The sequence below is a fragment of the Lacerta agilis genome, chromosome 1 (genome assembly GCF_009819535.1).
Source record: "Lacerta agilis isolate rLacAgi1 chromosome 1, rLacAgi1.pri, whole genome shotgun sequence".
Classification (NCBI taxonomy): domain Eukaryota; kingdom Metazoa; phylum Chordata; class Lepidosauria; order Squamata; family Lacertidae; genus Lacerta; species Lacerta agilis.
Window position 1 is genome coordinate 51,761,751 of NC_046312.1, and position 1,153,433 is coordinate 52,915,183.

At 41.4% G+C, this 1,153,433-nt stretch overlaps 1 protein-coding gene and 2 long non-coding RNA genes across 7 annotated transcripts; 1 reads left to right on the forward strand and 2 right to left on the reverse strand.

Annotated features, from left to right (window-relative positions):
• The first annotated feature begins 362,372 nt into the window (after positions 1 to 362,372).
• On the forward strand, positions 362,373 to 956,315 carry LRRC4C (leucine rich repeat containing 4C). 5 transcript variants are annotated; one of them, XM_033149590.1, is made up of 7 exons: positions 362,373 to 362,817; positions 362,966 to 363,095; positions 594,406 to 594,495; positions 670,937 to 671,107; positions 803,707 to 803,793; positions 865,515 to 865,687; positions 953,651 to 956,315. In XM_033149590.1, the coding sequence occupies exon 7, from the start codon at positions 953,693 to 953,695 to the stop codon at positions 955,601 to 955,603; it is 1,911 nt and encodes a 636-aa protein (XP_033005481.1). In that variant the 5' UTR covers positions 362,373 to 362,817; positions 362,966 to 363,095; positions 594,406 to 594,495; positions 670,937 to 671,107; positions 803,707 to 803,793; positions 865,515 to 865,687; positions 953,651 to 953,692; the 3' UTR covers positions 955,604 to 956,315. The 5 variants fall into 5 exon arrangements, with proteins under 5 accessions (XP_033005481.1, XP_033005470.1, XP_033005503.1 ...); XM_033149579.1 differs by having other exon boundaries at positions 362,373 to 363,095; XM_033149612.1 differs by lacking the exon at positions 865,515 to 865,687 and having other exon boundaries at positions 362,373 to 363,095.
• Positions 896,754 to 901,703, reverse strand: LOC117046992. The gene is made up of 2 exons (XR_004426645.1): positions 901,655 to 901,703; positions 896,754 to 897,187 (listed from the first exon to the last, which is right to left on the reverse strand). It is a non-coding gene; the product is annotated as an uncharacterized LOC117046992 (long non-coding RNA).
• Positions 956,316 to 1,090,694: 134,379 nt separating the features above from the next.
• LOC117060724 lies at positions 1,090,695 to 1,091,828 on the reverse strand. Its single transcript, XR_004428025.1, has 2 exons — positions 1,091,708 to 1,091,828; positions 1,090,695 to 1,090,861 (listed from the first exon to the last, which is right to left on the reverse strand). It is a non-coding gene; the product is annotated as an uncharacterized LOC117060724 (long non-coding RNA).
• Between the last annotated feature and the right edge of the window lie 61,605 nt (positions 1,091,829 to 1,153,433).

Here is a 1,153,433-nt window from a genome sequence, read left to right on the forward strand (position 1 = left end):
GTAGTGGCACCTGATCAATAGCTAATTTGTTTAGAATGCCAAGGATCATTAGTGGTCTAATTCTGGCATATGAGAGTATGAGTGTTCTCTGCTTGAAGCAAAGAAGATGGGGGGATTCTGTTTGTAAATATGAAGGACACTCTTATACGTTAGGAGGAGTGATGGTAGTTATCAAGCTCACATTATAGTGCCATTAACACAAAAGTATGACTTTAACAATTCAAGAACTCAGTGACAGCTTGAATCATAGCTAGGGCATGTGGCACCATCAGCTAATCTCAATCCACAGATCTAAGTGACTGAGTTAGGATGTAGGGGGAGAGGCGACACCCACCAGCCATGATGGTTATGTTCTACCTACATTGTCAAAGGCAGTATGTCACAAATAGGGAGAGTATTATTGCACTTGTGTCCTGCTTGTGGGTTTCCCATTGACAACTGGTTGGCCACTGTGAGACCAGAATGCTGGACGTGATATTCCTTTTGTCTGGTCCAGCAGGCCTCTTCCTATGTTCTTATGCCACCCTCATGATTCACTCAAGGGTGGATGAATGACATACACAGCCCCCTTAATCTGAATAGAAGACCTGACTCTTTTCATAGAGAATGTACTGATCTTTTTAACCTTGTAGAGGAGGGTGAGAAACAACCTATTGCCAAGGGAAAAAGGAGCTAAGACAGCTGCTACCTGTCTGTAAACTATTTCAAAGGAAGGGTCACTCAATGCTTTTGAGGTTAAAAAGAGATAAACTCTTTCCGCGTGATAGCATCATTGTTCATCTCTCTGGGGACAGGCTCTAGATAAGCTGGTTTAATTTTTGTGTGTGTATGTTTAAGATTGTCATTGTGTGTCCTGGGCAGATTGCCCTCCAAGATACATGTGACCTGTAAATGTTAGTTTATGTTTGCGCCAAGAAAGGGGATGAGTGAGAAGCAGTTATTTGCAAATAAAAAAAAATTCTAAAGAAAGTAATGACTTATGACAAGGTCTGCTATTCCCTGGAAGGAAGTGCACGGCAGTAGCATTTGGGGCTGGGGGGCTGGGGTGGGGGTGGGGAGATGTCTTTAAGCTCCTACAAAACCTAAATCATTGCATCTGACAACTCTGACTGAAGCTCTGACTGAAGAATGAGGCAGTGATTGCTGAGACAATCCATCCATCATGTTGCAAAGGTATTAGCAAATATAAATATGGCAGTGATGAAGCACACGGCCCCTAGGACAACCTCAAGCACAGAAAATAGTCGGAGAGGTCTCCCTTTCTGTTGATTACATTGTCATGTTTCAGAGCAATGCTGGAAGTGTAATGCTCTGAATACTCTGCCTTACAGTGTAGTAAGCTAAGACACAATTCTGTGTTGATATTTTCTTGATGCAACTTGAAAGGAGTGTCTGATCACCCCTCAAGGTTGATGTGCCAAAGGACAATGCAGGGCAATTTCCTCAACTGATATTAAGATTGTGTCACTTTAGCCACGATCAGGCACAAAAATGCAAAAGAAAATTCCAGCACATGGATGTACAATAAATGCACTTATAGTGCCATCCAATGCATATCTACTCAGAAATAAAACTCATTGATTTCAATGGTGCTTTATCAGAGGTGTGAGTATAATTGCAGCCTTAGTGGGACAATGTCAGCTGAAAGAGGCCCTGTGGAAAGCTGTGGTGAAACTTTGTAGAAAAAGATATAGACATGCAGAGGAAGGGAAAGGAAACAGTTACCTAGTTCTTAAAGGTATCCTTTCAAAAAGCAATCAAGCCACACATAGGAGCCATACACCTGCCAGAAAATCCCCGCTATCCAGCACTAGACAAAGGAATAAAAAGGCACATGTCAGGAGGATGCAGGAGTTACAGTGACCTTTCATGCTGCTGCTCTTTCTGCTAACTCAAAGACAAAAGTGAGCCAGAGATAACATGATGAAATGACAGTAGCTGTGGAGCTTTACCCAGATGCTTCCAGCAACTGCAGAAAAGGCAGGATGCTGGAACATCAGGAAGAGGTCCCTGTGATAGATATGGATATAGCAATAGCTATGGATATAGATGATATAGATATAGCACCAGGGAGGAGATAAATAGCAAGGGACTAAGCAGATATTTCAAGGATTTAAAGACCACGGACAGCTACAAAGCAAGGAAAGTGAAACAGAGAAACTAGGAGAGAAATTTGACTATGGAAGTGAAACAGAGAAACTAGGAGAGAAGTTTTACTATGGCAGACCAACACGGCTACCTACCTGTAACTAGGAGAGAAAGAGTTGGATTATGTGGAGAAGGGAAGGGAAGGGTTAAGGAGCAGGGTTAGTAAGGCCAGTGGAGAGACCTTGGAGGGAGAAGGGGGGAAATGCAGGGGTAGTGAAATATACTCGGACTCCAGTGTGAATTTCATTTCACGAAATGGCAAGCTGGACACAGAATTGTTTCTTCGTGTTCACGCACATTTGTTTGGTTACATGTGTTCTAGAGGCAAAGTGGATTGATCCTCCCACTCATAGATTTAGCATCTAGAGAAACTGGAGAAGGAAGGTGAACCCTGAAGAATGACAGCACTGGCACCACACTCTAAATTTGGACAAGGCATCTCCAAAAGGTAAAAATAAGGACAGTGAATGACCATCAAGCAGGCAATCTTCCTGGTTAATAGGACAGTTGCTGCATTTGGAAAACAGATAATGAAGTTGCCACTGTTGATCTTTGATGAATTTTGTAGTGCTCTTCACCATAATATCCAAGAGAAGGTTACAATGATAGAAAAACACAATAATAAGACTAGAGTAGGTCTGTATCTATTATTTGTCAAAGCCCAGGGTCAATTTGTTATTGGAGGAGGGGAATGTAGGGATGGATGGATCAGTCACTTTCTCATCTGTGTTACTTCCACATGCAGTCAATGCAAAGTTAGTTTTATATGTCCATCAGCACATATTCTCTACCCCAGCCTTCCCCAGCATGGTGCCCTTCAAAAGTTGTTGGACTACAGCTTCCTTCATCCTTGACCATTGAACTGCTGGCTGAGGTTGATGACTGCTGGAATCCAACAACCTGGAGGACTCCACATTGGGGGAATGCTGAGGAATGCTACTAATATCCCAGTAGTAAAACAACACACATTTGTGCACCTCCTTTAGCAAATCATTCCTAAGCCTAGGAATAGCAGTAGGGAGATAGGGTCAGCCCTATAACTCTCCAACAACTTGAGTTCTAGTCCTCTGGATTAATATGAACATGGGTAGTTTTTATTGGAGATCTGACTTTTTTGCATTCCATATGTGGTTTTGTGTGTGTGTGTAATAGAAAGAAACCATAACATGCTATCTCTAAAAGCGTTAAAATAGCAATAAACTGTGAATATATATATATATATATATATATAGGCATGAAAGTATCATGCTACCTTAGGGTGACTTAGCAGAACTACTTCTGTCTTGATAACCCATGGAATTTGATTCACAGAGACATGCATTTCACTTTCCCCTGCATATGTGGTCAAATGAATATATGTACCTCGTAGGTAAAAAAGATATACACAGATGACATTCTGAACCAACAAATGAATGATGGATAAGACAGAAAGATGATCATGCCTGGTGAGAGACTGAAGACTGACAAATAGCATGTGCACTGTATAATATAAATCCTATACATAGAGTCAGAGGCAAAAGAAAAGGGAGGGGGTGTTATAGATATGTTTGCACATCTTAAAACAACAAACACTTCAATATGATTTATTTAGTCAGGATAGGCTAAAAACTCAGTGGCATAATAACAGGACCATTTGTCTTAGCAAGTATCTTGTTATTGGTGATCAATAATGTAGCTAAGATGATTGATTGCTTTGTTTTCTTGTGGTGCCTCAGCCACTCTAAATTATTTATTTGACATGGTGCCTCCTGGTAAATTCAAGGAACCAGTTGTGTTGTGTAATACTAATATGCTTTAGTAGATACAGGGCCTTTTCCAGATTGAGATATACATAGAGGCATAATATAAGATAAGGATTAGCTAATTATCCATGGCATATTTTGCTCAATTGGAAAGAACAGCGTAATGCTGTTTTAAACTACCTTCATTTGTCTCTTATGACTAGTGGCAGGATACACGGGTGAACATGAGAAACACGGTGGCAATCACTGCTAGCATTGATGGCTTTAAAAGTTAATAGACAAATCCATGGGAAATAGAAATACCTTAGTCATGACAGTGAAGAATGAAACTAGCACATTCAGAAACACTATAGTCCTGCCCATTTCTACTGCCATTGCCTAGGGGTGTCTTCTTCTATGGAATAAAATAGTTCCGTACTGCTTTTCAGGACACAAATGCCTTGTCAATGTAGTGTACAAAATTCCAGAATTAAAACTTAATGATATATGACATCATAAAACTAAAAGCACATTAGACCCCCCTTGCTACTATTACTTACTGGTACTTTTGATGATGATGGAGATAGTTTGGTTGTTGGACCGGGATAAGTTGAAGAATCTGTGGCTCTTTAGATGTTGCTGGACTCCAGCTTTAATCAGCCCCAGCCAGCATGGTCATCTTCAGCAAGTCCTTATTTCCATTGTTCCCACATAAATGTTGCCATTCACTAATGGCCATCGACCAGCAAGTGCTTTCAGGTTTTTTAGCATTGCAAACATAGACCAGCTTCCATATTTTATGATTTGTTTAATGCTAATCTGCAGGACAGAATGGAAACATCCATGCATGTCACTACTAATATAGTTAATCACAATTGCTTGATACTGAGCCATACTAATCCATTTAAATCCATTAAATTTTATAAAATGAAATAAATAATATTAGTCATATGTATATAAAAGAAGGCCTAGCTGTGATTCATGCTGTTGATCAGACCTAAACATGCTATTGAATGAAAAGTTCAACTAATACTGGCATATCAGAATTCAGAACTTGAATTCCTCGGTCTTTTCCAACTTGGTCATTAGAAATTTCACTAGAAATCAAAACAGGAGAGTATTGTAAATTGAAAACTCTTCTTGTATTTTCAATGGATAATTTCAATGTGCTAATGGAGTTGTTTAACTCATCACTAAACAAAGGAAAAGTCTGTTCACATGCCACTTGTAACAGCTGTTAAATATTAGGAAGTGTCTCAAGTAAATAAAGGCAGCTTTCTCAGAATATGTTCATCCCTGGAACACAGGTAAAGCAGAAATCCTTTAATTATGCCAGCTATAAGCCCTGCTAAATTCACACTTATTTACTGTAATGGAACCACTATAGCTTCTTTCCCCCTGGGGTGATACATTTGACAGTGGTAGCTGGCATTAAGTACTATGCAAACCCCTTCTCTCTATAGCTCTGTCAAAGCACCTTGCATTTGAGCTACATCAAGAGATCATTAATTCCTAGCTCCCATAAAGCTCTCATTTCTAATACAACTTGGATCCTTTCCACACTAAGGCCCTTGAGCTTTGTTGAGGCATTGCTGTTTTGTAATTTGCAGGAGGCAGAAATTAAAGCTCTGATTCCACACAACATTTACCAGGAGGGAAAGTCTGTTTCTGTGGAAGTCACATCAAGTTCTAAAAAAGTGTACTCATGACTGCATTTGGTGTGTTTTAAAGTGAGTCCTGTATTTCCCTGCTTCAATGAAATGGAACTTTAATTAGCCATTTCTTCTTCTTTCCTGGCAGATTAATCCCTAATTAATCTTTCCTTTTTGCAGCCAGAGCAATCACATTATTTTCTTATTTATTTTTAATTTTACTTCTATTAGTGCAACTGCACATCAGTGAAAAAAAATGAACCAAAAATAACTGGTTGGTTTTCTTTTTCTTTGCTTTTTTAAAAAATAGTGGATTTACAAATCTTCTAAATGGTAGATTTCAATTTATGTGGTGATTTAGTACAGTACTGTTTTAGCTCCATGGATTCTCCCCCCCCCTTATATTGTGTTTCTAATGCTGCTGAGTTGTGAAATTCTGCTTTTGTTTTGACCCCGAAGTTGCCTTTTAAGCATGGCATTTTCCTGTGTTTTAATTGAAATTGTGATATATATATATATATTTACCTTGCTCTTTCTTCTTCTTCTTCTTCTTCTTCTTCTTCTTCTTCTTCTTCTTCTTCTTCTTCTTCTTCTTCTTGTAAGCTGTCCAGAGGACCTCTGTGAGAAGGCAGCCTATAAAAATAGTATAAAACAATTTGACAGATGTATGGATTGAGAAGAGAGACAGAAAAAAGGCAAAATCCCTTTCTGTGAGAGAAGTAGTGGTACAGACAACAAATGACTTATTTTCTTATCTCTGTGGCTGCAATCTCCTAGGTGACATGGATGCTGTTATGCAGCTTAATGCACAGGCACACTCCATCAGTTTCCCTCCCACCCCTCTCCAAGTGGCCCTGTGCACTGGCAACCCACGCTGCACCACTGTGGCAGGGGCAGCTCCAGATGTTGTTCAACTCCAGCTCCCATTAGTCCCAGCCAGCATGACAAATGGTCAGGGATGCTGGGAGTTGTAGTCCAGCAACATCTGAAGGTTCTCTGCTCCTGGTGTAAGGACATACATAGTTCTGGGAGAAATTCTATTACAGTACGACATATGGAAGTTTAAGGTGCTCAAGGCTGTCTTGATTTGTACTTTTCAATAGCACCGAGAGATAAAGCAGGATGTGCTGTAAAACACATCCGTGTCTCAGATGCCAACGCTCATTGTCCCCTTGCGTTGAGCAACTTTTGTTTAAATTTCCTATTCACATTGAATGACTGTGCGTAGCAAAGGTGAGGCAGACTGGACAATTACTGTGGAAACTGAGAACAATTAGTTCTTATTTGCTTAACACAGTTTCCTAATGTGTAGCTGTAAAACTTTTCACAGGATCTTTTAAATACAATTGATTTTCCTGAGCCGTTTCCTAATATTTCAAAGCGAATGCAGGACCTGACAATTGCAATCAAGCTAATGCAGGTCGATAGCCATTTTCTCTTAGTTAAATAGGAACAATCAGGAATACAAGCCGAGACTTCACTGAGAGTGATTGTATATGTCTGTTTGATGAGCTGGTGCATCATATGTACAAAGGCATGGTGGAACATGTTGAATTTTGGGAGAATGCATTTCAGAAAGTTCAGCAAGGTAGAAATGCTCCACCGCTTTATGCAACAATTCTCTGAAGTTAGCTCTCTTCCACTTCCTGGATTTTCCCTTGCTTTTATGTTATTCTTCTGGACAGAGGTCTCATCCTGTTGCGCTCCCCCCCTTCTTTCCATTGGCATGGGTGTATGATGTTGTTGACATCCATCTGTCTTGAAGCACAATGGAGCGTGCTTCCAGGGGTGAAGTCAAACTGATCATGGGTGTAAATTTTATTCTTGTCTACGTACATTCGGTAGAAGGTCTGAAAAGAGTCTGTGAATCTAGAACTGTACATAGAGTATGCAGACATTCACCCACCCAACACCTGGCAAGAGATCAGAATCATGCCTATTTGGCCAACAGCTCATATCCAGAGAACCAGGATTGGTGTAAAAGGAACATGTGCATGTACACCTTTTCTATGCACTCAGGAATCCTGATTGCTCCAAGATTGCCTGGGGGAGCTCTACACTCACAGACCCCTTTCACACTAATGCTTAAATGCATGGGAGATTCCCCAACCAGTGGGCATACCAATATCAGTGGCACTGTCCTGCTCCCCTCTGCACATTTAGTGAATGTGTGTGTGGATATTTGTACAGAACAGATGTGATTTGGAACACAGATGGCTTCACTGAGATCCTTGTGCACCATGTCATGGCTGATGGGTCATATTCAGCTTGGTGGGCCACAAGTTGTGCAAGTGTAGTTTAAACAAAGCAGCACTACAGCAGTTGCTGGGAATTATAAGAACTGCAGTAGTGCATGAATAAGTGAAGCCAAGGAACATGGCTTTTTGAAATCTGTGAAGTTCCAGTGGTAGAAACAAATGCAAACTACATCACATTTCTTGTTGTTGAAGGCGGGAGTGAAAAGATTGCCCTAGTCATTTCTTTCTATTTCTGTATGTACCACTAATATTGAAAATTCCCCAACATTTTTAGTGTTTTAGTATTTGTGGTTGTGCACATGGCTCTTTCTTGTGACAGGAATCATGGAATCTCCAATACGCATAAGTGGTTTAGAATTTGGTTTTATGTCTCATCATTGAGATGCCATTGACCCGGATCACTATATAACAAGTGATTCATGTTTAAAGGGTGACATTTATTAGACCAATTAAGTGTCTGTGTTCAGCCTATCATAAAGCTGTAGCAGAATTGATGGATTATGATAACATTATTGCTCGTGCTGCTAATGCAATCCTGGTAGAGGTGTCATTAAATCAGAAATTAGGAGTAGATAAAAATACTTGTAGATTCCTCTTTCCTCTGCCTAAAGTCGGCCTTAGTGGTGAAACCACCTTTCCAGCCCTCACTAATGCCTTAACTGGCATGGGTATACCCTTCTCCCTCAACACAGATCTTCATCTATGGTACTCTTTTTGATTCTCCTGTTTTCTGTCTCCATCTCTCTGTGACTGCTTTGTCCTGATTTGGACTGTGTGTGGGTGATTTGGCTTCTTGCATCTTCCTGATATAGACATTTAGGACAGGCAGTGAACTAACTTGGCTATAAGCTAAGCATCTTGAGGCCCCTTGGGTAAAGGGTGTCTGACCAACCATCTCACATTGTTGTCCACTCCAATGCGTTGCTTGGTCTGATGTTCTTTTGACCTGAAGGAATTGCTCTGCTGAACTCTGGACAATAGTAACTGAGGAGGAAAACAACCCTTTCTCCCAGCACATGTTTATGGTGAGTTGGCAATGAGAGCCTTACCTCAGGTGATTGGGTTTCAGCTGAGGTGGTGTTGCATAGCCTTTATTCACCCACTGTTATGAACTTTACACCAAATATATGTGTTGAGAATATTCACTCTGAGTGTGTGTGTGTGTGAAATATTTGTTTTCTTTATACCGTGTTTTATAACCATTGTGAGCTGTTCTGGGAACTTTGAAACAGAAGAGTAACGTCGAAATGGATTAAATAAATAAAAAAGTTCCAAAAAACATTATTGTTTCTGCACATAATAAATGCACAGCTGTGACTCACTTTAATGCAGGATGCAGATGTCTTCTCTTGAGAAAGCTTTCCCACTGTTAGGGTATCACAGTTCCATAGCATTCAATCAAAATCTTCTGTTACTAGGATAAAGGGGGTACTTCCCTCAGTTTGTTGACTAGAATAATGGCAGAAAGTGGAATGTCATAGCCATCTGCCATGAAGGGCACAATTTTTTTCTCATCATTAAAACAGATTTCATTCTTATTGTTTTATTTGGATAGTTTCTTTTGTGGAACACGAACTGCAGTGGAATGGAAACACTGTTCACTCAATGAATACAGCGCAGAATGGAAAACAATGCCTTTTTAAATACCTACCCATAACTTAGGGCTCATATTCAATGGTTATTTAAAAATAGACGCAAAAGGTACTAATTTCCTGTTCAGGATTGTGCTAGTGAAGGAGAGAAAGAAAAGAGTTGCCAACCTCATTATTATTAGCTTGGCAAAGCCTCTATGTTTTTAACACTGGGAGAAGTTAGCAGCTGAATCTTTTCTTGATATGGAGCTTCAGAGATGGCAAAACCTCAAACTGTAACGCAGTTGTCCTTGCCATTTTTTTTTTAAAAAAAATATGGCAACATTAACAAAGCAAACAAAAATATATTGCTTTACATTCCCTCCCACTATCATTTTGCCTACTAATTGCAATAATATTACATAACCATTGTGATGCTTTATATAGGTAAGTTCTGTCCCCCCCTATTTTGTAAGCAACAGAGGCTTTCATGTTTTGTACCTTTAAACATATGATTATCATTTGAAAACAAATTTGAAAAAATATATTCAGAGAACATTGCTTTTGATTTCTCTCTCATGAACGACCGCTGCCCTCTGTAGCCCTTTGTCTGCCTACCCATCTATCTTTCTGCACTTTCCTTCCATGCTTTTTGTGTAATATAATTTGCACAGACAACAGAGAGAAAGAGAGAGAGAGAGAGAGAAAGAGAGAGAGGGAGAGAGAGAAAGTGACTGTCACTGGCAGTTTCGGTGATCTGAGGGATAATGTCTGTTGAAAGCGCTGAGTGACATTTACCCAAAGAAAAAATGAGGGGAGAAAGCTTAAAGAGTTTAGTGAAAATTGTATTGCTAAAGGTGACTTGTTAGCTCTGGTGATAACTGGAGTGTTAATGTGGTTACAGAGGCTACATCAATTGATTTGGTAAGTTGTTCCCAATTATGGCAGCCAGAATTCATGAGAGGCAGCAACAGAGTTTGAGAAATTGATGGAAGCTTTACTAGAGGCTAATCAGCTGCCATAAGGTTTCTTTGTCATCGTTAAATATTCCAAACAAGTTCCACAAGTGCCAATCTGAGGATGAAAGATTCAGGTGTTTTTTTTTTTTTTTTTTGAGCCCCCAGGAGTTTCCGCAAACAGCTGAAGGAAGGGAAATATATAATATTTTACTGGTTTAAATTCCCACCCCTGGTTCAGTTTACTCCACATTTCAGTGAGTGACATAAATCTCTATGGTCAGGGAAAACTCCCTGCACAAAAGTAGTATTGGTCCCGAAAGAGGATGGAGATTTATATAGGTGAAGATTTATAGGATGGGTGAAGCATCGTTAGCCTCTCACGGGTTTCTCTTGACTATAGACCTGTTTCTCATTGAGGTGCTAAATCTGTGAATGGGTGTATTTATTTATTTCATAAAATTTTCATACCACTTGATTGTAAAACAAACAAACAAACAAACAAACAAACAAGCCACCCTCAGCGGGGTTTACAAAAGATAAAACAAGAAAATCAAGAAAAATTTACAGCATATTTTTTATACAGTTATATGCATTGTTTTATGCATTGTATCTGTTTACATTCTGGTTACTTTAGGAAATCTGAAGTACATTCACATATAAATGGTATACTGGTATATGTAGAATACTTTGTAGAATAATGCTGATAATATGTGAAAATTGTTCATATTTGTAGTGGAAGCAGGGGACTACAGCTCATTTTTAGTTCAGATTGAAAAGCAGGATGGGAATCAGAAAAGATCCATCTAGATAAGCTTGTCATTGAGATTTTCAGACAATTACACCCCAGTAGCAAGACTAAGGAGCCTGACATGCTCTGGTCCATGGGGTCCCGAAGGGTCAGACACGACTAAATGACTAAACAACAACAATCAAGACTCATCATTTTAGAAGGACTTTTCAAACATGGCACCACCATATATAGTGTAGCTGCTAATTGCTTTTAAATTGTTGTTTTAGGAATTTATTGCACCTTTCACATACTATGTTTTATTCTCTACTAAAAAAAAGTAGTTTTGTTGTTGCTGGAAATATGTTTGCTAGGTGCCTAAAGTGCAAGAAAGAGTGGATGGAAATAATAAAATGAAACCGTGTGACTTGTGTACTATTGGGGGATCTCTGCTTTCAGAGTAGCATCAGGGCTCTCACACGCATGCTGCTGCTCCAGTTTGACAATGTTTTAGCAAAGCTTCTCAGAACGCAGAGCATTCTCTTTCCTTCTTCAAATGCTTTCCTTATAAAACAGGGCACATTCATTCTGAATCTTTCAAATCAATACCCAGGCAGTTGGATGATCTGCATACCAATTGGCTCACAAATTTATACCCTGCCTGACTCTGCCAAAAGGATTAAAAATCACTCACGAAACAACAGCTCCTTGTAATCACATCAAGCCAGACTTCAATAATAATTCAGGCATATAAAAGCCTTTCATTTCTGGATGCGCTAAAAAATAGTTTCTTTTCATTTTCCAAATTCCAGTTTAGATGCTAACTTTCCATTTTTGAAAATGTTTCTTGCTCACTATTAGCTGATTCTCCTCTCCTCGGGGAATCCCACCTTTCTATTGACTACAAGCATTTTCCCTTTATTAACAGAAAGAGAAGGTGGCAGGGTAGCTCGAATGATTGATAAGGGGCATTACAGAGGAGAACCTTTTCACCTCGAGACCATCATTTCAGATCAACCTCTTATGAATTGTGACTGAAAGTCATTACCTTCAAATTTCAGTCCAAGATATTACACCGGATGGGCCTGATCATTCTGGCGCCATGTCCTTAGGAGAAAAACATTCCAAGCTGCAACAGTGACATGCACACACATGAACCATGGGGGAAGAGGTGAGGAGCTCCTATCAGGGAGTTAAATCTAGCATCACATAAGCACTCTCACAACACTTCAGGGGCTAATAATACTACCTGTAGGCTAACAGTGAAATGGGTGCATGACTGTGCTCTACAAAGCCTTTAGTCAGACAGATTCTTGCTGCTGATTCCTGCAGGTTGAGGGGGTTGCATGCAGAGAGAGACCCACCCAATTCAACTAGAGCCCCAATTAATTGTGTGGTATGCTGTATGCCCTCTGTCTCTGTCCTCCTTGCATATGTCGGACACTGCTGAGGGTGTGTGCAGAACAAACCAGAGGGCTTTCTTTCTTTTTTAATTGGCCATGCTCCCATGGCTAAAATGATGTTTGCATAGCCGGCATTGGGCCAGACACCTTCAACAGGCACGTACACATAAAATCAATAAACAGAAAATTTGAGCTGATATGAAAATAAGGATGCAATGGATCCTAAATATCACCTGCCTTTGTTTCTCATATCTGCTTTTAAAATGCCAGGTAAACAGGGCTTTTTTTCAGCTGGAACTCACTGGAACTCAATTGCGGCACCTTTCAGGTGGGCGCCATTACCATTCTAAGAGAATGAGGGAGACATTCATGATGAGTTCCGGCTCCTCTTTTTCTAGAAAAATAGCACTGCAGGTAAATATGCCACATGTTTGATGTTTGATTTCTTCTACACGAGGATATAAGAAGGCATCCTTTCTGCCCTGCATTTTTTTTTTACATGCAGCCCTGTTTCCATTCTGCTCAAGTCTATCTTCTGCCAAAAATAATGTTATTCATCTTGCTGCCTGATGCAGTTTATTTAATTTCACTTTGCTCTGTTTGTTGTTTTCCCCATATGGAGCACAGGTTACTGAAACTTGCATTTAAACACCAATACGTTAGGCTCAGAAAAAATGAACTATATGAATGCAATGAGCTAATATGATCAGTTCTATGTTCTACTGTCCCTAATAATCTGCTTTGAAATGGCAATGCCTGTGTTATGCTTTAGCTGGTAAGCATTGCATAATGAAACTGAGATCACTATGTATCATTTCAGCCACCCACACAGCCCATATTTACCCAGCATTTGGACAACCCTTGTGCTCTTCTGTTACTAATAGCAACAACAAATGGGACCTTCAACAAAATGTTGCAATGCGGAGTGCACCTGTTCAGTGTTCAAGCTAGCCAAGCCATACCTTCTTCCAGGATGTTCCATGTAATTTCCCCTTTTCTGTCTCCTTCAATATTCCATGCCCACTGAACAAGCTTAATCCTTAGCAGGCTGTTTTGGGCTTTTTTTGCCCACTTAGGTCCCCTCTGCACTATATGTGTGTGTGTGTTTGTATCTTACTATATAATAAAAATGTAAGGATGTCATCACACTAGTGCTCTTGCTAACAATGTGCATGAGCACAGCCGGCTCTAATTGAACATTTTCCCTGCATGCACACACAACGTGGTGAGGGAGGGAGGGGAAAACTTGGGCGGGGGTGTATGTGAGTCACTGAGAGAGGAGAACAAAGGAGCCAAAGTGGCCTGGGGGAAGAGAAGTTCTTGCCAAGCTCAACCTGCACCTACATAAGTGGGACTGCACCAGGTCTCTGTTCACTCTGGTGATTTCGAAATGAGTTGGGGTAGGAAAGAGGGTGAAGAAAACCTACTGTTTCACACCCACTAAGGCGTTAGTAGGAAAACCACCAGCATGTTCTCCTCCTGTGGAGCAAGTGAGTGCACCATGTGCAGGGACTCAGTGCTGCCCAGCTGCCTTATCTAGGCGGAGACTCCAGCTTCGTCTTTGCTTGAGCCAGCACTGCCCCCCCCCAAGCCATGGTTCATATATACATATTTCCACAAACTTAGGTGACCTGCTGAGTCTTCTCACTTTTATCTGGGTGATGTCAACCACCAGTTTTCTCTAAACCTTGCTAACTAACATCCTTCACCTCCAAGTGCAGTTGTCCATGACTCAATCTATCCTTTCCAATGGAGAGGGGTATTGGTTAAACCAGCTCTAGGTTGGCATGGGTGGTGGTGGTAGAAGCTGTGAGCCTCCCCATCAAATGAAGATGCTTGGATCTAGTAGTTCTATGAGTGAGTTTCTCTATCCTATGCTCTTATGCTTCTAGAATGCCAATGGAAACACCATCAGTGGTAGATCTATGCCAGTGGTGCTTTTGTGGTGATAGTGGGAACTCCCCCCCCCCCCCGTCTTGAATGCTGAGCTTTTTTCAGCTGCTGGAGGAGCAGTTCTGCACAATCCTAACCAGCCTGAGCAGATCACGGGGTTAGGATTGTTCACAAGCCAATAACCTCCCATGCTACATTGACAACACTACCCTGAATAGGTCATGTTCCTTTCTTATATGTAATATCCAAAGTAAACTTGCCAAATTTCTGTTTCTGCTCAGCAGGACAACACGCTATACTTTTAGTTGTTAAAGATTTATGTGAAGGCCGTTCTGTGTTTTTCTTTGCATTATAATTCAATTAGTATATTTACAAACTCTTCATTGGTAATTCCCACCCAGTTCATCAGTCAGATATGATAGGACCTAATGCATAATTACAGAACAATCTGATCCCATTCAGTTGCTTTGGCAGCTGATGGAGGTAGTTGCCAGTGTTGGCTTGGCAACAGTTTATCAGAAATCTTAGCCTGACAGCCAACATAGAGCTGAGGCAAAGCATTCTTAGTCTATACTGTAAGGAAAAGGCCGTGACAGATATAGGCTGGCATCATGGCTTCTGTTCGGAAGGCAGACAATTCCGATGTGCTTCAACTTTTTGTTTCAAATTCTGCCTGGTTCCAGAAAATAAAGACTTGGTCTGGCTTTCATAAAGACATAAGAAGACCCTGTTGGATTGGGCCAGTGCTATTAGTTCACCACTCCGTTCTCATAGTGGCCAGCCAAATGCCTATGGGAAGTTTGCAAGCAGGACCTGGGTGCAACAGCACTCTCCCCTCTGGCAGTTTCCAGCAGCTGGTATTCAGAAACCACCACATATTGTGCGAGCAAATTGCAAAGTTGGACTGTGTGCTGTGTGAAGACAGTCCTGAATCTTCCAAAATTCAGCTTCATTGGATGCCCCCAAATTCTAGCATTATTAGAGAGGGGGAGAAAAAACCTTTCTTTCTCCACACCATCATAATTTGAAACACTTATATTATGTGACCTCTCACTCACCTTTTCTCTAAACGAAAAAGCCGCAAATGCTGTAACCTTTCCTTAGAGGGGAGTTGCTTCATCCTCCTCAACATTTTGGTCGACCTTTTCTGAAACTTTTCCATCTCTACAATATTCTTTTTCAGGTGAGGTGACCAGAACTGTACACGGTATTGCAAGTGAGGTTGCACCATCAATCTATACAACTGCATGATGATATCAACAGTTTAATTTTCAATTCCTTCCCTAATGATTCCAAGCATAAAATTTGCCCTTTTCACAATTGCCGCAGTTTAGCACAACACAAGGAAACCTGAGTCAACAACCAGATCAAATCTTTGTTTCCCCTTAACTAGAGTAACCTAAACCAGTTTGATCCTGCTGTTTTCAATAAAAGTTTCTCAAGATGCCATCTAAAGAAATAAGACTTTCTTACCTGGGCTATCTCCACTTTCTGTCCTGAAGTATATAATTCTCAACTAGGGTCCATTCCAACTACCTGTACTGACAAATTATAAATCAGGCTGTACAGACAAATATTTGAGCCGAATGCTAGATGTTAATTGTTTTTCATGAGATACCCAATATAATTTTGAATGGCTGTTGGATCTCAATCTAATTCCACCTCCCCCTAAACACAAAGGATTCAAATAACTTGCAAATGATATCAAATTTGTCCTTGGAGTAGATATCATAGATAAGAAGACCAAAAAAATCCACCAGATTGGATGCAGATTCATGTTGTTCACCTAGTCACTTACTTAGGAGGTTAAGTGCATCAGAAATTCAGAATACATTGGCTACATATGGTATTAAGAAGCACTCATGAATAATTCCAGGAAGGACTGAAATGAAGTCAACAAGCTTCTATTGTTCTCCCTTCCTCCCCCAGTTCAAGGCACATCATATAACAGAAATTTTACTTCAATTTCTCTACAAAAGAAAGGTGGGCCGATAGTGCATGTTCCTCTTTTGTAAATGGCTTTCAAGTATAGAAGTACAACTTCCTCTCATGTTACCTCCTCATTAAAGTTCATGCAGCCACATTTTTGCCTTTGCCAGTTTGCATCTGTAACAAATGAGTGGATCATGATTAATTTTACAAGAAGCAATGTGTAAGCAATAAAACATGACAGAGCGTAGGCTATAATGTGTTCATTAATGACAGTATCCAAATGTAAATGGCACATAAGTTTCAGATCTGTGAGCCTGTATCTCCAAAGAGGCAATCATGCCATCATTATAAATTTGCATGGGTATATCCTAGCGGATTTGTAAAAATACAATTATTTTGATGTTTGTGACAAGGAAAGCTGATTGTAGGCAATATACCTCAACTTTTAAGAACGAATGATTAGAGCAGGGCTAGACAATGTAGGGCCCTTCAACTCCCATCAGCTTCAGGCAGTATTATCAATAGCCAGGGATGATGGAAGTTATATTTCATAGCATTTGGAGGGATCATGTTAGCTACTCCTGGATTAGGTAATGCGATGTAGACCAGTGCTTTCCAAATATCTAATTACTGAGGACCCCTTATTTTTCAAAAGCCAAGCCACAACCCCAAACTTTTGAAAATTTTGTTAATTCTGTGGTAGTTACATATGCAAAACAATTTTTTTTTGAAGAAAATGGGGGGTGGCCCCTAATAAGCAAAAGATTTTAGGTATACTAAAAAACAGATCATAAAATTTGTGATATTACCCAGCGGCATCGCAAAGGGGAGGCAATGGGGGCGAGCCACCCTGTGTTCCAGGGGAGGGGGGGACACTTGGGCCGGCCCCACCCCGCTGACGGGCCCTGAGCAAGCCACGGAGCGAGGCAGCCTCGCCTTGCAGCCTGCTTGCAAACCTGCTCCATGGCTTACGAGCAAGCTGTGGAGCGAGGCCGCTCCGTCCCAGGGGCCGCCCACCAGTGCCGCTATGGGGCTGCGGCTCATGGGGCTGTCCCACCCCTGCTGCCTTTCGCTCTGCGACTCGCAAGGTCGCTGAGGAAGCAGCAGCGCCGACCCTGACATTTCGCGCATGCGCAGTCCGTCGTGACGTCACAACGTGACATCACGATGCCCCGCCCCCAGGGGGAGCCTCCGTTCGTCGCCCCGGGTAGCTAGGAGGCTTCCTCCGTGCCTGATATTACCACAAATTGCCTTTCCCCAGACAATAGGAAAAACCTTTCTCCATTGCTCTGAATCTGAGATGGTACATCTTATAAAATTTTGCAGCGTATGGTTCTGCAAACTGAGGCACCTGGCACCTTCATGACATAGGTGAAGGTTTGGTCAGGGCTTGATAAAGTATTGGTGAAGACTGAGTAGAAAACAGCTGGAATTTTGTTATGTTGGTGCTAGTAGTAGTAATAGTAGTAATTTATAATCATTATTATTTAGTCCTCCTGTGTCCATGTTTCTTCACTGGCTTAAAGAGATTAATTAGTTAAATACAGTACTTATTTGAAGTGAGGTTTTTATTCTTGCTGATTACCCAGTAGGAACAATCAACCTTTGAATTTATTAGGCTTCTGCCATACATTTGTTTCCTCCTACCCCAAAATGTAGCCACATACATGTGGGAGCTCATTTATTCGAAAGTATGGAAGGGGTACTATGTCATGCTCCTTCTGTGATAATTTTCCCACCCTTGGTCCCCCACTCAGCTCTCACCTGTGGCTCCTAGAAGCTGTCAGCATGCAACAGCAGCCACATCCCAAGAACAGCTTCGACAGGCCAGCTAAACCAGGTGAGGGTTTAGTAATTTAGGGACTTTCCCTGCATATGAAGACAGGTTCCGGTGGATTCAATGGATGAGACCAAGAGTATGTCCAACAGTCAAGAAGGTGGTTTCTGCCTGTGCTGTAGAGGGAAGTAAGGAGCAAGTGAGTCTCACCAACCTGGAAAGGTAGCCTGTCTAGGAGAAGGAAAACTCTGATCCTAAACCTCTGCTGCCTTGGGGGATATCTTCAGGAGAAAAGACTAAGGAGCCATCCCTACACAAATCTGGAGTGCAGTCCCTAAGGTGGTTGGATGGCACCTTCTACGCCTTCTTCCGGCAACTCCTGCAGCTAAGCTGGTGCCAAATGTATTGCTCTGCTTCCCTTTAGACCACCACACCAGTGAGGCTGAGCAGGGGGGTCTTGTCATCTTGGCAGCCCAGGACCTCCATACATATTGCCTAGGCTTGCACCCTGTGGAGATCACTTCAGTGCTGCTAACGCAGCAGTTTGACTTCACCCCTGGAGGCACATTTCATTGTCTCTCAAGACAAGTGCCAACAACCCAACTTCCATGTTATAATGTCTGTGTGCAAAGTTCTATAGGTGTGTATGTTCCAGCTGGGTCCAGGAGGTTGCACAAGGCTGTGGTATCAACTACTTTAACAGAGGCAGTATCTGTACAGCTCTTGAAGAAACCTAACTTGGACTTGGAAGATGTAAACAAATAAAGGCTAATTGCTAGCATCTATTTCCTGGTGGTTGCAAGTCAGCTCCAGACTCTTTTGTATTGAACTGCTTTCCTAGATTCATTGCATTGGGTTTGGGGTCTGGTTTTGGAATGGAAACTCTTAGTTGACCTGTGGGACAACTTTTGCCAAGAGACAAACAGGCAGGAGTGTGGTCACATTAATTTTTTCCAGCAAGTTTTGATCCTGTCAACCTCTGTAGTCTTCTGGACAGGCTATCAGAGTTGAGGGTTGTACCACAGTGGATCCACTCTTGATTTGAGGGTTAATTCCAGAAGATGGTGCATGGAGATTATTGCGCTGCCTCTTGCAGTTAAGTTGTGAGGTTTTATCCCCAATGCTGCTCAACATAAACTTGAAACTACTAGGTGAGGACACCCAGAGTTATGGACTGAGGAGTGTGAATCAATATGCGGCTGACACCCAGCTCTACCTCTCCTTTTAATGAAGTCCCAGGGAGGCAAGGGGTGTTCTGATATGGTGCTTGACTTTGTAATGGATTGGAGGGTCAATAAACAGAGATGCAGTTGAAGGCTTACATCTCAACGTTCAACCTTTTCTGGATCAGCTTCATGGTTTAGGGGCTGGATCTAGCACTGTGCCTTGAGATACAGATGGCCTCAGTGGCTTTTGCTGATATACCAACTGCAGCTTTATCTGGACAGAGACAGTCTTGCTACAGTTATCTACACTTTGGTAACCACCCATTTAAATTCCGGCAATACAATTCTATCTTGGGTTGGCTTTGCAAATGGTCTGGAAACTTCAATTAGTCCAAAATAAGGCAGCAAAGCTGTTTACTGGGACTGGCCATTATGATGACATTATGCCAATGCTTTGCCATCTGCACTGGTTCCTAGTCCATTTCTGAGCTCAATTCAAAGGCTGGTATTAACCTTTAAAAGCCCAAAACAGCTTGGGGCATTGCAGTGAGCCAGCACTATGGACATTCTGCCAAGAATTGCCAGGGAGGGACAGAAGGAATTAAAGGCCTCTCTTTTGCTTACGGGTGTCCCTTCCTACACAGCTCTGTGAGCCATCTGTGCATTCACGGATCATACCCAGAATCAGAGAGGAAATTATGTACACATTGTCATGGAAGTGGGAAATGTTCACAATTCTTGATGTGCATCCTATCTGGTGAAAACTGTATTTGTGTCAAGCAAAGTTGATGAAAATTAATTCAGATGTTTAAACTGGAGCAGCATCTCTAAGCAATTTCCCCTCAAACACAGCCATTTGGCAAATAATAATTGAATTTTATCCATCTGAAAGAAGAATTGAAACCTTTCTCGCTGTAAATGATATTTTACCGAATCCATTTCTATTTGCTTTTGATGAAGTTCATTTCAATTTCCTTTGAACCACTGCCCTGTATTTATGTGCATATGTGCATGTTTATTACAGAATTGTCAGGAAATAGAGACTCTTTTGTCAAAGCACTGAGTAATTTATAGTAATTGCTGGCACTTTTATAGTTCCTTTCTCTGAGATGTGCATTGGATGTCCAATCGGACACAGCAAAACCATGTTATTGTCAGGAGATGTCCTACTCACAAGTAGAACCTTGGCAGAGACACATGCCCAACTGGCATGTTCCCTCTCTCCTGGGCGATCGTTTGGGAGCTTCACAAGCATTCTTGAGCCTGAACATCACAGCGACAAATGCCAGAAGACATTAGCACACTAACGGATCCACAGAGTGTGCACAGTTGCATAACAGACCTCAGCAACACAGCATTGTGGCTAATCTACTTTATTTACATATAAACACACACAGAGCACTGCAACATGGCTCCTCCCCCTCTCTCTAGCATCAGACAGCAAAGAGAAAGAACAAAGGACAATAGTCCCACATCACGGAACACAGTAAGACAAACATTCTGTCTTCATCACTTCCCATTCTGTGGAATCAAAACACATACCCAGTCATGTGATAGACAACAAACCCATGACTGCCCACGGGGAATGAATCTCCAACATTTATATTGTGGTTTGATTTGTAAAAAAGAAAAGAAAAGTCAAAATATCCAGTCAGTATAGCAACTGGAATTCATGAAGAGAATGCTACATTTCACACACCTTGAATGCAGTAAGGGTAGCACTCTGTACTGATAGGGGAGGGAGATTCCATTTTCATAGTACAGCCTTCTTGTTCCATATATACAATCTAGAACCATCAATGGCATATTTTCATCAATATAAGGCATCCAGCTTGTTTCTGGTTAGTGATAGGTATGCCTGGGCCTAGTCAACTAGATAGGCTTGTGGTTGCACACCAAACCCTTCATTAGCTAAGATGGCTAATAATTATAACACTTTTTCTCCAGGGTTAGAACACTCTACATGCATTAAAATAATAGAATTGTAGCATTAGAAGGAACCCTGAGGGTTATCTAGTCCAATCCCCTGCAATGCAGGAATATGCAGGTGTCCTGCAACCTTGGTGGTATCAGCACATGTTAACCAACTGAGCTATCTAGGCTCTTTGTCTTGCCCCCCCCCCCCCCACATATAAGATATTCACCCAACAGATATCATTTATTTATTAATACTCTCAAAGCTACCAACATGAGTCTGACCAAACTGTGGGAGGCAGTGGGGGACAGGAGTGCCTGGCGTGCTCTGGTCCATGGGGTCACGAAGAGTCGGACACGACTAAACGACTAAACAACAATTAATACTCCACTTTTCTGTAACAAGTTACACCCAAAGTGCCTTACAAAATACAAACCCAACAATCAGTTATGAACACAATCTACAAAAATGGTTAACAGTATTTTAGTAAAGCAGAAAAATTGTTTCAAATTTCCAAAGATGGAGATAAATGGATATGTAAAACTGCAAACAGGAGTATTTGAATAAAATGCCACCAGCCAGACATTACACACTCCATGACCATGGGAGAACCCCTAATGTATGAATCTTAAAGCATAATCTCTTCCTCATCTTCACCAGTAGCTAGAGGCATAATGTAGCAGGAGGGCAGGAGACCCACACAAGTGACTAATTCTCTATCAAACCTCACACAAAATCCTAGTGCTTTCTCTCTCTCCCCCTCCCCTGGATGCTTATGAAAAGAAACTTCTACATTTGGCAATATCCAGCAGAGCATTGATCCAGGCCTCTGAACAAAGAGCTGATTTGCATTTCTAGCTCCTGAGAATTAATTCTGTAACCACTCTTTTGCCCCTTGGGGGACACTTCTCATTTATTCAGAGACCGAGAGAGGCTAATATTCCTCTACAAAAGCCAAATACATATTGAAGTCGAGATAATTCTTCTAATAAAATCTATCCAGAAAGGGGCTGTTAATGGGATCAACTCATGCTGCCTCATGCCCAGTACCTCTCCTAGTCCCATTTGGTCCATTTTTAAGTTCTTCTCTTTGTAGCAAAGCCAAAGAGCTAGAGTTTCATTTCTTGTTAACCAAAGGAAATATGTCAGTTCATTGGCTCATTTCAACTTGCCATATCAGGAATGGGCAACCTTCTGGGCACCACATAGCAGTGGTGATTGGGGCTAGAGGCGAAAGTGGGTGGAGCATCATATTTCCCCTTGGTACCATTGGCTGTTTTCAACACACACACACACACACACACACACACTTTTTCTCTGTCCTCCATCAAGACAAGCAATGCTGGTTAATTTGGTTTGAGGAAAAATAGATATGGGAAAATAAAAAGGAGACTTCCCTGGATGACTAAGATCCAGATTTGGGGCATGTGCTTTATGGTGAGAGAGCCTCAGCAGAGAATTAAAATTATAAAATCTGCAGCAAAGTAAAGTGTGGAAATACAGGTTGTTAAAAGGGGTATTTTAAAGGTCTAAGTTGCTTTCAAAGTTCCCCACTTCCCTTGGTATAGAAAAAAGTCCATATGTTTGGTAAGTTAAAAATGATTTACTTCCAAACTCTTCTAAGGTCAAATTCATGTGCTTTCCCATACAGCATTCAGAAAAGACAGGCTGTATAACTTTGTCTCGCAAACGGTAAATGTTTCTAAATTATTTGTATTGAAACAAAGATGGCTGGCTTAAGCCATGTGGCCAAACTTGGAGCATCCAGCTTAGATCTCCTTACTGGTAGGGATCACATGGTGGAACAAAGAGTTTGGTAACTCTTCCTCCCACGGTAAAGGCAAGGAAGCTAGCTAGCTAAGCCTGGCAGAACAGCTTACTCTGTGATCTTAACTCCTTTCATGCATTAAATAGAGTTAAGCATGCTGGTTTTATGAGGCTGATTATCCCATAAACAAGAGACATTATCAGGGTTCAAGGACACATTCCACCCAGGCAAAAACACTAAGGGTGTGAAGCCGGGCCAGTGAGTGGTGTGGCCTGGGAAGAGTTGCAAGGGCCAAACGGAGTGGTCTGAAGGGCCATATTTAGTCCTTGGGCCTGAAGTTCCCCACCACTGTTCTATGTTGACCATACCAAGAGATCTTACTAACAGAAAACTTCCCAGCTTACCGGTATATTTCTCATCAACCTTATACACAATTGTCAGAGTAGCTCCTTTATTACAGGTGCACTACTTAATTTCCAGCAGTGATTCCCCAGATAGGAAATGTGCTCCTTAAAGAGGATTAGAAGGAGAAGCATATAGATGTGTTATCAAGGTCCTTGTGAGCTACCCTATGTCATTAGCATGCTGTGTTGAATTTGGCTTGGTGGGTCACAAATTGTGCTGGATGCCTTTGTGTAGTTTAAAATGGCCTTAATTTAAATGACAAAAAAATGCTACAGTGGGGCAAGTGAAGTGATATATTCAGTGACACAATGGTATATCCTCACTTCCTAGTGGCTTTGTAGTCATTAAGAGGGCTGGATCTCTGTCCCTGGAAATTTGACACTAAATATTTATTCCACATGCTCAACTATCATGCCTCTAGTGTCTAATAACAAATCTAGTTGTTTAAATTTCAGAGCCCCAGTTGGCAGATATTTGAACCACAAAAAACAAAGAGGGAAGCCAGGGGCTGTTCTCCAAACTTTTGATGTGCTAATCTGTTTAGACAGTGAGCTACTATAAGCAAATGAGGTGCCATTTGGAGCCTCAGCTGCAGTAAGGTGGTGGCTGCAGATGCTCAGTGCCTAGGAGTACCAGGCAGTGGGCTCCATCCAATAGCAACAGAGAACAGGTGCAATGTGCCCCTGCCAACAAAAATAAAGTCATCCAAATGACAACATTGGCAGTTGAACTGATAATCAATGAGCATTTGCACAGGGTTTTCACAACCCAAGATCTCTCTATCCCATTGTCCAACCAAAGCAGAGGGCCAAGATGGCAGCCACAAGTGAGGCAAAATCTTCCGGCTTTTCTGCCTGCTGAATGATAGCAGATGGTAAACTACACAAGAATGGCTCTTCCATTGCTTTGGGCTCTTGTGTTATAATCAATCTGGGACTAGGCAGCTGGGTTAGACTTAGATGTTCATGAAGTCACTTGGCACCATGGCATATCTTAAGTTCAGTGTTCTAAACGTGATGAGAGAAGAGACCAAGACAAATGACAGTGTTGCCATATGGCACCTCCAACTTTAGCCTCACCATTTGACTGGGCAATAGAAAATGGCAATCTTCTGGCACTGCAGACTGGAGATCAATGGTGACCAAGATCTTAGTCAACACAAATTTATTCATTTATTATTATTTTTTAAATATACCCCATTTCCAATACATGTCTGAAAGTGGGTTATAGTAAGAGTTAAACAAAAGAGTTATACAAAATTTAGAATGTTTTTTTTTTTTTAAATTTAAATTTAAAACTCCTAGAAGGGAGTTCCACAGAGTTGGGTCCATTATGCTGAAGGTACTTCTCCCTGTGGACAAAAGTCATGCCTCTAACAGTGCTCCCCCATATCATGGGACATAAACGGTGATGCAGCAAAAATGGATTAGAATAACTGGTAGAGCCCTGCAGTGGTAGGATGCACTAAATCGCTGCAGACTTCAGGAATAGAAATGACATTTTTTTTTAAATGATTCTCTAACTTAGAATGACAACAACCCCACAGCAAGCAGAAAGCCAACACACAAAAGAGTGGGCTGGACTAGAGAGTCTCTCTCTCTCTTTCTTGAAGACCTTTCTCTGACTTTCCCCTATATCCTTCTAATGCCAGTGCTCGGATTTGTGAACATGTCTGGATGACATGCATTTTGCAGAGCAAAATTATTCGAGAGATTTCATTAAGAACCAATATTCTTCACTGCTGTTTCACTTCAAATTGTAGTGGGGTTATATTGTCTGCCATTAAAAGAGTTGGCGTGTGCCATCCCAGAGAGATTACCCTTCCTCTAGAGACCCAGTAGAAAGTGTTCTGAGAATTTTGGGGTTGAAATATGCGATAACAAGTGTCATTTCCTTTCACTACAAAGTTCTGTCTCATCATGAAACAGCAAGGCAGAGATGCACAGAAGGGCCATGTTTTTCTACAAAAGTTCCTCCGAAGCTTGAAAGCAGAAGGGTTTTCTATCTTTCCCTCTGTTGTCATTTTTGTTTTAAGATAGTTGGTTTCAAGTAAGTTCAGAACATTAGTCGCCATTGTGTTTCATTCTGCAATGACAGCACCGGAAGCCCTATGTAGAATGTCTTGGCTTCTTTCCTTCTCCTACATATGTAGCACTGGCTGCCTAGAAATCTGTACAGGAAAAAGTGCCATCAAATTTTGAGTAATTGGAACAAGGGAGGAGGGTAGCGTACAGGAGGATTTGACATGTCTTTTGTACTGTAAAGCAGTAATGGGCTCATTCATTACTCATGGAGCGCTATGACAGGGCAAAGGGCCAGGAACAATGCTTTAAGGTCACTTGTGCGGGTGACCTGCCAAATAGCAAAAATGAAAAAGAAGTCTGAGATAGTGGCCCATTACCGAGGAAGAGTTCCCACTCTATGAAAAAGAAAGGAGATTGGGAATATGGTGCTAATTAGTACAATATCTTCATTTAGTTAGATTTTAAGTCCATCCTGTCATGCAAAGATAGGTAACAATATTGTGGAAATGAAATTCAGCCACTGCAAATGAAAAAAAGAACCATTTCCCCATCCTCTCTCACAATACGTAGACTCATAGAACTGTAGAGTTGGAAGGGGCCCTAAGGGTCATCAAATCTAACCTCCTGCAATGCAGAAATCTCAACTAAAGCATCCATGGCGGATGACCACCCAACTCTGCTTACAAACCTCCAAGGAAGGAGAGTCCACCACCTCTCATGGGAGTCTCTGTTTCACTGTTGAACATTTCTTGCTGTCAGAAAGTTTTTCCTGATGTTTAGTCAGAATCTCCTTTCTTGTAGCTTGAATCCACACTGGTAGAGCCAATGTATTTGCAGCACACTGATCTCGCCACCATCTTGCCTCCCTCCTTCTACCTCCCAGTAACTAGCAGCGGTGTGACTGACTGAAGGTCAGGTGAGTGGCACTGCCTCACTATACCTTCCTCAACTGGTGACTGAGGTTCTTTTTCTGTGAAACAATGCTACATCATGCCAAAAGCATTGTGGAGGAATATGGTGTTCCAGTGGGACACCAAGAAGAAGCAGAATAAAAACAAAACACCATTGCCGCTGCTGCCGCCGCCACCACTGGTCATGGTAATCCTTCTCCAGGTCTGTTGGTCTGTGTGTCTTTTTTTCCTTTCCTTTTGCCCATACCATTTCCTGGACAAATAGCTGTAGATAGAAGTTTCTTCTCAGCTCTAGTTTAGATAATATCCAAAGCTCCTTGAAAGTCTTTGGCCTGCCATTCTCTGTTTTTTAAGTTACAGGATTTGAAACTCCTCATTTCCAGTTGCTACTCATTTATCATAGAAAGTATACTTAAAAAACAAAAACAAAAACCCACCCCTGACAAACTATTACAGGTAGGTAAGATGGTCATTCTCATTATTTTGCAGTATATAAAGGAGGGGAAATGGGGACTGAGTTTGGGGGGGAAATTCAAGGTAAAAAGTTCACTGAGAGAGAAAAAAAGCAGAGCATTGAATTGCTGAACTCTCTCTCCTCATATATATATCTCTTCTAGGCAGCAGAAGTGCTACATATGTCTTCGCATTATGAAAGGAACTGTTCTCATGAAGAATGATGGTTCTTCCACATTCCAGCCCTAAATCTAAGCCACATGTTCCCATTCTGTTGTGACTGGCAGAGATTCTCTGTGGCTGGAGGTAAGCTTGGAGCTGGTCCCAGGAATCCACTTTTGGCTGGCAAGAGAATGCAAGTCGGCACTGGCTAAGTGTTTGCTGTACAGGCTGGCTGTACAGTTGGTGCTAGGCCCAATTGTTTCCCTTGTAGCGTAGTCACACTGCATACATAATTGCACACTGCACTTCATTAGCCTCTCTGTATCAGGAAGCTGGCCCATTTCCCTGCTTAACATTTAATCAGAGGTTTTACTGCTCACGAACATTTTAAACAGGAGCAGATAGAGCTCAGAACTTTGCACATTTTGATTTAATTACCACTAACAGACAGATGTCAGTTTCAGCTATTTTCACTCCTCTGTGTAGCCAAGTTTATGACAGTTTCCCCCCCCCCTTTTTAAATAAAAAAGAAGAAAGTCTGGAGAACAAACTCTTTAGATACATAGGCTGCAAGTGAAAACAGTTTGCAGAGCTTGTTAGAAAGGCATCGTCGCCCTTGTTTCCTGCCAGACCGATCAAAAACGGAAAATAGGCCATCCTCTCTCAATTTCTATCTTATGCCCCAAAGTGAAGTTCCTCCACTAGATACCTTAGAAGCTGTGTTATGTACTGAGTTGAATAGGATTCAAACTGCAGCAGTCTGATTGGTTCTAGAACAATAGGATTGAGATTGCAGCAGTCTGACTGGTCCCAGAACAATAGGATTGAGATTGCAGCAGTTTGATTGGTCCCAGAACAATAGGATTGAGATTGCAGCAGTCTGATTGGTCTGCAGGAGCCACCCAATCCAGCTCCAGGTGGAAGTGAATCCACACTCTGATTGGCATACAGGGGTATCCCGGAATTAGCCAATCACGTGGGGCCCATTGTGTAAATAGTGTATATAAAGCAAACGTTTTGGGGGAACTACATTCCTCACTACTATGAGCTGAATAAAGAGCATGAAAGTCACACTGGACTCCAAGTATCTTTCAAGCTGGTTAGTGCAGTTCACAATATTGTGAAATCAAAACACCTGGCTCTAAGTCACTTTTAACTTCATGGACTTTCAGTGATCAAAATTGGCTCACATCAAATAATGTCAATGCCTGATTCTTAAAACTGCTGTATCATGGGACATACAGAGCCTCAGTTATAAAGCAGCTGAGGTTACGTTAGAGTTGCGAGGATGTTAATCTGCCATGGCAGACAGATAGGTCAGTATGTGTGTTAGGATCATGCTGTTCAGTGGGTTGTATATTGAGCTGCGAGGAAAGAGAAGAGGCCTCCAGTTCACCCTTCTCTCTCTAATTTACAAATGTGTTTGCCTCGTGTTTCAGAAGGGCGTCACATTCCTGAAAGCTTTTCATAGCTGTGAGAATCAAATTGCAAAAAGGCATAGCCTGAACCCAAGAAATTCCTTCCTGAAATTCTCGCATATCATCGATCAATACTGCCCTTCCCTTTTCCTCAGCACTTTTATGAAGCTTGAGAAAACGAGAGAGAAATATCTGCTCAGTGCCACTAAGTTTGAAAATGTTATTTTGTTTATGTTAATTAACTTCAGCTTATGTTAATTAACTCACAGAGGATTTAGTGCACAGTGCACCACTTGATGGAAAGCAATCTGGTGGTGCTTGTGGTAAGTAGAATGTTTAAAGCACACTGCAATTGGCACTTTAAGCTCTTTCTAGTGCATCAGAACAATAGGAATCCAAGCATTTTCTTTCTACGCGTGATAAATTCTACTGTAACATAAAGTCCAAGCTGCAAAGTTGGGAGCAAGAAAACATCATAGGGAAATCACCTCCAAAGGGTTGCTGTGGAAACACCAGAATTATTAAGTAGTGGGTGGACATTGCAGATGGCACAGTGATTCTCCAAGCAGCTCTCCTTATTCTCAGGGTGGAACAGAACTGAACTGAAGGGCTGAGCCAGCCTGCTTATATAGTACTCAGTAACATGCAACAGTAACAACTCTCTCTAGCTACCCAATCCGTGAACGGCACTCTCAATCCTTCATTTGCATGTGCGGACCTGAGTGAGAACTGCAGCCACGGTGGGCAGAGTGAAACTATATACACAACACCCCTAGTGGCCTAGGGTGAGAACTTCAATACATATCAAGAATTAAATATGGGAAGCAGGAATAGAAGAAGCAAACCCTGGTAGGGTGGGGCAGGCAAAAGCATGTTCAGAATGCCTTTCACAAGGATCCAGCATGGAATGAATTTGGGAAGATGAACTACAATAAATGAATGAAAAAAGCAAGAGTAGGGAACATGCACTTACAACAACCACTTCAGTACCCCTCAGTCCAAATTGGAATGCTGGTCTGACTGCTCAGGTTTACAGCACAAGGCAGAGAAGCAGGACTTTCTCTTTCGACTTGGAGAAAACAGACCTACTAAGGTAAAGGTAAAGGTAAAGGACTCGTGGGCGGTTATGGCCAGACTATGGAGTTGTGGCGCCCGTCTCATTTTAGGCAGAGAGAGCCTGTGTTTGTCTGGATCATGTGGCCAGCATGACTAAACCACTTCTGGTGCAATGGGACATGGTGACGGAAACCAGAGTGCACGGAAATGCCATTTAGCTTCCTGCCGCAGCGGTACTTATTTATCTACTCATGCTAGTATGCTTTCAAACTGCTAGGTTGGCAGGAGGTGGGACAAAGCAATGGGATTAAAACTGATGATCTTATGATCAGCAAGCCCAAGAGGCATGGTGGTTTAGACCACAGCGCCGCCCGCGTCCCACAGACCCACTATAGCCCTATTCAGTGTGGAATAGGGAGCAGGAACAGATCAAGTAGCCCCACCCCTAGTCTTAGTGCGAGGAATATGCATATCTGCAGTGATGGAGCACGTGTAAGACATAGTTGGTGTTCTAGGTTGGAAGAGAGCCTTAGTGCACACTGCTGTTAGTGCAAATGCTCTGCTGCTACAGATGGTCACTCTCTTCATGTGAAAAATAGGGGATGTGGCACTTTGGCACTTCCCTACCGCTGCTATTTCTCAATGAATACCAGAGAAGAAAAATGCCCAAATAGGACTTTGCTGGCTATATTCTGAAGATAGACAAGGCAGGTGAATCGTTTTGTGTCTTTCTCTACAGGCTTCTTTACCCACTACCTGATGGCCCACTTGTTTTTAGCTGAGATTGGTTTGAAGACCTAGCAACAACAAATTAGGTGATGTAGTTCCTTTTAAATGTATAGCTGTCCTCCTTTGATGAAGTAGGGCTCTGCCATTCATTCCATAATACAGTGGTACCTCGGGTTAAGAACTTAATTCGTTCCGGAGGTCCGTTCTTAACCTGAAACTGTTCTTAACCTGAAGCACCACTTTAGCTAATGGGGCCTCCCACTGCTGCTGCGCCGCCAGAGCACGATTTCTGTTCTTATCCTGAAACAAAGTTCTTAACCTGAAGCATTATTTCTGGGTTAACAGTGTATGTAACCTGAAGCGTATGTAACCTGAGGTACCACTGTTCTAGAGCCACCACTACAAATGTACAAATGACATTGGAGAGATACTAAGTTTAAATAAAAACTGAATGAAAGGACAAACGTAAATCCCAAGATTTCAAGAACAAGGTGACATTCCAGATTCTTGCTCAACTGCTAATATTTCATCTTCAGAACACTCAATTTGTAAAAGCAACAGCATTTGCTGATGTTCCTGTGGTTACCTTATTTCCTCTGTAAAAATGTTCTTCATTTTTATATTTATAAAATGACTCTGTATTTACCTTTGTTGTTTCCTTGCTTGGTGAGTAATGAAATGCTAACACCGTGAAAGGCGACAGGAAATAAATACCTCTATTGACTGTACCAAGCTATTGCCAGATATTCTCACGAACACATTGTCTATGCCTTAAGCACAGCAAACAACACCAGTAAGTGGCATGAAGGGGAAAAGAGAAATGAAATGAATATAAAGTAATTTATCTGGGAAGAATGAAGCTCTGTCAGCCAAAGAGGAGAAGTCTCTAAACAGTTGTCATTAAGTACATTTGAGTTTCAGATACTGGCTTTTTGTTTTTTTTTACTAGCTATATGGAAAAGATAGTACAGCAGAGTATCAGAGAACCAAATATTTTGGGTAGCATATGTATGTATTATCAAGTTTATAGTCTGTGCATAAAAAAATATCTAAGGTGGGTCAGGACTTCATGGCTGCCATGATAACCATGGGACACAGATCACTAACCCAACACACACACTGGGCCTCGTTTTCTCAACTGGGTGGAAAAAAGGTGATAATGACATTGGCCCCTTGTCATCGTCAGATCACTTCCTGCAGAAATTTAAGCTTTCAGTTGTGGAAATTTTGCACCTTGCCTTGGGACACTGTTTACTTTGCTCCTCCTTTTTTCCAGCTTTGATGACAACCTCTTGCTCATCTGCCTTCGACCTCACATTTACTTCTGGTCCCTCCAGGCCTGTGTTGCTACCTTGAAACAAAACTTTTTGCACACTTGCCTTTGGCCCTTTTGCTCCTTGTCTCAGTCTCACCCGGTACCTGACTCCAGCATGTTTGTGACAAATGTCAGTTGCCCTTCATATCCTCATCCAGCTTAGACCCCAGCTGCAGCCAATTTTAAAACTAAGCCTGGCAAGAGTCAGCGGAGAAACATAATAAATATCAATCAGTGAATGATTGATTGACATTAATAAATTACATAAAGTCTTGCAACATTCCCTATTTACTAAATAGGTAAAGAAATTAAAAAAGCAAGCAAGGCAGGTGTGTTTAGCAACCTAATCATGGTGGCTCATTTTAGAAGAAAAAATAATGCAGAGCTGAAATCTCATGAGAACCAAGAATGGAAAGGCAAAAGCACTGTAGATTTGTCTGGAAGGGCAAATGAACGGGTGTTGCCAAAAAGTGAATGTATGATCACCTGGCTTAGAAAGGGAACATAATAGAATTGGCAAATCCAGTGATTAAAGGGAACCTTTCACAGACACGGAAGTGATTACTGCTATCAATTTGCCTTTGGGCTGGCACAGTTTAGTCCTTGCCTAAAATGGATGTGACTTCTTAAAATGGCTGTCCATTTGTTTCCAGAGAACCACACACATCAATTAGTGTAAGACAATTTTTTGTCACAATAGGAAATACACATTGCTTCTGTTGTGGTTCTAGTTCGGGAAGCAATAAGCTAATGAATTTGTTTAAAGAAAGCCCAAGTTAAATGACATGATGTTGACTCCTCTGTTTTGTGTGTGTATGCATTTTGGGCCCTTCCTTTGGAGCATCCAGATTTACAAATTGGCAGATCCATCTAAGGTGGTCGCAGGTATTGCTTTCCATCAGGGTGGAAAACGCAGAAAGGAAGGATGGTGTTGCTTTTGCTATTTGCACTTTGGCTTTCCTGCCTTCTGTTGGTTGTTAGATTGTCACCAGGTGGCTCTCAGTTGCAAATGCATTCATTTGTACAAATAAATGAACAGTAACAATTAATTACACACTCTGTGAGCGCAACTCAGTGGGAAGGCAGGGACTGTGCAGACTTGCACTGTCTTTCTTGTCCCAAAGGCGTGATCAGGAACTTCATTATCAGGCTGTACAACCTTTTGATATTCCCACCAGGTTTCTTGCATTCTTATTTATTTTAAAGCAACAATTCCATAACTTTAAATCTGATAGCTAGAAATATGCATGCACAAAACGTGTTTTTGTTTTTTGTGGGGGAGAAAGCGGAGGAAGAAGATGGCGCTGCTGCTAAAGTCTGCCCTTGGAGAATAAAAAATTCTTTTCAGTAGCACCTGAAACACAGTGTATCTGAAGAAGTGTGCATGCACACGAAAGCTCATACCAAGAACAAACACAGTTGGTCTCTAAGGTGCTACTGAAAAGAATTTTCTATTTTGTTTCGACTATGGCAGACCAACACGGCTACCCACCTGTAACTGGAACTTGGAGAATAAATTATTACCACATGAAATGTGTAGATCCTTATAAACTACCATGCAGGCTTGTTGATGTAAGAGTAGGTCATTATTTGGATTGCTTCAACCAATAGCACTGACATGGCAGTGTGGGCAAACAAAGCTGTCGACTGTGAAGGTAAGGAAAAAGAATGAAAATGATGCAGAGGACAGGATTGAAAAAAATATATGAAATATAGAGCTACGTGCAAATGGCTTCTTGAAATTCTCCATCCTATGTATGGACACAGAATTATTATTATGCTGTGCTCTAGGCCTAGAATCTTTCTAGGGCATGGGAGGTGTGTTGTGAGAACTGCAGCCAGCACAAAATTATGGCTGAGAATATCCAGGAGAGCAAGTGCCACTCAGAGGCTGCCTCTCCTCTCTGCCTTTCAGGAAAAAAAATATCATGGCAAAAGGAGACCAGCCTGTGTCCCTGCCCCCCCCCCATTGGCCAGTGAAGGAGCAGTTGCTTCAATGCTTGCTTTCCTCTTCCCAATATTGGCCCTGCCATTCAACAGAGGGATGTAGCTGCCTCAGGTGGCAGGAGCAGGAGTGGCAACAGTGGCAGCAGCCCCCTGGCCATCCTTTCAGAGCCTTCTGTCCTCTGTGAGAGGACAGAGTTGTGTATAAAAAAATAAAAAATAAAATAAAAAATTCTTCTTAGAGACCAACTAAGTTTGTTCTTGGTATGAGCTTTCCAAGAACAAACTTAGTTGGTCTCTAAGGTGCTACTGGATGGAATTTTTTGTTTTGTTTTGTTTTGACTATGGCAGACCAACATGGCTACCTACCTGTAACAAGAGTTGTGTATGCAATGCATCCAACATTCCCCAGTCTGGTGTAGTGGTTAAGAGTGGTAGACTCGTAATCTCGGGAACAGGGTTCGCGTCTCCGCTCCTCCACATGCAGCTGCTGGGTGACCTTGGGCTAGTCACACTTCTTTGAAGTCTCTCAGCCCCACTCACCTCACAGCGTGTTTGTTGTGGGGGAGGAAGGGAAAGGAGAATGTTAGCCACTTTGAGACTCCTCAGGGTAGTGATAAAGCAGGATATCAAATCCAAACTCTTCCTCTTCTTCTTCTTCTTCTTCTTCTTCTTCTTCTTCTTCTTCTTCTTCTTCTTCTTCTTCTTCTTCTTCTTCCTGGCCTGCTGACCTCTTGTGCGGTAGATGATGTAGTACCAGGCCAGCGAAGTAAGATTCAGCTGCCAGTCCATTCAGCTTCTGTACTGGGGTGGGGGGTGGGTTCAGGCAGCAAAATGTCATGGGGCAGCTCATCTTCCCTCCTCATTCCTTATCCCTTTTGTATCCTATCTATTGGATTAGGAGTTGAAAGGCATGGGCTGTCTTTTCTTTTTATATGTTTAGAAAATGTCATATGCCTTATACAAGTTAAATAATAAATAATACTTAAGTATTTCTACTGTAGTAGTAGCAGGAACTTTAGTGGGATGCATTACCTGCATCATGAAGGCATACAGATCTTGTGGTGCTCTCCAGCTTCTGTTTCAAAACATGCATGAAGCATTCTGAGGAACAAGGGACTTTCTCTGACATCTAATTTTCTTCCACCCTTGTGTGATAACTGGTAAAATTGCCACCAGCAATCTCAGACAATATCAATTGGCAGAGTATGAGACCACCAGAAAACGAAGGGAGCTGCAGGTAGGGATGGACAAATATGTCAACAACTGTTTTGTTCCAGTTTCCTATTTTTTTCTGATCTTATTTCAGTTCTCCACATTTCCACATCAGTTGTTAATAGAGCAATGTATGTTAAAAAAAGAACGCATCCAGGAAGATGTGGAATTTGTGATATCTTCCACTGGACAGCAATGCAAAATTTAGAAACTACTCAATAATCTCTCTCCCTCATTTCCATTGAGTAATCCATTAGAACTGTTTAAAGATCAAAGCACACATATTTCTAAGTAGTTGTCCAGAAACATTTGTAAACATTTTAAAAAATAATTTGAGAAATATCAAGAAACTCTCATTAGTTTTTGGTGAATCCATAGGGCTGTATGGAACAACTATCAAATTGTTTACAGATTATTATATGTGAAAATTATGGAAACCAGATTCTCTTGATATAATTTTTACACTGGCATGCTGAATGCAACACTGTCTGTGTCTGCTTAGTTATCAATGTATTGCTTTTCTACTGTTTTGTTGTTTGTTATTACCCTCTGGTGTGTTTCTGGGCTGTGTTGTGCCTTGATGACAGCACATATGCACTCATCCTGATTGCTGGCTCTGTTGAAATGGTACCAAATGCAATATTATTTGCACCTTGACAGCTTTGCTTGGGTGAGTAAAATTGGACAAAAGAGGAAAATCCTTTGACACAAATATCTGCAGTGCATTGAGAAATAACTTAGTGTTCAGAATTAGAAAATAAATCAATAAGGGCTTCCTGATTAGCAAACATCAATGAAAACTGAATGGTTCAACATCAAGGATGAATCTGTCCAGAGGTCAAATGATGGACTACCTCAGACAGCAAATCTTAAAGGATGAGAAATTCTTTTTTAATGATTATTTTATTTTATTTTTAATCTGAGTTCAAAAAGATGACCTTCTGTGTGTGCTTTTATATTATTCTGTAAAGTAAAATAATCCTTATTTACAAAACTGATTTTGTAGGGTCTTGTGAAGGAGATGGAGAGTAAACAAATTCCTTTAGTAATGTGCACCATCTCATAGTTATTAGCAGCAGATACCCTACCAATTTTGGGCTGCATATCATGGGTCTTAGCATGGGCATGCCTTGATTTGCAAGCTCAGCTGACTGACCCTGACATCTATTTCAGCTAAAAAAGAAAAAAGAAAATAATTAAAGAAAGAAAGAAATGGTAGCTATCTATTGAAACTTGCTGCCTTGTGGGACATCTTCAAGAGAAGAAAAGGCTAAGGAGTAAACCCTACACAAATCCGGAGTGGAGTCCCTAAGATGGTTGGATGGCACCTTGTACGCCTCCTTCCAGCAACTCCTGCAGCCAAGCTGGTGCCAAACATATTGCTCTGCTTTCCTTTGGACCACGTTTAGCGAGGCTGAGAGGGGCAGCCCAGGACCTCCATACACACTGCCCTGGGGAGGACACTTGGTTGCTGCTAATGCAGCAAAAACAACTTGGGAGGCAGCACTTATGAGTTGCCAGTCTCTGCAGCCACAGCAGGCGCCGTGATTCTCCGGCGGTTTGACTTCATCCCCGGAGGTGCATTCCATCCCCTCTTGAGACAGAGAGATGCGAGCAAAAATGGAAGTGGTGATAATAGCTGGAATGATTTCTTTTACATTGCAGGGTTTTAAGCAGAAGGATTGTGTAGTAGTGGATTTTCAGGAGTTTGGACTAAATGACCTCCAAGGTCCTATTAGACTCTACAGTCACATCTGCACCCTACATTGAAAACATGGACCACTTAAACAGTCATGACTATCCCCAAAGCATCATGAGAATTATAGTTTGTTAAGGGTGCTGAGAAATGTTAGGAGGCCTTCTCCTTCCCCCAGAGCTACAGTTCCCAGAGATCCCAGTGGGAAGAGACATGGATTGTCAAGCCACTCTGATTTAACAGTAGCAGTGAATATAAACAGCTACAGCTACTGAACAGCTCCTGTTCATTGTTTCTTTCTCCTCCTCCAGGGATCTCTGTGTCCCACCCCCAAACTTTTAAAGTGTCTCTAGATTATGATAGTTACAATAGATCTTCTTGCTGGATTTTGTTTAGGTTAACAAAAACACAGTGCTGGTGTCTGAATGAAGCTTCCCTTCCGAACTGTTGTTAAGTAACTGTACCAGCTTTCTGTTTGGCGGATACATGCACCCACTGTTGCATGTGGCGATCTGTGAATGTGAGCCAATATGTTTCTTGTTCAACCTAATTGGAGTTATTTTCTCATAGCATACCCCACAGCTTATGTATTCTTTGTTTAATGGTTTATCCCCACCCCCAACCCCCTGAGATAGATGGCATTTGTTTTCATATGAAGCATCCCCCGGCATCATTACACAATGTAAAAGTAATACAACTGCCTCTTTTATTATGACTTTCCATTGATTGCGGCTTATTTATAGCATGTGAAAGTAAAAGGCTGTCAAGTGTGTACTGTATGTAATTACTTCCCAAGGCTTTTATTGGTTTTAAAGGATGTAACCATTAGAGAAATCACAAGTACGCTTCCTATTTGTTGATCATTTCAATTTATGTTGAGGATTTAGTCAAAGTCTAAGGTTTAACGTGGAATAGTTATTATTGTTTACCCCAGGTAAACAATAATAACTATTTATTCCATTATGAACCTTAGTCTTGAACTAAACATAAATGGCCAGCAAATATGATCGGGGATGTGGTTTCAACAGCTGCCAAACACCATCCAGCAGTAGCTGGTTTTCTGGAACAGGAAGGCTAAAGCCATTACAAACCCACATAGCTTGAACAGAGAAGAATTCTCCTCAAGTAAGGAGAAAACAGATCCCACTGTAGCTGCCATGGTGCCCAAACACCCTGAATGTGCAATAACAACTGAGACAGTCATAGATTGGGTGTTGTTTCGGAATAGATTATGTTCTCACTGCCAGCCCCCTGTTTCCAGTAATTTGTATAAAGCGTGTGTGTGTTTGTGGAGGAGGGTAGGAATGACCCTGTCCTTGCTGAAAGTGGTTCAAGACTTCAGAAGATTTCTATGCTTCCTTTCCTGATGCATCAGGTGCATGATAGGATCAAGAAACTCCATTTATGCAATATTGATACACTTTAAAATGGATCAATTTGGGGCATCCAATAGATGACTTCAAATTATTATTCTAAGTTTAACAGAACCCATTCCAAATAGGTTGCAGGGTTCTTTTTCATCACTAGGCCGAATATATGATATTGACAATATTGATTAAGTGGGTCACTATGCAGCAGGAATGGAGAATCTGTAGTCCTTCAGGTGTTGCTGGACTGCAGCTCCCATCACACCTGACCATTGGCCATCTTGGATTGGGTTGATGGGAGCTGGAGTCCAACAACATTAGGAGGGCCACGGGTTCCCTGCTGTACAGGAAGTAGTCGCAGTGGCCTAGGAAGTATATTTATTTATTTAATCAATCAAGAAATTCAGCATAATAAAATCAGCTATCCAAACAAATGTTGCAGAATGTGAGTCATTTTATTGCCTTGTGAGATTGCGTTTCCAGTTACGATTCAGGGATGGCAAATGCAAGCATGTTATAGGAGCTCACCTCACCCGAATGTATCCCTCCAAAATGAGCGCTACAGAATCAATGAGCACCTCCCACTGCCTTGGTGACTGACATATACGAGAGATGGCAATCAAGTGTGCAAACCAGCACTATGGTGTGTATCTCTTGTGGCTCGCTTACACTGCTGTGTTAAGTTTCTTCTTTGCTTCTTTTATGTGACAGCCTAAGTCTCCAAGCTGACTTTATAGTTTGAGGATAGAAGCAGAGCTGGCTTTCATACCATTTAGCTCTTGATATGCATGTCATTTGATGAACTTAACCAGTGAACTGTGATACACAGAATAAGTGCACAGCGGATAGCCAAGAATATTTGCAGTATGATCTTGGCTTTGATGCAAATTCCCAAACCAGCTGCCCAATCCTGAAATGTCTGGACTGCTGTGACCCTCAGAGGAAAACACAGGGGCATGCACCAGGGCAGCAGTTTGAGGATTATGCCACTTCATTATTCAGGCAAAGTTAGAAACCTTTGGCTTGCAAATTAGGCAAATAAAGCCTGGACCACAGGAAGCAAATAATGCAGCCCTGATATTTATTCTTCCCCATTGTGAAGACATTGAAGCACATGAGGAAGTGACAATATTTTTTTTAGTTAAAAATAAAATGTATTTTTGCACACCACCCCCATCTCTGAGCAGGGCAAAAGTCCAGGGGTTCCAGGCACCCAGGGCTTGTTTTTCCTTTTGGAAAATGAGGCACAGCTGAGACTCTGGAGTCTTTATGATATATGGGTTATTTACACATGCATATATATACAACCTGAGACTATATGGAAGAGTTAACAGTATTAATACCCCAAGAAATTCCGGCTTCTCCCATAGCCACAGCAGCCTTGGACATAAGCAGACACCAACCATTGCTCTCAAACATTGCTCTCTGGCTGTCCAGCCTGCTTCATTCTTCCCCAACTGCAATCCTCAACTCTAACTTAAAACACTGGCATTATCTTTTAAAATTGATTCTCAGTTGAGGGACAGAGGGAAGGATTTGCCCTTGATCCTTTCTTGTCCTAATCATTTATTCAGGCTAGTCCTGACTTAATTAGCTTTTGATACATGTTGATTGCAGAGGGTCTAGTACACAGCTCAAATACTGGGTCTAGCACAGTTTTAACACTCAATGCCTTAATTCAATTGTAATACCAGATTGATCTGGAATCTAGAGTGCCTTGCACATAAGAAGAGATAATACTACCTCGGGTTACATACGCTTCAGGTTACATACTCCGCTAACCCAGAAATAACGCTTCAGGTTAAGAACTTTGTTTCAGGATAATGACAGAAATCGTGCTCTGGCGGTGCAGCGGCAGCGGGAGGCCCCCATTAGCTAAAGTGGTGCTTCACGTTAAGAACAATTTCAGGTTAAGAACAGACCTCCGGAATGAATTAAGTACTTAACCAGAGGTAGCACTGTATCTTAGAATGTCTATAGAGGACCCACTGAATGTAGGAGAATCCAGATTGTGCACAAAGTCCATCAAACCACTTGTGCACGACTGATGCATCTACGGCAGGCATAGGCAAACTCCGGCCCTCCAGATGTTTGGGACTACAGTTCCCATCATCCCTGACTACTGGCCCTGTTAGCTAGGGATGATGGGAATTGTAGTTTGCCTATGCCTGATCTAGGGTCACATGACAATATGGGGAGGTGGCATGAGCTGGAACATTGTCCCCAAAATGGCCAGGCTAGGACTGTGTATGGCCGTACCTGAGTATACATCCGAGTGCCTTGTTTTCCTGCTCAGGGTCCCTGAGGTCAACAACTGGAGCTGAGAACACTGAAGGCCAACTAAATCGGGGTAGAAGTACTGTTTCATTGACCATGGAAAGCCAGAATGCCAGGCTCCCAGTGTTTATACAATGGTTGGCCAGTCCTGATCCTCATACTATGTATTCACCAATAGCAGGGGCTGATAATGCACACCCCTTTTCCTTTGCACACATGAAGAGCACTCTACAGCCCAGCTAGGTTTTAGCTAGCTCATCATTTAGGTCCCACTGTCAGACCATGTGCTAACCATTTTAAACCCCGGAATTCCTGGTGGACAGCAGTACATCTATATAGGACAAAGTACAGATGCCAATAGACATTCAGTGAAGGACCATAGCTGAGTGATCAAGCGACTGCTTTGCACACAGAAGGTTCGATTCCTTGTAGGGCTGGGAATATTCCATATCTGAAACCCTACAGAGATGCTTCCAGTCAGTGTAGATCAGTGGTGGACCTTGGCATCAAAAATTTCAGTGGTGCCCTATGTGATGCCAAGATCCATCCCCCTGCCTTCCTCTTTGATATGTAGATGAACTCATAAAATATTAGCCTATTCTGATTTTTGCATCAAATCAGAGCCAAATATATATATATTTAAAAAGCCACCAAGAAATCCCACAAACCTTAGCTACAGGCTTCTTATAGTTAGCAGAATCATTTTTCCTTATACGTAGATAATTCCACATTGGCTTTTCACAAATCCCATTTGAAGCATTGATGTCTCTTTTATTTGTCCTCCAAGCTTTGCAGTTCCGATCAGCAAAATTGCTATTTCACTGATTTTGTTTATTAAATGAATTAATGAGTGTGGAATATTGAAGAGTCTCTTCTTTTATTGCTTTCAGGTACTTAACCTCAGTGATCCTTGTGATCCGTTGAGCCTTTTAAATTACAATAACTAACAAATACCAGCAGGAGGGAACTAAATACCCTCTGCCTTGACAGCTGACATCAGAATCAATTCCTGTCTACAAGCCTGCTTTGATTGCAAGCTACTCCTGTTTCATAAGTCAGTAGTCTTCGTAGAGAGGCTGTTCAGTTGCAGCTTGAAGCTTCTGGCGGAGTATGGTTTCACATGATGTAATAATAATAATAATAATAATAATAATAATAATAATAATAATAATAACAACAACAACAACAATAATACATTTATACCCTGCCCATCTGGCTGGGTTTCCCCAGCCACTCTGGGCGGCTTCAAACAAAATATTAAAATACAATAGTCTATTAAACATTAAAAACTTCCCTAAACAGGGCTGCCTTCAGATGTCTTCAAAAAGTCTGGTAGTTGTTTTTATTTTTGACATCTGGTGGGAGGGCATTCCACAGGGCGGGTGCCACTACCGAGAAGGCCCTCTGCCTGGTTCCCTGTAACATGGCTTCTCGCAATGAGGGAACCACCAGAAGGCCCTCGGTGCTGGACCTCAGTGTCCAGGCAGAAAGATGGAAGTAAAATGTATCCTCATTTTACTAAAACTTGTATTTTGTATTCATACTTTGCAGTAGGTGTACAGGATGAGATGGGTGCGTACTAAGGGTTACAGGGTTATTATAATGCTATGAGTTATCATTGATAGGGAAATCCATTTTAACTGGATTCAAACATCACCACTGCAAATAATAGTTGGCCTATCTACAATGCCTTGCTCCTAGGCCTATGCAGAACCACAAGAACATTCTCTGTGTAGTGTGAGAAAGGGAGCAATGGCGACTGCACCCCACATTGAAGACTGAGATTTATTTCTTCCTAATTCTTGGCCTCTGTTGCAACAGGGCACACTTAGGACCAAGTGGGAGATCATCCTGAAAGCAAATGGAACAAAGAAACTGGGTAAGAACATTAATGTTATTGTGTATCTTGAGAGTTAGCAGTATCTTGTGGACAGAGATAATGAACCTGGAAAGCTAGATTTTATGATGTTGTGCATGTTAATGATGTAACCATACAACCCTGTTGTAAGGAGTGGTCCAAAAGCTACACAGTGATCTGGAAGGCAATTAAAATAATTGACTAGGCCAGTCAGATATCATCAACTGTAGAGTGAAGACACAAAAAGGCAAAAGGGAGAACCTATGTACTTTTTATATTCTACATCATGGGGGGAACTCCCTGGTTGGACAGAGTTGCACAAGAAACTAAAGTAACATCCCAGCCCAACGATTTCTTCAGTGTGAATCCTGGTGGAACATCACATGGGATGAAAATACAAAGTTTTGAAGGATCCTACCTTCTGAAACTCCTTGTGTGTGCTCAGATATATCTGAAACATCACCACCACAAAATATAACCATCAGCATGGCAAATGTGATCTCCTGAGCTTAGGAAAGGGTGCCTTTTGATGGGTTTGTGTGACTAGGACTTGTCATGCTTTCTATGTGAGAACTCCTTAAGGTGCTGAAGGAAGAACTAGACATTACATTTGAGGCCGGTGGTACTGCAAAGAGATTGTTCTTCTCCCTCTGTAATTTTCAGGCATGCTAGCCCATGTTGTGATGGCATCATGTACCTACCGACAGTGTCCAGTGATGTGGGATGCAGAATTGCACAATCTGATAATGTAACAACACAGGTAAGTGGACCTGTTACTTATATTAGATGATACCCAACAAAGTGTTTTCTCAAGCACCAGGACTCTCCTCCTCCTGTGAACTCCTTGAATCTGTTCTGGGCGTTCATGGAGAGTACGACCCACCCCTTGGCAGGCCATGCAACCCAGCCATTGGCTGGATCACCACCGTGGTCCAGCCACAACACTGCCAACTGTAGAAGGTGAATGGACTTAGTTGTACCAACTGCTTTAATAATCCGTTAGTAGTACTGAGGTTCTATACAAATCATCTGGCTATATATTTTATCATACCAATTACTCATTACTACAAAGCTTGAATCTTTTTACAAGCTTACCAACACAAGGACTACAGTCTGCTAATGATTTTCTTGTTTGTACCCATGTAGTTTATTTAATCATATATTGGCTCCAACTTATTATGATGTATCTTCCAGAATTTTAAAAAGCCTACTACTATATTCTCAATTTGCACATATAATATGCAATCCCATACATATTCAGAAGTACCGGTAAGTTGAATCAGCCTTGCTCCAATATGCAGTAAGTATGTGCTGGATTGCAACCACAGTTTCTTTTCTTCCTCCCTCATTTAGAATTTCAATAAGAAAAAACACACCTATATCTCCAATTTTTTCTTACATTATGTGCATTAGATTTTCATCACTATGGGGGTTCCTTTTAAAGAAAAAAAATATAGTCAGTTCTTTAGTACACTAGTTTATGTTCTGTTACAAGCAGAAAATATCATAAAACAAACAGTAGAGAAATTTCCCTCTGCTTTAGCATACAGTATATGAAAATAAATATAAAAAGACCATTAAAATAAAAAGCAATGCTAAAGCAATATATTTAAGCAACTTGCTCCTTTTTGCTTTAGTATGAATATCAAATGTCACTAAGAGCATTTCTTGGTGTGGCGGATGGTGATTTTGAAGAATGTGAATAATTGTCTCGTTGGTTTCATCTGATATGAAGGCCAGTACTTATTTCTTTTCAGAATCCCTTTGGGATAGCATTACCCTTCTCCAAAAGGACAGTAATTCAGAGCTATTAGAAAGAATTCCTCAGCAGTGCTGTTGAGCTGTGCATTCAGATGCAGGGAAATTGGCTAGATCGAAAATAGGAAAATGATTAATTTATCTTTTATAGTATACAATTTATACAGTTCCCCCCTATCTCACAGCATTCACACATACATGCAGACCATCATACACTTCCAGTCCAACTATGGGCTATTTGAATGTGAAATCATCTGAATCCCTAAATGGCTTTGGCCCAGTATACCTGAAGGAGCATCTCCACCCCCATCGCTCAGCCCGGACACTGAGGTCTTCCTCCAAGGGTCTTCTGCTGGTTCCCTCACTGTGAGAAGCAAAGTTACAGGCAACCAGGCAGAGGGTAGTGAAGCCCTCCCTGTGGAACGCCTTCCCTTCAGATGTCAAGGAGATAAAGAATTATACAACTTTTAGGAGACATCTGAAGGCAGCCCTGTTTTGGGAGGTTTTTAATACTTGGTGTTTTTATTTTGTTTTTAGATGTGCTGTGGGCTGCCCAGAGTGGCTGGGGAGGCCCAGCCAGATGGCTGGGGTATAAATGATAAAATTATTATTATTAACCTGATGAAATACCATGTGCACTGAAATATACTCGGAGTCAAGTGTGAATTTCATGCTCTTTATTCAGCTCATAGTAGTGAGGAATGCAGTTCCCCCAAAACGTTTGCTTTATATACACTATTTACACACTGGGCCCCACGTGATTGGCTAATTCCGGGATACTCCTGTATGCCAATCGGAGTGCGGATTCACTTCCACCTGGAGCTGGATTGGGTGGCTCCTGCGGACCAATTAGACTGCTGCAATCTCAATCCTATTGTTCTGGGACCAGTCAGACTGCTGCAATCTCAATCCTATTGTTCTGGGACCAGTCAGACTGCTGCAATCTCAATCTTATTGTTCTAGGACCAATCAGACTGCTGCATTTTGGATGCTATTCAACTCAGTACATAACATGCACAAATGGGTACTGTATGTGTTGGTTGCAGGGCTGCACATGCATTGTTGTGTGTGTTTGTTTACATGGTGATCACTGCAATTAGCTGTTGGGGACACTGAATGTAAACCTCTCTTTCCCCCTTACTGACCAAAGTTAGAAAGGACCCAAGATTATCAATATTTCTCTAAACAAATCCATGAAAATAGTAAACAATTTCACTTTTTCCTCTATAGGAAAAAAAAATCTCTTCCCACATAAGCTTCCACACATCTGATACTGTACTGTGTAATGGTACTGTTCTGTCTCCAGTGCTTTTTCCTATGGACAGAAAATGAAGGTACACTTAACCTGTGTCCTTACTCCTTGGTGAGCTCTGGTGATTCTTACAGCACAGATAATGCTTTTAAGTAACATTTAACTGGATTTAAACAGCAAGGAAGCATCCTATTTGCAGCAGTGTAATGCTCTCCCAAGCTACACTTCAGAATGAAGTTAAATTGAGGGTAAAAACACATCCCCTGCTAATTAAAAATTGATTAAAGCTTTCCAAACAATTTAAATATGAATGCTACTTATTTCCAAGGTTTCCCTTCTTAAACAGTCGTGCTGGGCCTTTACGCTGAAGTACACGGCTGTAATTTGATAGCACAAAATGTAACAGGAGGCTGGAAACTAGGTACTAGGTACATTCCAGCAAACATTAGAGTTATTTTATACTATGTGACACACTGAAGGGGCAGGCTGAGGAAACAGAATTCTGGACATGCTCCTGGTGTAGGTCTGCTATATTTCCAATTCTTCCCCACTCCATCTTTTGTTCCTTATCTTATTAAAAATGTATATATACATACTGTACATCGTTCAGCCCGGACACTGAGATCAAGCTCCAAGGGTCTTGTGGTGGTTCCCTCACTGCAAGAAGTGAGGTTACAGGGAACCAGACAGAGAGCCTTCTCGGTAGTGGCACCCGCTCTACGGAATACCCTCCCATCAGATGTCAAGGAAATAAGCAGCTATCCCATTTTTTAAAGGCATCTGAAGGCAGCCCTCTTTAGGGAAGTTTTTAATATTTAATGCTGTATTGTTTTTAACACTCGATTGGAAGCCGCCAAGAGTGGCTGGGGAAACTGAGCCAGATGGGTGGGGGTATAAATTGTTGTTGTTGTTGTTGTTGTTGTTGTTGTTGTTGTTATGCATTTTTGAATAATATCCACATTCTGTTGAGCATCTGGTTTATGTTCATGATTCTTGATCCAGAAATGATTCCATACATGATTCAGATATGATTCCTGATCATGCATGAGGAAGCCTCCTTCATTTTATTGGATCATGTGCAGATGTAAATAATATTCTACATCCAATTCAATTTGACTGAGTTGTGCACAGGATTAAACAATTACACACATAAACACTGTTTTTACGTGATAGTAACAAACACTAATCAGCATAGACACATAATTTATTTTGAAATTTTATGCCCCTTTTATGGATGAGTGGATTTCATGGAATCATAGTTCCATTATCACGCAATCACATTGATTTATTTTTCTGTTGCTATTGAATCAATGTGCATATGTACAGTTGCACATTGCCAACCTGTAAGAAAGGGAGAAAGGAGGCAGGGGCGAGAGATGGATGTGGAAAACTGCAGCAGACTGCACATGTGAGTGGTCTTTGTATTGAAAAGGAATAGTTTTTGCTTTTCTTTTAGAAAGAGAAAAAGTATAAAGGTTTAAAACTGTGGTATAAAAAGATAATAGTGAGTATACCATTCTTCCTGCCCTATATTGACATGTTTGTAGGGTTGCCATGTGAATAGCTGTCAACTTTCCCTTTTTTGTGGGAAATTCCCTTATTCCAGTGCCATTTCCCATTGCAAAAAAAAGGGAAAGTTGACGGCTCTGGCCATGTGTCCTTTTTTTCCAGGACATGTCCTCTTTTTCATGGGTAGAGTCGTCATAGCGATCCATAATTAAAGTAGAAGTTGGTAAATAAATGTGTCCTCTTTTTTGCTCTTCAAAATATGGCAGCCCTAGTAGGCAGACAAAATAGTCAGCCATTAGCTACGAGGAAATTGCTTAATGAATGCATATATTTCAAACCATAGGAGCCAAAATCTTGCCTCCAAAATTCCATATCTGTTCCTTGACATAGATGGATTTGATTCTCATTTACAGCCCTGTATTGAATGATGTGTTCTGCATGCTGCTATCAGGCTTCCTACTGCCTCAAAGGCAAGTTGTAGTTCAGGCATTTCACTGAAAGCCCATCCTTCACCGTAATATTGATTGGAACCTTGTTCAGTATTACCGCATGCCAGACAAGCTACTTAGGGAATGTCCTGACAGAAGATGGAAAATCAACATTTTGTGCTGAGGGTTCTTTGTTTGCAATTCAGACTAAACACAATAACACACTCATCATAATTTCCTCTAAGCGTTTGCTCAGGCACTTAGATCTTGCAAGTTGAAACCATCATTGTGCACTATTGTTTCCTGAAGCAGCATGACTCCTATGTGATGGTATTCCATTCATCCATTGTATCATTCATCTATTTGTAAGGGTAAGATTATTATAGGAGTCTGTACCAGCCATTACTTTACCTTGGATCTCCGTTGCCTGGGCTCCTTTCATTCTTTTTATCATTCCTTTCATTCTTTTAAATATCTCACACATTGCTTCAATCTGACATTTCACATCTCCCTTTACTGTTTCCCCACATGGGGGTTGATTACGTAACACATCCAGTAACATTTTAAGCCTTGGGAATTCTAGGACAACACCAAAGAGTTGTTGCCACACATCAACTTTAAGGGTGTAGCTTCATCTCGAGATGCATTTGTCCCAGGAATATGGCTGGGCTCCTGAGAGCAGCCAGAAAACTGGTTTAAATTTTTTTGTGGGGTGGGCAAGAGTTTTTAAAAAAGGAATGAATGAAAAGTCATTAAAAAATTCAGCCACTTCATATTAAAGATTTAAAGAAATTCTTCAATTTTGCCTGCTCTCTGAAGATTATAAAATATCCACCCTCCACACTTTTCCAGGGGGTGAACCTGCAGAAATGGAGCTTTCATTTTAAAGAAAGTTATATATAATTCTGGTGCATTGTGGGTCACTAACATGGTCCTCTTAGGTATACAGTATATGTGCCCTCAGTGGCCCTCACCGGCACCAGCAAGGTCCTCCCATCATGAGTTGAAAAAAGGCTTGAAAGAAGTTTTCTTTATCTAATAAGAGGCTTTTAAAAACCCCAAATTGCAAATAAAAACAGGGGGAGGCAAGGTTGAGGAGGGTTGTAGTTGGGGACATATGTGGTGCTCATGATAGAGTGTCCATTTTGGAAATGTGATCACAGGCCTAAAATGCTTGGCAACCCATATGTATCTTCAATAAGGGCCATACATATTGTAAGTCTAACTAATATGCAAGGAAATAACACTCATTCTCCTTCTGTCCTTCTTCATTCAGGTCTATAACTAACCTGAGGGACTGACAAAGTAATTTCTTATCAATCATTGTAAAATTTCTTTTTCTTTCCGACTTATTTCTCTGCCAACTCCCGTACTGAATGGGAGAGGGAGGTACATGAGTTTCGCTAATGCATTCTGATCTTCTCTCTCTACACTCTTCTCTCAAAAGCTGGATGTAAAGCATAATAAACGTGCTTTGGTTTGCTCCATTGTGCACAGTTAAATGTAGGGACACTTGAAACACTTGAGGTCAGAAATACAACTAATATTAAGTTCCAGAGATTGGAATGAGATGTATGAATGAATGTAGTTGTGATGACGACGACAATGATTTCAAACCCTGCCTTGCACCATAAAGTTCCAAGGTGGATTACAACAATGTAACTCACAAGGATCCATTTCAAACCACTATCTCATGAACTTATAAAAGAAGTGTTATCTATGGGCTCTACTCAATATTGGCTTTTAAGGGATTGACTACAGTATTGATCATTATTATGAAAACTGGTATATGTGCAATATTTTTTCCTAGAAACTAATTGCTATATATAAAAAGTGAATTATGCGTTTTATAGATTTTGGGGGAATTAACCACAATACAAGGATTTAAGGAAAGGTGTAATATTTGATAAGTATAATTACAGCAGGAACCTTTCTATAAAGAGGAAAGTATAAATTACAGAAGAAAAGGAGAGAGGAAACACTTGGCTTTATTGCAATGGTTTTTAAGAAATTAAGCTACCCTATGGATGCAAGAAGTGCAAAGAACCAAAGAATCAAAACCCAGACAATCTAAGAGGTATTGAATTCATAAAAGTATTGAGAGATGAACTAATAAGTTTCAAAAATGAAATCAATGAAATATTTGGTGCTGGTGAAAGAAAGAGAATATAGTCAGAGAGAGAAAGGGTGAGTCAACGAGTATGAGAGCGCTAGCAATTACAAAGGATTTAAAAAATATGTAATGGGCATACTAAAAACAGTTAAAAGGAGCAGATGAATTTTGAAGCTGTTGTAAGAAAACCCAAAGATGTAAATGAAAGAGAATAAGAAATGAGACGAAAATCGAGGGTAATGGAAAGGAGATCATAATGAAAACCCAGATGATGCATTAAGCTAAAAGGTTGGTGATAACAATCCCTTCCAGCTTGCTCTGCTTATGGGGTGGGAAGTTGAAACTACTTTCCCCCCCCCCTATACTGATGGTGGTTCATAGGTGGCAACTATGGTCATTCTCTCACAAAGAAACTTGCCTAATTAGTTCAACAATGGGCCCCTCCCTTAGATTCTAACCTTTGTTGGATCCAGGACCCTAGGAATTACAAAGGACTCAGGCATCGTACAGATTGATCCTGCACCAAACTCACAAGGGTATATTATATATGTAGATATGTATAAATATAACACCATATATAGACTTACAGTGAGTGTAACATGTTGTTCAGCTCTAAGAGGAGGGATCCTGCTCTTACTGATGTATTCTGGTCCTGTCCTTTGCTCCATCTGTATGTGCTCATTGCCACTGTTATAATTACATCTCCTTTCTGTCTTGGAAAGCTGACCTAGGTAGCCTCTAGATTGTAAGTATTTTGCTGGAGGGATTCAAGTGCATACCACAGCTTTAAAGGTAAAGGGACCCCGGCCATTAGGTCCAGTCGCAGATGACTCTGGGGTTGTGGCGCTCATCTCACATTACTGGCCGAGGGACCCAGTGTACAGCTTCTGGGTCATATGGCCAGCATGACAAAGCCGCTTCTGGTGAACCAGAGCACCACACGGAAACACTGTTTACCTTCCCACCAGAGCAGTACCTATTTATCTACTTGTACTTTGACGTGCTTTTGAACTGCTAGGTTGGCAGGAGCTAGGACCGAGCAACGAGCGCTCACCCCGTCGTGGGGATTCAAACCGCCGACCTTCTGATTGGCAAGCCCTAGGCTCTGTGGTTTAACCCACAGCGCCACCCGCGTCCCATACCACAGCTTTAGGTTTGCATAATTAAAGGGGGATTAATGCTCTGTCACCAGGGAACAACAAATCAACTTTTTAAAAAAGTGATTAGGAAAGTAATGGGGAATTGCACTGAAAAAGTGTGGGGTGAATGAATGACCAATGGGAAGATGCATAAACATTGCACAAGCAAATCAGGATGAATGTTCATTGTTGTATAACTTCCCTCCAAGCAAATCAGAACAAATGCTCAATAAAGACCAGGTGTAGTCTAAATGCCGTCTCAGCTTTGTGTAAGCAAATATGGATGAATGCTCAATAAACAGGTTATCTGAAGGACCCCTAATACTGAAAGAGGTTATTTATGCTCTGGAAAGCCTTTATTCAGGGTGTAAACAAGAGAAGACCACCAGTTCTTACCTAAAACAGCTAACAGTGATGGAAAAATAACCCTGTGCTGGGTTCACTTCAGTTGCCAGTCCCATTTGTTAAGTTATCAGTAGCAACTGGGTGCCTTGCACTTTGCACTCCTTCTGAAGGCCTAGGGCATTTTATTTTGGGGGAAAAAAACAACCCTTTGTAGGCTGAGAGCTACTCCTTATAATGTTTCATTATCCCACTAGTCGTGACAGTATTTATTTAAGGAGTCTCACAGTTTTCGCTAAGAAGGAAAGCTGTCAACTTGTGTGGGAGGGAGCTGGTGTCAATCCCATCTTCTCATTCTTCATCTTTCTGCTGATGAAAACAATATTTTTTGGGGGTATCTTCAAGGCACAATAAAGCCATTTTAGAGCCTAGTCTGTTCCCTGACACGGGAGGAATATTCCTTAAAACTATCCCCTCCCCCACCCCTGTTAAAAATAAACATTTTGGCACAAATATTGCCCTCAAGGACTTTGTCTAGCAGCTCATTTTTCTTTTGAAGGGGTCTCTATTTTATGCTTCACTCCTTTTGGTCTTTGTAAGCCTGTGGGCAGGTTTTTATAGGTCTTATGTAAGCCTTTTTGGCTGAAGAATGTAGTTAAAAATGCCTTTGATAGATAGATAGATAAATAGATAGATAGATAGATAGATAGATAGATAGATAGATAGATAAATGCACACACTTCAGGCAACCAAAATTTCCCAAGGCTTTCATAAGGCTCTACCCACAACATCTCCTCATTTGAATATGACCCATAAAGGGTAATAACTGCTTCATCATTTCGCTTTCCCCCACTACCAAATGCCCACAGTGTTTGCTTGTGCATTTTGGATTCTTTCTGCCACACAGAATTAATGTGGCCGACAACTTAAAATCTCAAAAGGGACCCTGCTGTAAATTGTCCGGTTTGTCATGTGAGGGAATTGTGGTTGTAAATGAGCAATGAATAACTAAAGGGGCAAGCATCACTTTTTTGTGGGTTCGTATACTACACTATAAAAAGATGTAGTTTCCCTGTCATAAAATCCATCAAAGTTTCTCAGCAGCTCCATATTTTTATATGTCTTCACAACTGTGAGCAGATGCCTCTGCATATGTTCCTTGATTTTATGCCTACATTACAATTGTATCAAAGCACTTCTAGCTGTGCGGGCACATTTTTTATCCACCTCCAACCTTCTGTTGCTGGAAGAGTCAGTGCAGCTGATGGAAGAGAGATCGGATAATGGGGGTAATTTAGAGAATGTGTGGCCCAAGCCTCTCCCAGAAGCACAAAGCTGTCTGCCCTGTTATATATTGTGGCAGCCAAGATCTGCTTCCCAAGGCCATTGTAGAGAGAGAATTTCATGCAACTCGTTTCTGCCAAAGATCTTGTGAAATGCTTGAACTAGTTTTACAGAAGCACCGGTTGTTTATTCCTCTGCAGAAATGAAACCTCAACTAGGAAGCACAGCACATTAGCTATTTAACCACAATAAAGAAGCACTCAGTCACAGTCTCAAGGTCAATTCAGTTGTCACATTCAGTTGTCACATTTATCTGGTACAGCAGATGTACGAATCATTTCTAGCTCTGTGTGCTCATTAATAAGGCAATGCTTGAACTGTTGATACACGAATCTCACCCACAGTCAGATCCATGTCATCCATTCCTGGCTCATCTGTGCAAGAATGTGACTTGTTGTGTCTCTACTTAATGTGCATTATTTTGCAATCAACCACATTAGGTATGTTAGTACTGCATTTTTATGTGGAAGACTGAACATGAAAGCTGTGATTTGCCCTGACCAGCTGGTTATAGCATGATTCGGAAGGATTTGAAGTTGAACATTGCACAGCTCAGTGAAATTTAAGCCTAGATCCAATTCCAATGCTCTGTCTGCTGGTTTTGACCAACAAAAGAATATACCGTATTGGCCTGAATATAAGCATCCCTTTTTTTCCCAAATTCTGACTGTGAAAAGTTAAAGTGCGGCTTAAATTCGCGACCTTACAAAAATTGGCTTTTACGATATCACTGCTGAAACAGACATACGATAAAACGGAACGGGTGTGAGTGCCTGAGGAATTTTAAGGGAGCAGCTTATATTTGAGTATTGTCTTTCCCCCCTTTTTTCTCCTTGAATTTTAAAGGTGCAGCTTATATTTGGGTGCGGCTAATATTCGGGCCAGTATGGTACTGGTTGTGAAATGCTCTGTGGACATCTGCAGATATTGAACTGTGATAGGATTCACCATTCCAAAATGATAGATGCTAATGACGAGTGGAAAATCCCATTATATTGATATGCCTATTATCGTTCAAACATTGGATATGATACCTAGTTCAAACTAGAATGAGAACAAACATTTTCACAAATGTAAGATATGGGAAATCTAGCAGAGTTACAATTTTCTTCCTGATGTAATTTTTTTAATGCAAATTAGAACAATGAGAATATATAACAGTAGTAGATCACATTTAAAAATCAAATATCATTCTTCCTCATCAGGAAGCAAGGTTAAACATTCATGTACTACCCATGGATATTTGTTGTTTAACGTGAATTTTAAAATGTGGCATTTGTACTTCAAAAACCCCTTCTTGTTTCCCACCCAGAGCTTTGAAAATCACATGCAGCATATACTAGAAGCTGATTGTGACACCCACATATGAGATTCCCTTTGAACTTAAATTCAGATATAACTGAATTATTGGCTGGCTCAAAAACCAAGAATTAGAACAAGAACATTGACTTTAAAATAAGAATCCGATTGAGCATGGTTCCCATCCCATTCATTTCAGTTTCTTTGGAAAATGTTTTGGTCTTCTGTTTTTTACACACATGGGCGAAAAATACACTCATACCCTAACAGGCCCATTGCTTTAGGGTGGACAACGGGCATGTACCCCGATTTAGAGAAGGAAAGTCTTCCCTTTGAAGGGCAGTCCCATAAAAATCCAGTTTAAATATATATATACTTAAGAAGGAAGAGTGGGCACTTGAAATTTACCACCAACAGATAGTCCCTGGGTAGCAGACTGAGCAGGCACATGGGGCCACTTGTTTAGGGAGGCTTTTAATGTTTAATAGATTATTACATTTTAATGTTCTGTTGGAAGCCGCCCAGAGTGGCTGGGGAAACCCAGCCAGATGGGCGGGGTATAAATAATAAATTGTTGTTGTTGTTGTTATTGTTGTTGTATGCGTTTTCCCCACAATCCAGAAATGTAAAGGGTAAAGGGGACCCCTGACCATCAGGTCCAGTCGTGTCCGACTCTGGGGTTGCGGCGCTCATCTCGCTCTATAGGCCGAGGGAGCCGGCGTTTGTCCGTAGACAGCTTCCGGGTCATGTGGCCAGCATGACAAAGCTGCTTCTGGCGAACCAGGGCAGCGCACGGAAACGCCGTTTACCTTCCCGCCGGAGCGGTCCCTATTTATCTACTTGCACTTTGACATGCTTTCGAACTGCTAGGTGGGCAGGATATCTGCTAGGTACTGCATATCTATTAAAATTATATTAGTTATTTCTGAATTTGTATATATACATCTAAATTAGCTTATGCAAATTATTGTGTCATCTTTTTTTGGCGATGCGTTTCCTCTCTCTCATTTGATGATGCTTAGGAGGCCACCGCAAACCACTTCCTTCTCCAGCACCCCTTCAAAACAAAACAAAACAAAACAACCCTCACATTTTTGATGCAGCAGAATCTATCTGGCAGTGTTGATACTCAATAGAGACAAGGCAGGTCTTTTTTTTTTAGCCTTCTTTCTTGGTCTCTAATGAGCCTGCTCTGTGTCCTCTTCTCTGCCAGTCATGAAGCACCATCGATCAGTTACTTTAGGTGTCTTGTAGAGAAATGTCAATTAGTCCAGGCTTGGAACCTGTTACTGAATTCCCATATTTGTTTGCATTTATAATACCGCTTTATTGGTTTTTATGATCTTGCTTTACTGTTCTTAATCTATGTGTGTTTTGATAAAGAGGTTTCTTTCACTAGAGGAGAAAAACTTACAGCAGCGGGCTGCTAGGGCTGCCGTACGGCTGGTAAAAAATCTCAACAACTTTTACTTCTAGAAATATGGCAACCCTAGTTGGAACTGAGCCCTTTTTCAACGTAGACCCTCATTCAAAGGTGCCCTGCCCTGACTTGAAGTATGATGAGGCTTTTCAAACTCGGGGAGTTCGTATTCTACTAACTCACTTCCTGCTCTTTAAAGTGAATGTTGGGTGCCAATGCTGAAGTGCGAACATTTTTAAGGTAGTAGAACCCTCTTGATATAAGCTGGACTTTGTCAGGCTCCAAAGATCTGGATTGCACCCATTTGAGTGCTTGTTTCCCTATGCTTCGCTGTGAAAAAGAATATGGGGTATCATGATGTTAATAACTCATTATGGCTTTTGGCTGAAAGAGGCATAAAGGGAACTCACATGGGAAATCCCACTAATGAGGACTTAAAACATGTCAGTATTCTCGGCTAGTTTTTATTCTTCTCATGCATCTGTTGTTCAGAGTTAAGGGGGGGGGGAGTTGCTGCTCTTGAAACCCATTAAGCTCTAGCTATCAAGTCCCATCTCTTGAGTTAAGTGGTACAGTAATTAAAGCAGTATTTACAATGCAATAAAGGTGAGGCTAATTACTGGCAAATGAGAGCAGGATGATGCTCTGTCCATGAGGAAACTCATCCTGGATCAGGCCAGAACAATAAATCTTTTAGCTGCCTCATTTGTTAATTATTATCTTCATAATCCCTTTGCAAGTAACGATGATCTAATTTATTACCTCCAAACTGCGAAGCACTGTTTGACGGTGAAGAAATCAGAACACAAACAAATCAGAATTAGCAGCAGTAACCTGCAACCTCTCCTAGCATTTCATTAGCTCACAGTCATCCCTTGCTACCCTTGCCTCTCACTCCCTCAGTTCTTCTTCTTCCCTCTCTTTTTTTTTAACAGAATTTATTAGCGTTTTCATAATATAACACAATCCCAAACCCACACCTACAAATACAAAAACAAATACAAATACACATAATGCCAGGATTCTTCTTCTTGTTTATATACCTTATATAAAAAAAAATTTCTAGTTCTGAATCTTGACTTTTGACTTCCCCCGCCTTTTCACCTTCGGTTTTAAATCGATATACTACTTTCCTAACATCTTTTCTCTATATATAAAAAAAGAAACTTTAACTTTAATTAAAGATAACACCATTATCTTGATCTTTCTATTATAACAAAAATCTTAACCAAATATTCTTATAAAGACTGAACTTATTTCTTCTATCCTTTATCATGCTGCTTTTAACTTAAAATTCAATATCTCCCTACTTGTTTAAAATAAACTTATAATTAACAGACTTCACTCTCCGATTTCAGATACCATGACAGACCATTTGGAATATACATTTAATACTTCAGCCCACTCCCCCTCTGTCCATTGTATTTCTCTGTCTTTTACCAGAACTGGATCTCCAATTCTCTTCTTCTAAATGTCCACAGATCCAGGCAGCATTCACAGCAAACCTTGCACCAGGCTTCAGGGTGTCCATCACTTCTTTTTTGGGCTCCTCCGTTTCTTTGTACCATACTTCTTCTTCTTGTAGAAATCTTAATTCCATGTCCCTTGCCCCCGAGCTCCCACCTCGGGGTCTGGATATTGTAAATTTTCCCGTTCCGGGGCTGCCACCCCCAGGAATCGGTTCCTTTTCCCGGAGTTGCCCAGCCATTTCAAACCATCCTTCAAGCACCCCTCCCAGCTCTTTGCCAAGGTTCGATTCCATTGTGTAAAACTTTTGAAAAGCCTCCTCTGTGGAAGTTAAGTCCATTTTCTTTAAAATCCCACACAAGACTTGTAGTTTCCGATTAAGTAGTTCCAGCTTCAAGACATTGAGCATTTCCTCATCTTTTAAACCGGAGTTCAATACAAGTGCGAGCACAAAGTCCAGCATTTTGAAAGGGAGGGTGGGTATCAAATTTCAGCTCCTGTCTCTTCCTTCCTTTGTTTCAATTTTTTCCCACGACAGTCCAAATCGTCGCCATTTTTCCGAAGCCGGAGTGTAAAGACCAAAACTTCAAATGGAGATATTTTTTCCCCAATTAATCCCCAAAGGGAAATCTCAGCAGTCTCAGTTTTCAAATTCCAGATACTTTCTATCGATTATTGTAGCAGCAGTCACTTAAACTGGTTAGTTTCTTTCATCTCCCGAAGGGAAGGGAGGCGGGCTGCCTTTCCTCTTTCCCCCAGATCGTTCCAAGATTAAAAAAAGTCAGTCAAGTACTCACAACCACTGGGTTCTTATCAGACAGGTAGAACTTAGACGCTCATCACAGGCTTTGTCGCCGCATTTACATCCCGGTTGGGGCATGTCCCCTATAGCCCGGCTCCGTCGTCCCTTCACCCCCACTCCCCCTTTACAGGGGGAGCGGGGGAAGGGTTCAGAGCCACAACGGGCACAGCCGGGGAGCCCAGGGTGCGGGACGCTCTTCCCGCACCCCAACCGGAGCCCCGCTTTGCGGTGGCGGGGCTCCTAACCCCCGGGATGGACTGGGCGCTTCGCAGCCGAAGCAGCCCATGACCACCCGCAATGGCGTCGCCACCGGAAGTCCCTTCTTCTTCCCTCTCATCCAGTCTAAATTTAGTTTGCAAGCTCCTCAGGGCCAACACCAGCCTTTTAGTTTGTGTTGCGCTATGTATGCTGATAGCACCATAAAATAAAACAAAACAACTACAATGCCCGTATGTGATTAAAATGGTTTTGTTCAAACCAACTGTAATGCAGAAAATTCAGTTCAATGTAAAGGCAAAATCTCCAAAACTGCAAATCTAAGCACACTGGGTAGACTTGCCAGGCATCAGGAAAATTCCTGACACGTCCTGGTTTTTGGGAGTAAAAATGGTGTTAGTGGGGAATTTTGCCGAATCAGCAAAGTGTAGGGAAAACCCGGATGTAGGACAACAGTTTGGGTGGTTTCCTAACAATTTTGCAGGTCTCAGGAATTTTACTTTTTGAAATATGGAAACCCTAACACTAGGGAGCTAGACAGCATCTTAAAAAGCAGAGACATCACCTTGCTGACAAAGGTCCATATAGTTAAAGCTATGGTTTTCCCAGTAGTGATATATGGAAGTGAGAGCAGGACCATAAGGAAGGCTGATCATCAAAAAATTGATGCTTTTGAATTATGGTGCTGGAGGAGACTCTTGAGAGTCCCATGGACTGCAAGAAGATCAAACCTATCCATTCTGAAGAAAATCAGCCCTGAGTGCTCACTGGAAGGACAGATCCTGACACTGAGGCTCCAATACTTTGGCCACCTCATGAGAAGAGAAGACTCCGTAGAAAAGACCCTGATGTTGGGAAAGATGGAGGGCACAAGGAGAAGGGGACAACAGAGGATGAGATGGTTGGACAGTGTTCTCGAAGCTACCAACATAAGTTTGACCAAACTGCGGGAAGCAGTGGAAGACAGGAGTGCCTGACGTGCTCTGGTCCATGGGGTCATGAAGAGTCAGACATGACTAAACGACTAAAGAACAACAACAACACTAGGGAGTGCACCCCATTGGATACAGTGTGTTATACACAAATAATTGCACTGTAATAATGCCCCATGAGTGCTTTTGGGTGGCTAGGATGTGTGCTTGAAATGTGATAATGCCTCTTGTTTGTCTGGATGGAGGATGAAGATGTGTGTGTATGTGTGCGCGCACAGAAAAACATTTGACTTTTGCCTGGCTGCAGTGTAACCTGATGTATAAAGATAAGAGTCACATCCATTGCTCTCTCCATTTTTGCATCCTGTCCCACCCACCACCACCAGTACTGGTGCTGTAAAGTTGCTAAGAGGTGGTGACTCTTGGGCTGAAAAAGTTCCTCGTCCCAGTTATATGGCTTGGAGGGAATAATTATAAAAAACAACCTTCCTCTGTAGACTCCAAACCACAGCTCACTCTCCTATGGGGCCCATTGGTCTCTCGTTCTGTTTCTGTGTATGGCTCACGGCTTACAAAAGGGCTCGATGCCTCTTCCCCATGGCTTCAGAATTGCCCTTTCCAATTAGCTCTGCTTTCTGCTGTGATGTTGAATAAGGTCTGAAGAGCAGCAATGGTGTTCAAAGAGAGGACAAGCAGCCAGGTGTTAAGAGTGTGAGGCAATTAGGCAGCTAATTATTTGGAAGATACTGTCATGTGGAAGTCTGAGCTAAATACTATGTCCTTCATGTGATTGTCATGCTGGTCATGAGTGTTTAACAAGGAGCATGTGATGATGTTTCCGAAAACATTCATGTGAGATATGGGTAGCTTTGAGTCAAACTCTAGAATAATCGCACCCATGGCTTAGAATTTCTGGTTTGGAAAAAGGACCGTTTTTCTTTTGCTTGCTCTGTATCCTTTGAACCAGTGGCACATATTGCTATCATGGTTGCAAGTTCACCTCCACATCTATGAGGGCTAGGATGTTGGTGACTTCTAATGATAGACCTGTTTTCACAAACAATACTTCGGAGGCTGAATATAGCCCAAGACCATATCCTAGGAGTCATGCAAGACTCACATATTGCTTTATCTATTACCTATTCCACCAATGTCATGATTATCTTTCATCATTCCCCCTCTTTGCTTCTAGCAATAATGTAAAATAAAATGCATAACGCTGTTACACTTAGATCAATAGAAATTAAGGATAAAGATAACTTTACTATGACACGTTATAATGATCTGTGAGACAATTTAGGCTTAACTTTTGTCCATTGGTGACAACAGTTAGTGAGTAGCTGAAGCAGGAATGGCAAAGAAGGGCCTGGCTTTGTCCTCTCCCTCCGCTAAGGCAATTACTGATAGAAACTGCTCACTATCAATCTGCCACCTCTCCCCTATTCCCTTTTTTATTTTTGTATGTCTGTTATTGTAGACTGTAAGCCCTCTGGACATCAACCAACACAACTACTTAGATCTAAAATAGTGCATAGCATAAAACCTACAGGCAGGCCATGTTGCACTCCTGGCATGCAATGCTCTCTCACCTCATCTCTGCTCCCTTACCACCATGGGAGAAGATTTGTAGGCACAGAGGGGACATTTGCAAATGCACACTGTGGTGAGTAGAGCCTGTTAATCACAGATGGAAGCCGAGCACAATGTGGGGGGAATTAACATTCTTTTTTACAGGTCTGCGTGCTGGAATGAGTGATGCCTTCCCTGAGCTGCGGAGCCACACCAGGGCAATAAAACATATTTTTCAGGGATGACATACCCAGCCGTGAATCACCAACTGTGATGGCTATTTTATTCTTTTCTACTTTCCCAGCTCCACAACATTATTACCCTTTTGCACTGTCAGATATTAAAATCATATTAACGATCAGGAACTGTATTAAACTGTCAAAAAGTGAAATAATATAGTACCACCACTGAAGGTTAGAGACAGCCCTTGGGTGTAATTCACTAAACTCCAATCTACCTGCTTGATACTCTGGAGATTAAATAGATTGCATTGTTTTCTGGGAGATCAATTGCCATTAAGGTACAGGAGCAGCACACCCCAAATTATGCACAGAGCCCGGCTTATTTTGCTTGGCGCGTCTCTCAGGCAATTGTTACAGGTAGGCAGTATGCCTGCTTTCACATGTCAAGTAAAAGACCGTGCCACGACAGGTTTGCATGATAAGAAAAGCAGGGCAGCTTGGTAAAGGGTAGAATCTCAGCCACTTTCCTGGAAGTGTCCATTCACTGCTAGTAAAACAGAGCTTCGGTGGAAGCTCAGGAAGGGCCATAATGCTCAGTGGTAGAGCAGCTGCTTTGCATATAGAAGATATCAGGTCCCCAGCATCTGTAAGTAAGGCTGGGAATGACCCATATCTGAAACTTCAGAGAGCTGCTACCAGCCAGCATAGGCATTACTGGGTTACACGGGCCGATTTTCTGACTCAGTGTAAGGCAGCTTCCTACTGTATGTTCCTATGGAAGTATTCATCCTGATTTGATTGTAGAGAGGGTATTTTGGGAGGAAGGGGGCAGGTTTCTTGGGCAAGAGGCTAAATCGACTACAATTGTGCAACCTGAATTTTCAGGTATGCGACTGAATTCCATCCACAGAACAGGGACAGTCAGAAAGTGACTTTTGTAAAGAAGAAAGAGGTGAAAAGGAAGTGTTTTTTTTTTTAAAAAAAAAACATTTTAAATTTGTTTAGAAGAACCTGTGAGCTACTTGCTCTTCCAGAATACAAAAAAACCTATCACCCACCTGAATTGCCATTGTCAATACTAATACTAATTTCATTTGTGAAGTGCCCAAAATAATAAACATACAATTCACAGAATTTTTGAAAAGACAAGTCCCCGCCACTCCCAACATTTACCACACTGGCAGAAATTAAACATTTCTGTTTTAATGGGGGAAATGTAAGGATGTTTGTAAATGTCCTAGATAAATTAACCACACTTTGCCTGGTTTGTGTCTTAAGTAATGACAAGTTGTACAAGGCCGAAGGTGGCTGAAAGGACTTTTTTAAAAAAAGGAGATAAGAATTGGACCATTTCCCTGTATCAGGACACAGGCAAGAGTCAGTCTGCATAACGGAAGAGCAGACATGCAGCAATATTTTGGTCTGGTGAATGTCTTCGTGAATTGCTGTACTAAGTAATACCCATCAGCCTAATCTTATAAGATGCTGCACCATGGCAAATGGGCTTTAAAGGACTGCACCGCAAATGAAGTCAGAAAAGGGTTGATAATTCTCGACTTCTCTATTTACCTATCACTACTATCTACTGAACCAGCTCGGTGCCTTCTCAGTCTGTGAGCAGCATATGAAAATACCTCTGTAGTAAAAAGATGGTCTTCTCAGCTGCTGCTTCCAGCAGGAGGCAAAGGTTAGTATCTCATAACAGCCTTGGCTTACAGCCATTGTTTGTTTTCAGTGCTGCAGGTAGACCTTTGCGATGCTCAAGATGGCAAGGAAAGTTTTATGCTTCCCACAATGAAGGTTTCTGTTCTTTGTACTGTGTTCACCATCCTGGAATTCCACAGTGCAAGCCTATACACAACTGCTCATAAATAAGTCCCAATGGACCTTGCTCTCAGGGAAATGGAAATGGGATAGCATCTTATGGGATTATCCAGTGCTATTTTTCTAGAAAAAGAGGTGCTGGAGCTCACCATGAACACCTCCCTTGTTCTCTTATAATGTCAATGAGAGGTGCTGGAACTAGTTCCAGTGAGTTCTGGCTGAAAAAAATGCCCTGGCTCTATCCAAAATTAGTCATACTCCGTATAGTCCCATTGAAATTAATGAATCTGGTAAAGTGCCATTGGTTCCAAAGGATCAGCATTGAATATGTAATGATTATCCACTTGCAGGCTACAAGGAGCCATTCATGAGCAGTGGATCAACATGGGGTCTGGGTAGCCCAAAATGAGTTTGCAAGTGGGCGGATAGGTAGGCAAACATAAAGTTATAGTTTTTCCAGACAAAAAATGTAGACTTGGAATATTCAACTCCAATTACCCCAAGGGTCATTTTTACATTCTTTCAGTGGGGCGGCCATGTTAGACACTTGCAACAAAAAACAAGAAGGAGCTTTGTGGCAGCTTAAAAACAAACAAATTTATTACGGCACAAGCTTTTATGGACTACATTTTCTCTACTTCACAAGTCTCTCTCTGTGGCCATACCCTTTCCCTCTATGGACCTCAGAACTGTCTCTTTCCCCCATCCACCTTGTACCACTCTTTTCTTCACTGCATCCCCTAACTTCCTCATGTGTATCAAGCGAACAGAAGAGCAATTGTCATGTAGACATAATGTTTGTGCCAGACTGGAGCTCAGTGTTGGTAAATGCAGCTAAGCTTTTAATAAAAGTTAAGAACATTATTTTATTTACTGATGTTATTGTTAAGGGGAAAAAAACTTTTTTAAAAAAATATACATAAGAATAGAGTTGGCGGAAGTTCAAACAAACAAGCAATGGTTTCCTCACTACACAATACTGGGTCAAAAAGCTGAAGTTTCAGATTAAGGGGCATCTGTTACAGATCTCTCACTTTGGAATAAAGGAGGGGGCTTTAAATGAAATAAAAAAGGCATCTGGCAACCCTTAACTTGACTGATGAGCAAACAGCCACAGATGGTCAAGGCTCAGGGCATTTGTTCTACATTTCATGCCAGGAGAACAGATTGCCCTCAACTGCCACAAAGGGATGTGGATTAAGAAGTGACTAAAGGCAAGAGTCACCAGCATTGTGTGAACGGCTGGTCTTGATTGTAGCATAAACAGAAGGACTCCCAGGATTTTATTTATTTATTTATTTATTTGCCAAATTCTTTAAGCAGAGATCTGTGCCCCCTGCAGTTTCCTATTTGCTTCTGGGGGATGCTGCTGTATAGCTGCAAAAGTCCATCCTGGATATATGGCATTTTGTTTTGTGATGTGGAGCACTGCACATAGCCAGGAGGGCTACTTTCTTGTCATTCCCAGAGTTACGGGGGCATTATTGAAACCCAAGAATTATGTGATGGGATTTTAGGTTATTCGGAACAGTCTAGCTTATGTTTGAGTATTTCATTGCTCTTAGGTTTTTTTTATTATTATGTGCAAGTTTTTTTTCCCACATCACAAGAGACTAACCTATCAGTAAATGCCCACAATTTCTTCCATGCTCTCCTGACACCAGTGGCCGTTTCCTCTCTGCAGACATGACATTCTGGGAATTTAAAAAGATGCGGATTGTTAGATCTTTCTGGTTTGAAAGATAAGAAGAATAGAGCTGTCTCAGAACAAATCAGAGAAGGTCTCATGGCTCAGTGTCTGGTTTTGGATGGTGATGTTTTAAATGCTAAAAAGCTCAAGGAGCTCTTCAGGCAGAATACTTGAATCCAAGGCCCACCTTTAATTTAAATCACTCTGCCTCTGCTCCCTAGTGATTATATTTATAGGCTAGAAATGCTGCGCAAACCAACTTGTTTTGTCACTGTCAAGAGCCAGTGTCTCAGTTAATAGAGCATGATAGAAAAAAGAAATTATAATTCTATCCTTAGTCTTCACGTACTGGAGACAGAAACTGGTACCGCATGATGCCAGTCTGCATTACTCCGATATCCAGTGATGTAGGCCAAGTACAAGAAATTCCAGGGCTCTTGGGGAGTGCAGATCCAGCCCCTGGGTTGTGAGTAACCCACCTCTTCTCTCAACACTTCAGTTATTAGTACCGCTGTTGAAACACCTTGAGTATTAGAAGACTATTAAGACCCCCCCCCCTTCACACACACACAAAAAAGCTTCATATTAGCTCAGGGCCTGCCAAAGACATTTTGGCACCTGAGGGGAACCACCCCCACCAGATAAATGCCTCCTCCACCAAGGAAGAAGGGGTGAGTGAAAGGGGGAAATAAAGATCTACATTGGGAACAAAAGTGGAAGGAGAACCACAGTGCCTCCTATTCACCAAGAGGCTGCTGTAGAGGAGGCATGGAGGGGCTGCTAAAGAGGCAGAAAATCAGGCCTCCAAGGAGTGTGGCAGCGGCAGCAGCAGGCAATGGGATTCCTTGGAGGCTAGATCTGCTGCCCCTGTGGATTCTGCCTCCTGAGGGTGGGCTTCATGGGTGGGCTGGGTCCTGTAGTAGCTCCAAAAAAGAAGCTCCAAGTTCATCTGAGACTCCCTTCTAAAGTGTAATGCTTCAGCTACAAGCTGCAACCAGGACCTGCTTTCCTCTTCCCTAAATGGCTTATACTCAGAGTCTGAACTAGAAAATTGACATCTGGAACCAGCCAGTCCTTGCAGAGATCCCAAGGTAGCCCCTTAATGAGCTAGCATCATAAAGAGGGAGTATATACCACAGCTCTGTAGAAATGCTTTGGGTGAAATTCAGTGTTGCACTATGGCAAAAGTTCTGTCTGTGCAAGCACTGCAGCTTGCTGGATCAAACTATCCCAAACCTACCAGGGAGCATGGGGTGTGGCAGAGTGGGGAGCTGAAGAGGCATGCCAGGTGAATCCCGCCCGTAGAATATGTCTTGAAGTTCTTTTCCCTAAACAACATAAAAAACTCTGATGCACTGCAGAGACTATGGATTATTATTCTCATTATTACATTTGATTTATGTCCTGCCCTGCTTTCTGAAGGAGCTCAGGATGGCAGACACAGCAGTGATTAAACATTAGAAAACAACAACAGTATGAACTGCAATGAAGCAGAATAAAACATGGACATGAACACACACACACACACACACACACACACACGGATTGAAGTATGTAATAAGTTTAAGCAAATGAAATGGTGAACTCTAAAGGTTGATGGAATATAATGCAAAAGATACATCCTGACTATTTGAGTGTAAACTCAACACATAATCCAAGCATATGCTGATGCGTTGAACAGAATTGCTGAATGATTGCTGGAACGCCCAACATGAAAACAATGTATAACCAATGACCCATAATGACAGAATGGTCCATACCCTTCTTGGGACCTGTTCAGTCTATGTACCATATATTTACTCAGACAAAAGTGTCACTTGATTCAGTGGGACTTGTTTTTTCTTGCTCCAGAAGCTGGGACCCAAACCAATGGATTCAAGATACAATAAAGATTCAGAAAGAACTTTCTGACAGTAAGAGATGTTTGACGATGGAACAGACTCCCTCGAGAGGTGGTGGATCTCCTTCCTTGGAGATTTTTAAGCAGAGGTTGGAGGGCCATCTGTCATGTATGATCTAGTTGAGATTCCTGCATTGCAGGTGGTTTGTCAGTAGACAAACTCCAGGCTCCCTTGATATCCTCAGAAAGAAATCCCACATGGTAATGAAAGCCAATTTTGCCATTCTATATCTCACAACTGGCCTTCTCCCATGTGGCCCAAAAGCATCTGTTCCTTTGCCATTTGGACCATTTCTTTCTGATAAATTAAAAACTGGTCTAATTAAACACTATAATGGAACTATCAATCTGTGTTAGTGAGCTGGAACTGGGATGTAATTAGTTATTGATACAAAAAGATTTGTTTAGACTAGAGCTTCAGTGCTGTCAGATGCTACAAACTCTAGTCAGCCTTAATGCGCTTGCAAAAAGGCACAGCCCTTTTGTATTTCTCCTTGTACAACAATGATGAATTCAGAAGTACAGTTTCTTTATCTCTGTATTTAGAATGTACTCAATACAGTGTTATCTGAAGGTGCTGTTTTTCCTCAAAGCAGTTATTCCTATGGAATATATTCCCCATCCTCTCTTTCCCATCTAGTTATTCCCCCACTTGCATTTATCATACTCTTGCCCAGGGTATTTGTTAATCGTACAATGGAATAAGTTCTTTCAAGTATAGTCTAGATTCCATGGTATAATACTTGAATAGCATCCCTGCGTAAAATCACTAAGTGATCTAAGGTCGATGTCAGGGCTTGTAGAAATGGATGTGTTGCTCAGAAAAACATAAGGGCCTAAAATTGTTTTCTCCTCCTGCTCGTTCAGATCACCTAATCCAAACACAGTGGGTTGCTAGGTGGTCCTCACATGGACCAAAATTATCTGAAGTTTCAGGGGTGGTTAATGCTAACATTCCTCTACACAGTAGTCACATCTAGTCTCCTCCACTTCCTCTGCTGTGGCTCTAGCAGGAGTCTATTTTGGTCCCACAACAGGAGGATATTGGGCAGTTGTACTGCTTCTGTTTTTTGGTGCTCTGTGTGACACACAGAAGTCATGATGTCATTATAGATGGCAAAAATGACACAGTGCAGAGATCCATTAATCCCATTTCCAGCACAGTTTGCACAGTAGCTAAAAAGACTGATGTATAAACCAGAAAGTCCCTCACCTGCCCTAAACTTACTGGCTTGTCTTAAGCAAGCCGCTCTCTTTCAGCCTCAGCCCCTCCATCCGCAATAGGTAGGATAGTAATATTGAATTAGCTTTCTGGATCGTACAGTTGGATAATGCATCTGAAGTTCTTTGAATACTTGAAAGCATTACACAAGTGTTGTACTTATCATGCTCTGAGACTCTACTCAAACAGTCAGCTGATGTGATGTAGTCTTCTCATTCAAAGAAACCAGCTAAGATTTCACCTGGGAATATTGCTTCTTTGATAGCACACTTTCAAACTGGTGCTCTTTTCATATCAGAGGCAAGGCTTCCAACTATATGTGTTAGCAAAATCTGTTGTCTCCTTTCATCACTGGTGCATGGGGTGGGTGAGCAGGGTGGAGAGTTGGTCTCACCCAGCTATGCTCACCTGGGTACTCGGTGCAGCATCAGGCCAGGGTTGAGGGTCGCAGATGGGAAGTTGCTGTGGTCTATAGAGATTCTCTTCCTATCTCCAGGCTCTCTGCTCAGTCAGGGGGGATCTAGAGTGTGTGTTCCTGGCCTTGGGCGATTGGGGCAGATTAGGGATTAGGCTGGTATTCCACCTGCCTCGCTGCCTAGCAGTCTCCCTGCCAGAGCTGACAGAGTTGGTCTCGGAGGCGTCGTTGAGGATCCCCAGACTCTGGGGTGGTTCAGGACTCCATGGCTTCCATGACAACCATGGGGCCATCCCAGCATGTCATTGGCCCAACGCATGTGGCAGGCCACACTCTGGACCTTGTTTTCTCAACTGAGATGGAATAGGGTGATCTGAAAGTGGGGGGTATTGACACCAGTGCCTTGTCATTGTCTGCTCACTTCATGCTGAGATTTGGGCTTTCAGAACCTTTCCCCCTCTGCAGAAGTGGGGGACCTGTGAGAATGCTCCTCCCTCAGAGGGTGATGGATCCAATAGGTTTCCAGATGGCTCTGGTGGATTTTCCAGCCGATATGACTGGCATTTCTGTCAAAGCCATGGCCAAACTCTAGAATAGGGGTCAGCAACCTTTTTCAGCTGTGGGCCGGTCCATCGTGCCTCAGACCATGTGGTGGCCGGACTATATTTTTTGGGGGGTGGGGTGGGGGGTGGGAATGAATGAATTCCAATGCTCCACAAATAACCCAGAGATGCATTTTAAATAAAAGGATACATTATACTCATGTAAAAAACATGCTGATTTCTGGACCGTCCACGGGCTGGATTGAGAAGGCAATTGGGCTGCATCCGGCCCATGGGCCTTAGGTTGCCTACCCCTGCTCTAGAACATCCAAATGGCTTGGGCTGTTCACACAATTGCCGTTGAGCACCCTCTCTTGTTTCATGGAGCCCACTTGGCTCCCTGAGCTTAGGGCAAAGAAACAAGGTGGGAGATGGCAGGAACAGAGGTTGAGGAAAACTCACTGGTGAGGATGAGAGAATGTGTACTTTGCTGTCTCCATTACATCCTTATTGTGCCATCCAGCAACTTTCCGGGTAGTGCAGCCTGGCCTTTGGTTGCAGAACTGTAGCTTGCTGAGACTGGCTTGCAAAGCACTTTGAGGATAAAATCATTTGCATCCACAGATCTTGAGTTCACTGTTATAGCAGAGGAATCTCAAGGGGTGTCCAGAGCACTGTCTAGTCCTGTGCTAGATGAAGAAGAATCGTTGTGAATGAGAGAAAATGTGTAAAACCTGAACAGATTGATCTCTGGATGAGGAAAAGGTTGGGGGTAAGAGGCACTTCCTGGGAAGCCCTGTGAACAGTACCAGTCTTGAGAAAGTCAGGTTGTGTGGATCCATCTAGTTAAATCCATCTTTGGTTAGGTTTTTTAAAAAGGCATCCATTTAATAAAAGTGGTTAATCTCTTTTCATCAATGTCTTCAGGATGAAATTCAGTTCTCAAACCAGCTGTGACACTGGGAGCAAAGGAAGTTGAAGAATAATGAACTTTCTGCAACTACAATTTAGTCTGCACAGATGCCAACCCAGGTGCAAGGATTACAGGCATAAAATTGCAAGAGACTCCATGAAATAAAAGCAATAAAAAGCTAAGTCCTAAAGAAATCTGTGGGGAAGAAATGCAGATGTCTTACTTTTATCCAACAACACGAGAATGCTATTTTTATATTATTATTCAGCTTTGTTATCTAACCAACATGGTTGCTACTTATGGGAAGTAGATACCACTAAGCAGTAGCTATCGCTAATAAAATTCCTATTTAAGACACGCATTTTGCCTCCAGAAACATATATACTGTATGTGTGGTTCATAATGAATAGGTACAAGCATTTGGATGATTCTCTGAAGAAAGCCCCCCTTTTTTGCACTTCAAGGTCTGAGGGTCTATACCCTCAGGTACTCTTCATTTACAGGAACAGCAACTGTTGGTATATAAAACAATATGCCTTTGTATGTGATTTCTTTGCTGGTCAGCTAAAGTGGAGTTTTCACAACAATAAATGTCAATAGTACTGTGGGGTTCTATTTTTTATTTTTTTTTGCACAGTAGTACCACTTTAATATAAAAATTAAATCAATTAATTTTAATGTAAAATTAAATCTGATCTTTAAAAGCTGGCTTATCCATGAGATTTAAGGTTTGTGTTTTTGTTAAATTTATACCTAGATTAGATTTCAAACTACGTTCATATAATATATCACCATTTTAAAAAAAACACCAGGCCAGCAAATGACCATCCCTGTGTGTGCAGGTCAGGCCAGATTGAAGACTTTGTGCACTGTTGTTTATAATCCTCACCTAGGGATAGATGCCTGTTTCCTTTCCAGAATTTTCTAGAACTTTTTTTCTAGATTATTTTAAAATTAGTTTGGTGCTAGCTAATGTAGACTAGCTTCTACTGATAGGGCATTTATATATGTGCTATAAAGCTACCCTATTGTTGTTGTTGTTGTTGTTCAGTCGTTCAGTCGTGTCCGACTCTTCGTGACCCCATGGACCAAAGCACGCCAGGCACACCTATCCTCCACTGCCTCCCGCAGTTTCGCCAAACTCATGCCAGTCGCTTCGAGAACACTGTCCAACCATCTCATCCTCTGTCATCCCCTTCTCCTTGTGCCCTCCATCTTTCCCAACATCAGAGTCTTTTCCAGGGAGTCTTCTCTTCTCATGAGGTGGCCAAAGTACTGGAGCCTCAACTTCAGGATCTACCCTATAGTTAAGAACAGATTAAGGGGAGGATCCACAATGCACATCCTGTCAAGCAGCACCCCCTAATGTGGCTGGGGAAGAATGATTCTGGAGGCATAACATTGAAAGTGCTCATGTACAGATGAAGGCACATAAACACATAGACAGAAACAGTGACCCACATACAAATGAAAGCCAATACTGTGGACCCAGCCTTCCAGTCATTTTTGAGGCCTAACATCTTTCATTTTGTAAATGAAGCATAAATGAAGACCTTGGAACTCCAGGTGATATCTTAGAGTTCTGCTTCAAGGACAACTAGATGCTGTGATTTCACTTCTCATTTTTCAAATGTTCATTTATTTATAGTCTTTATTGTTCTGGTTTTACTGGGGTGATGGATGGAGCAGATGTTTGGGTACCCATGCCTAGATCTATAAATAGATGCTTCTTTGTGCAGAAAATGGTCTTCCTCTAAATTCCTGGTAAAGATTTTCTATGAAAGGGCAAAAGACTTAAACTTTCATATAGCAGTGTGATCGAAACCAAGAAGTAAATCAAAAGGGGAGAGTGAAGAGCTAATGTTTTCTTTCTCAGACATGAGGGCCAAACCCTGTCTCCTGATTAACACCTAGTGCACATCAAAACTGTTCGGCACCCAGGTTCATCTGTGAGGGTCAAGCTCCTGCTAGCTTGCAAAAGCTGTGGGAAGCTCACATCACCTTGAGGTCAAAATTTGCATTGTCAGGACAATGCTTCTTTCCTGCTGTCGGATAATGAAGCATTTGAGTCACATTTCTACAAAACCTAGAAATGTTTTTACAGAAGGCAGGCTAACATCAAAATGGAACCATATATGCCATCCCAAATTAAAGGAATGTGATCAAGAATGTACTATTTATTATAAGAGTATATATACACACCATGTTAGAGCCAGGAACAGTCACAAAAGTTTGTTTGCCTTATTTGGCGGGCGATTTTGTGGACGTGTCCTGTGCCTCTCCGGTGAACTGGCTGCCTGTCACCAAATCAGCCAATGGCGGCAGGACTTTGTGGGTGTTTCCTGGGCACGGGACCAACCACCCAATGGTGGTACTTGGCCCCCACATCCAGGGCTAGCATATACTTCATTCCATTTGGCCTCTTGGCTCTGTACTGAACAATAAAAAGCTTGTAGTTGTAACACTCCCCTCTGAGATGCATCATGTGTCAACACCACTGATATTTCAGCAACAAGTGAAGGTACGCTTCTTTGCTTGGGATTTTGAGAGGGGTGAAGTTTAATGCTGATTGGTAGAATTTCTTGATGCTGCCATCTCGATTTTTATTGATGCTTTATGTATGTTTTTAATGCTGTATATCAGTGATGATAAATTTGTGGCTCTCTGAATCTTGCTGGACTACAACTCCCATCATCCCTCACTATTGGCCATGCTAACTGGGCCTGGTGGAAGTTGGAGTCAAACACCATTTGGAGAGCCATAGGTTCCCCATCCCTGTTGTCTGTGTTCTAGCTTGTGAAAAACAGTTTTAATGTGATTCTACCTTGGAACCTTTTGGTAAAGGTCAAGTTATAAATACAATACAGAAATCAATGTTCACTATACGACATCAAAGAGACTTGAGGAAATGCCTCTGTGGCATCAGGATTCAGGGATAAGCTAGAAGTGGCCAGGATTTCCCACAGTATGATTTTCTCTTCAAGGCAGGTATTTGTTGTTCAGTCGTTCAGTCGTGTTCGACTCTTTGTGACCCCATGGACCAGAGCACGCCAGGCACGCCTATCCTTCACTGCCTCTCGCAGTTTGGCCAAACTCATGTTAGTAGCTTTGAGAACACTGTCCAACCATCTCATCCTCTGTCGTCCCCTTCTCCTTGTGCCCTCCATCTTTCCCAACATCAGGGTTTTCTCTTTCTTTTTCTATTCTCTTTCTTTTTCTTTTTCCCCCTTACCTTCTTTTTTGGGGAAAAAATCAATAAAACAAACAAATAAATAAATAAATAAACGGAGTATTCACTAAAGGTCTAAATGGAGCTAAAGATTCTTACTTGGAACACCAATGGTTTGAACGAGAAAAAAAAAAGAAATAAGGTAGAGCATATACTCAGCAAATATAAATTAGATTTGATTTGCCTGCAGGAGACTCATATACAAAAACAACATACCAGGGTACTATCTAGTCAAAAACTGGGACTTGATTTCGTGTCTTCAGATAATTCTAAGAGGAATGGAGTAGTAATTTACGCAAAACCATATTTGGAACCTAAGTTGATATATACAGATTCGCAAGGGAGGGTGGTGATTGTAGAAATATCAGTAAGGGGGGAGAAAATTAAAGTCATTGGTTTCTATGCGCCAAACGAGAAAAAAAATGAATTCTATCAAAAATTAGGCAAGGAATTGGAAAGTTATATAGGGGGAAAAATAATCTTCCTAGGAGACCAGAATGGGGTGGTGAGTCCGGAAATAGATAGATCAGGAAAGATAACAAAAAAAAGCAAAGGAAGCTACCAACAACTTTTTTCCAATTAATAGATATACTAACACTTGAAGATGCATGGAGACTTAAAAATCCGTTAACTAAAGATTATACTTTTTTCTCCTACCCTAACAATTCAGCAGGGAGGATCGATGCTATCTGGTTAACAAAAGATCTGACAACTAAGATACGCAAAACAGAAATACACCCCAGAACAATATCGGACCACAACGCTGTACAAGTAAATCTCAGTTGGGGAGGAAAAAGAGTGAAAAGGTGGAGACTAAATGAATCATTAATCAGGGATGAAAAAATAATTGAAAAGGCAAAACAGACTTTAAAAGAATTTTTTGAATTTAATTTGGATAAGGGCACAGACTTAAATATAGTTTGGGACACCAGTAAAGCCGTTTTGAGAGGTTTTTTCATCCAACAAAGCATAGTTCAAAAGAAATTAAAAGACAAAAAACAGCAAGAGCTTTTAGAGAGCATTAGGAACAAAGAGAAACAACTATGTAAGACGCCAGACAATGCAGAGATCAAGAGGGATATCAAAATTCTACATTCACAATACGCAATGATAGTTAATGAAGAGATGGAGTGGAAACTAAGATATTTAAAGCAAAAGTTTTTTGAACAAGCCAACAAACCAGGGAAGCTACTCGCCTGGCAATTAAAAAAAAGAGAGGCAGAGAAAATTATAAATAGAATCAAAGTAGATGGGGAAATAATAACCGACCCAAAGGAGATAGAAAAAAGATTTGAAAATTTTTACAGAAAATTGTACAGTGAGGGAAGTGAGACTAGAAGGGAAATAAAGGATTATTTAAAACAGAACTGCCTCCCAAAGCTTACCAAAGAACAAAGAGAGAGGTTAAACACTCCTATAACATCTCACGAACTCCAAGTTGCGATTAAAGAAGCAAAACCAGGGAAGTCTCCTGGACCTGACGGCCTTTCGGCATTATATTATAAAAAACTGGAGGACATCCTTTCGGAACCCCTAAAAAATGTTATGAATAAGATATTGAGAGAGGGAGTAATGCCAGAATCGTGGAGACATAGCTACATAACTCTTATCCCCAAGCAAGGAGGTGATCTGGAAATGATGAATAATTATAGACCGATAGCCCTGTTGAACAATGATTATAAATTGTTTGCTAAGATCTTGGCAGAAAGATCAAAAAAAATACTCCAGTCAATAATTCATGAGAACCAAGCTGGTTTTTTACCAGGGAGGCATATCTATTCTAACACAAGAAACATCATAAATTTATTGGAATATTTGGAGTTAAGGACGGAGAAACAGGCAGCCTTCATGGCTGTTGATGCCGAAAAAGCTTTCGATAGGGTGTCGTGGAGGTTTATGCTGGAAGTGTTAGATCACATGGATTTTGGAGAAAGATATATAAAGGGGATTGAGGCAATATATTCTAAACAGAGGGCAAAAATTATAATAAATGGCAATACGTCCCAAGAATGCGAGATTAAAAAGGGAGTCAGGCAAGGTTGCCCGCTATCCCCATTATTATTTATTTTAACACTAGAAATTCTGTCTAAAAGAATAAGGGAAGAAAAGGATATAAAAGGTATAATGCTGGGGAAGAGAAGCTTTAAGCTTAGGGCTTTCGCGGATGACTTAATTATAACTACGGAGCAACCATGTGAAAGCCTAAGAAAAACCTTGGAAATAATCCAAGAATATGGCAGGGTTTCAGGTTTCAGGCTTAACCTGGAAAAAACTAAATTACTTGTCAAAAACTTATCTAAGATTCAGAGAGAAGAATTGGAAAGGTCAACACAAATTAAAATCTATCCTAGGATAAAATATTTAGGATTATATATAACACCAAAGAATATAAATTTATATAAGGATAATTACTCCAAGTGCTGGGACGAAATTAAAAGACAAATGGAGACATGGAACAGGTTAAATCTCTCTTTCCTAGGTCGTATTGCGGTCATAAAGATGAATGTCTTGCCAAAGCTACTGTTCTTGTTCCAGACGATGCCAATTATGGGTAAAACCAGTAATATCGATAAATGGCAAAAAGAGATATCAAAATTTGTGTGGGGAGGTAAAAGGCCTAGAATTAAACATAAGATATTAATAAAAACAACAGAGGAAGGTGGCTTTGGTTTACCAGATATTAAGTTATATTATGAAGCCGCCTGCTGTTTATGGTTAAGAGATTGGTGCTTGCTACGCAATTGGGAAACTTTAGAGTTAGAAGGATACGACTTACGTTTCGGCTGGCATGCATATTTATACTATGGCAAAACTAAAGTACACAGAGGCTTTACCAATCACATAATAAGGAATGCAATCTATAACGTCTGGAACAAATATAAGAGATATTTCGAAGCGAAAACTCCTAGATGGATTTCCCCCTTGGAGGCTATAGCATTCAAAAGGAAAAACAACGAAATGGGTCAGTGGATTACATATAACATATTGCTAAAGGAGAGAGAAGGGAACCTGGAGTTGAAAAGTTATGAGGAAATCAAAACATACCTCCCAACTTGGTTGGATTACTTCCAGATTAAAGAAAGGTTCAAACAAGATAGGACCACGGGGTTTAGTAAAGAAAGCTCAAGATTTGAAAAAGAAGTCTTAAACAATAAGAACAAGTTGATTTCAAGTTTGTATAAGATATTGTTGAACTGTGAAGTGATGGACGAAATGATAACAGATTCCATGACTAAATGGGCGCAGGATCTGGGGTATCCAATTAACATAGAAGAGTGGGAAAAACTATGGCAGGTTACTCTGGGAGGTCTACAAAAGATATATGTTGAAATATAATAAGAGTTTTTCTACCATGCCAGCATTCGAGGGATGAAGGGTACAGAAAGAGGTCGTTGAAAGAATGAGGAGCAAGGATATATTTAAGAATGTAGTTGAGAAGTGGTATAAGGGATAGTAAGGGTTTGTAAGCATTCATATTAACCTTTGTTTAAGCTAAAGGGTTTGTCAGGAAGTCGGAAATCATGTCTGGAAAGTTTTTTAGTTTTTTAGGTCTTTTTTTTTTCTTTTTTGGAATTTTTAATTTTGTATTAACTTTTTTCTTTTTTCCTTTTTTTTTTCTTCCTTCCTTATTTTTCAATATCAATATTAATATCGTTATTATTAATATTGTTGTTATTATAACTCAGATTATGTATTACTTTACGATCTTGGTAGTGTTTAATAGGCGATATACCAATAAGATACAGTGTAAAAATAAGACATGGACAAATATAACTTCATTGTAAATAACTTTATTTTTATTGAAGGGTCGGGGTCTTTCTTTTTTCTTTTCTTCTTTCTTTTTGACTGTTGTTTGTCGTATTTGAGTTGTTGGAATTGTGTGTGGAAACCTTAAAGTATGCAAATAAAAATCATTATAAAAAAAAAAAAAGTACTGGAGCCTTATTTTATGGGAATGTTTCTAAGCCCTCCCACTGAAACTACTATTAGCGTCACATGGGCTGTGCCTCTGTGCCCAAATGATGCAAAGTGCACCACAGCATTGCCCCCTCAGTAAGTGGCAGTGATATATGGCATTGGGAAGACAGGAGAGCAATGCAGCTCCTCTCTCAGTAACCATAGAATCATAGAATCATAGAGTTGGAAGAGACCACAAGGGCCATCCAGTCCAACCCCCTGCCAAGCAGGAAACACCATCAAAGCATTCCTGACAGATGGCTGTCAAGCCTCTGCTTAATGACCTCCAAAGAAGGAGACTCCACCACACTCCTTGGCAGCAAATTCCACTTTAACACATTAACACATGGCACTGAAAGACAGAAGAGCAATGCAGCCACCTCTGCCCTGCCTTGCTGGCCACTCCTGTGCATATGGAACTGTATCCAAATGCTTATTTCCTTCAACATTCTAGCACAACTAGCTATGAGTTTGATTAGGGCCATGTTTTTCCACCACCATCACAATACAGTGGACCCTCCGGATACAAACTTAATTCGTTCCGGGGGTCCGTCTGCAACCTGAAAAGTCCATTTCTGGAGGTGCCACTTCTGCGCACACACGCAGCGTGCAGAGCGCATGCGCGTGTGGCAAAACCCAGAAGTATACACTTCCGAGTTTGCCGTGTTCGCAAGCCAAAGTTTACATATCCGGAGGGATACGTAAGTAGAGGTACAACAGTATACTAATATTGATAGTCCAGTTTTAATAAAATAATTAGTGAAAATATAACATTGCCATTTGCTTTGTAGGTTATATTAGTTTTTCCACTTTGTCTTTTAAGGTCACAAAAAATCTCCTGAAAAACATGATGATCAGTAAGTCTTTTTTATGACCTCCAGTGTGTATCAAAGTATGTCAGTAATTTTATTTTGGTGCTGGCATTGTGGAAGATTTTGTTGTTGTTGTTTCTAAAAAGAAGGACAAGTCACACGCCACTTCTTTGAGTACTGAGAAAAACAAATCTTTGTTTTTTTCAGTCTGATTACTTCTGACATCTCAGCAGTAAATATGGATCAGATCGCCTCATTGTTGTGGACAGGGCACTAAATTTCCCATAATTCTGACCTTGTAAAGGAATAGGCGAAGTGTTTGTGTGAAATGGGTTTGCTCTGCAATAGATGGAAGAACAGAAAACATTTTAGTCTGTAAATGCACAAGGAGCTCCTCTTTAGGGAATACAGCTCTGAAATATAAGTTGCATCCTTATGGAGTTTAGCACTAAAGCCTTGCAAACAGAATTTATATCAATGCAGTGATTGCCTTTGGTTGGTAGAAGAATATATATGAGGAAATTAACATTGAAACAATTATTATTATTTCACACAGAGAAGGCCTAACTATAAAACAGATGGACAACTTCTTCAGCACCCTGGGCTCTCCCTGGAAGCATATTTATTCTTTTATTCATCCATAATTATATTTTCTGCCAGATCTTGTTTGAGGTGGCTCACATAAGTATGAGGCAGAAGAACCTCATAAAATATTAATACATCTAAAAACAAACCATTAAAACCATCCCAGTCCAGAGAACTAAAACAGCAGCAAAGAACACCGGCAATTAAACTGTTCTAATGCAAGCAATACTAGACTAGGCATGTGTGATCAGAGGAATCTGATAATAGCAGCTGGAAAGCCTGGGGTCTTTAACCATTTCCATTCAAAATGCTTTTTTAAAAATGTCCGCTTACTGTGTTGCCGGTGAGTGGTGGTTGCGGCCTGACACACCGCCTCACCTGGATGCATGGCCCCATTTTATGATGTTTTCCCATACCCTCTGGCCGCCTTGGAAGCTCATAGGTTCCCGTCAAACCCGTCCTTCAAACGAGCCTATCTGTGGTGGCCCTTAGGGGTGGGGGTGGGGCATGGCCAACTACTTAGCCCAACCAACAACTCTGCACAGCACCCATTCGGCTGGGAGTGTCATCCACCCACCCACCCACCATTCCCTTCCCTTCATTATTAGTTGATTACTGTTCTTACCATTTCCATTTCAGCTAGGAGACCTTTGCTGTGGACTTTGGACTGTTGCCATATTCGGGACCAGGAAGGAATTTCCCCTGCTCTGCAGGTTTCGTCTTTCCCATAGCACTAGTCACAACTTTGGCAGTTTAGACCTTGGGCAGAATCCTATAGTCTTTCATCCAGTTGGGTGTGGTAAAATGGTGACTCACCCATCCCCTGTTCCCTGTGGTGGCGATAACAGGGTACCCTGTTAGAGGGGTCTGGAGAGAAGTCTCTGTCCAAAGAGCCAAGTGCGTAAGGCTAGTGGGCCATTGAAGCATTTGGGGAACAACCCTGCATTTTGTGATGGATCCACCCCTGAATAGACCCTGTCATGCTTCAGTCTTCCAGCGGGGAGGGGGGCGGGGCTGAGAAGGATACATGCCCAATGCCTATGCCAGGGATCAGCAACCTTTTTCAGCCATGGGCCGGTCCGCCATCCCTCAGACCATGTGGTGGGCTAGACTATATATATATATATATATATATATATATATATATATATATATATATATATATATATATATATATATATATATTGGGGGGATGAATGAATTCCTATGCCCCACAAATAACCCAGAGATGCATTTTAAACAAAAGGACACATTCTATTCATGTAAAAACACGCTGATTCCCGGACCATCCATGGGCTGGATTGAGAAGGCGATTGGGCTGCATCTGGCCCATGGGCTTTAGGTTGCCTACCCCTGGCCTATGCCAAAGCTTCCTACACCTGAAATAAATGAAGTTGTGGCTGTTTAAATCCCAGACAGTTGATGTGTCCATTCATTTTATCACTCAGCAGTTAGCCGTGCCGGTGGGGGGGGGGACTCTGCAGCTGGACACGCAATAAGCATGTGTCCCATGGTTGGGAAAGCAAACTGGAAGGCAGGGTAAACAGGGCTAGCCCTGTGGTAAGGCAGAATGAGGTGATTACCTCAGCTGATGGATGCTGGGGCAAAGCATTAGTGTGGAAACCTAATGTTGCATAATGCCTCAGAGACCAAGTTGTATACCGTGAAGTCCATGATTCAAATATATCATCCCTGCCATTAATGCACTAGGCAACCCTCCTACTTCTTAGCTATTCATTGCAACAAGTGGACAATAATATTGGCATAATTGCAGAACTGCTGTCAGGATTTCAATGATAATGAACGTGCAGCACTTTGAGCACTCAAATAAATGATTGCACATAAACACTATGATTACTGATGTGTCTGTGAAGTTTTTCTTTGCTGGCACAGAATCCATGTATCATTTGTTCTCTTCCTTTATAAAACAAAAACAACCCCCCCACCAATAATATTGTTATTGTTTTTACGTGTTACAGATCTTCAAAGAACAGTAAATTGGAGGGGTGGGGGGAGACACACCACCCTGCTCTCATTACAGTGATGCAAGCAGCCCTTAGAACAACACAATTCTAGTCACTTATCCAAATGAATAAGCAAATCACTGTTTAAGATTACACTAGCTAGAGAATTTTGTAGTGCGAGGGAAATTCCATCAGTTCTTCTTTAGCTGTGTAGATAAGAAAGGCCTACTAATCTGTTGTAAAGGTGTCCTTTCATTTCAAGCCTCAAATGAAAATAGGTGATATTGCCTATTTGAAATGCATGCAAATCTACAACATAAATCTGAACAGCAGCAGGATACTGCAAAATCAAGGTGATTAGAATAAAAGTGCCTTATGTGGGAAAGTAAAAATGTTTTTTGGGGGGCCGGGGTTAGCTTCAAAACTATAGTGAGCATAGAATCCATTTCTATACTGTAATCAAAGTATGAATACATAACATTTTTAGTAGAATTTATGTTGAAATGGCAACCAGAGCCTGTTCATTTGCACCACTGATATGCTCTGCATTTAAAAGGTTATTAAAGAGTTGTCAGAAAGTCAGTATAGTGTTGGCAATTTACATCCTTTACTGGAGAAGTAGGAAGCAGTATTTGTGACTCTGGTAATTTTCTGCAGTGCACATAATGCTCATATTTTAGAACTCCGTATGCACAGCATTCATTTTCAATTAATTAATTTAAAAATGTATTTGGTTGTAGTCTTACACCCACTTTCTTGGGAGTAAGCCCATTGAACTTAGTGGGTCTTACTTCTAAGTAGAAATGCATAGGCAGCACAGCCTAAGTAGGAATGCAAAGCAGCACAGCCAAGAACACAGTGCAGAAATGCCTTACTTATTTGCTTCAGTTGGAGAAGGTAACTCACTAATATAAATAGGTTTAGTTACAGGTAGGTAGCCGTGTTGGTCTGCCATAGTCAAAACAAAAATAAAAAAATAAAAAATAAAAAAAATCCTTCCAGTAGCACCTTAAAGACCAACTAAGAAGTGTGCATGCACACAAAAGCTCATACCAAGAACAAACTTAGTTGGTCTCTAAGGTGCTACCGGAAGGATTTTTTTATTTTTTATTTTGTTTTGATAAATAGGTTTGTGCACTGGAGATTTCCAACAGTTATTCCATATGCACAGTTTTCCCTCCAGTACATGGAAATTATTGGCAAGACTTGTAATCATCATCATCATTATGGATACTGATGAAGAAGAAGACTGTGCATTACAACAAGATATTGGGCAAATCTCCAGCTTCGTGGCTGAGTGGGAGAAAGTCCCACTGAATTCATTGCTGCTTACTTCTGAGTAGATATGCTTAGGACTGCCGTACAATAGACTATTGCTGAAAAGAAGAAACTCCCAATAACATTCAACAATTCTTTCAAGAAGCTAAGCGGAAGAGAGGCCACAGATGGCTAGACTCTTTCTAAAGGTATGCAATGGAGATTTGGTGATGGACTTTATCTAGGTAAGTAAATCAATGTTAATGTTACTACCAGACTCCTAATGCTTTGAGCTGGAGTCAAAACACTATTGTCAAATGAAATCGCCAAGCCTGGAGCTCTGCCCGGTAGACACTTTGAACCTATTACTAAAATATTAGTTTTGTTCTGATTTAATTATCTACTCTAAATACACATGACCAAATGGTTATTCATTCTGGACGTTTATTCTTTTATGAATCAATTATGGGAGGAATACATCATCACTGTCATTAAATGTGAACAGATACACTAACCAAGATGCACTTATTACTTAAACATCAGCAATTCAGTCCCAGCGGCCTATCAGATGTGTCACTTACTCCAAATATGATTGTGGGCCGTTGCCTCATATAGAATTATTCTTAAAAGTGCCTCTTATAAAGTTATTTTAGAATGTGTTCCTAGGAAGGAAAGGGAATGGAAATGAAAAGTTTTATTGGTCACAGGACTCAGTTTGAGCCAGGAAACAAACATGGAACCCGTTTCTGCTTCCTAAAGCTCTATCTGTGACTTTGTGAGCTGTAATATTAGCATGTCTAGATTTAACCTTCAAACACCTTTTCTGACACTGTTGATCTTATTTTACACAGAGAAAAAGGAAGACAGCATAGAACCTATCTATCCTAAAGTTGCTTCTCATTCAACAAATGAATGTACCATAACCTTCTTGCTAGATCTATGTCCACTACTTTTTCACAATATGCAGTGCAATCCATGTTTACTCAGGAATAAATCCCCTTGAGTTCAATGGGACTTACTTCCAGGTAACTGAGTATATGGATTACAACCTTAATCTTAAATATATCCAAGAGTTCTGCAAGTTCAGTACCTACCTACCACCCACTGCAATGGGCCCTTCCCTTTGATTCCAGCTTGTGTCATTCTTCTTTAGAGTCTTCCATGTTGTCTATAACCTGGAAGTGATATTCATGCATTTGGGGGTGAGGTTTAAAAAGTAGTAGCTGTGATTTTCTGGCAGTCTTAGTTGATTTGCCAGTTTCTATGTAAAAAATAAAAATCTGTATATACATGCACTTGTGAAATCTGGGCCAACCAGGCTTCCAAGATGGGTGTAGACATAGATTGTCAAGGATGTATGTGTTTGCTGCAGAAAACACCAGCGTAACACTGGAGTCACGACAACTATAATGTGTGGTGCTGCACTTCCTTATTTGCTACTGAAAATCAGTGGGCAAGTGCACATTTTAAAGCATTTCAGCTACACCAGAAATTATCTTGAATAAACAGGCAAAAAGGGAAAAAATAACTGTCACTGAAATGTGATGAAACAACACAGTGTAAAAATTTAAGGGTAGAGATTAAACAGATGTAAATCACAGTGAATATCATATTCCAAACTCCCATATGTTCACGGCTTCCAGGGAAACAGTTCTTCAAAGTCCCTGCCTTATCTGTTAAATTAAAGGTGATCCTTTCTTACTTGCTTTCATTATGCATCCCTGGAAGGATGACAAGCAGAGTTTTGTAGTGCTATCCTAGGCAGAAGTAAGTCTAGCTGAGTGCAACAAGGCTTACTCAGAGGTAAGTGTAGATTGGATTTCAGTACGAATGACCTTTTTGAATTTAAATTGTTGATGACTTTTGTAATTGTCTTTTTATTTCATATCTTTTCACAATTACTAAGTAATAAAACATTAATCTTTTGCTTCACGTTTAGATGGTTCATTATGCATAAGGCTGGAAAGGAGCAAAACTGGCAACTCTCAAACACAGTATAATATTTCTGTTCAACTTCCTTGCTCAGACAGGGCTGACTGAACACTAATTAAATAATCCCCTGTGTGAAGGGTTTAAGGCATCCAGCCGCATTAAAGTTTGATGCTAGAATTTGATTATTATTATATATGGAATAAGAATACTCCAATATATAGAAACTTCCAGTATATCAACCATCTTGGACCCTATGCACAGCAGGAGAGGCCTTTTTGGTGGTGCTGGCCCTGGAGACTGATTGATGTTTCCCCATGATAGGGCCTTTTCAGTGGTGGTTCCCCATGTGTGCAATCCCCTCCTCTCTGAGATGCACCTGTCTCCCTTATTATTGACTTGCAGAAATTTTTAAAAAACAAAACAAAACATTTCAGGGAAATGGCTGAAAGACACTGTTCCTAGCAGCTCTGAGATCACAAGTTGAGAATGTTTTCCCCTGTTATTTGGAATGCTTTTACAGTGGTACCTTGGTTGTCGAACTTAATCCATTCTGGGAGTCCGTTCAACTCCTGGAACTGTTCGAAAACCAAGGCACGGCTTCCAATTGGCTGCAGGAGCTTCCTGCACTCAATCAGAAGCCGCGTAAGCTGGAGCAGATGTTCGGCTTCTGAAAAACGTTCGCAAACCAGAACACTCACTTCCGGGTTTGCAGTGTCCGGGAGCCGATGAGTTTGGGAGCCAAGCTGTTCGACAACCAAGGTACCACTGTACTGTTTTTAATAACGTTTTATTTTGTTTTTTAGTATATAAATATTTTTTATAAATAAACAAACACTGTCAATCTTTTGTGATCAAGTCAAAGCAAAATGTGTCAACCATTGTCTTCTTGCCAGCTTCAGGGAGAGTAAAATTGCAACATGAGATTTAGAGAAACTGCTACATGTTAGGACCTCATGCTGGGAACACAATTGGTTACACTGGTGAAAGGAAACACCATATATAATAGCTGGTTTACAAGATGCAGACTTTTCAGGATTTCTTCTACACTTTGGAACAAATGAGACATTTTTATTTAGATAGGTCTTTGGCTTCCTAAGCTGACGAATTATTGCCATTGCACATTTAATGAAATGATTTAAATTTGTTTCATTGTTACGTTTTTCCTAACTGGTTTATATGTTTTCATTGGCTATTGTGTATTGTATTGTTGTTTAGCCACATTTACATTTGGTGGTAAGGTGGGATACAAATGTTACAAAAAAGTGAATAAATAGGAAAAAGGAACAATACTTTCCAGAACCATAGATCAGCTGAAGCCATTGCAAGTCACAACATATGACAGGGAGGATCAAGATGTCATTATTGCACTGAACAATGACTGCCACACATTACGATTTTGTTTTCTTTCTTTTAAAAATATCTGTAGCTGAAAGATTCATCTGGCTTGTGGTTTAGTCAATTTTATCTTGGTGTCTTAGAAACTTACGTGTTTCCATATTTATATTTAGACACTCTTTTCTCAGGAGGCAGAATACGAAGTGTCAGTACAGAAAAAGTGAGAGGCTGACAGATATTTCTGAAAGAGTGTATCAAAACAATTCCCCCCCCCCCAAATACGGCAAACCAAAACTTAGTCTTACTGATTTTAAATAACACACTCTCCCCACCAGCCACCTTGGGGGATTTCAGAAACCCACAAGAGAATCTGGCCGTTTCCTTTATTAACAGCAAATAGCAAACCACAGGGATAGGGAAAGTATTTTTGGTATAAGAAAAGAGAGCGTCACAGAGATGGATACAATGAAATGAAGAGACAAACACTGGAATGAACATTGTTATTTGAAGCTTGTTCTGTGGACAGTCAGAGATATTGATGGATGAAAACACATCAGTATTTCAGTATATTTCCATACAATATCTGCAGGTGAGGTTATTCCCAGCATCTTCACTTTGGAAAGTGACAACTAATTTATTCATATGGCCGAGCCTACTCCAGTGCTGCAGAACCAGGGTGGACCAATGATAGCACAGGAGGGCTGCCAACTTATTGTAAGCTTTGGGATGTTACAAGGCAAGGGCAGATGATCAAAAGCAACTGCAAAAGTGTGTCAACTCATGCTGGCCCGCACAAAAAAGAAATCTTCTGGGATAGGAGGTAGTCAAATGGTGTTTGTGAATTCCTTCTGCAAATGATCTATCCAGGGGTCTGCATCCTATGTGTGTCCAGAGAGACCGCCTACCATATGCTTGCCATGTCATAGAATCACAGAATTGTAGAGCTGGAAGGTACCCAAGGGTCATCTAGTCCAACCCCCTGCAATGCAGGAATCTCAGCTAAAGCATCCATGTGTCTGATAGCTGTTTGCTATTTTTAAAAGTGAAATCCCCTTTTGCTTTTAAAGAAAGATGAATAGCAAGACTGTAGATTTTAAAAAGGAAAGGGGAGGACTTTCTTTAAAAACAACACCAGTGAGCATACAAATTTCCAGCACTCAATAGCCAGCCTTCCTGAGCTTCCATTAAAGCTCAGAGGAAGATATCATGAGATAAACCCTCCAATGGGGCTTTTCCATAGCAGGATTTTCAGGATGTAGAGAGCCGGAGAAATGTTTAATGGACTACCTTTGGCCACCTAGGCCAAAATTCAGCCTTGCACCCACTGAAATTCTATAGAAATGTTGAAGCATTCTGAAAATGATGCAGAAAACAGAAACCTCTTTCAGGAAATTGTAGGATAAATTTCAGCACAGTGCTCCTAGCAACGTTCAACTTCTGAGCCCTCCAAAGGCATCTTTGCAGTATGCTGTCCTTTTCTTACAGAAAAGGGAGAGTCTGGAAAAGAGAAAAGCTTTTTTTAATTATTATTTTTTGCCAAGTCACATTGCTAGCTACTGCTATATAAAGGTCATATTCTGCACTTACTGCTACACACTGCATTTACCGGTATTTATTACCAACAAATAAACGTATCAATACGTGAGAAATTAATTCAAGGTCAATGGCGAAACACTTATTGACTAGGATTATCCAGCTGCTAACAAGGTAGGCTGCAATATTGTCTTTGTTGTCAATATAAACATTGTTTTTCTACCACCATCACATCAACATCGAATGCCAACACTGGGATATGCAACCTAAAATAATTCACACAAATAAAATAAAAGGAGAAAAAGCTGGATAACATACCATGAAGATGGTTTGTGGCATTTGATGCACTTTTATAGGTTTTGCTGGAGTGGGATGGAGGCAGTGATTGATTGATTGATTGATTGATGATTGATTGATTCAAAAAATCAAAGAATAGCCACTCAAGCAGTGGAACCATAAGCTGTGCTCCCACCTTCACCAGAATAGGTACAAATGGCCATATGAATGCTCAATTGTTCAAAGCTGTCACTTTGTGACGCCACCAAGCTCGTTTTTTTCTATCTCAAGCTATTGATTCCTCCAGGGTTGATACTGGCCGTGATCTTTAAAGTGCCCTTTATTGCATGCCAGGAAAGCACTTTCATGTGCTGCAGCACTGACTTAATATTTAAAGCAAGGGGAGTCAATGTGATGCCCTCCAGTTGGTGTTGAACTACAACTCTCATCAGTCCCATTGAGCATGGCCAATGATCAGGGATTTTGGGAGCTGTAATTCAACAATAATGATATGGGAAAGACCCACACAATTGCCCTATGAAGAAAAACAATCTCCTTTAATGCTGATACGTCCAAAAGGCTACCAAAGCCCTGCAGTTTCTAGCTCAGAGATAGCAGCTGCATAGAAAACAACAACCAGATTCTATCTATTCGTCGCCCTTTCCTAACCTCTACACTTAATCTTATGGTTCTTTGGAGCACCCAAATAGCCTGCTCTGTTTTTCCAAGATGTGAAAGTGCTACAGAACATGGTTGATTCCAATTCCAGCTCCAAATACTCCCAGTCTAAACTTATCTTTAGAAAATTTATCCACCCAGCACTTTTTTTATAGAAAAAAGAAATATCTTTATATTAAGCTGTGTATATATATATATGGAAGACTCTCTATGTACCAATATTAATTACAAGCCAATTAAAATTGTAATTGCAACGCAGAGATTAGATAAAGGCCAGACTGCTCTCAAACAACAGAAATCAATTGCTATAGAGAATGTTGTATACCCTGCAAGGTTGGAGCCAGAAATAATACGGTATCATAAAAAATGCTGGTAGCCTACATAATACTACTCATTTTGTTTAAACTTATAAATCCATTCCCCACTTCCCACAATCAGGTTGCCCTACCTATAGTTCAGAAGAGCCCTAAAACATGTATTAGGAACATAACAGAAAGTAAAAGAATTCCAGTTATGACAGAATATTGGACAGTCACCTTTTCAGATAAATCAGTCTGTAACAATGGCTTTCCTTGTCTGATTCCTATGGCAATGTTAGTAGATAGCCAGGTGGTCCAAGACTTGAACCATTTGTGGTGAACCATGATTGCTTACCTTTTCCCCTTTAATTTTATTTATTGTATTTACTTTGCTTATAGGGTGGCTGGCTGTGTTGCTAAGTCCATTATAGGCCCTAGACAGTTCTGTGGGACAAATTTTAGGATAACTGATCACGATCAAAACTGTAGGGTTTACTGAGCTAAGGAACTTTTTGCAAATTATCTCCTTACTCCTCCAGCTGGTCTCCTTGAATGTGGCCTTTTGTGAGGGGAATCTTGAGTTTCCAGGCCTAAGGGCCTACTCACACAGCAATTCCAGCACAAGGCAACTGGAGAGCAGCACTCTACTCCTAGCTCTGATTGTTCCTTTCTAACACTTGAAATTTTTTGACAGCATTAATTGAATTGAAAAGGTCAATAACTAGCTACATCCAGATGTGTTTTCTCCCACTGAAGAACCATGAATAACACTGCCTTTGTTAATAATTTATATACAACTACTTTCTGAAAACGGTACACACACTTCCCTTTTAATTAAAGAAATGCTTGTTTCCAGGAAACAATACTTGATTTCTCTAAATGTTATCTTTCAGAACAATTTCTGTGAAGCACAAAAACTAGAGAGGTTCACATGACGTCAACAGCAAAGTGCTCTAAAGAGGAGAGGCACACCCCTATTGTGGCAGACATTCTCCATACAGGCACACTCCATTTGCTTTGAAAAATAGCCCAATTATACTCCATTTCAGCGTGCAGAAAAATGATCTATCCACATAACCGCAAACAATAAATCTAACACTTAGGAAAGGACCCCCATGCAATTAGTTGCAAGAGTGAAGCAATTTAGTTCAGAAGAAAACAAATACTTACTTCTATCACTCACAAAGGACATACATAAAGTCCTACTATTATATGAGAATCCTGCAATTTATTGCTGATACGCTTTGTTAAAAAGTTGCAGCCCTTTTTTCTGTCAAGACTTCCATATGTGGATCAGAACTTTATGTAAGTGTTCTTGAGATATGTTCAGTGTTTTTTTCTGGGGGGATGCAGGGGTATGCATACCCCTAAACATTTTGTGAATCTAAGTTTGGCCTCATTGAGGGGCAGTATTTCAATATGAGTAGGAAAATGAGAGTACTGTACCCCTAAACATTTTTTAAAGGAAAAAAGCCCTGGGTGTGTTGCATCATGTAGCTTGGCCACCAAATTTTATGCCAGTGCAAGAGAGTTATATTGCAGAGGCGCAATACAGTGGTTGCTATGCACAGTAGACAGGGGCGTCGCTAGGGGGTGCGGTGGGGGCGGTACGCCCCGGGTGACAGGGGAGGGTGGGGGTGACAAGCGGCAGCCCCTCCTGCCATTCCCACGCGCTGCCGCTCCCTCCGTCACCCCAGGAGCAACAGCGCACGGCTGAGCGAGCACCCCATCCGTGCAGCGCTGCTGCTCCCGGGGTGACCGGCCGTGCATGGGGAATGGTGGGAGGGGCTGCCGCTTGTCACCCCATGCGCCGCCGCTGGCTCCGTCCCCCCGGGAGCAGCAGCAAGGCTGTTCACAAATGTGTATTTTGCAATTTTCAGACCCTAACAACACAACATGAAATAGTGTTAACTTTCGTTTTTGTAAAAAAGAAAAGAAAAAAGAATTTGTATGATTCATAATGCTGATTCTTTCCCCACCACAATAATCTGATGAAGTATTAGTTTTCTCATTATTTATATGGCATTTGATGACAGAATAGGCACCTAAGTGGTTTACAAGTATAAGGATCAATTATACAAGGATTAAAATATAAACATCCATAATTAAAACATACAATTAAAATACTCAGTAAAACAATCTCAGTGAAAACTGCACAATAATTAATACAGAAGAGTCAGGCTGAGAGATCAAAGGAATGTGTAGACAGGTGCCTCTTTAAAAATCGGCAGAATGCCAATGCAGATGGGGCTTCTATGATTTGAGTAGGAAGTGCATTCCACTATACTGCTGCCGCCATTCCATCCATTTGAAAGCTTGGGAAGAGAAACCGAAACACATCAAGCTATATAGGACCACTAGAAACTCAGGGGTTCTATCCTTCCCCTTTTTGCTTAAGGCAGTATTGATGCCTTACAATATACAATTAACTCTGCCGCTGTCCATTTTTTCCTGACAAACATTTGAAAGGAGACGTTCGCATAGCCCCTCAAGACTTTCATCTTTGTTTTAGATTACATTAAAGTGCTTTTGTCACCATTGGACTAAGAAGAATTGATGGTTCCAACATGATTTTTATCTCCAAACACTTTCTTCATGATTAGGCATTGGTGGCGGACAGTTCACATTAAAAACAATCTGTCATTAGTTTTAACTCTAGAAGTGATTCTGCTGACCTTTAAAAACTTCCTGAGGTTAGTGTAATGTTTTCTATTTGATGTTTCATTTCTTAATTGGTTCATGATACTCTTGTCCCAAAAGATGCTTGCCATTTGAAGTTGCTCAAGATTTTTTGCAGCGTTTTTAAATGGTATTCAGTCCAGGATTTTGACTGGATATGTTTAAGAGGGAGCCATATTTTGGATCAAAGCAGAGGCGGCAAACCTCAGACCTGTGACCCTCCAGGTCTCTCTCTCCTCTCTCTCTGGCTGTCATGACTCTCTCCAGACCACACCCACTTCCCAGCCACACCCCTTCTCCCCAGGTCACACCCCTCACCAGCCTTGCTTTGCACCTTCCTTGAGTGTTTTAGCCTGGCTAGAATGTGTCCATGAACTATAATAATGCTTCTTGCTTACCCATATGGAGGCTAGATGTGTGTGTGTGTAGAAACTAGACTACTGTACAAGGGCAAGATAAGCATCTGTTGTACTGCCCTCTTTTGCTTATTCCTCTGCTTCCCCCTCTGCCCAGCACATGGCCCCCCAGAAGGTTGCCTAATGGGAATGTGGCTTTTGGGCTGAAAACGTTCCCTACTCCTGTGCTAAACGGACAACAGTTCACCTACTGACAACTGCCTCAGCTGGGCCACATAGTCAACATCTTTCTCAACTCCTCAACTATGTATTCCTATTCATTTGCTTGATCAGCAGTTCCTGTGCACTGAAGGGTTATAGCTCAGTGGTAGAGAATCTGATTTGCATATGGAAGATATCAAGTTCAACACCTGCCATCTTCAAATAGGGTTGGGAATGTTTCCTTTCTGAAACCCTGTGAGGAGCTACTGTCAGTCAGTGTAGACAATCTTGAACTAGATGAGCCATTATTCTCACTCTGTATAAGGTAGCTTCCTAAGTTCCTAACTCTGTTCATGGCATACTCCAACTGGAGGAAGGGAGTGGTTTCCACCAACACCTTCTTCCCATCTTGCAGCCTTTGGTTCTTCTTGAAAAGTTGCTCCAGAAGGTTGGGAGACCCTCAGGAACAGTGTTTGAAGGTAGCACAGGGGACTGCAGGGGGATCAAGTGAAAGCTGGCCTTCCCCGCTTCTTCCAGTGGGAGCCTCCACGGGATCTCAGTCCCTTTCACGAACAGAAGGAGCCCTTCCATTCATGGAAGGTAAACTCTGGACACAACTCACGGTCTCTTGCTTCCAGCTAGAAGTCAATAGCTGAGGCACCAAAGTTGAAAACCCTGCCAAATCCTCTGTTGCTGAAAACACTCTTTGGAGATGGAGTTAAAAACCCCTTTTGCTTGCCTTGGTTCATGAATAGATCCAACATCAGTATAGAAGGCTACCATTGCAAGTGACCACTGCTGATCTGAATCTCTGAAAGTATATCAACAATGCTGGACCTGTCAGGTGATGATGATGATGATGATGATGATGATAATAATAATAATTTTATTTATACCCTGCCCTTCCCAGCCAAAAACCGGGCTCAGGGCGGCTAACACTAATTACAACCACAGCAAAAACATAAAAACAATCCATTTAAAATACAGATTAAAATACAAATTCAAAATTCAAAATTAAAACTGCAGTCTCATTTTCAAATAGCCCACCAATAAAAGAATGAAGCATAAGTATCAAATAGAAACCAACCCAAAGGCCAGGTGGAACAGCTCTGTCTTGCAGGCCCTGCGGAAAGATGCCAAATCCCACAGGGCCCTGGTCTCTTTTGATAGACTGTTCCACCAAGTCGGGGCCAATACTGGAAAGCCCTGGCCCTTGTTGAGGCCAACCTAGCATCTTTGTTGCTCGGGACCTCCAAAAGATTATTATTTGAGGACCTTAAGGTCCTACACGGGACATACCAGGAGAAGCGGTCCCTTAGGTACGAGGGTCCTAAGCCACATAGGGCTTTAAAGGTCAAAACCAGCACCTTAAACCTGACCCTGTACTCCACCAGGAGCCAGTGCAGCTGGTAGAGCACTGGATAAATGTGGTCCTGCGGCAAAGACCCGGTAAGGAACCTCGCCGCGGCATTCTGCACCCGCTGGAGTTTCTGGGTCAGCTTCAGGCACAGCCCCGCGTAGAGCGAGTTACAATAATCAAGTCTGGAGGTGACCGTCACATCCCAAGCCTCTTCATCTGCTAAAGACGGCCCTGCTCCCGGTCATTGTCCTTCTGCTCCCTGGGCTGCCTTCTCGGGTGTCCTGATGCCAGAGAGCATGTCCGCCAGCATGTTTTCCTGCTTGATCACCGCCACCATGCCGGGGATCGGGGCAGAGGACATTTCCCTTGTTTTGGAGTTGCCGGGGGGGGGGGCGTGTGCCGGAGGGGTCTTTGCATCATGGCGCCGGATATGCTTAAGATGGCCCTGTCTCTCCCTATGCCCTATGCTTTGCAGGGAGTGATTCATGAGGATTTATGACTGATTTATGAGCAACAGCACTGCTACTCAACACTGCAGCAGAGCTGGGATAGCCGTGACACATGGATTTCCCTCCTTCACCCCAACAATGTCTCTGCTCCTGATAGAGCAGAGGAGTCAGTCAGGCCCACTCTGGTGTGAAAAGGAAAAATTGAAGAAGTAGCATGGGTATGGATGTGTGAACTCCAACCTGCAGTCACCCTGCAGATCTCCTTCCAGTATGGACATAAATCAGGAGCTCACACAATTAAGGTGCATAATCTGGGTGGATCCCAAGAATTTGGGGGTTATGCTAAGATCTGGATTAAGAGCCCAGGAAGACAGTTGCCTGCCACTAATCTATGATATATAACAGGTTTCGGAGAGAGGCCAGAAACGATAGGATATGTTCATTGTGCTGAAGGCCTGGGGTTTACCAAAATCATCAAAACAAGCATCCTGAAAGCAACCAGGAGATATGTGGCATTCAGTGAGTGATCTATGCCTACTTAAAATATTTTGTATATAACACTCTATATATCGGAGGCAAATCACCAGAGGAAATACCTTTTTAATTTGAAATTTAATCTGAATTTCCACCCATTTCAATTTTTACATGGATCAAGATAGAACTGTTTATAGCAATCTTTTCCCAGCTGTGTTCATTCTTGTTACTTTTCTCTTCCCTGATATTTTTCCCTGGGTGGGGCCTTCCTCCCCCACCTCCCTAAGTGATTCCAACAAAACAATGACATTGTAGTGATCATGATGATGCCATAATGCTATGCAGCCAATCAGATTTGGCTACAGAATTACATCACTTAGTACAAAAGGAGCCAATTGAGAGGGAGGACAATGCTTTCTGCATTAGTCACATGAATGACCCCAGCCAATCAAAATACTGATTGCTTTTCCTTGGCTTGTGTGAAAAATTCTGCCCCCTTTCTATGAAAACCTTGCCCAGGTTTATGCGTGTTTGAAGGCTTTTTCATGCTTGCAAAGATGCTTGCAAAAAGGCACCCTGCTTTTCAGCTCAATTAATTCCTGCAAAATGTTACTTTCCATTGAATTAATTCCCTTTCCTTTTTGAAGACAAAGCTAAACACCTATTTCATAAGCATGAAAAGTCAAACTATCTGTTCTGTCTGGATTTTCAGCAGGAGGCTTGAAATAGTTTCTCCCCTCCCCACCCAATGACAGCTGGAATACCTGAAATGTAGCAGATGTACAAATGATTTTCCCACTAGAATTGAACAGCTTTAAAAATTAAACTTTTGTTGTGGCAGTTTTTGAAATCAACTGAACAAAATGTGCTGTTCCTTTTTTCCCTTAGAATACTTTCAAATATCTTTCATTTTCTGGTGGGCTTTGCTTTAGAGGCAGCTCAGATGCTTCATTACTTTTTAATTTTTTTATTTTATGTGATCTGTGATCACTGAGGTTGTTTGTCTTGAAGTAAATCTCAGAGGGGCATGATCAGAAATGCCCTGGAAGTTAGAAAAAGGACCAGAAAAACAAGGCGATATGTATGTGTGTGTGAAAACAGAACATGAACAGCTGCAGAAAATGCCAAGTACAGAAATGAGTTATCATGGATCACAGGCCATGACTCCTTCTTGTCTGGCCATAAGCTTTTCCTTTCAAAAAAATAACCTGTCACACGTAGAGATGGGTGAATCTGTCAATTTCGGTTTCTTTCAGTTTCATTTTTCCAATCCTAAATTCAGTTCCCTACATTTCCACATCAGTTGAATATCTATCTATCAATCTGTCATCTATCTATCTATCTCCTCATGAAAATTCATTAACAATGGTGCAAATCTTTCCAAATTGAATGTTTTTCTATGCAATTGTGATTGATATACACATTGTTGCAAACAATTTCCTAATAATAATAATAATAATAATAATAATAAATTTATTTATACCCCGCCCAGCTGGTGGGTTTTACCAGCCACTCTGGGCAGCTTCCAACAAAATATTAAAATACAATAATTCATATACAATGCATGTACTGTTATTTTCACGCTTTACACTAATATACACATTATTTGGTCAAAGTACTGCATCACAACATAAAGAGAAGTGTGAATTTCAAAGGGTAGGAGTGTTTCCATTCACATAGTGTTTTGGGAAATGTGAATTAGGTAGGCTTCCATCAAAATCTGAACTTAATAAAAATTTCTCTTCCCATCCCCAAGGAAGACCCTTTCCATACACAGATATCCATTTTAGAATCATCATCATCATCATTTATTAAATTTCTACACCACCCTTCACCAGAGGATCACAGGGCTGTTTACAATGTGAAAACACAAAAATACAGACCACCGTAACAAACAAAAACAACAACCCCCCAGTTTAAAAGGCCAGAGATAGTTTAATTAGACGAAGGGCTGGGAGAAGAGGAATGTTTTTGCCTGGTGCCTACAGTTATGTAATGAAGACGCCTGGTGAGCCTCTCTGGAGACAGCATCCACAAGCGAGGAGCAACTGCAAAAAAGGCCTGTCCTTGTGTTGCCACCCTCTGGACATCTCGTGGAGGAGGCACCAAAAGAAGGGCTTCAGGTGGTTATTGCAGGGCCTGGGTCTGTTCATATGGGGAGAGGCAGTCCTTGAGGTATTGTGGTCCTGAGTCATTTAAAGTTTTATAGGTCAAAACCAACACTCTGAACTGGGCTCTGAAACTAATTGGTAGCTAGTGCAGTCAGGCTAGGATTGGCATCATACGCTTGAACAATCTTGCCACATTTGAGCGAGCTGGCTGCCGAATTCGGCACCAGCTGAAGTTTCTGAACCATCTTCAGAGGCAGCCTCTGTTAGCATTTCACTCCTCCGTTGCTGGATGTGTGATTGTTACATCACACGTCTGTGTTTACTTTCTAGGCTTGGAAAGCCTGAGAACGGAAGTTAGCCTTATCTCTTCCGCTCTCTTGTGTTTTTGTACTTTTTACTTTCTGTTCTCTCTCGGAGCTGAAGTGAGAGAACGCCATGATCGCTTTGTCCTGTATATACTACTTAATAAAAGCTTAGAAGGAGCACACCAATCTCCACTTTGTTTCTGCTAAACTCTGCTGAGTGTGCGCACAGCAGATTTATGGACGTCCCGGAGCTACACAACTTCAGGAAGACACCTGGAGAGGTTTGTCTCATCTCGGGGGCTGCGTGGGCCCCCCAGCATATTCCAACATCCTCATGTATTGTTGTTAGTCATGTCTGACTATTCGTGACCCCATAGACCAGAGCACGCCAGACACTCCTGTTTTCCACTGCCTCCTGCAATTTGGTCAGATTCATTTAGCCTAGAGGGTGCCAGAACACAGACAACCGAAGTTAGGTCATCCCTGCCCGTTCAGAATTTGATGACAAGCACTGAGGCCTTGCTGCCGCACCAACACAGATGAGGCTGCCCAACACCCTCTCTGATGGAGACATGGGGGGGGGGAAACATTCAATAATGGGGCCACCCAATATGGGTTTATTGAGAGCAGTACTTGAACAGGAAGAACCATGTGTTTGGCCCCTTACTCTACTGACACAAATATTCATAATTTATCTATCGGAACAGCAAATCTCAAATTCACTAAACCTCAGGGGATTATTATTATTTTTTAATCATGTGCCTATGATACAGTGATTTTCCTTTCTTTTCCTAAAACCACAAAACAATCTCTGAATCACAGGTGCCAGGCTACAGTGAGGAAAGGAATAAAATATCTTCTATTTTCTAGGACCCAGTGGGGAAATATCAGGAGTGAATGCACTTGCTGTGTGATGAAACGGAGTGTTTTCAGCTTGGACAAAGACTAAGGGAATGCATGGCGTGGTCTTGTCTTTTACTTTCTCAAGCTTGAAAGCCAGAGTGCAATGGACATTGCTGCAACCTACACAAAATTCTGGTAACAAGCAACTATGGAGTGACAGTTTTATACTGCATAATCCTTTTATTCCTGGAACAATTAAAGCTTATCTCAGCTGACATCTGACAGTCTTTGCACTTTTTAGCTCCCTTTGTGATCACCGGTCTCCTGTCTTTACAAGATCTCAAGGTGCTTTCATGTTATGTTATGGAGTATACACAACTATTTTTTCCCCACTTTCTCCCAGAGAGTGGATTTAGATGGCTGAGATCCATGTGGTTGTTGCTTAAAAGATTACTTGTGCACTAGTTCCTGTAACCATGTATGGAAATGGGATCCTGTATCTTTTCAGCATTATCATCCTTTCATGCCACTTAACTAGGTGGTCAGAGGCTACAATTGAATGACTTCTCCTGTGGTTAAGCTCAGGGTGTTTGAGATCCTTATTACAGTGTTGTTCATAGAATCAAAGAATCATAGAGTTGGAAGGGACCCCAAGGGCCACCTAGTCCAAACTCCTGCAATGCAGGAATCTCAACTAAAGCATCCAAGACAGATGGCCACCCAACCTCTGCTTAAAATGTTGTTCCACTTTGGGATAAGGAAACAGTAAATCAGAGTAGAGGGAAACGATTCTTTTCGCACCCATTGTTTTTGTGCTCTAAATATTCCCAGGGGGCTTCCTCCTCCTTGCAGGGTTCCAGTAACACATTTATCATTGCAAACACGTAACCAGAAGTCTGTGGGGTCACGTCATTTGGGGGAGGGGATGATTTAGTGTGCAGAAATCATGGCAGTGGAAAAATCTAAGCACATCCACCATTTCACTATCAATCCCTCTGCCCCCAAGCAACTTCATTAAACAAACAAAAGCAGCGTCACTACAACCAGTGAACGCCATTTGTCAGAATGGAAGTGATTGCAGAGAAATCATGGTTGGAAAATGTTTGTGTGTAGAGAGAGGGAAGGGGAAAAAAAAAACATGAGGAGAAGAAGAGCTGGTGGCAGCAGATGCAAAGGAGGCCGCAGTTCGAATTGTTGGCCATCAGATTTTCCCTCTTCATTTCAGACTCCAAAAACGTAACAGTAAATGAAAATGAACAACCAACAGTTCAGAGAACTTGGTGTCATGTCATTCACTCCCTCAAGAAGCCCCTTCCCTTTTTCAAAAAAGTTAAGAGTCAAAATATACTTAAACTCCACTTTTTCAGTGGTTGGTTAGTACACAGTTCCAGTCGGACTCCTTCCTTGCTCATCAGTGATCTCAAAGACCACTGCTATGGTTCTCTGGACCACAGATCCAAGGAATGGATGAGAGACCTCTGTTGCCTTGCTGGCATAGTATTTGGAAGGGGAAATCTTAACTCTTGCAGAATGCACAGATCTATGTTACCTGACTTTGCACTCTGCATACTCCATACTCCTTCCCTTCCTTATTTTCTTTACTGTGTGTACTGCGGCACACTTCTATTCTCACTTTCCCTAGGCTTTGGGTGGTTAGGAATTCTTTTACTCTTCAGGATTAAGGTGTGTGAATCAGATTTGCTAGTAGTTCAGGGCCACAGATCTTATATGATTAGTATCTTAACTGCCTGTAGATGGCACTGCTGCACTAAGAACATTGGAGGCTGGTGAAAGGGTGACTGACATATTAGTTAGCGTGACCTGCTAATGATAAATTTGCAGCTGTGACTTGTAGATGGAGGGCTGTTTATCCCCACCCCACTTTAATAATTCTTCAGTAAATATCTTCCTCAGCACCTTCATGACAACAAGAAAGCAAAGGGGCACTCTTCGCGTGGTTTCATCCCCATCCCCTGTACTTGATTCTGCTCGTTGTCATTGCCGTCTTCGTTTGCTGATGATTAATACTGCACCACAAGTAACAAGGAAGGAGAAAAGTTACTTGTGAAGGTGTTGCTGTAATTGAGCAGCAGCCTTGATGAAATGCTGCATGGTGCTGAGCCTCGCTAATGAGAGCATTTACTTGAATTTGCTTCCCTCTCCTCCTGGGTGCCTGTGTTTTCACGCTGCTAGAAAGACTCCATTAATCAATAGGTTTTTGCAGGGGACTATGTATTTTAACAGTAAATTGTCAGGCGCAATCCTTTGCCACTCCGCTTGTCCCTCAGCGCTGCTTTTTCATTGTTCCCCTATTAATCAAACGCGCAAAGGTGAGGGTGGCAGATGGGGGAAAAACTTCCATAGGTTTTTGTTGCTGTTAAACATTTCTCATCCTCAGACATTTACTCAAGGAAGCCTCTTCCTAACACCAGTCTCACAATTACTTGAGATGAGCTCTAAAGTTTTTATTTTGTTTTAGTCTAAAGAGAACATGCTTGTGCATTTACGGTAAGTTATCGTCACTCCATTACTAAGGTTCCATCTGCACTATACATTCAAAGCAGTATCATGCCACTTTAAACAATTGTGGCATCCCTCAATAAATCCTGGGAACTTTAGTTTGTTAAAGATGGTGGGAGCTCTCAGGAGACCACTATTCCCCTCATTGAGATATAATTCTCAGTGTGGTTTAACAGTCATATCCTCTTCTCAGGGCATGCTGGGAATTGTAGGTCTGTGAGAGATACAGGGACCTCTTAACAATTCTCAGCATCCTTAATAAACTTATTTGGGGATTATTTGGGGAAAGCTCTTTCTCCTTTCCTATGTTCTTTATGAGCCCCAGGTTGGAGAAGGCTGGTGTCTGCATTGCTGAACTAGAAAAACCAATAGTCTGACATTCTTATGGGTTGGCATCTACATGGTCGCCTCCATCCCCCCCAATCCTATAAGAACAGTTCTTCTATCCGTACATAAGCAGGGACTTGCCATGTGATTGCAAATGTGTTTACTCAGAAGTAAGTGGGATTTTTCCTCTGACATGTGGCTGCAGCTTAAATGAAGTTTGTGTGCTTAAATCACATTAATGCCACAAGGTGGTCACAAGTAATTTGACTTGGACTTAAGGACATGACTGACTTTCTCCAGATTGGGGGCAGTGTGTTCAGGAATGCAGCCTAAGCTAAGCCATTAGCTCATAAATTGCCTGTTTTATTATTACCTACATTGGGCTGAAGATGCAGATCAGCCTGATTGAACATGGCCTTTTCATCTAAGCCTCACTGGCTCTTCTGTTGTACTTGCTGCAAATCAGGCCAGCCATACACCTTTTATTCTTCCTTTCGGTTTAGCATTTAGCACAATACATTTGCAAGAAAATGGAAGGTGACTCACAGTTATTGGATGATAAATGGCGGTGATCATTGACAACCAAGATGTCAACCCCAAATATCTGCTGAAGCATGAAATGATATCTATCAAAATCTCTTTATTCGAACATGAGTTGAGAGTGCCAGAGCCCCTTTTGCACAGCATATTTCTCACTTTCAATACACGTAATGCTAATGAAGAATAAGCTTTTATTCCTCAAAAAGGCTATTGATCCCAGAGGATATAATATTACTTCGAAATGCACACTCTTACTTACCATGAGAGAGGTGCCTCCTGTGGCGACAACATACAAGCCCTGGGTGCCCATAAACTGGATTGGGACCTGATGCTTGTGGTTGAGCATCTTGAAGCTTGCCTCTGCCTCTTCCTTAAAACATATAGCATTGATGTTGAAACTGACCCACCCATAAGAAACTGGGGAAGAGCAGTCAAGCAAAATATAAGTTTTTGTTTGGTTTCTCTCCATTTGGTGGTGGTGACATGGAGCAGGAGAAGGAAGATGATTGTCAGTTTCGAATGAGAGTCAGGAGATGTGATCAGTCCCAGATTTGAGGGAGGGTGCAATCTCAGCCTCTCTTTTCTTTCCCTTCTCCCACTGTAAGATCTAGATTATGGGACAGCAGAAATTGCTGCCCCACATTTGAATTATTTTGGGATATTTATGAGTTCATATTGAACTGCATTGTTTAATAGAATTGGGTTTCCTGCCCCTTGGGAAAGCAGCATACAAGTATTTAATCACAGCTGCTCCATGTGGTGAGCTACCAGGGCCGGGGAGGGCGAGATATAAATAATGTATTATTATTATTATTATTATTATTATTATTATTACTTGTTATTATTCCTTTGTAAGAAAATATGAAATGACGCCAAACCATTTTTGCAAAGGGGGGTGACAAGAAATTTTCCGCACCGGGTACCACCTGACCTTCCTAAGATGGCAATTTATACTTCCTTAATTGCACTTAGGGACATGGGTAGTGCTGTGGTCTAAACCACAGAGCCTAAGGCTTGCCAATCGGAAGGTCGGTGGTTCGAATCCCCATGACAGGGTGAGCTCCCGTTGTTTGGTCCCAGCTTCTGCCAACCTAGCAGTTCGAAAGCACATCAAAGTGAAGTAGATAAATAGGTACCGCACCAGCGGGAAGGTAAACGACATTTCCGTGTGCTGCTCTGGTTCATCAGAAGCAGCTTAGTCATGCTGGCCACATGACCCGGGTGCTGTCTGTGGACAAATGCCGGCTCCCTCAGCCTATAGAGCAAGATGAGCGCCACAACCCCAGAGTCGTCCATGACTGGACCTAATGGTCAGGGGTACCTTTACCTTTACCTTTAATTGCACTTAATCACCAGTTGTGTAACCTGCATATTACCTCCTTTCCCTACCTTATGAGGAACGGCTTAGTGATGCTGGGTATGTTTAGCCTTATGCGGAGCGGCTTAGGGAGCTGGGTATGTTTAGCCTGGAGAAGAGAAGGTTAAGGGGTGATATGATAGCCATGTTCAAATATATAAAGGGTTGTCATATAGAGGAGGGAGAAAGGTTGTTTTCTGTTGCTCCAGAGAAGCGGACACGGAGCAATGGATTCAAACTACAAGAAAGAAGATTCCACCTAAACATTAGGAAGAACTTCCTGACAGTAAGAGTTGTTCGACAGTGGAATTTGCTGCCAAGGAGTGTGGTGGAGTCTCCTTCTTTGGAGGTCTTTAAGCGGAGGCTTGACAGCCATCTGTCAGATCTCTTTAATGGGAAACCATATTTCTGGAGGGAAAGCGAGGGTACAACCACCAGGGCTAAGGTTACCCAATGCCTAAACCACCAAAGTTATCATGATTGCTATGAGGTAGGCTAAACCTCCAGGTCTTAGCCAATTTGCCTGATCGGCAAATTCCCACTTGGCTCCAAAAATACAGCAACCACCGCAGCCACAGCAAGATCAATTCAATGAGTAAATGCCCACTTACTGGAGTGGGTGGGTAGGTTAATCCGATGAAGAAGAACTGGGTGTTGGGGGCTGGTGCGGGCTGTTTTAAATCCCCAGGGATTTAAGCCTGATTGTTCCCTCGGGCCTGCCTCTGGAGAGCACAGTCCTCATGTGCAGCTCATGCTCCGGCAAGGACAGACCTCGACACACAGCCAGCTCTGCATTGTCAGCGGGGGGGGGGGGGGGGAGGTGCTGCCCATCCTGCAAAGGCACCCATAAAAGGGGGTAAGTGGACTTCCTGAGGGGAAAATATGCTAAGGGGTTCAATTTCTCTTTGCGGAAAGGTCTTTTCCCATCAGCTGTTGAAGAATATTGAGTCCACGTATGCTTGAAAGAAGCCTGTTGTGCAACACATCTTGCTATGGCTGCGAGGCAGCTGATGTGTCCATGACAATAGAGAAATTTGATGTTATCATTAGTGGTGAACCTTGATGGGTGGAGTTTAAATGACACCACCTGCAAATTTGTTTTGACACGTGGAGATCTGCCTGAGCTCTATCAGCAGAATTTGCTGTTCTTGGTTTTCAAGATCAGCCAACTGCAAATGTCAATTTGTATTTGAATTTTAGATTTCAGAAATACATCACATTTTAATGCAGATATTTATATATTTAGAGACTAGTCTTTACATAACCTATGCACTAACTACATTGGGATAAAGATTCATTATGTTACAGATTTAATATTTCAACCAATTCAGTCTCCTTTCAGGTAGTTCCATCAATTCATAATATTGATAATTATTCTCTACAAGAAATATATTTTTTTAAAACAGTTATTAGAATTGGACAGAGTGAGGGAAGTTTAAGGGTGTCCCCACAAATTGCTCATTCCATTTTTTTCAGCTTCAATATAGGATTTCGTTTCACAAGTCCCAGCAATACGGATCAGTGACTTGAGTAATCCTCCTTATCTTTTGTGTCCTGTAGGGAAGAGGACTTGAACAAAATTGGAGAACTCATTCAAAAAGACACACAAGTCAGTCTTCTGCAAAAATCTTTTCTGCAGTTCTTGCTTAGCTCTAAACCTTTGACTGTTTGAAGACAACGAAGGCGAGCAAATGTGAAGCCTATGCCTTTTGACGAGAGAGACTCCTTTTTTACTGCAGGACTTCACTGTTTCTCTTTAAAAGTGAGTTTTAAAATCTCATACATTGTGCTGTTGACTATACCAGCTGTAGAGTACCATTCTACTCAGGAAGATAATCGTTTAAATTGCTGGAAGACTTATCAAAATCTACATCACTTACATTGATCTGCTGCCCATCAGTGGAGTGTTTTCAGCAGCATGATAACTTGCATTTCTGAACCAGTTAGGTCAGATAAAACATATGCATATGCACATGGAGCCTTCATAACCCAAATTACCAGGTCTGAGGAAGGGTGACCTGCAGCCCTCCAGATGTTGGACTGAAATTCCTATTATCTCTTATGATTGATCATGATGGTTGGGGTTGATGGGAGTTAGAGTCCAAAAACATATAGAAGGTAACAGATTGCTTACATCTGGTCTAGATTGTTCAATGGATATTAAACCATCATAGCATAAAATGGAATTTCAGCTTTCAGAGACAGCATATTTCCAATTTCAGCAAGAGATGATTATCCCATTATGTCCTGCTTGGGCACTTCCCAGAGTTCTCTGTTTTCCGCATAGGGGTGGATGAATTTGTAAACTTTGGTTTCAGTTCTTCACTTCAATTTGCTTTAAAAAATGTTTGCATTAAAATGTGTATCCATTTTTGTATCCAACATTCCTTAATGGACATATTTTTGTAATCAATTTCCCATAGTATAATGCATTTTTGTATGTGTTCAGCACTTTTCCTGTATGCAGGAGAACTTCTAGAAACTTCTAGAACTTCAGAGAAGGATAATTTTTGAAGCACAGCTGCTTTTGGGTTTGTGTATTTGTTTGAGAAGTGTGAATTAGGTCATTTGGATTAAAATGCAATCTATGGGTGGTATTCAACTAAGTTTTACTCAAACTAGCCCCAGTCAATTTAATGAACATGACTACGTCAGCATTGTTATTTGCAATGGATCTACTCTGAGTAAAACTTTGTTAACTACCAACCCCAAATTTATTTCTCCCCCTATCCCTAGTTCCACTCCTGCAAAATAGAGTACTAGGTTTTTAATTGGATCTGGGAAAATTCATGTCTTTATTTGTGCTTGTTAGGTGAGAACTTGCTAGCATTTTGGAAAGTTGTGACTTATTTCGCTTGACCTCACACTACCCAGCCATAAATAACAATTTCAAAGGTTGTTGGATGTAGATTGATTACCATATATTAGTACATAAAGCATTGTGCTCCATCTACACAGGGGCCATACAGTTTGGAAATAACTTATTTTGTAGGGGAAGGATATAGTATATCACATTCAGTGAAATTTCTAACAAAAGAAAAAAGTGAATATCAAAATGAAGTATGAAGAACAGTTCTCTAATTGGGAATGGGACAGTTCTTGCAAAGCCTGGTTGTCTACATGGAAAGCTGGTACCTGCATGGTGCCGCTTTCCACTTTCATTCATCCCACCTTATCCAGATTCTTCCAGGTGTCCAGGAGCTTGAGAGCTGGACACATCAACCCTTTAGAAATAACAACTTCTCACATTTTTGCTACTTTTGAAAGTGGCATCCACGAAGCCATAAATGATTCCTTTACAAATAATTCCATCAGTGATGGCATCTGTCTAGCTTATGGTGTAAAGATTCTTCAGGACATTCCAAGTATGATGAGATGCAACTATGCAAATGTATTCATGGGTAGCCACATTGACCTCAGTGATCCTTGCTTACCTGCTCCATCTTCATTGTATGAAAAGGTGTCTGCTGGGTAATTTACTAATGCCCATATGCATACAATTTCCAACTACATCATGCAGCTGGAAGTGAAATGTTTTGGCACTATGCTCCAGCACTAATAAGCAACAGCAATATTTCCAAAGCTTGTTTTCTTCCCTTCAGAAATAAAGATCCACTGTCTGTACCTAATGATAATTATGGGAATACACTAAACAAAACCTGCAGCATTCTCTTCAAATTAAAATCCAGTTTTTAATGCTAGTCTTTCTTTATTACTCATGAAAATTCTCAGAAATGTTTTGTATTCAGTGTGCTTTTGGACCAGATGAGTTCTAGAAGATACTTGTGTTTTGTATAAACTTGTGGTTTTATCAGGCAGAAGCTGCTGATGTAAAGAACTTTGTAATTTCACCCAGGTTGCTACTTTGGCCTCCTGTTCCAAGAACACAACTGGAGCATACTGTCTGCCAACGCAGCAATGCCTGTCATGTCTTATCATTTAATTGTCAACTGAGAGCATCCATGTATTTGTACAGCAATTCTGACACTAAACAACTGTGGGCTTACTGTAAAGCAACCCAAGTTAATGTATTAGAAGTGCAAAACAAGCAATGATATTTATCAGCCTTTTAGACTTAATTACAGGTTTCTAAAAGTGGCACAATAAAAATGGACCAACAGCACAATCCTTTAGATGTTTATTCAGAAGAGACTGGCTGACGAGTGAATGTGGATGTGATTGCAGCCTAAAAACATGATGCCAAGTAGAGGAAATCCTGATGTTTCATCTTCTTTGCTGCAACCACCGATTGTTTTTTTTAATAATGTTTATTAAATTTTTTGACATAAAAAACATAAACAACATAACTACATTAACAACAAACAAAAACACAACAAAAACAACAATTTACTACTTTCTTAAAAATAATGATACTTTCTCACATCTTGGTGGGACTTCCTCCTGTCCCTTCCTCCTGCGTCCCTTATGAATACCTTTTTTGTAACTTCCAAAATCTTCTAATTCTATTCTATTTTCTAACAACAAAAAATCCATTAATATCTCCTACCTCTTAACTTATGTTATATCCTTATCTAATTAATTATATTTATATCTTATCTCAATCCTTATCATCTATTAACTAAATCATCTATCTTCAACTCTACAACCTATCTTATCCTCAGATTATATCTAACTTTCAATCTTACATTGCTCTTTTAAATACAATTAAAAAAATTTCCACTCTTTCTCCACCGCATCGTCTCTCTGGTCACGGAGTTTCCCGGTCATTTCTGCAAGTTCCATATAGTCCATCATTTTCGTCTGCCATTCTTCTATCGTTGGTAATTCTTCTGTCTTCCAGTTCTTAGCTACCAAAACTCTAGCTGCTGTTGTGGCATACAGAAACCAGTTTCTATCACTTTTAGTAATGTCCTGACCTAGGATGCCCAGTAAAAAGGCTTCTGGTTTCTTCTTGAATGTGTTTTTAACACTTTTTAAATTTCATTGTATATCTTTTCCCAGAAGTCTTTTACCTTAGGGCACGTCCACCACATATGGAAGAAGGTTCCTTCTGTTTGTTTACATTTCCAGCATTTATTACTCTGACCATGATATATTTTGGCTAGTTTCACAGGGGTTAAATACCACCTGTACATCATCTTCATAATATTCTCTCTTAATAAACTGCATGCTGAAAATTTTATATTTGTATTCTGCAACAACTGATTGGCTCCTCTGTGTGGGGAATAGGGTTGATCCACCCCTATGAATGTTCCCCACCCTCCGCAAGCCTACCATTTTAGCAAACATAGGTTTGGGAATACCCATTTGCTTAATGCCTTAGCTTTCTCTCAAAACACAATTGAAGATGAAAATGAAACTGTGTTGTGGAATCCTTCTTCCCATATCATTCTAGAGTGTAAAACTTCTTTTAGCCACAACTTGAATATTGCTCCAAGTTTCAGAAACAGCTTTTCCAGAAAGAGAGCGAGAGAGTGTGCACATGAATATTTCATTTTATTCATAACACTTAATCAGTAGTTTTATTAATCAAGGTTCACATTTTCTGCAGTTTCCCTTGGGCTGACAGGTGTGTTCATGGGGATTCTAATGAGGGTCAGATTGCACGTTCCTCATCAGGATGTTCATAAATAATTTTTTCCTGCTCAGCTAAAAACGTTTCCTCTTGATGGCAGGAGAAAGTTGTTGCAAATTTCAAACCTGCTCATCTGGGATCCAATTGTTGCAATTGTTTGTGAATGTTGTTCAACCTCATCCCTCTTTACCAATGTTCAAAAGAGCTGGAAATTATTTCTCTGCAATTTCAATTTATGCAAAGTTAAATAACCATAAACTAAGGTTGCCATATTTCCGCCCAGACACCGCTTCTGACTGCTGTATTGCGGGTATATCCGGGAAATGCTGGACGTTTTGCAACCCTACCATAAACTACTGTTTTATCATGATCTCCACTAGCTTTGATCACAAAATGAGCAATCAGCTGAGACACCCTTTGCATGCATGCCATGTTTGCATGAAACTAGACCTTGGTAATATGGCACCCTGTGTGATTCCAAAATTTGATGCCCCCCTCCAGACCTTGTGCTGCCTTCCCAAAGTGAGGCACCAGGCTTTTGTATAAGATCTAGATGTTTGTCCAATTTCATTTACAAACAATTACAGAAAGCCCTTATAACCCATGTATCTCTAAGGACAGGACTATTTCATCAGTGAACCTATTATGTATGTGCCTTACTGCTTCTTTTTATGAACGATAATCCAATAAAATGCACTCCACGTGTCGTGTTGTTTTTATGCTATGATTATGGTGTTACTGTTGAAAACCAATAAAAAATTAAGTACAGAAGTAATGGTCTGTGAATATATATATATATATATTCTTACTGTACTCGTATTGCAAAAATTCTTACTATACTCGTATTGCAAAATGAGACTATTATGAATTTATGTGTTGATTTTGCACCTGTGCAGTCTGCAGTCATCAGGCCCAGCACTCAAAGCCAGCCAGCCATATTGGCACATGATCAGAATTTGATATTTTAACCCTTCACTCCAGGTATAATTGACTGCTGAAATTGACTAGAGTAAACTTTTTTTAAAAAAATAAAAAAATGGGGATGTAATTTACTGACCAATACTTTTAACATCTGAGCAATCAATTGGCCCAGGTATTTCCAAGTTTGAAAAAGCCAGGGACACCTCAAGGGCATGCAGCATATGAATGTGACCTTTAAAGTAATTCACAAGTCCTGCTGTTGGAGGAAAAGAAAACCTTTGTCTTGTGAACAGCAAACTGATCAATAATAAAGTTCAAAAAAAGTAAAGTTCACATCCTCACGCCAATGAAGCATTCAGGCTGGTACAACATGTGACCGACAACCACCAGTATTGTAAGACAGAGTGAACAACTAAGATTGGAGGGTCTTGCATTCTCTGATTTCTCATTCCTGTGGATGGGCCACATAACTCAGTGGGAGAGCAAATGCTTTGCATGCAGAAGGTCACAATGGTCTGGCTTAGTATAATCTAGCCTCCACCACTACTTTTCACAGTAAGCCTCTAAACATTTCTCAGTTTTCTTCCTGTCTAATTTCTAGATTTCTCCCTCCCTGTTGCCCCAGTGGCCCTGATTCTAATTGCAAAAGTTCATGTCAGAACTTTCTGCTCATTTTAATTATAATCCTCATGGCCACCTCATGAGAAGAGAAGACTCCCTAGAAAAGACCCTGATGTTGGGAAAGATGGAGGGCACAAGGAGAAGGGGACGACAGAAGATGAGATGGTTGGACAGTGTTCTCGAAGCTACTAACATGAGTTTGGCCAAACTGCGAGAGGCAGTGAAGGATAGGCGTGCCTGGCGTGCTCTGGTCCATGGGGTCACGAAGAGTCGGACATGACTGAACAACTGAACAACAACAACAATTATAACCCAGGGTAAAAAAAAAAAACCTCTTGAAAATAAATTGGATAAAATTGGTATTGTTATAATGAGGTTGCTATTGGAACAATATTGGGAAAAAAAATCGACTAAAACTTATTTATTTATTTATTTTTTTAAAAAAACTCTTGAAAATAGTCTCTTTTTTCACCCCTGTGAGGCAATTCCTCAACCCTTTTTCACATCTGCCATATTGACTGAATCACTGCCTTTCGGGCTGAATCACTAGTGCAATTTGAATTTATACACGTTCAAACTGAATGTGGTTTTATGCTTTTAAGAATTCTGATAACAATGGCATTTGTTATCTTGGTTTGCAGCTCCTGAAGGAGTTTTGTGCTCTAAAACATGTAGAGCAACAACAATAAAGATCTTTCTGCAGCAAGCACTGGAAGTTGCCTCCTCTTTCCCTGACACAGACTTTTCCAGATCAGTTGGGGTCTAGTGGAATATTTCTTTTAGTTTATTATTATTTCTTAAATCACCATAACACCAGAATCATAAACTCTTGTAAGTATGTTCAGCACTTCAAAGACTGTAGCACCAGGGATCTGTACCAGCACCAGAAAACTATAGCACACAACAAATAGAGCTTTCATATCTCTTTCACATTATCTAAGAAGACAGTGCTTCTCCATGCAGTCAGATCATAAATTCTTCTTTCACAAATAATGATAAATTCACTCAAGTCATGTATATCCATGTGTGGAGTGGACCAAATGCAACAGGGAGGGGTAGATTAAATGTTTTCCAGGTATAACATCCCAGGTTGAAACTCTGGCCTCTCCAATTAGGAGAGAATTGAGTAACAGGAGATGTGAAATTTTAGTATCACATCTGCAGTGGGCACTGTTTTATCAACAATTCTACTTTAGATCTTTTAATTAGCACCAAAGCACTAAAGCACTTGGGCTCCATGATCACTGCAGATGGTGACAGCGGTCACGAACTTAAAAGAAGCCTGCTTCTTTGGAGAAAAGCAATGACAAACCTAGACAGCATCTTAAAAAGCAGAGACATCACCTTGCCGACAAAGGTCCATAAAGTTAAAGCTATGGTTTTCCCAGTAGTGATGCATGGAAGTGAGAGCTGGACCATAAAGAAGGCTGATCGCCGAAGAATTGATGCTTTTGAATTATGGTGCTGGAGGAGACTCTTGAGAGTCCCATGGACTGCAAGAAGATCAAACCTATCCATTCTGAAGGAAATCAGCCCCGAGTGCTCACCGGAAGGACAGATCCTGAAGCTGAGGCTCCAGTACTTTGGCCACCTCATGAGAAGAGAAGACTCCCTGGAAAAGACCCTGATGTTGGGAAAGATTGAGGGCACAAGGAGAAGGGGATGACAGAGGACAAGATGGTTGGACAGTGTTCTTGAAGCTACCAACATGAGTTTGACCAAATTGCAGGAGGCAGTGGAACACAGGAGTGCCTGGCGTGCTCTGGTCCATGGGGTCATGAAGAGTCGGACTCGACTAAATGACTAAACAACAACAAAAGCACTTTTGTTGGCAATACTTCGAAAATCTAATTTTTCACAGAATAGTGCTAAAATGAGTGTTACGGTGCTTATCTTTGATTTATAATTATTTAAAATTTCAGAAGGATTGTAGCTCAGGGTAAGGGCATCTGTTATGTATGCAGAAGGTTCAAAGTTCAGTCCTCAACATTTCCATGCAGGGCTGGAAGAGACTCTTCCCTGAAACCCCAGAGAGGTGCTGCCACTCAGTTCAGACAAACATTGAGCTAGATGGACCAATAGAGTCCACTTTAAGATGAAGTGGGCAGTAGGCTAGGAAAGTAAACAGCTTGTTCTGGTATAAGGCAGCTTCCCATGTTCCTAATGCGGACTTCATAGAAAAGTGGTCTGCGGATCATTTGTTCAGCTGCCCATCCCTGATGATAGACATAATAATTTAGGAGGCTATTTCTGAACTCCCTTCCCCTCAAGCAGCTGATAATATATCTAGCAAAAGTTTACTTGTTAATGAGTGTCAGGGATATTCATATTTAAATTCCATGACATGTTTCTGCTGTTAAATGAGAAAATTACTTTTAATGCCTCATTTAATGGAAGTGAATCAGTCAGATATACTCAGGATAATACGAGTGCTGCAATTACAAGGCCTGTACCAGGATTTATTTTTTTTAAAAGCACATGCACACACAGAACAACAACAACAGCTTAATTGGAACATCCTTTCCTCAGTGTGGATTTTCAATTACCCAGCATTGATGTGGTATGTCATGCATATACATTTGTACTGAGAATATATTTTCTCCTCCCTCCTCTGGCTGATGAAATGCAGCAGATTGCAGAACTGTCAAATCTGATATGCAAACAGTGATTCTTCAAAGGACTAGGCAAGATGAGCAAAACTGAGGAAGGGCCATAGCTCAATGGTAGAGCATCTGCTTTGTATGCTGAAGGTTCAATCCCTTGTATCGTTAGATAGAATAGAGAGAGTCTCCTGCCTGAAACCTGGGAGAGCTGCTGCCTGTCACTTTAGCCCAGGGTTTCCCAAACTTGGGTCTCCAGATGTTTTTGGACTACAGTTCCTATCATCTTTGACCACTGGTCCTGCTAGCTAGGAATGTTGGGAGTTGCAGTCCAAAAACAGATGGAGACCCAAGTTTGGGAAGCCCTGCTACTGAGCTGAATCGGCCAAGTATAAAACAGCTTCCTATGTCCCTAATTTAGAATCCAAATGAAAATTAAATTTTGTGCAATCCACAAATGTCACAGCCATGCTCCTGTCTTGATGGCTGATCCCCATAGTGCATTTGATGCACTTCTTGGTCCAGGTAAAAGAGAAGGGCTGTGAATACAATGGGCAGATACCTTTCTTCCTTAGCCTCTTCAAAGGCCTCTGGGGTAGAGGATTTCACAGAGGACATCAGATTATTTGAAACAAGCATCCCCCTCCTGTTCCTGACAAATGCAGGCTGATAACCCCAGACTTTAGTCTATTACTCATATACCCCATAGAAGAATTGGGTTCAGTCCCCCACATTAGTATCAGGATGATGGGGCCCACATCTCTGAAAGTCAGGTTGTGACCTATTTTTAGAGGATCTGCAGAGAGGATTTGTTTGAACTCTTGTTTGTTTCTAGTAGGAGGAGGACTAGCTGGTGCTGATCACCTTCAGTGGCCTTTAGTTGGGGCAGCAAAAGTAAATTTGGGGGTAAAAGACCTGCCACATTATTGGGTTAAGGACACTCTTTGGTCACCCCACACTGCATTGCTTTGTGGGTGCTTGCACTGGCAATGTGCATCGGGGTAACAGTGTGCTTGTTAGGTTCACATGGCCAAGGCTCTCTCAGCAAGGAGGAATAATTTCTTCCAATCCTTGCCTTCATCCTTAATGAACTGACATAAGAACAGAGACCAGATGATGTCTGCTGTATGCCTTATCAGAGCCAGAATAAATTTTGTTTCAATATTTTTCCTTTTTTGAGACATGCAAAGTCATAAGGTTTTATTTAGAAATCACCTCCAGTAGAAGATAATGATGCATCATTTCGACAAGCCTTGAATGATGATGTGTGAGTTGACTCTCCTCCATTTTATTGCCAAAGTTGACTTGGTAGCACCAAAAGAGTGCTGCTAAATTTGACTGAAAAACTGGGTGCCAAAAAGAAAGAATGATGGTTGGGGCTCTGTGGAGGAATAGCACAGCTGGTTGGCTATGCAGGAAAAAGCACATTGGTTTCCAGTTGATTGTAGGGGCCACCAGGGCAGTGGATGGAGGTGAAGATGGCTCCATCAGATCCTATGCTAATTCTCATTTGAATGCATGCCAACATCTGTAATGTGTGTATCAATCCCATGCATTTGGGCATGATCTATCAGCAAATTTAATTTTGAGTGAAAAAAAGTCTGCCCATTCTAGACATAAAATGTGTGTTCTTGTTCTGTTCATTTGGCCCAATACAATGGCCCAGCAATCTGCCATGCTTTTCAAAAACCTCCTACCATTCTACATAAATTGCAATGTTGCATTTGATAGGATTAATAAAACAGAAACCCAAACGTATGGATGTTCTTTAATAATTTTTTCCACCTTTGTGAACAAAGATTGCGTTTTTGGCTGAGCCCCCAAAGATACAAAATTGAGGGCTTCAGGATTACTGGAGATCAGAGCACAGTTCATGGGAAGTCTTATTTCCTTACTAAGTCTTCTTGCAATTGCTGTATCTGTCAGATTAAGGAAAATCTGAATTTGGTGTCTGTTGCTGCAGATCGAGAATGCATTCTTAATTAAGGATTTACAAGATAATTGCATTTGATTAAAACACAGTGAGCTCAGTTTCACTTGATTGGTAATTAAAGATTTTTTTCTTGGCTGTTCCACTTTCCATTAGCATTTAGTGGTTAATCACTCTGGAGCATACTGGAACTGGAAAGTTTAAATATAAAATTCAAGGGTGGGTTATCTAGGTACTACACACAATACAGAAATCACATGCTTTCTACCCAGTGTGATTTCAACCTACACAACAACACAGAGCAAAGAATTTGATCAAGAATTGACAGGCATGAGATCAGATCAATTTAAGGAAAGCAAACAGCACAGGGTTTATAAGGCTATAGAGGTCTGTGGCTGGTCTGTGGTAGAAATGGCATTGGAAGCTGTAAAGGATGATGGGGAGAAGATGATATGGACAGAGCAGAGGAGGCTTTTCTAGGTATGTGTAGCTGGGGAAATCAATCAAGACTATTCAACAGAACATATGCAGAATATGATCCTAGCACGCCCATGTGGGAGTACGTCATATTTTGTCCAGTGGGGCTTACTCCTTAACTGTTGTGTTTAGATTTGTAGTCTTACAGGTCTGTACATGTTTACTCAGAAGTAAGCCCCACTGTGTTGAGGTAAGTATGTGCATAGGATCTGGAACAGCTGTTTTCAAAGATAAATGCTGTACCAGTTCCTGGCCATAGGGGGAAATGGACCCAATGTCTAGAGCAGCTGTAGTCAACGTGGTGAATCCAGATATGTTAAACTACAGTTCCCATAGTCCCTGATCATTACCCATGCTGATTCAGGCTGATGGGACTTGGAGTCCAACAACATCTGGAGGGCTCCACATTGGATGTCCCTGGTCTGCAGTGTTCCATATATTGAAGATACACTCCCTGTTTCACACAAGTTCCTTACGTGTTCCATCAACCTTCCATGACCTGCCAAAGTGTATGTATGTTATTTCTTGAGAGCATTTATATTTCAAGCCATTAGTTCTACACACCATTGTTAACAGTAAATGAATGGCCTATACACAATATGCTTACAAAAAAAGGTGTCAGAGGATTCTGTTTGTAATTTGTGCCTGTTCTTAAAACAAGCTGTCATTCTTTAAATAGAGGCTGTCACTGTGAATGCTAAAATTGTAAAAGATACATTTCCAGAAAAAGGAGGGCAAGCACAACTCTTGGCAGGGCAGATTTTCTTGGTTTACAGAAGTGCATGCCTTGTTTCTTCTTTCAGGTTATACAGTCTAAATACTTTATTTACAACATGGTCCACAACAACTCATACCAACCAACCAACCAACCAACCAACCAACCAACCAACCCACAACCATTGACAATTTAATTATCAAAATTAAACTCCTATCCCCTTACACAAAGAAAACATAACATGAAAATAAAAGACTTCCTTTATCCTGTAAATGGCCTCCTTATTTACTTCTTGTATACTGTTTCTTTTATATGTGATTATTACAATTTTTCCTAATTATGACTTTAAAAACCGAAGTCTTTCATACTAATCAGTTACATTTGTTGTGAGACATTAGTGTTGGGTACAGTATTGTACCTTTATCTTTTACATCTTTTTTTCTTATGAAACAAAATATATAAATAAATGTCAGTCATTTAATTTGTCGTTTTCATACTAAATTTTCGGTGAACACAACCTTTACACTGTCTCTGCATGGAGGAGCACTAAGGAGGAAGGTCACTATCCATTATCTTCTCCTTTCCCACCCTGACCCTCACATCATCACCAATGGAGGGGAGCGAGATTTGCTGTTGCTATGTACTTCTGCACAAAAAATGACCATACCTAAAAATGCAGCTGCCCCACCTAAAAAGAAAGGCTAGCTACAGGGCCTGCTTGCAACCAAAACATACCTGACATCCATCCATCCATCCATCCATCCATCCATCCAATGTAATACAGAAAATACACTGTAACAGTCATCATGAGCTTACTGTCATACCAACTCTGTAAGAAAAGAAGTCTATTAATATTTTGATTTCAAAGATGGGTATCAGATTAGGTCATAAACTGAGGTTGCCTAGTCCCCTCTCAAGCACCTCCAAAACCAAAGCCCAGACATCTCCTAGAAGCGTTGTAAACCTTTTTCCATTTGGGTTGGGCTTTGGGAGATGTTAGGAGATGGGGAGAGCGGGTCTGAGTGAGGTGAAAGGGAGGGCCATCTCGGTAGTGGCGCCCGCCCTTTGGAACACCCTCCTATCAGATGTCAAGGAAATTAACAACTATCTGACTTTTAGAAGACATCTGAAGGCAGCCCTGTATAGGGAAGTTTTTAATGTTTGATGTTTTATCTTGTTTTTAATATTCTGTTGGGAGCCACCCAGAGTGGGTGGGGTATAAATAGTAAATTCTTGTGGTGATGATGATGATGAAAGAAAGAAAGAAAGAAAGAAAGATTCAAGAGAATTGGGTTTGTTTCACATTCTCTAAACCAATGACTTTGAAAATGCATGCATAATGAGAAAAGCGCTGGGCATTATACTTTTGGAACAAGGCTTATTTACTCAATGATTCTTGGATAGGATAATATTTTTTTTTTAAAAAAAGAATATCACAATGAGACACCTGTTGGGTCAAACCAAGGGCCCTTCTAGTCCAACATTCTGTCCTCACAGTGGGAAACAATATATCTATGGGAAGCCTGCAAATGGGACCTTAGGGACACAGCACTCTCCCCTCCTGCAATTCCCAGCACCTGTCATTCAGAAGCATAGTGCCTTTGAAAATGGAGATGGAATATTGCCATCATGGCAAGTAGACATTGATGGCTTTATCCTCCATGAATCTGGCAAATCCTCTTTTAAAATTGTCCAAGTTGTCCCCGGGTTAGCTATGTGCTGCATAAAGGAGTATCTTCTCTTGCCTGTCCTGCATGCATAATCTGATATGCTTCATTCCTGTTCCCTTTTACTTGCTAAAAAGCTCCATAGGTTGTAACTTTTCCTTATACAGTGGTACCTCTACTTATGTGCCCCTCTTGTTACGGATCCTTTGGGATATGCACGTGGCAAACCTGGAAGTATATTTTCTTTTTTAAAAATAATGATATTTTTATTGAATTTTCAAATTATAATAACAAATTTTTCACAAATCTTAATTGAACAATTTATATATCCATATTCCCTCCCCCCCCCTTTGGCTTCCCCCATATTTCCGTATTAAACAAATTCTTTACCCTGCTGATTTTACCTTTTATATACTTGTGAAAGTTTAGTCAAAACCTGCCAATGGGTCCAAATCTTTATACTGTCTTTTTATATAGTTTATAAATGGTTCCCACTCCTTTTTGAAATCAATGTTGTCTCTCTCATGTATCCTCTCTGTCAGCTTAGCCAGTTCCGCAAAGTCCATGGTCTATGCGGAAGTATATTTCTGGGTTTTGCCACGTGCACATGCTCAGTAGCGCTCCATCGTGCCGCACACACATGCCAGTAGTGCTCTAACGCACCGCGCGCATGCGCAGAACAGGCACCTCCAGTTGCGGAAACCACGGGATCCGACCGGAGCTCTGGAACGGATCCCATTCGCAACCAGAGGTACCACTGTAGATTGTGGCCAAATCACCAATATATTTTCATGAGAAAAAAGCTTAAACAAGCACCACAAGTTAAAAAAATCACTGGGAACTGGACTGGAAAAGACCTCTCTCCAAATTACTGATGGTTGAAGAGTGGCAGACAAAGATAATGGACTATGCGGAACTGGCAAAGCTGTTGGGGAAAATCCAAAACCAAAGTGACCAAGGGTTCCAGAGAGAGTGGAGTAAATTTATTCAATATATAGGCAATTATTGTAAACACATAAAGACATTAGCAGGACTGAGATAAATCCCACAACGTTCAATAGAAGGAAGCTTCTACATGTGCTTAAAGACTAAAATAATATGGGGAAAGGTAGAATTGAGACGGTATAAATGTGTGGAAATATGATGTAGTTATATAAAAACTCCTCCAAGTGTGCCTATTTTCCAGGGACAGTCCTGGATTTACGGAAGCTGTCCTGGCTTCTGATTTGATCCCATAATGTCCCACTTTTCCTTAGGACGTCCCTATTTTCATCAGAGAAATGTTGGAGGGTATGCAGTAGGAATACTAGTGGGCTGACTCAATTAGAAGAAAGCTCCTTATAGCCTGTTAAGAAACACACTATGCTTGTGTCACTGCGGTAGACTCTACAGATAGGTAATAGGTAACCCAAATTCAAGTGTAATAAAATCAGTGATATTTACTCAGCGATGCTGTTCTTTTTTCCAGGGCGTGCACTTGCTCTGAAGATTGATTATGCTATTTATTGTGCAAGCTTGTAAAATGCAAAGTGATTAGATGTACGGCTACTGCTTAATCCCATCTCTGTCACTCTCTTAGACAACAGTGGCACAGTCCTGGCGGCTTTGCATGTACTTTTACAAAAAGGTCACATTTAGCCATCAGCGCCGAAAAGCAATCTTGAAGGGCAACTTAACTGCATTATAATGAGAGCCAGGAGCACCTTACAACATTCCAACTTCTATATGATACACCAACTTTTCTTTAAAAAGAAATAAATATGGTGGCAGTGGTATCTCTCAAAATGTAGCTAAGTAAATCCAGGGCTTCTCTTCTGCATCCTGACCCCTTTCGAAGAGCGGTTGCGTGAAAAAGCAATAAACCGATATTCCATAGCTTCAACAGATCTGTCATTTTTTTCATCCTTTTAATCAAAATACAATCACACATATGACACTTTCAGTCCTGGAGATGTCTTGGGATGAGAATTGAACTTCCTCAGTGTCAGAATATTATACAGCTCTTTCTATTTAATACAGGGTGTTTATATAACTCATCATTTTTGGCATATCTGTACACATCTAAACATTTCAGGATTTTAAATAATTTAACTGCCATGGCTGCTGTCAAAAGAATCCCAGGCATTCATCTTACCCAACTTCATATCAAGGCACAGAGGGGAACTGTTAATGTTTCCGATTCAAAGATGGTTGAAATATAGGTGAGAATGAGTGACTTGCCCAAGTATAATTTAAACCCAACTTCTTTTTTTAGCTTACACTGTCAAATATACATAACATTCAGCTCACAACATAAAAACACAACACATGCTGCTGCTTTCAAAAGTAGAACAAAGTGCATTCAAGCATTCAGAATGAAAACAAGGCTACAATTTAGTAACCATCTCCTGTTTTCCTGTGTGAAAGATCAGCTATACATAGTATTAAAAACGCCCAAGGAAAGTATAGCAAACATGATTAAATGTGTGGTGTATTTAAACAACAATCACACTGCTCCTCTTACAGATGGCCTAATTCAAGGGTGCCCACACTTTTTTCAAAGAGGGCCAGATTTGATGAAGTGAATATACGTGAGGGCCGACCAAAGTTGTTGAGCCTTTTTTAGGATTTTACCCCAGTACATATACTGCCATGGTGGAACATAACTCCACTGCTTAGGAGCTTGCACTGCCTGTCCATATACTACCAGGTCTAGTTCAGGGTTCTTGTATTTATATACAAAACCCATGAACATTCTTTGTATCCACCTGGAACCATGCATTCAGTATTGTGGGCCTCATTCTGTAGAACTGCCGCCAGCTGAGATCAAACTGATTCCCTTTCTGCTGAACTTCAAGTACTTGACCAAGACCTTTCTATTTTGGCAAGCATCTTAAGTAAGTGGTACTATGCCCATTTATTGAATTTATGTTTTTATCTATGTGGCTTTTTCATTTATTTTAAGCATTGCCTTACTTTGATTAAATTTTTTTTTATAACTAGGAACTGGCAAACTGCCCTTTTTTGGTATTGTTTTTAACCTCCCTTGCAAGCCTGAACTCATTCTGAGCTTTGGCCTGCCTGATCTTCTATCTGCAACTGTTGGCTACTCGTGTATACTCTTTGAGATTTCCCCTTTCTTCCATTTCTGATCTATCATCACCCTGTTTTAAGCAGGACGACCCCACTTTTTTTTAAGGCACCCCAAGCTCTGCCCCAGGGGCCCAATTTCATGCGACAAAGTGCTGCTGCAGGGATTTTGCCCGTAGGATAAATAAATGTGTTTTTTAATTATTGAATTGCACACCATTTTTGAAAAACACCATATTTATTTACAGCTTTCCAACATAACATGTCTCGGTTTTTGACCCAGAGTATGGACTCAGCTACATTAATAAAGAAGCAGCAATTTGAATGCACTATAAACATGCAACCCCAGATGGCTCCAGAGAGCAGGAAATTTTAAAAGGCGATTTTCCATAGAGATTTTTTTCTTTCCTTACAACAATCTAATTTCTGACTTATTTATAGCATTTCCCCCCTGTGTTTAGGTCCATCCTATGTCACTTCTTCCAGCTGTTTTCTTTCTTGGAAGGTAAGATATTGACTTACAAAATATAGGACCTGAGGGACACAGTTGATTATGTCTCTTTTAGACACACGGGTGAAGGGAAATCATAAACTGTTTTTGATCTGAATAGTGAAAACAATGTCTGACAGTAAAGCAAGTGATATCTGTTGAAGTACAATCTGGAAGGAATTTATATTTTGTTTGAAAGAGCATCAAAAGATAAAATCTTGGTCTTTTAAAAATAAAATAAAAATAAATCTCAAGCAAACTTGGAAAACAGAACCATCAGTCTACAGTATCCTCATTATGAGCTGAATTAAATACAAGGCCTGTAACCATTCTATTGATATGTGAAGGAGCTTTCCAAATGGAATTATTTAGGGGGAAACAAACAGCAATTGTACAATTGTGATGAGAACTTAAGCATTTTGCTCAAATGGTATGGCAATTAGCAATGATGACAATGTGATTTATACTAATTGAGATTAAGTCAGACAAAACGGCAACATTAGTAATCATTTGAAGTACTGTATTACTCATTATACTGTGCTTTGTAAACATCTCTCTTGAAATTAAAAAGTAATTAGTAGCATTTTAGTCATTTAATTCACTATAATTAGGATTTTCGAGAAAGTACATCCTGGCTGTTGGAAGCTTTTACTGTTTGATTTGAGAAAGTGGTTTTGTTTGCTGTTGATATTTAAAACTTTAAGTAGTACTTTTTGTACCGATACGTCATTCACAAAGCCAAAAACCAATCATATAATTAGAAGCATTATGTAGGCTTTTATTGGAGACGGTCAAGGATTGACATCTCAATCTATCTTAATACAATAATGAGTTTTGGCTAGCCCAGAAATTAAGGCCTTTCGGAGTTACTGTTTTGGAGTCAAATGAGAGAGATCAGAGAGATAGTATTCTTCAGGTGCACTTAGATAAATTTGCAGTATTTCCATCATTAGCTAAAGCTACCATTGACACAAGGAAAGATGCTGAAGTGCATAGCATTAAATATATCTGTCATTTGCTAAATGAGTATGTGCAGTGGAGGTGCCCAACTTCCCAAATTCCTTGGAAAGAAAACAGGTGAAAATCATTGGACTATTTCAGATTAGATCCCTCCCTCGATCAAGTCCAACTCGTGTGTTGATAGCCCAAAATTAGAAAGAGGAGAAAATTCCAACAGTATATGATTGGCAGATTAAATTAGTAGAATGTATGAGTCTAACAAAGATGACAGCAGTAATTAGAAATACCCCAAAACCAAAAACCAAAGTGGTGTGGAAATATGTGGAAGATTATTTGATTAAAGAAGGTATGAAAACTGAGTTGGTGATATGTTTGGATTGAGAGATACAAGGGATTATATAGAGGTATATTTTTGTGTCGGTCGTATTCTTTGTGAAGAGGAGTAAGGTTTGTTTATAAGTATAGGGAAACGATATATAAACGATGGGAAGTCATTTTTAAGTGTGTTTTTTGTTTTTTGTTTTTCTTTATTGGGGAGATTGTATTTGTATTTTTTCCTTTTTTGTATTTTTCTTTTTTGTATGTTTGTGTTTGGATTGATTGTGTTTGGATTGATTGTATTTTAAAATATGAAATAAATATTTTTTTAAAAAAAATCCAGTCCAACTCATGGAGGAAGTGAGTGACCACAGTTCTTCCTTGCCTACTCTGTCATCCCTGCCTGTATGTGAGGGATAGCCAGATTGGATTATACAAGTGTAGGCATCATTCACACCATTCAGGGGCACATCACAAAAGTGGAGACTTGCCACCAGGTAGGCAGGGGGGAACTTCTTTCATCTGCTTCTCTCCATGCAATGGATAGACTTGGGAGAAGAGTACTGTATGAACTGGCCTATAATCATGCTTCATTATGTATGTTACGCTGGAATCGTCAAGCAATTCCTATGAAAGGGACAAGACATGATTCTGTCCAGTTTTCAAAATTTGTATTTTAGTGGCACTCTTTCCCCTTGTTCCTGCCTGATTCTAATAAGAACCAACAGAATTACCTAGCACAGAGAATGACCCCCCCCCCCAAATCTGTCTGTTCCCACCTCTTTCAAATACTAAAGGATTTGTCTGCATCCAACTTTGCTGATGAATGAGTACACAGCTGGTGGTCAGGAGAGTTTTACATTGGTTCCATTTAATATATCAGCAGCAACATTATTATTATTATTATTCTTTTAAAAAAGAACTAGAGAATAACCTTACTATACAGCCATTCATGCTTTGTAACTTTACAGATCAGCTATTGTAATTGAAATGATTTTGGAAGCTGCAGCTGCAGCAGAACATGGCTGTATTTGGGGATGTAATACATCAGAGTGTTTGGCTTTTCCCTTTTCTCTGCAGTGGCTGCTGTTCCAGTTCTGGTTCAAAGTAAAGATTAAACCAGGCTTGGGCAAGGGTATCCCAGAAAATATATTTTTCATATGAAAATCCTAATTTGTTGAATTCTGCAGATAATGAGAATCTACACCTGGTTCTGATTAGGGTTTTTTCCCAGCTGGAACTCACGCAAACTCAGTTCTGGCACCTCTCAGGTGGACGCCATTGCCAATATAAGAATATTCCACACACCACCCCTAATCTTTTCCAATCTAGGTTCTAGCCCCACATTTGGGGACTGAGGCTGCCTTAGTTGCTCCTATTGTAGAATTGTAAAGGTGGAAGGGATCACAAGGGTAATCTAGTCCAAGCCGCTGTAATGCAGGAATCACAGCTAAATAATCCCTGACAGATGCCCATCCAACTTCTGTTATAAAACATCCAACGAAGGAGAGACCACCACTTTCTGAGGCAGTCCATGCTAGTGTTGAACAGCTCTTACTGTCAGAAAGTTCTTTCTAACATTTCGTTAGAATCTCATTCCTTGTAATTTGAAAATATTGGTTCAGGTTCTACCCTCTAGAGCAGGCATCCTCAAACTTGGCCCTCCAGATGTTTTGGGACTACAATTCCCACCATCCCTGACCACTGGTCCTGTTAGCTAGGGATGATGGGATTTGTAGTCCCAAAACATCTGGAGGGCCGAGTTTGAGGATGCCTGCTCTAGAGCAGCAGTAAACAAGCTTGTTGCATCATCCATGTGACAGTCCTTTAGATATTTGGCTATCATATCACCTCTTAGTCATCTCTTCTTCTAGCTAAATATACCCAGCTCCTTCAACCTTTCCTCATAAGCCTTTGTTTCCAGACTCTTCGTCATCTTGGTTGCCCTCCCTTGCATATGTTCCAAGCTTGTCAACATCCTTCTAAGACTTTGGTGCCCAGAACTGGACACAGTAGTTCAGGTGGGGTCTGACCAAGGCAGAACAGAAGAGTACTATTACTTCTCTTGGTCTGGACACTACTTCTATTGATCCAGCCTAGAATTACACTAGCATTTTATATTTATATTTTTTGCTGTTGCATCACACTGTTGACTCGTGTTAAGCTTGTGGTCTACTAAGACCCCTAGATCCTTTTCACATGTACTACTTATAAGCTAGAGAGTTCCAGAAAAACATCTACTTCTGCTTCATTGACTACGCAAAAGCATTTGACTGTGTTGACCACATCAAACTATGGCAAGTTCTTAAAGAAATGGGAGTGCCGGATCACCTCATTTGTCTCCTGAGAAATCTCTATGTGCGACAAGAAGCTACAGTTAGAACTGGATATGGAACAACTGATTGGTTCAAAATTGGGAAAGGAGTACGACAAGGCTGTATATTGTCTCCCTGCTTATTTAACTTATATGCAGAATTCATCATGCAAAAGGCTGGGCTGGATGAATCCCAAGATGGAATTAAGATTGCCAGAAGAAATATCAACAACCTCAGATATGCTGATGACACAACCTTGATGGCAGAAAGTGAGGAGGAATTAAAGAACCTTTTAATGAGAGTGAAAGAGGAGAGTGCAAAATATGGTCTGAAGCTCAACATCAAAAAAACTAAGATCATGGCCACTGGTCCCATCACCTCCTGGCAAATAGAAGGGGAAGAAATGGAGGCAGTGAGAGATTTGACTTTCTTGGGTTCCATGATCACTGCAGATGGTGACAGCAGTCACGAAATTAGAAGACGCCTGCTTCTTGGGAGAAAAGCAATGACAAACCTAGACAGCATCTTAAAAAGCAGAGACATCACCTTGCCGACAAAGGTCTGTATAGTTAAAGCTATGGTTTTCCCAGTAGTAATGTACGGAAGTGAGAGCTGGACCATAAAGAAGACTGATCGCTGAAGAATTGATGCTTTTGAATTATGGTGCTGGAGGAGACTCTTGAGAGTCCCATGGACTGCAAGAAGATCAAACCTATCCATTCTTAAGGAAATCAGTCCTGTGTGCTCACTGGAAGGACAGATCCTGAAGTTGAGGCTCCAGTACCTCATGAGAAGAGAAGACTCCCTGGAAAAGAACCTGATGTTGGGAAAGATGGAGGGCACAAGGAGAAGGGCATGACAGAGGATGAGATGGTTGGACAGTGTTCTCGAAGCGACTAGCATGAGTTTGGCCACACTGCGGGAGGCAGTGAAAGATAGGCGTGCCTGGCGTGCTCTGGTCCATGGGGTCACGAAGAGTCGGACATGACTGAATGACTGAACTACAACAACTTATAAGCCTGGTGTCTCCCATCTTATATTTGTACACCTGATTATTCCTGCCTAATGGTAGAGACTTGCATCTGCCCCTACTGAAATTCACTTTGTTAGTTTTGGTCCAGTTCTCCAATCTGTTAAGGTCAAGCTGAAGGGGCACTGGTGGTTATTTCACCACTCCTTCCTGTTGTAGCACTTTCCCATCCAAATCAGATCCAGAAGCAAAACTTCTGAAAATGTCCAGACCAAGAGGCCAGGAAAGATCCTGTCACATGGCCGTTCCCTCAGTCATTTTTAATTGTCCAGTTAAAACATCTTAGATGTTCACCTGAAAATGCAAGGCATTCCTTCAGATGTTCTGAAAGATGGTTAAAAAGAAGAAGAAAATACTTTATTTCCCCTTCCATGTGGGCTGGGTAGCCTACAAGCATGCCTTCCAAGATGTCAGTGTTATATTAGCTTAAGCTCATCATGGCATGCTTTGTTGTTTTACCTCACGACATCCTGCTGATTCAAATAATCAGAAGTGACAATCTTGGCTAACTGATTGGGTAGCAATATAATTTGACTGATTATAAAGAATAGTATACACAAGGCAGCAATGATGTACTCCACACTCTTTGCTTCAGCACACCTCAGGAACCCTGGCTGTGAGACTAGCTTGAGACAGACAAACCGTGTTTGGCATCCCTGAGTGAATGCTGCAAGACAACTGAATTTACCCCAGGACTCAAAACTGGCAAAAAAATTCACATCATCCATCGAATTGTAACTGACTTGGGGAGAGAGAATCACACTGTAATGGATGAAATCCATCTTCCCTTCAGTCTGAATCAGAACCTTTAATGAGAGCTTATACTGGTACAGCTTGAGGGCTTTCTTACAGTGACAGAAAGCCAAGAAGGGGGAAAAAATACATTTTGATCCAGCTTGGATAGCATACTTGGTACTTAGCATACAGTTAGCACATTGCAATTAATGCAGCCTGACAAGGCACTTTAATTGACATAATTGGTTCTGCAATAATCAAGTATCCAACTGTCAGGGATCTTGTGACTACCTTGATTACAATTAGGGTTGCATCAAATGTTTTTCTGTTTCATTCAGGGCATCAAAATGATTGCTAGGATGGATGGACCAGGTACCCCAGTATTTATTTCTTCTTTTCATTCCTGTTTACAATTATTTTCCCCCAGCTGTGTTGCTGCCACTCAGCACGCACTACATATTCCTTTTCTTGTGATTAATGAATCTTTTTCCTGGGATAATTTTACAGGCAGTCTCTAGAGAAGCGGGGATGTAACCGATCACAATCTGACTGCAGAGCAGCTTCACTCAGGGCAAACAAAATTAATCCAGAGTAAGGATTTGAAAAATGTTTTCAAACTTCAGCTGGTACAAAATGTCATACATTAAAACGTGTTTAAAGCACGTAGCTCCCTCCAAAGAATTCTGAGAACTGTAGTTTTCCCCTCATGGATTCCCTATAATTTCCAGCACCTTTAACAAACTGCAATTCCCAAGGTTCTTGCTTTCAGTGTATGATGCAGATTCAATGAGTCTTTCATTGGTCAACATTGCTAGCTCTCTGAATAGGCAAATACATCTGCTCCACATCTGCTCCAATTTGAAACTTTGTGGGCAAACAATGTGAATGACACTCAGCTCTGTCTCTTCCCCTCTTTTCCATATGTGTGTTCCAGGGGGGCTGTGGAACCCCTGGAGAATGTTTTGTTTGTGGATGAAGTTGAGCAATCTGAAACAGAATCCAAGCAAGATGGAAGTGAAGTGGGGAGAAGAATCACTGTCTATTGACCAAGTCCACAATCTGGGTGATTGTAGACTTGCCACTTTGGAGGAAAGCTCATGTGGCAGCTTTGGCAAGGAATATTTTTTACTCGCTTTAGCTGGTATTCCAATGTTAACCATGTTGTTGTTGTTTGGTCGTTTAGTTGTGTCCGACTCTTCATGACCCCATGGACCAGAGCATGCAAGGTATGCTAACCATACCTAGAGATATTTAATCTTGCCTTGGTTCTCCTTTCCTTTGTCACATCCAGGCTGGATTACTTTAATATGCTTCATGTGGCACTGTTTATGAAAAGTGTTTTGAAACTTCGGCTGGTACAAAATTCGTTTATTCGCCTTCCTCTTTGGGCTGAGCAATGGAACATATTGTACCTATATTATATGTGCTGGTGATGATAATTACGAGCAGTTTGAGACCAGGTTAATTGATAGACAACCTGCATCCATATTAACCTGCAAGGCAGCTGATTGAACCTGCCCTAAAGATATTTGATACCAAATGGCTTAATGACATTTTCTATGTCATTGAAATCTGGAGCTGTGATTTGAACTCCATTAAAGTTTTGGAAACTGTGCAGAATACCCCCCCCTCCGGGAAGCTGTACGCTCTATGATCTTGAATATCAGCAGCTCTCCTTTGCACAGAATCCAGGTGGCCAACAGTTGAAGCAAGAACTGAACGTGATCTGTTAAAGTATATTAAAATAATTTCTGCTATGCCAGTTGAGCATTTTCCCATGCAGTGCTATATACAATTGGGTGAGAATCAATTGGGCATTTTCCTGTGCTATGCTGTATGAAATTGGACAAGAACCAACTCTGGAAAACAGCTTGTCAATATGTTTTAGACTATTATTATTCTCCAGACCTGAGCTCTGCATTGAGCTTGAATAAGTGTCAACTGGGTTTGGCTGTTCTGGATATAATCTAGAAGGGGCCTGTAACTAATTAGAAACACCAAAATTTCCCCTTAGTATCCACTCCTGAGAACAGAACATTCTTGAGTTGATTATGTCACCAGTTTCCTTAAGAAATGCCTTTATTGAGGTAGTTTTCCAACTGATGCCCACCACAGTCTTGAATGGATGCTATAGGAAGGTGTCATATGCACAGACTTTGTATATGTGGTCAACATCAGATGGAAGGCCTCACTCATTATCTATTATCCTGCCCTTTATATAGAAACCCAAGAGATTGCTTTCTGAAACCTTTGTTCATACAAGCAAGAATGTACAGCCTACCAGAAATGGTTTGGTTTCTTTGAAGGACAGTAATAGCTTTGTAACATATGGAGTGGCCCTTTATGCCCTGGCTGGAAAAAAATCAGGAGAAAGGGGTTAGATAAAATTACTATAAATTGCTTTGGTGTGAAGGTTTAATCTGAAATCAAGCTAGATTTAAGCTTTTTGGTGTCTCTGGTATCTTCTCTTTCTTTCATGGTGTATGTAGGCTTATTTTATGGATGTATGCTCTGTGTTGTTTTATTAATACTATTGCTACAAGTTTGTCATGGCCTTTGGCTAGAACAATAAACTTACAAACTTACTAACCTGCCTGTACCTTGAGGCTTCAACTGGAGGACTTGCTTAAGAGCTATCAGTAAAGACAACCAGACTAATCACAACAGAGTCTTCTCAGCAGTGGCCCCACAACTGTGGAACTCAGTTGCTTCAGAGACTCAGCAGGCCTCACCCCTGCCCATGTGTAAGGGGCCACTGAAGACTTATTTTCCATGCTGAATTTAGTGGGGGGTGTCAACGCATATTGGAGTTTTAGACTGGGCCTTGTATCTATTTATTTTTGCAGGCATTTGGTTTTATTTTTAGAGGAGTCATGGAATCAGTATTTTATTATTATGCATTGAAATCCTCTTGCTGTAAGCTGCTGTGTGAAGCTTTCTCAAAAAGTGAGGCATAAATGCATTAGATAGATATATAGATATACAAGCTTGCCAAAGGGGGCACATTTTGCAAAAGCAAAGTTTTCAGCTCAGCCTTAACTGAAACGATTTATTAATGCTACTCACAATTTTCTTCTCTTCTCCCAGCATTCTTTCACCTGCTTTGGTGTAGAAGATAATAGCCAGTGACAATGTAATATTTAAATAATGAATACCAGGGCAGTGGGGAGGTGGGAAGAGGGCAGATTCATTCAGGATTTTAATGGTCCTTTACATCAGCCTGTCCCTATGCCTCAGGGAAGCAGTGCTTGCTTGTAATTGTCAACACATTCATTAACCAAAGGTTCAACTTTGCTCTGGTGTGTCTAGGTACAAGTGCCAAGCCCATTTAACACCTGCCAGATATGCACAAATGGCCTCATAACAAATAAACACTCAGCCCAATGACTCTGGAGTCTTGGCAACTCACCTGAGGAGCTGGAGATCAATAGCGTCAAAATGAGCTTGGGTTTTGTTTTGTTTGGATAATGTTGTTGCAGAAAAAATGTTGTCACTTTGAATGAAAAGCAATGGAAGCAAGCAGCTGATTTGCAGTTCTGGCGGCATAGAAAGAATCCTAGGATGTCTCCAGACCATCACTATACTGCAGGAGGAACAGAAGCACATGCTGAAAATTCAGGCATCCGCCATTAAAGTGAGTTCATGTGCTCTGTCACTCTAGCCTGACAATTCCACTACCCCTCCCCCCAAAAAAAACCCATCCCTGACTTTTTGTAGTTTAAAGAGTGATGGGAAAATGCACTGAAACATGTGAAATGAACAAATGGTGTCCAGGAAGATGTATAAACCACCTGCACGCAAATCAGGATAAATGTTGTATAATCACCCTGTAACCAAATCAGAACAAATGTTGACTAAAGAAAGACTGGACATAGTCCAACCTCTGCTTAAGCTTTGTGCAAGCAAATCAGGATGAATGTTCAATAAACAGGTCACCTGGAGGACCCTCTAGTGTTAATTATATTCTGTAGGCACCTGCAGCAGCCTACAGACTTTAAAAAAGAAAACCAAAACAAAAAACAAGAAGAGTTGTTACTTCACCTGCAAGAAACTGAATATAAATAGGTCCAGTTTCATCCATGGTTGCCTCTCCATATCCTCACCAGAATGAGAGCCATGTTTGATAGTCCTCATTCTCAATACCTCAAGGACTGCCTCTTCCCATATGAACCATATGATCATCTTCTGAGGCCCTCCTTCGTGTTCCTCCTCCTCGAGAGGCCCGGAGGGTGGCAACATGAGAACGGGCCTTCTCTGCAGTGGCTCTCCGTCTGTGGAATGCTCTCCCCAGGGAAATTCGCCTGCTACCTCAATTATACACCTTTAGGCGCCAGACAAAAACGTTCCTTTTTAACCAGGCCTTTTGTTGATTTCATTGACATCCTTTTAAAATGTGGGGGTTTTTTTGGGGGGGGGGCGCTATTGGATTGCTGTTTTTATTTTTATTAGGTATTTTGTGGTTTTATATCTTGATTTTATTCTGTGAACCGCCCTGAGACCTCCGGGCATAGAGTGGTATATAAATTCTAACAACAACAATTGGAGACAGCATTGCGACTGGCAAGTGGGTTCCTGAGAGACAGCCAAGATGGTCTCTGGCCTCTTCAGTAGCCTCACCTATTATAGCTGGAGTCAACCAGGGCCCCACCCTCCCAGACCAGCTGGAAAAAGGCCTGCCAAGCAGCAAGCAGGTCTTTCCAGAACTCGCAGCCAAGTTAGTTCTAAAGACCAAAAGCTTTCCGTAAATCAGCATGTATTACAAGATTGCCAACCCCCCTGAATTGTTATTCTTTACTGATTGTAAAATAAATAACTACACTTCATGATGCAGGAATGGTAATTACACCATAGTTAAATTACAGTTATGGTGCCATTCTAAAGTGCAATTCGTAGAATTAACCTTCTGTTTTAGCATTTTGCAATAGCTACATGTACCGTACCACATGTGCCAATTCCAGATAATTAGAAGGTAATATATTAAGTATGACATGACTTGGGGTAATTATAAGCAATTCTCTCATTTAGTTAACCTTCTTGTTTCAGGAATTAACTGGCAATTACAGAGAAGAAACAAAAGCAACCACAATAGAAATAATATTGCTCATTTCAGGCCAAAAAAGTCACGTGTCCCAAATGAACTCCACTCAAACTCAAGAAAGGTATGTTAGGATGGCCAGTCATGCCAGAATGGAGGTGGAGAAGCATTTGTATCCACACCTGGAAGGAAGAGGCAAGATGCAGCCTTTACCAACATGCCTGGTGAATAACTGGGATTCCTGGTCACTAACTCCAGAAGGGCAGAGCATCAAATGTTCAGTGGCATAGCATCTGCTTTGTAGGCAGAAGGCCCCAAGTTCAATGTCTAACATTTTCAGGTAAACCTGGAAGCGGTTCCTCTCTGCAATCCTGGAGAGCCACTGCCAGTCCATGTTGACAATCCTGCACTAGATAGACCAGCTGTCTATCTCAGCATAAGACAGCTTCCTAGGTTCCTAACATTAGCATACAAAGTGACCACTTAGGTATTGCCAAAGTCTGTCCACCATTTTGTATCTTCTCATCTAATGATCCATTTTAAGCTTTCATGGAACAGCATAGCAGAAAACACTTGGGAAGAACATGTAAGGCTCTGAATATGTTTATACTGTATTCCTTACTGGTTTATTTGTCCATCCCAATTCCACCAGGCATGCTCTCCATATAAATAGAAATAAATAAATGTGATGAAGTGCCAAAGAAGACTGAAACTTTCTCAAACGTGGGAAAGGGAAACATTCACATAAATGTCAATGTAAGAGTAAATTTCTTCTCAGTGGGGAACCCACTGTTGTTCTTGTTGGGATTTTGTGTGTGTATGTACGTGCATGCACACACACTTCTCTCTGCTTTGTTTATATTGCTTCCAATGAAACCTACTGTGCATAGAACCAACTGGCTGACAGAACTTTCCCCATTGCCCTTCCAAAGATACAGAAACTCTGATGTTATGAGTGATTTTATTTGACTTCGATGCCAGGCCTTCAGAGATGAGAGGTGGTTCATCAGCTAATGGGACATACACTGTGCTTCTCACTTGTTTTCTTGTGTTATATTGATTAGAACAGCAGGAGTAGATTTGCCATTCAGCCTCTTTCAGTCCAACAGCCTAATAGCAACTTGAAATGTACAGAGCAGTACCTAGCAAAACAGATGCAGTGGATGGCAAATGAGAAAGATTTTGTGTTAGCCTCTTCACACACACCCACACACACCCACACACACACCACTCGCCTCAACTTTCTTCTGTTCTCTTATAAGTCACTTTAGAGAGCAGCTTTCATGATATCTGATTAATTTTCAGTTTCTGAATATATTCTCGAACTGAGAGAAGCCCCCCTCCCCCCCATTACTCTATGCAAATATGGTTGTCTTTTACAGAAAAAATAGATTGGACTTTCTAGATTGTAAAACCAAGTAGATCTGTTGCTGTTTACTCACCTCTTCAACAATAACAAAAACAAATCCCAGAAATGATAAAATAAAGAGCATCTTGATATGACTGAGGAATAAAGGAAGCACATTTCACTCCCTACAAAACTCACAAAGCCATGATCCTTGAAATAGGGTAGTAAAGTTATAGGGGTGGGGGGTGGGAGATCAATAGGGAGTGATGAAAATTATGAATAATAAGAAAACTATCTTTCTCGAGACAGGGACGTGGGTGGTGCTGTGGTCTAAACCACAGAGCCTAGGGCTTACCGATCAGAAGGTCGGCGGTTTGAATCCCCGCGCCGGGGTGAGCTCCCGTTGCTCAGTCCCAGCTCCTGCCAACCTAGCAGTTTGAAAGCACATCACAGTGCAAGTAGATAAATAGGTACCACTCTGGTGGGAAGGTAAACGGGCTCTGGTTTCGCTAGAAGCGGCTTAGTTATGCTGACCACATGACCTGGAAGCTGTCTGTGGACAAACACCGGTTCCCTCGGCCAGTAAAGCAAAATGAGTGCCGCAACCCCAGAGTCGTCCATGACTGGATCTAATGGTCAGGGGTACCTTTACCTTTACTTTTTACCTTTTTATCTTTCTCAAAATAGAAATGTACCCACTGGTCTTGGTCAGATGCCATTCCAATCCCCCTTAAATTGGGATGTATGTGTGTGAAATGAGTGGAGGTGTCTCTATGCCCAGCTCCTCCAACTAAGCCAGCTGCCTGCCCATCAGTCAGTGAATGGGCAGGAGAACCACTGGTGTGATCCCCATAACCAGCAGCCAGAAGAAAGAACCAAACTAGGATGTTCTAAGGGTAGGGTAGGACTGAGTGGTTTCAGTGCATTGCGCAACGGCATGGGTCTCTATCTGAGCTGGATTGCTGTACCAGCTCCAGGCTGACACAGTGATCTGGTTGCCTCCACCTTTCAGCTCAGCTACCATATCATAGGCAGTTATCCTCTCGTTCCCTACAGCTGCAACAGCCAGGAGATATGGGTGTAGTGCAGCCTTAAGGAGGAAATACTTCATTTAGTGTATAATTAAACTGTAGAACTCATTGCCCCAGCATTCTTACTAAAGGTGCTCAGGGCACATTTGAAACTTGCTTATTTGTTTCCAGGAAATATGCCTGTCTGGCACACAAATGGTTGGAAACTTAGCTAGGAAGCCCTTCTGCTGGCTTTGTGGAGAACAGGCTGCTGTTTGTCTTGTAGGGCTGGCCCAGACTAGCATGTTTACTATAAAATACAGGAGCACGGCATGTCCAACTCTATGCTGGAATGAATGAATGAATGAAAATCTTCATGGTGAAGAAGGAAGGAAAAGTAGGCTTCCCCAGGCCACAGCAAACCTTTGCTGCTGGAAAGGGTGCAGAGATGGACACCTAAAGCCAGAAGCTCCTGGAATCAGTCAAAATTTATTTACATTTCCATAGAAGCTGTATGACTGCCTACTACCATTCTGCCTTCATTGTACCCAGAGTTTCCTTCTGGCAAGTCACACCCCTGAGACTTGCTTTCGACAGGAGATACAGCAATCTGGCTGTTAAGGGTGTGAGTTGTAAGAACATGCAGGACATTGACCTGGTGTGAATGCATGCACATTTATTATTTTTGGGGGTTTTTAATATTCTTTTCCCAGGAAGTGAGATTGAATTTCATTTGATGAAGATCTCATTTTGTGTGTTCACTCAAGAGGAGGTTTGCTTGGGCTTTGTGGAGGTCTTTTTCCAACAAGAGGTTCAGCCAAAGTAATCAAATCTTGCTTTGGTGCTTGAGATGCAGAGATTGCAGTGAAAAAGTGGTATTTAATGCCCTCTCGAGACAAATCATTATGATAAACTTGGACATGCTGATCCAATTAGAGCAATATTCTGCAAGATATGAGAGGGGAAGGATTGCCTATGCTTGCCCACTCTCATCTGCTATAAAACAAAGGGATGAACAGCCTCATTCTCATAATATCATAATAGCTTCTACTGAAGCAAATAGCATTTGAGCAGACAATACCTTGGCAACATATACCTTAACAGCCTAATCATAAGTTTTGTCTCATGAGCATGTAGGATTCAGTAAGTGAGTGCTTGTACTGGCATCAAGTGGCATATCCTTCACTCATGCTGTGAACTGACCTGGGCCTGGAGGATGCCTTTACCAGGCCAATGTTCCTCTTTGCTGCCCGCTCCAGCATGTACATACCATAGCACACCATTTTAGGCAGGCATTTTATATGGAGTCTTTATGTGTGTACAGTTAGCTTGGTTGAACTACTCCCTTTCCTTAGTTGAGAGGGTGTCAGGGACCATAGTGAGGAGGGCTGCACTGAGGAGGAATGGTGGGAGTCACCCTCTCCCCCTGTTCCTGCTCCTGCATCTTATCAGGAGCAGGAGGGCAGTATAGATTTGGAACAGTGGCTTGCAAAGGGGCTTAGTTCAGAAGGCAGAAGCTGGGAAATACTGGATGGGGAACAGCTAGGAGAAGAAACACTGGGAGAGAGGGTCAACAGATTCACATTCTCTAGAAAGCATTGTTGCGATCTCCCCAAAGTTTTGAAGACTTCAGAAAGTCTCAGAACAGAAAGCTCAGAGGGTACAAGATCAGATTACAAGAAGTAGGAGTGGCATAGATTAATAGGGATGGAGGGGAGTGTGATCTTTCATTGGGAGCACCGCCATTTCTAGGAGATGTGTTCTTTGTTCTCTCACTGTGATTATTAAAGAATTCTAAATGGTAAGATGTTCCTTTGTTTGATCTCCTTATCTACTGCCACGGGAGGAGGAAGCCAATTCCCCAAAGCCTGACAGAGGGGCAGGGAGAATAGTAGCATGGATGCTGCATGAATCATGAGTCCATGAGAAGTACCTACCTCACAAGCAATTTGTCTGGTGAAGGGGAAAGTGAGAAAAGAATCTCTAGTCTGGTAAATATATAAACTATAGAATCTTAGGTCAATGTAGGAGCAGCCTTCAGCTACACTGGTACTTTCCCTACAATCCTGTCAAGGCACTGTAAGCTGCTATGATGTAAGAAAGACACAAAACAGTGATAAAGTCCATCACCCCCAACTTGGAAACCCTCATGCCGAGTTTGGCGACAATATATGGAGAGGCATCTGAACCTATGCCAAAAGAAATGTGAAGTCACACCAAAGTGACATTGTGGTCCACCATCTTGATTCAAAATGGCACCCAGCATCCAAACAGAAACCATGACCACCAACCCCACCTTGGAAATCCTCATGCCAAATTTGGCCATGATACCTTGAGAAGCAACTGAACCTATGGCTATCTTGATTCAAAATGGTGGCCAGTGGCCCAACATTAACAAAAATGGCTTCCCCCACATCAGGAACTTTCATGCTGAGTTTGATGATGATATCTTGAGAGATATTTGAACACTTAGACAACAAAATGAATAGAAAAATAGAAAAACTGTTTCCCAAAATATGTAGTATTTTGCAATCCAGTTGAGAAAAACCTAACAGTCTCGCTGGAAACGCATGATATTTTTTGATATGTTTTCTAAACAAAGATGATAGCAATGAATCACCAGATCACACATGATTTACCTTTCCATGGAATTAACATGAAAGGGTTACCAATGTTGTTACAATATTTTGCAGAATCACATCAAAAATAATTTCTTTAAACTAGGGTAGGTTCCATGCAGATAATTTTATATAACTCTATTTTATAACCATTTCTCCTACAAAAAAAACATTGACTTCTATTATATAATTACATTCAATTATATCTTCAACATTTTACTAAAAATACATCATCATAATAATACCTCATCATAGTTCTTATTCATTAATTCTTAACAGTTTCATCTTATAATCTTCTTGATCCAATAATTTAATCCACTTAGATTCACTTTGCTTATACTCCACCTCATAGATCTTCACAAATCATTCACGTCTAATCTATCTCTTCTATCCTTAAGGTTGCTGCTAATAACATAATAACTTGAAATGTCTCCTTTCATGTTCAAATAAAAATTTTAACGAAATATTGTTGACAGTATTCACCCTCCAATTTCAATTTACCATATCAGGCTACTTAAAGTTTTACTTAATGCTTCACCCCACACCCCCTCTGTCCATTATTCTTCTCCTGGTGGCATCAACGCTGAACTTCCATATCTCTTCCCTCTCCAAACGTCCACAGATCCGGGCACAGTCCAAACCACTCCTTGCCACGAGTTCAGAGGTGTCCATCTCATCATCTCCCAGCTTCTTCGGTTCTTTGTAGCATTCCTTTTCTTCTTGTAAATACCTTAATTCTCTGTCCCTGGCCCCCGAGCTCACACCTCGGGGACTGGATATACAAAATCTTAACATCGCCTTGGGGCTGCCACCCCCAAAAAGCGAATTTCTTCTCCGAAGTAGCTCACTCATTTCTCTCCATCTTTGCAACCATCCTCTCAGCTCATTGGCAAGGCTTTCTTCCAAAGTGTCAAAAGTTTTACAAGCCTCCTCTGTGGGCAATTGGTTCCATTTCAGACCCCCACACAAGACTTTGACTTTTCTATAAAGCAGTTCCACCTTCAAGGCAGTGAGTCTCTGTTCGTCCGTTAGTCCAGAGTTCAATACCAGTTCAAGGACGAAACCCAGCATACTGGCAGAGGAGGAGGAAGCGGGTGTCATATTTCTACTCCCCTCTTTGTTCGTCGCCATTTTCCTGAACTGGAGCACAAATACCGCAACTTTAAAAGGAGATATTTTCCTCTAATTCACTTCCCGAAAAAAGAGTTTGCCAGTCTCATGTGTCAATTTTGAATACATTATAGCCAGTTCTGTAGCAGCAATCACTCAAATTGGTTAGATTCTTAAGCTCGAAGGGAGGGAGGGCAGGCTGCCTTTCTCCTTCCCCCCGGATCGTTCCAAAAGCACGATTTCTGATCAAATTCTTTACTCACGACCACCGGGTTCCTTTGGCTCCATTCTTCAAAGGTAGAACTTGGACGCTCACCGCGGGCTCTGTCGCCGCATTTGCATCCCGGTTGGGGCATGTCCCCGTAAGCCCGGCTCCGTTGTCCCTTCACCCCCACTCCCCCTTTACAGGGGGGGCGAGGGAAGGGTTCAGAGCCTCCGCGGGCGCAGCCGGGGAGCCCAGGGTGCGGGACGCTCTTCCCGCACCCCAACCGGAGCCGCGCGCTGCGGTAGCGCGGCTCCTAACCCCCGGGATGGACAAGGCGCTTCGGACCCGAAGCAGCCTTCGACCACCCGACAATGGCGAACTCGAAGGTGAAAAGGCAGGGGAAGTCAATGGTCAAGATATGGAAATAGAAATTTTTTCTTTTCTAGAAAGATGTAATAAGAAAACTTGACACTGTCTGTATTTGTTTTATCTGTTTTGCATTTGTTTAATTGTAGGTGTGGGTGTGGGTTTATGTTGTTATAGAAAAATGCCAATAAATTCTTATAAAAAAAAAATTTTTATATAACTCAAGACTATAAATTAAATAAACTCTTCATTTTAGAAAGTGCTTTCATTCGATGAGTCACCCTTTCTGTTCCCGTTTTGAACACAATGCCATAATACTATCCTTTAGTTAATTTCTGAGAGGCCCTGACATAAGGGGTCATGCTTTCTGATGTGCATAGGATACAATTAAATTTCATTTTCTAGGCAGTAGGAGGCAGTGGCAGCCTAAAATTGAACCTGCATACTAATGTGCTTTAAACAGACACACCTGTCTCAGAAAATTTCTTTTGGAATTGTGGATCAGAATTCTACAGAAGCCAGCTCTGTGGAATTTCTCCAGCTTGGAATGGTTTGGAACAGTTTGGTCCACCATCTGGATTCAAAATAGTGTCCCACAGCAGTGTTTTTCAACCACTGTTCCGCGGCACACTAGTGTGCCGCGAGATGTTGCCTGGTGTGCCGTGGGAAAAATTGAAAAATTACTTTATATATAGTCAATATAGGCACAGAGTTAAATTTTTAAACATTTTTTAACATTTTCTAATGGTGGTGTGCCTCGTGATTTTTTTCATGAAACAAGTGTGCCTTTGCCCAAAAAAGGTTGAAAAACACTGTCCCACAGAATCAAAAAGTAGGCCCAATCCCCCTTCTCACTCGGGAAAAGTCTCACCAACTTGGACAACTGGCTCTCTGAAGGCATCTGAATCAGTGCAGTTTGGAACATTTTGGTCTAATATCTTGATTTAAAATAGCATCTGACAGACTACAAGTGTAGATAAAAACCAGCTCCTCCATCTTGAGAACAGCCATGTCAAATTGGGTGACAGTAACCCAAGAGGCATCCACATGCATACAGAGCAGACAGACTGACCACTTTCCAAAATATATAGTGGAAGAAAAGAAAGAAAAATAACTTTAAAATGAAGTGTAGTTGGGAAATTCTTCAGCCTCCAGTACCTCATTAAATGGTTATTCATACAATATGTTTCCTCGCCAACAACTTCAGTAAGATACATCACAAATGGTGAGTAATGAATCTCTGTGAATATTTCATGGCTCTCTCTGGTAATTAAGATTTAAATGACATCTTCCATGTACAGCCTATAAAATCAGAATCCAAAGATAATTTCAGGACAGACTAAGAAATATGAACCCTTACAGTATCATTCCAAAAATCCCATTAGATCAAACATGTTCTGGACTTTAGGACATCTTCAATCAGGGGTGGGCAACTGTTTTTGTCCTGAGGGCTACATGTGGTGACAGGTGAGCTGTCAGTTGGCCCCCTTTTTCTCGGACTACAGCTTTGGAGGCCAGACGTTTGCTGATTTTCATCATTAGCTCATGACTCCAGATTCCTTTATCTGCATTTGCATTGTGGTACTCCATCTGGAATGTCACATTTTGAATTCCAAATGAGGATGGAAAAGAAATCAGTTTTAAATGGATTTAAGCACAAAATTTGATGGTTCCAGATTGAGCAGATCACTTCTTGCAGCCACTTATGTCCAAGCTGCTTATGCATTGTCAGACTTTTAAAAGCCTGATTAATTATGTGCAAGATTATACACCAGAATTACAAACATTATACATATTAAAGTGTGGAGCTCCATATAGCACTATACTTCTGATGCATAATTTTATAAGGATAAACGCAGAAGTGTTTTTCTACAGTATTTTGCATTGTTGTATGTCGCTTTTTATGTGCCAATAGCTTTAGGAAATCTAGATTGTGTGTAGGTTTACTATCCATATGTTATACACAGAATAATGCATATAATATGCAATAATTATTTGTATATTTAGTGGAACCAGTACAAAAAACACTATTGCCTTTTATTGACATCAAGGGGCATGATGGGAATTAGAAAAATCCATGCAGATAAGCAAGTCATCAGTATTTTTGGAAAGTTCATTCTCTATCTCAGATTTGAAAATCTGGAAATTAATGTAAGGCCGATCAGAATGATCAAGCATATGTATATGTATCTGTGTTACCATACATTTGTATGCAACCTCCCTTTTCTGATGTCCTACAAGCTCCTTGATCCAATGCCATCAAAATTAGGAATAGTAGCTTTTTTTAAAAGAATGTAACAATGAAACACATACAACTTTACACCTTTATTAAGGAACGTTGCTTAGCCTTTCTCTTTCCATATGCATTTTGGGGAGACAAAAATGCCATATCCATATATCTAACAAAATGTTGGAACATGTCGTGTCATCTATCATGTCCTATTGCATATTGTATGACTGCAAAGTGAAAAGTCCTTTCTAGCTGTACTGTTGATCACACTTCTGTGCTTATAGAGACATTTATATATTTACACTGATCTTGCATATGGTGGCTAGTCTGAGCAGTGAAACAAACTTGTTCCACTTATTCAGGAGCTGGCATGTGTGCAGCTTGATGATTTAGTTATGAATCTGTAGTGTCAGAGTTTCATCTCAAAGCTTCCTAAACGATCTAGTGAGGCATGCAGAAAACAGCTCTTTTCACTTTTCCACCCCTCTCCTTGTGCAGAATGATGAGAAAGGGGGGAAAGGAACACACTGCAGTTCCCATAAACAAGGCTTCTAATCTTTACGGTCTTGTCTCGGGGGGCAGCGAGACACAGTGATAAAGCTAATACATGGTTATGTATCTCGGAAATGCCAGAGATAAATGCGGGACAATGAATTCCCCTCACCGTTGCCTGCATTTTTAAAGCCCAGTTTGGGCGCAAGCCAAATCTCTCGTGAAATAAGATGGGACCCGACATGTTTGTCAACCTCCTTGTGCTGACAAAACACATTGATGCCATAGGGTAGCCTTCCAACCTTCACTTTCACGTGCATGGAAATAAGGTGCCTGGGTCAGACAGTCAAATCCTTACATCCTGCTGGCATGTACCTGAACTGCTTGATGAAATGGAAGGAAGGAATCACAGCATTTTCTAAGCTGCTGTAGAAGCTGCCTTTTCTCTCATCCATATGCAAGAGATCAGTCGCAGGTTCAGCCCTTGGTATCTCCAGTTAAAAGGATCAGGTAGCTGATGTTGGGAAAGGCATCTCTGCCTGAGACCTTGCAGAGCAGTCGCTGCCACCAATCACAGCAGATAAGGCTGGGTAGATGGACAAATTATCTGGCACCTGTTGGCATGCCATGCTCACTTTAGAAACAGATTTCTCCCTCAAAGGCTTACATAAGAAACACCACATTGCAGCTGAAGCAAGATAAAGCGAGTACGGGGGAAAAGCAGATGGGGATAAATAGGTATGCAAGAGCCATCAGATTTATCAAGATGCTTTGCAGAAAAGAATGTTTTCATCAGGAATGTGGCATGGGAGTAAAGGGTTAACCCCCCCTCCGATGATCATCACCAGCCCCCCCCCCCCCAAATTGGCTGCTGTTTGAAGCTATAGGAAAGAAAAAGTGAATCCCATAAGACTTACTCATATTACATTTGCGCTTGTGTGAATGCATAGGTTATTAGGAGGATGTCATAGGACATGTGTTTTTAGACTGTGAGCCTGAGGACAGGGGCCATCTTATAACTGATTTTTGTGAGCCACACCGAGAGCCTTTTTGACTAAAGAGCAGGGAATGGGTGCTGTAAATAAACAACATAATGCTAAATATCCCATGAAGGCTCACTACTTTGAGGGAGGTGGAGCATAAGACTGATTATTAAAGGCATCATCAAAATGTATTTAATATGGTTATATTAAATACATTTTGATGATGCCTTTAATAATCAGTCTTATAAGTGGTCCTTCAAGTGCAGAAGAACAGCCTAAGTTCATAATCTTATTCTGATTTCCTGTAAAGAGATTTTTCAGCATACCATTAAACTAAATGTTTTTTGCCATTAAATGAAATGCTTTCTTACTGGCTGAAAAAATAAAACAATAACGTACAGACAAATGATTGAAGCAGTTATATTTTAGAAAATAACATTCCAAATGTACATTTGTTTTCTATCTGTTGCTTCAGACAGGAATTCCCAGAAGAAACACATTCTATCCATGAGCCTGCTCATTATCTAGAGACTCTTTTCTTCCCATATTTACTATCCAAACTGTTCAGCATTGAAAAGGCCTCAGGCTTCTGCCTTTGATCTCATCAGTTCCCACAAAAGCCTGTTTTCTTTTGTTCCCTGGTAGCAATCAAAATGGTTTTGTACCTGTTTTGAACAGAACCATAGGAGGATTTGCTACTTTGCAAAATATATTTTGCTAATGCGACACTGTGGAAATATGGAATATATGGATTTGTTCAATTAAATGTCCAGCACAAATATGTTGTCACTTCATTCAGTCTCATTTCTGATCTTGGCAGGCATCACATTTCTGTCTTGAACCAGCTGTTTGGAAAACTGCTGCCATGTTGGCTCTGCAATGTGGCAGACTGAAGCAACCCACAGAACCAGGGCTCCTGGCATGATCCCAATACTTCAAGCAGGCATGCTCTTGGTGTCAAGTTAAATATGCAATGCAAACAGAGCACCACTGTGGGGTAGGGGGGAAAGTGTTAGATGAGGATCTGGGAGACAAGGGTTCAAATCCCCAGTCAGTTATAAAGCTCACTGTATAACCTTTGGCTACTTGCTGTCTCTTAGCTTAACCTACTTCACACAGATGTTTTGAGCTCCTAGGAGCTCCTTGGAGAATACATGGATTAAAAAAAATGTAATCATAAGTTTTATCAGCTTTACTATAGTAAAGAACTTGGGATTAATTCCACACAACTAGAAGGTTACCCAATCACACTCTTTATTCCTGTAAGAAAGCTGGGTCCTCCCCAAGGTACAAACAATACAAACATGTAATAAATTGTGGGTTGAATGCCAACTTTGCTGCCACTTAAGTGATGCTCCTACTGTCAGAAGAGGTTAAATGACTTTTGCCAATGCCACCTTCCCCCTCCAACATCTTGTGCCTCTCCAAATCTCAGTGTAAGTTTGGAAGACCTTTCCAGTGGAGGTGGGAAATGGCCACAGTCACCTCCCCACTTCCAGCAGCAGGACCCTAATGGATCAAAAGCCTTACATGGGCAGAAGAAGCTCTTCTGTTCTGGATCTGATGTCTGGTGTCACAGTCCAGGTTACAGGCAGTCAGAGTCCTGGTTCAGTACGTTGGGACCGGGGTAGAGGCCGGGAAGCAGGAATCAGTAATCCAGGGTCAGCAGTCCAGATGTCAGGAAGCCAGGAGTACACAAATCAGGAAGCCAGGAGTCAGGAAGCCAGGGGTCCAAGTGTCAGGATACCAGGAGTCAGGAAGCCAAAGCACAGCTAGGTGGGTAGCGTGTTGCTGTGGCCAAGAGCCAGAGGGAAATGCTGGTCTAATATACCCCTCCCAGCCCTTGCCACCAGGTGCTACAAGTCTTCTGTCAAGCCTCACCTTCCAGGCCAAACTCAGGAAGGCCCCGGTCCTGGGATGCCCTACCAGTCACAGGGCCTGGCTCCTGCACACACTCCTGACATCTGGTTACTCTGGATATCTAAGTGAAAATTGGTGGTTATGTTTGAAATTGGGGTTCGTTGTCATGGACTGGTTGGGTGCAGAGGAATGATGGGAAGAAGCTGCTGGGGAATCACCAAGGGAAGAAGGCTCAGAGCCTGGGGAGTGGTGGTGGGGCAATGATGAATGGTCACAGAAGGAAGAGGGAGCAGACTGGGAAGAGGAAGTGTTGGAAGAGTCTGTGGCAGAGAGAAGTCAAGAATCAGAGGCAAGCGAGTAGGAGGAGGGAAGTCAAGAGGCAGAGATGAGTCAGGCTGATGAAGAGTCATGAGTGTCTCCCAACAAACTTCCATCCCCCGACTCCCAGAACAAGAAGAAGCCTGAAATGGGAGGGACAAAGACAGGTGGCACACAGGAGTAGTTTCTGGTTACTTGGAAGAAGCCCTGGAAGGGAGACATAGCTGGCCATAGGGAGGTGGGGACCTTTAGTTTAAGCAACTGATTTCATGGAGTAAGCCCTACAGGGAATGAACTGCTGTGCTCATTAGGGCTGAAATGCCGTGAGTTAACTCCAACTTTGAATTGTGTGATTTGCTGACTGGCTAACTCTGTGACATTATTGAGATGTCAGTTGTTTTGTAATGTGGGCGGTTGGTGGATCTTCAAATATAGTGCCTGTAAGGGAAAAAAACACACCCAGAGATTGTTTTTTAGAGTGCTTCATTTGAGTTGAAAGAAACTATCCAGCCTGGAATCACTGCAGAGGAAGAAGGATGTGAAAGAACAGCATTTATTTATTTATTTATTTATTTATTTATTTATTTATTTAAATCTGTAGACCGCTTAATGATTAAAACCTTGATGCAGTTTACAAAGAACATAAAATATACTTGAAAGGCAGAAGTTAAAAACAAGTTGACCTTAAAAAGCATGTCAAATGTAGATATCTGGGTAGGCGTGTCTGAAGTTATTTAGCAGGTGCCAATATCTATACAGTGAAGGTGCTTGCCTAATGTCCATAGACAGGGATTTCCAGAGTGTAGGAGTTGCTTCACTGAAAGATGGATTCCTCACCAGTGTGCAATGGACATTGTGTGGCACTTGCAAAATTACTAGTTCTGCAATACATTTACAATACAGCTGAGCATTACCAACTGGGATAAAATGCATAATGAACCAGTTTGGTTCTTCCTGTTTTTCTCTGAAATTTAGTTAATTTCCCATGAAAACTTTGTTTTTTGCAAGTATATTTTTTATTTTCAAAAATAAACAAAACTTAACATACATTTGCCAAAAATAATTTTTACAATATTACAGGAACTCCGCCGAGTTTTGAAAACTTTGGTAGGCACAGAAAGTCCCAACCAAGGTCAACAGAACAAATGAAACAAAATAAAAAATTCTTTCCAGTAGCACCTTAGAGACCAACTGAGTTTGTTCTTGGTATGAGCTTTCGTGTGCATGCGCACTTCTTCAGTTCTGAAGAAGTATCTGAAGAAGGTATCTGAAGAAGTGTGCATGCACACGAAAGCTCATACCAAGAACAAACTCAGTTGGTCTCTAAGGTGCTACTGGAAAGAATTTTTTATTTTGTTTCGACTATGGCAGACCAACACGGTTACCCACCTATAACTGGAAAAAATGAACCATCAGTACTGTGGGAGCCTAAAACCAGCTCTAAGTTTGCTATAATCACCATAAGTATCACAATACCTGCACACCTATATTAAGTATCTGGCTTCTGCTTATTGAACTGGAAGTTCTGGAATGCTCAACTGCCACATTTGATTGGGAGATGAACACTTAAAAATAGCCATTCAGTGTGAAATGAATTGGGCTTGAGCTTGTCCTTCATAAACATACAACTGCTGAGAATACCCAGTGGGCAAAGGGAGGAGAAGAAAGAAAGACATTTTTATTGCAAGATGGAAACTCATCAGTGTATCCATCAGTGCACTTGCATGCCTTTTGAGTATTTGCATAAATTATTTGGTAATTAGTAGCTTTAATTGCTTTCTGACACTAAAAATTAGTTTGGCTACCCTGCTATGCATTCTCAGTCAGAACCATTACCATTCATGTCACTGGAGTTTAATTCAAGGCTATGTTTATCATTTGATTTCTCTTTCATTAAGTAGATTCAGATGATACACAGTGGCCTGCATTATGAATGGCAGCCCCTTCCACAAGTGGAACCAGTTGTCTGATCACGTGGCATCACCTGCCATTCACCCTTTTCAGCCCAGTACTGAATGTGTCATTAACTCATTTGAAACAGTGCATTGCTATTCTTGACCCGTTATGGCCATTCACACATTCAAGTTATCATGTGATGTTGTTGTCTTCCAGTAAGGATTATGCATGTATTGACCAGCCCAACTTTATTTCACTATCGTCATGAAAGAGCAGGTGGGGCTTGTCAACCTGGGAAGATAACTCATCTAGGAGAAGGATTTTTTTTAAAATCCAAAACCTCTACTGCCTTGTGGGATATCTCCAGGACAAGAAAAGCCTAAGAAGTAAATCCTATGGAAATCCAGAGTGGTGTCCCTAAAATGGTTGGATAGCACCTTATATGTCTCCTTTGAGTGACTCCAGCAGTCAAGCTGGTGTCAAACATATTGGTCTGCTTTCCTTTGGACCACATCAGCGAGACGGGGGTGGGGGTGGGTCTTGTCATCTGGACAGCCCAGGACCTCCATACAGACTGCCAAGGCTTGCAACCCAGGGAGGTTACTTCAGTGCTTCTAACAGTGGTTTGACTTCACCCCTGGAGGTGCACTCCATTGTCTGTCAAGGCGGACAAATGCCAACAAATCATGAAACCAATTGAGCAGTGATCTCTCAACTACCTTCATTGATCTCCCCTGTGCTTCCCATGGTGATTGACCCCATGCTTCTATTAAGCTTTTCCCCATGGGATGGGAGGGGATTTCCATCAAAATGGGGAGAGGGATGGTTTAAAACTTTCCTCTCCCTGCAATCCCCTGACCGGGGAACATCTGAGAGTAGTGCAAAAGAGGCTGGACTACAGAAGGAAATTGATCTTCATCTTGAGTTTCCATCATTCTCCCCTGCTGCTTGGCTAATCAATGCTATGGGTCATGAAAGATTAGACAGTGAGCCACTAACAGTTCAGAAGCACAGATTGCAGACTTCTGAACAAGAAATAGAAAAAAATGCATGTTTCTTGGAGTCTATGCATAATGACTGGAGAATGTAGAAAATTGAGTCAACATATGCATGTTACTGGGGACCCAGGTGGTGCTGTGGGTTAAACCACAGAGTCTAGGGCTTGCTGATCAGAAGGTCGGCGGTTCGAATCCCTGCCACGGGGTGAGCTCCCGTTGTTCGGTCCCAGCTCCTGCCCACCTAGCAGTTCAAAAGCACGTCAAAGTGCAAGTAGATAAATAGGTACCGCTCCAGCGGGAAGGTAAACGGTGTTTCCATGCGCTGCTCTGGTTCGCCAGAAGCGGCTTTTTCATGCTGGCCACATGACCCGGAAGCTGTCTGCAGACAAACGCCGGCTCCCTCAGCCCATAGAGCAAGATGAGTGCCGCAACCCCAGAGTCGGACACAACTGGACCTGATGGTCAGGGGTCCCTTTACCTTTACCTATGCATATTACACAACATTTATTGCGTATTACACATAATGGTTGGAGAATGTACATAATTCAGCCCAGATATGCACATTCCTTAAAGCCTGTTGGGGATTATACACAGTGGCCACAGAATGTACAAAATTCAGTCAATATATGGACTTTCCCCAAGGCCAGTTGGAGATTATATATATTGACTAGGGAATGTACACAATTCATGGAAATCATATGTTCACATTTTCCTTGAGGCCTGATGAATGTGCATAATGGCTGGTTGTTAGGGACATTAACTGCTAAACTTATATCCCCTTAACACAGATAACTTAATTGTGCAGGTATAGAGATAAATTTGATGTAACAGCTTGAGTGCTATTAACAAAGCATTTTGACTTTGTTCTCCTGAGTTTATAATGCCATCAGAGCTGTGAGATGCAATTGCAACTTTTTTTTAAAAAAAATGTTCAATTGGCTGCATCATTCTCTTTGTTATTATTCTGATTGTTGTTATTATTATTCATGTCCCATTAGCTTCTTCACCTTGAACTAATATGACATTTCACTGCTATGGGAAATCAATGGGGCAAAAATTTCTCATGCTTCCACAAACAATTACTGTTGATTTAAGTACAAAGACTAAATACCACATAGACAATATAGATAAAGAGATTAGAAAGGGTAAGGAGAAGCCATCCATTATTGGGCAAGTTATTTTTAAAATGTGTGTCTTGTGCAGAAATGAAAAGAAAAGAAAAGAAAAAGTTTCATTATTGAATGACCGTAACTTGACAGAAAGTTGCTTTCAACATAATTCAGTAAGGCCTTGCTCCTGATAATGGTTGCAAACTTCAGATTTAATTAGAGAGTAATTGCTCTTTTAAATTATCCCAGTTTGCTGTCTCTGCACATTCTTCCCAATCCCTTTTTGAATTTATTTGTACAGAAACAATTATTTTCAATATACATCTTAAGTCATTTACCCCTCTTCAATGTATGTTGATTTACAAAATTGCATGATTTTACACTGCTTGTCCAGAGTGTCTGTGACTAATTTGCAGTAGACACTTCAGCAACTCTTGAATGTTCATTGGGTTGTCCATGCTTTAGTTCCATTGAAATCAATGGTAATGAAGTTAGTCATGACAAATTGTCCCCTTGATTTCAACAGGTCTAAAGTATCGATAAGAATAGACTGAGAGGAGATATGATAGCCATCTTCAAAGTTGGGTGGCCATTTGCTTGGATTCCTTAGTTGAGATTCCCACATTACAAGGGATGGGACTAGATGACCCCCCTCCCCAGGGTACCTTCCAGTTCCATGATTCTATGACCAACAGTCTGAAACCAAGCTACTGCATTCTGCACAACATTCTGCCTCAGCCTCTCCCAACCTGTTGCCCTCCCACCATTTTTGTATGCTATTGGCACTGATATATGCATTTTAATGCACACTTCAATGTCTCATCATCCTTGGCCATTGTCTGGGCTCACTTGAGCTGGAGCTGATGGGAGTTGGAATCCAACAACATATGGAGAGCCACAGATTTCCTATCAGGGCAGATTTAGAGCTGTGTGAGCAGTGCACAGGGGATGGGTGTTGAGCTGAGGGGGCGCCATCTCAAAGCCCAGTGAGTGAGTCACTAGGCTTTGGGAAGGAGGTGTAAGGCTCTAACAAGGTGCTAGAGTCCTCCACCCTCCTTCCCAAAGCCTAGTTAGCACTTCCCCAGATTTGGAAAGAAGGAAGGAAGGCTCTAGGATCCTGCCAAAGCCCTTGCACCCCCTTACCAAAGCCAGGCACCTCCTTACCCACCTTTGGGACGGCAGCCTGAAGACTGGTGGGGGAGGTGATAAATTTTGGTCTCACACAAGGCACCATAAAATCCAAGTCTGCTCCTGTTCCTATCCTTGCCTTAGATCAGGCACCCCCAACCTGCGGCCCTCCAGATGTTTTGGCCTACAACTCCCATGATCCCTAGCTAACAGGACCAGTGGTCAGGGATGATGGGAATTGTAGTCCAAAACATCTGGAGGGCCAAAGGTTGGGGATGCCTGCCATAGTTGAATAGGGCAGTCTTGTGTGTTCACACAGGCTCCACCCTTGGTTGTGTGTGATAACGCTATCTCTTCCTCAGCTATGTGGGTGGGCACTCACTATGGAAGAGAAGAGAATGAGTTGGATTAAGAGTTTCAGAGCTGTTCCCTAACCACCAGCTGCTCACGAAAGGCCAGAGCTTTGTGATCTCTGACTCAAATTAACCCCCAGATAGTAAGACCCACTCTTTCTTCTGCAAAGTAATATTTCCAAATTGCTTTAAAGCCTGGCCGCACGCAGGATTAAGGGAGCAGGGCCAGATCTGTCAGTTTGTTTGTGGCTTGCTTTGAAACGCTGCTATTTCTTGAAGGGGAAAATACTTTGTGGCTTTTATAGCCCCCAGAGAAGCAGGCGAGATTCTGTCACCTTTTGATTTATAGAGTGCCTTTTGACTAAGTAATCAAAAAGGGCAAGAGATGTGTATCATGGGATAACAAGATTTATGAAACATGAAATCCGCCCACCCCCTTTTTTTGTTGGTCGTATCAGACTGAGAATTCAGGTGAGGAGGGAGACAGAAGAGCTGGAGGTGGGAATTAAAAGCCGGAACATGATTTACAACTTATCGGGGCTGAATACAGATGTATGTGTGCACAACTCTTTCGCTCTTAATATTGGAGACCTATCTGAGAGCCTGCTGGGAATGTCAGTAATTACCAGCTGGGAGTCTGACATACTGCAGATCTGCAATTACATGCACTGGAGACCAATAGGAGGTTCAAAACAATTAAATATTAAAGGGAAATGAAGGACAGCAAAGGAGGAGGCTGCAGGCTATTTTCTTAGACCCTGCAGCTTTAATAAGGTAGATATTTAAATTGGGAAGACGTCCCCAGGGTAGCAAGGGTGCTTTTCTGTCCCCTAGCTCTGTAAAAGTTTTGGGGAAAGCATCCGTCTTCAGAAATGCAACTTGACATATTTATTTCGAGCTGTTGACACCATGGATTTCCACTCCTCCATCCCTGCATTTGAAAGTGAACCACTGGGTGATTGTGTTAGAATGTCTGTGTGCCTTACTTTACAGAGGCCACTTCTCTGTTTGAAGGTGCCCTCTGTTTGAGTAGGGCATGCTTAAGTACATTCCATGGAGATTAGCTCAGTGATTTAAAAAGGTAATAATTAAAAAATAGGGGTAAAGTAGCCCAGTCCCTCCAGCTCAATGAAATCTTCTTATCGTGTAAGTGAAGAATCCCAGTGCAGTTGTAACATTGGAAGAGAAACAGGAGTAAATTGCCAACTGAAACTAGAATGAGGTAGTTTTTGATCATTGAAAAAGCCAGTCTGCCAGTCAGAAAGATCATTGATGAAGAGAAATGAGAGAGTCCTGGGCATTCTTATTTAGAGGTAAATCTTTGGGCTTATTTTACACTTCCTCCATACTTTCCAGGCATCACCTGCACTTTAAAGCTCCGTGTCCAAACATCCTTTTCTTTTTCTCCTAACATTATTTGTCTCCTTAGTCTGGGATTTTTTTTGCCTTTCCCTCAGTAACTTAAAGCTGAAATTTGTTGGGCACCAGTTGGTACAGTGATACCTCTGGTTACAAACTTAATTCATTCTGGAGGTCCGTTCTTAACCTGAAACATTCTTAACCTGAGGTACCACTTTAGCTAATGGGGCCTTCCACTGTAGCCGCCAAGCCGCCAACGCATGATTTCTGTTCTCATCCTGAGGTAAAGTTCTTAACTTGTGGTACTACTTCCGGGTTAGTGGAGTCTGTAACCCAAAGTGTTTGTAACTTGAGGTGTTTGTAACCCGAGGTACCACTTTATATTGGTGGAAATGGCATTGGGCAGGATCAATACAGTCAGTGATTCTTTTCTAAAAACAATGTTTAGGGGTACTCTCATTTTGACTCAAGAAAATCACCATTTTATAGTTCAAATCAGGAAAAATAAATACAATAAATGGACAAAAGTACAAATAACATGCATTACACCAGGAAAGGAAAGGAAGCCTCCATTGGAGGTGGTAACAACGAAACTGACCAGTCACCATACTAGATTCCAACTCCTGCTTCACACATTAAATGTTCTCTTACGTCTGAGACTCAGGAAACATCGTGACAGGAAATGAGGCGGCCATCATGGGTAGCAATGGAACTGACGATTCACTGTGCTAGAGAAGAAACATTTTTTAAAATTAAAAAATAAAACTTTTAGGTTCTTCTCCCGTTAGATTCACAAAATGTTTAGAGATATGCGTACCCCTGTGAACCCCCAGAAAAAAGCACTGAATATAGTAAAGCCCGCCCCCCATAAGGGGCCTGAGAGAGAATGATTGGCCATGGCATGCTTATGTTAGGGGCCCTGCATAGTTGGAATATCTCATCCTGGTAAGACCAAGCTTGCCTGGCTTGCACCATGCCCTGGCACAATGCTGGGCGATTCCTATGGCGGGAGTTGTGGTATTTCCAGCCCTAACAAAGAACCCTTCCATCAGCAAGGGCTGGTGAAATGTAGAATGGGACCCTTGCCCTACTGCTATGTCAAACCCCACTTCCCACTGTGGTCAATAAAGATATGGCATGATTTTACCCAACCCTGACTCCTGCCTAGTTATTTCACCACCATCACAGGGACCCAATTTTTGCCTGCCAGGACAACCTCCACAGCCAAAAACATGGTGTGTTTGTGTGTCAGCAGAGAGTGCTCAGCTGCCCCTTTCAAATAAGCATAAGGGGCAGAAAAGAGTGGGAGGGAGAAAGGGGAAGGGGGGCAGCATTTCTCAAGCAACATTGTAGCCACAACCAGACTTAGAACCAGAACACTTGTCTATGATAGAAAGGATTTGCTGCAAGTCACGCCAACTTTCCAGAGGGGCAAAAAAGCTGCTGTAAATATGTCCTAAGAAAATCAGTTTCAGTTACCTTAGTATGTAAAGCCAGAAGTTCTAACCAGTTAATTGATATGATTAATTCATTAATCAGATATCAAAAATATGGTATTTTAATTAGATTTTAATTGTAGCTGGCCCATGAGAGCAGGTTTCAGTGGTTATGATGATGTTCTGCATAATACAATACTGGTGTCTTGTAGATGAAATAACCATTTCTTAATTAAATATCTTCTTGGTTTCATCTGTGTTCAGATCCTCGAAAGTATCTTTTACTCACTTAATCAGTTAAATGTACAATAGTTAAACAAAAACATTTAATCAGAAGCCTAATCCTTTAAAAAACCGACCCCAAAACATTCAGAGCAGCAGCCAAATTCAGACACAACTTCTCCTTCAGGCATCATTCCTAATGAAAATATTTATTGTAATTCTTTCCCTCCCCAAATAGCTCATCTTTGCACATTGCATAGAATAACAGTGCGATCCTAACTCAGAATCCCTCTGAATTCAATGGGGCTTACTCCCAGCAGGTAAGTGAGGTTAGGATTGCAGCCTAAGATTGTAGAATTATATACATCTGCAGGTGAGGAGGAAGATGTGGTTGCCCCCCCATGTAAAAATGCAAAACCATGTTATAAATTGGGGGTGAGGTACCTGTGGCTCTGCAGAGCTGGTCCAACTACTACTTCCATCAGCCCTAGCTGGCAAGGGATGATGAGAGCAGTAATCCGACATTATCAGAAGGGTATTAATGGACTGATGAAGTGCAATAGATAACATCTCTTACTCAAATGTCAGCCTCACCTGCCGTCCACACTAGACTCAATATACGCTGTTTACGCAAACGAGGCTCTGACGACTGAAGTGCAGCAAGATAATTTAGCCCCATAATGATGTTGCTTGTAAAGAACAAATTGGCAGCCCTGTAAAGCTTCTTTGAAGTGCTGCATCACATCATGTTTAAAAATGTAAGAGAGGTCTCCCTTTTATTTTTCTATGTGGGGGAAGAATTCAACACTGTCACCTGTCGCTCTCACCTAGAGGCTGTTGTGGTGTAGAGCTCAATCATCCAATGCTACATAATGTGCAGATCAATGGTATAAATGTCTCTGTGATGGACTCAAAAGGAAAGCGTAAGTACCCAGCCCCATGGAAAATGAGTCTGCAATTGCACTGCTATATAAATGTGGAGAAATGCAATTCCTCATTTCGCAGGGAATAGATGCTAGAAGGTTGCACAAGCAATTTCATGTCCTTTTTTCGTCTCCTTTTAGCATTGTCCTTTCAATGATGTCACAATGATCACAGAGGGTCTGGAACCACTGAAAGGATACATTGTTTTTCTTCACATTGCCTTCATGGCAAAGGAAATTTGTGACAACAGAAAGAGAGACCTTGTAAGGGACTTTGCATAGAATTCCACGATCCGACTCCATTTTCTCTTTTGGTGTTCTCAAACCTACTGCTCAAGCTGCAAATCTCAGACATCCACTGCCATCCTAAGGGTGCCCAATGGCAACACACCACTAAGGTGGCATATCTTAAATGGTGGCAGGCACAGTTGGAAGGCAATGAGAGCTTTTTTTTAAAAAAAAATATTGCTCTTTACAAGTAACATCATTGTGGGATTATTTGATCCAGGAGCAAGTTGGTGCTTTGTCATGAAGCAGCACTCATCCAAAACATTATTTAGTCCTAGTTACAGGTGGGTAGCCGTGTTGGTCTGCCATAGTCGAAACAAAATAGGAAATTCTTTCCAGTAGCACCTTAGAGACCAACTGAGTTTGTTCTTGGTATGAGCTTTCGTGTGCATGCACACTTCTTCTGAAGAAGTGTGCATGCACACGAAAGCTCATACCAAGAACAAACTCAGTTGGTCTCTAAGGTGCTACTGGAAAGAATTTCCTATTTTGTTTCGATTATTTAGTCCTGTGCTTTTGGAAGAGAAGCACATAAATGGGAGAAAGTTTTGACTCCCTGCATCACACCAAAGGCCCATTCTATATTAAGAGGTGCCAGCCAATATGTCATTAAACCCTGGAATTCACTGCTGCAAAATGTGGTGGCAGCTACCAAGTGAGATGGGGTGTGTGTGTTAGATAAATTCATGGCATATCAGGCAATAGGTAGCTACTAGTTATGATGGGAATTCACTACCTCCAGGTTCAGAGGCAGCATTCTTCTGATTATCATTTGCTGAACCCTTTAAAAGTTCAGAGTCAGAGATGGTATGCCTTTGAATACCACTTGCCAGAAACCGCAGGAGAGGAGAGTGCTCTTGTGCTCAGGTCCTGCCTCTGGGCTTCCCGTAGGCATCTGGTTGGCCATTGTAAGAACAGGATGCTGGACTCGATAGGCCACTGGTTCCTCTTTGGTTAGTAGAAGTGGGATTTTCAGCAGGTGCAGCTATGCTTGTTAAAATCCCCTTTTCTCCACAGCTATTGGAGCCCTGTACCCCTTTTTACCTGACCACTCTGCTAGCATGCAGTTATGATCTGTTCATTGTGATTCCTCTCTCTAGCTCTCCTTAGGCATTCAGGGGGGGGACATGTTTGGACTTAAAGTGGGAAGGGGAAGGAGATGTGCAAGCAAGTTGCATTCCAATGCTCCCATCAAGCTTGCTTCTCTCTCAAACCTTATGCATTCAGGACAAAGGTAGACATTTCTCCCTGAAAGGAAATCCTGCACAATCCAAGGGATGATTCACTGTTTTCAGCAGAACACGGTTAGAAACTCCCCGAGGAACTTTGCACTGAACACATGGAAGTTGGGAGAGAAGGGATGTTGCATGCATGGGGATATTGGCAGTGGGGTGTGTGTGCACACCCAGTACCATCTATACCAAGAGTGGTGAACCTTTGGCCCTCCAGATGTTGCTGAACTACAGCTGCTAGCAGCCCCAGCTGGAATAGCCAGTGGCTGAGGATGATGGGAGTTGTACAATACAATATCTGGAGAGACCAAAGTTCCAAGCACCAGTTCTGTGCACGTTGAGCCCTGGTGTGTACTTTTGAATGCTTGAAGAAAGCTTCCAATTGACCATGAATTAGCATTCCTTGTTGGAAGCACAATGTGCCACATGTGTGGTTGTATGCATGACAGAGACATCATAATTTTCTCCCTGTGTAAAATATAACTGTAGGAAATTACCAAAGAGAGCAGGGTATCACTTGTCCTCATAACACTTATAGGTTAGAAGGATCCTATTAATGTCTGATTTTAAATAACTTTGCCCTGAGCTCCCTAGTCAAGCAGAGATTTATACCAGAAAGATCTGTAGCCACTCCTCTGGGGTTGGCTGCTATGCTAAGCAGATTGATTAATGCTAGTGGATTTAAGCAAATAGATAAGGTATTTGACAGCATGGCTAATTCCAGGTAGCAGTGAAGAATGGGAATCTCATCCTAGGAGACACTTTCATGGAGATGAGAAATCCCTTAACCTGCTGTGCATCTATCTTAGCGATCAATTCCTTCCCTATATCCTGTCATGGTCCCTGAAAGCCCTGTTTATGTTATCTGTGTGCAGAATTTGTTAGGGATATGCTGACGCTAGAGAGACAAGCAGCAACAACAGCATTCATTGCTTCTTTAGGTTTGCTAGTATTCTAGCGTGAACATATTTCAAATATGTTGGACCAACGATGTGACTTAGCACAACGCAGCTCTCTATGCTTTCTATTTGGGGTAGCCTTTGCTTCTCAAAGCATTTATTTATTTATTATCCTACAGTTAATTAAGATATTATGTCTGTGATGTAGCAACTATTGTGAACCTTCAATGCAAGCAAGGTGTTCAGAACATATTTTTGAATTCAACTACCGGTATATAGCTTTAATTTCTGTCAAAAAAAGAAAGAATATTAATTGGAGACAAATATAGGTAATGTGTTTCCTGGAACAACTTTCCCTCCACCAGGGGTGTGTGGATGTGTGGGTGCAACGATGCTACATGATGACTGAGGGTGGTTCCCAAGGAATAAAATGATGGCTGTCCTTACATTTTTGAAACTCATATCCATTTCAAAACTCATTTTGCCAAGAGGTGCTGCTGTTCAAGACAAGCAAGTCTCACTCGAATCCACAGAACTAATTCCACAGCTGTTTGGAAACTTGCTATTTTCCTCCAGTACGCACACATTTTGCTAAAAACTAAATGTCTGTTTTCTTTTACATTCCCTGTTTGACTCAGGCTTCAGTGACATGCTGAAAAGATGGGAAACAGCTAGACTGGAACAGTAGTATTAAAGTACAGTACTATCTTGACTCTTGGGAGACAAAGGACATGCAGTGCAATCTTGGATGGGCAGAACTAAGCCATAATGAATTCAATGGGAATTCCTCGCTGGTAAGTGTGTATAGGACTGCAGTCACAGGACTATATCAAGGTGCCTTCTACCAAGTTAGTTCATTGGCTCATATAACTCAGCATTACCTATGCTGGCTGACAGAAGTTCTCTGGGGTTTCCATCAGGAGTCTGTTTGAATCCTACTGGGAGATCCCAGGGATTCAACCTGGAAACCTTATCATGCAAAGGATGTGTTCTGTGGCTGAGCTAAACCTCTTCAAGTGTCTTCTCATCACATTTGCATTGACTGAATACTGTCAACAGCCAAGTTGGGATATGTAGTAACAAAATTACAATTTCAACAAGCGACAGCAATGAATTTCGAAAACACTTCACAGATTAGTTTAAAACATTTTATAGCAACAAGTGACAACTATAAAATAGGAACACAAGAAGAGACCTGCTGGACCAGCCCAATGGCTCACCTAGTCCAGCATCTTGTTTTTACAGTAGCCAACCAGATGCCTATGGGTCCTGAGCACAAGAGCACTCTCCCCTCTTGCAACTAGTATTCTGATGACATCTGACTGTGGAGGCAGAGCATAGGCATCGTGACTGCTTCCAAGGCAGTGTGCTTCAGAATACTAGTTGCTGAAAAATTGCTGTACTGTACAAATCTGTAAAGTGTTGGTGAGATTCTTCTTCTTTAAAAAATACACTCCAACATGACTGTTGATAGTCTGCGGTTTTTGTTGTTCAGTTTGATTTCCTTCTGGTTTTCTGCTAAATACTCATACCATGCCGTGTCTGAAATCCGTTCTGGATTAAATCCAGCCCAGCAAGAGACCTTTTCAAGGCCAATTTAGAAGCATGATTTGCTTGTTATCGATCTTATCTAAGCCACTCTCCGAGCCCTTTTTAGATAAAGAGCTGGCTTGAAATACTTAAAAGAAACAATGCGTATTAGTTCTGCAACCCTATGGTCTTTGGCTGTGTCCCATGGACCAGTGGAAGTGTTGGGTCTCTCTCTCCGAAAAAGAAAGGGTGGTCCAATGTCAGATGCCCCTTTGCTGCCACCATGGAAACGTTGGAATGGAAAAGAATGGGTGAAGCTGTGGCTGTGAAAGAATGCTTCTTTGCAGCCGTGGCCTGAATTTGGTGCTGTATAATTTTGACACTTTGTTCTGTTGTGCCGCTTTTGGCAGGGTTTGGATACCCTAGGGAGCAATCAGGAGTTCCCAAGTGCATCTGATCCCTGCCAAAAATGGTGCAACAGGGAAAGGTGCTAAATGTAAGCATCACCAAATATTATGCTGGGACTGCAAAGTGACGATTGGGGCTGCAAAGCTGATAGTGATTGCCGAGTCCTGTTCTAGGCCATCTTTGCCACCAGCCAAGTATTAGTCCGCTGCAGAATTCTTATATTGTTACTGATTAATACATTTGGTAGTACTGCTGCAAAATCTCCCTGTCTGGTATAGGCAAGTGCTATGAAGAGGGACAAAAAATTCAATGGCAGAGAACACATTTTGCACGCATAATTTCCTAGTTTCATCATCTGAATCCCTAATTAAAGAATATACATAGACAAAGAGAAATGTTCCATTGCTTATCTTGACACTAGTACTGAAGTCACCCAGTGGAAATGATCAGCAGTAGGTTCAGGAGAGTCAAAGAAAGTACTTATTCACACAACACATAATGAAATTCAGTGCCACAAGCTGAGGTTATGATCACTAGCTTAAGTGTTTTTTTAAAAAAGTCAAATTCATAGCAAGTAGACTTATTATCAGCTGTTAGCTATGAGAGCTAAACAGGAACCTCAATGTTCTAGATGTAGTATTCCTCTGAATATCAGATACTAGGCTTTGTGGAGGCATTTGGAAATAGAACTTTGGTCTGATCCTAGCTGGGAGCTTCTTATATAGCAGTGAAAGGAAAGGCCTCACTCTAAGTCTTTGCCACATTTTTCCCAATTAGGCAATATTGGGTTTGTTGCTCGAGCCAGCCAGTCTATAAAGAGTAACATACCAAGGAGAACGTGGATAGAGAATCTCTCCAATGTTCTTAAAACCCAACTCAAAGGCATGCTGGCTATCTTCATTTTACAAACATAAAATGGACACTTGCCTTTAAAAAGGTAGCAACTGCAATAGCAACGACGTTGGACACATCTTTAAAAAAAATATCGTAGACGTGCCAGAACGTCAGACCTACTTAATACCCCAATTCGCCTGGAGACACGGATACAAAAAAGTCCTGACAAAACTGCCTGAGCCTGATGTAAATGTTGCTGAGCCGTCCTGATCCTCACATGCCTGGAGGCTGCATTTGACAATAATCGGCTCGATGCTATGCATTAATGTCTGCACTCCATGAACCTGCTGTTGAAAGTGTTGAAAATCTTTGGGATCTGTATTACAGAAGGCTGTAATTTTCTGAGTTGGAGAATCTGGATCCTCGGGTGTCATTTCAAATAAGTCCAGCTGCAGCAATGCTGGTTTAAGCCCAGAAGAGAGATGCAGCTGGCTGTGAGGGATGAGCAATGTGAACCGTAAGTATTGCCCTACCAATGATGCCCAGGGGCACTCTTCACATGATTCAGTCGGTCTTGCAGGTATAGCAAGGGCTTAGAGAAATCCCCTTCTTGGGTCCATTATGTACAAAGATTATCCTATCATTTCAGGCAATGCTTCCTTAGGTTGTACACTGCACCCAAAGCTGGATTGAGATGATTATAGTCAGAGCAGGGAATGCGAGCAGCAGCACTAGTGGCATAACAAGGGAATGGGGGGGGGGGTTCCCACATTTCATCATTATCTATAATGCGAGGGACAGCTTCCTCTTTCTCCAGTTTGTGTTCAGTATGACTGGAATGATCAGAGCAAGAGAATTTTTGCAGCACCTAGCAGATGATTCTGTTAACCATTGAATCATTAGTGTGGGGGAAGAGGGAGGGTGTGCAAAGAAGCATCATTTTAAATACTTGACTTTCCAAACGTTAGCCCCTACTTTCTCTGGGAAGACTTGTTTGAGCAGGCATAAAGTGGTATAATAATAATAATAATAATAATAATAATAATAATAATAATAATAATTTATTTGTACCGCACCCATCTGGCTGGGTCTCCCCAGCCACTCTGGGCGGATTCCGACAAAAGATTAAAAATACATTAAAACATCAGTCATTAAAAACTTCCCTAAACATGGCTGCCTTCAGATGTCTTCTAAAAGTCTGGTAGTTGTTGTTCTCTTTGACATCTGGTGGGAGGGTGTTCCACAGGGCGGGTGCCACTACCGAGAAGGCCCTCTGCCTGGTTCCCTGTAGCTTTGCTTCTTGCAGTGAGGGAACCACCAGAAGGCCCTTGGCGCTGGACTTCAGGGTCCGGGCAGAATGATGGGGGAGGAGACGCTCCTTCAGGTATACTGGACCGAGGCCATTTAGGGCTTTAAAGGTCAGCACCAACACTTTGAATTGTGCTCGGAAACGTACTGGGATACAGTGTTCTACAAATCCATTCAGGAGGAAGGGTTCGTTTAGCATGGATGGGGGTGATTTTGCTTAAGGAAAGCAGTGATTCTGCCAAGAGCAACCACAGCAGAAAGAAAATGAACAGCCAAAATGTTCAAGGGGATGGAGCAAGTCCCCTTTGAGGAAAGGTTCCAGCTTACACAACTTTTTAGTCTAGAGAAAAGGTGAGTTAGAGGGGACGTGATAGAAGTTAGTAAATTTACCGGTATGTGTGGCATGGAGAAAATAGATAGAGAAAAGTTATTCTCCCTCATAATACTAGCACTCCTGGGCATTCATTGAAGCTGGATTGTTGAAGATTCAGGACAGGAAAAAATAGAGTACTTTTCATACAGCACACAGTTAAACTAGGGAACACGCTCTTACAGAGACCACCAACGTGGCTTTAAAAGAGGATTAGACAAATTCACAAAGGATAAAGCTATTAGTGACTACTGTGCTCTTCTTCCATGGCACCAGTTCCAGGCCTAAAGGTGGTAGTCCCCTCAACATTACAATCTTGTCATCTGTGTAGACTCCTTCCACATGTTGTGGCCTATCCCTTTTCATTCTTTTGTGATGATGCCTGGCTGCACACCAATTCAGTCAAAAGCTGTTCCATGTTGGTGTAGCTTGGGGTCACCAAGGCATCACTAGTTCCCACTTTCTGAGGGCTCTACCCAAGACAGTCGCATTAGTGGTTGTGAATAACATCACACCAGCATGGCTGTTTTATCAGCACAACCACTCCTGCTTGCCAAAAGAACAATCTTCGCTCCCTCATATGCTCTTTTGGGGGGGTTCACCTGACTGCCCAGAACCTATCTGGATGTGTTTGGAGAAGGAGAGGGGGGGGGAACCCTGTTGAAATAGTGGAACTTACTGTGGCGGCTGCCACTAGCATACTGTTTAGTTGAATCCTGGTCTAGATCTGGAATGTTTTGGTTATGAAAGAGAAGGATTGTGTTGTGCTATGTAGCCTCACATGTTCCACCTTACCATTGTAAATCCTGAGCAAGATTTTGCCGGTATCTGCAGTAGGTGCTGAACTCGGAGTCATCCCTCTGAGGTTATCATTGTTGAGCAATGTAGAAAACACCTACATTACAGAGATGATACACCACTTTCACTAAATACACACCAGAAGCTAGTGTTATTGCTGGGTTTGATAGAATTCCTTTCAGCTGTTGGTTTTCAAACAACTGATTAGGAAAGACATTTACTATTGCTGAAGGCTTTCCAACTGCTTCTATAAAGGTTAGTAGTAAAGCCATAATATTACTCCTGGCACTTGGGGGAAAAGGTCTTTTGGGGGACTATCACAAGTATATAAATGTTTCATTCGGCTTGCATAAAGCATTATTATCTTGGTACACAAGACTTATTTATAGGGAAGAACTTGACAGCTGAATGCCCCCACCTCCTCATATTTCCCCGTGGCTATAAACTTTCAATACTTTGACAGTCACAGAATGTTTTTATCATATCCTTAACTGGTGTTTCCCCCCTCTCAGTTAGAGCAATTTCCCAGACTCTCCTCCCCAATAAAACCCGCCACAACCAAACAATGAAAGGTGGTGGGTTGCTTTTCTGAGTCCATATAGCCTCAGAAAAGCCTTGTTACCCAGTGTGAGAGACATGGGTGTGCCAAGAAAATCAATGTGCCCTGTATAATCTCCCGGAAGCACCCTACAACAAACCAGGTTGATGCAGTTCCTCCCACCGCTGTCTGTAATGTTCTGGTGGCTGCTAATAAGTGCAGAAGGTGAGAGCACAGACACTGCTGTACTGTGTGCACTTAGAGAGGTGCTCAGCTGGAAGTCAATCTACTTGCTCTTCCGTCCTTGCTTCCCTCTGTTTCTCTGATGCTTACAGAAAACAAGCACTTAACAAGACCCTTCAGAGACTCTCAGCCTCTGACACTGTTAGAAGAGAGACTTTGAGAGTTCCTGCAGGAGGCCTCAAGCCCTGCCCTCTTCACCCCTGTTTCCCGCTGGGTCCGTCACGTACAGAAGGAAATAAAAACTTATTCTCTCTTATGGTTCATTTCTGGAGTCTTTCAACTGTTTAGGAACTTTGTGATTGGTTATAAGTTGAATATGGAAGGCCATACCTTGTTTACTTTTTTAAAAAAATCTTGCTTTTCTTCTCAGATCAAGGTGGATTGCAAAAATCGCACACAAAATGAAAGCCCACCACACATGCATAATTAAAAGCAGTGCAAAAAATAATAATAATTAGCCCAGCTCCCTTTTTAATGACTAGGCGGCAACTACCAGCAAGGTCATTGACTGTAAAGGGTAAAGGCAAAGATTATCTGTTTCAACCACATATATCATAGAGGTATACTTATCAGACAGCTGTAAGAAAGCCAGTGGTGGTGTAGTGGTTGCAGTGTCAGGCTAGGACCTGGGAGACCAGGGTTCAAATCCCCACTCAGCCATTAAACTCCCTGGGTCATGTTGGGCCAGTCACTGCCTCTCAACCTTCCTCACAGGGTTGTTGTGGGGATTAAATGAGGAAGGAAAGAACCATGTATGCCACCTTGAGCTCCTCAGAGGAAAAGGTGAGATATAAATTCAATAAAGAAGTAAGAATAGCCCTGCTGGATCAGGGCAGTGGCCCATCAACTCCAGCATCCAGGTCTTACAGTGGCCAACCAGATGTCTGGGGGAAGCCTGCAAGCAGGGTCTAAGTGCAAGAGCACTCTTCTCTCCTGCAGTTACTGGCAGCTGGCATTCAGAATCATACTGCCTCTTACCATGGTTAGTAGCCACTGATAGTCCTACTGATAGCTAGCATGGCTGAGGTTCCTCACAGAGGATACTCAGTGAGGCTACTCACAATCCCTAGTGCAATGAGTGAGATCTCTTTTGGATTCCAGAAGCTATTTATGCCTAACATGTTGTACTTAGGGTTGCCAACCCCCCAGGACTGACCTGGTATCTAGGTTTGCCTGCTCCCTCCCTCCAGGCGGCAGGGAGAAGAACTGAAAGGTGGTTGAGGGTACCACTCTTACTTAGGCTACCTAAGCAGAGGAGAAGGAATTATCTCCTCATTTCAGTTGGACATGAGAACACCCCCTTTAGCTAATATTTCTATCATAATATCCAACCAATGATACATTTGGTCATTTGTTAGACACCTGGCTATATTTTCTTACAAGTTCCTGCAATTTTCACTAGCAATTTTCAAAGCATATTTTTCTTGCTGCACTTTGCTTTTTTTGATGAAAGTTGGCCATGACTAAAAAAGGTTTTGAAACCTACATTCCAGTTTCCAAACGAACTGTAAATGGGTTGTTGACTATTATTATGCACACATTATGCTCAACATATGCTCAGCATATAGTCAAACATAATGCTGTTAATTGTTTTCTATCCAGTACCAAATGTAGGTTGTCCTGTGTCTATTTTGATTTGGCAGCAAAACTGGATACCTCAAAAATAACATAGTAGTTTCCGGGTACTAGGGAGTTTGTGCATTACAAGAACAATAATTTTCAAACAAAGGTTCAACCTACGAGGACTTACGGGATGTTAGATTCAATTAGTTAGAGAATACTGGTAATATCAGTGTTCATTTATTTTGAAGACAGGAGAATGGTAATAAGGAGGAGAGGTATTAAGCTCATGCAAATGCATTTTGTGAGGTTAAAAATCTCATGCTTACACACACACACACACACAGTTATTTTTTGAAAAAATGTTTAGGGGTACTCTTAATTTTGACTCAAGAAAATCACCATTTTATAGTTAAAATCAGGAAAAATAAATAAAGAAAATGGACAATATCTCCACTCTTTCAGCAATTCACAGGGGCTATGTAAAACAGTGCCCAAATGTTTGTGGGGTGATGGGAAAAATTTACTGTATTTTTCGCTCCATAAGATGCACTTTTTTCCTCCTGAAAAGTAAGAGGAAATGTCTGTGCGTCTTATGGAGCGAATGCATGGTCCCTGGAGCCGAATTGCCTAGGGGCCAAAAGCAGATCCTGCTCTTTTTTTTTCTTTTACAAAGAGTGAAAGGGGTGTTGAAAGGAAGCTGCTTAACAGCTGTTCAGCAAGTGATCAAGAGAGAGATAAGGCTCCCTTTCCAGCCCTGCCCCCTTGCCCAGGCCTCCATTGTTGAATGCAGAGGGAGGCTGTTTGTTTCTCCAGTGACATGTGACTGGCTGATTAGATTATCTGGAAACTGTAGAAATGGCTGTAGGACTAGAAGCTGCAGAACTGTGAGTTGAACCCCATAAAAACAGGGCTTTTCCTCTTTGAAATCAATGGCTACTAGCTATGATGCCCAAGCTCTGCCTCCACAGTTAGAGGCAATAATACTTCTGAATACCAGTTGCTGAAAACCACAGGAAGGAAGAGTGCTCTTGTGCTCATTCCTACTTGTGGACTTCCCATGGGCATCTGGTTGGCCACTGTGAGAACAGGATGCTAGACTAGGTGGCCTGTGGGCTTGATCCAGCAGGATGTTCTTATGAGAGGGGGAAATGCATGTTCTCCTTTACCTTTTCTTGTTCTCCAGAAATCCCATAGGTACATCTGGCTCACATTTGGCCCCAGGGTTGCTGATATCCCCAAACCTGAGACCACCCTCCTGAAGCCACACATACAAACACACACACACACACACACACACACACTTACTTTTATGCCACAAAAAGCACTACATGTGTCTAATTCCATTCTGTTGGAACCCTAAAAGCAGACAGTTGTGGTTTTCTACTTACCGTACTTTTATTAAAAGTAGCATACCACCTGATATTTTCGGGTGCCTTTTGGGATCCAGGAGAAAAGAAAAGAAACCTCAGAAACCTCTCAGATAAAGGGTTTATATACTTAAGTCTCTCTCATGCATCTGCTCACATGGTTGACCATCTTCCTGTTAACTGAACACCACAACAGACTCCAAGAAAACAGCAGAGCAGTAAATTAATTGAACAGAGGATAAACAGGACTAGCTCTGAGGCCAGCTTACACAGATCTGAACTGATAGAGGGCTGAAGCACACACATAAGCAAGCACACACATACACACACACAAAAATCAATCCCGCCCATTGAGTCATAGCAGAAGCAATTGTTGCTGTTCATTTTAACTATTTATATACCATATACCACAAAGGGGGGCATGATACTTCAGTGTGGATAGTTTGCAACCTTCTCCCCTTCGCTAAGGTCATAAAAGACTTTAGGTTTGTACTCCCCTATTAATAGCACACAGACATTACTCAAGGAGTCCTTTTTCATCACAATACCCTCTCCAAGATAGATAGTGCTTAATGAAAATGTATTGCACCTCTTAATGCAGCCTACATCTCAACAGAGAGTCACAAATTTTAATCATTTAAGGATGTCATTTAAATATTATCTATTCTCTATTAATATTTGATGTTCATGAAATATTCCTCAGAAGAGTAAAAATAACACTTGCTTTTGCTAAGGGATTCAACAGTAGGAGTACCCAAAAGGTTATTTCACCTCCAGCGACAGAGTCCATTTCTTCTCTCTGCCCAACAAATTGCATTAGGCAGAAAGGAACAGTTGGTTGTAGAGATCAGATCCATTTCCTGTAATTCTGTGCTGTGCTGCTTTTGTGTACTACACACAAAAAGAGTGGGCACAGGACTATAGAGTTCTTTGGGGACCCATTTCCATTTAGCTTCTCTGTGTCTTCATGCAGGAATATGTTACTATTCAATGAGATGGATTTTCTAATGATTCTACCTATTCTAGTTCTTACTTATAATAGCTTGACATTAAATGGAGAACACTACTCACAACTGCGGGGAATGGCTTTGGGCACTCACAAGCTCCATCTTATACAAAATCTATTAATGGGGAAACATAAAAGGGCACCCTGAAACAGCCCATTAACATACTGTATGGTGGACCTACACTGACGATAGCTTTGTGGTCTGTGGCTATCCAAAGAAAAGCTTTGGATAATCCACCAGCCCACATTTGTCATGCTGGAGGGGAGATTGCATGGGGCAATGGTGTCCCTCCACTAAGACCTGCCTGGTCTTGCTAGCCACCCCCATTGGGGAAGATCTGCCAGCAAGGAGTACCCTAATGCACTTACTTCAATGATGGGCAGGTGAAAGAATCTGCTGGGAACATTCCTGGCAGTGGTAACCAGCAAAATCCTTCAAAGCATGGCTTTGTGGGGGATGCCACAAGCTGCACAGTTGCTGCTGCATCCAATCCTCTTCCCAGGTCCACTGTTCCAAATCCCACATGTCCAGCAAGGAGGCAGGTGTTTTCTTTCTACTGCAGCCACTGTACTACTAGAAGTAGGCTTGGGTGTTTGCCTACAGCTCGAGTGAGCTTGCAAACCATCCAAAGGCAAGAGCTGGCTTAGAGAACCCAGCTCCCCTCATTCCCTTATTGGCCCAAATGGCCTCAAGTGTTCCTGTCACCCCATCCCTCCAGGAACAGCAAACTCTCCAGTCCTTCTTCTGAAGGGTGGGAGGGAAACACACACTCACTTTAAAGATGGGAGTGATAGAATAGTAACCCCGATACCTTCACCCAAATAAAAATGGATCAACCTGTTGCAAAGCATTTCAGTTCAGATAATCACAGCCTCTCTGATTTATCAGTCGTTGCAACTGAGATGACATTTAATTCAATTACACTGGAAACAAGAAAAAAACATCTGGGTCTGTTGACTCAACAGTTTACGAACGCATGGCCTCAACCTAAGAGGAAGAATCTGAATTACTCAGCTGCAGCAAATGCAACACATCTGAATATTCCATCCTTGGTGTCATATAACTTCCAACTTGGTGACACAATCCTTTAATTCACAGCTGAAGAAGGTGGAAGCTGAAAGGTTTTGTTTAAGACTTTAATATCTCAATTTTGTTAGTGTTTAATTACACCCTTCTAGGACCCAGAGCAAATTTGTCTGAAATGCTGTCTTTGAGAGAGTGAGTGTGTGAGAGTTATAGAACAGCCTTGTGAATGTGTATCTCATAATATAAATGCAACCTATGTGGGTTGCACATAAAGAGAGAGTCCCAATTACCTGCCAAGACATAATGTAATTGGGTGCTGCTTTGCCATTAGTTTGGTGGATCGTTATAAGCTATACAAACCTGCTATAGTAGAAGCAAAAAATAAAAATAAAAAATAGGTATGACTTGAACATCCTATATTGAAAGGCAGGATATTTAAATGCATGTAATAAATAAATAGAAATGGTTAAGTTTTACTAGGTAAGCAAGTTTTAGAAGAGTTTCCAATTCAGATTTCTGGTGGAGTATTGGGATTTGGGTGAGGTGGCAAAATTCACACACAGTTCTTGGCCATATTGTCCAAAGATATTGTAATTCCCTGACCATGCTTTAATATCTCCTGTTGAAACCCTTTAATGGGTATTGTGCTTATTAGAGTTGAGTCAAACCTGTTCTACAAGTTCTCAAAACTTCACTTGCAAAATAGGCTTCCATTTGACTGCCTCTTTCATGGGACATTTTAGGATTTTGTTTTGTAACTGAGGGTGTGGAACTGAGCTTCTTTCATAATTGTGAGGTGTAGGGGTGTGTGTGTGTGTGTGTGTGTGTGTGTGTGTGTGTGTGTGTTTCTTCCCATCAAAATTTTATCCAGTGCTTGGTCAACTGGAAATGCCACATAGGAAGAGTTATCTCATGATGTGTTTTCCTGGGTTTTAATTAAGTGCAAGAAACTGGAAAGGGCAGCTATCAAGCACCTTAGGTGACTGCAATTGGCGATTTTGTTTAAGAGAAAGCCTTACTTTATTTAAAAGTCAAAAAAGAAGAAGCTTCATTTTTCAAAAATATCCTCAGGTAATTAGTTGAGGGGACGGCTAATCAGGATTACAGCCCAGATTCACTCAGACTGCAGTTCTCCATTACCTCAAGTGGCTCATTGATCTCATCTGAACTTACTTATAGGCTCAGTTACAGGTAGGTAGCTGTTGGTCTGCCATAGTCAAAAATTAAAAAAAAATCCATCCAGTAGCACCTTAGAGACCAACTAAGTTTGTTCTTGGTATCAGCTTTCGTGTGTATAGGCTGCTATACAAAAGCTTGCTCCCACATGTCACTTATAGCAGGGATGGGGCTGATGGGAGTTCGGAGTCCAGCAACTTCTGGGGGGCCACAGGTTCCCCATTCATCCCTTAAAGTTTCAGCTGCCTATGTAGCTGTGAGGGAACAACAAAACAGTACTTTCTCAAGGGTTTTGATATGACCCTGTTCAAAGGCATGTCTGAATTTGATGGTGATTTATTACGATTTATCACTTGCCCTTCCTCCTAAGAGAGATTGATGAATTGATTGACCAAGTAGTTGGTTTTTTAATTTAATTTTTACTGAAATAAATGAAACAAATCAGTACAAAAAATAGAAGTACATACGATTGACCAAGCAAGAATGTGCTTATATGTATTGGTTTAGTCCTTCATCCAGGACACTGTTACATTAAAAAACAAACAAACAAGCAAAAATCAAATCTGCTTTTTAGCCACTCCTAACTCCATTCCACTAAACCCTTGGCCTCAGCCATATAGCACTGAGAAAACTGTCACAGCCATGGATTAATTTTGTCATAAAAATAACAATAATCTCCCTGAGTCACTCTTTTTTACTAGCTCTGTTTCCCCCCTGCATTGCTATAAAAGAGAATGGATAGGGACATAGGTTGGGTTTTTTTTTAACTTCCCTTTGCTGTGTTGTTCACCCACCTCCCTTTGCCCACAAAAACCAGAAAGATAAGTCAGACATTGGCTGTACAGCTTGCTAAGCTTTGTTTGCAGGTTCTTGCTTTGAAAATTGATAGCTGGTATAAGCCTAGTGGTTGATTGTAAGAGGTGAACCAGGAAGTTGGCAGCTCATCACAACACCAATTCTTTATGGGTTGTATCCAACACTGAGTGAGTGCCATCCCTCTCATTTCCTGTCTTTGCCCCGTGTAGGTCCCAAATCTGCTCCTTGTCTCCCCACCCACCCTCTGGATCAAATTTTAGTACAGGGAGTGTGTTGGACAGTAAGAGGACGTTCCATTGCACAGGTGGAAGTCTATTGTACAAGCAAAATAGCAGTGCTTGTAATTCTGTATGTTTGTCTATTTAATTTCTCTTTTTTTAAAAAAAAAGTTTTATTTTTTTATTTACACTTATCTTTATAGTGTAAGTTATGGTTATTGTACAGAGAAAAGTGAGGTATTATTATTATTATTATTATTATTATTATTATTATTATTATTATTATTATAGCTAAATAGTGTTGGAATGCTATACACATTACCTGAGAGTAAGTTCCACTGAAGTTGATGGGACTTGCTTCTCAGTAGACATGTATAGGACTGCAATGTTAGTTTGCTCCACATTTTAGCAATCAAACAAACCATTTGGGGGAAATCTGGAAACAGTATTGGCACTATAGGAATTTGGATATGGCACCGGGCACAAGGCTTGTGAGGTACAATTCCAGTTACCCCCTAAAGCAGCCTGCAAGAAATGAGGTTACAGGGAACCAGGCTGAGGGCCTTCTCGGTAGTGGGCGCCTGCCCTGTGGAACACCCTCCTGAGATGTTTTAGAAGACATCTGAAGGCAGCCCTCTTTAGGGAAGTTTTATATGTTTGAAGTTGTATTCTGTTTTTAATGTTCTGTTGAAAGCCGCCCAGAGTGGCTGGGGTGGAAATAAATAAATAAATAAATAAAAATCTGGTGCCCTGCAGATATTTTGGACTACAGAGCTCGTTAGTCCCAATCTGTGCAGCCACGCTGGCTGGGGCTGATATGAATTGTAGTGCCAAATGTCAGGAGGACACCAGGTAGATGAAAGCTGCCCTAAATGATGCAGATTGCCTAGCAAAAATACCTGGAGGTTCAAAAGCCTTGAGTGACTAGGTATGTCTTAAGTAAATGGCAAATCTGAACTACTGAGGATACATGATGCACCTCTAGAGGTAGGAAGATGCACACACAAAAGGGTGCTACAACCATGAAGGCCCTGTTTGGGTCACTGTCCATTGGGCATTGCCTAACAGTCAAGCCAGAAAGGCCCCCTCTGCAGATCTCAGTAGCCCAGTTGTTACATACTGGGAGGGCTACTTCTTCCAAAAAGGGGGCCATATAAGTCAACACCGACCCCTTGAATTAAGGTCAATGCAACTAGGCCATCAGTACAGGTTACAAAGAACTCTGATTTGGTGTATAACTCAATAACTGAGCATTCTGCATTGAGCATTTTGATGGTCATTGGTAAGAGGATATATTAATTACATTTCACCCTCTACCGACCCACACGTGTAGGTTAACTAACAGGCAAACACACACACACACACACACACACACACACACACACACAGTTCTTCTATCCTATTTGGATGAAACACATCGGTGTACTTTAGGCTGGGCCCTGGACCGTGATCCAGTTTCATTTCAGTCTTCAGGGCTCAAGTGATGATTCTACCATTTCCCCCGGAAATATACTAGTTCCAGTCTTGCCATGTCCTATAATGAGTTATTTATTCAATCATTTTCTGTTCCACCCTTCATCATAAATATCATCAGGGCCGTTTATACAAGGTTACTGTCCAATCAAGCTGCAGCTTCCAGCCTCTCTTGCCTGTGCTGAGGGGGATTAGTACTGGCATGTGGGATCTGCAATGAAATGTTGCAGTGCATCCCCCATCCAAAAGGAGGGCTCCTGTTCAGAGTTCCAGTCAGTGATTCCCTTTAATAAGGGGCTTCTGTTTCTCCATCCCCCTTACCTCCAAGTTCAAACTTTTCTGTTTCATTTTACAATAGTCACTCAGCTTTCCCTGACTACCAAATAATCCTTACTGGGTTATTTTTGTGTGTGGAGGTTGTTCCTTCCCCCTTTTATTTCTTTTTGTAAAGATTTTACTATTGCAGGATCCCCAAGAGTGTTGATTCTTCCTTCTTTTCTACTGACCATAATTCTGACAGCATTTGAGACTTGAATTTGCTTGTAGAAAGAGTGGGGTAGTCAATACAGAGAGAGTTTATGCTGTGATGCCACCTCCTTCGAGCTATTTCACCCCTTCAATAAATCAAAGTATTCTTCTGTTTGGGGCTACAGACCCAGTGCCATCTGCCAACCCTGAATTTATTTTAAATTAAATGAAGAATATTCTATCTGCCAATAATTGCTAGCCGTGAAGTTAAGAGCATTACCTCAAGGCCATCTCCAAATGACTTTTGAGTGTTAGTAAGATGGGAGTTCAGGACACAGTCGTAACAATAATAGAATTTGAAAACATTAACCCACAGCCAATAACAGACTGTCACTGCAACTCCGTTAAAGGCAATAATTGATAGAAGATCTCTGGTGCCTCAAAGCAAAGTATAAATATTTCAGGAAGCTCTTTGACTGGCTTGTAATGAGAGCCCTCCAGATTTGAAAGTAAAACAAGGGACAATGTGAGTATATATCTTTCTCAACAAGGACAAACATCTTGAGGATCTACAGTATATCTTAAGGAATCTTTGTTGAGGAGGTAATTAAAATAAATGAGAAACAGAACTAAAATATATGGAATAAAGATGAACTCAAACTAGAAAAAGGAAGGAAGTTTTGTGAGTTTCAGTTTAGACATTTCAAGAGTTTTAGTAAGAAAACAACGACTAAGAGAAACATATTTTTAGGGATGAGTTAGAGATGATTTAAACGCTTGTAATGCACCCTTGACATCTCCCACCCCCACTCCTTGGGGGAAAAGGGGTTAGGGGAGGGGTAATATGAAGTGGCAAAGCAGCTTAACCCTTTCCCTCCCGTAACCCTTTCCAGGTGCTACTGGAAAGAATTTTTTATTTTGTCTTTCCATCCCTCTCATTCCAAAAATTCAAAATAAAACTTTTCCTCCCACTCACAGGCAGAATTCCAAATGGTTACTATAGTGAACTAAGGGGTATTCCATACAGAAACATTTTTTTTCTGCAATAACAATGTCTATACTATCATAAATATTACAGATTCTTACCAGGGAAATTGCCTTCAAAAGTATCAACCCTTCACAAGTAGTATTCATTCCTCCTCCTCCTACATACTTTCCACTGTAACCACCACAACCGAGTTCCTACCCCAGTCTCTGCTGTTGGCATCCCTCTGTCTCAAGAAACAATGGAGTGTTCCTCCAGAAGTGAAGTCAAACCATAGTGCCTGCTATGGCTGCAGAGAGCAGTAATTTGTTACTGCTGCCTCCCATGTGTGTTAGTGGCACTGAAGTTACCTCTGTGGCACACAAGCCTGGATAATGTATTTAGAGGTCCTGGACAGTGCAGATGACAGGATCCGCCCCCCTCCCCTCAGCCTCACTGGTATGGTAGAAAGGAAAGCAGAGTAATACATTTGGCACCAGCTTGGCTGCAGGAGTTGCTGAAGGAGGTGTGCAAGATGCCATCCAACCATCTTAGGGACTCCACTCTCAGACGTTTTGGTTCAGAGTATTCCTTCTCCTAGATGGGCTACCTTCCCATGTTGACGAGTCCTATCTGCCCCTTACTTCCCTCTGCAGTGCATGCAGAAACTGCCGTCTTGACCGTTGGATCCACTATTGGTCTTGTCTGCTCAATCCACTGGAGTTTGTCTTCACATGCAAGGGAAGTCTCTAAGACACTGAGGGTTAGCCAACCAGATAAAGCCGTTTCCTGGGGTGTGGCTGCTGTCACAAGCTGACAGCTTCTAGGAGCCACAGGTGAGAGCTGAGTGTAAAGTGGGGACCCAAGGTGGGCAAACTACTCCAGAAGCAGCACAACATGGGCCCACCAGTGGTACTACCCCTCCCCTAACATTCCATACTCCCCAGACTTTGTACACTCTATAACAGGCATAGGCAAACTCGGGCCCTCCAGATGTTTGGGACTACAATTCCCATCATCCCTGACCACTGGTTAGTTAGGGATGATGGGAGTTGTAGTCCCAAACATCTGGAGGGCCCGAGTTTGCCTATGCCTGCTCTATAATTAAGCACAGAGACACCAATAGAGCAAGGAGAGGAAGATGGGAGCAAGATTAAACCATGGAAGTATATACATTTTGCTAAGTTACATGTATTTAGGCTTATTTTCAATAGGAGATTTGGACTGGTGTTTCGTTAAAAAGCCAGGTTTTGATAAGGAACTTGAAGGGAAAGAGAGGCAGAGTCTTGGTCTTGCCTGATACAGGACACCTCTCCTACTCCCCACCCTAATTCCACTAATAATTTAATTGATTTCTACACATTGCATCAATGAAGCCGATCTCAGATGTCATTTGCTTGGGTATCTTTAAGATAGGCAGGGCTAAAAAGGGCATGCGGAAGAAAAATGACACTTCTGCCATTGCTCTCGGGAGCAAGGAGGGAGAAGTCACCAGTGCATTATCCCATCGTTTGTGATAAATTAACCCTGACATGCCGCCAAACTTATGTGTATTAATAAGTTTCTCCTACTGATCCCCAGTGGCAGTCAGATGGGTTCATTGGTAGATTGTGGTGGACACTTAAATGTCTGAGCTGGGCAAGGGGAGATGAGCTGTCATGAATTATTAGCTCTGCTGAAGGAACAGTGCCAGGAAGTATCTGGCTGATGACTTAAGAGACACCTAGTAAGCAAAATCAAAGCCCTGCTTGCTTGGCAAATTGTGGAGCCATGCTAAGAAGTGTCTAAACATCGGGAGTGACCGGTGTAAGATGCTACATCTTCCCTGCAACTGGGGATTAAAAAGCTCTTCATCATTAATGACTTTAGATTAAAGCTCATAAACAAGATGCTTCCAAATTAAAAGACGAACATATTTCCTTCCAGGCAAGTGTGTGCGTGCCCCTCAAGGTAATTGACAGAGCTGATTAACTTCTGGTGGCTGTGAGAAAGACTTCATGATGCTGGCAACCAGCATCTCTTTCAACTGCTGTGTATCTCAGTTTAAAGGGGTGGGGGTGGGGGTGGGATTCTATTGACAATCATCCAGTTCAGTGCTTAACTGCTAAGGGACAGAGTGGAATGGGTGTAAGAAGAGACACTGATGTGGAATGGGGTAATTGATTGATTGCTTTTGCATCTGAGCCCTCTGTTGCAGACTCTTCAGCACAGAGTGATCAGCAGGGTGTTACCCTTGATCTGCCAGTAAATGTAACAGAGGTGCTCTTGGTTCCCCAAGGCTGTACTCCTTCTTTCTTAGGTCCCATCAGCGCTATAAATTTAAAGCAGTATTGTAACACTTTAAACACTCACAGCTTCCCCCCAAGGAGTCCTGGGAAATGTAGTCTGTCAAGAGTACTGAGAATTGTTAGGAGACCTCTGTTCCCCTATTTCCAGAGAGGTTCAAAAATCAATCCTGAATCCCAGAACATTATTGTAGGGTAAACTGATATATGAAGAGTATACTTATGTGCTAAGGAAAAGACACTAAGATCCTAGCCTTGCAAAGCAGAGCTGGCTCACGGAGGGCAGCATGAAATCAACACCACGAGTCCCTCAATCCCAACTTTGCTCTCCCTAAGCAGCTTTGCGAGGCTGGAATCTGATCAGCTAGGGATTGGTGTTGCTTCAATAGCCTTGGTGGTGAGGGCTGGGCTGGCACGCGGTGGGCTCCTTTCACCGTCTTCACCCTATGCCCCCCCGACACATGTGCGCCCCATGCGCCATGGGCACATGCTCCACCACTCCTGTACAGAGAAGACTCAGGGCTTTCCTGATAATAGTTCCAACTCTACAGAAGCCCACCTAACAACAACTTTATATTCTTTCCACTGTCTTGTAAAAACTTGGCTGTTCAAGGTGGGGTGGGGGTGGGAGTGGGGCGTTTACCTGGAATGTCTGAAGTTGGCTAGTAAATATAAATAGAACTAATGAAATACTAGATCTATTTACTACTACTACTACTACTACTAATAATAATAATAATAATAATAATAACAGCAACTACAATGATAAATAATAGTTTCAGTGTGATCACAACTATTTATTCCCGATCAGCCTTATGAAATTAAATAAGACTGTTTCAGAGTAAAGCACTTAACAATGCAGTCTTTCATTATGGAAAGTATTTTGTATGACAGTAGGCTGGGCATTTGGGAACAACTAAGTAATTTTGTTTTGATGTGTATGTTAATGTTTCTGCTTAAAATCAATAATTGCTTAGCACACTTTCTGGCTAAGATTTCCAAAATTGATTTCCAAGGTAAATTTGCATTTCATAATAAATGTGACGCTTCCCCTAACACTATCAGTCATTCTTTTCCCCGGGGGACATCCTACCTACAGTGCAAAGATTTTTTTTGCTACTCTTGATGAGTGAAAGCTTAAATCATCAGTGCTTGGTATGTTTAATCGCTGGTGCATATATTTACAAAATATCAAAATAAGCTGATAATAGTTTGTGCAGTTCTTGGTTAATATTATACTAGGCAAGTTCAACTAATGTTTTATAATGGCATGCAACGTAGCTGATTCCTAAACACATTTTACTGAAAAGTCAATTTTGTGACAGTGCATGACTGATACTATACATGACTGAGGTTTGCTCATAATTCATTCTGTCCATGATCAATGAGTGTCTCTCTGTGTGTGCTTGGGAGTGGGAGACTCTGAAGTAAATTCTCATAGCCATTCTCATAGCCATTTCCAGTGCAAAACAGTTAAAGGACACTTCAAAACTTACGTACTTCAGTGTACGCTTAAGAATCTAAGCAAATAAAGTTTGAATATGACAAACATGTTTGTAAACACTTGTTTTATGGAAATTCACATATCAGATTGCTGTGGTTTGCTGCTAGTCCTTGTTGGGTGTAGACTCTGAGGCAATAGCAAACCTGATGTTTGGAATATGATCCCATGAATATGTACTTGCCCTTTATGCCTTGCATCCTGATCTTAAATATGTTTCTTCCATGGGAGCCCCATCTGTGATTTACTGTTTTTACTAATCAGTAAACTGATTAGGACCAGGATTTCAGGGCTGATCTATGCATGCATGTCCTCAACCCCAAGATACCATTATCATCTATTGACTTATGACATATGATAAGTTGCACTTGAATGTTTGAATTGCCTCATATGAAGATGAAGATGAGAAGATGGCAGTTTCTGCAAGCTCCTCCTCCTCTTCCTCCTCCCCTCAACATATTGATGCTGGACTTTCTCCTGTTTGCCTGCTGTTGTTGTTGTTCAGTCGTTCAGTCGTGTCCGACTCTTCGTGACCCCATGGACCAGAGCACGCCAGGCACGCCTATCCTTCACTGCTTCTCGCAGTTTGGCCAAACTCATGTTAGTAGCTTCGAGAATACTGTCCAACCATCTCATCCTCTGTCGTCCCCTTCTCCTTGTGCCCTCCATCTTTCCCAACATCAGGGTCTTTTCTAGGGAGTCTTCTCTTCTCATGAGGTGGCCAAAGTACTGGAGCCTCAACTTCAGGATCTGTCCTTCTAGTGAGCACTCAGGGCTGATTTCTTTGAGAATGGATAGGTTTGATCTTCTTGCAGTCCATGGGACTCTCAAGAGTCTCCTCCAGCACCATAATTCAAAAGCATCAATTCTTCGGCGATCAGCTTTCTTGATGGTCCAGCTCTCACTTCCGTACATTACTACTGGGAAAACCATAGCTTTAACTATACGGACCTTTGTCGGCAAGGTGATGTCTTTGCTTTTTAAGATGCTGTCTAGGTTTGTCATTGCTTTTCTCCCAAGAAGCAGGCGTCTTCTAATTTCGTGACTGCTGTCACCATCTGCAGTGATCATGGAACCCAAGAAAGTGAAATCTCTCACTGCCTCCATTTCTTCCCCTTCTATTTGCCAGGAGGTGATGGGACCAGTGGCCATGATCTTAGTTTTTTTGATGTTGAGCTTCAGACCATATTTTGCGCTCTCCTCTTTCACCCTCATTAAAAGGTTCTTTAATTCCTCCTCACTTTCTGCCATCAAGGTTGTATCATCAGCATATCTGAGGTTGTTGATATTTTTTCCGGCAATCTTAATTCCGGTTTGGGATTCATCCAGTTTGCCTGCTAGCTGCCAACAAAGTGGTGACAGTAGACCCTTCCTCAGAAAGAGGCATTGAATGTGAGGTCAGCTGGAGAGCACCTGCACCACTTTAAATGTTTTGTGGTTTTTTTGGTCACCTAGAAAAGCAATGTGCTGCCAATGTGCTGGAAGTGCATGTTTTCTCTGAGCAACCTAACTTAACAATGCCTCACATTGAGGAAGGCCCCTTTTTGCAGAGCAATGCATGGAGTGTCCATCACCATCACTGTTGGCAGCAAGTTGAGTAAGTAGGTGGGAAGAGAGGTAGAAGCAGTAGGAAGGAATGTCAGGAAACAGAAGCAGCGGGCCAACAGGTGGGAATGGCAGTGGGCTAGCCAGCTAGCCAGTTTCAATAAGATGGGGGCTAGAGAGTGCATGACCTGAAACCCCTCATAACCGGCCATGTGATTCTTGGTTGGGCTGACCTTTCAAGTATGCTGGGTGGGCATTGAATTTCAGTGTGCTCTCACTCTCCACTATGCACATGCTCTGGATATTATTCGATCAGGTCTAAAAGTTAGGTACACACACAGAGCAACATGTATACATGACTTCTGTTCTGCTCTTATTTTCTTGCTTAGAAATCACCTTTCTCTTCATATCCCCAAATAAATGTCTATAGTCACTAAACACACGCAGAGCATATTGAAAAGAGCTGGAGAAATTGCAAGGCTGTGGTTGGTATAATAATTTTGTGTAGGCTCATCAGAGGTTTTCCTTTCTTCCCTCTCTGCTTGAATTTAGATTCACACTGAATGTGCTTCCCTCTTTCTCTTTGACACGGGCTCTGCCAATGGTGAATTATGACTAAATACCAAAGCATTATTTAATGCAGCCTAGAAAGAAAGTAGTGAATGATAGCCTATTACCACTTTACACCAAAGATCATTCTCTAAGTTCCAAGGCTGTTCTCTTAGCCATGCCAGGAAAATATTACACAGGCACTACTAGTTTTTATAACCCCCTTCGGCAATGTGGGAGCTATAAACATGATGGGAATGAAGTCTCACCATGTGTATCTAATAACACCAAGGAGAGGAACTAGAGTCAGTGCTGACACAGCGTTCGACTTGTATTAAAGATTCAACATGTTACCTCCCTATCTATTGGTGCGTCTTCTGTGGCCTTTATAAAGGAGAAGGAGACATGACTAAACCAAGGCATGTGTGTTGGTCTGTGCCTGGTTTTATCACGCATAACATAAACAGCATATTCATATCTTCCCACCACTACCATCTCAAAAGAAGAAGAAGCAGGCAAAATAGTGGGGGAAAACCAGAATGACAAAGGGAATGTGTAGAAGCTAAAAGTTAAGGAAAGTGTGTTTTCTGACTAAGGTGGGGCATTGGGCTAAAAATGAGGCTACCATATTCTCCACAAATGTGTACTACTGCAGAAAAGTCTAGCTCTCAGTTTGCCTTCAATTTGGAACACATTTGTTGTGCCAGGAAAAAATACCAGGCGGAATAAATAGTTTAAGGACCAGTTTCTAAACCCTCCAACATTCCTCAGATGAAAATAGGGACATTTCTCACCCCCCACAACTGATCCTCTGTGACACCCCTCCCCCCGCAGAGCATTTCCTATCAAAAGAAGAGTGAGTGCTGCCACCACTACAGGACTCAACACACACCCCTCAATCCGGATTTTATTTAATTCTTTGGTAGATTTTTTTTTAAAAAATGCGCGCACATGCGCACATGCACACGCAAAACACACACCAATAAATAAATTTTAGAAAGGGGCAAGATTAGATGTGGAAGGAGGAAGGTTTTCTAAAAAATAAAAAATCAAGAATCCTTGCACTCCACTCCCCCTTTCTTCCCACCCAGGGCAGCCCTGCCCTCTGCCTGCCTCTGAGAGCCAATGCATCTTGCAGGGCTGGGCTGGGCCTCAGTGGTAGCAGCCTCTCCTCTTCCTCCTCACTCGCACTCCAGCAGCTGCTAGCTGCTATGAGCTGCTCAAGGGAGGAGGCTGGTAGCAGCGGCCATGGAGAGGCCATGGAGTTGAGGCAACAGGGTGCTCATTATCCACTGCCGCTCGGGACAAGTGCCAGCTCCTCCTCCTCCCCTGAGGTTGGCAGCGGAAGTACTGTGTGTGTGTGTGGGGGGGGACATTCTGGGATCAAACCAGAAGCTGGGATGACTTTTGTGATTTTGGGATTGTCCCTGGACACTTGGAGCGTATTGGTTTCTGCTATGTATGCCTGTAGCTGAATGCCATTTTCCTGCACAGAACGTATATCCATATAGGAAAACTGTCTTGTGTGAAGAGGTCATTAGAGAGTATTAGAGAGCAAGTAATGCGGTTGTTGTTTCTTTATCAAACCTGCATAGATTGATATTTTGTTTACTCTTCTAGGTATCTGAAACATTAAAGACAACTTAAAAATGAGCTCTTATTTCCCTCCCATAAAAGACACCAAAAGAATATGTTCTTCAGATGCCTGAGTGCATGATTTTATGCCTAATTTGAATGTTCAGTGACTGAAAATAAGTTGATCATATAATTACAAGTGAAAATGGTCCATTACCCTCATAATTTTCCATTATGGAAGCATACCGGCATGACTTGTCTGTACTGTTGGAGAAGCTTTTCAAACATAGTATGGCCACTCAGGCAGTTTTGAAGAGGCTGAAATACACAAATGGATGCATGCCACAAAACTCTGAAGTTCTTATTTATCTTCATAAACAACAACAACAACAACAACAACAGCAACAGCAACAACATAAACTAGCTGGTGCAAACTGTACTCCTTTGAAATCAATGCTGGAAAATGGCTATTGATCCACTATTAACTTTCATTTCAGCAATCAAGTTCTAGAGTAAATTCATTGATCTGTCATGTTTGTAATCTGTCCCTCCTCTCATCTCAGGTAGCATAGGTGCAGCTATCTCATTTTATGTTCACAACAAACCTATTGTTGAGAGAGAGAGAAACAAAGACAAGACAGACACTTGAAACACAAAAGAATTTAATGGATGAATGGAGCTTTGAGCCCACATTCTCCTACCTAGCAATCTACTGGTCTGACTCTATGTATGTTTTATGCATAAAGACTGTATTCACAATGGGTGCCCTATTGGTCTATGGCACCAGCCCAATGCACAATCTTAACCAGTGGGGCACACAATGGCCCTAGTAATGAGCAACAAGACAGGGATGAATCTATCAAATTTTGTTACTCTTGTTTCTCATTTTTCCAATCTTTCCAAGTTCAACCACCTACAAATCCACCTAATATTTACCCCACCAAGCAAACATTTTACAAGCTTATCTGCAAGAATTTCATGGGAGACTTTGTCAAAAGCCACCTAACAGTTATCTTGCCCAGTCCTTCATTTTACCAGAGTTGTGGACACTTTGCACCGACCTGCCTGGAGGTGCAGTGTTTGCTAAACTGGTTCCTAGTAGGGATTGGGGAGACATGTGCTCACATTTTAATGCAAACATAACTGATACATACTTTCTGTATGCAATTATACTTTAGAATGAATATAGCTCCAAATTTTGTAATGAGGTTCTCATACCAAAAATGTGCATATTAGAGGAAAGTTTGCACAAAATGCATATATTATTGAAAATGATGTAGAATGCATTATATTAAGGGAGATGGCTTGAACAATGTTTGTATTAGAAACAAAATGTGTTTAAGTATCAATTTGGATAAATTAGTAAAAAGATAGGTATGAAGTTTCATATGGACAACTTTAAAAATACAAACTGGTACAGAAATGGGTCAATGTTGCTGAAGAGAGAATCAAGATTCAATCACCACAATGGGGAATTAAAAGATGAAGTTGTAAAAGAATCAACAATAAAATGGTCACAGGACCTAGGTAAAGCTATATATTTAGAAAATTGGGAAAGATTATGGACTAAAGATATAAATTTTACGGCTTGCTACCTGATAAGAGAAAATATTATGAAAATGTGCCACCGATGGTATATTACACCTGTGAAACTGGCCAAAATATATAAAAACTATTCAAACAAATGCTGGAGATGTAACACAGAAGTGGGAACCCTAATACACATGTGGTGGGGGTGTAAGCTAATAAAACAATTCTGGATAAGGATTCATGAAGAATTAAAAAAAATATTTAAAACCACAATTTGCAAAAACAAAACAAAAAACAAAAAACAAAAAACCAGAGGCATATCTATTGGGATAACTGACAGATGATATTCCTAAAAATAAGAAAAATGTATTTTTATATGGAACAGCTACAGCAAGACTATTGGTCACAAAAAAATTGGAAAACAACAACAGTACCAGAGATATCGGAATGGAGGGCAAAAATTTGTGAACTTATGATTATGGCAAGAATAACAGTGTCGGTGAGAGGAGGTTCCACTCAGAAATTTAATGGGAATGAGTTGAAATATATATGGAGAAGTTTGGAAAGGTAATGTAAATAGTAGTAAATTTACTAGCTGTATATCACAAGGTGAATGAATAATAATAAGAAGAGAATGAGTTTAGTAAAGGAATTAAAATAACACAGCAGAATAAGATAATATAAGAACAACAAGGTTGTAGGTAGGTGAGGGAAGTTGGGGGGGAGGAAAGGAGGCGGGAGGGGAGAAGAAATATCAAAGAATAAAATCATATAGGACGTAGCATGGGTTTGTTTGATGATCTGCATGTTTTGTTTTGTTTGTATGTTTTGTGATATATTTCAATAAATATTATTTTAAAAATGGGGGGAAAGATTCAATCACCACAATTTAAGGGGTATATTGACAAGCTATGTGTGCAAGGAATGTGTGAGAGCAGAGCAACCAAGATGATCAAGGGTTTGGAAACAAAGCCTTATGGGGAACAGTGAAATGGTTCGGGGAATTTGGCATGCTTAACCTGGTAAAGAGGAGCCTGAGAGGAGATATGATAGCCATCTTCAAATATCTAAAGGGCTGTCACATGGAGCAAGCTTGTTTTTTTCTGCTCCATAGGATAGGACCCAAAGCAATGGATTCAAGTTGCAAGAAAGGAGATTCTTTCTAAGCACCAGGAAGAACTTTCTGACCATAAGAGTTGTTCGATAGTGGAACAAACTCCCATGAGAGGTGATGGACTCTCCTTCCTTAGAAGCTTTTAAGCAGAGGTTGAATGGCCACCTGTCATGGATGCTTTAGTTGAGATTCCTGCATTGAAAGGGGCTCTGAAGGAGATGTGAATGATGTAAGGCATCCTCAACCCTCCTCTTGTCCTCCTAGGTTCTTTCAGCCTACTCCCACACAGGGTGCAGTTGGGCAATTGTAATGCTGACTAAGTAGACCTCTAAATCACAGATGAGATGCTTTCTGTTGTTTTCTTTGAGACAACCTGCATTCCAAACTCAGCTTGTTCTATATTAATGGTAGTATATTAATTAGGTTGTTATCCAGTCAGCAAATTGAATCACCCTGCTATGAAATCTTAATTCCATGTAGTTGTTGTCTGTATTTATTAAGCCTCACTGCAAAGGGAAAAGAGCATGGGGAAATCAGTTTTACTGGTGACATGCTGCACCAAAACAGTCAAAGCTTGTAACCCACTTCACATTCAGAATCATTGCAGGCTGCCTTATATCTTCAGATCTTTCCTCTATCTAGCTCAGTGTTGCTGTGAGTGGCTGGCCAGGGTTTCAGAGGGTAGTGTCTCTCTCTCGGCTCTCCCTGGAGCTTCTGGAGATCAATCCTGGGGCCTTCGGCACACAAAACATGTGTTCTCCTCCTGAGTTATGGCCCAATATTTGGTTTTCATTGTTCCGCTTGTGGATTTGGTGAGGAAATTGAACTGAAACTCAGTGGTGTGCTTTTGTTTCAGCAAGACTTTGTGCAATCTCTTGTACAACATCCAGGATGCAAAATGCACAACCTCTTGCATAAGACCTCATGAAATACGTTGCACATCTCAAGATGTGTGCTAACACAAGAGCTCAATATGCTTGCTTGCATTAAGTCCCATTTTCTGTTGGATCTTTCAATAGCTCCTATTCAACTGTTAGTAGAACAGCACCATCAACAGAATTTATTCCACTACCTTATCGCTGGTACCCACCCATAGTCTAGTTAACTATCCAAAGTTCCCTGGATTGTATATCAATATTTTCCTGCTTAACAATCTTCCTCTTCATTGTTCTATCAAGTCCATGGAGACCACAGTTTGTTCCCTCACTCTGGTCCTACTTGAAGTTGTCCAGGGTGGACTGGATGGACAATTTCTTCCCTTTAGCTGTCCTCAGCCATCAGAAGTAGAGCTGGGTAGGACCAGAAACTGGCCTTTTCAGTAGTGGCACCCTGTCTCTAAAACTCCCTCCCTAGAGAGGTTCCCCTGATGCCGTCATTGTTCTCTTTTTGCTGCTCTTGGCTGTGAGTCCCGGAAGACCTGCTTCCTGCCTTGCAGCCCTTTTTCTACCTTGCTTGGGAGGCTGGGGCCCTGACTGTCTCTAGCTACAAAAACTGAGGCTGCTGAACAGAATCTTGGGCTGAGGTATTGTGGGTTGTTGTTTTTTGGTGGTGAGGGTGGGATTGTTGTTGTTGTTGCTGTTAATTTTTTGTATCTTCATTTTGGATTTTATGATTTATGTGGATTTGTTCATTTTGGTTGTGCACTTTTTGATGTTTAGTTTACTGTTTATGACTACTTTTGTTATGTTTGTAGTTACGTAATGTTTTATATGTTGTAAGCCACCTTGAGCATGGTTTTAACTTTGGAGAGGTGGCTTATAAATAAAATGGATGGATGGATGAATGATTTAAAAAAAAAAAAAACTTTTGCATTTCCCCCTCTTAGATCTATCTGTTTTAAATGAATTAAACTTTGACATTTTTATCTACTCTATTGTATCATATTTTAAATTTTAAACTATTGTGAACATCCTTTGGAACCCTGCTGATGGAAAGTCAGGGTGTTATCTTGCAGACAGGAAGGAAAGAATCCCCACTCCACATGTTTAATGTGCAATGCAAGAATCTTTTGCCCAGCATGGGGCTCAAACCCATGACCCTGAAATTAAGAGTCACATGCTCTACCAACTGAGCTATTATGAGATGCACTTCTTTCTAGTGCTGACTTAAGTTTTAATGGCAGAAAACAGCAACCTTGTATTTTTAAGCCCTGATAAAGATTTGCCACCATTCTTATACATACAGCAGATCATAATACATCAGGGAGAAAAGTTATATAAGTGACAATGTGCAATTTTATATAACAATAATATACCTTAATGTATAAAAGGCAAGTAAACAGTAAGAACTCCCATTTCCCATAAGCTGAAACAAGCACAAAGGTGTGTGTGTGTGTGTGTGTGTGTGCTTGCACACACAGACACGTGCATGTGTTTATCCTGATGTGCCTGGAGACAATTTTTTCAGTGTATTCATGTCAACTGAGCTTCAAGCAGAATCACTGATCAAAACCATCCATCTTGGGTCTTAATTAAATAGCCCTAGAGAATGGAGTACCACAGGGGGCAAAGTCATGGTGAAAACTGTAATTATTTCCTAGAGATATTGATTTTCCACTAATGATTTTAAATGGTGCATAGTTCTGCATCTAATAATCTTGCCTGGGATGTCAGGTGGTGATTTGAAACTTCTGGTCCAAGTGAGACAGGCCTGTTTGAGCAATTTCCCATGTATATATTTCACCTATCAAAAAGTTCAGGGAGAAGTGGTCATCTTGAGTTGAATAAAAAAAGGTTGAATCCTCCTGGGTATCTTAAATGAGGAACCAAAGAAGCCACTGGGTGTGATTTCAGCTATTTTACTGGGGAAGGAATATTTGTACAGTGAATAGCACATTTGGCACTAAATAAATCAGAGCCTTGACGCATTCATACCCCTCAACTGCCCCACATTTGCCAGGACCACTACAGAAAACAATTAACCCATCACAGATTCTTTCTTTGCCCAAATTAAGCTGTTCTTAAAGGGGTAATGGGCTTGTAGCTATCGGTATTTTGCAGTTTTAGCCTAGCTGCAATTTTGCCCATTGCCCTTTTAAGAATCACTTGGCTACCTGTCTTCCCTCCCCATCCAAGGATACAGTATGCAGAGGGGAAGACCCCAGGTGTTTGGAGCCTGCAGCATCCACCAGGATGCTGGGAGGCTGAAAGTGTTGGTGCTTTCTTCCCATCCTTTCCCTACATCTCCCCTTCTCTCTCGCATTCCCCCCTTTCTGCTTTTTGTACCCAAACAACAGCTCCCCTCCCTTGCTAAACAGTTCCCACTCACCCACCAATTCAAAGCTGATGTCATATTTTCACAGGAATCATATAACAATGGGGATGATAAACATTGAGATGTGTAAAACTTGGAGTAACATTTTCCTCGGGAACTTATAGGAAGAAGAGAGAGTTGGCAATTAAAAATCTACTTTATTGAACTTCTCCAGCCCTATGCGACAGGTATGCATGGTGGTTTGGAGTTGGCATCCTGGTGGAACATGAACTTTCTCTGGAAATAGAAACATATTCTATTCCTAACCCAATCTCTGCTGCCTAGTTACTAAAGAAAATTCCTATTTCATTATTTTCTCCGGATATTAGAAATAAGAAATGTTTCCATGTTCAGCTCAGATTCCTTGGAATTTCATTCTCTTTCTGTCTCTTGCTTCTCTCGCTCTCTTTCCCCCTGAAACTCTCTGCATTTAGCTCAAGTTACACCCCTCTGCCATTCTCAGTAATCATCACTACAGATTACTAATGGCACAGGCTCCCTTTGTGCTTTGCCCTTTGTGGCTCGTTACTTTTAATTTGATCTGGAACATCTGCAAAAAAAAGAAATGGCCAATGGCAATTTCACTGCAAACTTGTGTTTCCTCACTTAGAAATGACCCTGATGCCTGTAAAGGTTCTTAAAATGATGGGAAATGCAGTCAAATCTTGGGATCTGAATCCAAAGATTCTGAGTACATTTGGGTATCACACTGGATAGGTGTATTGAAAGGGAACACATGCACATTTTAGTACAGGATATATGTTAGTGTCTGTTGCAGCAAAAACAAAATGTATCTGTTAGTTTATATGGTACCAGAAGACTCCTTGGTTGCTTATAGATTATCGGTTTATTAAGCATTTACCCTGATTTGAAGTTTGTGGGTAGGTCGGAGGAACACACAGAAAAGTGGATTTCCTTCTGTTCATCCATTAGACACGCCCACCCCATTGCAGCATGGCCTCTTACTCTGAAAGCTATTTGCCGTAGTTCTCTACAATGAGTGTTGTTGATTTCTAACATGGACACATTATACATAAATAGAGACATATATTGCTTTACAATATGTACCATTTACATATTTAATGCTGTATGAATAGAACACCTCTTCCCCTTTCTTGTTTCTGGAGTGTTCTTTGTTGCCAAAGGTAGCCGATATGCATGAAGTATACAAACATAACCATATCTATTCAGAAGTAAGTCCCCTTGAATTCAGTGGTGTTGGGATTTCAGCCTTAATCTGCTTCTTATTGTGGTTTTTTTAAAAAAAAATAACAATGGAGTGCATCACTCATGCTTGTTCTTTTCAAATGGAAATAATTTATCTCTTTTGCTACCTATGAATTTTGTCTCTCACCCTCAGTTAACGTACTAATCTTTTTGTCAAATGAGAACCATCTGGATTTGACTGTCCATTTTTGATCACTCAAAATCCTCATTTAAAGGGAGGGTAGAATTCCTATCTTTCCCTCACAAAAAAAGAAGTTTCATTGATATAGCTAAACTGTCCCTCCCTGAGTGAGGGACCTGAGACAGGATAACAAAGTTTTTACTGAATTGAGAAATCAATGTATCCAGAGGGGCTGCAACCCCACTTACCTTGGAGCAAACCCCATTGAATTCAGTAGGACTTACTTCTGAGTATACATGGTTAGATTTGCAACCATACATGTGGTGTTTTTTTATGGGTTTTTTTTAATTGTGAAAGAAAACACAAAGGGAAGGTACCGGTATCACAGAGAAGAGCTGCAGGAGACATGAGACTGAACAGGAGTCCTCCAGCTGTGGAAAAGAAGGAGAGAGGGGGAAAAAAACAGAGAAAAAGAGTGAGCATCAAGAAGTCACTCCAGCAGTCCCTTATAGTCTGGGAAAAGTCATTAATGTGTATATGTGTATTTGCCCTTGTCTACTCTTTGCTATCTCCTGCCCACCTAGCAGTTCGAAAGCATGTCAAAGTGCAAGTAGATAAATAGGTACCGCTCTAGCAGGAAGGTAAATGGCATTTCCGTGCGCTGCTCTGGTTCACCAGAAGCGGCTTAGTCATGCTAGCCACATGATCTGGAAGCTGTACACCGGCTCCCTCGGCCAGTAAAGCGAGATGAGCGTCGCAACCCCAGAGTCGGACACGACTGGGCCTAATGCTCAGGGGTCCCTTTACCTTTACTCTTTGCTATATCCTAATAAAATATAAAGAGTTCTCCTGGACCAGACCAGAGACCCATCTTGTCCAGCATCCTATTTTCACAGTGGCCAACCTGATTCTTTTGAGAAGCCCACAAACAGGACCAGAATGCAACAGTGCTCACCCTGCTTGTGATTCCCAGCACTGGTATTCAGAGACTTCCTGCCTCTGACTAGTAATCACTGATAGTCTATCTTCCATGAATTTGTAAGTCGGTTTTCCCCCAGGTTGACATGACCAGGAACCTGTGTGCCACTGATGCTATGTTCTGGCACTCCTGTGGCCTTAAGCACAGTATGCACTTGTTTTAATATTTGTGGATCCAATCTGATAGTAGTAGCATACTGAAAAGTATATATAAGCATCCCAGAAATGCCCATTTTGTCAACTGTCTTTTTTTTTTTTTTTTTTTTTTTAGATTTCTGCTTGGGCTAACATTTTTTTTTTCCTTTGCCCAAGCTGGGATTTGAAAGTTCTGAGGTGGGTCAAAAGAGATTGCACATATGAAAGGCAACATCATAGACCCCAAAGGCTAATTGTGCATGATACACAAAAGATAATTTCTTCTTTTCCTACTGTTAATGTTTTGAGCTTGTGCATGCGTGGCACTTTCCTTTAAAAAACTAAAATCTCAGTAGACGCATATGAGACACTTCAATATTTCATGGACCATTAACCTTCTCTGTAGTTGCTGGCATAAAGCTGCTAAATACGAATTAGGATCACTGTGGTTTTAACCCATGAATTATTGATTCAAGCAACTCTGGGAGTTTTTCAAACATTTAGAATGTAAGATACTCTGTGTGGATTGTAAGAGCACATCATACAACTATTTCAATCTGAATAACTTGAATGTGTGTGTGTGTGTGTGTGTGTGTGTGTGTGTCAGTGTTGTTTGATGGAAGGAGTCTTCCTGTGATAGAACGAGTATTCCTCTGATGGAGGAAGCCAACAGAAGGAGTCTTCCTGCTTAAGAATTTGATAGATCAGCATGAAGTTATTATTTACTGTGCATTGATCTTCATAATCCTTACAACAGTGGTAGTGAACTTGTACTACTAAGCTGTATAAGCCTGACGCAGGGTTTCTAAAGAACACAACTACAGCAGAACTCAAGGAGCTTCCTGTGGGGACATTGCAGCAGCCTACGTAGCCTTGCCAATGTTTAGGAATTTTAAATTGCTTTTAAATGGCACAATAAGCTCTCTCAAACTTCATATTGTAGTGAAGTTCTCATCTTTACAGAAACGTAAAACCAAAATAATGTTAAGAGGATCATAAAAGGGTGATGTAGGGGCTTGAGCTGTGTTCCTCCCCAAAAGTGACATTGCACACTTTATCCGATAGTTCAGGGGCCATCAAGCTTTTTGGTCCCTTGGTCACATTTGCAAACTTCAGAAACTGTCACGGGTACCACAACATCACACAATGCAACCTAGTCTATTGGCTACAGTAGAATCCTCCATACAAGCCTAATTTCAGTGGGAATCATGGATCCTGTGGACATCAGAGAAGCTTCTGTGAATACATGGGCACCCATGGGCACTATCAGGACCTTTCTTCTAGGGGAAAAAAAGGTGTCGGCACTCACCTTTATTTTTCCCTAGAAGAAACTCATGAAGTTGTTACAGTAAGTGCTACACTTTTAACCAGTGCTTTTCTTGTAGGAAAAAATGGTGCTGGTACTGAATACTTTTGGGTACCCCCAGAAAAAAGCAGAGCAGTTTATAAACATGAGGTCAAAGCCCGCAAAGTCATGTCATTTGTGCAAGGAGCCACATCTTCCCCTGCTCTCCCCAGGCATACCTCAGGCACCCTCCAATCTGACCTGGGGAGAACCCAAAGGACAGATTTGGGAGGCACATGGTGGGTGAAGAAGTTATATTGTACAAGCAGAAGTCCTTGTGCAAATGAGACAACTTCATTGGCTACGCCCCCATGATGAATAAATAAGACAACTGCCCATAGAAGAAGAAGAAGAAGAAACAGCAACGGAAAGTAGAACACAGCCCCCAAAATCCTTGTGCAGAAGGGAAGCCTTAGCCAGCTGCTTTGAATGTCTTTTTGCATTTATGCTCCAGCAGTTTAGTTCAGGAAGGTGATAGCTGACAGGAGTTCAATATCTCACAGTAATAGACAGACTATCCTATATTGAATGGATCAATGCCTTGATTAAATGCTGTAGATGCAAGCCAGTTGGGGTGATCAAACCTGTTTGCTACTATTGATGTTCTTCTGCAACCTGCTGAACCATTTGGTCAACAAAACAGAGCGGTGTGTTACAGCGCGACAATTACAGACAGCACATTTGGTAATGGATTCACCCAGAGAAGCTGGTGTTGCTGTTTTCAAACAGCACAATTGGAACGCTCCACTTCAGTGGCTTCACAGAATCACTTAGGGACTTCGGGACAATTTGGCTTAACATCGAACAGAAGAGACACATTTTCGAGCTCATCCACTTGACTGGTCTTGAAACGGCTTAGATGGAAAATCTGTAGCTTGGATTTTGAATTCTGGTCCCCTCCCCCCAGCAAAGCCCATGCAAGAGATGGAGATATAAGCTTTCTGCAGGGTGGGGTGGGGGTGGAGATTCATAGCTGTCAACTTTTCCTGTTTTTTTAAGGGAAATTCCCTTATTCCGAATAGGATTCCTCGCAAGAAAGGGGAAAAGTTGACAGCTATGGGGGGATTGAAGAAATGAGCCTTCAGTGAAATCCTAAAGAAGGCATACTCAGAAGTAACCCTCATAGAGTAGGCTTCTAGGGAAGCATACATACGATTGCAGCCTTAGTCTCTCCGATCAGAGAAGCATCCCCTCTTTAAAACAAACATTTTTGTTCTACCCATAAAACAGATTGGCCTTAATGTTGTATTGGTTGTTTGGCCTTCTTTAACATTGAATTTAAAAGGGGGGATGGTGCCAGGCATTTCAGTGAGTGTTCACTCATATCTAAAACTGACCATTTCTTAAAATTGCTTTCCATTCCCATTTTCCCCTGCCCACTCCTATTTCAAAACACATTGGGTTGCTCAGTACAGGATGTCTGAAGCTAGTTGCAAAAGTCAAAGCATCATCTACACAGTTAGGAACAGCTGGATTAGCAGGCTGTGAGCATATTACCCCATCTTAAAACAGCAACTTTGGTTTCCCATTGTCTTCTGGGCTCAATACCAGGTGGTTACTTTAATGTTTAACATCATGAACTGTGATGATGCCTCTTGCTTGCCTGAATGAAACAGTGCGAGAGAGAGGTTGTGTGAGAAAGAAACAGAAACCTCAGAATTTTGTATGACTGGAATGAAGTCTGCTATACAAAAGTTATACACCTCTTTGGCCCTGCCAACCCCTGGCCCTTGAAAGGCTGCTGACAAAGGGATATGGCCTTTGGGTTGAAAGAAGTTCCTCATCCCTGATCTAGAGTGCTATTTGGTTCAGGCCCTCTATGTGAAGTCCCATTTTTGTTCAATTCTATCCTTCAAAAGAGAGAGAGATTTAAAAATAAAATAAATGGGTTTAGGATGTCCAAGTGAAAAAAAATGACCACCTCTTTCTAGAAAAAGAGGTGTCATAACTCATCATGAACACCTCCCTCGTTCTCTAAGAATGGCAATGGTGCCCACCTGAGAGGTGCCAAAATTCAGTCCCGGTGAGTTCCAGCTGAACAGAAGCCCTGGGCTCTATTAATAGGTTGTGTAGAAGAGAGGATTCCAGCAGCTTTTATTTTCATGACAAGTATTCAGCACAACTATATTAAGGGTGTGGGATCTATGTCCCCCTTTTCACCAAGGGTTCTTAACTGGGTTGCTGTGCACTTGGACCTCCAAATGGAGTACTTGCTTCTCATAGTATGTTAAGGGAATTATGGAGGTGAAGAGCACATGGCTACTCCTCTGCCATGTGAGTCGGTAAGGATCAGCGGTATTTAACTTAAGTTTTATTCAAAGTGGACCCACTGAAATTAATGAGCAAGACTTAGTTAAATCTATTAATTCCAATAGGTCTACTTTGAGTAAAGTTAGTTGAATAGCGCCCTATGTGTTGGATTCAACTAAGGGAGTAAGTACAAGTGTTCCTGCTGGAAGAATGGGGCTTCCCCCTCCCTCCATGCTCCTCTGCACCCCTTGCCAACTTGCTCCCCCAGAACCGCACCTAGCAACTTCAGCAATCCATTTTTAAACCTCGTTCTGGAATTCTGAGTTAATTGTTGACAGAACTTTAGCTGAGCACAGCTTCACTGGCCTCCAAGTCAGAAACTGGCACCTCCTCCTTTCAGCAAACACTGTCGCTCATTTGCTCCAGGCTTCTGATTTCAGATCTAAATCCTAATATGGACATCAAATTTCCAGATGACACTGAACTGGGAGAGGTAGCTAATGCCTCAGAAGACAGAATCAAGAAGATTCAAGATGACCTTAACGGATTGGAGAAAAAAGTGCCAAAACTAAGAAAATGAATTTCAATAGAGACAAATGTAAAGTTCTATACTTGGGCAAGAAGAATGAAATATAAGATGGGGGATAACCGGCTTGCCTGTAGTATACGTGAAAAGGATCTAGAGGTCTTAGTAAACCACAAGCTTAACATGAGTCAACAGTGTGATGCAGCAGCAAAAAAAGCTAGGCTGCAGCAACAGAAGTATATACAGGAAGAACTTTCTGATGGTAACAGTGAAATGGACCACCTTGGAAGGTGGTAAACTCTTCTTACTTGGAGGTTTTTAAGCAGAGGTTGGATGACCACCTGCCATGGATGATTTAGTCGAAACTCCTGCATTGTAGAGGGTTGGGCTAGAGGACCCTTGGGGTCCCTTCCAACTCTACAATTCTATGATTCTATTGTTGCATAGTGAACCTTTGTAAACAAGTAAGGCAAAAGAATGATCAAATATTTTTTAAAGATTTAGTGAGATGGTACTAAAACAGAAGGGCTTTTTTAAAAAATAAATAAATGCCGGTAACTAATTTATACCACAATCCTATACAAGTTTAGCTAGAAATAAGTCCTATTATGTTCAGTGAGGCTTACTCCTTAGGAAGAGGGTTTAAGATTTTCATCAGAACGTTACTTGGAACTGAAGTTTTAGATGCAAACCTGATCAAAGAGGCCAGCTGCTTCTTTAATTAAAAATATTGAAAGAAGTTTCATTCCATAAAACTCAGGAACTTGAGATTTGTTCTCATTTAAAAAAATATAAAAATAAGAGAACAAATATGCTATTACATGGTTCATATCTCCATAGCTATAGGGATTGCATCCAGTCCTTCTGTTTTAACACAATTAATTAACTTCATTGCACATCTTTAGCTGTGAAAAACCGTATCACAAATTAAATTGCTATAGGCAAATGTTTTTGTTGTGCATGTAGGAAGTTTTGTAAAGCATAAATTATTTGTTAAAAGGATCTTCCTCATTTTTTTTTTTAAAAAAACTTTCTCAAGGTTTTCTTTTGTCTGCTGCTATCACAGTGAGTGGGTGATTGGTCCCCCCCCCCATTGACAAAAAGCTTAAGAGGATTCTTCAGTCTTTGGGGGCAAATGGTTTAATCACTCTGTGTGACCACAGGTCCAAGGGAGCAGAGTCAACATGTTTTGTACAGCATTTTTATAACTCCATAGCTCTAGGCAACAAATGGCACTGAAGGAGCAGGTCAAGTCTATGAATCTTGTGAAAGCAGCTCTCGGAGACTGTGAAACAAAAATAGAGAAGTCACTTATCTGGCACAGATATTTTTTAAAGATCACCAATTCCTGCAGTGTAAGGATTGTTAATTTTCTCAAAAGACAAAAAGGAAATCTCTCTCTCTCTCTCTCTCTCTCTCTCTCTCTCTCTCTGTCACACACACACAGAGAGAGAGAGAGGAGAGAGAGAGAGAGAGGAGAGAGAGGAGGAGAGAGAGAGAGAGAGAGACTTCTCTAGTTTCCACACTGATAGATGTTAAAAAAGGCTTTGTGTGTCATAAACAAACACTTAAAATGGGGGTGGGGGGGCTTGTGTTAGGCACTTCTCTAAAGTAATTGGAAATAGCTAGTTAATTAAGAAGGGAATCCACTTCATATCCTCATTACAGAAATCTGTAACTTCATAAAAATGAAGATTTCTCATTCCAATGTGGAACAAATGCCAGTGAAGAAAATTTTGTAGCTGCTATTCTTTCTTTTAGGGTTTTAATAGCACATATACAGTTTAGTGTATGGTAATTCAAATTTTTGATCCCACCCAAGTTTATTTCATGATGTCATCCTCTGCTAAACGTATTTCTATACCTTAACAACTGTCAAATAACTCGTTGGACTAACGTTGCCAAAAGATGTTGTAATGGCCATTATCATAATTGGCTTTAGAAAAATATTAGATAAATTTATCACAGGCTACTGTGATTATGATAGAATCAAACGTTCCATATTTGGAGGCTGCATACCTCTGCTTTCTGAATACTGGAAAGGAAGATCAGGGGATGCTTTCTGGCTTATGGTCCTTCCTGAGAACCTAGGAAATTGTGTTTCATAGAGGTAAATGCTATCTCTTCTATGGTTTGTTTCCCCCTAAGAATATTCAAAGGTTATCAAAGGTAAAGTTAGAAGCATGCTCTTGAGGCAATAACTGGGGTAATAACTGGGGTATTTTGAATATTGTAGATAATAATCTCTGTTCAGCTGACAAATCAGTTCTTATCCTCTAAAACAAGAAATATCCAGACACAGTCTAGTAGACAAATTTAATTTTAAAGAATAGGAAGACAAAACTCAAATATGGTCAAATTCTCATACTCTTTATTTATGCTGCGAGCTTTTTGCTAAATGGGACTTTTCAGGAAGAAGAGGAAGAATTTATTCACCATGCCACCATTGCCCCATCAATCTTACCTCCTCTTGGGAAACAATCAATGAAGCAGTCATGTTGACTGTAAAAATGCATGTATAAACACATGACCACTGGGAAGTATTAATTTATTTTATGATAAGTCAGAAGCTAGACTGTCATTACATATACTTATCTTGGCTGGCATACCAAAGAGTGCTGGAATGAACTGAACATCAGATACACACCATTGAGGTGTGAAGTTTTAAAAGGAATAAAGAAGCAATTCCATAAAACTGCAAAATGAAAGCTATAGGGTTAAACACAGCAGTATTTACAATATATTATTCATATATACCATGTCACAAGTGAAAACTCAGTACTGGCTCCAACATATGTCTATCATGATTACTAAGAAGTCAATCACTTAGTCCTTCACTACTAAATAAAATAAAAAATTTCTTTCCAGTAGCACCTTAGAGACCAACTAAGTTTGTTCTTGGTATGAGCTTTCTTGTGCATGCACATGAAAGCTCATACCAAGAACAAACTTGGTTGGTCTCTAAGGTGCTACTGGAAGGAATTTTTAATTTTATTTTGTTTTGACTATGGCAGACCAACACGACTACCTACCTGTAACTGATCCTTCACTACTGACAGCTGACCATGTGAGCAACCATCATTGAAAAATATTGAATTCAAGGCAGGGGTGGAGAACTTGCAGCTCTTTGGATGTTGTTGGACTCCAGCTCTCAGCATCTCTGACCATTGTCATGCTGGCTGAGGCTAATAGTACTGGGAGCCCAACAGCATCTGGAGAGTCACAGATCTCTCCTCCCTGGTGTAAGGTGACATTGGACAATATCTGTGATGAGGTCTACAATGGCTTATTCAAATATACAAGTCATAAGAGATGAACAAATTATGTGTAAATCAGTCCCAGTACTCATAGCCCAGTCGCTACACTTGCTTCTGTTGTGTCAGTGTCTTTGGTTTGTTTGGCAGGTCTCTCTGTGTGTACCGCTTTCCTTGGTGGTCATGGCATCTTTCTCCCTTGTCTGGAACCCTTTGATAACCCTTTGAAAATTTGTCAGCACTGTCTTAGTCCTGCTCTTGGAATCTTTTGCTTGGTAATTTTCTCTCTCTCTCTCAGTACTCCATAGCTGCCTACAGTTACATCAACTATGGGGTACCTTTGGCCCTCCAGGTGTTCTTGGACTATAGTTCCCATCAGGTTCTTAAAGCATGGCCAATGACTAGGAAAAATTGGAGTTGTGGTTCAGCAACATCAGCAGCACCAATCTGTAACCTGCTTAATAATAATAATAATAATAATAATAATAATAATAATAATAATTTATTTGTACCCCACCCATCTGGCTGGGTCTCCCCAGCCACTCTGGGTGGCTTCCAACATATATTAAAATACATTAATATATCACAGATTAAAAACTTCCCTAAACAGGGAATTCACTTGACCTTACTTCTGAGTTAAAATGGTGAGGACTGCAGCCTCAGTCACTAAGCTGGGCAGTGGAAGGGATGCTTCAGAGACTGAGAGAGCAAGCAAATAAAAGACAGTCATAAAGGGACATATTTTTTTTTTAAGAAAGTCAATCAGAGGATAACAATGGGACCAGAATATACAGGATCAGATGCTCCAAGTGTCCCTATTTTCCAGGGGCAGTCCTAGATTTACATAAGTCGCCCCAGTTTCTGATTTGATTCTATAATATTCCACTTTTCCTTACGGCGTCCCCATTTTCATTGGAGAAATGATGGAGAGTATGGAGTTATGCATCTCCCGAGCCCAGGAGATAAGTAACTATACAACCTTTAGAAGGCATCTGAAGGCAGCCCTGTATAGGCAAGAGTGGCTGGGGAAACCCAGCCAGATGGGCAGGGTAGAAACAAACAAACAAACAAACAAACAAACAAACAATTATAAATTATTATTAATGTTTAATATTTTACTTTGTTTTTATATATGTTGGAAGCCACCCAGAGTGGCTGGGGCAACCCAGTCAGATGGGTGGGGTATAAATAACAAAGTTGTTATGGTTATTGAATAGGATGTCCCTATTTTCACTGGAGAAATGTTGGAGGTATGCAGGATATACCTGCAAAGTAGGGGAAAATAAATATAATTGTTACTAGGTCTGACCTGAGATTGGCTGGCTCATGATATACCAACATAGTTCGCCAGAAATGAAGATTTCTGGGGAGAAGATGGGCAAATATCCCGCGCCCTTACATAGTTTTAGAAACTTGGACTTCGGCTTTGTTGTGCTTTCTTTTGGTGTAAAGAAGTAATGCCCAGCAAATAACTTTATCCAAGGAAGTGTACGGGGGCTGGTTTTACTCTTTGTACTATTCAGGGAGCTAAAGGAATGATGTCCTATTTCCTATCAACCCAGTCTATGTTGTAATACAGACTTAGGTGGAAATGTAAGTAGGATATGCCTCTGCAATTGGAGTTCCCAATGAAAGAAACAGATTTACAGGTTAATGTTCAGTACAGCGGAGAATCAGGAGAATAGCACAGAAAAAGAGGTTAGGTCAGGCAATCAATGGTTGTACTGACTGTATTGTGATTTAAAGGATTATAGAAATTTCACCTAATAGCCCATTCAGGCTAGGTCTGAAAAGTTTTACAGCACGTGCAGGATTATGTACTGTTTACCTGGTTGCTTGTCACACCATAATTACTTCCAGTTTTGTCTGTTTTGATTATAACCCCTTCTTGGTTCTTTGAGTAATTGTGTTTGCGTGAAATGAGGCAGAGACAAAGAAAGGATCAAGAAGAAATTGTCACCAGTCAATCACAAGGATGGTACAAACTGAGGCAAAGTGTTAAGATCCTTATAGATAGCCAAGTTTATAAACGAGTATGTAGATACTTTGTGATAAAGCATATAATCAATGCCTTTCTTATAGGTGCAAGAAAACTTAAATACAATTCTAATCCTGTTTATTCAGAAGTAAGTTCTATTTAATTCAATAAGGATTACTCCCAGGGGTTATGATTATAGTGGGGTTAGGATTACAGTTAAGGCAATCCTGAAAAAATTGCAATAGAAGGAGTCCAATATTTAAGAGCCAGGCAGCATTATAACTGAGTGTAAATTTACTATGTGAGGGTACAATGGCGACCAGCAGGCTAGCCTACTTGTGAAGCAGGGAGCCTCCTGCACTCATAGAGACTTCCTAAGTGCAGAAGTATAGAAGTATAGAGGGGGAGCACTTTAGACAGTTGCCTTCCATGAGCTGAAGGCTGCCTGGAATGGCAAAAGCAGGGTAGAACTAACACACTTGTCCCCATTGTAGTTACCATTACTTCATGTATCTGAAGAAGTGTGCATGCACACGAAAGCTCATACCAAGAACAAACTCAGTTGGTCTCTAAGGTGCTACTGGAAAGAATTTTCTATTTTGTTTTGACTATGGCAGACCAACATGGCTACCCACCTGTAACTTCATGTGGTAACTTGACTGTAGCTCCACAACAGTTTGACAGTCAAGCAAAGAGGACAAGGCACTCTGCCCCTTCTTTCCTTGACCCAACAATAACCCAAAGTCTTAATAAAGAAACTCAATAAACTACTTAAAGAAGTATGTAGGTAGAATGCAAGCAGGGGTGTGGGGGCTTTCCAATATTTTGCACTGCCTGTCACAAGGACACAACTGAGACCAGGAGAAAAATTCAAGTTAGGGCAGCAAGTAAATCAGGAGGAGGGTCTGTGTGATCTGTGTTCAGTGCTCTGACTTCCAAGTTTGATTTTCCATGCCCTAAACAGTCTCTCCGGCATTATACCAGGCCAGCTTAAGGAATCACAGCCATGTCCTTGTGGTCTTATGATCCAACCTGCATACAGCAAAGGTGAAATACTGACAGTAGAAATGAGAAAAGCTATCTGTTAAAGAGCAAAAAAGGAAAAGAAAAAGAAAAAAAATGTTTCCTGTTCACCAATCAAAGCCAGAATGTTTCTGCCACAGAAGGAGCTCTGTCAGGCGAGTTTCTAGGACATAGCTGCAATAAAACATAGCATCCTAGGTTTTCATCTTGAGTTGAGAATGATAAAGAATCCTATATAGAGTCATAAATCCTCAGCTTCTAGTCTCCATTTAATCTTCAGCAAGGACCTTTGTCTGACAGTGCAAAGAAAATTGAGTTGCCTAAGCACATATTGGTCAATAGTTTCTCACTCAAAAGCCTCATACTTCCCATTAGCAGATTCATTAAGCTGTAGTGTCATCAAAATGTTGGACATTAATTCTCACAGGGACAGGGCAAGGAGATTATTGTTAGATCAGTTTTGTCCTAAGGAAAGCAGAGCTTTCCACCTCCCTCTGTGTTCTCTTAGCCCCAAATATAATCAGCAACATGGAGAAAATATAGTCTATGCTGCAATGATGCCAGGAATCACAAAATTGGCTTTTGTAGCAATTTGTGGCTGACCTACACAGACAAACCAATTGTGTTCACAAGCAATGGTCAAAGCATGAAAATGAGTGACCAATAAATGTGGCATAATTGATTATGTGCATACTTAGCCCAGCATAATTTATTATGTATTATGGTGGTTCATCAAGCCCCTCTTAAACAACAGGGAGGTTCTTATCATCCAGAATATCACTATCTTTTCAACTTATTTTAATTTTTATTTGTTTGCCAATTGAATGATTGTCTTGCTTTAAAGGAACCCAGTTTTTAGTTCAATTGAGGGCCATAGAGAAAAGTTGTCAAATTCCATGCCACTTTCAGTCTCCTTTTTGAGTTCTAGTGCTTCAGCCACTGAGAAAAGTCACTGTGTTCTTTACTTAGGGCTCAACCAATTCATTGAGAGGGTACACAGAAAATGGAAGGCTAGTAAACTTCAAATACTCTGAAGACTTTTTTATCAGTAAGGGACTTACATTTTTAGAAGTTAGAGTGGTGCTAGATTTCTGTTAGCTAACAATGTAGCTTCCTTCATCAGCCATCTATCTGGAATCTGGTATATCATGCTCAATTTCTTTCTTTTTTGCTGTGAAATGTCCCTTTCAGATATCTATAGTAAGTGCCTGTATCTGACCCCTCCTTTGTCTTTTTGAAGAGGTTTGGGGGAGATACTTTTTTTTAAGTGTCATATACTTGGATTGCTGTTCTTCAGGTTTCAGATTCCTCCTGAGTTTTGAGAAATTAAGCCCCTGAGAAGGAAAGTATGAGATGCAGGATTGATTCTGCAGGAAGACTCTGCCTCCCTGCTTCATCTGGTAACCCCTCCATCCCTGCCACCATTCATAGATGCCAAATTTATTTTGCTGTTTCTGCTTTAACTTACAGAATTATCAAACTCTCCATAAAACATTTTTAGCATTCTAGTCTGTGTATTTTAAACTTGCAGATTTTTACCTGTGTCCTAAACTTCAGTTACTTGGAAGCAATTTCTATTGATCTCAGTGTAAATTAGTTCTAAAGGAAGTGTGATGTTAAGGTTCTGCCTTTTATAGCATATTTACTGAAATCAATGCAACTCCAGCCAGGATCAGATGAGGTCTACCCATCCACTAACCCACCCACATTAGCTGGATGCATTTGATACTGTGATCAGCACTGAAGCATGTAACAAGGCTAGTAAAATTTCATTAACAAGCTATTTTCATACCCCCTCTAAAACTGAGGCAGAAAAGTTGATAGAACTTTTTGGATAGTTGGATTTTTGTTTTTTTTGTTTTATTATCGATACAGAGATAGTGATGCATCCTTGCCACATGACCCGGAAAGCTGTCTGTGGACAAACACCAGCTCCCTCGGCCTGAAAGCGAGATGAGCGTTGCACCCCATAGTCTCCTTTGATTGGACTTAACCACCCAGGGGTCCTTTACCTTTTTACCTCACCTAGCAGAGTGAACTTGGGAACTGTCCATGGTACTGACTGCTAAACTAGCCACAGTTCTTATTGCTGCTCACATGAACCTGCTGTGCCACAGGCTGGATCTAGACACATCAAAGAAGCGTTTCAGTTAAACGAGTTGTAAACTTTGTATAAGAAACTCCACAGCGCCATCTGGTGCCACGGTGTTACAATGCCTATAAAGTACCTTTTCTTTGCCAATGTGGCTGAGTCCACAGTGTGACATAGCTAGTGGTGAATTGATTTGACTTGGCCTGGTCAAACTACCTAAACCACCTCAGCTTGACTGTCTTTAATGTGATGACATCACATCATGGTCCCCCCCATAGTACTGTTATGGAAAGGAGAGATGATGAGGGATTTCAACATCCAACCATCCTTTTTAGTTGCATACCGGAGGAAGTATATGAATGCAATTAAGGGAATTCATGTAGGCAAGAAGCTGGAATTTGAGGTGAGATTCCTTCTTCTCTTTTCTAAATTCAAATTTGATTCATACTCAATGAGTGGTAAAGTCACTAATATGAACCCCAATGAAAAACAGGAATTGTGAGAATCAATAAGCATGATAAAATACTTCTACTTATTTGATTAATTACTATGGGGTTTCTTCCCTGCCTTTCCACTTTAAAAACTAAGTATCAGGGTTTGGCTAACTTAAATTTATAAACGATCAATGCAGAAAGAACAGTCATAAGGGATGTATTTAAATGGCTATGACACCACTCATGTATATCATCACTTTTTTGCCACATGGGATACCATGTAATTTTGCTTTAGCATCATGCTCTGTGTGTGATTTTCAAGACACAAAAGAAAGATCCAGTGTTGATCCAGCTGTAATTGGTAGAACAAGCAACTATTCAATACCTTATTTGCTTCATTCTTGATAAAGAAAGTGAGTTGTGATAAGGCAACTAGAAAATTGGCAAGAACAATTGGCAAGAAGAAAGGGCACAGGTCAGGGTAATAAAGGAGTCTGCCAAGGAATACTTGGCAATGTGAGCAAATTCAGGGCATCGGGGTCTACTCACATTCACTTGTGGATCCCAAAGGAACTGGCTGAGCAAATCTCAGAAACATTAACTGTAATATAGGCACACTCATGGAAAATTTAAGTGATCCCAGAAGGCTAGGAATGAGCAATTCTAGTGGCTACATTAAAAAAAAATAATGCTGAATTCTTAAGTACACTTGCCTGGAAGTAAAAATCCTACCAAAATCAGTGGTACTTGTTTCGAAGATCTGCTGGCTGATTCTGGGCTGTTCATTTAAATAGGTCGACCAAAAGAAATTATCAAACATCCTTTGTCCAGACTTTAGATTGGTCTGGGCATTATTTAAAAATGGACTTGTAAAATTCAGCCACATACCATTTCAAAATTCACACCCCTCAGTCAAGCTCCACACAATTACTGTTTTAAAACAAAAGTAAAAAGGACAGGTCTGCACCCTGAGGTACTTACAACCAATTTCTACAATTGGGTAACAACAAAAGGAAAGAAGAAGAAGCAAGAATAAACCATGGATTGATATGAGTAAATGAAGTTACTTGCATTTAAGCACTGCTCCATTTGGAAGCGAGACTGATAGAACCTAACTGTTGTAAGAACTTAACATGAAAATGATTTGACCTAACACTAAATGGAGAGGTCACTGGTGTGTAAGATGGAAGTGTTGTGGACCACAGCAATCCTCACAACTCTCCAGTCTGTGCTGATGGTGCACTGAGGACCTGGGCAGGCATAGCTGGGTAATAGTCTCTCACTCTTGCTATTCCAGGCCAACTGCAGTCTCTCACCCTCGAAGTGGCCCAGAGACAAAAACAAAACAAAACACAACAGCACTCCCCCAGGTGGGGTAACCCAGCACAAGCTTTCAACCACACAGCAGTGCCCAAATAAATACATTAAAGGGGTGTCAGCTCTTGTTCTGATTGCATCCTGAAGAAACCCAAAGAGATAACCACCCTTGTTGTCATCCTCCACCAGCAAACTGGGTTGTCCAATTCTCTACATTTCTGCTGTCATTAAAAGATAAATGCATGAACATGAAGTGAGGTTGGTTGCAATCATTCATGGGATAAAGATCCAGTTCTGCACTTGAAGAGTTTCTCCATGATATATCCTGAGAAATCTAAACTTTTCCCCGTTTTTCTTTTCTTTTTTGGGGGAACTTACGTATGAATAAGCTTAGCACTGGGAAGTTGGGAAGGAATGTATGAATAAACTTAGCATTAAATCTTAGTTTCTACAGACTTGGAAAGTTCATAGCACGATACATAACAAAAATAATTTGGAAGAATCTTTTCAAGAACTGTTTTACGAATACATTCTTGTGAATTACATTTTAACAACTGGAGAGTTGGGTGTAATCTTGTTGACGTCAGTGCAGGTTTTATGAAATGAAATTAATATTAGAGTGGGATGCTCTCATAATGGGTGCCAGGAAGGCAAATTCTATTTATATTACCATGCAAGTCTTCACTTCCAATTACTCAGTACATGCTTCCCTGTGGTCCTTACCATCTATCTTGTGAAAAACAGCATCTCTCTGGGGGAAGGAAATATATTGATCTGTCTCTTGGTAATCCTTGCTGGCAAGTTATTTAAATAAGCAGGGAAAGCCTCTCAGCTGTAAGGCAGGACAACCCAAGGCCTACATCCTACTTACATCTTCTTATCCACCCACCATCCTGAGCTGAGCGCTTATTGGGAAAATAAGTGGCTGTGCTGCTCTTAATCTGCACAGCCTTGAGTAAGGCACTAAATACCACGAGGCAAACAGCTATTATGACAATGAGAACACAACCATTTCTAGATAGTGGTGTGATAAAGTCTATTGGGAAATGCTCTTCTAATTTCTCATTCATGCAAACAAACCAGATAAGATATATTCCACAATTCTCTAGTAGAGGAAGGACCATAGCTCTGTGGTAAATAGTTTGCTTGGTACATGGAAGGTCTTAGATTTAATCCCTGGCATCCCCAGAGCAGTGCAGAAGCTGCTTTTGCATTCCCTAGATCTTCCAATATTCTCTGCCTATTGTAACAATGTAGCCAGAGTGAATGAACTTCCCATGTGAATATTACACAGCTCACAGAATATGTGACCAGATCACAGGGTAGCTGCTCCTATGCTACAACAGGAATATATGAGGTGGATATGAGAGTGTGTAATTGTCTTTATCTCACTCCACTTGTGGGATACAAAAAGAAAGAAATCAGTTTCCCATGGGCCAGAACCCATAAAACATGGTTTGTGTATTGAACAGCCGAAGTTCATGTTTCAGATTCACAAGTATTATCCCTGCTGCCAAAGCCCTAGAGGCATAACTAGGCCTGCTATTATTACAGGTGAGAAGCTGAAAACTAACCTCTTCTTGCATCTTCTTACCTCCTTTTCACTCCAAGCCTGCTAGGAGCGTTAGAAACAAATTTTGCCAAGGCTGATGTGCTGGCAGCTGCTGTCTCACACATTAATAAAGTCTGTTGTGATTACAGGGCAATGTAAATCATCAGCTTCGTTTTTCTCCAGCAGCAAAAATGATGTTGAGCAAACTAGCGTTAACATCAGATTTATGCGAGCATTTATGTCAACAAGTCTGCTGGAATTGGTTAGATATTCAGCCACATACTTTGATTCTTGGCTGGCGCATGTTAGTGCATCGCTTACTGAATGAGATGCAAAGGTTGCCTTTGTCACAAGCTCTATATGCAGCATATGCCATATATCTTAAAGAGTGCTCAGCCACACTGAACATGGTGGCTGCAACCATGCATCTCTTTCTCTAAGCTGTGTCATTTTACTACTGGAACAAGTGACATAAAAGCAGACCAACTTTAGAGCCTCACTAAGTCTAAGCGTTTTTTGAAGTCCAGATACTTGCATTTTACAACGGGTATTCACATGTTGCATTAAACAAGTGAAAGCTTTATACTTGAACACGAATTTTGAAGAATTCAAGGAACAACAGAAACAGGAGCTGATGTCTCACATCCAGAACTGAAATCAACACAGATAATATGAGTATCCCCCCCCCCCATTTATAAATTGTTTACTAGAAACAATAACAATTGCCCACACTGGTAAATAGATACACAAGTAAATAAATTGTACTTGAGAATGATTTTTTATTGTTCCCAATCACACACATATGCTATTAATGACATTTTGGGGCTGAGTAGCGCAGGCCCATTCTTTTTATTAAAAATATATATTTTTATTTGCATTTTTAATACAGAAACAAAAAACACACATCCCACATCCCCTTTCCTCTACCCACCAATTATACAACTTTCATACCAATCACACCATACAACTAAATACCTAGTGACTCCCTTCCCACCCTTTCCCTGGTTTCTTAATTTTTCTACTCAATCACGTATTCCACATTTTTAACCTTCAAATTTATTCCTCTGTTAATTTCTATTAGCTCCTGTTCTGCTGGATTTACTCAAGACCTGCTAGGTTATTTACTTGTTTATACTGGTTCTTAAAATATTCAATAAACATTTTCCAATCCTCCTTGTATTCTTTATCATCCCCTTCTCTTATCCTATTCGTTATACCTGCCAATTCAGCATATTCAAGCATTTTAAACTGCCACTCTTCCTTAATGTGTACCATACTCATTCTCCACCTTTGTGCCAATATGATTCTAGCCAGTGGCATATAATAATAAATTCTTATGTTTTTTAGGGACTTCTATTGTTGCCATTGTTACTTCCAGTCTGCAAATGATGCATAATTGATTGTATTTTCCCGCACATTTGCATTAAGTTTCCTTTACATTGATTATTCCATTGTTAAGGTATAAACAAGGCAATCAGTTTCAGCAAATAATTTACATATATTCAAAGGGTGTGTGTGAGAGAGATTGTGTGTATGTATATTAATGTGTAGAGGGGATGCGGGTGGTGCTGTGGTCTAAACCACTGAGCCCAGGGCTTGCTAGGTCAGCAGTTCGAATCCCTGCAATGGGGTGAGCTCCCGTTGCTCTGTCCCAGCTCCTGCCCACCTAGCAGTTCAAAAGCACGTCAAAGTGCAAGTAGGGAAGATAAACGGCGTTTCCGTGCACTGCTCTGGTTTGCCAGAGGTGGCTTAGTCATGCTGGCCACATGACCCAGAAGCTGTCTGCGGACAAACACCAGCTCCCTCGGCCTATAGAGTGAGATGAGCGCCGCAACCCCAGAGTCATCCGCAACTGGACAACTGTCAGGGGTACCTTTACCTTTATCTATATGAATGTGTCTGTGTGTATATATATATGTACAACAGAGCCTATATATATATATATATATATATATATATATATATATATATATATATATATATATAGGCTCTGTTGTACCTGCCGTTCCTCTTTGAGAATGAACTTTGATCATAGGGTACCTTCCTATTTAGCCACAAAAGACTTGATCAGCTGTAAATGACCACACAATCCTTGCAAATTGCTCCAGTAAACAAACTCTTAAAATTAACAACTGTGTGCATGTGCTTATTGGCAACCACTCCTCCTTCATGTGAGATTTACAGCCCCCCCCCCCTTGAAAAAGTCCCACCAGGGCTTACACCTTAGTAATTTGTTCAACAACAAGGATTGAAGAGCAAAGGTGAGTGAGTTTAGAAAAGAGGCAAGGAAAGATGGTACATGATAGAGGTGTGTAAGATAATGCATGGGGTGGAAAGAGTGGACAGAGGGCTTTTCTCCCTCTCGTAATACTAGATTCTGGGAACAGCCAACGGAACTGAATGTTGGGAGACTGAGGACACTCAAAACAATGTACTTCTTCACACAGCTGATAGTTAAACTCTGGAATCTGCTCCCTCAATGTACAGTGATAGTTACCAACTTGGGTGGCTTTAAAGGAAGAAGAAGAAGAGGAGGAAGAGAAGGAGTTTGGATTTGATATCCCACTTTATCACTACCTGAAGGAGTCTGAAAGCGCCTAACATTCTGCTTTCCCTTCCTCCCCCACAACAAACACTCTTTGAGGCGAGTGGGGCTGAGAGACTTCAAAGAAGTGTGACTAGCCCAAGGTCACCCAGCAGCTGCATGTGGAGGAGCGGAGACGCGAACCCGGTTCACCAGATAGTCTACCACTCTTAACCACTACACCACACTGGCTGGATGAAGCCACTAATGGTTTCTAGCCATGATTGCTCTGTACTACCTCCAGTATCAGAAGTGATATGCTTCTGAGTCTCAATTGCCAAGGGACCACAAGTGAGGAGAGTGCTGTTGTTTTCAGGTTCTGCTTGTGGGTTTCCTATGGGCATCTGGGAGTCACTGTGAGAACACAATGCTGGACTAGATGGGCCTTTGGTCTAATCCAGTTGGGCTGTTGTTTTCATCTCAGTAGTTATTTGTTCCAAATAAGCATGTGAACTTTAAAGGGTTTGCTAGGTTGTGTAGCAAATCCTAAACTCCCTCCCACAGAGGTGTGTCTAATACTGTCACTATTCAGTTTCCACTATATGCCCTTTGATAGTTAAGGTAGTTTTGAGAGACTTACCCATATTTTTTTTCAGGGGGAACTCACCAGAACTCAGTTCTGGGACCTCTCAGGTTGTTTCCAGAACCTCTTAGGTAGGGTTGCCATATTTCAAAAAGTGAAAATCTTTTTTTAAAATAATAATATTTATTAAATTTTCCATTTTAACATTCCAATAAAGACCACATTAAAAATAATCCTAATTACAATGATAAAAACCCAAATTTTATGCCAATTGTTATATCTTTGGGTGACGTCCCATGCTCTGAAGTGAAAATCTAGACACAAAATCTGTTGAGCTTCTTTTTTTAAAAAAATATTTTAAAAAGAAGGAAGGTTTTTTTTTAAGTCTTGCCCAAATTAGAACTTTTTTTCAGAATCTTTTGAGCTATTTTAATTACATTTGCCAAAATTATTATTATTATTATTATTATTATTATTATTATTATTATTATTAATTGAATTTATATACTGCCCTATACCTGGGAGTCTCAGGGCGGTTCACAGAATAAAATACCCCCCCCCACACACACACTTCTGACATGGGTCCAGATTACGATGGCCGAATCCCTGCTTTGTCCAGGAAATTCTGGATGTACAGCAACCCTATCTTTGGTGAGTTCTGGCACCTCTCAGGGAAAGGAGGCATTCATGGTGAGTTCCAGAACCTCTTTTTCTAGAAAAATAGCACTAGACTTATGTCATTTGTTTTGTTTAACTGTCCTGCTTTGGGCTACAAACCTATCCCCATTTTCCTTGGAGTGAGCCCTACTGAATTCATTGAGATTTACTGCTGAGTAGGCAAGTTTAAGATTGCAGCCTTTGTTTAGAATTGTCTTACTTGCTTTTTTATAATTGCATAAACTACTTTACTTGCTTTATTTGTCTGATTATATTATGTAATCATATCATATGCTTATATTACATAAGAACCTTGGGAGCAGGTAATAGACCTTATTAATAGATTATTTATTTATAGAAGTATTTGCGTGTTTAGACCTTTTACCTTTCCCCGAAATAAATTCACACAGGAGTCAGATATTTGGTTTGTTTTTTGGCAAAAATTTAGGCCACAACTAAATTTAGGTCACCCATGCAGGCAGCGCTGTCCCAGAACCACGTTTGTAGGACAGCCATGGATGAACACCAGGGACAGCTGATGGAGGGAACACCAAACAGCCTTCCTGATGTCCCCTGGACTCGGGCACGGGCCAAACCCCTTTCGGGGAATGCCAAACCAGTGAGTCCCTGGATTCCTTTACCGGAATATCCTGTCATTGCATAGGTGTGGCCACAGTCACGTGCCATGCCTATCACCTGAACGAGAGCCTATCCGCAACCTTACAAGTTGTGACGATTTGCTACATGGCAGGCGAAACCCAAATGGCACCAGCCAATCAGCCAAGTGGGGAAAATTCCTACCGTGCCCCTGCCCCAACGGCAGATGACACACGACGGCATAGCAAGTTCAAGCGCAAGCACTAAATATAGGGAGAGGTGGGCGGGTGTTCTGATGCGATAGCCCCAAAGAGGAAGCTCGTAAGGCTCGCATGGGTTTATATAGGTCCCGCGTTGCTGCTTCTTCAAGGCACCCCATTGGACAGATTGCACCCAAACAACGTGGGACCCACCTATCAGGGGTTGTGGCTGTTCCAGGATTACCCACCCACAACATGGGTCAGGTGGCCAGGTCGCACCGCAACACGTGCCCTCTTTAATGGAGGACCCGATTTATATTTCACTATCTCGTAAAACATGCAAGTGCTATACTGCAATAGATACAAATGGGGGAAAAAAACATGAAACACCATAAAAGCAATACAAAACAACCATCAACACGATTGTCTAAATAATAAACTCTGTTAATGACATTAGAACTTCAAACCAAGTGGCGATGTTAAGAAAGAAAGAAAAGTTGAAAGAAAGAGCTGCTATTACACCTGATTGGATTTTCTTCTTTGCAAATTAAAGTACACCTGCTTTGGGAGGAGATGTTTTGTGGAATCCTTCCAATAATTAGAAAGGCAAGGCAGGGCTGTCAAAAACATTTTCCTGCCTGCCACTCTGTTAGCAAGAAGCTTCTGGGGCCCCTCTTTAATGGCTTTGTGCCCAAACACCCCACTTATTGAGCCTTTGCAATGTAGCAAATGAACAATGCCATTTTCTATGCTTACTTTTTTTAAAAAAAATCATTTTATAACGTCACAATTAGAAAATTCAAATAATAAAAACAACATAGAATCATAGAATCATAGAGTTGGAAGAGACCATCCAGTCCAACATGAGCAAACCCAACATACACCATAAATCCAGTGCCATTCAAACATAAAAGGAGGTGGGGAAAGAGGAGGGAAGGAGGAAACAGTCTCCTCCTGGGCCTGCTGATCATGTACTTTGCAAAAACAGGTCCATATATTATTATTATTAGTAGTAGTAGTAGTAGTAGTAGCCCACCCTCCTCTGCCGAAGTCCAAATGTCCAAGCACCTATCTGCTTGTTGTTGCTTTGTATGGATTTTGCAATATCAAGAGACATAACTGATATTACCCTAAAACATTCCAAGTGTTTTATTTATGGATTTACCCACCCATCACTGCAAGGACCCAGGGCAGTTTACAACAATAAAATATATCATTATGAAACAAATAACACAACTCCAAACACAGGAACATAGGAAGCTGCCTTATAGTGAGTCAGGCCATTGGTTTATCAAGCTCAGCATTGTCTACACTGATTGGCAGAGACTCTCTAGGATTTCATACTAGCTGCTCCTCTAATCCTACCTGGAGATGCTGAAGAATGAATCCCAGACCTTCTGCAATGCAATGCAGGTGCTCAACCGCAGTATTGCTTCAGGGAATCCTATTCCTCCCATGGTGGGATGCCAAGAAGCAGAAAAACAAGAGGCGTTCCTATCAAGTAGTTTATTCAGTATTCACAGAAAGAGACGAAGGAATGTGGTCTCTCTTAGATAATGGCACTGTACTATTGAATTTTAGGGATGCGGGTGGCGCTGTGGTCTAACCCACAGAGCCTAGGACTTGCCAATCAGAAGGTTGGTGGTTGAATCCCCTCGACGGGGTGAGCTCCCGTTGCTCGGTCCCAGCTCCTGCTCACCTAGCAGTTTGAAAGCATGTCAAGTGCAAGTAGATAAATAGGTACCGCTCAGGCGGGAAGGTAAACGACATTTCTGTGCGCTGCTCTGGTTCATCCTGGCCACATGACCCAGAAGCTGTATGCTGGCTCCCTCGGCCAATAAAGCGAGATGAGTGCTGCAACCCCAGAGTCGTCCGTGACTGGACCTAATGGTTAGGGGTACCTTTACCTTTACCTTACTATTGAATTTATTACCCATTTGCTAAATTGCCCTATTTCAGTTTGTTGATATGTTTTGTAAACTGTCTTGTTTCCCTAGTGCTTTGGATTTTTTGGTATCTTGAATGCTTGTTGCTGCCACGTTTGGCACTGCTCACTGTGGAAAGGCATTACAGTGGTAGCTCAGGTTACAGACGCTTCAGGTTACAGACTCCGCTAACCCAGAAATAATGCTTCAGGTTAAGAACTTTGCTCTGGTGGCACAACAGCAGCGGGAGGCCCCATTAGCTAAAGTGGTGCTTCAGGTTAAGAACAGTTTCAGGTTAAGAACGGACCTCCAGAACGAATTAAGTTCTTAACCCGAGGTACCACTGTATATAAAATAAACTTAAATCAGCCAATTACTGACAGACAAGGGGAGTGGCCTGATCCTCTGGTCAATACAAGATATCAAAGTGTACTTCTTTTCTGCTCTCCAGTCCTGGGGAGTCTGTTCTATAAAGAAATAGAGCATTCCCTTCTAAAGAATCCAGCCACTGGTACTAGCTGAGTACTTCCATCTTTCTTAGTAACAGCTGATATTCATACTGATAATGGGCATGACATAACAGACATCACTGATTGGTGGCACAATGAGGAGGTGTGGGCTTTCAGAGTTCAGCATGTCTTTGAAAATGATGTAAAACCTAGCAGAGTAAATGAGATACACTCAACAGTGAAGGGCTTGTAATACTTGTCATGATGAATCTTCCACACAAAATTAATGCTTAGAGAGCACTTTGGAATATAAAATGTTTGGTAAAGCAAAACTAAAACCAGCCTAAAATAAATATCCACTAAAAACAAAAACAAAGAGTGGCGATGTAATATAATAATATATAGCTGAAAACCAGTAACAATTCATGACCGGGTGAGAACGTGATCTACAGCCCAAAATAAATGTAAAGGATATTAGGAAGATTAGTGTATGGGACTCTTAACACAAATCAAAATATACAGTAGCAAATTGGATTGCTTGCTATACAAGAACAATGCTACAAATCTAATAGAGTGGATACGCTACAGTATAAAACAGAAGCTGTGCACTTGTGTTTCCAAGAAGCAGATAAATACTCCGTAGTAGCACTATTCATAGCAAGGTACCGAAGGGTGATGAAGATAAATTAAGGAACGGCTGTGAGGATCAGTAAAGACTTTCATTAAATATCTCATTTATTTGTATTTCATCCCACATCATCATAAAGACCCAGGGTGGATACCAATATATTTATAAATAACAACAAAGTAATAAGATCACATATAAACCATCAAGACGAGCCCATACAATCCAGGTTGAATCCCAACACTGCCATATACTCTACGGCAGTTTATGTCTGGTCACTAAAATAAATTTTGTATGGGGCTTCAAGTGAAGCAAACTTAATAGAGAATAAATGCCACTGAACCCTGTGGGATTGATATCTGAGTAGATGTGCTTAGAATCCCACAGTAAAAAAAAAAAAAAAAATCCTTTGGTGCAGTAACTAGATGAAGGTAGTTCTGGAAGTAATTCAGTTCAATTAACATTTGGCACAATGGATGTTTGTAACCAAATTTAGGCTGATTCAGGTGAAGCGAGACGTGTGGCAGATTTCAATAGGCATTGCCTGCACTTGGGAGCTTGGGTTGCGAGTGCTCAAGCAGTGGTGGAGGAAGGGGGGGTGCGGGGAGTGCGAGCCACCCTGGGTGTCATCACTGAGGGGGGGGGGTTTGACATGGACAGCGCACTCTGCCCCCGGTTGCAGGATGTTCGGGGCGCACCCGAGTGTCTAACTATGCTGCTGTGCTCAAGGGGCATCAATCCCAGCTGGGCTTCTGTTTTACACCAAATTTAAAAGGTGCCGAATGCAAGCCCCACTTGTAAAATCACAATGGCTCCTGGTTGTTCCTTTGCAGCTGGACCTTCACCTGTTCCGCACCCATCACCACATACCATAGAATCATCGAGTTGGAAGGGACCCTGACGGTCATCTAGTCCAACCCCCTGCAATGCAGGAATATGCAGCTGCCCCATACAGGGATCGAACCTGCAACCTTGGCATTATCAGCACCATGCTCTAACCCAGTGTTTTTCAACCTTTTTTGGGCAAAGGCACACTTGTTTCATGAAAAAAAAAATCACGAGGCACACCACCATTAGAAAATGTTAAAAAATGTTAAAAAATTTAACTCTGTGCCTATATTGACTATATATAAAGTAATTTTTCAATTTTTCCCACGGCACACCAGGCAACATCTCGCGGCACACTAGTGTGCCGCGGAACAGTGGTTGAAAAACACTGCTCTAACCAACTATGTCTGCTGCAGAGCAGATGGACACAGTTTGTGGAAGACCAAATCAGGACCCCTTCTGGACCTAGTCTGGCTTGTGGGTGAGAGGCTTCCCCATGGCTATCCTAAATGGATTGGCAGTGGGTTTCAGATACATCTCCTTACTTAGCAATGCCAGGGATTGGAGCCAAGGTCTTCTGCAGGCAAAACAGAAGTTCTACCCCTTAGCAAACAACCTTACTCTTAAGAAGGGGAAGCTTTTTAATAAATGCCTCACACATTGTGTGCAGCACATGAAGTCGGACCTAAGGCCCATGGGCAGCCCCAATTCCATTGATCATGATCATCGTGCAATGAGGACTGATGACTTAAATATCAGGTGAGCTATCAGAAGTGCAACACCACAGATATACATTCCACATAACCTCAACTGTTGTGTAATCAATTGGAAGTTTGTGTGAGCAACTCCTCATTTCACCACTTTCAGATTGATAAATGCCAGCGTTGTTTCATTTATTTGTTTGACTATCTGCTCTGAAGCAGACACCCAGGTTCAACAAAGACTTACACTTGCACTGATCAATTAGCCATCGTTCAAATCTAACTATTGTTGCATCAGCTGTCTGTGCTCCCATCAAAATATGGAACTTCACCAAGAGTCAGTGAGCCTCTCCTTTCAGTTTGTTGGCCAAGGCAACTCCTCATATATATCCCTACACAGAAAGTCTGCTCTGATGCAGGCTTCCATACTGCTTATACAGTATTATTCCTTTCCCTGCAGGCATGTTCTGCCCTTCTCAGCAACAAACAAGTGTCACAAAAGTATGCTTGATTGCATTATAAATGTTTCCACAGAAGGCTTATTTGCTGCACTTTTTTTTAGGTCATGGCTGAAGGGAATAGCAAGTTGTTTTCATTTTGCAAGGTGAGACTAATTTCTAAATAAATAAAGCTGAAAAATATCTGTTGCGGCACTGGTGCGCTGTCCCACTCCTGGGTTGAGTGAGGGTTTTTTTTTTTTTTTATAAAAAAAAACTTCCAGTGTGAAATATGTAGCAATATCTTTTGTTTATAATCTCTCATAAAAAATATTAGAACAAGCCTGAGCAGAATAATCGTAAACTAAGTCATATGTAATAATTTCTCCTAGTAGCTCCATTTGCAAACAAGATATTAAAATTCCTTCTGCTAATCACCTTTCAGCAAGCCAGTATGAGAGTAAATGAAGTATGAAAGTAGACTAGGGATGCTGATTTGCCCATTTAAGAACCTCCATAAACAACTTTACCTCAAGGAGAGCTACCAAACTGCTGAGATGCTTTTTCAAATGCAAAAGTTTCTTTCTTTAATGATTTCTACCTTTACTTCTCTAAACAGCTTACAAGAGGACTGACAAACATGAAAGCAATAAATACAACAGTTAAACTAACCATATAAGAGCAGGAGAAGACAATGTTTTAAAAGTAGATAGATAAAAACATTAAACCAAAAGTTTTTTTTTTTTTAATGGCACAATACAAAAGATCATAATTGCATGCCTGAAGAAAGAGAAGAAACTAACCACACTTCTTGAGGGACAGAGCTCCATAATACGGGTGCCACAACAGAAAAGGCTCAAGTTCAATACCAATGAGCTGTATGTGTGGAACATAGGAAGCTGCCTTATACAAAGGCATCCCATTGGTCTGTCTAGCTCAGAAATGTCAACAAGGCCTACCAGTGGCTCTGCAAACAGGAGTCTTTCCAGCTGCACTTGAATCTTTTGCATGCAAAACATATGCTGTGCCCTGACCCACAAGTGGGACACATAGTCTATGATTCTATAGCAGAGCCTCCAATGCTGAACTCAGTGGTGGAGGGATCTAATGGTGGCACCTCGGTAGTAGGAAAAAGACCAAGTCACAGACAGCCAAGTAAGAGTGATGTTGATATAAACATAAGCACAAGATACAAGCCAGAATGACAAGAAAACACCATTTTGTAAAGACCAACACAATTGTTCAATCAACACAGTACACAGAGGACAATACAACAATTCTCCAAACAATACAGATGAGATCTCATTTTGTGCTTCTTCAGAAACCAGTTGAAGATGTATGCTTGGCAGCTATTAACCCCTAATTTCTTCAGTTTTTCTTTTGAGATTTTTTTTCTCTCTTTCATGAGAACATTCTGAGTGTAAATCCCGATTATGTTCTGTTACATCCTCTTGTTCATCCAAGTACAACCAAGAAGGTTGTAACTCTGAACACTGTGGTATGAAAATGAGGAATTTTCCATTCCCAGAGGAGGGGTGAATATATAAAAGCTACTTGAATTGAGTCTGGAAATAAATGAGTAGTCAGTGCAGATATAACAAAACTGGCATAATATTGTCAGCAAAGGGTGTTCCAGAAATCTGGCGCCTGAATTTTCTGCCAGATGAAGTTTCCAAAGCCTTTTCTGAAGAGAGCCCACTTTAGATTGTGCTGATACAGAAGGATTTCAATGACGAAGGGGTCAGACTTGATGTATCCTTGGCATGGACATTTGAGGATACTGTTCAAAAGAAGTAGTTTGGCACTGAGGCAACCCTTGAAGTAACATTAAGAAGCCATGTACTAGGAATACAGGACCAAACCAGTGGTCCATCTAGTTCAGTGTTTCCACAATGACTGCCAGTACCACTCCAAAATTTCAGACAGAGAATCTCCCCTAGCCCTCACTGAGCATGGAATTAAACCTGCGAATCAGATGTTTTACTGCAGAGCCACCACTCTTTCCCCAAACAACTGCAGAAACTACTGACTAAATTTGCACTACTGTGAAATAAATTCTTAGAAGTTAACAGTGTTGTATAGTATGAGAGACTGTTTCATATCCTATAACCTTTGTAATTGGCCCCATATAAGATCTATCTAAGAAGCATGCAAACAGGACAAGAGTGAAGTTGCATGCAGTTGTATTCAGAGGTGGTAGAAAATTAGAACTAGATTAAAAATTAGTCTGCTTGCCCTCTTCCAATATATATATTCACAATAATTATTTAAATTACTGCCATACAAAGAAAAGACGACATTTATAAAAGCCAACTTGGTCTGAGGCCTTATTATTCATGCCTAATTGGCATACCAATTATAACATCCAGCTTGCACATCTAATCATGCCAGGCGACAGTCCTAATTTAGACCATGGCGCTGTTTCCTTAGCCATGCCCTCCTGCCATATGCATTGTCAAGGGTGGAGTTGCAAAGGAACGGTTGTGGGAGTTAGGTATGTTTAGCCTGCAGAAGAGGAGATTTGTGAGCCATCTTCAAATAGCTAAAGGGCTGTCACATGAAAGATGGAACAAGTTTGCTTTCTCCTGCTCCAGAGCGTAGCACCCAAACCAATCACTTCAAGTTACAAGAAAGGAGATTCTGTCTAAACATCAGGAACAACTTTTTGACAGCATGAGCTGTTTGACAGTGGAACAGACCCCTTGGAGGTTTTTAAGCGGAGGTTGGATGGCCATCTGTCTTGGATGCTTTAGTTGAGATTCCTGCATTGCAGGGGGTTGGACTAGATGACCCTCAGGATCCCTTACAACTCTACAATTATGATTCTATGAAGGAAAAAATGGGCTACCTGGTATTGTCTCCCTCCTCTCCCCTCCCTTTCACAGTGTGGGCTTCAGCCCTTACAATCACCCTTTTGAGGCACTTCATTGTTAAAGCTGGAAATTGTTTCACAAAAAGGTGTAGCAGTTGAACTCTTTCTTTTGCCTTACAGTGATAACTCCTGACGCAGTAACCAAACTATTATGTCAGATTTATTCGAAAAATAAAAGATAGATTTCACAAAAAGTGCAATGCATGTGCTTAATTTCTCACACTAACATCAATGGGACTCGTGCGTAAATTTGGATTACACACTTACACACACACACACACACACACACACACTATAGTTAATGAACCTTCCATCTTCTGAAGTTTTTCCTCTGGTTGTTTTCAGTGTCCACTGGGAATAAACCACAGGGGAAAGCCATCACCTTCATGCCCTTGTGAAGCAACTGGCTAACTGCTATTGGAAGCAGAGTGTTGGCTTAGACAGACCTTTGTCTAATCCAGCAAAGCAATTCTCATATACTGTACTCCTTTCAGCCACAGAGAAATGGCAGTGACTCATAGGACTGGATAGCAGCAGGGCCTTGATGCTGTCAGAGGAGAAGCAGCCAAGCAGTGGGAAAAGGAAATAGTTTCACACATTACAACACAATCCATGTGAGCTTCCTTTCAAACTAAATCCAACTTCCTCTTCTTTTCTTTTCCTTTCCTGGTCTTCGACCTAACACAATTAAATTGCTCAGTATCTAGAAGAAGAAAAATAGTACAAATTCTGTGGTTTATTTTTTATTTTTAAGCACCTTGGCAGTTTGCAATCCCTACTCATTTTCTTCTTCTTAACCTCCTTGTCTCTTTAGCCTACGTGATATGCCAGTATTCCCCCACAACTACATTTAAGTCACTAGAAGCCAACTTACATTGTCTTGCTGGAAATAGGGGATTAATTGTTTTTACTCGGCTCTGTAGGTGTTTTAATGGAACCTGTTATATGCTTTATTGAGCCACTTACATCCATTTACTGTCAGAGATGTGCAAGGATGAGAAAAAGCCACTTTGCCAGCTCTCTGCTCTCCACTCAGGGAAGTATGACGGTACCCATTATTCACAGATACATGCTTTTTAGCATGTAATTACCTGCAGTGAATCAGGCATCAAGCATCTCTCTTAGGGAAATCTATTATTTAATCCTTACACCCACCTCCAATGCCTCACTGGGGAGGAGTTTGGTTTTTTTTGGGAAATGCAGTGTTCATTCAGCTTAACCACTCAAATTGTGTTATTTAGACTTAAGGCAATGTCCACTTTTCATTTCACTGGCCTTAAGGAAAGGTTTGCATTTGCATTGGTAACTGTATATGAAGGTGAAATGGCATCTAGGCTCAAGTTCTTCCAGCAAGCTTCCTCTTGGTATCTGGTTAGCCACAGTAAGAATAAAGTGCTGGACTAGATAGACCATTGACCTGGTCCAAAAGGATGTTCTAATTTTTTTTAAGCTATGCTGTTTGTCTCTACCTACTCTCTATTTGTATATTTGTAACAGAAACTTCATAATTCTCTGGTGATATTTACCTCTAAAGGGAAACCTGGTACAAATTACCTTGCGTGTGATTAGCTGTTAATTCCCACATCAGAAAGGGCCATCAATTATAACTGGATACTGGACTGCAGTAAGAGAGATTCTCAGGTAAATCATTTGAACAGGAATGAATTGAATGATTGCCTGATCAATTATCCTTGTAAATGGACTGCCCTCCCCCTTTAAAGCAAATAATGTATTAATTGTTCAAGCCATAAAGCTATAAAAATATCAAACAGAAGGTGCCAGTGAAAACATCACAACATACCAATTATAAGTACTCACACAAAACTATCTCAGCAACCACTAACCATACCATTTATACAGAACCACTGTGGTGTTTTGGGCAGCTGTACAAATCAAGTCGCCATTTGCAGCTGACCACATACAGTATAATCGTTCAAAAATAGATTTTATATTATCATAGAATCATTGTAAGGGACCCAGAGAGGCATCCAGTCCAACCCCCCGCAATGCAGGAATCTCAACTGAAGCATACAGGCAGATGGATTGTAAAGATCAGTAAAATATATGCTTATGAATAAATTCTAGTGGGTTTAAACCTTAAGATAGAAACATTGATAGCTGCCTTAAACTGAGCCAGACCATTGGGTCCATCTAATGCAACATTGTCTACCCAGAATGGCAGTGGCTGTCCATGGTATCATGCAGGGTTGTCTCCCAGCCCTACCTGGAGATTACTGGGGATTGGGCCTACCACCTTCTGCATGCAAAGCACCCCAAGCTACAGCCCTTCCCCAAATGATGGGGCAAATGATTGGCCATTATATGTTCCATACAGAAGCAAACAAGGAAGGGGAAATGGAAACTACCAGTAAGCTCACAACTCCGGGAAAACCACCCAGCCCCTGCTCCCAGACACATTAACCCATTAGTGGCTTTTTCTTCCCGAAACATTGGATATGAATTAAAGGCTGTTGCCTGTTCCAAAAGAAAAGGAAGTCTCACTGTGTTCAGTGTGTGTTAAGATTGCAGCAACCCAATTAGTTTATGCTGGGAAACCAATCTGAAAGTCGTCCTCCCCCCCACATTCTGCTCTAGCCACAGATGTTTTGCTTTCTGATCAGTCCAAAAATTGGTGAAAAGATTTCTGTGCATCTGAGTTGAGCTCCTAGCGATCAGCTCAAAATGTGGGTGGGAGAACCATGGCCTTCAAAAACAACAAGCTAACTAGCTGTGGGGGCTCTGCTTGAAGTATGGGTCACCTTAACCCCAGCTGAGTGTGAAAACACCCTTACCTGCTAATGGATTTCTTTTATATTAAAATGAACTGTTCTTAATAGAGGCAGAGGAAACAGCAGCTTGAGACTATGGACTCTGACTGCTTCTTGGTCCAAATAATTTCTGCAGTGATGGGCTCACTGTGCTTGGAATTATGGTGCTTGGAATATAAGGTGCTTATCTGTGAAAGGTGTGACATCAGTAAATAAACAGATATCTGAACCAGTTATTTATATTTCCTATGTGTTTTTATTCTCCTGCATATATTTATTTTTCCTTCCACCCCACCCCTACTTTCATGGCCACACTATGAACACTTTGCTTTAGTGAGGGTGACCAATTTTTTAACTCCAAGGGAGACAGATCAGGATTAATAATTTTACAGATTTTATTCTTGAGAGAATGAAAAACAAAGGAAGATCAACCTAAGTTTGTTGATGAGTGCAGTATTACTTCTCTTACAACATGGAAGTCTGGCTGCTGTTGTGTTCTTATTATTACACAGAAATGTCTCCCCCACCCCCACCCCCCAAAATAAAAAAATAAGGAGATATCACCTAGATATTTTCCTAATCCAGGAACTGCCCCAGACCCACCACAGTAATTGCTTTAACTGTCAAATTCCAGGTGCGCCACCCCCCCCCAAACATATCGAAACATACGTGGTGTTAATGAACAAAGAATGAAATGAATGTTATTGTTGTGTTCAGGTCTGATGCTGGAACCCACAGAAGGGAAGCTCAAAGTGAGTCACATGCTCCTACAAAGGTTGTGAGCAGTCTGGGCCTTTTTAAACCTCTGTGGGACTACTTCTCACAGGTACTGCTCACTTGTGGCTAACTTTAGATTCTTAAAAGGCCAATCCATTCCCTACTCTCCCACCTAGCATGCTCTTGCTGCTGGACAAGTAAAGTCCTGTTGAAGGCACTTGGTTCAGGGAAAGGAGCCCATAAGGCTCTGGCCCTACAGGTATTAGAAGTTCTTCTGGGGGGGCTCATGTCCATCAGACTTATTGGTCTCCCCATCAGCAGGCTCACAATCCTGCACTTGGTCTGGTTCTTTAGCTGGAGACTTTGCAGCCTCTGACTTTGAGTTCTGATCACTGCTAGACACTGGCAGTCATGGCAGAGATTTTAATGAGTGAATGCTGAAGCACCCAAAGCAAATATAATACTGAACTTTCAAAAATTGAAAATGCATGATAATCACTATTATCTGAAGTGGGAACCTCTTGCTCTGTGATCCTGCATACAATCTTCCCTTCTTCCCCCTAGATGTCTCAACCCTAGCATTCTTGCAGCCACCACACTTGCTGTGCTCAAGCAGCGTCCAGACATTTCTATCTTTCAACTGAGGTTTTGACAGGCCAGTGGGGGTATCTGACAGGCAAAACAACAGGTCTTGGTGGGGCTTTAATAAGGAAGGAAGATCAATCGTAAAAGTTTAAACCTGCCCTACCTTAAAATACTTGACACATTCAACAAACTACCTGTTATTGAACCAAAAGCAATCACACAAAATGGCAATAAAATGCTTGGCATTTGACAATCATTTAAGGCGATACCCAGTGTTAATTATACTGAAAGTCAACCGATTGAAAGAAATTAAAGTAAGTACCTGAGACCATTGCAATGGTCTACTCCTCCTATAATTTGCTTTGATCTTACATAGAAAAAAAACTTCATTGAAGAAAAAGGTTGTTGGGACTTGGGGTACAGTAGTTTTCAGGGGGTTGCATACCAAGATTTAAAACAACAGCAACAACACCCTAAATTATACTAAAACTACAATTAAAAGTTGAGCACATCCTAAAGGCTTCAAGACTGGGGTCAACATCCTAAAGGCTTCAAGACTGGTCATCAACATTAGCACTCTAACAGGCAAAAGCTCCAGTATATAGCCTATTATCAAACTACAAAGTCATCAGTATCAACTTGTTTTTTGATATAGTCACAAACAAGCCAACCAACCCCAACCCCAAGGCTAATGTGGCAGACGGGGTGGGGGGGGGAGTTTAAATTTCATGCTTGCAAAATGTCAGCTTTAAATAAGCCATGCAAGAAGTCTGTCTAAATGAATGAGTCTATCACTGGATATGAGAAGTCAAATGGGAAATGTTATTTGATTGTTAGAATGAAATGCTCGGTGTGGTGAAGAATAGATTAGGGCTTCTCACAGTCACTGAGCAGAGATAATAGGAGATGATATGAATGTAGTAATAGCAATTTGTGATGGGCTTCATAACACTTGTAGCATGTGTGTGAACAGGGAGAGCACAGGGACATTATTTTTGTTTCTCTACTTTAATATATATATATATATATATAAATGAGCCAAACATATTTACTTGAGATATGCAGTGCTACATGTTGCTCACAATATGAAAACACCACAGAATTAACTGGAAATTGTTACAGGTGCTGCAGGAAGGCAAGGCAAGGGGTTCTGCAACCAGCAGCCTTTTTGATACAGTCTGCTTCTGGTCTTGACGGTGTGAAACCAAACACTTTCAAGATGGCAACACAAAGAGAATTTCCCTCTGCCCTCTTCAACTGAAATACCGCCCCGCCTCTCAATTTCAACCAAAAACCCAAGATGAAATGAAGTGAGACCAGCCCTGTTGTTCATATAATAGCGTTGCTAGAGAGAAAAGCTGACAAACAGTGAGAAACAGCAAGCCTGTTTTGCTTCGGTAGCACTGTGGCCATATACACAAGATTCTACAAGGTCAAACATTAATTTTCATAGTATACGAAATTTGAAAATCAAAGCCACAACAACAGCCTGAAGTAAGGAGAAGGGAGCCGCCACTGCCACTCACATGCTCCACTACTGCTGCCACTGCCTCATCTCTGCCCTGCTGGTGCTGCTAGTGGCTGGACCTCTCCCCTCCTCCTTTTTGCTGCCGGTCTCCTTCCCTTCCTCCCTGCTGCACACTGAGAAATGGCAGGGTGGAGGTCCTCCCTCTGAGCAATGTATTTTGGGCAAAGGGGCTGGGAAATTCCTTGTGCCACTGCCACTTTGTTGCACTAGGTAGAAGTTTTACTTTAATTTAAAAAAACAGAAAACAAAACTATAGATACTTTGCCTTGAGGAAGGGCTCCTGTCTCTTTCTCAGAGCAAGGCGAATGGGAGAGGGATAAGGAAACCCCAGCAGAAAGCTCACATAGGTGGTAGCAGAGTGTAGGTTTGAGCCAGCAGCAGGGCAAGCAAGCAGGAGGTCCAGAAGGGGCAGAAATTCACCATGCCGCATCCTCAAGCTGAGACAATTGTCTCACGTCGCCTCAGGACTGGGTAGGCCCTGTTGAAAATGTGGCTCCAAATCACTGTTACTTGTCTTGTCCTCCTATCCTTGTTAGATTTAGATTTTGGATTTACTTAAATGAATATTGATTTACAATGTGGAATCTGTGGAAAGCAACATACATTTTGGTTTTTTGTATTGTGGGGAAAGTCCTCCAAGGCTCCATAGATATCCACTCCGCTTACATGGAAGTAAGTCCAATTGAACTTAATGGAACTTAATTCTGAGTAGACATGCATAGGCATGCACTGTTGTAGTCTTATCTGCAATGGTTAATTACCAGACCATATCATTGGCATAGTGCTGCCAGGAAACCTAAATATTCCATGCATATCACCAAGATAATTTGCTTGTTACATGTTTCTTAGTCTTCTAATTATCCCCTCGGTGTTTGCTAATATGGAGTTACAGTAAGCCCTATAAATAAAACATCCAGCATTTCAGTCCAATTGATCAGCAGTGGACCTCATGAATATGAATATTTTTAAAGGAATAGGGGGCGGAATGAAGAACTGCAGAATCCGGAAAGCAAAAAATGTTGCTTGCAGATAGATAGATAGATAGATAGATAGATAAGAGAAGCTTGTCCTGCAGTTTCCCCAGTTTCTCTATAATGGGGGGGCGGGGAGCAGAAGGTAGACTGAGATCTTACTGGGAGATCTCAGAGTGATTTGCAGTAGATCAGCAAGGATCTGACTCCCAACTGTTTTAAAGATCGCACACCCAAAAAAGTTGTTTTCCCTTCTAAATTAGATTGCCAAGAAGAAGAAAGCTTGTGGGGAACCTAAGAGAGGTTTGTATTTGTGCTGAATGACATTTCCAAAGGAAGGCTTATACATCCTCAGCTGAACATAAATGGATTGTCCGGGGGTGGGGGTGGGAGTGGGAGGAGCTCATTCCTGATTGCACATTCAACCATTTTGCAGATGTCACACTGAAGAGGCAGATGTTGAGGAAGTGGAGCCAGGAGGAGCACATTCCTCCTTCCCATTGGTATACATCCCTTGTACACACGCAGAACATCTGGAAAAGCCATCTTCCATTGTTCAAAAACAAGTTTTGTAAAAGGAGTTACTTTCAAGAGCTGGCGTCATTTTCCTTAGCAACGCAGCCTCTTGAAATCTGTCTGAAAAATGCCGAGGCGAAAAAGAGATATAAAAGAGTTTTCCTGGAGCCGCCCCCCTGCTCATGCTTCCTTTTGCAGTGCAATGGCTTGGAGGGAAATCGGATACAAGGGGAGAAACAAGCCAGATTGCTTCCTTGTAGCCTCCACTCCTCTGAAGAAGGAGCTCAAGAATAATCAGGCATAGTACTGGTCCGACACAGTGGACCCATTGGAATGAATGGATCCAATCATGACCATTAATGTCAATGGGTCTACCCTGAATATTCTAGCATTGGTTACAACCCTCACTGTTGAAAGGTCTGTATCCCCACTTGTCTGTCTTTTTGATGGAGAGAGCAACACAGGTGGGAGCTCTGGAGGCAGTGGCGGCACAGCACACAATGCTTGTTTCTGCTTGAGTATAGGTGAAACAAAATACTTGAGCATGGATGAAAATGGGGGTTGTTGTGCATGCAAATTTATAAAAGAGCTGGTGGTAGCATCATATCTACAGGTCTGTACTCTGGCTGTTATCACACTATTCTTCCTATACAGAGTGATTGATGTATAAGAAACATACTTGTTGGCAGATATTGGTTAAAAAGTAATCACCTCTCTTTCTCTTAATAACAAGTGTTGAGAAGCTACCTCCCATAGGATTACACATTATAGTTACAGTATACAGGACATGTCAGAGGAATTTTCCTCATGATTAATGGTGTGTCAGTGACTAACAAAGCCAGTAATAATTGTTTGCCACTCGTTATCAGGTGTTTCAGCTTTCTTTGTGCAGAATGACAATTTGTCAGGGAGAATCCTGCACGACTCTTCATTACAGGGTTACGGTGCCTTACAAACAAAATTCAGTCAGGATGAATTTTTTCCACCATTTCTTTTTTTTCATTTCATTTCCCCCAAGAGAGTTTGTTCTTATTTTGCACAAAAACAATATTTCATGTTTTGGGACAGGTGTATATGAATGCTGAAATCACAGACGAAACTGTCAGGAAAATCCAAAAATAAATATATGTCCCTCCTTCACTTTTCAGACATTAGCTAGTGAATTCTAACAGTTGTGGTTACATGAAAATCACAAGAACAAAGGAAGCTGCTTTATCTCTAGTCAGACCATTGGCACATCTAGTATAGCATTGTCTAAATTGATGGGCAGTAACTCTCCAGGGTTTCAGACAAAGGGGATATTTCCAGCCCCACCTGGAGATTCCAAGCATTGAATATCATACCTTCTGCATGCAAAGCAAATGGTCTAGCACTGAACTAGATCCTTTCCCATTACATCCCCTTTTTGTTATCAAAAATTAAAATTGCTAAATATGTGGGGCACAATATTGTGTTACAGGATTGGGAGAGGTTATGGAAAGTAGGATTTAAATTTTCCGCATGTACCGCATTGAAAGAGAATATGATGAAAATGATGTACAGATGGTATTTGACACCTGTTTAACTTGCAAGAATGCATCGTTTATCTGATAATAAGTGTTGGAAATGTAATGAGAAAGAAGGAACCTTTTATCATATGTGGTGGACATGCCCAAAAGTAAAAGACTTATGGGAAAGGATTTATAATGAGATGAAAAAAGTGTTGAAAGACACCTTTCTTAAAAAAACAAAAAACAAAAAACAGAAGCCTTTCTACTTGGGATAGTAGGGGGAGAAATCCCCAAGAAGGACATTACATCCTTTCTGTATGCCACAACCACAGCGAGGATCTTATTGGCTAAGAATTGGAAATCACAAGATATGCCTACTATACATGATTGGCAGATCAAGATGATGGACTTGATGAAACTTGCTGAGATGACTGAGAGGACCCGCGAACAGTCAGAAGAGACGGTGGAAGAGGACTGGAAGAAATTTAAACTCTATTTGAAGAAATAATGCAATATTTAATGTACCTTAGGGAAGTTATTATAAGATTTTGGAGTAGATTCAGAATTTAGTTTAAGCTGTATGGTAATTTATCATATGATTATATATATATTCTTTTTTTTCTTTTATAGAACTGTCTTATAGAATGATAAGTAATGAAATTCAGATGGGGGGGGGACCGGGGGGAAGTCACCCAACAATGTTAATGAAGACTGTGATTGTAAGAATCTTTTTGTGTTTTTGTTTGTTTGTTTGTTTATTACTTCTTTTAAAAATTGAATAAAAAGTATTTAAAAATAAAATAAAATTGCCCACATATCATAGAATCGTAGAATCATAGAGTTGGAAGAGACCACAAGGGTCATCCAGTCCAACCCCCTGCCAAGCAGGAAACACCATCAAAGCATTCCTGACAGATGGCTGTCCAAAGAAGGAGACTCCACCACACTCCTTGGTAGCAAATTCCACTGCCGAACAGCTCTCACTGTCAGGAAGTTCTTCCTAATGTTTAGGTGGAATCTTCTTTCTTGCAGTTTGAATCCATTGCCCCGTGTCTGCTTCTCTGGAGCAGCAGAAAACAACCTTTCACCCTCCTCTATATGACATCCTTTTATATATTTGAACATGGCTATCATATCACCCCTTAACCGTCTCTTCTCCAGGCTGAACATACCCAGCTCCCTAAGCCGTTCCTCATAAGGCATCGTTTCCAGGCCTTTGACCATTTTGGTGGCCTTTGACCATTTTGGTTGCCCAAATTTTGGATTAATAAAACTATTATTCACTGTTTATAATCATAGAATTGTGGAGTTGTGGACCCAAGGGTCATCTAAGTCTAACCTGGCAATGCAGAAATCTCAACTAAAGCATCCATGGCAGACGGCCATTCAACCTCTGCATAAAAACCTCCAAGGAAGAAGAGCCCACCACCTTCTATGGGAGCCCATTCTCCTTTTGGACATCTCTTATTGTCAGAAAGTTCTCCCAGATGTTTGGCAAGAATCTCCTTTCCTGTAGCTTGAAGCCATTGGTTTGGGTCCTAGCTTCCACAGCAGGAGAAAACAAGCTTGCTCCATCTTCCATGCGACAGCCCTTTAGCTATTTGAAGATGGCTATCATATCTCTTCTCAATCTCCTCTTATCCAGGCTAAACATACCCTCTTCCCTCTACTATTGCTCATAAGGCTTGTTTTCATAAATGTGTTCTCTAAATTCATGGTGGGAGGAGTGGGACCATGCCAGCTTGCTCCCATGACCCTGTCAATCAGTGGAAGTGGTCCCTACATGTATACCCATCTATACAGATGCTTAGCAGCCCTCTCACATATTCAAGTGAAAACACAGGTGTCAGGGACATGACCAGAAGAAATATGTGAAGGGGAATGAATGAAAGGGGCTAAAGTGGATTCACAATGATTAATCTTGGAGCTTCTTTTCAGCCCAAATTTGCCGGAACTCAGGTCTAGCACCTCTCAGGTAGACACCATTGCAAACCCTCCAAGTGTCCCTATTTTCCAGGGATGTCCCTGATTTAGAGAAGGTTTCCGATTTGATCCTGGAATGTCCCACTTTTCCTTAGGATGTCCCTATTTTCATTGGAGTAATATTGGAGGGTATGGAGTTATCCGACCCCCAAGCCGTGTGAAGGCAATCCTGTATAGGGAAGTTTTGTTAATGTTTAATGTTTTTATTATGTTTAATATATGTTGGAAGCTGCCGAAACCCAGTAAGATGTGTGGGGTATAAATTATCATTATGGAATGAGACGTCCCTATTTTGATTGGAGAAATGTTGGAGAGTATGCCATTGTCATTCTAAAAGAATACAGGTGGCATTCTTGGTGAGTTCCGGCACCTCTTTTTCTAGAAAAATAACACTGGTTAATCTACAGTACTTACATACTAGATGATCAATGATTGGTGAGAAATCTAGAGCCTTGACATTAGGCAAAAAAGAAGGCAAAAGAAGGCAAAATAATCATGAAGGAAGTACTCAGAAGGAAGTACTGTTGAATTCAATGGGTCTTACTCCCATGTAAGTGGGTTTAGGATTGCATCCTTAGTGAGGAAAGCATCCAGGAAATGGAAAGGGCAAAAACAATTGCTGTAAGATTGATGAAGAGTGTGTTCATTCATTTCTGGCATTATTTTAGCAAGAAGAGATCTAACAACAAGTGGAAGTAAGGAAAATGCAATTCTCTTCTAACTCTTGGTCTCTTCCTGCCCTTCTTTCACTCTGCTACAATTGCTCACCATTTGGTTACAATCTCCACCCCCACCCACCTTTAGATCTTTACAGCGGAAAAGTAGATGAACTGCCAGTCAGATGGCCTGCAGAGTCCAGCAGCAAATAAACAAGCACTGTGGTTAATAAAACGAAATGCTGCTTTGCTAATACAAATTGCGTCCACCGGTAAGAGAGAGCAAATAACCTCTGTTTATCAGTGCCTGGAATGCACCCAAATGTTGTTCTTTTGGCTGAAACATTTATCACCCTGAAAGAATCATTCAAAATGAGGTCCCTAAACATGCATAGGTTGGACTTTTCATTGAACTTTGTGTTGTTTATTATTAGGCATGGTAATAAATTCTAATAGATTGGAATGTATTTGTGCTTGGGTGAGATACACACACACACACACACATATATAAAAACCCTACAAGGATATTAATAAACTATTGGTGCTCTCTCTCTCGTTCTCCCTCCCTCTCTCTCTCTCTCTCTCTCTCTGTGTGTGTGTGTGTGTGTGCATGTGTGTGTATATGTAGTCCATATATATATAATATTGAATCTCATATGCAATAAATCACACAATTGTCTAGCTATGTGTTTGTTGAAGTGAACTGAAAATTACGCATTCTGAAAATTTAATGGTTGCTGACATTTCAACGGGGCTACGCTAATGAATCACCAGGTAATTGCAGCTGTGATTACCAGTTGTGATCATGATTAATAAGAGGTATTGATTAATCTCCCAATAACTCTGGCATAGTTTATGGCTAGAAGAATAAGCCACACTTCATGGGATGCAGGAAGCATGATTAACAAAAGCAATAATAAAAACACTTCACTCTCATTACAGAGCTGTCCTTGGGGGACAAGATTTGTGGAGGTGGAAAACATGGATAGATTTGCTAGAGGTGGAAGCCAAGGTAAAACAACATTATGCCAAAGATTGCCTTAATAAAAGAGACTTATAGGGAAACCTAGGTGCATTTTTTATCATGATGAATCGTCCCTTGGTTTGCATTCATTACACATACCCCTCCCCTTCAAATCAGCTTTCATTATAATAGTGCATTACTTTCAGTCTGTCCCTGGCTGCTGCTGCTGCTGCTACTTTCTTAGTCCTTCAGAGAAAATTAATAAATCCGGCAATGTGCTCCATGACAAGCTGTTCACAATCAGTTTCTTCAGCAGAAAATCCTGAACATTTGGGGGAACAACATCAAATGGGAAACAATTTTCCCCTCATTTAAGTCAATGGACATGAAAAGTGCATTAGATGCTGCCACTCTAAGTGCTGGTGAGATTTGCCACTGCTTTAGATGCTGAGTGTGGTGGATATCTAAGTTAAGATATGCAGCAAAAAGTATAGCTTTTAAAAAATTACTTTTTAGTTTATCCAATCTTCAAGCATCCATCCAAAACTAGAACCAAAAAGCCAAGTCAACTGACATTTATTTAAATAGGGCTTGGTCCATGAAAAGCTAGCAGTGGATTATGCAAAAATGCCTTTGTTTTTAACTCATCCTAAACACTAAAATGTAGAATGAAAGCCACCCAGTGCTCCTTGTGTAGTTTTTTGTGGACACAGCTGCACATATGGTTGGGATCCCAATAGGACACAATTTAGCTCTTTCCCTCCTTTTCTCCACAACCATCAGTGAGGCACAAGTACACACAGGTCCTGAATGTACGTACCCAGGAAATCATTCATTAGAGGAGTGTTTGCATAACAACCTGCTAATGTCTATTATTACCTATAGGAACATTTCTAATCTGTGATTTGTCTGATCTCCCTCCCTCCCTGCCTTGTTTCTGCCCAAAGTGGCTGCTGCTGACCAGCAAAACACAAACAAGTAAGGAAGTGGGATACATGAATCAGCTGTTCGTGTATCAGTGTTTGGGTATAATTCTTTGTGCTCAGATAAATGAAATTTCACATAACAAGTGTTGTGGCTGTGGGACCTGAATCTCGTTCTGAATGCACTGCAACATTCCTAGCCATTACTTCCATACAGGAGAGGCCCTTCTCATGGGTAAAGCGGGGCATAGCCCTGCCGAGATTCTGAACCCCCCTAAGCCACATTCAGTCTTTTTCCTGTCACCCACAATCACATTAACACATTTTCAGTAACAGAGGCTTTCTAGAAGCTTCTGTCCTCTTCTTAGCTAGCCATAGAACTCATAAACAAAATACCCCACCCCTATCTCCAAGGAGGGGAAACGCTTGAACAAACAAAAAAACCAAGAAACTATCTCACATAGAAAGAGCTTGGGGTAGGGTGGGGTCAGGGCTTGCCCAGCTTTCGTTTCTCTCAGAAGCAAAAGTAAGACAAGCCTCCAAAACACAAAATATAAGGAGGAGTGCAAGCACAACAACAACAGACAGAAAGATATAGAGTGAGACACTCCTTTGGGTCTCAAGCAGTCTAGTCTTGAAAGGGAAGCACCAACACCTTGAACCGGGACCAGAGGTAAATAGGTAACCAGTGCAACATTTTAGAATCTTTACTAGGATCCATCCTGGCTTTACCTGTCAAAATCTGGCAGCCACATTTTGTACTAATTTCAGTTTCGTAGTTTTCCAAATAGCAGTGTATGTATCACCATGCCCAGGCTAGTGATAATGTGGCTCCAAGCTAAATAACTGCTGTTTTTTTCAGGAAGTGCATCCAACACTATCTAGAATAGAAGGGATGAGAGCCACTTACCCCACATCAACTACCATCCTGGTCTCAAGATTTAGTTTATTTGCTATTATTATTTGCTATTAATCCAGCCCACTGAATCCAGGCACCAGTTAAACACCTGCAGTGTCACACTTGCCTCAGGTGATATGGGGGGTGGGGACTGAGTGTGATCAGCATATTGATGACAACTCACTCCAGTTGTTTTGATGACATCACCCAGATCTAGCTCAGAAGGTAGCTTCCAATAGTCTTATGTATCCATTATCTGCTGACTGTAATTTACCAAACCTTATAGAGTTTTGCTGACTAATTAGTGTGGCATCCAGTTTCCTTCTCTACAGGTCTGTATGTGATTATTGCGTCTTCCTTTTTGTCAAATGGGCCATAACATGCTGTTTAGGGATTATTTATCAGTATAGTGTATCTTTTATTTTGGAGAAGCCATATTAAACTGTACCGATAGTTTGCCTAGTGCTGGGGAAAATCATGAACTGTGGTTAAAGCTATGATGTATTATCATTAGGCACTAAAATGGAAACAAGTACTCCAGGTGTTCACATTTTCAGGAAGCGTTCTGCCTGAGTCCATTTAATGACAGTACCAGTTTGGTATTGATCTAGAAGGAATGAGTGCAAAAGACAAAGAACAACAACATAACCCTCCGGGCATTGATCCAACCCAAGCTAAATACTTTTAAACCCTGTTAATTTCACTGGGGGAAATTTGATCATATTGTTTAATGCTTCTTTTGAAATAAATTGGATTTGAGCGTGCTTAATTTTGCCTGAATCCTGCCTTTTCATCATTAATTGGCAAGGGTGTGTGTGAATTCAGATGAAGTCAACAAGTAGTAGCCATTTGTGTGGAAAGCGCTGATATCATCATAGCTGCCAAGTGGTGAGAACAATGCTGATACAGCCACATTAAAGGAGTTGAGATCCTTATACAAAGCCACAGTCCAAGGATGTTTGAGAAAGTTGATATTTGTGGATCCTGATAGGAACTGACCTGGACTAAAGTATAGATTGCAATGTAGCTATGCATCAAATCTCATAGTTCTCCAAATGGCATTAAAAATAAATGTTCTGACAAGGGCAAAGCATGCCCTTCAGCTCTGACTATAGTCTGACCCTTGCTGACAGGGAATGAACATTCCCAGTTCCCTTGCAACAGTGACAGCAACTTTGCTAGTAAATTCAGAAAATACAAGGATGAAAAGTGACCAAGAAATGGTGGGACTGTTAGGTTTCTTTCCTGATCAATAAATGCAGGACACAATACTCACCGAGCACATGTTTGCCAGATGCACGTTTAGAGTCATTCTCTTCAGTAGGCTATGTTCCAAGTAACTGATTAGGTTTTGCTTTACTAATCTACCAGTTCTCTTGTTCTGACCCCATCATGTGTGTGTCCCATATATCTGGCTTTCTGAGGTAGGCACAGATGCAGCAGCCAATGTCATGCTGCAGCATACCGAGACAGAGAAGGAGTGGGATCAGTGTGGTGCAAAAACATCAATGGAGCCCATCGGGTGCTCCATATGGCACGCTTACACCGTGCTGATCATGTCACTGTCGTGTGTGCGCGTGCACACACACACAGTCCTGGCTGGTACACTGCAGCAGCTCAGCCGCACAGTGGTCAGGTGAGTCCCATAGCCCCACTATTGTGATGATCCCCAGCACCTGCCTCTGGCAGTAGCAAGAAAACAAAGCCACCAGGCCATTGCTCAGGTGAGGCCTTTGGGGCCTCAGCTTTCACCACATTGTACTTGGTGCCGATGGTAGACTTGCCACATACAATAAACCACCACACTTCCAATGTTGTGAGAATAACCTTCAAATGCTTTCTGTTTAAACAGTGTGTCGCTTCACACAGCTGCTATAAACACCATGGTGGGCCCTAGAACACACTGGTTTTACTTCCTGTAGACTTTTCAATTTTGCATTTTTATATGAACAATTTGGCTAATGATGACACCCAGCACCGTTAAGTCATTTCGTTTTTAATTAGCTGTGGAATTAAAGTGGGTTACATTTAGACCTTATTTAATTAAAAATGGATAACCTATATTTCATAGGGAAAGTACAGATCTTCTCTGAACTTTCCCCCTTCTTTTGCCACACCACAGACATAATTAACAGGAAAGGTTCCAATAAATTCTTAACAAGAAAGGGCAGGAATTTTCTTTTCCTTAAAAAAAAAAAAGGAAAGGAAAGGAAAAAAGACAGCAAGCTGCTTCAACACTGTAGACTTTATAAGGGGTTGGCAGGAATGTTTATTATTCAGCTCAATATACCACGCTGACATTTCTTATCATTTCAGCATAACGGGGGCCAGAGGGTCTGTAAATAGTATTTGCCTTCTGGCAATTTTACACAATGATAATGTCCTTTGATGTCTAGGCTGTGCCCAACTGACAGAGACCCTGAGGCTATCTCTGTGCTTCCAAAAGTTGATAAACCCTTTTTTCCCCAGTAGCTAAAATGTAGGGGGAGGGATACCCACCAAGCCCCAAACATAAAGCAATAGAAATGTGTTCAATTATGGAATTCATTTTGCAAGAAGAAAGGCAGGCATGACTAGCTTGAAGGTTACAGGAGAAATCTTAAAAAGGAGAGGACCCCTAGAAATCTGCCTTGGGCGTGTGCATGCAGAACATCTAACATATTGCAACACAGAAAAAGATTCTTCCCATAATGTTGCAGTCAACATTCAAACAGCACATTTGTGCTATGAAATTTCTGTTACGCAAGAAACTTAAGCTATAAACATGGGTTCCATGCTTGACTGCTTGTGGGCATAGAGGTTTCTTGTCACTATCCAAAATCTCAAGTTCCCCACATTTCTATATCTGTTTGCAAGTTTGTTTGATTAAAAAAAAGAATCTCATGAAAATTCATAAGCATTTTGGTGCTATTTTCTCCTATTATTATTATTATTATCATTATTATTAGAAATTATATACCACCCTATACCTCGAGGTCTCAGGGCAGTTCACAGAACAAAATCAAAATACAAAACCACAAAATACATAATCAAAATAAAAACAACAACAACCCAATAACCCCGCCTCCAAACCCCCCCCCCATATTTTAAAAGGGCATAGTATGTAAATCAGATCAACCAAAGGCCTGGTTGAAAAGGAACGTTTTTGCCTGGCACCTAAAGGTGTATAATGAAGGTGCCAGGCAAACTTCCCTGGGGAGAGCATTCCATAGACGGGGAGCCATTGCAGAGAAGGCCAGTTCTCGTGTTGCCACCCTCCTCTCGAGGAGGAGGCACACAAAGAAGGGCCTCAGAAGATGATCTCAGGGTCTGGGTAGGTTCATATGGGAAGAGGCGGTCCTTGAGGTATTGCGGTCCTAAGCCATTTAAGGCTTTATAGGTCAAAAACAGCACTTTGAATTGGGCCCAGAAACTAATTGGTAGCCAATGCAGTTGGACCAGGATTGGTATAATATGCTCAGAACGTCTTGCTCTGGTGAGCAATATGTTTCTATGCAATTTTGCATAATATTGTGCACTATTATATTATATTATATTATATTATATTATATTATATTATATTATATTATATATTATTAACTGGCCCGGCCATGCATTGCTGTGGCTGATTTGGTGAAATGGGAAATGGAGGTGCAGTGCAAAAGTGGAAGTGTATGCTTACCGACACTTTTTCTTGTTGAAGTTGAGGATGCATGGTTTCCTTACCGGCACTGCAGATGCTTTGGGAGATGCCATAAATGGCGGTCATTTCGTTTCTGGGCGTCCAAACTCTCCTCTCAGTGGAGACGGAGTCCCGGAAATGACCGAAGTTTTTTTTGCGGCCGACTCCGCAGGCACTACGGCCATCTTGTTAGTGGAGACGGCGTCAGAAACTGCTTCTTATCCGGCTGGCTCTACAGCCACTACTGCCGCCACCGCAAATGATGGTAAGTTTTGTTTCCGCCTGCCCTGGCTGTTTTGTAAGTGGAGGCAGCGCTTGAAAGGTTTGAGAGTGCTGTTTCCACCCGCCCTGGCTCTGTAGGTGGCTGAGGTAACACCGCAGATGGCGGAAGCGATGTTTCGTCTCGCTTTTCCTCCCCAACCAATGGAGCCATGGCTGCCAACTGCACAAACGGTTGTTCCTGCCTGCGTGGGTCTACAGCTGCCGCTGGAGAGAGCAGCGGTGTTTGTGAGCGGCGTGCCCCTCTATTGGCTGGAGATAGTGACGTAGTAACAGGAGGAGGAGGGGTTTGAGACTTTTTAGTGTGTTATGCTGCATTCCTTCCACTGGACAGCGCTGTGTTTTTTTGGCACATTTTTTACCTGGGTTAGGTGTATTTTTTTGCAATCTAACTACGTAAGATCCTTTCCATATGCCCATGGAACGTTGTGTCCAAATTTGAAGTAAATCGGTCAAGCGGTTACGGAGAAAGGTGGTACAGCACAAACACCCACCTTTTACAATTTTATATATATAGATATTCATGAAAATTCACTGGCAGTGCAAAACTGTTCGATGAAGATATTTCTCTTTCAGCAGGTACTTTAAGTATACTCTGCTATGCCCATTTATTGAATTCATATTTGGTTTTCATTAGCTTTAAACTTATTATTTGGATTGATGGGTTGCCTGATCATTTGTTCTGTAAACTACTTTGTGACCATCTGTGGTAAAAAGTGGTCTATTGCTATTGGAAATAAATAAATATCAGTGATATATAGGCCTGTTTAGAACTGTGTTCCACAGAAGCAATGAGGAAGACTCAAATATACAGGATTTCCATGCACATTGTGATGCATATTTGCAGTAATGGTAATTAGAGATTTAAAAATATTAGCAAAAGGAATGCTATGATTTAATCATTTTTGATTGACATATGAGTTCATGAGATATCCTGTAAAATCTGGAGAATCAAACTATGAATCATAATTGCACATACTTATTTGGGTATATAGCAGTTCCTACTTCAACCAGGTAAACTGAAACTTTCAAGTGCCCTGAAATACATATTTTCCATCTTCAGTATTATCCCGTGTCTCCTAAACTATAATATATAAGCACTTTGGTTTAGTGATCTGTGAGGCTAGAACATAATATAAATGGATTTCCACATTGTAGCAGAATGATTTTGAACAATGATGCTTGAAGTGGTGGAAGAACTGTATAAAGGACATAATATGAATCATGTCTAAGAATCAGAATTATGCACATGACTCAGACTCTAATTTTCATAGAACTTAAACCAGTGATTCTTTTGCCATTGACTTTAATTTTATGCAGCTTCCTTCAATATGTTACCAATATAATGGTAGATTATTAAATAATAAGCTACATTCCCTAGCATTATTTAGGCCAACAAGGATGCTGCATGCAACCCCACCCTCAATTTTTTTTTGCATGATTCCGGCAACCATGGTGCAGTTATGTTCTGGCATAAGAAGGGTGGTAAAGGGAATATATTAGAAGATTTCAGTGGGTCTACACCACACTTGGTTTTAACTGAATCATGCAGATTCACTTATTTCTCAAAAGGTTTCACTTCCCTATGGAGAACCAAGTGTGGTGTCCTACATACCCAGAGTAGACCCACTGAAATGAATAGACATTACTAACTTAGCTCTATTCAGTCCACCGTGTCTGTTCAAAGTAATACTTGGGGTGCATTCAAATGTGTGGTTAAAACAATTAGAACAGAGCCTATGGCCAAATAGTGGGTAGCCTATCAGAACCGCTATGTGAGAGAACAGCCTCTAAATCTTCTCCTCAAATAATCACACTCTCTTCTTTGATTTTGCATTGCAAAAATAGAAATGACGGGAAATAGCATCTGCTGGCATATTCCATTGTAAATAATGTTCCCACCTGGCCGGGGGTGGGGGGCGCGGGGCGGGGCGGAACTAGCTGGACATACTTTTCTACCTTTCACAGAAGTTTAATATAGTTGCCAGTTGAAAAGTTAGCAACCCCATCCGCAAACAAAGTCATTCCTGTAAGCCTTAAAAAAAACCCAGTTGGTTGCAAACATAAAATCATTGTATTTCTTTTAAAAATAGCACTCGCATCTCCCCCGCCCTCATCCTTTGCTTCCTCCCCAATGCACATTAAGTGTCATAAAAACATGAACAAATCAATGCAGTGCCTTCATTTCTTGCCTTTACATTCAGGGCAATGGCAGGTTTGAAGGTGTCTTTTGGGGGCAGCTTCAATGCTTTCTTTCCACTCAGAGAAAAACTGTACGAGATGAAAAAGGGCCTCTGAGATTTAATTATCTTTCTATATTACCTCTTGCCAGAAAGAAAGAAAGTTAGTGTTTGACAGTGTTATTCCAACTTAAGAGTTCAGCTCTGGATGCTCCTTTTATTTTGGGGTGGCATCTATCATTTTAAATAAAGCACTCGTATCTCTTCCCTTTTCTGCCTTTGCCCTCGCTGTTTCTCTCTTGTGCACAAATGTATTCATTTAAAAGTAAAAATGGAACAATTATATTACCACAAGGAGGAACTCGGTGTTCTTATGTTGAAAGTTTCTCAGTTTATTATTGTTCACCCTGAACTCATAACTGAATATTGGGATGGTGATTGGGTGGCACTTAACTCATTTAAGCAACTTCTTTTTCTTGTAAGGAGAAATGTTTTGTACTTTCTCTCTGCCATCTAGGCTTCTGCATTTCCACATAGGTCATACTGTAACAGAAGAAGTTGTCTTATACTTGTCCATCTAGCCCAGTATTGTCTGATTGGTAGCATCTTTCCAAGGTCTCAGGTAGAGAGGTGTTCTCCATCACTTGCTCCCTGAACATTTCAAACAGGTGTGGGGGACCTTTGGCCCTCCAGATGTAGCTGAAGTACAACTTTCCGCATCCCAGGTCATTGGATATGCTTGATTAGGGCTGATGGAATATAAACTGAAATGCATACAATATAATTGTTTTACAGTGGTAGCTCGGTTTTCGAATGTCATGCGTTCCGGAAGACCTATCGAGTTCTGAAACGTTCAAAAACCAAGGCGCCGACAGTCACAAAAATAAATTGGTTGCAAGAAAGCTCCTGAGATTAGCTGAACACAGATTGATCCCGTGGCATGTTCGACTTCTGAGGTGTGTTCAAAAACTGAAGCTTTTACAGCATTCATAAACCGAAACGTTCGTCAACGGAGATGTTTGAAAACCGAGGTACCACTGTATTTGTATAATTGGTGGTTTATGAAATAGATTAAAACATCTTAAGTGAACGACAAATGCAAAAAGTACCGGAGAATTTCTATATTCTACCATATACAATTAACAAATAGAGCAGCTTCTTTAGTATCAAAATAAACATTACATGTAAAGATCAGTTACAAAAATACAAGGACAATTCATAGTAAACACCTAAATATACTATCGTCTAAACATCAGGAATCTAAATGCTGTATTACATATGAAAATCAAGCGAGGGAACCGCCGGAAGGCCCTCGGTGCTGGACCTCAGTGTCTGGGTAGAATGATGGGGGTGGAGACGCTCCTTCAGGTATACTGGACTGAGGCCGTTTAGGGCCTTAAAGGTCAGCACCAACACTTTGAATTGTGCTCGGAAACGTACTGGGAGCCAATGTAGGTCTTTTAAGACCGGTGTTATGTGGTCTCAGCGGCCGCTCCCAGTCAGCAGTCTAGCTGCAGCATTCTGGATTAGTTGTAGTTTCTGGGTCCAGCAAGGTAAATTGGTCCCGGGGGGGGGGGAACATTTTTTGTCACACACACCCCCAAGAGGCGTAAGAAGGTCAGGTGGTACCCAGTGCGGAAAATTTCTTGTCGCCCCTCCCCATTGATTCCCCCCCTGCAAAAATGGTTTTACGTTATTTCATATTTTCTTTAAAAAGGAATAATAACAAGTAATAATAATAATAAAACTTTTATTTATATCCCGCCCTCCCCAGCCAAAGTCGGGTTCAGGGTGGCTAACATCAGATATATAACATTGGTATAAAATCAAACAATAATTAAATTACCTCCTAAAAACATCTCAAAATCAAATTAAAGTCTAATTAGATGGCTTTCCAGAGGGTTAGGGCTGGGAACAATAAGTGCTCCACTGAACTGAAATTTCAGCCTTCACAACAGGAAAACAGCCAAGTAAACAGCTATTTTGGTGGAGGAGGGTCAAGATATTAACCGATATGCATGGAATTTCATATATAGCTATATAATCCCTAGTTTAGTAAGATAGTAAGATAAGACCTTCGGAGCAGGCATTTTTAAAAAGTTTTTTTTTATGAACCACCCTAGTAGGGCAGTAATTGTTCCTTGATAATTTGTCACCCCTCCATTATGGAACTTGGGGTGGACCGCCCCCTACGCCCCCCTTTGCTATGCCTCTGTCTGGGTCACCTTCAAAGGTAGCCCCACATAGAGCGCATTGCAGTAATCCAAGCGAGAGATAACTAGAGCATGCACCACTCTGGCAAGACAGTCTGTGGCCAGGTAGGGTCTCAGCCTGCGTACCAGATGGAGCTGATAAACAGCTGCCCTGGACACAGAATTAACCTGCGCCTCCATGGACAGCTGTGAGTCCAAAATGACTTCCAGCCTGCACACCTGGTCCTTCAGGGGCACAGTTACCCCATTCAGGACCAGAGAGTCCTCCACACCTGTCTGCCTCCTGTCCCCCAAGAAGAACACTTCTGTCTTGTCAGGATTCAACCTCAATCTGGTAGCCGCCATCCATCCTCCAACCGCCCCCAGACACTCACACAGGACCTTCACCGCCTTCACTGGTTCTGATTTAAAAGAGACGTAGAGCTGGGTATCATCTGCATACTGATGAACACCCAGCCCAAACCCCCTGATGATCTTTCCCAGCGGCTGCATGTAATTCTTGAAAAGCATGGGGGAGAGGACAGAACCCTGAGGCACCCCACAAGTGAGAGCCCAGGGGTCTGAACACTCATCTCCCACCACCACTTTCTGAACATGGCCCAGGAGGAAGGAGCGGAACCACTGTATAACAGTGCCCCCAGCTCCCAATCCCTCTAGACGGTCCAGAAGGATGTTATGGTCGATGGTGTCAAAAGTCGCTGAGAGATCCAGCAGAACTAGGAGACAATTCTCACCTTTGTCCCTAGCCCACCGGAGATCATCGACCAGTGCGACCAAGCCAGTTTCAGTCCTAGGTTACATTTGCTTGCAAGTTGCCTCCCATGAATCACATCGTTTAGCTCTTCATTTAGGCTTCAACCAGGGACTCTGTGTTGGGAGTTTCTTCTTCTTCTGGGTAACAGGAGCATTGCTTTAGTCATATGAGGAAAAGGTTTTTATCTTGGGAACAAGATTTACAAGCTTCAAAACCCCCTCAAACCCTGGATATTAAGATTAAATGCATAAACAGAGCCACCAAACACTGTTTGTGACTTCATGGGCTTCACAACAAAAAGGAAGGGAGGCAAGCCAACCAGCTAAACTAGCCGCTCCTCCTTGTGATCGTCTCTGTTCTGTGCTAAAATATAGCTAAAAAGTGGACTGTTTTTCTACCAAGCCAATAATTTTCATGTTCTAGACTGGTTCACTTTCTATTTTCATTTCTTCTATGGCATTCTGCCTGTGCTTTCTAATTTCTAATGGGCGCTCTCTCAAAAGTAGGCACCCCAGCTTGAGTCACAGGTGTCATGATGGACACGGTGAGAAATATCACCCAGTCCTAGCTTGCTACTTGAAAAAGCAAGTGGAGGCCTCCCCTCCCCCAAGTAAAGACACTTACCAACAATAAGTTGGGATACAGAGTCATATGTACATTACTTTAATAAATGACTTTGTGTTTGCTTTTGTCCCTCATCAGTCTTCTAATGCTTTTTGAAGTGTAATGCGCTGCAGTAGAGATTTACTGGTTGGAAGTCATAAGTGGCAGTGGAAAAAGGAAAAGAAGAATACACCACCACCACCATTTTTTGGGGGGGGGGGGCTAGAAAATGTGATTTAGTATACAAAAACATTGTGAAAGCTGGGGCAGTGCAGTGGCTAAGAGTGTGTGCTCTGAACCAGAAAATCCCCAGTCCCTGATTCAGTATAGGCTTCAAACACACTAAGACAAGATCAGTCTGTCTTGCCACTACACTATGATGCTGTACTTATAGGGTTGTTAGAAAAGGTCACTGAGATAATATATATGAAGCATTTTAAGCTCACAAAAACTGCTCTATAGTTATTAAGTACTATGGATTGTCTGATTGACTTGGTGGTACTTGCGTACATTAATGTAGTCTGCAATGTTGGCAGTTTAGATTATTCCAAATGTCACTTTAAAAAAAAGAAAAAGTCTTTTCTCTTCTTCTCCAGCAGCCTGCCAAGTTGTGGGAGATGAATGTGCATTGTGGTTTTAATCCATGTGCCAAGTTAAAGAGAAGGATATTCCGTATAGTCCATGGTGGCTTTATATGAGGAAAGACTCTCTCTGTATATAAAGAATATAGCCTGTGATAACCTCATTCTAGAAGTGCTGCCTGAGTAAAAACTCATAAATAGGGAAGCTGTGGCCATCTAGTTTTTGCTAAACTCCAACTCCCATAGTCCAACAATATCTGAAGGGCCAAAGGTTCCTTGTCTCTGTGATAACATTTCACCAATAATGATCTGGGGACTTCAACACCCATGAATCCCAGCCAGCACAACCAATGGCCAGGAATGATTGGATTTGAACTCCAGCAACATCTGGAAGGGCTACAGGTGAGCCATAAAGAATGACATATATTTATATATTTTAAAAGATGGTTTATTTATTTCCTTTGTTTGATCAACCTTGTGAGGTAGATGCAATGGCTTCTCTAGGCTCACGCACTACAATGGAAGGTTCAGTATGTCACCTTCAGTTTCCCTAACAGAAGGAGACAATATCATGAGGAAAGTCAGTGAAGATTTATGGGCTGTTGAACACCGTATTCCCTCCCTGCCGCCTTTCCCAACAACTAATGTGAGCAATAAAGAACCACAAAACACAAAACCACATAAGTCTTTATGTCAGTTTTGTCACTTGGATTCAATATATCCTGGTATGAGATGACAGTCTGCTATTGTGTGGGTGACTATCCTAAAAAAGGATGTGGCTTGTCCCCTTTACCTTCACCATGAAAAAGAAAAAGAATACTTGAAGAATTTTGCAGATAAATTAATCCATTTGTCTTGTTTATCCCTCCTGATTTTTGAGCTTTGTACTCATTTGAAGTGGCTGTCACACTTACCTCTCCCATGTTCTTTCCTCTTCAGTGTTTTCTTCAGGGGTGGGGGCAGCACTGTGCTATCAGATCATCAATAATTCCTGACAATTTACTCCCTTTTCGGTCAAAAACAACAAAATCTAACCATTGTGTTGAGTGGTTTCTCCCTCCCTCCATTTTCCAAATGTCATAGATAACGGTCCAGAAGAGATTTGTCACCTTCAGAAAATGAAAACTCACTCTGATGCATGTAACTCTAGTTTGAACTTATCACAGTACATTTTTTTTGTCAACACTATCAATAGTGAAAACAGCATTTCAAGCCCCCAGAAATGGATGGCACGGCAGAGCATGTGAGTTCATTGGTTTTTTGGTTGTTGTTGTTGTTGTTGTTTTTGAAGACTTAGAAGAAATCCTGAAAAATATATAATTGTAGCAGAAAGTTTACTTTTGTCTGTCTGAGTGGATGAGATGTGGTCGGGTACCACATACATTCTGAGGAACATATAGTAAATAAAGGTGGAATTCAATATTGCACTATAACAATATCTGCATACATGTATCAGCTTGCCAGATTGAATGACCACTTCCTTCCTCCCCACATGTTTTTCTGGGTCAGAGCCACCACTCTTGCGCAGGGCTTCTGCTGACTGGGTTCATTAGGTAAATCCTACCCTATACAACTGCTGGTGGTACTCTCTCTCTCAAAATGGAGGCCAGTGCTCACATCTTTAACAACATCCATTACTGAAAAGGTTGGTGGGGTTTACTCTACTAGCCTCTAACAACAACAAAAAGACATAGAACAATTCACCTCAATCAGACTAGAGAGCATATAGTCTTCCTTGGACCTCCTAATTTTGTGAGACACTCCATGTACAAACAGATGTACACAAATAGCCCTGTTATAAAATTGATGATGCCATTCAGTCTACTTGAGAGAAGGTGTAAGTCACAGTGATGGCAAAACTTGGCCCTCTAGCTGTTTTGGGACTACAACTCCCATCATCCTTAGCTAACAGGACCAGTGGTCAGGGAAAATGGGAATTGTAGTCCCAAAACAGCCGGAGGGACAAGTTTGGCCATCACTGGGGTAAGGGATAAAATTATCCCCCTTCTTCATACTCTCCAACATGTCCAGGCCAAAAACTGGGCTGCGGTACTGGGCAAGTCACATGACCCATGCGAGATCGCAGTGCTTTTTCAGGGTGAGATTGCAGTGTCCAAAATAGCTGCTGTGCCTTTGCATGAAAAAATGGGATACCCCGGTTTTCTCGGGACAGTCGTAGGGTATGCTCACTTAAGCATCACTTAAAAAGGGGACACATCAAATTTGTATGTTTGAATTTATATTTATAAATGCGAAATATAATTTTATACTTTAAATAGAAATACAATATATCTCACCTAGTATAGTGCTGAAAGATGTCCTTCTAGCTGTCCTTTCTCAGCTTCTCAAAGAGGCTTCTATTTTCCTGCCTCATTCTTGGGGCTTTTTCAAATTGTAGAATTTCTTCAATTTTTTATGAGTGTGGGTTGAGCTTTGTTTATCACTGCAGTGTGACCCTGGGTGGCGTGCATTTGCTTTCTTTCTATTAAACATTTCTCCAAGCTTTGCAAGGTCTCTGACTGCAAGAACTTCGTGATCTGGAGAAAGCCCATAGGAGAAGCTTTAATTGAAGAGAGAGAAGCTGGTCTGAAATCAGTGCATTCACTGCTTTTGTTTTTAAAATAAGTCCTCCATTTTACATTTTGCAAACAAAACTTGTGTTCTTTAAGGGGAGGGGAGATTTTCCTTTGAAACAACAATAAACAACTGCCAGGTACACAATAGACCACCTAAGGATGTTGTGGGGTTATCAAGAAGGATTAGTACCCAGGGAGACTTCAGAGTACATACCATAGGAAAGATTATATGAAAGGATGGCACTTTCAAGCAGCCCTTGGACACAATGAAAGTACATTAAGCACAACAAATTCCTGCACCCCTCTCGTGATAATGTTGCCAATGTTTTCCATTCTCTTTGATGATTCTCAAATGGAGTTTATTGCACTATTGATGGTAAAAATAAAAACAAGACAATTTTGGGCACAACACCAATCTTGTTACAGCGGAGAAGAGTGCGACGAGGTGACCTGTATGCTATGGGCAGTTTCAATGCCTTCCCTCCTTGGGATTTATTATGTTTCACACTTCATATAGAGGACTCCTTCAAATAGAGGACTGTCAGACTTGCAAGTAAAAATGTGCCCTCTGCAGCATCAGACATATGGTGGCTTTACTTTCTGCTCAGCAAGTAGATGATATGCATAGTCGTCTTTGGCTTAGCAGGATTATATTACCTAGGTGGGCTACTGTGATACCTGCTTATTATAAAATAATAATTAATAAGAACAATAATTCTTGCATTGAGGCCTGCTAGCTGCACATTGGAGAAGTCTGCAGCTGAGGCCTACGCTCACGTCACTTTGAGGACTCTTTTACACATTGAAGGTGCACACTAAAGCTTTGCTCAGTCCACGACTTCTTGTAGCACAAGGCAGGGATATTGATGAAATGCCTGTAAGCTTCATTGCTAGCTGCCGAGACTTAAGGGGTGAGGAATGTGTATGAACTGGCTGCAATTGGAACATCCTGCCTTCCACCATCAGCAAATACAATCTGATTGTCAGAGCCATTCCACTCCCCCCTTCTAATTTTGTTTATTCTCGGGTTCTTAGCTATGCCTCATTACTTCACTTCCCCCAAGGCAAGAGTGACATTTTTACAAGGGCAAAATACATGATTGAGATAACAGAAATAGTTTAGTGTCCAAGAAACAACCTCAGACAAGTTAAAGCTGTAAGGGTTTAAATTACAAAAATTAATGTACTCGTTGCTTTTCTAATTATGTTTTGCTATTTCCCCGCTTTGCTGTTTTGCTGTCTAGCCAACGTGCCAGCTGAAACGCTGTTCACTGCTACCTTATTTTGCTTTCTTTATTGAGCATTTGATGCAGAGAGGAAAAAGGGGGAGAAAATTACAGTTATAATAATATTGCTTTCATTCCATTGTTTTTGTTCCCATAATTAATACCATGTTCTGCACTGGAGAAGGATGAAATTATACCCTCATTACAGAAATAATTAAAGTCAGATTAAGCGAATTGATTCATTTTCCCCCTACTACTAAATTTTATTCTCCTTCTGGCACCAAGACAAAAGCCTAAGTCACAAATTGTACCAATAGCAGCAGGGTATTCAGCAGAGATGAAAAGTGGATTACATGTTTTCCCCAAACTCCCATAATGTTAGTCTGGTCCCCAGAAGATTAGTGACAATAGTGGATGAAATATTTTGCTGTCACTTGATCATGTTTTTACCAGCACTCCTCCCTCCCTCTCATTTCCATCCCCTTTTCACTGTTGGCATTCAGAGTCAAAATAACAGCCACGGCTGAGTGGTAGAGCATCTGTTTTGCATGCAGAAAGCCCCTGGTTCAATGCTCAACATCTCCACATAGGACTGAGACTGCAGTCTGAATTCTAGAGAGCCACTGTCAGTCAATATAGACAATTCTTAGCCAGATGAACCAGTGGTCTGACTCAAGGACTTTGAGCTAGTCTGCTGATATCTTTGTCCTTTTTCTTTGAAACTTCAGTTAGTTTCAAAAGATGTCACTGTGAGACATGGTGGAAATGGTGAGCTCATGGTACTTGTTGCAGTGTTCTTTGGATATTACCTATCAATTTTGTGACTACAGGCAGAATTCAATGTCACACTAAGGCAGGGGTGCCAACTTGATTAAAATATTGGGGGAGCCCAGGTAAGCCCCACCCCACATAATATCACAAGATGTGGCACATGCAAACCATTTGAATGGCGATGCTCATTAACGTTTCTGGGGGTGGCATCCCCCTCAAATAATTTATTGTGGGGGCTGAAGGAACCTTGGCCCCTAGGAGTTGGCTTCCTTCCAATCCTCCTATGCTGTTCTCTTGACCGCCCCCCCCCGACAATTTCTATTGGTGTGGGGGCACACAGGGGGAGGATGGACAAAGCTTCATTGTACAAGTGAAAGTCCTTGTGCAGGGCTTCCACTGCTAGGATTCAGTAGCTGAATCCCACTCTATGATCTTTAAGATGGAACCTAAGATGTAGAGATGGAGTCTACCAGCCTAGAAGGCTGTTCATAAGATTCAGTCCCTTGTGTGATTTCCACCTCGGAAAGTACAATGGGTGGATATATTTTCCCAATCCAGGGCAGAGCAAAAATGGCCTCTAAAATTCCTCACTGTTTTTGCAGTGTTGAGCTATACCAGATATTCTCTGGGACCAAGCAGAATTCTCTTGCCATTGGGGGATAGTCCCAAAAGAAAATTCTGGGGAAATTTTCTTCTTTCTTCTTGATTAAGTTTCTGAATGAAACTATATTGTTAATACATAGTGGTGGATAATAGAAGCAATAGACTAAGAGTCCTTTTTTGTTTTTGTTTTTGTTAGCATTGCTGGGTAATAAAACTTGCCCGGGGTGAGGTTGGGAAGCAGGGGGATTCAGATTGAACAGGTCTAAGTTGCTAAGGTAATGCAATCCTACATTAAATTTAAAGGAAAGGGGGAAATGTCCACATTTTAACAAGGTCCAGAAGAGTTTCAGAAAGCAAGACTGAAGCAAACAAAGTATTGCTGATACGCTCAGGTGTATGCACATTTAGCTTTAATTAGAAGATAGCTATTTGCTGTTCCAGCAAAAACAAAATCTTAACAACAAAAATGTGCCACATGACTCCCTTGGCAAATGCAAAGAAGACTTACATTCCTATTAAGCAGAACAGAAAGATCAGCAGAAAGAAGTAAAACAAAGGAGGAAGAGAAAGCCCATGAACTGCTTCCTCAACAAAGTTTGGGACAATGGCAATTGCAAACAAAGAATTAGACGGGAATGGAAGAACTGAGGTGACTGCACTTTGTACTACTTGGAAACTATGAAATTCTTGCTTAAGAAGACAGATGATATTCCATCTTCAAACAGCCCATGCCTATTCTTTTCTGAAGGGAAGAAATCATAGGGAATGGCTACTAGGTTATCCTCCAGACTCTCAATCTAAACATTCAAAGAGAAGGCACACAAGACTCTGAGATCTCCTACAATCCTATTGTATCTGTATTGACCCTTCCTTTCCCCCACATTTCTCAGCTAAAAGCAGTTTTGGATGACATCTTATATTAGAGGAACAGCATGGGGAAATAATTACCCTCCCCACTTCAGCACCGAGGCCTCAATCAGGCCTCCAGTCAAAGAAATCCCATATCATGCCATGGCTGGCTATAGGCAGAACAGCAATTTAAGGAAGTGTCCAAAGAGCAACTTGGTTCCTTAACACGCCAATGCTGAAGTGACAGGTTCAGAAGATGTTGAATCACCACCACCACCACTTATCAAAACAATTGGGGGAGGGAGTGTCTATAAGGTTGATACTGAGATTAGCTGGGTTAAAAGTGATGTGTCAGAGAGGGTGTTCTTACTTAACTTTTTTGCTTACACATGAGTATAATGAACAGCTGAATAGGACTTTTGCTGCAGCTTCTAATACCTATTTGGAAGAAGGAATAACATATTAGTTGAAGAGTGTAATGCAGCTATCCTATAATTGTTTTTTATATTTTTAGATGGCCCTTTAACCAGAGTTCCCATGGCAGTAAACGTACAATTTGAACAATGAAAATGTGAAATTTATCATAAAATACTACTGGTACATCATTTACATTGCCAGTCTCCAAGGGCCATGCATAACAGATATGTCTTCAATAGACATCCGTGAGGAAGAAAAGTGTTTATTCAATGGGAGGGAGTTCCACAACTCGGGTGCCATAACTGAGAAGGTCCTGCGAGGAATTGCTGCAGAGTTTGCCACAGCTATAGGTGGAAATATCAGCAGGATCTCCCCAGAAATCAAAATTAATTATCAATCGCTTGATAGCACCCTATGATCATTAGTAGGATACAGCCAAACTTTCAACCTGCTGATTTTTTTCCTTTTCAAAATACACATAACTACTACTACTTTACAATGTTCCAACAGTGCAGGATATCTGGCCATGAAAACAAGCACCTGGTGAAAAGGGTACATATAACAACAACATTACTCCAATAAAAAGAAAACAACTCTTTGTTTTCTTAGTTACATTTTAATAAAGCGTTATGTTCTCCAATGATGCAAGCAGAGATCCTTCCAAACTGTTCTTACCTATCTTTTCAGGTAATGTTGGAATGTAATTGTTTCACAGGTGATCTATTGCAGAATGCCTAATAAGCCTTCACACAATTCCCTGGGGGGGGGGGGGCATTACCCTTCTAGTCTTTGAAAGGACACTGTAAAATGGAACTATTGGGCTATTCTTTAGAGGTTCCTCACAGAAGATTGATAGCCAACAAAGCAACAGTCTAGGTACAATACCATATTTCATTAGGTGAAAGAAATATTAAAGTTCCCAGCAGGGATAGTATGAACCTGAGGGGAAAACAACAACCAACAGGGGCTTCTTGTGGTCTGTTTTGCTCATTACTGCAATGAACTAAAGTGTGCGTGGGCGGGAGGAGGAGGTAAGAAAAATATTTCTAGTGAGCCCTTCAGGGGAATTTTTCTCTTACCAGAACAGACGGTCCATACAGTAGGGTTGCTGGCTTTTTCACAATCCTGAGTGCCATTGCAGGCATGTGGTCCTGCTTGTATGTACTGGCATCCATCAACATCAGTTTTCTGTATATTATTTGCTCGATTCAAAATGCAGCAAATGAATACACAACTGTTTAGCTGCGGAAAAGTCAAAATTACTATTGGGGATTCTTTGTTGTTACCTTGATTTAACGGCAAGCTGGCACACACAAACTGTAAGAAGCCCTCTGTCACAATGCTGAAACTGTGCTTGATTGCATTATCACACACACACACACAAATACAGGCAAAACAGTAGTAGGAGCTGTAATTCATCAAACCAATTCAGTCTCAGCCAAGATAGGCATGAAAAGCCTAAGACACCACAGAGATGCTGATGGGGAAAGACGCTATGTGCCACCTGCTGGTGGATTATCCTAATGTACCTATCTGTCATCAGAACTCTTGCAGCAAATACTTTAAAAAAAAAAAAAGAGTGACTAACTTCCAAATCCTAGCTCCAACTCTCTTAGCAGAGAAAGAAATGGCACCATAAAAAGTTATAAATAACATGCATTCATCTATTTATTTGCCTTCCTTCCTGGTCTGGAATAGCTTGCTAATCACACTCCAAAGTTTATGTACCATCATATGCCACCATCATTAAAGGGCCAGGCAGGTTAATTGATACAGTAAGTCAGCCACCAGTAAATGCTGCAATAAATAATGTTTCCTAAAGTGACTGTACTGCGTGGCAGTTGTGAACTTTCTGGATATTCTCTCTCTCTCTCTCTCTCTCTCTCTCTCTCTCTCTCTCTCTCTATATATATATATATATATATGTATATGTATATGTATATATTCATATGTAAAGCAAATGTTGATGTGCATTTACATTGTAATTATCAGCCTTCCCCATTCTCTGTAATCATACCTTAACATAAATAGCATGGGGTGATTTAAGGCTCCATACTTAAAAGCATATATAGAATTGCACTCTGAGGCTGCAGTCCTGTGCACACATACCATATTTAAAATAAATTAAGTAATATGGAAGGGACGCAGGTGGCGCTGTGATCTAACCCAAAGAGCCTAGGGCTTGCTCATCAGAAGGTTGGTGGTTCGAATCCCCATGACGGGGTGAGCTCCCGTTGCTCTGTCCCTGCTCCTGCCAACCTAGCAGTTCGAAAGCACGTCAAGTGCAAGTAGATAAATAGGTACCGCTCTGGCGGGAAGGTAAACGGCGTTTCCGTGCACTGCTCTGGTTCGCCAGAACTGGCTTAGTCATGCTAGCCACATGACCCGGAAAAACTGTCTGCGGCCAAATGTCGGCTCCCTCACCCCAGAGTCGTCCGCAGAGTTGTCCCTTTACCTTTAAGTAATATGGAAGTAAACCATATTTAACACAGCAGGGCTTACTTCTGAGTAAAAATGCATGAGATCAGTCTATAAGTGTATTTTCACATTGTGCTGTTAAGGTTTGACTATTGTTCATGAGGCTGAAAAAAGTGAGCAAGAGTAATTTGTGAGACAAATCAGCTTTCTGGCCAATGTATGTTTTACAATGCCAAAAACAGCTTTAAGCATTGTTTGAAAGTGCTAGGAAACAAGCCCAGTTGAGTTCCATAGGTCATAGGTCACTTCACTACATGTACCTAGCATTGCAGGCCAAGATTGTTTTAATTCACCTGGGAGATGAATAGGAGATCCTTGTTCACTCATACAGTAAAAAGAATCATCAGAGGATTTTGCCTGACATATATTTGAAAAGAAGTCTGTTTGTGTGAAACATCTGAAGAATTTCAGGTGAGATGGGGATAGCAGGAGTATCCCTTGGGTGACATTGTAGTGTTGTAGAGCAAACTGTTCTGGTTGGAAAACTACAACCTACCTCTCTCTCCCTCAGGGAACCCAAGAGTGTTTTTAAGGTGAGGAAGAAATATGGCAATGCAATATTAAATCAAACCCCACCCCCTTGTATTGAAAGGACAGTTCATGGACATTCTAGAACAGCAGATGAATGAAAAGCTCAGTTAAGAGTTCGACCTCTTCACTCTCAACCTCAACTCTTATATGACCCTGTATTTTCTGTCTTCTCACATTAGTGCTCCAATCCTCCATCCACAGCAAACTCTGCTCCCAAAACACCACAAGCAAGATGGTAGACTCAGTTGCTGGGTCCTATAAAACAGGCTTCACCTCTCCTTCTTCTTGACTTCCTCTGAATTACACTTAAATGCAACAGCATTTTCTTCCTCTGTCTGGCCAATCTGGGAGGTGGGTGGGATGGGTGTAGTCCCCCCCCCATCCCCATCAAAAGCTCCCGTTCTCTCTGCAAGATGAAAAGAATAATTTACCAGGTGCAGTCTTGGATAAGCTTAGCTGTGCTTGGGAGATGTCTTGGCTGGTGGTCCATGCCTGATGCCCTGGGTATCTCAGTGGGATTGGGATAATGCCTGCAATGGCATTGATAACTGGTTTACTATGCCATTTGTTTGCTAACGTTGCAATCAGTTTGATCCCAGCTATAACCCTCTTTAATTCCTTCCCCCTGCAAGTGCAAGCAGTGTGATACTGTCTGTGTGATGTTTAAGAGCTGATTCAAATGTTTAGCAAAGGCACATGGTACACTAGCTGCTGAGGACCTTGCCACAAGCCTTTGAAAATATTTGAAACAGCTTTCTCTGTCATATATTCAGACTTGGTGGTGATTCTTCTTATTTTAAAACAAACCCTTTTTTTTGTATGTGATGAAATCAGAGTATCAGTTCTTTCTTCCAGAGCTTGTTATGTAATAAAATACTTAGCACCATCCATCAGTGAGCATCATTCTTTGCTAGGCAAGATAATAAATATTAGATTTCTCTTCTGATCCCAAATTTATTCAGTAATGACTTGTGAGTTGTAAAGGTGCCTGTGTGTTGAATGCTCGAACAAATGTTCCCTCCATCCCTTAGTATATACCTTTTTCAAGCATTTTGCTTTTTCCTTGGCTCAATTAGCCTTTATGGCAGTACGTGTTATGTAGCAAATGCAGCTAGCAACAAAGAAAATCCCTTGAGCTCTTGTCATGGGGCAAAACAAAACCTGCATCCAGGAGCTCACAACATCATCTCTTCCAGTAATGAGCAGTTTCAAACTTTATCTTAGAGCATCACAGACTCTCAGTACATTATGCGACTGAGAGCCCAGCACACTTCCATCAATTAAGCACTGTCCCAGAATACACTGGGATGTCCAGAAACAGTTATATCCAGGCCTTGATTTCATATTCTTATAGTTTCTGGGTGCCAGGCTGCCTCAAATTTCTGGAGCCAGTAAGTGTTAGAATTTAATCAAGGCTTGGGGTGTTAAACTGGGTGTCAGACACTGAATCCCAGGATTCAGCAAGTCTTAAAAGATAAGCCGGGCTCATTTCCTGATGAGGTAAGTGCCTTGAGGGATAAGAAAACAATAGAGAGGGGACTCTGTGCCTGACTGCAAATGGGTGGGATCCCTCCTCTAGCTCTTAGATGGTGAGAAGGACAAAAGCCAGAGTTGAGAGTTAATGGTGATGGGACCTAGGAAAAAAAGTTGCACACTGGAAATAACAGAGAAAGCACAATGTTTGATTTCTGCTTGGATCCAAGGCTGCAGCTATTGGAGAATCACGATTCTGGAAACCTCCATCATAGGCTCAGGGTGTGTATATATATAAACCATATGATTTAAAAACACCACAGACTGTCTGAACCCTGGGTAAGGGCCAGGAACCCTGGAATCTTATACCACTTAGAAATTGGTGTGGCATGCAACAGCATGAACCTGGATTATCAAAGCCAGTAAAAAGGCCTTCCCTCGTTTGTTACTTTAGTGCATCACACAGAACATGATTTTGTTTGTTTGTTGTTTCTCTAAGGAAAAGAACCCCACAAACAACTCCAAATTATTTGAGGGACATAAGACTGATGTATTAATAATTTTCAGGGAGACAAATGCTACCTCTCATTTTGTCTCCATATGTGACTTGTCAACCTACCCTTTGTATGCCTGAAGCAAAACTGTGATATTATTCATACTTGTATCTGCCTTTCCTGGTAAAACTCAGTTAATGCATACCAACCAGATGAAAGTTGAACTGAAATCCTATACTTACTTCTCAGCAGGCATGAAACACATTGTAAGTTCACAGGCTCAACTGTGTTTGTCAGCCCCTTCAGAGAACAGTATATCATGTAGTTCCTGAGATTCCTGCACGAGTGACATTTTCCCCTGTTACTACTAACACATAATAAGAATAATATGTTGAGGTGGTGAATGCATTTTTGATGGCATCTTCAAAGAGCCTTGGAATATTGGTGGATATTCATTAGTTTTCCAATGACAATCTATTAACAATACTCCATGTATATGGGAAGGGCTGCAGCTCAGTGTTATAGCACCTGCTTTGCATGCCAAAGGTGCTGGTTTCAATTCCGGACATCTCAAGGTATGGCTGGGAATGTCCGCTGTCTGAAACCCTAGAGAGCCTCTGTCAGTCAGTATAAGGCAACTGTCTTATGTTTCATATTCCAGAAATATCCATTCCTCTTTTAAAATTAAAGAAGTGCATCTGGAAATCCAATGAACAGGACATATTCTCTTCTCAGGGTACAAGAAATGATCAGTGGTACTTCTATTGCAAAAGGTCTACAGTATTTGCCTTCATAGCATATAATGGGACTTATCTGTACCTCTCAAACTTTTCAAAGGAAGTAGTAGATTTAATTGTGGAACACCCTGGCAGCCATGTAAGTCATCCCCTTTGCTGTATGTGGAATAACTCCGAACTCTTAGGCAAGCATTGTTGTACACCTGTAATTTACTTACATTCACTATCAGTGACAAATATGTCATCCTGGAGTCCTTTCAAATCATTGTTCTAAAATAGCTAGGGCAATCTAAGTGCTGCATGCTGGCTGTGTCTAGTGAATTGCAAAGACCAACATTCAAATGTGTCCCTTTCCTCAAGCAAGCACCTTGAGAGATCTACCTGGTCAGTGTTCTCTGCAGGTGACTTGCAGTGTCAGCTTTGCTCATTGTCATCTTGAAGCTTGTTTAGTTTTAGAAACATGAGGAGACCTGTCTGATCCACATCTGGTGTGATAAAAAGATTCTGAGACACTGAATCAGATGGCTACTTAATGTATCAAGTTAAAGACAAAGTGTTTAAACCAAGTGGTTTTCCCCATTTTGGGTTGGGGCCAAGGTGTGGAAGTGCCTTTATGAAACCAAAAGCCTCAATTTTGTATCTCATTATAATAAATTATCTCATTATTCCTCAAAGAAAGAAAACATCTATGGAGGTGTCTCTTTACCTTCACAACAACCCTATGAAATAGATTGGTTTGGATGGTGATTGGCCCAAGTTCACTCACCCAGGGAGCTTCACATATTTCTGCATATCTGAACCAGAGTTTCCCCAATCCAAGTTCCAAATTGTTCTCCATTGACTTTCCAGTCTAGGTGACACTCATGTGTATTTTTGTTCTTTCTAATGGAATATTGAAAGGGCCACGTCTGTTGGAGATGTGAGCAAGAAATAAATGTTCAACGTAAGTTGAATCAGCAAAGCAAATATAGGTTTACGTTCCATTGCATCATTGTTTTAAAACAGAGTATTTCAGGTTTATGGTTTTTGTCCCCCCCCCCTTTTCTTTAACTACATTGATCTCTGTTAAAACACCTGCTCTGTTTCTTATGAATTGGCTCATTTGTCACCATATTTTCTGAAAGAGGATTTCACTTGCTTCCTGAGTAAATGCTATCTTTGTTTCTAAGGTGTTCTGGCCTGCCATACAACTCTGAGAAACCATTACAAAATATATTACATTTGCCATAAGAGCTTTTCCCGTCATACCCACCATATCCAATTAAATTTTCATCCTAAAGCAAAACACTTACAGTTCATGTTTGAAACAAACACTTGTCATTTGTAAAAAGCTCATCCTGAATGTTAATCACGGCTTCCCACTAAATGATTGTGAAGAACGTACATTTAATGTTGACATCTATGTGTCTCTTTCTTCTTTAAAAAAGAATAATAACACTGATTTGTTGAGCGCAATGTAATTACAGTTGAGAGAAGTTCTGAAGACTTCTGTAAAATATGTATATTTTAGTCTAAGAGAAGACAATATGTGTTAGTGATTCAGCTTACAAATGTACCGACTAATGATGCTATTCTTGTTTATTTCTTAAAGTTAAGAGGAGTGTTGTAAGAACATTAATCCTGCTGCTTTTTCGCACTTTTCAAGAATATTTGGAACAATCCATCAGAAACCTCTTCTGTATAAGCCCTTTGAAGTGAAATGTGCAGGAACAGATTTCTGCTATTTTTGAAAAGTACCATTTGTGTAACTGGGATTGTGCAGGAGGCACTCCATATTCCTTCTGTGCATAAGGAAGCTTTCACCTGTTAATGTATCTAAAAGTGTTGAAATTTGATTCCCAATCCTGAATAAGCATGTTCAGTGAGGGGGCAATACTGCATCAGTGCATCATCCATTACAGCTAATGTAACTGCTTTAGTATCTAGGAGAGGGAGTTGCTTTCTTTGTACAGAAGAAAATGACCAGAATGTGTAGCTTGTTAAGAAATGTTGCTCCTCTCTCTTGAATAAAGCTTAACTACAGAGAGGTGTCAATAAGTCACCAGACTGCAAATTTATGGGTTGTAAGAACATTACTGAGGGCTTTTTCTTATAAGAACATTTCTCATACACTCCAAAGTTCTGCCTGAAAATATGTGAAAATATAAAAATGTAATAGGGAAAGCCAGAGTACTCATAGTTGTTGTTGTTGTTACCTTCCACATATATGTATTTAAATGATGTACATAGCATAATGAAAGCAGCTGGGGAAAAACCCTCACACAGTTTAAAACAACACAGAAAAAACAGCAAATTAATTGAAAAACAATAGGAGATGCTCATGACAGAGACCTGTTCATTCAGCTGTTGAAAGCTTGTTTATGTCTTAAATAACATGTTTTAATGCTTATTAATAGCTGTTAACGCATTACACAAATTCCATATGTAATTCCCAGGAGTGAAGACAATACCCTTGTTCAGGCATTCACTTATGTGCGTTCTCAGGATGTGTGAAGGAAGGATGTCTGCTAGATTCACTGCCAATGTCCCTGTTCCTACTGGTCTGCAGCCTCAGACCTTAGTCTGTTGAGCAGAATGTCTGAAGCGCGGTAATCTGAATGCACATGGAATCCCCCAAATGTATGGGAATCTAGCATGGTAGGGGTTCCCACTCACATGGCAGATTCCAACCACATTCAGAAGAATGCATGACAAGTCCTCCTTCAAATCGTCCCAGTTCATTGCAAGGCCAGGGATGAGACCAGCAGGGATGGGGATGTCAGGGGCAGGGTTAGCACCTGCAAGCCTAAGAACATAAAAAGCTCTGGTGGTACATAAAGTCCAGCATTCTCTCCCCACAGGGGTTTAGTTGCCAATGGAAAGCCTACAAGAAGGATCTTGAATGCAGTAACCTACTTCTCCCTTCAAGCATTGTCAGGGAGCACCTGAAAAGAGCTTGAGTGCCCCCACTTAGGAGGGTGAGAAGACCACAAGAGGCAGAAAGGTTAAGAAACCATCTGATAAGTCAAGTATTTCACCATCCCCTGTTCATACTATGCTTGGAGCGATGCTTTGATCTAAGTATGGCTGCTGGTTGAAGGAAACATTGGGAGGAATTCAGTGGCACACTATGCCTATCATTTCAGCTTGCCGACAGAACACCATACTTCCTCCTACTGTGTGCTGCTCTGGGTGTCTTCTGACCCCCTCCAGATCCATTGGGGGACATGGGGGAGGGAGGAAAGCCTTGTTGTGCAATCAGAATCCACTGATGGGACTCATTAGTTGGATCCAGCCCTTTATTGGCAACATGCTTCACATCTTGGCTGGTTGCAGCATAGGGATCAACAAATTTTTCAGTTTTACTTTCTCTCACCTTCTCATTTTTTCAAGTCTTAAATTTGCTTCTCTGCATTTCCACATCAGTTTGCAATTTCCTCATGAAGGTTTATCAGTATTTTAATGTGCATTTCCCCCTTAATATACGTGTTTGTATGCAATTTTGCCTAAAACACAGTTCTTTGCAAAGCAATTTTGCCTAATTTTTGTATATCTTATTTTCACTACTATGTGCATTATGGGCACTTTATTTCACTATGTGCATTTTGTACACATTACTTGACTGGAAAACTGCACTGCAAAATTTGGAGAAGTGTGAATTTCAAAGCATGCTTGTTGTATATTGGTTCTTGTGTGTTTTTGAAAAGGGTGAATTAGATGTGCTTTTAAATGTGAACTGAAATGAATCCTCTCCCATATCACTTCAAGATTAGCCATGGGTGCTTCCTCTGTGTGTGTTTCAAATATTGGCAGGTATGAATAATGTGGGATATAGTCCTCGGATTTTCCATTGAAATTACGGTAGTATCCAATGTGTTGGCAAGAGGGAGAAGCTAGCCAATCTTGAGTTATCATTGAAAATTACCTCATGCTCTTATTTTCTTGTTCAACTAACCGCTACCATCACACTGGGGAATCTTCTCTGTGTGTATTTGTTTTGTTAACTAGCTGCCACAATAAATGACCCACCTTGCAAATCTATTTTCATTAATACATCTATTCGCAAGGCAGGAGAAGGGTTTCTGCACGGACCATTTTCTTTGCTATAGTTGCATTTTTCATTCATCTCTCCCCCCCCCCCCTTAAAGAAATCATGTCAGCATAATGCATTTTATCGTGACTGACAGACCTGTAATGGATTTTTTTGCTATTGTCATCAGATTTTTGAAGAAACTGGGGACAAGTTTCACCATTCTAGCCCCATATAGGCTTGACAGCTCTTAACTTATAAATTATTGCGTACCTTTTTAAGAGGTTGATTACTGTTTTGCGGGGGTGGGACAGAGAGTTAGATATAAATAAAAGTAGACAAGACAAAGCACTAAGATGTCCTGTTTGAGCTGTTCATGTTTCTGAAAAGAATCTATTCTCTTAACTTGGACCTCATTTTCATATTTGTGTGTGTGCCCACACAGGTTTGCATGTGCTAGTTTTTACCTTCAACCCTGTCTAGTATTTGTATCCTTTCTGATTCAGAAAAGATGTGCCTTTTAAATAACACACACACACAGTTGTATACAGTACAATATGTATAATGCATAGTGGAGTGCCAGTGATTTCTGGTATTCTGTGTTGCCTGTCAGCTTAAGTGTGGGCTACATCTGGAAATCCCTCTGAGTCAGGATAATACTTGTGCTTGCACTCTGGTATGGTAGAGGGAAACCGCCTGCCTGAAGCTTCCTTGTCCTAAGTGGCAAATAGTGAATAGAAAGAAGAACCATGGACTGTCAGGGCACAAGTGGAGGAATGGAGAATCTCATAAGGGCAATTCTGAAAGCAGATGAAACCAATCACTGTGAGGAAAAGGGTCCCTGTCCATTGTGGCTAAGCCAAACTAGAAGACAGGGAGTCAGTCTTGTGAGGTCTCACATTTGTGGTGTTTAAGGCTTGTATGTGGTGAAATTGTGGAAGACCAGAATTTTGGGTCTCGGGTCTCATGAGGTTATTCAAAGGGAACTGGGAAGCAGGCCATCAAACTGTCAGGCCATCTGAAAGGGCAAGTAATCAACATGACCCACCTGCCCTCTTGGGAAACAGAGTACAATGGGCTTTTCTTTAGCACTAAGTGTGCGCAGAAGGAAATTTTGATGTTGGGTTCATGGTTAATGCATGTGTTACATTAAACCACCAGAGAAAACTGTTTTTCTAGTGATCTAACCATACCCCCCTGCTTGTAGCCTCTCTGATTTAGTTAAATTCACCCCTAAAAGATGAACAATTTTGTTGATTGTTTGCTCACGACTCGCTGAGACAAAATGCGTGTTGTTTTCTCTTTCTCATCACTTATCCTGTAAATAGTTCCTGCATGAATAAAGCCTTTGAATGCCAGAAACTATAAGTGATTATTCCAGTCTAATCCACCCAAGCTGCAAGGTCTGCTAATACAGGCATGTCATTTGCCTTGCCTAGAGTATTCCATCACTAGTGCAGATTTTAATTGTGATTTAGGATGCAATCCTTTTCCCACTTACCTGGGATAAATTGCATGGAACTTAATCATCTTAATCTATGTTAAAAATGAAATGTCAAAGATTTATTTTAATCTTTTGAAAAAGTTGGATTTTATTTTGGTTTACTTTAAAAAACATGTTTCTGCTGTGACTTATTCATACACTAAATGACAGGGTGGTTTTAGTTATTGTTGTTTTAATCTATTGAATGTACTTACCTCCTCTAGCACTCTTTTGCCAAGATGGCTAATGGAGGGGGTCGCAGGTGGGGGCAAAGAGGGAGAATCATAATAAATGAAACAGGAGTCTCAAGTACCCAGAGGATTCCTTGGAAAATCTTTAAAGTTTCAAACAAACACCACACTCATCCTATTTGCCGTAGCAAAATGCTGCATAACTGAGAAAATTGTCACTTATTATGTCCCTGGGGATGCACTTCAGCAGCAGTAACAACTTAATCCAAAACACCTTGAAATTAATGAAAAGACTTGGGTTGTAAGATTTATTATTTCTGCCAGAAGCTATCAGCCTTTTCATTCGCATCCACTATGACTAGTATACCTAAAGTATATTCATTCTTTGTCTCTGAATAGGTTTTTATTAATTTAGCTGAGCTTAACAATTGATATTTTCTCTCTCTCTCAAACGGAAGCACAATATCATTATAACTAAATTCCAAATGGACATAACTTCTATTAAGACTTAGAGGTGCTTCATCATGTCAGGAGGATTTGCATACAGAAAATAGATTTCCACATCTTTACTTAAGATAAAACCATGCAGTCTCCCCCCCCCCTCCCTCTGCACTGCTGTGGCTGTGGTCATAAACATAGGAAGATGCCTTAGTAAACTGAGTCAGGCCAGTGGTCCATATAGTTCTGCATATTCTACATCAGTGGTGCAGAACCTGTGGCCCTCCAGATGACTCCAACTCCCACCAGTCCCAGACAGCATGATAAAAGGTTGTGGATGATGGGCATTGTAGTCCAGCAACATCTGGAGAGCCACTGCCAGTCACTGTAGACAAGGGACAGAGGTCTTTCCCAACCCTATCAGGGATTAAAACCTTCTCCTAAATGTATAACCTAAGTTTGAGCAGATGTTTTGGCTACATTTTCCATGTTCCTAGGACCCAATCTTGCAGAGTTTCTGATACACCCCCTGTTGATGCTTTTCTATGCCATTTCAAGTAAGTTTTCTATATAGTTTTCTAGCCTTTTTAAAAACCAGAGGAAATAAAGAGTTTAAACAGTGGAGGGGGAGCAAATGTTCACCATAAGCCCCACTATTGCTGATTTGAAACAAAGTATTTTCTACGTATCGTTCTTCCTCTGAAAGATGTGCTCATTTGCTATTTCTGTAGTCTTCCATTCCTCATGAATTGTGGATTTAGAATCGTTCTCGTTTTGCAAGTGAATGCACAATGTCTGACTGCTATACCCTTATAACTTTTGTGGCTTGTTTATTATTGTATTATTGTTGTTGTTATGAAGAAGAAGAAGAAGAAGAAGAAGAAGAAGAAGAAGAAGAAGAAGAAGAAGAAGAAGAAGAATATGAAGAAGAAATGGTAGTTGGATGGTGTTTTAATAGTTAAATACATGTATATGTATGCAATCAAATTTATTGTACAACACTGAACATTTTCATAAAGACAGAGGAGAAGGAACCAGAGACATCACAAACACTTCTGTGCTACCTATAAGGGTACACTTCAGTAGTGCATTTTTATATGATCCTTTGTTGTTGTTGTTCAGTCGTTCAGTCATGTCCAACTCTTCGTGACCCCATGGACCAGAGCACGCCAGGCACGCCTATCCTTCACTGCCTCTCGCAGTTTGGCCAAACTCATGTTAGTAGCTTCGAGAACACTGTCCAACCATCTCATCCTCCGTCGTCCCCTTCTCCTTGTGCCCTCCATCTTTCCCAACATCAGGGTCTTTTCTAGGGAGTCTTCTCTTCTCATGAGGATCCTTACGTACATTCTAAAAAAATCCCTCAAACTATTAAGGAGTGACTGGAGCAGGACATGTCTTGGGTCATATATATTTTTAAGATGTCACCAAATCCATACATTATGGTCTGACTTAGCAAATATCATGTTAGCAAGGGAGGAGAGTTGCAGCAAAATGTTGCAGCACGGAGGGCCCCTGTGCAGGGTTCCAGCCAGGTTCTTTTCCAAGATGCTGTATTCCATTGCACTCTCCCTGTTTTTCCTTTCTCCCTTTTCCAGCTGTGTTGCATGTGATACAGCAATTGCATCCTCCTGTTGGTGGCACTGCGAGGTCAGGGGAAACCCTGTTTGGTGGCTGCAGCCCCATAGTTATGTACACCTGCAGGATGCCATCTTGTCCTGCCCCATCTCTGTCTCAGTAAATACAGCCCTGCCATCACCCCCTCACAAACCACTGCTGGTTTCATGCCACCAGCATCTCCTTCAAACTGGGCCTTGAGAACTAATGCTATAATGAGGTGGGGTGAGAGAAAGAAACTCTGTGCTAATATTATTATTTTTTAAGCATTACACATAACTATGGAATTAGGATTGGCAGTAATCAATTTACATTAAAAATGCAAATGTGAAAATTGGGGACATTCAATGCCATCCGAATCAATTAAAGATAGGTGATGAAGTTACATGTAAAACTTAGGTAAAAAAGCAGTAAAAGTTGTCGTAACCTGAGCAGGGAAAAGACAAATGGAGAAGGTAGCCGAGTTTGTGATCAAATATTTACGAGAGTGATTACTTAACAGGAAAGAGTTGCTGATATGAATATGCTTGTGTTACTTTACTTTCATATATCCCATTGAGTAGATCTACTGTGTTCTGTGAGCTGTACCTAAAGTTACTTAAAAGCTTTTCACTGCTATGTGTTAAAGGAAAAGAGTAATAAATAACTTAGGAGAACAAAGTTTTGACCTTTCTTCCTCGCTATGTTCTTCTAAGCTTTTATTTTTAATTCGGCCCCTGGATTGGGTGAAAAGTTGAAACCAAAGCAACACAAAGTAGTTTGTGGAAGCTGCATATCCAGCTAGTAAAACACCTTTCACTTACTGCAGGGGAGGAGGACAGGGATGTGTCTATAATGGTGGGCTTGTTACATTTCCCATCACATTCTTGTTCTATGATTAGCTGGAGCCAACATGCTAGAAATGAATCCTTGTACCCTCCCCCCAATCCCATTAAAAAGTAATAGTATAGTAATAATATTTTAAGCTTGATTTTTATTTTCTAACAACATCCTATAAAAAACTGGCTTATAGCGGCAAAAGAAATTAAGTGTAATCACTTAGAAACTTTTTTGGTTCAATAAATCTTGGAATGGCCAACTCCCTCTGAAAGTGGTAGTGGCATACCCAATTTCTTTTCTACCTCCATTACATCTAGTAAAGGAAGAGTCAAAACGGTGCCTTTCCAGCTGCTGTGGCCTACAAGTTCCATTATGCTGAGTCAGCATTCTCTGGTTTGGTTGGCATCTGTCTGTCTCGGGAGACAATGGAGGAGTGCGCCTTTGGGGTGAAGTCAAACTGTTGGAAGGTTGCAGTGCGTGCTGTGGCTGTAGAGACCGATACAGGAGAGATAGTTTTTATTGCAGCTGGGGCAGATGAAAGTGTCTGATTGTACTGCTGCAGATGTACCTTGGCACTTTGCTCTCTGTAATCCCCCAGCGGTTATTCCTCCTCTGGTCACTGCTATGGATTCACAACCTGACTGATCGTCTCCAAGCACTGTGGTTGTCTGCAAGGGATCCCCACATGGCGGGGTTGATGTTGCCGGCCTTCACGTCATATGCAGACATAATTCATTTGCCAACAGACCTGGTGCCTGAAGCCAACTCCCCATGGTGTATGACCTTGGGGGTCCTGCCATTTTCCATTCTGTGGATATGACCAAGCTAGCAAGAAGCTGTAGTCAAAAACATCTGGAGGGCACCACATTGACTATCTCTGTTCCAGCACTCATTAACTATGTTCTGATGTTGTAACATTCTGAGCTTCCCTATTCTACACCCCCATCATTATCTGCTTATGACTATTGGGGAAAATGCAGAAAAATTTGGCAGTAAGTTATGAAGGGATATGCGGCAGCCAGATGTGTGGCTGCCATTTTTGAGAAAAGCATCACATTGTCTTAAGCAGGGCTTTTTTCAGATGGAACTCACTGGCACCTCTCAGTTGGGCGCCATTGCTCATGGTGAGTTCCAGCTCCAATTTTTCTAGAAAAATAGCATTGGTGTTAAGTAGTTTTGCCCTTAATGAGCATGGCCACAACAGACTGCACTGTGGGCTTTACATTGTTGCCTCTCCTCATCCTGAAACACCAAAAGAGGCTGTGCAGGATAGATATATGCAAATGAAACCTAAGTGGACAATCTCTCCTACCCCCCCCCCCAAAAAAAACCCCAGACCTATGAGAATTGAGCCTCTTCAGTGGCCACAGACTGCTGAGTGTTGAAAACAGAAAATCTGATAGGAGAATAGAATGGAGTTTCCTAAAGAAGGCATGGTTGTCTGGCTGGAACCCTAAACAAGAACACTGCACAATGCAACATCTGTAGACCTGTAGACTCTCATAATGCACCTCACTTCCTTCTGTGTGAACCAAGACATAGGCAAAGGATTCTTTTGCCTATTTTCTCCCCAACCTGGTGAAATGTTCTTAGAGTTTTTCCCCTTCTGCTCTCCTGTGCATGTCACTTATACATGGGCTAATAGGAAATTGGAGTGAACTTCTGAAGTGTATTAGGAGAGAGTTAGGTTGAACCTTCTCTTGCTGTTCACATGGTGTGAGAATTGGTATTAAAGGGACCTGTTGAGTGAACACTGTTCCAATAAGTTTTTCCCAGAGCCACTGTTACTGCTCCCATCAGAGCTGAAGGGCCTCAAGAGTCATTTACCAGTGTTGCTGGCCTGCCATCCCCTGTTCTGTATATGGAGCGAGTCAAGTTTTCTGAAGTAGGAGTGAGTTTGAGTAAAAGCAGAAGAGATTGTTGGGACATAGGGTGGCAGAAGTGGTGAAACCATGACTTTTAGTTTAGATGCAGATTTTGATGCTGGGGATTAGCATCTCTGGCCGCTTCAGATGACCCAAGAACCTTCTCTGAAATGTTCTCCTCCTTATTCCTTTAACAGTCCAACATCAGCAGCTGCCTGCAAATGCTACACATACTAGTTCATGCTATAGACAGATGAATTGTCCTCTTCCTGTGAGTGGATATCAATCATCATCAAAAAAATATTATAGATCATTTCATTTCAGGCACTCATATGAGGTTCGATATTAATGGTTTGCCCTTTAAATGAATGTGACGGCCTGCGTCTTGTAGAGCTTGAATAGTGGTTGCTTCACACTGTGTTTGTGGTTCTATCAATCCCGGGTAGGGGAAGTACAATGTGCTTGCTCACTTGCTGACAAGTTGATGTCAGTCAGCCGATTATTGATCTCTGGGGACTGTAGTGAGCTGTCTGTCTTCTGAATGTGTGGTTCAGATGAACACTGTGTAGAAAGGGCAAGTGGTATATTTAGTCAGCTCGAGAGCTGCAGAACAGAACAGGAAATACTTCCTTTTAGTCGCTATGAAATCCCTCTCTATGTATTCACTTTGGCACATCTTTTTTTCTCCATGACAAATGACAGAATAGCACATCAGCAGATGCCACCACTCTTAGCAGAAATTAGGTTGTTCTAACAACAGCTACTTTGTGTCAAGTACTATCATTTGCAGTCCAATCATAGCATTTTAGCATTGGCAACGGCTGCTGCAGGAAACCTCTACTTACCCAAGCTCTGCTCTTGTAAGATTGCTTGTGTATTTCTAGGGGCATGGATGTTTTGATGTGCAAACTTCTAGTCTAAGAGACACACAATTATATCTGTCATTAGCCACATCTGATTGTAGCCTAGTGCCTTTATAACAAGGAGCCACCATACAAAAGAAGCTATCATCAATTTTTGCTGGGGTGGGGGAAGAGAACTTCTTCAAAGATATGGTACGCTCAAGTTCTAAAAGGAGAAAGAAAGACTCCATATTGAAAATAACGGTGTTGTAAGGAAGGCACATATATTGACAGAGGTAATAAAGAGAATGGAACAGCTCAGCTTCAAACTAATTTCAGAGGAATAATATTTCTGTCATCCTGAAGCAACACTTGCGACCAAGGAGCACAGTAAAAGTTCACTGATGTTTTTGAAGAAGGCTCTCCCAGCCTGTTCTTCTTTCCCTCTCCATACTCACAGAATCAATGAATTGTAGAGTTAGAAGGAACCCCCAAGGGTTATCTAGTCCAACCCCCTCCAATGCAGGAATCTCAGCCAAAGCACCTATGACAGATGGCCATCTAACCCCTGCTTAGAAACCTCCATGGAAGAAGAGTCCACCACCTCCTGAGGTTCCACTGTTGAACAGCTCTTATGGTCAGAATTTCCCCCCTAATGTTTACCTGGAATCATCAGGGTCCCTAAATCAGAGGGAGGTGTGGTATTGCTATGAGAGCTCCAAGGGCAAATCTTAGCAGTTCTGGTACCTGGGGTGATGATACACACACTAGATAAGTGTGTGGGGTTAGGGGCTTGCAGGGAGTGCTGCTGGCCAGTTAATAGCTGCACACCTGCACAATGTCACTGTCCCTGCTGCAACATTACTTCAGTGTCACAGCCAGCCATGTCTTCTTTCAGGATAGTCTGTTCCATCCACCTGACATGTTGCCACTACACATGCTCCTTGGGAACAGTGAAAAAACTTTAAGTTGTTTTATTTCCACCACCCCTTCCTATTTCATGTAATTTATGAAAGGGGACCAGAGTCTCAAAGTTCTTCCCTTTCCTTTCCCTTCCTTCTCTTAATCACACAATTTCAGCAAGTTTCAACACTGTGGGAACATCATAATATAGTTTATTAAACCTCACGCTGTTTGACTGATGTGAGCACACCATTTAGCTGCCATCAACATTTTGGCTGCAGTTCACAAGATTCCAACGGAATTATGGTTACCCACCCACCCCTTTCCAGGCTTATTATATGAGAACTCAGGGTCATCCCATAAAACTATTGGCAGAAGACTGAGAAAAAGAAAAAGGGAGAAGTATAATTTAATAGAGTACAGGGCTATGATCCCTGTGAGTGTGTTCCAGAAGCCATAGGGTTTTGAGAATCGCCTTCGCTGTGAGTGGAGATGGACACCTGCCATTGGAAGCCCCCCGCAGCCCAGCCTGTGCAGAAAGGGTTGCCCTGGCACCCCAATGGCAGAGTTAGCAAAATGGGAGCCTTCCAGAGTCATGTTGGATGCAGGCCGGAGACCCTCCCCTCCGTTTGACATGTTCCCATGATGGAAGCAGGAGTTCACCAGCCTGGGAGCTGCTGTAGTTCTCCCTCCAGTTGAGTCCCCACCTTCCCCCAGACCAGGTGTGAGACTGATAGGGCTCATGATTTGACAGTTCCACTGCTGTCAATTCTCCCTCTTCCACCCTCATTTGATTGCTCTTCCGCTTATGCAATCCACAGACATAGGATGTGGTGGTGGTCTCTACCATATATAGGTTGAAAAGAGGACTAAGCAAATGCAGGTAGGTCTGTCAACAGCTCACCATGCTGGAGCCTCCATAAATAGAACCTCCATGTTTGGAGGCAGTGTATCTGTGACTAATAGCTGCTGGAAAGTACCTGTGCACTTCCTAGAAGCATCTGACTGGCTACTGGGAAACAGGGTGCTGCCCTAAATGGATATTTCAGCGGTCCAGCAGGATTCTTCTTATAGTTTCATGTGTGAGATAGGGGAAGCGATCACACAATTTTGCAGTCTGTTCCAGATCCCATGCATCAGGTATAGTTAATGTTGAACAGATGTTTTCAATCTTTGCTGTTATAATTAATTCTGCTGCCTAAAAGCAGAAACATGCCGACGTGTACTGTAGCAGTGTCTCCCTTATATGTCATGTGAAACAACTATGGTGATAATAGAAACTACAACGTAAGGGTGCAAAACCCACAGCTTGTCAGGCTACAAAGAGGAAGGAGCAAGGAATGGGTTTGCAAAAGAAAAAGACAGGTACCCCGAGAGACTGTTCACCATTTCAGATGCCGGAGTTCAACTGTTTCCTGAGTCCAAGGTTAAGCTGTATATTTCCAAGAAACTGAGTACAGTGGATCAGCCAGCCGCCTTTTACATGTTGCTGAGAGCTGCAGGATTTAGTCACTGAGCCACACTGCCATCTACAGCCTGCTGCACTAGACAACAATCATCACGGAGGGTTGCTCTGACAACAGCGATGCACCATTTCTATTTTGGGTGGCTATTGCTTTGCTGCTGCAGGATTTCCAGCTTTTCTCGCCGCTTTCGCTGTGGTTGTGACAGAGTGCTTCACTCGCTCACCAAATACGGAATGCTCCTCGGAATGAACTGGTTGCATTACTGACTGTTTGTACTCTGCAGTGGCAAGGAGAGCAACGCCGATAGGGCTAACACAGACTGCTTTCTCCCGTCAGAAACATTCTAGTCAGTCTGCCAATGCCACTTTTCTCACTTTCCCCTTCTCAAAGAAACATACTGAAGACACATGGAGAGGCACACCTCGTTGAAGGCTAAGCTTGGGCATGTATCACAAGCAATGGAAGACCCCCCATCCCACATGACAACACATACAAATCCTTTACAAATAGATTTTAATGTTTGAGGATAGCTGCGGCAGTGTTGCTGTTTCCTTATTTTTCACATGGTCTGGGAGCATAAAAAAACCTTAAAGACAGACCTCCTTGAATTTCTACTCTGCAAAACCATCTGCAAGCTGAAACACAGCCACCCTCTGACATTTCAAGTCTCTGAAATTTGTAGTGCCGTTCTCCAGCCCAGTAATGTGTACAAAAATGCGTATACTTGCATAAAGTGTGCATAGAATAGTGGAAATAACCTACAAAATAACATTCTATTAGGGAAAACTACATTGCAAAATGTGTATATTAGGATAAATGTGTGCTACGATGCTGCAGAATTCTCGTGAGGTTGTTTAAAAATAAGTAACTGAATCAGAAACACTTGTGGCTATTTCCTAGAGCTGACTAGGAAAAATATGAGAGAAACCTGAGAGAAACTAAACTAAGATAAACCAAAGTGACAGCTTTACCCATCCTTAACCAGGATCCAAAGAATAATACATGTACTTACATACAGGTGTATGTGCAAGAGTTGGCAACAGGATTCCTGTCTTTGGTAGACTGTATGTGAATTGGGCTCTCTGCACTAACCACCCAATTGCCAGCAATCTCTTGTCGAGAACTGCTGCTTATATTCATATATTACCAATATGGGCACTTTGAATCCAAAGTCCCGATTTAACATATATTCATTTAACAAATTTCTAACCTGCCTTTCAGAGTTTCTGCCCTCACAAGGCATTTTACAACAGTTATAAATAGTTCAAAACCATAATCATATAACAGATCATAATTCATTAACATTAAAATAACATTTAAATGATAGCAGCAGCTAAAGGAAAGAAAAACCATTTCAAATGGGGAAAATAAAGAGTTTGGGCACCATAATAATTAAAAAGCATTTCAACGTTTAGAAAATTAAAGATACTAGCAGACAAAAAGAATTCAAACAGGTTTCAAACAGAGAAATAAGCAGTCCAAGTTCTTTATGAATAAGAGCAGAATTTAACAACACCCATGGAAAAAGAGCAATATTCACATGGCACAGTAGATCAAATGGCATCAGAAAATGAACAAACTACTTAGAAAGTATTTTTCAGTACCATGTTCTTGTTTTCATTCAGAAAGACTCTAATGATGACCTCTGAGAAATGAATTCCACTCATCTGGCCTCCACTATTTATACCCTGCACTGCCCCCTGCCCAGTGCTGTGTAGGCATGAGAGGCAGGGGTGGAGGAAGAGGTTTGTGGTGGGTGCGGCCCGCCCTGGGTGTCACCACTAAGGGGGGTGACAAAATGCCAGGCGGCACTCACCACAGGGCCTGCAGTGTGCCTGAGCCACACATCTCTCCTGGGTGGTCTCAAAGGGGAAAGCCTCCTAAATGAGCATTGGTTGTTCTTGCGAATGTGCAGAGTTTCATCTCATGGGGACATTCCACACACATTTGGAAGGCTTCCCTCTCTTCAAACCTTTCCCCAACATTTGGGTAGCACTGTGTGAGGGTGGGCTGCTGCAGGGCCTGACAAAGGGGGTGGCACAAGCATGTATAGACCACACAAAATCTGTCCACACAATATCCTACGGCGAGAAACGCCTAAAAGGTGTTTGGAAAAAGAAAGGAAAGTGCCTACCTTGACACTCAGATCTAGGTGTGCGGTTCTTCAGAGCATGGCTTGGATCATGAAAGATGCATCTGGTCCATATTGCAAAAGTGTGCTTTAATTTCAGGATTTATGAAATGTTTGCATGGACAGGCAGAGTCCCCCAAACCCTAGGCAACCCCCGAGCAGAATAATGACACAAGACAACGTGCTATGGGATTAAAATTGGCCACAACTTTATTAAGATTCAGATGTAGGGAGATCTTGGCTCAGGCATTGGGCGTTTATCCTTCCCAACCCTCAGCCGGGGATCTGGGAAACGTCAGGGTTATCCAGAATGTGTGGGGATTTGGCTGGCTCTGGAGAACATATGTTCAAGCAGAGATCCCGCCCCCTGTTTTGCCGCCACTGGTGGGGGAGAGCAATGACAACCTCTCGGTGTATGGACAATGCCTCCCCCAATACCCCTTTAACGGGGAACCCTGTTATCAGCGCCACACTGGGGGGGTGGAGTCACCGCCCCGCGCATTCCTCATTCATTCCATTTTGGCATAAGTGGGGTGGGGGATTTCCTTTAGTACGGTGGTGGCTGCAAGAGCTGCTTTCAATAGCCAAAGTGGCAGTTGTGGCGGCCATTTTATTTGTCTTCGCTGCTGCATTGCAGTGGTACCTTGGTTCTCAAACTTAATCCGTTCTGGAAGTCCGTTCCAAAACCAAAGCGTTCCAAAACCAAGGTGCACTTTCCCATAGAAAGTAATGCAAAACGAATTAATATGTTCCAGACTTTTAAAAACAACTCCTAAAACAGCAATTTAACATGATTTTTCCTATCTAACGAGACCATTGATCCATAAAATGAAAGCAATAATCAATGTACTGTACTATAAGATAAATAAGATATATTGTAGATGATAAAAAATAAAATAATTTTTTTTTCTTACCTGCACTGATGATAGTCATTGTTTGGATTGGGGGGGGGGGCTTTTATCCATTTCTGCAGTCACACAATCAGATAATCAGTAGCTGAAGTGGGTTCCACACAGTTACAAAAACAAATTAATCAAAAAGCCTCAAAAACACTAAATAAATAGCAAAAACAAAAGCGCCAAACTTTATTAGTTCTGGAAGTCCGTTTGACTTCCGAAATGTTCAAAAACCAAGGCACAGCTTCTGATTGATGCAGGTGCCCTGGAAACAATAGCCAAGAGCAGTATTGGATGTTCGGCTTCCGAAAAATGTTCGAAAAGTGGAACACTTACTTTCGGGTTTTCGGAGTTCGAGAACCAAGGCGTTTGAGAACCAAGGTACCACTGTATTATGGAGCATTAGGGTGGGTAGGGGATGTCCAGTGGCTTCTGGAGAGAAACAAAATGGTCACTGCTACGAGGGGCTGCTAATGTTTATTCTGCTGTTGCCACCACCACAGACAAAATAATGATAAAATGGGTCGGGGAAACCCACAACACCCGCAGATAACTGTGAGCTCTGGGATAAGCAGAGTGCTAATGACTGGAATCACAAAAACAAACAATATTTTAACAAATGACACATGAAACAAAGAAAGCTTTCAGTAATTAAGCCTTGTGCATGCAAGCCTAGGCCTGCAATGTTACATTGGTACAGTGATTCAGACACTAAGAAACATTCTTAATGTGTGTAACTGCTACTTATCGAAGTAGAATAGGCTAAAGTCTGGCCACAAAAACAAAACAAAACAAACAAACAAACCCAAGAATACACACGACCCTTTTCTGTCATTGCATTTATGGCAAAGTCAATACTTCAAGCAGAGAAAGAGGCTGTGTTCCCTTCTTAAAATACTTCACTGAGGAAGAAAGTGTAATGCATCCAGCCTCATCAGCAATGCTTAACAGTTTCACAGGCTGAAGGGTCTCATCAGCACTCAAGACTTCTCTAAATATACTATAAAAGTACTCCACTTGTCATTCTTAATGAGTCTCTGCTGCCACTTAAAGTGATTGGAGCTCCATTTATAGGGTTGGTTTCCCCCCTCCCCCAACTGAAACCATTTAGATCTTGGAACAAATTTAACAAATCACCGTTTAAATTTCAAAGTGATGAATAGAAATGTTGGCATGGTGAGGCTTTTAAACACATACGCTCCATTTGTAGGGTTTCCTCAACCTAGTGCCCTCCACATGTGTTAGACTGAAGCCCAAGCAGCAGAGCTGTAGTGGGTTGGATTGGTGGGAGTTGTAGTCCAGAACATCTGGAGAGCACTAGGGTCTGCAAAACTGCCACAAGCCACAAAAAAGCTATTTGCCTCCTTCAGAAGTATTTTTCAGACATTGGATTAGGGTGTGAACTAGAAGCGGGGCCATGCTTCATGCATACAGGCCTCCTTCTCTTGGTGTTCATATTGTACTTCTGAATGGGGTTCTGGGGGTGGTGGCTCAAACTGTAGAGTGCGACATCAGGGCAGTGTTTGCCTGGATGTGAGCAATAAAAAGAGGCTTATTGCATGGCTTCCTTTAAATAAAGGGGTGCCAGCTGGAGAATCCAGGATTTTTTCGCTTGTTTAAATGCTGTATCCGACAATAGAAAATAACAGCCCAATAAAAAGAGTCCCACAAAACCAATCTCCTTTTTGGCACAACATTAACAAGGAACGTTCACCCTTGACCTTCACAGCACAAAGGCATAATGGGATTTTGTATAAAATGAGTACGTTTCTTGAACACTGAGGATTCGGCGATAAGGAGAAAGAAGACAGAAGTTCATGAGAGGAGAGGAGATGAAGATAAATGGTTCAAAGAAGGCCTTTTTAATTTTTTAGACTTTCAAAACCATCCATTGAAAAATGGTTCGCGGGGGGGGGGGTTCAGTGGGGGTGGGGGATATTTTTGTTTGTAGAAAACGTACTTCCTTTTCTATTAGTGCAGGCAAATAGCAGCCTAAATTACTTTCAAACGAAATATTAAAGCTTCCCCAAATTTTGGTCTCTCTGTTGATGCTGCACAGCCTGATCGTGCATATCTTTTACTCAGCAGTGAATCCCACTGACACTCCAACTGCACATTATGGTATTCACACTTTTTTGCGGGGGGGGGGGAGTGAGGGAGTGAGCTTAAATGGGCCACTTTAGTCTGAATGAAAAGCAGCCATGCAGATACAGATAGCAAAGAAATATGATTCAGTTTGCATTTAAGAGTGAGCCTACCTAGTTTACATTTTTCAACACAACACATAAACTGAAATGCAGCCATGCTTTAAAATTCGTACATCTCTGAGTTTTGCAATGGGGTTAACTAGCAAAGTAACATGAATTAGAACAAAAGACCATCTAAGCGGTTTACAGGACAGTCTAAAAGACTCATTTAAAATCCCAGAAAAAACATTAAAAACAGACTTTGTTGTTGTTGTTGTTTAGTCGTGACCCTATGGACCAGAGCATGCCAGGCACTCCCGCAGTTTGGTCAGACTCATGTTGGTAGCTTCGAGAACACTGTCCAACCATCTCGTCCTCTGTCGTCCCATTCTCCTTGTGCCCTCAATCTTTCCCAACATCATGGTCTTTTCCAGGGAGTCTTCTCTTCCCATGATGTGGCCAAAGTATTGGAGCCTCAGCTTCACGATCTGTCCTTCCAATGAGCACTCAGGGCCGATTTCCTTAAGAATGGACAGGTTTGATCTTTTTTAAACCCACTAAAATAAAATCAGTAATTTTAAAACGTACTAAAATTACACATCAAAATCACAAGGTGATACAAAAAAGTTTTTAGCTGGGCTAGGTCTTAGGTCTGATCAAGCAGGGTTTTTCCTTATATTCTTACAATACTTTAGCCCTGATAGTTCCCACAGTTTCCAGGAATCAGCAGGTTCTTCATAGTGGCCTTCTCATGTTTTATCAAGTCTGTGTGTGTGTGTGTGTGTGTGTGTGTGTGTGTGTTTGTAGACACACCTTTCCTTGAGCTGCAACTGTACTTCTGTGTGTGCAGCACAGTGCCAACCAGGATGGGAACAGTTTTGTGGAAGACAAGTCCTGGGAGTCCAGCTGTAGAGCGGTCAGGATGTTAGGAAGCAATTCAGGTTAGCTTTACATAATTTATATATAAAGGGTGCTAAAAAGCTATTGCTCTCCGGGAATGCACACTAACTTACATAACCTTAGATGACATAATAAAGTTCACTCATGTCGTGCCTCATTCCCTTCTAAAATATGAAGGATGATGACAAAAAGAAAAGCCTGCCTGCTAGCTCTGAACACTGGGTTGCTCTCCTTGGCTTTCTGTTTTTCTTCTTATCCCTAGAAACTGAATTCCTTAATAAGGGCAAGTACTGCACAGAGAGAGCCTCTTAAGAAATGGATTTTCCCATTGAACATGCCCAAAAATGGCAAACCTTGAATGAAAAAGCTACACTTAACTCAGTGGGATATTTTAGCTAAAATTGACTTGATCAGGCAATAGTCATTTCTATGCCAGCAAAGCTAAATTTTGTGAGAGTATTATGAATGTCTAGCCAGGATAAAAACGAAGCAGCAAGAAAAATTGTCTTCATTAGGAAGAATAACAACATTGTAACCAGGTATAGGTGTGGACACTCTGTGAGAGTTTGATGACTTAATCTTAGCAGGATTGCATCTGGTTTGACTGTTTTCAAGGAAAGTGGCTGAATAAAAAGCAAGTGAAGAAAAGGATTGCGGTTCTGGATGAAACACATAGCGTGGAAACAGTCTGACTAGTATAGAAAAGGTTGAAGACAGATGTGGGGGGGGGAGTTGCTTGAAGAGCAAAACATAAATATAAGCAGTTAACCACATTGCCCAATGAAGTCAAAGCTGTGTCCCAAATCAGACACAGTTGAATAATGTTATTTTAAAGAGTTGCTTTCGCTGAGTGGAGATTACATATTTAGTTGGATTTGTTTATTAAACGTACGTACTGACTTGGGTCAATAAAAGCTCACAATGCAGATCAATGATATAAGGGAAGCAGGCAGAATATGTGGAACGTGTATACATCAAGGTTCGCTCCAGCCTCAGAGCTGACCAATACCATCTGCCCTGTGGCAAGGGAAAATAGGTAAAAGAGGCAGAAAAAGGAACATCAAGGCCTGCTCCCCACTTCACCACAGGGTCAACTGACACCATTTGCCCTGTAATAAGCTACTGTGGGGCTGGTTCTTTTGTTCTGTATGTTGTTCTTGATGTATTTGTTGTTGTTTTTTAGTGTGTGTGTGTGTGTGTGTATTGCTAGCTGCTTTAAGAACTCTAGATCTTACTACTACTACTACTAGTAGTAATAATAATAATGAAATGGAGGTAGGCAGTATATTCAGTTACTGGTAATAAGCCTATGACTGTAGTCATTGCAAACTGGGAAGTAATTGAATCCACTGCTCCATAAAATAATATATTTCTGGATTAAAGCTTGATAACATCTTAGAAATGGCTCAAGATTGGTTAATTAAGAATAATTCACATTCATATTTTTTTTAATTAGATGATGATGATGATTTATGCTGCAAAGCAGTTGTAGGCTTTGGTTTCTGAAAAACCTCCAAGGCAAACTATACAGTAATATATGACGGTCTTACCTCGGGAGCTGATGCATATGCCAGAGAAGGTGGCCAAGATATCCAATCTACACAGAAGGCAAGCTTTGTTTGCTTTCGGTAACCAGTAGTTATGATCAGCACTTTATATTAAGTGCCCTACTTCATACGGCACTTCATTTAGAGCTAATAAAATAGTGATTGGATGTTGAGTAAATACTGAGCAAGTATTAAGAACATCAATTTATTAAAGTATCACAATTATGCAACACAGCAGTCAGAGTAATTTGTAGCTAATTTGAAAAGTGATCCAAAAATTCATGCAAAAACTCAGCACTTTTTTTGCTCTTTACTAATTTGGCTGAAGCTGCTTTTAAAAACCCAAAAACAAAACAAAAAAAACCCCTGGCACATCCACTTTTCCTCATAAGGCTTAAAAAAGCAACTCTTGCTTTTGTCTTAATTCCCTTTTGAATTTATTACTTAATTTTGGTCACCAAAGTGTTGCTGATTCTTGATAGTGACAATGTCACACAATGGATTGCCCATTCTTTTCACAGCACATATCAAGGGCCTGGAAAGCATAAGCCCTACATACCCTAGAGCAGGGGTCAGCAAACTTTTCCAGCAGGGGGCCGGTCTACTGTCCCTCAGACCTTGTGGGGGGGGGGGGGGCTGGACTATATTTTGAAAAAATATATATGAATGAATTACTATGCCCCACAAATAACCCCGAGATGCATTTTAAATAAAAGCACACATTCTACTCATGTAAAAACACTGATTCCCGGACCATCCGCGGGCCACATTTAGAAGGCGATTGGGCCGCATCCGGCCCCCTGGCCTTAGTTTGGAGACCCCTGCCCTAAAGACTGCCAGCTTTCCTATATACCAGCAAAAGCATTAAGATAAAGTTATATAGGAAACTACTCAGACTATCCAACGATTGGAAGAAGTGGCATATAAATTTAATAATAAATACATCTGTTTTCCTTTCAGGGCAAGAAAGGCCTACTGTGAGATCAAGTACTAATTAAATTAATTTGGTGCCACTTCACCCAGCCCTTCTCCTTTGGGTGTTTCTAGACTGTTGCTATTTACTGGTAGGATTCAGTCCCATAATGAAAATGCAGCTTGCATAATTAAGTTGGCCGGAAAGTATTGAGCAACAAACTCATTTCCTGAAAGACTGGACGTCTTGCAGTAAAGAAAGCGACAGGAAAATGCCCTGAGAAGTGTGAAATAACACTTGCTTTGATGCAAAATCATATAACCTCCTGACAAACAATGCTCTTTAAAAATAGCCAATGTTGTCTAACCTCCCTGCAAACAAAATGGGATGAATGCTTATTGCCCGGATGTGCCCCTTGTCTCTCACAATTGTAGTATTCTGACTGTCTGCCATGCTGGCTATACCATTTAATGGTCAACACTGCAGAAACATGGTGCCATGCATCTTTGTGAAAACTAAATGTAGGCAAAAGGCCCAGAATGACAAGGAAAGAATTGGAGATTTCTTGGGGATGTTCCAAATGGAGAAATCTACCCATTCTGAGAAAGTGAGCCCACATCACAGAAATGAACTGCTGCTCTCGCTGGATAAGAATCAAAGGAAGCAGGTTCTGGAACAATGAAGAAGAAACTGTAGTTTTCGATACTTGCAGAGGAAGGGATAAACTGAGACCTGTAGGCCAGAGGGCACTTTTTGTACCTCTTACAGTCAGGAAAGTGACGTAGAGCAGTGGATTTGCTGCTTGTACAAATGCAAAGCTGTTTTTTCTCCATCTTTACTCAACCGAAATGTTCTGAAACACCATGAGTTTTCATCAGCCTCTCATTCCAGATGAAGCCAAACGTGGATACTTTTGCCCCAGGAACTTCTCCCTGCTCAGGAGAGAGACAACCATAGATATGTTGCTATTTCACAGAGCAATTTGGGGGGGGGGGGGAGGGAGATGTTCCTGCAACCAGAAAAGTCAACGAGGTAGTACTATCATAATAATAAAGAACGTTAGAAGCTTCATTCATTATCTATGGCATCCAAGGATTGCGCCTATGCTATTTGGCCTCCTTTTTGATCAAATAAAGTTTGATCAGGCATTTCCAATATGACTTTGGCTTCCAATGCCTCTGCAGGATCTATTATTCATCCACTTTTCTGGCTTTCTTCCTAAAACATTATGACTCAAATCAATGCATCCTTGGCTATTTCTGTGGCTTTTTTGTTAATGTAAAATATGAAAACTCCTTTTAAAAAATGTGCTTTTGGTAAGAAGCAGTTTTGCATGCAATAGTACAGACAGCAAGGGATGGGGAGAAATTTCATTCAGTTTGCATTTTAATGCAAAACTCCCTAATTCTATTTTTTTTTGGGGGGGGGGATGACAACAGAAACATTGCTGTCCTTTGAAATTTGCACTTCCCAATATTTTGTGATATTCTGCAAGTATTTCTTTGTACAAAAACGTATGCATTAGGGGAATGTATGCATAAAAGGAGTATATTAGTGCAATTTTCTCCTACACATTTTTCTATGCATTAATGTGTAACGTACATTCCTGAAAAGCAATTCCCTCAATATAACACGTTTTATGCTATTTACCCTGATACGCACTTTGCTGCATACTTGGTATCAGCATATGCATTTTGGTACGCATTACTTGGCTGGAGAACCGCACTGCAGTATTCAAAGAAACATACATTTTGAACAAGGGCAATGTTTTGGTTTGCATATCTCCTCCCCCACCCCCGAAAGTGTGGATTTGGTAGATTCATCTTTAAGTGCAAACTGAATTGAATTTCTCCATACCTAGCTATGACAGAAGACAAAAAAGAACTAGCACAATTCTTAAAGCCTTGATCAAAGTGTACTTTCACTAGACAGAGTGTGACAGATCTGCCTCCCCCTCATCACTTATTACAGTTCCGTCACTTCATCAGCTTCTACATACCTGTGATTTACCATATCTCTGTGATAAACCTTTGATTATGAACACCCTATACCTGAGCATCTGTATACAATCCAAAGCTCAGTATTTTTATTTTATATTATTGTTAAATTTATATCTCACCTTTCTCATCTCCAATTTATTCTCAGAACAGCCCATGTGAGATAGGTTAGGCTGAGAGAGACTGGGGCTGGTCTCAGGTTGCCCAGGAATGTCCATAGGTATTTGAACCCTATTCTTCCAGGTCACAGTCCAACACTATAACCTCCACACCATACTAGTGCATGGTGATAGGTAAAGGTACCCCTGACCGTTAGGTCCAGTCGCAGACGACTCTGGGTTTGCGCGCTCATCTCGCTCTATAGGCCGAGGGAGCTGGCGTTTGTCCGCAGACAGCTTCCGGGTCATGTGGCCAGAATGACTAAGCCACTTCTGGCGAACCAGAGCAGCACACGGAAACACCGTTTACCTTCCCGCCGGAGCGGTACCTATTTATCTACTTGCACTTTGAAGTGCTTTCAAACTGCTAGGTTGGCAGGAGCAGGGACTGAGCAATGGGAGCTCACCCCATCATGGGGATTCGAACCGCCAACCTTCTGATCGGCAAGCCCTAGGCAAGCCCTTCTGATCGGCACGCCCCTACTGCATGGTGATGGTTCACCATAAATCACATACAATACACACCTGAATGCAAACCTCCTGAGAAGACAAGAACTTCTCTAGCTCCCATTTGCAAGTCGCGGGGAGCTTAGACCACATAGCTGCTATTTACAGAAAGTAAAGGAGCTTAATGCACAACAGTGGGATGCAGAAGTTTGTGCATTAGTTTCTAATGGACCCGTGAGTGCATTTAGGCCCCTAAACTGCTGAGACAAAAGAAAACCTATTGCCTGGACAGCACTATGGATTCCCTGTGGCTGGGCTGAGTGCAACAAGGGGGAGCCGCAGAAAGGAGTACCATTTTATTAAAGATGACTGTTTCGGTGAAGAAGGAAGAGAGCGCAGGGAGAGATTAGTGGAGCTGCTGACTGTGCAGAGAGGGAACAGATGTTGGAGGTTAATGGAGCATTAGGAAAAAGGAGGGGAAAATCAAAGTTTCCTAATACCTGCCATGGCTTTTCAAGTCACACAAAGTTCTCTGTGGAGAAGCACAAGGCTTACTCTCAGTTGGAAGTTTAGAATGAGGCAGTCTAAGGCCCTAAGTTTCAGCAGTGACTCCCTTTTGAGCTTTGGTGTTGCTCAATGTGAACTTAACGCACCATAAACACTGACTGCTGTCATTTTACTGCCAAGGTTTTTTGTTTTTGTTTTTTTAATAGGCGCCTCCCAACGAAGTGTAATAGATGATAAAATTGCTTTTGCGGAGTCAGGTACATGTGGAGAGAGAGAGAGAGAGAGAGAGAGAGAGAGAGAGAGAGAGAGAAATCCCCATAGGGCACAATAAAACATTCAAATAGTGGCAACTCCACTGGTTGAACTCTACCATGTTAAGCAGAAGTTCCATGTCAGCAGCAGCCATTCAGAATGTGCAGTAGTGTTGTAGAGACTCTCTACATAAAGCAGAAAATGTGCAACAGCTGAAAACTGTGGGAATGCTTAGGAATATGGATGAGGATATATTAATTAAGATATCCCATCCCAGCTTGTGTTAACAAGCTCCAAACTTAGCAGAGTTACATTCCCTTTCTAAATCACAGCAGAAACGGTTGCATAGGCTTGCTAAAGCCTCAGAATAACATATATATTCCTGGTATATTCCCCTTCTTCCCTCTTAAAAGTAAAGACACAACACAGTGCTCTTTAGAAGATATAAAAAGAGTTTACTTACCATCATCCTGAGTTACAGTAGTCTCAGAAGGCAGGCTAGCTTAGATAAATGTATTTACATGTGTGTGAAGCTATCTCCTTAAGGGAACAGGCTTCACTAGGCCTCTCTTGGCTGCAAGCCAAGACAACATCCTGTCCTAAGATGTAGCTTGTTGAAAAGATGAATCCAAAAGAGAGAGATGGCGTCTGGTCTCAAGAGTTTTGTATACAGGTGAGACCACACCCACCTCTAGTTACACAGGAAGCTATCTCAGTCTAGGTAAACAGGAAGCATTGGCTGGAGGACTGAGATACACTTCATGTCCACTCTAGCAATGGTATGTTTTGACTGCTCTGTATTTACATCCCACAAAAACAGGAGTCATCAATGTGCTGTCTTCCAGCTCTTGCTGAACTCCAGCAGCCATCAGCCTCAGCCAACCAACTGCATAGAACTATTTTGGAGCTCTCCAGTAGAGAAAGTGTTCCACTTGGAACAGCCATTTTCCTTGAAAACAATGGCAAAAATTTTCATGTTGGCATTTGAAGTTTCTCCAGGTTTTCACCCCATTTAGCATTCACACTTTCATTTATTTCTATGGAGCCCTGCTAAGTCAATAGGCATTTACAGCTCCTATGATTACCAGTGAGCCTTCATATAGGTTTCCTTTGGATTGTTTTCAATAGGCATACTTGTAATCAATATTTAAAGCGACCCCCTGCCTACATTGTACACATTTTGGAGGGGTTATGTGTGTGAAAGGGACACACTGGGAATGGGGGATTTTGAGTTTACTGAGAAGGGGCACAGTGATGCTGCTCTTTAATATTGCTGCAGCCCCCCTTAAAAACAACAACACACACACCTTAATGGGAGTGATCTCCACTGAACTGGATGAAATGATAGTATTAGTTTATCTTCCTACACTTCTTCTAACCTTTCCCCCAATTTTAATTTTTTTAGGAATGGAACTTTATAATGTGTAAGCACTTAGAGGGAGCTGAAAAAATACTTCACAAAATAAGTGAAAAATATATTTCATGATAGTTGGCTAATCTGATCTGCCTGAAAAATGAATCCACAAAACAAGGCTTAAAATATGAACACCATGCTAAATGCCTTATGTTGCTGGAGAGCCAGTCTCATCAGTAAGGAAATTCCCAGATGTTCTCTCTTTTTCATTTTTGACATCCTCCTTCTGTTTCTTTCAGCCAGCAGTTTCTCATCCTGCTGTCTGAGGTGTGTTTTCTTAAAATGCTGTCATCTCTAGTTAATGATAAATAAAACACTTTTAAAAGAATGCAGAAGGCAAATGTTATTTTCCTTCAGAAATTATCTTCTGAAACAAAACCCTTTGTGTCCCCATGGTTAAGGCAGAGAGAAGCAAACAAAACCCTCTGACGACAAGATGAAAGAGTTTAATAAATTAGATGTTGATGTGAGGTGGAGTGGAGTGATGCTCTACAAGTATTTTAAGGGTGAGTATAAATATGTAGGGAAAGAATGAAAGATTGGCTGATCTCAGCAGGCCTCAGCAGGATTAATAAAAGAAACAATGGAAAATGTGTGTGCTAACTGACAGCAGCTTTTCACGTTAATAGGCTGCTGAAATGGGATTTCTATAGAAGCAGGTATAACTTATTCTCATATCCCATATAAGCATAGGTTTATGTGCTAATACTCTTCCAGAACTGTACTATTTTGGATTGCAGATAGAGGATTTGATATTTGAATGCTTACTTTTCTGAGTGGGAGTTGGGATTAACATATTAGGAAGTCACCAAATACAGGATGCCTCTCTTACTAGAAATTTCCCCCTTTTTCTTTTGATAAATGAATACCTATGTTGAAAGTATTTGGTCATCCCCTACATAAAGTCTGAACTCGTACAAGTCAGGGATATTTTGAAATTATTCTGCTGTTTTAAAATAAGCAGTTTTGGAATTGAATGCATATAAACCTTTCCCTATGCCAAAATATTCTTTTTTTCCAATGAGAGATAACATTCATATTGTTGAAAAAAAGTTTTCTTATATGTTTGCAGTTCCCTGAGAAAAGTCCTGTTGACTTGGAAGCATGCCAAAGGAACATATTGACATACATTTTGATATTTTCTACTTTATTTTGGACAATCTCTTTGGGGTTTTGTTGTTATCCAGTATTTACAGAGCAATCTAAACTCCTGATTGTGCTAAACTGGTGAAGGTGGTGTTTGGACTAGGCGGATGCGTCCCTCCACAAAGCTCTCTCTGCTAAGACTCACTTGATCAATGAAGGACTCTCCCTTCTGCCGACCTTTTAACAAGGAGAAATGTAAAGTACTACACTTGGGCAAAAAAAAATAAAAAAAATGAAAGGCACAAATACAGGATGGGTGACACCTGGCTTGAGAGCAGTACATGTGAAAAGGATCTAGGAGTCTTGGTAGACCACAAACTTGACATGAGTCAACAGTGTGATGCAGCAGCTAAAAAAGCCAATGCAATTCTGGGCTGCATCAATAGGAGTATAGCATCTAGATCAAGGGAAGTAATAGTACCACTATATTCTGCTCTGGTCAGACCTCACCTGGAATACTGTGTCCAGTTCTGGGCACCACAGTTCAAGAAGGATACTGACAAGCTGGAACGTGTCCAGAGGAGGGCAACCAAAATGGTCAAAGGCCTGGAAACAATGCCTTATGAGGAAGGGCTTAGGGAGCTGGGTATGTTTAGCCTGGAGAAGAGAAGGTTAAGGGGTGATATGATAGCCATGTTCACATATATAAAAGGTTGTCATATAGAGGAGGGTGAAAGGTTGTTTTCTGCTGCTCCAGAGAAGCGAACACGGAGCAATGGATTCAAACTACAAGAAAGAAGATTCCACCTAAACATTAGGAAGAACTTCCTGACAGTGAGAGCTGTTCGGCAGTGGAATTTGCTACCAAGGAGTGTGGTGGAGTCTCCTTCTTTGGAGGTCTTTAAACAGAGGCTTGACAGCCATCTGTCAGGAATGCTTTGATGGTGTTTCCTGCTTGGCAGGGGGTTGGACTGGATGGCCCTTGTGGTGTCTTCCAAGTCTATGATTCTATGACCTGCTGAACATATGGGTGGGTGGGAGCACTACCGGTGGGATATCTACTGGCAGTACCCAGTGAAAAACCCAAAAGTGTGAATTCCAGAGGTGGGAGGGGACTGAGCTGGGCTGAGATTGGTTGGATTCCAAACCAGTCTCACAGTGCAATGGCATGGAGACCGACTGTAGGGTCTGATCACTGAAGTAGTTTCAGGCTGATACAACCATCTTACCACCTCCTGCTTCTTGCCCTGGCCACTGTGCACACCTGGACTGCAGATGGCCCCTTTGCTCCATTAAGCCAACCACTGGGTGCGGGTGTTTGGACTGTAGCCTTAGTCATGCCATTCCCAGCCACAGTCTGACAACCAATACGGCCCAAGAAGACGTTATGGTATGAGAACCAACATAATGCAGGCAGGCATCCACTTGCCTAATAGCGCTTCTGCCTCTTCTTCCACCTTCTGCCCTCTCTCCACGTCCTTCAACTCTGTTCCAGAATGTTGGGGGACTCTTGAGAGCAAATTTTGGGGCAGAACCAGAAGTCCTATTGTTCAAGCAGATTTCCATTGTGCAACTGCATGGACATCTTATGATAGAAACTGGGCTTTAAATCAGGCTATTGAGATTGAGCCTTTAGACAACATTTCTGTTACAGAATCCATTGTATTTACGTCAACCATTTGCGCAAGCCTGTATTTTTTCAGCCTATCAAGATTTGTTATCATTCCTTTCATGCTGTTTCCAGGTTGTTATTTTTTATTTTATTTTTTTAAAAAAAGCTCAGTACATGATGACGCACAATTATACAACAAATTTCAGGAGCAAAAAAACCAAGCTATTAATTTGGCTTGTGTAATTCACCTTAGAAAATAACGGGTTATATGTAATTAGTGAGTGAGAAAATGTATTTGTTGCAAGCATTCTTTGGAAACCAAGCCAACATCATTATTTAACTAACAAACGATTTGCATATTCATAATTTTCTCCGTAAGGTTAAACATCTCTCAGAGGTAAATCTTAAGAAAGCAGCAGAAGCAATTTGGGATATTTTTCCTTCTGCTTCTGTATAATCTCCCACATGCTTCTTTAACTTCTCTATTCTTCAGCTGCGTCTTTTCTTAAATTGTTGTGTGGCATTGTTGCAGTCTATTAAACCATTTTTGTTTCCCCCACGTAAACAGTTACACTTCTATAGCAGATAAAGTGATTTCCCCCCCCCCCTTAGTATACATTTGCAGCTCTATCAACAGCAAGTGATAGCCTTGGATGTGCCATGACTTTCGGTCATGACGAAAAGGGCTTTATAAATGGGTGGTATTAATTTATAATTATTTTGCTTTTTTTTTTTAAAAAAAAAAGAAAATTGTTGGGTGTATTTGGGACACCAGAACCAGCTTTGCTAAGGGAAGCATGGCAAGATTAAAAGATGTTATCTTTCTCCTCCTTGGTTGAAAATTACTTCTAGATAAAAACTGCAGATACAGGGGAAAAGTTTAAACTGTTGGTGAGTTTTCTCATATGAGGCCATACATCACCTTTGAAGGAATGGATCTGGCCTGGTAGAGTGTATCAGCCATCTCTCTCCCTTTGTCTCTCTTCACTACACACACTTTTATCAGTGTGCAATGCCTTTCCCCTCCAGTTGTCCCACATTTGCCATATAGGAGCCAATGTGGTACTTACATTCCAAGTAGGAAATAGGTGACTACCCTCAAGTCACTGATATTGAAATGGTCTCATTAACTTCAATTAGATTACTGTTGAATAAGCGATGTGGGGATTATAGCCCAAGAGAGTGACATAGTATAAGGCACATATATATGACTGACAGCCTCACACGATCATTGGAGAATTTATAGCTGCCCAAGACCATTTTTAATTAAAGCAACTGGCCAAGGTAGTTAGCAATGCAAGCAAAATTAGGATCCGATCAGTTGCATATTTTAATACATGCATAAATTATATCATTTCACTTTAGGGAAGTTGGATGCAGCAGAGATAAATATCTGCCTTATCTTGGAATATTAAGAAGCAAGTGCTTTAAAAAACACACACAAAACAGCTGTCTCCTAGACTGATGGTACTGCAACATTTGCCAGTTTAGCTGGTCATTGTAAATGATGTTTTCTCCTTAGTGAGAAACATGCATTTTTTTATTGGCAATGGACTATTATGCTAAGTGAGGCTGCCCTTGGTGATACTTTCAGATGCTGCAAAGTGCCGCAGCTCACCTTCTGACAGAGGTGTGCCATTGCAGGAGGGTTATGTCATGGCTCACCTGTCCTATTATCCTCCATGTAAGCTTCCAGTAATGACTTTATGAACCACTCAATGACTGCTTTGATCAAGTGGAACAGTAATCCACTCACTAGTTTAGCATCAATATGTCTCATGAAGACTGTAAGGGCATTCGAAGAAGCATTATTCATGTATGTTCTTCAGCTGTGGAATACCCAAAGCCCTGGTCTAGCATTCCGACCCCTAACCCTGAAAGCAGTATAAAATGTTTTAGTTGGCCATTGATAGATTAGGATGAGGTGAGAGGATGATGATTTGAATAAGTATAATGGAGCTCTGTGGCTTTAACATTTTTACTTGACCTGAACTTTTGGAATAAGCTATTCTATAAAGCAAATGCATCAATTTCAGTCTACAGCAGATAACGATGGCCAGCAAATCTTGTGATTGTGGAAAAACATTGTCAGTGAGTCCAGCCTCATTTCTTTTAAAGCTCCAGGCTGCAGTGGCAACTAGCCCCAGCATTGAAAAGTGGTCTATGCAGGATTGGTCCTTGATAACTGTTCACTGCTACTGCTAAGCACAGTCTTGCATGAGTTGGTTGGGCAAAACCACTGGTACTGTAGCCTATGCGCTGACTTTATCCAGCCTCGGGTCACATTTGAAGATGCTGCGTTTGGATGTTAAAGCAGATAATGGCCTGGAGCCAACATGCCAGAGAGACTGCTTGTCATATTTTGCGTACAGGTATCTCTAGGATAGATATTTGCACAAGTTGATATAAGGGACTAAGGGTGATCATGTGGGAGAAGGGTCTTCCTTAGAGTTGGCCCTGCATGTAATCCAAGTCATGGGCAACCAGTCAGGCAGCAACTAAAGCCCCTGAATTGAATTCATACCATCAATACCAGGCATAGGCAAACTTGGCCCTCCAGATGTTTTGGGACTACAGTTCCCATCATCCCTGACCACTGGTCCTGTTAGCTAGGGATGGTGGGAGTTGTAGTCCCAAAACATCTGGAGGGCCAAGTTTGCCTATGCCTGATCAATACAATGCTGATCTGCATCTAGCTATATAATTTGGGTCACCACATCTCAAAAAAGATATCGTTGAGTTGGAAAAGATTTAGGAAAGGGCAATCAAAATGATCAAGGAGGTAGAGGAATTCCCTTATGAGGAAAGATTGCAATGTTTGGGCCTTTTTGGGTTTAGAAAAAAGGTAGAGTTGATAGAAGTTTATGAAATGATGCATGCTATGAAAAGGGGGATAATTTCCCCTCTCCCTCTCTCAAAACACTAGAACCCAAGGTATAAATTTAGGCTCTCAGCCTTGACACATGAGATTAAAAAGTAAGTAAGGGGCTGGAGAGGTGTATGTGCTTCTGGCATTTGCACGTATTCAGTGTGAAGGTCTGAAGTGGGCTTCTAAGAACATTCTGCTGAACAAAAAAAAAAAAAATTAAAAAAAAATCCTTCCAGTAGCACCTTAGAGACCAACTAAGTTTGTTCTTGGTATGAGCTTTCGTGTGCATGCACACTTCTTCAGATTCTGCTGAACACATTCTTAAAAGCGTTGAACTGTCTTATCAGGATCGTGAACTGACTTTATTGTTGACTTGATTTTGTTTTAAGAGCTTGTGTTTGGATTGTGTACATCCCTTTGATGGCTTTATGCTGTGAAGTGGTCTATGAATCTGTTTAATGGTGAACAATACCATCATCCTCTCCAATTGTGAGGAGGCTTCTAAGAGCATTCAGGAAAGCCGACATAGAAGTCCCTTTCAGTTTTTCTCACTCAACATGGGAAGGCTAGTTGTGGAGTAGGCACATCCTGTGCACATGAGACACTGAAGGCAGAGGCAGCATGGATTCCTCTTCCCAAACACTTCTTTTTCTTTTCCCTTCAATGTTCAGTCTGAGCACCTGTTGAGTCTGTGGCAGTATCCAATGCTCCTGTTCTGATAGTGCAGAGCAATGGAATTTCCCCCTTCTCTTTTCTCCCCTACGTGCTCTCTAAATCAGCTCTGGAAATTTGGGAGGCTCTCCACAGAAGGTTTTGGAGGAGCCCAGAGGGAGGAGAGGAAACAGAAGTGCTGTTGTGCCAATTGGACTCTACTTGCATGGCCCTGTGTTGTTACCTTTATTATTGCAGTGGTTGATAGGATTCTGTGTGGCACGAAAAGTGTGGAACCATATGGGAATTAAAAGTGAATGGATTGTGGAATGAATTAAATGAATTGTAGTGAGTGAATGAAGGTGAGTGAATGGTAGATGAATGTATATTTTTGAACATATTATTTCAGAAATTATTTAGTGGCAACACCAGATTGCCTAAAAGTAAGTTTACACAACTTGAGAATTATGCCAAAATGAAGCACTTGAGTATTTTATGCAAATAAAAACATTTCCCCCTGCTTCCAAATTTTGAAACCCATACTCTTCTGGGGGGGGGGGGGATCCAGCACATATTTTATCATTTTCACCCCACAGAGTATAGCAAACAAAATGATTTATCAGCAATTTGAAATAACTTTCACATTTAGAGACCAAAAGGATATTGCTTCAAACTGTTTTATCAGAGCTGATAGGAAGGACATTTCTGCTCAGGCAATTTTCAAAGCATTCTGAACATTTCTAACTCTCTGAATAGAAAATTGAAACAGTGACATTCAGTATCCTCTAAAAAGTAGACGGGTGGGAATATTTAACAGCTGGAAGTATGAGTGAGTATAGATATGCAACATTATCTTGGTTGTACCTGCATCGTCTCCAGGTGTTTGATTACTGTGACCACTTGTTCCATGAACCTCCTTTGGTGTTCATTTGGAATATATTTCAAGTAGATGGGTTTCCTCTTCACTGATAAACCAAACTATTTACAATATCAACTATTTGCAAGGCAAACTAAGATGTTTACTTCACAAAGGGGCATAATTCTTTAGACTGAATGTTGCACCAGTTAACATAACAGAACATACTTTTTATATCACTTCATTTGAAGGTGGACAAGTACAGCTTTGAAAAACTCTACAACAGATGTGCTCTTCATTAAATTCAGGTAAATGCAGTGCTATTTTTCTAGAAAAACAGGTGCTGGAACCCACCACGGACGCTTCCCTTGTTCTCTTTATAATGGCAACGGTGCCCACCTGAGAGGTGCCAGAACTGAGTTCCAGTGAGTTCTAGCTGGAAAAAAAGCCCTGGGTAAATGCATGACAAACCTAGACAGCATCTTAAAAAGCAAAGACATCACCTTGCCGACAAAGGTCCGTATAGTTAAAGCTATGGTTTTCCCAGTAGTAATGTACGGTAGTGAGAGCTGGACCATAAAGAAGGCTGATCGCCGAAGAATTGATGCTTTTGAATTATGGTGCTGGAGGAGACTCTTGAGAGTCCCATGGACTGCAAGAAGATCAAACCTATCCATTCTCAAAGAAATCAGCCCTGAGTGCTCACTAGAAGGACAGATCCTGAAGTTGAGGCTCCAGTACTTTGGCCACCTCATGAGAAGAGAAGACTCCCTGGAAAAGACCCTGATGTTGGGAAAGATGGGGGGCACAAGGAGAAGGGGACGACAGAGAATTAGATGGTTGGACAGTGTTCTCGAAGCTACTAACATGAGTTTGGCCAAACTGCGAGAGGCAGTGAAGGATAGGCGTGCCTGGCGTGCTCTGGTCCATGGGGTCACGAAGAGTTGGACACGACTGAACGACTGAACAACAACAACAACAACAACAAATGCATGTTAAGCTATTCACACCTTGTATTAAGAATCTGCTTAACGGATGTGTTAGACTCCGAGATTCCCAGAGTCTAACAAAGGCATTAAATTGTTATGGCTAGATTGACAGATTGAATCAACTCTCTTATCCCACAGAAAGGCTCTCAGGTTTCAAAAACCTCATTCGCATTATCTCTCCTCCCAAATTTGTCTTTCCCTTAGGCATTTCTTGGTGTTACAGTCAACATCTTACAAAGGCTGCCACTAGAGACACAAGGATTGTTCAGTTTTCTGTTTAACTAACACAGCATACATTTATTATGCTAAATGCGCTGGTTAAGTAGATTCTTAATACAAGCTGTGAATAGTTTAACATGCATTTACTTGAACCTTTTCCACCCTCCTCTGCACACATTCCAGCTTGTCAATATCCTTCTTAAATTGTGGCGTCCAGAAATGAACACAGTACTCCAGGTGTGGTCTAACCAAGGCAAAATAGAGTGGTACTATTACCTACCTTGATCTGAACACTATAAATAATAATAATAATAATAATAATAATAATAATAATAATAATTCCAGAGGTTTTTAATCCTCTACAGGAAACGTTTTGGAGAACCTTGAGAAACAAATAACTAAGTTGTAAACCCAACCGGTTAGACTGGTTAAGGGAATCATGGGAGCAATTAAATGTTTTTAATTATCAGTGATGCTTAGAGACAAATTTAGAGACATTATTAATAGATGGAGATCAGTAACTCAATATGTAAAAAGAGAAGCTGGAATTTCTGGACGAGGCATTGATTTTATGATTGGACAAATAATAAGATAAAATAAATGTATCAAATAAAGAAAGAAGAAATGAAGAGACCTTGGAAAACATAGAGCTAAATTGCACAGAGCGACAGAATGACGCTGGGTTTTGTGGGGGACCCTGATGTGACTCAGGGAGGGCATTGCGCGGCCAGGCGAAGTCCCCCCGAACCCCGGGGCAGCCCCTGAGGGAAATAACGACTCATGACAACGTTGTATGGGATTAAATTGGCCACAACTTTATTAATATTTCAGATGTAGGAAGACCTTGGCTCAGGCATTGGGCGTTTATCCTTCCCAGCCCCCCAGCTGGGGTTCTGGGTAACTTCAGGGTTATCCAGCATGATTGGGAAGTGGGCTAGTCTGGAGAACATATGTTCAAGCAGATAGCCCACCCCCCTATGTTCGCTGCCGCTGGAAGGGGAGGGCAGTGACGACCCTGGGCGTTTGGTCAATGCCTCCCCCTGAGACCCCTTTAACGGGAACCCTGTTATCACCACCGCAATGGGGGCGGGGGTCACCGCCCCACGCCCCCCCAATCCTGTAAATGACTAAAGGATTCCGCCCAAGGCCTGCAGCCGCCAAAGTTGTGACGAATTGCTACGGGAAAGGCAAAACCTGCCAATGCAGGGAAATTCCTTTCCGGCCCTTTAACAGCGACCTTGTCATAGCAGCGCTTGCGTGGCTGTGTGGCTGTGGAAAAAGGTGGTTAAACCTGCAAAGTAAACGTCAATTGAGGGAGTGGAGGGTGGGGAAGCTCTGAATCCAAACGGTCACTTCCCAGGTATGACTCAATCTCTATTGTGTGTACAGCATAATCCCTCCTTCTACCTGGCCAATCCCCCTGGCAACACCTCCCCAGCTGGGATTGGGCGGCTGCTAGAGTAGGTGGAGTCCACAGGTATCCCAACCTGGGGAAGGCAAGCCAGACCAACTACCAGGAGCTGCCACCGTGATCCAATGGGTCTCCTCGCGACCTCGCAACATGCGCACCCCATTTTATGTGGGGAACGCTCATTACTGCCATCATACTTGGATGTTTGTAGGGGAAAACTTTACTCCAACTCACTGAGGTACACCATTAGAACAGCCCATGAAGCTTCTAAGCATATAAAGGAAGGGAATGTGTACCTGAGGTTGGATCCCTGGTCCATCACAGTAACGTCTATATAAGAGTGGAAAACCTATATGTGTGCAGTTTTGTTTCAACATTTACTACGAGTCAGTGGTAGTGAAACATGAAATCCTCTACCAGGCCTCCCTAAATTCCAACACAACTTTCCGAGGTGTGGTTTCTCAAGTGCTTTTAGCTGTCCAGAAGCTGTAGATGTATTTGAGCAGATATGAAAGATGACACATTATTTTTGCCCAACTGACAATGTTATTCTTTCTGTGTACAGTATGAGGACCAGGATTTTTGCTTAAAATGATAAGCGGCAAAGCTTTAGCTTTCACAGAGGAGTTCAAAGTTTTATTGAAGTTCCCAGTGAAGTTTATTATGTGAAGGCTTTTTTATTTTAGTTTAGTTTTAATCTGTATATCCACTTCAAATCTCCAGGTAACATTTTGCTACTTTTATCATCACTTCATCCCTATGCCTCCTGGGTTTTGCTGAGACCCCAATCTCTTTCTCTCTCTTTGGAGATATTTTGTTATCACTGAGGCGATAGAATCAGAGACTCCAGTGCATTTTAGCTCCCCTGGAAATGCATTTCCCCCCCCAGTCCCTTGAATATGTGACAGGCAGGAAGAACAACACAATAGGCCTCATTCTATGAGAGGGGAAAATCCTCTGTTAACCTTCTCTGAAAAATATAAGCACCAAATAAATCTTTCTGAAATTGTTCATTAAAAGGAATCCTGGGAACAGCTTTCACAGCTGCAGGGAGTTCCTGTTTCCTCATAGATGGAGACTACCAACTATTAGCACTGATTCAAGACAGTATTTTATTTCGTTGTGCTTTCCCCTGAGTGTGATCTATTTAGAAGAAACATGCAGAAGAAGATGAAAGAGCACCACCTGTTTCATAAACCAGATAAGAGAAAAATGTATTGTGTTAACACATCACTGAGCATCGCTAATCAATACGGTAGTACCTCTAGTTATGAACTTAATTCATTCTGGAGGTCTGTTCTTAACCTGAAACCGTTCTTAACCTGAGGTACCATTTTAGCTAGTGGGGCCTCCTACTGCCGCCGCCACGCGATTTCTTTTCTCACCCTGAGATAAATTTCTTAACCTGAGGTACTTCTTCCGGGTTAGCGGAGTCTGTAATCCAAAGTGTTTGTAACCTGAGGTGTTTGTAACCCGAGGTACCACTGTACATCATATGCTGCTTTTTAGTGGTTCTGAAGATAAGTTCCAGGTTAGGAGGATCGTTGAGCCCAGACTTACACACAGAACTGCTTGTGGAAGGAATATCATAGTTGTACTTAAGAAGGGTAAAAGAGGCAGTTAAAGTAGCATTTTGTACTGTACTGAACAAACTGTATTATGCTTTATTTCTTGCTGTATGTTTTCGTAAATCGCCTTGGTAAAAAAATTGCTTGAAAAGGAATCTACTATATATCTATATCTATATGGTAAGCTTGAGTTTGTTTGAGAATCATGCTTAATTATAGGGAGGAAAGATTAGAATGAAGTATCTTCCTTAGGAGGAGACGGAAAGTTTTGTAGATACTGGATGCAGGACCTAGCTAAAACATATACAATTTTGTTGCCTGAATGTTGCGTGGCTTTTCGTTTTTGAACATACCACATGCTGGAATGGAACGTGAGGATTTCAGAAACAGCTTCAGGAATTATTCCGGAGAGTAATGAACATCTAAATACTGTTCATCAGATCTCTTATCAGAGTACTTCTCAGATAGTTCAAAATGCAGTGTGAATTTTACAACTGCCAGTACATGGAAAGCAACTGAATTGGCAACAGAGCAAAATGGAGCTAGCATGTGATTACTTGCACTGGATTGTAATGCCTGCATAGGGTTGTGCCCTGCCAAACTTTGTTCCTGAACACAAACACCAATTCCAATCCAGGTTGGAAATGAGGATTGTAGTGCAGCCGGGATTGGATAAAAGCCTGCTCCTACCCCACCCCACCCCCAAAGTAGCATCAAAAACAACATTTTTGGCATTAAGTGTCAAACTAATAGATCCATCTACTGGGAGATGATCTAGTCTAGTCTTTTCTTAATTTTATGACCTCAAAGCTGGAAGCTCCCAATTATTGTCAGTTCATTTTGGTATTTCATTTAATTTACAATCCTCTATAGTTCTGCATAAGGAAGTCCCCCAAATAGAAACTACCACCACCTGAGTTCATTATTAGAGGATTCTAGGTTTTAATATGCATGGTACTTGATCTGTTATAATGATGACCTGCTGTTTTCCTTCCTTCCTTCCTCCTTCCTCCTGGCACTCCAATTACTATTTTCTGAAAGAGTCTCGGGATTACCCTATTTTTCTGTGTATAAGACTAGGTTTTTTCCCTAGTAAATTATGTCAAAAATTAGGAGGCGTCTTATACACGGATAGTGCCAATGTCATTTTCTTAAATCTGAGTCCTCCCAAAATAAGGGGCGTCTTATACATGGGGCCGTCTTATACACAGAAAAATACGGTATGTTGTCTTGTCTCCATTTCCAAAACATTATTTCTGTACATATTTAGGGAACTACAGCACAAAATATTTTGTTAGGTAAACTATTTGATTTCAAAGTACATTTTAAAGTATTTGATTTCCCTCAGTGTCCTATAGGCCTTTGGCCCCCAAACTGTGGCATTCGCTCCAAATAAAGCACCCAAAATTGGCATCTTCCACCAGCTACTTAAAACTCACCTGTTTACCTGACCATTAAAGTATAGATTTTTAGTTGCACTCCCTAGAAATAGTGCTATGAGTTGTATCACTTCAGTTGTACTTTTACAGTTTGTTGATTATTCATTATTCATTCCCCCCTCTTTCTTTGTTTATAAAAGCATACACATACACACATATATACTGCCCTCTCACAAAATATCAGGGCAGTAGACAGCAATGTAAAACACTTAAAAAAAACAAAACCACAAGCAGTACAGAACATTAATTAATTGACAGGCTACTCAAGAAAATTCTAAACAACTTCATAGACCTGTTGGCATAAAAAAGGCTTCAAGAGACACCTGAAAGTCAAAAGTGAGGCTGCCTGCCAAATCTCTGCTGGAAGAGTGTTCCACAGCATGGGATGAGTGACCCTAAATGCCCAGCCTATAGCAGAGGCCAGTCAAAGCTCTGTTAACTCACCCTGGGCCCTTAGGATAAAGTATGTGTAAGAAATTCCAGAAATAAATAAATAAGAATTGTAGCTATGTAAGAGTAGTCTGAATCCTGTGTCAGATATCCTTATTTTCCGCTCCTCACAGAACAGAACTACAATTCTTTATATTTCTTGGAGGAATGCCATGAGAGTCAAGATATTTTCTTTCCCGGAAATTACTGCTCAGAAAGCCCTTACTACGTTTAACAGGAAAGCGATGATATAATGACTAGGTAGTTTGAAGAAGGTATATTAAAAAGAAGGCAGATTTTAAAGATATAAGAGACTTTTTTACAGTGCTGTATCATAACTGCAGTTACAGAAAGCTGAGGGAGTTAGAAATGGGAGACTTAGTGGCACTTGTAAATTGGAATCGTGGTACTATGATCAGAGACAAAATGTATTATTGGGAAATGAACTCAGAATCAGTCAAAATTCTGGGGCGGGTGGAATGCAATATTGCAATGCTGCAAGATAAGCCAGACCTAGTGGGCATGCTCTGGTCCATGGGGTCACGAAGAGTCGGACACGACTGAACGACTGAACAACAACAACAAGTGGGCATGGAGAGGACAACAAGATCACAGGTGCATAATGCAGTACAGAGACTACCTAACCCCTTTTACATGGAACATGCCCCCTCAGAGATGTCCACATGTCAATGGACGCCAGGATTGAGCACCCTCCATTTTGAATGGAGAGGGATGCAAAGATCTTCTTCCTGTGAGCAAGGACAGTGGAGGCTAGTATAAGTGCCTTTTCATATTGATGGAGGGCAAGCCCGCACCTTTTTGAGGTTCAGTCTATCTGCTCTTTTAGATGTGGCAGCCATTTTGTGCTATTCCTCATCTCCATGGAAGCCATTTCATAACCGGTAGCCACAGAACCCTCTTAAAATGCCAGATTTGCTTGCTTCCACCCCACCCCCGCTAAATGGCAACCCCTGCTTTACACAATGCTGATGACAGTATTCCTCATTGGAAAGATGTAAGTTCAAAATGAAGCAATGTTTTGCTAGAATCCAGACAAATAATCAAAAATGGCAAATTAGATGCAGGGGCACAAGTTAATATCATACTTAAATTCATTCTTGATGAAATGAAAATTAAGGGTGTGTATTCAGAGAATAAAAAAAAAACGAAGTTCTGAGAATGGAATGAGGATCTCATTCCAACTACGGGCATCTGTGAATTAGAAATTAGACACAAGGGAAATATTATAATAGCTCAGTCTGTAATTCTTCCAGGGGAAGGAAGTATCTGTTATTGGATGAAATGCCTGCAAAACCCAGAATTTAATTCAAACAGTATATGCTGTTGAGCAGCAAGCCGTAAGTACTTTAGAGGGCCAATCCCCTGGTGTATTTCAAGGTATAGGGAAGCTGTCGACTGAAGGCTGATTGAATTTTGTTCTCCCACCACTTAAATTCCACCTCTTGCCTTAAGAGAGAAACTGAAAGAGAAACTAAACAGATTGGTTGCATCAGACTTCAGAGCCACAGCTTCCTGGACAAATTTACAATTCAGTGTAGAGAAAAGATTAATTCCCTAAGGCTATGTGTAAATGCAAAATGTTTACATAATAATAAATAGATACACATATGTTTCAACAGTCCCCATTTCCCTGAGAAAGACATGGTATCTGAAGAAGTGTGCATGCACACGAAAGCTCATATCAAGAACAAACTTATTTGGTCTCTAAGGTGCTACTGGAAGGAATTTTTCATTTCATTTTGTTTTGACTATGGCAGACCAACATGGCTAACCTACCTGTAAATGTTCCAGTTACAGGTGGGTAGCCGTGTTGGTCTGCCATAGTCGAAACAAAATAGGAAATTCTTTCCAGTAGCACCTTAGAGACCAACTGAGTTTGTCACCTGTAAATGGTTTTCCCAGATATGTTTCAGGAATCCAGGTGACTAAATTGCCCAACAATTGTCCTAATTTCTTTTTCCCCCCTTTCAATTTTTCTTTTGTGCAACTGAAATATGTGTGCACTGTGGTTCTATCAGATAACATATCAGTGGGTTTGCCCCAGTTATTGTACACCTGGTATGAATTCAGCAGTGTTGCTCATCACTGAAGACGGGGTTATAGCTTTCCATGCTTCAAGGAATGCATGGACCTCCAGTGTAGCATTGCTGGATCCCAGCCCCCTGCCTCACTACCATCCCATCCTGAGTGGGGTGCTAACTTGTCTAGAGCACTTGAAATCCAACTTTGTTGGAAGATAAGTTATCAGTAGCTGCTAGCCATGATAGCTTTGCTTTGCCTCCACAGCTGGAGGGAGCAATGCTTCTGAATACCACTTGCTTGAAATCATAGAATTGGAGAGTGCTGTTGTGCTTGTCTTGTCAGCAGAGCTTTTTTATATTGCCAGGTATTTATGTCCAGGCAATTTAGATTCTTTCTCCCTCACCCGTTTATACCAGGTAGATACTTCATCAATATGAAAACCCAGCTGGAGGAAGTTTAATCAAACAGTCAGTCAATCTTAAATTAAAAAAATAAGAATGAAACGCCTCTCATTTTAAAAATTACTCCCATTAATCAGCAGCAGGCATAGCCAAGAGAAATAAATGAAACAAGAGCACCTATTGCAAACTAAGGCATTTAGTTCTGGCCTAGAAACTTTTTGCCAGGAACGTAAACAGGGCAGTGGAGTCTGCCTGAATGGAAGTACAAGACAATTGTTGGCATCTTTAGTATAGCCTGACCTTGGTCACAAACAAATTGATTTGCACATGCACAACCCTATTAACTAGAAAATTGTAGAGCAGATGGAGATAATTAATTTGTAATTAAAGAATCAGCACAAACCATACAGACAGCATTTAACTTACGTTCTAGAAAGTGACCTATAAGTGCTCAAGCATCCCTGGAGAACTTTCATAGAGTGATAGATGTCAACGGAGTCAGAGGAATGCCTTCACATATACACAATAGTCCCCTTGGTAACTAGGATTTCCTGAATGGGACAGAAAACATTCCACCATAACAAGCACAATTCAGTATGACTTAGACAGAAACTTCATTAAAATTTTGAAACTTACTGAACACAGGGCTGCATTTTCTGTTGCCTTCAATAGTGTGCATGCACCAGAGCTTTGACTAGAATATGGCTGATAGGGTGAAGACACACACACAGAGAGAGTAATTTTCCAAATACTTCTAGTGTGTTTGAGAATATACAAAGATCTGAATAATCTGCAAAAGATTTTCTTTTCCGTAACTGTGTGTGTGAATATGAAAAACTGGGTTGAAATTAACGCTGGGTGCACTTTTCATTGTAGAATTTACACAGAAGTAGATCTGCAACATAATCCTTCTGAAATATTGTCACCTGCACAGTACTAAACAATGTCTCCAAATTTCAGTCACTTACCATTTTGTTTTATTTCTGTAAACAAACAGCACCTAAGGCAAAAACCATCCCAATAACACCTACTGATTCTAACAAATGGCTGTGGGATTCTTTTAACCTCAAGCAATGTTATCACATTGTAGCGAGAAAATGGCTCATGTGATTTCTCAAGCAACATCTGGCCCACTGATATAGGCAAAGTGTCCTTTTTCTGACACTCCAAACCAGGGGGGGAGGAGAGAGAGAGAGAGAGAGAGAGAGAGAGAGAGAGAGAGGAAGATCATGTTATGCTAACCATGAGGCTGGACTCTGTACCTTGGCAAATACAGTCATCCCTCATGTTGCGAACGCTGCGGGTTACTTTTTTTGTCACTCGCAAATGCACTAAATCGCGCTTCGCGCATGCGCAGAAGAGCCAAATCACGGCCCGTGCATGCGCAGAAGAGGCGCTGCAGGTTGTGAACTCTGCGGGTTGCGAACGTGCCTCCCGCACAGATCACGTTCGCAACCCGAGCATCCACTGTAATTATTTTGTTGCAGCAAAAGCCAAGTGTGGCCTGGGTTCTCTGCCACCAATAGAAGAAACTATACTTTATAGTGCAGAGCTGCCACTTTCCACCCTAGACGCAGCAGGTAGTCTTTAATCAAGGATGCAATTTTCTGTCTGTGTGTCATGCAGTTTGCCTTTCCTGTGTTCATTTTCTAACTATAGGCCTAGCGCATTTGCTGGATGTGACTAAAATGGGATATGTGCAGGTGATGCCAAGGCGATAGTTGAAGTTGAAGCATATTTATTTTGCCAGGGCTGTGTTTGCACATGATTTATTCATTGCTAATAACTTTGCAACACCTTGGTTTAAAAGTATCATTGTCAACATACCATATCCAGAAAATGCATGATCTCTGAGCATTGTCCTCTGGAATTCTGACCTTAGGAGACCAGCAAGCCACCTGGATAGAAATGCAGATGCTTAGTCAATGCAGCCATCCATTCTATAAAACTTTGTTCAACAGCAATGGTCTGTTAAACCCTCTTGACTTCAACACTTAATTTCTTCCTGCTTTAATTAATCAGCCCTTGTGCTGACATCCACAGCACTTAGGTAGTGAACACAAGCTGTCCTGGCAGCAGTTCAAGACTTAAATAATCCTGAAGGATTGTACATGTGGTAGGAGAATTTCAAAGCTAGAAAGTCACATGCATGGAACAGTGTTTCAAAATAAGATATGATTTCTACATGACATCTTAATTTTGCTACACTAATTTGAAGGCAGACATGATATCTAATATCATTACTGTCCTCCAAGCGGTTGAATCTGTGCAATGGGGCTCCCGTTATTCTGTCCCAGCTTCTGCCAACCTACCAGTTCAAAAGCACACCAGTGCAAGTAGATAAATAGGTATCACTGCGGTGGGAAGGTAAACAGCATTTCTGTGTGCTGTGGCTTCCGTTTCGTTGTGCCAGAAGCAGTTTAGTCATGATGGCCATATGACCCAGAAAAGCTGTCTGTGACAAACACCAGCTCCTTCGGCCTGAAGCAAGCCCATAGTCGCCTTTGACTGGACTTAGCCATCTATGGGTCCTTTACCTTTTTACTGTCCTCCAGCTTCTCACTATCTGGCAGGAATTACTGGAAACCAATATGCATGGGGTCACGAAGAGTCGGACACGACTGAACGACTGAACAATATGCTTAGGGGTGCTGCTTTTTGCATACATTGTACAAAAGTGCTGGATTATGCTATAGGTGAAGAACGCATTTGACCTCTGGGGAACATTCATGGTGTTGTAGATAATTAAGGGCTCCTTATGGAGATAATTCAAGGTTTTGTGAAATGGGATATCAGTTCCCATCTATATAACAAATGTCTTCATCTTCAAGTCATACAACCCTCTCTTACTTATTTGACAGGCCTAGAAGCTTTTTCAGGACTCTTCCTCCCAGCCATTCCATATCCTATCAATGTACCGGAACCTGTGAAGCCAGGCTTGTTTGTTTTGTTGTTGTTATAGTAGAATAGATTGTTTGGATTTCTACTTACTTAAACAGATAGTCCTAAGCCCACATCTTAACCAGCTTTGTTGAGAGGTGGAGCCACCACCACATCTGCAGCCTGGCTGTTCATAATGACAATAATAGAGGGTGTGCAAGGGAAGTGGGGGATGAGTGGGAGAATGGGTCCAGATTCCTGAACCACCTCCAAGCTGCCACAGGGATATGGTTTGGATCAGACCTGATGTGGCCAGCTGTGGCAGTGAGACCTGCTTGGCGTCCAAGGAATCTTGGGCCAGCTCAGTCCCACCCACAGAACATCCTTGTTCAGGGCTTCCTGCTGGTGCGGATGGCACCAGTGGGTCTCCCATCCAACTATACATTTAGCAGGTGGAATGGGGTGCCAGTGGCAGTCAATAGGAGGCTAGTTTAGCTGGCAGTGGAGAGACATAATCTCTCAATCCAGCACTCTTTACCGCCAGAGCCTAGCCTAGGGTGGAATTGGATTGCTCTGTTCCTTTCACATTTGGTATGAAAGTGACTATTCATTCAGGTAAAGACATCCTCTTGGATTTTGCAGTTTCACCATTACAAATATTTGGGAGCCTTCCACTTATGTGGCTGCCTGACTGCAGAACTCGGTGAGGTAGGCTGGGCTTCAGCTTGGGCTATAAGAGACTAGCTGGTCAAAGTCTTCTTGGTTGAGCAGGGAACTGAACCCAAGTTGCATGACTGACTAGTACACAACAATTTTAAAAGAAATGCTATCACGATATCCTTTTTCTTGTGTTATTTCAAGAAATGAGGGAGCCTGCAAACAGAGGAACCATGGCAACTTTTTTGTAAATGAGTGAAAACCGATTGTGAAGGACGTCAAGCAAGCCCAATATGACGAGTGCCATTATAAAATGGAACAAACTAGAGAGCAATCAATGAAAAGTGTCCTTCTCTTAAGCTATAAAAGGCCTTCTGACTTAGAGTGGTTGTCAGCTGTGTTCTGGGCACTTGGATGAAAATGTATCAAGTACCCTTAGCTGGTTTGTGACTTCAGGCAAACTCAAGGGTTCTTTGCCATGGAATAAATCTTAAACTACTTGTGACTTGTACCCCCCATCCTGGTTTTTCCCCAAAAACACACATAATTAAAATGAGACAAAAAGTAAAGGTAGCCAGGCTGGACCATAAGGGAAATTGCAAAATAAGGCCATACTTTTATTAGCCCAACTTTTATTAGGAAACATTTTTTCAGAAAAGAAAGGAGACAGAACTGAGTGACAGCTGGTTTTTGTATTTGCAGATATGGGGGGATCAGCCACCAGGTGGTTTTTTTCCTTCCTGGGATGTCTGGGTGCAACTTGAAACTGCCAAAGCATCTGAAAAGTCCTCATTTGAATGTCTGCTGCCTCCCCCCTGCATTCCATCTTTAAGATTCTTACATGGCCAATGGCAGGAGCAGCCAGCAGGGAGGGGCACCACCACAGCCCTGGCCTCCCAACAGCTGCTGTGTACCAGGATTGTGAACTGATCTGTATGGGAGAAGGCATTTTCTTGGTTCCAAGTTGTTTCTGGCAAATTTAACAGTAGCAAGCACTGCTCTGCATATATATATATATATATATATATATATATATATATATATATATATATATATAACACATTTGTGGGGGGCAGTCCCATGATCCATGTGCTCACACTTGAAATTCATGGCAACTTTCAAGCTCCTTTCGGCTCTTCATGGGCGGCTGTGGGTAGATCAAGGCACTCTGCACATGCTTAAGAGAATGAAATGGGCTGCAGCTCATGAAAGCTTATCCCTCACTAAAAACCTGCCCCTGTCTTTAAAGGACTTTTTGTTGATGTTTGTTTGTTTTTAACCACTCTCAAGTCCATCCTTACCTCCAAACTGAGTCCTAATGGTAGTGTCTCCCCCTCCAGCTTTCCCCTCCCACCACCCCAAATCTGAATGAATCCCTCCTCCACCTTTTCCCTTGATGCGGCACCCCTCCCCGTCCCCTGCGTGGGCAGCTTGAGGCTCGCTTGCTGCGCAGGCTTCCTCAGCAGTCCCTCTACTGCTGTGGGGTGGGCAAGAGGGAGAAGGGCGCCGCGTAGCTTTGCGTGCCACCGCTGCCTCCTCTCCCAGGCAGGAAGCGAGAGACCGCGACTGACCGTAGGAAGAGCTGCTGCCGCCGCCACCCAGCATGCCCTCGCAGCTGTTCCCAGTCCTGGACTCCCACTGATGGGCTCCGCTGATGGGCAGACACCCTGGCACAGGGCGCCACTTAACCTAATGGCTAAGATGACCCTGTTGACAGTGACACTCAGTGTTGGAATTATTAATTTGCCCCATCACCATGCAACACCCCCCCAATCCCTCCTGTTATCTATTACCCATCCATTCCCATCCATTCCCATCCATTCCCAAAGCATCTGCTTTGTCCCCTTCTCAAAAGACTGGACAAATATTTGGCTTATATACCTTTGAAAAACAGTAGAGGAGGTTTTGCTTCAATTGAGCTTTAATCAGTTCATCAAAAATGTTTGCTGAAGTGATTAAAATGTAGTATCTTATCCAGATAAGTTCCTTTATTTCCTCTTGTGGTTTCATATCTGGCCTCCAGCCAGGATTGACGATCTGGCATCCAGTCAGGAAATGATGAAGAAATTTGACACGGCAACATTGCTTTCGCCCATAACCCTTCATTTTCACCAATGGATATTTCTCGATATGGGATGCAATGGAGTTGCAGGTATGATCAGACCTGCATTGGATAGGTTTGATTTCTGATCCGGATATTTAGGTTCTGCTGCTGGGCCCTGATATCTTCATCCCTCCTTGGGTATGATTCTGTCAAATTTGAATTCTACTGGGGAAAAAGAAAGGATAAGCAGTTACAGGTGAAAATTCAATCTAGCTGAGGGTTTAAGAGTCATTATGAAATATACATTCAAACGTGTTCCAGATATTCATCCAATTAAAAGCAACCCACGAAAAGTGCAGCAACACTCTGCACCTCCTCGTACTTAAAAGCTGTGGTGTAATATACACAATCACTGCAAATATATTTGTACTTGTTATTTGAGAATTTAAGGCATTTACAGATTCACTGAACTAGGGTTGATTATATATATATATATATATATATATATATATATATATATATATATATATATATATAATCAGTCTGCTGGTGTGAGAAGTAATTAAAAATCCCAGCTTGTTCCACTGCATCCTCACAATTACACAGCTTCAGAAGTGCTATCTATATCTATATCTATATCTATATCTATATCTATATCTATATCATCTATATCTATATCTATTATGTGTCTCTCATATAATTGATACAGCTTTTCCCTCACCCCACCTCTCCCAAACAGAGAAATAAAAAGATAGATTAAGCAGATGACCTGGGATAATTTTTACTTTTATTCGTATCTTCCCTTAAGACCCATTAATGGCTGTTATTTTGAAGAAAATAAAATAAAAACCCTAAATCATGCTAATGAGTAGCAACTCACCCTGCCAGGATAACATCAGTATGTCAGTTCCTGAAGCTCTCAGGCACTTTCTTCTGGTGTTATTCAGAGTGCATCAAATTGCACCCACATTGGAAAACAGCCTTTCCCTCAATTCCACTTGCCATTGACCAACTGCCCACTCCTTGCCAGGTCCAAGGCTAATCCAAGACTAACAAAACAACAGATATTAGGTTGTTCAAGCAAATATCCACATACATATAGAAGATATACAATTCTGACGCTCTATGGCCTTCCTCTTATGCCCTGATTAATATTGTACCCAGGTCCCAAGACTGGACAGGAAGGATTTCCCTGGGGCAAGTCTCTGGTGTCTGCCTACAAGTTTGGACTTTCTTTCCCAGAGAACTAGTTCTTTTCATTACCTATCTACTGCTCAATGACACACACACACACACACCCGGTGAAAATCTGTATTTGGGCTGTTTTTCATGTCCATAATCATGGTTTGTTAAAAAATATGTGCAATATTATATCATAACACAGCATTTTTCCTGCGACAGATATATATGAAGAAGTGTTATTTTGGATGGTTTCATTTGGATAAAACTGCAGTACACACTGAGCCCTATGAGAAGGCCTAGAAATTAAGATAAATCAGACAGAATGTTGAAGCAGCATGCCTTTTTGACTAAATAGCAGGTGTATTTTGCTACAGGGACTGTTTTATTCTATGCCTTTTTGCCCAGGAGAACACATAACAGACAAGGAAGTGCAAAGTCTGAATGCTGTAACTCTCATAAAAACTGTTTAATTAGCTCCCCTTTTTTGTCAACCCCATAAAGAAATATTCTCTCTCTCATCCTTTCCTTCTTTAGCTCTTGGAGAAATGGAAGAGATTGCATCTCCTTTATTGCTGAAATAGATCTTCTTTAATGCCTTGGAATTTCTCCTTGGTGTCTCAAATCAGCAGAATTCAGGAGACATAATGAGAAATAGCGAGGTGAGATTTAAAGAGAAATGCATCAGATATCCGTACATGTAAGGCTGACAGAAGATCTCCCTTCCCCCCCCCCCCACTCCCCACACTACGGCACTGACAGAGTGAGCTTGTAACACCACTGTGGAGATGAACTCTGGGAGATTTTGAGCGATGCTTTAGGCTCTTGAAGAAAATGAGAAAAACCAAGGTTAAAAAAGTGCACAGAGCGAGATAAGGAAGTAGAAAGGGTAGGGAATTATTTTGCCTGAGTAGCAGGAGAGTGGAAGAGAAGCCTGCAGAAGTCAAGCAGAAAAGCGGAGGAGAAGTCAATGTGCTTCATTTTATTTGTCTTAAGGAAAATAAATAAAAGTAAAGTAAACCACCATCAGCTCCCAGTATCATGCATGGGTGGGATATCATTTTATCTCAAGGTAAGCAAACTGCTGTCCTCCAAGTGTTGTTGGTCTCAAACTCCCATCAGCTTCAGCCAAAGTGGAAAATGATGAGAAGGCTGATGGAGTTGTAGTCCAGCAACATTTGGAGGGCAACACATTAGTTAGCCCCTGGATCGAGTGATCCGTTGAGCAGAACTTCTAGCCTCTGCGTACCTCCAGATTTTTTTGTGGGGGTGGGGATCCTTCAAAACAGCATAGGAGTGCTGTGGGAAGTGCAGGTAGATAGGGAAATTGGGGCGAGGAGGTCACTGCTTCAGCCTCTTTCATTGGCAAGAGCCTCTGCTTGATGAAAGACCTTTCTGGAGCTAAGTCAGGGACAGTGCCATAGTTAATGTGTTAGATCAGTGCCTAAGAGACCAGGGTTCAAATCCCACTCAGCCACAAGGCCAATCAGTGCCTCCCAGCCTAACCTACCCCACAGGGTTGCTGTAGAGATTAAATGAGGAAGGGGTGAACCTGCATACAACCTTGAGCTCATTGCAGAAAAAGGTAGAATATAAATACTAGTAAGTAAGTAAGTGAGTGAGTGAGTAAGTAAGTAAGTAATATACAGAGTGCGCCATATCACTATATTTATATTCCACTTTTCCAACTGGCCTTCAAGGAAGCTGACAATAAGTGAAAAGTGAAAGGTTACAAAGGCTTGGAGTGGAGGTGTTAGTGACACCAAATGTCCTCTCTCTGTTTAGATTATGTTTTCACAATATTGTGCTGCTTGATCTTGCAAATTCTTGCAGGAGTTCAAACCTACATGCTGGGGGTACGTGAAGGTGAAATTATATTGTGAGTTGTGCAGATGAGGCTTGAGAGTAAAATTATAGGAGATGGACCCTGAAAAGGAAATAGATCATAAACCGGCACAGACATTTACAATGTGGCCAGACATGGTTAAAGAGGGGGACCTAGAGGCCAGATTTCCGTTCTCTGAAGAAACAGGTTAGGTGCCCAAGACCAGCTTGTTTATTTTTCATCTGCCAAGAGCGCACACACAGTGGGTTTGTTTTGTTTCTACCTAAAGTGGAAGGAGGAGGGGAGATTGAGGAGATCAGGACATGGCAAATGCAGGTGTGAGACAATTATACATTATGTCATAGGCTGCATTATGTGTAAGTTAGCAAGTCCATGCATTATTTCATGACTCCAAAGTCATTTACAGTAAAGTTAAGATTTGAAACAGCTTCTGTGTGCTGGCCCCAAGGGTTTGTCCGTGAAGCGAGGTCCAAGTGCAGTCCTGGGTCTAGGGGTCCAAAGGAGGTCAGTCCGGCGGGGAGCAAGGCAGGGAGCAGGTCGAGGTCCAAGGCAGGTTCAGGCACAAGGTTGCAGGTTGAGCACACGCTTGCAACTAAGTTGCTCACGCAACTTGGGCTGGGTCTGGCTGGCTTTTATCTGACCCTATGCTTAGGGCGGCCCTGATCCTCTGGAGACTCGCCTCTCCTCCGGGCCTGGAGGCGAGCACTCCTCCTGTAGGCACTTAACTTCCTTCGCCTCTCTGCCCTGAGCCTCTGTAGCTCAGGAGAGGCTGGTGGGTTACTGGACCCAGGGGCTGCCTCAGCTTCCTCTGAAGAGGCTGGGAGTGGAGCACCTGCAGGCAATGGGTCCTCCCTCCCATCAGGAGCCAGAGCAGACTCTGCTGATGCCTGCACCTGGGGATCCAGCACAGGTGGGGATCCTTCAGGCTCAAGCCCTGGCCCCGGCTCAGCTGGTTCTGGAGGCGGGGAATCCTGTGCAGGCTGGGATCCCTCAGGTTCAGCATCAGAGTCTGACTCCCAGGCCATCACATTCTGCTTCAAACATTTGGAATTTGTACCAGAAGACATTGCATTCTCCTGGGTCCTCAGAAAGACTGGCAGTGGAGGGTGGGGAAAGCTTTTGTTTCCATTATCTGTTGAACATGCAATGTTTCAGCCTGGTTTCGATATTTCATAGGAAGGTTGTCACTAGAAGCCCCTTGGCAGCTGATTATTTCTGAACTGTTAGCTCATGGCTTTTAAATGCTGGCCATTTACCATTGCAATTGTTCCTTTAAGCTGCTGACCTCAGCAGGCAGCAAGCACTTTGAGGGGCTAATCACACCTCCCAGAGAGCACTCCTCAAAAGGTGTGGAGCTAGCACCTTTACAGTTGTGTGCACAGAGAAGGAAAACCAAAGGGGGACCTTTCCACATTATGCTCTCATTTTTATATACACTTGTTTTGACACACACGTAGTTGTCGACACATCAGAGGCAAATGCATGAAAGCCAAAGTGACTTATGCTTAATTAAAATGATTTCTAAATTATGACTGAGCTTAAAAACAATTTGAAATACATAGGCCCTGGACAAGGATGGTGGGGGGAGTTCCGCAAACTGGGGTCAAAACAGCAAACAAGTTCAGCGGGGAAGGAAAACGACATAATATTCTTTAGCGATTCAAGTTCCAGTTTCACAGATAATTCATGAGACCACTGCAATGCACAAGTGCTGTGAAGGAGCTGTTTGAGGGAGCACCAGGCACAGGACCAGCTCAAGACATTTTGCCACTTGAGGCAAAACATAAAATGGAGCATCTTCTCTGCCACCCACCCGTTGCTGCCTCCTCCACTGCCACTTCCTGAGGTGACTGAATATGGCCTGGGGAAAACTCTGGTGTGCTGAAGGTGGTGAGGGATAAAAAAGGAGGGTGGAGAAGAGATCAGAAAGCAGATTCTAACTAAACATCTGGAAGAACTTTATGATAGCAAATAGCTGTTCAACAGTGGAATGGAGTCCCTCAGAAGGTAGTTTGCTGTCCTTCATTGGAGGTTTCTAAGCAGAAGCTGATTGGCCATCTGTCATGGATGTTTTAGTTGAGATTTCTACATTGCAGGGCATTGGTCTAGATGACCCTTAGAGTTCCATCCAATTCTATGATTCTACGATTTGTTACCCACCCTTCACCGTAATGTCCTGGGATGGATTATAACAATAAAACATGTATTTATTTTTAATCAAACCGTTACAATAATAGAACACACAAAACCATTCTGAGTGGAACATAACACGGGAACACAATGAAGATGCTAGAAGCCCCTCTGTAGAAGTGGAGCTTCACAAGTTATAGGGCTGCCACGGAGAAAGCCTTCTCCCCAGCCGGGGATGGCAAAACTTTGCAGATCTTAACACCTGAGAAGGTTGGTCGGCACAGAGATCATCACAAGGTGAGGGCATTTTGGAAAATTAAAAGGGTGGCTAGATCCAGCCACCTGGCACTGGTTGGAGTGCTAGGATTGTGAGGTCAGAATAAAGTTAAGAGATGCCCGGGTCAGTCATAAACAGTGCATCTGGGGCAGTCACCTGTCAGGCAACAGACTCATTGAGCCCAGAACAGGAGCCATGGAACAAACCAGTAATCAGGGTCATAGGATCAGTCAGAGTCAAAGAAGTAGCCTGAGAAGGGCCTGAGAAGCAAGCCAGAAGCCAGGACAGAAGATCAAGTCAACACGCCATTCTCGGACTCAGGCATGTTGCTTAAAGCAGACTCCAGGCTGAATTCTAGCCCTGTTAGGTAATAGCTCAGAACTCACTTGCCTCACTATCTCACTATAACTATCCCTGTCAGCTCAAAGCAGCAAAAGAAATTGAAGATGGAGGAGGGTGTGCAGAGCTGGTAGACCTGATCAGCAGAACGAGCCATTCTGAGTTTTAGCCCTAGTGAATGAATGTTTTCATAATTAATTCAAGCTCTACAAGAAAGCTACAAGACGGAACACTTTTAGTCAGATTTCATGGATGGGGGAGTTGAGCTTTCAAATAATTACTCTGAAGCAGTTCACAGCTGAGATGGGATTTTAACCAAGACCTTAAACTACATACCCAATGGATTACATGGCCTCTCTTTATTCTGCGACCTGTCCTACATTCGCCAACTACCACGTTGCAGAAGGCCATAGGGGTGTTTAGGCTTGGTGACTTGACTATGCCCACCCTTCTCCCTACTACTAGCATGTATTACATTTGTTGGCAATGCTCTTGAACTTTTAAATACACATTTAAAAGCTTTTTGTTCCTCTTTAAATAGAGCCCCATAAACTAAATCATAATATATTCATTTAAAAGAAATTTTGCTCCAAAGTAAAAATTAAAAGAAGAAGAAATTACTGGCACACATTGCATTTATTCTTTGAACAGGTTTATTATTACAAGACATTTGTCTAAATGGGCTTCAATGTATTATCGATTTTCTATCACATTGCATTTTCTAAAATATGGAATTATCATTTTTTCCATTTTCTCTCTCATCACCTTATCTTGTGTTATAGCGCTCTCATAAATTAATTCTACATTATACTGTATGTTTCCATACTCCTTTATAATGCTGTGCTAGCACATTGTTCCCAATGTACAGCAGGGTCTCCAACCTTTCAGCTATTACAGAGTCATATATAATTGCTCTGGTTCATGCAAAGAGCCAAGCAGCATGATCCAAAAAAGAAGCCAAGGCAAAAGACCAAAAAAGAGACAAAATTAGAAAAGGGAAAGTAAAGTATGGAGTAGAAAGAAAGAGAAGGATAGGCTGAGTGCTGTCGCCAGTGCTCTGGTAGCCTCCAGACTGGATTGCTTTAATGCACTCTATGTGAGCTGACCCTGAATTAGGCTCAGAAGTTGCAGCTAGTGCAAAATGTTCATGAAGTCAGATGATCCAGGGCAGTGACAGAGGAAGGGGAATGTGGTTGGGGCGGGTCACCCTTGGTGTCACCACTGGGGGGGTGTGACAAACTGGAAAAAATAAGTATTTTTTTTTTATAAAAAAAACACAACTCATTGAAGCTCCTCTCCGAGAGGTGGGCGGGGCTTCCTGGGTCCCAGATGCCACCCTCCTTGCCTTGGGACCTTCGCCCCACCCCCAACCCAGCTGGCCAATCGGCTGCAGGCTGGGGGCAGGGCAAAAGCAAAGAAAGAGCTGATGCAGCCGAGGCTGACTTCCTTAGCACCCCGCCAGCAGTGCTAAGAAGGTTGACAACAGTTATATAACAGTTGTATGACAATGCTGCTCAGCCGAGCTCTGGAGTCAGCTAGTGGCTGTTTAAAAAGAGGAAGAAGAAGAAGAAGGGGGACGGGGAAGGGAGCCTCAGCTCTTCGTGCTACTTTGGACGTGGGCACTGAGATTCCTTTTTCTCCTTTGAGAGCAATAGTCAGTTGCTTTGGTGGCAGGCATTCTGGATATAGAGTTCAATAATAAAAAGCCAAAGATTTGTGGCTGATCAGCACAGTGGATCCATCAGTATCGGATGAGAAAAAGGACTAAGAGGAAAGTGGATAACTTTATTCTTGGACATAATTGAGCCTAATTTGCTAGTGAAGCATTTAAAACAGAAATATTAGAAAGCTGGAGGTGTTGGCTTGGTTGGAAGAAAAAAAGTTAACGGGTACAGCTGGGTGTGATCAGTACAAAGGTGGCACAGAAAGCCATGGAATCTGATTTCCTATTGTGTTCAATGGAGCTAACTCACCAGCAAGTTTGTCTAGGATTGCAACTTTGTTGGGATTTCGATATGGGAGATCCATATTCATGGCCAATTTACCAATCGTGTTTCTTGAAATAGTGTAGCTGATTCTCTGCTTTCCTGTTAAGATGCCCCCTCCCATTACATATTGTGATATTTACTGTTAGCTCTATATTTCCTAGTGAGAAAGATTGAGGCAGTGGTTTGTCTTGAGCCCTGAATAATTGGTTTTAGCATTTGAAAGAGTTGGTAATTCATCAGAGTCACTTAAATAGAAACTATGCACCTTGAGTGGCAATAACTGCTTATGGCTTCTGAATCGTTCCAAGCCTGGAGGTGTTCCAGGAGAACTGTACTTTTAATTAGCAGACATATAGGTCTCCTTCAACTTACAATGAAACCAATTCTGATATCAGTCTAGTTATGAAGCATTTCCACTAAAACATTTGACTCTGTACAGTTGAATCAGAAGATCAATAAAGTGTTGAAGGAAAGACAATATATATGGGGTATAATTTTGAGTAACAACTGATGGTAGTAAAAGAAGCTGAGGTCTGTGGCAGGGTCTATAGGCCATTCATTAATTGAATACTACAAATGGTTACATACAATTATGATTTTGAAATATAACATTTCTGTACATAGTACAATTTCAGCATTACATGGTGTTCTGTGAATAATAATAATAATAATAATATTTATACCCCACCCATCTGGCTGTGTTTCTCCAGCCACTCTGGGTGGCTTCCAACATAGATTAAAAATACAATAAAACATCAGCCATTAAAAACTTCCCTAAACAGGGCTGCCTTCAGATGTCATCTAAACGTCCGATAGTTGTTTATCTGTTTGACATCTGTTGGGAAGGCATTCCACAGGGCAGGCGCCACTACCGAAAAGGCCCTTTGCCTGGTTCCCTGTATCCTCACTTCTTGCAGGGAGGGAACTGCCAGAAGGCCCTTGGCGCTGGATCTCAGTGTCCGGGCAGAGCGATGGGAGTGGAGATGCTCCTTCAGGTATACTGGGCCGAGGCCATTTCATAAGACAGTGGTTGATAAGACAGTGTCCTCTTAATTTTGTAGAAGTCACATAGATGCATAGGGGTCTGCCTTATCCTGTGCCAGACTACTAGTCTATCTCACTCAGTATTGACTACAGGGATGGGTAGGGGCTTTCCAGGGTTTCAAGAAGGGGTCTTTTTAATCTGTAACAGAAGATGTCAGGGACTGAAAGCAGTGCTCTACCACTGAACTACCTCCCATCCCTTTATTATATGTTGCAATAGCAAATAGTTAAAGGAGCAATATTAACTGGGAGTAGTGGATCTGAACCAAGCAGCAGAACCACCTACATATCAGAAGCCCTACCATTCATGCTGATCAGTGCATTTTCATCCCATGTTGGGGTACCAGCTCCAAGCTCATGTAGCAGAGTGGCCCAGCAGCTGCATTAGCTTAGGATTCTGCAGACCCTTGGCTGGCCCAGCTCCACCTCTTCTTTGCACCCACCCCACCCCAGAAATACAATCATTGTTATTTGTATGCTGCCTTTCCATAGTTAAAATTATTCTCAAGGCAGCTTGCAATATTGTTACAGGCCACCCCAATCCCTGCTGAGCCGTGCACTGGATTCCGGGGGTCTTCGGCCTTCAACCAGGATTTGTGATCCTTTGGAGAAATGTAGACACGGCAGAGGCTGCTGTAGTTTTAAGGAATATGATTTATTCACATATTTACGCATGAATTTAGATGAAGTTACAGAATGCTCAGCTCAAGAGGGGATTGTTTCCCACAGCAGTATAGAACTGGAGCCCAAGGCATCTCTCGCAGCCTCTTTTCAGCTAGCCTGCTAAAGAAACATCTTTGTCTTTTTCTCTCTCTGCCTTGTTCAAGTCACTCTTTTCCTGTCACCACCACAGAGTTACCTTGGCAACCTTCCAAATCCACAGCCTCTGCTCACGCTTCAAGGCAGGGGGGTGGGGGAAGAATAGTTATTTTGCATTGCCAATGGCCCTCAATGGCCCTGTATTGTTTCTTAATGGCCCAAGCTTGGCCTGATCATTTTGCATAGGAATTCCTCTGCAGCTTGCATATTCCCTTCATATCCCAAATAACCAAAATCCTACCGTTTATTCATTTCTAGGGTTTGGGGAGATCCCCCCTAAAAAACTTACATCACCATGAAAAGATTTACATAAGTAGTAATAAACAATAAATAAAACATGCCAAAAGTATACAACGAAACAGAATTATTTCCACATATATGATTAATACAGTAATAATAATAATAATAATAATAATAATAATAATAATAATAATAATATCAAAAGATACAAAGACTAATATGAAGGAAAAAATACTCCAACAAACCTCCCTAAATAAAATCCCAGCCCAAGAGTTGGACATTAGAAGAAAGTTCTTCTCAGTGATAAGAACAGTTTGATAATGGAAGCAATTCCCTTGCTTGAGGTCTTCATGCAGCATCTGAGCAGCCTGTGTCTGGAATGATGTAGCTGTGGATTTCAGGCCTGGAGCAGGAAACTGGTCTAGATAGCTCACAAGGCCCTTTCCGACTCCTATTCTGTTGGTTGAGATGCTCTATCCCCTTCACTCTCCCCCAATTGCCACTCCATTTCTCCCACCTGACATTTTCCCTTGTCACTCTTGCTCCCTTCTCATTGTCTGCCAGGGAATAATAGTAGTAGTAGTAGTAGTAGTAATAATAATAATAATAATAATAATAATAATAATAATAATAATAATGCCTTATTTGGATATATTTGTCTGGTGTTGTCAACACAGCCCTCCCCATCTGTCCTTACCTAAAAGGGTAAATGGAAGGGTATGTCTTTCAACAAAGGTTTCTGTAAATTTCCAAGTTAAAATTGGGATGAACAGAAAAAGAGAAGAAGAGCTTGTTAGATTAGGCCAAAGTCCAAAGTCCATCTAGTCCGCTATCCTGTTCTCACAGTGGCCAAACAGATGTCCATGGGGGGTCCATAAGGAGGACACAAGTGTGAAAGTGTTCTCCCCACCTGTGTTTCCTAGCAGCTGTCATTTAGAGGCATACTGTGTCCGAAAGAGAACATAATAATTGCAGCTAGTAGTCACTGATAGCCTTATCTTTCATGAATCTGTCTAATCATGTTTTGAAGCCAACTCATGGTATGCTACACGAATGCATAATGAACCACATCATGACATTCCTCTCACTGTCTGGTGTGAGGAATTTGTTTTATTTTTTATTTTTTGCTGCCTCATTAACATTGATTGGAGTACGGTAGGTAATTTTTCAGAATGAATGTGCAGTGCTGTTAAGTTTGAGACCACTGGAGCTAATAGTGTATTTCTGTCATCACCGGCAATTTCCCTATGAACACTTCTGTCCTCCACAGTGATTTGTGTTTGCATATGTCATGACAGCTGCTCAGCTGATGGTGACTCATAAATGCAGAGCCCAAATAAGGTTTATTTATTTATTTGTTTTGTGTTTTGTCCGCTTGTCCAAAGTGATTTTGTTTTGCAAAAAAACCAACAAAAGCACCCTAAGTGTTATTTTATAAATGTTCTTGCTGTCTGTGATGCATAATGCATCATATTGTAGCCAGGGAGAAGTTATGCATGGATGGGTTCTGTTTAATGAAAAGCCCCATTCTGGATTTAGAGAGCTGGAATGTGTTCCATAATCAATCACTATGTGTGTGCACACAAACTGTGGCTGTCAGTCATTAGCCAAGTGCAAGACGTCACTAGGTATACACAGATGCAGGTATACACAGTTGCAGCACATCTCTGGGGACATGATATCATGGGCTGTGGGCTTTGATGGGAATTTGTTCACATATTTAGTGCTTGGCTCAAATCATAGAATCAAAAAATTATAGAGCTGGAAGAGACCATGTGAGCCATATAGTCAAACCCCCTGCATTGCAGGAATCTTTTTGCCCAGCGTGGGGCTCAAAACCACAACCCTGAAATTAAGAATCTTATGTGAGCTATCAAGGAGGTCTGGTGTGTCTGCAAGTACCCCTCAAATAACCTGGAACAGTGTTGAATTCCATTAAATTGTGAGTGGTTAGATTATATCTAGTGCTGTGCTACACTCTACCTACTGATTTCTTTGCAGCAGTAATTCTTCTTCCTTCTTCACAGCATTGGGGAAATTTGGGTGAATTTGAAGGTACCAGGTGGGTTGGGAAGTTGAACACTTACTCTAATGATTAAAGTTATGTTTGCTGAGGAGTGTGCAGATTCTTCTCCTTCTCCTTTGTCCTTAAAGAGAGAGAAAGAATCCTCATTTCATTTGCCAGAACTGTCCCCAGTCAATGCTCTTCCTAAAATGACCATGGGAGGATCTTGCATTATGACATCCTCCTATGGACATTCCAAGGAAGCCTTTGTTTGACTAAAGCTGGTCCATCATCTGTATATGTTTCTAGAGAAAGCCACTTTGTCCATGTTAATACCTAGAACACTGGGCAGATGTATGGGATATAGGGGGTGACAAAAATTTTTTTTTTTGCCCCGGGTACCAATTTACCTTGCTACGCCCCTGTATAAATGACAGAAATGATGTTCTTTGGGTCCAGTCCAAATCTGCTTGCATGCAAGTAGGCAAATATAGCAAATAATGGCCCCAGATGGAGAAGCACTGTGTCACAAATAGTAGCCAGCTGCCCAGATAGTTCAATGAAACTCAGATGAGTATTGTGATGTGGTTATGGATGCACATTGAGACATACATGAGCTGTTTGTATGGATCTCCCTTGATGGCTGGGGTACTTGATACATTCAAGAAACTCAAAATAAAGGCAAACCATGCCAAGAAATCAAAAAGCTACCCACTGCAGGGGACATCATAAACTGTGACCATCAGCAACAACAGCCGATTTGACCTAGTTGTGGTCATAATTCTATTTAAAGGTAGTCATAAGCTTTACCGGCATTAATATGGCAATTTTAAAGAAACTGGCCTTACTATTTCTGGTTACATCTATTCATTAATTGATGATAACTCCAACAAATGGAAATGGACAGCCATTTCCTAGTTGGGAAGAGAATTGTTGTTTTCAGCTACAATTTTTTTAAAGAAACTTATTGAATTATTGTAGGCAGCTCAGCTGTGACTGTTAGTCTTGTAACTATATAGTCCTATAGTTCTGATGCTCATGGTGATGAATTAATATTCTGTTTGGCTTTAATGGTTGAACAAGCATATTTACTGCAGCTTAAAATCCTAATTATTTTTGGAACAGATGCATAAATGGTATTTAAATTATTGGCAAGTGACAAATGTAGACCGTACTTTCAAACAGTAACATTTCTGCATTGTAGATCTGTGGGCTTTCCCCCCCTACTTCTTCTAAAGCCAGTACTTTTTGCTTTAGTAGAATGTGAACAGCTGTTTGTGGCTTTCTCCAGAATGGGAGCTATGGACAAAAAGGAATTGCCACTGGAGAAGCCAGAAGGCACTTCTGGAAAGGCTGTTGCTCCGGTCACATTAAGGCATACTGAAGAACAGTAGTGGCGGCAGCAGCAGCTGGGAAGCCATTCTGTCCTTAATAGTCAGAAGCCTATGAAAAACAACTTTCTACATACTTCCATAAATCTCCAGGACCTTGAGTATGAGGCAGCCTGGGGCTGTGGAAAGAGAGTCAGCCTTGGATTGGAAACTCCAACTTTCAAGTCTTCATGTGGTTAGAAAAACTCATAGAGTGGCCAGCAAGGATGGATAAATATGCCAATGACAGTTTCTCCCTGTTTCTCACCCCACCCCCCAATATTAAATTCAGTTTGCCACATTTCCACATCAGATTCCATTTTTTTTCTTTCTTTATAAAGTCCTCATGAAAACTTTGTTAGCATTTTACTGAGTATTTCTCCCAGTATACAGATTTTTGTATGTTTTTTTGTTTAAAACACATTTCTGTAAGTACTCCCCCCCTCAATTTAATGTGTGATAGTAAATTTTTCCACTGATATATGGAGTTTTGTGCACACATTCTTCAAATACATGCACTTTTCTACACTTTTTGTAGTTGGAAAACTGCACCACAAAACTCAGAGAAGTGTGACTTGAAAAATGCCAAGTAAAGTAGGTTTCTCTGCCACCCTTAGTAGCCAGGCAGCACCAAGGACTAAACACATGTGTTGGATAAATTCACCAAGCAGCACTTTCTCAATTTAAGCAGTTACACAGTATAAAATGGCAATTTCCTGTGTATAATAGCAAGTCATTTCAAAGCATTGGGTTAGGAACTACCCCAGCAATCTGAAAGCCTTGTTAAAGGTCACCATAGCACAAGGAGCTGTTGTTGGGAAGGAGTAAGGTCAGGAAAGGTGAAGCCCTGCATTCTTGCAGATCCATTGAGTAGATTGTTTTTGGAATACTATTGATGTAATGCAAACAAATAATAGATTCATTTCAGCATTTGGAGGATAAGGAGTCAAATAAGGTACAGCAGGCTAGTTTGCCTTGTATTCTTGGGCTCTGTCATAGGATCTGTCAGGCATATCAGGCCGCTGAACTAAATAAAAATGGAAAGGGAGCATTGTTATGCCAATTTGGGCTGAAGTAGTGCTCCTTGCCTCTTCAGTCTCATGAGTTCTGTCCATTTCTGTCTATGATTCTATGATTCTATGATTCATTTCACTCACCATTTCACTCAGTTCCCTTAAATGCAGAAAGGAAATTTATCAAACTGAAGAATGGAGCACATGTACACTCCATTACTTGTGTCCATTTTTAAACAAAATCTCACTACAATGGATCACTTGTTAAGGTTTCCAAGTCATGGCTTTGAGGATGTTAATTCCAAGCATTGTTGTTGTTGTTCAGTCATTCAGTTGTGTACGACTCTTCGTGACCCCATGGACCAGAGCACGCCAGGCACGCGTATCTTTCACTGCCTCCCACAGTTTGGCCAAACTCATGCTAGTTGCTTTGAGAACAATGTCCAACCATCTCATCCTCTGTCATCCCCTTCTCCTTGTGCCCTCCATCTTTCCCAACATCAGGGTCTTTTCCAGGGAGTCTTCTCTTCTCATGAGGTGGCCAAAGTACTGGAGCCTCAACCTCAGGATCTGTCCTTCCAGTGAGCACTCAGGGCTGATTTCTTTAAGGATGGATAAGTTTGATCTTTTTGCAGTCCATGGGACTCTCAAGTCTCCATACTTAGTTCTAACCCATATCAATCACTATTATTATAAATAGTAGCACACTAAAAAATATGTATGCATTAAACACTTTGGTCAGGAGAAATGCTCAACTAGAGCAAAATTAAAGAGAAACAAGTTCACTTCATACAGTGGTCCCAATTACTTGGAAATGCAGGCTCCTCTGAGTCATATGAGCCATACAGATGTGCTGTCCAGGGTGCTGATACTGGAATATTTTCTGCATGCAGACTGATACGGGCTCCTGGACAAATTAAGGCATAGCCTGAAGCAGGGCCCAAGAAAAGCCAGTTGAGGTCTTATCCTGGAATCAGATATAGAAGGAAGGTCTGATTATTTTCATCAATGTGTGATTATGGGTGCTATCATAAGATCCTAGTTCACTGGTGTCTTAGGAACATGATCTGATTTTTTAAAAAGATATAATTTAGGAACAGGAGTATGAATGTGCTCTCATTTTGTAGCTGAAAGAAAAATAAAACAATAGTACCCAATTCAATTTTATATTGAAAATGTATGGAGAAACAAAGATGACTAGGAAAAGCAAAATAAAAATACCAATCCATTTCGTTTTCCTTATTTTTGATAGTTTTTCATTATTGGTGCTTGTTTACATTCAGTATAGTCTGGACTAAATGTACAGCTCACACAAAGATCATAGGGATAAGAAAGACAGAACAATGAAAGTGAAAGCTACAGAAAGATTCCAAGGAGTGTGGAAAGGGGAGCAATGAAAGCTTTATTAGTTTAAAAATGAGTCTGGCTGTGTCAAAGCCCTTTTAAAATTGCTCCTTTGTCCAGTCTTTCTGAAATTTGGAAAGTGTAAAAAAAAAGTTGATGACTGAAAAATTAAATAGCTCTAGTCTATTGCAATGACTGAATAAAGAATATTAATTTGGTTCTTAAATTATTGCAAAATTGAAATGAATAAATTCTTTTGGGTGCATAATTATGGCATTTTGATATTTATATTTGATTATATGTTGGATTGAATTAAGTAAGTCATTAAACAAAAAATAATTTTAAAAACCCTCTTTCAAAAGAAAAATGCTTTTAAGGTGGTTTGCAATAAACACTAGACTACTTTTTTTTTAAGGCAACAGAAAGCATAAGGAACTTTCTCATTGGGTAGCTGGTAGTAGAACAGACCTATAGGGGGAAAGGGAGAGTCCAGCTGGAGTGGGCTTCATATACTGGCTTGGAGAAATGCCATAGCTCACTGGCAGAGTGTCTGCCCTGCAAGACTCAATCCCCACTGGCATTTCCAGGTGGGATTGAGAGAAACTCCTTCCTGAATTCCTGGAGAGCTGCTCCCAGTAACGCCTGAATTCCTGGAGAGCTGCTGCCAGTAACAACAACAACAACAACAACAATGTATTATTTATACCCCGCCCATCTGGCTGGGTTTCCCCAGCCACTCTGGGTGGCTTTCAACCAAATATTAGAAACAATACAGCATCAAACATTAAAAAAAAAAAACTTCCCTAAACAAGGCCACCTTCAGTTATCTTTTAAAAGTAAAATAGTTACTTATTGCCTTGACATCTGCTGGGAGGGCGTTCCACAGGGCAGGCACCACTACCAAGAAGGCCCTCTGCCTGGTTCCCTGTAACCTCACTTCTCGCAGCAAGGGAACTGCCAGAAGGCCCTTGGCGCTGGACCTCAGTGTCTGGGCTGGACAATGGGGGGTGGAGACGCTCCTTCAGGTATACAGGACTGAGGCCATTTAGGGCTTTAAAGGTCAGCACCAACACTTTGAATTGTGCTTGGAAACATACTGGGAGCGAATGAAGATATTTCAGGACCGGTGTTATATGGTCTCGGCGGCCACTCCCAGTCACCAGTCTAGCTACCGCATTCTGGATTAATTGCAGTTTCCAAGTCACCTTCAAAGGTAGCCCCACATAGAGTGCATTGCAGTAGTCCAAGCGGGAGATAACTAGAGCATGCACCACTCTGGCGAGACAGTCTGTGGGCAGGTAGGGTCTCAGCCTGCATACCAGATGGAGCTGGTAGACAGCTGCCCTGGACACAGAATTAACCTGCGCCTCCATGGACAGCTGTGAGTCCAAAATGACTCCCAGGCTGCACACCTGGTCCTTCAGGGCCACCGTTACCCCATTCAGGATCAGGGAATCCTCCATACCAGCCCACTCCCTGCCCCCCCCCCAAGAGCAGTACTTCTGTCTTGTCAGGATTCAACCTCAATCCATTAGCCTCCATCCATCCTCCAACCACCTCCAGACACTCACACAGGACCTTCACCGCCTTCACTGGTTCTGATTTAAAAGAAAGGTAGAGCTGGGTATCATCCACGTACTGATGAACACCCAGCCCAAACCCCCTGATGATCTCTCCCAGTGGCTTCATGTAGATGTTAAAAAGCATGGGGAGAGGACAGAACCCTGAGGCACCCCACAAGTGAGAGCCCAGGGGTCTGAACACTCATCCCCCACCACCACTTTCTGAACATGGCCCAGGAGGAAGGAGTGGAACCACTGTATAACAGTGCCCCCAGCTCCCAACCCCTCTAGGTGGTCCAGAAGGATGTTATAGTCGCTGGTGTCAAAAGCCGCTGAGAGATCCAGCAGAACTAGGAAAGTGAGTATAGATGGACCAATGGTCTGGCTCAGCATAAGGCAGCTTTCTTTGTTCCTATTCAGGCTTCATCCATGCCCCTCTATTTTTATATACATTGTGCCATATATTGTGGTTCTAATTTGGGGGATTATTTTTTGGATAAAATGTACGATTGATAGGGCCTAGTAACAGGAATCCATCCCTATACAGGACTTGTTAAATTCTGTTGTAGTTAGATATATAAAGGGATTAATCTTTGAAATATGCTTGAAAATTTGTGCATATTTTCATGTTAATTTTTCCTAATTTACACATTTTGTATGAAATTCACACACACACACACACACACACACACACACGGGAAGCACTTTTTTAATGTAATGCATTTTTGTTCATCATTCTCACTAATATCTATGTTTTTATGCACTTTTGCCTAACATATCCAGTTTTGGGCTCGAGAACTACATCATAAAATTTGGACAAGTATACATTTTGAAGGAGAACTTCACTTTGGTTTGAGCATTGGTTGGGGATGTTGGGCGAATCAGGTAGATCACATTAAAATGTGAACTGGATGAATTTCTTCCCATCCTCTATTCCCCATATCAAAATGGGATAGAGATGGTCCGGCACATTATTTTGATAACAAGTTCTGGTAAATTAGTTTCCTGGTCTTACTGATATATTTCTATTCAAAATATTTAACACAGTTAAAACAACAATTAACAATTGTATTATAAACACTATAAAAGATCTCCAGGGACAGACACGAGAAGCAGGTGACCTTTTTCCTTATCCCCTCAATCTGTGAGTTTATAGCATTCATGAGGATGGGAGTAGGTTGTGATCAGCAATTTGTGAAATGTCATCTGCATAAACTAAATGACTCATGGAAAGAACCTTAAGGGGGGAGGGGGAGGAAGCATGCATGCAAATTTGCATTGTCGATGTTGACAATAATTTCAGATGTTTTGGATCTGATTTTCTATACTAGGAATTATTCAGGACATATCCCCCACTGTTTATTTGCAGCAGACATCAAATTTTAAAAATGCTTATATATATATATATATATATATATATATATATATATATATATATATACACACACACACACACACACACACATGCACACGCACACGCACACGCACGCACACACACACACACACACACACACACACATATATATAATCTCCCTATTTCAATTCAATGTGCTCATGTTAGTGTTTAAAGCCCCAAACAACTCAGGACACAAATACCTGAAAGGCTATCTCCTCCCTAAAGTCCCTCTCAGATGCTAAGATCAATTGCCCTCAGAAGCTCAAAGATTAGCAGTGGCCCAGGTGAGGGCATTCTCTGTGGCAGCCCCTCAGCAAAGAGCAAGTACACACATTTTTACCAAGGCTTTTGACATGTGAGATGTATATTTTTAGCTGGCTAGGTGATCTCAAAGCTCTGGGAAGAGGTGTGTGATTCCAGAGTAGGCTTAGAACAGGTGACGGTCCCATGCTTCATCAAGCCCCAGATGCTGCAATCAGCAGGCAAAGTATAAAAGGGCAGCATTGCTGAGGTGTTGTGTCTGCTCAACTGCCCATGTTGATGGACCTCAGCTTGGATGTTCCAGGATCTCTGTGGGACTTGTGCTTTGCTTTAGACACATGGATTGACCCTGGACTGGGGACTTGACATACTGGCTTGCTGCCAGGTAGGCCAGGGGTTCAGGACACCTCTCAATCCCACAGTCCTAATCTAGGTTGCCAGCTAAACACCATTCTTTATTTAATGTCACTTTTGCATGTGAATATGAGCTGATCGACCCACTGGCCCGGGTGATTTCCTTAAGCAGGGGTGCAGAAACTGTAGTTATCCAGATGTTTCTGTACTACGAGTCCCACACTTTAAGCATTAAGATCAACATACTCTGTCAATCTGTTTGTTTTGCAGTATGCACCTGAAAACTTCTTTTTGGTGATCAGTCTCATCTTCAGAAAGACCTTTGGACTTTGCACCTTGAATGGTAAAAATAGTGCGCACCATACAAAATATTTGGCCTAACTGACAGAACTCACCTGCCTTAGGAAAATGGTGTTGGAAATAAGCCATTCATGTCAAAAGACTATTGCACCTGACAGGTGGAATGCATAACTTATTAATAATTGAAAATGATTTCTGTGGACTGTTACTGATGGAATATTTAATCACTTCTTCAGTCAATATCAGTGTCCCATTTATTATTCATTAAAGATAAATAATAAGTAATGCATCTGGACTGAAATGTGTTACACAAAGATTATTAAGAGCAACCGGAGTTGATATATTATTTAGAAATCGATTAAACTTTTGTACAGATTTTAAATAGTCCCTCTCCTCTTTCAAGCTGACAGAGTATCCCCCCCCTGCCCCACCCCAGCCACTGCTTTGTTTTGTTTAAGGCGTAGTTGGGAAGCTATCTACAAGAGAGATTTGTTAAAGCAGCACTTGGAAAAGAGCAAGTCTCAGGGAGCTGTTCTCATAGAGACACATGCTGACAATATCAGCCAGACCTGGCTCACATAGCTTCAGCCTCTGATGTGAGAGTTAGTCTTTAGCTTTTAGCACCTGCTGTGCTATGTCAAGGTAACTTTGCCTTATTTTATTCTGGTGCTCTTGAAATCACAAGCCGATTTTTTTCCTCCATTTTCTTTCCAAGTTGTGTTTGCTGACTCTTTTGAAGGGCTTCATGTATCATTCATACAGGCTACTCTTTCCCCCTTCTTTTACTTTGGTTCTTGCATCTGTAGGTAGTGCCAAAGATCAAGAAAGTAGAACTGCGCTGCTCCCCCTGTTCTGTTGTTGGTCTCTCAGCACTGGTGAAGTAGAAGAGGGAAGTTTCCTTCCTTCGCTCTGCCTCTATTAAGCAGCCACCTGGTTGTAAAAATATTATTGTGTAACACAGGACAAGCCAACTTGGTCCCTTCAGAAGTTTTGGACTCCCATTAGCCCCAACCAGTATGGCCAACAGCCAAGGATAATGGAAGCTGCTGTCCAAAACGTCCAGAAGGCACCACTTGGGCTAACCATGGTGTAACAGGTTGACAGAAAGTTAACTAACCACAAAAGTGCTCTTCTCCCAAGCATCTTGATTATACCATCTATTTTTTATCACCTCAGCTTCTTTTGACTGACTTGTGGTTGAGTTTTGGAGGAAAACCAGGATTTGGGGAGTGTTTGAAAGGCCTGAAGTATTATATGGAGTACATAGGTGAAGCCACATCCAAATATTTATTCTACATTTAGCATTTAGGAATGGATGAAACTGCCTTGTATTGAGTTAGACCATTGAGTTGATCTATTTCAGTATTGTCTACAATAATTGACAATGGCCTTCCAGGATTTCAGACATTCCCAGTCCTATTTGGAGATACTAAAGATTGAACCTGGGACGTTCTGCATGAAAACCAATGCTCTATGACTAAGCTATGGCCCTTATTATCTGATAAGGATCTCTGTACACCTGAATCTAAGCACTTTCAAGATAATGGCCCAAGTCCATCTGCAGTCCATCATGACTAAGGCTGCAACGCTCAACGCACTTGACAGAGAGTAAATCCCACTGAACTTTTTGAGCATTAACTGCTGACTGTTGGCCATTAACTGTTGATCACATAGTTGCAGTGTTGAGTTCCATCGAAAGCAATAAGACTTAAGTTAATCATGGCTAGCATGTCCCATCAGTTTCATGGGACATTACTGATTTTGCCTGGCTTGGTACCAAATATTTCAGGCTGGTTTAGTTAAGCAGGCATTTCAGAGGTAGAAGCAAATAAGTCAAATATGACAGTTTCCCATAAATCTGGAGCTGTCAGGACTAGGGAAGCAGAGGAGCTTTCATTTTACCAAAACACCAGGCTGAAGAGAAAATTTTAATACAGAAGAAAGTGTTGCCTTTGGCTGTATTCTAATAAACTAGACAATTTACAGCAGGTGCCCTGCTGTGTAAGTGAGTACCACCTTCTCACCTGTCATGCTGGAGACAGGTGAAAATAACTCCCACTCTGGATGTGTCCACAGAGAATTGTCACAGACTTTGCCCCAGAGCATCTTCTCATTAAAAGTGAAGGGAGAAGACAGAGTGTAAATATCCTCACCTTCATAAAGGATGGTTCACTGATGGTGGTTTTACTGTAATGGCTTACACATATTCAGGGACTGACAAGAAGGTGAGGGAGATGAGGCTGGAAGCTAACAGAGACACTTGTCTCCAAGGTACACCTAAGGGAGAACCCCCTTCAAACATGCCATAATCCCACAAGGAAATGGATTTTAATTATTATGCAAAGTACCTGAGGTTTTGTAAAGAGCTCTGATGCAGCAACTCAGAATTTCCTGTAGTCCGAAGTGTGAGAGCTTGCTTAAGCAACGGGAAAGCATTTTTGAATCATTGCTCTTCTCTGCAAGCTTATTAGTTTTTTTTTCTTTTTTCTTTTACTATAATAATGGTCCAGTTAGCTTCACCTGTACATTAATTTAGCATTAGTTTAGATACTTTCCCACCTCAAAATCCACCAAATCAGAAGCCCATACCTTCCTAACATGTTTTCTGATGGGACTACACTGGAGGTGTAAAGCATAGGTCCGGACTTCCTAACTGACTACAGAAGGATGATTTGCAACGGGGAAGCAGAGAATGGGAGGCAGTGCTTAGATCTTCCTCCACCTGCTCCACAAGCACCAGGGATCAATTTATGTACAAAGATAGTATTTCATTCATTGTGTCATACTGTGTTCCTCTTTTCTTTTACCAGATCTTGGGGGTGGGGGGATTCTGGAATGTTTCTGTTTCTCTTTCATCTCTCTCTCTCTCTCTCTCTCTCTCTCTCTCTCTCTCTCTCTCTCCCCCCCCCCCAACTCCCAATTGTAAAACACCATCCATTAACTGTGTGGGATTTGCAGTAAGGGGACTTCACATTTTTCTTACCTATAACTATATTGATTCTTGTGTAATTCACAGCCCTGCCTTTGACAGTTATAAATTCCACACGAAAGGAGCAAGAGGCTACAGACCAAGCAAAGGCAGAGATGATCAATGTTGGCTTTTTAACCCCTCCCCTGTGCCCTGAGATGAAGCTGCCATTAAATTTGACTGCACAGTGGAGGGAAGTGTAGATTAAGTGGCACAGAGAGGGCTGCTAGCTAAGACTATCCAAGGTGCTTTTGCCTCAGCCACAGTGGACTGTTTTGCACTTCTGAGCTCTCCAGATAGTAGAGAAAATCCGACAGGGAGCTTTACAAGGAAATGGTGTGTGTGTGTGTAAGGAAGGGAGCACTGGAGATTTCTGGTATCTTTGTAGCATCTGTTCATTTGCACTTACGCAAGTAGAACATATGGAAAACAAGCATGGACACCGGAAGCATAGGGGTAACATCTGCTGAGCCCTGAAATAGTGCTGCAAGGTGATGTGGGCTGAGCACTCTGGAGATGCCAGGACTCGATGCACAAATGTGTCAGGGAAATATATCTCCTTACCTATTGGTTTTTTTGTTTTTTTGCACTTTATCAAAGACAGAAACGGATGGGGAAATATATTAATCTGTCAGACAATTTTGTAACGATTGAAGGACTCAAGTCTTTTTCTTCCTGAAACAACAGCAGCAAAAGCATCCGATCTGCAAGAAGGTTAAGTTTCAAGGTTAGGTGTCCATTAATTTAATAACCTTCAAGTGTCATGCCTGGGAATTAAAAATACATAACCCAATCCTACTTGCCTATGGTTGGTATGAGTATCAAAAATGCATAATACAAGGTCTGCTTCATACGGTACATATGCAGATAAGCATCCAAGGGCAGGCAGTGCTTTAAACCTGGAAATCCCTCATCTCCTCCTATGTGACACTGCTTAGATGACTAGATCAGTCATTCAGGCAGTTAACTGTGCACATTAGTCAGTTTAGGAAATGTATAAACCAGATCTAAGGCTAAGGCTTCAGACACTGAGTGAGGGCTTCAGAGCTCTTGGGAGTGGACCCAGGGGCTAGAAAGAGCAGCCCTCCTTCAGTTTCTTCTCCTCCTAGCCAGATGTCAGAATAGGAAGGCTGAAAGCTGGGCTTCTTTTTTCCCCCTTTGTTATTGCACATACATCACAAGAGGGAAATGTCTTCTGGGATATGCAGTTTCCTTTCATGTTCATACCAAGGCAAACTCTAGATGAAGGGACTACAATTCCCAATAGGTCACAGAGCAGTGGTTGCTAGATTTCTAACAAGTTGGCATCTCTAGTTAGCAATCATTCAAACACATGTTCAAAAGGAAGGGTGGGTGGGCTGAATACAAATATTGTGCCAGGCCAAGAAAATCCAGGCAATGTCTCTAATTGCACACACAAGATCAGAGCTCTTCTGTACTCTTAGGGGCTATCAGAGTCCCGGGACAGGAGGCAAAGCATGCTCAAAGACAACCTCTCACTTCAGACACACATTTTATACCCTCTCACATGTTTTGCACTCTCTCACTTCAATTCTACCAATCCACACTTGGTTAATATTGTGTTGAACACCGCAGAACCAATCTGACTGCTTTTGAGTTCAGCACTTTAGAAGACCTATGGATTTGGGTATAGTATGAGTTGCAAGTTACCTTTGTGTTGGTTGTTAGACAGCAGGGGTAAGTTATACATCTGGGAGCTGTTCTTTTGCAGCTGGTCATTGGCAGCCTGATGTCAAATGATATTCAATTGTAACATAGTCCCCCTCCCCTGAGCCAGAGGCAGTGGGGCTTTGTATTTGAGTTTTTACAAACTGATTTCATTTATAAATAAAACAATTGGTACATTGAACTTTGCAAGCATATGTAATACTTTAATCTTCACTGAAAACTATTCTTTAACAACGTGCATACACAGAATTACAAATGTTTGCTTAAGTTACTCGTGCCTAGTGCATTTAGATGTGCTTACCCTCTGTTTGTGGTTTTGCCAGCTAATGTCAACTTCCTCCACAGCATATAGTGAATATTCAGGCATTTAGGCTTAAGCTGTACCGCCATCCACAATTATGAAAATAACAGGATCTTGAGTTGAACTCCAGGCAGGATTCATTTTATTTCATGAACTTGATATACCAACCCTTGCAATCTTAATACATGAAGTACAAATGAATCCTTGTCACACTTTTCATTTTCTTGAGACGCAGAGCAAGAACCAAAAGGGGTGCATTTGGATGTTATGGGAGTATTGGAATGAACTGTCAAGCAGGAGAATCCACAATAAGATGCAAAATAATCCTTAGCAACTGGAGGTGGGGAAGGAAATATTCTTGCTTAACTCTGTAATCTTCTATGGAAACAGTGAAATTAAAAGTTCCAGGCCACATGAGGCAGGCAGTCTTGGTGAAAGTAGGCAGATCTGGGTCAGGTCAGTGTCTTGGATCAGAGGCTACCAGGGAACCCCATGTATGCTGCTTTGGGCTCCATCAAAAACAAAGAAAGTGTACCAATGTGATAAGCAACTATATGTACTTCCCCATTAATAGACCCTGATTAAGAGAATGAGCAAAAAATGGGGGGAGATCAGTGGTAAAGCTGCATGCTCCGGCACCGGTGGCAGAGAGCAGGTGGGGGCATGGCAGGCATGCGTCCCAGGGGCATGGTGCGCATCCTGGGGTGTGGCACATTGCCTGTGGGGGTGTGCCTCCTGGGGGCGTGGCACCCAGCGTGGTAGAGGGTGCGTGGCCTGTGTCCAGGGGCGGCTGCAATGGTACCCCCTTCCCTGATGGTGCCAGGGGTGGGGCATCCCCCCCTCAATCCTCCACCAGTGGGGGAGATACTGGGAGTACTCTGAAATGGTTGCTTTTGAACAATGGTAGGCAGGAGGTGGGGCAGGTTTGTATAAGGCAGCAATGCTATTCAACTGGGAGGTTCACAGAATAACATGGATTTGTTAATCTTATATATACAGCAGGCAAAGACAAGAGACTGGAGCTAGAACATAGGTAAATGTCCAGTTGGAGGCCAAGAAATGTTTATTCCAAAGCACAGATAGCATCAGAAGTACTACATAACTGATGACACCAGATTATATAACTTTGCTTATTTAAAAGCAAAACAAAGACTGTTGAAGGCATAGCCCATATCAACAAGGCTGATGTTAATGTTGAAGAAAACTGCAGGACTGTGGACAAGAGTAGACTCTGACTTAATGAAAATGAATTGCATTGTCACATACTTGTTAATCTTATGTAGTGAGTGTCAGCATATAAACTTGGAGGGCATAGGGTATATCCCTGGAAGAGATTCTGCTTTAATTCCTGTTAGAGTTATATACCGTACCTGGATCGGTGCTCTCTATTATTCTACAAACCATCACTAGGGGTGAGCTCAACTGCTGAACTCTGCTGCATAATGATTTGATGGATCAGAAGGGTTTCCAACCACATGCAATGAAGACAGTGACTCTTAGGGACACCTGCAGGCTATGCTAGTCCAGAAGTGCCACTGGACCAGTAATATTATTTCTCGTGATGTCTGAGTATGCAACAAATAGCCTAATTTGTACATGAACACATTAGGGTTAGAACCTGGTGCAGAATTTGGTCATCCTATCTAGATCTCATGCTGGAAAATGTTATTTATGGTGCCAACTGAAGCTAATAGACATAACGCAAAATTGATAAAGGGGATTGCCAAAGGAGGATAAAAGCCATGAAAGCTGGTGAAGGTTTTTTTGAAGTAACATGCACCCAATGTAACCCAAAGATGGCACACCGTATCTTACAATTCAGAGGCAGCACTGAGCTCTTCCCCCACCCAGAGCATACAAGCAGCACTGAGCTCTTCCCCCACCCAGAGCATCTGCAGAGGCCCACAATCGCATAGTGAAATGGAGCTGTGTTCTTGTACACGACCCACTATAACAAATGGTCATAGTAATGTCACATATAGAAATTGCTGCTAGTGTAAGGCCTGGTGCATTATATATTTACCTTCTCCACAGCAATCCAGTCACAGAGCTGGACTGACTGCATGTAGGAGAAAGTGCTGGTGTGCACAGGATTCTCCTCCCTCCCTCCAAATGCTGAAAACATTTCCCCACTTTAATCACAACCTGCTATTCTTATGGCATCTGCATTTATTTCTGTTTATTCTGCCATTCAGCTCCATTTGCATATACCACTTGATACCATTTCCTGAGGCAGCCCCTTTTTCATTGTCGAAATGCCGAGGTCCAGTGAATACCTTGGCAATGCACCAGCGGGCATGTTTGTTCCGCCAGGTGCGGCAGTGAATAGCAAAAATCCCTAATCAGCTCACTTCACAAATCATCAGCTTCATGCTCTTTAGTGCTTGTAATGCTAGTAGGGTGACTGGTGTAAACCGGACTTAGATGTTCTTTAAATGGCGTTGCCTGCCTCCACTAAGTGGGCACAACAAGGGAGAAGAGGTCACTGGAATCTGCCTCTTTAAGAATAGCCTGCTGATTTCTTTTCCTGCTAATAGCTTATTTAATGTTCCTTCCAGAAAAGGAGGTGCATCCATCAGTGGAATTGCAATGCATAGACACAGGCAACTATGCCCATGTGGACAAAATAAGCCTGATTACAATCTAGATGCAATTATCAATGTTGAGGTGCTGTTGCCAAGTGCATTGTGGCCCAAATACACTCTTATAAATAAGGGGTTTGAGGTTTCCTTCCTCCTACACCAGATGCAAGCTTCCACTTGCCAATGGATGCAGGATCCCATCAAACAGGGGAAGTAAAAGACATGAGCCTAATCTTGTTCCTGCTTGCTTCATTGGGGGGAAGAGCTGGTAAGTCTTAAAAAATATTAGCATAGCGAATCATTAATTAAGGACAGACGGTTGGTTTTTTATGATGTGACAATGATTAATTGCTGATCTTCTATTTTTGAACCAACAAAGGAACAGAATAAATTAACGATGATGCAAATATATCTTGATATCCATAATTTTGTACCAAAAGTAAAAGCAGCCTCCAGTATATGGTTTTCTCTACAAGCAAATATGGATACCTAAGGGTGTCGTGGTGAGTACTTATTCCCAGGCAGCCAGGGATGAAAGAGGAAAATGCTGGAGAGTCAGGTAGATAAATGGTGTATGAGGGAGAAAGAGGGGATGAATAGGCTGTACAAAGAAGCAAAGGAATGAGGAAGGTATAAGGAGGGAAACTCTTAGTATCCTTGCATTTCTTTTGCTCTTTTAGGGTGTTCTCACTAGTGTTGTGCCAAAAAAAAATCCCATTCAATTTACAAGAAAATGATTTGTGTTTGAACATTATGAAGGAGAAGATAAAATGTCACTGAAATTCTGAAGAGTGCAATGTTTTTGTTACGTCAAACATGCAGGAAAAATAGAGCCCCTTTTTCAGGATAAATCTTTCAAAAAATTAGAGAACAGGACTGTCTCTCACACATGGGAATGAACCAGTGGGTCCACTATGGCCAAGATTAAGTGTACAGTTCTCCTACATGCTTTCTGCTCATGAGAGCACTGGGAAGACATTGGCAGGAGGGAAGTAATTCCCACATGTGGGGCAGTGCATATAAGAGAAGGATGCAGTGGGGAATTGATCATGCCCTATTTACTTATTTCCTCTTGTCTGTCATGTGATGCTTGTCCTTATTTCTAAACCTTGTTAAAGTGGGACAAAAGTAAGTGAGAAAGAGCCATTTTCAGATAACTTACATAATCTGGTCAATATAGGTTTTACATCACTTCGTAAGCAGATGTGGTGATTGTCACTGATGTTGATTTCCCCTAAAAATGTCAGCCACATGGGAGTACAGGGGAAAAGTTTTAGATCCAATTTCACTCATGATGGAAAAAAAAAATATGTGTTCTCTTCTTGAATGCTGCATTTCGAATAAGGATAATCCATGCATCCCTGTAATAAATGAAAGTAAAAAGGGAGAGGTGAGAGCATGCTTTGCTTCAGCATAACATGCTGTTTGGCCCTCAGAATATAAGATCCAGAACTGTTGTTGTTTTCATGGTGTATTTTATTATGGGCTGTTATTTATATTTTATGATTGGGTTGGTTGTTTTTATTTTATAGCATGCCACAGAGTTATAAATGTTTTAAATAATAAATATCTAAATGCACAATGTTCTGGCAGTTTCTTTATTTCATACCTTCCAAAATTCTTGTTTTGGTTTGAGACTCAACAGTCTCCCTTCCCTGGCTGTCTGTCCCCTCTCTTATAGGAGGAAACTTTGTTGTGGTTTTCTAAGTAATTAATAGTCAATTAAGGTGTTTTAACAAAGTGATGGGCTGAAGTTGCTGAAAACAGCTCAGCTCTCTGTCAGGTCCTGCAAGCTTTGCAGCATGTTTATGGGTTTATTAAAAGAACTTACCCAGCTTTAAGCAATCCAGCTGCTGATGTTTAACAAAGTTTCTTAATTAGCTGATTTGCCAGCATACAAAGCTGAATATGCCTAGCCAAGTATGCACAGAGTTGGGAAGGAGGGATGGGCGAATCTGTCAGTTCTGATTTCTCTTAATTTCACATTTTTCACCTCACACATTTTTCAGTTCACACATCAGTTTGTGATTTATTTATTTTTAAAGAAGTCACAATGAGAATTAATTTTAGTGTGAATTTCTCCTAATACAGCCTTTGTTTTTTTCTTTGTAATTTTGCCTAGTGCACATAAAAACAAGCCAACAGCCCATCTAGTCCAGCATCCTGTTCTCAGAGCGGCCACCCAGATGCTTGTAGTAAGCCTGCAACCAGGGTCAAAGCTCCAGTGCTCTCGCCCCTCAAACGGATTCCAGCAACTAGTATTCAGAAGCCTATGGCTCCTGACAGTGATGGTAGAACATAGTCATTGTGGCTTGTGGCTCCTGGTAGCCTTCCCCTCCATGAATTTTTTTTTTTTTAAAGATTTTATTATTTTCTACATTAAACAACAAATACATCAAACAAATAAACAAAAACAATTAACAAAAGATAAAACAAAAAAAAAACACATCAAACACATTAAAACAACATAAGAATAACAAAAAGAAAAAAATACATACCTAAACAGGAACACCAGAAAAAAGTCATTGTTTAATTCTAATTTCAATCTTCTTTGGGGGGACTTCCCCCATTCTCTCAACTGCGTTCAATATCAATATACTTTGGTAACTTTGTAACTATTTTCTTAACATTCACCACTATTCTTAATAATCATAAAGATACTAACTAACCGTATATAATTCATTACTTAAACAACATATCCTTAGACATTTCTAGATATTTTAAACCATTCATAACATTGCTTCTTATGTACTATTTTCATCTAACATCAACTAGCTAAAGCCAATTAAACAAGCCAGTTCTGCTTCAAATATCTAACTTTTCACGATTTTTTAAATAGTCCTTAAATTTCTTCCAATCCTGTTGCACCTTCTCCTCCCTCTGGTCTCGGAGTCTCGCAGTCAGTTCAGCGAGTTCCATAAAGTCCATAAGCTTCATCTGCCATTCTTCCACTGTCGGGATCTCTTCACCTTTCCAGTTTCTTGCAAGTAAAATTCTAGCAGCTGTTGTGGCATACATAAAGAACACTCTATCCTGACTGGGTATCTCATGATTGGTCATGCTCAAAAGGCAGGCCTCTGGTTTCTTACTAAAAGTAATTTTCATTACCTTCTTGAGTTCATTGTAAATCTTCTCCCAGAAAGCCTTAACCTTTGGGCATGTCCACCACATGTGATAAAAGGTACCTTCCATATTTTTACATTTCCAACACATATTACTTGTTACATGATATATCTTAGCTAACTTCACTGGTGTCAAATACCATCTATATATCATTTTCATAATATTTTCTTTTAGTACATTACAAGCAGTAAATTTAATACCTTCCTTCCACAACTTCTCCCAGTCATCCATCATAATGTTATGTCCAACATCTTTTGCCCAATGTATCATTGCAGATTTAACCAATTCATCTTTTGTATGCCACTCTAGCAACAAATTGTACATCCTGGAAAGGTTTTTAGAGTTCGGTTCGATTAACTCTGTTTCCAGCTTTGATTTTTCTATTTGAAAACCAATCTTTTTGTCTAATCTAAAAGTTTCATAAATTTGATGATACTGCAGCCAGTCGGTGACCTCTTCTTTCATTTGATCGTAACTTTTCAACTTAAAAGTTTCACCTTCTTGCTGCATTATATCTACATATCTTGGGCATCTTGCAGACGTGTTAGGTCTCTTATAAGCCTTGGCCTCTACAGGTGAAATCCATCTAGGAGTCTTTCTCTCCAACAAATCTTTGTTTCTCATCCAAACCTGATAAAGGGCTTTTCTAACTATATGGTTCTTAAAAGCTTTGTGGGCCTTTACCTTATCATACCAAAGATACGCATGCCATCCAAACACATTGTCAAAACCTTCCAAGTCTAGTACATCAGTATTGTCTAGTTTAAACCAGTCCTTCAACCAGCAAAAGGCCGCTGCTTCAAAATAAATCCTTAAATCTGGCAGGGCGAAGCCTCCTCTCTCCTTGGAGTCCGTTAATACCTTAAATTTAATTCTTGGCTTCTTCCCCTGCCAGATAAACTTCGTCAAGTCCTTTTGCCATGTCTTAAAACAGTCTAGTTTATCTAAAATTGGAATCACTTGGAATAAAAACAGCATCCTTGGTAATACGTTCATTTTAACGGCAGCTATTCTGCCCATCAATGAAAGTTTCAATCTTGTCCATATCTCTAAATCTCTTTTTATCTCGGCCCACACTTTTTCATAATTGTCCTTATACAGGTTTAGATTTTTTACAGTTAAATTAATTCCTAGATATTTTACTTTCTTAACAAAATTAAGGCCAGTACGGTCCTGTAATTTCTGTGTCTGCACAGGATTCAAGTTTTTAGTCAATACTTTGGTCTTCACCTTATTTAATTTAAAGCCGGCTACACGTCCAAAAAGTTCAATTATTTCTAGGGCTTTGGGGACACTGCTTTCAGGTTCTTTTTTTTTTTTAATAATAAATTTTTATTGTTTTCCAAAAAGTAACAAATTACAACAAATAATCATATCTAATAAACAATGCAATACTATAGCTCCGCCGAGCTCTGACTCCCCTCCTCCACGTCAACAGGTTTTCTAGTCCAGTTTTGTCGCGCAGTTCATATTACAACCTTATTAGTCTTTGTCAAAGGTTTATTCCAGTCCTACAAGTGTTTTTAAACTTCCTCTGTTCAATCTTAGATACTCCACAAATTTACTCCAGTCTCTTTGAAACCTCGAGTCATCCTGGTTTCTGACCCTGCCGGTCAGTTTTGCCAATTCAGCATATTCCACCATCTTCGCCTGCCACTCATCAATTGTAGGCAACTCCTGTAATTTCCACTTTTGGGCTAATAGTATTCTTGCAGCAGTTGTCGCATACATGAACAGTCTTTTGTCCTTCTTAGCTATTTCATCTCCCATCAATCCCAACAGAAAGGCTTCAGGTTTTTTTGGGAAAGTATATTTAAACATCTTCTTAAGCTCATTATAGACTGCTTCCCAAAAACCTTTAACCTTATTGCAAGTCCACCACATGTGATAAAAACTACCTTCTTCTTGTCTACACTTCCAACATAGCTTATCATGCATTCTATACATTTTTGACAATTTTACTGGAGTCAAATACCATCTATACATCATCTTATAAACATTCTCTTTCAATGTTTCACATGCAGTGAATTTCAAAGTCTCATTCCATAGTTTAGTCCATGCATCATAATCTATATTGTGCCCAAAGTCCATTGCCCATTTTATCATCACCTCTTTCGTCAACTCATCTTTAGTATACCATTCCAACAACAAATCATACATTTTTGTTAGAAATTTACCTCTACCTTCTAATAGCTCAGTCTGAAATCTAGATTTTTTATCTTCAAAACCAATCTTTCTATCTTCTAAGAGCAAATTATGCACTTGATGATATTGAATCCATCCCGTAAAGAGATCTTCCATCTGGTGGTATGGTTTTAACTTCCAACCTTTTTCTGTTCTCATAAGCAAATCCTCATATGTGGACCTTTTACCTTCCATGTTGACTTTTTTTAAGGTAAGAACTTCAATCGGTGAGATCCACCATGGGGTTTTGCTCTCTAAAAGTCTTTTGTTCCTTTCCCATACTTCGAAGATGGCCCTCCTTATCACATGATTTAAAAAACCTCTATGAGCCTTTATCTTATCATACCAAAGATAGGAGTGCCATCCGAATCTATTATCATATCCTTCTAAATCTAACAGATCAGTATTTTGCAATGTTATCCATTCTTTTAGCCAACACAAACAGGAAGCTTCATAATACAACTTCAAATCTGGTAGGGCGAAACCGCCCCTTTCCTTTTTGTCAATCAATAACTTCAATTTAATCCTTGGTTTCTGTCCCTGCCAGATGAATCTACTCAATGTTTTTTGCCATTCTTTAAACTGTCCTGTTCCCTTAATTATTGGTATTGTCTGAAATAGGAATAACATCCTCGGTAAAACATTCATCTTAATTGCTGCTATTCTTCCACTAAGGGAAAGCTTAAGTCTAGTCCATACTTCCAAATCTTTCTTAATCTCCTTCCAAACAGGTTGATAATTATCTTCAAAAAGATTGATATTTTTTGGAGTTAACCATATTCCCAGATACTTTATTTTCTTTGATACTGCTATACCCGTTTTTTGTTCTATCTCTGAAATTCGCTCTTTTTCCATATTCTTTACCATCATCTTTGTCTTGGTTTTATTCAGTTTAAATCCTGCTAATTGTCCAAAATTCTCCATCTCCTCTAATACTTTCGGGACGCTGTTTTGGGGTTCTTCTAACGTTACTACCAAATCATCTGCAAAGGCCTTTAATTTAAATTCTTTTGCACCGACTTTAATTCCTTTTATTTCCGGACTTTCTCTCAATTTCTTCGTTAAAACCTCCAGGACCGTTATGAACAATAGCGGTGATAGCGGGCAGCCTTGTCTGGTGCCTTTTGTTATTTCAAAACTTTCTGTTATTTCATTGTTCACTATTAATTTTGCTTTCTGATCCGAGTATATCGCGTCAATTCCTTTCAGGAAAGATCCCTCTATTCCCATTCCTTCCAAACTCTTTTTCATAAAATGCCAAGAAATATTATCAAAAGCTTTTTCCGCATCCACAAACATTAATACAGCCGTTTTTTCATTCCTGGTTTCCAGATACTCTATCACATCAACAATATGTCTTACATTATCTTTTAACTGTCTACCAGGAAGAAATCCGGCTTGATCCTTATGTATTATTTCATTCAATATTCTCTTCAATCTTGTTGCTAAAATATCTGCAAAGAGCTTATAGTCATTATTCAATAAAGAAATTGGTCGATAATTCTTGACGTTTAAGCGATCTGTATCTTGTTTGTGAATTAAAGTTATATAGGCTTCTTTCCAAGTGCTTGGGATCTTGCCTCCTTCTAAAATATTATCCATTACTTCTTTCAAAACTGGAATCAGCTGTTCGCTGAGTATTTTGTAATATTTTGCCGAAAGTCCATCCGGTCCTGGAGATTTCCCCAATTTCATTCTTTTTATTGCTTCTTGTATTTCCAACGCCGTAATTTGAGTATTCAGGATATCGGATTTCTCTTTTGATATTTTCTCCAATTTATGTTCTTCCAAGTACTTTTCTATTTTTTTCTTATTCTCCTTCTCCTGCTGGTACAAATCTTTATAGTATCTTTGGAAAGCTCTCTTTATTTCTTTTGGATCCTCTATTACACCGTCTCCAATTTCTAATTTATTAATTATATTTTGATTTTGTCTCTTTCTCAATTGCCAAGCTAGTAGCTTTCCTGTCTTGTTAGCTGATTCAAAACTCTTTTGTCTCATCTGTTTAATTTTCCATTCAATCTCTTGATTCACCAGCGTGGAGAACTGAGTTTGCAATATTTTTATGTTCTGTTTCAATTGGATATCCATTGGTTTCAATATCAATTTCTTTTCACATATCATCAGTTGAGTTAAAATTTCTTCTTTCTTTTTTTCCTTATTTTTTCTTTGATGACTATTCTTTTGTATCAAGAATCCTCGCATTACAGCTTTGCTTGCATCCCAAACCACATCCAGTCCGGTTCCCTTCTGTAAGTTCAAATTGAAATACTCTGTTATTTCTTCTTTAGCTTTGGTTATCACTTCTGGATCATCAAATAGACTATCATTCATTCTCCATCTTGTGGGGGTTTTCTCTTTGTTCTTTAAATCCAAATCAATCGAATTGTGATCCGACAGCGTTCTCGGTGTTATTTCACATCTAGACACCCTCCCTATTAATTCCTTTGTAATCCATACGTGGTCAATTCTTCCAAAACTCTGATTCGGCTCTGAATAAAAAGTAAAGTCTTTTGTAGTAGGGTGTTTCAACCTCCAAATATCCACCAATCCTAAGTTTTCCGTCATATCAAAAAATGATTTTGGTAATTTACCTTCTCTTGCCGTCTTTCTTGTAAAAGATTTATCAAGTTCCGGCATCACTACACCGTTAAAGTCCCCCATCACTATCAATTTCTGATCCATAAATTCCATCAATTTATCTTCCAAATTCTTAAAAAATTCTGCTTTATTTTCATTTGGTGCATAAATTCCGATTACCAGCAGCTTCTCGCCTTGCAGCGTGATTTGTACTATTAAAATTCTGCCTTCCTCATCTTTCGAGATCAGTTTTGGTTCAAATTTTTCCTTTATATATAGTGCAACTCCTCTCTTTTTCGAAGAATCCGAGGAAACAAATTCTCTTCCCAATTTTTTATTAATTAACACATGTCTATGTTTTTTGCAATATGAGTCTCTTGAAGACAAATTATGTCCAAATTTTTCCTATACAACACGTGTCCTATCCTGTTCCTCTTATTTTTATCGTTAAGACCGTTTACGTTCCACGAAGTAATTTTCAAAGCCATGTTTTCCTTTTCTCTTGTTTTTAAGCCTTTTAGGGTTTATTATCCTTATTATCAATATCTTCCGCTTCTTCTTCTTCTTCTTCATCTTCCCCCTCCAATTCTTCTCCTTCTTCTTCTTCTTCTTCTTCTTGTCCTCCGTGTGCTCCTAACTTCTCCAAATTCTCTTCCTCCTCTTTCTTCTTGTCCTTTTTCTTCTTGTCCTGTTCCCTCTTGCCCTCGTCCGGTGCTGGTCCTGGTGCTCCTATCTTCCCTAAATCATCTTCATATCTTCTTGTAAATTTCTTCACCTCCAGTGCGTCTGTCAGTTTAAATCTTTTATCTTTGTAGTAGAAGGAGATCCCCTCCGGATATTCCCATCTATGTTGAATCCCTTTTTTTCTAAGCGATGCCACCAATGGTTTGTACGGGTCTCTCTTTCGCAAGAATCTTGTCGGGATCTCCTTAAACACGATGATTTGCTTCCCATCGATTACCAACTTCTTTGTATAGCTCAGTCTTAAAATAGCATTCCTCATATCCATCGAATTAAACATGACCAGACAATCACCTGGAAATTTCTTTGCCTTTGCTTTTGCCGATCTTACTTTAATTCTGAAAGCATTAGTAATTGAATAGGCCACTTCCTCTTCCTTCAAATCCATCCACTTAGCCAGTTCTTCAATTATTTTCTTCCTTATATCCTCATTTGCCTCTTCTTTCAATCCTCTGAATTTTAAATTCATCTGTTTCTGTCTCATCTCCGTTAGGGCCAAATTATCCCACATCTCTTCCTGTGCTTTATTTATTTGTGTCATCTCCTCTTTCACTTGTTCTGTTTCTTTTTTCGTCGCTCTCACCTCTTTTTGTGTCCTCTTCAATGCTTCTTCCATTGTTTTGGATTTTACTGACAACTCTTGAATTTCTGTTTTTAATTCTCCAACGGCTCCCTCTATTTTTTTATCCAATGTTTCTTGTACATCTTCTAATTTTTTCTCCATTCGCTGTTCATTTTGCCTAAATTCTTCCTTTATTTTTTGCCACAATACTTCTAAATCCTTTACTTCATCTTGTTTAGAGGGCCTTCTTTCTAACGGAGTCGCTGGGACTTTTTTTGATTCTCTTCCTGTCATTTTTCCAAAAAAATTTAATACCTGTAATTACAGAGATTCACCACTAGGGGGAGCGCCTGTTATTTGTTACTTTGGCCACTGGAGGGAGCTTCTATTTACTTTAAATCTTAACCAGTCTGCAATACCACCAGTTGCCACTAGATGTCCTCTATAACTCTAATCACTCTCCAAAAGCACAGGATAAAATGTAGCTATTGTTTTTCCCACACACCGGCAAGGCAAGAGAAAAACAGGAAGAGAATGTATCACAGGGAACTATCACAAAGAAACATTGTCTCTTGCACACGAAGTTACAAAAAGTTACCAAAAGTCAAAAGTTGCACCACACACAAAGCAAAAAGTTCAGTTTCAATATTAAAACTAAATTATATTCCCACCCCGATGGGTTTTGTAATCCTCGCCCCCCGACTGGAGGCAGCGAATTAAAATCAATAATCCCGCCCCGATGGGCTTTGTAATCCACCCCCCCAATTGAGGGATCATTATGTCTCTCTGTCGCTACCAATAATCCGCCCCGATGGGCTTTATAATCCACCCCCCGACTGGGGAAAGCGATCTCCCTTCCCCCCCGATTGGGGGATCTTTTCGCCACCGATCTCTGTCTGATGGGATAGCGCGCCTTCAATGAACCCCCCCTCAGTCGTCCCTTTAAAGCAACACTCGAAACCAAGACTCCAAACCAGGACGGAGTTTAACTAGTCTTTCCGTGCCCACTGGATGGGTTTTACCCCCTCCACAGCACTATTGTCTCTGGCTATTGTCCGGTATGGTTTTAAGTTCTGGGCTGAGGTGCAGACGTATTTCACCCCCCAACCTCTCGGTAGGGACTTCACCAGGGGTTTCCCGAGGTCTCTCCACCACTATTAAGTTCAATGTAATTCCAATTCAAAGTCTAGATGCCTTTCCCTTAATGGTAAAGGTCTTTACTTAGTACTCACTCAGTAGGTTTTTAATGCGAAGATCACTCCTGCGACTTTCTGTTCTGCGCCATTTTCCTCACCGCTGTCGGGCGGACTCCCTTGTTGCGCCCTTCAGCTATCCGAATTCTTTCCAACGTCCAAATTAAATCAATTTACAGGGATCCTTTCCCCTCTTTAAAAGCAGAATCCGATTGTAATTTTAAAGGAAATCCGACGCTTTCATCAGAAGCCAGAGGCTGCGCAGAGTCGGGATAGCGGTGTCTCCCCTTGCGCCAGCAGCTCGATCCCGTCTTGCGGATTTACTGCAAAATCCGCCGATCGGGAGAGCACGCTTGCAGCGCTGCTGGGTGCCACAGCCCACAAGGTACCCCCTCGTGGGTTTAGGGGTCGCAGAGCCTTTGCGAAACCCCTTAAAACTCCCGACTTTGCTCGGAATTCCCCGGAGGGCTATTCCGCGCTTCTTTCCGATGGCCGCGCCGAACCGGAAGTCACTGCTTTCAGGTTCTTGTAGGGATAACATCAAATCGTCCGCATAGGCTCGAAGTTTATATTCCTTCTCCCCCACCTTTATTCCTTTGACCTGTTTCTCTGCTCTTATCATATTTAAAAGGACCTCCAGGACCGTGATAAACAACAAAGGGGAGATAGGGCACCCTTGTCTTGTTTTTTTCCGCCTTGTACCTTAATTTCAATAGCAATGTATCTCCCTTCTTCATCTTTAAATAACTGTCTTGGGCTGTATTTTTGGGCTGTATTACCACGCCTCTCTTCTTGACTTTATCCGATGAAATGAATTCCTGGCCTAACTTTTTATTTTTTAAAATCCTTCTATGTTGTCGGACTACATGGGTCTCCTGTAAACATACAATGTCCAATTTCTTCTTTTCCAAACTATGAAAAACTCTGTGTCTCTTCGGTCTCTGGTTCAATCCCCGAACATTCCATGTCATCAATTTCAAGGCCATCTTTTAGTCTTCTCCTCCAGTCGCCTCTCCTTTCTTATCTTTTTCTGGATCTTCTGGCCTCGGTGCCCCTGGCAGTGGCAATACCCCTGGACGCTGAAACAGAAAGGCTGGGTCTAGTGCTGATCCTTTAAAGTCTTCCAGGTGCTTGTCCAGAAATTTTTGCTTGTCAGCCGGGGATTTTATCCTTACTTTCCTCTCTTTGAATGTAAACGCCAGACCCTCTGGAAACTCCCAACTGTAAGGAATCTTCCTGGCTCTCAATTCCGATGCCAAATCGTTATAAGATACTCTTATGTCAAGGAAATATTTGGGGATGTCCTTAAAAATTATTATTTTCTTCTGTTGAACCACCAGGTTATTCTTGTAATGTAAGTCCAAAATATGGTCTCTTTGATATCTATTCTGTAATACAATCAAACAGTCATTGACCACTTTGGAACCTTTCTTTCCTCTGGATCCAAATCTAAAGGCCTTCACTATGGATGCTGATACATCAGGCTCCTCCAGCTGCCAGAATGTTGAGAATTCATTAACTATAAAGTTCTTCAAGCTGTCCTTTTCCAATTCTGGGAGTCCTCTTAGACGAAGATTCCCTTCTCTCTCTCGGAGTTGCAGAAAGGTGAGAGCTTCTTCTACGTTCTTTTGCTGGGATCCAATTTTTTCAATTTTTTCCACATCAATATTGTCCAATTTCGTCTCCACTATTTTTATTTTCTCCTTAACTTCTTTAAATTCCTCTGTTTCCTTTTTTAAGACTGTCACCTCTTTACCAATTTTATCAATTTCTTCTCTATTTTGCCTGACTCCCTCCTCAATTGCACCAATGGATTTTTCCAGTCTCTGAGTGGAGTCCTTTATTTCAGCTTGTAGTTTTTCTGTTGCTGTATTCACCGCTGTATTCACTGAGGTCTGTGTTTGTTTCACGTCTTCTCCTATTTTTGCCAACCTTTCTGTCAAATCCAAAATATTAGTATTCAGTTTCTCAATAGCAGACGCCATCTGCTCTTGAGTAGTTGCTGATATTGAAGCTTTGCATCCTTCTTTTACTTTTGCTTTTGTACTATCTTGCATCTCCAGTACACTCTGCTGGTATTTCAAGGTCACTTCAGTTGTTGTAATTGTCTCAGACATTCACAGGAATCCAAACCAAAACAATCCCTTAAATCAACACCAGGTGGCCAACATGCAGATTCAGAGAACAAAGGGACAACAGAGCCAGGAGTCCCAAGCAGTTCCAACCAACAGTTCCAGTTTTTAGGCTTGAGTTCCAAAAGTTTAAAACAGTTCCAAAGTTCGTCCAAAGTCAAGAGAAGTTAATCCTTAAAGCAGCCCAGGGCAGTGCTTTTCTATACTTCTTGCAATGTAACCACCAAGTCCAAAAAGATAACTGTAGCCAGCCACAAAGAAGTTAAAATGTCTCCGCCAGTAAACAGTTATAAAATAAACGGCAACAAAATAACACAGCCCGCTACTGACCCAGGATCCTATCCAGAGGGAGAGCGGTGTCTTCTTTTGCCATATTCCTTAATGTTAAGTCTTAAAAAACAGTTTAAATAACTTTTAAACAACTTTTAAAAAGTTCGGCAAAACTCGCAAACTTTTCCCCGCTAGTCACGGCTTAGCTCCTTTGCCTTTACCTTGATCTGTTAAACAGTCCAAGAGAACGGGCTTCCTTTTTACGTTCTCTCTGCAAGTCCAAATCTTTTTCCTTTTAATTTCAAAAGTCAATTAAAATTCACTACTCACAGAGCTTCTTTTGCATAATCCAATTAAGAAGTGCTGGGCGCTCGGATCTGTCAGGATCGCTGCTTTGTTCCTCAGGAGCAGACGTCTCTTCAGCTCCGTGCCAGAGCCTCGCTCGCCCGATTTTCCCCCTTACGAGGGTCAATCGGGAGCGGGGACGACACGTCTGGAGCCCACAAGACCACTGTCCATGGGACGCTCTTCCCGTGGCTTTAAGGGGCCCGTAGCGCGGGTACGGAAGCCCCAAAACCCCCGAGGAACCGGAGCTCTTCAGCTCCCGACTGACATGGCCGGCGCCAAACCGGAAGTCCTTCCCCTCCATGAATTTGTCTAGTTCACTAGAACAGACATGGAATAGGGGTGTGGGTGCTGGAGTCGCATTCACTTCCCATTTCTTTCTTGTTTCTAACCATTTTTCTGCTGCTACCTGCTGGTGGTGACTGAGATGTTTTCACCTAGAGTGGCCACATGAAGAAAAAATAGGAAATGCATCAACAAGAAAAGTAGACCTATATTTGCACAAGATTTGCATATGCTAATTTATATGTATGGATGCAAATGCAGCAATTATTATTCTTTACACAGAAGTACTGTGCATCTCACTAACATGAGTTTGACCAAACTGCGGGAGGCAGTGGAAGACAGGCGTACCTGGCGTGTTCTGGTCTGTGGGGTCACAAAGAGTCAGACACGACTAAACGACTAAACAACACAACATAGTGTGAAAGATGACCTGTGTGCCCACTCAGTCTGCTGTCCTGGTGCCCAATGCTGATGGGCAACCTCAAAGTCTCAGATCACTCATCTGATGACCCAAAGACCCCTTCCAACAGAGGACTCCTCCCAACAGAGAATTGTCCTTTGATATCCCTTTAAAAGGGATGCAGGTGGCGCTGTGGGTTAAACCACAGAGCCTAGTGCTTGGTGATCAGAAGGTTGGTGGTTCGAATCCCCGCGACAGGGTGAGCTCCCGTTGCTCAGTCCCAGCTCCTGCCCACCTAGCAGTTCAAAAGCATGTCAACGTGGAAGTAAATAAATAGGTACCGCTCCAGCGGGAAGGTAAACGGTGTTTCTGTGCACTGCTCTGGTTCGCCAGAAGCGGCTTAGTCATACCTGTCAACTTTTCCCTTTTCTTGCGAGGAATCCTATTCGGAATAAGGGAATTTCCCTTTAAAAAATGGAAAAGTTGACAGCTATGGGCTTTGTCATGCTGGCCACATGACCCAGAAGCTGTATGCCGGCTCCCTCAGCCATTAACATGAGATGAGTGCTGCAACCCCAGAGTCAGACACGACTGGACCTAATGGTCAGTGGTCCCTTTACCTTTACCGTATCCCTTTAAATATAGCAGTAGGGACAAAACCCCAGCTGAGGGGTTTGATCCAGCCCCCTGAAACTACTTCTGATAGCTCTCCAACATTTTTTGGCAGTGACATATTCACTGCAGTTTGGGGGGAGTCTTTGGTGTGGTGACCAGAGCTCTTTTCCTCTTACCAATGCAAGGAGGGGCAAGCCTCCTAATTAGCAGCATGAAAATAAACACCAAAAGAAGAAAGACCCCAGCAGCTGCTGATGCTGCTTCCCACTTTGCCTATGCTGGGCAGTTTCCACCATGCTGAGTGTTCTAGTCAATTTTGTATTGTTGTGTCCTGTGTCAGTATGTGAAATTGGCCACCCACTTTTGGTCACATCCACCACTGGATGTGGTATGGTTGGTGAAGGGTGATTGTTGGCCAAGGATAATGTGACCCTCAGGTCAAAGAAGGTTAGCCACCTCCAAAACAAACCTCTGCAGAGTACATGCTCATTCTACTGTCATTGTGTATAGCAGAGTGAGAGAAACTGAGGAAGGGAGGGAACAGGTCTAGAGGTCATGCTTGTCTTCTATATTTCCGCAGAACCTTTTGGGATCCAGTAGAGTCTTGCCTGTCTCCCCAAAGGCTGCCTTCTTATGGATGACTCTAACATGTTTTGGCCTTGCAACTTCCCAATATAGTGGTACCTCTAGTTACGAACTTAAATCGTTCCAGAGGTCTGTTCTTAACCTGAAACTGTTCTTGACTAGAGGCATGCTTTCACTAATGGGGCCTCTTGCTGCAGCTGTTGCGTCACTGGCACACAATTTCCATTCTCATCCTGGGGCAAAGTTCTCAACTCAAGGTAACTCTTCCAGGTTAGCAGAGTTTGTAACCTGAAGCGTTTGTAACCTCGAGGTACCACTGTATAAAATGGTCTTAAATGCAATTGCTTTTAGTACACGTTTTGAAATATCACTGGAATAAAAGCCTATATTTAAATAGCAAGCATTGTTTCCCTATAATTGTGTGTGTTGTGGATAAAATAAAACTGAGGATGGGGGCTTTCAGGTCAGGGGAGGAGCCTCAGCCACTCTCTTCTGGATTGTTCAAAAGTTGGCATGCATAAGTACTTTCTCTTCATCACACCCTCCATACTCCCCAGCACAAATTAGAACCATTTGCAGCAGGCTGACATCAAGCCCTTACGCTGTTGTTCAAAACAATTTTCTAAAGGGCACTTTTAAGCCCGTCAGCATGTGCAGTGGGGGAGATGACAGTTTAATTTAAATACCACATCTGACAGGTTTGGATCTCAAAGGATGCGTTCCCTGGCTGTGCATATGCATTTTGATACTGTCAGTTTGCCTTTGCTGTCTCTCCGAGGTGATCTGCTGCTGTGCCCTATGTTTTCCTAGCCACTGCTTTCAGGAAAGAGCTGGGAGACAATCAATGGCAACTAATGCAGTGTTAGCTGTGTGATGTGGATCTGTAGGTCATACATGAGTGAGTCGCATTCTAACAGACAGCTTCATTATGGCAAGGCCATCCAGCATCTAACTCAAGCTTTTCTGTCATGGAGTAAAGGAATATAAATAGAAATCCCAGTGTTGTCTAGAGTCCAGCTAAGAGATTCGCTTTCCCACTTGTGAACTATGCCATAATTATGTTGACCTGCATGGAAATCCTGTTGGTCTAGCCACTGAACATATGTCTAGTTCCATTTTGAACTCCTGAATCTGTCTTGGATGGGGTCGGATGTCTGGCTTGAAAAGGCTTAAGGAATGCTTCAGTTACTCTGATACACCCTGTCCTCTAAACATATCTCCTCCTGGGAGGCAACCATTGGTTCCTTAGTGGAACTGTTTTGTTACAAAAGGGCACACTCTGCATTGACAGGAACAAATTGTCAACAAATGAAATATTATCCCCCTCCCTTTCTTTTGTTTTCAACGGTGGCTAGCAAAATGTGGAGACTCGACTCATTGGTCACTTTATACTGATTGGAGAAGAAGAAGAAGAAGAGTTTGGATTTCATATCCCGCTTTTCACTACCCGAAGGAGTCTCAAAGCGGCTAACATTCTCCTTTCCCTTCCTCCCCCACAACAAACACTCTGTGAGGTGAGTGGGGCTGAGAGACTTCAAAGAAGTGTGACTAGCCCAAGGTCACCCAGCAGCTGCATGTAGAGGAGCGGAGACACGAACCCAGTTCCTCAGATTACGAGTTTACTGCTCTTAACCACTACACCACACTGGCTCAAGTTCCACCATTTTTTATATGCAGATTATCCTCCACAAGAAGCAAGGCCTTTTGATTGCTTCCCTGAAACTGCAGATTGCCCTGCCATGGCCTTCATGGCACGGCCCTTTCCTTTTGACATTTTGTAAGCAGTTTAAGGCACCTTATTTTTTCTTTTTAACCTCTGCTGTGGTTGTCGTTCCCCATTCTCCACCTGGTGCATGAGCACTGGCATCATGGGGGTGGGACGCCCATGCAGCCTGGCCCAGCCTGCTGGGTGGGGTCAGGACGTGTCATGTGATGTGTCACATGATGCATTACGTGCAAGTCGGCACCCCTGTCAGGATGGTTCAACTTTACATACCAAGTGGACCGCAAGAGCACTTTAAAATGGAACCTGTGAGCTGCACACTGCCTTGTAGCACAGGGAGAGAAGCGAGGCCAAAATTTGGCACACGTACACTAGCCCTTGTGCTGCCTTCCTGAAGTCCGCTAAGTGAGACACTGGGCTTTGGAATGGAGGCACGAGGCTATGGCAGGTTCTTAGAGCCCTCCCACCTCCTTCCCAAAGCTGGGAAAGCAGTAACTAGGCTTCGGGAAGGAAAAGGGTGGACTCTAGGACCCTGTCACACCTCCTTCCCAAAGCCCTGCACCTTGCTTATCCAGCTTCAGGAAAGCAGGATGAGGGCTGGGTGTATCAAACGTTGCCGGGGGGTTGCCAAAAAAAGGCATCGAGGGCCGCATATTGAACCACCCTGCTTTATGTGAATGATGAAATTGGACTTTCAAATCTTTGCAAATATCTGGTTCAACTCTCTGATTGATTATGCCCACTTTATAATCCTTGTTCTTCCCAGCATGTCTTGCTTTTGATCGATTTATTCCAATTCTGCATCCAACTGTACAGGCCAACTTTGGAGAAATCTGTGCAGGGTTTGAGACTTCAGTGCAAACAAGCTTCTCATATTCTGTTGCTAACTGGTCAGCCACCGGACTGGCCATTTCAGTAGCATGTTAGCACAGGCTGATATAATGACCTTTCTGGTTTCCATGCCTTAATAAAAATCTAGGACGTGTGTGTGTAGAATGGCAGATGTAAGTAACACAGTTGATTATCATCAAAGTTAATTTAGTGGAAAATTGTAGCGAGATAATTAATTCTTTAGTCTGAAACAACAATGTAATAAATTTATGAGAAGGGTTCAAAAGAAATGATGTCGGCCTTGGTACCAGAATTCTTTTAGCATATTTCAGTCAACATTCTGTGGACAGTTAGGTGCCCAGCGTGACTTTAGTATCGTATGTTGGAAGAGCTCTTATTACAGTTTGGATGGGCTTGTTTGCTGAACAGTCTTCTTCATGCTGAACTCATCCAGTAGGTTGAGCATCTGCTAATTAGATGAAGCCTTTCAAAAACGTGATCATGCTGACATATTTCCCACTGCTATTCTCACCCAGTGTTCATACCATCTGCTACGTGTGAGGGTAATTTCTCAGAGAACCCAAGTACCTTCAGCTTGGTTTGCACAACTAGCTTTCCCTGCAGAAACTTTCTGTAGTTTCCGTGGAACATCACAGTGAAGCAGCCATACTTTCAGTTAAAGAAATTAACTGCCTCTGATTGAAAGCCTGGCAGATGTGTAAGTACATCTACATGAGCTGGCTTCCCCCTTCAGTTCAGCAAACAGGGTGTCTTGAAGCTGCAGGGTTTTTGGTTGTGTGAATGGTGCCATGGATTCCCTGGGTGGGTTACATGCAGTGGCGTAGCTAGCCTCTGCGGTGCTGGGGGCGGCGGCAGCGCAGAGGCACCCCCCTGGGGGAGGGGCACGAGGCACCCCCCAGGGGGAGGGGCTTTTTTGGCAGGGGGTGGTGGCCAGAGAGGAGGGGGTGACAAGTTTGACACACCCCCTCGCGGGTCCGACCCCCCCGCCGAAAAAAGCGGCGGAAAGGGGAAAAAGAAGCAGAGCAGGGCTTGAATGTGCCCTGCTCTGCTTCCTCCCCCCCTCCCAGCAGTTTTTTTCGGCGGGGGGTGGTGGCCAGCGGGGAGGGGGTGTCATGCCAGCGTGATACCCCCTCCTCGCTGGCCCCACCCCGCCGAAAAATAGCCGCTGGAAGGGGGAAAAGGCGACATGCCCCCGTTCGGGTCCGCCCGTCGGGGCGGGGTGGGAGAGGCCGGCCAAAGTGTCACCCCCCTCCCCTGGAACTAAGGGCGGCCCCCCGCCCCCCCTTGTGACGCCCCTGGTTACATGGACCCCTTGGAGTCCACAGATCACTATTTGGGAACCACTGTTCTACGTTGTTCATATTACCCTATACACATGGTAGCATTTTTGTATTTTGGGGTTTTTTATTATAAAAAACCCCTTTTTACAATAAGCTGGTATTCATTTATTTTCGAAAGAATCTTAGAACATCAATGGGTCATTCTGAATCACTTGCAGTATGATTAAGTAAATATCTGGATGTTGACACATATATTTGATTTGAATAATGTGCATACAGTCCTACTTCTGGTTGCGAACATGATCCATGTGGGAGGCACGTCCGCAACACTCAGCGTTCGCAGCCTGAAGCGCTGCGTCTGCTCATGCACGGGCACCGAAACCCGGAAGTAACCCGTTCTGGTACTTCTGGGTTCGGTGCGGTCTGCAACCCGAAAATGCGCAACCCGCAGAGTTCGCAACCCAAGGTGTGACTCTATAGAGCACTTACAGAGCAATACTAGGGGTGTCGAAATGTAAGTTCCATTGAGTGCGATGGGACTTGCTCCCAGGGCAGTATTTCTAAGTTAGTAAAACTGTTACAGAGTCTGCATCTCTTAGTGCACTGGGTATTAATTCAGTTAATGCAATTAACATGCATGATTTTTATATGCAAGTATCAGTTCAAATTGGGCTTAAGCACTACTTTGAACACTTCTGTGCAAGTGCTTCCCATAATGTGTGAGGTCTCATGGTCAGTCTCTGTCAAATTGCACAGCAAGGCTGACCAAGACCTCCAAGAGAGAGAATAGAGTAAGCAATGCTGTGCTAGATTGACCATCTTCAGGATAAGGGAACTTGATATGTTCCAGTTTAGCCCTGACATCTGCTGCACTACTGCATTTTCATGTAAAAACCTTCCCATTCCTCCTGTAGATATACTCTGAGAACCCAAAAGGTCGTATGTTATACTGGTGGTGCATGATAGCATAAACAGGAGCAGAGATCACCTTGTATGCATCCTCACCTTGTTTCTTCCAGCATAAGAAACTGGAAATAAAATAAATGGCTTAAAAACAAGGAGCTGGAAAGGAAACATCCCATAATTGCAGTTGTGGCTGCCTTCGGGGCACCTGCTCTGATATATTTCTGTATCAATCCTACAGAAATTTCTTTCAATTCTTGCTCTGATTTATAAGCCATGGACATTTTAATAAATGCACTTGTCACTTTTGCAGGATGGATGGCTTGTTTGGAGCCGTTCCATGTAGTGCTGATCTGATGAAGACTTGCTGCTCTGTCAGTGTGGAAACCCAATCACCTTAACATTAAATTTTAATCAGGACCAAATTACTTTTTTTGTTCGCAGGACTCATACCACATATCCAGTATTTGAACAGAAAGCTGGTTTGTGACTGAACGACAGCGGCGATGAAGGGTCAATAACATCAGTGGGACTTGAGGCAGGAGGATGCAGCTGCTTGCAAAAATTAGAGCTTGAATAAGTGAATAAAAAGGATTTGCATCTTAGCCTCATTCAGCATGGAAATATGAAAAATGCAATAGAATAGAGCAAAGTGTAAGGCAATCTTTCCCAACCGAAGAACAAAAGATGTCCCTGCCAGACTAGGCCAGTGGCCTATCTAGAATTTTGTTTTTACAGTGGCCAACTAAATGCTTATGGGAAGTTCACAAGAAGAACAGTACTTTCCCTTCCTATGTTTCCAGCAACTGATAAAAGCAGGTCTCACAGCTGTGTTGGATGGAGCAGTAGTCTGAGACACCTGGAGATCACCAGGTTGTAGAAGACTGATGTAAGCTGATTGATCAATATCGTCTATCTATTGTACAGAACAAAGTGAGACCACATCATTCTGAAGAAGTGTGCATGCACACGAAAGCTCATACCAAGAACAAACTCAGTTGGTCTCTAAGGTGCTACTGGAAAGATTTTTCTATTTTGTTTCCACATCATTATAGTAAGTGTAAGATACGCATTTATCATTCCAAGAAATGGTTCCCCAACTGCACATCATCAGCTTTCTTCTGAGAGTGAGGGTGTCATGCAAGAGGGATTGAGTCTCTGTGCCATTACACAAGCAGGCCTTGGCCATTTTATTAACAAGAGATGCTCTCAGAGTCCCAAGTCCATTTGGGTTTATCAATACAATAACCACAACTCAATTTGTTGTCCATGTGCATGGCGCTGTTAGATAATTGGGAAAAAAATATACAGTAGAAGCATATAACTTGCAGCAGTTAGTTATACAGTCTGTGTTGCAGTGGAGTTCGTTTTCAGGGTCATTAACAGATGTTGTAAACTAAGATCTCATAAGATGACTATCAGATCCTCCAAATGTCCCTATTTTCCAGGGACAGTCCTGGATTTACAGAAGCTGTCCCAGTTTCAGATTTGAACCTGGAATGTCCCGCTTTTCCTTAGGATGTCCCTATTTTCATTGGAGAAATGTTGGAGGGTATGGAGTGTAATGGCTGAATCCATTGCAAAAATGTAATTATAACAACTTTTTTTTTTAAAGAAAGGGAGGGGCAAAGACATAGAAACTTGATGGCTTGAAGGAATAAAGAGGAAACTTGTATGAAGACGATTCAAATACTATTTGTGATACAGCTGGCATTGTAGACAGTGACACACACACACACACACACACACAAACACACACACACAGAGAGAGAGAGAGAGAGAGAGAGAGAGAGAAACAAAATACTTTCATTCATTCAGCCTTTATTGGCATAATCAGTAACAAAATAAACATAAAACAACATAAAAACTTCATCACAAGAGTAATTTCTAAATAAATGACCTCATTGTTTTTCTTTCAGAAATAAAAAATACTTGATCATATAGTATCTCCAAAATTTGTCATCTCATGAGTTTTTGGTGGTCTCCAGCTGTTGTCTCTCTTGTTCACAAACTCAATAAAAGCATACCATGCACACCATATATTTCATCTCTAGCATTCCACACCTGCAACGCGATTTTCCTTAAAATACTCTAATTCTATAGACATATGTTAACCTGACATCCATCTGTTTGTCACTGCCAAGTGCCCTGCTTATCAATAAGATAAGATAAGGGACATGGGTGGCACTGTGGTCTAAACCACTGAGCCTCTTGGGCTTGACAATCAGAATGTTGGCAGTTCAAATCCAACTTAGCAGTTTGAAAGCATGCCAGTGCAAGTAGATAAATAGGTACCACTGTGGCAGACACTCCGGAAAACACTTCCGGGGGGGGGGGGAGTGCGTATCCTGAATGTAAGCAACACGGATCGTACGCAACACGAGTTATGACTGTATACCAAAAGGTATTTACTATATTACACTCCCACCACATGTGAAAATATGTTTCATTCCTTTTATCACCCCTCCAGCTGTTATAGCTTTATAGGGGTGGCTTACCTTTTGTGCAGTAAGATATCAGCAAAACATTTTTTTAAAAAATAATTCTTATTTTTGCTGACATTCTGCTAAATGTCTTCCATAACTTATCTAAATTTATCTGAAGTCATCAAAAGATATCTATAAATCCTTCTCTCATACAGCTTTAAGTCCCTCCAATGTTTCTGTAGATTCTTCTACCAGTATACTGCTTGTTTGTTTTTAACACCAGGGGTGGGACAGAGTCTTCTAAGAGGCCATATTGCCAGACTCTGGGCTACTGGTATATTAATAAAATGCCAAGTCTTCAATAAATATCGTATCTTTTTCCATGACACCCTCTCATTTTAATGTCTCTACTCCCTTCTGCAGATCATGCAGTTTGTTTACTCCTCTTGCTTTCTAATTTCCATATTGTCTTCAAGTTTTGACAATAGAAAATAATTCATGATACAGAAAATATTTATATTAAATCTGGATTCCTTCCCATGCTTGCTATGGACTCAAAGCTCGGGCACTCTATCTATCCCTTTCTTCACCATCTGTAAGGGCATAGCAAGCTATGTAACATATTAATTGTCTGGCTTACAACTATGTCAGGGGATTATTATTATTATTATTAAGTACTTGGCTTTGGGGTGGTGGAATTCTTTTGGGACCATAGCACATAGGTGAGTAGCTGTAAGCTTTCCCATTCATAATGCGACCCCAATGAAAATCACCCCCGTGCAATTGCAAAAGTAGGGAGCATTCATTGGTGCCGATTGCAGTAAGTGAATTTCAGTGGAAATGCTCATGCCAGGGATTACATTTTTTTTAAGGTTATGACTGAAATTACATTTAGTGGAATATATAGCCAGGTCCTTAAAATATCCTTAACTTTACAGAATCATGCTGATAAAATATACAGGTGATAAAATAACACTGTATGTGGGTATAAACATGTTTTAACATTTTGTAGTCCCTGGTTACTCTCAGAAATTTTCACACAGTTCTGACCTAAAATAGTATTTTGTGACATTGCAATGTTCCGTTAACCAAATGTCCTAAGGTCCTCTGACAGGGTCCAAGTGATGTGTGTTTTTAAAAGCCAAATATTTTAATGTATTTCAAGGAAATGAAAACTCATTCCAGTGTTCTAAGCTACAATCTAAGTGAACAAAGTGGCATGGGGAAATATGGTGCAAACATAATGCTATAAGAATTATGACTGTTAATTAGTTGTGGGCATCTTCTTCTGCTTTATTTGTCTTTGTAAATTCATCAACTTGGAAAATACCTCAGTGTTGTGAAGACAATAAGGGTTTACATAGCTGATACCTTCTCTTTAACACACAAGGTCCTGAATTTGCTAGTTAGAATGGCACTTTTTAGCAGAGAGGGAGTTAGTTGATTGACTCATGAGGGTCCTTTGGGTGAACCCCGATAAAACCATCAGATCAGTGTGACAGTGTGAGATTATACAACACAATACTGAGCAGCATTGTGTATGTTTTCTGTGGTCACAAATCAGCTTTTGTGGATTACTGGCAATATATTATTTATTCAAATAGGGTTGCCATATTTCAAAAAGTAAAAACCAGGACACCCTGAAAATTGTTGAGCCTTTTTTTAAAGGAAACTCCCCAAAAATGTTGAGCTCTTTTATACAAAAATGCCTCACACTCACAATTTTTCGATTGACTTGTCTAAGATCCAGGACAAAGCACCACCTTTCATAAACTCCCCCCAGATATCAATTCTGCCTTTGAAATCCCAGTAATGTCCAGGAAAATCTGGACATATGGCAGCCCTAATTAACACATCTCTCTAGCTAGATATCATTGTGCTGTCCAGCTGTAAATTATGGTGATAATTTTTTTTAGCTATAAGTTGTGTCCAATGACTCAGAGTAAACCCTATGAAATTAAGGGACCTAAGTTGGTGATGTTTATTGTTTTCTACTCTGAGTACAACTACCATTGGATACAACCCTGTGTGGGTATCAGAGAGTGTTGTTAATCAATTGCAGCAGTTCTAGTGCAACTAAGAAGTCGGTCCAGCTGAATGGATACTACTGCTCCCTTGCTTACATTGTCCAGGGAGGGCATCTGGTGAGTGCACAACTACAGGTGAACCATTAGGTGAAGGCTTGCCTCCAGCAAACAGTCCAATTCAGTTCAAGACATAAAGAGCCCATGGATGAAGAAATGGGAGCATGTGACAGGTGCAGAAGAGGATGCACTAACCCTTCCTCAAATCCCTCCCTTGCTTGTCAATCATGCCGAACAGTCAGGGGTGTGTGAGTGTGATAGATAGAGAGATGTGTAAATGCATTAGTAAAAAGGGAGGACACTAGCCCACAGCACCCTAATCACTATGAGGTACAGACCAATATTATTCTTGAGAGGCACCATTACTTACCAGTCTGTTTTAAGAGCTGCATTGTCAAGTTTTGTGATTATGTTCACAGCCACAAGTTAGTGGAGAAAACAAATGCCTCCCATGAAATCACAATCTTGCTCTTGCAGTGGAGAGATTGTTAAAACACTTAAAGATTATCTGTAAGAGGATGATTAAGGACTTTATTGATCAGCACTATCGTGTTGAACTGAGCCCAGGGACTATGCAAACCTGGTGCATACTGGGAAGAATTTGCCCAACCTAGGATGAATCTGAGGTAGACCTGGCAGTGCTTGCCAAACATCCGGGAAAAAGTCACCCATGCTATTTCCCCCATACCTCCAGAAACCTCTGGGGTACACTATGTGGCCCACCCTCAAATTTATTTCTTATACCTCACCCATCTGACTGAGTTGCCCCGGTCACTCTGGTTGGCTTCCAACAAAAATACAAATAAAACAAAGCGAAAAGAAAAGAAAAAGCAAACATTAAAAGCTTCCCCTCTCCCAAAGAATTATGGGAGCTATAATTTGTTAAGGTTGCTGAGAGTTATTAGAAAACCTCTATTCCCCTCACTGAGCTCCCTGGGAAGAGAGATTGTTAAGCAACTCTTAACAAACCATAGCTCCCAGAATTCTTTTGCCATGATTGTTTAAAGTGGTATCATAGTGCTTTAAATATATGATGTGAATTCAGCCTTTGATACAGAATCATTCTCGGGATCCAGCTGTCTGACTCTGTCCTTAATTCCTAAGCATGTTGTTTCTTTTGGCTTAAATATTTTAAATGGATCACTAATTTGGGCAACGTATCATTTTATGGTCCATGCATTAGGAAGAGCAATTATCACACCAGGTGTCCATGAAGCAAGACAAGGAGCCACATTTGAAAGCACAATTAGTATATTAGGCTCAGTGTTTTTTCTATCGGATATTTCTTTTCCCCTACCTCAAAGGGGCATGTATGCTGAGGGTAAATTCATTAAGGAGTTCAGACACCTCGGTAATGAATGCTACGTAAAGGCCAATAAATAAAATAAAATACCAGTCCCGCCAGACACTGGCAATGGATATCTGAGAGTGAGTGTGCCAAATAGCTTTGAGAAGTGGGTAATTTATACGAGACTCACAGGTGATTCATTTTGATTACTAAGCTTTAATGTTCTCTCACCGTTTCACAATACACATATCACATCTCTAGGCTTGACCATGCATAGCCAGGCCTCTCCTGCGCTCTCTCTCTCTCTCTCTCTCTCTCTCTCTCTCTCTCTCTCTGCCAAGCCCATCTCGGTACATAAAAAAATAAAGCTGTGCTTGTTCCCTTCCTTCAGACATGTGTTATTTCCCCCTCATCTGGATAGTTCACTTGCCCATTCACAATTTAAAGCATGGAGTCTCATATGCAAATTGATCCCCACAGTGTAGTGTTTCTCCCCCTCTACTGGATATCTGTAGAACTGCAGGTGTTCCCCAGAGTAGTATTATATGGTAGAAAGGATTCAGTTTTGCCAATATTGCACCTGCAATTCTGTGCTAAGAAGTATGTTGAACGGGACTTACTGCATATGGGATGTAAGTGTGAATAGGATCATTCTGCCAAAAGACAAACAAACTTTTAAGTTCTGTCTCATCCCTCTGCCCCATAGTTGCTGTGCAGTGGTCATTCTGTCTCACTGATATGCCATCTCTCAAAATGTCAAGCTCCAAAAGGAAATGTTTATAGAATACAAATACATCTCTGCCTTCAATGCCTTTTCTTTCATACAACTGACTAGATTATGAACATATCACTAAATAATTCAAATTGTCCAATAAGCATGCAGACAAGAGCAAGAGTGGTGAAACTTAGGCCCATAGGTAGATTGTGGCCCCAGTTTTCTCTATCTGGCCCTTGCAATTCTCCCCAGGCCCCACTGCTCACCAGCTTCACACCCCAAGTATTTTTTTAGCTGGCTGGAATGTTTGCTTAGGGCTGTCACATTTCAGAAAGTGAGGTTTTTTGGGTTTTTTTGCAAAGTTGTTAAGCATTTTCATTTATTTTCTTTTTTGCAAAAATGTTACGGAAATTCGCCAAAATGTTACTGAAATTCCATGCACAGATAATGATGTATTTCATAATATAGTTATTTTAGAGCGGTCTAATTAAATTCTGTTTAGTTGCGAAATATTTTTTTTTTAATGGAAATGAAACTTTGAATGATGTATGGGACAATGTGAGGTGGAGATATATATTTCTGTTTTCTTATGCAGAAGGCTGGCTGTGGAATCCTTCTGAAAGCTTTCCCACACATTCACAAGATCCGCTCAAGCGGTCCTGAAAACTTAAAGATGTTTGGCACTTGCTCTTCTGACATTTTCTGTTTGAGATTCTAAATAACGATGATTGGATGATGACCATGTGGCACTGGGGTTATCAATGAGCAAATAACAGACAACAGGGGCCTGATGGGACAAGGAGTCATGATCCTACTGAGCGGAAGAAAACAGAATGTGGCAAAAACTCTACTTAAGGCCCAGAAACAGGAGAAGATGTGAACTCTCAGGAGGAAGGAAATGGATACATAATGGTAGAAGGGCCATAGCTGAGTGGTAGAACATTAGCTTTCCCAGGTTCAATTCCCAGTATCTTCTGCATAGCAGTGGGAATCTCCTATCTGAAACCCCGGAGAGCTACGGCCACTCACAGTAGACAATACTGAGCTAGATGGACCAAATTGTTCTTCACTACTGGATTTGCTTCCACAGGAGGCACCGATGCCACTAATTTGGATGGCTTTTTAAAAGGGGTTAGATATATTCATGAAAGATAAGGTTATCAGTGGTTACAAATCTTGACCATGTTCTACCTCCAACCACTGGAAACAGTATGCTTCTGAATACCAGTTGCTGGGAAGCCACAGGATATTAGACCAGATGGGCCACAGGCATGAGACAACACAGCTGCTCCTATGCTCTTATTCCAGGTAAGGCTGACTGGCTGGAAGACTGAAAAGAAACTGCAATGTTTTGTTCCAGGCCCTACCTGTAAAACTGGGATCCCCAAGGATTATTGGAGAGAAACAGAACAGTTAAATCCATCCCGGCCCTGCTGACTTCTGCGGTAGCTTGGTTTCTGGTTGCAGAAGAATGAACAGGTGTGACATTTCTCTCCGTGAGTGGCAACGCGTCAGTGCTGAGTGAATTGCTCCCTACCGAAACTGTCATAGGTTAACACACAACTTGATTGGTGTTTAACACTTGTATGTCACTATGAAGGGCACGGTGCTATTATCTATGTCTGAAGAAGCAGCAAGATGAAATGTTTCTCTGGCACTGGAGGCAAAATTTCTTAAAATGACAAGGCTTTTCTTCTTCCTTAGAAGTGGAGAGGAGTATTTATGATATTGAACACTATCAGCTGACAGTACAGTTTATCCCACTATTAGCATACACCGACACTTGGCTCTGCTTTTCCTTTCTTGGTCTGTCACCATTACTAGGATACACCATATCTTCGACCATAGAATGTCATGAGCCTTAATACTAACAGCGTGAGGTGTACGTTTGCAATTGACACATATTGTCGTTTAAAGTTAGAAACTTTACATGACAGTGTGTGACAATATGTGACAATATGGTGGAACTGAACAGCACACTGTGGCGAACATTGCCTTTAAGTTGCACCTTGCCAGACAGACAAGTTCCTCCTCCTCCCCCCCTCCAACATGCTGTTCTGGGAGTTCTCCTGACCCCCTTAGAGCTAATCTCAGGTGTTGTTGAGGGGTGGAAGAGGAGGAAAGCCCCTTTGTGCAAGTGGAAGCCCTTGAGCAGGGCTGCCAGGACTTATTAGGTAAATTCCACCCATAGATAGCCCTCTAAGTCATATTCAGAGTAGATATACACAAATCACTGGGCTTACTCTGGATATGACTAGCACTGGCTATCATGTATATCAGGGATGTCCAACTTCCAAGATCTACTCCCACTATAAAAACACTGGCAGTGATCTAAAGATTTTTTTTAGGGAAGAAGACCCAAAGTTGTTGAGTTTCTTCTGGGGAGGCTTCAGCAAAGTTGTTGAGGTTTTTTTTTTTTGGGGGGGGGTGATATATCAGGATCACAGGATCAACCAGGGACGCTCCGTGGTCAGTTGGTTGATCGCAATCAACCGGTTGGACATCCCTGATGTATGTGATGATTCAGACATGGCATGCAGATAGCTCCAGTAGATTCAGGCAGTGAGCCCAAGCCACATACTTCAAATTAAGACAACTGTTAATGTCACTAACCAAACTTACCAGTATATACCTGCCATTTCTGTCTGGAATAGAAGTGTTACATCACTGGAGGGGGAACTGACTGTGTGACATTCTTTGTGTTGGTGCACCATTTGGCATATCCAACTGTATTATTTTCTGAAGCAGCAAGCTTTTCATCAGGCTGTTAAAGTCATGGAAAGTTCTGCCAGTTCTGAGTTACATTCATTCACTCCTGTTTGCTAGAGCAACAAGCCTTCTGTCAGAGTGTTGAATCTTTGAAAGTTTTATGTTGCATTAATACAGGCCTCTTTTGCCCAGGGAAATCCCATTGGCTTTTATTTCTGCTACAGCCACTTATTTCCATTTTATTTGCATACTCATCTCTCCAAAGTGATGTCAGTGATCTGGATTTGGATCTCTCTGTATCCCAACATTTTATGCTGAAAATAATAAATAAATAAATAAATAAATAAATAAATAAATAAATAAATAGAATAATGCTATGACAGTTTTATTTTCCTTGTTATTTTCCTTGGTTTTCTATGGGGTTTTATGACAATGAGCAGTTACACTTATTTGATTGCAGGGTGTTTATTTGTCTTCCTGTTAATCATTCATTCTTCCCACGATTTTCAGCACATTTCCCTGTCAGTTTACTAACCACAAGAAGTCTGGTGCTTTGTGTTGTTGTTTACTTTTTGAAGTGGATTTGTAGTGTTAGGCCAACAAGAAGCTGTAATCCACTTTAATTGCACAGGTCTAACTTTTCAAGATGTGCATTTCAATATTGCCTCCTGAAAAATAGTGACTGTCACCATCAGTTCTGGGACAGAACGTTTGTATAGCACCATGTTTTACAAGTTTTTCTGATGGGTTATTGCCTCATCATTTTCCTTATCACAAAAAGTCCTTTGCAGAAGTGGCTTTGTTACAGAAAAGCTCAAAAACCAACTGTAACCCGAATTTGCCAATTCGTGATTGAATCCTGCCCCCAAAGACCTAACAATTTAAGATGTGTCCATTAGATGTAATAGGGAATTGAAATTCAGTTCTGTAGCACAGTAAAGTTTGGGCTTAATTTGGGCATGTTCTTAAGATGGCTAAATATTTTGAAACTAATCCTTACAGCTTCCATCAAGGAGCATCTGTTTGAATTGCAGAGAAATTAATAGCATCCATTTTAGAACAGCTTAATGGAACATGTGCATTTCCTTTGATAGCATCACTCAATGTAGGCTGGGAGAGCAAAGTTCTAGTCTCCATTTGGGAGCACAGTTAAACTATAGAACTCAGTCCTGCAGGGGCCAGTGACGGCCACCAACATGGATAAGTTTAAAAGAGGATTACTGTAGACAAATTCATGGAGGAGGAGGATATCAATGGCTACTAGCCACGATGGTTTTACTCTTTCTCTATGGTCAGAGACAGTATCCTTCTAAATACTAGCTGCATGGCAAAAGGACAACTGAGGCATTAGAACTGTTACCTTTTGCTAACAGGGTCCCTTAAAGCAAGCAACTAGGCACAGACGTTTCTGTCATAAATAATGGCTGCCACCCTAATAACCTTATTGTGCAATGCATGCTGGGATATCACTCATTCATGTGGTCCTATCTTAAAGTTGAAAAAGTGTAGGAGTGTCTTCACAATTATGACTGTTAAAATGAGTGCCGGTGGAGCACTTATTATTATTATTATTATTATTATTATTATTATTATTATTATTATTACCCCACCCATTTGGCTGGGTTTCCCCAGCCACTCTGGGTGGCTGCCAACAGAATACTAAAAATACAATAAAATATCCAATATTAAAAACATCCCTAAACAGGGCTGCCTTCAGATGTGAACCCGCCCTAATAATAATATTAACAATAATTAGTCAGGTTGTGTATCCATAGCAGTGACCATAGGAGGAATGATCGCTGGGAGAAGCGCAGACAGAAGAAATGCCATGGTGCATCTGCCCCAGCTGCAACAAAACATGTCTCTCCTCTATCGGTCTCTACAGCCACAGCAAATGCTGTAACTCTCCACCAGTTTGACTTCACCCCTCAAGGTGCCTTCTTCCATTATCTCTTGAAACAGACAGATGCCAGCCAATAATTATTATTCATGTTTTATATCCAGTTTATCAATTCTCTTCATATGGGTGGAACCATCAGTTCTGCTGCCAAATGAAGTGCTCATTTCACACCTAATTTGGATTAACCTTAGAACTGTCAGGTGTTTTGCTTCCAACTTGTCTGAAGCCTAGTAAGAAACAGAATATTTCTGTTTCAAAACATTTCTTCCTAGGGACACAATCGTTAGACATAGCTCCTAATTATGTTTACTACACACCTCTCATTCTCTTTCTGCTGAGTAAGGGGGAAAGGCTCCCCCCCCCGCTTTTTGCTGACCCAAACGATTTTTCTTTTTGCCATGATGCCCAAAGACACTTAAAACACAATTGTTACATGACAATAGGCTGTATGCATTTGCATTTTGAACGTGAGCTGTGAATCCAAATATCCAAGGGGTGAAATAATTAGCTTCACTTCCTTTCTTAGGAAATGTACTACACTCTGTTCACAATCAGGTTGTCAGCTGTCAACCCAGCAATTCCAAAGAAAGAAAAAGTATTCTAGCACCTTGTCCTCTGCCCAATTCTGCCACAGAATCCTTACCATAGAGAATGTGCAGGACAATGTAAGAAGCATATTCTTTCAGATAGGTAAAAGGTAAAGGGACCCCTGACTGTTAGGCCCAGTCATGTCCGACTCTGGGGTTGCGGCGCTCATCTCGTATTACTGGCCGAGGGAGCTGGTGTACAGCTTCCGGGTCATGTGGCCAGCATGACTAAGCCGCTTCTGGCAAACCAGAGCAGTGCACGGAAACGCCGTTTACCTTCCCGCTGGAGCAGTACCTATTTATCTAATTGCACTTGGACATGCTTTCGAACTGCTAGGTGGGCAGGAGCTGGGACCGAGCAACGGGAGCTCACCCTGTTGTGGGGATTCGAACCGCCGACCTTCTGATCAGCAAGCCCTAGGCTCTGTGGTTTAACCTGGTCTTAATTTGCGTAGGAGTTTGGAAACTAATAACAAAACCTTAAACTGGACTCAGCAGCAAGTTGGCAGCCAATGCAATTTCTTTAATTAACTGTTGTTGTTTGTTATTTTGGCTTGGCCCAATCCCAGATTGTTTTCTGAGATCTTGCATGCTGCCTGTCCTTGGTTGCAGCATAATTTCAAATGCAACCTCCAAAAATGTAACGGCTGGGTAGCTTGATCTGAGAATGGCACAGCCTGTATTTTGCAGTGTAAACGTAGCATTACGTTGTATTTGTCATGGAAGGAAAACAACATGACAAAAAAAAAGTATGCCTCTGAATACCAGTTGCTGGGAATTTCAGGTGGGCAGACTACTTTTGTGCTCATGCACTGCTTTGGGGCTTTCTGCAGGTATTTGGTTGGCCACTGTGAGAACAGGATGCTGGGCTAGATGGCCCATTGGCCTGGTTCAGCAGGGACTTCATACGTTCTTGGGGAAGGAGGGGGCAAGTATGGGAAAGGAGAGATGAAGGCTTGATTAATACTGGAAATGAGTATAGCAAGTCAAAATAAAAAAATAAAAAAAATCCTTCCATTAGCACCTTAGAGACCAACTAAGTTTGTTCTTGGTATGAGCTTTCGTGTGCATGCTCACTTCTTCAGATACACTGAAATAGAAGTCACCAGACCCTTATATATAGTGAGAGAGTGAGGAGGGGTATTACTCAGAAGGGTGGTGGGAATGGGTGATTGGCTGATGGGTGTGGAAGAAGAAGAAGAAGAAGAAGAAGAAGAAGAAGAAGAGGAGTTTGGATTTGATATCCTGCTTTATCACTACCCGAAGGAGTCTCAAAGCGGCTAACATTCTCCTTTCCCTTCCTCCCCCACAACAAAGACTCTGTGAGGTGAGTGGGGCTGAGAGACTTCAGAGAAGTGTGACTAGCCCAAGGTCACCCAGCAGCTGCATGTGGAGGAGCAGAGACACGAACCCGGTTCCCCAGATTACGAGTCTACCGCTCTTAACCACTACACCACACTGGCTCTCCTGGAAAACCTGTTGATGACTGTTAACGACTGCAATTGGTCCTAAAGGAAAAAGCAAGGGGTGAGATGGCTAAAGATAGCTTTGTCATGTATAATAAGTCAGTAGAGAGCCACTTTAACCAGTAACCTTAACTAGAATTATCCTATTTAATCACTGACATTTGGTATAACTGAAGTGACTGGTGTGTCTGCAAGCAACATGAAAAACACAAGTGTTTCTTAGTATTTAAACTTGCCTTTTCACACACTTACTAATCACACTTGTATTTCATACTCTCATTTGACTTGACCACATCTTTCTGGAATTTTGTTGGACTGATCTAAGAATAAGTCTACATTGGGTCTAGGTCTTTTTTCATGTGTTCAACTCATAAATCCATTCTGTCCTGTTACTGCATTAATTTGCACAAGAATTTGTATTTATATTTCCATTTAAATATATATATTTGTTAAAAAATATGTTTTCTCAAAATATGCATGGCTGATGCTTCTTTGATTTGAGAATGGGGTTGGAAGACAAAGGAAAGTGGGAAAAGTTGGTAGAAATCTAAGTTTCAATTTGTACATTATTCCAGAAGGTGCCAGACCAGGTCATAGCAGAATTCCCCAAAACTGATTTTCTCAAGCATCCTTCATGTTAGGGTGACCCAGGTCCTTGGCGCTTCTACAAACTATGTCAAAAAAGAACATTTAGTCTTTTCTTTTTGCTACAGCTTTTGAAATCCTGCAGATATTAAGCTTCTTATATCTGGCAATTCATTAGAGTATTCAAGTGTGGCCAAAAAGCTCTGAGTCATTCATTTGCACTTATTATACACTCAACTTTTTATGCAATGATTATTTAAGGTAAATACACATTTAAAAAATCTCTCCTGCATTATCTGTTAAAGGATTTATTTTCACTCCCCTTCCCAAGACAAGATAGTCTGACTTTAAGCTGAATAATGTACTTTGAGTGTCATTGGAAGTAGCCTGGAAGTGCAGGACAAATGAGCATGTTACCTGAAGAATAAAAAATGTATTTTGTGGAGAAATGAGGACAGGTGTGGGAAACCTTTTTCAGCCCAAGGGCCACATTCCCTTTATGCATTCTTCTGAGGGCCACATGGGTCAGAGTCAAAAATGGAGCAACAAATATAAGTTTTACCATTGTGCAGTAGGCTAGTTTCTACACACACTAACATACTCCATCCTCTATTCAGACAAGCAAAATGCATTATCAGAGTAAAGTAAAAATAGCCAGTTTAACATTATCACTTCCCAATAGTTTCCTCATTCCACCAAGACACTGGCCCTTGACATGTTATCAGCCAGCAAGCAGCCTTCTGAAGCTTCTATAGCTTCAGCTTTGAGTTGTAATGTAGAGCCACTGGGGGTCTGCTGTTTTTGTAGCTATCCAGCAGTCCTCAATATGCCAGTGCTGGTTTTTATTCCTGCTGTTTCCGCTTGCAGAACCATGGAGGGTTTGGCTAAAATAGCCACTCCTAGGGTTCAAGGGGAACAGCCTCCACCCAACTCCTGCCAACATTTGCTACTATGGTCTCTACTCAGAGCTTATCAGGCACTGGCAAAGAGCCAATGTTGTTTACATGTAATATGGCCACTTGCCATTATACAAATCTGGCCGCATATAACTAATTATAATTTTACATATGAATCAGATTTCAAAAATTGTTATAAAATCTATACCTCTATAGTAATAGGATCTCCATAGTAATCGTTAGTATGCACTAGTACGTAAGGCTGGTGCAGACTGCCTAACTCTCCAGTGAATCATCTGCTCCATCCAACTTCCTCACTTTCTACCCTGAACAAACATTGTCCTCAATATTATTTCAGCAGTTCTCAGTGCCGGCATTAACTTCCTCCTCCTTAAAGCTTACACTTATTGACACTTCAAATGTTGCTTCAAATCAAAGCTGAATGATGTTTGGAAGCAATTCCCCATCATGGTACCCCAAGCAGGCCACAGGGTTGAACATACTTGTGGAGTACCTATAGAAAGAAAATGTTTAATTAAAGTGGCACCCTAATAGTGCAGATCAGCAAACCGAGATATGCTCTCAAGGGCACAAAATACTGTCTTCTGTCTAGGTTGGTAAACTGAGCTGAACGGGTCATTTTAATGATGTGTGATTCTGTCAGTTTCTCTTTTTCTCAGTTTTTCATTTGTCCAATCTTGAATTCAGTTTATATCACCTTGCATTCTTTTTTTAAGTCTTCATCAGGATTTTACTGTGATTTCCTCCTTACACCCATATTTTGTATGCAATTTTGCCAAATAACCACATTTTAGGGAAACAATTTCCCCAAATATAATGCACTTTTGTATGTGACCCACATATGCATTTTTGTAGACACTACTTGGCTTGGGAACTGCACTGCAAAAATTCAGAGAAGTGCAAATTTCAAAGGATGGCTATATTTTGGTGAATGTGTGGTTTCAGAAAGTGAAAATTAGGTAGGCTTCCCTTTAAATGTGCACTGAATTGATTTTCTTCCCCACCCCTGGTTCCTGTCTAATACAGTCAAACTTCGGTTCTTGAACAGCTCCGTTTTCAAATGTTTCGGCTCCTGAATGCCAAAAACCCAGAAGTAAATGCTCCAGTTTCTGAAGGTTCTTCGGAACTTGAATGTCCAATGTGGCCTCCTCTTGAGTGCAAGAAGCTCTTGCAAGCCGCACCTCGGTTTTGGAAGTAGAACGGTCTTCCGTAATGGATTATGTTCGACAACCAAGGTTTGACCATACCAAATATGTCCATTAGCATGATTGGGGTTCTTTGTGAAGAAAAAAGAAATGTATAAAAGAATCAGATATACGTAGACCAAAAACAGGCCTACTCTACTCATCATCCTATCTCAGTAGTAGCTTCCACTGCCTCAGAGGAAGTAGCCCCGTACAGTCCATGTGAATTTTTTCTTAGAAAATACCTAAACTAGTTTTCAATTTGGCAGGATTTGTATATTTAAGGCAGGGGTGGGAAACCCCTTTTCAGCATTCCTTTCTGAAGTATGGCCAGAGGTAAATGTGTTCGGAGCAACCTTTGTACAGTCAGCTATTTTCTACGCATGCTCACATGCTCTACTCAGTCCTCCATCCAGGCAAGCAAGAAGCATTACTGTAGTTCAAGGTAACATTTCAGCCAGGCAAAAATACTCAGGGTGTATAGCAGGGCCAGGGAGGGATGTGACAGGACTTTGGTCTTTCAAATTTTGCCTTCTGTTCTGCTCAATTCACTGCATCACCATTGTGACACCCTGCAGCGCCCCCTAGGCTTGATGTGCAGAACCGGCTGCACTGCCCCAAATCCACCTCTGGGTGAGACAGTGAGGACTAGGGAGAGGTCTGAGGGTCAGACAGAGAAAGTCACTGTAGACTCCTGGGCCTGGACTTCCTCACTCCTGATCTAAGAACTCCAGCTCTCTCATCCCAGGTATAGTGATACCAGTTAAGCTATGTTGTACAACTGCCTGCCTTCAAAGTCTTGCTGTGTTCCTCCTGAACCAGAACATCTAACACTAGTTCCATTAGACACACCTTACACAAAAAAGCCAGTGTGTTGTGGCAGTGAGAGTATCAGATCGAAATTCCTATTAGGCCATGAGACATACAGGGGGACTTTAGACTAGTCAATATCTCTTAAACTAATCTGTGTCATAGGTTTGTTGGTGATCAAATGGGAGAAACTGAATAGGCCACCTTGAGCTGCCTCTTGGAATGTGGAGAGAAAAATATATGATGTTAAACTGACAAAACAACAACAACAAGTGTCTTCTGGTCAATGTGTTTAATGTGTCACCTTTATTCAGTTAACTAACGTTCAACTTTGGAAGGCCCCATAGCTCCATGGTAGAGCCAGGGCGAGATTTCGGTTTGATGGGGCCCTAAGCTACTGAAAGTAATGGGGCCCTTTATATGTCCAGCTGTCCTTTGTCAACAACAAATTGTTGCTGTTTTTTGTGCCTAATAGGTATCTAAAGCCTAATAGGTATCTAAAGCCAAAACAAAATACGTATTTTATCAAAGTAATTGTTGAACTGAAATACAATTAAGAATAAGTTTATCTTATATTTTGGAAATGTACGTCCAGTTTTTTTCTCCCTTTAATTTTTTTTTGGGGGGGGGGCAAGAGGGTGGAGCCCTAAGCTATAGCTTGTTTAGCTTATACGTAAATCCAGTACTACCGTAGAGCAGAAAGTCCCATGTTCAATCTCCAGCATCTCCAGGAATAGCTGGGAGAGAACTCTGCCTGAAATCCTGGAGAGCTCCTGCCAGTCAGAGAAGACAATACTGAGGCAGATGGACCAATGGTTCAATTCCATATAAGGCAGCTTTCTGTATTCCATGCTCCTAATTTCTATGATTTACAAATAACTTACCTTAGATGTGAATCACTGACCTGCGCTGGGGTATCCTGTCCCACCTTATAGCCTTATAGCTAAACCAGTATGCAGAAACTTCCCTGAAGTATGTGTATGCTTGTTTGTCATAGGTTTCTCCTCTTGTGGCTCTTGACTGAGTCATATCTAGCAGCATCTGCTGGATAGATCTGGGACTGCAGCCAAGAATAATTTACCTGCTCAAACGCCGAGCAAAGCTTGGCACAAGCAGTAGCGGCTTCGATATTCTGAGGGAACAAATTCCGCTGAGTGCAGCTCTACACATGAATTTGTACATGGATGATCAAAGATGAATGCACTTGTGGGGACAGCCACTGCTCAGCCAACCTTTTACTCTCTCCTCTTTGCTCCAAGGCATCTCATTAAAGCCAAGGCATTGTATGAAGAACTTCAAATTTCATTCACATTCCTGGTTTTCTTCTCTTTTATGGAATTGGGGGAGGAAGGAGTAGATGCAAATATCCCATTGACACTGAGGGGAAAGAGCTGAGAATGAATCTGGACTGGGGAAAGAGAGATGGAGGAAACTGCACCAAGTTTTGACTAGTCTTGGTGCAGTTTTTCACTCTTTCGCCAACCCCACACCCCCAGACACCCCCCCAAAAAAACCCATGTGGTATTTCTAATTTCTTTCCTAAGGACATAGCCATTTGGATAGATAGATAGATAGATAGATAGATAGATAGATAGATAGATAGATAGATGATAGATAGATAGATAGATAGATAGATAGATAGATAGATGGATAGATATGATTTCAAGCACAGCACTGAATGGCCATTTCCACGTAGTGCTTCAGGTGTGGAGCCAGCAGACCTTAAAGATTGCCCCCGACTCTTCAGAGCCTTATTTACTTAATTTGTCTATCTTTCAGTGAACATTTCTTTCTCTCTTAACTGCCAAGGCATGGCTGTAGGCTTCCAGGGAATCGAGCGCTCACTCTCCTTCATATCATCTATCAAATAAGATCCCTGCCTCTGATCTTCCTTAAAAGAGGTAATCCAAATAAATTTTTCCTTTGCCAAATGTGGAAGCTGCCTTCATGGAGCAAGTGCAAATGAATTCACAGAGCGCTCCCCCCCTCCCCTAGAAAACATGCAGGCACAGACCTGCTCTCTTCCTCACACACTTGTGCACACACACACACACACACACACACACATACACAGAGGGGGGAGCATACAGACTACGTAGAATGCCTTGAAGAAACTGTAGCTAACCACCTTATTAGTATTCCTCTCTCCACTGTGTTTCACTTGCAGCAAGGGAGGGCTGAGCAAAATGCAGTAGAACAGGGACAGAGACAGAGCTGGCAATCATCTCAATGCAGGCTGCTGGATGTAGGGGGCGGAGGGGGGATGCAGCAAAGCAAGATTAATAACCTTGCCATAATCCCATGCACCCTGGCAGGAGGTGCCTCTGGTGACCAATCCGTCCCTCTCTTGATTAATTAGACAGCGTGAGTGAGTGGCTGGCAGTCCACCTGCCTTTTTTGAGAGGGTGGGGGGGCTGCCTGCATTTGCCGTTCTTTGAAACCTCTACCCATCTGGGAAGGTAACAGTGAGACGTACCATCTGCAGCATACACAGCCGCTATTGGAGGCTTACCACTGACAGTTTTGCTATACAGTTTTGGTGAGCAAGGAGCAAGGTGTATCGTGCAGAGGGGGGATTTCTATCATTGGGACACTGATTCCTCCCCCCCCCCCCACATTGTGTTTGAATTCTGGACTTACTTTTGGCAAAGTCTCTTGGACACCTTTTCTCTCCCTCCCCTCCCCAGGGTTGGATGATCAGGAAATGATGGACCATCTGAAAACTAATTTTTGTGCTCCTGTGTGACTTCGGGTACAGCTGGAGGAATTTTAATTGCCCTTGGAGAAGTTTTATTAACAGGGGGAACTATCAGAAAGGTAAGTCTAGAGGTGTTGCCACCTTTTCCTTCCTTCCTTTTTCTTTCTGTTCTATGAGATTTTTACCATTGTTGAAAAAGAGATTTGGGTATATAGAGACGGTGCCTAATGCCATGCTGGAGTTGCTTCTAGGTTCAAGTGCTTGTCTTTTACAACTCCTTTGCTCTTTCTTTGCTGGGCAGGATAGCACCTTTCAAAGAATCTTGCATACTGCTGATGTGCAATGTTTTGAAAATGTATTTTGAAAGCTTGTTTTAGAGGATTTCTGTGGCTTGTGGAAAAAATAGTGTATAGTATACACTAATAGCCTACCTTCCTATAGCCTACCTCTATTGAAGCATTAACTTGGATTTGAGTCCTTGTGTTTCCTTAGCTGGTATTGGGTCCCCCCCTTCCTCCTCTGTGCATTTCTGCCTGCTCAGCTGAAATGATGGATATCTGGGTTCAGAAAGCTGCTCCTGCTACTCTTGGCTAGCATAGATTGATAGCAAAATAGGAATTAGCCAGGGTTTGTGAGCTGCTGCTTCTTATATAAAGTTTCTCTGTGATGTCTGTGTCACTGGTGGGAATTGGGTGCACAGATTTATCTTCATATGCTGTCTTTCTTTTTCCTGCCTGGTCAGTATGCTAGCCACATCTGATTTTCCTTGCCCCTTTCAATGTTTGTGCAAAGGTGAGATGCATATATACATCTAAAGCAACACTTGGACCACTGAGGTTTACTGTGACAGATTGTTTCCCTGAGTCTGGTGGTTTAGCTTTCATGTGAGCCGAGGTCTGATCCTTGCTTCGTTGTACAGGTGTTGAATTGAAGGATCTGAGATTCTCTTAGCCCTTTCCACCTTGCAATTAGTCTTTCAGAGTGAAATGTGATTGCAGTGGGGTGACACGAAAGGACTCCTTCACCGGAGTATTTTGATTGCCACACTGACATCACATTGGTTTTGCAAGAGGCTGAGGAACCTTCTGTAAATACAGGAGTAACGGTTCCCAAGAGGGCTTGCTGGGAATATCTTGCTCCATCTTAGTGCATACATGTGAATTATTGGATGCAGTTTGAGACACTCATTGGATGTGAGATGTATGTATGCAGTTAGGAACAGGCAGAGGTTGCATCATGTCACGAGCGATCTTTTTATGCAAGTCTATATACACATAATGCTTGAATGGTGATATTTGATACTTAACCTATCAATAAAGGCAAAACTACTTGATTGCCTTTTTATTTAATATGTTCAATAAAGCGAGTTTTATTTCCTTAAAGGCTGTGGTATAGTTAAACTGAAAACTTAATAAAAAGGCTCTGTCACAGCACAAATCAAAGCGCCTAGTGATGCCGTGTGTGTGTGTGTGTGTGTGTGTGTGTGTGTGAGAATGTGAATGTGTGTGTGTGGCTTGCCTGTCACTTTCTCCTTGAAGGTTTAGTGATTGTTTTTTCAGAAAATAGATTGAAGAGGGGGAGGTGTTTAAAGAAGGTAAGGTAAACCCAGATGCATTTTCCTTTTCATCTCCCGAAAGCAATATGCCAGCCTGCCATTCGCGTTGCTGCTCTGGAATATGACATTCCAATCTCTCTCTAGTTAAGATGACATTTACTTTAGATTTGTTTTGCTTTGGCATTTCTTCTACAAACTGCCTGTCCTTCCATTCAACACAAGGATTGCAAATGCTTCGTGACGGTATTCTTTTTCTGGGTTTGAAAACACTTTACATACATCTTTGAAACAGTGTCTTTTGAGATACAAAGATCTAAGGTGATGGAGGAAACTGATGTTGCATAGGATACCCTGAGGATATCAAATCTAAAGGTGCAGAGAGGTAACAAGAGACAGTCTTCTGCTTTTACTTACTGAGGTTGAACTGTCCTCAGCAGGAGTTTGGAAAGACTTTCTACTTGACATGAGGCAATCATTGAGTTGCTAAATAGGTGAATAGATGATGCTGTCATTTGTAGTTGGACCAAATTGTATGAAATTATCATATGAAAGTGAGAAGTATTTCTGTCCTGCAATGTTGTCTGCCCGTTAGTATTTGTTGTGTGCCTCTTAAAAAACAATTTGTAACACTGCATTATTTCCATTTTCAACCTGGATTTCAAATCGGTGTAAGTTATCTGAAAGTCATACTGATAGGATTTCAAATCTAGACATTCATAACTCACTGTCAGTTAGCATCCATATTAACTTGGAAGCAAGGCTTGCTAAGTTCAATGAGACATACTCCAGAGTAATGTGCCAATGAGAATGTAGCATTAAAACCCAACAAATGTATCTTGGTACATTTAAACATTGATGTCTTCGTCCCCACACCTACTCAATTATCCTTTAAAATCCACCAGAGCTAGACTGTATTGCAGAACTACACCTCAGCCAATAAAAAAGGCGGTACTGGCATATTCTGTGGCAAACTAGCTGACTTATGAAAATCCAGGAGCATTTTTGGAAGTAAAATAGAAACTTGTATCTGAAAATAGTATATGGTCTCAGACAGTGTTTCACTTGGTTTATTATAGGTATGGATTTTCTTTTTCAAGTGTTTATGTTTTTCCCATTTTAACAGTGCAGAAGATACCACAGTAGATTGCTTCAAGTATTATGTAAAAGAGCACCTTTCTATATTCTGGTACTTGTCAATGGGTTGCTATGGGAAAGTCTCTGAGATGGCACAAACCAAAGTAAAGTGATACTGCAGTGAACAGTCCTCAGCAAAGATGTAGGCAAAATGGAAATCTGAAAACATATTATGCAAACATTTTAAGAAATGTGGTTAACATTTTTTTAAAAAGTTTGCTTCTTCCTCCTTGAGTAAGGTATGATCACTCAGTTGTTCCTTTTGCTGCTGAAATCATTTAGCCCTCCAGGCCCTATGACTCTTGCTCCACATCCGAAAACCCTAGGCACTTTACACATGAATTCTTCCTTTCCTCTGAAACATGCTGGGATGACAACTGGCAAGGTCATCCTGGAATGCTAAATAGGAAAACAAACAAACATTGATCTACCAAATAGTAGATCACAAATAGTGTGGGCTGAGGATGATGCGTACAGCCAAGTGGTTAGTTACGTCTTCTTAGTATGAAATAGTATGTCCCATGGAAGTGATGGTGGGGGAATTGATGATAAACTGAACAGCTGTGATAGTAGAAGGAGTTACACCTAGTTTTGTAAAATAAGTTCTCTCAACTGTAGCCTGTTCTAAAGTCACTGTGCTCATCTTTTTTTGACAATAAAATTCCCTTGTAGTGAATCAAATTATGGTGTGGTGTGGTTGTCAATGGGAAAAATGGGTGTTAAAATAAGAAGCACTGGGAAATTTTTTTTTATTGCATATAGCATTATTTAATTCCCCTCATAACTTTCTGCTCATTTCAGAACAGCCAACTTATTCATGTTTCTTTCCTTCAGCAGATGCCTAGGATAAAGCTTATTAAAGAGCCTGAATGTAATCTCCCCACTCCTTGAAACAGCAGTCTCATAAGGACACCATCCCGGTTACCTAGGTACCTAGTTAGTTAAACCTCCTTTGAGCTCTCTGAACTTAGAGTACCTTTTTGCTGTTTGTCCTTTATGAAATGTATGTCCGTTTTGCTCCAATTGGCTCCTGAAGAGATTTTGGATGTATGCATTTACACCTTTTAAAACTTTTTTGTGGTCAGTTTTACCAAGAAGCAGTTGCTTGTCAAGCATCAGATTGCAAAAGGAAACCATTATTCTGCATTTTGTATGTCTTAAATCAGTGATGTCTTAGAATCAGTACAGCTCCAATCATCCCTGACTATAGGTCAGGCTGGGTGAAGTTGAAGCAGCTGAAATCCCACAACATCTGAAGAGCCAAAAGTTAGCCACCCCCATCTGAATTTATTAGCTCCTGCCCAAAGCAAAGGGTGTGACCTGGACCTTTCACATCAGGTGTAAAATGCCTAACTCTAGCACTGTTTGTTTCCTCTGCTCTGAAACTGTCTCGTTGACTAGGCCAAGCCATCTTGTCAATGGTAACAACATATCAAGTGTTCAGTCTTTGAGTTCTGAGTTCTCTATGCTAGGGATGGCAGAATGTAAACCACATGAGATATCTAGCAGTTTCTGGTTGCTGGGATTCTTGCAAGGGATGGAAGACAAAGTGGACCATTGCCTGGTTCAGCAAGACACTTCCTTAAGGAATGTGCACATGAAGAATATGTAGCACATACCAGATAAGTTTCTTAAAAGTGAAAAAGGGTCCCAACACTGTTGATTTATAAAATAGAAACAAAACCTTATTTATAATTTGGTGGTAGTTTCACCACTTCTTCATCTACTCATTCTTGGTGTTTTGGGTCATTGCAATATTAGTAGACGGGATTGGTTGCAAGAATACTTTGAAACTCTAAGCTTCTAAAATGGTGTACAGTGAGGAAAATTTATTGAATAGGCTAATAGCTATTCATCAAACAGTATTTCATGAATCTAATGAGTGATGGCAGGGAAGCTGAAACATGGGATGCTCTCATTTGAGTTGTACGCATTCAAATTATGGTTATTTTAGGGAAGTAAAAGCAATCATCCTTGCTCTTGCAGAATTCCATTTTAAGAAAATAATAAATAATGATCATTTAAAACTGATAAAGCACCTACAATTTTCTAACCACCGTACATGCATTAAAAATAAGACAGACCCTGCCTGAAGACTCACAATGTAATAGATGAGCTACAAAATGAAAAGGGGATGGGGAGGAAAGAGAAAAGCAAACATTGGAAAAGCTGCTTCTTTTCTGGCTGATAGATGGGGGCAGACTGGTCGTTACTATGCCCTTATGTTCATTCACACAATGTCGCTTTGCCACCTTCTTGAAAAGTGGGACTGTGGGTTAAACCACATAGCCTAGGGCTTGCTGATCAGAAGGTAGGTGGTTCGAATCCCCACAACAAGGTGAGCTCCTGTTGCTCGGTCCCAGCTCCTGCCCACCTAGCAGTTTGAAAGCACATCGAAGTGCAAGTAGATAAATATGTACCGCTCCAGCATTTCCGTGCGCTGCTATGGTTCACCAGAAGCGGCTTAGTCATGCTGGCCACATGACTCAGAAGCTGTATGCCGGCTCCCTCAGCCAGTAAAGCGAGATGAGCGCCGCAACCCCAGAGTCGGACACTACTGGACCTAATGGTCAGGGGTCCCTTTACCTTACTGTCAAAGCAGAATGTGGGCCCATCCATGACCCATGAATCTGATATGAGGAACAATGAAGAACCTCTGAGGTGTGGTTTAATTACTTAGAAATTACTTACTTAGGTTCTAGATAACGTATGCACAACAGCATTCTGGGTCACTGAGATTTTCAGAGGCCCTGCTGGTGTTGCCACACTCTCCTGAAATTAGACCCGAGGCCACTCGAAGTAGGGCCTTTATTGTGGTGGCATCTGCACTAACTACTATATGTTTTTGGTACACATCAAAGTATTTTTTCTTTGCTGAAGCATTCCCGGATCATTGCTATTGTTTGGTGTGTGTTTTTGTGGATCACCCTGGAAAAATGTATATTACTACCATGTATTGTATCATTTTTATTTGGTTTTTTATTATCATGTGGGGTTTGGGACACTCCTTTGAAATTCTCAAATATTAAGCAGTATACATGTGGCGACCATTTTGCATGGGGGTTCCAATCCTGGCCCCAGTGCGTGTCGGTGGAGTGCATATAAGTGCACCACACCCCATTCTGCCCTGCCCCCATTTTCCCCACCCTGCCCCTGTTCCAACCCATTCTGCCCCCCCACCTCCCTATTCCACCTTCTGGGTCCAAAAGGACCCGCACATTGGCTTCACGTGTCAATTGCACAAGCCTAAAATGGTTGTGGCCTGTATCAGTATGATAGATGCCTAAGGCTGTAACCCTAGACCTATTTGCTTACCTGGCAGTAAGGACCATTAAATCCAACAGTCTTAAATAACAAGGCTGAGTTGGTAATATCAGTAGTTCATTTGAACCAAGTGAAAAAATGAATGTGTTCAATCATCTGTTAACAGTGTTTATGTAATTTGTAAATGTGCTGTTATTGAGGTTGTTTAAACAGAATTCCTTCTTGAAGCCAGGATTTATTTATATATTTTTGAAAAAAGGTTTTTGAATGAAACATTTTAGAGCAGGGGTCAGCAAACTTTTTCAGCAGAGGGCCGGTCCACTGTCCCTCAGACCTTGTGGGGGGTTGAAATATTTTTTTTTGGGGGGGGGAGAGAGAATGAATTCCTATGCCCCACAAATAACCCAGAGATGCATTTTAAATAAAACCGCACATTCTACTCATGTAAAAATACGCTGATTTCCGGACTGTAGCAGAAGTTGTAATCCATACTGGGAGAGGCTGCCTAATCCCTTCCCCATCAATGGTTATGTTGCTAACTCCATCTTCTCACAGCAGTTGCTACAGACTACTTATTTATATCCTAACCTTGTTTTTCTAGGCAAGAGGACCATTCAGTGCAGCCTACAATATCTTAAAATTAAGCAATATTAGAAAATGAGAGGCATACTTAAATAAATAATCAAAAACAACAAAAGCAATGTGAAATTGCAGAAGCTTTAGAACAAAACAGTCAGGCACAGGAAAATTAACTAAAAATACAAGTACTAATGTGCTCCTGAGAACAGGGATGGAGATCCTGTGATCCTCCAGATGTTGTACTTCAAGTCCCATAATTCCCAGCCAGCATGGCCTATGGACAGAGATGATGGAAGTTGGAGTTCAACATTATCTAGAAGGCCACAGGTTCCCCAGCACTGCTGTAGAATGGTGTGCACTTGCCACACATTAGTTATTGATTTGCAGAACATGAATGTTTATCCCCATCATGGAATTATTTTGGGAGCACCATCAAGTAAGTTGAGTGTAGGTCAAAGCCTTCTGGATAAATCTGCTATGCCCAGCTACGAAACAGACCTGCTGGCCTTAGCCTTTGATCACAATCGGTATACGTTCTATTTAGCATGCCATTAAACATCTTCCTCTGAACAAAATTCACCAAGGCTGCAACCCTATGCTGTATGGAAGTAAGCACCACTGAGGTTCATAGGAATTGCTTGAAGACACATACCTAAAATCAGGCTGCATACCCCTTACCTCTTAATCTCTCCAGACCACTGTATTTTGGAAAGACTTGTTCATTATTATGCAGTCAGCCAGAGGACGAAACTAAACACTATAAAGTCTACTTAATCAGAAGCTGAAGGTAGCCCAGGAAAAGTTTTCTGTATTATCAAGCTGTGTTAGAAGAAGCTCAATATGAGGATAAACTGTACTAAATACAGACTTTGGAAACCAGATGGTGAATACTGTGTGTTCTTTGCCTCTTGTGCCAGCTTTTTGGATAGACTATTTTTGTGCTACTTGAATTTCAAGGCTACTTTGCAGGAATCTAACCATAATTGCATCTTTTGTGCCAGTGTTATTCTTTCTCTCTTTTTATACCAAGGAGACACAAGGTCTCTTTCACATATTACATTAACATGCAGATTAGTGGCCGGTGATGGTGGATGGCAGACGCTGGAAAGTTCAGCATAACTTGGGAGGCCCTGCACACACAAGCTCCATGAATGGAAGCCCCCCTCTGCTTACAGAGCAAAAATGTAGTATCCACACCATACAATCTGGGCATGTATAGGCTGAGTCAATGTGGTCTGGAATGCCAGAAAAGGCAGAAACTCAGTGATGCATACCAACCCTACATATGCATAGGTAGGTCAATCCATTACATTTTCATATATATTCTGACATTTATATCAATTTTTTTCCATCATGGAACCCAAGTTATCATACATCTGGTTCCCAAGGAGTCATCTATCCAGGTACTAACTAGATCCAGACTTGCTTAGATTCAACACAGCAGTAGCTTCATGTATATCTAGACCATGTCTTAGGATGGTGCCTGTATCCTTGGTAAGGTGATGTGAAGTACGACAATATGGAAATACCAAAAGCCCAAATACCAATAGTAGGAAGTCAGCCATGACATCTTTACAGCCTTTCCTTGTCCTGCAATTGTCAGTCATATGGTTGGAGAGAAGGGCAACACCTACTGAAGTCCCCAAGTTGGATATAATGCAGAATTCCATCAAAGAACCTTATAACCAACCCAGTACAGAGGTGTGCATGCTTTTATTTTCTCCTTTGCGACTGACATCTATTGGATAACCTTGTGCCCTCATTCTGTAGGAGGTTAGTCCTCAGAAACCATAAAAGTACTCACAAAACCAGGATTCCCTGGCAATCAGCTTTATAGAATAAGCAGCTTTTCCCAGTCCTGAGAACACGACAGAGAAGAAAGGTAACTACCCATCCTCTCCCTTGCTCATAAGAAGTTGGCATTTGCAAGTTCATTTGAAGAGACTTAAGAGTCTCCTTCACTTTGTAAAAAATACAAATTGTTTCCTCCTTTTGGTTGGTTCTGAAGAGGTTGTAAGGTTCCAATGCACAACCCCTATTAAGGTTAATGAGACTTGTACTGCTATTTGTGAATTGCAAGGCAACCCAGTAGGACAGGGTTGTTGCTGCTGCTGCTGTTGTTGTTGTTGTTACCACCACATGAATGCAAAGCAGTGCTGTGTTGCATTTGCCCTCTAGTTACTCCTGTTAAGTTTGTGACTAGGCCAATGATGGGGGGGATGACTGGTGGCTCTCCAGATGTTGCTGGATCAACTCCCATTTCCCCTTATCATTGCCCATGCTGGCTGGTGATTGTCACATGTTCCCCATTATTGTTTTAGCCCTGTGCACTTTGTATATGAATGAATGAAATTTCACTCACAGGCTAAAGCAGCATAAAAAGCATTGTGCCTCTTTTAACAAACTCTGAAACTACTTATTCTCAACCAGCAAAATGCCTGCTGTTATGACAGGTGTGTGTGTATGCATGGAGGGAAGGCTTGTATTTGCGAGGACCGTTGATAATGCTCTGTGCATGGGCATACATTTGTGTTAGTGAAGCCATGCACACATAGTCACATCCTGGGTTCCTTGGCAGTGAAGATGGGGTCATGATTTGGAGGTTGTTGATCTGTTCTTATCCTCAAAATTCCAGTGCACTTGAATATGATGCTTGAATTCTTCTCCATCTCAGTGAATGTCTAACTTTCACTTATGTGGGCTGAGGCATAGGGAATAACTTGAGGAAAGGACCTACTTCCTAGTAATGGAAATTTAGCCATTGAGAACTAGGCCTTCAATTGTGCTTCTTATGCTGCAAATGTGTAACATCTTCCGGTATGTGAATCACATTGAACTCAGTGAGGCTTACTTTTGAGTAGATATGCATTTTGATGCCTAAAGCAGAACAGCAAAAACAATCAAGGTGCATTGTAACCCACGTTTAGTTCTGTCTGTGTGTTCCTCGGGAACAAAATGGAATGCAAAGTCCTCTTTGGCAATGCCTTATTAGATCTCACCCCTTCATTCATCCACATTAGTCAAAGAGTGAAGAAGCGTCTTTTGTTTTCTCTGCTGGCTTTCCTCATACTTTGTTAGGGATTCAGCTCTCAGCTGAAATAGTGCTATGTAGGGCAAAGCCTTTCTCATCAAGGAAACGTTGATGATCTTAACATGTTACTGGCAATATAGTAGCTGCATTTCCCCACCTGTCTGCCAGTGTAGTCTCTTCTATTCACAAAAGAGCCTCTGAGAAAACTGGCAGTGTTCAGCAATACATTAATATGCAGCTCATGCAGCCTGTCATTGACATTGTGCTGGGGAGAGCATCTTTCTTCCAAGTGAAGCACTAAAAGTCCTGGATCGTCTAACCTGAATCCTGAAGACAAATCCTCTTCACTTATTGCATACCTGCAGTTATTCAGGATGGTGCCAAAGTAGAGTATCTAAGTACATTGATGACTAATACTGCATACTTCCCAGACACAGTGAGAGTGTGAGATTCTGGTGTGTGTGTGTGTGTGTGTGTAGGAGAAGATCTCTTATGCAGGAGAATTTAACAATTAAATAGATTGCTTGATCTGAAGTTCGCCTTTTAGACGATTTAATTAAAACACAGAGGAGCTGTATGTTTCACTGCACAGTATTTATTACAAAGTAAATGCAAATATATTCCGATCAATACAAATAACTCACTACTATTCTCTCTCTTTTGCCCCACGTTCAAGGTTTTACTTATTGTTTTCCTTCAATGCACATAGTTTTAAAAAAGAAAAGGCAATTGACCCCTGCACAGTTAAATCCAGTCAAAGGTGACTATGGGGTGCGGCACTCATCTTGCTTTCAAGCCGAGGGAACCGGCATTTGTCCACAAACAGATTTCTGGGTCATGTGGCCAGCATGACTAAACCACTTCTGGCACAACAAAACACCACGATGGAAGTCAGAGCACACAGAAACGCCGTTTACCTTCCCACTGCAGTGGTACCTATTTATCTTCTTGCACTGGCATGCTTTCAAACTGCTAGTTTGGCAGAAGCTGGGACCGAGCAATGGAAGCTCACCCTGGCATGTGGATTCGAACCACTGACCTTCTGATGAGCAAGCCCGAGAGGCTCAGTGGTTTAGACCACAATACCACCCATGTCCCTGGGTGTAACATGATGTTCCAAACCCCTACATAGAGGTGGATGGAATAAGTGGAGCCAGGCAGTCACATTGAGAACAATTCTCAATCTGTTGGAATCCTGTCACCTTAATAAGATGGAATAAGGAAGATATGTGATGATTCAATATAACAAAAAATTAACCATTTGGAAAAGTCACAGTTGCTGCTTTTGATCCTAGCAACAGCTTCACCAGGTGTGATAGTTTCTATCTTTGAATGATTACCAGAAAACAGTGTATCTCTCATGTGTTGACCCAGAGGGAATTTTCCAGACAATAATGTGATAGTCCTGATGTGACAGCTTTAACTATCTAACTCTATGAGAACAAATAGAACTCTAGTTATTATGTGGCTCTGATTGCATTCCTTACACTCCCAACCCCCCCCCCCCCAATTCAGCTGTCTTAAACTGAGTCAGATCCTCGGTTCACTTATCTCAGTATTGTCTACATTGCCTGGAAGAAGCTCTCCAAGGTTTTAGACAAAAGTCTTTCCTAGCTACACCTGGAGAAGGGAAGGATTGAACCTGCTACATTTGCATGCAAAATATGGACTACCCAACTGGGTACTATGAGCTAACATAGACCACATGCACACCATACATTCAAAGCACTATGATACCATTTTAAACATCCATGGCTCCCCCTGCCAAAAAATTCTGGATGCTGTCATTTTTTAAGAGTGCTGAGAGTTGTTATGACTCATGAAGCCCCCCCTTCCTCCCCCCACAGAGCTACAATTCCCAGAGTTCCCTGCAAAGAGAAATTGATTGTTAAACCATTCTGAGAAGCAGCGCTTTTAGCAGGGTGTGTATAGAAAAATCTCTCTCAAAAATGTGATAATAGTCTCCTTTTCTGTAACCCTGTTCAACACTCCTGTTTCACCATCTGCTCCTGTTTCTGTGCCACTTTTAATTATGACTAGATTTGTTTTCCTGGGTTTGACTGTCAGTCTTCCATACACACTTACCTGGGACCAGCACTTTTCTTACGTTGGTACTCTGCTGTACAAAGTGCTATCACCTCTTTTTTGAATGAATGAATCTTTATCGACCAAAGCCATAGGGCACCTCAATTGAAAGTACATATAGAAATACAAAATACATATATTGATAGAAATCAACTTAACATATTTTATCAAGCAACACACAAACAAAAAGGAACAACTAAAGTAATGTACAATAAAAATTCCCCTCCAGAACAAAAGGGACATGGATCCTCTCTATAAATTAGAGCAAAATGCACCTGCCATTCACCCTGCTAGGTTTTGTGACTTATAATTTTCCAGCAGCCAGAGAATTTTTTTCAAACTGAGTAGTAATAAAGACATTGTTGCCTACTAGCAATGTACATATATGTTTTGCGGGCACTTGTGTCGGGGGCAGGGTCTGATTGACACGGAGCAGAGGATACAGGTGAGAAATTGACACCTCGGGGCATCATAGTAAGTAGTGTGAAATATCTTTGACACTGAACTCATAGATACGAAATCTTTGGTGAGTTAGAATGTTGTTTGAATCTCTCATCCAAATAGGAAGAGGGCATACCCTGAAACCCTAAAGCTGTGAATGAGGGTTTATGTTTTTATTTTTAAGGAGCTGCAGTAAGGCTTGTAAAGTATTGCTCCAAACCAAATGTTGTTTTATATAATGGGTACTAGGTAGAGTAGAAAGGATGTGGGTGGCGCTGTGTTCTAAACCACTGAGCCACTTGGGCTTGCCAATCAGAAGGTTGGCGGTTCAAATCCACACAACGGGGTGAGCTCCTGTTGGTCTGTCCCAGCTCCTGCCAACCTAGCAGTTTGAAAGCATGCCAGTGCAAGTAGATAAATAGGTACCGCTGTGGTGGGAAGGTAAACAGTGTTTCCGTGCGCTCTGGTTTCCATCATGGTGTTCCATTGTGCCAGAAGTGGTTTAGTCATGCTGGCCACATAACCCAGAAAGCTGTGGACAAACACTGGCTCCCTCGGCCTGAAAGTGAGATGAGCGCTGCAACCCCATAGTCACCTTTGACTGGACTTAACCATCCAGGGGTCCTTTACCTTTTACCTTTTACTAGGTAGAGTATGACATTTGTGTGATTGAATTGATGTCCCACTGTTTGGAATAAAGATGGATAAAAAACAACAACAACCACATACACACACACAAAAACACTTGTGTAAATCTGATGGAAGAGAAGGTAGATGGAATCACCATATTAATTCCATAAGTCTGCAGAGTACTTCTACCTGAATTTACACAAGAGCTTTTGGCTGAAGTTCACAGCTGTTCTAGGAAGATTTTTTTTTTTGGGGGGGGGGTTAGATGATAATCATTTATACAAACCAATTTCAGTCAATACAGGGCAAGTGCAACATGAACAAAGGTTGCTATGGAAAGTAATCCTGTTTCTAAGAGAGACACAGGTGAGCCATTTTGTGCTGGCACCAACAGCACTTTTATCAAGTTATGAGTACCACCAGCACCTTGTATTTTACACAAAAAAGCACTGTCTGGAACTAAGGTCCATTGAACTCAATGGGCCTTGCTCTGAGTTGCTATGCCTAGGATTGCTATATTTGTTTATACATTTGTTTCTTTAAACATTTATATTCCATTCTTTTAATCCCTATGCATGATTGCGTCCAACGGTTGAAAATCAAAATCACATAAATTAAAAATGCACCGAAAACACAATACTAAAAATACATTAAAATCACAAATGGTAATCACATCAAGATCATATAGGTTTGTCTATGTAATGATGTAATGGGGGAAAACAAAGCACATTAAGACACAAGGAGGCAGAGCAAGATATGATTGTATAAATGAATAGATGAACCTTTACATGGGAATTGTTCCAATTTGTTAAGGGGGTGCTTTTGAACAGTGATGAAAGGTTTGCAGAATACATTATTTGTTAGGACCAAGAGAGGAGGCATACATCTTTAAAATAAATCAATTTAAAATGGTAAGCTGTTTTAGCTCAGCCTTAGCATTGATTGAAATGCTATTTCGTAAGTTTACAAACAGCATTTGGGGCAAAATCTCATAGATATTTTCACAGCACATAAGATAATTCCTACGTGCATGAGTTCCCACTTGCATGCTCTTCACTTGATGACCGTCTCATCAAATGATGCCTTGAATCCGACAAGGCTACTGAATCAGCACTGTTTGAGCCTTCCAACTGAGCGTTGAAACACAACGTTGAAACACTGCATTAAAAACAGTTCTGAACAACTTCCAATTACAGAAATAAGGTCACACACTTCTGTTTGTTGTGGGCTTCTTTGGCTCCAGGGAAAACACCCAATCGCTGATCAAAGCACCAAGTAATGTGATTGTGAGGAGGAGGGGAGAAAGGCTGGTTTCTGGGTTGCACATGAATGATGTTGCTTTACCATAACTCTAAGACCCCATAGGACAGAATCAGCACTCTGGATAGAGCACTGAGCAAGATGTAGAGGGAAATGTGCTTCGGCATGGACCTGTTGCAGCATGGGGGATGAAATGGCAACTAAACAAGGGAGAAGAGACGGGGAGTATAGGGCAGCAGGCAAACAGACTATCCCCTCTGCCTAGCCCCAAGATACAGGTTGTACGGGGCTCCAGAACTCACAACCCTGAGCTCAAAGGAGGCTGCACTGAAAGACACACATAACCAATTTTATATTCAAAAGCAGTGGGACAGTCCCGGTTTAAAACCAAATGATCACCTGTAGGCCGCAGCTCAGTGTCAGCATTATATGCAGAAGATCCTTGATTCAATCCCTGCCATCTGCAGATAGGGTTGAGGATGTTCCCTGTCTGTAACCCTGGAGAACTGTTGCCAATCAGTGTAGACAATGCAGAGTTGTATTTCTTTGAGATTTCATGTATGCTACAGTAGCAGCCAGAAGTTTAATTGCAAGAGGTTGGAAAGGAGAAGCTATGCCATCCAAATTAGACTGGCAAAACAAATTGCGAGAATATGCAGAACTAGCCAGATTATCAGCAAGGTTCTGAGATGTTACCAATGAAAAATTCAATAGAGAGTGGGATGTATACAGAGTTTATTTAAAAGAACATTGCAAAAATATAAATATGTTGGCAGGTCTGGATTGACTTTCTGCATGTAATAGTAGGAGAATCTTGTAAAATTAATGTTATTGAAACAACCTAGAGGAGACAAAGTTCAGTGTGCTGATAAAGAATGTAATCTGGGAACCACCAGAGGTCATGTTGAATCCAACTACAAAATGTTACATATAACAAGCACCAACTATGGAATGAATGAATGTTTGTTTATTTTCATTTTCATTTTCTGTTTATTACTTATGTTATGCTGCTTTTAAAACCAATAAAGCATCTTCGTCTAACTTTGGCAATCACTCGGAGCCGAGTAAGATTGTCTTCCATAAACACGGTTTTAACAATGAATCCGTAAGTGACTGTGGAGGCCAATTCTGGATCCACACGTCCTTCCACAGTGGGGACATTGGTTTCTGGGTGGGAGTTGATCACGATGTGGTTTTGCCAAGCGTGCCTTCCTCTTAGCACGTTTCTCCCTTGCGTCCTGAGTTCGAGTGTCTTCAAAGCCCATGAGACCTTCGGTAAAAGCTGTTCTCCAATTGGAGCACTCACAGGCAAGTGTTTCCCAATTGTTGGTGTTTATAATACATTTTTTTAAATTTGCTTTGAGACAGTCTTTAAACCTCTTTTGTTGACCATCAGCATTACGCTTTCAATTTTTAAGTTCGGAGTAGATTAGCTGCTTTGGAAGACGATAATCAGGCATCCGCACAACATGACCAGTCCAACAAAGTTGATGTTGAAGAATCATTGCTTCAACACAGGTGATCTTTGCTTCTTCCAGTACACTGGTATTAGTTCACCTGTCTTCCCAAGTGATGTGTAAAAATTTTCGGGGACACTAGTGATGGAATCTTTCAAGGAGTTGGAGATGGCGTTTATAAGTTCTCCATGTTTCACAAGCATACAGTAAGGTTGGTAGTACAATAGCTTTGTAAACAAGCATTTTGGTTTCCCTGCAAATGTCCCAAACACTCTGCACTTCAATTGGGAGAAAGCCACACTTGTAGAGCTCAGGCGATGCTGGATTTTGGCATCAATGCCGGCCCTTGTCGAAAGATAACTGCCCAGGTAGGAGAAGTGACCGACATTTTCCAATGTTACACCATGTTCCTATATATAAAGAGACAATGAAGAGCTAGGTGGACCAACATTCTGATTCTGTGGAAGGCAACTTCCTATGTCTCTAGGTGGGGGTGCTTCATTGCTGTTTGGTGGAAGCAAGGGATAAATAACAACCTTAGATCAAGACCAGCTTTCACAAAACTGGTTCCCTGCAATTATTTAGGCTACAACTCCAAGCAGCCACTGCCAGCATGGCCAGTGGAACTTGCAAGCCCAAAACAGCAGGCAGGTATCTGCCCCACATTGTCATTTTTGAAGGGCAACATATAAGAGTGTTGGATAGCAAGGATCCTTAGAAGTTAACCAGTGTTCCTAAAAGAAAAGGGAGGACCCCTTTTTAATTTGAGACATGGGTGCTGGTATGGCAGAAAGTTTGCCATTCCAATCCAAATGAGCATCAGTAACTTTGGTAAAGCTACTGGAGGTGAGGTGAGGAGCTTGGTGAGGTGGATGAGCCTGGTGGTGGTTTTTGAACTAACTAGTGAGCAGAAAGAAACAGCTTTGCTTTTAGCACATCTCTATCCATCCCCCCTGCCTCTTCCTGCAGTATGGGAGAAGGGAACATCTAAAAGGTGCAAAGGAGAAAGATGATTAAAGGACTGCAGCAATATATAAGAACTTGCTACTGTTCCTTTTTACTTCTCAAAGATCCAAGTGATTGCATGGGCTTTCAGTGTCCAATTATGTTGAAACTTGACTTTATTGCCACTATTTCAGCAAAGCTGTATGACTTTGTAACAATTTTATTTGAAAAAGAAAACAGCAACCCACTTTATTTTTATCTCTCCATTCTGTTCTGTGCTTAAATGGCATATAATTGCATTTAATAATCCTTATGATTTCATGTGAGCCACCTCGAGGGCATTTTTGAAGACCAAGGGTGGGCTGGAAATTGACAAAACATATAATGACAATTTAAACCAGGCTATTTCACTGCATACTTTATTACAAAAATGTACATGTGTCTGATACAACCAACTCAAATTCTAAGGGTGCTTTTTTTAGGGGCTGGGAGAATCGGAATGCCTGGTATCCTAAGGCAATGGTAGCAGGGATCCCAGTGCCTTTTACCATCTTATGCAGAGCCTTGCTCAACTTGGCAGGCCTATTTTTTTAAAAAAGCAATTTTGGTCTGTTTCCCCTCCCACTGAAAAATAAAGGGAGGGAAAGTGGTGAGAGAGCCTTAAACATTCTCAGAAGCACATCTGAACCTTTCCCAAGCGTGGCAGAGGTGTCATTGGACCAGGAGAGCTTTGGATTAAACCAAAGTTTGATTAAGGACAAATTAAAAACCTTACCAGATAACATTAACAGCCTGCTGGATTAGGCCAATGAACCACCTTACCCAGCATCCTCTTCTCATGGTGGCCAGCCAAATGCTGGTGGGAAGCCCAAAAACCAACACTGAGCACTGAGTGTAACCCCACTCTTTCGATCTGTGGTTCCTGCCAGCTGGCATTTAGGGGCATACTGCCTCCAGCAGGGGAAGCAGGACATACCATGGTGGCGAGTAGTTATCAATATATTCCATGGCTTTGTCTAATCCTCCTTTAAAGCCAGCCAAGCTTGCTGGCATCAGCGGTGTGGCCTCTCCGCCACCTCCCCCTCAGCTGTGGGGTGGCTGAGGGAGAGGTGGTGGGCAGATATAAGCCCCACGCTGCCATTTCAGGCAGCACAGATCCTGCAGGTGCCCAAGCCACCACGTCACTCCCTGGAGAGACGCATGGCTTGGGCACGCTGCAGTCCCCGAGGTAAGCACCGGCACCCATTTCCAGCCGCATTTCATTACGTTTGTTGACTGAACTAAATAGTTTCATGAGCCCAGGTTTTTTTTTAATATAAAAAAGCCGCTCATGTTTTTGTCATTTTGTCACCCACACCCCAGTGATGACACCCAGGGTGGACTGCACCCCCCCCTCCACACACACCCTTCCTCCACCACTGGTTGGCATGACTGTTCCTTGTGGGAACAGAGTCCATAACTAGGTACTATATAACTTCCTTTCACCTGTCCTGAATCTGTCCTGAAGTTTCAGTTTCATTGGATTTCTCCAAGCTCTAGTCATAACCACAGAAAAAGAAATCCAATAATACAATATATATTTTTAAAAAATTAATCAACCAAAATATTTATTATTTTATTTCATTAAATTAACACACTGCTTGATTGTAACTAACAAACAAAACCTCAAAGATTTACAAAAAAGATGAAATAATTAAAAAAACCCAAAATTACAACCGTGCCTTAAAACATACAGATGTTACAATGCCAAAACAGATTAAGATTATCTCAACTTTCTAAATATCTGTGTAGGCTTGTCCAAACAAGAGTGTAAATATATCTTTACATTAAAATATATGCCAAATAATGATAAGCAAAAGGTAAAAAAAGAAAAGAAAATTAAAATAGAAAAGACTGAAGGAAATAATATAGCAAAATCTTCCCGTTAAATCTTTAAATTAAAGCATCCGATTAAATCTTTGCCATTTGCCACGTTAACCCCAAGCAGGAGTTACGGTACATGAGTTCTAAATGCAACTCAAGCCAGTAGTGTTTGATACATTTTGGATCAGAGGAAGTTTCTCAGTCATCTTCAAGGGCAGCCCCACACAGAACACATTGCTATAATCCAATCTGGAAGACGTCCTGGAGTGACTGAGAGGAAAGTGAAGGTGATAAAGATGATAATCATCCATTGGAAGACTGTGGTTTTATTGAGGATAAAACAGTAAAATCACAAAGTGAATTGCAAATGGTAGTAGTAATGAATGGATGGCAGTAGAAAATGCATGTGCTTATTACAATCTGAATCACTGACGTGACTCATTAGAGCTGGCAACTGTGCCCCCCTGCACAAGCAGATCTCCTAGGCCTTCAGATAGTTACCTCAAATGCAGAAATGTGGCAAGGGATGCTAAATTATTCACTGTTACTTCATCTTTATGCCAGGGAAACACCACGTGCCATGTTTCTCCCTTTCAGGCAGATGTACAAGGCACAGGAACACTGCCAGAAAAAAATTGGCAACAATATTGTCTGGTAAATGACCCTGATGGCATTGAGCAACTCTCACTTTTTCTGTGACCATCATGTCACCCAAGAAGAGCATTCTCTTCTCTCTTTTTCTTCCGTAGGAGAGGAATGGAGTGGAACATTCCAAACCAGTAACAGCATCAGCCAGTAGAAATTCCAAGGTCTGACAAGTAAAAAAAAAAAAAAAAAAAAGATTAATTCAATGTGCAAAAGTACTCAAGGCATTATAATGAATTCTGAAATATCATTAAAGGCATTTGTAACAATAAGAGAGAAGGAAATAAATGAATCATAAGGAGTATGGTTTTTAGAAGGTTGGGGAAGTCTATCGTTTCTTTGAAAGATTATTCTTCATTCTGTTTTAAAAGGAGTGGGAAGCACATTCTTGACCAGTTCAAGTTCTTAAGTGTTCGTGGTGGAATCCATTAAGAAGGAAGAAAGAATGGCGAAGAACCCAGAGGTGGTGGTGGGTTTTTCAGTTATGCCTTTCTTTAAAATAATCCATTGTCCAGCAATACAGTCAACCAAAATGGTTTGATGTAGCTTTCAAGGATAAGTATCAGGATAAGAAGTGATGCATCTTACTATATTTGCTGTTCTAATTGCAGAAGACTGAAGTCTCTCCATCTTGAGGTGTGCCTGTTTTGGAAGATGTACCACATAGTAAACTGAATAGAAATGACATCACTTTCCAAGTGAAAACTGCACACAACTCCTGATGGGAGTCAAAATTTATGACTGTTAATATGCATTTACTTACACCCTGAAGGGTGCCATTAAGAACTTCCACCCTGACTGCTTACAGCCTAACTAAACCTTCACAATTTATGCCTAGAAAACACCTGGTCTCTCTCTCACTCTGTCTTAATGGTGCTCGTGTCATTTCAGGAATCCTAAAATAGAATATTATCTAGAAAATTCATATGTCTCCACTTTGGGCCTTTTTGCAGTTATCATTTATAGTGGTGCAACCAGTATAGTGGTATAACGACTTTGAGGTTTCCTGCAATCAAGCATTATATAAATTTTACGATGTAAATAAATATGACAGCAATCATTAGCCGCATACAAAATTTCATCACAATTACGAGCTTTGCAATGGCTCGGGTAGATGCTTAGTTCCTCTTCTAATCTCATATACTCCCACAAAATGAGAAATCTAGAAAACTAGGCTTTAAATACCCTGCCCTCCAACAAGGCTGTAAAAGAGTAATCCTTGTGCACATGCTCATCACACCAGAATTTACTGGCTAGAGGAGCATGGGGGCAAGGGTTTGTAAGGGTTGGGACTACAGCCATGTAACTTTTTTCAATTCAGGCACATCCCACCATTAGTGTCTCGCCAATTCAAAGTTCACACTTTCTGTTGTATTCTTTTCTGGCTCGTGAGTGATCCTGATCTGCTATTTTTTCTCTCTGTTGTGAACTGTATGTGACATGTTGCTTTCCCAAGGTTTCTTCTCTGCCTGTGCACATCACAAGCCATTATAAAGTTGGGGTTACTAGTGCAACGGTAGCACATGAAGCACCAGCATCATGTCTCTTGCCTAATTTATACTTTCAAGCAGCACAGATGCAGCAAGAGGCCCTTGGAGGGGTATAGGGTGGGGACAAAGAAGGAGGAGACCCCCAGCCACCGAGTGGCATTTCTAAGCAGCATGCCTGATGTGCTGTGTTCCATCGTGACCGCTAGGTGTTGCTCTAGATCTGCATTACATTGTGACTTGGAGAACGTCACCACAGCACAAGCAAATCGTGACTCTTAAAGGATGGTTCCTCCCAAATCAAAGTGCCTCACTTCATTAAATCAGATTTCTTCTGAGCAAACATAAGGCAGTTGTTATAACAACTGATTACTTAATTAGCCGCATGTGCTAATGGGATTTAATTGGCTTGGAGTCGAGAACATCAATCCAATAAACATCAGGGAAACTTTGTCTGTTACTTCAGAGGTGCTTTTCGCTTTAATCTCTTGATGCTTGAAATACCTGGAAGTGTTATCTCAAACTGAAGAACATAACGTGAAATGTATAAGAATGCTGGCCAAGGGGCACATCTTGTTTTACTTGGTTGTGCGCTTTGTCTCAGTCTGTTCTGTTCCAAGAAAGACCCCAACAGTTCTGAGGTGGAACACTCAATAGCAGGGGTCGGCAAAGTTTTTGTGGCTTGGGCCGGTTCACGGTCCCACAGACGCAGGGGTGGGCCAGTGTGCATGCTCACGCGCATGTGCAAACACTATTTCCGGCACTCCTTCCGGTGTGGAGGAGGCGTGCGCAGCTTCCCATTGGCTGCAGGAAGCTGGGCAGCGTCACGGGAGGCGGTCCACGCTCTGCTCCATGCCGGTTTAGCGCGGCACACGGGAGCGAATGAGCGGATGGTGGGGGTCCATGGGCTGGTTAAATGGCCCCCATGGACCGCTTGTGGCCCATGGGCCTTAGGTTGCTGACCCCTGCTCAATAGTCAGCTTAGTCCCTGTTTCATCAGATTCTTAAACTTTAATCAAACATGTGATGAGGAGTCTACACAGACTGCATCTCCTTCTCCCTCTCCCCCCAGCACTAGACTACCACCCCTTTTGACAGCCCCAGATAGCTCCAGGTGGATAGACCAAACCTGGGGCAATTTGGAGCTGCCTCAACCTGCTTAAGCCAAGTCACTGATCTACCTGATTCAGCCTGATTTCTTTTGGGATCCAGGATTCAGTCAGAGCTGGTGCACGGGCCTAACATTAGCAGCTAAACACTACAATTATAGATAAGTACTTTCAGCAGAGAACATGTAATGGCATATGAATATATGTTTGAATCAGGTTTAAGAGGGGGAACTTTTTGTAAGGCAAATGGAACACATTTTTTTTTAAATCATCCCAAGCCTCCCCATTTATTGCAGATCACAAGTAATTCATGCTCGATTTTTGTGCTTGCTTGATTTTTTTTTTAAAAAAACCCTGCTAATTTGCACCCTTAAAAAAAACCCCAACCCTTTCCTTGTATTTTGCAAGGGAAAAGAGGCATTTTATTTTTCTTGTCACTCAAGAAATCTCACTCGACATTTAGTATGGGACATTTGTTAGAATGTCAGGTTGATAAGAGCTATTATTACCCTGAACAGGTTGAAAAGGACAGTTGTCTTGCTATATTTTCCACAATGTACTTTCAGGCTGACAGCTCTGCAACAGGAAAATGTTTTCTATTTTATTTTTTAAAAAATCAGACAGACTTTAATTCAATTAATTAGACAATATTTCTCTCTACTCTTTTTCTCTTCCTTTATTTCTGCAACATATTTCATGAGTATCAGGGTCCTCTGTAAACTGCAGCACAATGAGCCCTAGCTAAGAAATATTTAAAAAAATAAAGGGGATTTTAAAAATCCAAAAATGGAAAAGGATGACTATGTGCAAATGGTTAGGTACTGCTTTGACTTCAGCTGCCCATTATGTTTTTTGTTTGTGTGTTTGTCTGTCTGTCTGTGTACTGTTCTGATATGTGAATAACTTGAAATATAATATTTGTTTTGCTCCAGTGTCACAGAGGTAGTAAACATGTATCTTTAGCTCACAGTTAGGAGATTGTGTTATGAAATGCAGCTCCATATGGATAACCTCACCAGCTGAGGTAAGATGGCTGTTGACCAGCACAAGAGCATTTTGGGTAGCACCTTCAACCCTTCAGAACAGCCTTCTCAGGGGTCCTTGCCTGGTGTCCATCTTGATGCCAGGTAAAGATCATTTTATAATCCAATACAAGTTATTAATCAGTCATACTACTGGTTATTTTCTTTGTTCTCATTTGCTGCTTGGTTGTTTTTTTATATTGATATTGGGTATTATTGTTATTAGTCATCGTCATGGTAAGCCCCTGCTGGGCCCACACCCTGAACAATAATCTGCTCTCTGACTAGGTCAAAGGGATCCAACCTTTGTGGCACTGGAGGCAGAGTTGCAGGGGTGGAAGCCAGCCCAAGTACCTGGGTGTGATCCAGAGTCTCAGCCTTTTGTATCATGGGCTCTTCAGCCAATGACTCCTGAACCAGGATATTCAAGGTCTGTATCTGTGGAGGCACCCAGTCCCTCCATGCCAGGGACCTGCACCCAAATGTTGACTGATCAATGGAGACAGCACACCTGAAGGGAATTGTCAGAAAGGAGGAGGAGGCATTCCTGGTTCCAAGCTGGATGCTTAACCCTTTAAGGAAGAAGAAGAAGAAGAAGAAGAAGAAGAAGAAGAAGAAGAAGAAGAAGAAGAGGAGGAGGAGGAGGAGTTTGGATTTGATATCCCGCTTTATCACTACCCGAAAGAGTCTCAAAGCAGCTAACATTCTCCTTCCCCTTCCTCCCCCACAATAAACACTCTGTGAGGTGAGTGGGGCTGAGAGACTTCAAAGAAGTGTGACTAGCCCAAGGTTCACCCAGCAGCTGCATGTGGAAGAGCGGAGACGCGAACCAGGTTCACCAGATTACGAGTCTACTGCTCTTAACCACTACACCACACTGGCTCCCACTCCTTAAGGAAAAGGGCAGAGTCACGAGAGAGGTTAGTCAGTTGTGTTTAAATGCATTACATATGGTTGAAATGTGTTCCTTTAGCTCTGATAATACTTCTTGCTTGCCTGGATGGAGGATGAAGAGCTTACGATATTTATTTGCAGTGCTGAAATGTAGCGTGGTGAACAGAGAGAGGTAAGAGTCACATCCATTGCCTCACCCAGTTTTTGTCTCTGCCCCTGGCTCATCCATCACTGACATATGACACTCGAAAGGTTGCCCAGGATGGAATGTGGGCCTGGGACCAGGGAAGGTTCTCCACACCTTCTCTAAACAGATATGACTGAAGGTGCTGGTGGGTGAGTGAGCATTTGTGAGTGAGTGAGAGAATTATTTTTATGCTACATTTCTGAGCACCTGTCTTTCTATTTTGCAAGGCTGATCACATGAGCAATTCAGGAAGTGGACAGATGTCAGTGAGCAGTTTATTTTGCATGCTAAAAGCACCTGCTGAATAGCAGCATAGATGTTACAATCAATAATATAAAGAAGTTCATTGAGGAGTGCCTGCTTTATTATTCTTTCCAGAGAATATACTAAAACTTCCTACTCCAGGTTTGTTTGTTTTTAATGTGCATACAATGATAGTGAAGTCAGGAAGTCTTGAAATAGCTATTTGTGTTAATTTACCTGGCTTTTGTGGCTGAAAAGGAATCACATGTCCAAAGTGCCTTTTGTGCCACTTGTACGTTAAGTTGACAGAACATGAAGGAAATGCCTTGAATTTCTCATTATTTTCTCTATAGCTGTTTAGATGAGAATTTAAAAACATAAAAGCATCCAAATTGCAGCTGAACATTTGAGGCGGGAGTGCACCAAATGTTGATTTTCCTTCATAAATAATACACATCTGGCTGGAACCGAACCCAGGTTGGGGGTGACAGACATGAATGGGGTGGGTGAGGAAAGGCCATTGAGGAAATGTCAACTTGCTATGCTAACTTTTCATAAGAATAACAATAACCTGCTAGGACTACATTATGTGCATTTGGATTTGCTTGTAATTTACGACTTCTCATATACGTCTAGCTCCAGTTATAAGTCTACACATTAATTTATTCTTGGGGAATAACAGAGATCTTTGGTAATTAGATAGATGGGAGATGTCTAATGTTTTTATAATGAAGTGTCTGCTTAATTGTATAACAGTCGGTTATACAAGAATTGGCCTGATAGGTTTGTTTGTTTAAATATATTTGACGGTTGTCAGAATTTTAGTATGCTTTAATGGGATGCAATTACATCCCCCCCCCCCGCCTTTTTCTTGGAGACTTTTCAGGTGATAGATATTTCAATTGTTTTCTCCTCAATTTCAGTCCAAGGACTTAATAAAACATCACTGTGGGTTTTATTATCTCTGTTGAATGATCTGGCCCTCTAAAACCATGTCTAGTTTCACTTGCTGTTCAAGGCACTGAATTAACCCCCCCCCCAAAAAAAAAAAATTTTTTTTGACTTTCTAGAATTTGGGAGCTGGTGGTGGCATAAAGAAATGGGAAGGAACCATTTCAGTGGCTATCACTTATCCTGGAGTGATAAGTTAAAGATTTTGGGGAAGCGCAGAAGATTGCAGGAGAAATTTATGGCTCAAGGAGGGACTTAGGAGAACCTGTGTTAGGGAGCGTAAGGTGGTGGTGGAGGAAAATCAAAGTGGAACTTTGATTGCAGATCATAGAATCATAGAGTTGGAAGAGTCCACAAGGGCCATCCGGTCCAACCCCCTGCCAAGCAGGAAACACCATCAAAGCATTCCTGACAGATGGCTGTCAAGCCTCCGCTTAAAGACCTCCAAAGAAGGAGACTCCACCACACTCCTTGGCAGCAAATTCCACTGTCGAGCAGTTCTTACTGTCAGGAAGTTCTTCCTAATGTTTAGGTGGAAGTCTTCTTTCTTGTAGTTTGAATCCATTGCCCTGTCTCCGCTTCTCTGGAGCAGCAGAAAACAACCTTTCTCCCTCCTCTATATGACATCCTTTTATATATTTGAACATGGCTATCATATCACCCCTTAACCTTCTCTTCTCCAGATGTTTGATTTCTTACTGCCAGTGCCTAAAGTAAAACAATTAGGCACCGAGCTTTATTATTTGGAAGGGGATTGTATTGTTTTTTATTTTAAATATGTATCTGGATTAATTAGGGTGACACATCCTATTTCGCTGCTTGAGGCAAAAGAGGAAGTGCCGCTCTGCCCTGCCGCCGCCTGTACCCTGTTGCCTTCATCACCAGTGTCAATTTCCGGTGAGATCTCATGTGCTCAGCATGTGATTTCTCATGTGATTTCGGTGAAATCTCACCAGAAATCAGCACTGGTGTTGGCCCCGCTTCTCTGCCGGCAACATAGTGGGCAGGGTGTTGCCTCAGAGGCTTCCGCGGCCTGAGGCAGTGACATCACCTCACCTAATGACTGGACCGGCCTGGGGATTAATGCAATGTCCTGTAACCTCCATTCCAGTGGGTAGAGTTGCCAGGGCATACCACAAGGCTGCCATCACCACTAGTTCTGAAGGCTCTACAATATCTCCAGGGTCAAAGGCAAAGGACTTTTACCATCGTGACCTATTGGTTGGCTTCACCATCATAGCTGTCAACCTTTTCCTTTTTTGTGGGAAATTCCCTTATTATAGCATTGGGAAACAGCAGGGAGGGTTGACAGCTATGCTTCACATAGGCATTCCCACAGGTTGGCCACTGTGGGAAATAGGATGTTGTCTGGACAAGATTGGTCTGATCCAGCATTGCTCTTCTGTAGGTTTGTCTCAAAATATGCCATGTGAAAATATTTCTAGGGGGCTCAGTGCTTCGTACAGCTAGGCTGCTTTAATCTGTTTGACTTCAATGGGACTCAAGCAACCTAAGTCATCTCCCCTAAGCACCCTATTAGGAAGTAAATACTACTGTAATCAGTGAGATTTAGTTCTGAGCAAACACGCGGAGATGGACATTGTCAGTCTTCTGTGACAAAAGAGTTGCTTATTTCCCCCAGAGCTGCCAAGTCTACACACAACGATCACACCTTCTCTGTCTGAAATAGTGGAGAACCCACTTTGTGGTTTTTCATATAAAACCCTAAAACCCCAAGTATTCTCCTTTGTACATTAGCCTGGGCTGCTTGGATCATATTAGCATCTCTGTTGCACCGTGCAACACTTTGATATCAACACATGGGGGGGGGGGGAACGTGCACAACGCCAGTGTGGTGTAGTGGTTAAGAGCGGTAGACTCATAATGTGGTGAATCGGGTTCGCATCTCCGCTTCTCCACATGCAGCTGCTGGGTGACCTTGGACTAGTCACACTTCTTTGAAGTCTCTCAGCCCCACTCACCTCACAGAGTGTTTGTTGTGGGGGAGGAAGGGAAATGAGAATGTTAGCCGCTTTGAGACTCCTTCGGGTAGTGATAAAGTGGGATATCAAATCCAAACTCCTCCTCCTCCTCCTCCACTTCTTCTTCTTCTTCTTCTTCTTCTTCTTCTTCTTCTTCTTCTTCTTCTTCTTCTTCTTCTTCTATGAAATAACCTTGTTTGAAGAAAATGCCTGGCATACTGCAAGTCCAATTTTCTGTCTCTGCAGAACACAGTGTGTGCTTTTTCATTATTTTTTTCCAGAAGGGCCTTCACCTAAATAGCCAATCCAACTAGATCAATGGCATGATTATTTGTTCCAAAATTAAGTGGATATAGAGGGTGTGGGAGACAGAGATGGGAGGGGGGAAATTGATTCAGTTCACATTTAAAAGGCAAATCTATCACATTTGTACTTTACCAAACAATATGAGAAGCAAGCACAGCCATCTTTCAAAATTCACTGTTATCTGAATTTTTGTTATGTAGTTCTTGGACCAAATAATGTTTAATGCATATACTGGGGGGAAGTGTGCATACAAATGAATACGTTACTGAAATGTAACATAAACACATGCATTATATTGAGGGGAATTGCTTGCAAAAATGGGAACATCAGTCAAAACTGCATACAAAAAAATGTGTTTATTACGAGAAGTCCACACTAAGATACTGATGGATTTTCTTGAGCGTTTTTTTTGAGAGGGGGAGAATGCTGCAAATTGCTGCAGATATGTGAAGAACTGAATTTATAGATAGATAACAATTTATTCGACCGTCAGTCAGAACACAATCATCCATACAAATTTTAAAACCTGAGACAACTCAGAGGGGTTTACACTAGAACATACACTAAAAGTAAATTATACATAAAAACCCATATCGATACCATCGATTTTGACCTGAATTTAAGATTGGAACAATGACGAGCTGAGAGGACCCAAATTTATAGAAGCTTCCATCCCTTGTGGGAGATAAAAGCTGAATTCCCAGTGGCTCCTTGTCTTCCTGTTAATTAACTCCAACAAAATCCTCCTGCTTAGTGTTCCCTCCCCGCTCTAAGCAGCACTCTTGATGCTGCTGCATTGCACGACTTCTGAATGCCTCTTGCGGTTCCACACCGACTCGCCCCACGCTGGCCTGCTGGCTGCCCTGTTGTAGCTTCTTCGTTTGCTCTGTGGCAGTCCTCTTTAACAGGGCCTTGTTTTCTCTGAGCCTGTCAAGTGTCAAGATGCCGAAGGGGGGCTTAAAAAGAGCTCTGGAGTCCCTAGTGGTGACAGAGGAGGAAAACAAATGGGTCTTTCTTTCCCGCTTTCATTCGCCGGGAAGTGTCTGGGAGCGAAGACAGCAGCTGCGCCACAGTGAATGCTAACTAGCGGCTGGGAGGGCATCAAGAGCTTCTTGATGCTGTTTACTAATTCTGACATGGTGGTTTGGCCACTTTAGATTCCAAGCTGCTGTTTTGTGTCACATTTGCAATAAGTTTCCTCAGCAGGGCTCTTTTGTCCTTCAAGCTCCCTGTTAAAAAAAAAGGATAAAGAAATGTCTTTATATTAAAGGAAACAGTTTGACTCGAGAACAATGGGAGTAAACAGGTTGCTTCCCAATGGTTTGTTTGCTTCTTATTCCCCCCCCCCTTTTATCCCCTAACCTTAAGTCTTTTTTGAGCTGAAACGCACTGCAACGCTGGCCTCAGAGTTTGTGGGCTTCGTATGCCGGGCAGGCTAATCCTTGGAAGGGAAGGCTGTTGAGTTCAAGCGAGTTTTCTTTCAAGTAAACGTGCAGAGGAGGATTGCAGCCGCAATTTTGGGATGTCTCAGGGTGTTGTTGTTTAAGTCGAAGGACCCCATCTGCACTATACAGTTAAAAGCATGACCATAGTGCTTTAAACAGTCATGGCTTCTCTCCCAAAGAATCCTGGGAAGCAAAGTTTAAGGGCGTTAAGAATTGTAAGGTGCCCCCTATCCCCCTCACAGACCTTCAGTTCCCCCAAACGGCTTAACAATCTTCCCAGGGAACTCTGGAAATAATAGGCTAAATAGTGGTCACCTGAGAACTCTCAGCACCCTTAACAAACTATAGTTTCTAGGAATCTTTGCGGGAAGCCATGACTGTTTAAAGTGTCATGATACTGCTTTAAATTATCTGCAAGTGAGCCATGAGAGAGAAACTGCCATTAACTCATCCGCACAACTCAGTGGTGTGGAACGTTTGCAACTTGAGGGCAAGGAGCTTTCTGAGGGCCACATGCCTGTGGTGGGTGGAGCCAGAGGCAAAATGTAGGTGGAGTAATGGAAGTGACTCTTACTTTTGCATAGGAAGCTACATTGTATACTTATACTTATCCTTATCCTTCCTCCATCAAAAAGGCATTATAAAAATTTTAAAAACAAGAGTTCAAGGACAAATTTCAGTCAGGCTAAAGCACTTAACCAGGGCTTGCAGCAGAATCAGTGGGGGGTAAAGACCCTCCAGTTGCCTCTATTTTCCAGGGACAGCCCTGGATTTACAGAAGCCATCCCAGTTTCTGATTTGACCCCAGAATGTCCTGCTTTTCCTTAGGACATATTTTCATCTGAGAAATGTTGGAGGGTATGGAATTATCAGACCCCCTAGGCAATCTGTATAGGGAAGTTTTTAAATGTTCAAAGTTTTATGATGTTTTTATATGTGTTGGAAGCCACACAGAGTGACTGGGGCAACCCACTCAGAGAGGCAGGTTATAAATAGTAAAATTATTACTATGGAATAGGACGTCCCTATTTTCATTGGAGAAATGTTGGAGGGTATGTGGGTGTGACCTAGGAAATTGGCCATGCCTGGCCCAGCAGCGTAATTTTAAGCTGTGCAAATTCTTCGGAGGGCCAGATACTGTTCACATGTCTTGCATTGCTGCCTACTGATATAAAGATTTCTTAGCCAATGTGGATGCATCATGATATGAAATAAGTACCCTTACCTACTCTACTGTTCTGCAGTATGAGCTGATCTGTAGCCTGGAGTCTTCTTTGAAACTCTTAAATGTTTGCAGACAGAAAAGAAAAGAAGAAAACACAGTTGGGCTTCTCATATTGTAACACATCCGCAGATTTATTTATTCTTGCAGCTTTCCTTTGAGTAGAAAACAGCTGAAGTAATGGCAATGGAATTTTGCAGGTGTTAAAGAAAAGTGACATGGCCCATCTATATGTATAATAGTTGAAAAAGCATTTTCTGAGCTGCCTCAGCACAAGGTGATTGGCCATCTGTGTCCCCTACTGAAATGACAAGGCAGTGAAGTTCAGTCTTTGGCATTTTCTACATACAAATCTCTTTTCCTTTTCAAAGTTTTTTTTATTTTATTTTTAAAAAACCCTCATTGAAATCAGAAGTGAATGGTAAAAGTCTTAAAATAATGTAGGAGCAAGAACAGGGTTTGAAACTGGAAGAGCAGGAATGGCAGGCAAGATGGAACAAACTCCCCATTTAGGTCCATCTCAGATAGAAATAAAGAGATGGCACTTAAAATGCTTCTTGAGTTGGACTTAAAACCTCGGAGGTTATCCTATATAAATTCGACACTTTCACCATAGGGCCTACTGTTGGAGGGGATGCCAGCAAGTGGGTACCTATAGACATCTCTGGTGGGATTGTGGAAATGTACAAAAGTTATGACTTTTGTATCACCATCACAAATTGTAGCATAACAACCACCTCACAACCGGCACTTCTAAATATATTTGAAGAAAATGATAAAGGGTCATGTTGTAAGGAATTGATGACCCACGTGCTTTTTAGTGGTGGCTCCTTCTTTGTGAAATGCTTTTCCATAAATGTGTTTAGATTATAATGTATTTTTTACTTAAGCTTTTAAATATGGTGTAAGTTACTTGGAGACCATTTTGTGTAACGAGTGACCGACAGCTTCAGTAATATGTTGCTGTTGTTGTTGTTTATTTGAAACCAATGAGAGGGAAATTAATCTCCGGCCAGAACAAGTAGATTTTGGATTCAGTGGACCTAAGGCCATCCCACACACTGCAGAATGCCTTGGATGAGGGCAAAATACAACTATTGTGTGCCTATATAAGCATGGAGCTTTCGGGGGGCAGAAAGCTCCATGCTTTCTAAATGGGCAGAACATCCAGCTGGCAGATATCCTCTCTTCTATTCTAACCTCTCTTTCAACTGGACTTCAGCAGAGGGTAGGAGTGCACTGTAGCAAATGTATTGTGGTATTATTATTTTTTAATGCAACTGCTCCACTGTCCCTTTAAACTGGTGCAACTGTCCTTTGGATGTGTATCATCAAGCCAGGAGCATGAACTGTGCAGGGTGTTCAGAGTAGTGGATATACAGTGCTATCTTTATGGCAGGATATTTATGGCAGGATATCCTTAGATTATATAGCCTTTCGGTGTCTCTCTTATCTCTATAATTCTTGACTGTTAAGGAGGAGGCTTTCTAGATTATCCTTCCATTTAGTTCTGTTAGTCAGCAAACATTTTGCTCCAGGCTGGCGTGCACAAGGCCTAACTCTTTCAAGAAGTACGCACGTGTTGCTAGAGAATGAACAAGCTAAAGGTGTGAGTGATATAAGTGCTCTCCACATCGATAACACTTGTCAAGTTGTTTAAATTAATTAACATCTCATGCTGGATACGTCACCATGACATGTCACCTGACAGGTTCAGCAATTTGCTTCTCAGCTGTGTATCATTTGTCATCTTCACTTCTGGGAGTCGAGCAATATGCATTCAGGTATGCTTAGGGAGTGATTGTTAAACTCACACACACAAAAACCACACACAGAACTTTTCAAAAAAGATGATGATTTTTTTTTTTTTAAGGATCTGACAGGGGTTGCCCGTGAGTGTGCCTCTGCCCACTGAGGCTTCCCCTGGTGCAACCATGGTCTCCCCCCACCACTAAAATTATGTTTGAAAGAAATGTTGTATTGCAGCAGGGTATAATGTGGTGCCCATGACTGGTTCTCCAGTTTGCAAGTAACATATGAACATGCAAAGAGCCTGCTGGATCAGGCCAATGGCCCATCTGGTCCAGCATCCTGTTTTCACAGTGACTGACCAGATGCCTGCAGGAAACCCACAAGCAGGAATAGAACCTGAAGGAGCGTCTCCACCCCCATTGTTCAGCCCGAACACTGACATCCAATGCTGAGGGCCTTCTGGCGGTTCCCTCACTGCGAGAAGCAAAGCTACAGGGAACCAGGCAGAGGGCCTTCTCGGTAGTGGCGCCCGCCCTGTGGAACGCCCTCCCATCAGAGGTCAAAGAAATATGCAACTACTTGACATTCAGAAAATACCTGTTTAGGGAAGTTTTTAATCTGTGACATTTTAATGTATTTAATATTTGTTGGAAGCCGCCCAGAGTGGCTGGGGAGACCCAGCCAGATGGGCAGGGTACAAATAAAATAATAAAATAATAATAATAATAATAATAATAATAATAATAATAATAATAATAATAGAACAAAAGAACACTCTCCCTCTTGTGCTTTATTCAGAAACATTACTGTATTCAGCTGTGAAGGCAGAGCATAGTTATCATGGTGGGTAGCCACTGATAACCCACTCCTTAACTGAATTTGTCTAATCCTCTTTTAAAGACACCTAGAGGCCTGAACTGCCCCCTGTGGGAGCGAGTTCCATAGTTTAACCATTTATTCTTTATTTACTTATTCCATATACTTTATACACCACTTGATTGTAAAACAACAACAAAATTCAAAGCAGTTTAGAAAGAGAATAAAAATAAAATTATCAGTACAAGTGGTTAAACACAACTATTTAAAACATAAAAAAAAATAACTCAGCAATAATCTAAGAACAAATGTAAACCTACATTTACATTTCACATGTCTGGATAGGTGTTATCTAAACAAAAAAATGTTTTCACTAGGTTCTGAAAAGAATACAGAGAATACACCTGCCTGATGTGAATAAGTAGGGAGTTCCAAGGTGTAGGTGCTGCCACACTTAAAGATCTATTTCTACCAATGAGGTGGGGAGGTCATCCAAACGGGCCCGCCCCAGCAACAAGAAGGCAGTTTGGTGATCTCACCGCAACACGTTGAAGCATACTGCATCTAATAAATCATGTCCTCCAAATCATGGGCTCTCCATGATTTGGAGGACATGATTCATTGGATGCAGTATGCTTCAAAAGATTGTGTAGTCTTAATATGGAAAGCTTTCTTTCAGGGCAATCTCTGCTTTCTAACCTTAGCCTAAAGAATACAAGACTACCCTGTTGCTGTACAAAATGGAACCATGTATGGTGGGGTTATTCTATATAATAAAAGATGGATATAGAGGAGGAAAGTTAACCCCTTGCTGTGCTCTGCTGCTTTAAATGGTTTCCTCCCCACCCAGCTCACTTCCCACAACAGCGGGGAAATGTTTTAAGCAAGTTGAGGCAAGAAAGTTATGCTGTGCTCCCTCACCCAGTCCTTTTTGTGTCAAACATAGCATCTGCACAACTCTGTTTCATATGTGGATTAGGCACATTTGCTCATAGCAACCCCATCACTGCTCGTGATGTCACCAATACTCATAATTATTCTAGCCTACAAATCTAGCCTGTTCAGAATTCCTGTATGCATAACAGGGCCTGACTCTGAGCCTCCTAAATTGTAATAGATTAGCAATTAAACCTGAGACTGATTATTATTCATGTGATCTTTTTATGCACCTGTGTAGCCTGCATGGTTGGCATGACTAAACAGCAAAACCCTGCCATCTTTCTGCATGTTCAGATGTTGCTTTCTCCAATATCCAAGGAAATGAAAAGGTCCACTCTTGGCACAGAATAAACATGCTTAAACTCCTCAGTTACTGTTTCTGCAAATCGTGTCCTCCCTAAAAGAGGGCGCGTGTTGTGGTGAGATCTGGAGACTGACCTCTTGGTTGTGGGTGGGTCCATTGGATAGCCACAATACCCGATTGGTAGGTCCCTCGATGCTGTGTTTCAATCTGGCCAATGGGGTTGCAGTCTAAACAGATCGAAGGACCTATATAAACCCATGCACGTGACCCAGAGCTTCCTCTTTTGGCTTGTGCATTGGAACACCCGCCCACCTCTCCCTAATTTTAGGGCCTTTTGCGATTGACCTTGCTATACTGTCGTGTGTAGTCTGTCTTTGGGATAGGGGCACGGCAGGAATTTTCCCAGTTGGCTGATTGGCTGTAGCCATTTGGGTTTTGCCTGCCACGTAGCAATTCATCACAACTTGTAAGTTTGTGGATAGGCGTTGGTTCATGTGATAGGGATGGGAGTACGGTCTCACCATTCCTATGTGAAGGGTATTCCGTTAAAGGAATCCAGGGACTCAACTTGGTTTGGCCAACCCTGGAAAAGGGGTTGTGCCCGTGCCTGAGTCCAGAGGAGCATCTGGGGAGTGAATAGAGTCTGTTCCCAGGCTTTTCACCTACCTCAGGTGTTCACCCTTGGCTGACCTATGATAGAGCTCTAGGTCAGCGCTACCTGCAAGGCTGTAGGGAGCTAGTCGAACCAGAGCCTATGCAACCACTCACTTTTCTGTAATCAATAAAGTTGTGGCCTAAATTCTGCCAAAAACCAAAACTAAAATTTGAGTCAAATGTGTCTTTATTTAGGAGGGAGGTCTCTGGATCTGAACACGCAAAACCAAACTTCTTTAAAAGTTTGCATCTGATACTGTACAATAACTGATCATGTAGAAAGATTCAGATAGGCTAATTTGTCCACCACATTACTTTGTATATTGAGCCATCAGGGAACGGCACATTGTGACACATTACCTCAGTAACCTGTAAAGGGAGACAGGAAGAAACTGTGGTACATTTTGCACACAGATGCAGCATTCTGGTCTGAACAAAGTCCAAAAATCTAAAATGAATGTGTTGGATCATTAACACGTTGAGTGTTGCTCCACAAACAAGATCAGAATGAAGCAGCTCTCTCTCTCTGTATCATGACTTCTTGTCATCCAAAGAAATAGCAGTAAACTGAGGAGAGATAAAAGAGAGTACATTTTCCTACAATGCATAATTAATAGTTGTGGAGCACTGCAAAAAGACATTGTGATAGGTAGTAGATTAGATTTCTTTGCAGCAGATTGGAAAATAATAACGGAAGATGGCTCTGTCAATGGCTATTAGTTAACATGGCTCTATGTGACCTCCAGAGACAATTTGTATCTCATTAGCCATGGTTGGGGTGGGGTGGGGTAGGGTGGGAATCTAGGATGGTGAACTAGATGGGGCCTATGAGTCTGATCCAGCAAGGCACATCTTATTAACCTATACACCATTCCAAAATCTGTAACAAAATTGAAATGGGGGGGGGGGGAATTTTGCAAGTATTTCTAGATACTTCACAATGAACTCAATTTATATAATCTAGAAGAGCTTTGCTTGCTAAATCATGGTTTATGGTATCCCTGCAGGCATACATTATTGGTTTTCTGTTCTCCTTGCAGGATAACCTGTCACTCTGAAAGCAGTTTTTCTTTCTTGTTTCCATGTACTGTAATCTCCATGCATTCATTTCAGTGCATCCACCCACATGCAGTATGTTCAGACTCAACGTACATTATTATTGCCCTTTTAACAAAAGAATGAACCTGTGCTGTATACTGATATTGACTCACATTGGACCACCTGGCCTGGGAAGTTGGGACTGTGGCTGACTCCAGCTACAAATGCTAAAGTGGCTGAACAGACTCTTGGGTTGGGGCATTGTTTAGATTGGTCAGGCTGAAAGAAGTCTAGGCACATGTTACAGTATATGTATTTTTTTGCACACAGGAAAGTGGTATTTGAAATTCTCCAAAATATGTTAGTTTATTACTGGCAAATATCCATCCAACGTAGTAGTAGATAAACAACTGAATGTAACAACAAATGTCTCTGAGGAACTATGAGCTGTATCTTACTAAATCCTATTCAGAGTAGACCCATTGAAATTAATAGACCTAAGTTATGTTCGTTAATTTTAATGAGTCTTTTCTGAGTAAAGCTAACATTCAAGACAGTCCTATTATTGTCATGTAACAGGGAGATCAGATATATATATATAATAAAATTGAATTTTTGCATGCACATCAGAAGATTATTTGTTCATTATCAAAGCACATATGCATTAGCTCAGCAGCTCTCATCCTTATTAACATAATAAACACATTATAATTTCTCAAGTATGTTAATTATTGAATTTATTCCAATAACCTAAAACATTCATGTGTAGGGTTAGTGAGATATTGGTACTGCTGGTCAGTGTTAATTGCAGTAGCGTTGTAAAGCAATACTTGCAATTAGCTGGGTCTCCATCTCTGTAACATTTTTCATGTCTGATTAGTACCTAATGTCCTGACAGCAAATGAATTTCATCATGTGTAATTGGTTTGGAAAATTGGGAATTCATACTGCACAGATCTTCAGATGTGTGCGCCCCATCTATATTTTATTGTGCTCGTTGTTATGAAGTGTGTGACACAGATTGGCTGACCTCCTGTGATGTCATGGAATGTTGTGACTATCAGAGAACAAAACTGTTAGAATGTTTCCAGTTCAACTTCTGGCAAAGTTATTTGTTTGTCTGGGTTTAAAACTTCACACAAGCTCCAGCAACAAGAATAGTTTTGTGGGGCAAGAAGAAAGAGGACCTACACACAGGGAGTATAGGACCTAAATGACAGGGAGCTGAGAGACCAAGTGGCTGAACAAATAATGCAAACAGGCAATAAACTAAGACACCTGACAAAATAAGTAGGTGAAGGAAAATGGGAGTTAAATACAGGGCAGCAGAAAGTATACAGAAATGAGAGGTAGCGCAGAAGAAATATTTGAAGTCGGGGGGGGGAGGAGTGAATGCAGGTGGAATGGATAAACGGGCATGAAACTATGACCAAGAAATAGATTTTAAAAGAAAAACAGATTTGGCAATGATCTGAAAAGCAGGAACTTGGGGAAACAAGAAGTGGCAGAAGCACAATTAAAATAGTCAAGGAGAGTGAAGGGTTCAGAGATAATCCTCCCTGAGTTTGATGTGGGAAAGAAAGGTATACTTTTGACAGAGGCTGGGTTGTGTAGGCTAGGGAGCATATGATGGTGAAGTGTAGAGTCCTCTGGATGCAGACATTCTTATGAACATGCACCTCTCATTGGAAATGTGAAAACCTGGGGGAGGGGGTAAAAAGGGGGGAGAATTCTGGGGTTTGTGGGAGGGGTTCCCCAGAAGCCCCCCTTTTTTTAAGAACATGATTTTTATTATTATGAAATATTTTCTTTTAGGTTGACCAAAATGTTTAAGACAAGGTATCCATAGAGTTATTCCCCGAAATGATTTCTAAAACTGTATAACAAGTATCTGATCAATACAATTTTTGTACACTGAGGACAAGCAAGTCCTGAGTTGTACACGACAACATAACTCTCACAATCAAGAGCAAGATGCATTTCTGCTTCTTGGAGAACACTGCCATTGTCAAAGGAGAGAGAACAAGGGTTCAATGCTTTATTTGCTTGTGACCTTCCTCTTGTCAACATAGTTGGTGGGTTTGTTTGGGAGAAAGTACATAACTTTGTTGCCATACAATTCGTGCTGCTGCAATTCTGTTGGATCCAAGGTTCAAAAGCAGAAATGTAAGTGATGACAACACTATTTCTGCATTTGCCTGGATTACAAATAAAATAGCACACTTATTTTATTGTTGGAAATTAGATGAATGTAATTTGTAATTATTATCTGACTGTACTTTTAATATACCAGACATGATAATTCTATGGTAAACTAAGTTATACATAATGTATGCCATGTTCCTAATGTAACAAATTGATATTTGAGATGTGAAGAATATTTTTTAAAGAAATATTATGTTTTCCTGAACCCCCCCCCCCCCAAAATAATAATAATTTATGGCTTGTATGAAATAACAAAAACCTTTTCTCCATGAATATTGGAATCTTATTTCATATCTGTCATGAGAGCATTGTTTTTCTATAGAGCAAAGAGATGGTTCTCACTATGCACAGCAATGTTTTACTGAAATGTCACAACATTTTGCACCATTTGGACAAATCTGAGCTGTCACAGTGCCAAACCAAACACACCCTTGAGAAAATAAATACCCTTCTTCATGCTCTGAATGATAAAAGGAGATACAATATGTGTTACTTAATCTCTTTGGAAGGGGAGGCATTATCTTTTGGTGAAGTTTTCTTGGACAAGTTGAATGAGAATCACAAAACCCACTGTGTTCTGTTAGTGGCCATCTGTCATGGTAATGCACACTTTGTTGTGTTCATATTAGTTCTCTGGATTCTCTTTGGCTAAGTTTTTTTGTTTGTTTAAATCAATATGTGTCTGTCTAATATCATATAAGTTCTCAGCAGTCTTTTCATCACCGTGTAAGGACATAACTACACAGCAGGTGTCTTCCCTGTGGTACGCCAGTAGCACAGTATGCCCTGTTTACCTTAGTCACTCTCTATGTACATTCCACAGTAGTCAAGAGCATTCCTGCTGAGTGGTGTCTGTCAAGTGTGTGTAAAATGAGTTGAACAGAGAACTGAACACCCCCCCTCCCGCTGAACTACAATTTTAGACTGAATCTGCTTGAAATGCCTGTCACAAAATGGTGCTCCCATCTGTTCACAAGTTCCCTAAATTCACACTCCTTTTTCAAATTTCCCAAATATCCTTGGGAAAGGAAAAGCTCTAAGAAAAGTCTCATCTCCACGGTGAGCTGAGTTGTGTTAGCTCACAGACCATGCCCTTGGATATCACCAGACTTCCGTTTTTCAGTGGCGGGAAAGGATGGTTTAACTTTAAAGCATGCCCTAGAAATGTAGGCTTCTGCATATGAAGTGATCTGTTGCATAGTTTTCCCCGTGAAGAGCGATTGACTGTCAAAGCACTCTGTAGCTCTGTGAGGGGAACAGAAATGACCTCTTGGCCCTCTTGACAAACTGCAATCCCCATGATTCTTTGGGGGAAGCCACAACTGTCTAAAGTGGCATGACACTGCTTTAAATGTATAGTGCAGATTGGTCCGTAGTCTAAGTCTGCATAAGCTTTGTGCAGTAAATCTGGGTGGATGCTCCAAAGGAAAGTTATCTGGAGGAGCTGCTTCTCCCTGTTCATGTGAATGACAACCGTCTCCACATAGCTCCCATACTGTGTTCCTTTATTAAAGTTATGCCTTGCTTTATCCCAATTATTGATGTGTTGTTCCTTCTTCTCCCCACTGCCACCCATGCGGCATAATTTTTCAGTTAATGGAATGAATATTTTTCAATGACAAGCTCAAGCTTTTCAAATGAGAAAGCAAATGTCAGAGGGGCAATGGTAAAAACCAGCTACTTCATCTACCTTAGCAATTAATGTATTTATGAAAATCATATATTGATTTATGTTAACTAGACACAATTTAAGGGTAAACGTCTGGCTAGTGTTGCTAAAGGGCACCAGCTCACTTTTATTTTAAGTCTCCACACTGTTACTTTTTCTCAAAAGTTTCCATTTTGTCAAATGACTTCATTGTGCTTTCCACTAAAACACCATAGAGGGGAAATTGGCTATTTTGATCCCTAGGGTATCAATGTAAAATAATAATAACAACAACAACAATACAAGCTGGTATTCTTTCTGTATAAGTAGCTTTTTTCTTGGAGCTAAACATTTCTCACAAAAGCTAACATTAGGAACAGAAGTGGTGGATATGGTGTAAGGAAAAACAGGCAGTTTTGCCGTAGACTTTCTGCCCTTTCGGGATCAAAACTAATGACAGTGCAATTCATTTTAAGGGGGAGCACAGGATATGGGAAGCCTTTAGTTACTGAGGACAAGAGTTAGTATATCTGCTTTCTTATTAATTAATTAATTAATGGCTGTATGAGACAATGAAATGCAAAACTCTTCACTACATTCTCTCTGAAATCTCAAGTGGCATCCAAACGTATATAGCACAAATAGGCAGATCACTGTCTAAGATACCTTGGAAGTCAAACGGTATCCATTCCAGAAGTCCGTTAGACTTCCAAAATGTTCGGAAACCAAAGTATGGCTTCTGATTTGCTGCAGGAAATTGCCGCAGCCAATCGGAAGCCGCAGAAGCCCCGTCGGACATTCAGCTTCCGAAAGAACGTTTGAAAACTTGAACACTCACTTCTGGGTTTTGATTGTTCGGGAGCTGATTTGTTCAGGAGCCAAGGCGTTCGAGATCAAAGGTACAACTATATATGGTAGGTAGATTAGAGGCAGAGAGACCTGCCTGACTCATTAGCACTGAAAACAAAAGGGAACTCACATTGGGCAGACTTCTGTAAATGTCCTTCCCCAATAGGTCACAAACATTAACTTTGTTGAGGTCAAGTGTAGACACCCCTGACTCCCAGTTATACCCCCACACTGTTAGGAAATCACTGGCTTTAATGTCTAAATACCATCTACAGCAGGGGTCAGCAAACTTTTTCAGCAGGGGGCCAGTCCACTGTCCCTCAGACCTTGTGGGGGGTGGAGGCGGACTATATTTTGAAAAAAAAATGAACGAATTCCTATGCCCCAGAAATAACCCAAAGATGCATTTTAAATAAAAACACACATTCTAATCATGTAAAAACACCAGACAGGCCCCACAAATAACCCAGAGATGCATTTTAAATAAAATGACACATTCTACTCATGTAAAAACACACCGATTCCTGGAACATCAGCGGGCCAGATTTAGAAGGCGATTGGGCCGCATCCGGCCCCCGGGCCTTAGTTTGGGGACCCCTGATCTACAGGATGGAAGAACGCAGCAAATTTCATCCCCTGAGGAGAAAAAAGAATGTAGACAGTGGAAGTGAGTTGCATAGAATATATATATATATATATATATATATATATATATATATATATATATATATATATATATATTGCAACCAGCCCAGAGAATCTCATGCCAGAAGAGTTGCAATTACTTACTAAATGTGTTCTTCTTATCCAGAGGAGATGGATTAGCTATCTAGCCATTTGAAATGCCATCACTATGCCACAGCAGATAGGAATTAAGACTGCCTGCTCATTTAAAGGTGCCTAAGATGATAAGCACCTGTGTGGCTGAGCAGCCATCTAAGAAACTGGACAGATTGGTCTCCTAACATGTTATATTGAGACCACTTAAGAAATAATAGTATCAAATTGAAGCATTATGGGAAGTAGATAGGAATGGCTGTCACAGCTAATATTCTTATTCTGGATAAATACATATGGAAGGCAACATATTTACACACAAGGTTCCTTATTATACCTTATACTTCGCTATGCACAATACATGGGCATGCTGTGAATTTCGATGGTAACTGATCAGATCTGGACCACCTGAACATGTATGCACATCACTAGCTGTCCCCCTGTTTTCACATTTACTGTCCGAGAGATGGAGAGGAATTTCATTTAGTTAAATTTTTAAGCAAACCAACCTAATTTGCACCTCAGAGTAATGCACAGATTGGAATGTAATTATCCTACTGATTTCACACTGCTCTGAATTTTATGGTAAAGTTTTTAGCTTTAAAAAATTACCAAAATGCGTTTTTTTAAAAATCTGTATCCCACTCCCACCCTCATCAAGCTCTGGGAGTTTCCCCTGTCAGCTGGGTATCATTTATCAGAAAAGAAAAAGTGGGATGTGTTGTTGTTGTTTGGGGGGAGGGGGAGAAACAATGATTGTTGTTTAACTTCATGGGAAAACCTGGGCAACAGAGCTACTTGGAAGTTTGGGCACTCTTTGATCCGCCTTAACATTCCTTTTTGATGGTGCAATCTGACTCAGAACAATATCTTTATCCTCAAAAATTTGCCTCATTATTTGGAGTAAAGAAAGAGCCAATACACATCCTTACAGGATATCCAACTCAATCTACTTTCTTTTTTTCAGTGCTTCCTTGTCAATATATTTTAGATCAGGTCAGCCCAACTTTTCATACCACGTGGGATGCAAGAGTACTTCAACACAGAACCTATGGGCCATGCACTGCCTCATTGTGTGGGACAGGGGGGACTGAGGCCAAAATTTGATACACACACCCCCAGCCCTTGCACTGCCAAAGCTGGCTAAGCAAGACACTGGGCTTTGGGAAGGAGGCACAGGGCTCTGGCAGGGACCTAGTACCTTCTTGCCTTCTTCCCAAGGCTTAGAAAGTGCTAACTAGGCTTTGTGAAGGAGGAAGGAGGACTCTAGGACCCTGTCTGAGCCTTCAGGTCTCCTTCCCAAAGCCTAGAACCTCACTTACCTGGCTTGGAGAAAGCAGCAGAAGACCTGGGGGTGTTTGCTTCAAATGTTGCAGAGGACCACCAAAAAAACACCTTGAGGGCTGCATATTGGAGAACTCTGCTTTAGATGATGAATTGATGTAGGTGGAGGAAAGAGGTGGGGCCCATGTCATCAGTGTTCCTTAAGCAGGGAAACATGGCTGTGTACATGGTCATGTATGTTGAATCTATTTGGTCTTTGGTGTAACCATGTTCTTGTATGTGGAACTCCCAAAACGTATAGGACAGGCTGTTTTAGGCATGCAATATTGTTTACTGGAAGAGAGTGATATGAGAATTAATGAAACTGGGATTAAGTTTTGCTGACAGTGGACGGTGGTCATTAATTATGGGTTAGGCTTCTCTCTCCTGCCTCTTCTTATTGGGGATGATGGGAGAAGTATTCCAAATCACTAGAGGGCACCAGGTTGGGGAAGGCTGCTGTCATACTTTAATCCTGTGGCAGAAAATGAATATCCATTCATTGTTATGATGCTTTTGTCCTACAGAGCTTTGTAAAATGTCTGGTTGATCTTCCTCACTAGCTTGTGGAAACTGATATGCAGTCAATGATTTATGAATGGCACTAGAAAATAAACTTGAATGCTTTTATAGGAGATTCATCCTCACAGTTCCTTCTCAATTCCATATTCACTTTTCACACATCTATTCTTTCTAAGTGCCCTAGTTCCATCTGAGATAGAAAAATGGAAGGCTGGTACAGGATTTATAAGGGCACAGTAAGTTTTTTTATTGATAACATTCAGATTACCACAGACTGGCTGGAACAGCAGAGAGGTTTAGTTAGTGCCCATTCTATAGTAATACATCTCATTTGTTACTGGGCAAGCTCAGCAAAGAGTGAGCTAGAAAAGATATGTTATCACTTTGTCCACTCACAGGCAAAAATATTGATGGTTGGCTGCAGGTTTTAAAAGAGCCAAAGTGCATGGAAAACATCAGATAGCAAGCAAGTGAATAGCAGGATAAACCCTCTGTTCATCCGAGGAGCCATTGCCAAGATCAGGCTGTAGGCAGTGCCCATGTGGTTGAAGGGGTTTCAATGTCTTTCCCCTGGCCTAGAAGTACCACTCTAACATCCACTTACTACCACATAAAGCGCTGTGAAGATCAGCTACAGTATAAGAACTTTTTCAATCAGTGTGTTCACTCTTGCTTATGCCCTGTGAATTTTTGTTTGCAAATGGGAAAGGAAGGCTAAAAGAGAGTGATGGGATGTAGGTCTTCCAGGTTGAAATTTATTGCAATCTCCATGTTTAGGCTGCCCTTCAGCAAGTTGCCCTCATTGAGTCTCCATCCTCCTCTTCAATGCACTATTGCCCACTTCCTTGTACGCTCTTTCTCTGCGCCCAATCCATACAACCACCTAGAGGTAGTGCTGCTGTGTCCTGTCACTCTTGACGTTGCTTGCATGCTTGGAGACAGCAAGTGAACACAGATGGAGACCACAGGACTAGAGAGTATCCAGAGGATGGTAGTCCCCTCCCGCCCCCACCCAACAGCGATGTGGACCTTGACAATGCCTGGTCCTGGCACCAGCTCTGTTGCAAGTCAAGCTCTTTACTCACTGGACAATTCTAAAATACTTTCCAAAATACTGTTAGGATTTGAATATTCATATAATACCCTCCTTCTCCCTGCACACCTTTCAAAATATATTTACCCATCTACTGTAATTTCTTATTTCATTTTCCTTTCACACTCAGTATGTACCTTATCTGTCTTTTCACTGCCAGTTTCTTTCATCCCTCCTCCTAGGTCCTTCTGCGTTCACTTCTTCCTCCTATAAACAGTTTCCCACTCTTACTTTATCCTATCTATTCCCAATTTATTTTGTCGTCTCCTCCTCCTCCTCCTCCTCCTCCTCCTCCTCCTCCTCCTCCTCCTATCTGTCTCATTTTCTTCAGCACTTCCTCTAGCCCTTTCTCCTCAGATGAGGGCAAAAAAAAAAAAAATCCTTCCTGCCCGCCCATCTTGTGCTGAGCATCTCTGTTTTCCAACCACCTTTACTCAGCATCCCAGAAGTTGCTGATGCTGACATTGGTCCATCCAAAATGCTATGGCATGTTGTGGGGAGGAGGCGCAGAGGCACTGAACAGGCTGTGGCAGGGAACCACTCCTTGAAAGTAGCACAAGGCCCACAGGAGGGTCCCAGCCCACTTTCTGACACTCATTGACTTATAAACTTCATTTTATCACTCTGTTGAGAAAGCTTCACCTGCCTGTTCATGAGCATGTGTAAGCAGCCTTTGGCACTGCTCCCTGACACTGTAGAAGGACACCCCTCTGTTCAGTGAACCAGTGAATTGCATGAGAGATCAGCGGAGGGGCGACTGCTCTCTTTGTGTTTTTCTCTGTTGGAATCTAGGAAGCCCAGCTGCTTTTAGATGCCAAGAACGGAGGAGAGAACCAGATTTCACACTGAGAATAATTAGGAAGAGATGGGGCTCGTTTAATTATTTGAAGGCATCATTCAAACTATTGCATGGCAACTGCTGTGCCCTCTGGTTCTTCTGAATGCAAAGTGGCCTCCTTTCTTTTTTAAAGCCCCAATGCCAGAACAACCAGGGCAAAAAATACTGTGAGAAATTCATAAGAGTAAAAAGGAAAAAAGGAAAAAAGAAAAAAAGAGGGAAAGCTTTATTTTTACGATCTCCTCTCTGACTTTCTGGCTGGCCCAAATGATTTCCCACTTCGCAGCTTCAAACACCTTGAGTTAATCCATTAAACAAATCCTGCGAATCACCTCCTTGACCTCCTTTCTCAGCAGAGAGCTTTGATTGGAAGACTGATGGCAGAGGAGGTCCCTCTGCAGCCCTTTCCCGAAGCAGCGATGCAAACGTCTGCAAGTGTGTGTGTGGGGGGGAGAAGGGTGAGGAGGGATGGTGAGAAGAACCAAGATTCCTTTTCCACTCATGAAAAGAAATATATGAGGTTGGGCTTTCAGGGGGATGGGGGGGAAGGTGTTGGTAACCATGGCAACTCAGGGTGCATTCTGCATAAATGTAAAAATCCCAGCTGTTTAGAGACATATGCAAGCTATATATAACCACTGCAGAAGTGATGTTAGCTTGAAATTATTAACTCTCTTTTTAAGGAGGTAAGTGTGAGCCCAAATCTTCATATATATTTGCTATCCTGCAACGTGGTAATTGCTTTAGCATTTTATCATTAATCCCCTTCTGGGAAAGGTAGAAGGGTGGCTTGTGTGTCTACGTGTTCTGAGTGCAGGCACCATCTTTTTGATCTAACTCTACAAACCTCCAAGGACTGGCGAGAACCAACTCTCCAGGTGGGATGGAGCCACTATGCTAGCTTCCCAGGAGATGGAGAAGTGGGAAAGGTGAGGCAGTGGGAAGGTTGTTTTGGTCCTGCTAGTGCAGCACATTGACCTTCATCCCACCCAGCGAGCCACTTCTGGGATTGGCTACCCTGCATCAGGGTATCTACAAGTTTCACAAGACATTATACCTAGCATACATACAGTGCCCATTCCAGAATATGCCTCTGGAAATCATAAATTCTGCAAGAAATCGTGGAAACTGAGCTTGACGGGAAAATTGATTTATATCATACAATTTCAATTCTTTCCTATTTTTTTTTTAAAAAATATTGTCTTTTGTGGCTTCGTCAAGGGCGCCTGCATCCTAGTATCATAAGAAATACTACATGGAAGAAAATAAACAGAGCAGACTTGTAAATAATAGCAAGTCTCCTGGCCCCGTATGATAAATAAATATTGTCTCCAAGCAGTCAGGCAGGAAAGCTTTGGTAAACTGGAGAGATAAGTTGATCTTATTTACTTCAATGTGTCACAAGTGGTTAATAGAGATGATATGTGGGGAAGGATGCTAGTTTTTTTTCACCTGGGGGAGTAACATTTTATGGACTGATTTCAATCAAGGTTGTTGTAGAGGAGGAGTCACATCTATTATAACTTATTTTTATTCATTAATTAATTAATTAATATAGCACCCTTCATCCATAGATCTCAGGGCAGTTCACAATATAAAAATGCAATATAATAAAAACAAGAACAAAAAAACCCAATAACCCCCCTCCCTCTCCTACAATCTAATACCAGACCTTATTTTATTTTAAAGATTAAGCACATCTGAAAGAAACTTACAAGTCAATGGTCTGGTTTGCACAAACTGCTAAGTAGTGGTTTAATAACCTTTAGTTTGCTTACAGCCAACAAACCATTGTTTGCTGTTGGTGAATAACATTGGTATGTTTTAACTTTAGCTTTACATGTTAACCCAACATGCTTCCTTAACCATGGTTTGCTGGGCTACCTCATCTGTGAAGCCATGAGATGAGAGCAGCTAGAAAACAAACCAAATTTTAGAGAAACAATCCATGATTTGTTTGGCCATCTGTGGGGACAACTCATGGTTAACTCGGGATTTGCTAAACAAATCATAACTAAACAAACCATAGCTTAACATAAAGTGTGGATTCACGCCAAAGGAAACCTATATACAGGCTTTGCTTGCAAATGTTGTTCGGATCCCACTTTGTCTCAGTCTCAGAGTGAAAGCCCCATATATTTTTATTTTCTAGGTACATGTGGCCCTTTTACTCATCCAGCTACAGCGTTGAGAAAGAACTATCTCATGGGGTTACATTCAATGCTTGTGGAAGCACAGATAGGGTGCATAAGCTTCTCCCCCCCCCCATTTTCCTCCTATACCCTTTAGACCAGGCATGGCCAAACTTGGCCCTCCAGCTGTTTTGGGACTGCAACTCCCATCATCCCTAGCTAACGGGACCAGTGGTCAGGGATGATGGGAATTGTAGTCCCAAAACAGCTGGGGGGCCAAGTTTGGCCATGCCTGCTTTAGACCCTTGAACCTGCAAAAGGTTTTCCAGATGGTTGGAACTGCTGAGCAGAGGGCAGCCACCAGAAATTGAGCAGACTCTTTCATGTAGCAGTACTCCACTGGCTCAAGATTCTTCCATCTAAATTCAGATATCCCTCTCAAGCTGGAGTTTTATGCAACAATGCATATCCTGCTGGTACAAATAATAATAATAATAATAATAATAATAAATGTGCATATTGGGTGTATCCAAGGAAAGTCCTTCACTTTAATGTTTTGCTTTCAAGAATGCAAAACTAAGGTTGTTGTTATTGTTGTTTAAAGTGTGGATCTCTCTCTCTCTCTCTCTCTCTCTCTCTCTCTCTCTCTCTCTCTCTCTCTCTCTCTCTCTCTCTTTGTAGGATCATGAAATGCCTGTAGTGTGAAGGCTGTGTGCTAAGGCCCAGCTAACCTCAGACAAATTTTTGATTTGAATCTTCCATGGCTTGCAAATTGTGAAACAGCTTCTGGCACTGCTGAGAAATGTTGGAAACAGTCATAACACTTCACAGCTAAGAGTTACAAGCTGATGGTGCCTGGTCTCTGGCTCGGAGCAATTGTCATTGCTTCAGCCATTTGCAAGAGTCCCAGCGGTTGTTTCATGGCTGCAGGGTATGCCTGGAAATGGCTAAATATTGCCTACTGTGGACAGCGCTGTGCTAAAAAATAATTGTGTATGTTGTTGTTTTTTACAGCTGTACTCCATTAATTAATGATAAAATAAACTGCATTTGATCATTATCAAAAGGGAGAGAAAATACCCATGAATTTTCATGAATGGGGAGTGGGATTTTTGTTGTGGTTACCTTAATTTCAAGGTGGCTGAACGGTCTGCATTCTGTAGCCTTCAATTATTGTCCAAGTGAATACGACACAAAGTACATTCTTGTAACACTAAACCATGTTTTAGCATTGCATCCTAATGCAGCCCAATTTTACCCAACAAAGGCAATTTTGTTGCTGCTCTTGAGGGTGAATGCTACATGGGGGTGGGGGAGAGAGGGCCTACATGAGGTAAAATACCTCTACAAAGTCTTATTAAACCTGAGTGCTTTGGGGGACTGGTCTCTATATTGGCATCTGCCTGACACATGTATTTTCCTTAAAAATAATAATGTTTGAGTCATATATAAAAGTGCAGCTGTGAGAGCCTGTTCTGAAGAGGTACTTTGTCACTCTTCAGAAGAGATGTCCCTCCCAGCTAATCAAAGCTACAGCATGGTGCCAAGCAAAGTTCCAGTGTTACTTGCAAGAATGACTCAGGCATTTTTATCACGTAATTTCTGATAATAGGCCCATGTAGCAGCAATGCTGTGCATGACTATGGATCATATTATCTAATGAGTGAGGGACGAGGAGGCATTGCACAGCAATGTTGTGATATGTTACTGTGCCGAGCTCAGTGTATTTCCAGTGTAAAAGTTCTACCTTGTCATTTGTAATTTGAACAAAAAAATCAGAGGCTCTAAACATTTGGCAGGAAAGCCTGGAGCTTCTGGCCCTTTTAATATTTCTTTCTTGATAAAAACTATCATGTGAACATTTTTCACCACTCTGAGATCTTGATTTAGCATAAGAACTTTATGCTGAGCAGGCTTTATTAGTGTGTGTGTGTGTGTGTGTTAACACACCAGCTCTACTCCTATTTCCATCCCTCACATCTTCCTTTCCAGGGCTTTGAGTTGTGCAGGTAGCTCATGTGAATAGAACAGGGTCCCTGATTGAATAATCCTCCCTCCTTGCAAGGTAGGGGAAGTAGAGCCAGTGTGGTGTAGTGGTTAAGAGTGGTAGACTTGTAATCTGGGGAACCGGGTTCGTATCTCCACTCCTCCACATGCAGCTGCTGGGTGACCTTGGGCTAGTCACACTTCTTTGAAGTCTCTCAGCCTCACTCACCTCACAGAGTGTTTGTTGTGAGGGAAGAAGGGAAAGGAGAATGTTAGCCGCTTTGAGACTCCTTCGGGTAGCGAAAAGCGGGATATCAAATCCAAACTCTTCTTCTTCTAGATAGTATGATTATCCTCAGCTCCATCTCTTCTCCCCATCCAGCAAAATGTTGGGAAATATGAAATAAGTTTGGAGATGGTCTTCATACTGACTTTGACAAGTGGTAGAAAAGGAATATTCTATTGCTTTTCCTGAATCTGGCTTTTCCCTTTCGTTCTGCTTCATTTTCTCTTTTCTTCCCAACACACTTTGGGAGGAGATGAAACATTATTCAGATAATGTTAGCCTTTTGACACTTCTGCCTTTGCATAAGACTTTTTAAAAAAACACCAGCAAATATTGTATCCTTCAGAGAGATTATTTTGCTGGAGACACAACTTGTATTAATGTTGTGAGGAGCAATGTGGCATAACTTAATGTTAATATACTGTAACCAGCAGGCCTTGAGCTTGTCTAGCAGGGTCTTCAGAAAGGCTGCATGTCCTCACCGGCTCAGCTACATTTTGATATGCTTCTGCAGTTTATTCTTCCTCATAAATATTTATAGCTATTCATGCTTCAGCAGTTTTGGGGGGGAAACCGCTTCATAGCCATCATCTTTGACTTAACAATGCAACCTGAAGGGAATTGCTTTGCTAAAATACTAAAGAAGGTTCAGAGAATCTTGGTCCTTCATGAAACTGAGGCAGCATTTCTGCTCCTACGTAAAGGTCTCTGCCATTGCTTAATGATGTAGAAACAAAGGTTAGGACAGGACCCATACCTGGGATCCATATAGCATTGTGCCAATTTTTCCTTTTGGCTTTACCAAAGAGCTTCCAGGTATTTAGAAATGCGTTTTCAGGGGATAGAAGAGGCTGTGGGGAATAGAGTGGCCACTTCTGCATCACCCCATACAACAGAAATCCATCAGCCACCAACGGAGAAGAAAAGGGCAAAAGAGGACATGGATTTGCATAAAATTTGTTAATGTTAATTAATAAACATTATTTCTAACCTGCGCTTCATTTTTCACAAATCCCAGAGTGAGAAACAACATTATAATACAGTAAAAGCAATGTTTTATTTAAATTCTATGTAATGTAAAACCATCACTACAACAGCCCAACAAAGCACACTGTAGCATCCTTCTTGTTCCAAAATCTACCCCAGATGTATGTCCATGAGTTAATTTTAGCCCCAGAACCTTCTTGCTCTGAGAAGATTCAGAAGAATCAGCAACAGCTTTTTCTAAACAAAGAAGTTGTACTGTATTTTCTATTTTATTGTAACTTTTAAAAAATCAATGCCTACTGTTGTAATAACCTTCTGTAAACTGCTTTGTTAAGGCCATCTGAAAAGCAATATAGAAATAACAGTTTTTAAAAATGCTGAAGTTCATAACCAGCTTTATTAATGAATTCTGGCGACTCTAATGTTTGGTCTGCGGCAGCTAGACTGGTGACTGGGAGCGGCCACCATTACCATAAAACACTGATCCTGAAAGACCAGTATTGGCTCCCAGTATCTTTCTGAACACAATTCAGTGCTGGTGTTGGTGCTGACCTTTAAAGTACTACATAGCCTTGGCCCTGAAGGAGCGTCTCCACCTCTATCATTTAACCTGGACACTGAGGTCCACCTTCAAGGGACTTCTGGCAGTTCCCTCACTGCAAGAAGTGAAGCTACAGGGAACCAGGCAGAGGGCCTTCTCAGTAGTGACACCCACCCTGTGACCCTGTGGAACACCTTCCTATCAGATGTCAAGGTGATGAGTAACTATGTAACTTTTAGAAGACATCTGAAGGCAGACCTGTATAGGGAAGCCTTTTAATGTCTAATGTTTCATTATGTTTTTATATATGTTGGAAGCAGCCCAGAGTGGCTGAGGCTACCCAATGAGATGGGTGGAGTACAATTGTTGTTGTTGTTGTTGTTGTTGTTGTTATTAAATCCATTTCATTTCTCAGGTGTCCTGGTACCAATGGACACTTCCAAAACTGCTCATTTAAAGTGCCCATTGTCCCTGGTTTAGGTAGTGGCAAGTGCTTCTCATTTGAATGGATTGGGCCACAGCACATCCGGAACTGCACATCCCAGGCGCCTTTGTTATGCTGAGCTGCATATGCATTTGCTGTTTATAAGACGAGTGTTTTCCTAGCATATTTCTAATCGAAAGAAAGGACACCACCTTGGCTTTTAGAGGACCGCAAGGCAGGCTGCTGCAGAGTAAAGGAATATGATATACGGGTACTGAAGCACAGCCTTCTGCAATGTGTAATGATGAGGTTGGGAGAGCATCCTGGTGCCAGCCTCAAAAAGGCACCCTGGGGGGGGGGATGATACTGGGAGGCCTCCAACCCTTTAGGTGCCATTGGGCTTTTGCTCAAAATGGGGCTGAGTGTAAATGAGTTCATTTGAGCCTGATGTGAATTGAGTCAAAAATTAACTCAGCTGAGATGAGCCCAGCTGGGGGGAGCTTGCCAATTGAAAGTGGACAATGAAGCTTGCTAATATATATCTATACTGATTGCTTGTAGATATATTAAATGCACCATTTGTGAGGAATAAAATATATGCCACAATGCACAATATAAAATCTTTATTATGCTACAAAACAATGCTTTCTCTTACTGCTTGTGGAAAATATATTCTTAGCAGTAAAATTCAATGACCACTGCCTGGAGCTACCAAAGACAAACGAGGGAGAGACTTTGCTCAAAAACAAGCAAAAGAAACCCTGGCTTGAGTGCTGAAGATTTCATCCAGAATTAAAGTGAAATGAGAATAACTGTTCATGTCGGCTTCCATCTCTCTTCACTTCATTTTTTTTTTAAAAAAAGAAGAGCAATAAAGCAACAAATTTTCTGACTCATAAGACTACAGCCAGCTTCCTTAGGCTACACATTCAAGGAACTAGCCCAAGACATTTTGCTGCCTGAAGTCAAGCTACCCAAGGCCACTTAAGTCAAGGTACCCAGATCAAGGTATCCGTGGCCACAACTTATTTTGGCACCTGCGGCAGAGCATTCAACAAATGCCTCTTCTTCTCCCTGGCAATAACAATAACAACAACAACCAAAAAAAATGAATACCTGTTATTTCATGGCACACAAAATAAGATAACTCCATCAATCTGCCTAATGGTGGGGCCAACCCTGTGATATATTTACAAAGCTATATAGCACAATTGAAGAACTGAAGAATAAGTTCCTGTGTTGTTTATACTCCACATCCATATTCTAGGTTCATACGTTGTGTTGCAGTGAGGGTACTGTTTTAACATAGCTAAGTCCTTTGCTACTCTATGAATGTTTGAATTGGGGGTTCATATTGGATGCAGGATCGTATTATACACAGACTTTGGAAGGCTTATCCTGGATGGATTTGCTGATTGGTTTTTCCTCTGGTTTAGCATTTTATTTAACTTTTGATAATTCAAGCAATTGATCCAAAAGTAGGGAATCAGAGATGAATAATCCATTTGCGTAATGCTAGGTTTTTACCAATGTGCAGAGAGAATATTACAGGTGAGATTGTGTGCACCTTTCCTTCTTTGGCACTTTGCCAGAATCAGTTTGGCAAGCTAGCTTTGTCGTATTAAAATGAAAGACACTGCCTCTAAGGAACCTTGTTAGACAATGATTTAAAAGGGAGGTTCTCTTGATGAATCATTCCTGCTTGATTCATTGTAATTATGTATATAAAAATCAATGACACTAGGCTTGACAAGGAAGAGTCATTTGGTAATGGTTGTGTCATAGGACAGGTTTGCGGTTACAATGTACAGCCTTGAGGGCACATGCTTTGGGATCTCCTAATTATTATAAGGAGTACTGGAAAGCTTCATTTATATCTCTCTGGGGAAAAACACATTCATTTATATATCTCTTACTGTGTAGAGTTGGGTGTGATCTCATGGGTGAGACAATTCACATGACAGTCACCACCAGTTGCAGCTGACACAAGTCCAGTTCCCTAAACCACAGAGCCTGGGGCTTGTTGATTGGAAGGTCAGCGGTTTGAGGCCCCATAATGGGGTGAGCTCCCGTTGCTCGGTCCCAGCTCCTGCCAACCTAGCAGTTCGAAAGCACGTCAAAGTGCAAGTAGATAAATAGGCACCACTCCGGCGGGAAGGTAAACAGCATTTCCGTGTGCTGCTCTGGTTTTGCCAGAAGCGGCTTCATCATGCTGCCCACATGACCTGAAAAAACTGTCTGCGGACAAATGTTGGCTCCCTCAGCCAGTAAAGCGAGATGAGTGCCGCAACCCCGGAGTTGTTTGTGACTGGACTTAATGGTCAGGGGTCCCTTTACCTTTACCTTTTAAGAAACACAAGAGCATAGGACCAGATATGCAAGAACCCAGGAAGGGATCAGTAAGGGCTAGTGTCTAATACACACATATTTATAGGGTAAACCATGGGAAATTTATGGGACCAGAGTTGCCACCTAATGCTGCCTGAAGCAAAATTTAAAGGCAACTGCTCAGAGTAAACAGGGCATGGGAATCCAGTGGAGTCCTAAAGGAGAGGTGCTAGGATGCTTGAAAAATGCACCCAGTGTTGATCATTTCAACACAGATCAGTATGGGGCAGGTTCCCCCCACCCTTCCAAGTTCTGGTTGTGCATGGGAGATTTGGAAATCCCAACCCTGACTGATCCATTTAATCTCTTCTCTCCTCTCATTATAGAGAAACTGAAGCACTTAAGGCCTGGGTGCTGTGGGAGGGATCAGGTTCCTGGCTTCACTGGATCCATTGTCCCAAGTTGGGGTGGGGCACACACACAAACACATACAGCACCAGGCACATTAGCAAGCCTGTGATTTTGCCCCTCTCCAGCCAGGGCCACACGCCCTCTTTTGCTCCTTAGATCCAGCACTCATTTCCTGATACAAATTCTGTCCCCGGGTTATGTGTCTTGTTGTAGGTTGAAGATACACAGATCTTTCCTCTTTCTGTTAACAATTTTCTTAAGAAAAGTCAAAAGGTTTCAGGGAAAGTGCTAATAACCCACACTCTGGTGCTGTTCTTGATTGAGTTTGAAGCCTCTCATCAAAGGTTGTAATGAAGCAAAAACAAAACCACCAGGCAATGCTCCACATGTCTCCTGCAGGCATCAGGTCTTGCTCTGCTTTCATTCTCACCTGGAGTGATTGCAAAGCTTTGGGGGACTGGCTGAAGTCGCCTTCTAGCAAAATGCTCTCATATGACTGTTGCTGTAATAAGTGTGTGTTCTATGCAGGACTGCTTGAGAGCTATGGCTTCAGACTCTGCTGAAGAGGGAATTACTAAATGAGGTTTTTGAATATGGCACAAAATATTGTAATTCAGGGAATAAACTGAGTGCTGCTTTTGATTTATTTGCAGTTGTGGGAGCTCTTCACCTGGTCAAGAAACATAACCTTGCATTTCCTTTGCCAAAGTTTGGATAAAGAAAAAGGGGGGGGGACCACATTCATTTTTTATTTTTTTAAGGGAGGAGAAAATAACCTTAAGAGGTTTTTTCTCAGGTGGCATGAAATTATGCACCCCCTCAGTAAATATGCCAAAAACACACACCCTACAATCTTGAAATCTTATTGCAGATTTTTCATTCTTTCTCACCTTCATATCATTCCATTCCTAGCCTGAGGCTCAGTCTTCAGCTGCCATAGATTGACTTTCTAGTCCCCCACTCCTTCCACTGATTCATGATATTTTGGCTTCTGATCCATATATTTTGAAATTCAAAGCTTTGGTTTCTTATAGGCCCATTTCTAATAAGTGACAGAAAATTACTCTCTATTCATGGGTACATAGACCATTTAGGGAAATGTTGGCATTGATGCTAGTTTCTTCAGAGTGTTTTGACAATCCAGGTTGCAATTCTTTCACTAGCAATTCACAGGTACTTATAATCATGTTTGAGCAATGAGATATTTCACATGCTGGTTATGACCTATAAAGTCCTATATGGGTTGGGATCTCAGTACTTTACAGAGCACTGCCTCTCATATATACCTACCCATACTCTAAGGTCATCTGCAGAGGACCTTCTCTGCGTGCCCCCTCAAACTAAAGCTTAGAGGGTGAGAAAATAGCAAAAATTTCTAAGACGCAATCAATAGATTGTTGGAAGTGCCATGAAAAAATAGGCAGTTATTTTCATTGCTGGTGGAAATGTTCAAAGATTTTTGGTTTTTGGAGTGAAATATACAAAAGATTAAAGAAGATGCTTAAGTGTACATTTGGGAAAAAACCAGAGGTCTTCTTATTAAGTATAACTGCTGAAAATATTCCAGAGGATAGGAAAAATATTCTTTTGTATGCGTGCGCAGCAGCCAGGTTACTTATAGCCCAAAATTGGAAAGGTGAGAAAATTCCGACAATTCAAGAATGGTTGATTAAATTAGTGGAATTCATGAATTTCGCTAAGATGACAGCAGCAATTCGAAATATATTCAAACAAAGATCTAAGGCTGAGTGGAAATATGTGGAAGACTATCTGAAAAAAGAAGGTATAAGAACGGATTTGGTGATTTGCTTAGATTGAGATATATGTGGGGAGATTTATATGAAAATGTGAGCTATTTATTTAGTTATATATTTTTCAATCATTGTATAAGGTATAGCAAGTTTTGTTTCATTATTAAGGGAAGCGATATACAGACAATTGGAAGTCAATTTTTAATTGTTATTTATAATTCTTTGCTTTTTGTGTGTGTTTTGTTTTTTCAAATATTATTTTTTGTGGATTATAATTTTGATATGGTTGTATTTTAGAAGTCAGAAATTAAATAAAGCTATTTTTAAAATTAAAAAAAAGAGGGTGAGCATGAGAAAGATAGTGTTTTTAATGGTGCCTCCTGCATATTTCCAGCTATGGAGTGCAGGCCTGGTGTACATGTCGGTATTTTTCCCCAGTGCCAGACAGAGGCAGATTTAGGGGAGCACGACGGGTTTGGTTGCACTGGACATGCAGCCTTGGGGGGGGGGGGGCCACTGGGAACACTGCAACCAGCATGGTAGACTCGTAAGCTGGTGAACTGGGTTTGCGTCTCCGCTCCTCCACATGCAGCTGCTGGGTGACCTTGGACTAGTCACACTTCTTTGAAGTCTCTCAGCCCCACTCACCTCACAGAGTGTTTGTTGTGGGGGAGGAAGGGAAAGGAGAATGTTAGCTGCTTTGAGACTCCTTCAGGTAGTGATAAAGCGGGATATCAAATCCAACCCCCCCCCCTTCTTCTTCTTAGAATGAGGCAGAGAGAGGCAGAGGGATGTTGAATTCTGGCCACTGAAATTTGAGACCCCAAGATCCACCACTGCTCCAGCTCTTTTAAAATTTGGTTTTAAGTTCCTATATGCATTTGATGTGTCTTTTAGTTCCATGCTATATATAGAAATTCTTTCTTTTGGTTTTATTTTGCTGCTTTGTACCCAGATCTTTATGCTGGTTGTCTCCTTAGGGGTGAGATACAACACGGCGTGAAAGGGGGTGCACCTGTGCAACAAGTCTCCTTCCTCTCTTCCTTCCAGCTACCCACACACATTGGGGAACCCATGGATCAGATTTTAGGGGTGCACGAGGGACTGGGTGAAGATTTCCATTGCACAATTTCATTTAAATTATATATTTAAAGGCACTTCTAAACCACTTAATACTTAAGAAGCTCTAAGCAGTATAGAAAAATACAACATAAAAACAATAAAACAGCCATCATAAAACAGAGCTAGAACATAAAACTCAGTAAAAACAGCATTTTAAAAACAGGAATTCAGTAACAACAGGTCCATTCTTATGGGTCAGCAAAAGCCTGTCATATCATCATTGGATGTCACCCTTATTTTACTGTAGTTTTATTACATTTTTTCTTCTCTTTTTATGGCACCTGGAGAATTGATTTTATGAGTCTTGTGAATATAATAATAACGTATGTTACAATAGTGATATTTAAGGAGCTGGGAGTACTATCTCTGTGTTTCAGATGCGATTATTTAGGAGCACCTTTTTGGTTGTCGTGCTGAGTCACAAATGTATTAAACTAAATGGGCCTGTGCAGACTTTTAGATCAAAAACTGAAACATAGCTAACCTAAATTCACATTTCTCTGAATTTTGTGGTGCAGCTCTCCTATTATTATTATTATTATTATTATTATTATTTCCTTGCCTAAGGGCCAACCAAAACATATGTCCAAAAACGCATGTATTGGGGGACAGTGTGCATATAAATGCATTCATTAGTGAAAATAACATACAATAAAACATTATATTAGGGGGAAATGCTTTCAAAATGGCTATACCGTGCAAATTTGGTGATAAATTTTCATGAGGACTTTTAAAAAGCAACAATAAGAACAACATAAACTGATGTGGAAATGTGGCAAACTGAGCTTAAGATTGGGAAAACGAGAAACTGAAAGATCCCTACATAGAAACAAGATTCCCCTCCCCAATCCTTTGAGAGCAATAAGTTCTAAAGCATAGAGGAAAAGACGGGAATAAATGAAAGCTGGTGATGTATGCTGTAAAACTCTTAAATTGTGAGCTATGGGAATAGGTACTCGCTGGAGATATCTCTCCGGAGAGAAATATGGTGGAAACAGGCAGGCAGCAAAGCATCACAAACATTAGCATTCAGCCTGCATTTGCTGAACTCAGCCAAGAAATATGAATAATGCAGAAAAATGAGGTGATTCAAGGCACTGGATTAGGCCGTTCATCTTCACCTTATAATTATCTCTCTCTTTGTGACTCCAATAATTTTTTTGGGCAAAGGGAGAGAGTTATGAATAAATGCACTGAGCTCCACAGGGACCCCTGATCTGTGATGACACAGGTCCGCTTGTGAGCACCAGTGGATGAAATCTGTGTTTGTGATCGGGAAATTCCAAGCTTATCAGTTTAACACCATTGTCTTGACCAGCTGCAAAGTAAACTTTTCAAAACAAGTTTTATGTCCAAATCAAGTGAATCTGCACATTGCACTGTAAGTTCATTGAGTTAAATTGAATGTTCCAAAAGTGTCAGCTTAAAGGCTACTCAGTCGCCATTTTTTCAACCTATGTCTGTTTGATCATCTGAATTGTTTGAAGTGTCCCGTGAATGGCAAATATAATGCAAAGGTGGGCTTTTTCACCAGGGGCACCAAATGTACTCCCTGCTGAAATACCAGAGGCCCTATCCTTATTGGCATTCTGCCAGCTCTTGATGGTAGACTTGTTCACACAGGCATTCCCTTGATCTCTCAGCCTGAGCCTCCTGTTTTAATTGCTTTATGGCTTTAATGGGATTGTTTTATTCTAAATTTAATTGTAGAACACACACACACACACACACACACACACACACACGTACAGGCAGTTTTTATACATTGTAAATCGCTTAGAAGGCTATTTCTGCATTAAGCAATCTATAAGCAAGCAAACAAGAAGATAAACAATGCTAAATTCTGTGTATTAATCAAAATGGAGTGAAATCAGTCTCCTAGTTGGGTAGGATATAAATTTTATTGCTCTTATTAATAGCAGCAAAACAGGATGCAGCTGTCACTGATTCAAGCTCTTGGAAGATGGAATGAACTGTGGCATATGTTTACTTCATGCTCTCAGGAATATGCTCTTGGTGGGCTTCTTCCCCCCACCCTCCCAGCAGCATTCCAAAACACTTCTCATTTTCCTCAAATGATTATGAGTTTGTGACACACCAGCGTTATGTGGGCCTTGATTCATTTGTTGCCCTTTCCCCACTGGCCATGATGATAAGCATTTTGTCTACAGCACATTAAACATTAAAAACCTTATTTGCCGTATCTCTCTTTTTAATGTGCTTTATTTTGGTACCGGTCCAGACTGTGGAGACAAAAATCCCCTTGGGACCCGAAGTAGAATACAATTTGCTTGGCAGTTTTGGCTGTAAACATGATAATAAATGAGAAGATGAATATTCATTAATACACATACAAGTCCCCATGCCCACCTTCATTTCCTTTCCCCTATCTTCACTCGATAACACCTTTTTAAAAAAATCCTGTAGTAAATGTTAGTTTTCCAGGCTAGAAACGTTCACTCAGTTGCCTCACTGTTTATGAGGCCAGCCTATTTGCTTAAAACCCAACAGAGTCCTTTTTACTTGTCCTCCAATTTGATTTCGTATGCTCTTTTAAAATGGGGTCTTTGGGGGAGGGGGTCTTATTGGGTTGGTGTTTTTATTTTGAACAGAAAGAAGGAGAAGTCAGACAGGAAAAAGGAGAAGCAAGAAACAGGTCTAGGAGGAGAAAACAGGGATCCACTGGGCCTGCTGCATCTTCCCAGAGGAAAGCAAAAATGTTGGGGGGTGCCTTCAGAAGCAGTTGCAGGAAGCTCCTTTGGATGTGGGGTTCAGGGTACTCCTTTGCAAGCAGCTTTCCCATCCAACCTTTCCTTCTTCCTGCCTTATGCCTGCCTACTTCCTGCCCAGTGCCCCAACACCAAATCAGCATGTCACACGACCTAATCCTCTGCTCACCTGCTGTTGGTTCAGTTCTTCAGGGTACAGGGAGCTCCTTCATGAGCACCTTATCTGTAGGGAAGCTACTTGCAAAGCAGCACCCCACAGAATTTAACACCGCTGCTCTTGGTTGGGATAGGAGGATGGAGACACTGCACCTGCTCCCCCTACCCCCATATGTTTAATTCAGTGTTGTTGCCATTAGTTTTTTATCATCAAACATTAACCCCACACCAAAATGGATTTGGTGGGAGGTTAGGTTGCCCTCATCTGGTGCCCCAGGTCAGGTTTGGGCATGGGATGTGCACTGACAATTCTCAGGGCATTCTCAGGGCATACCTGTAATATCTAACCCTAACTGCTTTACACAATGGCAAAAAGACACACAAAAATTTATATGGCAAAAGAAAAAACCAAGGATCAAATATAAAATAATAGATGACAAACAAAGGAGGGGAGGTTGCTCTCCTGGATTTGAAACTTTATTATGAAGCATCCTGCTTAAGCTGGATGAAGGAATGGATAGAACTGAAAGATGCAAATATTTTGGATTTAGAGTGGACTGATCTGATTTATGGGTGGCATGCATATGTATGGTATGAAAAAACAGGGTTCACAAGTGTTTCTTTAACCATGTAATTAGAAGAAGTTTATTTAAGGTTTGGGCACAAAGACATTTTAGAAAGGAAGACCCCTGGTTGGATTTCACCAATAGAAGCAGTTGTAGTAAAAAGGTGCAATATGGATAGGATTTGGGGAAAGTATAAAGATCTCCTTGAATACCAAGAGGGTAATATAAGACTAAGAGACAGGCAGGAGATTTCTAATTGGGTACCTGATTGGTTTCCATATTTCCAAACAAATGAAAAGTTCAAAAAAGATAAAGAGGATTTATTCAAGAAGGTTCAGAATTTGAAAAAGCAATTCTGGGGCCTAATAAACTAATCACTAAAATATATAAGCTATTGCTAGAATGGGAAACTAAAGATGGACTTATAAAGGAGGCAATGATTAAGTGGGCCATTGGCATTGGGCATCATGTTGAAATTGACAAGTGGGGAAAATTATGGAGCCACACAATGAACTTCTCTGCATGTTTCCAAATAAGAGAAAAAATGCAAAAAATGCAATACAGTTTTGCCAAAATGTATTTTAAAAGATGCAAAATTCTGTTGGAAATGTCTAGAAGCTGAAGGTACATTTATTCACTTATGGTGGAAATGCAATTGGGCAAAGGAATTTTGGGAAATGCTGTTCAACGAGTTAAAAAAAATACATTTCCTAAGAAACTGTAAGTGTTCCTTCTTGCCATAATTGGGAATGAGATACTCCCCAAAAAGCCCTTAACTTATTCTTATATGCAACAGCAATTGCAAGGATAATATACACTGGAATGCTGGAAACAAAGTGAGATCCCAGGGAAAGAACAGTGTTCAAATATACAGTACTAATTGAATATGCTTAGCATTCCATATTCTCAAGAGCAGGGGTCTCCAAACTAAGGCCCAATCGCCTTCTAAATGTGGCCCGCAGATGGTCCGGGAATCAGCGTGTTTTTATATGAGTAGAATGTGTGCTTTTATTTAAAATTCATCTCTGGTTTATTTGTGGGGCATAGGAATTCGTTCATTTTTTTTTCTTTCAAAATAAAGAAATAAAACAAGGTCTGAGGGACAGTGGACCAGCCCCCTGCTGAAAAAGTTTGCTGACCCCTGCTCAAGAGTTTGTCCTGAACTTTTCATTCTTTCCTCAATAGCAAATCCTGAATTAAATGTCTGTAATCATGTAGTTTTTATATTTTGAAGAATCCACTATTCCCTTCTTCACTAAGTTATTAATATCATCTTTGAGAGAAGAAAAGGCTAAGCAGTAAACACTACACAAATCCAGAGTGGGGTCCCTAAGACGGTTGGATGGCATCATCTCCTTCCGGCAACTCCGGCAGCCAAGCTGGTGCCAAATGTATTGTTCTGCTTTTCTGTGGACCACATCAGCAAGGCCAAGTGGGGGGGGGGTGAGTCTTGTCTTCTGGCTAGCCCCAAATCTCCATACACACTGCCCAGGCTTGTGCCCTGGGGAGGTCACTTCGGTGCTGCTAACATAGCAAAAACAATGTGGGAGGCAGCAGTTCCGAGTTACCGGTCTCTGCAGCTACAGCAGGTGCTGTGATTCTTCAGTGGTTTTTCACCCTCTGGCATGCACTCCATTACCTCTCATGACAGATGAATGCCATCAACAACATTTCTGGCATGGGGGTCTCAGAGTATGACATTGCCCACTAGTTCATTTCCATGTGGATTCTGCTATCTTTCCATGAGTGCAACATCTCTCATATGGAAAAGCTGCATAGTTAAGATGAGTTGGAAAGCCACAGCAAAAATATTCAGTATCAGAACCAAAACCTGATTTTAACCCATGTAACATGGAGTCCACTTTTATTTTATTTTATTTCAGCATATATTTTGATCCTTGTCCCTCTCTGCCTTCCCCCCCTCTCCCTAGTATCTCTTCTGTCTCCCTCCCCCCCCCACTCCTTCTCCTGCTATAAGCAAACATCCCAAATAGAATGTGGAGCGATGACCCTATTTCAGGTAAGAGTAGGGACCAGTAGTGGTTTTCCTCCCCTGAAAAACAATGAATTGTGGTAGCCAGCTCATCAGGATGGCTTCCCTTCCTGCAGCTTTAATGGCACTTTTAAACAGCTCCATGTGCTTTTAAAAATTGAAATCTGTTTGTCGCCTTGTGTATTTTCACATACAGATGATAACAAAGGCACTCAAGGCAGTGTGGTTATCATGAAGGTAAATTCACCTCCGAGGGATTAGATATACTTGGTTGGTTCTCATTTCTTATCATTCCTTTATCCCTCTAGAGGTATAATAATCTTAGTGTGCCTTTATGTCTTTAGTAAAGCAACGATTTCCCCTTGGAACATGTCCTGTGCCAAGGACCGAGGAACAGAATGGAAGAGACTCCTCTTTTTTTCTGGTAAACAGCATTCCGGTAAAAGGACAATAAAAACAAATAGGAACAACAACACAAACCCAGAAGAACAATGATGAATTCTACAACCAACTGCTACCCCGCCAGAAATATTTTCTAGCTTGCTCATTGTCACACACTGACAAATGAAGCACACATTTCCAATTAGCATTTGCAACTGGTTGCATACCATCAGCTAACAGATAGTAGATTAATGTAGCACTGGGAAAACAAATTATACAGTAAAGTACAGAATGTAAATTGCAGCCTTTCATTTCTGTAAAAGTCAGGAGCAGGGTCAATTCATACTGTGAAATGTCATGAAAACACCTTTTATCATTCCCTTTAACTACTTCACGGCTCTATGTTAGCAAACACAGAGATACAGAATTCTCAATTTATGTCTTGCCGTCAGATGCCTCACCCAGGAAATGTCAGTTTCATATTTCAAAGTTGGTTCTTTGGTTGGTTTCATATCTGGAAGTTGAGAAAAGAACTATTACTGTGTACCAAAAGTAAGATGCTGGGACTGTGGGACTATTTAAGCTCATGGTCTGTCACCTTTTCCAACCCAATTTCCAAAACCCAGTTAAACTTCAGGTGCAGTACACATTTTTACCAGTTGCTTGGGGGCTGTGTAATAATTTTTTTTTCTGGAGAGGGGGACAGGTTCTTTTTCATCTAATCTATGCTGGGTGCTATTGGCTGCCGTTAGGAGGAGGTTGCGGTTAAATAGGTCAAACTCATCATATCTTGGCTGAAATATGTGGGAAATGGCACTGGTAAGGATAAGAACAGTTTGGCAACTTTCTGGGTGATCAGTCTGCCCAGAGGCCAGCTGCTCAGGGCAGTGGAATTCTGTAGGATGTATACTGAACATCTTTGAGGTTGACCTGCCTATCCAGGGCATCAGGCGCTGTTGGTGCAGGAAAGACTTCCTACTGACCTCAATAGTATAGCTCAGGTCCAGGAGACAGGACTAGTCCTGCTTCTTGCCAAGGTAAAGGTAGTTCAAATTTGGAGAGATTCCTGCACTGCTATTTTCCCTCTGAGAAGATCCATGTAAATAATAAAATGTAGTTCAACCCATACTTGGTACTACAAGGTAGCTGGGTCTTGCCTCTTCATTAAGTGGTAGAGAATGGTAGATGTAGAGTGCAAAATAATTATTTGGCACAACATTAAACTGAATTATCACAAAGATTCTGAACAGTACTACTGGCTTGATCCAGATTTCAGATGTTTCCAGGAAGCATCTATTCACAATATTATCATGCATCAGAAATTAGTCAGAGAGACTGTCACCGAACAATCAGAAAGATCGCTTGCTGGTTCTTCTACCTGCCCACCTCATTCCACCAATGAATCCAAGAGGAAGTAAAGGATTACCTTGGTGCTTGTGTTGAGATTTCAAGAAATTTAGAAGAATTGTTATTCTTGATCATGCAAATTGTGCATTGTTTTACAAAACCACCTGATGGTAACTTAAAGCATTTGGCATGTTTTATTCAAGGCTGGCAGGTTTTCCTTTGCAACCCTCTCATTATTTCAAACCCACACAAAGGGAATTAACATTTCATAGGCAAGGTAGTGAGATACATGCACTAAAATTGCCAGTATCTCAGCCTAAGACATATTTCTTATACCACATTTCAGGTTAGAAAACATAAGAATTTCTAATAAGATATAATTAGTCCCATGTGTCTCTGCCATACGATCAAATCTATTCATGTGCCACTCTTGTCTTAAGGAGCACTGAATATAATTGACTTGACCAAAGGTCCTACCCAGCTGATCCCAGAAAGCTGAAGGAGTGAGGTGGTGGTACACAGCCACATGTATTATTTATGTTTGGATATGCCTTCTGGTGTGTGCATATTACATGAAAACAGTCTTCTTTTAGCTATGTGGGACAGGACATGAGCACTGTGGTTTCATTATCCATGCATATGCAAGATGAGTCTGTACAGAAATAAATCTGTTTGATGGCCTGGGCCATTCCTGCTGTTGTTGCTCCATGTAAATTTCTCATTTATTCATTGTTTACTAATAATATAATAGTAACTCTTTTGAGTACTGATTGCCAGTCTTTTCAGCCTACTGCAAAATTGTACTGTATCAGTTCTGATACAGAACATCCGGTAAGATTTAAGAGCCCCATGGTTTAATCTCAGAGGGTAGCGCAAAGCAGGGGCACCTAAACTCCAGTTCATGGGCCTAACTCAGACCCCCAAACATTTTGTTTGTTTGTTTGTTTGTTTAATTTCTATGCTTCCCTATACCCAAAGGTCTCAGGGTGGCTCACATAAAATATCAAATACATAAAATCAAAACAAAATCAACAACCCAATAACCCCCATGCCTATGTTCATACACCCCCCCCAAAAAAAATGTTTGACAGATGGCGAAGAGGCAATAACTTCTCTCCTCAGCTGACTTCCAATAATTAGTTGATGAGGGGAGAACTGTGTGTTTGTCTTCTGTGAGCCCACCTGCACACAAGAGTGTGAAGTGACAGCATCCACTGTGGCCTCCGGATGATTGGCGAAGGGTGTCTATGTTGCTCAGGCCAAAAAAGGTTAGCCACACAGTGGGTTCTCCATCATGGAGAGCATGGGTTGCAGAAGGGTTAACAAGACAACTCCCTTGTTGCTGGGCGGGTTAGTTTGGATGGCCACAGTTGTGATTGGGCTCCTCATGTTGCTGGGAAGAAGTGTATGTTGCAAGTTAATGATTGACAGCCATAGCCATTTAAATTCCTGCACGCAGCTTGAGCTTTCTCTTTCTCTGTGTGCAATGGATCTCCTGCCCACCCTCCCTGTTTTGGGGGCCATTTTGCAATTGACATTGCTATGCCTGTCATGGGGTCGCCTGCTTTAGAGCAGGGGCCTGGTAGGAATTTTGTCCATTTGGCTGATTGGCTGGTGCCATTTGGTTTTTGCCTACTGTGTAGCAAATCATTACAACTTGTAAGGATGTGGTTGGTTAAAATTGGTTGGTGGAGGGGTAAGGAATCAGCTGTGCCTGCCCCTACAAATGCTGCTGCTGCAAGGGTATTCCATTAAAGGAATCCAGGGGCTCAACATGCTTTTGTCCATACCCCCACAAGGGGCTAGGGCCATGCAAGAGCCCCTGGGAACATTTGGGGAGAGGTGAAGGCCTGGCACCCAGCTCTATCCTCTCCCAGGAAGTGTTTACCCTTACTGACTTCACTAGATGGCTAGTGGATGTCAGTTCTGTCCCAGGGCGGGAGACAGATAGTCGGAACCAATGCCTAAGCAACCACTCACATTGGTTGTATTTAAATAAAGTTGTGGCCAAAATAATGACAAAAACCTTAAACTTAAATTGCTGTGTGAAGTATGAATTATTGGGGGGTGTCTTGGGACCTCAACATGCAACTAGTGTAAAAGCATATGCTACATTCTTCTGTTGAAGTGAGGTCGTTTGGCCATGCAAGCTGTCTGGATGAGGGATCATTTTTTAACTGTGCTGTTTGGTACAAAACCAGGATAATCCAATCTAGAAAATTGCTGAGCTGAGTCATTAGGGTTTAGATTTGCCCAGACCTGGAACCCAATCCATTGCTGCCAATGATGTTGAAAAGCCATTGAATCAAAACATCCCTCAGGGCCACAGGAGCAGAGTGGATGGTCAAGCATTAAGGAGATTCAGGGCCACTGCAAAGCAGGAACAAAAATGTGGGCAACAGTCTGCAGCTTCTACTGTGGCATGGACTGGCAGTGCAGTGAAGGCAGGGGACAAGGGAATTGATTCAAGAGAGGTGGCCAGCAGTTTATGGGGGTTAATGCTGCCTACAAGGCAGGAGCCAGGGTAGGGGGAGGAGGGAGAGTCTGGGCAGTCTGAGGCGGAAGAAGGTGTGCAGGATGTGGCAAAAGAAGAATATGCTCTTCAGGCAACAGATGGGTCAACAGACTCCCCACCATCACCTGCTCCACTTTCTCCTACAACCAGGTAGGGTTTGAAGCAGGATGAGCAGCTATGACTTCCATGCAGAAGTCTTGTGTTGCAAACACACGACCCATCAAGGAAGGGTATATAACCTGGAAGAGGGGTGGCAGTCTCATTGTTGCTGCAACTGTTCTGCAGGTCACAGAGCTGTGAGGGACAGTTGCTTAGTGGCTAGAGCGGGTGTGTGTGGGTGTGTGTGTGTGTTCAGAACACCGTGTGAGCTTCTGTAAGTGCTTCTTTTGTCAATAAAGACTTAACTATCAGATGTGTGCCTTCCTTAGCTGGGGTGGGCCAGGACCTACTGCAGGCCAATACTCTAGGGTGGGGTTTTTTTTAAGGTGTTTTTTTTTTAATGGTGACGATATTTTTTAAAGTGTTTTCATTTGGAAAACTAAAGTAATAACTAATCATTCAGGTGACCACCTCCCCACTTTGAAGCTTATTTGAAAATGAAGTGGCTATCTGAATTTATATTTGCTTGTTCTTCGGACTGAACCGGGGTGCAAATTGGTAAAACAAAAACTAATTGTGGCTACATGACCCTAGCTCTTTCTTTCCCTTTCTTTGCTTTTCATTTGCCTGCTTGTCTTCTAAGGACAGCAATTTTTGAGAGAAGTAATTTTAAATGACTGAAATAAGTAATTAAAAATTTATTGTGTTTTTAAGCAGTTCTAGCAAATGGGGCGGCGGGGGTGGGGGCAAGGCATACTTGCCTCCTCATTTCTTCACTTTGTAGCAATAAACCAGAAGCCATCTAATGAACAATTGTGAATGTTTGTTTGTGGGGAGAGAAGAAAATTAGCCTGTGGAGAAGAAAACAAAAACTGAAGATCAGCTTTAATATGCCATGAATATTTCACAAGAAACAAAAATAAAGCCTACTTGTTAAAGCAGTGGATGGATTTTCCCATGGCATCCAGATCTTCTTATTCATTATATTTTGAGAGAAAAGAAGAAATGCCCCTATTATTAACCCCCACTTCTCTTTCTGCTTCTGAGTGACATGTAGCTTGCTCATTTCACTTTGTCCTTGGGGGAATTTGGAGGTCATTCTCCTTCTTTAATTCTGTTCTCTGCTTGTGGCACACCATGGGTCATATACATAATGTTGGTGAAAGATTCCTGTTTGTGCAACAGAATTTGCTTCTGCTCCCCACCCCCCACCCCAAATCTACTCCAGAGGGTGGAGGGGAAACCCCTCCAGATTTAGGGGTTGAGTGAGCATGAGGAGAGTGTGTGAAAGTTTCATTGCACAGCCAGAAGTCCTTGTGCTAATCAAACAACTTTGTTGGATGCTACCCCATGGCTTGAATTATCCAGATAAAATCTGTAAAAATTGGTGTATGAAAAATTCCGTCTTGAGATGTGTGTGAGTTAATGCCATTTTGGTCCTTCCATTTCATTGGGTTTTTATGTAAGAATTTCATGTGGTTGCATGAACTGTCATAGAAAAGAAATTCTCCTCCACAATGTTCAGATATAGGTGTGCGAGAGGATAATGTGTACATGGTTTAATCTGTATTAGAAATTACAGTATCCTGAGAATGCTTGGTGAAAAAGATCGAACTACCTTGTTTGCATGGGCAAATTCTACCCAGTTCATTTTAGAAAAATGAAAAATGATATGAGTTCCTCTAAAAGAATAAATGGAAGATAGGTTTTTTTTCTGTGTCAACTCAAGACTCAGGAAAATGAACTGTCTTTTCAATTCCCGTTAAGTGCCATGTTGCAAGGGATAGTTGTAATAGAGGACTGTTTGTTTTAGTCAAAATAGTAGGAACAGCAACAAAGCATTTCAATGTAGAGTTTGTCTCTTTGAGATTCCATCCAGATATGTCCATTCTTCCAGAATAGTGCACTCCACTCCTTCTCCCCTCCCAATTTTCTGTTTTCCTACAACAATCCTGTTTTGGCTGCAATTATTTTCCACCCAAGTTCACTATTAGAGGGAGTGATTTTTGACCTCTGATATGTTGGAATCCCTCCAGCCAGTTAGTTAAACCTTGAGTGTGATGCAACCTCTAACTAGGTAAATTGCAGTAGGTGAGAGGTGTAACTGGGATGGGTGTATAGCCTGGGGAGAGTTCCATGACCGAGACAGAGAAGGCTGAAGGGCCACATACCAGCACCCCCACTCCCCGTGCTTGAGCGTCTCAATCTCTGTCTTAAGCAATGGCAAGTCTTTGGGATGAGAAACCTACAACTATCCCTAACTTTTATTAATGGTGTTAATAATAAAGGGACACTTTTTAATTAGGAAGACACCCTGAGTCTCTCCCATTCACCCCCAGAATGCATTCTCTTGCAAGTAAAAGCAGGGGGGATATTTAATGAGGTCTTTTGCTTTTGACCTGATTAAGTACTTGCTCTATTTTATCTTCTTCTGCTCTTGGCCTCTGCAGCTCATAAATAGTCCTTGGGATCAGTACACTGACAAGGCCACTGTAGGCAATAGGTTTCCTGCCCTTCTTAGATATGATGATTGACAATGTAATCTGAGAGAATGTTATGGTGCCATGTCTGCTGTGATATATTATGAACATTCTCGATTGGCTACCAGGCCTTTTCTTAATTGTGATGGAGCGCAGCGTTAGATTTATTGATATGCAAAATACAGCCACACTAACCAGATTTCCAGCATCACCTTCATACGTCTTTTGGTTTTACTTAGGGCTGAGCCAAAGGGATTTTTTTTGGGGGGGGGAGGTGGAAAACAGAGAATGATTTAGGAATGACACCCCCCCCAAAAAAAAGTTGGTGGTCCAAAGGGATTTCTGTCACCAACATTTTTCTCCCTGGAAGCCAGCCCACAGCCCCTGTAACGAGTGTCATCACTGAAGTGTGGGGAAAGGAAGTGAAGCAGTTTCCCCTTGCTTGTACTTGAATACTTTTATCTTGTTATTGGTTTTACTCATGGTATGTAATGAAGTGGTTCTTTCTTTTTTAGCAGTTTTGATTTTTTTTTGCAACTGATGTATTTATATAAATTTTATGTTGTAGATCGCTTTACTTAATTTTTCTAAAGAAAAGTGGGATACAAATTTATAAATGAAATAACGAACACTTCAAAAATAAGACTGGGAGTGAAGGTGCTGTCACAATTACCTCACCCCACCCCCCAAAAGAAGTTTGAATCGCTTCAAACTCTCCCTCCTCATATTGATGATTTTCAGGGTTCTATATTATGTGAGGAGATTCCATGGACAATGGACTTCCATGAGATAGAAAGAGACAAACAGCAATAGTGGGTGGTGGAACTAGCATATTTTTAGGGACCCGGCTTCCAAACTGTTTGGTTTCATATGGAAAGCTGATGAGCCTTGCCTAAAACTGGAGCAGGGGATGGTAAGAGAGATAAAACATGACTGAGGACATGCTTTCCATTGCCGCAGCAGAAGCAAGAGGGGGAAATGTTCTGAAATCCTCACAGTAGCACTCAAACACAGTTCAGGGGATAGGTGGTGAATGCAAGGAATAAACCTGAGCTCTGCTCTGCTCCTTCGTTGGACTAATTCACTGTGGAGCTTTTGTAGTACAACTGCTTAGATGTCTATCGACTGGTAAACATGCTATGAGATGCAGCTAGACTATTCCCCTTTTAATATTTCAGTTGCCCCGAGGCAGCAAAAAAAATGTCAAAGAACAGGAAACTAACGAAAGCCTTTTCAGTAATTTCCTCCTGCAGCTTTGAGCCAACTCTTGGGTCAAACCATTTGGTCTAACCTTTTCACCTTTCCAAGCTCAAATGTAATTCAAATGGAGAGAGAAAAAGCTAAGGTAAACAAAAATTGAACCGATATATAGGGATAAGGAAAAATATTAGCTCCTGCTTAACTCTGAATTCTCTTGGACAGAAACAGAATTGGTGCTAGAAATCAAAGCAACTTTATCTAGTTGCCAGAATTTGTTTATTAAATGTTCAGAAATTTAGCTCCCAATATGGATGGGTCCTTCCACACACACCATTTGTAGTGATGTAGCTGCTGTTCATTCTTGGAGTGAAATTGTAGCAGACCGTCCACACCATTGGTTGCAGGTCACTGTTTTTTGGGAGAGTGGTTGCACGGGATATGTTCAGATTAAGAAACCTTCTCTGGCTGTAGTCACATCACTTCTTTTCTTGTGTTCCTCCAACCAAGTAAATGTCAAAGTTATGAGCAGGCACACAGGGTACTGATACCAGCACAGGTCTTGAGACATGCATGAAACTGCAAAAGGTGCAGTAGAGTAGTGATTTAAATTATTCAGGAACAGGTCCAAAGACACAGTTCTGCTCTGAACCATGAGTAGTTTTTACATTGCTGAATGCAAACCCTGTAGTGCTAAAATGTAATAAATTGCATCTCTGTCGCTGATTTCCCCTTAAGAGTAGTGGGGGGAGAGACATGGATCTGCCCCAACCCACATAAGGGTGGTGGGGAAAGGAAAAAGCCTTGCAAGTATCGCAACCTGTGAAGTTATTGATGCAAAATGTCTGCCAGAACTGTCTGACTCACTTAGCAGAAGATGCTGATGGGTGCTGCTTGCATTTTCAAGCTCCAGAGAAGCTTGTTACTTCAGCTGGAATGATTGTTATTGTCTCACTTTATTTGTCGTCAAGGACAAATTCTGGAATAACATGATTTCAGGCAAAAGGGAAAATATGGTTGGTTGAAATCTGATATTTTATGCCCACTTATTACTCAGTAACGGAACTAGCTTTATTCCCTATGAATCACAGGAGTCCTTACTAAAAGATGCACTGACAGATTATGGATTATAACAAAGTTTAAGTGGGAACATGGATAAATACAGCCTCCCTTTCTCTGCCTAATCCTGAAGACACTTCACTGAGCCCACTAACAAATGCTACCTTAATATAACATTCTCTGGGTTTGTTTGTTTTTGTTTGTTTGTTTTTACTTTTCCTTATTGTGAGCATCTCTAGATATTTATGGAATAGAGCATTTTTCTTGCTGTGTGCTTAATAGTCCATGGCTGTTTATTCACAGTCACTTGGGAATCATTTAACAAATTTATTACAGCATAAGCATTCATGGACTAGAGTTCAATCTGTCAGTTGTGTCTGGTGAATTGGACTCTAGCCTGCAGAAACTTACGCCATAATGAACGTGTTATTCTATGATGTTAACAGAGAGCACCATTTCATGTCCATTTTGAGCCCCTTCGTGACCAGCTTGGCAGTTCCACTTATGCAACCTATTGAAAAGGGGTTTACTCAATGGCCCAGTCATAATTTTTTTTTTTTAATTTTAAATTTATATATCTCACTATTAGGATCACAGGGCAGTTTACAGTATAAAATCACAAAAATATATAACATAATAGCAAGCAAAACAATACCCCCCCCCCAGTTCAAAAGGCCTAAGACTGATTAATTCACCAAAGGTCTAGGAGAGAGGAATGTTTTTGCCTGGCACCTAAATATATGCAATGAAGGCACCAGGTGAGCCTCCCTGGGGAGAGCATTCCACAAACAGGGAACCACCAGGGCAAAGATCCATTCCCAGACCTCTTGTGAAGGAGGCACACAAAGAAGGGCCTCAGAGGATGATCACAGCTCTGAGTTGGATGAGAGGCAGTCCTTGGAGTATTGCTGTCCTGAGCTGTTGAAGGCTTTATAGATCAAAACAAGCACTGATGGTATCAGAAGCTGCTAAGAGGTCAAGGAGAATTAACAGGAACACATTTCCTCTCTCTTCCATGACAGAGGTCATAATGCAGGGTGACCAAAGCAGTTTCTGTGCCAAAAACCTGATTGAAATGAATCTAAAAATAAGTTTCCTCAAAGAGCACCTGGATCTGGTCCATGATCACCACCCAATAACTTTGCCCAAGATGGAGCGATTGTTCACCTTCTGCTAATTACTTTGATATTCTGAATCCATGGAGGGTTTCTTAAGAAGTGGTCTTACTACTGCCTAATTAAAGCAGGCATGGAGCACTCATTCTCACAAGGAAACATTAATCACTTCCCTGGCCCAGTCAGCTGTACCTTTCCTGCTAGTTTTTATCAGGCAAGAGGGGCAAGGCTCCAGAGTGCAAGTGGTTGCCCTGATTGATCCAAGCACCTTGTTCACATCATCTAGCCTCACCAACTGAAATGCATCCAACAAAATAGGACTGGACATCGCTCTAGACACCCCTTGAGATTAATCTGCTATAACAGCAGAGTCAAGATCCCAGTGGATGCAAGCAATTTTACCCTCAAAAAAACTTCCCCATTGCTTTTATGGATCATGCCATCTGATGAAATTCGAGGCCTAGAGTTCCGAGTTCTTTCCCCACCATTTTCATGGGTGAACAAAGGTACCTGTTTGCATAAATGGTGATAGCATGTCCAATAATGGTCACTGTTGTGTCGTGCAATGGCCACAGGTGTGAATGAAATTCAGGGAGACATGGCAGTATATTCATCAGAAAGCCACAGTTCCACAATACATCAGGTAATTCAGTGTGAAAGGAACATTAGAAGAAGAGGAGTTTGGATTTGATATCCTGCTTTATCGCTACCCGAAGGAGTCTCAAAGCGGCTAACATTCTCCTTTCCCTTCCTCCCCCACAACAAACACTCTGTGAGGTGAGTGGGGCTGAGAGACTTCAAAGAAATGTGACTAGCCCAAGGTCACCCAGCAGCTGCATGTGGAGGAGCAGGGACACGAACCTGGTTCACCAGATTACGAGTCCACCGCTCTTAACCACTACACCACACTGGCTCTCTAGAACATTAGAAACTAGGAAAGAAGTGCTGGCATTATAACCAGGAAAACGAATGCAAGAATCCCCATATTTTAATGCACCCATAAAATACAATGGTGTATGGATAGTCCAATATAAATCCACCACTAACACACTATTATTTTTGCATCAATGACACACTGCAGAATGCACCTGAGGGAAGAAAAACATGAGTCTGGATAAGGCTAAAGATAGACTATGTTTTTTCCTCACTAGACAAATAGATGCTGTGTGTCTGTCTTAAAAGGTTGAAACAAGAGGACAGTTACTGCTTTGAAAAGCATATCACAAAAGTACTTTGTGGGGTTAAAGCACAGGAGACAGCAGGTAGCAAATGTTACAAATGGCAACAAAACCTTCAGCTGAAAGTGCTGCCTAGTGAATTAATCAGTGCATTCAGTCATAAGGCCAGAAGCAGCAGGACAGAGGAAACAAGGAGGGTAGGCAAGAAAGAGGTTTGGAGAGGAGATATGAAAGATTGTCAGTGAGGCACATGAAAGCACAATGGTCATGCTGCCGTCGTCGTTAAAAATAAAGGAAGAGAACAGAATATTATTGTTTATGGAGCCATCACTTCTGAAAGAGAAATCCGGCTCCAGTGATACTGTTGAGACATCAGCAGCCGTTTTCTTCTTGTTTGATTATTAGTTTGGTTTGTGATGTTGTGCAGCTTTTCATTGCCCAACAAAAGAAAAACTGACAATATTTTCCAGCAGCTGTCATAGGAGGGACCACTCATTTAAGGTGAATATTTGTGTTCTCTACCTTGGCTGCTTCCCCAAGATGCAGCCTGAACACCAAGGAATGCCTGTGCAGGTACATGTGCACCCATAGATGCCCAGTTGATAGCACATGGTCTATAGGCTAGCTTGTCACTGTGTTTGCATTCCCGTGGCTGCCCACATGTTGGAGAATCTGGTTCTCTGAACAGACTATGACTACAATTCTCAACTTAGGGTGGTTTGATGGAAAAGAGAATGCCATTAATATCTGTGTAGAAAGGGGAATTGCATGGCAATTTACATTGGCAATGAGTCCTGATTTGCAGGTGACAGTCCTCAATTTGATGGGCTGCTGGAGGTCAGTCCTGTTTTTAAGGGGCTCTCTGGCCAAGTCTGGCTTAAATATGATAAATCTGAAGAAGGGGAGAATACGAGCCTTGAAGTTTCCCATCAACACTTGACACCTAGGCAGGCACACTGGCCACCTAGTATGGTGAGATGTTTTTGAATTTAATTATTTTAAAAGTCACACCTATACATATAAATTAGCATATACACATTTTACACAATTGTGTGCTCTTTCAAGTTTTTTGGGTGAGGCTTTCCTTCCCCCACCCACAGCCCCAATTTGGCTCTTATTGTCTGTTATTCTGGCTTCAGGCCTGTTCTGGGCCATTGGTATTGGCTTAAATGGAACTGCTCCAAAATGAATTAGCTCTTCCATAACACTGCTTCACAGCCTAAGAGGGAAATCCGGCCTTCATCCAAAGTATCATACTTCAGCAACTACAATGCATTTTTAGTTCTTTCAGCAGTTCTACTGTTACAGATTTTTATGTTTGAAAATAGAAGGAAAGCTCATCTTATGTTGGGTCCTTGCTTTCCTCCTAAACCTCATTAAAGCTACACACAGAGTCCATCAATAATGAGATTGTCCCTCTCAGCAACCCTCATTGTCCATTCATTTTTCTTTCCCACCTGCGCCCACAATGGTGGCTGTTTGCTCCCACATATATTCAACAAGGCATCACTTGTAAGCTGGCCCCCATTCATTTCATTCCATTCCTGTTTGAAAAGCCTGACAAACAGCCCAGTGAAAAGCCTTTCAATGCAAATGTCACTTTAATGACTTGGTTCATTCACTGGAGGGGAATCCATGATAACTTGACTTCTCCCTCCTGCAAATAGAAGAAAATGTTTTCATAAAGCCCCCAACGTGTCCTGTTTGTTAATGAAAATGCCCTGGTTTGAAAACCAAAATCAGCAGCTCCGAGAGTCTTGATAATGCATTCCCCCCTCCCCCACCTCACCAAGCCTCTAGCCTTCTCTCTGTGTGTATCTGACTTTAGAAATTCATCTGTTTTCCATGCCTTTCATTTGATTCATTTTCTCCACAGAGATTTTTCCCTTGAGGATTAGAAAGCCTGATCGGTTTGGTTCCTTCTGAACATGTTTAAATATCAAATTATGGGAGAATTACATATGTAGTTACCCTTGTTAAAGCCAAAGGACAAACAAGCTCAGTCTAATTTTGACAATCTGGGTTTGAGGTTGGTTTTAGAGTCATAAGTTCTTATTTTTTTTTGTTTACTGTCTTGAGAGAGCAGAGATAATAAAAACCACAAGGATTTAACCTTAGAAATCTGTTCTCTAGTCAGTCTTTGTGCACAAACCAAGCACAATGCTATTAAGCAATGGAGATGTGGCATATTGGTATACTTCAGCCATTAGAATTCATTTCAAAATGCAATTTAAAAACACAATATTTGCCTTGTGTGTTTGGTAACCTCTCTAGCATGGATGGGGAACCTGTGGCTCTCCAGCTGTTATTGGATTCGAATTCCCATCAGCTCCAGTGGGGAAGGCAAATGCTTCGGGATGATAAGAGTTGTAATTCAACAACAACTGAAGTGTGACAGGTTTCCAGTTCTTGATCATAGGATCATACATTTGTAGAATTGGAAAGGACCCTAAGGGTCGTCTAGTCCAACATCCTACAATGTAGGAGTTTTGGCTAAAGCATCCAAGACAGATGGCCATCCAACCTCTGTTTAAAAACTTCCAAATGAAGGAGATTCCACCTTCCAAGGGAGTCCACTGTCAAACAGCCCCCATTTGTTCATTCATTTTTATTTGAATAAATGAAAACAAAATTGTGTTCATTCACTTGCTTTTAACTGTTTTGGTCCTGCTTGCTAGTTTCTCATAAGCATCCGATTAGTCAGAATATATGACTAAATGGGTTTTCAGCCTGATCCAGCAGAGCTCTGCTTATGCAGTCATTGTTTTGCATTGAAGAAATAGACAAGAAGTCAAAGAAAGGTCACAGGAAGAGTGAAAGCAAGAGAGCAATGAAACTAATAGAGTGGAAACCTTTATGCAATTTAGTTAGACTGCACATTTTAAAATTTCTCTTTTTAAAAGAAATTGTCCTTGGAAGGTTGGAATGTGTGTAAATATTATGTTGTTTGGATGGAAATAATCAAACGTAGCATAAGACTGGCTTGATCATTTATTGAAATGAGGGGTGAGAAACAGAAATTAATGAATCAATAAAAATGACTGGGAAATGGGACAAAATTGGATTTAAATGCAACTATAAATGGGGAAATGGGGGGAGTTTTGCATGCCCCTAGTTTGAATAGATGGGATGTAACCTCAAAAACAGAGCAGCACTGAAGTTTCTAGAGCTGCCTTATCCAAAGAGATGAGGCTAATGAAAATGGCTCCCAATATAAAGTCACATGTAGTTTGGGCCTCACATCCTTTCCTCATAGAATCCCCTCTTACATAATGAATGTGTTGTTTTGCAATAATAGTGCTAAAGAGCCCTAAGCATCTCTTCCCATTTCAATTTAAGGAACAGCAAGTCCAAGCTGAGTTTTCTGCCTTATCTCAAAGCAATGTGGGCACATTTGCTTCCTTACTTTTGTGACTACCACTTGTTTTCAACATGTTCCTTTTGGAAAGTGTGTTGCATTTGTAAATGTAAGCATTTACACTCTGTAGGCATTTTCGCTGTAAGCATTTTCAGAACTCAAGTACTCTGTGTTTGCCTGTGCCTGAGGTTAATGTTTTGCACAGAAGCTAATATTTTGGTGCATGTCCCTACTATTTCTTTGTAGGTATCAAAAAACCAGCAAACAGTAGGGGAACTGTCCTCAAGTGCTGTTTTCCTCCATTGCCCCTTCTGTTCCTTATATCAGTCTATTGCCTCTGTTAACACCCCCCCCCCACCGCCTCCAAGAACATGAGAAGAGCCTGCTGGATCAGGCCAATCACCCATCTAATCCAGCATCATTTTCTCACAAGGGCCAAGCAGGACCTGAGCACCTCTGATTCAGAGTTTTGTAAATTGTACAAGCCGGTAAATTGTACAGCAATGAAAACAGGTTTTTTTTCTAGAACGTGGCTGTAGCCATAGCAGCCTTGGGAGCAGAACTAGGAGAGTCAGATCTGAGAACCAACATGAACTGGTCTGCATGGGTCCTTTTCTAACATGCATAGATGAAATTGTCTAATGCTGTTTGTGTTTTGCTGTGTTTTAAATCATTGGAAATTGGTGGAAAGGGGGATGCAAGAATAAGCAGGGGAATGTACAGGTGATTTGGTTCATCAGCTCTGAACTTGCAGCTGGAAATGATGCATCTCCATGGCACTAGAGCTGACTATACCAAAGACTGAGCTAGTTATCTGACAAAGCTCCCACTTGCCGTACTAAGAATCACTTTTACAGAATTACGATTCCAATCGATGCCCTTGGCGGTGGTGGGTGGTCGGTACAGCAAACTACAGTACAAGGAGAGACTTTGTCTGTGTGGGCAACCTTGCGTACAGGACCTGTACCACTATTTATTGCAATGCCCACTATATATAGGACCAAGAGACCAATTTATAAAACCCCTGCTTACAAATGGAACACACTCAAACAGGGTGGAAAGGGTGAAATGGCTGCTGAGTGTTACTGATGATTTCGTAACATATAAAGTAGCACTATATCCATTGGCAGCTAAGAAGATCAGGAGAAAAGAACTAGATAAAATAGTGGTCAATTGCAAAGGTGATTCGGACATCTAAGCTGGCATATTCTATCTGAGAATCCCCTGCTATTATATCATATGCAACAAATTATTTCTAGGAGATGTGACTGTGGTTTGTTGTATTTGCAGTGCCTGGTGTTTTTATGGTTATTGTTGTTTTTGTTTTCATTTCCTTTGTGAATGATGCCATGGCCTTTGGCTAGTGCAATAAAGTTGATGATGATGATGACTATGCCAAAGAGGTAATTGGAGAAATGCTTTAATAACAAATAACAGCCCACTAGTAGTAATGATGGTGGGCTGCCTTCAGATGAAGACATTCTGAGTGGTAGCCAGATTGCAGGGTGGTGCAGTTGCTGCCATAGTCAGGGTATGGGCAAGGCCTCTTCCTTCACCAGAGATTTTGTGGGGCTTCCACATCTCACAGGGCTAGGCAGCATAGCAGGACCGGGCAGCATGGTGGGCCCTTTAAATGGGCTGGCAGGCTCCACCATCAGCCTCTGCCTTGCTTCGTGGACTTCAGGGCAGTACATGAGGGCCCCTTTGGACTTGTGAGTGGTGCACCCAGACAAGAATGACTTGGGCATCAGAAAAGACCTGACCCGGAGCTGCCAGTGAAAGTGGATCTCACCAAAACTGTAAATGTGTTTCCAAAAATAAATAAATGTCCAGACAACCAGATTTGAGGGAACAAAGTTTATTTTGATTGGTATCCTACTGTATACCCTGAGGTCTCATGACAAATAAGAACTGGCAATCAGTTAAATAGCTAGAGCGCGTGGAAGGTTCCCTTTATTAGGGGGTAACTTTCTGTCTTTTAAAGTAATTGCAGTGGGGGAAACACTGGTGCAAAGTGATCATTGATTTCTGAGATGCGGAGCCAGCCTCCACATCACTGTATTTCAAGGGCCAGAACTGGATCTAGGGCCATCCTAAGGCAAGCCATAAGTGGGAGTGGGAGTATTTGAATTTCCCAGCAGGAGTTTAAAAACAGAAAACAACAACAGAGAAGAACCCTTGAGTTCAGGCTGCTTGGTACACTTCAGCAGCCTGTTACTGCACCTGCTGCAGATCCTCCACAAGCTGCCAAGGCTGACAGACGACAGCTCTCTGCAAGTGCAGGAAACCTGGCAGTCAGACTGCGCCAGTGCCTACTTATGATATAGCTGCTGCTCTGTCCTTCTGTGCCCCCACTACCTCTGAAAGAAATAGTAGGACATCCTATGATGCTTTGTCAGCAGTTGGAAAATGTTCTGTGTTTAGAGTTCAGAGGAACCAAGATTTTGCATTCTTCGTGTTACATTTTGTTACGTGATGCTATGCATTTTCTTGGAATATTTGGAGGAAAGATGCAAAATTGGAAACAACATCAATTACTACTACTACTACTACTACTACTTCCCCTTTCTCTCTCTCTTTTTAAAACTTCTACTTAATTATCCTAAGAGTGAATTTCACAGGATGTTTAGAAAGCAACGTGGGGTTCCTTCTGTTATACAGTATTTGGTTGGATGTCTGTATACTACTAAGAAATTGACTACATTGTCAGGACATTGATAGATTCTTAATGCAGAAATTCTTTCCCAAGAGTTTCCAATTTGTGAGGCAGAGACTTGTCGGTATCAATTTTTGTCTGCAGCCGAATGAAAAACTGGGGGGGGGGGGAGGTTTGCTAAAAATAAAAAAAATGGTGCCTTTTCTTGTCAAGTGTTGTCATCTATGCTCCCAGTTCGCCTACTCCAAGCAACACTAGTCCAGGTGCCATCTTTCCAATCTGAGGTATGGATGAGTACCCCAGGTATAGGAGAATTAGGAAATTCTGACAAAAATGGAAATGGGAGTGAAAATTGCCGTTGTTCGCTTATTCATCCCATGTTTGGAATGGAAATCAATCCAGTGAATGTGATTGATATTTGCAGTTGTTATTGCTTCCGAACTGTAATTTATTACACCCTGCCCCCCACCCCCCAATATATGCATATTTTCATTTGCATTTAAATGAATAATGTAATGACAACAATATTTACATAATTAACAACCAAAGTTGTGTAATTTCACAGACAGCAGAAAGTGAGAAAAATAACATACTTTTGGGTGCAGGGCAAGGGGAACAATCCCTTCTTATATGCCTACCCAAGTATATAGTATAGTTGGTGGGGGAGGGGTGTTTGAAAGGAAGAGAGATGGATAACAGGACCAAAGAATAAAGTACATCTGCTTGAACTCCCAGTTAGGCAGCAGCATGATTCTCCAAGTAACTTATTATTTAACCATCATTTTCCTGGATAGGCAAACTCGTGTGTAAAGGTAAAGTGATGCTATGTCCTGGGGAAAACAAATTAATCTAGTACAGAGCAACAAGCTAGTCTAGCCTTAGTTCTTCTAACAAGATAAGTCTTTTCTCAAACCATAGGTTTCCTCCTCAACAAAATGGGGAAAATATCTACAGAGAACCTTGAGAAATCCATGATACTGATGATGATTAAAAACACATTTTAGCTTCATACACTGTATGTATTACAGCTCAATTACCCTCGGCCTTGTTAAGTTGCTTCTGTGCTATAGTAATTTTATTAGGATACATTATGAAACATGTCGTACCACAAATAGCCATGGATCATGTCTCATTTTTGTGTCGTGTTGGTTGCTCCTGGAAGATAAAAACAAATGCATGTGAAATGTTCCACATCCTTTAATATTAGAGGAAAATACAAGGGGGAGTATGTCACTTGTGAAAATTTATAATAATAGCCATAATATTTCAAGTTGCAGATGGCAAAAAGAAAAGAAAAGTCTTATCTTAAACTGATTATTAATCTCTATTTAGGTTTCAATTACTCCCAGGTAAGTAGGGTTAGGACTGCAGCTTGATTTGGGTACTCTGCTCAACTATTTTCTCTGTATCTTTATTCACTCTTTTATTGCCATACTACTTTTTCATTCTCTTATATATTTATCTTCAAATACAGCCCTTTTTCATTTGTCAGTAGGCTAATGCCTATTGTCATTTTTAATATTCCACATAGGTCAGGATGCTAATGTTTATTAACGTAGTACTCACAGCTGCAGTCACAATATTATCCCAGTTGGAATAGGTGTGGTGGAAATTCAGTGAGACGTAGTTCACAATTTTGGTTATCTTTCATTCCTAAGGTAAATTCTAAAATGACTTGGACTAACAGACTAACCGAAAGTCAAACCTTTTTATGGAAAGATTCTTCACAATACATATTACAATACATATACAGCTTAAATACATATTAAAACGTACCGAATAAACTATAATTTAATATGAACTTAGAGAAACCAAAGCACAATACAATCTATACAATTCTATTTACAATCAGCCACTGACAGTCATGATGAAAATGTGAGTCTTCAAGGGATTAAAAGTGTTGAGAGATGAAGCTGCTGTTACATATGATTAAATTTCATAACTGCTCAACTACCTCTGTCAATTTTACTGCTCCGCCCCCCCCCTTTGAACTGCACACTATAGTCCAGGCTTAAGGTTGTATTCTAAGCTTTCCATTAATAGCATGGAAGGCTTTAGATGCACCTGAACTATCCTCAGGTGAAAGTGGGGAGAAGAGAGAATATTCGCGAGTTCCTCTCTTCCTTGCAGCCGACCCCAAAGTTCGGGGGGGGGGGGGTGTTCCTCAATTTCTCTGAAACAGATTTTAAGAAGGTGCAAGTGACTGCGGAGGGAAGCATTGGGATCCCCTCCCTTTTGCTGGCAGGATCACATTTGGGATCCAAGCCAATGTACTCAATTCAAAATGGTGCCTCCAGTACAAAGCAATTGAAAGTGAATGGGAAAATGAAACAAATGGGTTTTGCTTGCTTTCCCCCTTAATTTTCATTATAAAAACAAATGGGCTCATTTGTTTTCTTTTAGCTTTAAAAAGAATATCTGCCTATTACAGAGAACATATGGACCCTAAGCTGCATGAATCCATGTTTAAGATTCATGAAGGATGATAAAAGGAGAATGGTCTTCTTGAATATATATATATATATATATAATTTCTTTGTGGTGGTTTCTCAAAGTTTGTATGTTTTGGTTCTCTCTGTACAAGGTGTGAATGGTTAAAATATGATGTGTAACTTGAAAATCAAAAGGTAAAGGACCCCTGATAGTTAAGTCCAGTTGTGAACAACTCTGGGGTTGCGGCGCTTATCTTGCTTTACTGGCTGAGGGAGCTGACGTTTGTCCACAGACATTTTTCTGGGTCATGTGGTCAGCATGACTAAGCCACTTCTGGCGAACCAGAGCAGCACACAGAAATGCCATTTACCTTCCCGCCAGAGCGGTACCTATTAATCTACTTGCACTTTGACTTGCTTTCGAACTGCTAGGTTGGCAGGAACAGGGAATGAGCAATGGGAGCTCATCCTGTCATGGGGATTTGAACCACCAACCTTCTGATCGGCAAGCCCTAGACTCAAGTGGTTTAGACCACAGCGCCAACTGTAGCTGTAATAACAATTTCAATGTCACTTTTTGTTGTTGTTGTTGTTGTAAAGGACCAGCAAAGCCCATAGAATGGCAGTGTTTAGACAGACTGTCCAACACAGCTACTCAAGCAATGCTTATGGTGGATCAATTATTGCTGATGAAGGTTATATAAACATAAGCTGCCTTATTCAGTTACAAGTTCATCAGCTTGATAACCAGGTCCTTGGCCAGTGAAAGAGTTCTGGCTTCCAGTGACAAGCTGGTTCTCCACCTCTGTGAGAAATAATTGGCCTAATAAGTGATAGTAAAAAAACAGGCAGTTTTTCATACTGCTTTTCCGACAAGCCCAAAATTCCTACTTGACCCACAGTGACCAATAACAAACTGGTACTGCATCCAAGTGAGAGGAGATGGATGCCAAATAATGAAGAGGGCAGGGATGGAGGAGCAGCCTTAATTTGTCCTGCAGCCCTCACCCTCACTGGCATCAGCATGGAGTGCACAGCTCCATGTAGCCATGTCCTGTTTCTTTCTCTCCTTGCTCCTAAATTATGTGGTCACTCAATGGGCCTTTGGAACAATGGGGAAATTTGTCAGGTTTTGTTTTCTCATTTTTTCCTCAGTCTCCGGTTCTCCACATTTCCTCAACAATTTGGTGGGGTGTTTTTTGTTTTTAAGTCCTCAAGAAAATTGATCAGTAGTCTAATGTGATTTTCTCCTAATGTACACATTTTGTATGCACTTTTGCCTGATCTAATATACTTTTGTATAATATACTTTTGTATGTTAGTTTCAGTAATACAGGTATATGCACATTTTACCCTAGTTTGCACATTTTTGTGCACATTAGTTGGTCGAAGAACTGCAAAATTCAGAGTAGTGCGAATTTTGAAGGGTGACTGTTTCAGTTTGTGTATTGTTTCAGAAATTTCATATTAGGTAGTTCCACCTTTAAATGCAAACTGGATCAAATTTCTACAGCATTCCAGTGATCTTTGGACAAGATTGTCTTCCCTCCTCCTCCTCCTCCTTTTCCTTCTTCTTCTTCCATTTAAAACATATTTGTGCTTTAGTTTTATGTTGTTCTTGGACCAAACTGAATACACGTCACTGAAAAAGCAACATATATGTTGTTCTCACAAACCCTTTAAAATGTCACAGTCTACAGATTCAAATAGAATCCAGCTGTCTCCCTGAATTCTCAATGAGATAGATGGGAAACATGTATTGACTCTTTTGATTACACCATGAAATTTCACAATCTTCCCCCTGCTTTTCTTGGAGGTGGAGGAAGCTGCCAGCAGAATAACCTCTTCTTACCTACAACAATGAGGGTGAAGGATGGGGGGGGGCTGTCAAAAGGGAGTAAAACACAGAATGTGTTTTCCACTACACATTGCTAATGTAGCCTGTCCTCCCACAACACGGAATAGATTTAAGACCAGGCATTTGGAAGGAAAGGTTTTTTAAAAACAAAAACAAACAAAACAAAACAAAAAACATAGACCTGCAGAGAGGGAGAGCCATGGGAAAAGGAGGTCTTCCCTTGCAAGTGTCCCCATTGAGGGTATGGAACCTTCTGCCACCGTTAGTCTTTGACCATTGGGGAACCAATGGTGGTAATAGAAAAATGGGGCACACCAGGGAAGATTGGGGAATGTGTTGTATGTATTGGATCCAGCATTTTTCCACCCTCCCATTCCCCCCAAACTCATCTGAAAGCAAACATGGAGTATGTCAACCCTGAAGTACTTGGAGGGGGGGGCAAGCACCAGCCCAAAGAGGAAAAACTTGAGAAATGTTGCCTCCCCCCATTGTCTGCCCTGCTGGGAGGGGTATTGGTTAGGCAATTTCTCTGCCTCAGTTTCTTTCTCCTGCCCCCAACTTGCTAGGATTGCTCTGCCCAGGTGTCCTTTAGCATCTTAAAGCTAAACAGATTTATTGCAAACTAAGACTTTGTGGCACTCAATTTGGCTTCATGGCTGTAGTCCATGAAAATGTGTACTATAATAAATCTGTTCATATTTAAACTACCACACGGCACTCCTTTGGGTTTGCTTTTACAGTGAAAGAGGGCTCCGTCTCTCTAGAATTTAGCAAATCAAGCAATGTCTCCTGAACATTAGTTAAAGGGGTTGAAGAACACACATGCACTGGAATGAACACTGTAACTCCCAGAACTCTGAATTCTCAGAAAATATTCTTCTGCTCTCTGTCCATTTTGAAAAATTCCTTCCCCACTGGAAGCATCAGGTCTACTCAGGAATCTCACATTTCAAAAATGGCTCCTTGTGTGAGACAACTCTCTTTTCTAGTGTGAGAACTGGAGGGAGTGCCAGGAGTTTTGACAAAATTCTACTCAGTCCAGTCATGTGGGATCCATACACACGCACACACTTTCCACCCTGTAGATGCTCATTTCTTCATACACAATAGACTGATGTGAGGTGATCAGGGCTGAGCAAAGACATTTTGCTGTTTGAGATGAAGCTGGCAGCTCACCACTCCCACAATTCCATGCACATTAGCCAACTAGACTGGATGATTGGATAGCATCTTTCACCTCACTGAAGAGCAGCAAGCTTGTTTAGGAGGTACACAATAAGTCATGTGGCATACACAGGTCTTTGTCCTTTATCTCACCACGGTCTCCTTCATCACCTGTCTGAGGTGGCCACATCTCTTTACCTAGTAGTAGGGAAGTGATACAAATTCACACACAACCAGCAGAATGACATTCACATGCGAATGGGAAGACTGTTGTGCTTTCAAACTCTTCCCACATCTTCCTCTCATAGTGTACTCCTAAAACAATTTCCTACCTGTGAATATTCTGCTTTGGTATATTCCAGTAACATTGCATTAACAGATCTATTGATCTGGGAGAATATGTTTTACTACTCTGACTACTTCAACACAGTACGAATAATCTTGATTGATTTGTCAAATATGACACCTTGACCTTAGAGATTACAGCAAAATAATTTAATATCATTTCTTCTAATGTGCATAATCATAAAATCATCCAGTTAAAGTTTTAGCTATTCATATCCTTAGTCACACGGCTTGAGAGATCATACTCCTCATTAGTCTTGCTAAACTTTTTTTCCCCTCAGCAAGTTTTACCAGGTTTCCTCTGAGACTTCTTTCTGCTTAATGACTATGTGCTTTAAGAAAAGGCCAAAAGTCTGGGATGGAAAGAAAATGTTTCTTCATCTTCTTTTAAAGGGGAAACAATATAAGCACGCAGCTTTATATTTAATGTTTAGTAGTTGTATTCATGTTTGGAAGTTAGGAAAATTTATCCTTCGTGTTTGTGACACCAAGGAATAGTCTATTTACTATATATCGGTTCAGTGATTATTTGGGTTTTTATATCTGCACATGCTGTGAATGTAAGACTATCCTCAGACCATATGCCTGAAATGAACTTCATCCAGCTGTGACCAAACCATCCTTCACATAGTTTGAAGGCTGTAGAATTAGCATAGTTCAGGGATGGGAACTCTCCAGATGTTGTTTGGCTACAATTCCTGTCATCTCAGACCATTAGCCATGTTGGCTGAGGCTGATGGAAGTTGGAGCCCAACAGCATCTGGTTAGCCACGGTTTCTCCAATTCAGGCATAGATAGTTGAATACAGACTTCCTAAGGAAAGGATTTGTTGCTTGTTTATATTGTTTTAATGTGTCTTGTGTACACTGCTCAGATTTCCTTATGGACGAAGATGAGCAGGCATGTGTCCAATAATTTTCAGAAGGAACAGTATAAACATGGAATAATTTCAGTGCCAATCAAGTCACAACTGTAGTAAAGTTTAATTTCTTGAGTTATGGACCTCAGTATGGCAGCAAGTGTAAAACAATAGGCCCACTGCTTTTGAATATTCTTTTATGATGTGAATAGGATGAGGCTTGCATCTTCTATCAAGCCTGAGATTCTTACTTGGACATCAGAAAGCTTGAGTGAGAGTTCCAATAAGGTATTCAATCTTTGCTTTGTTCTTCATCTCTCGGTGCTGTTTGCTAAAGTTTACACCAGTCCTAGGATTAATTTGCAGGGCAGGGTCTCAATTACCCCATCCCTTTCTTTCTCCTTGAGGGATGGCTGATGTGTATCATTTCCCAGAGTTGCCCATAACCCTATTTCATGTTGTGTTTATTCCTAGCACAAAGAGGGAAAGCTGTATGGTCTATTTTCAGACCTGCCATGAATATTTATATGTTGCCTACATCTTTACAAATTAGAGAGCAGCAAGATGAATGAGGGCACTGAATCAAAGAAGACGTACAGTGTAATGCTGGCAGAAGTTTACTATCTCATTACTATTTAAAACCTGATGACTTGGAGAAGGGAGGCAGTCTGCATCTATTTCAATATATGTCGCTAATGCTCTCAAACATGGAGGGTAAGATTTTTATCATTTAGTTGGAAGGGTGAAAGGTGGGCAAGAGCTGAATACTTCATTTTCAGAAAGAATTTGTTTTCAAAGTGCCAATAACACTTTGTTTTGCTAATCTCTAATTTCCCACCAGTTTAGTTTCTTAAATAATATTCCCTCTGCTGGAGTGATGTGCTCATAATTGTCTTCAGGATTATATATTTTACTGTGCAAATAAAATATACAACATTTTGCCTTAGGTGTTCTGCTAATAACTATTTTGTATTTATTTAAGTTTTTTGTAGACGGTTTAGTATCCACCTTGAAGCACTTTGCCAATATTGCCAAATGTCTATTGCAGTGTATCAGGCATGGGGAACTCACTGAAGTCTGAGGGCCAAATTGCCTTCTGAGCAAGTTTCTGAGGGCCACATGCTCATGGTGGTTGTAGTATTCTCTGCTCCAGTTACCAAAATAAGCCCCCAACTGTACTATGCATTTTTAAAGCGGTATCATACCACTTTAAACAGTCATGGCTTGCCCCAAAGAATGTGGGAACTATAGTTAATTGAGGGTGCTGTGGGCTGTTGTTCCCCTCAGAAAGCTACAATTCCCAGAGCTCCCTGTAGAGAAGGATTTATTGTTAAGTCACTCTGCAAATTGCAGTTCTTTGGGGGGGAATAGGGGTATCCTAACAACTCTCAGCACCCAGAACAAACTACATAATCCCAAAATTCTTTGGATGTAAGCCATTCTTGTTTAAAGTTATATGATAGCACAGATGGGGCCATGATTTCGAGGGAGTAAGTCCCGTTGAATGGGGCTTGCTTTTGAGTAGGCATGCATAGTATTTCACTATAAATTTTGCAAAATACTTGGAACTACAGTTATAGATGACAAAGTAAAATAAATAAAGCTTAATTTCCACCAGGAACTAAAACTTAATAGGCAACGCTTTTCTTCCATTCTTCACTCTAATAACAGCAGCACTGAGGAAAACAGTAACACTCCATCCTCATTTAAAAATCAGCATCAGGTAGTTTTAATCCTTCACTGTCTGACACATCCATAGCACACAAAAAATTCTTGGCTTTTTAATATATATACATTCCCATAGCAACCAGGCACAGTGTATTACAAGTCACTCTATTTTCCACTTTCCTCCTATTAATGTAGAACACAACAGCTGAATCTTCTCTAGAACCATTCTTGTTTTCCTTTTGCAGTGAAAACCTGCATGTTTCTAAGGTTGCAATCCTATACCCAATGAACCCAATAGAACTTGCTTCTGAATAGGCAAGAACACAGTTGTGCTGTGAGTTGGTTTACAGCAGCCATCTCCAACCTGGTAATAGGTTGAGCTGCTGTTACTCTGTACCAGCTTCTGCCAACCTAGCAGTTCAAAACAACACCAGTGCAAGTAGATAAATAGGTACCACAGTGGCAGGAGGATAAATGACATTTCCATGTGCCCTGGCTTCCATCACGGTGTTCCATTGCACCAGAAGTGGTTTAGTCATGTTGGCCACATGACCTGGAAAGCTGTCTGTGGACAAACGCCAGCTCCCTTGGCCTGAAAGCAAGATGAGCACCGCACCCCATGGTCACCTTTGACTGGAGTTAACCGTCCAGGGGTCCTTTACCTTTCTACCTTGTGACTTATTCCCATTTTCTTTAACATGGTGAAAATGCCACTATATATCTGCACTGCTACTTCGATCACCCAGTGAACTTCATAACTGAATAAGGATTCGAACCATGATTTTGTGTATCCAAATTCTAACCTTTAGCCACTGAACAAGTCTAGAAAGGTTCATGCTCAAAATGGATCCAGACTAAGTTAGCTGAACATAGATGCCATTGAAATCAATGGGATAAGTTAGTCATTACCTAATTTAAGTCCCATTGATTTCAGTGGTAACTAAGTGAAACTAATTTAGTTTGGATCCAAGCCCAGAGCTTTTAAATAATTGCTTCCTTTTTCTTTATTTGCTTGTGTTGTTATTAACTAAAGTATCTCATGATAAGCATTAAAATAAATCATTTCTAAAAAAAAAAAAAAAATGTCCCCGTTTCTTACTGAAATTCTCTCTCCCCCCCCACACCAACACATGGACACATGGACAATTAATTTAGAGATGATTGTTAACTGAGGATACATTCTTAGGCATTCTGGATAACTTTTGATGTAAGCCTAGTATTCTGAGGTTCCACAACTTGGCAACCACAAGCTCTCATGCACCTTCGGTTTAGGTCAGGCATGGGGAACCCCAGGACCCAAATGTGGCCCTCCAAGCCTCTGGCCCTTTGGACTCTTTCCAGGCCACACTCCCTCTCTTCAGCCAACACCGCTCAACAGCCCCGCTTCACATTCTTCTTAAGTATTGTTGCCAGGTTGGAATGTGCCATTGAACCCCTGTAATGCTTCTTGCATGGCTGGACAGATGATAGAGAAGGGTGTGAGAGTGTGCTGACTGTGCAAAGCTAACATTTACATTTGGTCCTCCACCACCTTTGGCCCACCGCTAGTATGTGCCCTGCAGAAGGGTGCCCAGAAGAGAGTGAAGCCCTCCTGATAGGACTGTTAACAAGGATTGGGTACCCCAGACAAGGGATTCTTAGCATCCAGGCTTTTGGAAGTTAGTTGTGAAAAGGTGCTGCACTGCAGGTATTATGATGCTTTTATGCTGCTTTTCACCCCTCTGGGAGGGTACAGATCCAATGTAAAAAGTAAGTCAACTCATGTGCAAGAACTCCAGTATGAAAGTGTTCAAGGCAATCAGTTCTCCTGCAGGTTGGGAGGTTTGTATATGACTAAGCAAACATAACAGACATTTTCTGCACACAGGTTAAGAGGAGATGCCCAGAAAGTGTACCCTATTTTATATTATGTTGTGTACTTTCAGTGAAATTATGATACTTTTTTATAATAATATTTATTGTAATTTTCCAAAAATACAACAAAAACATACAAAAAAGAAAATAAAAAATACAAAACTACAAAAATCAAAACATCTAACAGAAATAAAAACAACAATATTCTATTGTTAAAAATCTCAACTATCTTAACATCTTTGGGTGGACTTCCCCCTGTTTCCCCTTATTGCGTCCATTACAAAATATTTTACGTAACTTCCCAATTCAAATCACACACATAAAAACTGATCCTCAACTAAAAAGAAAGACTATTTCAAAATCTAATACTAGATTCTATACTCTCCTAACTTTAAACTCATTTAATTCAACTTATATAGATGACAGCCTATCCTTTTTTCTTCAAAACATCTAATTTTAAATCTTACAATATTCTTTTAAATACAATTTAAATTTTCCCCATTCTTTCTCCACCGCTTCGTCTCTCTGGTCACGGATTCTCCCAGTCATTTCTGCAGGCTCCATGCACTCCAACATCTTCATCTGCCATTGTTCAATAGTAGGTAGTTCTTCCAATTTCCATGAAATTATGATACGTTTAATCCCAGCTATTGGCATTCCTCTCCTTCTTCACCTCATCTAGAAATAGATATTTATCAGTCAGGATGGGACATTCTAAAAATCCTAATTGTGAGCCAATTTGCATGGATTCCCCCCCCCTAATTCCAGTCTCACTCCTTGAACTTGGTTTAGCACAAGGTGCTCTCCCCATCCTCATTGGTTCCAATAAAATGCAAACAATTGCAATAGCATGCTCAATTATTGTACGTATGCAGAAGTGGGGAGGGGCTAAAATGGTCAAACCAATTCCCACAAAGTAAGTGGAGCTAGCAAAAACTGCTATGTATCTCTAGTGCAGTGTTTTTCAACCACTGTTCCGCGGCACACTAGTGTGCCGCGAGATGTTGCCTGGTGTGCCGTGGGAAATTACTTTATATATAGTCTATATAGGCACAGAGTTAATTTTTTTAACATTTTCTAATGGTGGTGTGCCTCGTGATTTTTTTCATGAAACAAGTGTGCCTTTGCCCAAAAAAAGGTTGAAAAACACTGCTCTAGTGGGCCAAGTAGGCGACTAGTTGCCATAGAAACTAATGGCCAAAAGGAGAGCAGGAGATGGCATGACTCCCCAATGCCTTCTCTGGATTCCTTGCAGATACATCCACTCCATTTCTACTTCTCACCCAGTCCCACCTGAATATCTCCCACTGCATTTAGGGTGGAAGGGTTGGTTTTGGATGTTCAGGCTCAGTAAGAAAGCAAAACTGAGTAGGTGACGTTTAGCTCCAAACTTTATACAGTGGTACGTGGGTGGTGCTGTGGTCTAAACCACAGAGCCTAGGGCTTGCCAATCAGAAGGTCAGTGGTTCGAATCCCCGTGATGGGGTGAGCTGCCGTTGTTCGGTCCCAGCTCCCGCCAACCTAGCAGTTCAGAAGCACGTCAAAGTGCAAGTAGATAAATAGGTACCGCTCTGGTGGGAAGGTAAACACCAGAAGCAGCTTAGTCATGCTGGCCACATGACCCGGAAGCTGTACGCTGGCTCCCTCGGCCAGAAAAGCGAGATGAGCGCTGCAACCCCAAAGTTGTCCGCAACTGGACCTAATGCTCAGGGGTCCCTTTACCTTTACCTTTACCTCGGGTTACAGACGCTTCAGGTTACAGATGCTTCAGGTGACAGACTCTGCTAACCCAGAAATAGTACCTTGGGTTAAGAACTTTGCTTGAGGATGAGAACAGAAATCATGCAGCAGTGGCGTGGCGGCAGTGGGAGGCCCCATTAGCTAAAATGGTACTTCAGGTTAAGAACAGTTTCAGGTTAAGAACAGACCTCCGGAACGAATTAAGTTCCTAACCTGAGGTACCACTGTATACTTATTCATTTTTTGCATGAGAGAGAGGGAGAGGGAATGTTTTGAGCTTGGAGATCCTCCTCTGTGATTAACCCACCACTGCCTTCCCTTGTTTGTCCCCAGGCAAAATTATCTCTCAGGCAATGTGTGTAAAATATGTACAATTACAAAAGGTAGGAAAAATACAGTTGCCATTAACATAATACAACATTCCTGAAGGGCTTTATAGGTGGAAACTGGCAACACCAACACAGTAAACACTATTTGTTGTCAAAACAAACAAACAAACAAAATTCCTTCCGGTAGCACCTTTATCCGTAGTCTGCCCTGGAACAACACTAGTTTAGAGAATTTTCATCTCGCACTAAAAAGTAATAGGAGGGGAAGGGATGAAGGTGGTGCTGAGAGTACTTATAAATTATTTGAATGCGGTCTTTGCCAAAGATGTTTTAAAACTCAACAGCAGTGATCGGCACGTTTCTAGTTTAGTGAAATACCTTGTTAGTATACTAAGGATAATAGAAAGTGTCTGACCCCTGAGACTTCCACATCCCGTAGTATAGAAAGTAAATGCAATTCATTAGCAACTATATTTTTAAAATGTGACATTAAAGAGTGGTGCCGCATGTTAAGATAATGGAATTGGGAAAGCAATCAGGCAAGTAAGCCAGTGATGGAATGTGGGTTTATATGTAGGGATGGCTTATTAAGTCCTACAAAATAAATAGGTCGCTTTCTATGAAAGTGAGTTCCGAAAAGCTATGAAGGCCAATGACAGTTACCAGAACATGCTTTAACTCTGTTGATCAAGGTCACTTCCAATATTTATATGCAAGAAAGGGCTAATGAAAAGAGTTGATATACTACTGGGCAGTCAGAGGCTTAATACAACTGGCCAACTATGAAATATAGTATATTTCAGATATAGTGTGCTGCTCAGAAATGAACATGGCTATCCAGCCTTTGATACACAAACTTTGAGAATATATTCGAACCTGACTACAGGTTGATTCCTTTTGTTAGAAGAAGTGGCCTGGGTTCTGCTTTATTTTAGCTCCATCCCAAGCCTCAGTACCATAAGAATGAAGCAACCACATAGGATGGAGGTACCCTGTAAGTTCAACCACACTTTAAAAACACAAGAAGATCCTGCTAGATCAGGCCAATGGGCCGTCTAGTCCAGGATCCAGTAGTTACAGTGGCCAACCTGATGCCTTTGGGAAATCCAGAAGCAGGACCTGAGTTCAACAGCACTCTCCCTTTCTGGAGTTTCCAGAAAGTGATATTCAGAAGCATACTGCTGCTTTGATCGAGCCTCTGATATCAGTGTGGTTCTCCCAGTATTGCCCGCTCCTGCATGATTGAACAGATTTACAGGGTATAATGTTCCTACAGAGGGGGATCCCAGATAGCCAACATATACAAATACCAGAACCACACTTGCTGCAGGAGCTTATTTTAGCAGTTTCTTTTACTTTTAGAGCAGAATGGAATGAAGCCACAAGAAAGTAGGATCTGTGCTGCTCCTGCAATAAAGGAATCAGTTCTTTCTTTGCTACATTTGTCTCAACCATTCCAAATGCTAAAAAGACAAGATTCTGTTCACATTAAATAGCAGTTTATTTCATCAGCAATGGAAGCTGCCACACCCAGAGTCATCAAAGTTCCATATACTTGGACTCTTGCCCAGGCTAAATCTTTTACTGAGTAACTCAAGTAATTCAAGTATGGGTTTTGAGCAGAACCCACACAGTTTATATATCCAGACTTTCTATATACAAACTGTAGATTCCAGATTCCAGACCCTCAAAAGGACAAGAAAAAAGTTTTGATTGAGATAGAATGCTACAGCACAAGGTCATTTTGTTTTGTATCATGGTCTATGGCACTAATTTGTGGATTAGTTTTCAACTGTGTCTGCATCTTCTTCTAACCTTAATGACACAAAAGGGTTCAGTAGTTGTCAGTATATCTCTGATGGAAAAGTATTTGTTAATGGCCTCCATCCAGTTTTGTTAACACAGACCGCTTTCCAGAGCAAGCCCTTGTTAGCTCTCAAGCACAAAGTTACATACCTTCTGTGCAGATTTGTGCTAGGTTACAGTTGAAAATAATGGTGTGAGTTTCAAGTGCTTGGCTGCACTTGTAGTTGGTTAAGTTGTTTGAGGCACATATTTTATCACAGCACAGGAAATGTAAAACACAATGTTGTAAGCAGAGACAGTGTGTACCTAGGAAAACAACAGGGGATCTACTAGCTTTTAAAATTAGAGCTGTGCCAAAACCTGACTTCTCAAAGTGTTCTTCCATTTTTCCACCTCTTTTTCAGGGTGCTTTAGAATTTATTTTAAAGTTCAGTGGATGTGGGATTGTGCTCTCTTTATCATTGTGAGGTAGCCATGGGTGGTGGGTGAGTATGATCTGAAAAACCCCTGCAGAAAGAGCTACCAGATAATGTCTTTTCCAGGGTTTCATTAAAGGTATGGGAAGCTGAGGAGGGTGTCTATTAATTGTCTGAGATTGATATGTGTGGCAATTTTGGTTGTAATAATTTTAAAATATATTTATATAAATAAAATGGTCAACAGTCATGCAGATGTTAGGCAGAATCCCTGCCTTCTTCATTTACAGGAAAGCCTATCTGATAATATCATGGATGTTTTAGCTAGCATGGGCACCTGTGAAGGCTGCAGAGTGCTAACCACCAGAAATATGATTGTCAGAATGAAAGGAGGAACACATTTGCCACCTTTAAAGTAAGCAAAGGCACCACAAAAAACCTGCAACCCACTTATGCGCATTTCTCCAAAATGTTCTGTCCCTTTTGATCTTTTTTCAAATGAAAGTTGTTTTCTCATTCATTGGTGGAGAATGGTTGGGAAAAGATGCAGAATACATTTTTGGGGGGTAATTACACCATTTAAAATGGAAGGAAAAGAGGTGGAATACACTTGATAAAGAACTATTGGACTTCCTGCTGGCATCCTAGGTAATGCTTGTCAATTGATTCTCTGTGATTCTCTGGTGCAGGAGACCTTCATGAATTAATATCACCAATGCAGTACTATGTTCACAAAGCAAAATGACATAGCCTCCCTCTCTGTCACACACACACGCTGCCACAATTCTGGTCTCAGCTTTGGACTAGAAAAGTGAAGTGAATGTAGCTGAAATAGAAAAATTCCTTACATCTCCATGTTGAAAGCTACTAGGGATTCCTTTGCATTTTTTAAAAGCATTTTGGCTTCCTTGATGCTAGTGTTCAGTGTTTGGGATACATTTTTCTCCAGTGCACTGAATGTGCTTGTTAGGGCCTTTAGTACTCCTCCCAGGCTCAGTGTGTCTGAAGGTATGGAAAGAAAGCAGTCCACTGACAAGTGTGTAGGCAACCACATGCAAGTGTCTTGTGTTTTCAGCTTCTTCTTCTATGAGAACCCCAATTAGATAATTTTACATTAGTCTTATTAACTGCATCTATTTTATTTGGTTTCTTCAAGAAATAATTTGTTATCTTGGCAATTGTGACATTTCCAATTATGTGTCTGTGGATGTTTCTGCAGGATTCACATCTTGGGACTTCAAGTCACACTTTGCAGGGGATATAGATATATTTCTTCTAGGTCATACTTGTAGGCCTTCATTTACCTGATGCTCTCTGGATATCTTGCACAACATCTCACATCTGTCCAGGTCAGCATATTTGTCCTAGGGAGAGCAGCATCCAAACAAGGGCCGGATTTAGGTTTGATGAGGCCCTAAGCTACTGAAGGTAATGGGGGCCCTTTATATGTCCAGCTGTCCTTTGTCAACAACAAATTGTCACTGGTTTTGTGTTGAATATATGCTATATGGTAGTTTATGGATCTAATAGGCATATAAAGCCATTGCACATAACAAAATACATATTTTTTCAAATTAATTGTTGAACTTATCTTATATTTTGGAAATGTACATCAAGTTTTTTTCTGTTTAATTTTTTTGGGGGGGCCCAAGAGAGTGGAGCCCTAAGCTATAGCTTGTTTGGCTTATACGTAAATCCAGCACTGATCCAAACCACAATCTATTGTTGCTGGTTAAATAGGATTGTTCATCATATGCGTCCGGTGTCAATGTTTGCATCATCTTTGCTGAAAGAAGATGTCTGAGTATGGATGTCAAATTACCCTTTTTGTAGGACTATCCACCCACAAAAGTAGGTAGGGAATTTTGACTGTTCTCACAGGGAATAATCAGATTTCTAGGATGTGGGGGACAGATGTCATACCTTACATTACAGATGAAGTAGTGAGGGTAGGGTTTTTATTTCATTAACACTTTTTAAAAATCTCACAACCACTGTTTGCAGCTGGCAGGATGCTATGTCTCCACAGCCTTCTGAGTTCCTTCAGTCATGTTTCTCTTCCTGTGCCAGTCAGATTCCCATGGAAAAGGTCCTCTATAGTATTGTTTCCTTAGTGATTGCCAAAGAAAAAGGAACATAGCCTCAGAAGTATCTCAGAAGGCTGTAGAGATGGGCAGTCCCGCTTCATGGTGGGCAAGACTCTTTTTACACAGCCTTCTAAGTTCCTTCTGGCTGTGTTCCTCATTCTGTGCCAGATCACCATGGAAATAACACTATATACCATTGTTACCATGGGAATCTGATTGGCACAGGAAGAGGAACACAGCCAGAAGGAATTCAGAAAACTGCAGTCTCATTGTCCACAATCAGCAGCCTTTGCTTTTAATGTGAAAAACGGGGGGTATAGCTTTCTGTTACCTTGTCTGTAAAGCTGAAATCCTCATTTCAATCTTCATAAATTACTCCTGCCCCCATTCTAATTTCAGGGGAATTTTCTTTTCACCACTCCTTTTTTCTATGAATTCTGTGAACCAGGTCATCAAAAAGGGGGGGGGGGTGCAGTTCTAAGCAAAACACAATCTCTCTAACTTATATATAAGTTCTGTAAAGGAAAAGAACATTAGAATAAACACACCTCATTTCCTACATCGCAGGTGCATAGTGTATCAAGATTTGTGCCAGTGGAAATGTTACTAATATTGCTAGTTTGACTGGAATATGCATTATCTTTCAATGGGGCCTAATCATAGAAATTTATGCCTAAGATTGAAACCTTAATGTGAGAGACAAAGATTTAAAGGTTTTCATAGGATCTAATAGATTGTTGGGGTGAGAGTAGAACTCTGAAACAGTGAAATTACAACACTATTAAAACTTGTTTGGGGGGTTACTTTCATAAAGCTGGGATGGGGAACCTTTAACCCCCCCCCCATATATTGTTAGATTACATTTCCAACAATTCCTGACCATTGGCCATGGTGGCTAGGGCTGATGGGAGTCCATTGGCATCTGAAGGGCCACAGCCTTTACTTGTGTAAAGGCTGCATTCTTATACTTTCTGTTCTATCCTGTAGAGCTCAGTCCTGCTCCAACAAGTAAAAATTGCAACCTCTTAATTTACCCTGTTTGTGTTATCTGAGGTAATAGGTTCCCCTACTTAGCAAGTTATCAGAGAAACCTAAAGCCTGAAAATACTTGAAAGACAGAGATAATCCATGGTAATTTGAGGATTCGGGTGCTCTCTTTGTGTGATAACAGTTTGATCACATGGCATGTGAGTTTCCTTTACTGGCTAGCTTTATAGTCCTATGATGGGACAAAGAGCTAACTTCAAATGGAGAAAATCCAGTGTAATAAGTGCAATTACTATATGAAGAATATAGTCTGAAAATTCTATCAGATTTTCAGTCTATCAGATAGTAAGCGGTGAGCAGGGAAAGAATATTTGTTAATAATTGTTGACAATCTCCTTCCCCTTGCAGTTTCGGCAGTGGTCTGACCTGTCCTAAGCAAGAACCTTTGAGGCAGAGTCTCAGCACCTCGGATAGCTCCATGTGCACAGCTCCTTTTGACAACAGCTGAAAGATGGCTGAGGTCTTACTGTAAATTCCTCCAGCTAGATTACCAGTTCTTAGTTCAAGCCCTTGCCTGAAAGAGTGTGACTTTTTAAAAGGGCAAGCCAATTCTCCTCTGTGGCTTTTTGCCTGTTGCTTGAAGCTCAGGGGAAGTCTTCGGTGGTGGCCCACATCTGAAGCCCACAGGTTCATGACCATCCTTTCAGAATGGAGAACCTGGTCCAATTTCTCAGACAGAAGTAAAGCAGACCTGGACTTCACGGGCTGATCCACCTCTTTCTCTGAGCATTGGCTGTTGTTTGAGACAAAGCATGATTTCAAATTTGCTGAAAGTGTGTGTGTGGAGGGGAATAATAATTAAGTAAAAATGGCCTTTTTTAAAATGAACTATTTATTCAGAAGATATAAATACCACTTAACAAAAATCTGAAGCTGATTTACAGAAAAAAGAATCATCGTACAATAAGATATGCACAAAGTTCAGAATACAATTAATACATTTCGAATGCGTCATTTGAAACAGCCACTAAACAAGGTAGCACTCTCAAACATCTCCAATAGACCTTTTTTTCCCCTCCCCCTCCCCTCCCACCCTCCCCTCTGGACAGACCTTCGTTCTTCAGATCTTTATCCATGTACACAGTCTGTTCATTCGAGCTTGTATGTTTGGGTTGGCTTCACCCCTTTCTATCCAATTCCTGTAAATTGCCCATTTATTTGTAATTCTTTGGCATTTATTTTCCCAACTATCCTCTGCCGCTATCTGTGCAAATATTTCAGATTGTACGTATTCAAAAACATAATCATTCCATTTTCCCATTTCCCATTTAGCCTTTTCTTTCCATCCCAGTGCAATAACTGCCATTCCGGCTAGAATCATAATCTTATACAGCTCTTGCATATTACTTTTTACTTTGTTATTTCCCAGTATTCCCAAAAATAGTAAATCCCTATTCACTTCTATATTTATTTGAAATAATCCAGAAATTACCTTTGTAATCTTTTGCCAATATTCCTTAACCAGACTGCATTCCCACCACATGTGGGAATAAAATCCTTTTTCCTGACCTCAATGCCAACATTTGGGACTAAACCCTTTCACTATATACGCCATTTGTGCCGGAGTTCTATACCATTTTAATAAAAAAATTCTACTTAATTCTTTAAACTTTTCTATTTTAATATTATTTATATTCTTCATCAATTCTTGGACTACACTTTGATGAATAACACCCTCCTGCTCCCATTTACTCTGGATTATTCTTATCATTCTTTCTTTATCCCTCACCATCAATCCATACAACATCCCCGCTATCCCCTTCTCTGGCGTTTGTCTTCTGTTCAACACCATATCCACTTTCATCTCCGTCCTCCTCATCTCCTCCGCTCTTTCTGTTTTTATCAAATCATAAAGTCCTTCCACTTTCAACCAATATTGTTTTCCTATTTTTTCCAAAAAAACATTTTTTTAAATTAAACTCCCTTCATCATCATACATATTCCCCAATATAACAAATCCCCGATCCTCCAATCTCCTCCACCAGCCCGGTTCCCCCTGACTCTCCAGCAAGTATTTTAATGGCATCCATCTTGAAAGAGTTGGCATCCATTTCGTATTCCATTTCTTCCAGATTCCTAGCGCAGATTTTCTTGGTCCTATTGTCTTCTTACAAGCCAAGTTAATATCTCTAATAAATATCCCCTCTCTTCCTATTCCTTCATTTATTTCATTTTCCAGCCTAATCCATTTAGTCCTATCCTTATATCCAATGTCTATTAAATTTTTCAGTTGAAATGTTTCGTAATAAAATTCTAAGTTTGGTATTCCCCATCCCATCTCTTCTTGAGGTGAGTAATTTACTATGTCTGGGGTTCTAACTCTTTTGCTTCAAAAAATCCAATTTTTAAATACCTTATTCCATGTATTGAACCATATTTTCCTAATGGGTAGTGCAATTACTTGAAATAAATATAATAATTTCGGTACCAGAAACATTTTAACTGCTCTAATCCTACCTAGAATAGATAAATTCTTATTTTTCCATGATTTTATATCCTTCTTGATCTTCCTCCATGCTTCTTTGTAATTTACATCTGGAATCCTAGCAATATTTTTAATGATATTTACCCCCAAATATTTAATTTTTTTCATATTAATATCCATCCTTGTCATTTTTGCAATTTCCTTCTTCTCCTCTTTATTTACGTCCCAGAACAGAATTTCAGACTTTTCCAAATTTACTCCCAATCCCGACTCCTCTTTAAAGTCCTTCAGGATTATCCTAAGTTCTCTTATGCCCTCAAGGGGGTTTGTAAATAATAATAGGATATCATCTGCATACATATTCAACTTGATTTCCTCCTTTCCTTTCTTATATCCTTCTATCCTTACTGAATTTCGTATCCTGTCTGCCAAGTACTCCATACCCAACACAAATAGTAGTGGTGAGAGTGAGCATCCTTGTTTAACTCCTCTTTGTATATTAAATTGATCTGAAACCCCCTCGTTCACTCTGACCACAGCCTTCCCTTCTCTATACACTTCTCGGATTGCTTCCACAAAGTTTTCTCCTAATCCTACCTCCCGCATGATATTCCATAAGAACTTATGTCTAATCGTGTCAAAAGCCTTAAACACATCCAATTTTAAGACCACCAGTTTACCTTTTACCCTGCTTGTTAGTACGTTTAATAAGTTTCTTATAGGATGGCCTATGTATCTTCCCTTAACAATTCCATATTGATCTTCCTTAATTATTTTAGGTAGTACCTTTTCCAATCGTCTTGCCAGGATCTTTGTAAATATCTTATAGTCTTGATTTAATAGACTGATTGGTCTGTATGACCCCACCTCTGTAGGGTCCTTTTGTGGTTTTTCAATCACTACTATTTCCGCTAGTTTCCAAGTATCTGGGGCTTTCCCCCCTTCTAGGATATTATTAAATACTTTTTTTAGTTCTGCGCCCAGGATATGAATTGTTTCTTTATAAAAGTCTGCAGTAATTCCATCCAATCCTGGTGATTTCTTGCTCTTAAATGATTTAACTACATTCTCTATTTCTTCCAGAGAGATTTCCTCATTCAGTCTCAATCTGTCACTTTCTTCAATTTTAAACCCTAAGCTTCCCCTGCTGATATTTTTATTTTCTTCTGTATATAAAGATTGATTAAAAAAAAGAGTAAAAATGGCATTTAGATCATAAATTAAATTAAATTATAATGTATGTCAGTGAACAAAATTTTTGCAGGGTACTGACCCAGGGAGTAGGTAGTGACTGTATTTCTTCTATAAGCAATTACAATAGAACATTGAGTCACACCATTGCTCCATCAACCTCAGCATTGTCTGTTCAGACTGGAAGTAGCACTGTGGCATTTCAGGGTAGAGGTCTCTCCCAGCCCTACCAGCGACCTTCTGCGTACATAACAGTTGCTCCACCACTGAGCTATGACCCTTCCCTATCAATTTGTATGTAATTTGTCACATTTGCATCTCCCCCTTTTCATAATGTGTGAACAGTGTGTGTACACTCACACACACACACACACACATTACTAGATTGGTAAAACATTCACAAGCCTTGATTGTGTATAGATAGCTGCCTGTAGCAGCTTTAATATTATTATGTTTGTTAACAAATGTAGCTATCACAATTGAAACATTACTCAGCATGTCATAGACATTTATCTTTTTATTGCAAGGGATTACTAAGGCATTTCATTCAAAAATGTAACAAAGGAAGTCTATTTTAATATAAAAATGTATATTTGCTTCATCTATCTTCTTTTAAGTATATGCAAGTCCATTTGTGCATGCTTGCTGCTTTATATAGCTAAAAATATATTTTCTTTTTAATATTGCTCATATTAATTTTCCTGGAGTGTACAGGGTGTCGGGAGGGGTAGTACCTCTGGTGGGGTACATATAATGCTCCTTTTGGGGTTACACCCCAGGAAACAGCTAAACCAGATGAGGGTCTCAAATCTTTGGTGAGTTAGGGACTTCCCCTGCATACAAAGACAGGCTCTGGTGGATTGAGCAGACAATTTCAATAGTGGGTCACGAAGGTGGTTTCTGCATGTACTGTAGAGGGAAGTGAGGGGAAGATGGGGCTCATCAACCTGGGAAAGTAGTCCATCTAAGAGAATGAAAACTTTGATCCTCAACCTCTGCTACACAAATCCAGACTAGAGTCCCTAAGAGGGTTGAATGGCATCTTGTACACCTCTTTCCTGTAACTCCTGAAGCCAAGCTGGTGACAAACGTATTACTGTGCTTTCCTTCGATCACATCAGCAAGGCGGGGGTATGTGTGTGTCTTGTCTTCTGGGCAGCCCATGACCCCCATACACACAACCCTGGTTTGCGCCCTGAGAGATCACTTTGGTGCTGCTAACACAGTGGTTTGACTTCACTCCTGGAGGCGCACTCCATTGTCTCTCAAGACAGAGGGATACCAACTATTTTTTTACCAAATATATAGCAGTTATACCTCTTGGTGTGTCAGTTTCTTTCTGCCCAGTGAATATGTCTCCTCTAGAATACCAGAAAGAGTGGTGTAAATTCCTACAATGCTTTCATCCTGAGGACTGGTATGCAGGGGAAGCCAGTGACAACTGTGACAACCCAAACGCATACTAGTATCTTAATACTGAAGACCTAGGATACCTTAAGAGCTGGTGTGGTGTAATAGAACTGCCTTCCTGAGGCTGGCATTACTGCATATTAACTGGAAAAGGCAGGGCTGGGAGGTGATGAGGTTGGGTCCATGCAAATAGTTGCACCTCTGGAGCCAACCTCATGCTCCTGCCAGTGCATCTACACAGCCCTGGCCTTGTTGCAGATAATTTGCAGCAACACCAATGTTGGCCAAGCAGGTTTGCTCCACCTGCCAGCCATTACAGGCTACGAGACAGGCTTGTAATATGTTTGTAACTTGCCCAAGGCACTTCTGGCAGGATGGCAAGGCAGTGATCATCTAAGACTACTCATTTATTTGTTTCAGAGGAAAGAAGTTTAAGAATGGGAAGTGGCAAGGCTCTAAACTGGCTGACACTCCCAGATCTCTGTTCGTTGGAATTAACTAACACTAGGCTCACTTTTATGCTTGGTGACTGACTGCTCAAAGACTCAGGGTACTATAATCATTAAGCCAGAAATCTTTAGCATGCTGAACCCATTAGATTAGGATCACATCATACAGATGGCTGCATCACTCCTGCATTTACTTCAACAGGCCTAATCATACTATGGTTTGTAGCAACCTTAGTCATGCATCATGTCAATGATGCAATCAAGGCTGTTGAATAATCTGTTTTGAGGGATTACAACAGATGCACCCCAACAGCATCTCCCTAAATTAATATAATTGTATCAGACTATGTTAAGTATCCTAGCAGATTATTAAGGGGTTATTGACACAGAAGTGATTGCTAATTGAGTGCTATACAGAACATTTGCTACTTTCTTTATTTATACACTGCTTAATTACCAATGTTCCATACACCTTTGAGGTTTTTGTTTTAAAGTAAACTTTCCAGTAAAATATTGTGCTTGTGTTGATCTGAAATTCAGTTCAGGCTTTGGACAAATGTGTTAGTTCTGATAACAGCACTGCTGGAAGATGACTCCACAGCTGATGTCCTCTGTGTCATATAAAACAATATATTTTTAAAGTCCCATCTGTGTCCTTTTCTATGGCTCACAAGCTTAGTTGGGGAAAACTGCTGGAGGTAAACAAAGTAAGCTGTTTCAATAGGCTGGCTAATGATCCCCACTCCACAATGACCCTGTATCTCAACTTTTGGAATATGCCTTTGCTCTGAACAGGAAAATGAATGCATGTAGAAGTCCAGGAGTTCAAAGGCCAATGGATTAGCCTAATCTCAATACGCCTCAATTTGTCTAAACCCTTGATTTATTGCCTTTCATGAAAAGGTCAGAATCAGCTAGGCTTCTCATTGTGGTCCAGCTCTCTGTTCCTGAGCACTTTCAAGCTTCTTTGGTGTAAGCTCCAGCCACAGTGGGCTTATTTTATCAAATGACTGTGACTATTTAAAAACGAGTTATACTCTGTGGAGTGCTCTGACAATGTGGGTAATAAGTAGAGGAAGCTTTTGAAGGTTAAAGGGAAATGTTTGGGGAAAGTTAATCTGGTTAGCAGGGGACAAAGAGCCATCTGCAGCATGCTCTGTTCACAGGAAAGATAGCCAAATATTTTTCCCCCATCAGAGCCTTTCTAGAGGATCATTTTTATAGCACAATTAATGCACACTTTCTGCACACTGTTGGGGGAGATCAAGATATCTTTTCAGAAGGTAGAAGTGCTTCTGTTTATTGTCTTTCTCAGCACTCACAGTACTTTATCTTTCCTGAGCTGGGAAACCATCAAAAGCAATTGTTAGTGCTGTATAGAACAAGCTTGTGCAAACATAATGAACAGTATGTCCATTAAGTAGTCTTTGACACCACAAATGATGAGTGGCACAACCACTGTTACTATGCTTCTTTTTTGCTTCCTTTTTTTTTTTTACTACTTAGAGATTGACATTTCCCCCTATTGTATCTTTACAGCTTTTTTAAAAAAATAAAGCTGTGAAACTGAGCGAGGCTGTCTCCCAATCTGTGGAAGTACCCTACCAGCTGGTGAGCAGTTCCTGCATCCCATTTCTCCAAATTATACATTCTTCAAAGTCTACTTGCTCCTCTGCTTCAGTTCTGAAGCACACAGTAGCCACAGCCCAACACATGTGCTTGGCATCTGAAGCCTGTTGAAATCAGCTGTTTTAAACATGCCCATTGTCATTTTGGATCGTAACTCAAAAATGCCAGCTATAATTAAGTAGCCATCCCTACTTTCTCTTTCTCCATATCACCATCTCTATGTCTTGCCCAGCACAGTTATGCTCAGGGGTCGGCAAGGTTTACCTTACTTGGGCCGGCTCTCTCCAGCGGAGATCCCTCCATGAGCCGGATCACGTGTATGTGAGCACGCGCGCCCACGATTTTCGGTGTCTGCGCAGACGTGATTTTCGGCATCTGGACAGATGTGGTTTTCGGTGCTGCTCTAGCGAGTCCCTACGCTGCGCTGTGCCGGTTTAGCGCAGCACGCAGGGACTTGCCAAGTGGGCGGCTCGGTTCAGGGGCAGCTTGGAGGCCGGTTAAACAGCCCACATGGGCCGCTTGTGGCCCATGGGCCTTAGTTGCAGACCCCTAGCTATGCTCATCCAATATGTGGGGTACACAGTATCACACCACTTATTTGAAATGGGGTTATTTTGAATGTAGCTCTAAAGAAATAAGCCTCAATCCAAAACAAAGTTATGTTGATGGTTTAAGCATGTAGTGCAGTGGATTTTGCTCAAAATGTGAGATTTTGAATTATTTGAATTATTTAATAATCATATTTATTTGTGGCTGGAGTTATTTTCAAGGTAACTCGCACAGTTAAACCAATAACAAAGGGAAGGTTGTTGGTTAGGAGGACAAATATGTGAACTTTGGTTTTCCAAGTTTCTCATTCTCCACTTCTACTTTGGTTTTCCAAGTTTCTCATTCTCCACTTCTACCCATCAATTTGTGATTTTTTTTTTAAGTCCTCATGAAAATTCATTGTCATTTTAGTATGAATTCCTCCTAATACATACCATTTTGAGCACAGTTTTCTGAACAAACACTTTTTGCAAACCATTCTCCCCAAATATAATGCATTTGTGTATGTTATTTTCACTAATACATGCATTTTATGCAAATATTAGTCTAATCTATGCATTTTTATAGGCATTACTTGGCTGCGAACTGCATTGCAAAATTCAGAAAAGTGTACATTTTGAAGAATTTCTTTCTTCCAGTTCACATATTGTTTCAAAAAGTGTGAATTTGGTAGATTAACCATTAAATCTGTACCTAGGCAAGAATTCTGAAGAACTCAATCCTTGATAGAATATTTAATTTTATGAAATAAATAAAATAAGCAAATATTTCCTCCCCAAAGTTTTGAGATTCTATGGAAATGCTGCAGAAATAACAATAGTATAAATCCCTCCCCCCAAAAAGCGTTGAAGTAATTCTGCTGGAAATCTCTCTCTCTCTCCCTCTCACACACACACACACACAAATATTCACACACCACTGCCACCGCTACCACAACCCACATTTTTGCACATATTCACTAATGCACTGTTGCATGCTATTATTATTATTATTATTATTATTATTATTATTTGTACTTTTCTTGAATATACACATTATGCATGGTTTCTGGTTACAGAAGGGTGGCTTTTAAACAACTTCTGTGTTTTGGTCCATATATTGGTTCAGGATGTATGGAGTGGTTAAGTTCTCATTAAAATGATAGCAGACTGGATTTCTGCCCCATCCCTACTGGCAAAAACAAATGTAAAGAGGGAGATTCTAACAGCTCAGTATTTTTCTTATTCTGTCGCCCCAACCTCAGCTATTGCCTTTGTATTCTTCAATACTTCCATCCTTTGGGAAGCTGGACAAATTTGCTATCACTGAGCGGTGAGTCAGCCAAAGTTAAGTATTCCCTAACATTTCTAAAACACTTCAGGTTCCAAAATTTGGAGCCCAAAACCCTTAAGGGGCTGATACCACTGTTAGGCATATTTCAAATAGGATGAAACAGTAATTCTAAATGAATAACATAAATTAATAAAAAAAAATTGTACCGCAGCAGAAGCTTTTTATACTATTTGGGGTAGCTTTCTTATTCTACAAAGCCATTTAAAAATTTCATTGCCTCCCTACGTGACTAATTATTTTTTATTTCCCTGGCTGAAGCCCAGTGTAGTGTACCCATTCAAAGTCTATGTGAAGTACCTAAAGTATGCTATGCAAACTTCTTTGTAATGTTAAACTTCTGCCAAAGGGACTTTAAAATACCTTTTGGGTGCTTTGCAGGTGCCTGTTTTATATGCAAAAATGTCGACTTGCTTAGGTCTGTATATATTTATTTAGAGCATCATTCTGCCAATGTAAGCCCCTTTGCTTTGGCATGTGCTTTGTTATCTCTTGTCAAAGTTAAGAGGATTTAGTGGTGCTTTCTCTAGATCACACCTCCATTCATTCATTCATGTAAAGTAATTATAATAGCTAGCACTGTGTAAATAAAAATAGCATGCAGAGATTTTTAGTTTCCACTTACATTGCACCAATGCCACCCTGGACAGGGCGATATATAAATATTTTAAATAAAGAATGAAAGTCCTGCTGTATCTGGCCAAAGGTTTATCTAGTACAGAATTCCATTCTCCACAATCGCCAACCAGATGTCTGTACTAATTTCACATAAAGACAATAATACTCTCTCTGCACTGCTGTCCAGAGAAGGTATTATCTGCCCTCTCATCTTTGAGGTCATGTATAAACCAGGGTGGGGAGCCTCTGACCCATGCACCTGATGCTTGGAGCTTGCATATACCAGTGCATGACATTTTGCAAGCCCCTGACAATCAGCTGATGCCGTGTTTGCATAGCCCTGTGGCTTTGCCATGTGGTTTGATTTCAAACCACATGGGCAAAATATCATTGTGACATACATCTGTTTCTTGAAAGTGGGTCTAGGGCTGCCATACATCCTGGTTTTCCTAGACATATCTGGGATTCCATCCCTGAAAATGGCATCTGGGAGGAATTTTTGGAACTCGGCAAAATGTCCGGAGAAATCCGGGCATATTGTAACTGGGGGGGGGGGAGATTTCTTGCCAAAATCATTATTTCTTTCACACTGCTTGGCTGTGAAATGTTGCATGCTCTCCCTCTCCCTCCCTCTCCCTCTCCCTCTCTTATTTCAAACAAATTAATCCATACAGCTGAATTGCATGAGCTGGGCACCATCGTATGTGATCTGAAACATAGAATGAGATCTGCCCACTTTCTCCATTCTTCTCGGCAAAAGAAAGTTTACAAGCATAAGGTGTGTGGGGGGGGGGGGTCAGCGTGGGTAGGAGCATCATAAGCATATGTCTGAGGGGAGGAATTACTCAATGGCAATTTATTTGTTTTGATTCCTGGTGGCGGTGTTGGGGAACGTGCAGTAGAATTAGGAAATGGCTTTATATGAAGTCGGGTCATTGGTTCATTTAGTTCAGTATTGTTGACATTGGGGTAGAGACCATCAGGCCTAGGAGCCACATGCCACCCCTCTGGCCTCTCTATGTACCCTCAGACCTCTCCTCAGGCCACACTCATCATTGGCCCTGTGCTGCACCCTCTTTGAGTGCTTTTACCAGGCTAGAATGTTTCAATGGACTCTGATAATACTTTTTGATTGGATGGAGGATGAAGGTGTGTGTGTGTACATAAACCTTTGGCTTTTGTGTGTCTACTGTACAATCATCCATTGCTCCACCCACCTGTCTTTAGCACCACCCACCATTTGCATGTTGTTCCAGAGAGGTTCCCCATCAAGAAATGCTTCCATTGGGCTAAACATGGTTTCCTATCCTTGGTCTACACCATCAGTAACTCTTTTGAGGTTTCAGATGGTGGAGGAATCTATCTCACTGCTTCCAGGAGACACTGGTGAGTGAACCTCAGCCTACAACAGTTTAAATTAGCATTTGGTTTCACTCATACCATTTCCAGGGATGAATGTTCCTTCATAATGGTCGTGCCAGGGCTGGATTTAGGTTTGATGAGGCCCTAAGCTACTGAAGGTAATGGGGCCCTTTATATGTCCAGCTGTCCTTTGTTAACAATAAATTGTCACTGTTTTTTGTGTTGAATATATGCTATATGGTAATTTATGAACCTAAAAGGTATCTAAAGCCATTTGCACATAACAAATAGGAGCCTACACAACACAAAACAAAACAAAACACTGTTGCTGTATGTAGGTTTTATTTTATTTGTTTTTTATCTTAAATTTTGGAACTGTACATCCAGGTTTTTTTTCTTTAATTTTTTTGGGGGCCCCAAGAGAGTGGGGCCCTAAGCTATAACTTGTTTAGATTACCGGTATACATAAATCTGGCACTGGGTCGTGCTGTCGTATGTATCCCTTAAGCTGTTGTGGTAGTATGTCAGACCTTGCTGTAAGAAAATTCTGAAGCAGAGGAGCTTGATCTTTGATAGTATTTTCTGATCTGAAAGGGAGGAGGTGAAGGCACATGACAGCATGTTGTAGAAAAATGGGATTTCCTAATGAAAGAAGCATCAAAGGAAAATATCCATCACTGTTGACTAGGGTAATATAGGTAAGTCATATAACATTTAAAGAAACCTGCTGAATTGTGAGCAGTGACATTTCAGTCATAATACCAGACTTCCTTAAACAAAGTTAATATATTTTGAGCTTGTTCTTCTTGAGACTTAATAAAACCAGGGTACTGAGTGATTGCCCAATTGTAAACAGATTGGTTCACGCTTTAAACAATGTCAGGTTTAATTTAGCTGCTATATTAATTTGTGGGGGGGGGGGGTTAAGGAAAGAAAACAAAATGGGAATTGTTATTGAAGAGGTTTTTTCAGCAATCTTGCAACTGCTGTATTGATGTTCACAAGCACTGCACAGGTTCACAGACACAGGTTCACAGCTAGGCAATTTGCACTGTGTTTGCTTTGCTTTTAGGTCTATAGCCCCAGAGTATTGTGTATTGTTGTGGGAAGTCTTGCATTCCTAGGCCTGCTTTAATCAACAGGCCCTCATGTTAGTCCCACCCCCCACCCCATTATCCAGTTAGTTTCAGCAAGTGACTTCACATGACATTGGCCTTGGCAATAATCAGATGTGATATTTTACAGATAGCTGAGCATTCAGTTCAGTTTTGTGGTACCTTCCTCATCACAAGATCTCTGCTGGTATCCTTTCATTTGATGGCCCCAGGTTTACTTTCCCCGACATTTGAAATGAAGGCACAAGCCAATAACGATGGCAACAATATTATCTAAACGATGGCAACAATATTATCTATCTTCTTAGAGAACCTGCAGCATTTAAAGAGTAATTTAATCATGGCTACCAGCAAACATATTTAAGAAGACTTTCCCTGAGCCATGATCCAGACATTTATCAAATATTAGCTGGACACCTGTAAAAATGGTTTAATTGTATTTTATATAAAATGTGTTTAATTGCTTTAGTTGCACACCACTGTGATGGCTCAAGACTGTGAGGTGGTTTATAAATTTGTAAAATAAATAATAAAATCAGCCCCGAGGAGGAAAAATTTCCAAAATGAACAACACCATCCTGACTCAAGCCTCTGACACCCATATTTTGCCTATCACCACCAATAAGATGGCTTACCCATTGCTAGGGGCCTACCCTACCAGACTGGCACAAGAAATATGTGTCACTCTTGTTGTTGTTATTATTATTATCAATAATAATGTTTATACCAATTGGTGAGATCTAGCCTGGCATATTCCATTTGCTAGGCAAACTAGAAGTGATATGTTGCCATGGAAACTAAATAGTGAATTGCTTCTTGATGCCAAATCTTTATTGAATTTTTCTGAACAGTAAGAATAATCAGAGAAGTGGGCAGATGAACCCTTCTCAACAAAGGTAGGTTGTAATCCAGTTCTGTGTCTAAAAGAAAAGGAGTCTGAGGAGGGAAACTGCAGTTTGAGGTAGTTTGAGGCAGAGACAGGGAACTGAAGCTTTTGGACTCTAGATGCATCTTAGGAAGCTTTCTGTCTTCCTAGAAATCTAATGCGGGATCAATGGATTTTGACCTATCTGTTGGAGTGCTTAAACTCCATCTATGCACAATCTGCACTCAGAGAATTGGGATGTGTGTAGCTATATCTATCTGACATCTATCTAGTTAAATGGCCATTCCCCCGCAAGACCTCTCTTTCTGGGGCCTTTCCTGACACAGCCATGCACAGACCTTAACACCTAGCAGTTCTAGTCTTCACTTTTCCAATCTGCATCCACTCACATCATGCAGGTCACAGCCTTTGCTAGTGGTGGATAAGGAAGCTGTTGAGGTTCTTCTCAGTTGGGGCATATTCCGCGTTTCTCATTTAATTTTTTTTTAAATACTAGATACTTGTGTTTCCCATCCTTCTCTTCATTAGTTTCCTCCTCTTCCAGGTCCATGCCAAACTGGCAAATTGCAGGCTTCCTCTGAATGTGATGATATGGTTGTTCCCTGACTAGTGAACAGGGAGTTCTTATGCAAGCAAGTGCAGCTGGGGAATCCAACCCCCCACTGTCCCCTCTAGGAATGGAGAGTGCTCTCTCTCTGATACATTTGCATGCTGCAGAAGCATGGAGTACAATGAGAACAGTGGCTCTTGCCAACAGAAGAGTCCTCTGTGTTGCAATAGGCAACCTCAGGAGCCTGTATATAGCATTAGTGCTTGATTAACTGAAATTCCTCCCTGCTGCTCATTTTCTGTAAAGCAGTTACTCACCTCCTTTAGCTGAAAGGCTGTGTGACGTACCACAATGGCATGGTTTCACTGTTACTGTTTGATTTACTTCAGCACTTAATTGAAATGAAACCTAGTGAAAACCCTGTTGTTTTTTTAAATAGTAACTTTATTATTTTCCCTCCCTTTCCTTTAAAGAAACAAAAGCACAACTTTTACTGTTGCTTCTGAGGCAATTAAGATAATTAAGCCATTTGAGAACTAACAACCAAGTGACCATAGAACCTCTAATTTTTTTTAGGGGAAAAATGCAATAAAATGGCACAATTGGTAATTGGAATTTTAACGTCCCTTCCCTGCATTTGGAGAATGAAAGAATGTGTTCCTATTAAATCTGTGCCTTTTAAAAGATGTTTTGCTAAGCAAAAGAAAAAGTTAAGTAAATGGATTCTAATTTGCCCCCAGATGGATTAGTCTTTTTAACATTTTCAAAGAGTTAGTGCCTTTCACTTGGAAATACCCAAGAATATGCACTGCACTCTTATATTTAGCATATGGAAACACATTCCCGTTGATTTCAGTGGGATTTGCATAGGTCTTACATTTGGGGTGCTAGCTGAATAAATTGATGAGACCCGTGCTGTTGATGAATAGAGTCATCTACACTGTTTCTGTTCCCATGTTTTCTGTGAAAGCTGTTTATTCCTTTCACATGTGAAAGATTCCATATTTTAAAAAGCCTACAGAAATGTGGGCATGACAATTTTGCCATAAAGACACACTAGAATTGGGGGGGGGGGGGTACCTGTACTTCAACTGTAGCAGAAGTGTGCTGAGTTCTGGGGAGTGCTGGGTAAGTTATGTTATGTTGGAACTCAAAGAGCTAATTGTCTACTGGGAATGTGGTTATATATATATATATATATATATATATATATATATATATATATATATTAGGGAAGGGAGGGGCTTTGAAAAGAACAAGCGTGCCCCTTTCTCACCTTGCCCATCCTAGTGAGTAAATGAATGAAAACTGGCCATCCATTTTGCTTCTCGCTTTCTGTGTGTTTCACTTAACAAAAGGGTGAAATAATTGTGATAATGAGGCATTAACTGGACCTGGCCATCTCTTTGTCTGCCTCCTATACTATCATTAGCTTGAAGGCTTCCATTTAGGAATTTGAATAGCAATTTTATTTTCATGTGTTGAACTTTACATAATTTGAAGTTATTTCCTGAGATGAGGCCAGTATGAGGCTTGCGCCAGGGTCAGGCAGACTCAAGATGGAGAATCTCATGCCATATTTAAGTTACAGGTAGGTAGCCATGTTGGTCTGCCATAGTCGAAACAAAATAATTTTTTCCCCTTCCAGTAGCACCTTAGAGACCAGCTAAGTTTGTTATTGGTATGAGCTTCTGTGTTCATGCACACTTGGTATCTGAAGAAGTGTGCATGCACACGGAAGCTCATACCAGTAACAAACTTAGTTGGTTTCTAAGGTGCTACTGGAAGGATTTTTTTTTTTTTTTTTTTTTATTCATGCCATATTTAAGTTATGTCAATCTTATACTCATGCCATGATCTACAGAAATAAACCATACCATAAGTACAGATTCACACGCAGGCAATTAAGAATACACCTGCCCACAATTGTTTATTATGACAGTCCTTTAAATTTCCTGGTCCAAGAATAAGTCATAAAATTACTTACCACTGTGGCGGTTCGCTCAACCTGCACAGGTCCCCCAGACGTTTAACAGTCCGTTGATACCTGCGCTCACCACTTTGTTAATTAACCGCTGCCACCAACCAGTCTGTCTGGTATTTACTTCACTCAGTTCAGTCAAGGAGAATATTGGAACAAAACTATTCTATTTGAAGTTTAGTACATAAGCATGTGGTTTCTGAATAAACAGTTCTTTCTTGGTTGTGTTCTTGTTAACAACAGTGCCCAACGATTTCTCCCGCCTTTGTTCCTACTCCTTCCTTTGCCACCCTCCTTCCAGCCTCTCAATACCCACAACAGGCCCCCAGACAAAGACCAAGACCCTGACCAAAGACAAAAGACCCAAAAGACCCCCTTCCTTCCCCGGGAGGGGTTTATATAGCCCACATAACTCCACCCCCTAAAGGTTCTTACTGGTTCATCCTTTTAACTCCTTCTATGCCATTCCTAAGTTTGGGTGATCGCCACAACCACAAACAAAAACACCTTAGAATTTGTACTAGAAACTTGTATCATTTTCAGAACTTACTGTGAATGATTCTGGATAACAATGGGTCCATGGTGAGGATCCATACTCTTCAACATAGTCTGTTAATAATAGTTGATGCTTGGTAGAATCCCAATTGAATCATTGAGAGGAATCTAGAATTATATATATATATATATATATATATATATATATATATATATATATATATATATATATATATATATAATTCTCCAACATCAAGAGGATATTGTAGCAGACATTGCATTTAACTTCAAGAAAATGATTTCATATTGAGATCATCGAAATTGCATTAAGAGTCAAGACATTTATCTGTACCATGAAACATCATTTTCCCACTCTTGTTGCTAACAGTTTCAAAAAGAGATCCTTGCTCCTCTTATTTAACAGACATGGAATAATATAGCAATGGATATCCTCTTTTTCATTAGCAAGTGAAGAAAGGCTTTGCTCCTGAAAGTTTGTTATAATGACATTTCCTGAAACAGAAAAGCTATTTCATTTCCACTAAATACATTGAAAACCTTTGTGATGCCAAATACTCATATGATTCAACTAAAATATCATTCGATGGACACCACATATTTGAAGTGTTAATTGTTGCATCTTGTTGGAAGTCAGAAATAGACACTGCTGGGAACAGAGGTCTTGCACACAAGTCAAATGTGATCATGTTTTATTTCATTCCCACTGTAAGTTTCTTTACTAATTGTGTTGTCCTAAAATAGACTATTTTTGACTTCCGGCTGGCGACGCCATAGCGGGTGGTCGGGGCTGCTTCGGCTGCGAGGCGCCCGATCCATCCCGGGGGTTAGGAGCCGCGCTACCGCAGCGCGCGGCTCCGGTTGGGGTGCGGGAAGAGCGTCCCGCACCCTGGGCTCCCCGGCTGTGCCCGCGGAGGCTCCGAACCCTTCCCCTACCCCCCTGTAAAGGGGGAGTGGGGGTGAAGGGACAACGGAGCCGGGCTTACGGGGATATGCCCCAACCGGGATGCAAATGCGGCGGCAAAGCCCGCGGTGAGCGTCCAAGTTCTACCTGTGAAGAATGGAGCTAAAGGAACCCGGTGGTCGTGAGTAAATAATCTTGGCAGAAATCGTGTTTTTGGAACGATCCGGGGGGAAGGAGAAAGGCAGCCTGCCTCCCTCCCTTCGAGCCCAAGAAATTAACCAATTTGAGGGATTGCTGCCACAGAACTGGTTATAAAGTATCTAAAATCGATATATGAGACTGGCAAACTTCTTTCTTGGGAAGCTAACTAGCGGAAAATATCTCTATTTAAAGTTGCGGTGTTTGCGCTCCAGCTTAGGAAAATGGCGACGAACAAAGAGACAGGAGAAGAAATATGATACCCACTTCCTCCTCCTCTGCCAGTATGCTGGGTTTCGTCCTTGAACTGGTATTGAACTCTGGACTAACAGATGAACAAAGGCTCACTGCCTTGAAGGTGGAACTAATTTACAGAAAAGTCAAAGTCTTGTGTGGGGGTCTGAAATGGAACCAACTGCCCACAGAGGAGGCTAACAAAACTTTTGACACTTTGGAAGGAAATCTTGTCAAAGAGCTGAGAGGATGGATGGAAAGATGGGAAGAAATGAATGAGCTACTTCGGAGAAGAAATTCGCTTGTTGGGGGTGGCAGCCCCAAGGCGATGTCAAGATTTGCTATATCCAGTCCCCGAGGTGTGAGCTCGGGGGCCAGGGACAGAGAATTAAGGTATTTACAAGAAGAAAAGGAATGCTACAAAGAACCGGAGAAGCTGAGAGAGGGAGAGTTGGATACCTCGGAGCTCGTGGCAAGGAGAGCTTTGGACTGTGCCTGGATCTGTGGACGTTGGGAGAGGGAAGTTGCATGGAAGTTCAGTGCTGATGCCATCAGGAGAAGAAGAATGGACAGAGGGGGTGTGGGGTGAAGTATTAAGTAAAATCTAAAGCAATCTGTTATGGTATTTTGAAATCGGAGGGTGAACACTGTCAACAATAGTTTGTTTTATTATTTGTTTGAACACGAAAAGAGATATTTCAAGTTTTTATGTTATTAGCAGCAGTTCAAAGGATAGAAGAGATAGATTTGATGAGGATGATTTGTGAGGATTTATGAGGATGTAGTATAAATGAAGTCATTTTAAGTGGTTTAAGTTTATAGATTAAGACGATTAAGACTAAGATGAAGATTAAGATGAATGTTTTACTTTATATATATAATTAAGTTTAATTTTTTTAAATGAAGAGGTTAAAAAGTAGATTATGGATGTAAACTCGAAGGTGAAAAGGCAGGGGAAGTCAACTGTCAAGATTGGAAAAAGAATTTTTTTTTTTGAGATGTCTAATTAAGAAGAAAAATCGTGGCAATTTTTGTATAAGATGTGTAATTGTATTTGTTTTGTATGTGTATAAATGTAGGTGTGGTTAAGGTTGTATGTTGTTATAAGTAAAAATGTCAATAAATTCTTATAAAAAAAAAAAAAATAGACTATTTTTGTTATTCTGTCTCTTAAAGATGCTTGATTGTCCCCTTATGCTGCCGGTACAAACACCTTCCATGAAGGTAGTTAGATCTCTGGCCCACTATTTGAGTGATCTGATAAATCCTATGCTAAGAAGGGCCTTTACACTAGCTCGATTTCATGCCATCCCCACAGCATTCTTATAGGGAGTATTTTCCAATACTCCTCTGGATCTTCGACTCTGCCCATGCAACAAAGGAAAGATGGAGGATTTTATTCACTTTTTCCTCTACTGCCCACTATATGTCTCAATAAGACCTAGGCTTTCCCCTCTAATCCCGCTGACTATCGCCAGGGACGTTGACCACATGAAATACTTACTGGCGGATGCCAACCCCTTGATTTCACCTGGAGCGGCCATCTATACATTACAGGCCCTGAAACTCAGGACCACCTTTTCGGCTAACTTGCCTTAGCCTTAGTCCTATGTATCTTCCTGACATGGACACTGACGTCATGCCCTGCTATTGTTCTCTATTTTATCTGTATTATTCAGCACGATTTTACATCCAATGTTTTAACTGTATCTGTAGTATTCTTTGTATAATCGCGCCTGGCCACTGCCTGGTCTTTTACTATATGCTATGGCCATGTGGCTAATGCAATAAATAAATTGATTGATTGATTGGTCATTTATGAAACTACTAAGGCTTGTCAGAAGATGTACAGGTCCTAAGGGAGCAGAATATATGTCAGTTATTACTTACACTAGTATAAAATTTTGAACTGAGTGAGATTAAATCTCCTTGAGGAACAACTGTCATTCACTTCTGAGGTGTATATATTGAATGAAGCCTTGGATATTAGTTGATATCCAAGTGTTGATATATCATTTTCAGTTGAGATGCTGGTTCTTTCAATAATTGCTACCAGTTACATTTACTATGGGTTTGCATTGACTCTTGTGTGTATCCTGAACTGGGGTGATTTGGGTTGTAATATTATGTTCTAGAGTTGGATTGTGCTATTAATAAGGCATTGCAGGATGGATCAGGGACTTCCTAGGCTTCAGAGTTGTTTTGAGGCCTTCGGTTTTGCAAAAGGTCAAATGAATAACAATGAGTGATTTCTTGTTTCTCCTTTTTTATTTTACTCATCCACCACAAAGAGAATAAACACTGATCCAATGGGAGAAGCACTCCAACTATCTTTCTGAAATGTGGCAGGTTTTGGCCCTTCAGAAGGAGTGAACCATGTTTACAATTTGCATCCAGTTCTGGCCAACTCCCCCTCCCAGACTTATCTGCTTAATTCATTTTGCAGAGGTTTCTTTGCCTGCAAATTTAATCCACATATGTGAAAAGGAAGTGGGGAGATATAGGCATTCTATCATAAATGGGGACAAAACAGAGTTTTTATTTAACAGGTAAGATGTGAACCAAAATAATGAATTAAATTGGAGTAACACAGAGCAGATGTGAAACAGACTGGGTGCTTCCAAATGCTGCAGATGCAAGGTGACTTTTGTGGCCACTGCACAATATTTCATGTATTTTCTGTCACTTGAATGCATCTACTTCTATTTGTTAACCTGAGTTTTCTGAAGACTGATTGTGAATGAGGAACAATAAGTTTATTTTATACCAAGTGACTCAGAACTCAAATTACAGATTAATGCAAAGGGAGTGCAGTGTGACTCAGAAACAGGTTATTAGGATTTTTGTAAAAAATAAAAATGCACAGATACAAGGTGAATGTTGGTCTCCACCCCCTGCCCCAAGTAATAGTGATGGCCTTTGACAAACTACCTTACTTCCAACTTTTCCACCTCATGTGGCAGAAATCCCCATTGTCTCACTTGCAAAAACTAGCATTTTTCACCCCCTATTTGACTTATTTACTTTATATTTTCACAGGGTTCAGTCTATTGCATTGCCTTTTTAATACAGTTTTCTTTGGCATCTCTGTAATCCTGCTCTCCTTATCAAACATCTTTTATTACCATACTTTTAAAAACAGGATGTGATATATTTTGGAAACTTTATTAGTTTCATTTTCTCTCAGCAAGTCCATCTTCTCACTCCTTCATTCTTGTTTAAGTTCCACTCAAGTAAATCCTTATTTGAAGATCATGTAGGAAGTAGGAAGTATGCATATTAAACCTCCTGTCTGCTCAAAAGCTTTTTGCTATCCCCACTTTTGGTATACTCCTAACTCCATTTCCCCCTAAATGTCTGCTAAAATTGAAACTTTCTTCATCAAACATAGATGTGATACCTGATGGTTCACTGTCTAAGATTTGTATATGCTTCCCCCATATTGCTGGATAGATATTTGTTAGATAGCTCTGTCCACTATGGGTAATTTCACCAAAGGTACACTCCTCCATTGTCTTCCAAGACAGACAGATACCAATCCAGCAACAATGGACATCCATAAGACATTTTGAATATTTGGTTTAACTGAAGATTCCTCCATAGGTCTTAAAAGCTTTTCTTTCTCCTAAACCCACTGTACTAGCAACAATAAAACATCCACTCCGTAGTAACTTTCTATATCCAGAATACCAAATTTTTGCTTCCTACTTCCTTAGCCACCCTTGCCTTTTTACCTTAGTCTATTAGCCTTTGCCAGTCCTGTAGAAAATAAACACCCTACTTAGAATTGCCTTTGAATGCAACAATATCATCAGGTGGTCCTAAGACTGCTAGCTAAGGTCCCAATAGTTCCTCTTTCTGAGGATGAAATTCCACAGGTGAAATTGCAAAATCTTAAGGGGAAATATATCATGCTTACTGAGAAAAGTGAACACTATCAACCTATAAAAGTGCTGGGATGAGCAAGCCATGTGTGAGTGCTCAGTAGAGCAGAGTCTAAGTTGGTGGACTAAAATCCCTCCTTGTACTCTTCTTGTCTTTCCACCTGGCTGGGCTGACCATTGCTAGATACAAATCTCACCAAGAGCTTCTGATGAGATCACTGCCCACCCTGAAAACTGATATTTTCATTGTGTTAGTTTTGTTACCATAGAAACATTTTTTTCTGACATACTGACTAACTAAACATGGTTAGCTAATTCTGAAGGGATTGGAATTGGAACGACTGGTCCAGTTTTTAAAGATATTTTCACCCAAGCCCTGAAAGCAAGGTAAAACAGAACTCAGATCAAGATACAGACAATATATTTGAGTAAGCAAAGAAGGTTGTTTGTTACTTGTCAATTTTACATGGCATTTATTTCAAGGATGGGAAAAATGGATGTACTCCAAGAATGAATGGAGACAGCTGATTATGATGGGCACTGTATATTACTAATACATTATATAGAATGTTGTTGTATGGAACACCAAGACGTGTAACTAAACATGTTTCTCTTCATTCATTTGCAATGGCTTTCCTGAAACATCATTTCCTAATTCACATGCTTTTTGTTCCCTTTTGTATGTACTGTACTGAAAAAGCTGTGCAAATAAGCAATCACAAAGAAATGAGGTTATAAGCAGAGTTAATGAAAAATACAACATATCTGATCAATCTAACTCTCTTCTTAGCAAGATTTTGATTAGAGCATATTTTAACAAGTATGACAGAGAAAAGATTGTGGAAGGATTAAATTAATTTAATAAATGAAATATGAGATTTGTAAAGAGGGGAGAGTGTTTACTATTTAATCTCATATCATAGCTATTAAATGCCACAGCAAGAGTCCCCATCCTTACAGCCCAAGACTATGTACATAGACTTGGAAATACATCCCACTGATCTTTATTGGGAACATGGGAATCTCTTTAATTACTCTTGCATTCCTCTAGTATGCTGATGTTGTAACAACTATATTTCTCCATAATATCTGAATCAGGAGAGGCTGTGAAAGCTCCAGATTGGTGTCTGAATGCAGTGGTGGACTGAATGAGAGTCAATAAACCCTCTGAATCCTGGGAAGATGGAGGCTCTTGGGGTGGGTGATTCTGAGAGATTGACCAGTTACCCAATTTGAAGGAGGTTGAACTCCCTCTGAAGATGCAAGTCTATTTAGCCCAAAAATGGAAACAACAAGAAATACCAACAAAAGAAGAGTGGCAGATGAAGATGATGGACTTTGTAGAATTGGTGAAGCTGACCAGAAAAATCCGAAACCAATGTTATCAAACTTTCCAAAAAATACTGGAGTAAAGTTTATACAATACTTGAAAGACTGTTGTAAGCAATTAACAACACTAGCAGGGTTGTAAGAAGACTTGTAATGATAATTGTCACTACCCCTTTATTTTTATTTTAAAATTGTGATATTCTGAATGAGTGAAACATAAAATGGAAAATGTATAAATGCTTTGATATACAAATGAGTTTTGAAAACCATGAGGCGGGAGGGAGGGAAGTCGACGGGCTCATATGAGCAAATGAAATAAAGTGGTTAACGAAGATGTGTTTAAATATTATAAAATGGAAAATTAATTAAAAAAATACAGTGGTACCTTACTTACGAATTTAATCCGTTCCGAATGCACATCCGCAGGTCGAAAAATTCGTAAGTTGAAAAAAGCGATTTCCCCATAGGAATGCATTGGAAATGAAAAATCCGTAAGTCGAGTAAACCGCATCTAAAATTTGTAAGTCGAGTAAACCCCATCTGGAACTGCCAACGGATGTCCTTCGAATGTCGAAAAATTTGTAGGCATGCGGGCACTTTTTTCATTCATAAGTCGAAAAATTCGTATGTCGAGTAATTCGTAAGTCAAGGTACCACTGTATTATAAAAAAGAAGAAAACACAAGTGTATAGCTTGGGGGTATTACTATATTAGGTTCTGTCACTTTGAAGCCCAAGTGTCATTTGTGGCTAGGCCTTTTACCAGCTCTCTCTGCTTTGCTAGCTATAGCCATTCCTAGACAGGGATACTCTGAGCACTGTAATCTATGCATTGGTAACCTTAAGGCTGCCAAATTTCAGAAGAATATCCTCAGTAACTTTTCTGCATGGACAACTTTTACAGTCCTGGGGTGCTTAATAAAGATTCACTTAATCGCCCCTATTGCTTTATATAGAGACTTTTATGAAAACAGGCATATGTGAGAGAGATATACCTGTACATGAGTAAGACACCTGTCAAATTAAGTCTGGTGTCACCTTTAATGTTGTAAGTGAAAGAAGTTTGTCCCCATCCCTGTGGATTTCTGGGCAACAATTTTATCATTAAAATGGCATACATTGCCCCTAGAAAATTAACCAGCAACTTGCCAGAAGAATGTGGAGGTAAGGTAGAGAGTTATGGGGAGAGTGGTGGTTTATGGCTTGTGCTCTGCTCAATTGGCACAAAAACTCACAGAAATAAGTGCAAAGCTGATTCTGTGGGCATGTCACACAGAGGCAGAAGGAACAAGATGTTCAGCATGATCCAAACAAACACCACTAGCAGAACTAGCAAAGACCACAGAACACTCAAGAACAATGTGATACATCATCTCAACATCTCTCCCCACAGCACTGTGATTACAGAACTCTGATAAAAACCATTGCCTCTGATTAGAAGCTCAACCTATCACCAAAATCACCCCACCCAGCCATTTTCCTCATACACCAAGCTTGAGAACAATTCCTCTTCCTCCTCTTCTTGCTCCTCCTCCTCCATTTTGCAAACATTGCAAGGGCAATGTTTTTGGAAAAAGAAGGAGGCCCATCTGATTCTGATGTGGATTGTCTGTAGCACAGTAGTAGTAGAAGAACATCAGCTTTTTATGCAGAAGGTCACAGATTCAATCCCTAACATCTCCAGGTAGAACTTAGAATGTCTTCTGCCTGAAACCCTGAAGAGCCAGTGCCAGTTTGTGTAGTAGACAATTCTGAGCTCAATGGACCAATGGCGTAAGCTGTATATGCAGCTTCCCATGTTCTTATATTCTATATTCTTATGATTGCTAAGGAAGTTGAGCCAAAACAGAGACAAAAATAATTTCCAAGTTAAAGGTAACTGACCTTTGAAGACCACATTGATAAGAGGGATGCCCATATTTTATAGATTGGAACTCGAGCAGAAAAGTGCAAGTGGCTTTTGCCTCCATCAGTTCAACTGCCCTTCCCTGACAAAAAGCGCCATGAATCTTTTTGGCATGCAAAAATGATTTGTACTCTTGTGGAGGGTTAACTTGGTAACTGCCACTAGGTGTCACACTGACATCATTTATTGAGGGTCAGGCCAAGGAATTTCAGAAATACTGAGTGGGGGATGCGATCTGTGTTGGAAGGTTCATTTCTCACTATTTTTCTTTGTTTCCATTGCAATTCATCCAAACAGGCTGATTTTGCAGGCTGTCATCACAGCGGGACAGGTGCCGCGGGTCCAGATTTTTGTTTGTTTTGCTTCTTGTGATCAGCTGTATTTAATACTGTATGGCAACTTGTGAAAGTTCAGAATATTTGGGTTCATATGCAGGGCTCAATGATTGTCCTCTAGAAATTGCCTTTTTTCCATTTAGTAAAAGAGACAGATTCCAAAGGAAAATGTTGCTACTCCCTAAGGTGAAGCTGTGCTCGAAATATATAGGGGGATAAAAATGAATGATGCCTTTATTTGCTTAAGAGGCATATGTCTGAAAATTTTTAAAGCACACCAGACTCTGGAGCTTGTCAAGCTGGAAAACAATGTAAACAGGTTAGACAAAAACACCTGTTTTGTATATTATTTCAGAAGCTGAACATTAGGGTGTGTGTGTGTGTGTGTATTCCTTCCTCTATCTTAGGTATAGCAATTTCATTTTCTCTGTCTACTGGGTCAAGATGCTTAGTTTTTCTCAATTAAATTAGAGTCCATTAAAATAACCTAAAACTACTGGCTGCATCTAATTTTTTTCTATTCCCCCCTTTCTTTCTTTCTTTCTTTCTTTCTTTCTTTTTTTCTTTCTTGGCCAAATGGGCTGCTTCTGAAGAAATAAGAGAGTTTTCATAACCATCCACTATTTTTATTTTATTCTTACTCTGATTGCATTTTGCTTTCTCAGCACCATTCTTTCCATTGTCCTTGATTGGTTGGGATTTTCATGTGGTTAATCAGGGATTGTGGGGTGAATGGGATCATTTTAATCTGCTGTGTAGCCAATCAAGTCTTGTTGTTTGCCAATATCAAGCAAAACAAACAATGCCATTTTAATCAAATTCCCCTTCAGCTTCCTGCACTACCTCCTATGTTGTTCTAGAAGGTTCTCCAGCCCCCTGGAGCAGCTTTTTGGGGAGAGTATAGAGTATTTTATAGTGCAATTGATGTGCAAAGAGGCTAAGCCATATTGCTTGAGAGCCTTTCAACTGGAAATGCCAGTATGTGAAAGGGCTTAGCTCAGGGATAGAGCAGCTGCTTCGCATGCAAAAATAAAAAAATACCCAAGTTCCTCAATCAATCTCTGCCATCATCGGGTCAGACATCTGGGCAAGGTGGACCCAATGATAAGATTGTTTCATTGTAACTTGTGCTCTGTCACAAAACCATGAGCTTCCCTTCCTTATACCTTCACTGTGAAGTACTTGACCCACTGTACTTGCCAAAATTAATAGGTAGATTAATTGATTGTGAAAGGAACTCCATGTGACTAAAGTGACTAAAGTGGATCAGAGCTGCATGCCTCTTCCTGGTTCCACCCTCAAGACCACTATGCACCAAACAAAGATCTGAAGGAGGACCCAGCGTATTTATGGGTTCTGATTGTGAGGACAAGTTTCCAGGAGTGAAGTCGACTTTCCAATCAGCCCTTCACTCAACATATGGAGGTTGGGAAGAAGAAGAAGAACCTGGTGGTTGGGCATGGCAGTGGAGGCCCATCACACAACTAACACACATAAGCCGCTCCAATTCCTCAACCATCTCTACTTCCACTAAATGTGGGTGGCTATGAATTTGCCCTACCTAAATCATTTATATTATTTTATTTTACAGTCTACCTTGGATTCTGAATGTCTTGGTAATTGGACGTTTTGGCTCCCGAATGCTGCAAACCTAGAAGTGAGTGTTTTGGTTTGCGAACGTTCTTTGTAACCCGAACATCCGACAGGGCTTCTGATTGGCTGCAGGAGTTTCCTGCAGCCAATCAGAAGCCGTGCTTTGGTTTCCAAAAGTTTTGGAAGTCAAACGGACTTCCGGAACAGATTCCGTTCGACTTCCAAGGTACAACTGTATTTGTAAACTCAGAACTGTATTGAGCTAAAATTAAAACTTAAAAGAAACTAAATAACATACTCTAGTTCCGTTCTGTAATTCTTGGCAGCTGGATTTTTAAATTTTATTTATTTATTAGTCAGCATCCAAATAGATTAAATCTGTCAAAAAAAAAGTATGAGAAAAAAGAGGAGGCTGGAGGAAAACCATGCTGTCCTTTCATTCTCCTTGTGCCACTGTAAGGTATAGGAGCAGCTTGTCCATCCTAATAACATTTGATATTAGCAGCGTGCTGAAGAGACTTATTTGAAATGTTTAAAAGTCAGGTTTCTCTGCCAGGATTCAAATGGTCAGCAACAACAATTGCAACTCTGAACCTAAGTGTGGGAATGCGGGAGAAGGGATTTCAGAGAGACGGCTGTCAAATGAGATTATATTATTAAAAATGCAACTCTCTGCCTGTCAATTACAGCACATTTTATGGTCTGTAGGAAATGCAGCTGATTATTAACGAGAATGCTAGGTTAATAGTGTTTGCTGAGACTTATTAATCAGGAAACCTGGGAATGCGCAGATAAGGAAACTGAGCATGAGCGGGACACACACACACACACACACACATACATACACACACACAGATTTAATAGACAAGGGGAAACACTGCTGTTATAATACATCAAGGCTCGAAAGGATTTAGTCCTTTAGAGCAATCCTATGCATGTCTACTTAAATTAAGCTCCGCTGAATTTCATCGGACTTGGGGTGTATAAGATTGCAGCCTAAGGAACCTGAGGACATGTTGGCTACAAAAAATTAGCAAAATATGGGTATCCAGTGGCTTAAAAATATCCAAAGCAATGAAGTGAATCATTATAAGATATGATACAAGTATCCCTTGACATATTACAGAGGTCAGTGCTGAATATTGTTATTCTGAACACTGTCATTAATTTATTCTCAAGAATAGCAAACCTTCTTTTTAAAGGTGTATGTCAGTATTATTCTCAGTTCTCTTTTCCCATGTAATGATGAGAAGATAAGTAACCCTTGAGAGCTCTACTGTTTCAACAACGTTTGCTACCTTCTCCAATTCCTTTGGAGAATAATGGTTCATTGGTCTTTGGTTTGACATTAATAATATCTTGCTTTATAGGAACATTTTTTCTTTACATGTCCAGCACAGAGACTGAAAGTTATAGATCATTATGACTTAGCAGCTAAAAGAAAGAAGCAAGTGATCTATAAATTTGAGATACCACCTAGCAACGTGTGAAACTCTCTAAATAAATGTTGTTAGTATTGTCCCAACATTATTTTGCCTTTCCTTGGTGTTCTTTCACTGTTACTCTTCTGAAGGCCCCTCCACCCTGGCAAGCGCTACCAAATATCTTTAGCAATCTTCAGTTGTCCACCCCTATAGTAATGGGACTTCATCAATGCCCCTGTGGTTTTTTGTTTCTTCACTTTCACTGCCTCCATAAGACACTTCCAAGAGAAGGTTTCATTAAAGAATATACCCAGGTAGCTAAATGAGCAAGTTTGTTCTATGGCCTGCTCATCCAAGCACCATCTATACCTAGGACTGTGCTTGCAAAAAATCACAATCTTGGTCTTAGACTAATTTATAAATAGTTGAGTTCCCTCCACCAAGTAAAGTCATCATTAGTATCATGAACCAGCCAAACTGCCCATGCAAAAAACCCTATATGCATGGCTATAGATGTTCATGTTATAATGTTTATTTTAAATGTGTGTTTTCCTAAGCAATTTAAAAGGGTTGTCATTGTTGATTCTGCCAACTGAAGTGAAGTGCAACTCATTGCAATCTAAAGGGAACAGGAGAAGCTTCCAAGACCTTTAATTTCAGCATCCAAAATTGCTCAATGGCACCATTGGACCTGCTCCACCTGTGCACTTATAAGTGATAATTCCAGTTTCAGGCTTGGGACTCAGCTACACAGGTCAATTTATAACATTAAAATGTGTAATTAAAAATGTGACACCAGATGGTGCTGCAGAGCAGAATCCAAAGTCAATGGCAGATTGCATTGGGAGCTTTTTTCCCCTGTAGCATTTCCCCCCCCCCATAGCATTTTTTATATCTGTATAGATCCAGCCTTGGTTTCATTCTGCAAAATAACTGTATACTTTAAGCAAATAATGTCCCCCATTCACAAAATGTAGCACACATGAGAAGGTAAATGCAACCTCCTCACACTTTAACTTGCTTGTGCTTCATTCTTTTGTAAATGCAGTTTTTCCCCATCTCCTGCACTGATCTCACAACGCGGGAGGGTTGTTTACAGTGACACAGTGCAGCAAGGTCATAAAGGGAGTGGGGGGGTACTTCCTCCCCAACACTTCATTTCTGTGCTAAATAGACCCAACCACCACCACCCTCTAAGTTAATGAGGCAACCATGTGTTTAACAAACATGAGAGGGACCTGAATATCTGGTTTGGCTGAAGCTCCTTGCTTTTAGGCTTTATAGGCCATTTCCAAACACAGCCTTTACCTGATAGTCAGATCTAATATCAGACAAATGCTTTCAGTATTAAAAGTTTGTTTGATTGTTCAGCTGTAAAATGGGGAAGGCGCTAGAAGCCTTATATTATCACTGAGCTGTAAAATGAAAATATTGCACCAATTTACAGATCAGCTAACAAAGGTCATGTGTATGAAGTTGCTTTATTCCCCCCCACCCACTAAAATCCATTATTCCGTTTGTTGTTTTCTTCTTACATAGATCCTGAACTTGAAAAGAGCAGAGAGAGAAATGTTGGCAGCCAAATTGAGCACCAGTTCGTTGACTCTCTTTAAAATCTTACTTTAATACGCTTGACCGAAGTGCAACCTCTATTCCCTTCCATTTTAATGTGAGTTCCTGCTATTGTAAGCAACCCAGAATTAAATGTTTAATCTAAAAACACTGTTTCTTTTACATAATAAATGTCGCTGTATAATGTTAGACTACTCATTAGCAAATGTGCTGCATGCCTGACATCACAGAATCAGTTGAGAAGCAGGGATGAAACCATTTTAAATTATTTAAAGCTTCCCATTTATGGATAGAAGGACAACTTCAATTACAAAAACAATGCTTCTTAAAATAGAATTTATTTCTCTTTACAACAATCTGAGATTGCACAGTGATGTGCTGTGATACTAACATTTTTATCAAAACAAAACAAAAATCATTGAAGCCAATGAAGCGTTTACAAAACTCCATTGAGATGGATTATAACTTAGAATTAGAATTTGGAGCCTGATTACAAGGTTACATTAGAAGCCTTCAGAAAACAGTATATTAATGATGACAATAAAGTCGTTACTTGAATGTTCTCAAGCTCTTTTAGGACAAAACTGAACATTGAGGTTTTCATCCATAGGTTAAAGATGGGGGGATCTATAGCATAGGTTAAAGATGGGGGAATCTATAGCATAGATTTAAGGAAGGCTGCAATCCCATGGTCCCTGAAAATGTATTTCATTAGATAATTTACAAAACAGGACACCTTCAACCGCCCCAACTGCAGCAAAACATGTCTCTCCTGTACTGCTCTCTAAAGCCATAGCAGGCACTGTAACTCTCCAACAGTTTGTCTTTACTCCCGATGGTGCACTCTTCCACTGTCTCTCAAGACATACAGATGCCAACAACAAGGAGATGTTTATATGGTTCCCACCTAGTGGCCCCAAGGCAAAAGTGTTTATTTAGAAAAGCTAAAATTGTATTTTCACTAGATTTGTGCTTTGGGGAGAGTTTCCAAGATGGATGCCAGACTGGGAACAATATAAAGAGAAACCAATAAATGAAACCAGTTATTGTTTCGTGTCACTGGGGTAGCATACATATATTATGGTGCATCTCCTTCTCCATGGATGGGTGGGAGAGATACCTGCCCTTAGGGAGGTCTAGTCAAAGAGGTCTCCCTGGAGCAGCAGCAGCAGAAAGGTTTGCTGTTACAGCTTCTCTGCTGTTGCTTCTCCAGTAGCAGAGAGAGTAAAAAGAGGGGTATTCTGTGGGCATGCCAAGGACAAATCAGAGGAAGTGTTGGCTCCACTGGAGACAAAACCTTCCTATCATACCCTCCAACATGCCTCAGAGGAAAATTGGGATGTGTGTCTTTTGGGGCTGTGTGCCCACAGGACACAGGTGACTCATACGAGAGCACATCCTTCCCCCCCAAGCCAAAATGGGACATCCAGGGATTCAGTCAGAAGCCAGGGTGGACTCTGAAATTTGTGGTGTCCTGCTCAGTTTGAGCAGTTGACAGCCACATCCTATTCCCTTATCAAATTCTGGAAGTTAGGATAAAAACATTGCAAAAGGAGGCTTAAAATAGGGTTGCCATACATCCGGAATTTCCTGAACATAGCTGGGATTCAGCTGTCAGAAACAGTGTCTGGGTGGAAATCACTGAAACATTCAGGCAACCCATGTCAGGAGTGTAGATTTTGGTGAATTTCATTAAAAATAGCTCAAAACGTCTTTGGGAAAAAAAAAGCTCAACAACTTGTGTGTCCACATTTCCACTAATTTAAATGTATGTTTCTCCCTCCCTCCCTTGGGCTGAAAGCCAAATGAGCACCACACCCCATAGTCGCCTTTGACTGGACTTAACCGTCCAGGGGCCCTTTACCTTTATAGGTAAAAAAAAGAGAAAGAATACTATAGCCAATGGCATAAAAAACTGTGAAGAGATTAAGGAGAATCTGCTTTCTGATGAGGGGAGATATGGTTTCCATGTCAGAACCAGGCTTAAACTCCAATCGAAATGGATCTAGAAAATTGGTCTCAGCCAGGAGAGCAACCAGGATCTGGTTAGCAACCACTTGTGCCCAAGAAGGGAACATTAGTGACTGATCAGTAGATGTTTACATTTTGTGGGTCCAGGGTGGGCTTCTAAAGGAGTAGTTTTACCACCTCCTCCAGCAGGGATCACTCCCTCTTTTATAGAGGTGCTGATCACCTCTCTGACCCAACCAGTTGTCTCCTCCGCATCCTGGAGCCATGCCACTACACCCTCTTCCCCCACCAGGTAGGATTGCTCTATCCAATGAATAGATGGAAAGGGTGGTTTTTCTCTGCAGTATGGACAAGTCCATAAGAATTAACAATTTAATAGGGTTTTCTGATTTTCAGCATATAATGGAACTTGGCATCTGAGAAAAGTAATTGAAGTTCAAGTGCAGAAGAAAATCATTGGAGTCTTTTTTTCTTTTTTTAAAGCCATTTGTGAGAATTGAAGTAAAGTGTTTCACAGCAGTGCAAAAGAGTCCTGTCATTTCCCCTCTTCTGTGTTGCTAATTTTATTTTTTATTTTTTATACTAAAACTGTCAGTGTTAAACTCTGATGGAGTAGTAGAACAAAGGTGAAAGAAGCATAGTTTTATAAGGATATATATTTTTCCTTTGCAAGAACCTGTCAATCCGGCAGCTTGCCCTCCATGCTATCATTTTCTAAATGGATAGACACTGCAGAGCTTTGAGCTCTCTTCTACAAACTGGAACTGAAATTTTGGTGAAAATAGAGGAAAACTCCAGAGCCCTAGACAAGGCCAATTTTACATAGCAAAATATATGGAGTCTTGCTAATTACCGTAGAACCAGTTTTTCGGTGACAAGTAGCATTTAAAAATGTACATGCACAAACAGGTAAAACAAAGAATCGGTTCTGAACAAACAAATCACTTGCCCTGGCTAATAGTCTGTGTAGTCCAGGTCACAAGCCAAGCATGAAGCTAGTAACTATATTGTTTGTGCATGGCAACTTGAACTGACACTCAGGTTGCTCTGCATATTTCATAGAATCATAGAATCTCAGAGCTGGAAGGGACCCAAGGGTCATCTAGTCCAAGTTCCATTTTTAGTTGTCATGGCTAATATACAATGATACCAGGAGAATCCATGAACTACATCGGTGTATCTAAGAATTGTCCATCACCACATATTTAGCTAGGGCATTCCAAAGTTAATTATGCATTGTGCAAAACTAAATACTTATATAAATAATTTTGTATTTATCAGTCAAAATAAAAGTAGTATTTTTAGGACCTATTTTTAGGTTCATTTAGGCTTCGGATGATCATTTACGAATTTATTTGTTAAATTTGTATTCAGCCCTTCCACCAAACATTAATGGGGCTCACAATAAAAGAGAAAATAAAATAGAATTGCCATAAAATTTAATGTAAAACCAAACAAACAAGTAGGCAGGTAACATATCAACAAAATCAACTAGTTAAAACAAGTTGTGATTTAATTATTTATTTTAGTGGCATATCCCGTGGTGTCTGCTCCTGGCTCCACAGGGTGCAAAGAGTGTTGCACTGATACCAATATAAGGGGCATTTATTTTAAAAGTGGGGATGTCCTTATATGATCCTTATCAGACTACTTCATGAACAAAAGACCTGCCTAAATAATATGCCTTTGCCTGCCAGTGGAAGTTCAATTGTGTCATGGCAAGGAATTTCAGAGCTTCAGAGCAATCAATGAGAAGTCTTCCCCTTGAATACCTACTAAAGATGTTTCAGATGTTGGCAGGACAGAGAGAAGAGAGAGATCTCTTGAGGGTCTTTAGAATCTGGCCAGACTCATATAGAATCTGGCCAGACTTGAAAGAAAATATCAAGATCTGATGTCAGTAATATTTAAGTATCATATTTCAGAAAGTGTGGTCAGATTCCAGCAGTCTTTAGACTGCTGCCTCAAAGCCGCAGCTGTCTTTCTTTATGGGGGGGGGGGGATCCTAAGAAAGTACAAAAGTAAAAGTAAACTAGAACCTGCCACCATGCATTGTTCTTCACCATCAACAACAAGGATCAGTTGGCAGGGCTTTAGTCTTCTTTGTAAGGTTTCGTTTTGAAAACTTTATTCATTTCTGAGACATAAGAAAACAAGTTGCTGTTGACTCACAAAGTCATATTTCCCAAAGAGGTGCAGCGGCTCAGGAAGCATAGCTCAAATCCAGTTTCTGAATGGTCGGCTTGTGCATCAGTGGGTGTTGACCTTGACATGTATAACAAGAGGGCCAGAGTATCACAACTAATATCTACTGCCAGGTATAATTACAGAAACATTACATTTCTTAAACAGGCCAATGGAAGTATTCATTGAATTTTCCATATTCTTGTCTTCTCCTGTTCCTTCCTTACAGGAATATTCAGATTCATTATTCATTACTGACTTTGCAGCTAAGCTATAGTGCTGGAGAATTCTCTCTTCTTCCCCTTAGAAACTCATTGGCTCTGCCACCTTTGTAGATATCCTGCTGAATATTGATATGGCATACTAAATGGTGCATTATGAGCTGCATTCAGATACTGTATTCATAATCCATTGAATTAACTATCTAAAGGTCCCCTCACCAGCATTTCATTCTAATTTACCTGTACTAGCCAATGCACCCATTGGTGACCTTCAGAAATGTGAATCCCTACATAAAGGAGTTTTTTCCTCACTTCATGCCAATATGTTACTTTATGGGTTTTTTAAACTACAATGGTTTCACAAATGTTGGCATTCTTATCTGTGAGGTATTTCTGAGTGAATGACTGTTGACTTGAAAAAAAAAATGCATTTGTTTTGTGTAAGAAGTAAATGGATATATAATGCATTTCCCAACTTGGAGGCAGGAAAGCAGAATAGAAAGAATTGTGTTAAAAAGAACTTCAGGAATAAGCTGTTTTCCACCTGGAGTTTTTGCCCTGGCAATTTGGTCTCCATGTATATTAAGTTTTCATTCCGCCTGATGAGTGACAAGTGTCACCCATATTATTCCATCCTCTTTTGCTGTTGATCATTGGTTGACCAGAAAGTGTCACCATACCTTGTGGATATTTTATTCAACAGCATAGAAAGGTGTTAATTTACAATTGCTAGAACCCCTTTGGACCTTTGGATATGCTTCTGGTCATGGTTTCATGGAAACCTCTAAAGCAGATGTTTTCAACAGGTCCACAGGTCCCTCAAGCAACTACAGTGGTACCTTGGGTTAAGAACTTAATTTGTTCTGGAGGTCTGTTCTTAACCTGAAACTGTTCTTAACCTGAGGTACCACTTTCACTAATGGGGCCTCCTGCCACCGCTGCGCCACCACCACACAATTTCTGTTCTCACCCTGAAGCAAAGTTCTTAACCCAAGGTACTATTTCTGGGTTAGCAGAGTCTGTTACCTGAAGTGTCTGTAACCCGAGGTACCACTGTACATTCTTTCTGTGGCACTCCTGTGGGGCTCAGGAGCCCAATTAGGTCACCCCCTTGCCTGCAGAGCTGGCAGCCTCTAACCCCTTTTTGAAACCCTCCTTTCCTCTCTATCCCCTGGTCTTGAAGGTGCCTCCCAGAGGCACCATTCACTTGCGGAGCTTGTAGCCAGGGCTGCTGCAACAGCTGTGCAAGTCTTGAGTAGGTGGAGACACAAGAGGGCATCAGAGGAGGGAAGGAAGGAAAGAGGGATGGAGGCCAGTGTTGCCCACAGCATCCCTGACCATCATTCAAGGCACCCCAGGATGCCACGGTACACTGGTTGAAAACCACTTCTCTAAATCAAGGAGATGCAACAAGTCTAAGATATAGTTAAAAGCTGTGAATGAGACACGAAGGACTGACTCTGAACTGAGATGCCTGAGAAATTTGGTGTCTTGGCACTCCAGTGCAAACTGACCTCATCTTCTTCTCCAAGACTAATGTGTGGGTTAGACCACAATGAATATTCATTGGATTTTGTGCTTTTCTGAACAATGCGATAGTTTAAAAAAAGCATACCAAAGCTGCATTAATTTAAAACGTATTTTCAGTGACATAATTTGCTGAAAACATCACAATAAGATACATGTTTAAATATATACCTGAAACATATTTTAGAGGCACATTTACATTCATTTTTCATATACATATACATATATATATATATATAGAGAGAGAGAGAGAGAGAGAGAGAGAGTGCACATTTGCCCACTGCTAGGGAAGATGTGGTTGTGACATCAGAACATAATGTGCAAGCTCTGGCCTTCTTTTTACAAGGCTGTCTTAGAATCATAGAATTGTAGAGTTGGAAGGGATACCAAGGGTCACCTTGTCCATCCCCTTGCTATATCAACTAAAGCATCCATGATGACAGATGGCCATCCAACCTTTGTTTAAAAACACCTCTCTCTCTCTCTCTCTCTCTCTCTCTCTCTCTCTGTGTGTGTGTGTGTGTGTTATCCTTAGTTTGAATTTCAGGGAAGCTCAAATTATTATTAAACAAACCTACCTAGCAAAAGATTAGAGAAGTGATTGGTATGTTTCAAGGTTGTCACCAGATTTCCGTCAAATGTTTTGACATTCCAAACAAAATTAATGTACACCACCACAGGCATAAAATCTGATGAATTGTGATGGGATGCTGGAAGTGTTTCATTTCAATTCTTGTGCGTGTATGGAAATACCCACTTCCTACCACTAAACAATTGTTGTGTGCCTGCTTAGTTAGCGAACCTTTATATCACTGAGAACTCCAAAGCTAAGTTCAGTTCCCAGTAGCTGCCCATTTGTGTCCCTTTGATAAATTGGTATAATACAATATATGAAGGCTAATTCTCCTCCCACTGCAATCCTAAATGTTCTGAATAAGAAAACCATCATCACATCAGAGAATGCGCTTGATTTGGCTGCTCATTTATTATTTAAAATAAATGAGAAGCTATATTGCCAATGAAGATGCCCTGAAATAATCAAGTTCTGCTTTATGCAGCCCTTCATAATACTGCAGACCGGGAAAGAGTGATTTGAACGGTTGATTGAAGAAATAGCTTCATTGTTTGGCTACTTTGCATTTCATAACTGAATGTGAAAATGCTAAGTGTGTTCCTCTTGAGCTCCCCAAAGGAGAAAGTTGCGTAGCTCAGTCAAGAGGAATAGCACTTCTTTGATCATTACAGACTCATGGATATTTGAACTGAGGCCTGACTATCATTATTTCTTTCAGCCAATCTGGTTATTAAGCTGGAAACAGATCATTGCTTCATTTTGCAACACTTTTGCCATTTATAGCAATAAATGTTTTCTAATGGCAGCGATAGATGTAGAGCCATCATAATAAAGTGGCGATATAATGAATTTGGGTAGCCTGCCTTGCAGAGAGCTTGACTTTGCACACATCGTGTGATAAAAGGAAAGAGGAGAATTTATAAGTATTTCATGTTCTTTCCTTTTGTGAGCTCCAGAGAAGAATATATTGGGTGTCTTAGGTATTTCTCAAAACTTCTTGTTTCCTTCATTTATTGTCAACACATTCAGACTAAAGTGATTGGCTACTCATGGTATGGTACTGTGCAACAGCACAGGAACTAGTAAGATTTTTGTGTTGATGGAATGTAGAATTTTACTGAAACATATTTTCCATAATGAATGACTACCCTACTTGTTGGTCACCAAAAAAAGGTATATTCACTTTGCCTTGATGCCAGATTGGTCCCCACCACTCGTTCCTGGTCATGATGAAAGTCCATGTTTTCTTCCTTGTACCATCTTTCTGAACCCAGTGGTGTTGGATAAAAGCTTGCATGACTTTAACTGTTAACAATGCTGAAAAGTTGCACCACTTGTTCAAGACAATGTCCAAACTGTATCTAATAAATGGTAGTGTTTTTTAATTTAAAAAAGTCTAAATTGTATTTGTTTATTTAAAACATTTTTACCCTTCTCCTCAAGTGAGAAGTCTCCCACGGCAGCTTACAGAATAAGCTAAAGTTAAAGGTAAAGTCCAGTTGAATTTGACTATGGGGTGTGGCACTCACCACCACTTTCAGGCCGAGGGAGCCAACATTTGTCCACAGACAGCTTTCCAGGTCATGACTAAATTGCTTCTGACACATGGATGACCATGACAAGTGCTAGAGTGCATGGAAACTCTGTTTACCTTTTCACTGAAGTGGTACTTATTTATCTACTTGTACTGGTGTGCTTTCCAACTGCTAGGTTGGCAGGAGCTGGTACAAAGCAACAGGAACTCACCCCATCACACAGATTTGAACTGTCGACCTTACGATCAGCAAGCCCAAGAGCCTTGGTGGTTTAGACCACAGTGCCCTGCTTCCCACACAATGAGACTAATAGCAAACAAGATGCTCCCTTGCTTCTCTGGCCAATTCTTCTCTGCAGATGTGGCAGGGGAAGTGAGAAAACATTTGTGTGCTGAGCTTAACTTATTAATAATATAAATTGGCTAAGGGTCTTAATTGCTCTTTAAACTTTTCTCAGATGCACTTGCAGCCAGGCAGCACTTTCTGGAATGCCCATGGGCCAATGCAGTATTATCTTCAAGGATATTCTGCTGGGCTAGCTTTATTTCTTATCTTTTCTTTAAAAAAAAAAGAGCAACAGAGATTCATTGACCATTTATAAGGTAAACACAACCACCTGGCTCTAACCTCTTGAATGTTCCATCCAAGTTCTTATACTCTTTCAATGAGTTTGGTTTCTCCTCCCCTTGATAATGGTTGAAAAAAGCTTTGATGAAAAGCTTGGTTCAGCATTTTGTCTGCTCCCTTGCTTGCTTAGAGGGAAATGAGCAGGTGGCAATAAGCAGGGAACAAAATCTTATGAAAATGTATACCAAATCATGCCAAAGGACTGTTCTTTTGATGGTGAAAAGAAGGTGGGAGAGCATGGTTTTGGAGTGAGTGACCTTATTAGACACATACATATTTTTTGTTGTTTAGTCGTTTAGTCGTGTCCGACTCTTCGTGACCCCATGGACCAGAGCACACCAGGCACTCCTGTCTTCCACTGCCTCCTGCAGTTTGGTCAGACTGATGTTGGTAGCTTTGAAAACACTGTCCAACCATCTCGTCCTCTGTCGTCCCCTTCTCCTGGTGCCCTCCATCTTTCCCAGCATCAGGGTCTTTTCCAAGGAGTCTTCTCTTCTCATAATTAAGAAACATTCATATATCAACAACATTCTCTTTCAGGAGCTGAAGCAACAAATGCAGGGTATTTGTTTGAGATTTCTTGGATCATTTTTTAAAAAAATACTGTTCATGTTCTCTGGATATGTCTATCAAAACAATCAGCTTTTTGTCCTAGGTGATATTCAGGGAGAGGTGAGGTAAGCTACCTTGCTGAGGCACTGCAACCTACTTAACCTTTTCTCATTAAGATCACCATCTACCAGAATGATGGCCTTTCAAGCATGCTGCCAGCTTGTTATGCTGTGCTAGTTGCCATGGTAACTGATCACCTCCAAGGTATGACAACGTGGGAGCTCTAGGTATAGACAACACTTGTTTTCAGAACAATTAATGTGGGCGATTATCAATGTTTGAATCTGCAGAGTCAAATGACCTGATCTGGGTCATCTGAGCAGACCTATTTTATTCTCATACAGCACTCATCCAGGCAGAAAACTACTTTTTCTAATTTGTGCAGCAAGTAAAAAAATAAATAAATCGCTCACTTAAGAAGTTAGCTTTTATTTTCTCCACCATATATTTTAGATGCTGCTTTCTTGGAAATAACTTGGTCTTTCCTGTAAGTATCACATAAGGACATCAGCATCAAGCACGAAGTATGTCATATTACTCATATGAATATATAAGTAAATCGATCATACTGTGGGGGAAAATATGCTACATAAACAAATGAGCCTGAATGAATGTGGTGGCACTGTTTTCACAAGTAATGGAAAGAGCATATTTTTATCCTTAGTGTGGGCTTTGAATATGATGGATATGCTATGTTAGGTGAGGAATAACCAGTTTTCCATTCACATAATTGTCTCTGGAAATTCAGGTAATTAAAATAGTATGATGGGTGATCATTCTCTTGAGTTCCTACATAAGACTACTTTATCATTCATTATGATAAAATGAAACAGATATGTGGGGAAGTGCTACTTTCCGCTTGACAGGTTGACATAATAGCTGTTCACAAGTATGTGAACACTCTACTCAAGGAAGGAGGTAGAGGACCGTGTGCACTGGCCACACCCAGTGTCCACCAGTCTTCCACCTTCATGCACACCAAGACCCATCCATTCAACAGAACCTACAAGTGTAGGTAGACATGCTCTCCACTTGCTTGGGAACCCTGTGCACTTGGGGATCCCAATCATACAGAAAGTCCATGTGAATATATACACTTGCTGGTGTTCCACTGATCATGCTGATTTTGGGGGCAGGTGAGCGTGGATGTCAGGGACAAAGCTGACATGTTTGGTCTACTACATGTACTGTATACACCATACACATTGTACACCATACACATTGAGGTTTACTAGTCCTGCAGAAAACAAAGTTATGTTAGGGTCAGAGAACTTTGGGTCTTAAAGATATGCATGAACAGTCACCTGCTGCCATATGTGAAACAAGGAAATGCAATATCTTGAGAAAATGAGTTCTCCCCAAATAGAAAATTTTAGAGTAGCATAAGAACACACCAAACACACACACACACACACACACATTTGAAGGTGAACATCAGAAATGCCAGATGGAGCAATATCATCACAGAGATGTGTCAGTTTTTCTTTCTTTCTTTCTTTAATGTATATGTGACTTGGGAAATCACAAAGGTCTTCCTTCACATGACTGTTTTCTTATTATTCTTCCATGTTGTTTTCTGTGCTTCGGCTTTTGATTCACATTCTGGTGAGTCATTAAATGGATAGTTGCCACCAAAACTAAAGCTAAAATTTGTTAACCCTATGCACAATTTAAGAGGCACAGAGGGAACTAGGCAGATGATAAGCAACAACACACAGATGCCTTTGTAACACGTGAAGAGTCAGGCATGATGCTGAGGGGTGTTCAGCAGGCCACTTGCCAGATCTGCTCCTGTCAAACCGAGTGAGGCAAGCCTTAACAATGCATACTAAGAGGTAAGAATCTGTGGTGACTTTTGAAAGCACTTATTTATACATTTTTGAAAGAGTTGTTGTAAACAATTAAAAGATGTGTCCTTGACAAATGGAATTCTAATACTTTCTAGGGATGGATAAATCAACATAATTTCAATTTGTTGCATGTTCATTATTAAGTCTGTTCCATCACATTCCACTTCTGCATTAACATACAGTTGTGTATTTTTTTTAAGCGTGAAAATTATTATCAAATTAGGCACACTGTTATGAGGTGATCTGAGGACATTTAAATGCCCCCACCCCAATGTAAAAACCAACTGATAAGTATGTTCCAATACAAGCAGTTCAGAGGTACAGATTGGGTTAGAATATAAACTGATCAAATTTCTTGAGCATCCCTACTGTTTTTACAATCTCTCTCTCTCTCTCTCTCTCTCTCTCTCTCTCTCTCTCTCACACACACACACACACACACACACACACACATTTAAATAGTTTCAGAATGGGTCTTGAAAGTAATTATATTTCACCACATCGTTTTAACCCCTCATGGATGAAAGTCTAGAAGGGTTGAGATCATAAAACTGTTAATTAGACTTAGTTGCTTGTGTATGCTTTGAAGTTGCACACGGATGAACAGATGGCAAGCCATCCTAAACCCTCTGTGTTAGTGAAGTGCTGTCATTTCAGATCAAGGCTGCAGTTCGTTAGTACAAAGAGACAAAATCCATTTTCTCTATAGTAGGACATTTCAGCAACAGACTTGATCATAATGATTAATGGCAAAGGGAAAAGTTGTAAAAGCTGCTTTGGTTAATCTATGTGCAAATGTGTGTATAATTTAGAAGGCTGGTCTTTGAACTTAGTTGGGCCTAATTATGGACACGACCCAGCCAAAGTTAAGCAGTTTCCAGTTCCATTGATCTAAAAGGAAGAGGGTTAAGCGTATGCGTAACTGCCTCACTGAAATAAAGGTAGCTTAGGCATGCTTTACTTTGGCTGGTTTCCCATGTTTGTTCTATCCTGGTTTTACAAGGAATTAAGGCCCATTTAATTCTGTTATGTGGAATTGATTCAAAATAACTGAGATTTTATGAATTCTTAAAAGGTGTTTGGAGATCCTCAGTACAGCTGTTGCAAAACTGAATAATAGAACGAGTATTTATGTGGTTATGCACCCATAATCTGATTCCGTGACTAACCTATTATAGGCCATCTACCAAATATTTTGTAAAGTATTTGGCAGTCAGTGACAACTATCTGAGCTAGCAGTATATTGAACTCATTCCTTATGGCTAATGACAATGAAGATGCTGTGTATGTTCCCTCCAACTATTTGTTGACTGTTGTCTTAAGTAAATTGTGAAACTCTTTGATTGGGTCCTGATCAGTCCCATGAGGAGAAATCCTGAACAAGAACTTTCACTTGTACAATGCTGCTTCCTCATCTGCCACCTCTGCATGCCCCAAATTGCTGGGGTTGGGGTTAGGAAAATCCCCAGGGCATTGCATGGAGGAGGAGACGGGGGGATTGTTCCATCTGGCAAGCTACAATGCTTGTGCAAACATAATGTGTGGAAGAGCACAACAGTGAATTCTACCCTTTAATTTCTTAATAAACCAGTTTAGCAAACCTTTAGCATTGTCAGAGATTTCATAGTGCAATCCTACGCATACTTACTCAGAAGTAAGTCCACCATTTTCAAATCGGCTTACTTTCTAGTATGTGCGTTTAGAAACAGCCTTAAATTCATATTTATTAAAACGTTCTAAGTACGTTTTTGTGTGTGTGCGCTAGGAAGCATGCAATGCTCACCTCCTTTTTATGTTTAATTGATGTATAGTCAGTGAATCTAAGATTGAAGGTTTGTTCTTCCTCCACTACACATAGAGAGTATAACCTATGGTAATCTATAGGCCAACATGTGTACTACACCTGTAATCACAACCCACGAGAACTGTTCGCCTCCTTTTTGTGGGAATGAGTCCTACGAGTGGACATATGTGCATGTGGCCAGGTACATGGCCTCTTATATTGTGCAGTCTATAAATGATGTGTTGATAGTTTATAAATGATGAAGGAGAAGAATAGGCATCTTAGTTTCACAAATACCATAAAAGAAAGGCAAGGCTTTGGCCCCCACTTTCACCCTCAAGTCTTATAATCTATATTAATAGTGACTTCATTTTTGCAGGTTTGGGGGAACCCGAACAACAACAAAAACAAACTTTACAAAGAACCCTAAAGGGGGTGGAGACACAAAACAGCCCAATGAGGACTGAACATGTTCAGTGGCTACAGAATGTGGGCTGAAAACTGGAAGAGCAAGCAGGAAATTGGGGAGTGGGGAAAAGAATTGAACATCTCAGGAGAGGGCATGGCTAGTTGTCTCTCTGTTTGAAACCCTAAACACTTTGCAATATTTTGTTGCTGGGTCCACTTCCACTGAGACATTGTTATTCTTTGGATACATCAGTTATACTTCTGTTCACTATGAAATATTTCAAAAGGACAAAGTAAATAGATCTCATCATTGCCATCATCACCATCCTGTGGAAATATACCCAATTAGCTTTCTGCAACTTGTCCCCACCAAGCACACACTGACACACGTACTTTACATTCATTGAAGTCGGTCGCCAGTTATCCTGATTAAAATAGGATACTAAGCTTTTGGTGTATTAACAAGGATAAAATGGTGACAATTTCCAATCCTTCTGTTCAGAGGATGATCAGATCACCATCTGTGGTCTGGAATGGGGAAGTGGCATGAGTCATTGTTGTGGTTTACAGATTCCTTTGAGCATCTGGTGTTGGCCTCAGACTTACAGAATATATTTGACTAGAGGAATCTAAGATACTTGGTCTAACAATGGACAAAGGTCTGTAAACTGAATCCTTTTTTATGATTCTCTGGCAATTGTAAAAAATAAGAAAAATCAATATTAATTTCTAAAATATCTTATAATTCTTAATGCTCTTGGTAATTGGTGCCTCCATCTTCATCACGGAATGGCTCCGGCTCTAGATAATTTATGTAATGGTTGCTATTGGGCACATATTTTATCTACAACTGTTTGTATAATCCTATCCACAGAGTCTCATGCAGAGTGACCCCCCCCCCGTGACTTTCTACATTTGTTCCCTCATCTCTCTTTTTGCACATTAGCTTGTAAGCCCTGGTCACTTTATTAGCTTCTGGAAAGCTTTTTGTTTTTTCGTTTTAAATCCCACTGCCCACTGGAAAGTTGTTAGATCAGTTTAAAAGTTGCATTGATTTTGAGCAAATAATTAAACTTCGTTTTGTAACAAATTGATTCGAGCTGAAGAGCCCCTGAACTGCCAAGAATTCAATAAGCAAAAGAGAAGACGCAAATGAGTTTGGAGTTATCAAGTCTTTGTCATTCATCAGCACACTAATCTGACTCATCGTCACTCACAAGATCACAGAGTAATAAATAATTATTTTGTTTCATCATTTGTACTAGTGTACTATTGCTTTTTCTGTTTGCTTTTCTGTAAATCAATTTCATCGAGAAAGGTGGGTGGGTGCTTTTGTGCCTTAAAATGTGCCTTAGAGAAGCTTACAAATAATGCTGTGAGATGTCAAAGGATGAAGGCATTGCTGCTGTGGAGTGCTGTGTGTAATAATGTTCAGGAAAATGAGACATTAAGCGTACATTGTTTCTAGATGATTTAGAAGGTAATTGGCTTCAGGACTTTTGTTCATTCAGGTTCGGGGGCAATATTCGATATCATTCACTTCAAACCTGCTTTTCATTATGATATTCTTCTTAAGGCTCAATACAAGAAAAGAAATTTATTACAATGTTGCTAATTTAGGCTACCAGCATACTTTCACATATTTCCATGGAGATGCACAAGAAAGATTACAATATTTACAGAAAATTCCTATTGGAACCATTTGCCATACTTGTTCCTCAATATAGATCAAGTCTATCGACTTTGGATAATGTGGCAGTAGAAAATTGCTGTACAACCTGATTCTCAAACCAATTGTTCTAATTTGAGCTTTTTATTTTTAATATTACTGCAATCTCTGCAAAGGTGATGGCAAGACCACTTCAGTTTGGAGCTTGTGCATATTGAATCATAGTATGAACATCTCAGGCATGTGTCAATTTTTTAGATATCGCTGATCTTTTAAATTAAGTACACAAGTTGCTTTCATTGTTTTCAAATACTTAATCCTTCCCACTTCGTGATCCTAATCATACAGGTGTTACTAAGAACAACATGGACTCCCTAGCTAACTTGGGTTACATACTGTAAAAGTCTGGTGTTTTATAGCCTCTGAAGGCAGCAGCAGCCTGACAGGATCCCGTCAGAGTAGGGGTATTGGAGAATTCCATCACTAACGGAAATTGGAATGGAAATTGCTGGTGTTTGCTTTTTTGTCCCATATCACGAATGGAAATTCATCCAATGAATATGCTGGGAATTTGCTGTTGTTGCTTTCACCCAACAAACAATATGTAACTGATTACTCTCTGCCCCCGTTCCCCAGATTTGCATTGCTTTTCATTTCCACTGAAATGAATGGGGTGGAATAACATAATGTCATTTATGGAATTTCACCACAACAGATAGCAAGAATATCTTCTTTGAGGGAAGCCATGTACTTTTATTTTTTGTTGTATGCAGCAAGCATTTAGCATTTTTCAGAGGGTGGGTTGGGTTGTACATATTTAAGGCTGTGTATTTTCTGACTGAAATTTAGTTCAAAGTTAGCTCTTCAGCTTCCTGATCTCATTGTTATTTGCTATGCTTTCCATGCCTGTTTGGAACGGGGAAAGTGTTCTCACAGCCTTAGAAGTCTCTCATGAAAAGTTCTTCTTTTGTTTCAATTTCAAAGGAAGTTTAATTACAAAGTATTACTTGAATTCTCCCAGGAAAGGATTGAGGATAGCATTTCCTAGCCATAATACTCCCCCCCAATGTAGCAATCCTCTTAAAAAAAAAAAATCTTCCCTTTATGAATTTAAAAAATATGGACAGTTTAAAGGAGCGGAAAGACACAACAGGGATTTCAGGTTCCCTAGACAGTAATGTTCATGAATACAAGGGAAAATGTTTGCCATGTGCACCTTCTCACATCATTCTCACACAGTGACAGAAGCTCAACTGGCCAGTTTTCAGTCTTTATTTTTTAAAAGAGTATGATTTTATACTTAACCCAGCACTAACCTTTGCTGAGCCATGGCAGAATCTTCCCTTATCAATGTTCTTTGAGAAACAGGATACATTCAGACAAGGCATGTGAATTAGGTTTGGAACCTGCATGTTTCCTCCTTCTTTCCAACACATGCTATAACTAGCTCATTACCTTCCTTGTTAGTGGCAAACCATACTACCTTGTGTCCTCTTAACTGATATACTATTGTTTGTGCTTGCTTGTGTGCAGAATTAAACTGCTTTTTTCCTCCTCCAAGTCACTGTAATCTCCCTTAGAAAAGGAGAAGGGTATCACAGAAGCAGGGCCTCGGGTGTTCTCAGGTAGTATGCGGCTCATGAGTGGGGGAGAAGATTGGCAACTATGCCACTAGGCCATTATCCTGTTATTGTCCTTGTATGTATGACTACCCATTGCCTGTTAAACTTGCTAGGTTAGAAATAGTTGCCTATTACTCTTATCAAATCTGAGAACTCTTAATTTTATGATCAACACAGACATAAAGTTAGGATTTCCTGACAGTGTTTATATGAATATTTCCTCAATGATTTCCAGTATATAATCATTTTATGATCATACACAACCCTGGTTATAAACCCATACTGATTAGACTGTTCAAGACTGCCTGTAATTTAAGAATCATGAACAGAATGATGTTAGGAAAAATAGCCAGCTAGAGTGTTGACAGACATGGTTTCTGTAATATGCAGGGAGAAGCAATTTAGGACAGTAATCAATTATCTTTGCATTTATTTAACAGCTACAAACTAGTCATTGCAGGGGGAAATATATTGGCTTGGGGGGAAATAGAATCATTTGAGCTTCTGCCATATAGTATCAGTAAAGGTAAAGGTAAAGGACCCAAAGACAGTTAAGTCCTCTCAAAGGCATCTATGGGGTGTGGCGCTCATCTTGCTTCAGGCTGAGGGAGCCGTCGTTTGTCCACAGACAGCTTTCTGGGTCATGTGGCCAGCATGACTAAACCACTTCTGGCATAATGGAACACTGTGAGAGAAGCCAGAGTGCAAGGAAACACCATTTATAGTACCTGATGCTGTTGCATATAGGAGTTGAAGGAGAGCTAGAAGTAATATGTTTTGGGCACAAGGGTGATGAAGCAGATACTTTACACATATAAGGTGTATGTGCTAGCAGTGAGCATTGGCTTTGTGCATTGACCATATTATGAGGTGACTTGAGGTGATTTACAGGTCTTCCCTTCCTTCCTGAGTTGAAACATGATGCCTGTCAATCCCCCAAGCCAGATCAGCCCAAAGCCTCTGATGTTTCTTTACTTTTCTGTTCCCCCTGTTTTGCTAGGGCAATGGGCTAGCCAATGAGGCTGTCCAAAATGTTGCCTGTGGAGCACTGACAATTTTTGGCAGATTTGATCCTCTTTGGAAGGACTCCTTTATTTTTAACTTTCATTGAAAAGGAGTAAATGAATATTTTCATTTTTAAATTCCCCATTATAGTGAATGGGAAGAAAAAGAGAGCTTTGGATTTAACAAATCAGATTCATACGTGAATAATGAATTAAATCAAAATAACATAGATCACATGTGAAACAAATTGGACTGCTTTAAAGCACTACAGATACAGGGAGACGGTGAATATCGTGATCACTGCAGATCATATTGGGAATAGTTTCTCTCTATTTTTTGTAGTAGAGCATATGGTAATAACTAGATTTCATTAGTTGTTGGCTTGATACATTCTTTCCGATTTTCTCACACCTCTGATTTTATTTCCTTTCTATTTGTCTTGCATATAACTCCTTGATAATTCGATGAACCTAAGAGAATCAGAGAAGGGTGTACATACATAAACAACACCACAGAAGTTATGAAAAACAATTATTTCCATAATTTAAGGTTCTCAGATACTTCTAACAATAAGGGAATTGCAGATAGTGCCCAACCAAAATGCATTCATTTATTCCTACAAAGCAGTATGCCCTCAGTTTGTCTGATTTTCATTCTAACAGTATGTATTAGGAATTAGCTAGTAGGAACAAGCTGTTAATAGAAGGTTTGTATGGAGATGCCTTAACCTGCTCCTGTTGAGGACATCCTAATTTAAAGGAAGTGGATATCTGTGACTACAGAAAGTGGAGGCAGAAGCTTGTCAGGCACCTTGCAAGTTCAAGGTGTTTGCTGCGGTGACTCCAGCTCTCTGAATTATCTCCTTTTAGCAGCTTCTTGATGCTACCAATTAAGGCCATGTCACACTCCCCATGTGCTTTTGGGAGGCCCTGCTAGACTCTAAATTATAGCAATGTATTTCAGAAAAGGAAGCTATCTTTGCCGTTCCTGTAATTCTACAATGGGGAAAGAAGGAGTCTATTTCAGGAATTCATAACATTTTGTGTGAGGGGTTGGGGGTTGAGACAAAAGTCGGTTTCTTCAAAGAACATAGTATATCTCATCAGAAGTAAACATGACAATGAATGGCAGCATTAAAATAAAAGCACCCTCTGAATTGTTGTTCAACGGCAGAAATGTTTCACACTGGACAGTGTTGAATGTAGACCAGGAAGGATGGTTTTGTTTTGTTTTGATTAAAGTTATGGCTTTCTCTAGAAAATGCAAAAGATCCCAATGATTTCATTGGGGTTGGGCAGCTGGAATTTTGAATGATTTAGGTGGCATAGAATTGAAATATATGTGATTAAAGAACCTTCACACTGGTGGACTTAATTGCTTTATATAACTGTGTTGTATAAGGAATTTATTGATCAGAATATTCAATGAAAGAGCAATAAAAGGGAAGGTACAAAGTCAATGCCAGCCTTAGACAAATTGCTACCAAAATTGGAGAGATACCTCTTTCTCCTATACACACACATACTGCCAAGGCCAACCCTTTTAATAGCTGCACAATTCAGGCATAACTTCCTGCTCTTTGTTTTCTTCCTTCTATATAGTTACTCTAGGGGAGGGTCACATCACCCTATTGTATGAGAAGCCAGCCCTGTACAGGGTGGTAGAGTGTCTTTAAATTAGAAGAAAACTAGGAGTGGAAACTGAATTTCACCTTCATGAAATTTCAAGTGAATGTCAGAAAACCCTGCTTAAGTCAAATGCGTGTTCACATTACCACTTATTCTGCATCCAGTGCACTTCCTCTGCTGAATTATGAAGACGCATTGACATGACATTAGCCACAATCTGCATTTGTTGTTGTTCGGTCTTTCAGTCGTGTCCGACTCTTCGTGACCCCATGGACCAGAGCATGCCAGGCACCCCTATCCTCCACTGCCTCCCGCAGTTTGGCTAAACTCATGCCAGTCGCTTTGAGAACACTGTCTAACAATCTCATCCTCTGTCGTCCCCTTCTCCTTGTGCCCTCTATCTTTCCCAACATCAGGGTCTTTTCCAGGGAGTCTTCTCTTCTCATGAGGTGGCCAAAGCATTGGAGCCTCAACTTCAGAATCTGCCCTTCCAGTGAGCACTCAGGGCTGATTTCTTTAAGGATGGATATGTTTGATCTTTTTGCAGTCCATGGGACTCTCAAGAGTCTCCTCCAGCACCATAATTCAAAAGCATCAATTCTTTGGCGATCAGCCTTCTTTATGGTCCCAAGTCTCTGTTATTTCTCATTAAATACTGTTGTTTCATATGTTTATTTTTCTCAAACTGGTTGGCTTCAAACTGTCTAGTGAACTTAAACCACATTCACTTTGTACTTATGAACGGTGTGATTACAGCTTTTGTGCATGCACTAACGAATGCATACATGCAGATGATGTGCATAGGTGCTCTGGAGTGGTGGAGGAATGGATAAAAGGGTTGTGTTTTTTTGTGAAGACATCACATCCCCTCTCTGGTGTAAACAGTATCATGTTAACCTGTCTCAAAGTGCAGCAGGGGGAAATAGCCTTCCTGCATTTTAAACCGCTAATGCAAAAATACCCTATATGGTGGTCATAGTGATGAATTTATAAAGAAAAGTGGGTGGTATGAAACAAAGGAAACAAGCAAATAGAAAGCAACATAGCATTAAGGAGGGAGAATGGTTCCCCCCACCCCAAGCACACTTTCTGACTTACTCATGCTCTCCTAACTGTCCTGAGGCATATAAACCTGTTACTCAGATACAGCCATTCATCATTACACTGCTGATGTTGTTGTAGCTTCAGTTCTGGGAAATTCCGTCCTTTACTGAAGGGCTTGGAAAGATTCTGAACTCACAAGCCAAGATACCCAGAGCATTTCTGCCTTTCCAACATGATAGCTACTAGTGGTTGATATTGCTTTGATTAAAAGTTGCATATTTCCCTCTCCAGCATCAAATGCATATGCTCGATGCCTCTTGTTCAGCTTACATTCAGGAAAAGAAATTCAGCTTACATTCAGGAAAAGAAAACACAAAGCTCTGCCTTACAGAGTATAACAATGGCCTTCCTCCTGCCCCAACTCATCATTAACTTCATTTCAATCAGCAGCAATCAGTGCCCTTTAACCCGCATAAACCAAGCATAGCAGGTTGTTATCAGTTAAGTGACACATGCTGAGACATGCTGGCTAAGGTTTGATGATAATGTTACTTTCAAAAAGGACAAAGTGAAAGATACATTTCCCTTGTACTAAACTGAGCTAATTTTAATTTGTCTCAGTGAATGCAGAATTAAATATTCTTAAACCTCTTGATTTCAGTGGCAGGTCTAATTCTGATTTGCATCGAAAAGCTAAGTATTTGAAAATATAATATTTAACCTGTTATCTGGGAAATATGCAATCTTCTTTCAGATTTAGGTACATTTTTATCCAGTTAATTAATTTTCATGTTATGGGTAACTTTCCCTCTGGGAGAAAAATCACTGATCTGAGCCCACACACAAAGAGAAAGTTGGCTCTTTCCTTCTCCCACTGGTTTTTCTTTCATATCTAGACTTCTGCAGAGGCTCCCACCCCACCCCACCCCACCCCCCAAAAAGCAATCATGAGATGCAGGGGTGCCAACCTGAATAAAATATTGGGGAGGCAGGTAAGCCCTGCCACACATAACTGAAGAAGAAGAAGAAGAAGAAGAAGAAGAAGAAGAAGAAGAAGAGGAGGAGGAGGAGGAGGAGGAGGAGGAGGAGGAGGAGGAGGAGGAGGAGTTTGGATTTGGTGTCCCACTTTATCACTACCCAAAGGAGTCTCAAAGCGGCTCACATTCTCCTTTCCCTTCCTCCCCCCACAACAAACACTCTGTGAGGTGAGTGAGGCTGAGAGACTTCAAAGAAGTGTGAATAGCCCAAGGTCACCCAGCAGCTGCATGTGGAGGAGCGGGGAAGCGAACCCGGTTCACCAGATTACAAGTCTACCTCTCTTAACACACTGGCTCTCAGCATTTGAATGACAATGCCCATCAACTTGGGAAGGGGGTGGCAATATTTTATGGGTAGGTGAAGGGACCTTGGCCCCTAGGAGCTGACTTCTAAAATGGGACTATAGATAGCTTGTTCCTGAGGTTGCACTTGAATTTAGATATCACAGAGCTATATAAATATTCTACCTACTAAGCCACACTGACAATACAGTGTTCTGATGGTTCACATACTTTAACAAGAAATTATTAAACCCATTTTACAGAAACCAATCCTACAGGGATCAGCCTATAACCCACTAATCCCAAGGGATCTGAATTCCTCAGGTCAATTCATTGCAATTTCATCACAATGAAAGTACTTTTTAAAAAAGCTAACAGATTTTTTAACTGTTGCCGAGAAGATTTGAAAAACAGGTTTAAGATCAACATTATGGGATGTCATCTTCTGTGTACCATTAGCAACGTCCCCTTCAAAAAACAAAAAAGGAAAGCGGGAGAGTGAGAGCTTATTTAAAAACAAACAAACAGGCATTTATGGGAGTGCTCAATGGTAGAGGGTTTGTTGTTTTTTCTTTGTGAAGGTCACATTATTTTTTAGATTACATATGGATTAGATTGAACTGGATTGCCACTAAGTGAGCCAAGAAATGGAATACAAAAAATGTCAATTGCATGAGGAAGCTTTGAACAATGCAAAGTCATCTGATAAATATGAATGAGACTATTTTCTTTACTTATTTTTTTATTTCCACACCAAGGCCATAACTGATGCCTTTGCTGCTGCTGGAAAAGATGACAGACTAATTGTGTCTGCCTAGAACTGGGTTGTAAGTTTACATTATGATGCATGTGTTCTGTCATTATTGCACTGTATGGGAGGATAATGGCTTTGACTGCACTATGCCACAGGCAAAGCTGCTTCTAAAAGTCACTTAGGAATCAACATAGCAGAAGATTAATCTGCATTTTTTTATTTACTGTGCATCTAACTCAGGCTGATTATTATTCACAGGAGGTGCTGCATCTTGCATATTTCCCTGCAGACTCTCATAGCACCGCTCCAGTCCAGGAGTATTTTGGTAATGGATCAGTGGAACAAGCCTCCCGCTTCAAGAATATAGCACATCAGTGCTTTCAGAAGGCATTAAAGTTAAGGGAAATTCACAAATACAGTCACAGCCAATGCCCGCTATTAACAGCTGTGATAGAGATTACTCCTCAGGCACTGTGGCAAAACCTATCCAGAGTGAAGATTGGAGGCTTGTGCAAAATTAGTTCTGACATGGTGACCAGATCAATCTGCATGAAGCTAGGCTTCATTTGAAGTAGCACAGGCACTAGATCCTGACTTGCCTTTAGTGAGGAATTGTACCGGGACCTCGGCCACTGGCCTTTTTTGTTTTCTCAATTGCTTTACAGCAATAGCAAACAGAATAGAACAGCTATGCCGCAGGACAGTAAAGTTCAAGCATAGGTGTGAATGCTCCTGGAGTCAGTGAGACATGGTGGGTATCATTAACATTAAAAGAAAGTGACTTACTGGCACTGTGAAGCCTTTGAGGCAGAGAGAGGGATAGCTGTACTGGGGTTGCTAGCACTTTGAGCAGCCATTCAGTCTGGTTTTCTAGTTTCAGATATTTATGCATTTTGGCAATCAGTTGGGCAGAATGTCATCAAAAACAGCAATAGCCCTTCCCCACTCCTTTCCCTATGGTCGCCTGCTACAGCAAATATTTATGAAGATATGGATGGTGGGCTTGAGGGGGGAAAAGCCCAATTCCAATTAAAACCCACAATCAAGCTTTTTGATTCCTTGCAAAGTGGATTCCTCTGTTGCCCAGATGGTGTGCTTCCTGTGCATAAAGATGGGTGGCATAAAGATGGGATCAGGATTGCACCTGCAGACTCTGTCTCATTATTGTAGCCAGACTCCAGATATCCATGGCCCCATCTGCACAGGTTCGTATTTGTATATATGCCAATATGAATGTAGGCACTGTACACACAAATCTGTACCCTCCGTTTTCCAGAAAACGTATTTGGTATTTGCAGCCTATGTGCACTGAATTCTACACATGCAGCTCCTGTGCAGATATGCATGGAAATTTGGTGTCACGCCATTAAGTACGATCCTACCCTCTGTATGTATATTTGTTCACATGCAGAATATATGCACAGGGCTAACATAGCATCATGCACTTCTCTAGTAATGCATGAAATGCTAAAACAACATAGAAATGACATATGGTGAGGGGAGAGACTCCATCAGGCAAGGCCTTCTTCCACCTGCCTTGCCCCCACCCTCCAGTCTCTGTTCCTCAATTTGTATTGTATTGTTTTATGCGATGTGGCTTGCCATTGTTTTATCGACTGTAGTTTCGAAATTATTTATCGTAATTGTTAAGAGTGGGTTTCTGTTTAATTTTTATATGCTGATATTATTATTCTATACTATTCTAAAGATTGTTGAACATTACTTTATTTGATTGCTTATTTTAAAGCTATGTTTTATTATCACGTTTTTGTATTGCATTAGATTGTTATAAGGTGTACATTCTTTGTTTCTTCAGCTTGAAAACCGCCTTGAGTATTGTAAGAGAGAAAGGCGTTATACAAATTAAAAGTGATGATGATGATGATGTGACTTGTTTGCGGTGACAGGCACCCCAGGAAGTCATTGGTGTCATGGGGTGAAGCATATGTACTGCCTCTCATATGTTTTTCCATAATATTGGAGTGCTGTGGAAAGTATGGTTAACATTATTTAGTCCAAACATTCAAAATTCCAGCTCTCCAAACCTGTAAAGAATATTTTATATATTTATTATATCCACATTGCCTTTCCCTTTGATAAATTCAGAAAAGTACGTTAAGTTCCTGAGAGATTATCTCACTTGGGCATTGCTTGACTAGAGCTAGGTTTCCTTAGCATATAGAACACGTAGACCTGTTCGGAGGTGGCTTTCAAAATGAGCACATCAGTAGTGCTGAAATGTTGCTTTTGTGCAATATTTCTCTTAAATAGCACAGCCTTCCAGGATATGTTTTCTATGACTGTTTACCACAAGGTGCCACTGTTGGCTTTACTACTAAGTGTCACATTTAGATAACACATTGAGTCTCCCGCTTTTTGAATTAATCCCACGACCGTGCCACAGAACACTTGTGGGCAGCAGCATGGCAATAAGTGCCTGAAAAACTACTGCTCTTGAATGAACTTGGCGAACTTGATCTCTTGGAAACCCGGCTCCAAATTTTTGCATTTAATGATGGAGCAAACAGCCCTTTGGTAGGGCTAGTGGGAGCCTTCTGTACTCCTTTGCCTTCCTTCCTGACACTCTCTGCTTGAAGCAAATGTCTACATACACAAGGGGTGACATTTATTTGTCTTACAGTTCAGATAAGTGATAGAGCATTTGCTTTGTATGTAGAAAGTCACAGGTTTGATTCTCAGCATCTCCAGGTAAGAACCCTCTGCCTGAAACCCTAGAATGCCTCTGCTAGCCTGTGTAATTATTTGTGTATTAGTTACAGGTAGGTAGCCATTTTGGTCTGCCATGGTCAAAACAAAATAAAAATAAAAATTCCTTCCAGTAGGACCTTAGAGACCAACTAAGTTTGTTCTTGGTATGAGCTTTTGTGTGTATGCCCACTTCTTCAGATACACTGAAACAGATACACTGAATTCACTTCTTCAGATACACTTCTTCAGATACACTGTAACTAATATTTGTGGATTAGTTACAATATTTATAGTCTGCTTTCCCTTGAATATTTCCTATCCCAGAATAGGGAAGAAAGTAATAAAAATAAACAGAGGGAAACAATTACAAAAAAAATAATGCAAAATCATATAGAGGTCCAGTAAACAGCAAATTACCTTATGACAGCATTGTTAAACAAGCAAAACTACAGTGAGATTTTCCAATTTATCCAAATATCTAGGTAGAGGAAAAGACATTCAAAGAAAAAGAGCCCTGTTCTGTGCCAACAGACTCTCTCACTCAGCAGTTTCTGAGCAACTTAACACCTTTCTCTCCACATTCTTAAACCCTGAATTATTGCCCACAAGCATCCATAACAAGAAAGTCCCCTCTTGTCCATAAAATGCACAGAGGAAAATAACAAGCACAAAAGAAAAGGAGGGTGCTGATAAGCCACAGCCAGAGTTTCTCTCCTCATCCTACTTCTAAGAAAACACAGGGCCTGAACAACAGTAAGGCTGCTTGTGAGACATGTGCAGATGGATTGGCTGACCTCTCTCATGTCTGTTCTCTTTACTAGGTAAAGGGACCCCGACCGTTAGGTTCAGTTGCGGACGACTCTGGGGTTGTGGTGCTCATCTCGCTTTACTGGCCGAGGGAGCTGGCATACAGCTTCTGGGTCATGTGGCCAGCATGACTAAGGCACTTCTGATGAACCAGAGCAGCGCACGGAAACGCTATTTACCTTCCTGCTGGAGTGGTACCTATTTATCTACTTGCACTTTGACGTGCTTTCAAACTGCTAGGTTGGCAGGAGCAGGGTCTGAACAACGGGAGCTCACCCCATCGCGGGAATTCGAACCGCCAACCTTCTGATCAGCAAACCCTAGGCTCTGCAGTGTACTGGGGTAGATGGACCAATGCTCTCACTAACTAAATGCAGCTTCCTATGTTCCTGGCTATACTTGCTTTAAATATGCTCAGTGGAGTATTCCAGAGTTTCCTCGGAGCACAAGTGATGAGTTAATAGATTTTTTGTTTTGTTTTTTAAGTCAAGTCATTTTTTTTTTTGCTAAAGAAGGGGGGGGGGATATTCCGGTGCAGGCCACATTTTGCTTAACTTCAGTGAGCATTTCACTCTGCTGTGTGCTTCGATTCTGTTGAGGTGAAGTGGGGATTTTTTTAAAGGCAGAATGTACCATTAATCACTGTTCCTGGGTCCATTGTATGCTTCTCCAAATGTGCAGTCAACATCCATGAGGTACAGTCTTGCATTACACTGAGACTGGTATGGGTACAGAGTGAAAAGTGCATAAATGGGCCCTCAGAAGCTGACACCCCTCCCCCTTCTCTCCTGGCAGCCCCCTAAAAATGGTTTCTGGGTGGAGAATAGGGAAAGAAGTCATTTTCCACCAGCCCAGTTATGTTTGTGTTTATCTGGTTCAAAACCATGCTGTCTATGAAGATCATCTTATGGCATCCGTGCCATGTAAAGCTCACCTTACAAATCAAACTTTCCTTAAGCTCATAGGGGTTTTTATTTATGAAATCAGACACTGATAAGTGATCTTCTAATAACTGCCTAGATGTTATTTAGAAGCCCACTTATTTTCAGCCAATGAGCCATGATTAGTCTCCTATCTGGAAACTTCCAGGGACTCCCTTGCTTTGATGATATAGTTAGTCCCTTTCATCTGGAAGGCAGTGACTGAGTGAGTTTATCACCCATCTATGCTTGTTGAAGGGAAACAGGTGAATCTGGGTTCTTGGGAAACCAGCAAGATACTTTCCCAGCTCGTAATGGCTGTCTGCCTGACTCCAGTTCACCATTTTCTGATTCCCAGTAGTAATGTCCCTTGAGGTCTTGGAACCTATGTCATCAAAACCTGAGTCTGGATTACTACCTGGACCCAAGAATGTGACAAAATTCTTCAAGTTGAGTGACTCTCTGCTTGGGTCCATGACTTGGCCTTTCTATTATTCTAAGGAATAGTGAATGCTTCGTGTTACATTAACCCCAATGTGTTCCAGATAAACTGATTATTAACCCTCTGATTTGGTGGTGCTATTATTGGCTGCCTGGTCACTCCATAATAAGACCATGCTCATCCACAACTTGATCATGGACCATGTTTTACAGAAACTTGGATGTTTTGAAGCAATTCTATTTCTTCTTAACATCTGACTCAGAAAGGCTTAGGGGGAGAGGAGGATGCATGTCCCTACCTCCTATCCTAATTTATCTTCCCTATTCAGAATAGTTCAATGTAGCAATCCTTAACCATTATTTCTCATTAAATTACATCACTTCAGTGTCCCAGGCTCAGGTGCTTCTGCTGGAAGAGGCTAATGGGAGATGGAGTCTTACAACATCTGGAGGGCCATGGGTTCCCAGCGTTCCCTTGAAATAAAAGCTACACTGACAATACTATTCATTTTTACTTTGAGATGCCTCTGGGCAAATCATGATGGTGGGAACTTTTCAGTGTGATCAGTCACTCAAAGCAAAGCTTATATATATTGTGTTATTCAAACAAAACTGATAACAAACCCGTAGCAATATCATAGTTGTTCTTTGGAAGCCGGGAATAGCCCACCTGTGAGCTAGCAATTGTAGATATACAGTATAATTACTCTAAAATATAGCATGTAAATTTAGTAGGTTTTGCAAAGTAACAAGGTGCCAAAGTATGGAATACTTTGTAACAGCTTCATGCAAGACCTGCTGGGCAACATTGTCTTAAATTTGTTTCTTTTATTTTGCCGTTTTATTGTAGCAAGGAAGAAATTCTCTCTTTCTCACTCTCTGGTCTAACAGGGAAAGCTAAAGATAAACAAGGTTGAGGAATGGCTCAATTGTCCTGTAATGAAACAAATGCTCTCTGCGGACGCTTTCATTTTAAAGCTATTACCCCTAGAATCCTCCTTATTCTCTGAACTGGCTTTTTGTGATGATTAAAGTCTTGACTGATGATTATTCCCTGTGTTGCTTTCATAGAATTTATGTCTTTCTCGTCACCATTATATACGTTCCTTGGTCCTCTCTTCTAAACCCCTCCTGTCACCAAAAGGGGTGGGCTGGACCAGAATGTTATTGGCATTTGAATCATAGCTGCTTTACTAGTCGAAATGTCTAGAGACTCAATTTAATACAGAAGCAAGCAGCAGAAACCCAGGACTGCAAGGTTTTAGATTATCATTCCTGGGCCAGGTTTAATAGTCCCATTTGTGAAAGTCATTTTCCATGTTTTACATTATTGTTCAAGTGACTGGGAGCTTAGAACAAATTTACAATGGTGGTTATATTTCTGTTTTATAGGAGCACAAGAAAGTAAAGATTTTTCACTAGGCAATTGGCTCTCCCCCCCCCCCGATAAATAATGAACTGCATATCAAACACCATGCAATTATTATTTTTAACATTTTCTGATTTTGGGGAAATGAATCTCCTCCAGCATGTATAGACAGCTCCTGACATACAGACCCAGAATGCAATGCACTTTTATATCTGGCTCACCAGTGGTCTTGCAAATTTCCACAAGGTGTAGTAAAAAATAATAATAAAATAAAAACCACCCTATTTCCCTATGTATATATTTCATATAAATTCTCAATGTATTGCTATATCATGTGCACTCAGAAAAACCAAGTGGTGCCAATCTGCCAGAGCAAACACTTGCATTGAGGGTTGTATTCAATGGTGCCCTTCTGATTCAGCTCAAAATTGTGACCTAGCTAGGGAGTCATATATTAAGATCAACAAGGGAGGGCAGTATTCAAGGATGCTATTTGGCAGCATCAAATAAAGATGGCAGTCACAAGGTCAAGATTCTGGTTTCACCCAGAACCTGCTAGAACTTTTGCTGTACAACCCTTTACAGGTCTATTCATATATATGTCCTCTCAAGTTCAATAGGACTCACTTCAATGGGACTCCAACCTTTTAAGGCTATTTGCATATTAGCTTTTTCAGGTAATGGAAACAGCAGAATTTTTTTTCTTTGGTGGTAGCTAACACTGAATTCATTCTTGAGTACTGGTAGAGGTATTGTTCTCCAGATATGTCTAAAGCTGACACCAGATTTGTCTAATATTTCAAGGCAAAACAAATTTGGGGGAGATAAAATGCTTCAAAAAGCGTAGCAAAATATCTTCGGTGTGTACCATGCATCCCTAGATTGCAACTTGGTTTTGCCAAAAGGTGACATTTACTGGCAGATTTGAAGGTATCTGTCCCAAACATAGTACTACCAGCATGCAGACTTTTTGTGGAAAGAAAGAGGGCACGTTTTCACATCCTTCCTAAGGCTGTAAATAGTGAGACATTCTTTCTCCTAACTTGTGTATCATTTTGATCCCAGCTGCAAAACATCATTCTCACTAGAGGACGCTTGCAGGTCAGTGTGCTCCCTTTGATGCAGGAGCAGCAGAATCTTGAGTGGCCCTGTGGTTTGCTTTTTTGTCAAGTTGTTAAATGTGCAACACATTTCACAAGACCCAATTGACTGAAATCAGAGACGGGGAAGTCTAAGAGTGCCGCCATGCTTGACCTCAAAACTGATTGCTTCTGTGACTCAGATGGCTTGACTAAAGCACCAGCTCAGCATCTTGCCCTGGCATGAAAGGCTTGCAAATGCTTTGGATTGACCCTGCGATGCGTTTTCCTCCTGATCCAGTATCTGTGGTTAATATTTTGATAGTTAAAGTGGCAGGGTTCAAGGACAGCGGAGCTGCAGTGAGTGCGAGCTATGAATTTCAATCCAGTGTGTTTACCCTGTGCCCTTGGAGAGATTAGTTTTCTGCTATTGTTTGACAAACACTGAGTACAGAGACACTAAAAAAAGAAATAAAGAAATAATTGGCATGATCTCTCTCTGTGTGTGTGTCTCTTACTTTCTCTTTCTCTCTCCCAAGCAACCAATGTTAACGTTTTTACTTATTTTATTTAAATAATTTCATGGCTAGCATTTTCTCTTGTCACAGCTCTTTCAAGCCTCTCTGAAAGCTTTCCTGGCAGAGATGCTGTTGCCGTTTCGACATGCCGTATTACTAGAAAGAATAAAACAAGCTGCAGCATATGTAGGGAAAGTGAATGACACAGAACCCAGAATGGCAAACTGCCTGTCCATTCACAGGCGGGGAGGAAATGAGTCTGCATTTGGATGTGCTCTATAATCCTTTCTCTCCAGCACATCCAACTTGATGTTTTGTAATGAAATAAAAATATACACATACTGCTCTCGACCAAACAACTGCTGCAGAACTAAGGCCTGCAGAAAATGTTGCTCTTATCTTACCTACATTTTAAGATCTGGATTTTGCATTAATACTTCAGTATAAAGCAGAGCACATTTGTGTTCAAACTCAGCAGCCATTCTTTATGGCAATGGTTGATTCTGGGATAAATAATCTCAGCAGCAGTCTTCGTCATTTGTGTGGGTTTTGTTGGAAGTGAAATAGCGCCACACAGACAAGCCACATTTGGGTGTTTGAAACATGAAACCAATTCATCTACTGTGATGAATGGAAAATAGGACCACTGCCCAAGTTGGGCACTGCCCCATCAACCTCCATTTGCCCTCTGCCAGTTCTCTTCATCCTGCCATCTCACTTGCAACCAATCTAGAGTTGGCTATCTCTAGATTGGCTATCCATTTCCTTCTCCTTCATCATAGTATTGCACCTTGTAGGAAGGAGAGGGCAAAACTACAGCCAGTTGATTGTATTCATTGTTGGCTCTGCCTCCACCTACCATTGGCCTCCTGCCCTACCAGCCCCAAGGCACACTAGTCACCACTGCCCACTGTGCTGTGACTTAGCCATACTAGTTCACAGGAAGCCTCAAAAGTTCTTACACATGGCCAGAAATTTCTGGGTAGCTGCAGCAGCTGTTGGTGGTGGTGTAGTCAGAAAAAGGGATGTTCTGGCCCTGTCTCTATGCATTCTTTTGCTCACATCATCCAGCACTTCTTTTTGTGTCACTGGAAAGGAACTTGATTATCAAAACATTCTGGGAACTCACTTCTTCTGGTACTGATAGAAGAATCTTCTCACTATTAGAAGTTGTGCAGGAGGACCAATAGTGGTACCAAGTGAATGCTGAGAAGGTGCTTTTCAACTGAGTGCGGTACTTGCCAGGAAATAGTTCCTACTGCCAGATGGAAGCTCTAGATAAATAGTCCCTGTGTGAACCAGGAACACATTGCTTTTGGGTGGCGATCAGATGGCGGACATGAAGCTGTCAAGTTCTGTAGCCCAAACTCTGAAGCCAAGATCTGTTCTGGGGAAAATTAGGCAGCTGCTTGTGGGCTTTCTGTGGGCACATGGTTAGGGTGCCCACTTACACTTTGCCAAAAGGAGGAAATGCATTGCACACACACCCTGCCAAGAGGACAAAAAGGGCATGTACTATGCACATCCTAGCTGATGTGCATAGGTCATCTAGAAACTATTCCTTTAGTTTAAATAACAATACAATACATCTTGCTGTGGTGGGAAAAACTGTGATCAGTTGACTCATGTGCCAGCTCAGTTGGCTGTCCAGTGTTTTTTATGGCCAACTTCAAGGCTCTTGATCTCCCTTTTTATAATGTTCTTTATATTTAAAATGCACTTGGATTCCCCCAAATAGAGGGTGCCTTCAAATTGAAGATTCTCCAATTAGAGGACTGCCATCCATATTGCAGGATACATGACCACCATACATAGAATAACAGAATAGTAGAATTAAAAGGGTTGCTGAAGGGATTCATCTAGTCCAATCCCCTGCAATGCAGGAATCTCAACTAAAGCATTCATGGCAGATGACTATCCAACCTCTGCTTCCAAACCTCCAAGAAATGAGAGTTCACCACCTTCCATGAGAGTCCTCTCCACCCCTCAACCATTCCTCATAAGGCTTGACTTCCAGACCCTTGATCATCTTGGTTGCCCCCCTTTGCACACATTCCAGGTTGTCAATATCCTTCTTAAATTGTACTGCCCAGAATTTGACACAGTATTCCAGGTGTGGTCTGACCAAGGAAGAACAGAACAAGTACTATGATTTCCCTTGAACTGGATACTATACTCCAGTTGATGCAGCCTAAAATAGCATTATTTTTGTTTTTGCTGCTGCATCACACTGTTTTCTCATGTTAAGCTTGTGGCCTACTAAGACCCCTACATCCTTTTCACCTGTACTGCTGGCAAGCCAGGTGTCCTCCATCTTATATTTGTGCAGCTGGTTCTTCCTGACAAAGTGTAGAACCTTACATCTGTTCCTGTTGAAATTCATTTTGTTTGGTTCCATATAATTGGCTACTGTGGGAATAGAATGCTGGTATATACTTGGGTCTGATCTAACAAGGTTCTTCCTTTTTAAAATAATAATAATAATGAAATAATATAGTTTAGAGGCACCCTGGACATCTGCTCTGTTCCAGACCCCTATTTAAAGAGGACCAGACATTTCCTCCCTGTGAAAGAAGGAAGTCATTATAGAATAATAACCAAACATTGTTAAATTCAAGCAGACCTCTGTAGAGTAGTCAAAGATGAGCATAATCAGAATAAAAATAGAGAAGGTCCATCCAGTTCAGCATTTTGTCTATTGATTGTGCTCAAGAAGATACAAGCTGTTTCACCAGCAAGAATTGATTGTGATATGTCAACATTCTGTAAATTCTGGAATGTTGATATATCACCATCAATTCTTGCTGGTGAAACAGCTTGTATATATATATTGGTTGTTGTTGTTGTTGTTGTTGTTGTTGTTGTTGTTGTTGTTGTTGTTGTTGTTGTTGTTTTTAACTCTCCTGTCTCTTTATAGTATCTTCCCCCTATGCTAAGCATCCCCAATTGTTCAAGCCTTTTTATGTGGAAAGAAATCTCCTCCTAGATCATTCTAGCTGCATTCCCTGCTCACTGTGTGAGAGACAAAATGAGCTGAATTGCATACAGTACTCTAAATGTGCGTGCATTGTGCACTTAGGTGATGCTGGGATTTGAAAATCATCTTGCAGTTTTGTACCCTATAGTAAATGAAAGTTTCCAGGGATCACATAAACTGGATACCTGCTTTGATTTCCTAAAAACTCTTTCCTTCTTTCCCCTGCCTCCTGGTCATGGTAATTTGTATAACATATTTTACATTCTGACACCTTTCTATTTGGATTCCTCCTTAAAATGCTTTGCACTAAAGCATCTATGCCAGTCAGATTTGAAGGATTAATTCTACATCTGCTCTGATGCAAATCTTGATCCATTCAACCTAAATCTGCAATGCTGTAGTGGCTTTTCATTGGGACATTTAATTACAGACCCTTGAGCCAAGTGTTGCACTTGATTTAGATAAGGAAATGGGTAAACTGAAGCTGCAGACAATTAAATATGCTTGCCCCAACACAGGGACAAAAGTCCCTAATGAGCCAAGGAGAAATGATGGTTTCTTGCATATTGTAGAGTTGAACTGAGAGTCGGCATAAGACAGCATGTGCTGCTCCGAAATATGGGCAATCAATGACATGCTTGTGTAGGATAAACTCTTTTGATGTCACAAGTTTGGCAGCACTTGAACTTAACCCTGCAGGAAACAATGTCCCCAGGAAGCGTGTCGAGTATCATCTGCTTCCAGGATTTCAAAGGAGCTCGCTTGCATTGCTTCTGAACAATATGACAGGATGAATAATAACTGAGATGGGATAGCTCCCTCCACTCATTTTAGTATCTCAATTTGCCCAAGTCTCCAATTATTCAAAAGTGTCGACGCTTGGCACAAAGATATGGAAACAGAGCTATAAAGCAGAATTTGTATCTGCTGCTTCAATGAGGGTGAGAGGTGGCAGCCTTGGTGAAAGAATTTCACAGTGACTTGTCAGCAGAGGCTGTTCTCTAGCAATTTTATTTGAGAATTAAAGTGAAACTTCCTTTGAAATAAGCTTGGGAAAAAATAAAACATGTCCACATTCCTGGAAAGGCTTAGAAACATGGACCTAAAAATAGAAAGCATCGAGAGATGCTGAAATGGGTATATATTTCCTCTTCAGTGATCCTCTCACCACATTTTTGTGTGTCTTGGCTGGACTATGTCTATTCTTTCACAATAATTTCAGGATGCAATCTGACATGTGTTGTATTTCTGATATGGTCATTGATGCAAAATCATTTCATATTATGACATTTTACTCAGGGCATTGTATCAGACCAGTCAGGATATTAGATCAATCACTACTGATGAAAACCTCCACCTAAGATGAACTATATATTGTAAATATACATTAAAAGACAAGGAACTCACCCATTAAAGAAAAAGAAGAAGACCTCAATCCAACCTTAAATTGAGGTACTGTGGTCCTGAGTCATTATAGGTCAAAACTAGCACTTTAAATTGGGTCTGGAAACTAATTGGCAGGCACCGCAGTTGGGCCAGGATTGGTGTAATATGCTCAAACCGTCTAGCCCCAGTGAGCAACTTAATTGCATTAATTTCTCCCAGGTGCTGCAGGCTGCACCTAGATTTCTGTGATAAAGAAGCAATTGCTGACCTCTGTTTTTGATAACCATAAAGGCTAGCAGTTGTGGACCCAAATGCAGTGGGCCTGAGGCCACCAGGGGGAAGGGGGTTGGAAGTATAAAGGTAGTTAAGAAAGAAAGACAAGACCTGATATCATGGGCCAGGAGTCAGCTTCACCTGCTGAACAGCAGCCTGAAGGGGGGATTGTCTCCATCTGCAGCTGATCAGCCTTCAAGGACACAGAGGAGAAGGCACTGGTGAGAATCAGCTGGCTTCAGCCTTCTTAAGCAGAGTAATCTTAAGCCATAATCAGATGCTGGTAGCAATGCTTGTAGCTCTTGGTCCCACCTTGCTGCTTTCTGTTCGTCTTGACACCTGGCCCCATGATCATTGTATTCCCTGACTTTTGGGTTTGTTTGGCTTGGAAGAGCTGCTGCTGTGAGTAAGACCATTTCCTACTTCTCAGCGTCCAGGTGTGAGTAGGCCTCAGAGAAATCATAGTGAGCCATGAAGAGATTTGGGGTGTGAGGCAGAAAGTAAGTTGGGCAGTGGGAATAACTTATTGCTTGGGAAGAGAAGACATGGATTGGAGCTACACAGAAGGCAGAAACACCACCCTCTCACAACTTTTGGTTGTGGGCCTCACTTCCTGTTCAACTGATGCTGTGGGTCAGGATGGAGATAGAATCTCCTCCAGTAGAAGATGAAAGTCTGTTGATCGGGCCAATAATCCATCTAGTCCTGCATCCTGTTCTTACACCTGGCCAACCAGATGCCTGTGAGCAACTGGTAAACAGGACCCAAGCACAAGAGTATCCCCATCCTGTGGCTTCCAGCAACTGGTATGCACAAACATTACTACCTCCATGTCCATCGTAGCAAGGAGCCATTGATAGCTTTGCCCTCCGGGAATTTGTCCAACCTTTTCTTGAAGCCATCCAAGTTGGTGGACATCACTGCCTCTTGTGAGAGCAAGTTCCATAGTTTATGTGCTGCATGACGGAATGGTTTCTTTTACCTATCCTGAATCTTCTAACATTCGGCTCCATTGGATGTCCGCACGTTCTGGCATTATGAGAGGGGGAGAAAAGTTTTTCTCCCCATCTACTTTCTCCAGGCCATACATAATTTTATACCCCCAAAAATGGCATCCTTGTGGTATATACTTCCTCTAACAACGTGTAGCAACACCTCACCTACCCCATGCTGTGATATGATTGCCTTTTGTTTTTCACTCTTCCTGCCAAAGGCAAGACAAGTGCGAAAGAATTCAGATGGTATGAATAACATAAGCAGCACTGCATGTTACAAATAGCATGACTTGGTGGAACAATCTTGGGAGTTAGCACTAGGCCTTTTGAAACATTTACTTCCCTCCCTGTGTGTTTGGTGAAGTCTTCTAGCTTGCAAAAATTAAATTAAAAAAGCATTTCTGCCACTTTCCTATTTCTACACATTATCCATACATTTCATCTTTAATATGTTCTACATCAGTAGCAGCTTCAGCAGGTCTCCTTTGTGTCCTAGAACAGGAACAATTTCACACAGCTCAGTATCATGCTTTCAAAAGCATGTTTTTGAGAGAATAAAGTGGGGTGGTAAATAGCCCTCTTACAAGAAGTCTAGAAATACAGTATGTATAAATAAATATTGCACCAAATAGTCATAAATAAACTTCTTCGTCTTTAATGCATAATTGATGCTGAGTAATAGCTACTAACACATCTGAATAATAATGCTACATTTTAAAGCTATTCTCACCCCCCCCTTTTCCTGCCTGCCTCAGCCACAGTCAGACAGTTAAAATATGGTCAAATCTTCTGAGTCTGGCACAGTAATTTTTAGTTAGAATTCCCAGTGGGCTCTTTAAAAAACTAATTAGTAACAACCATTAGTGTTGGCTTATTCCTCAGCATTAGACAGTAAATAAGCAGCATGGATTGCAAAGTAAACACCCCTCAGCACACTCGGAATACTAACCAGGTTGGTTCTTTGCTTTTATATTTCTGGTTGCCTACAAGAAAGAACAGTGTAATATGCTGTTCTGCAGAGAGATGCTTCTTAAAGATCTGCACTGGCTGCCTATATGTTTCTGGGCCAAATTTGAGGTTTACAGATGATTTATAGAGCCCGGAGTGACTTGGGACCTAAATTCCAGAGGTTGCACTTCTCCCTGTTTGTTGTGAAGATTGTCCAGGAGAGTATCCTCCTTAGGAACCACCAGGAATGGTACATCTGGGGGTGACACAAAGGCGAACCTTTTCTGTTCTGACATTTTTGGAACTTCTTCCTCCTTAAAAATCCAGCTGGCTCCCTGATAGCTTTCAGATGCCTGGTTAAAACCTGGCTGTTTATTCAGCCCCTTTGAGCAATAGTGCTGCTGTTACTGGAGATTGTTTTCACTGTTGTTTCTATTGTACTTTTTATTGTGTTGCTGTGTTTTAGTGGTTTTAGTTTTATTGACTTGGATTAGACAAATCCATGGAAAGCAAGGCTATCAGTGCCTACTAGCCCTGAGAGCTATGTTCTACCTCTGCTTTCTAAGGCAGTTTGCTTTTGAGTATCAATTGCTGGGAACTGCAAGTGGGATGAAGACTCGGGTAGTAATGCACAAAGACATTGCCTTGCAGATTCCTCCAAAAAAACATGTTAGTTGTCTCACTGTCCACTGCAGCAAACTGTGGTTTGTTAAGGGTGCTGAGAGTTATTAGGAGACTCCTATTCCTCTCACAGAGCTATAATTTCCAGGGTAGCTTAATAATCAATTGCTCTTCCCAGGAAACTCTTGAGAATTGTAGCTCTATGAGGCGAATAGGAGTTGTTAAGAGACAACTCCTATCTCAACTGCTTCCCTTCCACCTATATAGATAGTAAATGTTAACTTTTTTTCTGTGTTGCAGCCATTTTACAACCTGTACAACCAGATCTACCATGAGATTAAACGTTCTGTGTAGCATACTTAAGATTTTTAAAAGATTGCGGCTGCACTAGCGTGAAAAGCTACTGCATAAGAGCTGTTGCAGAGTAAAGGAAAACAATTTACAATGTTGTATAAAAGCCTTCCAATTATTTAATGTTAATATTTATACTTGACAATATTCTAGGCATTGTATCAAATAAAATAAAAAGCATCATCCCTGTCTAGTATACGCTGTCTCAGCAAGGGCAAGAAAGACAAATGCTCACTCTCAAACTTATTTGTCTGAATTAAAGGTTACTAGTGACAGCACAACTGAAGCAAGAATAGAGTGGGTAAGGTTTAGAGGTGTTTCGCTTGTGTTGCTTAAGAATTAGACTAGCTGTTTGTTTGTATGTGGAAGTACTTGGGAAATCTAGCTCCTTTTCCCCTATATTTCTCTGATTTACAATGAACTAAACCCATGCCACTGTAGACAGGCTTCTTCTTCTGCATTCTATTGAATGCACTCTATTGAATCTTTCAGAGACATCTTGCAGAACTAGTACTTTTTAGTATCCCTAATTAAAAGGGATCCATCCTTAAAGAAATCAGCCCTGAGTGCTCACTGGAAGGACAGATCCTGAAGTTGAGGCTCCAATACTTTGGCCACCTCATGAGAAGAGAAGACTCCCTGGAAAAGACCCTGATGTTGGGAAAGATGGAGGGCACAAGGAGAAGGGGACGACAGAGGATGAGATGGTTGGACAGTGTTCTTGAAGCGACTAGCATGAGTTTGGCCAAACTGTGGGAGGCAGTGGAGGATATGGGTGCCTGGCGTGCTCTGGTCCATGGGGTCACGAAGAGTCGGACACGACTGAACAACTGAACAACAACAACAACAACAATTAAAAGGGAGGAGCAACAAACGACTCACATTTCATGCTAATGCGTCACACACTTGAAAACATCAAGTCTTACTACCAAAAGTGTGTAATAGTAATCGGCTACTCTGTTGTCATTCAAGTTCAACTTGCTTGCTATGTGGAGAAGGTTTCTTTCTAGACAGTACAGTCTGAAAGTGCTGAATATTACAGGTAAAGGAAGCTTTTTAGAGCCACCTATCTGAATCTGAAAAGAAAAGAGGGGTCAGATAGATAAAGATGAGACCTTTTGAGACAGGGAGCTCGTTTCCAAGGCTTACATTTCCTCTGAGAACTCAAATTATTTCATTGATATTAATTTATCTTCTCCACTACCTCCCACCATATCTGTAATGTGCTTGTAAACCATGCCTGGCTGGAATCCTCACCCTTTTCGCCAAGTGAGACCTGGCCAGCTTGGCTTGCACCACGAAAAGGGCTCAGCACTGGGTGACTTCCATGGAATGGGATTAGTGTGGTCCAACACCAGCAGATCCCATTCCACCAGTAGGGGGTGAGTGGAATAACCCTACTGGCACAGAAACCCATGCCCTGCCTACTGCAGTCTTTTGGTGTAATTTCATCCCAGCACCTGGTGCCCTGACTGTTCATTCGCTGCTCTTCTGGGATTCAGAATATGCCTGCCAGGGCAAAATTGTCTGAACTGAAACACACAAATAAGACTCATTCACAAACCCCATGTGATGGGGTATAGCTAGCCCTCCATAATATATAATTAAGGGCATGCTTGAAGGGCAAGCCTGACAAGTGTTGTGAAACTGGAGATAGTTCTGTGAACTCTTAACTGTAATCGTAAAATGACTCCATCTATATGGTTGAAACAACAAAATAGCCTATTTCCACAGCTTATAGCAAATCGCCTTAGGAGTTCGTTATATTTCATCATGTTGTCTCAACTAAAATTGGGGTTCACATCAAGGGTTTTATCTATACATGAGAGGGGAGAAGCAAAAGCCATGAAAGGTTTTGAAACTAAGGATGAGGAGTTAGTAGTAGATTCAAGAGCACATGGGAAATCACCTTAGTAATTTTTGAGGGCTATTCAAAAAAACAAAAAAGAACTCTTCCAACTACATTGGTACCTCGGGTTACAGATGCTTCAGGTTACAGACTCCTCTAACCCAGAAATAGTACCTCAGGTTAAGAACTTTGCTCAGGATGAGAACAGAAATCACGCCGCGGTGGCATAGCAGCAGTGGGTGGCCCCATTAGCTAAAGTGGTACCTCAGGTTAAGAAAAGTTTCAGGTTAAGAACAGACCTCCAGAACAAATTAAGTTCTTAGCCTGAGGTACCACTGTAGTTAAAAGCATCAGTTGATTTCATTATTTGAACCCTCTAGCACTGATCAGTGGATTCATGCCGCCACGGACTTAACATTCCAGAGTCTAAGAGCCAGGGCCTAATCCAGGTTTCCAATATCCAGAGAAGTTGCAGATAAGCTTCCCGATGCAAGGTGCTCTTCAGCTAAAAGTGGCTTGTCCCTTATGGCTCTTGGAACTGCTACAGCCATAAATAAATAACTCAGACAGTCCCAGCCTCTTGTATGGTTCACTTCTCACTCATAGGCATATGATGGATTCTTTGGATCACAGCCCAGGTCTAGATCATCACAAAAAATGGGCAATGTTTCAACTCTTCAAAACATCCAGTTCCGAGCTGAAGTTGCAATCTGGCTAACTTTTTTTAACAGTTTTCCTCTTTAGGATTAATAGAACACTCCACAATTTAGCTTTAATCTCCTTAAGTTGGATGGCATTCCATAAACATAACATGTATCAGAAGAATGCGAAATGCATTAGCTCCTTATCATTGATGTTCCAGTTGTTTAATTCTTTCTTCTACACATACTTTGTGACATACACAACTCTTAGGAGCCTGTGCAAAGGATACTTGACTACCTGCAAATGTCTTCAGGATTCCAGGAAGGAGTGGAGCTCATTGATAGAGTACGTGCTTTGCATCCAAGAGGTTCTGTGTTCAATAACTTGCATTCCAGTCTAAAACCATAGATAACCATGGCCAGTCAGCATAGATCAGAAGTAGCTAATGTGGTGCACTCTGGATGTGCCCTCCACATAGTCTTCTCTTTACATCCCTGAATGTTGGGAAGCAGACAGGGGCTGATGGCAGATGGAGTCAAACAGCATCGGGAGGGTATTGTGTTGTCTACCTTTGATGAGCAAGGTGGACCAATGATCAGACTTGGTAATTGTTTAGAAATTCCAGGATACAAGCATTTCAAGGAAGGAATCCACCTTTGTATTTAGGCATCTGCTGGTAAACTTTCTTATTAAGAAGTAGTTGGCTCAGTGCATTGAATAGGGCTTCTGGGTCTGTATTTTACCTTTTGTGTTTTAAAGCAGGGTTGTATTTTTTTCTTGGTTTTACAGTTTTATATTTTGTAAATTGCTTTGAGGTTATGTTATGTTATGTTATGTTATGTTATGTTATGTCATGTTATTTATTTATTTATTTATTTACAATCAAGCGGCGAATGAATTTTATGAAATACATAATAACAAAAGCAATCAAACTTGAGTGCTAGTTGGAAAACTGCAACTAAATTTTGAATCCATCTCAGAATTGGCCTCTGGTGAAAGAACTACTGTTGGGGAGCGGGGGAACGAAAATCCAAACTTCATTTACGGTTGGGTGTTAAGGCTGCGTTCCCATTGGCACTTACTCTGGAGTAAGTCCCACTGCGCTTAGCTAGCTTTGCTTCCAGGTAAACATGTATCCCCATCCCTGGTTTGCTGGAGGTTATCAAGCACTTGGCATTACAAAGAAATAAAGATTTCAGCTGGAATAATATCCATTCTTACCTGAGTGAATTTGATGAAACTTACTTCCGTGTTTCCATAGGATTTGTCACTTATCTCTTCTTCAACAGAATTAAGTCCTTAAGCAATGGCATTTCTCATCATAACTTGCATGTAACATAGTCAAAGGGGGGAAGTTAGCTTGACTCCCATGGTGACCACCCAAAGGCACCAACATGGGGAGTGGGATTGTTCAGCCGTCACATTATTACTGACCAGCCTAAATGGTGAGTGAAAGCGAGCATACCTTGGGCATTGGCAGGAGCATCCCTCTGAATGCTAGACAGTGTGTGTTTGTTGTTAGGAGCGTCCTACTCTCGTGTAGGACCCTGGCAGAGAACATGCCTGACTGGCATGTTCCCTCCACCTGGTCAATCGGGAGCTTCAAAAGCTTTCTCCAACCCAAACATCACAGGGACTGATGCCTTGGAGACATCAGCACACCTGGGGACCCGCAGATTTTTCACAGTTTGCATTACAGAACTCAGTAGCCCAGCATTTTGGCTAATTTATGTTTATTTACATATAATACACTCAGAGCATTCTGACTTAGCTCCTTCCTCTTTCTCATCAGACAGAAAGAGAAAAAGAACAAAGGACAATAGTCCCACTTCACGGAACACAGTAACACAAACATCCTGTCTCCGTCACTTCCCACACTGTGGAATGAAAACGTACACCATCATGTGATAACAATCCCAAGACTTCATACATGGGGAATGAATCTCCTTTGGCATGCTTCCATGCTTTGTTTAAGCAAGCTGGCTATGGAGAGGAATGCACAGCTGACAACCTGATCAGTACCTCTGAGCCCAGGTTTCATCCTTCACTATTCCTCTCCCCCCCCCCCCGGCTTTGCAAGTTTCCGATTTTAATAATGTTTTGGCTTTTAATTCCAAATGTTTTGTGTCCTCATTTCTGTTGCAATCTAAATTTTCTATTTCTGTATTAGTTATGTAAAGTACTCTCTCTCTCTCTCTCTCTCTCTCTCTCTCTCTCTCTCTCTCTCTCTCTGTGTGTGTGTGTGTGTACAAGCATAAAATCTTACCAACTGCAATACTGGTCTTAAAAACAAGCTCCAAAACACATATAGCTATTTGTGTCTTAGTAAATGAAGTAGATGCATGTTTCAACTATACAAAGTGGCTCACTGTTATTAGCTGATTCTACACTAAGAATTGCACATTGTCTGAGCCTGTAATATAGGGTGATATATAGTAAGTAGTACGTTTCAGTTTGGGAAAGTGGGAGCCATTCCAAAATGTGTTTTATTGTCAAATAAATATTCTGAATGGAGCATTTATATTTATAAGGGTATATAGTTTAAATTGAACATAAGAACTGTTGAGCATTTAATGAAATATTTGAAGGTCTCATTTCCTCTCAATGGTTATGCAGAGTATGCCTTCAAAGTCTTCTGTTTTGAAGTGGGCTTTTATAACTAGAGAATTTGGCATCTTGAAATTCCTCTGTCCCTCCTTCCCCCCTCTCCCCCCTCTCTCTAAGGCATGCTGATTCAAACAGTGTTGATTACTTTACTGTCCTTATTGATTAGATGCCTGCACATGGTGACTAAGGGGATCTTTTCAACAGAATAAAGTGGTATTTTGTGGAACTGTTATCATCATATTAACATTAAGTATGCATTCACTAACAGTGTAGGTTTCAGTGTTGGCTTTTCTGTATGCTATCCATAAACATCCTCTGAAGATGCCAGGCATGCACTATGTGTTACAGAACAAACACAGGAATACCCAACTAATTGTAATACTGGAATGAACCAGGCAGAGGGCCTTCTCTGTAGTGGTGCCCACCCTGTGGAACGCCCTCCCATCACATGTTAAGGAAATAAACAACCACCTGACTTTTAGAAGACATCTGACGGCAGCCCTGTTTAGAGAGGTTTTTAATGTCTGATGTTTTGTTGCGTTGTTGTTGTGATGATGATGATGATGATGATGGGAGCTGCCCAGAGTGGCTGGGGAAATCCAGCCAGATGGGCAGGGTATAAATAATACATTGCTATTATTATTATTCTAATATGGCTTGACCTCCCTATCTAACCATACAACTTTCCCTGTCCATAGATTATCCTCAGCAATTCTACCCTACCTAGTTTTTCCTATCTCCTTCCATTTCTCTGAGACAAGAAATAAGTCCACTGTGAGGAAAAGAATATAGGGAGTGTCATGAAGTAGTGATCCTGAGAGCAAGTAGCACTGAGTGGGGCCCCTTAGGCCAGGTGGTAACAATTAGTCCCCCAAGTGAGAGCATGTGATGCCGCTGGCTGATTGCCAGCATTCCCCAGCCACTATAAATCTTCAAGTTCACCTGCCTGGGGAGAGAGAGGACACACCATGTTTTAGACTTGCTGCTGGATGTTCTGTAGTTGATGCCAGAGAAGAAGCCAATAAAGCCTTGTAACCCGTTTGGTGCCTGTGTGTGATTGATTAGTAGCTTGGAGGGTGGACTCAGGAAAGCGACCCCCTGCTTGACAAGGGGTACATGCAGGAGTGCCTGCTGATTCTCTGCTTTGCCCTCAACGTGCATCAGGAAATATTTTTGGAGCATGTGTTTGCTAAAGAACCATGTACTTCCACCTCAAATGTCTAATGGAATTATGATTAATGCTATTTTCCACACACAGAAATGTTTTTCATTAATTCATGGGTTGTCATCAAACTGTGCTAAGTGTTGTATTTATTATTTACCCTTCACTCTAAGGCCCCAGGGAGGGTTTTGAACAATTAAAACACAATATAAAAAACTGCTTAAACAACTTAAAATCTTAGATATAAGTAGCTCTTTGTGTTAGTTAAACTACTTCTGCTAGGAACAAAAGGGCTTCCCCTCATCTCCTCTTCTGCCCCCATGCACCCCTTAAATCTGTTCTAGGTTCACCTCCACACCCCCAGAGCAGATGTGGGGACTATGGGGCAGTTTCAGGGACAAGGGAAGGGAAGTCAAACTGCACAATTGGAAAGCTTTTCACTCATGCAGCTATTTAGTTGAATACCGCCCATGCTATTTAATTTTGTATACCACCCTTTATACAACTATATTACATGGTGGTTCGTGATAACAAATTACAATGAAATCAGAGGCATAATTAAGCACTACTAAAGAACTCCCACATAATTAAAACAAACACACTGTCCAAATTCACGTTAACATCAAAACCAATTTAAGCAGCAGAATAAATGACTCGGCTACAGTCTTTAAAATGTAGCTTCCTGTTTTAGTGATTTTTTTAAGTTTTAAAAAATAACTTAAAATGCCAGAAGATAATAAAAATGTCTCAAACCTCCTAGTATCTGAAAGATAGCAGAGAAATCACATGAGCTTCCTTATGGAAGGAATTCCATACATAGGAAACTGTCAATGACAGCCTTTTGCTGCTACTTTATTTTTTGATAGTGGTATTCTGATAAGGGACTTAGTGGAATATTTTAACTCCTGTGTAGGTTGGTATGAGAGGAGATGGTCCTTAAGGGATGTGGGTCTTCCAAAACAGGTTGAATTCCACTTTCTGTATTGAGGAATTATCCATCTAATATTGCTTCTGTCTTGTCATGATTGAGATTCAGTTTTCCAACCCTCCTCCTCCTGACCATTGCCAAACTCAGGAAACAATTCAATTATTCCACCACCTCACCTTCATCAGATGACCCATAGGAGCCAACTCCTAGGGGCTAAGTTCCCTTTGCCACCCCCTAAAATATTTAAGGGGACTGGGCCCCCACAAAGTTGATGGGCATTGCCATTCAAATGGTGTGCATGTGATTATGCGGGGTGAGGCTTACCTGGGCTCCCCCTATATTTTATTCAGGTTGACACCTCATATGACATGGAGAAAAACAGATCTTCGTTGTCACCTGCCTATTGATGGCACTTCACTTCAAATCCCCAGATGGCCTTTCTTAGCTGTTCCATATGCATGTTAAATAGTACGGCGGACAAGGTGTAATACTGTGGTACCCCATACTACCAGAAACAGGAATTTGAGTAATCCACCCTAAGCCACTAAATAGGATTAGAACTGCATGGCTGCCCTGACTGACTTCATGGTGTTACCATGGTGGATGGTATCAACAGCTATTAAGAAGTCCATGGTCCAGGGGTCATGGTCCCCCTGTTTTTCTCCTGGTACAAGTTATGCATTAGGATGAACAAGGCAGAAACTAAGCCTGAAAGCTGACTAAATTGGATCTAGTAAAACAGTTTCACTCAAGACCACATAGTAAACCAGCCATCACTCTCTCCCTATTACCTTTCCCCCAAAGGGGATGCTTGCTGAGAATTATTATAACTCTCTAGGTCCACATCTCTCAAAAAAGTTAAGGTACATGATACTCAGAATGCAATGGCGGCAGTGATGTACTGTTTGTTCACTGCCATTACTGCCAGCAAGTAGGCTTCATGGTGGACTTTCCCATTACTCTAAGTTCTCAACCTCCATTAAAGAGCTCTGGAAATTCAGAAGAAGTTGCTTCAGAGTGATTGTGCTCAATTCAGAGTGACCAGAGCTTTGACAGCATCACCAGCCCTGAGGGCCCTGAGATATAACACATTTATAAAATCTATACAAAGGGAAATAATTTAGCTTGGGGAATTAATTTCTAACTTACCAGTATTAATAAGAGGAATTGCATGACCATATCTAAGTGCATGCTGGAACACTAACATTAAAAGCAAAGCAGTATGTGTGTTCACACAAAGTAGAGACATGTATGAAGTTGACAGCTATAGTCTAGGTTAAATTTTACTATCATGGTTGGATTCATGGAGGAACAAAGATGCACAGGGCTTTAACCAGTGCTATTTTTTCTAGGAAAAGAGGTACAGGAACTCACCATGAACCCCTCCATTGTTTCCTTAGAATGGCAATGAAACCCACAGGACCGGAGAGGTGCCAGAACTGAGTTCCGGCAGGTTCTGGCTAGGAAAAAAGCACCCTAGGTCTAATATTATGCCCCATTATGTCGCTTACTTTATGTAGGAAAGTTGCATTTACCTCTCATAACTGAAGTAAACTTGTAGAACAATGTGCTACGAAAAGTCCAGTAAACTGTTTCTGGGCAGTTAACATCGACCATTTCCCCCTGACAAGCCCATTAAACTGTTTCATTTTACTAGCTACATAATTCAAATTAAATGTATAATTTTGATCAATTTTAAAGAGATGTTAAAAATGAAAGCTTAATGTTGTGTTCAGTTACCCCCCCCACACACACACAAAATCACCATTCAAATAACAATTAGTGAATTGTAAAAATGGATGGAGTGTTTCCATGGGAAACAAGAACTACAGGAAAAAATATAAACAAATAAGAGCGAATTTCCATTCTTCTCCACAATCTTTGTTTGTGTGGGCTGACATATCTTTAATTGTAGTCAGAAGATAAATACTTTATGCACTGCAAATTCATTCTGGCAAATTCAAAGTATTATTCCTTTATCATATAGTTACTTGTCTTAATCTCACCTGGCAATCTGATGGCTCGACAAAAGAAGCTGCATAAGATCTGTAAGAGGATCTTCCATAGTTTTTTGTGTGTGTGCATTATCTTAATTCAAAGCACCCCTTTGGGGCTGTTCATTTTATCAGGAAAGTATAGGGGTGTGTTTAACCCTTTCTTGCCAAGATTCAACTATCTGTTTTTTAAATTATAATTTTTTATTATTTTCCAATTAATTCAATTACAGCCAATAAAACATCTATAAACATCTATAAACATATAGATTTATATCCTTGCTCTGCCGAGCTATGACTTTCCTCCCTCTCGTCAGCAGGTTTTCTAGTCCAATCCAATCGCACAGTTTGTCATTTAAGTCTATTGAACTATGTCCAAGATTTATTCCAACCCTACTAGTGTTTTCATACTTCCTCGATTAATCCTTATATATTCCACAAATTTACTCCAATCTCTTTGAAACCTTGAATCGTCCTGGTTTCTGACCCTGCCAGTCAGTTTTGCAAGTTCCGCATATTCTACCATCTTCGTCTGCCACTCCGCAATCGTTGGTAAGTCCTGTACTTTCCACTTTTGGGCAAGAAGTATCCTGGCTGCAGTCGTTGCATACATAAACAATCTTTGATCCTTTTTAGCAATCTCTTCACCCATCAAGCCAAGCAAAAAAAAAGCCCCAGGCTTTTTGGGGAAGGTGTATTTAAACATCTTTTTCAATTCATTATAAATCAATTCCCAAAACATTTTAACCTTATCGCATGTCCACCGCATATGATAAAATTCTCCATCCTTTTGTCTACACTTCCAGCACAATTTATCATTCATCCTATACATTTTTGACAACTTAACTGGAGTCAAATACCATCAATACATCATCTTATATACATTAAATCACCTCCTTTAAGCCACTCTTTACCTTGCAAGGGAGTACATGTTGTGTGTGAAGCATAAGCGTACTGTGTACTACCAACTATAGTAACTGTCTGTTTTTTGCACTCTTTTTAGATGGCATCTATGATTTTGTGTAAAACTTGAGGCCATGCTCCCACTTGGGAGCGTGCTGCCCACTTCTTGTTAGGACTCATTACATGGCCATTTGTCAGTCTTTCACTTCCTCCACTGTTTATTTTCTTAACAAGCATGGTTGTCACTGCACATCCAGCCAGCTGAGGGGCAAAAGCCATCTGTTAGACTAAATTATTGGCCAAGCAACTTGTTTTCCAATAGTCCACATGACTATTTTGATTCCCCCCCCCCAAAAAAAAATCTTAATCCCATCTCTTTGTGTCTTTACAGCACATTTTGACCATTTCCTTAATCTGTTTATTCAGGCAGGTGATGGGAACCCCTCTAGAAGAGCTGCATCATAACTGCTGCATCCCACATTGTTTTTGCTGCGTTTGCAGCACTGAAGTGATGTCACTGGGGAAGTGTGTATGGAGGTCCTGGGCTGCCCAGACAATAAGACCTCCCTCTTCGCCACACTGACATGGTCCAAAAGAAAGGAAAGCAATACATTTGGCACCAGCTTGGCTGCAGGAGTTGCTGGAAGGTGGTGTACAAGGCACCAGCCAACTGCCTTATTGACTCTGCTATGGATTTGTGTAGGCTTTATTCCTTAGTCTTTTCTTCTCTCAAAGACGTCCCACAAGGCGGTGGGTAGGAAGAGGTACTACAGCCGCAATGTATATGGAATTCATGACAGAGACGAGCTGTACCTTTGAAAAGCTTTCACTCTATTTCTGTTCCATATAGACTATTTTTGTGGATACCGTTGCTCTCCATCCATGTTGTGTCCTATTACTCTTTTGTTTCTTTTCTTTTTTCTGCTCAAGCAAATCATGAACAAATTAATTATAAAGGGGGATACTCCTCCCTCCCCCCCTCTCTCACACTGTTCAGCATACAATTGCTAGGATTATTCTCTTGTCCATTAGCAACAGGTTGCTTCATTTATACTCTGCACCTTTTAAAGAACACACCAAGACAGATTATGTGGGTGATTTGCACAGAAATATTAGAGTGAAGTGATGGAAGGTAGTGTCTGGGAGGTGCAATGAGGAGATACGCATTAGGCAATAAATGATGTCTCAGTTTTAATCTTTGTACCTACATTCCTTATGGTGCTGCCATGTGGCTCTTTTTATCATTTCTTACTTGTCTGTCTTCAGTGATTGAAGCGTGATTACAGCTTCAAAGTTTCATAATAATCTACAGAAAAGGGACTTTGGATAAACTGGGATTGCTCATAGGGATTTATTTCATTTTTTTAAAAAAAATAGCTTTTATTTTTTTAAAAAATCTTAGGTTACAAAGCAAATAAACAAGGGAAAACACATATAGCCTCTCCACTTTAAATTCGTAGAGTCTTTTTCACAGTTCATTTACATTTGTTTGGTTTTCTTCAGGAGAATGTAGATACAGGGAAACTACAGTTTATGAGCCTAAATTTGCTTAGTTGGAAATTATTATTATTATTATTATTAAATTTGTATACCACTCTTCATCAGAAGATCACAGGGCGGTTCACAACTTAAAAATAAAAGATGAGAACACAAAATATATAACAAACAACAATACCTTATAATCTCCCATACAACAACACATTTAAAAGGTCATATAATGTTTAATTAGCCAAAGGCCTGGCTATATAACTTGATTGCTCTTGTGGGACTTACTTCTAAGTAAAGATGACAAGAATAGGTGTAAAAGCATCTACAGTAACAAACCATTTGGATCCATTTATGACTATCCTCTGTAATGTATGATAAAACTACAGTCCACATAATGAGTCACAAGCAAGATGTGCTGCGGTGACCTGATCTTGACAAAAAAATCAATGGTGTGTGATAGACAGGGCATGCCAGTAGTTGCAGCACCATGAAAACCCCATCTGACCAACTTCTGAATAAAACTAGACCTGGACTGAATCCTTTTATATTCTCAAGGCCAGAATATCCTTCACAATTGCTTCCCCTTTTTTGAGCAGAGGAAGACCTTTTCAAAAAAGCGAGCCTCTATACCTTCTCAGACATTTCCTTACAGATTTGTTGGCTGTACTGACAGACCAGCGTGTTGCAGAGTTCATTGGGTGTTCATTTTCTGAGCATATAGGCTCTTATGTCCCTCTTCAGGGTCCTAGGTCTCAATTTGATGGGCTCAGGCATTATAGCACCTCCACTTCCAGTGCCTCTGGTCTGACAAATATGACTGGGTATGTTTAACCTGGAGAAGTAAAATCTGAGAGGTGATATGATAGCCATCTTCAAGTATTTGAAGGAAGACAGAGCAAGTTTTCCCCCCTGCTGCTCCACAGGGTAGGATGCAAGCCAGTGGATTCAAATTACAAGAAAGGAGATTCCAACTTAACATTAGGAAGAACTTTCTGACAGTAAGAGCCTTGGAAGGTGGTGAACTCTCCTTTTTAAACAGAAGTTGGATGGTCATCTGCCAGGAATGCTTCAGTTGTGATTTCTGCATTGCAGGGGGTTGGGACTAGATGACCCAACAATTGTAGAATTCCAGCTCTACAATTCTATGATTTTAAGAGCTATCAAAACTTTGAGGCAACACTATGGATCTTCCACCCATGAGTGCGTCACACTTAAGTCCTGACTTTGAATACAGGTTCTGTAGCTAAGATTTAGTTAAGTCAAGTTCAAAGTAAATAGTGGTCAGAGGCAACAGATACAGTGAGATATACCTTGCAACTTCATCACCACTTCTTTAAATACCTTAATTATATAACCTATTGTCTTTTACTTCCTTACACTTCTCTTTTTTTAAAAGAATCTATTCCCATTGGTCTTAGCTCTTCCATACAGTTCCGTCACAGGTGATTATGTTTTACTTAAGGCAAAGCCACTTTCACCTAGAGTCCTAGACAATGCAATCTGAGTGTCTAATAGGAGAGGCAACTATTTCAAGCTGCAATTATAGGGAGTTGGGGAGGAGAAATGAAGTAAGAGTGAGCCAAAATGGTACACAAGGAAATACTTTTCCTGGAATGGCCAGAACCTGTAGGAAAAATTAGCATGCAGAATGCAAATGAATCTACAGGAAGGAAGCTAGATTAGCAGGCTTAAGGGGTTTTAGAAAGAAATAAAAGTGAAGACGCTGACATCTCAGAAGAGGAATTTAAAACACTAATTACAGCAGTGATTCTTTTAACATTTCTGCTGATACTTACTCATTTAAATATTTCAATTTTTTTTGCACAAAATATAGGGCATGATCCACTGGGAAGCTCTGCATGGGTCCTGTCCTCTTTCAATGGGGTTTGAGAAGGAGAACATGCTACCAGTTTTTAATGTTGCTCACTCGAGTCCCTCCTATGGTTGCAGGTGATAGCCAGATGAAATCAATTGCAATGTTTGTTTGCAATATTAATTTATTTTGATTGGGTCATTTGCAATGATTTCACTTGGAACGTCTTGTCCTGAAATGGTGATTAAAGTTTGGCAGTTTTCGACTCACAACAGCTTGACTGCTTGTGTGTGTAGTGGTAGAGAGCTTGTCTCTTGCTACAGGCATGTACGTTATGGTTTTCTGGTTAATTTTGAATGGAAAAAGAGGAGACTTTCTGCATGAGTGGGGGAGGAGTGTTAGAAAAGAGGAGAAAAAGTTAATTGCGGAGGGGGGAGGGACAAGGGCAGCTAGTTAGGCATAGTGATACAGTAGCAAAATGAAATGGAATAACCTCCAATAAATTATAAAAAAAAACTATGGAGACACAGCTGCTCTCCTTAACACCTTTCTACTCCATCTGCATTCTGACTTCCTTATTGGTTCCAATTGTGGCAAATGTATAAGAGCTTATTATTTCGTAACCTTCTGAGCATGGGATTTTGGATTGTTTTTTTAATTAGCATTTTAATTGCTCATCAAAGTAATTGAAGACAGTGTAGGAAAAATGGAGCGCTTGCTAATCCCTTTGGTGCCACCAGTCAACACTAAGCTTTTTCCCAAGGTCAAGCGGTGTGCAATTGTGATAGGAGGGGTTTTCTTTGCTGGCTTCTTGGTGACTCACTACAGCCTGACCTAATACCCATTAAAAAAAGGTGAGATGAGAGAGAAGAGATACTTGTATGTACCAAATATATGGAGAATGATATATCCCCCCGCCAATTCCTCACGGGCAATTTTGCCATAGAACAGAGGAAATGTACAGTGCTACCGGTATGTGCTAAGGCAATGTTTCTCTCGATAATGCACATTATTCCCAGACTATTAGAAAAGTGCAGCATGCACATTTTTGATGACGAAAGATGAGTGTGGAGCTGCTGTCCTTGCTTCTGGTTCAGTATTAGAAAACCAGGTCAAAATACATAGGAAGGAATCCTTCAGTCGCACCCTATGTACAAATGGCAGCTCTATAAATGACAATCACGATGAATGTGATCTGTGGCAAATAGTGGAGCATTTCTGTTCAGAATGCCAGCCGGCCACAATTTCTTTCAGGAGACTCCATTACATTTGCTGCTTCCAAGTTGTCTGCCCCTCCTCTCCTTAACAGAACATCAGCATTCTGTGCCCACTGATCCTACTCTTTGCTTAGGACACTTATGGGGCTCCCCCCTTTTTATTGCACTTCTGCAAAGCATACAGTTCCCCCAGACCTGTTGTTACTTCCCTGGTTGTTTTCCCTCAATCTGGAATTGTTCATGCTTGTCCTCAATGTGCCACTTTCAATCTAGATTGATGCTGCATCCTGCCATCTACAAGGGTTGAGTTGGTTACTTGATCCACATTTGAAAATCCTCCCTTGATTAGATTATCCCTGCCTTTTCTTCTCTGCACCTGCTCTGGCTGAATGAAGAAGGAAGGGGTGATTGCAATCTTGCTATATGTTCGCCCACTAAGTCATTGGGCAAATGTGGGGTAGAATCAATAGACATAGAATCAATCCACAATGAGCTTTGATTTTCGGTTCTGGAGGGTTGAAGAGAAAACCCAAAGTAGATTCTCTTTTTTTGCAGGGTGTGGGTGGGTGGGAGAGGTACAGTAGCACATGAGGGGGAGAGGGAGGGAGGAAAGTTCTGTTGAATCAGTACTATTCTTTCCATTTCTGCAATGATAATTGATACTACCCTCTGTTTTCCAAATTAGGCAGGTGACTCAGGAGGTCTAATTGCTTGAACTGTAACTTCACATGTACTTGCTTGTGGTCACTGTGAATAACTTGGGACTTTCTCTCGGTGTGCAGCTGTCAAAGGGTCATGGAGGTGCATGAATTGAGAACCTGTGACTTGGGAGGTGCATGAATTGAGAACCTGTGACTTGTGCGTGTTAGGAACACTAAATGTGCACACCTGAGCTTCTGGATGCAAGTTCTGTTCAGAAGCAGTCCAATAAGCAATGGGAACCTGGTAATTAATGCTACTGCTCTTGAATGGACACAGTTCAGGTTCACAGGGAGTCTGTTCAACCTGCATTCCAAAGTGGCTGAGTCTTGACATGAGCAGAAATCAGTATCAAGAAATTATAGGGCCAAGGTATGCATGATGTCAAATATATGTCTTTGTGGCAGATCTATAGACATATGGTCCAGTTAGGATAATCCAGAGACAAGTTCATAAACAAATATATAGCAGCTGCTATTGCCAAAGCCACAAGTTTATCAAGCTTCTAGAAGAATACTTGAGTCTCTGCCTCAAACTTGGTGAGAACTGTAAAAAAATAAATAAATAAAAATGGTGTCCAATAATAGTTTATCCGATCACCCAGCTGCTTTACTTAAAAGGCTGTTGCAGTTTGAAGCACATGAGGGAAATCTATTGGACTGGCTCCTGAGAACTTCTGGCAGTGTTCCACAAACTCTTAATGACCAAGGAAAATATATTTGTTTCTGAAAAACAATTTGGGCGAAAAAACTTTGCTTTTAAGATTAATTGAAGATGAGTTGGTATCAAATGCAGATATTTCTTCCTCTGAATTGAGATTTTGATGAAAGTCACTCAGTAGACTTAAGAAGCTCCTTTTTCCAAAAGTTGCACAGGTGTGGGTGTGTACATTCGACTGTATTTGAGATAACAGCACAAACATCCAGATTCCTCAGAGGTTTCTGGTGTGGGAGAAGCCCACTTCATTGTAATGGAGAAAGCGGCAGGGAAAAAAGTAGAACGGAGGCAGAGGAAATATAATTATTGCCTAGACACAAAATTTCTTTGCTTTTGTTCAAATGCAAACTGTAATTTGGCATGGGAGGCTTCAAGTTCTAAATGTGTGCTGGGTCATATTTGCATATCTTAACTGCGGTGTGATTTGTCAGCTCCAGAACTGTTTGGGGGCTGCTGAATCTCATGTAAACCCACAACTCCACCTTCATAAATGGCAGCAGTTCCTAGTAAACCAAGGGCCAGATACTCCTACTGCTCTGTAATAAATGAATTGGTTGTATGGTATTAAACTATTCATCAGCTGGTGTCACGTAATGAGAAATTCTTTGTACTGATTTAGCTGTTGTTCACATGATAGCAGCTACAGTTTTGGAACAAACCTTAGGTCTTCCTGTGTTTCTTGAATTCAATAACATTTGGAAATGGGGTTTTTGGCTTTTCGAGAACTAGTACTTCTTATTGTAGTTTCATCACTTGGGTGCTGTTAGACCTATTTAGGTTAAATCATTGTCTATATGAAATTACTGCTTTTGTTTATTAAATCCATTTTTGTTTTATTTTCCCATACTAACACTTTTTTAAAGGCCACTATTTCTATGTAATTAATTTGTGTTACTTGAAAAGATTTTTAATGCCTATAAGGGAAATCAGAGTCCATCATTTCCTCAACTGTAACTTAAGAAAGGTAGCACGTGAAGTTCTCTTCTTTTAAAAAATAAATAAATAATTCTTTATTGAGATATTTGTTTGGTATCTATTCTGTAATTTCTTCATGGTGACATTTTGTGGCATTTTGATGCAGGGTGGGATAAAGGGCTTTCTCCTTTTCAGTGCAATCTTAGGTTACTTCCAAATGTCAACTTTCCCAATTTTTTACAATGCTTGTGAGAGATCAACACACCTGATACCCACAGTCTAAACATATTAGCAGGATCAGTATGGCTGGTATTGCAACCATTCGTCATGTAAACCCAGTGATGGTATTTCTGAAGTCCTGTGATCAGGTACCTCTTCTTTGAGGTACTACCTCTCTTACTTTCTACCTGAGCTCTAGGTAAAGGTAAAGGGACCCCTGAATGTTCCAGTCGCGGACGACTCTGGGATTGCGGCGCTCATCTCGCTTTACTGACCGAGGGACCCGGCGTACAGCTTCCGGGTCATGTGACCAGCATGACTAAGCTGCTTCTGGTGAACCAGAGCAGCACATGGAAACGCCGTTTACCTTCCCGCCAGAGCAGTACCTATTTATCTACTTGTACTTTGACGTGCTTTCGAACTGCTAGGTTGGCAGGAGCAGGGACCGAGCAACAGGAGCTCACCCCATTGTGGGGATTCGAACCACTGACCTTCTGATCAACAAGCCCTATGCTCTGTGGTTTAGACCACAGCACCACCCACGTCTAGCATTACATTAACTCAAAAAGCTGGCATTTGGAAGCAGCTACCATTGATACTGATTTTCATTTGCAGAAATCTTCTTATAACAATTTGTAAATTTGTACTTGGGCAAACTTTCCAAAGAATTTCAGGAGTGGGTCAGAACATGGACAGGCACATTTCTCTAGGATTAGCAAAAAAAATACTACTGAGCTTTTATGCACTCGTGCCTGAAAGGTGCAGAAGTTTAGTATTAGATGTATTGGTATTAGCTGCTAGGTTGTGCTGCATCTTTCATCAGCAAAGATTGTCCTACTGGTTGTTTGTTGGGAATAACACGGAAAGTTCTCACAAGCCCTGATCTACTCTGTCATCTCAGATCTCCTACACCTACTTTGGTACTTTGAGAAGACTCCATATATATATATATATATATATATATATATATATATATATATGCACAATTGTAACTTTCTATCCACAAATACATACATGGATGTTTGGTGCTGAAGGATAACATTAGGTAACAATGGCACTTTCGTTTTCAGTCTCAGATTTTTCAGCCTGTGTTGAAAAATCAAGCTGATTTCCTAAGTTTTGCATTCAGCCATTCAGCCATGGGATTCCTGTTAAGTCTTCCCCATTTGACCCTAAAGCACTATTCTGTTTAGCAGTGCAAGTATAAATCATTTTTTCTGACCCTGATCTGTTGGGAAACATATCATAGACTCTAATCTGATATAGCTGTCTGTTGTAGGTATGTCAGAAGTCAGACTTTTAAAAGTAAACATGATTTGGTGTTGCTTCAAGGTGAAAGTACTGTTTAGAAATCCGTTCCATTTGGTATCCCTGAAGGTGCCTGCATCAGAGCACTGGATCCGGTTGCCTATAGCAACAGATGACTGCAGTAAGAACTCACCAGTAAACAACCATGTTATGTACTTCGTTATTGTATGAAGAACTAGTAGCAAAGAGGGATTCCCAAACAGCACTTGAAATAAATAACATAATTAAATTTAATAGGAATACTTCAGCAGTTACAAACAAAATGCAGTAATACAGTGTGACTTGTGAATTGGACTAATAACTTATGCACAGATGCTAAGAAAATAACAAGGTTTTTTTTTAAAAAAATATATCATTATTTCCCATCTTTCCCCCCTTTGGTATGTAGGATCTGAGTCATATTTTTAATGAAATCATCAGTGAAAAGGTTGCTGTTTACTTAAGAGGAGGGGGTAAGGGAATGTTGTCTACCACAGAGATGGAAGACTTGTACTTATAAATAAAGCCAACACACACAAAAAATGCCTCTTCACTTCAATGGCTCATTTTTTTTGCCACCAGCAAGAGTGGGGGGTCAGGGACTGGCTGAATGAAGAAGAATGGTGGGAGCTTACCTCCCAGGAGCCCCCAGGGAGTAGTCCAAAGAGGTCAATTTAGGGCCCGGAGCCTGGTGGTGGGACACTGAGGTGCAGTCAGCAGAAGGGACAACCTGGGAGCTGATAGAAGCAAGAGACTTGAGCGATCAGGGGGGAGGGGTCCGAACAAGGAGGGCATTCTAGGACAGGATTAGAAGCTGAGAGTCACAGTGTGCACACAGACAGTCCCAGTCCTGCTGACTCTCCTCCCCCCTCTCTCCCCACTCAAGGAGTTGTCCTGCACATTGCTGAGCAATGAGCCAGACAGGCCCAGAGGAGGAGCTCACCCCCTCAACACAGCTTTCGTCTGCTTAGGAGGGATCCAGAGTAAGAGGCTAGAGGGGGAATGGTGTGCCTAGAGCTTAGTTTCAGGAATGCCTTCATTAAGATGAACCAGGGACATTGCTGTGTTCCATGCCTTCCATGTGTGTCCCTGCCCTGGCTTGTTGATAGCTCATGGACCGTGAGGAAGTATCTTGGGTGATATTCTTGAGAATGAATTCTTGAAAATGGTTGCTCCTAGAGGTGTGGGGACCCAGGGCAGGATCCCAGGCCCTGGAACACATGCCTCTCCTAAACCTGTACTCTACCCCTTTCTTGTTTTTGCCTGACTGGAATGATTCCTTGGATGGTGATAATGCCACTTACTTGCCTAGACGGTGTGGGAATAAACTTCTGGCTGAAACCTAGCTTTTGTGTGACTAGAATGTACCCTACTGTACAAAGGTATAAGTTACATCCAATGTTTCACCCACTTTTGCCTCTGGTCACATTTGCCACTGACATACAGCCCCTGGAGGTTTCCCCATGAGGGAATGTAGCTCTCAAGTGGAAAGTTTCTCCATCCTGGGACTTTAAAATAAAAATAAAAATGTCACTATCATTTAACCCCCCCTCTTCCAGCTTCACAAAAATCTGTCTGACATTTTGCTTACATGTGTGCTGTCTTGCCTTGTCCTGGATAATTGCATGTCCCCTGGTAAACACAATCCTTCCCTTCATCCCAGGACTCTAGTTGTAAAGAGTAGCCTTCAAGTTCTCCAAAGATACTAAACCGGACTTGTATTGTGTGGAGCTCAGAGCCTTCTTTGCGGGGAGTGGGGAAATGTGAGCTCCGTGAGCTGATTAATCTGAAGTAATTAACTTTTCTTCCATGTGAGACCATACCACACTATTTAAAATATGCATAAGGCAAATGAACAGCCCAAGGAGAAATGGGGAAAAAATCAAAAATGGAACTCCAGCTTAATGGAGTCGTAACGTGCCTATTTCCCTACCAAAAGGCAGTCAGGTATTTCATTCATCTCATTTGGTAGGAATGCTATCTGCTCAGGTGCAATTATAGCCCAAATACCAGTCCAATAAAATTGGCTGTTATGCCTTCTGTGTGAGCATTGCATCCCTTTACAAGCAAAAATAAATTTTCTGTTTTTCCTAGTTGCCCAGGTCTGCAAACTTCATTAGAGAGCTGAATCTCAAACTATACTTTTGTGCTTGTATATATATATATGCTGAGCCTGAAGCATTGTATGTTTTTTTTTTTTAATAGCTCCTCTCTCTTTTTTTGGATAACACCTAAAGAGTTTTGTTTCCCCTTCAATGGTAAGAATTACTGTTTTATACAGATTAATGTTCCATATTATTTCCAATTGCTTGGTGACTTCTGGACCTCAGCATAAAACAAGGTATTTTAACAAGGGAAAAAGTAGTAGGTCGTTGCAAAATAAATGCAATAAAGCATTGAGCAGGTTACCTAATATGTTTTGAGTTACTGGATGAACGTGTGCAACAATATTTAGGAATTTGAAATCTCTCATTGGGGCTCCTTATAAATTATGTTATTTCTATAGGAGAATGGTCACCCTGGTGGTCGGAGTTTTCGATCAATGCTGAAATTAGTTCCTGCACCAATAGTTGTTTCCTTCTGCAGGTGTTTGTATAAGTTTAGGCTTAAGGTTCCAGGGATGTGCTACTACAATTACCAGGATTTCTCAGATGTACAAATTCAGCAGTGAATTGAATGTTGTGTGTTGCCTATGGGATCTTTCCAATAATGGCAATAGTAAGAACAGCAATAATAACAGACCTATAAAACTATTACTCAAGTATCTTGCATGTTAAATGAGACATGAAATGAGAAGAGAGAATGCCATCAGTTCTCCCTCTTAATAAATGGTTTGGGAAAAAAATAATGGTTTGGGAAGGCCTCTCCTCCTCCGGGAGGGGAGGGGTTGTGGTCTGGAGCCGGCTCCTGCATCATCGTGGGGGCGTCTCGCCCCCACCCTCACCTGCCTTACCTTTCCGGCTGCCGCGCCGCGCCGCGCCCCTAGCAGTCACCCAATAGGGATGGTGCAGGGGCGGGGTTTTAGCTGTTCTTAGGGCAGCTGTGGCAGCGACCTCCGCCATTCTGCGTCGCTGCTTCGTCGGATCAAGACTGTGCTGGATTGAGCGTCGTTTGCAACCACGTGGCGTTTTGATTTTAGGAAGTTTTGGTTTTTTTGTTTCTTTTGTTTTTTCTAGCTTCTTCGTTTCACAGGCGCACAGCGACAGCCGCTGGGATCCACCGGGATCCGAAGGCTCCATCCTCCCTGTGCGAGTGGCTCCCATTTAAGGTTGAGCCTTTGTGCTGAGGAGCATCGGTGGTATTTTTTTCGGTCGTTTATGAGCGCTGCGGGGTTTATTCTGCTGGATTGTATTTTCTGTGTCTTTGGGTCTGTGGTTGGTCTCAGGGGCTCCTGAGCGCAGCATCGCAAGGCTTGCTAAACTCTGTGCTTTTCGTATACAGCTCTCCCCTTCCCTGCTATACTATTTCCTGGTCTATTCCGATCTCTCCTGTGCTGACTGCAGTTGTTTAAAACCCGAACCTTTTTGCTTTCCTTTCTCTTTACTTGCCAGGAGTAAAGGAGGCACGTGTGGATTTGCGGACACAGTATTGTCCATTGGGCTAGGATTCGTGCCATAGCCTCTGGCATCGGAATCAACTTGGGCCTACCTAGCTGCGTGCGAGTTTCTTGGTTATCGAGACGCGGCATGCGATGGGAGGAGCTAATGCCATTGTTCAAGGCTAAAGCTGCTTATAATGGTCCCCTGGACATCTTGATTATTCAACTTGGTGAAAACGATTTAGCCTTTAGGAAGGGCTTCAACTTAACCTTACACATAAAGCAGGACCTAGATGAACTATCACTTTCTTTTCCTGTTATGACCATGTGCTGGTCCTCACTCCTAAAGAGAAGAGTCTGGTGGGGAAGTCGGTCTCCTGTAGCAGTTGATAAGTCCAGAAAGCTGCTGAACCGTGTGGTGGCACGCAAGTTGCGTTTCCAAAATGGCCTTGTGATTCAGCACGCTGACATCAAGTTTAGCAACACTGCTCTGTTTCGGAAGGATGGCGTCCACTTCTCTGATATGGGAAATGACATCTGGCTGTCTGACATCATCAAGGTCCTAAGGGTTTGGTTGCAGCTGTGATGGTATTTGGCGGCGAGCCCTTTGGGCTCGAGTGGCGGTTAGGCATTGGGTTTAGTGTGGTATCGGAGGGCAAGGTTTGGGCCATCGCCTAACCCTCCTATTGCTGGGTATTCCGTAAAGGAATCCGGCGGCTGTGGATCCTGTCCGACGCCTGTTGGTGGCTAGGGCCATGGCACGACCCCCGGTGACTTCAGGGGTGGAGCTTTCAGTTGTATCTCGCATCAACAGGCTCCACCTCCTGGGCGGTTAACCCTTGAGTGACTCCACGCTCTGCGGGGGGAGTCTACTGTAGTTTGTTCAACCCAATGCCTAAGCCAATACCACTCACATGCTGTAAACAATAAAAGTTGTGGCCTTTTTCCTTCCATTAACCAAAATGCTTTGTGTCATTGTGTTTTATTTCTGCATGCGGGAGTCGGGTCCTCGAATTACAATCAATGTTTTGGTTCAAAAAGCTTCACAGCAGCCTATGTTGTATGTAGCAGCACAATTATTTCTATGTGCTTTGAGATACTGATGACAACATATTCTGGAAATGGGAGAGGATCAGAAATAAAGTCTCTCAGGGAGGAAATGGTATGAGATAAGCCAACAGGTGCAGGGTCAGCCAAGGCGGTTGCTATGGCACTGGCTCTGTGCTACCTATATAAGTGATTAAGGCAGGTCAGCTCATTAGTCAGTAAGTTTTGTGAAGTGGGTTGGAGACTTTGTTACATCTTGAAGCTGAAGCAGTAGAGATTCTTTGTCATTGTATATACCTGTACCACCTACAACTTGATGTATAAATCAATGTCTGGAACTGTATTACTGAAGCCTGATCTTCTGCAGCAATAGTTTTCTCTCTCATTTTTTAATGGAATTGTAAGCCACTTAGAGAACTTTTGGGTAGGATTTCAATCAGCAGAGCATGAGACTCTTAATCTCAGGGTCATGAGTTCAAGCCCTATGTTGAGTAAAGAAGATTCAAGCATCACAGGGGGTTGAACTAGATAACTGTTGTGTTCCCTTCCAACTCTACAATTCTATGATTTTGCACCTTAAGCTGCCTCTGTGTGGAGACTGGAACTGGAGACAACTTCCATTGCATGGGTATGTCATCTAAGATTCCCACCATTTTTTAATTTTTAATTTTCATAAATTGCTTAGTGGTTTTATTACAATCAAGCAGTATATATTTTTTCTTGAATATTAATAGCATTGGAGTTATATGTTCCATACAATAAGCCCCAGTTAGAAACTTGGCTTCTGGAAGTTGGTGCACCATGCAGCCACTGGGCTTGGCTAAGGCACATCCCCATTGGGAGACTGCAAAATCTAAGGAAACATTTTGGACACTTGGAATTAAGGAAGCACAGTTTTCAGTGAGGGAATGCCCCAGATCTGCATCATAGTTCCAACTGGTTAGCCATGCAGTTTTCCCCTTCACAGAATGATCTTCAAAGCCCTATTCCTCTCTGCAAAAAAAAAAAAAAAAACCATTCTGGACAAATGTTCAACAGATTGGAGGTGTTAAATCTGCACCATTCCACAGAAAATAAATAACTTGGAAGCACGGTGGATTAATGGCAGCTGGTGCCCAGAGCCAGCTCAAATATACTTATCTGTAAGAATTAATTTCATTGTCATCATTTGGTATCATTTGGGTTTTTTCTTTCTTTCTTGCATATGCTGCACTATTTAATGCGGTTGACTACTGGAACTTGTGCTCTTAAAATTGTTGATTTGTATATAATCTAAGGTTTGCCACTGCCTTTCCCGCAACACATCTGTTTCTTAATTCAGCACAATCTTTTCGTTTTTTCCCTTTTGGAGAAGTAAGATAATCAGAATCTCAAAGTAGGCCATTTTACTGCTGAAGGACAAACACAACAGTGGGAATTTCAAACACTGTGCAGCATGCTTGCTGGAAGGGGTTTAACGATTTAGGCAAGTTCAACATTTATACAGCACAGAGAAGTGCAAATAGCAATATTCACCCAAGACAGAGTTACACTGATGTTTTAAGATTTAGTTGCTCTGTGGCAGGTTCTTTCTTATTCATGCCTTTCTTTCCTTTGTAAGATTTATGTTGCACACTTTTTCAAAAGCTGCGAGTGTATAAATGAGCAGGAAGGAAAGATCTGGATGTGCCCAATAATTTATAGTGGACAGAGAAGGGGCATACATAATTGACACAACAAGCTGCAAAACACTGGGACAATTACATTTTACACTTAGTATAGTATGTTTCAAAAGGTTTGCTTAATAATTGATCAGCTGTGATGCCTTAAAAGAAAATCTATTATACTTAATAGTTAACTAAAGGGAGATTTGCAAGGCAAAATTTGCAAGTGCTTTGGTAATCATGACCTGATGAATGAGTAAAGAGTCGGAAACATAGGCTGGGTGCAACTTGGACCACTTTATTACATTTAAGTCAATAAGCACCTGCACAGGGGAAACAACGACCAGTGCAGAAATTAACTCTAAAATATCAGAAGATGAAGCCTCCATCCACTAGAGTGGCAAAACTGTTTTGGTGGTAAATAGGGGTATGTGGTATAGCTGTACCCCTTTCTCCAGGCCACACCATGAAGTTAATTGACTTCCATTTTGACCTTTTCTCCTTATTTCCTTTTAATAGGGGGTCTGTCACTGTAGTCTCTAAAGTGCAGTGGATTGCTGAGACTGGCAATATCCTACAGGATATCCTACTCAATATCCTACAGGATCAGAGTTCTGCAATACTAGGCGCCATGTGAAAAAGGGGCTCTCAGTAACCTATGTCATAACACTGTCATTTATTGGTTGGCGGACAAGAGAATGGAAGGGGTGCGACTACAGGTACAGAACTTTTCTCAGTTTGAACACATCCCATCAGGTTGATGGTGGGTACAGTTCACTACAGTCCCAAAAGACATCAGAACAAGCTGCAAGTGATAGCTGTATAAACAGTATGGAAGGGTCTTTGCATTGGATGGGGAGAATGCTACACACACACACACACACACACAGCAAAAGCAGCAAGTGAGCAGCATAGCTCATATTAGCAATTTCACTCCTCCAATGGTGCATTTGTGATTGGTGTAAATCACATGCTTTTCTGAGAAGAATGTGGGAAATGGAAGACAGTCTTATCTCTTCCGCTGTATGTACTTTGTAATGTACTTTCATTTTTACTTGTTGTTGTTTTTTTGTTCTCTCACAGCTGGAGAGAATGGACGCCATTATGCTTTTGTCTGTACATAGTGTGTAAATAAATAGTAGATTAGCTCTACGATGTCTCACGCTTCTTGCTGTGTTATGCTAGAATTGTAGTGTGCATATACCGTCTGGTATATGTTGCTGAGCACACTGGAAGAGAAGGGAGATGCCTTTTCCAACAGAGAGCATTTTCCAACAGCTCACTCCACACATTCCAGCTTGCCCCTTTGTACATTCAAACTGAACATCTGAAGCAAGATTATGAGTACCTTGGAAAACATTGATTCTGCAGTGGTGCTGAGACGATGAAAAAAGAACTCTGTTCCTGAATATTTGCATTATTGGACCTCTTCATTTTTAAAGATGACATTTGGTGAACCATGCTGCTATGTTGTTGTTTTACCTACTGTTGTTCCAAATTCGTTGGGGGGTCAGGTAGATTTTATTTTTATATATATTTATTGTAAATTATATAGGGCAGAAGAGTGTAACCAGTAGTCCTCTCTCTTCTTCCCCCATAATTTGAAAACTGGCTGAGTGGTTCCATGAATAGCTTCTCAATTCTGAAAACTGGCATGTTCCACTGCAGAAATAAGGATTTGAGCCTTTGGGACTAACTCTAAAAGATAAGAACAAATTAGGCTAATATAAATCTGCATTTTCATATAGCCAAGATGAAGTTATGTCTTCCAAGAAGGAAGATCTTTTCCTCTGACCTGTTTTTTTCCTCTGGTTTTGTTTTGCTATTCGCCAGATGGTGTTCTTACATTTTCTTTAGGGAGAAAAGTTCATTTGGATGTTATTGTTTATTGTGCACCAGAAATATTCTTTATTCCATAGTATAAATTATGAAAGATAATGCAAGCTCTAGTGGAGTCTCACAGGTGAATATGATTCTATCCTCAGAGCCAATAAGGAGCAAAAAGATTTAGAACGATAGATTACACTGGGCTGCATAAGCACGCCAGTGGGCCAGAGGTTCATGTTAATACTGTTGTTGTGGTTGCTACTAATATTTGTTAGATTTATGGTCCTTGCTGTGCCTAAAGCTGGAGGAGGATAACAAGATTGCCTGCTCACATTTCTCCTTATGAATAGTCTGTGAAATGCGTAACTTTTAAAAGTGTTATTTGTACTTTGCATGCACATGCTGAAATTCTGTTCTGGATACGTCCCAAAATCTGCACCCAAAATTTAAAGCCCAAAGTAAGTGAATCTACGGGGAATGTTTTATTTTTCTAGCACAATTGGGTCAATTTTGCCTCCCCTCCACCCAAGAATACAATCTTTTTTGTGGGAACTGAATAGTCAGTAAATAAAAAAAGGTGGCACTGAAACATAATCAAAATGGCACATTGTTTTATGAGGTCATGAGGAAATATTGGTGTGGCTTGTTGCTAGGGAGAACACAAAAAGCTATCCAAGACTGGAATTTCATTGCGCCTGCCAAACTCTGAGAATGCAAACAAAATGTTTTCAGGTATTTCAGTTATTTAACCATGAGATATAGGAACTTTCTTTTTTCCCAGAAGCCAAAATAGTTTCAGTGAACAGAATGTGCTATATCAGTACATGCATACTTGAATCAGCCCTGGCTGCTATTTCAGTTAACAATTGGGAAACTGTTCCGAAAAAATAAAATAAAAAATAAAATAGTATCTTTCTCAAAATCATCTGGGTACTTCAAGGCAGAGCCATTTTCTCTGACTGATAACAACTTAAGTTTTTGAAGGCAGATGGGTGATCATCTAGTGGTCCAGGACATTATCAGGAGACAGGGGTGTAGCAAGGGGGGTGGGCTTCCCCGTGTTCCCTAATGGAGGGGGTGACAAATTATCAAGGAACATTTTTTGGGGGGAAAAAAAATTTTGGAAAATTTTTTTGAATGTTTTTTTTTTACATGGCTGCTCCGGAGGTCTTATCTTACTAAACTAGGGATTATATAGCTATACATGTATATAAAATTTCGTGCATATCGGTTGATATCTTGACCCTCCTACACCAAAATAGCTGTTCACTTGGTTGTTTTCCTATGTCATGAAGGCTGAAATTTCAGTTCAGAGAACACTTACTGTTCCCAACCCTAACCCTGGGGAAAGCCATCCCGGAGCCCGACTTTGGCCGGGGAGGGTGGGATATAAATAAAAGTTTACCTTGCTACGCCCCTGTCAGGGGAAACTTGATTCATGGTTTTGGTAAACCTATTGAATACTGGGAGCCAAATTACTTTTTCCTTTTTTAAGTATCACTTGCCTACTGCCATCCAAAAACCTAAAATGATGGACTTCTAACTCACAACAAGCTTGTAAGATAGAAGACCATCGTTTCAGGTTTTTGGATGACCCACAACTTATACTAAAACTGATACCAAAAATTAATAATTTAGTTAACACTATTCAATACACAACAAATTTTATTTATTTATTTATTTATTTTATTATTATTATTTATTGTTATTCTCTTTGTTTTTAAGGGAAAAAACTTCAAAGTGGTTTATGACCTACATCAAATAGAATAATCCTGGATAAAACATTATGGAAGAAAATCAAATATAAAGTATACATTCAAAGCAACATAATTAAATGGGAAATAAAAATGTTACCTTAAAGGTTTCAAAATAAAAAAATTACAAAGGAGGTCAAGTACATAATGCAAATTCAACACAGCAAAGTTAGGAAACTTAAAAAAAAATACAAAAGGAAGTCAAATATAAAATGCATATTTAAAACAGCTTAATTTGCAAAATAATAAAATATTAAGCTTTCCTTCTGTGGTTGCTGCCAATCCTGCCAATGTGAGGATAAATAACCGTAAAATATTGTGTACATTAGAATAGTGTAATGTAAATCATAATTGTGTAAATCATAATTATGTCTGCATAATATGTTGACTGTTTTCTATTCTTACTGAAAATCCTATATATGCAATACCTGTTTTTCTTTATTATTTTAATTATAATGAACAGTGTGAAAAGATGACTTAAAACACCAGCTGTACACCTGTGTTTAATGTGTTGGCTCGGCTCTATTTCTCAGACAATGACATATGTTTCATGAAGCAGGCAACAGAGGAGAATTCATACTGTTCTTTCTGCTAACTGTCCAGAACCGCAGCCTTGTATTTATGAGACTGGCATCCCTCGGGGTTTTTTCCTAAATTTAACAGGAGCTGCTCACTTGAAGCTGACAAAGTTCAGGCAGAGATACAATAGCAAGATGGATAATATGTAATCAAAGTGCAGCACTTTAGGGAGTACCTGTGGTGTCCTCATGCCAGCATAACGACCTTGCGTTTATTTAAATAAATATCCCCAAGCAGAGTACTGTCGAGGAGTTGAACAGCACGTATATTTCTTCCATCATTCCCACTGGTGAGGAAGCTTGCTCTGAAAGCTTCGTCCCTAATTGAAAGGAGTCTTTGCACTCATAACGGTTAAGGCTATTTCATTTGTTTATGGCAAGTAACTGAAATGCATGGGGAAGGGGTTGGCTGAAGTCAAAATTGAGATAAATGCCCCTTCTGGGCTCAGTGTAAAGCTAGTCAGATCTCCTGTGATATTTCTGTATGTGATAATAATACAAAGTATCGTTTTTAAAGAAAAAGCCTTGCTGGATCAGGTCAAAGACCCATCTAATCCAGTATATTTTCCTCAGTAGCCAACAACATGCCCATAGGAAGTCTGCAAGCAAGCAGGACATGAGCACAACAGCACTCTTCCTACAAATACTTTTTTTTTTTTTTACATACATCACATCATATCCCTCAACTGTCCTGCTTCATTTGGGACATCCCAGAATTACAGAAGCCAGCCAGGCTTCTGATTGGATCTTGGGATGTCCTGTTTTGGCTCCCACGAGAATGTGGCCCCCAAAGATGCCCATTTTGGGGGGAACATGCTCTGGGACAAGTCACCTGGTTCCTGTGGGAGTGCAGCCTCAAAAGCTGCATATTTTGGGGGCCCTGAGTCATGCCAAAGCATGGCCCTGAAAGATGCACATCCTGATTTTCCTCTGCTGCATGTTGGAGGGTGCACACACACACACACACACACACACACAGTTGTGGTTCTGGGTTTGTTGGTTACTGGTTCCCTGCTGGCAGAAAGGCATGGGAAACCAGATCAACAGGAAGACAAAGTTTTAAGAAGTTAACAGAAAGAAGGACTAGGCAGAAAAGGAGCCTTAACAATGTAATGGTTATGGAAGAAACTCAATACAATTAGAAGCAGGTACAGTACTAGAGATAAAGGCATCCCTCAACCCCCAACACCTGTCTTTGACAACCTGGTACCCTCTACTCTCATGAACCCCAGCCAGCACAATGAGGAACTGTAGTCAAAAACATCTGGAGGTACTCAGGATGGCAAAGGTGGGTTTGGAGAACTAGGGATAATAGTCTACAGTCTTTCTGGATTAGGGCTCTAGTCCTATTATTGTCATTCTCAAAGGACAGAAATATTTTGAAGGCCTTTTCATTGCCCATGCTGAAATAAAAACACAACTCTTATCTGGAAAATAGACAGACTACTTCAATATATCACTTCTGCTGGGTTGGATTCAGACTTGGAGAGCAGTCCTATGCGCAAGCAGCTGATGTACAGCAATCTGGCATAAATTGACTTGGCATAAAATTCACCAGATCCAAACTCCACTCAGCAGTGGGACTACAGCTGGTTGAACTGACTGAAGCCGAAGCCTGGAGGAGGGACAACAAGCCTTTAAAATAGTATTTAAGTGTTTGAGTTACGCTACCCTTTTTGCCGAATTAACCTATACTGGTTGTGAGGTCACAAGACCAACCTGAACACGCTTAGGAGCCCGCCTAAGTCCCCCACCCTTCTTTCATGCCTCCGGAATGCCCCATTTTCCAGGCTTAGTGCTGGCTCATGATCCACTGGGCTGAGCCAAGGATAAAGAGTATCTCTGGTGTATTTCTGACTGAGTGACAGAATGGGAGTTATGCCAATGTACCTTGGCTGTGCCATTGCCAATAACCTCCCAGCTCAGCCAGAGATCCACTCAATCCTAACTCTGCTCATCCTAGCAGAACCTGCGATAGGATTGCTTTCTTAGGCTCAAAGCAGACCCATTCAGTCCTGACAAATTTAAGTCCCATTATTTCAATGGATCTATTCTGAGTATGATTACTGGGTTGAACCAATCGTTTTTGAAAGGAGTGTGATAAAACGTTTTCCTGGCCAAAATTCTTAGGCAACAGAAAATGTGTTCTCCTCTTCCCCATGATGATGATGTTGGTTTAGCTACCACATGAAATGGAATTCTTATTTATCATTACGGGAATTTTCAATAGGCAGAAATTCAGTTTCAAAAATCCTGCAGCCCCTCCTCCCCACCCCACCCCCACCTCTTAGGTAAGTACAGTATGTTGCAATGTACAGTATGAACAAGTGGATGGGAAAGAGTGACATGCTAATTGGTTGGTGTAGAAATCAAAGAAGCCCATAAATGCGTTGCTGAATGAATATGATGCTGTGGAGAGTATGCAAATAGTTGCATAGATTGAGAGAAGAGTGAATTGGCATAGAAGTTGGCTGGGAGTCAAATATGTGCATTTTCTCTGAGCAGCCAGTCAATCACTTTAAGTGGACAATTCTTCCCTGATCTTAAAAGCATTCCTACATACGTTGCCAATATTTACCTGCATCTGCTTACAATCTCACTTGATTTCAGTTACTCTTACAGCTATTGAGGGAATGCCAACTATACAGACTCTGATGATGTTGGGATTTCTGGATAATGAATTGAAGTTGGCAATGAATCCAAGTTGGCAAATGTGATCCACTGTTGTAGAACCATTTTTTCCCTCAAACAAAATTCACTTTTGAAGTTAATCTGAAAAGGGGAGGGGAAATACAAGGAAGTTCCTTGGTAGCCTGTTTCCTATTTCTTTTAAGAGCACGGCAGTCTTCTCCTGCTGTCGCCACTGGCCTGGAGCTGCTTCCAGCCTCCTTCCTCTCTGCGGCAGGAGGAGGAGCTAGAGCTGCAGCCACTGAGGCTGCGCTACATTCGGCTCTGTGCTTGGCTTCCTCGGGAGGAGGCTGGGAGAAGCTGAGCACAGCTGTAGGCAGCACAGTGGAAATGGCCATGACATCACTTCCACCTGCCACTACCACTGACCTGGGGCTGCTTCCAGCCTCCTCCCCATCTGTGGCAGGAGGAGAAGGAGCCATGGCTATGGAGGCCATGCCATGCTTGGCTCCATGCTTGGCCTCCTCAGGAGGCCTTCGGACTTGGAGGGGGGATTGGCTCCCTCCCAAAAATACTGGGGTAGCCCTAAAGGGCCCAGTCCCTAGGAGATGGTGCTCCTGAATCTGAACAATGCGGCATGGGGCGCAATGACCTGGTGTGGGGGGTGGGCAAAAGGTGAGAATGGGAAACTTGCCTTCCTTCTCCCCAAAGACCCCCACAGCCCACCTCACATTTTCTTTTGAGGAGGTGAATGTGACCAAAAGAGAGAGCAGGGGGTGGGAAATGTTATTCCATGAACTTCCCTGGGTATGTTTAGCCTGAAGAAGAGAAGGTTAAGGGGTGATATGATAGCCATGTTCAAATATATCAAAGGATGTCATATAGAGGAGGGTGAAAGGTTGTTTTCTGCTGCTCCAGAGAAGCGGACACGGGGCAATGGATTCAAACTACAAGAAAGAAGATTCCACCTAAACATTAGGAAGAACTTCCTGACAGTAAGAGCTGTCCGACAGTGGAATTTGCTGCCAAGGAGTGTGGTGGAGTCTCCTTCTTTGGAGGTCTTTAAGCGGAGGCTTGACAGCCATCTGTCAGGAATGCTTTGATGGTGTTTCCTGCTTGGCAGGGGGTTGGACTGGATGGCCCTTGTGGTCTCTTCCAACTCTATGATTCTATGATTCCCTAAGTTAATTTTTTTTAGGGTCCAACACTGTATATATTATATTTTATCTAAGGGTGAGATCCAGTGTAGTGCAACTAGATGTCTGTTTGTGCAATGCTCCTTCCTCTCTTTCCCCTGCCGCCTCTTGTATCCCTGAAATCTGCTGTGGGTTAAGGCACACCCCCACCTGCCATTGCTCAAGTGAATTTATATTTTGTAAGTGGATGCAGATCATTAGATGTCGCCCATAATTTAATGGGGAGTTTTTCTCATATACAGGCACCACTTCTCAAGGGTGATGATCCCATTTAAAGACCTTAGCTATGCTTACCTATTGCACCGAATGTGGTTTATCCGTTAAAGACTGACAAATCTACTGTTGTTACGGAAATGCTTGTAAGAAACCCTGAGCAGTGCCCTTAATCCCTGCAAGTACTCTTGCTTGTAGCCCTTTCATTCGCCAGAGATACAACTGTTTGAAACATTGAGCTTTTAATCAAAAGCAAACCTTCAGTAAAACTAAATTAGAGTGACTGATAACACTGTGGGATTTATAGTTTGTAGAAAAGTCCAGGTGCCCAGACAGTTGTATCGATGTGTTGTCATGATGTGCAGTGAAGAAATCTTAGCAGGGCAGCAGGGACATCTCTGTGTTTATTGATCTGCAGTCTTCTATGGAAAATACTACACTTCTGAATTTTTTGAGTGGTTTTATATCGATAACGGCTTCTGCCAGAATGAAAGCTGCCAGAATGAAAGCTGCCAAACTGATTGGGTTTGTCAGATGGGCAAACCCCCAACCCTTTCACAAAATACCCCTCTTGTCTCAAGAGAAATAAATAAAAGTGCATATGACTTTACAGTTGCAAGGAGCCAATGGAAGAATGTTTTTGCTGCAGTAACTGTCAGAATAAATACTGCATACTAACACAGCATTCTGCATGATGCATACCAGGAATACATACATTGGGATGCATAGTATTAATCATAGGACTTCACATATATTCTGAGGTATGCGATTTGTACTATTTGGTGTCTGTTCTTAATAATGTTGTGTGTTTGAGGGGGAGGAAGTAAGCTCCCTGCAGGTCCTTCTAACCCCTGGATCCAGCAAGTGTTAAAATATATGCCAGGCTAGCTTCTTGTATTAATGCGATTGCCTGGGTGACGGGCCATTAAGAGAACAAATGAAAGGGGACCCTGTGTGAGATAGCAAATTGGTGGCGCCCCTCCATCAACTTAGTTGCTGAAATGCGAAAGAGTGCATAAGGCATTCCAACCACCTTAATTTTGTTTTGGTTCTATTTAGATGGTGAATAGATTGATTAGAACTGACCTTTCACAGGCACACACACTCTCTACAATAAGCTTTACAAGCAAACACAAGCTGACCATGCATTTCCAACACACTGCAAATGTTACCGCCACAAAGGTAATGCATAGACCAGGAGCACCATACTGCACAAGAGAGACACAACCTATTGAGTTCTGCCCCACAAAAGCTCTTTTGAAAAGAGTGAAATTCTGTTGAGGCAGAATCTGCAGTACGGTGATCCCTTCATATATAGACCAATACAGAAGAAACACCTAACCAACCCATGGTCCTTACGCAAGATATACCTGTGTACAATTTTCTATTTTATTTTATTTTGCCTTTTGCATCATGTCATGTGTTGGGATGTGACACACAACTGATCCTTCACCATGGTGAAAGGATCACTGACCTTCTAAGGACACAAACTGGTCTCTAATTTGTGATTTCAAACATCCCTCCTTTTGTCCAAGAAGCTCAAGGTGTCATGCCTGATTTCCCCCCATTTTCCCCATTTTATCCACTCTCTCTCTCTTTAAAAAATAATAGCTAGTTTTGCCTTGACACTGAGATTTCTCTAACCCTTGCTATGTTTTTATCTGTTAATTTGCTAGACGAATCACAGAGCATCTTCAGCAGCAGTTTTCTTCCTTCTTCTGCCAATAGCTTCTGTACACAATATGTCATTTTAGAATAATTTAAATGATAATATAACAACTTATTAAGAGAGGACTGGAAAGCACAATAAATAGGACACAAATATGTTTTCACTTGGAATTGATTTACGCATTGCCTGGCAATCTACACGTTACATGCAAATGTTTGCAACTATACCCGGATGGCCTATTTTTATTGTTTTAAAAGTCACTTGGGGGAAGAGAGAGAGAGTGCTTAATGCAAACCTCATCCATCATTTCTTCCCTTGCAGGGTTTAAAAATTGTGTTTGCTAAAATTAGGCAGGGGTTTACTTTTCACCGAGGAAGCCTAAGAAATAGAATAGCTGAAAAGATTCCTGTTGGGACAGAACCATTGGTTAGATACAGTTCCTGGAGAAACATTCAATTTGTCTATCAAATCAAGCTTTCAGTACCCTTTACAACAATCTAACCATGATACTAATTCAATAGCTTTGTAGATTACTCTATATTCCTCTGTCCCATCATGCATGCTTGCTTCTTCCTTCCCCCCTTTTTTTTTACTTTACTGACCTTAGAGCAATATGATTGTTGACACAAATTCCACTTAGGCTAGGTACACCTTGTAATGGCAAATTGCTTATATCTGTAAAAAGCAATCCTTTTGCTTCTGTGCTATTGCTCATAAGCTCCGCTTCTTATACTTCACAATAGGAGGGATGCTGTGTACCAAATACACAGGGCTGACCCCATTTGTGTAGGGATCTTCATCCTACATTCTGGGATACTGTTTGAAATTTGACATTTTGCAATTAATTTAGTAACGCTAAACCACAACGCAGCACCAGCCAGTGCAAGCTTTGCTTTTAGACTATGGTTATTCTAGAGAATAACCATGTGGAGTCATAAAAGTGATTATGACCATTAAGCACCAGAGACCAGAGCCCTCTTTGGGTATTGCAATTGGTGTGAACATTGGGAGGGGGGCAGTAGGGGCAAGCATGCTCGATCCACCCCTACTTGTCACTGTTTTGGGAACCCTCTAAATTGTAGAAGGTGAGTGTTGCAGTGGGCGCATTTAGAATTTGGAGAACCACCCGATGTGCTTTAGAACTTGGGGAAAAAGGGTTACTAAAATATGCAGAGGGTCTCCCAAAATGCAGAAGCCAGTGGCATAGCAATCCCTACTGGCCCCTGGGGTGGAGCTTTTTTTGGATGATCACCCAATGTTGTTCAGCTTTTGTTAGGAGAGCGCCTGAAGTTGTTGAGCTGTTTTGAGGAACATCAGCTTTCTGTGGGACTGACAGTGACTATGCCACCGTGAAACACATGTGCAGCCCTATAGCCCCCCAGGATGCACAGCAGCCCCCCGGCCACCCTACAGCTCCCCCCTGCTACCTGGTGCACCCCACCCCTCCCCTCCCTTGCTATGCTACTGGAATAAGCCTCTCTGCTGTAGACAGTTACTCATCAGGACTTGGAGGACAACTTGAACACAACCGTGTTTTCTCCACTCTCTAACTGTGAAGCCTTGTGATGAAGCCTGATGATGAAAAAGAAAATAATATTCATCTCAGTCCTCATAATGTACTTTATGGTAAGCATATGAACGAGGTCACAGGTGCATTCTCCCTGTCCACCACCCTAGGCTTTTCTAGTTGCCTTTTCAGGTTTAACATCAGTAATGAACTTATTTAGAGCCAGTTTGGTGTAGTGGTTAAGAGCAGTAGACTCATAATCTGGGGAACCGGGTTCGTGTCTCCACTCCTCCACATGCAGCTGCTGGGTGACCTTGGGCTAGTCACACTTCTTTGAAGTCTCTCAGCCCCACTCACCTCACAGAGTGTTTGTTGTGGGGGAGGAAGGGAAAGGAGAATGTTAGCCGCTTTGAGACTCCTTCTGGTAGTGAAAAGCGGGATATCAAATCCAAACTACTACTACTACTACTACTACTACTACTACTACTACTACTACTACTCTTCTTCTTCTTCTTCTTCTTCTTCTTCTTCTTCTTCTTCTTCTTCTTCTTCTTCTTCTTCTTCTTCTTCTTCAGCATCTATGCCCCCAAAATGTAATCTTGTAGAAAGGCACATTAGAAGAGTACATTGACTGCATATACTTTTGTCAGCAAATGTTGTATTGCATTTTTTAAAAAATAAAAGCACACACCCTGATTTTAAAAGTCCGAAAGGAAATATCTGTTAAAGTGACTTGATTAAAAATTGAAGTGAAATACCAAGCAGGCAGAACTGAAACCAGAATACTTATGTCAGCAAATATTTGCCGCCAGGCCCTCTGCAGAAAAAGGGTAAGGCATTTCCATCATTCCACACCAATGATTTTTCAGAATCATTTAGTGTAAACAAGTGGATTTTTTTTTTTCCTCTGAGCAGTTCCACTTAAACCTCGTTCCCAGCTTGATGGTTTTAACATGAAAGAGATGATTGACAATGAACTGGAAGACTGTTATTTGCATAGGGAAGTTATACACCTGAATCAGTTGCAGTTTAAAATGGCACAGGATTTTTGGGTTCGTACACTTATTTTTTTTTTACATCAGTTCTCCCAGGTATCCTGAATCTCAACAATAAATTCTTCAAACCCAGGAAGGCACAGACTTTAGATGCAGGGTGCAAGAGAGGCTAATGCATTATGATCTATAACATGCTGCCACGCAGATTCAGGTCAATTGGGATAAGGTTCAGAAATCATTTGGCAGTGTTTATTATAAGAATAGGTGACAATGGTGATGATGATGAAATATGTATGGCACTGACAATCGTAAATGACCCAGCTGATTATGTGTGGTCATCTGCATGGATCTTTGCTGCAATACCCACCTGGAGCAGTGGAAATTATGCTGCAAAAATCCATATGACTGACCCCAACCTAATTGGCTGGATCATGCAAGTCACATGACTGGTCCCACCTCAGAGACCTCATCATGAAAGACACCCTGATGATTCATTGAGAGGAAGATTAGAAACATGCCAAACGAATGAATGTGGATATTCTCCATGTGGCAGCTGCTTATGGATAAACAGGTCTCATGAGGCTGGGAGAGCAGTGAGGGAAACATAGCATAGTATAGGAAGCTGCCTTATACTGAGTCAGACCATTGGTCCATCTTGCTCAGTACTGTCTACACTGACTGGCAGCAGCTCTCCAGGGTTTCAAGCAAGGAGTCTCTCCCAGCCCTACCTGGAGGTGATGGGAATCAAACTTAGGATCTTCTGCATACTAGGCAGATGCTGAACCACTGAGCTATGACCATTACCCCAAGGTATCCTGGCTGCCTGGACAGATCCTGAAGTTGAGGCTCCAGTACTTTGGCCACCTCATGAGAAGAGAAGACTCCCTAGAAAAGACCCTGATGTTGGGAAAGATGGAGGGCACAAGGAGAAGGGGACGACAGAGGATGAGATGGTTGGACGGTGTTCTCGAAGCGACTAGCATGAGTTTGGCCAAACTGCGGGAGGCAGTGAAAGATAGGCGTGCCTGGCGTGCTCTGGTCCATGGGGTCATGAAGAGTCGGACACAACTGAACGACTGAACAACAACAACATCCTGGCTGCCTTTAATCCATCCAATGTGCACATTAGGACAAAGAGCGCTGCAAAAAAGGTGCCACAGCTTTCCAGGGCTCTAGGCCAGCTACCAGGGAGAACAGCTAGAGTTCAAATTGCATGGGAAATCAGATTATGATTAAATGTGATAATGCTCTGGCAAAGGAGACAATTGCCAATTATTTTCAAAACTGTAATGGCTAAGTAGTTTATTTATAATTTCCCCCCATTCCACTTCCAACTTCCTTTGATTCAATATTAATTTCTACTGGGACCTGTTGCTTTTCGTTAAGGGGTTGAGAGTTATTGGAGGATAGAACTGACTTGGCAGTTTGCCTCCTCACAGCAGGATTGATCGTCTTTCATTAATGGAAATGCAAGGAGGAGTCCAAGGCGGCAAAAATAACTGATCTATAGTAGAAATGCTCTGTGTTCCTATATTGCCTGTGTGAAGGACTATTTGAGCGGCAATCTTTATACACTTAAGAACTCTGCTATGATCACTCACAACTCATGCTTAGGAAGCTGCATTATACTGTGCCAGAATATTTGTCCACCTAGTGCAGTATGGCCTCCTCCAAACTTTTAGCATGTTTGCAAACCCAAGAAACCATTGTGGGCACCAAATACACCTCACAGCTAAGTGCACATTGCACCCTATTATGTTGTTACAATAGAATGTTTTTTTCATTCTCAATCTCAAACCCTTTGGGGGCACATGTGAACCTTTGGCCACCTTGTCGACAACTTCTGCTCTTTGACGGTCAGCAGCTCACCAGGATTTCCATATTGCTCATCAACTGTGATGCAGCAGCTAAAAAAGCCAATGCAATTCTGGGCTGCATCAATAGGAGTATAGCGTCTAGATCAAGGAAGGTAATAGTACCACTATATTCTGCTCTGGTCAGACCTCACCTGGAATACTGTGTCCAGTTCTGGGCACAACAGTTCAAGAAGGATACTGACAAGCTGGAACGTGTCCAGAAGAGGGCAACCAAAATGGTCAAAGGCCTGGAAACGATGCCTTATGAGGAACGGCTTAAGGAGCTGGGTATGTTTAGCCTGGAGAAGAGAAGGTTAAGGGGTGATATGATAGCCATGTTCAAGTATATAAAAGGATGTCATATAGAGGAGGGTGAAAGGTTGTTTTCTGCTGCTCCAGAGAAGCGTACACGGGGCAATGGATTCAAACTACAAGAAAGAAGATTCCACCTAAACATTAGGAAGAACTTCCTGACAGTGAGAGCTGTTCGGCAGTGGAATTTGCTACCAAGGAGTGTGGTGGAGTCTCCTTCTTTGGAGGTCTTTAAGCAGAGGCTTGACAGCCATCTGTCAGGAATGCTTTGATGGTGTTTCCTGCTTGGCAGGGGGTTGGACTGGATGGCCCTTGTGGTCTCTTCCAACTCTATGATTCTATGATTCTATGACTGCAACCTGATCCTTTGAAATGCAGATGCCGTGGATAGAATCTCGGAAATGGTGCAGAAGAGACACACATTCTTGATGGATTGTACGGCATGCACTTCCCATATAGAAATGGTATCCCTTGAAGTACCTGTGAAAGAAGTGTGACTTTTATTCTAGGATACCATGTTGGCTTCCTTTTCTTTTGTCATGAATGCTGTTTTCTGGAATAGATTTTCAGCATCTATTCATAGCTGAAAACCTGTGTACAGAACTCCACAAAGAAATAAACCAGAAAATAAGCTACCTTGATTACCATAACAAGGCAACCTTTCTACTTTCCTCTCTGTCTACACACACACACACACTTTCCCACCACTTTATTGTTAGTGATTGGAGTGAATGCACAGTTCTCAGAGCCCATTTGAAATGAAATGAATAAATGTTATCAATACATAAAAGGAGCTGAAAACACCAGCTATTAATAAATCTGTGCATTGTTATAACTGGGATATTCAATAGAACAAAACACTACATTTCCTAAAAACCTCAAATATGCCTTTTTACTCTTTTGTGCCTGACCTATAAACAAAAATCCAAAACAAGTGAACAAGCCCCTTGCACAGCTGGAGCAGTGATAATGAGTGTCAGTTTCCGATCAGAGGCTTGCTTCATTGCCTGCCAAGAAACATCAGTTGTCATGGTGATTAGATGCTCTTCTTTATTAGACCAGTTGCCTTTAAATACAGCAGTATATTGCTTGAGGTGGCTTGGATGTGCTCATCTTTCTGCTGCTTGGGAGCAAGAGGTGGGGGTAGCAATGTGCTGAATCCTCTAAAGATTATCACAGGTAATGCTAGTAGCACTACAGTGTTCTTGGTCAGCATGTAAACAGTCCTTTACTTGTGTGCCTCTTTGCAGAGGTCACATTCATAACATACATTTAAGGCACTATGATGCTACTTTAATTGGCTATAGCTTCCCCCAAAGAATTCTGGGAGTTGTAATTTGTTAAGGGTACTGAGAATTGTCAGGAGACCCATGGGGCTTGTCAACCTGAGAAGGAAGCCCATATAAAAAAGGTAAAGGAAACCCATACAGGAGAAGGAAAACTCTGATCCCAAACCTCCACTTCCTCTTTGGGAGGAAATAAAATGCTAAGGAGTAAACTCTACACAAACCTGGAGTCCCTAAGACCTTGTATGTCTCCTTCCAGCACTGAGTGCTCTTACAACATGCCAGTGATGTGATGGCAAGGACCTTATGCCAATCTGCCTTTGGCAGGAATCTTATTGGAAATGTTGCAGGTTACAATAAAAACAATATTTCAGATTTAGTAAGAGCAAATTCTTGAAAGAGATGAGCAAAAAAAATTGTTTATCTTGCTGGAAGAATATATATTTTGCTAGATTGATTTATTCCAGTCAGAGCCACATGTCTGCTGCAAACACTGGGGCTTTATTAGACTACAGTATAACCACATGTTCCCCTTCAATGTAACATAATCAGAACTCTCCCCTGTGTCATTTTCTATTGCTCCAGAATTTGACTTGTGTTCCACATCCCCTTTGGGAACCTCTAGTGCTTTCTGTGGAAATGAAGTCTGCAATCGCATAGGAACAATATGGTCTTTACTGCAAGTTGTCGTAATAAAAGCCAATTTCACATTTCATATTAAAGCTTATAAATGAAAAGCATGATTAAAAAGAACACATCAGGAAAAAAATGTGCATGCAAATATACTCCCTTGCTAAAGTTTGCCGGGGCATGAAAATGCTGCAAATTGGCCATGCCGCTTTATCAAAATGCTATAATTTCTGAGCATTTAAAGAAATGAAGGACATAGAAAGGCAAAGCTAGGATTTGCTAGCTGAACCTCAAGAGAATCTTAAACAATACCAGCGATAATGTACCTGCTGCCAAGGTTATCAGCAATAAGATCTGGGGAGAGAAAAGATGAAAAATGCTATTTTACACTGCTATCCTATGCATGTTTACTCAGTCTAAGTGTGTTCAGTGGAGCTTATTTTGAGAAAGTGTTCATGGGTTTGCAGCCTTTGTCTAAAAGATTCAGCCCCAGTGTTGATGGACATGTAACTAAGGAAATAACCCAGGGGTCTATTACTATATCCCCTCCTCTCTACATTGGTATCCATTGCTTTTAATCCCACATTGCAGGTTGGTCTGAGAAAGTAGTATACAGCAACCATGCAGTACACTTTGTGTATTGCCCCTCTTACAGGTGGAGCGGCTGTTCTGTGAAAAAGCCCTGAAGTGCGGTCCATTATTAACGCAGTTATCATGTTGCAGCAAAAGTCAGTCTACTTAAATTGTCCCCTCAGATTTCATTGCATGATAAATCTACCACCTCCTGTTCCACTGCTTTGCATACAGACTGATTGCACATCTAAAAGTGTGTGTGTGTGTGTGTGTGTGTGTGTGTGTGTGTGTGTGTGATGGATGTATTCAACCAAGTCATTCTGTTTCTACAAGGACTTCTGCTTGTGCAGTGGAACTTCCTCTCCTTCTCTCCTCTCCTCTCTCAGCACATATCTGTTTTGGGGTTCCTCCGACAGCAACCCTCGAGCAGATTTGAGGGGGGGCATAGGTTGTACGTGAAGAGGAGAGGGAATAGAATTTTCATTGCAACAGTCTTTACATGGGCAGAACTGGTACTTTGGCTGATACTTCCTGTGTAAAATTTGGAAAGGGTTGTAAGACCCAAGTTAGAGCAGGAATTTGTCCTTGACCTTTACTTTCCAGGCATGGGTCTGAGTGGTTTCCCCCTTGCCTTGCTCCTTTGCCAGGGAAAACCCGCTCTTTAGAGAAAACCAAAATTGCCATTTGCCCCAACTGAATGCTAAAGAGTAATTTTCCCTGGGGGGGGGGGGGGAAGCAGCCAGACAAGAAGAAGTGTGGATAAGTCTTATTTTTTGCTCTCTTGGGCAACACAAACACCAAGCCCAGGTAACACACACAGCAGGAACATATTTTGTAGTGGGCTTCACTTTCATTTTAGTATTCCATAATGCTACACTGGTCTCCTTCCAGTTGAGATGAGACAGGTCCTCCTCATGGAACTATTGGATCAGCACACATTTTAATTGAAGTCTGGTTTTATAGTTTGGAGCAATGTTTACCTTTCCTGTATTGCATTTCTTGCATACTGCTTAGAGATTATTGTAGTTGAGCAGTATACAGGTGGTTTAAACAAATAAATAAAATTTAAAATTAGTGCTCTGTTTTTATGGGAGGAAAGGAAAAGAGTTATTGGATGGGCCCAAAGCAAAACTTCAAGGTGAATTTTAAGGTTCTAAGACATTTCAAGGGACGTTGATAAAAGTTTTGTTTTTGTTTTTGTTTTTAAAGAGGGGTGATCTCTGTATGTCTCAGTGAAGGGTTTTCCCTTGGTAGAGCAAAATAAATAAATCATGCCCCATCTCTTTTCTCTCCTTAATAGTACTTCAAGTAATTATCAGGAAGCCATGCAGTCACTGAGCAGATTCTTTCAAATCAGACAGGAAAAGCCACTCAGCGACACAGCCGTCATTTCTTGCATTAATAAAACCTCTTGCTGTTTGCTCAGGAGTGACTGTGCTGGTGTGCATCATAGACACAGTGTGTTGTCATCTACTGCTGCTTCCTTTTTTGACCAGTGTTACATTGTCCTTGAGTAAGAATGCTTTGCTAGCTGGAAATCCTGAATAGATTCCTAAATTCTACTTCAGGTTTGAATGCTGCATTCCCATCCACTAGACACCCATTCCCCTTTTGAACCTGCCCAAGTAGTTTCAAAGGAAAATAGGCAGCTGTAAGAACCATGGGTTTTCAGAGTACTCAAAATTACACCCAGTGATTTAATGTTGTTGTTTTTCATGTTTCGATTCTGCCTTTCTTCTGCCATGGAATCCAAAGCAATATATATGTAGTTCCCAAGACACAAAAGAGAAGCAATGCAGAAGACAGCAAAGACCAAGATTATTTCAAAATGGAATGCTCACACTCGCTAAACAGGAGATGTTATAGACGACACAAGCAAATTAACCTTGTAATAGTAAAGAGGATTGGTATTAGCTAAGCTAAAATAAATAATCATACGTATTTATTTGGTGATATTTTTGAATCTGCCATTTGAACTCTGAGACCTTTGAACATACAGCCGCAATGTGCAATTTTCACCTCAGTACTGTATTTGAATGCTCAATTTTTACTTCAAAATCTGTATGACTTTTTGACACCTTGGGATTGCTTTGATTTCAGGAGGCTTCACATATGAAATCTCATACATTTTCACTTATGAAATCTCTCAAGTTGTCACTGTCAAACACTAATTACCATTGCTTATTATTTATCAGATCAGATGCTGTCAGATACTAAATATGATTGCATATTATCTGTTGTGGAATATGCATGGGGGTGTAGACAAGTTAATCTAGGAAACATTCCATGAAGATTGACCACATTGGGGGGGACCCCAAATATATAATTTTGTATTAGATGTAAGTGCTCCCTGACACTAACCACAATTGTAATCAATATTGTTCAATATCAACTCCGATATCAAACATGTAAATGAAATCATTCATTGTTAAATTCATATATCAAACATCTATTGACTATTCACCAAATATTTATGCTATCAGAGGAGATCGGATATCAAAAGCTATCACACAGAAACCAGACTATATTTTAATGAGATCAACAAAAGCATAAGACTGGGAAGAGAAAGACACTCACCCTCCTCAAAAAGTTTATTTTTTAGTTTACTATTCAACACACTTTTGCTGGTGGTGAGAGGATATTTAGCCTCAAGCAACAGTATCAAGGAGGAGTCCTTTCTGACCGTTGAATGTCTTCAACCTGTCTATGGCAATCTACCATTCCCTCTAAAATCAAAACTGTACATGCTGACATGAGGGTTCTATGATCAGGTATCTCTGTATTATTAGCTTTGACTTAAAAGCAGCTATGTGGATGTAGGCACTCTGAATTGGACTGGAGCAGTGGTGCGCAATTTCCCCACCCAATGTAAATCACCATTTCCCACAAAGATGCTGTTTGTCATGTTGGGAAAAAAGAAAGTTACCCGTCCTGTTATTGTGTTTTCTGCTGCCAGACATATAGCAGCAGGGATCAATTTAATTTGGGGCCATGGCAAAGAAGAAGAAGAAGAAGAAGAAGAAGAAGAAGAAGAAGAAGAAGAAGAAGAAGAAGAGGATTAAGCACCCCTCTCCCAGCACTGCTGCTCGTATCCAGTTCAGAGCTCACAACTTGGAAGAGACGTGCTTGATTCAGAAGCTGCAGTTAGGGCAGAATGCTGTGGCACAACTGCTGACAGAAGTGAGACCTTATCAGCATGTAACACCTCTGCTCAGAAACCTGCCCTGGTTGCCAATCAACTACTGGGCCAAGGTCAAGGTGTGTTACTCTTAGAAGATAGTCCTTAACAGCTTGGGACCAGTTTACTTGTGAAATTGCCTTACCCCATATATGCCATTGCTAGTTAAAGTTCTTTACATTTGTTTCTTCTATTCATGTACGAAATGTGACAGGCAGGAAATAGAATTGGCTGGCCTTCCCTCCAGCCTCCACATGTTCAAGAGTAAAAGGGGATCAAAGGCGTTGAGCGAAGAGCTAGCGAGTGCAAACCTGCTTCCTTTTCTGCATGGAGTCATATAAAGAGGGTTTAAGGGTTGTAAGGGGGTGGAAGATCCATCCCTATGATTCAGTTGCCTGACCTTGAGCCATTTTGCATATTTTACCCTTTCCAGCCTAAAAAGCTCAAATATCTCATTCAGTGTGGTGAATCTGATGACCTCAAACAGAGATGCTTCAAAGTTTTTTGTGTTACACCTTCTGCCACGATGCTGGATCTAATGGTCAATCAGCTTGGCAAATCCTTCCTCAAGGACCACTCCTTGCATTTAAAAGACAGTGCCAAGTCTTATTGCATTGTACAGATGTTTCCTTTTTACAGAAGTTAAGGGACAAACTTGAATGACATTACCTACGAGCTAGTCGCTCTGGCATTCCTGCTGCTTAACACAAATAAACTGCTTACATGAGCACTGATAGGGTGCAGCCAGGGTCAAGAAGCAGTCTGCTGAGGTCCATGGGGTCAATGCAATAAACTGAGACTGCAAAATAATTCAATAGATTACATGCTAGTCCTCTTTCAACATGCTGCTAGCCACTCCCTGAAGGCATTCCAGTACTATGACCTACATTTTTTTGAGCTGGAGAATCTGAATTCCAGCTTTGTGTTGCAGTTCCAGGGTGTGTAGCAATTACCTATTTACCGTGAACATGTTTGTTGGACTTTGTTTTACCACTTTCTTCTGATGTGTTATTTCCCCCCACCTACCTCCACTAAATATACTACCAGCATGTGACTTGACGGTTACATCATTGACCATCAGTTTACAACAGTTTTTTAAGCACATGCTCCTCTATTTTATAGATCAGACTTCTCTTTATTGTCTTTGACAAACTCCAGATGTAAAATGGCATATGATTTTTTTTTTCTTTTAATTATGTTTTTATCATTCCTATGGCTTTCTGCCAGGCTGCAGCCATCTGCTATCTTTAGCCTGGACCTCAGGCCAAGTTTGGCTCTTGGCCAGATAAATTTGGCCCGCTAATGTTTTGCCTAGAGATGTGGAGAATTTGTCCCATCTATTTCTCCAGAGCTTTCCATTGTTCCATCACAAATTACTGAATTTTCATGGCAACTTTGTAGCGTGTCTCAGATATCCACTGAGTTTCCAAACAACTTCCAGACTTCAGCACTCGCCCAGGTCTGCTTCCTTACCTGTCTTGCGCAGACACTTTCAAAACATAGCAATAAATACAGTTAGTAATGGAGATGTTTTCCATTATGCTAGATGCACAAAAAATCTATCATATTTCTATTGGGGATAGTTCTCCAAAAGTATACATCCCAATCCAGTTTTTCCTAACATGCAGGCCACTTCCATTATACCTATGAAGTAGGGTTGTGTGAAAACATTCCCCCTTATCCCATTCACTTTGTTTAACACTGCATTGCATGTTCAGTCAATTTTCACAGAGTTCTGGTATTTGCTATTGCTCATTGTCCATGATTCAAAGCACTGACTGGCTACTTTACTTCATGCTGAGCTTATTACTCATCACTTCCCCAATTATAGGAGACAGAGATTCATCTAGCTTTTCTGTGTAATCTGAGCTATTGTCATCAGTTCCTCATTCAAAGCCTAGATCCAGTTAGCTATTGTGCAGTGTCAGGCTATTTCTCATGGTGTCAGGCTATTACTCATCAGTTCCCTATTTAAATGACAGACCCAAATAGCTATTTCATCCCATTCCAGGGTATTGCTTTTCGTTTCTGGTGTCAGCAAAGAATTGACTAGCCAATGTGGGACAGTTTTCCACTGGCAAAGGCCTGAGAAATGGGAAGCTGTTTGTTCAGGAGCACTGAGCATGCACCAACACACACAAACAGAAATCTTTATCAGGGAAAATGTGGTCCATAGTATCCTTGATATTAAAATGCATTACTTTCGACTAATCCTGTCGAAAATAATTTTGCTGTGGTGTCTGATCCCTTCTTTACAATAGCTTGTAAAACCACACCATGTGGATGGGGGGGGTCATCCCATTGATAGTTTTAATGTCCCGTTCCTTATTCTCAGCTCTGTCAATGACAGGAATGGGATTTTCAATTCTCCATATGGGATTTCCAAATGTGAAAGCTATAAATGGAGCTGTCAATAAGTGAAAACAATTTCCAGCAGTATCATGTGTTCTGATGCTTGTTGAATGTTGCACGTGTTATCTGATTATTTTTAAATTAAATGTTGCCACTTCCTACACCAGTGAACCCCCCCATGGGGGACAGTTAAACAATGGCAGCAATTGAAGCAGTATATTAAAAATGGTTCATCTGTACATATGTGTGATGAATATGCTGGATTTAGTTTTAGGAAGGACTGAAGCCATTTAGGAAGGAGAGCAGCCATTTTGCATGTAGAAGGATCCAGGTCCACCTCTGGAATCTTCAGTTAGTGCTGGCAAATATCTCTATCTGAAACACTGCAGTCTTTGCTGGTCAGTGTAGATAGTAGTGAGTTAGATGGACCCATGTTCTGATAGGCACCTTCTTCTGCTAATAATAATAATAATAATAATAATAATAATAATAATAATTGCCAAATATGTTCCTGAATCATTCAATCGTTATTCTAAATGACTAGTTTATAGCCAGATAGTGAAAGAAAATGATGAAAATGAAACCTGATATATTACAGGCACACTTGTCAATTTCTAGAATATCATGGCTATGATACGGTTGCTACAATATAATTCATCTATAATTAAGCAATATGAGTCTACTTTCTTGACATGTTTAATGGTACTGGGGGAGGCAATGCACTACACATGCATTTTGCAACTTGTTTGGGTTGAATTTTTACACAAAGACATTTTGGCAGATACTGGAAATGCCTTCAACAGCACTGATAGCCATTAGATTGTTGAACAGCCACTTAAGGCAAGTGATGTTCTACAATGTGGATTAAAGACCAGGACAAAACACTGGAGGGATGAGTGAAGAAAAGCTGTGAGCTGGCACAATGAGAGCATGTCCACATCATAAACTAATAGGTTTTCCTTGTTACAGGAAACTTATGCGTGATTGCCAACTTCTCTGATTCCCTTCTGAGTCCTGAAAGTTCTTAAAGCACCAGTTGCTGAATCTGCAAGTTGAGAAGGAATGCTTGCAGAAAGTTCAGGTCCCAACACTGATGCTGTGATGTGACAGCTGCGTTACTGCTGCTTACCTGGAAGGAGATGGGGAGGGGGAGGCAAAGGGGAGATTAGTGCAGTGCAAACACAGCAGCAGCAGCAGCAGCACTGGATTGGGTCTGCAGGTGCATTTGCACTGCACTGACCTCACTGCCACCTTGATCTCTCCCTCTCTTCCTCCCAGTAAGCAGCCAGCAGTGGACTCAGCTGCCAGGAGATGCCACACCATCCGCTACTCAGTATGAACATTAAGTGGATTTCTTTTCTTTTACAACATAGTTATCAGTTCACCCCTACTTACATTGAATCTCATTTTCATTTTGTTGCCAATTCACCCACTTGACAACAATCATAATTTGAATGTCTCTCAAAACTGAATGAATAAGCAACAGAATGACATTTTTTACAGGGTGTTGAGTTTTCACTATCCTAATTAACTGGGCCCACCTACTTGGTTAACTCACTGTTTAACCCTTAGCCCGGATAACTTATGAACAAGTTACATAGCAATGGTTTCATAGCAGTTCCAGGGGGAGCTCTACTGTGCTCCTACCCTCTGCTTACTGTTGTTAAAACAAGTTAATGAACCATAAAACCAGATGGGGCCCTTATAAATGGTGCTGAATTCCAAATCCCATCAGCCTCTGCCAGAATGGTCAATAGTCATGGATGTTGGGAGTTGCAGTACAACATCTCAAGGGTCACATATCACCTGTTTGCATTATAGGACAATACATTTGCTTATCCAATCACTGCAATGTTTCCATAAGGGCCTTTGGAGAAAAGCCCCCCCCCCCCCAAAAAAAAAAGAGGTGGAGAGAGTTCAAGAATATTTGTGATATGAATAGATAATTGTACAAGTCATACTTCCCAGGAACCTTTTCCAGCTTTCTGGTGGGTGTCAATTTGCCTGGTTCCCATTCTCCATCAGCTTTGGTGCAACAGTTACTATATTCTAAAGGCATTAAAAATCCAAACAATTCATCTCCCTCAAAAAGACTGTGTTATAATGGGTATTTCAAGGTATGTACAAATTCACAGCTATGTTTCTAGGCATGCTAAGGAGAAAGCTGTTCTGTTCGGTTCCTCAGCTAACAGCTTCAGCTGGGACTTTGCAAGGATCGTCCTCTCTACTGCAAGCTGTGTAGCAGCAAGATGCCAGTGACAATGTGTGCTGTGTACAAAGGGGGTCAATGGGATTAGCAGAAGCAAACAAGGAAGGCTGTGATGTACAACAGAGGGGGGGGAGGACAATCTGGCTTCTCTATCACAGCTGCCCTGGTTGGACTGAACTAATTTTTTTTGGGGGGGGGGGTAGGACTACCAACATTACTCACAGTGTAGATAAGTAGTTGCCTCATGCTAAGTCAGACCCTTGGTTCATCTGTCATCCTGGAGAGAATCGGGATTGAAATTGGGACTTTTTGTATGCAAAGCATGTACTTCGGGGAGAAATACATTTAAATATGGACACATTTCCAGGAGAAGGGAGTGGAGTGGAGGTTAAAAGGCAAATACTGTGGAAATATGGCCAACTGAACTGCAGACTGGAAAGAAAATGAAAGAAAATAAAATTGGCAGATTCATCGATCCCTGGCAAGGGGGAGAAGGATCTGGGTCTTGTTCTGTTATAACATCCATATTTTTAAAATGCAGCAATTTTAGGGTAGAGGATGTTTTTCATGCTGAGAATAAATGGGGTTCTAAAAACTGAACAGTTTTCCTCAAGCTAGAAAATACGCTCAGTTCTATTGAACCCAACTTCAAGCCTGTTTGAATTGAGCTGGGAAAGGCCCCTTTTTCATTTCCACACCTCCAACACAATGGGGATCCGTTCCTATACATTTTAACTATTTTTTCTGGGGTGAGGTGCCACCTATACATCATTTTCAGTGTGTGTTCTTTTAGGTTGTAACAGGCGGTAAACTTTAAGTCCACCCGCCACAATCTTTCCCACTGTTCCATTAATATATTATACCCAAAGTCCTGCGCCCACCTCACCATCACAGATTTTACTTCCTCCTCTTTTAAATCCCATTCTAACAGTATGTTGTAGATCAGTGAGATATGTTTCCCCTTGCTTTGGAGTACCTCCTTCTCGAATCTAGATTTTTCTTTAGCCAGACCATTTTTTTTATCTATTATAAACCTTTGATAGATTTGGAAGTACTGCAGCCAATCGTTTAAATGTTCCTTAATTTCTTCGTATTTTTTCAAATATAATTCATTCTCTTTTTCCTCTAGTAACGTTCGATAGGTGGCTCTTCCTCCCTCCATATTCGTTTTTTTTATTGTTATAACCTCTATAGGTGATGTCCAAAGTGGAATTTTTGGTTCTAGAATTCCTTTGTATTTTGTCCAAATTAAATATAATGATTTCCGAATCAGATGGTTCAGGAAGCCTTTGTGGACTTTCACCTTTTCGTATATCAGGTAGGAGTGCCAACCATATCTGTTTTCTACACCCTCCAAATCTAATAGTTCATAATCTTTTAAGGTTATCCAATCCTTTATCCAATTTAATGCCGCAGCCGCATGGTATAATTCTAGATTTGGCATGGCAAATCCTCCCCTTTCTTTCCTGTCGGTCAATAGCTCGAACTTAATCCTTGGTCTTTTTCCATTCCAAATGAATCTCGCTAAATCCTTCTTCCATTCTTTAAAAACTCTCATACCCCCTAATATCGGTATTGCTTGGAATAGAAATAACATTTTTGGGAGGATGTTCATTTTGACCACCGATATTCTTCCCCATAGTGAAAGGTTTAGTTTGTTCCATACCTCCATGTTCATTTTTATTTCTCTCCATGCTTTTTTGTAATTGTCCTCAAAGAGATTGATACATTTAGGTGTTATATTTATTCCTAAATATTTGGCCTTGTTTTTGATTTCCAATCCCGTTAATTGGTGCAGTTCTTCTTTTTCATTTTTATCCAAATTTTTAGTCATTAGGGTAGTTTTTTGGTAATTTATTTTTAATCCCGCCACCTTGCCATATTCTTTAATAATATCTAATGCTATCGGTATATTCTCTTTTGGGTCCTGTGTCGTTATTATCAGATCATCGGCGAATGCCCTTACCTTATAGGTGTTCTTCCCCACTACAATTCCTTTTAGTTTTCTTTCCTTTCTGATATTATTCAGTAGAACCTCCAGAACCAATACGAAAAGCAAGGGTGAAAGAGGACACCCTTGCCTAGTTCCTTTTGTTATTTGGAAGCTATCTGTTACGTTCCCGTTTATTATTAGCCTCGCACTCTGTTGATTGTAAATTGCCTCTATAGCCCTCCTCATATTCTCTTTTAATCCAATTTTTTCTAATTGTCTTTTCATAAATTCCCAGGAGACATTGTCAAATGCCTTTTCGGCATCCAACAGCAGCAACGCTGCCTTTTTGTCTATTTTGAACTCTAAATATTCCAACAAATCTATTATATTCCTTGTATTGTTTGAAATTTGTCTACCTGGTATGAATCCTGCTTGATTTGGGTGTATTATATCTTTGATCACATTTCTTAATCTATTTGCAATCACCCCTGCAAACAATTTATAATCGCTGTTTAGAAGGGAGATCGGTCTATAGTTTTTCATTAAATCGAGGTCCGCATCTTGTTTGGGTAGGAGCGTAACATATGCCTCTTTCCAGGAGCCTGGTAGGCTTCCATTAATTAATATTTGATTCATTAGGTCCTTTAATGGACTGATCACGATTTCTTCCAATCTTTTATAATATTCTGTTGGTAATCCGTCGGGCCCTGGTGATTTCCCGGGTTTACATTTTTTCATTACATTTCTTATCTCTTGTACTGTGATTGGGGTATCTATTTCTTTTGCTTTTTCCTCTATACTAATCTCTAATTTATGTTTCTCTAAGTAGTTATTTATTTCATTACTGTCTTCCTCCTTTTTCCTATATAGCTCTTCATAATACTTCAAAAAGGTTTCTACTATCATCTGTGGTTTATTTATATATTTATCACCAATCCTTATTCTATTTATCATTTTTTCATTTTTTCTTTTTTTCAATTGCCAGGCGAGAAATTTGCTTGGTTTATTTGCAAATTCGAATTTATTTCGTTTCCAAATTTTTAAATTCCAGTCCATTTCCTGTTCTATTTTAGTTTTGTATTCCGTTTTTAACATATTAATTTCTTTTATTAATTTTTCATTTTTTGGGCTCCTATATAGTTCTTTTTCTTTTCTATTCAAATCCTCAATTATTCTTTTTTTTTCTTTTTCCTTTTCTCTTTTCTTCCTAATATTCTGTTTTATGAAGTAGCCTCTAATAAATGCTTTCCCTGTGTCCCATATTGTTCCTTGGTCAATTTGCTTGTCATTATTCAATTTGAAAAATTCCGCTAATTCTTTTTTTGCCCCGTCCAAAATTTTTTCATCATATAATAAATCATCATTTAATTTCCATCTTCTTATTCCTGTTGTCCATTCTGGTCTTAATTGGAGTAGAATCGAATTATGGTCTGAGATTATTCTTGGTTCTATTCTTATTTCCCTAATTCTGTTCAATAATTCTATTGACAACCAGATTGCGTCTATTCTGCTTGCCGTTTGTTTTGCATGTGAAAAATATGTATACTCTCTTTCTATTTCATTTTGAAACCTCCAGCTGTCCTTCATGTCTAATTTCTCCATCATTCTGAAAAAGGTATGCGGTAATTTTCCTTGCTTTTTCTCATCTCCTCTTCCTGTTCTATCTAGTTGCGTATTGACTACCCCATTTAGGTCCCCCATCATCACCATTTTCCCTTCGGCAAACTCCATCAATTTGGATTCAATCTTCTTAAAGTATTCTACCTTCTTCCCATTTGGTGCGTATATTCCTATAATGTATATTGGCTCGCCTCTGTAGTTAATTTTGAGAATAACCGTTCTTCCCTCTCCGTCTGCAAAAATTAATTGTGGCTCTAGACTTGGTCTTACATAAATCACTACCCCCCTCTTCTTCTTCTCATCTGCTGCAATAAATTCAGATCCTAATTTTGGGTCAATTAAGATTCTTTTGTGGTCTCTTTTTATGTGGGTTTCTTGTAGGCAAATAATGTCTAATTTCTGTTTGAGTAGTACGTGTCTTATTCTATTCCTTTTTACCTTATTGTTTAAACCATTCACATTCCAAGATAATATTTTAAGATTCATTTTATTTTATTAAACTGCACGCCGTTATGTTAAAACTTCTCTATTCACTCTCGGAGCTACTTTCTTCTCACTTTTGCTATGGCTTGGACTTTAATTTGAGTTAGAGAAGAACTTTCAGAGTTGTAATGCTTGCATTACAAACCTGCTTGGATCTGCAACTTCTGAATTAGGCTCAGCTAATGTTTGAATCCAGCTCTCCTCCTAGTGCATATAAATATATTTGGGACTCAAATCCATCTGGTTCCTAGACAGATCCTCCTCCTCTTTCTCTCTCTATCATCATTTATCTTTAATTTTCAAACCAAGGTATTACAGGTTAAATATAGTGGATAGTTGTTGTTTTTTGTTTTGTTTCACCAACACCACTTCCCCTCTCAATCCCCAAATGTGTAATTGCTTTTAAATATGAAGTACCTGCTTAGATAATATGCATTGTCTGTATTGTCTGGTAAGGACAGCATCTTTTACATTCCTGGTTGTTTTTTGTTGTTTTTATTTTGTACAGAAAGAGGACAGATTTATGGGGTGGTAATTGCTGTCATAATGGAGTATTGCAGTGAGGAATGCCTGGAGAAGGCATTTGCATTTGTATTGCTGATCCAGCAAGAGGGTGTTTTGTTTTGTTTTTTCAGTTCAAGGGCTCAGCCTGAAGGCAACACAGAATTGCTGAGTGTGGGTGGGTGGGTGTGGGACAAACCAAACCAGAGGTTAGATAAGTTCAGAGTGAAGGAATGGCACAAGAAAGATAACCTAAACCATGAGTAGGCAAACTAAGGCCAGGGGCCGGATCTGGCCCTATGGCCTTCTAAATTCAGCCCGCAGATAGTCCGGGAATCAGCATGTTTTTACATGAGTAGAATGTGTGCTTTTATTTAAAATGAATCTCTTGGTTATTTGTGGGGCATTGGAATTTGTTCATTTCATTTTTCCAAAATATAGTCCGGCCCCCCCACAAGGTTTGAGGGACAATGGACCGGCCCCCTGCTGAAAAAAGTTTACTGACCCCTGACCTAAATGCCAGACAAAGGAATGTGTTAAGTGGATTGATCATGAGCCATGAGTGTGCCATGAAATAGCCATACCTTTCTGCAAGGGTGGCAATGAACTACATTCATAATGTTCAATTTTATTATTATTATTATGAGACACAATTTTAAAAATGGAAGGAACCAAATGGCAGTCTTTCGTTCCAAACCCTTTGATTACCATATAATTGTGTTCTTGCCTTTGACAGCAGTCTGACTGACAGACACAAAGTTTGCAAGCATGATAAACGGGAGGAGTGTTTGGGGACAGGGGTTTCAATTCTGTGTCAGGAAATCTTTCCTCAGGCTGTATGTCAGGCTATTGTTAAAAAAAACAGAAGGTTTATGAAGGTTTCCTTGGAGTCACGAGGGCTCCTCTGGAGTTACGTTACAAAGGCTTCTGAAGGTTTCCGGAAAGGAAAGAATAGGCAGAACGAGAAGTAAAGTAGAAGGTGCGGCTGAAAGCAGGAAAGAGGTCAAAAAAAGAGACTGCAGTCAATGGTTCAATTACACTCACTAATAGCGAGCTCTCCCAACTGCCCCTGAACAGAGGCAGGGGCCATTTATTTAAGAATTGAACAACGTCATTAAACAGGCTTTGACCAATCACAACTCAATAAAACAAGCGGGAAAACAGTCTAGGAGCCGTTAGCAGAGGCTTTTCTGGCACGCTTGCAGAGGCACGGAGGGATCCCGGCTCTAGCTCCGGCCGGATCCTCTTTTCTCCTCCACACGCGGCAGCACAAGATTGGAGAGATAACAGCCGTGCATGGGGAGGCGTCGGAGCGTATTCCCACACACATCCACATTCAAGCCACTCATGACAGCAGCCATAGAGGTGGGGAGCAGGCAGACTGGGCCCAAGGATGGAGCCTGACACCAGCTGGAGCTCACTGTGGAAGTGGCTCAGCATCTGTCAGCCCTGTCCTACCTTCAGAACACTCCATTTTGAGACATTAGGAAATGCCAGGCTCAATCCAGGGCATCTCCAGGTTCGATGCACTGGACTGGGAGATATCCCTGTCTAAAATCCCAAAGAACTGCTGCCAATTAGTGTAGGCAATACTGAGCTAGATGAGTCAAAGGCATCTTCCTCACTAAAATCCCACTCATGAGGATTTGTCAAAATTTCCTCACCCCTTTGATAATGTTCACCACATTTTCATTTCTCATTACGTAATGGAGAATGGACCAAAAAAATCATTGTTTGGTGGAAGGGGGAATCAACACAACATTGCTGAAAATGTCCTGCTTGTCTTCTACAAACTGCCCCCTCTTTTCCTCCCTGAATTTTCATTAAAATCTCATCTTTTATCAAGGACTTTCGCCTGTAATTGTTCTGTCAACGTCTTACATTTGTGTAATAAAATATCCTGATTAAAATGCAAGCAAGCAAGCAAACAAACAAAAACTGCCACCCCATTCTATAACTTGATGGAACCTGAAATGCTTTTTTAAAAAGATCATGGTGACATAGAAAGATGGGACGTTTCCCCATAGAACATCTTGTAATCTTGAAATGTTCCTCTATTCATGTTATCTTTCTAAATTAGATTATACATTATTTAGGCGAAAGCCCACATTCTTTTCTGAAGGCCTGTGCTTTTTTCACAATGCTTCATCATTAACATCTTCATTGCACTCTGCTTCTGGAAAGGGTGTCTGAGTAAATAATACTTACTGCTTGCATATTTAGTCTGGGACTTTGAAGTTATTTTTCACATTAAAAAGACATACAGGATGAAATCAACCAAATTATTTAAAATGATGAATGTCTATTTGATCAAGAATGACTAATCATCCTTAATCACTCAATTATTAATGATTCGTGATTTTAGTCATTCCTAATCAAACCATTAATTATGTTTCATTTCTCCCCATTGTGTTGGGTGGTTGTGCGTGTTTTCTTTGATGTATGTAGCACATTTATTTATTTATTTATTTGATTGATTGATAGACAACTTGCTCATCCCAAGGGCTTATAGAACTATGTAAGATTTTGCATTGAGAAGAAGAAAAGGGGGGAAATAGACTTCCATTTCTCTTCCTGGGCAGAGTATGTGGCCAGAGTATCTTTCCCCTCTTCTACAACCACCTGCCTAGTCCTTGAAAACTTAATTGGTGACTCTTCCCTAGGTTCCCCAACCCAATGAAGTGAGATGCATGGTTTCTATGGAGAGGGCCTTTTTGGTGGTGGCACCCCATTTGTGGAATGCCCTCCCCCAAAGGCTCACTTTGTGCCTATTGGATGGCCTTTAAGTGCCAGGTAAATAAATTTGTTGTTCTCTGACTCATAGTGGGTGTAAATGGTGTGTTAGAGTTTAGCTTGAATCCTCTCTCATTCTTTGTTGGTTTTATGTTGCATTTAAATTGTTTTAGCTGCTATTGCTTTAGATGCTTATGTTGGTTTGTTGCTGTTGTGATTTTTATGGCTGTTTTAATGCTTTTACCGTGTGAGATATTGAACAACATTTGTGTCTGTGTGTGTAATGTTTCTGTAAACTGCTCAGAAAACTAAGCTGTATGGGGAGTATGCAAATAGAATAACTAACTAACCCTGCAATCTTATGGCTCTGGAAGGCTGCCCCAAGGGCTGTAGGAAGCATCTGATCTCACTTGCTGAAGAAGAGAGAGATCTGACCTCAGAAAGGTTGATCCAGCTTCAGAGAGGTTTATCTGCCCACATGAAAGCCCCTGTGGCCCTTTGCCCTGCCCAAATTAGCCCTTTGCCTGCGGATGTTGGAGCCAAAATCAGACATGCTGGAGATGGATTGATCAGAAGGAGCCATAGCTCTCCCAGTTTCTCGGCATACCTCCAAGCCAGGGAGGAAACTGTGCGAGCCTTATATGGAATATGCTGAATTTCCTTTCCAGTGTTCCCAATGGCAGGTGAATAGTTGGGGGGTGGCTTTTTAATATATATATATGGAGGAGTGTGATGGTGCCTCTCTACCCCTTACTTCAGAACTTCGGCTATTACAGTTCAGAGTAGAATCACAGAACTGTACAGCCAGAAGGGATCCCAAGGGCAACCTAGTCCAATCTCCTGCAATGCAGGGACCACAGCTAAATCACAACAGTTTTTCGTTCTCTTCCAACCCTGCTTCCATCTTCGGGACTGTACCTTTCAGATTGCACCCGAAATGAATCTGTGACAAAGAAAGGGGGGGGAGATTTAGATGGTTTATGGAATCTCGTGCCATGTTCCAGGTCAGAATGATGTGTACATGGATCAGGCATCCATATATGTACCTCTTGTTGGACTGGCGCCAGAGGATCTTCCCACTTCCTACAGTTACAGAGCTGTGTGTGCCATTTCATTTGATTATAGTTCCAATTAGATGTTCAGGGCTGTTGACATCAATGATCAATATATCCTGCCCCCTTTCCTTCCTTCAGTCATGGTGTCTTGCTTTACATATAACATCCATACCTTTCAGTCCTATATTTAGCATTCATACCATATCCAAAAACATTTTGATATTTCTAATTGATAATGTTAACGTTTGTTTCATTTTATTTTCTGGAAACTGCTTCAGGGTTTCGTTTACAATCAAGTGGTTTATAAATGTTGATAAATAAATGAATTAAAACACCTTCCTTTCCCCTTTATTTTTTAGCATTTCATCACAATGGGATGGAAATATGGTTTTAAAAATATAGCCAATACATTTGTTATAATACTTTTCTTCATATTATAGCTGGCAGATAGTTCAAATAAAGGTTTCTGCCGATGCAAAAATTTAATACATTAACTTAGATCAAAAGTATGTTTGCTTGACTAAGACAAGGTATGTTGAATACATCCAGTGAGATAAAGAAGATGCAAGAGATGTGAATTTCATCTAAACAAATTTGCCTGATTCAAATGAGTATTTGCTTAAGCTTTGTGGTACTCCTAATGCAGCAGTTTGCCTGCCTTATACTTGGAAGTACAGCAAGCTAAATCCATGCCATTATTCCCAGTAGCACCTTTTGCATCTAAGGTGTCAAGCCAGGCAAATTGTCCTTCAGCTGAGATGCTTTCTAGATCTGGGATTTAGTAACAGAAATCCTTGCTGTCTCGAGCTTCATGCTGGGTTGCTCCCATGTTTAAAAGAAGGTTGAAAATATTTGTATAACAAACAACGGAGACATGGACTGTGTGAACAATCAATCATGCATATGTCAAAGCCACCGGCAGGGTCTTCTGAAAACAATCTGTACTTTTTTATTGAAGGGTTTAAGAAAGATTACACAGCAACCAACACACCGTCAAAGCTTCAAGAACAAATCAATGTATGGCTTACCTCCCAAGGTCTGTCCCCAGGTTTTATAGTAACTGACAATGGAAGTGATGCCGTAAAATACCATGCATTGTTGCTTCTTTGCTGTTCCCACATGACGTTCTTTATCCTTGACATGCTGCATCACTCAAATCAATGGAGGGTGACATTGAGGCCCCTCAGATCACTCCTTCCACTAGTCTAGCTCCCCCACCCACCCACTGCTGTCACAGAGCTTGCACTCATGAATCATTTTTGTGACTTAATTTTAAAATAGTGATTTGCTTTATTTTCTCAAGGATATCAAAAGTGGTGTAGCCTCATTTATCTGATTCACACAGGGAACATCCATAACATTAGAGGTTATGCAAGTATGAAGGCTATTTGCATGTAGCTCGTCCTTCCCTCCTCCAGCCACTAAGACAGATAGAGACTGAGAGCAGCCTATCTTACATATTCCAATGTAATTTTGAAGGCATGTATAAAAGCATTCCTGGTAATGACCGCACACACCTGGGACTTTCTACCCTTGTAGGCTTAAGGCAGCCTGGGCCTTTATCCCTCAACAAGTATCAGGTGTTTAACTGGAAGGAGGAAATTAAATTTACTGGGCTGGATTTGAGTCATAGTTTTGTCTCTTGAAATAAACAATGACTAAGTTAAATTAAAGGACCCAGGTGGCGCTGTGGGTTAAACCACAGAGTCTAGGGCTTGCCGATCAGAAGGTCGGCGGTTCGAATCCCTGCGACGGGGTGAGCTCCTGTTGTTCGGTCCTAGCTCCTGCCCACCTAGCAGTTCGAAAGCACGTCAAAGTGCAAGTAGATAAATAGGGACCGCTCCAGCGGGAAGGTAAATGGCGTTTCCGTGCGCTGCTCTGGTTAGCCAGAAGCGGCTTTGTCATGCTGGCCACATGACCCGGAAGCTGTCTGCGGACAAACGCCGGCTCCCTCGGCCTATAGAGCGAGATGAGTGCCGCAACCCCAGAGTCGGACACGACTGGACCTGATGGTCAGGGGTCCCTTTACCTTTACCTAAGTTAAATTATTCCCACAGGACTAAAGCACAACTTACTTAGGCTAGAATTCTAGCCCCCTTATGGATGGGCGTGGGTTAGTATGCTGCTCAGTCCCCTTAGAGACCAACTAAGCTTGTTCTTGGTATGAGCTTTTGTGTGCATGCACTTCTAATGCCTGTTAGAAAATGCCTGTTTACAAAGCTATTGTACTACCAACCTTACTATATGCTTGTGAAACATGGACCACTTATAAATGCCATCTCCAACTCCTTGAAAGATTCCATCAACGGTGTCTCATTTTTTTTTTTTTTTTTTTTTACACATCACTTGGGAAGACAGGCAAACTAATATCAGTGTACTGGAAGAAGCAAAGAACACCAGTCTTAATCATCAACTTCGTTGGTCTTGTCATGCTGTGTGGATGCCTGATGACCGTCTTCCAAAGCAACTACTCTATTCCGAACTTAAAAATGGAAAGCGTAATGCTGGTGGTCAACAAAAGAGGTTTAAAGACTTCTCAAGGCAAATCTTAAAAAAATGTACTATAAACACTGACAACTGGGAAACACTGGCCTCCGAGCGCTCGAGTTGGAGAACAGCCTTTACCAAAGGTGTCATGGGCTTTGAAGACGATCAAACTCAGGACACAACAGAGAAATGTGCTAAAAGGAAGGCATGCTTGGCAAATCCACACCACAATCAACTCCCACCCAGAAACCAATGCCCCCACTGTGGAAGGACGTGTGGATCCAGCATTGGCCTACACAGTCACTTATGGACTCATTGTTAAAACCGTGTTTATGGAAAACAATCTTACTCGGCTACGAGTGATAGAAGAAGAAGAAGAAGAAGAAGAAGAAGAAGAAGAAGAAGAAGAAGAAAGCATGCACTTCTTCTGAAGAAGTGTGCATGCACACAAAAGCTGGTGTGTTGTGATGGGTGGAAGGGGTGGGGGTCTCCACTGTAGCTCAACTGCCACCCATCCGGGCAGGAAGTGACCATTGGAAGGTCTCCCATTGGTAGTAACCAGCGTAAAGCCACAGAATTTCTGAGGGCCTTTTGATGGTTCGCTCACTTTGAGAAGTGAAGTTACAGGGAACCAGGCAAAGGACCTTCTTGGTTGTGGCACCTGCGCTGTGGAACACACTCCCATCCAATGTCAAACAGATAAACAACTACACAACTTTCTGAAGACACCTGAAGGCCGCCCTGTATCAGGAGGTTTTTACTGTTTGACAGTTTGCTGTGCATTTGTTATGCTGGAAGCCGCCTAGATTGGCTGGGACAAATATTACAAGTAATATTTTCTATATTATTATTATTATTATTATTATTATTATTATTATTATTATTATTATTATTTCAGGGCAGAGGAAAATGGTAAACAAAAAAGCTGTCTCCTAGCAGCTGGAGCCAGTAGGGGGATTCAGATATGACAGGAGCACTGCTGCTCTGCTATTCTCCAGCTAGGATTGCTGTGCCCATCTGTATTCAATATATTACTTTCTGCTATGTTATGGGTTGTTATATACAATGAGACAATAAGCTGGTAATATGGCTTGCTATGAACTCAAATAAAATGAGCATAGTAAAGCTTTAATTATCTCAGCATAGGAGACAGCAAAGGATATTCATCACTTGGAAATCTCATTTTTTATATACCTACCTACCTACTTCCTATCTCATTTGCTGCAGGAAGCTCAAGATGGGCAAACCCTGGAGCTTTATCATGTTGTCTTCACATGACTAAATTGGGTCTATTGGTTCAAGTCCACTATTAGATAGCTAAACAGACAGACACAAATAGAATTTATTTTCTATTGCTAAAGGAATTACTTAAAATGGTTTATTTAAAAAGCATTACCAAGGCAAATGCAGTTCTAATATTTGAACCCAGTCCCCAGTTTTGATTATTTAATTTCTCTTCTTTTCACTTGATTTGTGATCTTTGGCTTGTGTCTGAGAACAAAAAAGAAAAAGAAAGAAATACAGCCTTGTTAGTCTAAGCAAAGCTTTTACAAGTTCCCTATTTGCCAAAAAAAGAATTGCAGAATCATGTTTTCAGTGACAGCTCAAATCAAAGCCCACAAAGTATATTTCCCAAGATGCACCTGATTCTGCTGTTCTGATGTATTTCAATCACTTATCTCTGGAGAACTGTCTTTTTTCCTCTTGACAAATTAGGTAACTTGACAAAATTGATTTAAGATCTCTGTTGAGTACTTCCCATGAGACATTCCTGTTAAATTTAGGAGACTCTTGGCTGATCCAGGCCCAGGAATTGTCCGTAAGTGAGCTGGTTTGTTTTCAAGTGTGCATACTGAGACTCTCCCTCACACAGGAATTTGTGCTTTTTAAAATACTGAAGAAAAATAGATACTGAAGAAGGAGAATGCTCAGTATTTTGCTGATAGATGAATGACATAGTGTGTGTTGCATTTTTAGCCCCCAATACTAGGTGGAGGACATTGTGGAGGATACAAAATGCTGTCCAGACTTCCAACACGTGTGTGTGTGTGTGTGTGTGTGTGTGTGTGTGTGTGAATCTCTTAAGAAAGAATCCCCAACTCTGAGAAATAGTTGAAAAAAGTTTGTACCCTGCATCTGTTTGGTCACATGGCCCAGCAAATGTCTTAACCTACAAATAGGATGGAGTATTTGGAGAGGCTGCACACACCTCTAGTTTGAATTGATATATTTATATTTTATAGGTGCTAAATTTCACTGATTTAAGAGAAGGTTTCTGTTTATTGTTGCTGGTGGTGTTGTTGTTGTTGTTGCTGCTGCTGTTACATCAATGTGCAGGGTACTTTGCAGAGTAAAGAAGGTTGGATCCCAACAATCTACAATCTTACACAAAGGAAAAGTGGAAGTGGAGACAGGTGTAAACAGGAGAACAGTGTTCACTTATTTGAGCTTTGACACAAACTTTTTTCTCTCTTCCCCTGCCGTAACTAAGTGGAAGTATGCAATAGCTTTGAGGAAAAGGTCAGCTTTGAGGGGATTTGAAGTAAAAGTGGTGGCATCACACATTGTGGAAGGTACTTCTAAATATATAGACCAGCAAGGGGGGGGGGAGTATATCTTGCAGTATAATGTTGTCGTTGCTGACAAATTTACCTCACTTTTGGTTGGAATCCAGGACCCAAGTTTGGACCAAGTAGTCTTTGCGTGTTCAGACCTTTTAACCTCACCCCCAAATAAATTCAGACAAGACTCAAATTTTGGTTCGGTTTTTGGCAGAATTTAGGACATGACTTTATTGATTACAGCAAGTGATTGGTTGCATAGGCTCTGGTTCAACTAGCTCCCTGCTCTGCACGTAGCGCCAATCCAGGGTTCCAGCATAAGTCAGCCAAGGGTGAACACCTGGATAAGCGGAAAGCCGGGGACATGCTCTATCCACCACCCAAATGTCCCCCTGGACTTAGGCACGGGCACAACACCCTCTCAGGGGTGGACCAAACCACCGAGTTCCTGGATTCCTTTAATGGAATACCCTTCACATAGGGATGGTGAAAGCATTCTCCCATCCCTATCACATGAACCAGAGCCTATCCGCAACCTTACAAGTTGTCACAATTTGCTACATGGCAGGTGAAACCCAAATGACAACAGCCAATCAGCCAAGTGGAGAAAATTCCCACCATGCCCCTGTCCCAACGACAGACAACACACGATGGCATAGCAAGGTCAAGCACACAAGCCCTAAAAGTAGGGAGAGGTGGGCAGGTGTTCTGATGCACACACCGAAAGAAGAGGTTTTGGGTCATATGCATGGGTATTTATAGGTCCCTCGATCCATTTAGCTTGCGTCCCATTGGCCTGATTGAACCCTGCATCGAGGGACCTACCGATTGGGTGTTGTGGCTGTCAATCATACCCACCCACAACACAGGGTTTGGTTGCCAGTTCTCACTGCAATACGTGCACTCTTTAAGGGAGGACCCAATTTGGTGAGAGAACCCCAGCAGAGATATAACATTGCAAAACATGCAGCAAAGAAAAGCATGGAAATATTTGCTGTGAAGCCATTAAAATAAACCCTTCTGGTGAGTCCCCATAATGTCCCCTTTTAAATGTTATTTCCAAACTATCCAAGTTCCCGAGCACAGAGATAGATCACACATTTGGTAAGTGATAAGATGGTTTGCTTACAAAACTCAGATTCATGTGCTTTTCCATAAAGAAGTCACAAAAGATGCAGAGGAAGTCAAAACATTGCTTAGTTACAAATGGTTAAAGGTTCTAAACTATTGGCAGAGATACCATTCTGGTCTGAAACAAAAGCGGCTAGTTATAGCCATGTGACTGGAGCAACCAGCTTAGAACTCCATACTTACTGAATTCACATGGAAAAGAGATTTAACAAAAGACGTGGTGAACCATTTCCACCCTGACTTATTTGGAAGGCATTTGGATTGAAATGATGTGGAAAAGCTGAAGGTTCAATGTTATATGGTTCAGTTTAGCATGATGAGCTAGTATGCTAAAGTGCTAGTGAATCTCTGTCTATACTTGTATTTTCACAGGGTTTACTTCCAAGACCAGAATAACTGTATTATAGTAGAGTAGATCATGGTGTACCGACATCTCTTAAAGTTTATGTAGCTAGTGTGTCTGTGCTTGTCTTGTGTCATGAGACAATAAACACTTTAGATTCTAAACTGAACTGAATGGGTAAGGAGTTTTCTTAACCAGGAACTCTGGAGAAAGCTGACTATTGGAAAGCAGGAAAACTCTGGTGTTCTGCTGAAGACTCTGCTGGAGCTGTGCATGCTCTTCTGATCACACTGGCGGAAATGTGCAGTAGTACCAACAACAGAGGATGGGCCCAAGTCTCAGGTTATGGGCCAACTGGCGTCTGCAACTCAAAACAAGGTGGTCACTGGGCTTCATTTTTCACATCTGAGGCAACACTTAACCACATCCTTTACAAAATGTGCTTGGGAGCCACAGTGTAGTTTAGTGTTCTGCATGAGATGTAAAACCAGACTAATTGTGGTAGTTACAAACCTCATTAGTCATTATGTTCTTCATGAAACAGCAGAGGGCTTTGCCATTGTGTTCTGACCAAATGTCAACATTAGCACTTGTGTTTCGACTCCATAAATAACTGCTGAATGTTTAATTTGAAAAAATGTTCTTTGCTTCACTGCTTAGACCATAGAGCAAGGTTGATAGATGAAGTTAAACTTAAACTTCATCTATCTAAAAATGGCTGTACTTCAAGGTTGGATGACATTCTTAATGTAGATGAAGCAGGGATGGGCAGGGGACAATGGGAATTTCAACTGACCAACAGGCTTTGCCCAAAATAAGTTTGGCTGCTATTTTGCCCAAGATTATTCCATTTCAGCTTCTCATTAAAGCCTGGGTCCCATTTGGCCAATCTCCTTTTCTTTTACAAGCTTCCTAGCCTCACAGGACAAAACCCCAGTTATGGTTTCTGGGTTCCTGAAATACTGATTTCTATGAAGGGTGCCTTCCCCACCATTGGCTCTCTGAGCCATTACCAGCCCCTCAATCATCAATATATCTATCACTTTGCACAATGGCTGCTCCACATCACATGCAACTAGGTGTTCCTTCTGTCAATTTAGGATGAGGAAAGATTGGCTGGGTTCTCATTGTGGCCACATTCACACCATACATTCACCCCAACTCAGAGTTCCTTGTGAAGAGGGATTGATAGTTAAACAGTGCTGAGAATTGTAGCTCTGTGAGAAGAATTTTGGTCTCCTAACAACTCTCAACATCCTTATTCCCATTGAATTTACAGCGGTACCTCAGGTTTCGGACATCTCCATTGCCGAATGTTTCAGTTTTCGAATGTCAAAAACCTGGAAAAAAATGCTTCCATTTTCGACCATGCCTTGGAAGTCGAACAGCTTCCACTGCATGTATCTGTTGTTTTTCACAATTTTCTCTATTGAATTGGCAGGCCGCCCTTTGCTCATCGGTTTTCAAATGTTTCGGAAGTCGAACGGTCTTCCAGAACAGATTACGTTCGAAAACCGAGGTAGTTACTAACTTGTCTCATTGATTTCATTGGTGAGACTAAAGCTCCATACTTTATCTGCTTAGTGTAGACACAACCTACTAATTTACTAAATCTGAAGTGAGTTCAGTGGGATCATTATTACTACTATTATCATATGCACATACTACTTAATGCAAAAATATGTAAACATTAAAATATGAACAACATACTTAAAAATAAAACAAAATACTAAAACATTTATAAAAATCTATAAATAAAATATGTGATAAACAAGCCAGTTAAAATAGCACAAGAATTAAAACAGGACACATAGGCCAAAAGATCAAAGGAATGCTATCAGAATGCCAATACAGGTGGGACCTCACTTATTTCAGCAGAGAGTCTAAGAATGACAAAGTATGAATCCAACCCATTATTCCTTGCTGCCTGCAAAAATGCAGGAGATTATGCCTTCACAAATACACAGATATAGAATGTCATATGCATTGCTCCATGAAAAGCAGGAAAATAGCAAGGCTGTATCATATCAGCTCCTCTCACTTCATGAAGATATACATGTTGACACCAGTATCTTTTCAAGTACTCAAGTCTTTGTGCAAAAAGAGGGACTTTATTCAATTACCTATCATACTATCTTTCTGTTCATAGTTAATCTTATCAGTACAGTGGTACCCCAGATTAAGAACTTAATTCGTTCTGGAGGTTGTTCGTAACCTGAAACTGTTCTGAACCTGAAGCACCACTTTAGCTAATGGGGCCTCCTGCTGCCGCCGTGCCGCCAGAATACGATTTCTGTTCTTATCCTGAAGCGTTATTTCTGGGTTAGTGGAGTATGTAACCTGAAGCGTATGTAACCCAAGGTACCACTTTATTCTTGATAAGCTTTGAATCACTGAAGCAATTAAAATATATTAAGCGTTATTTCTGGGTTAGAGGAGTATGTAACCTGAAGCGTATGTAACCTGAAGCGTATGTAACCCAAGGTACCACTGTATTCTTGATAAGCTTTGAATCACTGAAGCAATTAAACTATATTAATATATCCCACTTTCTTAGGGAAATGATCAGATTTTAGTACTGGTCTTTTTTTTTAAAAAAAAAGTATTAAATAACCTGAAGTTTTTCACTGATGACACTAGACTATTTCCTTGATTTTATTTATGACAGCACTTAGTCATTCACAGTATGACTTGAGTTAACAGAAGGATTTTGGTCCATGCCCTAAGAGGGAAGGCAATTTTTGCCCATTTCTCTCTGCAACCCCCATGCCGTCTTTCACCCTCTTCTGGAAAGTTCCCCAGCTCTCAGGTGCTCATGCTGGGTGGGGCCCCTGGGAGTGCAATGGGGAGAGTATTTAGCAAAAGTTCCCTCTTCTCTTTTCCCATTTGTGGACACATCCATTGGATCAAAAGCCCTTCCATGAATATTAGGGCACCAGTTGAAGTGCCCACTCATTATTTGTAACTTTGGTATCTTAACAATTCTGTTTTTGTTTGTTTGTTTGTTTGCTTGCTTGCTTTTTAGTTATTGGGGTGCTATCTGATGAACATTCAGGCCCCACAGAAATTAATGAAGCAGGCAAAGATCTTTTAGAAGACAATTTAAGTCTATTTAACTTTTGATTTTTCTTCTTCTCTTCAGAAATGAATTTCTCTCATACAAAAGATCATGATGGCTTAAAGATATGGAGGCCAAAGAAGATGTCATTTGACTGGATATGCTGAATATTGTGTGAGTGTACTGCTTAATTGCTTTATAGTGGAAATTCTGCTGCCAATTTTGGTTAGCAAATGCATTTTGGTTTTCATCAAAAAGATTCCCTACTGTGTGTTACTAGTTGATGTAAGCTGTCAAATTAACACGAGACCAACCATATATAGCAAGGCTAGGACCACATGCTCATTTCCCCCCAACTGTGATTTGTGAAAGTGCTTCCTAGAAGTCACAAGCTGCTCTTCAAACTCTTGAGTTCCAAAAGACATTCACTGGTAAATGAGAAGTGTAACATTTTTCTTCTATGTCTAGCATCTTATGGTGTCAAATCTCCAAATTGCTTTTTGAAATCAGTGGAGAGTAAAGAGCTGTTTTGGAATTCCGGAGGCTTCTGAAAAGGTGTTGGGAAGATTTTCCATAGACTTTTGAACGTCTCCACCCATATATTTCTATTTTGCTTTATTCTGTAGCTTCCTAAGATGGGTATTTTGTGCTGGGCTAGGTCACTGCTGTACTTTGAGAAAGCACTTAACAACAGAAAGCCACAAATCTCCTTTAGTACATAATTAAAATGTCCACCTTCAGAGAAGATAAATAACTGACAGTTCCAAAGAAAGACTTTTGTACTTCCATAAGAAGGGTGTTTATTATTTCTCAAATCTTCGAGTATACCAGCTGAACTGTTTTGAACTTCTTGAAATGTTGGTTTTTAATACAATCTAACATTGTAATTTTATGTATATAGTGTAGCTTGCCTCTTTGACTTTGTTTAGAAAAGTGGCCTATAAATACATAAAGAAAAAGAAAAAAAATGAAATGAAATGCAGGTTACCAGAGAAGTTATGGAGGCAGAATATCTGAATGCTTGTATTAATTTGTTTTCTCTATGGGGGTTTTCCCCTCTGGAATTAGTTTGGATATAAACTGAGAATGCCACTCTGCTGAGCCTTGAATGTGCCATCTGTTTGGGAAGTAGGAGAGACTTCTGGGTGGCTTTAGTTGGCCTGTGTCATGTATCATAGGACAGCCAATGATGGGTAGTGTCAAGTGTGCCTTTTAATCCCTGCTCTCTTAATCCCTGGCATAGCACCCATTCCACCCTTCCCTTTGCACAGTGGACTTCATTGCTCTCTGCCTTTTTGGGAGCCAAGGGATAAGTTTTTGTTGGTTTTGAGATTGATTGTCCTTGTTCTCCTTTTTCACCTACTTCACACTACTATACTAGGATGTGGTATTCCTCACTGCCTAGGCTTTCTGTGTGTCCAGGGCAGCTATCTACCAGCTCCATCTGGTACACAGGCTGAGACCCTACCTGCCCACAGACTGTCTTGCCAGAGTGGTGCATGCTCTAGTTATCTCCCGCTTGGACTATTGCAATGCGCTCTATGTGGGGCTACCTTTGAAGGTGATTTGGAAACTGCAATTAATCCAGAATGCAGCAGGTAGACTGGTGACTGGGAGCAGCCGCTGAGACCACATAACACAGGTCTTGAAAGATCTACATTGGCTCCCGGTATGTTTCCGAGCACAATTCAAAGTGTTGGTTCTGACCTTTAAAGCCCTAAATGGCCTTGGTCCTGTATACCTGAAGGAGCATCACCACACTCATTGTTCAGCCCAGACAATGAGGTCCAGCACCGAGGGCCATCTGGCAGTTCCCTTGCTGCGAGAAGTGAGGTTACAGGGAACCAGGCAGAGGGCCTTCTCAGTAGTGGCGCCTGCCCTGTGGAACGCCCTCCCAGGAGATGTCAAGGCAATAAGCAACTATTTTACTTTTACAAAACAGCCCTGTTTAGGGAAGTTTTTAATGTTTGATGCTGTATTGTTTTTAATATTCGGTTGAAAGCCGCCCAGAGTGGCTGGGGAATCCCAGCCAGATGGGCGGGGGTATAAATAATAATTTATTATTCTTAGTCTGTGGTCTCTCTGCCAGGTTGGGCCAAACAGAGTAGGGTCTAGAGCTGCTTTCGATGAGCACTTGAAGGCATCATGTGGGCGAAGAGCTGCCTTGCAACACTGCCTCTTAATGCTGCTTGGCTTAGTGTGGTTAAGGAGAGTAACCTCACTTGAATCCCAGATGCTTCTTCCCTGCGAACACTGTCCAGTGGGGAACAGCCAATGATTCCATCTGCTTGCTTTTAAAGCTGACTAACAATGAAGTCTGCACATCAGCCACTTTATCAATGTGTGAACTGGAGCCGGGTGGTGTTGTCCATCTGAGAAAGTAAAGTCTGGGACAGCTAGAGTTAGCCTCACAGGGGGATAATTAGTTTTAATTCATGCTCCTTGCAGATTCATGCTTACTTATTAGTAAATCTGTGGTTTTATACCCCCAAACAGTTGTCAGAATTTTATTCATTGGTGTGTGGCAAAAATCTAGGATTCTCACATGTTTCAGTGTGATGTCTGCCTTGGTTGCAGACACCTTAGGGTTTTTGTTTTTGTTTTAAAAAATCTCCTAACTTCAAAGCATTAGTCTCTATCACAGAACTGTTTCTCAGCAGACATCCATACGTCTAGGAAAACTCAAGCCTTTTACTTTTTAAAGGGCATCGCAGACCAAGATTGATGATAATTAATAAAGCTTAGCAAAGAAAATTATAAAGGCCCCAGATAATCAGTGGAGTGACCTGGTGTCTGCTTAGACTTTCTATCAGTTCTTCTCCCCAGAAATAGCATCATGGTGACCTTTATGCTGCAAGGATGCCACATATTAAACTACAGAGCCAAAGACAGGTTTAATCAAAATGTACATCTCTTTTAGGACTGAGAATGTACTAAGTAATATGGATGATGTGCAAAGAGGTATTGCACTAATACACAAGAGAAGGACAAGAAGCTTTTAGCTCTAGCTTCTACTGTAGCAACATCCCAAGTGAGGCTGTCCTGATGTTGCAAAAGGATGTCTCACATTTCAGATCCTGTTTGCCAAAAAGTTGGATGGGTTTGCTGAGAGCCAAAACCTGTTTCATACTGAGAGTTTTCAGATCTTCTGCTCTGGGATGAATGAATACTACAATTTTGGTGTCTCACTTACCATGTCTGGATTTTGAATGAATGCCTAATTCAGTCATTTTGATGTCCTTTGAGGAGTGGCTATTTATCTATTCCCAAGCAAGCTAGAAAACGTGCTACAGAGCCCTGTGCAAATTGTTTGTTGCTTATCATTATTTGTTCCTTGCAACTTTTAAAGGGTAGTTGTGTTAGTTGGTTGCAGCAAAAATAACAAAGAGTCTTCTGGTGCCTTAAAGACTAACAAATTTATTGTGGTGTGAACTAGAGCAGTGTTTTTCAACCACTGTTCCGTGGCACACTAGTGTACCGCGAGATGTTGCCTGGTGTGCCGTGGGAAAAATGGAAAAATTCAAGAGAATTACTTTATATATAGTCAATATAGGCACAGAGTTAAATTTTTTAACATTTTCTAATGGTGGTGTGCCTCGTGATTTTTTTCATGAAACAAGTGTGCCTTTGCCCAAAAAAGGTTGAAAAACACTGAACTAGAGACTACTTCATCAGATGCTTGAAGCATTATCCTCGGTTGTCAGAAACACAAAGAGAAAAAACATAAAGAGTGGGGCCAAAATACCATGAAATACAAGAAAAAAGTTTCATAGTTTTGCTTCGAAGTCTCACGGACTGTATCTCTTGAATTGTATGGTCATTTGGCACCACTATTTCAAATTCTTCCTTTAAAACTATGCATTGTCTAAGCCAGGGGTCAGCAACCTAAGGCCTGTGGGCCACAATCAGCCCATGGGGGGGGGGTCGTTTAACCAGCCCATGGACCCCTGCCGCCTGCTCGGTTGGCTTCTGTGCGCTGTGCTAAACCGGCGCAGAGCAGAGCGGGAACCGCCTTCCGCGATGCTGGCCAGCTTCTCATTGGCTGTAGGAAGCTCCTGCAGCCAATGGGAAGCTGTGCACACCTTCTCCGCACCAGAAGGAGTGTCAGAAATAGTGTTTGCACATGCGTGCACGCACGTGCGCACTCCTGTCCACTGCTGCATTTGCAGGACCGTGAACCAGCCCAAGCCACAAAAACTTTGCTGACTTTAAGCAACACTAAACTACAGTTGAGAATTGGAACCTATGTTCCTAAACCATGATTAACCATTATGTGTACACCATGATGTGGTTTACTCTGGGGCAACTGAAATGTCCTCAGTATGGTGCACAAGAAATGGACCTAGGATATTCTAGTTTTTGCATCCTTCCTATCTCACCCATGTGCCTTTCCATTCCTATACAAGGTTTCGTATTGCTGCTGCAGCACATAGGACGTGTTGGTTCTTGTTTGTAGAGTAACATCAACTCATTTGACTGTGTTAGTGGGGTTTTCTGAACAGCAGAGTGACACAGGCGGTGGTGATGTGATGGCATAGCAGACCTTGTGTCTCTTTCCATATGCCTGTTTGCAGATACAGTGACAAGCAGGATTGGGCTATTAGCTATTCAGTCTCCATATCAATAGCTAAATGCCCTTGCTGCATGTGGCTGGATGGATGCCACATACCTCACAAAGTGCCCAAAAGAGAAGGTTTGCACACACCTGCTTTCCTAATAAGGCCTTAAGGGAATGAAGTACCAAAATGCATCTATACATATTTCACATAGAATGAAATGCATAATGTCCACACACGTGAAATGAGAGACCTGTCTGGAATTTTGTCATATGCGATACAAATTCTGCCTGATGCCATGTAAAGATCACATTGAGAAGCAGCCACTCTGAGCCTGCATGTTTGTCTTGTAAGAGCCATTTTCTAATTAAAAGGCAGCAAATGCTGCACTTGAACATTGTGAACTATTATTTAGCGTTTTATATAAATGGGCAAAAACATAGCATAGAAATTTGCAACAATATGTTATAGCAACATGCACAAAAGCTTTGTTTACTGAAACTCCAACTTGCATGCAAAAACACCTTTTAGCAGTGGTAATAGAAATTACATTTCAATCAATATGCTCTTTGCTATTAATCTGTTTTTTCTTTCATCTGAAGAGACCATAATAATACATTCAGCAAATCATACTGTTTAAAAAGGTAATTTGAAATAAAAGTAATTTTGAATCCTTGCATTCCAAGCACATATTTTTGGCAGGAGTAATTATATGTTCTCTTGCTACTAATGTATGGATTTATGCTTTCCTCCTGGATTCATAAGTGGTTTTTTTTTGGGGGGGGGGGGTGCAAAGTCTTTTCTAACAAATAAAAGTATTTTTCTCCCCTGGAGAAAGGCATGATCCAGATCCGCTTTCATCATTTGTAAGTGTTTACAGAATCCCAGCAATCTATACTTGACTAGCATTGAAATGTTTGACTGAAGTTAAAAGTAGTTTTAATTGATTTACTGAGGAATCAATTAAACATTTCAGCCTCAGTCAAGCCACAGGGGGTGCTGTGGCTCCGGGTGCGGATTTCTGAGAGGGTGCAAAACAGACGGCCTCATGCAAGTGCCTCCCCTGTGGCGCAGCCCCGCGCTCCTCTCCTAGCTTTGCAGGAAGCAACACTCACAAAGAGGAGCACGAGGGCAGGCCGGGCTGCGCTGGGGGCAACAGCGTTGGGACGCCTGTTTCACACTCAACTGCTGCGGTTGTTGCATCTTTCTTGCACCGCCACCACTCTCCCCGGATCCCAGCCTTGCAAGGCTGCTGGGGGTTGCCAGTGTGGGAACGTGGTAAGCCTTTCGTTGCCTCGCCACTGCCTTCAGGGGCCCGTCAGAAGCACCCACTTTGCTGGGCGCCAAGGCCGCATGGGAGCTTTTGCTAGCCACTGAGGCGCTGCTTGACAGGCTCTTGGTTTGACTTCCACTGGAGCTTCTGGATGCTGCTGAGCTGCTTGAGGCACAGGTGCCCCCAGCGCTCCTCGTCGCCAGCCAACTGCGGGTTCCTCATAAGTGGTAGCCTGCTGAGGAATGAGCCTCTCAGTTCCAGCCCAGGCACCTTCCCTCATGCTCTGCCAAGGGGCAGCTGCTGCTGCTGCCCTGGCCAGCCGGGCTCTGCGAAAGGCAACAAGGGCAGAGCAGCAGCCAGATCCAAATCACAGCATTGTGTAGAGTGCCCAGCGCACCACCAGCCCTGCTGCAGAATGCACGCCGGCGAGAGACCCATCTGTTTGCTTACCTTCCATTGACACAGGGGCCCCTCGGACGGGATCAGTCAGCTCACCAATGGCTCATTGCCAGGAGGATGCCCACCCGCCTCCCGCATTGCTGAAACTGCCCTGCCGGTACCCAGGAGTGGCTCAGATGCACGGTTGCTGCATCCCCACACCGCCCTCCCCAAGCAGCTTTGCAAGGCTCAGATCTGAGGAGTGTGGTGCGAGAAAGGCGCAACAACCATTCTGCTTGGGGCTGGTGTTGCTCCAACAGCGGTGGGTGCTGGGCAGGTGCAGTCAGCTCTGTTTGTCCTCCACAGCATGCCCCACCCCCTGCGTGGGTGTGTGCACCCCACCCCACCCCGGGCAGCATGGAGACTGCAAAGAGGCATACAAGGGGCCGGCCAGCCATCTTAGGGACTCCACTCCAGATTTGTGTAGGGTTTGCTCCTTAGCCTCCCCCCCCCAAGATATCACACAAGGCAGTGGACATTTAGGATTAGAGTTTTCCTTCTCCTAGATAGACTGCCTTCCCAGGTTCATGAGCCCCATCTGCCCCTCACTACCCTGTACAGCACATGCAGAAACCACCTTCTTGACCATGCTATACAATAATGCATAAAATAAAATAAAAACCTTCCAGTAGCACCTTTGAAACCAACTAAGTATGTTCTTGGTATGAGCTTCCGTGTGCATGCGCCGTTCTTCAGATACACTGAAACAGAAGTCACCAGACCCTATACATAGTGAGAGGGTGGGGAGGGGTATTACTCAGAAGGGTGGTGGGAATGGTTGATTGTCTGATAAGTGTGGTAAAGCTGTTGACGACTGCAATTGGTCTTACAGGGAAAAGCAAGGGATGAGATGGCTAAAAATAGCTATATCGTGTATAATGAGATAAGAATCCAATGTCTCTATTCAGACCAGGTTTAAGTTTGGTAATAAGTTGCAATTCATTAACTTCTCTTTCCAGTCTATTTCTGAAATTCCTTTGTAGTAAGACAGCTACTTTGAGATCTTGTATAGAACGTCCTGGGAGATTGAAGTGTTTTCTTACTGGTTTCTCTGTCTTGTGATTCCTGATGTCAGATTTATGGCGTAGGTTTTGGCCTGTTTGTCAAATATAGAGAGCTGGAGGGCACTGTTGGCATTTGATGGCTTACACAAGCTATAAGGAACACCATTTCAGATAAAATCACTTAGTTGGTTTCTAAGGTGCTACTGGAAGGAATTTTTTAATGTTGTTTTGACTGTGGCAGACCAACACGGCTACCTACCTGTAAATAATGCATAAATTATTCAGGAGTCATTTTACTTTTAGAAGATAGAAGAAGAAGAAGAAGAAGAAGAAGAAGAAGAAGAAGAAGAAGTCAAGATCAAGGAGGGAGATGAGAATTAGCAAGAATCTTTGTTAACAAGCTCAACATTGAGCTTTTCAGAAAGTTTGATCCCTATTTTCTACCTTGGTAGGATTGTGGAATAATCTGAATACTGAACACAGTAAACTGTGGCTCTGACAGCCATGATTATAGTTGTCTCCCTGTAGAGTCTTGGCTGTTAATCAAACTGGCAGAATTGCTTCATAATTTTTCCCCCCAGTTGCATACAATGAAGCGGACACTGGATTACCGGAACTTCACTTCTTGGACAAGCTTTGCCACTAGCTTTCTCATGGCAACATATGTGAAATATCTGAAATACCATGTTAAGCTTGGAAGTAGCAGACCTCAGCATAGTTCCTCCGCTAATCATCAGTGAGTGCCCTCAATCATGCCGACATGCTTTGCTTTCCATGAACTGTATATCAAAGCAATGACATAGGGCATTTTTCCCTTGTGGAAAAAAGCACAGAGTTGGATGAACCTTATGAGATGTATAAAGGAATGATATCATTAGAAATCGTGAGGATTTAGGCAATGAAGCCTAGATGCTGGAACAGACAGGTTGGTTTTCACCTGGAGGCCACTTTCAGTCGCTTCTTGTTCTTGCTGTTAGCTTGCTACACAGACCAAATATTTCTTCCTCTCTGATAGAGTCTTCATTCTGTGTGTGTTCATGCAGAGAAAATGTATTGATCAAGTGGCATATTGGCTGACAATATAGGATTCTTTCATGCAAGTGATACCTGTAAGAAATTACTAAAACATTGCCCATGTGAACGTAGAAGACAGAAACATAGAAAAGCTGCCTTATACTGACTCAGACCATTGGTCCTATTGTTTTGTCTCCACTGAGTGACCGAGGCTCTCCAGGGTGTCAGATAGATAGATGCTTCTTGTTTGCCTGGATGGAGGACAAAGAGGGATGCTTAAAGGTAAAGAAACTTGAATATGGTTATAATGATTCACATTCATGGCTCTAATTTGATCTCTAAGTGGGCCACTTTTGCCTCTGGCCCCATCCACCAGTGGCATGTAGCCCTGGAAGGTTGACCAGAAGGGAACATGGCCCTCAGGTTGAAAATGTTTCCCCACTCCTCCTCTGTCATAAAGATTCTAGATTCAAAGTATTGAAAAGAGCTTGTGCAAAGGTCTTGCTTGAAAAGTTATGCAACTGGAAGAACCGCTTCAGGATTGTGATCATTTTTCTCATGCAATGCTCATCAAAAATAGCAGTTCCACGAACAGAAGAGGACATCTTCTAGCTGAAGGACACTGCTAGGTCAAAGTAAATAGCAGCTCACACAATAGGATATTCTTACTTTTCCTTTCCACTGCAGTTTCCTGTGACTCCCAAAAACTATTCCACAAGGCTAGAGGGCCATCCAGCATGGTGTAGGATGTGTGTGCCACATCTGGTTGGTATAGGAGAGGGGAATTGGCAGGAACTGAGTGAGTTACCTTGTCCAAAAAGGTTTCCCAACTCTTTGAACAGATATCGATGGCATTCTAAGGGTCTGCAGTGAAGAGGTTACGAAAGTGACATTGCATCAGTCAATCTCTCACATAATTTGAATCTAACCTATTGTGTTTGATCTTCGGTGTCTAGGCTACTATGATTTTCAATTGTCTAAATCTGTGAGTAACATAACATGTTCCTAGATGAGTAAGAAGCTGCCTTATACTGAGTCAGGTCATTGGACCATTTAGCTCAGTATTGTCTATTTTGACTGGCAGAAGTTTTCCAGGGTTTCAAACAGGAGATACAGTATTCCCAGTCCTACATGGAGATGCCAGAGATTGAATCTTAGACCTTCTGCATGCAAATAAGGTGGTCTACCAGTAAGCTTGTGCCTTCTTATGTCATATCTCTCTCTCTCTCTCTCTCTCTCTCTCTCACACACACACACACACACACACACACACACACACATTCCACACTAGACTTTTTTCTCGTCAAAAATTTTGTGTGTAAACATTTTTTCTGACTGGAGTGGAATATTGCTTGTTTTTCATCATCTTCAGTATTCTGGGAAATTGTCATAATTGCATTTACCATTTTAGTCACCTTTCCCTTCCCTTCTTTCTCTTTGTGCAGTGATGTTTTCAGTGAAACGCAATGGCTATTTTTAGTTGAGAAGATGAACATTCCAGGAAACTTCATTGACATTTCTTTTTAGGTCATTAAAGAAATGAAAAATGTTGATGCTGGTAAACTACTCACTCCAGAAAGGTCATAGAAAACAAGAGAACACGACCTGCACACTCAATAATATTTTTTTAAAAAAAGTCTTCCTCATCAAAGCGGGTTTCAAGAAGCTCCATTTAATAGTAGAATATGAACCACTGTCCAACAAATTTAAGCATGTTTAAAGTTATTTAAATCCAGTATCATTTAGAAGCATTTAGAAGCAGTCAGACCAAGCTTAGTTGTGCATCATTCACCATCTGAAAACACTTAATTGTGCATTCATCCCCATGTAAAAATGCACAGACCTGGCTTAGTGATCTTACAGGTCTACACATGGGCAAATAACAGATCATCTGGGGAGATTCTACCCACTGTGCTACAGAATATCATATGGCGGGCATGCAAAAATGGGCATTTTCTACCATTGTCTATGTACCAGTACTGTGGAATGCCCTTGCTTCTGCCACATGCAGAGCCGCAACTATCAGTTCCTTCAGACATCTTTTTGCACAGGTTTTCCTTGAACTATAAAATTGGATTTGAATATTTTGAATTTCTGTTTTATTTTTTATATGCTTGCATATAATTTTATATTGCTGTTTTACTGGGTTTTTTGGTTAGTAAAAAATAAGGCAGTATATAAAATTGTTCTGGTAAGGAGAGTAGGTGTATATTTTTAGGCTCCCCATTATTTCTGCAATAGTTAGTTAAACTGTTTTTAATGTTGTGTTGGAATGTTGTGTTTTAATGTTGTTTACCTGCCCTGGGACCTTAGGGTGAAGGGTGGGAATAATAATAATAATACTGTAGTAGTAGAGTAATAAATAATAATAATAATAATAATAATAATAATAATAATAATAATAATAGGTTAAGAGCCTTTTGCTGAAAGCTGGTAGATGAAATGTTCAACTTATATATATATGTTGGTAATGGTTTCTATAGACTGGATCTCTTATCTCCACTGTACATTACAGAATGTAGTGCATAAGCATTTTAGACAAGATGTGACATTTTCAGCTCACTCAATATCTCTGTGTTTGTGGGGACCTTAAGGCACAGTTCTGTTCACTCTGAACTGTTGGATGAGTCTAAATATGGTGGCAATGTATTGCTAATATTCATAATTTAGTAGGCATTTTGCAACTCTTCTCAGCTCCGGATTGTTTCCGACACTCACTCGATATGTCTATGTAGTTACTGTAACTCATTAGCAAATGATGTTGCTAACAAGCATATTAACATTTCTAATACTCAATAGCCTTTTCGAAAGCACGCCAGCTGCAGACCGCCCCTTCCCCCAAATGAATCAAATTGTCTGGCATTCTGGCAACCTGTTATGCACAATATAATCTGGGCAAGGTAAAGAGCTGGATCTGTTTCAGAAATGAATAGATGCTGAAAAAAGCAAATATTCCCAAGGGGAGGTGGATGGCAGATGGTAGGACATGCAAATAAATTGGAAGCACTGTAAGTGTTAATCTGAAGGATTTTAATTATTTTTACAACTAAAGATAGGTATGGGTGATGGTGTTTTCTACAGCTCCTGCTGCCTTCACTTCTGAATAGGTCATAATAAATAGTTGCTCACATTTTTTTTTCTACCTTGAAGAATTATGGGTTATTGTAAGGTAAAAGGTAAAGGATCCCTGGACTGTTAAGTCCAGTCAAAGGCGACTATGGGGTTGAGGCACTTATCTCGCTTTCAGGCCGAGGGAGCCGATGTTTGACCAGCATGACTAAACCGCTTCTGGCACATGGAACACCGTGAGGGAAGCCGGAGCGCACGGTAATGCCGTTTACCTTCCCATCATAGTGGTACCTGGCGTGCTTTCGAACTGCTAGGTTGGCAGGAGCTGGGACTGAGCAACAGGAGCTTACTCCATCACATGGATTCAAACCGCCGACCTTCCGAGTGGCAAGCCCAAGAGGCTCAGTGGTTTAGACCACAGTGCCACCCGCATCCCTTGTAGATTATTGTACAAATTAAATGGAAGTGTGCTGTGCCGAGACCCACCCTTCAGTTTCCCAAAAGTGTCCCCCCCCCCCTGCAGAAGAGGCTTCCTATTTAGAATTTCTTCAGACTTTTGGTAGGGGCAGGATTGAGCTTGGTTTATTGTTGCAAGATGGCCATGGGTGGTTTGTGGATTTTTATTTCCAGTTAACATATATCCAGCACTCCATTGCCTCCCCAGCTCCCCTGTTTTTCGTGATCTGAAAAAACAACAACAACCCTATTGGGGGAGGAATCTCAAGACATCTTCTCTTGAGCTTTAATCTTTCTGACACTAAACATAAACTTATTGTACCGGCAGTTCTAGGATGCTACACAACTATTTCAACATGAGATCCAACAGATCAACATAAGAAAGTGTGTGTGTGTGTGTGTGTGTGTGTGCGCGCGCGCGTGTGCTTGGAGTGTCTTGAAAATTCAAAACATATAAGCGAATATTTACAGATATTCAATTTTTAATGAGCCCACACAGCTGATTTTGCATTTGTACCGAAAGACAGTCTGGGGATCAAAATGTTCTGTGCCATTGAACAAAACTGCTATGTGGTGTGAAGAATAAAGACCATAATGTGGAGAGGAGTTGGTACTGATTATAGATTAAGTTTCCTTTTAATTCCTTTTAATTCTTCCAAGCTCTGTAATGATACTGTTTCAGGACTGGGTGCTGGAAAAACACATGGGTAAATGGTAACTGGCAAACAGAGACAGGGTTGACATATTTGTCCCTTTATCAAACTACCCTTTTCAATGGCCATCATTTATCATTCTGGGAAGATGTTATGTATCTTGGCTGACCACTGCAGCTTGCTGCATATTGCCTTCATTTGTTTTTATTTTAGAAAAGTTCAGGAGGCAGAAATGTGATTTAAGTGACCCTTTTCATCCTTCACTTTGAAGAAGAATGAAACTGACAAACTTCTGACACTTGCAAAGCTCCCTGCACATTCCTCTTCTTTCCTCTCCTCTCTGCCCCATCTTAAAACCCCTGTCATTTGAAGGTTTGCTGGTTTGTTTGTTTGCCCAAGTCTCGTGGTAATGGTTTTTATTGTACTATTTATTTAAATACACAGATAAATGTATTTCAGATTGATTTACTGAAATGTAATGCATATGGAAACAAAGCAGCATGCAAGAATATTGACAATTGATTCAATACCACAGATACTTTAGCTTCTGTGAGCATTGCTGCTCAGGCAAATATTTCAAAATCCCTAGGAATGTATAAATACTCCTCACTTGTTGGGAGTGATATCACATCTGTCAACTGTACAATGCACTGACCATGCACTGGCCACAGCCTCTACCAGCTGCATGTTAGATGCACATGGTCCTTGTATGTATAGAAGACCTATGTGTTGCATAGCACTCCTCCACATAAGGAGAATTTCTAGCTATGTGCATATATCAACATGTGTGGTGGAGAGCATGGCTGCAGGGTGGCGATTCTAGAGATACTCCAAGTGACCCCAACACACATTTTTTGAACAGGTGATGCTCACAGTGGTACAACTGCTGGCATCCTGGGAAGGACTGCTCTAAGGAAGGAATGGCCTGTATTAGATCTCCTTACCCCTTATGTGCCCATTTGATTGCTTTGATCTGTGGAACTGGTACTGTTAGAAGTGCTCGTTCCACACTTGTATGAAACAACAACCTATGGACACCAGGCAGCTGTCTCCACTGTGCTCTTTTCAGTGCCTGAATAATTTTATTTGTTAAAGCAAACCTAACCAGATTTTAAATGATTTTTCAAATGTTTTTAATAGCTTGTTTTTAACATTTTATTGATAATTTTTTTCTTGTAAACTGCTTAGTAGTTGATTACAATCAAATAAATACATCCTCCTGATATGGAGAATGTCATGGACAATGGGGGCAGCCACATAAAAAGAGTTGGGTCTTGAGAGAAGAAGGCTTTACATTTCTAATGATGAATGTACACAGCATACCCATGAGATTTAGAAATGGAGATTCCATCACCAGACATGTCCGGGAAATCTCACTTGTGTTTTGTGTTTAAGATTTGCTCAGCTTTTTTCTGGAGAAAAAGTAATGCAAAAAAACCCACACCCATTTGTGCTTCCTCAGTTACAGTGAAAGACTTAATAGATTAACTGAAGCATTGACATGTTTGTTATATTAATTAGTTGCAACCTGTAATTTTTATTCTCTCCACAAGCTTAATTTTCCTATCTGTTCTCCACCCTCAAAACACACATAGGCAATCAAAGCAGAAAAGGGGAACAGACGGGCTTATTATGTTCAGATGGTGCAGTCTAATTGTGGAGTTGTTCTTATAGCAGAAACTCATACTTTCCCTTTGATAAGAGAAGTTGCCTGGATGTGATATTTTTCTGAGTAAGCTAAAGAATGGGACAGTTTGAAGAGCCATTGGTTAACCTGGGATGCTGTGAAAGGCTTCTTCTTCCCTCCAAGCAGTAGGTTGCCTGTGGCAAAGGCTATTTCAGAAAACCATAGAATCATAGAATTGTAGAGGGTCCCTGCGATTGTTGTTGTTGGCATCCATCTGTCTTGGGAGATAATGGAGGAGTGCGCCATTGGAAGAGAAGTCAAACTCTTGGAAGGTTACAGTACCTGCTGTCGCTGCAGAGACCGAAGTGGGAGAGACATGTTTTGTTGTAGCTGGGCAGATGAAGGCATCCCGTAGTGCTGCTGCAGATGTACCATGGTGTTTCTTCTCTCTGCATAGTCCTCTTTTAAAGGCATTCAAGTTGGTGGCCACCACTGCTTCCTGTGGGAGGAAGTTTCATGGCTGTACCTATGCACTGCATGAATAAGTACTTTCATTTATCTGTCTTGAATCTCTCAGCAATCAGCTTCATTCGATGCCCACAAATTCTAGTGTTATGACAAAGAAGCTGAAATCGATGGATCTGCCTGTTCCTACTCTCAAGCTATATTTATATTTCTTCTTGATGCATGAAGCTCATATGAATTAGTACAAGTGAGCCTAAATATATATGGAATCCCCCTCCCCGAGACATTAAGTTTGATTTTTTGGTTTGCTGTTGCTTTATTTTTTAACTGGAGGTGGGGAATATGTGGAAGTTTCTCCTAAGTATGTGGAAGCTTAAAATGGATGTCAGGATCTTCCATCCTTCCCAAAGAGGAATTTAGAAATGTGTGTGGGAGAACAAGACAACCATCTTCCTTTGTGAATTTCAACCTCTGGAGCTTGGTTGATTAACTGTGACTGCTCTTGGCTCAGTCTGAAAAATTTACTACCTAGTTTACTGAGTCATTGGACAAGCATTAAACTCCATTGATTTCAGCAAAGCCTGACCACAAGTCTACGCTAGTATTGATGACAGCAGTTTTAAATTAAGCTTCTGGATGCTTTCCCTCTGTTTTCATTCATAGTTTCTAATATTTATTTAATAACTCTTTCTTGTATCATGTGTTCTTTTGGCAGCTCACAACCCCCCCGGCACATGCTTAAATTGAAATCCACTTCTCAAACTAGTGCTGTGTTGAACACAGGTCTTGCTTTGGCAAAACTCCCTTCTCTCTATGGAAGAGCCATTTGGCCTTCCTGCCTCTTTCAAGAAATCAGGAAAACTTTCATTGGTTACATGAGTGAAGATTGTTCTTTCTATATTAAATGGTTTCTTTTTTATTCTCCTTGTAAGCTAAACAAAACCACCACAACACACTCACTGAGGTGCACCATTTTTCCCCCCAGCAAGGAAGCAATCCCCTACAGTGGCCACACAATATTTTGTGGTCACTGTGAGTCTTTGTGAGACATCTAACACAATGAGCATTTAGGGGAAGAGTTAAAGAATGGAGCACAAAAAAGTCTACCTGGCACCCTGTACACTTACTATGGTAAGTGCAGTTGTTCTGTCCACTCCACCTCCTGTGAAAGTTCTCCAAGTTTCTCCCTGTCATGGGAATTTCATCGGCCACTTTGATTTGCTCTCTCCTTTCCAAATGTGTGGTGTTTTTTTTAATTGTGTGAAACCTTCAACACAGTGCTATATCAATGAGAATGTGCATTTGGCACACAGTTCCATTCTCTGGTCGATATGATGGGGCACAAAAGTGTCAAGAAAATATTATGTTTTATTCTCAACTTGGTGCTGGAGGCCTATTATTATGCTATAGAACAGCATGACGAAGGACTGATAACCTCACACCACATGCCTGCCTTTATTCTATGTACAAGACAAAATCAACTAAACAAAGACCTTAATAAGACTTTGGATAATCATGTAGGCTTTCAGTTAAAAAAGAAGAAAAGCACTTCACATTCTGCTCCCATCTTCATAAATATAGAGAACCTTTCAGCTTGCTGCTAAGTCCACAAGCTGTGTTGCTGCCTTCCTGCTTAGCAATGGAATTGCTGTGAAATGTTAGGGGTTTGCCTTTTAATTTATTTTATTTTTTGGGCAACTATTGCCATGGCAACATGAGTATCCTTCATGGTTTAAACCGATAACTGCCTGAGATTTCATTTAAAAAGAACAAAGTTAACAGCTCTTGTGGTGAGTCAGAGTATAACTTGAATAAATGAAGTAGTATTGTTTCCCAGGACAAAACATGGTCAGTTTAATGATTTATTGTGTCTCTGAAACAAATAATAGAGAGTTGCTTTGTTTCTTTTCCCTTAGAAATAGCAAGATGTCTCTTCCCCTAGCCTAACCTACACTAAATATGGCTAATTCTACCCTGGGCTCTTTCAAAATATAATAGGATACATAAATGTAAACATGGTTGCATCTGGCTAATATCCATGTACCATGTGTATCTGGTGGAAGTATGCATGAGGCCCCATTGGCTTTGTATCTCTGCATGCACGCTTTATAATTCATTATGTTTCTGGGTCATTCCACTTCAGGTTCTGATCCACTCTGTATAAAACAAAGCTCTGTGATCCCCATTCACTATAATGGAGAATATAAAAATGCCTATAACTTTCCCTCTTTTTACAAAATACGATAAAATTTACAGGCAGAGGAACCCCTGCACAGGGCATTAAAGGTAAAGGTAAAGGACCCCTGACAGTTAAGTGCAGTCGCGAACGATTCTGGGGCTGCGGCACTCATCTCGCTTTACAGGCCAAGGGAGCCGGCATTTGTCCACTCCGCAGGCAGTTTTTCCGGGTCATGTTGCCAGCATGACTAAGCCACTTCTGGCAAAACAGAACACCAAAACCAGAGCAGAGCACGGAAACACCGTTTACCTTCCCACCAGAGTGGTACCGATTTATCTACTTGCACTTTGGGGGCGTGCTTTTGAACTGCTAGGTTGGCAGGAGCTGGGACCGAGTAACGGGAGCACTCCCCGTCACGGGGATTCAAACTGCCAACCTTCTGATCAGCAAGCCCAAGAGGCTTGGTGGTTTAGACCACAGCGCCACCCGCATCCCTGTCACAGGGCATTAAGTCTGACAAAATTTAAGCAGGTACACTTTTGGGTGCATATATCCTCGTAAAAACTGGGTTTCCTTTAACACCGAAGGTCATTGGTGTGTTGTGGGCATGTTTGCCTTCCGATTGAGTTCTGGAGATACAATGGAGATGACTCCATTTTCTTGCCTAGTGGAAAGCATGGGTCCATATGCAAGGCAGCTTTCAATGTGATTAGAGTGACCTGGGGAAAAAATATTCACTGTGATTAAAAAAAGCTAGAGGTGTCCACCAAAACAAAAGATCCCACCACCTCGCCACTTGAACTGGATGTTTCTTTAGTCAGCTTGGCTATGTTTCTTGAAGGGGAAGGACACCAGTGCCAAGAGCAGGGGTCAGCAAACTTTTTCAGCAGGGGCCGGTCCACTGCCCCTCAGACCTTGTGGGGGGCTGGACTATATTTTGAAGGGAAAAAAATGAATGAATTCCTATGCCCCACAAATAACCCAGAGATGCATTTTAAATAAAAGGGCACATTCTACACATGTAAAAACATGCTGATTCCCAGACCGTCCGCGGGTCGGATTTAGAAGGCGATTGGGCCGTATTCAGTCCCCAGGCCTTAGTTTGCCTACCCATGACCAAGAGCCACAGAGAAGTTTAGAATCCCTGATCCAGCCCAAGACACCTTGCTGAAGCAGCAGTCAGTCTCAGAAATATGAGAACTTTCCTCAAATCACCACAATTTGCCCTCTAAATTCAGTTAGGTAGAGCTGATATATATCTAAAGAAATTGGCTGAGGTGCTGTAGTGCAAATTCTCTAGCAACAGAGGAACCTGTGTACTCTTGCTGGGAAGGGATACGGGAAGGTGAAGTTGGCTGAATTTCTGTCTTGCCTTGTAGAGGCTGGCATCATGAATGAGTGACCAAAAAGAGAGACTTCTAGATGTGGATATTGATGGGAAGGCACGCAAAGCAGGTCTTAGTTTAGGATGATGAGTCTGGTGAATTTTTACAGTCTCCTGCTTATTAAGTATAAATCCATTCAAGCCCTACTATTGAGATGAATAACAATTTGTGGAATCAAACCTTCACATTCAATTATATAAGCAATTTTAAGCTTGTGAAATGGACTGTACAAATCAATCAATACAGAATGATTTCTCCATAGCATCACGTTTGTTTACCTTGGGCAACTACACAGGGGAACAAAATGAACTTGCAGACGATTTCAACCGTTTGAACTTGATCTGAAAAACACAGCGACAGTTTTTATTAGCCTATTCCCCTCTCCAGTATGCACGGGTATATTTTTATTTGTTGGTGGCCAAAAGAACACTGTTTTGCACCCCAGCGGGCTATAAGACACAGAACTGGGTTGAAGGGCCACATTTTATTAACTATCTGCAGGGTGTTCAGTGGGATAAATACAAATCTCCTCTGTGTGTTGTTTCCCGCTCCCACCTCTGTTATAGGTGAATCCCATGCTGTTTCCAAGCATCTGAGCAGTTGCTATAAATCTTCCTAGTTCTTCAGAGCCCCATAGCTGTGGATATGTTGATGTAGGAAGACTTTAGGCATGATCCCTGAGCCCAATACTTTTGGATGGGTGAGACAAGGGTTCTGGTCTCTGTCTCCCGAGCCCAATGGGCACATACAGAGCAGAGGCTCCTCTTCTGGTTCCCTTGCCATCTGAAGTGCCATGGACACAGCAGTGAGAAAGTCTTCTCAGTGGCAAGGCCTGGTGTTCTCCCCAGAAAGACTCACCTGGAGCCCATTTGACATCTTCAAATAACAACATCTTTCAATAACAAAATACTTTTTTGTTTTGTTTTTTTCAAGCTGTCAAACTTCTCTTCATCTCTTTTTACTCTTGTTATTTTGGTGTTATTTTTATGCTGTTTGTATCCATTTGCTGCTTTCAGCTTGCTTTGATGTATTTTTATTTTATTTTATGGTGCTGTTAATAGGTTATTGTAATGCCCTCTGATAATATGCTTGAAGGCTAGAGTGTAAATCTCAATAATAAACAAAGCAGCAGATTTTGTGAATCCTTTATATTGCATACTCAACAGCCACTGGCCAGAAAGTGATGCAAAAATGTATAGCACTCTTTCCAGACTCTTTCTTTCCACTAACAGGAAGATTGTTTGGTAGAAACGTCCCCTAACATGGCATTTTGCCCAGGAAACAGGCCACTGTACATTTTCCTGATGTTCAGCAGGATGCATCATTTATCCTCTTTTTAAAAAATACAGTGTAGGGAAATGTCTTTTGAGCAGATATATGGTGTACTTATCTGTCACTGTGTTGATAAAAGGCAACAAAATAATTCAGGTATTAGACACAATTAGCTACAATAATGCTAACCTAACTATGAGACTTTGACCTCATAGCAAACTTTGTTGAAAGAATAGCACAATCTACACACATACGGAGTGTTTCCAATAGGGTAGTGTGTGTGTTGTCTAGCTGGCCTGGTTTTATCAGTATGTACAGTGGTACCCCAATGTTACATACACGATCCGTTCTGGGTCATGCCATGTAACCCAGGCGTACGTAACACGAACAAACAAAAAAGAAAGAAAAACCCCGGAAGTTTGTGGTTTTTCATGCTTCTGCGCATGCGTGAAGTGCGCAGAACGCTTCTGCACACCCGTGCGCACCCGTGCATTGCGCATGCTCCGTGGAGGACTTCGGGTCGCGGAGGTCCGTAACTCGAACATACGCAACACGGAGCGTACGCAACACGAGGTTTGACTGTACTGGTATTCTGATGCACACAGGATTGATCATCTGTGCAACAGTCAATTTGTAGAATGGCAGGATTTGGTTAAAACTGAAGTTCATTTTTATATTCAAAGGAATAAGACTAGCCTTACATTTCATAATATGCATAACATGTCCAAGAAATTATGGATATTAAGATGCTTTGCAACTACACATTTTAAATGTGTGGGGTTTTTTTTTAAGTAGTTGGTCATAGGCAGTAGCTTCTGAATTGTAGATATACTTGCACAAATTTTCTTTGAAATGTCTCATTATATAATGTGTCTTTTTAAGAAATACAGATTGGTTGCCATTGCTTTGTCATTTTGCTAGGAAAGGATTTTAACAGTCAGGTATATTGGAATAATCTGTGGGTTAAACCACAGAGCCTAGGGCTTGCCAATCAGAAGGTTGGCGGTTTGAATCCCCACGACGGGGTGAGCTCCCGTTGCTCGGTCCCAGCTTCTGCCCACCTAGCAGTTCGAAAGCACGTCAAAGTGCAAGTAGATAAATAGGTACTGCTCTGGCAGGAATGTAAACGGCATTTCCATGCGCTGCTCTGGTTTGCCAGAAGTGGCTTTGTCATGCTGGCCACATGACCCGGAAGCTGTACGCTGGCTCCCTCGGCCAATAAAGCAAGATGACCGCCGCAACCCCAGAGTTGTCCGCAGCTTGACCTAGTGGTCAGGAGTCCCTTTACCTTTAAATACTTTATCTTGGGTGGGTGTGTTCTATTTCATAATGTCAACCTTCAGTTTTGGAATTTAAATGCTCCATAGCAAGATGGAAGTATCAATCCTTCTTTTAACATTGCAATCGTATTTATGTCTACTCAGAAGTAATTCCAAGTTCTCCCAGGTAAGTGTGTAGAACATTGCAGTCTCACATGTCTTTAAAATAATAATTAAGGACAGCTTCAGTAAGTGTTCAGTTTTTAGTATAGTTAACCATTAGTTCATACTATTAGCAGTGCTAAATTCAGAACTTAACCCCATTTTAACAAATAGTATTAACTGAAGAATTTAGTTCTCTGGTATTAACACACTTCAAAATATTAATTCAGGTGGTGTATAACATAAAATAACTTCTGCTACTACTGAGTGAAAAGAGAACTGGGAATGATAAATTGGGAGAGGGTATGGAAGCTCATCAGTCTCTTCCTGTGTAAGCATTCATGACCTTTACTACAAAATTACAACTTGGAAAAGAATTGAATACTGAAGGGGGAATAATGCTTGCTGGATGTGCTCAACAAGCCTCATACAAAATTGTGTGTGCTGGGAATGTCAAAAAATACAAATATATTAGAAAATATTGAACAGCGAGGGATAGTAAACCCACCTGATAGAAGTTATACCAGAAGGAAATTGTTTCTTTAATAGTCCATATGGTGTAGTAATTGGAGTGCAGGACTATAAAATACACACTTTAAAATATTTTCCTGTGTAGGTGTAAAAGGATTTTACATCTCCATTTTCCTGTGTCTTTAAGGATTTTACATCTCCATTCTTCTGGGGCAGAATTTACTTGTGTATACCTCTGTCTAAACCAGGGGTCAGTAAACTTACCACACCTCGGGCCAGTGTCTCCAGCGCCGATCGCGCGGCGGGCCGGAGGGCGGGGGAGCGCGCGCCCATATACATGCGCACACGCTATTTCCGGCACACTTCCAGGTCAGAGGAGCACCGGAAATAGCTTGTGTGCATGTGCACGGGCCTCCTCCGACCTGGATGTGCACCGGAAATAATGCTTGCGCATACACATAAGCTATTTCTGGTGCTCCTCCGACCCGGAAGTGGGCAGCCGCACAGCGCAGCACAAGTAAGAGCGGGCAGCGGCAGCAGGGGTTGCCGCGGGCTGGATAAACAAGTCCCTCAGGCCTTATCTGGCCCTCAGGCCTTAGTTTGGGGACCCCTGGTCTAAACCCATCTGTCTAGGTCTCAGGTCTGCCCTTCAAATGCCCAGGCATCTCCTCCTGGCTCCAGTTCTCTTTCTCTCCAACACATACACACACACACACGTGCTCACACAGTGAATATCCTTCTCCTTTAGGAAGAAGTTCCTTTTGCACAAGGCTGCATATTTATTTATTTATTACACCATTGCATATTTAATTTAAAAAATGCAAGGCAGTGTGGTTGTTCTCCTTTGAGTTCACTTTTTAGCCTCACAGGATTGTATGGTGTTGTTTCTGTCCTACCTTCATGGCTCCCTTCTTTCTTCTCAGAGAGTGCATAGATGGTGTCCATTAGCCCTGTGATGGGGAGAGGGCTGTCTGACTGGAACAGCGTTGACCCAGGTGCGCACAGTGAATTTCATGGATGAACCAGGGCTCAGTTCTAGTTCAACACTAACCAGTGCACCACAATCTAAGCCTTTCTTCTTCGAGTCTTGGCTGAGTTCCATGCCCAGTTCTTTCCCAGATGTCTCGCAATACTTCTTACTTTTTCTCAGAGCTAACTGTAATCTGGGTGATAGGAAATAACATTATACTTATGGATTGCTTCCTCTGTGTAGGCCTCATGTCACCTGTAGCTCCAGCGTTCTTCCTGGGCAGAATTATCTTATTATGCCAGTCAAGTGTGAGAGACCTCATGAAGCTGTTTCAAAACAAGGGTTGAACCAAATGCTGTCCATGCAGAATATGCTTCTGCTTCTGCAAAGAGACATTCCCTTCCTCTCCCCCCCCCCACCTCCAGTTCCCTGCACACTACAAAAATCTGACACCCGGGAAGTGTCAACCACCAGCAAGGCTACACCTTCCCTGAGTGGCAGTGCCCTCCCATTTTGCCTACTGTTTTAATCTCATTTCCTAACATTTATTCAGTTCAATGAGTCACATGGGCTTCTACTCTAAGGTGAACAAGCACATGAGAAAATTTGCAGAGAAGCTGTTTCCCATTCACCTACTGCAAAACTATCCCCTAAGCAGCAAGTCTTATCCATCATGCAACATGTAGGGAATGGGAAATGGAATATTATGCGAGCAATGCTAGATTGGGTATTCATTTGCATGAATCAGATCCCTATGGTAGGTGGGAGATATCCTCCTCCTGTTTGTTTGTTTGTTTGTTTGTTTGTTTTTCAGGCAGAGGGCCTTCTTGGTAGTGGCACCCGCCCTGTGTAACACCCTCCCATCAGATGTCAAAGAAATTAACAACTATCTGACATTTAGAAGACATCTGAAGGCAGCCCTGTTTAGGGAAGTTTTTAATGACTGATATTTTAATGTATTTTTAATCTTTCGTTGGAATCCGCCCAGAGTGGCTGGGGAAACCCAGCCAGATGGGCAGGGTATGTATGTATGTATGTATGTATGTATGTATGTATGTATAAATAAATAAATAAATAAATATTTCATCATCTTAAAGAAGCCCATGTATAATGGAATAATGCACACTCGCCAACACATTCAGTTTTAACACTGCTTCCTATGACTAGCATAATACTGCTAGATCTTGAGCCTAAGCTGCCCCAGGCATTGCATGCACAACTGACTGACTACTTTGGACAGAGAGCACAGTGGCAGCAGAAGCCACCTCCTGTTATTAGGCACTGGTTGTTGCTTTCTTCCCTTTGTGCCTGCTACCTTTCGCTGTTGAAGTCAGCCATACTCTTTGAATTATTGCCATGGCTCATTTGGCTGACAATAGAAATGTCCTTTAAATACTTGGCAGAGAGTTGGTGCTTTGCCATCACTTGCCTCAAAGAAGCTGACAATAGGATAAGACAAAGAAAGAGCAATTTACTGAAACCGGACAAGGGAATAGAAATGCAACAAAGAAAAAATAAAATAGAGATTTCTGTCTACATCAGACCACCTCATACTATGAGTGCTGCTTATATCTGAAGCACTTGTGCACTGTCCTGCGAGCACAGAAATGTGGGGCACTGCCAACCGTGCACCTGACACAGCTGTCAGATTTTATTTCTTTTTTTAGAAAGTCTTCTCCTTTTAAGAAAAAAGTTACAGATTTTGTTGTGGTGGTGGTAAAAAAAGGGAATTCTCTTTAAAAAACAAAAACAAAATCAGAAACAACACCAAGCTCAGACACTTGGTTGCCAGCCTCCCTGGCTTCCCAAGCTTCAGTTAAAGCTCAGAGGAAGATGTCCTGAAGATGTCACATGTGAGTTTTTCAGACCAGGAAGTGAAGGCAGCTGGAGTGGCTGCAGGGTGCTGGCAAAATGTATAATGGAAAGAGAAACACACACACTATTTGTGGCCACCTTGCAACAAACATGTAAGATTGGCAGATCTGTTGTAGTATTCTGAGCATAAAATCTTTCCTTGGTTCCATTTTTTAACAGAAGGCTGGAGATCTCACATTTATAGAACATTAATTTCACCATATAAAATATTGTACATTTTAAGTGGCAGTTAGTGTAGCTTTTCACCCATTTCCCTTTGATATTTGTTATGAAAGACTTTGGCCCTAGTCCAGAAAGAGACGCCTTGTGTACAACTGTGGGCTGTATGTTTGTTCCTATTACTAGGTGCCATCCCTGCTGAAGCAATGGAAAGGTCTCTGAGCTTCAGCATCAATTAAAAATCTGGCAGAAGAAGGGGAGAGATGGAGTTGACGGTAATCGGTTCATCTTCCCTTCAAGCAGGTGATTGGGTCTATGAAAAGATACTGCCCGTCATGTGTTTAGCAGGATGTGTGTTATGCAGGGGCATAACTAGTAAATCTTATTATTATGATGGATATATGAATGCAAACCTTCAACATTTGTTGTTCTATTGTTCACAGTTCCATTAATAATCTAAAAGCTAACCAAATAAGAACAAAAATGTGTTAATTGTATATGGCCCTTCCCATTTCCTTCTAAACTATGGTAGGTAGGCAGTTCATGTCAGCACTCCTCTTTATTTCCTCTGCCCAAGATGCCATTCCCTTCTGTATTGCCTAATGGAATGTATACAACACTTTGGGAGAGAAGCAAAAAGGCTCATTTGCACAGCTGATCCAGAAATTATGATTCATGTTCATGGCAAGCAAAAGTTGCATCAGGGTCTAAAAAGAGAGGCAGCACCAGGTGTGCTTGAATAAATAGAATCCAGGTGGTATCATTTCAGAATATTGGATTCAACAGGGAACATAAATTTTTCATGATCTGGAAAAGAGTCTAAGCGGGGAAACATTTTCATCAAGGTTGCAAATATTGAACGGAGTAAAATGCCAAGCAAATGTTCAACAGTCATTTCAGTATGGGGGTGTTGTCTGAAAACCTCCTCCATACCAGGGGTAAGCTAGGGGTGACAACAACAATTGAAACTAGGGGTGGGATGGGGGTTAGAAAAAACTCCAGTTTGCACAATGAGTCATTATGAGCTAAATTCAGGCCTGGCTTATTATGACCCACACAATGTTGACACTGTCTGCTGCCAGGAAGCCTTTATTGTCATGAGTCCAACCATTTATCAGAGCTCACTCTTACAAAAATAGTTTGGGGAGATGCAATGGATTGTTCACAGAAGGATCCAAACTGCCATCAATGGGAGCAGGGATGCTGGTGTGAATTGATGCAGTAGACACAGCCTATTTTTAATTCCAGCCTGTGGAACTTCTGTAGATACTATCTATATCTAGCATGTTGTATTATCACTCATTACCTTTTTGACAAACTATCACACATCAGAAAAAACACCACATGCAGAGTTGAACCTGAGACACATCCCAAACTCAGTACCTTTGAAAGGTTAGTGACTCACTTCCGCACCCTTTCTAGAAGAAGATCAATTGGATCTTGTCATCAGTTTTCTTGCTACAATAATGCCAGAAGGAACCAGAGTGTCCTGTTACAGATTCATGGAAAGAAGTAGTTATGGGAAAGACTAGCAGGGAATAGACACATAGGATAGCTGCTATTATGAGATCAGTTGTAAGATTTGTGCACTGTTAAGAAAGTTTGTTCCACACTTGAGTCTGACTAATGAATGAATTGCATTCACAATTTTCCAAAGTTTTACTGCAGCAAATATTACTGTAGGGACAGATAGCAACTGACTACTGATTTGTGATGGTGCCTTCCTTTGCTGGCATCCATGTGCAAAAGGTGAGTCCTTTGACAGACTCTGAGTTTTTTTCTGTGTTCAACAATTATTTATTGTAGGTTTGCATGAATGGAACAGCTGTTTCATGTGTACAAAATCCCTGCCACAAATGCAGATTGCTGAATGAGGGAGGCTGACTTTCTGATATAGGACTGGGCAGTCCTTTCTGCACCGAGGTCTGCACCATTCACATGAGGAATGCAGTTCATTCACTTTCTTTAATTGCTTCAAACTAAGGATGGCACCCAGTGAAATGGTTCTGTTAGTACAAGGATCTCCATTTTGCAGTGGAACATCCCTCCCTATCTTCTCCCCATGCAGCCCCTCTCCCTCTCCATATCTGCTCCAGAGACTTACAGTACCCCCAGAATAGATTTAGGGGGCATGTGGGGAGTGCAGGGAGGGGAGAGGGTGGAGAAGTATTTTGCATACCCAGAAGTTCTTGAGCTAATGGAAATACTTAATTGGATAATGCCCTAACAATATTGCATATGCTTTTATATGGCTTAATGAAACCATAGCTAGAAAAAAGATTACCCTTTTAAAAGTACACTGAATCTAGAATTGTTAATCTGAACCGTGTTTTGCTACGTCGAAAGTAAACTACTGGGTTTAATTTAGCAATGCAACAGAAGAATCCTATATGTAATCACATGAAATGATATCTGTGTATCTCTAGTATCAGTTACAGGTAGGTAGCCGTGTTGGTCTGCCATAGTCAAAACAAAATAAATAATAAATAATAAATAAATCCTCCCAGTAGCACCTTAGAGACCAACTAAGTTTGTTCTTGGTATGAGCTTCCGTGTGCATGCACACTTCTGTTTCAGTGTATATGAAGAAGTGTGCATGCACATGAAAGCTCATACCAAGAACAAACTTAGTTGGCCTCTAAGGTGCTACTGGAAGGATTTATTTATTTTTTATTTTCTCTAGTATCACTTGGTCATGCCCTGGACACGATAATACAGAGTGATTCAAAGCATCTCATTGTTCTGTACTTTAGTGTAGCTTTAAGGCCTAAACAATCTATCCTCAAACTTGAGTATTTTTAGATGAATTGGCTTTACCAGGTAATTTTGATCTACAAGTCAACTTAAAACACAATAACTAAACAGTGTTAAAAATGCATACTGCTGCTGTCATGGCTTTTGGGGTTTTCAATGCAAAAAAAAAGTGTTATTCTTGCACTGAAAACCTCAAAGGCCATGACATGGCTCACTTTGCAGGTATGCTGAAAGATGAAAGAGAGAAGAGTGAAAATTTGACCCATATTTGCTGCATATCAAACGTACAGTGATTTAGGAAGGTCCCTTTATAGTTCTAAGCATTATTTAGATGTGATAAGTCTCTTGGCATCATAAAGTGGTGCTTTGTTCTTCCCAGCAGGGCTTGTAGCTAGGTCACATACATCCTAAGCTATGACAAAAGGTTTACCTAGGAAAAACTTTTTATTTTTTAAAGACAAGTATAATATTAACAACATTTAACTTGAAAAGTGCTGTATAAATGCTTTCAAAAGCACATTACATTCATTCTCTAAGCCTCAATGGGAGGCATTCTGTACACTATGCTTGGGCTCCAGAGAACCCTGCTCACCATGCTGGGAGCCGGCAGAGTGTGCTTCCTGTCTTTGGTCCTTGGACTAACAGGCTGCACTATGACAGGGGGAATCTTGGGTGGTGCTGTGCAGCTCTGTGTGTCCAATACTCTGCTGGTAACCTTTTAATTATAATGTCTACCCTTAATCCAGAAATAAAGATGACCTCATCAGTGCTTTAAGGGGAGGCACATGCAGTTCCAGTATAAAATACCTCCTTATCATTGCTTTACAAAGACCCGAGGAACTCAAAGCCCAAACCTAGAGTTGATATTGCTTTTCCCCCATATCAAAATGTTGAGGTAAACTTTGATGTTCCTGTGCAGGTGAACAAGTAGAAGAATTTCAGAGAGTCTAATGAAGCTGGATAAGAGTGGTTTTGGGAACCCAGCCAGATGGGTGGAGTATAAATAATAAATTGTTATAATATATTATTATAAGACTATCAATTTCTTTGGACTCTGAATCTGTGTGTGTCTGTTTGAGGGGTGGGGCAGGAAGTCCTCTACATCCTTAGCCAAGGCTCCCTCACTCCTGTGTGAAGAGAAATAAGAAATAAGAATGTATCAAAGAGCCCAACTTCCTCTGCCGCTCTGTTAAATATTGCTGATGAGTCAGGAAACAAAAGCAGTTATTTCCGCAGCATCGTTGTTACAGGTGAACGATTTTCCTCCCCCCAAAAAAGGTCAACAACTTCGGCTTCTATCTTCCCTAAAAAAGGCTCAACAACTTCCCCCAAAAAAAGTTCTCCCCCCCAAAAAAAAGTTTGGAGGCAGCCAAACTAAATTTGGGGGCGCTGGGCGGATATTTACAGCTTGGCAGTGCATATGCTAAAGATGGCCCTGGGTAGCTGCCACCACATTTTTCAACCGTGAATCCTGCGAGTGAGATGGTCTTGCTATATACGTTCCTTCCAGAGGCAACTTCTAGGATGGAATATTTTACAACTCAGAGAAACAGTAAACACCCAGCCATCAGAAAAGAAACAGCTCTTAAACAATCATCTGGGCAATGGTTAGAGTGATGGAAAGCTGCTGTGTTTCAGAAATGAAGAGCTGCATGATATGTTAATAGTAGAGCCACTTTTAAACGAGATGCATTTCACAGCCTTCAGCAGCTGAATCTTTAATAATTTGCACACAATGAAAAATGAAACATTAGAAATCTTGATGTAAATGCCTTTAACCCAATAGTTTTGCTGCCTTGAAAGGCTCTGCTTTTCTTTTCTCTCTCCATCATTCCAAAATAATACCAAGGGCTTTTATTGAAGTAGCAGCAGGGGTTCCACTTCAAAACAAATCTACATTCATAATGCTTTTTGGTGTGCACAGGAATTTGCATGCTGCTATCTGAATGCCCAGATGGCAAAGCCTGGGCGACTTGAGTGGATCGAGTATTTTGTTATAAATGTATCTGGAACCTTTGGTGTTTCACCTGTTTTCAACTAGAGAGAAGTGGTGGATTTTTAAAGCATGGGGCTTATTCTCCAATTGGACCTGACTGAGATATGCCTTCCATGAATGTCTTCTCTCTACCTGGCTATTAAAGTATTAGCAGACAGTTTGTGGAGAAATCAATGGTTTCCCAGCAGCACATACATATTCAGCTGCTCAAATTGTTTGAAAGTTGATATTCAGTAAGTCAGCACAGATTAAGTATATAATGTGTTTATTAAAACCATCTGCATGCAAGAGACACTATTGAACTATCAGTGTTATCAGCAGCATTTTATTTTTTATGTCCAGGTGCACAAAGCCAAGTGCAGATTATTATTTCTTTAAAGAATAGAACACAGGTGTGAGATAGCAGCAATCCCCAACCTTTTTGGTATGGAAACCCAGAAGTCCAGATTTACTTGGTATGGTAACCCATCAATTTATTGACACATGACTGTTGGATCTTTGCTGCCAGGCATGAGAGAGTGGCTACAAGTGTTAAAATACCTGTATAAGAACTGAGCTATTCAGATATTCAATTACTAGTATTACGAGTGCATGGCACTTTTGAAATGCACAGAGTCCCTGTTATTTTCCAAAAGCCTGATAGGAGCTTTCAGTTCAGCCTTATATAGATAGTATTCTAGTATATCCAAACAGTTCCACCAGGTAGCCTGACAGTAGAAGCATCTTACTTAATTATGAGTGGCACCAAAAGCATGATGAGAACAATTAAAAGTTGGGATGGTTTCTACTTTTCAGACATTTGAAAGCAAAAACTGTCATGCCAGACGAGAACCTGAGGTGGGCAACATGTATGCCACTATATCCATAAGGTCATTTGTGTTGACTGAAAACAAAAATCTTTCTCCGCTCAGTATTTAAGTGTAAAGTGTGTGCTTCTGATAGGATGTTGTGGTAGGTAAAAGTAAAGGGACCCCTGAACGTTAGGTCCAGTCGCGGATGAATCTGAGGTTGCGTCGCTCATCTCGCTTTACTGGCCGAGGGAGCCAGCGTTTGTCTGCAGACAGTTTTTCCGGGTTATGTGGCCAGAATGACTAAGCTGTTTCTGGCAAACCAGAGCAGCACACGGAAATGGCATTTACCTTCCCGCCAGAGCGGTACCTATTTATCTACTTGCCCTTTGACGTGCTTTCGAACTGCTAGGTTGGCAGGAGCAGGGACTGAGCAACGGAAGCTCACCCCGTCGTAGGGATTCAAACCTCCGACCTTCTGATCGACAAGCCCTAGGCTCTGTGGTTTAACCCACAGCACCACCCACGTTTAAGTGTAAAGTGTGTGCTTCTGATGGGATGTTGTGGTAGGTTGTGGTAGATAGTAATATACATTAATGGGGCATGGTTTCTCTTTCATCTTGTCATTGAAATCACCAGGAGAGCTTGGCATTCTTGAAAAGTGGGGAACATCAGGTCTGGCAGGGGAAAGTGCCTCCAGTCACATCTTGTTTCCATTTCATGTGATGGCTGCATGCAGAGGCTTGCTTTAGTGATTATGTTGGGTTGAGGTAAATATGGATTCCTTCATAGGCCTAGCATAGGTAGGAATTGTAGCCCTGTTGAAACTGGGGCATTGCATTCTCCGATCTGTTACATCATATATTACAGATCTCTAGACCATGAAATCCTAATGGTGTTTGCATCTGACTCCTTTTATTGAGAGAACACAAGACTGGAGGGAGTAGGGAAAAGACAATTGAAATAATACCAGTCCCCCTCCTTCCCTTTTTGTAGCTAACATGACAGAAATAACAATAGATTGTGCTTGCCAGCATGGTTTCCCCCATGCATGGAGACACCCTGGGGCAACTTGTGGCAGTCCTCAGAAATAGTGGGTTGCTGAACAAGGTAAGGAAACTACTAATATTATTATCTGACATGCACTTCGGAAGTCCTCCTGCTGTGGGAAGAGATCTCCTGAGGCTGTGGTGTAAAGGAGGGGTGATATATAAAGGAAGTAATTTGTCATAAATGAAGAAATACAGAATGGATTTCTCATGCAGATTACCGGTAGTTAGTAATTGTGCTTCTGTGATGCATTTAAAAGACTTGGTAAGTAATGAACTACAAAATTAACTTGAACTTTACATTGTTGTACATATCTGACCAGTACATGAGACAGTTACCTAAATTGAAATATCTTTTCAGGGACAAACTGCCTTTTGTTCTTGATTAATAGTCCCTGAAAGTGAGAGGTGCATGGATTTTTGAGAAAAGGAGCTGGCAGTTGCCTGCTTTTAAAAAAAAGACACATTTTAAATCAGACACATTTAGGGAAGTGATAACTGCCTTCTGTAAGAATCTAAACAATGAATTGGGCATAATTAAGCAGACAAAGGACATGGGTGGTGCTAAACCACAGAGCCTAGGGCTTGCCGATCAGAAGGTTGGCAGTTTGAATCCCCACGACGGGGTGAGCTCCCGTTGCTCTGTCCCAGCTCCTGCCAACCTAGCAGTTCAAAATCACGTCAAAGTGCAAGTAGATAAATAGGTACCGCTCTGGCAGGAAGGTAAACGGCGTTTCCGTGCGCTGCTCTGGTTCGCCAGAAGCGGCTTAGTCATGCTGACCACATGAGCCGGAAGCTGTACGCCGGTTCCCTCTGCCAATAAAGCGAGATGAGCACCGCAACCCCAGAGTCGTCTGTGACTGGACCTAACGGTCAGGGGTCCCTTTGCCTTTACCTTTTATGCAGACAAAGGCAAAACATACACTACTATTCCTCTGAGCTGAAAGTTTAATGTACTTTTCCCAGAGTGGCAGACAAATTAAGTGTCGGAAAAGCAGCATTTTGAATGAGAGATGCCCCGATCCAATCACACAATAGACACTGTGGCAATCTCTCTCTTTTTGCCAATTAATATCTATTGGTTTTCCCAATTCTTCACACATCATATTTAATACAGTTTCGGGTGCTGAGGCAATCTCTATGACATCTGCTGCTAGACATCAGTGTATCCAAATGCCAAGAATGTAAGTGGAACAGACTCCATCAGAAGATGCTGGATTCTCGTTCATTGGGGTGAGGGTTAAGCAGAGGTTCTGTCATGGATGCTTTAGTTGAAATTTCTGTCTTGCAGGGAGTTGGATTAGATGACCTTTGAGGTTCCTTCCAACTCTACAATTCTTTGATACAATAAATCTATGAAAATAGTGTGAGTGGCACAACCCGAAACAGCAACAATAGGAAAACACTGAACATCTTTTTTGAGTTATTGCTACCTTCAATCTGTTTTTTTTTTACTTTCTTCTTGCTCCTTACAGTTTATCATCTTCAGATTGAAACCAAGTTCCCTTCATCATTGCCTTGGAACTGCAAACAAACATTTGTGAATTTTGATGGATGGGTATGGTATAGTACGCATGAAGTCCAGGGCTGGGGGGTTTAGAGGGCAAGCAAAATTTGCTTGTGATATCCTCTCTGTGGCATTCCATCCCAAAAGATACCCACCTGAAACTAACCTTACAACCAGAGGTGCGGAAAGTTTTTGTCCTGGCAGGTCCCCTGCCCTGTTGGTGGCCGGGAAGGAAGGGAGATAGTGACCAAGGACTGAACACCACGTTCATCAGCTAATGCCTAGGGAATTCATTCTCGCTTTGTGCAGGATTTGGGTGCATGTGGGAAGTTCTTTGCAGGTGAAAATGGGGAGACCTGCTGGGCCAAATTAGGCCCACAAGCCAAAGGCTCTCTACCCTTGATTTAGGAAAAGGACAAACCCTTTAAAAAGCATTTTAAGGGTAATTAAAAGAGGTGTAGGGGGCTTCCTTGATGCTCTGTAACTTAGCCCAGAATTGAAGCCTTATTTGGGGCAATTTCCCCCTCCACAAACTGTCCCCTATGTCTCATCCCACGTTGTTCAGAAAGATACCCAAACCTCTGGGAAGTCACAGATGGCTATAGGGCGAAGGAAAGGATAGGAAATTGTCCTTACCTGATCTTCCTTATATTACCTTACGATCAAAGTCATATTTTCATTTCTGGTTTTCCCATACTTTCGTCTTTCTGTCTACTTATATGTTTAGAAATATTATTTGACTGTGAAGAGGGTATTGGAATAAGAATCATCTATGTTTTGAAAATCAGCTGTAACCTTGTATGTGTATCTTTAGAGACTAGAAATGAGCAATACTATACTGTATATCACTCCATAAATAGCACATTCAATTAGGAATGGAATATGGTACTACATGCACTTTAAACATATCTTCCTTTTTTGTCTGTGTATTCAATTAGTGGTGACCTACAAGGAGACTTGACCTCATTCATTCTGTTAAAATAACTTCACACAATGTAGCTCTGTATGCAAGTGTTTTCTGGGAATCTGCTGCTAGTGTTGGATAAAGCAGCTGGTTGTTGTTTTTTATTTGCCTTCCTGCCTATGGGCATTTTGTAACATGTTCTTGTCTTTTGCGGTTGGGTTCACTCCATCAATGCAACTTCTGCACCGTGTTGAGGAACAGATGCAGAGTGGGCACATCTTATTTTGAAATTCCGTTGGCCTTTTCACCTCCTTTAGTGTGTTGTCATAAGAACCAAGTTATTACTGGCTGGAAAGGTAATGACAGATGGAAGGAAACGTTAAGCAGTAATGTGCTTTGTGTGTGTGTATGTGTGGTGTGCCTTGACTTCAGTGGCATGTTCCATATATTGAACTGCAGGAGATGTCCCTAGGCAGATATTATGCTGCTTGTTGGATTAGAAAGAGATAAATAATGGAATCTTGCTGTTCAATGCACCTTAGCAGCTTTGGAAAATACAATACATGTCTGCAAGACACCAGGACTGGGATTAAATAAAGGCCTATTTCTGATATTAATATTGAGGTTAGTAATCATGATATGGTTTTCTAAATAATAAATGAAAGGAAAGAGCATCCTCGGGAATGCAGGGCGTGGAAAGGTATAAGTTCTCCCTCTTCAGTTAGGTTGTTGTTCAGTCCTTCAGTCGTGTCCGGCTCTTCATGACCCCATGGACCAGAGCATGCCAGGCACGCCTATCTTTCACTGCCTCCCACAGTTTGGCCAAACTCATACTAGTCGCTTCGAGAACACTGTCCAACCATCTCATCCTCTGTCATCCCTTTCTCCTTGTGCCCTCCATCTTTCCCAACATCAGGGTCTTTTCCAGGGAGTCTTCTCTTCTCATGAGGTGGCCAAAGTACTGGAGCCCTCAGTTAGGTAAAACTCTCTATACATGCTAATCACCATTAGGAAAACATCCCATTGGTGCCACACTATTTTCTCTATACACACACACACACAAAAAAAAAAAAAATGTATAAGCCTCTATCATGTTCCCTGTTACTCGCATCCCTAGATTGTTACCTTTCCTCATAGGGGAGTTGCTACAGACTCTTCATTAATGTTGTTGCCTTTTCTGCCCCTTTTCCAGCTCTATTGCTGTTCTTTTTGAGATGCGGTGACCAAAGCTTTTGTTATCGTTATTACTGAGCAACCTCATAGCCACCAAGAGCTGTGTGTTCAGTGCTGTGGGTCCAGATTTCTGGAAATTCCTCCCAGTTGAGGTCAGACAGGCCCTTCCTGTTGAACATCTGATGCCTACTGGATACTTTTAAAATTCTAACTCACAGTTTAATTAAAGTTTGATTTTATATTTTTAACTGATTTTCTGTATTGCGTATTTTTTGTACACAGTTTAGAGACCATACAGGTGTGTATAACAACAATTTGTTAAAGCTTTTTGGAATCTTCTCATTGTGAATATAGGACTGTTTACCATTCAACATTTCGCAGCTAGAAATTGGTAGGGTGGGGGGACTGTAACTTCACTGATTTAGAAGAATGATAGGCATTTTGAAAATGTGATGCTTGGGAGCAGAACTCATTCAAAAATGCATAGAAATGGAAAATATGGCAGATAACGTTGTTCGAAAATCCAAGCAGCCATCTTGAAATCAGCCACTACTTTCATTGAATCCTCTGCATGTTTACTCCATGTAGTCTTTGCAGGAATGCATTCATGAATTGCATCAAGTTATTTTTAAAAGCAGAAAGATGCCTATGTTCTATTTAGTAGGTCCTTTAATTATTATACACAGGGAAAGTTATAATGTAGGTTATATCGCTGTTTAAAATACTCTATTGAAATTATGTAGATAAAAGTGTCTCCCCCCTTTCCTTTTTACAATACATTCACTTTCTTGATAATCTCATTTATGTAGAAATAAGTAATAAGATGCAGGAATCAGCTGAGGGAGACCATAAGGGTACTCATCATATGGAAGCTGGGTGCAGCCAAAGCCATGGGAGCCAAATTTAATGAGACAGGTGCTGTCAGGGAAGCACATAAGCCACAAATTAGCATCATAAGAAAGAAGACATATAAAAGGACCACAGAGGAAATAAAACATGTTTGACTGGTAAAATACAGTGGTCTCCAACTGAGGGCAATCACAGACTCTTCACAATGAAAAGCAGCAGACAGAAGAGCATTTATTTATCACCCAAATGAGCTCATGATGTTGCAGATATAAACCTAAAACCTTAGAACCTAAAAGCTTGCTGTATGTGCACAAAGGGAGAACTGCAAGCTGCCTCCTGTTAAGAAGTGCTGGGGAAGGCAGTACTGGTTAAATCCTCTTCCTCCATCTCCTAGCTCTTCCAGCTGTGAGTGTCACTCTTACTACAGAAACCTGAAGAGGACATCAGATCTGCTGCATTTTATCCTTCTGGGTAACCTGTTGCAGAGAGGAGGCTACCAGCACCTTTCTTTGCCATTCCACGTGACTAGTCTTTGATCTAGGATGTTCAAATGTAATCACTTGTGCATTGAGGGATGTGGATGAGCTTGGCCACATTTACTTACTTACTTACTTACTTACTTACTTACTTACTTACTTACTTACATACTTGCCTTGAGATTCAGGGCATCTTAGAAAACCAACATTACAAAACTAGTTTCAAGCAATGATTAAAGTACATTAAAACACAAAACCTGTCTGAATAAGTGGGTCTTAGCTTAGAGTGCTAGCCTCTATGGCTTGCCACACCCCTGGTTGACTGTGGGTCTCCCAACCATGTCCCCATTCATCTACCATTCATGTAACTGGTAAATACATAACAAGGTATGCACATGTACATCCTCCAAGCAAGCAGGGTGGTGGTGGTGGTTCCTTCACATACACATACACTGAATGTGTAACTGGTGGGCGCAGAAGGGGCAGGGTAGCCATGTAGCCTCATAGCCCTCTCACACAGGCTTTCGATGTGGTTTTTTTTGGGGGGGTGGCTTATAAGCCTACATTCTGCCTATCACCCATGGTGCCGACTTGTTCTGACTGCCTGACAGGTGGTCTTAGGGTACTGGCATCTTGAGTAAGTAGATAAATCTTTTTTCTTTTCTTTTTTTGTCATCTCCAAAGTGTGGGTTCATCCTAAGAATTTGACTGAGGTTGATTCAAAGCACATAAAATGAAGGACTTCTGAATCCTCTACTTCATTGGCTTGGACAGTCTTAGAGCAGAGCTAGACAAAAAGTGGCAATATTCATAGAATAGAATAGAATAGAATAGAATAGAATAGAATAGAATAGAATCATGGGGTTGGAAGAGACCACAAGGGCCATCCAGTCCAACCCCCTGCCAAGCAGGAAACACCATCAAAGCATTCCTGGCAGATGGCTGTCAAGCCTCCGCTTAAAGACCTCCAAAGAAGGAGACTCCACCACACTCCTTGGCAGCAAATTCCACTGTCCAACAGCTCTTACTGTCAGGAAGTTCTTCCTAATGTTTAGGAATATTCAACTAATGTTTTGTGTGAGTTGGACAGAATATTTCGTTGCAGAAGGAAAAATCCTTGAGCCAATGGAACGTTCACCTTAGTGCTACACTGGATGCAATTCAGTATCCATAGCTATGAGCCATAACAGTAAAACGGAATCTCTATGCTCTGAAGCAGGCCTGATATAGTTTTTCCCTGCTTCTACGCTTGTCTGTAGCATCCGAGTGCTCCTCATTAGAAGTGTGATGTGCTGGACTAGATGAATCCAGCATGGCTCTTCGTATGGTCTTGCAGAAAGGAGAAAGTAAACCATGAAAATATTCAAGAGGGGATTGAAATGTTGCTGAAAACAACTATTTTTGTTTTCACCCAAGCAACAGAATGAAATCAGAATGGTTGGTGGCTCAGCACTAGTTGACATCTGAAAGACCTTGGATTATATCAATGTTTGACCACCAGGCCCTCATCAATAGAGGATGCCTCTTGGAAATTTGGAGGTTTTGATTCCTGACTGAGAAGCTTCAATTGTAATATATATAATTAAATAATGAGCACCTGAATACAGCTGCATTTAGGAGAAACTGGCTTCTTTCTTTCCTTTCCTCGACTCTTCCTCCTTCTGTTCTGTCTCTTTGATGTGTACTCTTTCATCAAGAAGTATTTATTTACAAAAGGGGTCGGTAGATGTGCTGCAAAATAAATAGGTAATTGAAATCTCCCATTGCCCTTTGGTTCCTTAATCTTTGATTATTCTAATGTCTGCAATTATGGTTTCTCATTATCCACAGAAGTTGCTTTTATGATGAGAGAAAATTAAATTGTGTGCTGGGATGTTTGCTGTTAGAGCCTTCTTTTCACCAATGTGGTACCACATCAATGACATGCCTTTGACATTTACACAGTTGTGGTAGAAGTCCCCCCCTTTCTTTTTTCCTTTGCTTTCTTTAGTCTTCTTTGCAACATACTTTCTGCTGTAAAAAGACAGATGTTTATAGAACATATCTTGTATGTAGAGGCATAAATCATAGAACTGCATCATATAATTTGGGGGATGTGTGAACTTTGAAGGAATAGCAGAGTTTCAGTTTGCATATCATTTCGGGAAATGTCAATTAGGATTGTTTCACATTAAAATGTGAACCAAAACAAACTTCTCCCCAATCCCGATTTATTATCCATGCCTGCTCCAAAATGTCCTTTACATTTCTGTTTGCTTTAGAATAATATCCCAGAACACTCCCATATATTTAATGATGCCTTGAGGCAACAAGTCAAATTTGGGTTCAGTATGTCTGTAATCTTAGCGATATTAAAGTATCATCATGTATCCATTTCCTGGAAAAGCACTATTTATTGGGTAATTAGAGGTCTACCCCCATTCAGTGTGCTTACCACCTGTCATCTATTGAATTTCTTTCTACAGCAATAATAATAGTCCTATTGCAAACTGAACTAAATGCTGCAACTCCTCCTTCTTCAGCTTAGCTGGTAAGCTTAGTTGAAGAGAGTCTATACAATGAATTGGCTACTTTGCAATAGAGTTAACTATCCACAAAAGAACGAAGTATGCAAGCTTGCTATTTTACTCTGGTATTTCTACTCACTCTCTAGGACCAACAATCAGAAGCCAATGAAAAGGCTGGCACTTATTATTATTTTTTACAAGCCAACTGTGTCATGATTCCCAGCAGCAAATATTGCACTTGTAATGCAAAGAAGACTTTTGAGTGTACATATCTCATTGCTACCTACTTCCTCCCACATATACCAATTGTTAGCTATATTATCTGCTCTGTGAGCTCTTTCTCTGAAACTAAAAGAAACCTTTCCAGAGTGATCAAAGCAAACAATGTAGCTAGATGGCTGAGAAATTTCACACCACAGTGCCTCTCTTTCTAGCTACAATTGGTGAGTGACCTTATAATTGTATAAGCTAAACAACAGGTTCTAAAACCTATAAATGCTGTTGAGTAGCTAGATTTGCAGTAGTTCTCCACTAATTAACTAACTGGGAAATTTATAAACAGCTAAATATCTGTAAATAATATGCTGGTGTAAAGGTAAAGGTAAAGGGACCCCTGACCATTAGGTCCAGTCATGGATGACTCTGGGGTTGCCGCGCTCATCTTGCTTTATTGGCTGAGGGAGCCGGTGTACAGCTTCCGGGTCATGTGGCCAGCATGACTAAGCCACTTCTGGCGAACCAGAGCAGCGCACGGAAATGCCGTTTACCTTCCCGCTGAAGCGGTAGAAACCTATAAATGCTGTTCAGTAGCTAGATTGGCAGTAGTTCTCCACTAATTAACTAACTGGGAAATTTATACACAGCTAAATATTAGTAAATAATATGCTGGTGTACAACAATATAAATATAGTAAGACAGATAAAGACAGGTTTCCAAAATAATTTATTGTTTTGGAAAGTGTGAATAAGGTTGTTCATTTTTAAATGTGAACTGAATATATATTTTTCTTCATCCTTACTGGGAGAATAGGTTTAGTGATGGCCATGGTATCTAAACAAAAGCTACATGAATATCCATTGCTGGAGGGCAATCAACAGAGAAGAGCTTTTGCCCTCCTGCAAAGGAAGCAGCATCTGGCTGGTTGAGGCAGGATGCTGGTCAAATTTTCCTCTGATCTGGTACGACTTTCCCAAAATTCTTGGTTGTTACATTAATCTCACCAGTTCAATCTATTGGGTCCAATGATCAAGAAGGTGGTTTCTGCATATGTTGTGGAAGAAAGTGAGGGGCAGATGGGGCTCATCACCCTGGGAAGGTATCCCATGCAGGAGAAGGAAAACTCTGGTCCTAAATGTCCACTGCCTTGCAGGATATCTTTGGGAGAAGAAAATGGTAAGGAGTAAACTCTACAGAAATCAGGAGTGTAGTCCCTAAGATGGTTTGATGGCCCCTTCTATTCCTCCTTCCGGCAATTCCTGCAGCTAAGCTTGTAAACAACAAGAACAACTTATTTATACCCCATCCACCTGGCTGGGTTTCCATAGCCACTCTGGGTGGCTCCCAATAGAATATTAAAAAAACACAATAAAACACCAAACATTAAAAACTTCCCTAAACAGGGCTGCCTTCAGATGTTTTCTAAAAGTCATGTAGTTGTTTATTTCCTTGACATCTGATGGGAGGGCATTCCACAGGGCTTTCCTTTGGACCACATCAGCCAGGCTGAAGGGGGGGGGAGGTCTTGTCGTCTGGGCAGCCCAGGAGCTCCATACACACTGCTGAGGCTTGTGCACCTTGGGAGGTCACTTTGGGGCTTGTCAACACAGCAGTTTGAATTCCCCCGCCCCAAGAGGTGCACTCTATTGTCTCTCAAAACTTATGGATGTCAACAACAGAGAGAGGCAGTGATCAGGAGTAAAAATAAAATAAAAAATAAAAAAGATATGTGGTTATATACAGTGGTGCCTATGCACAAATACACCGGACTTTCCTTTTCTCTCCTCCCCCCCCCCATGCACAGCCCCCTTTACCAGTCTCCTCCAAATCTTCTCTTGTGGGTACAGTGAGAAAGAGTAGAAGAGGAAATTCCATTGGATGATGTTCCGTTGCACAAGCAAAGTCTTCCTGTGTGATGTTGGATGGTACCTGTGGTTTTGTGTGTCTTTTGGAATATTACAAGCTCCCTGAAATTCCTGTGTGTGTGTGCAAGCTGAAAATGTTACATGTTAAATACAGCACTACCCTAAGGATTATTAAACACAGAATAAAACAAATTTCAGCTATTCCGGTGCATTTAAGCAAAATGAGCAAGTGGAGGGGGGAAGCATTGCTTAAGAGGTAACTAATCTATGTGAAATCATCTCCTGAAAAATCTCTTCAAAATTTACTGCCCAGTGGTGGTAAATGTACTTCAATAATAGACGCATATTCCTGCCAAGACAGTGTGAAAGACATTTGAAAGGCATAAAAATAACAGAATGGTCTCATAATAAAACAGAGGGAGGGTGGTGGAATACTGGATTTCCTAACAAGCAAATCTGACACTCTGTGTATCAATCATGCTCCTTTGCTGATGTCTAGAAAATTGAGCAAGTAAGATCTTGACAGCCAAAGCATGTGTTGTAATTGTTTTAAGCTTCTGGCTGGTAAATTAGTCAGAGGTTGATCAACAGAAGCAAAGCCAATCTGCAGAGGGTCCCCCAGCCACTTTGAACTGCAAGAATATAGTCTTCCTGAAAGGAGAAGGATGATGTTGAGCCTGCCTTCCACAGCAATTTTGGAGGTAAGAGGTACAACAATTTTGCTACCACTACATGCATCCTTTGTTGAATCGAGCTACACAAATGGAACTCTTTTACTCATTCTATGGAGGGGGGCAGGGGAAGCACCAAGCAAGAAACATTTCCCAGTTTCTACAATATCTTTAACTAACTTTAGCATGCTGAGATTTACAGTGTGGTACCTGTTCTATTGTGGAAGAGGAAAAGATTTCTCAGATCTGCAACGTTTAAAAGTCCCTTCCTTATTCTTACTCTGTGCTCACTGTGAAATGAGAGGTTTCTCATTGTTCCACTCCCAAATCCCCAGTGGTTGGTTCCTCAATATCTGGGTGCTATAAATCCCATCCTGTTTGTTACTGCTCTGCCTAACACGCCTGCTACCTTATTCCAACTCTGCCGGGACTACCGTATTTCACCCTTTCTCTATAACCTTGTTTCTCAAATCTCCCAATGGTGTAGTGGCATGAGGAAAAATGCTTGGTTTAGAAGGTGAGCAAATTGTACTGAATGGCTTGTCATATTGAGACAGCTGCTGTAAATCCTATTTAAATGTTGTTGCATGTAGGGCATTGCCCTGTTGAAAGTAGAGCTACACTGTTAACCTCATCCCTATCACTGGGTCTTGTTCCTTCACTCGCCACATGATGTGCACGATTGTCGGCACAGAAATTCAAATGTGCAAGCTTCTATTTGGCCATTCAGCCATTGGGGAAACCCTACTGTACAGTAGTCCTGATGGTGCAGTGTCCCCACACATGAGAGAACCACACAAAATGTGCACTTCTAGCAGGAAGAAGGTCTTATGGCTAAGGATGTCAGAGAATTCCAACCAAAACAGAAACAGTATATACCTAAAGGTATATAATGAAGGTGTTTGGGGAGCCTCCCTGGGGAGAGCATTCCATAAATGGGGAGCCACCATTTGTGTTTCCTTGGCATTGAAATAAATGGGGTAGAATAATGTAATGACAACATAATGTGCATAACTAACTGCATAAGCTACATAATTTCACAATAGCAGACAATGAGACGAATAATGTAGTTTTTGGCAGAAGACGCCCTGTAGCAGAACAGAAAGGACCCAGGCGGGGCTGTGGGTTAAGCCACAGAGTCTAGGGCTTGCTGATCAGAAGGTTGGTGGTTCAAATCCCTGTGACGGGGTGAGCTCCTGTTGCTCGGTCCCAGCTCCTGCCCACCTAGCAGTTCAAAAGCATGTCAAAGTGCAAGTAGATAAATAGGGACCGCTCCAGCGGGAAGGTAAACGGTGTTTCTGTGCGCTGCTCTGGTTCGCCAGAAGTGGCTTTGTCATGCTGGACACATGACCTGGAAGCTGTCTGCGGACAAATGCCGGCTTCCTTGGCCTATAGAGTGAGATGAGCACCGCAACCCCAGAGTCGGACACGACTGGACCTAATGGTCAGGGGCCCCTTTACCTTTACCTAGCAGAACAGAAACAGAACAGAATCGATGCCTTCTTGCATTATACTTGGCGTAGGAGTAAAGGCAGATATGCCCTATCTATGGGCTACAGAAAGTGAGGAAAAGTGGTGAAGAAAGGATTGTGTACACCAGGCTCACATGACTGTTTTTGGTTTTTTGTCAATAGGAAACTCTGCTTCTGATAGGTATCATCCAAAGGCTCAGCATCACACAGCCAGGTGTATTTGTGAATTTCCCCCCACCCATCCAGCATTCCTAAGTATAAGAGAGTAGATTTGACAAAGTTCTATGCAGCTATAAACAGTCACACTCTTCAGTTGAAGCAATGAAATCATTCAATTCAGATCATTCCCCACCCTTAAAATATGCAGTTATTGACAAGGGCTTCATTACAAATGAATTAAAATGCTGTCCCTGTGCTGACTTTGAAAAATATGAGCTACAAGTGCAGTCTGCAGAACTGACAAGAATCCAATCCCACTGCTGAGTGTAATGGGACTGGAAAATTGACTGTAATTAATAACTTAATCTACACATTCCATCTGTGAAGCAGCAAGATGGCATCTTACAGCAGCACTGTGGCAAAGCATGCTACATTGTATTTAAATGGATGCAAAAAGCATTCGATCCTTCTTCCTCTGATCCTGAAGAGCAAGGGGCAGGGGTGGGGTGGGGGTGGGGGGTTCCCAACATGACTGCGGACTAATGTTTCCTTTCCCCACCATGTTCCACACTCATAGGGCAATGGGAGTGTTCTTCTGGGTGAACTGCAACATTGCCAGGCCATTTAAGGCCCCTACCTTACCTTGAATTGCTCAATAACTTTTCTTCCAGTGCATAGACTACTGAAAGTGGAAGGAGTTACCCAGTGGAAAGGGGATGGCCTCCCTCAGCTCACCATCAATGGACTTTGGATCGTATACAGCAGAACAAAAGCACGCCCAGCATGACAGAAATGTGGGATCAGATATAGTGCACTGGCCTTCCCCACTTAGAGGAATTTTCTTTTCCAACAAACTCTGGTCAGTTACGCAAGTCAGCTTCTTAACTCATTGCTTTAAACTGACTTGTTTTGAAACTTACCTGAATTACATGCAGATGCAGCCATGATGCAGAAATAGGGAGAAAGAATTTTGTGGAAGGGGTTGAATCATTATAGACATCAAAATCTGTTCAATAGATTGCATGATGCTGCTGAGTGTGCAGTGGGGAAAAAATGGCAATCACTCTTAAATTTCTGGCTTATTTTTTAGCAAAACAAAATAAGCCTCCTGCTTTTCCCTATGTACTTCCTCTATTTAGGAAATATGAAGTCTAACATCTATAAATTATAGCAGAATGCTGTTATTTCTTTGACACAATAAGAGCTGCCATAATTTCTTTTAATGATGTCACTTAAAGCAAAATTTAAATATAATTATACTTTATGATGGTTCCAATTAACATGTCAAATAACTGTAAAGCTAAGAGTTTAAAAGTCCAAAGCTCTATTATGATGATAGTCTGTCATGTTACTCTTGTGCCTAGGGGTTTTGGTCTATGATCAACGTCCTGCTGAGTTAGCTGATGGATAGAGTTGTACTTGGGAGGAAGAAATGGGCACTTACATTTGTGTTTAATGGAGAACAGAAGTGGGAGGAATAGATAACTAGTAAAATGATAAATAATGTGTGACATCCTGTTCTGAAAACAACATGATAATATTAGCTGGCTTCTTCAGAAAAATCTAAGGAAATTTGACATTAGGTTAGACAGTGCTTTGCAAAATTCTACATGATGTATTATATCTGTAGAGTAAAATTAGAAAAGTCAGTTAATTGATATACATTTGAGCTTGTATGTAAAATCTTGAGGAAACGGTTGAATCCCAACTGTTCATATGTGCTGCTAGAAATGAATGAATTTCTAATATGTTGAATATGTTGAAAATTATGTAGCCAAGAGGAATCCCCGTACCCTATTCATTTTCTATGAGAACAGAACTGTGATTATTAGTGGTAAACAAATCACTATTAGGCTTGCAACTAAGTTAGGTGTATGCTAGGTGTATTTTGATGGAAATATGTATTTATACTGATTTATTTCAACAATTTCTATACTGCTGGACACCGTAGGCTCGACATGCTCTACAATAAGATTACAAAAAGATAACACTCGAGGTGAAAGCAGTTAAAATGAGCCATAAAATGGCTTATTACCTGCTGGCTGGGGGGGGGGGAGAGGCAGTTGTAGTCCAGTGCAGCTGTGACAGCGGGGCGATCTTCCAATTTCATCAAATCATGGATGAGCTTGGGGGCATGGTTTAAGAAGTGGACCAGACCCAAATCTGGGAAACAATCGACTACCTCATAGCAATTGCCACAACTTGATGGTGGTTAAGGCACTGGGTTGGATCATTAGTCTAGGTAAAAGTGAGGTGGGAGCCCTCCCCTCAGTCCAAGGAATCAGGGTAACCCACCCAGGGGGAAGTGCTTCTTTCCAGACACCCAGATGGGGACTGATGGCTATATGGTGAGGGGGTCGCCCTGATGTTTCCCTTTAACCTTGGCTAAGCCTGCCAAATAATCAACCAGCAGACTTCAAAAGAGGTGGTGGTGTAACCCTGGACAATAATGGTTGAGCGGACCATCTTATGAACAAGCATGTAATTGTGTTTAAGCTTATGTCTCCCCCACATGCTCCCAACCCTACCCATTGTTACACTGCTGTAGCATTATGCTAATAGAATAGTGTTGTGAAAATACGCTATGCCATCACATCTTTGCAACACAGAGAAAACTAGTATGTCAGGGAGAAAGGTTCCAGCCAAACCCTTTGGTGGATATCTATGTTTTCTATGTGCAGGCATTTTATTTATCTATTTATGGAGGCGTATTCTGTGATATGGGATGTGGGTGGCACTGTGGGTTAAACCACAGAGCCTAGGGCTTGGTGATCAGAAGGTTGGCGGTTCAAATCCCTGCGACGAGGTGAGCTCCCGTTGCTTGGTCCCTGCTCCTGCCAACCTAGCAGTTCGAAAGCAGGTCAAGTGCAAACAGATAAATAGGTACCGCTCTGGCAGGAATGTAAACGGCATTTCCATGTGCTGCTCTGGTTCGCCAGAAGTGGCTTAGTCATGCTGGCCACATGACCCAGAAGCTGTACGCTGGCTCCCTCGGCCAATAAAGCAAGTTGAGCACCGCAACCCCAGAGTCGTCCGTGACTGGACCCAATGGTCAGGGGTCCCTTTACCTTTACCTTTATTCTGTGATATGAATCAGTCTCCCTGATTCTGTAATGCTTATTGGCAAAGCACTGTTATGTTCCAAAACTCTGGAGGAAAAAAATAAAATGAAAGGAAGGAAGGAAAGCTTTGGCCAGTTTTCTAAACAGTCACCAAGGAATTAGCCCTCTAGACTTCCTGAGAGAGGATTACAGGACAAGGAATAATTGCTTCTCTGTGTTGTTTAAACAAGGGGACATTGCAAAATGTAATTGTGGTGCAGTGAAATGGGGATGAAAGCAGCCCTGCCAAAAACATAAGCCAACTGGAAGTACTTATGAACCAAGCCTATTAAGATGTTGATGAGAGAGAAGAAAAGTGGTTGGAGCAATATTGTAGTTCAACAACAAAATTGGCAGCATGCATTTTGAGGAAAACAATATATATTCAGTTAATTAACACACACACACACACACACACACACACACTGCTTACTCAACAGAAGACCTCTAAGTGCTTTTCAGTCACTGAGAACTACAGAACTATTTTAGACATATCCAAGTGTTTAATATTTGAGGCTCCCACCCTTTCACCCGAAGATCTTTAAAGCCAAATAGCAACAACTTTTGAAAAGTCATTCAGTTTAGTTACAGGTCTATTTTCTGTGGATTAAAGCAGACTGCCCTTCCCCAGGTTCATTCAGAAACAGGCAAGCTACTTTCACAAACATGAAGAAACAGCTTGTTTCACACCTGCTCCAAACTCTGTCCACTATCCACAGCACCCACCTAACCCACCTCCAGTGCTTCCATTTGCAGCCAGTGATCATGGGTGGTTGCAAGGTCCCACCATCCTCAACTGTAGATGACTGCTCTACAGAGAGAACTTGCTGCTTGGGCAAGCATCATTTTGAACCTCAGGTAATGGGCCGATGATCACAGAATGCAATGATATGGCAGACAGCTGAGACTCCCTAGAGGAAGTTCTTCCCCTGGGCTGTGTGGAGTTATATTTTTCAGCTGAGATCATGGTCTCTTCAGAGCACTCAAAATCTGGGAGTGCAAAGATGTTATACGCTACTCACTGCACTCCAGAGTAGGGATGTTGGACAATTCCAATAGAAGCAGGAGCAGAAATTGCTATAATCCTAATGTTCATCTGAAGTCAGGAACAGAAATCAGACAACTAAATACAAGTGGTTATTTCCTGCTTTTTTTAAAAAAAAAAAAGTTTCGCTTCCATTGAAATGCATTTAAATTCTGTGTTTCTGTCTGTCTGTCTGTGTCTCCCCCCCCCCCACAGGCATTATCAGGGTCTTCCAGGTAGGGGCAGCAGGGTGTTTTCAAGCACACTGAACTCTAGCCACAGAGAATTTTCTTTCAGGCTAAGATGATTCCTCTGTGGGGGCACTCCTGAGCTGTGAAAGCTGGCTCTCCTCCCTGGGGTGTTGGGAATTTGATTGTGGTTAGGGAGGATGTAGAAAGAGGTCACATTTGCCTCTTATTTTTGGAGAGATTTGCAAACTTGCCAAGCTTGCATAATGGACCAGGCCCTTCACTAGCATATTCTTCTTTGATTTGTTATGTGGATGTTGTGGTGTGTGTGACTGCTGTTTGAGAAACAGAAGCTCAAAGCTCAAAGCTCCCTTGTTCCAAACTTGTGCAGTTCTTTCAGTCCTGGCCCCAGTCAGCTTGATATTGAGTGCTGTGAATCAGTCATGCAGTAAAAGGTGGGCTGTGCTAATGGATCCTTTGCTTTAAATTATAAATGACATTTGTGGATTCCTGTGCAAACCTTTAAGTGATGGCTCTCTTAATTACAGTATTGAAGATCTGCCGTTTCCCTCCCTTGCTGAACTGAACTGACCACGACTTTGATCTGTGACTTTATTAGCCATGCCTTTCAGGAGTGTGGAAGTGAGAACTCATTATGGAAAGTCACTTCAGTGATTTCAGAATTAGATTTTCAGTGTCACTGATTGATCCCTGAGGCTCCAAAGCCCTCCATGACAAACAAGCGGACCTAAAATAAGAGGATGCTGTGTGTATTTGTGAATACAGATATCAATTGGTGGAATGTAGCTGCTTTGGTTGGAGACCCTTGCAGGGCAGGTTATCGAGTGCAACAGAAGGACCAGACACCTGTATCTTCCATTGCAGTGAAAAAGATGCAGGTGCATGCTCAAGCCATAGTGCGATATGAGTGGCAAGGGTTTCATCTGTCATGTTTCCCTCTTCTGAGGGCTATTAATGGTGCAAGCCTATATCTATTGCATATGGGCACTTAATCAGAATGGGTGAAGAATGCCCTCAGATGTAGTTATCTTTATAAAAAGGTAAAGGACCCCTGACAGTTAAGTCCAGTCGCAAACGACTCTGGTGTTGCGGTGCTCATCTCACTTTACTGGCTGAGGAAGCCGGTGCTTGTCCACAGACAGTTTTTCCGGGTCGTGTGGCCAGCATGACTAAGCCGCTTTGGTGAACCAGAGCAGCACACAGAAACGGTGTTTATCTCTCCGCCGGAGTGGTGCCTATTTATTTACTTGCACTTCGAGTTGCTAGGTTGGCAGGAGCTGGGACCGAACAACAGGACCTCACCCTGTCACGGCGATTCAAACTGCCGACCTTCCGATCGGCAAGCCACGGGAACCGACTTCCGGGTCGGAGAACCCCTGCATTGCGCACACGCTATTTCTGGCACTCTTCCAATCTGGAAGAGCACAGGAAATAGCTTGAGTGCACACACGGGCGTGCATGGGTACACACGCTCTGGCCCACTGAGAGGTCTGCCAGGGAGTGGACCAGCCTAACCACGAAAAACGTTGCCGACCCCTGCTTGAGACTGCTGAGAAAATGAGTTTCTTCTTGGGGCTAGGATAGCGATGATAGCTAATTAACTACTGTAAATAAGGCCCCCCCATTTTAGTGGGGAAGGGGGCAGGTTTGAGATGAGCAATCCCTGCCTTTCCCCAGAATTCCTGCCCATTCTCACCTTGCCCATTTGGCTTAACAAAAGGGTGAAAGACTGTGATACTGAGCCATTAAACTGAACCTGGCCATCTCTTTGATGGCTCCACATTCAGGAGTCTGAATAGACCTTGCTAAAATTTTGATTTGCATGAGTTGACTTTTACAAGGTGTGAGGAGCTCAGGATAACTTCACTGAATGCCTTCAGGACATGTTTTGAGATGAGGCTGGTATCAGGTTTATACCAAGGTCAAGCAAGGTTCATGATGGAGAATATCATGTCATATTTAAGTTATGTCAACCTTTACTTATGCTACAAAGACAAACCATAGAAATAAGTTCAGATTCGACTTCCGGGTTTGGTCCTCGCCACCGTCGGACGCGCGTTTTGGCAGCTCCGTCCTTGGGGCAACAAACGCAGTAGCTGCCTGGAGAGTCAGATATTTTACCAGTATACAGGCTATATACTTGGTTTAGATCCTACTGACAGTGGTTCTTGGCGAATTTCTTTACTTATGTATTTATTAAATCTTTATCCCATTGCTCTACAGTTTTAATGTTTCAGACTAAGTTTTCAATCCGCAAAACACAAGTATGCCCTGTCAAACACAGCTGAAGATACTTCCAATCAAGCACATATAGGATTGCACTATAAATCCAATAAGCCTTGTGTTTAACAAGCATTCCAATTAATTTCAACCAAATTCCCAGGTTTCCTTTCACTTGTACTACAGCTGTTCATCAAGAGGGGTTAGATAACAAGTCACCAAAGCAATTTCTTGCAAAAATCAAAAGACCTCGTGGAACAATTACTCTATCTGCTGTGACCACAATGTTTAGTTCTACAAAATATGCAAAGAAACCATTTATGCGACTGGGAATTAATGGTTTCTGTTTATTTACCTCACAAATTAAATATGTCAGGACAATTTTATTTTTTATAATTGCATTGGAACTGAGTTTTTTTGGGGGGGAATCTGGAAAATAAAAATTATGACATCCAAACATAATGAAGATATCAGCACCTTAATTTAGTGGTCCGTGATAATTACCCTATTTGAAAATGGTTCATCATTGGTAACATTCAGACTGCATATAGAACAGTTATCTGAAAGTATTAACTGTGACAGGTAGCAACCGTCTTTTAAAAGACAGTATAACAGGATACAGAGAAGATTTGTGTTTGCATTTGTTCTGGAAGCTGAAACCAATTGCATTTTAGGTTTGGCAGGGCTACTAATCTAGTCTTCAAATCTTGTACTACTTTGAGTAATTGAGTGAAAAAGCCACAGACTAAAGTTCTTTCAGAGCAAATTGTTTTGACTGTGTGTGGATTTGTTTTGCATTCCTTTGCCAAAAGGGAAAAAAATGTCTGAGAGCAAGTCCTTTCATTTCAGATAGTTTGCATCAGCTCTTAAGCACCGTGGATTTCCAGTGTTCACTTTTTGGTATTTGCTTTCAGGTGAGGATTTTCCCTCCCCTTTACAAGCACAGAGAATTCAATTCTCTGCTCACTTACATTTTGTGCTGATGGTCATTTTAATCTGCTTTCAGCAGAAACCGCATGTTTGCAAGATGCCTGATTGATTTTAAGAGATGGTTACATAAAGGCTTGTGTGCGTAAGCATTGGCAAACATCTAACAATATTTAATGGTGTGATGTGCTTCATAATAGAAAGGATCTTTCAAAATGCAATGTGGGCCTTTTAGTTTAATAAAAGGAAAGAGTTTATTTTATTTAAGTACAGCCCATTAAAGCGACTTCATTTTCTTTGCCAGTACCCTTGCTTCTTATGACCCACATTGATTTCATTCTTTTCTTTCTTACAAGGATCCTTTTGTGCTAAGAGCATCATTAACAATGAAAGGCAATTTTGATAGCAACCAATGGGATTTTGTTTGATTTTCGTAGGAAAGAGACAACTCGTTTTGCCAAAGCTCAAAGTCACTGAAATACTGTAGGCTTGACACAGGATCAGATATGTTTTTTGCCTATTCTACTAATATTTTTGTCTGTGTGTGTGTGTGGCAAAGGAGTGGAATGGTATAAAAATGGGTGAAAAGATTTAATCTGAGAGCATAGAAAAGAAAATCAATAACCTGCTGGCATTGGTATTGTTTGCCATTATCACTGTTTTACTATTAGGAAAAACACGTATAAAATAAAGCTGAGAACACTAAAAATGCAGATTGGAGTCTCATAGGAAGCCACATTTTTATTTTGTTCTTATTCCCATTTACTAGTGTTCAAAATAAGATTCAGGGTCTAACTCTAGACAGGTAAATGAGATATGAAATGTATGCACATTCTCCAAGCAATCCAAAGTTTAAGGGAGCCAAGGGGGTGGGGAGTGGCCAAAAGCTGGCTTCTGCTTGCACTTCAGGATGGTTGAATCAGGGTTCAAGGTTATCAGCGGGAATTTTTGGGGGGAGTGGAATGGGGAGCAGCAAAATCAGACACTGAAGGTAGCTAGTGTTTCACAATAATTGAGAAAGTACCTGTACGTTTTGCATCATATCACAGGTTTTACTCCTTGTTTCTCAAAGGGAAACAAGAGAGTCAGGGGATTAATGTTCATTTAGGGGAGTCAAACTTATTTTTTTAATGTTAGTAGTGAAAAACAGTTTTTAGCGAGGGAAATTTTAATCCTCTTTTATAGGGGAAAACTGAGACAACATGCCCATAGTTAGTATTTTTGGGCTAACAAGAAATTACAAGATAAAATCCCAAGGTTGCACTTTGTACCAAATTTGGTGATTACTTTATCTCACAAAAGTAAGTAAAAGCGAAACAAAAGAAGTGCCATGGTCAGATCACTTCCTGGTGCAACTGAACTTCTCTGTGACCCTTCCCCTCTGCAGGGAGGTGGGACCGATTTGGATGGTCCGCCCCCGCTACTTAATGGGTCCAATTGGGTTTCAGAGAGTGGTAGGGGATGCTTTATCCCATGTTGATGGCCTTTCAGCTGATTCCCTGGTGGCCCGATGGAATGTGGAGTTAACCAGGGTTATTGACTGTCTGACTCCAAAGCGCCCTCTCCGATTGCATGGAGCCCAGACAGCCCCGTTGTTTTCCCCGGAGCTGAGGGTGATGAAACAGTCGCTGAGATGGCTAGAGCACCGGTGGTGGAAAACTCATTCTGAATTAAACCGGACACGGGCTAGAGCTCAACTTCGAGCCTACCAAGTGGCAATGGCGACGGCGAAGAGGACCTTCTTCACCGTTGCTATTGCATCTGCAGAAAACAGCAGCAGGAGACTTTTTCAGGTGGTTCGTAATCTATTAGAACCACCTTCATCACCGGGGCCTGGTAGGGACCCCAAGATCTCCTGCAATGCTTTTGCAAAGTTTTTTGCAGATAAAGTCGCTCAGATTCTGAAGGAGGTAGACTCCACCGTGGGAGCAGGGCCGGGGCGGGAGAGTGCTAGAGCCCTGTCTAGTCATGTTTCATGGGATCAATTCCAATATTTACCTCCGAGGATGTGGACAGGCTGCTTGGACGAGTGAAACCAACCACCTGTCTCCTTGATCCTTGCCCATCCTGGCTAATAAAAGCAAACCGGGAAGGGCTGGGCGATGGGCTCTGCGGGGTGGTGAATGCTCACCTCTGCGAGGGAATCTTCCCAGACCCACTGAAAGAGGCGGTCATTAAACCGCTTCTTTAAAAAAAAAAAAAAAAACAGCTTTAGACCCAGCCAATATGGCCAACTGTCACCCAGTCTCAAATCTACCATTCTTGGGCAAGGTTATTGAGTGGGTGGTTACTAAACAACTCCAAGCTCGCCTGGAGGACGCGGACCATTTGGATCCCTTCCAGTCGGGATTCAGGCCTCATCATGGGACTGAAACTGCCTTGGTTGCTCTGGTCGATGATCTCCGGCAGGCTAGGGACAAAGGTGAGAGCTGTTTCCTAGTTCTGCTGGATCTCTCAGCGGCCTTTGACACCATTGACCATAACATCCTTCTGGACCGCCTAGAGGAGCTGGAAGCTGGGGGCACTGTTATGCAGTGGTTCCCACCCTATGGAACACCCTTCCATCAGATGTCAAGGAAATAAGCAGCTATCCTATTTTTAAGAGACATCTGAAGGCAGCCCTGTTTAGGGACGTTTTAACATTCGTTTGGGAGCCGCCCAGAGTGGCTGGGGAGGCTCAGCCAGATGGGCAGAGTACAAATAAATTATTATTATTATTATTATTATTATTATTATTATTATTATTATTAAGTAGGCCTTTGTAGTACACAGCAAGTCTGTGGTGTATTGTGAATTAAATCACAGATGGTAGCAATTTTATCTACATCATCTTTGGCCCCAGACCATCCAGCATTTTTCTGAGGGCATAGTTTCTTGCCATCCTATGACATGTTGTGGAGGTGATGCATTAGGTTGGCTACAGAACACACTCCATGCAATTTACTCCTAGTATATCTGTCCCTTATTCACCATAGCCTTGTTGGTGTCCTTAGTTCCTCACCTCTCTGCTCGTTTTCTATTGCCCTGGCTGCTATCATTAGTGACACCTTCCTTGGGGCCAGAAATCCACAACAACCAGCAAACCCCAGGAGGTGAAAGAAAAAGAAAGAAAGAAAGAAAGAAAGAAAGAGATGGACCCAATTTTTGTTCATCTGCACTGAAAAGGAACATGCTCTTTCCAAATGGAAGCCATACATCCAAGGATAAAGAAGCAATTTAACAATTTTCTATTCATGCTGCTGTGGCCTGCTCCATGTTTCCTCCATCACACCTGAACCTGTTTGTGAGGCAGCAGAGGGTTGTGAGAAATTGTTTTTACATGAGCTTCAAATGAATGCCTTAAGAACTAGAGTAGCAATAAATAAATAAATAAATGAGGCAAGCCTTTATTTATTTATTTTCCCTTGCAGGTTTCCCCCCATCATTCACACTACCATATTTTGTCATTACTTACATAGTTTTACTGATTTGGTGGTCATTTTTTCCTGGGAAGCCATCTTTCATGTTGAGCTGCTTACTAGGTTTTTAATTATCTTTTTTGCCTGCCTGACAGACTACTTCTCAATGCTGTCTGCCACTGCAGAACAAATTAAATTGAATAGGGCAGACTGGTGAAGGATTTTGAAGACTAGGACACAAATCCTAGCATGATTTCCTTCAAGGAAATTCATGGTTTTTGGGTTTATTGCAAAGAAATATGAGGCTCGTACTTCAGATGTGTACCAGAATATTCTCTAGTTTTTGATTTATCATGTGCTACTTTCCTAGAGCAAGTTGTGGTCATTAACTTCTCTGCCCATGAATAAAGTGACACAGCTGTGGATCCAGTTGCAATTATTGTTTAATATTGTTGAAGGAAGCATTGGGTTTGGCCTCTGTCCTCCCCTATCTTCTTAGCTCAGTGTTCACCAGCATGAACTAGCAATATAGTTTAATACAATATTAACTGACCTGAAATGTATCAGGAGATAATTCTCTGAAAACATTTTATGAGAATGTTCTTTTCAAGCATTCTGAAAAGTGTTAAAGATTCCATCCCATTCTGCCATTACCCCCTTCAAAGAGAGGGGCTTAGGTAAGAGGGAAGTCAAGGGACAGTCTGAGGTCAAGATAAATAGAGGTTCAAACAGGGGCCCAGGCAATAGGCAAGCTGAGAGGCTGTCCAAGACCCAGACCTAGACATCAGGTACATGAAACCATGCTGGTAGCAAGACATGGTTCTAGCACCTCTCACAGCCTCACATTGAAGCTTTTGAACCAGAATCCTACCCTGGAATGAGCTGTAGCCTCCTAGAGGTTTCTGCAGGAAGTTCTCCTCATGAGGAAGACCATACTCCTGAGCAGCCCTTGTGAGGCATCTTCTGCACCAGAGCACTCCCCTCAATAGTGAGGGTCTCTGCCTCTTGAGGTGCTATTGCTCCTAGGGTCTTGGAGGTTGTTCTACCTCTGCTTCAGATGCCAAACTCCCTTCCTGTGGGGATTGGCCTCTGCCCGTCTGGCCTGAGGGTCCTGTTTCTTTCTCATCTGTTCTGAGCACTTCCTGAGTTTCTGGGGGCTCCAGATCATCATTGGCCAGATCCTCCTTAGAGGGGGAGGGCATGACATTGCACCTATAAAAATTTAGCCTACCAAATAATCAGTTGAAATTTTACTCAGGTTACAATGCTTGCATCTCTGTGTATGGAATCTTTACACAATTGTTTTCTTACTACTGCATCTCTATAAATTCAACTAAATAGGTAAAAGTAAAGGACCCCTGGACAGTTAAGTCCAGTCAAAGGCGACTATGGAGTTGTGGCGCTCATCTTGCTTTCAGGCCGAGGGAGCCAGTGTTTGTCCACAGACAGGTTTCCGGGCCACGTGGCCAGCATGACTAAACCACTTCTGGTGCATGGAGGACCGTGACAAGTGCCAGAGTGCATGGAAACACCATTTACCTTCCTGCCACAGCGGCACCTATTTATCTACTTGCACTGGCATGCTTTCAAACTGATAGGTTGGCAGGAGCTGGGACAGAGCAACAGGAGTTCACCCTGTCATGGGGATTTGAACCGCCAACCTTCCGATCAGCAAGCCCAAGAGGCTCGGTGGTTTAGACCACAGCTCAACTAAATAAACAAAATAGGACCAAACAAATGTGAAATGACTGCTATGGAAACATGAACTTTTCAACAGAAGCTACAGCACATTATCATTCCTCCTTTTTTCCTTGACACAAAGGACATGTCACAACACTTTCTTGCATGAACATTTCTCTTTCAGAATAAGTGTCGAAAGATATGGGGAAAGGTAAATGGATCTTTCAACCTCTCTTCTGAGCTTTTCTTTTACATAGTGTGCCGTATAAATGCTACCCTACTGGGAAATAATCAAAGAATGTTAATATAATACTGTGGTTCAGGAAAGAAACATGACAGCAATACATTCCTGCAAATTGAATTTAATGAGCTTCTTAGCACTACACGAGTGACTCTTTGAAACACAAGCTATTCAATTTAGATCATTTTGATTATAATTAAATCATTTCACATTTATCACGGGGGCAAGTTGAATCTTAATTAATTAGACACTTGTATTGAAAGGTGATATCATTTCACTTTTGTGTGTCTCTGGTGTGTATGTGTGTATGTGTTGATCCCCACCCCACCCTGAGCAGCAGCCATTGCTCTGATGCAGACAGATAGGGCATGGCCAGAACTGCCAAACTATTAACACTTAAAGAAGTTGCCCAGCCTATTTCCAACCATCATGACTGAGCCAAAGCCAGAAGCCATTGGATGGGGATAGTGGTGGGGAGGTGCTTGAGCAAGGAAATCATGCACTGGGACATCTATAGTCGCTACCCTCAGATTATGCACACCCAAGAAAACAACTCCCCCCATACAAGGGATTTGCTGGCCTGTTAGAACAAGCAACAAGCCTGCAAGAAACTGTGTGACAAAAAGTCGGGTGCTAGGCTTCAAGTGAGAGAGGACTGCTCCTTTAAGGCCTTCCACTCCTCAAGGAAAGGGAAAAGCTTTGTTGGAGCAAGCAGCTGCACATCGTGCTCCCTTGTCCCCTTGTCCTTCTTGTCAGGGACAGCACAGGAAATTTTATGTGATAACAATGCATACATATTCCCCAAACTCCATTTTCTTTCTTTATAGCTGGCAAGGACTTAGCAGCACTGAAATGGAAATGAGTGTCCTAGCACCTGAATGCCTGAGAGCAATAGAGCTTCTAGATGAGCCAAGCCAGTCTCCCTTGCATCTCCCAAATGCGATCAGAGCAATAACCTGACACCTGTTTATTTGACAATACTAAGAGACCCATGATTCTTTTTCGACTGTCTGACCTGGTATTGGCTCACCCATCAAATGTCTATACAATCCCCTTGTCAGAAATTCTGGCACCTCTGCCCTTATTTGTTTCATATGGGAACATATTTTGCAGTAGAGATGCCTAGCATTTGTTTTCTGACTTTGGTTTCCTAAATTTAGTTTGCTTTTGAACGCAGTCTTGACAGTTTACTTGCCCCAGTTCCTCTTGGAGTTGAGTGCATGGTTGTGTGTCCCATTACTCCATATTCCTGCTCAAAGGAAGCCAGACAAGGAAGCCTGTTGTAACCTCAGGCTGGGCATCTGTCTTTGAATCCGATTACTATGTGCTTCTGCCTGGGAACACTTGAACTCCCAGCATTTTCAATTTTATTTTAATCTGTTCTGCTGAGGATTCCCCCTGCTCTTTTTCAGTCTCCCCTGCTCTATTTCAATTAACAACTTGAACAGTATCTTTGTAAGTGCCATGTAATGTTCATTTTGCAAGGACAGTTCCTTGAGCATCATTCAGTATGGCAGCACCTACACTTTGGACCAGCCTGGCCATTGATATTTATGCAGATACCTTCGCTGTATTGATATATATATATATATATATATATATATATATATATATATAATCTGTTTAGGCAAACCTATCAAAACACGCAAATTTAGCATATGTTTAATATGCAATTTAAATAATAATAATATTTTACCAGTAATTTAATGTATGCTTTATATTTTATGCAGGCTAGGAGGTTTTTATGATTAATCACATATAAATCCTGTTAAATAAATTAGTAGAAACATAGGAGTTCTAACCCAAAGTAAGTGTTGGGGTTTGGGAAAACCAAAAAGGTGAGGTGGAGGTGAACAGGGTATAAGTTAAGGCTAGGCAAGGGTTTCATGATTAATTTTTTTATTATATTTTAAATGCAAAATTACAACAAAAACTACAAACATAAAATAAAAAACACAACCCACGCCTACAAAGAAAACTATGCTATCATAATTATCTTTACATACATATACACATATTGACTTCCTTCCTCTGTTTTGAGACCTCAGAGTTTTTAATCTTTCTGAATTGTTGTGTCTAATATAAATTACCTCTATCTTTATACCTTTTGCACCGTTTTTTTTTTCAATTTCTTTAAAAAGGTTTTCAGGATTCAGTAGCACCTTGGACAGCTCAGTGCAGGGCTCAGGTTGCAGCTTCCATGAGAGCAGAGCTCAAATAATAATAATAATAATAATAATAATAATAATAATAATAATATTTATTATTTGTACCCCGCCCATCTGGCTGGATTTCCCCAGCCACTCTGGGCGGCTTCCAACAGAAACCAAATACAACAATATCAAACATTAAAAACTTCCCTAAAAAGGGCTGCCTTCAGGTTTTTTCTGAATGTCAGGTAGTTGTTTATTTCCCTGACCTGTGATGGGAGGGCGTTCCACAGGGCGGGCGCCACTACCGAGAAGGCCCTCTGCCTGGTTCCCTGTAGTTTTGCTTCTCGCAGTGAGGGAACAGACAGAAGGCCCTCGGCGCTGGATCTCAGTGTCCGGGCTGAATGATGGGGGTGGAGACGCTCCTTCAGATATACAGGACCGAGGCCGTTTAGGGCTTTAAAGGTCAGCACCAACACTTTGAATTGTGCTCGGAAACGTACTGGGAGCCAATGCAGATCTCTCAGGACCGGTGTTATGTGGTCTCGGCGGCCACTCCCAGTCACCAGTCTAGCTGCCGCATTTTGGATTAATTGCAGTTTCCGGGTCACCTTCAAAGGCAGCCCCACATAGAGCGCATTGCAGTAGTCCAAGCGGGAGATAACCAGAGCATGCACCACTTTGGTGAGACAGTCCGCGGGCAGGTAGGGTCTCAGCCTGCGTACCAGGTGGAGCTGGTAGACAGCTGCCCTGGATACAGAATTAACCTGCGCTTCCATGGACAGCTGTGAGTCCAAAATGACTCCCAGGCTGCGCACCTGGTCCTTCAGGGGCACAGTTACCCCATTCAGGACCAGGGAATCCTCCACACCTGCCCTCCTCCTGTCCCCCAAGAACAGTACTTCTTTCTTGTCAGGATTCAACCTCAATCTGTTAGCCGCCATCCATCCTCCAACCGCCTCCAGGCACTCACACAGGACCTTCACGGCCTTCACTGGTTCTGATTTGAAAGAGAGGTAGAGCTGGGTATCATCCGCATACTGATGAACACCCAGCCCAAACCCCCTGATGATCTCTCCCAGCGGCTTCATATAGATATTAAAAAGCATGGGGGAGAGGACAGAACCCTGAGGCACCCCACAAGTGAGAGCCCAGGGGTCTGAACACTCATCCCCCACCACCACTTTCTGAACACGGCCCAGGAGGAAGGAGCGGAACCACTGTATAACAGTGCCTCCAGCTCCCAACCCCTCTAGCCGGTCTAGAAGGATGTTATGGTCGATGGTGTCAAAGGCCGCTGAGAGATCCAGCAGAACTAGGAAACAGCTCTCACCTTTGTCCCTAGCCCGCCGGAGATCATCGACCAGCGCGACCAAGGCGGTTTCAGTCCCATGGTGAGGCCTGAATCCCGATTGGAAGGGATCCAAATGGTCCGCTTCTTCCAGGCGTGCCTGGAGTTGTTCAGCAACCACCCTCTCAATCACCTTGCCCAAGAATGGTAGATTTGAGACTGGGCGATAGTTGGCCATATTGGCCGGGTCTAAAGATGTTTTTTTAAGAAGCGGTTTAATGACCGCCTCTTTCAGCGGGGCTGGGAAGGCTCCCTCACAGAGGGAAGCATTCACCACCCCGCGCAGCCCATCGTCCAGCCCCTCCCGGCTAGCTTTTATAAGCCAGGATGGGCAAGGATCAAGGAGACAGGTGGTTGGTTTCACTCGTCCAAGCAGCCTGTCCACATCCTCGGAGGTAACAGACTGAAATTGATCCCACGCAACTGGACTAGACAGGACTCTGGCACTCTCCCGCCCTGGCCCTGCTCCCACGGTGGAGTCTATCTCTTTCCGAATCTGAGCGATTTTATCTGCAAAAAACTTTGCAAACGCATTGCAGGAGATCTTGGGGTCCCTACCAGGCCCCGATGACGAAGGTGGCTCCGATAGATTCCGAACCACCTGAAAGAGTCTCCTGCTGCTATTTTCCGCAGATGCAATAGAGGCGGTGAAGAAAGTCTTCTTCGCCGTCGCTATCGCCACTTGGTAGGCTCGACGTTGAGCTCTAACCTGTGTTCGGTCGGATTCAGAATGGGTTTTCTGCCACCGGCGCTCTAGCCGTCTCAACGATTGTTTCATCGCCCTCAGCTCCGGGGAAAACCACGGGGCTGTCCGGGCTCCATGCAACCGGAGAGGGCGCTTCGGAGCCAAACAGTCAATAGCCCTGGTTAGCTCCACATTCCAGCGGGCCACCAGGGAATCGGCTGAAAGGCCATCAACATGGGATAAAGTATCCCCTACCACTCTCTGGAAACCATTTGGATCCATTAAGTGGCGGGGGCGGACCATCCGAATTGGTCCCACCTCCCTGCAGAGGGGAAGGGTTGCGGAGAAGTCCAGTTGTACCAGGAAGTGATCTGACCATGGCACTTCTTTAGTTTCACTTTTTTTTAATGTCAGATCACCAACATCCATAGAGGTGAATACCAGGTCTAAGGCATGTCCTCGGCTATGAGTTGGACCAGACTTATTCAGGGACAGCCCCATGGAGGCCATGCTTTCCACGAAGTCCCGAGCGGCCCCTTGTAAGGTCGTGTCGGCATGGATGTTAAAATCCCCTAGGACGACCAAACTAGGTGACTCCAGGAGAACATCCGCCACGACCTGAAGCAGCTCGGGCAGGGAATCCTTGGTGCAGCGGGGAGGTCGGTACACCAAAAGGAATCCTGTACTGCCCCTATTGCCCAACTTCCAGAACATGCACTCAGAGAACTGGGTCTTCCCAATAGGACGCCTGGTGCAAACTAATGACTTCCTAAAAATCACTGCAACCCCCCCTCCCCGCCCAGATGGCCTGGGTTGCTGTGCGTAAGAGAAACCTGGTGGACAAGCAGCGGCAAGGACAGGCCCATCCGCTTCATCCAACCAAGTCTCTGTTACACATGCCAGGTCAAGTCCACCATCCACAATCAAGTCGTGGATGGCAGTGGTTTTATTCAACATTGACCTGGCATTGCACAGCAGCATCTTCAGGTCATGTGGGTATCCCTTGCTGAATCCAGTATCCGTCCGGTCAGGACCAGACCCGGAGGCAGGAATAGTCCTCAGACAACGACTAAACCTGCCTCCTCGGCAATGACATGGTCTGGTCTTAGCGTAACTCCTCCTCCTGCCCGTGATCACTGAGATCGGTTGTCCCAGTGCATCCCACCCTGTGGAACCTGCCCCAGCCATTTTGTTGGCCGGGACCCCCTCCCAGGCAGCCCTGACCCCACCCCTTAAGAACAAAATTAAACCTATATAAAAACAGAAAACAAAACACAACAATACAAACCAAAAACTATAAAAATTACAAGTAACCAAAATTATACAAAACTCAAAACCCCACTAAACATCTATCCCACCCCCACAACAAGAAAACTTAAAAAGATGAAAAGAAATAATAATAATAATAATAGAAACATTTTAAAACATTTAAGAAAAAAAAGAAAAAAGAAAAAAAAACATTTAAAAAAGAGCTGGACAGCAGCAGCACTCAGGCACTCAGGCAGGGGGGTCCTCCTGGGCAGCAGCAACCAGCAGCAAAGCAGAGGCAGCAGCAGTCCTTTTGAGGCCTTACCAGGCCCCGCCCTGGGCCAGATGGTGAGTGGCAGGAACGGGGCCCTCAAGCACTCAGGCAGGGGAGTCCTCCTGGGCAGCAGCAACCAGCAGCAAAGCAGAGGCAGCAGCAGTCCTTTTGTAGCCTTTTCAGGCCCCGCCCTGGGCCAGGTGGTGAGTGGCAGGAACGGGGCCCTCAGGCACTCAGGCAGGGGAGTCCTCCTGGGCAGCAGCAACCAGCAGCAAAGCAGAGGCAGCAGCAGTCCTTTTATGGCCTTACCAGGCCCCGCCCTGGGCCAGGTGGTGAGTGGCAGGAACGGGGCCCTCAGGCACTCAGGCAGGGGAGTCCTCCTGGGCAGCAGCAACCAGCAGCCAGTTTAGCAGCAAGTCAACCTCATACTGAGCCTCAAGTGGCAGCAGCAGTTCTATCTGCCTTCTGTGACAGGAGTCACTTCATTTTGTGAGACCCAGCTGGCATTAGCAATTGTCAGCTCCGGCAGAGCAGGGGAGAGTGTGGTTCCATTGGGGCTTCTAAGCAGGAGGTGGGCCAGAGAGATAGCACAATGGGCTCCCCTTGCCTAAGTACTTCTAAGTTAGTAGGGGCATTGGGGGCTAGCCTTGAAGGCCATTCTCTCTCCTGCTCTCAATTCCTTGCCTGAACTCCTAAAGATCGAAAGTCCAGCTTCAGATTCATGACAGCAAATTAACAAATCCTCCCTCTCTCCCTCTTCCCCGTGTTTATCCTGTTCTTTCTTTCCCCCCAGCTTATGGTCTGCATCCTGTTTTCATTCCATCATCTCTTTTGCAACTGCCTTCAAACTCTTATCTTGGAGTGAACTGTTCCTAAATGGATGCTTCTTTTGTCTTTCTATTAATAAACATGTTTTACTTAGTTATTTTCTTGAGTTAAGTTATTTTCTTCACTATTTCCTTCCCAGAAACTTTATGGTTACACTCTACTATCTAGGCAGCACCAATACTTTGGAACTACCTTCTCTTGAGCTCAAGCAGGGATTTTTCACTGTACTGTTTTCGGTGACTGCTAAAAACATTCCTGTTTAGACTAGCTTACCCAGATGTTTAGAAATTTGAACTTGTTTCAGTATTTTAACTTTTGTATGCTTTTTTGTAATTTTTGTAATTTTTTTTTTCTTGATTTTACTATTTTTTGTTTTATAAATCGCTTTGAGGTTTGTTTGTTTTTACTGTCAAGCAGTGTACAAATTTCATGAAATAAATTAACAATATATAAGAAAATCTAAAACCAGGGGTCCTAAGGTTTGTGTGTGAACTCCGGCTCATTTAACTAATGTACTGCCAGCAAGCTGTTGTTAATTTAGGTTAATGTACTAGTTTCTGAGTCAGCTCTACCAGACGCATAACAATATGTCCTTTGGAAGGAATAAATTCAGGGGCTGTGGAGTAAAGTACTTCTTCTGATTAATTCCCCAATCACTCATATTTATAAAAAAGAATAAGAATCAGGTTCAGATGTATGTCAGATACAACTACTCCTGAGCAAGATGGTAACAACTGTGCCCTATTCTATTGCTTCAATGGAATTGGAGGCTGTTCTGCATGTTATACTTGAAATGGGAAGTATCCCCTTCTTAATTTCCAGTGAGTACACATATATATTCTCGACCAATTCTGAATCTAGCCAGGAAAAGTTTGCCTGTTATTTGTACTAGTTGGTTGTTGGACTGTACTACTTCAAACTAAAGTGTTGAGGTAGGGGTAAAATTTTACAGCAAAAAACAAGTGCTTACCTGCATATAAATAAAACTAGTCCATAAGAGAGAAGTCTAGCATTTTAAATTGCAGTTCAGAACTCTACAATTCTCAGATGATAGCCAATATTATGCAGGTGGATTCTCCATATCCCTTTTCTCTCCTACAGAGAGAAGGAGGGGCAGGTTACCCCACACCAGACCTGCCCCAGAAAGTCTCACAAGTGTTCAAAGCAGATTTGGTGAATGTACAAGAGGCTGCAGGGGGGAGGACAGGAAGAGTAAGTCATGTTGCACAAGCGGAAGTCTGTTCTGCTAGCAGACAGGCGCAGTTGGATCTCAGCCTCTTGTCTGCTATCTCATTCTGCCCAATGTGTTTCCCTCGATCCAACATAAATTTAAGGTTGCTTGAATCCATTCATTTTGTTGGATTTAAGCCTGTTTAATTTTGTTTTGCGTGCCTCATTATGTTTAAAGATGTTAAGATTTCCCTTAAAGCAACTTTGTTCTATATCAGTTTACTGGAAAGATGATGATATGCAAGGCTGAGTAGTGGAAAGACATTTCAGTTAACCAGCAAAGGTAATTGTGTAGATTCCCCCCAATCCCAGTCATAAAATGTGTAGATATCAGCAATTTACCCTGCACAGTACAGATTTGGAAGAAGCTCAAAGTGTTTGGAATTGCTACATTGGCACTAACTACAGAACTGTAATAATATAACCAGTCATGACACAGTGGGCTTTTTGGCGCTAACATCTCACTTTTTCTGCAGCAGAATGCAAAGTCTGTCATCCTGTCATTCTATTTCGCCATCTCATATTTTTCCTCTTGCCTCCCTTGACCTGGAGAAATTGCTCTTCACCCTTCCCTCTTCCCCCTCCCCTACTGACACACAGTGTTGAGATTCAGCAACTGACTGAACTGGCTCTCTTGAGAGTCAGCATAGGATAATGCCTTCTAAGAATCTCCTTCCAAATCTTTTTTGAGGGGGAGAGAGGGACTTGATTTAATAGTCTAGTGCACACCTGTTTGCTGAAACATCATCACAGCAACTGAGTTTATATATTTAATCAACAAAATAAGCACACATACCATGTGAAGAAGGCCGGCAGGGAGAACAGATATATGAGAGCATAATCCATCGGTGTGTGCTTTATTCCTGTGCTTGGTTTCCCCCAGAAGCTAACTGCGTGAAAGACTGTTATTTCTTTATTCTAGAAGCATCTAAAAAAGGAACCCACATTTTAAGGAAGGAATGAAGCTAACTCTATACTTAAAAAGCAAGCCAGAAATACTCGGAAATGATTACAAGCTGTGCTTTGGGAGTCAATCACAAAAATGTAGCATTTATTCGAGATCTTAGATATGAGTTTGTTTGCCTCATGTATGTTTTGCTGGAATTAGGATGGACACTCTGCACATGCCGCAACATCAACAAAGTCTTCATTTGGGAAATAAGGTAACAATGCCAATCCACATTTAAAAAGCTTGATTAGGATAGGAATGCTCTTGAAATTGCACTGCGCTCCAGGCTTGCAATTTAATGAAATTCAGTTCTTTCTCCAACAAAGTGGTCCAACAGATCAGGAGCTCTAAGACCAAATGCCTATGTAGGTAAAATGGCATCATGTAGACCCACTGGACCTCCCAAATAGGAAATAATCCAGAAAATGGGTCGTGTAGACTGAAAACCTGACTACCAGCAGGGACATGAAGGCTGTGCACCACAATGCGGACCCATAGAATAGGGTTGGGAACCTGGGCCCATTCAGATGGTTTTGTACCAAAGCTCTCTTAATCCTTGACCATTACTGGCTGTGGCTAAAGGAGTTCACAACTCAAGGGCCACTAGCTGTTGAAGGCTGCCAAAAGGAGTGCTTAGCTCATGTAATCTTGTCCCTTTGAAGCAAGTCAACAGTTCCTAAGGTGAACACTGATTTTTGATCTCACATTTTCCCACTTGTTCTGAGCTCAGTGAGAGACATGGCGGTTTTCACTGACAAAAGTATTTGTGAACATCACATCTCCCCCATTCTACATGGCATGGATACACAGACCACATAATATCTTTCTACGTTCCATTTTAGCAGTTTGTCATGTAACCAGTGACAAGAAAAAAATGCATGAAGTTAACAGCGCCCACACAATGTGCATGTTCATCGTTATTTCCATCTCTAACAGCTCCCATTAGTAATGCTAAGGGTGATGAAGAATGACTTGCTGTGGGAGTTATTCAAGTAAATAAAAGTACTAGCTGGAGTAATGGCATATGGCAAGATTCCATCTTTGCATCTATTTTGAGAATCTTTTAAGAATATTTACATTTTAATGTGTTTGGAGTAGGAATCTCCAGTCATATTTCTTCATTATCTTTCTGCACCAAAAGTTCTAAACTGAATCCCATTCATTACAATTTTTACTATTATTTTTCTTTTTTAAGAAGGAGCTGTGGGGCTCAAAATGAAAGTTGTTCCTTTAGTTCTGTTATTTTGTAAAAGCTCTCCTTTTTGTATTTTTGTAAAAGTTATTTTGTAAAAGCACACACACACACACACAACCAATATGTCCAGGTTTTATTCTTTCTGTGTAATATAAGCCTTACACTGCACAGAGGAAAATGTAGATTGTCAATGACAGTACTGGAATTCCCAATTTAATGTTTGCTGCCAACTTGCAAAGTAACAGTACAAGAGGTGGTTACAGGGGGAAATGCAGTAGGTCAGTACAGTCTGCAAGAAAGCATCTCCTGCAACCTCTGTAGATATCGGTAACTTGGACCAGGCCTTTCAGTGGGGCTTCTCCTTCTCTGTGGAACAACATCCCTGTCAAGATACAACAGGCACCCACTATCTGTGCTTTCCAGAAACAATAGAAGATATTTTTGTTCTGACACTCTTTCTCAGCTGGGAAAAATGGTCTCTGTCATGGATGTCCATTGCGGTGTTTGCATTGAACTGCTATTTATTTTTATTTTCAATACCTGTAGTTTTTTTCCCTTTTGTTTTTTCATCAGAAAATAGCACAAAGAGAAAGAGAGAATGAGTTGTTCGCATGAAAATTCACCAGCATTTTACTGCTAATTTCTCCTAATATACAGAAGTTTGTATGCAATTTTGTATGCAATTTTGGCAAAGCAGCTTTCCCAAATATATGCAGTTTTACATATATGTGTACACATAATTGGACTACAGAACTATATTGCAAAGTACAGAGCAATGGGTGGCTGTGTTTTGGTTCTCATATTCTGCAAATTAGATTCACCTTTAAATGCGAACTGAATCAAATTCCTCTCTCATTCCTAGTAGGGCTTTTGTTTTCTTCACCTTGCAGAAGATAAGGACTTGCTAAGTATAGATTCCACCCCATGCAGGGAGAAGGAATTGGAGAAATTAACCCAAAGCAGTGGGAAATCGGGGGCATTAACCCCAATAAACTAGGGAAAGTAACGATCGGCTGTTTGGCAAAATATCTCAGATCTAAACCAACAGTGACACAGTCCATAAACTACTGATTCCCTCTTCCCTAGCCAACATCCCCTCCTGACTTAAATGCATCCAGAATACCTACAGGATTATGCCTTATTTCCCAGGGGGTGGTATTTAAATTACTGTTTTTAATTAATGGGATTTTCTAAGCACAACTGAGTTCGGGCAAACAGAAAGGAGTACTCAAAGCACTGCAATTTAGATACTGAGGCATCCTGTTGGGACTATTCTATCAGTTGGTTATTCTTACGTCTGATGGGATAGGGTTGGGAATAATGGCCAGAGGAACTAGCACGAACCAGTGCTATTCTCTAGCCCATATTCAAAGGACTATTACAAAAATGCACCTGTGTTGCTGATACGCGTAGTAATTTTTGTATATATCTTTGTGGAAACTTTGAAGCCTTATATTATGGATGTGTAAATTTGCATATTTTAAGTACTAATATGATTTGGTTTGTATTATCAATGAAAATTTGTGTATATATATCCGAGTCTTGAGAACTACTGAAGAAGCCCAAAACTTTTCATGGGAGTGTGCCACATGCAAGCCCCAAATAAAGGGCCCCATTGGGGGCGAATAATGGCCTCCTAAACTACAGGATTGCCTGGGCGAAACAGGTGAAAAGCGCCGCACCCTGTCGTGTCATTTCCATCTTCATCTTTATTTACATCCTTATTAGCATTTGTCTGGAAAATCATCTACTCTTCACGTTATTGGAAATATCAGTGAATTTACGTTCATTGATATCTTCAGGTATCTAAAGGAAATCTAAGGACCGAGTTTAACATCTGTAAGACTGTTTTCAGACTTGTCGAGTTACAAATCCTTGTGGCTTTTGTATAAGAGTTTATATATACTTTTCAGAACTTTGATGATCAATATATGATAAAGAATATATTATTGACTTGGGGATTATTGTGCACCGCTAACGTGTTGCATATATTATACTAGATTACTACATATTCAAAGGACAGTGGCCATGGTGAATGGAAGAGAGCAGATGACTCATTTTCTTTCCAACTGCACTGCTCTGCCCACTTGGTGTAGAGATTGAATGTCTCCTATGAGCTTGTCAACAAAGCTATTATTCCACTCATTGGTCAATATATGTTCATTTTCTGCTGACTGCCCTGGGAATCGATGCATTGTATGCTGATCTTTTCCTCAAGTTCATTTTCCTCGAGACGCTAATGTCTAATCCTCTGTTCATCTGCATCATGCAAACGTCCTGATTATGTGGCTTTCCAAATGCTGAAATAATAATTCTCTTCAGTGGAAACTCAAGGACAAAAGGAGGTGATAAAAATTTATCTGTGTCTTTGTGAACCTCTTTCTTAATTGAAGCAAGCAACACTGTGGTTTCATCTCGCCCGTCTCTCGTTCACCATCTCCTACTTTCTCCCCCTTTCTAACTTGAATTTTACTGGGGTGTGTGGAATTGTTCTGGATACAAGAGCATAAAACATAAACAAAGATGTGATTAAAAAGATGCCAAATAGATAAAATTTAGAAGCTAAATATACATTTTAAAAATGCATTAGGCATATGCTTGCATCTTGATTACCCCACTCCCTCCAAGAATACAATTTATATACTAGTACAGTCGAGTCAGAAACAAAGCAGTGAAAGCAGATCATTTTACAGTGTATAAATGACCCTGTGTATCTTTGGCTTGGAGTGTTAACATTGATATAGAGGATAAATGGGAAACAATGTTTTTAAAAAAGTAATTTTTCTACTTCATTACTCAAGTCATCCAATCTTGTTTCCTTAACTTTCTTGTGGTTGTAATATCCCAAGATCTTTGATGCTATGAGCAACAGACAGTTGGTAAATTGGACTTTCTTGTTGTTTTGTCATTTAGTCGTGTCTGACTCTTCATGACCCCATGGACCAGAGCACGCCAGGCACTCCTGTCTTCCTCTGCCTCCCGCAGTTTGGTCAGACTCATGTTGGTAGCTTCGAGAACACTGTCCAACCATCTCCCCTCTGGCGTCCCCTTCTCCTTGTGCCCTCAGTCTTTATCAGCAGCAAGACCTTCCAAAGCTGCAAAGGGAACCTCTTTCCACCTCCACTGAGAAGAATTAGCAAAGAGGCAAACAGATGATCATGACAAAGAATTCACTGAATGTTGTCAAATATAGAGTTCTACAAACCTTGAACACAGAGAGAGATGTATCAGTTGTTTTCACAGCCATGCAAACAATTACCAGATACCCTTTTATACTTTTTATTTTTTATTTCTGTTGTGTATTGAAGTGTAGGCACAACACAGGAGTGAGTAGTCAGCAACGGGTTAATGGGAGTGATTATTTTTAATTAGCTGCACCTGGGTTGGCTTGGAGCCCAGGTGCTATATATAGCTGGAGAGCTGGGCTTTTCGGCGTCTTTTGTTACTTACCTGATGAGATGAATAAAGATACTTTCGTACCACTGCTGGCTGGACGCACTATTTAACATTGGCGACGAGGATGGGATTGAGCGCTGCGAGATGGAGAGAGAAGAGAGGCTGGGGTGTTGGGGCTCAGAGACTGAGATGGTGGGTCAGTGTTCTTCGACCAGTGTCCAGCCCCAAAGTGAGAGAGTACGGCCACCACCAAGGATCACGAGAGTGGTTCGTATAGAGGGGGTGCCCTGTGAGCTGGAAGTGGACTCTGGGTCGGGGTTCACGATCATTTCAGAGGGCACTTTCCGTAGTTTTTGCCCCCAAGCGGGCCGTGATTGTCTTCGTCCCCTTGATTTCATCTTAAGAGACTTTAATCAGAACCCGGTGCCCGTCCTAGGTGTTGGGAATTTCCATATTCAACACAGAAAATTTAAAGGCAAATTGCGAATTGTGGTTGCTGGGGGCTGGCGGCCAGACTTACTGGGGCGCGATTGGTTTGAGGCTTTCGGCATCCGCCTGGAGGGGGCCTACAAGGTAGAGTCAGCACCGTCATCTTTTGATGCGCTGTGTCAGGAGTTCGCAGTTGTTTTTGACGGACAGTTGGGACGATACACAGGACCACCAGTGTCCTTTGATCTGGACCCGGCTGATTGCCCTATCCGACTGAAGCCACGTCGTGTACCCTTTGCATTGAAACCAAAAAATGATGAGGAGTTGGACAAACTCGTAGAGCAGGGGGTGCTGGAGCCCGTCTCACATGCCCACTGGGAGACCCCAATCGTGTGCCCTTTGAAGGCAAATGGCGCAGTACGGATCTGCGCGGATTATAAGTGTACTTTGAACAAGGCGCTGCAGCAAAATGCCTACCCAGTGCCAGTGGTAAGTCATGTGCTCGCGTCCCTGGCAGGGGGGAAGATTTTTGCGAAATTAGACTTGGCGCAGGCCTACCAACAGCTCCCAGTAGATGACACCACAGCAGATGCGCAGACAATTGTTACTCACTGGGGAGCATTTCGGGTTAAGCGTTTGCAATTTGGGGTCAGTGTGGCCCCAGGAATATTTCAGGGACTGATGTGCTTTGCCCTCATTGACTATAATGGAGAATCTTAAAAAAAGAAAGGAAAAAGTACTGTATGTGTTTTCCTTTTCGTGTAAGTTTGCAGGCAGAGTTGACTAACCCTGCTGAGTTCCAGGCAGATCCATCCAGAAGTTTTCATCTAGAATGAAGACAGATAGAATGAAGTATTATTCATAGATCTGTAATCTCCTCTTAGGAAACCAAACAATTCGGGGGGGGGGGGGGAATACGTCTTGCCCTCATGGCCAAAACTTGGAGAAAACTGACAACCCACGAGGAGAGCATTTCTATTTATTTACTTCAGCATACCTCCCCTAAATCACTGTGATTGGATTGCATTGGCCGGGGGACAATTCACTTTGATTAGCCTTGAATGTCATAACAAAAGATACCTCGAACTTCTCAACCAGCTCCCTCCACCCCCTTTCCCCTTTTCTATCCCAAGTTCCCCCATCAGCTTGGTTTCATTTCTTGGAAAAGATGGGAAGTGTTTCTGCATTTAAATGACTTGGAAAAACAGAGGCAGCAGAGCTACTCAGAAGATGTTGGCATTCCTGACCTTTCCTCAAATACCTTGCTAACAGCAAGATCCTGTTCAGGAAATTGAGTCTGTCCCAAATCAACCTAATTTTGCCTTTTTATTTGGGGTACAAACAGATCCAATGCACATCCCTACTAAATCACAGAATTGTAGAGTTGGAGGGGACTCTGAGAGTCATCTATTCCCACCCTCTGCTATGCAAGAAAATCTATCTGTTCTATGGAAGCACGATTGCTGGATTGGAGCCAAATCTATTTTCATTTCTTATGTAGATAAGACATTTGTTGAGGATGCTATATAGGCATCATAACAACATCTGGTTGAAGCAGCAATAGGTGGCTGCCTTATGTTCCAGAATATATGCAAACTAAGTTTGGTTCATCTAACAGATATTTTCTGAGAAGAGTTATTTGCAGCTAAACAGCAGGATTATGAGGATGATAAAAGTAATAGTGGTGCTGTTGCATGTTTCTTGTCCAAATCTATTTTATACAATTTTCAGTTGTTTGTTTTTTATATTCCTAGGAATTATCTGTAGAGCTAACTCCATATTTCTGTGGATCTGCAGTTGCCTGAGGGAGTTCCCCTTTGTCTTAAACTTGCCTCTAGGTGGGTGCAAGTGTCCTCCACTTGGGTCACACTTCCATCTCCCCTCATTAAAAGACAGGTCCCACCCCTGTCCCCAGCAGCACTTCAGGCAAATCTGTCCATTCAAGCTGTGCAGTTGTGATGAAATCTGACATGGCAGTCATAGGAGGAGATGAAGCCAACAGAACAAGGAAGGGAACAAGCGGTGTGGTGAGCAGTGGCAGCTCCCTGAGTGTTTAAAACACCACCATCTTCCTGCCTGTTCTTGTCCATTACTTGATCAGCAGGCCAAATGGAGAAAGGTGGTCCTGCTTGAGCATCAGAAAGAGTGCACAAGCCTCCTAGAATGATGGATGGAAGAAATAATTGGGGAGTCACCATAACTCAGTGGTAGAGCATCTGCTTTGCATGCAGAAGGCCCCAGGTTCAGTCCTAGTCCTCTCCAAGTAGGGCTGTGAATGATCCCTGCCTGAAACTCTGGAGAGCTGCTGCCTGTCAGTGTAGGCAATACTGAATTAGATGGACCAAAAGTCAAACTTGGTATAAGGCAGCTTTCTATTCTGCAATAGATTTGTGTGGTCAAATGGACACCTGGAAAGGAGTACAGAGAAACACCTAACAAGGAAATAAGTCTGTTCAGGTGTATATAAATTTGTTGTACGTGACAATTGGTTTTGTAGGATATGCTCCTTCATGTATATATGTTTAAAAACAATGTGTTCTACAACACTGCTGTTAAATCGTGGTAATAAAGCAAAAACACAAAGCTCAAAGACATTTTCATATTTTCTATTGGTAGGCTACAATAAAATAAAGCATGTGTAAAAAAAGTAGCACTTGTATAAGTAATATCCATCGCAATGGTATAAACTACACAGAAGAAGAACTGAGCAATGAATGGTACACAGATATTTAATATGTACATATTTCTAGACATTTTCTAGGCAATAGAAAAATATGCATATGAATCTAGGAAATAACTATTGTGACTTGACATCTATTATGTATTATAAATTTAACAGAGGTTGGGGGGGGTTTCTTTTCTTTTCAATATATATATATATTGCAGAGCTTGGACTCTTATGACTGTCTGTGGCATTGTAGGCTGTTGTGGCCATATATTTCTGACATTAAGAAATAGGGGTAGGGCTACATCTAGTTTTTGTGTAATTTAGTAAAATCTTTGCCATAATAGTGCTTCTTCCTTTGTTGCTTCAAGTCATTATGGAACACAAAGAATAAGAGGTGTATATAAATATAAAAATAAGTTATTAAATTAAAAGGAGTATTTTATTTTATTCACAGAATCTGAGAGTCCCAGGTGGAGACTTTGAAAGGATTAGGCAGAAATGTCTAGATTTCTGATATATTCCTGGTCTCCCAGCAATGTATTGGGTCACATTCAGTTTTGCCTTCATTCTATTAGAAAAAGGATGTTTGAAATTAGATTACCAATAGTTACCTGAGGTTATCCCAACCAGCAGTTTGAAGTTGTTGTGCTCAGCATTTGAGAGGAAAGAATGTGCAGTTTTGTTTTCTGAAACATGGTAATAATCGCTGTTGTTAGAGCAGGCAAAAAGACGAGTCTTGGCAAAATTCATTTTGAGGCATCAAAATTTATAAAGCAGAAAATAGAAGCTGGTGATGGATGACATCCTTTCGTCAACCTGACAAGAAATGCAGCCCAATCAGAATCTAAAATGTGAGGACCACAAAACAAGCTGAAATGATTGGGTGGGGGCAAGCACACTTGATTGAAACATAATGGAGGATGAGGTTTTGTGTTGTTGTTTTTCAAATGAACAAACATGTATGTGATGCAGATGGATCCCACCTCCTTTGAAAGGTTGCTGTACCAGAAAGGTGGGAACATCATAACCAGGATCAGTGCTCACAGAAAGTTGGGATGGAAGGATCTGACTATCAAACATTTGTATTCTGTGGGGGGGGGGGTTCCCCCTCCCCATCTATATATGAATCAAAAATACTTTAACCTGCTAAAAATTATTTTTCTTTTCCTTTTGAGAATGAATGTGTGTTTAATCAAAGCAAACGAAACCTGCACAATCTGCCACATTTCATTGTCCAAATGTTCATCTGCTAAACTATCACTTTCATGCATGTAGGTCAGGGAGGAATCCAGTTTTCTCTATATTTTGGAGCAGACCTTCCAATTTCATCCCTCATGCATGGATCTGGTAATAGATTAAGCTACATAACCAACGAACATACAGTTTTAATGAGATGGTCTGGGGGCTGCCTCTTTTCCCACTTAACATTTTCAGTTGCTAAGAGCAGATCTGTGGCTGGGCACTAAAAAAATCTGTTTTAAAATGTTCTCAAGAAGTAAGTGTCTATCATAACATGCAGAGCCTTCATATGGGAAGAAAGATGGCCGCTCCCATATACCCATGTCGGCAGCCATCTTTTCCCCATACAATGTCCCTGGTAGCCTTACAAGGATAGAATTTTTTTCACATGTATGCACTTCCATGAGGACTTGCTAATGTATCTTCATAGTCTAGATAATTATCTGAAATGTTCCATTGATGGACTACAGTCTTCCCAATAAACATTTTGCCCCTGCTGTTAAGTGGGGAGTCCAAAATATGGTCATTTTTACTCTTAGTCACTTATTCTGGTTCCCTATTGGTCAGGAAAAAAGATTTGGGAGCACTATGTTTTGATCCAAATAACGTACCACCCTGTCCTATCATATTGTCATCTTGAAAATGAAAGACAAGGACAAATATCATCTGGGTAGTAGTTTTTAATAGCTTTCTGGAGAATAAAAATATCTGATCTTGCCTGGGAATGGATCATTTCTTGTCCTCTGTTGTGTGCATTTCCAGAGACAATATGTAACCTCCTTGCAGAAAATGAAATATAGTGATAGCTGGTACAAGTAATAAAAGATATGAAATTCATTTGAGATTTAATAAAACAATATTGAGAGATTGAAAATACTGTCTCTGAACTCTTCTGACATAGTGGCTTCCATAGCTTCCATTAAACATAATATATGCTTGAGGATTATTTTCTAATACCATTCACTGTATTTACTTTTTTAAAAAGAAGAAAAGGGGATTTGAAATATATTTGAAATTACCGAAAGTTTTGGAATTTTTAATTATCAGTGCAGTTGTCTTTTAAATTAATCCCTAAAGAAAGAAACTGGCTTTGATTATTCTTTTTTTTCTGTCCACAGTTTGAAAAGGATGGTAGCTCAGATTTACCATAGGTTTAACTTGATAAAATCAATTTATGAAACCGCTACGTTCATCAGATAGACTGTCTACTCAAAAGATTGACAAGCACTGATGGTTTGTGCTTGAAAAAGAAAAATGTGGATACAGATAGATTACATAAATTTGAAGGAGATATGCCTGCCCATACCTTCAATATGAGACAGGTTGCAAAAATATATGAGGGTGGTACCATATATGCTATTCATGATCCAACCTTCTAGATAGATAGATAGATAGATAGATAGATAGATAGATAGATAGATACTTTATTGTCATTGTACATAGTGCAGCGAAATTGAATGCCATCCCACATTTATCTATACATTCATTGGAAGGTCTGAACAGATCCTTTCATATGTAAATGCACTTCTGTATGGCCAGGATCCTTGCAGAAAGCAGCCTGTAAACCAGGCATAGGCAAACTTGGCCCTCCAGATGTTTTGAGGCTACAATTCCCATCATCCCTGACCAATGGTCCTGTTAGCTAGGGATGATGGGAGTTGTACTCCCAAAACATCTGGAGGACCAAGTTGCCTATGCCTGCTGTAAACAGAGTCCTTTTTGCATAGTTTTATGTACACCAGGCTCTGTTCAAAGTCTTGGGATGTGAGTGTAATACAGGGTGTGCAAAGGTTTTGAAATAATAAATCATGCCTCAAGAACTAAAGCAAGGCCATTTCTGGCAGATTCAGGGCTTGTCTGAGTTTAAGTAGTATCTCTTCACAATAACCCTGAACTGAAATGGAAACTCCAAAGTGGTTCACAGCACTTCAGGAATTCAGATTGTTTAAAATGAAAAATGTGCAGAATATTTCTCCCCAAACTTGTCATATAAGAAAAACACCAAGTTGGAGAGATGAGAGAGAGCAAAGGCTCTTGTGGGACTGACGGACAGGTCTAGCTTCTAGTGAGAAGGAAGGGTTTTTACCAGGGCTCTCCAATCACAGTACTTTGGGGGCAGGGGTGTTGATGTAATGTTATAACTTGGTTATTGTTGGTTGTAAATTCACCACTAGTTCTGCTAGTGCTGCTTGCTTGGAAAATGCTGAACATTCAAATCCGTTTGCCTCTGTGCCACATATCCACTCCTGTCAAAACATTTTTACACTTAGTTTCTGTGACCTTTGGTGCCAATTAAGCAGAATGCAAGCCTGAAGCATCTCCCCCATTCACCATAACTTCTTAGCTACTGCCTCTATCCTTCTGAGTTTATTTTCCAGGTTATTTTCCCAGCGCAGCTCTTTGATGTATGCCGTTTTTGTGATAAAATGGTTGTTCACAAAACTACAGCGAGGAAAGCAAATTTACTCCCCAAAATTCAGTTTTAAAGGTACATAGTAAAAACAACAACCCTAGGCTGATTTGCCTGCAGTTTTATAGTACAGTGGTACACTGGGTTACGTACTTAATTCATTCCGGGTTACAGTACGTAACCCGAAAAGGACGTAACCTGAACAACTCGTCAAAAAACTGGGGAAAAACAGCGAAAAATGCTCTGCGCATGTGTAAATCGTGCGCACATCGGGTTGCGCTTCCGGGTTAGCAGAGTTCGTAACCCGAGGTACCACTGTAGGTGTACCTTTATAAGCATAAATTTGTAGAGCTGGAAGGGACCCCAAGGGTCATCTGGTCTAATTATGCAAGGTGGTTACATATTGTGTCTGGAAATGCACACAACAGAGGACAAGAAATTATCCATTCTGTTGGGAGCTGCCCAGAGTGGCTGGGGAAGCCCAGTCAGATGGGGTATAAATAAATTATTATTATTATTATTATTATTATTATTATTATTATTATTATTATCCATTCCCAGGATCTTGTTGCTTTAAAGTAGGGTTGTAATTTTTTCTTACCGGTAATTTTATTTTTTATATTTTTTGCAAAACTGCTTTGAGGTTGTTGTTTTTTTACAATCAAGCAGTGCATAAATTTTATGAAGGGGGATACACTTTTGAGTTACTTGGTGGTTTCTGAGGTACTGCCCACATCCACTGGCACTGCTGTGCACTCATAGAGAATAGTGAAAAATAATTTTTTGCTCCCACTCAGTTGCACTCATGACCTGGCAGGTTGTGCCTAACAAACTGCTTCACTAAATATTCTGTTTTCGATATTGCTTTTCATCATTGAACAGAAATACGTGCAGTTCCACCAGAAAAAACCCATCATCACCTCTTCTTAAATTTAAGAAGAGTTTGTTTTTGGCAACTGTAGCAACCTATTATTGTTTTGTGGCTATTTTTGTGGAGAAAATGTGAAGCATTTGAAACGTTTTAGCATTTTTAAAGACTGTTTTGAATAGAATGAATTAGTTATTTCAACGTCAATATTTTCCCACCCAGGTCCAAGTGAAAAGAAAAACAGTGGGGAAGGGTCAGAGGGAAGAACAAAAGCAAATTGCCCTATTCAATCTGTTGATGAGGCGACATACAGAGTAAGAGAAAACAAACAAACCAGGAAATGGACTCCATTTTGGAAATTTGGGATGTTTTCCAATGAAGACTCCTGCACAGGTAATCAGTTATTTATTTTTTCATTTCAAGTTCTGTGACATTTCTCTCTTCCAAGAATGTGTGCATAGCTGCACTGTGAGTGCCATTTCTATTTCATCCATGTCATTTGTTTTTAGTAGTCTGTTACAAAGAGGAGGAAAACAACCTTATAAAAAATATTACTGCTGATGGTGAATTATTTTTTGGAAAGTGATGTTAAGCTGACCTTAAAATTGATTATGTTGGACACTTCGGTGAAGTTGAAATAGCAGTAGGACAGACTCTTCTGCATGAGTCTTATGGATTTGTCTGACTTTGTTGACAGCTTTCCATGTTGTGAATGTGGGTGCAAATTGTGACATTATCACAGAACATAGTGTTTTGGATAATTGATTGCCCCCCCCCCTTGTGGGCTCTAAATTTGGCTCTGGCAGCTTGATGCTGCAATCAAATGAAGTTATTTTGTATTTAGCTTGGAAGAGAACTTGCTGCATTCCATTCAGTATCATGATAACTTTCAAAGTCATTCTTCCATATGTGAATTCAAACTGGTGTGTCCAGATGCAAACCATTTACACATCCTAAAACAGCCTTTCCCAAGCTGCTGTCAACCTGATGTTTTGGACCAGATCCAGTAGGCATGGTGAACAATCAAATGTGTAGGGTGTGTATTTCAAACCCTCAGGAGAATGTAAGATGCTCTTCTAAAGGACTACAGGAACTTCCTGATATCATTTTAAATCTTTTGATCAAAGTTCAAAACCATGCCAGGATAGCTGAGGCTGGAATACTATATTAATCTAAAATAAGCCTGCTAAATTACATTGTCATCATCTCAGCACAGTAGATTTCCATTCTAGCGTGTTGCATTACAGAAGAATGTAGCTTATTCCCTCCCTGCCCCCAAAGACACAACAAACCTTTCCCCCCAAGTTCCCAAGCTATGGAAGAAGAAACCCAAAAGGCTTTCAGTCCATTGGCTTCTTCCACCTGCTGTTGGTTAAATCCCAAAGTAAAATTGGGTCGATACAGGTGGTCATGATAGAAAACTAGCACCTTAATAATCTACTACCTTAATATGACGAAAAGCCAACTCTCTAGAGTTCACCAGCAAGTGGCAACTTATCCTAGTACTACACAACACTTCTTTGAGCCATTTCAATTTGCCTTGACCCATTAATATGACAGAAACAGCTTCAGTGGCCCTAGTGGATTACTGGGGGTGGGGGAGATTTTAAAGCAGCCATTCATCCCTTCTGATTATTCAGGACTCTTCACTAGCACTTCACACTGTGCAGTACAATCCGTATTGATCTTATATGAAGTGAGAAGTTGGAATGCCTTGTTGGCATCAAGTAGGAAGTCTACTAATTTCTTTCCTTTCCTTGGAGAAGACATCCAAAGGGTAACCCACCTTGGAAATGCTTCTTCACTAGCTTGGGAGCTTATGTGCAGTTATGTATGGTTTTGTTTTGGCACCTCTCTTTTTCATTGTCTACATGAAGCCACCAAAAGAATTTGACTGTAAATTTGAAATTAGGGTTTATCAATATGCTTATTACACACTGTTCTGCAATTCATTATCTAATCAGTTCCTAGCAAGCATATTGTTCTCTTCTGAGACACTATCTTGGAATGATGGTTGTATAGAATCAGGTCATTCTTAACTGTCATTTGGACCAGCCAGAAGTGATGTCAGTGGGAAAGTCAGGGAATGTTGCAGAAATAGGTTTACCTTTTACCACTGGGATGTTGGTGGGAATATTCCAGGCTTTTTGTTGTCCTCCAATTGTATTGCTGACCTTTTGATTGATTTTTATTGCAATTCTTTTATTTGTTGTATTGATTACTTTATTTTTAGTAATACTAATTATTTTATTTTCATGTTTTTAATGGTATCAGGATTTTCATGTTTTTAATGGTATCAGGATTTTATTATGGTACGTTCTTACCTGCTTGTAGTTGCTTCAAACTTCGCTGACACGATGGATAACAAATGCTTAAATAACTCACATAATTAACAATGTATGATGAGCCTTATTGAGCCTACAGTGATTATTGTTGCTCTAATGGGCCATGACAATTGGAAGTAAAATAATTTGTTGATAGAAGACTTAAACAATAAGATACATCTGACAAACCTATGTGAGTTGAACATTTTGTGCTCTAATTTATGTGACGATCTAAAAAAGAAAAACATTTAAAGAATACATTGTGAAAAGGAAGGAACAAAAAGGTCCAGAATGTGTTTATTATTATTATTTCTAAAGACCACACATTACAGAAAATAGTGTAACCAGCATGATGCAGCCTTGTGAGCAAGTCAGGATAATGCATGGTGCAAACCAATAATAATAACTGTACCTGGAAAATAAAGGTCACCGATCATAGTTAATTCCAAGAAATAATCAAGGATTTGGTAGGACCTAGTAGTACAAAGTGAGAGTATATGTATATATTTATTTCAACCTGAGAACATCTATTCATTGTGGACAAGAGAAAGGAGGAAATTATAGGAAAGGCTGAAAATGTATTTTTGTTTGAGGGAGGCAGGCATATTATCCTGATACAATTTATTTGGCTTACACGGGATAAAAGTGTACTCTATAAAGTAAAGCTTCCCACAATTTCTCCTCCACTGTACAGCACTTTGCTCAAATTAGATTACAGGTGAAATCGACCCCTCAGACGCATGACTATTGTAAGAGGAGGGGAGGAGATTTTCTCTGATTGCCCTGTCCTACTGTAGCTCCCTCCCCTCCCCAAAATATGTTCCTGAGGGTTGGAGGAACTTACAGAAGAGTGTAGATGGGCTGATTCAAAGGATGAATTTGAATAAATTCTCTCTCCTCCATTTACATTATCCGATATGCTTGCTGGGTTAAAAAAAAAAAAAAGTTGCATGAGTGGAATGCCTGTAACATTAGTCTAAGAGCTCCTAAATGGATCAGATGCATTATTTCATTTATTTGGAGGGAGGCGGTCTAAACACGGATTTGACTGTGCATGTGGCTTAAATGCCTTAACTGAAATGAACAGAGACTCCACAAGTTTGCATTCATGCAATTGTTGTCTTGTTCTGTCTTTTGTGGGGTAAATAATAATATATCTACCAACTTTTGGAAAATCAGTTTTACTCTTCCAACTGACCTTGAAGAACCTATTATGTGTAGCTACAAATCTCATCAACCTTAGCGCATCAGAATCTGGGCTAGGAAGCAATTGGCAAAATAAATTCTGGAACTGGTTTATATGCTCATGGCTGCCAGGTGGAATCTGCCAAGGAGAGGACCTGCTTTTTTTTACATATGGATGATACACATTGAGATTTTCTGGCTCCTCCCAAGGTAATATTTGCTGTGGCAAACGTAGGGAGATGATTCAAGAAACGTGGTGGTGGTGGTTTACTTATTACTTCAAGTCTTACTACAATTGACTGTCAAAATAGCTGCTGTTTTAGGCTTCATCTTGACTGGTGGTTCCCAGAACTGCTTTCTGCCATGCACACAACGGCATGGGCAACTTCAGTTCTGTACATTCTATCATTACAACTTCTCCATTTAAGGAAAATATTGCATCTTTATTTATTTGTGTGTGTGTGTGTGTGTGTGTGTGTGTGTTTATTTACCCCCTCCCAAAGGAATGGTCTGTTAACTGCCTAGGCCCCGAAAAGACAACTTTGTGGTCTGTGTCACAATCCAATCTATCTTCTAGGTCTCCTTCTATTCAATTATATATTTATATCACATTTGAATGAGACACAGTCATTAGATCCAGTACAGCCTGTGCATAAGAGATCCTGAATTTCAACTGAGAAGCCTTGTCTTTAAACATTCGCTTCAGATAACATTTTTCAACTAGAATATTAAAAGTGGTTCGGACTTCAAACATTTACAAGACTTTTTAAATTTTATTTAAATGCAGTGGCTTGTGCCCCATGTCAATTTATACATTCACTAGTTGTGGGATCGTTATGAGAAGATCCAAACTTCGCTCATCTCCTGGAAATGAAGAACTCTCTACCAATGCAAACATATATTTACCTTTATATTTTCTTTAATTTAACTAGAACTGAGGCAATATCCCCCCCTCCCCAATTTCTTGTCCATTTCACTAGTGGTAGTCAGGGCTTTTTTTCAGCTGGAACTTGCCGGAACTCAGTTCTGATACCTCTGAGGTGGGCACCATTGCCATTGTAAGAAAACAAGGGAAGTGTTCATGGTGAGTTCTAGCACCTCTTTTTATAGAAAATAGCAGTGGTGGTGGTGTTCCATGTAGGCTTTGCAGGCAAGACCTGACTAGGTAGTCACAGGAGCTCTTTCTTCCATTTTGTGACATATTTTGCCACCACCATTTCTCCCCCACACAATGTCCTTCTTGGGATATCATGTCCTTCATGATATAACAGCATCTTAGGGCCACTGTGAGGAACATGACAGCTCTTCAACTAGTAGAGGCCTCCCCCCACAAAGCCACCAGGATTTTGGGATTTAAACTGATGTGCCTTCATACAATTACTCTATGCAACTTCTGGACAATCAAAAATTATCTTCCAGGGAAGAAGAAAAACAGCCATTTGTTTATGTGAACTACTTGATAGACTTGTTCCTCAAATACTGATCAGGTAGCAAAAGTGTAATGCACCTATAGCAAGAGCTTTCATCCATGTTCTAAAGGGACTCAGTGGTTTAGACCACAGCACCACCTGTGCTCTGTCCCAGCTCCTGCAAGTACCGGTAGATAAATAGGTACTGCTGTGGCAGGAAGGTAAACGGTGTTTCCGTGTGATCTGGTTTCTGTCACAGTGTTCTGTTGTGCCAGAGGTGGTTTAGTCATGCTGGCCACATGACCCAGAAAGCTGTCTGTGGACAAACGCCGGCTCCCTCGGCCTGAAAGTGAGATGAGTGCCACATCCCATAGTCACCTTTGACTGGACTTAACTGTCCAGGGGTCCTTTACCTTTTACCAATGTTCTAAAATATGTAGAAAAAAATTAAAAAGTGACCTTTGTGAAGTTTTTACTGGATTTGAGAAATATCTTTACTTTTATCCAAAGATAATAACTTTGAATTTTATACAGAGTATTACGGGGAAATTTTAAGTGCTCGTATGATTTCTCTGACATTGTGAGATGACATTTTAAACAGATAAGACGACACCATTAGGAGATGGTTATACATCTCTCTGGCAGTTATTTTGATCACACTCTGACTGTGTGAAATTGCCCAATAGCTGATAATGAGCAATCTCTGAACATGTGTTGTCACTGCATGGAACCCATTATGATGAGTCTGTAAATTCCATAACCCAGGGGAAGTTGAGCAGTAATATTGCAAATAAGAGTTCTTATTTGAAGGGTTTTATATTCTTAATCCAACTTTGGATTTATTACACTTGTTCCTGGAAAGCACTGATAAACTAAAAGCCCTGACAAATGCTCAGTCCATGGGAAACTTCCACTCTAGAGTTGAAAATGACTTTGTACATCAGATTGGAGAGTGGGGTGTTTTGGAATTACAGAGCAATTTATTCCAGCAGATAAATTCTGCACAGCTGATATATACATTAGTGAAAAATTACTGCATACTCAGTGAATACTTCTTATGTGGGACAGGACAGGACCCCATAGTCTGCAAGGGTCTTAGCTTGTTGAAAGCAAATCTAGCCATATATCTCATGTTTTGTTTGATGGCCAATCTTCTTCCTTCAGGTAGGCTACTTAAAATGACAGGCACAACTGTTCACTGAAGGCAAAGAAAGGATGTGTATTCTTCACATAAACTGTGTAGATAAGCAACAAAATGGTAAATGGAGCAAATATCTGGACTTTAAGTAAACACTGATGGATTCAATAAGCTCTTGGGATTGTGTAATGACAATGATGTCCAAAAAAAGGCAAATTCCATGATGGGGAATCTTAGGAAGGTGATTTGGAAAAAAGGGGGGAGGGTATATTGCAATTCATTTATATCTATGGGACAGACCATAAAGAAGGCCAAATAATTGATGCTTTTGAATTATGGTGCTGGAGGAGACTCTTGAGAGTCCCATGGACTGCAAGGAGATCATACCTATCCATTCTGAAGGAAATCAGCCCTGAGTGCTCATTGGAAGGACAGATCCTGAAGCTGAGGCTCCAATACTTTGGCCACCTCATGAGAAGAGAAGACTCCCTGGAAAAGACCATGATGTTGGGAAAGATGGAGGGCACAAGGAGAAGGGAACGACAGAAGGCGAGATGGTTGGACAGTGTTCTCGAAGCTACTAACTTGAGTTTGACCGAACTGCAGGAGGCAGTGGAAGACAGGAGTGCCTGGCGTGCTCTGGTCCATGGGGTCATGAAGAGTCGGACACGACTGAACAACAACAACAACAACAACAACAACATGTGACACCTACGTCTGGACTACTGTGTACAGTGCTGGATATTATAGAGTTGAACATGGAATGGACAATTGAAATACTGTGCTAGAGTCAGTGGGGGCTGTTAGGGTGCAGGGCAGGGCAGCTAATAGTGTGCAGAACCAGAGGTAGGTACAGCCACAGAAAACAGTAGATGGATTAGGAAACTGAGTACAGGCTTTCCAGTCCATTGAACACAATGGGACTTCTAAGTAGACCTACATAGGATTTGTTCTATATATTCTACCTCCATTTCTCAAATGGCCAGATACAAAAAAGGACAGGACTCCTGCCCCCTAGTTATGTAGAAGAGGGCAAGCTATTGACGGCATCCATCTGTCTCAGGAGTCAATGGAGGAGTGTGCCTTAGGGGGTGAGGTCAAACTCTTGGAAGGTTACAGAGCCTGCTGTGGCTGTAGAGCAGAGTTTTCCAAACTGTGCTTCACAACACGTTGGTGTGTCGGTTGCAGTGTGTAGGTGTGTCGCGTGAACACTCTTTGTGCTCCTCCTGGGGCTCCAGTAAAACTGAATTACTGTTTTGTGAAATGATGCATGTCTAAAAAAATGTATCACCAACATGAAAAGTTTGGAAGGCTCTGCTGTAGAGACTGATGTGGGAGAGACATGCCTTGTTGCGGCTGGGGCAGATGAAGGCATCCGGTTGTGCTGCTGCAGATGCACCATGACATTTCTTCTCTCTGCGCTCCTTCCAGCGGTCATTCCTCCTCTGGTCACTGCTATGGATGACCACTGCTATTGGAGACCTGACTGTCTCCAGGCACTGCAGCCATCTGCAAGTGATTCCAACATGACAGGGTTGAAGTTTCCAGCCTTCATGCCACGTTTCTATTGCATCTCATCTTTGTAATGCAGAGTTGGTCTGCCAACAGGCCTGGTGCCTGAAGCCAGCTCCCCATAGAGCACGCCCTTGGGGACCTTCCCATCTTCCATTCTGTGGACATGACCAAGCCAGCATAGATGTTTCTAAGACAGGAGTGCGAACATGCTGGGAATGTGAGTTTGGGAGAGCACATCCTTGTTTGAAACTCTGTCTTGCCATGTGACACTCAAAATCCTCCTGACACAGCACACGTGGAATGGCAATCTATATCTTCTATACACAGGCATTAAAGTTTCAGGATCCCTTTCCTCTTTTACACCTGGCCTCTCTCTCGCTCTTTTTCTCATCCTCCTGCATCTGTGCACCATTCTTTCCTAAGCGCAGAGTGCCATGAATGCTTGCATGGGGGTTGTTGTTGTTGTTGTTGTTGTTAAATTACAAAAAACAGCATCTTGTTCTGGTTTCTGTTAGTGCAACAACTTAGTGCACAGTCAGTTAAGTTACTTTGACAACCGAGGCAAAGAATTGCACAAGCACTCACTACTGGGAGTAAAAACAAACAAACAAACAACCCACTAACAAAAAATTAAGTAAAAGTTTGATTCCCTTTTATTATAACCTCAATCTGCTGCCTGAGGCTGCCCCCTCCCTTTTCATAATGACAGGGATAGTTGCATAGTTTTATGCATCCTTTCAGGTACTTTAAAGCACAATGCAGACTAAGGGGGAAAAGTCATTTCAAGCCCTTTCAATTTTGGCTTCTCTTTCTGTCATTCAAAAAAAATAGCCCCCTTTTTATGGAGGTCACCTTCCATCTCACTGGGTGTGAATTTGATGGCAAGAGGGAGAAATGCCTTCTCTCCTTGTTTGTATAACAGAAAGCTTTCAAGCTGATCTCATCACTCTCTGCCTGCATTTTGTAGGCACTGACATCAAGTCAAAAACATTTTCCTTCTTCAGTAAGAGACAGGGAGGAGCTGAGTGCCCATGCTATGTGCTGCATAGAATGACAGGTTGGTGAATGGGAGTAAGGGTACATAGGGCAAATATCAAATAGTAAATGGGGTTGTCTGCATTCGCCTTACATTTAGTTCCAGGCTGACAGCATAACACCTAGAGGTTATTCTCATGATGGGCATCAAAGAGTCAGATGTGAATGGTTTTCCTTGATGTTTTGACTTTTATTTGGGTCTCAGCAGCAAGCGCTGTAGAGGAACAATGCCTGTTGCAGTTTCTCTTCTGCAGTGTTCAAAACTCAATTCAACTAAAACCCTAACAGAATTGCCCCAAGGACAATCAGTTGGGGGTGGCTTCTCAAGTTCCCTGGCAGTTCTGAAGGAAGAATAGTGTGTGAAGGGGGAACAAGCACATATTCATTGTGCATCATCGGGAGCAAATTCAAACCTGTTGGAGAGTTAGTGTCTGCTGCGGCTGTAGACACCAATACAGGAGAGACATGTTTTATCACAGGTGGAGCACATGAAGGCATCCAGTTTTGCTGCAGAAGAAGAACCATGCCATTTCTTCTCTCTGTGATCCTCCCAGCAGTCATTTATCTTCTGGTTACTGCTGTGGATACACAACCTTTCAGTCTCCAGACACTGGGTCATCTGCACGAGATTCCTATACAGTGGGATTCCTTCCAGTAGCACCTTAGAGACCAACTAAGTTTGTTCTAGGTATGAGCTTTCGTGTGCATGCACACTTCTTCAGATACAGTGAAACTTAAGATAAAAATGCTTGAGCTCAACTCTGTCTAATTTCAAATAGGTGATGGAAAGTATATGTGTATATTCTCAAACTTGCCTCTTTGTTGTCATAGATCTCTTTTTTTCCTGGACCAAGCTGTGCCTCAGTTTAATCTAACATTGCATATAAATAAATAAGAGGAGCTATATGATTTACATTGGTGAATGGTTACAATCATCATTAAACTTAAAAGTTTGTAAAGTCCATTGGAAATATTACAAAATTTTGACATTTTCAGTAAATGTTTCAACCAAATGAGTGCCTTCAATACATGTTCAAAGGTCTGTCTGTTCCAGACACAGACTATTTACAATGTCACTGGTGTGTCATTACTCTGCTTTTTGACACAGAGATTTCCTGTATTTCCTATTGGGCCACATGTAGCATTTTTTATTATTGGCAAATGCCAATAGTCACCAGCTTGCTAACATGCACATAAACAGGGAACTCCTGATTTGAATACGACTGCTGACACACAAACACCATTTTCAGCACTGGAAGGTGGCAGAACAGAGTGGGCTGACTTGTGTGATGCCTCAGAACGCAACCCCCCAGGTAAATACTTGCAGTTCAGGCAAAAATCAAAAAAGGCCATGAGTTCCTTTTAAAACATTATAATGCACCCCACTACAACATGGAAATCATGTCCTCTGTTAGAAGACAATACGTGTGAAAGTAGTCCTAACTCCTAAAGGCCTCCAAATTCAAACAAAACTTAGGTTAGACAGAGACAGGGTGGAAATGATTTGTGTGTGTGTGTGTGTGTGTGTGTGTGCGCACACACACACACACACACACACACACATTTGACTTTTCATCCGCTGTTGGAATTGTACATGGGTGTCAGTTGGTGAATTTTTGAGTGTTTCCTTTTTTTTTTAAAAAAAAAAGTGATAACTGAATGTGGAGTGATGTAGGGTGTGTGTGGAAGGTGTGGTCGTTGAGTCTGACAGCTTGCTTCCTGAATTCCTGATTTGTGCTCTTACATGTGAGGATGCTGTTTGGGCATGTGACATTTTTGAGATTCTCAATACATATATTGTAATTATGTTGCACTTTGAAGCTATATCTTGATGTGTTTTGTATTTTTTATTTGATTCACTCTTGTTTCATTTTCATTTTTACTTATGTCTACTGCTTAGATATATTTATTGCTTAATTGTGTTACTTAAAATGCGGATTGTTGTTAATTAATTATTAGTATTGGTTGCAGAGAACATGGAAATTATATATATTTATATAATACTGATTTTTGTTGTTGGAGGGGTTATACTGTTTAGAGATTTGTTGGAATATAAAGCAGCATATAAGTTCAATAAACAAATGGTAAGCCAGTTTTAATACTGGCCTACAGATGCTCTGCTGGTAGTGGGGCATGTCTATTGAAGCCATGGATCCACAGGATCCTGTTCTTCCTTATTCTGCTGACAATCCCAGCAGAGGCTCTTAAAGCACCCCAGCCCTGGAGCTGGCACTGTTAATTCTCTCCTGTTGACTGTAATGAGATTGGTTGCAGCTCCCCATTATGGCTGCTGTAAACTAGCAGGGATTTGGATGTTGCAATGGTTCAGCGGCTGACTTTCCTCCCTCTGTAGGGAGAATTGCTCAGAACATTTTCATCTGAATGCATTCAATTATTGTATTTCCACAACTGCTGTGGGGATGAGGGGCAGGATTGCCATTGATGTGGTATGCTTTTGCTATCATTAGCGCTTGGTTCCAAGTATGGGCCCAGAGCATCTTTACCCATTCAAGCATACATTAATGTACAAGAGCCTGCCATCAATCCACCTCACAAAAGCATCACTAATGACGAATGCAATGCTGTGAGTGGGGAAAAAAACCAGGAGGTTTTACCGTGAACAAGTTGCATTGATGAAGCTCAGTGCTATTGCATTTCCCAAATGTTCTAATAAGTTATTTATTCATGCATTTATTCCCTGGGAGAAATGTTTTTCATGAGGATGGTTTCCTTCTCCTTTCAAGGAAGAGGTGTTTTTCACACAAGAGATGTTAGCTCTATTGATTTTTCTAGTGATTAACATGGGGAAAATGAGTGGTATGCCAACAATACTATATGTTGCAAGTCCACTGTGTTGGACACATAGAGAAGCTTATGCAGGGCAGAAGTCAAGGACTTGAAATAATGTAAACTTCTGTTACATTTGACATTTTGAGCTCCCTCCTCATTTTCTTTTATTTATTTATTTATTATTTATTATTTTTTTGCCGAGGAGTTCTTTGTGTAAAAGTCCATTCTTGGGCATTACTGTCACTTCTGCTTTGACCATGGAACATTAACTCTGTTTTTGTTGCTCACATCTAGCAATGATGAGATGAAACGTGGCATATCCAGGCTGATAACCTAACATTTTCATACTTTTAAATGCACACAGACACACAGACACACACACACACACACACACACACACACACTTAAAACTCTCCTTTTCCTGTTGGCTTCTTTGGTTGACTATTCCCTCTGTTTACAGCAGAACAGTAAGGAAGGTAAAGGGAAATTTCTTTTTCTTTTTCTTGATTCAATGAGGATACGTGATTATGCTAAAAATGAAAATGTTTCAGGATTCTATATTGCAATAAATATCCCTAATGTATCTCATTAGATTCTGTAAGATAAAATGGGGTTTCATGTACTGCAAACCCTGAAGTGGAATGCCTTATAACAGTGGACATGAACTTGTTGGTGAATTTCCACATAGATCATAGGAAGATCTCTTGTACTGGGTTAGACTATTTGTCTATCTAATCTTATAGGGTCTACTCTGATTGACGGTGACTCTTCAAGATCTCAGGCAGTTGTCTTTCATATCATCTGAAACCTGGTCCTTTTAAACTTTAGTTATCAGAGAATGAACCTAAGACTCTCTACATACAAAACACATGCTGTACTACAGTGGTACCTCTGGTTACGAACTTAATTTGTTCCGGAGGTCCGTTCTTAACCTGAACGAGAGTCAGTGTGGTGTAGTGGTTAAGAGCGGTAGACTCGTAATCTGGTGAACTGGGTGAGCATCTCCACTCCTCCACATGCAGCTGCTGAGTGACCTTGGGCTAGTCACACTTCTCTAAAGTCTCTCAGCCCCAATCACCTCACAGAGTGTTTGTTCTTGGGGAGGAAGGAAAAGGAGAATGTTAGCCGCTTTGAGACTCTTTCATGTAGTGATAAAGCGGGATATCAAATCCAAACTCTTCTTCTGAAACCGTTCTTAACCTGAGGTACCACTTTAGCTAATGGGGCCTCCTGCTCCCACCGCCGCACAATTTCTGTTCTCATGCTGAGGTAAAGTTCTTAACCCGAGGTACTACTTCTGCATTAGTGGAGCCTGTAACCTGAAGTGTTTGTAACCCGAGGTGTTTGTAACCTGAGGTACCACTGTACTGAGCTTTGGTCCCTCCCATAACCTTGTAGGGAAGTAAAAAGGTAAAGGTAAAGGGACCCCTGACCATTAGGTCCAGTCGTGTCCGACTCTGGGGTTGCAGCGCTCATCTCGCGTTACTGGCCGAGGGAGCTGGCGTACAGCTTCCGGGTCATGTGGCCAGCATGGCAAGCCGTTTCTGGCGAACCAGAGCAGTGCATGGAAATGCTGTTTACCTTCCCGCCGGAGCGGTTCCTATTTATCTACTTGCAATTGATGTGCTTTTGAACTGCTAGGTGGGCAGGAGCTGAGACTGAGCAACGGGAGCTCACCCCGTCACAGGGATTCGAACCGCCAACCTTCTGATCAGCAAGCCCTAGGCTCTGTGGTTTAACCCACAGTGCCACCTGGGTCCCTTTTGTAGGGGAGTACATGACCGCTAATGATAGCGTTAAGAGACAACTGATGTTCAGACCAGTTCACACTATGAAGAAGAAGAAAAATCTAGTGCCATTTCTCCTTAATAGAAAAGTTATAGTGGAATTATTTTCAGTGTGGGTTGAAATACAAACCATAAAAGGAAACCCCCAACATGTATTTTGTATAGTTAAGTTTTTACCTCTATCTTTGGCACATTGTGTTTAATTTTATTGATATGGCTAATGGCTGATACAAATAAAGATTCTTCTGATTCTGAATTTGAGGCTTATAATGGTCATCTCTTTTTTGAGGAGAGTACTCTGAGTATCTGAGACTTATATCCATGACTTTGGAAATCGAAGTGTTGGTGTCAAGGGACTAAAGTTCCCAGATTTCCTTCCTTCAATCACTTTATTTCAGCTTTAAGCTCATATAAAACAATACTAAGACAAATACACACATTAAATTTAAAAAATTGAAAATAAAAGCCTTAATAAGTATACAAAATTAAATATGGGAATTATAAGGAAAACCCAGATTTCCTTGGCAAAGCGAATGATTTGAAGCAGTTTAAGTCCCATATCTCGATACACCCTTACAATATATTACAAGGAAAACATAAACAGTAGGTCTTTCAGATCAGGGTTAATTAGCCAATGATATTGATGAAGTAAATTAGATAAAGGCAATGATTAAGGGAGTTGTCTGGTGGTCTCTTTGTGCCAGCCTTCCCAATATGGTGGCCTCCAGGTGTTTTGTACTACAATTCCCATCAGCCCCAGCCAACATGGCTAATGATCAGGGATAATTGGAATCCAAAACATCTGAAAGACACCATGGAGGGGGAAGTTGTTCTATACTGTCAGTGTGGTTATTCAGCTACCTGCTCCATTATAATGGGGGAAAAACAACTGGGTACTGAACAAAGGTGCAAAAGAAAAACTAACACCCCAGTTAACAGTGGCCCATAAAAGTACGCTTCCTGCAGAGTCAAAAGAAGAAAAAACACAACAGAAACTGACTTGGCTGAAGCAGGCCAGCAGGAGTAAAAGAAAAAGGCTTTTCTAATCTAGACTTTAGTTTTAAGCACCCTGTTAACTGCTAGCCTTCTCTCAGAGACTCTTTTTAAACTAATTCCAAATACGCTTTATCAAAGAACTCACACTCCCAACCTCCTCTCAACTCCCCAAAACTCCCAACAAGAATAGAGCCTTATATACACAGAGTAACGCCCACACTTCGGGCAATTAAGACCAAAACACCGACACCTGTTTCTTCTGTTTCTTAAACAGACAGTACTGACATCAGACCGGCTCAGGTGCAATTTTCATCATGCAAATAAAACCCAACACATTATTCTAACTCGGGCAGTATTCATCAGTACTGAATTAAATAAATAAAAAGAAGTGAATGAACCAGCAGTGTAAAGTCTGGTATTCTGCACCTGCAGAGCAAACATGCCAGAGTTTAGCTTCTACTCTCTTTAGAGTACTGGGTATTGCTTGGCAAGGAAGAGAAAAGTCTCAGGTTTGCAATAAATATATGCATGCTGTCTTCTGCCTGGAATCACTAATTCACTAGGACTTCCTTACGTCCACCGGAGGGTCATTCATTTTCTGAATTGCTCAACCCTTCACACAGAGACATGCACACTCTGATTTTTGGAAGCAGCCGAGTGAATGTGTGCGTCATTAATTTCCATGGCCTGTGCTGAAAATTATCCAGAATGTTTTCCATTAAAATTCAAGGTTCATATCTTCATACCTTCCATGTAGCACTGCTCCAAATTAAACTCACTTATAAATTAGGAAAGGTGCCAATGCAATCATAGTATATAGCTTAAGTGCTAGAATGATTTCCTGGGTTTAAGCTAACTAATTCTCTTCCTGCTTTGGTATGTTTTCAGCCCTCCCCACTCTTACTCATACAGCCCTCCTCAAATTTGTTAAGACCCATGAGATCATATTGCTAACGTGATTTGTAGGGTAAGAAGAAGAATATGAGACTGGGTGGAATGTGAATGGAAAGGTAGCTTTCTATTATACTGATAGACGTTATGATGATTTGTTCTTGTGCAAGTGCATTGAACAATACAGAGCACAAGTTTTTGGCTTTCTCTTTGAAGCTGTCATGGGGGTATGTTCCATATTTGGTTGGGCAGCTGTTTTGAGCATACCAATCACTTCCTCACCCTTTAGTCTAATACAATGGTAGTATCACATTTGTTTTGTAGGCATATTTTTGACATATACTTGGCACACACTCTCTGTTTAAAATCAAATAGTCCAATAGGGGATTTTGCTACAAAATGTACGCACCCATGGGTGAACCAGTAAAAGCAGGATTACCAAACAAAATATATGTTCTGGGTTGGTGTTTTATTCAGGGAAAGAGTGAAAATTTCAAAGCTAGTGGCAGATTTTGCTAAAGCAATGGTACTTTTGTGATATGTGGAAACCCTGCACTATTAATACTACTTGTGTCTTGCTGATGGTGAAGCTTGAACAACCTTACCATGGTTTGGGGGCTTCATTTTGCTATGCAAATAACAGGGATTGGTGGCAGTTGAAGTCATGGCTTGTGCAGCAAGTGCAATTGAAATACACCAGGAGACACTTGCACACACACCCTTAAAAACACACACACAACTCTTGTGGAGCATGGAGACTCAGCTTATAGTTCTCCTGACCTTGACATATTTATCTGCTTTCTTCAATATAGGCAACATTTCTGTGTGCCCAGAGTCCAAATGTTGTATTCTCCATTGGGGTGAATTAGGAAGCCTATACTGTATGTGCAAGAGTTCTGAATGCACATCATAGTACACTCAGAGTATACTACTGGATATTATATATGGAAATGCCTTTAAAAACTAAAGGCATACCTTGCATAAGCTTTACAGAATGTGATTGTGATCCCAAGTCTGTTAACAGAATTACAGTCCTCAAGACAAATGAATTACCACTGAACTGTTCAAACTTGAGTCTGTCACTCAATCACCTTTCCTTAGTTAGTCCTACAATAGGGATCCTTGACAATGCAGAGTTTTGCAGGATTCTAAGTCCCATAGAAGAAAATTGGGCTTACTGCAATGGTGTAAATCAGTTAAGGATTACAGCCTTAGGCTGTAGGCATAATGTTAAAGGACCGCTGGTTGGTTAAGTCCAGTCAAAGGCGACTATGCAGTGTGGCGCTCATCTCACTTTAGGCCAAGGGAGCCAACGTTTGTCCACAGACAGCTTTCCAGGTCATGTGGCCAGCATCACTAAACCATTTCTGGTGCAACGGGTCACTGAGATGAGTGCCATAGCACATGGAAATGCTGTTTACCTTCCTGCCACAGTGGTACCTGTTTATCTACTTGTACTGGTATCTACTTGTTCGAACTGCTAGGTTGGTAGGAGCTGGGACAGAGCAACGGGAGCTCACCCCATCACGTGGATTTGAACCACCAACCTTCTGATCGGCAAGCCCAGGAGGCTCAGTGGTTTAGACAACAGCGCCACCCATGTCCCTGGGAATAAGCACCTTTGAACTCAATGGGACTTACTTGCAAGCAAGATTTTGCTGTGCCAATTGACTCTTACTATAGGGTTTGAAATTCCACATGGCTGTGAAGAACTACTGAGAAATTGAAAATGTTTTCTTCCTCCCTTTTCTGTTTAGAGTAGGAACCTTCAAATTCAATTGGGAAAACACTTAGTGGCTGTTTTCTAAATTTGTGCAACAGTAGGAACAACTAACGTGCCTTTTGCATCTTTTGTTGCCTCCTGTGAAGCATATCCCTTTAAAGGGGTAAGAATATCCTGTTGTGGTATGCTGGAAAAGAGGCACATCTTGGTCATAGTTGCTGGCAGCTAGCTGACAAAACGCTGACAGCAGCATAATAGCTTTTTTGCAAATGAAATCCATCACCTTGGGCCGTGTTCTCTTCATGTCTCATAACCTAGTAAACAGCATCTGGCCTCTTCTTGACTTTACCAAGGCAAATCAAAGCAAAGGCACATGAGTGGAGAGGGTGTGCTCTAGGGGAAGAAAATGCACTTCCACTGAAAGTGCTTTTCCACTCTTTGAAAGCAAGGGAATGGCTGGGTAGAAATACCCAACTTTCCCATGGAATAACAGCGTAACGTAGCACCTTTTGTTACTACTCTTCCTTGAAGGGAAAAAAGGAGGGAGGGATAGCTAATGGCTTTAGAGATTTCTCTCTATGTAACAGAGGGACGTGCAGAATCTCCCTGTGGGTCTCAGGCCATAAAGGTATTATAAAGTAGCAAAGATCTCAGTTTGAACTCTGCTCTCTCAAGAGACATTGATGAGCTCACATTACACAAGGCAGTCAGACAATGCCATCACTGCTCTAAAAGTCTGGGGAGTGCTTTATACAAATGAAGACTCGGGAGACTGACCTGGCAGGCCCATGCGATGACCCTTTCCAACCCACTCCTATTGAGAATATCAGGTGGGGTGGCAGGGTCTGTAGACCCCCCCCCCAAAGTCCTTTGCCCTTTTGCTGCTCCCACTCTCCCTCCTTAATACATTATGGGCTTTGGCTAGTTGCCTGTTTCAGGTGTTGAGTAGAGATTTTTGGAGGGATTGCTTGACCAGCCTTTAGGATGCCTTTCCGTCTGTATGTTCTTACCTGGGAGTAAGTCTAGTTGAATTTAATGAGATTTCTAAATGGATGCATGAGGATTCTGCTGTTGTATTAGGGTTTTGTAACAGTGATGCAGAGGTTGAACTCCAAAAGAGCAACACCTGTCAAACAAAGGAAAATCACGAAAGGTTCTCAGTACACTTTCCATTGTTCTTCTAAAGGGACCCTGCATAAGTTGTGACACCTGAATGTCGAATGCAGATTGGCATCATTATATTGTTACATGTTTATAAAATCTCAAACAAGTGGGTGGTGTTTGCCCTCACTGACCTTATGTTGTGCCTGTCTAAGTTGGTCCTATCCAAATTCCAGGACTCCATCGCCAGAATAGAAATTTCACAATAATATTATGTTATTATAGGCATATAAGTGTTATTTTCTCATGCTCCTTGTGAGTTAATTAATATCAACTGGGATGTATTTAAAGCTTGGAAGAATGCTCATTTAAGCTTGCTAGGTCTAGTAGCTCATTAATCTCTTGAAAGATGCCATCTCAGATAAAATGCTCCATCAAACAATAGTGCTTCAGTCATAAAAGAATATAATAGCAAAAGCATTCAAAACTGAGTTCCTAATGTTCCATTTCCTAAACGAGGCAGCCTATTAGCTTGATCTCTGCCTTATAGATGAACGGGAAGATTGCATGCTTCACACAGAACTTTTTATAGTTGAAACAATTGTTCCTGTCTCCCTCTGTTCATGTGTCTTCTTGCTTTATATATCATATTGAAATCGTTTCTCTCTCCCAGCATGACACAAGCCCTTTTCAGATATTCAGTGGAGGTGTATAGGAGAATAGGAGGGAAATCACAATTGCACACATTGTCCCTGCTGACTTTTGCCACCACTTCAAATAGGTTTTCTCAGCTTCTCATATAAATCCTGAAGTACAACAGAACGTTTAAGCATGGATGCTTATAAAGAGCTTAATTCTATAATGCTGCAGTCCTAATCCCCCTGATGTTGATGGCTGGGGGGGGGGTAGGGTTAGGATAGGACATAGTGTCCCTTCCACTGGTAGCAGAAGCTCCATCTCCAACCAACTGGGCAATAAATAACCACCAGGAATAACCAGCAGAAAGCCCACCAAACAGCCTAAATGAACTCACAGATCTTGAATACTTATTAGATCAACCAATTTTCTTACTTAAATATAACTTGATTAAAAATGGATATGCATTTTCACATAAATCTTAAAAAGGGTTTCAAATTCTAAACAAGGTATTAAGTCCTAAATATAACATTTTTTGATATTAAGCCAATGTTAAGCCTTGAATATAATAGCTCTACAATTTCCCATCATGCTACTGAATGCTGGTTTTAAAAAAATCAATTATATTTCTTTAATCAAGTGGGATGGAACCCAAGAAGTTCACTTCCCTTATTCATGCTCAAACAACAGATATTAACTAAGTGATTAAACGAAACTCATCAAATGTGATGCCATCATCATCCATCACTTCCTTTCCTACCTACTACTGGATCAAATGTCCTTTCCCAAACTAGGAAACTATGTTTTTCTATAAACCATCTCTTGCTTTTATTTTCATACTTCACTTATTTCTTTACCCTCTTTCCCCCTCCTATTTTGTTCCATGCCACTCATGCAGATTTATAGATCCCAGAGGAAACTGACTGTTCCTTTTCACTGAGTTCCTCCAGCTCAATTTCAAATCCCAGCCTCAATGGGCATCATGTGATTTATACACAGTCACTGGAGGATCAATTCAACTGCAGAGCCTATTGAGACACATGGAAAACCCACTTTTATGCAAGAATTTATGTCACTTGTGACAGTTAAACAGCTGATAATTTCCCCAAAACTAGACGAGCCACATTTTTACTCCAGTGAAGGACTGGCAGTTCCAAGATTTATTCCCCTTTCTACCCCCTTTTCTCCTTTTTATTTGAAATGCCTGGTTTTGCTGCTCACAGCAGGAGATCTCCTGTCTCCTATATATCATATTGAGGCCACATGAAAGATTGTACACACTACTGCTCCCAGCATGAGTTATGACTGACTTTATTACAGCATATTATATAAGCACAGGGAACATGCAACTTAGTTGTTATTTTCCAGAGGACTGAAACATTGCAAAACTTATCTTTATATTTATATTCTATTCATTATTGGCTCTAAATCTGCTCCTCTGCCTTCCTAATGTCTCTGGCATATCAAGTGTTGCTTGATTCTTGTGTCTGCTTGGGAGGCGAGAGGAAGCATTAATGGAAAATATTTGTGCTGTTGTATTTCCCCCTCCTTATGGGCTGTCCTTCAGCCTAGGGCAAGCCAAATCTATTGCTCAACAAAGAATAAAAGATTTGGATGTACTACTTACATCGGACAATGCACCATGTACACCACACTCACTTGGTCTGCCTCACAAATGTATGCCACATCTATATTTTCTAAAAATATATATACATGTACAGAACGGCTGCTTACTGCCCTTCCCAGTGGTTGCGGCCCAACACAGAACCTCTTCTCCACTTGGGCATGCCTTGACATCTTTGCCTGTCTTCCCGTCCCCCTCAGCCGCCACAGAGGCTCACAGGGTTCCTGCCAAAACCTTCCATTCAAACGAGCCAATCCATGGCAGCCGTGGAGGTGAGTGGGTGGGGCATGGTGAGCGGACATATGGGAGTCAGGCTTTGCTCAGGTCTGCCCACCATCTACCTAGCCTGGCCGACTCCAAAACACAGCACCAGTAGGCTGGGAGAATCACCCACCCTTCCCTTCCCTTCCCTTCCCTTCCCTTCCCTTCCCTTCCCTTCCCTTCCCTTCATTAATTTACTGCTCTAACCATTTCCTTTTCAGCTAGAAGACCTTTGCTCTGGTCTTTGGACTGTTGCCATATTTCGAGCCAGGAAGGAATTTCCCCTGTTCTGCAGGTTTCTCCTTCACCATAGCACTAGTCACAACTTTGGCAGTGTAGGCCTTGGGCGGAATCCTATAGTGTAGGCCTTGGGCGGAATCCTATAGTGTAGGCCTTGGGCAGAATCCTTGGGCGGAATCCAGTGTAAGCCTTGGGTGGACTCACCCACCCCCTGTTCCCTGCTGTGGTGATAACAGGGTACCCCATTAAGAGGGGTCTCTGTCCAAAGAGCCAGTTGCGTATGGTTAGCGGGCCAAGAGCTTCCCTCGGTGTTTGGGAGGCATCCACATAAACCTGTGTTTTGCAATGGTAAAGGTAAAGGGACCCATGACCATTAGGTCCAGTCGCGGATGACTATGGGGTTGCGGCACTCATCTTGCTTTATTGGCCGAGGGAGCTGGCGTAGGGTGGGTGAAAGGTGCAATAAACATTAGTGGTGAATTCCATTTCATATGTATAACATAAAATGCTATGTATGCATTAACACCTCCACCAGATGCATATGGACAGGGAAATACCATCCCTCCCGTCTCCTTTAAGACTGCATTTGGACCTTGTTAAACACAATGAACTTGTGAATTTCAGATTCATAACATGAGAGCTATCCTGATTGTAACCCAGTTCAATCAAAACTGTAGAATCCAGTTCTATTATTTTCAAAGGCATCCCATAAATTTTTAATTCATAAAAATGTCATCTTCTATGTCTGTAGAGTTGTAACATTCACAGGCATAATGCTAAGCATGCTTATTAGCAACCAGATGCTGAAGTATGTGTGTGGTGCAAAGGGAGTGCCACGCCTTTCATTGAGGCTGAACCTACAGATATGAGGAGGATCAGCTTTGCCTTTAAATATCTCACTTTGTCCCAGACTCAAACTGTATAGCCTAGGTATAGCCTGTGGCCAAGTATAGCCTAAGGCAGGGGTCAACAAACTTTTTCAGCAGGGGGCTGGTCCACTGTCCCTCAGACCTTGTGGGCGGCCGGACTATATTTTGGGGGGGAAATGAACGAATTCCTATACCCCACAAATAACCCAGAGATGCATTTTAAATAAAAGGACACATTCTACTCATGTAAAAACACACTGATTCCTGGACCATCTGCGGGCTGGATTGAGAAGGTGGTTGGGCCGGATCCGGTCCCCGGGCCTTAGTTTGCCTACCCATGGCCTAAGGGCTTCTGTATAGTCCAGTATTCTGTTCTCATAGTGGTCAACCAATGCCTTTGGAAGCCACCTGAGGTACAACAATATTCTCCCCACTTCTGCTTTCCAATAGCTGGTATCCAGAGGCAGAGTGCCTTTAACAGTGGAAGGACAACTTAGCCATCATGGCTAGTGGTCATTAATAACCTCAGTCTCCATGAATTTTAAAGCCAGCCAAGTTGGTGACCAGTGACCACTGTCATTTCAGTATGTTCATTTGCCTGTCCCGAATTTTCCAACATTGATGTTCCCGAGTTCTAGTATTATTGGCGAGGGAGAAAAATGGCTCCCTATCTGCTGTCATGCGCATCTTTATCACCCTTTCTTTTAAAAAGCCCTATATATTTTAACATTTCCTCAATAGGAAGTTGCTCCAACCCCTTGTTCATTTTTGTCACTCTTTTCTGAACCCTTTCTAGTTCCACAATATCTTTTTTTGAGAAGAGCTGACCAGCAGCTGAATCCTCACACAGCATTTATATAGCAGCAGCTCTTTCATCAGGCTGAGTCAAAATGTCTGAGAAAAGAATTTTTGGACAATTTTCTTTTCTCCTTTGCAAAGCTCCTCCTGAGTTGCTGGAGAACCTGAGTGTTCCACTGCAGAATTGTCATGGCGAAAAACTTCCCATCCATGCATCCAGTTTTAGTACTGTTTATACTATTTAATTATTGTTGAACCAAGCAGTGGTCTTGCCCCCTATTTCTTCCAGTCCTTCACTCTCACCTTACTGCTTGTTTCCTTCACCAATGCAAACTAATAATAGCATTTCATTCAACATTTAGTGATTCAAAATTTCACTTCTCCTCATCCAATAATATTAAGTGAACTCTCCTGCTGCATTTCACCACCCACAAATAGTGTGGAAAATTTTGGGAGGTTATTTTTGCTTAGTCCTAGTTTTACCTCTCCCAGAAATGTAGAAAACATCTCTCTCTCTTTGTATTTGCGTGCTTATTTTACACCTAAAAAGAAGCGACTCCTGCATGTTGTGGGTGGGTAATAACCTGAAATTGGATTTGTGTAGTCAAGAGCAACATTAGCTAAATGAGTTGTTCCTTTTTTAATGAATCAGCTGGTATACTCTATCCAAGCTAGTATAGTTTATTCGCATCACAGCTTCCCTCTACAGATTTACACTCAAGGCTGTGAAGCCTGACTTCATTACTCTGGCTTCAGCACTGAATCCAGAGGACCTTTTACTTAGCACTTGCTTTGCATTAAGAAATATCAAAAGGCACTTTATATTTACAGCTCTTGACAATGCTTTAAACCTCACAGGTCGTTCTTGCTAAATTAAATAAAATCTGCAGCACAAACTATGCAAATATATTTTGTCATTCTCCTCTCCAAAGTGCCTTTAAGCATTCCATCACAGGAAGCATGATTAGGTTAGGATATTTGCTTTCCCATAAGCACCTGTTGAGCCTTTTTTTAAGTGCATTGTTGTTTGCTGAAGGCAATAAAGTTAAATATTTCCTTCTCTAATGAAATGACATTAACATTAATGATAATAAATAACATATCTATGTGACCAGGGTTAGAACAATGGTTTACAATCAATTGATGTACTCTTTAGTGTTCCTTACCACACAGTGTATGGAATATTAAAAAGTGGATAATGCAGAATTTTAAGGATCAAATCATTATCAATACTTTCAGATGTCTGAAAACCAGAACCTTCTGCTAAAACCATCTACCCCCACCCAAATCATCTGCTGTCCATTTCTGTTACTTCCCCCCTCTGCTAGGGATGAATGAATTTATCAATTTCTCTTCTCCCAGCAATCTTTCCTGCAGCAATTTGTGATTATTTTTTTTGTGGGGGGGTGTGTGTGTTGTTGTTAAGGAATCCCCATGAAAACCATTAGCATTTTGTGAGAATTTACTCTAATAAAAGCATTTTGTTATAAATATTTGAGAACTTTACGGTACACATTTTTTCAAAGTACTTTCCCCTAATAATATATACTTTTGTACAGAGCAATTTCCCCTAATATAATGTATTCTGTATGTTATTTTCAACAATATATGTAATATATTCATATTTTAGCCTAGTAGTTGCATTTTTGTAACTTGGCTGGAGAACGGCATTGCAAGATTCAGAGAAGTGCCAGTTTTGAAGTCTGGCTGTGTTTCAGTTCATGTATTGTATCAGAAAGTACGGATTTGGTAAATTGACCTTTAAATGCAAACCGAATCAAATTTATCTGCCTTCCCTTCCTTATTTCTAGAATACACTTGCATTTTTAATCTTTAGTCCTGTCAGAGGCTCACTTCTCTAACACCTTTCTAAACCACTGAAATCTTTATTATTTAGAGAAGGGTCAGGCTTTAGTTTTGACTTTTTTTGGCAGACAACCCCCCCCCCCCCCCAAAAAAAAATCTGGATCAGGAGTTACCACCTTTCCAATTAATATGCTGGAAATATCAATGTGACATTATTTCTCTAATCAGAGTCTAGCTCGCTCTTCACACTTCCATGGATTGTGGATGGAAATAACCAGTTGTAATCTGCTGCAAAAGATGTGATATCTGGCTATTTCTGCCAGACCCACCAGGTAAATAAGAACAAATTTATTTGGCTCAGCCAGTACAGTTGCTATTTACTGCTTTCTTCTGTTGGCCATGCCTTTATGAATAGATATATTTACAGCATTTGTATTACCCTTGGAAGCCAGGGTGTGATTTAATGATTCACTCTCTCAGCACTAGATTAAATGGGAAGTATTGTCAGTTGATCAAAGTATAAGATATATTGGATTTTTTCTTTCTTTCGTAGCATCTTTGCTAAGTCAGGCATAAAAAAGTGAACCAGTTCAGTGAACTGAGCAACCAAATGATGTTAGTAAATGCATAGCCCTAGGCAGCATCCGTGATGGTATTTTAATCTATTTTTAAAGATCAGTTGCATTTTTTGTGTCTGTCTGTGATGTGACAAGAGGTCTTAAGAAAATCCTGACTGTGAAATGTGTCAGTGGTACAGGATTTGAATAAGTTTGGTGCAGACCAGCACAATAGGTGCTTCATAAAGATGAACAACAAGCACCATGCATGTTGATATGCATTTCGCATCACAGTCACATGTTTTGCATCCCAGTCTGTATGTGAGGCTTATGTTCTCCACAGGCCTTTAAAGTATTTCAAGAAAAGCTGTGAGTAGGACCAGACGAGAGCACACATCTGCTGCAGCAAGATGTTTAAAAGTGGATCCTAGGAGCAGTGGCGGATTTACATATAAGCTAAACAAGCCATAGCTTAGGACCCCATTCTATTGGGGCCCAATTTTTTTTTAAAGGATTGTATTCCAAAATATAAGATAAAAAAACAAATAAAATAAAACCTACATACAGCAACAGTAACAGTGTTTCGTGTTGGGTAGGCTCCTATTTGTTATGTGCAAATGGCTTTAGATACCTATTAGGTCCATACATTACCATATAGCAGATATTCAACACATAAAACAGCTGCAATTTGTGGTTGACAAAGGACAGCTGCACATATAAAGGCCCCCATTACCTTCAGTAGCTTAGGGCCTAATCAAACCTAAATCCAGCCCTCCCTAGGAGAGAGGATGTTTGGGCTCTGCTATGGGAACCATTATGTTTTGGCCCAGTAGTCATTGTGGGACCTTAAGTAACATTGAATCCCATTTATTTGTAGGACGGGGTTAGGTAGTGCAGCTAGCAGCCTCCCGCATTCATTTTTTCAATATGTGGGACATTGGCTGCAAACCGCTTACCGTATTTATCATCATATTTATTAGGATTACCGTCAGCTGAATTCCATTAATTTCTGTTCTATAAATAGCACCCCCTAAACCTTTTTGAGAATAGGGCCAGTTTAGCAACCCAGAAACTTACTTGCTTTTATTCCAGGTCTGAAGAAAAGAATGTATGAATGAAAACTACCATTTGGTTGAATTAATTTGTGTGTGTGTGTGTTTTAATCCTGTGTTAGGGATCAGGGATAAATATGATTCAGTTTGCATTTAAAGACAAAACTATCAAAGCTGGACTTTCCAAAACAATGTGAGAAATGAAACATAGCCATCCATCAAAATTCACACTAATTCAAATATTGTGATCCAATTTTACAACCAATGTTTACAATATGCATATATATTGGGGGGGGAGTGTGTAAAAAATTGTTTGAAATAATATACAAAAATGCATAATATTTTGAGATGTTGATTGAAAAAATGTGTACATTAGTCAAAACTGTGTAACAATGTGTTAGGAGAAATTCATATTGAAATGCCATCTGTGAATTCTTGCATGGCTACAAACTTCTCTCCCATTGTTGAACCTTATTCTTGCCTTTCTAAGCTGGAGGTCTGACTACATAAATGTGCTTTGTGAAGACTGTTCAGAAATGGCAGCCTGAACAAAATGAGTTAGTCTCCTCTGAGCTTGTCTCAAAAACCATATCCCACCAGTGCCTCCAATACTGTGCTAATTCCCACCAGAATCTGGGAGGCAATTCACGTTTCTCTCCTATAATTGTTTTGCTTCCTCCATTGTCTCTCCCATAACAGATCAACTGAGAATGTCCTCTTAATCAGACCATCCATACACTGAGAGGGACTATCTGTTCCTGCCTCACAGTTTTGGAACTTGGGATGAAGACATAAATTGAGACTGTATGTCTTGCATTTGGCTACCTTCTTATTCTTTTTCAGCATAAAGAAAATAGAATGTGTTATATCACAATACATTACATTTCATTCTTCTGTCTTTTTTTCTGTCTCCTCTCCAAATGCCCTACTTTTTTTCTTATTGTCTCCTTCCCTGTCATCAGCTTTTGTACACATCTCCACAGACTGGCATATCTGTAAATTGCCTCAATTCCATCTCCATGAACCTCTCTGAAATTTTTATTTCTCTGTTACTCTTTAGGGTAAGGGTGGGGAAACCTCTTGTCTAGCGGCAAGTTATATCTCTTTTATCTTTCCAGCTGATTCTCATAACTATTTTGGGCTCTGTCAGCCATGTCTGTGTTTACCAAAAAATGTACTTTCTGAATGCATTTTCCTTCAGAGAAGTAAAAGCAACAAAGCTGAAGGAAATCTGTGCTTTTCATTCATTCTAATAGTATATTTTTCATTGGACTCATTTAATCTGTTGCTCATGGAGGAGGGGAGGGAAATAATAATTATCTGTGGATCCTAAATGAAAATGGGGACTGTTTTGCTCCAGGCCTAATCAGGATGTTCAAGGCATCCATCCTAGTTCCAGCAATGTAGATTAAGGCCAAGGCCATATAGCTATCATAGATTGGGCTAGTTTGACCACAGTGGTCCAGGCACTGGTATGTTTAAGACTGGAGGCTGTATCCAAAGTAACACTAAGTGACTCATTCCATCAATGCGAGGAGTTCTGCTTGCACAATGGAACTTCCCCCTCCTCTCCTCCCCCTGCATACCATCTAAATCTGTTCTAGGGGCTCTGCCAAACCTCTGGAGCAGATCTGGGGAGGGTGTGGGATGTACACATTGGGGGAGAGAGGAAGGAAAGTTCCATTGCCTAAGTGGAAATCCTTGCACTGATGTGAAACATTAATAATAATAATAATAATAATAATAATAATAATACAGTGGTACCTCGGGTTATGTACTTAATTGGGTCCGGGTTGCCGTTCATAACCCAAAATTTGCGCTTTGCGCATGCGCGAACTGCGCAGAACGCTTCTGCACATGCGCGGATTGCGCGTGCACCGAAAAACACTTCTGGGTTACGGGAGTATGTGACCCGAAAAGTACGTAACCCGAAGCAGACATAACTTGAGGTACGACTATAATGATGATAATGATAGTGATAATGATAATGATAATGATAATGATAATAATTTATTATTTATTATTTATTATTTATTATTTATTATTTATTATTTATTATTTATTATTTATTATTTATTATTTATTATTTATTATTTATACCCTGCCCATGTGGCTGCGTTTCCCCAGCCACTCTGGGCGGCTTCCAACAGAATATTAAAAACACAAAAAAATCAAACATTTAAAACTTCCCTAAACAGGACTGCCTTCAGGTATTTTCTGAATGTCAGGTAGTTGTTTATTCCCTTGACCTCTGATGGGAGGGCGTTCCACAGGGCAGGCGCCACTACCGAGAAGACCCTCTGCCTGGTTCCCTGCATCCTCACTTCTCGCAGGGAGGGAACTGTCAGAAGGCCTCAGCGCTGGACCGCAGTGTCTGGGCTGAACGATGGGGGTGGAGACACTCCTTCCAGTATACATTATTTAGATACCGCCCTGGATTACTGTAATGCACCCTGTGCAAGTGCTTGCGCAGCAGGTTTTTCTTACTCTGACACTCCTGTGGTAACAAGAACATAGTAGGCTGCTTCTGAGGGCAATTTCATCTCTCATTCTGAATCCATGGCTTCATTTCCTGTAAGTGAAGTGTCATAACCTAGGGTCATGACAGGAAACATCCATGGTTGTTTAAACTAGGTACAGACAGCGTGCAATCTGTGTTCCTTTCGCATGAGTTCATTCAATAAGACAGTTCCTTCCGTTATACATATTAATCGTTTATAAATAAATATGCATTAAATATTTAACATAATTTCTTTAAATGCTCATTTCTGTGCCAAAAACATTCAGGAAATGCAAAAACATATAGCTAACCGTTTTATAATTCACACATAAGACCAGGAGGTGCAGATGAAGTCAATTCATACTGGAAATCACAACGATCAAATTCCTCAAGCATCCCTAATTTTAACAGAAGCCCATAGCTTTATTGATTATGCTGGCAGAAATCAATCCATTGATTCAATCAGACAGTCTGGCAAAACTCTCTTGAGTAAAATGAAGCACCTAATCAGGTCAGGCAGAACAGCACTTCTCCCAATTGTGGGATATTTTTGCTTGAAGCTCATTAAGCCAGATTGTCCACTTTTGGATTGGGGGATAGCTGTCCACTGGGTGATGTGTTCCACCGGCTAATTTAAAATTGGCAAGTTCTCATCAATGCAGTTATTTCTGTGCTCCTGTTGCTTTGTTTATTTGATTTTAAGGGTTGGTTGCTTGGCATTCAGCATCAATTTGTCCTTTATATGAGTACTCTTTTGGTTTGTTTTTTTGCTTGAAGTTGTTCTCTATTATATGATGCTACGATGGCTTTTACAGGAACAGCTGGCAGAATCTACATAGAAGATACTTTAGGCTTAATAGTTTGTCAAAGTCTTTGCACGCAGGAAAGGACAGTGTATACAAGTTCTGCATCTCCCCTTCCCTTCCCGTCCTTCTTTTCTCTGTTTACCAACATGGCAGCTTCTGGCCCAGAGGCTTTAGGCCCTCATGGAACACTGTCAATTTTCCTTTAAAAATATGCAGATCACTCTGGGTGTGTGTGCAAAGAGCATACAGAAAAGAACCTTATTTGATCCCTCCAATTCTAACACACTATTCTTCTTAATGCCCCCTCCCTCCTCTCTCCCCCTTTGCCAGAAGCAGTGAAGCCTCAACCACTGCAAACAGCTGATACTAGCTGTCATCTTTGCAAACCTTGCAAGATTGGGCAGGGCTCTGCAACAAGCACTAAATCACTAATTCCTCTGGCATGCTTTGCAACATCAATCATGAGGTGTCCTCCAGAATTCCCTTGCAGTTTAGCATCAGCATCCAATCTGCGCAAAGTGGTTTTGACAGTTTTTTTTTTAATGTGGTGAAAAGAGCCCTTCCAATATGCAGCCTGAACAAATATTTATTAAATAATCTAGTGAGTTTATTTATTTTTAAAAGATTTCTCTGTGTGGGTCCCCCAATGAAATGTATTTTAATATATGAAGCTGTAGCATAGACGTGACAAACATTTCTGCGAATAGATTATCTTTATACTGAACCCAAAACACACAAACCCTATCATCTACATCCCTAAAAGCCTAGTGACTGAGCAGAAAAAGGGGTAGAATAGGGGTAGCTCCTTGTCCCATCCTGCAGCTGTAGTTCCTACTTTTGGATTAATTATGCAGGCTAAGAGCCAGGATGAGTTACACCAGTGTATCGCCTGCAGAACCAGGATGAGAGACAGCCTCATCCAGGACAGCCCAAGACTCACCTATTCCCAACTTGCCCATCTTGCCCATTATTATTTGGATAATAATAATAATAATAATAATAATAATAATAATAATAATAATAACAATAATTTATTATTTGTACCCCACCCATCTGGCTGGGTCTCCCCAGCCACTCTGGGCGGCTTCCATCAAATATTAAAATACATTTAAAATATCACAGATTAAAAACTTCCCTAAACAGGGCTGCCTTCAGGTATTTTCTGAATGTCAGGTATTTGTTTATTCCCTTGACCTCTGATGGGAGGGCGTTCCACAGGGCGGGCACCACTACCAAGAAGGCCCTCTGCCTGGTTCCCTGTAGCTTTGCTTCTTGCAGTGAGGGAACCGACAGAAGGCCCTTGGCGGTGGATGATGGGGGTGGAGACGCTCCTTCAGGTATACAGGACTGAGGCCGTTTAGGGCTTTAAAGGTCAGCACCAACACTTTGAATTGTGCTCGGAAACGTACTGGGAGCCAATGTACATCTCTCAGGACCGGTGTTATGTGGTCCTGGCAGCCACTCCCAATCACCAGTCTAGCTGCCGCATTCTGGATTAATTGCAGTTTCCGGGTCACCTTCAAAGGTAGCCCCACATTGGTGAGGCGGTGGTACAAAAGTTCATGATCAACCATGTTGAAGGCTGCTGGCAGGTCTAAAAGAATCAGCGGCCCCAACCCGCCTCAATCCAGCTGCCTGTGGAGATCATCTGTTAGGACAACCAAAGCCATCTCGGTCCCATGACCAGAGCGGAAGCCGGGCTGGAATGGATCCAGAGCTGATGTTTCATCTAAAAATCCACTAAATTGTTCACACCCAGTCCAAATATGGGTTTGGATTATGTTGTAAATCTCAGTATCACCTCCACAACTACCTAGGCTTCTTTGATATCACTGAATGAGGAAGCCCCTCAAGCTATCATATAGAACCTACAACTAAGGGTGTTTAACTATGTGTATTCATTACCTGGTGTGCTCTGGTCCATGGGGTCATGAAGAGTCGGACACGACTAAGTGACTAAACAACTAGAAATCGTGAATCCCAATGGTTTTCCCCTTGCCCCACTCCTCTCCCAAGGAAATCAGAGCAAACATCAATCCTTAGAAAATCTGAATTGTTGTTTGCTCCAATTGAGCGCTAAAGAGCAGTTTCCCCATAGAAAAGCAGCAGGACTAGAGGAAGTGAGGTGCAATAAAATATCGCTGAGTGTCAAATACAGATATCCCATATTCACAGAGACTGTTTGGAACATTTTCAAGCCCTCAGATAAGAACATTCAATGGCAACATTTACAAAGGAGAATTTTGCCAATTATTTCATGCAAAATCGTTTCGGCTTAGAACTTTATTGGCTCATATACTTGATATCACATTGGGTTCTGACTAGGTGGAACACTGCTCTTCCTGGCCTGAAATAGAGCAATGATTAGTAACATAAAATCAACACTCTTCCGCTCAAACAGTAAAAATAAATCACACACACACACACACACTCTGCCACAACCCCACTGTTTAGCCTTCTAATATGATCCTACATGGAGAAGAATTGTATCTCCAGCAGTTATAATCTCTGAAGAAACCCTGTGTGCTATTTGAATCCAGTGAGTCTTCTGTACCCATAGGAGCTCAAATAACTGCAAATGACTGTGAAAAAGGAGTCTAGCTCTTACCAGTGTTGAGAAATTTACTATATGTTCTTATGAGTGGTGATAATGGATCCTGACAGTAGCAGCAGCAGCAGCCAGAGAGTTGTGTGGGTGGGGCTCACGGGCATAGCCAGCATTTTTGTTAGAGGGGCAGAACCTCAGTTTGCTATGCATTTTTATTGAATTTTATTGATTGGAGGCAGCTGCCCCTCCCTGCCCCCACTTGGCTACGCCCATGGTGGGGCTCCCTTATTCTCTCAGCTTACCTACATAGGGGGTTGCTGCTGCTTACCAAGAGGGGGAGGGTGCTGTGCTGGGAGCTCAGTGTGGTGTGTGGCTGGAGAGCCAATATGTTGCTCTTGCTACCATGTGTTGCATTGAACTGAATTCCCCATGCCTCAGACCTCTTTGTAGGCAGCAACTCTATGGTTTGGGAAGCTGGGAGAACAATGAGGCTCCACACACATTTCATAATTGCTACTGGCTGCCAATCCCTACTGCCATAGGGAACCACATGTAAACTTGGAACCTTGCAAAATTATGGATATTTATGTTCAAGTGTTACTTGTAACAGTAGACCAGGTATGGAAAAACTTTGGTCCTCCAGATGTTGCTAAACTGCAGTCCCCATCAGCCTTGGCCCCTGTCAAATATTAACTTAGAGCTGTGCCAAAACTTCACTATCAACTTTTCAGTCTGAGTAATACCCCTCCCCACCCTCTCACTATATACAGTGGTGCCCCGCTAGACGAAAATAATTCATTCTACGAGTGTCTTCGTAGAGTGAATTTTTCGTCTAGTGAAGCGACAATGCAGCGCGGAGGTTTTCGCACCAAAAAAAAAATTCGTCTTGCGAGGCAGCCCCATTGACTTTTTCGTCTTGCGGGGCAGCCTTCCGCTAGCGAATGCCATTCGTCTAGCGAGTTTTTCGTCTAGCGAGGCATTTGTCTAGCGGGGCACCACTGTATAAGGGTCTGGTGACTTCTGTTTCAGTGTATCTGAAGAAGTGTGCATGCACACGAAAGCTCATACCAAGAACAAACTTAGTTGGTCTCTAAGGTGCTACTGGAAAGATTTTTATTATTATTTTGTTTCAACTTTTCAGTTTGTGAACTTTCAGTCCCTCCCCTCACTCAATTTGGTCAATACTTTGATAGGGGAACAACGTTCGCCATCATCCAAGTGCTCCTCTTAACTTCAAGTTCATTTTGTCAGTTATTGTCCACAGCCATTTTCTTGTTACTGTGCCAGAAGAGAAAACAGGATAGAGTTGCCTCGTTACCTAGGCAACTTGTTGATGCTTTCCCCCTTGTCATCTTGTACTATGTTGCAGAGCACAACACTAGAGGGGGAAGCAGTAAGGATTTACCCAGCTTGTTGACATAAAACTGGAGATAAATTGGGGTTTTTTCAAAGGGAATTTTGTACTACTCATACACCCCAAACTTCCTTTAGAAGTTTCTTTTGGCCAGAACTTTGGATCGGCCTTAAATGCAATATTTTATAATTAGTTCTTGAGTAATTTGCAGCTATTCCTGTCTATATAGTCCCAATCCCAAAATGGGTTTTAAGCCTCTCAGTTTCTCCACCTCCTCACTTCTTGCCCCCATGCCCCCACTAGACTATGCTTTAACAGTGAATATGCTATTTCTTTTCTTGAAGAAAACGGATGAAAACTTTTTTTATTTAAAATGTCATCTTTCACAGGTAAGTACAAATAAAAAGCAGGAGAGAATGAAAAGAGCAACAATTCCATTCTGACATACTAATTAAATCCTACAAGGCAAGCCTGAGCATTGCAGGATTCAGATAAAACAAAATACCACATTGAAAGTAATGACAGTTTTGTTTTCAGTATATAAAATATTAATGCACTAAGCTAGAAGTGCATCCTAAGGTGTTATGGACCCCATAAAATTTTTAATCAGATCCATCCTAAGCACCAAGCGTCCTTTGAGGCCTATTTACAAGAAGGAATCTGTAGAGTGTTTCTTTTTTTATTTTAAAGGTTTTAGTTCTGAGAGAAATTGCATTTCCATGGAGAAAGGAATAACTGTCAGGTTTGCAGAATCTCAGGTCTACAAATTTCTCTCTGGGTTAAATAGATTTTCTCATTTTAATCAGGCACAATGGATTAGCAATAGCACTAAGTCCTTGGGTTGTTTTTTTTTTTTTTTTTTTGGTGAAAGGACAATTGACATTTATTTATTTATTTATTTTGCATTTATAGGTAAGATCTAGCATTACTTTGGAATGGATTTTCTTTCAGCTCAAAGGATTTGTCACCTACATTCTGCATGGTTCACATATCCATGCCAGTAAATTATTATTATTTTTTTAAATGCAATCTTTCCCCTGCTATCGTCTCTTGTTGTACATGTACACATCTTGTCACTCCCAGTTTTCTTCGCCCTGCTTACTCTAAAAATCACTACTGTATGATCTAGGCTACTGAAGAGTCCCATCCTTATATTTATGCATCTATATAGCTTTTGCTGCTTATCTATATCAGAGATTCAAACAGGCAATAGTACTGGAAAAAGAAGTATAAATTGCACAGTAAAATATCTACAACACCATTAAATACTATAAAGTCAAGTTACACATATGCCATTGACCAGTAAAAGTCTGCTCAAATAAGAAGGTCCTGCAACATACCCAAATAAATTTTCAGGTTAGAGCATGGCTAGCCTCCTGGAAAGCGACTTCTGCTTTGGCAGACACACCATTAACAATGTAAGCCTATGCACACTTAAGAGGAAGGATCACCAAAGGCAGCAGAAGGTATTTCTGAGTAAACATGCATAGATTGACTACAAGAATGCCTTTCTCTATGCCTTCATTAAATGGACTCAGTTCCCAGATGATGTAGCCCAGAAGTTACTGTCAGTCGATATTAGAGATCAAAACAGACTATAGTAAAGGAAGCTAGGTCTGTAGGATGCCTGCCACCTTATCTTTACACATGAAAACCAGCAGCTTATATTGAACTTGACAAACTATAGGAAGCCACTGCATCCTTTTGAACGCTATTGAGAGATGCTCCCCATGAATGACTTCTGTCGGGAAGTAGCAGCTTTCTGGCCCAGCTGCAGTTCTGTGCAGAACAATTTACAGCAGTCTAGTAGTTTAGCCTTGCGGCAATGGACAGAAGTAGAGGAGAAAGAAGAGAAACTGGGAGTGTGGATGATGCCAGGCAGCGAGAATAATAGATTGAAGTTTCTGATACAGCTGTATTTTGCCACTATATTGGCAATTATGTATAGAATTATGTAGCACCCATGGCATACTAGGCACTATTCAGTGTGACACTGTCTTACACGGCACTTTGCAGACAGAAATCGCAATAATCCTTGAAAAAACAACAACCATATAACCTCTTTAGGTAGGGCTGCCATACGACTGTAATTTCCCGGACATCGCTGGGATCTGGCATTCGGAAATTGTGTCCGGGCAGAAATGGCTTAAATGTCCAGGAAAATCCAGCCGTACGGTAACCCATGTTGAGACTTTGCCAAAAAAGCTCAGTGACTTTGGACCAAACTAGAAAAAGCTCAACAACTGTTGTATCCGGATTTTCACCTTTTGAAATATGGCAACCCTTCTTTAGGTAATTCGGTGAGCTAAAAATATGGGGATCTTTAATGAAAAATAAATGATGGGTCAAGATGTTTAAAAGCAAATTATAGCTAAGGCTGCAATCCTGGATATACCTGGCCTCCCCACCACCACCACCAAAGTGGTTAGGATTGAAATAATGAATATGTTAATGATTTAATGGTAGAAATCAGTGGGGATGGCCATGTTGCTCTGCCCTGAACACCACCCACCCCACTTGCTCATGGTAAAGTCAAAATAAATGAAGAAAGCAAATGTTTGAAGAAAAATAATAAGAAGAATAATTTATTTATACCACGCCCATCTGGCTGGGCTTCCCGAGCCACTCTGGGCGGCCTCCAAAGAACACCAAAATGCAATAATCTATTAAAAAGTAAAGCCTCCCTAAACAGGACTGCCTTCAGATGTCTTCTAAAAGTCTGGTAGTTGTTTTTCTATTTGACATCTGGTGGGAGGGCATTGCACAGGGCAGGTGCCACTACCGAGAAGGCCCTCTGCCTGGTTCCCTGTAACTTGGCTTCTCATAGTGAGGGAACCACCAGAAGGCCCTCAGCACTGGACCTCAGTGTCTGGGCAGAACGATGGGGGTGGAGACGCTCCTTCAGGTATACTGGACTGAGGCTGTTTAGGGCTTTAAAGGTCAGCACCAACACTTTGAATTGTGCTTGGAAACATACTGGGAGCCAATGTAGATCTTTCAAGACCAGTGTTATGCGGTCTCGGCGGCTGCTCCCAGTCACCAGTCTAGCTGCCACATTCTGGATTAGTTGTAGTTTCCGGGTTACCTTCAAAGGTAGCCCCACAGAGAGCGCATTGCAGTAATCCAAGTGAGAGATAACTAGAGCATGCACCACTCTGATGAGACAGTCCACGGGCAGGTGGAGCTGGTAGACAGCTGCCCTGGATACAGAATCAACCTGCATCTCCATGGACAGCTGTGAGTCCAAAATGACTCCCAGGCTGCACACCTGGTCCTTCGGGGGCACAGTTACTCCATTCAGGACCAAGGAGTTCTCCACACCTGCCCGCCTCCTGTCCCCCCAAAACAGTACTTCTGTCTTGTCAAGATTCAACCTCAATCTGTTAGCCACCATCCATCCTCCAACTGCCTCAAGACACTCACACAGGACCTTCACTACCTTCACTGGTTCTGATCTGCAAGAGAGGTACAGCTGGGTATCATCCGCATACTGATGAACACCCAGCCCAAACCCCCTGATGATCTCTCCCAGTGGCTGAATGTAGATGTTGAAAAGCATGGGGGAAATGACAGAATCCTGAGGTACCGCACTAGTGAGAGCCCATGGGTCTGAACACTCATCCTCCACCACCACTTTCTAAACACGGCCCAGGAAGAAGGAGAGGATCCACTGTATAACAGTGCCCCCAGCTCCCAACCCCTCTAGATGGTCCAGAAGGATGTTATGATTGATAGTGTCAAAAGATGCTGAGAGGTCCAGCAGAAATAGGAAACAGCTCTCACCTTTGTCCCTAGATTTTGGGTTTTCTTTTCCCCTCAGGCGTCCCTAAATGCATTACATAAATACAAGGATTTCTGTGCTTAAAATACTACAGTTTCCTTTAATAACTTTTATACTTGACTGGGAGGAAATGCTCAAGCAGTGATACTGATGTAGAATAGAATGTCCCTATTTTCATCTGAGAAATGTTGGAGGTTATAAAATATCTAGTGCACAGTGAGGGAAGTCAATTGCACTTTTCAGGGCTCCTAACTGGATATTTACAAGTGTATATCCTGTTCAAATGTTACGGCTAGGCAACCAACTAGGCCAGGGGTCAGCAAACTTTTTCAGCAGGGGGCCGGTCCACTGGGGGGAGGTAGACTATTTTTTTTGGGGGGGGATGAACAAATTCCTATGCCCCACAAATAACTCAGAGATGCATTTTAAATAAAAGCACACATTCTACTCATGTAAAAACACATTGATTCCCGAACCGTCCGTGGGCCGGATTTAGAAGGCGATTGGGCCAGATCTGGCCCCCAGGCCTTAGTTTGCCTACCCATGAACTAGGCAATGCATTGGTCAGGGTAGAGAGGTAAATCTTGCTCCCTAGCTGTGTTTATGGGAGAAGATACAACTCAGTCCAAATTTACATGATTGGATCCAAGTTTCATGTGTTAGCAATTGAGCCAGAAGTCACAAAGTTTTGATTTTAAAGAAGAATGAAAATTATTACTATGAAGTGAAACATTTCTTAGCATCAGCCAATTAACTAGCATTTGATTAGAATTCTCTGCATGTTTATGAACTAAATGATCTCTTTTTCTAATTATAATGTATATATTAAGTCAGGGTAATTCATGTGCATTTCAGTGTTTCTCAGCTGACAGAGCTCAATAAATTATAATGTTAGGTCAGCATTTAAGCATTGCTCTTTGCAACTGGATGCAGATTAAAGTATAATTATAAGTTCTGTTTGTAGCCTATAGTCCTGAAATATTTTGGTGATTAAAACACCTTAAGAGATAACATAACCTTATGGAACAAATAAAACCTGATCAGTATTACAGTCTCAATTCTGTATTATCTTAATTCAAAACCCACAGTTTAACTTAAATAAAAAGCAACAACTAAAAATATGTCTGTGTGCTACATGTCATACAGGTACACAGTTAGCACTGTTGAGATGGGGTGGTCCCAGAAACTCACAGGTATTTTTTTTAAGTAATTTGAAATCCAAAATGCAAAACTGAATAATCATTTTTATTCTCAACAATGATGTAGGGAGGAGAATGAGCAAATCAAGCATTCACATTGCAACTATTCTTTTTACAAACAACAACAACAACACCCTAATTTAAACCACATATTTTGATTCACAGATTACCAAAATTTGGGGCTTTTCTTCAGCTGAACTCACCGGAACTGAGTTCCAGCACCTCTCAGGTGGGTGCCATTGCCATTATAAGAGAACAAGGGAGGTGTTCATTGTGAGTTCTGGCACCTCTTTTTCTAGAAAAATAGCATTGCCAAAATTACTAGCAATCCAAATCTAGGCTGTAGTAACAATGCCTACATCATCTTTATTAGCAAATGCTTTGGATACTAGAAGAAATTTACATGCAACAAAACATGATAATTAAATTACAAAAAAACTCTGTAAATTCCCTTGCCCTTTATCCCTGCCTGCTTCTTTTAACTTTGACTCAGAGAGAAGGCAAACAACTCACATAATCTTCAAGTTAATGAATTCTGAATCTCATTGTAAGCCTATAGTTTAAAAGAAATTGTACTGTGCTGCTTCAGCCAAATGTTGTAATTCAGCAGAAATAGACTGGATACGTTTGTTATTCAGAGCTCTGTATTTGTAAAGGACTCCCATTGACATCTGTGAAATTGCAAAGCCTTTGTATTCACAACTTTCTATAACTTGACAACGGAAAAACCACATTTGTTGTCTTAGAGTTCCATTTTTGCTGCATGTCACTAAGGATGGGCTGATTCGAACATCATGTTAATCACATTGCTTTGGATCTTAAATCTTAATTCTTTTCTAAAAATGGCCAGATACTCAGTATTTTGAGTGCTGAAAGGGACAGGTTACATTTAGCACTGTGGGCAGAAAAACTGTGGTGTTCATGACCATTTTTAGGAACAAAAAGAAAAGATGGTGTCACATATCCAGCAGGCATTGTCCAGAAAATGTGTCATTTGCCTGCGTGATGTTATTGGGTCATTATCTCACCCTGATTAGCTAGAATCACATCTAGTGAACCATTACTTTTACCTAAATTCAATTGCCCCAGTTGGATAATCCTTTTAACATGACTTGGCTTTGCTTGAATCTAGTAACCAAGCATGTAGCCAAATCTGGGTGTGCTGCATCATAATGTTGTTGTTGTTGTTGTTGTTGTTCAGTCGTTCAGTCGTGTCCGACTCTTCGTGACCCCATGGACCAGAGCATGCCAGGCACACCTATACTTCACTGCCTCTCGCAGTTTGGCCAAACTCATGTTAGTAGCTTCGAGAACACTGTCCAACCATCTCATCCTCTGTCGTCCCCTTTTCCTTGTGCCCTCCATCTTTCCCAACATCAGGGTCTTTTCTAGGGATTCTTCTCTTCTCATGAGGTGACCAAAGTACTGGAGCCTCAACTTCAGGAGCTGCATCATAATAGGTAAAGGTAAAGGACCCCTGGAAGGTTATGTCCAGTCAAAGGTGATATGGGGTGCGACACTCATCTCACTTCAGACCAAGGGAGCTGGAGTTGGTCCACAGACAGTTTTCTGGGTCATGGGCAGCATGACAAAAACACTTCTGACACAACAGAACACCACAACGGAAGCCAGAGCGCACATAAATGCTGTTTACCCTCCCGCTGCAGCAGTACCTATTTATCTACTTGCACTGGTGTGCTTTCAAACTACTAGGTTGGCAGGAGCTGGGACAGAGCAATGGGAGCTTACCCCATCGCATGGATTCGAACTGCTGACCTACTGATTGGCAAGCCGAAGAGGCCCAGTGCTTTAGACCACGGTGCCACGTGCATCCCTACGTTGCATCATAATAATACAACTGTCACTTTATGCTATGTAGGAGGAAAAGAAACCATATCAAAGCATCACCAGTGAACATGGATGAAAAGACCATTCTGTCACTTATTAACAGTGAAGGGAGTTTGTGTTGGTTAAAAAGAAAAGGAGAATTCATGTATGCCAAGATCCAAGTTTGGGACAAGTGCTCTTGGGTGAGAGAACGTCAGCAGAGATTTAAAATCACACAGCACACAGCAAAGTAAAGCATGGAAATATAGGCTGTTAGATCTTTAAAATATGCCCTTGTGAGTTACAGAACTTCCCTCTTCCAGACCACACGTTTGGAAAGTTTAAAATTGGTTATTTACAAACTCCCCAAAGGTCAGATTCATGTGCTTTCCCATACAACATTCAGAAAATGTTGCACAGGCAGTAAAACATGGTTTAGTTACGAAGTGGTTAAAATTCCTACATTATTGTTATAGGAACTCAATAATGGCTTGTGGTGTGAACTTGGACCAACAAGCTCAGATCTCCTTGTTGAGCTTCTTGGGTATACTGGAGAGGAACAAAGAATTGATTACCAAGTTCCTCCCAAGGTAAGGAAAGCCTGACAAGACAACTTTCTCTTTATGAATTAATTAGAGTTAAGCATGGTTATCCTACAGTTTGCTCCACCCCATCTACAGGAGGAAGGCCTGTGTGGCTACCTCTGGCAGAGAAGGGGACTAAACTACTCATCACACCACCTTAGGTAGCCAACAGGAGGGAGGAAGCTGTCTTCCATAACATGAGATTCCTCCCTCTTACAGATCAAACACAGCAGGAAACATTGAGTGGGAACAAGTTGATATTCCTCACAATGACCAAGTGTGAGTAGTAGGATCCCCAAGAACCAGTATTTGGACCTGTCTTTTTAAACTTATTCATAAATTGCCTGGAGTTATGGGTGAGCAGTGAGATGGTCAGATTTGCTAATGACACAAAATTGTTCAGGGAAGTAAGAGCAAAAATGCATTGTGAAGACTTTTGAAATGATCCCTCCAAAGTGGGTGAATGTTCCAACATTTGATATGTATCTAAAAGTAGTAATTATGAAGAATGCTGGGTGGTACAGTGGTACCTCGGGTTACAGACGCTTCAGGTTACAGACTCCGCTAACCCAGAAATAGTACCTCGGGTTAAGAACTTTACCTAAGGATGAGAACAGGAATTGTGTGCTGGTGGCATGGCGGCAGCGGGCGGCCCCATTAGCTAAAGTGGTACCTCAGGTTAAGAACAGTTTCAGGTTAAGAACAGACCTCCAGAACGAATTAAGTTCTTAACCTGAGATACCACTGTATTTAGGGGGGAAGGAAGTCATTTTTCTGTCCTATATCTCCTCCACCACCCCCCATGCATTGAAAGGTGTCCCCAGCATACATTTCATCTTCTGTATTTCCCTTCCTTACTCCTTCCTTTCCCTTCTGCCCTTCATCTGTCCCTTGGCACGTCTCCATTTTGCATCAGAACTGGCTGGATCTACAGTGCTATTACAGAACTTCTCAGAAATAATATGTGAACTTTTTGCCTTCCCTCAGAGGCATATTCATATATATATATATATATATATATATATATATATATATATATATATATATATATATATATACTTCAGTGCCAGGCATTAGAGACATGTGGATGAAGTGCAGCAGTGCCAAAGCCAATGAACTGAATCAAGTTGCACAAGACATACACTGATTTCTTGGCGTACACAGTAGCCTGGTTACAAAATGTTCCTTAGTTTCCAGGGTGTTTAAATAAATGTGTTTTATTCCAGGAGAGGGGCTTGAACCCATGGAATGTGAAGCAGTTATTTGAAATTTATATAGAAACCTGGTACACATGAATCACCCGGCGAACAAATGTGCTTCAATACATTTTAAATAAATCACTGTTTAGATGCCAACCAACAATTAGGGGCCCAATGCACTAGACATTTAAAGCAGTATCATACCACTTTAAACATCATGGCTTCCCCCAAAGAATCCTGGGTTTATGAAGGGTGCTGAAGGTTGTTAAGAGATCCTTATTCTCCTCAGAGAGCTTCAGCTCCCAGAGTTACCTGGAAAGAGGGATGGATTGTTAAACCACTCTGTAATTTTGGCTCTGTGAGAGGTATAGGGATCTCCTAACAAGTCTCATCACCCTTAACAACTACAGTTCCCAGGATTCTTAAGGGGAAGCCATCGCTTTTTAAAGTACTATGTTACTGCTTTAAATGTACAGTATAGTGCAGGGCCTAAGTATAAGTCACATTCACATACTGAAATCCACCAGTAAGACAGGAAACTGAAAGGGAATTCTTATCTTTCCAGTTGGAAGTGCTCAGCATAAGGTTGTGGGTCTTCAGTTCTGAGGGGCCAAGCAAAAATACTTGAGATACTTTCTTCTTCTTTTTTACTTTTCCAGCCTGACCAGGGCACTTATATATTGCATAGCTGTCCTTCAGTGGGTGGTGATTGCAGGTTTCAGGGACTTACTGGTACTGATTGTACTCTTCAGCTAGTTATAAGGTGCAAGGCCAGCCTTATGAGTTGCTCTTCCAGCACAATGGTTCATTACATGCACCTTTCCAAACTTTTATATCAGAAACAATGATAGCTAGAAACTTGCTTTAAAATAATGAAATCTGCCTGCCTTGGGATGTCAAGTTCTGCTCAAGAGACTGCATAGTGATTATCACTGATTATTTGCAGATCTGTTGTTAAGGTTGACTTGATTGAAGAGGATATACTTATATACTTGAGTATAAGCCTAGTTTTTCAGCACATTTTTTGCGCTGAAAAAGTTGCCCTCGGCTTATACTCGAGTGAGGCGGGCGGTGGGGGCAGCGAGAAAGAAGCCCTTTCTCTCCACTCGTGCTGCCTCTGCCCACTCACCCCAGTCAACCATTCCTTAAGAAGTGTACAAGAACAGCGGTTCTTTACTCTACCCAGGCAGCTTGTTCCATTCCTGAACTGCTCGCATAAATGCAAACTTGGCAAAGGAGGAAGAGGAAGGAGCAGCCCAAAGGACTGCTTTCGGGCTGCTCGTTCCTCCTCCTCTTCCACAGCGGCAAAGGTGAATCGGCTTATACTTGAGTCAATAAGCTTTCCCAGGTTTTTGTAGGAAAATTAGGTGCCTCGGTTTATATTCGGGTCGGCTTATACTCGGGTATATACGGTACTTCAAAGTGCAGCATCTTCTTCTCCTTTTTTTACTACTGTGCAGAATGGTGTTCTAATGACATTTTCCTAGTGTCCAGGGGCCATATCGAGAAGTTGTTCCAAATGCATCAAGAGTCTTGACAATCTTTTCTTTGGACAGCAGAGCCAGGAGGTTCACTTGACCACTGTCAGATTCTGTATTATTGTACTAACTCTGCCAGATCCTGACACCTCATTTCCCCATAATCCTCCAGAAGAGAGTCTCCAGTGCCAAGCCTACTTAAAATAGCCTGAAGTATGAACTCATTGCATCTTAACTCATTGATGACAGTTTCTAGTCAAGTGAATAAACTGAAACCATACTTTTCACAACCTGTTCATTCTGTTTGTTTCTTTATGGAGGTTTATTGATGTGCCAGTGAATTCAGATGCAGGCTATGTTGCTGAGTGTTCATTCATGCCAAATTTGCCATATTAATTTTTGCCTGCATTGGTTTACTTTATCTGAAATGGGTCACAGAATCCCAAGCCCCTGCGATGCAGAAATCACAGCTACAGAATCTCTGAATCATGAACAGAATAAATTTTCTGAACAAAAGGCAGAATACCATTTTTGATCTACTGTTATTCCAAGCCGATTTGCAGAACTTTTAGAAGGGCATCGGGTGTAGAGCAGCGCTCTTGAATCAAAGATGGAGTCATACATATTGGCTCCTAATGTATTTTGGATATGCACTTTGAGATTGTAACTGTAGCTGTATGGAAGTGAGATTAATTCTCCAGTGTTTTTAATATTACAAAAAAAAACTCTTGATCCAACACACACAAAATTAAAAAAAAAACCCAAAGAAACCGTTATTGGTTCTGCAAAAATAGTTCTGCCTCAGCAGAATCCTCTTCCATCACTTTTGTTTAATAGGTATTTGTATAATAAAAGATTTTTTTTATTTTAGCAATTCATCTATTCAGCTCCTTTCCTAACTCCCAGGTTTTAAGGTTAAAGCCGAACATTATCCCTGATGTAATAATGTTTTGCATATTCTTACATTCCTGTTTTAAAGCATTTTTTCCCATTCTGTTAAATTGAAGTAGCTGCAGTCCTACTCAGATGGTGCCCTTGGACTTTTTTTGTTTTAATTCTCTAAATTTTTATAACACTTTTCTGCAAGGCAGAGTGATTTATTATGAGAATCAGTAAAATATTATAAAAATAAAAAACCATAACCAATGCATTCTTAAAAACAACACAATAAAAACTAGTAAATCAAGATAATAATCTACTCAGCATTCATTTGTAATCCTCAAGCCCAGGAACCAAATGTTGCCCTCTAGGTGCCACAATGTGGCCTTCAGGACTTTCTCCAGGTGATGCCTCTTCCCAGGAACACACACACACACACACCTTCATTGAGTTCTTTTTTACAGTCCATGAACTGTGATGAGGTCTCTTGCTTGCTTGAATGGAGGACTTGTGGTAGGTGTAGAAGCCTATGACTTTTGTGGAGCTGGAATGTAGTCCACTGTACAAAGGAAAGAGTTATATCCATTGCTCCACCCAATTTTTTTTTCTGACACCACTGGCATGCATAGGGCTGGCCCACTCATGAGGCAAGGTGAGGCAACTGCCTCAAGCAACAGGATCCACAGGGGCGGCAGATCTGGTCTCTAAGAGACTCTGAGAGCCAGTGTGGTGTAGTGGTTAAGAGCAGTAGACTCGTAATCTGGGGGACCGGGTTCGTGTCTACACTCCTCCACATGCAGCTGCTGGGTGACCTTGGGCTAGTCACACTTCTCTGAAGTCTCTCAGCCCCACTCACCTCACAGAGTGTTTGTTGTGGGGGAGGAAGGGAAAGGAGAATGTGAGCCGCTTTGAGACTCCTTCGGGTAGTGAAAAGCGGGATATCAAATCCAAACTCCTCCTCCTCCTCTTCTTCTTCTTCTTCTTCTTCTTCTTCTTCTTCTTCTTCTTCTTCTTCGGAATGCATCACTCACTGCTGCTGCCATGGTGGCACTGATGGCTGTGGTGTGCTCCTTCAAGGCCAGGTCTGCCAGTTGTTCTCATTGTAGATCTTTACTCTCTTCTTGTTCCGACCATTGATCTTTATTCCCTGCTTGTACCTGGTGCAGATATTCACCTACCCCTTCTCCTCTGGCAGGTCCCCTGCCCTCCAACATGTTTTGGTTTGCTTCAGGTGTCAAAATGTATTGAGCTGGCCCTGGGCATGCAGCCCCCAGAAAGTGGTACGTGAGAAAATGTGGTTCTCAGGCTGAAAAGGTTTCTCCACCTATGAAGGTTGCCTGGTTGTAGTAAACAAGTTCCAAATTCATTGTCTGCAACAGAAACTTCTGTTTATACAACACTGAAGAGGCTTGTGTAGCCTGAAATCTTTAGTTATTTAGTTATTGTTTATTTATTAATTTTGTACACCACCCTTCATCCAAAGATCAGAGAGTGCATGGTGAATGAATGTGATGAGATTTTTTTCCAAGCAAGGAGCAACCTCCCCCAACACAAAACAGCAGCTGCCAAAGGCTTAAACCAGGGAAGCTGTGCCCCCCCCAGATGTTGTTGAATTGCAACTTCTAGAACCATTAGGTATGCTGGTTGGGGCTGGTGGTAGCTGAGGTCCAATAACATCTGGAGGGTCACAGGTTCTCCGCTCCTGGCATAAAAGCAGAGGACTACATCCAGCCCATGAAGTTACTCCCAATGGTCCACCCGCTCTTTCCCAAAATTGAGTGCTCTGAACTGTTACCCACAGTTCACTTTCAAATATGCCTCATCTCCCATTGGCTCAGCACCATTGCTAAAAAATATTAGCATAAAGGAAACAGGAAGGATAACTTTGGTTTCCTGCTTGCTAAGATTGTCTAGAAATGGTTCATCTTCAAACAAAGTTCTATGATGGTGTACCTTGGAGTCTCTAATTTCAGTGGCATTCTGTGCAACGCCAAAATTCTGCCCCCCCAACCTTTTGCCTTCCATTGGTGTCCCCAAGGCTCCACACCCAGTGCAACTGAAGCAGTAGTGCTCCCTTAAGTTCACCTCTGCTATAATGGGGAGGAAAGAAATCACTGTCTCTTGCTCTTCAGGGATCACTATTTGAAAATGAAGAGGGGGTGTTTCCTCTCTTCACCACTGAAAGGATGCAATGGGGAAGTGGGGCTCAGACAGGGCCGTCTTAACCATTGAGCCTACTGGCGCAAGGCGCCAGGGTGCAATGGCCTGGAGGGCGCCTCCGCCATCCAGCCCCGCTGGCAGCGCCTGCTGGCAGTGCCCTCCGGCTGCCCAGCAGAGCACGGAATCTGGCCGTCCGCGCCGCGCCCTCCGGCTGCCCGGCAATGCACGGGAGCACGAGCCAGCCAGCCGCACCGCGCCCTCCGGCTGCCCGGTGGAGCGCAAGCTGTCCAGCCGCGCCGCGCCCTCCGGCTGCCCTGCAGAGCACGGGAGCGCGAGTTCGCTGGCCGTGCCACGGCACCTGATATGCTTAAGATGGCCCTGGGCTCAGAAGCTCTTGATCTTTAGGGAGTGTGTGTGTGTGTGTGTGTGTGTGTGTGTGTGTGTGTGAGAGAGAGAGAGAGAGAGAGAGAGAGAGAGAGAGATGGTTTGTGTTTGTGATGAGTGTGTGGCATGTGTGTTGTAGGTTTGGCAGATGCATGTGCTTTTGGTCATATCCACTACTGGCATGCAGGCTCCAGAGGGGTGGCTGTCACTGCCCTCCCCCCTTCCCAAAAAGGATGGTCAAATCTGCCTTAAGGCCTCAGTGACTTTAAATAACCAAACAAAATGCTATCCACATAGTTGCAACATCCATTTAAATTCCAACAGCGTGCGGCAGAGCATCCTGTGGGTGTGTTACTGTCACACCTGAGACTCCACAAAGTCTTCTGTCTAATATGGCATGGAAGCCAGGAAATAAGATGGTGGATCAAATTAATTTGGATGAGGTGGTGTGGGGAATGTATCGGTCCTACTGGAACGGAATGTCTTGAGTCGGTAGTGCAGGGAAGAGACAGAAAAGGGGGGGTAGGTGCGTATGTGGCTCAAATACATCAGAGGGAAGGTCATGCTACAGGTTGTCCCAGAGACAATTGCAATTGCATTAGTACTTTCGAGCTTGACATTAAATGTCATGTTCAATTGCAGTGTATTTAAGGTGATGCCTGTGGCTGGTAGGAGTGGTGAAAAGGCAGACCGAATGTTTTATCTAATAATAACCCAGAGATTAATGGGAATTTGGCCAAACACTGCTGAAAGAGAAAGAGGGGGAAATGTATCTTTAACTTCATGTTTCTAAACTGCATTTTCTCAGCTTCAATGTATTATGTTCTTCATTTCACTGCCACTTCATCTCTTAATACAATGAGAACTAGAGTAGTGTATCATCATCATCAGCCCCTTTCTCTCAAAATCACAATTCTACAAATCACAATATTTCTAATACACATGAATAAACACATGCTCAACAAATTTATCGACTCCTTTTATTTGTGCTTCTGAACATAGCAGTCCGTGGAAATGAATTCCATGGGTTAGATTCACAAATCCCATGTGTGATGAAGAACTTCATGTTTTTGTGACATTTGGTGCAGTGCTTAAGGTGTCAGACTAAGACCAGGGAGGCCAGGGTTAAAATCCACACTCAGCTATTAAGCTCACTGAGTAACTTTGGACCAATCACTGCCTCTGAGCCTAACCTACCTCACAGAATTGCTGTGGGGATTAATTGAGAAGGGAGGACCATGTATAGGCCTACTACATTGAGCCTCAAGCAAGCAAGCAAGCAATTTATTTATTTTTAAAGTTCTTTCATTTTTGCTGCTTCTGCATTTTACTCATCATAGCCACCAGGACAAACATTGTTTTCCCAAGGTGGTGGACTTCTTTCTTTCTTTCTTTCTTCCTTCCTTCCTTCCTTCCTTCCTTCCTTCCTTCCTTCCTTCCTTCCTTCCTTCCTTATTTCTTCCTCTTCATTTCTTCATTCTTCATTTTCTTTTTAAGATGAGCATTCAGGATTGCACTTGAATGCAAGTGCAGATCATTTGCTATTCATAAGCAACCATTTATCCATATTAATTAAAAGGGAGAAGCACCACTATATAGTAAGCCATAAACAGCAGCAGCTCATACACACATCAGCACAAGACAAGGGAGCAAGATATTGATCAGGACTCAGTACAGAAGCCCATGGCATGCTGTCAGCAAAGTAATCTCAGAATGTACCTGAAGCAGACATCCCTGAAATACATATTCCTCTTCATGAATTATAGAGTAGGTAGAATGATACTTAAGCCCATCTCTATTAATGCAATATAAGGTAAAGGTAAAGGGACCCCTTACTTACTGTTAGGTCCAGTCGCGGACGACTCTGGGGTTGTGGCACTCATCTTGCTTTATTGGCCGAGAGAGCCGGCGTACAGCTTCTGGGTCATGTGGTCAGCATGACTAAGCCGCTTCTGGTGAACCAGAGCAGTGCATGGAAACACCGTTTACCTTCCCGCTGGAGCGGTACCTATTTATCTACTTGCACTTTGACGTGCTTGAATTGCTTCTTTGAAAACACCTAATACATAGAAAACATTTAACATGATATTTAAGCCTTCTGAATAAGATTCTCATCCCAGGGTGCTTTTGGGCAAGTGATACTTCCATATATATTCAGACCCAAATGTTTGTTTTGGGTCTTAAGCCCAACATGAAAAGCATAGTCAACCTCTATCACATTGTTGCTTTCGTTCTTCCCTTGCCTACTTGAAGCTTCTGCCCCAGCTGATTAGGATGGTGGTAAGGTTTATGAACATATAATGCACATTATCCCCACAGCACATATAACATTCAAATAGGGACTAGTCACCAACACTTTCCCCTCTTTGTTTTATAGCAGAATTCTACATTAAAAGGAACATGTCACCAAAATAGGTCCCTCACTCTCCATGCTGAGCTTTCCCGTCCCTCTTCATTACCTGTAGGACATCTTACATTGTGTCCTGACATAGTTATACTGTGTATTTATTGAACTGCACCATGATCCACATCATTGGCTGTAGCCAGTGGGGACAGAGAAATACTTAACACAATGACATCAGGATTTGGCTTGAGTTGTACAACACACCTATAGGGAAAGGAGAACTCAACATGAGGCAGCCATTATTGGCAGCACTGCAGTGTTTCTTGTAACGTGCAGTTCTATTCTTATAAATTAATGAGGCCCTGCTACATCTCCCTGCAAAGACTCAGCTGGGAATGATTTTGTGATTCCAGTAGGGGGTTTATTTCTCGTGTGTGTGTAGCTGAAGGCTACAAAGGACTAGTTCTCCATAAAGTATGCTTTTCACTTAACTAATGACGTGCGTTTTCTGCCTCTATGATTCCACCCATTGTGTTAATGGAGAATGGTTTGATTCAGCTCTTTAATCATGTGGCTATCTTTCTGGTATTGTTTGTGCCTTTTAACCAATCTAAATTAAAAATAGCACTTGAATGTCAATTTTCAAATAACTCCTAACTAGCTAAAGTGACTCAATTGACCAAGGAGGATGTTGCATCCTATTTTACTCCTTTTTTTGGAGTGATTATCCCTGCTGAATTTTTGTAAGGCGGACAAAACAATCTGCCAGGCTGGAGCGGGGCTGGATAAAGTGAAGGTATCCCTCTACCAAGCTGTGCCTGGACCCATCAGTCCCTGCTGGTGGTGGAGGTCCAGCCCCAGTGGAGGAGCCCCATCAGCAAGAGGCATACAAATGCAGCTACTCAAACAGCAGGGAAGCAGAAGCTACCACCAATGGTAGCCAGTGGAAGACAGTTAAATGTGGTATTGAGGAGTGGGGTCCTCTGGATCCTAAGGCTTCCTTGCTGCTGTCACATGTTGGCAGCAGTCATCATCCAAGTCTCTTTGCTGCACCAGCCTGGGAACTGGCATAACAAAGAGGGATTTATTCTGTGTTTCCAACCCCCCCCCCCCCAATTCCACATTAACCGGTAAGAGTGGCAGGGTTAGCCTGCTCTGTTAAGCTCTAGTGCTGTTGGCCAGGGCTTTGGAATGCTCCCAGAGTGTGATTTGGGCAGGCATTTTCCCACCCAGATACAGGCTTTATTTAACAGTACTGTGGTTTGCCTTGAGCTTGTTGTACTGACAAACTGGGAGTTATTTGAACTGAGATAACACCTGTACAACGCTGGTCTGTTTACCTACAGAACTAGGCATCCTGATGTACAAAAGGTAAATGCAGTTTTATTGTACTTCTAATGAAATACTGTTTTGGTCTGTGCAGGTAAAGTCAACATTTCTACGCTGCTATATCCCACGACTGTTTTAGCAATCACCAGCATTCCCATTTATGAAAGCAGGTTGCAGAGTGTGGTTCTTTGTATTCCAAGTGTAAACTAGCTCACCTGCTGTTTTAAGAGGAGCTTAATGAGAGTGCCAGCACTTCATGATGAAGAACAGTTGCCAGATTGCATATGCTGAAAACTACTTAGCCATGATTACAGGTCGTATAAGACATACTGTTACTTAGCCAGATGTATAGCATGAAACCTATTTAGCCATGGAAACAAGGTGTTTCAGACACATGAAAATCAGAGCTTCTAAAACAGTGTTTTTCAACCACTGTTCCGCGGCACACTAGTGTGCCGCGAGATGTTGCCTGGTGTGCCGTGGGAAAAATTGAAAAATTACTTTATATATAGTCAATATAGGCACAGAGTTATTTTTTTTTAACATTTTCTAAAGGTGGTGTGCCTCGTGATTTTTTTCATGAAACAAGTGTGCCTTTGCCCAAAAAAGGTTGAAAAACACTGTTCTAAAATGACAGTAACTTTTCCCCCCCTTGTCTAGGAAAATACATGCTAAATTTATTGACAGATAATCTCATTTTATTTGGATACTTACCACAGTGTGTGCACTAAGTCTATTTTCACCCCATGCCTCCATATGCAAGCAGGTCTGTTCCATCCCATTTCTGTGTGGATTTCTTAGGAAAAAATCTAATATATTTAAAGCCAACTTTTCATTTTGGAAAAATACTGTGTTTTGAATAGCTTGAGGCTGCTCGGAGAAGCTGCAGAGTATACCACCTACTTCACTAAGTAAGTAAGTAAGTAAGTAAATGCTTACTGCATATTATTTGTCTGCATATTATGACAATCTGTCACTTTTTCTCTGGGATAAGATGGTAATTCTCTGGGATAAGATAACTGTTTCCCATGTACTTCTGGGGACAGCCACCTTCTTTTCTTTGCAGTGTTCCTGGTAGTGTCATAGGAGCATTATATGGGAGAAAGATGGGTGCCCCTGCTTGTACATGGGGAGCAGCCGTATTTTCCCATACAATTAATTACCCAACAAGTGATGGCATATCCAGGCATGGAGAAAGCCTCCTCGCTAACCCAGGGTGGTGAACGGAGGTACCCCCTGGGGGTGGGGCATCGTGACGTTGCGTCGTGACGTCACGACACAACGTCAGGATGGAGTGTGCATGTGCGAAATCTGGCGCATGCGAGCTCCGTTGCCGGGCCGCCACCACTCTTGCGGCGACCGTGCAAGCCGCTGAGCAATCAGTGGCTCGTGGGGCTGCTGAGTGTGAGCGGCGGGCGTAAGGCTGTGCTGCTTTTTGTGTGTGGCAGCCCCACGAGCTGCTGATCGCTCAGCGGCTCACAAGCTCACCGCAAGAGTAGCGGCGGCCCATGAGCCGCCGATTGTGCGCGGCAGCCCATAGTGGTGCCGGCGGGAGGGGCCCGCTGGCAGGGCAGGCCCGGCCCAAATGTCATCCCCCTCCCCTGGAACCCGGGGCACCCTGCCCCCTACGCCCCGCCCTCACTACACCACTGGGCATATCAGAATGTGCTGCCTCTTCCTTGAATATATTCAGAAGCACTTTTACTCTGTGGGGAAGGCATTCTGATTTGTAGCCTTAAATTGCATTGTAAATGCATGCATGCATGCATACATACATACATATAAGCACACATTGAAAGGTTGCCCTCAGGCTACCCCATCAAAACATAAGTACTGTAATCAAATATGTAAAGAAAAGGTCTATGTATCTGCACAGTCCCATGTCCCATTTTGAATGCTGGTTATGGAGGTGCAAGCAGGAGAAGTTTGCTGCAAATGCAAGCCAATGGAGGTGATCTGTTGCTACACTGGTCTTCCCTCCCCCATTAGCCATTTCTTCAGATCAATGGGAAGGCATGCCCATTTGGACCTAAGCTGAAGCAGGTTGTGCCCCAAGGGACCCAAGGTGAAGCAACCCATTGTCTTCCTGTTCACAACCCTAGGTCTTAATCAATACTTTGGGAGGCTGGGGTTTACATTGTCTAAAGATATAAAATAAGTGATCTTGGCTGAACTGAAGTATAGAATTGAGCACATCTGATTAACCTCTTGGTCTGGCTGGGACTAAGATGCTCTTTTATTCCCCGGCCGTTTCATAAGCTTTCTGCCTTGGCCTTGTTCTGATCAAGCAGATGTGCACGAACCATTCTGCTAGCTTCTTTCCCTCCCACAAACATCCTGTTTATTTATCTTGATTACACTGTAATGCTTTCAAGTCACAGCCCTGACAGTGTCATGTTTAATTTACCTAATGAATATAGGATAATTTATGTGCTCATATCCTGCCCTTCTGCTTGATGATGCATTAACGTTCAGCTAGATTCCTATCGGCTTCAATTTACTTTTCAGGGGAGGGTGGGAGGGAGGGGAAACAGCCTTCAGTTTTTGAAGGAATTCATATAATGTTCATGAAATCAACCTTGCTAATTTTTTTAGTTATTTCTTCTTTTTCCTGTGGTCCTCAAATCGGTTAGAATCAGTGGCTTTGCTCCCACAGGGAATCCTGTCATATCCTCACACTTTTGGAAATGATGAATTGTGTTAGAAGGAAGTATTGAAATATGACAGGGCAGGCTGTGAACGCAAGACTTCTTTGGTAGACATTGCATCATTTATTTCTAATGCTTTGAGAATCTGAATGGCCTCTCTTAAGCACAGTACTGTAATCTGAATGGCCTCTCTTAAGCACAGTACTGCAATTGTATCTATGTATACGCCAAAGAATTGATGATGCTTTTGAATTATGGTGCTGGAGGAGACTCTTGAGAGTCCCATGGACTGCAAAAAGATCAAACATATCCATCCTTAAAGAAATCAGCCCTGAGTGCTCACTGGAAGGACAGATCCTGAAGCTGAGGCTCCAATACTTTGGCCACCTCATGAGAAGAGAAGACTCCCTGGAAAAGACCCTGATGTTGGGAAAGATGGAGGGCACAAGGAGAAGGGGACGACTGGCATAAGTTTGGCCAAACTGCGGGAGGCAGTGGAGGATAGGGGTGCCTGGTGTGCTCTGGTCCATGAGGTCATGAAGAGTCGGACACGACTGAACGACTGAACGACAATGATACCTTTGGTCCTCCTTATAACTTTTGAATACTTGAATAGCACGGACGAATGAATGGGGACTTGTGAAGTGCACCAAAAGATGCTAAAGGTAACAGGAAATTTTGCCATCCCCCCAGTACTGGGAGGAGGGGTTGTAGCTTAGTGGTAAAGCACAAGCATTGCATACAAAAGGTTCAGTCTCCAAACAGGTCTGGGGAAACCCTGAAATCCTGGTGAGCCATTTCAAGGCAACACAGACAATACTAGTGCAGAAGGACTGGTACGTTGGACTGGCAGGTTGACTCTGCCTAAGGCAGCCAGCAATCTGTGTTGCTTTCCTCAGCTTTTAACTGAATTGGGTTTTATTCCTAATACATTACTTGTTTTGAAGATCTTTAGTTCTTGTATGCATTTAAGTTACCAGCCCAGGGTTAAATAACTTAGTATTTTATTAAGAAAGATTCTCTCCATTTAACAAAGATAAAGAAAATGAAATTCTTAATGTAATGGGAATAGTGTGTTTTGACTAAATTCTGGCTAGCATTTTCCCCCCACAGGGCACATTTTATTTCCTCTTGCATTCTTTTTTTTCATTTTTTGAAGTGGGGCCCTTAAATTTGTATGTGCTATATTTATGTGAATCAGTTGTAATATTTATTCATAGAATAGAATAGAATAGAATAGAATAGAAGGGAAGGGAAGGGAAGGGACTCTGAAGTTCATTCCAGTATAAACTGGTTGAAAATCACCAGCACTAATTTTCTTACTCAATGGCATATGAAGTTACTTGAAAAACTACAGGCAGACATTACATTTTATTTTTAAATGATTTTCAGATATAGATTAGGGCAAGAAGCCATTTACAGTGTTGCTTAATGAGGCATAATGCTTCCTTTTGTCACTTTCTAATGGAGCCTAGGACACAGAGGAAGACTGGCAGATTTCTGAGAACTGGAAATTGGTGCTTTTGCTGCAAATAAAAATGAATTGGATTATTCTGCAATCCTGCGCCAATAAAAATGGGGGCTATTTAAAATAAACTGTATGACATTTCTAAGAGAAATGTAATCGAGTGTTTAAATGCAATCAATTATTTGATCTCTGAGTTAACAGAAGCAAATGGAGAACAAAAGGGAGATATTTTACATTTTTATTTTATGTACTAGAGTACAAAATGTGTGATGATGGATGGCAACCTCACAAAGTCAGCACAGTGATTTCCATCAGTGGTCACAGCACCTTTCTTGTTCCCAGTTCTTGCCCACTGCTGCATATTCAAAAAGGGGCACTTTAGGAACTTAATTTTTTTTCTTATACAGTCATACCTTGGTTCTTAAACGTAATCCATTCATTCTCAAACGTAATCCATTCCAGAAGTCTGTTCGACTTCCGAAAACATTCGAAAACCAAAGTGCGGCTTCCAATTGGCTGCAGGAGCTTTCTGCACTCAATCAGAAGCCGCAGATTCCAAAGAACGTTCAGAAACCAGGTTTTGAACCTGGTCTATCATTACTTCTTGTGGGAGCAAATTCCATAGTTTTACTGTCCATTGAAGTATTTCCTTTTGTCTGACCTGAAACTCCCAACATTCAACTTTATTGGATGTTGGGGTTATTAAGAAATGTCTGTGCCTGATGTGCTCTTCTTGGTATGCCTACCTCTTGCTTCTTGGATAGAGACCTTTATTGAGATGTCATCGCTTTCAGGCCAAAGCCTAGCAGACCATGTGGCTATTCCTGATATTGAAGTCTTCCAGTATTTGGAATTTTTGGAGAAAGATAGCCAGAGACCATGTCTTAGGTATGTTAGCATCTTGTGTGCAGGGAGCTTTTCCAGTTTGGAAAAGTTCAAGCAAGTGTTTCACCAAAGGCACTCTGAGGGTCAGGAGCCCAGGCTGCCATCTTGATAACACAGCACGCAAGTTGTAATTAGCTTGAAAATTTATTGCAAAGCGAACAATTAGCCTCTAATGCTCTAGTTGAACGTCCGTTTCTTATGATTCAGTTGAGTCTTCTGAAGAGTGCTTCCTGCTTCTGCAGAATATCCTTAACTTGTGACCCTTATGTTTCTGGGTTTGTTTTCTGTCTGATATCTTCCCCATTTGTCTACTCCTTGGGCTCATGGGGTTAACTACCTCTTCTTCCGGTGAGGAAATGCTCCCCCTCCTGCCTTCCAAGCCTGCCTGTGCTTCTTTCTGCATTCCTTTCATTGTCAAGAAGGGGGGGGGGGGGAGTCGACAGCCAACTACTTCTAGCTGTCTGAGAGAAATGCAAACCTCTTTGTGGCTGACTGCATTCTAACTCATGCTGTACTTCTCTACTTTGGGCAGACATGTTCATGACACTGAGCTACTGCTGGTCTGAGAGAAGGTAGCATTGTGTGCCCCATTGCATAATTTGATCAGCTTCGTGTCCCTCAGCCTACACTGCAGAGAGTACTCCTGAGGGCCATCTTACCCATAGGCACTAGGGGTGTGGGACACCCGGGTGCCGGGCTCTCAGGGGCGCCAGGCCAAGAGTCCAGAGCCCAAGAGTTGACTCCAGGGAAGAGCCCGTCCGTCCGTGCGCCACAGCGGCCTCTTCTGCTGTGGGCAGCTCTGCGCTGCGAGTTTGGGGATGAGCAAGAGACTGAGGCGGCCAGCTGGCTCTGCCCTCCTGCGCACCTGGGACTGGGCAATCGGAGGGGGGGGTGCACCAGGCAGATCTTTGCACCCCAGCGCCACGTATGCTTAAGACAGCCCTGGTACTGCTATCTGGATGCAGACTGTTTTTAATTGTGTATTTTTTCGTTTAGGGCACGTTTTTCTTGTTAGAGTAAGTGAGAAAGAACAATCCATTTCCAGAAACTGTGAGAAGATTCTTGAAGATTTTTGAAGCATTGAGGTGCAAGATTATTTAGTCCACAGCAGCTATAAATAGCTGGGGAGCACATATTTGTGGACTTGCACGATTTTTGCAAAGGGGAGACTGCTGAGCTGAGTGCTGGCAGCATGTAGGACTGAAGTGTACCTTACTATCTGTGTGGTAGTAAAGCTATAAATAGTCTTCTAGCATCAAGATGGATATTGCCTTTCAAGTAAACAATGCTGGACTGAGCTTTACCGCTTCCATGAGTGTTTTATTGCCATCGGCTATGTGCAACTTGATTCTTTCAATGCAAAGCTGTGCGATCGTCGCTCTGCTATGCAAGGGAACTAGCATACACACAAGGAAGTGTTGCTGGACCACCCTCAAGATTTATGGTTGGAGATCATAAAATCTTCATTTCTTCCTTCATGGAACACAAGGTGTCACACATATGATTTCCAGGTGGCCACCCACTGACCAGATACAGATATGCTTAGCTTCAGAATGGTGGTTGTCTCATTACTTTCAGATCACAGCTTGGGCCACAATAAGTGTCCATGTGGCACTTTAAGGCAAAAAGTCCTCTATCTAAAGGGCAATCTGAACAGGCAGATTGAAGGAAACTTCTACTGGAAGGACTGCCTAGTTCAAGTCCTCTTTAAGGTTAAAAAAAAAATTGCAAGAAGGGAGAGGACGACCTTGAAACTGCCCATAAATATCACCTGAGCAGTAGACTGAGCAGCAACACAGGTCACCTAGTCAAAGTCTTCCACATTTGGATGAGATATATTGTGTTTCTGTTTCAATTACAATTTGTACCTATCCAGATGAATTATCATATGCACATTTTATGCAAATCTAGGTCCCATCTTTTTTCCTGTTTGGTTCTAAATTTAGTATTATGGAATCTATGGCAATGAAGAGAGCATAGGAATGGATAGTGTTGTAAGACAATTCTGTACCATTTCAAGATTTAATATGGAAGCAAAGGGAGAGTCTAGGTGTTCAGAGAATAGAATTAACAAATAGATGGACTCTCTCTTCCTCTATATTCTGTGCATTTAGCCATGCATCAATACCAATGCCACCTTTACATACTAATAGTGCCATTAATATTCATCACTATGCAGCTTTAAATTTGCAGCTAAAATGAATTGGCCAGCAGAGAGAGACACACAAAATACACCCCAAGTACAGTTCTGCACTATTTATTTCAATTATATGCCAGGGAAAGAGCAGAGGCATCACAAAGGGAAATATTTGAAAGAACATCTAGAAAGTTCATATGGACAGTATGTGTGGCAGTAGATTTTATAACTGGGTTGTGTGGGCCACCTTGCCTTCTTGCTCCTGCACTGGGGCCATAGACAGGGGTAATGCAATGTCCCTAGGTGCTACCATGCAGCTGTTTCTACAGATTATAAGGGTAAGCATTTATGAAGTAAATGGTGCACATCTGCACTGTTTTACCAAAGCTGATTTGCAATAGACTATTATATTGGCTGTGACAAGACAGACGTCCGTTTTGCATCGCAGTAACTTGTGAGGAAGAACTGGGGAACAAGTAAAGAGAAAAAGGGGTAAATGTGGTAAGCACACTATGATATCTCTGAGAATATTAAGATTGTTAAAAATACATCTCTCACACTACTGAATAAGCACATCCATCCCTCATATTTGGCACTAAGGAGAAGGAAGTACAGCTTTGAGACAAACATTAACCCTTGCACTTTCTTTTTAGAAATGAAGCACTGGCCTAAGGTAACTATTAAAAGAATGGCAGCATTGATTTTATCCCACTGACCTCTTGGTGCAAAATGCCTGGCAGTAAACAGTATCTGTAGATCTCTAGGAAGCTGTGCATGATTCATAAGCACTATATTGGTATGACATGGTGATTTATTGCTTGACCAGAGTGCCGTGCTCTCTGGATCCTGAAGGATTTCCCTAAATAGCCATTTGCTTCATTTCTTTTCTTGTATGGAAAGTTCTGCTGACAGTAATGTGAATTTAGTAGATTGGCTGAAGGTAATGTAGATTCAGTGTTGGAAACAATGAGTTATGGGGTTGGTATCATTAGGGATCCTGCTCTCTGACTGCCACAAAATTCTTAAAAATTAAACTATTTCATTTTATGGTATATAAGAAATTTTATTGACATTGCATGGAAGATTTCATTTTTATATGATTTCATTTTAACCTTTACTGATGTGTCAAATGGCTTCCTTTATTTGTACATAGAAAAGTCCTAACTGCTGTAAGACTATAATAGTTGTCATATGCAGCCCTTAAAGGTTACTGATGATTAAGTGGTATAGATATAGATACCGGTAGATAGATGATAGATAGATAGATAGATAGATTAGATAGATTAAATAGATTAGATAGATTAGATAGATAGATAGATAGATAGATATAGAGATATATATAATAAGTTTTTATTCTGTTTTAGTTTTAGGCTGGCTTTAATGTATGTTTTATTTATCAATTGATTGATGTATGTTTAATAAATAAATAATATGAATTCTGTTAAATAAAATAAAAATAAGAGTGCTAATGTGCATCCAATTATGACCCTCTGAAGCAGTGTTTCTTAACCTTTTTAAAAACCATGTCATTTTTTGGCGAATTTAAAATCCTATATCCCCCTTCAAACCTTACTCCCTTTATTATTTTATCTGTACACTCATACCTCATGTTACGGCCGCTGCGGGTTACGTCTTTTCGGGTTGCGCTCTGTGCCGAACCCAGAAGTACCGGAACGGGTTACTTCCGGGTTTTGGCACATGCGCAGAAGCACTAAATCACGCTTTGTGCATGCGCAGAAGCACCAAATTGCATCACGCGCTTTCGTAGATGCAGCGGCATGGGTTGCAAATGCTGCGGGTTGCGAACGCGCTTCCCGCATGGATCGCGTTCGCAACCCAAGTGTCCACTGTATTTTCAAAATGATGGAAATACCATAACTTTTAATTACAAATAACATTTTGGGAGCCTATAATAAAACCAAATCAAAGAACACATTTTAGGTCATTTACAGCATCCAGTCTTTTGCAGTGCTTTGTTTTAATAGCCATTATAGCAGGAAAAAGCAGCTTCTTGGAGGCATGTAGATGAAAATGGACAATGTGTAGAACCTGCTCTCCTGTTTTGGTGTATAATGGTTGTTAATTCAACCAAAACTTTTTCCAAAGTGACTTGTTTGAATTAATCTTTGGCAATTGAATTACATGGAGTTCCAAAAAGTCCTCTTGGGAGATGCTCCGGCAGGGTTCAAAAGGGTTCCTCACACTGAGCTCTGCAATCGGAAGGCTGGTCTGCTCAATTCCCTCTGCCAGAACATTTTGTATTGTCTGCAGAATCAAATTGCCAACCAATGAAGCTTTTTCAGACTGTTTCCGGATAGTTTATTTCAAAATCAGTCCTGGCTAAAGTTGATCTGGTCAATTTGAAAGTCCTGACTAGGAGATGGAAGAGATTAATGAGTAATGCCAAAAGGAGTTAATAAATTCATAGCAGTTCTCTGAATTGGCTCACTAACTGGATTTCCTCCACCCCTCATTCACTGGTGAAGTTCTCTCTCAGTCTCATATATTTGTGCATGTAATGAGGAAAGGGAAAATGGTGAGTGTAGCAGTTCCCCCCCCCCAAAAAAAAGAGAGAGAGTAAAAACCTGTTTTATTGCTGAAATATTAGGCACTGAGTTTGTTCATATAAAAATATAAACAGAGCTGGAAAATAAATCCAGTAAAATTGAGATCAAAGTATGAGATGGAAATTAGAAAAAGGTATATGTTAGCCTGATTTTTTTTTTAAAAAAAATGTATCATCCCTACATGCCATTAGTTTTGTGAAGGCTCAGTAACAGAGCCTGGCATCTTCCATTAAAAGAATCTCAAATTACACTAATATTGAGCTTTTTTATTTTAAAGAAAGTGATTTTAGAAATACGAAACTATTGAATCAGTTAATACCGGAAAGTGAGAAAAGCATATGTTTTTATTGGAGGGTCATCCATCTCTAAGTGAAATTCAAAGTTACATATCTTTTTTATTAAAAGTCTGTGCTCAATCCACAGGAGAAAATCCACTGTGTACTGTTCTTATATAACCCTCATTCATTGCAATGTGACATTTCCAGCAGTGGTGTTCTTGTGGCTTAGGCCTGTGATGAAACATTCCTAATTCACTTTCCTTTCACTGTATATTTTGCACTCATTTAAATAGTTTAATTAACTACAGTGAGATGAATGAATGTTCATTGTAGTCTACTATTCCTCTGGAGATATTGTCATCATAATTCTTTTTTGCTCCTTTCAGCTCCAAGTTTGCTGAAAGTGACCAGAATGAATTATTTCATGCAGCTGTCAAACCCATAAATAGGTTCTTTCAAGTCATCACTGAGTCACTGGCAAGAACTTAGTTGTCATTTCCAGTACTCTCGTGGTGGTTAACCACAGAGAGCTACAGAGTTCTTAACTTTATCCTTTGTTTTTATTATTATAAATAGAGTATGTCAACTGAATGGGTGTTGTAGTTCGTTTTTAAAGAAAATGTTACTAGCACAGCAGTGCATAGCTTAACATTAAAATGTGGAAAACAAGTAGACTATTTTTGTACCAATGCTAAAAATTACTCTCACAATTAGAGTTCCCTTACATGTTTACTGTGGATGTGCCCGATTATGATACCTGCTGGACAATTGCTGATGCTCCGCTTTCCTTTCCTAATATGCCCTGGGATCATTTTCTTTGTTGTCCCTCTTCTTCCCCCTCCCCATAGTTTTGTATAACTCTAAAGATTACAATGAGAGAGGTGTGTGAGAAGCTGTCTAGATAAGCATCTATATAGAAAAACAAAATGAGAAATGGAGTTCTAGCCAGGAAACTTGTTGAATTGTGAATTATTCTATTATTGCTGTGTGCCACCGCTGTAGGAGTGAAAGCAAGGAGGCACTTTCTAACTCAGCTTCCCGCCCCCACCCCCCTTGCCTTGACAGCTCTGCATAAATGTTGGCTTTCTTTGTTTGCCGTGTTTATCATCCAAGCTGACCTAAGAAAAGCAGTATAGGATTGGTTCTGCTCTACTTTCCCTTGTTGGAGAAATAAACAGTAATTTGTGTGATGCTGTCTGAGGTCAGCACAGAAAACAAAACCCTCAGAAATATAGCAATGCTCAATCCATAGAAAGGTCCACAGACATTTATTCATCACTCTCTCCAGCAGATGCCCTCATGGGCAGAGCAAGATGGAAGCATCAGCAGTCTTCACTATGCACTCTGTTTCTTTCTAACCACATCTATACCTGCCCCACACATGGAACTGTGTTCCATGTTTTGAATAAACAGTGCACAGCAGTTTCTCCATTACACACACTGATCTGGTTGGATCCAGTTACAGCAGGGCTGACTAATATAATACATATAACTTTAAGAGTATCTTTTGGCTGGTCTAAGATGGATCACATTTTCACTTTGCTGTATGTATGTATGTATGTTGTTGTTGTTGTTGTTGTTGTTGTTGTTGTTGTTGTTGTGATGGCCCTGATTTTTCTTCCAAGTTGCTCAGAACAGCTAATTCATGTCGCTTCCAAGTGCTCTCCCAGGCACTGCTCATGACTAGATCCCCTTAACTTCAGCTGTTTAACCATATTGTGTACCTTCAGGGTGAGCAGAATCCCTAACTTTTGTATGGTGTTGCAGCATGCTGGTCATCAAATCCCGTTTCCCTGATCCTCATCAAGCAGAGTACAGATTAATAAAAATGTGAAGCTCACTGTTAAATTAGGAGGAAAGCTTCTCTCTGCCCTAAAGCATTTGTGTAACTTCCCTTCAACAGTAATGGGATTTTTGCAAGCATGCCCACGGGACAATACACCTGAGACTGTTTCATCTAAGGCTTCTGTGATGCTGAGTAGGTAAGATAAAAGGAAGCTATCCTTTTCAAGCAATTTCTTCCTTATACATATTTCTGGAGAAGCCAGTAAAGAGAGACTACCACAGACTAGCTTAGCCACCACTATCCTTATCTGCTTTACTCTGCTAATACGGCATGCCCTTAACAGAAGGAGAAGGAATGAATAAAAAAGATTAAAATGCTATCATCCAGCTGCCTCTAGTTATCCCAGTTCATGAAAAATAATAGGTAACATAATATCTAATCAGAACATCTGGCAATACATAGGGCAGTTAAGCAACAGGATGGCTGCAAACTGCCTCAGGAGTACATCAGGTGGCTTGTAAGATACACCATGGTATTACATTCAGTTTACTGTCCTTATGAAAGGTTGACAGAGCCTCACAACTGTGCAAACTTGCTGGATAAGACAAAACAAGGCGACATGCTTATGTGAACATTTATGTGGGGCTAACCTTTATGACTACTTGGGAACTGCAGTTGTTAGAAAATACTGGTAGAAGCTAGAAAGTCTTCTCTTATGCCCATCTTCCATTATCTAGTTCAGTTCCCAGTCTGTTTCTGGACTCACTTTAAGACACTCATTTGGACTTTTAAATGGTTCAAGACTGGGTCATCTGAAAAACTACCTGCAGCCTTATGAATCTGCCAAGCCCATAAATAATCCCAAGATCCACAGGGTTAGTCAACATGATGCCTTCCAACTGTGCAATAAAACTCCTATCATCCTTAAGTGTTGACCATGCTGGTTGAGACTGATGGCAGTTGTAGTGCAAAAACAACCGGTGGACACCACATTGGTTACCCCTGCACTATTGGGAAGGATTAGGCAATCCTATGCAAGAATGTGTCACTCATCATAATATTAATTTTTTTAAAAAAGGTCATGCTTCACTGCAAGATCCCAGAGCAAGGCACATATATTCAATAAAGTATCTTAAATAATATTAACAATTACTTAAATCCATCTGTCTATCTCTTATCATGGGCAAAGCCCATGCCAGAAAGATGTAGTGTGAGAGGGGCTAAGTTTTTCATGCAACTGTAGCCTATCCCATTGCTTATATGGTCATCATGTCCCCTCACAACAGTCCTGTGAAGTAGTTCAGACTGACGCTGAGAGAATGTTCGAAGGGTGAGCTTAATAGAATCATAGAATTGAAAGGGACCACAGAAGTTATCTAATCTAACCGTCTGACAGTGCAGGGAATGTATTGCTACACCAAAATCCATAAGAGGTAGCCATCCAGCCATTGCTTAAACACCACTAAGGGAAAAGAATCCTTCAGCAGCATTCCTGAAATAATACCTAATGGGAACAACATTGTGACATAACATTCTTTCCATGGAGCATTCTGCTCAGTAATGTTGCTAGGCTACTAGAAAGAAAAGAAAAGGATGAAAGAAAAGAAAGGCAGGGGGTGGACTACCTCTCTACTATACTTAATGGTATGATTCCCCTACACCAGGCATAGGCAAACTTGGCCCTCCAGATGTTTTGAGACCACAATTCTCATCATCCCTGACCACTGGTCCTGTTAGCTAGGGGTGCTGGGAATTGTAGTCCCAAAACATCTGGAGGGCCGAGTTTGCTTATGCCTGCCCTACACACACTCCACAAAGTTGTAAAGTTCTAATAGCCCGGCACTATCTAAAACCATGTCTGCACAATTTCTGGTCCATGAAGAAAAACATAAAACATCAGGAGTGGCTCAATTCTTTGCTAAGTTGCTTTGAGACGTTTTGAGAAATTTCATAATAATAATGGCTCCTGTGTTGCTGCATGCATATAAGTACAACAGGAGAATTGTCAATGCTTGAAAGTCTGCAACAAAATAATAGAATTGTAGAGTTGGAAGGGACCCTGCGGGTCATCTAGTTCACCCCCTGCAATCCTTCCAACAGCTCTTATTGTCAGAAAGTTATTCCTGATCTTTAGTCGGAATCCCATTTGTCGTAACTTGAAGACATTTGTTCCTAACCTCTGAAGCAGTAAAAAACATGCTTGCTCCATCTTCCATGTGACAGCCCTTTAGATATTGGAAGATGGCTATCATATCTCCTCTCAGTCTCCTCTTCTCTAGGCTAAACATACCCAACTCCCTCAACTATTCCTCACAAGGCCTGGTTTCCAGACAACTTGATCATCTTGGTTGTTCTGTGCACACAGTCCAGCTTGTCAATATCCTTCTTAAATTGTGGTGCTCAGAACTGGACACAGTACTCCAGGAATGGTCTGACCAGGGCAGAATAGAGAGGCACTATTACTTTGCTTGATACTTCTGTTGATGCAGAATATCATGGGGGACTTTTTGTCAGAACTTATTCTTACTGAAATCAAGGTACACTATGTCCACAGCATTCCTCAAGCTTATAACTCTATCCAAGAGAGATTTGTCTGGTATGACTTCTTTTTGAGAAGCCCATGTTTAGTGGAATACACGTCGACATTTGGGTGGCTCACTTGTGCAGGCTTGTCCTAAACTGAGGAGCATACTATCTTGCAATAGCCCATATAACTTGATAAGCTTCTTGCCAAGAATACTGGAGGTCTGAAGAAACGTATGAAGTTGAAACCCAGGGGTTGACTGAAAAATCACTCCAACAGAATGAAAGAGAATCCTGTGGCTTTTAATCTTTAATCAGCTTCCTTTTGTTATCCAGCACACATCATCAATATTTCAATTAGCATATTTTGGTCTTTTTAATGGCAAAAAATGCTACATATGCAGCAATGTACCATACACAAGTCAGCACTTCAGTGCATTTGTGAACTGCAAAGCAAGATTCCTCTACCAATCAAAGATGGGTTACTAAGTCAAGGGTCAATGTAATTGAGGTTACCAGCTCCAATTAGCATGTTTGTATTAGGGGGAACTTGGAAGGCAATTTTTCCAGGTGAATACTGTTCACTTTCTCTGTCCTATCATAATTTCATGTAATGGGTTTACATTCTATGAAATCATAATTATTCCCATCTCTGAAGTACTTATGACACAGATCAATGCATCTCAATGTATTTTTAAAGGCATTAGCAAAATTAGACACTGACAGCTAGATAGATATCTTAATTGTTCCAATGACAGAAAACACGACTTTTTGAAGACTCATTCCTCCCCCACTCCCTGTGACCTTGAATTTGAAGTGTTAAAGTTTCATTCGATTTGAGAGCAATTCAGATTGTCAGAAAGAGAGGTGGTAATAGGCTTGTTCTAGTACTTGAGATGGAAACAATTAGAGCTAGATATTGTTCAGTTTCAATTGCCAGAGAAAAATGTCAATGGGGTAGAGATTAAGCCTTTCCAAAGATGTAAATCTCACAAATATTCACCTTTCTTATTCCTGGTTTGCATCTTTACCTTGACTTGACTGCTGCCCTTTCCTTCCATCTGAATTAAAAATTAATTTAATTAAATCCATACAACTGGGTTTCATGTAGTCAATAGTATGACATATTGCAGTTACAGCCAATCTGATTTTGTTGTGCTGTCTCATCACATTAGGACAATGTAAATTTATATTTGAATATATCTAATCCTTGCAACATACTGGAAAATTGTCACACATGGAAAGTGTTTTTCAATACCACATTATTATTATTACTATTATTATTATTCTTTCCAGTAGCACCGTAGAGACCAACTAAGTTTGTTCTTGATATGAGCTTTCGTGGTTTTAAGTTTGGTGATTAGTTGCAATTCAGCCACTTCTCTTTCCAGTCTATTTCTGAAATTTCTTTGTATTAATACAGCTACTTTGAGATCTTTTATAGAATGTCCTGGGAGATTGAAGTGTTCTCCTACTGGTTTCTCTGTCTTGTGATTCCTGATATCAGATTTTATGTCCATTTATCCTTTGGCGTAGGGTTTGGCGTACGGTTTGCTACTGGAAATAATTTTTTATTTTGTTTGGACTATGGCAGACCAACCCACCTGTAACAATTATTATTATTATTATTGGTCATCTTAGTAGTCATAATCATCATCACAGTAATAGATTAGACTCAGCTTTAGGAATAATGGATTAGTTACTGTTTCCAGCCCTTCCAGTTCTTGGAACCCCCCCCCCCTTTTCCAGTTCCCAACCTTCAGTAACAGAAAGGGGAAGGCAAATTTGTTAATTTATCCCTTCCTATAGCTTGTATGCCCTGCCCCAGATCTGCTCCAGAAGATTGAACGGCCATTTACAACCGTATGGGAAGCAACATAGGATGTGCCACCATACATTTCTTGTATATAGAATTTCTCTGATATTTAGGCTTTGGTGGTTTCTGTAGTCATGCCCCTTTAGACTAGGCTGCTAGCCATCTTATTATTCCTGTTCATTAAAAAATTAAACAACAGCAGGAAGGAAAAAGGGAAATTCACAAGATGAAGCCGTGATGGTTATGAATTAGCACGTTACTTCTGCCTTCATGCTGGACAGGCTTCAATTGTTTTAAGTCATCATTAGTAAAAATATGCAAGTGCTGTACCCAAACTTTCTCCCACATTTTTTGACCTTTCTCCATGAATTAATGAGAAAAGAAATTACATCCAAAAATTATCAAACGAGAGAGAAAATGTCGGTGAAATTCTCAAGCGTTGGGTGCAGGATTTTTGGAACAGATACCTAACTTCCAAGGTGACCAAGGAGTGTTTGTGAGTGCCTATTATTTAATTATACAAGTTGTTTTTCCAGTAGACCCCACTTTCACAGCTTTCCTTGGTGCCTGGGCATCCTGATAACCCCATGATATCATTGGCTCGGATTTTCTGCAAGCATGAGGATGTGGGCAGGCTCCCTCCTGTGTACCGGACAGCTCTTCATTGTTATTTTTAAGCGTGAAGTCATTTTGCATTTAAATAAATAGTTTTTGATTTATTTTTTAAGGGGAAAGGAAGAGCTCCTCTAAAAACAAAACCAGTGAACACTGATCTCAGGCATTCCATAGCCATTTTCGCTGGCTTCTCATTCTGCAGTTAAAGCTTATGAAGTAAATGCTCCCATTGAGTGCGCTCTCTCTCTCTCTCTCTCTCTCTCTCTCTCTCTCTCTCTCTCTCTAATAGAAAGCTTTGGTAGCTGGGGAGGCTGCAGAACTGTAGAAAATGTTTAATGGAAAGAAACACAGACATACCTCCACTGTTGGCTACCTCATGGTGGTAAGGTAATTTCAACTCCCCACTAACCAAAGATGTTCTGAAGTACCTTGAGAGTAAGGCAGCATAATGGAAGTCTTATTTTACAGGGAAATAAAAAGTTTTGAAAAGTTGGAGAAAAGGTTTTGGCACAGCACTAAAATATCGCTCTAAGAAAAGAGTGATAATGTTTTGAGTTGTCTGCAGTTGTAAGAAAATGGCCAGTACAAGGAGCAGAAATTGACACAATCTTGTAGCACCACTTTCTGATTATTGCAGCAGAAATTGGTCCCCAGTGGCTGGCCTTCATGGAGCATAATTAGTGTAACTGTAGCCCACGTCTCTATATCATACATGTATATTTATAGACATGTGAACCATCTGCATTACCCAGTTTTTAAAAGATTTTTTTTCTCCGAATATATTTCTTCTAAAGACCTAATTCGCTGAACAAAAGAAAAAAACTCAGCAATAGTAGACTACAAATCAGTGAATGTAATGGCCAGCTCATTCAAGCTGAAGATATACATATAAAAAGCAGTGAGGTGAGAAGAGACAGTACCACATAGTAGTTAGAGCAGCCTCACTCAACCTTGGGTCCCCAGGAAATACTGAACTACAACTCCCATCATTCCCAACATTGGCCATGCTCACTAGAAAGGATGGGAGTTTTAATCCAACAATATCTGGGGATCAACAGTTGAGAAAGGCTGGGTTTGAGTGGTGCCTATGTCCTGGGAGACCAGGGATCCAGTCTCTACTCAGCCACGAAGCACACCTTGGAGCCATCACTATTTTTCACAGAGGGTAAAATGCCTCAATCCCACTCCAATTTGAGATCGAAGGTTCCTTACAGAATTCTGACCTTGCCCCAACTGTGTAGCTGTGTCTCTCCCCTCATTGAAGCATGTGATTGCCACCTGCCCTGAGCTCAATGAAGCCAAGTGACCACAAACCTCCTCCTGGACCTAACAAGTCCCATAATCTTCATCTGATCAACTTGTAAGCTGCAGTGTGTCCTCAGTTTGTCCCAGTGTGTACCAATTGTGGCTGCACCCTTCGCTGGGATCCTCTCTCCCTTCCTCAATGTCCTGCCAGTTCACAACACCATATTACATCTGTAAACAATAAAGTTGTGGCCTATTTGATCCCAGTTGATGGCTTGCCATATGTTTTTTTTTTTTTTTTCCTTTTGTGGGTCTCCCCTGCCACCCATGCGCTCACTGTGCCTGGGCCCACAAGAACCCACTCTGGTGCCATGCCCTATGTGGTGGGCAAATTACATTTTCTCCAAACTGACCCCATGGTACATTTCATCTGCAATACAGTCAAGCTGGGTTTCAACATAGTGCCCCCACTCCACTGCTTTTGTGTTCCAGTAGAGGATCAGTTGCATTAAACAGAGTATTAAAAATGTTCCTTGCAGATGGTGCCCTGAGAAGTAAGATTACAGGTCTTGAGCGGAGGATGTTTTTCACAGCTGTCTGTGCCTGGGAAAGCCTCAGAGAGTGAGTCACCCAAGCGATATTAACATTGCCTATGCAAATGTTGTTGTTTTGTTCTTGGGATGACTCCTTTGGCAGTTTGAGCAGAAGGAAAATATATTGGAATCACTGTAGAGGGCAAATTATTGGCGTAACAACCTCACTTTTGTTAGCGCATTTTCAAAACTCCATAGCGTTCTCTGATATCTTGTTGTGATGGATGGATGTATCTTGGGTTTCAGTTGCTTTCTTTGTGTTATGTCTTGGTTGTGGTGATGGGTCTAAATAAAGCACCCCACATGTTCCAAAATAATCAGAATCCTTTTGAGTTTAAGCACTCTTTTTCCAGCATGTTGATGGAGAAGTGGCATAATGCAAGCTGTTTTGCCTATTCAGTGAACATGTAGAAGACGGAGGGAATTGGGAGCATACTGTTAGGGATAGTGAGACGCTCACGTCATGTGTCAGATGCTAGGAGGCAGGGAGCAGGGTGAGGTACTGGAGGTTAGTGCTGCTTAACCCAATGTCCCACCCTGCACCCCTAAGCTACCCCGCTGCCTCAAGTGCTGTCCATTCCCTAGATTCAACTGACAGCCTGCCTGACTTCTGTATTTAGGATGGGAGGCATCAGGCAGCATGTCCAGAGCATACAGACATATGCCTATGTTTATCCACAGGTCCTGCTACTACTTTGAAATGAGCACATGGAGGCCAAGAGAGATGTGGGGACCAGCAGTGATGATACCACTTCTTCCTCCTCCTGCAACATGCTCACAATTTGTGTAGAAACAGCAACAGTGGCGGTCAATTAATGATATTGATTCTCTCATATTATATCATGTCATATCAGCCCACATTTTGCATATGAATGTAAGAAAACAACACCCTAGCCAAGGATCACTGTCCATGCCACCACTCAATAATTATAATAATGCTGAAGGCTCTATAGTGGACTAAATCATAGAATCATAGAATAGTAGAGTTGGAAGGTATCCTAAGGGTCATATGGTCCAACACCCTGCAATGCAAGACTCTCACCTAAAGCATTCATGACAGATGACCATCTGACCTCTGTTTAAAAACCTCCAGTGAAGGAAAGTCCACCACCTTCTGAGGGAGTCCATTCCACTGACGAACAGCTCTTACTATCAGAAAGTTCTTCCTGATGTTTAGATATCTTTTCTTGTAACGTGAAGCCCTTGGTTTAGGTCCTAGCCTCTGGAGCAGGAGAAAACAAGTTTGCTCCATCTTCCTTGTGAAAGCCCTTTAGATATTTGAATGTGGCTATCATATCTCCTCTCAGTCTTCTCTTATCCAGGCTGAATATACCTAAGTCTCTCAACCATTCCTCATAAAGCTGGGTTTCCAGGCCCTTGATCATCTTGGTTGTCCTCCTTCAACCAAGGAGTTGGTTGCCAGTTTGTTCAACCAAGTCATTTATAAAGTTATTGAACAACAATGGGCCCAGGCCAGGACAGAACCCTGTGGCACCCTACATGCCACTTTTCCCCAGGATGATGAGGAACCATTAGTGAGCACTCTTTGGATTTGGTCAGTCAGCTCGTTACAAATTCACCGGTTACCTCATCCTGTCCACATTTACTAACGTCACCACAAGAATATCATTGGGGGGTTGTCAAAAGCCTTACTGAAATCAAGGTACCGTATGTCCACAGTATTTCCCTGATCCACCAAGCTTGTAACTTTATCAAGAACAGAAATGAGATCCGTCTGGCATGGATTTTTTTTTTTTTTTGAGAAACCCATGCTTGCCTTAGTAATCACAGTATCCTTTTCTAAGTGTTCACAGGCCAACTGTCTAATTATGTGCTTTATGATCTTTCTTGATATCAATGTCAAGCTGATCGGTCAGTAGTTACCTGGGATAAGTTGTATTAATTCACTCTGCAAAAGATTATCCATTGCTGATTAAACAGCCAAGAAGAATTTTCTTTATAGTACAGTGGTGCCCTGCTAGACGAAAATAATTCGTTCTGTGAATATTTTCATCTAGCGGTTTTTTCGTCTAGCGAAGCGGCAATGCAAACCGCGGTTTTCGCTAGACGAAAAAAAAATTCGTCTTGCGAGGCAGCCCCATAGACAAATTTGTCTTGCGGGGCAGCCTTCCGCTAGACGAATGCTTTCGTCTAGCGAGTTTTTCGTCTAACGAGGCATTCGTCTAGCGGGGCACAACTGTAAAGGTTTAGTAGGAAAACAAATTTTGGTGGAATCTACACACATATAAAAACCGTTCTGAAAATGCTTTAAAAAAAACATTGAATTTTCCATAATGCTCACCATCGCCATCTAGTGTCACATTGTATATTGCACTTAAAACATACTTGAAACGTTTTAGTTGCAGCTCAATCTTTAGAATGGTTTATCCATCTTTGAGATTTTCTTAACAAAACAACTTTGTGTGTGCATCCTCTGAACACGCAGCCTTTCCAGACTTGGTGTTTACCGCCTTCTCATTTCACCCCTTCTTACAAGAAGTGTTTTGAGCTGCCATACAGAAGTAGGCCTAAGAGTTGACTCTTTAAGGAAATATGTGTGACTGTACAATGGTAGTCTTTTGACTATGTATCGTATTATTTTGTTTTGTGAAGGCGTCTTTTTGATTTACCGTGTAAAGCAGCATTGTATCTGTAGCCACAGGCAACAAGGAACTACATGAAGGTGAGTTGATGGAATTCTGTAATGGAAAATGTGTGGTCTTTGGCAGAAGGGATGGAGTACTCTGTGCCTACCAGTGGAAACAACTGAGCTGCCAGAGGATGAAGGACAGGCAGAACCAGGGCTTTTTTTCAGCTGGAACACAGTTCTGGTGCCTCTCAGGTGGGCACCATTGCCATTATAAGAGAACAAGGGAGACACGCATGGTGAGTTCTGGCACCTGTTTTTCTAGAAAAATAGCATTGTATAGAACTGCATATCTTTCCCCTGCAGACTAATAGGGAAGTCCCCACCACCACCACCCCAGGCTAGTAACATGGGCTTGTTTACAAGGCTGGTGTATAGTATTCATTTTTACATTTGGTGAAATCCAAATGAATTTCCGATGTGCCACAAGCTCAGAGAGAAGAACCCCCCCCCACTGCTCCCCATTCTGAAATGCATTGCTGACACAGAATGAGAGAAACAAGCAGAACATCTAATTAATAATGGGGGGTTCCCCCCCATCTCTCAGCATCCAAAATGGAATGTTTCTCCTGTTTTATTTTATTAGTCACACAACACACAATAATGGTTCATTTAACTATGTCAAAACCAATCTTAACTCTCTGCTGTTTACTTTCCTTTGTATAAATTTTAATGCATTTTTAATTCCACCCCACTGGTTGGTAAACCAACCATTCAAGTTATTGCTGCCCTGTAATGTATTTCAGTCATTTCTAATAAACCTGGACCTTAAGATGATTTATTATTATCTCTATAAGCTATGAAAATGCATTTGCTTCCTCCAACAAAGAGGGCACTGCAGACATTTCATTAATAAGGATGGATTTTAATGATACAGGACCAACAATGTGCCAGATTATTTTTTAGTAAAGTTCTTAGATGCTGGCTCATGCTTTCAAAAGGTTATTGAAAATAAAAGGGAAATGCCCCATACCAGAGAATCATGTGATCCACTGAAAGCTATTCACACCTTCACAGGTCCAAACAGGGCAGAGTGTAGGGACCAAAATGGCTTTTATATCTGGATTTGTATGCTTTAGCCCATATCTAGATTTAGTCATGTCTTCCCCATTTAGCATCCAGTAGCAAGCAGAGTTCCGTTGACCAACCAGATCCTTCAGGTTGACTTTTCTAGTAGGGAGCTACACAGAAATCGATGTTGCTTGATTGGGGTTTTGAAAATCAGCATTACATAGAATTAATAACATTTCTGTGTTTCTTTTGTGGGGGGGAATGGCTGTTGTTGTTTTTATTTAGTTATTTATTTGACTTATTATTATTAATCCTGTGCTGCAAAGGGATTAATGACAACTGGGCTTCCTTCTGGTTCCACACTCCTATCATTCTATGTCTTTTTAGTCACATCTGTAAGCAACCTTCAAAGAAGTGAAAAACCAAAAAGGCAAAGCAGAGAACCAAAACAATACATTTCAATATCCATAAACAGATGCAGCAGCAACAATGCTTTGAAATGTTTCATCAAATAGGCCATTACCGAAATAGGTATAATCTGTCAAATGCCTGGGGGAAGAGGTCGGTTTTAACCTGGTGCCAGCAATATGTTAATGATGGCACCAGGTGTTTCTCACTAGGGAGAGCATTCCACAGATGGGGAGCTACAACTAAAAGACCCTCTTCCTGAACCTCCCTCAGAAAATGCATCTAGAAGAGGGCTTCAGATGAAGACCAAAGCTTTTGGGTAGGTTCATACCAGGACAGGTGCTCCTAGAGAGATTGTGGCCCTGAGCCATAAAGGGTTTTATAGGTTAAAACAATTGGGTTCAGAAACATACAGGCAGCCAGACTGAGCCAGTGCAGCTGTGTAACATGATCAGCTCACACTGAGCCTGTCAGCGATTGACCCATTTTGAACTAGCTGCAGTTTCTGAACTGTCTTCATATGCGAGTGAAGATAGAGCAGATCATAAGGACATTTCACCGAATGTCTGCACAGTGCTTTAGTTTATCTGGCATGTGGTCCCTTTCAGAGACACAGCTATGACCCAAGAGGCCAACTCTGAGAAGAGCGGACTCAGAGTTATGGCCTGGCGGGAAATGTTATTACTATGCTTTGCTGGTTCCGAAGCCACATCAAGAATGAAATTTCATTCTACCATTACCTCAGTGTGTGGTGAGTTTCTGCAAAAAGACAGCAGAAAGGGTAATAAATTTAAAATGTTTTTCACAATGTCAAAAGTTATTTGGGATGATTCAAGGTAAAGGTAAAGGGACCCCTGACCATTAGGTCCAGTCACCGATGACTCTGTGGTTGCGGCGCTCATCTTGCTTTATTGGCCGAGGGAACCAGTGTACAGCTTCCGGGTCATGTGGCCAGCATGACTAAGCCGCTTCTGGTGAACCAGAGCAGTGCACGGAAACGCCGTTTAGCTTCCCGTCTGAGTGGTACCTATTTATCTACTTGCACTTTGACGTGCTATCAAACTGCTAGGTTGGCAGGAGCAGGGAGCGAGCAACGGGAGCTCACCCCATTGCGGGGATTCGAACCGCCAACCTTCTGATTGGCAAACCCTAGGCTCTGTGGTTTAGACCACAGTGCCACCCACGTCCTCTTGCAATGATTCATTTGGCTGTAAATACAATCAAGGGAAAGCTGCACCTAAGGTCTGGACTGTAGTATATTATGAGGAGGGTTGAAAAACGAATATAATCAAGTTCTTGGGGGATGTTATATAATCTGGTTCCCCACCTTGGGTGCAGATTTAATTTTCCTCAACTGGCTCTTTCGCAGAGCTAACAATACATGGAATTATTAGTTCGCTTAAGCCAAATGAGACCGTGATGCAGTCCTTGTTGGTTCAGTTTTCTACTTCGTAAAATATTCTATTTCACCTATGGCAGTGTTTCCCAATTAGCTAAGTACTGTGGATACCCTATTTTTCAAAAGCCAAGCCATGGACCCCTACCTTTAAAAATGTTGATTTCTCTTTTTTATTATGTGAATGGTACCACAGACAAGATCCGCTTGTCACCAGTTGGGAACCACTGAACTACAGTATTCTAAATATTGATCCTGACCCTGAATCAGTGAGTGGTGGACAGGTCTCATCTAGCACAAAAGTGGGGCTTTGGGTAGAACATTCTGTTGGCTTTGTATATGGAGATATGACATGACTGACTTTGACTGAAGGCTCGACACAGTGCCCCTGGGTGTACATGTGCCTGCAAATGCCTTTCCTGGCACCCATAAGGTCTCCCCACACCCTGAAATTAGGGTTGAAACGTTCTTTTGTAGCTGAAAGAATAAGTTGTGTTGTGTGCTTGCTTGAGGTGTGTGTGTGCTCAGAATAGTTTCTTCAGTTTGCAGACTTATCCATTTGAGTACAGCAGTCTCCATGCTGCAGACATCTAGCCTCAATACATTGGAGTTGGGGTATAGGAACAACAATGAGGGGCGGGGCCAAAAGCCCTATTCCTACTCTCTTGTGTGGTGATAATTGCATGGGGGCGGGGACAGCAACTGGATAGGGCTTATGAGTCTATACAGTAAAGATTTGCCATGTTCCGTATCTTTATATTTTATGTGTACAAAATGATTGGTGGTAAACAGTAGGGGCAGTTGAATAGGGAAAAACTGTGTCCAAGGCCTTGTGGACTTTAAATTAGTTCCCTGACACAAACTGAAATTACTTTCCAATCCATATTGACATATGTCAGTTATAGCCACTTATTTCTTCTGGGCAGAGATAAAAAATGAATAACTGTTTATTAATTTTCTTCAGTAACTCTCAGGTATGTGTATTGACTCCTTTGTTCATCTTTGATGTTTATCTCTAACTGTATTAATACTTTTCCTTGTCATCTTTCATATTGGTTTTCACTGTTGTATTAACAGCTATGATGGAACATCAGCAACAGTACACATTTTGCTTCTTAGATTGGGAGCATGCTTATTTTCATTCTAGTTCCTGTGTCTAGGCATACCAGTATTTAGGTTAAGGAGGTTCCACTTCTTTCAACACACACCTAAGATCATTCTCTCAGAAGTGAGTCAGGGACTGGTTTTGTTTTGTTTTAAAGGCATAGGTTTCAGTGATTAGCCCTTCTGCTTTATATATGAATGTGTTTTGTTTCTTAACAGGGCATTGATCATTGTGGCTGTAGTTAACCCTACATGAGCCTGTAGTGGGGTCAAATGCCCCTGTTCCTGGGGTGACCCAAAAACCAATAAAATCACTGCCAGGGGTGGAAAGATATATATACTGTATTTTTTTTAAAAAAATCTTATCTTATTGAGGTTAGGCTGATTGAGGCTTGGAATATAGCAGGGATAGGCCATGTGGTGCCTGTCAGTTCCAGACTACAGACCTCATCAGACCCGGCCAGCAGGTCAATGGTAAGGTATGGTGAAAATGGTTTTGTAGTCTACCACATCTCCAGGGCACCACATGGACTGCCCCTCGGATACCATTTTCTCCATAGTGGACCTCTACACAATTCCTAGAATTTTAATTGATCAGTCAATTAATTTCTATATCACCCTTCCGAGGATCACAGGGTGGTTTACAATATAAAAACATGAAAGATAGAAAGTTATTTCTAGTCTCTTAGACAAGGTATAAATACATTTTAATGTAAGTTTATTTTAAGGTTAGTTGACATTTGCTGTATAACTATTTATAGCTATTTTTAAGATTATCCCCAAAATGAGGACGAGGAGTGTATACCATCTGAAGATAGGACTTCTTACTCTCCCCAACCACTAGGTAAAGTTACCCAATTTGACTTCCATCGGCTTTCAAAATACCTATCTTAATACCTAAAATTAATCTCTAGAAGTATTTACATAAAGATTACCTAGTTTCTCTTTATTCCCATCCTCTACGTACTAAAGGATCTGAGTTAAATAATTTGGCCCAATACATTTTCAGCTTTTTGTATTTATTTAATTGTCTGAAATCCATATTTCAATGTTAAATATGATTTATTAATAAAATTCATAATTAATGTGATTGTTGGTTAATGTTATAGCTAACTTGTTTTCGTACCAGGTACCAATTAATTTCATTTACCATCCAGTCATTTCCTGTGTTTTCTCCTGTTTGGTAACAAATCTATAGCACTTGTGCTTCCCCACTTTCTTTTTTTATAGGAGATGAAGAAAACTCATAAAAATGAATGACCAGTCCTCATTAAATTGATGAGCTGTAGAGGCCTCCTTTGATCCCAGTACATTGAAATATTACATTCTGAAGAATCAGTTTAGCTAGAAGAAATCCAGAAATAAATGCAATGGCTCTAAATCAATCAAAGGAACTTAAATATCTCAAGGGCAAGTGGAAGTAAAAATGGGGAGCTTTTCTTTCTTTTCTTTTTCCTGAAATGATGACAAACAGGAAAATCAATATGACAGGCTTAGACTTTGCTTATACTCAGAGTCCAGATCCTACCCAGATAATATTAGTTTTCCACATTGCATAAATCTAAATACCTGCAGTCTCAGAATAGTCTGACTTCCAGGGTGACTGTTCGCTTATTTATATTTTTACCTTTTCTAGAATTTGAAACCCAAAGCATTTTTCCTCCTGTTTCTGTAGTGGATGTCTCTTGTGAATGTAACTGTATAAAAGGAACCCACAAATCATTAAGACATAGAAGAAGACCCTTAGGTGGAGAGTGGGATAAATAATCCTTGGCAAACAAGCAATGAGGGAATAAAGGTGTCCCACATCCAGCCATCCATTTTCAGTGTATCACACACAAACACATGCTTTGCTTTTACTTGCCTGCAGGGAGAAAGAAACAACTGAAATTGATCATTTGTGTTTCTCTTGGGACACTAGTCGAAAGCTTCACAATTATAATATATTTCATGTCTCGTTGTGGCTTGCATCTGCCAACAATCAGATTAACTTGTATCAAGAAGAAAGGGAGAATGCTGTGGGTCATGTATTGCACAATATCGAAAACAGGATTTTGTCATCCTTTCTAAGTTCTGAGCTTTAACACGAGAATTTTCTTGGGTAGTTGGTTATGACTTGAGGCTGTACCTAGAATAATTTGCTTCAAACAAGATTTTGATAAACAATCCTGGGCATGAGGATAATTGCTGGATGAAGGAAGAATAGGAGGGTGGTGGCAGGATCACGATCAGGATTTACCAGACCTCTGTTGTTTCTAAAGTATTTCTGAGTATATTTCCTTCCATTTTAATTTTCCATGCATCTAGATTTAGGAAGAACCATACTTTTAAACAATCTCCCCACTGTGCTGCTCTAAATCATAGGTGGAACCATTTCCAATCTGACCACCACTTTTTCCTCCCAAAACAATTTGCTGGAAGGTGCATACTAGTAGTGGACTAGCAAAAAGTGGGTGGAGCAAAGGATGAGACTTTTATTTGTACAATAGGCTACATTCCAGCCATGTAAAAGCAAGAAGTGCGCTCTCGCTCTCGCTCTCTCGCTCTCTCTCTCACACACACCCATCATCATCATAGTTCAAGGACAATTCCAGTCAGGCAGAAGACCCTGAAGAGGTCATGAAGCAGGGTCATGGATGATTGTGCTATGGTAAAAGAGGGTTTGGCCAAGGAAAATTATCAGGGGCTGGCTAGAGAGTCCAGATGGTTGCATTTAGCACTGACACCTCATGCTCCCCAGTGGCATAGGAAGGGGGTGCGGTCTGCCCTGGGTGTCACCACTGAGGGGGGTGACAAAATGTCGGGTTGTGGCTTGGGTGCAGGTTCCATGCTGCCCAAAATGGCAGTGTGAGACTTGCATCTAGCCACTGCCTCCCGCTCAGCTGCCTCCCCCTCAGTGGGTGGACTCCATGGAGGCTCCACTGCTGCTGCACGAGTGGATTGCAAGGGCGGGGCTGCTGTTGGGCGGCACACGTGAGGGTGATCCAGTGCCATGGGCACTGCTGGAGACCTTTGCCTGATCCCTCTTCGCTGAGCCACAAGGAGCGGGAGGGGGAGGAGGAGGAGGCGAGGGCGCAGCTGGATCATTCCAGGGCACACAGAGTCCGTGTGCACATAGGTGGCAGAGGCTCGCGCCTGCTGTGCGCACTGCTCTTTTGCACTGGGTCACTTGCTTGCGCCACCACTGTGTGGGCTGGGAGTAGCTCTGCGTGAGCAAAATCCTCCGCAAAGAGTGAAGCTCTGTGCAGCACACCCATCCCTGGCTCACCCCACCCCTGGGGGCAGGGCATGTGCACCGCACCATGCGCCTGGGTGGCTAGCTCCACCACTGATGCTCTGAACCCTGTTCTAAATGATATTTAGATAGCCACTTTTCTATTATATACAGTATATCCCTACTTCCCAGGCATGCACATATCATGTGGAATCACTGTCTTCTTTGTTTCATGACTCAGAAGTGTTAAAGATGGCATTTTGTGGAACGTTAGTCTGGATTCAGGCTGAGTTTTCTCAACTGCAAATTGATGAAATCCAGCTTATTGGCTTTCTGATTGATTTTAACCAGGTTAAGGCTCCTAGCCAATGAATTTGCTCTTGTACCTGTTGGAAATTTTTGTTTGCTGCAAATAAGCACTAATTTCTAGACTGTTAAAGTGTAAGCTAGGAAATATGCATAGAAGATCTAATTATAATTTAGGTGCTTTCAAAAGCAAATCCAGGCTTTGTGCTTCTATAATCCTTCTCTTCAAGCAGTTATTTGTCAGTAAAGTAAAGCAATTACACTTGTCCTGGGGGCCAAGGCACTGTGGGTGCCCTCAACCTCTTTTTTTAAGGGAATTGGGCCCCCTCAATGTTCAGAGGGCCCTGCACATGTCCTGATGTCAGGCAACATCAGGGCAGGCCCCCTAAAATCCTTCAGAGAAGGTTGCACCTCTGAATACATAGTACCCCCTCCTAGATTAGGGCAATAAAATGGTTTGCATCACAGATGCAAACAAATGTTTGAGGGCAGGATGAGCATTCCATTCACTTTCTCCTTGGCGCCTCCTCTGACAGCAGATAAGCACTAATAATTTTAGTTGGGAGATAGTTGCATGTAGCAATGTATGTTTACTTAATTGCTGAAATAAGGATATATGGATCAGAAGGAATGTGTATATCCTGGAATAGAAGAACCTTGCACTCTAGGAAAAGCTATAATGTACACTTCATTGATAACTACATTAAAAAAAAACACAACAACAACACATTTTTCATAGTTGAACTACCTCCTGGGCAATTTTTTTTTGTGCCTAAATGTAGATGCAGTAATTACATTTTGGTACCACAAAACTATATGTGTATAATTTGTTTCTCTCTATCAAAACTCCAATATTGTTAAATCCAGCTATCATAGTAATGACTCACATTTTGGTGAATTGGATATTTATTACTAAATGTGTTTATTAAACATATATCCTGCCCTATCTCCAAAGGATCCAACAGTGGCAAGCAAAAAGCAATAAAACAATTTTTTTAAAAAAAATCCTTATTGCATCTTTAAAACTATTCCAGTATCGATGCAGACTGTTTTGTTCTCTGTGTGCAGTGGATCATAAGAAATCCATGCACATTTTCAACCGGTGGTCAGGCAGCATGCATGGTAACTGTGACATCCTTGTTTCCCATGCTCCTTCTATCTTCAATGAATGATAAGCCAGTTACAGGTAGGTAGCCGTGTTGGTCTGCCATAGTCAAAACAAAATAAAAAATAAAAAAAATCCTTCCAGTAGCACCTTAGAGACCAACTAAGTTTGTTCTTGGTATGAGCTTTCGTGTGCATGCACACTTCTTCTGATAAGCCAGTATGTGCAATTCTGGGTGTGTACACCCCTGAACCAAGCTACACGTGGAATCCCTCAATTTATCCATGTGAGAATCAGGTCTAATTTTCTTTATAATGCAATGAGATTTAAGCCACAGTATGATTTGCTCTGGAAGCAGGATGGGCACGACAATGGTTTGTTTGTAATCCTATTTCCTTCCTTGGGGACTGGTTCTGCTGAACTTGAAGCAATTGGGGTAGAGGCACTTAAGTAGTTAATGGAACATGACCACTTAAGCAGCATGGTAAATATTCAATTCAGCTGAGAATCATTGAAGCAAATAAAAAACCCAAAGCCGCGTAGAGATTTTGTCAAAAGAAAAAAGAAAAGAAAAACATGCCAAGGTCCTTTTGTGGGATGAATAACATTTCATATAAATAATTGGAGCAATTGATTGCTCTGCATTTAGTTAGCCTATTATTCAATTTATTAAGGGTGGAAGAACAACAGCTAACGATAATAAATCCCTGGAGAAGAGAATGGAGTGGGCAACTTTCAGAATATTTAAGTTCTCTTTTGGCTCTCAGTTCACACTTCCCAATATGTACTCCATTCTGTTTAATGACAATATTCATTTCTCTCCCAGTGTTAATGGTGTTGCATTTCATTGCTCTGCAACAAGGTCAATCATTGTCTGGCTTTGTATGGAAAGCAAATGGAAGAAATGTCCTGGTCCTCCAAAACAAATTGTATTCATGCCAACAAGGTTTGTTTTTGTCAAAAACAGCACCCTGAGAATCTTGTTACCTGGTGTTAACTATGCACAAGTTATGTAGAAATGAGAGTTGGGGCCATCTAAGTTTCTGCTACTAGAAATAATGCATCAGGAGGTCAGGATTTTGTTTAGAAATAGATGACTCCATTTAGATTTGGTCTCTTTCCCTGGCACACATTTTAAGCCATAATTCTATTCCATTTCCACTTCTATCTGTGCATTTTCATGTGAAATCTGCATGCTATTCTAAGAGGTACATATTATTGCTAAGACACAATTCACTTCAGATCTTTCCTCAAAGAACTATTCAGTACTGTCCAAACTGACCCCAGTGCACCATTTATTGTGCACAGCATCCAATCCAAACCGACAAATCTGCATGTGGATGCCTGCCTCTGTGGGTGATGGCATGCTGTAGTTGAAGGATGTAGGGAAGGATGCAGGGTTTTCCCCAAGAGCAAAACTCTTCTTACAATATTGTTATAATGCTGTTCATCATTCTGAATCAGTAAGGAGTCAAACCTGTAGGGTCACGTTAGAGAAGGAAGTTTGAGATACCATATGAGAAAATTTCTTGCTATCTCCATTTACTGAAAATTAGCTCTATATGTGTCTATACGTATCAAAATGTTTTTGGTATATATAGATATTGCTGGTTTGCATGCATTAGAGGGGCTTTAACACATAAATAGTATGGTTTATGTGTTGCTTGTTCAGTCGTGTCCGACTCTTCGTGACCCCATGGACCAGAGCACGCCAGGCACACCTATCTTTCACTGCCTCCCGCAGTTTGGTTTATGTGTTAAAGCCCCTCTAATGCATGCAAGCTGGCAATGTCTATGTGTACCAAAAACACTTTCCAGCAAAATAAGTGGATTGGTATAAGCACATTTATATTCAAATTAAGAGAGAACCCCCAAATGCTTCCTCACTTTCTTATCCGGTTGCCCTAGCACAGAGATTTTGGGAAGAGGCTAAACCTAGCAAGGTTGAATGGAAACTTGAATTTGAGCAGGTCAGCTTGAAAAAGGGCTGTCCATCTCCCTTCAAATTTTATGAGCTGCATGTTTTTGATAGTTTCATTTATATTTCATTACCGAGCAAACCAAATGAATCGACAGAGAAAGCAATCAACACACAATGCGCCCGCTGGAACCTCTAATGTAAAACGGTGGCTGCTTTTGTAAACATTGCCAATTACCCAAGGAGGTACTCAAAAGAGAAGCAATCGCCTTTTTTGAAATAAGAAAAAGGGCACTCTGGACTACATCCACATACCTGTTAGCAGAGGCAGACTGGGTTCTTTCTCTTTTACTGATATTAGAAAACACTAATACTGGGCACATGTTATATTTATACCAAATAAGAACTTACTACAGTCATCCCACTGTTTTCTGATGTGCATGTGTTTGTTCTCATATTTACTCCATCTAAAATATGGTGATTTCCAGAGGATCGGTTGTGTTACTTTGTTGCAGCAGAAAGGACAAAGGGTTTTATGGAACCCTAAAAGTTGACAAACATATTGTGGTATAAGCTATTGTGGAGGACAGCCCATTTTATCAGATATGTGGAGTATTACACACGGTGGGTTTTTCCCCAGGGAGACAATAAACAGTGTGTTCAGTGAGAGGTGAAGTACAGAAAAGTACATTGTTAAGTAGGTAATTAACAGTGGTAAGTCACAAATATTAATTGTGTGCCCCCCACCCCCCACTATTTTTCTTGGTATGTTAGATCACATTAATTTGGTGAGTGCATGGATACAGGAACACATAACTAGAATTATTTTAAAGCAGTTTGTGCTCATTTGTGTGACTCTGCAATCACTATCCACATTGCTGTGGTTTAATCAAGGCTACCAAACTGAATCTTTAGTTTGGGGTTGGGGACTTGATCTGGCTGCTGGTGTGCTGGTCCCATGGGTTACCCGAGAGGCGAGGTCCAAGTCCGGTCTGTGGTCAAAGGTTCAGCATAGAAACACTCCGTAGTAGCTGAAGCTGGGTGCAGAGCAGGGAGTCAGGCGAAGTCAGGAACAGGTATGCAGGCAGGAAAGCAAGATAGGCCTCAAGCAACAACTAGCCACCAACAATGTTGCTCCCACAACCCAGGTGCTGGGTCTGGCTGCCTTTTATCTAGAACGGGGTAACAGATAGCCCCGATCCCCTGGCAACTCATTCCCTCGCCTCACCTGGAGGCGAGCACTCCTCCTGCGAGTACTCAGGTCTCTCCTTCTATCAGCCCTGAGTCTCTGGGAGATGCCAGTGGGTTACAGGACCCAGGAGCCGCCTCAGCCCCAGCTGGCAATGGGCCAGCTGTTGGTGATGACCCGGCTGATGGCAACGAGGTATCCCCTGCATCTGGAACCAAGGCAGACTCAGGCCCTACACTCGGCTCAGCTGTGTCTTATTGCAGGGGAGGCTGAGCAGACTGAGGCTCCTCAGGACCAGGCCCCAGACTTGGTTCAGCCGATGTCCCAGGCAGAGGGTCCGGTACAGGCTGCAACTTCTCCGGCTCTTGAGTCTGAGCCCAAGTCCCAGGCCATCACAGCTGGACCAGATCCTTATGTCCTCTTCATGCGCCAAGTTTGGCCTGAAATTCAGAGGCTCCCCTCTCCTGCTTTAGATGAACCTGAACACCAACTGTTAACAACATTTTAGAACAACGTTGACTAACTGGAAAGGACTCCACAGAGAACCACAATAATATCTTAAAGAGAAAGGATGAAGGACCTTTGCATATTGCACACACAATTAAAATTCTTGGAAAGGAGATGTCTTAACAAGTTTCAGATATTGTGTTGGATTTTGGGGTACAGAGGGGAACTCTTGTTCCCCCTATCCCCTGAGGCTAGGACATAAATCGCTGTCTCCTACCCAGCCATTTTTTTAAAAAACAACAACAACCCCATTGCTTCAAGTTAAATGTTAGGAAACACTTCCAAGCATATAAGACCAGTTCAACAATTGGATCAGTTGTCCAGAGGAACAGTAAAATCTCTTTCTCTCGGCTTTTTAGTACAAGTTTAGACAGTTATTGCTTCAGGATGCTTTAGATAGATGATGCCTTGTTTTAGAACAGGTGATTGGCCTACAAGATCCATTGGGTCCCTTCCAGCTTCATGACTCATTAAACAAAACCATGCTACCTAGGTGTTATGTATTGAAGTTCTCACCCTAGGCCACTAGGGGTGTGTGTATATAGTTCATTCTGCTGCAGTTCTCACTCAGGTCCATACATGCAAATGAGGGATTGAAAGTGATGTACTTGGATTTGGTAACTACATAAAGTTGTTACTTTTGCTTGTAGCTGAGTTCTGTATAAGCAGGCTGCTGAGCCCTTCAGTTCAGTTCTGTTCCAGCCTGAGAATAAAGAGAGCTGCTTGGAGAATCACTGCGTTGTCTGCTATGTCCTACCCATATTTAATACTAACATTTATGTACAGTACAATCCCAGCATTGCATTGCCTTCAGGTGTCTTCTAGAAGTTGTGTCTTTTTGTCTGGATTAATGCAGGTGTCTGCTGTGATGCTTTGAAATGACTGATGGAAGATGTTCTTTTTAAATAGCTCCTTTGTATCTTTGGCATCCCCTTCATCTTTATAACTTCCTCTATCTCAAACCATTTAGTATATAATGGGTATTATTCATTTATAGATTTACTGCAGAGATCTTTCATCCTGAAGGATTCCACAACCCTTACAGTCCTTTGTACATGCATGGGATATTCACTGAACCAGAACTGAACTCTCTGGCATTCAGGAAGTTTGTGTTGTCCATAGCCCTACATCTGAACCTCTCCCCCCCCCCCTTGGCTAACAGCCAAGATATCACAAGAATCAACATTCTGGGATGTAAGGCCTTATAGCTATAATTTGTATTCAGTCACTGATTTTGAACAATTTAAAGAAGGTTATATTTTTGAATAATTTTCATCATAAAAGAAATCTAACTTCATCTCTAAAACAGAGACCGAAGGAGAAATTAGATTCCACTACAAGCTTAGGGTGGTTGAAATAGGCAACACTAGTTAAAACTGCTTTGAACGAAATGTACATGGAATGGCAAATCAGCTGTAAATGCCTTGGGCTTAAACCCAAAGTCAGGATTAAAGGATCTGGTGGTTCTATGCAGAATTTTGGGAGGCTTTATATGTTAGACAGTTGTTCCCACTGCACAATCTTCCATATGGATCGCAAGCTTACAACCCTTTCTAGATCAAGTTGCATTTGCCTCCATTATCATTCTGATATAAGTGCACCCATTGGCTAATAATAATAATGTTATTATTTATACCATGCCTGTCTGGCTGGGTTTCCCCAGCCACTCTGGGCAGCTTACAGAAAATCTAAAAGCATAATAAAAACATCAAGCATTAAAACCTCCCAATACAGGGCTGCCCTCAGGTGTCTTTTAAAAGTTGTGTAATTCTTTATCTCCTTGACAACTGAAGGGAGGGCATTCCATGGGAGAAGGCACCCGCTACCAAGAAGGCCCTTTGCCTGGTTCCCTGTAACTTCACTTCACGCAGTGAGGGAACTAGCAGTAGACCCTTGGAGGAGGACCTCAATGTCCAGGCTGAGCGATAGGAATGGAGACAGCCAAGGCCGTTTAGAGCTTTAAAGGTCAGCACCCACACTTTGAATGTTGCATGTGCTGTGGGGTGGACATTTTTCATTGTGAAACTAGTCTCTGATGCCTGCTGTGATTTGTTTGTGGAGCACCTAGTAGATAAAAGGGCACATAATTGATTTGATTGATATGCCACACTGGATGAGGAGTTTGCACTGCAAGCATGCTTGGCCTTCTCTGAGCAGAAGGACAAATGTCAGTTATTGCATTTGAGGTTGCATGGGCAAGCTGCTTAGAGAGGTTCTGCCAACCGATTGGCTGCTCGATCCCTGCTTTCATAGATAGTTAAAGCCAGCTGTGAGTTGAGTAGGTTCTCATCAGAAGATCTTAAGTGTTTGGGGGTTAATAGAGGAGATTCAGCAGCCAAGCCACTTAGGCATTTAAAGTAAGAGCAAACATTTTGAAAAGGCCCTAGCAAGTGTGGATGCTTCAAAAGAAATGATTTCTGTAAAAAGAAGAAATTTTAGATCATGCATATTAACATGTGGATTACTACATTGTTTACGAGCTGACCTTTTCAAACCTCCTTCAAAGACAGCTCTATCTGGAGCATATTACACCAATTTAAAACAGAACTCATCAGAGCATAAATGATAGTGCCACAGTCTCTTCTAGCAGTGATGTAGCTGGCATATTAGACAGAATTCATAAAAGGCACTCTGGGCCACAGCTGCCACTGGGAAATCCAGGAAGAAGGCAAAGTTTAACAGCATCTTCCATGTGGATCTAACAGTGGACTGCAAGCCATCCCGGTAGTCAAATCCAGCCAATCAATCCACACTATCTAGATTGGTTTACTTACCCTTATTCCGTCAACTCCTGATTCAAACACATATCAAGAACTCCACTGCCTTACAAATAGACATGGGCATCACCAGCATGCTGATGACGCCAAACCCCATGTCCTCTGATGACTTCTCCTGGTAGATGTTGAAGAGCATAGATGGCAGTTTGCAGCTGAGGAAGTGTGAAAATACTATTTCTCCTGTCCTCTGTAGACTGATGATGCCATATTCTGCTGATATCCTATGTGGAACGGAACTTGGAGGCACTGGGTTTCAGTGTTTCTGTTCATGACTCACTGGCAGAAGACAGGTGGTGGTACTGGGAGACCAGTGTTCTTCCCAACAGGATTTGCCCTGTGGAGTTCTGCAGAGTTCATTTCTCAAGCTTTGTAACATTAAGCTGTTGGGGTAAAGTCATCAGAGATTTGGGGTGAGGTTCCCTCAGCATGATGGTGCTCCGAGCTCTGCTCTCCCCTTCTTTTCATCTGATCAATGCAATGCAGGGGATTCCCATAACATGTGCCTGAAAACAGCGATGGACTTTATGAGGCCAAGTAAACTGAAGCTCAGTCGAACATAAGAGACGGTGCAGCCAGGAGAGGCTCTTTTGTCTGTTCTGGATGGTTCACATTTGCCTTTAAGGAGCAGAAATACAATTTAGGGCTACGCCTGATCTCTCAGTGCTCCTGGACACTCAGGTGGCAGGTTGGCATCAGTATTGCCTTCCCCTCCCCTGCCAAAAAATAAAGTGTTATGAGTGAATGATCAATACTATATAGCCTAGATGCATAGTATACAGTGTATTATCTGGAGAAGCACAGTGAAAATTACAAGGAATTCTGAGTGACTGCAAATGATGACAAATGTAAATGCCTCTTTGCATCCTCAAGCTATCAAAGCAGTGTACAAGACGATAAAGCAATAGGCAAAACAAACAAACAAAAAACAGTTTTTAAAAGCAATCGAACCATTCTTACAAGTTCAGTGAGGGTGACATTCCACCTTATTACTATGCGTAAAAATTCAAGCAAATGAAAGTGAGATGCCTGCAGCAAAATGAAAAGCTTTTGGAACCAAACACACACACACACACCGCACAAAAGCAACAGCTTAATTAACAGTGTTAATTTTTGGCAGCAGAAGCTTTAGCCATTCCACAATTCCCATGCTTGAGGAGCCACAGCATCCACTTTTTGTATGGCAGGGACACCACTGCATTTTTAATAGCTGGAGTTGGCTCTTGTGGGATTGGAAGCTATTTCTACAGTGTCTACCTCATGTTATTTAAAATGGAAATTGCTTTATTAAAAACGGGTCTCTTTCAGTGCATCTGTTCCTATGCAACAGCAAAGGTAATACTTGTAATATACGGCATATTTGGAAATGTTATAACTCCAGTGGAATACCCTCCTGGGAATCTTATGTAAGTCTCCTGCTGCAGCTCTTTGTTCTCTGTGCGTGTCAAGTTGTTAAACCAGCTTTGGCTAACCCCAGAGTGTCTGTATCCCAAATCCTTTTTTTTTCCTTTGGATTAGTCAAGCATGCAAAAATATTTGATTTTATCAATCTGAAGGTGTTGCTCAGGTTGATATTAAAAATGGACTTCGGTTCACTCTGATATTTTTTTGCATCAATGAGATTTCAAATCTCAAGGTGAAAAGGGAACAAAATGATTCATTCTCACTTAGCTGATACATAAAGAGCCTAGTCCATTGGTGGCGTTTTACTTATAACCATCACTTGCAAAAAGGGCCCAAATGCTATTAGACAAGTTTTGAGAGCTGGCATAGCTGAAAGCAGGAAATGCCACACAAGATGCCTTCTTAGGATATGATAGAGGCAATAAGGGACAGGGTTACTGTCACCTTATGGGCTAGGACCTGAAGACTGGCCTCACAGTTCCTAATGCCAGCATATTTTTCATTTGCTAAAAACACATAGCAAGCAGCTATGTGTCAGGTCAGAATAGTATCACAGAGTTGGAAGGGACCCCGAGGGTCATCTGGTTCAACCCTCTGCAATGCAGGAATCTCTTCTAAAGCATCCATGACAGATGGCCATCCAACCTCTGCTTAAAAACGTCCAGTGAAGGAGAGTCCACAACATCCTGAGGGAAACTATTCCACTGTCAAACAGCTCTTACTGTCAGAAAGTTTTTCCTGATGTTTAACCGGAATCTCCTTTCTTGTAACTTGCGGCCATTGGCTCGAGCCCTACCCACAAGAGGAGGAGAAAACAAGCTTGTTCCTTTTTTCAAGTGACAGCCCTTAAGATATTTGAAGATGACTATCATATCTCCTTTCTGTCTCCTCTTTTCCAGGCTAACAGATGATCACCTATTTGCATTGAAAGCTCAGGTTCAATGCATAGGGAGAAATGATTAAATCAACATGCACTGTGGTTCCAATCCTGACTCGCAACACCCAGCCCAAGTTGTTGCTCAACATAAACAAAAAGTAAAACATTGTGCGTGAAATGTGATCATTCAGTTTCTTATATGACCTAGTTTGGCCCTCAAGCAATGTGCAAGCACTAAAACAACCTTTACACATAAACACATGCTGGAAAAGAATATTATATTTTAAAATGTGGAGTCCTAGAACTCATTCACAGAATGAAACATACATGTCTAGCATTGTACTGTGAGCTAGCTACCTCTACTGACTGTTTCTCTGCGATGGAATTGCACCATGACCAATGGATCAGAGTCACATCTACTGGCAGATTCATGAAGCTAGATGGTAACAATTCAGTCAACACATACATAAGTGAGTCAAAACTATCCATTTAAGACATACAGTTATAACTTGGACAAGGGATTTTAGCATAACTGCCCCTGTCAAGATATAACAGGCACCCATTATTTGCACTTTCTGGAAGCAATAGAAGACATTTGAGCCATGAAGCTTTCTTAGCTGGGTGAATAGGTCTCCATTTTTTATTGTTGTGCTTGTAACCAGTGAATAGACTAGTGTTGGAAAGGAGATCCTCTTAACTGAGTTGCTGAGGTTTTATTTTTAAATTCTACCTTTCACTGGATGTCACGTTCATTCAGATATGTTTTTAAAAAAGCAGTGCGGGTTGAGTACATTCTCTATGAAGCTAGTTGTATGGATAATTAATTAGTGAGGTTGGCAAGGACTGCTCTAATTGCTATGTGAGAGGCTAGCTCATATTTGCCAACATTCCCTACCTTCTAACAGCCAGCCTCCAATTGGAATGTTAGTATTAAATAGATAAAACAGCCGGTGCAGTCATGTGTACTTGCTTTTTGACTCCATCTAAAGAGTTTCTTGTCATTACTACATATCCAGTGGCTTCACTGAGATCAGCTGTCATTTCCATATACATCAATACTAATTGGAAATAAAGTAGGCATTCAACAAAGGTAGGTGCTCAACTATGTGAGCATCACTGATTGAATTGCTACATGCAGAACCCAGGGAGGCCCTGTCCCCCTTAAATAGGCCTCCTGCTTTAATTCTCCTTGCACCCTAGCACCCTGGTCTCAGGGGTGTAGGAAGGGGGGGGGACTACCCCGGGTATACTCACTGAGGGGGGTGACATTCGGCGCGCCACCCACCTGCAACTCCCAAGCCTACCCCGAGCCATCAGGGTAAGGAGGGAGCTGCACCACTTTGCTGGTGGCATTCCCTTCCCCTTTTGTTTTGATAGCTTGGGGGAGGCTTGGGAGTTGCGGGCAAGTGGCACACTGAATGTCCATCATGGGTGGCTTGCTCTGCCCCCGGCTGCAGGGCATGCCCCAGGACTACCAATTTCCATCTTACTTGGGCTCTTGCCTCTTTTTGGTGGTAGAAATGGCAAATTATCTCCAATCTGATGAGTTCAATCTGTGCTATCTCCAACCTAGTGGGTTGGGTTTTTCCTGTACTGTGGAACCTTGTGGAGTACTAACAACACAGATATAAAAACACAGAGACATTTTACATTGCCATATAGTTTGCAGAGGTATTACTATAATGCCCTGAATGATCATCTCATTCCTCAGCACACCAATTTTTGCTGCCACTGAAATCCGGTTTTATCTAACTCTGTTTAATCTTGCTGTAAACTTCTGCTTGATCATTGCACACAATGCCAAAGCAACATACAGATTATCCTACTTGTTGAAACAGCTCGAGGCATGAACCATTGTCATCTGTGATTGTGTGGCATAGCAGAAGGTCAGTTATTGGAAGAGTGTTACTTTGAGTCAGTTGCATGAAAAATATCCCAAGGACTGAGTTGTATATCAGGCTGAGCAGCTGTGAGGGTTTAGCTAAAAGATTAAAGTAGCAGAGCTCAAATATTCAGAGTTAAATAGTAACTTCACAGGGCCCAGATGGTAATTATTGCTGTGTAAATTTAGCTGAAAATATTTTATAATGTAATCTTAATGCCTCTCAATTGTTACATGGTATTAAGAAACATTGGGATCTATAGGATCTATTTCCCCTTGATGGCTGTGATCTACATTACACAAACACAGCCTCCTGATTGCCATGGAACCTCTCTCTGCTATAACCCACAGAGAGAATCCTGTGCACCAGAGGGGTTATGGATCATGGTTTATGCACTTGGCTTAGGATGCTAGTATACTCTGCCACGTTTAACTTTGTTCCAGTGATTCATCTTCCTGCTTGATTCCTAAACAATGATATTGGCAAGGCTACTTGACCAGGAATTGAGCTTATTAGATCAGAGTGTAATACATACACCCTAGTCCAGCACAGGGCTGGAGTTTAGTGGTAAAGAATGCAAAAGGCCCTAGGTTCAGTCTCTCACATCTCCAGGTTGGATTCGGAAAGAGACTCCTATCTGAGATCAATTGCTGGTCCACGAGCCAGTACTGAGCCAAATGGACTAATGGTTTGACTCAGTATAATGGGGCTTCCTATAAGACCTGCATTCACAACCAAGCTTCCATTTGCATATCAATGTCACTTGCTATAATCTCTGTGCATATCAGCAAATATGGGTTCGGAATATGAATGCTGTCTATCAATGGCTAGTACTAATGATGGCTAATATATACCACATCCACAATCAAAGGCTACCAATTGCTGGGGGGGGGGGGGAAGAGCAGGTTGTTGTCCTCACGACCTGCTTTGAGGCTTTCCACGTGGATCTGGTTAGCCATGGTGGGACACTGAAGAACTTGCTGGATCAAGCCAATGGCCTATCCTATTTTTCACAGTGGCCAACCACATGTCCATGGGAAGCACATAAGCTGGACGTGAGCACAACGGCACTCCCATCTCCTGTGGTGTTCAACAACTAGCATTCAGAAACATACCACCTCTGATAGCAGAGGTAGAACATAGTCACAAGGTTCAGCAGCCATATTGTGAGAGGTATATGAAGAAGAAAGCTTTTTGGCTTCGCAAATAATATTATTTCACAGAGCAATTCTATGGTAGGTGTGGATGGAGAGAGTCCATAGCAAAGCAATGCTTACATCCAATATCCTGATGGCATGCTGCAGCCAGGGTGAACGGTGTTTGTGAGAGACTTTATTTTTGTATTTAATGATTACTACAATACAGTGGTACCTTGGTTCTGGGAGTCCATTCGACTCCCAAAACCATTCGAAAACCAAGGCGCAGCTTTCAATTGGCTGCAGGAGCTTCCTGCACTCAATCGGCTTCCGAGAAACATTTGCAAACCAGAACACTTACTTCCAGGTTTGTGGCATTCAGGAGCCAATTTGTTTGACAACTAAGCCATTTGGAAACCAAGGTACCGCTGTACAAGCAATATAAAAATACAGCATTAAAAGCAGTTAAAACCATAGAAATAACCTGTCCTGTCAGCATGGAAAATGATGATAATGATGACTCCTCCCAAAGCCAAAAATTCCTTTTTAAATCCGGACCAAACATATTTTCCACATTCAGACACCTTTACATGTCAAACTGATTCCCTGCAACACACACACACACACACACACCACTGTCTGCTGGTGTCATGTGCCCTGAGAAGCTGAATGCCTGGTTGGGAGGTGAAGTCAGGAGGACTGATTGAAATGAAGATCTAATCTGATTTTTTGACTCCTTAACCTTTGTGGTAAGTTCTGTCCCTGAATTTCAACAAGTCTAAAGAAATCTAGTAATTGCTTTGTGATAAGAAGGGCTGCACTAAAGGATTTTCCTGAGGCTAAGACTATTGAAGGTCCAATAAACCTGACAAAGTCCATGAGCCCCAAAAGGCCACTGAGGTTGGATCAGCTGAAGGCTAATGTACACTGGGGAAAGGTCAGATGGCTATAGAAAAGCCAAACGGCCCCTGTCTTTCTATTCAGCATCAGAGAGTGCTGGAGCCAAGTGGGAAGACGAGAGTGCTTGGTATAAATCAGTTTGCTTATATATTTTTGCCACTGTTTTAGCCTAACCATTCCATTTCTGCCTTTCTCAGCTGCAAGCCACAAGTGACTTAAGATGAAGTTTCCACACACCATCCATAAAAATGAGAGAGAATGGCCCACTGACTTTCCCTTTCAACCACTATGGGGGTGTTTGTTTTTTTCCTCTCGCGCTCGCTCAAGAGAAGACAAGATCAGAATGTAGGACACAACATGGTTTTAAGGTGTTTGTGATGGACAATGCACTTTTCCATGAATGGGCAATTAAAGATCTCTCTCCCCACCTGCTTTTGCTAACTAGGCTAGGTCTGTAATAAAGGTATTAACAAATGGAAGTCCCCAAGGAATAAGAAACACTGCACCATATTGTAGTTTTCTGGGAGTGCTAGAATGGACCAATCTGTCTAATTCTAGTCTATGGCTCTTTCCTATGTGTACACACACTTAATTCCATTCCACTCCCATTGTTCATTAATTTGTTATATATCACCACACACAAAATGAGCATTTAAATACAATCCAAGTGCATGATTTAAATACACATTTTTTTCTGAGACTGCAAATTTTAAATACACTTTCTCTCAAAAGATACATTTCTAAATTTATTTTTCTCTATCAAAATACGTGTTTGTTGGTTTTTTAGATACTTCTTTGAACTGTGAACTGTGCTGAAGCATTTTGTAGTGTGAAACCCAGTGGATAGTGAACAGCGCGATCCTAACCCAATATATTCAGAAGTAAATTCTGTTGAATTCAATGGATCTTAGTCCCAGGAAGTGGGATTAGGATTGCAGTCTTACTTTGTGATATGTTGATCACTCCTTGAGAACAAGCATTTCAGCTTGCCAGACAGAACAACCCATTTCTCACCCCCCTGTGTGCTGTTCTGGGGGTTCTCCAGAACTTCATTCAGAGCCAATTCCAGGAGGGAGAAGAGAGGTGAAAGTCCCGTAGCAGAAGTGGAAGTCCTTGGGTGGGTTTCCACTGATGGGACTCATTAGTTGAATACTGCCCACAGTTCCCAGGATTCTATCGGGAGCATCATGACAGTTGAAACGGTACAGCAGGGCTTTAAATGTATGATGTGGATATGGTCTCCATCTCCGTACACACTGAAGAATTATCACAACATGCATAGGCTTTTGACACAGCACGCGAAGTGAGGGATTGCAACAGTTCTTTAAAATAGCAGTCTGTCTGACAGAATGAAGGTGTGAGAACAGCCCGTGGCACTTTTGTCAGTAGGATTCTTTCTACTGAATAGAGCCCGACAGGGCATTGCAATTTTCAGATCACAGGACATCCAGGGGAGGTGAATGTGCAGGCCATCAGAAGCTTACCAGAATTTTCTGAACATATGACAAAATTAATTAGCATTAATTAATTAGCAATCAGCTGAAGGATTATTTACAGGGAAAATAGTTTATATCTAAAGGTAGCAAATATTTGCTATAAAATAATTTATAAAATAATTTGCTACAAATAATTTATATCAAAAGGTGGGGAATATTTGATGTAAAAGCTATTTTATCAGCACCATTTCTCTGTTTGAAGTATATGGTAGAAATTAAATACGTCAATTTGTCCATCTGCTACATTTTTAAAAGGGCTTTGCGAAAATGTCTCAAGAAGTAATTTTTCAGGAGAGAGACAGGTGGAGTGTGACTCCTTTGGTGGTTCTTGATCTCTCAGCTGCTTTTGACATCATTGACTGTGTTATCCTTCTGGGACTACTCAGAGGGAGGGAACAGTTTTGTTCCTACTGCAGGGCTGTTACCGGAAAGTAATTGCTCAGCCCCAGGGCTTTTGAATTGTGGGGGTCCCACAAGGGTGGACTCTTTCTCCTTTGCTATTTAACATCTATCTGAAACTGTTGTGAGCTGTTGTCCAAGGATTTGAAGCATAGTGCTATCAGTATACTGATGACACACAGCGCTCTCTCTCTCTCTCTCTCTCTCTCTCTCTCTCTCTCTCTATATATATATATATATATATATATATATATATATATATTTCGTCTGAAGCAGAAGCTGTGAAAATGTTGGATTGGTGTATGGAAGCAGTAAAGTGCTAGATGGGAGCTAATAAACTGGGGCTGAACCCCAACAAGAAAGAGGAGCTGTGAATAGTTGGTTCCCATGTCCAAAAATTAGGTGTATGCCCTGTCCTTGGAAGTGTTGAATTCCCCCAAAGGAACAGGTTCATAGTCTCAAGTGGCTTCTGTGAATTGGGGTATTTGTGCCCAACTTAGGGTATTCACCAGTTACAGCCATTCCTGGCTAGGGATAGCCTGTCCTCTGTTGCCCATGCTCCAGTAATCTCCCACTTGTGTCATGGGGCTTCCTTTGAAGATAGTCCAACAGCTACTGGTACTGCAGAATGCAGTTGATAGTTTGGTAAGTGGGATCATGTATTGCTGGTCCTGAAAGCTCTGCAATGGCTGCCAGTAAGCTCCTGAACCCAGTTCCAGGTGCTAGTGCTATCTCAAAAAGCCCTAAATAGCTTGGGACCCAAATAACTAAAAGAGCTATTTTCCACAGTATCAATCACCTTGGGCCATACAATCAGCAGGAAGGGCCCTCTTGGTGCTGAGGCTGGTTCTGGTTGACATTGACCCATCACAGGGTCTTCTGAGTGGTGGCTCCTCGTTTGTGATATGCCTTCGTGAGTGGGGTGCATCTATCTTCCTCATTATTGGCTTTCAGAAGTAACTTAGAAACATTCCAGTTTACCCTGGGATTTGATGGCAGATACCGGACATGGCAACCATTAAATTAATAACTTTGCTTTTAAATGTGTTTAGATGTTTTTCTTTTTTTGATGTGTTTTTGTGGTTTTGAATTGTTCTTAAATGTTATAAATATATTTATATTCCAATTTAAATTGTACTGTTTTAATATTTTGATGTTTGCTGCCCTTGGTTCCTTTTGGAGGAAGGGTGGGATAGAAATTTAAAGATAATGATGATATAAAAAACATTTCTAAACTGATTTCTTTGTAACTGAATGGAAGTAACAAGTTAAACCAGTATGAGGAAGTGAGAATTGAAAAAGGAGGCATGGCTCTTATCCTCATTATTTTAATGCAGTCAGGGCTATATATACAAGCTCTTGTTCAAATGTCAGAACAAAGTTTATTGTGGTTTTTTTAGAGGTGCATTGTTGTGCCAGAAGACTAAAATCTGATGTGCAAAATTCAATCTGTGAACCTTATTGAAGTATCCTCTGTCTCTTACACCACCTTTAAAAAGTCCTCTGTTGAAAGCAATGGATCCTGGGTCAACAGAACAATTCAAGGACCACAACTCTTAGTTGATTGAAACAGATTTCTACTTGCCTTACCTACAAACTTAAATTTGAGAATTCCCATTTTTTATTGTGGTGGCTGGAACATTTGCAATCCTTTCTGTTCACTTTGAAATTGGTAACTTTATCAGCTCCACATATGCCAAATACCAATCTGATGCATCTGGCTGTTAAGCTGTTTAATCTCTCTGGGGGGATGTTGGTTCAAATCCATGACGAACTATCATATAAAAATATGTCCATGCCAGATGTCTTTTAACTTCTGTAGCTTTCGAAGCTGGGACATATACTCTAGTTACTCAACATTTCAGCAAGCTTGCCTAGTTCATTTTTCTCTTTCTTTTTGCTGATTGAAACTTCCACAGGTAAAGTAGAGTAGAGATTGTAATAAAATATGGCCTGAAAACATGATGCTTTCTCTGTTCCCACTGAGTTCATAAGTAACCACCTGTGGGATGCCTGAAAGCACAGCCATATGTGGCCCATGGGACTATCCTTAGTGGCGGGAAAAGTTCTCTCTGTGAAGATTGGGAGGAAAACTCTGGTGATATTTTGAGAGTTTTTTGAAGAGATTGGGAGATGAAAGAGAGACTGGGAACACGGCAGAGTAACTATGAAAATATAAATGATTACCCAGGAAAATGAAAAAAAACAACAACCCTATTTTGGGATTTTCCAGGATTTCAAAATGTGCAGGGCTCTGTATGGATACAAGACGCTGCTGCCAACATTCATTTTCCAGTTCTGATGAAAATGGGCATGAGGGACAGAAGTAGTGTGCTCGCTGCTGGTGGTAATATAAGCATTAACTTATACCTTATAATAGCTCCTAAATAGGGCTAGAGTGATGGAGACCATAGGAGCCAACTCCTAAGGGCTGAAGGGACCCCCAATAAAATATTTCAGGGGGCCACCCCCCAAGTTGAGTGGCATTGCCATTGCAATTGTGTGTTCGTGTGTGTGTGTGCTGTTTCTTGTGATCAATTATGTGGGGTGGGGCTTACTTGCCCCCATCAATATTTTATTCAAGTTGGTACCCCAGACAGAGACTGAGATCTATAAATGATTCCAGCCCAGGGCTGTCATTGCCGGACAAGTCTGAGCATTTGCTCACCTGTGGACCGCTCATTTAATTTATTCCACCTCTCTCTCTCTCTCTCTCTCTCTCTCTCTCTCTCTCTCTCTCTCTCTCTTACCTTGAACTATAAACCCTTCTGAATTATTCACCTTGCTTCTTCCCCTTTCCCCCCTCCAATAAATTCTTCTTCTTTCCTCCTGTTATTTTTTAAGTCACCCACTGTTTCTTTCATTGCTTCCTTTCAGGAAATCTGAATGGCTGAATTTTTAGGGATCTTGTGCTATTTTTGTGCTCTCTCATTTTTTTGAGATATGTTTTATATCATATAACTGCTGTTGGCATATAGTTTTTGCTGTTCTATTGGTTTTTTTAAAAACAACACCAGCAGCAACAACAAAGTTTAGTATGCTTTTAAAAAAAAAGATCAGAAAAGAGCAACCAAAATGATCAGGGGGATAGAGTTACTCTGTGAGAGGAGGTTGTCATTTTGGGGGCTTTCTAGTTTACAGAAAATGTAAGAGATGACATGATAGAAGTTTATAAAATTCTGTACACATTGGCGGACCTACATTTTTTGGACCCTGAAGCATGAACTGTTATGGGAACCCCTTTGCAACCAGCAACCAAGTCTGGATAATCACTGTCATCTTCTCCAATGGGGTTGTTTATGACCGTCTTCACAACATCTGTGCTACTGTCTCTCAAACTTTGGGATTGTTGAAATATATACAACAACAAAAATAATCAATTTGATCTGTACAACTCAGATTAGGTCTGTTGTTCAGTCGTTCAGTCGTGTCCAACTCTTCGTGACCCCATGGACCAGAGCACGACAGGCACCCCTATCCTCCACTGCCTCCCGCAGTTTGGCCAAACTCATGCTAGTCGCTTCAAGAACACTGTCCAACCATCTCATCCTCTGTCGTCCCCTTCTCCTTGTGCCCTCCATCTTATGACACATTAGATTACAATAAAATGTTATAAATCAACGACAAAGTTTAGTATGCTTTTTAAAAAAGAAGATCAGAAAAGAGCAACCAAAGCCTTCCCAAAAACCCTCTAAACAAATACAGTTCACTGGGTTCTCTAGGAGCTGGAATTACTGTTAAACTGGTTTAAGTTAGTGGTGCAGGTGTGTGTTATATTTTAGCCAGAGAGAGCATGGGGGGGCACTCATTGTGTTCGTGGAAAATGCCCATTTCTTTGTCTTTTGACAACAAGGTTCCTACTGTTTGCATTAATCACATTCAGTGCTTTATAATTAAATATGCAGTGCTAATTCAAATAATTAAAATTAAATACAGCAAATCATTCTCAAACAATGTAAGGGAAGCAGAAGTGGAAAAGCTGTGTTCCAAGGTCTTTTAATAAGTTTAGATTTGTTTTAATATAAAAAGGCATAATAGCAGGGTTTCTAGGTATTTCTTTCATTATTTAAAGATTCTTTTCATAAAATGAACATGCTGGCACCCTTGTTCTGTTTTCACAGTGTGTTCATAATTACAATTTTTTTAAAAATAAAACTCAACAGAGCAAACTTATAATAAGGTAAAATTACATCTATGAAATAATATAATTTTCCTAACAGCTAACTATTTTCCCATCAGTGATAAAATTCAATAGTCACCTGTTTCCATAAGAGAATTGTAGGTGTTTTGAACAGGAAAATATCGTGGTGGTTTGTAACCTTTTCTTAAAACACAAAAAACCTATAAAGAAATTAGCTACCACCCATGGGATTCAGGTTACAATCCTATAGACTCTTAGCTGGGGAAAAGTCCCATTTAACTAGTGAGCTACATTTACAGACAGTGTGCTCTGGCTTCTGTCACGGTGTTTCATTGCACCAGAAGCGGTTTAGTCATGCTGGCCATATGACCTGGAAAGTTGTCTCTGGACCAACACAGGATCCCTCAGCCTGAAGTGAGATGAGCGCCATATCCCATAGTCGCCTTTGACTGGACTTAACAGTCCAGCGGTCCTTTATCTTCACCTTTACCTTTTACCCTCAAGAGCTTGTTGAACAACAACAACTATCTAGCTCCATAACTAGCTGTTATGAAAATTATATTATTTCATAAGATGTAATTTTACCTTATTATAAGTTTGCTCTGTTGAGTTTTATTTTTTTTAAAAAAAAAAAATGTAATTATGAACACACTGTGAAAACAGAACAAGGGTGCCAGCATGTTCATTTTATGAAAAGAATCTTTAAGTAATAAAAGAAATACCTGGTCCATTGGCTATACTAGTTGGGGCTGGTGGGAAGCAATGTCTGGTGGGCCACAAGCTTTAAAAGGATGGGATATAGTATTTCTAAGTGTTGAGGCTGGAAATTTGTGCAGACTTTAGTGGTAGTATTATCTATTAAATATAGATAGTTTTGCTTCTGAAAAGATGGGTGTACAACTGCACTGCAAAATACTAGAAAACTAGAAACACGTATTGTGCTGCGAAATCTTATTTTAACTTATTTTAACTGGATTTTCAGATATATATTATTATATGTTAGTCTCTTTTTCAGGTTTAAATTTTAAATACATAAGAGCTGACCCACTAAGAGTAAATACAATAGGTTACCGGTATCTACCCAGATGGCCGCCCACAGATCCAGGCGAAATATCAGTCCTAATATCCCAGTTGAAAGTCGGCAAGGCCCCCGGCCCTGACCTGGTTCCTGCAGAGGCTATTAAATCACATCCTGAGTGGTGGTCAGGAATCCTGGCCAAAACCTTTGACGCCATTAATGTTACTGGCTGTATTCCCAAGACATGGAAGGAAGCCATTATTATACCAATCTATAAAAAAGGTCCTCCTGCTGATCCAGGGAACTATCGTAGTATCAGCCTCCTTTCGACTATAGGGAAAATATATGCCCGCTTGTTGCTGTCTAAACTGTCTCAATGGGCAGAAGAATCCAACCTGATTGGCCATGAACAAGCGGGCTTTAGACCCAATCGTTCCACCATAGATCATGCCATAATCCTTTATCATCTTGCAAGGAAATACTCCTTCCCCAGTCGAGGACGTTTATGCGCTGCCTTCATAGACCTGAAGGCAGCCTTCGACAGCATCCCCAGAACCATTCTATGGGAGAAATTGGCGAGGTGGGGCATTGATAAAAGGCTCCTTTGGCTCATGATCCAACTGCATGGTGGATCCTCTGCCAGAATTAGACTTACCCCCGCTGGTGACCTTACAAATGCGGTCCCAATAAATAAAGGAGTCCGACAAGGTTGTATATTAGCACCTTACCTTTTCAACCTGTTTGTCAGTGATATGAGAGAGCCTCTAAACGAGTCGCACGCTTACATTCACGCCCCCCGCATCGCAAACTACCGCTGTCCGCTGCTTTTATACGCAGATGATGCGGTGATCCTTTCTTACTCAAGGGTTGGGCTATGTAGGGCGTTAAAGATCTTTACTGCTTACTGTCAATCTAACCAATTGTCCATCAACCACTCAAAATCAAAAGTTGTAGTCTTCTCTAGAAGTCGGAAACTTTTTCAGTGGAAGCTTGGTGGAGTAAAAATAGATCAAGTTTTTAAGTTCCAATATCTAGGGATTGTTTTCCAATACAACCTGAGCTGGAAATCCCAAGTTCTACATCTACTTAACAAGGGCAAAACTCTATCGCATGCACTTCTCCAGTTCTTTTTCTCAGACGGAGCCCTACACGTGCCCTCGGCTTTAAAGGTGTACAACGCAAAAGTTATTACCACTCTTACTTATGCTGCTCCGCTTTGGGCAGCTCTGGTAAATCCGGCCCCGCTGGAGGTGCTGCAAAATCAGTTTCTTCGCCGGCTCTTAAAACTCCCTACGTGTGTTAGTAATGCAGCTATACGACTAGAATTGAAGATTCCTTCACTAGAGACTCTCTTATGGAAACGAATATTCACCTACTGGTTAACTCTTTGGCATAGATTACCCAGCCATTATCTCGTCCAATGTCTTTGGCGTGACGAATTTGCAAACCCTTGGACTGGGAAAATCCACGCCAAACTTCTGTCTTTTGGAATCTCTCCTTCAGATTCGCTTAAATTAGACCCTGCTTCGGCAAAAAGATTAATCAAACAAAGACTGGACGATTTGGAGCTGCAGCGTAATCATATGCTGGGTGGGGGTGTCTGCTCGCCTCGGAATTTTGGAGTTACTCCAATACATCATGTCCCTCTATACCTATCCTCCCTCTCCACTGCTGGGCACCGATTCGCTTTCACCAAAGCGAGGTTTAATGTTTTTCCTTCTAATGTCCTGAGACATAGATTTTCCAAGGGCCTAGTTTCCGCCTTCTGTGATTGTGATAAAAAGTCAACGGAATCTCTCCATCATATAATCTTTATCTGTTCCCTGCATAGTGAGGCTCGGGCAAAATTACTAAGACCAATAACTCAGAAACTTACAGGTGCACCAGCTGAGTCACACCTTGCCTTACTCCTGCAAGACAATGACTCCTATACAACCTTGCAGGTGGCAAGGTTTCTAAACTCTGTCATATCTCAAAAAAGGCGCTGTGGCCAACTACACGACTTCTAATTTTTTTGTTTTCTGCTCCCTGGTTGCAATTTTAAAACTTGTATTTGTGCTGTGGTTTGTTTCCCTATGACTCCAGGGTCTATGGTTTGCTGTAACTTTATGTTATATATTACATATTTTATGTTTTTATGGGCTTATAGCCGCAATAAAATTTGAATATGAATACCGGTATGGGATGAGATTGAGATGTCCATGGGTTGGTGGGGGGAAGTCACTCACCTTCAGGGTACTGTCTCCATGTTAACTGTTTTAACTTTGTGTTTGATTTTGTTTTCTTGGTCTACAAGCATGGAAGCTGTTCTTATTTATTTACTTAATATATCCACATAATGCACAATACAGTCTATAAGCAGTTTACAAAATAGCAATCACTATATACATACAGATATGAAAGAAACAGCAAAACTGAGGAACTGTGGTGTAAGGCAATGCAATGCCATATTAAACAGAACTGCAATACAAAGGAACAAGTAATATCCCAACAAACAAAAGCAAGGAATTTTGAAACATATTTCCATAAGAACATAGGAATAGTTTGCTGGATTAGGCCAATGGCCCATCAAATCCAGTGTCCTGTCCTCACAGTGACCAACCAAATGCCTGTGGGAACCCAGGGAGCAGAATCTGAGCACAAAAGGGATCCTCCTCAATGAGGGTCTTGATTGTGCATAGGACCCTGGGACACCCTCATGGGCTGGGTGTGGCCCAGACCTTGCCAGAATGGCCCCACAATCATGCCAGGCTTTTTAGCCAATTAGAATTAGGTGGCTTGATTGGGGGGCTCTATAAAAGAGGGCAGCGTGACGTGGCCTCGGCACTTGCTTTGCACTGCTGGACATCCGCCCACCCATCCCTTTTGTTTGTGTTGGTGCTCTGGCCTTGCTTTGGACATTGGTTGGTTGCCTGTTTTTGGAACGGGGACCGGGTAGGAATTTTTCCATTTAGCAAGTTGGCACTGGCCACTTGGTTTTCGCCTACCCCCTTAGCAATCATCACAACTTTGTAAAGTTTGGTGGTTAGACATTGGCTTTGTGATGTGTGTGGGAGGGGAGGTGCGGCCATCACCTGCCCCTCCATAAAAGGGTCCTGGATCTCGTCTGAAGTCCGTTTGAGGGGCTAGGGTCATGCCAGGACCACGGGGGAGCTTCAGTTGGTTTTCAGCTACGTTGGTCCCTCGTTTGGTGTTTACCCTTCCAGACTCCCTGCCAGGTGGCAGGAGTCAGTTATAGTCTTTCCCCAATGCCTAAGCCAATACCACTCACTTTCCTCTAATCAATAAAGTTGTGGCCTAAATTTTGCCCATTAACCTTTAAACCAAAATTGTGTGTCTGTGTGCATTTATTTTATAAAAGGTTGGCCTGGGGTCCTCAGAGCACAAGTGCACTATTTTCCCTCCAGCAGTTTCCAGCAACTGGCATTTGGGAGCATTGCTGCCTCCAACTGTAAAGGTAGAACATAGACATCAGATCTAGTAGCCATTGATAGCCCTCTCCTTCATGTATTTGTCTAATCCTCTTTTATAGCCATCCAAATTGGTGGCCACCACTGCTTCCGTGGTGGGACGGGGGACGACAAGTTCCATAGTTTGACCATGTTCTGCCTGAAGAATTAATTTCTTTTCTTTTCTCTTTTAAAATTAATCTTTATTGGTTTAAAATCAGTGCTTACATACACAACAAAAGCTTGAAAAAAGAAAAAAGAAAGTAAAGAAAAAGAAACAAAAGAAGCACAATACATCTCTTACAAAATAATAATAATAATAATCCAGTAGAACAATACATCACAAATTCACAAAAATGTTCCATCAACTTTCAACTTCCTTGATATGGGTTCTTTGTTTTCTTAATTACTTGCCTCTAATTTTCAGTAAGCTTTATCCTTATTAAATCTTGTTGTTATATTATCTTCATTCTACCTTAATCAGTTCTGAGAGTTATTTGAAGCATTCTAAAGTTTTATATGAGGACACTGTTCTTTTAAATATTGTCTATAGCTTTCCCTGGAAAAGACCCTGATGTTGGGAAATATGGAGGGCACAAGGAGAAGGGGACGACAGAGGATGAGATGGTTGGACAGTGTTCTCGAAGTGACTAGTATGAGTTTGGCCAAACTGCGGGAGGCAGTGAACAATAGGGGTGCCTGGCATGCTCTGGTCCATGGGGTCACGAAGAGTCGGACACGACTGAACGACCATTCCCTTTTGAATTTTTGGGTTGAACGATCTCTGATCTTTTCCGTCATATATGCTAGTTCCATGTATTCAAGCATTTTTACTTGCCATTCCTCTTTTGATGGAGTTTTATCTGCTTTCCATCCCCTGAATTAATTTCTTTTATCTGTCCTAATGCTTCCAACATTCAGCTTCACTGGATTTCCACAAGTTCCAGAGAGAAGGAGAAAAACCGTGCATATTTTGTAAAACATCATGTCGCCTCTAACTAGCCTTTTCCCTAAGCAAAAAAAGTCCCAAACCTTTCCTCATAGAGGAGTTGTTCATCCCCTTGATCATTTTGGTAACCTTTTTCTGAACCATATTCAACTCTACAATATCCTTTTTGAGGTGATGCGACTAGACCTGTTCACAGTACTCCAAATGTGGTCACACCATAGATTTGTATGACGAAATTATGATATTGACAGTTTTATTTTTAAATCCTTTCCTAATGATCCCTAGCATGGGATTTGCATTTTCCATGGCAGCCCCACACTGGCGAGCCCTTCCTTCTCCAGCCTCCCTCTTACCAAGGCGCATACTGACTCACAAAACATTACACACCACACTCTGATTTACATCTACACAAATCATACAGTATCAGCTACTCACTCACTATCACTCATCACATTCCACTCACTCACAACCACCAATACTTGCAAATGCACCACCCACTCAATCACTCCAACACCTCCCACACTCAAGTCAACAACTGCTCTCGCCAGTCACTCCTTCCACTGAAGAAAAACCTTAGAAAACACCAAGGAGAAAATGAAACCATTCACTGACAGAATTGTATTGTCAGGCTTCGAGGAATCGGCTTACTCCCGGCATGGCAGTGGATAAGAGATCAAACGAAAGGAACACCTTACCAGTTAGAATTTTAGAAAAAATCACAGCGAGAGAACAAAGAACACATCTAGAAATGGTGGTGCTCCTAGTTAAGGGACACTCTCCCCTCCATCCCTATTAATCTGCGTCACTCCTACATTTTGTAATCTGAGTTTGTACCCTCTGTGCTTCTGTTCTGACACTTTCTGAGCTCTTCATGACTTTGGAGAAGGGGGGGACGGGGACGGATGCTATCCAGATATTTCTAGTGTTTCTTCTGCTAGCTGTTCCCCATCCAGTATTTCCCAGCTTCTGCCTTCTGAACTATGCCCCTCTGCAAACCACTGTTCCAAATCTGTGCTGTCCTCCTGCTCCTGGGAAGATTCAGGATCAGGGTCAGGGGGAGGCTCCCACCATTCTTCTTCAGTGCAGCACTCCTCGGCACGGTCCCTGACATGTATAAATAATGATACAAATTGCAGCCCCTCAGACACACAGGTAGACTGTTTCTGACAGCTATCTGGCTCTCATCCAGATTATAGAGATGAGCTGAAAATCCCCTTCTGCTTTTAGGAGACCCTGAGGCATGTGGACAATTTTCAACTACTTTTAGGGGGCCAAAAAGTTTGTGGAAGTGTTTTCGGGGGTCAGTGTGTATGTGTGTCTTCCATTGCTTACTTAATGTTATGAAATGGTGAGGATTTCCCCTCTTCTCTGCACTAAGAAGTGCTCCAGCCAGACACAATGCACACTGTAGTCCCACTTTCCTGCACACTTGTCTCTGTGGCCTTCCAGCTTTGTTTCTGACATGCATGGAAGGACTCAGGATTTCTGGGCAGTCCTAACTGAATTGCAAAGACATGGATTCTGCAGGGCAGCCCATCTTACACTGCAAGGACAACAGCTGATAGGGTGTACAGATGCTTAAAAGTATATTAAAAGGGATGTAAAATATACTCATTTTTTTGTATTTCATTAAAGGGAATAGTATTCCATATTTACCATTTTGTTAGGTTGGCAAGAAAGAAAACAAATCTTTATATATATTTGAATTAATGCCATATCTTTCATATAAAGAAGACTTCTTGAAATAATCACAAATCATGCATCCATTAAATGGAATTTTTGAATCACTTCTCATGAATTCAGTGCTCAAGTTCCCTTGAACTGTTTCTTTAGTAAGCATTATGATTTATTTATTCTGTTTTTAGTATCGTGTTAGTTTTTTCTATTTGTGACTCAAAACAAAGAGAATGAATACAGACCACTCTAGTTAACAGCAAACAGTTGCATTAATAGTTTCCCATTTCAACCACTTATTCTCCACAATGGTGGGTTGTTGTTTTGGGTTTTTTTTTTTGTATATTTTGAATAGACATTGCTCATAGAATTAGGATTTCATCCCAAGTGAAGTGAGGCTTTTGGTTTAATAACAGGCACATTTTCTTTGATTACTTGGTCAGTTTGTTTGTAATGCAATAACTCCACTGAACATTAAAATACAATAATGAAATTCGGTATATGTGTTCAGGGCACAATTATTTTGAGAGAAAACACACACATTTAAATTCACATTTTAAAAGAAGGCACCCATAAAATGAAATGTATATTTGAGCACATTTTTTACTGTCATTGTCACAGATTAATTTGGACAGGGAAGGGAACAGAATTACAGTGGAAAAAAACAGACAAGAATTAGATTCACTTATCCCTTGGGATAGGTGATGAAAATGATAGACAGACTCCATTTTAAAAATGAATAAATAGATGTCCTGACATGCCTTTACTTGAATAGAGATGCACAAACTGTGGATATGTTGACATACATATCGCATTGCACCTAACATATGAAGACAAAGCCTTATATATCTCCATAACAATGAACTAGATGTATAACATGTATACAATTCCTACAAAAATCAAATGCTGTGATGTAAACAGTTTCATTATTCTTACATAATCCATTAATCTACTGCTGCTATTGACAGAGCCTGCCAACAGTGCTGAATTTACGCAAATAGCTTTTCTTGGCTCAAATTACTCCACTTCTAAATTGCTTGACTCAACAGGATGCCTGTCCATACTCCCATTTTGGCTGACTGAATTGTGAGTCTACCTTGCCCAGCATTCGCTTCTTGTGCCTTCACTCAGATGCCAGAAATGAAACAACCAAGCACACATGCACATGATAAATCAGCAGCATACTTTAATTATGCTTTCTCAAGGAACTCACAGGCCACCATATTAAAGTTCTCTTATTAAAGAGAACAGAATCTGTAGAAGACCTAAGTAAAGGTAAAGGTAAAGGGACCCCTGACCGTTAGGTCCAGTTGCAGATGACTCTGGGGTTGTGGCACTCATCTCACTTTATTGGCCAAGGAAGCCGGTGTACAGCTTCCGGGTCATGTGGCCAGCATGACTAAGCCGCTTCTGGCAAACCAGAGCAGCACACGGAAATGCCGTTTACCTTCCCACCAGAGTGGTACCTGTTTATCTACTTGCACTTTGACGTGCTTTCGAACTGCTAGTTTGGCAGGAGCTGGGACCATAGCTGTCAACCTTCCCTTTTTTGTGGGAAATTCCCCTATCAGTACTATAGTCTATAGTATATTACTGATAGGGGTATTTCCCGCAAAAAAAGGGAAGGTTGTCAGCTATGGCTGGGACTGAACAACAGGAGCTTACCCCATCGTGGGGATTTGAACCACCGACCTTCTGATCGGCAAGCCCTAGGCTCAGTGGTTTAACCCACAGCGCCACCCAAATTGCACTGTGGCATCTCAGCAATCTCAGTGACTTCTAAAAAAAAACAACAGCAGATAAACATCTAACTAAAAGCGAAACTATGACTCTAAACTTACCATATAAGAAAAAGGTCAGTAAAGGTCAGTATGTAAGAGAGGGAGACATCAGCTTTGTAAAACTGAAATTTATGCCTCTAGTTTAAGAAAACACCAGGGTCAGGATTAGCCTCGCTTATAATTGGAGGGAATGATGTTATCTGAAAATGAATTCCTTTCAGTTCCGCCTACCTCAAAATCAATTTTAAAGGTGCCTTGCACAAAATACCTATTTGGTTTATGAGAGGGTCCCTCTCTTATGCCTGCAATTTTCAGACCACTTACCGTCAAAACACTTACGGAGATTAATTTATTCCTTTCTTACACACATAGAAACAGTAACAGCTCCCCTTGCAGGAAAACGGGTTCACCTATTCTCCTGAAATTTGGTAGGATTTATGCCCTCAAAAGAATTGGATGCAATTCTGACCAGAAATAATTTTTAATAAATTATACCTGATTCTTTTTTCAAAAAAACAAAAACAAAACAAAAATATCAACTCTAATCCAGTGGAGTCTAGATGACCTAATCCTCTGAGGTCCATTTTGGAGAGACTCCTTGGTTTGACACCAGTTAGTCAGAATCTTTGTATGTGTTGGATTTGAGTCTACCATTCTAGACACTTGTATTACAGCCAGGTACCAGTATGGGATGCAGGTGGCGCTGTGGTCTAAACCACTGAACCTTGGGCTTGCCAATAAGAAGGTCAGCAGTTCAAATCCCTGCAATGGGGTGAGCTCCCATTGCTTGGTCCCAGCTCCTGCCAACCTAGCAGTTTGAAAGCACATCAAAGTGCAAGTAGAAAAATAGGTACCGCTCCGGTGGGAAGGTAAACTGTTTTTCTGTGTGCTGCTCTGGTTCACCAGAAGTGGCTTAGTCATGCTGGCCACATGACCCGGAAGCTGTCTGTAGACAAACACCGGCTCCCTCGGCCTATAGAGCGAGATCAGTGCCGCAACCCCAGAGTTGTCTGCGACTGGACTTAATGCTCAGGGGTACCTTTGCCTTTACCTTTTTACCAGTATGTTGCTCATTCATAATGTACTTTATAATATTTAACAAGTGGAAGGATAGCAGTCTAAATCTTTATGAAACTACAGCCTTGGGTTGTGGGGAGCTTGTGGCCATTAATGCAGTGATTCATTCAGAACATGTCCTACATTTTGCTCTTGGATGAAAGGTGAGATATAAATGTAATAAATTAAATATAAATATGTACGTAAGTCTCCCAAACCACTTTCCCCTTTAAGCCCTGTTCCATAACCAATAAGCAGGAGGCGTCTTTGCCCGGCAGTGCTGTGGCCCAGTATCTTCTCTGTGTGATGGGCTCGTGGGGAAAACCTGTCCCATGAGCCCTTGCTGCAGAGGGGAGGAGAAGCCTATACAAGGCTGCTTTCCCTTGAGCTCACAGCCATTCTGCTTTGAGAGCATCTTGCCCACCCACCCTCAGGTTAGAATAAGGTTACCAGACGTCTCTGTTTCCAGGGGACGGTCCCCGGATTTACAAATCAGTCCCCTGACAAAATCGTATCATTCCTATTGAAGTTGAAAAGTGTCCCCGGATTCATTGAAAAAAAATCTGGTAACCTTAGGTTAGAGCCTTCACTGAGCAATTTGGAGGTGCTGGTTGACAGGGCCAGAAATAATATTTTTCTCTCTCAACCTGATTGGCACCTGGTTGGGTTTTTTTGTGCCTTTCCCTCAGTGGCTTTCCTTTGTTAGGCTGAAGAACATTGATTGTACGAGGGCAGAAATGGCATTGGTTAGGATCAGCATTGTATAGGGCAGCCTCCACAAGGGACCTGAGGGGAGGATTGACCACGGCAAACCCAAGTGTGGGTTAACTATTTGCCTGGTTGGAATCTGCACCCTGGTCCCCCAGTGAGACCTTGCTTGCTTGGCATGCACCACGGCAAGTTTCAACACTGGCCAGCTCCTGTCATACAGGTTTGGAACGATCCAAACCCAGCACATCCATTCCATCAACATGGGGCTTGTGGAATGATGAACTGATCCTGGGATCCAATCCCATGCCAACCCTTGCCCCGCCTGCTGCTGTCAATAAAGATTTGTCCTGATTTTATCTCATCACCCTTGTAGAGGCTGGTTATTTACTGCTCTCAAGGGTCACTTAATGCTCCTGCCTGTGCAAATGCAAGGCTGTGGGTTCAAGAGCAAAATGGTAAAATGGAAGCTTGAAAATTTCAGTCTGGATTCCAGAGTTGTTTGGGTTGTGGAATTGCAATTAATTAATTGATGTATTAAAAGATGTACACCACACCTTTCAGGGTAAGAACATGCTTGCAGATAAATGATTCCAGCTCCCCACACCCTGAGCATTATATTTTGAAAGATTGCGTAGGTATGGAATTATTTCTACTATTGCTTTTCTGAAGCAGAGGCAGGCCTGGAGTGTTCATATATTAGTATCTCACTGTGTGAAGATTGTATTTGGACTAGTGTTGGTTTTTTTAAAAAAATGTGAATGTACAGTTGCAATTAAATATGACTCACACAGCAGCAAAATCTGCCAAGGACTAGCTTAATTGAATTCAAGATGAGTGGCAAGGTAAAATGAAGAATAAGTTTCTCAGAGTAGGAAAAATAACTTCTCCTCTTTATCTCTCTCTCACACATAAACACAAAATAAAATTGTACTTTGATTGCAGCCCAGCTTGACTGTTCTACACTCCATTCCTCTAATTGCAAGATATTAAAAGAAAGCCAGAAAACATTTTGAAGAATTGGCATTGCATTTTCGTTTTGAAAACCGTCTTTCTACATCAGCACATGTATCTCAGACTAAGGCAATCTTGTACTTAACCTGTAAGGATGGAATTTTCTGAGAATCTCATTGTAAGCCTCTTGATGCTGCACAGATTTTTTCTAATTCCCATCGCATTCTTTGATTTTTGGAAGTACTTCTCATCTCATTCTTTGATTTTTGGAAGATTTTTTTTACCTATTCCACTAAGAATACTGTAGCATACTGAGAGAGTTATGGGGTTCTGGATAATCTAAAATCTCCCCCCAATCTCTCACCAGTCTACTGCCAAAGCTCTGACAACGGACCTGCAAGGGCAGCAGAAATGTCTGTGCCCACAGCTAGGAGGCCTGAAAGAGCAGGCCTCTTATTTCACTGCAGTGCCCCCACCCTCCATGAGATGCAAGAGATCAACTCTATCCTTTGACCCCTAGGATGTGATTCCAGGGACCATAGGACTGTGTACTTAATTGTTTTGTACTGTGTAGGTGACAGCTATTTATATAGCAGTGGGGAACAGCAGGGAGGGTTGACAGCTATGGTAGGATTCCATTCTCACAATTTTAAAATGATTTGTCTTGGTTTTGTTAAGTTTTCCCTACTTCATAATCATAGTATATGTCACTGTAATGTATTTTGCATTGTGTGTGTTTTACTTAGTATGCCAAGCAAAGAACTGCTGTCATAGGGCACTCTGTACACTGAAATTAGAAGTAAATAAATACATGGGACTTCAGTTATCCTGCCTTCCTCCCAAAGTTTGTATGAGGAGCAAAACAGACACTTCCTGGAATGATAACATTTTGTAGACTTCCCTAAAGCAGACTTATTAATGCAGGGGTACATTAATAGAGTGTTGGGATTTGCAGTATTAGATGTGACAATTCGGCTCATTTAGAGTACTGGATAACTGTCCTCATGCACGACATGTTCAGTCAAATAGACGAAGCGCTTGTTAGCAGAGAAAAGAAAAGAAAGCAATGTCATATTCATGAAGACACAAGTAAATACTTCTGTTCCTGTAAATACTTTTTAGGCCTCACAGGCATGGGATAAAATACATGGGTCATGTGGCTAGCATGACTAAACCACTTCTGGCGCAACCGTGACGGAAACCAAAGCACACAGAAACTCCATTTATCTTCCTGCCATAGCAGTACCTATTTATCTACTTGCACTGGTGTGCTTTTGAACTGCTAGGTTAGCAAGAGCTGGGGCAGAGCAACAGGAGCTCACTCTATTGTGGGGATTTGAACTGCCGACCTTCCGACTGGCAAGTCCAAGAGGCTCAGTGGTTTAGACCACAGTGCCACCCAATGTCACCCATCTGACTGGGTTGCCCCAGCCACTCTTCCAATATAGTGCAACAAAAATGGAACACATAAAGCAGTAATGTCCTGGAACATTTGTGCTATAAAGAGTTATGGAACATCCCCTGACTGGAAATGAAGCAGTATATGTGCAGGCACAAATAGTATTAAGAGCAGAGTTGCATATAACCACGCTGTACCATGACAAGTACAAATCATCAATGCATAATAAAAAAGACATATTGAGGGATCCTTAGTTCTGGAACTGGAGAATTTGCAGTTTCGCAACTTTCCTCGGATTTGCAACATTCCTCGGCCTCCCATTTTTGATGTACGTTTGTATTGAAATAAAATGCTGCCAATAAACCTGTTTAGGAGGATGTCCCGGGGACTAACAGTAGGAGGGGGAAGAGCAAAACATTGACACCCCTTCCGCCAGCAGGTGGACAACATTCAATACTACCTTAAAGTCTAATGTGTTGACATTATACCAGGTATGTGCACTTTCTGGTCTTTGTACAAAGCAACAGCCTCTTTTTTATTATTATTAAAGGACCTTTCCAGTACAATTAAGAGCTTATTTTATTGCTAAGAACTCTCTCAGCCTTACCTACAGTGATCCATAGTGGTCAGACTGAAATTTCTTATATGCATATAAAATAAAGCACAGAAATGCAATGATTAAAAAAAAATCAGCAAAAGCTTCACGATTCTCATATAATGGAATGGTTTGTTATAGCTGAACGTCATAATGGTTTATTGAGTCTGTAATAAACATTAGCAGTTTATTTACCTCTGGCAAATCATTCCTGCAAGTGATCATGGGTATAAGTAACTACTTTTATTAATTTATTCTCTGATGACTTTTGTTTTACAAAAACAGGAGAGGCTGTTAAAATTTAGGAGAAAACAGTTGGGATGTTGAGAATCTATCACGCGCTGCAGAAATAGAAGCATGTATTATTACTAAAAAAAAATAAGTGACATGTTGAGAATCATGAATTATGATGAGTATAAATAAGTCTGTTCACATTTTCTTTAAAGGAAATCCAACAGATTTACAATGTATCATAAAAAGCTAGGAAAATGTGAAAGCTAGAAAAAAAAAATAGCATATTCAAAGATTGCACTTTTCCGTTCCCTCTCTTAATTCCTGAACCAAGTTGTGAAATTTAGCACAGAATTTTGAGAATTGCTTTTCCTTAATTTTTGTTCTTATGGGAAAAGAGCATATTTCAATATTTCAATTATACCAAAGAAATCACATTTAAGCCAATGAGAAATAAACAGCCCTGCATGCAAGATTGCAGGCTTTGTGTATACAGTTACACAGATTTCTGATTTCGTGGATGAATGAGGAAAGATGAATTTTAAGTTTCAATGTGAGGCACATTTTTTTGTAAAGTGAGTTCAGTTAAGACAATGGGACAGGTTTCTGATGTCCTGATCCAGAAGTTAGTTATGCCTAAATCCTGTTAGAATCAGTTATGCCTAACCCATTGATCTGAACTGGAGTTACACATGATTCATTTTATCTGAACTGACATGTTTTCCTCAAGTTAATAGATGGTACTTGAGACCTGACAATAACAGCTACATGCTAAGCTCCTGTCAGAAGCTGCTCTGTGAAGTAAGCCACTGAAATTCAGGTGGACGTGTTTCAGGGTAGTACTCCCTCTGGCCCTGGACCAAACTGGTCATGATGATCCTTCAGGTACAGGAAACAGTGTAATAAGTCTTCCTGTTCCAATCGAGCCTTGTTTAAGCAACTTGGACCTTCCAAACTTCAGCATGTTGAATCCTTTTTTAGTCTTCTGACCTGACTTCTAATTCGTTCCTTTCTCTTTATTTCTCCCCTGGTTCTGATTTCTTTTTTTCCCCAGTCCTGGTTACTTGCTTGCCCCATGTATTCTGACTCCCAGCAGACATCAGACTTTTGCCCCGTCCCAGTCATGACAGCTCCATCTGTGCTTCAGTTTCATACTTCCTAGGGAAGGGAAAGAGGAACTAGATGTGTTGTTACCATATTCGGTGGAAGTCTTGCATTCAGCATTCTATCAAGTTTGCTCCTTTGATTTCTTGTATATGCATCTTCCATTGCAATCATTGATGCATTACTTATTGACATGCACCATGACTCACCCCTCATTTTGATGTCTCCTGATCCTCCTTTCTATTAGTTCATACAGTCATTCCATGCAGAAATAAATGGCACTACTGAGTACCACTTTGGAAAGTATTTGAGTCAAGTTGTTGTTGACCCTCAGTCTGCCAGACTGCCTTGCCTGAGTGGTGCATGCTCTGGTTATCTCTCGCTTGGACTACTGCAATGCGCTCTATGTGGGGCTACCTTTGAAGGTGACCCAGAAACTACAACTAATCCAGAATACAGCAGCTAGACTGGTGACTGGGAGCGGCCGCCGAGACCACATAACACCAGTCTTAAAAGACATACATTGGCTCCCAGTACGTTTCTGAGCACAATTCAAAGTGTTGGTGCTGACATCTAAAGCCCTAAATGACCTCAGTCCACTCTACCTGAAGGAGCGTCTCCACCCTCATCGTTCTGCCTGGACACTGAGGTCCAGCGCTGAGGGCCTTCTGGCAGTTCCCTCACTGCAAGAAGCCAAGTTACAGGGAACCGGGCAGAGGGCATTCTTAGTAGTGGCACCTGCCCTGTGGAACGCCCTCCCAACAGATGTCAAACAGAACAACAACTACCAGACTTTTAGAAGACAGCCCTGTTTAGGGAAGCTTTTCATATTTCATGAATTAGTGTATTTTAATGTTTTGTTGGAAGCCACTCAGATGAGTGGGGTATAAATATTAAATTATTATTATTATTATTTAGAACAAGGTGGATTATAGTATTTATTGTTTATATAGTATCATCAATATGCATCATTCATGTCACTCTAAATTATGTGTGTAGGTACAGCCAGACAAACACATTCACACATATACCTGGTCTCTGTTTTGTTGTTGTTCAGTCGTTCAGTCGTGTCCGACTCTTCGTGACCCCATGGACCAGAGCACGCCAGGCACGCCTATCCTTCACTGCCTCTCGCAGTTTGGCCAGACTCATGTTAGTAGCTTCGAGAACACTGTCCAACCATCTCATCCTCTGTCGTCCCCTTCTCCTTGTGCCCTCCATCTTTCCCAACATCAGGGTCTTTTCTAGGGAGTCTTCTCTTCTCATGAGGTGGCCAAAGTACTGGAGCCTCAACTTCAGGATCTGTCCTTCTAGTGAGCACTCAGGCCTGATTTCTTTGAGAATGGATAGGTTTGATCTTCTTGCAGTCCATGGGACTCTCAAGAGTCTCCTCCAGCACCATAATTCAAAAGCATCAATTCTTCGGCGATCAGCCTTCTTTATGGTCCAGCTCTCACTTCCGTACATTACTACTGGGAAAACCATAGCTTTAACTATACGGACCTTTGTCGGCAAGGTGATGTCTCTGCTTTTTTAGATGCTGTCTAGGTTTGTCATTGCTTTTCTCCCAAGAAGCAGGCGTCTTCTAATTTCGTGACTGCTGTCACCATCTGCAGTGATCATGGAACCCAAGAAAGTGAAATCTCTCACTGCCTCCATTTCTTCCCCTTCTATTTGCCAGGAGGTGATGGGACCAGTGGCCATGATCTTAGTTTTTTTGATGTTGAGCTTCAGACCATATTTTGCGCTCTCCTCTTTCACCCTCATTAAAAGGTTCTTTAATTCCTCCTCACTTTCTGCCATCAAGGTAGTATCATCAGCATATCTGAGGTTGTTGATATTTTTTCCAGCAATCTTAATTCCGGTTTGGGATTCATCCAGTCCAGCCTTTCGCATGATGAATTCTGCATATAAGTTAAATAAGCAGGGAGACAATATACAGCCTTGTCGTACTCCTTTCCCAATTTTGAACCAATCAGTTGTTCCATATCCAGTTCTAACTGTAGCTTCTTGTCCCACATAGAGATTTCTCAGGAGACAAATGAGGTGATCCGGCACTCCCATTTCTTTAAGAACTTGCCATAGTTTGTTGTGGTCGACACAGTCAAATGCTTTTGCGTAGTCAATGAAGCAGAAGTAGATGTTTTTCTGGAACTCTCTAGCTTTCTCCATAATCCAGCGCATGTTTGCAATTTGGTCTCTGGTTCCTCTGCCCCTTCGAAATCCAGCTTGCACTTCTGGGAGTTCTCGGTCCACATACTGCTTAAGCCTGCCTTGTAGAATTTTAAGCATAACCTTGCTAGCGTGTGAAATGAGTGCGATTGTGCGGTAGTTGGAGCATTCTTTGGCACTGCCCTTCTTTGGGATTGGGATGTAGACTGATCTTCTCCAATCCTCTGGCCACTGCTGAGTTTTCCAAATTTGCTGGCATATTGAGTGTAGCACCTTAACAGCATCATCTTTTAAAATTTTTAATAGTTCAGCTGGAATATCATCACTTCCACTGGCCTTGTTGTTAGCGAGGCTTTCTAAGGCCCATTTGACTTCACTCTCCAGGATGTCTGGCTCAAGGTCAGCAACCACATTACCTGGGGTGTATGACACCTCCGTATCTTTCTGGTATAATTCCTCTGTGTATTCTTGCCACCTCTTCTTGATGTCTTCTGCTTCTGTTAGGTCCTTTCCACTTTTGTCCTTAATTGTGGTAATCTTTGTACGAAATCTTCCTTTCATATCTCCAATTTTCTTGAACAAATCTCTGGTTTTCCCCATTCTGTTATTTTCCTCTATTTCTTTGCATTGCTCGTTTAGAAAGGCCCTCTTGTCTCTCCTTGCTATTCTTTGGAAATCTGCATTCAATTTCCTGTATCTTTCACGATCTCCCTCGCATTTTGCTTGTCTTCTCTCCCCCGCTATTTGTAAGGCCTCATTGGACAGCCACTTTGCTTTCTTGCATTTCTTTTTCATTGGGATGGTTTTCGTTGCTGTCTCCTGTATAATGTTACGAGCCTCCATCCACAGTTCTTCAGGCACTCTATCCACCAAATCTAAATCCTTGAACCTGTTCTTCACTTCAACTGTGTATTCATAAGGAATTTGATTTAGATTGAATCTTACTGGCCCAGTGGTTTTTCCTACTTTCTTCAGTTTAAGCTGGAATTTTGCTATAAGAAGCTGATGATCTGAGCCACAGTCAGCTCCAGGTCTTGTTTTTGCTGAGTGTATAGAGCTTCTCCATCTTTGGCTGCAGAGAATATAATCAATCTGATTTCGATGTTGCCCATCTGGTGATGTCCATGTGTAGAGTCGTCTCTTGTGTTGTTGGAAAAGAGTGTTTGTGATGACCAGCTTGTTCTCTTGACAGAACTCTATTAGCCTTTGCCCTGCTTCATTTTGAACTCCAAGGCCAAACTTGCCAGTTGTTCCTTTTATCTCTTGACTCCCTACTTTAGCATTCCAATCCCCTATAATGAGAAGAACATCCTTCTTTGGTGTCATTTCTATAAGGTGTTGTAAGTCTTCATAGAATTGATCAATTTCAGTTTCTTCAGCACTGGTAGTTGGTGCATAAATTTGGATTACTGTGATGTTAAAAGGTCTGCCTTGGATTCGTATCGAGATCATTCTATCATTTTTGAAATTGCATCCCAGTACAGCTTTCGCCACTCTTTTGTTGACTATGAGGGCCACTCCATTTCTTTTACGCGATTCCTGCCCACAGTAGTAGATATGATAGTCATCCGAACTGAATTCGCCCATTCCTGTCCATTTTAGTTCACTGATGCCTAGGATGTCAATGTTTATTCTTGCCATCTCATTTTTTACCACATCCAGCTTTCCAAGGTTCATGGTTCTTACATTCCAGGTTCCTATGCAATACTTTTCTTTACAGCATTGGACTTTCCTTTCGCTTCCAGGCATATCAGCAACTGAGCGTCCTTTCGGCTTTGGCCCAGCCGCTTCATCAGCTCTGGATCTACTTGTACTTGTCCTCCGCTCTTCCCCAGTAGCATGTTGGACGCCTTCCGACCTGAGGGGCTCATCTTCCAGCGTCATATCTTTTATATGCCTGTTGTCTTTGTCCATGGAGTTTTCTTGGCAGGGATACTGGAGTGGGTTGCCAGTTCCTCCTCCAGGTGGATCACGTTTGGTCCCGTCTCTGTTTTATAACAGTCCAAATGTCCTGTGTTTTAATGGAGTTTATATATATATGTGTGTGTGTGTGTGTGTGTGTGTGTGTGTGTGTATATATATATATATATATATATATATATATATATATATATATATACAGCCATCTTAATCCAGCTGTGTTGACTTTAACTGCACACAAAATTTCACCTTTCTGTGTATTGGGAAAATATGTCTTTCCTTAATCTAATACCCAAGGTAAAACATCTTTAGATGTGATGCCTGTTGATCCATTTTTAATCACTCAGCAATATGTGCATTGATTCTACTGATTCACTGTCATAACTTTAAGAACATTTTCTTTCTTATATTTCCTTTGCTATGTTTGATCATACCCCCCATCCAGAGTTTGACCATTTGAGGAGTAGAAAAGTGCTATGTGACATATCAGGCTATGACGATGTAGCTTAACACCCTCTGCTTTTGAAAGACACATTATTCTATTCAGCCCTTCCTATATCAACTCATTTTATGGTTAGAATTTGGAAATGAGGTGGGAGGGCAGGAGTGAAATATGAGCAATTTCTATAGCAAGAAGTGAAGACGAGAGAGAAAATGTCAGTATGTGTGACTCACAACTGATGGCTGTCAGTTGTTAATTCTATATTTGAAAGTGCTGAGATCAAGGCATAGTGAGGTACAAATAACCATCTTTCACTGAATATTCCTTCTTTGTTTTTCTTTGTAAGTTATTCTTCAGGCTTTATGAAGAAGAAAGTAAATATTTCTTAATCCATATCCATATAGCACTGGTAGAACAAAAAGGAAAAAAGAAAAAAAAACAATCTACAGATCAGTTATTTGCTAAATAACCATTTCCATAGGGCAACTGCCAAAGGAGGGGAGGAGTTTGCCACCTGGAGTGAAATATGTTTTTGGCAAGCGACCTTATTTTTTATTTTTTATTATTTTTTTACTCTCACGTGCTTGTGCAAGACTTGTGCAAGACTTCATAGGAGGAACAATGCTCTAGGGTTGAGTGGTTCTATAAAAAAAACCTCCCTACTGTGCCTGTCAAGCCTTCATTTCCACATGTTGTCTTCTGTTGTTGAAGTCAGAGTGAGATTTTTCATTTGCTTATTTTCGTGGTAACCCATGTGAGGCCAGACTTAGATTCACTAAATGTTTAGGGGTATGCATCCCCCTGCGTCCACCCAGAAAAAAGCACTGAGCATTTGTATGCAGTTGTATGGATCATTCAATGTGTCTGTTTATGTGCTGTAACTTTAGGAAATTTGGAATGTCTATAGCAGGCATAGGCAAACTCGGCCCTCCAGATGTTTTGGGACTACAACTCCCATCATCCCTAGCTAACAGGACCAGTGGTCAGGGATGGTGGGAGTTGTAGTCCCAAAACATTTGGAAGGCCGAGTTTGCCTATGCCTGGTCTATAGGTATAACCTGTGTATATTTTTCTTCCCATTGGAACCCAACTTGTACCCTTAAATGACAATAAATGACTTCTATTTTGTTTTCTTCTCTGATAATTTGTAACATTCAACTTACTGTTGAGGATTGACAGAACAGACTGTGTAGGTGAGCTGTTTGTTTTGGCTTTAATATCTCTTTCAAGGACAATTTAATATAGTTGCTGTGTATCTGGGATGTGACTAGTCTCCCCCGCCCCATCTCTCTCTTACAAATCTATTCATCTCTCTCGCAGTTCAAGACAGCTTTCAACATAGTTTAAAACTAACAAACTATTAAACATTATTAAGTCAGAACTAATTAAAATAAATTAATCAACTAAAACAGCAGCCAGACTGTGGCCATAAGACTATCAAAACCTCTGTAGAGCAATTAGTAGCTAAACAGCTTCATAGGAAGCAGATTAACAGAGAGCGTTAAGCGAATGTCAATCTTTTGTTCCAATCTGCATCATTTTTCACTTAGGCTGTATATCATCTACACTTGTGTTGTCCATTTCCCCAGTTTGGAGAGATCCTTTTGAAGCTCTTCACAGCCTGCCTGGAATTTTACTGTCAAATAATCATTTCATGAGTGCCATGCTCCAACTTGGTCACCTAGCTGTTCTTTAATCTGCCCCAGTAGCAACACAGATCCTTGAGGAGCACTATTGTTTATTCCACTCTGCTATATACTTTTTATTCCTACCCAGTTCTAGTGTTTGGAATATTGGTGGTGACCTAGTTTCTGTGAGTCATGACAACCTTTCCTAAGTTTTACTTGAGTTCTCCTTTTCTTGCGCATTACTGTCAACTAGACACTATCCAGTATCTTCTTGACCATGTGAACTGCTTCCTGTCAGAAATTGATATTTGATGGGTTCCAAAGTTGATGCAAGGCCTAGGTCCACAATAATGTGAATAACTAACAAATGTATAGACTAGAAAATTGTGTCACCATTTCCAATTACACTTTTCATTCATGTAAAAAATAAATTTTAATGTAAAGCAACATATATTTTGAGGAAGCAAAGCTAATATGGTAGTCATGTTGTCTCGTGCTTTTGTATAGTTAAGGATGTATGTGCTGAAAGATGGAGTGGGCGGTAACCCATGTTATCTTTTATGCAAGAACATTGATTTGCTGTTATGTTAGCAATCTAGCAAGTTCTGCTTAGGAGCTTCATCTTTTCACAAAGATTCAAAATTTGACTTTTCCCTCTGCCTTCCCTCTTCCCTCCTTTCTTAAAAATAAATCTTAGGGGAACATTGATGTGTTATGGTGACAGTTACATTGTATCTGTTTGTATTTCTCTTTGATTTCAGGAGTGTAAGGTATTCTGTATTTTACTCTAAGGTGTTGTATAATGTTCTGAGAGTAATCAAAAGACAAGGAACCATTGGCCAAGGTTAGAAAACACATTGAGTTTTTTAGTATTCAAAAGTATTAATGTAGCTTATTGATATTTCAGGTTGCCTTTAGGGAATATTTGCTTTTACTATTTTCTCCCAATCAATTCTGACTTCTTTGCTTGGATAGCATAAAGTAATAGGTTTTCTCCCTTTTTTGGGGAGGGGAAACTATGCAAACTACAGAGCTTTCAACATTTTGACAATCCTTAAATATAATAATCCAATTTCAGAGTTAAATTCAGTGGAGTTCCATTGGCACTGCATGAGGAGGCAACAAAGGTGCCTGTTTGCTTCCAGGCTGAATGCAAGCTGTTAATGCTGACATATTATCTCTAAACAACTCAGGGTCCAGGGTCTCATTCTTTGGAGATCTTTAAGCAGAGGCTTGATAGCCATCTGTCTGGAATGCTTTGATGGTGTTTCCTGCTTGGCAGGGGGTTGGACTGGATGGCCCTTGTGGTCTCTTCCAACTCTATGATTCTATGATCTGGGGGGGGGGGGACCACTTCTTCCTGTATCAGCCTGCCTGAGTCCTTAGATCTAGAGGAAGTCTTCCCATTGTCTCACCACTGGGAAAATTTAGGGTTATTCTAGCCACCATTCACTGTCATTGAATTTGATGGAGGCTTTGTGACTGTTTTATGGTGCATATTAGCATTGTATTTATGTACACATTACTGAGAATTGTTGTTTTAATCATATCATAAGCCATCGTATGGGCATCATGCCATCCAGTATAGACAAACTCCCTTCTCAGGCCATGGCAATAAGAAAAGGGAGTACTGTATTATGTAGCTGTTCTCAGTTTCGTAGTTCTAATCTCTTTGGGTTTCTTTTTTTGGTTTCTAATAATGCCTGGATTAATTTTAAGACAGCCCAACCTTCTCATTATTCCTGATCTTACCACTAGATTCTCTAGGACTCTTGCAAAAAGAAAAAAGAAAAAAAAGAATTCTTTCTAATTTTAACATTGTAAAACAGAACTAACATATTTCACTATCAGCACTATATAACGCAGTCCAGCTATCTTAAACGGGTGCTGTGTCATTTCCTTAGAGCCAAAAGCATCTTGTTATTTCTGACATTTCAGTTGGATTGCATTTGGAATTTTTCTTTAATAAAAAGAGATTCACTTTCAGTATTACCTGCCAATATACGAGACCTTTAAGATATCTGCATCAACCGAAAAGAAATTACAACACTTCTTTCTGAAGTCTACTTTTAACATACGCTATATCTATCTTTGTTTTTGGCATGACCTTAAATGTCATTCAAGAAAATCTCTTGTGTCTAATAACAATGCATATTTATGGGTTCACTTTAATCCAGAAGGATCCAAAAGCTTTTGAATACAAAATAGGGATGGTGTAAAAATTCTCAAGTTTCAAGTCCCGATGCAAATTCAGTTGTTTCACAGGAATTTGCATTAGGATGGGAAATTAGACTTGCCTCTACTGCATCCAATTTCAGAACTTTGCAAGAGATAAAAGGAAATAAGGGAACTGGGATTGAACCATTGCCGGGAGCATATATATTACTTCACAGAGGATAGGTAGACAAATACGTGGAGAGCTTCAAGGGATCCTGATCACTATTAGAAAAAAAAAATCTGAAGAATGGACATTTCTACAACTCTTTATGACTACAGAAAGAACCAAAATATAACCCCAATGGTTAAGGCGTATCCAGTGCAACACAGAAAGGTGACATTTGGCAAACAAGTAATATGCAGCTCAGTACACAATAACCTTCTTCAGGAGTTAAAAAGTTCTAAGCGTATAGAAGGTGTGGGGCATTGAGCGCTCCATTTTAAAGGGGCTTTTAAGCATGTCTCTTTGCCTTGCAATGAACTCATGAAAGTTGTCGTGGGTGGGATGAGACCAGCACACATGCCCTGACACATCTTACCATTGGAATACTAATTGGAGTGCTAATTGTAGAAAATAAAATAAAATAAAATAATGAGTCCATTTTGCACCTAAGAATACAACTTTCCCCCTATAGCAACAGTTGAAAAACATGGAATTTCTACTTGTTCTTGCCTAACGGGTTAGCTATCAAGTCTAGAGAGGAAAGAGTCTATCTAGATTCCGGTGATAACTGTTCTGCTTATGTGCAATGCAGGCAGCAAGTGGCAATGGCGATCCTGGTGATGATTTATGGGAGCCATGGGCCAGCTTTTCTTTCTCCTCCAGTTTAGACTATGATGTCAAGAGAAAACACGCAGCAATGGGAAGGAAGTGGTATTAACAAAATTCTTAATGATCAAGTTATAGAGCGTTGTTGTTTTTCAGTTGTACTGTATTAAGATAGTTGGACCTATTATTAAAATATCCTTAATTTTGTCTGTGCTAAAATACCAATTTTCCCTTATTAAAATGCCATTCAGTTTGCACTTGAACAAGTCAATTCTTAAAATAACCAGTACAGTGAAATCAATACTTTGTTATTATACATTGCCAGAATGGTCAGCATTCATACTAATCAGAGAAGGTGCAGAGCCTCCAGAAGGCAGTCATGGGGTGGCGCCTTGTGCAGAGAAATCAAAGGGACTTGATGTCCAGTTTTGCAGCATCCCTAAATGCAACTCACATCATAGCTGGAATGCAAAAGCAGAAGATATAATGTACCAGCTGTGCTACACCACATAACTTAACTAGCATAAATTGACAGGGAAATTTACACTTCACAAGATGTGGTTTTCGAAAGGATGATATTATCGAAGCTGGAATGCGGCTAGGGCAGCAGTACACTGCCTGCACCTGCAGAATTTTAGAAACATCCTCACACCTGGCTAATAATTTCTGAGATATCTCCACTGCTGTCAGTAAGCATTGTGTTAACAGATGTTATTTCCTCCTATTAGAATAAAGAATTCATGTTGCTCCTTCCTCTTCTGTATTCAAAGCTCCTGTGTGTGGCATCCCCAGCCCACACTGTAGATGAAAGAATGGTAAGCATCTTCCTCATAAAACATCCCTGGTATATGGATTAGAGCAAATGTCATCCTCCCCCCTCCCCCCCCCCGCCTGCAAACTGCGTTACATTTCCCACACAGAGCTTCAGCCCAAAGCTTTGCAACAGTAAATTCAGCACCAAGGACAGCAAAGAACATCTGCCACAATGCTGAGCTTTTCCGCAGCAGCCCCGTCTTCAGTGAGTTCTCACGTTTATGCTTTTAAGCCCCTCACAAAGTTTAAGAAGAATGAATAAATCAGGATCCTGCCATTACAGCATTACATACTGTGATAGCAATCCCCCCCCCCGCAAAGCTTCAGACTGTTGCCCTATAGCACAGCCTTTCCAAATCTGGTTCCTTGCAGACAGGGCCGTCTTAAGCATATCAGGCGCCCTGGCGCGGCCAGCAAACTCGCGCTCCCACGCTCCGCCGGGCAGCCGGAGGGTGTGACGCGGCTGGTCAGCTCACGCTCACGCGCTCTGCCGGGCAACTAGAGGTTTCAGAATATATGAATGTGCTCTGGTCTGGGCGATTCTAGGTTACCCGGTTTCACTCTGGTACTGAGTTACACAACCAAATAAAAAGAGGGTCCTGCTTCTCACTGTTAATCAGCAGGTGGTGGTAGCAGGTTCTTTTGTAGAGGATTAAGGAAAATCTGGACTTTCCAGCTCCCCAATTGATGCAGAGACCTGTAGGGGCCATAGCCTTGTAAGAAACCCCTGGAATGTCACATTGCATAATGCTCAGTTTATTATTATTATTATTATTATTATTATTATTATTATTATTATTATTATTCCGCCCTATACCTGGTGTGTCTCAGAATAAAATCAAGATATAAAACCACAAAATACATAATAAAAAAACAACTCAGTAGCCCCCCATCCCCACTCCCCACCCCAAAAAAACACATTTTAAAAGGTCATAGGGTGTAAATCAAATCAACCAAAGGCCTGGTTAAAAATGAACATTTTTGCCTGGCACCTAAAAGTGTATAATGGAGGGACCAGGCCAACTTCCCTGGGGAGAGCATCCCACAGACCAGGAGCTACTGCAGACAAGACCCGTTCTCGTGTTGCCACCCTCCAGACCTCTCAAGGAGGAGGCACACGAAGGAGATCCAGTCATGGTCTTTCTTTCTGCTAGGTCCAGGTACATTAATTCATAAGTGACTGTTGGGCTCTGTAAAAACACTTCAGTAAATGTAATAATAAGTATATGTATAGCCATGAATACAACTGGATAGCTTGGTTCAAGCCCCATGTTGGACAAAAGATGATCCTTGTCCCTTCCACCTCTATGATTCTATGAACATGTGCCTTAGAATCATAGAATTCTAGAGTCGGAGGGTACCCTGAGGGTCATCTAGTCCAACCCCCTGCAATGCAGCAATCTCAACATGGCATTTGAAACCATACTGAACCCTGCTTAGTTTTGCATATGCTCTAGCAGTTTTATTGTTGCACCACCAGGAGGTCTCATTCTGCCATATTTGTGAATGCTTTAATCTCACAGATTTTCCATGCTGACCTTTTGCAAAGTTTATAGTTGGAATAATAAGGATTCATTTTAGCAAGATGGGTTGTTGGCATTTCATTCTTTCAAAATGTCTGTTGTTTCCAGTCAAGCTCCCCATGCTTAGTGAAGCAATCTGGAGCCTGGAGCAATACTGTCTCATTACCATTGGCAGTACTTACACATGAAATAGGTTTGTGCTTGGAGACACCTAGCAGGAAAAAGAGAGATGTTGTAGAAATGGCAATTGTGATGTGATATGTAACATATTTTTCTGTTGTTTGCAAAGGAGAAATCATACACATTGGAAATTCTGCCTCAGGTTTAACCTAATTTGATGGTACAGTATTGGTATGTAATGGAAAATGATGGAATGCTTACACATCTAAAATATATGCTTATATTTTGGTATTCTGTTTATGACATGAGGAAGTAAAAAGTTGAAAGTTGTACAACATTGCTGGAAGACAGCAACTTAAAACAGCCACGAGAAACAGAAATGTGAATATAGTATGTTTACTGAGTTAACATACTTGTGGGCAAGATCCTTCCTTTCTTGATTCTCAGTCTCCTCTCTCTCTCTCCCCTCTCTCCGCCCTCTCTGCCCTCATGATTTATCAGCTGTTTGTGAGAGCCAAGAATCATGAAAACAGGACATGTAAAAATAGATGTATGCCCCTAGATCTCAAATCACACAGCAAATTCAATTAAGTTATATTCAGAGCGGACCCATTAAAATTAAAGAAACTAACTTACACAATTTCTTTAATTTCAGTGGGTCTTTTTCTGAGTAAAACTGAATTCAATATCACCCTATGCTTCCCCTAAGTTTGAGACAAAGACTCACTCCAGCACCCCATTATATGCAGATTTAGCCCAAGCTGAAAGCTTGAACTAGTGTCTGAAAAACTGAAATTGAGAGACTGGGGGCTCTTTGTGTTCTTAATATATATATTATTGTAAATATATATCATGAATCTATAGCTAAATGCCTTAATGACTGAGAGATGAATAAAGAAGAGTTGTCTGCTAGAGCAATTTTTCTGACGGAGAAGGGAAGAATAACTGGGTAATTTTCACATATTATGCAAAACAGAACCATAAAACCAAATTAGGACAGCTTGAACTATAGATGTGAACAGGAAGCTCTGACATCAGATGCTGGGGGCCAGAGAACTTCACTTAGGGCAAGCTAAATTATTTGACAAAAGCATGCCTCGTTGACCTGCTGATTATATTTTTGAATCATTTTCTCTTAATGCTGTTGAACTATGACTTCCCACCCCATGTACATGCACTTCTTTATTGGAAGCATGAAAATGTTAGGCAAGGAGTTTAGATAACAAAAAAAGAATTGAATAGCATCCTAAAAGAAATCCTTGGGGTTCTTATGAACATATTCTATGCATTGCACTGCTCAGAAATTAGGGCAATACAACCATTCATGGGATTCTTCTAGCTAGACCCACTGCAGCAGCCTACATCTGCTGCAAAAATGCAAAAGGTCAGGAAATGGATGGAGCATCCAAATGGACCAAACAGGAGCCAGGATTGTAAGGGAAAGTGCTGCTGAATAATTTCATTAATTATTGTCAGGGAGCTGCATGGCAAATGGGGAGGGCAAAACTGAATGGTGATCATGCCAGGCTTGAAAAATTATTTCAGATCCATAGGGATTTTCATAATCTTCCTTTTTGCCAGCAGCCTTGCACAGAGCTAATCATGATTTTAATGTCCTATATGTCTCCAGATAACCATAGGCTCCCCCCGCCCCTGTACCAAGTACAATGCACTGGCACAGCCCAGGGAGTTTCATATATTTGGGAAGCCACGCTGTTAATTTATTAGGGCTAGACTTATCAACTCATACCTTTTACCACCAAAAACAATTGCATGGAGGTGCTTAAATGGAAAGAAAGCTCCAGTATATACAAGCCACAGGATTCTTTCTAGAACCCATTCCAAGTTGGAGATGAATTGTGAACATTTACTTATTAATGTTGCACTTTGTGTGTCTCCATAATTAAACATTACCTTAAAACTTGGAAGGTTGAGTTGATTATTGGACCATTTCAAGCCTGCACAACAAACTCAGGCAGTATGTTCCCCCAGCATCCAACATCCTTTTCTATATCTCACATTAACACGGTACCAGTCCCTTATCCTCTTCTTTGTAACCTCCTTCCATAGTACTTGACTTCTTGACAATGGTTTTTAACTTCTGCTTTTACAGTTCCTAGTCATTCTCCTTTTTATGCCCATCCCATCTACTGATCTGTTGTGTGTTGACTGTTCCCCTTTTTCATCTTGACCTTGAATACTCATTTTTGCTTTTCCTTCAGCTAATTCCATGGAGCCTCTGGGCCTTAAAATTCTGCAATTATGTCTTCTAGCAAGAACAGGGACAAGGGTTCTCTTTCTCACTTGACTCATTTGACAGCTCACCTTGAAGCTTAATCCCCTGTTCTCAGACCTGGCTACTATCAGGAGCTATGGGGAGTAATAAAATTGATTTAAAAGCATGTTGGGAGGGTTCCATTTTGCTTATAGGTTCCTTGCCGCCATTGCTTGATATTTAAGTAATGAATTGTCAGAGTTTATAGAAGCCTCAAATCTGACACCATTAAAAATGTGTGATGAAATATAGTTGTGACATAGCTTCTGAGGCCTTCCACTGAAGGGATCCCAGATAAGAGTTTGAGCATTGGTACAATGAAGAAACTTATTCTTACCTTGAACTAGTGCTGGTCTCCAATTCCAGCCCCAGAAAGTTCCATTGTCACTGTTGCACTATTGTCCCGCTGCAGCATGGCTCTTCTGGGATGGGCACGTGGTCCCCTGCAGCCTTCTTGGGGAGCATCCTTGAGTTCTTTTGAGGCCATAGGAGCAACAGCCATGATTGACAGAAAGAGAACAAGTGGGAGCTTCTTGCTAAGCGTGATTCTGCCCTGCTTATTCTTGCTTAATGTTAGACTGCAGTGCAATTTACGTGTTCTCTGCCTTCCTTCCCTCTTCTGTGTTGTTTTGTTGTGTGTGCACAAGGTGTTGTTTTGACAGTTACTGATGAATGTCAGATCATGGAATGAATTATTCTTGCGGTACTGTCTCCCCCTCACTCCTCACTCTCTGCTTTGCAATCACTTATACTCCCACACTGTTCTGTAGGAAAGGACCAGAATGTGCTTATATCCTTAGGACCACTTAACCTCCTTTACCTACTTCTTGTCACTCACTAGTCTCATCATCCAGAGTTATCAACTTCTTGGAGTTTTCCTCACTGCTCAAGGCCTTATTCTCTGACCTATCTGCCCTCACATATTCATATACACCATAATGCACAGGGTGGGAAGGCGAATTTCTCTTTTGTCTCTCCCCACTGTTGTTAGCTATAATTTGAATCTTCACTTTCTACCATAGAATCTGCCCCTGTGCCTTTACATTTCTTATTAGTGTTTATTATTTATTAAATTTTTATACCGCCCATCATTCGAAGACTGCAGAGTGGTTCACAACAGATGAAAGGAGAACACAAAATGCATAATAAAAACGAGAACAATAACAAAACAAGACCAATAACCCCTCCTCCTACAAATACATATAATTATTATTGCATTTAATTCCCTCAGTAGTGAGGAATACTGTGTGCACTTCTGGTCAACAAAAAAATATTGCAGGGCTGGGAAAGATGCAGAGAAGGACGACAACTCTATGAGGAAAATGCTATAACCTTTGTTGAGTTTTAAGATTTTAAAAAAGGCAAATGAGGGACATGAGAGGGGTGTGTAAAATTGTGCATGGTGTGTAGAAAGTGAAGCTTTCCCCTCTCATGATACTAGAATCTGAGGTCATCCAGCAAAACACAATGGTGGGAGTTAAAGGCAGATGAAACTATGGAATTTGCTACCACAAGGTAGTGGCGCCCACCCTGTGGAATGCCCTTCCATCAGAAGTCAAGGAAATAAGCAGCGATCCTATTTTTAAAAGACATCTGAAGGCAGCCCTGTTTAGGGAATTTTTAATATTTAATGCTGTATTGTTTTTAACACTCGATTGGGAGCCGCACAGAGTGGCTGGGGAAACTCAGCCAGATGGGCAGGGTACAAATAAATTATAGGTAAATAATAGGCTTCTGATAGGTATCTGGTTGGCCGCTATGAGAATAGAATGCTGGATTCACTCAGCCTTTGTGGTCTGAATGAGTGGTAAGCCTTGGTGCAGTCATCAGGGTGTACACCATGACATAAGGATTCAATTTGGCTCTGAAAGTTGTCAGAGCAAGGTGTCTGCCTTGGAGCTATTTGTGGTCCTGCAGACTGGGTCCAGGGAATGCTTCCTCCCTGATCTTTGTTGTCTCCAGATGGCCTTCACCCATTCTCCTACAGTTGTCTAGCTGCTGGTTTCTGCTGGCTGCCAAACTGTGTGATTCCAACTGGTGCCAGTACATTTTGTCCCATCTCTGCATGCCTCAAACAACCAAGCAGGAAACTGCTTGTCCAGTAATCTATTTCACTACTGCAGAAAACAGAATCCGTGACCACAATCACCTACGACACAAATTTCCCTACATTATACATTGCTTGTTATTGGTGATTATTTTCCTAATGAATAGGATTTGAGGTCTTTCAACAATGAATAGGATTTGAGCTGCTTTGGTATGGGATCTGAGTCTTCTCTCTCTTCTTTGAAGGCATATATGGGAACAATCTAGCCCCACAGGACAGAACATATGACATAGTTGTTAATTAATCTGACTACAGTCAGAAAGCACAATGATAATAGTGCTTGTAAAAAAAATATCATGCAGGTAAGGGGGCATTTAGTATCTGACCTTTTTTCCATCTTCAAATCGCCTCAGGCTCTTTGAATTAAATTTGAATCTTCCAAGACAGTATCAAAGAAAAGGTTCTGCTACATGTCAGAAATGTCAAGTCCTTTTGCTCACCCCCAGTGGTAAAACTACTGAATCACAATCTCATTGTACATGGACTCCCAGTTATCCTGGCATGATAGCAGCTTGTTTGGTTGGATATCCTCACAGAATGAGAACTTACCTTGACAGGAATGGTGTCATTAGGGTGATATGGTTTGTGCTGACATTCATTCAGAAACACTCAGGTACTGTTCAGCGTGCACAGCATGGGACCTGTATCTCCCATTGTGTTTTGAATGCATTCAGAAACACAGTCGTGACAAGGATTTCACAGGACCAGCATATTTCACACTTGGCCAATTCTACCACGGAGTAAAGTGAAGCAATCTGCTTCAGGTGGTGCCATGAGAGAGGATGAATGGATGCAAGGATGTAGTCTTCTTGGAGCACCAAGACTTTTCAAAATATTTGGTTCAGCAGGAGGAAGGCACCTGGGCTCCATTTTCGACAGTAAAATGTTCTACTCTGGCACTGACTTCACATTACTTGTCAGGTCTTCCTGGCTGCCCTCGCTTTCAGCCTGTGTTTTGGGTTCTAAAATGTATTACCCATTCACTATAACCAACCAGGAAATCTAAAAATGGCTGTGCAGAAACCCTTCCAGACTGAATTATGCCTTCCAAATTGCTGGTGCAGTGGCTTTTGTGAGAGAACTTTCCTCCATTTTCAATAGTAGGGCAATATTTTTATTAGGCCAGCTAAAACACCAAAATCCATTTTGGTTTCATATTTTTGAGGGGTGGGCTGGGGCCTTGTCTCTTGCTCTTTCTTACCTTAAAAAAAGAAGAAGAAGATGATGTATATATTCTTGCTCATGCATTTTTAAACCTTCCTTGTGGTTGTTTGTGTCAATAATGTTTACATATTGAAAAGGAGATAATCTGTGTTTCAGAAGTACTAGCCACAGCCAGCACTAAAATATGGGGGTGGGGAAGCTTTGCTCTTTCTGTGAAACAAAACAAAATGAAACAAAACCTTTCACTTAGTAATAAAAGGTAAAGGGACCCCATTAGGCCGACTCTGGGGTTGCAACGCTTTACTGGCTGAGGAAGCTGGCGTACAGCTTCCGGGTCATGTGGCCATCATGACAAAGCTGCTTCTGGTGAACCAGAGCAGTGCACAGAAACACCGTTTACCTTCCTGCCGGAGTGGTACCTATTTATCCACTTGCACTTTGACATACTTTCGAACTGCTAGGTGGGCAGGAGCAGGGACCGAGCAACGGGAACTCACCCCATTGTAGGGATTCGAACCACCAACCTTCTGATCAGCAAGCCCTAGGCTCTGTGGTTTAACCCACAGCACCACCCACGTCCCATTTCACTTAGTAATACTCGAGATTAAATCAAATATATTAGACTACTGAAATCCACCTATTGCATGAGAAAGTCTGCTTAAACGTTTGCTTCTCCAGAGGTTTCCAAGGAAGTCGTTGATGCCCTGACCTCAGGCACACATTTTTTTTGTGCCTGGACTAATGAGCCTCTATCATGTCAGTAGCAGAGAGTGCAGGGTTAAAAGATGTCTTACAAGTTTAGTTACATATATAGTGTGCATGCTTTGCATTATTTTCACTTGCTGCCTTATTTCTTGTTTCTTTTCCTATTTTAAAAAATAAACAATTATTTTATTGGGGAAAATCTCTTTGCCTTCTCCTACACTGCTCAACAGCTGACTATCAAAGGAGTGTGGCATCTCTCACTCTACACATTTCACCCCCTTGCTGTCAGATGCTGTGGCACTTGGTTTGGGTGGAGAAATTGTCAAGGGCATTCTTCCTTTTTACATCTGATCAGTGACAAACCCATTTTGACAGGGTGAAGTCAACTCAAGTGAATTTCATCATGTGGGTGGGGTGGTGCAACTGTTTCAACAGTTCTCTAAACAATGATTCATCACATATTTTTAAAAAAATTCCAGAAGTTGTCTGAGCTTAGCCTGTGGTAGTAAGTGGACATATGGAGATATTCTGGAATATTCATATCTCTTTAATCATGTGCTGAAGTCAACTCTGGTTTCAGAATTTCAAAGATGAATGAAAAATGAGAAAGCAGATTTGGTTTGGGAGAGGCTCACTGCAAGGCAGAACTCGTACACAAGTTGCATCTTACAACAACCTGAGCTATTGAGAATTGGAGTGGTGAGGCAGTTTGCTAGGCAAATTGCCGGCCGCTGCTATGCAAACAATGAAGGAGGTAGGGCTTTCTTGCCATTATATTTCCATGTCAAAATGTAGCAATGCTGCAACCAGCACTCTTGAAGCACACAGTTTCTCAGTGGATGGTACCAACACTGGAGGCACAGTCTGTTGACACCATTGGAAGACCAGCCACTAAAGACAGTGGGCCTGCACAGTGTTGGCTGAAGCATCCTATGTGTTCTCTGCCACCCCACAATCTGGAAAAATATCAGAGAGATAGTCCCTCCTCTCTCTATGGTGGTGATGAGTGGCTTTGCCTAGCAAACAGCCAAATTCCTTCAAGTGTTTCATTTTTTTTCATAAGTTGGTTACCTGGACCACGAAATGAATCGGGGTGGTTATAGAACCACTGAACAAACACATTTTCCACATTCTCCATCATTTACAGTACTGCTAAATCTGGACAGATTAGTTTCATCCTCTCTAAGCACAGAGATAATGAAAAATAAGATTATAATGAATTCTGGTGCCTTTAGGTCCACTTCCATATTTCTACCACATTGAGCAATTACAGTATTTTGCCACTGTTGGCATCTTGAGAAACAGTGGAGTGTGCCTCCAGGGAGTAAAGTCAGACTGCTGTGTTAGTGGCACCAAAATGACCTACTTGGGGCACAAGCTTGGGCGGTGGGTATGCCACTGGCTACCTTCACCTGGTTTAGTTGCCAGTCAAAGCTGTTTCCTGGGGTGCGGCTGTTGTCTCATGCCGACAGCTCCTAGGAGCCACAGGGTAGGGACCAATGGTGGACAAACTATGGCAGAAGGAGCATGACGCATCCTCCACCAGTGGTACTGCCACTCCCCTAACACCCCATACACCCCACTACATCATTGCCTCCAATCAACAATTTCTGCCTGGACTAAACTGGCATGCCTTCATGTAACAGATGTATCTTTCTTCCCTGATTTCCATTTAACTACCCAAGTCACATGCATTTTTGATAATCTGTAATATCCATGTCTCTTTTCCTGCAGGACCAATGTCACCTTCATCACCAGCCGTCATATTTTTTATTGTGCCGACTGTCACTCCAGTGCAAGCATCCAAAATGATTTCTTAAGGTAAGGCTGATCTAAATTTGAAAATAAACCAACAGGGGAGGATATAAAGGTGAGCCCACATAAAATCTCAGCTCCATTCTCAGGGATATGTGAGGATGCAACTTTATTTTGAATAGCCTCTGATGATACCTGCATAACTTTTGAGATCTTATTCTCAAAAATCTTCTGGGTATGGAAGTTATCTGTGTTCCCTCTTACAGTTAACGATGGTGTTACATTATGATGGCTTTTCTTTTTGTGCAAACGTTTTAAACTGGCACTTCTGCATTTTTATTTGGCATCACAACAATTAAGTCTCGAAGGTGTATGAAAGTTTGTCACATTGCGAAAGAAATAGCAGCATGCACACCATAATGTGAGAAAATGAATTAAGAGAAGATTAGCAGCTCTTCATGAATTCTGGGAGAGTAACTGTGTTCATCTGTTGCATACTGAGATAACCTAGTGCTGCAATCCTGTACGTCTAGGAGCAAGTCCCATTGAACTGGGTGGGTCTCGTTTCTGAGTACACATGTACAACGATGACACTTTTAAAGTGTTAATACATTTGTTGCAGTATGTTCTATATGTAAGCAAGAACTTTCTTCACTAGATGCATGGAATAAATAGGAAAGATCCTGTAAACACATTCAACAAAGGGGAAGGAAAATTGTGTGTGTTGTCTGAATAAGTGCTGTTGTTGTTCCTTTCATGAGATCGGTGCATTTGGAGATGGACACAACATGAGGCTTATGGAGTTAATTGACAGATCTGGCACAATGTTATCAAGCCTGACTAACTTTGGTGACAATGGAGAATAAGAAGAGTGGCTGAAGAGCAGGAGACTTTTGTTGTGTTGTTGAGGGTGGTAGTGTTGGCGGAGCAAAGATGAACAACAGTTGTGCTTTGTAGGGTGAGACAGACAGAAGAAAGCGAGCCTGGGAGATGGCATTCTTTGGATTTGGGGAATTATGTGCAGACTGAGAGGAAAAAACTATATCTGAACAATTTGCCTAGGAATGATTTCAGTAACACACTAAATTTGAAGTGTGATGGTTGCATAGGTGTCTCTTATTCCCCCCCCCCTGCCCACAGCTAAATATCTGAGTTGTCATTGCATTCATTTGTTTGTGATGGTCTAGTAACATTGTGAATAACAAGGAATCATTCAGGTATGCCTAAGGAAATGGAAAAAAAAAATGGATCATCAAGATTGTTCCTGTTCAGTCAGATATTGACAACCACTTACCTCTCACAAACACATACAGCAGCATGAGAAGCAGCTCCCCATTAAGAGACCCCATGCCATTGTTAAATACATGTGAATATTAAAACCAGATGGATAGGGCCAACTACGAGATCTTTCCAAGCTAATAGACACCCTTTGCCTGTAAACCATGTGCTCTATCACTGGATTACAACTCTTCCTCATCCTGGAGATCCATAGTTGAGAAATGACTTTGCGCCTGCTGTCATATTCATTCCTTGAAAAGCAGCCCACATGCCTACTCTACTGTTTTGAGCATGAAGCTATTTATGACAAACCAAGTTGTTTCCCAGGTTTGTGTTGGCACTTGATGAGGATGAAACATGTGCCAAGTATCGCAGTTCAAAAAGGGACACATTTTTTGTTTGTTCACTTTTTTTCTTACACGAGAAGAAAGAGAGAAAAGGCTCCCAAATATCTGACATGCTGAGAAAACAGTATTATCCCCCTTCCCTACCCTCATATCAGAGCCTCTGAAAAAAAAAAAAAATGCCAAATGGAATTTTGTCAGCTCTCCTGAAACTGTTACCACCTTGGGAGCTTAGAATAAAAGGAAGAAAGTTCAAGCCTAGAGGGTAATTTATTTCAAAATCTATAAGCACCTGAAAATAGAGGACTGAAATGAAAGTGTCTTTAAAACTACTGTGAAACGGCACCAACTTTCATCTGTGAATACTTGAAAAGAATACAGGAAACTGCACCTACAGCATATGTGGAAGAAGAAGTTATTATCTAGTTGTGCCATGAACCTTCTTCTCTTGATAGGGTCCTTCTGTATTTTTTGTCAGGTTTCCCCAGACACATATTCACAGAGGTTTTCCCTCCACCTTTCCTCCCATTTCTTTGTCTCTCATTCTGTCTGGTGTAGTTCACACAAACAGCAAATGAAGTGGTAGAACTGCTGAGGTAGATGCTAGGCAGCATAACTGAATGCTCCTCCATATATATCTACTGTATAAGCAAATATATTCTCAGGGTTGTGGGTTTGAGGCCCATGTTGGAGTAGATGACCCTTGCAGTCCCTTACACACACACACACACACACACACACACACGTATAAAGCACATAAAGGGGAAAAGCCCCAGTGAACTCAGCAAGACTTGCTTTTGAGTAGACTTGTATAGATTGGCGCAGTTCCTTCTTATTCTACGTGCTGACAACAATTTATTGAAAGCATTTGATACCACTTATTGTTGAAATAATAGGCAAGGAAACGTCAATATTTCTAAACCTAACCCAAAAAAGTGTGCACATGAAAGAGCCCTCACTCACACAACCCTGCTTTTGTAGTCTGAAGTAATACAGTTCAGGAATGACTTCAGTGATTTCACTGGTTGGAAGTAGTCCTGTCTCTCTTCATGTCACTTTTCTGAGGTGTTTCATTGCCAAAAGTCAGGTATTGTCTTTCTAACTTATATATAAATAACCCTCCATATCTAGTTGTTTACTCATTTGTAGTATGTAGTGTTTCTAGCGGAAGAGTCCTTGTCCTTGGAGAGCGCTGTATCCATTTTCTTCAGTCTGGAGCAAGAACATGCAGCTGTGCATTTAGGTTGTGTGCTGCAAAGTGAATGTAGGATTGCATCCTGAAACTGACTGGCTTGGTTTATATTAAAATTCAAGCTGGAGGGGGGGGGGGACAAAGGAATAAAGTGAGTATAAATAAATAGCTGGGATTCCAGTCAGTTTCCCAACACCACCACAACCCTTTAAAAAATACATTCCTAATTCTTCTGCTTTACTTCTTTTCAATATTTTTTTCATTAATTTAAAGTTGTGCCTGATATATTATTCCCCCTTTTTAATTGACATTTTACTTTTGAAAAACAATTTACCTGAATGCTTCTAATGAAATAATGGTTTAAAAAAGATTACAGAGGAGATTACGTTGAGGAGGGGAAGAACCATTAGTAGAGCAACTGTAGTATCTGTTGTGCTGCTGTTTTGCTGTTGGCTGGGAGGGAGACCAGGCAACATATACTAGTTTACCTCCCATTTGCTGCAGTGGCAAGGAAAAGTAATCAACTATGCCAGCTTTAGGAAAGGTGTAGAATCATACTGGTTCCTGGGGGATATCAGTGGGGAAGGGAGGCTTGGGGGCAGAGAGAATGCAGTATCTCCATATTCACACCCAGTATGCCGCATTTTCTATTGCTCTGTCAGTGGCACATGGTCAGTGGGCAGCTATGTGATTGGGGCTTCCCATCAGCTTGTTGGAAGACTGGGGATGTAAGCACCATCCTACTGGCATACTTTCATCTCTGCTTATGGGGCTGTATGTTCCCTGCACTAGTGGAGGTTAGACCATTAGTGCAAACAGGGTGCTGCCCCACCAACCGCTGGCTGGCTGCTTACTTACCATCCAGGACAGGGGGTTACCTCTCTGTTACCTTCCTCATCCTCCTTTGTCTCTGTGTTGCCTCAAGAGGGAGCGGGATGGAGACAAAACTAGGCTTAGTTGGCTCTGCCTGTCACCTGCTCTCTGTAACAACAAAGGAGGCTGTATATGGCATGAAGGGCTTCAACAGCAAGAACAACAAAGCAACTACTGATTTCTTGAGTTGTCACAGTAGAGTTTGCTGGTGAGGGGGGGATTTCTGCAGAAAGCCCTCATTCGCTCTGGCTCCACTTAGTGTTGGCTTTTCTGCCTTTGACACTACCAGTCCCAACAGGGGCGTAGCAAGGGGGGGCGTAGGGGGCGGTCCGCCCCATTTTCCATAATGGAGGGGGTGACAAATTATCAAGGAACAATTACTGCCCTACTAGGGTGGTTCATAAAAAAACTTTAAAAAAAATGCCTGCTCCAAAGGTCTTATCTTACTATACTAGGGATCATATAGCTATGTATAGAATTTCATGCATATTGGTTAATATCTTGACCCTCCTCCACCAAAATAGCTGTTTACTTGGCTGTTTTCCTATGTTGTGAAGGCTGAAATTTCAGTTCAGTAGAGCACTTACTGTTCCCCTGTGGAAAGCCATCTAATTGGACTTCAATTTGATTTTGAGATGTTTTTATGAGGTAATTTAATTATTGTTTGATTTTATCCCAATGTTATGTATCTGATGTTAGCCACCCTGAGCCCGACTTCAGCCGGGGAGGACGGGATATAAATAAAAGTTTTTAAATTATTATTACTTGTTATTATTCCTTTGTAAGAAAATATGAAATAACGTAAAACCATTTTTGCAGGGGGGATCAATGAGGGGGGGGGGGGTGACAAGAAATTTTCTGCACCGGGGACCACCTGACCTTCCTACGCCTCTGGGGGGGGTGTGTGACAAAATATTTTTTGCCCCCGGGTACCAATTTACCTTGCTACGCCTGAATGAGCACCAGCCACCACTGCACTGCACAGCACTCAGAAGCCACTCAGTTCGCCTTTGAAAAGCAATCTTTCAAATTAGTCATGCTATCTCTTTTTTTAACCACAATTCTCACTTTTGTCTTTATTCCATTATAACTTCTGCCTTACTTTTCAAGTTCTTCCTGAGTTCTTCCTGAGTGTCTACTGTGCTTTTACTAGTTTCAGCCATCTTCAAATTCAAGACAACAGATCATTATGTTTTTTTAGAGTGATCATCACTTTTGCATCTCTCTTCTGTACTTTCAGCTAAGTTCTATTTTGACTGTATTCCTTCATCCAACCTCTCCTCTTCTGATATCTCTCTTTGTCTTTGTCTTACACACACAAAATGTTCAGTTCTTCCTGGAATAAATTTCCTGGTGCTTGGCACATTTTATTTTTATTTTTATTTTTTGCCTTTCTGCTCTGGAGTCTCCAATTTCTACATTTTTCTTGCATTTTCTACATTTTTCTTACCACCTCGGTTTAATTTCTGTCAAAGGTAGCAAATGTGTTGCCCTCCAGATGTTGTTAGCTACAACACTGGTGCAACTCTGGGGGCCTGCAGCCCCACAAATTTTTTGTGCCCCACACCACAGAGCTCAACACAACTTCTAGTTTCTACCGGAAGCCACGTTGGAGGCCCAACACAAACTCCCAGGCAATGTCCCTGGAGAGCTCAAAGGAAAGAGCATCAGGGAGCCACAACTGAAAGGCTTCTTCTTTGTTGCCACATAGCACAATAGCCCCTGGACTTATTTGTCTATGATACTATATCCAAAACAGATCACCCTGCTTTCAAACACAGATACAAGGTGAATCTTGTAGTTGTTGCACTTCTGTATAAAATATACATGTTTCCTGCTTGGCGGGGGTTGGATTGGATGGCCCTTGTGGTCTCTTCCAACTCTATGATTCTACATTTTGTATGCATCTTTTGCATAAATTATGCATTTGTATGTGGAGGTTTGGAACACCAAGACTGCATTGTAAAATTCAGAGAAGTGTGAAATCTAACTTGGAGTTGCATTTCGCTCTGCAACTTCAGTAATGTCTGATGGGGTGTGTACATATGTTGCAAAAAAAAAACCATAACAAAGCAAAGAAAAGCATTCCCTTCACCTTCTTAGTGGAGGTTTCCCTACAGTAACTGTCTAGGGAAAGTACAACTGTGTGACTTTATAATATACCACAGTGCTGGGTATATGGGTGAACCTGCCTCCTGTACAACAGTACATTTGTATGTCACGTGGTTCAAAGATGGCTGCTTTTTCTCCACTTTGCAGAGTACTGGAATACCTCAGTGGCGGAGGAAGGGGTGTGTGGTGGGTGTGGTGCGCCCCGGGTGTCATCACTGAGGGGGTAGTGGTGACAAAATGACAAAAATATGAGTTTTTTTTTTTAAAAAAATGGGGTCACAGAACTCTTTAGTTCAGTCAACAAATGCAATGAAACATGGCTGGCACTGGGTGCCACACTGTGGGGGCCAGCACTTACTGTGGGGTGTGCAGCGTGCCCAAGCCACGCGTCTCTCCTGGAAGTGACATGGTGGCTTGGGTGCCTGCAGGCTCTGGGCTGCCTGAAAAGGCAGTGGGGGCTTGCATCTACCCACCACCTCTCCCTCAGCTCCCCCTGCCCCCAGCTGCAGGACGCGCATGTTGCACTGGGCACCAGAGCAACAAGCTCCACCACTGGAATACCACTATCTTCAATAGCTTCATGGTAAAACTTATGGAATATCCTCTGGTGTGCTCTGCAAAATTGCCCAAACACCTAAACATTTCTGAACATAGGTTTATTTCTTGGATCAACAAGTCTAGAGTTGGAATTTCTGCTTGTTGATTTCTCAAATACTGAATGTTGCTTCCAATGTGTCTGTAGGCTCACATGAATTGCCCTTCAGGATACATATTTGTTTTTATCATACAGCTTCCTGTATCTACAAACATTATACCCTGTAATCTTGATAGGGTTTTTTTTTCCTTCTAAAAAAGAAAAACAAACAAACAAACTGGCTGCAGTTCATCAAAAGAAAGTGTGCAACTGTTCTGGAGAGTGTTAGCTAGCAAATGCTGTGAAAGCAGTTTGGTTACCAGAATTTACAAATGTCTCGGGCACTTTGCTAAGGAACTGTAAGCTTGCAGATGGCAAGGAAGACATGGAAATATATACTGGGAAGAAGCCAGAATCAGAGTTAATAAATTATGTTGTAACCTTTATTTTACATACAGTTACAGCAAACTCAGCTAGAGGTGTTAGAATATATGCGCGTGTTTTCTGCTCTCCAGTTACCCAATGAATTTGTTTGCCAATCCATGCCACAATTGTCTCTCAGATGCTCACACTTTAGCCTAACCACCTGTAGTGAAGCCTCCAGTTTAGCCATATGGTGAGGCTGAGAGTGGTCCCATCATCGGCTATTGCTTGGGTCAGTTCACTGGTCCTTGCCCCCACCATCACACAGGATGGCTAAGCAGAAGCATCTCTCATCAGTCTAAAAGGAGACACTCCCATGTTAAAAGAGTTGTAACAGGGGCACCTGCCTAACTTTAGATCTCCCTTCTCTTCCTCTTCTGTCCCCATCTCCGCTATTCAGACATTAGTGTAAAGTAAGCTGTTATCTAAGAACACAAGGTTTCCTACAGGGGAGGAGAAACAGTAACCAGCTGAATCCCAGAGTGAACTTGTTACTGAGGTTGGGTTCTGTTGTTTGCTGGCCAGGAATGCAGGGTGACGTGAGTTACTGATGGCATTGGGGCATATCAGTAGCAGCGGGCTTGACTCTGCCTTTCACCCCTTAATATTTCACCAGCATGTGGGCTGGGTTATTGTCTCAATTCAGGCTATTGGAGATCTGAATCTTTGCTCTCTGCAATGTCAACACTGCATAAGCTTCAGCCACTTTTTTTAACACTCTCAGTCTCTGTTCTTCTACTCTGCCCTCACTCTGACACTGTATCGAGAAAGGGAATAATCAATAGATTGCTTGCTGTCAACTGGAAAATTTCAAAATTAACTAAACTTTCTTTCCTTTCACTATTCAGAAGATGATAGATAGATAGATAGATAGATAGATAGATAGATAGATGATATAGTGTGTGGGTGATTCCATTTTACAGCTCTCTCTCTCTCTCTCTCTCTCTCTCTCTCTCTCTCTCTCTCTCTTTCTAACACACACACACATATATATGAGAGAAAGAGAAGACAGACAGTTGTATAAGAGACATCTGGTTAAACTACCAGTTGGGCTGTGGGTGTGTTTATGAAGAGATCCATGGAGTCACAGATGTCACAGTTACAGATCTTATTAGGACTGTATTATTAGGGTTTGGGGAGTTTCCCCCCCCCAATGCTGTACAGAAACTGTGGTGCACTTTGCTTCAAATCAATGCAATGAATTGCTGTGGCATTCTGTTGAATTAATCCAGCCTCTGATAACTTTTCCTTCATGGGATAAAGTGTTGCTTTGTTTGTTGCTGTTCCAGGGCCTGCAAATCCTTCCTTAGCTACAGTTGTGATAATATTTTATCAGACAATACATTGCTGCTGTTAGATAAACATATTTTTGAAATGAACTCTGATTAAAATTTATATTGATTTGTTCTTACACTTTAAGTTTTAGTTAATAGGAAGATAATTGCAACTGCATTTGTTAAAAAAAGAAGAAGAGTATAAGCCAATCCACTATTGAGCACTTTCTGCTGGATTCTGCTGGATTATTTTTTTTAATGATGAATTTTTAATTAAAGTTTTCAGCATAAAATGCAATAAAACCACACTAATCTAGAGAAGAAAAATAAAAAAGCAAAAATAAAGAAAGGAAGGAAACGAAGAAGAGAAATAAGAATAAAAGGAAATGGCAAAGCCCTCTGTCAAATATAAATCTTAACCCTTATTCCACACATAGAAGAGTGAACCCTCCCCTCCCAACTTTCACCAGGGAGCTTTGCCCTCTTCCCTCAGCCTCCCACCCTGAGAGATCTTCTCTACTCTGCCCCTTGCACAGGGCCCTTCATCTTCAACCCATCACTCCCAGGCCTTTTGCGTTCATCTCCTGCCCCCCCCCAAAAAAGGCCAAAAGAAGCTCTTCCATTTTTATTATTAAATATCAATCATAGCCCTTCTCCGATCCAGTATGGTGAAGTTTTCTCCAAGGTTAGTCCATAATTATTTGTTAGATCTTCGTTGCTTTATACCCAATTCCACATATTCCAGTCCCATTTCCTGTTGGCCATGATTCTATATCCTTGCTTAAAGAAAAAAGAAAAAGCATTCCCCCCCCATTTCCCCCATTCTTTTTTCCAAACCAATTTCCAAAATCTTGGGAAACATTCAGTATTTGGACCCCAAGCCATTTAGGGCTTTGCACACTTAAATCAATAGATCCCAGCAGCTACCCAGTACAGACGGCTCCATTGTTTTCAACATAAGCATTCTATGGTCTCACGTCACTCCCACTCATGGCAGTGGCATTCTATGATACCAGAACTTCTGGATCATTTTCAAGAGTAGTCTCTTGGAGAGCACATTGCAATAATACAATTATGAGGTTATCAGAGCATGGATTATTGAGACCAGGATATCTCTATTCAGGAACGGCCACAGCTGGTGAATCAGATGTGAATCACAAAATCTTGTGATGCAGTTCTCCAACCAATTCAATCCAGGGAGTGCATTTTCCCAGTGGCCTTAACTTAGCCCTTATTTACAGCACCCGTAACACAGAGAGATTTATGAACACAGGGTGAACCTGGGTATCTGGCGTTTTGTACACACTCTCATTTTCTCTTCATTCACTGCTCTCCCACAACTGGCTTGTGAAGCTGTGTACATGATGTTAACCACCATCCACAACCCTCCCTGTAGTTTCTGTGTCAAGGGCAGCTGTCTACCAGCTCCATCTGGTGCGCAGGCTGAGACCCTACCTACCCATGGACTGTCTCACCAGAGTGGTGCATGCTCTAGTTATCTCCCACTTGGACTACTGCAATGCACTCTACGTGGAGCTACCTTTGAAGGTGACCCAGAAACTGCAACTAATCCAGAATGTGGCAGCTAGACTGGTGACTGGGAGTGGCCGCCGAGACCATATAACACCGGTCCTCTCCACCCCATTGTTCAGCCCAGATACTGAGGTCCAACTCTGAGGGCCTTTTGGCGGTTCCCTCACTGCCAGAAGTGAGGTTACAGGGAACCAGGTAGAGGGCCTTCTTGGTAGTGGGGCCCACCCTGTGGAATGCCCTCCCACCAGATGTCAAGGAAATAAACAACTATCTGACTTTTAGAAGTCATCTGAAGGCAGCCCTGTTTAGGGAGGTTTTTATTGTTTGATGATTTATTGTGTTTTATTAATCTGTTGGAAGCTGCCCAGAGTGGGTGGGGTATAAGATGATGTTGATGATGATGATAATAATAATAATAATAATAATAATAATAATAATAATATACTGCATTTGGAGGCAGTTCTCCCCAAATCAGCTTTGATCCATTTTGTAAATGTTAACCACATGTGAAGACCTCCATGCTCCCTCTCTGGTGTAGACAGACAGCAGGCAATCCAATCATACTGGCGTGTACAATGACAAATGGATGTGATTTGAAACACAGCAAAATAAATAACCCCAACCTCAGTGTGTTTTAAGATGCTAATGTGAGCACAGCCATAGTTACTTCCCACAGCAGTGGCCTTGAAGGAAGAAATTAGGGCAGAAGAAATTAGGAGAGGATCACAATCCAAACATCTATACAGTACCAGCACAACATGAAGCGAGACAACGGTAATTTCACTCTTTCAATCACCAGCTATACTCCTTTTTATTATTAAAAAAATAAAGCAACTAGTAAGGAACACTGTATAAATGTGATATTCCCCATATATGACTGGTGAGATTATTCCCATGTACATGGGGAATGTGACCATTGTCATATATGAAGAATGAACTTGGAATGTAACGTCCACAGCTTCTTATTGTTCGCCACTGTGAGATGTTCTATCAACCACAGTTTCAAAAGATGCACAGATGCCACTAGCTTCTTTTCCAACGATCATCAGACATTTCAATGAAGCAATCTGCCTCCTATTGAAAAGAATGCATGTAAAATGCAGGCATCTTCTATCACAAATTGTTGCTCTTGATTGAGACTTGCGCTGTTAACCCAGCTGGACGGCTGCAAAAACAAACAAACAGAAAAAGGCTCTGTGGGGATTGGAATCAAGTTAACAAGGAGCATCTGCAGCATTTTAATATTTTCCTTCCCAGGAAATAGTTCTCTGTTCCTGACCAGACGAAACCTGAAATGGGGGCTCAATTCAAGGTTAGATGAAATACAAGTCACAGAACACATGCAACTTCCCAGCCACATGTATGTAGCCTTCAACTTCTGCACAGAGCTCTGGAACTAGTAAATTTATTCTATAATGAATTTCTCATTCTCATTATTGTACATTCATTTGGGAAACAGTGGCAATGCCATGATCCAGAGAAGGGAAAGGGAAGGAGAATTTTGCACAAACACTGCTACAATCGCATGATAACAGAATTGATTTGAGCTGGAGAGTGGAAGCTTTTCACAGAGCAGAGCATTTGTTAGGAAGAAGCTACTTATAGAGCTAAAGGTAAAGGTAAAGGTACCCCTGACAGTTAAGTCCAGTCGCAAACGACTCTGGGTTTGCTGCGCTCATCTCGCTTTACTGGCTGAGGGAGCCGGCGTTTGTCCACAGAGAGGTTCTGGGTCATGTGACCAGCATGACTAAGCCGCTTCTGGCGAATGAGAACAGCGCATGGAAATGCCATTTACCTTCCCGCCGGAGCAGTACCTATTTATCTACTTGCACTTCATGCTTTCGAACTGCTAGGTTGGCAGGAGCAGGGACCGAGCAATGGGAGCTCACCCCATCATGGGGATTCGAACCGCTGACCTTCTGATCAGCAAGCCCAAGAGGCTCAGTGGTTTAACCCACAGCACCACCCAGGCACAAATCAGGACCAGGGAGCAGAATCCTTTAACTGAGCTTATCAGTTGTAAAGCCAGGCATTAATTAAAAAATTAATTAATTAATAATATTTATTTATTTATTTATTTATTTAAACCCTGCCCATCTGGCTGGGTCTCCCCAGCCACTCTGGGCGGCGTCCAACAAATATTAAAATACATTAGAATATCACAGATTAAAAACTTCCCTAAACAGGGCTGCTTTCAGGTATTTTCTAAATGTCTCTTTGAACTCTGATGGGAGGGTGTTCCACAGGGCGGGTGCCACTACCAAGAAGGAGAGAGAGAGGAAGTCACCAAGAGTTATTGGAAAGGGCAGGTTTCTGTCCTACAGCAGCTGTCTTGGGCATGGAGACCCATTGCTGGACTTGCTTGGTTCCTTCCTGAAAAGCTATCCAGTAAGCCTGATCCATGAGGAAAGCTATCTAGTAAGCCTGATCCTTGGTAATAAGTTTCTGTCATGTTCTAAAGGCAGAAATCCATGCAAATAGGTCCCCTTTGTGGTGTTTTCTTCCATTCCATTCCCAGTTCCTCAACTCATTCTCTGATTGTTCGAACAGTTGACATCAAAGAGAAATTGCATCTGCCATATGAGGACTGGCATTTGCGATATACCTACAGTTTTCATAGGCCAATAATGTGAAATAAAAGCTGGAGCCCTCTGGCTCATAATAGATTTCCACAGTGTGTGTTAGTTCTGAACATTTGCCCATCCCCAGTGCAGCTTCCTAGAAAAGTCGCTCCTTTACTTTCCTCCTGTCTTGAGGAAAGAAAAGACAGAATACAGCCTGGGTGGCCCAGATCCAAAATCCTTTGATTTAATGGGCAAAACCTCCTAGTGACACTATATGATGCAATGGAAGTATTTGGCAAGTTAACATCAGAATGCTTTATATGACAATTATCTGCTACACGCCAGCAGTTGGAGACCGCAAAGTTGTTTCCTTCTTCCCAAGGCTTCTAGGAAGAAAAACCAGACAAATAAACCATAGATTTTACCTACAGTAAACTAGGGGTTCCCAAACTGCAGTGTGACTGTAAACATGTAATAAAAGTCATACAGCTTCTAACACAGTATGTTATGGTAGCTATAGCAGGCAGCAATTTTCAAGTTGCCTAGGAGAGGAAAAGTTTGGGAAGTTCTGACCTAAGTAACAGTAACCCCAGCACCCCATTGTTTTGCCAAATGCAAGATGGTTCTTTTAAAGTTAGATTCAGAAGCAATACAAATGCAAGTGGTTGAGAAGATTAAAGATTTTATTCCCAAACAGCAAGCAAAATATACATTACCAAGCAGCGTTTCAATCTGCCACTGAGAAGCCCAGGAGAAGTGGCAAAGTGAACCCCCATATAGCCTTGAGCATAGCACTGTGGCCACAGTCGATGCAGAGCTTCTGACTGACATGCCCCAAAACCGGGTATTTTATAGACCTGTGTCCTGTTGGGTTAATACAGGCTCAGCCAGAGTTACTTTACATCAAAAGACAAAAATGCCAGGCTATACATCAAAGGCTTTGCTGACCAGTGTCATCAAAGACCTTTTCACAAGGGATATTGAAAGTAATAAAACACAGATAGGAGAGTTAGGAAGAGACCAGAGACGGAAGGGTTTACCATCTCAGATCATTATCTCCTCAAGATTACAATAATCTTGCGCGATAATCATCCCATACACCCGCATCCCACCAGTATTAACATTTCCTTGATTATTTGTGAGGAAGTCATGGAACTTAAATCAAATTCAGTTTTAAATGTGGATTTTCCCCATGGAGGGGGACCTATAATATTTGAATAACTTTATAAATCTTTGATCAAGGGCTGTGTGTGTTGACCACAAGATTGAAATCATGCCCTGGTTTCACACTTTGTAAAAATGACTCAGCTGAGAGCATTCAGAGGCAGCTTGACTGGACTCAGAGGTCTGAGACTGCTTCATTCCACCCAACCCATTCACTACAGAGAAATAATAATAATAAAAAACTGGCTATAACTTCACTTCCTTTTGACAGAAGTGGATGAAAGTTTCAGCTAAATTGGTTGTCTAAGTGGAGAGAGCCTGCCAAATTACAGGCAAATAGGTTTTTGCATGTGTGTGCTGGACACGTCTAAAATGTTTATTTCCAAAATGAAATGGCTATTTTGGGGGCAGAATTGGATGAATACTGCCAAAGTTCAGGATAAATGCTACAGTTTTCTCCCCATTTGTGATTCCCAGCAACTTTCTTTTTTTAAAGGGAGTCACAGCTTTCAGGAGTCTCATTTAAATCTCAAATTGTAGATACAGGACAGCTCTGAATACAGTCTAATATTCCTTTCAACTTTGCCAAAAATATACATTTTAGGAACCTTTAATATTGCTGCAATTTAGAGTGTGAATTTCTAACTAGTTCTGGAATATATACACTGAAAAATAGAGATAATACAGTCAACGAAATAGATATGATTAAACACATATCAGAGCTCTAATATGCTGAGACTAAGGCTTTAATTTCCACTTTTAAATTTTATTATTTTTAATATGGCTATTATAATTTATCAACTAATAAACCAGAGAAAGTTAAATGACACTAGCCCCTCAGATCATAGCTTCAAAGCAATTCCACTTGCAAGTGTTTAAACTAACTGCAACTTGAAAAAGGCAAAATATATTTTTCTGTAATAAAATATTCCAAATTAAATGCTGTTATCTTGTTTTTCAAGAGCGGTAGAGAGCCAGTGTGGTGTAGTGGTTAAGAGCGGTAGTCTCGTAATCTGGGGAACCGGGTTCGTGTCTCCGCTCCTCCACATGCAGCTGCTGGGTGACCTTGGGCTAGTCACACTTCTCTGAAGTCTCTCAGCCCCACTCACCTCACAGAGTGTTTGTTGTGGGGGAGGAAGGGAAAGGAGAATGTTAGCCGCTTTGAGACTCCTTCGGGTAGTGAAAAGCGGGATATCAAATCCAAACTCTTCTTCTTCTTCTTCTTCTTCAAGAGAAATGGACATGCATGTGCAATTTTTTCCCCTCAGCCTTTTTTCTTTTTATAATGCCATACAAATGCAATTAGACAGCACTCAAACCCAGACAAATTTTCTGGTGTCCAATCCTAACCCCATTTACATGGGTGCAAGAAACATTGCATTCAGTGGAACTTACTTCTGAGGAGATGTGGTTAGGATTGCAGCCCAAGCATGATTAAGCAAGATTTAACATTTTAAAGTCTCATTTATTTCAATGGCCTATGCATAAATCTGTAATCTAATCTGGATTAGAGTATGACAATGACTATGGTACTCCCTTGATGATGTCCTATTAATTCATTCTATCCATTAATTTCATATTCACCTCAACACTAGTTGCTTTGAAATACTAGAAAAACATGGCATATTGTAACTGGAAAGAATTCAAACAGCAAAGAGAGTAAGACAGAGCTATTCCGCCTGGCCTTCAATTTGAATTAGTCTGATCCTCTATTCCCTTTCCCTTTTCCTCTTCTATGAAGGAACCCTTTATGGGACCCCACATTTAAATTATTCCCTGGTCTCCTTGCTGGCCCTAGTAGGACCAACTTGGCCAGTTAGCCCTGGTGATCATTCGATATCTACTAACTGGGTTTGTTTTTTTTTTCTCCCCCAAATGACCCCTGAATTTTTGAATTTTATTGATATTGATGCTGCATTTTATATTGTATTTTATGCTGTTTTTAAGTCGCATTTTAATCAATGTTTTATATTTGCTGTTAGCCGTCCTGAGCCTGGTTTTTAAACCGGGAAGGGTGAGGTATAAATAAAAATTATTATTATTATTATTATTAGTATTATTATTATTATTATTAAGGAAGCTGAAATCCAATACCTACTTAACCAGGGAGTAAATCCCCTTGAAACTCAATGCACTTAGTGAGCATAGATCCAGTGACTCTTATAGTAATATCAACCATATTTACATATCTCTCTATATTTATTTATTTATCTATCTATCTAAAGGGGAGCTGAAAGGGAATGATTTATAGCATATAATATTTTTTTCATTTGTGTAAACTCCAGGGAATAACAGGAGTTGGGAAGGAAGAGAAACCTTGGCTGCTTAATTTTGAGAGGAAAGCATAGTGGAATGAATCATATTCGGATATGCTTGGATTGCAGCAGAAGCTTTTGATTCTGAAGACTTCCCCTATGCATGAGTCAACTGGGAGATTGCCCAGTCCCTGTCCACCCTTGAAAACTTTAACGATGTGTGAAACTTCATCAAGTTTGGATACTCAGTCTTCAATTGTTTCTGCATGCTGAATGTTATACATTTTCATTTTTATTTTTAAACAAGTTCTGAAGCTTACGGCTCTGGAACTTCCTGCTATGATGAACAATTCATGCTTAGGGCAAACTATGTTCTGTGGAACAACTCTGTACCTCTTCAGACCCCTCTTCAGTAGACCTCAGCTTAACAGTAACACACACTCCTGAAAAAGTAACACAAATGTGGGGTTGTCTGAAATGTTTTTCTGCTCCAAGTTGGAGTAAGTAAGATGAAGCCCAAGAGCCATGTGTGTTGTGTCAGGAGAAGGAAGCTGACATGTGCCTCCTTGGATCGGTTTTTGCCTGATCCCAATTAGCTGGGAGAAAGGGGGGAGAGGACCCAATATATTTGTTTGGTTATCATTCATTTGGTTCTCTCATGTGTAAATTGAGTGTTTGGTGTGCATAAAACTGGCCATTGTGCACATTCATCTGCTTTCATGGATTATGTGTGCAATGCATAATCCTTCCACAAAGAGAGAATTGTGCACATTTCCCGGTCAAAATATATAATCTCCAATTTTTGTCTTAATTTTGTCCATTCTCTGAACAATATGAACAATTCCCCCAACAGGCTGTGGGGAAGGTGCATATTTCGAATGCATTTTATACACTCATTGGGCAGTATGTTCATTCTCCAGTCAGTATACATAATCTCCAATAAGCATGCTTTTTTTCTATTTCTTGTTGAGTGCAATCTGCACTCTCCAGACTGCTTCTGACCCACTGTGTACCCACAACATGCCACCCCAATGATCAGCAGGGAGAAAGGTGGGGCTTCAGATAAATATTTATTTATTTATTTAATGATTCAGAGAACAGTTGAAAGTGATGAAAAGGGGACTGGGCTGCAAAAAAAGACTCCTTTGGAGGAAGAGGGATAGAATTTGAATAAATAATGATTAAATATATGTGCCCAGAGCATGCACAATATGCAGTTAAGACGTGCAATCCCCAAACCCTGTTGGGGATTATGCAATATAGCCAGAAAATGGACAAAATTCAGCAAGATATGCACATTCCTCAAAGCCTTTTGGGGATTGTGTATGGTGACTGGAAAATGTGCAACATTCCCTCGTCATGGAAAAATTATATGCACATTCTCAGTGAGGCCCAGTGAATGTGCACAATGACTAGCTGTTATGTGTATTTACCATTCCATGTACATTCCCTGTAAGATATTCAGAAAGAAAACTTCAAAATGTTAACTGGGAACTTGGGGAGATGATGTACTACTCTGATGGTGACCATGTCCTGGAATAGGGATAAGAAAACAATAGCTCTCCAGATGTTGATGGAGTGCACTACAGCTTCCAGCATCGCTGCCAATTGGCCATGCTGTCTGAGGCTGATGGGAGTTCGTCAAGCAAACATCAGGGTGGGAGCAAGTCCACCAGTTCTGTAGAAGGACTGTGTTGAAGGTCTCCTTCTTTGTAATAACAGCAGCGAAACATGCCGAGCCATGTCATCTTACTCCCAGAGGTCTGGGCTAGAGTAAGCCCCTTCTCTCCTTCCTCATATCTGGATCCCAAGCAGAGAATGTGTTGCCCACCAGATGTTGGCCTCCAATTCCCACCAGCCCCAACCAGCACATCTGATGGTTGGGGATAATGGGAGCTTCAGTCTTTAGGGTCGCGGGGATACATGCAATCTCACCTTTATCGGCTAGCCTTCCCTACTGAACCTTCCACTGATCTCCAGGATCTGAAGGCCTTTTAAGAGATTTTGGTGATTCATATTTTTTGTTACATTGGGTGAAACCACTGCACCCTAATGAGACTATTGCTGCAATCCGATGTACGTTTACTTGAAACTCCCATTGAAGAAAGTGAGGCTGGCTTCTGAGTAAACATGCACGGAATGGGGCTGTAAATAAAGTGTGTGTGTGTGAGAGAGAGAGAGAGAGAGAGAGAGAGAGAGAGAGAGAGAGAGATCTGGCAGGCAAGCATCAACATGCCTTATGCACTCTCATTTGCCTTGGCTAATTCCCCCCCCCCCCCGTGGCTAGGCGTGCACCTGCGAACACTGCAGGCAGGCTTTTAAGAAAATGAGTTTTGACATTCCTTTCCTCAAGATGAGCCCTTGTTTTTCAATTACTCCTTCCCCACTTTCGGAAGTTTCCTTGAGGTTAACAGACCCAAGGCTGTTTCCCAGCTCTCCGCCGGGTGGCAGCAGTGCCCTATCGCAGGAGCGCCTTTCGTCCTGACATCAAGTGCTAATGCAATTGACCAATCAGTGCTAAGATGATGGGAGGTAATTGGGTAATTGTATTTTACTGATCACACGGGGGGGGGGGGCGATGTAGAGAGATGAAGGGAAGAAGGGGGGGCAGGGGAGATCGACGGAGAGCAGGAAAACTTGTAAGCAATAAGGCTGACCGGGGGCCCTCTCTCCAAATCTCGGGGTGCCATTGCATAGCGGAAAAGGCGAAAGAGCGCGAGCGCGCTGCCTGCAACTGGATCTCCGGCTTCCTTCCTTTCCTTCCCCGAGGCGGGAGGGAGAGATCAAGGCGGAGCTGCTGGCAGGGCGGAGAGCGAGCCGCCCAATTGTGTGACCGAGTGATGGAAAGGCTGCAAGGAGCCGCGTCCGATCTCCTCCCGGGAATGTGCCAGCGGGACTGACATGTGCCGGAAGGCGGGGAGAACCGCCCAGCGCCGCTGCGCGGGCGCGGAGTCCAACTTGTGGAGCTGAGATAGAGAGCCGTGCGCCAGATCGCCTTCCTCGCTTGGCTTGCCGCGAAATTGCAAAAGGAGGAGGAGGAGGAGGAAGGCGGCGGAGGGGGGCGGGGAGCGGAGGGGGTGCCAGGGAACACAGCCCCCTCCCATCACGGCCATCATCATCGCCGCCCTCACTTTACATTTATTTTAAGGGTGTTTGGAGTGTGTGCGCGCGCCTCTCTCTCTCTCTTACTCACCCCCCCCCCACTCCACCAGCCACCCCATTTTCCCAAAGAACAACTTGATCACGGGCATCGTCGGTCCTGGAAAGGCTAGCTGTGCAAAGATGGAGAGGGAGGCGAAATGAAGAGGAAGGGAAGCCCCGGGCTGGTGAAATCCAGCGCGGAGGAGAGGAGAACGCCTCCCGCAGGGGGAGTTTGTACGCCGGGAAGGATCGGGAAGCAATAGCAGGACGTGCGAGGAGAGAGGGGCTTTCGAAGCCACCCACTCTGGGAGCGGACTCTCCTTTAAAAAAAATAAAATTATGATGATGATGGATTCTTAACAGCTGGTGGGAATTTTATTTTTTTTCTCTCTCTCTGCTTTCTCCTCCTCCCGCCACCAACCTCGCCGCCGCCGCCACCATCAGCATCTCTTTGCATTTGATGTTCGATTCTGGGAGGGGGGAATGCAGAGGAGTTGGAGGCAAGGCGAACGGATATAATAACGCGGAGAGTTTGGCGAGGAGAAGACGCGGATGCTCCGGATTGTTGGCTTGCTCCTGGCTGAAATCAGAAATCCGATTGCGCACTGGGTTGTGATTGGAAATCTAATCAGATCCTGGGATCCACGAGGGGGGAGAGCGTGAGAGCAGCGGAGGGGGGGGCAGAGAGGGAGAGAAGAAAAGAAGAGCCCCAAAGTTGGCGTTTCTGAGAAAATAATTTCAGATGTTGCAAGGCGACGCGCCTCGGTGGAGGGCGGAGGGGGAGACGCGGAAAGCGCGGCCGTGGGAACCCCCGATGTAACGTGGACGCACATGGATCCGCTCGCAGAGAAGGGGCCGCTTGGCCGGATCTGAGCAGACATTGCAAAATCGTGTTATTAAACCAAACAGCGGCCGTTTCAGACAGACGGGGCTGCCGCTGCTGCTGCTGGTGGCGGCGGCTGCAAGGGAAACCATCCGCAGAAGCCAAAAACGCTACTCTCCCACCGAGAGGTATTCCAAGGTGGCTGAGGATTGGAAGAAAAGGGGAGTTTGCGGGGCGGGCGGGGAGGATCCAGCATCCCCGGAGAAGATCCAAGGCTGGAATAAAAAAGTTTCTCAGAGGAGAAAGACTCCCCCTCCGCGGCGCGGAGAGACCCGACCTTCCGCTTGCTGTTTTTGAGCAGCGAGCGGGAGAGAGAAGCCAGCTGCCCGCGTCGCTTCGACCCCCGACGACGAAGGCGCAAGTTGAGAGACGCGGGGACATTTGAAGCAGCAGCCACGTCCTTAAGAGCGACGGGGGGAGGCGAGCAGGGAGCCGCACCATGTAAAGGAAGGTGCCCTGGAAGCAGCCCACTTGCGGTGGATTGGAGCCCGAGCCCGCCTGGACTGAACTCTAGATGGAAAATTGCAGATGGATATTGAATTTCCTTTCTTTTTTCCTTTCCGTCAAATTGGATTTGCTGCCGAAATGATGTAGTTTTGCCCTCCGTGGTCTTTTTCTGTTTTTCCCCCCCTTTATTTTTCCCCACACCTTTCTTCTTCATTTTTTTCTTTTTTCCCCCCTTTCCCCATCGGAATTTCATTCTGGATATTTCCCTCCTCCTGGGCGATTTCTCAAAGACAGTGAGTGCCATTTTCTCTCTCTCTCGCTTTCTGCTTCCCGTGTCTTGTTGCCTGCCATTAGACACATGTGATGGAGTTTGAACTGGGGTCCCCCCCCCTTGGGGTTGGGGGTGGTTGACTGGGCTGGGAGGGAGAACCGCGAAACTCCATCCTAGCTTAATGTTTTCTCTCTCTTGGGGGGGGGGGGGGTTGTGCCAGCGAGCTTTGCTCCGACGTTGCGGCTCTCTGGGTGATGGTTGTACCTTGAGAGGGATTCTGCCTTCGGAAAGCCCCTGCAGTGTGTGACGGTGCGTTGCTTGATTCGCCCACTGGCCGAAGGCTGCCAGGTCTCTCATGACAGCCTGAGGAGTTTGATGTACACACACAGAGAGAGGGGGGGGGGGCTTGGGGAAGACGGAGATTGGAAATCGAAGGGATCCTATGTAAAGGGCACCATCCTGGCAGACCTTGCGGGGCAGACACGGTGTATGAACGTGGGAATATGGTAATAAAGCGAGCAGGTGGAAAAGGGGAGGCTGGTTGAGGCTGTGCCTTTGGCATCCCATGGCTTACAAAAGGCAATTGAGGGAAATCCTTCTGCTGAAAGAGAATTTAGGGAACTGCCTCCCAAACACACACACACCACAAGCGCACTCCCTTCTCCACCTCTTAACTCCTTTTGGCTGTGGTTTGGTGGGTAAATCCTTCCTGCTCCCCCAGGACATGCCTTTGGCAGCAAGATTATGGGTCCATCAGCAGAGACGTCACTATCTGATCTCAGCTACTACCAGTATTAGTAATTCTGTGATTGTTTGCAGCTCATTCAGTTTCCGACTTCTATCTGGAAGAGAGGCCCATTGGATTCAGCGGGTCCTTTAGGACTGGGGGGCAGGGGGCAACGGTTTGAAACACAGCATATTTACCCAGAAATAAGTCCTACTGTGTTCAAGGAGACTTGCACCCAAGTAAATGTGCATTGGATCGCAGCCTCACCCCTCACTGTGCCAATGCCAACAGCGCATTGGTGTTGACTGGTCCTCACCTAACTCGGTTGGGGAGCCAATAATTGTGGCCTATTTCTTTGATGGGGAAACTGAGGCTGGTAAGCACAGGCTGGATAACCTGTCCACTTAAGAACACTAACTCTCTGTTCCCCCAAAGGATAAAATCCTAGCTGTATGTGGATGTAGAGTGCGGAAGCAAAATCAGAAAGGAGCCAGGATTTAGCTTGACTTACGGCGGAATGCCTAGAAAAGTTGGGGGCTGTTTCTTCCATAAAGGGATCTGTCTCTTTTGCTGTGGCTTCCTTGCCTGTGTGCACCACTACCTTCTTGCTAAATGTGACTCCTTTTTTCACATGTGACTCCTACTACCATGTTTGCTTCCATGTGCAGAGAATAACCCTGAAAGACTTCAGGTGAAAACGTAAACCAATCAAAATGGATGTAGGGGGCAATGGGACAATATTGTACTTCAACGAACTTTTCACCCCTCCCTCCTATCCCAGTCCTTTGTCTCTTTCTTACTGGAAGATGGAAGTCTTCATTATTCTTTTTCCTCCTCTTTCCATTTGGACAATCACTTCTGAAGTTGCTTCACCAACTGCCTATCCTCCTACCCAGCAGCATAAGCATTAGACATAATTCTGAGATATACTTCCAATCACCTGCTAAAAAGATGGGGGTGGAAATCAGAGCATCTCTTTTTCAAAGGCATCCCCCTGCTTTGGCCCTTGTTTTGTGTGTCAGTTACTTGGAAAGCAGCAAACCTTTGACCCAGCTTCCAAGTGTGTCCATCATATATTTTTTTTAATGCAAACACACATATACACATGGAGGGAATTGTGAATCGGGTCCTAATCCTGCAATGCCTTTAACAAGACACCCAGTAAAATGTCACTTCCATTCTTTACACATTTCCCTTAATTAAACAAGTTGAATTGTGTTTTCAGGCAATTATTTATTGTTGGTGCACATGGGGGGAGGGGGCTATAGTAGTCAATCTAGGAAACTGATTGATTCCCCCTTATCCTGCTTGTGCATATTCTGTCCTAAATTGCTGTCCTGCTATGGACACTTCTTGCAGCAGCAATGATGGAGCATGAATGGATATTATGCTAGTGCTGAACAAGTCCCGAAAGGAGATGGAGAAGGCAAAGATAGTGTGGAAAAATCAATCCTCTTGCCACAGGATCACTCCGCTGTTATCCCATAAATCAGATATCATTAGGCAAAGCCACCCTGCCATTTGACAGTAGGGTACTGCCATCACTATTTCATGCTGGGCCAAGGATACCTAAGACCTGAAATGTCACTAAGTGTGTGTGTGTGGGAATGGTCACAAACTGGGGATGCAACAGGAACAAACCTCACTGCTGTGTAGGAGTGACTGTGCACTTGCAGAGATGCTAAATCCAGTTAGTATGGGAGCTAAAAGCATGTGGCTCAGGCTGGAGTTTAGTACTCTCCATCTTGTAATGGGAGGGACTTTGACATTCAGGTGTGCATTCCAGTATTGCTCATGGGGAATGTTGGAAGCACCTAAAACATGCTCAAAAACCTTGATTTGCCCCTTCCTTGTGTTGGATGAGCAACACTGATTCCATAGTCGCCTGAGTGGAAATTTTATGTGGCTGACTCTGTTTTCTATTGCCTGTGTCAGAATATAAGTGCAACATTCATCAGCATCTGATAATTAGCCAAGATGCCTTCCTATTTTTTTCAGGATAAAGGGGTAAGCAATTCTGCAATTACATCAGGCAGCTAGGAAAGTGGCAGCCTGGAGTGTGTGAATAGGGAACAATTTTGTGTATATAAAAAAGAAATGCATGAATCGCCAGTGAAAAGGAACAAGCGCTGGCTCTAAAAGGCTTGTTTCATTTGCTGTGCTTGGTCTTGGACGATCCAAGATTAGCTAATCTAAAAACGAAAATGATTCTTAGCTGCCTGATAGTCAATGATGCAAAATATTTACCATCGAAATCTTGGAAGCAATGGTTCCACACTTCTGAGGTGCATGTAGTTTCTGATGAGTAGAAGGTTAGTCCTTTGCTTTGCCTTTGCAGAAAGCCAGTGATAGAACCAACATCAGAACAGTATATGTTTATCTTATGAATATATCTTAGAAAGTTTCTTTTTCTTCCTTCTCTCTCTCTCTCTCTCTGTACTATATCTACATGTATAGCATTTGCATATCCCTGTCCTGATACTTTCGAGTTATGGGGAAATGTGGACAGTTTAAGATGAGATAGCTCTCCATTCCATTCCATAAAAATTGGCAGTAGAAAAGAGTGTGTACATGAAATATATGCTGATACGTACATGTATTACCAGGGACTTGAAGGCTTTAACTTGAATTTTGCAAAGGTTTATCCCCTTGTTCCTTTAGAATAAGGAATGAGTTGCTGTAAGGCATTAAATATGCATTTTGGGGGAGTTAAAATTATCTACAGGGCATTTTGAAAGAGAAAGTATAGTCTGCAGAATTGCAGTGTAAGAATGTATCTTTCTGCTAATGTGTCTTCACAATAAAGAGGTTTTTGGTCCATTAATAAGAGTAACCAGTGATGCAAAATTCTGCAAGCAGAATTTAATGTGGATCTTTTTCTCAAGATGTGGGCACCTATTTAAAGACCAACTCAATTAATTTTTAGAGAAACAACATTGCTAATTGATAATGGCAGTGGTTTACTAGCCATGGGGATCTTGATCCTGCAAGCCATTATTTATAGCAATAGACCCTTTAGTGTGGACAGCCCATTTTCTCTTTAAGCAGGATTTATTTCACTTTGCAAAAAGCTGAGAGATGTGATGTTGGACTGTGATTTATCTTAAGCTTACAAAAAGGAAGCAACTTTTCTCCCTGAAAAAGGTAATTGTTGACTTTCCTAGACTGATCAAAGGACTGGAAACATATTTTATGCACTGACTGGTAAATTTTCATAGTGTTGCATAACCCTCATGCAACAGCAGGAAGGGTACACATGTTACTAGAAAATCTCTAAGCTGTTCATTTTCCTTTCCTGCAGTGATGGCTGTGTGTTTGCTTAGCTAATATGTGGTTGATTATTAATGTGGCAGAAGTATGTATATGATCCATTTGTACTGATTAAAGGAGAGGGGGTGGGAAATAATGTTGTTGCAGACTAAAGAAAGGCTAAAGACACACACACCCCAAGAGAGGGGGCATTTGCATTTGGTATCCAAGGAAGCAAATACAGAAAGCTGCAGTTTTTTCTGTGCATTGTATAAATGTTGCCATAGTGATATTTCAGACCATGTTGTTGGGTGTGTGTGTGTGTGTGTGTGTGTCCCACTCTCTAGAAGAGCTTGTCTCCCTTCTTCCTGTCTTTTTTAATCTGGTTCACAACAACAAATATTTATACAGAACTCACTACAAAAAGAAGAAAGAGAAAAGCTTGCCTGTTTCCTGTTCCTATGCCAAACTGTTAATGTTCTAGAGCCCTAACTGGGAGCTCAAGCTCCTCAGCAGAAGAGGAGTATGAGACACTTTCCTCATGTAGAGACACTGAACATATTACAATATTTTCTGTAGTGGTGGTATGTTAATTGGATTGCTCCAGGCGAGTGAAGTGTAGCTGTTGTGGACAATTAGGAACAACAGCAAACCTGTGCGGGTTGAATCTTTATCCCTGTAACTTCTGGGCAGACTACAATGCCTATCAGGCTTAATGCAGATTCAGAAACATTTATAAAAAGATCCAGTCAGAGCTGTCAACCTTCCTTTTGTCTTGCATTGGGAAATGGCCATAGCTGTCAACTTTCCCTTTTTTGCAATGGGAAACTGCACTAGAATAAGGGAATTTCCCACAAAAAAGGGAAAGTTGACAGCTATGGATCCTTCACTTGTGATTTTGCAAGCCAGGGAACAAAACCATCACTGTAGGTTGGGGAAATGGGAAAGTATACTGGCAGATGCAAGGAAAGTCCGTTTATCATTTGCTGCAATATGTTTGACTGGTTTTTTTTCATTTTTTAAAAAAATTACAATTAAATTAATGGGGGTTCTTTGTATTGTTTGATCCTGGTTTACTCTGATAACCCCTAATCTATAATCATAGCTATGAAAAACAGGAAACCATTAATGCTCCTTTGTCTTGAAAAGCCACAGAGATTCAGAGCCTGGACATATCTGTTGAACAAATGGATCTCTCAGTATTTATCCTGCAGCAGCAGGATTCATGCAGCTTGGTATAAGCTTAACTTTCAGAAGCCAGGAAGCATTTTAATGATGCAGCGCTTGCAATTTATGGGATTTTCACCCCATAAAGCCTAAAGACGATAGGCAGGTTTTTCTCTCAGTTTTTATTTTACTATGCATAAGAAGTGTTCTGGGACATCCCCAAATTCATTTTGCATCTTCTTCCTTACACATTTCAGAAATAACTGTCTGAAAAGTTCATGTTGCATATTTGAGATGCTGCATGGGAAACCAGAGGACCCCTCAACAAGAAGAGCTTATTGCTTGGGCAAAGGCACTTCTGTCCTTTTCCCTATGCCTACATCCACAGGTGTCAAGCCTTGACCCAGCACACAAGGCTCCCTCATGTGCGATGCAATCAGCAGGGTCATCACCTCCAGATGCGAGGCAGTGGCTCATTAATTCCCTTGTCAGGTCTGAGAGTGAGGAAGCTGATATCAGGTGGTCTAGGAGATTTCAGTTGGCTTTCTGCATGCTAGACTGGAAAACATTCAAATGTCATTGACCCGAATGCAATCTGCTAAAGTGATAATATTAAGCAAAGAGGCTTTCTGCAGCCGAAACCAAGAGGATTCTCCTGGTGTTTATCTTAATAGATATCTTAATGGGGCACTACTACTACTTTTGCAGTAGCAATTGAGGCTCTCCTGTTGCCCTGGCATGCTATAGGACTGTACTCAAATAGTTATGGTTAGTTTGTGGATTTATTCCTGCCCCCCCTTTCCATATCATGTTATCTTTTCCCTGTTATCCTGTGGTTAAGAAGGATTCAATTCTCCTTCCAATTGCCTCCTTTCTGGGAAACACATTTTCCACCTACGAAGACCGACTAGTTCACTGTGGCCTGAGTTTTTGTGGGGAAGGACTTATTTTATAATGCAATTAGCAGATGAGTACCGTAGAATGTATGTATTCATCTTGCCTGGGCTGAAAAGGATATCAAAGACTCGATACAATCTTGATAGGTGATTGTTCTTCATACTTCTAATGTATAAGTGCTGCAGTTTGGTGATGCCTCAACCATGCACCCATCGGTAACAAACATCTCAAACCCTCGATTACTTAGAAATTAGAATGTGACAGTGTATAGCAGCCTCCCCCAACATGGTGCCCTCCAAATGTTTGGGACTTCAGCTCCCATTAAACCCATCTAGAGTCCCATCATGCTAGTGGGAGCTGTATGGGAGTCCACCAGGTTGGGGGAAGCAGGTGTATAGGACTCTTAGCCATAGAAGCCAACTTCTAGGGGCTGAGGGGTCTTCGGTCCCCGGTAAAATATTTGAGGAGGCTGCCTCCCTCCATGTTAATGGGCATTGCCATTCAAATGGTCTGCATGTGCCTTGTCACATGATTGATAATGTGGGCAGGGCTAACTTGTCCCCCCCTCCCCCAATATTTTATTTTGTGCTCTTAGATCTGAAATAGCTATGCAGTAGAAGTTTTGGCAGGTGCATTTTGTCAAGCAGAATTAGGGGAAAGAAAGAAAGCTGCATCCATGGAAATCACTTCCTCTGCACAGAAAATATAGGAGATCTGTTGTCCTTTGTGTCTGGCAGTTGCTTCTGATATTGTTTATCAAGCATCTTTCATTTTTTGAAGTTTTAAGGCAATAGCCCTAACCATTCTAGGCAGTAAATTCTACTGACATCAATATAAATGATATGCATAGGACCAGACTGTAAGTTTAAATTCTTTGAGCACAGTTTGCTTAATATTTCTGATCATTCAGTCATCATTTACAAGGTTTCCATTAAACGTCCATTCTTTTACTGAGTTATTGTGAGGGGGAAAAGAAGGTTAAGCTGTGAGCTCTGGAATAAAGATGGTATAAACAATAAAATACTTATTGCATAGGATGAAATATGATACATGTTTTTGTGCAGTGACATGTTGGGTTGAAATACAAACCAACAGTACAGTACCCTTAAGAGAAATAAAACCACCCTTAAGAGAAATAAAACCAGGTGGTCTAGGAGATTTCAGTTGGCTTTCTGCATGCTAGACTGGAAAACATTCAAATGTCATTGACCCGAATGCAATCTGCTAAAGTGATAATATTAAGCAAAGAGGCTTTCTGCAGCCGAAACCAAGAGGATTCTCCTGGTGTTTATCTTAATAGATATCTTAATGGGGCACTACTACTACTTTTGCAGTAGCAATTGAGGCTCTCCTGTTGCCCTGGCATGCTATAGGACTGTACTCAAATAGTTATGGTTAGTTTGTGGATTTATTCCTGCCCCCCCTTTCCATATCATGTTATCTTTTCCCTGTTATCCTGTGGTTAAGAAGGATTCAATTCTCCTTCCAATTGCCTCCTTTCTGGGAAACACATTTTCCACCTACGAAGACCGACTAGTTCACTGTGGCCTGAGTTTTTGTGGGGAAGGACTTATTTTATAATGCAATTAGCAGATGAGTACCGTAGAATGTATGTATTCATCTTGCCTGGGCTGAAAAGGATATCAAAGACTCGATACAATCTTGATAAACAATATCAGATGCTTGATAAACAATATCAGAAGCAACTGCCAGACACAAAGGACAACAGATCTCCTATATTTTCTGTGCAGAGGAAGTGATTTCCATGGATGCAGCTTTCTTTCTTTCCCCTAATTCTGCTTGACAAAATGCACCTGCCAAAACTTCTACTGCATAGCTATTTCAGATCTAAGAGCACAAAATAAAATATTGGGGGAGGGGGGACAAGTTAGCCCTGCCCACATTATCAATCATGTGACAAGGCACATGCAGACCATTTGAATGGCAATGCCCATTAACATGGCTAATTAACATGCCCATTAACAATCGGCTAAAATACTATCCTTCAAAATATCTGGGCAAATTAAAAGGTTTTTAACTGGAGCAGAAAGGAAAAAAAAGAAAGGATTCTATAGTCAGTGCCAGGAGGACATTTCACAGAGTGGTGCCACCACTGAGAAGGTTCTCTCTATATAATACACTCCTCTTAAAGGTGGAACATAGAAAAGGAACTCTGTCTGAAATCAGAGCCGTCTCGTCATAGGGGCTGGGTGGCGCGGTGCGCCAGGGTGCCGGTCCCCCCAGGGGCGCCCCCGCGAGCCCGTCGGCATACTGAGTGCCCCCTCCCCAACCCGCCCCCACGGGCGGGCGGGCGCTCGCGCACCCGCGGGCGAGCTGCAAGCCGCCGCCCTCCTGAGCCCCAGCTGGAGTGCTGGGAAGGGTGCACAAAGCCCCGCGCCGCTCCAGTGCCACACCCCTCATCCCCCGCTCACCCCCCTCCCAAGGGGCAGCCAGCGCGGGAGGGAGGCGGGCGGAGAGGTGGCACACCGGGGGCACCGAGGGATCGTTGCGCCACGGCGGCCGATCCCTTTAAGACGGCCCTGTCTGCAATCTTAGGCTATGAGAAGATTAGTCCAGCAGAAGGCACGAAGATCTTGAACTGGGCTCAGTAATGAATAGGGAACCTGATGTAATTCTTTTTAAGCTTATGTGACATAGCTGCATTTAGGTAAACTAATCAAAATCTCACTGATGCTTGCTTTCCCTTGCTTTTGCCTTTGCCTTGAGAGAAGGCCATGAAACAAGATATGGGATTAAAGGGCCACAACTTTATTGATAATACTCCAGTATGTATAAAGAGGTAGGAATGAAACACAATCTATAATAATATTGGTGGTGATGTCTGAGTGACACCACTCTGGCAGAACCTTATCTGATCCTTGCTGTTCCTGGCCTGCTCACCAGAAGGCAAGCCGAGGAAGCACCTGTTTGCCTCCAGGATGAAAAGGCAACCCTTCTCCATCCTTTGAGCTGGCTGGCAATGAGAGGCAGAGTGCCCCAGCACCATATTGATGCCATACAATGCTCCGAAGGACAGTCAGTTCCAATATCCCTCCCTGCTTGTTCTGCCTGCCTGTTGATGCCAAGACAAGCACCAACCAGCTGAAATGGAAGGAAAGAACCACTTGGGGGACAGTCAAAATATCATTTGTCACTTGGCTTTCTTGTAGTTTAATGTGAGAAGCTGGCTATTGGGTGAAATACAGATACTGTTAATAAATAACTGAAATAAATTCTTCCTTTAAAAAAAAAAGGACACTGCATTGACTGTGCGGTTCTCTAGGGTTTCGGATGGGAGTTTTTCATGTCCTGCTTAGAGATGCTCAGGACTCTGCATGGGATCATGTGCTCTACCACAGAGCTACTATAATGGCTCATTAACACTTGTTAGTCAGCATTTGAAGCTTCCATTACTGAACATAAGCAGTGAGCTTACATCTTTGGTTTTGGGGAAAGTAACGTGACAGATGTCATTCCTTCTTGTTGGTAGTCACAGATCAGAACTGGGGCAGATCACAATTGTTGCCAAACCATTTGTCTGGAATCAGCTGCTATCAATACTTCCTTCTAAAGGTTCCCATTCCATCTCAAATGCTATGCTTTACATCAGGGGTCAGCAAACTTTTCCAGCAGAGGGCCTTGAGGAGGGTCAGACTATATTTTGAAAAAAATAAATGAATGAATGAATTCCTATGCCCTACAAAAACAACAACAACCAGAGATGCATTTTAAATAAAAGCAAACATTCTGCTCATATTAAAAATACGCTGATTCTCGGATTGTCCGCAGGCCGGATTTAGAAGGCAATTGGGCCGGATCTGGCCCCCAGGCCTTAGTTTGACTACCCATGCTTTACTTTGCATGGTTCTTTCCCTAACTCCTAGTTGATAGAACTAGCTTATTGCTGTTACATGCTGTCCAAAACTTTGTACAGTATTGCTTTTTGAGCTTCTTAAGATGTTTGGAGGACTAGCTCAAAGTTCTGTGCATTTGGCAATGTATCTGATGAACAATGTGGTAGGGATAACAATTTATATTTCTTTATTATCCTAATGAATGTGTGTGATTTTCAGTACTAAGAGAAATATGAGTTGTTGCTCTCATCCTTTATCTTCCTTATTCAATGGCTACCTACCGATTGCTATCCGATGGCATCATCCCAAAATAACAACCCATAAAACATGCTAGGCAAAATCCAGAGAACAATCTGAAGTCCCGTGGGTTTCAGTGTAAGAGATACTACTTCATTAGCCCAATTTCCCTATTTACATCAATGTGGCTTAAAAGTTCTTCCTTGGCTGGCTTAGCCCTACTGTTTATGTGAAAGTAGAAGGTAATTGTATCTCTTTAAATACTGCAGCAAGCAAGACAAATGGGCTGCAGGCTGTACTCTAAGTCTCTTTATCTGAAGCATTCTGGTATCAACAGGACAATGGGACCTTGATGTAGGGGTCAGCAAACTTTTTCAACAGGGGGCTGGTCCACTGTCCCTCAGACCTTGTGGGGGGATGGACGGACTATATTTTGAAAAAAGAAATATGAACAAATTCCTATGCCCCACAAATAACCCAGTGATGAATTTTCAGTAAAAGCACACATTCTACTCATGTAAAAACACCAGGCAGGCTCCATAAATAACCCAGAGATGCATTTTAAATAAAAGGACACATTCTGCTCATGTAAAAACACACTGATTCCCGGACTGTCTGCGGGCCGGATTTAGAAGGCAATTGGGCCACATCCGGCCCCCGGGCCTTAGTTTGGGGACCCCTGCCTTAGTGGGTCTAATTTTCCATTGCCTTTGCAGAGTGTTTACATTTTGCATTAGATAATGCAAAGTAAATGCAAATTAAGGAGAGCATCATTGCAAACATGTGTGTCTTCCTTAAATCTAAATAGTGCCAAGGGAAAGCTGGTGAACAATTTAAGCTCTAGTATCTTCTGTATGCTTGTCAGATTTCCTTGCTTTCTTTCTTCTCATGGGCTGTCTCCACAATAAGGCTGTTAAAGCATTCTTTAAACAGTGTGGTGCACTTTAGCAGAAGCAAGCCTTTACATGCACTATTATATTAAAGCACTTTACAGGCAATGAAGTAATTGCTTTAAGTAGAGTGTGATCAATTAGGGCCGTGCAGGAATATTTAAGTAAGCAAGCCCTGGGTATGGTTTGAATGGACCTTGTGTGTCAACTGTCTCTTTAAGATCCATGCCTGGTCTCCCCTCCCTTCTTCATGTGGTTTCATCTTTAACTCAATGGGAACTAGTTGGAATCTTATGCTGTGTACACATTACCATTTACTCCACCTTGGACTGCTGGTATTTGAAGCTGAGTACACATGATCCTTAGGTATCTTGTAGCTTCTTGAAAAGTAGTCCTGTTTGATGAGCTTTACCTCAGACCTGATTAGAAAACGTAAGCTGAGGTGTGTACATTTCAGGCAGCAGTTGTACATGAGCAAGTGACAGACAGCAGCTCCAGTGAACTGGAGTTCAGCATGTGGAAACAAATCAGGTAATGGACACTGAGTGGAGACATCTCTGTCCGCTCGCTGGTCTTTTCAGCAGTATAAGAATGTGACTTGAAATCCAGCAAAGGGGGTGCCTGCATAGTAAGTTCTATTGTTCAATAATTAAAAAACAATTTTACACACACACATGGAGTGGTGACTGCATGCTAGTACTCTGGCTCATCTTCATTGATCCCTGGAAGTCTCTTAATACAAATCCCAGGAGAACTGCTCCACACTTCTCATATTTATTGACTCAGTTACTCAGTAGCATGGATTTCAGAGCTGTTAGACTTTGTGGAAGAATTTGTGGCTCTGATATCCCACTCCACGTACTGGTATAACATTATGGGAGTATCAAGAAACATATAATCCACTTAATTATTCTGAACATGTGTGCATGAGAGAGTTTGCCTGCCTATATTTCAGTCCTGTAAATTGTATAGGCAGGACATTTCAGCACCTGTGTGTGGCTCTGAGTGTCTGCCAAAACTTATTTTTCCTCTAACCAAGGATTTGGAAGAACTTGTTTCCCTCTTCTGTGCATAATAGCCTTCCAAATTATGATAAAAAGTAATATGGTTTGTTTCTGTGTGTGTCTGTCAGGGGCTGACTGGCTGCTGAGAGCAGTCAGTATTGGCTAATGACACTACTGTATCAACCAGCATACTTTCAGTAGTCATGATGCTTTTTTGAAAAATTGCAGATTGATATGGGAATAGATTGATCTTCTCATCCTTGCTTGTGGCACAGGGACTAAAGAGCTGGAGTTTGGCACACAGACCTGGTTTAGGCCTTCGCAGAACTCTTTCAGTGTCTGCTAAAAACACTGTTGTTTAGACCACAATACCCAGATGCTTAGAAACTTGCGGCAATTTTAATCTGTTTTAGTATTTTTACTTTTATATGTTTTTAAAAGTATGGTTGTGGATTTTTCTTGATTTTACTGTTTTATCATTTTTTTAAAAAAAATGATATTTACTTTCAAGTAACAAAACATACCCATATTAGGAAAACAGAGCTTAGTAGTTGTACAGAAAAGAAAGAAAAGTAGTGGTTGATGGTTGTAGTTTGAGACGTTCCAAGAAAGGCAATCAAATGAAAGTGTCTCTCCATAAGGTTTCAGGAGTTGATGGAGGGTGAAAGCCATGTTTGATTGTATTAACAAAGTCAATAAAAGGATACCATGTTGTATAGAAGCTGTGAGTCTTTTCCCTCCCACAGCAATATTCCTTTTGTGAAAGCGTGTTCTCCTTCTTGGAGAGCACGTATTGCGGTGGGGGCTAACAAGTCACCCCTCTGCTGCTGGGCGGGTTTGTTTGGATGGCCCCACTACTGTGATTGGGCTCTGGCTGTAGTTGGGGAGATTCATATGTTGCAATTTGTTGATGGACAGCCCAGAGCCTATAAATGACCATGCACTCAGCGTTGGAGCCCTCCTGGCTTCGTGCATCGGATCGCCCGCCCTCCCGCCCTGTTATTAGGCCTCTGCATTGACCTTGCTATGCCTGTCATGGGGTCGTCTGTGTTGTAGCAGGGACCTGGTAGGATTTTTTCCATTTGGCTGATTGGCTGGTGCCATCTGGTTTTCGCCTACTGCGTAGCAATTAGTCACAACTTGTAAGGTTGGTGGTTAGGCATTGGTTATAAATTGGTTTAGGAGGGGCAGAGTTGGCTGTGGTTGCCCCTCCTACGCTGCGAAGGGGCAGGTTGGCTGTGGTTGCCCCTTCAAAGCTGCTGCTGCGAGGGGAATTCCGCTAAAGGAATCCAGGGGCTCACCATGCTTGTCCATTTCCCCCGGTCGGGGGACAGGGCCCACGCAAGAGCCCCTGGGAGCATTTGGGGAGAACGGGTGCACATTCTCTCCCCAAAGTGTTTTCCCCTATACTGACTCCACAGGCGGGTGGATGTCAGTTCTGTCCCCAGCGGGACAGATAGTCTTAACCAATGCCTAAGCAACCACTCACTTAATTTGTATTCAATAAAGTTGTGGCCAAAATTAATGCCAAAAACCTAAAACTTATATCTGGTGTGATGTGTGTTTTACTTGAGGGGTGGTTTGGGGACCTCGATACGCAAATGGTTAATTAGTCCTTAAGCACAATGTCCCATACTTGTGAAATCCAGGCTTCAAAACAACAACATTTACTGGTAATTTTAAATTATTATTTATTTGCAACCACTACTCAGGCTGCAGTTAGTAAGTGAAGAACAATCTCTTTATTGTTCTTAACCTGAAGAGTAAAGTAAGATAGCAGGGCTAATTTTAGGCCTGGTTGTAGCAATTGTTTAATCATTTGATTACGTAATTGTTTGAAAAACTTTTTCTCAAAAGGGAATAATTTGGGGGCAAAGCCACCACATGTGTACTAGATAAATTGCATTCCCACAAGCAAATGTTGAATGTGTTATTACTGATTCTATATAATCCATCTGGGTGCATGTACCAGAAATGTGCTATCTTTAAAGTATTTTCTTGAGTTCTGGTTGAGATTTATCCAAGTGGTAGTTTATATCAGGCTTGTTCCCAAAGTTGTTCCTCTAATTCTTCTAAAAAAAATAAAAATTCCCCATTTTAGTTTTAATAAAGTGAGAGGGAGGGTAGCCAATTTTGTGAGGATTTTATATAGTTGGGAGATGATTCCCTTTCCCAGGGGTTGGTTCTGTTGAGTAGCTCAAAACTAAGTTGCATAATGCTTGAGTCTTTATATTTGGCTGATTTAGAAAATGTATAATCTGGTGTATCTATAACCAGAGACATGGTATATCTCCCAATATAAAATTTATTTTTGGAGCTGCAAGGGGCTTTTGTTCAGTGCAGAAGTCTTTGAGTTTATATAATCCCACCATTTCCCACCTAGCAAATGAGGCAGATTTGGCTGCTGTGTGAAAGAAAGTGTTATTGAAACCAAAGGGGAATCAAAAGGTAAAAGATTCAATCTGCATTCCTTCCATATGGTCAAATCTGATTTTAGAAAGGGGTTAATAATGTCTTCTGGTGTCTTGTTGTCCATTTTCTGATAAGGGAATAAAAGAATAGTGTCGTGACTTCTATCATCCTCCAGTTTTAACCATGGGAGCTGGTGTGAGCCTTGTAAAATCAAAAGGTTATTGTGCAGGTGAGCAGAGTCTTTATACCATTTTAGGATTGTTGTTGTTTAGTTGCTTAGTCGTGTCTGACTCTTTGTGACCACATGGACCAGAGCATACCAGGCACTCCTGTCTTCCACTGCCTCCTGCAGTTGGGTCAGACTCATGTTGGTAGCTTCGAGAACACTGTCCAACCAGCTTGTGCTCTGTCATCCCCTTCTCCTTGTGCCCTCCATCTTTCCCAACATCAGGGTCTTTTCCAGGGAGACTTCTCTTCCCATGAGGTTGCCAAAGTATTGAGCCTCAGCTTCAGGATCTGTCCTTCCAGTGAGCACTCAGAGCATGTGGCATTGTCGTCTAAACCACTGAGCCTCTTGGGCTTGCTAATCAGAAGGTTGGTGGGTAGGTAGTGCAGAGTTTCAGGCTAGTTGTTTCCTGCCTTTGCAGTTGTAGGTTTGGCCGGGTGCATATACACTCAAATTAGATGAAGCTAACAGCGATCCCAGGTATCTTGCTATATATAGCAAGTTGAGGCATGTCAGCAAGTAATGAGGTTTCAGGATCAGAAAGGAATAGCACAGCATCATCTGTGAACATATTGATAAGATGGGTTTTTCCAAATAAATCAAGACCTTTTACAATTATCATTTGCTTCCAATGCCAAAGCACATGGTTCTGTGGCCAGGCAAACAACAGGGGAGACAGTTGGCAGCTCTGCTTCATGCTCTGGCCAATGGGAAATGTCAAAGAGCATTCCCCATTCATGAAAACCTGGGCCACAGACTCATAGTATAAATAATCTTTTGTCTTTTGTAAACTACCAGTACTTTCAGGGTTTTTGTTTTTTTAATAATCAAGTGTATTGATTTTATGAAATAAATAAACAAAACAAAGTTTTGAACATCTCCATGGCTAAATGGGATTTTCAGATTGCAGATTACTGTGTTGGATTATCAATTGGAATAACAGAAAGAGAAAGTGTGATCAAGCCTTTACCCTCTTTTGACAGTTTAAGTGTAACATCTGAAACAGCAGCTTGGTAACCCCCCCCCCCCCCGGCAGAGATGCACGTCTACTTTATTCATCCCACACGGCAGAGATGCATAAGTCAACATGTTGGGCATTACATCAGAAGCATAACTGGGAAAGTGTAGGAATCGCTTGAGAATCCTGCTTCTGACTGCTTCCTTTTATGTCCAAGGCCAGCCTCAATTGCACTGTTCAGGATATTTGATTATAGGTTCTATTTACTGTGTACTCTGCTTTTGCTGTGGATGTGTATTCTAGGCAGTTCTTTGCAAACCTACTTGCCACAGGTGACAGGAATCAGGCTGCTGATCACAAGCTTCTTTTCATGTTGAACCAAATAAATGTGTACTATTTGGATTTCGTACACATAGAGCGTGCTTTCAGCAAACCCACTAACTTTACTATTTCAGGATTCATATACCTTGGCATGAATGGAACACCCTATACTATTCAATATGTGCTTTTAAAAAAGAGAGAGGATTGTATCCACTACTCAGAATTACCTTAAATGTGAACATAACCATTTGGGGTAAAAATCACATAGTTACTCTTAAATGTGGATAAGATTGTCTTATGGGTAGCAAGACAAGCAGAGTATATTTAAGGTTTGGTGCTCAGTTATTGCAAGAAATGCCTAAAGCCCTTTCAATAATAAATAATAGTTTAAAGTATAGTAATTAACATATTTCAGCACATTCAGGTTCTGTGGGAATGAAAGAGATCTGAATTAGGTTTGCTAGTAAGATGTTCACTTGCAGCACCATATTTGCAGAGAACTCAAGGCTGATTTTAGTCTAAGCTCATTAAATAATGCTACTGGCATGTGCAGATATAGAAAGAACTCCTGCTGATTCTGCCATAGTTTCTCAATGGAGGAGTGATTACAGCTGATTAAAAGCAATGAGCAGGGTTTCCTACGTTATGGCCCTCATGAGGAAATTTATTGTTCAGAATCGGACTGTGGGACATGAATGGGCAAAATGGCAGAATCCAGTAACACACCTACCTTTCCATCAATGATTGCCAAGGATAGAAGAGGTCAAATCCAATACTACCACACTACTAAAAGTGATTGAGAAAGTTTTGTGCTGCACTTTCTTGTACGCTGGTACTGTTTGAGGTCATGTGTGCATTCCTATTGTGTCCGCTGGGTGCATAATGCATTTTGGGGAGGTATAGGTGGAATGCATTTGAGTCTAATTTCATGATAGAGATTATCTCAGGCATTGTGCAGCTACATATGGTAGCAATTGCAATACAAGATGAAAAACTAAATGTCGTCCAGTCAAGCACTGGAGAACCATAGACCTTACAACTGCATTACTGCTTCTCACTACTGGAAGATATTAAAGATCCATCACCCTGTAGTTTCTACCTCCAGTGTAGATTTACATATCTTTGAACAAGTATTGTAATGCAATGGAGAGATCCCCCCCAAAAAATATAACAAATATTATCCGAATAATGAATAAGTGACATACAATTTCTTTCTTATATCTCCTGTAGTAAGAAATAAAAGTTCCAGTAAGTTCATCTGTATTCAGATGGGTGGGGCTAGGTGGCAGTGGGTCTAGATCTCACACCGGCTTCACAAATATTTTTTGCACAATTCCAAAAATTATATCACACCACCACCCAACTCCCACGAGCTGTCTCAACCTTCCACCATGAGTCCCTGAATATTCTGTTCCACAACTGCCAATCTTTCCCCCATTTTCTGATGGTGGCTGTAGTGAGATTTTGCTGGAGGCTCTCTCCTTACTCCCCTCTAGCCTCGAAGGATTCATTTGCAGCCCAGGTGCCAGGACCCTGAGACGTGAACTTTTCCCAGGGTAGCTGGGATTTGTAGTTTCGGCAGCCCCCTCCTTCCTGCTGCCTGTTTTCCAGGAATCAGCTTTTCAAAGCAGATGCTTCACAGAGAATTTTCTGTTGCTATTCCTTGGCCTTGAGGCATAATTCCATTAGAAATGAGAGTGTCCCCCATGAGATGTGGGCTTTTACTGCAAAGCAGCAGAGTTTTATTTCTTCAAGGAAAGATTTTGAAAGCAGGGTGTGAGCATATTTTCTGAGCCTCAGATTGGCTCAGGACATAAATTGAATCATTTCCATTAAAAAAAGTTTGGGGCAGTGTCAGGATACCCCAGGGGGTTGCTCACAAGAAGAAGAAGAGTTTGGATTTGATATCCCGCTTTTCACTACCCGAAGGAGTCTCAAAGCGGCTAACATTCTCCTTTCCCTTCCTCCCCCACAACAAACACTCTGTGAGGTGAGTGGGGCTGAGAGACTTCAGAGAAGTGTGACTAGCCCAAGGTCACCCAGCAGCTGCATGTGGAGGAGTGGAGACGCGAACCCGGTTCCCCAGATAACGAGTCTACCGCTCTTAACCACTACACCACAACAGAGTCCTTTTACTCTAAAGAATACTTTATTCTGCATACTTATTTACAGTGCAGAGCTAGCTAAAAACATGAATGCTCAGTCACTTGAAGAATCCGGAAGTGCTCTTCTCCGGTTTCCCGCCCAGCACCAAAGCCTCGGCACCCTGAAACGATGTCTTCTGGGTCTCCTAGCCCCCTTACGGTGTGCCTGTGCCAGAAGCTGCAACTCTCCCTCCGATCGTGTCTGGCTGGCGGTGCTAGGTCTCTCCCTTGCATCCCTGACCATCTGCTCCTCCTCCTCTTCCGTGGGAGAGAACTCTGGCGACGGGCTTTGAGAGGAGTCAGATGACAGCAGTGGCTGGGGATCCCTGTACCTAAGCAAGACCTTCTCTTGAGGAAGTTCCCTGTCCCGATCCTCCCCTCTCGGAGGATCTCTTTCCCCTCTCTCCTCGCGAGGAGTACTCCCGCCCTGGCTCGCCTCACAAGTAGGACCTCCGCCTGGGCTCTCCTCGCGAGGAGAAGGCAAATCCCTGACAGGCAGGTACACATTTTGGGGAGCTCTGGAATCCAGTGCTTTCCCCTGATGCCTGGGTGGTGATGTTTGCTAGTCATGCCTTTCTTCCAGCTTTGCTCAGTTGTAGCCTCTCCTAGAGAGGATGGTCTAGGCCTCCGTTATCTGTGCATTAATTGACCACCCTTCCTCAGACTGCACTACTGCTGTGGTCCCTACTAGATATGTGTGAAAATGGCAACTTTAAGTTTTCCAAAGAGAAACTGGGGAAGCCATTTTATGCAAATTATCCAAGGGGAGCAGAGATTATCTAGCACTTTCTTGGGGTTGGAAAAGCTCAAATACACAGGCAGGCAGGTAGGCAGGCAGGCAGGCAGATAGATAGAGGGAATGACGGAGGACGGGACGGCCTTATTTGTCCCCCTGAAAGTTACCAAGATGTTCCCCACTATGAACTGACAACAAAATTGAGAAAAACAATTTGGCCCACTCCTAAATTAGAAACATTTTATACCCTTTATAATGTCATGTGCAATGGGATTTTTTCAGCATCCTGTATTACCTTGGCCATGTCACCTTTGGTTTCTGTACACGTTGTTATTGCACAATTTTGATTGTTATGTAATATCTTCCATTTGTTTTGTTTTGGTTTCAAGGTCCTTTTGAAAGCATTCTGGACTTGCTTAATTGCCTACACCCTTAAGTATTCGGTAGTTTGTCTCTTCGCATTTCTTTTTTTGTGTTTTAAAAGCCCAGGGTGTGCTTCATGTTAGCTTGCAAGTCTTGATGTGAGCTTTTTAGACTCAGTGTTAGGATTTAAGTCCTTCCCTGCAGTTAGAGAACTAAAAATAAAGGAGCATTATTTTGCATGCCCTGGCTGGATCACATGTCCCAGGCAGATGATGTTTGTGGTGAGCTTTGCAATCTGCTACTCCCACTGGGGCCTTTCCTATTGAATGGACTAACTGAATGAGTCAGTTCCGCAGCTCTCTAGGAATTTTCAGCAGAATAATTGACAAATGATCTGCAAAACATTTTCCCCCCAGCATGCATTAGATCAAGAAATATCAATGAACAGTATATGATCCACAAACCAATTGAAATGATGTACTTAATTTTGTTTGTGTGGAAGCATGTGATGAAACAAGCATAGGTAAGTTGTGAATCGCAGCCCTAAAGTTTAATTGGTGCATAGGTGTGTGTGTAATATTTATTTACTTAATTGTGCATTTTTTATAATTGAGTTATGCTTGCTGCATGGGGATGACTTCACTACTAATTCTATTTGTACTGATGCAACACAGTGGATTTCCTGTTTAGGGAAGTTTTAAATCTGTGATATTTTAATGTAGTTTAATATTTGTTGGAAGCCGCCCAGAGTGGCTGGGGTACAAATAACAACAACAACAACATTTTATTATTATTTAGTACAGGCTGGTTATTGGCCATGCTTGCTGGAACTGGTAGCAGCTGTAGCCCAACAGCTTCCGGTTGGTTATTGGCCATGCTTGCTGGAACTGGTAGCAGTTGTAGCCCAACAGCTTCCGGTAGTCTTGTGGAATGCACTGGCAGAAACTGCTAGTACAGTGGGGGAATGTTAGGGCTGTGGCAAACTCAGTTGGCAGCTTATATTCACTTCATTGTCAGTCCCATGTCTGACAAGGGCATTACTGTGATGCAAAGAAGAAGGAGAAGGAGAAGGAGAAGTAGAGTTTGGATTTGATATCCCGCTTTATCACTACCTGAAGGAGTCTCAAAGCAGCTAACATTCTCCTTTCCCTTCCTCCCCCGCAACAAACACTCTGTGAGGTGAGTGGGGCTGAGAGACTTCAAAGAAGTGTGACTAGCCCAAGGTCACCCAGCAGCTGCATGTGGAGCAGCGGAGACGTGAACCTGGTTCAACAGATTATGAATCTACCACTCTTAACCACTACACCACACTGGCTCTCTGTTGTAATCAATGGAGAGCCCAACACTTCTGCTCACATTTTTTCCTCCAGCCACCAACTTCATTAATCCTCATCAGGCACACAGGTTCATGGTCAATGTAATAAACAAGGGGACAAGGAGACTAGTGTGTCAGCTCTGATCCTATTGCCCATCTTGTGGCCCTCCATGTGTTTGAGAGTGACTGTGGGAAGCAGACAGCCTTCTCCATCTGCTTAGGTTCCCTGTGCATTTTATAATCCTGTTTTGTTCCAGAGTTGTAAAATGTGTTATGAGTCTTCATGGGTATAGAACAGGCTTCCTCAAACTCGGCCTTCCAGATGTTTTGGGACTACAACTCCCATGATCACTAGCCAGCAGGACCAGTTGTCAGGGGTGATGGTAATTGTAGTCTCAAAACATCCGGAGGACCAAGTTTGAGAAAATCCGGTATAGAAGGTTCCCTGCTTTATACAGTTTCTCTCAGGAATTGTGGAGAAAGCAAAGATCAGTGGTGGTGGACTGGAGACCACACACTCACCCCTGCAGTCCTCCCTCATGTGTTAACCCAGAATCTCAACACATGCAGAGGGTTATTGAAGGTGGGATTCTGACTAACTTGAACTCCACCATGGCACAGTCTGGGACTATATAAGGACCCACAAAGGAGCACAGTTCTTGTGTCAAGATGTGAAGTGCATTTCTACATCATTCAACCCTCTTGTCTGGAAAGCTGCAGCATACAACTGAAAATTCTTTTAACAGGGAACATGAACAATTTGCTGAAATGGATCACTTTGTACAAATAACATACAGCCAGGGCTAAGAACAAAGAGGTGGGAGAAGGTGAATAACATTCCTCTCAGAACACTTACAGAGGCTGTACTGTGAGACCAGCAAGTGGCAGGAATACCAGCTCCACCACTGCAACCAGGACTGCCCAAAGGAGATACCACACACAGGTAAGCAAAATAAGGGCTTAGCAGGGTTGGGGGAATCCTATGCCCCAGAACTGACCTCTGGACACCTTCCGTTCCTTCCCTTGGCTTCAAGTGGTGCCTAGAGCACTCACACATGCATGGTCATTCTGTCCTCCTACAATATGGAAAGTATCTCCCATATTGGGAAAATAACTACTGTGCAGAAAAGGCAACACTGTTGAAGAATGCCAGGCTTGACCCATAAGACAGGGTGAAGTAGCAGCCTCAGGCGGCAGAAGTCCCCAAAACAGCGCCCCGCCTCGCTGTCACCTCTGCCATTGGGGGGAAAGCAGCACCAGCATTGGTACCAATTTCTGGGAACATCTTGCCAGAAATCGGTGCCACTTCCAGCACCTCTTCTGCACCGGTGGTGGAAGGACGGTGCAAAAGTTTGCCTCATACAGCAAAACGGGGCGTGTCTGCCTTGGGGAATGCAGAACTCACATACGCCCAGGTAAGTTTTCATCACACATTAGGGAGGGTTCTGGGTAGCCTTGCTTAGGGACTATCAAGCACATCTTCACTGCTTTGTACCATTGGTCAAGAATACATGATTATTATTTCCCCCCTTGCAGGCCCAGAATCAGGAGACAATGGAGCAGAACAAACAGTTGCTGAAGACCATTCCAGTGGAACTTCCTACATTGAACTGGAGGAGTAAGTATTGCCTGGGTACATTATTTTGACACACCAGATACTGACAATTGGGGCTGGAAGAGCATGCAGAATGGAAAAGCCCTTGGGCTGCAGCATTCTTCAACACACACTTGTGAACCCCAAAGGAGCACTCACTCACATGAAGATGCTAGCCATTATTCAGGACTCTCCTCATCTTCCTCTTTTCTCTCTACAGGCAACCTGCAGAGGCAGGGATGTTCCTTCCCTTGGTGCTGGGCACACCACAAGCAAGACCTACAGCAGCAGTGACCAATGGGAAGCCAGCTGATCCTATCAGGGTTTCCTTCTTTTACCTCCCTTAGTTCCTGCTAGTTGTAGAAGTGCATAGCAGACAGGAAAGGAACTGATGGATGTGATGATGCCTAGCTTATGGATGTGATGATGGGAAAATCTGCTTTGTTTCAGAGGCATAAAGGCCAGACAAGAGCAAAAAGTTTGGCGATCCTTTTTTTTTTTTTGCTTCCGGGTCATGTGGCCAGCATGACTAAGCTGCTTCTGGCGAACCAGAGCAGCACATGGAAATGCTGTTTACCTTCCCACCATAGCGGTACCTATTTATCTACTTGCACTTTGATGTGCTTTCACACTGCTAGGTTGGCAGGAGCAGGGACTGAGCAACGGGAGCTCACCCCGTTGCAGGGATTCGAACCGCCGACCTTCTGATCAGCAAGCCCTAGGCTCTGTGGTTTAACCCACAGCACCACCCACGTCCCACTTGTCAGCACTTACTGTACCTACAATTAACAGTGTGCAATAAAAACTGTGAGTGTCCCATTTGTGTTTCTGTATTCCTAATGGAGAGTTTATAAGGAAAATGCCTCCCATTGTTACTTGTGGTAGGTAGACCAATGATCTGATTGGTTGTAAGGCAGCTTTCTGTGCCCCTTTATAACCAAACCCAGCAAAATAAGTTACACAATGTAAGACATTGTTATACTTACTGGGTGGGACAGTGTTCTGCTGGTTGTTATCAGTAAATAATAATATATAATGGGGTGAGATTTAGAATGCCTTAATTTTAACACTGCCAGTATAGAAGTGCATTTTTCTGTCTTGGCATGATTTGAAAGAAATGGTTAATTTGTACTTAAATTAATTTGTCTTTTATTTTCAAGATTAGCAGTTTCTCTCTAAATTCTCCAGTACGACATGTTTTCTTTGGCATTTGTTTCCCATCTGTTAGGTTTTAAAGTTGACTAGCTTGATTTGTTTTGCAACCTGGCTTGTGCTTGTTTGTTTGTTTGATTGTTTAAGGAATTAATTAGGTTGAAGAATGAGAACTTTCAAATCTGCACAAGTTAAAAAGAAAGACAATGTGATGCAGTGGGTAGGCAGTTGGGCTCAGACTGGGGTGATCAGGCTTCAAAACCCGACTCCATCATGAAGCTCTCTTCATGGACCAGTCTCTCTCAGCTTAACCTACTTCACAAGATCCTTGTGGGGAGAAAATGAGGAGAGTCATGTATGGCCCCTTGAGCTCCTTGGAGGAAATGTGGACACACACACACACACACACACACACACACACCTGAACACACTTACTACCTGAAGAAGAAGAAAAAAGCAGGTCTCCATATTTCTTCCATGCCATCCTCCATACATCTCCAAAGCAGTGTCTAGATTTAATACAGCCATACAAGAAACATGAGTTCCCACCCATGTGGTATACAAAACTCAGATTTACACCAGCTGTGTTCTAGCTGCCAACCCCCTGTTTCATTGTATGCAGGTCACTGGAGTACCATGGGGAGCTTCGTGATCCACATTACTCAATGGGAGTTCTGACGGAGCTTCTGTGCCATGGGTTTTGGTGCAGGGCCCACTGCTTTGCCACATTTAGTGTACACACATTCTGGCAAACCCTTAAAAAATTGTCATTTATAGTCTTTCAACCATCAGGGCATCACTTCTAACCTTTTCCTTTGATATAGTATGAGAGAAAAATTATACTGTACGTATGTAGGAAGCCTGTGTATTTTACTTAAATATTAGCGTCTTGTCACCTGCTAGAGCTAAGAAGATATGCTTGTTTGCTGATACTAGATTTTTGCTAGAGCTGAAGAGAGCCAACTAGCCCAGTCTCCTTCCCTAAGGCAATATATATGGCATGCCTGGAGCATTCCTATATCCTTTGTAGTCAGTTTATTGCCAGAATCTTCAACTTCTTTTTATGGTCGCTCCTCCACATATTTTATCATCCTTGAAACTTCTCATTCGGTGATCCTTCTCGAATTGTGGCTCTACAAAATGAAATTAGTATGTGAGATTTTCCTTTCCTTTTGTATTTTTTTGGTTTTCATTTTTGTTATCACAAATTCTTTTTCCTCCCTCTGCAAGTTTGGTTATTGATTTACACATAAGACTGCCCCTTACAAATTTCTTTAAAAGGCTTATAAAAGAAAATCAAGAGCAAGTTAAAATAATTGCAATTAAAAATTTAAGAATACAAGAAGATGCAGAAATACAAAAGTCAAAACTTCTCCAGGGACTGATTTGATCACAACAATGGGACATGCTTCTAGCTAGACATATATGTTTGGTTAAGCCTTTGGTTCAAATAGGAATCCCTAACTGTAATTTGTAATTATCAATGTGCTTGATACTTTTTCATAACAATTGACTTTCGGGGTCGTGTGTGGCATATGTGTGAGAGAGCCATCTATTCGCTTTGTGTTGTCTGGCACACCTAGTCTCTAATTTGTGGTATATGGTAATTTGACTTACCTAAACTGATTGAAGGGGACGACAGAGGATGAGATGGTTGGACAGTGTTCTCGAAGCTACTAACATGAGTTTGGCCAAACTGCGGGAGGCAGTGAAGGCTAGGCATGCCTGGCGTGCTCTGGTCCATGGGGTCAGGAAGAGTCGGGCATGACTGAACGACTGAACAACAACAACAACAAACTGATTGAGAGACCAGGAACTGGATGGAAAATCCTCCCTTGGTTGAACTTAATGGGTAGTTGGACATTACATCTCTAGGGCATTTTCAACTAATGTTGAAGGAAGGTGGAAAATCTAGCACAATATGGAGAAGGCTAGGTTAGAACATAATGCGCTAGCATCTCAGGCACAACAAATCTTCAACCTGGGTAGAACATTCAGTCACTTTCTGAATGGACACAGTCCTAGCAGGACTGATCGCATTTTTCTCTCCTAAATATCTGAACTTCCTTTTGCTGGATTAGTTCTGCTCATGTAAATTCATCCCAGCTCAGCTGAATGAGTCAATGAAAGCTGGAGGGAGGGAGGGAACCCAATCAGAAACATGTTTCTGTTCATCAGTCCTAAGAGGAAGTCTGAAAAGGAAGAGGAAGAGAACAGAGGAAGAGCAGGGATGTGCTGAAATAGAGATGAATCCTTTTCTAGCCTGTTTCAGAGTTGTTGATTAACTTCCTATTTTCCTAGATCAGAGAGAACACCACATCTGGTGTTCTGAATGTACCCTGCTCAAAGTAAAGGGCATAGCGCTTAGCAATCCTTCTGCCTGGATGCCAGAAATAGCATCTGAACTTTTAAGCAAAAAGATAATATATAGACGCATCCTATGAGGTCATAAGTAAAAGATGGCTAATCTCTTTGAGGTACATAGCAACTGAAATACAAAAAGAAAGAGGGAAGAGATATCTTATCATGACATTGCTATGAAGCCTGAAGGGACAGGTAGATGGTGTGATTAGGAATAACAAGAATCCCAACTGACGAGTGAAATGTTAAGGTCCCAAGGTATTCTACAGAACTGCATGCTGTTAATCAGTGTATTTCCATCTTAGTCCTTGCAACAGTTCAGGTTATTAGAAGCCAGAGGCTAGTCAGGCAATCCAGCCTCAGAAGGACATTTAATGTGCTAGCATATTTCTTCACAAGCCTTTAACCTAAGTGATAATTAAGAGGTGAAAAATATGCTTTGAATGATCTCTATAGAAGTGTGCTTGTGATATATGTTGGGCGTCATAATAATCTACACTCAGGTGAAACTGCCTCCTTCGTAGTACTTTCAAGATGTGACCAATACCTTTGTTTTCTAAGCAGGGAAAATAGTCGGCCTGGGAGAACCAAAATCTTATTTTCGCCTGCCTAATGGAGTGCTAGATGAAATGGAGTGACCCCAGATACACTCCTCTGAGATCCTTGGGGTTGGGTGGAATACAAATGTTATAAATAGGTATGGCTTGTTGGCTGTAACTTGTGCTGGGGACTAAAAGAACTTTTTAACATCATAATTGTATCACCAGATCTTCAGTGCAGTAGATCCTGTGTATTTCACAAGATGGACAGAACAAGTTTCTATGAAAGCCTAAGCAGCTGCAAACAGCTGTACCAAATCTTAAGCAGCCATTTTCCAATATTGGCCATTACCTGATGCTATGGAGCACAGAACCATTATGTGGTACTCTGCCCCCTGTTTCTGACAGATTAAGGTCCAGACATTTGAAGCATGAGGATGGAAGGGCTTGATCATTTGACTTCCAGTCTTGATTTCTAACACCCCTTATAGTTTTCTCAGCTCATTTTTAAATTTGTAATTTTAATTGATTTTTTTGGCAATATAATAATGTAACAATTATATATCCAGTTTACCCTACCAACTGTCCTTCCCTAGTCCAACCCAGTCTCAGGGCTCCCCTATGAAAAGGGGGAACATATCAGAGCGGTTAGTACAAAATAAAAAATAAAAAAATTCTTCCAGTAGCACCTTCTTCAGAAAGCTCATACCAAGAACAAACTTAGTTGGTCTCTAAGGTGCTACTGGAAGGATTTTATTTATTTGTTATTTGTTATTTTGTTTTGACTATGGCAGACCAACACGGCTACCTACCTGTAACTAGAGCGGTTAGTAGTTCATTTTAAAAAAATAAATAAATTCCTAGTCTTCACTGCTAAGGCATTTTACTTCCCTTGTGTAGTTGCTATTGCATTTTAAAATAAGTCCATAAAAATTACCTTTATAACATCTATGCGGCCAGAGTTAATCACTTTGTAAAAACCCATTAATTTTGGTGGGAGAGACTTAAGCATGTGTTTAATTCCACCACTGAAATCAATGGGACTTATTACGAGCGTTATTCCTTGGCTGGATGGATCACACGTACCAAAAGGACAGTTGCTTGTTGCATTCAGTATAGCTCAGGGGGATGGGTTAATTTCTGGGTCCTAGTGCCAAGTCTAGTGCCAACAGTTCCTGGATCAACTATTTATTGTCCTTTAGAAAAATGGACATATTTCAAAGAGTTCTGCCCCACTTTCCCCATATAGGTTGTTGTAACTGCTATAGCACACAAGCCTCTGTGCCACAAAAGCCTGAGGAAATGATAGGGTTAGCCTGTAACCACCTGTTAGTTTACAGTTTGTTGTAATATAGTGTTCAAAGAAATTTGGCTTGCAGAAGAGAGGGAGAGAGACAGAACACGGGTTTTAACACTTGTTTTTTCGGTGTGTACTTTGTATGCTGCCATTGTTTCTGTTCATTCATGTCTGGTATAGAGAATCATCTGCTGAGAGTCCATACTAGGTGTCATGCAAGAGGCTTAGGCCTCTTATCGTATGTGAGATGAATTGATGGGGTGGCATACTGTGGTGATGTTTAAAGAGAGAGAGAGAGAGAGAGAGAGATAATTAATGAAATGGATAACTGGACTATCTAGAATTGTTGGGTTGACTATATCATCTGAAGAACTGAAATTCAGGGACATAGGAACCGTAAGACTTTGAGAAAATGCTGGTTATTACTCTTTAGCTTTTCCGTGAGACTTGGTTCTTACATATACAGCAAAGCAGATTATTCATAAAACCATTTCCTGAGGAATATACTACTATTACACTATATTTAGACGCTTGCATGTATGCTTGTCCATTTACAAACCATCTCCACCCTCAGCAACAAACACAACTAGCATGTCATAGAGAAGGCAACCCTATATGCAGGGGATTGTTTTATGGTATTTAAGAGCATTTAGACAAGTGAATCCCTCACACAGAAGCTGAAGTAGTGCAGTCCAAAACTAGGTTTAACCTCTGTCTTTGGGACCCGAGCAATGTGCCGAAAATAAAACAACAAAATGCAGTTCTTTGTTTGTTTGTTTGGAAATGCACTTAATTAGGCAGTCTCCTTACATTTTGCTTGCCGTGTAAGCATCACAGATACCTAGAAGTTGTTTTCAAACATACCATAATGGTTTTCTCCTATGAAATGAAAGCTGACTTGGGATGGGGATGAAATAACCAATGCAGCAGCAGCAGCAGCATAATCAATCCGGTGCTTCTCATTTGCGTGGGGGTCTTACACCTGAGACGGAGCTGGGATAATTTGTCTGGAAGGAAAAAGAAGGTTGATCAGTGCAATACGCTGGGATTTAAATCTAGGTCATTTCTCAGCCCTTAGTCAGAAAACAAAACATAACAGTAACTTTCAACAGTGCTGCAGTTGCCATAATGTGTGCTAGAGCTTACAAGTCCTAAATCCAGGTGTGGCTTATATGGTATTTCTCCAGAAAGCAGGGAAGGAAACTCAAAGCTGAAATTTTCAGAAGGGTTTGGCTGCCAAAATCAGTCAAGCTAAGGTGAATTATTAATACAGAAGAAATTCTATTATATCTAGGTGATGAAACTGGGGTGAATTCCAAAGCGCAGACTTAATAGCATTGCACTCAAGGTCAGTGGTTAATGACTGTAAATCTGGAGTGGCTTGATTAGTAATTTCTTACTTCAAATACTCATCATGCATAATGGAATTGGGGTCTAATGCCGCCAATTGTTGGAGATCTGGAACTAGGGTGAGATGTTCACATTTCAGAGAATTAAAATTTGCTGACTGAATCCTCCTTAAAATAGCTAAATAAAAAGATATTTTAAGAAGCTCTAGCCCTACTCCCCAGTTCCCGTGGTTGCAGTTCTTTTGCTTGACTTCACACACATGCACGCACACAAATACACACACACACACACACATTTTTGTGTGTGGTTTAAAATATTAAACCTAGATTATTCAGGCTCCTGGACAGATTTCACTATGGAGGATATATGCATAGCCTTCTGATACAACAGGCGACACACATTTCTTTCCAATCAATAAATGTGATTTAGCTTAGCTGTGTAGTTGCATGCATGGCTAGATCTGTTTTATATAAAGGCAACAGTTTTGCTGCCTTCCAATCCAGTCCTGATAACATTAGGGACGCTTTCACAATATTTGTGTGCAGAATTTCTTATTTCTATTAACCTAGCTTGTGTTTTCCTTTAATGTTTCATTTCCTCAAATGCGAACTATATGTAAGTTGATATGTAAGGGCCACTGATTTATCCATTCTGATATCTGCCTAAGTCAAAGAAACTGGAAAATTGAGTTACAGGTAGGTCTGCCATAGTCAAAACAAAATACCAAGAACAAAATACCAAGAACAAACTTAGTTGGTCTCTAAGGTGCTATTGGAAGGAATTTTTAATTTTATTTTGTTTTGGAAAATTGAGGATAGGCTAACAAGAAAGGAGCAATGTTTTATTTATTATTAAATTTCTATCCTGCCTTTCCTCTCAAAGGTGAACAGAGCAGCCATACGCAGTTAAAAACATTGAACATTTTTAAACTTTTAAAAATAGATCTACAGCACAGCAAGTAAGTTCTAAGATGCCCAAACCCATCATCTCTGAGCACTAAATACCTGGATGAACAGGAATGTCTTTAGATTTAGTCTGAGACTATGTACGCATCATATATTTAAATCACATCTCTCCCAGCCCCGCAGAGCTGTGGTTTATGCTTCACAGGGAAGAACCCTCAACAAAATACTGTTTCCAGGATTCTTGGGAGGGGTGGGGTGCTTTAAATGTATAGTGTGTGTGTATGTGGGGACAATTCATTTTGCCAAAGGGGGCGTCTCATAATTGGGGCATAACCATGGAGAAATTTAGGCAATTTCTACTCTGCTCTTTAGCCCTTAAAGTGGTTTTCAGATTAAAATCACAATATAAGAATAAGAAGAATGAGATAAAAAAATAAATGCTTCACTTGATTACTGAAACACAGGGGAATAAAAAAAAAGTCATCCACCTTGAGAGAGGCGAATTGAACCTCTTTTAGGAGGAAATTCTGCAATCTGCAATTTGATGGAAGCCGCCCAGAGTGGCTGGGGAGACCCAGCCAGATGGGCAGGGTACAAATAATAAATTATTATTAATATTATTATTATTTTTTTCTGGGTGCTGTGACCAAGAAGGACTGCTCTTATGTCTCTGCTAAGCACATTTCTGAATGTAGTGGAACACAGAGCAGGGCACCTCAGATGCATTGCCTGGGCAAGTTCACTCTGATATTAATTGTGCCCAGAAATTAACTGGAAGCCAGCACAAATGGGAAAAAGTGATATACCAGGAACCACTTGGATTGCTGCTTTTTGCAGGATCTGAAGACTCCAAACAATCTTCAAGTGTAGACCCACATACAGTAGTCCAATCTGGATGTGACCAGAGCATAAGTGTCAATGGCCAGATCTGCATGAATGGGGAAATGATGGAGCTGATAAACATCTCCAGGACATCCACCAGGACTTCCAGGAGTAAATACAAAGTCCAGGCATAACCCATCCAGCACAAATCAAATCTTCAAACCTAGGTAATCTCTCCTACATTGAAGTGATGAACAGCACCAATGCATTGATTGGATCAAGTCCACATGCAATCCATCAGTGTGCCCAGGCAACAGTTCAGGACCTAGGAAGGGAAGCAAGCTAAGATTTTCAACATACAGAATACCTGTTATGAACGTACCATCAGTAAGTTTTATGTAAGGAACAGCTCTCCCCATATGAAGTGCCCTGGACCCTGTGATCATCAACAAAGCCCATCTTTGGGTGCCTCCTCTATGAGAGGTCTGGAGTGTGGCAACACAATAACAGGCTTTTCTGTGGTGGCTCCCTGCTTGTGGAATGCCCTCCCCAGGGAGGTTCACCTGGTGCCTTTGTTACATATCTTTAGATGCCAGGCCAAAACATTCCACTACTCCCAGGCCTCTGGCTAATTAAACAATCTATGATATTTTAAATGGTGTGTGTGTGGGGAGGGGTGTTCTTCTTTTGATTTGTTGCTTTGTTATGTGGTTATGTATGTTCATATTATAAATCAGCCTGTGATCCTCGGATGAAGGGTGGTATATACATTTAATAAATAAAAATAAAATAATAATTGTATCTTTTTTGTGAAGAATTGCATTGACCACCATTGACTTGCACTGAAGAGTGAATCAGTGCTTAAGAGAGGGTCTCTCCATTTACTAAAACTCATTGCTGGACTCTAACTTAATGATGGGAAAATATAAATTCCAACATGGATTAGTACTTTGACAAAACCTGCCCTCTAGTTTCTTGGAACTTTTCTTGCTAAAGAGACATATTCTGCTTCATTCCTGGCACTTCCAAATCTATTCCAAATTTCAATGAGTGCAGGATACTGAGTTTCACATAATATTAGTTTATGCTTCTTGTGTTGGCTACATTCAAGTAAGAATTTCCAAAACAACCACCATTCATTCATACTAATAAACTGAAATGAGATGCTAAAATGTTTCTACTGTATTTTACTTCATATTGAAAGTGTTGGGTGATTCTCCCTCTCCCTCTCCTGCAAGCTAAAGTAGTTCAAGATCCTGTTTGCAGTTTCTAAATCACTGAAGTCAATAAACTTTTGCCTGCTGTTCACAATAAATAGGCTTGCCCATACGTTGAGTTCTGTAATGAATCATTGCTTACAGTACTAAATGGTTCTGTCAAAGAAGTATGCCCTTCATTGCTGATACTGTATGGAATCTTGAGCAACAAAAGCTTGTGCTGTGCAGCTAATGGAAATTATTCACAAGTGTCCCCTGTTGATCAGATGTTTGGAAGTGTAGGACTTCTTGTTTAGTCTCTCTGCCACTGTGAAATCCAGATGGCTATACTCTCTGCAGCATCGCTTTAGCTATGAAGTTGCAGCTGTCCATGAATGTGTAGCAATATAAATGTTTTAGTGATGAGCTGATTGCTGTGAATTCACTCTTGGTAACTCCAAATGTCCTAAAACTCTGTCAGAATGCATTTTATTTTGGAGAATAAATATGTTACTGCACTATTTGCTGGTTGGTAATAGTGCCCTTAGAGTTTGTGATTGTTGCTAGTATCTCAAGATGGGGAGAAATGGAAGGGAAAGCAAAATACAGGGGTAAGTGGACAGCACAAGCAAGGGTATAAAAGAAGTTGTCATCAGTAGGAGATCTGGAGGGGGAAGGGGGTGCATTACATACAGTTGTACCTTGGTTTTCGAACTTAATCCGTTCCGGGAGTCCGTTCAACTCCCGAAACCCTTTGAAAACCAAGGCACGGTTTTTGATTGGCTGTAGGAGCTTCCAGCACTTAAGCGAAAGCCGCGTTGGAAATTCAACTTCTGAAAAATATTCACAAACCAGAACACTTACTTCCAAGTATGCGGCGTTTTGGAGCCAATTTGTTCAGGAGCCAAGCCGTTCGAGTACCAAGCTGCTCGTATAGGTCAAAGAATGACAAAGGTCACTCTAAGATCTTTGCTCAACTCAGGAGAAAAGGCATTTACAGAGATTCGAGCAAATGCTTAGTTTTATAAGGCTGCACTGCTGTGGGAGCATCAAAAGAGAACAGTTGTAACTGACACAAAGAAAAAAGAAACTCTTATCACATGTTGGGTGAACAACATGCTGAATGACAAGGGCCAGATGATCTTTTTTAGGGAATGTTAGGTCTGGACTTCCATATCACTCTGTACTTTACTGAACACATAACCTGTAGGCCCTGGAGCATTCAATAAATAATAAATTCAAATGTGTAAGCATCTAGGAAAAATGTGAATAAACAGCATAATTTTTAAAGGAGAAATTGGGCTAGATCAATTTGAAATGTGCAGCTGGAAAGTACTGCTGGGACGTGTGGATTTAAGTGCTGTCTAGCCCAGTCCTGTGCATGAGTTTCTGGCTTTATTTATTCACAGAAGTTGCATTGCTCTTTACAAAGTGGTTTATAACGTAATGAGTACAAAAGTAATAATCAGTGAAAGGCAATAAAATAGCAAAACCACAACAATGCAGCTGAATATATCTGAGCTCTGAAATATTCACAGATAGGCCAGAGTTTATCATGTGAAATGTATTTTTACAATACAGAATAAAACGTTCACATAAAAAGGGTAACCAGAATTATTGTTTATGGGATTTTTTCCCCCCACCCATAATGACATATACATATATTTAACTTGTGTTTTAGGTTTAACAAATGTACATTGGGGGAAGGCAAGGGAAATATTACATCTGACATTTCATCCCCATGACATATCTTTAGTCTTTATTTACCTCCTGCTTGGATTTTTATAAGGTCACCCAGAGGCCAGTGTGATGTGTGACCTTATAAATTATTATTATTATATACATATTTAATAAAAAAATTCCTCAACTGTACCACAGAATAGTTCTATTAGAGATTCCCCACCACCCTAAAAAGAATGATTGAGAGTGAAAATTGTGAACATGAGTAAGAAAAACAGCGTAGTCATGCAAAGTTTATTAAAAGCGTAAGGAAGGGCTGGAGCAAGAAAGCAATATTTCAAAAACATATCTATTTTGAGAGTACAGGCAAACCCCTTCTGTCCCACCCCCCAGCTCTCCTTAGAAGAAAAGGGGGTATTCCTTTCCAAAGCCATCTGTTGAAGTGTTATAGAGCATATGCATTTATGTCACCTGGTCACTTATATCTCCACGACTTCTACTACAGAGAAGAGCCCAAAATTAAACACCCTCTTTTTCTCCAGTGTGGTTGTGGTGATGTTGTTCCTTGTAAATTCCTCATCTTTTGGCTCTTTCCACAGATCGTGTCTTCCCTAAAAGAGGGCACATGTTGCAGTGAAATCTGGAGACTGACCTCTTGGTTGTGGGTGGGTCCATTGGATAGCCACAACACCCGATTGGTAGGTCCCTCGTTGCTGGGTGTAATCTGGCCAATGGGTGCAGTGTAAAATGATTGAGGGACCTATATATACCTATGCATGTGACCCAGAGCTTCATCTTTCTACTCGTGCATCGGAACACCCGCCCACCTCTCCCTACTTTTAGGGCCTTTTGTGATTGACCTTGCTATGCCATCGTGTGTCGTCTGTCATTGGGACAGGGGCATGGCAGGAATTTTCCCCACTTGGCTGATTGGCTGTTGCCATTTGGGTTTCGCCTGCCACATAGCAAATCCTCACAACTTGTAAGGTTGCGGATAGGCACTGGTTCAGGTGATAGGGATGGGGGAATGGTCTCGACATCCCTATGTGAAGGGTATTCCGTTAAAGGAATTCAGGGACTGCGGGATGTGGGGGAGTGAACAGAGTCTGTTCCCAGGCTTTTTACCTACCTCAGGTGTTCACTTTGGCTGACCTATGATGGAGCTCTGGGTCAGCGCTACCTGCAAGGGAGGTAGTCGAACCAGAGCCTATGCAATCACTCACTTTTCTGTAATCAATAAAGTTGTGGCCTAAATTCTGCCAAAAACCAAAAGTAAAATTTGAGTCAAATGTGTGTTTATTTTGCGCGCGCGGGGGGGGAGGTCTCTGGGTCTGAACACGCAATTGAGTTTGGCAAAATAACAGCTCAGTTAGAGTCAGTGCAGTGATGGTGTCACAATTCGTGTGCTTTCTGCGTTACTCCAAACAGCACTGCTCGTAAACAATTAGCACAAGAGGGCTTTGATACTTCTTCCTGATATACTGATCTTTATTTACTGCTTGCAAAAAAAGGGTTTTTACATGCATGAGTATTAAAAATTGTATCTCTACCTGTAGTCTGAAGTGCAACAGTTGATTATACTGCCTAAGTCTGCATATGCTGGTGAGGCCTCAGATGTCAAAGTTAAAACAGGATTTCATTTTTGCCCCTTTATTTGTTCAGCTGTCTACATTATGAGCAATATACCCACTATAATCTGCATCATGATTTTATGCATCTTTATATTATTTCCTTTTCTTTCCCCCCTAAAAAATATGTTGCTCAATCTCAGGCTTCTTAATGAAAGGAAATGATATTGCTATTTTTGCTGGAGGTTTTAATTTAGATCAGCACCCTTCCCTTGGATTTAGTTACACTTGCAAAGAAGCTAAAGACCTTGTCTATGTGAGAGGTTACCACACCTATGATGACTACCTTTGTTTATCGCCTCTCTGATATGGCCCAGTTCTAGCCAAATGTGAACATCAGAAGAACCTGCTGGATCAGGCCCATCCAGTCATCCTCACAGTGGCTGAACAGATGCCTGTGAGAAACCCACATGCTCTGAGCTCAAGAGCATTCTCTCCTCCTGCAGTTTCCAACAATTGTCATGACGCTCATATAGTCAACTACTCCCTGATAATAACCTATGTTATTGGCATTTGGTGTCTGGGCTACTATGCAAGGCATAGAATTATTACCTCTAAGAAGTAATTAAGTTGGCATGCTTATTTGAGTGATTTGATCTTTGTTTTGATTGGTCTCCAGCATAGAGCTTCTCCTTTATCTGAGGACTTGCCTCATTTACTTCTGCTTTGCAAGGTTTTGAGTTCTCTGTCATACATTGATTGCCTTTCTAGACCAAGAACCTCTCAGCCCCCACCCCAGTATTTCCATCTGTAAAATAGTTTTCTAGAATATCTTCTAATGTTGAATTCATGTGTTATATAAATAGGTTGTACATATGACAACTTATGGTCTGTCTTTGAGATCATCTGATTGAGTTAAGTGGTTTTAGTTTTTGTATATGGCGGTCTGGATTGTGGGAGTTTGATCTTTGTCAGCCTTGTATCGTACAGTGGTACCTCGGTTACAGATGCTTCAGGTTACAGACTCCACTAACCCAGAAATAGTACCTTGGGTTAAGAACTTTGCTTCAGGATGAGAACAGAAATCGTGCTCAGGCGGCACGGCGGCAGCAAGAGGCCCCATTAGCTAAAGTGGTACTTCAGGTTAAGAACACTTTCAGGTCAAGAACAGACCTCCAGAACGAATTAAGTTCTTAACGTGAGGTACCACTGTATAGATTTTTTTTTCCATGGTGGTGGTAGACTTGTAGCTGTGTTTTATGTTGGCTCCTCCAGTGTATGGTTGGATTCCATTGTTGTTTTGTATACACACCTTTGCTGCAATCTACAGATCAGCTCCTACCTAACTCAATAGAAACTTTCTGTGTATATCAGTTGATGTGGTCAGTAACAAAATGCATTGTTGCAATGTTGTGGCAGAAGAGAATTTTTCATTTCAGGTGGCTCAGCAGCCATATGCATGAATTGAGTCAAATGGGACTTACTCTCTGGCAAGTTGTTATAGGATTACAGCCTTTGTTAGTTTACTTTTTAACAGATAAATAATTGAGATAACCATAAAAAGAATGCAATAGCAATTGTGTTTCTAAGGTATTCATTATCACACTGAGAGCCACTGTGTTGTAGTGGTTAGGAGCAGTAGACTCCTGATCTGGGGAACCGGGTTCGCGTCTCCGCTCCTCCACATGCAGCTGCTGGGTGACCTTGGGCTAGTCACACTTCTTTGAAGTCTCTCAGCCCCACTCACCTCACAGAGTGTTTGTTGTGGGGGAGGAAGGGAAAGGAGAATGTTAGCTGCTTTGGGACTCCTTCGGGTAGTGAAAAGCGGGATATCAAATCCAAACTCTTCTTCTTCTTCTTATCTTCTAGATATCACAGGTGGGCAGAGTGCTGTTGTGTTCAGAAGGTCCATCTTGCAGGCTTCCTACAGACATTTGGTTGGCCTCTGTGAGAACAGGATGCTGGACTAGATGGGCCATGGGCCTGATCCTGCAGGCTCATCCTATGTTCTTATGTTTTTATTCAGAGGCATACTTTATGACAGGTGTGGGAAGACTTCAGGCTTGACAGATCTACATTTATTTATTTATTTGCTAAAAACCCCAATATCTACCAACCAGAGCCAGGTGCAAAAGCCATAGTTAGGGTTAAAGAACGGGGTGCCTCTGAGAACACTCTGAGCATATGATTTGGTTTACAATGCAAAAACTGAACTTATCTCACAGTCCTTTCACCCAAAAATCAACTCCTGGGTGTTAATTTTGCTTTATTATAATTAAGACTCATAATTGCTATTTATATAGTATGAATACCATGGAAGTCTTAGAATCATATTATTAATATCGTAGACCTCTCTTTAATGTTATTGTCTGTTATATACCCTTATTGCTTGTGTAGTGCACATTCTCTGTGGCTGTGCAATAAACACTCTGATGCTCTTCATGAAAAGCAAGCGTATCATTGGTGCCTGAACTGCCTGTTTACATGTAACCCAGTCCAGAACCCATGGAATTCTGTATGTAACCCATGGAATTGCAGCCTCTGTAGTTTGTTACCTCATTGTTGTATCATTAGCTTATATAGAGGTCAGTTTGCCACAATACTGTATACACATAGAAAACATTGTGCTACCCAGTTGCTTCATTTTATTTCTTCTCTGCAAAGGCTTGAATTTCTGTGGTTTGTGAAGGATATTTGATGCTGTATGAATGTTTTTGCAATCCTCATTCTGGTAATCAATGAGATGTAAAATTGCGGCAGTTCCATGCTGCCTAGAGCCTATGCTGACAAACCTCATTTGGTTTGTCAGAAGGCATAAACCACTCATTAGACCACATCATTAGCTCAGTTTCCTTCTAATGTGAAGGAAAAGTGAACCAGGCCAGCTCTTAAGGTGATGATTTTTTTTTCTTGCTTTTGTAACTTTAGAATAGCTGTAGTGATCGTGTAACCTGAATCTCAACGTGGTCAGGAGCAACTGAATTAAAAACTGTCCCTTTGAGGAAAGAGTAATGCTCTGCATTTGGAAGCTATTGACCGGAACTTGAATAGTTTGCACCTAAAATGCTTTAGGATTATACCCTTTTCTCCAAAGTTTGGAATGTTTTATAACCCATTTTGTAACTTTACAGCACATTTCAAGGTTGAAGCCTGACATGGCTCCAGCCCAGACCACCACAACAGAGGATTTTACTTGTGAGTAAGGAAGAGATCTTTATTGAGACAGAGAAGAGATACGAGTTCAGCCATGGGTATCAAGTCACAGCTAGGCTAGAGGCAGTGATGAAAGTGCTGTCCAAGATCAGGACAAGGTGTTTAAAACTGCACAGAAGCAATGAAGCTCTCCCAACAGGTTGGCACATCCACTCACCAAACTTCTAAAGATGGAGCAAGCCATCCATTACACTCTCATGTCTTGCAGGACTGTTAAACACGTAGGTGTTCACTGTGTCGGGGGGACATATCTGTTGCTAGCTTTGGGAGCACCAGTGGGTCCTGGGTGAACAGGATGTGCCCTCCTCTTCTGACTATAGTTCCTCTACCCCTAACAGTTGGTGGCTCCTAGGGTGCTATAATCTGTAGCTCTATGAAGTCAGGACCATTAATGAACTACAGTTTCCAGGATTCTCCACGACTGTTAAAGTGGGACAATGGTGCTTTAAATGTACATTGTGGGTGTGACATAGAAGGTTAAAAAATGACATGAGGTAAAACTGAGCTCCTCCCACATGGCTGGTGCTCCTCAAGTTATGCACATGGCTCCCATGACACAAATGTAACATATGGTGTATTCCTACACCCCCCATACTCCAAAAAGTATCTAGTGTCCCCTGTCAAAAGCCTGGTTGTGACTAACCACACACAATGAATAATTGTACTAAGAAATGCCAGCATAGCCTCCATAAGTTGTAATTTTTGGTCAAATGATTCATAAGTCATTACAAATGAAGAATAATATTTGGATATTATAACTGATCATTTCATGAAAACACATCAACCGGGACAAATGGCTGAATTCATTGCATAAATACTTTGATTACTTTGCTCAGACTACTGAAGGAAAATGACACAGAAAGATGTTAGGCATATGGAGATGCTGGGCGGGATTCAGCTAATCAGTCCTGTCACAAGGGCTTCCCCTTGCACAGTGGGGATCCCCTCCCCCAATCTCCTCCATCTGTACACCTCCTGAAATTGGCTCTAGAGGAGCCAGGAGATACCCTGGAATAGTGTGGAGGGGAAAAGAGGGGGAAACATTTGGTCTGGCAAGCCAAAATGCTTGCCCTGATGCACCATTCACCTTAGTGTGGTATTAAATTCCATTGAAGTTAATGATCACAGGCTCATTAATTTTAATGGGTTTACACTGAGCAAGACTTAGTTGAATACAACCTGAAAGAGGAAAGTTAATCATGTATATTTCTAAATGAAACCTTGATGCTACTGTTGTTGAAGACCTACTGAAATTGACCTAGTCATGTTTGGTGATGCTTTATTTTTAGGGGGTGTTAAAAGGCCACAGTCCTATATACACATCTATAAACTGCTCATCTGACCACATTATTAGCTCAGTTTCTCCCAAAAGTTAAGGAAAAAAATGGAACCAGGCTAGTTGTGCACTGTGCTCCACAGTAAAGCAGTTATTGTGTATATAGTGTGAGGGGAAAACCTAAAATGTATTACATCAATCCTATGGATCTTCACCAACTGCACTGATGTAAAGAAGCAGTTTTTTTTTTTAACAGCCCGTGATATATAAAGCACCCCCATCTTAATTTCTATAAAATACCCAAACCCCCTTAATTTGCTCAAAGTTTACTGAACAATTAGGATAGAACTGTTATGTCTCTACAAGGTTCAAACATACAAGATTTGCATAAGGACCTTCTTGTCCCTAAGACTCCCCTTGTCTGGCATCTGACAAAGTCATAGTCGAGTACTGCATAGAAAAAAACAGATGTTGTTTCACTGAACTACGACCCTACATCAGGATTCTTGGGCTGTTGTGTGTCAGATATGCCACAATACCTCACCTTTGTCTCACACCATTGGAATCAAGTAATACTCTTGTGTGGGACAACTGGTAAAGCAGTAGTAATCTAGTCCTACTGCCAACATGAAGGAACCAGTTGGGACCATGTCCCAGCATTGCAACTCCCACAAGATGCTGTGTGTAAAACAAAAAATACAATACCTTCAGCATTGTTGTATTTCTACTCATAGACTGATGGAATTTTCAGAATTATGTGTCTACTGTTGCCCTCTATTGGACAAGCTGTTAAAAAACTGTATTACTTGTCTTGAGACAATTATTCTGTGACATTTGTTCTACAGACTTTAATGGGAGTATGTGCTAGTCATATCCATTTGGATTCTGTAGACACAGGGAATTCAGAAGTCATATTAATGAAAGTCATATTTCTTCCACTATTGGTGTTGGTTTATCATTACCCAAAAACCACTAGAGTTTTTTGTGACCCAGAGAAGAGTCTATGTTAGAGAATCCCATGTATGAAACTAGCTCACTTCAGATTAGATGGGCACCAATGATCTGCCATGACAACTTTTCTCCTTTGAAAATAATAAAGCCGTTCCCAATAAGGATGGAGGAGGAATTTGGTAGGCTTTTTACAGCAGATTGACTCAGTCCAATGGGCCAGAGTTTGCTTGCAGTTGGAAGTGCAACTCCCACAGAGTTTGCCATGCCGTTTTGGTGTGCAAAAATTGCTCTCAAAATTATGGGTTGCATCTGACAAAGTCATTGTTCCCTCTGGACAACTTGCAGTCATGCAATGGAACTTTCCCTTCCTCTCTCCCCTCCTGGGGCACGTGGGGAAAGGAGAGGGAAGGGAAGTTCCATGGTGGGAATAGAAGTCATTCTCCATTGAACAATCTGCATTTTAGGTGAAATGTGCACAGTTATGCAGATAATAATGAATGCAATTTAAATGAAAACTTTCCATGCATCCTTTCCAAAATCACTTCAGACACAGAACAGGCCTATTTGTTAGTGCCAGCAAAAATTAAACAGGACAGACCTAAGCTGATCTGTCCATCCCGAGTTCTGAGTAAGAGGACTGCAAGCTGGGTTTAATGAGACAAAATTTGCAGTCATTTTGCACCCCTATTTTTTTCCTCAGAAACTCCACGGCCTCTATATTTCTCATACTCAGACAACAAGTTTCTCCTGGTAAACCATGAGTTGCCAACCACTGAGTTTTGTATGACTCCCACCTCCTTTGGGTAGGTTTTACTTGTGAAGAGCTATCTCGTTGATTGAAAGGCCACCACAGCTATTGATTTCGCTTGTCACAAGGGGGCTCTGCTATGGGTTCCATAGCAGCTTCCTTCTTTCTTGAATGAATGCAGCAGTCATTCAGAGTCCCTGCTGCCCACGTAATACTGAATGAAATATTCTCTTCATATTTTAAACAGATTGAGACTATGAAGAAAGACTGGCAGTTTGTAACAAGAGGGTTGGCTTCTATTTTGCTGGCCCCAAGAAAGAAGTCCTTTGTCTGTGTAACTCAAGCAGATAGACTAACCACTAGAGCACCTGCATTATTGGCCAGGAACGGAGAAGGGCAGAAGATGGACTAGGTATTCTGGTAGGTTTATTTTCCATCTCTTAACTATTTATGTGAAATCCATTTTTGCCTTGCAAAAAAATGCAGTGCCTAGGAATGTTCTTTGTGAAGGAATGTTTATACATTGAATCCTTGAGCGAGATTTTTTTTGGCTTCAGAGCCTTTTACCACAAGAAGAAGATCGTGGAAACTGGTTGGTCCAGTTTTGCAGCCAAATCCTGTGTGTGAACAGAATTGGAAGTAAGACCCATGGAGATTCTGGCTGGACAGGAATATGGCACATTTTGAAATGGCACAAGAAGATGAAGCAGCTATTTCATTTTGCTTCATAGTTGTTTGACTCTTCATCAATTAAAGTTCTGCTGGTGGTAACAGCACCAGGCTCATCTCTGCCAGGAATGCACTATCTGTAACTTTTTTCTTTCTTTTTAAAAGAAGTCCTATAGTTTTATCCAACTGTGTTTCGCAGTTAGGGGGGAAAGACTCTGTGCAGGCTTAAATGAACCCTCTTGTTTATGACTTATTTTCAAATCAAGGCTCATTTTTAATGATAACACTGATGTTTAAATTATAAGGAAGTGTAGTACTGTATATAAAGAGGGCTTTAGGATCATGGTGGTTAAAAATTGTAATACAAAAACCTCTTAATTAGAGCAGTTTCCACCACCTGAATTATCATTCTTGGTGATTTTAGCTCTTGGGATAGTGATTCTTTGTGGTTGTCAACATGAGCTCAGTTAGAGTCCACTGAACATATTCTCTTGAGCTGCCCTTTCTATACAGGTTTCAGGCAAAATCTTGTAGCCCCACTCTTATCTCAACTTAGCTCTCTATCCAGAGAAAGACAGGTTTTATATTTGTTGAATAACGTTATGGGAAAAACAGCTTCCTTGGTGGCCAAATTTCTTTTTCTAGCTCTTAAGCGCCGTAAGACTAAAATTGATTGCATTGACACGGGTTTATCTGTATAGCTTCATGTTAGTACTGGCTATGTTTTATTCTAAAGTTCCTTTAGATGTTTTAATTCTGTGTGGATAAATGTATCTTTTCTGACTGATGGTCGAATAAAGAATGATGATGATGATGAGCTCAGTTTTTGGGTTTTGGTGATCCTGTTGGAATGCAGAAAGCTGCTGAAAAAGGCAAAAAACAATACAAATAAAATGGAGGCATAAATGATGATGATGATTATGATGATGGTGGTAATTGGATGGATTTCTCTAAAGATCATGTTATAAGAGAATCAGAGAATATTGCCATAATGTCTTAGAAAATCTGACATTTTATTTTGTGAAATTCTTCTTTTTTGTTTTTTCCTCTTACTTGTTTTCAAATCAGCCAGTTGGAACTGAGGAGTTAGTAAGTTAGGTGCAAAGCTGTCCCATAAATTCACTAAGTTAAACATGCTGGACGACAAACCACTCCTAAATACTCCTCACTCATTGCTCCCCCTTTCACTAGTGAACTTCTCAGTGTTGTACAAAGCCAAGCACAGCAGGAGTGAAAAAGCCCCAAGAAGCAAGCCAAAAAAAAAAAAAAAGTTGTGTCTTCTCTTCAACCTATTAATGTGAATTTTAGCAGTCCATTTCAGAAACCCATTGTGAATGCCCAGGTCTTTTAACAGCATAGATGTGCCTCAATTCTTAAAGTAACCATTAATTGTGATAATAGCCATAATGCAACAGAAAAACACACTAGCATGCAACACCATCCCAAGTCAGTAGATACCCACCTTTCCCTACCATGCCACCTCTATACCAGGCTGTTTCTCTGATGGGGAAGCTCATTGACTAGTGATTCAGGGCAGAGCTTTCTTGGTGGTGGCAACCCATCTGTGGATTTTCCTCTGTCTCGGGGCTTTTGGAAGAGGTGGATGTGTTTTCAGCCATGGGTGTTGCCTTCTGCTGTAGTGCTGTGATGGTGTGAATTTAAAACCATTATTTTAAATCATGATTGAGATTGTAAAGGTTTTTAACAGTGGTGCCTCGCAAGACGAAATTAATTCGTTCCGCGAGTCGTTTCGTATTGTGAAAATTTCGTCTTTCGAAGCGCGGTTTCCCATAGGAATGCATGGGGGGGAATCGCAAAACGTTTTCGTCTTGCGAAGCACAACTATAGAAAAATTTGTCTTGCGAGTCACCTAAAAAACCGTAAAACCCTTTCGTCTAGCGAGTTTTTCATTGCACGAGGCATTCGTCTTGCAAGGTACCACTGTATTATTATTATTGAATACACTGAATGGTATTTTGTATACCTCTCAGGTCCTAACCAGTGAAGGGTGTTTTTAATAATAATAATAATAATAATAATAATAATAATGATGATGATGATAAACAAATGAACTAATGAGTACTCAGAAGGATCATTCACCACCAGGCGAAACCTGACAGAAACCTCAGTCTGTGTGTTTACGGGCAGGGGAGTCATCTGAAACCTCTGATCATTCAGTTGTACACAACATTACTAATTCTCTGTGTCAACCATGAAGGAAATGTGGCAATTTCAAACTTCTGAGCAGGTACCATGTAGTTAGTAAATCTGAACACACATCTGGGATTTTTCTGTTATTGTCAGAAGTAGCAAATGTGAGCAGGACTGAGGTGAAAGGGCTATTTGAGATGAACTGTGACTACCTCAGTTCTCCTTTCAGCAACTCAAGCAGAGGTAATGGCATAGTCATGCAGTCATGTGCTGAACACCTGCCCTATCCCAGCAACCACTGTGTGACTCACCAATTTGCCTTTCAACATCTAATCTCAGTTTATGCACTTTCCCTTCACTCCCATCAGCCACCTGTGCTGCCCAATACTCTGGCCAATATTGATTACCTATTTTGTCTTGCATGGGGGGGGGAGCAGAAAAACGGAGCCCAGATCACTAGTGCTCCCCACATTCTCAACTTTCTTAATAGGAGAGCAGTGCTTTTGTGCACAATCCCCCCCCCCCCGGTATCTCCCAGCTCATGCACTGGACTTGTCTCCAAGTCCTTGTCTTTGTGTGGAAACACATTTGTATATGCTAATAAACCTCTCTTGCTGAAGACCCAAAATACAAGTCTACTTCCATTGTCGCTGCTTTTCTTTTGCACTGGATTTATTATGGTTGTTGCCGCTGCTGTTAATCAGTGACTACGTACAAAGGCATTGCTAGGCTAGGCTTCATTGTAAGGAGAAGAAACAGACAGACAGATAGGGGGAAAGCGGTGGTCGCTGACCCTGGGGCACTGAAGTATGGACTCAATTAGTTAATTGAGTTAAAGCACCCACCACACGTTCTATACATGAAAGTTAACACCATGAACTCTGAACAATTGCGCAGCTTATCTCCTAAGCCCCAGAAAGCAGACTAACCTCTTTGAAATTGCTCAGCAGCGCCGTAGCTGAGCCCTTCTATAAGCCAAAACCAACTGGGAGAACTGCAGAGTGGCAAGGCTTATATTTCAAACCATCAGAAAACCTATAGTTATGGGAAAGATGCGGGGGGGGGGGAGAGAACCCCCACCAGACACGATTTGCTCACAGATGAAACTCAGAGCGGTTTCATCATTAAAGCATCTGCCACCAATCGTAATGAACAGGTGGCAGCAGAGGGAGGGGAGAAGGTCAATACACCTGTATAGATAAAGGTTTCCTCATTATTTACATGTGATATTAGCTGCATCCTTTGTGGGGATTATGTTATGTGTTTACAGTATTGATTTCCTTGCTCTTAGCAGCTATAGGTTAATGTTTTCCAGAACCAACCTCTAGTGTAGAACAGGCCTGGCAAATGTGCTGAGTCCAGCAGGAATTTTTAATGGGGGGAAATGCACAATCCTAACAGCAGGAAGAGAAATGGGAATCTCTTATGATCCACTGCTGTAGTAACCTCCCTGTATGGAAAAAGGCTGTATAATAATAATAAAATAATGTCATCGTCACTGTAGATCTTAGTTTGGATTTAAATGTGAAGGTCGCTTTTATCATCGTTCCCGTCCCCAAACACATATTCCACATTTCAGTTTCTATGCATTGCATGGTGTTCAGAGCAGCTAGAATTGCTTAAAGAGAGCACTTTCGACCATAGTGCTTTTTATGCTTGGATGTGGTATGTAGAGTCTAGGTAGATCTTCAAAGGGTCAGGAATAGTTCAGGATAGTATAGAGAGTACAGTGTTTACTTCATAGATATTCATTGCGTATCTGAAAGGAGTTTTCAACTCCTTTCATCAAGGGTAAGATAATTGGCAGTACCCTTGTATATACAGAGCTACTGCCATTCTGTGTCTCAAAATTCTAGATTTCTCCCCAAAAACTCATCCTGTTCTGTGAACTGGCTTGAGACCTCAGGGTATAGGGTGGTATATAAATTCCAATTAATAATAATAATAATAATAATAATAATAATAATAATAATAATAATAATAAATATTTTCTCCATGTGAGAAAGCTGAGAAACAAGAGAGGAGGAAGGAATGGCAGACCTCTTTCTCACTGCTGCTACAAGTGCTGTTGTGGTTGCAGTGGAGAGGAGAAGGGGGAGACAGTACCTGAATTCTCTTTTCCCTGTTTTGGGGGCAACAGCAGCAGTAAAAGGAAACACCCTCTTGTTTGGGCTTTCCATAGGTTTGATCCAAAAGATGCAGCTGGTACATACTGCTGTGGCTTGGTTGTTGAGTGGAGCACCTGAACACACAAACATTGCACTTGTTTTGAGGGAACTGCATTGCCTTATGGTCAGTCACCAAGCCATACTCAAGGTCTTTGTAACCTAAAGTCATGACAAATTTGAGACTGCGTTACCTCAAAGATCACGTGCCCCTATGTAGATCTGTAAGATCCCATAGATAATCTGTGGAAATTCTACTTGTGGCTCTGTACCCTACAGAAAATCATAGGCCAGTGACCCCAAAACTGGTATTTTCTGCTGTTGACCTCATAATGTGGAATGCTGTTCCCTCTGTCATGCATCAAGCACCAATTGTCATTTACTTCAAATGTCTTGGAAAGACTTACCGTAACTTTTTGCCCAGGCTTTCCCTGACCCCAGAAGATCAGCCCTGTTTCGTGCATCTTAATTTCAGCTGTTGTGTCAGCTATTGTTCTAATTTGACTCTTGCTTTCTTCCATTTTATTTTATTTTAAATATCTGCCTTGGTACTAACCCCATTTTCTACATTATGCAATGAAGCACATTAATAAGCATATATGGTAAAGACAAACAACTAAACCTGTTCACGCATGCTTAGCTTTCAATTTATTCAGCAGCATTATCCCAGATTGATCATAAAGCTCACCTCTCTTACGTGTGAATTGGGTAATATATTATCATATGCCTTTCCATACAGTGGGGAAAAGGCTCTCTGTTCCTTTGTTCTTCAAAATGAATACTAATCTATTGTGGAAAGTTGAGATAAACAAGAAATGATTTCCTAGTTAGTTGCTTCATTATGACTAACACACACTGTTAGCCTTAATATGAAGTACTAAGTAGGATTTGGACCATTAAATTAAATACTGTACAGCCACATAATGCAGCCAGCACATCTTGCCAATGCACACCAAAGCAAGAGATCACTCATATTCTTCTAATTCAGAATCTTTGATGACCATAATTCCCCAACTCCCACCTTTCATTAAAAAGGAGTGTTTCTACCATTTGTAGAACCTAAGATATGAGGCCAAATTCATTTTGTTTTGTGAGAAACTAGCCTACTCCCACCTTTCAGTGGTTTTCAGCCAATGAATGAAGTCATAGCAGTGACTAACATTGAGGAAAGCAGAGCTAACCAATTAGACAAACAGAAAGCTCAAGTGAAACTTCCATTAACTAGACTCTTGGCTTATTGTTAATCCTTTTCTGCTGGTCTTTCCTAGTGGAGAAGTGATTGCTGCCCCATTGAAACCAAATCAGGTATCCAGCATTTTAGTGTAGCAGTGATTGTGGAATAGTGTGTCAACTCAACAACAGGTAGTAGCAAAGGTAGGGGCTTGTGATCTTTTTAACTTGGGGTTAGAAACCAAAAAATAAAAATAAAAAATGGTTTTCTTCTGAGTTTGTAAATCTTTTGAAAATTATTCCCTTAATGTCAATGCAAATAAAGTTCATCATTATTACACCCATACTGCAGGGGGCAGGATTGTGGCAAAACAAGTGTTGATCATGCCAGCCCTGCAAAATAACATAGTGCTGTTATACCCATTTTGGTGAAGGGAGATGGAAAGTAATATATGACAACGCTGAAGTCCAGTACTGTTAACCTGGCTTTTTTTTGGGGGGGGTGAAGAAGGGGCTGTAAAGTTGCTTGTAGAAGTAATGAAATTAATTAAGGGCTGGATGAAGTGAGAGTCACCAAAGTGAGTGGAAAGATGTTTTCTAGATGCAGCTTCACCAGTAGATGGACACTAGGTCTACCAATTTAGATCCGCCAGAGGGGTAACTCTGCAATGCTTTTACACACTTTTAAAGCAGTGCAGTGTTTGAGTGTACAAGGTAGGGCACTCCTACCTTGTTACGTTATAAAACAACCTCCCTCAGGGAGGCTTGTCAGTTTTCTTCATTGCTGGAATACTGCCAGTGACTGAGAAAACATTTCTAGTTTGGTTTTCAATTAGATTTTTTAAATGGGTTTTGTTCTGTTTTTCTGGGTTTTATTATGAAATAGCTTGTTTCTTCCAGTATTTTATGGTCTTGGATTTGTATACTTAGCATTTGAATTGTGCATGTTAATTGTTTTCAATTAAATGTTGTAAGCTGCCTTGAGCATTTTGTATGAAAAAGCATCTGATACACAGAGCAAATCTTCTTCTTCTTTGCCAATCTCTCGTAGCCAAGTAAGATTGTCTACCATGAACACGATCTTAACAGTGAGTCTGTAAGTGACTGTGGAGGCCAGTTCTGGATCCACACGTCTTTCCACAGTGAGGACATAGGTTTCTGGATGGGAGTTGATCACAGTGAGGGTTTGCCAAGCGTGACTTCCTCTTAGCACATTTCTCCCTTTTGTCTTGTGTTCAAGCGTCTTCAAAGTCCATCACACCTTTGGTAAAAGTTGTTCTCTGATTGGAGTGCTCGCAGCCCAGTTGTTGGAGTTTATACTATATTTTTTAATATTTGCCTTGAGAGAGTCTTTGAACCTCTTTTGTTGATCACCAGCATTACACTTTCCACTTTTTAAGTTTGGAGTAGAGTAGTTGCTTTGGAAGACAATAATCAGGCATCTGCACAACATGACCAGTCCAGTGAAGTTGATGTTGAAGAATCTTTGCTCCGACACTGGCGATCTCTGCTTCTTCTAGTACACTGGCATTAGTTCTCCTGTCTTCCCAAGTGATGTGTAAGTCCAACTCACCAGGACAAGGTGATGATCCAGCGAGTGAGATAGAGCAAATAAATAGTGTCTCCACTTACGCTCCCAGTGGGCAGGGCTCTCTGACATTTGGAGTTACAACTCTGGTTTCAAGATCACATAATGATCCTGTTAAGTGGACAGGACTGCATGTAGAGTTATCAGGTTCTTACCCTGGCTTTCCATGTCTTCCATTCCCCCATATCTTATTATGACAGAGGAATAGCTGTGCTGTCCTGGTGCCCATTCTATAAATCAGGGGTTGTCAACCTGGTCCCTACCACCCACTAGTGGGCATTTCCAGATTCTAGGTGGGTGGTAGGGGGTTATATGGTACAAGCTGAATCCTCCAAGCTGAGCCAGTGTGGTGTAGTGAGAGCCAGTGTGGTGTAGTGGTTAAGAGCAGTGGATTCGTAATCTGGTGAAACGGGTTCACATCCCTGCTCCTCCACATGCAGCTGCTGGGTGACCTTGGGCTAGTCACACTTCTTTGAAGTCTCTCAGTCTCACTCACCTCACAGAGTGTTTGTTGTGGGGGAGGAAGGGAAAGGAGAATGTTAGTCACTTTGAGACTCCTTAGGGTAGTGATAAAGCAGGATATCAAATCCAAACTCTTCTTCTCCTTCTATCGAGCACTGGTGGGTGGTAAGAAATTTTACCATCAAGAAAGATCCATTAGTGGGCATTAGGTATAAAAAGGTTGACTACCCCTGCTATAAATAAAGGCTGGACAAAGTTATATAGAGAAAATTGCATGAAAAAGAGTGTGGAAACAAAGAGACACTAGGATTGTGGGGCCCTTCACTACTTTCCCCACACTCAATATATATGTTTTTTTTGTTTGTTTTTTTTGCCATATGTCATATTCCTTGTTTTCCCCCAGGTTAGTGAAGCAAGAGAAGTTACTCTTATTTCAATTTGCCTCAACCACTGTATTCCCCCTCCCTTCAAACACACACACAAAAAAACCTAATGAAAAACCTGTGCCTTTTGTTGCATAGACAGAGTGAAAACTGGTCTCTGAATATCATTTCTCTCCACTCTGCATGATGCAAGATCTGCTGGTGAGTCAGTGATGCGGCACAATCTCTCCCCCTCTCTCCTCCAGTGCCAACTACTCAGAAACTGCACGACTACTTGAAAGCGTTAGTGAAGTACAGCACAGGATATTCCCCAAGACAATGAAAAGATTTCTTCGGGAGCTATCTGTTCAAACAGAGAGTTTGACAAAAGACCCTGTCCATTTCCACAAGGGACCGTGATTTGTAGATAGGGAATTCAAAGCCCAAGCACACTTCTGATATGGGTACCAAAGCCTGGAGGGGGTGTGTGGGATGTGGTTCTAATCCCAAGTAAATAGAAGATGTCCAGCACTTCTATTACTGGCCAAGCACAATCTGATTTTGTTTTATTTTATTACAAAAAGAGGGCATTGGGATGCCCAGTTAAGAGATGAAGAGCAAGCATCTTTTTCTTTTCTTTCAAAAAAAATCAAATCTCCGTTATAGACTTTCACAAAGAAAAAGAAGGGGGGTGGGATGAAATCCCTCTAGAATAAATATAGACTATGAAAGCACTGTTGAGGTTGCTTAGCAGCAGTGGCCAGAGGAACAGAAAGCAAGTGAGGCTTTGAAACAGAACCAGTGACTTGTGGGTTAACTGGAGTCATTGCTTACTCTGTTGTCTTTTGTTGCTAGTAATAGATGAAGGATGCAGCTTTCTTCAGCTGGTCGGGAGGGTATTTTAGGCAATTAACATTGAAAGGCGGGTTTTTGTACCTCTCTTCTTGTTCAGCACAGAGGAATCTGATCTTATAAATATGATAGTTTACTTTTCCCATTGATGTGTGTTTTGGCTTTGCTATTTTTCACCTTTCAACTGAACCGCAATAGCTTCCTACATACCACAATGTACCTTTGCACTTTGGGGTAGAATCCTTTAATGAAATAATTATTGTTTTTCTGGTTGATTGGGAACATCCTTGTCATAGGGAAAATCAGCTGCCTGCTAGCCCTTGCACACATTCCAGTCCCCAGATCTCACCTAGGCAAATGAAGCCTAGTAGTTTTCTTGCCTGCTGAATGTTTGTGCCATGGAACACAATCCATGGAACACAATTCATTTGACCTTCCTTGATGCAATAAAATGTATACATTGTCATCAGTAAGGTTGAGCCTCCAAATTTGCAGTTTAGTCTCTGAAAACTCTAGGGATCCTATATGTTTTTCTTGGCCCCGTAAGTACTCTGTTCTTGGATACATTTGCTATTTGTATTGTGATGTTGTAATGAGGGCTGTCTAGCACATTTTCAAGATGAGTACAGTCCAAACGCACCTTGTATAAATGTTCCTGTCTGAAAAAAAAATAAGTGGAAAACAACCCAAGAGCAACAAAAGCCTTGAAGACCACCAGTGTATCACCTTCCAAGTATCTTGCGGCTATAGAAAGAGGACATGATAGAGATTTGTAAAATTAGTCAAAGAGTACTGAAAGCAGCATAATATTCGCATAATATTAGAACACAGTCTTCCAATGAAGCTCACTGGTGAGACATTCAGGAAAGATGAAAGGAAGTATTTCTTCACACCAGAACATAGTTAAATTATGGGATTCACTATCACAAGATGTAGCGATGGCCACCAGCTTGGACAGCTTTAATGAGAAATAAGGCTATCGGTGGTTACTAGGCAGCAGGCCTCTGAATGTCAGTTGCTGGAGAACATGAGTGGGAGAGAGATATTGCACTCAAGTCCAGCATGAAGCCTACCCATAGGCATCTGGTTGGTCACTGGGAACAGAATGCCAGACTAGATGGATCTTTAGACTGGTCCAACCATAATTTGCAAAAGTTATTTAACGTACTGTGGGGATGAATACTTTTCACTTGAAGTAATATTCAGCTAGTCCTAGCACTAACTTCAATGGGATTTACACCCATGTAGGTGCATATAGCAGGGGTAGCCAACCCAGTACCCTACACAGGTTGCTGCACTCAGGCTCCCAGTCAACATGGCTGGGTTGATGGGAGTTGTAGTCCAACAGCATACAGAGGTCACTATGCTAGCTACCCCAGCATATAGAATTTCAATTTTAGACTAAATTATTTCTCAGGGTGCTTTTGGAAACATTTTTTTTTTATGAAGAATTTATTGGCATTTTCATAACAAAACACACACCCAAACCCACACCTACAAATATAAAACAAATACATATATTGCCAGGATTCTTCTTCTTGTTTGTATACATAGAGAAAAATTTCTATTTCCGAATCTTGACGGTTGACTTCCCCTGCCTTTTCACCTTCGGTTTTAAATCCATAATCTACTTTTTTTAACAACTTCTCTCTAAAAAATTTAACTTCAATTAGAAATTAAAAATAATATCTTAATCATCTTATTCTATCATAAATCTTAACAAGATATTCTCGTACAATCTAAACTTAATTCTTCTATTCTTTATCATGCTGCTATTAACATAAAATCACAATATCTCCTTACTTATTCAGAATAAACTTACAACTAACAACCTTTACCCTCCGATTTCAGGTACCATAACAGACCATTTAAGTTTTACATTTAATGTTTCACCCCACCCCCCTCTGTCCATTGACTTTCTCTGTCTATCGCCAGAACCAATCTTCCAAATTTCTTCTTTTCCCAAATGTCCACAGATCCAGGCAGAGTTCACAGCAAACCTTACATCGAGCTTCAGGGTCCACTCCTCTTTTCTCAGCTCCTCCGCTTCTTTATACCATTCTTCTTCTTCTTGTAGATATCTTAATTCTTTGTCCCTTGCCCCCGAGCTCACACCTCGGGGTCTGGATATTGCAAATTTTACCATTCCGGGACTGTCACCCCCAAAGAACGGATCTTTTTTCCGGAGTTGCCCAGTCATCTCAATCCATCCTTCAAACACCCCTTCTAGCTCTTTGCCCAGGTTTCCTTCCATTGTGTAGAACTTTTGGAAAGCCTCCTCTGTGGAAAGTAGATTTTTTTTATTTATTATCCCACTCAAGACTTTCAGTTTCCGATTCAGCAGTTCCAGCCTCAAGACAGTAAGCCTTTCTTCCTCCGTTAGTCTAGAGTTCAAAACAAGTGCAAACACAAAGTCCAACATATTGGGGGAGGGGGTGAGTGTCAAATTTCAGTTCCTGTCTCTATATTCCTCCCTTTGTTTCAATTGTTTCCCACGTCAGTCCAAATTTTCCATCGCCATTTTTCTGAAGCCAGAGCGTAAAGACCAAAACTTTAAACGGAGATATTTTCTGCAAACTTAATCCCCAAAGGGAAATCTCAACAGTCTCACTTTTAAAAATTCAAACACTTTGTATCCAGTACTATAGCAGCAGTCACTTAAACTGGTTATTTTCTTTCCCACCGAAGGGAGGGAGGCAGGCTTCCTTTCCTCTTCCCCCCGGATCGTTCAAAACATATAAGAGTCAATCCATTTCAAATACTCACGACCACCGGGTTCTTTAGCTCCATTAAAGACAGGTAGAACTTAGACGCTCATCGCGGGGGCGACCGCCGCATTTACATCCCGGTTGGGGCATGTCCCCTATAGCCCGGCTCCGTCGTCCCTTCACCCCCACTCCCCCTTTACAGGGGGAGCGAGGGAAGGGTTCGGAGCACTAATGGGCACAGCCGGGGAGCCCAGGGTGCGGGACGCTCTTCCCGCACCCCACCGGAGCCCCGCTTTGCGGTAGCGGGGCTCCAACCCCCGGGATGGACTGGGTAGCCTCGCAGCCGAGGCAACCCACGACCTCCCGCAATGGCGTCGCCGCCGGAAGTGCTTTTTGGAAACATTTGACATACTGGCTTGCCTTCTTCGTATTTCATTAATGTGACTTTTAATACCTGCTAAGGGAGAAGCATTACAGGCTGTGTGAGAAGGAGACGAAAGGAAAGCTACTATCAAGATGGTGGGGGGGGGGAGATGATGACCCTAAAGTTGAATATTAGAAGTGAAAGTTACTGCAAGTTCTTTTTTTCCTTCCATGGTTGGAAGTACAAAAAAAAACAGAGGATAAAATATGTTATCACAGAAAACAGGAGCCTTTGATTCTCTCTCACCTCCGTTCCCACAGCCTGCTAAGAGACCTAGGAAGATAGTTATATCCATTCCCCCACCCAAAGTGAAAAGTGGGACAAAAATGCTGAACTTCATACAAATGCTGATGGGGTGCAAATTGTCTGCAGCAACACAGGAAAGAGATCTTGAAGTCACCTTAGAATATCAGCTCAGTGTGTGGCATCAGAAAAAGGTGACTTTATTAGGAGAGGTACTGATTTCTTTTTTTATTTTATTTTTAAGAAAGTAAGTTAATACTCCCATATAAATCTAGGACCACTTTAGAATACTTTGTGCAGTTCTTGCAGCTCAATTTCTTATTTTATTTTGTTAAAGATACTGTAGATTTGGACAAAGAAAATGCATTAATTTATGGAACTCATTGCCACAAGCTCTGATCATAGTTGTTTGCTTTGAAATGTCTATTAACAGCTGCTAACTGCACTAGCTAAAAGTGAATCCTCCCTGTTCTGAGGAAGTTTAACTCGTAGGTATTACCAGATCCTGGAGACTAGAGCAGGAAATGTCTGCCTCCCTCTTTTCATACCTGTGTGACTCTCTTTGATCTCTGCTTGCTGTAGAGTGCCAGCTGGCCTCTTGATCTGATGCAGCAAGGCAGTTCTTATCCCAGCAATAGCAACCTGCCTGTTAATTTGAAAAGTATGTCTCACAATGTATTTCATGCAATGAGAAGGAGCATAAGAGATGCATGCAAACTGTTTGGGATGATGGAAACAAATGGCTCAAGCTACATGTCGCATGAGAAGGCATAGGTCTGCGGTGGGGGATCTGAGGCCCTGCAGGTGTTGTTGGACTCTGGTTCCTAAAGCCAGTGTAGCCAATTGAAAGGAATGATTGGAGTTGTAGTCCAGTAACATCTGGGTGGAAACCTCCCCCACCCCCATGTCATAGGACATGGCTGATGCTGCAGCAAAGCTCTTTCCTGTGCCAGTAAGTTAACAGTGTGCAGGAGGAGGAGTGGAGGGTGGGAATCATTCTATCTAGCTAGCTGAAATACTTGCACAGATAGAAGGACTGGAAGCGTGAGATGTTGAATCCCACCCTATATATTCAGTGTGATTTTCAGCAAGTCAGTTACTGCCTGCCCTCCTGGAGCTGTCATCATTACCTCATAATGAATAGCTGGGACTCCCAGTTGTAGTTAAAGCTGGAGGAGAGATAATTACACTGCCGCATTTCTCCAAGACTGCATGAGGCAGAAGGATCAAGGACTATTGGTCTCTACTGTGTCTGTGGACTAGTATGGCTTGTAGCTCTTTGTTTCACTCTCCCTTTAGTGTGCAGTTTCTTTGATATTTTAATGTTTGGGGGCTTATTTATTTTTTATGTCCTCCATTTTGAGAACCCATTTGTTGAGCAGTCATCAGTGAAAAGGCCCAGTGTTCAGTCCTATGTTTTAATGGTGAGGTGCTCAAGGCAATGCCTCCATTTAAAAGCATTTGATAGGGAGAAAATATATGTCATCATCTTGAATCATCATCATCATCATTTGCTACATTTGTAGACTCCCCCACCCTTCTACAAAAGTTCTCAGAGCAGTGAGAACTTGGCAATAAAATACAAAATAAAACATCAGCAATAAAAAAGCATGATAAACACAGTATCTTCTTCAACAAAGCCTCCTGCTGATTAATATTCTATAACCTTTAAATGTGTTTGTGGGGGTATTGTTTTTAACTATTTATTTTGTGCTTTTATCCTGTATTTTTTATCTTGTGAATTGCCCTGTATATAAATCTAATAAAAAATAAGAATAACCAGTGGCAGCAGAATACATAGGCACAAAACAACAAACAAAAGCAATGTCAGCACAACAGCCCTCACAGGTCAAATGGAACATGTGTGTTTTCATTAGGGGACAAAGGATGCCAGCAAGTGGAATAAGCATACCTCCAACTGGGGGAAATTTCATCATTGGGGAGCCATGAACCCTTTCTGAGCCTCCAACATTTCTGCATGGCTAGAAAGGGCTTTTTTGTAGCCCAACTCCATCTTGCCACATTTTGGGGGGGGGGGAATGTCATGCTGTATTCATGTAAAAACAGACCATAAAGTCCCCTGCGTGCTTCCTCAAAAATCCTATTATTTCAATCAGCGCTAAGGCTTGCAGTCTTAATTTTATTTGAGAAATTCCATTTTAAAGTTCATTTCTGTGCTGTTCTTTGTATTAGGAAGCAGGGCTGGAAACTGTTGTATGCTAACAATACACACTTTATTGTGCTTTAATGCAAGTACGGGTCATTTTACTTAACCTTCCAGCTTGTTCTCTCCCACACACTCTCTTTGTGCCCAGAATTGTGCCCAGAAAGAAGTGAATGCTGACGTAGGTTTCAAAGTACTGGAATAAAACATTCATTGTGGCTTCAGCTCAGAGTCTGACTGCTACATTCTGAACCAGTTGCAGTTTCCAGATGAGCCTACCATGCAGCCCTACATCAAACTCATTGCAGTAATCTAACCTTGACATTTCTGCAGGATAGTTAATGGTGGCTAGGTTGTGCTTGCCTAAAGGATGACTTGGTTGGCACATTACCAGAGGTTTTTCTGTATCAAATAATATGGGAGAGAAGATAGAAGCATGCAGCTCCCAATGAGGAAAGGAGCAGAAATGCCCAAGACCATCACTTGAATCATCAGGTAGGGACTGAGCCATCTCAAAGTGGTGTCCCCAGTTACCAACCCTGGCAGGAGATCCAAAAGAACACCATGCTTTATGGCATGAAAAACCATACAGCGTGATTCAGATGATAGTTGGCCCGAGGCAGGTTCATTCCCCAAAGCAAGCTAAAAGCTTAACTGGAATAGTTCCAGATCTTCAGTGTCATCCAAGAATCCCTGGTGTTGGGCTGCCATGGCACACTTAAGAACCTTGCCTACAAATGAGGGTTGGTGATTGAATGATAATTATGTAACATGTCAGGATTAGAAAACATGTTTTTTCAGAAGCAGTCTTACAACTGCAGTTCCTAAGCCACCTTGGGACTATTTCTTCTCTTAAGTAGGAAGACATGCTGGCCGGGACTGGTGGGAGTTGTGGTCAACACCCTTAGAAGTCACAGGTAGGGGAAGGCTGTTTGAGTCGGGCAGGGATGGCATAGATAAAGCATGCAAGCGAGTTGCCACAGTTCTATAACTTAAAATTCTTCAGCCAAGCCACTGTCACTGTTCGCTAGAAATCCCTTCAGAACCATTAGTTTCTAGGGGTGAACCAAACCAGTTGTCCAACACCCAAGTAGAGGCTTATTGACATTCTGATTCTAAAACTCACAAGATAGTGAGTTGCCTAGAATTTGGCAAGGAGGTTGTTAGCATATTCCCCCATTTAGACATCAGTATCATTCTACTCAACAGAGAACACCAAATGAGGACTATGACCTACCACATGCATAGGGTCTAAAACAGAGTTCTTCAACCTTGGGTACCAGAAGTTGTTGGACTGCAACCTCCATCTTGTTTCATGGTCAGGAATGATGGAAGTTGCAGTCCAACAACATCTGGAGACCCAAGGTTGAAGTAGGCTGGTTTAAACAAGCCTGGCACAACCCCCAGGTTGACATGGCAACGGCAGCAATTTATGAGGCAATTCACTGGCGAACTAACAGCTTCTGCCACTAAATAGGGGAGGGGATTTCTCAATGCAAATATATGTTTAGGAGCTTGTTTTCAAGTATGGATTACTGGTGAGGACGTTAGTGCAGAAACAGAGCTTCATTGTACATATCGTAGTTCTCAGTATTTTCTAAAAGATGGTGCTTTAAGATGCCACACGTGTGAGATTCACTCAGCCCTGCTAAATTCAAGATGGGAAACTACAGTTGGATAGATTTTTGTTGCTTCAATCCCAAAATAACCTCTTTCTACCTCAATCCTTTATTATAGGTAACCATGCCAGCATATGATTGATTTTAAAAAGACAAATTAAACATACATGGAGGCAACTCCTAAAAGGAATGCCTTATGTAACTTTTTGAAATAAATGATATGTTTAAATGTGCTGTTTATTTATTGGGGGGAGGGATATTTTATAGGATGCATCCCTTCTGTTTGTTAACTACTTTGTGTTCATTTGGAAATGCATAGATTGGTGTCTTGATTTAATTCAGTGTATTGCTTTCTGTTATTTTTCATCACAAGCCTGTCTAAGCACACATAGTAAATATTTAATGCATATAGTGATCTATCTAAGAAAAATCCTTAAAATAAAATATATCAAATCAGAATAATAATCTCCTATGTCATCCAGGGACACTGAAACTTTATTGATCTACAAAATTAAACGAACACCCCAACCTTAAGTATACAGCTTGAAAGAAAATGGGACAGAAATAACCGTGATCTACTTTCAAGTGGGCTAAATATAATAATTAGCATAAGCGATGAGGTAGAGAGTTGGTGCTGACATAACATTTTGATGGATTTTCTCCTTGGTTTTCTGTGTGTCTGAAGCAGTGACACACAGCTGATTGCAGCAGCTACTTCTGTGACTAGAACAAAGGCATCTTGACATTTTTCTAGTCACAGAAGAAGGCAAGTAATATAGATTTGTCTGAATTGCCCTGGGAGGTGGGGAGCATGTTGACTGTGATGATACTCCCTAAAAACAACAACGTGCTATTGACCAAGTGAAAAAAGAAAATAATTTTTTAAAAAAATGTTTATAGAGAAATAAAATGAAAAAAATGAAAGGTTAGCTTGCAAATAGGTAGAATGGAAAATTCACAATTTTAAAAAGTCGAATTCTCACTCATTCTTCTGCTACATGTTGCAACAAATGTACAGAGTATCTTAACTACCCCCCCCCAAAAAAAAGTTATACCAGTGGTAGACAACATGGTGCCCTCCAGATGTTACTGGACTACAACTCCCATCGCCCCCAACAATGTCTAGAGTTAAAGGAGTTGCTCAACAACATCTAGAGAGCAGAACATTGGCTGCCCCTGCCTTATACCAAGTGGAACACAATATTAAATTCAATTGTCATGTTTCAATATAACAGTTTAAGGCTGTGATCCAATACACACTCATTTGTGAGTGAGCCCCACTGGACACAATAGAGCTCATGTTTGAGTAGATGTGTATATGATTATGCAGATGGAGTTGGAGATAGAGATAGAGGTATGAATGCTACAGGCTGCTTATAATACATTCTACGTTTGTGTTCTATGGAGTTCTATAGAGTTATTCAGACAGTCCAGATATATCCCAAACAGTAAATACCACAGATTAGAGACAGAAGCCTTATTTCTCTTTATTTTTCTCACATTCTACTTCCAAGGCATTACAGAGCTTAATGTTAGCATGAAATAAAAAAGGAACTTTTGAAAGGGAAAAAGCTTGCAACAACCCAGAGCTGTTTTATTCTTTATGGAATTCCCCTATGGAGAACTCATGAAAAGCCTCTCCTATTTCCTGAGCCAATATTCATCAGAGTGCTTGGAACATTTTGTAGATTTGTTACTTCTTTCTTTCTTTTTTTCTAAAATTATACAGTACCAAATGGACTTTTTAAACATATGTGCTTCAAACTGTCCTGTTTAAAATGTTTTGAGCTGGGTTTTTTTAACTGCTGCTGTTTTTAGTTTCTGTATTTTGTTTTGTTTTGTTTTGTTTTTTAAAGGTTTTAATGATCTTTTGTAAGCTGCCTCAGGAGGGTTTTGCCCTGAAAGGCAGCAGCATGTAAGCAGTTTAAATAAATAAATATCAAATGCTGTTGGAGTAGGTTTAGAATTTAAGGAGAAATAACCTCTGGGTGACTTTTGATGACACTCTGGGACTAGTGGTATAACATATATTGACCCAAAAGTTCAAGATATGACTATTTAAGGACAATCAAGAGTAGAATAAACACATACATACACCATACAGGTCCAGATACATTCTTGATTTTTGGCAACTGAAAATATTCAAACCAACCTAACATCAAAGAGCAAGTGCAGTGCAGAAGATTCATCTCCTGAAAGACAGAAGTGCATCGCCTTGGAAATAAAACTTATTGCACAGACTAGGCAAAGTGGTTTTTGTTTGTTTGTTTGTTTGTTTGTTTGTTTGTTTGTTTGTTTGTTTAGGATAGAATAAAAGACCAGATGAACTGAGCTCTATGACTGTGAATCTAACTGTAGGAATGGCGATGCTATGCTGGACCAGTTCTTTATGATCAAATAAGCAAGACCACCAGGGCTATAGGTGAGAAAAATGGCATATCTGGTTAGACCCTTAGGGTATATCAGCAGTATGTAGAGTTTGCATCAGTGCTATGCACAGAGTACAAATTGCCACCAGTAGAACTGGTGGGATTCACCTAATGAACCTAGTCAGTAGACGCTCTTCACAAGAGTTTTCACTTGCACAATGAAGCTTCTCCCCCTCTCCCCACACCCCTGAAATTGGATGGGGGTGGGTGGGAGAACCCCTACAACAGCTGAGGAGCGGAGGGGGGATTTTTCCATCTGGCAAGCTGATATGCTTGTGCAGACAGAACATTTGTAATAGTTCACATAGGGTTGAATTCCACCCTAAGAATCTTGTGTGGAAACAGTGAATTTATTTCATTTGTCTACAAAGCTCAAGTATTTGATACAAAATGCCCCCCCCCCCGAAAAAACCCCAGTGGTTGTACTATTTTGTTATCGTGTAATCCAGAAAAGTAGGGCAGCTTTTGAATATACCATAGAGTGGGGGGGGGATCTTTTGTAGCAGTTATTATGTGGATATGTTGGAAATGCTTGTTTGCATGTTGTTTTAAATAAGGATGAATTTGATGCTGCTTAGATCAATGAGGTAATAGCTCTTGTCAGCTATATAGAAGATATATGATGCTGTGAAGCTTGTCCCTAAACCTCTGCCAATGCATTATGACCTAAAACCTTCCCTCCTATTGTGTATATAAGATTCTAAGCAAACAGTGCTATTAACACTAATTGAATGATTGGATATGTGATGCTGGCAGGAATCCACAAGCAACTGTGCTGAGACCCCAAATTCATTTTATTTGCTGATCTTTATTAAGCCATAAAATGGGCCAAATCTCCAGAGCTGAAAAGGTTTAAACTGTACATTTAGAGCAGGCAGAACAATTTTGAGCTCGGCTGGCTTCTTGTAAATGAGATTTCTGACACAGATCACAGTGGACAGAAGTATCCCTATAAAAAGTGGGTTTAAAAAATAAAAGCAGGGGGTGGAGGTGGGGAAGGCAGATGACCCTGAGCTCTGTTAGCAATAATGAATGCAAAGTACATGAAAGCTGTGCTCTCCTTCAAGGTCACAAAGTGAAAACACCAATTACTTATTTAAATCTTGTTGCTAATGAGTACGATTAGAGTGCCTTTTTTTACAGGGAAAAATGGTTGGGGCTCAAATAACCCTGCATGTTAAGAGAAAAATCTCTTGTTTAGCTATCTCTTCTTCTTCTTTTTTAAGTATAAATGATTTTCAGGATGCTGCCAAAGAACTCAGTTGCAATTAACCTTGTAAACTCATGTTTCTGTAGAGATATGTTAAGTTCCCAGCAATACAATTGCTTGACATACAAGGGAGAGGATGTTCATGGGCATTTCCCCGTTTTCTTTGGAAGGATTTTGGGAGATTTTCTTCCTTTTTCATATACTTTGGAGTCAGATAAGCAAACATCCCCAGGGCACTGTGATGCTGCTTCTCTGTTAAATGTGAGCTGTATTAACTTTATTGGGACTGATATATCCCTAATGCACTGATAGACTAATGAGTTAGTTGGAATCACATTCAGCAATGTGGCTGGGAAGTAAAGTGTTTGGCACAAAGACTCTCACCTGACTTTAGTGGATAGGTGTTTTTAGCTAAGGCACCGCTACCTGTGCTAATTTCATACCAGTAAAGATTTGTTTTCCCAGCGCCACTATCCCACTTTTGGTCCTGCTAGTGTTTAGCTTTTGCTGGGTCAGGATTGCTCTCACACAATGATAGTGTTGTGCATGACTTTATGAATGTTTACTATCAATTTGGTTGTGATCCTGCAGCTCTGTCCAGCAGGCATAGCTCAGGCTAGCATTGCATTGCTTGCCTCATTGATTTTTCTCAAACTAGCTGACAAGCAGCCTAATACAAAATGCCAAAAGAAAAGAATTGCACACACATATATATAGTTTTTTTTTGTGTGTGTGTGTGTGTACTGACCTCCCATCCTCTAGAACTCTATATAATCTATGCAGATGTTGTGTAAATCATTCATCCAATGTTGAAGTGTGCTACTGAATACAGTACTTATTGTACAGCAGTATTGCACAAAATGAATGCTGAAGCAGCAGTCATTGGGCCAGGATTTTGGCATGGTGGCTGGTTTGGGGTGTCTAGAAATGGGGTCAGCTATTTTTTAATTATTTTTCCGCTTTTTATTTTGGTTGATTGATTAATTTATCCAGGGTAAATATGCTAGTCATGGTGGTTTACAGCATATATATTTTTAAAAATACAATATAATTAGAGCACCACAAAACAAAACAAAACAAAACAGACTCTCAGCAGCTGAAAAATAATAAAAATCTAGCCTTTTAATCCAAAAATAAAAGCAGTAGTGGATAAGATGATATGGAAAGGGGCAATCCCTAAGGTATTCTGGACCTAAGCCATTTAGGACTTTAAAGCCATTTACAGCCTGATGCTGCCACGGTCAGATTCTGACAAATGCAGGACATTCTCCAATTTTAGTACAGTACAGCATTTAAAATCAAATGATGCTTATAGTCCTCGCAGCAATATTGCCATAGACTGGTTTTGCTGGTGCCTGGCAAATGGACACATGAGCTTTTAGCCTAATAATATATATATCATACTCTTTCTGCATGATTCTGATTTTGACATCATTCTAAGGATATATCGTTCAAAAGTTAATTGGAATCTTTCATAGTTATGCGAGTTCTTTATAAAAAAGCAATATAGTATAATGCCGGTGTCGAAATCAGCAATAGCATGCATTCATAACCTGTTCATTTTATAAGCTTGCCCCATTTCCTAGATTACTTGAAACTGACTTTCCCATGCATGAAACAGGCATTACATCTGTCTATATGTGGATCTTTCCAAAGTTATATATAGAGGGGACTCGGGGAGAGGCTTATGCCTGTTCCAGTAGCTGCTTAATAACTTGGGAGGCAGGATGATGGCACTGTCTTGTCTAGTTACCTTCACTTCCCAATCCCCATATGAAGGCAAAGTGAAAAGAATGACACAGGATAATTAAGCATTTCAGTTTTCAAATGCTCTTTACTAGAAAAGCTAATTGCTTATTTGATAACCTTCAATCCACCTCCCCCCACCTGCCAAATGCCATTCATATATGGTCTTCTCCATAAGCTCCTTTTCTATTTAAACGTGATCTTATTTATGAAAGTTAAAAGGAGAATTGATTAACCTTCTGTTGGCTTTCTCTGCCATCTCTGAGGTTTATACCCTTGATCTCCTTTGATATATTCTAATAGCTCCCCCTCCCCAACAGTTTAGATCTGTCCTTCCATGACTTGGGAACGGCATCATATTTGTGTCCAATTAAAGAGCTCTCCGAGAGCAGAGGAACACTTTGCTTAGATTTTATTGGTTTTCAGCAAAATGTGTGTGTGTGTGTGTGTGTGTGTGTGTGTGTGTGTGTATATATATATATATATATATATATATATATATATATATATATAATTGCTGAGTGACCCACATCTTTTTATATTCCCCCATTTCTACTGAAAGAAACTGCACTTTTGTATCTGAGACTGCTATCCTATTCATGTTTATATAGCTTTTCCTTCACATAGTACTTAATATTCTACCTTCCCCATCCATTGCTTACTCTTATCTCAGATCCTTCTAAGTCTGTCTCATAGAAATAGTCCACTACATTTTCTTACCTAGTGATTCCTTCTACATCTTGTTATTTTAAAGAGAAACTGAGCTATCTTTGGAGGGTTTTATCTAGAGAGAGAGAGAGAGAGATATTCCCTGTAAAACCACAGGGAGACTGTGCAGTTCCTTTCTTGCTGATCCAAATGAAAGCTAGACAAGGATTAGTAGGTTCATGATTTTGGCCCCTACAAATATCGCAAGCAAAGTATTGGCAGTTGAGAAGAGACGGAGCTAAATAGGCTGGCAGAGGAGTTTGCACTTTAGCACTGGAAAGGGAAACCTCAGGAGACACATTGACCAGAGGGTCAAACCTTCAGGAGAAAGTCCCTGTCCCCCAAGAGTCTGAAATCTATGTCTCATGGTCTCATTACCATCTAATGGTGGAGACAGAAGTTGTGCTTGCTGTGGATGTCGCAGAATGCAGGAATTAGGGTAACACCACACAGAAGGGAGACACTATCACATTTCCTGTGCACACCACTTATATCCTCTTGTGAGTCCTTGATCCTCTTCCAATGTACAGCACTAAATGAGTTGTGAAGGATGCTGCCATCTGAATCCAGCCTTTATTTGCTGAATGCATCATTAATTCCAAATGCACATCCCTTGCAGCATTAAGTGGTACATGTGGTTCATTGGGAGACTCATCCTCCAGAAACTTGGTCTCTTAAGTATCATTCATTTCATTTCATCTTTTTTCTGATTATCACCAAAATTATGGTAACTCAGGAAGAAGAAAAAATATGATTGTTTGCTTGGTCGTTTTCCAAGTCCTAACCCTTTTGATTTTTGTTTTGTTTTTAACTTAACTGGCTAAAGGTGTTCTTGCAATTTGCCTCAAAATGATTTGTGCTGCAATTTACTATGGTAGTGGTACAAGAATCATTTGCAGTTGTGTGTTAGCCCATTCCATTCATTGAAATAGCATGATAGCCAATACATAAAGCTTATTAGCCCATTGCCTTCTCCCCAGAGTTGGGTGGCCCCACCATCCCAGAGCAGTTGCAATTCACAGAAATATGACCACTACTTCACTGATGGAGCAAGAATTCAACCACTGTGCATCTCCTTGGACACCATTGATGTGCCTGGAGAACCTGGCACACACATTGCCCTGAGAACTAATCTTTCATTACATAGCATCTGCTGGCTCTTCTCTTTGACCTTGAATTTTGAGCCTGATTCTGATGGAACTAACCCAGAGTATAGCAGGTTGCCCTGAAATGGCATGGGATACATTCTCCAACACCAAGGCACACTAGGTTGTTCAAAACTATTGATAAGGGTGACTCCAACCCTTTGGCTTCAACCTTTTGGGTTGGTGCATAATTTAGATGCATACTGAACCAACAAGGATGAAGGCATGCAAAAGTTTATTGTATCTCCTCTGAGTTTACTTGAGCATATAAACTATTTCCTGTCACCTATAATGTCATTTTAAGCCAGTTTAGGAATTGTCAATACCCTTTCAACACATGACATGAACAACTGGCTTGAGTTTCAGATCAGCAAAGTTGAAAACTGCTGTAAATTCAATAAGAAAAAAATTAGAGTATGTTGTTTAAGCCTTGAAAGTTTGATGCATAGTGCGCTGAGAAAACCAGTATAATAATGACTGCTGTTACATTTTACAGTGTATATCTATGCCACACACATGTAGCAAGCAAAGGGAACATCTTTTTTTTCCTGTCATCTCCCTAAAAACACATTGGAGTCCTCTGCAGTGTTTTGTGCTTCATCCTGTGGCACGAAGGAATAAGGATATATTCTTTGTGATGTTTGAAGAGGACAGCATGGGGAGGTACACTCATATATTTGAAGTGTGCCAAAGCTTTCCTCTTTCCTCCTCCTCACAGCATCAGTTCTGATCCAACAGTGATGTGACTCCTCCTCAGTCGTTCTCTTGCTATTTAGCTGCTGAGATCAAGATTTGGGCTATAGATGCAAAGAACTGAAATGTTCATTGTAGTTTGTATGAAAGAAGAAGTTGAATTGTACTGACTCTCTTTCTTCAGGCAGACTCAGGTGATGACGTTCCATGTTTGCATCTTCTTCAAAGAAGTGAGTTCCCTGTTTGGGGGGGGGGAGAGAGGCAGCCTTTATTCACATATATAGATAGAAACATTTAGAATGAGCCAATTGAGCTGTTGGTCATTAAATATATGTCGGGTTGAAAAGGGGCAGAAGTCCAGCTGACAAATATAACAGACTGCTGTGGACACTGGCTGATTTAGGGCAATTGATGCAAGTTAAATTTTGGAGTGTTATTAGAAGGTTCACACATAATTCATACAGAAATAAATTATAATCTATTTTCTTATTTCAGAGGTAGCTTTTAACAGGGAATTTCACGTCAGAGGAAAAGGCTTGTTTTTATTTTTGCTTTCAATAGTCACCTTAGGGATTCACCTTTGTCTACTAGTATCCATTTGGCTCCAACCTACATGTTGGCAGGAATCTGAATTGTCCTTCCACAGGTGTTTCTCTTCCTTTTCAGTTGATAATCTACTCTTTATTCTTCACTCATTTCTGAATGGAGGAAAAAAAATAACAATAATTGAGCTATTTCAGAGTGTTACTATCTTCATTATAGATGTTAGATCATTGTCCTCAATATTTTCAATAATAGGGCTGAGGACTTATTTCAATGAAACAGGTTTCTAGGCCACACAGAGTGGGGCAGAGAGGAGGAAGGATTGTTATTTGAAAATCATACTTAAAATCATGGAACGGCTCTGAATTTTGCCTGTGAACACATTTGAACAAAAGTACAGCACCAAAAATGTTTTATTTTGTTTCTGTTAGCTGTTGTTCATTCATCATTTCATCTGTCTTCTACACCTCTTCTAAAACCTTTTTCTTCTTTCTCCATTCCACATGTAATTCTATAAACTACTTTCATACAATCTCTTACTTGCCTTTTTTTTCTAAATTAAAGGTCCCAAATGCTGCAACCTTTATTCATAGGGGAGCCGCTGTATCCTTTGCTCCATAATCCAAGATTTTAAGGAGAGAATAGCTTCTCATCTGGCCAGTGCAAGGGGCTTTGCTAATAGCGCTTTCAGATTCATTCACACAGTTTATAAGTACTCCCAAGCTTAGAAGAAAAGCAGCCAACTGGAATATGGTCGTAAACTGTTAATGAATTTATGAAAGGTGTGCCTGTTGCCTGTTTACCTCATTAGAGAGGTGTGAGTTCTCCTTTCTTTCAGGGGCACTTTTCAGTTTGCATCTTTTGCAATATATATGCTCTGGTCCATGGGGTCACGAAGAGTCGGACACGACTGAACGACTGAACAACAACAACATATATATATATATATAATCTTCAGGGGGGGAAACAACACCTTCCCCCTTTTGAACCAGCCCTGTAGAAGCCATAGCCACTGAAATGACTAAAGCACAGCTCTTTTCTTTCACTGGGATTTTTGTACAATTGGGTTGGCAGCCCTGTATATCTTTAATGGCCATGCTACCTTGTTGCTATTAGCAGCAGGCATTCTGCTCTTATACCAGCTACCGGTTTTATTCTTTTGTTTTTCACCTCAGATGGTGCCTTTCTTTTGGCTGTTTAATGGCAACTTTGCTACAGAACTCTATGGGGCAACCTATCCCCGAACACTTCTTTAGTCCTGTGCAGAGACATCTAAGAGCTTTTCTCCCTGAGTTCCCAGCAGGAGTTTCCTACTTGCTTTGTATGTTCCAGCTAACACAAATGTACTTAGGTCCTGACTCCATTGCTAGGAGCCAGTCTAATGAGCTGTCACATGGAGACGCTAATGGCAAGGCAGACTGATGTCCTTTGCCTGTTTGCATGATCCCACCTTTACAGTCCACATAATGTTACAGGCCTTAGACTCTAACTTTAGTATATTTCTACGTATATTATATATGTGTTGTTTGCATGCAAAGGTACCATATTCTTCCGTATATAACACACCCTTTTTGGGGACTAAAAATTGAGAAAATGGGGGGGGGATTGCCCAGAGTTGTTGAGCTTTTTTTGGGGGGGATTGCCCCCAGTTGCTGAGCTTTTTTTCAAGGAGGGGATTGCACAGACTTGTTGAGCTTTGGGGGGAGGGGGTTGCCGACGAAGCCACCAAATGTCTGAATGCTCACCAAGAGCCCGCCCTATTTCTGCAGCTGCCAGTAGCCAGCGGACCTTGACACACCAACCAGTAACCCACAAAAAGGCCACTGACAATCTCCTACTCGTGGCAGCCACCCATCACCTGTCCCAACACTCCACTATCCATGTATAAGATAAGCCCCAATTTTTAGCATAATTTTTAAATAAAACAACATCCTATACAAGGAAAAATACAGTATCTTCTTGCATGTGCTATCAGATCCATTGTGACATAGCTCCATGTCCACAACTTACTGAGCGCAAGGCTGCCATTTTTCAAATGCTCATGAGATCTTAATAGGTTTTGTTTCGTGCAAGCTGTGCATACACTGGTTTTTCTCCTCCTTTAGTTGCCCTTTATTCATGTTACTCATGTGCTCAGACTGCTTCAGTCTGTGATTTGGGTTCCAATCCGCTTTGTTTCCCCTATTCACTCGCATGGCAAGTTTCGGTGGGATGGGAGAAACTATAACTTTTTTACCATTTGGAAAATCTTGGAAACTTTGCCATGCTGCTTGGTAATACTGGAAGCCTGTGGGAAGCCTGTGGTAAGGTGTGTTTGTGTTGTATGTGTGTTGGGTGTGTATCCATCCATGTCACATCAGATGTACACTTCCTGAAACTGGCACAAAGCAGATGTGGGAAGAAATGTGACATGAATGGCCTTCCATTTCACCACAAACTTCCATTGCTAATTAATGGCAATAAATGGACTCGTGCTACATTTGAGTGCAGCTTCTGGCTCCATAGAATATGCTCAATACTATTAACATTATCATTTATTAAATTTGTATACCACCCTTCTGTTCTGTCCCTGAAATATAGCTTTAGACCACTTTAATAGATGCAAGCATCTCTAGCTCTAGTGAGATTCAAGGGTGTTTGGCATAAAATAGTTAAAATATTTTGGAATAAGGATGGTTGGCTATGAAAACAATCAGAACATGTGGATATTGTGATATTACATAATGCATCTTCATGTAAGCATGAGACACTGAAAACTGACTGAATTTCAGAAAGGCTTCCAGAATTTTCAGATCAGGATGTGGATTTGATAAATCTACAGTGAATGAATAGAATTCTGAACCACTCTCAACTGACCATTTCATCTGCTAACTGTCTCAAAGGAGTTGTGCTCCTTTCCCATTATATAGGTAACGCTCATGTAGTGGAATCATAATCTTTAAATATTATGTAGGAAACCAGAAATATAATAAACACACATTTTATTTACCATGATAACAGATATTCCAATATACTAGGGGTATGCAGTGACCACCAGATTCAACTTCTGTCTGTATTTGTAGTGTTTGGAAACAAAATAACCTGTTTCAGGGCTTCTGTGTGTCATTCCAATTCAATTTGTTATTCAGGTCCTAAATTGAGAACAGTAGCATGTGCCTCCTCGTTTCTTACTACAGCTTGTTAGCCATCTCATAGCGGTTAGCCAACTGTGGAATGAGTCATGAAGCGTTTTTTTGATTGTTGGAAAGGCTTCAAACCAACTTCTGCACACTAACGGAGCCCGGCATGCTTCCTCTGTGCATGAACCTGCTGTACGTGCGCATTTGCTTCCGTCTCCTGTGCTATCAGCAGAGTTATCTTCTCTCACGCAGCGGTGTGTGTACATACCAGCATACCAGCAATTACAGACAACAGAGTCCAGCTTCTTTCTAATCTAGAAACTTTATTTTACAAGGCATAAATCTCCATGCCGGGAGATACGCTCGACATTTTGCGTCTTCTCCCTTCTCCGTTCTCCAGATACAGAAAAACAAGTATCACATTACACATTACACAGAGCATCCGGTGACGCTCTTCCTCCTGTGGGTGGGACAACCTGGTTGAGCTTGTTAACTCTAAAAGCTCCAAACCTCTACAAGTCATGCAACCATTTTTTTGAAGTGATGGAGGCATCACAAAGTGACTCTCCACCTCAATATAGCAGTAAAATAGCCTTGTATAAAGGATACTCCACATGACCAAATCACTACTTGTCACCCTCTGAAAAATTGCTGAACACATTTCAGAACTGAAAATCCAAATCCTTTTTGTGTTTGAACAATCAGGTTGCCTATTCCAGGGCGGCTGAAAAACTGCACTTTGGGCATCTGTTGGATTTTCATATGAGGCAATATATGCAGCCAAAGGCGTAGAAGTGGAATGCTCATATATCCAGGAATTGGGCAACAGTTTCCTCACTTTGTGCCAAATCACTGATATGTGAAAAATAAGCCCTGAGGTCCAATTCAGAATCCTTTTCTGTTCAGCATGCAGTGGGAGCTCTGGAAGAAAGCTCATTTGAGATGAGTCATTTGACATCCAAATGGGAATTCTGCAAGACAGATGAATTTTCCTTGAAAATTTCACACCATCCCTGGTTCCATGTCACATTTAGTGCTCAGGTTTCTGATTGCAGATGAGTCTCATTTAAATCTTACACTGCTCCTTATGCTACATGACAACATCAGCACTGTGTTTTCAACATATAATTGGCTATGCTGAATAGATATTTTAATGGTGAAACTAAAATCTGATATTATCATGATCATATTGTGATCATGGTGTTTGCTTTTATTAGTCTGGTTTAGCATTTTCTTTCACTATTGATACAAATTTTGAAGTCTTTTCATTTCTTTCATTTTGGTGAAGCAGCACCCTCTCTGCATCTGTTCAGTTGTGAAGAATGTGCATACATTAACCTAGAAAAGGTCTACCTTTCTAACATTATGGCAAATATTTGTAAATGCTTCGAATTCCCAAATGCCAGCACTTTTCAGATTGACTAAATTCAAACTTTTAGGCTTCTGCACTACCAAGAATTTGGAAATTCTCTTGTCGAACAGCTTAATCTAATTTTCCTATTTCTGCCTTTCCTTTAAATTTATTTCATGTGTTGCGTGAATAGGTTAGTCTTTCCAATGACCAAGACGTATGGCAGTTGTAGTCCAAAATATCTATTGGCAACAGGTTAGGGAAAGGTGGGATAAAGTGTTTACACATGTGTTTCCTGAGCTCTGTACTAGTAATAGGAATCCTCCATTTGAAGTAACAGCTCTACCAAGATTCATGCAGTTTTTATATGGTCAGAAATGAGTCCCATATATGCAAGAGAATCAGCTTTTCATTGATCCACATTGAGAACAAGGTGACCATAGTGGCTAGGAGGGTGTATTTCTAGCTCCAACACTTCACCAGCTACAGCTTTTCCTTGCATAGTGATCCATACTTTGGCAACTTCCATATTGGACTGTTGCAATACAATTTAGGTTGGGGTTGCCTTTGAATATCATTCAGAACCTGCAAATACTACAGAATGCTAGTCACAAAGTTTTAAGGACGTAGTTGAAGGGAAAATAAGCTATGATCTTCAAAAGACAATCTACCAGTGGTTGTAACTTTGTAAACCATATTAATATTTATAAGAGAATTTTATGTCACTTTCCAGCATTTGCTTTTTTTTTTTTTTTTTTTTTAGAAAAATCAAAATATAATGCAGGTTATCAAGTGATAAGTAGAATTGCCAAGTAGATAACCTAGCATGTGGGCATTCTGGGGTTTTAACTGCATCCATTTTACTTTATTATAAATAGGCTGAATTTGGTGGGTGGATCCTTCAACTCTAACTGCAGCCTGCATTGTAATCCCAAGATTATCCACTCTCTCATCTATCACTGTGCCAACAGATTTAACATTTGCTTGGTTATACTGATTCCACTATACCAATATTAGTGGCTTTCCACTAATCACTGTTCTTGATCAAGTATTTTCTTTCTCACTACTGTTTTATTTTTATAGTGATCCTTACACATTTGAATATGGACTTAATTTTTGCCCAATAACTTGGTCATTAAGATATAGTCCATTCAATCATACTGGCTGCATTAGCAACTACATTGCATAAGTAAAAGTCATTATAGTATCTGTGTTTTCTGTCTCAAGAGTGCTGTGCATTTCTGTAGGCGTGGTTATTTTTATGCCTTCGGAGCTGTATATATAACTGGTTTTGGCTACTCTATATGAAAATGCTTGCCCTATTGTTATACAACATTTGGAGAGGACATAAACTGTGTGTGAACATTTTATTGACAGGAAGATGTGCTAAGTTATGCACTGCAGAACTATGTGTCTGAAGGCCACCTAAGGCATATTTGTACTTCCTGCTGTTGCCTTGTGTCAGAAAGTGGAAGCAGGAAATAGAAATTACTTAGGACTGTTTGGCATATTTTGGAAAATACGAGTTCTTGTTTCCCTACCATGTGAACCTATGGAAAACACTTTGCTGTATGGTTGGTGGTCATCTGTCTAAGCATACACATTTTTATTTTTGTTGGTTTGTGACCCCAATTGATGCAAACCCTTTGCTAACTCTATAAAGGAGGTTCAATCCATACTGAAAATGGATTGAATGTGCCTCCTTTACCTCTATAAATCAGTCTTGGAAGAACATTAGAACTCATTCTCAGGAATATTGAGTCTCAATCTTAATTATTTGAAAATGACTTTAAAGTGTTCATTCAAAAGGTGCTGTACAAGTGCCTAATAATAATAACCTCCCACAATTTTATGAGCTGCATATCTTGGAGGCCTCTTTTCCTCCCACATATGCACATTTATTCATTTTAGGCCACATTTTACTTATTTCATGTTTTAGTTTTACCACTAAATAACGATTCAGTATTGTGTATACATATATCAAAGAAGATTTATAAGATACATTATTCATGTTCCACACGAAGCACTTGAGTCTTTAATTATAAAATAAGCCTTTTTGAGAAACATAGCCTATTTGCCCTTCAGCTATGTCTACCGTGCGGAGGCATACAGGGAAAGCAGCAACATTGGAAAGTAGGTTGTAAAAACACTTCAGTAGCTGGGGAACCTAGATGTATAATGTGGGTCACATGGTGTTTGTTTCTACAATTTTAAATCATTCAGAACTGGCATCCCCATTTGTACTATTCTAAGGGCATGTTTGCAGAGCACCAGCCATGTCTTCTTGGAAGTGTCTGTGTGATTACAGCTTTGCCTCTTGTACCGCCACAGCCAGTTTGGTATGAAAGGTGTGCCTTGCATCTTAGCTGTCTGAAGGATGAAGGCAAAGGGAGTTAGTTCTGGGAAGAAAGAACACATAGCAAAATGTGGATTGTAGCTATGGCAACAACTTTAAAGTTATTCAACACGGAAAAGTAAAAATATACTGAGGTGTCCATAAGAAGAGCCTTGTTGGAATGGTCAGAAAGACGGACTAGTCCAGCATTCTGTTCTCACAGTAGTCAACCAAATCCCCATGGGAGTCTGCAGGCAGGATATGGATACAACAGTACTCTACCCACTTGCTATTCCCAGTGAATGATAGACAGTGACACAGTGCTGCTGACAAATACAATTCATTTTCTCATTAAATGGTGGTTTTAAAAAGCAGGGTTTTTTTTGACACAGCGCTAGTAGTGAGATTGCCAGTGATGTGCCTAAGAGCTGCACTATGCAAGAAACAGAATAAGTGTAAAATCTGTATATGAAAAAGAGGACCGCACCACTTCGAACTGTAGGTGCTTGTCTGCCGACTGCACTGAAATTGCCCGGCGGACCAGAGTGGAAGCTTCTGACTCTAGGTCTGACCACAAGACTCAGCCTACTAGTGATCCACCAATTGAATGGTTCATAAACTAGGCTTTTGGCAGGCAATCCCACCCTGCAATGTAACCAGTCGGAGTGGCCCCACACATCCTGGCTGCTCGGGTGATGGTGACTGAGTTGGGAGGGGCCACAATCGCCACCCAGCCAGTATGGGATTAGAGGCCAATTTGGCATGAAAAGTGAGGAACCTCATTGCAAAATGAGAGAGAGAGAGAGAGAGTACATTCAAACTCAAGTTCCACATTAAGAAGCTCTGTTGATATTAAAGATGAGAAAGAAAACAGGTAGGTAACATAAAAATAAAGTAAAAAGGTTTATTCTCTAATTAAACTGAAGAGGAATCTCAAAGAACACTCCCCATTCAAGTGTGGTCATGTGGTGCTTAGGTCCCCTTCTTGCATAGATGCCAGGGCCAAGGGGCCCTGGGTGTCATGGCTCCCACAACATTTTAAAGGAGGGGGCCAGGTACCCACAAGGTGCAGCGCAGCTACGTGTACACAGTGTGGGGTATGCATGTGCTACACCATGACACCCCCTGGGGTACACACACTATGTCACCATGCCCTGCTATGTGAGTGAGTGACATGAACATGCTGGTGGCATGATGATGGCGCGTGGCCCTAGGTACCCATGATCGCACTTCTAGGGCAGTGTTTTGACAACCGTAACACATTCTGTAAAATAGTACATCATATCCAACATGCGCACGGAGGGAAATGGCCTGTTGTTACCTTTCAAAAAGTAAGAGAGTCTTCTAAACAATTTCTGGAAAAAACAGAACCATGAGGAGAGAATTACTGCTCAGCACACGGAGGATGTTTGAAATGTGACAACTAGGTTGCTATTTAATGAGGGAGCAAGACGTTGCAGGTAATTGTTAAAATGAGCATTTTGTTCTACACAACATTATCTTCCATGCTTTCTCCCTATCAAATTATATAGAGGGCTTAGTTATGACAAACACATAAGAAATGGTTTCATATGTTAACTGTGTCAAGCATACTGAGGTCACAAAGAACACTAAACAAAAAAAATTGTTGGGATTTTGCTTTAATGGCAAAATGGACATGTTATATGAGAAAAATAAAAGTCAGCAACAAGATACCTTTATGTTAAATTGGGAAGCATTTTTTTGGGCATTGCAGAAAAGCATATTGCTTTTTCAGTCAAAAGGTGGCCTTGGAATATTCTAAGTTTTTATATGGTACAGATGCTTTAGAGTAAATAGCATAAATAATTGACTTTATTTATAATTTTTATTTTTGTATGTCTGTGGGGTTTTTGGTTTTTTTTGTCTTTCCCCCTTTTATTCTGGTATTGTCAAAATATTATTTGAGAAAATGAAACAACAGGTAAAAACAAACCACAATCAATAAGCAGTAACTAGAACATCTGCAATATATATACACACAAAAAAAACAGCAGAGGAGCAATGAAAGAGGCAAAGTGATGGTGGATAAATGAAAACGACTTGTTTATCTTTAGGACATGGATTAACAAGCACCAGGCATACTAGAAAGTGGCTTTAGACATAGTTATGTGAAGGTAAAAACAACAAAGAGACTTGCCGCTTCATAACGACTAACAGATTAATTGTTGCATTACAGTATATGCCACAATAAATCTGTTAAAGTGCTACCAGACTCCTTGCTATTTCTGGTGCAACACACGCAATTATCCACCCTGAATTATGCACTCAAGTATTCTGAAAGCAGCTTCAAACATTGTGCATCAGTCTGAAGCTGCCCACAGAGCACAGGCAGCAAGCATGGAACACTCACCCTGCAATATATGAAAGGTCACAAACCTCCACTCTTCAGGACAGGAGAAACTGCATATTGTTGGCTGCAAGAGAGGAATATAGCCAAGCAACTTTGGAGGGAAAGAGAAAGCAGAGGTCTGAGGAAAGGTGGATGGAATCTTAGTGGAAATGGAGTGGAAGTCACTAAACAGCTCCATTAAAGGATGAAATTGTACCGCCAATGTACTAAAACCTGTTCTCTAACTCCTTGAGAGTTTTATTCCATCACAAAAGAGGTTTCTATTTTTCTTTGTCATTTATGGAGCACTTTAGGATTTATTTATTTTTTGAAGAGTTTCTTTAAAATTTTGATGGGTGTGGGATTCAACTTAGTTTACACCAGTGTGTTTGTGGGCTTTTCTTATTCTTCCCATAACACCCCCCCCCCAAAAAAACCCCACTTCTTCATAATTTGAAAAGCCCTGCGGGAATTCTTCTATATTCATTTTTTTGTTTAAATATTGTTGTTTTTAAAAAATCCCTCTCTTCAACCAAAAAGGCTCCCATAGCATAGCAATTGACACATCACTAGAAAAAAGCAGACATTACTTCATGACACCTTCCCATGTGCTTTAATTGAAGTGAAGGAAGCCAGAGACGGTGGCTACTGAAGATCTGAGATTGATGCACTCATCCATTTTGTTTTAAAGGAAAGTATTTCCTTTCACCATTTGAGAGACAAAACTTATCCACAGTGAATTCTTTAAAAGAGTTTAAGAAGAAGAAGAATTAAAAAAACAACAACCAGAGTTCTAGAAAAATATGAGTCAAGATAGTCAAGGGGAGAATGGCAGAGCCAAAGGCAATAGGTACCAGCCATTTGCCCATGCAGATAGATAGATTTTTTGTTACGGTTCTCAACCAGCACAGACATATCCATAAAAAACAATCCAAAATACATGCTAAAATATGAACTATAAATATAAACTTTAAACTTTAAAATTTTTAGATAAAAGAAGATATCACTACTTCAAAAAGTGGGCTACAGCCGGTTATAGCACTGGTTCGTCTTTAGCTCTGTCCTGAAGTTGTGTGGGTACTGCGGACTAGATTGGACCGACTTTTTATGGCTCTAGCACAGAACCTGGCTACCTTTGCTGTCACATTAGCGTTAGCATCTGAGAGAAGCCACTCTATATAGAAATTGTCCGAGTGTCCAGGTAGCTCAGCCAGCATCGAGTGGATAAACTCGCCTCGCACCTCCTCATAGTAGCAGCATCGCAAGAGTATGTGGCCAGTAGTTTCCACCTCTCCAGATCTGCACATGGAGTATCTCTCGCATAATGGGGTCCATTTGTACTTCCCTTGGAGAACTGCTGAAGGCATTATGTGATTACAGGCTAGAGTAAATGCTCTTCTATGAGAGGGTATTTCTAGTTGGAATAAATATCTGGCTGGACGGGACAGGTACCGGTATCTCCGTTCCTCCTGAATTAGAAAGTGAGGTACTTTACTCAGATCCTTTTGTCTTTCTATGTGCCCATGCAGTTTGGAAGTGAAAGGAAAGGGTGGTATAGAATAGAAGATACCAAGAGACAGCTAAGCAGGAGAAAAGTTAAGCAACCTTGAAAGTGGAAGCTAAATAACCCATGTTTTTCCAGTCTCTGCAATGCAGGAGATCTGTCTCTGCAGCAAAACAGATAGGTAAGTTGCAGCAACACAAAAGAATAGGCCTGAATAGTTCCACGCAACACTTTCCAGTATATAAGAGAATGCCTCTCCCTCACTGTTTTTTCTACGCTTGCACATACATACATAGATATGACTCTTTGAAACATGGAGAAATTTATTCTTTAACAAAGGGGTGCAAAGACTAAAAATGGCAAGAGCATCATTAGCAGCATTGTTGGGCTACTTGGAGCACATCAGATTAAGGAGTAAAACTTGTATATCTTTTAATAAAAAAATCTGCATAAATAATTAAACATGGCTTCTGGTATAAGTTGGCCTAAATAAAGGATTTGAATGTGTTTCACCACTTACTAATCAAGCTGAGTCTTCATTCCCCTTGATGAATACAATCTCATGCACCCAGCTAAATGATACACTGTGCTTATGTAGCCATGTTTTGATTAGGCACAGATGCATTTAATTAGCAGTTTGTTTGATCAATTAGAAAATGAACCCTAAAGTCACCTACTTGCGTAGATCTGCTTTGAACAAGAATTTTAATCTTAGTGATGACTCCTAAAGAAATGAAGGGGAAAGAATATAATTAAACCATTAGCACATGGGGGGAAAGCCTTTGCTAGGTGTGAAGCAAGGAAAGCAAAAAAGCTTTAAATGCTAAACATATAGATTTCCAAACAAAGCAGAGAGTCAAGTGGCTCATGGGGCGCGCAATGGGATATGAAGCTCTAAACTGAACCCCCATCATTAGTTCTTTGAATATTCTCTCAATCAGTAATGACCGACTGTGAAATTTTCACAAGTGCTGGGAATTGATTTTCTCTCCTCCTACTGAAATCAATGGTGAAATCCCCATTGACTTCACCACTGGAGCAGAGTTAGATCAATATTTGAGTGCTTTTGAAAATACCATCTGACGTAAACATCATTATTATGTGGCTACAGAATTTATGGCGTTGCACCCCCCACTTTTCATGGGTATTTGAATTATAAAGAAGTTTCAGATTACACCAAACTGTTGTTATATTTATTTATGTATGTAGGACTTTACATAGTACCAGTATGACAGATGCCAATCCTAAAATGCACACAATATAAAATAGACTCGCTGAAATGTGAGATAGGAGAGACGTGGAGGCATGGGTAGACAGGAGAAGAATGAGTGATTACTTAATTTCCAAGTACTTTAACTTAGGTACAGTAGCAACCGGGAGTATTGAGACCCCCTATTCTCATCACAGGGCTACAATTTCCAGAATGGTTTAACAATCAAACCTGCTTCCCAGGGGATTCTGGGGATTGTAGCTCTCTCAGGGTAATGCAATCATGCCAACAACTCTCAGCACCCTTAAAAACTACAGTTCCCAGAATTCTTAAGGGGAAGCCATGACTGTTTACAGTGATATGATACTGCTTTAAATATATAGTGTAAATGGTGCCTTAGTTTGTACCAGAATTCACTATGATCAAGTTCCTTAAGTATCCTTAGTCACTTATTAGAATTCTCGCCTCAGGGAGGATAACCTGGTACTACTAAATTTATTAATATAGTGTATTTTCAGCACTGGGCGAAAAACATTTCACTCATGTTCCCAAACCTATTAACATCTGAGGAGATTTTTTTTTAAAAAAAACCTCATAATGTTGTAATTGTTTGTATACAATTGTATTACTATTCTCCCATTTTAGCATTCAAGACAATGAATGTGTAGTGAATTATTGTATTAAATGACAAAAGATTTATCCTACAATATACAGGATTTTACTATAGAAGGAATGTTTGTTTCCCCCCCCCCCCCCGAATACGGCCTTTCATGAGTTAAGTCCTCTTATTTTCTTCTTCTTCTTTCCTCTGTAATTTGAGCTCTGGTGTGATTACCAATTTATAACAGTAAAACCAAAGTGTGGCAAGATTAAATCAGCTGTGCAGATCCACACAAGTATTCTGTTGCAAAGCTGAGAATGAACCAGCTGGGCCCTGTTAGAAAACCATTAAATAATCATTCCTACCTGGACACTATTTTGGGGGGTGATGTTCATTTTTTTTCTTTGATAGCATTTAAGACCAGCATAGCTCCTCTTTCTCCTCAAATTTACTGCAATCCTGAAACCTTGATGCTACTGAGTTTTTTGTTGGGCTTTTTTTTTTTCCTTGAGGAGGACAAATGTAATATTCCATACTGTTTGCCTGCACTGTTGGAGCATTTTATTAAACTGGTATTTTTATTTTCCCTGAACGTCAAACTGGCAGCCTACCCACAGGACGTCTGCAAAAAGTGCCCTTTACTGTCGACGAAGGTGTGTCTAAAATAAGCACTTTTTCACCCTCTGGTGGGAATGGTTTCCTGCTGCCAAGTTGAGGCAGCAGGTGTACTTGGATCACAGATTAGAATGTGGACAGAAGAGGAAATTCTATTTTAATGGAGGAATGTAGTTAAGGTATAGAATATTATGTATTGATTGATTGATTGATTGATTGATTCAGTTTATATCCGTAATTCATCCTGAAGGAGCCCAGGGTAGCAAACACCACCACCACCAACAACAACAACAACTCAAAACATTCTAGAAATAGTTTGAAACATTCTTTCAGGGTTGCCAAGAACAGCATCTTTCGGCCATCAAATGCCTGGTTAAACAGGAATGTTCTTACCTTCTCCTGAAAGTCAATAATGAGGGAATTCCACAAACAGGGAAGCACCATTGAAAAGACCCTGTCATGGGTCAGTTATTGGTAGGGGCACCAAAAAGGCCTCACCTAATTCTTGTAGGGTTCAACATGGTTGATACAGAGGGAGGTTCTAATTTTATGTATTTGTGTCATAAGCCATTTAGTGTTTTATATGGTAATTCTACTACATTGAATTAGGCCTAGTAGCTCACTGGCAGCCAGCACAGTGCTTTAAAGACCACCAAAACAAGGTCCCATTGGGCTGCCCCACCTATTAGCCTAGCAACCACATTTCTAGCAGCAGTCTTCAAGGGCAGCCCCCCATATAGCAAATTGCAGTAGTCCAGGACCGTTTTGGAAGGGATATTTTATTAATAGGTTTGAGTGATATTGTGAATGGTTCCAGGGCTGAGGCTGGGAATGTTAAGGGCTGAGGCTGGTGAGCACCCATAAAATGCATGTGCTCAGCCTTTGGGGCCTTTTCAGAAGATAACAGAGTTGTTCTGCCTAAATTTCTGTAATTGCAGATAGTATTAATTTTCCAGCCAGGCCTAGTATAAAAACTTCTCTCCATGCTCCAGGTTCTGAAGTGTTGTAAACCAAGAGTTTGGCACAACTACCCATGACCCGAGCCTTGTGGACCACTACTATTAATTAAAAAGACAGAGTGCATTGTATCACAGCGCCCTTCACCTTTAAGCTAGAGCATTAATATTGGCTACAATCCAGTGCACTCCAATCCCACTGAGCACAGTAGAACTTATTTATAAGTAGACATGTACAGTATAGGATATTAGTAGAGCTCAAGTCCCCTGAAGCCTGTCATCAGTTATTCTGGGACAAAATTACTAGACTGTTTTCAGAGCCTGGTCTCCTAGGCCATCAATGCAGGTGCTGCAAAAGGCCCAGATATTCTCAGTCCATGAACCAAATATATTTGGAAGGGTTTTTATAAGTAGAAATGTTTGTCTATGGGAGAGATATTGGGGGACTTGGCTATAAAGAGATGCCATGATTCTTACTGCATTTTGCTCTTATAAATTTGCTTTGTCATCTCAATGACAATCCAAAGATGTACCCTCAGCTCTGAGGAATTATTATGGATTTGGACTGAATGCAAAGGAGGATGGAGGATAAATCGACATGCTAAATTGTTTCTGAAAGCTGCAACCACTAAATCAAATACTAGGTTGCTAAGGGAGATATGTTTTTTCTATTGTTCACTAACCTGTAGCCAAGTAAATAAGATAATAAAGTGGAAAGGGAAGCCTTAGCCACAGGGGGCCTAACAATTAAGTAGAGTGAGGTGGCTGCCTTGGACAGCTGATTTTGGGTGTCATGAAAAGGAACAATTTATTATTATTAAATTTTTACTGCCAGGAAGTGGTAGAGACAAGAGATTTTCTTTATCGGGTGTCAAAATAAGTTGACTGGTCTTAGTAACAGGGAATTTGATGCGAAGGCGGCATTTTCTGTTCTGTCGCAGACAGCAACATTTACTGGGCCAGTCTTCATCTTAGCAGATGTGTAACATGATTAGAGTGGTGAATGTTTAATGCAAATAAAATATGTACAAAAAGTAGCCTTTGCACATATCAAAACAATCCAAAATAATTTCCTCCTTTATTGTTGGAAACTTTATTGCAGGATTCTTTTTCAGTTTCTCTTTCAATTTCAGATATACAAATAAACAGTTCCCCCCCCCCCCTCATCTGCTAATGGGAAAAAAGAACTGCACTGATCAAAATTTGCTTCATTATATCTCTTTGATGTGCAAGCATGTGGCATGTTTGCTCATTTTAGCATTTGTAGAGGCACAGTTGAGAGTTGTTGTTACTATTTTTAAGGAGGGAAAACCTGGAACCAAACTTCTTACCTACATGTAACTGTCTAGCTGTGTTTTATCTGTGCATTCCATAGCCAGCCTGCAGCTTTTGATCCTGTTGGAAGTAGGTCAGAGGAGTAACCCTTTGACTCAAAATTGCCAGTCATGTTCATTCCCCAGATATGACTCATGATCCCTGGAAGCAAATTCGACAAGCAAACTGAGGTAGAAGATGTTAGAGTTACAGGATGATTTGGGGGAATGAACACTTTAAATGAATAAACACTGTGATAAAATTGGGCCATCTTTTGATTGCAGATAAATCATCTTAATTAATCAAAGCTAGCCATCTTGAGATGCATATGGAGTAGGCAGCAGGAGAAAGAGCATATGTCCTGTGTGGGTTGCTGTAGCAAGTAAGGGTAGAACGAAAGGGGAACCAACACAAGATTTTGTGCCTAGTGATGTTCTCTTGCAGAGTGACCCCAAGTAATGCAAAGTGTTCTTTTTGCCTGTGTTTTTGCTGACCATGCTCTCCCCAGCATATCAACTCCAAAAAGTCCTGGGATACGTATATTCATAGGAACCTGAAATCTCTATGAATAGACAAGCACCTTGCAAAACTACATGTCCACAGGCATGCTGACAAGTTTGATTTACATTCTGAGGGCAAGCAGAATCTCTTGGGGAAATGATAATTCATAATTCACCTGAGCATTAAGGGCCAGATAATTATGAAATTTAACCAGATCACTACTTTCTCCACAACCTTAGATTATTTGATAGCCCCCTTTCCAGGATATTTGCAATGACTGAAAGATGACACTGACTTCATGACTATGACCCCTGACTTGGAACAGCTCCAGCCAAACTCCACATAGGCGTAATGTAAAGATAAGAGTGTTATAATTCCAGTCTCAAGCTGCTTCTTGGATTCTGACTCATCTGAGGTCTTATACAGAGAAATTAGGTATGAGCCCTGAAACTTAATGACACCCTTCAAAAGGTAAAGGTAAAGGACCCCTGACAGTTAAGTCCAATTGTGGACGTCTCTGGGGTTTTGGCACTCATCTCACTTTACAGGCCGAGGGAGCCGGCGTTTGTCCGCAGACAGTTTTTCAGGGTCATGTGGCCAGCATAGTGAAACCAGAGCAGCGCACGGAAACGCCATTTACCTTCCCACCGGAGCGGTACCTATTTATCTGCTTGCACTGGTGTGCTTTCAAACTGATAGGTTGGCAGGAGCTGGGACCGAGCAACGGGAGCACACCCTGTTGCTGGGATTCGAACCGCTGACCTTCTGATTGGCAAGCCCAAGAGCAGGGGTTAGCAACCCTTTTCAGCCATGGGCCAGTCCACCAAACCCTCAGACTATGTGGTGGGCCAGACTATAAAATCTCTTGAAGAATTGCCATGCCATATACACAAATCTCCACAAACTTCTGGCAGAGCTCCACTAGTCCTGCCAGGAAAATATTGAAGAATGATGAAGTGCCAGACTGCAGGCTAAGATGCTATTTCTTTCCATTGATCAGGGAAGACATAAAACTGCATAATGTATATGACAACAGTGTCTTATACCGAATGCAAGCGAACTGTGCAAAAGACTCTGTGAATTAACAGTGGAGACACCATGTGTACTTTTTTTGTTTACTTATTTGTAAAACAAGAAAACCATTGATAAAAACCAATTAAAAAGAAAATAACCGAATATAGGCAGGAGACCCGTAAGAAGATAAAAATGACTCATTCCATGCCTGGAACTTGTTAGTCCAAGTTGGCTGCTACTTAGAAGTTCTTTATCATTCAAAATACCCTCCCTCTTTCTCTGGGCCCCTTCCTAACTTTCATTGGGAACTTTGATTCATGAGCTTCTTCCTACTCATTGAATTAATGTACTTATAAACCAGGGTTGCCGTATTTCAGAAAGTGAACATCCAGACACAAAAGTTGTTGAGCTTTCTTTGCAAAATCTTAAAATACTGACGTTTTAAAGCTAGTTTTAGCTAGTTTTAAAGGAAATTTGTCAAAATCTAGACTTCTAACATGGGTTGTCATATGCCTAGATTTTCCTGGACATTTTAGCGATTTCTGCCCAGACACTGTTTCGAACTGCCGTATTCCATCTATGTCCAGGAAATCCTGGACGTATGTCCGCCCTGTTATAAACTACATTTACCTTGCACCTCCTAGTCAACTGTTAGTTGAGCTCATCTTCACTCTCTAGCCCTTGTGAGTTTTATTTTATGACCTGTTAGGACTGGGAAAAGAACAAGAAAGGGTAGAAGGAAGAGAGCATGCAAAAATTGCTGTTGCAAACTACAATTGGTGCTACAGGAAATGGAGACACTGTGCAATTCTTCTTACAACTGATCTGAAAATGACTCGTGCTCTAGGTTTCAGTTCCCAGAATTTTTTGGGGGGCTTTTTGGGTTGCTAATGTTGTTATAGACCTGACTCTCCCAGGAAACTCAAGCCCCACTATTTTATTGACAAAATATTTGAGGGTTGGGGGTTGGGGTTCTGCTCACTCACCCCTCGTGATGTTATTTTCTCCAGAACAGATAAGATATTGATTTAAACATGTTATACTAGGTTCATCAACATGACACCCCCCAAAATATCTCAATAAATATCCCTTCAAAAACCCACAGTGAATTAGAGACCGTTGGCTCACCCTCTCCTACAATGAACATGGCTCCTTAAGCATGGCCACATTTCATTGGATGCTAGAAGTGGGCACACACTCTTCTGTTTTGAGTGGTGCAATGGTCATACTGTGTTATGCCACAGTCCCACCTAACAACAACAATGAAGTGCTATGCCATGCCCCGTGACACTCATTTTGTAACTGGAGCCTATAACACTCTTTCCACATTCCAGATATGCCTCTTGCCCAAAATGTTTGATGACTCTGGTGTATATTATATCCAGTACTATATTAGAAAAAAGAGGTGCCAGAACTCATCATGAACACCACACTTGTTCTCTTAGAATGGCAATGGCACCCACCTGAGAGGTACCAGAACTGAGTTCTGATGAGTTCAGCTGGGGGGAAAGCCCTGATTATATCCCATATTCTCTGACTTTGGTAACATTCTGTGACTTTGGTAATGTTAACGTTTTGTAAATAATACCCATTGCCAGGTTTTAATCTGAAAACAATTCATATTTTCTTATAGCTTTTAATATTTCCTCATAAACCATGCAAAATATCACCCAACTTCTTTTCTTTTTCTTTTTGCATATATTGGTATGTGACAAGGGAAGCCCTTACCCCAGCAGTGCACCTTCTGGTATTTAAAACAATCTCTCACAGCAGGAAGCAATAGCACTTGAAATGATTAAAACAAGCACTAAAATGTCATTATAGACTAATGAAATCCTATCATCAAGCAACACAGGCAGGGCACTTCTGTCAGACTCTAGAAGGTGCAATAAAAATGAAGAAAGTGAATTTGATGTTTTGGATAAGGGAAGGGAACTAGGGGGACTAAGATCAACAATGTCCCCCCTTCCCTTCCCTTCCTCCCCCCCATCTACTATCACAGAATGTGCTGCTTTGTCTGAAAGAATCTGTTGCCCAGCACAGTGTCCCCCGAAGCAACATATTTATGGGATCCTGTTCTATTTGTTCTGGGAGGAGTTTCACACATCTTAAAGGTACACTGCTTGGGGAATGCATATGGATCCATTACTGGCCCTTGCTTGGTTTCCCTGTCTGGACAGAAATAACCTGATTTCAGTCGCCTATGCCCTAGAAATCTCTAGGTTGCCAGATTACTAACTGGGACCAGAATATCTGAGCATTTTACACAGATTCTGGCTCAAGTACACTTGCTGCCAATTACTTTCTGGGCTCAATTCAAAGTACTAGTTGTGACCTCTGAAGCCACAAGACCCCAGGACCCAAAATACTGCTTCTCCACACATGAATCAGCCTGGACACTGCAGTTATCATCAAAGGCTTCTACTTTATGCTTCTGCTGAAGCATAAAGATGGCAATAGCTCAAGAATGAAATCATAGGTTTTATGTTTTAGTTATTGGATTGTTCCTGGGGGGAAAAAATATCCTCATGAGCATATGTGTGAGCATATTGCACAAGTGAATGACTTCCATTTCGAACCTGTAATCTGCAGAACCAGACAGCTTCTACTCTCTTGTTAAAAAAGCAAGCAGTTCAGTTGCATAACATATCCTTGCAGCTTCATAGAATACAGCATGTAACTCACATGAGCAATCTTTTGCCTGGAAAAGGTGCAATGAATAGGGATGGAAGGAGCTGTCCCTTTTGGTTCCCTCAGTTTCTCTTTTTTCCTGTCTTAAGTTCAGTTTTCCACATTTCTGCATCAATTTGCACTTTTTATTTTTTTAAAAAAGAACGTGAAAATCCATCAGCATTTGACAAATGTACATATTTTTGCAAGTGATTTCTCCTACTATAATGCACATTTTATGTTATTTTCAACTAATATACTCATTTTTATGCATACTTTCCCCCAACAGATGCATTTGTGCTGACACTGGTTCATTGGGGAGCTATATTTCAAAATTCAGATATGTGTGCATTTCGAAGGATGGTGTTGTTTTGGTTCTCATGTGGTTTTGGAAAGTGTAAATTTTACAGATTCACCTTTAACTGCAAACTGCATCTAATTTCTCTCCTATTTCTAACTATGAGTAAGCCTGATGAATTCTGCTTGCTTTTCTGTTATGGCAGATGAAATGAATTTGCCACGGCACAACTGCAATTAGTGAAATGCATGTGTCTGTGTTATTTCTGGAGGGGTAATAATTCCATGTTGAACTTTGAGCTCATAAATTGCTTGTCACTGTCACATAATGACAGGAAACTTTGGCATCCCTAATTCTGCCCACCCCAAAATCTCCCTCCCTCCTTCTTTCTCAGCTGTTCTGCCAGAACATATGAGAGTTCAAACAATGATGATTGGTTTCCACTGGTACAGAGCTATCCTCTGGAACACTGAGGAAAGTGATAGTTCAAGGCTGTTCCTTTTCCTCTTTTCATCATTGCCTAGTGTTGTTTTACTTTGCTCATTGCAGAGAGAAACAGATTATCCAGTGTGTGGGCTGGCAGCAGCCAGCAGGCTTTCTCATTTTTCCTGCAGTACAACCCAGTGGGGATTTCCAGCAATTTGAAACGTGTATGCATTCTGGCTGATCTGTCGTCATCGCCACCATTGCCCGCAGTGCATACCCATAAATTCCCAAGGCAGACATGCCATTACACACAATATGATTTGTACTGCAGCAGCAGCTGGTGAGATAGAGAAATCTCACAGGATGCTGCACAGGAGGAGAAATATTCCCGCACTGGATCAGTCCATTGGCCCATTAAACCTCATGCATTGCCTCTGGCAGTGGTCAATAGTGGAGGTTTCAAATGAAAGCACCACAGAAAGTATTGGGCACATTGAAGAAGGTAAAACAGGGAAGCGCTTGCTTGAACATGCCATTAACTATCAGCTTCCAAATTGCCATCCACTCACACATATGAAAACATACACACATTTAGAGGACACCTGTTGTGTGTTTGAATGTTGCACTCTCAGGAATGCTGGTTTGTACCATGTTTGAAGGTCCCACTGCAATTTAAACTTGGTACAGTATACAGATTGTACATCATAGGGCAATTTCACAGTACAGTAACATGTTCTAGAGAGGATCACTCTCTGAAGTATGTTAGACCACACCCATTTTATTCCATTCCTCATATTATAGGCATTAGGCAACACATCAGCAGTATATCACAGCCAACCAGGTGATCGAATGGTGGGCTATAAAAGAGGAGACACATCAAGCAATTCACTGAGAGACAATGCATGGCTAGAGGACTGTGTACAGTATGGGAGTATTAGATTGATGGGGCTACTTCAGTGTTTCTTAGGTCAGCTTAAATTGAAGCCACCAGACAAGGGGGCTTGAACTTCGCCAACAAAGACCAACTGCTTTCTTTTTAAACCCTCGAGGTTATATAAAGTGTTGGGCACATTATAATTGGATGCTACTTGCTGAGCAAAGTGTTTATTTTCTTAGTAGGTGGGAGACAGTGGATTGCACCTTTTACGAGGCCTTTATGGTAATATTATTATAGATAATCGTGCAGGAGAAACCACTCAAATGCAGCAATTAATGTCCAATTTGCTTTTCAGCAGCCCAAGGCTGAACTGCTGTGGTTGTAATCCAGTTTAATGACTGCTTTAGGGGGGGGGAATGTCATCTGATAGATGTTTTGCTTTTATAATGGGCATCTTTGCAATCTTCCCAGTTGCCATCACTTAGCGCAACTAAATGAGCACATTAAAGGGAGGCAGAATGATGCACAACTATGGAAAACTGTAGCTGAGCTGCGGAGTTATTTTTAGCAAGAAGATACTGATGACTAGTGGTGAGAGCAAGAGTTGCCTTCAGGAAAGTTAGGATTTAGAATTCATTATTGCCAGCAAATTATAGATAACATCTTTAGCCCTTCAGAACTGAGAGATTATTTTCTGCATGTTGCCTTGGTTTCTAATGCTAGTAAAGAAGGATTACTTCTTTGGGACATTGGCCTACTAATCAACAATAGTGAGCACTCTCATTAAAGTGTACTGCTTCATAGCTAATTCCTTTCCCCCACTGATTTGATATTTTTTTGAGCATCTTTTATGTAGACAAAGATTTAGACCAGAGATAAGCATGCTGATGAATGAATAGCCTTTTTGCCAATGGTTTATGAGAGGACAGCTCAACTATTTTAGGTGGCACAAGCTCAAGCTTGCTTATACAGATAGCTCATAGACCTGGTGGGCTACAAACCTGCCACACTACAAAGCTCCAAATAGTCTGGGTTGTTCTGTGCTGGGCTGAGCAACAGTAAGGCTCAACAAGAAGTTATTATCTGGACAGAACTATCTGAAGCAGATTATCAAGCAGCCAAGGTAAACAAAGTACCCATATCTACTACTACAGTGTTAAAAAATACAGTATGTTGCTACCACAGCTAACCCACAAATCGCTACTGACTATGTTGCCATCTTACCAATGAAACAAGATGAATACATATATCAACAGGAAACATATTGTTGCACAGGGACACTTGAATATCCAAGAATAATATCATTTTCCTGTTGATTGTGACTGTTGCCTAGCTAATCCAGCAATGTTGAACTCTCTGTCCATCAGCTGATGGCAGTGAGGTGACTCCACCTCTGCATTCTGCAGGGATTGGCTGCGTAATCACGTTCCCCATGGCAACTGCCAACCCAGCCAGATCTCTACCTTAACCTCCTGTCCTGGACAGGTGTGGGGCAGGTAAACAGTCTCATGGGCCAAGCTGGAATCTGTGCTGTGCTGGATCTGGCCTATAAGCCACAGCTTTCCCACCCCTAGCATATAGAGAAGAGTTTGTGTGATTCCTATATTTACCACATAACACCAGAAAACTAATGAAAGTGGACTAAAGAATATATTTGCCAATGCAGGTTGAGTTAAATGCATGCCAATAATTCCACAACTTGGAATATACTTACCGGTATAAACAGGATTCCATGGCATATAAAGCCTCCACTTTGCTAAAGCCAAGCAGGTATAGGTCTGGTCAGTGCCTAGATAGGAGGTTGCTGGGAAGCACATGAATACTGCTTTGGGTCCAAGAGAGAGTAAACAGTGACATGTACATGTGAGAAAATAAAGAAATAAAAACTATTTCAGTAAATATGAAAGTCTGTAGATCTGCTGTCCGGGTTCTTCTCATAATGCTGCTTTGGTTGTGAACAATGACCTTAGATGATGCCTCTTTGTTAATGGAAAGTTCCAACCAGCATTCGCTCTCCCAGTTCTTATGGGAAAGCTATTTTGCTCCTACATACAACAAGTAGTAGGTGTTAACATATGTGCGCAAACGTTTGGCATTAAGGAGAAGCTCTTCTGTAATTAAGATCTTAGATAATTGCATGATTACTTTATTTTGCAGCTTCAACAACACTCCCCTCAAAATATTTTAAATCAAACCTTAGTTTGTAGAAATTAATTACAGTACTTGGTTAAAGCTTTCCGTGAAATCACAGAATTAGGACAGCCTGTCATCATATTAGGATATTTGTCTCTTTGCTCAGATCCAAAAGGTAAAAAGTCTGTTGCCTTTTAGAGCAATACAAAGTTTTCCTTCCCATATCAGAGAAACTTAAGTTGTACTTAGCAGTTATCCACCCAGGCTACCGGTACTTTGCTTGCTTAAGAAGACCTGCTTTCTTTCCTATCTTTTTCTCTATCTTCACTGGTAACTTCCTTATAGGCTGAGCAGCCAGTTCTCAGCTTTCTTTTTGTGTTCCTCAACTTCTTAATGAGCATCTGAAATGCATATGGTGGTAGATGTCTCACAATGATCTGCATATAGACTGATTGATACAAGGACTCTTTCCTCCAGCATTTCAAATATTTTAGATATGAGTTATCCATGTAAATCTTAATAAATATTTAATTTCTCCATGGATAACTCTGGGGACAGTACAGCTTGTTCTTTTTAGCTTTAATATAACAGGGTAATCTTGTAGTTATTGATGTTGATTTAGATGGGTGGGAAACCTCAAATCTGTGGGCCAAAATCAGAATCTCTCTTCATTTCAATGGTAGTTTTATATCAACATTTCAATTAACAAATGTCTTTCTCTGACTTCTGTCCATCTACCAACCCATTTTTTGTTTAAACCCAGCCCTATTTTCTTGGTTTTCTGGATTCCAGGAAAGAGATCCTAAATGATGTCAGGTGTCTTTGAAGAACTGAAGAATTTGATCATTCTCATACTGAGATGGTTTAGTCATGGTTGTCCCGACTATTTGAAATGTATTATTTCCATTTACTTTCCATTCAAGAATGTGCTTCGTGAATTGTTAGTGTCCAGAGAGAAAGAGAGATGATACCTATCCTTAATGCATCACCTTGGAAATGGAGCAGAGACTTGAGCTTGATAAGAGAACATGGGGCAGGTCACAGGTGTCCACTAGCAAGGCAGGCTTGGGGAAATCTGTCTCTAGCATTGAGACACCTGCCTTGGTGCTTCCATCTCTAGCATGATACAGCCCCCTTGCCTTTATACTTCCAGCCACTTGCTCACAAAAGAAGCGTGACTTTTATGTATAAGGATCTGAAAGCTTTGTTTGGTTACCCCTTGTTTCCTGCCAACTCTTATGCCAACCACCAACCGCTGCTTTCTGTTTGTTTTAAGTTGCGGAATGATTATGGTCCCAGAAACCATGGCTAATAAAGAGCTCTGCTTTAAGCAGCACTGTGATTGGTCTGGTGAGTCACTGCACTACCCAGTTATTAAAGGTGCAGGAGCCTTACCCTCTTTTCCATCTGGCCACCTTGCCAAGAACTGCGGTTGCTATAGCTGAAAATTCTGAGTGGGAAATGTGTGATGAAAGCAGGCTTCATTTATGGTGAATTTCAGAACATTTCCAAGATAGAGGCTATCATTCTGAATTTGTGCACTTGGGAGACTGGGGAGATTCAGTTTGAAAGGAAACGCCCTATAAGCTTGAAAAGGGGGGCTAAATGACCTCCCTAATGATGATGTGGAGGAGGGGGTTGTTTTGCAAAGTCTCACTAATAGGTTATTAGTTTAAACTCTTTGGCTTCAGATTGACTAAAAGTAGGAATTGGGCAGTAGGATTTGACGTGTATTAACCCAAAAGGTTGAAAGCAGAGATAAAGACGGCACCAGTCATGGGGTGGCATTGACTCTAGGAAACTTACTGAATTTTATTATAGGGTATAATTTTAAGGCAAAAAACCTGAGCTATTAATATAGATTCATTATAAATGGTTGCTGATTGTAAGCCTGGTAGTATGGGACGTTGGTTCTTCAGATAAAACATTTCTGAACCAATTTATGGAAACGGCAAAACCTTGATAAGGATGTACAAGTTTAAGATAGTGTAATGGGTTATAAAAACACTGTCTACCCTGAGGCACCTCATGGAGACTGATATCAAATTGTGTGTCCTGATGCTTATTGGTTATTCACAAAATGGTGATTTTCATGGCCATTTTTCAGCTTTACTAATTTTGGTTGAGAAGTGTATGCGAATGAAGATTTCCTAACCAGGCAAAGCCAGCTATAATAAATTGCTACTGGAAGGAATATTTTTATTTTTTATTTTATTTTGACTATGGCAGACCAACACGGCTACCTACCTGTAACTGAAGACATCAAGTCCAGGAAATTGGGGTAGCACCAGAAAAGAGCAGAAACCTGTTGGGATTGTAAATTATTCTTATTAAATATGATATTCTAGTTAAGACATCTTGCTGTCTCCTTCTAGCAGAGAGTACAAAATGATAAACATTGTATTCCCCTTCCCATTGGTTAAGAGCTCGTCGTTGACTCTATTTTCCTATTTCCTTTTACTGCATGCAGCTTTGCAGCTGATTCCACATGTTTAATAGTGTCTGGGTTAGATTCCATTCTGTATTTCCAGGTTCCTTGCAGTATTTGTTTGGCAGTCATCTGGTTATTTCCTGTAGCCCTTCTTCTTCTTTTAAGCAGGCAGCTGTTGTGAAAACAGTAGTAATCTGTAGGCCAACTGACTCTTCCCTTTAAGTAGTTCCTGAGCATCAAGGTCCATGGCAAGGGGATGGAATTTTTAATGTTGCCCAGGCATCTTCCCACTTACCTCCCATCTCCTCAATGCATACATCATTCTATGACATATATATATATAAAATAGATGAACCTGCATTTTATGGTCCACAGCAGCTACAGTAACTAAAGCTTTGGACTAATTGGCTCATTTTCTTGAAACATCCATTTGTCAATCACTCACAGCAAACATTAGACACATCGGTTGGAGATTTGGATTCTACCTTGGGACTTGAATGGAATTCTCTTTCTTTCCTTATGCAGCACTACTAATTAGAAATATGCTCTTTTGGTTCAGTGTGCCGAGATTAGCTTAATTTCAGTGAAGACATAATGCTAGGTCCTCGGTTTAAAAATAGGTACTGCAGATGTTTCTGCAGAGGAGAAAGCTTTGAAAATATCTCCTTGGCTGTGTAAGGTTCTGTGCATATGTACTTAGTAGTGGAGCATAATTATATTTTAAATTAATGGGTTACATATGACTAACCTGGAACAATGCTGGACTGTGGTGACTCAGTAGGTAAGTGATTCCTCTCCCCTCCCGAGGCCCTAATTCCAATCTCTGCTGCATTGTATGTATGGCTTTGCATATGTATATATGTAAAATATGTGAATATATTAACTCAGTAAATCAGCCGCACAATATCAAATTGATTGTGCTGTTGTCTCCAGCAGGAAGATAGCCTATTTAAAAGGGCTTGGTGCTGCATTCCTCTAGAAGGTAGTGGGCTCAGTAAAAGCTGCATAGAAATTACTCTTTCATGGAATTACTTTTTCATGAAACCTTTATTTCACCTAATTCTGGCTAATGGAATACATTAAGTAAAAGCAGTGTTGTTGTTTTTATCATACTGGGCAAGACTGGTCATCCCTGAACATTGGCCATGTTGGCTGGGGCTGGTGGGATGTGTATCCTTCAACATCTGCTATAGAGTATCACACAGTAGCTTTGAGGAATAGTTTGTCTTCGCTGTTTTTGGTCCAAAGTTTTCATATTTTAAGTTTAAAATGTCATATTTATATTCTAGGTGTTGGTCTATATGTTTTGAAAGAGTCAATCCCTGACCATTGACTGGTACTGGTACTGGGTATTGTAATAATAATAATAATAATAATAATAATAATAATAATAATAATAATAATAATAATTTATTTCTACCCCATCCATCTGGCTGGGTTTCCCCAGCCACTCTGGGTGGCTTTCAACAGAACATTAAAAACAGAATAAAACTTCAAACATTAAAAACTTCCCTAAATAGGGCTGCCTTCATATGTCTTCTAAAAGTCGGATAGTTGTTTATTTCCTTGACATCTGATGGGAGGACGTTCCACAGGGTGGGAGTCACTACTGAAAAGGCCCTCTGCTTGGAAGGCACAGTGCTCTAGATGATGATGACAGGTTCTAAATTTAACCCCATAATGTTCATATTATAATGCTGGGATTGAGGGATTTGTTTATTTTAAAACAGAAATTGTAGTTATATCTCCGAGGTTATAGTTCTGAATAATCTGTGTGATGAGGGAGCTGTGTTGGGTTCACATATATATGACTAATCTTAATTTCAAGGTGTGAAATTGCACACAATAGATGGATTTTCAGGCTTTAAAACTGAGCTTTAAAGCCGCATAATGGAGGAATTCTCAGGCAAAAAAGCAATGTAATCTTCTTTTCAAAGAGTCAGGCATTTGTCCTAGGAGAGAGAGAGAGAGAAGAAGAAGAAAAAAAAAACCTCCAGTTAGAGGAGGAGGAGGAGATTGTTGATGTTATTTTACTCAGCCTTTGAAACAATAGCATTATAGTTTGAATAAACTTTTAAGATTATGTGAAAATATTAGCCAACTCCTTTCTTGAACAAACAGGGTGAAGCAACAAAACATTAGTGCATGAGGAACAGTGCTTCACTTCATAGGTAACAAGGAGTAGAACAATGGAAACCATAGAATACTTGGGGTGGGAGGCCTGCTTCCAGCACTTCCACTGGCTACACCTCTGTGAGCTGAGAAAGGGCCCTACACACATCCCAACAAACATGTTAGCCCAGGATTCCCCCTACAGTGGAGGCACTTTGCACAATACATTACTGTACATGTACACCTCCTTTTCATCATTGCCAAATGTGCAGCCAGTAGGGGCAGGTGTAGTGGAAGGGAAGCAGGCTGATCCTTCACATTTTCTTTTAACACAGGTGTTGCCAGTTTTTTTTTTTGGGGGGGGCAAATAAGGGACTGGGCACTTTGTGTATGCATACACATACACATCCAAACACACAGCACAACGTCTTCTACGGATTGCAACAGAGCACTTCATTCAACCTTAATTTCCACAGCAGGAAGGGACCCTGTGGGTGCCAGAGAAGGCCAATATGGGTGCACGGGTGCTCATGGGCACCACATTGGTGATCCCTGTTTTAACACATGGGAGGTTGTATTCCACTGAGCATCTGTGTTCATCCTATCTTTAATCTTTTGTCCATCATATATATGCTAGACCTCTGATAGCCCTCCAAACTGATACACACACACACACACACACACACACACACACACACACACACACATATTTCCTTTGGAGCTTTAATTATTTACCTCTTCAAAGCTGCCTGGCAGTGTATAAGCTTCTTCCAGTCTTTTATTAGACTCTTTCACCTTTTGCATTGCTGTAAAACCATGCAGTGTTGACTAAAAGTGACATCTTAGGTTCCCTGGAGAGTTTGTCCTAAACACTTAGCATTTGTTTAACACTTGCATCATTTCAGTAGCATGTTGCAAACCATCTTCTAGAGGTCAGTAATATGGATACAGTTAGCTATTAAAATCCATAGATTAACTGGGATGCAAGGATAGTCATAACACTTTAATATCCTGTACAACATGGTATAAAAGAATGGGAATTGTATTTTCCATTCTATAACCCTGTCCTATGAAAACCATCAGTACGTATAGTCAGTGCTTTTAAAAAAAGATTTTAGGGGTACTCTCATTTTGACTCAAGAAAATCACCATTTAATAGTTTAAATCGGAAAAAGTAAATACAGTAAATGGAAAAAGTACAAAGATTCACAAAATGTTTAGGAGTATGTGTACCCCTCCCAAAAAAGCACTGCTTATAGTACTGAGGACTGTGTCTGTCTGTCTGTCTGTCTGTTAAGAAGAAAACAATCTTTCTGGCAGGCATTTAGGACTCTCCAGTTGTTACCTGCCATGCTGTTAAATTGCAGATAATTCCGGTGGGTCAAACAGGTAATTAACGGAGAATCAAAGATTCTATTTCATTCACGATTATTAAAGAGCATTTTGTTCAGTGTTCTCAGATGGTTTATGGAAGCTTTTCCAACAGTGTTTCCACACCATGTGAGCTAATGAGTTGGCTTTGGCTGTAAAATTAACTCTTGAATGGCCTTTTGGAGCTCGAATACCTTCTGATCAGTCTGTGCAGTGATCCTAAACAGAGTTAGGGTTGAATCTATGGCACCAAAACCATAAATGACGTGCTAGGTGTTTCTGACTTGTGCATTTTTAAAAACCTATAAAGTAGTGGAGAAATCATTATTATTATTTATCTGTTTATAGAGTGGTACCTCTGGTTAAGTACTTAATTTGTTCCGGAGGTCTGTTCTTAACCTGAAACTGTTCTTGACCTGAAGCACCACTTTAGCTAATGGGACCTCCCGCTGCCACTGCGCCGCCGGAGCATGATTTCTATTCTTATCCTGAAGCAAAGTTCTTAATGTGAAGTGTTATTTCTGGGTTAGCGGAGTATGTAACCTGAAGTGTATGTAACCTGAGGTACCACTGTACCTTGTCTTTTTTCTCTGACAGGGACCTAAGGCAGCTTCCCCACCAGCTATCATGAATTTCCCATCAATTAACTGAAACACTCTCTACCCCATAAAGTGCCCTTTTCAGTTGATTCAGCTTTCATCTTCAACATAAGGACATGTGTGGCGTGAGAGTGGGGACAGGGGGGGCTGCTCCTGTGTCCCATCCTGTGCACCTTCTCTGTAAATCCCCATGTGCCCTATGTGAGGACTAAGTGGAAGATGTGTTTGGATATTGGAAGAACTTGATTGCTGAGATATTTGTTGCATTTTCATTTTTCATACATCCGTTTTGGGAAAATTGATCCTTTGCAAAATTGCTGTGTTCAAAAAAATTAAAATTGGGCCATCAGGCCAAGCCAAGGAAGTGAAAGAAACTGGTAGATCACACTATTCTGGATTCTGCTTTGATCCAGGCAAATGGTGACAAAAGTACTTATATGATGGTCATGCCTAAAGTTGTATAAAGCACTGTGGAATAATAATAATGGGATTGTAAGGGGGCAGGGTGAATAAAACTTGGATAGAACTTCATTTATGTGCAGCATCTTGAGGGACTGGACTCTGTGCTGTGACAGCAGGGTGCAGCACACCACAGTGTTTCATATACTGCGGTTTCTCTGTCAAAATCTTCATAGTTATCTCAAGTATCACTTTGTTTGCTTTTATTATGCTCAAGTTTTCCCTCCCTCCCATTTATTTATTTTTGGAAATTGTTCAACATATATTGGCATAATTATTATGCATAATTATACATAAACTGCCAGCCCTTCAGAAGTCATTTTCCTGCCCGAGTATAAATTTAATAAATAAAATACTGTAGGTTGGGGGTATTGTATTTGTTTGTGCAATTTCGTGTTTTTATATTGTAAACTGCCCTGTGATCCTTGGATGAAGGGCAGTATAGAAATTTAATAAACTAACTAACTAACTAACTAACTAACTAGAGAGCTTTCTCAGAGATGAGAATTACACACAGTGCACAAGTAATGTGAGGAAAATATGAGATCTCTCATGCTATCCATGGGTGGTTAAATATGTGGATGTCATGAATAGATGCTGTAGAGTGGCAGAAGACACACATTTCTGTGAATAATAAGAAGGGAAACTTCAACTGTTAAATTTCTCACACTGTTCACATTACTTCAGTCAAATTAACTATCTTTCATTTACTTTATTTCCTAATTCATTTACTAAAATTAATGTCTCAATGTAATTTAAATTTTCAGTGGTATAACTTCCACCTAAATCACAAGCAATTCATTACTTCAAAAATCAACTTTACAATATTTCCTTTATCAAGGGAATAATACGTTAGCCAATGAATACCTTCTCACGTTTGATAGATCTTATTTAAAGCTGATTTTAAAAGGCCTGTTTTAACCTGAGTTATACATGGATCAATTAATTTCACTGACTGATATGTTTAATTGTAAGACTTTGGTTTATTTTTTTAAGTACAGTTATTTGATCCTGCAAAATCACATATTCTTTCTCAATTAACATATTCTTTCTCAATTAACATATTCCCCATGCACATAATATGAATAACATTTTATTTATGAGGTTCAATAAAATTGAGGAATACTTTTTTTTTATTATTAAAGAAAGCAAAACGTTTAGGCCTGCTGTGATGGCAAAGACTGCAACCTGCCCTTTAAGATGGATTGGGGTTGGAGGCAGTGTGTCTCCAAATTCCAGTTGCATGGAATTACAGGTGAGGACAGTGCTGCTGTGCTCAGCTTCTGGTTGTGGGCTTCCTATGGGCATCTGGTTGCCACTGTGATAACACAGTGTTGGGCTAGATGGGCCTTTGCCCTTAGCCATCAGGCTCTTTGTTATATTCTTAAGGCAGGCAAGCAAACCAGCAATCCCTGTGCCACTTAGAATCATAGAGTTGGAAGAGACCACAAGGGCCATCCAGTCCAACCCCCTGCCAAGCAGGAAACACCATCAAAGCATTCCTGACAGATGACTGTCAAGCCTCTGCTTAAAGACCTCCAAAGAAGGAGACTCCACCACACTCCTTGGTAGCAAATTCCACTGCCGAACAGCTCTCACTGTCAGGAAGTTCTTCCTAATGTTTAGGTGGAATCTTCTTTCTTGTAGTTTGAATCCATTGCCCCGTGTCCGCTTCTCTGGAGCAGCAGAAAACAACCTTTCACCCTCCTCTATATGACATCCTTTTATATATTTGAACATGGCTATCATATCACCCCTTAACCTTCTCTTCTCCAGGCTAAACATACCCAGCTCCCTAAGCCGTTCCTCATAAGGCATTGTTTCCAGGCTTTGTTTACTTCACCAGGGCCACTGTAGTATGTTAAGTGTTTCTAGGTATCGTTACTGTGAGCAGTAAGCTACAATGCCCAGAATTCTTTCTCAGAGCTGAGCTTCCAGTTCCATTTGCAGCCTTCTTTCCCGGCTTCTTCCTTGTGCAGTGCTTCCACTCTGCTACCTTACTTTGTAATTGAAATCCTGCTCAACATTGATCCAGAGCAGAACCTCACTGTATGGTTAGCAGGGTAAAAATTTAAACACATTGCAGGATTCCCAAAAAATAGACCAGAGGCAATTGTATTTCATCCAGCAGAGCTTTACTGCTACTGAAGGCAAATGGGCACAATGGTCACAAATCCAATACATCCAGGATTGTCACTGTCCATAAGAAATCCAGTTGCAGCAGACCTAACTTAAACTTATGATAACTTATAATAAGTCTAAAACTTTAACACTAAGCAAACCATATACAGAACACCACACCAGAAGGAAAGAGAGACAGAAAGAGAAAGTGAAACCCAGGCTCCTTCTGGCCTGTTATTATAGTTAGCATGACCTTGACAGAAAAGATAACAGAACCAGTTTAAACCAGCTGTACAGTGTGGGACCTCTGGTTACGAACTTAATTCATTCCGGATGTCCATTCTTAACCTGAAACCTGAGGTACCACTTTAGCTAATGGGGCCTCCCGCTGCCGCCATGCTGCCACTGCACAATTTCTGTTCTCATCCTGAGGTAAAGTTCTTAACCTGAGATACTACTTCCAGGTTAGCGGAGTCTTTAACCTGAAGTGTTTGTAACCCAAGGTGTTTGTAACCCGAGGTACCACTGTACTCAGCTTCTCTGATGGAGCAACCCAAACATCACAAACCTTCTGCTTGTTTCTTTCACACAGAGAAGCTTCTCTTGAATTAAGTAGAATGGGAAAGATCTCTATACGTTGGATCAATCCTTTATGTACAGTACTAAGAAATGCAAACTGACATACTTCCACAATGTTTCAATTTGTTTCCCCACCACCATCGTTTCAGCATTCACACAGATACTTCCTTTCTCTGTCTCTTCCACTATGGTCATACAGTGTTTCAGCTGTCTCCTTATACACATTATTACCACTCTCCCTCTGAACCTCATGGTCAGTTAGAAGGGGAGTACACTCGTGGATAAGTTTCCATTTTTTCAGCCTGCTCGATTTCTGTCCCTTAAATCTTGAGGATACATATTTCCTTAACTACCAAGTTGCTGGGCTGCATATTTTTTTTCTTCTGTTAACTTGGAACAGACTCATATTTTTTAACGAAAAGGAAAGAAGGGAAAAGAAAGAGTGTTCTTGTAATAAAGGAGGGAAAATAAAACGGTGGAGCAGTTTCGTTCCTTCACACCTACAATCATTCATATTCCTAAGATATAGTTTGGTAAAATGCTTCCTTAACTTTTCCAGACAGAACAAAATCGAAAATTCTTTCTAGTAGCACCTTAGAGACCAACTGAGTTTGTTCCTGGTATGAGCTTTCGTGTGCATGCACACTTCTTCAGATACACTGAAACAGAAGTCACCAGATCCTTAAATATAGTGGGGGAGTGGGGAGGGGTATTACTCAGAAGGGTGGTGGGAATGGGTGATAGGCTGATAAGTGTGGAAAACCTGTTGACGACTCTAAACGGCTGCAATTAGTCTTGCAGGGAAAGGCAAGGGGTGAGATGGCTAAAGATGGCTTTGTTATGTATAATGAGATAAGAATCCAATGTCTTTGTTCAAACCAGGTTTCTCCATGGTTTTAAGTTTGGTGATTAGTTGCAATTCAGCCACTTCTCTTTCCAGTCTATTTCTGAAATTTCTTTGTATTAAGACAGCTACTTTGAGATCTTTTATAGAATGTCCTGGGAGATTGAAGTGTTCTCCTACTGGTTTCTCTGTCTTGTGATTCCTGATATCAGATTTATGTCCATTTATCCTTTGGCGTAGGGTTTGGCCTGTTTGTCCAATATAGAGAGCTGAAGGGCCCTTCAGCTCTCTATATTGGACAAACAGGTGCCCTTCAGCTCTCTATATTGGACAAACAGGCCAAACCCTACGCCAAAGGATAAATGGACATAAATCTGATATCAGGAATCACAAGACAGAGAAACCAGTAGGAGAACACTTCAATCTCCCAGGACATTCTATAAAAGATCTCAAAGTAGCTGTCTTAATACAAAGAAATTTCAGAAATAGACTGGAAAGAGAAGTGGCTGAATTGCAACTAATCACCAAACTTAAAACCATGGAGAAACCTGGTTTGAACAAAGACATTGGATTCTTATCTCATTATACATAACAAAGCCATCTTTAGCCATCTCACCCCTTGCCTTTCCCTGCAAGACTAATTGCAGCCGTTTAGAGTCGTCAACAGGTTTTCCACACTTATCAGCCTATCACCCATTCCCACCACCCTTCTGAGTAATACCCCTCCCCACTCCCCCACTATATTTAAGGATCTGGTGACTTCTGTTTCAGTGTATCTGAAGAAGTGTGCATGCACACGAAAGCTCATACCAGGAACAAACTCAGTTGGTCTCTAAGGTGCTACTGGAAAGAATTTTCGATTTTGTTTTGACTATGGCAGACCAACACGGCTACCCACCTGTAACTTTTCCAGACAGATTTTGCAGTCTGTCACTATATGTAAAATGGAGGAAAATCTGTTCACTTATTCTTCCCTTTATATGAATAAAAAAGGAATCAAAACATCAAGGATTGCAGTTCCCAGATTTTAATACAGTACTGATGGCTTTATGCATATTGTTATAACTCATTTGATGTATAGTCAGACCCTATTAAGATTAAGCTTTGAGCATAATGGGTGACTCTTTCCCCCCTGCTTTTCTACTACGTATTGCTAATTCATGTTTGAGTTAAATCTATGAAGCTGAACTAAAGTTTTCTGCCCATTGCATAGCAGGGTGAGGGGAGGATGTTAGTATTTTTGTTTTGATTTGCTTTGTTATTAATATGTTGAAAGACTTAATCATTACTTTTTCAGATGTACCGCTATCATATACCCGAACAAAGAGTACACAATTGCCTTGTTTGGAGTAGGGAAATTGGGGGAGGTAAATATTTGTTGTTGTTGTTTAGTCATTTAGTTGTGTCCGACTCTTCATGACCCCATGGACCAGAGCACGCCAGGCAGTCTTCTACTGCCTCCCACAGTTTGGCCAAATTCATGCTAGTCGCTTCAAGAACACTGTCCAACCATCTCATCCTCTGTCATCCCCTTCTCCTTGTGCCCCTCCATCTTTCCCAACATCAGGGTCTTTTGCAGGGATTCTTCTCTTCTCATAAGGTGGCCAAAGCATTGGTGCCTCAACTTCAGGATCTGTCCTTCCAGTGAGCACTTAGGACTGATTTCCTTAAGAATGGATAAGTTTGATCTTCTTGCAGTTCATGGGACTCTCAAGAGTCTCTTCCAGCACCATAATTCAAAGGCATCAATTCTTTGGTGATCAGCCTTCTTTATGGTCTGGCTCTCACTTCCATACAACACTACTGGGAAAACCATAGCTTTAACTATATGGACCTTTATCAGCAAGGTGATGTCTCTGCTTTTTAAGATGCTGTCTAGGCTTGTCATCGCTTTTCTCCCAAGAAGCAGACATCTTTTAATTTTGTGACTGTTGTCACCATCTGCAGTGATCACAGAGCCCAAGAAAGTAAAATCTCTTCATAAATGTCACTTCATAAATGCAAAATTATACAAATCTCCCTGAAAAGGCTTTACTTGGCTATATATTAACCCCCTACAATGTAGGAATATGCAGCTGTCCCATATGGGGATCACTGATATATATTTTTAGACAAGATCATGGGTTCTTTTCATTTTTCATTTGCAATCATTTATCCAAGCCTTGAGAAAGAATTAAGAAGGGTGGACATTTATTTATTTTGCATTAATGTATTTAGTCATAAATAACAGAGAGAGAGGGAGAAGCAATTTGATGTAGGGATATCTTGGGCATTTTTGATGTTGCATTGGCTAATAAAGAGAGACACTTGTGACAAACCTATGTTGTGTCGCATTTATAAGCTGTACATCAAGCATGGATTTAGGGAAATATTGATGGTGGGGTTAAAAAAAAATCAAAGCATGATTATCCTCAACTTTTAAGCAACTTGTGTGATAGCTGAGGTCCAACATTAACTGAGAGCACCACATGTACCGTATTTTCCGGCATATAAGATGACTGGACGTATAAGACGACCCCCAACTTTTCCAGTTAAAATATAGAGTTTGATATATACTCCACTGCAGATTCTCCACCCAGCGTATAAGACAACCCCCGACTTTTGAGAAGATTTTCCTGGATTAAAGAGTAGTCTTATACGCCAGAATATACAGTACTTGAATGTATGTGTCCCTGTTGATTAATACTGCAAAAAAGCAACTAGTGAAGAAAACAGAGTAGCTTGTACAAATCATGATGTTGATGGAAAAGAAATATTTCCACATGCCATGAAATTAATATCACACTCCTCAAAGAACTTGGGTTTTTCTTTAACTGCACAAACAGACTTTCATTGCAATCCCACGCACCGTTGAGATACAGCATTGGCAAGTTTTAAATGAGAGCATGCAGACATTTAGTCGGCCCTCTTGGGATTGGATCGACTTTCCCAATCCCCACAGTTGTTTTTCACACTTTGCCTTTCCTTCTTTCCTCACCTCTAAGTAGAAAATAAAAAAGGAGAGCAAAGTGTGATCAAGTTTAGTCTAGCGAGCATTTTTCTCACTCTTAAGTGTTGCTTGTTAAATTTCATTTTTGAAAAAATGTAGTTGTTTCTAGTGTACCTGTAAGTGAGCTTGAAATAAAGCACCCTGAATCATTAAAAAAAAGAAAAAAAAAACCCAGCAACTTTGCTTCCTGCTGCTATATAATTTTAAAATGGCTAGGTAATTTGTACAGTGTTTAAGGAAAAAAATAAATCGTACAGGCGCTGACAACTTGGACACCAAACTGCAGGTAAATGCAATTTAAAACAGCGGATTTAGTATCCCTTTGGGGAGAAAAATGAGGTTTTAGATTAGAAATGCTTGACATACCATTAATTAAAGTGAAAGGTACATTCCTGTACTGCTCTGATACCTTATAGGGAAGCCACCAAATTTATGTGGCTATATTAAATGATAATCTTTCAGTTCTGCTGCAATGATGTCTGGCCCTTCATAGCATAGAACTTCAAAAGAGGTAAAGAATAGCTGCTTTGGTTATCAGGTCATTTGGTTATTCCTGTAGATGACATCAATGGAATGTTGCATTTATTCATTTACTAAAATGAAGCTGGTGTGCCACGACCAAATCTCCTTGTAACTGCATGTGGATGTGGTCAATTGTGTTTGTCAAAGGAGTAGGCTTGCCAGCCTTGCTAAAGGCATAGAGGTACCCCAAAAAAATGTTACTGTAAGGGTTTGAACAGAACCTGCAATACATATAGTACACAATGGCTGACTTGCTGCACAATTTATCTTAACACAGTTGTGATAAGAGATGGGATAACTCACAGCCAAACGACTTTCAGCTAATCCTTTGTCTCTGGGCTCATGAAGACAAATGCCATAATTGCAAAGGCCAGCTGTCAAGAATCCTTGCAGATACTGATGGATAGATTAGGTACCATGGCGTGTGCATGTTCCTCCTGCTCTCATGTAATGGAATTGTGGTCACAAAGCCTTGAATCCTGCAGTTGCTATTTGTCATGTGCTGAACAGCAGCATTGTGCCTGGTCAGCACTTGGAGGGGGGAAGGTGTCCAGGGAAATGCAGACAGTTGCAGGAAATGACTTTGTTGATTCATTAAGTGCAGATTTCCCATTTTCTATTAGTTAGCCAACACTGTAGCTCCATGCCAGAGGGCACTGTGCCATCAGAAGGGCTACTTGTTTGAACGAGACCCAAAGACAGTGCCTTAGACGCTTCAAGTTGTTAACACATTTGTGACAAATTATCTTATGGGTGATAGTCAACTGCATTTTACTAGTAGACCTATTGAGATTAATGAACATGACCAAGTGAGGTCCATTAGCTTCAATGGGACTTCTCTGAGTAAAACTTAGTTTAATACCACCCTATATTTTTAATCAAACACTGCCATGCTCCTGTATGTTGTATGGGCGGGGTAGAGATAATAAATTATTATTATTATTATTATTATTATTATTATTATTATTATTATTATTATTATTAATGGTTTCAGGTAGCACATCTCCTCAGAGCATTTTGAGTAGTCTATACATGATATTCATGCTGTGTCTATGTCGCACATGCTTGTTAACTGCAAGTCCACTGGGAAGATTCCAGATTCAGAAGGCTCTATTTATTATCTATTAGTCCACTCAGACTGCAATGCTATATATATGTTTGCTGGGAGTAAACTCAATGGGACTATCTTTTGAATTGCCAAGTTTGGGATTGCATTATAAACACCCATATAAATCTGCAACATGCTAGACAGACAAGATCCTATGAAGTACATGTAAAGATCTGCACGTGGTCTATGGAAAGGTATACTCTTGTATACTTTAACTTGCAGGTGTCTTGTTAAACATATTGTGAAAAAAGCAAGTAGGGCAATTGCAGCTTACTTATTTAGGTAGCAGGACCCAGGTGGCACTGTGGGTTAAACCACAGAGTCTAGGGCTTGCTGATCTAGGGCTTGCAGAAGGTCGGTGGTTCGAATCCCTGCGACGGGGTGAGCTCCCATTGTTCGGTCCCAGCTCCTGCCCACCTAGCAGTTCGAAAGCACGTCAAAGTGCAAGTAGATAAATAGGTACTGCTCTGGTGGGAAGGTAAACGGTGTTTCTGTGCACTGCTCTGGTTCGTCAGAAAGCGGCTTTGTCATGCTGGCCACATGACCCAGAAGCTGTCTGCGGACAAACGCTGGCTGCCTTGGCCTATAGAGCGAGATGAGCGCTTCAACCCCAGAGTCAGACATGACTGGACCTAATGGTCAGGGGTCCCTTTACCTTTACTTTTACCTATTTAGGTAGCAAAATGCTTTTAGATATATATGGTTTAAATATATTGTTTTATTTCCCCACCCCCCAGTTTTCTAGTAATTGTGGTTCCTCCTGTGGCAAGCATGCACACACTTAAATATGACTAAAATAACAGCAGAATAGTTGCTTTATATTAGTAAATCTTCAAGCAAGTAGACAGATTTCCCTTTTAAAAAATCAATATTGCATGGATTGGTTGTGCACCCTTTCATGGTTCTGAATTTCTTTCAAAAAATTGTAATTTTCAATTTCTGCATTAACTGTTCTTTCAACTTGTCTATATTATTTTTTTGGTCCAGCCAGCTAGGCCATGCACATGAATAACTCTGTGCATTAAATTACCCATTTCCTCCTTTTCTTTTTATCGTTAATGGAAAAGTAGCAGTTACATTTCAGCTTTTTACTATCCTTAAAGATTCACTGTTGAGAAATTCATAAAGGAGAAAAGAGATAATGTGGACAGCAGTGTAATTTGTGCTGGTAAATGCCAGGCCAGTTTCATATATTATTTCCATATTTATGAAGATTTGTACTGGTCCAGCTTGCTGATTTCCAGCATGAAATGAACTTCATAGTCACAGTTCATTCACCAAACTACTGATTGTGGCTTTCCTAAGTGTAGTAGCTGTAAACTTGTCACTTATTGACTTCTTTAGGTATACTCCGGTTTTATAACCTCACTATGTATGGTCTGATAACATCACCATGGGGGTGTTTGTTTGTTTGTTTGTTTGTTTTACAGATGTGATATATAGATATGGATATTAACAATGCAATATGTGGACAAAATGCTTAATGTCCACATACATAACAACAATATAAATGCAACTGTTTCAGTTAAAATGCCTCCCCTCTCCTCGGCCTAATACCATGTCAGCTGCCACAGAACAAACACAAGCAGACAACAATCTGGATAAAAATGGCCACAACTTTATTGATTACAGGTATAGGTGGAACTTTGGTTCAGGCATTGGGTGTCACCTAGTCCAACCCCCTGCAATGCAGGAATTGCAGCTAAAGCATCCATGGCAGATGGCCATCCAACCTCTGCTTGAAAACCTCCAAGGAAGGAGAGTCCACAACCTCCCGAAGGAGTCCATTCCACTGTCAAACAGCTCTTACTGCCAGAAAATTCTTCCTGATGTTTAGTTGGAATCTCCTTTCTTGTAACTTGTAACCCATTGATTTGAGTCCTACCCTCCAGAGCAGGGGAAAACAAGTTTGCTCCATCTTCCATGTGACAGTCCTTTAGATATTTGAAGATGGCTATCATATCTCTTCTTAGTCTCCTCTTTTCCAGGCTAAGCATATAATAATAATAATAATAATAATAATAATAATAATAATAATAATAATAATTTATTTATACCCTGCCCATCTGGCCGGGTCTCCCCAGCCACTCTGGGCGGCCTCCAACAAATAGCAAAATACAATAAAAGTCACAAATTAAAAACTTCCCTAAACAGGGCTGCCTTCAGGTATTTTCTAAATGACAGGTAGTTGTTTATCTCTCTGACCCCTGATGGGAGGGTGTTCCACAGGGCGGGCGCCACTACCGAGAAGGCCCATACCCAGCTCCTTCAACCATTCCTCATAAGGCTTGACTTCCAGACCCTTGATCATCTTGGTTGCCCTTCTCTACACACATTCCAGCTTGTCAATATCCTTCTTAAATTGTGGTGTCCAAAACTGGACATAGTACTTCAGGTCTGACCAAGGCAGAATAGAGTGGTACTATTATTTTCCTTGATCTTGACACTATACTTCTGTTGATGCAGCCTAGAACACCATTTGCTCTCTTTTTTTTTTACTGCTGCATCACACTGTTGACTCATGTTAAGCTTGTGGTCCACCAAGACCCCTAGATCATTTTCACATGTACTGCTAGTTAGCCAGGTGTCCCCAATCTTATGTTTGTGCATCTGGTTCTTCCTGCCTGAGTGCAGAACCTTACATTTGTCCCTATTGGAATTCATTTCAGTTAATTGTAAACGTGTCCCCATTGCTTCCATGCCTACACACAGCTTCTCTAAAGCTGCCTCTTAATTATGACACCATGATTCTTAATTTATTTGCTTCATAATATTTATGGACACTTAGCTCTCCTCATCCCCATTGATCTAATTGCTTTTGCCTCAGGTTCTTTGCAATGTTGGTCTTTTCCCTTGATAAATGAACTTTGTGACTTTTTTGCCATTGCGCCAAATCTTTTGAATCAATTGTTATGGCAAGTGTTTGAAAGAAGTGATTTTAATTTTGGCAAAGCTAACATTTTTTATAGCACCAGTTCTTTCCATAATTGTTAACTATAACAGAGACCATTGTTTAATTTGCTTTTTTATTTGTCTAATCACTGGATTTGAGAGACAATATGACACTTCAAAATCCCCAACCATGATTATATTTAGATATGATTGATTATATCTCTAAAAATGAGCACATATTGAAGCCCAAATGGTAGACTTCACTGATGTTGCAGCCATACAATCTATGCTGCAGAATATATATATTAAGAATGTTAAGTTTTAAAGTTGATTTTAGTCACACGAACGATAAAATAATTTAAAATGGAAATGCATAATGGGAATACTTAATACCCACAATTCTGTTTTTTTATGTATTTCATTATTATTTTTTTACATCATTCAAGGAAAGAGGGCCATGTGTCCTACTTGGGCTGTGTTTGCATCATTCATTTAAAGCATATTTAAACATGTAACTTCGAAAGAATCCTAGGAGCTGCAGTTTGTTAGGAGTGCTGGGAACTGTAGCTCTCTGATGGGTATACTGCAGTTCCTGGGATTAGTTGGAGAAGCTATGTGCCTTAGAACTGAAGGTGTCCTTGGCTTGAAGCGCTGTTTGGTCCAAGTTCTGTTTTGTGATAAAGAGCCATGGTCATCTCCAGGCTCTCAGTAACTGGCAGAAGGGATTCACGTTTGGGGGTGATTCTGGATCTGGCTGTGTCACTGGAAGCTCAGGTTAGAGGTGCTGGAAGTGCCTTTTACCAGTTGCATCTGATTACACAGCTATGGCCATTCCTGGACCCAAGAGGCCTTACCACAGTACAGTCATACCCCGGGTTGCGCACACCCCAGGTTGCGGACGTTCGAGTTAAGAACGCCCGCAATCCAGAAGCGTTTCTGGAGTGTGTGCGACTCGCGCACGACCCCCGGATGCACAGAATGCTTCTGTGCACTTCGCGCATGCACAGAAGCGCTCAAATCACGCTACTTCTGGGTTTTTTCTTTTTTGGAAGGGCGTTTGTGTTAAGCTTGCCCGTGTTACATAGCGCAATCTGGAACACGCCCGGGATACCACTGTAGTTCATGCATCGGTTACTTCAAGACCAGATTACTGCAATGTAATGCTCTGTGTGGGTCTTCCCCCATGCTTGATCTGGAAGCTGCAGTTAGTGCAGAATGCTACAGAGCAATATGCCTGTCAGCATATAACATCTGTGCTCGGAAGTGATTGTGCAAGTAGGTTTTGTTGGATGCAACCCTTTGTTTTCCCCTTTCTTGTAAGAGGGAAGCATAATGGGGTAATTTGAGATTGCTCAAATGCCCTTGTTTTTTACTTGGTTCTTCTCTTGCTACTACCTGCCCAGGTTCCTACTCTCCACAATCTTAGTAGCTTCCTCTCATCTCTATTTAGCTCTGCAGTTGAATCAATCTAGCAACATGCTCATCTACTTTTTAGTGATTTAAAGCTTCTGCTCATTTTTGTCATATCAGAATCTGGTGCTCCAGCAAACAGTTGGCTCCAGTGAAAATTTTCTTATTGTCTCTGTCCTGAGAGTTAAGGCCTAGTAACTGCACTTGATGTGAATGATGTGATTAGCAATCATGTTGTGTTGCTTAAAACATCAAATACCAGTCACAAGGGCAGGATTGTCCTCAGGAGTACAATTGTCCTCAGGCTAGGAGAGTTTTACATTTTCCCTTCCCAGTCACATTCTCAGTGAAAATTCCCCCGAAGCAATTTGCATTAGGAAAAGAATTCCCATTGGTGCTAATGGAAACTTTTCTCCTAATGTAAATTGCCACAGGGGACAGATTTTTGTCAATATTGTGGCTATGGAGGGAAGCCTTAGAAAACCCCTCATGGGTCATTTTCCCCTTCCCCAAGCCTGGTATTTAACTTAAAAGCCACAATGTAATTGATAACCATGCCATTCATATAGCATTTGGTTAGGTCCTCAGTACTGAATTTAGCTTCCATGTTGCTGTAACTTATCCACTTCACTTGAGAAATGGCAAACAATAGCTGAGCTCCGTTTTTTTCATTCAACCTTTGTACAGCCAAGCTTCTTATTGACTTCAGTGGCTAATACTGTCTCTTGTGCAACTCCTTAAGACCGTGTCCATGGCTCTTCAACTTCTAACTCACAAAATCCATGTTGAGTGCTGCTAGTTTCCCCCCTGAGTCATCACACAGCTTTCTTAATTTTATGTCACTTGCCACCTCTAAAATCAACTTGAGCTGTTTTCCCTGTTGCAATATTGAAACAGATACAAATATTGTACGCAGGAGTGCCTGTGACCTATTCATTGCTCAGCAGTGATAGATCTGGTAATAATGTGCTTGAAATTCTGGCTGTGCTGTACTTTGTAACACCCGGAGTTTAATTGAAAATACACTCTGACCTTGGTTTTGTTCACTGGGCATAGAAAGGACATAATTGCCGTGAAGCTGCTGAGAGACATTATTTCAAAATGTCATATTGCTAATTTTGGATTTACAAGTCCCTCCTACAGAAAGAAAATCCCCAAATCCCAATTAAAAAACCAACAACAATGTGTCGCTGTTACATAAAACGTCAATAAAACAAGTAATTTTCCAAAAAATTAACTTCTTGCTTCTCTACCTATTTTTTGTCTCCAAAATGTCATAGCAGTATAATAATTTTATTCCTCCTAACAGTCGAATGCTCATTCATAATTACATAAACAGCTTGTAAACTGTAGACCACAAAATGTCTATGTTCCAATCTTACATTCAGAACGTTTCCATAGTTACCAAGGACAAGAGGTATAGTCACTGTTTGCTGGACAGCAGGTTTTTAAGCATTCCCATCCATGGCCTTTCATGCAATATAGAGTCGTCACCCCCAAGTATATGTGCCCTACGATGAGTTTCCAGACTGGGTGCTTCGATAATGAGACATTATGTAATAGAATGGAATGGTGACTGCTTCAGATCTGAAGTATTTTGCTATGTCAGTTCACTCTAGTATGTACCAGAATTTCATAACCTGGGTGACTTTAACTTTATCCATCCCATCATTCTTTGCTGGGTGTTCCTTGTGTAAATTCCAAAATGCACTTAGCAAGTACAGTTTTCTCATACAGTGAACCTATACATGTATACTTGGAAGCAAATTCCATTCAGTTCCCCAAATATGTGTGTATAGCAGGTGCTCTCCAAATGTGGTTGGGATATCAACTCCCATTTGGCCCTAACTAGGAAAGCCAGTAAGTAGGCAGGGAGGGCTACAGGTTAGCCATCCCGGTTTATAAGATTGAACCCTAAAAATATTCTCCCCCTTTATTCTTTTCATGACATTATTGCCACACACAGCTTAACATGCAGCCCTACCAGCCTCCCAAGACTGTAAAGCAGGGAAGCAGTGGCATGAGAGTTGCCTCCATCCAGCAGTGCCTCTCAGTTAAACATGCTAAACTTTTGTCCTCCTGCTTAGTGTTTCTCCCAACTTGCTGTTTACTGATAAAGGAGTGGGTTGCAGTTTACTAGAGAACTGTTTGTTACTCAGTTGTACTGTTGCAAACCCTCCAAGTGTCCCTATTTTCCAGGGACGTCCCTGCTTTAGAGAAGCCATCCTGGTTTCTTTTTTTTTTTCCTTTAAAAAATATTTTTTATTAAATAAATTTAACAAAACAAATTATCAATCAATATACCCAATTACATCCCCCCCATCCCACCATCTCCCACCCTCCCAAGACTTCCCTCAGCTCCCCTCTCTGGTTTATTTATACATATTATTCTCTGCATGTTAAAAGTTATATATATCATTACCTTATCTATCGTATGTTCTACTTCTAAATGTGTGGATGTTTATTCAAAACCTGCCAAGGAGTCCAAATCTTTTTGTTGTCTTTTTAAATAGTTTGTAAAAAGTTCCCATTCTTCCTTAAAGTCACGGTTGTCCTTCTCACATAGTTTATATGTTAACTTTGCCATCTCCGCATAGCTCATCAGTCTTTCTTGTCATTGTTCTTTTGTTGGGGTTTTCTCATTCTTCCATCCTTGTGCTAACAAGACTCTTGCCGCTGTTGTAGCATACATGAATAAATGCTTTGTTAAGCCATCCTGGTTTCCAACCCCTGAGCCATCTAAAGGCAATCCTGTATAGGGAATGTGGTGTTTTTTAATATTTAATGTTTTATTATGTTTTTAATATATGTTGGAAGCTGCCCAGATTGCTGGGCCAATAAGGTGTGTGGGGTATAAATAGAGTGGAATTGGACAGCCCTATTTTCATCAGAGAAATGTTGTTGCTCCCATCTATGCTCTGGTCTGCCCACTGTGTGCTACCATTCTCTATAGGAAGTGCTTCAGGGCTCAGAAGTGCTCTGACACAGTGAGGCCCCAGTCAGGTATTCTTCTCTACTTTGTTTCTGGTGTGTTTCCAGGCCCAGTTCATGGTGCTCACATTAATATTTTAAACCCCAAATGACTCACACACCAAATATGTGAAAAATGGCCTCCTTTGCCACAGATCCTCTCATGGGTGCTAAGATGGGCAAAGAGGGCCCTTATGGTAATTCCACTCCCTCAGAGGCTCAGGAGGAGACAGGTGACCTGGGAGATGGTATTCTCTGTGGCTGTGGCGTTTGCCTTTCTAGGGGATACACAGGAGAAGGAGTAAGAAAGGGGTTAAGTGGCTGGCCCTAGGCTGTCCAATAAACAGAGGGGGGGAGGAGCTAGGGGCAGCTGAAGGAGTCAGTTAGAGTTAGAGAGCGGAGAGTTAAGGGGAGTTGATGAAGAGCAGTTGATCGAGGGAGTTGGTTGGTGGGTGGTTGTTGATTGAGAGGGTTGGTGGTGAGGTATAGTGGTGAGCGTAGGCAGGGTTGTAACCATTATCATAAGTTGTTGGAGTTTTTAAATAAACACTTATTATTTTGTTTAAAATTGCACCCTGACTGTGAAAGTTATTACCAGGGAGGGGATCCTGGTTGGTGGCAGCAAAGCGTCGTGGTGGCACAGGGATCAATAGTCCGTCAAACGACCGGGGACCCTGTGTGATCGCCACAAAACTGGCGGCAGCGACGGGATAAGATTAATACGCCGGCAGGAGACATCAATAAGCCCGTGGAGGGATATTGAGATTGTTGTGCCTGTTCACCACAAAATTGGCAGAAGCAGCTGGGGTTAAACAATACACCTGGAGGGGGAAGGGTAAATCTGTGAAGTGATAACCTAGCCTGGGGTGTAGTTGTGGTTACCCAAGGACGCTGCAAGGCTAAGATAACAAAAGGAGAAAAGAGAGCTCACAAATCTGTTCTGGCAGGGGGTTTTGACTTGGGGTCCGAGGAAGTAAGCTTAACGGGTAGAGAGAAGACCCATAGCAGAACTTTGAGACCCGAGTCTGGAGAAACCTAGCCAGGGGGAACAGTGCTGAGAGGAGATTTCTCTTATTTTGTTAATTTAACTGTCAATCCTCAATCACACAATATGCCACCTAAAAAGACAAAGAACCCTGTGAGGGAACCAGCTCAAGATAGCTCTGAAGGGGAGGAAAATGGGAATCCTCTGAGGGAAGAGCAGAGCTTAGAAGATGAAACTAATATTGTACCTGAGGCGAGACAGCCACAAGTTTCTATAGAATTAGAAAAGTGGAAACTAGAACAACAATATAAATTTGAATTAGAAAAAGTTAAGGCTGAACAAGAATTAGAAAAAGAAAGAATTCGAGCTGAGAGGGAAAGTGAGAGCGAAAGAATGCAATTTCAGTTGGAAATGAAGAAACTAGAATTAGCAGCAATGGAGAATCAAAATAATAGTAATAACGCCAGTAGTCAAACAACAGGGAAGGTAGATTTAAAGCGATTCCCTGAGTTCAAGGAGAAAGATAGCCCAGAGGCTTTTCTGATATCATTTGAGAGAGCCTGTAAAGATTTCCAAGTGAAGGATGAGGAGAAAATGGTGATCTTAAGGGCTAGAATTAGTGGGGTACTGGCAGAAATATACGCCCAAATGACAGAAGAACAGTCAACAGACTTTGAGATGTTTAAACAATTAATTTATACGAGGTTTGGAATTACCTCAGAACAACTAAGAAAAAAATTCAGGAGTGTGACAAAGTTGAGAGAAGAAACGTATGCTCAGTTGGGGGCAAAAATTACAAATTACCTCAAAAAATGGTTAGAGCAGGAGGGTGCGGATTCAATTCAAAAAATCAGAGAGGTTATTGCGTTGGAGCAATTTTATGCCACCATAACTGGGGAGCTGAAATATCTTGTAAAGGAAAGAAGTCCTAAAACCATCCAGGAGGCAGCAACCCTAGCTGACCAAATTAATGAAATTAGGGACCATGGATTTGATAGTCCAAAATTTGGCGGGAAATTGTGGGGGAACCCCAGAAACCAATTTCAATATGCTAAAGGAAGCTCTTCTCCGGCAATGAAAAAGGGAAACATACCACAGTCAAAAAGCCCAAGTGACGTGGGCCAAACTAACACCCATACCTCTGAGGTAAAAGAAAATAAATCTAATTATACTGGGGGAAGAGATATGAGGTGCTGGTCGTGCAATAAACTGGGCCACAGAAGCTTTGAATGTAAGACTGGTGAACAAGTTAAATCTGGGAGCACAAACACTCAAAAACACTCTTATTGTATCCACTCAGTAGGGCAGGGTGAGGCTAAGCAGGTTGCCACGGAAACCGAAGCTTTAGCTAGGCCTGAGACAGAGGAGATTCCTGAGGCCTCAGTAATACACTGTTACTTGATTAAACAGAATGATTTGCTCTTGAGAAAGTCAGGAGAAAATATTTGGATTGAAAACAAAAAATATCTAGGGTTAAAAGATACCGGATCCCAAATCACAATTGTTCATCCTGAGATAATCAATCCTGAGAGAATAATTCCAGGAAAAACTATAGAATTAAAAGGAATCGCCAAGGAGCCAGTTAGACTCCAAATGGCTGAGGTAAACATTAAGTTACATGACTGGAGTGGAAAGTGGCAAGTGGCCATTTCAGAGGAAATCCCCACTGCGGTGCTTATCGGTTGGGATCTCCTGGAGCATGTACAGAGTGCGTTTGTTATTACCCGCTCCAAGGGGGGCCAACTGTCAACTGATACTGAGGGAAGCGAAACAGTTGCCAATGAGGGCAGGACTCAAAGTCCTCAAGTTGAAACTTTGAGTGAGCCAGGCTTCCTAATACCTTTTAAAACTACTCAAAAGACTAATTTCTCTCAGGAACAAAAGAATGACATAGGACTAAACAGCTGTTTTGAGGCAGCAAAATCTACTGTTCCATTAACCCCTGATTGCCCAGAGAGGTTCTGCCTAGAGGAGGGGCTGTTATATCGTGAAGCCCTTAGCACACCTTATAAAGGGGGAGGAGGAAACCGCAGACAACTAGTGGTTCCTCACATGTACAGAGAAGAAATCATAAAACAAGCCCATAATAGTATTTTTGGGGCACATATGGGGATAACTCGGACCAAACGAAGAGTGGCACAAAATTTCTATTGGCCAGGAATGGGGAAGCAAATTAGAATGTATTGCCAAGCCTGTGACATTTGCCAGAGGCGGGGATCAGGTCAGGACAAAACCAAGGCAAAACTGTGTCCTTTACCTGTAATCTCCACACCATTCCAGCGGTTAGGTCTTGATCTTCTGGGACCCTTGCCGCGGGCAACTAAACGGGGAAGTAAATACATTTTAACGATCATAGATTTTGCAACTAGGTATCCTGAAGCGATAGCCTTAAGAAATATAGAAACTGAAACGGTAGCGGATGCACTAATTAACTATATGAGTCGCTTAGGATTCGCTAGTGAGTTGGTGACGGATCTAGGCCCATCTTTTACATCTAGGCTCATGAAACGGCTGTGGGAAGTGTGTGGCATCACCCACATAACTTCTAGCCGTTATCATCCGGAGACTAACGGATTAGTTGAAAAATTTAATGGGACATTGATGAGAATGATCAAAGCATATGTAGCAGAGAACCCAAACGATTGGGACTGTAAACTACAACCTCTGCTATATGCTTACCGTGATATTCCCCAAGAAAGCACTGGGTACAGTCCCTTTGAACTCTTGCTAGGGCGCAAAGTAAACGGGCCTTTAGATCTCCTCCGAAGGAATTGGGAGGTTCACCGAGAGAATGACCCAGAGTCAGTGGTGGAGTATTTATATAACCTTCAGAACACCCTACGGCGGTCTTTAGAATTAGCTGGGGAAAATCTTAAAAATGCCCAGTTAAAGCAGAAGACCTGGTACGATAAAAAGGCCAGAGAAAGAACTTTTAAACCGGGAGATGAAGTATTATTGCTACGACCCATAAAAGGGAATAAATTGCAACTAGCCTGGGAGGGACCATATCAAATTGTGGCCAAAATAAATGATGTAAACTACCTTATCCAGCAGGGGGATGAGGGGCGCAAGGTAGTTCACGTAAACATGATTAAGCCTTACCAGAGAACCGAGAGCTGGGCTCTCTATGCTATCCGGGATGACCCAGAGGAAGCAGAAATACCATGCTGGGAGGGGAGAGGGGAGCAAGAATGTAACATACAAGAAGTTAAGCTAGCCCCTACCTTAACCCACTCACAGCAGGAAGAAATAAGAAGCATCCTACAAAAATTTAAAATGATTTTCAGTAACACTCCAGGACTAGCAAAAGGGGTAGTCCATCACATTGACACCGGAGAGGCTAAGCCCATAGCAGTAACCCCTTATAGGATTACCGGGGAGTACGTGGCGAGAATTCGTAAGGAAGTTCAAGAAATGCTGAGAGCAGGACTGATAGTCCCCTCAGAGAGTCCCTGGGCAGCCCCAGTTGTACTTTTAGACAAGCCTGATGGCTCTGTCAGATTTTGCATTGATTATAGAAAATTAAACCATGTCACTAAAGCGGACGCCTACCCAATGCCCCGTTTAGATGACCTTATTGAGTCTATAAGCCGATGTCACTTCATTACATGCCTAGACTTAACAAAGGGTTATTATCAGGTACAAATGAACCCAGGGGACCAAGAAAAGACAGCTTTTAGAAGTCCCCTAGGGCTATATGAATTTACAGTCATGCCTTTTGGACTAAAAAACGCCCCAGCAACTTTCCAGAGGTTAGTGAACAAAATCCTGCAGGGTTTAAGCGAGTTCACAGTTGCTTATCTCGACGACATTGCCATCTATAGCCAAACCTGGGTTGAGCATAAAGAACATCTAGAGACAGTATTGCAACGGATTAAGATGGCAGGCCTGACAATTAAAGCTAGCAAATGTCAGATTGGGGGCTCTGCAATTAAATACCTCGGACACATGGTGGGTGGAGGAAAGATAAAACCTGTAGAAACCCAAGTAGAGGCAATCTCAAACTGGCCGACCCCCACGTCTAAGAAAAAAGTCAGAGCTTTCCTAGGCCTAGCTGGGTACTATCGTAAATTTATTCCACGATTCAGCGAGTTGGCCGCCCCATTATCGGACCTAACTCGGAAAAAGGAACCAGATAGTATCAAATGGACAGCTGTCTGCCAGCAGGCGTTTGATGCCCTAAAAAGTGCCTTGATGACTGGACCCATCCTCGTCGCACCCAACTACGACCTGGAGTTCACCATCTACACGGATGCGTCCAATGCCGGGATCGGGGCCGTGTTGTGCCAACCGGGAGAAGGAGACGACCTGCATCCCATCATGTATATAAGCAAAAAACTGTTGCCACGAGAAAAACATCTTTCTACAATAGAGAAGGAATGCTTTGCCATCGTCTGGGCGCTGCAAAAGTTAAAGCCATATATTTGGGGTCGAAAATTTACACTATGCACTGACCATTCCCCCTTGCTATGGTTAAGGACGATGAAAAACAACAGCAAACTAATGAGGTGGGCCCTTTTATTGCAAGATTATAATTTCACCATCAAGAACGTGAAAGGGACCCTAAATGTAGTAGCCGATGCGTTGTCCCGGAGTCCAGATGGAAAGGGTTAACCACGATCCACGAACATCCTCTTTTGTAAATAAGCTCGTTATGTGAATGTCTAATGTGGTACATGCTTTGGTCATATATTACAGTTACTGATAAATATACTGATTTATTTGAAATAGGTACGTAAGTATAAAAATGTCTGATGTCAAGTGTTTTAGGCAGTTTGATCAGGAGTATAACTCTGTCCAGTTATCCCTCCTGAATCAAACTTATTTAAGGGGGGAGGTATGTGGCGTTTGCCTTTCTAGGGGATACACAGGAGAAGGAGTAAGAAAGGGGTTAAGTGGCTGGCCCTAGGCTGTCCAATAAACAGAGGGGGGGAGGAGCTAGGGGCAGCTGAAGGAGTCAGTTAGAGTTAGAGAGCGGAGAGTTAAGGGGAGTTGATGAAGAGCAGTTGATCGAGGGAGTTGGTTGGTGGGTGGTTGTTGATTGAGAGGGTTGGTGGTGAGGTATAGTGGTGAGCGTAGGCAGGGTTGTAACCATTATCATAAGTTGTTGGAGTTTTTAAATAAACACTTATTATTTTGTTTAAAATTGCACCCTGACTGTGAAAGTTATTACCAGGGAGGGGATCCTGGTTGGTGGCAGCAAAGCGTCGTGGTGGCACAGGGATCAATAGTCCGTCAAACGACCGGGGACCCTGTGTGATCGCCACAGTGGCAGCCCCTAAGTTGTGGCCCTCCCTCCCTACAGAGGTGTGTCTGGCATCTTCATTATAAATTTTTTAGCAAATGCTGAAGAGAACCTCTCTACCCTGACCTAGCATTCACCCTAGTTTTTGTGATTTTTTTTGAGATATGATTCTTAAGTGTTCACTTTTAAACAAACCCTGAGACCTTAGAGCGAAGGGCAGGTAATAATTTATAACAACAACAACAACAACAACAACAACAACAACAGATACTTTTGGAAGTGTTCCTGTGCTCCACTCATGTCCCCCCTTCTTATGAGACTATTGTTGCTCAAGCTGTGGGGGAAACTCTGCTCTGCTATGAAGTCAGCATAAACAGTGATTGTGGAGGACTATCTGGGGCTACCCCGGGAAAGGTGGCTCACACTTAATGAAAGAGACTTGAAGAAGTGTGCAAAGAGAGGGTATACCTGTATAGAGGTATACGTTCTATACAGGGACTAGTTCTAGATAGAGTTGCTAAATTGGTAGTAAGAGTAGTATTCGAATGTCAAGTGAGAATGCAGGATAAATAATGGCTCAAAAGAATGGGGATATGCAGATTTCCCCCCATAGGAGTATGCAATTGGAGACTGCCTGGAAGGGTGTTCAAGCAGCAGCCAGAGAAATGCAGCTCCCCAGCCAAGGCAGAATCTGATTTATTGGGAGAACGCACAGATGCCCCCCTTCTTTCCTGCTACCCACACATTTCTTGTACTTTCTGGCTTTGCTCACTTGCTCAGTCTCATCCCAGCTGCAGCAGCATTAGCCAGTTTCTGGTGCATAAGAACACAACAACAGCCCTGCTGGATCAGCTCAGTGACCCATCCAGTCCAACATCCTCTGCTCACAATGGCTAACCATATGCCTGTAAGCAGGACTGGAGTGCAACAGTGCTCTCCCTTTCTGTGGTTTCCAGCCACTGATATTCAGAAGCCTCTGATCATCAATGAAGAGTACAGCCATTGTGGCTAGTAGCCTTTGACAGCTTTAACCTGTAACCTGGAGAGAGTCTCCTCCTGTGAGCTGAGAAGTGGCCTCATGTATGTTCTGCAAGACTCCACACGCAACCTGGCACACATGACAGACTCTAGTCCGCTTGCATATGCTTCCCTGGGAGTAGGTTTAATTCAATGAAATAGGGCTAGTGTGGAGCTGTGTGCATTTTTAGACTGATAACTTATTACAAGCTAACCACTGAGCACATTGAGACTTGCTTTTGATTTTTGAGTAAATGTAGAACATGTGTAGATGATCCCTTTGTTCAGAAAATGCTGAAAAAGCACCTAGTTGTTCTGATCTTTGACACCAGATACATATTTAGGACCAACCCTATTTTTCTGCAAATTGTTTTAGCTGGCCTTAATATTGTATTTTTATAGCATTGTAAGCAGTCTTGGAACCTCGCAGTGAATGTCAGATATGAAAATGAAGATGATGATAAAAATAAATAGTGCAAATGCATGGACACTGATTGAGTTACTTCGCAGTGATAGGACTTTTTACATGTCCATGGACACTTTCTCTGTGATATGGTGTGTGTGTGTGTGTGTGTGTGTGTGTGTGTGTGTGTGTGTGTGTAGCCCTGCCCACTTTAGGGATGTGGCCCCAGATGACATGCCAGGGGGGTATTGCCGCCCTCTGCCTGAAATCTTTCCCTCTCCTGCTATGAAGGTTTCTCATCATCTGAGTGCAGAAAATGAACTTTAGACTCATGAGTTCAAAGCTTTGGGGGCTTCACTGAAGTTATGTTGTATATATATTTTTAGCTCAGCATTGATTTCTCAACAGCATACTCTTAAAACAACCCTTTTGACCCACCTCTGTTACTTAAGTATCTTAGTTAGAAATCAAATTCAGTTACGGTAACTTTCACAACTCCTTAAATATTCAAGACTGGCTGCACGTGAAGAGCCAACACAAAGGGGTCGTTTTAAACTGCACTCCTAGATGAATAAGCTATTTGTCAAGTAACATAGACACAGTGTATTGTGTTGAGTAAAATGCCATATTAGGGCTGGAGAGTCCAGAACTCAAGCATCCATTCAGCAATGAAACCCACTGGGGCAGTCACTATATCTGACTATCCTGCCTCATAAGAATTTGTTAAAATAAAATGGGGGAACCATATATGCTGCTGTTTTGAGCTGCTTGTAGAAAAGGCATAAGTGAACAAAAATACCCAGTCATATCTGAAAACCTTTACTATTTGGGAGCCTAGGCCAAATCAGTCCCATGCAGGATGCTTTCTCACCAGCCTAGAAGCAAAAGAACAAAAGGAAGGGACTAACTCCTGGAGCCTTAATGACATGGAGTAATTTGGTTCAAATGTTTCCCACTGCGACCCTAGGTCTGTTCTGCCAGAAGATAGGCTGTTGTCAGTCTAGAATTGCTGGCCCTCAAAGGAGCACTCTTTCCAAGTACAAAGGAACACTATGTGAATTACTTTGGACCATTTAATCAAAATAACAGAGTGCCCTCATAAGGTACTAAGGGAAGCGACAATGACAAAAATTACAGCTATTACAGAAATGAAGTTCTACTGTGAAAGGAAACAAAATGGCCATTTACTAATTGACTTTGAAGGCAGAAGTGGGAGGGGTTTCAGGGTTGCCACTCACAGATGCTACATGGTGATTCCTTGGATGCTGAGAAAGGGAAGGGAGGGGGGTGCTGCAGTGTGAACTGAAATGCTGAAGAGCTTTAACTTTATTTCCTCCTGCTTTGTCAGAACATAGGTGAGGACAGCAAGATCCTTAGTGCTGTCTGTATTTTGGTAAATCCAAATCCATTGTTGATTTCCTCAACCATGCCAGGGCTTTACCAGAAGGAGAGATTACACTGAGAAACTAGTTGAGTTCATAGATCAAAAACTAGTTATAGCCCTGGATGACTAAAGTCTTTTGTTCTTGCTTAACAGTAGACTGGTTCTATGCTTTAGGTGGACTTTAAAGAACTTCTTGTAAAGGGCATCCAAAATAGCAGCATTCTCCATTGCCAGTCAAAAGGCTTTGATTAAATTAGGAACTGGAGTAAGATTGAGCACAAACGGTTTTAGGAAGTTCCACGCTATTGTCCATTTTAATAGAGGATTTGGCAGGAAACTTTCCAGTTCACATTGTCCTGGTTTGCAAGATCCTTGCCAACCAACCTTTCAGAAAAAAACAGCATCTTGAGCCAAGGTGTTCATGATGGGACTCACAAATGGTGACAGAATAATGCTCTCCAGCAACACTAACTATTTGTGGAGTTAGATGGCTGTGTTTATGTGCTACCTCATGTGTATGTGTTTAAACCTTTCTGAATATTGGTTTAATGAATAAAACAAAAAACAAATTCAGAATTAGACATTGCTTCTTATTTATATGTACTTAATTTAATGCTTGTGTGAGGTACTTTGATAGTACTTTTGAGGGCTGATTCAGTGAGATATGGTAGATAATAGATAGATGGATACATACACTGTCATCATTTACTTTTTTCAGAATACAGTCAATGGATAGAGAGACAGAGAGGTAGATGAGATAGCATACCTATTTGTTTATGCTATTTTTTATGCTATTTTTATTTTTCTCAGATTCAAACGAACCTGCAAACAATATGTTGATAATTGTTTACAAAGCAAATCTGTATCTGAAGCTCCCTTTAATTACAGAGGTGTTGCTATTTAATCATTACCAGTTGAAATCTTTCTTGGCATGAAACCACTGCATTCAGAATACACTGATGCGATTTTGATATATATTCTCTTCAGTGAGCACACATAGTTTATAAACTTGGTGGTCTGAATATTTACGAGGTTTCTGTTTCCTGAGTTACTTTGGATTTTTCTTTGATTAGCTGTTTAGCTGTCTGGTCTTCCTTTATTTCCCTCTTGTTTGTTCCTTATGATGTAGTCCTTGAGAATAAGGAAACTCAAAAACAGCAGAAAGCCTTCAGAAGATCAATTTCCCTTCAGGAGTTACTGAAGTGAGGCTTAGATAGCTCAAAGATTAACAATCCATTAGAAAACCTTGTGTCATTAAACCACTGATTTGTATCTTAAAGTGGTCAGTAGAAACTCTTGATTTAAACTCAAGTTAGAAACTCTCGATTTAAAGTAACTTGGCTAGATTGTTATGAGTTGGAATGATAGATAATTTATCAGAGGTCAAACTCTAAGGGATTGTCCCATGCCTAGAAAGCATGAGTCCAAGCAGTGTTGTTCCACTTGACCCACGCTTTCTAGACATGGGTATGAGCTGTTTTCCCCTTGTCTTGCTCATTTCCCAGGAAAACCCACTTTTTAGCTTTAAATCAGAACAAACAGCAGTCCGTGGAAAACCCGATTGCCATCTACGCTGGCTGAGTACTAAAGAGCAGATTTCCTCCAAAGGAAGCAACAGCAAAAGAAGTGTGGATAAGCCATAAATAGTATTCAGTTAGCAAATAACTTTTTCAATTAACATGTTCTGTTAAAGGCATTCCGTGTACACTCAAACTCCAAAATGCTGGGAGGGGAGAATATTTATTTTAGTTTGGTTTAGTTTAGTTTTGAATTTATAAATGACTCTACATTCAGAGATTACCCAAGTGGTGTACAGAAATAGAATAAAATGCAGATCATAAAAGAGTGTTAATACCGAAACTTCTAGAACTCTTTTGACGCAACTCTGTCTGATGATTATACATGTATTCTCATTTCCCTTTAGGGAAGTGTATAAGTTAGTAGACCTTAGCACAACCTAAATACATATACATTTCCCCATTTTTATGTTCGACCTTCTTGAAAGTATTGTTATATCTTCTGTTATAAATATTCTTATAACTGGAATAAAGAGTGCTATAGCTTCTTCAGTGAAGGTCCTCACCATTCTGCATTCCTCGCTTACTATAGTGTTAGATAAATAAGCATCTTTGGTAGTTACAAAAGTGAATGCCATATCAGTACAGTAATTAGTTTACAACATGCTAACTACTTGAAACTCCTGGGGCCAGATGCAACTAACCCATCCTGCAAGAAGAAGCCCTCATAATGACTTCTGCAAGTGTGATGGGGATTACCTCTCCTCTTCCTCCCCCATGACTCCCACAAATCCACTCTGGGAAATCCACTCTATGTGGGAAGAGAAGAAGGGAAATTAGTGCATCAGGCACGAGGATAGGTCAGTGGAAGCATAACAGTCTCCTTACTGCTATGTTGAATTCCATCATTGCCTGGCAGCCAAGCGTTACTCATATTGTGGAACCCATTCATTTAAAGACGCCCCCAATTCACTAGGAAAACAAGTATCCTCTGCATCATCCATAATTCCCCCCACAATCTTGTATCCAATCTTGATATGATATGTCTTATCATTTTGACGGGGCTGTTGTTCAGTAATGTACTTTACATGTCAAGAGTTGAACCTGAGACCTTTTACATGTAAAGTACATTACTGAACAACAGCCCCGTCAAAATGATAAGATGCATCATATCAAGATTGCTAGTTTCCAGCTCTGATATGAACTGTAGCAAGCTGGGTTTGGTTACATTATTGTTTTTATGGAAACAATATAGAATAATTGAGAGAGGACTTTGGTCCCATGTTTCCTTTATCTGCTTTATCACTAGCTAATGTGATTCATTATTCAAGCAGAGTCCTTTAGGGGAAAAGAGTAGGCAAGACAAAACAAAAAGACAAATGAGCAACATTCTTTTTAGTTGCTTCTCTGCTAGTCTTTCAAAATAAAAGTTGTGCAACACAAATGTATGTGTGTGTTTTTGTGTTTACTTGGAAATAGGTCCATTCTGTTAAAGCGGGGTGTTTACAACTGTAGCCTTAATGTGTCATTCTATGTCAAAATCTGCTATACAACCATAGCTTTCCTACTCTTCCCAGCACCTAACTATACGTGATGTTAATTGTGTCACTTGCAATCACATTATTAGTTTTTCTGTAGTTAATTTTGGCATGGAGCTCAACTTAGGGAAGCTTTTAATGTTTAATAGACTGTTGTATTTTAATATTCTGTTGGAAGCTGCCTGGAGTGGCTGGGGAATAAATTATTATTATTATTATTATTATTATTATTATTATTATTATTATTATTATTATTAAATTGCAGTGTGTGAGGAGGCTAGACCTTTCTTTCCCCTCTTGCAATTTTGATGAACATTTATGTGCTGCAGACACAGAAAAGACAAAAAACTGTGGTTGACAATAATGAGAAGTTTCCCCCTTAAACCTAACTGCAGCATGGGCAGGGGTGATTTTCATCAAGATCATGAGAGAGGAGGGAAGTGTTAAATCTCTACCTCCATGCCTAAAAAAACAACAACACTCCCTTCTTTCCCCAGGGACACAACAACACACCATGTATGTGTGCCCCAGCAAGCATGACTATGGGCTCAGAACAGTTATCATGATTTCAGCAACCTTGCCGGGGAAGGGGGGAATGCTACTGCAGCCATGAAAATTGGTGTTGAGTATGTACATGTTAATGGTGACATCAAAGCAAAGAACACATTGAACAAAAACACTTTGCACAGAGACACTTGATAATGTTCAGTGTTCCGGTCTACCTAAGGAGATTCTGGACTCTCCTTCCTTGGAGGTTTTTAAGCAGATGGTCATTTGTCATGGGTGCTTTAGTTGGGATTTCTGCATTGCAGGGGGTTGGACTAGATAAGTATGGCCATCCAGACAGTTTCTGGGGTTTAGCAAGCACAACCTTTATCTCAGTTCAAGTGTTGCAAATTAAGAAATAGTTCACTTATCTCAGTTTTGCTCAGAGAGGCACTCTGATTTGGAGCCTGGCTACTACTTTGTAGTAGGTATGGAAGGAAAGTTTAATTCATTTAAAGGCCATTCTACCTAATTTGCACTTCCTGAAATATTATGAGGACTGAAACACAGCAATCCTTCAGAATTCATACTTCTCTGAATTTTGCAATGCAGCTCTTCAGCCAAAGCATATACTGGGATAAATATTGCATAAAAAAAACATATATTGATGGAAATGCATTAATACTATGAATGTGTATATTGGGGGAAATGTATTAAAATGTGTATAATAGGAAAAATTTGCACACAGACACAAAAAGAATTTTAATAACGTCTGAGGAACTTAAGACCAAAAATGTGGGATAATAAGAGAACCAAAGTAAACAGTTTCACCATCTTTCCTCTGTAGATATGACTGCAGCTGAGAAATTGGAATGAGCTGCTTGGGTTTTAGAAAGATCATATGAAATATTCATGTTTAATTATTAGCGGTTGAACCTAGGATGGGTTTGGACCCCGGTAAGGATGTTCCTTTTTTATATGAGTATGATACAGTATTACAGGTCAGACCAATGGTCCATCTTCCTCAGAATTGTCTAGGGGCAGTGGTTTACAAGTTTGCAGATTAGAGTCTTTCTCATCCCTGCCTGGAGACACTAGTGTTTGAACCTGATAACTTTTTCATACAAAGTGCTGCAGTCTCTCCCCCAAGGCATGGTATAAAAGTTAACAGAGAATGGACATATATCTGGTGGGTACAGCAGGTACCTTTATTAATAATTTGCATATGCATGTTCAACATTTGGTGGCTTGCTTGCAACAGATCAAAAACCACAACTCATTTTCCAGATCTCCTAATACCCTTTTTCAAATAGTAGTTTTCAATAGTAGCGGTTCAAATATTTAGCATAAATGATCAAGGGATTACTATTGAATGATTACCTATAAAGTGTCATGCATTTACAGGTGAACCAGATATTAGATTGGTGTCATGGTCAGAAACAGCTCTCACATAACCCTGTAATGATTGATGATGATGATGATGATGATAATAATAATAATAATAATAATAATAATAATAATAATAATAATAATAATAATAAATTTATTATTTCTACCCTGCTCATCTGGCTGGGCCTCCAAAGCCACTCTGGGCGGCTTCCAACAGAAGGTTAAAAATACAATAAAACATCAGTCATTAGAAACTTCCCTAAACAGGGCTGCCTTCAGATGTCTTCTAAATGTCATATAGTTGTTTATTTCTTTGACATCTGATGGAAGGGTGTTCCACAGGGCAGGCAGCACTACCGAGAAGGCCCTCTGCCTGGTTCCCTGTAACTTCGCTTCTCACAGTGAGGGAACCACCAGAAGGCCCTCGGCGCTGGACCTCAGTGTCCAAGTTGAATAATGGGGGTGGAGACGCTCCTTCAGGTATACTGGACCGAGACCATTTAGAGCTTTAAAGGTCAGCACCAACACTTTGAATTGTGCTCAGAAACGTATTGGGAGCCAATGTAGGTCTTTCAAAACCAGTGTTATGTGGTCTTGGCGGCCGCTCCCAGTCACCAGTCTAGCTGCCGCATTCTGGATTAGTTCTAGTTTCTGGGTCACCTTCAAAGGCAGCCCCACGTAGAGCACGTTGCAGTAGTCCAAGCGGGAGATAACTAGAGCATGCACCACTCTGGCGAGACAGTATGTAGGCAGGTAGGGTCTCAGCTTGCGTTCCAGATGGAGCTGGTAGACAGCTGCCCTGGACACAGAATTGATCTGCACCTCCATGGACAGCTGTGAGTCCAAAATGACTCCCAGGGTGCGCACCTGCTCCTTCAGGGGCACAGTTGCCCCATTTAGGATCAGGGAGTCCCCCCCCCCGCCCGCCCGCCCTCTGTTCCCCTGTATTAAAAATACAGTTGGGTGAAAACAAATTGAAATAAGTTTATTGATGATTAAACCTGTGCTTTAAAACAAAATAATAAACAGGGAGTACATCAGCAGACACTAAGAGAGTGTTCCTGAACACACATACCAGAACACATATGCAATATTCCTGGGACAGTGTCGAATCTGTGGGACTTAAATTTCAGTGGCTAACCCCTCCCCCACTCCCGCCTCTTGCCTTCCATTCTACCTCATAGTTGTGGGATGCCCTGTGTCACCCCCGAGGCTCTGCATCTGGGTCGGTCGTGCACCCCTAAACCCACCTCTGCCTGGGAGTAAACCCTATTGGACACTGAGAGCTGATTCTCATGTAACACTAAGCCAAACCATGGCTTGGTGTGAACACACAAACCTGAGGCTTCCTGCAGAGGAGATAGCAACTGCTGCTGCTGTACTGTTGTGGATTAAGGTTTGTCTTACTCAGAACAAACCATGAGTGGTAAACCCAGGGGCAAACCTTGGTTTGCTGAAGCAATATAAACCATAAGGCTGGGTTTGGGCAATACACTGAACCAAATTAAAACTTAACTCACAGAAGCAGAGGCAGATGGCCATTCTCTCCTCTCTGGGGGCCTGCACTCTCTGGGGGCCTGCAGGAGCATTTGTACAAAGCCATAGTTTGGCTCTGCAAACCAGCTCATTGCAAACATGTGTAGGACTGCAGTGTCAGAAATGGCAAAACACACCAGATTCATTTCAATCAGGTGTCCTAGCACCTGCTGAGATTTCTTCTTTCTGCTCTTTTCTCTTGCTCTTTGGTGCTGCTTTCCGTTTTTTCATTCTAACCCCGTGCTTTTAACCTCTAGTCTCTAAGGAAACGTATGGAACACAGTCTTCACAGTGCTGCACAAAAGCTTTAATAGTTTTCTGTTACTGCAAGAAGCTAGTGTCAAACATGCATAAGTAAATTCATAAATATATATTATCTGATTATAAAAATCACCTTTTACTAAATAGACTACTATGTGAATAATAATATATTTTCACCCTGTTTTTCAAAGTATACCATTTCCACCTCCACCTCCTTACTACAAAATGAAACAATTTGAAGCTTAAAATGGAAAACCTTTGGCTGATAGTATTTTTGTTCAACTAAATGCATGTATTATGCATCTGTGTGCTTTGGGTTATAAATGTGCTTGGCGCTTGCTGTAATTTATAAGACTTCACTTTTGGCTGATTTATAGGAAATTTCATTAATCTCTACAGCACAGGGACCTTGCAGTGAGTAGCAGATTGAAAATGAAGCCAGGGCTGGGTTTTTTAGAAGCTACCACAAATGAATCAGCACTGAGAGACTTTGAATAGTAATGATCATTTGCAGAGTCGAAAGGTCTTTTTTCACTTACACTAAGATCCGAAAGAAACATTTTTGGAGGTAACACTGAAATTGCTAACCCTCCAGCTATGGGAGATATATATTTTTTCCCTGTCGTTTAAATAGCCATTCTTTATTCCTGTGTTCAGCACACATTTACTAATGAGACTTTCTCTGCTGCTATGTCCAAATATGAGGATAGTGGAGAGTGTATCAGGAAATCAGATGAGTCTGCTTAATGGTGGGAGAGAGCTGGTGCTCAGCTCAGCAGTTCACAGAAACTCCTTTTTATCTGCTTTCCTGAAAGAAGCAAATAATAAGCATTTGGTGAGCATTTCTATTCAAGTAGTAAAAGCTTTACTTGCACCATTCCTCAGTTCTATGTTGTGTACACCATGGCGACTTCTCCTTTAGGGGAAATAGCACAAGAAGCAAAGGCAACAGGAGTCTGCAGATTTGACTGTGTCATATAGACCCTACACGCATGTCAATCCTATACTCATGCTTGCCTTTTAATCACTGCTCTTGGTAAACTAGAGGCAAGCTACATTGGCCACCATTTTTGGTTTTGCATTCAAACAATTGTCTCGACTTCTTTCCATGTTTATAAGCAGCAACGAAGTTTCAAAATGTACCGTTCTTGGTTCTAGTTCTGAACTTATTCCCTGACATGTTGGGTCCCCATCTTAATTGTTAGAATTTCTGTATCAACTGAAAAACAAACATGGGCTATGAAATTCCAGTTCCATTCTATGCATGGTTTCATGGTAGTTCTTCTTGATAAACAAAAAACAAAAACAAAAAACAAGCATATATCACAACGATAGTGTTGCATTTTCATATATTATTATTATTATTATTATTATTATTCATTTGCATAATTTTTTCATGATTTCCAGTATTGTATTCAATTGTGTCCCTTTTGCTGCCAGAAACAGCAGAGGCTTCCATCAGCAGCAGAATGGGGAAGAAGGCAGATCTTGCCAACTCTCCCTCTCCCCTCCTTGTGGCCCCCTCAGATCTGTTCCAGAAGATTGAATGGCCCTTACAAACAGTGTGGGAAGGGGTGCAGAGCACTGCAAAAGGGAGGAAGAATTGGCACCACCAATTCAGTTAGAATTGTATTCCATTTTATGTGTTATTTCCTTTTGGTGACTAGACCGGATAGTTCAACAGAGAGTTCAAAGGATCAAGTAGCAATTTTAAGCCTCTATTAGTATATTAAGATGCATTCCCCAGAAATTTGTAGGCAGGTGAATGGGAAATTATGTGTATCAAGTATTTAATAAAATTGCCATTTTAAAAATATATAAAGTTGAGGAAATTGTAGTGCAAATTAACAATTGGAGCTAATATGATCCTTCTTTATTTGTTTCTTTCAGACTATTGGAACTCCTGAAGGACCAACACCAAATAAATTATGAATGTTGAACAAGATGACCTTACATCCACAGCAGATAATGATAGGTCCTAGGTTTAACAGGGCCCTATTTGACCCCTTGCTTGTGGTGCTACTGGCTCTTCAACTTCTTGTGGTGGCTGGTTTGGTCAGAGCTCAGACTTGCCCGTCTGTCTGTTCCTGCAGCAATCAGTTTAGCAAAGTAATTTGTGTGAGGAAGAATTTGAGAGAGGTCCCTGACGCCATCTCCACAAACACACGGTTATTGAATCTCCATGAGAACCAGATCCAAATCATTAAGGTGAACAGCTTCAAACACCTGAGACATCTAGAAGTCTTGCAGCTGAGCAGAAATCACATTAGAACAATTGAAATAGGGGCCTTCAATGGTCTGGCTAATCTCAATACTTTGGAACTTTTTGACAATCGTCTTAGCACCATCCCGAATGGGGCTTTTGTGTACCTGTCAAAACTGAAGGAGCTTTGGTTGCGAAACAACCCCATTGAGAGTATTCCTTCTTATGCTTTTAATAGAATCCCTTCCCTGCGAAGGTTGGACTTGGGGGAATTGAAAAGGCTTTCATATATCTCAGAAGGTGCCTTTGAAGGTCTGTCCAATTTGAGGTATTTGAACCTTGCTATGTGCAACCTTCGGGAGATCCCTAACCTCACGCCACTTGTAAAACTGGATGAGCTAGATCTTTCTGGGAATCACTTAACTGCTATCAAGCCTGGGTCCTTTCAAGGATTAATGCACCTGCAGAAATTGTGGCTGATCCAATCCCAGATTCAAGTGATTGAAAGGAATGCCTTTGATAACCTTCAGTCACTAGTGGAGATCAACCTGGCCCACAACAATCTAACACTACTGCCTCACGACCTCTTTACACCTCTCCATCTAGAAAGGATCCACCTACATCACAACCCTTGGAACTGCAACTGTGACATCCTGTGGCTCAGCTGGTGGATTAAAGACAAAGCGCCCTCCAACACTGCATGCTGTGCCCGTTGCAACACGCCTCCTAGCTTGAAAGGGAGGTACATTGGTGAGCTGGACCTGAATTACTTCACGTGCTACGCTCCTGTGATTGTGGAGCCACCAACAGACCTCAACGTCACCGAAGGCATGGCTGCAGAGCTGAAATGCAGAGCATCAACATCCCTGACCTCTATATCTTGGATTACTCCAAATGGGTCTGTTATAACACATGGGGCTTATAGGGTTCGGATTTCTGTGCTCAGTGATGGCACGTTAAATTTTACGAGGGTGACTGCGCAAGACACGGGCTTGTATACATGCTTGGTGAGTAACTCTGTTGGGAATACCACAGCTTCTGCAACACTCAATGTAACTGCACAGGAGTGTATTACTTATTTTTCAACCATCACAGTAGAAACTGTGGAACCTTCTCAGGATGAGGCGCGGACAACAGAGCAGGTTTGGCCCACACCGGTCATTGAATGGGACACCACCAATGTGACAACCTCTCTCACACCACAGAGCACAAGGTCAACGGAAAAAACATTCACCATCGCTGTGACAGATTTGAGCAATGGGATTCCAGGAATAGATGAGGTTATGAAGACTACCAAAATCATAATTGGTTGTTTTGTGGCAATCACTCTTATGGCAGCGGTGATGTTGGTCATTTTCTACAAAATGAGAAAGCAACATCACCGGCAAAACCACCATGCTCCAACACGAACTGTAGAGATCATTAATGTGGATGATGAGCTTACAGGTGACACGCCTATAGAAAGTCATTTGCCCATGCCAGCAATAGAGCATGAGCACTTAAATCACTATAACTCTTATAAGTCTCCTTTCAACCACACAACAACAGTTAACACAATAAATTCAATACACAGTTCAGTGCATGAACCATTATTGATCCGAATGAACTCGAAAGACAATGTGCAAGAGACTCAGATCTAAAACATTTACAGATTTAAAACACAAGACAGTTTATTAAAAAAAAATGACACAAATGACTGGGCTAAATCTACTGTTTCAAAAAAAAAAGTGTCTTTACAAAAAAAGAAATTTATTTATTAAAAATTCTATTGTGAGAGAAAGCAGACAAAATTATGTGTATTCCTCAGAACCTCTTTTTGCTGCACTTATTTACCCTACTTCTTTCCCTCCCCTTTCTTCTTCCCCCCTTCCCAAGCCCATTTGCCATATTTTTCATAGAACAACTTGATTCTCTAAAAAAAAGATTAAAAAAAACTGGTCTAGGGATTTTTGTAAGAATTCTGTTAACGCTTTGGGAATTTTTATGGTGAATTCTAGTGGTGAGATTCGGTCTATTTTGTCTTTCTTCATTTCATTTTCTTCTCATGCCCTTTTTGAAATGGTTCAACAGGGAAATGGATGTTAGTGGTAGATTCACAAGAACAATCAAGGAACAACAACAGCAAAAATAACAAAACATTTTATTTTTATTTTTCACATAATGACCTGTTCTGTATTTCCTGAAGGGACCATTCTGTGGAAGAAGAAAACAAAAACAAAAACAATCCAAGAAATTAATTTTCATGTGAGCATCTATAAAACCCATGATCTTTTAAACAATTCTAGAACCAGGATTTGTAGTTCAAACACTAAAATAAGATTATAAATAAAATATTGTTGGTTTTTTTCTGTATTTGGACAGAAATCATTTTTAGTGTGGCTTCTGATGTCAAAAGGTGGTTAAAAATTCTGCATTCCCCTCTCTTCCATTTTCCTAAAAAAAGAAAACTTTATAACTTACAACAGTTTGGATTTTAACTGAACATTAGTAATATATTTACTTTTAGCCTATGTAAACATTAGCATACCATGTGTGAAGAATAGTGGCCAAAATCAACCCGGTTCACATTGTATTGGAGGTTTGTGACCTGCTGCAGCATAATTCCATCCCACCGTGCTCAGATAATGTGAAAAGTCCTGGACCACATGGAATGAGCCCATGCTGTGGTGCTTCCATACACCTACACTGTCAAGGGGAAAGGTTTGCAGAATGGGCTTCTCCCCACATATGGGTTGTTTTTTGATGTTACTTAAACAGTTCAGGAAGAAGCCATGCAACAGTTGCCGTAACACCAGCCTATCATGGAAAGGGGTCTTAACTCAAGCTGAGCCAGAGATCTCCATGATCCATATTCATGGGACCATTAATCCCCCACAAAAAGAAGACTGGGTATCAGTGGCTTTTGGGTAACAGAGAAAATGAAGAATCCTTGGGTGGTGCCTGGGCTTAACCTTAAAGTTGAGGTGGCTGAGGGTTTTCTTCTCAAGCAAACAAACAGGCTTTATCTCCATTTCCATTGGAAGGTTGGATGCCTCAGCAGCCTGGAAGTCTTCCCTTCTGAATATGGAACAGAGTTGTCCTGGTAGAGCAACATTATGTCATAATGTAGCATCATTCCCAAGTGGATTCTTGGGGGTTGCCCATTGGTATTCCCCCCATGTCAAATAAAAGAGCAAACCCCTAGGCCACCTTGACTTAAAAGCAAGCCAACCCCCCAACCAAAAGTGTGTAAATTTCATCCCCCAAACATTTAGCCATACTTCTGGATGCCTTCTGCAACAAATAAAGATAATTAACCATAGAATACATTTTAAATTATTTCTGGCTTTTGGGACATCTTCCAGAATTGGAAAAGCACATGTGGCAGCAGCAGCGAGGGTGGGAGGAGTTAGATTTGACAGGGCTGGTTGTATAATATTTTTTTTTTAAAAAAAATGGTTTTAGGCCATGGTTTTACTTACTATCGCTGATATAGAACTAAACATCCACTCAGGTAATTACTTTGGTTGAATGAAAACACTCATGGGTGCAAATATGAATGTTGTTTAACTAGCCAGCACAATCAAAAGATGTCTGAGCATGATGAGCTAAAATGCAATCAAGGTACTGATAACTTTCAGGAAGCAACTTGCAACATCAAGGGGTTAACAAAGAAATTAAGATGTTCTAACAAATTGTTTTGGTTAGAGTCAGACGAGTGGAAATAGTAAAACCCATAAGTACTACAGTTCCCAAATGAGAAGGCAGATGTGGAGTCCCTGTGGAACATTTTTGGAAGACGTGTCTTCCCACCCAGCATTACAGCAGTGATAAAATCAACGTGTTGGTGGAAATGTGTGGATCTATTTTTTTGTGTGATGTGGGAAGCAGATCTTAGTGGAAATCCTTCTCTGGTGAAATAATATTCCTGCATTAGAAAGGGGGAAACGGGAAGCAGCTCTGATGACTCAGTGTACCAAGAGCAGAAATAAGGAGGTTTTTTCGCATATTCCCCCACCCACCCACCAACTACTCACCACAGCCAGTGTCCTAGAGCCCAACCATGGAGGCATGCTATGTACTACAATTGCAGCAGTAGCTCTTGGGAGAACTCCATCTCTCATGGGTTACAGGGCATAATGATGTGCTGATCCACAGTTCATTGATGAGCTCAGACTCCAGGATGCCTTGGGTGGTGGGGAGGGGAAAGAATGTCTCTCTTCTACATTCCATGTAAGTCTTTGAATGAAAGGGAATGGGGATTTTTTTGGGAATTGGGAGTATACTGGAAGATGTTTTGGGGGGTAGAAAGCTGGTGGAGAGTGGAGGTTGTTTTGAGCCTCTGAAAATAAAGTTATTTCTAAATACATAACTTGGTAGTAAACCAAGCCAGTCTGAGGTGACCAGGGACACACTCTGCCGTCTCTAACACCAACTCCAGCTGCCATTAACATACCTCTTACCAGCACATGTCTCTTGAGTTTACCACACAGGGTTGTTCTATCAGGATCCCCTTCTGGTACTTGTACATGACATCTGTTAAGGGTTTCTAACCCTTTGAAACCCTTTTACCTCCATAGTGCCTTTTATGGGAGACAAGCTTCTCAGCCTGCCCAGTGCATATACAAGTGGCAAGGACTATTTTTCAACAGCTTGGAGATCTTTCAGGGTGTTCCAAACAATGAAAGGAAAGGAACACAAGCCACGAGGAAGGAATGTTTGATCCTCCTTGTTTGTCTGGACAAGCAACTCCTTTTAAGAAAAGTATGTGTAGCCAAATGATAGGCAGACTCTTTTGTGAAGAAGGTGGATGCCAACATACAATTTCCTATCAAAACAAAAGAGAGTTGTTACAGAAAAGGAGCAGTTGGGAATAGCATTAAAAGAGCACAGCAGAAGGTTATGTGTGCAAATGCATTACTACACAGGCTGGCAAAGCTGAAATACCAGAGTCCTCAAAAGTGGTAGTGTTAGAAGCATCATTCAGTTTCCAGCCATTTCCAAAAGTTAAGAGGGAGCTATTTCAATGGGTTTCAAAATGGGTGCATACAATATGGGATGAGGGCAACTCCAGGAACACTTTGTACTTCACTAGGAGTGAATTCTCTCAGGAAGACAGCAGCTAGGGAGAAAGGAAATGCAACTTGCATGACAACTTGTGTCCTGCCAACTGTTTTGCAGAGCAAACAGTCACTACTGGTAGACCACATCTAGACCCTTTTGTCAAAGTCTAATGGGTAGCTGAGAGGTCCTCAAACAGACTACAAAAGAGGGGCATGTAATCAGCCAATTAAGAGTAGGACAGCTTCCATCTACCTAAGGATTAACCCTTTTCTCTATGCAAGAGAAAAAATCCAGAAGGCAGGCAGGTAAAGTGGCTGACTCCATACCATACTTCCCATGACAGGATTCAGACACAAGAAATGTAATATTTGCACCTTTTAAGTAGAGCTGGACCATTTGTTGCATATGTTGACTGAGTTAAACAAAATTGGTGGCCTGCTTAAGAATAGGAACTGGAGGACCAAGCTGGTGACTAAAACAACAAAAATGTCACAGGTCTGCAGCAGAGTCCAGACCACTCGCAAGTTTTAAAATGAAAGGTTTTGAGACCCGATATGAGAGCCAGAAAGTGGCTCGTGAATGACCCATTAAACTGATACATTTTTATTAACTTGATTTGGGGTTGAGATGCTAATAAAATAGTCAACATTACTATTGCTGAAATAAATATCTTTGCTGTCTGGTTTTTTAATGTATTGTATTGTTACAGTAACTGAATTAATGGTGTCAAAAGTTAATGGCATTACTGTGAGTTGATTGCAACCAGACAAAATGAATATGTGTTGACATTGTTTCCTGATGGGTATTTGCACATTTGTCTAAAGAACGCCACATATTAGGGGCTGGAAACTTGAAATCTTGGTGTTCCAGCTGAGAGGGAAAAGGGAGGAGACACTTCCATATGCATTTCCTATAGGCTTCCCAAATTCTTGTCTCTGTTGCATCTTTTCCTGGAGAATGTCTGTCCCGTTCCCTTTCTCAACCACTGGTGGGGATGGATTTGGAGAAGTAAGCCTGGCTTTTGTGCTACTCTGGTAAAGTTAACTGAAGGCCAAACAGTATATGTTAATGTTGTCTATCTTTTGCATGTCTGCAGAAGCATGCTAATCCTATTTATCACCCATGCCACTGTAAAATATTTTATTTTGGACCAGATTTTAAAGATTTGGAGTTCTGGCTGAAGAGTGGAATCCAAAACTACGGCATGAAAGAAGTAAAAGGATCTCATTCCTACTTTCAACTGGACCACTATATTCTTATAAGAAAGTTGAATTCACATCTTCATCACTTTGAGGGGCTAAATCAAAGTTGTCTCAAAAGATATTTGAAAACTAAATTCATGTATATTTATTCCAGTGTAATACAAGTATAACATCCACTAGTTGGCAGAGGATACCCATGAAGATCAACATTTGAGAAGTGGCTTTGCCATTCACAAGTCTTCTGTTTGGGGGCCAAAGTAGATGCTATTTTAATGGTGTAGTTAACATCGACATCAGGAAATTTCAAAACATTTAATCCTAGGCACAGATTAGGGTGACTCTCCTTGGGACTATAGTACACAGGGAAAACAGGCTGAATCAATCATTACTCTCTCCTTCTGTGTTGCAGTTAACCTTAAGAAGAAGAGCTCCTACTGGCACAAATTGGAACTTTTGTGTGTGTGTGTGTGTGGTTTATTTATTTTATTTTTTAAAAGATAATTGACTTATTGAGAGTTGTGTTTTTTTCCCCCAGGATCATGGGTGGCTTGCGGAAATTTTACCTCCCATCCCTGTGCACTGCAGTCCTTATGAAAATTTGTTCCCATTTAGGATTAAAATTTAAATAAAGAAACTGATGTGGCTGCTGATGAAGCCACACAATTAACATAGGTATAGTTTGAACTTATATTTATTTAAAACAAAATATAAAATAAAAGAATAAAAAAATCCTTGCAGTAGCAGCTAGGTGCTACTGGAATGATTTTTTGATTTTATATTTTGTTTTGACTATGGCAGACCAACACGGCTACCTACCTGTAACTTATATTTATTTATTTATTTATTTATTTTACATTTACAAATTATAGAACCATGAGTTTGGTTGATATATTAAAAACAGAACTTTAGCAAGTCTGCATAGGTCCAAATGTGTATAAATGGAGCGCAGTTACAAACATGAGTCTGATGTATTTCTAGTTGAAATCAAATGCCTTTGATGGGGTTTACATAGAGTTTAATTGAATCAATGCTGAGACCAAATGCTGCCTGTCAACGATGTAAGATTATCTACATATGATGGGCTCACTTCCTCATGAGGTAAATTATCGCAACAAAATCTAATAATCTAATTGAGGATAATGATTTGTATGTCAATTCAGAATTTATTTATCTAAGTATTTTTTCCTTCTTATCAATCTAGTCTATACTTTATGACCTTTTTTTTTTTTTTGCTAATGACCGCTCCACACATCAATTGGGGGGGGGGACGATGTTTGTGTGGTCGCACACAGCCCCCTGAATTCCTGGGCGACACCTGGTAGCTTGGCTGGTTGCGCCCTCCCCCAGAAGGGATACCTGGGGTCTCTGCCTACCCCAGTTAACGTCCAATCCCGCCTGGGGGAGGCATTGCCAAGGGACTGGCCAGGTAAGGGGAGGGACTACCCAGCCCACACAATAGAGGGTGTAGCTTACCTGGGAAGCAGCAGTCAACTCCAGAGCTTCTCCCACCCTCCACTCCCTCAATTAACACTTACTTTGCAGGTTAACCTCTTTTCCACAGGCACGCAGGCGCTGCTATGCCAAGGCCACTGTTGAAGGGGCGGAAAGGAATTTCCCTGCATTGGCAGGTTTCACCTTTCCCGTAGCAACTTGTCACAACTTTGGTGGTTTCAGGCCTTGGGCGGAATCCTTTAGTCATCTTCCTAAATGGGGTGGGGGTATGGGGTGGTGACTCCACGCCCCCAGTGCGGCGGCGATAACAGGGTTCCCCATAAAAGGGAATTGGGGGGAGGCATTGGCCATACGCCGTGAGGTTGTCATTGCTCTCCCCCACCAGTGGCGGCAAAATGGGGGGCGGCCTCTCTGCTTGAACATATGTTCTCCAGAGCCAGCCCAATCCCCACACTTTCTGGATAACCCTGATGTTTCCCAGATCCCTGGCTGGGGGCTGGGAAAGATAAACGCCCAATGCCTGAGCCAAGGTCTCCCTACATCTGAATCTTAATAAAGTTGTGGCCAATTTTAATCCCATAGCATGTTGTCTTGTGTCATGATTCCGCTCGGGGGTCGCCTAGGGTTTGGGGGACTCCGCCTGGCCACGCAAAGAGTTTTATTTCATACTACTCAATCTTAAGAGTGAAGAAGATCAACAGTCTGTAGAACAGCTTCCTCAAACTCGGCCCTCCAGGTGTTTTTTGCATACAACTCCCATGATCCCTAGCTAGCAGGACCAGTGGTTAGGGATGATGGGAACTGTAGTCTCAAAAACATCTGGAGGGCCAAGTTTGAGGAAGCCTGATGTAGAAGAACTGACCTGCTTGTAGTGTGGAAGGTCTCTTGAACAAACTGAAATGCTTAACACAGCTTTGATGGGGGCTGCATTTGTTCATTAGGCTGCCAAGTGACTGTTACAGGCAGAAGGTCAGACCTGAAAAAGGACCCTGAGTGTAGATTACCATGAAGCATCCTCTGTGTGGGACGCAATAAATATAATTTGTAATAGTCTCCCAGGAACATTTTACAAAATGTTGTTGTTTTCTCTTTTTCCTGAAATAGCATTAAAGACTGAGGGAATTTAAGAAAGAGTGTGTGTGTGTATACACACACAGAGAGAGACATATGAATCAATGTACTTAATTCCTCAGTAGAGAGATTTCCTATGACCAGTCTATTTGCTGGTTCACCATTAAAAATGAACTGCTAACATTTTTCCTGCAGCCCCAGTCAAAATCAATAGAACATTGTGATGTAGTCTACTCAGCAAGTGCAGATGTAGTTTGTTCAACATATCTGGTTCATCCCAGGGCTGCTGTTTGTCCAAATAACTGGATTTATATCAAAGGACAGGATGTGTACTTTGAGCTGCATTATACAACACCGGGGAGATTTCCAGGGGGGAAAATACGATCACCACCCTTATAATTCCAGCCCATGGACGGTCTGGGAATCAGCGTGTTTTTACATGAGTAGAATGTGTCCTTTTATTTAAAATGCATCTCTGGGTTATTTGTGGGGCCTGCCTGATGTTTTTACATTAGAATGTGTCCTTTTATTTAAAATGTGTCTCTGGGTTATTTGTGGGGCAAAGGAATTCATTCATTCCTCCCCCCAATATAGTCCGGCCCCCCACAAGGTCTGAGGGACAGTGGACCAGTCCCCCTGCTGAAAAAGTTTGAAGACCCCTGTGACCTAGTTCAACCATTTTCTGTCTAAATTGCCATTGTTTCTTTAATTCTCCTATTACGTGAGAACAAAATAAAGGGTTTTTTGTCTGTTTGTTTCTTAATAATCAGGAAAATATTTAATGCTTGGATTCTGTCAGTCACCTTTAAGTTTGTGACTGCACTTAAGCATCCCAGACTCTTTCTGTGTATATACAAGCATGCGCTGAATTGAGAAAACACAGAAAATTAATAATGTGAGCAATGTGCCCATGTTGTAGAGAAAGATCTTTAGGGGGTATTTTGGAGAGACACAATGAATGCATTTGGCACCACTTATATAAGAACCCAACTGCAATTCTTGAGGGGAAGGAGTACCTGCAGATATACTTCTCAGACATCATCTTAAAACTGCAACCCAAAGGGCAGTGAGGATCCAAGCATTTACCTCAACCACTAGGAAGAGATAGTGGTCCTGTGAAGTCATTTGAGACTCTGGACTTAATTTGCTCTCTTTCGATAGTAATGTGTATTAGGTCCTGCCCACACCATCTGCTTAATGCACATTTAAAGCACATGGCCTCAACTTTAACAAACATTTTTGACAAGAAGAGAAGAGTTTGGATTTGATATCCCGCTTTATCACTACCCTAAGGAGTCTCAAAGTGGCTAACATTCTCCTTTCCCTTCTTCCCCTACAACAAACACTCTGTGAGGTGAGTGGGGCTGAGAGACTTCAAAGAAGTGTGACTAGCCCAATGTCACCCAGCAGCTGCATGTGGAGGAGCAGAGACGCGAACCTGGTTCACCAGATTACGAGTCCACCGCTCTTAACCACTACACCACACTGGCTCTCTTTGGGGGAGGCCATGTGCTTTAAATATGTGTGAGATGTGCATTAATTATATTGTGTGGCTATTACCTTACTTAAACTTGTAAGAGCTGGAGGGAACCTCAAAGTCCAGTCCCCTGTTGATGCAGAAAATCCACTTCACTTACATCAAAATGCAGTACAGCAGCCCTGCTGCATCTGGAGGTTCCCCTGCTCATTTTTGTGAGTGTGACCTTGAGCTTCTACTGCAAAGTCCTAACATAATGGCACCACCAGAAGAAAGCAAAGTACAAAGATGGATAGAGGTGGCCCAGGTTTAGTTCAGCTACAATTGTGCAGTGTCTGCCCAGAGGTTCTAGAAGACAATATATGGCAAATGATGTTACTGGTTTATCCAAGTGCAAGTGAACAGATGCCTCTGACAGGTTCAGTTGAATGCGTTCAGACTCATTCCCTATCTCTTAGCGGCTGTACTAAGGTAGAAAAAAAAATGTAATAACTTATAATAAATTTCTGTAGCTTGAATTGTATATTCTCTGGTCTCATTAAGATGAAAATGAAAGGGAAATCTTCAATGTTTTATCTCCTAATTTATTATTAATTCTTGATTATCATTAATTAAGGATTCCTGCTTTTTATTTTCATCATACTGTCTTATGTGACAGACGGAACAGCATAATAAAGTAGCCTCGAAACTTCATTTTCAAATAACATCACTAATATACAAATCATGTTTAACATCAATTGATGTTCAGCGTGCAAATGGAAATGGGAACATCAATTCACCTTTGAGATGGAACTTAAAATGAATTTCTGGAACTTGGTAGGGTGCTGTGAGGGTCAAACTAGATGAAATGCCAGGGGCACGTGAAGTATATCTCCTGATTCCCCACCACCACCACACACACATGCATGTTAATGGTGTGGTGTGGTCCAAATTTGATTGGACCAGCAGTAGATGAAGTATTTAATGTATACTAAGAATTCTCTTTCCCAAGTTCTTTTTGACCTACTGTGGAAAAGATACATGCACCCAGTATCGTATCCACCTCATATGAGAAAGCATTTTGGTAGGTAAGGCTTTGGCATTATAGGATTAGAAAGAAAGAGGAGATGTACTGTTAGTATCATTATATGGTCCTAAGAGAAGCTCCTCATGGTGTCCCATGAAATATGTTCTCTCTACAAAAATGAAGGCTGAAATATTATTTTTAAAAATATTGTGCTCAACTACTCTGTGGTGGAGAAGTGCACTAAAATGAGGGGTATTCGATATGGTCTGTGGAACAGTGAAAGTTGAGTGCACAGATCAACTTTTTTGAGCAAATGGAAAATCTGGCAATGCTATTGCTGTTTACACATTTCAGTAGGAGCTATTTCCAGTCAACAAACCCTGAATTTTCTTCAGTTTGGGGATGTGGAAGGAATCTGCCAAACTCAAGAGGACTCACCTGACTCCACGAACTACAACAGATAATTAGTCTGCTTCTGAATCCCAGTCCTCTGGATCCTTTTATGGGGTGGTCTGAGAGCTGTAGCACTGCCAGCCATGTCTTCTGCATACATTTCCCAGCTCATTATCAAATCCCATAACTTCTAAGTGGATTTGGAGCATTTCTTACATACCTTATGGCAGCAAGGAGATGAGAGCACTAACCTTTTGGGGTTCTAGAGAGCTGGATTGTATTTAAAAAAAAATAAATGAAAAGGAATGGAAACAGCACTACAGGCCTCAGACCACTTCATAAGTACTGCATTTTTACCCATTATGTGTTGTGCAGATTTCTATGGCTTTTTTCTTTTTCTTTTTTTTAAAAAAAATGATTAGAAAACTGGGACAGATCAGAGTTCAATGGATCTGTATATCCCTATTTCAGGTAGATGAACCATATTACCTTTGGAGATTCACTCCAGTTCATCAGTTCTTAACTAATGAGCCATTTCAGCATGTTCTTTCTTTTAATATGACTAGACTCTATATTTTCTAAAGGTTTTCTTATGCCTTTTTGTGCATGTGAAGTAGGGATGGAAGAGAAATTGGAATTAGTTCACATTTAAAGATGAATCTACCTGATCTTTCCTAAACAGTATGAGAATCAAAGTGTACCCATGCTTCAAAATACATTTTCTGAAGTGCCAAACCTCTAATTTCTAGGACAAAGAAACCCTAAAGAGATGCAACACCCCCCGTTACAAGTTCATGACTTGCTGTCATGATGCAGTACTCAGAACAAAGACACTGGAGACAGAGTAGACAACGTTAACTTGAAAATGAGACTGCTCTATCCTCGCCTCATAGACATATATATATATGAAAGTGAGATAAGACTTCTTCTATTTGGTTTATTTTATTTTCACCTTGAATTTCCCATAGGCTCAACAAAGTTCTGTTTTTATAGAAGCATCAAAGAATACCAGTAAAACTGAACAGACATATTGACACAAGGAGTTGCTTAGGCTGAATCAGATTACTAGTTCATCTAGCCCAGTATTATGTACTGTTACGGGCAGCTAATCCCTAAGGATCAGCTGCTCGGTATCCTTTTAACTACACATGCTGAAGAATGGAGCTGGGATTATCTTTATGCACATATGTGTTTACAATTGAGAAACTGTGATTCCGCAGAATGGGTTTTATTTATTGGACCTGGGGACCATTTCTGTAGCCAGGTGTGCACTGGCCGAGAGCTGACTCTCAATTAGCATATTGCAATGGAACCTAATTTGTCAGTTGAGAGGAAGCAATTTGCAGTGAGAAGATCACCACATTTCTCTGCTCCACTTGGGGCCTTTCTGGAGCAGTGGTGCAAAATGGACCATTCTTGAATGTCAATCTCATTTTTACAACATAAGAACATGAGAAAGAGCTGCATTAGATCAGATCAAAATCTAAACCTATTCTCACAGTGACCAATCAGAGGGAGATCTGCAAGTAGGACATGAGTGTGATAGGACGCACCCTAACCATGTGCACCAGAAACTGATACTGGATGTAGTAGACAACCCTCATGATAGTCCCCATTGATAACTATAATTTTCCATGGAAAATTTTGGACCATCCAAGTTGGTGATTATCTCTGTAGATTGTGGCAGTGAATTCCACTGTTCATAGCTACGTGCTGGGTGAAGAATTACTATCCTGAATATTCCAAAACTCAGCTTCATTGGACGACACCAAGTTCTATTATTATGAGAGAGGCTCAAAAACCTCCATACCATACAAAATTTTACATATGTTGATCATGTCCTCTGTTACTAAACTAGAAAGCCTCAAATGTTGCAACTGTTCATCAGAGGGGAGTTGCTCCAGCCTCTTGATGATCTTGGTTGTCCTTTTTTGATCTTTCAAAACTGTTCAATCTCCCTTTTGATGTATAGCAACCAGATCTGTGGAGTTTTCCAAATGTGGTCTCACCACAGATTTGTTTTAAAGTGGTGACCTTATTTTCAGTCCCTTTCATAATGACCACTAACAAAGAATTGGCTTTTCTTCACAGCTGCCACACACTGGGTTGGCTACCCGTTCAGACCCCATTAACATATATGTGAAGTTAGGGGTGGTTTTTGTTTTTTGTTTTTGCTCCATTGTGCATCACTTTACGCTTCTTTATATGGAACTGCACTTGTCATCTTAATGTCAATCCATCCTTGGGCATTTCTTTACACCCCCTTTTTATTTCGGCAATTCTATCTTGAATAATGCTTTCCACCAGTTTTCTTGGAACAGATGTTATGCTAACTAGTATCTAATTTCTGAGATCACCCCAGATATCTCTTTTAAAAATGATGTCTACATAAGCCACTTTACAGTCCTCCAGTTTAGAGTCAAGATCTTCGGGACAACCTACCTAATTTTATTAGAATATCAGCAAATTCACATTTGAGTTATTTAAGAACTCTCAAGCCGATGCCATTTGGATTTGGTGATTTATTTTTCTTTATGAAAGCCTGAGAAGTGTAGTGGTTAAAGTGTTGTACTAGAACCTGGGAGACCAATGCTTGCCAATATGTGCCAGTATTTCCAAAATCGCCACAATCAAATGTGAAATTTGTTGCAGTGTCTGCTTCCAGTGATTATTGGGCTTGTCACAATCACAGACCAATGACAGCCAAAACAGTTTGGGCTATCCTTTTTTTCAGTTTATTGCATGTGCAATTTAGTGTAGCATTGTGATGGACTGATCCTGCAATCATCACTGATTTTTTGGATGAATGGTTTTGCAGGTGCTTGGCAGGGGTATATTACACCACCAAACATATGCTGCTTTGTGTCAATCAGTCTCTGAAATGAAGACCCTATACTGATGTTATAATTATGTTTTGGAAGTCATGTCACACGATGGAAGAGATCAAAGAATTATGAGGCACACCTTCTGCAGCAAAATATTTGGCATGTGTAATAATCCATTGTTTCCTGACTTTGAAACAGGAAAGCAAAACCCAGCATAACACTATTCTTTTTTTCTGATCAAATGTATTTTGTCATGGAAAGATATTTATCAGAGAGGCGTTGTTATATTGCTATTTACTATGACATCTGCATGACATAGATTTAGGGAAAGCTACAAAATGCAAACTTCACTGTAGTATTTCTACAACTGCAGCATTAAATTAGAAATTTGTTTTATTGTAAAAAAGGGGGGATTATAGTGGTAGTAGAACAATGCGAACATGTGATTTAGCAGTCTCAAGTCCCACTCCTCTACGTTCATAGAGCTGATTGTAATTTAACAGACATGCTGACTATCTATGAAGTCATATTTACGGTATCCCTCAGAATAGCTGCACACTGCACTTCCTAGATCTGAATAGCCAAATCACATTTCACTTAAGAGCAGGGCTTTTTTCAGCCAGAACTCACGCAAACTCAGTTCTGGCACCTCTCAGGTGGGAACCATTGCCATGATAAGAGAACAAGGAAGGTGTTCCACTGCCTCTTTTTCTAGAAAAACAGCGCTGCTTAAGAAGATAAGAAGAGCCTGCTGGATCAGGCCAATGTCCCATGTAATCCAGCATCCTTTTTCTTGCAGTGGCCAACCAGATGCTCTGGGAAGCCCATAAGCACTCTCCTCTATTATTATTTCCAACCACTGGTATTCAGAAGCATGCTGTCTCTGACCATGTGTGGAGAGCATGGCTATTGTAGCTAGAAGGTCCTTCCTCTCGATTACAACTAACATTTCAAAAAGCGTCCCCAGCAATTTGTTTGTTTATTTGTTTTTTTGACCAGTTGCTTGAAAAGCAACTGGCTATATAGTTCCCCTCTTACAAGTGTTTGCCTCCAAGAAACCTTTGCATTATAGCTCTGGCTGAAATCACTGGGCTCCTCCTCAAGCTAAACTCTGCTGCTGGAGCTATGAATAAACCTTTAAACCTGCCACCTTTCAATCCACTTTGGGCTCTTTTCTCAGGCAGCACGAAGTACTTAATTTCAAGATTTGACAACACTATTCGAACAGTTTCTGTCTGAAACAGCTGTGAGTATTATCAAACACACACGGGGGGGGGGGATGAATCTCATAATTTTGGTTCCACTTGATCTCTCATTTCCCCAGTATTAGGTTTGCTTCTCTTCGTTTTCACATTAGTTTTCTTTCTTTCTTTTTAAAATGCAATTCTGCATGAAATTTGTCTATATTCATTTCACCGAATTCAATCATTCTTGCATAGAATCTTGCCCAATGTGTCATTTTTTGCAAGCAAATTTCCCTAGTATTTTTTCTGCATTATTTTCACTAATATGAGCACAGCATTAATGAAAGTGCCCCTTTTCTATTTGCTTGTGATGTTCATTTCAACACATTTATTGTTAGGCTGCATTATCTCCATGATTCAGTGTTTAGCCATCGCATAAACGAGGGAAAAGAAAATGGGTAAAGTTTTATTCCAGTTGAGGCTTGTAATACATAATTTGCTGAGGTAAACAAGTTCCTTTGCTTCAGTGTGATATGGCTTCTTGTCAACCATCTACCAGTTATATTCATATATAATCCTCTCCGTGTCATGTTTCTTAATCTATTTAGTTGAGGAATCTCATAATACCACATAAGGACCTTGTCCAAAATGATCTACCAATTTATTTAGTGCAGATTGGTGGTATAATAATCTGTCCACCTAATTCCATTTTTGCATTTGAAATTGTTCCCTTCCATCTGTTTTGTTCACATTTCCCCAAGAACCAGAGAAACTGGGTTTTCTGAGGTGTCACAGGTGGATACCAGTGGTGCTGCAGCTTGGAATACTCTCTCCAGGTGTTGTTTTTTTTTCCTGGTGCCAGGGAAATACATTTTCATTTGTCCAGGCTCTTAAACTTTTCTTGATCTGTTTTATTCAAATTATTTTGACACATTCCTTTTCCTGCTGTGTTTATAGATTCATTGTCTCAGATTCTACTAACCTGGTGTGCTAGTGGAAGGCGGCAGTGCAAGGGCTCCTGCTAGTACTGTGGGGCTTTCCTTTTCTCCTTCCTGACCATGTGCTCCAAATCTGCTCAAGAGGGTCTTTCCCATGTGGTTTAAATATTGTATAGATTGCTGGGGAGGTTTGGGATGAAGCTGTGAGGAAGTGAAACTCTGTGGGTATGCTATGAACTGTGTCTCAGTGTGACGAAGTATAAAGCAGCTCTATATCTTTCTATGTCCATATGCTGTGTTAGGATTGTTTCCATAACAACACAGATGTCTCCCTTGACAACATGCCCTTCCCTCCTACACGTGCAACCTTGTTTTCTGCATTTCTAACATACATACCCAGGAAACTGGTACATCACACTTTGCATTCCCTTTGACGTCCACACTGGTGAACAAAAAATTCCCCATCATCTGACTTCTAAAACATACATCACTAAATTTAATTATTTTGGAAAAGAAATGAGCAGTTATCCAATCAAAGCCCGGCTACTTTAATATTAAAAGTGAAGGATTATGTGGCCAAATATATATTTACTCAGATATATGTTCCACTGAGAAAAAGGGCCTTACTCCCAAGTAAATGTATATGAATTGCAACCTAAGATAAATAGTTGATGCTGTTTCAACTCTTGCTGTCCTGAAAAATAAGACGACTCTTTCCTGGGATCATTCCCACCCCCTACCCCCATGAGAGAGCAGGGTGATTTCTGCTACTATGGGAACCTGGTGGGGGTGGGGTGGGATTTCAGGGTGGCAGTGGTTTTTTTTAAAAAAATATTATTAATATTTCATTTGTATACCACCCTTCGTCCGTAGATCTCAGGGTGATTAACAACATAAAATTACAATGTAAAAACACAAAATATGTAATAAAAACAAGAACAAAACCACAAACCAATACCCCCCATCCCCTCACCTTCCCTCAAATATTTAAAAGGGGTAAAAGATGAATCAGCAAAAGGCCTAGCTGAAGAGAAATGTTTTTGCCCAGCCCCTAAAGGTGTTTAATGAAGGCACCAGCTGCACCTCCCTGGGGAGACCATTCCACAAACAGGGCACCAACTCCAGGGGGTCCTGGGGGTCCAGACATCCATTTAAAAAATTGTGTGGGTGCCTGGCCTCCACTTCTTGCTATTGCTGTGTGCCAGCCACTGGTGGCTGCCTTACCTCTGGTGCCCTGCAACTGGGCCAGGGCCTGGGCCAGGGGTCTCTTTGCCATTACTTGCTGGTTGGCTGCAACAGAGGATCAGGGTAGGGTTGCTTTACTATTAAATGAGGGGGGCATGTTTTCTTCTCCCCAACTCAGCTTAAAAATCTGTGACAGGCTTAGGGCCTGAAAGAATGAAGCAGAGCATGCTGCAGAGGAGGTGACGGAAACAGACATGCACTCATCCCATTCAGTCACTTCAATGAAGTCAACCCCAAGGAAGGAAGGAAGGAAGGAAGGAAGGAAGGAAGGAAGGGGAGAATACTGAGCCAACTCTACAGCTGTCATGATGTTTTTGTTTCTTCAAAAAGAACTCCTTAGTAAATAAAACTTCAACTTGACACCAGAACTGGGGGGATATCTTGAGAGGTATCCAGTCCACCATCTAGTCAGGCTTCTTTTTATTCAGTTTCACTTGTTTAGGCATGGGAAACTAGACAAGATGCTGGAATCCATCCATGCACTTGACTCTTCACAGCTGAGAAGAGCTAGCAGGAGGATCAACTGACTAGGTGGATTCAGGGCATGATTAATGCATCATTGTGCAATAAGTGGTGTATGCTGCCTTCAAAGAGGTGGAGCAGCAACAGATACATAGTCTGGGAGTGCTCCTAGGCTCAACCTTATTATCCCATGAAGCTTAAGGAGCTTTTGTGGCTTAGGGCACTTTAGGTCAGTTAGGACTTTTCCTAGACAGAGACAGACGGGCTACAGCAGTCCATACTCTGGTAACCAGTCAAATAGAATACTGCAGTACACTCTATATGGGGCTACCTTTAAAGACACCATAGAAGCTGCAGCTAGCACAAAATACAATACGTCTTAGCGATAGCATATCCCTCCCACCCCAACAGCAATCACCAAAATTAGAAAAGCTCATACCAAGAACAAATTTAGTTGGTCTCTAAGTCTCTACTGGAAGATTTTTTTTTTCATACAATGTAAATGTTAGACTGACTTGCAAAATGGGATATTCAATAATATAGTATTATAGTGCAATGATATTATGGCCATGCAATGACTAAACTCTGCCACGCTTAGAGGCGGCATGTATCTGAATGCTGGAGACTGTAGGAGAGGAGGACGGTCTTGCTTTCAGATGCTGCTTGCATACTCCCCAGGGGAACCTGGTTGGCCACTGTGACAACAGGATTCTGGATTAGATAGTCAAGTGGTCTGATCCAGCAGGACTATTCATGATTATTGCATTATTGTGATCCAATGATTGTCATTTATACAAAAAAAAGTGGGAGCTCTCTTCGAAACTTTTTCAAAAGGAGCTCCAACTCCTTAAAACGAGTTGAAAAAGAAGCTTCCTACTTCAATAATAATAATAATAATAATAATAATAATAATAATAATAATAATAATAGAAGAATGGGACCTACTGCAGGGAAAATGTTCACAGGAAGCTCAGGCTGTTTGCAACATTATTTGGCTAATGTTAATGGGTTGTATCCAATGTAGCATTAAGGCTAACATTCTGTCAGCCCAAGGATTTCTTCTTGCACAATGGAACAATCTCCCCTGCTCCTTCCCTTGTGTACCCTATAAATCTGTTCTGGTGGCTCTATGACCCCTCTGGAGCAGATTTGGGGATGGCAGAGGACACACGGGGGGGTGGGGGTGGGGGTGCAAAAATCCCACAATGCTAGCCAGTGCTTTTTAAAAAAGATTTTAGGGGTACTCTCATTTGACTCAAGAAAATCACCATTTAATAGTTTAAATCGGGAAAAGTAAATACAGTAAATGGACAAAAGTGCAAAGATTCACAAAATGTTTAGGGGTATGCGTACCCCTGCATACCCCCAGAAAAAAACAACACACCAACACTGGTGCTAGCACTAATCATTGTGATAGTGCAACTATTTGGTTGAATGCTTCTCCATGATTCTTTGGATTGCACCATCACAATCCCACAATCCCCCTTTCCTCAATCCTTGGCAGACTAGTATAATATCTTAAGGCAGCAAACCGTGACAATACATAATTAAAAGTAAGTTGCATTGAATTGAAATTTTATCTCTCTTCAGGCATATGGAAAATAACGTAGGAAGACTCAAGCTATGAGGCAGGCATGACCATGCATGCACCAGTCCCACTCCTAACATCCCCGCACATGCTGACTCTACGCTCCTGAACTTCATGCACTGATGTCTGAATGGGGATTCTTTTAACTGAATGTGGTTAGAATTCTCTCTGCCACTAGGAGCCTGTGCAATAAAGATTCCCAATCAAAAGGAGGGTTCTAGCCAAGTTCAGGTGAAAGCTCATCACCTGATGTTTAGAATAGGGGATAGGGCTGGCCTACACAGGAATACTGAAGTCAAGGGTGGCAATTCACACTGTAGCCCTACTCACTTGACTCCTCAAGTTCTTTTGGGAACCGTGTTTGGGACTGCTGAGTATTTTGGACTAATCTGCCAGTCTGTTTTCTCTCTCCCCCTCTCTTTTTCTACAGAACATTAGTTATTTCAAACAATGTCATTTCCACCATTTCCCACGGAACATTGTTCCAGTTTTAGTTCTAACTTTTAGAAAGGTTCTCCAAACATACAGCATATATTGTCCTTTTCTTAATTTCACCCTACATTGGAGGGGGAATGACGTAGATGATCTAATAGACATTTCCTATCTCTTATTTTTATGATTCACCGATTTTGCAAATTGGTCAAAAAAGCAATCTAGTTAGTCTTTCATGTGCTTTATTGCTAAATGGTACATTATACTTCAGGAATATTCTGATTTTGCTCTCGGAAATTGCACTTCCTATCCTTTTCTCCATTTTATTTCCCTACTCCCCTTCCCTACCCTGTCTTACCTCCTTACCATGTCCATCTTCAGCCACAAAATATCCTTTTCCACTAAAGACCACACCTTCAAGACAGAAACTGCAGGGACAATCAACATTTTCTAGACCTCTGTATCTATTCCTATGATAAGATTAATTTTCGAAGATGGGTGTCTGCTATCAGCACATGTATAAAGGTCTCTGATTTCAGAGATTGGGTCTCTTTTTAATATTGTCAGTCTTGCTCCACCGATGACAAGAGCACCATACCTGACATTTTACCTAGAAGTAGTTTTTAAAGAGAAACTGGTTCTCTGGTTAGGGCCGCACTCAGGCACCATTAGTCCTTGATTGTCCATTATCTCCTCTGTTACACCTATTTTCTTTAATTCTCTGTTCAGAATACCCAGCCTCATGTCAGTTCATTCGTCAACATGCAATGAAGAAAGAAGCAGTTGCCCAGTCTCTTAATAGCAAAATAACCATTTGCTACAATGTGTGATTGGAAGTGCCCATTTTATTATTACAAACCAGAAGAAAACCCTTGCTAGATATTGTAAAACTAAGTGTGTTGCTTTGCAGTCCAGACTGTCTCCCCTTTGACTGCTCATGAAGCTCATTCACCATCAATTTCCCTTCCCATAGCTATTACTTCTCATGAAATGATGCCCCATACTTCCTCTATGCCCTTCCTCAAAGTGAGATCCACTTTTCCAGCAAAGCTTTTCTTCTCAGGTATGGCCTCAATTTTCTACACTTCCACTGTCATATGACTTCCTCCTGTCATTTGTCAATATCAGAGCTCTCATCCCCTTCCCTATTTTGTTCACTTAATGTAGATTATAAACTAGTGGACAACTGGATCACTGTTCTTTTGGTGCCTAAAACATTGGTATTAAATAAATGTCTAGGTGTACAAGTAGCAGTAGCGACACTTCACATAGAGCAAAATAGATTTTAGTCAATACCAGCAAGTTTACAAAAAAAATGTAAAAAACAAAACAGGTAAGCATATATACTTGAAGTTCAATCTTATCCTGATCCATATTTACTTGTCATGCCAGAATTTTTCACACCAGAATTTCACTTAGCAGTTTTTATGTTGTTGTTGTTGTTGTTGTTGTTGTTTCAAAATAGGAAACAAAATAGGAAATTCTTTCCAGTAGCACCTTAGAGACCAACTGAGTTTGTTCTTGGTATGAGCTTTCGTGTGCATGCACACTTCTTCAGATGCATGCACGTGAAAGCTCATACCAATAACAAACTTAATTGGTCTCTAAGGTGCTACTGGAAGGAATTTTTTTATTTTGTTCTGATTAACCAGGTTTTATATACCTCCCCCTGGCAGAGCTGTACATCACTGGCCTGCAGCAAGGTTTCTCTTACTTAGTCGAAGGAAAGAACCAGTAGAAATAGGTAGAGTCTGGAAGCTGGTCTGGTCTTCTCCTAATAGGACAGTGCACCATTAATTCATTGTGTGTGGCAACAACCTGCCAAATCTGCCAACCTTCAAATTTACATAGGAATCCATCCATTACATCAGGCAAGGCCATAGGCCAGTTACTACTGATTTCACTGATATTCATTCCCAAGTATATTACCTGGCAAGAAAATGCAAATGCTTAAGTTAATACAACTTCTGTGCTTGTTAGCTGTATGTTCTGATTATAATCTAAAGGCAACACATAAGGTAATAATCTGAATAGTTTTGTTATCACAACTTCAGTCACTCTAATTTCAGCACCTGTGCTTTTGCAACATTTGATTTCTTTGCCCTTTGATAATATTCTCCCCCTTTCTGTTTACTAAGGGCTGGATTCAACTGAACAGTGCAACTTGGCTCCCCCGCCCACAACACATTTGCACTGACAGAACGATCTCCTTAGTGCAATGTTAAATTCTACCCTTAATGTCTTAGTTAACAAATACACACCAATTGCAATGAAATCAGCACACCATACCATATTTGTTGTGATAGTTTGAGATTCATAACCAAGGCCTTCTTTAGTTTTTTGTGGCCAATGATTTTGATGTCTGGGTGGATTCTGAGACTGCAGGATGCCAGTAGATGCTATGATTACTTATTAAAAAAAATATGTGATGTAGTGGTTTGATTGTTGAGCATGGAACCAAAAGAGTGTGATTGGAATTACTGATCAGACAAGAAACTCATGAGGTGGGTTTTGGGCCAGTCACTACCAGGGTTATTGTAAGGATAAAATGAGAAACAAGAAAAAAACACAACTGTACACCACCTTAAGGATATAACTGTGATAGACAGTGATATTTCTATGGAATGTAACTAACTGCCAACCAAAGATGATTGATGTGTTTGATGGGCACCAAAGAATTGTTTGTGGGTTTTTTGTTTTTTTGTTTAACCTGAAGTAAAGCACCTGTAGTGGAGATTGGAATTCAGTCTCCATTCCTTCTCTGCTTTGACCTTGTGCAACTGAGGTGATTAGTAGCAAATGTGTTGATGACTCTTGAATGGGTTTATTAGACATGAAATTGGATGGCTAAATTAATTATGAATAGTCTACTAAATGCCCAGCAGATATAATAACAGCAGTCACTGTTTAATTTTGCCATGGGTAGTTCTTCCACAAACAGTAGATTCCAAGATATTACTTCCAGGTGTATAAATTAGATTGTCAGTCTGCTTCTTCATGGCCACTAGCAATTGAGGAACTGGGAAAGGTGATAATTTTCTCCACTATCCCCTTTTAACTGATCCAGGATTGCTCTTAATTAATACATGGATATCAACTTATTGTTTATTGAATTGTTTGTTCTTGGGTTCTTGTTTATAGATCATATAAATGATTTAAAATACTTTGCTTTTGTTGTGACCTGCTTTTAGTTCATACACATTGCTGGGGAAGCAACACATAATTGTTCTTGGTCTACAGCTCTCAAGTGTGAGGGGGAAAGATTTGAAGCATGCAAAAGAGCAAGCTAGCTAACTATATTCCAATCTAATCACCACAATTGCTGTTTTTCATCTGCAGCCTTAATGACTATCACCAGAGCAAGCTGAAAAGTGAATCTTGCTAGAATTTAGACAAGAGAGTAATGGATGGAGTTATGGAGGCAGATCCCTAGGAGCTTCAATAAAGGTCAGGGTCTGAAATCCAGCAAAAAAATGTTGGAGCAATAATTCAGGAAGACAAGGACATACAAGAGGAATAAACAGACAGATAGACTAATCAGGCACAAAACTAGGAAGCCACAAGAGGGCAAGAGATTGGCTGCTGTCAAAACAAAGTTTCAAACCTGACCTGGAAGTATTTATAGACTAGTCATGTGAGGTCAAAGAATCATTGGGTTGTCTTACGGGCAGAAGTGTGTCAGGACCTTGGCAGAATATATGCACCTTTAAGAGGGACCAGTCACAACCTGTCACGCTACAGAACAGCTTTGTACTTTCATAACCTCAGTCCTGAGTTTTCTGCTATTTGAAATTCTTTATTGCTGATTGTTGTGGCTCAAGGGGGCTCAATATGGTGCCTCCTCAGATGATGCTGGACTCTAGACTCCATCCACCCTCACCAGCATAGCCTATGGGCAAGGACAATGGGAGCTGGAGTACAACAATATCTGCAGGGTACTGCCTTGGCTACTATTCCATTCCTAGACCAAAAAAACCTTCAATGAAGGCCTTTGTATGGTCAAGTTGGCAGTCACTTCACCTCTCTTTCCATTTCCCTCTCCCTCTCCCCCACTCAATCCCAAACATGAAAAAAACCTCTTTTTACTGAAGTGCAAATGAATAAGAATTAGGATCAAAACCCTCAGCCCTAAGAGTTTTGGGTGAATTTGGATGTGGATCATAACTTCACAGCTGACCTTATGTAGACTGAATCAAATTGATCTGACCTCATTGCCTTGGGCTTTTCGAAATAATATAAATAGGTTGCCACACTGCACACTACTCTGTGATATAATCATCATCTGTCTTCCAGCCTCCTACAGCTCCTCTTTTGTCTGTGGGATTTATAACAGCTTTCCTTGCTTCTTAAAGTATCACAGTAAATTAACGAGAGAGCCCACAGTATGAAATTCTTGGACAAAGAAAGGGGAAAGCAAGGAGGGGGAAGGCATGGAAGCTCAATCTGTTCCTCCTAAAAGTTTCATAAGGAACTTCCTCCCACCCCCCACCTTCTGTGTTCCTTCCAATTCTTTCATATAACCACACATGCACAATTCAATTCACCAATATACTTACAGGCTGCAAACCTATGTATATTGCTTGCTTGCAAATGAATCCAAGTAGGATTGGCTTCCAAACATGCATAGAATTACACTGTAAATGGATAAAAATACATGCACAGGGCAGAAAAAATATCTTCCCTCCCACAGAAAACAAATATATATAATTATGTGAAGCCTCTTTTCCCCCACATCTCTTTAGATATATTTCACTATTGAAAGGGAAAATACAGTAGGATCTATTTAAAACATAAAAAACAGCTTCAAAATCCAGGTGCCTAATCAGCCATTTGGAATTGCATGATCACTTCTCTGCGGTGGATGATTTGTTTTATTGCCTGCAATAACACAATTATGTCACACCCTCTTCAATTTATGGATAGAAAATTGGGGGGCGGGAAGCGATAGGAATCCATTATTGCTTGTTTCATATATGTAATCTTGGCCCAAAAGGGTACAAGAAAATTGTGAGTTGCCATGCAGGAAAAAGTTGTTCTCTCTCCCTGGGCATCTAATAGGAAAGTATAATTTGCAACTGAGTTATACACAGTGCTTTTTTTCTTTTAATTTTTTTTTAGGGGTACTCTCATTTTCCTGCTCATATTGAAGTACTGCCCCCAATGAGGCCAAACTTAGATTCACAAAAAGTTTAGGAGTATGCGTCCCCCCAGAAAAAAAGCACTGATTATACAATTTCACCTGATTTGTAAATCAGGGAACTTGTGGCTTTCCAGATGTTGCTGGACTACAACTCCCATCATTCTTGACCACTTGCTGGCTGGGACTCATTGCTGTAGTAGAGCAATGGTTAACTACTAACTGCTGATAATTCTCCTAGGGGGCAACTGGATAGCGATAGTGAGAGCACTATAAAACTGGTCTCCTCCTACTTGTTATGTTAGTTCACAGAATAATTGTATCATTCCCTTCTATGTTTAGGCTGTGAATTCTGTCACTTTACTGCAGTAGGATAGCTGAAAATAATGCCAATATATTTCATATCTGGGAACCAATGTGCCCCTTTGGTTTCAGATAGTACATGGGTATGGGCAAAGGTAAAGGTAAAGGTAAAGGGACCCCTGACCATTAGGTCCAGTCATGTCCGACTCTGGGGTTGCGGTGCTCATCTTGCGTTACTGGCCAAGGGAGCCAGCATACAGCTTCCAGGTCATGTGGCCAGCATGACAAAGCCGCTTCTGGTGAACCAGAGCAGCACACGGAAACACCATTTACCTTCCTGCCAGAGCGGTACCTATTTATCTACTTGCACATTGACATGCTTTCAAACTGCTAGGTGGGCAGGAGCTAGGACCAAGCAACAGGAGCTCACCCCATCGCGGGGATTTGAACCGCCGACCTTCTGATCAGCAAGCCCTAGGCTCTGTGGTTTAACCCACAGCGCCAACCGTGTCCCAGTACATGGGTAGACGAGTCTTAAAAGGCCATGATGCAAATTTTCATGGCCCTCTAGCGGCTATTGTGATTCATTTACCAGAAGTCATGTATTTAGTGTTAACTCTGGAAGTGTAAACTTGACTCTGACCAAACTAAGCCTCCTAGAGCCTCTGAGGGAGCTCGGTCTTGCTGTCTCCTTTGCTTTCTCTTTTCCTGACAGGTCTTCTCTACATGTCTTCCTCCTCTTTCACAAAACAGTGCCAACTATACAGAAGACACTAAATGCCCAAGTCGTCTGGACAGTGAAGTGGAATGGATGGTGCCCAGCCTAGGGGTTAGAAGAATCTTGCATACAACCTGATCCCCCTTCTCCAAACTCTTAACAATATATATGGCTTTTGTGTGCTACAGCTAGAACAAGATGAGGAAGAAACAAAATGAGTGGCAGAGTATCTGCTTTGCATGCAGAAGTTCCCAGGGTCAATCTCCAGGTATGGCTGGGAAAGGTCACTGACTGAAACCTACCCGGACCCTGAGATCATCCTCTGAGGCCCTCCTTTGTGTGTCGCCTCCTTGAGAGGTCTGGAGGGTGGCAACACGAGAATGGGGCTTCTCTGCAGCAGCTCCCCGTCTGTGGAATGCTCTCCCCAGGTAAGTTTGCATGGTGCCTTCATTATACACCTTTATATGCCAGACAAAAATGTTCCTTTTTAACCAGGCCTTTGGTTGACCTGATCAACATCCCATACCCTTTTAAAATGTGGCTATTTTTTGGGGGGGTATTATTGGGTTATTGCTTTTATTTTAATTTTATATACTGTGATCTTTTTATGTGAACCGCCTTGAGACCTCCGGGTATAGGGCGGTATATAAATTCAATTAACAACAACAACAACAACAACAACAACAACAACAACAACCTTAGAAATGCACTGTCAGTACTGATAGTACTGGGCTAAATAGACCAAGGGACTCACTATTCTCCTCTGTGGTGTTAGTTTGTTTGGCTTGAATTTAAATGGCTATCTGTGTTCTCTTTGTTGTCCTTTTTAAAGCATTTTGTTTGTCATTTTAAGACACCTAAAGTATTTTTGTAGTGCAATATGTGAATAGTTATATTTAAAAACAACAAAATAAGTTGTCCGAAGTGGAGGAGAGCAGTGAAATTGTGTTGGCTTTCCTGCCCTTGATACCGTCTCTCTATGCCTGTCAATGATACACTCTGACACCTTCATTTCATTCTCACCTTATATTCTAGCATGAAGCTTTGTAGCATATACTGTGACATCAGGACAGTTGAGGCGGAATGATTTGGAAGCTGTGGCTGAAGAAAAGATAGGAGAGATGTGTTGGTCTCTTTTTAACAGTACAATAGTCAAGCCTGAATGCCAACTTAATTGCCTGCTAACATTCTTTTTTGTTCTCTACCTACTGTATATAGTTAAATCTAGATAGTTTTATTTTGTGATATTCAATTTCTTTTATGTTTTCTGAATAGTTGGTTTTTGCCCTATTTGAATTTATCACTATGTTTTGTAAACTGATTTTTCTCCCCCCTAATAATAATAATAATAATAATGTATGTTGATAAATACATGCTCACCACAAGTCACTTTGGTCACAGGTCATTGTGAAACGGTGGTACAGAAATAAATGAAATCAATTATATCATGCATTTTATGAAGCTAAATTGCTAATTGGTTTTCTATATGTCTCCTATAAATGTGATATTATACTTCCTAGAGGATAAGGCTATTGATGCCTACTGGCCATGGAGACCGTGTTCTTCCTCTGCCCTATGCCTCTGTATACTGGTTTTTGGTATAGGTACTTAGAAATGGGATGAGTGAGGTTGAGCTTTGGTCCTGCTTGCAAGTTTCCCATAGACATCTGGCTGACTACTGTAAGAACACAATGGTGAGCTAGATGGGCCTTTGGTCTGATCCAGCAGGCTCTTGCATTCTTATGTGATACTGAAGCCTGCCACAGAAGGCAACATGCAGGTTGGAAAAAAGAGGCAATAAGTAAAATGTCTTTGAATGGGGAACAAGTTTGGGAAATGGTATCTGAATGCTTGGGAATGCAGTGTGATCACCAACACAAAAATGGCACTTCTGCAAGCTAGCTGTATTATGGAAATTAAAGAAACTATCCGCTATAACTGAAGGACTGGCTTTTCCCACATGAATACCAAGACTGGTCTCTAAAGCCTAGTGCTTTCTGCTTGCTGAAGTAAAGTGGGAAAGGGAGGGATTGAGAAAGGGTCTTCATTTATAGCACACCACTCTGGAATTCCCTTCCCAGGAAGGTTCACCTAGTGCAGGGGTAGGCAACCTCAGGCCCGTGGGCCGTATGCAGCCCAATCGCCTTCTCAATCTGGCCTGCAGAAAGTCCAGGAATCAGTGTTTTTACATGAGTAGAATGTGTCCTTTTATTTAAAATGCATCTCTGGGTTATTTGTGGGGCATAGGACTTTGTTCATATTTCCCCCCCAAAATATAGTCTGGCCCACCACATGGTCTGAGGGATGGTGGACTGGCCCACAGCTGAAAAAGGTTGCTGACCCCTGACCTACTGCTTTGTTTTCTTTCAATAGCAGTTGAAAACTTGTTATATATTGTATTGTACAGTATTGTATTGCATTGCATTGTTGTATATTATTATTATATTATTATAGTATACCTATAGCTACCCAATCTTTTTAAGGTGCTTCCAGATGGGAGCTTATTGTGTAATCAAAACTGATTACTCTCACAAGTTTCTTGTGGCATCCACACAGTGGGTGGAATCGAATGTAGCACTCAATGAACCTTCTGTCAGAAGAAGTATTTCCCTTTGAGCAATGGAATATTCACCTCTCCTCCTTCCCCACGTACTCCTAAATCTGTTCTAGGGGTTTGCTCTACCATTTGGAGCAGATTTGTGAGGTGTGCACATGGGGGGGGGAGGAGAGGGAGGGTGTCTCATTGTGCAAGTGAAAATTCATGTGCTGATGGGATGAATACTGCCATTTGTCACTGCCATTAAAATGATAATCCTTAATTTTTAAAAATGTTTAATCTACATCTCCCCTTAATGTGGAAACTTGAGTAGAAAATAATACATTTCACATCTGCAGTCACTGCTGGAGTGGAAACTTGTTACCTACAGTATTTCCGTTGATTGCTACATTCCAAGTTTGGAAGAGAAGAGATACTCTCTCAAGATCACTACACAGTAAATGTAGGGGGTTACTTGGAAAGTATAATGTATAATCACAGTACATGTGGATTTGAATATTGCAGAAGACCTCAGTATTAAAAAAATGCAAATGGATATTCCCTGCCTCCCCCTGAAAAAAAGAACTCAAGCTGCTACTGTGCACATTATGGAGAAGGCTAGTAGTTAGCTGTTGTGCACTTGGACACCGAAATTCCAGAGTGGAAAAAAGGTAGTGGAGGGCAGAGGAGGAGTGACTGAGGCAAAGGATAGGAAAATGCATCTCAGATACATTCAGTCAAGCTCCTCCCACTGGTTAGAAGAGCAAGCAACAGAATAGCAATAAATATTACATCTAAGGAAAGGGAAATGTATTGGAAGCTCATAGGTCAGATGCGCACACACAGACAAATCAGATCTGAATGACCAACTTGCAACAGAAGAGCCCATCTGGAAACACCCTTAAACTTTAGTATGCTTGTATTGTTTTATGCTGGCATTTTATTCTGCCCTATTACAATTTGATTTTACTGGGCATTTTGGGTCATACTTTGTTTTGAAAGCCTCTGAATCTTGGCTGAAGAACAGTTATCACAGAGCTGCTGTTTTAATACACATAGTGCTATTTAGCCAGAGCTTTCAGGTCAAGGTGGGTTATGGCAGCCAGCAAATGAATGCTACAAATCAAGAAGCGAGGAGGAAGTATCCAAATGAGGAAAGGAAAGAATTTCTCCCTCCACAAGTTTATGAGCCAGCTGGGAAGAAATGCTTTCCAAAGCCACTGTACTAAAGTTGCTCCTGTTGAGAGCATATGACCAGTTTTGCCTAAGGAACATAATAGGTTTATTCTGAAGTCAAATTATTCTAAGTATGTGTTTTCATAACTTTAATGCGCCTCACAACAAGGTCAGGAACAAAGCCAGCTAATATGGGAAAATGGGACCAGGTCAAGCCAGGAAGGTGTCATAATGCCACAAAGTAAAGACACCGTAGCCCACCTATTTGCATGAAGAACGTAGCCCTGCATAATGGAAATCATAGACGATTAACTTGGCAAAATTTGAGCACTCACGAGCATTGTGAATTGACCAGACACCTACCTTTCAGGTCAGGGCATAATTGCTATAATCAGTAAACGGGGGCTGCTGTCACCATGCCATGGGTGGGGCTGTGTTGCTATTTAACAAGCTGCTTGTCACTGCCAGTTAATGGGGGGGGGGAAACAAGGCAGTGGGGAGCTGAGCCCAGTGGAGGCGCAGCATCAGGAGCATTGGATTGGATCTGCCACCATGCCTGCAGAGCCTCACTCCCCCTCTTGGTAACCAGCAAAGAAGCATGGCGGTGGGAAGCTGGCACAGCAAAACCACCTCAGCCATGCCATTCCACCCTCTGCTGCAGTTTATTTATTTATTTTAATAATGAATGTTATATTAGCCTAGAATCATACAGTTGGAAGGGACCCTAAGGATCATCCAGTCCAACCCCCTGCAAAGCAGGTCTAGGAAACTGTCCCAAACGGTATCAAACCTGCAACCTTGGCATTATCAGCACCATGCTCTAACCAACTGAGCTATCCAGGTCTTTATTATTACACTTCATAGCTTTATTATTACACTTATACATCAAACAACTTTGCTTGTCAAGAAGAAAGGAAACAAGTGAAGTAGAATGGGAGGGAAGGAGAGGAAAAGGACATGTGACAATGGAAAGGGGCAGCGTAGCAAAATAAAATAACATAACCACTTCTATAGTATGGTGAATAGATTGAAAGGGAAATTTTCAAATAATGTAATTTATAACCAAGTTTTATGAAAAAAGCAAGATACCTGTATATTCAGTAGCCTATCAGCTTTTTCTTTTCTTTTCTTTTTCCAAATCTAGGGCATATGCTCTTTCCTTCAAATGACATTTCCTACCAGATAGGCTTAAAATGGGTGGTGTGCATTCAAAGATCTCAAAAAGACCCGCACAGAGACAATGTACTTCTTAATTGAAACAGGCTTTTCTTCTATTTCTTCTTCTGTGAAGTACAGTGTACTAAAGGATGATTTCAGAAAAAGATGCTTATTATAAAGCAGTTATGACCAGTGACAGTTACATAGAGTTCGCTTATACAGTGGTACCTCTGGTTAAGCGTGTTCTCCTTCATGGAGAGCACGTGTTGCGGTGGGGGCCAGCAAACCACCCCTCTAGAGTTGGGCAGGATCGTACAGATGGCCGCTGCTTCCATTGGGTCCTTGGTGTTGTTGGGGAGATTTCTATGTTGCAATGTGTTGATGGACAGCCCTGATGGTTTAAAATGCTTGGCACGCCCTGCGTTACTCCTCTTTGCTGCGTGCAACGGATCACCCGCCCTCCCCCCCTTGTTTATTAGGCCTCTGCGTTGACCTTGCTATGCCTGTCATGGGGTCATCTGCTTTTGTGGCAGGGGCCTTGTAGGAATTTTTCCAGTTGGCTGATTGGCTGGTGCCTTCTGTTTTTCGCCTATTGTGTAGCAATTAGTCACAACTTGTAAGGTTGGCGGTTAGGCATTGGTTTTGGTGTTCATCACTGGAGGGGTAAAGATTGGCTGTGTCTGCCCCTCCAATGCTGCTGCTGCTATGCAGGGAATTCCGTTAAAGTATTCCAGGGGCTCGCCATGCTTTTGTCCGTATCCCCCGGTCGGGGGCCAGGGCCATGCAAGAGCCCCTGGGAGCATTTGGGGAGAGTCGTTGGGTCTGACCACCGGCTCCTATTGTCTCCCCAAAGTGTTTTCCCTTTACTGACGGTCGTCAGTTCTGTCCTCAGTGGGACAGATAGTCTAAACCAATGCCTATGCAACCACTCACATATTATGTATTTTAATAAAGTTGTGGCCAAAATTATGCCAAAAAACCAAAACCTGTGGTGTGAGTTATTTCTTAGGGGGTGGTTGGGGACCTCAACACGCAAAGTACTTAATTCGTTCTGGAGATCCATTCTTAACCTGAAACTGTTCTTAACCTGAAGCAGCACTTTAGCTAATGGGGCCTCCCGCTGCCACTGCACCACCAGAGCACGATTTCTGTTCTTATCCTGAAGCAAAGTTCTTAACCTGAAGCGTTATTTCTGGGTTAGCAGAGTTTTAACCTGAAGCGTATGTAACCCGAGGTACCACTGTACTAGCTTGCCATTTAGTTAAAACATGAATATTTGCTTTTCAATACAAATTAAGAATGAGACATATGGTAGCATCATATATCACCATCCTCCACTCATCAGCTTTCACTAACATAGTATATTAGTGTATACTAATAGAAAATGCAGAGTGACATTCAACTAAAAAATGCATAACTGGAATAACCTCTGCTTGCACAATGATACCCCCTCTCCTCCCCTTACATGCCCTCTAAATCTGTTATGGAGCTTCCACCCACCCACCCATTAAGCAGATTTGGGGATGGTATGAGGCACGCATGAGATAAACTTTGTATTAAAGTTTTTCACAATATCATAACAGCTACAAAAACTTCCAACAGCACAAGTAGAAAATGGAGTCCTCTCCTAGAGGTGATTCTCAGCCCCTCCCACCTCTAACCTGAGATCCCTCCTAGACCTGAGGATAGCTCAGTCAGTAGAGCATGAGTCTCTTCATCTCAGGGTTGTGGGTTTGTGCCCCACATTGGGCAAAGGATTCCTGCATTGTAGAGAGTTGATGACCCTCGTGGTCCCTTCCATCTCTACGCTTCTATGATTTTCCTTCCCTGTCTCCCTCCCAGGGTCTTCCATCAACTATCCACCATGAGATTTTTTTGGGGGGAAGGGGCGGCGGCTCCTGTTGGACAAGTCAAAATCATGCTGCTTGCACAATTATTTAATTGAATACTTCCCTCATTATCTGAGTGTCGATTCTTATGTAGCGAAACTGATAGCATCTGCACACAAAAGGGAAGCATTGGTAGACATTGGGGAACCCCAAGGTTTGCAGAAGTTGTTATTGTTAGCATTAGTATTAGTATATTTATTTGTACCCTGACTTTTTCCCTGAAATGGACTTAAAGTAGCTTACAGATAAAAATAAGAACAGCTAAAAATATAAAAAAATAATAATGAAAAAGAATTAAACAGTGATAGAATTAAATACACACACAAACAAGATCAATTAAACACAAATGCATACTTTAATGACAATAAAAACAGAATGGCACCAGCCCTTTCATTAAAAACAGAAAGCATGGCCAAGAATGTTGAGTTGGCATGGAATGTTGATTGGTTTGGGTTGGGGGGGGTCAATTGGAGTGTACTGGAAAAGGTCGTGGCTGAGTGGATAGAACCCCGAACCGCAGTACTCCACATTGCAATATTTTGTTCCAGGCCCCACTTGTTCTGTTAGTAACCATGTAGCTAAGCCAGTCAAGATGTGTTGAGATCCATGCTTTATTCTGCACCATTCTTATTTTAAATTAAAAGCTAAATTAATTTGGATTAACATTGTGGCCTCAGAACAAGAAAGGAGCTTAGCCATTGTACCTTACTAGGAATGGGTAAATCTATCAATTTAGATCTAAGATTATCATTTTTCCAATCCTAGGTTCTGTTATCCACATTTCTACATCTATGTTGTTTTCATAATTAAAATCCCCATGAAAACTTGTCAGCATTTTAGCATCAATTTATCTTAATAGATGTCTTTTTTCAGAACAATTTCCCCTAGAATACATTTTTGTAAGTTACATTCATGCACACTTTACTTTAGAAGATGCATTTTTGTACACAATACTTGGCTGGAGAACTGCACTGGAAAATTCAGGAAAGTGCAAATTTTGAAGGATAGCTTGTGTCACATTGTTTTGGAAAGTGTAAATTAGATAATTTCGCCTTTAAATGTGAACTGCATTGAATCTATTCCCCCATTCTCATTCCTCACACAGCTTTCCTGATCTCTGTTGCCCTCTGTGAAGCTCCTATTTGCCTCATGGGAAGGAAACACATGGCAAATAGATTCATTCCATCATACATTTTTAGGCCAATTCAAACACTGAGTTTTCGTAGTGCGAACAGTTGTCTGCCATTGGCACTGCACATGGCTATGATCAAATGGGAGGAAAAGTTAGCATGAGCCTTACCAGAAGCAATGCCCATGCTAGGGAACATTGTGTTGTGGAATCACTCTTCAGTGTATCCTTATTCAACCTGGTTCCCGAGAACATTTCCCCATGCTATTGCAAGCATATGGCTTCTGGGATGCAGGGAGAAAGTGACAGTATGAGCAGACCCTTTGAATTTCCCCAGAGACTTAACACATTTGCAATATGTTTGGGATGTGACCGGGTGGTCCTGCACGTTGGCCCTGCCATGTCACCCCACCCGCTTTGAATTTCAAAAACAAATTTCATCTTCCTACATTTGTCTCCAAAGAAAGTGGTGGGTTGCTGAGCACCACTGAAAGTAGGATAAGGATTTATATCTATTCTGAGTACCTGCAATTATACACCTCCAGGAGAAGAAAGGCCTGCATCACAATCCCCTTGGCAACTGCAGTCATCCGTACAATGCTTGCTTTACATCATACCCAGCCACGCGAGTCCTATTCAGCCAGATATGAAGCACAGAAACAATGAATTGTTTTCCTTAAAGGAAACTCTGATGAAATTTGTTTTTTGGGTTGTTGTTTTTTTTGAAATGTATAACCACTTTAAATTTAATTTCTTCTGTTAAAAAGGCCTGCATAATGGCACCAGCGAATTCTCAGTGGGGTTTAAGATGGAAATACATTTAAGATATATTTATAGCCTTGTTTACCTGTTCCTTTCATTGGTTTTCTGCCTTCCTGCTCACTTATCTATAGAGCAGGGTTGAGGATCCTGTGGGCTTCTGAGAACCAGTTGCTGGAAACCACAGGAAGGGAACAGGTCTTTGCACTTGGGAATCGCTTGGAGGTTTCCCATAGGTATTTGGTTGGCCACTGTGAGAACAGGATGAGCTATTGGCCTAATCCTGCAGGCTCTTCTTATGTTCAGATGTTTGCTTTGTGAAATATACTTGGAGTCCTGCAGTGATTTCATGCTCTTTATTGCAGCTTGTAAAACAGTGATTGAATTTTCCCCCAAACCTCAGGTTTTTATATACATTATTTACACAATGGGTCCTGTCTGATTGGCTGATTCGGCTTCCCTCCTGGAGCCTGATTGGTCTTCTCCTGCAGGCCAATCAGTTGTTGCATTCTATGATCCTACCTGCCTATTGTTCTAGTATCCAAGCTTAGTACATAACACTTTGACTAGTCAGCTAAACCAGGTGAGGACAGCTGATGGGTCTCATACCCTCTGTGAGTTAGGGACGTCCCCTGCAGGTGAAGACAGGCTCTGGCAGATTGAGAGGACAATATCAATTGTGGTTCCAAAGTTCAAAAGGCAGTTTCTGCATGTGCTATTGAGAGAGGTGAGGAGCAGGTGGGGCTCCTCAAGCTGGGAACATAGCCCATCTAGGAGAAGGAAAACTCTAATGCTCCATGCACACTGCCCAGTTTTGCTCCCCAGGGAGGCCACTTTGGTGCTGGTGACACAGTGATTTGGCTTCACCCTCGAAAGCGCACTCCATGGTCTCTCGAGACAGGCAAATGCTAACAGCAATGCTATTCTTTATCATGAATCTTCCTGGAAGCTTTTACTCTGCTCATTCCGGGGGGGGGGCAGGGAATGGGCATGTATGGTGAAGATGTCCGTCACAGAGAACTAAAATCTGAAATGGATGCCAACTCTGGACAAAAAAAAGAAAAGAACAAACTCTGGCTCATGATTTAAGAATGCCTCGATGTCTGCTTTAAGGGCAAAAGTGTCTCTTGTCTGCATGGACCCTGCTGGAATGTGTGAAACAGAAGGCTTGGCAATGCTTTAGTGAAGCTGAGATCATGTACGAGAATGAAAAGGGAACAAGACTTCTTAGCAGCTCTGAATGACCTTTAAGAGACTCTTTGTATGCTGATAAGGCTAGGGAATATGTCAATCCACCCTAATAATTAATTAAAAAGGAAAGAAAACCTCTGTTTTTACAGGTGTGTGTTCCTGACTGCTCTCTTCTTTGCTTAATGTTTCTAAAAGGTTTTTGGTTGCCCTCTGAGAGAAGAAAGGATTTCTAATTTTGAGCATGTCCCTCCTTCAGTTTCTGAAGTCATTTTTGCTGAGCCAGCCTTTTTGGATCTGAATATCTGGCTCATGAACAGATGTAGAACCCTACCAGTGTGAGAGCCAGTGTGGTGTAGTGGTTAAAAGCGGTAGTCTCGTAATCTGGGGAACCAGGTTTGTATCTCCGCTCCTCCACATGCAGCTGCTGGGTGAGCTTGGGCTAGTCACACTTCTTTGAAGTCTCTCAGCCCTACTCACCTCACAGAGTGTTTGTTGTGGGGGAAGAAGGGAAAAGAGAAGGTTAGCCGCTTTGAGACTCCTTCGGGTAATGAAAAGCGGGATATCAAATCCAAACTCCTCCTCCTCCTCCTCCTCCTCCTCCTCCTCTTCTTCTTCTTCTTCTTCTTCTTCTTCTTCTTCTTCTTCTTCAACTTTCCCCAAATACTTTTAATCTTAATTTTACTTTCTGTTTATTCCCTTGTGAGGCTCTTATTTCACTATTCCAACTTGAAACAATTTCCCCTCTACTTTTACTTAAACCTATTTCCCATTTGAACCAATCTGGATCCTATACACTAGATCTTGGAGTCATTTCCCCACTTTGGGCACCGAAGTCAATTTCTTGGATCAGTATTGCCCACCCCTGCTACAACATTAGTATAAACTGCTATAAAGCTAGGAATTTAGTAAGCTTTGAACTAGTATAAGTTTAAGAGAATACAATTCAGAGCTTAGAAATAGAATGCTTTATCAGTATCTATTTGGTTACCTATTTTTTATTTGCCAGTCTAATATTTTACATTTATAAATTGCTCTCTTATAGTTCATTTATACATTCTTTTTTTTATTCCTATCTTTTAGATAATTGCAGAATTTGTATTAAAAAATATCAAAAAACTAAAAAGGGGGGCATGGCTTCCTCAAGCTGTAGTTTAGACAATAGTAGCCCCCTCCATATATTACTTGCCTATAAACTTGGTCTGTTGGAGACCTGCCCCTCTGATTCCACTCCTGGCTAGAGATGGACAAAACTGTCAATTTGGGTCTGTCTCAGTTTCTCAAATGTCAGTTCTCCACATTTTCAAATCAGTTTGAATTTTTCCCCTCTAAAAAAAGTCTTTCCAATTCAGCAGTGAACTTCTCCGAATATACACATTTTTGTAGAAGAAGAAGAGTTAGGATTTGATATCCCGCTTTTCACTACCTGAAGAAGTCTCAAAGCGGCTAACATTCTCCTTTCCCTTCCTCCCCCACAACAAACACTCTGTGAGGTGAGTGGGGCTGAGAGACTTCAAAGAAGTGTGACTAGTCCAAGGTCACCCAGCAGCTGCATGTGGAGGAGCCGAGACGTGAACCCGGTTCCCCAGATTACGAGTCTACCACTCTTAACCACTACACCACACTGGCTTGTAAAAGATTCCCCCCTCAGTACAATGCAGTTTTGAATGTTATTGTTCACTAACATATGCATTTTAGTGTACATTTTACACTAATATGTAATTGTTCGCTAACATATGCATTTTAGTGTACATTTTACACTAATACTGGTGATGGTGAACAGCACTCTAAAATTAAGAGATGTGTGGATTTCAAAGGAAAGCTGTGCTTTTATTTCAGGCATTGCTTTGGAAAGTGTAAATGCCTTTAAATGCAAATGGAATCAAATTTCTCTCCACTCCATACCACCAGCACATGACTTCCCTTGCCATTCATGTGTCAGAATGAATGTCTGAAGCAAAGAGGCCTTAATGCATAGACTTCTAACATGCCTAGGCTTTCCCATTTCCTGTAAACCTAATCACAGAGAATTTCAGGACCTGGGAAAATCTACAGAGAGATCCATGTGGAAAGACTCCACTTCCTCAAATGTTGAGAGGGAATAGGAGAAGCTGTGCATTGTTGTGGGTGATGTGAAACACATAATGGTGATGATGATGTTGATTATGATGTCAATAAATTACTTATACCCCACCCATCTGACTGGGTTGCCCTAGTCACTCTGGGCGAATTCTAACAGAATATAAAAAAACAAAACAAAACATGTGCTACAGCCTCTCTTTGCATACTTTTCTTTTTCACGTGTGTAATAATAATAATAATAATAATTTATTATTTATACCCCGCCCATCTGGCCGGGTCTCCCCAGCCACTCTGGGCGGCCTCCAACAAATATCAAAATACAGTACAGAGTCACAAATTAAAAACTTCCCTAAACAGGGCTGCCTTTAGGTGTTTTCTGAATGTCAGGTAGTTGTTTATTCCCTTGACTTCTGACGGGAGGGCGTTCCACAGGGCGGGCGCCACTACCGAGAAGGCCCTCTGCCTGGTTCCCTGTAGTTTTGCTTCTCGCAGTGAGGGAACCGCCAGAAGGCCCTCGGCGCTGGATCTCAGTGTCCGGGCTGAATGATGGGGGTGGAGACGCTCCTTCAGGTATACAGGACCGAGGCCGTTTAGGGCTTTAAAGGTCAACACCAACACTTTGAATTGTGCTCGGAAACGTACTGGGAGCCAATGCAGATCTCTCAGGACCGGTGTTATGTGGTCCCGGCGGCCACTCCCAGTCACCAGTCTAGCTGCCGCATTCTGGATTAATTGCAGTTTCCGGGTCACCTTCAAAGGTAGCCCCACGTAGAGCGCATTGCAGTAGTCCAAGCGGGAGATAACCAGAGCATGCACCACTCTGACAAGACAGTCTGCGGGCAGGTAGGGTCTCAGCCTGCGTACCAGATGGAGCTGGTAGACAGCCGCCCTGGACACAGAATTAACCTGCGCTTCCATGGACAGCTGTGAGTCCAAAATGACTCCCAGGCTGCGCACCTGGTCCTTCAGGGGCACAGTTACCCCATTCAGGACCAGGGAGTCCCCCACACCCGCCCGCCTCCTGTCCCCCAAAAACAGTACTTCTGTCTTGTCAGGATTCAACCTCAATCTGTTAGCCGCCATCCATCCTCCAACAGCCTCCAGGCACTCACACAGGACCTTCACCGCCTTCACTGGTTCTGATTTAAAAGAGAGGTAGAGCTGGGTGTCATCTGCATATTGATGAACACCCAACCCAAACCCCCTGATGATCTCTCCCAGCGGCTTCATATAGATATTAAAAAGCATGGGGGAGAGGACAGAACCCTGAGGCACCCCACAAGTGAGAGCCCAGGGGTCTGAACACTCATCCCCCACCACCACTTTCTGAACACGGCCCAGGAGGAAAGAGCGGAACCACTGTATAACAGTGCCCCCAGCTCCCAACCCCTCTAGCCGGTCCAGAAGGATGTTATGGTCGATGGTGTCAAAGGCCGCTGAGAGATCCAGCAGAACCAGGAAACAGCTCTCACCTTTGTCCCTAGCCCGCCGGAGATCATCAACCAGCGCGACCAAGGCAGTTTCAGTCCCATGATGAGGCCTGAATCCTGATTGGAAGGGATCCAAATGGTCCGCATCTTCCAGGCGTGCTTGGAGTTGTTCAGCAACCACCCGCTCAATCACCTTGCCCAAGAATGGTAAATTTGAGACTGGGCGATAGTTGGCCATATTGGCCGGGTCTAGAGATGTTTTTTTAAGAAGCGGTTTAATGACCGCCTCTTTCAGCGGGTCTGGAAAGATTCCCTCGCAGAGGGAAGCATTCACCACCGCGCAGAGCCCATCGCCCAGCCCTTCCCGGCTAGCTTTTATAAGCCAGGATGGGCAAGGATCTAGGAGACAGGTGGTCGGGTGTAATGCCTGAAGGAAGCAATTGTTTAGAGAACCACCCTATTTCCTGTTTGTTCAGACATCAAAATATCTGAAAACTGTCAACAACTTGTATGCTGTTGCTGTCCCGTCCGCCCCCCCCCTAAAAACCTGAACATATTAACAAGCTAGTCCCATAGCCAGCACTGTATGGCCATAACAGTAGACCTCCTATGTGCTTTCAGAAGCTAAACAGAATAGCTAGTAATTTACAGCAGAAACAAGTCACCATAGTAACATTGACAACCGTCCTTCAAAATTCCTTCAAAATTCCAGCACCATCCACCAGGCACACAACCATGCTTGCTGATAATCCCCCCGTGCATGGAATGCATTAATCAACATGCAGTGATCATCAAGAATCCACAACGCTGTCACACACACACACACACACACACACACACCCCATATATATAGTGGGTTGGAGCCAATAGTCCACAGTTTATCATCCACTATCCTGAAATCCTAAGGAAGTGGTAGAAATTTGAAGGCAGTTTAACCACCTTATTGTATGCCTTGCCAGATTAAGCCGGCAGGGTAGAAGAACACGGTTCCATTCCTCTATTGTTTTCCTGTTGTTGTTATTTTTTGATGTTTTCCTTCCCTTTGGAAGCAATGTTAGAGAAAGGGGAAGAGCAGGTTTAGACAACACAGAGAAGCATGGCTAGATTTTCCACTGGTTTGGGGTACATGGTGGGCTTAGGATCCTTTGGATCCCAATCACTTTCTGGAACATCTGCCTTTTGGGCATTCCATTGTTGGAGCCCTGACACCAATTGTGCCTGAAGTTTGGAGGAAAGGCGTGCAGTGGAAAAGACATGCAAATGTATTCTAACCGTGACCTATGACTTTGATTTATTCCCTGATGTGCCTCTCACCACTGCTTACTTGTGTTTGCCTTGTCCTTGCAGCTCAATAACAACAGTGGAGTTGAGCATCCTGGTATGTGTCTCAGGGATAAAAGCAGAGGGCAACAAAGGGCTCTGAAAAAGCAGCCATTATTTGTTGGCTCTTCATGGTCTTGCTATTAGCCTCAGCTATTTACTATTTGTGCAAGCCTCTCTTTCACCAAGCCCTCTATTATCAAAGGCCTCACATTAGCACTGATAGTTCTAAAGACAGTGATGTGGACCCACATTTTGAGAATTGTGATATAAGCTGCGTTTCTAGTAGTGTGCCATAGGTCTTTTGTCACAGCACTAATCTGATCATTCTGCCAGTGCAAGCATTTCTGTTTGCCTGGTGGAACAATCTTCCCTTTCCTCCTCCCACACACTGGTATATGGGTTTGCTCGACCCTAAAGAGCAGGTCTGGGGGCGAGGAGGGGGTGCACAGGGAGGGGGGAATCCTGTTGCACTAGTGGGAATCCTTGAACTGACTTCTGCAAGTGCACTTGGTTAGTTGAGTCTGGGCCACAGTTACCATGAGCTCTGAGGTGCAAAACTTTCTACCTCCCACATCTTGCTATTTTAAATGTCTGAGTCACCTCCCTTGAAATAAGGTAGAAGAACAGTCTGATGGAAAGACTGTGGAACATTGTGTTAACTGGTGGTAATAGCCTTAGTCTCTTTAGTGGATAAACACACAATTCACAAATTCAGTCAGTGACGATAATAACAATACTTAATTCTTCTAGAGTGCTATGGATTAATATTATTAGCAGCATAATGTGTTAGTCCCTGCAAAGATGTCATTTAACTTAGACCTAATCATTATGCCTGGGAAAGTAAACTTGAACAGAACACTGCATGGACCAGTGTGTTGCATATGGATGGTGTTTGTTTTAAGCAAACAGTGCCATACGTTCTTACCTGCACTTAACCTTTTGTCACTTTCTAAGAACTGGTACTAAATATAATTATACAGTCTATGCACTCATAATAACGGCTAGTGGATGCCAAGGAAACATGAGAGTATCCTTTAAAAGAGGATTTGCAGTGGAGGTGCCTTCAAAATGTGATGACAAGAGTAAGAACTGGGGAAAGCCCCGTGTTAGCTTCAGTTCCCCATTGCTGCCGATTTCATTATGCCAGGCTAGAGGAAACAACAGCATTTGGTCCATAGTGTTACAGTCTCTGTGACCAGTAGCATTAGAGCAAATTAACTACATAGCTATCCATAAGTACCTTATTTTGCCACAGTAGCCAGTGACTATGAATGGATTCTTCATATGATTGCCCCTCAGAGGTGTCTCTCCTCCACCCACTAACACTAACAAAAGTTAGATGAGTCAGTACATGGGAAGGAAACTTTTCAGCTGAGTCACTCTGGCTCACCCTTCTCTGAAACATTAGACATCTTTGCTTGCCCCTTTCTGGTGAATGATGAAAAGCCTCCTCTACCACCTTTTTATATATAAAAATAGATAATAATAACTGAATTGCCTATTTCCTATTATTATTGGAATCATGGCATTTTGTCTCATCAGTTTATATTTAATTGATTTGCATTTTCTATATTCTGCTTATGCATTTTAATTCTTGTGTCCCACTTTGGAGGCCTCCTTATTTAGACATATGTTTCTAGCAAGCCTTAAAACATACAGAAAGGGGAGAGAGAGAGAGAGAGAGAGAGAGAGAATCCAACATAGCACTAAGTAGTATTTTGTGCAAGTGGAACAGTTTCCACATGCACAACTCCCACCACCACCTCCAATACCCCTGAAATCTGTTCTGGGTTTCCCCCCAACCCTCTGGAACATATTTGGGGGGCAGTGAAGGACACACAGGGATTGGGTCCTCACTCTCTTATTTTTTTTAGTTGAATACCACCCATGAGTTTGTTTGGCTCTTCCTTCCCTGAACAGTGGAAATCTCTTCACCCCACAGATTTTGCCATATGCTGGAAAGCACACCACTTTACCTTGACCTTTGACAGGCAAGATATTTTGTTTTAAGGTACCCACCTCTTTTGCTGAATTTATACTGTACTGTCCCATTTGGAACCAATTGTAGAAATGTAACAATTTTATCTGATTTTATAATTGTATATTCTATCATGTTAACCCACCCTGGAACGTTATGGTGAAAAGCAGCAACAGCAATAACAAAATCATATACATAGAACATATTATAGGGTTGGTTTCCTTTGGAAGAAATATCTCTGGTAACTTTTGGTGGCTTGAAAAAGTCTGCCTCTTTACAAATAGAGTTTGTATTTGTACCATATCAGGCACAAAGAGTGTAACTTCCAAGGCAAGCAACTTTCATTTGGCTCAAGGCTTAACCACTTTAGAGCAACCTACTATTCAATCCTGTCTTGTCACATCAATAGTCAGGTTCAGTACATTCTGTTCTTTTGCAAGTAGATGTTATTCTCAAGCTAACCCTAAATACTAATTGGGAACTGACTGTCTGAGTGCTGATTCCTAGAAAGGCAGAATGGCACCATCCACACAGAAGGGGGGGGGGTAGAAGCAGGCTTGGGGAAACCTCAGATTTTGCTGAAGTACAAACACACATGCATACACACAAGCCCAATATAGAATGTGTGCATGCTTAGTCATGATAGAATGCTAGCTGGCTGTTGTAGGGAAAGGAAAACAGAAAATAGTGGGTGGGGATAGAATGGAGCATCATGGAAGACATTATGGCTGGTGCCCCGATCAGGAGCACAACACATTGCAACATTTTCTTACAGGTATCTCTTGCTCTGCCTATTCCAGGTAAATTCTGTATGACTGGTAATCAAACCAGGTTCTGGGTTTACTATTCACAGAGAACTACTCATTTCATCAACTCAATTGTTGCTGCTCACCTGAGAGTATTGCAGACAAGTTCTATTCTTATATTCACTGACTGACTGGATGAAGGGGGGGGGAATCACAGTGGCAGGGGCAGCCCTCACCCTTACTTTTGTATGTTCTGCAAGCGCTGTGAGATTGTGAGCATAGACCAGGGACAAGAACATAAGAAGAGCCTGCTGTACCAGACCAGTGGCTCATCCAGTCCAATATCCTGTTCTCAGAGTAGCCAGTCAAATGTCTATGGAAAGGGTAAAAACAGGCCCTGAATGCAACAGTCCTCCTGTCACCTGTAATTCTGCAGCAACTGCATGCTGCCTCTGACAGTTGAAGTAAAACATAGCTATCGTGGCTATTAGCAATTGACTGCCTTTTCGTCCATTCTTTTATCTGGGGAGGTTGCCTAGAGAGGCCTGGGACCCTTGGCTTCAAAACTTTTTCCCAGCTTTCTCCATTACTGGTAAGTTGAGGTGGGTGTCGCGGATTGTTCCACGGCATTGTAGAGAAGTGCAAAAGCCACAGGTTCTTTAGTGCAGTATTCTTTTATTGTGAGCTCTATACACAGAGACAGTTCATACAAAGACAAGTAGGACAACTTCACTCTCACTCTCTCTGACTCCACTCTACACCACCACACCCTGCTTAACAGGTTCCCCTTTAATACAAGACAACAGCCAATCATCTGTTGGCACACTTGCTGAGTCACTCTGACACAGTAAGGTTTGTAGGTCTATTGCATCAGCTTCTTTTACTTTACATGCAAGCTCAAGCCTGCAGACTTACTAGGCTACACAACATTCTATGTATCCCGGCAGTGGGTGGGAAGTACCAAAATGATCACACGTTCCTCTCATGCAGTTGGCAAATGTATTTCCTTCATATGAACAATACTACAAGTGTAGGCACAATGAACTTCTAACCCCTAATGCAAACTTTAAGAAAAAACCCCATAGCTATTTCCCTAGCCATTATAACACAAGAGGCCCCCTTATGCAATGTGACACTTGGACCATTCACTGAACTCAAAAATCACAGGGGAATTATGGGAGGGAGCTAGTGGAGATAAATTAGATTGATTCTACCTAATAAATATTGCACAAATAGGCATAAATGCTCTTTCTCTAGTTGTATGCATTGTTCTGTACCTATAAAGGAATTATATTTTTCGTTCTTCCAGTCACTGAGAAGAAATATGCACAAATACACACATACCCCACAAACACATTCCAGGTTTGCCCAAAAGCAATCAAATGCTTAATTTAACAAAAGTTTAAAAGTTACATCTTGGAATTGGAATGCCAGCTCCTGGCTACCTTTGCAAGATTGTTTTGGTTACCAGGCAACCAACAGGAAGCTTGTCATAGACCAAGCTGGGTCTGAAACAATAAGGATGTGTCAACAACTATGATATTAGTTTAGGCAAAATAGATGGGAGTGGAAGGTAAATGTCCCCACTCTGCATGCTTTCTTGACATATGCCAGCTGACTGAGGGCTGTTCATCGAATGAAGCTTGGGGTGTCAGCATGTCAGGACTGATACAGTGATGAGACGCTCTCCCTCTGCTCCTTTTCAATTCTGTTAAAAATAGCAGAGTAAATCAAATCTATTCCTTTTATGAAAGCAACACTGCCCTGGGGCCTTCAAGGCTCTTATTGAGAGATGAGTTCTATGCCTCTCTGTGATATGAGTACTCGTACTGTTATTGAAATGGAACAATGGCAGGCATTCTGTGGACAGCTAGTAGCAGCTGTTGATCAGAGCTCTATGGCTCAGTAACTTCAAAGGATGGAGGGGAAAGACTGTTTCTCTGCCCCTCTGCTGATATTGAAGAGTACAGCACGTTTAGGTGAATAAGCTGGTTTCACTTTTGTTTTTAAGATTTACTTTTCGTTATGTTTGAAGCTCTCTGTTCTCGTCTGCTTCCTTTCCTGTCTCCACTAACATTGGTTCTCTGAGTCCTCTATTCTGGGCAATCTTGCATTCTGTATGGCCTTTGATCTCCTTCTCTTGCTCCTGCTTCTGAGCCATTATGTCTGGGATAAGTTTTTCCTGTCCATCAGACCACTTCCTTGTCCTCATTCAAATCCCTTTAACAAAGTCTTCTTCATCCAAGACTCTGCTTTGGTGTTCCTCTCTGCAAGCTAGTCTCAATGTATCCTTAAGCACCATCTCAAATAGGATCTGAACTGAAATCTGGACAGGACAAAAAACCTAGCATCTTACATTTACCTTCAACCTGAACTAGAACCCAACCAGTCTAAGCAGAAAACTGAAAGGGTAACCAGATACTTTCAATAACCAGGTTTTTTGTTCTTCTTTCTATAGATGGTAAACAAGGACTTTGGTATAACCTGAGAGACAGAGAAAGAGGAAAGGGGGGGGGTAGAAATTTGGCTCACATCACACAATACATACTTGCCATCCCACCCATAATAAAACTGCCCATGCAAGAGGTAGAATGTGCCAACAACCAACAGGTAACTGTATCCTTTTTTATTCTTGTGTCAGTTGTTTGCATATTTGACTGCTGATACTTGTGTGATACCAGTTATTTTTGGAAGTGGCACAACAAGGATCTACACATAGACTACATTTCCAAGAAGAGGAGAGGAGACAAGAAAAGGTTTGGTAATATCCTCCCAATATCCTACTGTTATTATCACTCCATGTACAAACTGTTCATCTTAGAAGAAGAAGAAATTGCACAAACTTTTTCTTATGTATATTAGTAGTTCAAAGGAAGAGATAGACCCACAACCATCATGAGTAGACGCACAAGCACCAGATTCTACAATTAGCCTGAACCTGAGGGTCCACCTCTAACGGTGGGCCCTGAGGAATGGATGATACCAACTTCTCTGGTGGTCAATGAAGTCTTGTGGAGCTTCCATGGCTACCAAAGCTGCCATTTAGAAGGAGCAAACTGCTCTCCAAAAGGGCATATCTGGCATTTTGTAGCATTCAGGCAGGGCTTTGGTCTTGATAAATCTAGGCCACACTATAAAATTCCAGCAGTTGCAACAAACCCGCTATAAGGCAGCTTCTTCACTCAGTAGCAGGATTGCTGTCCATGGTCCTGAGGTTCCTGTCCCTGCATTCCTGACCTAAAACTCTTATTTCTGTCCAGCACAAACTCAATCTAGCATTTGGGAAATCTTAAACCTGCTTCTCATTCTCTTGTTTGAGCCATTGCCTCTTCCTGGTGACAGAGATAACTATGGAGCAGAACATGAACTAAAATATGGTTCAAATGTGAATGTCAGACCCCTGCATGAGTAAACAAATTTCATAGTGTTGGAGGAATTGTGAGGTAATGTTCCATGGTGACCTGTGATGTTCATTCACATACGCAGGTCAATATCCTGATGTGAGGCCAAGTAACTAACATGCATGTTTAAACCATCCATGAGATGCCTTTTTCAGGAAAGCTTCTCACTGGTTCAGATGACACTGACACTGAGCTTTTTCAAGAGTAAAAAGTCTAAGAAGAGGCCTTGGTGAAAACCATCCTCCAGGCACATTGCTTTTCTGTCTAGTTTTGTTTTTCAATGAACATCACCTTCATAGAGCTAAAGTACTGTGCACTATTGGGAAAACAATTAAATCTGAAATGTATAACTATTTTTGAAAATACTTGTGATTCTCTTATACAAGTAGCCACAGACAAAGAAGGGGTCACATTGCTCATTGGTAAAGCATCTGCTTTGCATGCAGAAGGTTTCGTTCCTGACATCTCCTGGTAGAACTAGTTATGTGCCCTGTCTGAAAGCCTGTCAATGCAGATACTACTGAGCTAGAGGAACCAAGGGTCTGGCTCAGTCTAAGTCAACTTGCTATGTTTCAGAGCATTCAGGAGCAGAGGTGGTGGTGAAATTCCAAATACAGGGATATTTGATGTGACTCGTTCACTAGTCAGTATTCCCACGTCAGGAAGGAGACTTTGACTCAAGAGTGATTTCAGGCACAAGTGCTTCCACATACTGAGGTGCCCCTTAAACATTAAAGGAGCACTGCTGAATGTGCTTTTCCATCTATATTCTGTAGTGTTTAAAGACTACATGAGGTTGTGGATTTTTCAGCAGTGCAGTAATTATGTGGGACGAAACCCCAGAGAAAACACATCCCATAGTTGCTAATGTAACATTTAAAAAGCACCACCGTCCTGAGAGAGGACTATAACCATAACTCCTCACCTCCCAACATCTGCATGGATTGGATTACACTTTTAGCCCTTTGCATTTCTAATGCAGCACTGAAAATTTATCAACATAATGAAGTAGCATCTTCATTACTAATGCTGCTGATTAATAACAATCAATACGCTGCCAGGTACTAACACAGTCAAGCTCATTTTCCATCCAAGAGGTTTAAGACCTTGAGGTCCCTGCCAGAACACAGCGCTTTTCAAAGGAATGAGAAAGAACAATTAGCTGCCCAGTTTCCATTAGATTAAGCTGGTCACTTTGCCACTAACTTCAGACACCTTGGTACTTTAAAACAAAAAAAACAAACAAAAAAACCACATCATTTTTCTCTCCAGAGCTTGACAGTCAGATAACCTCTTTATTCATAATTGCATTGAAGTACAACAACCTTGTGTACTCTTTTGTCACTTGTTGTGGTGCCAGTGAGATATATTCTCTCTCTCTCTCTCTCTCTGTGTGTGTGTGTGTGTGTGTGTGTGTGTGTGTATCTCACTGGCACCACAGCAAGTGACAAAAGAGTACACAAGAGTACACAATATGTGTACACAAGAGCACACACACACATGGTTCGACCTTGCAGCTCACAAATTCTAAGCAAGATTTAGTCCAGAATCCCTTCCCTCTTAGAAAGCTGCAGCCTAAGGCTAGTTTTATTTTTTATCACACTACAAAGTCTTTTTAAAAAGAACAACAACAATGGTTCATGTTGAGACACAGATGGAACTGGGACCATGTGAAAGGTTCAGCAGATACAGAGCTCCCCAACCATTGCATGGAATCACATTTGGAAGAGATGAACACTGCTGAAGTGAGCGTTCTGTTATAAGGCTGGATGCTGCATGTATTCCTCCATATCTACCCATAAGTAAATATGTATTTTGTTAAAATGTACTTGAGATGCTCAAAATAAAACATGTTTGGCAAATCTCAGGATTGTTGGTATGTGGTATCTTGGCAATATAAAACACTGTAGATTTCTATGTGCCCCAGTTCCATATGTGGCTCACCAGGAGTTGAAGAACACATAAAACTATGACAATCGTTCACACTGAGCCCCGTTCCCACACACATGCTCACAACTACGGGCTGATTATTTTTCCAAATTATTTTTATTAATTTTCCAAATTATTACAAACCAAACCAATTTAATTTAATTTCTTAAAATCAGCTTTCCCGCTCCAGTTCCAAACATATGATCATAATCATTTCCTCACATAGCCACATCCTTTCTTAACTACTGGCTGATTCTTGACCATTTGAGGCCATTATATGTTAGGTATCTTGCAAGGAAAGGAAGTTGTGTAACAACTACTGGAATCATTCTCAACACTTGAGTCTAGCTATCTAAATTTGTGTAATATCGCTTAGTGGGATGTGTCTTACCCTTTCTACCTTGGTAAAAATCACTAAGAAATATTAATTCCCATAATCTTTCAAAATGGGGTAGTGGCACCACATTAAACCAGAATCCTGTATGCTGAGTTGCAGTCATCACGTTTTTATTGCAATCCCTCCTACATCTTCCCACTCCTGAATAGCAGCTGTGACTATGTGTTCTCCTCTCTTTAACTCCCTTGCAATAGATTCTGCAGCTTTAAACACTTGCAATTTCCAAAGTACAAAAGATTTGGCAGATATAATATATTATTTAATGAGACGTTTCAAACTAAAGAAATAGGTGATCCACTCTAATCCTGCTCCACAGCATTCTCCTTTCTCTGTTGGTGTAAAACATTAAAAGCCTTCTTTACCATGTGTTAATTGGTATAAATGGGGTTAATCTTTATAAAGTAGAGATTATCTTGCTTTAGGCTGACATACAAGGAAAGACTTAATTAGGCACAAAAAGAGTGAGAAAGACAGAGAGATTTGCATAATGAGAAAGTAACAGCATAGCCGGTCTGCCTGCCCATCTCAGGAGGGTTTGGGTGGGGTTCAAGTCAGACTGAATCTGGAAGGAACTGGGTGCGGCACACTTGGCACTAGCATGCAAATGTATGCCACGCTGGCACTGGGCAGGGTCAGAGCCTACAAGGCTGCATAAATCCACTCTGTCCTGACCCACTCTTTTTTGGCTTTTGCAGCACTCACTCAGCTACCTTTTCATCCTAGTGTAGGACTAGGAGGTCACTAATGGGCCAAGCATGATAATGATGATGATTGTTTCTTTGTATATGAGGTTGGCTGTAGTTTGCAGGATTTTATTATCATTATCATTATTTCCGCCTCTATATTGTGTACTTGCAATTTGCACTGGTGTGCCTGGTTATTTATTTATTGTTCTCCAAGGGACAAGTTCAACATAATTGCACTCATTTACAAGGCCCTTAACAACCGGGGTCCATGATATCTTAAGGGCTAAATGATTTCTTACATCTCCTCCGGATCACTGAGGCCTTTGCAGGTGTTGCTGTTAGTGATTCCTCCATGCCTTGGACACATGACTAGAATCCACCAGGAACAATGTGTTCAAGTATTCTGGCCCTGATTCTGTGAAACTTCCTTACAGCTGAAGTCAGACATCCCTCGTGAACTTGCTGAATACTTTTTTTTTTCTTTCATCGGGCATTTTAAGCATTTCCCCCGATTGTATGGATAGTTTTAACTGATTTCAACTTTATTGTATCTCTTTAACCTTATCATACACCATTTAGTGACTGTGATATTAAGCAGTATATAAATTGTTGAAGTACCTCTAACCCAAGGCAGGAGCAGGCTTGCTCAAATTTCAGGCAGGTTATAGTCATGTGGTTACTCTTGCAGAAAATTAGGGTGGTTTTACTCAGAGTAGGCCTACTGAAATTGATGAACGTTAAACATGTTCATTACTTTTGATGGGTCTACTTGGAATAAAATCTAGTTGAATATCACCCTTATTGTATCACACAATACATAAAGTACATCTTATCACAATAACGTTTAATAAATTAGGAACCTAGTTTAATCCACTGACCTGTGTCTTACCTCTTTATTCCAGATTTAGGTACATCTCTTGCCCTGTGCTGTGTGGTGAGACTGCTTTGCCCTTCTGGAGAATGGGCTAATAGCTAACATAGCCATAGCTTATTCTTCCATATGCATTTATTAAATTGATATCTTGCCCTTTTTACAAGGATGTCAAGGTAACATTTGGCCCTGCATCTGGTCTGTGATGTTGGTTTGGCCTAGAGAAAGACCAATGTGTTTTGCCATTGAATGAGGAACTGAACTTTGGGTTTCCCCACACAAAGCCAACATCCCAATAAGGGCATCCCTGGCTCACAGTTGTAGGATTTTTCATGTATTTCTCATTGATGGGTGAGACATTCATAATACACAGCTCAAGGAACGAGTGGGTAGATGCTAAACAAGGACAAGCTGCAGTGTAAGTTCATTGAATCAAGCAACCTTGGAGAGTATAAATATATTCAGAATGTTTGCATACATTAAAAGGGAGGGCTGAGGGTGGAATAAATTTGTACTATGGAGAGCTGCTTGGATATTAGGTCTATGAAGGAAGGGATTCCCATATCTGCAGGAACTGCACCACCAAGAATCCATATTTTTGTACCTTAGTGTCATGTATAACATTTGGGGGAAAGACCATTGGTTAGTGGTAGAGCATCTGCTTTGCATGCAGAAGGTCTCTGGTTCAATCCCTGGTATTTACAGAAAGGGCTGGAAATGTTCCCTCCCTGAAATGCTGAGAATCTCTCCCAGTCAGTGTGGAAAATATTGATCTAGATGGGCAAAGCTTCCATTGTTCCTGTTGTTAAAAAGATGATGCACTCTGGCGGAGGGTGGTGGTACTGGAGATGTGAAAAGGATGGACAGTTTTTTTTTTAAGGGATATAAGAGTGGAAGACATGGCTGTGGAAGCCATGAAGAATGCTGAAGGACAAGTTGCTTGTTCTGGATTTGGTAGCAGGCAGGGAGCTTGTATAGGAATTTAAGCAACATATGAGCAGATAGTAATACTGTATGCCTGATGATCCACAGCAACGTGGAAGAATTAATCATGCCTAGAGATGGGAGTGTGCTTACTTGTGCTCTATGCAAGTGCACCCCATACACATATATGGCATAAATTATGGAAGAATCTATGTCCCCATGTGACTGGGGACCTTGCCAAAATTAGGGGGCTGGTTCCACCTAACCAGCTCTGTCAGTGGAAGACTACTGCTTGCACAATAGGGCTTTCATCTTCTCCTTCTTTCACATGTCCACCACACCTTTTATAAGTTTTTCCAGATACATGAAGGAACAGAACACCCCCCCCCAAAAAAAAAAACAGGCACATTCCTGTTGGGATTTTCTTTCTGACTCCTTTAAAGGGCATTGTATTTGAAAGGTCATGCCACACTTCATATGTAGTTCCATTCTCTCTTATCAGTACTTAATGCTTGTCCGTCACACTGGGGTATAATAGTGGTTCCAATTTCTTGGGTGCATTTGGGGCTTTATTAATTAAAGCAAGCATCTTGAATTGTGCCCAGAAGACAATATGAAGCCAGGTTACATGCAGATCAGAAAAGCTCTGGGAACAATGATGAGTCCCCATGCCGCTTGAAAAATATCACCTCTACATAACCCTACAAAGGAATGTGATTTGTGTGTTAAGAATACCTGAGTACCAGTCATTCTGTCTATAATATTAAGCAACGTTCACACAAATTCTTGCTGCGACCAGGCTTCAGGCCAATCTGCAATTGCTTTAAAAAGTACAATTATCTTTCATTTGGAGACTCAGGGTGGTATTCTCAAAGTGATGTGGCCTGATCTTGCCATTGTTTTTGCTTCGGAAAGTTTGTTTTCGAAAAGAGGCATTATTGTTATTTGGGGCATTCATATCCCAGCTTCATTCAGAAACCTCTGCAAATATTACTTTGAAATAAATGGAAATAAATGGATGCATCTGTAATAATCTGGTCTTGAATAAAAAAAAAATACAAGTGAACTGCAAGGGGGGAAAACTACTGTGGGAGTTGCCAAAAGAGCAGCTAGTAATACTGTTCTGATTTCCCCTTGGGATTTTATTTACACAACACACTTCCTAATTGGGCTCTTTAATTCCGCTATTGGTATGCAATTGCATTGTTGGCAGATTCTCAAATGCCAATAATCAAAGGGTTAACCAAGATGATTCATTTCCATTCAACTTTCATCAGTATTTTGTGGTTTACCTTCTGAACAAAAACCCTTTCAAAGGCATGTTAACACTCTTGTAAGTATATAGTGTTTCCACCCAGGCAGGCAATAATCTTACATTAACAGTATGGAGCCAGTTGCTGCTTCTTTCTTTCCTTTCTTCAGATAATAATTTTCACACAAATGTACAACATTTTCGAATTACTATGATAGCTATATTCTACCTCCATTGTAGGAGACAGCATGCGTCTGAATGCCAGGTGCTGGGAATCACAAGGGGCAAGAATACTGCTACACCCAGGTTCTTATTTCGGGCTTCCCATTGGCACATAGTTGGCACTGTGAGAACAGGATGCTGCATTAGGTAAGGTAAAGGATCCCTGGATGGTTAAGTCCAGTCAAAGGTGACTATGGGGTTGTAGCACTCATCTTGCTTTCAGGCTGAGAGAGCCAGTGTTTGTTCACAGACAGCTTTCCAGGTCATGTGGCCAGCATGACAAAACCGCTTCTGGCACAACAGAACACTGTGATGGAAACCAGAGTGCATGGAAGTGCTGTTTACCTTCCTGCCACAGCGGTACCTATTTACCTACTTGTACTGGCATGCTTTCAAACTGCTAGGTTGGCAGGAGCTGAGACAGAGCAACGGGAACTCACCCTGTTGCACGGATTTGAACCACTGACGTTATGATCAGCAAGCCCAAGAGGTTCAGTAGTTTAGACCACAGCACCACCCACATCCAAGGCTGGATTATATGGCCAGTGGCCTGAGGCAGCAGGGTGTTTTGTGTGCTTACATGGGCCACATTTACTTCACGCACTGATACCACTTTAAACAGCCAAGGCTTCGCCAAAGAATTCTGGGTACTGTAGCTTGTAAAGGGTGCTGAGAGTTGTCAGGAACATCCTATTCATCTCTCAGGGCTAATTCCCAGACTGAGGTTAACAATCAATCCCTCTTCACAGGGAACTCTGGGAACTCTTAACTCTGAGGGGAAGATGGGTTTCCTAACAGTTCTCTGCAGCAGTTCGCTTTCATATATGTTTGTTTTAAGCCCCTACAAAAGGGTAACAGAAGACTTTTCAGCATTCACTTCTGGACAACCTGGCAGGAGCCAGATGCCAGAAGTGGATGAGGCCAGACACAAAAATGGGCAGAGCAATTGATGTGATTTCTTCAGCTCGTATTCCCCCTCTATCCTTCATCCAGGCAAACAAGAAGCATTATCAGAATTCATAGATACTGTACTTCAAGCCAGGTAAAAGCCCTGAAGGAGACTGCAAAGCAGGGATAGTCAGAGTGTCATCTGGGGAGAGGATGTCTGTGAGGGTATGGCCTGGGAGGAGTGCTGCCCAAGGGTCAAATAGAGATGCACATTGGGCTGTGTTTGGCCTCTGGGCTCAAGGTTATTGCTATTATTATATTATTTATTAAATGTGTTAGTCACTTTAGTTTGCCCATAGGCAAACCAAAGGGACTTGCAACCAGGCAAACCTCTCTGTCCTCTAACATCTGAAAAGTACTTAAGCAAACTACTTATCATTATTGCACTCTGAGCACTCAATTCTTCATAGATTCAAAAGTTGTTGTGAGGGTACTGCTGCAGTTGTCTTTTTATATGGTTGTCCGTGTTCTTCCTCACAGCCTACCAGAGCCCCGCCAGTTCCTTTTGAATTGCCCACCAGGCAGCTATCAGCCAGAAATTACTTTTGATGACTGCTCACCTGTGCCACTGGCAAGATCATCCTAGAAGTGAAAGGCTCCAAATCCTATTACCAATCCCCTAAGATTACCCCAGCAAAATCCATTTGTGATTCAAGAAATTATTTACCTTGAGAGATGTGCTTTCTTTGGATGGGTCTGCAAACAAAGAAAAGATTTATCTGTTTGCTCTCCATTGAGTGAACCTCTAAAGGAAGATAAATTCTCCCAAATTGCTGAAAGCCCAACTTTAAAAAAAAAACAAAAAAACCCCAGAAAAAAAACAAAAGCCGAATCCACTTGTTATTTACCAAAACCAAACATCAAGTAAAATGATCACGTCCTTCCCACCCCCTCCCAAATCAGCATTACAATAAAAGCTTAATTTGAAGTTCCATTGGTGAAACCCTGTTGACACCTATCTGATCGCCTTGGGTGTTATTCAGGCTTCTGAGAATGTTAAGAAAAGAGCTGCTAAGTCTTTGAAATGATTTCCACTCTCAGAATATGACTGCAAAGCTCAGTCTGACCTGAATTTGTTATGAGCCTTTTAGAGTCTAGCTTATCAATGTTAGCATTAATTTTCTCAAGCAAAACATAAGCAGCAAGAAATAGCACAGGATAATGTTCCCAGTGGTGTTTCTCCGTGCTCTGCTACTGCTTAATATTAACGTGCCTACGGTATTATTTTAATTACTAACATTGAACACAGAGGCTTTTCAAACCTATCATTCCAAATGGCTTTGCTTCTTTTATTTTCTTTTTCCAGATTAATGTTCTAGTATCTACGGTTTTACAAATAAGCGCATACTGAAATATTTGGAACAATTTCTCTTGCTGTTGCCACTGCCAACCTGACTGGTTCGAAATTTTTAAACTGATGGTGAAATGATGAGGCTAGTTAAAAAAGAGAAGGGAAATGAGAAAATTTTGCATTTGTGCTGTCCGTCTGATCCTCTGTCAATAGACCCATGAAGTCAACCATAGAAAGATAAGGGAAACAATTATGGATTCCATTAGTCTTCTTCAGAAGAATGTCACACACCTTCTCTCAACATGTGCTACTCTATCTCCACATGGTGCCCTTGAGGTTGGTCTAGAACAGTGGTGGCCAAACTTGGCCCTCCAGCTGTTTTTGGACTATGACTCCCACCATCCCTAGCTACCAGGACCAGTGGTCAGGGATGATTAGAATTGTAGTCCCAAAACAGCTGGAGGGCCAAGTTTGGCCACCACTGGTCTAGAAGCTATAGCTAGTGCAAAAAGTGGTAGCTCGACTGCTCACTGGGATGTGATATCATTGCTGCTGAAAAAAATTGCAGGGGCTGCCAGTTAGTTACTGGGTTAAGTTTAAGGTACTGATTTGAACATATAGAGCCCTACTTGGACCTAGGTTACCTGAAAGATGGTCACACTTCTCCTGGTATGTCCCGGGTAGGACCTTAAGGTCCTCAAATAATAACTTTTTGGAGGTCCCGAGCCACAAGGAAGCTAGGTTGGCTTCAACTAGGGCCAGGGCCTTCTCAGTACTGGCCCCAACTTGGTGGAACAGTCTGTCACAAGAGACCAGAGCCCTGTGGGATTTGGCATCTTTCTGCAGGGCCTGCAAGACAAAGCTGTTCTACCTGGCCTTTGGGTTGGTTTCAGTTTAACCCTGATGTTTCATTCTTTTGATGTGATTGGTGGGCTACTTAAAAATGAGGCTGCAGTCTAAATTAAATTTTAAATTGTATTTTAATCTGTATTTTAATGAATTGTTTTATGTTTTTGTTGTGATTTTATTGGTGTTAGCCGCCCTGAGCCCGGTTTGACGGGGAAGGGCGGGGTATAAAATTATTATTATTATTATTTATTATTTATTATTATATAACCAGTCAACCTTACTGCTCTCTGCAGATGAGGGCCTCCTGATGATACAATCTGATCAGGAGGTCCATTCCATACTTTATAGAAATTGGGCCTTTAGTGTCCTGTCAGTTACCCTTTGGAATTCCCTTCCATTAAATATTAAACAGGCACCATATCTGGTCCCCACACTAACTATTAGGCCACACTGGTTTGTCAGTGTGGCGGGCTGCTGCAGAACTTCACTCTTCCACAAATTATATTTGCAAATCCAAATATCTGGTTATTTTGAGATTACTTGACAGTTTTCCTTTGTCTCCTTTGTCCCCATTCATGTTCTGTCAAACTGAATTGTTATATCCTTAGCATTCTGGCTCATGGCCCCTGGCAGTAAGACAGTTCTTGTGGCCTTGTCAATGATTTCCAACTAGAAATCAACAGGGCGATTTTTGGTCTCTATTGATCTCATAGATATTTCAGTGTCTTTTGACACTGTAAATTATGAGAAAAGCTGGAAATTACAATGGTAGTACCTGAGTGGCATTAGTGGGGTTGCTATCTCAAATGAATCTACTCAGTTTCTTAGAAAACGTTCCCAAAGAGGGAGGCTGAGTGATTTCCCTCATATTTCCTATGAGCTCTTCTCTGAGGCTCACCTGTCCTAGGTTGATGCATATGTTAGGTAACTGTGAGGCCATGGAGTTATTTTGGAGTTAACCTTTTAAAATGTGTCTTGGTCTATTTAAATCTGTGATAACCAGGCACATTTTTTATTCACCACTGTTTGAGTCCTAATGCTGCATATGATTTATTATTTTACTGTGGTGGGCCTTGCATTTTAAAATATTTCTTTATCTTTGTGTTGTAAGCTGCCCAGATAACTATGCTTGTTGTTAAAGCGGGTTCTCCTTCATGGAGAGCACGTGTTGCGGTGGGGGCCAACAGGTCACCCCTCTGTTGCTGGGTGGGTTAGTATGGATGGCCACTACTGTGATTGGGCTCTGGGTGTCATTGCGGAGATTCATATGTTGCAATTTGTTGATGGACAGCCCAGAGCGTATAAATTACCCTGCCCGCAGTGTGGGAGCTCTCCTGATTTCATGCATTGGATCACCTGCCCTCCCTCCTTGTTATTAGGCCTCTGCGTTGACCTTGCTATGCTTGTCATGGGGTCGTCTGCTTTTGGGGCTGGGGCCTGGTAGGAATTTTTCCATTTGGCTGATTGGCTGGTGCCATCTGGTTTTCTTCTACTGCGTAGCAATTAGTCACAACTTGTAAGGTTGGCGGTTAGCCATTGGTTATAAATTGGTTGGTGGAGGGGCAGGGTTGGCTGTGGCTGCCCCTCCAATGCTGCGAAGGGGCAGGGTTGGCTGTGGTTGCCCCTTCAATGCTGCTGCTGCGCGGGGAATTCTGTTAAAGGAATCCAGGGGCTCACCATGCTTGTCCGTTTCCCCCCGGTCGGGGGGACAGGGCCCACGCAAGAGCCCCTGGGAGCATTAGGGGAGAACGGGCGCACATTCTCTCCCCAAAGTGTTTTCCCCTTTACTGACTCCACAGGCGGGTGGATGTCAGTTCTGTCCCCAGCGGGACAGATAGTCTTAACCAATGGGCCATTCCATTGTCACGGGTGGGACACTTTGACCATGTTTTTTGGTATTCACACATGTGTAACAATGTAAATATACATAAAAAATTAACAACCAAAATTTAAACTATGTTCTTAATAAGATACTGAACATTTTACTAATGTTTTATTATTTTTATGGATATTTTTGACAATTTTATTAAATGTTAAAAGTGTTGTCACGGGTGGGACAAAAAAAGGACATGGGGCTTGAGATAAGTTTGATTTATGGAAAAACTCTGTGAGTTGGGAGGTGACTCAATGATAAACTCATTATATCTGTTTAAATCAATGTTTATTGGTTACGACTATGCAATCAGGAATTAAGTTTAAGAAATTTAATGATACAAAATTAAGGAAAAAATGCTGTCACGGGTGGGACAATCATCAGAAAACTTTTAACTTGAACACTTCTGTGAAGACTACGTGGGTGGACTTTTGAAAAGAAGGTCCATAAAATAAACTTCTTTTGTCTTTAGCTTTTAAAAAAATGGTTAGACTGCACGTTTGGAATCTTCCTCACCAAAGTCCAGCGCTCATCTAGCATTGTTATCAGGCTCATTTTTCACGGAATGGCCCCAATGCCTAAGCAACCACTCACATATTTTGTATTTTAATAAAGTTGTGGCCAAAATAATGCCAAAAATCTTAAACTTATATTCTTGTGTGAAGTGTGTTTCATTTGAGGGGTGGATTGGGGACCTTGACACGCAAGGGTGGCACATAAATGCTATGAATAAATAAATGTTGATAGCCATTTATAGTGCTTTCTTATGCTTGCCTGCTCAGAAGTACAATAGGTCTTATTCAGTTTAGTGGGACTTACTGGTAACTTGAAGGTAAGTATGTATGGAATCACAACCTGGAATGAGGTTTCAAACTGATCATCCCACCTAGATCTATTTATTTTCTTCATCAGATCCAGTCAGATGGGAGAGGTCTAAATAATATAATTATCACCATCATCTCACATACACATTCATCAGTTTTAGAAGCAGCATTAAATGATGTTTTATGTGGATGGAACATCTCAGATATAATTCCACAAATAAAACTTTCACTTTGCCGAATATCCCTTGAAATGTAATATGCTCTAAAGGATCCAGAACAAGAAGCAGGATTGTTCTTGATGGGTCCTTTTGTACACGTGTATAGCATAACTTGAAAAAGAGTGTGAGATTTTGGCAAGGTCATTTATTACATGAACAGCACCTATGCACACAGGCTCCTTCATAATTAATGTCATATGTGTATATGGGAGACATGTGCTCAGATCTCACAATTGGTGTTGCCTTATATCTGTGAGGTTTTAGACTTAAAAAAAAAAAAACCTTTCTGTGAGTTACACTGTTCTATCTCTGCTTTAATCTGCAATTTGGCTTCTAAGCTGGTCTGAATCTAATGAAGATCTGCCTCCCTCATTTATTATAACTGGGAATCTAAAAATGGCCATAACTTCCCCATTCATCAAAGTAGCAGTGGTGTAGCAAGGTCAGGTGGTACCTGGTGCGGAAAATTTATTGTCACCCCCCCCCCCGCATTGAAATTATTAAAAGAAGGAAAAATAAGATACTTACATTTGCAAGTGTTATTTCCTGGTTTATTTACTTAACATTGTGAGCATAAATGTTATGCTTTTTTCGCAATGGAAATTTCTTATTTTAAAAACACATATTTTTGCCATTTTGTCACCCCCGGGGTGAACCGCACCCAGCACACACACCCTTCCTATGCCACTGCAAAGTAGATGCCACAAACCCAGCTATCCATGTCCATAATGATAAAATCGCCAAGAACCCTCTACCCCTCAGAGGAGCATCCTTAGCATGAGATAACTGCATCTCTGTCAAGGAATGGGTCACTATTAGGATAGCATTTCTTTCCTTCCCAGAGACCCTTATTTTCAACAGCAGTGTGGAAACTGCCCTCTGAAAGTGGGACACAGCTTTCATGTCCCCAAAGGCCTTATCTGTCAACCGCTTTTCCTCTCCCAGCTTCTCCAAGTCAGCCACTTTGGTCTTAGGGGAATGAACTCATTTCCTGGGAGTCAGGAGTTCATTGAACCATGTCCAGTAGTCACATGGGGCAGTCTGGATAATAAATTAGGCAGCCTCCACACCCCACTGTCTTTCTACCTACATATCTTTTATGGCACCACAGCTATCATTATTATTGCTGTTGTTACTTAATTTACTTGGAAGTCTGGAATTTGTCAGGTCAGAAAGGAGTAATCTGCCCTGGTCTCCCTTCCCCACTGCCAAGACTTGCTCAGCTGCTTAACTCACTTCTTACCTTGGCTTGACACTTTGTTAGTGGGGTTTATATGCTGAGTCTGCTGGGGTTCCTTTTTTGTTTTCCCTCCATTTCTTCTACTTATACCACCCCCCCCTGCCGCTCACTCACTCACTCACTCACAGTGGCATAGGAAGGGCGGGGCGTAGGGGGCGCTTCGCTCCGGGTTCCAGGGGAGGGGGCGACACTCCCTGGCTCCTCCCCTGCCGCCTGGCACCCCATCTGGATGGGCAGCCCCACGAGCCGCTCGCTTGCCGGCTCGCAGCAGCGCCGGCCACTGCTCCTGCGGTGAGCCAGTGAGTGAGCGGTGGGTCGTGGGGCTGCCCGAACCGCCGCTCACTCACCAGCTCACAGCAGCACCGGTCAGATCCACTATGCATGCCTGGAAATTCCGGGCATGCGCAGTGCATCCAACGCATCGTGGCGTCACAATGCACACACCGTGACACCCCGCCCACGGGGGTGCCTCCACGCCGCTGCCCTGGGCGGCGAAAAGGCTTCCTATACCGCTGCTCACTCACTCTTTGTGTGTGTGTGTGTGCTTTTATGTTAGTAAATACTCGTGGGAGGTTATAAAAGTGAGCCTTTGCTTTTGGATATAGGCCGTGCTATGAATATTTGTTTACAGAATGACTTAGTTTTCCCATCAACTCTTTCTAAACAGAAGATTTATAAATTCTACGTGATCACTATTTTTAAAACAGCAGCAGCAGCAACAACAACAACAACACAGGCTTTCTAACAGTATAGCTACCACCATTTCATCAGTTTTTTAAAAAAAGCAAATGCAAGGAGGTAGAACGTCATTATCGGGAACCAGCAGTCGGAGCATTAAAAGAGGAAAATAGGACTTCAAAATGTGGCACTGATCTTGTTGCTTTAGCCGCAGGGTTATCTGCTTGCTTTTGCTGTCCTAGCATTTGCATCCCAAATGTTTTCCATCCAAATAATCCAAGCTAATGAAAGGCAAGGTGAATCTGGTTTCTTCAAAATGACTCATTTGCTGCTGCTCAGTAAATGGCCAGGAGGCAAGGGGGCTAAAACTCGACAGTCAGAAGTCACTTCCCTTTAAAGCTATGGTATCAAAAGATATTTCATGTTCCGTTTTGTTGGAACTGTAACAAATGTGGCTCGTTATATAACGAGGTTCAGTTCACTATCCTAGGCAAGCAGGAGTAAAAAATAAATAAATAAATCCTTAAGACCTTTTGCTTAATTCTAGCAGACAGTTTCTAGAGATTGTGAAGGTATTGCATGCCATTGAAAGACATGCAGTGTGAGGAAAAGGTGAGAGCTTCAAGATTTAATGGCATCTCCTCAGAATTCACTGGTTTTCTTTTTCTTCTTTAAGATAGGGAGACTCTGGTTATAAAGAGCGATGCCAAGGATTGAGTCTAGCAGAATCTGACTGGCCTTGTCCAATTGGAACTCTGAAGCAATTGCTCTGAGGGCATGAACCCTTTTCAATCCCATGGTCCTCACTTTCCAACAAACCACCATCATGTGAAACAATGACAGAGTTGAAAAGCAGCAGATAAAGCTCCCTAGCACATACCCGGTACTAGGCAAAAGCTTTCCAAAGTTGTCATTGAAACATAAATGAATGAAAGGTACGCAACACGGAAGTCCCTGCTCTTCATTCCAACTACATGGAAGAATGGAGAATCAACACAGCGGAACTTAATGAGCAAGGAGACAAATGAGTAAGGTATTCTTAATTGTATGCAGGTGTTCATGGTGGGCATGTGCAATCGTATCACATTGGCATGCCATCTAAGATTCAGCTCTAGGGAATCCTACAAGTGTAATACACAATCTTCAATACCAATTCCAGCTCTGTGAACCATATGAACCGACCCGGACCCTGCCATCATAATCCGAGGCCATTCTTCACATGCCCCTTCCATGAGAGATCCAGAGAGCAGCAACATGAGAAAGGGCCTTTTCTGCAGTGGCTCCCTGTTTGTGCAATGCTCTCCCCAGGGAGGTTCGCCTGGTCCTTCATTGCATATCTTTAGGCATCAAGCAAAAACATTTCTCTTCAACAATGTCAATGTCCTTTTAAATGTGTTCGTGGGAGGGGGCTATTGCTTTGTGTAGTGAAAACTCGCGGAAGATCTTTGTAATCACGAGGAGTCAGGTGGCATATCCTCCTCCCTTTTCCATCCTCAGTCTTGAAATTAGCAAAGTAATGCATATCTATGGTACATGCCAAAAGGAAGATGTCCAGCTGTAATAAGTTGCTGGTGAGGAAGATACAATTAGTTGTGAACACCTTCAGCTGCCTATGATCTTAGCCAAGCCACGCCCAGGTGCCTGACCAGTCGGGAATGGTACCTGATAGCCAGGTGGAATCAATCAAACCTATTAAGTTAACTATATAAACGAAGGAATGGAGGGGACCGATTGGGCTTCACCACAGACCAGGTACTGGGTGCTGTGGGTTTCCTGGCATGAGGGGTCTCTCTCGCCGCTCCTTTGGGGCCCCGGGCGGCAGAAGGGGAGATTGTGCTTGGGCTTTTATCAGGTATGCTACATTTGTCTGCTGTTGATTGTATCTAGAAATAAAAGCATATTTGTTCTTCTTCCATTGGTGTGTTCATTGGATCCAGATCCCAAAAGAACCCTGCCCCTTGGCAGAACACTTTGTTTATGTGATTGTTTTTATTACGTATTTTGTCTTTCTTTTTTGTACTTTTATGCTATGAACCACCCTGAAATCTCCGGATGAAGTGTGGTATACAAATTTTAATCATCATAATCACCATTTCCATTTCCAGTTTAAAAACATTTGCTAGACCTGAGCTAGTTATTGGACAGAGTCTTTGGTTACTTTAGATGCACAAGCAGAGTTTCCTTCCGTTTTCAGCAATTGCAAACCTGAATGGTGATTGCTTATAGCAGTGTGCGTGTGTCAATGCTTCCACATAGAAAGTGCTGACTGAGAGAACCACTTTTCAAGCCCCTTCAGATTTTTTCCAACGCTTGTGTAATTTAAATATTGAAGCAGCAGACAACAAGAGTTATCAGCTTTTCAAAAAGAAACAATCACCCTTCCGTTATCTGTTTTAGGAACATAAAAGCCACTAAGACCCTTGTTCTCTCTGTAGTGGGCTACAACCCCTTAGTCTGAAGTTGTGCAGTCTAGACAGTGATTTGCCACCTCAAAACTACATTAATTAAAACAGGTGGTACAGGGTAATAGTGTAGCAGCAGGTGGGAAAATATCCACTCATGGAGGAAGAAGTGTATTTTGACCAATTAAAAAAGACAACTCCACATAATGATTATCTGAGGCACATCTTGGAGGGGAGTCATTCCACAACCTGAGAAGTTGGACTACCATAGAGAGGACCCTTTAATGCACTATAGAGGGAATCAGCTCTGCTAATAGGACCTATCCTGCTGAACTTAACACCTAGGCAGGTTGATATGAAAGGAGGCAGTCCTCCATGTCAAACTAGGCCTAAATAATATATCCAGGTTCTAGCACATCATTTTTCTCTGAGTTAATTTGAGAATTGCTCATGGAGGAGAGTCCTTAAATGGATTCTGAAAAGATTTATATAGCTGCAGTCATTAACAGAATTTCTCCCACCATTTCTAGTTCCACTTAAATGAGTACAAACCAGTCTGCAAAAGATCAATGAACAGTTCATTTTCTAGAGGCCATTTACTTAAATAGCCTTCTGAATGTGGGGAAAGAGAATATTGGCTTGCTTGTTTAAACAACAGGAATTGCCCTATCCTTCAACCACCAAGGTTCAATTCACGATCCCAAAATAGTGAAACGAGTATTTGATTTCCCCCCACCCTTGCTTTTTGATCCTAAATTTGTGCATCTTACTGAACCAAACTTTTCCTATTTTTCTCTTTCTCTTCCTGTGTACAGAAATTTTAAAGGGCAGTATAGTCTAACAGTTCCTGAAGATAATTTATTGGTGTCTTCATTAGAGTAGCTCATGATATATATCCTGCATATTATATTGTTTATCAAATGAGTTGTCAGATAATGTTTTGCTTTGGACGTCCTTTTGGAAGGTGCTGCACAATGTTTTGCACTTGATAATATTTATTTTATTTATTTAAAATATTTATGACCCACTTAATATTTTATAAATCTCTAAAACAGTAAACAATGCCATTAAACAAAAATATCACATAAAGCCAGTAATATGGTAGTACAAAAGCATATAAAAACAAATAAGTACAGAAATTCAGGGAATTCATACAGAAAACAACAACAACAACAAAGCTGCCTTTGTATTCTAAGTTTTGCATTAGCAAGTGAAGCATCTTTACTTTCCTGAGTGCCAGTGCATAATAATGAAATTCTCTCTCTCTAGTTAGTGCACATTTTACTCAAAGACAACCTTTGTCTTCTGTTGGTTTTAGATTTCCCTTATCACCAGCAAACCTGCTGTAGCTAAAAGGAAGGATGAGTTATGTCTTACCATAAAAAAACTAAGGTGTGACATGTTCTCCACCATGCACTGTATCTGAAGTACCGTTCCTCATATAGACATCCTTGTCCCTTTTAAACCCAACTGCCCAACCCAACATGTAGAAGCTGCTGGTCATTTATGTGAGGTCTTGCTTTACTTTTGAGCAGCCAGGCAAGAGGTTGTGTTCTGCTCCTGTCTGTAGCCAACAAGGTGCTCCCCGGATTTTGGACTCCCAACACCCATCAGCCCCAGTCCAGGATAGTCATTTTTCATGGATAATGGAAGCTGCAGTCCAACATTTGAAGGGCACAACATCTGACAATTCAAGATCATTTCTTTCCTGTTCATCATCTGAAGTAGACTGAAGGACTCATTCAAGTCTAGCTTGGTTCTGCATCTAAATGCAAATTCCATGATGCTGCTGGAGTCCACAGCATTTTTTTTAAGGGCTTGACTCATGTGCAGAGCAAGCCAAACTATAGGAAGTCAGTGCAATTTACACTGCGATAGCTTACCAATTCCAAACTCTCTTCAGGAGTGGAGCTACTGCTGACTGAGCTAGCCCAAGTCTAGCAGAGGGAACAAGTCTTTAAAATAGAGTTTGAATTAATCCACACTTTTGCCAATAGCCAAGTTGCTAAGTCAAGTTAGCAAGCTAACCAACTTGATCTTGGGTTTAGTTTACTCCCTAATTCTTTGATTTGCAGTGCAGGACAAGCAACCAAAATTGGGAAGTGAACTATTTCTGCAGTACTACATTCCTGCTGTGATGCATTTGGGTAGAGCAGAGCCCAGTAATCAATGAAATTCAACTGAAAAGAATTGATTGGTTCTAACATCGTCTAACTGTCGACTAGATTATTGTAACATGGTCTGTTGGGGGCTGCCTTTGAAGACAGTTGTTCAAACAAAGGATCTCCGGTTGTTTCAGAATATGACTGAAAGACTGATTATGGACTCCAGGAAACGCTACAACAGTAGCTACATAAAGCAAGAAGCATTAAAACAAAATACAGTATCAGCAATACAATAACATACATATGTTATAGTAGACATGAGGGTAGTGAAAGAAAGTTCAGTTTATGTTCATACATCTTTCTGCTGTTTCCAGCATATTTAAAGCTATAATGGAAAAAGTTAAGAGACCATTACACATCTGTTTTCTCAGTGCGTCTATGATTTTCCTAAAGTATATCATTCAAGATAGTATCTTGGGTAGAAATTCTCTCAATAAGCATTTGTTCATCTGTAGTTGCATCAGCAGAATTATAGTTACATGACTTTTCTTCAGTTCATCTCATTTGGAGTAATGCTCAAATACAACATCCTAAAAATTGGTTCCCTTCCTCCATTTCAATTTTGGTAGACTTTTAATACATTGAACAGGTTATCGGGAGGAAACATTATATATATATATATATTTATATTTTGTCCACAAGAACACTTGAGGTGATAAATAATATAAAAATATCCAATATTAAACAGCACAGATTTAAAACACCAATTTTAAAATTGAACATTATGAAAACAACCCTCACCCCCACCCCAAACCCAGAGTGCGGCAATAAACAGCTGTAAGCTGTGGAAAGAGTCAAAATGAGGAAAGGATAGAAAGGGCTGTTAAAAGCAGAACAGCAGGATTGTTCTGGTCTCTGACTAAGCAAACCTCCTGCTGATCATGTGCCCTGCATATCTCTTATTCAGTTTATGTGGCTCATCATGAAAAATGAAAGGGGGGGGGGGAAATCATGTAACACCTATTGGCACTTCTGGGATGAAAGCCTTTATTTGCTTTATAAATGCAATGACCTTGTGGGCTGTAAAATGAAACCTAAGTGCTCATAATTACTGGTACAGATAGAGCTGGAGCTTGTGGCTAAAGTCCACTGCCGCACAGCCTAAGGCACCCCCACAATGCCCACTGTGAGAGTTGCAGATGAGCGGGGGCAGTAGGAAACAGGTCCGACAACTGCATCTGGTCCCACCCTCTGGGGCAGATTCTGAGCACCGCATCATCCTTTCTTCTTCTTCTTCTTTTTAAATTTAATTATATTATAATGTTGCACAGCATCCCAATTTCCTAGAGGTGCAAGTTTCCAGACGTTTCAGACAGACACTTGCTCAGGGTTCAATTTCCATGGAATGAAGGACATTGGAGACTGGGTCTTTAGGATATATGGCTTATTTACATATATAAACAACCTGAACCTACAATGGAGGGGCTCCCAGCATTAACACACTTGGTCTTGCTTCTCCCATAGCCACAGACTTGGATTCTGGCAGAAATCATGCATGGCCCTGCCTCTCAGCTACCCAGCCTACAGCCTGCTTCTAGCTTCCAGCTCCCTCACACAACTCAACTCTGGCTTTTGTCCTCCTAAATACTAGCCAGCTGAGGGAATGGGTCCCACCCATTTGCCTTTTGGTACAGAGCCACTTTGTTTGTTACCTTAAAATCCCATACTTTAGGGGGCTATTATGCCCCTTGCCTGGTTAATTCAGTAATTTTATATTTGCTGGATCAGGAATTAGAAGGGACTCAGGCATACAGCCTAATTCCCCCCCCCCCCAAAAAAAAACAACCCTCACAACATTAATTTAATTTACAAAAAAATATACAATGAGGAGGCAGGTGGGTGGTTTACATATACATTTATTATTTTTACTTTTAAAAAGTACTCTTCTTTTACACAGCAAAATCCCAAAGGAAATGTGTTAAGCATCAGGGCAAAAGAAGGAGATTATCTCAGCACCAAGACTTTTCAACTCTTATCATTTCTGTATTGGACAGATGTCACTAATTAGGGGGATTGTGGGGAAAATGTTATTATGTGGGCTATGTGAATGGTTGCTACTTTTATAAACTGTTATGTATTATAAGACAATCAAATATCTTGCATGTCTGTTGGTTGGGGGTTATGGGATTAACTTGTTATCTGCAACAAAAACAAACTGGAAGTTGCGTGTCGAGGTCCCCAAACCACCTCTCAAATAAATTCACACCACAGACATAATTTGGTTTTTGGCATGATTTTGGCCACAACTTTATTGACTTACAAGAGACGTGAGTGGTTGCTTAGGCATTGGTTCAGACTATCTGTCCCCTAAGGACAGAACTGACATTTGTCAGTAAAGGGGAAAGCCTTCCGGGTAGAGAAAGTGAGTGGGGATCATCTCTCCCCTCTTCCCACAGGCTCCCAGGGGCTCTTGCGTGGCCCTGGCCCCTGACCGGGGGATACGGACAAAAGCATATTGAGCCCCTGGATTCCTTTAACGGAAATCCCCACACACCATGATGAACTTGGAGGGGCAAATGAAGTCAGCAGTCCCCTCCACCAACCATCATCAATTTGGAGGGGCAAACACAGTCAACAGTCCCCTCCACCAACCAGCAAAATAAGAACCAATGTCTAACTGCCAACCTTACAAGTTGTGACTATTTGCTACGCAGTAGGCGAAAACCAGATGGCACCGGCCAATCAGCCAAATGGAAAAATTCCTACCAGGCCCCTGCCTCAAAAGCAGACGACCCCATGACAGGCATAGCAAGGTCAATACAGAGGCCTAAAAATTAGGGAGGGATGGGCGGGTGATCTGAAGCTTGCAGACAAAGAGGCGGAACACTCTGTGAGCTAACCTTTTATAAAAGCTGGGCTGTCCATCACTGAATGGGAACATACAAATTTCCCCAACAACACCCATAACAGTGGCCATCCAAACTAACCCGCCCAGCAACTAAGGGGGTAGTTTGCAGGCCCCCACCACAACACGTGCTCTCCATGAAGGAGAACCCGCTATGGTGGATTTCATTGAGGGCTGGATAGGCAGGGGGCTTGCTATCTGGAGTTGTGAATGGAAAGCCTCTATCTCCCTTGTTGTTTTGTGTGTATGTATTGAAAGTCACATACCAGAAGCTATTTCTGGGAGTAGCTGCCTTTGAGAGTTTAGATTAAGGTGGATCTCAGATGAGCACAAAGGTTTTATATGCCTGGGAGAAAAGTGTCAAGGAGCCCATACTGAGTTCTTATAGAGAAGAACAGTCGCAACGCAGTGGGGAGTTTTGCCCACAAGGAAAGAGGATTTGCTCTTAACCCTTATTCTGTTCTTTTGCAGGTGGGTAGCCGTGTTGGTCTGCCATAGTCAAAACAAAATCGAAAATTCTTTCTAGTAGCACCTTAGAGACCAACTGAGTTTGTTCCTGGTATGAGCTTTCGTGTGCATGCACACTTCTTCAGATACACATGTGTGTATCTGAAGAAGTGTGCATGCACACGAAAGCTCATTCCAGGAACAAACTCAGTTGGTCTCTAAGGTGCTACTAGAAAGAATTTTCGATTCTGTTCTTTTGATAAAATGGGATGCTGCTTGCATGCTAGCAAACTATCCTTTTTATATCTATACTCGAAGAACCTTTATTTTGTCTTGATTCTTTAAAACCTTGTGGACTCAGTGTATATACCAGCAGCGGAGCTGCTACGGCCAGGCTGCAGCCTTTGTATTCTAAGTTTTGCATTACCAAGTGAAGCCTCTTCTCTTTCCTGAATGCCTGTGCATAATAATGAAATTCTTTCTGTCTAGTTACTGCACATTTTGCTCAAAGACAGCCTATATCTTCTGTTGGTTTTAGAGTTTCCTTAATCTCCAGCAAACCTGACCTGGGGGCAGAGCTGCGCCAGGCAAAAGTGCCGCAGCCAAGGCACAGCTCCTTCTGGTGCGGAACCAGGATCAAAAGAAGGAGCCTGCTGTGGGGATGTCTGTTTATGCCCCCTCTCAAAATTGTGCCCGGGGCCACGGCACCCTCCACACTATGCCTCTGACCACAGGGATCATACCAAACATTGTGTAAATAAGCCACAAATTGTTGCTAAGGCAAGACACAAGATTTACATTTTCACATGAAATAATATTCAAATGGCAGAGCCATGGGAAGTTGCCAATAAGTGAGGACACAATAAATCCCAAATGCTCACTGCCACATCTTTAAGCCCTTCATACCATGATGAGCATTGCAGCTACCAGTCTATCCTATGGCACACTTCCAGAACTCCACAAAAAGTATTCAAACATTTTTAGTACTAAGAATCTGATGTCTGTGGCTGAGGAGAGCTGTAGTCAAAAACACCCGGAAGGCACCGGGCTGGACACATTTGACTTAGAGGCTCATGTGAGGGAGTAGTCTGGCCTCTTTGTATAAAAAGTAGGTCATAAAAAAGCAGATGCAAAGGAAAATAAGAAATTTCTACCTTTGATAGTATAACTAGAGCTGGGCTGAAGATTTAGTCCTAGTTTTTTTCCCAGCAATTCATTCTAAGATGACACTCTTGAGAGTCCCATGGACTGCAAGAAGATCAAACCTATCCATTCTGAAGGAAATCAGCCCTGAGTGTTCACTGGAAGGACAGATCCTTCCTACTTTGGCCACCTCATAAGAAGAGAAGACTCCCTGGAAAAGAGCCTGATGTTGGGAAAGATGGAGGGTACAAGGAGAAGGGGACGACAGAGGACGTGATGGTTGGACAGTGTTCTCGAAGCTACTAACATGAGTCTGACCAAACTGTGGGAGGCAGTGGAAGACAGGAGTGCCTGGCATACTCTGGTCCCTGGGGTCACAAAGAGTCGGACATGACTAAACAACTAAACAGCAACAAGCAGCTACCTTCCTCAACTCAAGAAAATCCAGGGAAAATTTTTCCCAAACAGCACTGAAAGAGGCAGAGAACCACTCTTTCTTTTCATGGGTGTGAAGTTAATGGTGCAGGCAGTGCTTTTTTCCTTTAAAAAATGTTTAGGTGTACTCTCATTTTCCTACTCATATTGAAATATTGCCCCTTAATGAGGCTAAACTTAGATTCACAAAATGTTTAGGGGTATGTGTCCCTCTGTATCCCCCCATTAAAAAAGCACTGGCCGTAGCTGTCAGTTTGGGCCTATCTTTAAAGTATATGAAATATAATTTCAGTACATGCAGATGTTCTAACACCTGCAACCCAAGCTGCACTGGCCAAAATGCCTTCTCTTCTATGCAATTGTTAAATGCATTCTTTGCATATGATCACCAAATGATCAACTTCACATATGGTCACCAAAAGCTGGGATTCAAATCTGCAGAAGTGGGCACTTTTTTCTTTCTCTAGTAGCTATGGATGGGATCTCCTCACACAAAGTTCATTGATTATGGGCAGGATTCAACTAAATTTTTGCATGTGCAACATGACTTCCCTCTGCTCCTTCCTCTGCATCCCTATATCTTCTTTGGATGGTTGGGAGGAACCACAGAAAAGGTTTAGGAGGTGTGGATGTGGCATGCTGGGGGAGAAGTGGAAGTCCCTTTGAGTGAATGGAACTTGTTCCACAGAACTTATCCCACAGTGCTACATTGACTTTCACCCTGTATAACTAAGACAAAACTGGAAAAAAAGATGCTGCTTTAGTTGTCTTTCTACAGCAGTAGGCCAGAATAGATGCTGGTTTATTGGCAGTCAAAACAGCTGATATAAATATTCTCATGCCAAATATAACAAACTCGGGAAATGGAAGAATACCTCCAAATAGAATGACAAAGATACAGATGGATGCCAGCAGCAACCGTTTCAGATAGTTCTTTGCTCTTGCTTGAATAAAAGAAGTTTGGAATACTGCAGTTGCAGAAACACTCCCCCCCCATGCTGTTCGCATGCCCTAAATTCTTTTCAAAAAGATATGCTGAAGTTATCACAGATGGTATATTGAATATCACATTTAAATAAATAAAAATGCAGAACTTGGCTCCCCAAAATTATCGCAGATATTAAGAGATAATTGGAGTCTAAAAGTAGATTATCTCATTTGCAGACTAAAATATCTTGTTGGGAATTAATGATAAAACTACTAAAGGGACAATAGACTAAATCATGGAAGCTTATATGGATGTCTACATAGGCAGGTGACTTGCTAAAGGTTTTTTGGTTTTTTTTTTAAGAGGTTGATCGAATAAAAGAAGCTGGCATGCTATTATCATGAAAGCTAGAACTTTGATTACCTGCTAGTATGGAATTTCATTTTCCTCACCATGATAACAGTACTTGGGGGCTCTTTCCCATCCTCCACCATGGAGTTCAAAGAAGGTGACATTTAGCTCAGTACAAGTAAACTATGTAATACACAGGCATTAGTAGCCTATAAAAGAAACTGAACAGCAATCAGAAATAGAAACAGCACTACAATGGCAGGAATATTCTGATCTCCTCCAACCCCACAAGCCTGAGCAAAAATGTATGTTATGACCTGATGCCAAAAGGAATACAATGATGAAACCAGATGTACCTCAGAAAGGAGGACATTCTACAACCCAGGGGCCACCAGAAAGAATTTCTTCTCCATCTCACACACCACCACAAACTGCACAGCAACATCCCTCCAACATTTTGGGAAGGCAAAGTGGGACATCCCTCCCCAGGCCATCCCGTCTGCCTTTCTCTCACTCTTTTGTCCACTCACACACCTGATCTCTGTGTTCCTTCTCCAACCGAGCCACTCAATCTCCATGCTCTTTGGTCCTGTCCACCTGCCAGAACTCTGCACTCCTATCACCATCATTGGCACCCAATCTCCGCACTCCTTCTCCCATCCATCCACCCATACGATATCCACTCTTTTCCATCTACCCAATGTGCTAAACTAGGGAACTCTTGGACAAGGCAGAGCCCAGGGTGCCTTTAAGGAAAGCAGAGCCGTCCTACTTAAAATGGGGCATTTGGCAGGTATGCAGCAACTGCCGAGAAGGTTTCCCTTGCATATGTGAACCCCTGGGCATCTCTAAATAGAAGGGAAGTCCTCCTTCATGCTGTATATAGAAAGCCCTAGTTATTTAGGCCTTTGCATGTCAATATGTAGATATTTGAAATCAAAGTCTGGACAGCTTAGGAGTACTGCAAAATTCAAAATATGAAGTAACAATAACTTGCTATTGGACATCAAGCAAGCAGCAATCAAGGAGATTAAACACACACACACACACACACACACACACACACACACACACACCCCACACACCAACCAACTACCAATACATTAAAGACTAGATTTGACCTATACCTGTATGGTACATTGGGTTGTATTCAATGTAGCGCTATGGTGAACATTCTGCAATAATATCTCCTCATGGAGCAGAATGTTCTCCCACACTGTGCATCCTCTAAATCCGTTATGAGTTTCCCCATAGAGTTGCAAACCTTTCTAGTGTTTCCAACCCAGCAGCAAGATATGCTCTAAGTATGTCCCCCACTTCTCCCTGGCTATTTAGAATCTATCTCCCCCCTCCCTTTCTTCCCTTTGGAGCTTTGACCAGCTTAGGTATCCTAATTAAGTTCTTGGCTCAGCAGGAATACAGTTATGGGTAATTTTATAGCAGTAAACAACATTGATATAGAAATCTCTGTTGGGATTTTTGCATCTGATCTTCCAGGCTTACTTTGACTTTGCTATGGTTCCAATCCGCTCTTAATTTGCCTCAGTGACATGCACGCTCCCTTAGAAAAGGTATTATTTCATCTCTGGACTCCTAGCTTCTTATTTGATATTTTCAGACCCCTCTTTCCAATTTTCTTTCATTACCCTTTCTGTGAAAGGAAACAACAGCCCTTGGGATATCTTGTTACTGTACCTGTACTCCTTTGTTATATACCAGCATGTCCAGTTGCCTATGAAGAGTTTTGCCTGCTTATCTGGAAATGTACGACATTGGTGAGATACAGGAGTCATTCATAAACACCACCTCCTAATGGAAGAGGCAGAGAATAATGAAGTGTTAGAAAACAATAAAAGGTAACATTGTGTAGAGAGGCAACTTTTACTAAAGGACACAAAGTCAGTGATAACATATGTACGTGTAAATGGAAGAATGCAACACCAAACCTACTGAAAGTATCTCTTGGTGCTTCTTATTAGCGTTGAGGTTTTATTGTATGACATTTTATTTCCCCCTTATGGTACAGATCACTCAGCAGCTAGGGGAATTAATGCAACTTGCAATTTACTGCCGCTCTCTCCATATAAGCAATTTAACCACGCTCCTGGTATCAATAAGCACTTAAGCAATAGGAAACCTAGAGGGGATTTTAAAATCCACAGGTTTTTGGTTTTTTTAAAAGTGATACAGTGGGCCTGCCCTAAAACCATCCAAATGATTATTAATTCCGTGGGTACTGTAAGGACTCTCAGTGGTTGCTCCTGAGGAAACAGGCTTTCTCCGAACTTCTACAAACTAAGTTCTTTATTGTGCAGATATTTACAGTGGAGTTACAGTAAAGACGTCCAGCTCATTCCTCTGCAGAGTCCGGGAATGACCGTTTCCGGTTTTTAGTCCAACATAAGAGACGCGGGATCCTGAGCCCCCGCCTCCCCCTTCCACATCCTTCCTCTCTGTCCCCCACTTCCTGCTTGGTGCTGAGGCTCTCCGATGTTGCCACAGCCCCTGCCCCTACTTCCTGCTTCCATCTCCCCCTCCCCACTAGAGGATCGGTCACTTCCTCCACTTGAGGAAGACGACAAACTGCACACCGGGGATGGTGGTTCCCTGTATCGCAAATGACCCGGGAACGCCACCTGCCTGGACGAGGGGGGTTTCCTGACAGGTACCATTCAAAAAGATGGAATGATGCAGTTGGCAGCAGCACTGTATTTCTGCATTTGTGTCATCATGATTTCTACAGTATGCTATGAACTCACAAATCTCTGCAGGTACCTGGAATGTGGAATACCGAGTCCTGAATGCAGTCAATCCTAGGACATGTTTTCCAGGGCACACACATGTGCTATTAGAAAACTGCCCTTGAACACCAGGAGAAGCAAATACATTAAATAACTAGTGACTGCCATCATCCCAAATGGGAGGCAGCTGACTGTATCTTTGCAGACCCTGCAGCTCTGGGTAAATTTGCTGTCTCTCTGCACTGGAAGTCCTGAAACGTTCAGTCACTCCTAATGCAGTGGTGGAAGAGAGTGATGTGGTCCTACCTCACAGGGTTGTTGTGGGGATTAAACAAAGCATGGGAAGACCATATACCCCACGGTTAGCTCCTTGGAGCTAAATTTTCCACAACACAAGGGAGGAAGCTCAGAACAAACAAACTGATTTGGCCTTTTCATTTGATTCCAACCTGATGTGGAAAGTGGGACTGAGAGCAACAGGGAAAGGGGGGAAAGAACCATGTAAAATGAAAAGCATACATGAATGGCCTCTTTCTACCACAAACACATTTCTACCATAAACACATTTCATCAAATACACCATCTTTTTATCATTACCATCAGAGCTGATCAATAGCCTGCAGCCTAGAACACCTGGAATTGGAAAGCACTTCTCTTGGAAGAATATATATGAGGCCTTGGGGCCTATCCTGTTGGCAGCTTACGATTTTCCTAATTGGGTTTCAGTTGTACACAGCCAGAAGCAGAGGAAGTGTCCCGGGGGGGGGGGGCAGAGCAGATTCCTCTTATTCTGGAGTACCTTGGTGTTTTGCTGCAAGGCATGAGCTGTGCCTATGCTGAACTCCTATCCTACGTTGGTTCAAGGCACGTTTCTGTCAGCTGTGTTATCTTACAATAGGACTGAACCATCCTGTACGTCTGCACTCCAAAAATGGAAAGCACTAAAACAATGCACTATAATTAGCACCATCTCAGCATGACTTCCCTTGTCCCATGCAATTCAGATAAATCCCCCCCCCGCCCCCAGATGGAATATTCGCTTGCGTGATTAGGGTATGCATTCATATTTGTGGAGCTAGCACCCCCCCATAAGAGTCTCTTCTAAAGGTCAACTTTTAATTTCATTCAGCCATCTCAGCCACATTTCACTAGCTGTGGCTTCTAGACCAAGCTCAAGAGCAGCTCCACATATAGTGCATTGCAGTAATTCGGCCTGGAGGTTACCAGTGCAAGAATGACAGTGGTCAGATTATCTTTTTTTCTTCTTCTTTTTGCCAAATCATTTTTATTATATTTTCCAATTATACCAATCACATCAAATATTTCAATTTTACATATAAATATCAAATAATCCATATAATCAAAATAAATCCAAATAAACTGCTGAATTATTAATTTTTAAGACTTCCCACACTTCAAGCTTTCAGGAATTTTTGTCTGCCTCTTATTTCCATTGCCTTCCACAGCCCTTCAATGTCTCCCATCTCCCCTTTGGTGTGTGGTCAGATTATCCTGATCCACATATGGTCAATGCTGTTTAACACACTGCACTATCTTTGGGGAAAGGTGATAGTTCAGTAGGACAAATGTTTCGTTTACAGAAAGTCACAGGTTCAAAAACGGGGAATACTTCTGCTAGATAGCGTAGTAATCCACTGCCAGTCATTTCTGTTATTTCTGCACAGTCATTTCTGCTACTTCAGACTCTTCCACCTTGTACTTCCATGCCATTTGTCAGGGTTTTCCCAAGTGTTGCTCATGAGTAACAACAGAGCCTTCAGTTGCTAAGACTATTTATTGTGCATTACTATTTTACAGTGTAGAGCTAGTTCAAAACATGACTGCTCAGTCACTGCAAGAATCCAGAAGTGCCCCTCTCTGGTTTCCCACCCAACACCAAAGTCTCGGCACCCTAAAATGATGTCTGCGGTGCCTCCTGAGCCCCCGATGTTGTGCTGGTGCCGGAAGCGGCAGTTCTCCCTCAGATCCTCTCTGGTTGGCAGTGTTGGGTCTTTGCCCAGAGTCTCTAAGCCTCTGCAGCTCCTCTTCCCTTGGAGAGAGCTCAGGTGAGAGGCTAGAAGAGGAGGAGGAGTCCATAGACAGAAACGGCTGGGGTTCCCTGTAATGTAGAGAGCCCTCCTCTCGCGAAGAGCTGCTCTCCTAGTCCTCCTCCTGAGGAGGACCTCTTTCCCTGCCCTCCTCCTGAGCAGGACGTCCAACCAGCCCTTCCTCTTGAGTAGTCCTCCTGTCCCCCTCCTCCTCGAGAGGAGGATCTCTCTCCCCTTGTTCCTCACAAGGAATACCTTTGCCCCGGCTCTCCTCCCGAGTAGGACCTCCCCTCGCCCTCTCCTAGTGAGGAATCGGGCAATCCCTGACACCATTCTTACTATATTTCTACATACGTAGATCCTGAAGTTCAGTTCTGAGTGGATCAAAGCAGGAAAAAAATGTAGCTGTTATCGTACAAGAATCTTCACATGTCTGCCAAGGACAGAAGTGAAGGCTTCTGGTCATGTTTTAATGGGGACTTTTGGAAGTGTTCCAGTGGTTGAAGAACATCTGCAATGGGGGATTTAAAAACAAAAGTCCCAGTTCATTGGGCCCAGATGCTGCCAAATGTATTTTGGCTAGAAAAGTCACAAGCTGAGTGGGAAATTGCAACTATTAAACAGCCAAGGAGATTTCTATACAGATACAACAAGCATGGAAGAACCCAGAGGAGATAAGTCTGAGGGAACACAACTATTCATTACCATAAGTAATTAACGTTGACTGAGCTTGATAGTGTGAAAACCAATGGTGGCTGAGCAGCCTGCTGCTAAGGGTAGTGACCTTGCAAAGCCTAAAGAAAAAAGAATGCAGATAGCTATAGTTTTGGGTGTCTGAAAGCCTTTAATTAATACCTTAAGAGTCAGCGATAAGGTAAATATTGGGCAAGTTTAATGAAAACTCCCAGCTGTGTTGGAAACTATTCTAGAACAAGTCAAATATCCTATCCCAGTTACAGTACTGCTCTCATTCCTTGCTGGAAATTTATACATTGGCATGTCCTGAGGCCTTGCTAAGTTTGCTTTTCCACATTATGTTTAACTAATGGACCACAACCTTTAGCTGGCTTTGCACTCTAAGTGAAATGTTGCAAGGCTAAATTTGTAACACTGCTCTTCTCCTTTGGACCTGACCACATGGTACATCTCCATGTGTAGACGGGATACTCTCCTGTTCCCATTCCACTGTTCCAAGGTAGGAACTAGCAAATATCCTAGAGATTGCTGATGCAGTTGCACTAGACATTAAAAGTGCTAGAACATCACAACCTCAGCAGAAATGAGGAGATGATTTCCACTCCCTCTGAACCTCCAATTTTAGATTGGGGGCGGGGGGGGGGGCTAGATTGCCAATTGCTTTGTTTCTTTTAGATGAAAACAACCATGTCCAACCTTCCTTTCTGAAGTCAGTAGGGAAAACAGGGTCTTGTTTTGGCATTGAACAGCTGAGGTGCTCCAAGAAGAAGAAGAAGAAGAGGAGGAGGAGGAGGAGGAGGAGGAGGAGGAGTTTGGATTTGATATCCCGCTTTATCACTACCTGAAGGAGTCTCAAAGTGGCTAACATTCTCCTTTCCCTTCCTCCCCCACAACAAACACTCTGTGAGGTGAGTGGGGCTGAGAGATTTCAGAGAAGTGTGACTAGCCCAAGGTCACCCAGCAGCTGCATGTGGAGGAGCGGGGACGCGAACCCGGTTCCCCAGATTACGAGTCTACCGCTCTTAACCACTACACCACACTGGTTCTCCATGCACCTCAACAACTTTGTACTAAATTAGCAAGCCCAGGGCTCCTTCTCCAACTCGGTTTTAGAGAAGGAAATAAGGCTCTTCTTCTATGTGGTTATGCTGAATTATCTGAAGTTCAGCCAAGCTTCAGGGAGAGTCCCTGCCCTTTTGTCAGCTCTAACCTGGAGGAAAATACTTGGGTTTCTCATCATTGTTATTAAGGGTGAAATAACACTTATCATGGTGAGAGTAGTGAACAGAATTGTGGACACCTGTGTTTAACTAAAATGATAAGAACATTTACCTGATGACAAGTTGTCTTGCTAGTTGCCTGAACATAGTTATATATTATGTCGATGCTTGTACCACTGCCACAATTAAATGGATGGCGGGTGTGGAGAAACGTCTGCAGGTGAATATGATGTGAATAGTCATCATGGAGCAGAATGAACTGTGGTAAGCTATTGCATATTTTATGGAGTGTTAATTTGTTCAGAGAGACTCAGAAGGTGGGAATGGGATGACTGAAACACAGAGAATACTGTAACAAGTGAAGAATTTCAAGCAATTAAAGAGAAGTAAAGTAACCCATGCAAAATTGTCAAAGTAGTTGTAAATGTCCCATTAGTGAAACTCTGAAGGACAACCTCAACAAGTGCAGAACTTCTTTCAGAAATGTCAGTAGGGTTACCAAACCCTTTTATCTTCCTTGAAATTTCTCAGAGGTTTTGCCTGAGGAGGAACCCACTCTCACACAAAGACACAGCCTACAATAATTGTGTATACTTTAACTTTGGGTGAAGCTTTGGTGGCAATCCTAGCACAAATTATTATTATTATTATTATTATTATTATTATTATTATTTATTTCATTTCTATACCACTTTATATTTTTAAGAAAAACCTCAAAGCGGTTTACAGAATATTAAAACATCAATAAAACAATCTGAAGAAAGTCAAATATAGAGTGTACAGTCAAAGCAACATAATTAACAGAAAACTAAAATATTATCTTAAATATTTCAAAATAAAACATTACAAAGCAGGTCAACTACAGAATACATATTTAACCCAAGCAAAGTTAACAAAAAAAAATTAAACACTTTTTTTTTAAAGCATTGCTAAATAAAATGCACATTTAAAACAGCATAATTAACAAGAGAATAAAAATTATCATAAACATGACATGGCTGTTTGGGATTTTGTCTATTTGTGTTATCATAGTTTCACATCAGGTTGTCAAAATAATAACACATTTGTTTAGACTTCACATCTAGCCTCTGGAAGCATCTGCCAAACCTCAAAGCTTCACAGTGCAATACCTCCTCAGAAGTAAGTCTCAATAGGTTCAAGGGGACAAGCCCATATAAGTCTATTTGGAAGGAAGTCCAGTCATTAATGCAATGGGTCTTTTTGTCAGGCATGGTAGGATTGGAGTCTGAGTTATACAACCTGCAAAACAACTATGATTAAATGAAAGGTGATATTGGGCATCTTTGCATTTTAAAGCAGATATAAACAACTTTATAAAAAAAAACTCTGCATTGCTTCTGAATCTTCTTTTGGATGCTCCATGACAGTATCCTGATTCGCATGACACCACGCTAAATCTTGACTTAGCACGATGGTGTGAAACTTCCTGGAGAACAACCTGCAGCTGCTTAGCAACTCCCTGGTCCTTCCATCTGAACATGCGTGAAATGTCCTGAGCATATGCCTACAAGTGCGGAGGGCTCTCTCATTGCACTCAGGAACCTTGAGAAAGCATCACTGTGAGCCTTCTGTTTGCATGGGCATTCTGTGTGCACAAATGGGCATGTGTAGGTCGGAAGTGATAGGAATATAAGAAGAGCCTGCTGGATGAGGCAGTGGCCCAGCTTCCTGTTCTTTCAGTGGCCAACCAGATGCAGAACCAGAGCACAACAGCACTCCTGTGGTTCCAACAACTGGTATTCAAAAGCAGACTTCCTCCGACAGGTGGGGTAGAACACAGGCATTGAGATTAGTAGCCTTTGATAGCCGTAGCCTCCATGAATTTTCCCAGTCCTCTTTTGAGGCCATCCATAATGTTTTCTGCTGCCATATGCCAACCCCCACAAGCACTTTTCTTTAAATTTTGATAGCAAGCTTCCCCTCCCCCACTTCCCAGTTCAAAAGTTTGCTTATGGCTTTCTTCAGCATGTACAAAAACTAATCTACACAAAACCTACCATACTGTTTCTTGAGCACAGCTGATTTCTTTTGCAAAATGTATTTAGAAGGCATTCTTTGTTTAACTTTATTTTTTCTGAAAATACTTAAAACAGACACCCTCCATATGCACTCCCGAGAAGCAGTCCATGTATATACCAAGTAAATGATACAGTCAAACATGGAGTATTAACATTTAGAAGGGATTCTTGAACATTTCCATCAGTTCAAGAAAAGAATTTTACAGAAGGATAGAACATGATTTTTGTTGTTTTAGTTCTTTCCATGTGATGAGTTCTGTAAGGGAAGGATGCTTTCACAGACCCTTACTCATTGCTACCAAGGAACTCTACATTGTACGTTTAAACTAATATGCAGCGTTGAAGTGAAAGTTAAACTTAAAAAAAGAAAACTGTGAAATGTACCTTGGCATGACAATTGTAATTTAGCATTTGGATATAATAGGAGCTGGGTGAGTAACACTATGTGGGGGGTGGGGGGAATCCTCCAAATCTACTCATCTTTTCCAAAAGAATATACTGATTGACTACAGATTTGGTTATAATAATCTTATTCCTGGCATTACTGTGATTAAACTTGGTATATTTAACGAAGCAATGATAAATTAAAAGCTGTGGAAATCTGGGTGGGTGTGAACAGATGAGTAATCTTAATTAGAAATATAATGTGCCCATTATTCAGTGCAGCAAATGAACTTTTATATTATGAAGTGCGTAGATAAAGGCTCAATGTGGGGTGCATTACCATGTTAGCTGGAGACAAAAGTTCAGTGAACAGAGTAAAGTCTCTTCTTAAGCTATTGTGGAATAACTGATCTGAAAATTTGGCAACCAATTTCCTGCTTTGGTTCCACACTCATTTGCTGAATATTAGAGAAAGACCTACCTGCCTCATTACACTACACAAGACACAAGAATATATGGAATTGTGCTCACATTTTTGAAGTTGCCGGTCACCAGGGGTAGGAATAATTCTTATCCAAATGGTTTTATGTCTAGAATCACAAACGGACAGCATACTCTAAGACCACTAAAGAGTTTTTAACCGAGATAAGGGGAAATTACTATTAATATTATTGCTATTATTAGTTGCTACGTAACAGCTGCCAAACAGAGGATTCAAACCTGTGTTGTTCTACCTGTACTTCACAAGCAACCGGGTAGTCACCCATGAACTGTTACAGTTCTCCATGTGTCCATGTTAGATTTTCTTGACAATTGGCCATTTATGTGTATATTTATTATATGTGTATATTAAATTAATAGCACTATGGCCACTGCTCCCAGTTGGTTCAACAACATTTACATCTTGTACCAGGTCCCAGACACCACTCATGAATAAGTTCAGAGTTGCTGTTTCTCTGGTCATTTTATGATTTGCTTTCTGGGGCCATGTCATTTTAGGTGTTTCAATACATTTTACTTGTTTGTCAAGACTGGAACACAAATGTAGCCAGTTTACACGGAGGTACCTAGTTGGCCCATTCCTACAACATTTCCTCTGTGTAGCCCTAGTAAAAGGTCTAAGCTACTTTTAAAACATAAAGCATAACATAAAACCAATCAGGAAGATAAACAATAATACATTACAATAGAAATATACAATAAACTAGGGAAACAGCAGCAAAAAGCTTGGGCAACAAAACAAATTCATCCAACCAACAAATCGTCATAAGCCGTCACATGCATGTTAGAATAGATAACCCATGAACTGCTTATACCTAAGAACTTCATAAAGTTACTAAGACCCCCTGCTGTCCATGTGTATTATTGCTATTGCTATTGTTAAAGCGATTTTCACTCCTCTTTTTGGATATTAGGATCTAAGCAAATATTTAAATAAAAGAAAAATAAAGAACACCACCAATAGTTTATGTCCACAATCAATGGACATTTACACTCTTAGCTTGTAAATGGCTATCAAATTATGTTTTTATCCATCCAATTCTTCTCAGGTTATTAAATACTTAAGACTGCATTGCAAGTTAGATGTGATGCACCTCTTGGCTATATAGTTATATTTTCTCTGCTTTCTTCACCCTCCAGCTACTTGCATTTTTTAAAGAGACCAGACTGAATACAACTACTTGGCAGGGGGCTGTCAGCCTTTCTCCCATTTCCCAGCAAAGGCTATGATGTGGATAAGTAAAGTTCAACCTGCATTTCTTTTGAGCTTAAAAAATTTGTGCAGCCTCTCAACAGACAGTGCCTTCTCCTCTGCCACGGCTGCCATGCCCTCTGCTTTATGCACACCTGCCAACTAATTACAATGCAGTTAACCTCAGCAGCACTGATGTCAGACCTCTGTACTGTTGCTATTAACAGAGTCTGCCAACAGAACAATTGCAGAAGGAGAGGGCTTGCAAACGCGGAAAAATTCTCATATGCTTTTTGCTAATAAGTCCCTACAGCTCCAGTCCAATTCTGGCTAGGTGATGCTGCCACTACCACTACACTGATTTATTTATTTCTAAACTGCACATTTATGAAAACACACACACACACACAAACACATACAGCACAAAGTGGTTTTGACCAGTGGTTCCCAATTAGCTAAGTCCTGGGGTCCCTGTGTTTCTTAGAAGCCAAGCCATGGACTCCCTACTTTTGAAATATTTGATATCTCTGTGGTAGTTTTTGTTATGTGACTGGTACCACAGACCCCCTGGGTGGGTCACACAGAACCTCAAGAGGCACAGGGGTGACGTAGTTTAGGAGGGACTGAAGGGGTGGGACTTTACTTGGAGCAAAGCCATCATTATAGAGACAGCGTTCCTTTGTCTCTGTGTGAATACTGAATAAATTATGTAGGAAGAACTCTTTCGGTTATCTGCCTTTTGACTGCCACCAGGGGAGGGATCATAATTCCCTGAAGACTTGCTAGAGCCTTGACACCCTGTATAGAGAAGTTTTTAAAAAAATGTTTAATGTTTTATTATATATATATATATATATATATATATATATATATATATATATATATATATATGTTGGAAGCTACTCAGAGTGGCTGGGACAACCAAGTGAGATGGGGAGTGTCATCATCATCATCATCATCATCATCTAAACGAAGCTGCTGATAACATCTACACGAAGCCGCTGGGAGAGATCATCAGGGGGTTTGGGCTGGGTGTTCATCATTATGCAGATGATATCCAGCACTACCTCTCATTTAAATTGGAACCAGTGAATGTGGTGAAGGTCCTGTGTGAGTGTCTGGAGGCGGTTGGAGGATGGATGGTGGCTAACAGATTGAGGTTGAATCCTGGCAAGACAGAAATGCTATTTCTGGGGGACGGGGGTGGGTGGGGGTGGGGGACTCCCTGGTCCTGAATGGGGTAACTGTGCCTCTGAAGGACCAGGTGTGCAGCCTGGGAGTCATTTTGGACTCACAGCTGTCCATGGAGGCACAGTTTAATTCTGTGTCCAGGGCAGCTGTCTACCAGCTCCATCTGGTATGCAGGCTGAGACCCTACATGCCCATGGACTGTATTGCCAGAGTGGTGCATTCTCTGGTTATCTCCTCCTTGGGCTACCGCAATGCGCTCTACATGGGGCTACCAGAAACAACTAATCCAGAATGCGGCAGCTAGACTGGTGACTGGGAGTGGCCTCTGAGACCACATAACACCAGTCCTGAAAGACCTACATTGGCTCCCAGTACGTTTCTGAACCCAATTCAAAGTGTTGGTGCTGACCTTTAAAGCCCTAAATGGCCTCAGACCAGTATACCTGAAGGAGCATCTCCACCCCCATCATTCAGCCCGGACACTGAGATCCAGCACTGAGGGCCTTCTGGCAGTTCCCTCACTGTGAAAAACAAAGTTACAGGGAACTAGGCAGAGAGCCTTCTCAGTAGTGGCGCCCACCCTGTGGAACGCCCTCCCATCAGATGTGAAAGAAATAAACAACTATTGGACTTTTAGAAGACATCTGAAAGCAGCACTGTTTAGGGAAGCTTTTAATATTTGATGAATCATTGTATTTTAATATTCTGCTAGAAGCCGGCCAGAGTGGCTGGAGATAAAACAATAAATAATAAAGGAATAGGACATCCCTATTTTCATTGGAGAAATGTTTGAGAGTATGAGACCACTAAGTGGGAACCACTGGTGTGGACTATACAAAAGCTATACAGTGATAAAGAAAACATCAATAAAAGCATCATTTTAAAAATCCATAAACACTGCTTGGTTAAAAGAAAATTCTCAGTCTGGCCTCTGTTTTGTGTGCTAGCTGCATCTGTTGCACCATGCACAAGGGTAGCCCCACATAAATCATGTTACAGTAATCAAACCTTGGGGTTACCAATTGGGTCAGGCCATTGTGGTCCAGGAACAGATGAAGCTGGCATACCAACCACAGCTGACAGTTCAACAGAAGTAATAAATCATGGGGTGCATTTTGAAAAGATGCAGATATTGACACTTGCAGTGGAGAAGGAATCAGTACAAGAAGGGACATGTTCTTCCACATTAGCAGCTCAGTCCTATGCACATATACCTGGAAGCAGATCCTACATGTTTCATTGAGAGTTATTCCTTAGTATGTGATCAATTTATTATGTCTCTGGCTTTGAATTTGTTTTATTGTCAAGTTATTGGTAGTGCTGTTTTCTTATTTACTATTGTTCTTTAAAAGGAAAAATCTGAGCCACCTTGGGTGCTTGTTTGGAAACGGAAATAAATATATAAATGTTTTTTCAATAATCAAAATAGATAAAACCAGTTTTCATTTTTGCTGCCTGTTTGGCTGTTTGTCTCCTTACTGTAGGTCAGGTCTGTTAAGCTAATGCTGTTAACTGCATATTGACGTTTTCATTAACCTTATACAAATATTGTATCCTGCAGTTTTGAATAGATTTGGTCTAACTGCAAACACCAATCCAAAGTGCAACAATTGTTGCATTTCACTGATGGGTAAGGCAATCAAAAAACAGAGAGAGCTGTAGGTTGACAGATACATTTGGAATAATCTCCGGTTTTGTACTTAAAGCAGGGAAGGCACGTTTGTTTTCGTTTTCTCTTCCCATTCAGATTTGCTTTCCATTGGAACCAACGGGATTCCTCTCTGACACTGGAGAGGAACAACTGCAGACCTCTTTGTAGCCTTACAGAGGAGGCACCTGAGGTTGGATTTCCCTTTCTGAGGGCAGGCTTGTTCTAACTGATCCTATGACCTTTGGGACATCCTTCCAGGTACCATAGAATTAAAACATTATAAATTCATGCTGGAGATTCAGAAATGGATTTAGCCATCTAGTACCAGCTGCACTGATTGCCAGTTTATTTCTGGGCACAATCTGAAATGTAGTTTGAAATGCAGTAGCGGTAGGAATAATAACAATAAATTAGCCCGCCTGCGCCAGCAAGAAAAATGAACTTAAAATAAACATCAAACAGAAGTATATGAACAAACTAACATGCTTACCAACTCAATTTCACTCCACTAAGGGGCAGGGGCGGAGCAAGGTGGTTGCGGTGGGTGTGGTCTGCCCCAAGTGTCACCTCCAAGGGGGGTGACAAAATGCAGTGTGACATTCAATGTCTGTGAGTGATGCTGTGGGTATGGCGCGTGCAGGCTTCCCAGCTCCCCCTCATCTGTAGGGCGGCAGGCAGACTCATCATCACAAGACACGTGATCTCCACAAAAACTACTTTGCCTCCCCCAAAAAAGCTCAGCAACTTTGGCTTTGCAAAAACAACTGAACAACTCTGGCTCCCCAAAATAAGCTCAACAACTTTGTCCCCCCCAAATATGAAATAAAGTCAAACCATCTTTAATGGGGTGGGGGGGGGGTGACAAGAAATTTTCTGCACCGGGTACCACCTGCTAAGGGGAAATTAAGGCCCAAAGGTCTAGGGGAATAAGATAGGGATGGAACCAAGTGTGCCTCCCCGAGGAGAGCATTCCACAAACTATTAGCCACACTTTTCATTCATTCATTCATTCATCCATCCATCCATCCATCACACAATGCATTTCCTCAATCCCTTTCCTAACCTCAAAAGATCTGTTTCTTTTTCCCCCGAGTGGATTTCCTGCACTAGGCCAACAAGCACCTTAATTTGCTTTAAATGTACCAACCTAATTTTTCCAGTATGTGCTCGGATCCTTCCCACACTGTACTCCCCTTTTGGAGACACCCCCAGGCACTTTCATTCTGGCTTTATTCTTCATACACACAAACCTTATGCTGAAATGTTTCATTGTATGCTGAAATGTTTCATTGTACATATTTCTCATTTAGCAAAAACAAAAAACAAAAAAAAACGTGCCACAAATCAGGTTTTCAGGTGCTGATTAACCTATTAAAACAAGGGTCACCAATTTTCCCTTATATCACAGCTGAAATGTGAATAGAAATAAGAGCATGTAGGCAATGGATCTACGGTCATTAACTAATCACACTTGAGCACTGGATATGACTGGAGAGAGAGTCTGTGTGTTATTTTAAAGGAATTGAACCCTTATTCTAATTGACAGTGTTCTAGTGTTTTCCATCAGGGAATAGCGCCTCAGAATTTCTGCCCTGTATGCCCTAGCCTTGCATTTATATTGAAAGACATCATAAATTAGCTGTGGTTCTGCACTCCTTTGTAGCTGTTACTTGCACACTCCATCCCCAATCCATTAAATCAGAATAATTTGATTTAAGTCAATTTAAACAGATTAATGCCAATGCGGTTAAATCATCTTAAATCGCCCTACTTCAACTTAACAAGGCTGTGGTTTGGGATATACTTTCACAAGCTTTTTTACATAGCAATGCATGCCCTTTTTGACCTCACCAAAAATCCGATTGATCTTTCAGCAGCTATGCTATTAGAATAAAAATAGTCCAGAAGTTGCATTTAATATCAATGTGATTTTGTGATTTTTCTCCATCAAATTTAGGTTTCAGAGGACTGGATGCTCTGTGTGACAGGAAATGACTGGTGTACAGGGTTCCAGTTTGAGTGTAAGAGAAGCAACTTGTTCCAACTGAGCATGATGCACTAGCTGTCTCTGATATGAAAAAGTAAGCCACATTCACTTCATTGTTAAGTTGAGGTGTGTAGATTCAAGATACCCATTGCACATGCGCAGATGGCGACTCATGGGCAGATAGCAGCTTCATAAATAGGAGTTAGGGTGGGAGGGTCAGGCATGAAGAAACAAAACAGGTCATATGCATTGGGTGAAGACATCCCTGCCCTCTCTCCAGTGTGTAAAGCAACATGGAAATGCAACTTGAAATCAGTGTTTGTGGTGGGGGGATCTTATTGTATTTTAAGCTGCTAATATGTACGGTACGTAGCCACAGTTCCTTTTGTGCTTCCTTTTTACCTGTTGGCTTGAAAACGGCAGGGGCAAACACTGGGTCAGACAAAGCTTCAGATGACCCAGGTGTGAAATCTTGTTATTGTATGGTAGACTTCTGAGTCCCTCTGCCCCAGCTATCCTCCTTGCCTCCAGATGAGGTGCAGCAGATGTGACAGGGGGCATTGGAGAATGCACACCAATAAGCTCCACCAAATTCAATAAAAAGATTTATGCCAATATATCTGAGGAAGTCAACTTGGCCTTCAGGGCTTTCCTAGCAATGAAGATGATGCGGAGCTGTGATGGAAATAAAAGATGCTGAATAGTTCTGCAGACTCGGATGGGCTTTTAATGAATCTCTGTAGCAGATATCTGATTTAGGATGAATGGAAATAATTAACAGATTGGATATCTGCAAGCAACAGGCAATTGGATTATCTGGAGATAATTTGTTTCCATGGACTTTTTTTTTAACTATCTGCCCATCTGCAATATTTCATTCTTGTCTTTTAATTCTGTGGAAGATTGTCCTCAAAGCTTGGTTTACCCATAGTACAATCTCAGTGATTAGATCATCGCTTGAATAAAGCTACCACTTTTTTCCTGTTGGGATTATATATAGCCAGGCTTCCCACTTTTAAATCCACTCCAACATGGAGATCTTCAGTTGGCAAGATAAGGGAGTGAATCCCATCTTAAAAATTGTAGGAGGAATTTTAGAGGGAGATGAAAACAGGAGAACACTATGAAGCATTCTGCATATAAACAGAGACTGGTGCTATATTGAAACCTGTCCTCCGATTTATCAAATGTGTTCTGAAAAGAGCTTACATTTTCATGCCTCTTTTGCACTTCTTTCTAATTCAATAGGTGCATGATTCAGCTTTGCTATTATGAGGCAGCCACGAGGGTTTTATGTGGGGGGGAGGCATTTTAAAGGTGCTTTTAAATATATGGTGTGTATGCAGCCTAGGTCTCCCCACCATGAGATGTGGAGGGTGACTAATTTGAAAAGTGCATTTTTCAGTGGTAAGTCAGTAAGTAACCCTCTGCCCATCTTGCCTATGAGGCAACAGAGAATTGTGCTCATTGTACACCATGAGAGTTAGGCATCAAATGACCATGTTCCTATCGTGAAGAGCAAAACATGTCCTTTTTATGGAAACAACATGTACAGCATGTGGAATTAGGAGAATATGACCATTATTTAAAATCTAGACATCATGGGTATGGATAACAAAATATTCTCAAAACGGGTTGACTTGTTCTGTTGGAAACTTTCCTAGAGGGCATAGACCTGTGATGCCTTTACTCAGGTTGGTGACACCTAGTGCTATTTTTCTAGAAAAAGTGGTGCTGGAACTCACCATGAACACCTCCTTCGTTCTCTTAGAATGGCAATGGTGCTAGAACTGACTTCAGGTGAGGTCTGGCTGAAAAAAGCCCTGGTGATATCTCTTTTCTATGCTAGGTAGTTTCTGAACTTATTGAAGCCTTCTGCCTTCCCCACTTTTCCTTTTGGACTAGCCTTTCCAGTACCATTACTGTCAAGTAATAATAATAATAATGGGCACTGGGTTGAATTTCATCTGAACCACGAATGCTAAGAGGCCATAGACAAGATGTTCTCCCAGCTTCAGTCATTGCCCTGTCTGTGTGATATGGGGATGATTTTGTTGGCCTACCATATACGGCTATAATTATCACAGATTTTGCATGTTTTGAGCAGTCAGAAAGGGCTACATAGATAATAGCAAACATTGTTATCCACTTGTGGTTATGAGCCACCTCTTGTGCTGTTTGGCCATCTTCTGAAGAGCTTTGTTGACATGGATAGGGATAATTGAAAAGCTAAAAGAAGGGTCAAGGGAAGAGACTGTGTTTGGGGAACCAGCAATCAGTCATCTGGGAGACAGTTCCCTATCAAATTTCTCTTCAGATATGAAGTAAATAGGAAACACATCACTGTTTCCTCTTACTTCAAGAAGCCTTCAGCAACTCTATTATATGGCAGTGTGTATCATACATTCCTCACCCAACCACCCCTCTGTCTAGCAACCAAAACATCATCTACTAAAAGAAAAGAGTGAAGAGTGCCAGACATGGAGAGCAACAGCTCATTTAAAATGTGAGCTTATTGTTGGTTATTAATGCTGCTCTTATTGAAAGGCAGCACATGAACAAAAATGATAAATCATGGTAGACACAACTAACCAGATATTGCAGCCACGAAATATTATTCAACCCTAAGGCAGATAAATATCCAGTTTTCTTAGGCATCCCAAGACCTGGACAGAGGATAGGCCATGTATCCACAGCAGAGGAGGAATAAAATGACATGGTACTCCTGCATCAGCACAACTGGACGCCTTCATCTGCCCCAGCTGCAACAAAACATGTCACTCCCTCATCGGTGTCTGTAGTCACAGTAGGCACTGTAACTCTCCAGCAGTTTGATTGCACCCCTGAAGGTCCACTCGTTCATTGTCTCCCATGGCAGACGAATGGCAACCAACCAACCAACCAACCAAGGACAGAGGAAATATTTCACATTTCACATATTTATTTACTTAGCTATCTATACAGTGCTATTTTTCTAGAAAAAGAGGTGCTGGAACTCACCATGAACACCTACCTCATTCTCTTAGAATGGCAATGGTGTCCACCTGAGAGGTGCCAGAACTGAGGTCCTATAAATTCCCCCTGAAAAAAAGCCCTGTGTCTATAGAGCTTATATCCTGCTGTATTTGCACTGTCTCTATTCCCCAATACTTAATGGAACATGTGCAGGATTGTACCTTGTAACATCATTTCTTTTCTGCTACGCTTGATCTGAAACAAACCTAAATAAATAAATAAATAAATTAAATAAAATAAAATAATTTATTGCTTATACCCCACCCATCTGGCTGGGTTTACCCAGCCACTCTGGGCGGCTTCCAACAAAATATTACAAGATTACTATAGTCCGTCAAATATTAAAAGCTTCCCTAAACAGGGCTGCCTTCAGATGTCTTCTAAAAGTCTGGTAGTTGTTTTTCTCTTTGACATCTGGTGAGACGGCGTTCCACAGGGCGGGTGCCACTACTGAGAGGCCCTCTGTCTGGTTCCCTGTAACTTGGCATCTTGCAGCAAGGGAACCACCAGAAGGCCCTCAGCACTGGACCTCACTGTCTGGGCAGAATGAGGGGGGTGGAGAAGCTCCTTCAAGTATACTGGGCCAAGGCTGTTTAGAGTTTTAAGCCATCACAACACCTATCTTGCTTGTCTGCAGTTATCTTCTTTGCATGCATAAAAATGGGCAAGCATGCGAGCAGAATTACTATTGCAAAACATGGGCTTCCCCCAGCTACAATTATGTTTCCTCATCCTTACCGCAGCCACGACAGTTTATCGCTAATGCGTCCATTGTCCCTTGCAGGCTTAAACAATTCAGGACTTGTTCCTAATGACTTGTAAAAATAGGAGAAGGCAGTGCCTATGGCCAAATTATTATTTTTAAAAAATCTTTTGGAGATTGATGCTAATGTAAGGTATATTTTCTTCCTTTCTCCTTAGGAACTGTTTTAATGACCCTGTCGCTTGGTAATCCATGGCCACTGACTGCCGAGCAATGCGCATTGCAAATGTCCTTGCCCTTTCCATCTGAATAGTTAAATTAGCACAGAGAATATTTGCACTATGTTTCACTGATGGTATTTCAAGTGGTTGCATGAGAGGAAGTGATTTTGAAGTGTGTCCTTGCATGCATATGTATACAGAGAATGCACTAGGGGTCTGTGGATATGCATAGATTCACACAAATCCTTCATTTCCATTACACAGATCCTTCATTTCCAGTCAGTGCATATCCTATAACTTCTGGCTTAAATCACATAACTTTTTTACGCTACAGATGTTCTGGTTTATTTTTGCTCTGCTTTGGACAGGAAAAGTGGGGTGGTATTGTAGAAGCATTGCAGAACAAACTAAAGCAGTCTACATCCACCACTAATGCACTATTATTACGCTGAGAATATGTTTCAGAAAATGTACACAATAAAACACCAATCTGGAGGGGGCCTTTATCTCAACCCGTTTCCCCAAATTTCATATTGTCAACTGGCTTTGAGGCCCTTCCAGCCACTGAGAATAGTTTTGGGTCTAAGAACAAGCACAGAACATGGCTATTGACACATGAAAGTCTTGTTCACCTCTTGCAGGGATACTTGAAGAATTTAACCATAATGAATTCCAATCCATAACGACCCAATCTCTACTTCTCAAACTAATATGTGGATCAGAACTTGGCTACTAGATTCCACACTTCTCCAAATGTTGTGATGCAGCTCTCAGCAGTCTAAATGTATCAAGACAGGGATCCAGAGATATGTTTGGAAAGGTTTGTTAAATAAATAGATAACAGAACATGATGTTATTTTTTGGTTACTTATTCAGAAATGACGAACAATAGAAAGTGCAGATCAATTGTATTATTATCATCTTCTCTCATATTTTCAAATATGAAGTCATTGACAGTAAAGAAAACTGGCATTTGGAAATTGAATGTGTCATATATAAATTTTCTTCATTAAGTTAACAAAATTTATAGACTGTTTAATGGAGTCTCCATAAAAATTCTCTAAGCAGTTTGCATAAAATAGTGTTTATAGAAAAGAGTTATAGAGAATGGGTGCTGTCATGCTAAAAAGATCATTTTCTCACAAGTGCAAAACAAACATTATATGGCACATTATATGCCTATTGAGATCAAGGAGGGATCTTCATTGTACTCTTTTCAGCCTGTGCCAAAAACCTCCTTATTTAGGTAAGCCTACTCAAATGCTTAGAACGTTGAAGTGATTTTAATCTGTTACAGCATTTTAACTTTTGTACGTTTTAGAGTAGGGCTGTGATTTTCTTCTTAATTTTCTTGTTTTAACTTTTTGTCAAATGCTTTGAGTGTTGTTGTTTTTTACAATCAAACAGTGCGCAAATATTATGAATTACAAAACAAATAAATAAACTTCCACAGATATGGGCACATATGAGCTAAAGTGATCCTTCCACTAAATGGAAGGCTTTGCACACTAATAGTAACACCTTGAACTTGGCCCAGTAAAAAAAAATAAAAAGCAGCCAATGCAGCTCTTCAGGTAGATGTGAAATATGGTAACTAAATTTTGATCCTGTCAGTAATTACCATAGCTGTCAACTTTTCCCTTTTCTTGCGAGGAATCCTATTCGGAATAAGGGAATTTCGCTTTAAAAAAAGGGAAAAGTTGACAGCTATGGTAATTATGCTGCAACATTCTGAATAAATCGCAGTTTCCAGGCCAAGTGCAAGGGAAGCCCCACACAGTTTTGAAGATGGCTCTAATCCTTTTGATAATACTAAGAGACACTGCCCATGGCACAGCTGGCATATTTAGTGTTTTGTTATTGTTTAGTCATGTCCGACTCTTCGTGATCCCATGGACCAGAGCACGCCAGGCACTCCTGTCTTCCACTGCCTCCCACAATTTGGTCAGACACATGTTGGTAGCTTTGAGAACACTGTCCAACCATCTCGTCCTCTGTCGTCCCATTCTCCTTGTGCCCTCCATCTTTCCCAACATCAGGGTCTTTTCTAGGGAGTCTTCTCTTCTCATGAGGTGGCCAAAGTATTGGAGCCTCAGCTTCAGGATCTGCCCTTCCAGTGAGCACTCAGGGCTGATTTCTTTAAGGATGGATAAGTTTGATCTTTTTGCAGTCCATGGGATTCTCCAGAGTCTCCTCCAGCACCATAATTCAAAAGCATCAATTCTTCGGCGATCAGTCTTCTTTATGGTTCAGCTCTCATTTCCATACATTACTACTGGGAAAACCATAGCTTTAACTATATGGACCTTTGTTGGCAAGGTGATGTCTCTGCTTTTTAAGATGCTGTCTAGGTTTGTCTAGGTTGGACAGTGTTCTCGAAGCTACTAACATGAGTTTGACCAAACTGCGGGAGGCAGTGAAGGATAGGCGTGCCTGGCGTGCTCTGGTCCATGGGGTCACGAAGAGTCGGACACGACTGAACGACTGAACAACAACAACAAGGTTTGTCATTGCTTTCCTCCCAAGAAGCAGGCATCTTTTAATTTCGTGACTGCTGTCAGCATCTGCAGTGATCATGGAGCCCAAGAAAGTAAAATCTCTCACTGCCTCCATTTCTTCCCCTTTTATTTGCCAGGAGGTGATGGGACCAGTGGCCATGATCTTAGTTTTTTTTGATGTTAAGCTTCAGACCATATTTTGCGCTCTCCTCTTTCACCCTCATTAAAAGGTTCTTTAATTCCTCCTCACTTTCTGCCATTTAGTGTTAGTGTGGCACAAAATACAGTAATGTTTGATCACTAAAGGTCAGACGAGAGTTCGAAATTCAATATATCACAAAACAGGAAACCTGATGGATTGATGAAGTGAGAGGGAGCACTTCATCTGGGAATGTTTAGTTCTGAAGAAGCTCTTGCTCAAAGTACCGTTTTGCAGATTTTGCAAAGAGCTCTCCCATGAGAGCTGAATACATTTCACCATTCTGGCTAGTTATGGAAGATCTTTTAAGGGAGTAGGATCTATGCTGGCCATAGCAACAAGATAGAGGTTTCCTGGGAAACTGAAAAGGCTGGGGAAACACAAGAGGCACCTGTAGGAGTAAAAGGGGAGAAATTCTGTTCGGTTTGCATGTCAGTATTTCTCCAAACAAAATGAGAGCTGAAACACAGCTATCCTTCTAAATCCACACTTCTTTTAATTTTGTGGTACCATTTCCTGACCAGGACTCAAGGTGGTTCACAAAAATGAAAACAATTATAAATTAAAAAAAACAACAACACTTAGTTAAAAACATACAAAGGGTTGTGGTTAAAAAATAAATAAGCAATCTATAGAATGGAAGCAATGTAAACAAGACCCAGAGACCTCCCCCATTAAAAAACAACAACACAGTTGACTCAAATTTTAGTTTTGGTTTTTGGCAGAATTTAGGCCAAAACTTTATTGATTACAAAAAGTGAATGGTTGCATTGGCTCTGGTTCGACTAGCTCCCTGCATCCTTGCAGGCAGCGCTGACCCAGAGCTCTATCATAGGTCAGCCTGGAGTGAACACCTGGAACAGCGGAAAGCGGGGTCAGACTAGTCCACCACCCAGATGTCCCCTGGCCTCGGGCACAGGCACAACCCTTCTCAGGGTTGACCAAACCAATGAGTCCCTGGATTCCTTTACCGGAATACCCTTTGCATAGGGATGCCTAGAGCCTTCTGCCACCCCTATCACCTGAACCGACCTTACAAGTTGTGACGATTTGCTACACAGCAGGCGAAACCCAAATGGCAACAGCCAATCAGCCAAGTGGGAGAAATTCCTGCTGTGCCCCTGTCCCAACAACACACGACACACGACGGCATAGCAAGGTCAATCGCAAAATGCCCTAAATATAGGGAGAGGTGGGTGGGTGTTCCGATGCACAAGCCGAAAGAGGAAGCTCTGGGTCATGTGCATGGGTTTATACAGGTCCCTCGGCCCATTTAGACTGCACCCCATTGGCCAGATTATACCCAGCAACAAGGGACCTACCAATTGGGTGTTGTGGCTGACCAATATACCCACCCACAACCTGGAGGTCAGTCTCCAGGTCTCACCACAACACATGCCCTCTTTTAGGGAGGACACACTTTTCCACCTGCTGGAGGAAGAACAACAAGCAGGGAGCCAATCTAGCCTCTCTAGGAAGAGAGTTTCAAAGCCCAGGAGCAGCCACCGAGAAGGCCCTAACCTGTGTTCCCACTTCAGTGTCTGTGAGGTGTTAGGAAAACATTCTTCAAGAAACAGATAAAAGTTCCTTTGAGCTTTAAGAGCTTTAAAGAGATTTCCAGAATTTTCTTTAGTGTGTAGGAGTGGCACTCTTGGCTTGATTGCTGTCAGCTGGAGGAGCAAATAAAGGGAGGAAGTTTCAGGCTGCAACTTCAGCATGAAGAAAGCACACACACACTCACACACACACACACACACACACACACACACTCACACACTGATTTTATACCATGCTGGAGAGATATAGAAAGAATGTAAATAGTTTGTGTGTGTGTGTAATAAAAATGCTTGTACAGCCAGTCAAGCAATAAAGAATCTCTTGACCAGGCTTCCTCAACCTTGGCCCTCCAGATGTTTTGAGACTACAATTCCCATCATCCCTGACCACTGGTCCTGCTAGCTAGGCATCATGGGAGTTGTAGGCCAAAAACATATGGAGGCCCGAGGTTGAGGAAGCCTGCTCTTGACTGAGGAATTTGACTATGGATACTGTTCTTGTCGTCTGCCTCTGGGGAAATACTCTGCTATGAACTTGTGAGAAGTGGTTTTACCGAGGTGCCACCACACAAGCAGATAGCGCAGCCGAAGTGTGTGGGCAGTAAGCTTCAATATGAAGTTGGTGGGACTAAGCAAATGGCCTCCCCCAACCAACTTAAAGCCCATGTAGGTTCATATGGGAGAATAGGGTCCTGCAGATAGCATTAAAAATGCATTATGTTAAGGAAAATTGCATATAAAAATATGCATATTAGGATAAATTCAAATTAAAATGTTGACAATTTTTCATGAGGACAGTTTTTTTTAATGGCAAAGTAAAGAACTGAAGATAGGGAAAATGATAGAAACCAACATTGACAGATTGTCCATTTCTATGTAGGAGTCACTAATTAGTCTACTATCGCATGAGACAACTGACAGAACTGAGGTGCCTCAAGGTTAATCTCTAAAATGTATTGAAATTCCTAGAGATAAATGAAACCAAACCCAAATGCTTTGTTGTCTATTTTCTAGCAATAGCAGCAGCCTCACATTGTTGCAAAACAGCAGGGAACTAAGCAAAAAGTGGGGAGATGCTATTTTTAAACTAAAAGAACAATGTTCACACAGTAGAGGGGGGAACCCTAAACATGCTGAAGGTGCAAGGAACAATTATTAGACAGGTGGTAAAAGAGAAGTTTCCCTTTGTTCGTCAAAGTGTGCTGCTGTTAGTGAACTGCTTCATCATATCTGATGCTGAAGGGTGGAGGGAAATCTCTTTTCAAAGGCATATGACAGGAATAAGCTCAGTAACATCTAAAGAATGGCAAATAGCAATGAATAATGAGGAAGTGTTTGGTTGTTCCTCAAAATCAAAGTGAAATTTGAAAGTATTAATAAAATAGGAGGCACAGTCGGAAGCTAAACCTTTATTAACAAGAGCAGAATGACAGATTAATTTAGAACACAATTCATTTTCATCTGACAATGTTTTTTTTTTTTCTGGGGGGGGGGGATATCCTTTTAAGAGGTAGAGCAATCCTGGCTCAACCTTTCTATCCTTTTAAACACGATGTGAAGCTTTCATGTTTATAACACATCCTCTCCTCAAAACAGGGGTATGGGTGATTAGTAGAATATACTTTTGCAAACAAAGAGTTATTATTTGAACATATGGACATAAAAATACTGCCTTATACCAATGCTTTCGAATTATGGTGCTGGAGGAGACTCTTGAGAGTCCCATGGACTGCAAGAAGATCAAACCTATCCATTCTGAAGGAAATCAGCCCTGAGTGCTCAGTGGAAGGACAGATCCTGAAGCTGAGGCTCCAATACTTTGGCCACCTCATGAGAAGAGAAGACTCCCTGGAAAAGACCCTGATGTTGGGAAAGATGGAGGGCACAAGGAGAAGGGGACGACAGAAGATGAGATAGTTGGACAGTGTTCTTGAAGCTACCAACATGAGTCTGACCAAACTGCAGGAGGCAGTGGAAGACGGGAGTGCCTGGCATGCTGTGGTCCATGGGGTCATGAACAGTTGGACATGACTAAATGACTAAACAACAACAACAATACCAAGCCAGACCATTTTTCTGCCTTGGCAGAAGCTCTCCAAGGTTTCAGGAGAAACCTTACTCTACCAGCAGACACCGGGGATTGACTCTAAAACCTTTTGCATGCAAAATGTGTGCTCTGCAACAGAGTTAAGACCTTTCCCTTGGCTGTTGCTGAACACAACATGTAGTGGGTGACGGGTTGGGGAGGCAATGCTTACCTGACCTCCTGACAGTGGAGTCCCTGCTGTTTACCAGAAGGAAAAGTGGAAGGGGCAAGGTGGTGGGGAGGTCTGCGCTGTGCAAATGCACCAGCAGAGTCATTCCTACCATTCACAACTGATACAAACTTGATACTTTCATTTGTTCTCAAACCAATTTTGGCAGAGGGTCTTTAGACGATGTTGGTCTTTGTTCAGCTGAAGATCTTGTTCAAAACATGTTATTCAGCCAGTTGCAGTGGGACTGTGCTTAAAGGCTTTGCCAAGCATTATCCTGTAGAGTAGAGTGTGTTAAGCAGCTTTGAAACCTACTCTGTCTACTGAGCCAAGCAGGTATCTTCCAGGGAAGTAAGTGATTCAGTTGCAGTAAACAAAGGATCCTTTCTTTATCAACCTCTGCTCCCAAAATCTAGACCTCTCCCTCTATCTCTTTCTTCATAAAACCTCTCCTCAGGACAACTCCTCCCACCACATAAACATGGAGACTTTCAGGTCTGCCTCTCCACATGTGCCTCTCCACTTATGTCCTATGGACTACATTTAAAGATGTATAACTGATGTTAAACATACTTTGCTTTGTTGTGTTACAAATGAATTTAATATCTGTTTTGTTATTTAGGTATATTTTCATGTAGATGGTTATAACTGATTCCATTTACAAACAAGAAATATTGAGGCTGTTGCATAGCTATTTTTGGACAGGTGTTGATACATGTTTCCACACACAGATCTGGGGCCCAAATCTCTTTAGGGACCCAGCTTGAACTTGTAATATGCACCTCCAGCCACCCCTGTGTCACAGGTTCTTCCTACAGTACAATTTCATGGGTCATCTCATGAAGCATTTAATTTTGAAATTACCCTCTCTATATTTCTGAAATAATACCTTCACCCACACTGGGGCTTTATTGCCATGACCTAATGCCACTGCTGCCACCGCCACCACCACAGAAACATTTGTTTTTATTTTTGTTTAACATAGCATCCAGCCTGAAGCCAAGTCAAACAAAACTTGCTGACTACTGGGTGATGTTGTTGTTGTTGTTGTTGGTTCCAATAAAAGCATTATCCTGTTCATGTTTTGATATATATGTGTGAGTTTTCACACTCTGGTCTTCAACTGGTGGATCGAGACCCATTGGTGGGTTGTGGTCTGATTCAAGGTGGGTTACAACAGAGGCACCACCATGCAAATTAATGGAAAAGATTTTTAAAAATGCCATTATGGGGAGGGGGGGCTATAATAAAAATCTTAGAAAGGAAAGAAACAAGTCATCAAATGCATATTTGGTTTGAAAGTGGATCCTGGGTGTGAACAGTTTGAAAATATCTGTTCTAATGGACCATCCTGGTGGTATATATTCTATTGTCAGGCTTTGGGGAATCGGCTTCCTCCCCCATGACAGTAAATAAGAAGATCAATCAAAAGAAACGTCTTACCAGTTACATTCTTTAATAATCACAGTGAGAGAGAAAAAGAACACGTCTACCTAGAAATGGTGGTGCTCCCAATTAAGGCTCACTTTCCCCCATTAATCTACATCACTCCTACGTCTTGTAATCTGAGTTTGTACCCTCTGCACTTTCTGTTCTGACACGTTCTGAGCTCTCCATGTCTTTGGGGAAGGGTGTATGTGAATGCTGTCCAGAGACTGTGAATCTGTTAACACTCTCTCTTCTAGTGTTTCTTCTGCTAGCAGTTCCCCATCCAGTATTTCCAAGCTTCTGCCTTTTGAACTATGCCCCTCTGCAAACCACTCTTCCAAATCTATAGTGTCCTCCTTCTCCTGGGAAGATTCAGGATCAGGGGTGTGTGTGGCTCCCACCATTCTCCCTCAGTGCTGCCCTCCTCAGCATGGCCCCTGACATCTATAAACAGACAAATTCACCTTTAAATCAGTGTGGCCCAGTCAACATTGCCAATAGTCAGGGTTGATAAGAGTTGTTCTCTACCGGTAGCAATATCTAGGCCAACAGTTAGCCATATCCTTATATAAAGCTTTAGTTTAGCAAAATGTTTTTCATTGCAAAATAATTCATTTTTACAAAGTCAGCTGATTGATTTCAGTTGGATGCATGGTCAGTTATGCAGTCTTCTTTTGCATGTTTAGACCTTTTAACCTCACCCCCCCAAAAAATCAGACAAGACTCAAATTTTGGTTTGGTTTTTGGCAGAATTTAGGCCACAACTTTACTGATTACGGCAAGTGATTACTTGCATAGGCTCTGGTTCGACTAGCTCCCTGCTCCGCAGGTAGCGCTGATCCAGGGTTCCAGCATAGGTCAGCCAAGGGTGAACACCTGGATAAGCGGAAAGCTGGGTACATGCTCTATCCACCACCAAATGTCTCCCTGGACTCAGGCATGGGCACAACCCCCTCTCAGGGGTTGACCAAACCATCCAGTTCCTGGATTCCTTTAATGGAATACCCTTCACATAGGTATGGCAAGAGTGTTCTCCCATCCCTATCACCTGAACCAGAGCCTATCCACAACCTTACAAGTTGTGATGATTTGCTACGCGGCAGACGAAACCCAAATGGCAACAGCCAATCAGCCAAGTGGGGAAAATTCCTGCTGCCCCCCTGTCCCAACGACAGACTACACACAACGGCATAGCAAGGTCAAGCGCACAAGCCCTAAAAGCAGGAAGAGGTGGGCGGGTGTTCCGATGCACACACTAAAAGAGGAAGCTCTGGGTCACATGCATGGGTATAAATAGGTCCCTCGATCCGTTTAGCTTGTGTCCCATTGGCCTGATTGAACCCTGCATCAAAGGACCTACTGACTTGGTGTTGTGGCTGTCAATCAAACCCACCCACAACACAGGGTTTGGTTGCCAGGTCTTTAAGGGAGGACCCGATTTCTATCTTCTCATATGCTTCTATGCAGATGGTGAGCTAGTTCTTGAAAAAGGAAGCACAATTCTGCATATTCCTCATTCCAGCACTCCCGACAAAGTCATCCCAGTAGTATGAAATGGGGCAGAACATGAATGAAACCTGGTTGGAGTGAAGCCATTCCAAAATCTGGTGCTCGGGAAATGAAGCCACCCGAATCGCCTTGCAGAATAATTTTAGTTCGATTCCAAAACAGCCTTTAAAATGTTTTGTTGTGTCGCTGAAATATGAATCTGTTGCTTTTCCAAATTCAAAGCAATATCAAGATGCAGTCTATCTGGGCACTGTTTCATTTTTATGATCTAAATATAGCCATACATCAATCATTGTATCAAGCCAGCCTATGAATAATCACTCACATATTTTGTCAGAGTCATTGATCAAATATCAATAGAAAATGCAAGGTTGGCTTTTATATAGATTGCTGCAGAACATCAACAGATTCAGAGAGTTAGTAAGCAATGCCCTGTGAAGAGATAAACAAAATCAAACAGGAGATGGGCAGGATGGGGGGGGGGAGAGAAAACTCAAGAGAAACTGGCAGTTTCAGAAACAAGTTATACAAGAAGCAAAATGGCAAATCTTACAAACAAAAAAGAGAGAGGGAGGGAGAGAAATATAGGAAAAACCCAGTGTCTGTGGAGAAATCTTTATTGTCTGAGTATGAAGAGATGGAGAAATGATGAACCTTATAAGAAGTAGATGCCTGCCTGAATTATTTAGGATTAATATTCTGGAAGAAGCCAGTGTGGTATATTGATGGAAGTATTGGGCAAGGACCTGGGAGACCAGCATTCAATCTCCACTCACTGATGAAACTCACTGTATGATCTTGGGCCAATCGCTGTCTCTTAGCCTTATTTATTTATTTCTTAAATTTATTAAATTTACCTCACGAAGCTGCTTCACAGTGTTGTTGCGATGAAAAAAATGCAGAAGAGAAGAACCGTGCATGTTATCTTGAGCTCATTGGAGGAAAAGCGGGGTATAAATGTAGAAGTCATACTAATGCTAATGCTACTACTATTTTACTTGTTTATTTATTTAATTTAATATAAAAAGACCTCCAATAAATGTAGAGTAAATAAAAACATACACACTTTCAAAAAACAACAACACACACAACAAAACAATAAAACTACCAATAGAAATGAATACAATACAATAGTGTTATTCCCAGGGGCATTTTGAGGGAAGATTAAGGATCCGAAAGGCAGGAGGAATTCGAGAAAACCTGGATGCTGTCTTGTAAAAAAACGAAACCTAGAAAGACTAGAGTGGTTCCAAAAGACTAGAAATGGCGGAAAGGAACGATGGAATAAGTTGGTCCCAAAGACTGTAGTATATTTCTTTCAGTGTTTTCAGAAATTGTACTAGTTTACACAGGCATTTGCTGGCAGACTTGACCTGCTGTTGTAATCTATCCTATACTGGATTTATGTGTGTTACCACTGGAGAACACAAGGAAAAAAATGTCTAGATCAATCAGTTTATCTCCAGTTTCCCCCTCTCATTTCAAATACTGAAATGTTATCTTTCAGCCTTCTAAGGAATGTATCTAATCATCAATTTACAAAACTCAACACAAACATTTATTTCACATCCAAGCAGACACATTCCACACTGGCATTTACTATTGTCCCCCCCCCCAAGCAATTCCTTTTATATATATTTATTTGTGATTACCAAATGGGTAAACCAGAAAAATTAATATTAAACAAATGCCGAACAGTAGTACACAGACTGAAACATTAACTAAGACCACAGTGAAAGCCCATATTTGATACTGAAATATTATGGCAACTTCCGTATCAAATGGTGAGGAAAAAAATTCATTGGTTTTAGGGCACAGGTACAGAAGAACAAATATTTGTAAACTTAGAAACAATTTTCCTGAGTGTAGAATGCCTGCATATTCAATCCATTTGGTACAAAATTTTGTAACAATGTGGACAACTTAATTTAGAATCTTCTTCTTGGTGACTGGCAGGTCTATCTTTTGATTATTTCTTTTGAGGACTGCGTTCCAAAGTCTATCAAAGAAGTACATAACGCTCACATCCATTTTGATTGATATCCTTCCCCACCCACAATATACACAGACACACTGTAGTTTTACATTACTGAAGTTTTGTATTCAGTTTGCAAAGCTTACCTTTGATAAAGTTTTTAGTGTTATAAATATTGTCATAATAATATTCAACCTATGAGTTGTTCACATTTTCTGTCTCATTGCCTGCTCTCTACCTGTGCATACCAAAGACTAGGCATTGTCTCACTACTTGATTAGTTTCATGCATTAAAAAAGATTATTATAATTATAATACGTTAAGCACTTAGTGTTCTGCTAAGCTTCATACAAATAATGAAATAGGCAAGCCCCTTCCAGAAGGGCTCACAATCTGAACAGGAAAAAAAGTGAATTTTGAATTCCGCTTGTCTGGTGTGATGTTTGAAGGCAATAATATTAGCACGAACACCTTCATGTAGTATGTGGATCTGTTTGGAAGAATGCATTCCATCCACAAAATAAAGACAAAAAATAGTCGAAGTTCCAGATCATTTTCTGGATCATTTCTCACAAATTATTCCCATTATTTGAGTGCATAACATTGGAAAAAATTGTTCAACTTTTGTCCTTTGAAATGGATGATCATATGAAAAGGCGGAAAGAATGATGTTCACTGCATTTAAGAGATGTGCACCCTTGTGATAGGAACCCAAGTAGCCTCAGTTTCTTACAGCAATGCATTCTACACACTACTTTATATATGCAACCATATTTTCCATACATTTCCCCCAACAAACAAACAAACACATGCTGTGAAATCTTGTAGGCATACAAACTATAATGGATTCATGCAGATTCTCCATTCACTTTAACAGCATAATGGCACCATGTATACATTTCCCTTCATTGACAAAAATGGTTATGCCGAGGTGAGGCCCATGAGAATCAGAATGCACAATGGCATGGTTGGGCAGCAACTCAGCACCATTTAATTGCTACTCCATCTGTCTTTTCCATTGGTGATGTCTCTGCTGCTTCCAAGTCCCCCCTCAGCAATGGTGCCATATCCTTCTCATTTCTCTCCCTGGTGTTTACAAGCAAAACCTACCTTCCTGGCCTAAGGTGCTATTGTCCTACTTCACATATGAAGGGCTTTCAGAGAAGAGTTCTTCACTTGAAGAAGATCTCTGTTTGAAGATCTGTTTAAAGGGGAAGTCCTCTGTTTTAAGTCTGCTTAAAAGAGAAATAACCTTAATAAAGGCAGAACAGGGACCTTGAACTGGACCATCAACAGCCAGTACCTGGACCGTAGACTAAGCAGGAACACAGTCCACCATTGTTCCCACCAAGGTGAAGCATATTCAATTTTCATTTAAATTATAGTCATTGTTGACATCCATTTGTCTATACATATAATGTGGGTATATGTGTTCATTTCCTAGTCCATAAACCAATATACAGGGAGGAGAGGCTAGACAATGTTAGAATCAGGGGGATGCTAATCACTCATGGCCTGAAGGAGATGGTCGGGGTCCACAGAAACCTGGCCTTGGAGCAGCGTTTGTGATGTTTCGATGTCAGTTTTAAAGGTCCCAGGAATTAAAGAACACTGAATCTGTTTGACGGAATACTTTAAAGAATGTTTACTTCTTCAAAAAACTGAGAAGCAGGCATTTTTGCTGTTTTTATTGATATTACACCAGCATATAATGTCAGGAAACCCCCCTCCCCGCGAGTGGTAGCATTCCAGGAGCATCTGCAGTATAGGGAACCCCCTGTGCATTTCCATAGCTCGTCCTCCCCCTCCTCTGCAGGAAGCTACCATTCTTCCAGTGGGGAAGGGGAGTCGGAAGCAGGAAGGCGGTGCAGGGGCTCTGACAGGATCGCAGAGCCTCAGCATCGCGGAGATCGCTGGGAACGGGGTCAGGTTCCCACGCTCTTGAGGGACAGACAGGAAGGACGTGGGAGAGGCAGGTGGGGGTTCAGAATCCCGTGGCTTTTTTGCTGGAAAAAGAACTGGAAGGGGTCATTCCTGGAATCCTCATAGGGAGGAGATGGACGTTGAAACTTTTGCTGCACTGTACATAGTTTGCACAATAAAGAACTTAGCTTAGAAGTGCTGCGTTTGGCTGATTCTTCATGAGCAACCACTGAACGTCCCTTACATATAAGCATGTGTATTTCTGCAAGTATGCGTAAAAGCGGTCCTCTTTGAACAAATTCAATCATTCTATTAGGGTACACCCCCCTCTGAAATATTTCATTTCATGTCATTTAATTTCCTCAGACAATATGACATTACATTGAAATGGCTAAACTGTCCCTTTGGAACAAAAATGCTCAATGATCTAAATAATTGAAGTGCAGGGCCTCGATAATAATAAATTTAAGGGGTGGAATGGTGATTGGCATTTGCATGATTGTTGATTCCTTTGTAGTGAAAACTTCTTCAGCACCTTTCTCAATTGGCAATAAGCCCACAAGGAGCAAAAAATTATGCAGCAAAGAATCATAATGATGTAAGAGCCCTACTGAATCAGACAAAAGCCCATCTAGTCCAGCACCATGTTCTCATGGTGGCTAATGAAATGCAATGGGAAGCCCGCCAGCAGGGCATGAATCCAACAAAACTCTCCCTACTTCTGATCCCAGTGACTAATATTCAACATTCATTCTCACTACTTGTGATTCCAAATAACAGGCATTCAGATACACCCTGTTTCCAGCAGTGTGCCTGTATGTGAATCTGTTTTTGTACGTGCACAGGGAATTAAAAGTTGTATACCATGGCAAAAGGTCTGCTGGATCATACTTGAGTTCCATCGTGTTCAACACCCTGTTTTTGTCAAATGCTTCTGGGATACCTGCAAGAAGGGCCTGGAGGAGAGACCTCTGCCATTGCCAGAGGCGTAGGAAGCCTCTCGGGTGCCTGGGGCAGCGTTGCTGTGCCGAGGCGCCCCCTGGGGGCGGGGCGACCTGACATATGTGTCATGCCATCACAACACATGCATCAGGACAGACTGTGCATGCGTGGAAATCCGGGCATGCGCAGTCCATCCCGCCGGCGCTGCTGTTCCAGTGGTGGCCGGCTCCTGGGGCTTCCTCGCCCCGATCGCACGGGGTAGCCCCATAGCGGTGCCGGCGGGCGGACCCTGGACGTGCCGTGGAGTGGAGCGGCTTCACTCCATGGCTTGCTCGGGGCCCACTGGTGGGGCGGGGCTGGCCCAAGTGTCACCCCCTCCCCTGGAACCCATAGCGGCGCTGGTAGGTGGACCCCGGATGGCTTGCCCGGGTCTGCCAGCGGGGCGGGGCTGGCCCAAATGTCACCACCCATCCCCTGGAACCCGGGGTGGACTGCCCCCCGTGACGCCCGTGGCCATTGCTTCTTCCAGTGCAATTAGTAATCCGTGACATGCAAGGAGATCCCACAGTTATGATGGCTAGCAGTCATCCATGGACTTTATTATAATATTCCATTAAAGTGCCCATATTTATATACAGTGTATACTTATATAGCACCTTTGTGATTGTACACACTGTACACTCACACTGTACATGTAAAACACATATAAAGTGCTTCCAAGTATTCTTGGGAACTGTAGCTTTTGCAGAGTGCTGGAAATTATAGATTTGTGACTGTGAGGTGTAAAGTACAGTTCCCAGGGTTCTTTGGGGATGCTTTAAATGTGCTTTGAATGTATGGTGTATACACAGGGCACATCTACACAGTTGTTTATTGTGGACCCATGAGTGCTGCTCATGCCTGAAAGTTTCGCATAACATTGACATGATGTCATCCTCATCAAAATGCTATCTCATATTTCTTAAATCTGGATTTAGCATTTCCACAGAAAATCCAATATATATTTTTAAAAAGAAACAAACAGAAATGATTAAATGGGATTAAATGGGATAAAAGAATATGGGGTGGCATTTTGATGAGAATGACTGTGCAGATGTTGCAGGAAAATTTGCATGAGTACTGAGTTCACATTGACGCGTCTGCTTTCGCTGGGGACTAATTTGCCTCACCCCCGTGAATTTGAAAGAAGCTCAATTTGGTCTCTCCCAGGACCACCAGCAGGTATTCTGCTGGCCCTCCCACCTGCCTGTGCACTCCTTCTGGAATGCTCCATGACACAGCACATGGAGGGAGCAAGTGAGCAAGCGGGTGAAGGGGGGACATGCATCCAGGCAGGTGACAGACACACTCACACATGCCTGCTGCTACTGCTGTGTCCCCCTTGTTCCTCCTGGAAGCAAGCCGGAATCAGAGGGTGGTGCCTAGCTGAGAAGGGGGTTGGGAAGGCTGACGGATTTGGGGGGGGAGAAAAGTTGAGGGGCTATGAATAAGAAAATTATTAGGAGGGGCAAGGGACCCTGGCCTCCTAGAACTGGTGCCTATGATCCTCCCTGGAAAACTTGGTTGTCTCCCCCCTGCACACACCTTTTCTATTTTCTTTCTTTCTTTGTTAAAAAAGGATGATGGCTGTGTTGTTCTTCAAATTAGGCTTGTTAATTAAGTGTTACAGGTCTGCCGTGAAGCAAGTCACTGCAGGAAAAAAAGAGAGAAAAATAAGTGGTTACATTTGCAAGATGTACTGTGATCTGTGCCAAAAGAACAGCTTGCTCTGAGAAGACACGGGAGCTGATGAGATCCAAAACTTTTAACAGTGAAGAATAGACCATGGACCTACACTTTTTACATAACACTAATAACCATAATGCATTTTGCTCTCATTGCTATGCATCTGCATATATAAACCTTTGAGAGTGGCACAGCATATAGAACATTTTAAAATGCTAAAGTTCAATGGTGTGCATCAGATTTGGATAAATCCTAGACCCAGTGCTTTTTTATCTGGGGGGATGCAGGAGTACACATACCCCCTAAACGTTTTGTGAATCTAAGTTTGGCCTCATTGAGGGGTAGTATTTCAATAGGAGTAGGGGGGGGGAAGCACTGCCTATACCTAAGTGGGCAGCTTTGGACAGATTGAGAGTTGGTGTCTCCATGAAGCACCTTGAAACAGAAAAAGGACTTCCAAGTATATTTGGACCATTTTGGAGATTTTGGGGTGTATGTGTGTTTTTTGAAAGGGGAAAAAACCCATCACCATACATCAGACAGTATGGGCTTGTCCACACTTCTGCTTCTCCCATGCCTAAAAAAGCACAGGTCCCAACGGTTTTCTGCTTGACCTGAGCTTTCTAGGCATGGGTGCAGATGTTTTCCCCTTTGGACCACTGCAATCTGCAGGAAACCCAATTGCTCTTTGCTGCAGTTGTGCACTAAAAAGCAGTTTTCCCCAGAGGAAGGCAGCAAGGCAGCGGTTCTTCAATAACAGCACTTTGAGATTGGGACGTATCGCCTTGCTATTGTCTGTTCTGTACCCTATCCTCATTCTTTTGGTGCTGCTTGCTTGGAAAACGCTGGACATTTTCTTCTGCTCCTGTGCCACATACCCACAATTCCACTCTTCTCAGAAAAATTGAGAAGGGGACAGAAAATTATTTTCTTAAAAATACACTCAAATATATCACAGTATGATGCGTGTGTGTGTGTGTGTATATATATATATATATATATTCAATGCTATTTCCACTTTTTCTAAAAATGAGAATTATTTACATTCAGTGTCAGCCAAATGCATTTTGCAAAGTCTTGCTACACCAATTCCTCCTGCCTTCCTCTGTCCTCCTCAGGGTGTGGCCCAAAGCAGATTGTTTTTTTTTCTGTTTCAAGAAATAAATGGCAAAGCATCTCCCACACGTACACCCTGCATTGCCAATGACTTTTAAAAACAAGTATCATGAGAGAGAAATATGATGAAGCAAATAAATCTAAACACAGCCACCAGTGTCACCACAAGATTTAAATCTGCATGGTGGTGTATGACATTTCTGTGAGGAATTAAGAGCACGTGAAAGACGCAAAGATTTGATGTGCAAAATGATATAGCAGAAACAGCATTCCAAAGGGTAACAGAGATATTTAAAAATGAACAAATTTCATAAGACTGCCAAAGGAAAGGGGTTATTGCTTTGTCTTATTTCTGTTCTTATTTTTTATTGTATATTTGTGTTTTTATCTTCTATTTTTATGACATGAACTGCCCTGGTGAAGAGTGAAAAACAAATTTAATAAATAAAAATAAAATATTAAATAAAAATAACCTCATATTCAATCATTCTATCAGTTATAAGAAAATATATTGCATTAAAATATTAAAGTGGTAGATTCTCATGGGTGGTGTGTGTGGTTTTTCTTGCACTGGTGTTAATTCCAAGATGGCCAAGGGGTGTTTTTGATTATTTTCATTGTGGTGTGTCGGGGTTTGGGTGCTGGAGCTCCTCGTGCACGGCCTTGGATTGGTTATGCACGAGGTACCAGTTGCGGGGAAAGTGGCCAGCGTTCCGCGTGCTTTTGAGCACGGTCGCCGGCCAAGCCTCACAGTCTGAAGGATGATGAGTAAGCCAATTGAAGACTCTGGTGAAGTGTGAGTTCCTAATTGCCTTCTTTAATGAACAGTTGCCTCGTGAAATAAAATATATACCCTGACTCTGAATAGACGGACCAGTTTAAAGAAATAAAAATTTTACTTTACTCCCCCCTTTAACCCCAAAGGAAGACAGACACCGGTTGTATCTTTAGTGGCTTCGGCAGAACCCGCGTAGGCTCGTCCCCTAAGCTAAGTTCCCCTAAGCTTAAAGACCCTGCGCGCCCAATCTTCCGCGAGGCTAACTAAATAAACTAAAACCGAAATATCTTCCGCAATTCTAGCCCTAGGCTAAACCTAAAGAAAACCTAACTAAGGCTAAACCGAATGATCTTCCGCGATCTAACTCTAACTAAAGAAAAACCCATCCAACCCGTCCAGCCCGCTCCTAGCCCCTTAAACTAAACTTGACTTCAACTAAAACCCAACTAAAAGAACATAAGAAGAACGTGCGGTCTCGTGCTACTCCTCCTGCCTAAGCGGGGTGCCTCTGCCTTTTATTAGGGAACAAACGTGACATCATCAATAGTACTTTAACCAATAAAATCACTGTTGCTGCCCTCCAAAAGGGCGGGAAGCAAGTTTAACGCTCATTAACAACTTTGAACATGACCGGATCTACAAAATAAAGGCGGATTAATCTTGTAAGTGAATCACACTATTCATTCATGCTTTCACTTTCACTTTTGCGCGCAATTATACCAAAAGTAGACCTTGAAAAACCCATAAAATAACCAATTAATTATGAATCCATGGCGGATCCGTGAAACGTATTCCGACATATCATCTTTCTTTTTTGTTTTAAATTAAATTAATTTTGATTTAGTTATATATAAAAAAATAGAGATATCATAAGCATTTATCTTGACACAAACATTACCATTTGCTTCGATATAAACCTCGACATGAAAAGGCAAACGTCGACAATGCCGACAGTGTCCACGCCAAAGTCTACATCAAGACTGTGATATAAACACTAGCAATACCATCAACATCCATCCTTTTCATAGGAGGAAATACTTGTACAATAATGTAGCAATAAAGTCATGAAAATAACAAACCACTAGCCGAACATAAAAAATGATCGATCCGATACACTGTAAACCTTCTAGGCATATATAAATACTTCAATATGTAATATAACACAACAAATCACCTCATAAGCATGTATACTTTCGCGTGCAGCGTAAAACAACAAATTACTCCCCAAACACAAGAGAGGACCTGATACAGGTCCAAAATTAAGAATAACGGATAACGACTGCCCAAACATAAGAGAGGTCCCGATCCGGGACCCAAAATTAAAGTATAACTAGAGCTGGGGCTACATGGCCTACCCAGACCCCTCCCCCATTTTTTTAAATTTTTTATTTGGAAACTAAGGAAAATGGATAAGGAAACATAAAAGGGTTGTGGCTCTGAGGCTACAGAATCGAGGGAACTTTAGATTCTGGACTTACCACAGCGACCACAGGTAACGGGGAACTAGGGTCCGATTCCAGAGAGGGGATTTAAGCCACCTATGTACAAGTGGTTTTCGCCACAAGAGGGGATTTAAGCTACCTACATAAAGGTGTCCCAGCCAGGATGAGGATTTAAACCATCTACGCAAGGGTTTCCAGCGAAACGAGATGGGATTTAAACCAACTACATAAGGGTCTCCCATCAACAGCAGGAAACAGAGTGAAGGGAAAAGCTGGGAACCTGGTTTACTGCCAAAAGGTAGCATATAGAGGGGTATTCTTCAAAGAAAATAGGGGTACCAAAAGGGTAGGACGCCACCAGACTTGACATATATATCTTGAACAAATCCGAGAATGACCAATTCTTTGACCAAAGGAAATATTTCAAATAAGGCATATAAATGTTACCACATTTTGAACTACAACTTTTGCAAGCACAACGTGGAGATTTAGGATTATTGAAATAAAACATATATGCATGAATATGTCTATGACTAGAACTGCACAAAGACAATGCTTTGACCTTACATAAACATTTCCATATCATCAAAATTGTGACGCTCTAAATGGAAACCATTTCAGAAAAGCTTTGCATATATAAACATCCATATCATTAATTATCAAGCTATAAGGAAAACACATGTAACATGCGAGGCGGATATTTCAAGAAGCATACAAAGGTAAATATGCAATTTTACAAGTACAATATAAAGTACAAGACAGGTTTAGAACTGCAAAATGGTGTTGGAGAGGAGGATGAAGACGATGAATGAGTTGCCGGTCGTCTTCTTCTCCGACTACACATGACCATGTAGAAGAAATAGTCCTGGAACTCAGGAAAAGTTCATGGAGCTCAGGAAAGTACTGAAACATCGAGTTCTGAAGAAACAACGATACCTGTAGAAGAAAGGAGGTTAAGCAAGCAAATCAAGGTGATCTGCTAGTGAGTGCAGGTATGAGAGTAACTGGAACAAATCCAGGCAGCCAGGAACCAGAGGCCGCCCAGAGGCAAACAAAAGGCCTAGGCAGTAGGAGGGTAAGGCAAACTGCCCAGAACTCAACTGGTGCTGTTAGTTGAGCACTTTTGAAGAATTGCTGCATTTGACAGGAAGTTGAGAAGTTAGCGAATAGCTAACAACCAGAGTTAGACATCACGGCTTGTGATGAAAAGGGAGTATCGAATTTCACGCAAAGTTTGTCCAGCGTGTTTCTTGAGTGAAGAATGGAGTTGAGCACACAAACAGGTGTGGGAAATAGGGGTTCTTTTCGCAGAAGTAGGGACAGTCTTCCGCTGAGAAGATTAAGCAACAAGGGGTTGTCGTTGAAGATGCAGGCTGGCAAGTACCACGCAGGGTTACATGACTTGATCTTCAGGTGAAGAGTTCCTTGCGGAAGACAGTACTTCTGAGCACAAGGAGGAACTGCCTGAAGAGCCTGTAGTAGAGTTCTTGGTTGATGCAGGAAAAGATACTCCAGAAGAATACCTGGGGAGATGCGGAGCATATTTGCAACCAGGTAGAGAGCAACAGAAAGCAGGTGAAAAGGGTTTGCGGTTTTGGTTGGAAACAGGTATGCTGCAAGAAGTGATGGCAGCAATCTGTAGGCACGGTGAGTACCATTCAAAACCAGCCAACAGAATGCCCATGCAAAAGACAGCACGGAACATAGCAAGGAGCGTCCCATGGTTGACGATTGGATCACTGAGACAAAGGAAAGTTTCAACGGCGTGAGAGTGCTTGAAGATGCTGCTGAACAGAACTTGTAGACAGGAGAATTCACCTTACCAAGCAGTGAAATTCTCCAGGAGAACTTTGCAATAGGTTTTCTGCAAGGGACAGTTTGAAGACTATCAAGGGAACACTCTAAAGTCAATGACTGTGGAGCTTTATCCATGAGGTACTGATGGAGAGTAAAGAGTTGCATGTGATTCTGGTGTAGCAGCTCTTTGATTAGGGCCTCTGCTGCAGCGAGCTTTTCTGACGTCAGCGCCCATTGGTCGACCCATACAGGGGGTCCTTCCTTCCATGTGAGTGGAAGAGCATGTACTGGCGCTGATGCAAAGGCCCACATCAAAAATGCGTATGGACAACAGTTCTTGCTTTAGACAATAAGTCTCTACCCCAAAGGGTGATAGGCACATCCATAACAAGTGGACGGAGCTGCACCATGGAGCCTGAGTCTGACTGGAAGGTAATCGGATGCACACTCTGGTGGGCGGGTTCGAAACCTCCGACTCCGAAGACTTCCTGGGTGACAGTCGTTGCCCACTGGTCAGGCCAATCTTTTCTGGCGATCACTGTGACATCTGCGCCTGTATCAAGAAGACCCTTGATCTTTCGTCCACCCATTTCTAAGACGAGATGAGGGCGTTCTTCTGTAATCTTGATTAGCGCCATTGCTGTCTGAGGAGGCAAAGAGTCTACAGGAGCTGTAGGCGTAGAAGTAAGCAAATAGAGTCTGGCAATTTCCAAACCTTTTGTTAGGACACAAGGAACAGTTGAAAATCCTGGAATCAGCAACTGCGATGAATCTGTGATTCGAACTAGGCCTGCAGTCAGTGTGACTGTGGCAGGGAGGCGATCCATCCTAGGCAGGATAAGGCAAATCGAGGTGTCTGGGAATGGACCACGAATGGATGTTGGCAATTGCTGAGCAAACCATGGATTTGAAAAGTAACAGTCCTCTGTTAAGAAGAGTGGTATACCTGGGACAGAAGATTCTTCTTGTTCTTCGTTGGCAGTGTTTGAAGATATCTTTTTGGCTTCGGGTTTTTTGCACTGCTGAAGTTGGCAACTCTGAAGCTGCTTGGCGTTGAGTTGGCAAACTTGAGGTTCCTCTGTTGGTAAAAGTTGCTGATGCTGTTGAACCTGCTGGCATTCAGTCAGTTGTGCATCAAACTGGCAGGATGGAACTTCTTCTTTGACACGAGGCAGTAGAAGTTGTTGTTCCTGATAGTTGTTTGGTTGTGGCGGGCTGAGCTTAAAAGCTGGAGGTGACACAAAGGTGTGGACATTGTTAACTGGAGTGATGCTTAAGCTTCCACAAGAGGGAGCTGGCTCACTCACTTGCATTCTTTGGCCACATGGAAAGTGATCATCAGCTGGGTTGCAACTTGAACACTGCTGTTTCATCAAGGGCAAATGTCCTTCAATGACAGATTGACCTTGATTTGAAGATGAATAAAGCTCAGGAGTTGCGAGATTGATCTCAGTAGGATGTCTTCTCAACGTTGAAGGCAATTCTGCGATCAGAGGCTTGACTGTGATTGCTTGCTGTGAAGCAGGATCAACATCAGCAGGAACTGAAGGGCGGTCAGCAGAAGGTGAACTGAATGCTGTGTTCTCTACTGGAACCCTTTGAATAGGTAAGGCAGATGATGAAACCTCTGGAACCTGAATGCTTGATGAGGTCACATCTTTTCTCTGGACATCTGAAGAGTAGATATCTCTCTGGATCACTCTTTTTTCCTGATGACCTGGATAAGGAGTAGCGTTGTTCACCTTTCTGGGATGGTTGACCTTCATGATGTTCTTGAACTTGCACCCTATTGTTTTACCGGGGCCGGGGCGCGGCCCGCAGAACCGTTTCCCTGAACTGGAGATGAGGTAGGTGATGTGTTTTGTGGATTCAAGCGACAATCATTCGCCCAATGAAATCCTTTCTGACAGATGGGACATCTCTCTGGCGGCTTGGCAGAAGGCCTTGGCGTTGTTGTGCACTGCGACCGGAAATGCCCATCGCCTCCACACCCATAGCACTTCTTGACTGGCGTAGAGCTGTCTTGACGTGGCATCTGTACCGCAGCTGCCAAGAGCTGTGCTTTGTAGGAGTGGGTACCGACATTCTGGCAGACGCGTAGCATCTCAGTCAATGTGGCATCTGGACGAGCTGCAACTGCTGTTAGGGCATTCTTGCAGTCATCATTGGCATTTTCAAAGGCAAGTTGTTTTGTCAGCATGTTTCTGGCATGACGATCTTCTATCTGGCGTTCCACTGCAACAATCAGGCGATCCACGAAGTCCCCATAAGGTTCTTTTGGACCTTGCCTAACTGCAGCGAATCCTGATACTGAGCTAGCATCTGTGCGATTGGGTAGTCTGCGCCAAGCTTTGACTACAATGTCTGCTATGGTGACAAGTGCAGCATCAGGTATGGCTAGCTGTTGATTGAGATTGGAGTAATGTCCTGATCCTGTGAGCATATCTTCTGTGGCAAGTGGCGTTGCACGTCTGGCTGCTACTTCTTTCCACTCTTGCAGGCACAGAAGAGCATCTGTAGGCGACAGGAAGGTGCGAAGAATCAACTTCCAATCAGATGGCAGAAGTCTACTAGTGGACAGTCCTTCAAGTAAACTTCTAGTATAAGGAGCTTGAAGTCCATTTTCGCGTATGGCTTTTCGCAGTTCACGTAGTGTTTCAAAAGGAATGGCTTGATATCTTGCAGGTTGTCCTCCATTAGCACGAATCACTGGAAAGATGTGCATTGGATCAGCACTAAAGTCTATTTGTCCCAAAGCTGCTTCCAAAGCTTGGGTTCTGCAGATGGGCTGCATTGCTGTTGGATCTGTAGGTGGCATCAGTGAGTTTAAATCTTCTTGATGCTTTCCAAATGATGAGCCACTAGATGGTGCTAAAGAGTCTTTGACATCTGGATGCCTTGAAGATGGCTGACTATGAAGACAAGATGGCTGACTTGAAGTTGGATGAAGACAAGATGGCTGACTTGAAGTTGGATGAAGACAAGATGGCTGACTTGAAGTTGGAGCATAAGGTTGTTGGCTCTGTACTGCAAGTCCTGGCATCTGGATCATCATTGTTTGGCTTTGCTCTTGTCTTGGAATCTGCATTGGCATTGGAGGTGCTGAAGGGTTGGTAAATTGCTGTTGTGCTGCTTGCATTGAAGCTTGGATTGCTGTTGATTGGAAATCAGCTTGCTGCAAAACTGGAGCTGCTGGCTTGAGCGCGGCCTGCAGGGCAGCAGGGTTTGCTGGCAAAAAGGCTGCTTGCTGCTGCTGCTGCTGGATCGCTGGCAAAAGCGCGGCTTGCGATGGAGGAAGCGGGACCGTTGCTTGGAGCGAGGTCCGCGGCTGCTGCTGACTTGAAATCGCTGGCTGGTAAAAGGCCTGCGATGACTGCTGAGCGACTGGCGGTGGGGCAGTCCGCGGCGGGGCTTGAAAGGCCGACGGCGTCTGCTGCACCGGCACAGGCGGCAATGAATCTGGCAATGACAAATTGGACAAGGGCGAGTGCGTGTACGACAACGGGGCCTGAACTGGCTGCTGCGAGGGGGTCGAAAATGGCACAACCGCAAGCGGCAGCACAGGGGCACTATTAAAAGCAGTATTTCCTAAATTCACTGTTCCATTAAGCAAAACATTTCTTGGAGCGATTTGTTGAAAGCAGTTTCTTACTTTGCTCCATACTAATTGTACAGGAATTCCGATTTTCGGGTTGGCCATAAATTCTAACCCGATCCTTTCCCATGAAGCTAAATCTTTCGTTCCCTCCTTAGGGACCCAGGGACAAATTTCCCCAATGGTTTTAACTAAAAGCTCTACTTCTGATTCAGAGACAGGGTGACCATTTCTTTTCAAAAGGTACAATAAATCTTCACAAAATTTAACTTGAGCAGTTGAGAGTGAGGAGCCCATTTTAGCCACTTTTCCAAAACTTTTCCTCCCCCACCCGTAGGCTTCTACTAGGGGACACCGGTTCTACCCGTAGGCTTTAACCGAAAAACCTGGCACCCGTAGGCTTTAGCCAGAAACCTCCGCCCCCACCCGTGGGCTTCTACTAGGGGCTACCGGCCCTACCCGTAGGCTTTGACCGAAAAACCTGGCACCCGTAGGCTTTAGCCAGAAAACCTTTCCCTCCCACCCGTAGGCTTTTTCGGGAGACACCGGCCCTACCCGTAGGCTTTGACCGAAAACCCTGGCACCCGTAGGCTTTTGCCAGACCCTGGCACCCGTAGGCTTTTGCCAGAACCCTTCCCACCCGTAGGCTTTAGGGAAGACCTTACTCTGCCCGTAGGCTTACACTAAACTCCTTGCCGCTCTACCCGGGGACCCCTTGGGGCAAAATATACGCGCGCGACTTCTATTTACACTACTTTGGGCAAGCGGTGGATTCGCGCTACTGCAGCGAAATCCTGGATAAACCGGGCCGTTATACCTCACCTCTCAATGTCTGTTTCCGAGCCACTTCCGATATGTTGCCTTTAACCGGAGTCTTCGTGGAAGCGATTTTTGACTACGCTTTGCCTCACACGGGGCACCACTTGTCGGGGTTTGGGTGCTGGAGCTCCTCGTGCACGGCCTTGGATTGGTTATGCACGAGGTACCAGTTGCGGGGAAAGTGGCCAGCGTTCCGCGTGCTTTTGAGCACGGTCGCCGGCCAAGCCTCACAGTCTGAAGGATGATGAGTAAGCCAATTGAAGACTCTGGTGAAGTGTGAGTTCCTAATTGCCTTCTTTAATGAACAGTTGCCTCGTGAAATAAAATATATACCCTGACTCTGAATAGACGGACCAGTTTAAAGAAATAAAATTTTACTTTACTCCCCCCTTTAACCCCAAAGGAAGACAGACACCGGTTGTATCTTTAGTGGCTTCGGCAGAACCCGCGTAGGCTCGTCCCCTAAGCTAAGTTCCCCTAAGCTTAAAGACCCTGCGCGCCCAATCTTCCGCGAGGCTAACTAAATAAACTAAAACCGAAATATCTTCCGCAATTCTAGCCCTAGCTAAACCTAAAGAAAACTAACTAAGGCTAAACCGAATGATCTTCCGCGATCTAACTCTAACTAAAGAAAAACCCATCCAACCCGTCCAGCCCGCTCCTAGCCCCTTAAACTAAACTTGACTTCAACTAAAACCCAACTAAAAGAACATAAGAAGAACGTGCGGTCTCGTGCTACTCCTCCTGCCTAAGCGGGGTGCCTCTGCCTTTTATTAGGGAACAAACGTGACATCATCAATAGTACTTTAACCAATAAAATCACTGTTGCTGCCCTCCAAAAGGGCGGGAAGCAAGTTTAACGCTCATTAACAACTTTGAACATGACCGGATCTACAAAATAAAGGCGGATTAATCTTGTAAGTGAATCACACTATTCATTCATGCTTTCACTTTCACTTTTGCGCGCAATTATACCAAAAGTAGACCTTGAAAAACCCATAAAATAACCAATTAATTATGAATCCATGGCGGATCCGTGAAACGTATTCCGACAGTGGTGCATTTCTGATATACAATGAATGTAAATTTCACCTGTGCACAATAGGCTACTTTCTACACACATTTGCACACCCTTCTCTATCTTCCATACAGACAAGTAAGAGGCTCAAGGACACCAGAGTCCAAGGACACATTCTGGTGGCCTGGCGAGGAAAAGTGTGTGGATTGGGTGAGTTCCAAAGGGGGAGCTAGAAAAGGCTGGAGGCCCACATTCTGCTCCTGCTTCTGAGGCTTCTCACACCTGTGTCAGCAGGAGCCTTATACTTGGTGTGGTGTCTTGTGCTTTCAAGAGATGTGTTGAAACTTCTAACACAACCATTAATACTATTGTACTTGGTGGCGGCAACAATGCTTTCCAGCTAATTACACTAACATTATTTTGGATCTGACCCTTTCCCTTTTGTCCTTATCTTCATGTAGGTAGACACATTATCTCAATTTAATGATAGGGGCTATGCAACATACTTCATTCATTCGTTATTTTATAGCAGAAATGCTAGATTGTAGCCATTTAGTAATTATATATTACTGCTTAGAGGCTCTAAGTTCTCATTTTTTATTATTTCTTTCAGACACCCAAATTAGACTCTACAAAGAATGAATGGGGACAGAGTGTCTAGTCATGCTATCTGTTCTACAACATTCTTCTAAAAGTTGCTATCTTTTTTAAAGAGGACTACCATGTGTGAATGGAGTCAGTGTCCTTTCCAACAGCTATTATTAACGTCGAGGTATATCTTTACCTGTTATTTTGAGGTGTGTTTTTTTTTAGTTTACCAATGATATACCAACAGTGCAAGACCTCAGGGAAGTTTTATTTTAAATGGCCCATTATAAAATGTAATTCTATTTCTCTTCTGAAATCGTTATGCCTAGTAGGAGTCATCTTTTCAGCTATCAACTCCTGCTCTTGCTTTTGTACACATACAATTAACAATCTCTTGCCTTCCCCAAAGCTACCTTCCCCAAAGTTGTTCACCATTTAGAAGTATACAAAATATTGTACCAAAAATACTTAATTGTGACATGAAGCAAGGTGATTTGGCTACCCCCATCTATCAAGTTGAAGTGCAAGGTCAATAAAGTGCCTTGAGATGGAGCAGCATTCCCAGAAGTCCTGTTCTTTCTGTCTTTCAGTGGTTTATAGCTCTATCTCCACCCCACACCCCACTCACATCTCTTTGTTTCTGTAGGTCCATGGACTGTGCGAAAAGCGATTCCAAAATGAAAGAATGGGAACACAGAGCTTCATTTTACATAGACTGTGCTTGGAACCTGAATTGCTGATCATAGCCAAGCAACCTGGCTTAAGAAGTGGATTGCACAAAATTGGAAGGTAAGGCTACTACCTCTAATGGATATGTTCTACCTCCACTGTTGGAAGCAGTTGCCTCTGAATACCAGTTGCTGGAAACGGCAGAAGCAGGGAGCACTATTGAGCTCAAGTCTTGAGCTCAAGTCTTACTTATGTGCTTTCCATAAGCATCTGGTTAGCCAACTGTGATAACAGGATGCTGGATATTGGGCCATTGGTCTGATCCAGCAGGCTCTTCGTGTGTTGTTAAAGTAAGGAAGGATGGGTTTGTTCAGAAATGTTTCCTAGATAGTATTAGAATCTGCAAGTATGGCATACTGCTCAGCCACACATTTTACTTAAGAATGGCTTGATAAAGTGTAATTAGAATATCTTGTTATGAATTTGGGTGTGCTATGACACCTCTAACCCCTGGATCCAGCAAATGTTAAAATATAATCCAGGCTGGCTTCTTGGTTAGGTGATCGCCTGGGTGACGGTCCATTTGTATTCAGGGGCTTCGTGTGAGATGGAAAATAGGTGGCAGCTCCTCCCTCAACAGACAAAGCCAGGAGTATAGTTTTGGGCTGTGATGTGAACTAGAGGAAAAGCAGCAAGCTGGAAAGAGATTCAGAGCACAATGGTTGATTTCTGTTTGAATCCAAGGTTGTGGCTGTGAAAGAAGCAAGACCCTCTTGGAGTGGTAGTGCTGTGAACCCATCCATCATAGGCTCAAGAGAGCCAGTTTGGTGTAGTGGTTAGGAGCGGCAGACTCGTAATCTGGGGAACCGGGTTCGTGTCTGCACTCCTCCACATGCAGCTGCTGGGTGACCTTGGGCTAGTCACACTTCTCTGAAGTCTCTCAGCCCACTCACCTCACAGAGTGTTTGTGGGGGAGGAAGGGAAAGGAGAATATTAGCCGCTTTGAGACTCCTTCGGGTAGTGAAAAGTGGGATATCAAATCCAAACTCTTCTTCTTCTTCTTCAAGTTATATATATATGAGTAAATAAACCATATAACATAAAGACAACACAGTCTCCACTGCGCCTCATTCTGAAGGGAAACACAGACCTTCCCTGGAATCTCACACCACTCAGAGATTGGGGTAGTATGTTACAGTATTTACTGATATATATTTATTAGTAAATCTCTGCATTTGGAGTGTGCCAATTTATGCATATTTTAGCATTACACACTTTCTTTATAATGTTGAAAATAAAACTATTATTTTTAAAAAAATTAGCAGAAAGAAAATGTATGTGATGAAAACAAATAAAATAACAGAATAAATGTAATTTGTTTAAATGAATAAATGAAAATTTAAATAATGGAAACAAATCACATTGCAGAGCACATCCTTAATAAGCATTCGCCAAAAGCTTTTACTCACTTAAAAAAAACATGATTGGTATAATTGGGAAATACTGCTTTATTTTTGAAAAGCAAGCCTCAAACATAAGATGTTGTTGTTGTTGTTTAGTCGTTCAGTCGTGTCCGACTCTTTGTGACCCCATGAACCAGAGCACGCCAGGCACTCGTGTCTTCCACTGCCTCCCACAATTTGGTCAGACTCATGTTGGTAGCTTCGACAACACTGTCCAACCATCTTGTCCTCTGTCGTCCGCTTCTCCTTGTGCTCTTTCCCAACATCAGGGTCTTTTGCAGGGAGTCTTCTCTTCTCATGAGGTGGCTAAAATATTGGAGCCTCAGCTTCAGGATCTGTCCTTCCTGTGAGCACTCAGGCCTGATTTCCTTAAGAATGGATAGGTTTGATCTTCTTGCAGTCCATGGGACTCTCAAGAGTCTCTTGCAGCACCATAATTCAAAAGCATCAATTATTCAGCAATCAGCCTTCTTTATGGTCCAGCTCTCACTTCCATACATCACTACTGGGAAAACCCTAGCTTTAACAATACAGACCTTTGTTGGCAAGGTTATGTCTCTGCTTTTAAGATGCTGCCTAGGTTTGTCATTGCTTTTCTCCCAAGAAGCAGACGTCTTCTAATTTTGTGACTGCAGTATATAGGAAGCCTTAAAATGGTTCACATACCTTATTCTTACTGTGTGAGTTCTGCATTCACTTTTGCATGTTGTACAAGAAAGAGATGAACTAGTCACTCTGACTTTTATTTCCTATTTATGATTATTTAATGAACAGTTTGAGCAAACACATTTCAGCCCCTGGGCTATCTGCGAAGTGTTCACAAAAGCTGTTTCTTTGTATGTTATTTACAGTGCTGGATTGGCCTCTTAAATCACATGATGTTGTTTCTTCTGCTTGGAACATTTAAAAAACAACAGAAAGCTCATGAATGAATAGCAGTAGACAAATCTATTTGTTTTTTGCAGAACCCACGGCTCCCTTTGATATTATATTTCATGCAATAATATTAGGCTGGAAAAATATATACACACAGTATCTATCTATTTGCATACACTTCAGCAAACGGCAAACGGCAGAGGAATTGAACAGTTAAGCAGTCAGCGTGATGAATCTTCACTGACACTCTCCTAAAGCACTTGGCTAGTTCCTGTTGCTTAATGAAACTAGGTTCGCCCATCAGAATCATCCTGGTGAAAAATGTTACAATTTCTGTCTCACTGCACATAACACCAGCTTAACAGATCTAGAGATGTACTTTGGTGCTCCGAAGCCACAACTCTAAGTATGAGCCAGTGATCTTGCTGCAAACTTCCCAGAAAATTGGTAATAACAGACATGCATGATTCATTGAACAATTCTGAAAAAAGGCAAATGAAGAACTTTTTCAGAAATTTACTGACAGTGTCTATTTCACTCCTTAGTTTATTCGGTGCTCCACTCTTTCTCCTTTTCTAGCTGCTGACTGTTGCTGCTATATGCACACCTCTTTCTTCACTTTCTTGGAAAGAATCAGTGATCAGTTTGATTTTAATTAATCTTGTGTAGTACCAAAGATGACCTGATTTCTACCATTTGTCAAAGAAGAGCGAGAGTGCTCTCCAGATTGCTTATGGGTCCACACAGCTACCATTACTTTTTACAGGTAGGTAGCCGTGTTGGTGTGCCATAGTCAAAACAAACAAAAATCCTTCCAGTAGCACCTTAGAGACCAACTAAGTTTGTTCTTGGTATGAGCTTTTGTGTGCATGCACACTTCTTCAGATACCAACCCCCCCCCCAAAGAAAACAACAGAACACCGCTAGTAATCACACACAGCTCACAAGTTAAAACAGTACAACGAATCATCAGAGATCTACAACCTCTCCTAGACAATGACAGTTCTCTTTCTCAAGCTCTGGGAGGAAGACCCTTCATCGCCTACAGACAGCCACCCAATCTTAAACAACTCCTCACCCACAATAATACAACAACAGGACTCAACATGGACACTGGTACCAGAGCCTGCAATAAACCCAGATGCCAACTTTGCTGCCACATAAACCTGGACAACACCGTTACTGGCCCCAACAACATCAAACATACCATCTCAGGACTATTTAATTGCTCATCTTCTAACATTGTGTATGCAATCAAATGCCAACAGTGCCCTTCAGCTCTATATTGGACAAACAGGCCAAACCCTACGCCAAAGGATAAATGGACATAAATCTGATATCAGGAATCACAAGACAGAGAAACCAGTAGGAGAACACTTCAATCTCCCAGGACATTCTATACAAGATCTCAAAGTAGCTGTCTTAATACAAAGGTATCTGAAGAAGTGTGCATGCACACGAAAGCTCATACCAAGAACAAACTTAGTTGGTCTCTAAGGTGCTACTGGAAGGATTTTTTTATTTTGTTACTACTTTTGTGTTACTTAGAAAATACCAGTTTGAACTGTGGGATCCTACACTGGAGGAAGAAGGTCTTATACCATTTGAAGATTTTATCTAAGGGAACATTCCACCCAAACACTAGATAAAGCTACCCAATTTGATTCCTATTGTTTTTTCTTTCTTTTTTTTTTTTTACCTGACACACCACCTAAAATTCATTTCCACCTCTGCTATAAAGGTTGCTTAGTTTCTATTTATTCCTGTTTCCCGCATATCAAAGAACCTCTGTGTTTTGCCTTAAAGGTAACTGCTTGGGGGTTTTGTACTTACAAAGATGAGGAATCAGTCAATGTTATGCTTCTTCATCGTGGGACTTGATACCACCGTATAACTATAATGGAACACCGTGACGAAGCCAGAGTGCACGAAAACACTGTTTACCTTCCCACCGCAGTGGTACATATTTTCTACTTGCACTGGCATGCTTTCGAACTGCTAGGTTGGCAGGAGCTGGGGCAGAGCAACGGGAGCTCACCCCATCACAGGGATTCAAACTGCCCACCTTCCAATTGGCAAGCCCAAGAGGCTCAGTGGTTTTGACCACAGTGCCACCCACCACACTACAGTTGGTCAGCAGACAGTTGCAAGGGTTCTTTAGGATATGCCAGAGAAGCATGGATTTTGAAAGATGGCTGTGTTTTGATTCACAAACTGTTTCAGAAAGTGCTGATAAGGTAAGTTGACATTTAAATGCAAACTGAATAGAATTTCTCCTCCATCCCTACTATGAGCTCATAATAAACCAACTGGAATCATTCTTAGTTTCTGAGTTCCCTAGTAAAAATATGTGACCCAATTAAACGTCATTGTAGTAACAATGACTTCATTTTGCACACTTATCCAAGCTTTGCCCAGGAAGGGTTTCCCCCACCTCTCCCCACACTCTCAAGAGCCTTGGATTCCTTCCAGCTGGCAGCACTGTATTAAGAATCAAAATTAACCTTCTGGTTAAAGCCCAAATCAAAATTTGAAATCCTCAGTGATCATCTCATTGCCTCATCTGATGTCCAATTTCCTTGCTGCTGCTGCGTATGTTATTTGGTTGACAGTATGCATTGCTCAAGTTTGCCAGACTTGGATAAAAAAAACCACACACCATCCTTCTATTCAATTACTTTAATTACTTGAAGTGCTGAGGTCTGACAGAACATGTTAATTACAGTCTCTTGCTCAATAATCTCCATTATCTGCTTTCAACTTAATATTGCAGAAATGTAAAACACTCAGGGAAGAAAGGCTCCTTGCATCTCATGCAAACTCAGGCAGCGGAATTGTATGTTTGTGACATGATGCAGTGGTAGCTGTCCTCAGCTTTAGTCAACCCAGATAACATACTGCACACTTTATATTCTAGAAAAGAGAATGCTTATTTTAAGGATATTGCTTTTAAGACAATACCACAATTAATCCATTAAGCATGATTCCTCTCCCATAGGCTGATTGGCATATGTCTGTCTTGTGATACAATGGAGGAGTGTGCTTGGGGTTGAGGTCAAAATCTTGGGAGGTTGCAGTGCCTGCTGTGGCTGTAGAGAGAGTTGCGGGAGAGACATGTTTTGTTGCAGCTAGGGCAGATGAAGTGTCCAGTTGTGCTGCTGCAGATGCACCATGGCATTTCTTCTGCACTCCTCCCAGAGGTCATTCCTCAGTGCTATGGATACACGACCTGACTGTCTCCAGGCACTACAGTCATCTGTAAGGGATTCCCACATGACAGGGTTGATTTTCCCAGCCTTCACATCAAGTTTGCAGAAATCTTTGTAACACAGAATTTTTTTAAAAAAGAAAGAAAAGAAAAGGGATTGGGAGAGGAAAATTCAGTGGGGGGGTGGTGGGGCCACGCTCAGAAACTCATTCTTAGTCATGAAATTCTTGTATTCACCAGCTAGAATTTAAGGATTTGGGGAGAAGGAGCCAAAAGTTGCTTGTCTTTTACCAGAGTGATGGAGATGTGCTGCAATCCAGTGGAACAACTGCTCCTAGACAACATTTCAGGGAGAAGCCTGATGGAGCTTTTCTTTAAGAAGAATTTATTGAGAGGCATTGACAGTCCTATCTCTCCCTGGTGAAAAGACTGGTGCTAGATTACAGTTGAGAGAAAAGTCTAACATAGCTGGTATCTTGGCAGAGCTGACAGAGTAGCCCTGAATCCCATCTCTCTCTATATCCTGTAGTCTGATGGAATATGCAATGGTATCAAAGTAAAATAAAATAAAATAAATAAATAAACTACTGTCAAGCCCTTGGATGAGTCTGAAATTTCATCTTACCCCTTACATACCCAATTCAATAGAGCCTCCTGTGGATATCATCTTATCAGGAGGTCTATCTGGTGCAAGGGCCTTTAGCATTGTCGTTCTAACCCTTTGAAATCCACTCCTCTTGATATTAGACAGGCAACATTTGTGTTGCTTTGGGCACCTAGCGAAGACCCATTCTCTCTCAATGAGCCTTTTAAATTAAGATTTTTCACAGTCTGCATCTATATTGGATTTTTATTAAAGATATTTCTAATGTTTTTTCACTTGTTGTTTGCTACCCAGGGCTCCTTTGGGAGGAAGAGTAGGCTATACATTAAATAAATAAAGCAATCTTGAACCCTCGCCCAAAATACATTATTGATCCATGGGTGCCACATTTGTATCCCTATTGGTATTTTTTTTTTTTTTGTTGGCCTGATAGTATAGTTGAAATAGACTTGCAGACAGGAGCTTGAAGTTTATGAAGCCCCAGTTCTCCATCAGTTAACTTTGCTGTAATAAATCTAAAACTGTTCTTTGTGGGATATGTTTAACCTCTGCTTTGGTATGTTTGTGGCTATATTTTGGTTTACCATTTTCTCAAACAGTTTTATTTTCACTGATTCAGCCTAGAAACACCAAACAGAACACAAAGCTAAGCCTGAGGATCCAAAGATGGGGCCATGTGGGAATAAAGATTTTGGTTCTTTATCCCAACTCCCAGAATGCTCAGGTCCAAAATCCCAAATAAGACACACTTAGACTCAGTCGGGGATTGAGCTTTATAGTAGCACAACAGATGAATTACACAGAATATAAAAAGAATAAAAGAAGCTTCTGTGTAGAACTCTGGTGGTTTCTTCTTTTGCTGTTAGGCAATAAAGAGATCCATTTTTTGCAGACAAAAAAAGAAAGAAAAGAAAAGAAAAAGGTTTGGCTGTGTATTATTTAGACCTCAGCATGACTTAGACTGTTCAGTGACCATTGTAATAAGGCTCCAAATCCATCTCAACACAAGTAACTGGGTGCACAGAGTAGTTGTGTGTTTGTTTGTTTGTTTTTAAAGAAAACTAAGTCTGTATGACACAATTTTAAGGATACAGCTACACCTTTTAAAAGACAGTACTATGATAAGAATCATTGTGTAGCTTCAAACAACCAAGGTCCATAAACTGATCCCTTAAGTTCTGCTTGAGGGATGGCAACATTTTATGAATTCTAGCTTTAAATTATATTTGTTTGTTTGCTGTGACCCACTGTAAGCTCACATGTGACAAATGACAGGGTATAAATCTTGTAGATAAATGAAACAAACAAACAAACAAACAATAACAAACAAACACATGTGATTATTTATGGTGGCATGGGAAAGTGGTAAACTGCATTACTAGTCTCCATCACCAAGCAGATAAATAGGGCTGGTGGCATTGGGCTTAACTCTGTGGTCATATATCTGCTTAGTCACTGCTAATGCATACCCATAGTTCAGATATGATATACTTTAACTGGTGATTACAATTGGGATGAGCATATGGATTAGCCCTTCCCAGCATATAGAACATTGTATGGGAAAGGGCCAAAGATGCAGGGGTCTGGAGTGGATACATGATATGGGGTAGTGGGGATAAGGGTGCTAGATGTTTGCCTGTGTTGCCGTTCCAATCACCCTCTCCACATTTCCCTCTCATTCATAGTACAGCTACACCTTCTAAAACACCTTCTAAAATAGGCAAACTCCGGCCCTCCAGATTTTGGGACTACAATTCCCATCATCCCTGACCACTAGTCCTGTCAGCTAGGGATGATGGGAATTGTAGTCCCAAACACCTGGAGGGCTGGAGTTTGCCTATGCCTGTTCTAAAAGACAGTTCTATGATAAGTATCATTGCGTAGCTTCAAACAAGCAAGGTACATAAACTGATCACTTATGTGATTCTATAAAACCTTTACCCAATGCCTTGTTTTCTTCACTTTTTGACTAGTTCTCTGAACATTGCCAAGACCAGTTGGTGCTGGTTTGCTTTCTCTCAGTTCTTTCCCATCCTTCCCCATCCATTCTGCTCCCTTCTTCATTCCATCTTAAACATCATTTGTTGCCTCTTATCGCATCTTAGTTACTGTTAATCTTCAGCAATAATAGTTACTTAGGTAGGGCACTTCTCTCCTCCCCATGCCTATTTTCCTGCCTAACCCCTGCATTTGTTTCCTACCCTCAGACAGCTCTGAAACTGGACTACCCTGCCTTACCTGAAATAATCTGAGGCTGTCCCAATGCAATGAAGTGACACCCAAATCTCTCTGAATCTGCCTGATTCAATTTGGGACTTCGGAGCTGGCTGGTCCATTGCACATTCCCAAAGCAAACTCAGTAAGTTTGCACTAGTAGCATGATGGAGCCTCTATGAAGCAACCATGGTGTAACCACAGGCAGAGTTGGTGGAGTTGCTACCAGTAGCACCACCACCACCACCTGTGGATCCAGCTGTCTGAAATTTAGCAGGGTTAACCCCTTCTTTGGGGGCTATCACATCTGCATGTTCCATGCACCTATGTGGAAGCACCAACATGGCCATTTGGGTTTCCTAGTGCTGCTCATTGGGAGGATATAACATTCAATTTTTGGAATATTGCTTCATATTCAAGGACTAAGGCAACCCCCCCCCCAAGCAATCTGAACTCAATAGGGGTGAGTTGGGCCATGAAGTGAAGCAGGATGACCTTGCACACCTCTAATTTTTGCATGCAATTTTCAATAATTTGTGCATTTTGATGCACACATGACCCTCATATATTACTTGCTGGACAACTGCACTGCAATGTTTGGAGAAGTATACGTTTCAAAGGATGGCTATGTTTTGGTTCGTGAATTGTTCTGGAAAGTGAATATTCACCTTTATATTCACCTTTAAATACAAACCGAATTGAATTCCCCCCTTCCCTATTCATCACTATGCATGATACTTTAATAGGATCTTTCCATATGAATGACCATAAGATTACAGCTTTAGCTGCTTTTCATTTCACTGTGGGGACTTTGCCATTGCTCTTTGGATTTCACGCCTTTTGACACAGGTGTGTTGGCAACATGTTTACTGAAAACAGAAACTCTCTAGGACCCTATTTCTGTGAACACAGTTTGCTCAAGTGCTGTTGCCAGAATACTGCTGGAAATACTTGAGTAGTTCATCAATTGCAGTTCCTGTTTAATCTGCTGCTGAAATTCTTCTTCTTTATTCATAGATGCTCTCGCCATTTATCACAACATTTGGAAAAAGAATGCTGCCAATTGCAGTGAGATGTTTCTCAGATACACATCAAGGTGTGAGAGACTTTAATGAAGCACCTGTAGAGTTGGACTTGACTAATAAAATGATCCTGTAGAACAGGAATCTGGAATCTTTCTGAAACTCTCCTCGCTTGCTTCTTGGAAGGTTGCTTGTTGTCTACTGGCAAAACTAGCCAGGCTTTGCCGTTTGCTCATTACTAAACAAAGAGAACGGGGTGATCCCTACCCACTAAGTAGGCTCTTGGAAATTCATGAAGTAGAAAGTCATTTTAGCTTGTTACTATAGTTTTAGACCTCTGTCTTTCCTGTTGTTTGTGCTCCAAGATCCCTTTTGAGAATGAAAGCTAAGCCTCCATTAAAAATAAGGATCACTTTATTTCTGCATTGCACCAAAACAGAAGTACAACTTAAGTTTGTTTCCTTACACACCTCCCTTTCATTAGGAAGGAAAGAATGCAATAGTTGGGCCCAACTAGATGCTACACACAGAAGGGAATTACATTCTCCCTGGGCACATTATTATTTTTAACTGAAAGAAGTCTTAGTCCTGTGAGGCTGTGTAGTAGATAAATAAATTGGAAGAGAGGATGAGGCAGGAGGAGGAGGAGGAGGGGGAGGGGGAGCTGTGGCCATTGAGGCCACGCCGTACTCAGTTCCATGCTTGGCCTCCTCAGGAGGCCTTTGGACTGGGGGGGTGCTTGGAAATCCCCAAAAGCTCAGCCCCTAGGGGGTGGTGTCCCTGCTTCTTTTCTCCTATATACAGAAGGGGACAATAGCCAACTAATGCATCCCATCAATGCAAGGATTTCAGCTTCCACAGCAGAACTCTCCCCACATGTGACCTCTGCAATGAAGACTTTCCATTATCACCCCCCTCCTCCTGGAACCCGCCCCACCACCTCCTCGCTCCGCCCCTGGGGAGGGCACCAGGTGCACATGAATGGAGGGGGGAATTTATTGTGCTGATGGGACACAACTGGACACCAGCTAGGTTTCCCCCCCTTTTTAGCATCATCTGTTCCTTGATTTCACACTTTTGTTATATAGACAACACTTGTTCCAGCAGGCGACAGACAAATGGAACATTCACCCAAGTGTGCACCATCAAGGTTTTCCGTTACCTGCCTCATATATTTCTTTTGTAAGTGAGCACTGCCTAGAACTCTCCTTTTAGATCTGGAAAGAGTTTTATTCACTCTACCTGTGTCAACATTGCTAGGGATGTCCCTGACAACTAAATGCTTCTCTGAAGCTTATATAAAGCATTAGATTCACAGTCTGTAAGAGACTAGGCCTACTTGGAAATTGTCAAGAGCCACCCACTTGCAATCATTTTTCTTCTTGAATGCAGAACAAATGATGGAGAGGGGAAAAACACACCTTCCTACGCAGTATTAGGTGACAATACAATTAAAAGGGGGGGGGAGAGAGAGTTGTGTGGTCTCTTTTTCAACCAATGCAGTCTCCTGAAGGACAGAAATTATAACATATGACTCAAAGAGAACCGCAGTGCTGGAGTCAAATCAAATCAATAGTTCTGAATCTACTTTGAACACATTTAAATTGTTACACCCTGATCTCCTTTGGTTTAGGCTATTGATTATCAAAATGGCTTCAGCATTTTCTGTTCTGAATAATTATATCCTATCCTTGATGCTTTTCTTTTTTATAGCAATGACCCACCCAAAAAAAACCAACCCCTGAACAACAACGCTACATGCAGTTTAATAATTATTGAATTTGAGAAGGTAGAAATTTGAAGTTATACAACTTTAATTTTCTTAGATGATCAAATAGGTTATAGATGTCTGCTCCATATACTCCATTAGAATCAAGTTGGCAGCTCTCTGTCTCAGGAGACAATGAAAGTGTGTTATTTCGGGGCACAAATTAAAAGTTACAGTGCTTGCTGTGGCTGAAGAAACCATTGCAGTTGAAGCAGATGAAGGTGCTGGTTTTGCTGGTGCTGAGGTGTCATGGTGTTTCTTCTCTCTGCACTCCTCCTAGCAGTCATTTCTCTTCTGGTCATTCTTGTGGATACATGACCTGACTGTCTATCTCCAGGTACTGTGGTTGTCCTTGTCATTATTATTATTATTATTATTATTATTATTATTATTAGTTAAGCAGCAAATCTTACATCGACTCATGCACACAGCGGAAAGCTGCTTTAGGTGCTATTAGCTGAATCTATAAGATAGTGATACCATCTGAAGAAGTGTGCATGCACACAAAAGCTCATACCAAGAACAAACTTAGTTGGACTCTAAGGTGCTACTGGAAGGAATTTTTTATTTATTTTGTTTTGACCATCTGCCACTGTTTCTGTTCATGACCAGTGGTTGAAAGTTGCCTTGTCAGACATATGAAACTTCCCACTCCATCTAGTTGTCACAGGGAAGTTGTAAAAACCCTTATATTAATAATCTTCTATAATTATATTATAATGGAAGGCTGGTGTCTTGCAATAGAATAATAATAATAATAATAAATAATAATAATAATAATAATAATAATAATAATAATAATTTATTTGTACCCTGCCCATCTGGCTGGGTCTCCCCAGCCACTCTGGGTGGCTCCCAACAAATATTAAAATACATTAAAATATTACAGATTTAAAACTTCCCTAAACAGGGCTGCCTTCAAGTATTTTCTGAATGTCAGGTAGTGTTTATCTCCTTGACCTCTGATGGGAGGGGGTTCCACAGGGCGGGCGCCCACTACCGAGAAGGCCCTCTGCCTGGTTCGCTGTAGAACCATAGGGATCTGTCTAATACCAAGTCAGAACATTCACCCAGATATATTTTTATTGTCGACACCAGCCTTCTCCAAGCTGGTGACTTCCAGATGTTTTGGATTATAGCTCTGCTCATTCCTGACAATTGACTATGTTGGCTGGGAGTGATGGGAGTTGTACTCCAAAACATGAAGCTGAGGAAGGCTTATCTATGCCTACCAGCTTCGGCAGTCCAAGATTTCAGATAGGGTCTTTCCCGGTCCTACATGGAAATATTTCTGCATACAAAGCACCTACTCTACCACTGAGCCACAGTGCTTCAATGTGTTTTCTGAGGCTACCTTTCTGCTTCTTCAGAGCCTCCCCCTTGCTTCCTAGAACTTGATTAGAGGAAAAGCAAAGCCCTTGCTGCTCCAGTATATTGCAACAGCTCATGTCCTCCCATTTGGCTTTACAGAAGTTGAGAAGAGCTGCTAACTACAGCCTATATGTTATACTACTCTCTTTTTAATACGACCAATATAATCAATGATAGTTAGCATAGAAAAACAACCACACAATTAAACTTCTGCATAAAGGAAAGCAGAGAGAATAGGGACATAAATCTGCCTTCCAAGAAGAATATAGATTTTGTCCATAGTTATCTCTTTAAAAGTGTCTACTAACAGCCCCGTCACATTTTGACTGTATTCCCAGGGTCGCATAGAGAACTTCTGATCACACATGATACTGTGAAAGACCTTGTTGCAATTACAACTTTCACATAGCTAGCAATACATTCCTGAAACTCCAACAGTCCTTTGAAAGTAATAAATTGTGATATACCAGAAGGATCTGTGAACAGTGCAGTAATTGCTGACGGCACAGTGTGGGCTGGAAGTGATTATTTATCAGAATATCCAAATAGTGACTTCTGTTGCTTGGATTTCTGAAACAGACCCTGCATCAAATACAGTGACTTATGTTTCATGGTACTACTGTTATAAAAATTCTGAAAAACGGGAGTTATCCATCTTATCGTAACTACATGCACTACCCTCACTGCACTGGTAAGATGCATGTTACTTCTCACTTGCTTCCAGAGTAATTGGAACATAATATTTGGCCACTGTGTTGAGTTTAATTAGATGTAGTGGTTGTTTTTTAAAAGTTTTTTTTTTTAAAGTGCAGAATCCACAGATATAATTCACTTCATAGATCAGGAACCTGTGGTCCACCAAATGTTGCCTGACTCAAACTTCCATAATCATCAGCCAGCATGGCCAATACTGAGGGATTATGGGAATTGTAGTTCAGAAACAATCTGGTGGGCCAACGTTTCCCCATCACTGTTGTGGATGAACAGAGGAAACATCTAAGATAGTCGGCATCCTTAATTTTTATCATCTTAAACAGAGCGTGCAGTTTTAATGCTGCAGTGTTTTGTGAAACCTACAGGAAGCATCATGATAAGCCATATGGCACAGTTGTTGTTGTTTTTTCTCCTTGGCTTGCTCTCAGCACATGAAATGGTTGTAATTTTATCCTGTGATTAAATGTTACTATTGTATTAATTGGCCTCAAGTGCTTTCAGTAGCAATAGGAAACTGTTTGCTTTGCATTTAGCCAGAATAATTATAACACTCAGATCTACTGACTGTCAATTTTGCCACCATTAAAGAAATGCACATATTACATATCATAGAGAGTTCAGATGTGATATACTTTAACTTGTGATTACAACTGGGATGAGCATATGGATAATCCATTACCAACATATAGAAAGAAGACTCCCTTCCACTCTCATACATGTGCGTATAATTTGGCATTATGTACTGATGTTTTGAGACTCATTCTCTTAACAAAATATTTACACCAAGCTTTCTTGATTTCAGGGCTCTGGTGACTATGAGGCTTCTCAGCTCATAAAAAAAGGTTTGCCTATTCAATAATGCCCATAGACTATTGACTTTTTACTGTAGATTGCCTCTTTACACAATTGATGAGCTCAATTAAAATCTTGTAGAACTGGAATGGAAATACATTTTCTGATGATTCTTCATTTTTAAATGATCATATCTTCAAACTTTATTTGCATGGCCACCTATTTTAGTTACACCACATTCACTCTCCTGAGGAATCTAAAATAAGTACAACTTTTTTTCTATTTGGCAGAAGCAGATTAAATTTGCAGGCACATGAGCCCCTCAAGAGTGGATTAAACCTGCCAAATTGCAGGCCAGGGATTTTGAGAAGAATATAGTGAATTATTGCTATCTCTGTTGTCTTTTTGGTGTCTACCAAAACTTCCAACAAGCCTTATAACTAGAGCTCTTTCCCAGTCTGCATCTATATTGGCATTCTTTTAAAGATTTAAAAAAAAATGTTTTTTATTGCTGATAGGGTTGCTTTCTTAGGTTACTTTGGGAGGAAGGGTGAGTTATGAAATAAATAAATAAATAAACATTACATTAAAACAGTACAATTTAACCAGCTTAGATTTAGGACCCCTTAAATCCACTGATTTCAGTGGGTCTACTCTGAGCACCACTTATTTGCCTATAACCCGCAATGTGCAATTGCAATGATTTTTCTAAACATAGAACAGGTTCTGCAATTGTCTGCTGCCAGCCCCCCCCCCTTCTGCTGTTATATTGCTTGCTCAGCTGAAAGGCAATAAGAATGTATTGGAGAATATTTGGCTTTGTCTATGTGTGCAAGAGAAGAATGCCTGGGAGATGTTAGATTTAATAGAAGAGATAGCATATCTCTGAGACAGCTAATAATGCCATCATGGGACAAAATGACTTAAAATCTATATTCTAAAACAAGAAGCATATGCTTAAGCACAGGGAAATGGAACAGATAAGAGAGAAAAAGCCCCTGTGTCAAGCTGCACTTTTGGTTGTTGTTAACCCTGAGGATTACAGAGGTGAAACTCCCAGATAGCAAAAATTGTGAAGCCAGCAATGAAGTAGAGAACACCAGGCAGAGATGAAATAGGAAAACAAGGTGCCTTTTCACATGGCATTTGCTTGGGGAGTGGATGGAAAGCAATGTTTTTGTTTCTTTACTCTTAAAGATTGCTACTTTATACAATTGATGAGCTCAATCAAAATCTTGCGGAACTGGTTGAAATGTGTTGTCTGATTATTCTTCATTTTTAAATGATCAGGTCTTCAAACTTTATTTTGATGAGTTAGAAACAGATGGCTTTGCTTGAAAAGCTAACACACAAGTTAAGAGTTTGCTTGTGGGCAGAAAAAGAAACTTTTAAATCTGTTTGGTACATGTTTATTGACTTTGTTAGCATAGAGATCATGGACTGTCATCTCCACCAACATCTACTGGACACAATTAGCTGGTTTTCACAATTTCTCTTTCACTCTGGAAAGAAAAGTCATTTACATTGTTTTAACTGAGACTGCAACTCTCAAGTGCGCTCAATTTTTGGTACTGAGAAAACAATGATGGACCTGGCAGAGAATTTGTGATTTCTTTCAACCATGTAAGCTGATGTGGGAGGTAAGTAAGTTGTTTAAATTGTACACATTTGAAAATCTAACAAAATTTTTTATCAAAAACAATTTGCTTTATATTTGTTAATATATGTGCAGATTCCCACTGCCATTTGAAAACATTGGAGGAAACAGTGTGTTGCCGAGACAACCTATGCTTATTAATTTGTTCAAAAATTATCTAGAGCTAGGAATGAAATTCAGGAAACCAAATTTTTCCAGTGATACCAAATTGTTCAGGGTGATTAAAACAAAAGGGATTGTGAGGAGCTCTCCAAGCTGGAACAGACCTTCCTTGGTGGTTTTGCTACACAAAATGAGACATCAATTCCCTGAATAAAACCCTCCCCCATTGGCTTCTCTTACTGAGGTAAATTTTATTCCTCTTGGAGAGCAGAGAAAACAGTTGTGCCCAAGGAAAAAGGCAAGAAGGGCTCTGTTGTCCTTGATTCTCCTTGGAAGTATAGGAACATGAGTGCTTGTAAGCACCCTTGCTTGAAATGATCAAAGGGATAGAGTGACTTCCCAATGAAGAAAGGTTCCATCATTTGGGACTTTAAGGTGAGAATGAGGTGACATGATAGAAGTTATTAAAAATATGCAGGACACGGAGATAGATAGAGAAAAGGTTCAACAAAGCTGAACATTGGAAGATTCAGGGCAGATAAAAGAATACCTTTTCACACACCACGTACCGTAGTTAAACTGTGGAACTTGCTCCCGCAGGAGGCAGTGACGGCCATAAACCTGGTTGGCTTTGAAAGAGGATTGGGCAAATTCATGGAGGAAAGGGCTATCAATGGCTACTAGTCATGATGGCTATGCCTTGTGTCCACAGTCAGGGGCAGTATACTTTTGAATGCCAGTTGCTGGAAACCAAAGCAGGAGAGACTGCTCTTATGTTCAGGTCCCGTTTGTAGGTTTCCCACAAGTATCTGGATGGCTAATATGAGAACAAGGATGCTAGGCTACCTTGGTCCTTGGCTTGATCCATCAGGCTCTTCTGTGCTCTTATGAATGCTGCCAGTATCCTTTGGCAATTTGCAGGGGACAAGTGGCAGGCAGGGGCAAGTTTATCTAGCACTTTTCCCCAAGGTGAGATTTCTCATGGGGGCTTACATTGCAAAGAAAGAACCCTCACAGGGTGGCAAAGTGGGAAGGGAGAGCAGCAGGCAGGCTGGGTGATAAGAATATTTCCAGCTCCCACATTCCCCGCCCCCATAGAAATCAATCCTTTCTGTTGTTGCTTTGCAGTGGAGCTTAGGAAATATAACATGTTGCATGGCATGCCATTCCAACCTCATGGGCTGCAGCATTTGGCACAGAGAACTTTATCCCATGACACATTTTAGTTCTGCCTTTTCTAGAAATTTGGCACTGCTGCTCTGAAGGTGTGTTATGTCTCTTGAACTAGACTGACCTCCTAGGGAGAAGTGACTCTCAAATTCAAAAGGAGGAGGGAAAGAAAAGCAGAATAGGAAAGCTTCCCATCCAGTTTTATTGACCACAGCCTAGAGCATGGCTATGGGTTTATTGAACATTCTCAGCTTGTTTTCCATTGCATTCTCTCTGCTGTTGTGTTCTATTGATGTTCTACTGAAGCAGTAATGGAGCATGACATACCTGCAACAGCAAGCAACACGGGAGGTGCATTTTGTTCAGCAAACTGAATTGTTTAGAGTTTTGCCTTTTGCTTTATGAATGTTGCCAAGACATTCACAATATGCTCAGTACTGGGAATTCTCTGCACACAGCATCAACAACATGGCTTACAAACAGTGTAGGCTTTTTGAAAGTGCTCGAGTTGATATTATGGCTCAAATCCAACTGAATTTCGAAAGGCATTTTCTGATGCTTTGGAAATTAAAATTTATTATTCTTCCCACATGTTTTGGTCATCTGAAAACAGTTGCCAAACAGCCATAGGCCATGTGAGGCTCTAGCCACCTAAATCAGTCAAAGTGTGGTGTGAGATGGTGACAATGAAGAGGGAAATGGTATTAAAATACCTTCAAGCATGGCAACATATTATCTAACAAACCTTAGGAAAAAAAGGAGAAAACGTTGAAAAAGATTATGTTAATATTAAATTATTAGTAGAAGTAGTCTTATGTTACACTTTACAATGGAATAGTCTCCCCTCTAACCTACTACCCTTGAAGTTCCTAAGAATGCCATGCCACTCTTGCTTCAGAATTGATATGGTGGGTTTGTGTTCTTCGAACTTGGGAATCAGGTTCACCAGAGAACCCTGTTATGGTCTCTTCCTATCTTCTTGTTCTTAGGTTCACCCCCGTGCCAACTTACTATTTCAGAAATTACTACTGTTCCTTTCCTCAATGCCACCCTTCAATATGCATCCAGTGTTCCCTTTTTAAGGAATTTATATTGCTACACTCAGCTTTGCAGCATTTGGTCTTCTGCAGCATTGAGATAGAAGGGACCACCTTCATCCTTGCCTGTCCATACCTGACTTGGCTCCTGTAGTAAGCTCCAAATGCTTTGGGGATTTTCCTGCAGTTGTCTCTCCTTCTACTCTCCCCCTCAAGCTCACTGGTGCCAACTATAGGGGGCCCTGGGGGGCCAGGCACCTACAAAATTTTGTTGCGGGTGTTCAGTACCTTGGCCTCCAACACAACTTCTGGGGCCTCACAAAGCACCAAAATGTCCAAGGCCTCATAGGGCCTCAAAGATGGTGTCCAAGGCCTTGTGGGGTCTCTGATGTGACTTCCAGGTCCTCTAAAGCACTGGAAGTTGCATCTGAGGCCTTGCAGGGCCTCAGTAATGCCGCCTGAGGCCTCATGACGCCTCCGATGCGGCTTCCGGGACTCCCAGGTGGCGCTTTGTTGCAAGCGACATAACATGACGTCATGACATCACAACACAATGTGATGTCATGATGTCACATTACGTCATGCACACCACTTGGCACCCACCTGGGGGCCTAAGTCAGTGTTCCTGCTCAAGCTGATACACCCCACTTGGTGTTTGTGCCCTCTAGTCTTGCTTTGTTTTGTTTTGTTTGTCAGTGGAGACTCCTGCGAGGACTCATGGAGGCACAACATCTTTGCCTCTTCACACTATTGTTATTTACAACACTCACAAATTACTGCAGCTGTACCTTTTCTCATATTTCTGTGATCATGTATATGAGAGGATACAGTGGAAAGTGTGAGTGTTCAGGGCAATAACTTGAAGTTGCTGCATCTTCCTTTCCTAATCAGTATATTGTTAAGAGTCAAGTCATGAAAATGACCACTTTTATGGGGAGGGTTTGTTTGTTTGTTTTAAAAATTATTTTCTGCCTGCAGACTGATCTGAGCAGGACTGATGCCCGGTTGGTTCTTTATTAATTGTTTTCAAGCTTTGTTCTTTTAGTGACATATCCCAACCATTGCAAGAGTCCCTTGAATGGGAGTTATGTATGAATTACAGTAATCCTTGGTGACACCAATAGAAGGAGGAAGAGGAGAAAAGAGGCAAGTGAGTGTACCTAGCTTTATCTTTGAATTATGGGGGTTACGGAACACAGAACATTAAACACTGGCAATCCAAGAAGGACCTTGGCTGACATGATGGATAATGTTTTGACCAAGTCAAGACTTATTTTGCATTGTTATTATCATCCTTTTTAAATCCTGAAAGGTCAGCTGTCAGAAGGAGTCAAAGTTTATCATCTTTTTTCTTCCCCCTCAGGTTTTTATTTAGCAGAAAATGATGATGAATTTCAAGGGGAAGTGCTATTTCAAATCTTTCAGAAGAGTGGAAGTCGGCATAGAGGATATTTCAGTTCATGTCAGCAGAGAGCTTGGCGAGTTTATAGAAAATGTTAGTAATGGAGAAATATATCACAATACACACCCTTGATCTGTACCTGTTGTCTTCTAATTCAAAGACATGAGAAATGCTCTTCAGGGCTCAGCTTCCAACTATCAATATCATTGGTATGAAGACACAGTCATTACTATGTAGGGAATCTATGAGAACATTGTTATTCTCTGTGATCCTGCTACATAGATGATTAAGGTGTAGCTGCCTTGAACATACCTGCTGACATTAGAGGTCAAGAGCACTGATAGGACAAAAACAAACATGTAGGGAGGATCAGATGGTACTAACAATCAGGAGCCCTGTATGATCAGGATTCTAACTGCTGGAAGGATTATAAGTACTTCATAACGTTTCTCCTTTAGACCTTACTCAATACAGAAATGTAAGGTGTGAGTGAGCAAAGATAGTGGGTATGGCTTTGTGCCCCTACATGGATAAAAATTAATAATACCTGGAGACAGCTATGTTACAGAAGTGTTTTTTAAACAAAACCCCACCCAAGCTTACCATTTTCCTCTTCATTCTCTCAAATTGCCTATATCAAAATCATCTGGAATAGTTCCCTACATTATCCCTTTTTTGGTAAATTTTACAGCATATTATATTAACATATAATTTTTCTGTTAGCAGGTTACACAGAGTGTATACTGATGATGCTTGTGAAGATACTTACTCTATAATCAGAATTGGGGCCTGAAATGTCAATTTTTGACCAAGTCTTTGTTTGATGTTCATCAAACATGAGTCATTCTTGGCAAAAACAGGCAGACACTCATGTGCATACAAATGATAGCCTCCTCAGAATGGCTGCATTTCACTAAATGATTTCTATATTAACAAAGAGTCAATGACAGGCAGCTTCAGAACTGGAGCTCGGGATTGAATTCATTTCAGTCTCTTGTCGTTGACATTTCTTGATTGCCCTGGTGTACAATGGGAACATCAGTAAAACACTGAATAAAATCTCATTTCTATTAGGCTGATTCAAAAGGAAGCAAAATGGCTGCCTGGGCTGTGCTTCAACATTTCCCCCCCAAAAGAGGCTTGTATATTCTAAACCAGTAGTGTGGTGCCCTTTTAGGGCAAATGATTGAATTCTCCTGTGGGCAACATTTGAGGGGCCAAATACAAGTGATGGTCAAAGCCAGAGGCAAAAGTGAGCAGCATAATAGATGTGACTGAACCCATGCAAAATCAGAGGATTACATGTGCCCTTCTACCGCTTCATCCAGGCAAGTAAGAGGAATTACCACAGTGCACATTCCAGCTAAGCAAAAGCCCACAAAGAGGCTGAATAGCAGGCCTGGTGAGAGTCTTGAGGGCCTGACAGAATCCATTCTCAACAATGTTGTTCCTTTTATCTCATATCCCTGAAGATTACATGTGAATAGTTTGCCAGAAATAGGAGTGAGGTAGGTCTGTTTGCTCTTCCTGTGTGGGCGACTTTGCGGGCGGGCACTGTGTCTTCCGTATGCACCAGCCTATGGCTGGCCGGATTGTACCCCTGCCACCAAATTGGCCAATGGCGGCAGGTATGTAGGAGGTGTCACGTGGGCATGGTGCCTACTGAGCAGTAGCAGTGCTTGGCACCGCGCCCAGGGGAAGGATAAATACCCTGCCGGTAGGGCCTTTCGGCCTCTCTCTCGCCATGCCGGTTTACCTAAAAGCAATTATTCATCATGTTTTCTGAAGGGGAAAAAACAACAACATTACAGCAACCACGCATGTGTCCAGGCAACAAAGGAATGGCATGAGCTTTGCTGAGTCACAACTGACATTTTCTACTTAAAAAGTTCCAAGTGAAGCACTGCTGTGAAGACAATACCCAGTGATTTTCGCAGTGAAAGTAGCAACTGTAGCCAGACCCTTCAAGTGTGCCTATTTTCCAGTGACAGTCCCAGATTTACAGAAGTTGTTCCAGTTTCTAATTAGATCCCAGAATGTCCCACTTTTCCTTAGGTTGTCCCTATTTTCATTGGAAAAATGTTGGCGGGTATAGAGTTATGAGATCTCCAAACCAAGGAGATAAGTAACTACAACCTTTAGAAGACATCTGAAGGCAGCCATGTATAGGAAAGTTTTTAATGTTAAACTTTTTATTCTGTTTTTATACATGTTAAAAGCTGCCCAGAGTGGCTGGAGCAAACCAGTCAGATGGGCAGGGTATAAATATTATTAATTTTGTTGTTATCATTACAGAATAGGATGTCCCTATTTTCACCGGAGAAATGTTGGAAGGTATGACTATAGCTGTTCTGCTATGCTGTTGCTTCTATGGCATGAAACAGATTACAGAAAGAAGATTTGATATATCTAGTTTCCGTGCTCTAGTTTCCGTGACATGCATGAGGTTTCAAGACCTATGGAATATTACTGAAGCATAGCACAAAACAGAAGCAGATGAATTGTATTAGGTTACATATCCTGGCTTGGGAACTTTATTCCTATGTTGGCACACTTTAGATATAAACTCTCTGAAAAGGCACACGATTCTTCAGATCTGCAGGAGCTGTCATTGTAGTGCAACCACTTTTTTTAAAATTCATATAGCTGTGATATGGAACTACTGATGTGAGCATGCTCAATGGGTCTATACACTGACCAGAATGTTCAGGGCTGTCTTAAGGAGATCTGCCGCCCTGGCGCGGCGATCCCTCCGGCGCCCCCCGCGTGCCGCCTCTCCGACGCCTTCCTCCCGTGCTTGCCGCCCCTTGGGAGGGGGGGGGTGGGCAAGCGGGGGGTGAGGGGCGTGGCGCTGGAGCGGTGCAGGGCTCTGCGAGCCCTTCCAGTGCTTCCGTTTATTTCACAGAATCGAGAGACGGGAGGGTCGGCAACTGCGGAGCTGACTCTCTTGCCCTGGCGAGGAAGGACCCGCTTCCCCTCTCCGCCTGTGCCCCGGGCGCGCACACAAGAGCGGGAAGCGGAGCCTCGACAGATCCCCCGAGTCCTCCGCCCCTGAAGTCTCCTCTTCTTAACGACCTGCTAATTTTATGGAGCCGAGAGTTTGTTGTCCTCTGGGGACTTTCCGCTTCCCAGCCCGGTTTGGGTGCTCTGCCGGGCAGCCGGAGGGCGTGGCGTCGCCAGCCAGCTCCCTTGCTCCGCCGGGCTGCTTGGAGGGCGCTGCTGGCAGGCGCTGTCAGCGGGGCTGGAGGACAGAGGCGCCCTCCAGGCCATTGCGCCCTGGTGCGGCGCGCCACCAGCCCCAATGGACGAGACGGCCCTGAGAATGTTATTAGTTTTGTGACACCCCAAACTACACCATAGTGTCTGGATATATTTAGATTCAAGAAGCAAGCCAGAGTTTAGTAGTGGACTGTAGGTAATACACTACAGTAGGTAGTAGTAAACAGCAAAATCAGTACTGGAGGAAATACTGGAATTCAGGATATTCCATCAACTGAATATAAATAAGTGCTGGAACTTGTTCCACACCATTATTACAGGCCAGTGATACAAAAGATGATAACTTGACTTATTAAGCAAGCATTGGATATTGCACAATGTTTAATGCTTTAACACCTCAAATGGGACCTTGCACGTCATCATAATTTAAAATCCCTTTTTGTTGCAGGTGGGTGGGGTTACGTCAGAAGCAAAAAATTGAACGCACAAGCAACTCAAACAACCTAGTGTCCTTGCTTCTAAAAGCATCTAAATCTGCCTTCAGTATACACGCTCTCAGTGTGGTTTCCCAAAATGTTACCTAGTGTTCAGATTAATACCGAGATATATCCATTATACTGCTTCTGTGTAGTTGAAGCTTGCACCCAAAAATAATTTTTAAAGTCAGATTAGGTATAAAGTTCAGCTTCTACCCCATGAGTTTTGGCCCTTCATATGTCTTTAGGATTGACAGGTCACAATGTTGCAGTAACAGTGCCTGATAGCTGTTCATTTATTTTAAATTATTTTTACAGTTAAAGAAGTACAAGTGAAAATTATTTATATATATATATATATATATATATATATATATATATATGAACTTCCCTTAAAAACAAATCAGTTAGTGCACCATTCTCTAGTACAGGCTTCCTCAACGTCAGCCCTCCAGCTGTTTTTGGCCTACAACTCCCATGAGTCCTAGCTAGCAGGACCAGTCGTCAGGGATGGTAGGAATTGTAGTCTCAAAACATTTGGAGGGCCAAGATTGAGGAAGCCTGCTCTAGTACTTAGTGGTCAGCATCCCTAGGTTCCTGGTGTCTCATGGGAAGACATCATCAGGTAACATCTATTGGCTCCTTTCTGCTACAGTGACCAACTGTACTCTTCCAACTGTACTTTCCCCTCTTCCACTTTTCAAGTCTCCCAGACTCTACAACATTTTCTACTAGTGGCTCAAGAAGCAGGAAGAATACATTTGGTCTATTAGTAATCAGGTGTCAAGCTGCAGTTAGTATATAATCATCTTTGTTTGTTACTGAGCTGGTGCATTTGAAAAACTGGTGACTAAGTGAATACAGAGATCACTTAGCAGAAATTAAAAGCAACAGCAGAGCAAGAGGCTGTGTTTGCCTCACAAAAATAAATAAATAATCAGAGCTGCTCAATCACTACTTGACTGAAAGGGGATTTTTTTTCCAAAGCACTGCAGGAAATTATACTATGATTTCTTTCCCCAGCTGTCAACATTGCTGTATTAATGGACCACTTGAAAAGCAGTGCCCATATGCAAGATTTGCCTATATAGTTTTGCACTTCTGGCAGCAGAAACCTCTGTAATGGAAAAGCTCAGCTGGTGGTGGGATAGAATATGCAGTTGCTCAAGAAACTTAACAGATTGCAAACAACTTTCTGTATGGAAGTTAAAAACGGCAAAACAGGGCTAGATTGCATGTGCTATATGTAAAGAGTAGGTTGACTTTGAAAGGTTCTTCTCCCTCTCAGCTTTCATTGCCTTTAAAGCACACTTGGGAAAGGAGTACGACAAGGTTGTATATTGTCTCCCTGCTTATTTAACTTATATGCAGAATTCATCATGCAAAAGGCTGGACTGGATGAATCCAAAACCAGAATTAAGATTCCCAGTAGTGATGTATGGAAGTGAGAGCTGGACCATAAAGAAGGCTGATCGCCGAAGAATTGATGCTTTTGAATTATGGTGCTGGAAGAGACTCTTGAGAGTCCCATGGACTGCAAGAAGATCAAACCGATCCATTCTTAAGGAAATGAGCCCTGAGTGCTCACTGGAAGGACAGATCCTGAAGGTGAGGCTCCAATACTTTGGCCACCTCATTAAAAGAGAAGACTCCCTGGAAAAGACCCTGATGTTGGGAAAGATTGAGGGCACAAGGAGAAGGGGATGACAGAGGACAAGACAGTTGGACAGTGTTCTTGAAGCGACTGGCATGAGTTTGGCCAAACTGCGGGAGGCAGTGGAGGATAGGGGTGCCTGGCGTGCTCTGGTCTATGGGGTCACGAAGAGTCGGACATGACTAAACGGCTAAACAACAACAACAAAAGCACACTTAAAGTGGATACGGTCAGCAAGCAAATCTTGGTGCCTATCAAATCTGAGTTAAGGTTTTCGATATGTTCTATCAAATGCACACTTGGAAACAACAACAACAAAAAGCACACTTAAAGTGAATACTTTGATGGTGTTTCCTGCTTGGCAGGGGGTTGGACTGGATGGCCCTTGTGGTCTCTTCCAACTCTATGATTCTATGATTTCCCTCAAAGAATTCAGGCAGTGTGGTTTAGTCCTCAGAGTTACAATTCCCAGCAATCCTTAACAAACTATAATGCCTAGAATTCTTTGAAGGAAAGAATGTGATTTAAAGGTATAATGTGCATACACAGCCTAGGCTAGATAAAGTGGACCTGAAACAAAATAGTGCATTTTATCCCTAATACCTAACAGAAGCACTCCTATTCAGACTTCCAGCTAGCTATTTTGTGCATTTCCTTGTAGTGTGGGAATGGGGCATTACACAGCGTCATGAAACAACCTTCCATGTGATTTAGTAGTCAGACTTCCTCCTGCACTGGATACGGTCAGCAAGCAAATCTTGGTGGCTATCAAATCTGAGTTAAGGTTTTCGATATGTTCTATCAAATGCACACTTGGAAACAAGTCAGATTTGGAGTTCTGTCACCCTGTTGGTTCTTTCTCACCCCACAGTCATGAGAATTTCTACAGAACACTCTTTTCCATGTTGCAAAACTGTGTTAGGAGATCTTGGCCACACAGGTGAAGTCTATGCTGTCGTTTCTCCCAATCCAATAATTGTACCAGTTGTTTGGAACTACAAGTCAATCTAGGAAGAACCTGCAGTTCCTCCATTGGAAACATAATGTGAGAAAGAGTCATTATTGCTCCATTTGACTAACATTCCCTGAGGCAGCAGTGGGGAGCCCAGAGGTCTAGACCTGGCAAGGAGCCTAATTTGGCACATCAGGCCATTTTCTCCAGGCCATTCCCACTTGACACTATGTATTACATCAAGTGTGTGGCAGGTAAAGAAACCTGCCAGAAACAGGGTCTGCCAGCACCCCTTATCATCTTATCGGCAATGCCTGCACAGTCCTATGTTTCTGCAAGCATCACCATGAACATCAATCGTTGTGTGTGGAGGTCCCCAACGCCACCCCCCAAATTAATTCAGACATGAGACATAATTTTTGTTTGGGTTTTTGGCAGAATTTAGGCCACAACTTTATTAAATTACAAATCAATGTGAGTGGTTGCGTAGGCATTGGTCCAGACTAGCTGCCCGATGGGACAGAGCTGACCATGTGTCAGCAGTGGGAAATCCCATCTGGGGAGAGATCTGGGGGTTGGTATGCAGAACCCTCCCCCTCCCCAGTGGGTCCCAGGGGCTCTCGCATGGGCCCTGACACCTACCGGGGTTTCGGACTAGCATATGAACCCCTGGATTCCTTTAACGGAATTCCCAGCACACCATCACTATTTGGAGGGACTACCGCCCCTCCAATCACACATAATCACCAATGCCTAATGGCCAACCTTACAAGTTGTGACTAGTTGCTAAGCAGTAGGCAAAAACCAGATGGCAACAGCCAATCAACCAACTGGCAAAATTCCTACCAGGCCCCTGCCCTAAATGCAGACGACCCCATGACAGGCATAGCAAGGTCAACACAGAGGCCTAAACACAGGGGGGGGAGGGCAGGTGATCCACGGCATGCAGCCAAGAGGGCGGTCAGTCATGAGGCTGACCCATATATAGGCTGCTGGCTGTCCATCACAACTCAGTACATGTGAATCTCCCTAACAACACCCCCAAGCCCAGTCGGAGCTGTGGCCATCTATACTATTCCGCCCACAGCAATGGAGGTGGCTTGCTGGCCCCCACTGCAACACGTGCTCTCTATGAGGGAGAAACTGCTTTGCAAAGATACAGTCCCACCTATATGTCAAAATTGTTCACAGAGGTTGGAGGGGGAACATTAGTATCTGATCAACCAGCTGCAAACAGTTTCCCGCCCCTGCCTCTAGGGACTGCAAACAACTGCTTTTAGAATAGCTGTTAAGTTTACTACTAATTTTAAAAGGATAGCCATGTTGTTGTTTTTAAAAAACACATTTTCAACACACTGAAAACAACAACAATACTGTCTGGGTGGCTAATTGTTAATTACAGCTGAAAAAGAAAGACAATTGCTAGGGGACAGCTTCAAAACAACTTCAGTTAAAAGACATTTGCTGAAGTCTCTAAGTAGTAATCAACATTACATGCTTGCTGGTGTTCTAATAGGAGCCTAGTTTTGCTAGGGAAAAAATGATTTAATTTCCTCTCACTGCAAGGAATAGCATTATAAATGTTTGGATTATATCAGTATTCTTTTAAGGTTTTCAAGAGTACTTGCTATGCTTCATGCAGATTAGCTTTGGAATGCCAAGAGTAAAGCATAAAGAAGAGAGGAGAGCAGCAAGGCACAAAGAGAAACTTAAAGTTGAAAAGGAAGTTTCCTTTGGGATCAGCACATTTGCTAAATTCAAGGATGGTTAAACATTAACAGCAACCTGCTTAGCTAATCTTTCCAAAAGAAATCCTTGCACTAAATACACGTTATGAAGGCTGATGCAATAATAGCTACCTCAAACCCTTGATATATTGCTTCTTTATCACATTTGCACCCTGCCCCTTCCTCCAAGGAGCTCAAACCACTGCTGAACCAAAATTTCTCTTGTAGCTTTTAACCTGACCATTCTTTATGAAATCAGAAATTGTATTTGGAAAATTATGAAGGGGGGGGGGATCTGTTTAGTTCTAATGGATGGGACATGGTGGGTTTGTTGTTGTTGTTGTTGTTTTGTACATCTCACTTTCAAGGCAGCCAAGAGCCACATGTGAGTTTCCTTCCTTTCATTCTTCAACTTACCTGTTTAGTTGTCTGCCAGCAGGAGCCTTCCTGGGTGCCCATGTTTCCTGGAAAAATACCTACGGCATCATCATCTGGGCTTTCCTCTAAACATGCAGTAACATTGGTGTTCTTAATTTAGAGACACTCTCTTATTATAAAGAAGTTGGTAATTTGAAGACTTGCCCTAAGTTCACATCACCCAGGTAGACCCAAGACCTACAAATTTGTCTTAGAAGCTCTGGAGAATAAAGTTGTTTCAAGCCATTCCTCATTCCAAAATCATTACACATGGGAAAGCTAAAATACTATGTGCTTAACAGCTGTTCATTGTTGTTTTAACCTTTACAGACTTAAAAAAAGACATTACTTTTTTAAAAAGTACAAACACATCAGCAGTCACACACACACACACACACACACACCCCATGGGACTGCTCTGAAACAAAATCAGAGGCTACACTAATCTCAGGGCTCAGTATCCAACCTCTCTGGCTTCCCGAGTGTTAATTAAAGCTCAGTGGGAAATGTCACCAGGATAACTTGGCACTAGCATGGGCTGTTTCAGATCAAGAAGCTGTGGAGGCTGCAGAGTTGTAGAAAAAACAACAACAACAGACACCACCCTCCACCATCTCACAACAATGAGCTCAGCCCTGCACCTGCTGAAATGATAAAAAAATTCCCCGAGAAAGGGGCAGAGAACTTGAAGCCTCTTTCATAAGAGAAGAAAACTTTTGGGAAGTTGAGGAAAAGTGTCAGCGTAGCGCTCAGGCACAAGAGGGCATTCTATCTTCACAAAGTCCTTGGGAAGTTAGCGATAGTGTCAAGGTTATCCAGTGAGCATAATTCCAGGTGGCTCCCCCAGAGGGAAATGATCCACTGAACTATTGTAACTACATGAAGCAGAGTGAAGCAGCTGCTTGAGGCAGCAGAAGCCCCTGAGGGAGAACCCCTGCAGGTACCCCACCTACCCTGCCGCTGCTGGCAGAGAAGCGGCACCAGGATTAGTGACAAGATCTCTCCCAAATCTTGCAAGATCTCAAGTAGTGTGAGAAATAAGCACTGGCGCTGGCGCCCCTTCTCCACCAGCAGCAAAAGCAGCAGCAGCGTGGCAACAGAGGTGGTGTGGCAAGTAGCACAACAGAGCCTCAATTGGCAAAACAGGATACACTGCCCCAACTACAAACTTATGCATGTCTATTCTGCCTGCACCAGTTTCTTTGTGCTGATAGATATCTGCCTGAGAGCAAGAGAGAATTTGTCCTTGATTGCAATGAGTATATACAGCCGGGATGCATACATGGTCCAGAGCTTGCCTTCCTACAGTAGCAGATTCTGGTTCATGCGGTGGAGGGTTGCTGTATCCTTGGAGCAGTGCAGGTGGAACATGCCATCAGTCAAAGTATGTAATTGTAGGCCTATGATCCTTATTCAAGACTAGAGCCTTGGGGAAGGGGGAGTTTGATTTTCTGTGTTCTCCTAGTGCGAGATGGGTATAGGATAGTTGTAGTGACATTACTGTCTTCCACCTGGCAGCATGGGATGTTCTTTCTCCTTGAACTTTTTAATTACCTATGCCACTAAACTCCCAACTCTATAGTGTGACATTGGATGGTGGTACAGTGGTACCCCGCAAGACGAATGCCTCGCACAACGAAAAACTCGCAAAACGAAAGGGTTTTGCGAGTTTTTAGTTGACTCGCGAGACGAATTCGTCTATGGCTGTTTTTCGCAAGACGAATTCGTCTGGCGAGGTACCACTGTGAGCCGCCGGAGCCGCGTTTTAAGGCTGCAGCGAGTGCTGCAGCTTTAAAACGCGGCATCGCGCCATAGCTAAAAAGGCTTACCTTTTGGCTCCGGTGTGGGGGGGGTGTTTTCCGCGTCGCGTCCGCCATTTTGGATCGACTCAGACATGCGCAGTCGATCCAAAATGGCGGGCGCGACGCGGAAAACACCTCCCCACACAACGGAGCCAAAAGGTAAGCCCTCCCGACTGGCACGGCGCCGCGTTTTAAGGCTCCAGCGAGCGCTGCAGCTTTAAAACGCGGCGTCGCGCCGCAGCTAAAAAGGCTTACCTTTTGGCTCCGGTGGTGGGGGGGTGTTTTCTGCATCGTGCCCGCCATTTTGGATCGACTCAGACATGCGCAGTCGATCCAAAATGGCGGGCGCGACGCGGAAAACACCCCCCCACACACCGGAGCCAAAAGGTAAGCCCTCCCGACCGGCACGGCACTGCGTTTTAAGGCTCTAGCGAGCGCTGCAGCTTTAAAACGCGGCGTCGTGCCGCAGCTAAAAAGGCTTACCTTTTGGCTCCGGTGTGTGGGGGGGTGTTTTCCGCGTCGCGCCCGCCATTTTGGATCGACTGCGCATGTCTGAGTCGATCCAAAATGGCGGACGCGACTCGGAAACCCCCCCCCCCACCGGAGCCAAAAGGTAAGCCTTTTTAGCTACGGCGCATTTTAAAGCTGCAGCGGGCGAACAGTTCGCTCGCTGCAGCCTTAAAATGCGGCGCCGCGCGGCTCCGGTGCCAGCCGGCGCCCCTTCCGACTGGCGCTCCCTGACTTTTTTCCCATAGGAACGCATTAATTAAATTTTAATGGGTTCCTATGGGAAACGGTGCCTCGCAAGACGAAATTTCCTCAAGACGAAAAGTCTTGCGGAACGAATTAATTTCGTCTTGCGAGGTACCACTGTACAAGGATGTGTCTGGGTAGACATGTAACACGGAGATTTGGTGGTGGGTTGGGGAATGTATATTTGGACCGGGGTGGAGGCCTAGAGGTTTGGTCCCTGTCCCCCAGTTCAGCCCTACCACTCCTCCACTGGTAGCTTATCCATTAAGCCCTCTGGTTTGGTGGTCCTGTTATTGAATGCAAGGTATAAGACTATGCTCACCCCTGAATTGATTGTGGATGAAGGGGCTGACCTGGCATGTAATAATGAGACTTGTATAAGTGACTGGGTGGCCACTGTCCTTCAGATTACTTGGTGCAGCACCAGTCTAGACCATAGGGTCAACATGGGTGTTGCTACTGTCCACAGAAGCAACATTTCCTTTGCCAGGAAAATCTGTTTATCTTGGGATGGGCTTAGAAGGTCTGCATCTGGTGTCTAATTGAGTCAAATAAAAAAAAGTAGTCATGACCAATTAAACCCTCGTTGCTCTTAATGGGACAGAAGTTATGGCTAACAGCTGGATCAGGGCCTTTATATTTGAGAGAAATTAATGCATCTTTGAATGTTCTGGCATTTGTAGACTGATTAGATCTAGATCTTTGTATGAATTAACATCCTCCATATTGTAATTCGGGACTGGGTTAGAGATTTCCTGCCATCTTTTTATCCATTTAAGAAGAAAAAACAACCCTCTTTAAGACACAGTAGTGTTCCATGCAGGTCAGATTGTTTTCTTCAATCCAGGGTTTGTTTGATTATGTTGCAAACTTAAGCATGTATTAAATGCTAATTAATAAAATCCTAGTTAGTGAAAAAAGTTGCTGTTTGGTTCCCAGCATGCATATTTATCTGGAGGAATTTTGAAAAGCCCAGGAAGAGGGGGCTGTAAAATCAGCTCAAATGTTGTTTTGCCTGGTTGAGCAAGAACAAGTGTCTGCTTTTGATAACTGTGTAGGCATCAGACTCAGAATATTAAAGAGTGTTGGCAGCTACAACAAACTGGGGCAGTTGCCATCACTGGACAAACCATGTTCTTACTGGGCAATTGGTTGCTAAATGTTCCCAACATTTCTCTCATTTCTTTGGGGAGGGTGTGGAATGAAATGAAATGAAGTAGAATGGGAATTAACTAGAGTATGATTATTATTTTCTGCAAATGATGTTTCTCAAACTTAGCCTTAAATATACTATTACTTAGAGAAATGCCAGTCCTGAGAGGGGAGTTGAGTTGTCGGTAGCTTAGTGTAAGTATCAGGAAATGGAAAATAAATCTCAGATAATGGAAAGAAAGCCTCTTTTCATTGTTGTAAAGCTTCTTAGTTAGTGGAGTGAGCTGAGAAGCAAATCCTTCCTGCCCCACCCCCTCTCCTCACCACCATCAACACAACCATTAGTTTACTACTACAGCTATGGATTTTAGCGCTTCTATAGACGACCACAAGAGCTACATGGGATAGTTCAGAGTACCACAGTCATGGATACTATGTATTTCCCAAAATTTAAAGGGGGCAGATCTGTTTGAGAGCCAGTGTGGTGTAGTGGTTAAGAGCTGTAGACTCGTTATCTGGGGAACCGGGTTCGTGTCTCCACTCCTCCACATGCAGCTGCTGGGTGACCTTGGGCTAGTCACACTTCTCTGAAGTCTCTCAGCCCCACTCACCTCACAGAGTGTTTGTTGTGGGGGAGGAAGGGAAAGGAGAATGTTAGCCGCTTTGAGACTCCTTCGGGTAGTGATAAAGCGGGATATCAAATCCAAACTCTTCTTCTTCTTCTTCTTTGAACTCTTCATGTCTAATTTTTGTCCACGTCACTTGTTATGGTGTTGATCCAGCAATTTGCCTCTGGTGAAGTGGTAATTGCACAACTATGACTGAAGAAAGATGAGAAAATCTTCAATTTCTTTCCATTTCTCAATTTTTCCCAACTTAAGTTTACCTTACCACATTTCTACATTGTGTTGTGTTATATATATTTTTAATGCCCTCATGGAAATTTACCAGCAGTTAGTGCACACTTCCCATTTTAATGAGAATCTTCCCCCATTATGCAGTTTTGTATGTTACTTTCATTGATATATGCATTTTAAAGCACACTTTCCCTTAATAGTACACATTTTTTATTCACTGCATCACACAATTCAGAGAAGTGTGAGTTTCAAAGGGTAGCTGTGTTTCATATATGTAATGAAACATATGCTTATTCATACTACTGCTATACTGAAAATGAACCTCCAATTTTTCAACTTTTCTTTCCCTGCAAAAGAGGCTTCCATTTTTTTCTGTCTCTTTCTCAGAGCGCTTTAGCATTTCAAGGTGTTGAACCTAGCTATGAATGGTGTCTGTGTGTATTTTCCGTTAAATATTTCATCAATGCTCTGAGGCCTGTGAAGAAGCTACCTGCTTTTTCTGATCTGAAAAATCCTCATGAGAAAAGATACTTTATGACATCTGCCCCTGAACTTTAATTGAAGAGCATGGAGAGGCTGCCTACTGAATTTCTGTGATAGGTGTGGTCGCTGATTTTTGTGTTTCTGCCCTGATTTATTTAAAAGTAAGGTTTCACTTAAACAACAACAGTGAATAGTTGCCAGGTGCACAGCAGGGAGGCCACCCACCTTCAGGTGCTTATAGGAAAGCTCAGCTGAGGGGTTTTACAAAAAATGTAGGCATCCAAGAAAGCAGGATTCAGAAGAGATAGGTGATGTGTAGAATGAATGAAAGGACATTCACAAGTACCCATTGGCCACTGTGAAAGTAAGATATACACAACAAAAAAGGCAATGATAATTTGACACACAATAAGTCTGTTCATAATTTTCAAAACAAAATAGAAAATTATTTCCAGTAGCACCTTAGAGACCAACTGAGTTTGTTCTTGGTATGAGCTTTCGTGTAGTGTGCATGCACACGAAAGCTCATACAAAGAACAAACTCAGTTGGTCTCTAAGGTGCTACTGGAAATAATTTTCTATTTTGTTTCGACTATGGCAGACCAACATGGCTACCCACCTGTAACCATAATTTTCAAATGCAATTTCCTATCTCATAAACTGATGGAGGATGTTTTTTTTTTTTTTTTTGGGGGGGGGGAAATACAGGAGAACTTGACACTATTTTTTCAAAAAAAAATCTTATTTTTTTATTTAAAGTTTTTGTGACAGAAAGAGAAGTAAAAACTAGGGGGGGAAACTTACAACCACAATCATTCAAAATATTTCAAATTTGAACTTGACACTAATTAATACCCATTTGTTACCCCATGCTTTCATTTCAGAATGCATGATATTGAACCAAATAGGCTCCAAAATAACGAATGGCAAAGACCGACATCCTGGGTAAGAACATTGTCAGCACCACATGCTTGAGGTGGTAGAAGATTTTGCCTATCTGGGTTCTAGCATAACCAGCAACCTCTCCTATGATGCTGAACTGGAGAAGTGTAAAGTGGTACCTCTAGTTATGAACAGGATCCGTTCCTGAGGCCCGGCCGTATGCCGAAAACTTCATAACCGAGGGCGCCCTTCTGCGAATGCACGTGGCATGATTGAGCACTTCTGTGCACGCACGTGTGGCGAAACCCGGAAGTACACACTTCCAGGTTTGCCGCGGCCATAACCTGAAGATTCTGTAACCTGGAGGTTGCGCAACATGAGGGTACCACTGTATTGGCAAGGCAGCTATGGCAATAGCACAGCTCTTCAAAAGGGTATGGGAGAGTGTAATGCTAACATCCAGTACCAAGATAAAGGTCTGCCAGGCTTGCTTGTTGAGCACCCTGCTTTATGGAAGTGAGTCGTGGGCAATTTACAACTGTCAGGAGCAAAGCCTCAATGCCTTCCACATGTGCTGCATTAGGAAGATTTTGGGTATCACATGGCAAGACAGAGTTTCAAACAAAGATGTGCTCTCCCAAGCCCACACTCCCAGCATGTTCACACTCCTGTCCCGGCGATGTCTATGCTGTCTTGGTCATGTCCACAGAATGGAAGAAGGCAGGATCCCCAAGGATGTGCTCTGCACGGAGTTGGCTTCAGGCCCCGGGCCGGTTGGCAGACCAGCTCTGTTTTACAAGGATGTCATCAAATGTGAAATGAAGGCTGGCAACACCCCTTCTGGTTGACTGCAGGGCCCAGAGAAGATGGCCAGGTTGTGTATCCATAGCAGTGACAAGAGAAGGAATGACCACTGGCGTAGGAAGGGCGGGGCTTAGGGGGCGGGGCGCCTCAGGCAGCAGGATCCTGATAGGGTTCCATCTCGGCATGCCCCGCGCCAAGAACCCGTGCCAGCCCCACCCCCGCCTGCTTCCAGCCCCCGGTGCCGGAGCATCAAGCTCAGCCACTGGGAATGACTGCTGGGAGGAGAGAAGAGGGGAAAAATTGGTGCATCTGCAACAGCACAACTGGATGCCTTCATCTACCCCAGCTGCAACAAAACATTTTTCTCTCATATTGATCTCTACAACCATAGCAAGCACTGCAGCGTTCCAACAGTTTGACTTCACCCACAAAGGAGCACTCCTCCATTGTTTCCTGAGACAGATGGATGCCAACAAAAAGAAGAACAGAGATACAGAGAATAAATTGCAGTTAGCATATAGGAGAATGGCTACTGTGAAATGCATCAAGGGATAATGGTTCTTCTAAGTCTCACTCTACAGTAGTGATGATATTGCTCTGCTTCCTTGCTTGATGTTAGAGTAGTTTTCAAACATAAAAAAATATTAATTATCATTGGTTATGTTCCAGCTTTGTGAGCACCACACATTCAGTCTTTTACACGCATTGCCTAAATCAATGAAATTCATCAATAGCCATCCTGTTGGTTTTCCATGGCGAAGTGGTAATTTTTCAGATATATTATGTGTGATCACTTGACTAAAAACTGATTTGCAGTAGAACTACATAATATGCAAATTCTTTCAATTAGAGGAAGAGAGTTGGTTGAGCAAAATGCATACAAAGCTTGAACTTGTTTTTCTGCCAGGGTTTTGGTTTGAAATTGATCTGATCAGATAAGGTTTATAGACAGATAACAACAACTCAAATGCCAAGGAAGGAGACAATGCATAGTAATTAGCTTTACCGCTTTACTTGAAGCAGTCAGATAAGGGGCTGTGCCTTGGAGGGTACAATAGTATCTATACATTGCTCAATACTTTTTATTCCCTATTGAAAATAGAAAACACTTGGGGGGGGGGGAGAACAATCAGGTTCTTACTAATGACCATTGTAGCAAATGTATCCAATATTCTTAATTTTATTACCCCTACCCATAAATAGGAAGTCCATCAGAAAGATTCTCTGTCATTTTTGCACAACAGCCAGCAATTAAATGCTGCCATAAGGATGAAACTGTTATTGTTCTGCATTCTCATCCCCATTTGAGAATAGCCATTTGGGAATTGGCAACTGTGTTTTGCTACGCTTCCTCAGTAATTAAGCGCATAGGTTTTAATTGGCAAGGTTTTCATTGATACCAAGGTTGCACTAATGCTTTTCTCAATATTAGCAAATACCTAAGCTTTTCTCAAAACTTTATGGCTAGAGATACTCAATGTATAAAGTCTCAAAACTTTATGGCTAGAGATACTGAAAAGACTCCCTGGAAAAGACCCTGATGTTGGGAAAGAAGGAGGAGGGGACGACAGAGGACAGGGCCGTCTTAAGCTTATCTGGCGCCGTGGTGCAAGGATCCCTCCGGCGCCCCCCACCCCCAGGCGTGGCGGCACGGCATGACGGAGGCAGACAAGGGCAAAGTACAGGGAAGTTAAGAAATGGCATGAGCCACAATGTATTGAGATTCATGTATCTTTGGGCATTAGCCCAAAGGACACCTCCATCTGCACACCCCCATACAGCATAACCCAACAAAGCCCACCCAGCAATCGAGGTTTTCTTAAGGTAGCCTTGGCTTTGGAGCTATTGGCAAAAGTACACCGTGTTCCTTGGGTCTGCACAGCCAGGTGCAACCTAGTGCCAACCGCCTGCCCCCCCCCAATCCTACCCACATTGTTGCGTCCATATAAAGGTACAACAGTGGTGTCAGAAGCCAATGCACTGGTAAAGAAACCGGCAGAAAAAGGAAAGCGGTATTACTGGCAGTTTTCCAGTGGAAGCAGATCACATGGTTTTGATCTCGGGTCCATGGGGGGGGTCAGCAGTCTGAGGGTACACCTGAGTGAAATAGGTAGCTGGGACTGGGAGAGCTCGCATCTGGGGGTTGCCGAGGTTGGAGACCACCAGTTCTGCAGAAGTGATCACAGGCATGACTCTCTTTTGCTGCGGGGGGGGGTGTCCAAGAGCAGAGGGGGCCCGTCCAGGGGCAGGAAGCCCAACTTTGGGGATTCTCAACATGGCTGAGCCTTCTCCAAAGGGCCACAAAGCAGAGCTTCAAAAACAAGTGATGGTGGCAATAACTGTTCTTATTTTGAGAGATCCTGAGAGGTAGCTTGGAAAATGTACACTTAGCCATTTAAAAAAAACTGCCAATGGCTTGCTTCCCAGGGGTCAAGCCCCAATGCAACATAAAAAAACAACACAAATCAATCCTTCAAAGAAAAAGAAACCTGGAAGAAACGGCTTGCAATACTGACTTTTGGTATTGGAGGAATGGCTCATGCAGACCCCGATTTCTCTCTTTTCATCAAAGTCTGTTTCCAGAACCTTTCTTTGCTAGGGGAGCGAGCCACAGGGCAGCCAAGCAGGCTCCCCCCCACACACACACTTCCTCCTCCTCCAAACCGATGAATGACCCCAGCTCTCGGCTTCAAAAATAAATAAATAAATAAATAAATAAATGATGCACGCTTAGCGCGGAGAATAATAATAAAAAAGACACACCAACTTTGCACTAGCCCTCTTTCCAAAAACATAAAAGTAAAGTGTTATAAGAATTTATGGGAATATTACCCATTAAAGGGGTCCGATTCCGGGTGGAATCCTGAACCTCAGCAGGGTGTTGTTTGTGAACCCCTGCTGCTGTGGGAATAAAAGCCGCCTGACAGGATTTTATGCTGGGGCTGAGCAAGAGCCACGCTCGCCGGCGGAGGACTCCCTGCGCCCCCAGTGGCAGCTTCGGGCACTGCAGGGCTCTTTCCGAGCTCTGTTCAGCTCGGCTCTTCCCTGGAGTCCCGGTCTACTCGAACACAGCCCGGACTCCCAACCAGGCGCCCTCCGGAGCTTGGCGCCCTGGCGCAATGCGCCACTTGCGCCACAGGGTAGAGACGGGTCTGACAGAGGATGAGGTGGTTGGACAGTGTTCTTGAAGCGACTGGTATGAGTTTGGCCAAACTGCGGGAGGCAGTGGAGGATAGGGGTGCCTGGCGTGCTCTGGTCCATGGAATCATGAAGAGTCGGACACAACTGAACGACTGAACAACAACACTGAATGTAGTTGTTCAGTTATTAGACCTGAGTTTCGGATAACCTTACATATAATAAAAATGAAAGTGCCTCATGCCGTACTTCCTCTGCACACAACGGAAAGAAAACTCTAGAGGAAGTACTATATGCACAAATGTTAATTGTAGTTTGATGTCTCTCTAATCTTCTCAAGGCTGGGTGTATTGTTCTCTCTGTGACAGGTGTGAGGGAAACTTTGGAGTTTCAGTTGTTGCTGAACTACAACTCCCCACATCTCTGGCCATTGCTCATGCATACTGGAGCTGAAGGAGTTGTCATTTAGCAATAGCTGAAGGGCGAAAGGTACCTACACCTGCACTATGATGTATGGAAACATGCATGCTTGCTCATACATGCCTATATCATTTGATTAAAGGTAAAGGTAAAGGGACCCCTGACCATTAGGTCTAGTCGTGGACGACTCTGGTGAACCAGAGCAGCACACAGAAACACCATTTATCTTCCCACCGGAGTGGTACCTATTTATCTACTTGCACTTTGATGTGCTTTTGAACTGCTAGGTTGGCAGGAGCAGAGACCAAGCAACAGGAGTTCACCCCATCGCAGGAATTGAACTGCCAACCTTCTGATCGGCAAACCCTAGGCTCAGTGGTTTAACCCACAGTGCCACCCGTGTCCCTACATCATTTATTACAGAACTGGAAATTATTGGCACTGCACAGGGGAAAAAAACATGTTGTATAAGTAGTTATTTTTTATTTATTTTTTGATGTGGGGTCCTTTCCATTAATTACCCACAGCAAGTAATTTTGCTATTTCCAAATACAAGTGGTTGCAAAAATAGATATGGCTTCTGGGTAGTGGTTTACTAAGATAATTATTATACTTGTTTCCTTTTGGGGAGTTTTCTACCATAAAACGTTGTAAGCACCATGTTTATGATGTGCTTAAAGATTCTGTAGTGTTCAGTGTTTTATATTTACTACGTTGAAGACTCTGGAGAATCCCAGACCTGTGAAAAGTAACAAAATGCTTGATTTTAAGAGCAATTTCTGTCTTTATTTTCTTTTCATTTCCATGGAATTCCACATGGTAGATTTGACTTGTGGAGAATATCTTTCCTTCAGATATTTTTGTATTTTCTCAAGGTCTTCCCCTACTGGGGAAGGAAAAATGTTGATATAGTTAGCTGGCACCAAGCAGAGGCTTGTACCTGCTGCAGTTTTATGATTACGATTTATGATTATAAAGGAGATAGGCAGAGATTTTGTGTGGCTGCAGAGAGTGCGGCTAAATGTGAAAAGAAGCAAGAAACAAGTCAACAATTGCCAGACTCAAAGGTATATCTGATGTAAAATTTATTTTTGTTTTGATGAATATCATCCTCATCTTCCTTCCAAACAGCAACAACACCTAATACCCACTTGAGAATACATCTAATTCAGTGGAGAGACATATATATGTTTGTGTATGAGTGTTGCATGAGAACGGGAGGGAGAAAGGAGATAATGTTTTAGAGAGAAAAGTTATGTGTTAGTTTCCCTTCATAAACTATGTTCTAGAATGACTTCCAAGGCTGACTTGGGAGTGCTCTCTTGAGCTTATCATGAGTGTGTCAAGTAGGATGGCTGCCCTAAAGTGATGAATCCACTTCTTCATGCTCAGCCAGAGCAGGTACAAACCTCAGTGCACAGTCACATTTGCCTCACAGTGCTCACCCAGATCCAATAGAGTTAACCTAAAATATTTATTCAAGCATTCTACTCATGGTTAACATGAATGCAGGGCTGAGCTGAGTATCCCCTTCTCTAGCATCCAGGTGTACAGCACATGTCTGAAGGACAGATTCTTCTCATGTACAGGTCTTCACATGATCTGGAACCACGAGCAATCAGAGTGCCAGCTTGCATGGGGGCCTATATACATGAAGACTCCCTTCCTTCACACCAGAGAAAGTGTACTCCTTTTTCCTTCTTGTATGTTCTTAACAGTGAGAGGAATATCCAAATAGAGCTAGTATGCCTTTCTGAATGGGAATGCATGCACACACACACACCAATTTGGAGGAACCTTTTTTTGGACTGAGGAACAAACATATCCCCACCTGGGCTGCCAGCCTGTCTCTGTGTGTGCATGCAAATGCGCATTGGAGGTGCAAAACTGGGTCTTTGACCTAGGTGAAATAAAGCCTAGCTTTGCTCCTGCCTGGGGGAAATGCATTCCTGAGACTTTTGAGCAACTGGTGTTCATTAGTGCCTCCAACTATGGAGAAGTTATTGCAATGCAAGAACAAGTTCCAGCCAGGCAAGAACTCTCACTGTGGTTATGAGGTAGAACTAGTAGTATGGAGTAAGAGGAGCTTAAAGGGGCAGATAGAGGAATGGAGGGCTGCACCACTGGGGTAATGGTTGTGTAAGATTAATTGACTTGAACTGGATTGTGGTTAATTGACTTGAACTGGATTGTGGTTAATTGACTTGAACTGGATTGTATCTGGCAACAGATACAAAACTGATAATATGCACAGTAACCCAATTTTTTATTTAAAAGTGAAACAGTCCTACTTTGAACACTACAAGATGGTTTCCTCAGGAAAGCCATACATAAGCTAAGATATGCTAACATGAGCTTTACAACTAAATAGTTCCACAGCATACTGACAAGCTCAAGACATGTTGTATAAGAAAAGGAGGACTGTTTCACTATAAAAAAAGTTGAGTTGCATTCCAGATCAACTGGCCTCAGATGTAAGTTAGTAGGTTTATAGTTTTATAGAGAAAGAGATAAATAATCATAAAAGGAGGAAAGAAACTGGGACTTCTATAGTTTGCCATCTATATGGAGGTCAAGCAATTCTGCTTTTGCTCTTGCATGAGAGAGAGAGAGAGAGAGAGAGAGAGAGAGAGAGAGAGAGAGAGAGAGAGAATGAATATCCTTGGTATTTAAGGAGGAAGGTTTGCTGATTCATGTGGTGCAATGAGTGGAAATGTCCTAAATTTGTGTGGAGAGAAAACCTCAGCAATTTTTTAGCTTGAGTAGGCAGGAGGCTTGACTAAAAATATATAAAAGCAAAACTGGAAGAGTAAAGGGGAAATAAACACTTGCATAAGCAAAATCTATTCAGGTTCATAAAGATGCTGGCAGATTAAGTGGTCCAGGATTGCCATAGTGTTCATTAGGCTTCCCATTAAGACTCTCTCTCTTTGCCTTAGAGTGGCTGACACTGGCTATATAGAGAGAGATTATGGGGTTGAAGCACACTTCCATGTTCCTCCTCCTCTTGCTGTAATGCACTTGTCATGTGAATGAAGCTTCTGTACTGATTTCAGGCCTGATAAATTTCCAGCTCTGGACTGCAAGCTGATGTAACTAGTGGTGGCATATAGCATGAGGCGAATCCTGTACTTTGTACATGTATGGAATGTGGAGTTTCAAATCCAATATGAAATCTGAAAAAAGTAAAATGTTCAAGCACCGGGAAGAAACATGAATTTCAGTATTGTTCCACATTAGGAATCAGACTCATGAAGGTGCATAGATAGATGCAAAGGACACTGAACTAAGTTTGTATCCCTTGATCCTGTTTTTGGCAATGCTATGGGGTCATCTTCAGCTGACCCAAAGCATTTTTCTGTCATACACTACAACTTCTCTTTTGCAATTTCTTCATGGCCCATTCCTTCCTAAACCTATTAAGTGAGGGATTGGAAATGTGTGCCCCTCCCCATGCTGGGGAGGCTCTGATGAAACTTGGAAGTCCAATGACACCTAGAGAGCCATAGGTTTCCATCTCTGATATGTCCTTATTTCAACTCTGCTATTTAAGATTTCTTGCTCTCTATTCCTGGTTTGCTTTGTTTCTTCTAAAGTCATTGTTGCATTCTGTTCTCTTCTCACCTGCTCTTTACATCTTATGCTTGCTCCTGCACTATCCTGCACAAATTTTTAGTCCTTGGAATTTAACCTATCTAAATCTCTGCACCTCTGTTTCTCTTCACTAATCACTCAAAAACTCTTCTCAGTCCTTTCATTATGCATATATATATATATATATATATATATATATATATATATATTCCACATATGTTTCTCCTATTGGCACTATAAGGTAAAAAGGTAAACGTAAAGCACCCCTGGATGGTTAAGTCCAGTCAAAAGTGACTATGGGGTGCGGTGCTCATCTCGCTTTCAGGCCGAGGGAGCCGGTGTTTGTTCACAGACAGCTTTCCGGGTCATGTGGCCAGCATGACTAAACCGCTTCTGGAACAATGTAATACCGTGATGGAAACCAAGAGTGCACATAAACACCGCTTACTTTCCCATCACAGCAGCGCCTATTTATCTACTTGCACTGGTATGCTTTCGAACGGCTAGGTTGGCAGGAGCTGGGACAGAGCAACGGATTTGAACCGCCTACCTTCTGATTGGCAAGCCCAATAGGCACAGTGGTTTAGACCACAGTGCCCACCTATACATTTAAAGCAGTAGCATACCACTGCCATGGCTTCCCTCAAATAATCCTGAAACCTGAAGTTTGTTAAGGGTGCTCAGTTTTTAGGAGACCCCTATTCCCATCACAGAGATACCATTTCCAGAAAGACCTGAGAAGAGGGTTTGACTGTTAAGTTTCAGGGGGAACTCTTTGGAACTCAGTTCTGGCACCTCTTGGGTGGGTGCCATTTGCCATTCTCAGAGAAAGGAGGAGGCATTCATGGTGAGTTCCAGAAGCTATTTTTTCTAGAAAAATAGCACAGGGTAAGCCAGATCTGTCTGAAGTGTTATAACATGGAAAAGAAAGGCTGTTCTAGACCAATTGAGAATTATGATGAGAAAAGGCACTCCTATTCTTTTAAACCTTTTCTCAGGACCCTCACTTTTCCATGTATTTTTATTATACTATCTATCTGTCTGTCTATCTATCTATCTATCTATCTATCTATCATATTTACATTTATTATAAAGGAACATTGTTGACAAAAAGCTAACATTACCAAAGTTAGAAATATAGTATTAGAGGGGAAAGTGATTGTACTGTATTGTCCAAATTAGAACAACTGCTTCAAAAGTAAAACAAATGAATAAGAATAAGTTACTATTGTCCTGTTAATCTGCTCAAATTCTGTAAAAAAAAAATTGCATAAAGCAGATCAGTTTAGTTAATAGAACAAATTGCAATATTATGTAAGACCAGTCTGAGATCTATTGTATATTTGTTGTTTACTTATTCTGAGCTATGCATATCATTGAAACTGTTAAACTGAGTCCCAAATGCATGCTAAAGATGCTCTTCACTAGTACAGAATCAATCCTGCTTCAACCACCCGTTTCTCCACTGGTATTTTATTGTCCTTTCTCCATAAGTCATGTCAGTCCCTGGATATATTCCTGTCTTATCTGGCTGCATAAGTATCTATCCATGCAAAGAATTGCATCATTATTTGGAATGGTACTATCATGGGCAACAATAGTTTCTGTATTAGTAACTTCAGAAGTAGATTCAACAGTATGTATTTCAGAGAACATTGCTTCTGTTGATTGTTAGAGTTGATGTAAGGTTCACAAAATTTACATTATGCTGGCAGCATAGCCAGTTGCCTCTCTGTGGGGTTACCTGCTTGCATTAATAGGGTTTCCAAGGCATTGCTACATAATTGACTCAAACAACTTATTTCTCAGGGCTTCCCAGGAGTAGTTATAATAAGCCCAAACAACTTGAGTGCCTGTCTACGTATCAACAGATTGTCATGCACACTGACATGTGCTTTGGGATCCTGGTGGTAGCCACTCTGCCAGCATAATGTAAACTTGGCCTAAGAAAATGTCAAGTGGATGCAACAAGTTGATACCATTCCATAGTCAGAAGTAAGAGCAAGGTTGTATCAATCTCTTGCTTCAGTCTTTAAACCAGTTTCATTTAAATGAGTTCACTCTCAAAATAGGAGATAAATGAGAATGACAGAATGAATGGATTGATAGACAGTTTAACAGCAGAAGAGAGTCTTGGTATAGCCCCTTGAAATGTAAAACAACTTCATCTTTTTTGTGTGCGTGCCTGTCATCTCATCTCCACAGACTGAACTTTAGACAGTATATTGACATATAATCAATACAACGGCATGAAAGGGTGCAATTCAAAGAAAGACCTGAAAAGCATAAAGTAGAGCCAAGTTCTCCTTGGGCTTGACTATGTTTCATTCTTTATCTCAACATAGCAAACTTTCATTCATGCAAATTCCCAGCTAATTAGACCATTTTACACTGCAGATTTCCATTTGGAAAATTCTGGATAATGGTAGGTAAAGATGGAGTTTCTGTTCTCACCCTGGACAGTTCCTCTTTGCCACAGCAATGCATGTTTTGAAAGAGGATTTTTGTTTGTTTGTTTGTTTAAGGCAGCTAATAATTGAAAGGGGCTTATGAATAAGAATTGATAAAATAAGCTAGGCTTACTTATTTCATCTCCCTTCAGGTTCTATAAATCCTCCTTGGAAGGGATATCATATTTTATTTGCTAAACCCCTCAGGGATGGGAAATAAATAAAAATTAGTATTTAAAGGAGAAAGGATCAATATGGGACCTGCATTAAATGTTCAGTATTCAGGAGATGATGGATATACTATGTCTCTCCCGCACACATGGCCTCAGTTATTTAACAGAAATGATAAAAAGAATAAATTGCTATATGCCACACCTCTTAACAGTACAGTATGCGTTTCTGTGAGCTTGCAAGTAGCAACAACTAAATGAAAAATACATTTTTAATGTGTGCAAGGACAGCACGAGAAAATCTTTTTTGGGGAGGTACAAATCGGGTAAAGGTAATAGAAGGGGTGGGGCAAGTGAGCCGTGATCCATATGCTCGATTTCTGAAGGGAAATAATGGTATATTTCACTTTAAAACTGTTATACTGAACATATTTGTCTGAAGTGATCCTATTGATTTTGGAGGAGTTAACTTTCGAGGAAGCATGCTTAAGATTGCAGCCTTATTTGAATTCCCAGCTGGATATTAACCAATAATTTGTATACTTTTCTTTCAGGTAGCCGTAGGGTTCCGGTGATGTGATGAGGGTGAGGAAAGTAAGCTAGTTTTCCAAGGGGTGGGGAAGCACGTATCTCTCCCACCAAAAACAAAATCAAACAAAAAAACCCACCAACTTTTCTGGTACTCTGAGCTCCAAGCACTGATTGAAGCAAGTGGACAGTGGCAGGTCAAAACTGCATTAACTGTGGGCTGCCCAGCTTAAGACAGGCTGCAGCTGACCAGTGAGACACAATTATTTCTCCCACTGACAAAGGCAACCTGTAGCAGTCATACCTTATGCCAAGATTTGGGGCATCCCACGGCAGGTAAAGGTAAAGGGACCCCTGACCATTAGGTCCAGTCACGGACGACTCTGGGATTGCAGCAGTCATCTAGCTTTACTGGCCGAGGAAGCTGGCATACAGCTTCTGGGTCATGTGGCCAGCATGACTAAGCCGCTTCTGGCAAACCAGAGCAGCGAACGGAAATGCTGTTTACTTTCCCGCCTGAGCGGTACCTATTTATCTACTTGCACTTTGATGTGCTTTCGAACTGCTAGGTTGGCAGGAGCTGGGACCGAGCAATGGGAGCTCACCCCATTGCGGGGATTTGAACCACCAACCTTCTGATCGGCAAGCCCTAGGCTCAGTGGTTTTACCCACAGCACTACCCGCATGCAGCAGGACAGAGTCTCAAACAAAGATGTGCTCTCCCAAGCCCACATTCCCAGCATGTTTGCAATTTGTGTGACTACAGCAGTGGCCAGAGGAGGAATGACCACTAGGAGGACTGCAGACAGAAGAAAGGCTGTAGTACACCTGCATCAGTACAACCGGATGCCTTCATCTCCCCCACCTGCAATAAAACATGTCTCTGCTGCATCAGTCTCTATAGTCACAACAGGCACTCTAACTCTCCAACGGTTTGACTTCACCCTCAAAGGCGCACTGCTCTATTGTCTCCCAAGATAGATGGATGTCAACCAACCCTTAGCAGAGATACATTCTTAGGCATATTTGGTCTATGGCTGTCCTTCATCACTGCAGTCATTCCGAAGAGCTAAAGTTGTATCTTTGAGTCTGCAAGATAGATGGGAATTTATTTGTTTGTTTTGCTTTCCAATCAAATTAAGCAGAAATCTTTACTTGGCAGAAACAGCAGATAAGGACCCTAAGAGGTTCACGAACTGACGTACAATTCTATTCAATACTTGTCGGATGTATCATCACTGAAGCAGTCAAGTACAGCATTTTCCTGTTGCCTAGAATGGAAACACAGGGGAATGTGGCTCCAGACAGGGAGGACTTCCTGGCATAACTGCTCTGAAGACTCCTCCCCTTGTGTGTGACCAGGTAGATGGGCATGACCCTAGCTGACCATGTAAAAGGGCTAGCCATGCAGCCATCTCCCCTTCTTCACTTTTCGGACTTCTGTCTTGGATCTCCTCTTCTGGCTCTTCCTTACAGAGGATAGAAGCCACATTTCCCCATAGACAGAGGACACTAGAAGTGCAAAGAGGGATTTAGTCTGCAGCCTAAAGATTTAACAGAATAGTGAATTTCCTGTCATTATAACTGGATAACACACTCTACTCACTTTGGAAATGTTAAGATTGTAAATGCACAAAAACCATGTTTTAAGCAGATGTGTCATTTTTAATTGGTTAATTAGTGAATATTTATGCAACTAGCAGCCTGATTCTATGAGTCACTCTCCTTCCACAGCAGCACACAGGACCAAAATCCGTGTAACTTTGCAAGCACAGGGGAGAATGGCCCTGTACTAGAAAGCGATCGAGCCCTATTATGGCAGTTCTTGCCCTCACATGGCATTTTATGTGAGATGACTTACATAGGCTTGTGTTGCTAGCAGGGGACAGCTGTGCATCCAGCTGCTGCTTGGAATGCCCCAGCCCCACATTCATGGGGCCATCTGCTGCAAACTTCTCTGATAAGAAACAGGAGCATGAGAAACTGAGGCCAAAAAAGAACACCAGAGCCTGCATCAGCAGGACTACATAGGAACATAGGGAGGTGCCTTATTCTTGAGTCAGACCATCCAACTCAACATGGTCTCTGGGATTTCAGTGGTTTTTCTGAGCCCCAAATGAAGGTGCCAATGATTGAAAATGTATGCAAAGCAGGTACTCTATGACTAGGTCACACTCACACCATACAACTAAATAACATTTATATCTTGGGAACTGTAGTTTTTGTTAAGGGTTCTAGGAATTTTAGCTCTGTGATGGGTAAACCACACCCCCAAGGAGTCTTCGGAACAGACACCAACAAGAGGTGGTGGATTCTCCTTCCTTGGAGGTTTTTAAGCAGAGGTTGAATGGATGCTTTAGTTGAGATTCCTGCGTTGCAGGGGGTTAAACCAGATGACCCTTGGGGGTCCCTTTCAGCTCTGCAATTCTATGCTTCTGCTGTTCATTAGAAGAAAGCCACTTGCTTTAGATGTATGGTGTGGCTGTGACCTAAATTACAGCTGTTCTCCCCTGGGTCAACTGATGCAGACTTCCCAGAGGAGTTCCTATGTTGTCTTATGTGGCTTTATTATTGAATTTGGCCTTAATGCTAAGTTGCCTCAAAAGGACTTGTATCTTAAGGCTGCAGTAAACCACTTTGAAACATTGGGACTTGCTTCTGGCTAGATATGTAGAAGTTTGTGCTTTAAAGGCAGACAATAAATCACCTTCTTAGGGGTAACTATTTGAGTGACCCAGGAAGTGATTAATCAGACACACACACACACACACACACACACACACATATATATATATATATATATATATATATATACACACACACACACACACACACACACACATATACATATATATATAGTCAGAAAGGTTTACCTAGCAAGTGTTTAGAACTAGCAAATGCCCCAGTTGCTAGACATTTGATTTGGTTTTCAGCTTTCACTCGACCTCAGCCTTCTGCTTGAAGCTAGGAGTGTGAGCAGTGAGAATGGGGGGGGGGGGATGAAAATCTTTGCCCACCCCTTCCTCTGTCAGAGATATCTCTGGCCTCTCTTTTATATGCAGCTATTCACATTACATCATGTCAAGTTTTCTTTTTGTGTTAGCTCTGCGATGCCTGGTTTAAACCTTGTAGAATATTTTAGATGCAAGTGATTTAATACATTTTACATTGGAACTCTGTATGTGTACATGCAATAAGTGATTTATATACTGCAAATTGTCATTAGCGAGCTTGGCTTCCCTTTCTGATGGATTGATTTTTGCTAGGTTTTTTTTTAATCAGTCATGGCATAGTGGCATGAGAAGAGCTCGGATGCTTCTGGCTTTGGATATTTCAACGTAGGAATTCATTTAAAATTTTAATACAGCAAGGTGAGAGCTGATGCTAAGTAGCACTTACAAGAACACAAAAATTCTATATGTGCTAGAAGCTCTATCTCACAATAATCCAGGGGCTCTCTAGGCTGACATTATTCTGCAGGAAGGACTGAAGTGCACACTGGAACTAGGTTTATGCAACTGAGGTCAATTAAAGTGCTGTGCTGCCCTAGTGCAACAAGTTCACTTTTTAAAAGAAACTGCTTTTGTGGTTAAGGAAAGCAATAGAAAAGTGTATTGATGAGTGTGGAAGGAACAACAAGTGGGACTGTGTACAAACACCCTACAAGCAAATCCAAAATCCAATTTAGGTAGTGTATTAAGTCATCAAGGAAACAAAAGATAAACTCAAGGCTTCATGAAGGGCTATTGCAATCTCTTAAAGAATTTTTATAAGCTAAATCTGGCATGCCCTTTGCAAATGAGGATGAATGCTCACATAACTGCCCTACAAACAATTCAGAGCAAATTCTCCTTAAGCTCCAGCTATAACCTCACCTCTGCGTAAGCTTAGCGCAAGCAAAACAGAATGAATAGGTCATTTCACAGGAAACACTTAAATGAGAGCTAATTATAGAACAAGACCAAAACAAAAACCCATATTAAATAATATTTGAACAAGGGTTACAAGCCTATCTCTTACCTTCCCAGTTTGCTCTACTGTCCTACATGTATTTATTTTAAAAAAAAAATCATTTTGAAATAAACATATAAATTGGTTTCACCCAGCTGTGCCTTAAATTCTCCAGGTAATTTCTCTTTCCCACCACTAGGTGGCTGTAATTTTAAAACATACCATTTTCTAAAAGTTGCACTGTAGGCATGTTTATCAAGCAGTTTAGGACATGCAATATCCATATGAAAAGAGGATGAGTTTTCAGTCTACCATTTCAACTCCAATACTTAGCTCTGTAGTCCTAAGCATGTTTCATTGCTATCTCAGAGTCTTATTTCCAAGGAAATGTTTTAGCATTGAGTGGCCAGCACTCTTATAGGTATCTTTCTGGAACAGCAGGCATGCATATATATCATTTTAATTTTTTTAATTTATTTATTTTGCATTGCTCCAGCACCAGCTCTGGCAGACCTGGTTGCCTGCATCCTCATTCCTTACACGTCCTGACCTTGCTTTGTTCTGCTAATTTTATCAGATTTCTTTAGCTCCAAGCCTAAGGTGATATGACTACACATAAATCAGTGGGTGAAGTTAGTCCTTTATTTTTAGTGAAATTAAACAGGATGTAGCCAAACGGACAGAAATTGGAGGGGGGGGGAGATAAGGAAAGGAAAGAGGTTTACATTTTTCTTAAGCGCCTCAGCTGCTTGTTGAACCTGCATCAGAGATGTAAATGACAGATTAGAGAAAGATAAGTCTCATTTCAAGATTAGCTCTTCAATTTCTGCATTATAGTCAACTGGGCACAATTACATTTCAAATCCGTTTTCTTACTCCCCACCCCACCCCCGTTGACACCAGGGGGAAAATGCTGCTATTTATTTCTTACAAATCGGGAAAGTAATAGGCAAATATGGCTAATTATTTGAAAATTTCAGTCTGAGGTCTCAGCTTGGGCTTGCTGGAGAATGTAAAAAGGTAAAGGATCCCTAGATGGTCAAGTCCAGTCAAAGGTGACTATGGGGTGCGGCACTCATCTCACTTTCAGGCCGAGGGAACCAGCATTTGTTTGCAGACAGTTTTCCTGGTCATGTGACCAGCATGACTAAACTGCTTCTGGTGTAACGGAAAACCGTGACGGAAGCCAGAGCGCACAGAAATGCCATTTACCTTCCCGCTGCAGCGGTACCTATTTATCTGCTTGCACTGGCATGTTTTTGAACCGCTAGGTTGGCAAGAGCTGGTACTGAGCAACGGGAGCTCACCCCATCGCAGGGATTCGAAGGCCCTCTGTTGATTTTCAATTGTCATGTAACGAAAAAGCATGGGACACAGTCATATGAATTTCAGACAGTGCTTATCGTTTTCTGTATTTCACGAATCTGGCAGGTATATATTATTCTGGGATGTATTTGTCGGAAGATCTGTGTATGCCTTATTTTTGCATCGAGCAGATGCTTGTAATGCTGGAATCTGCTTTATACCGCGTCAGACCATTCCTCCCCCTGGTTCAGTGTTGCCTGCACTGACTGGCAGTGGCTGGTGAAGGTTTTAGACAGCAGCCCCTGCCACCCTTAACTGGAGATGCCAGGGATTGAACCTGGGGCCTTCTGCATGCAGAGCATCTGTTCTACCACACAGCTGGGGCCCTTTCCTTGCAGCTTTGAGCATGTACACCCGATATCAAAGCAGCCTAAACACATGGCCCATGTCACAACGGGCAATTACATATCTATTATGTACAAATAAAAGAATGCATTCATTCCGTGAGATACAAATACATACAGTATTTTTTGGCTTCCCCTCATCTATAGAGCTGCCATTGATCAAAGGCATTTTTAAAAGAAGGGCGATAGAGAGGCAACATGATGAATCAAGTCTTATTTCTCCCATTAGAAATGGTTGGAAAGATGAATCGTTTCACATCAATGCGCACCTAAGCTAAGCTTGATTTCTCACGGCTCATCAGGACCTTTCCATTCAGTACCCCTCTTCAATTACTGAGGAAGTGAAGATGAAGGAAGAACAAACAAGCACGATGGCTGCATATGCTAGCCCGAGGCTGAAATAAATGCATTTTAAAATGGTGCTAAACCACTGTGACAGGAGCAGTGTGCTGGGAGGAAGCAGCAAGAGAGTCCAGCTGGAGAAATTAAATCTTTTTGTGTGGCAAACACTTAATAACCTCTTTGCTGTGTTGATGGAAATGATTAATGCAGTTCCCAGTGCAAGATGCACATTTCAAGCGAGGTTGCAGTTAGAAGCTCTTTCGCTCTCTTTTTTGGGGGGGAGGGGTGCCTTTTCTTTTAAATGCCTCTACTACTGGCTAGGTGCAGCATAGCTGGAGACAGAGAGAGTGGAAAGCAACTATTTCAGGCAGCCCAACTCTACCTTTAACCAAACCTACAAGTGATTGATGTCTCCTTTTGCTGTTTGTGCCCTTGTACGTGGCGTTGATGTTCCTTGACTGCCAGTGTACTCTGATCAGACCTCGCTTTTATCTCGCTACCTCATGGACACATCTGTCACGGAGCTTTCATGGCCGGCACTCATTCAAATTCTTTTGTTGTTCCCACCATGACACTCAACATCCATTTAAGACCAGTTTAATTTGGGCCTGTTCAGGCTGCTCTCAAGCAAACAGTTCCATGTCATGGTCCGTGGAAGGGACATCTCATCTGCTTAGTAAGGGGCTGCCAACATGGGGGACTTTCAGATGTTGTTGGTCTCCAACTCCCATCAACCATTGTCAGCATGACCAAAGTTCGGGGATTATGGGAGTTGCAGTCTAATCCTGTAGTTGTAGTCTTCCCACAAGAGGCAAACATGGGCACCAACTTTGATGGCTTCCAAAGAGGATTAGACAAATTTGTGGAGGGTATGGCTATCCATGACCCCTAACCCTAGTGATTATGTTCCTCTTCGCCTGTCAGAAGCATTGTGCCTCTGAAGACCAGTTCCTGAGAATCACAAGTGGGGAGCATGCTGTTGCCCCCCGAGGCTAGCATGAAGATTTCCCCACAGGCTTCTCGTTAGCCACTATGAGAACAGGATACTGGGCTAGATGGGCCACTGGCCTGATCCAACAGGCTCTGCTTATGTTCTTCACATGTGGAGGGTGCCATTTTGGCTGTCCTTGCTATTCTATCAATATGATAGAACTTGGGTCAATAGACTCTCCTATTTTACTTCATGCTTAGGAATTTGGTAGGGATGCAGCAGAGGCCTATTGGTGGTTGCTCCCAGACTTTGGCACTCCCTGCTTCAAGAGTTAGACTGACTACTTCCTTGTCCTTCTGCCTGCAGAAGAAGACTTTCTTGTCACGTCAGGCTTTTGGGCACTGACTGATTTTAATGAAAGAGCTGGTCCCATGCTAGGTTTTTTTGTTTTGTTTTGGTGGTGTTGGGTTAATTATGTGTATGGTTTTAATAGGTTTTTTTATAATGTGTATATGATTGGCTTTTTCTATGTTTTTAGCTGTTCTTATTTTTTATCTTGAAGCTGCCTTGAGTATAAATAAATATTAAATCGTATAAATAATATAAACTCTAAGGTGGCATTGAGTGTGGACCTGTGGTAATACCTGCACCCTGCTACCACATGCAATGTCTGGCAGGATTAAGTTCAAGAAGGTTTCCTGAAGGGTTCAGAGCAGCATGAGCAAAGAGCACTAAAATACGCACACATTCAGTCTACTAGGACACTGTGGGTTATCTGTAGTTTAGGTTGCTAGGATCAGTGTCTTTTGTATCAGGTCTAGATTTATTTATTGAGAACTTCAGAGTCTGCAAATATCTAAGCTTCTTATGGGAACCTTGTGGCTTTCTTATGCTTCAGGCATGTATTTAAAATTTAAGCTGTACACATTTGATTTTTCTCCCCTATTAGAGCCATGGGAGCCTGGGAAAGCTAGCCCGGTGAGTAGGTTAGGTTTTATTATATAGATAAATACATTAATGAATTTCATTAAATAAGGCTTACAATCCCTAGAAACAGCTTAATTAGAACCACTAGATAAATTACAAGTGGTTTTAAAATGAGGGCAATGAGAAGCCAAATAGGAAAGAAGGCACTAAAGTAGAAATAAGTTGGACCCCCCCTTTTAAGTCAAAGCCATGTGTGATGAGCCAAACTTTCAGTTCATTAGAATTATATCAGATGGCAAGGATGCTTAACCTTTGATTTGTAACCATTTCTGAACTTCTCCCAGGGGCCAGGCAATTGGTGATCTACATTATGGTATGTTGATGAGCCCCAAATACAAAGGTTATGCTGAACAATTCAAGAAGTCCATTTAAGTCATTGGTTATAGTAGGTGGGTGCTTACCCATTACTAGCCAAAAGGAATTTAAAAAATCAGCACCCCTATAGTAAATGTGAGTAATATAGCAAATAATAAACGTCTTGCTATTCCCATATTTAATTTCTGGGAAGGGTACTTTACTGGGTTTTGTTTGATCATCTGCTAGCAGTTAAAAATAATAGATTTGTTCACACATTACAATGAACACAAAGGTACAAGAAATCTCTACACATGGTACAAGTGTTTGCTTTGTATACAAGGATACACAAACTGTACTCTCACTGAATGTTGCACATGAATCACTGCACAAATTTGCAGCTGAATCGATTATCACATTCTCTGAATGTAATGTGTGAAACATGCAATCGTTTAGTGGTACATTTTGAACTGCAGGAGTTCATCATGGCAGCCCTGGAAGCTTCTCTCACAAGTTCAAAAATGAAAGATGTTGTGTTGAACCATTATTACACACACATAAACATCAAAGAACAGCGAAGTATAACATAGCATGAGGATCAGCAGGACTGTGATTTTGCACCTACTGTTTATTTCTGACCGCTTAGATTCAACTTTTAAAGCACTTTGAGCTCCAACAAAATCCAGCTGAAATGTAACATTTGCCTTTTAATTAAAAACGCAAGCAATCTTGCAAAGAAACATTACCCTTTAAAACGCCAGTGTGAAACAGGAACCTCGTCAAATAAAAGGAAAGAAGTATACAACCTCTGCTTTATTATTTTCCTCATTCTTTGACTCCCTTTATGCCAATCTGTCATAAACTTGAAAGCCTCATTATCATCTCAATCACTTGCCAGAGCAAAGCTAACCCATCAATTAATTCAGAATGCCTGCTGATAAGTGACGCCTTGGTTACATCTGCACAACCCTCTCTTCCTTACAAAAGTGCCCAGGGTAGCTAACAATAGTTATGATGTCATCAATCCTGCTTTAAAAAAAAATTCCTGGAGGCATGTTGTACCACACTTCCAGCACCCACTTCTTCTGATTTCTTCCCCAACACAACCTCCAGGGCTTTCTCTGCCACATGCTTAATAGATTGATGCATTTGCACCATTCCCCCCTTCTTTTGCACACTGAATGTCTGATACATGTGTCTTCTTTTGAGTCTTTTAGCTTGAAAATGTGACTTTCCCTAGGAAGTGTTCTGATGTGTGGGGGGGGAGGGGATTTGGGTATATGAAATTACCTTATATGGAATCAGACCATTGGCCTGATAATCCCACTATATGTCTTCTCTGACTGGCATATCTCCAGGATCTCTGCCAGGGATCCTTCGCAGCCCTGCTACCCAACTGGAAATCCCAGTCACCTTATGATTTCAAAGCACATGCTGTTTCTGTCACCTTTGCCCTCCTCCCTTTGAAAAAAAAAAAAAGGATCCATATGATCTTCTCATTACGGATTGAGAGCCAACCCATACAGGGTTATGTCACACAATTCCAGTATGTGCCTAATTTCTGAGTGGCTAAGCCAGAAGTCTTGACAAAAAGGGAGGGGGAGAAACAGAATGATGGAGGTTGAGCAGGTTGTGGAACTGAGTAAATGGACAACTGCTAGAGCTGGCACATGGCAGCCATAATCATATCATTTTTGGCACAAGTCCTCTACGAAGGCTCTTTATCACAGCCCATAGGCACAAATTGCCCAGCTGTGACACATTACCAGTTCAATAAAAATAATAATATAATGCATCTGTGATCATTTAATATAGTATTCAGCACTGATGAGGTATTTGCCAAAAAGGGCATATGGGTGTTAATGATAACTCTTCCACCCTCCCCATCTCATTACACACACACACACACACACACACACACACAACCTATCTAAATGCTGGAACATCTATAAAGCAACTTCTCTACATTTGTAAGGCATGACTCATGCTAGAAGCTGAAGCCCTGGTTTTTCAGACCAGGAGTATTCTAAAGTGTGTGGAAGTGGAAACACGTTCCTGGTCCCTTCCCTGAAATTTGTGCATTGTGACCATGCCCCTTCATATGTTTCGCAGCACATTATCTTGCAAAGAGGCACTTGCCCATGTACAGCTGTGTGCATGTAGGTGCACCATTCAATGACAAGCAACAGTCATTCAAGTGTCTGGATTGTGTGAGGTACCTACCCATGTACAGCTGTAAACATGTACCGGGATGTGGGTATGTATGCTGAACACAAAGGGCCAGAGGCATGTGCAATATTGTGGGTGGGGACTAACAATGTGGCCCTAGCAGCATTTAACATATTCCTGGAGAAGGTTTGCATAAAATTGTAATTCCAGACAGTGGTAGACTACATGTTTAAGACTATTTTCTTTAGTTCAGCATATGTTTATAGAATAATAGACTTCTGGGTTGACTTACTCATCTAGTCCAACTCCCTGCAATGCAGGAATCTCAACTAAAACATCCATGACAGATGACCATTAAGCTCTGCTTAAAAACCTCCAAGGAAGGAGACTCCACCACCTTGAATAGGTCTTACTGTCAGAATGTTTTTCCTGATGTAACTTGTAACTTGAATACATTTGTTTGGGTTCTACCCTATGGAGCAGGAGAAAACAACCTTGCTCCATCTTCCATGTGACAACCCTTAAGATATTTGAAGATGACTCTCATATCTCATCTCACTCTCCTCTTTCCCAGGTGCATGTTACTGACAAAACAAGTAGTTAGTAATAGAAGTAGCCACTTTCAATTATCAATTATCAATTGACCACAGAAAGAGAGATAAATAGACTGGATCCCCAAGTCTTTCTTTGCTGACATCAAAATGCTTAGGATGGATTGAGTTGGATTGTACCAATAGCTGTGCCAATGCACTTATATTTACAGTGGTACCTCGGTTTAAGAACAGTCCAGTTTTAAAACGATATGTTTTATAAACTCCACAAAACCGGAAATAGTGTCTTGGTTTGAGAACTTTACCTTGGTCTACAAAGGGAAGCCAAACAGTGGAAGGGCACCGGCAGCAGGAGGCCTCATTAGGGAAAGCGCGCCTCGGTTTAAGAACGGTTAAGAACAGACTTCCGGAATGGGTTAAGTTACTAAACCGAGGTACCACTGTATGTTCATCAGGTGTTTGGGAAGTAAACCATAAGCTGAAATAATTGCAAAACATTGTTCTTACAGTGGGACCTAACTAATCAGGCTGCCTTGGGATTCAAATAGCATTGTGGCAAAGTTCAGCTATGTCTATCTTTTCTTCTTCTTCTTCTTCTTCTTCTTCTTCTTCTTCTTCTTCTTCTTCTTCTTCTCCTCCTCTATTGCAGAGCTTTGGTAATGAAGCTGAATGAATGCAGACGGAGAAATAACAGCAGATGACTTGTTTGTGCAAGCTGAGAATTGCAAGGTTTTGTATTTGCTTTTAAAAAATGCTATTTACTATATGACCTAATCACAATTTCATACTGAGTGACTTGAAATGCAAAGAGAATAATTCTGAAAATATATCAGTTCTTTCATTTTGTTTAGAACTAGCTAAGCGAAACTCTTAGTTAATATCTTTGGTATTTAAATCTACTCAGTCTCAATAAAAATGGGACCTGGCATGTATAAAATGTGCTAGTAAGATTTATGTTAGATGTTTAAAAAGAATTAGGAGCAATGAAGCCTTTGATGACTTTTCTGCTACATTTTTACTGCATACTTATGAGGAAACAACATAGATAAACATGAGAACATCTTAGTGATTTCAATTCAAACTAGAGGTTTATTTTCCTCAGCTACTTCTTAGCTCATCTTTTTTCAAACCTGGTGCCCTCCAGAAGTTTTGGACTTCAATCCCATCAGCTCCAGACAACTCAGGTTGCAGAAGTCTGTCTTAGCAATAATTCCTTTCCCTAAAACAGCTTGTAATAGAATCTTACATGTTTGAGATAAGATCTGATTTTGCAAGAAGTTTGCACCATGTTTTAGAATTGCCTCACTTTTTCTATCTCATTTCAAAGTTTCTTTAAAAAAAAATACTGTTGGTGTTCCATCACGGACTGCCTTTGTTGAGTATAGATTAAGTGATTCCTGTACACAATCGACTAAATTAAATGAAACCCTGTTATCTAAATCTTGATTATCCAAATCCTCCTGTTAATCTAAGTCACAGAGTGTCCTCACTATGAACCTCTTCACCCATATAAACAGCCCCTTTAGTCATCTAGAGCTCTGAGCATCCAGATGTTTGAAATATTCCCTGGCTATTTACTTAAGTAGGCATGTTCTCGATTAGAAATCCACATAGGATCTTTCTGTATTGAATGCTTGGTATTTTGTGTGCCAATATGACAGGATGTATATTTTCCCCAACTAGTATCATTGCATCAAGCTATATCATTACGGCTTGATGTAATGACACTAGTTGGGAAAAATCACAGAAAACTTCACAGAACTGCCTTGTTGAAATATGATTTACAGTCATGTCTATCCTAGCCTTCATTTACCTTAGTGAATTCTCTAGCAGCAATTGTGTTCTTTTTCAGCTCTTACCACTTTGATTGCCGCTGTCAATATAGCAATTATAATAATGAATGTTGCCAGTCAAGGTTTCCTGCCCTCCAGACACTTAGTTAAAGCCACTGCGGTTACTGGTCTGGAAAAATGTCAAGCACTTGGCACCTGTAAATTTGAAGATAGTACCAGGAATTTGAAATCTAGTCCAACTTGAGCTGCTTTTTTAACCTGTTCTCTCTCTTTCTTTATTCTGTTGCTTAACCTTGCTCTTCTTGCTTAGCAATGCTTTACTGTACTTGTTTAACTTGTTTTCTTGACACCTCAAAAAAATATACATTTATATTTCACCTTTCCTCCTGGGAATACAAGGCAGTATGTATGGTTCATACCATTCCCCTAATATTACTATTACTACTACTACTACTACTACTACTACTACAACTAATAATAATTACTTAGACCTCGCCCATCTGGCTGGGCCTCCCCAGCCACTCTGGGCACCTCCCAACAGAATATTAAAAACATGATAAAAAAACCCATTTAAAACTTCCCTAAACAGGGTTGCCTTCAGATGTCTTCTAAAAGTCAGATAGTTTATTTCCTTGACATCTGGTGGGAGGGCATTCCACAGGGTGGGCGCCACTACCGAGAAGGCCCTCTGCCTGGTTCCCTGTAACTTCACTTCTCACAGAGAGGGAACCGCCAGAAGACCCTCACAGCTGGACCTCAGTGTCCAGGCAGAACGATGGGGGTGGAGACGCTCCTTCAGCTATACTGGGCCAAGGCTGTTTAGGGCTTTAAAGGTTAGCACCTCACTCTGTAGGGTAGATTAAACTGATAGTGACTGTCCCAAAGACATCACACTGGCTATTGTGTGGGTTGAAATCCAGTGTTCTCATTGCAACTGTGAATGTATTTTTTTTTTTTTTTGATACAGCAAAGGTGCTCGCTAATGACAAAGAAAGGGAGGCAATTGTCACCCATTTGTCCCTCTTGCCACTACAACCATCCACATGCCCCAAAATCTCATCCAGAGTGTTGCGGGCATGGGAGAGTGAACAGCACATTGGAGAAAATCACCTACTCTTCTTTTATGTCAGCAGACTGCTTTGCTGGATCCAAAGCCATTATGTGAGCAGATTGATAGCACTGGGTTTCACCCCAACTACCACACCACTCAGTAACTTGTTAACAAGTTGTTACAAGTAGATTATGGCTAACAAAACCATCTTAAAGTGAAGGTGTTCTGTGGTGTTATTTGTGTCGGTGAACAGAAAGCACAATGCACCCCTTTGGTGTGTGTACTGTCGAAAAGGTTTTCAGGAATTAATGGGAGACCATAAAATGTTTTCAAAAGGTTAGTATTTATGTTTACATAAGCTGTTAGGGAAAGCCATTAAAAAGATTTAGATGGAATAAGAGAAACAAATTGGAATGCACAAGTTGGAAATCAGATCATTCTTTATATGTGGTGTTGTTTACACCAGAAAAGACCAGTTATGGCTAATAACCACACAGGGAAACCTAGAGGGAAATGGTATATATGCAACCAAATGAGTCTTTAATAAGCTGGATGTAAGTAATTCTCTTCCAAATAATGGCCCTTGCATTGTATAAATGGCATTGGACAAATTAGATAGCATTCAAATAACAGCTCTTTGAATGAGAACAGAATTAGAAAACATGGCATGCGAAGACAATTTAATCAGGCTATAAAGGAGATATAGAAGCTGATCTCACAAGGTTCTGGGCCCTCCTGAGAAATTCTAAATCTGTGCAAGTGAACAACCAAAACAAATAGCAATTTTCAAGAGTACATTAGATGCAGAAATCCTGCTAGAGGGCTATTAGGGCCATTGGGCTACAATGAAATAAAAGACCCAATCAGAAATTACTCCAGAGGAATGAACTGCATTCTTTGCATGGTTCTGCTGTAAAGTGCTTGTGTGGCGCATCTTTGGCAACCTGGAAGAAGTCATATAAAATGAGATTATTACATAGCATCTCTCTATGGGTTGTGTGTCCAGTGCATAGCTGTCAAGTTTCTGATTTGAAAATAAGGGATCAGCACCCTCACCTGTCCCAGGGACAGTCTACGGTTCTCAGGGACAGTCCACGCCATGGTAATCCCCCCAGGCTACAAATTAATTTACACCAGGCTACACACCATCATCTTTCCCCACATTCATATGTGGGATTTGACTGGAGTAACACATGACTGGAAAGGTTTGCAGTTCCACAAACATAGGTGTGCACTGCCTCAAAATAAAAAGAAGTGAACAAAAGAAGGCTCACTAGAAGGGGCATTGCTAAAAAGAATGTCAACTTTGTAACCAGAGGTTCAACTGAATAGAATCTGAATCACATGCACCACAAGGCCTATGCAGGCTCAACTTAAGGTGGCTCCCGGCCTGGCTTTTTACAGGCCCCAGCTGATTGCACAACCTGGCCTTTGGAAAGGCCATATAGACAGATACCTTTAGCTTCTGCACCCCTCCTTTGCACACCTGTCAACACAACCACATAGGCATTTTCCACAACAGCTCCACAGCACAAATCCCTTCTGCAGGCAGGCACCCGTACGGACCCATGCTCCCTTGCCCTCTCAAATTTCCCCTCTGCAAGCTGCATCCATGGATAAAACATCACACCTAAAGATTTCCATTCTGCACAACGCACAGCATTTGCACGACCCCCTCCTGACAGCACCACACACAGAGAGGTAATTCCCACACACAGCTTGATGGGCACATGTGCAACCCCCACCCCCCCACCCAAATATATATATATCAGAGGGAATGGCACATGCTATATATCTGATCTTTTTTTTTTTTTTTTTATAAGAATTTATTGGCATTTTTCTATAACAACATATACCCACACCCACACCTACAATTAAACAAATGCAAAACACATAGAACAAATACAAACAGTGTCAAGTTTTCTTATTGCATCTTTCTAGAAAAAAAAATTTCTATTTCCATATCTTGACTATTGACTTCCCCTGCCTTTTCACCTTCGAGTTTATATCCTAAGTCTATTTTATAACCATTTCTCCTAACAAAAAAAAAGAAGTTAAATTCAGTTGTATAATTACAATCAATTATATCTTCAACATTTTACTAAAAATACATCACTACATCTTGATCTCAATCCTCTTATTCCATAAACATAATCCACTTAGATTTACTTTACTTATACTCCACCTCACTGATCTTCACAGCTCATTCGATCAAATCTATCTCTTCTATCCTTAAGATTGCTGCTAATAACATGATAACTTGAAATATCTCCTTTCATGTTCAAATAAAAAATATAACAGAAAATTGTTGACAGTATTCACCCTCCGATTTCAGTTTACCATATCAGGCTACCTTAAGTTTTACTTAATGCTTCACCCCACACCCCCTCTGTCCATTATTCTTCTCCTGGTGGTTTCAACACTAAACTTCCATGTAGCTTCCCTCTCCAAACGTCCACAGATCCAGGCACAGTCCAAACCTCTCCTTGCCACGAGTTCAGAGGTATCCATCTCATCATCTCTCAGCTTCTTCGGTTCTTTGTAACATTCCTTTTCTTCTTGTAGATACCTTAATTCTCTGTCCCTGGCCCCCGAGCTCACACCTCGGGGACTGGATATAAAAAATCTTGACGTCGCCTTGGGGCTGCCACCCCCAGAAAGCGAATTTCTTCTCCGAAGTAGCTCACTCATCAGCCCTCTCAGCTCCTTGGCAAGGGATTCTTCCAAAGTGTCAAAAGTTTTAAAAGCCTCCTCTGTGGGCAATTGGTTCCATTTCAGACCCCCACACAAGACTTTGACTTTTCTACAAAGCAATTCCACCTTCAAGGCAGTGAGTCTCTGTTCATCCGTTAGTCCAGAGTTCAATACCAGTTCAAGGACGAAACCCAGCATACTGGCAGAGGAGGAGGAAGTGGGTGTCATATTTCTACTCCCCTCTTTGTTCGTCGCCATTTTCCTGAGCTGGAGCGCAAATACCGCAACTTTAAATGGAGATATTTTCCTCTAATTAGCTTCCCGAAAGAAAAGTTTGCCAGTCTCATGTGTCAATTTTAAATACATTATAGCCAGTTCTGTAGCAGTAATCACTCAGATTGGTTAGATTCTTGAGCTCGAAGGGAGGGAGGCAGGCTGCCCTTCTCCTTCCCCCCGGATCGTCCCAAAAGCACGATTTCACTCAAATTCTTTACTCACGACCACCGGGTTCCTTTAGCTCCATTCTTCACAGGTAGAACTTAGACGCTCACCGCGGGCTCTGTCGCCGCATTTGCATCCCGGTTGGGGCATGTCCCCGAAGCCCGGCTCCGGTTGTCCCTTCACCCCCACTCCCCCTTTACAGGGGGAGCGAGGGAAGGGTTCGGAGCCTCCGCGGGCGCTGCCGGGGAGCCCAGGGTGCGGGACGCTCTTCCCGCACCCCAACCGGAGCCCCGCTTTGCGGTAGCGGGGCTCCTGACCCCCGGGATGGACAGGGCGCTTCGGACCCGAAGCAGCCCTCGACCACCCGGCGATTGCGTCGCCGCCGGAAGAGCTATATATCTGATCTTGCCCCCTCCCCAACCCCGCCAAATGCCCACCTTGTGCCCAGCTACACAGGCAGACCCGATCCCAGCCTGATTGTTCCCCACCAGCAGCATCCTTTATTAAGAGACCCTTCTTCAAAGACATCTCTGCTGCTCTCAACTTGGCTGTGACTTGGCCGCTCTCAACTTGGCTGTGACTCCCATAAAAAAGCCTTCCTCGCCGTCTCCTCCTGTCTCTGCCTGCTTTGCCCCCCCCTCCTTCCTGCGGCCTGCCCAACTTCCAGGCACATGATGTGTGATGCTAATTATTTCCCCCAAGAGTTAAATGATAACTGATCAGAGGCAGCTACCGGAGAGCTACGAGATTCAGGTGAGGGTCAGATGACTTGTCAATCCCAGCAGGTATATAAGAGGATGACCCGGCAAAAAAAGGGAAACTTGACAGCTATGGTCCAGTGGTGTCATCCCACTCACTGAAGGCACTTTGATCCAGAAAAGGGTTCCAGAAATGGCAGGAGAGGGATGGGTTCTGCTCTTCTCCAATCTGCTCCAGAGGATTTGGAGATCCTTTGGAATTTTTAGGGAAGTGGCATGAGCCTGGGGTGAGTGGGGGTGTTGCAGGAGAAAGGAAGGATTTGCAAAAAAAAACAAAAAAAACTAAAAAAACCAAAAAAAAAAACAACCTTCCCTCTCCCTTTCATTTATGAAAGCTCCCACTGGGACAATGAGCCTTCCATGAATTAAGATGTACAACTGGATACAACTGTGCAGGACCAGGTTTTCTCTTTTTATTCCTTAAATTTGCATGAATATTTGCATTTAAATATTTTTAAGCATTTCCTGTAAAAAAAAAAAAGATTTCTAGACTTCTTTTGGTGTGAAAAATACTCATGTAATAAGCAAGAAATGGTAGTCAAGGGAAGTCAACAGGGAGGGGGGAAATTGAAAAATGTATGTTCAGCAATGATATCAGATACTTGTTTTGAGAAAAGAAAATCAATAAAAATTGTTGAAAAATAAAAATACTCATTTCCAAACTTCTTTTCTCCTAAAAGAAAGGAGGAAGCTAGTGTAGGGGCTCCACCCAGCAAGTCACTTCTGACTCCTTACATGTAAGATAGATTCATTGACATGACATCATTAACTCCTTAAGACTCACAGAGTCTCCCTAACTTTTTAATACTAGGAGGGCTTCCAGTCCCCCCTCCAACCCCATAGCCTTCTTTCTTTGGTGTTTTAAAGGAAAGGACTGGTGGCTCCCTCATTTGTTGCAGAGATGGGACTATTGTGTTCCACCCCCACCCCTCTACTTTAGACCTTTGAAAGGCAGTTTAAAGCTGCCAGCTCCTTCAAGAGATGCTCACAGAAACCAAATCCAACAAGAAAAACAATCCTGTGCTCCTACAGAGAAGTTGGAAGGAAGTAGATGTCAGGCTTATTCCCTGAAACATGCAGTGCATAGCTAATTCAGTCAGCAAGCTATTTACTACAGCAGAAGGCACCTAATGAGTTGCCTTTGTGTGTGTAATTCTGAAATTTGACAACTCGTTCAATAACTACATTGTGATTGTTGAGTTTCTGGTTTTGTACTTTGTTAGAGTAGAGAAAGCAAAAAGCTGCAGGATACCCTGGCAGATGAGTCAACATTAGCTCACTCTCTTTTCTGTCAGAATAACCTATTTAATTAGCACCCAGCAAAAAGAAGGAATAGGTAAATGAGATTTTTGCCATTTAAACAGTAAGAAAGGCATGCTTTTGTGAACTGGTGTCCAAGTGTTAGCAAACTTTGAGCTTGCCGTGGAGGGATCCAGCTGGTATAACTGAATAGCATATTCCCCAAACCTGTGAGCTCATTAGTCTGTTTTACAAGTTCCCATTAAGTTTTACTATAGGCCTTTTCTCTAGGAAGTGGGTGTGCAAGAAAATGTAGTAAAACAGTCCGTGCATAAAAATGTCACTAGAACAAAATTAGAAGTTTGCAAGGCAAGGATAACAGATATGCCTTTCTTATCATTTGCTGACATTCCACACTTCTGATGATGGATTCTATGTTTTTAACTCAACACCAGAAAATAAAGCATTATGTTCCTCTGTAATGTAAACTATTTCAGGTGCATATATCTTTCCACTCCCCTCAGCAATTAACATAAGAAGAGTCTGCTGAAACCGGCCAATGACCTATCTAGTCCTGCATCCCACATCAAGCCAGTGACTCACCAGATGCCTTTGGGAAGCCCACAAACAAGACCTGAGCAGAACAGTGCTCTCTCATCTTGCATTTTCCAGACTCTGGTATTCAGAAGCATGACTGCTTCTGACCATGGAGGCAGAGAACAGCCATCATGTTTAGCAGCCATTGATAACTCTGTCATCCTTGAATTTGTCTAATCCTCTTTTAATAGCATCCAAGCTGGAAGCTATCATGGTCTCAGGCTGAGCAACAACGTGCAGAGCTCAGTGGACTCTGAGGCCAGCGAGCGTACTTGCCTGGACGCAGAGTCAACATCTGAAGTCAGGCCCAGTCCTAGGATCGGGCGAACAGCAATCCACAAGGTCAGACGGTCCAGGGGTCAGGGAATCCAATGATTAAGGGGTCAAGGTTCAAGACGAGCAGGAAGCAACAAGGCAGGGCCAGAATCTACAAGTATTGTTACTAGCACCTGACAGCTGCTGGAAGCTCTGCTGAAGAAGGCTGAAGCCAGCTGGTTCTCATCAGTGCCTTCTCTTCTGAGTCCTTGAAGGTTGATCAGCTGCATGTGGAGTCACTCCTCCTTCTCCCCCTTCAGGCTGCTGTTCAGCTTTTTTATGCCCATAAGTTCTAGTGTTATGAGAGAGAGGTAAAAAAAAAAAAAATTATCCACATTTCCATGCCAAGCATGATGTTACATACTTTTATATTGTCACATCTTAACTTATTCAGTAAACAAAAAAGTCTGAAATGCTGCAACCTTTCCAAAGAGGGGAGCTGCTTCATGTCCTGGATCATTTGGGTTGCCCTCTTCAGTTTCCATGGGCCAAGCTTTCCTTTGGATTAAAATAACATTTATTGATATCACTTAATTTTATGAGCGGAAGGGGCAGTAAAACACCTCACACTGCAGACTTCCAGTTAATTCCATTTCAAAAAAAAAAAAAAAAAATGTGACTGCCAACTTGTGAGCTTTGGCTCCTGAGCTCTTCCACCCTATGAGCAGCACCAGCAACCTATTGCTCCTTTTTAGCACTAGCAACCTCTTCCAAGAACTTTTTGCAAATGGAGAAACAAGCCCTTCTCCTTATTCCTTAGGTACCTTCAAAGGTCACAAAATGCCATTTATCTGCCAGCTAAATAGAAAGCTTTGTTGTGCTGGTTCCATGCCACCTCAAAGCATTCCCCCCCCCCCTGTGAAATAAAGTTGAGCTGATTCAGAAAAAGCACTCCAGAAAAAAATGTATGTAATACTGGATTTCCTTGACTATTAACTCTACATTATCCAGATCTGTCCTAAATTCACATCTTCTTGTACCTGAGTACATCAGCTAGATATTGCTAAGAGAGAAATCTATTTTTACCAAGTACTGCATTAAATATGCTGCATACAAAGTGTTTCCTGAGACTAGTTGTAAGGTCAATCCTGTTCCAGTGTCCATACAGAAAAAATAATATCAATTATTATTTTGAGTTTTAATTAATCTACGTAGACATAATTCCTCCCTTCTTCAATTTTTGTTTTCATTATTATTATTCTACTCTTCCCTGTTCAGTTAGTAGAAATAAACTGATTGGATTCTCACCCTGCAGAAATTTCCTTAATCCATAGCCCCCCCCCCCCCCGGTGTGTGTATCAGTTTAATCCACTCTGTCAAAGAAAAAAGCATTCTCCACAAAAATATCCCAAAAAATATATTTTTACAACAAGTTAGAACAAGTTAGAACAACTTCTTATATAAAGTACATTGTAAATATAACATTTTCATGTGGAAGGTGACATAAAAATAAGCAAATTATATTCTACCCCCCCCCACCCCAAGTACTTTCAAGTTGATACACAGAATCTAAGTATTGGGGGGGGGGGTATTTGAATCAGGGATGCCAATGAGCTGAACCAGTGTGGTTTTCTCTGCCCTTTACAGCTGCAAAATCAGGAAGTGTTCATGCTCTCCTCTTCTCACACTGCCCAGGAACAGATGAAGCCACAGAAGCTGAACCTTTCTCTGAAAGGTTTCTATTAATAGCAAAAGAGAAGATTTCCCCATCAGGTGTTGCCAAACTTTATGTAAATGCTGACAAAAAAAAATGAGCTGAACCAATTGTCGTAATCCTTTACAGATCCTGGAGCAGATTAACGCCGAGAAAGCAAGAGATGCCATTGCTCCGTATGCGCGCTGTACCAGTTCACAACCTCAGAGCTGATTTGTAGCCATGGGAATCACAGGGGCAGGCATAAATGCTCTGCTGCTAGACGTTTCAAAGACATTTGACTGACAAGTATCCATCATTCAAGTACTCTGAGCAAGTGATAGTGGAGGCATGATACATTGGGATATATTCCTTTGCCCTGGGAAAGCCTGCATCTAGATTGCAAATGCATTCAATTGAAGGCGCTTGAAGGGCGATGATTTGGAACAGTGTAGTATGGCATCAATCAAATGGGCTTTTCTACACTTTCTCCGGAGACAGTGATAAAATGCCTCTCCCCACCCCAACTAATACCATCGCCCTGAGTGTCTGAGGGATGTACTTAGGGAAGAGAATACCCAAGCTTTAACCCCCCCTTTTTTTTTTTACTCTTTCCAGTTCTGTGTCAATCATGTATTCCTCACAGAAACCCAAGCCATGGTGTTTGTGAAGTGAATCCAAAGAGGGAACAGGGGAGGGGGAGGGGGTAGGAGGTTGCTTTATGGCTGCTAAATCTTTGACAGTAACTCCCCCTTGGAATAATAATCAAAGGGAGAGAAGGGAAATGCTGTTTAAAATCACTTGCATTGTTTACCAGGAGAGGTTACTGAGGTGGAAAAAAGCTATTAGGGCCCAAAGAGGGAGGTCTGGTGCTGGTTACTATTACTGTCTGAAGTCTTGACTATATCTGATTCATATTCTAAAGGAATGCCCTTTTGTGGCCTGTTGAAAAGCCATAAAGGGTGCTGAAAGCAAGAATGACTGCCTTGCAAGTGCACCCTTTTCTCATTTCCATCCCTTCTGTCTGACTTTATTGGGAAAGCAGAGGCAGTGGCTGCAAGGTATTTTATCCCTCTGGTTTTTATTGTGTATTATCTGCCCAGCACACTCCCATTGCCAGTCTCACTTCCCTGATGGGCTCACATTAGCATCGGAGCAGAACTCTTATTTGGCTGTCCGGCTGACATGTCACCGGGGCTGGATGCTCAGGAACATGATTTCTATTTTTTCAAATCCACAAAATTAAGATGGAATTTACAGATAGGATGGGGAATTTTGTCCAGTCCATATTTTAAAGCAATCTGACCTAATTTGTTCCTTTTGGATACGTGGATCAGAATGTCACTGCCTTTTCCTGTATTTTGCAATGCAGTTCTCAGCTATATATAAAAAGCGCAGAATGCATGGAAAATGAGTATATTAGAACAAAATGGGCTGGATTCAACAAATGGATCTCATTAGCAGGAGCCTGAACAATGATTTTTGCTAGTGCAATAGTGGTTTCCTCCTCTCCTCCCCTGTGCCCCCCAAGCCACCCCAAAATGGCCCTGGGGGAGGGGGTAAAGACTACTCCCAGAACAGCATGGGGGAAATAGAGATGAGATTGTTCCATTCAGCAAGCAAAAATGCTTGTGCTGAGGAGCAATCTCCTTAGTGCTATGTTTAATGCTTCCCCTAACGTTTCTATTTCACATGTTAATGCGCTTGTTAGTAATGAACACACTCAATATTGAATAGCTTAAGCTTTGGTTTCTGAAAGCTTCACTCTTACTTATTGGAGAATAGCAGAAGTAATATCTCCATCACAGACCAACACAGAGAATCACAACTGATATGCACTAAAGCATTGGTCTGTGGAAATGGGTTTTTCTTATTAGAGGTAAATGTCTTTATCTTCATGTCTGACAAACATTTTGGTACCCTGACCATATTTCAAATAAAAAATCAACAGCCACCCAGATCTCAAATTTCTAACACCTTTTGATAGCATATGGGAAGAACCGTGTCTGAAACCTTGGACAGCTACCAGCAGTCAGTGGAGACCACAAGTTGAAGCCACCAGATATTGGCCTTTGCTCATCAGGCCCAGCCAGGATTGCCAATGGTCCGAGATGATGGGGAACTGCACCCCAGCAATATCTGGAGGACCACTGCTTCCTCACCCAAATATTATGAGGTAGAAGGACCTGTGGTATAAAGCAGTTTCATTTATTCCTATATTGGGGGTGGGGCAATGGGCAGGCAGACTTATGGAGCTGGTGTGTAGAGCATGGGCTTTCAAGAACAGATTATTTGCTCCTGTCTCCATAAATGAGAAATGTGATAAAAATGATTTTTTAAAATGACTTTCAGTGTTACTGGTAATTTGCTTTGTGATTTCCATGGCGTAGGAGGAACTGTGGTGAGGCAAATTTTTATTTCCACCACCCAAAGTGCAGACCATGAGGCAGTGTGCACCATGAGGTAATGCAGAGACATAAATTCATGTTCATCATCCTGACAGAGATGTTGACATTTGAAAAAAAACTTGTGAACCAAGCTTTCTCTTTTAAATTCAACACAGTTATAAACTGTAATAAATCACTGCAAGTGTCTAGAGCATATTTCAGAGACTTGAGGAACATTTATATAAATGATCAATGAATCGTTGGGTCATCTTATGTTGTGATCCTCCTCACCATAAACATGTGAAGAAGAAGAAGAGTTTGGAATTGATATCCCACTTTTCACTACCCGAAGGAGTCTCAAAGCGGCTAACATTCTCCTTTCCCTTCCTCCCCCACAACAAACACTCTGTGAGGTGAGTGGGGCTGAGAGACTTCAAAGAAGTGTGCCAGATTAGTATGTGGTGAGCTTTTTAGAAAGCAGTTCATATAGATGAAATTGTTCTTCAGTTACGATAAGATTCTACAGTTAAGTTTGTTGGCTCCAGAAAGAATTTGGGATTGACAAAACCTGGAGATCAAATGGAACTGTCAAATGGGTAATGTCACAGACAAAAGCCATTTTCCAGAATTGCAGCATTGCTGTTGCTCTGGAGACAGAAATGGATGTGGTAGTGGTAGATTTATGGGATAAAATAGGGGAAATTGATGCCTGTCATTTATGCACAGGTGATACTTTGTTCTATGCTGTTTAGCAGTTTCTACATTTCTCAGTACAAAGTAGCAATAGGTTTTCAGGCAATAGTTCTGTGCTAAAAGTTGAACACTTTTTGCCCATGTTTTGAGAAGCAGACAGAAACCAAAACCAACAGATTTACCCATCTTTAGTCAGGACTATGATCCCCATATCCCCTGCATCATTTTCCTACCAACAAACTCTTTTTTTCTCCCACAACTGCATTGCCTTTCTTTTTCATTTATTGTTTTTCTTCCACATCAGATTTCTATCTTTTGTGTTATGCTCACAGAGATGTTAATTTGTGCTCTTAGAAATACCACATTTTTCATCTGGCAGCTGGGCAGTCACACTCCTTCGGCAAGAGTCCAGCCACTATGTCCCCCGATTGCAAAGATATTGTGCAAGTTAAGGCAGGAAAGTTAACTTGCAGCCTCCATGATTTTTGAACAGTGTTTGTAGATAGCATCAGCTCATCTTTTAAAGATTTTCAGATCCTAGAATACCCATTAAGAAAGAGATAATTGCTTTGATTTAATTTCATATGACATTTTTCTTTCTTTCTTTCATTCTATACTTTCTCATTCCTATACCTGGTTTCCATTGTAAATCTGAGAACAATCTCTTAAACAGAATTAGTTCTAATAATACAGTCTATCCTCACCCCACTGCACAATAAAGATGGCAATGCTAACACCACTTACCTTGGGATAAACCCCACTGAATTCAATAGCACTTCGGAGTAGGCAATATTAGGATTGTACTGTAAGCCCTGCAGTATTATCTTAAAGATGCTATAGGTATGAGCAATGAAGAATTAAAAATATTATCTATCTATTCTATTCCATTTTGGTTTATCATCACTCCCTACTTCTGCGCATTTACAACAGCACCCAGAAAACCTTCCTTCCAAACATTAACTGGGTTTTCTATTGCTTGTTTGAATTTTATAGCATTATGTTACTGTATGTTGCCCTGATCTCATTAGGGAGGAACAGTGAGTTGCAAATAATTTTAAATAAATCAATCTTACCTGTTTGTTTTTATGTGACTCTCCCTGGCTCTGTCCTAACTCCTTGCTATATATACTAAGCCATCTCTCCAGGCAAATCTCTGCCAAATTATTTTCTGCTGCTTTTCTATATTCACAGTTGCTGTTGCTTTTATTGTATGCCACATTTTTGAAACTTGTTATTCCATGTTTATGTAAGGTACCCTGGGAATCTGATTGAAGGTCATGAATAGATACAAGTTTGTTGTTGTTGTTGTTGTTGTTGTTGTTGTTGTTGTTGTTGTCGTCGTCGTCATCGGTATTTTAATTGAATAAGTAGATTTTCAGGTTTTAACAGAGAATGTAACAGGTTTTCAGGTTTTAACAGAGAATGAAACCTGCTACTGTCACTTTTACGACCAACAGCTTATATTCAATGAATAGCAAAGAATTAGAAGTAAAAGTGCTTCTGACAGAAAATAAGTTTGTGTCATTAATAGTGAAACACTCCAGCTTTTTCCCTCATGGAGTGTTTGTTAATAAAAAATACAGTTTTCATTTTTCATCATGTTTCATCTTTCATTGATATTGATTTCAGGGAAAACCATATTTTTCCATGTATAAGACTAAGTTTATTTCTTTAAAAATAATGTCAAAAATTAGGGGGCATCTTATACACAGATACATCTCCTCCCATTTTCTTAGATCTGAGTCCCCCAAAATAGGGGGCGTCTTATACATGGGGGCGTCTTATAGGCAGAAAAATATGGTAAGTTGTCACAGGAACCCCCAATATAAAGTGTCCTTGCTGAGGATTCACAATATATGCTACCACATATAGAGAAACTCAGAATTTTCATTTGACTAAGGTTTAAAAAAACAAACAAACACCACACAGACTCAGTCATGTTGCCCCACTACTCATTTCAGTGGGGGAGTTTGTCACAACAGATTCTATCTTTGTCTCAGTTACAGGCAGGTAGCCGTGTTGCTCTGCCACAGTCAAAACAAAATAATAAATAAATAATAAAAAAAATATCCTTCCAGTAGCACCTTAGGGACCAACTAAGTATGTTCTTGGTATGAGCTTTCGTGTATCTCTAGGTTGGTCTCTAAGGTGCTACTGGAAGGATCTCCTTGTCTCTTCAGTCTGAGCCAAGTGATTTGGCTATCTTCAGCTAATCCTCAGCCACCAAACTACTCAACCTTCTTCTTTCATATTCCCTGGTCCACTTCTGCCTGGCTCTTTTTTTCCTGCTTAACAACAATGCTCAAACTCCTTGAACTCTCCTGTTGGCCAGCATCTGACTCTATCTGTCTGTCTGCCTCCACTAGTCCAGCCCCAGCCAATCATGCTGTGTGACTGAAAATTCCACATTAAGTCCACCAATCAAAATACGTATAGCTTCAACCCCTCTTTTGCATACTGAGTATTCCACTACCAACTTTCCTCAGAGCTGTCTGTTAAGGCCCCAGTCCTAGTTAAGTCACCCTTTCATTGAGCTAGCATGAAAACTTCCAACTGTATAAAGTACATTGCTTTATACCATATACATTAATACTTCATTCCTATTAACACGATATCTTCACATGGTCTGGCACTCTTTAATAACATCTTGAGGAAGTGATGGTATATCTTAGGTAAATGGAATTACACCCTCCCCAAATCCCCCAGTTTAATAAGGAAATGTGGGTATTTTTGCAGCAAAAACGAATGATCAAGCACAACAAAACTGGCCTTGTTCGGAGACAAAGCCTCTCACCATGGCAGCTAGCTTTTTTTTTACTAGCTTCTTAAAATATGGTAAATATGTAAGAATTGAAAAATTCAGTCTCTGTGTATAAAAATAAAATTGTATAGATCATTATGGAAGTCCAGTATATGTGCCAATAAACAGCACCATGGACAGATCCAGGATTGATGTCATTTATTGGTTTCTGAGCTGGCTTTAAAGGTCATGAAACCTTATTTATACAATATATAACATTGTTGCAGTCTAATAGTAAAAAGGTAGCTGATTCACTTCCCGGGTTGCTGTTTGGTGTGTTCTGATTTCAACACTCCTGCTAATTAAAAATAACATCACTTTTCTTTTATTGGCTGTCTGATTTCCCCCTCCCCCCCCCAAGCTCAAGCTAACAAAATGAATTTCAATAGGGACAAATGTAAGGTTCTGCACTTAGGCAGGAAGAACCAGATGCACAAATATAGGATGGGGGACACCTGGATGGGGTACAAGTGGAAAGGATCTAGGGTCTTGGTGGCCCACAAGCTTAACATGAGTCAACAGTGTGATGCAGCAGCAAAAAAAGCTAACGCTATTCTAGGCTGCATCAACAGAAGCATAGTGTCCAGATCAAAGGAAGTAATAGTCCTACTCTATTCTGCCTTGGTCAGACCACACCTGAAGTACTGTGTCCAGTTCTAGGAGCCACAATTTAAAGATATTGACAGGCTGGAAGGTGTGCAGAACAGTGACCAAGATGATCAAGGGTCAGGAAACCAAGCATAAAAACAGTTGAGGGAATTGGTTATGTTTAGCCTGGTAAAGAGGAGACTGAGAGGAGATATTATAGCCATCTTCAAATATCTAAAGGGCTGTCACCTGGGGGATGGAGCAAGAAAGGTGATTCCAACTAAACATCAGGAAGAACTTTTTGACAGTAAGAGCTGTTCAGCAGTGGAACAGACCCCCACGAGAGGTGGTGGGATCTCCTTCCTTGGAAGATTTTGAACAGAGGTTGAATGGCCAACTGTCATGGATGCTTTAGCTGAGATTCCTCCATTGCAGGTGGTTGGACTAGATGACCCTTGCGGTCACTTCCAACTCTATGACTCTGTGCCCCAGATGAATGAAGAAGGAAGTTATTAGTGTGATCTTGGTATACACAATGTCATTGGGCAAGCGTGGCTGCATTGCCCATTGCCAGGACCACCTACCCAAATCTGTTTTCATCTGTTTACAAATGGACACACTGTGAAGAAATGCAGAAACAAACTTGAAGGAAGAGAGATAGAATATCATAGCTGAGATGTGTGTAATTGTGACCATTTCCCTTATAATAAAAATGAAACAATAATCCCAAAAGAATTATGAAAGTCCCACCTTTCAAGACAGTGCAAGGTCTTTTCAATGGATTTTGTTCTGAATCATGTTTACCTCACAAGAAAAGAGCAGAGGACATTCAAAAACTCCACCTTTGTTATCAGACATCTCCAGTATAACCATAGTAAATTTGCACTAGACTTGTAATATATATCATGCGAGCCGTCTTTGAACTTGTCCTACCACCTGCGTCCTGTCTCCTAGTGTTGCCATTTCTGCCACTGTGTGGTAGCAAAGTGAGCCTAAAACAGGAATGATTTATGTGCATTTCTTTATTTAGAGCGTTTTACCTTGCTTTTCTCAGAGATTTGAAGCTGTTTATAATACATAATTCATCAAACTGCAAATAAAACGTTTCTGCTTTAAATAAATACTCAAGCTCTTTCAGGTGTTCTCCTGATGCCGCAATGTAGTTTTCTTTTGCACTTCTTTTTTCACATCCTCTGCTGCAGGTTTTGTGAACTGCTGCTGTAGGGCTACCTGTTAGGTAGAAGCCTTAGACATGACAGTTGTGCAAGGTCGTTAATGTCCAGGCCATGGGGTTCCTAACAGGGTGGATGGAGCTGAGGTGGATATAACCAATGGCCAAGGTTAGTATGTCCTCCTCCACTGCCCAATGAAACCCAATTAGCCTTGCCACAGTCTGATGATTATTGGCTTCTGAAAATGCAGAGGCAGGCTTTTCCACTGGTTGTTGTTTAGTCTTTTAGTTGTGTCCGACTCTTCGTGACTCCATGGACCAGAGCACGCCGGGCATTCCTGTCTTCCACTGCCTCCACTGGTAGCAGTAGTATGATAGAATACACTCCCTGATGAAATACAACCCCATCTGTATTGGCATTCCACCAGCTTCTGAAGACACACATGGTCATACAGGCATTCTCTTGATCTCTCAACTTGAATCTTCTATTTCATTACTGCATTGTTTTAATGAGATTTGTATTATTAACAATCAAACAACGCCGACTGTGAAGCTCTGGAGGAAATGGAAATGTTTTAACACAATATGTTAAACTGAAGGGTGTTTCAATAATTGAATTTGATTACATTTTGTAAAGGCTACACTGACAACTCTCTCATCAAGAAAACGTGAAATTCAAAATGAGATCCCCAGTGAAAAAAAGTGGGAAAAGTGAGAAGCAGGGCTGATTCCATCAGCTCTATCAGGCATCATCTGCACCTGAGCAGCTGGTCATTATAAGAACAATTACTTAATTTTAAGCTTGTGTCTGGGCTTTCTGTCCCCCCCCCTTTTCTCTCTCTATCCCCCTTTACTTGTGTCACCAGTAGCTATTGCAAGGGTGCATTCCCTGGCAGTCACTAACTGGCACTCCAGTAGTGGTGATAATTTTTGCAGACCTTCTGAGCTGCCCTTGTTTCTCATTTCATCACCTCCTCCCAACACAACACCAACTGTGAACAAGCAGAGAGAGGGAGCCCAGGCAGGAATCATGCACACAACATTTGTCCATGTGGCAACAAAGTGGGCAGCAGTGGAAGATGTTCTCCAGTCATCAGTGTTGTATTAAGATTCAACCACCATTCCAGTTACCTTCTGTGCATAAACTACAGAGGGAGGCTGAACTTGCCAAGAAGAATCATAGAATCGTAGAGTTGGAAGGGGCCAACCCTCCACAATGCAAAAATCTTAGCTAAAGCATCCATGACAGATGGCCACCCAGCCGCTGCTTAAAAACCTCCAAGGAAGGAAAATCCACCCCTTTCCAAGCGAGTGCATCCCACTGTCAAACAGCTCTTACTATCAGAAAGTTCTGTACAGTATATATCTTTCATGTAGCAGCAATATTTCCTGGGGTGGCCCTAGGGAGAGTTTATGTAGCAATTTGCATTAGATAGTATATTAGTCTCCATAGATTTAGCAGTTCCAATTTCCCTGTTTGAGTTCTGCAGCAACATCGATGCAGTTGCTTATTTCAAATGTTTTACTTTGGAATTACCAATAAGAACTCTGCAAGCTGAATGTGCTACAATTTATGTTAAGGTTAATCTAGGCTCAAGTGTACTGTTATTCATAGAGCTACCTCTTTAACACTGGCTTAAATAGGATCAGTCATTGACCCAATAAATTTATTGCGTCTCTGGCTCTGTATGATCTGTCAGATATTTTATTTTTTATATGACCACAATTTAGGTTGTCTTAACTGATTTCCAGCCTCCTGTCATCTTAAGATATGCTGCTTTTCTATAGACAATACATATATTTTGCTTACCAGCTTCCAGTTTTCCATGCACTGCATAATACAATGCAGAACAAAAACAGAACAGCTCATTTGTTCCAGCGTAGCCACTTTACCACCCTTGTAAAGTGTAAAGGTGTAGCACCCTGTCAACATTGCTTGAATGCATCAGTGCTAAGAAAATTGCTCTGAGGGAAGCATTGCTGTACACAGTGACCTGGACTTCATACATGCAAATCCACAAACATGCTTTACTTCTAGCTGATTCTTAACAAAATTGAAGGTTTGTTGCATAGTGACTCAATAAATAATTATGGATTTCTTGATATACTCCCTAGCAATCTCTTTTATGAATGTTTCAGGGAACTTCCTCTTTTGCAGTATAATCCCACAACAGGTATTGATCTCTGTACACATCACATCCAGCACATTTCCCATATTTGGGTGCCCCACAAATGAGCACATGGGCCTTATTTATTCCCAGGCTATATCAGGGCAAAGGCCCATCTAGTCCAGTATCCTGTTATCACAGTGGCCAAAACATGGGGAATCTTTAAATAGGATCAGAGTCATCACTTTCCCCATTAGTAATTTCCAGCAATTCGTATTCAGAGGTATACTGCCTCAGACAGTGGAAGTAGAACATTGTGTTATAGATTTTTTTTTTGGGGGGGGGGTCCAAACCATATAAATTAATAAATGGTAGGATTTTGATTAATTGGGATATGGATGAAAGTACATGCTGCAGTACTGTGCCAGACAGAGAATCCCTGGCTGGTTTATGCAAGCCAGACGGGCTGGTCCAAGAAAGAGCAAATCTGTTAACATGACAAAAGGGGTTGATAGGACACCTGAGAGGAATCATTTGGACTGGGTAGACATATGTTGCCAATTTGATAGGGTGTGTGTTCGACAGACAAGTTTCGGGAAGAAAAAGAGGGAAGAACAAAGACTGGGATTCATTTTGGGCAGGCTGGCTGAAGTATGGCTGGGAGATATGTCTTGGATTCTATGGCTGCACTGCTATGGGGCAGAAGCCCCTCTTGAAATGACCATGCTGTAAGATCTGGACTCCCGCCATGCATACTGAAGGTGTAAATAAGCGAATAAACCATATTTCTTAAAGCTACAATAATCTCCCCTCTTGCTATAACTTGGCAGAGAGTGGGGGCAGCACCCAACTTTTGCAGCGATCTTCCTTCCATTCCATTTGTCTAATCCTCTTGTAAAGCCATTTAACTTGGAGGCCAACACAACATATTGCAGGAGTGAATTCCACAGTTTAATGGTGTGATGTGTGAATGTTTATATATATATATATATATATATATATCCTTAAACTTCCAACATTCAGCTTCATTAGATGGCCCTGGGTTCTATTATTATAAGAGACAGAGAAAACCTTCTTCCTCTTCACCCTTTCTACACATTTATAATCCTATAACCTTTATAATGTCTCCCTCCTTACCTTTTTAAATTATACATCTTTACTTGGCATTGTTCTATTTCTTTATTTCTTATCAATGTACAAACAGATTTTTCTTCTTTATTTGTTTTAAATTTTATTTGTTTTAAATTTATTATTTTCACCCTCACTGGGTTGTATTAAATATATTTGCATGTCTTTATAAAGCCCACCTTCCCAAATCCCCCCACCCCCGACCCGGTGGAAAGCAATTCTTGTGCCTCTCTTAGATGTATTCCACTACTTGGGGAAACCATCGTGATTCATACCCTACTTTCACCCTACCTGCACTGCATTATAAATTATCAAACAACCTACTTGTACCTACCTAGATGACACACTAAATCTTACGAGGCAAAGTGATAACGTGAAAGACGCATAAATCCATAGGATATAATATCGGATTGGGCCATTGATCCATGAAGTTCTGTATTCTGTCTCCCAAAGTGATCAATACCTAACACTTCAGCAAAGAAAAACAGAAGAAAGAAAACAAACCACCCCCATCATAAAATCAGTCAATCTGTAGTTCTGTATGTGAGGAGTAGGGTGGAAATTTACTTTTTGCTTCTTGGAGAAAATACAAGAAATCTCTGAAGTATGAGGTTTAGTGTTCCCCATCCTATATCATACATTTTGGTATAAACAGTATTGGCAGCATTATTTGTTCCTCTGAGAAATCTGGCAGCAGCATTTAAATCATTTTCTTCAGTGAACTGAAAAAGCACCAGGCACTTCTACCTTTTGTCTGTGCTTTTGATTGAGAAAGCTGGTCCTAAAAGCATAAACAGTTGGCCAGCTGCTGTGCTTATTGATGTCTTATTCCGGCACTTGTTTCAATGACTAAACTGTTATCTGATGTTATTCTCAAACTGACACCATTTTGAATGTGGTTCCTCACACTGCCTGAGAAATGTCTGGGCGAATGCACAGCCCGAATGCACAGCTGCATGCAACCTTCAAGGCCTTTTTGGGCTGCCCTCAGTAACATTTGATGCCCCTATCCTCCAGCCTTCATGTTGCCTTCCCAAAGCCGGGTAAGTAAGGCACTGGACTTTGGGAAGGAGGCACAAAGGCTTTGACAGGGTCCTAGAGTACCCCTGCTTCCTTTTCAAAGCCTAGCTAGCACCTTCCCAGCTTTGGGAAAGAGGTGGGAGAGCTCTAAGACCCTGCCAGAGTCTTGCACTTCCTTCCCAAAACTCGGTGCCTTGCTTAGCCAGGTTTCAGAAGGCAGTGCGAGGTTGGGGGTGGAAGCATCAATTTTTGGCCTTGCTCCCCCACTACATGTCAAGGCAGTGTGAGGCCCATGGGTTCCATGTCAAAGTAATTTTGTGGCCCACTTGGTATGAAAAGTTGGACCACCCTGGTCTAGTGCATGGTGACCTTAAGGTGCAATCTAAGGTATTGTCTCCCCAGTCTCTTTTAATGAAAAAGTAATGCATAACTTGCACTAAGGCATTCACTATTGCATAAAGGCATCCTGATCCAGTGATTCATTGAAGGCACTGGAACCTCTGTGGGCATGTAGGTTTCTTCATTCATTTCAATGAAGTCAAACCTTGTTTGCAGAAGATGCCCTTCAGAAAGTTATAATCAAATAGACTTGCCCTTATGGGAATGGATGGGCTTCCATTTGTGGAAGGGACTGGCTTCTGGTGGAGGAAAGATGGCAGAGGAGGCTACTTTTAACCATTTCCCTCAGCTTCTAGTGCCACCTCCCACATTGTCCCAATCAAACTCTCAAATCTCTGGAGTAGATTTTTAGGAGGTTCAGGAAATTATAGGGGAAAGGAGGGAGTGGTAAAAACCACCTCCTCCCTGCCTTTAGTGATAGTGTCCCATGAAAAGCATTTTCTTCCCATTAAATCAGGTTCCCATCTTGAGAATATTGTTTTCCTAAATTTCTGTGCATAATGCTCAAAATATAGTTGCTTTCTTACTATACAAGATTAGTTCAACAAGTTTCTGTATAGTAATCCTACCAAGCAGGAAAGGGGAACCTGTGCCTGCCCCCCATGGGAACTGTTGGACTCCAATTCCCATAAGCCTCAGCCAGCATAACCAACAGTACGTGATGATGGGAGATGTAGTCCAGCAACACCTGAAGGGCCACTTGTTCCCTACTCCTGCTAGGGAGGCAGGGACCAAGTTATCTTTTAACATATCCTTTCCCTGAATCTTTAGCTGAGAAGTATACCACTGCCTCCTGATTCATTATTTTGTGTACAGTTATGAAATGCTCTCCCTAAAGCCACCATAATGCAACAATTGGTTTCCTTGATTGCATTTATATTTTGTGTGAGTGGATGTAACATGTATTAGCAGGATGTATCACAATAGAAGATGGGTGGATGATAGATAGATGATAGATAAACACAAACATATTATTCTGTTTTGATCTCGCAAACATAGGGCAGTTGGGTGAAGGAGTAAAGGGGGAAGGAAAGCTCAGGAGATGTAGAAACCAACTGATAATGTCCCTAGAGGCATCACAGCAGGGAAAAATGAGGGCAGGATAGATGGAGGAGATTGAATGTTGAAGGAACTGACCTGATGAAGTAAGGGTTAGTGTAAAGCAAGGAGAAACAGCTTGAATTTCACATGTTGATTTGAAATATCTCTCTCTGGTTACAGATATCTACCTGA

Bases quoted from the DNA above. Each gene is read 5' to 3' on its own strand.
- LRRC4C (XM_033149579.1), top strand. From the start codon at position 953,693: ATGTTGAACAAGATGACCTTACATCCACAGCAGATAATGATAGGTCCT.